This window comes from Podarcis tiliguerta (assembly GCF_965153285.1).
Source record: "Podarcis tiliguerta genome assembly, chromosome: 10".
Lineage (NCBI taxonomy): Eukaryota > Metazoa > Chordata > Lepidosauria > Squamata > Lacertidae > Podarcis > Podarcis tiliguerta.
The window spans coordinates 40,011,845-41,009,301 of NC_139543.1; the positions used below are offsets into that span (position 1 = coordinate 40,011,845).

General features: G+C 40.6%; 12 protein-coding genes and 7 long non-coding RNA genes across 75 annotated transcripts; 12 read left to right on the forward strand and 7 right to left on the reverse strand.

The window, feature by feature from the left end:
* The first annotated feature begins 990 nt into the window (after window positions 1–990).
* LOC310658535 (uncharacterized protein) lies at window positions 991–109,125 on the forward strand. Of its 2 annotated transcripts, XM_083400612.1 has the most exons (12): window positions 991–2,482; window positions 3,281–3,336; window positions 36,944–37,079; window positions 39,423–39,547; window positions 68,337–68,545; window positions 69,753–69,863; window positions 70,539–70,669; window positions 81,940–82,009; window positions 91,704–91,802; window positions 102,256–102,410; window positions 102,501–102,733; window positions 107,865–109,125. In XM_083400612.1, exons 1-3 carry the CDS (start codon window positions 2,261–2,263, stop codon window positions 37,071–37,073), a joined length of 408 nt encoding a protein of 135 aa, XP_083256738.1. In that variant the 5' UTR covers window positions 991–2,260; the 3' UTR covers window positions 37,074–37,079; window positions 39,423–39,547; window positions 68,337–68,545; window positions 69,753–69,863; window positions 70,539–70,669; window positions 81,940–82,009; window positions 91,704–91,802; window positions 102,256–102,410; window positions 102,501–102,733; window positions 107,865–109,125. The 2 variants fall into 2 exon arrangements, with proteins under 2 accessions (XP_083256738.1, XP_083256739.1); XM_083400613.1 differs by lacking the exons at window positions 991–2,482; window positions 3,281–3,336; window positions 69,753–69,863; ... (4 more) ...; window positions 102,501–102,733; window positions 107,865–109,125 and adding an exon at window positions 9,874–10,312.
* On the reverse strand, window positions 106,812–107,866 carry LOC310658541. Its single transcript, XR_014502360.1, has 2 exons — window positions 107,175–107,866; window positions 106,812–107,144 (listed from the first exon to the last, which is right to left on the reverse strand). It is a non-coding gene; the product is annotated as an uncharacterized lncRNA (long non-coding RNA).
* Window positions 109,126–179,085: 69,960 nt separating the features above from the next.
* On the reverse strand, window positions 179,086–181,602 carry LOC310658544. Its single transcript, XR_014502363.1, has 2 exons — window positions 181,503–181,602; window positions 179,086–179,448 (listed from the first exon to the last, which is right to left on the reverse strand). It is a non-coding gene; the product is annotated as an uncharacterized lncRNA (long non-coding RNA).
* Window positions 181,603–371,130: 189,528 nt separating this feature from the next.
* LOC310658542 lies at window positions 371,131–395,677 on the reverse strand. Its single transcript, XR_014502361.1, has 4 exons — window positions 395,542–395,677; window positions 387,181–387,245; window positions 382,876–382,923; window positions 371,131–373,697 (listed from the first exon to the last, which is right to left on the reverse strand). It is a non-coding gene; the product is annotated as an uncharacterized lncRNA (long non-coding RNA).
* A 12,705-nt stretch (window positions 395,678–408,382) lies between these two features.
* Window positions 408,383–409,158, forward strand: LOC310658539. Its single transcript, XR_014502358.1, has 2 exons — window positions 408,383–408,476; window positions 408,958–409,158. It is a non-coding gene; the product is annotated as an uncharacterized lncRNA (long non-coding RNA).
* A 3,663-nt stretch (window positions 409,159–412,821) lies between these two features.
* On the forward strand, window positions 412,822–430,008 carry TMPO (thymopoietin). 16 transcript variants are annotated; one of them, XM_083400568.1, is made up of 9 exons: window positions 412,826–413,505; window positions 419,698–419,824; window positions 421,403–421,561; window positions 423,580–423,680; window positions 425,257–425,376; window positions 425,478–425,597; window positions 426,215–426,328; window positions 427,162–427,256; window positions 428,506–430,008. In XM_083400568.1, exons 1-9 carry the CDS (start codon window positions 413,236–413,238, stop codon window positions 428,801–428,803), a joined length of 1,404 nt encoding a protein of 467 aa, XP_083256694.1. In that variant the 5' UTR covers window positions 412,826–413,235; the 3' UTR covers window positions 428,804–430,008. The 16 variants fall into 16 exon arrangements, with proteins under 16 accessions (XP_083256697.1, XP_083256694.1, XP_083256702.1 ...); XM_083400576.1 differs by having other exon boundaries at window positions 426,218–426,328; XM_083400579.1 differs by having other exon boundaries at window positions 425,478–425,573.
* A 4,884-nt stretch (window positions 430,009–434,892) lies between these two features.
* On the forward strand, window positions 434,893–442,867 carry SLC25A3 (solute carrier family 25 member 3). Of its 3 annotated transcripts, none has more exons than XM_083400590.1 (8): window positions 434,893–435,046; window positions 435,216–435,387; window positions 437,222–437,349; window positions 439,563–439,742; window positions 439,842–440,023; window positions 441,288–441,460; window positions 442,391–442,501; window positions 442,578–442,867. In XM_083400590.1, the coding sequence occupies exons 2-8, from the start codon at window positions 435,231–435,233 to the stop codon at window positions 442,736–442,738; spliced, it is 1,092 nt and encodes a 363-aa protein (XP_083256716.1). In that variant the 5' UTR covers window positions 434,893–435,046; window positions 435,216–435,230; the 3' UTR covers window positions 442,739–442,867. The 3 variants fall into 3 exon arrangements, with proteins under 3 accessions (XP_083256716.1, XP_083256718.1, XP_083256717.1); XM_083400592.1 differs by having other exon boundaries at window positions 437,225–437,349; XM_083400591.1 differs by lacking the exon at window positions 437,222–437,349 and adding an exon at window positions 437,506–437,630.
* Window positions 442,868–444,793: 1,926 nt separating this feature from the next.
* Window positions 444,794–452,061, reverse strand: IKBIP (IKBKB interacting protein). 5 transcript variants are annotated; one of them, XM_083400589.1, is made up of 4 exons: window positions 451,923–452,061; window positions 450,899–451,094; window positions 450,326–450,443; window positions 444,794–446,292 (listed from the first exon to the last, which is right to left on the reverse strand). In XM_083400589.1, the coding sequence occupies exons 2-4, from the start codon at window positions 451,066–451,068 to the stop codon at window positions 445,537–445,539; spliced, it is 1,044 nt and encodes a 347-aa protein (XP_083256715.1). In that variant the 5' UTR covers window positions 451,069–451,094; window positions 451,923–452,061; the 3' UTR covers window positions 444,794–445,536. The 5 variants fall into 5 exon arrangements, with proteins under 5 accessions (XP_083256715.1, XP_083256714.1, XP_083256712.1 ...); XM_083400588.1 differs by having other exon boundaries at window positions 451,849–451,980; XM_083400586.1 differs by lacking the exon at window positions 444,794–446,292 and adding an exon at window positions 446,438–448,675.
* A 12-nt stretch (window positions 452,062–452,073) lies between these two features.
* On the forward strand, window positions 452,074–492,753 carry APAF1 (apoptotic peptidase activating factor 1). 2 transcript variants are annotated; one of them, XM_083400509.1, is made up of 29 exons: window positions 452,212–452,342; window positions 452,940–453,057; window positions 453,615–453,726; window positions 453,946–454,126; window positions 456,352–456,541; window positions 457,069–457,266; window positions 458,112–458,295; window positions 460,004–460,116; window positions 461,277–461,408; window positions 462,212–462,450; window positions 464,546–464,713; window positions 466,301–466,426; window positions 467,344–467,457; window positions 468,176–468,360; window positions 469,028–469,154; window positions 470,259–470,384; window positions 472,666–472,800; window positions 474,054–474,179; window positions 475,119–475,280; window positions 476,797–476,925; window positions 478,858–478,983; window positions 480,312–480,431; window positions 483,120–483,245; window positions 484,749–484,874; window positions 485,547–485,666; window positions 485,943–486,068; window positions 487,932–488,057; window positions 489,778–489,924; window positions 490,267–492,753. In XM_083400509.1, the coding sequence occupies exons 4-29, from the start codon at window positions 453,989–453,991 to the stop codon at window positions 490,411–490,413; spliced, it is 3,756 nt and encodes a 1,251-aa protein (XP_083256635.1). In that variant the 5' UTR covers window positions 452,212–452,342; window positions 452,940–453,057; window positions 453,615–453,726; window positions 453,946–453,988; the 3' UTR covers window positions 490,414–492,753. The 2 variants fall into 2 exon arrangements, with proteins under 2 accessions (XP_083256634.1, XP_083256635.1); XM_083400508.1 differs by lacking the exon at window positions 452,940–453,057 and having other exon boundaries at window positions 452,074–452,342.
* Window positions 492,754–498,372: 5,619 nt separating this feature from the next.
* Window positions 498,373–817,024, reverse strand: ANKS1B (ankyrin repeat and sterile alpha motif domain containing 1B). Of its 23 annotated transcripts, XM_083400504.1 has the most exons (29): window positions 816,164–816,272; window positions 805,043–805,101; window positions 800,561–800,641; window positions 796,357–796,427; window positions 795,806–795,962; window positions 785,401–785,697; window positions 783,683–783,906; window positions 777,714–777,789; window positions 777,061–777,162; window positions 772,841–772,957; window positions 770,605–770,780; window positions 753,116–753,256; window positions 730,623–730,788; window positions 721,826–721,962; window positions 717,988–718,168; window positions 683,607–684,175; window positions 681,737–681,809; window positions 662,665–662,771; window positions 635,424–635,522; window positions 624,742–624,894; window positions 531,292–531,399; window positions 527,494–527,673; window positions 518,989–519,063; window positions 514,149–514,277; window positions 511,427–511,498; window positions 508,139–508,225; window positions 505,604–505,741; window positions 502,599–502,766; window positions 498,373–500,273 (listed from the first exon to the last, which is right to left on the reverse strand). In XM_083400504.1, exons 7-29 carry the CDS (start codon window positions 783,833–783,835, stop codon window positions 500,163–500,165), a joined length of 3,318 nt encoding a protein of 1,105 aa, XP_083256630.1. In that variant the 5' UTR covers window positions 783,836–783,906; window positions 785,401–785,697; window positions 795,806–795,962; window positions 796,357–796,427; window positions 800,561–800,641; window positions 805,043–805,101; window positions 816,164–816,272; the 3' UTR covers window positions 498,373–500,162. The 23 variants fall into 23 exon arrangements, with proteins under 23 accessions (XP_083256630.1, XP_083256623.1, XP_083256631.1 ...); XM_083400497.1 differs by lacking the exons at window positions 783,683–783,906; window positions 796,357–796,427; window positions 805,043–805,101 and having other exon boundaries at window positions 498,373–499,972; window positions 500,185–500,273; window positions 518,989–519,060; window positions 816,164–817,024; XM_083400505.1 differs by lacking the exons at window positions 783,683–783,906; window positions 805,043–805,101 and having other exon boundaries at window positions 816,164–816,938.
* On the forward strand, window positions 620,247–646,094 carry LOC310658540. The gene is made up of 3 exons (XR_014502359.1): window positions 620,247–620,460; window positions 624,513–624,637; window positions 645,683–646,094. It is a non-coding gene; the product is annotated as an uncharacterized lncRNA (long non-coding RNA).
* A 70-nt stretch (window positions 817,025–817,094) lies between the features above and the next one.
* Window positions 817,095–823,435, forward strand: LOC310658536. Its single transcript, XR_014502355.1, has 2 exons — window positions 817,095–817,690; window positions 819,211–823,435. It is a non-coding gene; the product is annotated as an uncharacterized lncRNA (long non-coding RNA).
* Window positions 823,436–823,817: 382 nt separating this feature from the next.
* Window positions 823,818–857,668, reverse strand: BLTP3B (bridge-like lipid transfer protein family member 3B). Of its 2 annotated transcripts, none has more exons than XR_014502353.1 (21): window positions 857,462–857,598; window positions 848,932–849,094; window positions 847,842–847,880; window positions 847,006–847,097; window positions 845,796–845,985; window positions 844,474–844,614; window positions 843,120–843,290; window positions 842,237–842,417; window positions 841,814–841,897; window positions 840,653–840,835; window positions 840,007–840,125; window positions 838,990–839,131; window positions 837,005–837,198; window positions 834,130–835,592; window positions 833,241–833,358; window positions 832,005–832,135; window positions 830,038–830,188; window positions 828,875–829,131; window positions 828,211–828,319; window positions 825,506–825,687; window positions 823,818–824,852 (listed from the first exon to the last, which is right to left on the reverse strand). XR_014502353.1 is itself a non-coding variant. In XM_083400484.1 (21 exons), exons 1-21 carry the CDS (start codon window positions 857,503–857,505, stop codon window positions 824,727–824,729), a joined length of 4,338 nt encoding a protein of 1,445 aa, XP_083256610.1. In that variant the 5' UTR covers window positions 857,506–857,668; the 3' UTR covers window positions 823,818–824,726. The 2 variants fall into 2 exon arrangements, 1 of the variants encoding a protein (XP_083256610.1); XM_083400484.1 differs by having other exon boundaries at window positions 833,241–833,416; window positions 857,462–857,668.
* Window positions 857,669–857,963: 295 nt separating this feature from the next.
* ACTR6 (actin related protein 6) lies at window positions 857,964–868,455 on the forward strand. The gene is made up of 11 exons (XM_083400584.1): window positions 857,964–859,408; window positions 860,073–860,190; window positions 860,707–860,775; window positions 862,005–862,128; window positions 862,499–862,634; window positions 862,725–862,781; window positions 863,902–864,000; window positions 864,973–865,051; window positions 865,751–865,922; window positions 866,954–867,092; window positions 867,274–868,455. Exons 1-11 carry the CDS (start codon window positions 859,341–859,343, stop codon window positions 867,401–867,403), a joined length of 1,191 nt encoding a protein of 396 aa, XP_083256710.1. The 5' UTR covers window positions 857,964–859,340; the 3' UTR covers window positions 867,404–868,455.
* A 1,175-nt stretch (window positions 868,456–869,630) lies between these two features.
* SCYL2 (SCY1 like pseudokinase 2) lies at window positions 869,631–898,546 on the forward strand. Of its 2 annotated transcripts, none has more exons than XM_083400521.1 (18): window positions 869,631–869,882; window positions 874,223–874,427; window positions 877,703–877,860; window positions 878,428–878,572; window positions 879,940–880,089; window positions 880,756–880,977; window positions 881,669–881,785; window positions 882,349–882,474; window positions 882,891–883,067; window positions 883,909–884,031; window positions 884,801–884,914; window positions 886,966–887,098; window positions 887,527–887,645; window positions 888,756–888,856; window positions 890,339–890,405; window positions 890,503–890,592; window positions 892,121–892,240; window positions 893,194–898,546. In XM_083400521.1, exons 2-18 carry the CDS (start codon window positions 874,251–874,253, stop codon window positions 893,815–893,817), a joined length of 2,763 nt encoding a protein of 920 aa, XP_083256647.1. In that variant the 5' UTR covers window positions 869,631–869,882; window positions 874,223–874,250; the 3' UTR covers window positions 893,818–898,546. The 2 variants fall into 2 exon arrangements, with proteins under 2 accessions (XP_083256647.1, XP_083256648.1); XM_083400522.1 differs by having other exon boundaries at window positions 869,686–870,164.
* A 3,837-nt stretch (window positions 898,547–902,383) lies between these two features.
* Window positions 902,384–924,524, forward strand: SLC17A8 (solute carrier family 17 member 8). Its single transcript, XM_083400559.1, has 12 exons — window positions 902,384–903,038; window positions 908,377–908,623; window positions 909,604–909,722; window positions 912,285–912,399; window positions 914,393–914,480; window positions 916,304–916,390; window positions 916,861–916,997; window positions 918,354–918,503; window positions 919,378–919,510; window positions 921,089–921,199; window positions 921,294–921,421; window positions 922,659–924,524. Exons 1-12 carry the CDS (start codon window positions 902,938–902,940, stop codon window positions 922,995–922,997), a joined length of 1,755 nt encoding a protein of 584 aa, XP_083256685.1. The 5' UTR covers window positions 902,384–902,937; the 3' UTR covers window positions 922,998–924,524.
* An 8,926-nt stretch (window positions 924,525–933,450) lies between these two features.
* NR1H4 (nuclear receptor subfamily 1 group H member 4) lies at window positions 933,451–966,285 on the forward strand. Of its 8 annotated transcripts, none has more exons than XM_083400560.1 (11): window positions 933,451–934,007; window positions 934,580–934,974; window positions 937,714–937,851; window positions 943,784–944,146; window positions 945,951–946,091; window positions 952,321–952,454; window positions 953,648–953,746; window positions 954,591–954,690; window positions 956,059–956,205; window positions 964,827–964,940; window positions 965,620–966,285. In XM_083400560.1, exons 3-11 carry the CDS (start codon window positions 937,767–937,769, stop codon window positions 965,856–965,858), a joined length of 1,422 nt encoding a protein of 473 aa, XP_083256686.1. In that variant the 5' UTR covers window positions 933,451–934,007; window positions 934,580–934,974; window positions 937,714–937,766; the 3' UTR covers window positions 965,859–966,285. The 8 variants fall into 8 exon arrangements, with proteins under 8 accessions (XP_083256686.1, XP_083256689.1, XP_083256690.1 ...); XM_083400563.1 differs by lacking the exon at window positions 934,580–934,974 and adding an exon at window positions 937,220–937,362 and having other exon boundaries at window positions 933,452–933,607; XM_083400561.1 differs by lacking the exon at window positions 934,580–934,974 and adding an exon at window positions 937,220–937,362 and having other exon boundaries at window positions 933,616–934,007.
* Window positions 965,150–968,156, reverse strand: LOC310658537. The gene is made up of 2 exons (XR_014502356.1): window positions 968,015–968,156; window positions 965,150–965,378 (listed from the first exon to the last, which is right to left on the reverse strand). It is a non-coding gene; the product is annotated as an uncharacterized lncRNA (long non-coding RNA).
* A 111-nt stretch (window positions 968,157–968,267) lies between these two features.
* Window positions 968,268–991,883, forward strand: GAS2L3 (growth arrest specific 2 like 3). Of its 3 annotated transcripts, none has more exons than XM_083400540.1 (9): window positions 968,268–968,581; window positions 975,486–975,518; window positions 976,059–976,227; window positions 978,158–978,276; window positions 980,432–980,573; window positions 985,189–985,252; window positions 986,183–986,321; window positions 986,918–987,025; window positions 988,092–991,883. In XM_083400540.1, exons 2-9 carry the CDS (start codon window positions 975,501–975,503, stop codon window positions 989,493–989,495), a joined length of 2,163 nt encoding a protein of 720 aa, XP_083256666.1. In that variant the 5' UTR covers window positions 968,268–968,581; window positions 975,486–975,500; the 3' UTR covers window positions 989,496–991,883. The 3 variants fall into 3 exon arrangements, with proteins under 3 accessions (XP_083256666.1, XP_083256664.1, XP_083256665.1); XM_083400538.1 differs by having other exon boundaries at window positions 968,468–968,577; XM_083400539.1 differs by lacking the exon at window positions 968,268–968,581 and adding an exon at window positions 974,105–974,301.
* Window positions 991,884–997,457: the final 5,574 nt, after the last annotated feature.

Genomic DNA, 997,457 nt, shown 5'->3' on the forward strand with positions numbered 1-997,457 from the left:
GTCTTACATATTTCAGGGTCAACCTGAAAATGAAGAGGAGTGGGGCTGAAAGAGTAAGTCAGCTTGTGAATACATGGATAAACTTGCATAGTGTACCCACAGTCCAAAAGTTCACACAACTGATCAGCTGTGCCTGTGTGGGTGTGGGTGTGTGTATATCTAGCTGTCTCTCTGTCTGTCTTATATATATACCTCAAAATGAATTCACCAAGGAATGTTTAGCTTCTGAAGGTAGTGCTTCATCCACCATTTTAAATAAAAGCCTTGGAGCTGATGCTGGTCCTGGCTGATAGTGGGCTTTCTTCTTCCATAGTTTAGTATCCTTTTCTAATTGGATTTGTTTTTATTATGGTTTTAGTAGTTTTTCTAAGGTAAGGGGGAGATAAATAAGTTTCAGATGAGAGGTGTCTACTTGTATCAAAAGTGGATTGGATACAGAGCAGATGAAGGGAGTTCCTCTGGATCCAACTGTCTCTTTTTCAGCAATCTTATCTGACAGAAGCTAGTGGAATACTTTGGCAAGTAGAATAAATATGGGATAGCTTTGAACATAAAGTTCCTGATACAGCAAAAGTTAATTTCACCACTTCAACGAATATAAATGGGCCTTGGTTAGTAACAACTTGTCCCATTGGTTTCAGTTGTATGACTAATTTTTGTGTGGCTGAGGCCTTTATGTCCAAACTGGCATTTAATTTAATTGTCTTGAATTGCCTACCTGTTCATTTCAAATACACATTGCCTTCCTGTCTTTTACTGAAAATTATACAGAATGCAATTGTTTGGAAAACAATTGTAGATCGCCCCCCATAGATTCTGCCCCCCCATAAATTGTCTATGTGCTTTGCAGTCTCACAATAAATTGGGAATTTTATTGTTTTTATAGCATGTCAGTACTAGGAGTATTATCACTTTCTAATAAGCTAACCTAGTCTACAACAGGAAGTCCCCCAGGACAGCTGTAAACTGCTCTTGGAATTCACACTATGGAAGAAAATTTGTGAAGGAAGGTTAAATACATTCCAATACACTGGGTAGAGCCAAATAAGATTACTGTATCTTATTTGGGGATGGAAACTTAGGGGGAATGTGTGTATAATATATGCTACATATTAGGAGTTTTATAATAACTCCTTGTTCAAGGAGTTTTTTTAGAAAGTATTGCATTCCAGGACAAAGCATACAAGTCCCCGAATAATGCCAGAACTCTCTTTTTTAAACAGATTATCATTTTAAAAAAACAAACAGCAAAGAAAATAAATATATGATAATAACCCCAATATAAACATTGTCTGTGGATGAGCTTAAAATAATAAAAGTGACCAATGAATGCAATGTTAAAGCTTTTGGAAAAGAGATGGTTTTATGTATTTTGACCACTTAAATAACTGTATCATAGATAATGTTTGAATGTAACGGTTGTAACTTAACTGTGTACATTTTGACAAAATCACATTCCGCCTTACCATTCTCTGGAGGGGATGCAAATATTATGGAAAGCTTTTTGTGTGTGGCTTAAATAAAGTATTTTGTTCTATGTTTGGAAGTAGCACCAGTCCTATCCCATCGACAGTTGGGAGCACAAGCCTTTTAATGTACAAAGGGTAGCAGTACTTCAGCCAATCTGTGATAAAGGGGGGAAATGAGATCACTATGGAAACGGCAGGGAGAATCTAAAAGGTTTCTTTATAAAGTAAACGTCTGATGTTTGTGACTGCGGGGGCAAAAAAAAAAATCATAAATCTGTATGATGCTATCATTTCTGATTTGTTATCGCAGCAAATGCCAAGTGTAAGCAGTCTGGCCATGGCTTTATTAAGCGCTTTCGTTTGCTAAGATAGCTACTATTCGACAGCAGAGGAGAGAGAGAGAGGGAGAGAGAGAGAGAGAATGAGAGAGAGATGGCAGTGCTGTAGGGGAAATCTCATTTGCTTAAATTTTTCATCATACCTTTTTTTTTTTTGTAATCACAGAGAAAGCTCAGAGCTTATGCAGTGAGCAACACCATGAGGTTTCCAGAAAGGCAGTCACTCGGGGAGCTGAATACAACTGCGAAAGCAATGTTTCACCCCCTTACGTGTCTGCCTTTGATCTCAGATTGAAAATCTGTGACCCTCTCCCTCCAATCCAAAAGCAAATAAATGCAAAAGGAAAGAAACCTTCAGAACACAGGCTGGCAAGGACAAAAAAAAAAAAAAAATAAAGAAGGAAGGAAGGAAGGAAGGAAGGAAGGAGAGAGAGTGTAGTTGTAATAGCTCCCATGGACCTGCTTGGACAACAGGCAACTGCCACTGGATTCACTGGACGAGCTAAACAAGGGTTGCAGGCAGCATCTCTGGTCCTGCAAAGGACAAGGAAAGCTTTTAGGCTTTCTCTGTACTTGCTGCCGAAGCTCTCACAGAGGCAACAAGACAGTCGCAGCCCTCCTGAAGTCCCAGTTCTTCAGAATTCATCTCAAAGCTTGCAGAGAAAGAAAACGATGGTAAGCCAACAATTATGAATACTGTTTACTGCATTTAAACATGATTTTTATTTTGTGTCTTGCATCTAATACGAATTATTGCTTCTCCCTAGATATCCTGGTCTTTTAAAAGACAGGTGTGAATTTTGATTGGTTTTCTGAGTTATAATTTGTTGATTTGGTCCAGTTTATTCATTTGTGGCACGAGACATACAGGGGCCATTCAGAGATTGTTGTGGTGCAACTGTAAATGGGTTGTGTCAACCCCAAGTAAAACTACTTCCATTTTCAAAGCACCATGTTTCTATAGCTTAACTTTTAGCATGTGACTCAGATAAATAAATTTTAATGCTAAGGTTGGATATCTGGAATGATAAGGGTTTTAAATTATAATAGCAGTGACATGCAAGGTTCAGATGGTAGTTTTTCTTGTGAAAGCATTTAGATATTGTAGTAGACTTATGAGTTTTAACTGGAACAAAAACTCCAGCCAAAATCCTGGCAGTGCAAACTTTTGAAAATGCAGAACTAAATATTTCAATGATAAATAAATGAAATGATTTGAAACCAATTTCAGTGTTGCTTTTTAGGCATATCATAAAAATCAATGATCTGTGGATAAATTTGTGGAGTGAAATGAAACTGCTTTCTTAAAATTTTCTGTATAGCACTACCTTGGAAAAACAGTTTGAATTACCTTGCTACATTGACAGATAATGTATTCAGACATTTATCAGATGTTGATGATAAGACTAACTATATAGGGCTGGGTGACACTAAAGGGGCAGTTTTTGAATGTTTGTATTTATTTTCTTCAAGGTATTCTACACATGGCCTTTCCAGACCAGTAACTTCATCAGAACAAAGCTTATAAGGTAGGTCAGAATAAATACTCATACAACTTGATAGCTGGGGGGGGGGGGGAGAGGGAGAATCTAAATTGCATGCTACACAATGTTAATGAATAATCTCTTCTGCCCAACTATATTGTATGCAGTATGAAATGAGAGGTTGATTGATATACGCGAATGCTCATTTGTTGTACTGTTTTTATTCTGAATATTCGGTCCTGGCTAGTGTTGGTAGGATAACAGAACTGAAAACCAGGAAGCTGTTGCACATATCCCATGCCAACACACCCCCTTGGGTCACAATATTCAGTATAGATACCTAACAGCTTCTGAATTGTACATTTGTGTTTAGAACAAAGCGAATACCTGACAAGAGCTGAGAAACAAGTGTAAAATACACCACAACTGAGAATACTGGAAGAAGTTGTGATTTTTAAGAGCAAGGGAAATGTTACCACCAACATAGTGATGATTCCTACTGCAGTGAGACTTTCTGAAGATACTATCTACCAAAAAGATAATGCTCTAGGAGTTTCAATATGACAAGCACTTTTGATAGTGGGTCTCTGAATTAGAATATAGCAGCTGCCTATCATCTTGCTGTTCTATTCTTTCCAACCTTTTTAGTAGTACCTAGGAAATAATGCAGGATCCTAAACCATATTTCTATAGCAATGATATTTAAAAGGCCAGTTGTTGCACTTGTTTGGGGGAACGCATCTATTTTGTTATAGATCATCAGAAGGGAGTTTAGGGGAATTAACTTATGCTGGGTTTGAATCATGGCCATCAATAGACTTCAACAGAGAAAGTGGTTGGGTTTCAACTTTTATTTTATTTTTTTCAGCCCAGTGTTTACATGCTATTGTTGTTATTAAAGTTTAACCCTGATTAATGATTTTTTTTTCTTCAAGTGGAATCTGCCACTAATTTTGCTAATACCTAGACAATAAAGACTGCAATTGAATGTAAAGCCATGCTGTTTGAACCCCGCTGGAGTCAATGGGCAGTATCCAACTAAGTCATACTCAGAGTAGACCTACAGAAATCAATGGACATTGGTTGGTCATGACTAATTAAGGTACATTGATTTTAATGGGTCTACAATCCAATGGGATTAAAGTTGCATTAAATGTTTTCAGGATTGCAATCAAAGACTAAAATATTTATTTTAACCTTTAAAAGTTTTAATCTTTAAGAGTTTATGCCTATCCAAACACCATACATTTGTTCTCTCCTTGCACTTTTAATTTTGTTATTAATCTTATTATTTTGTTAATAGATACCATTCATTTTGTAAGTTATATGCACTAGGAGATGCCACATTAGTGATCTTAAACCTATAGAGGGGAGTTCACCATTTTAAATAATACAGATTTACACAGTTAGATAAAAGGTTAATTAAGGTTAATATTGGAAAACATGTTCTGAGACTTCCTTTAGCAAAAACTTGAATGAATCTGATGTAATTCTATGCATTTTCTCTCTGTGTTTGATATGTAATATTTTTCTAGATCTAGGCTGCTGCTAATTCATTAAAACTTTCCTTGAGGGCAAATGGACCCTAGATATAAGTAAGCGCCTTTGTAGCAAAGCACATAGCATTATGAGTTAGCTAAGGGAATACTGTAACTGTATCCTCAGGTAACATTTTTCTGTACGAGTATATTATGCAATAAAAGTAGGTATTTTTTCCCTATTTTTATATTTCTTCTGGGAAATATCCAAACCTTTTCAAGCAGGTTATGCTCCTGGCTGAAATTTGCAGAAAACAATCAAAATAAACCCTGAAGAATATCTAAGAGAAATACCACTTGTGCTTGTTCCTTGGTTCACGAGTAGCATGGGACCTCTATTTTGGTTGAGTTGTCATCATATCGTGTGAACTTCATTGCTAATTATGATACGTATTTGTTGGAATGAAGATCCATGCAGCTGGTCGTTGTTGAATTTAATAGGGCAAACTCTTTGATAACTGTATAAGACTGCAGCCTTACTCTGCAACATATCATTCCAAATTCACAATGAAAGTTCAGCAATTCAGCAGGTTGGATCCAGAATTCACTCTCATCTGCAGCAGAATCCCCTAAGCAGAGTTCTACTCAGGGGATTTACTTGCTGGTGTAGGGAAGGTGACGTCTGCTCATTCCCGCTTTAGTTCCCAGTACCACCTCCCGCTGGATTTTGGGGGGACACTTTGGAATACTGTGGGAGATGGCACTGCAGTGTGCAGGTGAAAGGAGAATGCCAAAAGGCACCTCTCTCCTCCTACCAATGGGATCTGCCTTCTGGATCAAAAGTCTTCCACTGACAGAAGAGGTCTTTCTGTCTGTGGAAAGTGAAGTCTGGATCAGACTCAATTTCTCTTACCTGCCCCGCACCACCACTTTTAAAACGTGTAACTTAAAATAATGGCTTTTTTCCAGCCAGAACTCACTAGAACTCAGTTCTGGCACCTTTACCGCACTGGACAAATGTCCCTGCTGTTCCTGAGTAATGTTGTGTGATGTGGTAATGGTGCAGTGGTGCGCATATATCAGCATACACACATATTTGTCTAGTGTACCATCTCTTAAGACTGGGCTGCCACCAGGTGCCAGAAGGAGCAGCAGATTCATTTTTATTGAAAGATAAGAAAACCTGGACCATCTTTGTAACGCGGTATTCTGACTTGCACATGGAGTTGCACTAAATTCCCTATTGACCCTTTTTAAGCTTTTGATTTTGTTGTGCTGTTTTTATTTGATTATTTAAAAGATTTCTAGGCTACCTTTTAGCGTTGTTTTCCTACAAGGTGGTTTTTAATAAATAAAACACGACATGCCATAAATATAACAAAAGACCATAAAACGGTGAAATTATCAATAACAACCAACATAGCAACCTCTAAAATAGTTAAAACTATTTCTTGCCAAACTTTAATGCAAAAATGTATTTTGCGTTTTTCTTTTGTAAACCACCCTGTGGCCTTTGGATGAGGGCTGATATATAAATTTAATATATAATAATAATATTTCCTGAATATACTAATAATACACTAAGCACTGTTGTCAACCTTCCTACTCTACTTTTCCTGGAGAAAGGATATTGGTTATAAGTGTTCATTGGGGACTTGCATTGTGGGAAAGTGACTAGATTGTTTGGAAAGCAAATCGAGTTTGTTTGCATGCCATGTTAGGGCCACCACAATGCATTTTGCTGCCTGAGGCGGACAAGATACCCTGCTCTAGAAGTTGACTGGAGTGGCAGCTGAATCAGACTTCAAGACTGGTGATAGGATAATATCTTATTGAGGCACTAGGACAGCACAGGTCTGTTCTCCAACAGAAGGGAATAGCCAGGCTGCTTAAGAAGGGCACTCAGGGTGCTGTTGCCTATGCATCTACGTAACTGCCATCTAAGGCAGCTGCCTTATTTTGCCAAATGGTAGGGGTGGCCCTGTGCTACACTTTACACCCTGTCACCTGCAAAGACCTCAAAGTACAGTGGTACCTTGGGTTGCATATGCTTCAAGTTACATACACTTCAGGTTACATACTCCGCTAACCCAGAAATAGTGCTTCAGGTTAAGAACTTTGCCGGCGCAGCGGCAGCAGGAGGCCCCATTAGCTTCAGGTGCTTCAGGTTAAGAACAGTTTCGGGTTAAGTACGGACCTCCAGAACAAATTAAGTACTTAAGCCGAGGTACCACTGTAGTACAGTTCCTAGGTAGTCTTCAATAGTATCATGGTATTATGTGCCTTCAGGCCATTCTCTTTGCAGATCTGTTAAAAACGAAGGTAATCTTCACATACACACTTCCCTGGGGTCTTTTTCTGTTTTGTTCAGAACAAGCCTGCTGATTAGTCGAGGAAGACGCACGCAATTAGCCCTGTCCATGTGTTTCTAAGCGAACATACTCTAGAATAGCTTGGGAACGAAAATTCCTCTGTCTGTGTGCATGCACAAATAATGTTAGGATATGCATAGTCTGATCTATTCATAGGAAATATAAATCATTCTGGTAGAATATCTGTAGAAATCTCATGTTAAGGGGATATTTGGGGCATGATGGTTTCATAGCATAAATATTAGTAGAGCCTTGTCTAGATAGGTACAGGATGATTGATAACAGGGTTAGCAGACTTGTCTGATGTTAGCATTTGCTTTTCTTGTGAATCTCCTGTTCTTTTGATAGAATATATATAGAATATATATGGTCACATAGATACAGCACAGAATGTGTTTTGAATGTGCTCCTTAGGTATTTACTTTTAGATGTAAAGAACTACTGGACATTAAACAGTAGAAGATTAATGGGTTCTAGCTTTCTAGCTATGGAACATGAAGTGTCTGGATAGCAAGTAAAAGTCAAAGCCCATCTAGCCAAGAAAGCTGAGAATTATCATTCTCTGCATATTATAATAGTAGCTGGGATGGGCAACTCTCAGGGCGCCCTAAGAAATTTTGTCATTGCATAGTGGTTGGACTAGATAAAACTTGAGCCATCAGGCAGCTCTAAAGTTGTGTTTCCATTTGAGATTCTATCTCAGTGCTACTTGTCCTTGATAATTGTTTAATTGAACAGTGCCACCTCTACATAAGGAGATAGTCTGAAGCTCCTAGAAATTATTTTCAAAGCAGACATCACTACTGAAAGGTTAGAGCTGATGTTAGAGCTCGGCTTGGATCTGAGAAATCATTGTCTCAGCCCCACAAGCTTGTTGAGATGCCAAAGCTTGCTGCTCACATCTCCTTGGAGGAAGAGCAGGACACAAATGTAATTAACATTTGCCACTATATATGGTTTTGAATGTTTACAGCACATCAATCATTCCACCATAAATGGTTTAGCCTTTACTACATTGAAAAGTGAGACGGTAGAATCGCATCATGTTTATGAGAAAGTTATAATCTGGGGTGGTTTTCAACTACTTTTTACTCAGAGTAGACCTACTCTAGCATGGCAAAGTTTGGCTCTAATTTCAATGGGTCTACTCTGAGTAAAATTTAGTAGTATTTCCCTTACAAATTTAATTTGGCTCATTTTCTTTATTAGGTCTCTATAATAAAGGTAGTTATTTAAAATGCCATACTTCCTAAGAGGACAAATCCTTTTTCAAAAGTATTCTTGTGTCATCATATTATATTACAGAATAAAATCACACTTTTGCTGAAACATTTTGTCTGAAATTTTAACTGTGAAGACATTTCACAGCATATCTCAATGCATAAGGTCGCTGACCCAGGAAACAATTATATTTACTCACCACTCTCTTTTGTATAATGAAAAATATTTCCACTGTGATACATTTCATCTAATAAAAAACTATTTTCTTTTTACCGTTGTTTCAGTGAAAAAAATAAATAATCGGAACTCTGGTTTCTCCTGTCAAGCACAGAGAATGTAGATTTCAGTATGTTCACATGTATGCACATTTACAGAGACACACACACACACACACACACACAGAGAGAGAGAGAGAGAGAGGTGTCAAGAATTCACATAGTATCCAAAGTTGCTTTTTTTGGTATACTTCTGAAAACCAATTCATGATCCAAAGGAAAGTAATCCTCCAGGAAAAAGAAAAACCCTTGCATCATTCTGGGTTAGGCCAAGATAAATACAAAATCTGAAGATGGCCTCATTCATTAGAATATGTTTTCAAATAGCATTCTAACTTGCTTTAAAAGGAAACTCATCAGATCTGACCTGAAATTATCTCTGTAGAATAAAAATGTGCTATCTTGACTCTTTGGGTGGTTTTAAATCCAATGCTTAATTTTGAGCTTTTCTTATTTTGTCCATGTAAATGAATTCTTAAAATTTATTTGGAGGGAGGCTTATTTTGGAAGGGAACTTGCAAGGGCACATATCTGCCTTTGGAATCAGGTACAGAAAAAAACTCCACTGTCCAGATCTCACAAAATATAAATATTAGCAAAGATGTAAATTTATTGTGCAGACAGATACAGATCACTGAAAGTGGAAATCTAGGTATTTGTTACTGTTTCACGTATCCCATTCAATGATAATATCATTTGGGATAGAACCAGGTAGTAAATTGGAATTAGAAAATATTTTGTATGCTAAGATATGTATCAGGCCATATATAGAACAAATAATTTAGTTTTTTTCTAAACGAACAGTATATGTGTTAAACTCTTGTAACAACAAAAAGATTATTCTTGGAAGAGTAAAGCAGATCTAGTTCATGTTGAATTCTAAATATGCCCAAAGAGTAATATGAGTTATTCATTTTGCCTACATTCAATCTCTCTCTCCCCCCCCCCCTATTTTTTTGAATGTGTGTGTTTTATAAATCAAGTAGATGTGTTTTTCATTCTCTGGTTTTGTCACGGAAGCCTAGCAATTGACCATTGATTTTATTCCCCCTACTCTTCTGTGGGTTATAAAGAGAGCTGTGGGTGGTTAATTTATGAAAGGGATGCGTGAGTAAATAAAGAGTTAAAATAAAGGCAGGCTCACTGGTTTGTTTAGATCTGTCAGAGTCTGAGTGGCTGGCTGCATATCTGTCTCAGGAACAATAGGTACCTGTATTCTGCTGGGCAGTCAGCAGCAATATGGAAAAGGTCTGCTTTGGTTAAGAGGTTTCTTCATGAGAAGCCCTAAAGACAGTCCCACTTTTTTTGGCGGGGAAGCAGAGGGATGCAATCTCAACTGCCTTGAGATGAGGGGCAGAGCTTTGATCATTTCTATTCAGCACTGACTTGGCCTGAGATTGAGGTTCCCAGTCTAGAAGTCAGCGGGCTGTCTTTTCACTTTCTTCACAGAGGCACACACACACGCACGCAAACATATGCTCTCTCTCGCTCTCTCGCTCCCTTACGCACATACACACACACACACCCTCCTTTGCTGGTCTAAGCAGGCAGCTTAGTGTCACAGCTATAACCAAGGCACAGTGCACTGAACACAGCAGCACCAGTCTCCTTGGTGGGAAGAGGGGGCACGGAAGGTGACAACAATGGAGAAGCCTCAGTCCACTTGCAAGTTTAGGTAAGAAAGAATGATTTGTTTTCTCAAGGTTTCAGACACATTAGAATCCGTTAGCTTGAAATGAAACTGCTTAAATGAAACTGTTTAAGGATAAGGATGCCAGACTATAGGTTTCCCCCCATTCAGTTTCTGCATTGCTAGTATAAAAACACAACTCCATCCCACCCCCACTCTCGAGATGGTGACTAATCTAATTAGAAATGTTTCTAGCACTCACTTTTTAAAAATGCATTGTGATGCTTTCTTTTACAGGGGGATTGTGTCACGTATAGCAGTATTTATTCATTACGGTTCAATGGGGTAAAATGCCACTTTGCACCTGCCATACATATACAATATTAAAACTGTGTTCCATCAAACCCAATTTTTAATTATTTTCACACTCTTAACTGTACCGAGTTCAGAGAGTTTTAAAAATTAACGAGCTTCCCTGCGGAGTTCAAATAGTATAATCTACATGAACCACTGCAGCAGGAGGAAGACATTATTCTGGGAATATATTTTTAATGCAGGTGTAACCTTTAAACTTTAATGCATTGCTTTCTCAACAATTTCAAGGAAAACAGAGGCATGTGCAGTCTGTACTTTAAAAGAGTCAGTGGCTTAAAGAAAATAATAATCAAGTTGATCATTAACAAAATGAAGCAAAGCTTATGTATATATATCTGTGTAAATAAATGCATTTATGGTATTTTCTCTTGATGCGCTGTGGGAATGCTACAAACAACTTACTGAATGTGTATGCCCGGATAACCCATAATTGTTACAGGGAAAGTATAGTAAACAGAGTTTCTTTTTGGGAATGCTAGAGTGAAAATGCTGGAGAAACAATTTGAGGCATAAAGTTACATTGCTAAAAGAACACGAGGGGAGGTGAATCTGCATTGGTGCTTTTTTTTTTTAATTGACTGTAAACCAGATGCCATCATTTCCTTATCTCAAAAACCTAGGATTTGCTACAACATGCCATCCTTTATAAATATAAATTTACCGTGTGACTCCCATACAGGAACAAAGACTAACTTTGACACTGTGAGCTTTATAGTACTTTCTATTTATTGTAAACTACTGGAGATTTTTAATGAAAGAAAAAGGAAGGCAATTTGAAGCTTGAGTGTACAGTAATCAATGTGAGGGATGCATTTTCTTCAGTTGCCCATTTGCAAGATTCATTCTGAGCTTCCTGTGATATATTGTTATGTAAATATGGTTCAGCAGGGGAAAGCGGTGCTAAGGAGATTCAATTTACTTTGAAAGTTGTTCATTTTAGCTTGGGATGAATGTTATTTGTTTGATGTGACTCAAAGGAAAGAAGTGACTTTTTCATTGTGAAACCTATTGTGATGCGAACAGGGTGATATAATCTTTTTAATTTTGGCTTTCACACCACAGAAGATAAAGAGAGATCTCAGCTCATTTAGTGATTGCTAAGTCTTCATGGGTGCCCAAGGACTGATCTTGGTTGCTATGGCTAATCTGACCTCAATCTATGCCGCTTTAAGAACCAAGGCACTTTCTTTCTTTTTTACATTTAAGAGCATGTACCTTGATTTATGTCCAAAATTGTGACTAAATGTCTTTGTATCCATATGATAAATGGTGGCATGCAATTAATCATTTTGTAGAAGTAAACACTGCTGTCCCACTCGAAATATGTTTTGTTCTGAGTTAATGGTATGGAACAAGCCAGTCTCGGCAAACAGCTATCTATTATTTTAGAGAACCATTGAAACTTGGATCAAAAAGAAGGAAATTGGCATTCACTTTGCCTTGCATTAGTATTTCATTTCTGCTATCTGGTGATGAGACGGCATGTAGATTGACAATGAATGACTACCATTCCATCTCTCTACCTGAATATATAATAGATTAGTTCTGAGTGTATTTGTTCCACGAGGCCAAAAAAAGGGTCCCTGCTGCTTTATCTGATACTGTTTGTGTGCTACTCCATTATCAGTGGCTGTACAAAGATTTGCAGTTAGAAGTACTTTTGCTCTTCTGAAAGAAGCTCACTGTTTTAGTCTTATGCAAGTTCCCTGAACTCAAATACTATCAGATTTTGTTACTATTAGAAATGTTCTGCCTGTATGATACTTAATGGCCCTTGCATTTTCATGTATTAGAGAATCTCTTTCACAAGGAACTACTGTGATTAAAAGGATTTTTTTTTTGTACAAAGTGTTGGTTTTTTTTAGGGAAAGGAACAGTAATATTTCTTTTCTGCTGGATGGAAATTACTGGTTTGACTTCTTGTTTGGGTTCTGTATGCCAGGATAATGTAACAGTGATCTCAAGCTAAGAGAGAAAATGATCTGGTGTTTTTAGCATAGCTAAAAAGCACAGCAATACTTCACAGTCTTTTGCTTAATAATGAGTTGGCTAGTTAAGATTGCCACTACTGTAAGGACAGCCAGTTGCTGTGTTGTGCCTGATGGGATGGTTGGCATTATAAACAAAGAAAAGCTTGAATTTGTTGGTAATTGTACAAAAGCAGCCCTTTAGAGGAAATCTTTTATTCTCTTTAAAAGAACCCATAACACATAAAGGCGGCAGAAGTGAAAGTTAACAGCTACCGGTAATTGGCTGCTGTTAGAATTGATCACTGGTTCATACCTAGGCACTACTTTGGAGACCAAAATAAGTTCAGCTATGGATGTCATAATTACGGGTATAGTAGGTCTAATGTTATATAAGGGTTTATTTAAAGCACTTGCTAACCTTGATATGCCACTTAAATCTGTTCCACATTTTTATCATTTAAGAAGGTTAGTGGTTCGAGCCCACCCAGGGATGGCTGTGAGCTGGATCCCTGCATTGCAGAGGGTTGGACTAGATTACTCGGGGTACCTTCCAACTGTACAATTCTACGATTCTATAAATTTGAAGTATTTTCATGTGGACATATTGAGATACTGTTTAATTTTCAAGAAGTTCAGTGAAAGTTGCTGGTGTAGAGAAGGTGGGAAATTTAATTAGCTGGTTTGTTAAATGAACTTTAGAAGTTAAATGAACTTTTGAGAACTTTTTTTTTTTTTGGCGCTGGATCGATAGCAGTATTTGACAGGATAGTACCAATGGCTTCTCTACTGGATTTTAATAATGGTCAAAATGATAATAAGTACAGCATAACTTCTTGAAAATCAGGAAAAGTTTTGCTACTGACTTTAATGGGATCTGAATTACAATACCTTTCAATATTTACTATGTAAACATATTTACCTTAAAATAATGACAGCTTAGGAATGTACAGTGGTACGGAAGGGTCCTTCAGTACCTCGGCTTACAAACACTTTGGGTTACAGACTCCACTAACCCAGAAGTAGTACCTCAGGTTAAGAACATTACCTCAGGATGAGAACAGAAATCGTGCAGCGGTGGCAGCGGGAGGCCCCATTAGCTAAAGTGGTACCTCAGGTTAAGAACGGTTTCAGGCTAAGAATAGACCTCCGGAACGAATTAAGTTCGCAACCAGAGGTACCACTGTATTGGCACTTTGATCACATACAGTGTAATTCTATACATGTCTACTCTGAAGTGAGTCCCATTGAGTTCAGTGGGGATTACACCTATAAATGAATAATAGGATTGCACTCTTAGTTTCTGGTTTAATAACAGTCAACATGTGGAGATCCAGATTACTGGAGTGCACTCTCTCTCACTCTCTCTCTCACACACACAGTTGTGTCTGCGTGTGTAACAGCAACCCACTAAAATTTATTTATCACAAATGTACAATGTACCAGTTAATGTCTAGAAGTGAGAGTACCCAAATGGGAATCCTCCATAATTATATGGGATGAGCGATGACAAAATTCAAACCAACAGTGCCTTCATGTTTTCATTGTCACTTCTCTTTATGGTGTATGCAAATTTCAGTGACTTGAGCATAATGGCCAATGTTCCATGTGTCTACTTAAAAAGATAAAGTGATAGAATTACATTGTCTTAGTTAACTGCTGCCAAATACAGAGGTATTGATTAACCAGCAGGAGATGCTGTTTAAGTGTTTCAGCTGTCACCCTTCTATTGGAGACTGAGTGCATCATTTTCACCACTGACTCATTCTCCACTAATCTATGACAAAAGGGAAATACTTTATTCCTACACTTTGGCTTCCTTATGTTGCCTTATGCTTATGAACCAAGTCTTATTTGCTTGTTGTTTGCTTTTAAAATCTGTGGTGCCATACTGTTTTCTGCTTCTGAAATATAATCTTGTTGTGGCATGTGTTTATAAAACATACAGAGAGCCAAAGGGACAGAAATGTGTTGTTCACATAGAAGTAATGCTATGTTAATCATTGTTTCTTATTTTTCTTAGCTTGCTTAATGCAACATTGCTTGAACCTACATTTTTTAGAAATGTTTTTTTTTAAATACATACATCTAATACCGCCATTCAGATTTATATGAAAACATTTTTGTGGCTGAATGATGTTCAAAATTATACATGCACACAAATATTCACATGTGAGATATCATAGAATCAAGAACTGTAGAGTTGGAAGGGACCTGAGGGTCATCAAGTCCAGCCCCCTGCCACACAGGAATCTCAAGTAAGGCACACCCAACCTCTGCTTAAAAACCTCCAATGAAGGAGAGTCCGTAACCTCCCAAGGCAGTCCATTCCACTGTCAAACAGCTGTTACCACCCAAAAGTTCTTCCTGATGTGTAGTCATAATCTCATTTCTTGTAACTTGAATCCATTGGTTTGGATCCTCCCCTCCGGAGCAGGAGAAAACAAGCTTGTTCCATCTTCCATGTGGCAGCCCTTTAGATATTTGAAGATGGCTATCATTTCTCCTCTCAGTCTCCTCTTTTCCAGTCTAAACATACCCAGCTCCTTCCACTGTTCCTCATAAGGCTTGGTTTCCACACCCTTGATCATCTTGGTCACCCTTCTCTGTACACGTTCTAGCTTGTCAATATCCTTCTTACATTGTGGTTCCCAGAACTGAGCACAGTAATCCTGGTGTGGTGTGATCAAGGCAGAAGAAAGTGATACTTGAAACCTACAGAAGAGATGCAATAATATGTTTCATTGTAATCTCCACCCTTATAAGAGTGTTTCTGTTCAGAATTCCAGCCATTCACTTCAAGTAGGGCATTTGAGTCCCCCAACCCCGCCCCCTCACCACACTTATTGTATGCCTCTGAATACCACTTGTTAAGGACCACAAGCAGGAGAGTGCTATTGCACTTATGTGCTTTTGGACTTCCCCAGGGGAATGTGGTTGACCCCTGTGAGAATGGAATGCTGAACTGATTCAAGCAGCCTTCTTGTGATCTGCTTTTCTGTTCCAAGTACCACGGCATTCTGGAGCCACTGAGCATGCTCACTGGTCTTTTTGAGGGGAAGGTAGTGATTGCCCCCATTAGATTTGCTTTCATTTCCTATATCTCCATTTGCCATGCTAAGAAAAGAGATACTCTCTATGAGAGATACCCAACATGTTTCATTAAGAGAGGATCTGGAAGGGATAGCCTTGGGAAAATCGCCACCAAACTACTAGAAGCTACTAGAAGGATGAAAGTGCTAAAGATTTGCACAAAGCCTTTGAAACACATTAGGCTGGAACACAGAATATTATTGTAGGGCTTTAGATGGTGCTTCCTGCCTTATAGGAGTGAATTGAACCTAAGTCTGTAGATAGCTTTAGTCCTTGTGAATTTGTATTTTCCTTGCATTCTAGGTAGATAAGCATTTATCTTCCAGTATCATAACTTACAGGGGTAGTGGAAATTTTTGGTTCAGTTAACATTTAAAGGTGACCTACCCAATTTGCAGTTTTGCAAACAATATGTTAACTGAAAAAGAGCCATCCCTTGAAATATGCATTTCTCCGAATTTTGCAATGCAGTTCTCCCGGCAAGTAAAGTGTACAAAAATACATATATTTGGGTAAAGTGTGCACAGAAATGCATATATTAGTGAAAATACAACTACAGATGCATTATACTAGTGGCAATTGCTTTGCAAAAATGTGTTATATTTGGGAAAATTGTATACAAACGTGTACATTCTGGATTTAGTCTGTAGTCCTGTGTACCCACTTCCTTGGGAATAAGCCCCATTGAACTTAGTGGGATTTCCCCTTTTGAGTAGACACTTATAGGCTTGTGCTGTTTAAGAGTCATTTGTGATTATTAAATTATGCAATTTTTTTCTAGACATGGGGAGGCACCAATTCACCTCCTTGCCAAGGGCACAAGGCATGGAAGGGAGAGCCAGATACAGGATGCGAGGGAGCCTAGGCACACCTCTGCCCCTCTTTGAAACCATTGGCAAGCCATGTTGACAACACTGAACGAGATGGTCTGACTTAGCATAAGGCAGCTTCCTATGATTTTTTAAAATATGAGGTGTGAATGTCACAGACAGGTATTTCAAAACACTTAAATGACATAGAAGAGAGCCACAGCTGGGAGCAGCACCATTGTAGCTGTGTGATGTGTGAAACAGCCCTGCACTTTGAAAATCTCTCCTCATTTTAACGTATGGCTAGTTCAGTCTTGCCCCCTTTCCTTTCACTATCTGTGGGCTCTGTTGCAGTGGGAGAAGCCTAGCAGCACAACTTCCAATACAGTGCAAAATAAAATAAAAATGTTAAGTTAACAAGAGACCTTGGCAGAGAGACTAAAGTACGGGAAGGAATATTTGCTGCAATTATTTCTTGCCTCTCATCTTAGTCAGAAACATGAAGGGCTTTTACATCTACACAGCTTGGCAAGAGCATCATTTTGTTGTGACTGGGCTTCTGTTGAGCTTTGCCAATGTTCATTTATTTTAGAACATGAAGAATGCTATCTTATCTCCAGTCACCTGGGAGGAAGCCCAGAATTGTGCTGAAAATGGATCAAATTCCAGTCCGTTTCTGATTTCTGTAGGGTAGGTCCATTTAACTCCACTTCTTACTGGGATACTCCCCCCTTCCCTCCCACCACCAATGGGATTCCCATATATTGGCACCTTGAATTTGTGTGTTATGTGTCACTCTGTCTTGCTCATGTCTAGGGCATAAGTGTGTAGAGTATGGGGTAAAGCTGCAATCCAACATCACGTTTCCCCCCTTTAGTGACCATATATTGTGTACAGTTGTGCAAGCAAAAACCCCAACACCCAAACGCCTGTGCAGTTAATACATCTGATTATTTGGGAGCCTTAATCATGTAGAGCTCCTCCTCAGGCCTTGCTCCTTAATCTATACACATATGCCATACAGGTGAGTAATGTGTGATAGGGCTGAAGTGAACTATTATTGAGCTATAAAAATATCCATTATTTGGGGCTATGGATGTTACAATCTACTCAATAATATCACCATGGCAGTTGTTTATTTCCTTGACATCTGACAGGAGGGCATTCCACAGGGCAGGCGTGACTTCTGAGGGCCTTCTTGGTAGTTGTGGCTGCCCTGTGGAATGTGCTCCTGTCAGATGTCAAGGAAATAAACAACTATCCGACTTTCAGAAGACATCTGAAGGGATGTATAGAGAAGTTTTTAATGTCTGGTGTTTTATTGTTGTTTTATAATCTGTTGGAAGTTGGGCAACCCAGTCAAATGGGTGGAATATACACAAATTAATATTACTACTACTGGGAGTAAGCGATAGCATGGTAAATTCCGCTGCCTCTTCTATTTTCTCAGTCCCATTCAGTACATGTCTGTAGAAAAACCACCTGGTGATTGGAAACTACTCTATATTATTCATCCACTGCCTTCTCAATTATTCAGTTCAATATGTCTATGCAGTTTCACTTGTGCTTACTCTGGGCCATATATTTTCTAGTTTTGAAGTTGATCATGTGTTTATTAATCCTTGAGGTTATTTTTTTACAGCAGAATACTCTTGGTTATGGAGAGACCCTGTGTCTGTTCCTTTGGTAAATTATTCTTGACAGGATGGCCACAGGAAGGGCTGAGATACTTCTGTGAAACTGGCCCAGGACCCCCTTCCCCCTTAGTCACTTCTCTTCATGGATCAAATTTGGGGGTAGAGAGAGTGAGCGCTCACCACCCTGCTTGCTAGCCCTGCCACGGCTGTTGTATCCCCTTCCTGCTACCCACACTTTGGGGTTAAGATCTATAGCAGGAAGTCTTCACACATGTAGGCTCTTCTAGCGATTTAGAACAATTATAACCATGGGGTGGGGAAGAAACACTGAAGAAGGCTTAGAACTCACTCCTCCTTCAGAGCATATGGTCATACAAATAATTTCTTAGACAGCTATGCCAACAACATTTCTTAAGTTATACCCCCTCTCAGTCATCTCCTTATCCAAAAATCTTACGGGCAAGAGACAGCTAATTATTTCTGGTTTACTTTTGCTTACTAATGAGATATTGCCTGTACTACAAAATGTATCACCCAATGGCATGGAGAAGGGAAACATTTACCTCAGTTCATATAGATCTTACTCTTCTGCCATAGCCACCAGCTTCTGCTATTATAGATACCTTTCCTACCTGGCTGCGTCTGCAGTTATGTGGAGGCCACACATGAGGGCTTTTTGTGAACCCTCCATTACTTCCTGGCACATTTACTGATGGAGCGATAGTGTCTGAGGCAGAAGGAGCCCCAGGGTATAATTTTTTGGGATATCTGAATTCCATACTAAGTACTCTGATGGCCCATGTGGAAAAAACCATGAATCCCCAGGGCCTGATTCTCATTTGGGAAGTAGTCCTGAGTTTGGGCTGTACCTTCAGATTCTGTGTGTGGGCTCTCGTAAGGCAAGAAAGCTAGTAACCTGGAGCCCTTCTCCCCCAATGTGCTAGCTTTCTATGATCAGTTCAGTGATCTAGATGGCAGGATGTAATTGACACTGGTCACTGACATCAAGAGGTGAGTGTTAGAGGAGAAGAGAAGGGCAGTGGGGCAAGGTTAGGAAGTACAGGGCAGTTAGGGTGGTGGTTGAGTCCTGCTTCATTCCCTTTGATGTCATTTGGACATGGGAGCTGAACATTGGAATGGGCTCAGAAACAGCAGCAGCCTTCTATTTCACCCCCCCCCCAAAAAAACTCCTTACAAATCAAGATGGTGGTGGTTCATCCATCACTCAAAATGATACAGATCTGTTTTCATTCGTGTCATCTTATGTGGAAAAATGAGGTTTAGTACAGAGATTCCGAAACCTCAACTCTCCATCCCCTTCAGACGTCTAGGCTCCCCCATCCAATAGAAATATGGAAACCCAGACTACTGGGGTGAAAAGCATTCTGCTTTGAATTAACCATTGTTTTGCTGCCCAAAGAAAGTGATAATATCTGACATTGCATTCAAGTCACCAGAATAACTTTAGTTGAGAATAACAGCTGTAAATATCAGTTTTGTATTGCCAAGGCTTGCAGTTGGCTTCAGTGGTTGTTATTTAGCTTGTCACTTTGTAGAACAGATCATGACATCATTGACCACAACTGAGCTCCCTTCCTGGTCGCATTAGGATAACAGTGGCTAGCCATTTCTATTCTATTTCTGACGGTCATTCTAATCAGTCTGTGTATGCAAGCTATGGAGGGCTAACTGAGAGGGGGCAGCTGCTGCACTCAGACTAGAAATAACACCACAATCAAAGGGTGAAAGCTTAATAAAAGAAGCAATAAATTGCTACCTCTCTACAGTTTTACCTTTGGAAAGCCTGCTGTAGAGATCCTGATCATCCTAGCCAGCATAATTTTCCCAGAGTACCTGGTTGGAGCAGACTTGGGAATGGGAATGAATTTACAAGGCTTGAGTACTGTCCTGAATACTAGATGCTGTGGTTTCTATGGCAACAGAAACCAAGGATGACAGTCAGGAGGAGTAGCTAACAAAAGCTCCTACTCAACTGCTGGATACTAATTTGAAAATATTGCCTTTTTAAAAAACAAAAACAAAACAAAAAAAGTCTTGCTTTATTTATCCCCATTCAATCCCCTTTCCATGGAAAGGAATAATAATAAAAAGCATTGGGTTGTGCTTCTCAGCAGCAATATGTGAAAACAATCGCTCGACACTTTGATAATCTAGCTATCAGGCAAAGGCCCATAAGTGTTTCAGTTTTCAAAACTTGGAACAGGTTTATAAGGTGTGTGGCTTTTAAGAGTAAGAGGAACAACACTAGAGGACCTGTCTCACCTTCAAGTGCACCTAAGCACCTGTAATACAAATTCTACGTGCTAAAGAGGTTTCATGAGATCAGAATCAGGCTGACCAGTTCATACGTTGAATTGTGTGTATTTAAGTCCTGGTGCAACTTTGATGTGCAGAACTGAGCTTGCCGCCGCATTTCATTTACTTTACTTTATAACCTCAAGATAATTTAACAACAGTTTGAAATAATTAAACCTGCAAATATGTCAAATCCCCTGAAAACAAAAGCATAATAACTAAGCATTCCAATGAAGTTTTATATGTATCTGTCAAGGATGAGTCCTACTGGTTCTAGAAAATGTTTCTGCTTTAGCAAACCCTCATTAGATAAGATTTCCTCGGCTGTAAAGGAGAATTATTTTCTCCATGCTTTTGCTTTAAATGCCTGAATGGGTGGAAACAAAAATAGGTGCTCTGTAAATTTTATGACATATTATAGGAAGTCTCTTGGGTATGAATTGCCTGAGGACATTTGGGATATACAGATCAATACTTTCTAAGTATCCCTATTTTTCCAGGCACCGTCCTAGATTTACAGAACTCGTCTTGGCTTTGATTTGATCCCAGAATGTTTCACTTTTCCTTAGGACATCCCTGTTTTCATGGGAGAAATTGTGGAGAGTATGGAGTTATGTGATCCCCTCCCCCAAGCCAAGGAGATTAGTAACTATACAACCTTTAGAAGACATCTGAAGGCAACCCTATATAAGGAAGTTTTAAAATGTTTAATGTTTTATTGTGTTTTTGTACATGCTGGAAGCTGCCCAGGTTGGCTGGGGCAACCCAGTCAGATGGCCAGAGTAGTAGTAGTGATGATAGTAGTAGTAATAAAAATAGCTGCTATTATTGAATAGGACGTCCCAATTTTCATCGAAGAAATGTTGGAGAGTATGTAGTAACATTCTAAATTATGACCATAAGGCTACAGAAAACTGGTGCACACTAACATGAAGCCAGGTCTTGAAGCCTCGCAAAGACTATAAATCTGAATAGATGTGAGACGTCATGTACCTTCAGGGCTAAAGTGTCCTCCAGTGACCAGTAAATCAGTCATTCTCATGATATAAGAGTTGTGTTGCCTGTTCCAAGCAACATTCATGATGATCCTATGCTTCTCATGCTTATGAGTCTTGTTTGAAAGGGGACAATGTTTTTTAAGTTAATAAAAAAAGTCTGTGGGGCAGATTTCCATCCCCTTCTGCCCCTGATAAGATCAGAGCTGTAAGAAGAGGAAGTCAAAATGATCCATATTTCCGTTTCACCACTTCCTTGGAATGTCCAAAGTGTCTGCTACTCTTATATGAACTTGGGTTCAATGGACTGACCCTTACTCTGACTTCATCTATAGGTAGTTTCATGGCATGTGAAGCTGAAACAAATGTACTCCCAAATCCTTGTTACTCTGGAGTAAACTGCATGGGTGAGTGGAAACAGTATCAAAAAGTCCCATGGAACCGTAGAATACTAATATACTGCAGTCCTACATAGGTTTACTGAGAAATAAATCTCACTGTATTCGTGTGTCTTACCACCAAGCAAGTGTGCATAAGATTGCATTTATACAGTGTCAATCATTTTTAGGGTATTGGATGCCTGGATTGCAGAAACTGATCCTTCTGGCTTTGTGATTCTAGGGTGAGTGTTACATCTTGAGGTAATGAAGTGGGGACAAGAGGTGAGACATCTGTCACTTTTCTTCTCCGGCTGTCAGCACTTCAAATGCCTATTCCCCCACTCCCATCTTTGTCCTCTTCTCTCCAATCACATCTATTCCCATGTGGCCAATTGGCACGCTTGAGTCTCCACTATCTTTCAGGATCACCCTCAACCTTCCTTTTTCATCAAGAAATTTACTTTATTTCTCCATCCATCCAATTCACAGCTAAATGAACTAAATTAATATCTAAATTAACTGTGGATGAAAAATTGTACTGGAGAATTACAGTCTCAAAATATTGTTCATTTACTTTCACGTCATTAAATCCTCTCCACACTGCCCTCTAGCTACCAGTTTAGCGCTTTGGCACTTTTAAGTTTTCTTTTGCAAATGAATCCTTAATTCCACCTTGCATGAGCATTTCTGCTTCTTAGGAGGGACAAGCATGTGCTTATTAGAAGATGATAAGGAACATAACCTCAGGACTGAAGTACACGTTCCAAATAAGTGACAACAGAAGATGCACACCTTACTCATGAGCTCTGCCACATTCATATGCTCCTGATACATTTCAAAAGAAAAGGAGTTAAACATGCCTGTAAGCAACAGGTATACCTTATCCCTGAAAATAATATACAATATCCTCTCCCTAAACGTTGTAAGGAGCCCCTCTTATAAAACAAAGGGTTTGGATCTGTATTTAATTTCTCAGTCACAAGTACTGATGCTCAAGGGTGCCTAGAAATATATTTCCTCTAATCCTGAACAGAGTCTAACAATCATGCTTGCCATCTGATTTACCATCTCAATATGGTGAAAGGTCAGCCAGGCTGTGGTGAGCAGGACTTCTTCCCAATGCTGGAGCTGCAGATTGGGAGATGGTGGTCCATGCTCCCTCCTCAAAGAGGGGAGGAAACTTGCTATTTGGTTTACTTCTGTGCTTGATGGGTACAAGCAAAGAGGTAAAGCCAACTAACCAGCTTCTGGCTCCCCTCTCTGGCTCCAAGCTGGCGGGGATGGTGGAGGTGTGTTGGATTTTAGAGGCCTGTCAGCCTGGCACCAATGGAGAAGGCCATACAATTTTGGTTCCGAGCTGTGAAGGTTCATGTCTGTGCTTGTCAGGGTGGGTGGGTGGAGGTTGGAGCTCCAACAATCCCATACATTTGTAGGCCTAATGTGGACTGTGGCATCTTCATGCCTTCCACACCTCTGATGCAGCAGAGGCCTTTGAACGTATGGGGCTTATAATGGCCTATAGACACCCTTGGTTCTTGAGATATAGTGTAGCCTGCACAAGGCAGGCTCGATCTGCCCAAGAAATTCTAACACCTCTTAAAAACTTGCTTTCTTTCCCTCTGCAGCTTACTAGCATTTGTTTTGGATGAACTTCGTCTTGTTTATGCTTTCACTGGTGACCTCCAGACTGGGTTGCCGTATTGTACTCTTTGTGGGGATGCCTTTGAAGGTGGTTTGGAAACCTTAACTGATACAAAGTGAAGTTGCCCAGATGTTGATTTGGAACAGGAAGTCAGTCGATATGATCTCAATATTCCACCTGTTGTCACTGGTTTGTTTCCTGGCCCAATTCAAACTGCTATTTGGGACCACCTTGACCCATATAACCCTGCCCACGATTTAAGGTCATCACCAGAAGTCCTACTTCTTTGCCTGTCCGGTGGCCCCTTGTTTAGTGGATCTCCCTTGCAACAGATTTGCATTTGGTCCCTACAGAGCTGGCCTGCTAACGAGCTTACAAATGTGGTTTTTTGTTTTGTTCTTCATAATATTTTTTGGCACCTGTTTAAAAAATGATTGTGATGGATTAAGTTGTGTACTGGTCTTATGGAGTGATTGTGGCTTATGTACCTATTTTAAGTACCAGTGGTTTTGGAATTGTTTTCAAAACTGTTTTGTCTTCCAGTGCATTGTTCTTCACATGAAGGACAGTCTACAAAATAAAATAAAATAAAATATTCCTCCTGTATAATCTACCCTGAAGAGTGGCCTAAGAAAAAGTTTGTGGGTGAGATCCAGCATTGTGTGAGTGGACTCCATCTTCCTCTCCTCCTCTCCACAGCCCTGGCAACCCTCCGCCAATATGCTCAAGACCCCGCTCCCCAACCGTCTTGAGCAGATTTTTGGGTCTGGTGGAGACTTCTGGTTGGGAGAAGAGGAAGTGAAGTTGTGCAAGCAGAAGTTCATTTTACTGATGGCTAGACACAATTGAATTTCACTCTAAATAACTAATAACTGCAGAAAACAGTAATTATAATTGTTTGCTTTGAAGCGGTGAGATTGTTGTTATAAACAAATTAACAATAAGCAGTGCTCAGTCAATCATTGTTTAAAAATGTATTTCATTACTATATGAAAATGGGACTTTAATGACAATTTCAAATGATTTAGAATGTGGTACAATTATTTGATTTTAATCTGCAGTACAGGTTTGTTTCTTCATCAAAGAAGAGGCCTCGTTCAGTGTTTTCACAGGTGAACAGCTCTTTCAAAAGTTTTGTCCTTGGAAATTAAGGTGGTACACAAATAGCCAAACATCACAGAAAATTAGGTTGGGTTTTGTGATTTTCGGGTAATGTGTCCACATTTTCATTAACCAGTGGAGATTAATAGTGGCATATACATTCTTTAATTTTCTTTATTCTATGAATGCATTTTATTCAATCAGGATATCAATACTTTTGAATAAACCCATAAGATTTATAATTTCACTAGAACAATAAACTGAGGCGGTTTCTCAGGAAGTTTTATAGTTAGTCTCCATTATTTTTCAAGCGAAGGAACAAACCGGGCTTTTATATTTCAAAATGTGGGCTGCACCTTCAGGCCTCTTAACTTCAGTTACCTGGGAGCAAGCTTATTAACTCAAAGGATTAACTTCAGAGTAGACATAGTTAGGGTCACATTTTTTAAAATTTTATACTGTATAATATAAACCCCAACTCTGCACGTTTACTCAAAAGTAAGTCAGACTGTATTCAGTGAGACTTATTCCAAAATAAGAGTTCATATGAGTTTATCTTCTGGCTGTTGTTTTTTAATTTGGTACATTAGACCAACAAAAATGATTTACTTGCATTGTTATGAAAGCCACCGACTTCTCATTTTAAATCGCCATCATGCAATTTCCCTCTGACAGATTAAGTGAAAGGTTCGGGAAAGGGTGGCATCCTGAAAAATATTGTTCACGGGACATGAAAGTTAAATTGGTATTAATTACATAACATTTAATTGTGAACAACTAGTTGATGAAGCTATTGATTGCTGAGTTCTCCCTCTTCCCCTCTCCCCTTTTCTCCTCACTTGACACCTGCTGATTCTCTCCCACTGGTCTTCATTTGTTGCACACCATAGTTTGCCATTTCATCTAAATGAGCAAACAATGGTGTAATGCAAAAACAAACAAACAACCCCCCCACCCCCACCACAAAACCTATGTGTGTGCTTCTGCCTTGCAACTTCCTCACCATATACTGAAACAGTATTTCTTTTCCTATGGGATCTTCATATAAAGCACACATCTAATGTGCTCAAGTGATCATCAGTTGGGCACTTCCCTTCTCCTATTTTAAATTTTAAATTTATGGGGGGCTCACCTGCCTTTCACCTATTGTGCCCCTTACCTATATCAGTTCATTAATATCCCACCTTTCTCCCAGAGCAGGACCAAGGTGGCTCATGAATTAAAAAGATACAACTAAAAAAACACCAGTTATAAATATTTAAACAGTTACCATATTAAAAGCATCACTGAATCAAAACAACTTAAAACCATTTAAGCGGAGAAGAAAATATACAAAATCTACCATTAAAAGTCCTAACTGCTACAGCTAGTTAGTGGCCAAATGCCTATCTAAAGAAAAGAATCTTTGCCTGCTGCTGGGGGGGAAACAGAGAGGGGACCAGTCTAGCCTCCCATGGAAGCATGTTCCAGAATCTGGGCACATCTTCCAAGAAGTCCCTCTACTGTGGCCCAATGCACATGGCAGGACCAAGAGAAAAGCCTGCTTGAAATATAACAAAAAGTGGCTCATATCATAAAATACAACCCCTCAGATAGCCTGGACCCAAGCTGTATATGGCTTTAGAGGTCATAACCATCACTTTGAATTCTGCCCAGAAATGGACGTATGGCCTGTGGAGCTGTTGCAACAAGGAGTTTCTGTTATCTCTGTAGCTGGCTCCAGTCTAGTTACTAAAGGTTAATTAATTAAAGGACACATATAACCATTGCACTTGTTATTGTAACAGAACTCATTACCACTGAACCTTATTCATGGAGGATAAAGCTACTAACTATGATGGCTTTTCTCTCATTCACAGTTGGAGGCAGTAACATTTCTGAGGACCAGTTGTTGGAAACAGCAAGAGGGCAGAGTGGACTTGTGCTCAAGCTTTTTTTATTTTATTTAAGCTCATTATGTTTGGGACTTAAGTTTCAATTTGGTCTGGGACATTTTCAGTTGCTTTGATAGGTTGCATCTACACACATCATATGAGCAGCGCATTGAGTAGAGATAGATGAGGAATTTGATACAATCTGCATTTAAAGGCAAACCTACCTAATTTGCTCTTCCTGAAATAATACGCACATCAAAATGCAGTCGTCCTTCAGAAGTCTCCCTTCTCTTAATTTTTCAGTGCATTTCTTCAGATAAGTAATATGTACAAAATTTTCGCATAGCATTTGTACAAAATAATAAAATACACAGTAGATCTAAAATCTAGTGGATTAAAAGTGTGTGGATCTAAAAAGCAGGGGAAATGAAAAGGTGCCAAAGAAGGTACCTCTCCAGGGAGGCTGTTATATAATTGTGATTAATAATTATGATTAACTTAATTTATTACTTGCCTTTCACTCTAAGGTCCCAGAGCAAGGTACAACAATGTAAATTACATTAAAAACAGTTTTAAATAACTTAAAATCAGAAAAATAAGGTGAGTCCTAAAAAATACAGAGCTCGCCACAATCCAAAACTTAGACCAAGATTTCTTTTTCTTTTTTTAAATAGAATGCAGTTTTGCCCAGGGTTATCGTTTATTCCCCTCCCCTCTACAATTTTGGTGTCTCAGCAGATGCAGGGAAATTCAATGTTTTGAATTTACATGTGGAAATCTCAGAACCTGTATTTTGCATTTAAAAAATGTACAGAGTAATAAATTTATGTGAAATTTTCAGTTAAGTGCTATGCAAGTAATCCCCCCCCCCCCAGATAATACCAAGTAGGCATGCAAGTTGGAAACAGCATGCCTTGATTTTTGTATTATTGAGTATTATTGGCTAGTAAAAATGTTTCTGTTGCACAACTAATATTGTGAACAGCTTTAGTCAGTTTAAGATGACTGCTTGGGCTCCATGACCTTAAAATGTTTAGCATGGCTGCTGGTAAGCCAAAACTGTATTCTGTCACACTATCTACACTGTGTATATTTGGTTGATATGATTTTAATATATATGAGTCCAGAAGCACATATAGGACATAAGCTTGTCAAGATATATTATCTGTCTGTGGAAGAAATGAATGCATGCTCAAAATGGGTAAAATTACTCAAACACAGAAGGACTTTTTATTCTACAGTTTTCCCAGGAGGATTTGAAACCAATTTTGGGTGTCTGTTACAGCTGACCTTTGAAAGAATAAATTAGGTTTTCAAGATTTCTCAGATGTGTAGCCAAAAGGGAGCTGTCTAGTTACATGCATTTTTAAACATCTGCTAGCAGAATCTAAGATCAAAATGCAAAATCTTTGGCTCTGTGATAGTCCCTTGAGGACCTGGGGAATCTCTGAACTTATAAACCAGAAGCACTTTTAGACATGCAGTGTTTTCTGCACAGAAAACTGTTCTTTTAAAAAAAAAAGTGCGATTGAACAAATAGCATTGTGGTAAAATCAAGAAGCAAATATGTGGAAACTCATCTGTGTGTTTTGTTTTCTCAGAAACACTATTGGAATTTGAACCATGCATGACAAAGTAATTCATTCAGTTTCCATTTTCCACCCTTCCTCCAATAATGAACCAGAGGAGATGAAGGTTTCCTAATTTTATCTTAGCACCAACATCACAAGTAGGTGAGGCTGAAAAACTGAGACTAGCTCAAAGCAAGCCAATGAACTTAATGGTCGAGCAAGGATTTGAACTTGAGTCACTTTGGTGTAAGTTCATCTCTTATACACTGCATTGCATATGATGAATATATAGTATCACAATTATATCAAAAATGTTGAGGGAATTATGATGTATTTGCCATATACTTTGGGATCCATTCAATGTCTAACATTTGCTTGTCACAGGACTTAATAGAGGCTTCTCAAATCTATTTGTCACTCAGCCAAACACACCTAGTGTACACATTTCCATTAATTTACAATGTGCCACCAAAAATCATCCAGAAAATTTGGATATGACAGTACACAACTGAAACCACCACAATAGGAAAATTCTATTCATATGATTTCTGTTTGGCAAGATAGTACCATGCCACATGCTGCCTCTTATTACGTTCAAACAACACAATCACTGTGGCTGGCGCATGCACACACACACACACACACACACACACACAGACGATACAGTCAGCACAACTATTTTAGGGCCAATAAACACAAAACTAACAGCACACAGAAGCTGCTTTAAATATCTCTGTGTGGCTGATTCCTCCAATTAGTAGAGTTATTGTGTCCCACACCTAGAACGAAGAGTCAAGATAGAAAAATGGTTAAAAAGTAATGATAGATTGCTTTCGTATTTGCACGTTGAGGTCCCCAAGCCACCCCAAATAAAAACACGATTCACACTTAGTTTTTGTTTAAGGTTTTTGGCATAATTTTGGCCACAACTTTATTAAAATACAAAAAATGTGAGTGGTTGCTGAGGCATTGGTTGCAACTATCTGACCCCGCTGGGGACAGGCTGACATTTGCACGACTGCGAAGGTCAGGAAGGGAAAACATTTTGGGGAGAGCAATGGAGAAGGAGACCTTCCTTCACCTCTCCCCAAATGCTTGCAAGGGCTCTTGTGTGGCCCTAGCCCCTTGTCAGGGGTTCGTACAAAAGCATGGTGAGCCCCTGTATTCCTTTAACGGAATACCCTGAGAGCCAGTGTGGTATAGTGGTTAAGAGCGGTAGTCTCGTAATCTGGGGAACCGGGTTCGCGTCTCCGCTCCTCCACATGCAGCTGCTGGGTGACCTTGGGCCAGTCACACTTCTTTGAAGTCTCTCAGCCCCACTCACCTCACATAGTGTTTGTTGTGGGGGAGGAAGAGAAAGGAGATTGTTAGCCGCTTTGAGACTCCTGAAGGGGAGTGAAAGGCGGGCTATCAAATCCAAACTCTTCTTCTTCTTCTTCTTCTTCTTCTTCTTCTTCTTCTTCTTCTTCTTCTTCTTCTTCCCTTGCAGCAGCAGCATTAGAGGGGCAGGCACAGCCAATCCATGCCGCTCCACCAACCAATTCATAAAACCAATGCCTAACTGCAACCTTACAAGTTGTGACAATTGCTACGTGGTAGGCAAAAACCAAATGGCACCAGCCAATCAGCCAAATGGACAAAATTCCTACCGGGCCCCTGCCCCAAAAGCAGATGACCCCATGACAGGCACAGCAAGGTCAACACGAACAACCCTAAATGAAGGGAGGGTGGGCGGGCAACCCAATGAGTGCAGCGAAAAGAGGAAGCTCAATGCTGTGCGCAGGGGTTTTAACATTTCAAAGCTGTCAATCACAAAATGGCAACATCAAAATCTCCCCCATGACAAGGAGAGCCCAATCACAGCAGTGGCCAACTCAATTTTACCCGCCCAGCAACAGTGGGGTGTCCCGCAACATGTGCTCCCCATGAAGGAGAACACGTTTTGTCTAAATGCTTTCTTTTTCCCGGATTAAGTCCTTTCTCAAGAGTTGCTTGTTTTGAAATTCCCAAATCACTTTTGCCCTGCCTAGTCAGTCATCTGATCCTTCCCTAGCCAATCCCCCCATCTGATATGACTCCCTAACCTCTTCCCAGTCTTCTCTCCTGTGTCTGATAGTCCTCTGAGTAAGTAACAATGCCACTTAGCATTTGAAGCATACTGCTCGTGCGGTAAGAGTAAGAGCCTGCCAGTATAAATCCCAGTATAAAGGCTTTATGACCTTGAGAAACATGTAAGCTCTTTCTAAAATGCAGTGAATAATATAACATTACCTTATTATAACAACCTTTGGAGGATTAATTATCTGTAAAAATGTAACACTGTATATTGTATATTCATTTTAAGTGAATCTAATATTCTACCCATCTGCTCTGTTTAAAGTATATTGTCCAAGGTATTCTGTGAATTAATTTGTGTTGAAAATGGGGTTTTGATTTCTACATTATTGTTTACTTCTCAGTAGCTGGTTGAATGAAATAGCTTTGTCATATAAATTCTATAGTACCTTGGGTTACAGACGCTTCAGGTTACAGACGCTTCAGGTTACAGACTCCGCTAATCCAGAAATAGTACCTCAGGTTAAGAACTTTGCTTCAGGATGAGAACAGAAATCGCACAGCAGTGGCGCGGCGGCAGCGGGAGGCCCTATTAGCTAAAGTGGTACCTCAGGTTAAGAACAGTGTCAGGTTAAGAACGGACCTCCAGAACGAATTAAGTTTTTAACCCGAGCTACCACTATATTTCTTATTAATTAACCCAACAATTTATATGCCGCTTATATTTAAGAGAAAAAATATCTTAAAATGTACACAAAAAGAAAGAGACATTGCACATTCTTTGGTATTTCATGAAAATCTTTAATAAAAAATATTATTCAAATTTACAACTTACCTTAAAACATTACAAATAAAAATCAAATAGAGAAAAACTAGAAAAAACATCACAACTAACAACTAAATAGTGAATCCCAACAGTAACAACTAGAAGAGAATGAAAATTCCATGTTTTAGAACATATAGAACTAAATAAAATCTTCCATAAAAATCAGATTAAGTATTACAAATGAAAATTAACTACAAAATATAAATTCCACATGTTAAAAATAAAATAATTGACAACTAAACAAAATGAAATAGTAATAGCCGCCCAGAGTGGTTGGGGAAACCCAGCCAGATGGGCAGGGTACAAATAATAATAATAATAATAATAATAATAATAATACATTCATTTTGAAAACAGTCCAAAAAGGAACATCCTATCCCTATATGCTTCCAAGATTTATAAAATGATCCCCAAATAAATTTCATTGTATGGAAAGCATACAAAATGGTTGGAAGATTTTCATTACCATCACATTTTACTGGCATATTCTTCCCACAACTTCCCACCTCTTGGGTAAAACTTTTAAAAACTCAACATTATGGGAAACTTTCATAAAGTAAAACAACTCAAAAAATTCTTACAAGGTTACCCCCTCTTCATATCTCCCTGTTCCACAGTAACCTGTAGCTTCATTTATCCACAGAAGCGAAGCCTAGAATAATCAGCTTCCCACTAAACAGATGATCCTCAATCAGTGTCAATAGGATGCTGGGAGTGATCACATCCTTTTGCCATGATTAAAATAGGCTTTGGCCAAACAATTGATAGAACACCTGTCTGGCTGCAGACAGGATCAGGAGGCTCTCCTGTCATTAGACCCTCCAAGCTTGCTAACCAATGGGAGGTATCTTAGCTACTCATTGAAGCTAGGTGGCCTATGCCTCTTCTTGGAATCGAAGAGTGTCAAGTGCATAATAGTTGCAAGAGTGGCTGCAGGTGGCATTGTGCTCATCTCCCAGCCAAACACAGTAAGCTAGAGTTTGCCTTCCCCATCTGCAGCCATGCATTTCATTAAACGCTGTATGTGCCTAATGATTGTCTTTGTATGCTGTTTTGGACTTTTGAAATTGAGTTCTCAATCAAAAGCAACATTGCCAAAGCCTGGCCATGAAAGATGCTTTTGCACCTTTTATAGCTGCTGGGAGACGGGGAATATGAACATGCAAATTTGTTTGGCATTTTCAAGACTGTTTTTAATGCTGGATTACCAAATAGGCAGAGTAGGCACCGGCCTATGGGCCCCATGCTTTTTAGGGACCCCGCAAAAACAGATCAAAATAATATTGACTCGATCTTTGTTAAGTTGTGGGTGAACATATCAGAGAACACAGCGATTCTTCAAACAGCTCTTGTTTATTCACAGGCCAGCACAGAACTGAACTGAAGGGTTCAGCCAGCCTGCTTATATAGAGCTCCACTACAACGCAACAGTAGCAACTTTCTGTAACTATCCAATCACTGAACGTCACTTTCAATTCCTTATTTGCATATGTGGACCTGAGTGAAAACTATCTACAATATCCCCCTGCTGACCCAGGGTGAGAACCTCAGTACATAACAATCTTGAAAGAAAATTACAATCAAGCTTTCTTAGTTCAATGTTATCCCACTCAAGCGTGCAGACGAGCCTCAGTATTTCAACTGCCTCGGGGCTTCCACAGGGTTTAATCCAGCACTGACTGTTGTGATAGGAGCTAGGTAAATCCTCCTTCTGCATGGCATACAGCTAGTCAAGACAAAGGGGGATTTCTTTGGCTTGGGGGATTGTAACTGTAGTGGAAAGTTGAAGTGCATAACGGTAGCTTTAATATGTCTGTTTCCTCCCCATCTTTGCAGCTCTTAAAGAGATGGGGATTTGCAAGTTTTTGAGATCCTTCAGGATAACAACTTATCACTTATTTATCCAAATTATTTGTATATCACTTTTAAAGCAGAAGTCACCAAGGTGGTGAACATCACAATAACTTAAAAGACACACCTGGAAACACCAGTACAGTATAACAAATAACATCTGTCACATTGAATGTAAGCCTGACTAAAAGATGAGCTTAGTCTAAGATGACTAATATTGGAAGAACCATAATGCTTACTGGCTTTTAAAATCAGCTGTTATTATAAAATAAAGCCACATCTCTATTGTGCATATAAGCCTGTTTTCAGGCTTATAAATGTAGTCCTCCAGGTTATTAAAGAAAAGTGTAGGAACTAATATTGTGTGAAGGTGCTGGGAATGTTCTACAGATCATTCTCCTTGCTCTTGAAGCTCCACTGTGTTCAGTGGGCCTTACTCCTATATATGCCTCTTAGTGTCCTTAAAGAGCTAAGCATTTTAGATTCCAACTGGGAAACGCTATGATTTATACCACTTCTGAGTTTGCAGTGTAGAGAATCCAACAAATTACTGCTCAACCTACGCTAGTTTATTTGGTAATTTGTGTACTGTAATGTTTTCAAAAATCACATAAATGCTCCTGATTCAACAAGCAAATGTCCACCCACCTAGCACCTAATCATTGTCTAGTTCTTTCTGTCTGGTCAGTATGTTTGCTAAGAAGATTGGCTCCACATCGAGGTGTTTATAAAGCACTTATGTGATATCTAAAAATATTGCTGTGATTTCTCAGCTCTGCTTACAGAACCATTTATGCTTCCCTTGTGGTATAGTTAACAAACAACAGCTTCAGATAGGCCCTGTTTATACATTTCAGAAGGAGTCCTATGCAGAATTCAGATCCTGAATGCTTTGTTACTTTTCTATACCACCCATCCTCTGGGTGGTTTATATATTTGCTAATACAAAATACAAATTAAAAACTTTCAATGAAGGAGAGTCCACAACCACCCGAAGGAGACCGTTCCAAATCATTGAGTTGGAAGGAATCCTGTGGGTTATCTAGACCAACCTCCTGCAATTCAGGAATCTCAACTATCAATCTCAACTAATGATGGAATGCTCTGTCACATACCCCTCAAGTGTCCCAGGAAAACTGGGACATCCCATTTTTTTCATATAAGAGTATGGTGGCCATTTTCGGTGCTGTGATCTTGTGCCATCACATGATCTCCTATGGGTCACATGACATGCCCTGGAGCGAGGCCCGGAAGATGCAAGGAAATTCTCTTTTGTGTCCAGTCTTGCCCTCATGCTATATTGGATACAGTCTTTCATGTTCTGTCCTTGAGCCCAACAGGAGAGCTTCATGGGTGCCCTCCCCAACCCCCATTATGTTTTGCACTATTCAGGTTCTACTTTGCCTCTATGAACTGCATGATTGTGCCGTCCCTTTCTCACACTATGTTGACAAGTAGGACCAGATTGGGGACAAGCTCTAGATGGATGTGTCAGTGAGTGCAAGGGACGGATGAGATACATCTAATGGCTCCTTAAAATAATCATTTGGATGTACTGTTAAAACCAGTGTCATCACTGAAGCTCATAATCGGATGCTGTAGAAATCAGATGTGTTATTTCCCTCAAAAGTTCTTCTACAGCTCAGAATGAAAGTCTCACTTTTGTATGCGTCCAAAGGGTACTTTTAAAAACTTTAAATATACTCTTAGCCCAAGTCCTGGATCCCAGTTAGGGCTTGCACAAACCCAAGGAAATCCCCACCACCACCATCTTAGAGGTTTATTAAAAGGCTTTATGGGCTGGTTGACAAGCCTAGTGATGCTCCAAAGCATTGTGTGGTGTTGGGGGAGGGAAATGTGCAAGCCCTGAACTTGACTGGGAAGCTTTCAGACCCAGATAGCGGGTAACAAAAGCAAAGGTTTTCATTACAGGCAGTTCTCGCTGTCCTTGCCACCCATGTTTTTGTGACCTGTGTAGCATGGCAAAAAGAGTCAAAACTTCCTCCCAGGTGCCTACTTCTTCAGGGCAAATTACAGCAGTAATAACCCATTTCCGAATCACAATGAGTGGAATTAAATCCTCTTGAAGACCATTCCACAAAATTTAGTAATCCACCTTATGTTAGTGATTGGTAGCCATTTACAAGGTGGTCACTTGACCCTTTGTGTGTCCACTCAACTGCTTCGATTTGTGGAACTGATGCTGTTGCAGTTGCTTTGTAGTATTTATTCAACAGCTGTAAGAAATTAAACCTACATGTTGGAATTCCCTGCCTATTGTCATCAGTCAGACACCTTCACTGTACTCTTTTTGGCACCTACTGAAAATATTTTTGTTTAGGCATTCAAGACATGTTGGTTTTAATTATGGTTAAATGTTTTCACTGTTTTTATTGACAATTTTAATGTTTATTGTAAACTGCTTACAGTTTTTACTATAATCAAGTAGTATGTCAATTTTGTTAAATACATATGTACCCAAGTCCTACCCAACACCCTGGTTGACTGGGGATAATTCTTACTTTGCTGCAGTGGCCTAGTTTATAAATCAATTATACTTACATTGATTAGAAAGTCAGTTTAAAAAGGCTTTCTACCACTTTCTGTAGTGTGTCTATGACATTTAATTGTGATATATTGGCAACTAAAACTCCAATCCTAAAAGCAAATACTTGGTAGCAAGCACTATTGAATAAAATGAGAGTTCCATCTGGGTAACTGTGTACAGGGTCATATTGTTAGCCACAGATACAGATGCAAATTCTTCTCTATCATTCTATAATGTGACATGTTTGATTAAGTCAAAAGGCTTTTTGCAGCTTTTATTAGCAGAAGCATTCAAGACCTGAACTGACAATGACATGGAGAATGGCTTAATTTAGAATAAGCTTGAAAGAAAACAAATACACAGTGTGATGAAAATTAATCAAGGGAATATCAAGTCAACACTTTAATGTGAACATAATTATGTTTGGCAGAATGGGTGTTCTTCTGGATTTAGCTTTCATACCTTAACTCATGCTTTGCCACAGATTAACTGTTCTGTTCAAACAAAGTGCATTTCATGTGTTCTCTGTCAAATGAGTAGTACACCTGCTCAGACAGTCTGGCCTTATTTTGAATTGGGTCCTGCTTTCATTGAGCTGGGCCTGACATGACATGGGGTTCACACTCTGCTCCCACTACTATCCAGGATCTTTATCAGCCCTCTAGACTTCCTCATGCAAAAGAAGAAGGAAACTATAGCCTGAGGAGGAGGTAACGTGGTGGCAGGGGAGACCTCTCATACACATCAGCGAGGACTTGCAAGTAGGGATGGGGAAATCTGTTCATTTTAGTTTCTCTTGGGCTCTCATTTTTCCAATCTTAAATTTACTTATACACTTTGCAATTTTTATTTTTATTTTGCAATTTTTATTTTTTCTATGCAGTACAATTTTGAATGCATTTTCCCCCAATATACACATTTTTTTGCAAAGCAGTTTCCTGTAATATAATACATTTTTATGCACACTTTACCCAATTATGTGTGTTTTTGTTGCTTGACTGGAGAATGCATTGCAAAATCTATAGAAGGGCAATTTCCAAATGTATGGGTTGTGTGTCAGCTGATGTATTGTTTCAGAAAGTGTGAATTTTGTTTGCCTTAAAATGTGAACAGAATTTCTCTCTCATCTCTACTTGTAAAGCTTAGTTGAAAATGATGTGACTCATTTCTTGCCAGGGATCTTGGGACTCATAGTTTTTTTCCAGCTAATGAGAAGCTGTGTTGAGCCCCTTCTCTATAGTAGTGAGTCCTGTCTGCCACCTGTTGCCTTCTTCTGTTTTTTTTTTCTCCTGAAAAGAGGTTCTGTTTTGTTGTTGGCTTAGGAAAGGTTCATGGCTGGGGGACTTGCAGGGAACTGCACTTCCTCCATTTGAGCTTTCCAAACATTCCTACTGACTACTCAGAAAGCCCCCCTTCCTCCCAAGTATTCAACAGGAATGTTGAAAAATCAAAATGGTTTCTGGAGTAAGTTGTGGCAGGGGTGGCCTCACATGTCACCAGTTCCTTTTCAAACTACAATGTCATATTTGTAGTGGAAAATAACCTTTGTACTTTGATTCCCCCCCCAACATTTGCAAAGAAAGAAAGTTATCCAAAATAATCTCTCTCACACACACCTTGTCTTTTCGCTCTGCAGAAACTACAGGTTTATTGAACGGCTCATTGATCCTTCTGAGTTGAATCCACTTAGAGCAAAATGGCTGCAGGAAATCTGCTCGTATATTCCAGTCAGCCCCACAGAACGGAGCTGCTTTCTTCAGGATTGAACACAGGTGTGTCAGAAAACATTGGGAACATAACTCATTATTGATTTTTCATTAATGTTTGACAAGTGAAGTTGGAGGCAGAAATACAATGACTGTTACCCTTGATACAAAAGATTATATGAAATAAATGTCACTGTGAAAATCTCTTTAGTATACCAACCCACAAGCCCAGCTCTTCACATGTTTACTAAGGTGTAAGTCCCATTGAATAGGGATGCGGGTGGAGCTGTGGGTTAAACCACAGAGCCTAGGACTTGCCGATTAGAAGGTTGGCGGTTCGAACCCCCGTGATGGGGTGAGCTCCCGTTGCTCAGTCCCTGCTCCTGCCAACCTAGCAGTTCGAAAGCACGCCAAAGTGCAAGTAGATAAATAGGTACTGCTCTGGCGGGAACGCCGTTTCCGTGCGCTGCTCTGGTTCGCCAGAGGCAGCTTAGTCATGCTGGCCACATGACCCGGAAGCTGTATGCTAGCTCCCTCAGCCAATAAAGCGAGATGAGCGCCGCAACGCCAGAGTCGGTCACGACTGGACCTAATGCTCCCTTTACCTTTAAGTCCCATTGAAGAGAACATGTGTAAGACTTCTGCCAGCAATCTGTGGCCCTCCAGTTTATTGTTTTCTAAACATTTCTTTAATAACTGGGTGGTTGTTCCAATTCTCCAGCTGTAATTAGTTGGATAGATTCTATACCCTTTTTTGTTTAGAAGCAACAGGGCTTGGTATTTTGCATCTTCACCTAAAAGATCTCAGGTCACAGAGCAGGGAAACGTTTCTGCATGGAAAAAATGTGTGAAAAAATGTGTGAAATTGGCATTTAAGGTGGTTGGCAGTGGTGAGTTGGGTTTCCTCAGCTTGCTGGACTAGGTTCTATAAAGTCTTCTAGTATTCACTGAGTTTCCATGTTTAGATTTCCAAAACCTTTTAGTGAAATGTGCCATACACATAGACCCACATAGAAATGGACTTATTAACACTTAGTCTCTGTCTCCTCTACTGCATTATGAGATATAAAATACCTATACCTAATTTAAGGAATGTTGGAATTTGTAACATTTTGAAGAGATGTTTGATAAACACTGATCATCATAAGCCTTGTTTCAGCTGTTTTTCGTTTGTTTTTTATTTGCCAAATAGCTGCCTCTCCCATTTGGTTTTATTAGCGTTATTTGATTCTGACCCAGTCATTCTGATGCTTTTACTGGAAAATTTACTCTTTGTCAGTGATGTGAAAGATGAAAACCATTAGTACATATAAGCACTGAAACCCAAACCAGTACTTGGTATTTTGCAGGACCAGGAATGAAATTCCATTAACTTTGCACTGAACTATCAATTATCTAAAATGTTTAATTTGTGCAGCATGTCTAGCAGACTGCAACCATTATTATATGTGTAGCTTGTATTGTGTGTTTGCAACTGCATTTTTGAAAGACGATCAGAGCTCCTCCAACTGACCTATTTATACAGCTTTCACCCTGATTTGCTTGCACAAAGTCTGTGTGATGTTCAGACTATGCCCAGTCTTTATTGAGCATTTCGTCTGATTTGTTATATGACAATGAGCTTTCATCCTGATTTGCTTGTGAGGAATATATACACATTCCCCTTAACCATTCATTCTTCCCACACTTTTTAGTGTATTTGCCCCAAAACGTCTCTAATACAAAGATCTGTTTGTTTGTTTTAAAAGTGCAGCTCTTGCACTAGGCCGACAAAGCACTTTAATCTACTTTTATTGTGCAAACCTAACGTTCTGGTGTGCACTTGAATCTCTCCTGCAAAATAGTGATGGCCTGGAGTATTGTTGAGATTGGCCAGAATAGTTGCATTAGAATTTTGAGGAAATAAATTTTCCTTCAATAAATAATCCCATATAGTCGCACCTCTACGTACTTATCCCTCCAGTTACGTAAACTTTGGGATACGTAAGTGGCAAACCTGGAAGTATATTTCCGGGTTTTTGCCCCGCGCATGCGGTCTTTCCGGTTGCAGAAACATTGGGATCCTTCCAGACCTCCAGAATGTATCCTGTCCACAACTGGAGGTACCACTGTATTTTAAAAAATTCCCACAGTGAGAAACTTATACTTTCTGGCCCTACGCATCTCCAAGAACACATCTATCTGATCAAGTTCCCAACCAGATCAGCTGGGAACTGGAGCACCTTTCATATCTCTCTCTCTCTCTCTCTCTCTCTCTCTCACACACACACACACACACACAACACACACAGTCCTATTGATAACAAAATGCCCTCTAATTTGCAAGGGAAAATATATTTTCTGGCTAGGCTGTCCTGTATTCTATATTTTCCTCCCTAGTAATTTTCCTTGTTTTGTTATTTTCTTTAGCTTTCCAGCAATGTTGTGAATGGAAGAATATCCGTCATGCATGTGTAAATTGTAGGAGACGTCTTAAAGAATTTTATAGATCTCCTATCATGTGTGCGCACAATGTCACTCAACTTTACTGCCAGGTAAGGAATTTGTTTTGATTAAGTTACAAAAAGCTGAAAAGATATAATGTTCTTTTTAAAGCTATAATTTAGAAGTATAAGTGGGTGCATCCCTGTTTCCCCCTGAAAAAATTATGAAGAATTGGAAAGGCGTGCACTCTTAAGGATAAATTGCTCTCAAGAGATGAACATGCTGGTTTTTTAAATGCAAATATGTCAGTAAAAGGTTTATTCAGCAGCATTTTCTAAGTTTTTTTGTAGTGATTTAGGGAGTGCCATTTGAGCTGCACTTACTAATAATTCAGCTGATTTTAATGATCACTCTACATAAGGTATCATGGGAGGGGGGGCTACATGAGACCAATTCTCTGCAAAAATAAATAGTAGTGCAGGTCATGTGCTGGGTGTTTATGCAGATCAGATTCAGAATTATGCACATAGGTCTCTATGGAAATGGGATTTTGAAGGTATGGAAGTCCAGGGTTGGTTCATGGTATGACCTTGAACATCTTACCATGTGCTCATTTAATCTGAACAAGGTTAATTACAAGGACATACAAGTGGTACTGAGTGTTTTTAGTAGCAAAAAGAAGAAGAAAGCAGTGCCAGAACTCATGTCTTGATAAAATTGCTGTGAGTGTCATCACAAAATGGCTGCCAGAGGCAGCAAAGAAAGAGGGGATGGTACTCTGTACAGGTAAGTATTACCACAGAAAAAGCACTGGTGGTACTCAGTACTAGGACCCCTAAGCTGAGGTATACACTTGGGATGTTAGCTATGGGATGATAGCTATCTATGATGAGTGATTTGACAGTATTTGACATTAAAATTGCTAAATGTAATTTCAGTTACTGACCTGGTTCACACTTAGACCTGGAAGGTTTGTTTGTGGTGGGTAAGGAGAAAGCTTAATCATGAGTCTAGGTTGGGACAACACACCAAACCAAACTTTGCAGTAGCTCAGTGTGGCATGGGAGTAACAAAGACCAGGAGGAGGAGCAAATTGACTGCAAGTTCATCTCTGGAAACCAAACATTCATGTTGTCTCAGTAAGCTATAATGTATATTTCAGTGCTGAGATTCCAATTTTACAAACCTACACCTTGCTTTGTGCCACTATTACCGGAAAATGCCATTTTAAAGATGTGTTAGTATTTTTTACTGCTACCGTTCAACAGCTCTGAGTTGGCCATGACATGTCTCCCTTTTTTCTTTTCTTTTTTGACACAATTGCAATCTGAATTAGTGGAGGATTGTACAAGTTTGCGTATCGAGGTCCCCAGGTCCACCCCAAATAACTCACATATCACACAGAAATTTTTGTTTAAGATTTTTGGCATAATTTTGGCCACAACTTTATTAAAATACAAATTTGTGAGTGGTTGCGTAGGCACTGGTTGCGACTATCTGCACCCACCATGGGGGACAGACTGACCTTCCGCACGATGCGAAAGTCAGAATGGGGGAATACACTTAGGGGTTACACGGAGCAGGGAACCTGTCCTCACCCCAAATGCAACCAGGAGCTCATTGCTATGGCCCGAGCCCCCTTGACAGAGTGGACAAGCAATAGTTAGCTCCCAATTCCTTTAACGGAATCCCTTGCAGCAGCAGCATTAGAGGGGCAGGCACAGCCAATACATGCCCGTCAACTAACCAAACCATAAACCAATGCCTAACCACGAACCTTACAAGTTGTGACAATTTGCTACGCAGTAGGCAAAAACCAAATGGCCCCAGCCAATCAGCCAGATGCACAAAATTCCTACCAGGCCCCCGCTCCAAAGCAGACGACCCCATGACAGGCATAGCAAGGTCAAAGCGAACAACCCTATTCTAGGGAGGGAGGGACGGGCAATCCGATGCACGGGCGAAAAGAGGAAGCCCTAGCCTTGTGCAAGGAGTTTTAGTATTTCTGGCTGTCAATCAATAAATGGCAACATTAACTTCTTCCCAACAACAAGGGAAGCCCCAATCGCATCAGTGGCCAACGATCAATTAGCCCGCCCTCCAGCTTTGGAGTGTCCTGGAGGCCCCCACCGCAACACGTGCTCTCCATGAAGGAGAACACGCTTTCCCGTCCTTTCCCAGATTTGTCATTCCCATGGTTCCTGATAACCTGCTAAAATTCAGCTTGCTGTCAGAAGGCACCTGAAGCTTCTGTCATATGTTGAGTCAGTGAAAATACTAAAAATAATGAAAGATATTGAAACAATTTCTTGTTTGACATGTGTTTTGGCACGTGGATGAAAATCAACTTGTAATGTTCACGAGAGTCTCAACACAGTACTGTTTTATGATTGGGCAGACTTTTGTGTAAAAAGATCTTCTATAAATGTATTCCACTCAGTCTGGAATGAAGGAAGAAGAATGAGCATTGGCCGAAGGATCAGCCCCAGTACCTGTCCCTGGCCACACCCCTGCCCACAGCCCATTGGCCTTCCAGGCAGGGGCGGGCCAATTACACCCTGTTACTAGGTGGGTGACACCCGGCCAGGTAAGTCCTGCACGGGGTCGCAAACTCCACCCACCCGTTGGGAGGAGGTGAGCGGGAATTATAAATGTATTCCACTCAGTCTGGATCCCAGTGAGTTTCCAGGCTTTCATGATTATTCCAGGGAGAGTATTCTAGAATGTAACATTTTTAACATCTCCTCAAACAAACCTTTTGAAACCCTTACAAATTTTCTCTTGGAGTTATCCCAATTGTCACCAGACAGAAGATTAACAGGCTGCTTCCCCCCTAATTTTCACTTTTTGAAAAGAACGTGAATATATATATAAATGATTATTTGTTTACTTTTGTTTTCCTTATCTCTGCATTTAAACACAGAAAAGGTATGTGTGCAGAAAGGATGTCTTGCTGCGTCCTGCAGCTGTGTAAAATCCAGTAGCAAAATCATCATCAAACCTTTTATTGGCATCACATACAAACATCCATAGCACATCATGGAATGGAAACAAGATGGCGACTGAGACAGCAGCCTAGTCAGATCTCCCGCCTTCCATTAAGCTTTCAAGTAGTTTTTAGCCACTTCCTAATTCTAATTTTATATTTTTAACGTTTTACTGGCTGCCTCATCACCTCTCCTTGTTTTTAGTTTATTGTTTTACTGCTCAACCTGACGTAACATAACAACAGTAGCAAAATTCAACTCCTCAACTCTTTTGGTTTTTTAAAAAAAGAATTCTCTAGGTCCACCCCTACTCTTTCTGTATGCTTGGGGGCAGAATTGTGTTTAATCACTTGGATCTGCTGCCATCACTTTGACCCTAATTTCAATTAGACTCCAGTTCTATTTTCCGTATTGCGGACTTTGCAAGCTTAGCTGATGGGTTGGCTTCTGCCATGATATAACCACTTTGCTACACTGATTGGAATATTGATTGCACTGTAGCTGTCAATATTTCTGCAGAGAGAGCAAAGCCGTAGCACCTTTATTGAGACCAACCTCCCAGCCCTACAAACAAGATCTTTCTATGCTGATGTGCATTTAATGCAAAGCGCAGTACAGCCCCCCCCCAGCTTTCTTGAGATAGTCTGTTCCTCTTGAGATCCTGTCTTTTTATTCAAGAGAAGCACAGCAGGCACACAGGACAATTTATATTCTGACTGCTTGTCTCTGTGTCTTCCCTCTAGCCGAGCAGAGTAATAATGGCAGTAAAGTTGCTACTGTTTACTGACAGAAGCCCTTCAAAATGTTGCAGGGTAGCCTTTTCAGTGGTGGTGTTCTGGTTGTAGAATTCCTTCCAGAGGCAAATTTGCACCATTGCGAACAGTTTCTTCTTCCTGTACTTGGCCTCTTCCCCACCCTTTTCATCCAAGACAAACAATGGACCGTACACAAATAAAATTCGGCTCTGCACCTATGTCCATTGAGCTAGGAGTAAGCGTTATCAAATGAAGTGAGACTTCCATCTGACTAAACATGCACTGAATTGTCACACAAACTGAAGTCCCATTGAAACCAATGAGACATCCATTAGCTGCAACTAACAACTTTCCAATTTGGGTGTGACTTAAGCACAACCTTCCCTGGATTTGGGCCTTTGATTTTAATCTCTCAAAAGCTGTGCAATTATGGGAAAGGACCTTTATTATATTTTATTTGTTTAAATATATCGCACACCACTTGATTACAATAGTCTCTAAGCAGTGAACAAAAGATACAATACAGGAAAGGTAGAAACTGGTTGAAACTATAAAATCATACTTCGATTAAAATGCCTGCTGAGATTTTAAAAAGTATTCAGTAGGCTGATTATAACATCAGCATATATTCTATAGCAGCATTCATCAGATGGAGCTGTAGTCTAAAATATCTGAAGGCATCAGGACAGTGATGTTTTCTTTAAACGCTAGCATAAGCAACACATTTTGATATTCCAAAGCTGCAAAAGATAGACATGAACATATGCAGCTATAGGCTTATTTGCATCTGGGGCTGATGGCTAGGAATTGGGGAGAAATTTAATTCAGTTTGCATTTAAAAGTGAACCTAACCTACTTCTTACTTTGCAAAATAATATGTGAAAATAAATCACAGCCTTTCTTTGAAATTTGCACTTCTCTGAATTTTGTGGCATAGTTCTCCAGCCATGTATGAGAATAATTTACCAAAACGCATTACATTGGCAACATTGCTTTAAAAATGTGTGTACTGGGCAAAATTGCATGCAAAAATTTGTATTTTAGGAGACATGCACTAAAATGCTCATGCATTTTCAGGAGAACTTTAAAATAAATAAAAATCACAAGCTGTTATGAAAATCTTAAGGGTGGGAAAATGAGGAAGTGAGAGAAACCAAAACCTACACATTCACCCATCCCCAACGATGGCTAAGGAGTTAAGCCAAAGCCTTCACAGGAAAGGTGGGTTTTAAGAAAAGATTTCAAGTCAAAGTCAAAATGAAGTATTCTGGGAGGATATTCCAGGGCCTAGAGGACAGCAAAGGAGAAGGGATTAAGTAGATCAAGAGAGCAGAAAACATTGAGATTATATAGAAGGGTAGATTTAGGAGAATGAGGGCTGGCAGCATGTTTGCAATGACCAGGAAAAGGTAAACGAGATTCTGAATAAGCAACAAACATTTGTTTGATATATTTATTTTGTAGGCTTCCTGCTATGTTTGTTCCTTATTATATTTCACACCTTTAAAAATATTTGACTGTTCCGCTCTCCATAATGTACCATCTCCTGTACAATTCTTTATATTCAGTCATTAAGATTCCATTTTTCATCCAGATAAGCACGGGATATGTGAAATAATAGATTTATGTGGCAATCCCTATTCTTTCCAAAATCATTCTGACTGGCATTGATAGGATATCCTAATTTTCGCATCTGTTTTGATTTAGAACTATGCTGGCACTTCTGTTATTTTTCACTGAGAGTTCTGTCAAGGTAGCCAGTCTACTAGTACTATCCTGCTTCTCTTAATTAGCATCTCGGTTGTAACGCCTGAAAGAAGATGGAACATTGTATTATTATTTTTGACCACATCACAAGTTGAAGCTATGTTAGGTTTGCAAGTAGCAACACAGACAAGTGGAACTACCGAGCCAAAGGCTTGCAGCCCCATTCAGTTCAGTCAGACTCACACACATGCTTAACTCTCATCCATTAAAATCTCTGTGTTGCCACATGAAGACTTGAATATGGACCATGTGTTACTGAAGTTCTGACATACATCAGTTATGTGTATCTTCATGATGCAAAGCTATCTTCAAAGAGCACTTGGGTATTTATTCAGGGCATTATAGGGAAAGTGGCAAATGGTGCCAAAGAAATTGGCTATAATTCAACAGTTAAGCATTTCTCTTGCAAGATAATAGTGATGGTACCCAATCTCAGAATAGGAGAGCGTTGTGTGTCAAAAACCTAGAAACTGCCTAGAAACCTTTAAGATTAAGTCTCGGCTTCTCAAAAGCTTGGGTCTAGTTCCAAAATGGCCCAGGAAAGGTGACAGGCCCAGTTTGGGTAGAGTCCACATTTAAATTTATTTATTTATTTAGGCTTCATTTGAATCAGGCCCAGATTTATTTATGCACTCATTTCAGTCCCACGGGTGCAGTACTTGGGGCAGCTTGCAACAATTTAAAATCACGCTGTCATATAAAATCAGTTAAAATACAGTAAGCTGCAACAAAGGCAAAGATCACCAGATAAAAACACAACTGTTATATAAAACAATAGGATACTTACCATGTGGATTAAAAATGTATTTACCAGCTGGCAAAAGACAGCCAGAGAGAGGGCCACAACCTATGCTTCAAGTGGCAATGCATTTCTCAGCATCGCTGCAGCCACTGACAAAGCTTTATCTCATGCGGCCACAAGCTATAAATGGCATCCAACTAAGCCATGCTCACCCGTTGCAATCCGTGGGCTTAACTTAAGTCTGTTGGTTTCATTGGGTCCACTCCAACTTAGTTGGATCCATCCATTCTCCAAAGTTAGATCCATTCTGAAGCAGGCTGTGAGCAGCTCAAACATGTTTGCAAGATAAGTTTTGTAATGAACTGATTTACAATTTCTACCAGTATGGAGAAACTTTGACAGGAAATTTGTTTCCAGTGTTCATTTTATTTTTTTAAGTGAAAATACTATTTTCAGTGGTCACTTTTTTTATTTCTGCTTGCTAAGCTTTTGTCTGTGTATGGACAGCGGAATATTTCACCAATTATAAAACGAAGCAGGAACTTCATGGCCCAAGGAATGCTATAGGGATTGGAGTGTTTCATTAATTTATAGGCTATGTTTAAAGCCAAGCCCTTTGCTGGCAATCAAAACTTGCTATCGCCAATGGGCAGGCTCTGTTAATCTCACTGGGGATTAAATGAAGATCCTTCTTGTGTTCCCAGGAAATAATTAGAGCTGATTTATATAAGCACTGGAATCTGTCGCCTATTGATACTTTTTCTTATTTTAAAAAGTTATTGAAAATCAAAGACAACCCTTTCACACAAAAATCCACTCTTTATTTCATTCGCTCCTCCCAGCTTTGTTAATTTCAGGAGTTGAATTTGGAAAAGAAAAAGGCTTTTAAGAAGTGGTTATTACTAGACAGCTAAGAGTCAAAAATGCTGGCTGATCCACTGCAATTCAACCACGGATGTATCAATAGAGCATGACCTACCTTCTCTTTATTCTTGGTATACAGCACTGTTAGCATAGTCTGGTCAGCTTCAGGTTGGAGGGTGCCCTTCCTGAAGTCTCCTCTGGGGGCCCCTCTCCTATTCCATTGGCTAGACTGGTGATAGTGGGGTAGGGTTGGGGGTACTGAATGACCACAGGGGCAGCAGTGCTTCTGTGAGCTCCCCCAGCAGTAGGGTTGGGCACCATTGCTAATAAATTTCCCATCATGCCACTAACATCCACTGAAGCCCGCCATTTTTATTTTTCACAGTGGCCTAGAGGGAAAAGTAAAATGGCGGTGGCTCCAAGACTGGGCCTCTTATGGTAGTGCTGGGCCTGAGGGTGCATTTAAAACCTTCTAAGCAGTGTGCGAAAATACAACATAGAAACAAGAAAACAGTATCATAAAAACAGAGACACAACATAACAAACCAGTAAAACAATGTTTGAAACACATATGCAAAGAGGAACTCAGTAATAACAGGGTCTGACCTGATGAATCAAGGAAAACCTAGGCAAATATATATTTCTTTCTGAGAGAACTGAAGCAACCGAGGGTTGATGTTTCATGTATGGCAGAGGGTAGGGCAATTCAGAATGCAGGGGCAATGGTTGAAAGAGCCTGATTTTGTGTCACTGCCCTGTGATATTCTGTAGGGTGTGGTGTCGCAAGTAACATTTCCCCAGATGATCTAAGTAAACCTACATGTTTATACAGGGGCAAGTAGCCTTTTGCATAACCTGCTCCTGAGCTTGTTCAAGGCTTTATATATTAAGGAACAGATGTGTGCAAATGAAGTTTAAATGTCCTTGACTTTGAGTTGGAGAAGTGAAGGTTGCAAGCCCAGGCTATCTTTCTGGGCATATGAAGACAGAGAACGAGAAGTCTGTGCCATCTACAACCTGTGATGCAAATGGCTGAGATTACTGAAGGAGCAAGTTACCGTAGGCAGGAGCTGATGCCATATCAGCAAGTTGACTGGCAAATGGAAAGAGTAGACTTTTAGTTCACATTCTCCAACAAGTCTTGAAATGGCAGCCGTGACTTGATTTCACATTGCAGTATTCCAATTAACAGTCCAATATTTATTTCAACTTTAAGAAGTGATAGGGAAGCTAACCTCACTGCATTAAAAACAATAAAGAAGCAGATATTTGAAGTGTGCATATGAGAGAGGTGACATCTTCGAAAGGATAGGACGGCCAACTAAACCATATCTTGTTTTCATCTTCATGGAATCATCACATTTATATCAAATTTATGTCAGTAGACTCTTGTGTGGTAGTTCCGTCTACCTCTTCTCCTTCCCTCTGTTGAATTTGTGCTTTAAAACAGGTAAAATGTGCTTATGGGGAAGTTTGCAAATTATCACATGAAAGCTAAAGAAAAATCGATGGGAATATTTCCCTTAGGACTGAGCATACTGATTATAAAAATATTAATACTTAATGCCTCTATTACATCTCTTATGTACACAACTGAATAGGGTGGCGGGAGTGGGAGAATGGCTTATGGTTTAAAATAGAAGCAGTGATATATGCAAATCTTCCAAATGTCAATTTTGTGGGCAGGATTTCTGTTTAGGGTAAAAAAAAAAAAAAATGAAGAAAAAAGATGATAAGTGAACACAACTGTTTCAATCTCATGAAGTTTATCACAGATGTGCCCTTTTCCAAATCAGATACCTGCACATAACATATGACAACATTGATGAGAAAACTGATATTTCCAGCTACCTCCAGTAACACTTTATCTGTAATAATACTTTGGCTGTTCTTGTTTGAATTACAAATGTTTCCTCTCATGCAGAGAATAGCAATGAATGTTGACAATGTAATGCATTGCTAAATTCTGTAATTCTTGCAAACAGCCCAGGCCGTGGTAGAATAAAATGCGAAACACTCATTTGCACACCAGAACTATGCATTTTGCATTGGAGAGGGAAGAGAATATGCTACTGTTGCAAGATTTCTGTTTAGTTTGACTTTTTAATTTTTAAAATGTAAAAATATCAGAGTCTGAAGAGGCACAATGTACCAGGAATATTTTCCTTTGCTATACTTCTGGAAACGAATGGAAACCATAGTCTTCCACATCTCTTTGATTCAATTTCATAGCTTTTGTTCAAGCAACTTCCTAGAGAATAATGCCATTGCCTATAGTTCTGAATCCCACACTGTATTTTAAAAGGAACATTTACAAGTGTGGCTGGAAACTGGGAGAGCTCTTCAAGCTTACATCTCTTCTTGGAAGCTATTGAGCTTTAAAAGAACCTAAAGAGCAAAATCTATTTAAACGATGTAAGGAGAAGGGAGGAAGGTGCAGTTGTAGTGTACAGTGGAGCCTCGGTGGACGAATATCTCCATTAACGCACATTTTGGCTTTTCAACTCCAAAAACCCGGAAGTAACTGCTTCGGTTTTTGAATGATTTGCGGAAGCCAAACGTGCAATGTGGCTTCCGCTTTGAGTTTCCCTATTGTATTGAGGTTTCCGCTTTCAGTTTTGAAACGTTTCAGAAGTCGGATGGTCTTCTGGAATAGATTACATTCGAAAACCGAGGTTCCACTGTAGTGATAAGTTTTGAAGTGCAGGAGCAAATCATGAGTTTTTGGAGAATCCACAAACGTGGAGAGCATATGAAGGAGGAATGACTAGTCTTTCAAGAAGACTTTTAGCAGCATAAATGCACAATCCTAACCAGTCCTGTTAAATTATTACTTCTTGGCAAATGAGGTTAGCATTGCCACCTAAACTTTTCTGTAGCATGACTACAGCCCTACGTATCATTGCCTAGTGGTAAGCTTCATTGAACTCAGTGGTGCTTACTTCTAACTGCACGGGCTAAACTCGAAAAGCAAATGAAGCCTTTAAAAAGGGTATTCAGTCAGCTGAAATATTACCTCTAGCTTTTAATTAGACATGCCAACAACATTGCAAAGAAGAGGTCCCGTTTGAACTGCTAGCATGACGTCGAAAACCCGTGAAATAAAAGGACCTCAAAGCGTTGTCATCGCCTGCTGGAACAAGGACTGGCTGTAAGTTACCCTGGTAGTCCAGCAGATGATGTTGCTGCTCCTGCTCTGAAAAAGGTCCCAGAAATGAGCTTCCAGGAGTGGCTTGCTCAGTGGGGCAGAGGCACAGCAACATCTTCCCAGCAGCAGCAGCAGCAGCAGCAGCTCTGTGGTTTATGAGGAAAGGGCAAGCTGGGACTACACAGATATGCAGGTGAGGGCACCACATCAGTTTCAGTAGTAGATCTGCACAGATGTGATTTCCCTGCCATCTCTTACCTCCGTCTTCCTGGTAAGCAGAAATGACACTGTTGCTTTGAGGCTATTGTTGCCTTTCTGTTCTTCTAGGCAAGCTGTGCCTGTGTGTTCCTTCACATTCCCCTTCCATTACACCACCAACCGCAGTTCTGAAGTAATGTAAGTGCTATTGTGGATCCAGAATTGGATATTATCCACAGCTTCCAGTGGCACCATCACCATGAGCTTCTACACAATGGTTTCCACTTACTTTCCAGCGCAGAGTTGGAACACCTCAAAAGGCTACCCAGGCCCCCACCAAATATATTTTCTCTGTGTTTAATAACTCTTACACATGAAAGCAGAATAGGATTCTGAAGTGCACCTCCAGTCCTCATTGCTCAAAGGCATTGCCTGCCCACATGTACTTAACAAATGAAGCTTTGATATGCCCCCCCCCACACACTTGAAACTTGATTATGGAATGAAGGATGACTTTCAGTATAGAACACAATAGAAATAATTGCTGTTATCTGACAGAGAGAAGAAATGTGTCAGATTAATATTCAGCCAGAACAAAACATTAGTTCACATAAACCCGCCATCCTCGGGGAACCCAAAATAGCATTAAACCTTTGGTAAATGAAGTAATATTTTACATTTTGCCATCATATGGGTGATTTTTTTTAAAAGAACTTTTACAGCAGACTTAACAATACCAGAGATACAGGACAAAGCATTAGAATAGATATAGAGAAGAATCTTTCATTTTATAAAACACGGACCATCCTAAAAGGATGATATGAGCACGTATGCCTTTTTGTGTGTAGCCTTTTTCTGGATTTATCTTTTTAAAAGGAAAGGATTTCCATTGGGATTTGCTCGTCTAAATCCATTTTCTCTTCAGCATATGAAATGACAGTCCATTCTCAATGCCCCAATATTAATTTTTCAAGCATGTCTGTATATTCATCTGCCAACCATCAACAAATTTCTTGGGTTTCTATTAGCTTGTCTCAAGCTGCTGGCAAGCTAAATTTCTCTAACAGGCATCAATTCGACGTATTAAATGCCTGTTCTGCCCTAGAAGACATATTGATTATTTTTTTCTCAGCAAAGTGACAAATACCATTTTCATGACTATAATAGAGATTGATTACAATTTTATGGAACACAGAGGGAGTTGATCTTAGTGAGACAGCCTCAGGGCGTATAAAAATTGAAGAAAATCATTTGGATTAATAAAGAAATTAATGAATTCACGGGCTGATGATAAAGTTGAAGCATTCTAGAGATAATGAAAGCTACAGTAGATGCATGGTTGTTACTGAATTGTGAAGTAAATTTAAATGTGCTTAAAATTACTAGTGATTAAAAACTTGTGGAAAATAACTGGGTTTTTTTGTTCAAATTTAAATGTAGTGTGGCTTAAGCTTGAGTTTTGAACAATTTGATGTTTTAAAAGTGCTGGGTGTACTTTTTGCACAATGGACTTTTCAAGGTAACGGTGTATTTAGATGTATAAAGTGAAATTATGTATCTCTCTGCATATCCCATATTCATGTGTGCATGCATACTTACACACGGACCGTATGAATTGCACTTAGAGAATCCTATCCTCCAGTTCTGTGTATGGCTAGCTGTTCCCCTGGAATTCCTCTGCTACTCTCAAGGAAAGACAGATTTACTTTTTCTTTGCTGGAGAGTAGCAGATGGACTTCTGTACATATAATATTTATGCACTAGGCAAGATGTGCAAGAACCAGACTGCAGGTTGCTGGATGTTAACCAGTCAATTTGGCTTAACGGGGCACAACATTATTATAAAAAATATTTATTTACCATTATGTCGTGTGTGTGCGCACGTGCAATAAAACATAAATCTGAACAATAAAACACATCAAAAACATTTAAAAATGTTACCTTTCCAGAATCCAAAACAAGTCTTAAAATCAGCACGGAGGGTTGCAACCCAAAGGTGCTCATCTGAAGTTTTGTGCACAGCTCCAAAGAACATGGAATCATAGACTCATGGGATTAGGGACCCCAATGTTCATCTAGTCCAACCCCCTACAATGCAGGAATCTCAACTAAAGCACCCATGACAGATGGCCACCCAACCTTGGCTTAAAAAACCTCCAAGGAAAGAGGCCACAACTTCCTGAGGGAGACTGATCCACTGTGGAACAGCTCTTACTGTCAGAAAGTTCTCCCGGATGTTTAGACAGAATCTCCTTTCTTGTAACTTGAAGCATGAACATGACTCTTTGTCCTACTCAAGACAGGTGTGAAGGCGCATATTGTCTAATCACTTGACTTACACTAGGACTATCATTTAGAAATTCTAGGTCGCACCCAAAGTGAGGTTGGCCTGTGGGCTGCTTCACATATGGTATTTTAAAGGTATATATATCTGTAAAGTTTACAAGTTGATACATCTAAGAACAAATGCACTTATTGTATAGGTGCTCACACCAGGAAGTCAGAATTGGCTGTGGTTCTGTGTTGTGTGTATATGTGGTCGTATATATAGGTTTGTCACTATTTGCCCAGGCAGGTGCATTATGTGACCCATGAGAACAGCAAAATAACCAGACTGCACAGCGGTGATGGGATAAAATTAGGCCAAATCTTTTTTGACAGCAGCAGGCAGTGGAAGGGTTGGCATGGCATTGGGTCCAGGACCAGTTCATCATTCCATAAGCCCCATGTTAATGGAATGGATCCACTGGGTTTGGATTGCTCCAAACCTGTACGACAGGAGTTGGCCTGTGTTGAACCTTGCCATGGTACAAGCCAAGCAAGCAAGATCTCACTGAGGGACCAGGGTGCAGATTCCAACCAGGCAGATACCAAACCCACGCTTGGGGTTGCCATGGTCAATCCCCCCCACAGGCCCCTTATGCCCCCCCCATACTAAGTTTATCCTGCCCAATGCCATTTCTGCCCCCATACAATGTTCTTCTGCCTAACAAAGGAAAGCCTTGATTTCACTGAGGCAGAAAAAACCCAACCAAGTGCCAATCAGGTTGAGAGAGAAAAAAATCCTGTCAACATGCGACTCAAAATTGCTCAGTGATGGCTCTAACCTGAGGGTTGGTGGGCAGGAAGCTCTCAAAGCAAAATGGCTGTGAGCTCCAGAGGAACCAGCCTTATATAAGCTTTCCCCTCCCCTCTTCAGCAAGGGCTCATGGGACAGCTTTTTCCTATTAGCCCATCACACAGAGTTTTTGCTGCAGTCTATGGACTACAGTGCCACTGGACAAAGGCGTACCACACTTACTGGGCACGGAACAGGGCATAATGTGTACTGCAACTCTTTCAAGTTTTTAAGTCCTGGAGAAATCAGTCAGACTAGTGTACCCTATGGTTTATTGTTATTATTTACCAAAAGCCAGTTGACATGCTTTATTATCTTTCTTTTGAAAAGTACAGTAAAATGATGCATTTCCTGGCTCAGTTTCCATGGGTAGCTTTGTAGAGGCCTTCTTTAATCAACACAACAAACTCTCTGCACAAAACTTGTGTGCGAATCTATTTATCAATGACATGTGGACACCAAGAATAGAACCCTTTCTCTCCCAGGTAATATGACCTCATGCGTTTGATAATAAATTATATGTTGGGTAGGTTGATGCAAAAGTAACATTTAATGTTAAAGGGATCTTTTTATCATGATTTGTTGTTGAAAGCAGCTGCGAGTTTTCGGTGTGCTATAGCTAGAACATCTCTTTTCCCATCTTTTTTTTTTTTTAATTTAACAACTGCCCAACCACTATTGTAAGAAAAGAAAAGAAATTTTTCATACTAAAAGAGATTGTGAGCTTTGCAGTTGCTAACTTTTAATTCCAAATACCAGGGTAGTACAGTGGTACCTCGGGTTACATACACTTCAGGTTACATACGCTTGTGGTTACAGACTCCGCTAACCCAGAAATAGTGCTTCAGGTTAAGAACTTTGCTTCAGGATGAGAACAGAAATCGTGCTCCGGCGGCGCAGTGGGAGGCCCCATTAGCTAAAGTGGTGCTTCAGGTTAAGAACAGTTTCAGGTTGAGTACGGACCTCCGGAACGAATTAAGTACATAACCCATGGTACTACTGTAGCCTGCAGCATATTATACTAACAGAGATCTTTCATTAGAATCTCCTTTTTTACACTACTGTGAAAAAATGATCATGCAATGCATCCTTGGTAACCACACCTTGTCTGTAGGCAGGTGGTTTGTTTTTTTGTTTTGCTATAGTTAAGCTTAGATGAAGAGCTTGTTGCAGTGCACAGGGAGTGGTATATTTGGTTGACTAGCCCCTTACTTAACCCATAGTGCAGTTGCCAACTACAATGAAAAGTGCTCTGTGTCATGGATTGTTTCAAGGCAAATGGGCTAAGAATAAAAAGTTGGACCTACCAGTTGGTGCAAGTGCTTTGGATAAGATCTCAAGAGGCCTGTTCTGAGCCAGTTTGGAACTAGGACTCAATCCTCTGACTTGCAAGATATTCAATAGCATGTCGAACCTGATAGAGGTTGACGGTAGTTGTAGCCCAGTGACAGCTGGAGGGCCACACACTCCTGATCCCTGAAGTAATCTCTAAATGAATAACTGAATGTTACTCTTTGACAGTTGCGTGTGAAGACCCCCCAAACCACCCCCAAAATAAAGACACAATAGACACAGCATTTAGTGTAAGGTTTTTGGCATTAATTTTGGCCACAACTTTATTGATTACAGCATGTGAATGGTTGCTTAGGCATTGGTTCCAGACTACCCAAACCTGCACGGTGGCAGGAACAGGACTGACACTGGCCACCACCATATGTCAGTAAGGGAAAGCATCCTGGGGGAGCGAGAAGCTGGCTTCGATCTCACAGCTCATCCCAGATGCTCCCAGGGGCTCTGGCATGGCCCTAGCCCCTTGAGAGGGTTTGGACAAAAGCAAGGCGAACCCATGGATTCCATTAACGGAATTCCCTAGCAGCAGCGATGGAGGGGCAGGCACAGCCAACCACTTCCCTTCCACAAAATATTGAACCAATGCCTAACCGCCAACCTTACAAAGTTGTGATGATTTGCTACACGGTCGGCAAAAACCAAGTGGCACCAGCCAACTGGCCAAATGGCAAAATTCCTACCAGGCCCCTGCTCCAAAACAGATGACCTCTAAACAGGCATAGCAAGGCCAAAGAACAGCCCAAGGGTGGGAGGGCGGGTAATCTGATGCATGTCGCAGGAAAGAGAAAGCTCCCAGCAATGTGCAGCAGCTTAAATAGCCCCTTGGTAGCTAATAGACGACCCAACAGGCCAAATTTCTGCCCCAGCAACTGAAGGGCAACCAATGGGATGTTGTAACTATCCAAATATTCCCGCCCCACAACGGGGAGGCAGTTTAGGTGATCTCACTAACACGTGCCCCCCATGATGGAGGACAGGATTTATGGAAAAGTAGAAAAGTAGAGATAGTAGGGTTGACACTTTAGGTATGGTGAACCAGTTCATCTCTGAGTTCTAAAACATTGGGATAAATTATGATTTGTTTTAACAACAGGATAACTATCCAGCAATTTTATAACCATAGGAACAAAACTCAATGGAAACAAAATTTAAATAGGAGCCTTTAGGCTTAAGCTGAACTTATTCTGTGGTAGTTCCATTGAAAGTAAGTTAAAACTAGTGCCCTTTGCAGGAACCAAAATGTGAAAATTCTGGAAGGAAATAACTTAAATATATAAGTACATTCTCTTTAAAGAGCCTTGTGCAACATAATTTATAGTCCAACTATGCTTGGTACAATTTGTTGTAACAGCAACGTTTGCTTGGAAGAGAGAGAAAAGCAAATGCTTTATTAGTTTGTGTTTAGAATATTTTTATTTTAAAAATTCAGAACAGAAACCTTGAGAGCTCATATATACAGTCTGGAAAAATATTCAAGAGGAGACAAAGAGCAACTGCTAATGTAATAAGTAGCAGAGAAAGGTGTCTTTTCTTAGAGATGCTGGAACCCCAAATATATAACAATTTACTAATAGCAGCAATAATAATCAATTCAGTTTGAAGCCCATTCCTGGGCATGTTTACTCAGGACCAACTAGATATGTTGGTGGCCCATCCATGTAGGGATGGGTAGGAATTCAGAAAATGTGACTTCCAAAGCAGACTCACCTGATCTGCAGCTTTCAGGCTAATGTGTGGGTTGGTCCACTTCCGAATCTAGATGGCTACCTGATTTTGTGACGAGTTGGCCCAGGGCTGCTAACTCTCTCTCTTTTTCTTTTATTACAGATAGCAGCCATCTGGAGTGGGTAGTGTGCACTGCTCTTTTTGCATGTGTTAAAATAGGCTGCTGTGCCCCCTGGGAGTTCCAGAACCCAATACACATCATCGTCATCATCAAAGAATCATAGAGTTGGAAGGGACCCTGGGGGTTTCTAGTACAACCCTCTGCAATGTAGGAATATCAGCTAAAGCATCCATGACAGATGGCCATCCACACTCTGCTAAAAAACCTCAAAGAAGGAGTCCACCACCTCTTGTGAGAGTCTGTTCCACTGTTGAACAGCTCTTCCTGTCAGAAAGTGCTTCCTGATGTTTAGTCGGAATCTCCCTTCTTGTAATTTGAATCCTTTGTTTTGGGTCCTGCCTTCCAGAGCAGGCGAAAACACACTTGCTCCATCTTCCACGTGACAGCCCTTGAGATAATTAAAGATGGCTGTTGTATCTCCTGTCAGTCTCCTCTTTTTCAGACTAAACATACCCAGCTCCTTCAACCATTACTTAGAAGGTTTGGTTTCCAGACCTTTGGTCATCTTGGTCATCCTCTGCACGTATTCCAGCTTGTCAACATCTTCTTTAAATTGTGGTGTCCAGAACCCAGGTGTGGTCTGACCAAGGCAGAATAGAACAGGACTATTGCTTCTCTTAATCAGGGCACTTTATCAATGCAGCCTAGAATAGCATTAGCTTTTTTGCTGATGCATCACACTGTTGACTCATGTTAAGCTTATGGTCTACCAAGGCCCCTAGGTCCTTTTCACATCTACTAATGGCAATCCAGGTGTTTCCCCATCTTATATTTGTGCATCTGGTTCTTCCTACCTAAGTGTAGAAATTTACATTTGTCCCCATTGAAATTAATTTTGTTACTTATGGCCCAGCTCTCCATTTATTAGATTTCTTACCCAGCCTTCATTGTAAAGTCCCAGTGTGGATTGAGGCAATTTGAAAATGCATATTTAAATTAGTACAGTGGTATCTCTGGTTGTGGACGGGATCTGTTTCGGTGCTCTGGTAAGATCCCGAGGTTTTCGCAGCTGGAGGGACCACTTCTGCGCATGTGTGCGGTGCGGTAGAGCACTTCTGCACATGTGCACATGGCGAAACACTTCCGGGTTTGCCGCTTTCACAGCCCAAAGTTTACGTTACCCAAGGGTAATGTAAGCTGAGGTGCTGCTGGATTTTAAAACAGCTAAAACAGATATTCCACCCATATGTGGGGAAACATGACTTCCCCATGGACCAATTGAGGGTAGTCATTCTTTTTCTCTGAACAGTGACCCTAGCAGAGCTCCATGGGCCCTGACAACAGAAAAATGAGATATGGGGCAGGGCTAGGGGTGGGATTGTGGGCTGGAGAGGAATTCCTCCTTCACCTGTTCATCTACACAGTTCTTTAAATGTTAAGCTACTTCACACACACACACCCATTTGCGGAAAGATGCATGTCAGCCTTGGAAGTGGCCTTAGAGGTCTATGGAAATGGTTGAAATTTATTCCTTTGTTGTCATTGTTTTAAAAAAGCTGAGGGAAATAGTGAGGGTTTAAATGATTTCTGAGACACATGCTGTCAAATTTTCACATCTCTCACCAACCCTAAGATCCATTTTCTTGCATTTTATGTGAAATTTGGTGTGTGTGTTGTTTTTTAAAATAACTTTTTACTGAACCTATTCATGCCACATTTTCCACATGAAACTGCTTAATACGTTTGGTGTCAGCATTTGGAAGCTACATTTGAAAAAGCTTCCTCATTCTGCAAATTGCCGAGTATTTAGTTTAATTTTTGTTTTGTAAATATAAATCAAGTTTCTGTGAATATAATTACAGCTAATTAATGTTTGTGATTGCATGTTAAAATGTTGTTGTAGTCATTCGCTCCTTCATTTATTTATGTTTTGTTTGATGCATTGGAATTTTGGCTGCGTAGTGACTGAATGATCAAGTACCTGATTCCTGTAATAGGTGGAGGGCTCTCAAATCAGTCTCTCTGGAGTTATTTAGCTGGTACCAATTACTCCCTCATGGTAAACAATCAAAGTGCTTGTATCTGCAAGCAGTAGATAACCTGGAAATCAAATATATCTGCTGTATACAGATCCATAAAGAGATTGTCTTGACAGCTAAAAGATGTGATTGCACATAACACCCGCTCTATCTCTCACACAGCCTAACAGAGGCAGTTGTGGCTATCTTGGTGTGAAAGAAAATGTAAGAGAGGTACTTACCACTGGGAATGCAGGGTTAATCTTGCCTCTGTTTACATATCTGTTGGTCAGTCCTTGCAAAAGGAACAGTCACTTAAGAAATAAGTGGTGTGCATGTAACAATATAAAGGAATTAGCAATAATGCGCAAATGTAATCAGCAAAATTTCAAAGCAAATACATACTGTGATATTGGCTAATGTCATTCTCAGGGTGGGCTCTAGGCTTGGGTCTGGGTCTTAAGTATATATAGACTGGGGGAGAGATTCAATTCGGTTTGCATTTAAGGGCAAACTTACAAAAACCACACTTTTGAAATATGTGATTCAAAATTCACACTTTGAATTTTGCCATGCAGTTCTTCAGCTAAGTAATGTCTACAAAAACACGTAGGCTAGGGTAAAGTGTGCCTAAAAATGCATGTGTTAGTGAAAGTAGCAAACAAAAATGTATTATATGAGAGAATGTTGCTTTGAAAAAAATGTTTGCATTAGGCAAAACTGCTTACAACATGTGCATTAGGAAACATTCACACAAAAACACATGAATTTTCATGAAGACTTAAAGAAAAATCACATATTGACATGGAAACGTGGGGAAATGAACTTAAGCTTGGAAAAATGAGAAAGTGGGACTGACTGGAAAATTTACCAGAAGCGGCTTAGTCATGCTGGCCACATGACCCGGAAGCTGTGTGCGGACAAACGCCGGCTCCCTTGGCTGATAGAGCGAGATGAGCGCGCAAATCCAGGCTCGTCTGCGACTGGACCTAACGGTCAGGAGTAACTTTACTTTACATGAAGGCCCAGCATCACTTATGAGTAGAGAATTTGTGCACAATTCAGCACATGTGCAGGATACTTCCACTCCTTTTGGGAGGGGAAGGATCAAACTGGGTGAAAACATGTTTGCCAGTTGCCCAGTTCACAGATGATGCCAGAGGTGGATTTAGGGCAACACAAGTCTAGGAGGGCAGCTTCTCAAAGCCCAGTAAGCCCTTGCCCAGCTTCAGGAAGGAGGTGTGAGGGCTCTGACAGGATACCAGTCTTCCTTCCTCCTCCCCAAAGCCATGGGCCATGCCAGAGCCTTGCGCCTCTTTCCCAAAGACTGACTTAAGCCAGTGCCGTGAGGGTTGGGGGAAGGGCATCAAATGTTGGCCTCACACAGGACGGCATATTACCAAGGTCTGGACCTATTTATATAATGTTGGGCACATCTGAGATCCCACCCCAGTTTTCATCTCCTGAAGGATGTCACTGGGAGCCCAATGTTTGCACAAGGCTGGTACATGCTATGCGACAGACCTGCTACATTGCTTCAATAAGTCATAACTTGTTGCCTTTGTTTCATTTTCTGTTAAATTTCATTTCCTTTTCCCTTTTCTGCTTCTCTTAATAACCTAATGAATATAACAGGGTTGCCTGTCTTTTTTTCCTCCCTGATACAATGCTCATTTAAAAACTGCTTGCTTATAAACTGCCATACTTTAGAATCCTGCTAATGAAAACTGGAGCAGTGTTTTGATTATGCTACCAGCTGGAATAACTATGGTCTCTGTTGCAACTACAGAAATAATAGTTTCTGCTGAATTATTTATTTGCAAGGATTAAGTTTGAATGGATACCATAGGAGGTAGCTTTGAATGAGTTTAAGCAATAGAACAACAATGTCATTTACATCCCGGCTTTCTGAAAAAGTGTAGTTTTGATGGCCTTTTACCAACCTTCTGCTAGTGTAATGTATATGTAGCTATTTTTAATTGAATGCCTTATTGCGGATGCCAAAAATCTGCAAGTAAAACATCCACAGTAATGTGTAAGGATTTTAATTAGTTTAAAGACAGTGGCCTGTCTCCAAAGATCCTCATATTCAGCCACTGAACAGTTGGTCAGTGTGGTCAGATTTGACAGCACAAATTATCTAATTGGACTGCAGAACAGAAGGGAGACCTGGATGCAAACAGGTGATCCATCTACACCTTAAGCCTCTATTGAGTAAGAGGGGGGCTATGAAGCAGACCTGAGCACAGAACTTTAGCACACAAACACATAATACAATCTAAAAGGTGATTCATACACCAGTCCTTGCTGGACTGGAGTGCAAGCATTTAAACCTGTTGATAAAAGCTATTGAGAAATAGCTTTTATTGCCAATTTGGCCTCAGATGAAACCATGTTTCAGAATGCACCAGTAAAACAAATAATTCAAATCAAATCCACACTAGATGATTATAATAACCAGTCCACAAATATTAAAGGTAAAGGTAAAGGTACCCCTGCCTGTAAGGGCCAGTCTTGACAGACTCTAGGGTTGTGCGCCCATCTCACTCAAAGAGGCCAAGGGCCAGCGCTGTCCGAAGACACTTCCGGGTCATGTGGCCAGCGTGACATCGCTGCTCTGGCGAGCCAGAGCCGCACACGGAAACGCCGTTTACCTTCCCGCTAGTAAGCGGTCCCTATTTATCTACTTGCACCCAGGGGTGCTTTCGAACTGCTAGGTTGGCAGGCGCTGGGACCGAACAGCGGGAGCGCACCCCGCCGCGGGGATTCAAACCGCCGACCTTTCGATCGGCAAGCCCTAGGCGCTGAGGCTTTTACCCACAGCGCCACCCGCATCCGCAAATATTAGATACAAATAAATGACACAATGGATGTCTCATTGGCATGAATGTAGTGTCAATATCATAATGCCATTACAGTGGATGCTCGGGTTGCAAACGTGATCCATGTGGGAGGCACGTTCGCAACCCACAGCATTCACAACCCGCAGCAGGTTGCGCACGTGCAGGTTGCGATTCAGCGCTTCTGTACATGCGCAAAGTGCAGTTTAGCATGCACCGAAACCTGGAAGTAACCCGTTCCGGTACTTCCGGGTTTGGCGTGGTGTGCAACTCAAAAAAGCACAACCTGAAGCGTCTGTAACCCAAGGTATGACTGTATACAAATCTGATGTGATCAAGGTGATGGAGTAAAGGGGCTTTTTAGTTTAAAGAAAAGGCAAGTAAGAGGGAACACGATAGAGGTGTGTGATGTACGTGGTGTGGAAAAAGTGGGTGGAAGGGAAAATGTTTTCTCTCATAATATTAGACCTTGGAGTTATCCAATGAAGCTGATTTTGCAAGATTCAGGACTGAGAAAATAAAATACTTCACACAGTGCATGGTTAAAACTGGAATTTGCTCTCAAAAGATACAGTGATGCTCACCAACCTGAACGACTTTAAAAGAGGATTAGACAAATCCATGGGAGGTAAGACTATCAATGGCTTTAAGCCACAGTGGCTATATTCTACTTCCACTGTCAGATGTAGTATACCTGTGAATGCTAGCTGCTAGGAATCATGGGTGATGAAAGTGATGTGCTCAGGTTCTGCTCATGGGCTCCCCAGGGACATCTTGTTGGTCACAGAGGGAACGGTGCTGAACTTGATGGGCTTTTGGACTAATTCATCAGGCTTTTCACATGTTGCTTCAAACAAAATGTAGCTTATATATATGAGATCTCTGAGTCAAATGTAGTCCTCCTGAACCTGGGTTCCCAAGTCCCTGGTGCTGAGGACACATCAATGGTCCTATACTGAAGGAAACGGGCAATTTTGCTTGTGTGAGAGATCCAATTGCAATGTGCATTTCCCAAATGTTTTTTTTTTTTTTTAAAGTGGGAGGACACATTGGAAAAGACGAATATATGATGTATATGAACAATCTGAAAGTAAGCGATGCAACCATTTTACTAGAGCTAAGCATGCCATGGGTTGGTCAGTATCTGGATTAGGGACTGCTTGGCACTCTGTGTAAGATCCATTACGGAAGAAGGAGAAGAAGACTGCAGGTTGTACAGAAGTGTGTTTACTGAGCCAGATTCTCTTCCACAACAGAGTTGGAGACCACTGAAAGCCAAGTTGGTTGTGCCTAAGAGTGTCCCCGAAGACGCCTCTGCATTTGGTAGAGCATGTGGGTCTCAGTCAACACACATCTGTGTACCTGGAGACTTTCATCTGTGCCTCCTGCCTTTGGTACCTTCCTGCATTTCTTTTCTATTTGCCAACCTACAGGCAAGAGGGATTTAGGGAGGCACTGGCAGGTGAAGCAGTTATCATGCTAGCTGTCCCTATGTGTGCATGTAGGAATATGTATACTGACTGTTAATGCCCTCTTCAAAAGCTAGTTGCTGTGTTGAGGACTAGATTATTATTATTTTTAATCATTGTTTGAAAAGCTCTGTCGATTGGACATGCCTTGAATGCTTGATGAGGCACTACTGCATAGCTGGATTGTATCAGATCATCATTTGCCTAGAAAATATCATGTGTGGTATATTTTGTAATAATGAACAAATGAGATGAATGCCAAGTGCATTTGAATACGATCAATTTGGTTGGGGGTTTTTCTTTTTGTTTTTTTGCTATTTCCTTTCTTTGCTGAACAGTTTCTTATACCAGATCAGGGGTGGGGGGGGGATCACATCATTAAACAATAATTTTCTGAATTTTACCATTTCATTTAAAAAGAACGTACTTATTCAGGACACTAACGCTTTCCATGAAAATGGCTCTTTAGTACATAAGTGGCTATTTTCCCTTGCAGCCTGACTTCCTGTGGGTTTGACTGCGGAATAGCAGGTGTACTATTCCAAAGTGTCTTTACAAGTGGCTCAGCAGGGTCTCTGTGCTGTACATCCACGGGAGACAGCTCATCTGTTTAATCCTTATGTTTTAGTCAACCTTCCTTATTATGTGTGCAGGGCTCCAATGCTCAGCTGGATTTTGACTTTCAGAATGAATTGATGGAGCTCTTTGATCTTTGCTGTGTGTTGCATCTGTTTCATCTTTCATCCTAATGCACGATCTTCCCAACTCCAGCTTTATTTTTTCCACATGAATTCATCATGTATATATTTTTTTTACTTTGCTCTCCTATTTCTTTGCGTTCCCTTCTTACGTGCATTGAACTTGATGTGGCATCATTTGAATATGACAGCTGTTTTGTATATGTAATTTAAGGATGCACAAGATGGCCGAAGAAATGTATGCTTAATTGGGAGGAACATTTAACACAAGTCAAATCTTTAAATGAGATGAGGAGAAATTCTTGTAGACATTTCATGTGGTCATTATCAAGATAATGACTATATCATTATATAGTCTCCCATAAACATGGGATAACTTCTGCCTATTGAGAGGGAGGGAGGAATATAATAGAATTAAATAGACATTTAGCAGTGCCATCCTATACCTGCCTGTTCAGAAGTAAACCCCATTGAGTTCAACAGGGATTACACTCAGGCAAGTGGACACAGGATTGCAGTTTATGTTACTTTATTTGCTATTATGCATTATTGTGATACTTATTAAATATCCTAGGAAATTGCCCTCTTATTTAGGAACTGAAATGCAGTACAATTGTATTTTTCTGGCACAGTAGTATGTTGACGGAGGTAGCAATCTGCCTCCAAGAAGATGGAGATTGGATCGGCTTCAAAAGTACTTTAATTTCATTGATTGGCCAATATTGGTCTTTACATTTGGCGCAATATTAGGATTCAGTGTATTTTAGAAGAGTAGGTCTACAATGATCCAATAAATTTCAGGAAGACTTTTACAAACCCTCTAGCAAATTTTCCAGACTTGTTTTTCGAGCTTGCCTTAGAGCTTCAGTTCTAGGAAAGATATTTCTACCTTCCTTCATGTACTTTCCAGATAGGACTAGGGAAGACCCCTGCCTGAAACCCTGAAGGATTGCTGCATATTAGCTTAGACAATACTGAAACAGATGAGCCAATAACTGTGCATGTGACTATATGCAAATGTCTCCTACGCCCATATAGATAGTTGTCTAGGACTTAGATTCTAAATTCTAAAATACTTGAATTTGTTTGCTTCAGGTACAATATTCCTGATAGCTTACTTACTGTTTAAAAATGAATGTGTATTGAGAGTGCATTAGTGGCAGATTTGGTGGGACGCGGGTGGCGCTGTGGGTTAAACCACAGAGCCTAGGATTTGCCGATCCGAAGGTTGGCGGTTCGAATCCCCATGACGGGGTGAGCTCCCGTTGCTCGGTCCCTGCTCCTGCCAACCTAGCAGTTCGAAAGCACGTCAAAGTGCAAGTAGATAAATAGGTACTGCTCCGGCGGGAAGGTAAACAGTGTTTCCGTGCCCTGCTCTGGTTCGCCAGAAGCGGCTCAGTCATGCTGGCCACATGAGCTGTATACCGGCTCCCTCGGCCAGTAAAGCAAGATGAATGCTGCAACCCCAGAGTTGGCCATGACTGGACCTAATGGTCAGGGGTCCCTTTACCTTTACCAAGGTGGGGTGGGGTGGCAGGTTGGGATTGTGTAGGTGCACCAGTGGAGCCAATCTGATGCTTCTGCTGGTGCAACTGCACAACCTTGACATCGCAACCATCCTGTTTCGCCCCCATTCAGATACTTTGCATTGATACTGGTGTCGGAAGGGTAGGTCCACCTTCCCTTCCCCAGATGCTGCTGGTAAAGCATATGAAAAATCCAGAGGCCAGATGTAATGTGCTAAATTTAACCCATATACAATAGACTATTGCAGTTCCTTTCTGTTTTTGGGTAATAAATGAGATCATCCATAACACACTTAACTGCAAAACTTAGACTGCTGTGCCAGCCTTTCATCTCTATGTCATAGAGGAAGATATGGAGCAAGAGGGTTCTTGAAACATACATATACAAAGGTCTGGAGAGATAATGCCATACATATAACTATATAGCTTATTTCTTACTCAAGGACTTCTTCCCTGCCACGAGCATATCATTTATTTTCATAAGACGGCTGGTTGAGGCAGGTAGGAATTAATAGGAATTTCAGCTGTTTTTGAAAGGATCACACTATTTCAACAAAGATGATTCCTAGTGAGTTCTTCTTAATCCTGAAGACTTCACAGGCTTCGCTGGTTCCTTGGCTGTTACTATCTTTACGAGCCAGGGTGGATGTTGGCGCTGAACTGTAGCAATAAATGACAAATAGCAGAGCAAATTAATACCTATCTGTCTCCATCAATCAGAAACATGTGAGAACTTCTCTCCTGAAATGCAGTGGGAAAGGGGACAGAACCTTAAAAAGGAACCATCCTGCTTTTTATGTACAAAGAAATGACTATGGAGATCCTAACCCACACACTGCTGGCAGGTGTTAGGAAGTTGTGGTGTTCCTCTTCTGGGCTCCATGGAGAGGGGGACTCCAGTGTTGTGGAGAACCCCAGTGCAGCCACTGAAAGCCAGTGCACACTCCCCTCAGTGGTGGTCCCACCAGCAATAGCTCTTGTAAGGTTGAAAAAAAGGGTCATTACAGAGGTTGGGTAGAGCACAGCAGGACTGGCAATGGATCTGCTGGATTTAAAGCCAACCCAAGGGAGCTGATTTGATTGCCTGTGCTGCATGACACCCCATCCCAGACCCCGTTAGGATTGCTCTCTTACCCTAGGTACACACACAATAAGAGGTTGCAGTCCTAAACATTTGTACTAGGAAGTAAGTCCCACTTACTCCTGTGTAGCTAACATTGTTAGCTATCCTAATATAACTCCACTGTTGAATCTGTGTGAGTAGCACTTTTATTTATCTGGCCTGTAGTCACTTTGGTGCCGCTAATGCAGCGGTTTGACTTCACCCTCCGAGGGGCACTCCATTGTCTCTCGAGACAGACAGATGCCAACAATAGATTGTCTGGATCTATTGGATGTTCCCCAAGCCATTCAGATATCTGAGAATTTACTCGGTTTGAGTTACATATTTGTTTCCATAAATATGACACTCGCTCTATGCAGTGATTTCATAATGAGCCCTGGAAAAATACACTATGCTTTCATGTGCAATGCCTTGCTAATGGGGAAAAATAGGCATCTGGTATCTGTAGATTCTTTCCCTCCATCATTGCTACATTTCTTTGGACAGCTCTCTCTCTCTCTCTCTCTCTCTCTCTCTCTCTCTCTCTCTCGCTCCCATTCTCTTTGGCAATCTAGGGGTGAAACTTTTCATTCCAGGAAAACTGCTTGTATAGTTCTACAGCAGCGTGATTGGTCTCCTGCGTAATTTTGGAGCTTCCGTCTTTAAAGACTTCCTTTCTCCCTCTCTCTGTACTTGTTCCATTCCCTTTATTGTCTTTCTCCATCTCCTACGTAATAGTTTTGAATTTCAACTTTTTAAAGGTTTTGGAAGCATTTCCTTAAATTTTCATTCATTTTGAGGGTTTTCTAGGTCCGTTTCGGCCCCTTAACCACTTTAATTCTGAAACAGTCACCAAACATATTAGTTCATGTTGCATTGTATGTACACATATTGTTTATATTGCAAATTGTAAGACAGAACCGGGGGGGGGGGGTAATTTTGCACAACAGCTGTTTCAAAACTTTTGCAGCTGGGTCAGTATTACTTTAGTTTGGAAAATGAAGGGTCAACTTGGGATTGTGTGTGTGTTTATATCTAAATGCTCCAGATGTAAGCTTCCTTGGATTTTTAGAAAAATAAGTCTAGAAACATTTTAAATAAATAAAAAGGATGTTCTAAAAATAGTAGAATTTTATACTTGCATGGCTGAACTAGTTTTCTCCTGGCATTTTAAATGCAAGGCAAAATGCAGGTCATAACCAATTTCCACAAGTGTTTTGACTTTTGCCTCAAGAATAGAGATGGGTTGCATACTTTTTATGACAACTTTAGAAAGAACCAAGTAAATTGCTTGCCTCATAATCCTTAAAGTGCAGCAACATAGCTAGCAGGACCAGGCATGAAAGGCTTACAGAAAGAATATTTTGATTCCGAGATATGAATGATCGCTGCTAGCAATGACTAGTCAGAGTGGAGTTTCACAGTGTGTGTTTACTGTAACTCCTCTACAAGTGCTAATAGTACTTGAAAAAGTGAGATAAATTTTGCATTGCTCTGTAAAATCATCCTAGTCAGGGAAAGCACTTATATCCAATTTTTGAAATGTAACTCTCAGCATGCTGTTTTCTATCAAACTGTGATATTGGGTGATAACAAAAGTTTCTTTACGTTGCGCATGCTTATTTTTTTGTTTGTTCTTGAATTTAAATGACCCAGAATCTGCTGAATAGTTAGTTTATTTTCATGACACGTCTTGCAGTAAGGATTCAACCATTTCCAATAGTTATCCAATTTTTTTGGTCCGCTGTTTTAAATTGATGTATTTAGTATTTTTCAAGAGTGACTGTGAAATGTTAACTATCACTTAACTTACATTTATTTAGAAGGGAGCCTTCCTGTAACAAGATTACGGTAGAATTTAGGTGCCTGTTCCACTTGTTGGAGTTCCTAGGCTGTCAGACTAGTTAAGATGGAAGGTGCCTACAGAGAAGACTTTAATGAAAGCCAACTGCTTCTGTGGGCCCAATTAAGACTACCCAACTGTAAAACACAGCCCTCTGGGTAGAGTTGGATTGCCCATTTTGGGAGCGGGGGGGGGGGGGAGCAAAGGGAATACCTAGTGTCATGGTTAAAAGGGAATTGTCTTAATGTTCAAGGGTTCTACCTAATCCCCTAAATTTTAAGTATGTATTATTAATAAGGTTAGCATTGATGTCCCTCAGTGCAGGTTTACATATGCACCAATGCCTGAACTCGAAGCCCCGGTAACAGTTCTTGAGATATGGATGTGCTCTTGGTCCCAAATCAATCTTGTCATTCCTCAGAAAGCAATGAAAGATAATAAGTACTATTCACCTGATTGCCTTCCTGCTCTGAGACAGCTGGTGACGCTTGTCTTCCTGATAACCAGGACTTTCAGATCTAAGGCAGGGATAAAGAAAAGCCGGGAGCTTGCTGAATCTAAATTTGACAGTCGATGGCAGTGTAGAGGGGTCAGGAGGGATAGAATCTCTGACACGTATAAGAAAGGAACAAAATTTATCTGCTCTGGTTGCAATGATTAGATGTCTCGTTGTCTGGCTTTCTTATAGTGGATGATTGATCGTGCCCGCCAGCTGCCTAATATCATAATTAACAAAGTTGCTACCGTGTCTGAGAAGTTTAATCGAAAAAAATTGCCAGCAGTATGATGCCATTGTCGCCCACAAAGATCACAAGCGTGGCAGAGTCGACTTTTGGACTAATGGAGCTGCAGAACTATGTGGCTGGAATGAGAAGCACTGCACCTGAATGGCTAATGGTATGTCTGTTTTTTCACAATTGCATTTCCGCTCTTCATTTTCCTTTTGTGCAGTCTAAGAAAGCATGGATTTTCATTTCAGGATGTCATGGGGTACCTACATTAATATTTGATGTTTCTTTATCTTTGTTTATTATCTGCATAACAAGTTTTAAATATCTTGCCTTTGTTAATTATTGTGCCAAACATTACTTAAATCAGCTGTGAATGTGGTAATTGCTGCTATGGTTTAGTGTCCCCCCCCCCTTTTTCTAGCTGCTAATAGGTTCTCTAAGGTTTTTCCTCTTTTTCCCTGCATATATCTTTAAATGTATGATGCATAGCCTAGACCTCCTGGTATTAGGAATGTTGTTAAAATATACACGTTTATGTATCTCCTTATGCATATAGAGGTAACAATACATGGTTAACAATCTTGACTCCAAATACCTCAAACCGTTTAAGAAATAATCACATATCACAGTTCTTTATTTGAAATATTTATGTGTTTTATGGGTAAAAAATTGCTTTGCAGATCTCTTTCTTCTTTGCAGTTGTATTTTCTTCCCTCTTTGTGAGCGGTATTTGCTCACATAGTTGTCCCCAGAGTACACGTTGCTATTGCCAAGCTAACATATGACTCTGAATATTGACATTGATGGTTCTGTGTATGCGCCCTGCAAAACAAAACAAAACAACAACAAAAAAACAAAACAAAGAAAGAAAGAGAAATAATGGGAAATTATAGAAAAATAAAGACAAAGGGAACACTACTGGATTTATGAAACAGGACATGAAAACTTGAAATAAGAAAGCATCGTATATAAAGCCTGCATACTTTACCACTATTTTCATTTAATAAAGCCCATGGCATAAAAGGGGATATTTTCTTGGCTTGTTGAGAATTATAGAAGAAATTGTACATTTTAACAAAATTTGAAAATAGTTTCTACTGCAGCTTAAGTGAATATGCAGTAGCTATTGTGGTGGGTTGTCATTCTGATCACAGAAATATCTCTGAAAATATTCTTTTTCACACTGGGCTCCCCCCCCACCCCCACCCCCGTTACAGTATGTCTGTCATTTGCAGATTGTAAACTATATTAAAACATTATTGATCCCATTGTATATTCACTAAGACTTTTAAGGATGATTCAGTAAGTATTTCATATTGGTAATTTATACTGTCTGGTCAGATTTAGTGATGATTTATTTTTTTAATTCCTAGAAGAAGAAAAACAGCAGTGGCGGCAGATATTCTTCCTTTACTCAGGATATTGTTCTGAACTGAAATACTATTTCTTGATCTGAAATGTGCTTTCCACATCATCAGTTATAGGTAAAAATGTTAACCTTGCCAGGCATTTTTATTGTTCACCATTGGTTTTTAAAAACTCGATAGTTTTCTTGGAAACAAAGACTGGTGTAAATATAGAAGTAAAAAAACCAGATTAGTGATGCAAATTTCATACAGAAGGAAAGATTATGCTACTAGAACAAGTATATTGTTGTTTTAATCAGCACTCCCATAATAATTCATGTAATTGAGACTTAGGGCATTGTTAGAACTCAGCTGGAGAACCAAATGTCTATATGGATTACAGGAGGAAATGCTAAAGCAATGTCACAGCAGATGTGTCTGGCTTTTAACAGGATTAATTCCTGGGATATGTAGCAATGAACTGCTTGTAATAGTTTCAGAGGAACTAATAATTTTGAGAAATATGTTAATAGCAAATGTGCTAATATAAAGGGCTAGAAGATTAGCGATGCATTCTTTTGCACTGAAATAAGAATATAATAAATGTCTCCCAGGTGACTCAGGCTACAGCAATTTTTATTGGAGATTAAAGCTTGATGGACCTTTGCTCGGGTGATTAACCCTTCAGAAATTAAAACCATGTGCTAAAGTATTCAGTCCAATTTAAATGCAGAGAGAAAAAAAAGGTTATCATTCAAGTTTTTAAAAACCTTTTAATTTTCTTTTTTCCTCCTCCCCTATGTCATTGAGAAGATAGGCTAGTAAAAAGGAACATGATTTAGTTTGGACAAAGCTGTTCAAATGGCAAAATCACTTTCCAGAATCCAGAGAAGAATATTCTTCAAAGGAATTTCAGAAGTAAGCGTGAGCCTGAGATAAGACAGGTAGGACAGTAAACATTATCTGTTTAATATCTCTTAATATCAAGTTTAATTAGACTGTGTTCTTGCAAGTTGATTAACACTGGTAATTAATTTGTTAATGTTGCAGCCTAGCATAGAAAATGTTTCAAGAGTTTAACTTGTATGAAGTATGAAAGTCTGCTTTTAAAGCTGACAAATGTTGAGTCCATTAATTCACAGAGGCCTAAAAATAACATCTACACACTTTTCCAGGTTAAGGAAAAGGATTTTAGGATAGTTTTATAATAAACTTTTGGAATAGTCCTCACTAGCAGTCATATACTACTGGTGATATTCAGCTGGATTAAACAGAATAGATCCATTGGTTTCAATAGGTTTACGCTTCTTTGAATTAATGTTTGTAATCACTTGTGTTATCTTTCTGTGATTCTGCATAGGTTATACAATGGCATTGACAATATTGCATTACTGCATTCTAATTGAACTGGCGCAATATTTTGGAATTCCTAGCTTCATTCCATATGAAATTGAAGTTTCTTTGCAATATTTATGTTCAATGTATCTATTTATTTGTTAGCTTGTGTATTATATTTGCAGGCATCAGCTTTCGTTTCCTCTCATAAACTTTCATGAGTCATTTTGGGATTTTGATTTAGCACTTCCCACAGATTAAAGAAAAAATCATAAAATGACCTGGAAAGGAAATATGGAATATTCACTTTACTAATGTCCAAAATGTTGATGAAATGCCATAATTTCAAATTCATTATAAAATCTTTATATATTTTTTGAAAAATTAAACTAAAAGTAGAGTGGAAAATAGGCTCATTATGTAATAGAAATCAGTGGTTTAGGAGTATGGAAATAAAACACAGATTTGGGGTACATATGTTTTAAGCATTATAATGCAGAATTTGACTGCTGAATCCCTTCTGGTATTATTATTATTATTATTATTATTATTATTATTATTATTATTATTATTCTCAGTTTACCTGCTATTACATAGGAAAAAACAAGATGAATTGAGGCTGCTATCCTATATTTACTTACCACACAGCTGCTCTAGACATGCATACAATTGTGCTCTATGCTAGTAATTCTCAAACTGGTTTTTGTGTGTGCTTCCTTGAAGCATGTTTCTCCACATCCTCCTATATTCCATACTGACACCTCAAGAATCTTGCTAGCATCATTTTACATATGGATCTGCCACATTGCACCTGACCAGCAGGATAGTATAGAGGAAGCACCTTTTTATGGTTCTCCTTGGGACTTGGCTATACAGCTGCAAATAAAACGTTTTAAGTGTGCTTTAAGTGCAATATACAATATGATACTAGATGGCGATGGTCAGTCTTATGGAAAATTCGCTGTATTTTTTTAAAAAAACTTTTCCAAAAAAAAAGCATTTTCAGAATGGTTTTTATATGTGTGTAGATTCCTCCCAAATTAACTCTTTTTGCATCCTGCAGCTAGTGTGGTGAATCTAGTCTGCAGGTGTTAAGTGTGTATACATAAGACAGGATGCAAAGCTCCCCAAGTAATTCACATGCAAAACAAGCAGACAAAAACCCACTGCCAGTCTCTCCAGTGTGGACTAGCAAAAATTTTCTTGAGGCTTTTCAGAGTAACTACTGCGCCTTTAACTAGAAACTTCCTCATTGGAGTGTCTGACATAAACTGCTTCCTGTTCATTGTGGCATAGCATAGCTGGTTAATTAGTTCTTCTTCACCAACAATGGGAGTTTTAAATTGCAGGTTTCTTTTAATTTCTTTAATTTTCTTTCATTTCTTCTTGACTGTGGATAGTGTCATTTTACTTTTTTTAAAAAAAGTGGAAGCTTGGGGAATTGTACAATTATGGGGAAATTAAGAGGCAATTCATCACTAAAGTCACAAAAGGCAGCTTCTAATTAAAATGCCAGGTGAAGTTTGTTGAGTGGAGCTTACTCTAATAATAATAATAATAATAATAATAATACTCCACCCGTCTGGCTGGGTTTCCCCAGCCACTCTGGGTGGCTTACAGCAGATATAAAACATAGTAAAATAGTAAACATTAAATGGATACAGACCATTAAAAGGATACATGCCCATTTCCAGAAACTATAACACAAATGTAGGAATTAGTTAAGGGACGCGGGTGGCACTGTGGGTTAAACCACAGAGCCTAGGACTTGCCGATCAGAAGGTTGGCGGTTCGAATCCCCGTCACGGGGTGAGCTCCCGTTGCTCGGTCCCTACTCCTGCCAACCTAGCAGTTCAAAAGCACGTCAAAGTGCAAGTAGATAAATAGGTACCGCTCTGGCGGGAAGGTAAACTGTGTTTCCGTGCGCTGCTTTGGTTTGCCAGAAGCGGCTTCAGTCATGCTGGCCACATGACCCAGAAGCTGTACGCCGGCTCCCTCAGCCAATAAAGTGAGATGAGCGCCGCAACCCCAGAGTCGGCCACGACTGGACCTAACGGTCAGGTGTACCTTTACCTTTAGGAGTTAGGTGGAGCCACAATTTTAGTTCTACTTCTACAAATGATTGCAGAAAAGCAAAGTGTCAGCAGTGTTAAGGGCTCCAGTATGGAATAGGTCTTGGTGAGAAACCTACTACAGTACCTGAAATCTAATTTTCTCTATTTACAGATTATTATTTTTAACAGGAGAAAACGTGTAACAGTGCTAGCGCACGAGTTTGTGAGAGGCTTCCACAACTTTTAATTTGTAAGGGGCCTTCTCACACCCTTGGGTTAGGTCAGAGTGGATTTGTAGCTATGGCCAGGGTGTGTGGGTGGAATTTGGGGAGGATACAGTTGGGACTGGTGGAATGCAATCTCCTATATGAGACGGGGGCCTCAGCCAGTGTTGAGAAACACTGGCCTACATCCTCCAGTATACCTGTACAATTAATATCCCTTTTGTTGAATAGCAAATGGAAAGAAGCTTATGTCCTTTATATATGAGAGTGCAAAGTTAAGAATCTGCTTCCTTTTCTATCCTGCTGGCTCACAAAGGTTAGAAACAGCACTGGTGAGCCAAGTTAAATTCTGGTGTTACATTCACTGCATAGTTAAGAGTTCCTATCTTTTAAAATTTTTATGTATGTTATTAAAATTGTAATAAATATGCAATCTCCTGTCCTCTTCAATTTATTTCTCTCTTTCATCAAAGATGAGTTCCCACTGACTCTGTGAAGATAGTGAAGTCCTAGGCATTGTAGTGGAGAAATTAAGGAGCCTGAGGCAGCAGCAAGATCCTACCTAGCCCTTTCATTTACACTTAAAACACCCTCCAGGGAGGGGGGGAAACCTTTTTATGGGACCCCATGAAAAAAAGTGAAAATGATGAAAACTAAACTTGGTGTGGAGTTCGTTCAGTTGGATGACCTTGAAAAGAAAAAAAAGGAAAGGAAAAGTAAATCCTTTCAGGACACAAAACATACACACTTTGAGACCTAGATTAACCCCAGTGTTTGAACCAAGCAATCCACATGCTTAAGAGACCTTTAATGGTCTCTTAACTATATTCTCCTCAACATTTATAACCATTCTATTTTCCTTTTGGATTTTTATATAAATTACTAATTGCTGCCTGCCAGCTTTGCCTCTCTGCTTTTCAATTTACCATGTAAACTCCCTTAATATATGTTGAAATGTTTGCACAAACTAAAATAATACACCTGTTCTGTCAAATGCCTCAGACAATCACATTTAGATTAGAGGCTTGCAAAAACATGCATTTAAAACTTGACAATGCATGTACAGAATTTAACCACGTATAACATAGCATTCCAAGCTGTTTATTCAACTATAATTTATTTTACTATGAAGGAGCCATTTGGCTTTGCTAATGGTGTATATATCTAGTATTAATGCATCTTCTCTTGAACGTTGCCATTATTTCCACATTTTAAACTGAAGAAAGAGATGAAACAGTAAATACTGAATAGATATATAGATATAGATATATCTCATGCTTTCTACATGTGTATGAAATTTTCTGCCTAGCTGCCAGTTTATCACCTCATTTAAAAACCATACTGAAGTTCTTAAATAATTATAAATTATTGCTAATTAGGACATATACATATTCATGACTTACAACAGGGGCATAAAACCCCCCAAATCAAATGACTTGGAGGGTCAAAGTGTGCCCCTGTAAAGGCCCAAGGGCTGCATCCATAAGATTTCACACACAATCAAGTCTATTTCCCTTCAGTTTGATGGGTACAATTTGGCAATTGTGAGGTTCACAAGCTGCTACAAGTGTTTCACTTCTAGAGTTCCAGGCAAGGAAATACTGGAAGGGCATGGCAATAAAAAGGCTTTGCAAGATCGTTACCTGTCAAAGTCCACCTCCTGATAGCTGGCTTCTTTCCTCATCAATATGGAGAACATTGGCTTGCTTTGGAACCTCAGGCCCATGAACTGATTTAAAGGGCAAGCTGGGTCTATTTCAGTACTTCTGAACAAAAAATATAAAAAGAGCCTTGCTGGGTCAGTCCCAAAGCTTAGCGAATCCAATCTCCTGTTTCTCACAGTGGCCAGCCAGGTTTTTTGTGGGACGTCCACAAGGATGATAGGTTGACAACAGCCTTCTCTTGCTCCTGTAATTGGCCCCTATTCATAGACACACCATCGCTGATCATAGATGTAGCAGGTAGCTATCATGACTGGTAACCATTGATATCTTCCATGAATGTACTTGCCTACACTCCCTTTAAAAACTACCTAAGATAGTGGCCTGAAAGTGGCCTAAGGTAGACCAAACCTGGAAAAGACATAGGAAAAATAAAGTTTTGGAAGAGGATCAATTGCCCAAGTCCATATCCTGAAGTCTGCCTTTTTTCTTCTTCAGTGTGAGGAATACTGGTTTGCTGTGCAATTGCCTCAAGTCCTGATTTAAGGGACAAGTATAAAGCAACAGAAAAGATATCAGAGCAATTTACAACAATTATATAGGCAATATAAAGAACATCAGAACTAAAAACACAGTTCACTAACTATTTCAGCAAGACTGTGGAAGAATTCAGTAGCCTATCTGCTTGTACGCAAACCTTGTATGGCTTCTTAGCCCTAAAAAACGCTGGATCCTTAGGGATCCTTACGGCACATCATGGGGTGCAAAATGTATTGACAGAGACCCCAGAGTACAAAATAAATTAGCAGAGTCTTTTGCTTGAAGCCCCTTGCTTATGGAAATATACCAGCAAACTACCAGCAAAGATTGTGCACGTGCATATTAAGGAGTTCTGACTGGCATTCTAGGGTGACCAGGCCCCTGTGCCTTAAATAGTTATGCAGCAGAAGACATGTAAGCAGGATAATCATCTGAGTTGGTATGCAACTAAGTTTTACTCAGATAGACCCATCAAAATTAAACTACCTACCCTTACCTTTATTTGTTTACAATAGTTTCCAAGCAATATCTAAACAGCATTCTGTTCATTAATTTCAATGGGTCTCCTCTGAGTAAAACTTTGTTGAATACCATGCATTGTCTGGTGGTGCTGCAGGACTGAACATGAGGAAACCTCTCAATTTTCAGAGATGAATTCTCTAGTTATAATCTGTCAGCCAACTGATTATGAATTAAACTACTTGGCTAGAAACGATTTTGATTGCAAGTGCTGTAACTTTATAATTTATAGGTTTCATATGGCAAATGCTAGTAATATGGCAAATGCTAATAAACGCTCATATGTAGGATTTGATTTTATAAGGGTAATACATGTTCCACAGCACTGCTACTTCTAGATAAGAAATTGTGTGTACCTCACATGTACATTGTCACATAATGTTCATGTGGAGGAGCCCAGCAGGTGGCAGGCTTCCCATCACAGTTATGCACAAAAAACCAGACACATCTGAGTTCAACACATAAGACTTTGAACATGCAGATAGAGGTTTCTCTTTCTTTCTCTCCCCTCATAAAATAAACTTTCAGATATGATTGTGGCTGGAATATTTAAGCATCTCAGTCAGAAGACCTTTTTTTAAACCCAACTAGCTTTAATTTGATTTCTTTAGATACAGTACTTAGCTTTCCTTAAAACATGGTATAGTAGTAAATTAATGGTTTGCTGACCATTTTATACAGTGCGGTGATGTGAATGATCTTTGGTCTACTCAGTAGACAGGGCAGCAGTTATCCTGTTGTTTTTTTTGTTGCTGCAGTTAAACAGCTATTCTGACATTTAAATGGTTTATTAACTCAAGTGAGTTCAAAGTGAATTCTGGCAATTTAAGAACTTTTTCCTCATCTCTTTTTGTGCAAGAGATGAGGCCCCTTCACAAGTATGCATGCTGTGCCACTAGGAACAAAGGTTTCAAAATTCTTGCTGCATCACTTGGATGCCAATTTCTGCTTTCGGCTGTCACTCCCTGCCTATTAATGGTGCAGCCTGAAGCATCTCACTTCACCCTTCTACATCAATGGGCTAGCTATATACACATGTGTAGTAGCTGCTTTCCCTATTGTGCAGTACTGAAGCCTCCTGATTGGATTGGAAAGACCCATGTGATTATTCACGGCCACAACTTCCTCTATCCACAAGTGTATTCACATTCACCCTAAGGAAGTACCTGTCTCCATGGCTGAGGTGTCTTCATTTGCATGGATATATGTAGGTAAAAGAAGTTCAAAATTCAACGCAGACACAAGAAAATAGCAGAAAGGACCTGAGACAGTGGAGGAGGCTGCAATACCTTGTAATTCTTTGGTGTGTAGAGAAACGTTGTCTGTTCAGATAACAACCCTGAATCAACCATCTGTCAAACCTTTTAGAAACACACAATAACACAAATGTGTAAAGGAGGATACTGTATTCCATAAATATTCTGTTTCACTGGTTTCAATTAGTTTCACACTGACTGTTCCAGAAAATGAATAATAGTAGCATGCATGCATATATATATATATATATATATATATATATATGAATGATTTGTTGTTTGCTTGTGAAAAGATAACACATTATTTTAGAAAAAAATCAATGTTGGGTTATATTGGTTTGTTTTGAGTGAATGAATTTGCCATGGGTAGGTAGACTGATAGATTTATTTTAGACATCTGTAAAAAACACATCAATAATACCCTTTGTAAAGTTTTCCCATGGAATTCCTGCTGCAACATGACAAAGGCATTTGTTAACGAGAATTGCGTGGCTTTTTTCATTCCACCCCCACCCACTGTGGCCCTTTTTTGGGAAAGGAGGACACAAATTTAGTCACGGTGCAATTTGTTTAAAAACCTACATTTAATGATAAAAACGTCATTGCTAGACGTTCAGTGAATGGTTAAAGGCCACAATCCAGAGCGTGCGTTTTGCATCTGCCAAGCTCTTGTTTGCTTCCCTCCTTTCTCCTTCCCACACCCCACCATGCTGCAGCTTTGTCTCTGGATAAGCATCTATGGTTTAATGGAAAATTATATTTGGCATCATGTGGTTGCCTATGTACTTTCATTAGCAAATAAAACAGGAGAATTTTAATGAGATGCACTGATATCAAAGTGTTTGCTGCTTAGCCACATTAGATATATGATTTGCTGTCATGATAATGAGTTGCATATTAACTTTGTTTTATTGACTTTATAATGATGTATGACTGTGGCGAGGATGACAGATAGCGCACAGGATTGTTGTGGAGGTAAACAAAATCGATTTGTAAAGCACTTTGTAATGTAAAATATGCTATAGAAATATAGAATTGGATCCAGACTGAAATCAGTGGAATTTAAGATAGTCATGACTAACTTAAGTCCCATCTATTTCAGTGGGTCTACTCTGCCTAAGTCCTCAAACCAGAGTGGTTAATTTGTGACCATCAGAATGCCATTGGACTTGAATTCCCATCATCCATGACCATGGAGCATGTAGGCTAGGACTAATGGGAGTTGGAATCTGACACCTGGTGGTCACAAGTTACGTAGCTGCCCCTGCCTGTTTTCAACACATTACAGTGGTACCTCGGGTTACATACGCTTCAGGTTACAGACTCCTCTAAACCAGAAATAGTGCTTCAGGTTAAGAACTTTGCTTCAGGATGAGAACAGAAATCGTGCTCCGGCGGCACAGCAGCAGCAGGAGGCCCCATTAGCTAAAGTGGTGTTTCAAGTTAAGAACAGTTTCAGGTTAAGAATGGACCTCCAGAACGAATTAAGTACTTAACCCAAGATACCACTGTACTTTTGAAGTTGCTCTACTGTAAAAAGGGAAAGGGAAAGGGAACCCTGAGCATTAGGTCCAGTCATGGCCGACTCTGGGGTTGCGGCGCTCATCTCGCTTTATTGGCCAAGGGAGCCGGCATACAGCTTCCGGGTCATGTGGCCAGCATGACTAAGCCGCTTCTGGCAAACCAGAGCAGCACACAGAAACGCCGTTTACCTTCCCGCCAGAGCGGTACCTATTTATCTACTTGCACTTTGACGTGCTTTCGAACTGCAATGGGAGCTCACCCCATCGCGGGGATTCGAACCTCCAACCTTCTGATCGGCATGTCCTAGGCTCTGTGGTTTAACCCACAGTGCCACCCGCATCCGTTGCTCTACTGTACTACCCTATTAATAAAAAGTGGCTCTTTAATAGATCTTGCTTTACTGTTTTCTTCTTCAAAAATAAAATAGGTCTATAGTCTCCCTGGCTGAAATGGAATAGGGCAGATTGCAGCAATAATAAATTTCTTCGATGGGCTTACAAATGAATGACCTGATCTTGTCGCCTCTTAATCAACCATGCGATGCACTCATAAGATAAAGGTGCTGCTTTTATCTCTGACAGAAACTGCAGAGTGTAGTATAGTGTAGGAATGTCAAATTAGGACTGCAGAAAGCCAGGTTCAAATCTCCGCTCCAACATGAAGCTTCCTGAGTGACCTTGTGTCAGTTTTCATACCTAACTTATTGCATAGAGTTGTCTGAGAAGTGGGTAGCCACGTATACCACACTGAGCTCTCTGGACGAAGGGGGTGGGGAAAAACGGAAAAAATAATGTAGCACTGATGGCTGGACAGTGGCATAATGATACAGCATGCACGGCTATTGCATATTGTTTGTGGGGATGGGTAAGAGATTCAGGAGAGGCAGGGTCGCAGGCAGCTCTGCTATTTGTATAGTGAAATAGGGATAGATGAATCTATTTCAGTTTCATGTCAGATTTCCGTGAGGTTAAGCATTATTCCATTCTCTCCTGTTTTATGCAGATTAAAAGAAAGAATTCATGAAAAATAGCATTTAAAGTGTATGCAGTTCTCTCCCTGATATACCAGTTTAGTAGGCTCTTTCTCCTAAAATACACATTTTCTGCTTTTCTATGCATTATTCCCTAAAATATGTATGTTGTGTGCGTTTCCCCCACAAAATGAGTATTTTTCTATTTGTTTTTGAACCAATACTACATCAAAACATTGGGAGATGTTCTGTCCTGATCCACGTATAAATTTAGGAGCTGTGAATTGTGTTTTAAAATGTATTCCTACATCATAGTGGCTGCCTCCAGTCTACCTCTCCTAAACACTGTCACCTTTTGGATAACTATAGTCTAGTAAAGGACCAAGACAGGAGGCATTTCTCCTGTGTTACATTGCTCCCTTCCTGTTCTGCTCCTTGTGAGTTTGGACTGGGGAAAGAGTGGGGAGAGGGGGACTTGGTTTCTCACCACGAAGTCCTGTCCCCAATCTACATGCCCTTGTGCTATGGCATCAGATTCAGTGGGCTCTTGCAAGCCACACAATGGTTCCTTGATCACTGATGGAAAACCCATCTGGCTCCTTAGCAATCCAAATAAATGTTGTGGCCACTGTTGGATTCCATGGTCATGACAACTCCAACTCTAAGACATGCCCCTTTTTTCTTCAATAGTCTTTAATCCTTAATGATATGAATTGTTCTTTGTTCTTATTTTGGAGCCACAGCTGTTCCCTGGACTGCAGAGTTACACTCAATATAAATCTCAGTGTTCTTCTTTACGTTTCCCCAAACGGTTTCCTTCATTTCGTCCCATGTACTTTTAAGTGGACTAAGGATGGAAAACTTAAGCAGAAACTTTTAAAATAATATATTCATGCAAATAATCAGTGCTTGGTGAATAGTATTTTTATTTTATTTTTGCAAAATTGCCATAGTAAATTTTACCAGCAAAGTCCAAGTTGATATCTGTTTGTAGATACATTAACCTTGAATGTTCTTTAGTGGGAATCCATCAAAAAATATTGAGGGGGTCTAATTATATTTATATGCATACAGTTTCTGAAAATACAGGTCAATTAATTGCTGAGATTTAATTTAGATATTTTTCACTGAGTCTGCAATTCATGTTCATTTTGGCTAAATTACCCTTGTTTCTTCATCGTATTTGCAAAAAAAGGAAAGAAAAGACTTCTGCTTATTGAACTATTACTACAGGATCCAGCTTCCCCCCTAAATTACACACTTTTTGCATAAATGTGCCTAATTACCTGAATTCAGTTTTGATTAGCAGTGTTAATTGATGCAGCTGTGGATGGGATCTGTTTACCTAAATTACCATGTGCAAACAGCAATACGTCTGAAAGTGAATATGCTGAACTGAAAATACTAATTAGCTGAGACAGATTGTTATTCAAGTCACATCTCAGGGCCTTTTTAATGAAAGCCTGGATATGTCAGGGCTTTATGATATGCAGACAGAAATCTCTATATTACATACGATTTCCTAAAGTTAATTCATGAGAGCAGATGGGAAGTCGTTTGGGTTTCTTGTGATTTACTTCTAGTGTTAAATATGAATATTGTGCTTTATTGACAACATAGACATTGTTTTGGAACCCCCTGCTTAAAAAATCATAGTGAATACTATGACAACAAAACCAGAATTTATATTTTGAAGCTAGCATGGCAGTGCTCAGATCTTCCAAGAGTTCTGATTACTAGGAGTACTTTGCACTAAGTACATTAGTGTGTCACCTGGAGGATGTTCATGGGACCCAGAAAAGTGCTCCTATATCTTTCAGGGGCATGAAGATCTGATGAAGGAATAGCATAAGAAAGGGATGGACAAAACTGTTAATTCCAGTTTCTCTCTCTTTCTCCCAGTCTTAAGTTTACTTTGCCACATTTCTGAATCAGTTTGTGATTTCTTTCTTCTTAAAAGGCTATCCTTTTAGGGCACATTTCTACTATTATACAGACTTTTATGCAGTTTCCAGTATCCACATGTTTGCAAGCAATTTTTCCTAATATAATCATTTTTGTATGTTTGAATCCAAAAATATATGCATTTTATACACTCATTCTGTACACACTTTTTTCTTTTCTTTTTTAGAAGATCACAAAATTCACGATGTGAATTTTACAGGATCACTCATTTCATGTACTGTTTGGGGAAACGCAAGGTAGGTAGGTTCAAATTAAAATGTGACCAAACAGAATTTCTTCCCCATCCTTGAGTCTGAAAAACAGAGACTGACTAGTAATCTCATTGCCCTCTGGTTACACATCTTCCTGGCCTTAGACACAATAGTGTAAGTGCTGTCTTGAATTCATTCTGAGCTCATTTTATTTAGGTTTCCCAGCCATGACCAGAGATTGCTGACGGACAGAAGGTTGACTCCAGGAATAAAGTGGCTTTGGGCAAAGTGTCCTCTGTTGGTTAGTCCTTGTGGACTTAGCTGGCTAAATTGTCATCATTCCAAGCACCTGTCCTTTACTCATAGTGCACTAGGAAGGTCCAGGACAGGTAGCAGTGGGCCTTACTAGGCTTCTGAGACCTTGGCAGTTCCCCAAGGATAAAAGACCTACTGGTGTGGTTGTAATATTAAACCATAGTCTAGTGTAAAGTAAAGGTAAAGGGACCCCTGACCATTAGGTCCAGTTGTGGCCGTCTCTGGGGTGGCGGCACTCATCTCGCTTTATTGGCCGAGGGAGCCGGTGTACAGCTTCCAGGTCATGTGGCCAGCATGACTAAGCCGCTTCTGGTGAACCAGAGCAGAGCACGGAAACGCTGTTTACCTTCCCGCCGGAGCGGTACCTATTTATCTACTTGCACTTTGACATGCTTTTGAACTGCTGGGTTGGCAGAAGCAGGGACCGAGCAATGGGAGCTCACCCTGTCATGGGGATTCAAACCGCCAACCTTCTGATTGGCAAGTCCTAGGGTCTGTGGTTTACCCCACAGTGCCACCCGCGTCCCATAGTCTTGTGTAGCATTGTGTAAATGAACGTCACTCTCATACTTTCCCTGTTCTCTCTCCTCTCTGCTGTGACTACAAGAAGCAGATTGGAAGCATTTTCTTCCTTTTAAAACAAACCTCAGTTTATCATCAGGGCTTGACACCTGTGGAAGAAAATGCTTTGCCTCTTTCATAAAAAAATATATGAAATTGCTGCTCTTCCTGCAAAATCAACTGTGTAGGACAACTGCCCCGACCTTTTATATGAAAAGCTTATATCTTTGAATGACTGTGTTGCATATATATTTTTAACATCTGAGTTGGCTGTAAGGGTGTGAAGAGTAATGTGTTCTGTTGCTGAGAAAGTGGCTAGAGAGATGTCCCCCCCCCCTTCATAATATTGGAATTTGAGGTTCTCCAATGAAGCTGAGTAGTAGAAGATTCAGGATGAAAAAGGAGGAAGTGCTTCTGCACATTGTTAAATTATGGAATTTGCTCCCATAAGATATGGTGATAGCCCACAACTCAGAATGCTTTAAATGGGGTTAAACAAATTCATGGAAGCTGCTATGATGGGCTGTAGACTATCTCCAGGATGACCTGCCATGTGCCTCTGACTATGACTGGAGAGCATCAGTGGGAGAAGGCATTTGTGGTCATTTTTGCTTGTGAGCTTCCTTTAGGCGCCTGGCTAGCCACTGCAGGACACAGGATGCTTAACTAAAAAGGCCTTTCGTCCAGCAGGACTGTTCTTCTGTTCCTTAACAGTGAGTTTCAGCGGCAAGAACAGATTTAACCAGACGGATTCAGGCTGAAATTCTTGCTCTGCCACAACCTTCTCTCAGTCCAACCTACAGGGTCATTGTAAGGCCATAATGGGAGAACTCTGTACATTGCTCTGAGCTCTTTGGACTAAGGACCAGTGTCAGATAACCAAATAGGCAGAGTAGGCACTGGCCTATGGGCCCCACACCTTTTAGGGGTCCTGCGACAACAGATCAAAATAATATTGATTTGATCTCGAAATAAAATTATAATCAAGCTTTCTTAGTTCAATGTTATCCCACCACAGTGGTACCTCGGGTTACATACGCTTCAGGTTACATACGCTTCAGGTTACAGACTCCTCTAACCCAGAAATAGTGCTTCAGGTTAATACTTTGCTTCAGGATGAGAACAGAAATCGTGCTCCGGCAGCACGGCAGCAGCAGGAGGCCCCATTAGCTAAAGTGGTGCTTCAGGTTAAGAACAGTTTCAGGTTAAGTATGGACCTCCGGAACAAATTAAGTACTTAACCCGAGGTACCACTGTAGAGGACACACATGAGAGGGGCCCAAGATTTCGACTACCTAGGGGTCTCCACAGGGTTTAATCCAGCACTGGGAAGGACAAGTTAAAATTGTAATCTATAATAACCCACTGCATTGTGGTGACAGAGATATTATGTCATTTTTTTGTTTGCTGACCTGCTTTGTCTGTCAGACTTAAGCTACACAAACCACTTTATTATGTGGTGAAATCATTCGTGGGCTGCACCATTTTAGACTGTTGGTGAGATATTGTGCTTTTGAATGCTCACCCTCCTCGAAGAAAGCCCTCTCATACGTAGAAAACTTGTATGTCAGAGATAAGTCTAGCCATAACTCTTAATGGTTTTCTTTGTGCAGAGAATTTTTCTTTTAAAAAATACAGTTCTGTAATTCCCTCACCTGTACAGCCTAAAGTGTAACTACTAGGAACGTTTGTACATGATAAGGTGTTTGTACAGATTGGGAATTATACAAACATTACCAGGAATTGCCTATTTGTGCAATACATGGTTTCAGCACTCTTAAGACACTTGAAGAAAGAGTTGAATCCTAATCACGTTTACTCAGAAGGAAATCCCATGCAGTTTAATAGGATTACTTGGTAAGTGTTGTTAAGATTTGAGCCTAAGGAATATATATCAGTTTAACAACAAAATGCAGCATCAATGTCTTATAGGTGAGAAAATGATGGGATAACATGAAAATATCAAGGTCAAATAGTAACAATCTTACAGCATTTTTTAAAACTTGCTTATAAGACCTTTAGGGCAAGAATGATGCCTGCCTTTGTGCAATGCAAAGCACAACAGCTCCAGTGAGCCCCCTCACAGTCTCTTGGTGCTACTGAAATATAAGTATTAAATAATTCAAGACTAATAAAGATAGGAAACTGCAGAGCTAGAGGGAAGCAACTCTGCAGCTAAAGCTGAACAGAGGTTGATAAAATATTGGACCTTGTTTTAGTGGTATCAGCAGAAGAAGCCGTAATGCTGTGTGTTTCTGTGAAAACCATGCAGCAAAAGTATTGTCAGCAAACTTTCCAATGCATAAGGGATTTTAGAGGTCTGATCCTCAAGATATCTCTTATGTCAGTTCTAGATCCTACATGGGTTGTAGTGTCATAGCAAGATCAACAGCAATTCTTATTTCTCCTCTGCAGACACAAGGCTGATTTCCTCAATATGTCTCGATCAGTTAAACTCACTAGAAAATTATGTTAATATATCAGTTTTGTATCATATACCTGTCATTTGTGATGAAAGAAGCTGGTAATCATCACATTTGGAGGAGGTCCAGATTGTAATATTTCCTTCTTCACAGAACCTCAAGCAGAAGTATATTGTTGCATGACACCCAATCTCTGGATGGTGCAGGATTCCAGCGGTTCCAGGGCTCTTTTGAAGGCTTTGGTTTCCTTGGAATGAGGGACAGTTGAGATTGTGGTATCTTTATGATACATGGTTTGTTTACACAAAATACAACCTAAGCCTACAATAGAGGGGCTTGCAACATTGACACCCCAATAAGTTGTTGCTTTTCCCACAGCCTCAGGATCGATTCAAACAGGAATTGGGCACGGCTCTGTCTCTCCCAGCTGCCCATCCTGCAACTTGCTGCTTCTCGCTTCTAGCTCTCACACACAACTCCCAACTCTGTCTTTTGTCTTTTTAACTACCAGTGAGTTCAGGGCAGGGGGCCCATCCATTTTCTCTTTGGCACAGAGCCACTTCCTTTCTTTCCTCAGTAGCCCATCCTTAGAAAGCCATTACCCCACCAGGAAGCTAGCTTGGCTCTTCCAGGAATTGAATCTGTACTGTATCCAGGAATTAGAAGGGGCCTCAAGCATACAGCCTACCCTTGTCCCCAAACTCATAACAATATTTAATAGTATTTAAACTAATTATGCCTAAGGACATTTGTTGAAAGCTTCTTCTTAAATGAATTTAGACTTAAGCCCATAATTAAAAGAAAAACTAAGTAATAGAATCATAGAATTGTGGAGCTGGAAGAGACCCCAAGGATTGTAGCCTCTGGACCAGGAGGAAACAAGCTTACTCTATCTTCCCTTTAAATATTTGAAGATGGCTATCATAGCTCCTCTTAGTCTCCTCTTTACCAAGCTAAATATACCCAACTCCCTTAACCATTCCTAATAAGGCTTGGTTTTCATATCCTTGATCATCTTAGTCACCCTCCTCTGTACACATTCTAACTTGTTAATATCCTTCTTAACTGGACACAATATTCCAGAATAAAGTGGGACTGTTCCTTCTGTTGACGCAGCCTAGAATAGCATTAGCTTCTTTTCTTTTCTTTTCTTTTCTTTTCTTTTCTTTTCTTTTCTTTTCTTTTCTTTTTTGCTGCTGCATCACATTGTTGACTCACGTTAAGCTTGTGGTCTGCTAAGACTCTGAGATTCTTTTCATATGTACTACTAACAAGCCAGGTGCCCCCATCTTATATTTGTGCAGCTGGTTTTTCCTGCCTAAATGTAGAACTTTACATTTGTCTCTATTGAAATTCCTTTATGTAGTGTGCAAGGTAGATGCTATAAACACCTGAGATTCATCAAAAGATGGGAAATGGTATGTGTCTATCCGTCTCCAGTAAATTATTAAACAATTACTGCCAACCATTATTAAACCTTTTCTACCAACCATTGTTATCATAGTCGCCTGTTGTGATATTTTCATGTTGTATAGATACACAATTTGGTTTTGCATTACTAAATTGTGTAAACAGCCATCCAGTCTCCCAGATGTTGAGAGTCCTTAAGAACAATTGCTCCCCCTTGGGTATTTGTAATGGGTGTTAAAGAAATAGATAAGGGAAGGTGTAGCATGAGCATGAGAGCTCTGCCTGCTCAACATTTTTATCAGCTATGAGTTAAAGAGTAACCTTCTAAAGCCAGGAACCTCTGCAGTCATGGAGGCCACCCAAAAAATCAGGGTTCTAAAACACTTGAGTAGAGCAGAGTTGATAAATGACAGAGCAGCAGAGCCAGTGCATTCATCTGCATTGTGTGCTATCCTAGTAGGTTAAATTAACACACATTAGAAATGCCTGTAGAAGTGTAGTAGCTACTGTCAATCTGGAAAAGCAATAAGAAAAAAGAGGTCCATATTGTCATAGGGATTAGGATTTACTGGCGCTTGTTTCGCATGACAGTTGATCTTGCAAGCAGATTTAGATCACAAGTGATATTCTTGGGAATTGACAAAGTGGCATGTTGAGCACACTGATTTGGCATGTATCTATGTGCGATAGGAGCCCTGGGGAAATGAGCACCTGCATTTTGTCATTTTCAAAATGAAATATTGATGTGGGGCACATAAATTCAAAGATTGTATCCTCAGAGCTGAAATGCCTTTGATAATCTGGTACCTTCTGACTAGGTAGAGGTTGACTCATATTGGAATGCTAGAATCCCCCTCCCCCACTATTGTTATTTATTTTTGACATTTATACCCTGCCTTTCTATAAAATACTCAGTATGGTGTAGGTTGTGTAATTTTGCTGATCTTTCTTGCATTTCCTTTTTACTGGCAAATGTAGGCTTCATGCCTATGCTCCTGTGCTAGAAGTATGTTTCATTGAAGCCAATGGGACTTCTGAGTAGACATGCATAAGATTGTGCTGTAAGTCTTCTAGTACTGTATTTGCTCTTTTGGTTGTATTCTTGAAATTTGTCTACCGGGATTGTGGAGGTGCTTAGAAGCCTAATCTTGAAAAGTATTTGATGGGATAAAATATTAGCACCCCCCTTTAAAACAACGTTGATTGTTTTATCTAAGGTTTATATTCTGGTTCAGATTTTCAAGCACTAATCACTCAAACGAAATGCTAAAATAAGCTACTATGATTTGTGAAGGACAAAGAATTCTTTACACCTTTTTTTCTCTTTTAAAGGTGATGAAATATTAATCAGATTCGGCTGCAGCACATACAAAATTTAATCGCATTGTTGCCAAACCTCATTTTTGAAAGCTTATTCTCATGATATTATTGCCTGGAGCTAAATCAATGTTCACATGAGAGATTTGGTAAAATGAAACTTGTATATACAATAGAGTCACAAGGCTTTTCTATTTTTATTATCTGCCTCCAAATATCTCTCATTTTTTTCTTAGTGGGTAAGCTGGCTCTAATGCATAAACATTGCAGTTTGCAAGTGAACCATACATTTTCCAGAGCCCCCTTAACTGTCTAGTTTCTTTTTAAAGGGTTGAAATAAAAAAGCTATGCTTCTAAGCAGTTTTGTGAATATTTTAATGAGCACTTTTAGAGATGATCAAGCCTGGATATATTCTCAGTAATATAATGCATGTCAGCTCTTCACAAATAATGTCTGGTTGTAATTTTAATGAAAGTTCCAGCTATTTATTATCCTATCTATAGGCTATTAACAACCCAATACATAAGTCACAGAACCAAATGAGATATCCAGCGTTAGGCCTGTAAATCAGGAGGAGTCACTCAAAACTGAGCTTCGTTCTTAAAATATCTTTATCTGTACTATAAAGAGCTGTATTTATCTGGGTGGCGGGGAGCTGGCGGCAGTAATTGGCTGAGCTGCTGTGATGTCATGGGAAATTCCAGTTGCTGAAGGAATAAAGATATGAGTTTTGCCATAGTTATTCACATTTGGGGAAACTCTTCTTAGACCATTGTACATGAGGTCACCATGCACAGAACCACAGAACCACAAGCTTATTAAATGGGACTGGATATTTTGATTGTATTATGCCAGTGACTTAACAACTGCACTAGTTCCATATCCATTTACAAACCCAGACCTGGTCTAAATCAATGTAGCTTTGAATGGCTTACGGCCACTTTACCTGAAAGATTGCCTCCTCTTGCAGATGCCTTCCTGAACCTTAATAGTCCCTTTGGAGATCCTGCTTCCAGCATATAATGTGAAGTGACTATTAAGCAAAGGGCCTTTTCCATATGGCACTCTGTCTTTGGAATCACCTCACCAAGAAGAAGTTCATCTGTTGGCTTCTTTTTGATGCCAGGAGAAGACTTTTTATTCACCAAGGCTTTTGTGTTAAATCCAGAAGATTGTTTTGTGCTGTCTCTGTTGTGAGAGAGCTGTCTTTTATAATTTATTGTTCTAATAGTGATAATTATAGTTATTTGACAGAACACATGTGTTAAAAACCTCTTTAAATGTGACATTTTGTGTAGATTTGTTTTATTAAATAGCACATTTATGTGGGAATGGGATAGAGCAGACTTATAGGTGAACACTTGACCGTGACATGGAGTGGAAATAAGAGTCATTTGTCAGTCCTCAAAAGCAGGAAATAAAAGCCTACATCTGTTTCCTGCTTAAGATGTTTCTAGCTGGCACCTAAGAGACAATCACCTCGGTTGCAAATGAGGATTTCTAAAGAATTCCAGAACTGGGTTACTGCAGCTGGAAAAGTTCCCTACTTAGTTGACATCTGTCTCACCCTCTGAAGGAGGGCTCACTCAGAGAAGGGCATCAGCAAATGAAGTTAAAGTGAAGGCAGGTTGCCATAGTAGTAGATACCTTCTCAGGCATCTTATCAAAGTGTCTGCTGTTTGACTAAGCTCCAGGCTTTACTTGCTACTTCCAGAGTATTCAGGCATGGCTTTATTTTCTCTTTATGCTCCATGACAGCAACAGTGGGGGACAACTTTAAACACTGACTAATTTCAGTTTCAAAGCATTGCAGTTCAACTGTTTAAATGCATGTTTAATTTTCCCTGGTTAACATATGCAAATAGTTTTCTTGTTTCAACCCTTTAAATAATTGAAGGAAGTGTTGTTGTTGTTGTTTTAAAAAATTCTACACACACACATATCTATACACACACGCAGCACCAGGCAGTCCCAGTTTATTTGAAAGCATCAACTTCAGTTACTGAAACAATGCTCAGTCTTCACATTCCTTTTAATAAGTGTGATCTGTTAACCCTTTCTGCCTTCTAAAATGGCATCATGCTGGAGGGTTGAAAAAGTACAGTTTGGTTGTCTGTTGCTCTGAATGTATTGGTGTTAGGCGGAGGAAATGTGGAAAAATATGGAAATCTCTTTCCTATTCAAGTGGAAACTATTTAGTGAGATTTGAGGCAGGTTCCATAAACATAATGTGTCAGATGAAGTCACAGAACCATACTTTGAAAAGTCCATTACAAATGTCTTGCAGCAATTGCACAGTGAATACTGATTTTGCATGGTGCGGCTGCAAGACAAATGACTCTGTAGTGAAAGAAAATCTCATGTTAATTAATCTTCATCAAGGTTTAGTGGATGATAGAATTTATGTGTTGTACATCTTACTGGATTGAAACTGCATGAGGAGGAGAAAGCCTGGCTATAATTCTGATGCTGCCATGTTGATTGCAAGTCATTTGGATAGGTTAACATTAAACAAATTTAATAGATTTTTTAAAAATTAAAAAATCCAGCCATGCTAACAGCAAAGAGTACATTAAATCAGGGGGCATAGTTTTAAGAACTATGACTTTAAATAACTACCACTTTCAGATCCAAATTGTTGAACCCCTTCCTGTATGGTAAATTCCAATTCCTTCCAAAACAAGTTTAATACTATTAAACATTCATTACTACATTGGGGCTTATTCCCAAGTAAAGTGTGCACAGGATTTCAGTCAGAACCTAACCCTGCCCAGGGGACAATTGGAAAAGCAGAGCAACCACCACATCCAAAGCCCTGGAGACTCCAGACAGTAATGGCAGTAGGTGGGAAGGCTCTGTCCTTCCAGGCTGGTGCAATAGAGCAGCTTGAAACAGGCCCCTCACCTGAAAATGGAATGGCATAAGATACAGAAGATCCTTGTCTTACTTAGCTCTGGCCCACCTGTGAAACCCTCTGTAGCCTCCTGTTTGCTTGGGTAGAGATCAGGCCATGGCGGCAGAGAAGCTCCTCCCCTCAGTGATTCTTATCTCTGTTGATGAAAGTCAACAGAGAGGTTTCTGTGCTTCAATCTAACCTCCCCCAGCCATCCACATCAGGGGTGTTTTAGGGTTGCTCCCGTAATCTATGTAAATGGTCTGGAGTTTAGATAAATACAATTTACTTGCTAAATTTAATCTGATTTTTAAATTCTTAGGAGCACTGAATTTATTCTCACCTCATATGCCAAATGAACATGAGACGTGCAAATCGGATTTATCTGTGATCTGTTCTATCATAAAGCAGACTTTTAAGATTCAGAAAATTCTCAGATTTTTTCTTGAGAAGACAGGATATATGGTATGTTGACTGTCTGCCGTGCCTCTCCTTTGTCTGTCTTTCGATAGCAAGTCAATAAAAATGATTAGAGCTGTCACCTCACAAAATGTACGCCCTTAAACCATGAAGCTATAATACTGTGAAGGATTTTCTCCCCTGACCTTTTCAAATTACGTCCAACCATCTGGGGAATTTCTCAGTGACTAGAGGTAATAAGGTCCAATCCTTTTTGCTAGTTGGCTTCAAATTCAGCACCTCACAAGCCTTAATTTATCTGTTCTTTTTATCTCGACCTTGGCATCTTTTCAATACTGTAATCCATGCATCTAATCTTGGTTGTGTTTCTCTTCCCACACCCCCTTCTTCCCCACTCAGGTTTTGCTGTACAATCAAACTGTGAAAACTACAGCCATGAAAGGCCCTCCATTTATTGCATTCTCCAAAAATGTGATACTAGCATGGGAGGCTAAGCTGGTATGTTGCCTTTTGAGAGGCGCTTGTTGAATTTAATTAGTTTTTAGATTTCATCTCCAACCTGCATCTCAGTTCTTTGCCATCCTGGGTGATTTATGCTTCAGTTGCTTTCATTCTATAAAACTTTCTAAACTTAGCTGTGCTGTTTCACTCTGCGGATTATTAAGAAGTTGGGGCGAGGTGCTGGTGGGGTGAATGAGTTTAAAAGTTATTTGTGTTAAATTGATTTCCCTTTAGTTATCAAACGTGATAGACACAATGGCCCGGTAAATAAGTGAGTCACCCAAGTGAAACACACAAACAGACAGCTGCTCTAGCCTTTTCTTTTTTTTTTAAGCTTCAATGAATAGAATAGAATAGAATAGTATAGAATAGAATAGAATAGAAACTGGAAGTTAAGAACACATTTACCAAAAAAGGTACAGAAGTCCCTGGAAGTTCTTAAGATAATAAAAGCTTACTTTGTGTTTTATCTAGCAAATATTCTTGCACTTCAGTTCAGAGATCTGTGCATGTAATCATCTATCTACAGTATGTATATTGCTGATGCTAAATTAGACACCCATTCCCACTTTGAGGCTCACTGGCCATGATGGCGGTGTTCTCCATCCAGTGCAGCATCCTATTCGCACAGCAGGAAACCTGCAAGTAAGTTATGAGCTCAATGGGACTCTTCCCACTTGTGTTCCCCAGCAACTGGTATTCAGATACACACCACCTCTGATGCTAGAGAATAAAAGTAAAATAGGTAAAGGACCCCTGGACAGTTAAGTCCAGTCAAAGGCAACTATGGGGTGTGGCGCTCATCTCGCTTCAGGCCAAGGGAGCTGGCGTTTGTCCACAGACAGCTTTCCGGGTCACGTGGCCAGCATGACTAAAATGCTTCTGGCATGATGGGACACTGTGACAAGTGCCAAAGTGCACAGAAATGCCATTTACCTTCCCACCGCAGTGGTACCTATTTACCTACTTGCACTCACGTGCTTTCAACCTGCTAGGTTGGCAGAAGCTGGGACAGAGCAACAGGAGCTCACCCCGTTGCATGGTTTCGAACCATTGATCTTCCAATCAGCAAGCCCAAGAGGCTCAGTGGTTTAGGCCCCAGCACCCTTTTACCTTACTAGAGTACATTGCATCATGCAGCCACTGATAACCTTATCGTCTATGAACTTGTCCAATCTGCTTTTAAAGTCATCCAAGATGGTGACCATTACTACATGTTGTAGCAACTAGTTCTGAGTTCTGCCTAAACGTACTTCATCTCTTGTCACCAGCATTTCCCTTAAACTTGTTTGGGCAAAACTTCAATTTTCTGAAGTAGTTCTGCGTGCCTCATATTATTTCCTTGGCTCTCCTTGCTGACCATGCTGGCATCCTCTTGGCCTTAGTTGTAACTTTGCCCATCTGTGATATACATTGTAGCTTAGCTTCTATTTATTGTGGTTTGAATAATCCTCAACCTTTTTTTTTTTTTTTGAGGGGGAGATTTTACTTTCTTGCTTTTCCCTTTCAGCTTCCTTTTTATTAATCCCCTCAGTTTTGAATCTTTTGAAATCAAATGTGACAGGATTGGACACTCACATCCCACAAATATTGAATTCGACAGTTCTGTGGTCACTGTTTCTAATAGGTTCAACAGCACTTGCATTTAATACCAGGCAAACTGCTAACACCATATTGGACCCAAATATGGATACAATCCAGCCAAACATAAGCCTTTTAAAATCTGATTGATCTCAGTCAGTGAAACTGAAATCAATAGGCTTAGAAGTGTTCCGTTTGTTCTGTTTGTTTCTATTAGCACAGCCAGACATCCCTTTCATTCATCACAGCAGCATCTGCATGACAAAGTTTCCATGGATTAGGCCATTGCACAGTTAGTCCTTGCTATCCGCTTGTGGTTCTTGACAGGAAATGATACACATGTGTATGTTATGTTTCCTTCACATCCTCCGTTCTGAATGTGGAGAAATGATGTTGATTCAGAAAATATCTAGAAGCCCCATAATACATTCCTGTCACTGAAAATGTGAACAACCTGACTTGTTGAGCACTTGTTGAACCAGATATGTGACTCCTACTGCTTTGTCACTTATTAATGGCTTAAGAAAAAAGGGCTGTTTATTAGATCTGGATTGTGTTGAGCTCGGGTTATGGCTGACTGAGGCAGGTCAAAGCACGGCAAAAGTGGAGAGGGAACAAGGTAAAATCAGTCCATGGCCAGCAAGAGCAGGATTTCCTAGCTCTGATCAAAAAGGAAGCCTGGCCCAGTGGCTTTTGTAGTACTTGGAGAATGCTATGTGACTAGCTATAGCTTATTGTAATAAAGAGACTTCCGTGCTTGTGAGACATTGCCTTTCCTACGTGTAACAATTACAGTGCAAATGATGACGGTGATGATGACAGGCAAAATCTAGTTGGTACAACTCTACATTGCCTTCAGCCAATGTGATATTATACAAGAGTTGTTGTGCTCAGGACCTGCTTTTAGGATTCCCATAGGCATCTGGTTAGCCGCTGTGAGAGTAGGAAGTTGGAATCGATGGGCAATTGGCCTGATCTAGAAGGCTCTTCTGTTCTTGTGTTCTTAATTAATTGCAGCAAAATCGTGATTTCTGGAAGATGTATTCTATTCCACAGGGGTGGCGCATCCTGTTTTACTGCTTGAGGTGAAAAAGGAAGTGCCGCCCCTCCCTGCCACCACTACCACCTCACCCGCTGCGCTGCCTCCGCCACCAGTTCTCCGTCGGCTGAAGAGGTGGCAGGGAAGCGGAGATGCTGCTTCGTGGTTGGACTGGGTCTGCTACTCCAGCCCTGCCAGGGATATCGGTGTGTCAAAACAGATTTGTGAGCCAATGAGGCTACCACAGGCAGCCCATTGGTCCTGGTAGCTTAAAAGAAGTGTTGATAGCTTTGGGTCTTTGGTGCCAAGCCCTGGATCTTCTGCCCCTTCCACCCATGCTTTTTTTAAAAAAACATTTTCTTACATTTGCTTACAGAGTAGTTGGGGACTTTGGGGGATTCCAATTCCAGTGAGATTCCATACACCTTGTCTCTTAATTTTCCCAGAAGTATAGTATATATTTATGTAAACGTATGTTATGGGTCTGTGTCTCAAGTGTTTTAAGCACCTACTAACACCCCTGAAACTTGGTATTGTGCACTGTGACAGGCAGCAGCTCTTCAATGTTCTGAAACAGAAAATAACCCTTTATTATCAGAAATCCTAGCTCTCCGATTTTCATCATGCCTACACTGCAATGTGCATGCATACCCTATTAAAGCTTTGATATGCACCCTTATTCAGAAAGAACCACAGTCATTGCACAAAACGGGTGGATGGCACTGTGGGTTAAACCACAGAGCCTAGGACTTGCTGATCAGAAGGTCGGCAGTTCGAATCCCCGCGACGGGGTGAGCTCCCGTTGTTCGGTCCCTGCTCCTGCCAACCTAGCAGTTCGAAAGCATGTCAAAGTGCAAGTAGATAAATAGGTACCGCTCCGGCGGGAAGGTAAACGGCGTTTCCGTGCTCTGGTCTGGTTCGCCAGAAGCGGCTTAGTCATGCTAGCCACATGACCCGGAAGCTGTACGCCGGCTCCCTCGGCCAATAAAGCGAGATGAGCACCGCAACCCCAGAGTCGGCCACGACTGGACCTAAGGGTCAGGGGTCCCTTTACCCCCCCCTTTAGAGTGAAGTCATTTTTTAATTATTTTGTACTATAATTTTTAAAGGTGTCTTCAATGGTTTAATTCATCACCTTTATGTCAATTGGTATTGATTGCCTTGTTCAGTTAGGCATGTCCACAGTGTACATAATAGCGCTTCTTAGCTCGTTTTTAAATTAGACCACCCACATGCTATTACTTATTCCTTTGACCTCTTGCACCAGCACACAGGTGCTGAGACTGGGGGTGTCTATGATGTTTCACTGACACTAAAGACCAGGTACACTGTCAGCATTTCAAAACACAACATTACCTGGCGCAGTTGTTAGCGACCACGCTTTAAGACTTTCATTTCGATGTAAGCTCATTTCCAAAATCATTGTCTTTCTTAATGAGCCTGATCTTTCATAAAACACAAAGAATATCATCAAGTAACCGTGTTCAAAAGGTAAATGGTCCATGTTTGCTCATGCTGTCTTCTTTCATTATAATTTCTTTATAGTCCAAAGTGTGTTACCCTGTTTTAAAAAAATGAGCATTGCCACAGAGGAAATGAAGTGTCCAATTATCTTCCTTAGCGAACCGTGACTGCAGATTTCTGTGTCTTTGTCCCCTTTTGTCTGAAGAATAAGACTTTCCTCCACTGAGATTGCTGTAATCACGTATTTGGGTGGAATGAAATAAGACACCTGGTATCTTAGCAAGGAGGTGTCTTAGCTCAGTGGCAGAGCTTTGCAGACAGAAGGTCCATGGTTCAATTCTTTGTATGTCCAGATTTAGTTGGAAGAGACCTTTGTATGAAATCCTACAGAGCTGATGCCAATCAGCATAGACAGCATTGAGCGTTCCTAGGTTATAATATTCAATATGATCACACATTGTATTTGGACACCTCCAGCTACAGAAACAGGTGTTTCTTCCACTTGCCACGCAGTAACCATTTCCAATGCTAGGTTGAGCCCTAGAAGAAGAAGAGCATTAATAAAATTAATAAAAGAAATGGAAGTGTGGGGAGCAACTTTTCTCACCTCTTAGCAGCCACAACCAGCTCCCTACATAACTTGAGCTTCTAAGGTAGAAGCTGTGACTTCCAGGCAGATTCAGCCCCAGCAACTCTCTGTTTAGAAATAAAGCAGCACTAAGTGAAAGTGGGACACGGGTGACGCTGTGGGTTAAACCACAGAGCCTAGGACTTGCCGATCAGAAGGTCAGCGGTTCAAATCCCCATGATGGGGTGAGCTCCCGTTGCTCGGTCCCTGCTCCTGCCAACCTAGCAGTTCGAAAGCACGTCAAAGTACAAGTAGATAAATAGGTACCGCTCCAGCAGGAAGGTAAACGGCGTTTCCATGCGCTGCTCTGGTTCGCCAGAAGCGGCTTAGTCATGATGGCCACATGACCCGGATGCTGTACGCCGGCTCCCTTGGCCAATAAAGTGAGATGAGCGCCGCAACCCCAGAGTCGGTCATGACTGGACCTAATGGTCAGGGGTCCCTTTACCTTTACCTTTAAGTGAAAGCTAAATGGTATAAGCATGGCACATCCTGCAAGTACAGCAGCTAAAGCAGCCTCCTTCCTTGTTTAATAGCTGTCACTGATCTGCTAAAGTGTGCTGGCTTTAATTCAACACATTTGAAACTTCTTTAGCTATAATGAAATCCCATTTCTAAAATGATCTACACGGGAAGTTCCTTCACTCCTTGCCCAATGCTTTCATGCTACCAGAAATGTGGTGTCCCATAAGTGTAGTGGGATGTAAGGGTCTATATAGGAAGCTGCTTATATTGAGTCAGGCTACTGGTCAGTCCAGCTCAGAGTTATGTAAATGAAATGGAAGCAAGTTTCCAGGATTTCAGACAGGCATCTCTCTCAGCCCTACCTGGAGATGCTGGGATTTGGGGATTGAAAACTGTTATGTACTAACCTTGGATCCTAGAACAATAGGCAAGTAGGATCCTACAATGCAACAACTGATTGGCTTGCAGGAGAAGACCAATCAGGTTCCAGGAAGAAATTAATCAGCCTATTGGGCTGGTAGGATCATAGAATGCAGCAACTGATTGGCCTGCAGGAAAAGACCAATCAGGCTCCAGGAGGGAAGCAGAATCAGCCAATCACAATGGGACTCATTGTGTAAATAATGTATATAAAAGCCTGAGGCTTGGGGGGCAATTGAATCACTGTTTTACAAGCTGCAATAAAGAGCATGAAATCACTACAGGGCTCTGAGTATATTTCAAAAACCCAGGCCCTTCTGCATGCAAAGCAGATGCTCTCCCACTCAGCTATAGCCCTTCCCCAGAGGTGCATGGCTTGCATTCAAGTGGCCGCAAGTTCAGTTCCCATCACCTCCATTTAAAATGATTATAGGAAGCAATACTGGGACAACTGGCCCAGGACCCAGCACCAATGGTTGGGCTTAGTATAGGGTAGCTTTGTGTGATTGTATCAGGGGAGTGGACCACTGCTCAGTGGTACATACTTTGCATGTATATGCTCCCAGATTCAGAGCGCCGTTAAAGAATCTCAGGGCCAGGAAAGACATCTACATGATTTCTGCTGAGTTTATTTATAGTAAGCCTGCAACTTGCATGGGGTTATGTTCCAGGAATCACACCTAAAGCCAAAATCATGTATAGTCAGAACCCATTGGGTTCATTGACAGCCAGGATTGCCAAAGTCATTTACCCCAGAACTCCACCCACTTTCTGTCACCTTTTAATTTTTCTTAATATTTATTTACACACGTGTAAAGCTGAATGGGAACAAGTTAAATGTGAGTACGTTGCCGGCTTACTGTATAATAGTTTTATACAACCCTTCATTAAATTTGATTCTAAGGTGGTGTACAACATTTTAATTGCTAAAAGTGCGGTATAATCCACAGTGAAATCAAAAAGAGATTTTAAAACTACTTCAGATGCTGTGGTGAATAAAGAGCAGGTGCCATAATAAGGCAGATATGGAGAACTGCCTTCAGCCCAAAGATTGCATTTTCCTATGGTCCATCTTTGGCGTGGGGCACATGTCACTGGTGGGTGGGGCTAGAGGCAAATGTGGGAGGCTGTATTTGACCCTGGGTCTTAGGTTCCCCACTCCTGTGTTAAGGAGCCTTTTTGGGAGGTTTGAGAACCCTTGAAACAATGGTCTTACTTAGCCTTAGGTAGCCTTACATGTTCAGGAAATCAGTGCTTGCCTTGTTGCATGAACAGTTTTCAACCAAGTGAAATCCACCACCTTTGCTGATCCCTCCCACCAACTGCCTTGTGAACTATTGGGGAGATTGCTGCAAGGGCATCATCTTTCTGCGTCAAATACGTAACAACAACAACAACAACAACAACAATATTTATACCCTACCCATCTGGCTGGGTTTCCCCAGCCGCAGCCCCTGTCTGCTATAGTCTTCCTGCACCAGTAGATAATGACTTGGAATTTCCAAAAACTACTATTACACCTACAAACCTCACAACAGCACCCTTGTGGTGCCAGCAAATACACATTGTGCAGATATTTGGGCTGCCAGATATACATCTTCTACTGCTCTTTATGTGGAACAATTTAGTCATCTTAGGACTCTGCCCCATGAGATTGGCTTGCCCATTTAAAAAAAACTTAGACACCCACTGTTTTCTATCCATAACCTAAGAATAAAAAGGCCCCTTTGCAGCAGCACGTTTGAATGTCATTGTAATGTCACCACTGTTAGCTGCATTTATGTATCTTTTTACAAGGATGTGCTTTGGGAGAAAATGCAGACAGCATCACTTATAATAGATGGCTCATTTGTAATTCTGCAAGCAATAAATCCAAAGTAATGTTATAATTTTGAATTCAGACAAGATTTCTGGACTATGCCACACTACTAGAGCTGTGTGTTTTTTTAACTACACATTTTTAATATTCAGAATTACAGTTAAATAATAATGCTTCAGTTAAGAGCTGCCTTAATAATTTGAACTCTCCCTCCAATCTTACTTTTTTTAAAGCACCGAAGGCATTGAAACTGAACTTGAAATTATAGAAGGGATTGCACCTTCATTCATTCCTGCAATTTCTGACATCTCAGTTTGAACATTGCCTTTCATACTACAATGCATGTGGGGAAGTCTAAATATATGATCCATTGATACTAATATTTTGCATTAACGTCTTAGTATTTTATAACAAAATGTATAATTCCACTGTTGTTACAGTGATATCCTTTGTGAAGTAAAGTGAAGTATCCAAAACCACTTTTGGATTACTAGAATTTAGTTTTGCAGTCAGTTATATGTGTCATTCAGTAGGATTGCCATATGTCTGGGAAAACGTGGACATGTCCTCTTTTGGGGGGCCAATGTGCCCCCCTGGCAGATTTTTACATTTTAAAATGTATTTACGGGACCGCTTCTCCTGGTATGCCCCGCCGAGGACCTTACAGTCCGCAAATAATAATATTGCGCAGGTCCCAGGCCTCAAGGACGTTAAACTGGCCTCAACTAGGGCGGGACTTGAAATCCTTCCCGAGGGCCTGCAAGATGGAACTGTTCTGCCTGGCCTTCGGTCCGGACCCAGTTTGACCCCCCTCTATGGGACTCTGTATGTTACCTCTTTGGGCCTTTTATCGGCTCATGTGGGTCCAACATGGATAGCTGGCCCTGATATATACTTGAGGTTCCCGACCCCCATGGTTGTAATTTCATGGGCAGTCATTTTATCCTGATTCTAATTTTTAAGCTGTATTTTAATCAATTGTTTGCTTGTGTTTTAATGTATTTGACATTTGATGTTAGCCGCCCTGAGCCTGGTCTTGGCTGGGGAGGGCGGGGTATAAATACAAAAATTACTTATTTACTAAAGGAAATGTCAGTGGGGTTTTTTGGGGGAATGGAGGGGTGGCTCAGGCTGCTCTGCATGTCATAGATGCTGCCACCCTAATAAAATACTTGAGGGGGCTGCCCCCCCAAAGTTGATGTGCATTACCATTCAAATGGTGTGTGAGAGCTGCATTTTGTTATCAATTATGTGGAGCAGGGCTTACCTTCCATATTTTATTCAAGTTGGCACTTCTGTAACACAGCATCTCAATCCTCAGAGTTTTGGAGACCCTTAATGGAAGAGCTGTTTTGACTAAATGATGCAAGTTGGCTTTGTCTGAAAATTCTGCGCAGCAGAATCATTAAATGAACATGAGCATAGAAAGTTTACATTCATGAAATGGTTTTAACATCCTTTCGTGAAGGCATCCTGGAGTAAAACTACATTGAAGTGCTCAGCAGTTTAAGGAATTAGTACTTTAATTGCATTGTTTAACCAATTACCGTATTTTTTGCCCTATAGGACGCACTTTTCCCCCTCCAAAAATGAAGGGGAAATGTGGGTGCGTCCTATGGGGCGAATACAGGCTTTCGCTGAAGCTTGGAGAGCGAGAGGATCTCGCTCTCCAGGCTTCAGGAAGCTCTGCGCAACCCTACGGAGCCCGGTGCGAAGCCGTGCCGGCCTCTGGAGGGTCGCACAGAGCTGCCTGCATTAGGAAGTCTCAGCGCACCCGGGCTTTGCACAGCTGTCCACAAGCCTGGGGAGACTGGCGCGGCTCCCTAGGCTTGCGGAAAGCAGGCTGTTCTGGGGGCTGGGGTCGGGGGAAGCTCGGGCTTCCCCCGCGCCAGCCCCGTGCCTGGGTGGGGAATTTTTTTTCCTTTATTCCCCCCCCCCAAAAAAACCTAGGTGCGTCCTATAGGGCGCTGCGTCCTATGGGGCGAAAAATATGGTAACTCAGCCTCAGTGTTTAATAATGTATTATAGGAAATAGTAAGTGAGACCTGTGGGCATAGGGCGGTATATAAATTAAATAAATAATTATGATAATAAGTCCAATAACTGGTATTTTTTGCTCCTTCTTTGCTGTATTATAGTATTCCATTTGTTCTAAGAAAATATTTACTTGCATACATTGATCTAGAGAGAAATCAGAGGCAATTATTACCAACAGATAATGCTAAAAAACTTACCGCTAAGAAATTCTAGAGGAATATATATATATATATATATATATATATATATATATATGTATGTGTGTGTGTGTGTGTGTATATATATATATATATTATACTAGAAAATTAATAATAACAATAGAGCTATATTTTCGGATGAAAAGGTCATGATGACATCATAACCAACTACTCATGATAGTCTGAGCTGTTAATGAAAATCCAAACCTAGCCATCCATACACCTATTCAGGATATTTATTTGTTTTTATAGCTGCATCTCTATTGTCTGGTGCTATTTCCGAAGATTAGTCCACCCAATCATCATAATCAGTCATCTATTTTCCTACAGCAAAAAGAAAATATTTCTTTATTTTTTTATTGAAAATACTGTTTTATCGAACAAAAAGAAAATTATGTTTGCATTTGCAAACAACAAAACCTTAGGAGATTTGCTAGGCATTGCAAATTAATAGTGGAAAAACAGAAGAATTATAATTAGAAAGGAAAATAACTTTCCTTTTTCATATACTTTGTGTGTTTGGGCGGGGGAGTGTGTGTGTGTGTGTCCCTCACCAGCTTCTTAGAAAATAATGCAATTCAGGCTGAGGAGAATTACCGCCGAGCAGATTCTATTTATCTGTAGCTTAAAAAGCAGCTGCGTTTTTGTAAAAACCAATGAATGTGGCAGTCCTACTTAAAGGTAGAAGAAAAAGAACACCCCTTGTTTTGTAATAAGGGGATTTTCAATTTAAAAGCGAGAGAGGGCCTGTTGTGTGAAGTATGGTTATTACATTCATTGTATTCTATCTCACCCACCAGGAGGCTAATAATGAAGGAGTCAGTAAAGGAGGCCAGTGCCATGGGGGTTATCTCACAGTCCCAGATGATGGCTAAGTTGAAGAAGGCAGAATCGCTTTTGGATGACATTCAGGTCTGAATGATGATTTAGAGAAGAAAAGGCTATTCTTCCCAAGGTAAACAGTCCATTTCATCTGTCGGCTGTATATATTGGTCTAAAATATGTTTATATAGATATCTGTAAAATTTACTTTTATCGCTTTCAGGTTTTTTTCTTTCCGTGTGACAGTGAGCTTTCCGCAATGTATTTCTGAGACAAAAGATGCACTACGGACTCAGCCACACCTAAAGGGAAGCTTTGAAAGAATTGCCAGGTTCACTTTTAATAATGAGATAAAAAATTGCCCACATGGAGTCAGCAGAAAATGAAACAGTGGCAGGCCTGCTGCAAATAATTCCAGCAAGGGCCAAGAGACTAGTTGAAAAATGACTTCATGAGGTGAATATCCTTAGTTCTTACTTACGGTTTTGTAACCATGCAATCATTTTCTCTTTTAGGAGCCATGAATGAAAGCGTATTTCAGCACAAGCGCATCTCCACGCTAAATGGCCCTCTGAACATTTGTCATTTGTGTTGAGTCCGCTGACAGACCAGCTATCCTTATTGCTGTTATTTATGACAACTAGTTTAATATATGTAAATAGGCACAAATAGCCGTCAAAAGGCTCCCAGAGTGGGAGACGTAATAAATGTGTGTGTCTGAAGCATCTATGTGAATGTGTGTCCGTGTCTTTGTTTGTCTCCTTGCTTCCTTGTGGCAATTTTGTCATCCTTCGTAGCTTACATTTTTCAAAGGGAGATGCTTAGAGATGCACATTGTGGTTTAAATTCTTCCCAAAACAAGTTAAATATATGAACATATTTAACTTGGGTTCTGTAACTAAACTTTAATTTCCAATACATGTATGCTTAAGACGACACAACTGGCATACATGGTGATATGTTAAGCATTACTCTCTGGGCCCCTCCAATGAATGAATAATCAGTTTTCAGTGCAAACTAAGCTTGAGAAATCAATCTATCATTGGGTCGTAGCCACTTTTGCTTTATTTTGCCCCATAAACAAACACATAATCAAAACAAGTTTTCTGAAATATCTAACCCCAAACCTTTTTGTCAGTGCTATTCATTTTTTTCTTTTATCAGACATGCAGCCTTCCCTTTTAAAAAATGGAAAAATTGGAGTCTGGGCTTCCTCCCTGCTGAACGTCCTGTAGCTCTTTGCTTCCTCCTTTTCATTTCAGGCTGTCAGCCAACAAGGGAGTGCAGCTGAGACAAACAATTTCCTTCTTCCACAAATAAAGGCTGCCATGCAATGCAAAAAGCACTGAAAGAAAACTTTCAACCCAAGGCTGTGTTTCTTAAGAAGACTCCCAAGAATGAAAGGATTGATCTGGCCCCAAGCCAATTTTGTTACGTGAATTTTGTTTGGCTAAGCAACAGCACAATAGTGGGGGGAGGAAAAAACCCGCTCTACTCCTCTCCTTCCTACCTTGCCAAAAAAAAAAGTTTCATGACTCTGTTTCCCACATATCGGAGCCATGTGATATCACCATGCCAACCTAGCATTAATCTTCCCCAAAATGACTGTTTCAAAAGAAACAAGGCCGCAGCTTAACTTGCAATGCCCTGAAATTCAAAGCTGAATTAGGAACAGTGGGCATAATTAGGCCAAACTTTAACCATGTCCTGCTGAGTTCGATGAAAAAGTTAATTATGAGCTTCTGTTTCTCCTGTTTATATCAAAGGGTTTAGAAGTACTTAACTTGGACTGGATTTGGCCCATTTTTCCTCTTATTTTCAAAAGAATGGTTGTCAAAAGAAGATAGGCAAGAAATTTTTTTAAAGCACAGGGACTCCTATCATCTGTAGTCTCATAGAACTAGCCATGTGCAACAACCACTGGGCATAAGGCAGTTGCATATCATAAAAAAAGACACATCCATCCAATTGACTGGGTTACAGATGAACATCACAATAAAGGTGCAGATGTATAGGCAGATGGGCATTGCAATCCTCATAGAGTGAGCACAATGAGGGTTATTTCCTGTTGGATTGAGTCAGCTATGAAAGGGAGAGATGATTAAGGCTGCTTGAGTTGTGTATGTCAACATACATGAAGCGGCATATAACATAATTGAACATGCTTGTTTTGTATTGATATTAGTATTATAGTATATTTTTATCCCAATATGATATTGTATTTGTTGCCATTGCCCCCACAACCTGAGAGATAAAAAGGGAAACGAGTAGCTATTTACATTTTAATATATGTCATTTAAAACTCACCTAAAACACACTGGAAGGTTTGGGAGTGCATTAATCTGGACCCAATTAGCGCCTTTTTGTCCCTCAAAAGTGCAACCTGAGATTAATGAATATAAACAAGAGTTTCATATACAGTTTTTAAATCATTTGCATGTTTTATGCATGATAATTTAATTTATTTATGCACCTCCTTTCATTTATGGGTTTCACTTATGCTAAGCATAGGGTGTTAGACAAGAATAGGTTTGATAGGCAGCCAGAGAATAGTAATAGGTAAATAAAATAGAGGAGGCTTTCAGTGGTAATCATTAGCTGCAAATTAAAATTAATCCTAATATCAGGTGGGTTTTTTTTGTTAAGGTTCACGTAAGCTATTTTCTTTTATCATATTGATTTTAGCCTTGTGTGGCGTATCAGATATTCTTTAGTTTATGAACAAATGTGGAAGCAAATTTATTTTCAAAAGGCTTTGAATTTGTGATAGGTTCTCTTATTGACAATTCAATGACCCTAGAGACTTGTGTTTCAATTTGGCCAATTAGTGGGAATATGAAGACTAGTAATTTCATCTATGTAATACTGTACTGCATTAGTCCCAGGTCCTATGGATTCCTAGCTTGATTTGGAAATAACAGTACACGATCATTTCTTCACTGGCTGATAGAAATGTGACTGTGGGTAGGTGGTAGATTAAGTCTGGTTTGGGATATATTTAGATCCAGAGAAAGGTTTGCCTTTCAGTTTGTGGCCTTGAGTTTTGCAGCACTGGTACTGACATCACCATATTACCAGCTCCCTGTTAATCTGAGATGCTTTACTGTGCCTTTAGTGATGTTGTCTGTTCTCACCCCAACCCTGAAAGCAAATGGCAACACCAGGGAAATACATTGGGGAAGGCTGAAAGGATTCTTAAAAGTTTCCAAGGCAATGTTCATAGTTCCCTTGTCTTTTGTACGTGTTCAAAGATGTCTGTTCCAGTGCTCTTTTCTGTGGTGTCCTGTCTATTCAGTGGATTCAATGGCTGTGTGTTGTGACTGTCCCCCCAATCTGTTTAGCTAGCAACCTCTCCGAAGTCTAAATTGCTGTTAATTTGTGATGTAACCATTGTGGAGTGTGTGTTTTTTAATCATTGAAATGCAGTTTTAAAATGTTGAGCAATGTAGCATGAAATTCTCAGTTAGTTTGGAAATGGTTGTGAAATCATGTGAAGAAAATCAGTATTGCTTCTGATCAAGATAAATTCACTTTAGTGTTTTATGGCTTTTTATTCCTATGTGATAGTAATAAAGTCTCATGTAGGGATGGAAGCCATGAAATACATTGTGAAAAATCATCAACTAAGATGAGCCATCAGAATAGAATTGTAGTAGCAGAGCTGCTAACGATTATTGGAAAATGATGGAGTATGTTGTGTTGTTGACTTCCACGCTTGCACTGTTTCTTCATTGCCTCACCCTTAGAGTTTGAAGGATAAGGGAGCTAGTTTCGCACAAGATAATTCATCTTTTGAGCCAGCATCCAAGTCTTATCTTTTAATACATTTTTTAATTTTTTGGTTATTAAATACAACACTGTGCATGAAACACTGAATTATGTGAGCTATAAAATAAGCAAAACAAATTAAATTCTATTGCTTTATGAGGAGGTCCAGGTTTCTTTGCTCCCATACTCAGGAAATGATCCTCTAAACCAGAAGACAAGCTTTAGTCTTAATATTGTGCGCTGGAATGTTTTTTTTCTCAAAGCGTGTGCTGTTCCTTTTCCTTTCCTGACATGAATTCTGGGAAACTTGCAGGCTGATCCATTAGGGCAGATGGGGAACTGTCCAACCAACCTCAGTCTGCCCATAACCATCCCTCACCTGCCACTGGCTGTCAGCTTCCTCCCCTTTAATCTCAGCGTTCCTCTTGTAGAACTCTGTCCATAATAGGCTCTGATTCCACCTACTGTTGACCTCCCTGCCTTCTGCTCTGTTAGACCCAGTGTGCATGAGTCACCACTGTGGACTAGTATAGTTGTGGGACAGGGGAGCAGTGCCATGGGAAGCAGATGACAACCACATTCCTGTGCTGGTATTGCTGGTATATATGGTGCTCCTTTACAAACATGATTGCAGTGATATGGTACCTCAGCCATGCCACCGGGGCTTCTACACTCCCAAGAGTCTGCCTGGATACACTCTATTTACTCAGCATCATCAGCCTTGTGTATATCATTTTCTTTTTTTGTTGGTTATTCTGATCATGATGTATTTGGGGGACTATTAAGCAACGGTGTTACAGTGCTATCATTTATTTTATTTTATTTTTGCATCTATTATTTCTCTGTCTTTCCTCCCCCAAAGTTAAATTTAATAAAACTCACTTTTATCGTTTTCTGTTCCTCTTAAAAACAACAAATCTGACTTTCTCTTTTATCTCCACATCTCTTTCCCTAGTTGACTGTTCTGATGATGCAGCCCCAACAAGAGAAATAAGGGTTTTCCACTGCATGGCACACACAATTTAGGATGAAGTTAAATGACATGCTGAATGTATGATTACGATGGCATGTCATGGAGAGGTCCTAATCTGCATCAGAACTGGGGCATGGGAGAGAAACTGCCAAGGACATAAATAATAGCTCCCTTCTTTTTTGGGGGGGGGGGGGAAGCTAAGAATCAGGACAATGACATGGGAGGAAATAACACCACAGTCTCAACTCAGATAAGGGCTTCCTATAACTTCAGTCACATGTGTTGCCTAAGGTTTGTCCCTTAGATTAATTTTAAAGTATCACTTGTTTGAATAAAACAATTCACAAGATTAAAAGTAAACTGAACCACAGTTTGAGGTTGATCACTGTATGAATGACACCTTGTTTTACACATTTATTGGGTGACATTTGATGATAGCAAAGTACTCTGGGGGGATCATGATTGCAATGGCCATAAAAATGTCTTAGGAGTATGATCATGAGTCCTTTAGAGTTGCAGGGTTGATTTGAGTCCTATGAAATGCAATGGCATGGTTGAGATTCTTCATATGTAAGATTCCCCATGCCTGAGGAGGCACTGGCTGTTTCTACTTAGAGACAGAAGCTCCTTCTGCAATCAGTTTTTCCACTCCCATCCCACAGTGGTGAATGTTAAACAATGACTATCTTTTCCATGTCTGCAACTGCAGAGGGGCCCAGAGCTGTGGAAAGTTTTGGAGGAATGAAGATACTTCCATAAGAGTGGATTAGAAGATTTCATCCCTTTCTACTTACCTTTGTGAAAGTCGAATGTGGAGATTCTCAAGCTGTTTCTTTCTTAATTTAGGGCTACTGGGTCTCAATCAAAAGCTGAGAAGAATTGTTCCTGTTCAGTGGATTGGGTTTTATTTGCAGATGAATGGATGATCTACCACAAACTCAGTACCCAAGATGCAGTCAAGAGTCTCATCTACTCAAACATTTTGCTGCTCATCTGTGAAGTAGCCTATGTCCATAACAACTAAAACATAATGTTCCTTTGCAACTAGTACACCAACTAATTTGCACTTGGACTTTGTGGCAGAAAATCTACATGTAACAACACCTGTCCCTTAACTAGTACATGGCATTTTTGTGTGTGTTAAATAATGGGCATTAATACACTAGGTGGACTGACCAGTGTGCAGGTGGGGAAGGGCAGGTAAGGATGGGGAAATGTGAGAAATCACATACACTAATGTATTATTCTGATTATTATTATTATTATTATTATTATTATTAAAATTTTCTATGCCACCTTTCATCCAAAGCTCACAGCATGGTTTACAACATAAAACCACAAAAAAACATACCATAACAACACAATACGCCACACACCTCCTCACATCCCATCGGTCACTAAAAGGGATCTATCAAGTTGGTGAGGTTGAATTCTGACTGTAATAGCTGTGCAACAGTGTTTTCTGCTTTGATACTTTATTGGGGAGATTAAGCTGAATGGTGGGAGATGCAGTGCACAACTTCACAGTAGTACAACGTTACAGTGGAATTCATTTCCACATCATGGGAGTGATGGGCACAAACTTAAAGGGGGTTAATTCATGGACAATAAGCTTATCTATCTATGGCTAGTAGTCATGATGGCTATAGACTATGTCCTGTATATGGCAGTATGCTGCTGAATACCAGTTTCTGGGGAGCACAAATGCTACTGTATTCATGTCTTTCTTGTGGGTCTCCCATAATCTAGTTCACTGTGGGAAAGTAGATGCTGGACTAGATAGGTCTTTGGTCTGATATTATGTTCTTAGGACTCAGCACATATTTGGATGAAATATTATTGAAAGAGGTTCAACTTTCAACACTCTACTACAAGCGCAACCTAAAAGGTCCTGCAGATGTATAAAAACACCAAAACCAGAAATAGCATGGCAATGCATACTAGTTGAATCAGTAGCACTGCTCCCCATATCATGACGTTAAAAATGTTTGTTTCACATAATATCAACTTGGCATCGTGGAGAATGAAAAACATTTATGCCACTGAACTTGGTCCCACTCATACCTGAAAGTAACTTTTTTTGCAAATGTTATGGAGTACCTGCATTTTTTAAAAAAAAGTTTTGGAAAATGAATCCTGTATAATAATAAATCACTGGGTTTTTATTGACAAGCAGGATGATGTAACAAAACTTTGTGAAGTGCTGTAAATTTCTAGAAAAGCAATTTTACATATACCCCCAAAGCACAAAAAAATTCTCAGTATGACAGAAGCTGCTGAAAATTACCTTGCTTATCTCGTCTAATAAATTCTGCCTGTTCACTACATAATAGAGTTGTGTGTTTTTGTTTTTGTTGTTTAAACTGGTCACATCCATAAAACATCTGCTCATCACCAGTCAGAAAGTGAAGTTCAGGAATCCTAGCAAAGTCAGATTCTATTTTAAATATGATTGCTTAATTTTCTAGCAAAACATTTCTTACCCTTCTAAAAACCGGATGGTTCTTAATTATTTAAATGAATGAGTAAATATACAGAAATCCACTGTTGACCTTTTGTATCTTAAATAGGTCTACCTATTAATTAGTAAAAATGTCCTCAAAATGAATCTATTCTTCGTATGTTGAAACCAGGTAATAGATTTTGAAAAACATCCGGCACGAACCCTTAAACAAAACTTTATCTGTGGTGGTGGTGGTTGAGGTTGAGGGGAGTCACAGGACTATAAAGTCATATCCTCAGATTTATGACTTTTGCACCAGGTACACTGAAATACTTAGCTGTTAACTTGACTCAAAGGGCCTTCTGCAAGGCTTTTGTGCTTGAACACTAAGTATGGATGGTCTTAGCCTAATTACATGCATTTCAGCTTCAATACTGTTCAATCATAGCTTCATTCCATCCTGTTTTAGTGGATGCTTTTTTTAGTGTGCACAAAAGTCCACATTTAATTGTATTTTGTGCACCATTGTTATATAAAATACGCACTTTTTAAAAACAAACAAACCACAAGGTACGCTTTTTGTTTAAAAATGACTCTTTAATCATTCTAGTATGAGACAGGGACAGAACTTGTGATTTCAGATGGTCAAAGCATAAACTTGGCAAATAACAGATCTATTCCATTGTAATTTTACTATCAAGTTCTATAAGGTTGCATCTAGAGCACAGCTTCTTCCATGCCTGTTTAACAGTGGTAGTACTATAACAAATAGAAGAGCAATAGCCTAGGATTTTGCTAGAAAGATCACTCTTTTGAACTGTGCTCATTACACTGATCATTCTCTAGCCGAGACTGCTACATGAACGAGTGCTCTTGACACTTGGAAAACCCTTGGTCTGGGAACACCTTAAGAAGTGATGCTGCACACTACAATTACATTAGGAGCAGGCTACAGGTGGTGTGAGGAATACCACATGCTTCTCTACAGGTAGTCCAATTTCACTAGCATGTACAGCTATGCTTTTTTAACAGCACATATAAATGGTGACTGATGCTACAGGATCTTGAATCTTTTGTTCAGTGACTATGGTCCACATTTGCCATGCCTTTCCTGTTTTTCCCCTGTTGCATGGCTATTTGCTGAAAATTAGAGCAATAAATTCATGCAAATGAAATGCATAACTTAGAACAAAACACTTGCAAGTCTCATCAAGTTCAGTGTTGGAGGGTATGGATACTACCTAAACAGTGTCATTTGAGGGATAACACATTCCTCCGCCTGGTCTGAATTCCTGGTGTAACATTATAGCAGCATGCACTTTTCTACTCTATCCTATGCTCTGTCTGAAGTGAGGGCAACTCATTTCCCCTGCAGGGAAGTACAGAAGTTTCAAATGAAAGAGGAGCTTGCATCATTCTCCGTTCAAATATTTCGCAGGAAGCACAAACAGAAACACTTCCCTTGCCCTTTCAACACACTGGCCTTAATCTGGAGAAAATTAATTGCCCTTAAATCTCACGGAAATCATTCAGACTGAAGTTAATGATGATTAACTATATCCCACTGATTTAAAATGAGCTTCGGCGTGCCCATTCCCCCCCCCCCCCGATGGAGATCTGTATGCAATATTCAAATGCACTAAATGCCCATCTAGTCCAGCATCCTGTGGCCAAGGAGGTGCTTATGGGAGGCTTTCAAGCAGGACCTGAGTGCTGTGCAACATCACTCTCCCCACTTAAGATTCCCAGTAAAAAGGTAAAGGGACCCCTGACCATTAGGTCCAGTCATGACTGACTCTGGGGTTGCGGCGCTCATCTTGCTTTATTGGCCAAGGCAGCTGGCATACAGCTTCCGGGTCATGTGGCCAGCATGACTAAGCCGCTTCTGGAGAACCAGAGCAGCGCACAGAAACACCATTTACCTTCCCGCCAGAATGGTACCTATTTATCTACTTGCACTTTGACATGCTTTTGAACTGCTAGGTTGGCAGGAGCTGGGACCGAGCAACAGGAGCTCACCCTGTCGCGGGGATTCGAACTGCCAACCTTCTGATCGGCAAGTCCTAGGCTTTGTGGTTTAACCCACAGCGCTACCCGCATCCCTTGAAAGATTCCCAGTAATTCCCAGCAATTAGTGGAGGTAGAACACCGTCATCATGGCTAGGATTCAGTCATAACCTTCTCCTCTTTCCATTTGTCTTACCTTCTTTGGAAGCCATCCAAGCTGATGGCCACCACAACTTTATTCTCTGTAGTGTTCTTTGCTCAGACTTCCCTTAAATTGTAGGTCTTGTTCCACTTTTTTCTTTCTGCAGCAACACAATTATAATAACCAAGTGACAGAAGTAGAGCGGAAGGGGGCTTGCATGCCATCAAGTCCACAGCATCCCCACAATCCACTAAAACAGTTAATCCAGTGACAGAGAGAGAGAGAGAGAGAGAGAGAGAGATACAATTTCTCTGGGAGCATTTATCCCTGACAAATCCACACCGGCTTCTACTCATCAATATGTTGCTAATGAATACTTTTAAAAGCCCACCAGGATGGGAGGCAGTGGTTTCAGTGGAGATCTTGGGGTCTTTACAAGGCCCCGGTGGTAAAGGTGGTTCTGTTAAATTGCGAACCACCTGAAAGAGTCTCCTGCTACTATTTTCTGCAGATGCAATAGAGGCGAAGTCTTCTTCGCCGTCGCTATCGCCACTTGGTAGGCTCGACGTTGAGCTCTAACCTGTGTCCGGTCAGATTCGGAGTGAGTTTTCTGCCACCGACGCTCTAACCGTCTCAACGATTGTTTCATCGCCCTCAGCTCCGAAGAAAACCACGGGGCTGTTCGGGCTCCATGCAATCGGAGAGGGCGCTTCAGAGCCAGACAGTCGATAGCCCTGGTTAACTCCGCATTCCAGCGGGCCACCAGGGAATCAGCTGAAAGGCCATCAACATGGGCTAAAGCATCCCCTACCACTCTCTGGAAACCATTTGGATCCATTAAGTGCCGGGGGCGGACCATCCGAATTGGTCCCACCTCCCTGCAGAGGGGAAGGGTCGCGGAGAAGTCCAGTTGCACCAGGAAGTGATCTGACCATGGCACTTCTTTTGTTTCACTTTTACTTAGTGTCAGATCACCCACGTCACTAGAGGTGAACACCAGGTCTAAGGCATGTCCATGACTATGAGTTGGGCCAAACTTATTCAGGGACAGCCCCATGGAGGCCATGCTTTCCACGAAGTCCCGAGCAGCCCCTTGTAAGGTCGTGTCGGCATGGATGTTAAAATCCCCTAGGACAACCAAACTAGGTGTCTCCAGGAGAAAATCCGCCACGACCTGAAGCAGCTCGGACAGGGAATCCTTGGTGCAGCGGGGAGGTCGGTACACCAAAAGGAATCCTGTACTGCCCCTATTGCCCAACTTCCAGAACATGCACTCAGAGAGCTGGATCTTCCCAGTAGGACGCCTGGTGCAAGCTAGTGACTTCCTAAAAATCACTGCAACCCCCCCTCCCCGCCCACATGACCTGGGTTGCTGTGCGTAAGAGAAACCTGGTGGGCAAGCAGCGGCAAGGACAGGCCCATCTGCTTCCTCCAGCCAGGTCTCCGTCACACATGCCAGGTCAAATCCTCCATCCACAATCAAGTCGTGGATGGCAGTGGTTTTATTCATCATTGACCTGGCATTGCACAGCAACACTTTCAGGTCATGTGGGTTTCCCCTGTTGATTCCAGTATCCATCCGGTCAAGGCCAGACCCGGAGGCAGGGATAGTCCTCAGACAACGACTAAACCTGCCTCCTCGGTAATGACATGGTCTGGTCTTAGCGTAACTCCGCCTCCTGCCCATGATCACCGAGATCGGATGTCCCAGTGCTTTCCCCCCTGTGAAACTTGTCCCAGCCATTATGTTGGCTGGGGAGCCACTCCCAGGCAGCCCTGATCCCACCCCTTAAAAACAAAACACAAACTATACAGAACCAATAAAACAACAACAAAAGGAATAGAACAATTGTACTAAAATTAATCCCCAACCAACTATCCATCCCACCCACCCACCCCCAACAAAGGAAAAAAGAAAAAAAGGAATAAAAACCTAAATTGCCACCGACTGCTTGAGGACATTTTAAAGCACAATGACCACCTGGAACAGGGAAGCAATGGCAGAACACTTCCCACACTTCCCCAAAAGTTTGTTCCAGATAAGGGCCTGGGCCACGCCCCCTGGGCCAGTTGGAAAAGGCCCTGGAAGGGAGCAGGCCCTGCAGTCCTCACCCAGCCGATGGTCCGAGGCCTCACTGCAGCAGGAGTCCCTTTATAGCCGGGAGAGAGGGCCTGGGCCACGCCCCCTGGGCCAGTTGGAGAAGGCCCTGGAAGGGAGCAGGCCCTGCAGTCCTCACCCAGCCGATGGTCCGAGGCTTTCCTGCAGCAGGAGTCCCTTTATAGCCGGGAGAGAGGGCCTGGGCCACGCCCCCTGGGCCAGTTGGAGAAGGCCCTGGAAGGGAGCAGGCCCTGCAGTCCTCACCCAGCCGATGGTCCGAGCCCTAAACGGCCTCGGCCCAGTATACCTGAAGGAGCGTCTCCACCCCCATCGTTCTGCCCGGACACTGAGGTCCAGCTCCGAGGGCCTCCTGGCGGTTCCCTCATTGCGAGAAGTAAAGCTACAGGGAACCAGGCAGAGGGCCTTCTCGGTAGTGGCGCCCGCCCTGTGGAACGCCCTCCCAGCAGATGTCAAAGCGATAAATAACTACCTGACATTCAGAAGACATCTTAAGGCAGTCCTGTTCAGGGAAGTTTTTAATCTGTGATATTTTATTGTATTTTTTGTTTCTATGGAAGCCGCCCAGAGTGGCTGGGGAAACCCAGCCAGATGGGCGGGGTACAAATAATAAATTATTATTATTATTATTATAAATTGAGGTCTGCAAATGGTACCCGGTCCTTAGTCTATGGGATCAAGGGCTCTATTCATCTTGATCCTGCTTGCGAGCATTCTAACAGGTGTTCTCACTTTTGTAAGCGCCCCTGTCAGAATAGCTTACAATGTCCCTTCTAGAGGCTTGCTTTTCAAAATGAAAGCTGAGCATTCAGGGACATGGGGCTGAAATATCCCTGAGAGGGTAATTCTCATCAAAATTTCATCTAGTTTGTGTGCCAAAAAAATAAACAAATCTGCGTGTGAAAGATCCAGAAAAGGGAAGGTATTTTTTAAGACACTGCTGAAAGTGTGTGAAAACCTGTGAGTAATTTCATCTCAGCGTTACTACTGAGGGAAAGGGAAATATGTCTGAGCTGCTCACAGCCCCAGGAGGAAAAGGAATGTGCTGAGAAATTACACTATGCCCACAGTTTATGTTTGGATTTAAGAACTTTTCTCTGGCACCCAATAAAGCATTGACATAACCACAGCGCCTATAATCAAAAGCCGCTTTGGAGATCTTTTGATTGAAAGGTAGTGGACATAAACCTTTCCAATGTATAAATAAATCACACCCATTCGGTTTGAGAAGTGACCTGGATGGATGTTTATAACCTCACGCTTTGCTTCCTCTATTCCACCATGAATACTTCAGTTTCAGGGTTGCTTCTGTAACTGTAGGAAGGCTTGAAGGAGTGGTGTAAAGGGATCAGAGCTCAGCAGATGGTAAAGAGATAAAGTCAGTAGAAACTACACAGAGATTGTCTCCACAGGTAACATATTGCCTCTCATTACTGCTACTCCTTTTCCTGGAGATTCTGGAGAAGAAAATTGGTTGAGGAAATGGGCTACATCCAACTGCTATCAAAGCCAGGAAGTGGCCTAATTATGTAAATTCTGAGTATGTGCAACTGCATCCTTTTTCCAGTTCCCGGGAAAGGTTCGGATATTAAGACAAGTTCTCGTAATGAATACTCAGCTTGAACAATAAACAATTACTGTTGTTTTATTAATCACTTTCTAAACAATAATCTCAAGGCAATTTACATATGAGGTAGTTAAAAACACAAAAACAACAAGTATATTTAAAACAAGGCTAAAACCTCAACAAATAGACCCATTTATTCAGCTGGGAAAGCCTGTCAGAACAAAGATCTTTTCAATTGTTTCCAGAAAGTGCAGTTTAGTGGGCACCTGTCATACCGTGACTGGGATGATGTTCCACAAAACAAGAGCAGGCACCCTGAAGCCCTGCTCTGAGATTCTGCAGAGCAGATCTTAGGCTTCTGAGATATTTGGAACTTGCAGGAGACACACCTCCATACCCCCCACACACAGACCAAAGCAATCTACTGGCTGTATACAGGATAGGGTGGTCTCTCAAATAACCTGCTCCTGAGCTGTGTAGGGCCTTATATGCTAGTACCAACACTTTGAACTTGACCTGGTAGCAGATTCACAGTCAGTGCACATCCTGCAAGCAGGGCGGTTATGTGCTGGTGGTAGTTTGCCCTGGCAAGGAATCTTCTGCATTCTACACTAGCTTCAACCTCCAAACAAACCCACAAATGGCAGCCCCACAAATAGTGTGCATTGCAGTAATCCAGCTGTCAGGTCATGAATACCCGGACATGAGTGGTCAAGCTATTTCACATCAAGATATTTCACCTGGATAGCAGACTGGACAGGCACACAGTAACCTAGTCTAAGTCTTTTCCACCATGGTGAGATGCAATGGGTTTAGGGTCTTAATTATTACTAAGTTTGCACCCAGAGGTGTCAGGTTGTCCCCAAGATTGAGGACACATGCGTTGCATGTGTGTGACATCACACAGATGTCAAGTGTGTGATGTTGTGTTGTCTGAAGGAGGCCATGCACCCTGGAGGAGCTAGGTGCTGGAGCTGTGACATGCCATGCATGTCACATGCACCATGTGCCAGGCCCCCTCAATATTAAGGGGCCCAGACCCCCTTTCCACAAATATCAAAGGTGCTGAAGACACCTCAGCTCCCTAAAATTAGCACACCTGATGATGCCTAGGTGGCCACCCTTGGAAGCTAATAGAAGGATGGTTTGTCTAACAAGTTCATGGCAGAGGCTTCCTGGTTCATAGATCAGATATCTTGGCCACTATGCTACACCTGCATATGTAAGTACATGTTGAATGTATACATAATAAATAACATGTATGAAGCATCTTATATTTTTGGTCTGCCTTTGGCATTCTGAGTTGTGTGAGAATCCAGGTCCCTTACCTCCTGTCACATTCCTTCAACAAGCCTAGCCAGTTGAAGTACATGGGCCCCGGTTTTGTCTGCTACGGTTGTGGAATGAATAAGCATTTGAGCCCTAGTGTGGGGAGAGACAGAGAGTAATGGAATGGGTCAGCACCACCTCCTGCCTGACAAATGTGCCTCTGAAGCCTAATTATGGCTCTCTGATCAGCCCCACCACAGTGACAGCCGACTCTGCTCTGAGGCAAAGCGTCTCCGCAGATGAAACTCGTGTGATGCACAGCATATGCCTTCTACCTCTAGTCTTTTTCAGTTTAGCTAATGGATGGTGCCTACAGCTCCGAACAGCACGAAAGCAGGATGGCAACCTGGGTAACAGAGCAAAACTAAGACAAGGAGAAAACAAATTAATTTAAAAGCAACAGAAACAAAGAGCAAGAAGAACACAGGGGAGAGAGGATGAAATGGTTGTGAAAGTGCTTAGGTACTGCTGGAGAGAAGGAGGCAGTCAGTGGAGAAGTTAGACAATAAAGTAAAAGGAAGGCATTATTCTGCAGTTACTGTGTACTTTCATGGCAAGGAGCCCAAGAACAGAGCATCATTTCTGCTCAGGTCTACTTAAGAGCCCTTTCTAAAGTATGGAGAGGTCGGCAACTGCCCATATCACATCAAACATGTGCATAACAAGTGTTGTGTCCATGTTTGTCTTTATCCGTATTGACTTGATCTCATTTTTCACAGAATACACTCTGATTTTATTTGTTCAGGGAAATCATTCCTGCTGCTGAAAGCAAGTTGCTGAATGATATGCCCTCTGGAGATGAGGTAGGAAACAGCCATACACAAAATGCTATGAAACACTAGTTCTCAACAATAAAGTCTGGATAGACAACTTGCACTACCCTTCCTGTGGTTTGGAAGACAACTTCATACATACCTATGGGTTACTCTAAAATCAACAGTTCATACAGCCATACACATATACAGTGGATGTGAATTTGCCACCCTAGCACAGGTTCACACTAGCGCATATGGGCACATGCACATTATGTACACCTGGAATAAATGTGTATACATCTGTAGTAGTGACTGCTACCTTTGTCAGATGCTCTCTGAAAAACAGTTCTATAGTTAACTACAAAAGACTAAATTAGTCAAATGCTGCATGTTGTAAGGGCATCAGCTGAGGAGATCTTTTGCCCTGTGAACATTATGTATCATTAATTCTGTCTCATTGCATTCTTACCTCACCTTTCCTTCATGATGAAACTCAAGGTGATATACATGATGCCAAGTTTCCTGCAGTGTAGCCCATCAAGGAGGCATAAGTCTGAAGTCTTTTGTTCTACACAGAATTGGTGCTGTTCCATTCCAACCAAAGTCAAGGACTATTGAAGTCTCACTAAGGTCATTGAGACAGACATGCGTTTTTTAAATTTGCATACCCTACTGAAATCAATGTGACTTCAAATTCTCAAAGTGATAGCCAGATGCTATAAACTCTTTCACAGAATTGTGTCTTGGTATATTTGTTTTCAGTCTTCAGTTTCAATAAGCAAGTAAACGTACTGAGAAACCAGCTTTTCCTGCAAAGGGCTGCTGCCTCTATCATATGTTGTGATATATTTGGGTTCATTCTCTTGCATTTTTGGCTTCTTTACCGGAAATCTCCACAGATCTCCCTCTGCAAAAATGGATGCAAAATAAGATTGCCATATGGAATGAAAACTTTGCAGTTGCTGAGGTGTTAGGTCAATACTGCATAGTAGTACTGAATACTATGAATACTGAAATAACTTTGACAGAGGAACCATTTGATATCTTAAGAGTTACTTTCTGTTTCTGGAAGTTGTGTATTTGGGTCTGCAGTTTGGCTGTTAATTTTTTGTGTGCAACTTTGAGGGTCATAGGAGGCGGAGATGTAATATATATTCAGGGACTTGGAGAGGGAAGAATGCACTTTTCTTTGTATTCTCTCCCCCCCCCCCCCCCAGTTCTTTGCCACAGTGGTGGCTGTAGTTTTTCCACAATGTCTTCTTGAATGGCACAGCATGCAATGACATAACACAATGGTGCAGTGCAGTTTCAGGTGCAATGTTGGGGGTGGGGGGTGGGAATGATGGGCAAGAGAGGCTTCTATGTTTCCCTACAACATTTCACCTTGAATGATGATACATTGAAAGGCATTGTAGAGAAGTCATGGCCACGGGGCTCTTTGCAAGAGCTCTACTGCTGCCACAGTGGCAAAAAATAAGAGAAGAAAACTACAGGTGAAGCTCTCCACCTTTCCAAAACTGGCAGAAAAAATACCCCCCCCCCCTTTTGTGACCTGTGAGTGGGCCCATGGAAGTAGAAGAGGATTTTGTTTTTGTTTCTGCACTGCACTAGTATGGGTTCATATAAAGAATATATTTCGGAACAATGGTTGAAGCAACTGTGCAAAAGTTTCCATAGTTTGTTTCTAGATGAAATCACAGCTGCAAATAATTTGAAAACTAAATTGCATTTTTACATCAACACTTAGACAGAAAATGAATCATTAAGTAATTGCTATTGTGACACAAGCTTCCTGCTTTAGTTGAATTTTTTGGCAATGTTTTAACCTCTTGCTACTCTGAGATCTACCGCATTCTTTAATTTTCTGATTGATTAAATGGATGATTTGACAGTTTGGCAGATCTTTGAAATCAATTTGAAAGGCTTCCCCCTCCCCATTTTTTTGCTATATCCAGGTTTGGTTGAGCTGCTTCTACAAGCAGAGCTTTCGGATTCCATGAGCAAATGTGGGATTTGCTTCACACACTTATTTGCAATGTTACATTGTCTGCAAATGCTGCCCCACCCCCATTTACTGTCACATTGGCTAAAATGCAATTTCCTGTTGTTACAGCAAGAGGTACGGAGGAGATTACCTTCAAAAGGCAAGCCTTTCATATTTGCATCACTTAGTGCTGGTGGAAGAATTGAGCTGTATGAAAACTTGTCACTAGGAATGTTCTTAACACTTGACTGCTGGCATTTTCTAAGCAAATGAATGCCTGAGTGGATGTCCGTGTGTGTGCCTGCAATATCCAGGGGGCTAATGACAATCTTTAGCTTCAATTTTATGTTGTCCACTGTTGTCAGTGAGAGAAGCGGATGACTTAATGCTAAGTATTTATGTAGACAACTTAATGGGCACAGCCGAGATGCTGCCAGCTGGGTTTGGAGGTCATTGGTTTTCACCATCTTGACAACGATGCGTCACCAGAATATATACAACATCAGGTAACGAGAAGCAGCTGCGGCAGAGAGTGCGGGCTCGAAATATGACTGCAGAGGCCTGGCCTATTAAAAACTTGCAAGCAGTGGATGAGACCTCAATGTGCAACCTGTTCCACGGTGTGGTCCTTATGAGAGACACAAACAGACTGCAGCTGTGTAGTGCAGGAACAGATCGTCTCAGAAGCATTAAGGAAAGGAAATGGTGTTAGGGCAAGCAGCCATCTCCTCTTGCTGTTTACGGCTCTGCTGAACCTTTTTGTGTGTAGGTGTGTGGTACCAATAAAGCAGAAGGATGTAATCAAAGCAGTAAGTTCAGAGCAGGCAAGTTCCTGACAGTTTCCAAGCCATGTTCCCCATTTTCCCTCTCCATTTGCCACAGACGTTTCAGAGATGGACAACACAGAGAAAGAAAAGGGTTGGCAGATATAATGGGGCTTACCTAATTCTCCCTGTCTGCATTCTTTGTCTCTGTTTCCCTTACTTCATCTCCTAAATAGATGCAAACATACTTCTCCTCCCCCCCTTTTCCTGCGGGCTGAAGCAAATATTTCTGGCAAGTGAAGGAGTGGAGTGAAGAGCTATGGGAAAATCAGAGCATTTGCTAGGCATTTACCTCATACAATTTCCCACCTTGTCATAAGAAATGGAAGGAGGCAGAAGTCTCCTTGGAATATCTTAAAGATTGATTCGCTCTGTTTGTACCAGGGAATGAAGTTTACTATGTATCCTGGATTCAAGGTGTTTAGGAATTGAAACGTCAACAACAAAACCGCGAATTTGACACAGTAGCTAATAGGCTTCCAGTGATAATACTTCAATACCAACGTAACGTCTGTAATGCTGGTCAACCCATAAGGCATTCCAGAGGCTACATTTTGCACTTAGCTGCATCTTCTGAACCAGGTGCAGTACGTAAATATTTAAAATTCACACAGGTGCAGTAAATCTGGGTGGCAGTGCCCAGCCATGGGAGTAACCTGGAGAGGTGGCGGAGTGTTCCAAGGTAGCATGAAAGGAGAATGAAGTTAGACTGCTCAAGGTAGAAAGAAAGGGATACTGAATGATCACAGAATTGGGTCAAGTGGTGGTAGGGCGCGAGATGCTAAAATGTAGAGAGGGGGAAGCAGACTATAGTGAGTTATTAAAACACTCATCTGGGACCAATGCACAAGCAGCTGGCCTTCAATGTTCACACTTACCCTATTTTTGTGATAGGAGCACCACAGCGACAATGAATGTTGTCAGAGAAAAGTGCACTCAAGAATACTTATAGCAGTGAAAAACATGTACAAAAGTGTGTTATATTAGGGGAAATGCCTTGCCATTAAAAACTGTTAGGTGCACATAGGTGAAATACACATGGAAATATGTATGGATTTCATGCAGACCTACCCCCCTTATCTTTTAAATGCAATCTGATGTGGAACTGGGAAGTACTGATTTTAGGATTAGGAAAATGGAAAATGAAGAAAACCCAAAATTCATCTGGCCTGGTGGTGAGTAAACCAGTGCATAGAGAAGGATTAGCTAGTGGAGCTAGATGAGAGCTGAAATCTAAAAGAAACCAAATAATGCTCAGAGAATAAAAATTCAAAGTCAAAGCAGACATAAAACAATTCTGCATCAGTGTGGTGTTCTTCTTTTTGGAGCTGTAAGTTCATCTGTGTTTCTGTGGATAATGTAAAGACTGGTGTCAGAGCTGCTAGATCTCAGCTGAAGTACAGGAATTTCCAGTATACATATTGGGGGACAATGGATGGAGAAGAGGGGAGAAGGAGCACATAATTGGAGGCATCTTAAACAAGGCTTGCAAATATGTGGTAACCTTGAAGCAAGCTGATATGCATGGTAGGGATGCTAGTCCAATATTGCATGTAAGTTCTGTTTTTAAAGGTAATAGCATTAGCATTGCAAATTTGAGTTTGTAGCGCAGGACTCTTAAGACACCAAAGCCCCTGAGGTTAGGCATCTCCAGTATAAAGAGTAGTACATGAAATCTGTTATTAACAAAGCTGAGGAAATTACCTGAGCAATTTTAGTAACAAATAATCCAGCAATTCTCAATGATTTATCATGCATATAATGATGCTTTATATCATTTGAAGTACAGCCTAACTTGTTAATTATAGGCACTCAAGAGATTTGAAAAGAAGTTGTTATAATGATGATGTGTCATTAATTCTACAGAAATACTGCTTTTCCAGCAGAGCACCTGCAGAGAGAAATTTAAAAGTCAAGTCAATAAACAATATCTATATTTAAATGTTGTTCACTTTCAAATTAAACAGTTATGACCTTGAAGCCCTTGCCAGTGTATTATTTCTCAAATTCTGATATCCATTGGTTGCCCATGGCGATAAACAGTTGCTAGATCAATCATGGCATTGGGTAATGCTGTAAGAGGTGTCATACAGCTCATTCAGAGCAGAGCAATTCTGTCATTAAAAGGATAATGGCATTTCAGGAGAGGACCAAAAGTCACCTTGTCCAATTCCACACCTACTAGAAGCCCACCAAATGCTAAACCCAGGCCACAGTTTATTACCAAAAATGACATGCACTGAAAGGAAAGATAAAAGTAGAGATGGGGAATAATTCAATTCATTATTTAAAGGCTAACATACCAAATGTGCACTTCATCAAACAAATACATGAACCAAAACACAACCATCCTTCAAAATTCTCCAAATTTTGCAATGTGGTTCTCCAACCAAGCAATATGTACAAAAACATATAAACGAGGGAAAATTCCAAACTTTCCCCCCTTCCCTAGTTTCATTTGACAAACTACTACTGAAACGGAGAGAGGCCCATGCCAACCCCTTATGTGAGTCTAAACAGGACTGGATCCACCTCTAGCCTTCCATAGTTCATACAACATTAACCATTCTCCATGTTCCTCCTTCTCCCTGATTTGACTTTAGACTTTTCTTCCCAGGCTGAAATGGCAAAAGTGGGAAGTGGTTGGAAGTTGATCAAAGCATTTCAATATCACCACTTGATCTGTAGTCCGAGCGCTGTTCCAGCTATCAAATCTATTAAGTTCAGTTCCATATGTTTCAGAAATTAGAAGTCAGTCATGTATCTCCTCAGAGGCTCTAATTTTCTTCTTCATTCCTCTCCAGCATCACTGTCTGAGATCAATTTGGCCATTTCACAAAGTTATTAATGTACAAACTTTTTCTGCTTAATTAGAAAGCATCTCCTGATTTACTGGCCCACCTCATTTATGAGCGTTTGTCTTAACTTAATCAGTTACACCCTCTCTGCAGGATTTTTCAGAATGACTATGATAAATGAACTTACTCCAGGAATAGCCTCATATGAGGCTGCAAGGTTTGCCCCACCCTGAAATGGAGGGATTCGGCATTAAATATCTTATTCAGTAGCATTTGATTACTGTGCCGAATCAATAATTCATGTTAAGGATTATTTATTTGTATGTTCTGCTAAAACTGTAGGGTTGAATCCAATAGTGTCTCTCAGCTGATGGCAAGGCTTCTGTCAGCAGGATGGAGGAGGAAACCATTTCCAGCAGTTTCCTTCCTTTCTGAAGCTCCTGCTAAATATGCTCTGGAGGGCCACACAACCCTCTAGAGCAGATTTTGGAGGGTGTAGGGAGCTGCAGAGGGAGGGGAATCACCAACAAAATGGTTTTTCTTTCCTATTCCTTTGCTTGTAGCTTTGCCATCTGCTGAGCCACACTGTTAAGATACAACCTATTGCACTCAGGACAGCTGGCAACACTTTCTTAAAAACATAATAGAAAAAGGAATTTCCATGTGTGAAAGCTGAATAGAAATTGCAAGTATTCAGTTCTGTGGTAAAATAATATGCACTGAAGCGTTGTTGTTTTTTTATAACGAGGAGAAAGACAGTATGTGATGATAAATGGTGCTGCTTCTTTATTTATTTTGCCAGTGACAAAATATTGCAGTTTAATTGGAAGGCCAGCCAACTTATTTTGGCACTTGAGGCAGAAAATCCCCACAAGAGCTTCCTCCCACCTCCCTGTTGGTAAGAATACAACAAGAATTTTATATATATATATATATATATATATATATATATATATATATATAAAAACATGTTTTCTACCCTTTCATGACACACAAAATAATTCGCCTGAGGTGGCTGCCTCGGTATGCCTTACAGGAGGGCTTGAACAAGATTTTGTGAGGTGGAATTAACCTCAAACCCTAAGAAGCAAATGAGAACTCTGTTTCAACTTTCAGTGGGGAGGAGGATCCAAAGTTTAAAATCACTGGTTACTAACAGTAATATATGTGTATATAACATTTGCTGCAAGTATGGAGAACCACACTTTCATCTTTAGAAACTTCAGCAGGAAAAACTAGATTTGCTTAGCCTTTGCACACAGTTTTTCCAATGCGATTTGGGGTCTCTCATCCCACAACAATCTGGACCTTTCTTCTCATGAGTTGAGTAATGTCATTTTTTATTTTTTATTTTGGTAACTGTTGCAAAACTTTGCCTGTTTCCTCTCTGGGCCACCCTTCAGGCCTGATTCCCTGTATGTAGCGGTATAACAGCTGAACAATTCACACCAGGTAACCCAATTTCCTGCTGCTTTTAGGATTTTCCATATAACTCAGAGGATACTGCTTAGCTAGAGAGAGTTCCTCCTTTAAGGAGACTTTCTGAGGGTTCTTTGCTCCACTGGGAAAGGAAGTCAGAGGCACACCAGATGAAGGAAACCAGCATTTGCCTATGAAAAGGTAGTTTAGGATTTTGAACATGGGTTGTGGCATCAAAAAAGAGAGGCTGACACCAGAATTTAGATGAAATAGAACACAACTATGTTTACGTCTCTCAAAGAGATAATTTTTGACAATCCACAGAGCTGACGTGTAACCAATGTGGTGTCCACTGAATGTTGTTGCACTCCAACTGCCATCAGCCTCAGTCAGAAAAGCCAATGGTCATGGATGGTGAGAGCTAAAGTCCATTTGAAAGGCTTCATGTTGGAAGCATCTGGCATAGAATAGTCCCTGCCCAGCAGCCATGTGGTACTGGTGCAAGGAGAAGGTCCAGAGCTTCTCCAACTAAGCAGCTCCTCTTCCACACACTGGCCTTTCCACCACAAGCAGAGGCTAGCTCTCCTTTGCTCCCTCCACTCTCCCACTGACCATGGGACAAAAACTCAACACTCAAAGAGCACTCTATACTACGTATTCAAAGCATTGCATTTTTATTTTTCTTCAGCTGTTAAGCAGGCTATTATTATCCCCATATAACAAATTAGTAGTGGGGGGTGGGAGGCCTAGAGATGATATCTTGCCTAAGGCCAGTCAGTAAATTCATGGCTCAGTTGAGATTGTTGACTCCAAAGGGTTTTGGGTTGGTTGGTTGGTTTTGGAAGGGTGGTTGGCTATGGCACCCTCAGTGGGTGCCTCTAAACAGAAAGAGGCAGAACATACAAAACTGAGAATTCTCTTTGGATTCTTCTGCTCTTCTGGATTCTCTGTGATCAGTGAAACTGGTAACCTGGCTAGGTTTGTGGCCTCCCTGCTGGTTTGGAGCCATCTTCACCTTGCTATCCCATGGAGCTGCTCCTGCTTGAATCAGGGACTTATCGTTTATGTTTTGGAAATGCTATTCCAGATCACTTTAAACACGTATTTCCCTATTTCTTCTGAGAGCACATAAAATGTATGCTGGATTAAATAATTTAAAAATGTCTGGAAAAAACCAGCTATGCTCATAAAAATACTATAAGTGCTGCTGTTACTGTGATTGCAAAGTTGTCCATCATAAAATTAGATTGCTTAATATTCAATAAATATATGGAATGAACATGTTTTTTCTCTTACGCTGCATTTTCATGAAAGTTCATATTTAAGGTCCCATTGTGGTAAATGTAACTGACATAAGTACATTTGAAATGTTGTTTGAGATGGTTTCAATAATTTTAAATTAAACCAGACTCTGGAGAATCTTAAATTAAATTGAATTGAATTAAATGAGCTGAAACAGAAGATTCAGATCTAAGAAAGTCATATGGAGAATCCAAATAAATGCACACTTCCTAAACTAGAGAAAATAACTAAACATTGAAAGTTGCTTGCAAACTTGGAAACCCATGGAAAATACTATCCAAAAAGTAATCCAATATCGGGGGAGTTCCACTTGTGCAAAGTTATTTTCATTTCCTCTCCGCTCATCCAAAATCTGCTGCAGAGATCTTCCCAGCCCTCTGGACATGAAAAAGCAAAGCTAGGGGAGACAAGAGAGGAGGAGAAAGCTCCCGTTCTCCACATATAAATTTGTTTTGCAAATGGAATCGCAGCCCTGGATGCAGGCCATTGTCCATTTATGTATGTTTTGCCTTAGCAGCCAATAGTATGTTTTAAGCTCTATTAAACAGTATTCCTCCTCATAGTTTCAATGAATTATGAAACTCAAAGTTTTGGATGCTTGGTCAGTCTTTTATATTTTGACTACAGGCTCTAGGGTTTGAAAACAAACCCCAAGGCATCATGTAGTGCGTAATTTGTAGTTTCACACATCGTAGCTGCTAAGGTATATTTAGAACTGTTGGTGACATATTGTAGGAGAAATCTGTTTTTCTAGTATTTTCTAGTTGTTGTTTTTTACTCAAATGTTGTCTTGGCTTTTAAACCAGTGTTTGACTGTATCTCTAAGTAAATAACAAGGGAAGCACCCATGCAACAGAATACGGGGAGATTCAGGGCTGACAAAAGGAGCTGCTTCACATGGCATGCCGTTAAGATAAGGAATTCATACCTGCAAGCTGCAGTGATGGCCACCAATATCAATGGCTTTAAGTCAAATTCATGAGGATAAAGCTATCAGTGACTCCTAGGATGATGCTCTGTCTCCACGGCTGGAAGCTCTGAAGCCTCTGGAGTTTGGAATCACAAGTGGGGAAAGGGATGTCACAGTCGGGTGCTGCCTCTGGGCTTCCCATAGCATCTGCAGTTGGCCACTAACTTGGATGGCTTTGAAAGAGAATTAGTGCCCTGGCTCCCACCCAAACACAGAGACTTGTAAGTGAGGATGAGGTCTTTATTATGGCAAGTAACAGTGCAGGTTGGGCAGCAGATTAGTGCTTAGGAGCCACGATTCAGGAGTTCTAGAGTGTGGCAAGAAGTTCAGAACCCAGATGGAAGCAACAAAGATGTCCCAACAAGGTTACCCACCCTTTCTGCCAGCTTTTGAAAATGAGACAGGGTGGGACAATTTCTCACCTTGTGGGAATGCCAGGGTTGCAAGTGCACTCTCATCTGGGATGTTTTCTTTATCTACTCTCAACGTCAGTGGTGAATAACACATGGAAACCATTCAGACATTCCTTTAGTCATGGGAACTATGCTCCCTTAGGTTGCTGTGTGTGAACACAGTGAAAAGTTGGTTATAGGAATAGCTGTTAGACTTTTTAACCAACTGGCAACAGATAGTCCAAGAGACAATAGAAATGGCGAGACTTATTGTGCTCCAGTACCTCTTAACATACATATAATTTTGAACCACTTTGAAAGTCTCATGAGGCTGTTATCGACAGCTGTAGTATGCAATACACCTATTGAATTTTGAAGGCTACTGAAGTATTGCCTGAAGAAAGACTTCAGCTTAAGATGCTGCATTGGTTTTTCATTTGCTGTAGAAATATGGATGTTTAATAAGCCGTAATAACTTCAGGAGCTATACTTAGAACTTATAAAGATATGGCTTGGCTTCAAAAATCACATGTAGATATGATAATAATTTCATTACTGGAGTGATTTAGAAGATTAAAATATCATTCTTTGGCAAAGATTTATGAGCATGGATCCCATAATTAATCTTTTTTTTTTTTTTAACTCCATTACTAAGAGCTGTTTGGAAGATAAGGATGAGTGTGTGTTTCAGCATAATGTAAAATGAACTAGATTGTTTCAATCCAAATGAACTTTTTTCTAATCAGATGCTTAATTGTTTTTCATTAAGGATAATTTGCTGTAATCCACAATGCTATATACAGACTAGAAAACACTATCACCACAATTCAACACATACATGAATTTGAGTCTACTGAAATCAACGGCTTCAGCACACTGAAACCTGTGGCCAAGAGATGCAGAGGAATGGTGGGAGGCACCAGCTGGGGAACCCCCAAGGGAAGAAGGATCAGAGCCAGGTGATTGGTGATGGAACCATGATGAGTGGTCAGAGGGAGAAGAGGGAACCGATTGGGAGGAGGTGTTGGAAGCTGAAGAAGAAGCAGGATTTAGTGAGCAGGAAGAATCTGTGTCAGAGAGCAGTCCAGAATCAGAGCTAGAAGAGGAGGCAGAAGAGGAGGCAGTGGCGTAGCGTGGGTTGTCAGCACCCGGGACAAGGCAAGTAATTTGCGCCCCCTAACCCGTGGATTTGTGCCCCCTAACCCGTGGATTTGCACCCCCTAACCCTAACCCCCAGATGTTGCGCCCGGTGCAGCCGGCACCCCCTGCACCCCCCACGCTACGCCACTGAGAGGAGGTGGCAAGATGCAGTGCTGAGTCAGGCTGGTGAGGAAGCCAGTCTGTCTTCCACTCCTGATGCAGCCAGCTCCCCAACCCCCTGGTCTCCCAGAAACTGAAGAGGTATGAAGAAGGTGGAGCAAAGACAGACAAGATGATGGAAACTCAGATTGCTTGGAAAGGAACTTGTGGTAGAGGCGACTTAGGGAGTTGTGAGAAGGTGGGGACCTTCAGTCCCCACAACTGCCTCTTAGGGACAAGTTCTACTGGGAAGAGGAGCTGTGCTGTCTAGGCCTGGCCTCCTGAGCTGTCCTTTGAATAAAGCCATGCCTGCATTCATATTTACTTCAGATATTGCCTTCCAAGTTTTGAGTTAGTCTGCCCCCCCGCCACCTTATCATGCAGTCAATTTTCTATGTGCAAAAGCATACTAGATATCTGATCAGCTGGAAAGCTGGATTAATGAGCTGTGTTAGGCATAGTAGTACAGTGTCCACCATAGTCTGTTCACATTAGAAATGGCATCAATAGATTATAAACCAATAGATTTGATATTGCAGTGGCAGTATGAGGAACCACGAATGAAACAGTATGGAATTAGTTTGTTTCTCTACAGATGTCTTTAAGATTAAACAGAAAATACATTTTTTTTATTTACCTCCCTCAACTTACAAATGGATTTCTGAATGAACATATGCAAAACTAATGGGAACAAGAAAGAGATAGTTTTGTCCAACCCTGCTTCAAAGATCATCCCATACTTAGGGTCTGAGAACCCATGTGCTCAATTCACGGCAAGATGAACATCAGGAGAACACTTGGGTCATCAAGAGTTTGGATTTGGATTTGATATCCCACTTTATCACTACCCTTGGGAGTCTCAAAGCGGCTAACATTCTCCTTTCCCTTCCTCCCCCACAACAAACACTATGTGAGGTGAGTGGGGCTGAGAGACTTCAGAGAAGTGTGACTGACCCAAGTTCACCCAGCAGCTGCAAGTGGAGGAGCGGGGAATCGACCCCTGTTCATCAGATTACGAGTCCACCGTTCTTAACCACTATACCACACTGGCTCTCAACAGCAAGGAGTGTCTGGAAACACATCAGTGGGCTATAATGAACATTGTACTGTATATCATTTCACGCACTTGTTGAGAACAGTCACCTTTTCCCTTCTCTTTCTCCACAAAATGTTCTGAAAGTAGGCTAGACACTTCTGCCAAGTGTACAAAGCTTTAATCAGAGCAACAGACTTTTATGGAAAGGCTTGAAGGCACTCATTCAAATGTCATGGAATTATTGTTAGAACAAAGTGACGCTCCTTTCCCCCCATTAAGCATAACTACAAGGGGAGGTGACCGGTTCTATCTCTTTCTTTTTGACTTGGAAATCTTGAATAGCACTCAAGCACACAGTCACTTTTTAAATAGCGCACTAAAAAACCATATTCTTTTGCACCATGCTCTTCAAAAATCAGTTGCATTTCCCACTTAGCATCATGTCTTTGTGCACAGTGCTTGAAGAAAATTGGATTATTAACTATGGTAATCCAAAAGATTTTATTATTCCATTTTCCTCTGAAGAGCTCTTCTTTAAGGGACTCTAATTCCATCCTCCCACTAATTTCCTATTGTAATCAGTGATTTGTTGTGTCTCTACCACAACAGAAACAGACTGTGGGGATGTTTTTGACAGCCTCCCTCCTCCCCTTTTTCACAGTTACATTCTTTACACAGTTTTTATTTAAGGGTGATTAATGGTGCAACCTACAAAAGTAAGCCCTACTAACCTCAAGGGGGTTTCCCTCCTGGAAAGTGAGAGTAAGCAGGAACACGGTAGAGATGTATAGGACTATATTTAGTGTGCAGAAAGTGGACAGAGAGGTGTTTTTCTTCTCTGATACTAGAACTTGTGGCCGTCCAATGAAGCTGAATGTTGGAAGATTCCAGATGGACAAACGAAACATAACATTGCATTGTTAAATTATGGGATTTGTTCCCACAAGGGAGCCTGTGGCACAAGGGGTCAGTGTGTCTGGCTCGAAACCAGAAGGTTGGTGATTCGAGCCCACACAGGGATGGCTGTGGGTAGGATTTCTACAATATGGGGGTAGGGCTAGATGATCATCGGGGTCCCTTCCAACTCTACAATTTTATGATACAGTTATTCTATGATTCTATGAGCAATGACAAACCTAGACAGCATCTTAAAAAGCAGAGACATCACCTTGCCAACATAGGTAGTTAAAACTATGGTTTTCCCAGTAGTGATGTATGGAAGTGAGAGCTGGACCATAAAGAAGTCTGATCATTGAGGAATTGATGCTTTTGAATTATGGCGCTGGAGGAGACTCTTGAGAGTCCCCCGCAAGAGAAGGGAGCTGGTCCCTCATCCCCATGCCATCCCGACCCAGCCATAGGACCTCTTTCTTCGAAGGATTTAGTTTCAATCGGCTCCCACGAAACCATCCAGCCACAGCTTCCAAGCATCTGGTCAGTGTGTTTGGGGCTGAGTCTTAAGAGTCTCCTCCAGCACCATAATCCAAAAGCATCAGTCCTTCGGCGATCAGCCTTCTTTATGGTCCAGCTCTCACTTCCATATATCATTACTGGGAAAATCATAGCTTTAACTATACAGACCTTTGTTGGCAAGGAAATGTCTCTGCTTTTTAAGATGCTGTCTAGGTTTGTCATTGCTTTTCTCCCAAGAAGCAGGCGTCTTTTAATTTCATGGCTGCTGTCACCATCTGCAGTGATCATGGAGCCCAAGAAAGTAAAATCTCTCACTGCCTCGATTTCTTCCCCTTCTATTTGCCAGGAGGTGATTGGACCAGTGGCCATCATCTTTGTTTTTTTGTTGCTGAGCTTCAAACCATATTTTGCGCTCTCCTCTTTCACCCTCATTAAAAGGTTCTTTAATTCCTCCTCACTTTCTGCCATCAAGGTTGTGTCATCTGCATAACTGAGGTTGTTGATATTTCTTCCAGCAATCTTAATTCTGGCTAGGGATTCATCCAGTGCAGCCTTTCGCATGATGAATTTTGCATATAAGTTAAATAAGCAGGGAGACAATATACAGCCTTGCCGTACTCCTTTCCCAATTTTGAACCAGTCAGTTGTTCCATATCCAGTTCTAACTGTAGCTTCTTGTCCCACATAGAGATTTCTCAGGAGACAGATGAGGTGATCAGGCACTCCCATTTCTTTAAGAACTTGCCATAGTTTGCTGTGGTCGACATAGTCAAAGGCTTTTGCATAGTCAATGAAGCAGAAGTAGATGTCTTTCTGGAACTCTCTAGCTTTCTCCATAGGTGCAAAGATAAGACAGTGAAGTCATGGACATGCACAGTGTGTTATGTGTGTGTGACTAAGAGAAAGTTTTGGTTTTGATCTGCTGAGAGGATGCAAGCAGATCTGCTGCTGTGGGGATCCACAGCAGTCTGTAAATAGCAACCGTTAAGCTTAATGACAGGCAATAAAGTAATCTGCCTAGAACAATCGTGTGTTGCTCATCAATCAAGACTCAGGGCTGATTTTCTTACGCTTCGCTGCGGACTGTATTTCAACTCTGCTAAAAGCCTGGTCGGAAGTGTGCCGGGCGAATCTATTTATAGCAGCTTTCACGCCATAAAAAGCAACGCATATACCATGCCCACTGAGATACCCAGTCTTCACTCGTCTCTTTTTGTGGTTTCCTGTGCACAGCGTTTTCCTTTAAAGATTCCTTTTATATTTCTGGAAAAGTTGTGGGTTCCCCAAGCCAGCTGATTTTCTCACTCTTGCCAGTGTGGTCCCATTTTGGCTAACACTGAGGATCCATACTTGGAGAATGTGTTTAGTATAAACGTAAGGGACCCCTGACCGTTAAGTCCAATCGTGGATGATTCTGGGGTTGCGGCACTCATCTCGCTTTACTGGCCGAGGGAGCCAGCATACAGCTTCCGGGTCATGTGGCCAGCATGACTAAGCCGCTTCTGGTGAACCAGAGCAGTGCACAGAAATGCCATTTACCTTCCCGTTGGAGTGGTACCTATTTATCTACTTGCACTTTGACGTGCTTTCGAACTGCTAGGTTGGCAGGAGCAGGGGCCGACCTTCTGATCGGCAAGCCCTAGGCTCTGTGGTTTAGACCACAGCGTCACCCGTGTCCGTGTTAAGTATAAAGGATGATAAATGTGGTATTTCCATCTCACTCACATCACAGCAGTCATGTTAAAGAAGTACCACTCAGCATTCAGTGCAATCCCCCCCCCCCCCCCGGAACACCTCACAGATGGTATTCAGCCCACCTGGGCTTTGGCATGATCGCTGCTGAAGTGACCATTTAGAGCTGGATTATAGTTTTACATTTTCAGCTTTCCATTTTAAAGGCTATTTAGAGTGTTACATGTTAGGCTATAAAAACCTAACCTGAAAGGCAATGTTGCCTGCAATCATCTAACCTGGCAAAATAACAGGTTTTTCCTGTTCCCTAATAGGTAAAGCTACTTCTCCTGAATGATGAAAATGGTGATTGAAGACTTCTTGGTGCTCTTAGAACTCTGAGCTTTTGCTACCAGCTGGAGATTTGACGTTGGCTTCCATCATTTTCTCCTGATAACATTACAGTAGTAGCCTAGTGGGGGCTGTGTGAATATCAGAACACTCATCTTTTAAAACTTCTGTATAATGCAAGATATTGAAATTAAGCCTGATGTTTACTGTTCAGTTCTTATACACATATTCACACTCTCACCCACAGCTAGATATTATTTCCCTTGGAAATGCTGGCTGTCTATCGCTAGTTACCAAATGCAATCAGATAGCTCTGCGTGGGCTGGCATACCAATTAAGGGCTATGTCTGGGTTCTCTGCTATTTCTTCCCTCAGAAACTCAATAGTTTATCTTCAGATAAACAGAATCTAATGATAAGAAGAAGAAAACCCTTCTCACACAGTAGAAGAAGAATATCTTTCTTTCTTTAAAAATGTTTTTTATGGGATGTGCTGAAGGAGCAAAGAGTGAAATGGTCAAAAGAGCTAGGCAGAATGAAAAGAAGATTAATGGCAAGAAGGATCAAGGGGGGGAGATATTCAATTAGGATTTTGCTGCTGTGCTGTAGATTACTCAGTATTACTGTGTCTCTTACCATTCCCTAAATCTGTTAAGACTGTTGGCGTTTGTCTTTGTTATACATTAAAAGAGAATAATCAAGAGGTAACTCAAATAATGGTATAAATGTCCTGACGCTATCAGTATGAAGGAGAGTTGGCGGAGGAGAGAAAAACACCTTAATTTAAATGACTGGTCTGTGGAATCTGTTACAAGCATTAGTTTCCCAATAGAAGACCTTGCTTCATTTTTCCAAGTTTGTGCTTTCCTTTCAAAAAGACTACTTTGCAGAAATGTGCACATTAGCCAAACTTGCACACAAAACACTTGTATGTATTAGAAGAAAGTCACACTAAAATACTGATGAGACCTTTTCTATATAAAAAAATCACAAACTGATGTGATAATCTGAAAACCAAACATAAGTTTGGAAAAATGAGAATCCAGAACTGACAGATTCATCCATGGGTCAAGGAGGGCGTGTTGGTAATCTCTGAAGCTGACTGTCTTCTGTTACCCTCATAGGCCCAAACTGAAAGGTGAAAATGATGGTGAGTGAATCTTGATAAAAGACAATGTTTAAAACTTTCACACTGTGAGGAGAATGCTACTCTGAGACCAACCTTTGCAACCTGGGGTCCTCTAGATGTTTTGGTCAACAACTCCCATCAGGAGGAAGGCACCAGGCTGGCAAAGGCTGTCTTAAACACACCACAAAAAAGATCTCAGTCTTGAATCAAAGCTGGTACATCAAAGCACCTGTACAATGATAAACCAAATCGTCTTTAGAAATTGACATCTAGTGGTTTACCTGTCTTTTCAGTCACACCAGAGACCCCTGCTCCCCAGCTTACACTTATAGATATTTTAATTAAAATATTATTTGAGACATAGTGCTGTTCAAGAAGCCTATTAACAGTAATCTATGTTAGCCACTTCTCAGTGAGCCTGGTTAACAGCTTGATATTGAACAGCTATGTGGACTTTCAGATTTCTTTGATTAGAGGTTGGAGACTTGGTCTGAATGCTCCAGGATGCTGTCTTCATCTTTCTTACTCATAGTACCTTTGGGTCTCTTCAAAGTGTAATCAGTGTTCATTCACTGAATTAAAAAAAAAGGCTCTCTTAGCAGAATAAACTTAAGCACTTGTCCTTTTTGTGTCTTCCATTGTCGGTGCTTTTAATGAAAATTGTGTTGAAAAAAGCATTCCCCCCCATGTATACTTAGTCTTTTCTTACACAAACTTGTTTCCTATAAATTCTACCTAGCATGCGTTTGTTCCTCTGAAAACTAACATAATGCAAAATGTACTGTGACCTTTTCATTTATATAATAGGTATTCAAAAACTAAAAATATAATGGCATTGAATGCAGAGAGGTGACCACTATCATAATCCCACTCCCACACTGAGCAGCTGTGGAGGAAGAAGAAACCTGAGGTAATTCCTCCAAGAGTCTTACATTTTGCAGAGCCTTGGAAAATTCAGCAAAATTACAGCTCTGATTTCAAAACATTTCTCATGATACCAATATTCTATAGCTCTGTCCACATACACTGGTTAGTAAGACTGGAAATGAGGAAGAAATTGGACAGAACTGGAATATAAAGCAGGAATTTGTGGGTGTGAGTGACTTTAAGAACAGTTCCTCCTATGTAGCTACATTTTCTTCAAATTTGGACACTCATTTCAGAAAGGAAGTTATCTGTCTGGTAAATATGGAGGCTTTGCACTGTTTTTCCATCATCTACTGCAGTGTTGCCCCAGCCAAAAGCATGAAGTAAGATAATGCTGTGCAACAGAATGGAGTTGGTTCACACATTTGGTGACCTCTTGTTAAGCATGCAATAATCAAGAATGAAGAAATCAAGTGATTAAAATGTAGCTGAGAATTAGACATGTATTAATTGCGCACATCTAGGGTGGCGCTGTGGGTTAAACCACAGAGCCTAGGACCTGCTGATCAGAAGGTTGGTGGTTCGAATCCCCATGACGGGATGAGCTCCCGTTGCTCGGTCCCTGCTTCTGCCAACCTAGCAGTTCGAAAACACGTCAAAGTGCAAGTAGATAAATAGGTACTGCTCCAGCGGGAAGGTAAACGGCATTTCTGTGTGCTGCTCTGATTCGCCAGAAGCAGCTTAGTCATGCTGGCCATGTGACCTGGAAGCTGTACGCCGGCTCCCTCGGCCAATAAAGCGAGATGAGCACCGCAACCCCAGAGTCGATCACGACTGGACCTAATGGTCAGGGGTCCCTTTACCTTTACCTAGGGAAGAATACCTTTTATATAGGTATGTAAATAAAAGCTACAAACATGAATCTGACCAAACTGCGGGTGGCAGAAATAAAAGCTACAGACATGAATCTGACCAAACTGCGGGTGGCAGTGGAAGACAGAAGTGCCTGGCGTGCTCTGGTCCATGGGGTCACGAAGAGTCGGACACGACTGAACGACTAAACAACATTAGAAATAAAGTTATGTTCCTTTCCTATTTCATGGTTTCAGTTGTCTCTATACTAATGCCCATAGCATGCAAAACAAGCAAGAGAAGTTTAAGCTCTTAATACAGGATGACAAATATTACCCAGCGGCTATTACTGAAACCTGGGCACTCATGGCTGGAATGTAGAAATTGGGGGGTATAACACATTAAAAAGGAATAGACAAAACAGGAAAAGAGGAGGAGTAGCATTATATGAAAAGGATGTGTACTGTCAGGCATCAGGGAATCTGACCCCCCCCCCCCACGGTAGGCTGCCAGTGTCTCTTACCAATGTCTTTTACCATTGTCTTTTATTCAGTATTCACAGAGAGAGGCTTAGAAATGAAGCCTCTTAGAGTAATGGTGTTGCTCCAAGTAATCTCCACCCCCTTTCTCTCCTCAATTGCCAACCGCACCACCCACCTTATGGTGGCGCTTAGGGCCATTTGTCTCTGAGCCCTTTGCTCGCCTACTTTCAATGCTTGGGAGAAGGGGGCCCTGGAATGCTTTCTAGTGGTAACATGTCAGCCAGCTGCTCCGGTTCTGCCTCCCACCCCTCCTCTCCGATAATTTCCCAACTTTGCCCCTCATCTACCTCTGAGCTGTGACTTCCCACAAACCACTGTTGAACATCTATACTGTCTTCCTCTTCTCCGGAAGGTTCAGGCTGGGGAGGCGGCCTCCATCATTCCTCCTCTGTCCAGTGCCTGACATGTACGCTTGTGAACCCTGATCTGGAGCATGGAAGGAAGACTGAGAGCACATGGGTGAAAAATGTAGGAGAGGGAACATTTGAGTACCATGAAATTATAAGGTTTGATTGAACCTCAAACTTTTTGAACTTTTGGAATGTCCTTAGTTTTGAGAGAATGGCCATTTTGTGAGAATTCTAGCAGCCTGCTTAGATACAAAGAGGGCTCATATGCTCAAAGAAAAAAGGACTTAAGTAAAATGTTACGGATTGAAACTTCTATAGCCACCCACTCACTTACAGGGCCACAATCAGTTTCAGTCAAAAGATATCCCATTCCAAAAGCATGTACTGCAAAAGGTTATAATGATGAATAATACACAAAAGATAAAACCCAAAAGATCAAGGAAGAGTTGAGTGTAAGAAAACTGTGGGTCAAAGAAAGTTTAATATAGATTTCTCAGTAGAAGGAGTTGGGTGACTCACCAGAATGGCAAAGTCTGGCTTTCTTACATTCATGTTTCGTGCTAACTTACGAAAGATGACTTTTACAAATTGGATATAAACCATTTATTCTACTTCTATATATCTCCATTTCTAACATACATTTTCCAACGTGAAGCTGTGAAGCATGTTTGCATAAGTCTGCAAAATGAATCAAGTATGAAAAGAAATGTTTTGCTTTAAATGAATTACTTTGTGCTTCACCAAACCTCTGTCCTGGCCCATTTGTTACCCTATTTTTATTGAGATTTACCTTTAAGCGTTTTTAGCTGTACATTCTGCATATGAACTGTGTGAACCTGGTATATCACTAGAACTAAAATCAGGCAAAAGTTGTTTATGTTTCCAGAATGCTGACAACAGTATGGAACTGACATGATTGCCTGTGGTGTTAACTCTCTGGTTAGCAGGATTTGTAGTCTTTCAAACAACAGGGATTGTATGGTTCAAAAGAAATGTATGTACAGCATGGAAACCAAGTCTTTGTTATACCACCGCTGAGATTCCTGTAACCACTTTTTCATCTAGACATGTCATTGACTACCCTACTTTATGCATTTTGCACATAACTTGACTGGAGAACTGCATTGCAGAATTCAGAGAATTGAGAATTTAAAATAATGGCTGGGTTTTGGGTTGCATATTGTTTTGAAAGGTATGTCTTTTGTGAGATTATCTTTAAATGTGAACTGAAATAATTCCCCCCCTAATCCCTGGCCACTGGTGCCAATATCTCTCACATGGCCCACCTCTGCCCCTATATGTCATGTCTATAATTCATTCTAAAAGTATATTTTAGTTCCTGATGTCACTCATTGCTTGTGTGTATGTTTCAAGCCATGAGTTTATGTTTGGCGTGATCAAGAAGGACAATTTACACATAAACAACTGTTCTGCAGCTTCTACTAACCCTCCAACATAGTTACTTTTACACTTTACTGAGTTTGTCCTTTTCCCACTGATCCAAAAAGGAACTGGCAGAGAAAAGTTGGGATATAAATTTGAGGTTTAGTGAAAATCGTAGTAAAAGCTAAGTATCCATTCAATCTCTCTAGGGTCAGAAGAGACAAATCAATGGGAAAATATGACACTAAACCCTCATAGAAATGAGGTGAAGAGGGCAACAGTGAAACCAATTTCAAAATCGAATTGCTGCGGCACCAAGACACACAGATAACCTGTTAATATTTCAGTAAGAGAAAAGCAGGCAGGCAGGGCCACCTTTAGTCCATGGATTTATTTATGTCACCTTGTAAACAAAGAAATGTATATCAGTAGCTGGGCAATATTTCTTTATTTGACTGAACATATTAAATACTAAAAAGACACTCAGTCGAGAGGCAATGACAAAAAGGGGGTTGCAAATGCGGCAATGATAAAGGACCAGGAAAGATGAGATATTAGCCGGGCGGTGGTGGTTGTGCAAATGGTGGTTTTAAAAGTCCTCCCAGCTGGTATTTCTAAGTTTAGAAATTCCATTGATCAGTCAGTGTTAATATCAGTCAGTGTTATTGTATAATGACACCCTGTGAGTGTGAGATCTATTTAGAAAGCATGCGTTTCTGACAACAGATCTAAAAAGCGTACTGGATGTTGTTCTTTTAAATACTGCAGCCCATTATTGCTTCCAGCTTCCATGTAAAAGGCAAGGATGCACGGGGACTTACCTGCATGTGTACCTCAGCCACAGTTCTTAATTTTTTATGAGACTGCCGTCCATCCTCATAGTGCTCAGACCCACTTAAACATTATGTTTCCTGCCTTTCATTTCCCCCAAACAATGGCCAATTTGTTTTATGGTCTTGGCTTCTTTCTGGAGAGAGAGAAAGAAAGAAAGAAAAAGAAAGAGGGAGAGAGAGAGAGAGAGAGAGAGAGAGAGAGAGAGAGAAGTACTAGAGACTTTGAATGCCTTTCTGTAATAATTCCTAATCTGAACAGGAAATCACATAGAGGGAATGTACGAGCTCAGGGTTGTTCAAATAGTTTGAATTCTGTGTTGATACATTTCTCTTTTGGGAGATTCTGGTGAAAATGTGGGAAAGGGATTGTCCAGACTCTCTACTTGTGAGAGCAACTTCTCCTGTATGGTTCGATGCTGCTCTCTGCATACTGTTGCTAATGAAGAACTCAACCCTTCTGGTTGCTAATTTGTAAACCCTTGTTCCTTTCTCTTGCCTCTCTGAGAATCACATGGGCAGCTGTCTGAATGTTTCCCCAAGATTCCCAAAGGTGGGGTTTGAAAGGTGCAACCTGGAGCAGATGTTCTGCTGGGGAAGAGAGCAAGGAAGAGGGAGTGGGGAACTTAACTCTTCCCTTGTATGACATATTTTGTTACTGAAATCCTTTACCCAATCCTCACTGCTTTTTTGGCCCTGGGTCAAAATACAAAAGTCTTTATTGTACTCTGGTGTAGTAAACACATTAACACATTGTGGAGTTTCGAGGGAATATTTAAGACCTTTTGCAGAGGCCACAGGAGGCACCAGAGGGCACTATGTGGGCAACCCCCGTCTTACTGGCATTGTCAGCCATGGAAAGGACCATTTCCTCAATTCCCTCATTTCCTCACATTGTCCCTGCATGCAGGTCAAATTGTATCTCTTCCCTTCTATTGTGTAGCGCAAAGAAGCATTTTCTTCATCAACTGGTTTCATTCTCTTTTCTCATCTGTTACTTAGCTTCTGTTTCTTTGCACCTCATCACCTGAAACACTGTTGCTCACAAAGAACAGCTCATCCATTTTTCATGGCTTCCAACGCTAATATAATTTTATTGAACAAAAATGCACAGTTGTCTGTCTTACCTCACAACCTCACTGTTCCTTTCAAGTTTTCATTTCTGGCCTATGAAGGCTGCCTTATCTTAAAGTGGCAGGCACACTTCATATAGTACACTAAACCCTGTCTGACTTGTAGCGCGCACACACACACGGTTCTGGGGTTTTTTGTGCTAATATGTTATGCGAAATGCAATCTTAGTTGTAGGAAACAAAAAGATGTTCCACATCCTTTTCTCTCATCTTTCCAGGAACATTTTAAGTGTGTAGTACATCCGCTACAGACCCTGGTCAGTCTATGAACTATTTTTAACAAATATGCAGCAATAACTTCCTTACACCAAGTCAGAACATTGGTCCATTGTCTTCACTGTCTGCCACTGGCTCTCCAGGGTTCCAGACAGAAGGCTCTCCCATTCCTACCTAGAGATGTAGGAACGGAACCTGGAACCTTTTGCATGCAGTGCAAGTGTTCAACCACTTTGCTATGGCCCTTCCAGCCTTCACATTCACCAGGTCCTTAGCCTTGTGAAAACCCATACGGCTGGCATACACTTTAACAAGTGCATGAACAAAATGGCTGGGTGGTGGGTTCATGTTTCTCATTCCTTATGAGTCTCCATGCCTGGAAATGTTACAGTTGTTGGGCTTCTGTTTATTATGTTTCTATTAAACACGCAGAGTATCCATCAGCAAACAGGGTGGCAATTATAACAAGGGAGTGATGGATAATGCATCTAGAAGAGAAAGTGTTGAGTGAATTCCTTTTTCTCCTTGAAATGCTAACAAAGAAACATCACATGGAAGCCAAATTACTGGAGGTTGAGTGCCTAGTTTTAGTCAGACTTCCAGGGTTTAAATTCTAGTTTTCCATTTCAAGGAAATGTAGAGTGGGGTTTAAGTCACTCTTGACAATGTTACTCTGAGGCCCTTGAAAGTAGTATGTTAACCGAATAGGTTATATTCAACAATGTGAAATGCTTATTCTGAAATAGGCATGTCACCATCATAACACGGGAAGAAATAATTATGAAGAGAAACCATTAAAAACCTACTCCCCCTATTCACTTATAATTACCTAGCCTTGCAATTCGAAAATCTTTCCCTCTGACTTTCTCCTTTTCTTCTGTTTTTGAATATTTATTTTCAGCTTTTGGCGCCTTGATTTGGTTTTCACAGAAAAGCTTGCTGGTATCTGTCTACCAGGCCTTTCTTTAGGTTATAGAATACTGTTAAAAATCCTTTCTTCTTGCTTCCTTTCTCTCTTGCCTGACACCTCTTCCCTCTGCTCTTTCTATTCCTTCCTTTCCTTCTGTTCATTAGCACACATTAATAAGGTTCTCTGAAATGAATAAAAGCAGGAGGAGGGAGCAGAACTTTGGAGAAGAAGCAATTAAACATTGCTGTAGGTTTCCAGTGCATTTCACAGCCAGTAGTTGCTTATTGACCCAGATTTCCTTGGCATGTTATGTTCAGGAAAATTAATTTTTTTTATCTTGGAAGCATGGGCCAGTTCATTTATTTTGTTAGGTATTTTTTTAAAAAACATACACTCTCTCACACACCATGTTAATTTTCTAGTGACTCCCTCAGACCTAATTTGCACCTTCATGGATTGTGTATAGGTTATGGCTACTCCAAGCATGGTTTGTGGAATAATCTTCAGGTGTCTGACTAGGGCTGCCATATTTTGAAGAGCAAAAAAGAGGACACATTTGCCAGCTTCTACTTTTAACTATGGATCTCTATGACGACTCTCATTTTACATACTCATGAAAAAGAGGACATGTCCTGGAAATAGAGGGCAACTGCAGAAACAATCCCACACCAGCTGTGCCTGAAGCAGCAGTGGCAGTGAGTGGCTTTTGTAGCCACTCTAAGGATGGAGTGGCCCTGGCAAGTGGCTTCAATATGCAGATGCACCATGTGCTGACACTGGAGAGGGAGTGGGGCTGGTGTGTGGGCTATTTATGCTTGCCCCTCCTCTCTGCTGGACTCTTCATTCACTGGGCTACCCACCCTGCTGGCAGTTCAGGAAGTGGCTGGTTGCCTTTATTGTAGATATTAATATTGTGCAGCTTGAAGCAACCGGATGCGTAAAAACTGTCTCCTTTTGGCTTCAAACATTGTCCAGACCCATTAGATAGTTCAAAACTTCACTTGCAGAAATAAATGATACATCCAAACAGTTGTTCGATATCTTGTGCAAGTCCAGCACAGGCTCAACATCTTAAAAATGACTTTAAACAGGATTGGGATCAAAACTCCATATCTCCCCCATTCCAGCCTCCATTACAATCCTTACACCCACAGAGTCTGGGAACAAAGACATAGCCCCCACCCTTCAAAAATAGCTGATTCTGGTCTTATTCACAGATAATTGGGGATATCCAAACTATTCCAGAGTTCAGAGTTCTCATCCGAACCCCACAAAAGCTCATTGAGGCGCCTGTGCCATAAGACCTCTTACTGATAACAACCACACCACAATTTGTTAGAGTGCAGCATATTACAAATCTAAAAGATTACACGTAAATGCTTTTCTGCCTCTGCTTTGTGCGCTCATAGTCATTAAGGAGATTAGCAGCTTGTTTACATACTGTTGGGTATGTTGCTCCTTTTTCTTTGGATTCCCACTTTGTAGGACAATCTTTGATTATAATGATCTGACATGCTTTTTTATTTTTAAACAAACCGTTTATGGACGATGCCAAATGTGTGAGGCTATAATTTTAGCAGATTTACAGGTTGCCATGTTTGTGATACAGGCCAAGTGAGAAGCATTCAGCTCAGCAGAGCTTTCAGTCTACATGACACAACCTATAATTCAGCCCAAGTACTGCCAGGAACCTTTTATTATACATGTTATAACAAAATTCTCTGATTTGTGCTGGCAGGAAGTCTCTATAAACTGTAATGAAACTTCCACTAAGCTTCCATTTGATAGAGAAGACCAAAATAACTTTTGTAGTCCTGTTATGTGTGTGGATAAGCTCAGTGGAACCATATCCTAGTCCTCAAAGTGAAGTCAAATAAATACCATAAATAAACATCTGGTTATATATCAACCTTCCCCAGCCTGGTGCCCCCCAAATGTTTTGGAACTCAGGAGCGTCAGTGAGCACCATGCTGGCCAGGCTGATGGGATTTGTAGTTTGTTTGTGTATTTGCTTGTTGTTGTTTTGTTAAAAAGGAAGGTATCAGGATGATCTATAGACACTATTTCCCCCACTCCTACCTATACAATTCAAATGTTTAATCTTCTCTTTTTTGCATAATAGTGGAATAATGGAGGGTTACCAGACGTCCCCAGTTCCCGGGGACAGTCCCTGGATTTGCAAATCTGTCCCCGGACAAATATTTCTCATATGGGAGTATAACTATTTTTTTTTTAAGAACTTACATTTGTGTCACACATCCTCTTAGCAGACAGTAATTACCAGATCAACATGCATCTGAATTTTATTTAAAATATTTGGTCACCCTATCCCACTTAAATAACCACTTACCAGGTGCTCTTGTACAGAAAGTTGGATCCACCCAGAGTATTCTGCATCTCACTGGGCCTAAGTCTCCTTTATTTGAATAGCCACCCAAGGAAGAAATGGTGTTTCTCATTTTCTAGCTTCTGATAGAGCATACACCTGAAATGGTATGGAATGGTAAAAATGTTCAAGAGCCTCTAAATTGTTCAATTAATGAGTACACAAATCACAATACGTAGATGATTCCACAAATGCCACAAGATGCTTAGCCATGAGGCCGACATGACGTCTGAAAGATGTGACCAGATGTGCATTAGAATATTTATAAGCCCCTAGTTCACCATGCAATTTCCACCAATAGATTTGAAACCGCTGCAAAGGTTAGCTAATTTGAATATTAATTCCTTTTTTATTTTAAAATCCATTGTTTCCCAACATGTCACATGCCCTTGTCTTCATCCAGGATTAACTGCATGACAAGTTTGAACTTTTAAGAGCAAGCCACTTTTGGAATTATGAAAGAGCACAAAAAGGTCACCCTGCTTATTACAAAACAGATACAAGAGATGTGTGCGATGTCTCTAGCTCTGTAACATAAAAATGGCCCACGCCGCCACTTTCAACTTTCCAAAAAATAACGAAGTTAAATGGGAGATCCTAGATTGGAAGGGAGAAATTAATTTATGTTCTGAGACAGTCTTAATGGCATGGAACCGAGGCAGGTTTAGGTTAGCGTGACTGGTGTGGCCACACTGGGCCCCGCAATTCAGGGGGCACTACCACAGTGCTGTAGAATGGAGTGCAAGAGGCAGAGGTGCCAAATTTTAGTGCCGCACAGGGAGCTGCTGAAATTTGAGAGCCCAAACTCCACCACTGCATGGAAATTAAACTAGGGATGCTCACTTCCCTGGGAGAAAGCTGCACTGAACCTAGTAGGTCTTGCTTCCAAGAATGGATGTACAAGGTTGTACTTCTATGCATCTCCTTCAACCAAACCTGGGCAAAGTTACAAAATAAGGTCTTTAGCACCTTTTCCCATTTCTTTTTCTTTTTTTTTTTCATTATAAGAATTCCAAGGCTTCTACACTACTTCTCAGTTTGCTTGAGGCTTGGAGATTTTTTTTTGTCCAGAACTGCAAGGCATACTGCTAGCTGGTGCTGTGGCTGAAAGTGAAGGATATTCCAGGAAGTCTTCCCTGTCTCATGTTATGTAAATCCCACTCCTGATGTGGGCAATGTATTATTTTGCTTAGATGTCAAAAATGGAAGAATTCTAGCTCAAAGCCATATTGACTACTGAGAATTTGATCAGTTTAGGGGGGGGGGGGACTGTTCCTTTGGTAGCCCTGCAGACATAGCAAATTGCCTCTTCCTGAGGACTCAGGTAGATTGGTAAAGAAAAAGTGTTTTATATGCTTTGTATGTGTGATATAACCCTGTGACAACAGATAGTGCTGTGCAGTCTGTCTTTCCTTACTGGATTCCCCTGTATGAGTTAGCAATGTGTTTAACTGAATTGCTTCTTTGACGTGTCTAGATGCAGCCTGAGTCAGATCGCTGTTCCATCTAGCACAGAATTGTCTACACCAGGCATGTCCAAAGTCCGGCCCAGAGTTCAGAGTACAGACTCAAGAACTTGTTATGGAAATAAAGGGGGGCACTTATTGGAAGTCAGTTTTGTCACCTCTTCCCCCCCCCCCCAAACTCAGAGACAATGACCCAGCCACCTTTTATTCACAGTCGCATAAGCACTACCCTACATCATGGCCATAAACCTGTATGTTCAACCGCTGAAACATACACCCAATATGTAGCAGTGGAGATTTATATTACTGCTTTGTGAACACTGCTTTAGCTTTATGAACACTGTGTTTTATGAATAGACTCTGTGTTTTGTGAATTACCTAAGAGCCACCAATAGGGAGCTCTAGAATCTGACAGCTAACCAATTGAGTACTACCAAACAGTGATCCCTATTGCTGAAAGCAGGTAACCAGCAGGGAACACTTCAGCTCAGCCTTTGCACTGTTGACTGAACAGCCCCTGCTGTGCAGATAATAAAGAAAGCTCATAAATTGTATCCCTTCTGGCATCCTGGCCAACTCTATTATGCTGGTGTAAACCCTTGTGACCAGAAGCCCAGAATAGCAGCAAATAAAATCCGCTCATACGTCAGTGACTGATAAGACTTGTCAACCAGTTCTTCCAAAGTCTTCCTAAATTATAAAGCTCCAAAATACAGGCCAAAAGAGAGCAGGTGTGGGAAGAGCAAGGCATACAATGGGTACCACCTGTGAAAAGGCCCTGCTCTGTGCAGCTCCTGCCCTGTCATTTGATAGGGTGCCCACTTGCCCTCCTTCTTAACATGGAATGCCCTCTATTGGAGTCTCCAAGTCCAGTACAAAGACCATAAGAAGGCAAAGCAGGGACCTTGAAGTTCTCAACTGCTGTTAATCAAGCAAGCAAGCACACACACAGGTCACATTTGTCATAGTCAGGGCACCTATGTCCTGGCCAGGCCTGTACCCAATCTTGTTTTTGTACAATCTTGTTTGTCCTCAGTAACCAAAATTATATTATCAACATATACAAGAAGAAAAGTTGTTTTCCTTCATTTGCAAGAAATCATGCAAAACAAAGTGGCACTAATAAAGTAAAGTTCCAGGGTGGCAACAGAAAGAAAACTAAAAATGCTTTTGCATTTTTATCCAGCAATATCAAGTTATAAGAAAACTGGTGCTATTAACAGTAATCTTTCTAGTTGGTTAATTGGTTTGGCAACTTCCATGCACATGACATGTGATGCTAATTATTTCCCCCAAGAGTTAAATGATAACTAATTAGAGGCAGCTACAGTTGCAAATGGCAACAAAATATCTGTGAAAGGAAAAGGAGCAGGTTTGCTTAAGTGTGTTGCAGGTAGAAATACTGTTTGTAATGAAGAGAGAGCAGTAGTTTACTTGCTTGAATTAACAAATAAGAAAGTTTTGAGAATTTAAATTCTAGATTAAAATTGATTACTTAATTAAGAAGGGGATTGTAACAAAAACACTGGGGCCTAATTTGAATAGTAGAGCGCCTGGTATCTGGTGGGCAGACCAAAGCACTCATCAGGAGAGCTATGAGATTCAGGTGAGGGTCAGATGCCTTGTCAATCTCACCAGGTATATAAGAGGAAGACCTGGCCTGCCCAGGCCTCTCCTTACTTGCATGCAAGCAAGAGGGGTTGGGATCCCTCAGCTGTAGGTCAGAAGATCTCAATTTCATCCTTCACATTAGTGCAGGCATGTTCACTTCATCAAATCATGCCACAGCTCTTATGCTGTCTGTTGCTGTCACTGCTGCTGCATGTTGTAGTCTCCATCATCTGGGGCAACTGGTTGACAAAGGCTGCTGTAGAGTCTCAGGAGTTGAAGCAGCCCAGGAAAGGAGATGCCAGTAATAACGGAGAGCTTGTTTCTTTGAGTTTGACCACAGTCACTGCTCTCTTTTGTCTCCTCAAAACCTAAGTGTAAATGTAAGTTAAACCCAACAAACAACTTCAATCCTAAAAAAAGCTCACACATGTTTACTCCATCAAATCTGGCCCTCTTTGAAAAAAACTTTGGACACCACTGGTCTACACTGAGTGGAACCTGCTCTCCGGGATTTTAGGCTTACCTGGAGATGTCAGGCATTGAACTTCGGACCTTATGCATGCAAAGCAGATGCCCTAGTACTATAGCACAGGCTAAGAGGAAGTACAAATATTTATACATTTTACCACAATGTAAGTTTTGATGCCATGAAACACTCTCCAAAAACATATTTCCCTAAAATGCTTTCTTATTTAGGTTTGTGTCCTTCTCTAATTCCCTGTCACTTCCTTTCTCCGTACTTTCTGGTTTTAGGCACCAAGCAAGACATTTTTATTCACTTAGGCTCTTGGACCTTAATGTTCTGTTTAATTTTTTTCAGAGGGACAAGTTGAATTGTGTCTGCTCTTTTATACATTTTGTCCATGAACATTTTAGGTTATTTTTACTCTTGGTTTTTATTCTTGCTTTTAATGTTTGCTTCTGTAAATTGTTTGGAATTCCCCTTTATGATAAAAATGGCTAAATAACAATAATAATCTTTTATAAAAAAAAAAATTGTTTATGGAACAAGGTAAGTTGTTGACAGTCCATTTTGGAAAGACAGGTTTATTTTGCCATTTTTTGTAATCTCATAGTATTTCTCATTAAAGTTGTTTGCTTTGAGAGCAGCCAAGAGTTATAGTATTGAAGGATACTCTGCACCATTATTTCCTGCTCTCTTTAACATTTTCCATTGAAAATAAGCAGTTTTATCCATTGCAGTGCACTTAGTCTCTATCTGTTATCCGTTTTGTCGAATTCTTCAGTAAAATTGTGCATTCTTTGTTGAGAATAGCACAGTAATACTAAAAGAGACAGCAAGATTGCAAATGTTTTGTTTGCTAAGCAAAGCAGACAGTGGTGTTTTGCACTGAGATTCCCCCTGAACAATGTCTGGGTTTTGTTTTACCCTTATGAATGCATTCCTGTGTATGGGACGTTTTGTGTATAGCACCCCCTGCTTGTTGGCACACATCACAGTCTGGTGCTGTTGGGAGGCTTCTTAAAGGAGAGGCAGCGATGTCCATCCAAGTTGCCTTAGATGATATCTTGCAGTCCCCAGACACTGCCTGCAAAGTTGTTTCTGCTGAGTCAAGAGACTTCTTCTCGGAAAAAAATCCAGTGTTGTCATTGTGATTAAGTTCACTTGGTAATAATTTGGGTAACATTTCAGCTATTCTTCTTTAAACAAAGGTTGTTTGAGAAATGTAAGGAATGCTAACACTGATCAGAAATGCAAATGTGGCATTTGTTCAGCTTCACCGGAAGGCTGCTCCCCCCCCCCCACTAGGCAACACCAACAGAACTGCCAATTACAATGCAACCTGGGTTCCAAAAAAACCCATCCTTTGTTTCAGTTCATGTGGCATTTACTCTCTTTTTCAAGTGGCTTTGCTTTGGCAACCGGCACTGAAATGCCAACACTGGGCAGACTTTGTTTTAGGTAGAATTTACTATTTCTTCCCCCTCTATTTGACTCTTAAGGAATGCTGTGCTCCTTTTCTCCATTGTGACTAGATTTGAAAATAAATAAATAAAATCCCCATGTAGGTTTATCAGCACAAGAGTTATCACTCACTAGATATTATTCTGTAGAGGGTTGAGCTAAGCAATAATGTTTAGACATCATATTTTGGGTTTTTTATACTATCATTTAGCAGATGAATGAAATGACTCTCTTAATAAATGGCACATTTAGAAGCAGAAAGTGATTATCATAGGTTTTTAGAGTGCACAAAATGTTTGCAGTCACGGAATGATATGAGAGATTCCATTATATAAGTTTCATGTCCATAAATATCTTGGGTTGAGAATGGAATCAGATTGTTTGGGTGGCATGAAATAATGCGCCAAACCACACTTCTCAAATAATTCTTTAATGATATTCCTTTTCTTTTCATTATAATGCATGAAGTAGGAAAATAATGAATAAAAGAAAAGCCTGTAATATGTATATTATTAATATATCACTGCAGAGGCATCCTAGACATGTCTATTCAGAAGCAATGAAACTTAATCCAAGTAAGAGAGTATAGGATTGTAGCCTTAATATGCATGCATATAAAAAAAATGAAATGAGATTGAGAATGGGTTAGTTAATAGCAGCTATAGTATATTCATGGGACACGGGTGGCGCTGTGGTCTAAACCACTGAGGCCTGGGCAGGCGGGGTCGTCCTCTTATATACCTGCTGGGATTGGCAAGGCATCTGACCCTCAGCTGAATCTCATAGCTCTCCTGACGAGTGCTTTGGTCTGCCCACCAGATACCAGGCACTTTACTATTCAAATTAGGCCCCAGTGTTTTTGTTACAATCCCCTTCTTAATTAAGTAAGGCCCTAACCCCTTGACAGGGTTTGGACAAAAGCAAGAAGAGCCCCTGGATTCCTTTAACGGAATTCCCAAGCAGCAGTGATGGAGGGGCAGGCACAGCCAACCACTTCCCCTCCACAAAACATTGAACCAATGCCTAACCACCAACCTCACGAAGCTGTGACGATGTGCTACACGGTAGGCAAAAACCAAGTGGCACCAGCCAAATAGCCAAATGGCAAAATTCCTACCAGGCCCCTGCTCCAAAACAGACCACCCCTAGACAGGCATAGCAAGGCCAAAGAACAGCCCTAAATATAGGGTGGGAGGGCGGTTGATCCGATGCACGTCGCGATAAAGAGAAAGCTCCACAAGACATGCAACTGCTTAAATAGCCCCTCGGTTGCCAATCACAATCCCCAAACAGCCAAATTCTACCCCAGCAACCAAGGGGCCACCAATGGGGTGTTGTGGCTATCCAAACGGTCCCGCCCTAACAACAAGGAGGCAGTTTTAGGTGATCTCACCGCAACACGTGCCCTCCATGGTGGAGGACACGATTAAGAAAACATGTCGGCCTCTCAGGACACTCTGTAACTGACCTTAAGGTGGACATCCTTGAACAAAGGAGCTTGAAAGGGGCACTTCAGGGTGAAACCTCTAAATTACAATTCTATCATCTGTGTCTTGAATTGAGATGAAGCGTGTGTGTTTTTTAAATCTCAGCTCATGTGTTAATTAGTTTACCAATGCCAAGTTGCTTGTGTTATCACCAACACTGCCTTAATTAGATTGTTTGACCTCTCTCCCCTCCATATATACAGTATGTATGCTTGCCAGTTTAGAATGAATTCATTTGATGAAGAGGCCTGTGGTCCATGAAAGCTTACACCCAAATAAACACATTGGTCTTTAAAGTGCTACAGGGCTCTGTTGCTTTCCTTTTATGCAGGATTCTTCATCCTTATATGCTGTTCTTACGGAAGTGTGTGTAATCACTGAGTCACTGTTTGTATGCAATGGGCAAATATTAATTGAGTTGATGTGAATCGTTAAGGCACACACTAAATATGTAAATCTAGGCAGGCATTTACAACATCATTAAGTGGGTGGGAGAGGAAAACACTAGGATTCATGCAGCACCTGCTATATGCAGGGCTGCATTTTCAGGTGTGAAGAGTTTTGCATGCCTATTCACTAAAAATGTCAGCACTTAGTTAATTATGACTTTGGCACCTGCTTTTTTCTTATTACAAACAAAACTGTTTTCTTTTTTAAGAATTTCATTTCATTTCTAGCTATAATAGTGAATCTTCCTCTCCACCGCCCCCCCCCCAACATAGTTTTATCCTGGAAAGTAAATAGGAAGTGTAAGAAAATATATAGAAGAGTAATTGTATATTGTGGCCTAAATTTGGAAGCCCTACAGGAGTGCCTGTCCTCCAAGTTAGGATGGAAACAATATTTCCAACAGTCGAAGGAGAAAAATGAGCTTCTGTCCTTGAGTTTATTTATTCAATTTCCTGGACTGTAATTGATGTGGCCTCTCAGTCTTTTTTTGTTCTTCATACTTGACCAGTTCTTCTTTACTCTGCATCTCTTATTGTTTTTAATCTTTTTCTCTGTTTACCTCCACTCTGTGGACCTATTTTATAATCCTCCTTGACTACCAGTTCTTGAAAACTGTTGTCAGGTAAGTCTGCACTGCAGTCAATGCCAGAAATTAGGATCAGAAATTTCCATGGTTAAGTTTCCTCTTGAAACTAAAACGCTCTATGGAGTGCAGTTCCTCTGGGTTTCGCAATATCACCCATGTCAGTAACAGAAGTTCCTGACCTCACAGCATGTCAATCTGATGGGGGCTGCTTATAATAACAATGATAGCCATGATAATCATATGATGTCAAGAGGAGAATGAGAAATGCTCTTTTAGAATGAGTGTGTGTAACTTTCCTATCAAGTGGGCTTCAAGATTGTAATCTTGCCTAAGAGAGATGCATGGTGCAAATCCCTGCATTTGGAGTACACAAGCTTTGTCTTACTAATTCTAATGTGCCATACATTATATCTGGGCTGGCAGCAAGTATCTGTTTGGAGGAGACATGTTCCCTGAGACGACTTATTGGTTAGTGAGTCTTTCCTGATCATGTTCCTGGTTTATAAATGATGGTCAATACTTGCCTCTTATTAATTTCTGCCACTCGAAAGTCTGATCTTTCATTCTGTTCACAAGCAGGAATAAATGTCATGGAAAGGCTGTTCCCACAATGCAGTGGTTGACTGATAAGAACTAGGTCAAGCATTTTCCAGTTACAGTGCTGCCATCACATATCTGAGCACCTCTCTAATATGGGGTGAAATTCATAGGGGCTGTGGGTTCTCTCATACATGCAAACACACAAACCACACAATAGTGTGAGCCACCACACACACACACACACACACACACACACCTATTGTTATATAGTGTTGTGAATTTGGCCATCTGGGTCCCAAGAGGATCCAAATTCTCCTTTAGTGACTTGGGGATGTTGTATGTGGTAGCCAAATCCATCCCCCAGGGAGTTACAATTCTCATAGCCAGAGGTTTGGGATCAGGGCCCTCCATTCTGCAGTGGAGAAATCAGATTTTGCAGATTGAATTTGTAAGAGAGATACTAGAGAGTTTATTGGGAGCTAGCATTTTAAAAATCTCAAATAACTGAGAAGCATAATATTTTTTTCTTGTAACATTCAAAAATGTTCCATGCATTGCTAGAATGATATCTTGCTTAACCCAGGAGATTAAATAAACTAATTTGTAAACTGTAAGTATCTCACACAATTAAACAGTTGGATTATTCACCCATCAGTCATTGTCAAAATATATTGAATCAAAATGATAAACTTATCTCTCTCTCCCCTTACTTCAATGCACTTTTTTCTGAACTGATAACAAATGTTCTGAAAACTTAAGAACTGACTTAACTTTGTGCATTCATGTGTTTTTTCTTTCATTAACAAAGTGGAATTGTGCTGAGTTAGTACTTGAAATTGTGAGACAGAAGTGTTGTTGCTGAAAGCAGCAAGGTTATTCACCTTGGCATAAAATTAGTGGTACTAGAATACAATAGATTAAATAAACTAGCCATATTTGAGTGAGGGCCAGAGCCAAGTCACATAACTACTTACTTGTGCTGCACTGCAGTCCAGGTGAAGTGCTTGTATAACAGAAATCTATCCCAGCCAGCTCACAGCACATCACACACTCTTAAGAAACCCACAATACCCCCTCTTTAGAAGTTTTATGGTGGGACCTTGAGGATAAGTTAAGTGCATGTACACTGCAAAGCAAGTCCCACTAATTTCAATGGGTTATATTTTCTTGCAAGTGGATGTAGAAAGTATCTTTGGTGTCAGGTGAGCCGCAGTCTGACTACTCTTCATCCTCAGCAGGAGGTTCTTGAGGAAATAGCAGCACTATTAAAATATTCAATTTTGCCTACTAAAACTCAATAAATACCATCTATGACAGTATAGCGTGTTTATTAAGGCTAGGGTTTTGCAAATCTTGAAATACCTATCTTCATATTCCCAATTGTGTGATATTCATACGGTGCCCCACAAATGGAACGATGGGTATATTCATGAAAATATAGCAAGGAAGATTTGTGGTAACTGAAGCAGGAGTGTGGGAAGGCATAACCTGTGCTAGCAGGCAGAAAATCTACCTCCTGCTACTAAGGGCTAACCCCCTCACTCTCAAGTAACTCTCCTACCCAAACTGCCATGGAGGGGATGTAAAACCATCTTCCTATCAAGGGATGCCTGATAGGTGCCAACCTGTTGCTCAGAGTTCAGCAGGTTTGTGTGTTCACACATACAGAATAAACCATTTGGTGTCTTGTGCATAAACTGGGAATTTTGCCATTTGTCAGGCCTGGGGGATTCTCTCCTCCCCCGGAAGCATCAAGGAACAAGGAAGAAGCAAGAAAGTTCGTATTTATGGTTTTATTCCATTATATTGGTGCTAGAAAAAGAACCCAGTCCTTAACTCCATAGTGACATTGCTCACTCTGAGCTCCTCCCCTTCTTTCCCCAGTAACAGCCTTGTGGCCCTACAGGTAGCCTCAGGAGTCAAACGTCTTTGAGCTCTTTGCTCTTGAATTCTCAGTGAGCAGCGCACTCGTGGGGATGGTGGCTTTCCTATGCTTTCCAAGGACGTCTCTGCTGGCAATTCTCCCCCTCCCCCTCCTTCTCCTAACATCTCATAACTTGGGAGCTCTGAGTTCTGCTGCAATTCAATCCTGTCTCCTTCTTGTCTTGAAACTACTGGGGAAGGACGGGGCAACCCCCCCCCCCACTCCCTCTCCTCCTCTGAGGGAAGCAAAGGAGACGGAAAGTGCACTTCCCAGCCTCCCCCCCCTTCAGTCCAGTCCCTGACACCAGTGTCATGATAAATGCTGCACTTAAGTCAATGTAGGGCTGCCCCAATTCAGCGGTACCTCTGGTTGCGAAAAGGATCCGTTCCGGAGTCCCATTCGCAACATGAGCAGAACGCAACCCGCGTCTGCGGGTCATGATTCGCCGCTTCTACTCATGCGCGTGACGTCGTTTTGTGCGTCTGCACATGTGTGAGTGGTGAAACCCGGAAGTAACCCTTTCTGGTACTTCCACGTCGCCGTAGGACGCAACCTGAAATGCTCAACCTGAAGCAAACGTAACATGAGGCATGACTGTATCTTTTTCTTCATGAGGCAAAGAACATAACGGCTCCCCTTCCACATAACAGAAGCTGGTTGCACTAGAATCTGACTTCAGCACTGGCCATAGATAGAGCAGTGTCCCTCAGCACACATGAAGATAGCACACTCTGGACAGGCTGCTTGGTACACACAGCTCGGCCTTCTAACAGACAGGAATAAGTAACTCGGTAGAATCAGCCTGGAAGGGCTGCTTCAGCTGTCCTCCAGCCACACCCTGGCATCTGTTGCCTGAGGAAGCTGCCTCACTCGGCTAAATAGCAAGGCTGGCCCTGGGAACACTTGATGTCTAATGCAACGGTTTGCTCATTTTATGGCAACAATATGCTCAGTTTCACCATGCCACATCGAAAATTTAATTTGGAGCATGCCTTACAGCTCAATCTTGAATATGTCCACTCAGAAGCAAGTTCTGTTGAGTTAAAGTGTGTCTAGAATTGCAGCCTTAGTGCAATGCAATAAAACTCAATGGAAATGTGAATTTCAGAACTCAAAACAAAGAGATGGGCTAGCAGTAGCACTGACTGCCAGGACAATGGACCTGATAGAGACAGGTGGATCCATCAGCAACCACACTGGATTGATTTCTGAGTCCAGTGGATAAGAGGAAAAACAACAATGGGAACAAATATTACAGACAAAAGCTACAAACTCCAGTGTAGTGTGACAGCTTAAGAGAATGTGCCTTGTGATAAAAAGGATGTCTCTTTATCAGAGTTCCGTGGAAAGTCACTAAAACATAATCCCAATTCTTTTTGGACACATCCAAAGAATAGCAAACATATCAGTTACTTGCAACTCGTAGACTGCAGAAGATGTTTCACAATCTCTGGTTGTTGTTAGCCATCAGAAATGGCAGCCAATTTCCCAACACAATTAACATGCAAATCAGAAATTATGCAAAAAAAGTGGGAAACAGCTTGAGAGCTTTATTCTGTTTCTTACTATGCTGTTAAAACTCAACTGCCTCAACCTCTCCCACTCAGCAAACACTTTTATCTCCAGCACTCCATGGCAGCAGAGCCAGATGTGCGCTGAGCTGACGGCACAGACAATGGAGAACGTGCAGCAGCAATTTCCAGGCAGATAATGGCAGCGACGGTATTGCCATCCCATACTGCCACAAAGGTTGGATACCTTTAATTGTTGCATGCAGTCAAAAGAATAATTCAACAGGTGCAGCTTTCCACGCCGTGACACTTTCCTGCTGAAAATACTTCGCATGTTGTATTGCTGCCTGGCAGACAGCTAGTAAACGTACAGAGCCACCATCGTGATAACAAGCCATGCCCCAATGAACAAATCCTGGCCTCTGCCATCAAGAGGAAATGAATTAATGCTGGCTTAAAACAGGGATGGCAAACCTTTCAACCTGTCTTATGCACCATTATGTTAACAGTTGTTGTTGTTGTGTGTGTGTGTGTGTGTGTATACGTACCCTTTATTAATGCAAATAGAAGGATGGGACACAGAACATAAAACAAAAACAAACTACCGAATCATAAACAAAAACACATGCTCAAAGCTGTGTAAAAGATGCCAAAATTCCCTCAGCCACACAATTATTAAAAGGAAGCACAGAAAGAATAGAATAGAATAGAATAGAATAGAATAGGAATAGCCAATGTCGTCCCTCCAAATGTTGTTGGATCACACATGCCTTTTTTAGAGAAGTTTGCCTGGCTCAGAAGCTTTCATTTGCCTTTCATTTGCCCAGGCTTTCAAGCACATCATCCAGCTGGTCTTAACTGCTGATTTTTCTTAATTTATTCTGTTTTTTACTGTTTTTATTGCCATCATCTGGCCAGGTACTGGGCTGCAGAGAGCAAAACCCGCCAAGAACTGATCCCAGACACTCTGTAATTTTCCTCTTCACAGTTTGTGAAAGGATTACATCTTTGAAGTTGTTGATGTCCGTTTCATTTTACTCTGTGCTTTAAAAATATATATCTACCTTATTCTATATTATTTTATACTTTTGTATAATGTGTTTTATATGCTTCCTGTTTTGTTTTCTTGGTGCTGGTTATTAACCGCAGCAATAAATATTTGCTTTGACTGTCATCATCAGTTTGTTGCTGTTTTGCTGTTTGAAATAGGTGGCCTTATTCTGTGAATTGTATTTTTTGTTTCCAAGCCACCCAATGAAGTCTGCAAATTAATAGATGGTATTTTGTGTTTGTTTTTAAATAATCAATCAATCAATCAAATCGGTCTTCTCCTATCTGACCCATTAGAAATGTGGTGGGCTCCTATCTTGTGTACAAATTGCACACCATGGGGAAAAGGTGATGGAAGGGAAGAAGGAAGAAGAAGACCCCAAGTAAGTAAATGAAAGGGAGCGAAACTTTTCCTCTGTGCCAGATAAATTATCTTCTAACCAAGCTTTAATTCAGATTTTCACAATTAATTAACCATCAACCTAATCATTATACACATAAGGCATTTAAATTGATCTATGGAGAATGATGGGGGAAGAATAATGCTTTGAAGATCCATTTCAAATTAGTTATTAGATTAATGAATATTCCACAAGGGCATTTGTGTGATGACCTCTGCTGATGACTTAAGGAAAGGCATGTCTGTTTAGATAATGAGGAGACAAAGGGAGGGTGACTTATCACAGGGAAAATGCTGTAGAGAATTACAAGGATTAATCCACACACAATGTATTCCTTTTCTTCAAGCCTGTTTAAGATAGCATAGACTTGTAAGATCGATAAATAAAGACTGGCATTTTAAATGATTCTGCTAATGATAAAACGTTGCCATTGGTTGGGCATGCCAGTTAGCTCTCTGTGAGTAGGCAAGCCACGTAGGCAGTTGGTAAAATCTTTTCAGAATAAAGTTGATTGTGGTGCTTGTTTGTTTATTCCCCAGTCCTTAAACCTTCACCGCCATCTGGCATTTGGACTTCTGAAGCATGAAAACAAAAACATTTAATTCTGTGCAATCAATATTTAGATTACTCATATCACAGTGATTCCCCCCCTCTTTGGATTCCATTTCCCCTTTATGTTAACGCTGTAGAAAACCATGTTTCAACGCTAAGCTACTTTTTAATTTTAGTCACTCTAGGTACTTCATTTATCTCCTGCTCTTCTGTTAATATCAAATAGCAACAACCAACACAGCCACAACCTGGCATCTAAAAAGCCACCTGCTCCCATATAAAATGGTTTGATTGGTATGATCATCTTTAATTATCCAGGTCTTTGTAGGACTGGAAGACCTAATGTATTCTTATAGTGCTTCTGTTCCCACTGGAACTGTAGCAGATTGCCCAAGAGATGGCAAATATCTTCCTCATATGAGCCATTCATTCACTTGGTGATAACCTTCCTCCAGATCAATCTTGGTTCTTGTGATAGTTACTGTCTGCAAGGTATGACCTTATGTCACAATGCGCATAAGGAAAGCTTTAAATAGTTTGTGGCCGTTGTCACCATTATCCATGCTCATTTGATCTTCTGACTTCATTGGTTTTATAAATATTCATTTCAATGCTTTTCATGCAGTATTCCAAGGACCCTGCTAGCTCATCCCTGCTAATGCATCCCAATCTCTTTATGCTCATGACAACACTGTTAGGTAAGTCAGCCAGACAGAGCAAAAACCATGTGCTGTACCCAACAAAGTCATATCATTCCTGTAAGGACTTCTTGCTGCATAATGGGATTTCCTCTCCCTGCTCTAGGGCTTTCCACAACCCTCTGGAGCAGACTGGGGAGGCACATGAGGTAAGGAGAGGGAAAGGAGTGTGTAGGCTGAAGTTCTTGTGCTAACTGGATGACTTTACTGAAGACAGCCCAATGTTGATTGATTGATTGATTGATTGATTGATTGCATTTATATCCAAGGAGCTCAAGATGGCAAACATGGTTCTCCTCCCTCCTCATTTAATCCTCACAACTATCCTGTGAGATATGTTAGGCTGAAAGCAGTGACTGGCCCAAGGTCGCTCAGTGAGTGGGGATTTGAACCCTGATCTGCCAGGTCCTAGTCTGACACTCTAACCCTTATACAACACTGCCTCAATTGGTTTGAGTGTGTATAGTCTAGTGTTTCTTTAAAAGTGAATGACATTCTGTTCCATTTGATTTATTTTTAGATGTTTAATTCAGAATGTCTAGCTTGGTTTTCTACCAAAAAAACAAACACACTTTACTAAAGGTGGTAATTGTAGGCATGCTGCTTTGAAGATTTGACGCCCAGGATGGGGAATCTATGGTCCTCTGACATTGTTGGAGTCCAAGTCCCACAATCCCTGACCTGAAACTGATGGAAACTCAGAGCCCAACATCTGGAGGGCCAAAGGTCACCCTTCCCTGGTATAAATGTTTTAAGGACTTCCAGTGAACTCCTTGGTTGAACTGGAAGTAAGGTGTAGTGCCCACCTTCAAAGCCAACACTCTGTGCATTGTACCATACCATGACAACCTTTTAAGGCATCACCTTGGCATGACATCTACTGATCCATGGAATGTTAACACAATATCAAAGAAGGAAGGAGCCAAAGAATGAATGAAGACTTTTCTCCCCAACTGTTTGCCAGGCTTGTATATTTAACATTAGCAGTATTGCCATTCCCATGCTTTCACAGTTCATTGATCTAGGTTTCAAAGACAGATTTTAAAAGACTGTATTATGCATTATGTATTATCTGGCTCTGGGTTATACCTGTATCATGTTGAGTGGTATATTTAGAATAGCAACATATTGCATACTGATAAAATCTCAACATCCCACCAGGTTGTATTACTGAGCAGCAGCCCTAATAAAACAGGCTAGTTACTCAGTATTTCTTATCAGGAAGCTGTATATTCTGCATTTTGACTGAAGCAAATTTAATAAATAATACTTTTTATTATTTGCCTTGTTTGAGACCAGTATCTTAATTTGTATCACTACAAGGTCTCAAGCAGGGCAAATCCATCAGAATTTCCTAAGGTTTTGTAGCAGTATAGACCCATTGTTTGAGAATGGAATCAGGCCAATGCGTTTGAAGATTTTCCTTGCAGTAGTGATACGTTTGTTCCAACTGACAGAACATTGAAATAAAATAACAATTTTCTCTAAGGTATTTTATACCTTTACAGTTACTGATTGTCTTTGTACTTACTGCTGAATGATGAGCCCGCACATACTAAGAGTGATAGCCAATCTTAGTCAAACTAAGGCTGATTGAAATCAGTGGCTAACATTGTATGGCTAACCCTGCTGATCATTCAAACTATATATTTATGTGTCATTGACTGAGGCAGCAATCTTGTTCACTTTTTCAGAGTAAGCAAGAACAAAGACAATGGGATTTACTTATGAGGAACCATATCTATATATTTTATTGCACCCTTCCACTACCAATGTACCACCCAGAGCAGCTTACAAATATACTGAAAACACAAAATATATTTATTTTTAAAAGAAGTGTCAGAAAAATACATACTGTACACATTTTAGAAGCAGCTATAGGAAACATCACAGTTAAAAATTACCTTTACAAAGGCCCTGCCACTTGTCCCTACTCTACATGGGGCACAGATAAGGGTTTCGCCTTCTGATCTGCAGGAACAGGCAGGATGATATGTGACTAAACATTCCCTTAGGTATCCTGGATCCAAGACATTTAGGACCTTAAAGGTAAACACCAACTTTTTTGGTGCTCAGAAGCAAATTGGCAGCTGGTGCAGAACAGGTATAACGTGATCCTATGACCCATTAATATGTTAGTTCCTGTGTTGGACCAACTGCATATTCTTTAAAGGCAGCCCCATGTCAAATGAAGTACAGTAATCCAATCTTGATATAACCAAGGCATTGTTGCCATAGTCAGGTATGACTTCCTCAGGAATGGGCACAACTAGCATGCCATCCTAAGCTGAGCAGAGGCACTGCTGCCACCTGGCCATCTAGATGTAAAGCTGTATCTAGGAGGACACCTGAATTGTGAGCCAGATTTTGCAACGGGAATACAATCTCCCCCAAAACAGGCTGAGTCCCTGTTCCAGAGTTTGACCCTCTCCTAATCAGGAACACATCTCTCTTGACTGGATTGAGCTTCAGTTTGTTAGTCTACATTACCACTTCTGTGTTCAGAATCCCCAATGGCATATGATTGCACTGTTAAGTATTTTGGTTGATACAGGTGACAAAGTGGGATTCTCAAAATTAGAACACCATTGTTAGCAGTTTGCACAATTCACACACTGAATAATGTGGTCGATCCATGGGCGCAAATGACAATACATTGACATGCTGCAGTCAGCTGTGCCCAGATGTTTGTTTAAAAAGCTGACGGCAGAAAAATAGAAAAGTTTCAGTAATTGTACTATAATAAATTATTCCATCCTAATTCTCATTTTGTAATCATTAAAGTCTAATGAGAACCTATCAAGAGAATCAAAAAGGACAGTATATCACGGATGCTAGAAAATGTGATTTCAATAACACCCTTGAGTATGTAAGTGTTAGGCAAGAAAAATGCCACTTTTTGATTTATTGGAAAGCTTTGCTTTGCTAAGTGCCTAATATTGCATTTATTATAACGTATGTCCTGTCACGCATTATTGATTAAATTAAAAGTTCATCATAAATTAAATATAATATTTTAAGAAACAAATTGAACAATTAGTTTGTTTCTATTTATTGTCAATAGCAGCTGGTGCAAAATGGCATGGATCTCAAGCGCACAAACAAAAACATCAGGCCAGTTCTATCTTTTTATTCATTACTCACATCATGCCACACATAAGAAGAGGCGACCAAGGGGGAATTTCATCATGCAAACAACATCATTGCATTTGGGAACGGAGCAGAAGATTTCTAAACCCACCGACATTATTTTATTGTAGAAGGTAGTAGATTGTCAATGAAATGTATAAAAGCAAGTCCCAGTCTGTATTAATGAATGGCTCCTTAGAAAATTGCCAAATGGGAGCCAAAAGAAGGTAAAGTAAGCATGTTAACTCTAAGGCTGCAGTCCTATAATCTCCCAGGGGGCACAGGGTTGCATCCAATCCTATTCCTACTCGGAGTAGACCCAATGAAATGAAGTCTAACATCAATCCATTAATTTCAACAGGTCTGCTCTGCCTATAACTTAGTTGGATACAACCAATAGAATACTTTGGACCTCCTTCTCCAAGGATGTCCTGACTTCTTATGCCTCCTCCATGAAGCTGTGGCAAGGTCTGCAGATGGTGCCTCTCCAGTACTGGAATAGCAGTGTTGGTGAGAACGTGGGGAAGAGCTGTCCTGCAATCATGTTGGAAGAGATTGTGGATCCGCATGGGCCAAAGCCCTTTGATTTCCCCAAAACACACACAGAGAGAATTAAGCTAGCCCTAGAGCTGGTGTATTTATTTCCCTCCCGTTGGATTTATTGGGAAAGGCTCATACTTCAGTGGCACAGCACCACCTTTGTGTGCAGAAGGTGCCAGGTTCATGTGCAGGTAGGGCTGGGAGAAGCCCTTTCCTGAAAACCTGGACAGCCACTGCCAGTCAGTGAAGGCAATACTGAACACAATGAACCAATGGACTGACTTGGTATAAGGCAGATTCCCTATGTTCCTCATTGAAGGGAACTTGTTTGTTTGTTCGTTTTCCTTTTATGAATGAAACAGTGGGGAAAACAAATGGCAAACTTAGCCACAACTACCCCAAAAGTGTTCTGCCCAGCAGGACATCAAAAAAGACATTTCATGTACCTTCAGCATTCCTTCTTCCCCCACAAAGGCCGATCTCAATATAAATTGTATCATACTTCTCTGAAGAAAAATCCTGAGGGTTGAATTTTGGATGATTGGGCATTCCTGAGCTAGCAACATGTTTCACATTGAAGCTTCAGCTCCCAAAAAACTTAACTGTGCATCTTTCGGCTGTGGGTACACAGCATTAGCACAGTGGATGGAATGAGACCTTCCCTTTGCCAGATGTGGAGACCATACAAATGATGTTGATAGAAGGAGGAAGACAGATAGAGGGGCTGAATGAGAGAATCTGAGACTGGAGTGGCCCAGAGATACAGAAATATTGTGAAAGGCAGAAAACAGACAGGAGATTACTGAGGAAAAGAGCAATGAAGAAAGGGAATTTAGGGTGTTGATTTAAGATGTTTCATTCATTCATCCTTTCCATCACATTTCCACATTTATCTATGAGAGTTCTAAAAAAAAAAACCATCACAAATTGCTATTTAAATACATATCTACACAGTTGTAAATAATTTTAATCTAAAATATGCATGTTAACACATTCTGATACATTCTTGAGCCTTTTATTGCAAATGCAGACATGTGTGAAATCCAAAGAATAATGGTGTTCTGATCCACACATGAACTGAGGTGGTGTGGATCAAGTAAGTTTGCCTCTGAAGTCCCAGAAATCAATCTTCTCCTGCATCCCTAGCCTGGTGAGAAGCACTGGTCCAAGCCATGAGAAAGGCTGGGTGTTGGTGGCATGAATATGAAGAGATAAAGACGAAGTGCTGTGCAGTCAAGGAGAATGAGAGCTAGAAAATTAAGTGGAAAAAGAATGGAGAGGCCAATTGGCTAAATGGAGCAGGGCAGTATTCTGAAAAGCAGGGACCTGGGGAAATGAGAGGTGGAGGCAGAAGAATGAGAAAAAGTTGAATTGAAGTAGTAGGGAAATAAAAATCTGGAGAGCCGCTGGGACAGAAGGGGCCATGTTTTATTATTGCTGAAGTGAGCATGCATAATAAATAGCACATTACTAGAGGACTAGTTCATATTAGTTCCTACAATTTAACTCTCCTGATCAGCAAATACATTCATTCCTCAATTTGCACAACTTTTGCACAGGATCCGCAAGATACCATCCTTTCTTCTTTGGCGATCACTCGTAGCTGAGTAAGATTGTCTTCCATAAACATGGTTTTAACAATGAGTCCGTAAGTGACTATGGAGGCCAATTCTGGACCTACGCATTTATCGACCTGTCTAAGGCTTTCGACACTGTAAATCATAATGCCCTGTGTACTGTCCTTCTGAAAATTGTAAATCTGTAAACTACCCTTATCAAAATGTTGTTTCATATTATTGCCCCATTAAACCTGGCTTTACTGCTCCCATAGAAAATCTGATAAGTTTAAAATGTGGACGCAACACATCTGGATTAAATTGATGTGGGGTGCAGGACTTGGGATGGCATTTTGATCAGAGTTATGCCATGTATACGTGAGCCCAGAATAAACCGCCATGTGGAAGTGCCCTGTTTTGTTCATTGCTAAATGAACTGAACGACTTCAGTACACTCAATGAAGATATTTAATGAATTTCGAGATAAATAGTTACACAGCTTGGTTGTCATAGTTTTGTGTGATACCTAGTTTATTCTGTGACCCAGAATAATAATTGTTTTTCTCTTCAAGTAAAGGTATTATTCTCAAATAGGAAATGCCTGATTTAGGTCAACAGATGAGTTTTACATTGGCCTGGCCAAGTGGTTTTGACAAGCTGCTTTTGTGTGTTATGGCGAGGAATAAACAAGTTAATGAAGCTTTAAAGCAAAAGCAAAACTATCATTTTATGATTAAGAAAAGAAGCAAAGCCTCAGTTGAAGGGATCAATGATAATCAAATAGACTGCTGACACTCATGATAATAAATACAGCTCGTAAAGTTTCCAAAAGGCACCTTATCTCTTTAAGTGCATTAGTCAAATGTGAATGTATATAAGCAATCATGATGCGTCAAAGCACTTGCGGCGTAACTCGCAAAACTACCTGGCATCCCACAGCTTAAATATGGCTGAAAGTAGCACTTGGTCACTGCCAAGTGGACTCATCACCACTGTGCTCCTGCAGAAGCCTGCCCACCTGGTGTAAGAAGAATGCCCTGCTGTCACCATCAAGCTAGTCTCAGCTTTGCAAAATAGCAGTGAGCTGATCATTCCAGCGATGGAGCCAACATACAGTCATACCTCTGGTTACAGAAGCTTCAGGTTGCACATTTTCAGGTTACGGATGCGCCGATACCCAGAAGTACCAGAACGGGTTACTTCCGGGTTTCGGTGCGCGAGCATGCGCAGAAGCGCTAAATCATGCTTTGCGCATGCGCAGAAGCACTGAATCACATGTGTAGACACGGCGTTGTGGGTTGCGGACCCTGCAGGTTGCAAACATGCCTCCCATGCGAATCACGTTCACAACCCGAGCGTCCACTGTAATGGCTGAACAAGGCTAGGCTGAACGAGAAGCTACATTTGTGTAACGTTGGAGGTGCTGCTTTCCACAGATAGGAATGGATGCGTATGTCAATTTCAATTTCTTGTTTGTCGTAGGTTTAGTTAGTTCCATTTTCGCATCAAATTGTGATTTGTCTTTTTAAAAAGTCCACACAAAAGTTCAAACACATGTTCATGCACACTTCTCCTTGCTTGCTTAGCTGCAACTTGTGACTGTGGGAAGCCAGGTCAGGATTGCAACACCATACCCTCCAACATTCTGCTGAAGAAAATCTGAACATGCATCTCTTGGTGCCATGCTATCATAGGAGCCAGCTGGAAGTCCCAGTGCCAGCTGCAAGCTCATCCTTCTCCCCAAGCTTGGCAGCAGCAGTGCTGGAGGGAGCAAACAGGACGTTCTGGAATTCAATCAGAAGCCAGGATGGCTTTTGTAATTCCAGGATGTCCCAGGAAAATCGGGATGGTTGAAGAGTATGCAACCCTGATCACACCACGCCACAGGCTCCTATTGGCTGAACGCTTCTTGTCTACATATGGAGCCTGAAGGTGAGAGAAAGAGGCAGCTACACCCCACACTTTTACTCTTAATATCTAAAAGGAAATGACACAGGAATCTAACAGCCATCAAAATATTATATCAAGGGCCTTTATCAATTCCACCTCCCAGCAGAGCAACACCACAAAAGAAGGTTGGTGCAGCATCGGTGCTCTGCCAGCACTAAGCTCAAGATTAAATCCTAGCAGTGACTGGCACACAGATGCTAGATGTGTCCTTGCACAAGCTCAAGAAATCAGTATGGGGCATTTTCCTGTGCCCCTATGTTGCCCCCTAACTTCAGGGCCACCTTCCTGTCACTTGCAGCATGTTTTGGACGGAACTCTGGATTCCAGTCACAGACCACCTGATGTCAAAACAACATGTGGAGATAAAGATTGGGACTGCAGTGAGAGGGCTGGGGGCCCCCAGCCCCCATGCTGTAGCCCCAACAAAAATCTCCTCCCCATGACGCTGCTTTCAGGATCATCGGAGCCTGTCCTGGTGTGTCCTGTCCTGTTGTAACTATTCCTATTTCTTGAAACCCAGGCATATGGATTGCTTTCACACAGTTAATGTCACATCTGAGTTGGCCCTGAGGCAGATTTCTTAAAAATATCAGAATGTGAGGCAAAAAAGTAACAATTTGCCAAAGAACAGGATTCTATATCTTTGTACGGAAAACATTGCATAAACACCTTGAATTCTTGTGTGGGATTCCGTTGACACGAGCAATGGATTTAGGCACCAGAGTTTTATTTTCAATGGCTTATCAAATGTGTTTCACATTGGACATGCAACCTTTCCCGTGGCTGCATTTCCTCAGCCCTTTGAATGATTTAGTAATAGCAGTTAATGATGCAAAATGGGTTTCAATAGTGATTTTACTAGCCAAATGAATCACAGGCTGATAAGGGAAATCAGCAGCCTTCTGACGCACACTAAATTGCTAAATGGCCAATTCAACATATCTCAAAGGAGAAGTTAACAGTAGGAGGCAGTCAGAGTAGAAAAATAGAGCAACATGTCTCCTTTACAGTCGAAAAGGTTTTTAAATGCATTAAAATATGACCTCTGCTTTTCTTTAGAGTTTCCCCTCCACTGAATCAATTGCAGCTTTCTTTAAAACAAGTTGACCTTTTTTTTATTCTATGCCAATATTCAGTTTTGACATTGCTTATTTTTGCCCTTTTGTGTAAGATAACTTACCTTTCCTACAATTGGGGGGGAATTATTTGAGAGTAGGACCCCTGACTGAGCTGGTGCTCTATAATTAGCAAGATGGTTAATCTGGCCCAGTTTTTGACCACTGTCTGAAAGAGTTATTTGTAAAAAAAAACAGATCTTAAACTAAACTGAACTCAATATCTTGTCATAGTCTGAGAGACAGTGAAGCTGACACAAATGGAATGCATTACTCTTGGGGCACTCATCATGTCACAGCTTTGGTATTTGATTTTAATTCATTTATAAAGAGTAAGTAGATTGTGTTTCTCAACATGGTTCTCACAAAGTACTTTATTAGGCTAGTATGTACTATTTACTGCTGCACTGGGTAGCATTTTATGGAGCAAAACATGTTTTAAGTTTTGAATAAATTCTACCCCCGGTGACAAGTTAATAGATATCTCACTAGGATATTTGCTATGAATTTATTTGTGCTAGTAGTGGACAAAAAATGATAGCTTACATATTTTGAGGCAGAAGTGGAATTGAGAGTTTGGAGAAAGGAAGGGAAGAAGAGATATATTCTTTAGCCAGTCCTAATTTCCTGAAAAATCCCAGAATAAAGGACAGAAGCAGTGGTATTACTACAAGGCAGGGCCTGTGTCATGTGACTGGTGAGCAAGTAAGAACCAAGAGTACCATAATATAACACTAAGGTGAACTGGACCATAGTTTGGCCCTGTAGTGGCTGCAATATGTACTCTTTGCACAAAGGATGGTGATTAAAATGTTTTATTTAGAACCCATTCAAATACACGTTAGGCCACCAGAAATCTATATCATCTGATGCCTCAGGACCCTGGCCTCTAGAGTGCATGACCTTTGAATAAACCCTGGACTGGAACTTCTCTAGACTGAAGAACCAGAACGCAAAGAACATAAACTGGATTTCCTAACATTACAGTGGCTACAATTAATCCAGAGACAAGACTATCAAGTCCTGAAACACATCATTGTGGGACCTGAGTTAGGTCCTGGGGATCAAGTCTGGTAGTCTGGTGGGTCCAGAGAATCTGTACACTTTGAAAGCGGAACAGGAAAAACCCAGTTATAAAGAAATTAGTTCCATCAATATTACTGCGTACACCCACACACCCACACACCCACACACCCACACCCACACACCCTGTACACCATTTAAATATATTTTCAAATATATTAAGCAGTAATATTACTGCTTAATATATTTAAAAATGTCTTTAAGTGGTGTACAGTAAACATGCAACAGATAAGATGAACAAAATATTTCAAAAATGCAGTTACATATGTTACATTTATACAAAGTTACAAATATATATCAATCAATATCAATTCATTTTCCTTCTGGCACATCCTCCCTCTCAGCCTCCAGGTTCTCACTCAGGGTCCAAGCAGACTCTCAGCTCACCCGCAAAAGTTTCACAATGAAAAGAGTTCGTTCCAGGAACTGAAGAGTTTCTGGAAACAGTGGACATCACTCCAGTCTCTCACTCTAGACTTGTCCAAGGTGGATGGTGCTTCCTTAGGCTGCCCACAGCTGTGTCCCATTCTCCACTCTCCACACCCAGTTCCAGGTGCAGCAGGTTTGTTGAGTATCCCAGGGGGTCCACAGGATAGGAAAAGGACCCCCTTCCATTCACAGCTCTTTTGTCACCCTCTATGCTCTCCTCCTCATCCAGCCACCACTGATTGTGGAAATCTTGACTCAGATCTTTTACCAATCTAATTTATATCCCATCCTTTGTTAATGTAATGGGCTGTCACCTAAAACAAATATATATATATAGAGAGAGAGAGAACAAAACATTTGTTAAATAAAGCAACGAAATTACTCGCATGTCAATACTATTCCATTCTATTTCCCCCTTTCATTTCTATTGCCATATTTGTGCCTCAGTAACATTATGATTTTGTCACTTCAGGTTTATTCTTCTTTCCTAGAAAGTATGTAATTATTCATAACGAGGATTTCAGGACCTTGAAATCTTGCAGACTGTGTAAGAAAGATAAAACAGACTTTAATTCCCCCCTCCCATTATAACTATATAAATGAAAGACATCATTAATCAGTCAGATTCCATTAGCTATCAGTATTTGAAGCCTTATAATCACTGTATGCTTTAAACTTTTAATGTGTTGCCTTTTTAGATGTATCTTTTTATGATGGTTAACACCCTATACACAAAGGGCATGATATGGCAGCAAGTATGTTTGTGGCCATGCTCCATTTGGGGCCGAACCCAATACCTAGGTCTACATATGAGCGTCATAATCAAGTAGCAGAACACATACTAAGTGTGCTGAAGACTTGAAAGGGAGATGCCTCTGCCTAATACTTGGACTGCCACCGATGGTTGGAGACGATTATATTGGACTAACTGGACCAGTGACATGAGTCAGCATTAGGTAGCTTCATATCTTATTAGTTTCAGATAGGCCCTAGTGGAAGAATAATGCCCTGGCATGCAGTAATATAAAGAGTGTTGTTATTGTGTACATAAATATCCTCTTTTAAAATCAAAGCCTTTGGGAGCAGTCTTATGCTCCCTGTGAGAGTTGCCATGGGGCTGTAGGGTGTGTGGCTCTTCCTCTTCACAGGCACATGGAGAGCATCATAAGGTCAGACCTTCCTAGTGCTGTGGTAGAAAGGTCCACCACCATCCCTCTACCACTGGCAGTGTGCCGGAGGATGGTAGTGTCAGAAAGAGGACAGGAGCACATCAGGGACAGGTTGGGAGCAGTCTTAGATCTACCAGTTACAAAGCATCCTCATTCTCCTGACATGGAAAAATGGGGCAAAAATGAAGTACCTGCTAGGCTTACTTTCCATTCCATTGGTATCAATGGGGGAGGTGGGGCTTAAAAATTCACTTCCACATCTTCTGCCCTGACCACCTTGAGCTGGCAGGGCATAGGAAGTGGAGGTTTATCTGCAATGGGATGCTGTCCACGCACATTAGGATAACTGCACTAATTGGATCTTCTAGGCAACTTTCCATTCACATACATCTTGAATGTGCTAACACTCCACTCACTATATGCACTATATCGTGGGTACTCCTATATGTAGCTCTGTCCTCAGCTGATAGCAAATATCACTGAATTGGCTCTGCAGAACTTCTCCCTCCTGCACTTGATTGTAAGAAATATTTTAAAGTGTGTCTTTAAAAGCTCCAGAGTTGAGTTTCACATACATAGCAAGAATTCAAAGTCTCTGTTGTGTTTGAAAAATGCAGAGATTGTTCCTTAAAACGCCAGCACTTTGTGTGCAGAAATAATTGCCTGAGCATTTCTAAATGAATATGAATTTTTATGCAGGAGTTAAACTTAATTATTTAACAGATCCTTTGAAGAACATTATCAGCCTGTGTCATGCCCTTTCTTTATTTCAGATTATCTTCATAAAGGAATAGTGATACAGACTGTTCAGACTTCCAGTTGCTTTTAATTAAGTAAACATTTTTTTTCTTCATTAATGGCTGAAGAAATATACTGAATTCCGATCATTATTGCAGTTTTCATAATTTCCCATTGCACCAAGAGTCACAAGAGTAGCTTAAATGAAACTAATATTTTGCTGTTTGACAATAATGATGATGATAATAATAATTTATTATTTATACCCCGCCCATTTGGCTGGGTTTCCCCAGCCACTCTGAGCAGCTCCCAGCAGAATATTAAAAACACGAAAAAACATCAAACACTAAAAACTTCCCTAAACAGGGCTGCCTTCAGATGTCTTCTAAAAGTTAGATAGTTGTTTATTTCCTTGACATCTGGTGGGAGGGCGTTCCACAGGGTGGGCACCACTACTGAGAAGGCCCTCTGTAACCACTTCTTGCAGTAAAGGATCTGCCAGAAGGCCCTCAGAGCTGGACCTCAATGTTTGGGCTGAAAAATAGGGGTGGAGACACTCCTTCAGGTATACTGGGCATGACAAAGATCATTCTTCAGGCCCTGAATACATAAAGATGAGTAAAGAGTAGCTCCACCTGCAAGTCCACCCTGTGGCCCTGACCTGTGGCTGATCTGTCCCCTGTGACCATCTGCTCCAGATGCATCCTGAAAGGAATCTAGGGGAAGGACCAAAGGTTTTTAAAGCCCTATATTAATACAGGGGCAGTAGGGCTGGGAGGGTATGCTTCTCCTTCTCCCACCTCCCAACCTAGAGCAGGCAGGTTTGACCCTGTGGGGTGCTGTTCCTTCATGAGTAGTTTCCCTGCACTGCTCACAAAGCAGCACTGACTGCACTGCACAGGGTTGCATGCCCCCAAAGAGCTTTTTTTGAAGAAAAACTATGCTGCAAAATCACGTGAGATCACAACAACCCAAACGGCCATTGTGCTCCCATGATTAAAAATGGAATGTGCCAGTTTTTCCAGGATACTTGCGGGTACAAAATCACTGGCAGGTTGAAAAGCTGTTCAATAGAAAGCCTTTGGTCCAAACAGAGGGTCAACGCTTGCTGCTTTTATATAATTACAAAACTTAGGAGCCTAAAACATTTTTACAAAAGGGCTATGAAGCAAGCCAGTCGGAGCAAAATGAAGGCACAAGAAGACCTATTCTGATTTGGTTTCCTCTGCAATGCTTCCCCAGGGCTACCACGTTATTGCTGTTAGGAATGGCTATAGCACATTCAAAGCAGGACAAAAATAAACCAGAACAATTTTGGACTGAAATGTTATGGAATTCAGCAGGAAGTGATGGGATATACACTGACTGGAAATGAATCTGTGTGATGACCCAAAGCATTTGCAGGGACAAACGGTATTGAAAGCAGGATCACCTGTGACTGCCCTGATAGCATCATGAGCACAAATCATCGTGAATCATCGTGAATGCACAATAAAAGGATGTGTGGAGGGACCCTTTAACTTAACTGCAAGCCATGAAAGAAGTTTATCAGTACTAATGTATCTGCTGTTTTATTATTTATTGATTACCAAAAGGCTTTTGCCAGTGCCGCTCTTTAAAAAAACTACAAAAAAATCATCTGTTGTACTTCAATAGAGATAAACTTTCTACATCATCTCATTGATTTTTCCAGAATTAAATAAATCTGTAAGAACATGATGGAATGGTCATGGAAGTAACCCATATCCTTTAAGAAAGTGCATTAAAACAGGGTTGAATTTTATATTGTTATAGCTTTAACCTTTACAAGGGGACAGCTTGCTTACTCTGCCTAGCAAAAGTTGGTCAAATAAAATTTATTGCTTTCCTTTGCACTTTACCTTACAGAGATGGCAAATACCTCCTAGGTCTGCTTTTTTTAAAATGCAAGGATATTATCCTGACCCCTTTCGATTTATCAGTAGATGTGGTCACACTGTCCCCGAAGGGCCAAAAGTATAGTTTGGGAGTACTCCTGGATGCCAGTCTGTCACTGGAGGCCCAGGGGGTCTTTGGTGGCTAGGAGTGCCATTTACTAACTTTAATTAGTAAGACAGTTATGGCTATTCCAGGAATGAGATAGCTTGGCCACAGTTGTTCCCACACTGGTAATCTCACGGTTAGGTTACTGCAATCCACTTTATGTGGGACTACCTTTGTGGCGCTGTGGGTAAAACCTCAGCACCTAGGACTTGCCGATCGCATGGTCGGTGGTTCGAATCCCCGCGGCAGGGTGTGCTCCCGTCATTCAGTCCCAGCGCCTGCCAACCTAGCAGTTCGAAAGCACCCCCGGGTGCAAGTAGATAAATAGGGACCGCTTACCAGCGGGAAGGTAAACAGTGTTCCGTGTGCTGCGCTGGCTCGCCAGATGCAGCTTGTCACGCTGGGCACGTGACCCGGAAGTGTCTGCGGACAGCGCTGGCTCCCGGCCTATAGAGTGAGATGAGCGCACAACCCTAGAGTCTGGCAAGACTGGCCCATACGGGCAGGGGTACCTTTACCTTTACCTTACCTTTGATTTTGGTCTGGAGCCTGTAACTCGGAGCAGGGCTTTCACAGTGACTGCCCCTGTTCTGTGGCATAGCATTCCTTTCAAGATACAACAGCTGCCCACTTTCTAGAAACAACTGGTGGCATTTTTCTTCTGTTGGGCTTTCCCAGCTGGATGAATGGGTCTTGCCATGAGTGTCTATTTTAGTATAGGTCTCTGCTGGGGTTTTTCTGTACTTAACTGCTGCTGGTGTTTTAACTGTGTATTGCTTTGAGATGTCTGTGTAGAAGGCAATTAATAAATTAATGAAAATGATTGTATTATTTTTATTACCATTAACCACCCCATTCCTGATTTTTATTTTTATTTTGATATTTATGGGGAAATCAGTACCAATCTATATATAAAGAAAAAGTAAGAGACAACTTGAGGAGGCTTATGAGGGCAGGTCTGTATTTTTTATTGCTTTTAAGATTGCTTGGAGCAGCTTAAAGGTGCACTTCAACCATGCTGGGTTAAAAAAAAGAAAGCTTTTGGAAATGGCGCAGGAAGTGACTGCATATTGCAGAAAGCACCACTGTGCATAAAATAAAATGGCTGTCCGTTGTTGGACCCCTGGAAGCAGCTATTTGTTGTACATGCGATGGCAGACATTGCCTGCATTTTCTTTTAAAGCTTTTCTACCCTGTGTGTGAATATGATGGATGTGCTCCAGGTGGCTTTACAGTGTTAAAGCCAGTGGGGAAATATATACTAGCTCTTGGTACACTTCATAAATATGGTGGTTTAACCAGCCCTCAGAAAGGTTCATAGATCTGTTGGTTTAACACTCAGATCTATGTTCTGTCCTGAAGAATGATTCAGTAGGATGAATTGGGAGGGACAGGGGAGAGGTCATTGTAAATTTCAGGCTAGATTGAAATTCTCTGCCATCTCTGGCAATGACTAATTTAATTCCCATAGGTTTTAATAGAACTAAATCATAACTAACTTAATCTGAATCTAACCCACAAGTTCCATGAGCTCCAGAACCTCTCCTTTTAGAAATTAAGTAGCGGTCATTGGTAGGAGTCTCAACTGAGTACCTTTGGTTTCATAGTAGTTTCTTTTCTCAAATTTATTCTCTCCACCTGCTAAACAAGAATATCTATTTGAACAAGCAATGTGTGATTGATTTGTTGTTGCTGACACAATGAATAAATTTGAAGTAGGATGAAAATTGCCTGGTAAGAATGACTCAAATATCACCTGTCTTCCTGGGTGAACGAGCATTTATTTACTTCTTTCTCTTTTCCACAATGTACTCAGTGACCTTTAAGGGAATAGTAGGGATCGCACACATGCCAACATTTAAGAAATTAAGTTCAAGATTTCTGAAAACAAAATGAAGTATATACAACACTGGAGGGGAAATTATCATATTCTGTAGACTGTAAACACATACATTTCATAACCGCTCTGGGATTTTTCTCAATTAAGAGCAGCATATAAATGAACATAATAAATAAGTAAAATTAAAAATGAGTGCAGGTATATAAGGTAAAGATCCACATTTTCCCAATAGCTGAAAAATCTGTTGTACAGGAAACATGTAGCCTGTCTCTTTTACCTGTGAGTAAGCCCCATTGAACTCAGTGGGATTTACTTGTTAGTAAACAAGTAAACATGTATAGTAAACATGTATAGTAAACATGTATAGACTGCACTGATAATCAGCTTGAAATCTGACTGCAGATTTGTCGAGACAAATCAGTGTGTCATTTTATGAACCTATAGTAAAGGTACGTGTGTTCGTATTTTCAGAAGTGAAATGCTTCTGGAGGCTTAAAACAGCCATCTTGTGGGCAGTAATTCACATCATACCTAACTGAACACAGTGCATAGCAACAGACTTCCCACTTGTGTGCATACCCTCAGGGCCTCTTATACAAACATTAAACAAAGTCCATTGTAATGTGGTTATTCTCTCATTGAAACAAGGTATATACATCAAACTGGCATCTGGAGCTACTGACTCCAGAGTTCCTAACTCCCCACTTGTCTAGCAATTAAAAAATAAAAATAAAACATAATTTTATGTCTTGCTATTTGAGGCAGCATACATCACCAATAATAATAAAAAAGCATTTAAAATAAAATTAAAAGCCAGTCCTTCAAAATGGGTGCCACAAATACATACCCATCACCTGCCCTGGAAAAAAATGGGACATCTCATTTTTTCTCACAAGAGGACAGTGCCCCCAAATGGTCACTGCAATCTCACATGATGTCAGGCTTCACTTTTTTCAGGCATGCACTCCAAAATGCATGTTTTGGGGCGCTGTGCCTCAAAAAGCACTTTTTGCTGGACTGTGATCTCACACAAGTCATGTGATGTGTGCAGGAGTGTGGACCCGGAAGATGGCATCCCATATTCGGAATGTGTCATGTTGGAAGGTGTGCAAGCAGCGGGCAGGTGTGGAGGACTCCCTGGTCCTTAATGGGGTAACTGTGCCCCTGAAGGACCAGGTGCACAGCCTGGGAGTCATTCTGGACTCACAGCTGTCCATGGAGGCGCAGTTCAATTCTGTGTGCAGGGAAGCTGTCTACCAGCTCCATGTGGTACGCAGGCTGAGACCATATATGCCTGAGGACTGTCTTGCCAGAGTGGTGCATGCGCTGGTTATCTCCTGCTTGGACTACTGCAATGCGCTCTGTGTGGGGCTACCTTTGAAGGTGACCCAGAAACTACAACTAATCCAGAAAGCGGCAGCTAGACTGGTGACTGGGGCGGCCGCCAAGACCACATAACACTGGTCTTGAAAGACCTACATTGGCTTCCATTATGTTTCCGAGCACAATTCAAAGTGTTGGTGCTGGCCTTTAAAGCCCTAAACGGCCTCGGCCCAGTATACCTGAAGGAGAGTCTCTACCCACATCGTTCTGCCTGGACACTGAGGTCCAGCGCCGAGGGCCTTCTGGCAGTGCCCTCACTGCGAGAAGCCAAGTTACAGCGAACCAGGCAGAGGGCCTTCTCGGTAGTGGCACCCGCCCTGTGGAACGCCCTCCCATCAGATGTCAAAAAGAAAAACAACTACCAGACTTTTAGAAGACATCTGAAGGCAGCCCTGTCTAGGGAAGCTTTTAATGTTTAACAGACCACTGTATTTTAATATTTTGTTGGAAGCCTCCCAGAGTGGCTGGGGAAACCCAGCCAGATGGGTGGGGTATAAAATTATTATTATTATTATTATTATTATTATTATTATTATTATTATTATTAGGTAACAACATACCATTACAACACAGCCTGCCAAAGACACATCTGAAAAAGGTAGATATTGGCCACATGCTGAAAGTTGATCTAGGACTGGGGCCAGGTGGGCTTTTTGGAGCGATGGAACTGCTGCTCTCTTCCATGGCTTCTACAGCTTCCTATCACCCAGTTTTAGTACTTACACTCCCAAAGAACACTGGAACAACCTAACCATGGGAACCCCTGGCCTTAGATCTATCTCAGGTATAGGCAACCACGGCCCTCCAGGTGTTTTGGGACTACAGTTCCCATCATCCCTAACCTCTGGTCCTGCTAGCTAGGGATCATGGGAATTGTAGGCCAAAAACATCTGGAGGGCCGAGTTTGCCTATGCCTGATCTATCTACAAACAGCAGTGGGGAACCTCCAAATAGCATGTCTAATTAGGCCATAATTAGGCTAGTGAGGCCATTTTCCCCAAACCACACCCATCTACTCCACCCCTGACATCAGCTGTGACATCAGGTTTGGGGAAGGTAAGCTGAAGCTGCAAAAGAATAACTGGAATCCTTATAGTGCACTCCTGGTTGTTTCTTGAGAAGACAGCCTTCTAAATCTGGTACCAAATTCAAACCTCACTAGGATTCTGAATGGAGATGATCCCAACTTAAAGTAGGGTCTGCAGGCACTGCTAATCAGCTGATTGGTAAAGGACCCCTGGATGGTTAAGTCCATCAAAAGCGACTATGGGGTGTGGTGCTCATCTTGCTTTTTAGGCCAAGGGAGCCGGCATTTGTCCACAGACAGCTTTCTGGGTCATGTGGCCAGCATGACTAAACCGCTTCTGGAGCAGGGAGGATCACGATGAGTGCCAGAGTGCACGGAAATGCCATTTACCTTTCCACTGCAGCAGTACCTATTTATCTACTTGCACTGGTGTGCTTTCAGACTGGCAAAAAAACCCAGTAAAACCCTCTGGGTGTGGCTGACCTCAGGAGTTCCTAAAGTGAAACCAGTTCCTGCCAAAGTGGGATTTGCAGCTGGAGTTTGGTTTGGACCAGAGAGTCATAGGCTCAGATCTCTGCTTGGATATGTTGCATACTGGGTTATTCTCAGTGGTCACTGAGTTATGGGAGGCAGCCATAGTTCAGTGGAATAGCAGATATTTTGCATGCTTCACATCCCTGACATCTCCAGCTCGATGGAAGGTTCGGATAGGTGTTAAGACAACTTCCTGGAACCCTGGAGAGCTGTTGCCAGCCAAAGTAGTCAACAGTGGGCCACGAAGACAATTAGTCTGATCTAGCATATGAAATGTAAAGAAACAAGCGAGGGAGATTTCAGGCTGAAACCACTGCAAACCACCACCAATGCTGATACTTGTTTTGCCAAAATAAGTTTGGATTCACAGAGGAGAGAGGAAGGAAAACTTGGTTAATAGAAAATGCATGTGAATGCTTAAGCCTTTGCTTCAATTAAAGTTCCCTCTCCCCGCTATGTGAAATAATCCAGATCTATTTTCCAGACTGCTTTCAGTTAAAGTGTGAAAAATATACTTGACTTAATATGCTTGATTGAATACAAGCTGACTTTGGGTCTTGATCTATTGGTTGTGTGACTGATTTACCATCTGCTAAGATCCTGGTTTCACATGTTTTGACCAGCAACAGAGATATGGAATGCTGTTCAATGATAGACAACTGGGTCTAGGATTAAAAATCTGCATCTTGCCCTACGATCTGCTGCACAGTTACTGCTTAATTTGTCCTCCCTGGTAAGTGTTAGCTTGCAGCAGGTAATTTTGAATCAGTTGCCAAACACCATGCTTGCATATTTCTCGGTGTGTTTTGCACAGGTTCGCCACAGGTCATAACCTAAGGGTTTCTAGACACAGCATAATTTTATCTCTGGGCTGGAAAGAGAGAGATTTTTCTGAATGCAGGTAATGGATAGAAATGCTTTTTTACCACAATGAAACATTCTTTTTCATCAGACCTATACAAAGTTTCCATTTGCTCTAATTTTTCCAATGAACCTAATAGAAATGGATTAAACTGCAGGGGAGATGAGAACATAAATTTGATTCCTTTCATTCCATGTAATATTAAGGTTTGTATTCTTTCTAGCTGTAATAACCTCTAGACTTCAGCAAAATTGAAAACCTTTAAATAGCCTTTCACAACCTTTTGCTGTAGTAATGAAGTTTTAAGTGCTCGCTGGGGATTTTTTTCCCAGTTCAGAAATATCTAAGCTGGAGTAGGTATTAAAATCTAATGTTTACTTCAACTCTTTTACAGCCTAATGGGTTTTTCTGACAGTTTAATTTTTAAAAAGGTTGGGTTTCATTTATTAATATACTATCTTCACCCTAGAAATCTTTCTTCTTTAAGGGGTCTAATGGGAACCTTTCAGCAAAACCTTAGCATAGGATCTGAAGGACCACAAGAAACGGAGAAAAGGGAGGGGGGGATTTGCAAAAAAGCTACCTCAAGCTGCAGCAGAGGAGGATGGCAGGAAAATCGTGATTTACACTCCACGGGAGGCAAAAAACAAATTAAGGATGTGGGTTCCCTGTGTGCACATAATTACAAGTATGAGAGTCACTGGACTTAGCACTGTTTTCATCAGTTCAAAGGGCCATGTAGGGGATCCGGCTGCACTCAAAAGTGGGAATAGCGGGGATTCCCCCTCCCTTCCCCCTGCTCCAACAGCTGATGCTAAAGGGAGTGACAGTCAGGAGAAAATTGCAGGGTGCCTTTACACTTACTGCACAAATACAGTCTACTCAGACAAGCACACACATTGCTGGAATGCCTTGGGGCATAGAGAAAGTTATATATCATGGACTATGTAGAATAAGCTGCATGCACTTTACACTTCCCAGGGCACTTTTAAATTGGGTTCATTTATTTTTCTGTTGCCAGTCAGCTCCTGATAATGAAACCATAAGACTAGATCTAATACACAACCACCCCTATTAATTCCTCATGGTTCAAGACTGCTGGAAGTTACATTGGCTGCCTTAAATTCAACAGTTTGCTTCTGAGTCAACATGCATCAAAATACATTGCCAGGAACAGAAAAAATATACTTTATGCAGAGTCCATTCATTGGCCTTTCCTACTCTGTGCCAACTGAGAGCACCTCTCTCTAGAGCAGGCATCCCCAAGCTTCAGCCCTCCGGATGTTTTGGACTACAATTCCCATCATCCCTGACCACTGGTCCTGTTAGCTAGGGATCATGGGAGTTGCAGGCCAATACATCTGGAGGGCCGCAGATTGGGGAGGCCTGCTCTAGAGTTTCAGACAGAAGCTTACAGTGGTGCAACTTAGTGATGGTATCTTAAGCACTCACAGCAGGATCAATAGCACAATAGCAGCATTAGAAAAGGGCGCTTACTGTAGTGGTGGTCTCATAATATCTCATGCCAGAGTGTCTTGACAGTTATTTATCAGATGCCTCCTTAGCACACCTTTAAGTTCAGCAGATAATGACAAGTCTGCCCTGGTGCTCAGAGCTAGGTTGGAATTGTTCGCCTGAAGGGTTATTAGCCTGCTAATGTGTTTGTGTTGGTTTCAGATCTTGAAAGTTAGCAAAGCTGCCGCCCTTTTATCCCATATAGCATCTTGCATCTTCATTCTTGGTGGTGGAGGGCCATAGTGATTGTAGGCAAAAGCAGTTTTATTAAGTGTTGCTAGAGATCCCTGCTTCCAAATAGCTGAGCTGCAGTAGTCAACGTATCCAATCTCTGTTCATTTTTCATGCTAAAACAATATCTCAAAGCTTGTTTTCTTTCCTCCCCACCCCAAACCATTGTTTAACCATTCTGAGTGGCAAGGACTACAAAGCCACAGGGATATTCTTCAAAGGTCTGGCACAATCTGGAGCCTTGGTGTGCTTTGATGAATTTAATCATATAGAGCTGGAGGTAATTGTAGTACCAGCTTCTTGGCAAAGCTGGCATTCAATGAAAATTACAAGCTTGACAACTTTATTAACGGTGCTGACATTAAACAAGACTGACTAAAGCTCATCGTTAAATGGGGAGAAAAATTAAAACGTTGCATATTTTAATCAAACTCAACTGGTAGCGCCTGTGAAATCTGTCCTTCTGAGGGTGTGCATTATTTTTCAAGTGTCGCCATCTTCTCTACTGTACATCCGGTGGGAGATATATTGCTGTCGCAGCCCTCTGAACACACTGACAGCAGGAGGATTGTGAAGAGACATAGCATTTTGTTCGTGATAGATGAGCTGCAAGATCTCTCGTTTTCTGGAATACAACTTGCCACTCACAGTCTTTAAAAGACAGGAGTTCGCTTTAATCTAGAAGGGGCCTGCAGACAGGGAGAGAGAGAGGCTGCTTTAATACTGCAGTTGCGTCTAGCAAAAAGAAAAAAGAAAAACGGAGATTGATGCTCCAATAAATGAGAATTCTCCCCACTATTCAGAAATGGGAACTAAGAAGGTAATTTACTGCATTTCCAAATTGCACAAGCATAATTAAATGTCCATACAAGACAACTGCAGCCTAGTCTGTCTTGCTATATGACCTGAGGTGACCTGGTTGATCTTTGCAATCTGTCTCCATTTTCTGTTGTTTATCTGTTTATTGTCTTCACAAAACATAGGCAACCTTGGGAGAAAGTCCTGACACTAAATTAGATTTCCTTGCTGAAACCTGCGTTCCTGAAGCAGCTGAAAAAGAAGCTTTAAAAATAGACGCCTGTATTATTTGTTGTTACCTTGCTTGTGTTTGATAGATGGCCATTTCCCAAGATAAATTTCTTTGCATCAATTAGATTGCCATTTTATGCATTTTCCCGGTGATTAATTGCAAAACACCTTTGTGCTGTTATTGCACTAGTCCCAGTCTAAATCCCACTGCCCTGCCCCAGCTGCTTTTAAATATAGGAAATGTTGTTAATATGAATCTTCTATGTCCCATCTAGTCTTGAGAAGTGCTGAGCATAGCTCTGGCAAACCTGCTGATGCTAAAGTTCCCAAGTACCCACAACCAGCTGGATGGTTGGTGCTTCAGAAGCACCGCACAAGGGACTTTGATAGGTGGGTGGGGAAACTCATATGACATCATAATTTTATCATGTGCTTGATTGGCACAGGTGGAGACCAATAGGGAGTCTGGCTCACCAGGCCAAAAAGATGTCCCGCCCTGCTCTACACCAAAAGGCCGCAGACCTCCAGGAGTTCAGATGTGACATTTCTAACACTACCTGGCAATGCCAGAAATTTAACCAGGGATCTTCTTAAAGCAGAGCAGGTGCTCTTCTGTTGAACTATGGCCCTTCCCTAGAATCTGAGACACACGGAGAAGCACTGGTTATGTGGCTCCACACTGAGGTTAAATATACCACCCTCACTCTTTCCAGAGGCCTACACAAGAAACCTTACCATTTATTTCCTGTAACTGAAAAATGAAGTCTCTTTTACCAATGTGCATTTTCCATCCAGCGTCTTTGAGGTTGCTCCCAGAAGAACAACACTAAGCTTCTCTTCATTAAAACCCAGTTTTCGATTTAAATTTTAATTAGCATAGATGACTAGAATGCCATTCACCATAGCTTGGAAACACAGCCCCCCCCCCCAAATGCTTATGATCCTTTGAAGTCACATTTACAGCTTACGGTTCAAATTATTCTAGATCAACTTGTACCGCTTTACTTGGGAAAGACTCGATTTGTTTGTTCTTTAAAGGTACAGATCTTTAGAAAGACAAAAAAAACCCCACACCCATCTTATTAGTGATGTACAGTTTAGTAAAGGCTGTTGCTAATACTTCATAATCTCCCTGTACTTTACAGTGCACAAGGGGACTCTACAGAATATGGTGCCCATGCCTGGGCCATAACACTAACCATTCCCTCTATTTCCAATGTTGAGACTGCGAGTGCTGATGGCTCATGTAGCTGTTGACTCAGAAACCATGTGGGTTTGCTGGGCTTGCAAAAGCACAGAAAGATATTGAGGGGGAAATCCCTTAAAAGGGTATGGCGTGGGGACAAGCCCCATGAGGACTGCAGAACAAGGGGGTGGGAATTGTGCAAGAGCTCCAGCCCTACCACTATGGGTCTCAAGTGCCGCAGGGGTTCTTGTTCCTTCAGAAAACACGCTGCTCATCCCCAGAGCCCTTCTGAGATCTGTTCATTTAAGCAGTCTTGCTTCCTCATGAATAAGTAGCCTCCCCGTTCCCTCCTTGATTCACCACTGGGGTGACTAGCCCCAGACTTGCTGCATTTTCCTTCCTCCCAGGCTGCAGTCCTAAGTCGCTGTGGCAAGGCTTGCCCTTAGCCTAGCTCTTTTTCTGCTGCTCCTTCCTTCTTTGTCTTTTCTACCTCCCCTGCTTGGACCTGCCCCCCTCTAAATGTGTTACCTTCCATGCCTTTATTCTCTGGCAGGTCTAGTCTCTCCTCTTCCTCCTCCAGTATGGAGACCATGCACAGCCTCTTCCAGCCTGATCAGGCCCACCCTTCTGCTGCTCTTCCAATCTTTTTGGCTTATTGGATTTGTTGCATTTCTACCTCACCTTTTCCTCTGAGGAGCTCAAGCTGCCATTCCTGCTTCTCCCCTTCCTCATTTAATCCCCACAATAAAAAAAAACAAAGATGATGGCCACTGGTTCCATCACCTCCTGGCAAATAGAAGGGGAAGAAATGGAGGCAGTGAGAGATTTTACTTTCTTGGGCTCCATGATCACTGCAGATGGTGACAGCAGCCACGAAACTAAAAGACGCCTGCTTCTTGGGAGAAAAGCAATGACAAACCTAGACAGCATCTTAAAAAGCAGAGACATCACCTTGCCAACAAAGGGCCATATAGTTAAAGCTATGGTTTTCCCAGTAGTGATGTATGGAAGTGAGAGCTGGACCATAAAGAAGGCTGGTCACAGAAGAATTGATGCTTTTGAATTATGGTGCTTGAGGAGACTCTTGAGAGTCCCATGGACTGCAAGAAGACCAAACCTATCCATTCTTAAGGAAATCAGCCCTGAGTGCTCACTGGAAGGACAGATCCTGAAGCTGAGACTCCAATACTTTGGCCACCTCATGAGAAGAGAAGACTCCCTGGAAAAGACCCTGATGCTGGGAAAGATGGAGGGCACAAGGAGAAGGGGACGACAGAGGACGAGATGGCTGGACAGTGTTCTTGCAGCTGCCAGCATGGGTTTGACCAAACTGCAGGAGGCAGTGGAAGACAGGAGTGCCTGGCATGCTCTGGTCCATGGGGTCACGAAGAGTCGGAGACAACTAAACGACTAAACAACAATCCTGTGGGGTATGTGAGGCTGAGGCAGTGACTTGCCCGAGGTCACCCATTCATGTTCATGGCCAAGTGAGGATTTGAACCCTGGTGCCCTAGGTCTCAGTCAGACACTCTAACCACTGCACCACACTGTCTGTCCGTCCACATCTCATACTGGCTTACTTCTACACTTTACTGTGCCAACCATTCCTACATCTGGAAAACTGGATGGGAGGGGGAAGAAAGGAACGGAGTATCCTGAACAGGAGCACTGTACATTTTGTGGCAGGTGTCACTACAGTTTTTAACTCACCAACCCCTCCAGATTGAGCGCCTGCCAAACATTTAGGAAATCTGGCTGCTGGCTATGCAATAACCCAATCTAGGTTGCTTTCAACTGAATCCCTACTCCTGCTATACAAAGGAATCTTTGTGCAATTCAGCCTTTCCCACTAAAAATAGAGAAACTATTCAGCAATATGTCAGAGTACCCATTCCTGGAGCAGGTCATTGTATCACAGTAAAGCTTTACATTTTTCAGACTTCCAGTAATACTATTACAGCACAGCACAACCCTATGCATGTTAGCTCAGAACTGAGTCCCATGAAGTTTTTGAGTTGCCATTTACTCCCAGATAGGTGCGCAGATGATGTGACATTAATATTATATAAATTTTTCACAAAAACTTGGCCTCTTCTGCCCACAGCCTTCTCCAAAATTCTCATTTTAGTGTTAAAAAGAGAGCTGCAACATTGACGCCAGGAACTAGTTGGACTAAGAAGATGGGAGAGATTTGGTCTGGTGTGCATTTTAATGTGAAACTACTTAATTTGCAGCCTACCTTCGAAATCCTCTCTTCTCCGAAATTTGCAGTGCAGTTATCCAACCAATTAATGTGTTCAAAAATGTGTGTCTTGGGGGGAAGCGCACATGTGTGTGTGTGTATGTGTGTGTGTGCGCGCGCGCTTTGAGACTCCTTCAGGTAGTGATAAAGCAGGATATCAAACCCAAACTCTTCTTCTCCTTCTTCCCAGACAAGAGGTGATAAGAGTTCTCAGCAACCTTGATGTTTCAGATTCTGACAGAAGAGACCTGCCCCATTTCCAGGAGCCTGGGAAGGAAAAATTTACTCCGCACATGCGTGCAGTCATTCCTTGGCAGGTTTCATGTCTGAGTAGAACATTTCAATACCTGATGGGTCCAACTTTATGTGATTCCACACATAGGCTTTTGGCATGCCACAGCAGTGGTTCCATTGGTGTGACAAAAACCTTTCAACACATGACAGCTGCTTCATGCCCCAGCACAAGCCACAGTCTTTTCCTAGAGTCAATGGCCACTATAACTTTGAGAAGTCCTAGTTCCAGTCCTAGAGCCTGCAACTGAGAACAGATTTCAAGAACAAGCCCCTTCTTTCATCCAGCTATGACAAAGCATTGAACAAAACAAAGCACTGAGATTCCTGCATTGCAGGGGACTACATTACCTTTGGGATTCCTTCCATCTCTATAATTCTGTGAAACCCTTTTTTATTATTCTTAACACTTGTGCCTAGAGGACAGCACATATACACCTCCATTTTTTAAAATGTCTGGCTGGCCCTGCAAAATGCAGTATTTCCCTTTGCATACCTTTGTCACCCATTAGAATGCAGAGAGCCATCTTATTTTTTTTTTAAAGAAGTATTTTAATGATTGGGTATAGGAATAGCGACTAGAAGATAAATCCACATGAAAGAGAATTTTTTGAGAGCCACCATGAATGGCAGGGGGGAACCACTTTGGAATTGTAGCTGCTCTTTGATCTGTATAAATCAATTTATTTGATTTAAAATTTACACATTTGATTTATGCAAAAATCAAAGCAAGTGTCTGGAACACTTTGAGTCCTGAGGAGTATGTTGGCGTGGCATCAGAGAATGAAACTCTTCTAACAATTCCCCCTAGCCCAGTGTCATCATCTGGTCTTCCCTGGCATGGTGGAGCTCTCATTACAGCCCACTCCCCAAAAGGGCTGCTGGAGAACCGCAATGAGACCCTGATCTTAACATTTTCCCTCAAAATCTATTGTGCTCTATTATTCCAAAGTAGATTTTTGACTAGAGATTTTCTCTCAGTGCTAACGATTAATCAACACATTTAGAAGTGCCAAGAAAACCCAATATGCTGAAGGGTGCTCTAATAACAAACATGTTTGTTAATTTACATGTCTCCTTCAGACCTCCTTATATAGAAAGTGTACCAGACCAAATCACAGCTTCCTGAATTACTTTTAGATTTCATAATTGGGAAGGAATCTCTCTCCCTGCTGATAAGTCCTCACTTTTTAGTGAGTGCTGCAAGAAAACTCGCTTCACAATTGCTGCCAAATAATAAGATGACTCTGTGCTCTTTCCCTTTCTTCAAAGAAAGAAAAGGGCATTCTTTGATAGAGCTGTGATTATAGGAAGGAAAGTGACCCTCCAAACAAGAAAATGATACAGGTTATCATTCTGCCGGGTAACAAAAGAACTAAACTTGTCTTCTCCACAGGTGCATGATGAATCTAATAATACAAACTCTGGTTTTCACAATAAACTGTAATCAGAAATTCTGCCTTTCTCCTCTATTGCCTTTGGACGTCACCAAGTTATCTTTGCTCATGTTCTTGGGTGAGTAATTTGCTAAACGAGTTCCCTACTTTTGAGGCACTGACAAGTGGCGGCCAATTAGACACTGCTCCCCTCCATAATGGCTGGTTTTTCTTTTCTTTTTTATTTAAAAAAGTCCCTTCTACTGGAGCACTGAAAACAAATTGAGGTATTAGCTTGGTTTAATTGGAGCTAGAGCTCATCCCTGAGTTTGTTATCTCAATGCTAGCTATTAATCTACAGTTCTTACAAAACACAAATGTCACTGCATTTGTTTAACCCAGGGATAGTCAACTCTCTATAAGTTGGTCTTTGGACCACAGTTCCCATCGGCCCTCACCACTGGCCATAGTGGGTGGACCCCTGTTGACCACCCCTGGGCTAACCTATCAGATTTGTATTTCTCTTATTTACTGTTGAATTTGTTTATGTACAGTAGGGACTATGGTTTACATGAAACTTCTGAGACAGGCTGCCTGGAGTTTTGGGGTTCAGTATCACAAACCTTTTTTCTAGACAAAGAGTTGCCATAACTCACCATGAATACCTCCCTCGTTCTCTTAGAATGGTAATGGCACCCACCTGAGAGGTGCCAGAACTGACTTCTGTGAGCCTCCCCTGAAGAAGAAAAAAGCCCTGGTATTCCCAGCATGTTGGTGACACCCAGGTCTATTTCTCCTTTCCACCTAAATCCAATGAAGCTGTATCAGTTCTAAACCAGTGTCAGTCATCAATAATGGACTGGATAAGGATGAAAAAAAATTGAAACCTAATTCAGTCAAGACAGAAGTGCTCAGAAGGCAGAACATGGAGTAAGGATTCAGCCTTTGCTGGATCCCCCTGAAAACTCACTCTGAAGATGCAGCCTCACAGTTTGGGTGTGCTCCTGGACTCAGCCTTGATATCATGGATGCCTGGTTTCTGCAGTGGCAAGGAGAGTATTCAGTTAAAACAAGTGTGCCCATTGCGCCCATTCTTGGAGATTCTGATCTGACCACAGTGATGCATACCTTAGTTGCATCCCATTTGGATTATTGTAACATGATCTATGTGGGGCTGTCACTGAAAACTGCTCAGAAATTTCAGCTGACCCAAAGAACTGCAGCTAGACTGTTGACTGGGAGCAAACGACTCCCTTGTTACAACAGCTCCACTGGCTACCAGTCTTTTCCTGGGCACAATTCAAAGTGCTGGTTATGACTGATAAAGCCCTACGCAGCTTAGGTCCAAGCTGTCTGAAAGACTATTAACTCATACGAACCTGCCTGGGTTTTGAGATCTTTGTGGGAGGCCCATCTCTCAGTTCTGCCACCTTCCTAGGCACACTTCGTAGAGATGCAGGAGAGGGTCTTCTCAGTGGCTGCTCCCAGACTTTGAAACTCTTTCCCTAGAAAAGTGAGACTGGCTCTTTCCTTGTTGTCCTTCTGCTGGCAGGTAAAGACTTTCTTGTTTCAACATTTTTGGGGGAACTGACTGTTTTTAAGGAAAGGGCTAGTGCTGTGATGTTTTTAGTGTAACAATCTGTATGTGATCATATGTGTGTGCGTATTCCACAAATGTTTATGTTTATTGTGGAGGTGCATGGGTCTTAGGGGAGGACGAGTACCTCAGGTGGGGGACATGTCATACTCCTTCTGGGGTAGTTTGTTCACCTTTGACCCTCCTCCTGCAGTCAACTCTCACCTAAGGCTCCTAGAAGCTGCCAGCATACAACAGCAACCACACTACTTTTCGAATCAACTTTGTTTCAGCTCTACTCCTAAAAGACTGCAGGCATGTCATTAGGGGAAATCAAACATGATGGCCGACAACCCTGCTCATCTATAGCCTCAGGATTAGTAACAGTGTTTATGCTTGGAGGGGAAAATATCAGAAGCCTCTGCAGTGATAAGCATTTGATATTCAAACAAGGGTGGAAACCATGCACCAGGGCATACAGAGTGCTACAAAGTAGTATTCATGTACAACTAATTTTTTCAGTTCAGCTTGTTTTAGCATTGTACAGAAGAGAAGAAATTAATGAGTCACATTTTTACCAATTAGAATTTCCACCCTCACTAAAAATGTGAGTCACATTTTTTATCAATTAGGTACCAGAACATTTTCTATGAGGTTCATTTCCTATATTTTCAAAATATGGCTCAAGGCTCACTCATGTTCTTGTTTTCCTCCTAAACAGGTTCCCACTGACAAATAACATGAAAGCTTCCTTTCTGTCAGACATATTATTTTTCTTTAAATATTTTACATTCTTCTACCGACAAACACAATGATTAGAACAAGAAGGTTCTTTCCATGTGAAACATTATACACTTGAAAACAGTGACACAGACTTTCTTTAAATGGCTATAGTGGTTTGCATACAAAAATGTAGAATGTAGGCCAGTCTTAAAGGTAAAGGTAAAGGGACCCCTGACCATTAGGTCCAGTCGTGACCAACTCTGGGGTTGCGGCACTCAACTTACTGTATTTTTCGCCCAATAGGACGCACCGTCCCATAAGGCGCACCTAGTTTTTTGGGGGGGAAATAAAGGAAAAAAATTATTTCCCCCCCAGGCGCGGGGTTGGGGAAGCCCGAGCTTCCCCCGACCCCAGCCCCCAAACAGGCAGCTCTCTGCAAGCCCTGGGAGCCCAGTGCTGGCTCCCGCTGCTTGCTGAGAGGTCCACGAAGCCTGGACGCGCTGAGCTCAGCGCGCGCAGGCTTCAGCATGCAGGCAACTCTCCGCCAGCAGCGGGAGCGCTCCCGCTGCTTGCGGAGAGGTCCGCGAAGCCTGCATTCGCCCCATAGGACGCACACACATTTCCCCTTCATTTTTGGAGGGGAAAAAGTGCGTCCTATAGGGCGAAAAATACGGTACTTTATTGGCCGAGGGAGCCGGAGTACAGCTTCCGGGTCATGTGGCCAGCATGACTAAGCCGCTTCTGGCAAACCAGGGCAGCGCACGGAAACACCGTTTACCTTCCTGCTGGAGCGGTACGTATTTATCTACTTGCACTTTGATGTGCTTTTGAACTGTTAGGTTGGCAGGAGCAGGGACCGAGCAATGGAAGCTCACCACATCGCGGGGATTCGAACCGCCGACCTTCTGATCAGCAAGTCCTAGGCTCTGTGATTTAACCCACAGTGCCACAAAAGTCTTACGTTCCCTCAATTACAGATGGAAATCCTGAAAATGAAAAAAAAATTAAAATGCAGCAACAGTAATCTGAGATTCCTATGAGCAAATAAAGAGATACATAAATGCACACATTTTAAGATACCTCTTCTGTGGTCATTTCCCATCCAGACTCACCTTTCACACTACACACACACACACACACACACACGTACATCACATTGCCCTCTCATACATCTACAGCTTTCATACACTCTGCTGACCAAAAGTAGTGTTGCCTATTCCCTTCTCTGCATGTGTTGAAATCTCTGCTAGGGATGATGTATGAAATGCAAACACTTCCTCATCTCTTTGGCCATTTTTCATCAAGGAAAAAAAGCAGTAGGCTGGTGGATATATGAAACGAGGCAAGTATCTTCATTGCATATCCTTATGTTAATCAAGTTTCAAGCAGAACAGGGTTCTTTGCATAACCGAGCAGTTTTGAAAAGCCTATTTATTATAGCACAGATCTTTTGAAGACCTCATTTGGGGAGCTGTGTGGGCGGACATAATTAAGTCTCAGTAACACGAGGTGTTTGTTAGTTATCCCCTTTTTTTTATTTTTGGTCTCTCTCTGTTTTGTAGGTGTAAAATATTTTATATTAATTAACTAAAATGATGTCTTGTTCCCACCCAAACACAGATGTCTGGTTGTTTTCAGGTTAACTGTGTTTAGGTTTCCCAAGAAAGAAGAGCTTCCCTCTTAATTTCCCCATATTGTTGTGTGTGGTTTTTTTAAGTTAGTTTAAAACCTTATTTGTGGGAGGAAATTATCCTGATCCTTATTTAAAAAAATAAAAATAAATCCTAGCACTTTCAAATCTGTTGCTTTTGGCCTTTGCAGATCATGTTGCCATTGTTTCATAGATTTTATTGTTATTGATTTCAAATTCAAGCTGCTTTGAGCAGATTCCGGTTCGAAAAGCAGACCAGCAAATTGCATATAGAAACATATGCATACACAGCTAGCAAACCCTATCAAAAACTGGCTGCCTTCCCATCTCTCAGGATTCAGACACATTTATGGCCCTCATCCAGCACATCACTTCCTCTGTCCAGTTAGAATATTGCAACTTGACCAGCACATGCTCTACTTACAAGTTTGCTTTGGGTTTTTTGGGTTAACATTAGAGCTGTTGCTAGTGTAAAGGGCAAGGGAAGAAGAGTTGTTAACCCACATGGAGGCAGTTCCTGCTGCCAGAATGATTAAGCCCATTTATTTTTAAAAAGTTTATAAAGGCACCATCTTTATAGTGGAACTAGTAAAACTGCCAGAAATCTCTCCTGACTAAGGATGTCTGTGGCATTCTTGGTACAGTTTCTTCAAAGCCTGGGACAAATACGAAGCTCTATGGTTCTAACAGCCTTTTCATTGGCTGTCTTCCCTCAGCAACGGCAATTAACCAATCATATTAGAAAGAATGGAACATCACCTTTTTCGTTAAGTGTGCCTATAGAAAGCTCTTGGAAGTTGCCAGAGGTATCTAGAACTGGTATCTAGAACTATCTGTTATTATAAAGACTCTCCTCCTGCAAGAGAGGGGAGTGATGAGATTGCTGCCTTGTGTCCCGGAACAATGGTGTTCTGGTCCTCCTTCCTGAGGAGAATTGTTTGGCGCGGTGCGCAGAACTGTATGGCCATTGAAAAATCCAGGAAACTCTTAAATGCAATAGCCCGCTGGGTGCGCTTCATGAATGGCCAAGTCATTTCTCACGACCATATCCGGATTGGTGAGCAGGCCTTGTACCGGAATGATGGGGTTCATCTTTCAGACCAAGGGAATGACGTTTGGTTAAATAGCAGCAGCAGCAGCATCAGGGATTGGTTACAGCTGTGAGGGTATTGGCGGCGAGCCTTTTGGGCTCGGGTGGTGGTTAGGCATTGGAATAATGTGTTGTGGTGTGTCGAAGGGCTAGGTGTGGCCATCGCCTGCACCTTCAATTTTGGGTATTCCATTAAAGGAATCTGGTGGTCGTGTATTCTGTCCGATGCCTGCTTGGCGGGAGGCCATGGCACGACCCTCGGTGACATCAGGGGAGAGCCTATAGTTGGATTAGCATCAACAGGCTCCACCTACTGGTGAATAAACCCCCTTTGTTTTGGACATCCAATGCCTAAGCCAATACCTTTTCACTGCTGTAATCAATAAAGTTGTGGCCTTTTCTTGCCCATTAACCTTATATCACGTGTCCTTGTGTTTTCATTCCACTACGCGGGGATCGGGTCCTCGAACCACAACAATGGTGTTTTTTTCAGTTACTTGGCAACTTCCTAGCATAGCTTACTCTTCCTAGAAAGCATCTCATTATTTTTGGCAATTAGTTGCAATCTCTCAAAAGCAACCCCACCTTTGTGAGAAAATGATTTCTTTCATTAGATGGCTTTCTTCAGAAGACTGCTGAATTTTGTTCGGCTCTGAGGAGGGATATTTTAAATTCAGATGATGTTCAGCCTTGGGCTCAGATTGAGTTTAGAGACTCTCTTACAACATCCCTTTGCTGTCGAAACACACCATACCCCAGGGATCTCTGAGGGGGAGTGCCATGGGATTCAGTGGAACAACGTGGAAGGTAGGGTAGTTGTGGGGAGGAGGGGAGATGAAGTTTTCCACAAACTTCCTTAAATTAACGTATGTTAGGATCCAATCCAGATTCCTCCTTTCCCCAGTAACACCCCAAACCCTAGCCAATATTGTTCAGGAGGACCCCCTGATCCTTTAGAGAGGTTTTCAAGAGGCACAAGAGATTGCAAGGGGGAAAACAGGCAACTTTCCTTCTGTGAACTTCCTTTAAGCTATTTTAGGATCTAAACCATTGTAGCACTTTTTCTCTTAGTAAACTGCTAGGCACAACTTAGGGCAACATTTGGAATAAAGAGACAAATGTGTTATGTTGCTGAATGTGAAACAGTAGAGCTAAGCAAATGATTCACTACCTTACCTGGGGTTTCTCACCAGCTCTCTAAAAGAAAAGCCCTGATAAAAAGAATAATAAATACTTTAAGCTGAATTTTCTGAGGTGAAAAAAAATTGTATGTGTATGTTTCTTTAAGTGGAGCTTACGACTCAAGATTCACTATTAGGTTTTCCAGAGGCTATCAGACCTGGAGTTGATAAGAAATCCAAGCCTCCGAGTTCTAAGTGAAGCTTTCTCTCCACAGCCAAGAAAGAATGCCCTCCAGGCATAGAGCTCCATGCCAGAGCAGTTTAGAGGGCCTATAAATGTTCATAGCTTCAGCTAACTAGTTTCTGGGCAGTTAAACACACAGTAAGAAATGAGGAGATAGAGACCTTGATTTTTAAAATGTCAACCTACTTAACATCATTTCTGAAAGAAAAAAAAAACAATTTCCACTTCATATTGCTAATGAGAAAGTCAATGCCATACTGTACATAATTGTATCTTTTACACATTATTGCAGGTGCTTAAGCTCTTTGATGTTAATCAGGAGGCAGAGTTTGGTCTACTTTAAAGTGAATCGTGAGCTTTCTGATCTTATCATTGTAAATGGGAGATATATATATATTTATATAGTCTCTATACCTGATATGATTTAAAATGAGCTCTGAATTTGCCACATTTCCTTTCTCAGACCGCAGTCAGAGCATCATTGTCAGCCCTCGCGGGAAGTAGAAAATGGAAGGCTACATCTAGATGTGACTGGTTTTAAGTGGCGAAGCAGCACCAACAGTTCGAAATGTGCTCAGAAAAGTACTGGGAGCCAATGCAGATCCTTTGGGATTGGTGTTACACGGTTCTGGCAGCCACTCCCTGTCACCAGTCTAGCTGCCGCATTCTGGATTAGTTGTAGTTTCCAAGTCACCTTCAAAGGTAGCCCCACATAAAGCGCATGCTAATGCAGGTGGGAACATGCTTTGTTTGATCGAAGTGAAAATCAGGGACTTTATGTTCCTTTGATGTTCTACCTTTACCTGCTCCAAACCTAATATCATGTGTGTGATGTGTGGGGTGTGTGTGTTCCTGAAAAAGTCCTCCTGGGCCAAATGGAGAGGGGTCTGGAAAGCTAGAGGTTCCCCACCCCTTTTCCTACAATAATAAAGTAAACAATCAACGACTTGCCGCTCTTTCATTAAGAAAGGTTGTAGCATTGGGGACATCAGTTTAGAGAAAAGCTAAGTAAGAGGTGACATGATAGAAGTTTATAAAATTACACATGACATGGACAAAGTGGATAGAGAAAAGTTTTTCTCCCTCTCTCATGACACTAGAATTTGCAGACATCCTAGGAAACTTAATTTTGGAAGATTCAGGACAGGGAAAAGAAAGTATTTAACAAAGAGCATAGTTCAACTATGAAACTTGAACCCAGAGGAGTGATGGCCACCAACTTAGAGGGCTTTAGTAGAAGATTGGACACATTCCTGGATGAGAAGGCCATTGTTGGCTACTAGCCATGATGGCTATGTACTGCCTCCATATCTAGAAACAGTGATCTTTCTGAATACTATTCTTTCTGAATGCTAGAGGTGAAAGGGGAGAGGGCTTGTGCATGTGAATCCTGCTTGAGGTTTTCCCACAGGAATCTGGCTGGATCTGAGCTGGATAGGATGGAACATGGGCCAGATCTAGCAAGCTCTTCTTACGTTCTGATGACTACCTAAATCATCGGTCAGAGGAAACTGCCTCACTTTGTCTGATGGAAGGACCGGCCCTGTTTCTGGGATATTTTCTCCTCTAAACTCTATCTTGACCGGAGTATCCATGGCTTCAGTCTTTCTCCACCCAATGAAAGGAGGCGCTGTTGCCCTGAAACATCACTGGAAATACTGCAGCTTCCCAATATATTTAACTGTTTGATGTCTGAATGCACAGAACTGACTGGAAACAAAGTGATTGGGTCACATAAGTGCAGTGTAAAGTCTTGGCACAAGCCTTACCATAAATCAATTTCTCTTCAGAGTTGTCCAGGTATTAAATTTGCCCCATTGTGTCTAATTTTTTAAGCTTGGGATTGAAGCAAGGTCTGTAGAAAGCATTAATTTTGCCCTATGCACATTTCCTTCAATGTGAAATAGCATGCCTGGAAAGTCACAAAAACCATAAAAAGAAGGATTGTCAGTAAAAAATGTTTTTGGGGAGTCTTTTTTTAAAGAGGACGTTGTACTCCAGGAGTCAATTTTCAACTTCAATTGGTGCATAAAAATTGCATAAAATATCCAAGATGCTATTTTCAAATCATTCAGCCATCTTTCCCACTTGAAAGACATGAGTTTAGATCCACTTTGTGTTATGAATGGTGACCCAGGAGCAATTTCACTTTCCTGTTAAAGGTTTTTTTTTCTGTTCAGTTCAGTTTGCAGCTATTTCAAGACATATTTCTAGAAGTGAAAGGATTTGGTTTAACTTAAAAATTTCTATCATAATGGTTACTTTTTATGTGTGCTGTAAATTCAGAGTGAAAATTGAAGAGTTCTAAAAAGCCACGGGCTGAGTTTCCTTTCTATCATTCTTGTTGTGTGTGTGGTCCCCCTCTCTCTCTCGTGTGTGTGTGTGTACACAGAAGAACATCAGTAAGAAGTTTAGTCCCCAAGTGAACAGAATGCCAGTGGGATTGATAAAAATATCAGGAGCCTTTTACCTCCAGAACATCAGAGAACAGAGAGCTTCAGCACAACCATTAGATGACCAGAATGCCAATGGGAATGATAAAAATAACAGAAGCCTTTTGCCTCCAGGTCAACAGGGACCATCAGTTATTACCACTTGATGGCTTTGCAGTGCACCATATGGGAAATAAGCTTGTGCTTTCGATCAAGTTCCTAGCTGATAGATATCCACTTTAGAAATACACACATGGCATGCAATCCAGATAGGATCCTCATTGACTGATGGCCAATTGTTTTTAAGCACAAAGTAATGGGTGACATCCAACTAACTGCAAGTACAAGGATTTTGTCACGGTCCAGGACATAGGTAGCAGCAGTCCAGACCTCACATGCTGGGACCAGGGTATGAATGGTAACAATGGTAGCTGTTTAATGGAGAACGGAAACTTGAGGAGGCTGGAATGCAGGATCAGAAATGACTAGTAGGAGGAGGAACTGGAGTAAGGACATGAGCGCTGAAGCAGGATCAAGAACTGAAGCAGGATAAGGAGTGAAATAAGAAATAAGGAGTGAAAGGATAAGGGGACGCTGGTGGTGCTGTGGGTGAAACCACACAGCCTAGGACTTGCTGATCAGAAGGTCTGTGGTTCGAATCCCCGCGACGGGGTGAGCTCCCATTGCTCGGTCCCTGCCCCTGCCAACCTAGCAGTTCAAAAGCACATCAAAGTGCAAGTAGATAAATAGGTACCGCTCCGGCGGGGAGGTAAACGGCGTTTCGGTGCACTGCTCTGGTTCGCCAGAAGCGGCTTAGTCATGCTGGCCACATGACCCGGAAGCTGTACTCCAGCTCCCTCGGCCAGTAAAGCGAGATGAGCGCTGCAATCCCAGAGTTGGTCACGACTGGACCTAATGGTCAGGGGTCCCTTTACCTTTAAGGAGTGAAAACAGGAACTGGAAATGTGGTATAAACCACGTTGTTGTGGCAAAGAACCCGGGCAAAATGCTAGCCTTATATGCTTCTCTTCGGCTTCCTTCCAGGTGCTGCATGTCTCCTGATCTGGCCACACCCGACTCCCCCAAGATGCAGTAAGGGCCTGGTTCTGCAACTCCTCACTGCACTCAGGGCCTTGCCCCTGCAAATACTCATGGTACTCCTTGCAGATTTAAGTTTGCACAACAGAACTTCCTCCTCCCTGTCCTCTCCTGCATGCCACAGTGACCTTCCCAGATCTGACATGGAAAATCAGGGGAACACCCAGAATGGATTTGGTGGGACGCAGGGATGCATGCGGAGGAGGAGGAAGGGTTTCCTTGCACAGCCAAATATCCCTGTATTAGCAGATATATTAATACCACGCAGCAGTTCTAATGACTGAACTTGGAACTTCTAAATTTCTGAATTTTGTGCAGTGTAGACTAGTATCAGGAGTACTCACAACAAAAACCCCAAATGAGTTTTGATTAGCTAGTCTACAGCATTAGCATGGTACTTCTGTGAACAAAACCATCTTGGGAATCTTTGTGTATGGTTCATTTATAACCTGGAGGTAGGCTGCATGAATTGTGAATTATGTGTTGCTTTGTAATGATTTGTTGGGTCTCTGGACCGTTATAAAAATTGATGATGATAATGATGATGATATAAAAAAGAGTGGGTTCTGACAATCACTTCTAATTGTTCCAATGAAGCAAACTGGTTTTTTGAAAGGCCCCAACAGGCAACTAAAATACACAAAGCAGCCCCCACTAATAGCAATAAAGAGTTTTGAGATTTTGCACTCTGATCCTGCACAAGACCAATTCACATAAATGAACACCGCTAAGGAGCAGAGTAAGGTGGATGTTGAACTCAGATGAAACTCATCCTAGGACAGCCAGAATATTAGTTGAGGTATAAAGCCTTCCTTGAATCCTCCATCAGTAATACTACATTCCTCCAATAAATTGTAAACGATGATTAAATAATAATACTCAAAATCCCTTTTTGCTAACTTAAACAAACCTGGAGCTTTCTTAAATCACAATTTCCCATGCCTTTTTATACGGGTTCCTTTTCTACTTAGCTGGTGGCAGCAGTGACATTTCCCTAAAGATTTTTCCATCTGGATGGAAGACAGAAGCACTGCAGGTTTCTTTGGCTGCTTACATGTTCAGAGATATAAGCTAGGTTTTAATTGAGTGGGAACTAGGGAGAACACAGGTTTCTTTGTTAAAACTCAGTAATTAATGTTCCTTTAATGAGTGGTAATTTAAGTAATTAATGTTGCCTTAATGTTAAGTAACAGGAAATAAATTTAGCAGTTGAGCCTTGCTTAGAAACAAATAGTGTCTAGATGCTTTCAGCACCGGAGAATGACATCCGGGCAGAGCAGGCTGGGCCACTAAATAAAACTTTCAAGCTAGTAAGAATATAGTAACACTACAATACAGGACGCGGGTGGCACTGTGGGTTAAACCACAGAGCCTAGGGCTTGCCGATCAGAAGGTCGGCGGTTCGAATCCCCGCGACGGGGTGAGCTCCCGTTGTTCGGTCCCAGCTCCTGCCCACCTAGCAGTTCAAAAGCACGTCAAAGTGCAAGTAGATAAATAGGTACCACTCCGGTGGGAAGGTAAACGGCGTTTCTGTGCGCTGCTCTGGTTTCACCAGAAGCAGCTTAGTCATGCTGGCCACATGACCCGGAAGCTGTCTGTGGACAAACACCGGCTCCCTCAGCCTATAGAGCGAGATGAGCACTGCAACCCCAGAGTCGTCCACGACTGGACCTAACGGTCAGGGGTACCTTTACCTTTAACACGACAAAATGTTGATTATGTCGGCTGTGAAGGGAAAAGCTAAATACCAAATGGTACAGAGGGGAATAACCCTTTGGCAGCTTGTGGGGCAATGTGGTGGCAATTTGCAAGCCATTTTCTCTAACATAATACATTTGATACTTTGATACATTTGATACATTTCTCTAACATAATACATCGTACCTGCGGGACCGCCTCTCCTGGTATGCCCCACAGAGAAACCTATGGTCTGCAAATAAAAACATCCTGAAGGTCCCAGGCCTCAGAGAGGTTAGGCTGGCCTCAACTAGAGCCAGAGCTTTCTCGGCTGTGGCACCAATCTGGTGGAACGCTCTGTCACAAGAGACTAGGGCCCTGCGGGACTTGACATCTTTCCGCAGGGCCTGTAAGACAGAGCTGTTCCACCAGGCCTTTGGTCAGGGCGCAGCCTGACCCCCTCCTCTGGCAATCTGCACAGGGTCCTGCTTGCTGGTTGCCATCAATTTGTTTCTGATTGATTTTATGGTGGAAAGTTTTTAGAATGTCGGATTGTTTTTATTGTTGTTAGCCGCCCTGAGCCCGGCTTTGGCTGGGGAGGGCGGGGTATAAATAAAATTTATTATTATTATTATTATTATTATTGAATATGTCATTTTTACTAATATATGCAATCTAATGCACACTTTCCCCTAACATATACATTTTTGTACACATTGCTCAGTAAGTGAACCGCATTTCAAAATTCTGAGAAGTGCAAATACTGAAGGAGCCTTGCATTTTGGTTGTTGTATTGGTTTGAGAATATTCAAATTAGGTGGCTTCTCATTAAAATGCAAACAAAATCAAATTTCTCCTCATCCCTAATCAAGACTTTCTTATCACTTTTAACTTAATTTGATATTTCCATTAGAACACCAACAGGGATGTTTCTGAGAGGAAAACCCAATTAAGTTCACAAGGAAGGCCAAAAGAAAGAAAGCAAATACTCATCTTGGAACAAACCATAGCCTATTCTGGAAAGCACAACCTCTTTCAGCTGAGATGGTGAGAAAAATACACTCTAGTTCTGCCCTTGCTAAAGGTTTTCTTTTAACTTTCACAATATCAGTTGCTGAACTCCAGAGGCCCCCTGCTGTTAAATGCCAGCTCCTTTATTAACCTTACTTGGGAGAGTTCCAGACCTCCCTGGATCTAGACTAACATCTATTATAATATGTTTTGCTATTATAAATGGCAAATGCTCCCTGACACCACCAACCCCTCCCTATTCCTGCATAAAACTTCTTCCTATATATAAAAAGGTTATTTAAAAACAAGAAGATAAATTATTTCTGTCTAAAGAAAAATGTATTATAAAGAGGAGATTTGCTGTAGCTTTAAGTTGATAATCTTAACCCCTCTCCAAGTGGAGTAGGAAGACAAAGACAGCTTTCTTATCTGAGGGATCTGGCACAATCCTGCAATTTATTAAAGAAATCAGGTCAACTGAACTCTGCTTGCTGGTTATTCTGCTTCCTTCCTCATTTGCAAGCCCAGGCACAGTGAGTCCAGGTTCACTGGGGGAAGGTAGTGCGAGAGTACTAATATTGACAGGACAACTGCTTGGGATCAAAATGGCCACACCTTTATTGATGTAAGTAGGCTTTGGCTTGGAAGTTGTCCTGAATCAGCCTAGCCCAACTGCTGACTGACTGCTCTTTTAGGTTTGATTCTAATGGGACCCCTCCCCCATTATGCCAATCAAATGGGGCAGAACTTTGGCCACGACGGCAGGAAGGCTTTGAAGTCTGTGCAAGGCAATTAAGGCCGAGAGAAGCAGGCACTCCTGATTTACGAACTGCCTGATAAGAGACTGTAATTGACTGTTTTCCTGGGCCCATAACCTTGTTGTCGGCATTCTTGGGTCGAAAGGTCAGCTGGCTAGCCCCCAGCTAGATTGTCTCCTTCTCAGCTGTGCCGCTGTGAAGATCCATTGACCTCTGGCTCCGACGTAAATCAGTGACTCAAGCCTCCCAGACTTGAGCGCACTATACGTGGCAGTGTAAACTGCACAACCGAAGAGGCTGAGGCTGTGGATACATACTAAAACTATGGATTTATTTTACATAAATCAGAACAAAGAAACATGTCGTCTCTCCTTGCCGTCTTCTTGGAGAGAGAATCAAAACAAAAGCAATACAGCGGAAGTTCCACTTACGCCAGCGAACTGTGCTGGAATGTAAACAGACATGTGACATTTAACAATCCCATGTCTGCAACTAAAGGTGGAATGGAAACTTCCAACAGTTTTATGGCCCATTAGACACTGGGCAAAGCTGTTCCCATGGACTCCTTTACCATGGTACCCTAAACTAAGGGTCCAACCCAATGCCTTTTTTTGCCACCCAAGATGGCCCCCTCCTTGTTGCCATGTTGCCAAACCACTCACATCTGAAACCAAACCAAGCAGCCCCCAATAACCAGGTTTCATTACTGTGTGGTGACAGGTGCATGCCATCAGGCCTGTAGTGTTCTGCATTGTTGAATATCTTATTTTTGTGGTTTTAAATTAATAATTCCACCATTATTTTCCCCCAGAAGTGAGAAGAAAGTGTGGCAGGTTTCCGGACTGTGGAATTTGCCCAGACCTGTTGTGGTCTGGACTTTATGGCTCAGGACATATTTAACTACCATAACTGGCATTGTTAATCTGTCCTGCAGCTGCCAAAGGCCTGTTCTCAAACTAGACCACTTAGTGGGGTGCTAGTTTTAGATGCGACAAAAGTTTATACATAATTTTTCTGAATCTTCAGCCTGCAGACTATTGACTACATTCCTGCTTTGATGCAAGGCTGCTGGTGGTTAATACCAGTTTTGTAGTTGTTAGATAATGGTGATATGTGATTTATGAGAGAAGATTGTTGTTCTATTTAAGGTACTGCTTGAATGTGATTAATTTGATTAATTAAACGGGACCACTGAAGCCTGTTAGAAGTGTTTAGTTTCATAACAGCTGATTTAAGTGCAATTAACTAAAGGTGTTTGGATTTATTTTATCGATTATTCAAGTATTTTGTTTGTTTACTGAACCGATGTTAATGTATTGGCTTCATATTATTATATGTTTAATTGTGATTCATTTAAGTGCAACAGGCTGTGGATATTAGGTGAAGATATTATTTTCAGTAATTTACTTATAGAAAAGATAAAATTCTTTCTTTCCCCCCACCACATGGCTACTGACTCTCTCAGTAGCACTACATTCCTGGATTTATGGGCCAATTGGATTATGAGGAATGCATACTACTACATTGAGTCTAATGTAGTATAATGGTATAATACTGAAATTAAAATTCTTCCAAAGCATATTGATGACAACAATGAAGCTATTGCTGAACATAGGATTTCTGGGTAGAAGGGAGATCAGATGTTTTAAATTAGACATTCATCAACTGGAAAAAATACTTACAGGACAAGCAAGCTGGACTTGAAAAAACAACTTGTTGTTTAAAGATTATAATATCATTCATACAGACATGCTGAATGATAATAATAGGAAAAATAACTTCAGGGTGTCCCAAACATTTGAGCAGACAGTTTTGCATATAGTTTTGGAAGGGGCAAGTTAGGAAAGTTGACCTTTCAATGTGAACCAAATAAAATCTCTCCCCTATCCTGAAATGACTGCTTGACCCGTATAGCCATCACTCTTTTGACCTTGCTACTGGTGAAGTTCCAGAGCCAGAGCGAAAGTAGGCAGTTGGCCCAAATGCAAAGGTAGTACGTGAGAGGCATCAGGAAAAATACATATATGCAAGGAAAAAGCAACAGCATCCAGGATTGTTGGACCAGCAAATGACTGCCCTCTGACCTGCAAGTAAATGCAGCTGCCATTGAAGGTTTAGGCACCGTTAACCAATCAAGAGCCAGCAGGTCAAAACCACTAATGAGCTCAGAGGAGAGAAGCCTAGCTGTTGGGTAAGTCTCTCAAGTGACAGCAACTGCCCTCAGGGCAAGTTGGGTAGCGTTCAGTTTGCACTGCTCAGCCGGAGAGTATTTAAAAAACTGGAAAGTTGTGCTTTCAGGCATGTGAAGGATTTTTCAACTTTTCTTAAAGGGGGGGGGGGCAGCCCTTCTTTTCATTTTGCTCATTCTAATGGAGCACTCACAAACTGGCAGCACTGAACAGCTCGTCTTGTCTTAACAGTGCTGGATGTCAGCATTTTTACAACAGGCTGATAGCCGTAGCTGGGATTTTTCAAAGTTGTCTCCTCTGAGATGTTTGAAAAGAGACTTTGATTCCCAAAGTTTTATATACAAGTTTTAGATGATGAAAGACAAGAAGCTTTCTTTTATGTTTCAGAAACAACTGAGGATTCTTGTGAATTTTTAAAAATTATTAATTGTAGATGAAGGATTAAAGGAGGCTCTAAATAAGGAAAGCTAAAATGATTTTTCACTGTCAGCTATGAGCACAGCCTGTTTGGGAAATTCTCCTGAGCAAGCCCCATTGAAATTAATGGGAAGAGCGGTCTGTGCATGAGACAAGTCCCCCATAGATTTGTCTCCTATCAATGTGTATTCCTTATCTATATTTTCTGATTTCAGTTCTTTCCCCCCTGACACTTCTCCATTTTATAGCATCATTTCTGACCTTATCCCAAGGGCTGACTTGCTTACTTCTGACCGTGGCATTGCAGAGGTACGCTTTAGAGAAAACAAATAGAAAATGAATTTGCAGCAACATCTCCAGCCCACCAAAAATATAATAAATCAGAGCATATCACCCCACCTCATGATTCTCTCAGACCAGGCTTTTTAATATTGCATTCTTTGATTTGGAAATATGGAGCTAGCCTATATTATTTGCTTTTAAAAGATTAGGTAGATGTTTTGATGAACTGGCCCCATTTGATTAGGTCTCCAGTACAAATAGGTACTGTTTGGCAGAATACCCACATCTAGCACCCAGGGTTTTGTGCACAGTGCCTCTTACTAGATCAGAGCTTTGCATACACAAAAAGGCAAAATACATTAAGCTCTGATAGTACAATCACCTCTCCGGGGAAACACATGCAAGCAGTCACTCTCTTTGCCCAACAGGCAATCAGCACTTTCAAAGTAAACAGTACCACTGCAGAGGAACAACAATCACATGCAGTGCCTATACATATACATATACATATACATATACACATACCACATACACAATTGGTATACAACCAACATTTGGATAAGATTTGAACTGAGCATCATAACAAGAAGTAACAGAACATGAGCAAAGGTAAGAGGAGAAAAACAGCAGCAACAGCAGCTCAACACAAAGATGTAATAACTGTAAAAAACAACAACTTGCCAATAAATGAATTGGAACGTTTCTCATATATGCAAAGAATGTTTCATTTCGAAATGATTTTTTGTTTTGAAAAGCAAGGATAAATTACACACATTACCCTACTGGAAATTATTTCCAGAAACTTGATAGAAAATGATATCACACTTCAATGTTATTCTTGAAATGTTAACTCTGTACAAAATGTTTGCCACCACCCACAATTTGGTGTCATGGTGAGGAATGTGCTGGGTTGTCATGTGGGAAGGTAAAAGTAAAGGGACCCCTGACCATTAGGTCCAGTCGTGACCAACTCTGGGGTTGCAGTGCTCATCTCACATTATTGGCCGAAGAAGCCGGCGTACAGCTTATGGGTCATGTGGCCAGCATGACTAAGCCACTTCTGGGGAACCAAACGGCAGAGCATGGAAATGCCATTTACCTTCCTGCCGGATTGGTACCTATTTATCTACTTGCACTTTGACGTGCTTTCGAACTGCTAGGTTGGCAGGAGCTGGGACCGAGCAACAGGAGCTCACCCCGTCGCAGGGATTCGAACCACCCCTCCCCCCAGTGATTTTTACCACTTAATTTGTTATTAGTTCATTTGCTATGTATTTGGATACCTCTTAAGATATCATAACCATTTTTAAATGATGATTTCTAAGATGAAAGAGCGCGCAAAGCAGATACTTTACTAATGAACTAGAGTCCTTGTGTATTTGCTGGCACAACATCTCTTTGAAGGTATTTTTTTTTTTATTTCTTGGGCAACTCTACTTCCAGCCCCTGTTTCGCTCCTGTTTCTGCACTCACCTCAGCGTCAGACTTTCTGGATCTAGCTACAAGAAGCCAGCTTTGGAAGTGGGGTCAAATGGATACAACAGATACAGCGATCCAGGGTATGAGAAGCCTTGATGTCCAGTCAGGGGTGCTAACTTGAATAAAATAGGGGGGTAGGTAAGCCCTGTCCTGAATAATAGATCATATGATGCAGTGCCACACACCATTTGAATGGCCATGCCCATCAACTTGGGCAAGGAGCCCCCTCAAATATTTTATTGGGGGAACCGAAGATGCATCTGCCGCTAGGAGTTGGCTCCTATGTCTCCAGTAGGAGGCTCATCTTCTGCAAATTATGTGAAATACTTATAGGCACCACATTCTTCAAGCGTTCCCTGTTCTAGCATTTTTGTTTGGGTTGAGGTGTTAAAGACAGGTGCAGCTCAGTGAAAAGAGGTTTGCTGCGATTTAGTTCTTTTCAAGAAGGAGGATCTCTGGCAGGACAGATGATACTTTCAAAGTTGGCTTAATGCCATGTGAAATCTTCATGGCTTGGCATGAATCTCAGCTGGTAAAGTTCTGGGCTCTTTCTGAAGAGGCTTGATGCCTTCCAAACAGATGGGCATAAATGTGGGCAGGCAAGAGACCATTTGTTTATTTCTGGTTTGTTTGTGGAGAAAATGATTCCCAAATGGAGGCTGGAAAACAGCTTCTAGTCCAATTCTTCTGCAGCTGAGATGATGATTGAGGAGTTGTATCATTGCTAATTCAGCTAGATTAATTTTGAAAAACAAGAATATATTTCTACCCACATAGGGACATATTTTTGTACCCTGACATAATTACTTGGAATATTGCATAGGTATAGTGAGAGTTGATGAGCTGCCATCTCCCCTTTCCTTTTTTCTCCCTTTTTTTGGGGGGGGGGGGGTTGGTTGGTTTGGTTCTTCATGGGATTCAGCCAATATTGGCTTTCAAAAGCAATCTAAATGTTAGCAGAAATTAGCCAGTCAGGTGTGGAGAGCCACCGTTTGATCTTTTGCATGCAAAGGACTCCTTTTGAACAAAAAAGCAGCAGCAAATTATGAAGGAAAGATGGAAAGAAGCAAAGAAGAAGAAAAGGAAAGAAAACAGGCAAATGAGTTCTTGGGAAAGCTTCTTTGGTAGTACTCAATACTTTAACTGACCTAAACATGTTAGGTTGCAGGATGCTACCTATGGACAACCCCTGGTTTGGACAATCTCTCAGGGCATGTCCCGCTTGCTTCTGATTTAGGTGATCAGGTGCTCCATTTTCTGCTTTCAATCATGTGCTTGACAGATGCAGAAAGATTGCATGCCTTTGACTTGCTGATAAGACTAACATTGGATTGGAATATGTTTTGAAGTCTGTGTGTGTGTTTGTTTGCTTGCTTGCTTGCTGTTATATCCAGCACTTCCTCCTGCAGGAGACCAGGACAGCCAACAACAAATCTTAAAACATAATCCAAATATTATAAAAATAACAATTAAAAGTACTCCAGATTAATGTTTTGGTTTTTTTTAAAAAAGTAAAATCTTAAAAACACAGCAGCAGAACAGTAGACCGTCTGTTAAAATGTACAGCTAGCAAGCAAAACTCTAGTGAAATAAAGACATTTGAACAATGACAATGTGGAAAGTGGGGGCCAACACTGAGAAGGCCCTGCCCCATGTCACTGTGCCTTGGAATTCAACAACTGATGACACAATGATCGGGGCCTCCCCTACAGGCAGGCAAGCAAGTAAGCAGGTATTAAGTGAGGAGCTCCTTTAAACATGTGTGTCCCCAGTATTATAGGACTTTGTACATGAGTTCCAACACCTTGAATTGTGCCCTGGGACTAAAAAGCAGCCAGCGCAGAGAATTGCAAATTAGCATAATATGATCCAGGAGCAGTCAGCTTGGTGGGTTGGAACTGTGGAGAAATGATGCTTCAGTCAAAATATAAAAAATCCATGTTGGTTAGGTGAGCAAAGGGCTAAGACACGTGGAGTTCCCTGTAAATCCCTATAAGGCACTCAGTCAGGTCACATCCTCTGCTTGCCCAGGTGAGAAGGATAACAATAGGAAGAAAATCCTTACCACTTCCTCCCACCTGCAGAACAGTATCTTTCTCACCATGCAGCCAAAAGGATAGGATGCAGGGTCTGTGCTATCCGGAGCACAGGCATGGTCTTTGATCTGAACCACATACTCTTGCAATCTAGAAAGATATTTTGCCCGATTTATTTCACTGCTATTGTGTGCTTGAATCGAGTCTGAAAATCTATGTAAGTAAACAATATTTTTATATTCTTACATTACAAACATTATTAAACACACAGCAGCCCTAATAGAAATAAATGCAGGAAACTCTCACATGCAGAAAAGAGTGTGAATGACCAAAAAAGTTTTGGGGAAAGTGTTGATCTATTTCAATGGAAGTATTTGTTGGTAAAAGTGTTCTTAGAGAATAGGAGCATTTGCTTTTCAGTGCAACCCGCAGTAATGTATTATTAATGTAAAGATGATCAGATAAAGACTAGAACTTGGTAAGCTGTCAAATAAAAGAAGCAGAGTGAATCAAAAATTTATAAAACAGTATTGAGTTATTACAATCCTATTATGGACACCACTGATCATTTCTGCTCCTGTACTTTTCTTCGATAATTTTACTGCTGAGACATTGGACTAGAAGGATTTAAATCTGAAGTGAGTGGGGAGGAAAACTTCATACAATTGTATGCCCATTTGGGGAGCAACTTAAATATAAAACTGAATTATGTATTATAGGTAGTTTCACTGCAGTTCAGCAGAATGTTATAAATACCATGGAAAGAAAAACTATAAAGGTGTTATTCTTCTTTTATGGGCAGCACTGCTGATCTGCATGATAAATTACTGCTATTTCTTCCAGCCAGAATAAATAACTCCACTGAATGTATAAAATTAATCTGCACCGTAAGAAAAGATGTGCTACTGTTGGGGGGCAGGATGTAACCCTTTTCCTTCTCTGAATTAGTTTCTCAATGCATTGTTATGGTCAAATATCATGCTTTATGGCCTTTTTCATGAGATTCACTTTCTTGAAAGAAATATCTCATAGTTCTCCATCCCATATGCCAAAGAAATCTCAAGGGTTACGATGCTGTAATATATAATGCACAAAAACGGTATCCTTTATTCTACTTTCTGATTCAGTGACTAATGACACAACATTGAGCAAAGGATTGAAATGTCAAATAACTATGGGTAGGAGTAAGAACAGAAGGTTGTAGTAAAATCTTTTCAGGTGCTCTGAGAGGTGAGCATCTGGAGAAATGGGGCAAACAATATTTCATATTTAGCGTCATATATATTGAATCGGGGAGCTTAAATCTGACCACAGCAGCTGCATCATTCAGGCGTGCATAAGCGTAAAGAAATGCAATGAATCCACATTTCAGAATCATGATCTAGAAATTGATATTTTTAACTTGACATTTATTTCATGTCACTGTAGATGTTTTCAGGAGTGTAATAGAAATGAAATTACTAGGTTTCTTTGATCTAACAGCCCATTGTCAAGCGTGTAATGTTACAATTGCCTGGAGTGACTTTTAAGAGTTACCAGGATACATCAGGCAGTGATCTTGTCAGATCTCCAAGCTGAACAGAGTCTAGTTGAGCTAAGGCTTGGCGAGAAAACAGCTGACAAGAGATGTGGACATTGAGAGAACAGTTATTTTCAATTGAGAGACACTCAGAGTGGTACTACATGGTAGATTAATATCATCAACAGTGCAAGCCTACACATGTCTACTCCAAAGGACATCCAATAGAGTTCAGTGAGTCTTACTCCCATGTAAGTAGGCATAGGATTGCAGCCTAGGGTAGCCACATTTCAAATTCTGTGCTATTATTCTCATAAGGTCTGAGAAATTTATTTCTTCCAATAACTATGGTCAAAAGATTGATGACCAGCCCCAAGTCAACAGCCCCAACTATGACCTTCAAATATCCTAACGGAGCACGTAAGGGATCTGCAGGAATTCTCATGCTTGTCATTTTGTCTGTTTTCTTTAACACTAATCTCCAAAACAATTTGACCTTTTCGCAGTTCCAGAAAGTACGTAGAAAAAAAGCCACGGGAGCTCCGCATCTCTAACACAAATTATAAATATGTTTTAACCTACAGGGGATTAAATACCAGTGCCGTTGATGTTTTAAAACAAAACAAAACCATTTAACCTTGCAGACAATAAAGTTTGCAAATAGTTATATGAGATCCACTGCCATTTTTCATTTGATATATAAATAGCGCAGCCATTTCCATGTTTTTAGAAGGCACTTACAGCATTATAATACAAGTGAATTACTTTACAGCAAGGATGGGGGAATGTGTGGCTTTCTGGATGTTGGACACCATGCTTGGACCACAACTCCCATCATCATGGCCAGCGGTCAGAATGATGAGTGTTTTAGTGCAACATCTGGAGGGCAGGAGAATAATACCCCAATAGTGAACTCCTGTACACACACTCCAGAGAGTTGGGAGAACCCACAGAGCTTTGGAAATGGAGAAGAGGGGAGACATTTCATTGCTGTTCAGGCTGCTTCTAGTAGGGAAAACAGCTTTGAAGGAACATGTAAGAAATGGAAATGTTGAGACTAATGAAGATATATATTATTGTTTGCTGTGTGCCCTCACTAATTCATTTCAGGCTACTTAGGGACAGGGCTGGCTTACCCATGAGGCAAAGAGAACCAACCACCTCTAGTTCATAGAATCATAGAGTTGGAAGAGACCACAAGGGCCATCGAGTCCAACCCCCTGCAGGATCCACAGCGGCAGCATATCCAGCCTCCAATACATCACCCATTATTGAGTGGCAGCAACTGCTGCAGTGCGCACCTTGGTGGCCAGATCTGATGCTTCCTGGCCAGCCGCCTCTCAATGCCACCTGCACAGCAATCTCTTGATGAATAGGAGGCACTGTTGGTTTCCTCCCACCCCTAGGGACAAAATGTTGGGAGCCGCCCCCTCAGGTCTCCTGAACTCTGCAGATGCCTGGTGTGATTCAGAGCAGGCCAATCCCCCCCATGACAGCCTTTGATTCCCACTTCAGCTACAGTTGGTTTGATTCCCCCCCTTGTCCCCAATATAGACTTTCAGTCCCCCCCCCTTCCCATTCCTGATGTAGATCTTCACTCACCCTTCTTCCCTAATGCGGGCGCCATTTTGTGGTTCAGCTCAGGTGCCAAAATGTCTTGGGCAGGTTCTGCTTAGAGAACAAATAAGAGTATTTTGTCATGTAAAAGGCTATGACATTTATAGTCATGGCTATTGAATCTCTTTTGATGCAATATGCTTTGCTTTGCTTTAGTAAGTCAGATATATATATATATATATATATATATATATATATATATCCCTGCTCACAGAGTTTCACTTTCAAGTTTTAGTGCAACTGGGTCTGACTGGTGAATGGTTTACTATTTAAAGGGTACAAGTCTGATCCCTTCAAATCAATGGGCATTTTGCCACTTCCTTCAACAAAATGTGGACTGCGCCTGGAATGGGAGGGGGAACTATCAGAACTGAGCTCTCTATTAAAAGATGCAGCTATGAAATGTCAAAGATGAAGACTGTGCAATAAAATCCAGGCACCTTTTTGTCTGATATGCGCTCTGAAGGTGATAATCCAGTTAAATTGAAAATGAATGAATTGTAGAGATTATTACTGTACCAAATACTACATAATGCTTGGAGATTGGTGTTATATTGGGAACAGATGTTGCTTGCATATATGTTTTTCTTGCTTTTTAATGTTGGTGCTTTTGAGAGAAAATACATTTTAGTGGGTTTTCACTTTTTGTCAGGGAAGCTTTGTGTGAGGGCCATGATTTGATTGCAATTGACCTTACTCCTTAAATCTCGCCATCTCTTTTACTCTGAATTATCATTATGGTATTGCTGAACAGCCTTTTCTAATCCTGGTAACATAGAAGTTGGATATATTTCTGTGGAAACTGTATATCAGGGGATCTGATGCATGAAGCAGTGTGAACGAAGTGGAATCTCATGATTCAAAGCCAGAGCTAGGTTGATAAGATTCCTAGGACGAGGAATGCTTCTGAAATTCTCCTCATCTGGATTTCTCTTTCAGATTTTGGAGTTATGAATTGCCGGGTCTTATCTGACAGCACTGATGTGCAAAAGCTCTTGAGGCTTTAATAAACCTCAAACCAAACATGAATCGGCAGTGCTATGTGACATCACCAGCCCTCGGTGAACCCTGGACCCACAAGCACCAGCTGCATATCTTTCTAAGGCCACTGGTAGACTTGGGAATCCTAGTTTCCCTTTCTGCAGGTAGACCTCTTTCTTCACCATAGGCGAGGTGAAGACCCCCAGCATACCTTACCAAGTCCCACAGAATTGTGTCCTAAGTCAACCGGTCTGCTTTTATTTACCTCCGTTACAATATTTGAAACTTTGTATTCATATCAGCTCTTGATAATGTAACAAATAAATGAGTATTTAATTCATCCATTAATTTGATGTATCAGATTTTATTATTTGACCTTGTCGCTCCATTATGTGGCAGAGAAGACTTCTTATTAAACTGACACTTATCATTAAAAGAATTCTTTGCTGAAAGCTTTCTTAACCACTTTTGATTCTCAAGAGAGCCTAATCAATTTTCCTTTATGATAATGATATTGTTTACTGCAAAGCCAACTAGTTATTTCTCCCTGTCTGCAGCATATTAAGCACTAGCTCAGATTTATGGGATATTTTGTTTGGCAGAATTACAGTAAAGAAAGAAAGAGAGAAAGAGAGAGAGAGAGAAATCCTTCAATTTCCTCTTAATTCATATTTGTACATTCTATGTTCCTTCATTTCTCTCATTTCAACTATTCAAACATAGTTAATTGTGAAAAGAACCCCACTATAAAGCAGAGGTGGGGAGCCTCTCTCAGTGCACAGCCCTTGTGAACAATCTTCTAGAGACCACAGCCAAGCGACTCTTTTACTTTTTGCAGCAGGCCACAGTCCAACAAAAATCAGTTATTTCTACACACACTTGCATGCAACTGAGCACTGGATTTGGCCTGTAAGGATGTCTGAAGGAGCCACTTAAGTTTATCGTTACTACACTATGAGAGCAGTTTTACATGGGAGATTTTACATGGGAGGAGGGGGGAAATAAAATAAAAGGGAAAGATGGAGGGCTAAAGAGAGAACTTCTGATTTTATGCCATGTTTTATGCTTTTACATTTTGAAAGTCACTTGGGAGCAACTAATAAACAAAAATAATAAGAATTATTTTAAAAATGTAACAGCTAGCTGTACCTGAGCCTGGTTATAAAAATGATATTTGCAAACTACAGCTGCCAAAGTTAGCAATAAATAAATCCCTATGCACTTGTATAATAATAATAATAATAATAATAATAATAATAATAATAATAATAATTTTATTATTTATACCCCGCCCATCTGGCTAGGTTTCCCCAGCCACTCTGGGTGGCTTGTAGGTGTTCCAGTCTCTTGTAGTGCCTGCATACATATTAGGCTGTTACTTTTTATTCTCATTAAAATGCTACAAATGTGAAGCTGAAGTAAACATACAATCAAATACTTGTCTTTTCAACAGCATCTGGAAGTCCCTATACAGACACAACTTTGCCTACCATAACTAGGACGATAGCACTTGGATCAGTGAAAGGATCACAGGAGCATATCCTATCACCCTAATAACAGCTACAAGTCAGGTTAACGGAGCATAGGAGATCATAATGTGATAAAGGCCTTTCATCAGATTTCATAATTCGTGACTGGCATTGTGGAAGTTTAATCTCAATTTTTTCCTTTCGTGATGCCTTGATTAAAATTATATCAAGGAACAGTCAGGAAATGGTTCTGATTCAAAATAATAGACCTGAGGTGGTTTGTTTTCCATCCCTCTAGAACATTATTAATCAAAGGCACTAGGAACTATTTGGCCAGACATTTCTCAAACATTTCCCCCCATGAAACTCAAAACAGTATGCATGGTTCTCAGTCAATCCCTCTTCACAGGGAACTCTGAGAATTGTTAGTCTGCAAGAAGACTAGGGGTCTCCTAACAACTCTCTGTACCCTTAACAAACTTCAGTTCCCAGAGTTCTTTGATGGAAGGAATGACTGTTTAAAATAGTATCATGGTGCTTTGCATGTACAGTGTGAATATAGTTCTAGTGCATACACAGAGAGGTGGATTTGGTCAGCAATCTAACAGCAGTTTCCAAAAGAGACAATAGGAACAACTCACCTTCCCTCCTAAAACCAGCCAGGAATGAAGGAAAATGGAGAAGGAGCTGTTGTGGCCAAACTCCTAATATGACCCATGCTTTTCTAAAGCTTCAGTGGTTTGGAAAATTTATATCTCTTTTCTGTGCCACATTGGGATCCTCCTTGGTGAGTAATAGTTTCAAAGTGTAACAATTAATTGCATCAAATGAAGGGAAAAAGAAGGGAGGGGAGATCACCAGCAGATGCAGAACAAATCAGAAAACAAATGGAACAGATTAAATGGTACTCAGTCCCCAAACTATGCTTGAACATCATATAAAAAGTCTTCCTCAAATGGCAGTAGGAAGTGTGATAGGAATTTTATGCTCTTAGACATATGGTAATGTTCATAACTGCACATACATAGATCAACACAGGAAGACCAACCTGGAACCATTTTGATTCCTAAACTGACCACATCTTTTCTTTGCAAGGTTAAACTGGAAAAGCCTCCCCATTGTCTTTTTCCTCACAAATCCTGTCTCAAGGATATGTCTGTTTGAATAAGGTGTGAGCCTGTGACCTGGCCCAGGAAATAAGTATTTTACCACTACAAAAGAATGGCCAGGCTCCCCAGGCAATCCAATCAAGTAACTTGCCAGACAGGAGATAAACTGTGACAGGAGAAAAACAACATTTAAATTTCTGTGATGTAGGTGGGATGTATCTGAGGGGTGGTCTTAGGTTACACCCCTTCTGTGATGTATGCATAATGTTTCTGGGGGTGTTCTTGATCTACAGGATGGGAATTTCAAGTCTTTATAAGCCCTTGCACAGCAATTTTGGGGGTGCTCTTCCTCTCCTGCGTGTGAGGGGAGTACCCTGTTGCAACAGATCAATAAAGATCAAGCTTACTAGCTGCTTTGCTTCTCAATATTCTCTGGTTGGCCTCTGTTATTTTCTCCTACCAATAGGTAACCTATGTAAGGACTCTATATGGGCTCTTGGATACTCCATAAGGGAAAAGGGCATATTTTTCTTTACAACAGAAGGAGCCCAAGTAAACCTACCTCTGCAGCCTGTCCCCACTTACTTGCAAACCACAGACTAAACCAGGAGTACTGGGTCATATAGGAGCAGGCAGTCCTTAAGAAACCTTAATCCCAGTTCCCAAACCATTTACCGTATTTTTCGCTCTATAAGACGCACCAGACCACAAGACGCACCTAGTTTTTGGAGGAGGAAAACAAGAAAAAAAATATTCTGAATCTCAGAAGCCAGAACAGCAAGAGGGATCACTGCGCAGTGAAAGCAGCAATCCCTCTTGCTGTTCTGGCTTCTGGGATAGCTGCGCAGCCTGCATTTGCTCCATAAGATGCACACACATTTCCCCTTACTTTTTAGGAGGGAAAAAGTGAGTCTTATAGAGCAAAAAATACGGTAGGTCTTTTCAGGTTTCCCTAGCACACTTTTGAATTGGGCTTAGAAACTGATAATAAGCCAGTGCAAGTTTTGCAAGTCCCCGGGGGCCTTCAGCCAGTGCCCAACTTGGCTGACCGCTGGTGCCAGGCCTGACCTAAAGCTTTGAAATACTTTTCAAAGGTAGCCCCAATCAACTTCCAATGATCTTACTACAATGTGTCCAAGGTCTGGCACGAATTACTTTCTCCAGGAAAAGTGTAGCTCGTTTGGCACAGAAGTTTTGATGGCTGCAAGCTAAACCTCAGTTGTTGGGAAGGAGCAGTCCTTTCCCTCCCTGGAGCTTCACAGCTTTCCAGCTGCTGCCAAATGTGGTTTGCCTTACCCTGAGAACAATTGATTTTACCTTTCTCCGATTACCACAATTAACACCTTTAGAGCCCGAGGCTCCTATGGGAGGAAAGGCGAGAAACAAACTTAATGAGAGAAAGAGTTGAATGAATAAAAGAGAGTCACTTGTTCCTATTGTGTATATTGTCAACTTTAGTGTGCCCAATAATACTCTTCTTCCAGCAACATGAAATAAATGTGCACTGGCAATAGATATCTCTAAATGGTAGAAGCACATCAGATCCTCTGAGGATCCAATGCTATTTATAGCTGCAAATGGTTAAACACAAATGCACTTCTGGGCCTCCTCCTTGGTACTTTCTTTTCTTTTCTCCTGTAGATAAAGTAAAGAAGAGATGGGGGCAGCAGGGCGGGGGTGGGGAGGGATGTTTATATTTGACTCCAAATCTCCTAACCTGGCATTTGAGCTGACTAGATACACCAGGACTGCCAAGCCTTGGGGTTTTTCTGACTGCTCTAATAGATCATTACTCTACCAAGGCAACATTCTTGCTTTCTATTTGCAGCCGCATTAAATATAAATAGGTGAACTAAATACAAAATGCTGAAAAATGGCCCAATTATATTCTGCAGTAAGAGCGTGTCATGGCTTTCAGTGATTTTAATGCCCTGTGAAATAAAACATGTTCCCTTTTTCTTATACCTAGCATCCAGAGAGTTGCCTGTTATTTAAAACATGGTGTACTTTGGTCAGAAAGCAGATTGGGATCTACCTGTAGATCTCTGGGTAAATTGCAGTGTGGCAATTTTCTGACTCCCAGTTTTTTAAACAACAAGAACAGCTAAATGACCTTTTCATCTAATATTAGGATGCTGAAATGAAGGAAGCTAGCCCGGAAGTGGACTTTTATGTGAAATGACTATGAGTTAAGGTCTGGAACTGAAAACAAATACCTAGACTTAAAATGTGCTCAGATACACCTGATGTTTATTTCTAGTTCTATTTCATCCAGCTGTGAATGGCGAATCTTGGAGTTTCAGTAAGAAACAAAGCCTGAAGCCTTCCCACCTCTAAATCAAAGCTGTGCTGAACTTCAAATGCAAAACTCTTTGAATCAAATTTTGTCATGTACATGAACATTTTCAAAATCTGCTCCCAAAACCAGCAACAATATAATCCAGGATATAGTTGCAAATTTTAAATTTCTTAGGATTTCAATATCATCTAGAACCAATTCACACAACCTTTTCTAGTATTAATGTTTGAATGTCAGCTTATGAAACATAACTCATGTCTCTATTCCTGCTTACTTAGGGCTGCCATATGTCTGGGGGGGAGGGTTTCCAAAAGGTGGCCCTTTGTCCTGGATCTTTGACATTTTTTGTTTAAAAAAAGCTCAACAACTTTCAGGATGTCCTGGTATTATCACGTGCTCCCAGACACCAGCAAATGTGGAGAAAAATCCAACACCTCATAAAGCACCATACCAGACCTAGACAAGCACAAGTGTGCATGTGTTCTGGAACCTGATGCTCCATTAGCATATGCATATGCAGCTAGACTGGTGACTGGGGGAGGCCACTGAGACCACATAACACCGGTCTTGAAACACCTACATTGGCTCCCAGTATGTTTCTGAGCACAATTCAAAGTGTTGGTGCTGACCTTTAAAGCCCTAAACGGCCTCGGCCCAGTATACCTGAAAGAGCGTCTCCACCGCCATCGTCCAGCACTGAGGGCTTTCTGGCAGCTCCCTCACTGTGAGAAGCAAAGCTACAGGGAACCAGGCAGAGGGCCTTCTCGGTAGTGGCGCCCGCCCTTTGGAACGCCCTCCCATCAGATTTTCAAAGAGATAAACAACTACCTGACATTCGGAAGACATCTTGAGGGAAGTTTTTAATGTGTGACATCTTAGTGTATTTTTGGTCTTTGTGGAAGCCGCCCAGAGTGGCTGGGGAAACCCAGCCAGATGGGCGGGGTACAAATAATAAATTATGATGATGATGATGATGATGATGATGCACAGGGCTGGTTGTTGCACATCGAGAATATGATTGTAGCCAATTTCATTTAAGATCTAAGAATAATCAAGCAGGCAGAATGCACTTCCAAACTTGTAAGTGTAACCCTCATATCCCCCCCCCCCCCCAGTGCCCCAACATAGGACTGTTCCAGGGTATATTTTGATGAAAAAATGTGCTGGCTGTTTTTGTAGCAGCTGCTGTTCTCTACCCCTTCTTCCACAATACTCTGGAACAATGCTGCTTGGGGGTCTACTTGGGGGAAATGGTAACCATCCCTAGTAGTGGGCACTGGTTGATCTCTCCAATCAGACATTGGAAACAGGTAAGCTCCCCACACCAATGTAATGAATGACCATGCAAACATCCTTACTAGGACACACATTTATTACTATTCATTTATCTGAAGGCTTGTTTTTGGTGAAATGCAAAATGGAGCAAAGGTGCCCTTTCAGTGGCGTAGCATGCGTTGGCAGTGCCTCCTAACCTCCTTGTGGTAGGCAACAAGCAGATTTTGCTGTGCCCCTGCAGCGGCCTCTTCTCTCAGAGGTCGTCTGTCTGAAGCCATGGTCGCCCTCTCAGCTCAGCAAGCTCCCGATGGGAGTGCCAGCTGGCTCTCCTTGGTGGCTCAGCGACATCCCAGCAGTGCCAGAGCCACAGCTGCAGCAGGACTAGGAGGAGGGCAGCAGGGAGCAGTCCAAGGCACCAAGAGCAGTGGTTCCCTGGCTGCCTCTTCTTAGCCACACAGTTCAGTTTTTCCATGTTCACTCTGAGGAAACTTTACAAGCTACAAGGGTCTGTTTGTATATAGCATCTATGTAACATTCAGTTTTGCCAAGAAAACTCCATGGACATAAAAAAGAGAAGCTTTGAGAAAAAAGCGACAGTTTCCAAGGCATGCTCTGGTTCATGGGGTCACAGAGAGTCAAACACGACTAAACAACAACAACATTCAGTTTGCCGTTTAATCTCCAGTGCAGAGAAAGCTGTGTAAAATAAGAGTCGTCCTAGTAACTACTGTTTCCTGCTTCCTCCTTACCTGGCTTTTCCACTAACGTGTACCATGAAATGTGATCATAGAAGTGAAATGTGAAGTGCCCTTTGGAACTTTGGGGTCACCTTGAAACACCAGCTGGTTTGATCTGCATTGCTGCTAAACCTTTTTAAGTACAAACCTTTGGTCCTGTACCATCAGGCTATTCAGCAGGAGTCTGAATTGACACCTACTGTAATACACTTATTGAAGTTAGCCTAAGTTTAACTTCTTTCTTGCAGCCATGACTAATCAGATTTATGTTCACCATTTTGGACCCCGCTGCCATCAGGAAAAGATGCGAATAGTTTCCTGAGGCTATCCATTGGTTTCTCTTACATTGGTGCCATAAGTGAGAAACAACCCATATTTTAGTAGTTCTTAGCTGCATTTTTGACAGCAGTTTCTATAGCCTATTTTATATGCTTGGGAGAAGCGCTGTGCAGAAACCAAAACATGCATTTCAGTTTCCAATCACTGTGATGTATATATGACAAATTTCTCCTTCCCCCAAGTGTCTCCCAATCTCTTTCTAGACCCACGTGACGAAAAACATGAAAAACAAACTTAAATCTCGACTTGTTCTTGAAGCCACCTGTCCTTTGAGTGAGGGAGAAATGTACATTGTAGAGATTGAAAGATTGTGTGTTTCCCTGCGGATGCAAGCTGATAAATATTAAAGAATGAAAACATTCTTGATTTGTAGAGAGGAGAAGGCAACATTCCAATCTCCAGAGCCCTGTTGGGTAGTTTATTTTATTTAGCAAAGAGAGTGATGAAAATTGCACTAAAGATGTCAACACTTTGGTAACCCTGAAGCATTTTGGCATTCTCAAACTGTACAAATTGAATTGAAAGCAACAAATCCATTCCTGTGCTAGCTGCTTGCTGCAGCAAGCATATTAGCAGATGGGTTTTCTGAGCATGTCACCTGTTTGACAAAAGGTGCATTTTTAATGGGCAAACGATTGTCATTTGGATGGAGAATACAAATGTGCCTCTTAATTAGAATTTAACAGGAAGAATCAGGCAAAGGCTAGGCTCATTTGCATATCTGAATGTTACATTTTCATGCCATTTATTGCCCCCAGAATAGCACAAGTATTAATGTTTGATTTTTAAGAGGAATGGGTAAATGGTTTGTTAAGCTAAAGGCACTGTCTGGAGTTTGCAGTTCAGCAATAACAAAAATTTCATGTTGAATGACACCCGGTGGATACAAGAGCTGTACTGTGTACATATTATCAGAAATTCTAAATGTGGATTCGTTTCCTCTCAGCCAGACCAAAATATTCATGTAGCAACACTTCTAATGTTTGCAAGTGACAAAGTTGTTGTTATAACTAATGGTGCTATGTATTTGCAGGGGAGAGGGGAGATGCCCGAAGGCAGTGGGATAATTTTATTTCTAATATATTCCCCTGGTTTGCTTTTTGAACTCTGCCATTCCTTGCCTTGCAGCTGTAGCTAATGAATGGTGAGATTATTCAAATGAGCCCCAAGCAAAATATTATTCTTGAATTTTTCAGGAAGCAGTCAGTAGGTAGGACCTAAATGGCATCAGGTTCATTGGTTATGCTTAAGGGTTCGTAAGTACCTTTGTTGCCCTAGAAATGTAATTGTATTCAGCCCTGCCAAGCTGATCTCCACTCAGAGCAGCTGCCAATGAGCCAACGATAAAACAAAGGAGCGCGGGTGGAGGAAAGAAAAGAGATCAGGCCTGTCACTGGTGGGTGGGAAGCCAAGCATTGGTGAGGTTAGGGAACGGCCTTTCATATGCAGATAGCAGCATGGCTTATAGAATATCCAAATGCAAGCATGTTGATATATGCAAGTTTGATGCCATATGCTCTTTTACCTGGGACCTTGTTTGCAGAAAATGAAAGGGGAGAAAAATAGAAATGGAATTAGGTTTTGTCAGACAAAAGCCTGTCCCACGAGATTCATTTTCGGGCAAGAAAAGTATGAATCGGATCTAATTTAAGACTGATAAATAGTCAATCCAATATGGCGGGATTAAGAATTAAGGATTTCCCCCTCCCCTAAGGAATTTGCAAAGAGATACACATCTCATGAATAAATATAGGAGTCTGAGGTGTTTATTGATTCACATGCCATTTGTTTGAGCGTTTGCCCCGAGGGGGCAAAAATAGAGAAAAGAACCCTATTCTTATTGACAATATAAGAGCTATAGTTATATTCTCAGACAAAAAGTACATTTAAATTGTGCCTCACAGTGAGAACATGAGCCAACCAAAGCCAGTAATTCAAAGTTAAAGTTGACACTATGTCAGACTGCATAGTGTCAGCAAAAGTGACAGCTGCGCCTTTGCATTTCCAGGCATCTGGTCGTTTATATCTCAATTTTTAATGAAATATATTGCTGCATTTCCTCCCCATTCTGAATCCACTTTTTTTTTTTTACTTTCTCAATTAAAATATTTAAATTGCGGACTGAGTAACAATGGTTATGTGGAAATATTACAACATTTGGGGCTTTTTAGTGTAGAGGAAATGTGAATAACAGAATATATAATAGAGGAGGATAAAATTATGCGCTGTGTGGAGAATGCGGACAGAGAAAAGTTACCCCCCCCCCCTCATAACACTAGAACTCATGGACATTTGACGAAATTGAATGTCGGAAGATTCAGGTCAGACAAAAGAAAGTACTTCTTCACACAGTGCAAAGTCAAAGTATGGAATTTTCTACCCCAAGTAGTGATGGCTGACTTTAAAAGATAAATAGACGAGTTCATGAAAATCAGGCTATCAATGGCTACTAGCCACCATGGCTATGTTCTGCCTCAGTTTGCCCTTGAATACCAGTTGCTGTGAATCACATGTACGTAGTGTGACCTGCTGTGACCAGGTCCTTCTTCTGGGCTTCCCACAGGCATCTGCTTGTCCCCTTTGAGAACAGGGTGCTGTACTAGATGAGTCATTGGCCGGACCCAGTGGGTTCTTCTTATGTTCGTATGTTCCTTCATGATTGTTGACACTTCTGTGTCCTCTCCTCATGTGCTTTCATGTATATTGTTGGCATGCATTGCTGATGGTTAGATAACCAGCTGGAAACTACAGAAGGTGCCTCGCATCACATTCCACAAGTTGGAAGGTGACAGAAACAATGACAGGAGAGGTTCAGAGGTGCCATGCTTGTCCTCACTATCCCCACCCCTTCCTATTTATTTTGCCCTCTTTGGGGTGTGAAAACAAATGAAATTTTGCCATACCCAAATACATTTTGGAGTTGCTCCATAAACAAACAATAGAAATAAGACATCAAAAGCAATTTCACATCAATTCACATGCAAAGACAGAAGGGGGTTTATATTTAAATGTTTAATTATCTGGTAGTTAAACACGTCCTTTCTGTTCAATGGCACTCAAACAGACAGAAGCACAAAGCCATCCCTTCTTTGTAAGGTCGGAAGACAGCTTGTGTTTCAACCAGTGGTTCGCCAACTTTTCCACCAATGACCACATGGAAATTGCTGGTGCTTTTGGTGGGCCACTTCATGATTTTTCTTCCTGTTGTTTTCAATTGTAATGTGCTGTGCTAGATGATATAGTATTTTTAATTGCATTTTTATTTCTTCTTTTATTCCTTATTGGTTGTATTTTATTGTATGACAATTTTAATGCCATAGCATTCAAGTTGTGATGCGATAAGATATAATAAAATAAGCAATAAAATAAGCAATAAATCAATATGAATATTTAATATGCTGTATGTGCCATCTCCTGTCTTCCACCACATGTCCACACACATGCTGTGGGCCACCTGAAGGAAGCTCAGAGAATGAAGCTCTCTGGTGCTTTGAGAACCCTTGGCTTAAACCAGGCATATCCAAAGTCGGTTTAATCCTGCCCCTGTGGCAGTTTATTCCCTCGGGTAAAATCCTTAAAAAGGGTCAACAACAACAAAAGAGTTGGCCCTTTGGCCAGCCCTCATGGCCCTTCATCAAATCTGGCCCTCTTTGAAAAAGGTTTGGACACCACTGAACCATTTTCACTATGCGGTGGTACCTCGGGTTACATACACTTCAGGTTACATACTCCGCTAACCCAGAAATAGTGCTTTAGGTTAAGAACTTTGCTTCAGGATGAGAACAGAAATCGTGCTCCGGCGGCACGGTGGCAGCAGGAGGGCCCATTAGCTAAAGTGGTGCTTCAGGTTAAGAACAGTTTCAGGCTAAGTACAGACCTCCGGAACGAATTAAGTTCTTAACCCGAGGTACCACTGTACTTTATTCCTTGTCTGAATCCTAAATTTACCTAACAGTTTGTATAAGTAGCCATATCTACTAATGAGGCGATTTGGCTAGTGGATTTGCACCCTCCCCTACCTTATGCATTTCCTTTTTCAATTTTCTTCCTGAAGGGCGTCTTCCACTGAAAATCTGTCCCTCTGGTGATCTTGCTTCACCCTGGAGCTTGTGCCTTCTATGCTCAGCGAGCACCATTATGCATGACCGCTTGGTTCCAACAGCTGCAACGCTTGTTCTCTGTTGTACATTCTGTTCTTTGTCAACATTGGCACCAGTTCTGTGTTGTTAGCATAGACTTCATCTCTTAAAGGGCATTACAAAGCAATTAGCACACTTAACCCTTTGGCACAGCAGTAAGCAAAAAGTCTTCCCGCTAAGACTTTGTTTTAAGTGTCTGATGTTGGAAAACTTGACATCCAGCAGGGAGGTGTTAACACCGTGGCAATCTCTTCCTTTCAGGAGTACCCCCCACACACAAATGAATAGGCTCCAGGTGGTAAGGTCTATTTATATTCCATATGTTGGCAGTGGTATCCTGGGCTGCAAATTCCTTGAATAAGTATTTTCAGCAGACGATCGATCGTGACAACTGTAGTTCTGATAACACGATGAAGCATATTAAAAAATAGTGTTAAACACAATTATAGACTCTGTGCAGTTTCATATCCAATCCATATGGCAGTTTATTTTAACAATTAACATCAGTTCCATCTGCTGCTTTGGGGGTGAAAGATCGTGCTAAAAATTAAAGTTTATGTTCACTTGTAGAGATTAACCTCTTTATTTAAGGCATTCAGTTGGTGGCACAGAGATGTGTTTACAATCACATTCTCCCTACAAACCACTGGTATTACTGTCAGGCCTTTACAAGCCAAAAATGTTCTCCACCATTATAGAATGACCATATAATATATTAGTTCAGCAGACCCTCCAAATGTCCCTATTTTTCAGGGACATCCGTGATTTAGAGAAGCCAATTTGATCCCAGAATGTCCCACATTTCCTTAGGATGTCCCTATTTTCATTGGAGAAATGTTGGAGGATATGGAGTTATCCAATCCCCAAGCGGTCTGAAGGCAATCCAGTACAGTGGTGCCCCGCAAGACGAATGCCTCGCAAGACGGAAAACCCGCTAGACGAAAGGGTTTTCTGTTTTGGAGGTGCTTCGCAAAACGAATTTGCTATGGGCTTGCTTCGCAAGACGAAAATGTATTGCGATTCCTGGGGGGGTTTTCCCCTCCCAGCCTTTTTCCCAAGCCCCTAAGCCGCTTAACAGCTGTTCGCTAAGCCGCTGAACAGCTGATCTAAGCCGCTGAACAGCTGATCTAAGCCGCTTATCAGCTGATCTAAGCCGCTAATAGCCTTTTAGCAGCTAATCCGCTAATCCCTTAAGGCTTTAATAGCCGCTAATAGCCTTTTAGCAGCTAATCCGCTAATCCCTTTAGCCGCTAATAGCCACTAAACCGCTAATAGCGCTAATAGCGCTAATCCGCTAATGGGCTTGCTTCGCAAGACGAAAAAAACCGCAAGACGAAGAGACTCGCGGAATGGATTCTTTTCGTCTTGCGAGGCACCACTGTATAGGGAAGGTTTTTTCTTAATGTTTAATGTTTTAGTATGCTTTCATATATGTTGCGAGCTGCCCAGAGTGCTGGGGCAACCCATAAGATGTGTGGTGTATTATAAATAGTAAAATTATAATTATGGAATAAGATGTCCCTATTTTCATCAGAGAAATGTTAGAGGGCATGGTTCAGTATTCTCTCTCTCTCTCTCTCTCTTTTCTTGCATATATAGATCACTTTGAAGAGCTCATCCTCGGAGCAGCAATTTATCACCTTGTAGAGCAGGGTAGATTTGGTGGTGGTTACTTGCATAAAGTCATTCAATGAGGGCTAGTCACACTTTAATTTTTGAACAGAAAAAGCATCCAGCTGTAAAAGGCAAAATAACATACATGGATTGTGAATAGGTTTGCTGAAATGGCTGTTTCTCAGTGCAATAATGGAATTGGGTGATCAGGAAAGAAGGTTTAGGTTATTTGTAGGCAACATTCCTCCACATACCTAGTTCTAATTTGGGTGTAGCTCTCAGGCAACTACTTTCTGGAAAAGAAGAATTCATTTATCACAGGAAAGTACTATCTTCTAGAAGTTTGTTTGGGTTTTTTTAAAAAATATATATATAATATAATTTTCATTTATATGCATTACAACAATAATTCAACAATAATTTAAACATTTTGAACCTTGACTTCCTTCTCCCTCTTTCTGTGGTTCCTTATATTTATTTTCACATTCTCTGCATACTCCAAATTGCCTTCTAGACGTTTGGAGCTCCTTCAGGAAATCCAGGGAAAGGCTAGAGAGAACAGGTTAAGAATGGACCATCCCCTTGTTGTCCTGTTGTGCTTGAGAGCTGAAGAGTAATTTTTAAGTTCCTTAACTGTCTCTGGTCCCGGCGAGAGCGGGGGGGGGGGGGGGGAGCAGGCAGGGGCATTCCATCCCCAATACCTGTCTAAGCAATGTATGTTTTTCAAGAAATCATGTATTGAGGAGACCATGCCACCTTGATGTTTTAAGGCTGACCACAGTGGGTAGGCACAGAAAGATCCCTCTTTACAGTTGCAAAACTCTGATCTTCATTTTGTGACTATGAAAAGCCGCGGGTAGACAAGGGTACTATACCAAATCAGCAGAGCTACATATCTGATTTTGCCTGCCCTAAAGTCCTTGTCTAAAAAAGATGTGCCTTGTTCTCTAGCGATGACAAGACAAATAGTATATTCTCTCCTCCTAACAGGTGAGCTGTTCTTTGGTTTATGTCGAAATGCATCGACAGTATAGCAATGGAGAGCATTTGTCTTTATCTTTGCAGTACCTGACAAGAAGCATGATTACAGCTGTAAGGGTGCCCAGATAACAAAAAATAATAATAATAAAAATCCTGTCCAAGAGCCTTGTTATTTATCACTTTCTGAAATGGTGACTAGCTCCTACCAGGAAAGATATTATTTGTCAAATTGCCAGCAAAAATAATTATTTTTCCTCCCCAGACAATAAGTGTATCTCACAGCCTTTCTGTGCTGGTCTGTGAGTTAGTTTGCTAGTTAGTTCACAAACATGAATAACTCACAGTGTCTGTCTAAAAGATATGTTTGGTCCACAGGGATCATTGCATGAGAAAGAAGAACTGTATGTGATCAGAGCTCATAGGTGTTATAATCTACCAAAGAAACCTTGTATGTGTGTGTAACTTTATAAATTGGAGTCACATTAAAGAAGCGAGCCTAAGGCTGCAGTCACAGGAGCAAAGCTTCTTCAACTTACTTCCAAGAAAACATGTGTAGAATTGGACTGCCATTCTTCAAAAGAATAGGAGTGGGTGGCACTGTTGTCTAAACCACTGAGCCTCTTGGGCTTGCTGATCAGAAGGTCAATGGTTCAAATCCCCGCAACAGAGTAAGCTCCCATTACTCTGGTCCCAGCTTCTGCCAACCTAGCAGTTCGAAAGCACACCAGTGCAGGTAGATAAATAGGTACCAATGTGGTGGGAAGGTAAACGGCATTTCCGTGTGCTCTGGCACTCGTCACGGTGTTCCATTGCTCCAGAAGCGGTTTAGTCATGCTGGCCATATAACCTAGAAAGCTGTCTGTGGACAAACACTGGCTCCCTCGACCTGAAGCAAGATGAGCGCCCCAACCCCATAGTCGCCTTTGACTGGACTTAACTGTCCAGGGGTCCTTTACCTTTACCTTATTTAGAAGAATGCTAGCCATATATTCTATACTAAGAAACAGAAGACATTTTTACAAGGAAAATATAAACTTGTAGTCCCAAATATGAACTGTACTCTTAAGGCACTTGCTAAAGCGAAGCAAATCTGGATCTGGGCTGGGAACCAGATATACATGCTATACATGCTAAACACATTTGCTAAGGGGTAAGATAAGCAGGAAGGGACATGGGTGGCACTGTGGTCTAAACCACAGAGCCTAGGCTTGCTGATCAGAAGGTCGGCAGTTTGAATCCCTGCGACGGGGGTGAGCTCCCGTTGTTCGGTCCCAGCTCCTGCCCACCTAGAAGTTCAAAAGCACGCCAAACAGTGGAAGTAGATAAATAGGGAAGGTAAATGGTGTTTCTGTGCACTGCTCTGGTTCGCCAGAAGCAGCTTAGTCATGCTGGCCACATGACCTGGAAGCTGTCTGAGGACAAACGCTGGCTCCTTCGGCCTACAGAGCGAGATGAACGCGCAACCCCAGAGTCGTTCGCGACTGGACCTAACGGTCAGGGGTACCTTTACCTTTAAGATAAGCAGGATTTAAGGAGAAGGTAGTAAAAAAGGATGGGAAAGTCTGGTTTATGGGATTCTTAATTAGGGAACTGCATCAAATCATTTAGTGGAAAGTATACACAAAACCTTAGGTACCTATAGGTTTATTTTAATAATTATTGGGACCCTTTTTTGCTTTAAGACATATTACAATTGAGCCAGAGTCAGGCCAGGCTCAGCTGTCTAGATGTTGTTTTCCTCTATTCTGGCTTTAGACCCAAACTAGAAATACCTGCTGGATGCCTATTGGATACCCATGTAACATGCAAAACACCTGTAATGTGGCCAAACAACTGTATTACTTCAATTTAACGAACAGAAATAGCAGCATAAACAAACACACGAAGTTATTACCAATGTCTGAGGGGTTTTCAAATACTTTGAGATTACAAAACACTAGTTTCTCTAGTGTGAAAACACAAACGATTCGCTCCTTAAATGAAACCACAGTAAATTTCAGGAAAGCACAGTAGATTTCAGTATTGCTGCTAGAACGTTCAAAGTAATTTTGTAGAGTTGACAGAACCTTAGTATTCAGCTTGAATTCTGTTATTGTCAAATTTGGCAGCAACACTAGGAATAATAATTTGGATGCAATGTTATTATTGCATTTAACTTTATTGTTATCTTTAAATGGTTGTTAATCACATCATGTCTGATCATTACTAAATTCCATTAAGGATATGAAGGGCAATTCATTAGGCATTCCCCAAAGTCTTTCTTAAACTTTGCAGTCTGTGTTTTGTTAAAAATGGTGCATAAAATTATCGTAAAACTATATCATAAATATTTAAGTACTTCAGTGCTACTGCGATATGCGACCCTGTCTTTTGCTATAAACAGTTTGGCAAATGTACTTGGTGGAGATGATATAATTCAGATCTCAATGGAGGAAAAGCCCAGCAAATTGGTCCCTAAATAACCAACTTCAGCAAGACATTTATGTAATAATGTATGGCCTCATTTGGAAGTCTATTAAAGGAATAGCATCAAAACCATGATGATTAGTATGCTATTATTTCAGAAAATATTTGAGAAATTAAGGTCCTGCCACTATGCAAATTCCATCGTTATTGGTTAAGCTAATATATTTAATCAAATCAGGTATTTATCTTATTTGTCCAGAATGAACTTGGAAACTTAACATACTCATCTTACAAGCTTATTCCTCTGGACATTTACCAAACTTCTTTTTATTTTGTTTTCCAATCTGGCAATGTGAAGAGTCTGAGGCAGAGCAAGCTTAAATAGCCTGTCACCACCTCTCCCCATTGGGCGAAATCACCCATCAGGCCATAGCATTCTCTAGGGAGATAAAGCCTCTCGTCTTCTTCGGGGGGGGGAGGGTGTGGCAAATTAACCCCCCCCCCAAATGGTGGGAACGGCATTACCAAAATCATGTAAACATTACCAGTTTTATTAAGCCAAACACCTACCATACATCAACTTGTGCAGAACACTAGAAGAATAGAGTCTGGGATTGTTCAGCTGTTTCACTATCAAAGTACATTACACGCTTCTCAGTCTACAAAGAACTGGTTTGCTGGGTATTTTCCTAGGTTTAAACTATGGCCAGCGCAGTGACTCACTTAAGTGTAATGACATGTTAACCCAGCAGTCTTCCATTTCCCGACCCAGTCTTCTGGTTAAAGCAAATGTAGGAGCAGGGCAAGTGAATTCAAAAGGGGGTCTTAATCATCCCCTTTCTCCTGCCTGCCAATTCTCCCTCACCTTGTGTTAGTATTACAAGGGAAACATGGGCTTAGGACACCCATGTTTTTCTTGTAACACGTAGTTCTGGCCTTAGGCTAGCTGACAAAGACGCATTAAGGCTGCTGCAAACTGTCTCTCGAGAGAGGTTAAATATATGGAGCAGAAAGCAATAGAGAAAACCAAATGCTCTTACCAGTAAGTTTCTTGATACCATGTGTTCCATCCAAAGAACAGTGAGGCTAGTTAATGCTAGAGTCAATTTTATTCAATTTCCTAATAGGCTTCCAGTTTTATATGTTTTCCTCTATAAATTACCAGCTCAGCCAGAAACTCTTGAACGTTAGGCACTTGTGGGCTTGCAGAAGTTTCTGCTCATTTTTCACAAATGCAATCCACCAAAAGTGCTGGGAGGAGGGATTGCAAAGAAGTTTGATTCAGCTCTTGTTTAAAAAGCTTCCCTGATTTGAACTTTCCTAAACAATATGTGAACTGAAAGCACAGCCACCCTTCAAAGTTCACACTTCCCCAGCCAAGTAATATGTACAAAATTGTATTTGTTGATGTAAAGTGGTGTGTGTGTGTGAATAAGATACAAAAATGCATTTTATTAGGCAAAATTGTTTCGCAAAAAATCTGCATATTAAGTCAGATTGCATACAAACATTTGTATTTGAGGAGAAAGTTGCATTAAAATGCTGGTGAATTTTCATGAGGACTTTAAAATCACCATCACCAGTGGAGATGTTGAAATGTGGAAAACTGAACTTAAGATTGGAAAAACGACAAACAAAGAGTAGCCCAAACTGACATATTCATGCCCCTCTAACTGAAAGATGCTCAAAAGAATTGTTCCAAGTGGCCTCTTTAATATACAGTCATACCTCGGGTTATGAATGCGCGGGTTGCGCGTTTTTGGATTGCGGACTGCGCCAAACCCGGAAGTACTGGAACGAGTTATTTCCAGGTTTTGGTGCTCGTGCATGCGCAGAAGCACAAAATGACATCACGCACATGCACAGAAGCGTCAAATTGCATCATGCGTGTGCGCAGACGCGGCACTACGGGTTGCAAATGCTGCAGGTTGTGAACGTGCCTCCCGCACGTTCGCAACCCAAGGTATGACTGTACTCTAGACGGCAGATTTTCAGCTATAGCCAATAGCAAGCATAACCCGTGCTAAACAATTGCAGCTTGATAACCAATTGTTAGCTGTTGTGCTTCTTCTGTTATAGTGGCTTTATCTAGAAAACAGCTCCTAGGTTTACTTCAAACAGCTGCCCTTGGCTGATAAAGGGAGTTGTCAACCAGGAATGGCCCCACATTATTGCTCCAGGTTTATCAGCCATTGTAGCTGAAAGCAAGTTGAATTCACATATGCCAGAACTTGTAAGGGAGAGAACCTGCTGTGATAAAGCTTTACCTGATCAATAAAAAATAAATAACTCTGATAAAGATTGTAACTGTTACCATCTCAATGCACTAAAGCCAGAGACACTATTGTACAGTACGTAAGAAGTGCAATAAAGTACAGCAAACACTGTAATTTCATATCAAAGTGAAAGCTGGAGAGACGGAGAGAGAAGGAGGCTGAAGGGCTACTAAAATGAAATGACAAGCAGAGAGAAAGAATCCATCAAACTAGATTCAGTGGAACAAAACAAAGAGTGAGTGCTGATGTCAGGAAACAGGGCTATAACTTGGGAGGCAGAAAAGTTATAGCTCCTTGTACATTATTTGATTTGTCTCAATCTACATGTTAAAACACTTCCTCAAGGGGCACCAGAAGTCACACTACTTCCTGACATTATCTGGCAATATTGTTCATTGGGAAAACACCAGGGCTAATATTATGTACAATTTATGTGCTTATAATTATGTTCTAGAACTTCTCCTCTCTTGCGCTCAGCCTCCTTCCGCAGCAGAAGGAAGAGGAGCTGGCCATTGAAACAGTGCTGTGCTCGGCTTTACACTCGGCTACCTCTGCCCCCTCAATATTGGGGGCAGCCCCATCCCAAAATATATCAGAGGGACCATAATAGCTCTGTCCCCATGAGCTGGCGCCCCTGGTTGCACTCATATCCTGTTGTGGACTCTCCATTGGCATCCATTTTACCACTTTACCACTAGATGACCCTTTAGTCTACTTCAGAAGGGTCCTTCTTATGTTGCCATGTACTCAGCTGGAATTATAGAAAGAATGGTTGCTTGACAGAAGATACAATTCCCAGTCAGGATTGTGCTTCAGACCTCTCATTTTGGAGATTCATCTGCAAGATTAGGTAAATTTTCATGCTTCTTTTTGACACACTGAACTCATGAGATCATTTTCAAAGCAACACATTTATGAGGTGAAGTCAACTTTTGCTATTATCAAAGCATAACAGAAATATTGAGTGAGGATAGTCCCATTGGAGCATATTTAAATAAACTATAATACAATTAAGCCATTATTTTACACTTGGTGAAACTGTGTTTATATCTTTGTTCATGTTCTTTATTTGGGAATTTACCAGTCTTTCCTGAAAAAACTTATACACCTATTCAAGTGTGCTTATGTACCTATACCTGCCTGTTAATATCATTCATCCAGAAAATATTTTTCTTCAAGCTCTCATGGTAATTCAGCTGCTGGTGAATCAAATGTTTGTTCTGCTTACTGAACTTAAGCAATGGATTAGTCATGGCTGGTATTAAAAGTTGCTTTTGTTTACAGCTTGGCTGTATTGTGGATAACTAAAGAAAGTTCCCAAATGTCACATTTGTACCGTGAGCAAATAGTTCATATTCCAAGCTGGAAAATAAATATTCATATTTCCCCCCTTGCTTTGATAAGCAGTATCAAAAACATCATACTGAAGAACAGATTTGCATTTAACAGGCATAGATAAGGGAGGAGGAGAGAAGAGTCCAAAATCTGGTTCTTTTAAAATATGTGTTGGCTTTCATCTTATTATGTAGGTCTCTGTTTTAAATATAAAGTATGTGTTGAGAAAGATACTTTAAAAGGGTAAACAGAGAGCAGCTGCGGACATTAATAATATGTACAAAAGCACCACTGAGTCACACTTCCGATGTTTGAACATAGTTGTCTGAAGCTATTCTAAAGCCTGCTTATGCTTAACTCATTAAATTTGCATCCTGGCTGAAACCCTCTATGCTCAGAGTAGCTAAAGTTAAAAACCTCAGATTCAGGCACACCAGCACCTCTTCAAAAGCGAATCCATCTTCAGCTGTTGAAGCACTGAATTGTTAAAGATTGGTGTCTCCCTCCTTATATTGTTTTATTGAAATTATTGGTTGGCCCTCTTTATGTTGTGAGCCATCCTGAATGCTTTTGCTGACACGGGGTAACATGGCTGTGATAATCAATATAATGGTAACCTCAAGATTGGATTACGATAATGCTCTTTATGTGGGGCTGTCTTTGAAGTCTGTTTGGGAACTGCAGGATACAACTTCCCAACTGCTGACAGGCTTGAGGCAAGCTGATCATAGAACCATAAATTCAGGCACATCTCTGAGCCCAATTAAAATGCTGGTTTTGACCTATAAAGCAGTGTACTGCTCAGGACCCCAAAATCTTTCAGGTGCATTTCCAAATATGAACCTACCCTTCAGTTTTCATCTAGGTACCCTCTTTGAGGAAGGAAGGAAGAAAGGAAGGAAGGAAGGAAGGAAGGAGAGAGAGGTTCTGTTCACTTGTGCCACCCCAATTGTGAAATGTTCTCCCCACCTGGTGTCATCATTCACATCATTTTGGTGCCAGGTAAAAACATCTCCCAGGGATTAGTTAAAGGTAAAGGGACCCCTGACCATTAGGTCCAGTCGTGACCGACTCTGGGGTTGCGGCGCTCATCTCGCTTTATTGGCCGAGGGAGCCAGCGTACAGCTTCCAGGTTATGTGGCCAGCATGACTAAGCCACTTCTGGCGAACCAGAGAAGCGCACGGAAATGCCGTTTACCTTCCTGCTGGAGCGGTACCTATTTATCTACTTGCACTTTGACGTGCTTTCGAACTGCTAGGTTGGCAGGAGCAGGGACCGAGCAACGGGAGCTCACCCTGTCGTGGGGATTCGAACCACCGACCTTCTGATCGGCAAGTCCTAGGCTCTGTGGTTTAACCCACAGCCCACCCGCGTCCCTAGGGATTACTGTTTATTAATTATATGCTTTTGCAATGGATATCTTTGATGCTGTTTTCTTGGGTCTTTTCTGTCGGTTATGGTTTTCTGGTAATGTAGTCTTTTTAAAAAATATATATGGTATGCTTTCCTTTGAACCCTGTTGTTAATATACTAAAATAATAATAACACTAAAGATAGTGATCGTAACAATGATAACTTTCTCAAGGAATTCAAACCATGAGATGTAAGCCCTAAACTTGCAGACTTAAAGTGAATAGCATGTGTGTGCATTCACAAACCCCACAAGCCCCATATCCCAGAGTGTATGGTCCACTGCCGACATTTTCACATTCAGTGCAAATATCTGAAAGGGATTTCTAAATGCAGTTTAATTCATATACGGTACGTAGAAGCTGCCTCCCTACAATTGGGAACTCTATAATGGTTACAGAAATGTTCATAACCTCTCTTGCCTTGGCAATCTGAAATGACAACTTTTTCCAGGTCAGGCCACTTTGGAATGAGATCCTTATTTAAAATTGGAATGGATATTCTGATTTGTTGTCCTATTAGCAATTATGCTGAACTATATCCAGGAGCTACCAGTGGTGCTGACCTGTAGCTTAAAAAAGTAACATGTAGGTCATTCTGTCTCAAGATTTTCTGTTCATTTCATGCTGCTCTCTCTGTCTCAGTGTTTGCTTAAGGATAGTGGTAATATGTCCAGAATAATTAGAATTCTAATGCTGGAAATTAGTTTGCATTCTCTATCAAGGGTTTATCAGGAATGGCCAACTGAACAAAATATTATATCTAACCTAAGTAGTTCACCATTTCTAAAAGCATTGTGGTGACATGCCCCTCCTTTGACCCATGTTGTGTGATTACTCGCCCCAAGAATTCTATTTAACTTTGATGAAAAATACACTTTTATTTAGAATCATAAAGCCATAATTATGTAGACTTGGAATGGACCACGAAGGTCATCTCGTACAAACCCCTGCAATGAAAGAATCTTTTTCCCAAAGTGGGGCGTGAACTCACAACTTTATTAGTTTGACTCTAGATTCATGGATTCAATTCAAAAGCAAGCAAGCAAGCAAGTAAGTAAATGTGTTCCATTCTTGTGTCATGTATTGCGTGTGTAGGTCCCCAGGCCACCCCTCAAATAACCTCACACATAACACGTAATTTTAGTTTTGGTTTTTTGGGCACTATTTTGGCCACAACTTTATTAAAATACAAAATCAGTGAGTAGTTGTTTAGACATTATTATGACTATCTGTCCCCCCGCCTGGGACAGAACTGACATCCCGAGGTCCGATCGGTAGCCAGTAGAAGGGAAAGTCAAACTTGGGGGTCATTTGAGCTAAGCGTCAGACCCATGCCACTCACCCCAGCAGCTGCCCAAAAGCTTGCCGGCCCTAGTCCCATGACAGGGATTCCCATGACAGGGATTGGGCGGCCCTGGTCCCATGACAGGGATTGGACGAAATCGTGGCAAGCCCCAGGATTCCTTTTAACGGAATTCCCTTCAGCGCAATAGGAGGGGCAGGCACAGCCTATCCTGACCCCTCCACCACCAGCATATTATAACCAATGCCTAACCACAACCTTACAAGTTGTGACAAATTGCTGAGTAGTAGGCAAAAACCAAATGGCACAGCCAATCACCAAATGGCAAAATTCCTGCTAGGCCCCTGCGCCAAGGCAGACGACCCCATGACAGGCAAAGCAAGGTCAAGCAGAAAAGAGGGCGGGCGGGCGGGTGATCCGCTGCACTCTGCAAAGAGAAAGAGAAACCAGAGTGCACCAATATTTAAAGACTATGGTCCCACCCACCCAATTTGCAACATAAAATTTGCCCCAGCAACCTGGTTATCCAACCACAATGCCAGGCAACAACTATTAACCTGCCTGGCAACAAGAGGCCTGGCCCGGTGGCCCACACCGCAACACGTGCTCTCATTTATTGGAGAACACGCTTAAGGAAAACAATGGTCATGTCCACACCATACATGGAAAGCACTCTTGTATTATTTTAATAGTCATGGCTTTTCTCAAAGAACTGTGGGAACTTTAGTTTTTCAGAGCAGTATTTTTGCCTCCTCCTATTCAAAGCACGTATAAGATCTGGCAGCCAAGGCACTGGTGTAGCATATTTCTCATCCTGGGAAAACTGATGTATGAAGTTGCTTGGTCAATCGATTTCCTCCATTTGATTCTAGAATTCTTATATTATTGTGAATTCCCAGCTCCCAAGGTTCAGTCTACTCAAAACTTTATCCTATGCTGGTTCCTTGCTCATCTATTTTGGTTGCAGGCTCAAGAGTATTCATGGCAGATGTCATGCTATGGCTATGGGATAAAATAGTGTATCGGCCAAAAGTATGACTTTTTCCACCAAAGTAAAAGACTTGTGTCTAAACTAAACTAATACATAGTAGCAAGCTGTGCACAATGGACAGCAACACGAATAGGAATTTTCTGAAATTCTTCCCTGTTGCTTGGGAGAGAGGAAATCCAATTTCTTAATGGCACACGTGGATCTTATCAAGCTGCAGTTAATGATAAAAGTAAATCTTGGGAACAGGCTTGACTTTGAATACTGCACCAGGCTTATCACTGATGATATCTTTAATTACACTAAAGCAAAATATAAGACAGTCTAATGGGAAATACAAATTGCTTGTTAAAATTATTAACCGGGTTAATGTGCTTACATTTGTTTATGTGTACAGGAATCATCTCAAATATTTGACTGCAATGACAATATGTGTAAAGATCAATTAAAAGTCATAGAGATGAGATATTGGATTTTCAGACCTTAATAGGATTTCATGTGCACTTGTTATATTATGTTATCCGTTTATAATTGAGCTTCCATCAAATCATAGAATCTGTCACCTTACCAATTTATTTTTCCATCCTCTAATGAAACTTTTATTTGCTTTCAAAAATATTTTCAAAAGCATGGTTCTAGAAGAGCTGTGTATTGTGGGGATTAGAGTACACCAAATATTTACTTCTAAAACCCCAGGCTCAATCTGATGGCAATCTAATTGAGTTTGTGCATAGCTTCTAGTCACAATTTGCCTAAAACCGACAAATACACGAGCCAGCTGACTCTACCAGCTAAAGACAAGCATTGTTTGCAAGTTTCATTTCTGTCCTACCCTTCATCAAACCACAGAAACCCAGGGTAACCAGGGTAACCAAACCCAGTAACCAAAAAAAGCAAATAACAAAATATTAATTAAAGCAACATACAATTTATAAATATTAATAGTTCTCTTCTTTCCAAGTACCAGTGGCCTAACACATCATGAGCCCTGCATCATTAAGAAAACTGGATAAAGAGGTAAGTTTTTAGTTGGTTCAAAAATTCAGCATGGTGTCGTGGCTAGAGTGTTGGACTAGGACCTGTGAGACCAAGGTTCAAATCCCCACTAAGCCACAAAGCTCACTGGGTGGCCTTGGGCCAGTCACTGACCCTCTGACTAACAAGAACTGACAAGAACTGCACACACACGGACTTGTCATTATTTTCATGCCTCCCATTGCAAGAATCACCTGATCCTATTGTTTGCTTTCATATTGTGAGAAAGGAAGGGGCGGAAGCCACTCTTCGAGTCTTCTGTCATTGGTACTGTTGTACTTTTTCTTTGATCTGTCTTGCCAAGAGACAGGATGTCTGTATGAGAGCTGCTCCTCTCGTACATGTTTGTTATGTTCTTTTATCTGACTAATTGGTAGAAATAAATTAGGAATGCTGCAAAACCTCCGCAGCTTTGCTTCTGTTTACTCTGCTGAGTTTGGGTGCTCATATGAGCAGATGTGAGTCCACAGCACCAGGACCTTCTCCTCAGGAATACTGCGTTGGTGTTCCTGTGATTGGAGGGTCAGAGAAGGTGCTCCTGTCACCCAGCCCATGCAGGCGCTGAAGAGGCGGGCTAACAGGCGTCCTGAAAGGACTTAGTTGCTCTCATGCTTTTTTAAAAGCCAGTTATATTCACTCTACCACTCTCTATAACAAGCTGAACATTTCAAGGGCATTAACAGGAGGCATTCACATGACAGCTCTGCACTGGGGGTGCCATCTCGCCCTCAGGATTGTGGGTGCCCACTGCCACGCTGCAGATGTGTGACACCACAGGCGTGTCTTTTCTAGGTTAAACATACCCAACTCCCTCACAGAGACTGAATGCTGAAGGCACACTTATTTGACACCTGAAATACATATTTTTAGGACTCACCCTACTTTTGTGGCTGCCAGTTGTTTTACACTGCTTTAATGTTGTATTGTAACATTGAAATTAAATTGCTGAAAATTTTTAATTAAAATGCTCGTGATGATAAAACATATGTGAAACCACAATTTCCCATTATGTTTGAATTGAGCCAGTAACTGTAGCTACATCATTAACACACTTTTCTTTTCTTTTTTAGAAATTCAATCACTTCGGAAAATGAAGTTTTGTGCTGGCCTGAAATTTTGCAGGCCTTGAAAATCATAGCACATCTATTAGATTGTTTGGGCAGGGATGTAGGAAAAGTAAATAAGTAAAATATTTTTAAAACGACATTTATAGAAACAAAACTTCTGGTAATTAATTGCCATTAATAAAATACCCAATGGACTTAAAAAAAAAAAGATGAATAATTCAGCTCTGTGTATGTATGAATACTCTATCTGCATACAAATAAATTATGCAAAAAATATTCTGTTCTCCAGAATGCCTGTGAATGGCAAATAATAAAAAGGGTATGAACCTGGCCAAAATAAACAGCCAATTAAAAATCTGAAGCAATGCGTGCAAGTGTTCTTTCTAAAATATTCCGCCAGCTATTTTCTTTCCCTATGGGATTTTTAAATGCCACAGTGAATACATAGAAAATGTAAACACAGTTTTCCCTGCCTTATATGTGCAAAGAATACTTTTAAATGCACATAGGGTAGTATGAACTGGAACCCAGAAAAGTTTCATTTTTAGGCTCTGAGTTTGAGCAAAAACTGAACTGTCCCTAATTAAGTCCCAACCCCAGTCACAGCCTATTTCTACATGGCAAAGAAAGTTGATCTGGTGGAAACTGATTTGAATCTCCAAGCAGAAGTTCTTAGCTTGTCTGCAGCAACCAGTGCTAGTTAGGTCAACTTAGGCACTTTCTTCTCTTTCCATTGAAATCAAGGGCCCAAAGCATATCTCATGTGATTGTCTCTCTTTTGACTACAGTTCTGTTGGAGGCAAAAGGGATATAGAATTCCACTTGGTTGTCCTTTTGGCATAGATATGTCACAAAGTAATTTGTTTTCCAACAGTAAACTTAGGGTTGTATCTAGTGAAGTCATACTCAGAGTGAACCCACTGAAATTTATGGTTTTTAAATTAATTACTTCATTTATACTGTCAGGCTTTGGATGATCAGATCCCTCCCACAATTGCAGCCAAGAAACAGAGAAACGATAAAAGTTCTTACCAAGCAATTTATTCAATCATTCACAGAGAGCGACGAAGGAATGCAGTCTTCCCTAAATAACAGTGTTGCTCCAAGTAAAGTCCCACCCCCGTACATCTCCCCTATTCTACAGCACCACTGCATCAGCTAATCTGAGCTTTCCGCATCTGAGCTCTCTGTTCTACTACCCTCAATGCACACCTGGTTCTTGGGGGGGGGGTCAGGAATACTTTCCAAGGACACTGAGTCTGTCAGCTGTCTCTCTCCTGGTGCTTCTTCTTCCTGCTGTTCCTCTTCCAATATTTCTCAGCTTCTGCCCTCTGCAGCCTCTGAACTATGCCCTTCTGCAAACCATTGTTCTAAATCTATACTGTCCTCCTGTTTAGGAAGGTTTAGGAAAAGTGGGGGCAGTCCCCACCGCTCCTCCTCAGTCCAACCCCTGATATATACACCGTCTTTCCTCCAAGGATCTCAAGGTTGTGTAAACAGTTCTCCCACAGCTCATTCTATTTTCACAACAACTCCGTGAGGTAGGTTAAACATAGAGATAGTGACTAGCCAAAGGACACCCATTGAGCTTCATGTAGGAGTGGGGATTTGAACCCTGATCTCCCAAGTCTTAGTCCAAAATCAGCCTTTCTCAACCTTTTGTCCCCAGATGTTCTTGAATAACAACTCTCATCATCCCTGGCCATGGGTCATGCTGGTTAGGAGTGATGGGAGTTGTAGCCCAACAATTGCAGTTGAGAAATGCTGCCCTGACAGGATGACTAACTTATGTCCACAGAATTAAATAGGCCTACTCCGTGACAGGGTGAGCCCCCGTTGCTTGGTCCCTGCTCCTGCCAACCTAGCAGTTTGAAAGCACGTCAAAGCGCAAGTAGTTCAATAGGTACCGCTCCGGCGGGAAGGTAAACAGCTTTTCCGTGCGCTGCTCTGGTTTGCCAGAAGCGGCTTAGTCATGCTGGCCACATGACCCGGAAGCTGTACGCCGGCTCCCTCAGCCAATAAAGTGAGATGAGCACCGCAACCCCAGAGTTGGCCACAACTGGACCTAATGGTCAGGGGTCCCTTTACCTTTTTAAGAATGACTTAGTTGGATAAGGACTGCAATACCTCAAGGACTGCCTCTTTCCATATGAACCTACCCAGACTCTGAGATCATCTTATGAGGCCTTTCTTCGTGTACCTCCTCCTCAAGAGGTCTGGAAGGTGGCAACATGAGAATGGGCCTTCACTGCAGTAGCTCCCCATCTGTGGAATGCTCTCTCCAGGGAAGTTCGCCTAGTGCCTTCATTATATATCTTTAGGCACCAGGCAAAGACATTCCTCTTTAACGAGGCCTCTGGTTGATTTTAAAAGGGCTTAGGATGCCAATCAGCCCAGAAATCTCCTCTCATTTTCTCAGAGTCTTCCCATTAATGCCCACAGTTCTTTACAAGGACTGTTTTACATGTACATGCTCATTAATTGACGGCTGCAAAGTGAACTGATGACTTACATGTATGACTTACATGGAGGGCGATTCCACTAATAAAATTTTCCTATCATCTCAGATGCAATGCTTTTCCAAGGAACCAGTGTGGTAGTGATTAAGTGTTGGCCTTTGAGACCAGGGTTCAAAACCAGACTCAGTCATGAAGCTCACTGGTTGACCTTCGGACAGTCAAGGTCTCTTAGCCTAATTTACCTCACAGAGTAAGGTGAAGATGAAATGGGGAGATGGAAAGCCATGTATGCCACATTGAGCTCCTTGGAGGGATGGTGGGATATAACTAAATCAAATAAATAAATTTATTCAGCTGTCAACAATGCAGTGTACAGGAATAATCAAGTAGTTTATGTACATGTTGCACCTAAAATGCAATATGGTGGTATTTTTTTGTTTTTGCAAGTGTGCATTGAATTGAAAACTTTTTAAACCACCCATGTCATTAATGGAAAAGAAACTTTTTAACCACCCAAGTCATTGCCAACCTTATTTCCTAAATCACAGTGGTTATGCTGATGTTGCCACTTATTCTCTGTACTATCATAAACCAGTTAAAATATATTAGTATAAGTTATTACAAGAGGTTGACATAGCTGACAGCATCTCTGAGAAATGGGTTATACCACACTGATCTCCCAAGAGGCCTTAAATATCAGACTAAAATGTATGGAACACCGATCACTGGGTCTATTACTTCAGTTGCAGCCTGGTAGTTTGCAATTTATAGTTTCCGGATAAATTGGAGTCTGTTCAGCATATTATGCGAGACTCTGAGATGGCTTGTGCTACCTTGCAACATTAAGGCAGTGGCAGCCAAGGCTTGGAGCTGTCTATGAACTTAGCTTAACAAATGATTGTACAACAGAGGATCATCTGCATATTGCCATTTGCAAGTGTACCATTACAACGAATAAAGCAGACAGACAAAACCTGCAATCTATTCCAAATTCTTTATATAATGAAATGTTGTTAGGATCAAACTTTATTTGCAGTGCAAGAGCTTCAGCTTTGCAACTCAGTATTTTTACATTTAATGGGGAAGGGCATCAGCCTGCTTCTAAGAATTGTGGAGATTTGTTTAGTTTTAAACTTTATTTTTATCCTCCTGATTTACTCATTTACATTGGAAGCATACTTCTCATACACACATTCTATTACCAGCATCATATATAATAAATAATGCTGAGAGGGTTTGAAGAGCTTTGCTAAAAATAATATCCACAATAAAATAAAAATGAACCAGGGCTTACAACTATAATTATAATTAAATTATAATTTCAATCATTTTAATTGAAAAGGATGTCTTGTTTAGAATAGCAGTTTGTTGCAAATAATCATTTTTAAAATAAGGCTTATAAGCATCCAAGTAGTATTCCTCAAAAACAAAGCAGGCAAATGAGCAAAATTCCTTCAACTGATAGTTGTAACTAGATGTCCCAGAACTGGAAATTTGATTGCTTTTCCTAGGTTTTGAGTTTCTTTTTTATATAGAGTATGTTTATGTTTGATAGTCCAACAAATGTTTTTGTTGTGTATTGAATTCAAGTTTAGGAATTCCCAGCTCATTATCCTGGTTTGGTCTTCATCAGTTACAGATACTGTATTCTCTGAGCTAACCTACATGTTCTATGCAGAATGAGGTAATAGAATTCTGGAAAATACCACTTTAGAAGGCAAGTAGAGTGCCTTTAAAAAAGCTATCCAGTATGAAAAGATGCATGCAGTAAATTTAGGACATCTGGGAGCAGGCAATTGTAAACTTTCTCTTTCTCTCATAAGCTAGCATACATTTAGGGAGGAATAAGGCCTAGCCATAGCTCACTTGGGCAAAAAGAACAATTGAAGGCAACTGCTGACAATAATGCATTGACGTGATGGGGTTTCATGAATGCTATCACAGCTGTGTTATAGGTATTGCTATATTTCTTAGAAAAACTGAAAAGGGGTTTTATGTCATCACTTTTGCAGTAATCAGTGAATTACCTTAGTATCAATCAGGGTTAGGGTATAAATGCAATAGCAGGTGTGATGTTCAGATTTATAACATCTCCCATTCCCATCCTTATCATTCGTTTGTTTCTGAAAGCACTCATTTATTCAGTTCCAATAATAGTGTTGTGTTATCAGATGATGACTGGACTATCACATTGACTGAAGCCCAATGTGATAGTAGTACTCCCCCCCAAAAAAACACACACACCCCTCTAAGATCCACACATAACTGTGTGGACACTTCTAGGTCCACGTATGTAAGCAATTTCCTTGACAGCAAGTTTTAGAAACAGATTGACCCCAAAATATGGGTATTCACTGTCTTTTTAAAACAAGCAAAAAAAAACCAATAGAATGAGTGGGGCAACACATTTCTCATAGTGCGACTTCTTCATTTTATAATGTATAAACCAATTTTCCAGGGCTGAAAGCAGCTCTGCAACAGGGGACGTAAGTGCAGTACCCTCCAGATGTTGTTGGCCTGCAACTCCAACCAGCCCCTGCCAGCATGGGCAGTGAGAAGAAGAAGAAGAGTCCTGTTATGGATAAATCCGAAGGTCCACTAGTCCAGTACTTTGTTATCACAGTGCCCAATCAGATTCCTGTGTGAAACAGGACTTGAAGCCAAGAGCACTCTCCCCTCCCCTCTTATGGTTTCCAGCAACTGGTATTCAGAAGCACAGTACCACTGACTATGGAGGCAGAGAACAGTCATAATGTCACGAAACTGTTAGATCTTGCATTAGCAGAAAATGTAAAGGTAAAGGAACCCCTGACCGTTAGGTCCAGTCGTGGCGGACTCTGGGGTTGCGGCACTCATCTCGCTGTATTGGCTGAGGGAGCCGGTGTGCAGCTTCCAGGTCATGTGGCCAGCATGACTAAGCCGCTTCTGGCGAACCAGAGCAGCGCACGGAAATGCCGTTTACCTTCCTGCCGGAGCGGTACCTATTTATCTACTTGCACTTTGACGTGCTTTCGAACTGCTAGGTGGGCAGGAGCTGGGACCGAGCAACGCGAGCTCACCCCGTCGCAGGGATTCAAACCGCCAACCTTCTGATCGGCAAGCCCTAGGCTCTGTGGTTTAACCCACAGCGCCACCCGCGTCCCTAGCAGAGAATGCAAATGAATTCAAATAAGGAGAAATACTGGGAACCAGGTACACTTTCTCTTATGTATTCAGTGAGTTGGATCCAGAGTTCCTCTGGGTGAAACTTTGACCACCAGAAAGTATGGAGGAGGCAGTTTTCACATTCCTCCTTGTCCCTGCAGTTCCCTATATGCTCCCCAAAAGGTATTCTGGAGGCTTGGGAGCTCCCTGGAGCGGTGTGGGAAGTGGCGTTTGGGGATGCTTCACTGGATCTTTTCTTGTTCTGTTGCAAGCAATGGTTACAACAGTATGACGGTTCTAGCCCAAGGGGATAGGTTCCTAGCCCAAGCTTAGGGACCAGAAAAGCAGAGGCAGGTTCATGGCCCAGATTTGGACTGCAAGCTGGAGGTACTCCAACCCTGTGGAAAAGCAAAGAAAGCCAATGTAAAATATATTGAAGCAATGCAAGGAAGGAGTTTAAACTGCAGATAGCACCCTGGACAGCTCCACTGAGAGTTCAGAGGCACGAGGCTTGAATGTCATTTCAGCAATAGACCATCTCAGCCTGCAGCTTCATCAGAGTGAGCAACTTCATCAGAAGTAAATTAAAACATTTTTAAAAATGTCCAGTAGCACCTTAGAGACCAACTAAGTTCATCCTGGGTATAAGCTTTCATGTGCATCTGAAGAAGTGTGCATGCACACGAAAGCTTATACCCAGAACAAACTTAGTTGGTCTCTAAGGTGCTACTGGACTATTTTTAATTTTTTTAATTTATTTTGACTTAGTCAGACCAACACGGCTACCTACCTGAATCCAACTTCATCAGAGTGAACAGAAGTTAAATGGGCATGGCCTGCTTCCGCAGCCATTTACTCAGATGGAGCAAAGGAGATGGCGGTTTTGTTGGTTTTCTATGCTGGCGTCCTCAGAGTCAGAATCAGAGTAGCTCAGCCAGAGAGCTGCTGGTAGAATGGGTTCCTCTTGTGCTGTAGCTTCTGGAGCACTGTGGATATTGGAGGTCAGCTCTGAGGGCAATTTCGTTTCCTGGTTTGACAACTCCTCTGAAGATGGGGAGTCAAATCCTTGGGGTGATAACACCTTAGTGAATGGGAGAGTAAGTCTGGCTCTAACCCGTTATATTCATGCTTCACCTCTCCATATATTCAAGACAATTTGCAACAAAGCCAGAAAACTAATATTGTAAAACAAAGCATGTAAAACCTAAATCAAAGACTCCTTAAAACTAATGGTTTGACTATATTAACAACAAGGCCCATTATAAATCTTATTAAAGACAATTCCAGCATCTATCCTGATCACCAAGGCTTGATTAAACAGGTAGACTATGATAGATAGATGATGGTAGATAGATAGATGATAGATAGATAGATAGTAATGTCCCTATAAGCTAAGATTTGCTTTTTGAAACTCATGTCTCCATATCCTTCTCAGTTCTTATTTATTCTCCTGTCACTACTATACAGTTGCATATCCACTCTCAAAACATTTTGTGACTCTGTTCCAAATAAATGTAGACATGCTTAAGTCCTATTGAAATGGGACAAATTAGCCACAACTGATTTCAAACAGGACAAGTGTGACTTTGACAGGAGTTGTCTCTTGTTTTTAGAATGTATATGTTCCTGTGAATATCACTACTGGAGATTGTCAGCTTTCACTGGTGATTAACTGCATACACCAGTTATGTATGCACACGAAAGCTCATACCAATAACAAACTTAGTTGGTCTCTAAGGTGCTACTGGAAGGATTTTTTTTATTTGTTTCGACTACGGCAGACCAACACGGCTTCCTTCCTACCTGCATACACCAGCCATTGTCAACATTCACTTGAAAACAATATATTAAAAAATGTCAATATTCCCCATTTCTGACAATCACATTAGCATAAATAAACAGAAAAACTTACCGCCTACACATAATTGTCTCATTTTTGACAATTGGGAGAAAGTGTTCTATAAATGCTCTAAAGCATTTCTACACCCTCATCTTATGTTGATTGAATTAATGCAGTAGCTTAAGCTAGAAGCAGTTTCCATGGTTACACGGAGACCTTCTAAATATAGTCCATGATGTAACCAGCTAAAGTGACTGTGTACAAAATTGATGTGCACTTTTGCATGAAGGCCTCTTGTAGCCAAATCATTTGAAAAGTGTCCACATCACTTCAAAATACTATTTTAAAAAATATTCCCATTGTGCCAAGATTTCCTGCTTCTCCAGGCTCCACCATTTAGCAGTTTAAGGCTGAAAGTTCTTTGTAATTGTTATAGATAAGATACATCAGAATAGTGTGCTGCCTTTATATTACCCTTAACGTTAAGTGTAAAATTACACATTGTGACTTATTCCCCAGTTGTCTAGAAGAAAGAGTATAGGGTATTGTAAACTCATACTACCAGCTACTTGAAATCCTGTTATCAACTGTGATCAGTGGTGTCAGTTATGCTTCCATCCACCCATTCAGGATGGTTTCATCACAATCTCCATTTCAGGGTTGCCTGTCAAGATAGGAAAAACAAGAAAACACAGAGTGGCCTCCCCACCCCAGGCCACTTGTTGGAAAAGCAAGGTAGGATGTCTTCATCACCACCACCTTCTGTAGACTTTAGATGGTCAGTCAGTCTCACATTATTGCCTACAGTAGACCACTCAAGTTCTCTGCTTCCATAAACTCCTTGATTAAATAAAGATTATACTTAGCTCTTGTATGAGGGTTAATTAAATGGCTATATATCCTTTCAGTTTGGCCAATAATAACAATTGGAATCTACATACAGATAGCAGGTAGTTTGATTTAATCTTTTTAAAGTGTTCTCAAACACAGGGGACTAAATTTCCAAAAGATTTTCTAGTCATTATATTATGTTGATTTATAATTAGTGATCTTTTTTTCCTTTTCCTTCTATTTTAAAATTTTAAAATGTTATTTTGACACAATAGTTCTCAGAAACAGCCTTGCAGTTCAACCAAAATCTTTCTGCTCCAAGAACGGTTTATAATATTGTTTAGGATTTATTTTCTCTCTTGCTTGTTTATATGTGGTTGTCCACAGACAACAAATGGTAAATGCTCTTTTCTTTTCCCCCTATTAAATAGCTTATCCCATATATATGTAGGAAACTTTCCATTTATGTAGGAATCTCTTGAGAAATAACTATTCTGGTTTGCTGTTTTAGAGTACTGCACCACACTTATTTAGACTAAAGGCAATGTCTAACAGTGCTTTTACAATAGTGAATTTAAATTATTGCAACGTATATAGCAGTAAAGTGTCCCTAACAATCTATATGTAACATTTTCCTCATTTTCTGCAGAAATTTAATAGCATATCAAAAACAAATGTAGCTGTCCATTATCAGCTCAAGGCTCTTTACTGGGTAGTGGTGGGGCGGAAATCTGCAAACTTTTTGACTTGCTTACACAGACACACATGCACAGACACAGAGAGGGAGAGGGAGAGAAAGAGAGAGAGAGAGAGAGAGAGAGAGAGAGAGAGGGAGAGGGTGTTATTAAACTCCCTATAAAAGCAAATATTTTTGGTACGAATAGCCTGAAGACTATGAAGTGACAGTGACTAAAGACTTCAATATAAGGCAGCTTAAACTTTCTTCTAAATATCTGCTGAATTTTCCACTTTTGTAAGTCTATTGGAAATGCCAGCACTGAATGATCAGAAATGAATTGTATTTTCCAAGTCCTTTAAAGAGGGGTGGGGTGGGGTGGGGGTTTAGTCCATAGAGTTATAGCTATTGGAAATGGAAAGATAGCCTAGCTAGACTTTTTCACTATAGGAATCATATAAGTAGTTGTGCCTGAACTTCTACCTTTAACAATGTGCATTCTGATAGTGTTTCACAATCTGATTCAGAAAATGGCAACAGATCCGTAGGTGTGTGTGTGTTTAAAATTAGTGGTAATTACATCTTTTCCCTTGCAATTTCTAAATCTGCATAAACTCTAGTGTCAGTCCACCCAGGTGTTTGGATTATTCATTTTAGTCTTTGTCTCTTAATACATGGCAAGAAGGGCAAGGTCACAGCTTCATCTCCGCTGCCTGGGAACAGGCTATTACTGGGCTACCATGGCACAACTCAGGGTTTCCACTGCAACTGATATGCTCTAAATTATAGGACATTTCCTGAAGAAGTTCCCACCCGCATTTGAAATGAAGGTTAAGAAGAGCCTGCTGGATCAGGCCAATCTCACATCTAGTCCAGCATCCTGTTCTCATAGTGGCCAATCAGATGCCTGCTCTGAGTGCCCCAGGTCATGTGGTATGCTGAGTTTTATGCAGAGAAACTAACATTTTTATAGCATTCCCTGACATTCTTTGGCTTTCTGAGAACAGTTTATGTGGGTTTTTTTTAAAGATGATCTTTATTGGTTTTTTATAATTAAATACTAGACATACATACTATACATACACATATTATATTGCATTTTACATAGTTTATGTGCTTTTCAATCAAATGTAAATTTACCAAGCCAAATGTTGTCCCATCACAAAAATGATCCCTCACACCCAAAAACATATTTTTTAAGATACCTCACTGAAGAAATTTGCAAAAATTACAGTCCACTTCCTAAAATGTCACACCCTATAGAGGGATGGTCAATTTAAGCTCTGTTTCCTTTAAATTCATCAGAAATATCAAACCACCATAACCCAAAATGAACTATTTCACTCCCTGGTACAACAAGAGAGTTCTTATCTTAAATTCACTATAATTTCTTTCCACTATGGAGCTGTAAGGAGAGGCATCCCATGCATTGCAATTAATCATATTATCATCATTCATTCACCTAAATACTTTAATCACACTCATAATTCATGCTGAAAGAAAGCATATTAAAGCACAGCAATCCAGGAAAAACAGATTTGTGGTCCCAGCAAAGTCATTTAGAAGCTGGTTTCTTCACATGCTGTAGAGGGACATGAGGGGCAGATGGGGCTCATCAACCTGGGAAGGTAGCCCATCTAGGAGAAGGAAAACTCTGATCCTAAACCTCTGTTGCCTCACAGCTATACTCATTTCTGATAAAGGTTTTGGAATGAGTGCAGGATATCTTTGGGAGAATAAATGGCTAAGGAGTAAACCCTACACAAATCCAGAGTAGAGTCTCTAGGGTGGCCTCTGATACAGAAGACCTCTTTCTGACAACTCCTGCAGCCAAGCTGGTGCAAAATGTATTGGTTTCCTTCCCTTTGGACCATATCAGCAAGGCCAGGGATGGGTGGGTCATGTCATCCAGGCAGCCCAGGACCAACATACACACTGCCCAGGTTTGCAGACACCAGCACTTTGATGCTGCTAAAGCATCAAAAACAATGTGGGAGGCAGCAGTTACGAGTTACAAGCCTCTGCAGCCACAGCAGGTGCTGTGATTCTGCAGCGGTTTTTTATCAGTTATCTCTCAGCCCTATAAGATCCTCTGCCTGTGTTATTCCTATTTATGATATTCCTAAATCAGTAATATACATTCAACAGGAGTAGCCTTTATATTATGCTTTGGAAATATAAGACATAAAAAAAGCATGCACAGTGCCTGGATTCTTCAGACTTTTCAGATGCTTTACTTAGTAACAAAAGTCAAGGCTTAGTTTATTTCTGAAGATTAGATACATATATTGCATGTGTGTATTTATGGAACATGTAAAAGAGGTGCAATTTGTTTGTTTTTGAACCTCTGCATACCCTTCATTTTACTTGACCTCACATTGTATTAGCTGTGTTAATTATGAACAAAACAACCCAGTGATGAATTAGTAATGAGGATGTTCATCTTAAGATCTTTTAAAGGCATAGGTTCATTGCAATTAGAGGGGAGGCTAACCGCTATGGGATGAAAAAAGTTTCTTGGGAATGCATTTCATTTCAAGTGACAAAACACAATTAAAACCTCAACAGTCAAATGAGCTGTCATGGCCACAGTTAGAAATTGTTTCCCTTTTAAAACCTGCTACTCCTACAGTCACATAGTTTTGTTTATGCTTCTTTATTCAAAGCATATGAGGCTAAATAAAATCTTATGCGTGTTTTGCGTTTTTGCTCAGCAGCCATTGCATCTGAAAAGCTCCATCCAGCAGATCTATTCCAGGTAGTGAAGGAGAGCGGATAAATCTGTCCTGTTTCCATTGAGCCTTTGCATCACTGTCAGCTCACTGTGATGAGTTTGCAGACAAATTTCAGCAACAATTTTAATTTGTAGGTTTACCCCAGAAGCAAAACACTTGAAGATATAATGACATAATGACCTACTGACCTGTTTCTGCTTATTGGAAAGAAAAGCAGGAGGTGTGATGCTGCCAGGAGCATAGCTGTCAACGTTTCCCTTTTTTTAAGGGAAATTCCCTTATTCCGAATAGAATCCCTCACAAGAAAAGGGAAACATTGACAGCTATGGCCAGGAGGCTGACATGGTGCAAACGCACCAGTAGAACCAATCCAGCATTCCTGCCCATGCATTTGGACCATGCTGAACTCCCCTTTCCTTCCTGGTAAGTAACTCAGCTGTAGGAAGGTCAGGTGAGTGCCACTGGGATGCTACCCCATCTGCTACTGCTTAAGACTTGTCAAATTTTTGATACTGGTTTTATATTGCCATGCATTGTTGGATTGGTTTCTCTAGGCTTCTCATTCCATAGTAGCAAACAGTGGGGCTTGTTTTTATCTGACCCTGAGCCTTTACCTTGGGGCTATTAAAGGAATTCCCTGTGAACTGGGTCTCTCCCAGGCTGGCTACTGAACACATGGGACAGGCTAGATCTTTTGTTTGCTGACATTAAGGTTTTTCTTGGAAAGGCAAAGGGACCCGATAGCGTCAAATCAATGGCAATTCAAATTCTGATCGGAAAACTGCCCATCCAAAATTTGCATTCATGACACTTATACCCCACTTATCCTCAAAGGGCCTCAAGGTGGCATGAAAGGTTCTCCTCCCTCCCATTTTATCCTCACAACAATCTGTCAGTAAGTAGATGTGGTAGAGAAGTTAACTTTACATTGAAAGGTAAATCTATCAAATTCACAGTTTCTGAAACAAACAGAAAGCCAAAACACAGTCATCCTAACGCAAATTTTGCAATGCAGTTCCCCAAATGATGTTTACAAAAATGCATATATTGGACGAAAGTGAACATATTAGTGAACCAAAAGGCATTATATTAGGGGAAACTGCTTGCAAGAAAGTGTGCATTAGTCAAAGCAGCACACAAAAGTGTATTTATTGGGATAATTTTGCACTAATATGCTGAAGAATTTTCAGAAATTAAAAATTCAGAAATTGCTGCAGAAATGTGGAGGGCTGAACTTGATACTGGGGGGGGGGAGGGGAACAAGAAACTGAAATTGACAGATCTTCCATCCCTACGTGTAAGGTTAAGTTAGGTTGAGAGACAGTCAGCCTGTGAAGTTCATATTGAGTAGGAACCTGTGTCTCTCAGGTCCTAGTTTGAGATTCTAACCACTATAGGTAAAGGTAAAGGTACCCCTGCCCGTACGGGCCAGTCTTGACAGACTCTAGGGTTGTGCGCCCATCTCACTCAAAGAGGCCAAGGGCCAGCGCTGTCCGAAGACACTTCTGGGTCACGTGGCCAGCGTGACATTGCTGCTCTGGCGAGCCAGAGCCGCACACGGAAATGCCGTTTACCTTCCCGCTAGTAAGCGGTCCCTATTTATCTACTTGCACCCGAGAGTGCTTTCGAACTGCTAGGTTGGCAGGCGCTGGGACCGAACAGCGGGAGCGCAGCCCGCCGCGGGGATTCGAACCGCCAACCTTTCGATCAGCAAGCCCTAGGCACTGAGGCTTTAACCCACAGCGCCACCCGCGTCTAACCACTATGCCGCACTGTAAAATGTTCTAGAATGAACAGTTGCTACACACACACACACCCTCTGTCTACAGCCCCACCTAGATCCTGATAGCTGGCCATAAACCCCTAGTAGTATGGTGCTTGTCCTAAGAAACAGGGGCATAGTGAATGCATTTCTGACCTTCTTTGTAGAAGGTATGGATGCAAAATGTATAAAAATAATTTGTAGTAAATTTTTGGACAGCCTGAAAAACATTTAGCAATATTGTTCTCCACATTCTGGAGGTTTTCACAGGCGGATGTTTATGTGTGTCAGATCTTTGTAGAAGTTATTCAGTTGATTGACACGGAAACCCATTTATGTCTCTTGGCATCTAATATTTGTCTCACTGTCAAAGCCATCATCATAGTTCACGTTTGAGTCTACACCATTACAATTATCTTGAAATGTCAGAGTCTACCCTTTACACACTAGTATTGCACTTGAACCTGCACATTTTCTTTCAAGATGGATGATTTCCTGGCATATGTCAGGAACCTGGCATTGGGATACTCTTAATATACAGCAGAGTCAGGAAAAGATAGATGGTCAAGAAAAGGCCAAATAACATATGACATGTAACAGATATTATGTATAATCATACAGCAATGGGTGTGCTGTATAGGAAAGATGCAAGTTAAGGTGTGACCATTTTATATTGTTCTGCTATTGTTTCTACTCCTCGTAAAACTGTTTTGTTGATATGAAATTTGATAACTCCATAATGCTGATATGAAATTTGGCATGGAGAATCATGTGTGTAAAATTTACAGCTTGTCCAGAAGAACCAATGTTGTTGTTGTTGTTTAGTCACTTAGTCGTGTCCAACTCTTCGTGACCCCATGGACCAGAGCATGCCAGGCACTCCATTGCCTCCCGCAGTTTGGTCAGACTCATGTTGGTGGCTTCGAGAACACTGTCCAACCATCTCTGTCGTCCCCTTCTCCTTGTGCCCTCAATCTTTCCAACATCAGGGTCTTTTCCAGGGAGTCTTCTCTTCTCATGAGGTGGCCAAAGTATTGGAGCCTCAGCTTCATGATCTGTCCTTCCAGTGAGCACTCAGGGCTGATTTCCTCAAGAATGGATAGGTAAATCAGTCCTATAACACAGTAAAATGGCTAAGTTGAACATTTAAAAAGTCTAGAAAAGGAAGGATTGTTTCCACTTTTTGCGTTATATGTGCATTAAATGGTTGCATTGCATTAAAGAATGTACCAACTCCCTTTCTGGAGACTGAAATGGTGTAGTTCTAATACTATACCCATTTGCCTGGAAGTGTCATGGAAGTCAATGGGACTTCTGAATAGATGTTTAGGATTACATTGTAAGAATTCTACTGGGATATATATATATATACTGTATATGGATATATATATATATATATATATATATATATATATATATGAAATACCTTTTGAGGTTTTTCAAGTTAAGGGGTGAAAAAAGTCCATTTTAGTTAATGGAAAGAAAAGGGTAAGTTATGCTGCCATATCATTTGTAGATAGTGAAGGCAGGATGAGAAAGAGCTGGCAGCTCTATGAGGGATTGTATGATAAAACCATGAAAATCCAGCTCATAAAATGATTTTTCCTATTACTATGAAATTTGGTATGGAGGATCTCATGGTATGGTTATCTGAGCAGCAATTAAACTCAGCAAAAAAGTATGGCAAGCATTCAACAAAGCGTGTCCTCCCTAAAAGAGGGCACGTGTTGAGGTGAGACCTGGAGACTGACCTCTTGGTTGTGGGTGGGTATATTGGACAGCCACAACACCTGATTGGTAGATCCCTCGTTGCTGGGTTTAATCTGGCCAATGGGGAGCTATCTAAACGGGCCGAGGGACCTATATATACATATATATTGCAAGCATACCCAACAAGTATTAATTAAAATTTTAACACTGCACTACATTATAAAATAACATAATATATAAATAATATAAAATCATCATCATCATACTGAGATGTATATTTTAGGCCCCATCAATTTTCATAGAATCATAGAGTTGGAAGAGACCACAAGGGTCATCGAGTCCAACCCCCTGCCAAGCAGGAAACACCATCAGAGCACTCCTGACATATGGTTGTCAAGCCTCTGCTTAAAGACCTCCAAAGAAGGAGACTCCACCACACTCCTTGGCAGCAAATTCCACTGTCGAACAGCTCTTACTGTCAGGAAGTTCTTCCTAATGTTTAGGTGGAAATTATTTTTTTTGCTTGTAAGTTGTTTTAAACTGTTTTTAATGTCGTATTTAGAAACCACTGCTTTATTTTTGGTTGGCTGTGTTTTACTTCCAAACCTACAGGCGTTCAACCACAGGTTAGCTATTAGAAGGAATGATAAGGTTCAATATGTTTAACTCTTCTTTATTCCCTTTATATAAGCTGACTCTGGCTATATGAAATCGTTTTCTGTGAACTTCAACCGCATAAGAAATGGGAGAATTGCAGACAATGTGCACTGCAGCCCTGAAATCTCTAAGATAATTTCACTCACAATAACTTGTGGTAAACTGTCAAATCCTTTGGAAAGTGAAGTGGGGCAGGCAGCTGAATAAGGTTCAATGGCCTCATGACTGGCCAAACCTATACTTATGATCATCTGAAACAACAGCCTTAAAAAATAATCAACTCTGAAATAAGCACAAGGTAGATGTAGCACTTTATATCAGGCCTATCTTTTGAGATGTGAGGTAAAGAGTGCTGGTTTTCTGTCTAAAGAATGAAAGGCAAGAAGAGGTAATGCAGATCAGCAAACAAGTCTTGTTTGCTATGTCTATGGGGTTTTTTTATTATTCATTAAATTCATATACAGTGGAACCTCTGGTTAAGCACTGTCCTCCTTATGAACACTTTGGGTAACGAGCTCCGCTAACCCAGAAGTAGAAGCTCTTGGTTGCGAACTTTGCCCCAGGAGGCGAGCGGAAGTCGCGTGGCGTGGTGGCAGCAGAAGGCCCGTTAGCGAAAGCGCGCCTCATGTTAAGAATGGTTTCGGATTAAGAATGGACCTCCGGAATGAATTAAGTTCATAACCGGAGGTACCACTGTATCACCCTTCATCCAAGGATCACAGAGTGGTTTACAATATAAAACTACAAAAATACTTACCATCGTATTGCATGGGGTGGTTGCCTAATGACAGCATCATTTAACCTTGTGTCATGTGTTGTAAATGAAAGCAGTTAATAAACACTACACACTATCATTAAAAGCTATGTTTCAATATCCTGTCCTCAAATACACATTGATTCTTAGCTTTTTTTCCATTACATCAAATCTTCCAAACCAGCATTACCACTGCTCATTATCTGTAACTTTCCCTCTACCTTCCTCATGCCTTTTCTCTAGGTCTTGTTTTTTAATGTGCTTTGAAACTATTTTATGATTGAATTCTATTGTTGCTTTGTGTACAGTTGGGCAATGAAACATTTTTATCTACATCTTCTGGATCCCCTCTTTTATTCACACAGCTTAATGACATTATTGTGAGCTGTTCAGACCATTATGCAGATGCACTTCCTGGAAAAGATGCTGCTTCAGAATAAGCCGTTACTTTTTGTAGGCCCCACAGGCCCTGGAAAGAATGCTTTTACAAACAACTTCCTATGACAGTTACCTCATGAAAAATATGTTAGATGTCAAATTAACTTCTCAGTGCAGGCCTCAGCTAATCAGACCCAGGACACTTCCCAAACAAAACCTGAAAGACACCCAGTGTTTTAATTAAAAACAAGTGCACAATTGTACTTAGTTTACCCAAGAGGGTTTGTTCATAAAATAATACAAAGTTATCTCTTTTAGTTTCTGACAACATAAATAAAATTTGATTTGTTTCCCTATATACTGTTCATTTGTGAGGAAACTGCATTCTAATTGATGTTGACAAATCTGCTGATTGATGTGATGTGCAAGATATAGAAGACAAGTCTAAAGGAATGTGTTGACTTAACTTTTTCTTCACATGTTTCTTTCGGGTGAAGGGGAATGAATTAACTGTCCGTCCAGGGTATTCATCAGTCTAAAACATATTAAAGGGAATTGCCAGATTGGGTTCTGAGTATTAAAGAGAACCATCTGTTAGAGAAAGATCTGAGTGATAGCCTATAGGTAGTCCTTGCCAACACAGGGAGGGCAAAAAGATCAATGGGAAGAACTGCAGAGTCTAAGGGGGATTGTCTTTGGCTTTTTCAGCATCCAGCTCATACATTTTTTAACTCATCACATGGCAGAAAAGCAAGTACAACATTAATTGGCACCATAAGAAAAGTTCAGTGTATTATTCGCACTCCCTACATAGGTAGGATTTTGCCAGCCATCTAGTGGAAACCCTTGAGCTTTTCAGTGGCATAACTTCAGTTAATCTTTTTTCTTTAAGATGAAAGTGAACTGAATGTATTTTTAAAAAATTGTTAGCATTTGTCTCAGGAGGCAGTGGAAGAGTGTGCCTTCAGGGGCAAAGTCAAATCATTGGAGAGTTACAGCACCTGCTGTGGCTGTAGAGACCAGCACGGGAGAGACATGTTTTATTGCTGTTGGGGCAGATGAAGAAATCTGGTTTTGTTGCCACAGGTGCACCATGGTGTTCCTTCTCTCTGCACTCTTCCCAGCGGGCATTCCTCCTCTTTGTTAAGTTTAATTGTACATTGAAATGGAAAATAACTCTGTGTGTGTACTGCTAAATGCATAACATGGAAACTTCCACTGTAGCTAAACAAAGGAGTTGCAGAGAGCCAGCAGGTTGATAATTAACTTAGAATGTATCTCTGCTACTCTGCCATGAGGTGTTTAATTTTACATCACATAAGAAGTATTCAGTTGCAAATCTCCATTTTGGGTGTGTGAGTTAGTCTTTGTTCTCAAGCATCCCAAGACGAAGGTGTGCTGATGATTCTGCTCAAGGAGAACACAGCCGCACGCTGTAATGGAGGCTGTGGGAGAGAAAGAGCTATTGTTTTTAGCTCTGTTTGAAGTAATTTTATATTTTAAGATGCTGTACCTGTGCTTGGACAATCACATGATATTATGCGATAGACTGCTCTGCCTCCTTTCTTTTAGTAAATGTTTTGTGCCACTGGGGAAGTGGTAATTCTGTATTGATTTGTTTTTGATGTTTGTATGTGATGCCAATAAAAGGTTTGATGATGATGATGATATTATGCAACCATTTGGATGTAACATTAGTGTTTTGAGTGTCTGTTTTGGAATAAGTTCTGTTAGTAAAGCTTTGGAATCATATTTTTGGACTGGACAATTTTCAATTCAAGTGTTAGTTTTTATTCATCCTGTTGCTTCCATATGCACAATATTAATAACCACATTACTCTGGTGATTGTTGTGGATACACGACAAGTCTGTCCTCAGGCACTGCAATGAAAGAATGCAGCACTCAAAGTCAAGGCTTGAGAACATGATAGGCTCTTACGGTTCTCAGTTTTTTCTACTGCAAAGTCTTAGGGAGGCAAAATTTGCAGAAAGTGAAGCTATACAGGGAGATGTAGAAGTTTAAGAAGTGGGCCACATCATTCAAAATCCAATGCAGGCAAAGCTCAGACGAGTCAGCTCTACCAAATTTCATGCATAAATCTATTTAAAACATATTCTTTGTCCATCCCTAATGAGGAATGAGAGAGTAGTTTAGTCAGTATCACCCAGCAGCAGAGAGGCTTGCTTTGAAGTCACTGGCCTGTTCCCCACTATTTGCCATAGACAAAGGTATACCCTCTCATTTTTAGTAAGCCTCAGTGCAATCCTATGAATGCTAACTCAAAGGCTGAATGGTGCTTACTCTCTAAATGTACATAGGATTGCAGCCTCCATCTGTAAATTGTAGGAAACAGGGAGAAACTTGAACTGTGTTATTGTTTTATTCATTTATATATTTTATTAGTCACTTCTCTCTTAAGTGACATACTGTTAAAACTGACATAAAAACTCATTATAAAATAATATGGGTAACATATAAAAGCCAGAAAAAGAAATACATTTAAAAGTATTCAACACTAGCAGCAGAAGAGACATTCTTTCCTGCTAGATGTAACATAATTGAGGTGTACTTCAGTTAGCATATTCATCATCTGCCTAATGTCCATAGTTAGAGAGAAGGAAATGGCACCTGTCACCCGTGAAACTTATATATGTACTTATATTAAAGTACTTGCATTTAAAATTATTAACAAGATTTTTTGTGGAGGGGAAATACACTGCTTGATTAAATGAGGGTGATTTTCTAATCCATCAAAACGCTTTTAATTGATTAATCTAACACATTAATTGATGAGCCATTGTAGCCCTCTTTTTTTACTGGACAGGGGGAAAGTACAGTGAGGAAGCACAGTTGTGGATAGGGAAAACAAAAGAAAAGGGCCTTTCTGTGACCTTCTCTGCAGTATTTCTTAGCTCATGAAGAGTAAGATCTCTTTGACCTCAGTGGAATTATAAAGAGAGAAGCAGTGGAACTATAAAAAGAGATGTCCCTAAAGCAGGAGTGGCTAACCTTCAGATGTTGTTGGACTCCAGCTCCCATCACATATATAGTAATAATAATAATAATAATAGTATGTATGTATGTATGTATGTATGTATGTATTTATTTATTTATTTATTTATTTATTTATACCCCCACCCATCTGGCTGGGTTTCCCCAGCTGCTCTGGGCGGCTCCCAACAAAATATTAAAAATACAATAAAGCATCAGATATTAAAAACATCCCTAAACAGGGCTGCCTTCAGATGTCTTCTAAAAGTCAGCTAGTTGTTTATTTCCTTGACATCTGATGGAAGGGCGTTCCTCAAGGTGGGCACTACTACCGAGACAGCCCTCTGCCTGGTTTCCTGTAACTTTGCTTCTCACAGTGACATCAGGTGTGTGGCAGGTGGATATCTTTTACAGAAAAAGGCCTGTGGACTGGAGGTTTCCCACAACTACCCTAGGGCTTTAATGGCAGTCATCTACACTTTGAACAGGCGCATCAACTAATATATAACAAGTATAGCATAAAACAGATGCTATTGGTTCTCTGGAGTCATTCTGCCCCAACTTCATAATAATATTTTCTTACTATTTATAGCTATTCAAATAAGAGGTTGGCCTTTCTGCTCTGTTTTTTCATGTACCAAGAGCAAGCTCAGACATCTTGTGGATACTTCTTTTACATCACACAAATGTTCAAACATTTTGTGCATATTCTCTCATAGAAGTTAATCATTGCACACAGTATAAAACATAATACAAGAGCAAGTAAAATCCAGGCAATTCTTTTTAATAGATTCAGTGTCAGTTTCCTTGCTTGAATACCACGTTGAACACACATGTTCAATGAGCTTTTATGCTCTCTGGCCATGCTAGCAAGATACAGCATATAAAACAATGGGAATGACAGAAGTTCATAGTCACTGTGTCTAAATCACAGGGATGGATTCCTCCTGTGTCTGGATGGCTGGCATAATGGGAGAATGAACTGGCTTTTGAGTGCTGCCAGTTTTTGTTAAAACAAATCAAGAACCAACCACCTGTGTGTCGCACAAACTGAATTTGGATCTCCTTGTGATATATGTACCATCTGCTCTTTATTTCTGAACAGGTGAGAGACTGAACCAATTTTCTGCCGCCAGCTTTCAACTACTGATTATGTCTAATGTGTATTTTTGCAATTCTCAAGTGAATAATATTTTTGAAAGACAATTCTAGGTTATGCTTTGAATACATGGGCATATATTTACGGGGAAAGTGTCTTTATATTTTGGTTGTTCAGTTATTTAATCACCTTTCCCACGTGCACTGGGACAAAGTGATAGGTTCATGATGTCTATTGGTGCCCTATTTGGTGGGAAAACTTTAACAACTGAAGAAAATCCAGCCTATTTGTTAAGGCTGTGATCACCCCTGAGACCTATTCACAATTATGAAGGCTGCAAACTAATATCAATAAGAACTCACAAAAAGAAAAAAGTGTACTCCTGAACTTCCTCTGAAGAATCGGGTTTGTTGTGACTTGCTTGTGTCTATTTCAATTGCCAGAGCTAAGCCCTAGAACGGGAGCCAAGGTTGCCCAGGCAGGCGCATTATGTGACCCATGAGAGCAGCAAAATAACCACCCTGTAGAATGGTGGTAGGATAAAATCAGGCCAAATCTTTATTGACAACAGCAGGCAGGGGAAGGCTTGGCATGGCACTGGGTCCAAGATCAGTTCATCATTCCACAAACCCTGTGTTGATCGAAAGGATCTGTCCGGTTTAGACCACCCCTAACCTGTTCCATGGGAATCACCTAATGTTGAACCTTCCATGGTGCAAGCCAACCAAGCAAGGTCTCACTGGGGGACCAGGGTACAGATTCCAACCAGGCAGATACCCCTATCTGAGCAGGGGGGTGTTGGCTATTTGAAGATTAGTTGCGCTGCAGAAGGCGTGCTGGGGAGACCACACATTTCAAGAAATGCAAAAGTAACTTTTGCTAGGTTTTAATAACAAAAACAAACACTCCTTTTACACTAAATTACAATATATCAATAAGCATGACCCATCCACCAGGGTACTGAGAGAGCTACATGCTGCTCTTTATATACCATACCCAACAGCTTAATTACCACAACTTAACAGCACCTGCCATACTCCTTCACAGCTGTAAAACTAGGTCACGTTATTTGCTCTGGCCTTTAAAGAAATACACATCTTGTGGAACAAGAATGAACCTTCAAATTTAAAGAGACTATTCAACAGGGGGTGCCATGGTCAATCCTTCCATCAGGCCCCTTATACTATGTTGATCCTGCCCAATGCCATTTCTGCCTTCAGCAAACATTGTTTTTTCACCTAACAAAGGCAAGCCATAATATCACTAAGGGAAAGGCCAGGGCGGGGGACACACCAACCAAGTGCCAATCAGATTGAGAGAGAAAAGAAACCTTTCCGGCCCTGTTAACCAGTGACCCAAAATTGCTAAGCGAAGGCTCTAGCCCCAAGGTGGATGGGTGGGAAGCTTTCAAGGCAAAATGGCCCTGCGTTCCAGGGGAAGCAGCCTTATATAGGTTCTCCTTTCCTCCCCGTGCAAAGGCTTATGGGACAGCTTTTTCCCATGAGCCCATGCAGACAGGATACTGGGCAAATTGCCCACTATTTTGCTGCAATCTATGGGTCACAACACCACCAGGCAAAGGCATCCCACACTTCTTGAGCATGCAATGAGGCATATGGAAAAGTGACTGACGAACAGAGTGCTTGTAAGCATATGCAGAGAGAAACGTTTACAGGCAAAGCCATGGCTCCTCTCACTTAGCAGTGAAGCGCTGCAATTTGGGGAGCGGCGCTGCATTTTAAAGGCTCTGTGCAAAGCTCTTCTTGTGTTTAATCACTGTGCTTTGTCCTTCATTGATTAATTTGTTCCTTTTCTTCGTAGGGCTGACAAACAACTATAATTATGTTAAACAATTTGCTTGCAAAGGAAGGTTTTATTTAGGTCTGTGAATTTAGTTGAAAGTCTTAAAACATGAAATTTATATCAAGTTCAAAATAGGTGAATTACTCTCCAAATAAGTGTTGGCAGCTCTTTATCTTTTCCTTGTTTTTCGTGTTTAATTCCACTACTGAAGGCTGGAATATGCATCGTTTCCCCCTCCCCCTCCCCAGCTCACGCCGCGTGAAGTGTTTTGAATTAATTATGCTAAATTATTAATAGCCCATGATGTGAAACATTACAGGATTTGAGTAATGCTTTTTACAGCAGCATATGATAATTTTGTAGTTTACATCCTCTGGAATACTCATCCACTTGAAAGAAAAGACTTATGGCTACACTATACAAGCATTAAATTGAGTTTCTTCTGAGAATTAAATTGTGTGTGTTAAAATATTTGACTGTATATCATTTTAAGGGTGATTTCATAAAAGTAATAATTTAGCCGGCAATATACGGTCTCAGGTTATATTCTGCTGTCGATGACCATGACCACCCATGCACGGCGCCCATCTATGATTTGACAGATGAATAAACTCATTGTCAAATGCTGCTGGTTCCTTGATTGTAATAAGATGCTGCAAACACATATTCTGTTTATTGTACAAATTAGGTATAAACAACGGTGAGGGAGAAAATAACACTTCAACACACTATTAGGACTCTGTGCATCTTGTTCTCCAGGCCTAGCGGCCAAATTGTCTGTGAAGCGTTTGTCTCAAGCAAAAATAAACATGGTAATATTTAAAAAGCATGACTTCCCACCAGAGGTGGGAGGTACCTGGTGCAACCTGGAGGGTTTATGAGGGCAATGAGCAAAGAATTGGCCACCTTTTCCAAGTAGGGGCCCCTGTGCTTAGAATAGTTGTGCAGACAAGGGACTATTCAATCTCTTAAATCCTTGCAAAACTGTGATATGACAAATCAGATGTGCTAAGAACCACTCTTCTAGGCAAGTATTAAAGGCACAGGAGCCTTATTGCTGACCTCTCCTTTTAAGCAGATACTGCTAATATCATACTCTCCAACATTTATTCAATGAAAAGAGGGGCATCCCAACAATTCCCTGGTGAAAATAGAGATGTCCTATTCCATAATCTCTGACACTTTGCTGATGAAAATAAGGGTATCCTATAGTATCCTCCAACATTTCTCTGATGAAATTAGGGGCATCCTAAGGAAAAGCGGGACATTCCAGGATCAAATCTGAAACCGGGATGGCTTATGTAAATCTGAGACTGTCCCTGGAAAATAGGGACACTTTAACATTCTTTCCCTCAAAGAATTCTGGGCACTGTAGTTTGCTCAGGGTTTCTGAGAATTGTAAGGTGGGGGGTTAAACTACAGTGTCCTACATTAACGCTGCAGCCTGACAGATCTCTAGTGCCACACCTCTCTCCTTGCAGTGCAACATTATTATTCCTCACCTCTGTACATTTCTATCAAAGGGGGGGGGGGTAAGGAAAAAAAGCATAAGCTGTTAGTTTAGTCAGATTTGTAGAGCCTGCGTTTTGGCGATTCCAGCTACACAACCATTTTGGCCTTGAATCCAATTTTGGTGCTTATAACAAATTTATTTTGGAAATTGGGATTTAGCGATTTTTGCTAATTTCCTAAAATCTCAAAATATCATTCCTCTGTAGTAATGTGTTAGGCAGTGCTTTTTTTCTGGGGGGACGCAGGGGTACACATACCCCTAAATATTTTATGAATCTAAGTTTGGCCTCATTGAGGGGCAGTATTTCAATATGAGGAGGAAAATGAGAGTACCCCTAAACATTTTTTTTAGGGGGGGAAGCACTGGTGTTAGGTATGAAGTGTGTAATGAGGGACATGAGTAGGCTTGGCAGGTTCACCCCTCCTCCCCCCGCCTTCCATTTATACTATATTTTCAGGGGAACTGCATCTGTACTTAGGGCTGGTTGCACAGAAGGAGCATGCAGCTTTCACATTCATGGGTTTTATGTACACATAGCCAAGCCTGGGAGCAGGAACAAGGGCAGGATTCTGTTTCTTCCTCTATGCAGGGAATACACAGATTCTAAACATCAGGGGCAGAGAATCTTATCTGCTTTCAAGCATCTGTATTTTTGAAGGCCTCAGTCCCTCATAACTGGAATCATTGGTTACAACTTTCTAATACTACTTGGTGTCATTTTGTTGATACCAATTAGTTTACATGACTAGTTTACCCTTTGTTTTTGGGAATGTTTATACTTCCAAATTTAGCTAAGATGAAAGAAACAGCAGAAAGAGCATGCCCAGAGACTATGTTCTCAGAAAGGGCCTAACTCAGGAAACCAAAGTACTTTCAGGAGGCAAGTCAACCCAAGTTTGTTTATTTTTACCCTCCATGTTTAATTAATTCAGTTGCTAGTCACTTAATGACAGCAGGGTTTTGTTGACACTCTGTTAACAAAGGTTTTTAACTAGAATGGTTTTATTAGCTTGTTTACTTCAGAAGGGCTTGCCATCTTTGATTAAACACCATGTGGATTTATTACTATGTTCTCCCCATGCTTCCCTGACCTTTAAGGCACAGCTGATAAAAATCAAAGGTCACAGATTCCAAAAGTACTGATTCTAACAATAATGTCAGGCAGTTTCCTGGTAAAGAGAGGCTGCCTTTCCTTTTTTATATATCTCTTCCCCTCCCTTCTGCCTCTTCTTCCTGCTGTTTCAGGCAAGGATGAAAATTAACATGAATAAAATTAATGGTTTAATTTTGCAGGAGAAAGAAGAGGGCTTGCAGTGCTCCGCTAGGGAAAAGGGCTTTTGTCTTTGTTGATGACCAAAACATGCCTGCCAAGGAGAAAGATGGTGCCCAGCCTCCCACTGAACTGCTGCGGCAATGGATTGACCATGGCTACAGGTTTGACAGGTGCAATAAATATTAATTAGTGTGCTTGTCTACAGAGAAGGAATGGTATACACTGTTTCTGTGAAGCGTTAAATTGTAGTGTTAGTCTTTATAATTCTTCATCTTCTCCGTCACAACAGGAAAACATTTTGAGTTACACGATTCCCTCTATAGGAAAAGGAATAAAGGTTTATACAGTGCAGTGAATTACAGCAATATAAAGGCAAGCCTGAAGCGGCAAGTGGTAACAACATACAGTTGTATATTTACTAAGAAAACAGTGATATTTAAACTGGGGGTGAAGGGAGGGGGAGTCCAGCTCTCAGTTGTTAAGAACTGAAATGAACACCTTTGTGCTTATAAAAACGAGTTTTTTAAAATGAAAATCCATCTGAAAATGCTTTTCTTAACAAATAACTAGTGTTTAGAATGATAGAAGTTACTGTGAACATGCATTTTCACTGTAAAATTTGGCCTAAGTTTATATGACAACCTAGAGTTTTCGACCCTAAGAGCAGACCTAGTGATACTACTTAGTGTTGTAAAATCTAATTTAAATCAGTGAACATACCTCTCACCCAGAATGAAGACATGAGACAATTAAATGGGGTTAAAGAGGCATGGCTTTTAATAATAGCAGATCTACAAAGGGCTGTTAACATTCTACCTAGAAGTGTGGGCTGGAGTGAGTTGCTGTTAAAACTCACCTTCAGCCATATCAAGGGCAAAACCACCCGATTCCAATATGTCTTTCAGCAGCTGCTTACAAGTGGTGAGCTGAGGGCGCACCATGGACAACCAATCCTTTGTTGGCCAGCATTCAGCAGTTTAAGTCTGACTCTTGGCCCTCGCTGGTGGATGCAGTGCTTGGACTCCCAACTCGTTTTTTGCCATCAATCCCTAGAAAAAATCATTGAGAATTGGAAGGGTATTCTAAGCCTGATGATTAGCGAATGGTCTCTTGTGCATGTGGAAGCAACAGGCTAGTAGTTTCAGCATTTCCCAGTTATACTCATACCTGACAACATTTCTGCATCAAGATGCTGTGTGGAATTTTGTATGAGGTAGTACACTTAACGTTGATATTTTGTGAAGACGAAATCTCGAACTTTAAAATTAGCATATGCACAACTGAGTGGGTGTATCAATGGCTTCGGAAATACTCTGCTGATTGAAATGTTCTTACACAACTGAATGATGAAGTTTGACATTAGCGGGGGAAAGCACACACCTTCTATCTGTTATATAAATCAAGGGGGGGAAATCGGAAGAAGCACTTAAAAGAACAGGACTGAAATTTTCAAGTTGCCTAGAGTTCATTAAATAGGAAGCTGCCTTGTACCAAGATCGGAACATTTGTGCATTTACCTCAGTATCGTCTACTCTGACAGCAGCTGTCAGAGACAAAAGCCCCTCTCATCAACTACAACCTGATCCTTTAAGTACAGAAGCATACCCTCCAACATTCCTTAGATGAAAATAGGAACACTTCTCACTCCCCACTGACCCTCCTCAATCCACCATCCCCCCCCCCTTGCAGAGCATTTACTATCAGAGGAAGGGTGAGGGCCGCCACCACACCAATGGAACACAGCACTCACACCCTACATCGTCCTGAGAAAACCCTTTAATCCTGATTTTATTTTATTCTTTGGAAGATTTACACACCAATAAATAAATTTTAGAATGTGGCAAGATTAGATGTGGACACACAATGTATTATTATTATTATTATTATTATTATTATTATTATTATTTAATTCAAGACTCCTAGTGCTCTGCTCTGCTCCTCCTTACTTCCCACCCAGGACAGCCCTGCCCTCTTCCTGCCCCTCAGGGCCAGTGCATTACACAGGGCTGGGCCTCAGCGACTGCAGCCTCTCCTCCTCCTCACCTGCTCTCCCACAACTGCTACAAGCTGCCCAAGGGAGGAGGTCGACAGCAGCGGCCATGGAGAGGCCAAGGAGAGTTAACAGAAAGCTTCCCTTGCCACCGCGCAGGACAAGCACCATCTCACTCGCCTCCCTGAGCTCAGTGACAGCAGCACTGGCAGGGGAAATGGGGACATTCTGGGATCAAATCAGAAACTGGGATGGGCTATGTACTTCTGGGGCTGTCCCTGGAAAATTGGGACACTTGGAGCGTATGTAGAAGCGGAGAACCATTTTCAGCCCCAGGGCTACATTTCTGCTTGGTCAGAGTTAAGCAGGTCAAAGGATGCATGCAATTCTTCTCTTTCTAAGGCAGGCTGCACTCCAGCTACGCAAAAGCCAAGGATTTCTACACCACCATCTACACCTCCCAAATAAGCAAGAGGCATTTATCACCATACACATCCCCACCATGCAAGCATTTGACAAGGGCACAAAACAGGGCCATGGAGAAGCATGGTCTGGGGAGAGCCCCAAGGAGATGCTTTCAATCCATGGGCCAGAGATTTCCAATCCCTGTTTCAATATAGCTGGATATGTCAAAAGCTGGAGTTGGGACATTCTAGAAGAAGAGGAGGAAGAAGAGTTTGGATTTGATATCCTGCTTTATCACTACCCGAAGGAGTCTCAAAGCAGCTAACATTCTCCTTTCCCTTCCTCCCCCACAACAAACACTCTGTGAGGTGTGTGAGGCTGAGAGACTTCAGAGAAGTGTGACTAGCCCAAGGTCACCCAGCAGCTGCATGTGGAGGAGCCGGGAAGCGAACCCGGTTCACCAGATTACGAGTCTACTGCTCTTAACCACTACACCACACTGGCTCTACATGCAAGGCATGGCCCCACTCCCCCCTTGCTACAGAAGCTTGATTGGAGAATGAACCCAGAACTTCTTGCCCTCAAATTGAGAGTCATGCACCTAGGGCCAGGGTTTCCCAAACATGGGTTGCCAGCTATTTTTGGACTACAAGTTCCATCATCCCTAGCTAGCAGGAGCAGTGGTCAGGAGACCAGCTGGAGACCCAAGTTTGGCAGCTTATTTGAATAAAGAGTAGGCACTGTGGAGACACTAAGAGAAGTATAATATCTACAGTTTAAACAAACCACGTATTAGAAACCTAAAAGGCCATGGAGCTATTATTTTCTCATAAGGATCCATAACAAATATTCATGCACTAATAAAGTCTGACAATATATCTACAGGTAAATGCAGCAGAGTTAATGCAGGTCTGCTACTGCCTAAGAGCCTCTAGCTTTCAAGGGCCATTGAACTTAGTGGCAAAGACAAGGAACACAACTGAGAGTTCTGCTGGCACAAGACTTATTATATCAGAAAAATGTCCCTGCCTACAAAATGACTTCTGAACAAGGGCCATTGCAACTGCAGAATCATTGCGATCAGCAGCCACTTTCTTGATAAGCAGCATTACGGAGAAAACTATTCAGCTAAATGGCTTTTCAGACAGTCAACATGGTTCTTTTGGAATTTTTATTGGTCACTCAAAGCTCTAATGTTATATTTTCTCCATGATAACCAGTTTCAGTCACTGTAATTTTCATGATTGCCAGAACCTCAGAGCGAAGCATATGCATGTTAGGAACTAGATGAACAGAAATAGAAATTCAGATGACAGAATTCCATAAATGGTTATATCTTAGTTTTGCTCATCTGGAAAACAGCTTTTTATACCACAAGGGCTGGACATTATGATCAGGGCACCCATTTTGTTCAGGCTATACACAATAACAGCCTACGCTCTTAAGATTTAAAATCTTAAATTTAAATCACTGTATGACTATGCTTCAACTGCTGTGGGTCCAGATTGCCATTTAATCCCTTCTTACTTCTGAAAGGTTATTCATTGCTAATAATAATAATATCACTTCCACATATATGTATCAAGGTGATGTACACAGTTCATTAAGAACAGCTAAACTTTCCTTTGTGGTTCCAAGTGTGTGGTAGTTCTATAAATATTATCTCTGCCTCTGTGCTACCTACATCCAGATCCTAAGAAACATTCCCTTGGAAACCAGTCCTATTTATTTCAACTGTATTTACATCCAAGAGTGTTTACTTATAACTTACAAAAAAGTTGTGAACCTAGCAGGCTAGGTTCACAATCCAACCAAGACTGAATTCTTTCCCCCCCCCCCCAAATAATTTTTATTAACAGGCCAATCAAATCACATTAAATCCAAATCACATTAATTCCAAATTACACAGCCAAATTTTTAAAATTTTGTTGGGGGTACCCATACTTCGAGCTCAGAAAGGGATCCAAACATCTCTCTTGCTGCTGCTTTTATGTACACAGTTCTGTCAAAATAGTATTCACAGTTCCTTTCAATCTTCTCTTTTGTTATTTTCATTATCTTCTTGTTGTTATCATATATTTCTTTCTTTGTGATCTCTGGTAGTCTCCACAAGCGGGTTGAAAACAAACGTTGTTATATCATGTGTGGATTTTACACTCCTCCAAGAGCCATATCAAAATAGACAGACGCCATTTCTGTACCTCTGTACAAAACATTCCCAAAGTCTGTCCGTTAATTTCCACAGGCCTCCAACCAAGACTGAATTCAGGTGAAGCCTTGCTACTCACCAGCAACCATGAGACTTAAATGAGAGCCAAGGGCATATCTATCAGTGTGAACCCAAAAGCCAGAATCTTGCAATGGGTTGTTCCTGACTGCATATGTCCATTTACATTACAAATGGGAACTCTATATAATGAGAACTGACAGCAGACTTTATGTGGGAAAATTTAAGAGCACCAATTTCCACATGGGCTTACAAACAAGCCAGCTATTACTTTTGCTCATTTTGTGTGCATTCTGTTTAAACACTGGATGAACGAGATAAACCTCTGCTTGCATAGTTTAGTTGTACATAGCAAACTAAGTGTAAAAGGTGGGCAAGTCACATAAAGCGCTTCCCTCAGGTAAAAAAAAAAGATAAAAGTTAGTTTTGAAGAGAATTGTGCATACAGTAAGCAAACAGGCTGCCAGTATAACACAGGTGAGCACCACATGAGCAAATGAAGAAATGAGTTTGCTACGAGCCTCATCATACCTCTGTGTCCACAGTGCATTCATTGTAAAGACCATTAGCACATCTGTTCGATATTTGGGTGGTTGTAAGGGAGCAAATCTAAAAATACTTGAGCAGTTGTGCATGTACGCCATATGCTACGGAAGGGCTGTTAAAGGGAAAGACAAAGATGTCAAGGTGTGCTCAACAGGGCAGAAAGTGCTAAACATTCTGTGAAGTACAGAAATAAACCAGGATGGTGGTAGTGTCAAAAAGGAACAAACCCTTCTTTTTTAAAGGGAAATCTGGCATTTTGATTTGGACTGAGGCATAAGAGTAATTCCCTCTGATAATGTCAAATCCAGCCAAAGACATTTTACATCCCAAGAGGCTGCACACACAATCTGACAAGTGCACCCCTCTACTCCTTGTAGTACTTTTTGGGGTGCTCTAAAAATATTGACAGGTAATAATGGGCTTTTATGGGCCCAGCTCAGTTCAAAGTCTTTATTGGATCTTCCACATAATGTTTTCTTTGTTGATTCTGTCTGATAAAGCTCAATGATAAAAGCTCATCTGGAGCGATGTTGCTTTGTGATGGGTACCAAAAGCTAAAAGGTGGACTGTAAAACAAGTGACTATCTCCTGTCATTAGCTTCCATTATTGAATCATCAAACAATCATCCAGGGGTATTAGCAAACAACCAACTTTTTTTAAAAAGAAAGAAATCAAATAACAGTTTTATATCCTGTTCTGGAAGATATGGAAAAATGTGGTTCCCTATGAATGCATCTTAAAGCTTAAAATCTCCTCCTCTCATGCACAAAGGAGGAAGAAGGAAAGGGAAGCAAACAAGCATGAGGTGTGCGATGGTCCATCTCATTACAGCACACCCTGGTTTGCTGTAATACCCGAATGCAATTTATTTATCCAGTCACACAATTCTGAAATTATTTCACAGTGGGTTGCATGACATTGTTGCCCTTCCCAGGTTTCAGCTACAAGCCAAGTTTCCAAAGCTTGGTTTGTCTTCCAGCTGCTCTTGCTTTATCCCATTGCAGGTTTGAAGCATCTTGGCTGAGGGTGGTGAAACAAACTATGGTTAAGGAAAAGTCCACACACTCTACCAAATCAAAATGAACCAAGGTTCATAAGCCAACAAGCCATTACTTCAGATGTGGTTTGCTAGCAGTAAACAAACCATAGTTATGCAACTGGGAAGGGTTCAGTTTATCAAGAAGCCATGGTTTGATAAACTGCAGTTCATCATACTATGGTTTAACCCTACATACAAACAAGGCTTTTCGACCATTTATATTGGAAGTTGATGTCTGATAACTTCATTGATTATAAAGGATTCAGACTAGGCAGTTTTTGACAGCATAATCCTATGTGCAATTGTACATTGGAATTTGAACGGCTTAGTTTCCGAACGTTTTGTCTCCTGAATGATCAAAAACCGGAAGTGATTGCTCTGGTTTTCAAATGCTCTTTTGGAAGCCGAACCGGTGGGGCTTCTGCGGCTTCCGATTGGCTGCAGGAGCTTCCTGCAGCCAATCAGAAGCCACGCCTTGGAAGTCAAACATTTTGGAAGTTGAACAGACTTACAGAATGGATTCCATTTGACTTCCAAGGTACACCTGTATGTTTATTCAGAGGCAAGTACCTCTGAGTTCAATGAAGCCTTCTCCAAATACAGGTATCCATAATATTGCAGCCTAAGGTTTTTTTTCCTCCTCAGCTAACACAGTTTGCTGCTTCATGACATTAAGATGGAACCAAGTGGTTTGCACTATGCTTAGGTCCCACAGATACTATAACCAATAAAATAAGCTGGGGCATAATTGAGAAACACACTGGAGCATGGTGAGAGTTTCGTGTCTGCCTTGCAGGCTTGCAAAGCCAAAAATGGCACTTGATAAGCCCCATCCATGTCTCCCTGTCCATGCATGACAAATCAATCAAATATCTGCACAGCAGTTATGCATTCTGGCAGCATATAAAACAGCACAATAGAGCTTGATTTATTATTTTTCCCCACAGTGGCACTGATCACAAGATTATAAAGTTAAATTTATGTATATCATATTTTGAAAATTACTAGAGCCAACTGTGTGGGCTGTTTATGGTTGATTTGTTAAAGAGAGAATCCATAACTCAGGCACAGAATCAGAAGTGTTGCTGGGTTACACTGTGCTTATTTTGATGTCAGAAAAGTGTTTAACAGTTTCCTTTGACTTTCAGGGCTTTCATTTTTCTTCTTAGTCTCCCTCATCTAACATACTCACCAAAAGCTAGCAGGGGGTGAATGTCAGGATGATGTGATTTCTCCACTAATGTGGAACCTTTCTTCACCAAAGACAAATTGTGACAAAGACACATTGTGATGGCTTACATTGGACAACAGCTTGATGCTGGAGGGAATGTGAAAGAAAGAAAGAAAGAAAGAAAGAAAGAAAGAAAGAAAGAAAGAAAGAGAATGCAGCAGTTAGGGAAGAGAGGGGAGGCGAAATCATCACTCACTCAGGATTAAGAAGTTTGGCTAGCAAAAACAAGGGGAAAGTTTTTTCTGCAGGTATGGCAAATAAGGCACTGTAACATTTGAGTAAATTAAAAATAGTGGGAATCATAGAATTGTAGGGTTGTTGAATATGTGGTTGTTTCCTTTAAAAAACAAACCATATATGCTTGTATGTCTTGGTTCTCTGTCACAGCCAACCAGTGTTGCATATTCCTTTCATGGCCCTGGGTTTTGACTCCCTAATTTTGATTGAGAAGGGCAGAGATTCAAAGGAAGATCTAGTCCAAGTCCATGTTGCAAACACCTGTACAGCCTGAGGAAGCTGCATTGATGTCCTTGGATTTCAGCCCAGAAGCCCCCGTGGAACTACAATCTCCCTGCCCCAATATAATCAATGGCTGATAAATCAGGTAGGCCCCTTTAACTGAAGAGTCTTCAGTGACCTGAGGCAGAGCCAGTCACCCAGGTCGAGCTTCTTCTCTGTTTAAGGCTCAGTGTTGGATGGTTAGTCTTTGAGTCCTTCCAGACGGGTGTTTTACAGTGGGTGTATTCTGCAACACATTCTCGGCACAATCAAAGTGATGGCTTTGTTCTGTTTTACTGAGGTCCGTGATGCTCCTCCAATGCTACCACATTAGTGCTGTCTAAAGGGGCTGCAGCACAACAAAAGCATGTCAAAAAAAAACCCATTCCCACCATATGATTTGTGCTATGTTATAGGATTTCAAGCAGGAAGTCACGGGATATGCACTGATCAGAAATGATGATGTATGGCCATTCCAAAACTTTTGCAGGCTCAAACAGTATTGAAAAGGAGATTGTACATGACTGTGTCATGAATACAAATAATCAGCAATGTGCAATAAAAAGGACATCTAAATGAAGCCGTTATTGGGCCTCTTTGTATGACTCTTCAGTTGGAATGGCACACAGAATTCTTCAATTTGCTTGGACTTTGCCTAGTTGGAACTTAACTTCAACTTCGCTCGACTTTACCTTATTGAAACCTGACCTCTCATTTGCTTGAACAATATTTTACTGGAACCTGAACTGTAACTTGCATGACTTGGCTTTATCAAAACCTGAACCATTGCCTTGCATGATGCTGCCTTTACTGGAATTCAGATTTGGACTTGCTTGACTTTGCATTGCTTCCCTTGCTGGAAACCAAAGTCATGCACAGTGGCGTAGCGTGGGGGGTGCAGGGGGGCCCGGCCGCACCGGGTGCAACATCTGGGGGTTAGGGTTAGGGGGCGCAAATCCACGGGTTAGGGGGCGCAAATCCACGGGTTAGGGGGTGCAAATTACTTGCCTTGCCCCGGGTGCTGACAACCCACGCTACGCCACTGGTCATGCATAACACATTCAGAATAGAATCCAATCTGGCTGAGACTACACCAGTGGAACAGAACAGCAGCTTTTGCCACATACAGGCTTCAGCTTGGGGCAGGTCACTGTGACATCTTTTGTAGTGCAATTGCTAGGAGAACTCTGTGTGACGCGGCGGGTCAATGCATCTGGCTGCTAACCAGAAAGTTGGTGGTTCAAGCCCACCCAGGAATGGCTGTGGACGGAATTCTTGCATTTGAGAGGGTTGGACTAGATGACCCTCAGAGTCACTTCCAATTCCATAGACTTCAATTATTCTATTATTATAATGAATATTGAACATGGAACCCTTGAAAGTGACAGCAGGTGCACCCTGAACGTCACAAGCCTAGATGGTCAAGAAAAGTATTTTTGAAGGCCAGGTTATGCATTTTATAATAGATAAATAAGTCAGGTAACAGCATCTTTTTGGCATCTCAGGTAGAGATCTTGGTTTGTTCAGAGTTCCTGGCTACTTGAACTACAGATTAAACTTGCAATTGTTAATATACAAAGGACTGCCTCCTCTAGTTCAGAAACATTTTCCATGACCCCTCTCCAACTACTCACCTTTTTATTTTATTTTTTAAAGTATCTTTCTTTTTGCTAACTTGTGCATATTTAACTTGAATTTCAAATCCCATGATCCAAATAACTTTTTCATTTTCACTTTTTAATAGTCAAGCGTTCACTAAGCTCTCATGGACTATTGCTTAGCTAAAGAGAATTTGCTAGATTAATTTGCCGATAGGTGGTTTGGTGGTCACTGCCTTATGAGCCCCGCCCCCATCCAGAACCCACCTCTGTTGCAGTGCTCACATGGGATTACTTCACAGGCATCTTTCCTCATGCACTTCAATGAAAATGCATTCTGCTGAAGTATCACTTTATTTAACTAATGCATGCAATCAGTAGGTATCTCGGGTATCCTTTTCACAGCAATATGTGAAAACTTCTCTCCCTTTCATTTGCAAAAGAAACCAAATAGCTTGCCCTTATTTTAAGAGAAGGGTCTATCCTGCTTCCTGAAGTGCATTTAACGTAACGAGGTTAGCAAATTTTATAGTACCTCTGAAAGAGGGCAGATATGGCTTTTGTTGTTGTGATGTTAGTGGTGTTTCTGGTTTAATATGTAAACTCCTTTTGAAATCATTTTTTTTCCTATGCAAGAAGCAAACCTATTTGACACTAGTCAAGGACACAGCCATGGTTGTAACTATGGTCCCCCCTGGTGGTGGAAGACAGGAAATGGTTCCTTTGCTATTTGAATAAAATCGTAATGAGATTCTGATATTCATGTAGGCACAGAAAGCGGATTCTAGTCAGTCACAGCCTTGCTATGGCAGCATTCGTGCTTTTGACATTCCCTTTGCGCAACACTCAGTCATGAAAGGATGGCAGTAACAGAAGAACAAGCCGTGAATCAAAATGCTATAGGGATAGAGCCAAAATTCGGAAAAAGCAGAGTAGTGAGGCAATTCAGGGGGGTAGTAGGATAGGAACTGAGCGTGGTGCAAAAGATAAAGCTAAGGAGAGCTCAGGGTGGCAGGTTTTATAGAACTGTGCCTGGTTACAAGTCTCCAATCAATAGTCTAGTCAATGTTACATTTTCTTTCATATATTTTCTTTCTCTGTGTTGCAAAAATTGCAGTTTTTGCAGAGATACCATTTTGTGTTATAGAACATAAGCAAAGCCCTGCTGAGTTAGGCCAAAGGCAAATCTAGTCCAGTGTGGTGTAGTGGTTAAGAGCGATAGACTCGTAATCTGGGGAACTGGGTTCGCGTCTCCGCTCCTCCACATGCAGCTGCTGGGTGACCTTGGGCTAGTCACACTTCTCTGCAGTCTCTCAGCCCCACTCACCTCACAGAGTGTTTGTTGTGGGGGAGGAAGGGAAAGGAGAATGTTAGCCGCTTTGAGACTCCCTAGGGTTGTGATAAAGCAGGATATCAAATCCAAACTTTTCTTCTTCTCATCTCACAGTGGCCAAGCAGATACCCATAGGAAGCCTGAAAGCTGAACCTGACCACAACAGCCCTCTCCTCACTTGCAGTTCCCAGCAACTGGTATTCAAAGGCATAGTGCATCCCGCCATGGAGGAAGAACAGTACCATTGTGGCTAGTATATATAGGCTTATCCTTCATGAATTTGTCTAATCTTCCTTTAAAGTCATCCAAGTTGGTAGTCATCACTACTTCTCATGGAAACAAATTCCATAATTTAACTATGCACTGTGTGAAGTACTTTCTGGAATTTTTCAACATTCAGCTTCACCAGATGTTCACAAATTCTAGTATTATGAGAGAGGGAGAATAACTTTTATCTATCCACTTTCTCTATCTTGTTGCCTCTTACTTGGCCTTTTATTTAACCCAAAAAACCCCAATGTAGAAACTTTTCCTCACAGGAGAGCTGTTCAATGCCCTTTATCATTTTGGTTGCCATTTTCTGAACCTTCTCTGGCAATACAATGTCCCTTGGGAGGTGAGATGACCAGAATCGTACATTGTATTAGCTTTATATAACCGCATTATGATATTGGCAGTTTTCAGTTCCTTTGCTAGTGATTCTGTGGAATCTTCCTTCTTCCACAGCTGCCACACTCTAGGTCGACATCTTTGTTGAGCTATCAGCTATGACTCCAAGGTCTGGTACCTGGTCAGTTGCTGACAGTTCAGACCCCAGAATATCTGTATATCTTCATTGTTAATTATCTAGTACAATTTTTGTTAAAGAACAGATTGATAACGAGGTGGTATATCACCATGCCATAGCATAACGAAAAGGACAAACCAATGGTATGCGTATTTGGCCTACGTTCTGTCAATTTGAATAAAAGGGATAAGATGATCCAACTATTTAATCAATTTCAGCAAGTCTTAGCTGAGTTGCTCCATGACTTAATGTTGTTCTTTTAGGCATTAATACATATTAAAAGCCATCACAAATAAGGCTTGCATGGAGAAAAGCAAACATGAATAAATGGCTGTTGTTCATTTATGCATTATGAATATCAGATTTCACAAGAATCAGAAACAGTTGAATATTTCACATATTTTAAAGTTACATTTGTCTTTCAACATTTCTCAGCTGCGTTAAAGCTCCTAATGCAGCTTGGACTAGAACTGTGGCCTTTAGCATTTTATTTCTACCCACATTATATGCATATCTGAAGCAATACATTGATGACATGAAGCTCTGTTTATTCGTCTACATCCTCTGCAGGTGAGGTGGCAGATGTGCTGAACTAGTGGCCAGTAAAGTGATATTGGCCCACCACTGTAGCGTCAAAAGGAAAAACACACCACATGAAGTAAACAGAGTCAAAGAAACACAATTCCCAATACAAAAGCCATTCCCAACTTTTCAAAAAAATAATGAATGTCACTGTGCCCCCCCCCAAAAAAACCTAGCTAAAAAAGAAATCCAGCAAGCAGAACAACATTCAACAACAGGAGGCTCCCAGGGTAAAATTTACTCTTAGGGTTCAGCTGCTGTTCGTAAACAAGTCGGGCCCCTGGAGTATTTTACAACCATGTATTTAATCTGGACCCATCTGCTATCCTATTTATCAGAGCTAGTCCTCCCTCTCCCCCAAAAGTGTTTGCAAATGATATCACTTTTGATTACTGGCACTTTTTCATACAATAATTATTTGCAAATATTAATTTTCCCATATTATTTGACCAGGCATACTATTTGTCTAAACAACAATATGATAATGCATACGCATATACAAATCCTTTGAATCTTTGGGATTTTCTTCCAAAATTGGCATCTGCTGTTGCTGAGAGAAAGCATGTTGGCAAGGATCTTGGTCCCACGATGATTTTGTTTATCATTTTTTTGTACAAGCTTTACTTCACAGGGTGTTTATGAAACTCTCATTTCTTCTCCTGTTTGTGAGAAGGAGATTAAAATTATATCAAACCGTGTGTGTGTGTGTGTGTGTGTGTGTGCCTGTTGTCTTTGTCCATGGAGTTTTCTTAGCAGGGATACTGGAGTGGCTTGCCGGTTCCTGCTCCAGGTGGATCACGTTTGGTCAAAACTCTCCACCATGACCTGTCCATCTTGGGGGGCCCTGCACGACAGAGCTCATAGCTTCTCTGAGTTATTCAAGCCCCTTCTCCACGACAAGGCAGTGGACCATAAAGAAGGCTGATCGCCGAAGAATGGATGCTTTTGTATTATGGTGTTGGAGGAGACTCTTGAGAGTTCCATGGACTGCAAGAAGATCAAACGTATCCATTCTGAAGGAAATCAGCCCTGAGTGCTCACTGGAAGGACAGATCGTGAAGCTGAGGCTCCAATACTTTGGCCACCTCATGAGAAGAGAAGACTCCCTGGAAAAGACCCTGATGTTGGGAAAGATTGAGGGCACAAGGAGAAGGGGACGACAGAGGACAAGATGGTTGGACAGTGTTCTCGAAGCTACAAACATGAGTCTGACCAAACTGCGGGAGGCAGTGGAAGACAGGAGTGCCTGGCGTGCTCTGGTCCATGGGGTCACGAAGAGTTGGACACGACTAAGTGACTAAACAACAACATATATATATATTCCCCAAACACCTGCACTGTAGCTTGCAGTAGGAAGTGAGATGCTCTAGACTACCTGTTTTCCAGTTTCTGACTCTATATCAGCTTATGCCTTGCACTGACATCTAAACACCTTCCAGATAAAGGCAATTCTTGAGATTACATCTGAGTTCCGCAGTCTTCAAGGTGAGCTATGCTGGTTCAGGAGTGATCCTGCCATTAGAATCCTAAGAATTAAAGAATTAAGAACCTAAGAGTCTAAGAAGAGCCTGCTGGATCAGACCAGGGCCCACCTAGTACAGCATCCTGTTCTCACAGTGGCCAACCAGATAACTATAGAAAGTCCGCAAGCAGGATCTGAGCGCAAGAGCACTTTCCCCACTTGTGATCAGATATCAGATGGATAATGATAATTTTTTAATTTATATCCCACCCAACTGGCTGGGTTTCCCCAACTGCTCTGGGCAGCGTACAACATATATAAAAACACAAAAAACGTCAAACTTTAAAAAACAAAATATCCTGTACAAGCAACAAACAAATCAATAAATCAACAGAAACCAACAACAATAGCAACAACAACAATACTGTAGTAACAATAACAACAACAACAACAACAATAATAAACAGTTTACAGTCATACCCAAATTAAAATAACCACCAACCCCAACTAACCATTTAACCAACACCAACCCGACAACAGAGGAACCAAAATTAGAATTGTTTAAAATGTTTTGAAACATTTTAGCCAGTTGCCCCAACCCAAGAGTAGTTCCAGCAATGTCCCAGTGGCCTCCCAGGAGCCTTTTAGCTGTTCAGGGTGTGAGTCTGGGCCTCGCCCCCCAGGCCAGGTAGAAATGGGCCTTGCAGCAGGGACCAGGTCTTTCTTCCAGCACTCATGACAGCCACAATGATTGAGAGTACCATTGAAGGACACCAAATTATCAGAATTTATCAGAATTATTTTACCACCATGAGAGGTACAAGATTTAAAGGGTCTTTAATACCTCATCAGCTTTAGCCAACATGGCAAACAGTCAGAGATACTGGGAGATGTGATTTAGCAGCATCTGGCAGGCCACAGGTCCCCCCACCCCTGTTTTATAAAAATACCCCTTTCCTTTAGTTTATGCGCATCTTGGAAGTCCTGATCCATGAAAGTTTTCCAGACATGCTAACCCAGCTTGTCTCCATCTCAAAAGATCACACCACATTTATCTGCCTCCATTAAACTCCCCTTCATCTGTCTTGCAGAAGCCCTATTCATTTTCTAGGGGATTCAAGAAGATTCAGTTACAGGAAGTTTGTGGATCTTTGTTCCATATATCATCTGTATATGACTTAATACCAAACGGCCACTGCATTACAAGAGGAGAATCTGCATATCAACAGATATATGTCCTAGCAAACTAATTTCACACCCACTGCGAGAGGTTGTTTTAGGGCAAACAAAACACAAATTATGAATCTCTTGGTACAACTAATAAATATACAAAGATTACCTGTAGAGTGAAAAGTCCTTTCCCCACAGCTTGACAATGAATGGAAATTTCAAATAGTGGAGCATTTGTAAAATGACAGAAAATTGGGAAGTGGGTGAATTAAATTGAAGTTTATACAGTTTGTTTGCAGAAAAATGGCGAGCGTTAAAACTTTGACTATTTGCAACTCAGTGGAATGGGTTGGATCTCATGGTGGGAGAGGGAGCAAGTAATGTAATAGCTACATATGCTATGAAATGTAAAAATAAAATAAAATCTTATTACTTCGTATAGGAATAATAGCTGGTCTTTCCAATCTAGCTAGCAGCTTTACACACATGAAAGCAGACTTCCATATGCATATGTCTCATAAGATGCAGAACCTCAACAAAGAGATCCTACACACACCTCTCCTCTAAGCCAAGTGTGATATGACTAAGGCTGAATAGAGTGGACTATTACTTCCCTTGATCTGGACACTATACTCCTGTTGATACAGCCTAGAATAGTCATAGCTGCTTCTTTTTTCGGCTGCATCACCCTATTGGCTCATGTGAAGCTCTGCTAAGACCCGTAGATCCTTTTCACATGCACTACTGGCAAGCTGGGTGCCCCTAATCTTATACTGGTGCAGCTGGTTATTCCTACCAAAGTGTAGAACCATAGATTTGTCCCTATTGAAATTATTTTTTTAAGTTTGGGCCCAGTTATGGAATCTGTTAAGGTCATCTTGAATCCTGGTTCTGTCTTCTGCGGCATTAGCTACCCCTAACGGTGTCATCTGCTAATTGATGAGCAACCCCTCAAGCATCCCTTTCTTGTTTAAATCAGGTACCACTCATGGAGTCTTTAGGGCAGTCTTCACCAAACTGGTACTCTCCAGATACTTTGGACTACAACTTTCATCAGCTTTGCTGGCCAGAGCTGTTCTAGTCCAAAGCACCTGGAGGGTACCACTTTGGTGATGCCTGCTACAGGGACCCTAGTGATATTTTTCATGAGTATAACAAAGAAGCAGACATTTATGATTGCTATAAATTTCCTTTTAAGCAGTTGTATCATTCTCCTTGGCAGCTCAAGGACACAAAAATGAAGGCATGTTCAAGTTCACTTTATTTGATTTTTTTTTTTAAAGAGTCACCCATCTCTGTGAACAAGGTACTGTCAAACTCTTGAATAGGTGATTTTCTTCAGTGTTTGAAATTTAAGCATGTAGACTCCTGCTGGTAAAGTTGAGTTTCAATGTGACACTTCGAAACTTTAATATTAAAATGGAAATCCTTTATAATGCATATCGTTTCTTATTTTCCTAATTTGAATTTTGTTTATATCCTTCTAACTGCCTTTGAAGTTCGCCACACCAACATTTGTAGCCAGGCTAGACTGACAATTTCTTCCTACACTTTCTGCATCTCATTAACCTCTAACCCTGATGGATTATTCAAAGGTCATCCAGGAAACATTAACGCTGTGAAAAATCTGCAAGAAATATAGATCTCTATTTTTGTGTGGAAGAGGCATAGATCTAAGGAAACGCAGACAGAGAGGGCTGTGCCAGTAGTGTAGGAAGACAGCTAAAATTCTACTGTCTTTCAAACCAAAGGTTCTTCTTTAGGCATAATTGCTCAATAGCTGGACAACCTCAAATGGCACGTTCTGTCAATGTAGATCCAATTAGTATATCTTTACTGCAGTTCAGACATTTGGTTGCCCGATGCAGTTCAGACACAGGGTGGCGCCCACACGACTGCTATGGTTTTTGTCTGATGTATGAAGTACCTAAGCTCTCTCTTTTACCAGACATAGAAGCAAATATGCCAGCATATGTCTAGGTCAGCTTTCCCCAATGGGTGTCCTCCTGATGTTTTGAACTCCCACCATCCTTGACCATTGGCCATGCTGGCTGGTGCTGAAGACAGAGTGCCCCCTTGGTGGGCATCTGGAAGGCACCATGTTGGAGAAAGATGTTCTATGGCTTTTCCATGTGGTCAGCGAAACATTCATTTGTGATGTCGGCACCTGCTGTTTGTTTGGTATTATCTTAGCAGAATCCCAGACTGCTTTTCAGACTATTAATGAATTTTCACAACTGAAATGACATGCATATATATATAGAGAGAGAGAGAGAGAGAAAGAGAGATGGTTGAGTGAATCTGCACTGCAGCCTCTTGGGTTTTGAAATGATGTATCAGTTGGGTCAGCAAGCACCTAACAGGTGGTGATATCAAGGCAAAAAACAGGTGGCTTCAGACATTGCAAGAAGCACCAACAAGTAAGTGTGCAGTGCTTTACATGTACAATTTTCACTGAGGTGCCGAAACATTAACTTGCGTGGTAGAATGTACAGCTTGTGAGTTCCTAGTCAGCCATTATAATAGAAGGGCAGACAAAATACAAGGAACCCTCGGATCCACTTATTGGCACTTCCTGAAACATCTAAAGCTGCTTGTTTATGAACAAATATAATATTGCACTGAACTGTCTCCTTAATAAAGGATTTGAGAAAGACCGAAGACTGCAATTATGCCAAATTCATAGTTTCCAAACCAAGTCACTTTTGAGCTATGACACTTGCTACAAATATATTTTAAAGTCTGGTTCTTGAAACCCCTTCGAAATAAAATGCAACCAGTTGATTTCAGGACTTCAAATATACCGGTTTTGTACCAAATTAATACTTTTGCCCATTACAAATACAGTACGTCTGAGCTCTTGCGAAAGGTATTTTCTTGAGAAAATGGAGATTTGCCTTGATATTTCCTCATAAAAGAAAGGAGTAGCTGAGGCTGCAGTGATATATGGGAATAACTGACATCAATCTTAATGGGACTTCTGAGTAGACATGTATAGGATTGTACCCTGAATGCTTTTCTCCTAGTTTGTTAAGGTTTTTTGAAATCAAGCTTTTTGTTTTGACAGACTAAGCTTCCCAACCATCACTCATGTAATTATTATATGCACCATTGATTCTGAAAGATTCATATCCTCTGCTTATATTTTTATTGATTGGATGGGGGCAATTTTCTTGAAAATAGAACAAGTACCTCAAGGTATTAAAAGAGCAGAAAGAAATTAATGTGACTTATGGATGCACCAAATCCATTGAGTATTTTGAGGAAAACTTTTTTAGACAGCCAAGAAATAAAACTTTTATTTCATACTGTGAATGAAAAGATAAATTCAAGCTATTGATTTGGCCAGTTTTAGAGAATTTTCTGTACTTTTTAAATAATAGGGTTTGGGAATAATTATTTCTCGGATTAACTATTCTGTTTTCTTCTGACCAGTCCAAAATATAATCAAGTTAATGAAATTATGCCTTCTAAAGGTACAGTTTACAGTGCTGAGATAAAATTGTTAGTCTTAAATTAGAAATGAGGATTCCAGAACTGATGTCTGGAAACATAATTACACTTTGTGGGCCCATAAGTGATTATCATGTAACCTGTTCTGAGGCTGAAATTATCATCCTTTCATTAACTCTGTGATGATATAGTATTGTATAAATGGGACAGTATATTGAACTTGCCACAGTGTGCATTAATTTAATTGGCAAGATGTTGGCCCATACATAAGCAAAAAATGCTCCTCTGCAGTTCTTGCTTGAAGGATGAAGCAGATCTGCTCACAGGAACTCAGTGCTCCATATAATAAGGCAGAGTGCCTTGAACGCAGTGACAGAGCCATGACAAAATTTCCTTTCGGCTTCTTTTAAAAGATTAACATTACTGAATCATGGGCACACCAGAAAGAGGTTGCAATTTTTTAAGTCTATCATAATGGGGATATAAAATAAATTGATTTGGCCATTATCACTCAGAGAATTCATAGTTTAGAGCTTTGGTAGTCTCTGCAGATCTCACAGATCTCGTAACCTCTGAAACCTGATTCACTCGCACCTGGTTGCAATATATCAGACCAGCTCAGCAAGGAAACGTCAGCTCAGGGGGGGAAATACAGTTGATCAAAATTAAGCAGAGATGTTGTAAGCAAGCAGACTCACACTGATGTTTGAAACTCAACACTGAAAAACGCTGCTGGCAAGACTTCTCCAAGGTAAAACTTGCATTATGAAATTGACTGTTTTCCTTGTAACTGCAGGCAGAACTACAGCCATGAAGACTACAGGCTGTAGGCAGAGACTGGGCTACTGACACATGCTGAGATGGGCAGAGCAGCAGGCAGTGACTGACTGGGCAAATGATCCCCGAGACTCCATTTTGTCAATGAAGTAGGATCGAACCTGAGCAAGGCCCTGAAGCACAGAGGTGCTCTCAGTGTCTTGTTCCCAAGATGTGTGCCAGAGCCTGTTGGAAGCCTGCTAGACTGAGCACAAGTCCTGCCCTTGGAAACATATACATCCAAAACCTGTGCCCAATCATGTATATGGGTTCCCTTGACACAACCCTGCACCTCTGTGATTGAACCTGGAATGCCTACACTGCAGATGGAATTGCCAAGGAGCGACCTGGGAACTTCTGCTTGCAAAGTGTGGGGTGCCCTAATATGTCTAAGGCTTTTCAGTAACGCAGGCTTATTGTATGTGACGGAACCTGGGACCTACTGGACTGACTGTGCTCTGCAGCAGGGCAATTGCCACCTGCATAGGTCTCTGCAGCTTACCAGCCCACAAAACTGTCCTTCTCTAAACACGTTTTTTAATGGTTGTGCCAGGGAAGAACTCCACTCTGAGATAATGCCCAATTTATAAGGTTGTGTTTGTATGTGCTCATGAATAACATGAAGGCCCAAAGACAAATTATGAAAATGAAGAGAGGAGAGGAAGGGAATAGAAACTGGGAAAGGCAATATGAATTATAATTGCAAGCGTCCCACTGTGCTTTTGTATTCAATGCTGCAGAATCAATATAAATTCTTTTCATATCTGAACATCCAAAATAGCAGCCATTGTGAGTGCAGTGGAGAGAGAGGTCCCTGGGCAAAGAACCCTCCCCCATCTGCTGGGTGAGGATTATCAACAGGGACCTCACATTCCTAAAATTCTTTTTCATCCTGGTGGCTACCTATTAAGGGGCATGCATCAGTTTTTTGTGCACCCCAGACTGTGAGACAAATGGGTGATTTGGGGAAAATTCTAATGTTTTTCAGTTGCATCTCGAGTCAGATCAGGGACTCACTAATGATGTCCATTGTATTTTTTTTAAAAAAATCCATGGGTGACGGTGGAAGCCCATTCACTCACCAGTGACCCTTAAGGTAACTGTGTGCTTGCTGAAGGGTGACAATTCCCCTGCCCCAATCTCTCCTGGGGAGACTCTTAGTCTCAGGGTTGTGGGTTTGAACCCCACATCGGACAAAATATTCCTGCATTGTAGGGGGTTGGAGTATGTGACTCTCGTAGTCCCTTCCAACTCTATAATTCTATGATTTGGTTGATATTTGAGTCCCACACATTACTAGAGGCTGACCTTAAAGATCATCCCCGACTTTACAGGTTATTGCTATATAGCTGGGAGCTATGACTGGTCTTGTGAGTCAAGAATAGTTTCATGCATGTCCCTTTTCACTCTACTTCACAGATTTTCTTCCACTTAGAAAAGTCACAGCTTCCATTTGAGGAGCTGCACCGAAGTATCCTTCTTTTAAAACAGCATGACACAGTTTAATGCCTAGAATGTACTGCAGAGCTGGAACTGCCAGAAAACTTGTTTTTAATTTTCTCCACAGGATGGAACAATGTGTAACTTCTCTGCAGAGTAACTGTCTCAGGGGGTGGGGGAGAAAGAATTGAATAAAAGGCATATTTTGGCTAAAACTGAACAAAAGATAAAACTGAACAAAAAAAAATCTTCCCGGCTGTTCAGCCTTTATTCTTGGGCTTTATATCAATTTATATTCCCAATTTATATCAAGAGAGTTCTAGTTAGGATAAAGAACAAGGCTCAGATATCAGAACTGAGTTGTACTAACATTTGGAGCCACTGCATGTAGTGAATTTGGTTTTTTCCCTAATGAGAGACATTACAGCAAAATAATGAAGTGTCAGTTTGATATGGTAAGAGGAAACCATGCTAAGGCAAACACTTCATTCTACCATTATTTGCATTAATAAAAGAAGTAAACATTCATAAACATCCTGTATGATTAATTCCTATTAACAGAAATCCTACGCAATTACCTACAGGGAAATCCTATTGATGAGAGTTGGACTTGTTCCCCAAGAAGAAAATGCATAGGATTGCATAGCTTGCCTCTCCAAATGTACACCCATAGTAAAAGTAGCTTACATATTCGTGCATCTAACTGTTGAAGAGTTGGTTAGGTAGTGGCAACAGACTATTCCATGCTTGTTGCGTCACTACCCATCCAGCTGTCAAACCTGAGTGATGCACAGGTACTTCAGTTCCCAGTGTAAACCCTCACCCCCACTGGTGTTTGAAGAAGAGTACATATGACATGAGCCACAATCCATATGTATCTTACAATGTTTTGAGAAACACAGCTGTTTGATGTGTTTCCCCTCAAGCCAGCTTCCATCCAATGTAAAGACATAAACTGCAGTTAAGCTGAGGTATGGTATGTATATTTGAGACAGCTGTTGCACATGTGCAGATGATAACATGGAACTGCAGTTCTGAGAGTTTGCAAATGCAGGCAAATCAGGTAATGTGCATTGGGTGAAAACATCCCCACTCTCTCTCTCTAGTAACATGAAATGTTACTCCCTCAGTGTCAGGGACTGGGCATCCTGACCCTCCCAGGGAGGAGGAAGAGGAAGACAGTATAGATCAGGAGTCAGGAACTTTTTTCAGCCATGGGCTGGTTCACCGTCCCTCAGACCATGTGGTGGGCCAGACTATATTGGGGGGGGTTGAACAAATTCCTATGCCCTACAAATAACCCAGAGATGCATTTTAAATAAAAGCACACATTCTACTCATGTAAAAACACCAGGCAGGCCCCACAAATAAGCCAGAGGTGCATTTTAAATAAAAGCACACATTCTACTCATGTAAAAAATACAATGATTCCCAGACCATCCATGGGCTGGACTGAGAAGGCGATTGGGCTGCATCCGGCCCCCGGGCCTTAGGTTGCCTACCCCTGGTATAGATTTACCACAGGGGTTTTAGGGAGGTCAGAGCTCAAAGACAGAGGGCACGTAGCAGCACCCGTAGCAGTGACAAATGAGGAAGTGGGAGAGATGGGGTGGAGATTCACTCAGAACAGCACCATTATCCAAGAGGCTGGGTTCTATAGCCTCTCTCTCTAAATATTGAATAAAAAAGATTGTAAGAAACCTTCCCTTGTGTTTATACTTTCCTGGGCGACCAGCCAGGAGCTGCTGACAGCATCCTGACACTTAGTAACATGAAAATGCAACTTGAAAGGCAGTTGGGTTGCATTTTAAGCTACTGGTGTGTCAATGGCCTTGGTTACCCCTCCCTGCCCTTTAGGGTAGGGTTCTGGCACATCAGTCTTTCTTCAAGCCACAGCATTTTGTCACTAAAGGTAGTTTCCAGACAGGGAATAGACTGAAATGTGTTCTCCATGAAATGTGCCATAAGGAAGTTAACAAGCCCTCCGTATAAGTAGTAACCTGCCATTCAAAGATGTAGAATTGTCAGGTGAGAGTAGTTGATGAGTCTCAAACCCCCAGTGAGTTAGGAATTCTCCTGCATGTGAAGACAGGCTCCGGAGGATTGAGTGGACAAGGCTAAGAGTCCATCCAATGGTCAAGATAGCAGTTTCTGCACATGTTGTAGAGAGAAGTGAGGGGCAAGGTGGGGCTTGTCAACCTGAAATGGTACCCCATCTAGGAGAAGGAAAACTCTACTCCTAAACCCCTGCTGCCTTGTGGGATATCTTCAGGAGAAGAAAAGACTAAGGAGTAAACCCTACACAAATCCAGAGTGGAGTTTCTTGGACGGATGGATGGCGCCTTGCACACCTCCTTCCAGCAACTCCTGCAGCCCAGCCTAAGGCATTGCTCTGATTTCGTTTGGACCACATCAGTGAGGCTTGTTGTCTGGGCAGCCCAGGACTTCCATACACTCTGCCCAGGCTTGCGCCCTGGGGAGGCCACCTAGGTGCTGCTAGCACAGCGGTTTGGTTTCACCCTGGGAGGCGCATTCCATTCCAGATGGAAGCTAACAACACAGGCCAGGATAAAATGGTGCATCTTCAGCAAATGGCAGAAACTATATAATGAGGGTGCTTCATGCATGTCTATGGGGAGGGAGTTCCACATTTCTGAACACTCTCTCCTAGGCCACTCTCTCCCAAGAGGGGACTGTCTTAACAACCGGGACAGTCTGTAGGGAAGGAGGCACTGGGAAAGGCATAGAATCCCAGCAACCACACATTTTTGGATGACCAGCAGGGATGGCTATAAAAGGAATGCACTTGCTGTTTTGTGTACATTACTGTTATGAAACATAAATAAAAAGCAAATTTTTATCTAAAAAACCCCTGTATCGGCCGAAAAAACAGTTCAAAAATGGCCTCTAGGAAAAGAAATTGGCAAATTAATTTAGTGCACAAGGGTCAATTTAAAAATTCTGCTGCCGACTAATTGAATGCTGGGTGCTGACATTTTTGGCTAAAAATTGAAGCTGAACTCATTAGCATTGCAGAAAATTTCCATATGCTATTGTGCCAAGTGGGTATGAAGTTCTCATAATTGTTCCTGTAGGATTTGTTGTAGGTTGTTGGAAAGAATATGATTCCATTGTAGAATATCTGCAGAGGCATCCTAAAGCCATTTCTTCAGTTGATTGCAATGGCTCGTCTTATTAGGTATGTATGAAAAAAAGAAGAGCTGGCAAATTATCAGGGCACTACATCCAACAGTAACATCAGTTTGAAAACTTTCTGGTATTGTCATTTTCAAGAGTTTCTACTAACGCATTCTCCCTAGATTAATATAAATATCTCATAAATAAATAAATATTTTTAAAGAAGCAGTAAGTAATAGATTCAGCCTGAATAATACAGTTCATTTTTACATGGCAAAAATAAGATTTGACTGCTCTTAAGGTATATAGCGAAAATTAAAGATGAAGTATATTAAAGCCGCTATCTGAGAAATCTATATGTCTTGCCCACAAGTGGGTTTGGGGCTGCCACCTTCGTGAGCTTCTATTTCAATCATGACATTGTGCAATATCACTAAGGATTTGCTAAATGTCAGGCAATGAAATTAAAATGTCAATGTAAAGTACAGAGGCCAGAATAGACAGGATATCACTCATCTACATTATCTTTGATTATTCCTAGGTTTTCTTTACTCAGTGGAAAATTAAGCAGAAATGAGGATTAATTTGTGGAGCCAATGCCCTTGGTATGTAACATTCAGATTGCTCCTAAAGGGCCCTTTGGTGGAATAGGCCAATTGAGCTCATTAAAAAGTACTTTGATGCAGTGGAATGGACTGGCTGGAATTTATTTGCAGTAGTCATATAGGCAGACCTAGCCCTATCATTAGGCAGAGTGGGACAGCTGCCTCAGGCACCTCAAATTGGGTGCCACAAAAGGGCAGGAAAATGCAAGTTATTTACCCTTCTATAATTGCATTTTAACTATGTAACTCTGGATCTCCGCTATGATCTCCTAAGGGAAAAGGGTAAACTTCATGAAACTATTCTTCTCCAAACCAAGTGAATCAACAATACATACTTACACCTCTATGCCATAAATTTCAAGCACTTCATTCTCAAATGCCCAAGGATAGCTGATAGACAGATAGATAGATAGACCAATTGAAATCCAAGTGAAGTTCTGCAAGGTTTATAAAAAGGCCACAATGTAATTCAGTGACCATGGGCTACCACGGTTTTGACTGTGATCCTCCATTCTGAATGGGTAGCCTTCCATAATTGCAATCACTTTACACTGTGGCTACAACACGGCAGTGCAGTGGAAGAGAGATGCACCTCTCCAAACTTGAAACGGACACATATTGCAGAGCTGTGCCCTGTTTTTGCTCATACGACATTTCAGATGCTCATGGAACGGGTATGAGTGCCGTAATTCACATTTCTACGAATGTCCAGGTCAGAATCTTACAATCTCACATTCCATTTGTGTGGCCCAGATCTACTCAGATCCTTTGCTCTTTCCATTGCTTGTTAGCCCATTTACACTAACCTCCCCCAACTGAAATGTTTGAGATTAGATTCCTGGTGTTGTAGGAAAACCAGGTACTGTACACTTCTTTCTGTCTTCCAGGGTGGTAGTGATAGTCAAGCAATCCAGTTTAGAAACTCCCAGTCTCTCATTTTCAGCTGTGAAACTATTTTTAAAAAAATAAGTCATCCTTTAAAATTCAATTAATTCAACGTAAAAAACACCCCCATCCTTTGGGTACTCCTTCCTTCCTTCCTTCCTTCCTTCCTTCCTTCCCTTCCTTCCTGACTTATTTCCATTTTTCTATTGGAACGTTACAAACCAATGTGATATATTGCCATAATAGTCTGGTCTATTTTGTGCTAATCCCTAGTCTAGTCCAGGGGCATATTATGTACAAATATAATATGAGTGTGATGTTGTCTCCTTTGGATCTTGTATGCCTGTTTAAAATGCTTTTTAGATATCTTCAAATAACAATTGGTGGGCAGAAAATGTACATTCCCCCCTCCCCCACCACTGAAATTCCTGCATTATCCCATAGCCTGTAGCAGTGTGTACACAACACATCACATGCTGCAAATTTGTCCGCACTCTGGTGTGTAAGAAGAGAAGGGATTGATACAGTTAGTTGGGACATATTTTTATACAGAAAATAATCTCTTTTGTTTGGAAGGTTTGGAAGATGTGAGGCTGAGGTAATCAACAAGCTCCCTAATTCCCATCATTGCCTGCATTTCATCTTCGCAATTCTGACTGTTTCCCCCTTCTTGTTGTCAGGTAGAGAAGGGAGTTGTCTGCAGGCTGTGAGATGGATGTCTTGGTAACATAATATCAGCCTATATGCATCTTCCAAGTTGGTATTCAGGGAACATATGCAGTCCACTGCTGGAGAGCTGATTCTCAGCACCTGCTGAAAGACAATAAAATAAAATGAAAGACCATTTCCCTTGCCAAGCATCAAATAAAGGTAAGAGCAGTTGTGGGTTCAGGTGCAGGAAGACTGCAGCTGGTGGGGTCCACCAAAAGTAAGGTAAATAAAGAGACCAGACTGGATCTTGTGTTCAAATGGCCCAGAACTTTATTGACTGCAGATGTAAGCAGGCATTAGGTATGTATCCTGAATCAACCAACTTGACTGCTGGTTGAGTAATTCGGCTAAGTTGACCCTAGGTTAACAGTCACCCTATGATCTGCATCAATTCCAGGCGATCCCTCCAAGGCCGCCATTTGGGAGGGTTCCTATGGCCCATTGGCTCCCAACTGGGCAGGTGTGGGGGTTATTGGTTGGTTTGTTTGTTTGTTTGTTTGTTTTCTTGTTTTTATTATGTATTTTTATCTTTTATTTTTATGCTGTGAACCAGCCTGAGATCTACAGATGAATGGCGATATACAAATTTAATAAATTCGTTGCAACAGAGGAGCTCCAAACCCCCAACCCCACCAAGACTAAGGATCCAACTTAACGCCTAACACACACACACCAAGAAAAAAGTTGTGACAATTGCATTGAGGTAGGCAAAAACCTCTAGATAGGCCCAGTTTGTTTGCAGGAAAATTCCTCCTTGGCCCCAAATACAACAACCAAGTATCTCCATAGCAAGGTCTCTTGCGTAGCCTGCCTGCTCACCTTTGGGCAGGACCATAAACTGATGCATGGAGTGGGAGGGAGAGAATTCCAACAATGACTAAGCTACTGAGCATGGCTGGAGCCAGCTTAAATAGCCAGCACGTGGACTGGGGAATGGACTTTTTTCAAAGGTCAAACCATGGACCTCCAACTTTTGTAAAATTTTGATATATCTGTGGTAATTTTTGTTATGTGAAGGGTGCTATGGACCCCGTGGGTGGGTTACTTGGACCCCCTAAGGTCTGTGGACCATCAACTGGAAACCACTGTTCTATACCCTTATAGAGTCTAAAGGCAGAGATGCAGCACTCATGGCACAGGAAGGCCAAATCCAGATATTCTTTGTTCCAGCACCCAGGAACATCACCACATAAGGGGAAACTGTTCCACTGGTGCCATTAACAGGCACCCTGCCCTTGCCAACGTCGCTAATAAATAGAGGAAGGGAAATTGCAAAGCTGTACCACCATCAGGAAATGTCTGGGTAGCTCCACCCATATCATTAGTACACTATTTCTTCCTACCAGGTGGTGTAACTGCACTTTTTTCTCTGTCATCAACAGCTGTTGAAATTGTCTTACTATTATAATTGTATCTTACACTGATTTTCTGTGGAAGAACAACACTTTTATCAGGATATTGTGTAGCTATCCCACAAAAAGTGTTAGCTGAGAAATATTAATGTTTTATTGATCTGTTACACATGGTATCTTGCTGACCGGAGAGGTTTCTACACTGATGTTTACCTCTGTTTTGTTGCAGCTACTTTCCTCTATCCTGATCAATTGTTTCTCCTTCATGGTAGCTTTCATTCTTGACATGTATATTTACTAAAACTCACTTAACATAATGATATTCTAAAAGCTGTGTCTTCACAGCATATTTAAAGGCAGTAGGTGAAGGAACCTCTCAGATTTCCACAGGGAAGGAGTTTATCAACTGTGGAGCCACCACTAAAAAGATTCCGTTTCTGGGGTTGCTAAATTTAATTAATGACAGGCCAGAGAGCAAGCCTCTGAAGTTGATTTGAAGGCTCAGTTAGGTAAGCTCTTGGAAAATGCATAAAAATGAGCACCAGGACACTGAGGGACAAAAGTGAAATAAAATGAAATAAGTGTGCTGGTTTTGGTATATCCCTTAGAGCATTTTCACAAATGAGGCTGAAATAACTACTTACCATTTCTCACACTGTTTATTGCAATGTTCATACAAAGAGAATGTAGAGAACAGCCATTTTCAGTACAAATGAGCACTGTAGCCAATCGTGGTTCAGATTCACATTTTACCCTGACTAAAGCAAGAACTGCTTTAAGTTTCAGGTGTGAAAGCATCCCACATTTTAGTATCCATTAGATTAGGAAGGTTTGTGTGTGAATTGCCTATTCATGACACTTCAAGTACACATTAGGAAAATGATGCTTGTTTTATAGTTTCCTGTTATCGGGTAAAATAAATAAATAATATGGGTTTTATAACGTAAGCCTCTTTCATAACTGACAACCAATATAATAATATGAGAATCAACTGTTAACAAAACAGTTAAGTTTTCTTCTAAAGCTTATCTAACCTTGAACATAAATAACCGATTGCCATATATGCTCTAGGATGAGTCACTTTCAGAAAAATCTAAACGTGAATTTTAATGTCAGCAATAGTCATACTTTATATGATAATGAAGAAAAATTGGAAATAAACTCTATTCCCTTTTCAAATGAGAGCCCATTGCAATTTTTCAGTCTACGAATGAGACACAATTTCTGCTTACCCATATTATGCTCAATAAATTAAAGTACCCTAAATTGCACAGTGCTTTGGCATGGAGTCCTATTAGTGTTTGCAATGACAGCAGGAACCAGTGTTCCTTAAGTGTACAAGGCAAAGCAGTTCTGGGAAGCACCAGTAGAGAACTGAAATCTAGAGGAGCAGCCATTTTGAGTTCAGTTGTAAAAAGAGTTGGACAATGTAAAGCTGTTGGTTCAACACTTAAATTTTCCTGTGGCATCGTTTTATCGAGTTGGCCAAAGCAAATATTACTTATTTGTCCATTTCTAGCTCCTGCTAACTATTGTACAATGGAATGGTCCAGGTTTCTATTCAATTTACATATCATTGGCATTTCTTAAATCTTTATTTAGTTTTAAAAGAAAGGGGTTTAAATATACACCTCATCAGCTGTATTTCAATATTTGAGAATTAGTCAAAAATGCAAATACAGCAATAAGCCTTTAATGAGATGTATCTAGCTCATTTTCTTCACATTAACTCTGGTTCAGGGATTCCTCTAGCATCAACAATACGTAGAAAATCCTTCCGAAACACTATTTCAATATCTTATGATCAGCTACCATGTAGACTTTGTTAGTTATAGGACTTTCTCATGCAAGCCAAGACATTAGCAAAAGCTAAGTGCGTTGGTTACATAGTCTCCAACACCATCAGTACCTTGTGTTAAGAATCTGAAAGGAACTTAGCACAATGATCGCATTGCAAATGGGCAATCTAATCATCCAGTTCGTACAGAACTAGATGGCACAAGCCTAGTATATTCCACTTAGCCAAATCAAAACCTGCTTCTCCTGCAGTCCTTCTGACAGCTCACAACAGGCATCAGTAGTGTCTATCCTTTCCACATCACCACATGAAGTGTGCCATCAAATTTTGGAAAACACAAAATTCAGCTATGAATTTTGTACTCTGCAAAGAAGGAAAACTCTATAATTTGGAATGAAGTAACATAGAATTCTGTGGTGGGTTTGTTTTAGATTTGCTTTTATCTCTCACAGCCCAAAACTACATGTCACCGCTGTGCACAGGAATATCCCCCACCATGTTCGGATGTCACAACAACACTACATGCAGTCCCCCAAATTCTCACAAAACTTTCCTACTTTTCATGAGACTTCACCAAAATCTCATGAGATTTTAGTGACATCTTGTGACATGTCTATCTAACAACTCTGCCCAGCTGTGAGTGGTTGTCTTGTGATTTGATACTCTACATCAGATGACAGACAAGGACTGCCTGGCCGGGCGGCTGCTGGTGGTAGGGTCTAGGGTTGCAATGTTGGTGGTGTCTCAGGTGCAGAGACAGAGAGGGTTCCATGAGAGGATGTGAAGTGCTTCTCAATGGGCAGTAAAGTGAGTGCTTACAACAACACAGAGTCTGTTTATTCTGATGGTTCCTAATGGTGGAGACTAAAGCAGTGGGGCAGGACTCAAGTAGGCAGCAAGAGAGGACACTGATTCTGTGTCCCTTTCAAATCCACCACCCGAGAAAAGTGGCTCAGCCAAGCTAATGATAGGGCCAGCCCTGAGTTTAACAGGCATCACTGTTAAATTCAAATAACACAAGAGAAAGTGGGTCAATTTAAAGAAAGGCCCCAGTAAATACAGCAGTCTTAATCACAGATGGGTTTTCTAGTATATGCATTTAAAACTTGAACATTAAGATCAAATTCTTTGATTACCATTGATTTTTGAAATAAATGTATTTTACAGCCCATATGGTTCTGCAATCCTCGGGCCCTAGTGCTTCCTATTAACACATAACGTGTGGAAATGCAATTGTGAAGACTTTAAACTTGGGATAAAATGTTTTATCTATTTCAAATTTATGGAACAGATGTTGAAATCTTTGTAGGAGGCACTTGAGATTAGGTCTATTTTTCATTGTAAGATGTAAAGCTTAGAAATGGTTATCAAGCTTCTCATATCTTAACCTATAAATTTGATGCAACATCATTTTTAGTCTGCTCTAGAAGTTTTATGAAGACCTGGTGCTGTTTCGTATCAGGTGATTGGCTTTAATGAATTAGCAGCTTCACAACTTCTTTGTGCCTCCCTGTGGAATTGGAGCAATTAAAAAGTTGTGCTAATTTGGCTTCTTAGTATAAGGCGTTTATTGGAAGGAAACAAGTCTCTGCATTAGGTTCCATCAGCAACAAACAAATCACCTTAATTGGCTGCATAATGAAAGGATGCTTTTATAGACCTTGTACTTGGGGAGTCTGTGGTTCAACTGCATCTAAGTTTTTGCAAAATAACTTTCATTTCAGCATAAGTGGATAAATGAGCTTCTCTAGACATATTTGCTTAGCCTTCGATGACATAATATTTAGATTGATAATATTCAAGACGGAATATATTTTATGTTGTGATTTCTGTCAGATGTTTTTCATGTGTTGCGGCATAAAACTTGTTCTGTGTTCTTCAAGAAATAGATGTTTCAAAAATACTGTGTTTGGTGCTGGAAGAAGGACACTTAAAACATGAGCTACCCAATCTAGGAAAGACAATTTGAAGCAAGGTTTTATGTGTAGATCATGGTGTTTGTTTTTAGTGCAGTCCACATGCACAACAGGGTTTGCTAGGGTTTGAAGATGGGCATCTGAGTCCATTGTGCCTGTAGTCAGGAATGGAAGCAGATAAGGAAATCCAGAAGATGAATCTAAAAAGAGGACAGGACGTTATTGGATACAACTCCACAGTGGCAAGGCAAGGCATACAAGTAAGGATCCTGTTTCTGGCAGCCAACATGCTGCCAGAAATGCTCAATCAACAGCTCAATCAGACATGGATCAATAGCTTCATGCGTCCTGACCATCTGAGTGTATGCTTGTGATGAAGGATTCTGCCTGATGCCCCAGTGTCAAAAATAGTAATTAGCAAGAGTTGTGAAGGAGAACTTAAAATTCCTTCCCAGCCTCATCAGCCAGCAGCTAACTCTGGGTCCATAGAAACAGGAGGATGTCTTAATGAAACTATGATAAGACAACAAAAAGAGGGAGAGAGGATAAGTAGGCCAGAAATCAGCTGGCTGGGCCCATGGAGGTGCCACTGCTATATCCCCACTGAGTAGACCAGTGGGGAGAAGTTCCTACTTTGTCCACTCAAGCCAGGTACTACCCTTGCATCATCTAACTAGCTTTGAGTTGGAGGCAAGCAGTCCCTTAGCAGGGCAGGGCAGTCAATATTGGCTGGCCAGCCCAGCATCAAGCTTGTAGGGTGGACACAAAGAAGTCCCCCCCCCAAAAAAAGTGGGAACCTAGCTTAAAGCTTCCAGTCATCATAGTTATGTACTGTAAGACAGATAGATGGTTTTCCTTATTTATTTACTTATTTCATTTATGTCCTATCCTTCTTTCAAGGAGTTCAGGGCAGCATCTATGATTTTTTCTCCACACCACACCTTTTTATCTTTATACCAATCATGTGAGGTAGGTTGGACTGAGAGCTAGTAACTGAATTGAAATCGCTTCATGGCTGAGGTGGATGTGAAGCTTTCCCCCTTGTTTCCATCCCATAGTAGGAGAGCCTTCACACTAAATTCTGTCTGCCATGCTTCTGTCAAAAGACCTGCCAGGAGCAGTTCTGAATTTTTAACAGAGAATAGGTGTGGGCAACCTGTAGTCCTCCGGGTGTTCTTGTACTCTCACCAACTCCAGGCTGCATGGCCAGTGGACAGGGACGATGGGAGTTGTAGTCCAGCAACATCTAAAGGGGTCATATCTGGTGTGGGAGAAGAAGAAATTTCAGCAGGTCCAGCGTATTATGTCACTATGCTAGAAAACAGAACTTGCCCAAATGTCCTCTTATATACAACCATTAAAGCTGCAGAAGCCGAATACTGAAATATTGACCATCCCTTTTATAAGATATTCAGGACATGCCACAGACCAGTGGTTGTGAAAACTGCACCAGGAAGAAATTAATATGAAATAAGTAAGAGAGGTTTTCTAAATGCCCCACGGGGGGAGGGGGGAGTCGTATAATAGTTTGTATTCAAAAAAAGTTCAAAATCCATTACTTTCTGAAGACAGCTCTGAAGTCATGGTAAAATGAACTTGCTTATGTCTAAAGATATAACCAGAAAGCACTGCCACAGGCAATGGAAATATATTTAATTTCTTCCCTTTCCACCCTAAAGTGGGGGGGGGGGGGACTTTTTAAAACCCTATTCTGGTCAGGTTTTCTGAGCCATGTTACTGGAGTGAAAAGCCTGACCTGCTACATAAGCAGCACTTGTTTAAACAAAAAAAAACTTCAGTTTCTGGAGCAATCAATACAGCACCTTTCAACGCCGCCATTTTAAATTGATTTTCTTAATCTATATTATTCGTAACCTATCACTGCAGTATCTAAAATCTAAATGCTACTCTCATTTGTTCAGCTGCTTTCATTTGACCTTGACACTCGGGTGTTCAGGATTTTCTCACCCTTTTTTAAAAAAAGAAGCCCTTTCTTAAAGCCTCCACAAAGCTTCGGCTTGTTTACCAGAACATGTCTCTCAGAACAAACATGCCACATTTCCCATCCCTTTCCACACACACACACACACACACACACACACCCTTCTCCTCACAGCGTGATACAACGTACAGTCTGTAGAGAAAGGATAGGGGTTTGTTGTTTGTCTTGGTTCTTTACACGAACACTTGCTTTAATCTGAGGATATGCTCAAGACTAGGGAATGGGCAAGAGGCCATTGCGCTAGGAATTTGCTATCATTGTATTTTGAAAGGCAGCTTCACAAGGAATAGAAATGCATTACATTATGGGGAATGGCTGCCATTCAGTGGTGGAAACATGGTACAATGTTTTGAATCTTCAGCGCTGTCCTAGCACCTGACTAGGTCCAGCATGCCTGTACACAAAACTCTCCACAGTGGCCAATTCCTATGCCATGTGAGTGACAGAGTGGCAGCTTCACTTCAGCACATGAAGAGAAAATGTGGAGTATTGGCAGGCCTTTTTTTTTCAGCCAGCACCTCTTAGATGGGCGCCATTACCATTAGAAGAGAACAAGGGAGGCGTTCACGATGAGTTCAGGTACCTGTTTTCCTAGAAAAATAGCACTGCGTAGTCATTAGAGTGTTGGACTAGGATCTGCAAGACAAGGGTTCAAATCCCCACTGAGCCATGAAGCTCACTGGGTCTCCTTAGTCCAGCCACTTTCTCTTAGCCTTACCTATCTCACAGGGTGGTTGCAAGGATAAAATGAGGCTGGGGCAGGGGAACCAATGTACAATAGCTTGAGGTCTTTGGAGGTAAGGTGGGATATGATGTAATAAATAGCTGAGATAAGGTAAATACATTTCCAAAACCGTCTTTCCCATAGGGCTTAGTGGTGTGTTGCGCTACAGCGCCTGCCTCTTAAGGGTGACCCAGCGAGTGGGGGAGCTGCATGGCTTTGCCGGCAGCTTCCGGTTTTCCTAGAATCCACTCGCCCCGTGCACGCACAGCGCTCCTGCGTACTGGGTGACTAATGAGCTCCTGCATCCTGGGTGACGCAATAGTTGCTCGCTGGCTGTGTTGTGAGGTTGGGGTGTGTATGTGCGCTTGCTTCTCTAAACTGGATGGCTGAGTGAGCGCAGCGCATGGCAACCCTCCCCACGTGCGCCCTCTTTGGGAGCCGAGGCCTTCTTGGGGATGGGAAACAAAAGGAGGCACAGGTGAGGTGAGGCTCCTCCTCCTCCTTTCCTCTGTGGTGCGCTTGTTGTCTCAGTCACACAGCCGGCTTGCTTTTGCCCTCCTGCTCCTCCCTCTCCTAGCTGTGCTCTCCTTTGCTCAGTGGGCCGCACACGCACACCCCATGTGCTGCGTGTGCATGGTTGTGGGCGAGGACAATCTGCTGCTTTCCCATCGCACACACCCACTCACTTCAAGGGAATCAGGGAGCAACTGGGTTGGAGTGTGTATTTGTGTTAAAAAGAAATCCCCTCCTGCTATCCTTCCTTCTTGGCTTGCGTGGGCGGGAGGAGTGACACTGTTTCTACCCCGGCTCAGCTTCCTGACCACCACCCTCCTCTTCTATCTGTCGGTGCGTTAAATGCCCTCTCCTTTCTGCTTTCCTCTGTCCCACTTTCTCTCTCCTTTTCATCCAGTAAAGGAAGGGGTAGGTTCCCCCCACCCCCAGCTCTTGCCTTTCCTTCCCTGTAGTGAAATCTGTGGAATTCCCAAGTTCAGGTCAACAACTCTGGGGAACCTTTCCTTTAAAAAGATCAGCAACTTTGGGGTCCCCCCCCCTTTAAAAAGGTCAAAAACTCTGGGAAATCTGGAGGGATCTTTGCACCACAGCACCAGATATGCTTAAGACGGCCCTGTACATTTCTGTCCATTTGCCAGCCACAGAGAACATAAGAACTGGTGACTTTCAAAATAAATACACAGTTGCTGCATATTTGCATGGCCTCTGGCACCACCTCCTACTGGTTACTGATATGGATGTGACTTCACCTCTCCACCTGATCACGCCAGAGAGGAGGAGACAATTTTCCTGCCACCAAAGCACCTCACTGACTGCTGCAGTTTGATTAGACCAAAAGGTCAATCTACCGCAGCAATCTGTTTCCATTGGTGACCAGGCTGGTGCCAGATGCCCCTGGAAAAGCCATGATCAGGAGATGATGGAAAGAGTTGCGCTTCAGCTGAACAAAGCACCAAATCTCACATGACAGAAAATCAAGACTGACGCTCCCTTCAAGTCAATGTCAGTCAGAAACAGAATGAATGAGGGTGGACTGAAAGAATGCTCTGATATAAAGTATAGATTTTGAGGGACAAGAGATGCCAAGAAGCTAAATTCGGTTTCTTGAAATGTATTGCAAGAGGCTGGACTAGATTACTCTTTGGGTCCTTCCAACTCTACAATTCTATGATCCTATGATAAATGAAAGCACAGAGGAAGCTGTAATCATAAAAAGGGGTTTCACTAGCAATCCTGTTTCCTCCCAGCTCCTTCCAGTGCAGGAGCTGCTATACAGCATCAAATTCAGTCTCTCAGTCTACAGCTGTATACTTACTGCATCTGAATTCTAATAAATTATCACCAGAAAGTGCCCTTTTAAAGCGGCTCCACAAGTTCCATGTTTATTCCTATAACCACCAGGAAATTCTCTTGATAGTATTTTGAGACAAGTTTAGAATATAGTTTTGTCAGTGTGTAGCTATGCTGTGTCTGCTCTTGACAGGAAGAAAAATGTTTACCTTGGTAAATTCAACAGGCATCACTCAAAAACAACCCAGGGGAACAAATATGTACAGTATCTACATGCCTTTTAAAAGAAAATCACTGTTCAGCCTATGGCAAAAATAATGAGATTTGCAATGTTTGTTTGTGGAATTGCTGGATACCTAAGGGAAGTCCTTTAATAAATTTATTTGGCACTGGAAGCCAGATCCTATGGGCTCCAAACCAGTAAACATATTGTTCTTTTTATCTCTCTTTGATCTTTAAGCATATCCTATTATTATTGTGGTGGATGGTATGCTCTGCTCTGCTTTCTTTCTTGGGAAAGCATGACCAGTGTGGGGGTTATTATTTTATATCTAATAGAGTTTATAAATTGTATTAGGATTAGAAACTGAGTCTCACAAAGAGAATATTTCCATTTTCTCTTAGGGCAAGCATGATTCTCCAGCTGTTAGCTATGAGTGTTTTCAGTCACACAGAGCAACCATTTTGTGTGCATACCAATTAAAATCAAAGCACCTGATGGATGTCACAGATACCAGTTTCTGAAGTGTAGAATAGCATCACCTTATTTAATCTTTCTTTTAAGAACAGAAAAACCACATGGTGGTAAAGGGATTTTGTTTTTCCAATTACCAGGTTCTTTTTAAGAAAAGATAAGAACTCTTTGAACCTTTTCTATTTCTGACAATGAAGAGTTGTCTATAAATAGGAAAGAAAACAGCTTTTTTGATTAAGGGTTAGATCTCCATATCCCCAACTCAATGCTGAATAAAAAAAATGTACAAAGCAAATGTAGATCTGTATGTATCAATCAAATCTACATTGTATTGCACTGGTGTTTGCAAAGTCTCTGATATTGGTTGGCTGACCTGGTTCATGAACATTCTGTGATACTATGGGAAAAAAGCTTTCAGAAAGTTCGTAGTATGTGCAGCTTCAGTGAGAGAAGGGAAATTTGATTTAGCTGGAAGTAAAACCTCAACAGACTTCAAGGACAGAAGTAATTTCATGGGGAAAGCTGAAGAATGGGAAGATGCCCCATAATGTAGAAAGCTCCTTCAAGTGGCTGAAGAAAGAGTGAAAAGTAGGTAATGGAGAAACGGGAACCTGAAGGTTGAGGAAGATGAAGAGAAAAGCTGAAAAAAAGGACACAGGTAACAAAGAGGTAAAATCAGAGATGCCGACTGAGGGGACTCTGAAGAAACCTCACAATGCTTCTGGTCAGGAGGGAAGGACTCTATGCAAGGTACAAGAGAAGACAGGAGTACTAAAGAGGTTTGGCAACAAAGGTCAAAATAATTTTTGTCAACTACAGTGATTTCAGTGGGCCTGAGCGCACTTAGCTCTGTGATGGGCTGTGATAATAACTAGTGTAGCTGAAGGAACATCTACTGTTGAGATCATTGTCAGAGGCTTGACTCTGTGGAGCAAACTAGATATCATGTGGTTATTCCCAGTGTGCAATACATTTTACAAATAAAAAGTCTACCCACAGGTTCTTCAGCCTGATCAGAAGAACATGAGAAGAGCCCTGCTCAGTCAGGCCAGCGGCCATTCTAGTTCAGGCCACTAGCAGGACCTTAGTGCAACAGTGCTCTCACCACTTGTGATTCCCAGAAACTGATATCCAGAAGGATACTGCCTCTGACAGTGGAGGAAGAACATAGCCATTGGTAGCCTTATCCTATAAGGCCAGGATGTGAGTGAACAAGGGAGTCTGCCCCTGCTGCAGTCTCAACTGGAGTCAGCCCGCACCCACCAAGAACCACACACCTATTATTTATTTACTTAGGCAGGCATTTGGTTGCAACCTTTCAAGGCCATCCAGCCCTCTCAAGGTGCTAATGGCACCCCTATTCTAAATTCTGATTGGGAACTACAGCAAAGGGAAAAGGTTAAAGCTCCCTTCCCTCAGCCCCCCCCCCCCTCACCCCAGTTACAAACACAGCTTTCCATCCCTAGACTGGTTATCTATTTTTTATTTTTAAAATGTCCACCAAGGCTAACTACGCAACAAATACTATGTCTAGTTTGACTCTAGGTGCACCAATTTTTGAAGGTGAAGTGGTCATGACCAAATATAACACTGATTATTATTATTATTATTATTATTATTATTATTATTATTATTATTATTATTATTATTATCACTATTAAAATTTATATACTGCCCTATACCCGCAGGTCTCAGGGCAGTTCACAAGATAAAATTACAATCTAAAAGCACAAAATACACAATCAAAATATAAACAGAAACAGCCAATCAACACATAAAAACAGTCAAAAACAATTTTTAAAAAAATATATAAGCACAAATAAAAAGCAGTTTAAAAGAATGCTTAGATGATGACAGCTCAGTTATAAATTTTTATCCCCTTTCAGTTCACCTGGCACCAAATTTGATGATCTTGAGGCACCAGGTGAAAACTGCTTTTGCTTTTCTGAGTTTCTAGATGGTTTTTTATTTAATTTTTAGATGTATCCTGAGCAGTTTATGACTGCTGAAAGAAAACAGGCTGAAGTCTTTATTTGTTTTAACTATGCTTATAATTGGCCTTTTTAATTTTTTTTAAAAAGTGTTGTAAGTCATCATGAAAAAAATATTCTGTTTTATTTTAAGGTGGGGTAAAATGAGAGGAAGAGAAGGAGAGGGAAATAATTATTGTGTGTAATTGTGAATTTGAAGTTTCTATCATGTTCATTTATCCATCATATAGTAAAAGATGTCAACATCCATCCCCTTCATACATTCATTGCAGAAGGAGGTTCATGAGGAGCTGCAAGACGTGGGCATGGACATCAGCAGGGGAAAGTCTAGACATGTATATCTCTATTTATTTAGGCTTCTCGTGTGAACTGGATCCCTGTACGATCAGGGTTCCTATTTCCATGGAGGTCTATGTACATAGGCTTGCAGACACCCACACCTAATCTGTGGATGCTGCAGGTGGGGCAGGGGAAGCCATATAGCCTTGGGATGTGGCCAGAGGAGCAGACCCACAGTCCCTTTCTATGACTGATGTGCCTTCACACAATTCATATGTGTGAATAGGCTATAATCTGCACTAGAAATATGCAGAAGTTGATAAAGCCATGGTATAACAGAGTTGTTGTTGTTGTTTAGTTAATTACTCATGTCCGAGTCTTCGTGACCCCATGGACCAGAGCACTCCAGGCACTCCCGTCTTCCACTGCCTCCTGGAGTTTCGTCAAACTCATGTTGGTGGCTTCTATAACACTGTCCAACCATCTTGTCCTCTGTCGTCCCCTTCTTGTGCCCTCCATCTTTCCCAGCATCAGGGTCTTTTCCAGGGAGTCTTCTCTTCTCATGAGGTGGCCAAAGTATTGGAGCCTCAGCTTCACGATCTGTCCTTCCAGTGAGCACTCAGGGTTGATTTCCTTCAGAATGGAGAGGTTTGATCTTCTTGCAGTCCACGGGACTCTCAAGAGTTTCCTCTAGCACCACAATTCAAAAGCATCAATTCTCTGGCGATCGGCCTTCTTTGTGGTCCAGCTCTCACTTCCATACATCACTACTGGGAACACCATAGCTTTAACTCTATGGATCTTTGTCAACAATGTAATCTCTCTGCCTTGTGTAAACTGCACCACAGAGCCCTCTGTGTCTGCAAAAACCTATAAAAACGTATGCTACTGAATTAAAGTAGAGGTTACATGCAGCAAAAATTGGAACTGTGTTAGTACTCTGCATACCTTTCATAGGTTGCCATGTTGTGATGCCTGTACAAGTCTTTCCACGTGCTATTGTATGGTTGTGCATCTTTAGGAGGGGGAGCCAGTTACATCTCTCTCTCTCTCTCTCTTTCTCTCTCTTTAACAAGCTTGTCCAAGCATTTAAGCTAAACAATTAGGTAGTAGGACATTTTCCTGACCATCATTTTTATTATTCAGTTTTCACTTACATGTGCCAGATCATAAAATATTCAAAGACAAAAGCCATTTCATTTTTCTAATCCTGATCTACCCATCCATCTGCTCAAGTGGAAATTAGATAATTTTTCCCTCCTGTTAACTTGATGAAACTCAATACACTTGCTGGATTTTTGGAGAGGTAGAAAAGTAATTCTGTGGGATTAATCATAGCAACACACATTCTTACTTGAAATGGAATGGAGGCAGTGAGTGACAGCAAGAAACAGAGTACCCTCTTGTGGATAACTGCCATTCCACTGCAAAGTTTTGACTGATCTTGTATAAAGAATTGATAGGCAGGTGCCCTGAAACTCTGCTGAGATGAGTTTGTCCTTCCTACATCTTATCTTGAATGAAAACTGTTCACTAGAAAGAGCAGAGACATGACTAGACTGGTAAACCCGAAGGCTTGCAAGAAAAAGAGATTACTTCTAAAACTGGAACATGTAAATTTGCCACCCTTCTCATAAGGAAAAAAAGCCATTGTTCATTTGCATTATGTCTGTGTATTTACGTACACAGAGATTTTTCCATTGTCTTTTCCATAGCTTTTATAAACAGAGTATTATAAATAGAGTATCAGGTGGCAAACTATAAATACATTATTTTCAAAAAAGAAGAAGAAGAGGAGGAGGAGGAGGAGGAGGAAGGAAGGAAGCCAGGAAGCCAGGAAATCAGACTTAACACTCTTTTCTTGCAGCTCACCATCACAGACAACTCCATTTGTTTTGGTATATGGAGATTAGGAAACTGGCATATGTAGATAGCTAGTGCAACATTAGAAGAAACTTGCAGATAAAAATGAAGTAGTTTGCAGATGAAAATGAAGTAGTTAAAATATTGCAGCAAACTACTAAAAACCAAGCAATGAGCAAACTGGAGATCCACAATTGTGCTAATCCACAATTGAAGAAGACTACTAGCCAAGATGGGTATGTTCTACTTCCACTTTCAGAGGAAGTTTGCCTTTGAACGCCAGTTGCTTAGAATCACAGCGGGGTAGAGGGCTGCTGTCTTCAAGTCCTCTTTTGGGACTTCTTGCAAGTGTCTGTCTGGCCACCCTGAAAACTGGATGCTGGACTAGATGGGCCATTAACCTGATCCAGCAGACTCTTCTCACATTCTTATGTTCACAGTTACTTTAAAATTAACAAGTGCTTACTGCACAGTGCTTTCAAAGGGGGCCTTGACCTTTTTCTGGTGGTTGGGAAGAGAGGTAAGTTGATTGCCAGCTCTCTTCAGGCAGGCTCAATACATTTTGCTGCCTGGTGTGAAGGACAATGTGGTACCACCACCTCCATTCCACATACAGACTAAACTGGCAGCTAAATCTTATTTCAGCACTAGTGGTGGGACCATATTCACTACTGTACCTGAAGACATGAGGCAACCTTGGGAAGCTCAAGACAGGCACACAACTGTCCTCTACCACCTCACTATCACCCCCTGTCCTCAGGATATGGCATCTGAGGTGTATATCTTATTCTATCTAATGGCAGGTCTAGCTCTGATCTTCTTTTCTTTAGGGAAGTCTTTCTGCAATCTTAGGGCTACATATATCAAGGACCTTCTCTTTGCTCCAGAATTCCTAGCTTCATGACACTTAGTTTCCCTCCATGTAAAACTTTTATAACCTACAAAGTGCTCCTGAGGATACTTGTAAAAGGCAAAACAACTTGTTTGGTTTGTCTGGGATATTCAGTCTAAACACTGCAGAACTTCATTCAAGTGTTTGCAAGCGATGTATTCAGATTTGCCCTGCAGACAGTTAAATTCATGTACAAATTAAATTGTATGCTAATAATGTAACATTATGGAAGAATGCAAGTTATTTGGACCCCCTGCAGTGAAGTAATCTGTGCATTCCTTTCTGGAGAATATTTATGGAAATGTCTATTATACTTTCCATTATTAAAAGAGACTAACAATTATTGTTTTCTTTGGTCCATCAGTTGAGAAAACAAAAATGCTTTTTCTAATTTTGTTTGTTTGCATTTTCAGATACTATTTTCCTACCTTTGGCAGGGCAGAAATGAAGCATTTGCTAGCTGAATACAGTTGTAGAACATTGTTTTATCTGTGCATATATCTACCTATTCCTACATCCCTTTGGCCAAAATGGAGAAAGCACGTAAAAGATTCTTAGCACACTGATGCTCTCAACAATCATGTCACGTAGCTCAACCTTGTTTTTATTTTCCATTTCGGGAAGTGCAGCTTGGAAATAATGTCTTGCTCAAGGCCAACCACAATATCCATGGCTAATGGGCTACTCAGAAAATCTTAGATTCATATTGCCTTACTCTAACTACACAGACTCATCCTAATAGATGAAACGCTAAAGGTACAAGCAGGTGAGGGAGAAGTGGATGCCCTAATCAGACTGATCAAGAAAGCAGAGATAAGGGATGTTACTACACCATTATCTTGCAAGCGATTTTGGGGATGCAATTGTAAATTGGATTTAATATTGATCAGATAGTTCACAATTAGAAATAAAAGGAAATTGGATGCCATAAATGTGTCACTTGGGGATTTTGCTTCCTAATTAATACAGAAAATCTGAAGTTAGCTATCTTAAGAATCAGGACTGTTTCTTTCCTGGAATTTAGTAAGTGCAGTCATTTCTATTCATTTATAAACAAGTTAAAAAGCACAGGTTCCAATGGGAGTCTGTATTTCTATATCTTTCCATAGGGAGAACTATCTATTTAATCCTGCTCTGTGAGCCAGTTCTTGATCCACAAGTGGATCTCTCCTCTTACTCCATGACTGATAAATTTACTCAGAAGTCTTTGGAGTAATTTTTGAAAGTACAAAGAAAAATACCGATATCCCACAACTTTCTATCATTTTCTTTCCTTTTCGATTATTAAGAATAAATAAACTCCATCATTGATATAAAAATACAAAAGGGAATACATTGATATAAAAATACAATTATGACATTACAAACATCAAGAATCACCTGTTGTAAAAGAATTGCTCCCACCTTCCCTATCCCTTGTCTCTTCCCTCCATCAAATCTCTTCCACACTTTGTCTCACATAATAAACTTTACATTGCTTATATTCTAATTCAAATCTATGCTTTTATATTCTATTCTTTATTTCTCATCTAATATTGATTGTCCTGTACAAGCTTAATCAAAGCATATCAGCATGTTATTGATCGATCAACTTTTTATCATTTTGAGAATGCTACTGCAGCTATGACAGCTTCTTTGAGATTCATACCTGGTCAATTCCATTCTGGCCTGGAATTTCTCATAAGGTCATCATTCAGAAACTGTAGCTGGTCTAGAAAACACCATTCCATTTTGTCTGCAGGGAACCACTGCTGATAGTTTGACCACTGAGTGAATTCCAAGGGTCTGTGACCCATCACAGGGCCTTTTTTTAAAAAATCTTTTTTAATTTTATTAAGGATTTTCTTGTTTTACAGAAGTAAGTGTAAAGCCTCGTTGTTGTTTTTCCATGTAACATTTCTACAAATCCATTTCATTTGTTGAGGCATTAGGGGGAGAAGAAAGGAAAAAAGAAAAAGGTGGGGGTGGAGAGAGGGAAAATGGACGGGGTCGGGTGGCGGTGTTTCTATTATGTTTAATGTATGTAGAGTTTGGGGTCAGCCTTGTTTGCCATAATACCCCAGTCATGCAATGTACTTCTTTCTCATAGAAGTTTGGCTGGTGTCCAGTGCTGTTTAGCTTTAGGCACCAGCTGAAGACCTTTTAATGATGAGGACCATCCTAGCAGATGTATTAGGAAACTGACAGGGTGCTGATACTTTATTGTTGTTGTTGTTGTTGTTGTTGTTGTTGTTGTTGTTGTTTTTTGTCTATTGCTTTATGTATTACCCTCCCTGCTTGTTACCCACCCTAGTGTATTAGGACAGATGGCAAGATATACATTTTTAAGGGCAAACAAATAAATAATAAATTTTGTTGTAAGAATTTATCCCCCCCCCCCAACCTCCCAGTTACAATTCAATTGACAGGTTTCTACTGACAAACTCCTAAATAGCTTAAACAAGGGATGGCCAACAGGCAGATCTGATCTCCAAAACCTATTTCATCAGGTACCTACCAGTCTTACCAAATTTTTATCCAGTTTTGGCAAAATGTTTGCCCACACATTCACAAGTGAAGAAAAGACATTTTTGAGTTTTTGAGAGGTAGACCTTGTTTTAACATTACAATTTCTTTGATCCTGTATGCAATGCCATAGCTACCAGTATGCCTGAGTGCATGCACTATACCTACGATACCCTTACTGTTAGGTGGCCTAAACTTCATCAGAGAATCTGGCCATCTGTGAAGAAGCTAGTTTTTGTGATGAAATACATTTTTATTCCCCTCCCCAAGCCAATGATTGAAAAATAAAGTAATACCTATGAACTTACAAATTGACCTCCTTTGCTTTAGGCTTTACATACCAAAGAAACCACTTCCTTCAGGATATTGCCACATGATTTCCACATCAACTGGAATGCCTTCCTGACTAGACCATTTGTTCACCAAGTTTAAAACATTAAAGCCTACAATAATGCGATTTCTCTGTCAACACTTTGCTCCCACAATGGAACACACTCCAGCAAGAGCCTACAACAAAATACTTCTGGACTTTGGGGGAGGTGGAGAGGGGAGAGAACTACTGGCCCCCAAGCATACATGTCACCTTGGGCACTGCAGCCCAACATCACATATTACCAGTGCTTTTTTCTTTTCTTCAGGGGATATTCAAGGGTACGTAGTACCGACACCTCTTTTAGTTGTTTGTTAAAAAGTGTGCTACTTACTGTAACAACTTCATGGTGAGTACCGGCACCTATTTTTCTAGGGGGGAAAGCACTGCATATTACAATAGAAAAGAGTAAGGATAGGTAAAGAGGTTTTTTAAAAACGTAATAGAAGATGACGTTTTGAAGAAGCAATTGACCTTGTGTCAAAAAAACTTGGGGCAACTGGGGGTGAAGAACGAAAGTCTCATGCAGCTAGATAGCAGTGATGAGACAAAAGGTAAGACAGGAACAAGTCAGAAGATGAAGAGAGTTCCAAGTAGGAAAGTTTATTTTGGATTTGTAGGGGAAAGAGTCTATTGTCACCAATGACAGTAGGGTGGCAATTTAAAGTGGTTGAAGGGACTGCAGTGGCGAAGAAAGAGATTTGGGCTGCCGTGATCTCTGGCAATCAAGGAAATTGTACAATTTTTCCCAAAGGGGCAAGATTACAAGATTCTACACCTAAGAGCCACAGAGATTAATTATTGTTAAACTGAGCATTGAATCAGCAGGCCAGTCAGCGGACAAAGGCTACTCTCGGAAGTAGCTACGACAGGGGTTCTTCGGGAAGCAGCAAGATATAATTGTTCCACTGTGGAAACTTACAGTGAAATGACAGCATTTTAGGAAGAATGTGAAGAAATAAGCTCTTTAAGAGAGATTGTTCGTGAACTTAATGTCTCTTTCTTTTATCTATAACGTCTTAGATAGGAACTGAACTGGCCTATAAATGGGTTTTAAATCTGCAATACTTCACATTAAACACATTGCCAAGTACTTCTAGATGGAATAAATATAAAACTATGAAAACTTCAAAAGACTTTTTTATTGCTTTTAAAGGTCTTTTTCGCAGCATGCATGACTGGTAGTTCACATACAAATCCAGCGCTGTGAGCTGATGAAAATGGGTAGGAAGGATGTAACAAAATAAATCAGCACAAACAAAGCTTTAATTGCCATGGTTATTTACCAAGTAATGTCTTTCACATTTTGCTTAACAGGTGTCTTGTTCAAAATTTCCTTCGTAATTATCTACTTACTGGAAGACTGCGCTAAATGTCAAAATATCTCTCCAGACTCATAAAATGTAGCCGATGTGAGCAACATATTTCTCTCTCTCTCTCTCTCTCTCTATATATATATATATATACATACAGACTAAAACCTGAACGGCACCCTCACAGCAATTTGTTGTGCAGCAAATATATTAAAGAATGTTCAAAACATTTTAACTGGTCATCAAGCACACCAGCTCCTGTGAGTTTCACTGGGAAAGTCTACAGTCAGAAAAAGGTTCTCATTGATGGGTGAGGAGCTGTAGTTGCAACACTGAGTGGGGGAGAGTTTACTTCACCTCCCAAATGACTGCTTCCCCTTCTTATCTCATCACAATAATTGTCTTCACACTACCTCTGCAGTGCATGGAGGCTATCCCAAGAAGATTAGTCCTCTTATGTCAAATTCTTCTCCAGCCCTGTATATGTGTCAGGCCTGCCATGCCATACTAGCAGTTATTGCCCTCAGCAGATACACAGAATGCGTGATGCCCCACAGAGCATCGAGATACCTGGTCAAATAAGCATGTTGGTCCCACACTTTTGCAGAGGAACATTTATGTAGGTCCCAAGCACCAATTCCCAAACTTCCTATTTACTGCATTCAAAAGTTATAATGACCAGCCCAGTTGTCTACAGACAATACTTGAAATAAAGGTTGTGCGGTTTCCTTAAACTAGTGGTTTTTAAACTTTAAAAAAACCATTTTCCACATCAGCTTCTCAGCTGAGGAACTCTATTATTATTATGTGATTAAGAACATTCTGGAATATGGAATATTTTCACCGAAAACTGCCCTGCCCTTTTGTTGTTGTTTAGGCGTTTAGGCGTGTCCGACTCTTCATGACCCCATGGACCAGAGCACGCCAGGCATTCCTGTCTTCCACTGCCTCCCGCAGTTTGGTCAGACTCATGCCCTGCCCTTTTAGGCCTTCTCATTTCACCAGGTGACCTGAAGGGGTACCCAAAACAAGCCAAATAAGCCCCTTGTCCGGTACATTCCAGGGAAAGATGTGTGCTACAAGGCAAGCTGACTTTCCAGAAAGTTTGTGTACCATTACTGGGTTTTTTTTTTTCTCCCATTGAGAAATATTTACAAGCAGGCTTTCAAGGAATCCAGGATTCCCTGGAACACAGTTTGAAAAACAGTGCCTTAAGCAAGGGACAGCTGTCATTAATGATTTTGGTGCTTTCCACATTTTCCCCCCAAAGTGAAAAAACATCCTTAAAAGTACATTGCATACTTTAAAGATTATCTTTAAGGGAAAGAAGGTATATTAACTAAGAATTTTCAGCTTCATTAAACCTGGCCATGACACATTAGCTAGAGAGATAATAGATTCACTCTCATCTTCCTTATGCTGCCCATTAGTAGTAGATACCCAGGAATATCAAGGGACATATAAGGTCTTAATTCAAACACACCAAAATTAATATGACTGTCAGTTAAGGAGGGTAACAGTTCAGGGGAGGGGAAGAAAAAGCAATGAAGCTATTAAAAAGAGCAAATTTAGCAAAACAATCAACATTGGAGGACCACTGAGGAATATTTATGGACTATTTAAGCACATGAGAAGACTGCAGTGTGAAAAGTTAAAATTTATTTCTTCTCAGATACATGCTGGATGGGTTGAAGAACTCAAGAACAAAGAAACTACTTCACAGTAAAAGCAAAGGATGCTTTATTTATTTATTTAGAAGACTTTTCTTAACAGCTGCTGCTCTCTATCAATCAACCTCACTAAAAGCCTCTATCTAATGACTATCTCTGGATACATCTTGCACCAAAACTGAGCATTCAAACCAGCTAATCAATTTTGGGCATTTAGAAAGTCCTACTCACCACCACTAATTCTATAATAGCCTAGGATGTCATTGTGTAGGCCTCAAGAACCAAAGCCTTGAAATTATTAGCCCGATTCTGCCTTATGCTTCCCCAAAGACCTTTTAAAAAAATCAACCCAGTTCCTGACATGCGGTTTTCAGTTGAACCCCAACAGCATATAGATCACTTCTATCTATATACTTGTTGACATGGTCCAAGTAATGTAAAATGTTGGAGAGACAGGACTTCCCTTTGGTAATCATATTGATTCTTCTTCAGCAATGCTTGTTGCTCTGTATATTTCAAAATTCAAGGTTTAATATGTGTGTTTTTACAAATTTATGGGGAACAGACTTAAAGCAGATCTGTAATTTACCAGATTGAAACTAGATCCCTTTATATGCATTGGTATTATGTTACCTTTCCTTCAATCCTCTCAACCAGAGGCTGATTTTAATTATGCTGCATGGTTTTTTAATTTCACATCTGATTCAATAACTTCCTGAGTGCCATCTTGCCCAAGCGACTGATCCCTTAGAATCTTTAGGGGTGAAGTATACAATGCTTCATAGTGTATATGCTACATAGTGTATATATGTGCATAACTAACAGTAGTTTAGATCCTTAAAAACCATTAGAAAAGTTTTCTTCTGGACCAGGTGCTTCCTGCCTCTGCACTGAGATCAGATTTTTTTTTAAATGGAGAGTTGTATTTTGATTAAGTTGAGCCCATATATTTCAGTGGGTCTACTCTGCAACCCATAATCTCCAATGTTTGCCCCACTCCTGAAGTCAACAAAGAGAAAAAGAGGAACAGTGTTTTACCAGATACAGGTGCCAAAAAATCCAGATTGCCCCTGGTAAATAGGAACAGCTGAGAGTATGTGTGTTTCTGTACCTTTTTTTTCTAGCCCTTTTATGACACTTTACAGCAATGTACAGCAATGCAGAATCAACAGGATTTTCCCTTTCTTTCCTTATTTCATATTGACAATTTTTTTTAACTTTGCAATTTCCTCTGTCAAGCCAACATGAAAAATAGTTCTAAGATTTAATAATGTCAGATAATGGGTTAGCTGTCATTGTCATCCCTTCCTCACATGTGCGGTGAAATTCACTCTTTGTTGTTATGAAAAAACTGCTCTTCTCAAAAGTTCTGGCCAGGTAATTCTGGTGGAAGCTGCAGGCTTTCTCCATTGAATTTATGTTTTCCTATTTCTCTGATGAAGTTAGAGGTCAATTTGCCTGTTGTTTCTGTGCTTCATTAAAATTCTACTTCTGTCCTGGATAATGGGGGTGATGTTAATTCTCTAAACATTGATGTAGAGCAGCTGCTAACTTATTTCCATAATGCCGCTTCTAGTGCAAGACCATTAAATCAGGAAAAGGTGGCTCTAAATGGAGAAAATATAGACAACTAATAGCCTGGGCAGGGGTGGAAGGATGTTTATGGACACAACATTCCTTGAATCACAAAAAAGTGTTGTTGTTTTATTAAATAATACTTATTCTGAGCAATAAACTGAAATTTATTTATTTATTTGTAAAGAAAGGTTGTACTTGAGAATACCATTATAGTCCATGCTTAAGTCCCATTGAAATCAATGCTAGTGTCAGGACTATCTCTGGTGTTAGCCAGGGTTTTTCACAAAGTTCTGTCACTAAAAATGATGAGAGAGGTCCACCTTGATCCATGGCAAAGGGCCTTTCAAGAGTTTGATGGGTTTTTGGAAAATGTGTTCCTACTGGACATGGCACTATGCTATCACAAAGAATAGAAAATGCTGTTATATATTGCCTCCCTTGATGCTGCAAAAGCATTCAACTTGGTAGCACATCGTGCAGTAAAAGAAACCCTATGAATGATGGGTGTGCCGGATTCTATGGTTGATTATATCGGGGATATATACAATGGAAGCACTACTGTAATCATGCCTGGAAGTGAGATCTTCAATGAAGTCAGGCCACACTGTGGAGTGAAACAGGATGACCTAATGTCACCCTCTATATTCAACATGGTTATCGACCATGTTGATTAGGGGTGGTGGGCAACCTTCATAACAGTATGTTAGAGATCTGCTTAATTGTAAATTAAGTCGAAACATTTTTTAAGTTATGAAAAGGTCCTTTTCCTAAGAACCATAATGAACATCTGAAAGATGAAATTTCCTTTTTTCTATTTTCCAAAGCAAACTACATCCAGAATAGAATAAAGCACAATTCATATCAATGGTCCAAAAGATGCTGTTTTAGCAATGTTAAATGCTACTGTGAACAGCTTGAACAAAAATATCTACTCAGCTGTAAACAGAAAATTGCAACTGGAATGCTATATTCAGCCCTGGGGAAAGTAACTTGATCTGATTTAGCATGAGACTTCTTAAATTCTTGGATTACTGTGACTAGCCATTTAAATCTGATGAAGCTTATTTTCAGGTGCTGGTAGAGACACATGCACAGCTTCAATGTACCTCCTATACTTGCATTGTGGGTCTTCTTGGCATGGTGTCTGTTATGACCAGATTTTTTCCTGGAACATACTTTGCTACTGGGTTAAATCTCATCATTCTTTTTAGAAGATGGTAGCACCATACTTGGTCCATATTATTTTTCTTAGGCAGGCTTCCTCAAACTCAGCCCTCCAGATGTTTTGAGACTACAATTCCCATCATCCCTGACCACTGGTCCTGCCAGCTAGGGATCATGGGAGTTGTAGGCCAAAAGCATCTAGAGGGCCAAGTTTGAAAAAGCCTGTTCTTAGGTCACCAGTGGCTTATGATCTTTGAGGAGTCTAAAAGAAGGTAGACCACATTCACAACTGTAAAAAGTTTTTCATGCATGCATTAACTAGCTAGGCACTCCTTTTTTTATTTAAGCATAGCATTTTTCTGCTTCAGTAACAGTTAGGGGATCCATTCTAAACCATGCAATTGTAATAGTACTCCATTTGCTCCGCAGGTGCCTTGTGGGTTTGTTGGCATCATAAAACATAAAAGGCCAGAGTACTGGAGACTACGTCCTTTACCTTTGTGAAGACAACCTCCTGATCTGACCCCCTTTTCAGACCTGTAATGTTAGTCAGTGTTTGAATTATGGTGGCTGGAGGAGACTCTTGAGAGTCCCATGGACTGCAAGAAAATCAAACGTATCCATTCTGAAGGAAATCAACCCTGAGTGCTCACTGGAAGGACAGATCCTGAAGCTGAGCCTCCAATACTTTGGCCACCTCATGAGAAGAGAAGACTCCCTGGAAAAGACCCTGATGTGGGGAAAGATTGAGGGCACAAGAAGAAGGGGACGACAGAGAACGAGATGGTTGGACAGTGTTCTCGAAGCTACAAACATGAGTCTGACCAAACTGCAGGAGGCAGTGGAAGACAGGAGTGCCTGGTGTGCTCTGGTCCATGGGGTCACGAAGAGTCGGACACGACTAAACGACTAAACAACAACAACAAAATGGCATTTACTGTCTATATGCCATGTTGCAAGGCCTTGCCACTGTTGTGTGATTAGTTGTCCGAAAAATTCTTGTTTCACAATAGTGGATTTCATCTTGTTTATCTTGAGTCAAAGGTCCTAGAACCAATTCAAGATGATGACCAGCACTTTCACATAGGTTTTATACACACTTATCCTGTTACCCATTTGTAGCATAAAGAAGTAGTTTTACTCAATATGGAATCATGCATGCTCATCATCAACATGTTGCTTTCCATCTAGTTTGATTCTAGATTCTGCTATCCACAAGGGTGAGTATAGCTATTTGATATGTGTTTGAAAACCATCCCCTTAATTGTGTATCCATGATATTTTCCTCCCCACATAAGCTCCAGGTGAATGAAGAAGGAAGTGGTAATTAAGATTTTGGTACATGCCCACCCACAACAGGTGTGGATACACTGGAGCATAATGCAGAATAAATTTGCATTGAGCTTTTTTGTGAAAATGACCTTTCTGGGGCAAGAAATATGCAATAGGTTCAGATTTTGTGTGAACTAGGTAGAAAAAAATAAGATCTCAGTGGTCATTGAATGTAGAATATACTGTTGCATGTACACAGCCATGATCTTGTATTAGGATGCCGTCCATGAAGATAATAATTTATTTTATGTCTCTAAGGCATTATGTTATCTTCTATTGGAAGCATTTGTGGGTGCAAATGGCAAGCAGCATTGAACAAGGCAAGGGTGTGATAAATGTAGTCAGTTTAGCTGTTTACCAGAAACTGCTCGAAACATCAAACTGGGAAAGCAATTAGGTTCCTGTCACTTTTGGAAGAAAGCCCTATAGCATTGGAAGTGCATGTTTTCCTCCAGCTATACCATCATTAACAATTGTAAGGTCTATGCAGATAGAGATGTTCTCCATTTCCTTGATGACTGATACCACTGGTGCATACCACATATAGGCTTGGTGATTTCCTTAATGATGCCATATGTCTTCATCCTATCCAGCTTCATTTCTTCCTTGTTAAATGAAGATTCTGCAGGGTGTCTGAACCAGAGCCCAAATGATATGGCACCAATCCACTCCCACTAGGGCCAACATTTAAAAAAAAAAACGTTTCTGAAACATTCAGACACCTTCATGTGTCCATCCTTCATGGTGCTGCCTGAAGCAGGTAATTTCATTCAGCTGCACAACAGGACAGATGCTCAGCGTGACAATCTGGACTCGGATCATCATCGCAGGAGGAATTGCTAATTAAGGCTGCAATCCTATACCTGCTTACCTGGGAGTAAACCTCATTGAAGTCAAATAAAAATCTATATGATTGCACTGGAAGACACATAGACCCCAACCTAACCAAACAACTGATGTAGTTACAGGTAGGTAGCCTTGTTGATCTGCCGTAGTCGAAACAAAATTTAAAAATCCCTTCCAGTAGCACCTTAGAGACCAACTAAGTTTGTTATTGGTATGAGCTTTCATGTGATGGCACATATAATCTCCTGAGTTGCAGTGGTCAGAAGGAGGTCATTAGGAGCTCGTATATATTTTGAATGGGTCTTCTGATAATTGGCTGTGCCCTCATAAGAAGGCACACTTTGAGAAGGAATACAAACGACAATCTACATTACAAAACCTAAACAGGCATCTTTGTTTCCTGGCTACAAAAACTGGAGGCAGTGGAAGAGGACTGTGATTCTGAGTGGAAAAATGAATGGGGGAATGGTGCCTTTCCTACTCAAAAAAAGGACCCACCCCAGTTTTCTTAGGAAACAAGGGAGCCAGTTCAGGTTTTGCTATATGAGTTTAACATAGCTAGTCAGTGGTTCTCAAAGTGTGAGGCGGAGCTTCTTACAAAGGCACGACATACATTCCCTTCCCCTATGTGTGTCTTATCTGAGTTGGCAAGTATCCTTCCAATTCCTCATATGGTTCATATGGTTTACAAGGTGTTAGTGCGTGCTTGGAGCAGAAAATCCTCTGCAACGTTTCCTCTTCCCTCCCACCTCAGCTTGCCCTCTTAAAACCATAGCCACCCAAAGCCTGCTTTTCTTAAAAACAACAAATCTCTCAGGGCTTCATTATGCACAGTTTTGTGTAATGTGCTGTCAAATTCCAGCTAAGGCGTAATGAACTGGACTTGTCCTCATACCCATTTTCAGAAGGTTCTCTCATGATGTGTTAAAAATGAAGAATTGGAAATGGGAGTATGATGTGCTAAACACCGTGTTGTTATGGCACTGTGTGTGCTGCTACACATTTTATTACAATCGTAATTTCAGTAAACTACATCTGGCTTCATCAAAGGCTGTCCCCTCAGGTTAAGCTGCCTGCATAAAAATATCTCCTAGAATTTTTTTTTAATGTTCCTTCATTTTATCTTTTGTTTGAAGGGGGTTGAGTTGAATCATTTCTCCTTTTTTTAAAGATTACACGAACACATTTTTTCCCCTTAATTCTATCATCTTTTTAAATATGGCCTTTGTATGGGGTCCTTTTGTACCCTCTTCTTTCAAGTCCTTTTCATGTTTCCTCTCCTTTGTTTTTTTCCTCCTTCCTGAGAGCCTTTATTGTTATGTTATCCTTTATCTGTAGGCTTTTGCCATGCAGTAGGAATTAACATTAAGGAAATAATAATAAAAAATTAACTATATGAAGAGCTACATCAGCTGTAGCAGTGAAAATCTGTATTTTTTTTCTAAACAGAAAAGGTGCCGTGTTGAGGCCTATTTCTTGTCTCTGTGGTGTTATGAGCTCAAAAAAGAAACACTGACATTTTGTGGGTTTTTTGTTTTTATTCTAAAGCTACGTACAAATGCATTTTCAGAATAGAACAAATACTCTGAAAATGGTCTGTTTCTTACAGTGAGGCAGTGTGCTAAAATCCCTTATGTACTATGTGGGATTTTATTTTTAAGATACGGAGGGGGAGGGCAGACCCACCTGCCTCAAGCCTCCATGAAAATATACAGAACCTCGGTGACTAATTCAATTTGTTTTCCTGGAGCTGACTCACTGTTATATAACATGAAGTATTATTGTCTAAATTTGTTAATGCTGATTTATAGACAGATTGACTCTTTTGTATAAAGATGCCTAAAAGCTGCTATCTCCTTTATAAATCAGCATTACCTGAGAGAGTCTGCTTTCCAACTGAGAAGACAGATGTAGCCAATCAATATGAGGAATTTGATTGATGGTTGTTCCTGTCACCATTAACCAAGCGTATCTATAGACATGCCTTTTCACTCTCTCCCTCTTACTTTCCTTTTCCCTTTTGCAGCTAAGGATTCGAATTAGAGCCTCTAAACTATGAAATTGATCTTTCCCAGGTGTGAGCAATTTATTTTCCTAAGGATCAATCCTGCAAAGTGTTCTATGACCTCATTGTTAACAGACACTGAGTACCAGGAGACAAGCTAAGAGAGCAAGGCCCCCTAAAAAAAATAGTTGTCCAACACAGGCTTTGCAAATGCTCCTTTATTTCTGTTTACTTTACATTACGAATTGGGTGATGGTGGACCATTGACCAGTCTAGACCTTGTTTTCTGTGTGGGTATTCAAGTAGGAAACAAAAGATCAGGAAAATAGCCTTGGCTATATAGATTGTGGTAAGGAGAGAAGGTGTGGTAATTGGCCCTTAACACTCCTGTGCTGTTTCTTCATATGGCTTCTCAGTCAATTTTATTGTTAACCAGGGGGTTAAATGCATATTTGAGGCTATTCTTGAATCTTCATTATTGAAGCAGACTATCGATACTGTTAATAGCTATTTAGAAAAAGTCTCCAGGATACCTTTTTCAAGTTTCGGTGTGCTGATTTATCACACAAAGCCCAGAGTAAACGTAATCATTCTCATATTCTTCAGTTTATCTACACAGAAGGCCAGAGACAGGGTTACCACCAGTTATGGTGCATTTAGTAGCTATGTCAAGAGTGTGGACGCTTTGGCCCTCCAGATGTTGTTGAACAACAACTCTCTCATCAGCCCAGCAAGCACAGCCAAGGGCCAGAGAACTCAGCAACAGCTGGTGGACCAAAGTAACTATCAACGGGTAGAGTTGACCTACTGATTTAAGTTTGCCATGCACCTCTTAAAGTCACAGACCCTTTGTCCATTAGGCCATTAAGAAGTAATTCACTGGGTGATCCCATGTGCCACAGTTCACAGAGTCTACTCTGTTTCCGATTGATACAGGCTTCTTGCCAATTCTGATCAGGGGATGGCTATGGAGCAAGATATTCCTTTCACACACGTGCTGAAAGCTCCACCATGATTGAAGTTCTCAACTGCACAAAACCTACTGTCTTCTGCTCTTTTTTCACTATTTTATCAGGAAAAAGAGCCTGAACGAGCGAAAGAATCCCTCTTCTTGTCTCATTGCTGCCAGAGTACCAAACTATTTTCAGTTTTTAAGTCAATTGCCTCAGCTGCTTCAATCCCCAATAACCATTCTGGAATTTCTGTTATATCTGTGCTGCATGCGTTATCATTTCTGATTCATCTAAGAAGCCATTTATACCTATTATTATTCTCTTTGTAACCAGCCCTCTCTCCCAGCTGTTCTTTTCTCCTTTCTGCTCAGCTCTTTTCCTTTGAAGCTTTCATACTGAAGGGGGTTATTTTTTTATTTTTTTTAAAGTGCTTGAAAGGAGTTGGTATGCTGTTGAAACCTTTAAGAGAATCTTGATATCTTCCCATGTAGGGGCCTGTGAAGCTGTTTACTCAATAAAAGGAAATCTTTGGACAGTGTTATTGGAAACAAGCTTCGCGTCTTTGTTCAATGTCATTTACTCCATGAGGCCTTTGAAATCTGGAGCCATGTGCTGCACCTGGAATTAAAATAATCTGTGTTTAGTCTTAAATTATTTTTGTTGTTCCCTTTTACCATTCTGCAAGCACATAAGGGGGATCATTGAGGACCAATACCCTAGATTTGCTCCCCCTCATCAGAGTTTCCATTGCCCTCCAACTCCTGAAAGGTGACTGCATGAAGCAGGGAGTCTCCTGTATTCATGGAGAATTCTCAGACATTCTAGAAGCCTGGAAAACACAGGTTCTAAAATGCATGAGGGGGGCTTTCCACTTGACAAGGTTGCCTGCCACTGTTTTGAAGGAAACAACACAAAGGGGGGCAGAGTTAGTGCACTGATCACTGCCCCTGTCATGTGTTTGCTGAAAATGAAAAGGCAAAGCCTGAACTGTTATCTCCTTTCCTCTTATCCTATCTCTTTCTAAGATTTAAGAATGCAGAAGGAAGACCTAGGGTTGGTCTAACTGGTTAAAACAGAGGTTTTCAACCTTTTTGAGTCCACGGCTCCCTTGACCAACTACATTGTTTCTGCAGCACCTCCGTGGGGTTCAGGAGCCCAGCTATATCACCCTTTGCCTATAGAGCTGGCAGCTTTTCATCTCATTTCAAACACCCTCTCTTGTGAAGTGTTCCCTCAGCCTCCTCTCCCCTCCCCTCTTCTTGGGAGCCCTCTGGGCAGCCACTGCTGCCACCCCTGGACTCTGAGCTCCCCCCCTCCCACCCCAAAGAGAGGTCCCTCCTCACACTGCCCAACGGGGTCCTAGGACTTGTCTGTCCATTCCCAACTGCAAGGGCTGGTGGACTGGTTGGCTGGGCTCCCCTCACCTGCTTGCTTGCTTGCTTACTACAAGCCTGCTTCAGCTCCTGGCAGCTAGCACCCCCTGACCAGCCCCAGAGGCGGCATTTGCCTAAGGAGCTTGTAGCCAGGTCTGCTGCAACCAACAGCTGTACAAGCCTTTGGGAGGCAGAGGCGCAAGAAGGCATCAGAGGAGGGAGGAAAGGAAAGAGGGAGGCCATTGTTGCCCACAGCACGCCTGACCATCATTCAAGGCACCCCAAGGTGCCAGGGCACACTGGTTGAAAACCACTGGGTTAACAGATTTTAAAGAAACACTTATTTATTAAGGGATGTTTTTACTGCACCTGGGAACAGGGTGGTTTTGTTGTTTGGAAACAGAAGAGCCTCTTAAGAGTTTCTGTTTAGAGGTTGTGGGAAGCACTGCTTAATGACTTTGTAATTATTCTAATCTGCATTAAATATCTACTGTTCAAGTGCAAAGTGGCTTCCACTCCTGTCTCATTTAGCCTCCCAGCAACTCTATGAGGGTGAATGCCCAAGAACAGTAGCTACCTTCATGACTGAGCAGGGATTGCCTCCCCAGCATACCAAACTGTCTATGTGTGTTGTGTAGTGAGATACTCTGAGTAGCTCCAATCATCTGTTTCACAGTGCAGTAAAAGTAAGGGCACTAAATCTGCGCAGACACACACATCCCAATTATCATTCCAAACAGCTGATTAGTGCACACCCCCAGGCTGGGGATCTATGCATACAGCAACTAGTTGAATCCCATCCAACTAAGGATATGCATTCAGAAAGATCTGCTTCTATACAAGTAAGGTCCTTTACTGGATAGGAACAATCACTTGTGTGCCAAGGCCTCATGACCCACTGTTCCCTAGTGGATAAATAAACACACAGAAAAGTGGATTTTGGTTTATGGTTTTGAATAGGCCACAAGCTTATTGGTTGCAGATGTGAGCAGTTTGGCTTAGGCATTGGGTGAAGCCAGACTATATCTTGACTCCCGCCCATCTGCAAGGAGTCCAACTAAGGATAAACCACCAATAGGGGGAGCTTTATGGCTTACATCAAATAGGGGCATCCCAAGGCATCCCCATAGGGGTTGTGGCATAGCCCTAGCCCACGTCCAGGCATCCGACAGAATACAGACAACCCAGATCCCTTTAACAGATCCCTTTAATGAGGAGGGGCAGACAGAGGCTACAACTTCCCCTCTATCCAAACAAAGGCTTACCCAATGCCTAACCTTACAAAGTTGTGATGATTGCTACAAAGTAGGCAAAAACCACATGGCAGGAGCCAATTTGCCAAGCAGAAAAAAATCCTGCCCGGTCCCCAAAATATGGTGGCCAACATTTGTCCATAGCAAGGTTGTGTCAGAGCAAAGCATAAAAAGAGGGCAGGTGTGTAGGAAATCCGGCAAAGGATGGTCCCCAGCTGTACCGCAGTTTAAATTTCCCACAGCCACACCTCCTGCCAGTGCTGATTAGACAGCAGAGCCGCTCCCCACAACGCAGCCAGGCGAAAATGATGAGGGAGCCACCCACCAGAAAAGATAACTGAATATTTCACATGCCGTAACATAAGGAACCATAGCTGTTTGGTCTAACGCTAAGACATTAATGTTAAAGCAGTGGGGAGGAACCAGGGCCGTCTTAAGCATATCCGGCACCATGGTGCAAAGCTCTCTCCAGTGCGTGCCCCCCTTTTCCCAGAGTTTTTTTTAGGGTGGGAGGCGCTGCCGGCAGGGCTGGAGGTGGTAGGCAGTGGCTGGAGGGCAGCTCCTCCGGCGGGGAAGAGGCACAGGCTGGCCGCTTCATGCCATGGTGGCCATGGCAGACGGAGGCTCTGGGCACAGCACTGCTTCGGCGCAGCATGGCGGAGGCGGGCGAGGGTGGTGAGCTGATGCTGGGAGGCCCCGCGTCCAGCCTCCGCCTCTTCCTTGGCGCCCTCCAGAACTTGGCGCCCTGGCGCCCTGCACCACTAGCCTCTATGGGAAAGATGCCCCTGGGAGGAACACCACAAAAAAGTCTGAAACAAATAGCAGCGGAAAGGAGAAGAGAGGAGAAGAAGCAGGATTGAAATGGCCCTCATTTCATCTGTTGGTAACACAGGCTGGGCCCTGTCATTTTGCAAACAGCTTAAATTATGTAGAAAGAAATCCCATGGATAATACAATGAAATTGCCTGTTTTGTGAGTCTTCCGCTGAACCTTTTGCTCCACACGGAGCTAACCTTGTAACCGGGAATGAAAGAAATGTCAGAAGAACGAATATCTGTAGCACTTTGAGTGCCACGTTTATTGGATTAAACCAGCGCCATACTGCTATGCCTGTGCTTTCACAAGAAATGTGTCCCTCCCACAAGATATGGGAAAATTATAATTTCCTGGTATATAATTTTTAGTCAGGATACAGGGGTGAATAACACTAACACACATTTTTGTAAAGACATAACCAGAGATTATGAGTTCCCAAGATCTGATGTTTATTAAAGTGTTTATTGGAGCCCAGTGTCCAGTAACAAATGATACAATAAAACAAACTGAGTTATTTCCAATAAACAAAACTGCACACAACTAGAATATTTGATCTATTTTTTAAACTCTTTCTAGTTTTGTAACCTTCTGAAACCTTTCTTCACATTTGAATTAGTGTTGTATTACAGAGCGATACTGAGCAATTCAATTTGGGAATAAGTGGGTGGGTGTCTGTCTACTTTATAGCAATAATTAAATTGCCACTGTACATGGTAGCAAGTGGCATTGGGAAGGATTTGTAAATTCAATTAACAATTTATTTTAAAAAGAAATGAATACATAAAACAGAGCACCCAGATAGTGGATGAGATCCAGTACAGGGCAAGTCTGCTCACATAGTGAAGTTTCTTCTTTCTCTCACTTGTGCCTTCATACATTCATGAGAAAAGCCAATGGCCCATCTAGTCCATGTTCTCACAGTGGCCAACCCGAAGCCTGTGGGAATTCCTCAGGCAGGACCCAAGAACACTCTCCTCTCCTGCAGCTGCTGCTCAGAAGCACTGCTGCCTCTGACTATGGTGGCAGAGCAAAGCTATAATGTCTAGTCCTTCCTCTATTTTCCTTCCCCTTGAAGTTCCCACCACAATGGAAGAACTGGTGTTGTGAATTATTAACAAGTTTTTCCCCCCTACTGCCTCTTGTTAGAGTAACTGCAATAAAAAAACAAATAGTAGAGAGTGGTGAAGCATGTCCAGCAACAAAATGAGTAAACTCGCTGTGTCAATACACAGTGTGAATATTTGAAAGAGGGCAAAGATCCAGGCAATATTCCAGGACAGCATCTCTGCAAATATCTATGTCATGTCCGCAGAAGCTACTATTTCTGGCCTAGCTAAATAGTTTGTTTGTTTTGTAAAGTTGCTGTGGAGGGTCCTTCCTGCTACTATCATCATATATCAAATCCAATAGATGGGAATGAAGTTGCGGACTGGTCAACATGTAGAACCCAAGCTCTGGAAGAGGGAACTGGCAAGAGATATAAGCTCACTTGTAGAAGTTGTTGTAAGGGACAGGGGCAGAGCACCAACATTTATCTCAAGGGGCCTAACTTGCAAAGAGCCAACAAAGTCATAAGGTCGCTGGTGGTCATGGGGAGAAGGCAGCCTCTTTAGCGTATTAGGCTGAAGCCATTCAGGGCTTAATTAATCAAACACACATACAGTGTGTTGCTATAGTAAGCAAGCACAGAACCTAGAGTACCGGTGGGATATACATCTTCATGACCCATCACTCTCAAGAGTTTCTTGCAACGGTGTCTAGTCTTGAAGGGCAGGCTTATACACAAGCATTACACAGATGCTACTGTAGAAATGATCCAAGAATAATGTCTGGGCAGATAGGTAATTGCTGTTGAAGTTATAATGTGCTCCATTAAATACTGTCCCACTAGATGCCATTTTTGAGTCATTGTCCCAAAGGACCTGACACAGAAGGTTCGGGCGCCATCATGAAAACACAAATGATGTGGATGTAGAAGTAAATTAGCTCTTCAGCCGGCTAATGCCATCATTACAGCTGTTTTCATTTCAGCACTACAGGCTTTTTTCCTTTTCCAATCCCTCCCCTTCCAAGTAGTTCCTGTCTTAATAAAATTTAGTTACTGTATTTCCAAGATTGTATGACCATTCTTTTTTTTTTATGGCAGGGAGAGTGTGGGATGGACATCATATTTGGTTGGGATGCTATAGAGAGTAAGTGGCCTGGGTGACTAGACACATGTCAAAAAGAAAAATCAAGTCAAGCAAAGAGTGGGAAAATTATGACAGGAATTGAAGGTGAGCTTATACTGAAAGCAATGAGGCTGTTAGAACCAGTGGAGAGATTCAAAACAGGAGATGTTTCATCCATAGAGACAGCTTATTCCAACACCTGCATTTTTATAAGGTTCACAAGAAAGAGGCAACGAATGGAGTTTGTTGTCATTATGTTGTGGTCACTTTTATTTGGTTGTTTGGTGCAGAAGATAGTATCAAAATAAAGACTTTGTGGCATTAATTCTATGACCAATTTTCTCATTTTCAGGGGCAGAGGAAGATGAAGACAATATTCTTCCTATGATTTTGATCAAATAAATTGGCAGTTCATTAGCAACTTCCAAATTTCAGGCAGCTGTCATTATGAATGTCTCCTTAGTGTGTGAAGGGCTTTGAAGCTGACCCTGGGCCATTAAAGACTACGACAAGGTTGCTAAGGTAACAGCTATGTCCTAAGATTCTTTTTTATGCATCCAACTTTCATCTTTCTAAATTTTTATAGGCAAGGAAGGCATAGTGAGATGAATGTTAAAATGCAGAAGGAAAAAAAGAAGACAGAAATTTTCGAATGGCAGAAATGCATTCAAAGTGGAAAATTTAAAGTCAAACCACTTACTCATGAGCAAGTGTTCTGGAGCCTTGGAAAACCCCACAATATTTTTTAAAACTAGGGTGCATCTTTTTATTTTCTTTTATTTATCTTTCCTGTTTTTATAACATTGGGTTATTCATGAAATAGTCAGTGAAGTTTTTGCCCAGCTAGCCTGGTCCCTACCTACGTTCCTTTTATTATTCACATTACTGAGGGTTCATCCAAACTTCTGTTTGTCCCTTGACTTGTAGTCATAGGTCCGATAAGTTCTTCTTTTGCCCCTCTGCTTTCTCCAGGAAAACATGCTGTTTACTGCTGAATCAGAACAAACATTAATCAGGCTTTCTGCGGATTTACTTTTGTTCCAATTTAGCAATTAATAGTGGGTTTTCCCAAGGGTTTAGGTAAAGGTAAGGTAAAGGTGGGACGTGGGTGGCACTGTGGGTTAAACCACAGAGTCTAGGACTTGCCGATCAGAAGGTCGGCGGTTCGAATCCCCGTGACGGGGTGAGCTCCTGTTGCTCAGTCCCAGTTCCTGCCAACCTAGCAGTTTGAAAGCATATCAAAGTGCAAGTAGATAAATAGGTACCGCTCCAGCAGGAAGGTAAACGGCGTTTCCGTGCGCTGCTCTGGTTTGCCAGAAGCGGCTTAGTCATGCTGGCCACATGACCCGGAAGCTGTATACCGGCTCCCTCGGCCAATAAAGCAAGATAAGCTCTACAACCCTAGAGTCGGTCACGACTGGACCTAATGGTCAGGGGTCCCTTTACCCTTTACCTTTAAGGTAAAAGTAAAGGACCCCTGGACAGTTAAGTACAGTCAAAGGCGACTATGGGGTTGCAGTGCTCATCTCGCTTTTTAGGCCAAGGAAGTCAGCGATTGTCCACAGACAGCTTTCGGGGTTACTTGGCCAGCATGACTAAACCTCTTCTGGCACAACAGGACACTGTGACAGAAACCAGAGCGCACACGGAAATGCCGTTTATCTTCCCACCACAGGGGTACCTATTTATCTACTTGCACTAGCATGTTTTCAAACTGCTAGGTTGGCAGGAGCTGGGACACAGCAATGGGAGCTCACCCCGTTGCACAAATTCGAACCACCAACCTTCTGATCAGCAAGCCCAAGAGGCTCAGTGGTTTAGACCACTGCGCCACCCATTTCCTAGCGCCACCCATTTCCTAGCATCACCCACTAGCTGGGTTTGCTAGGCATGGCAACCCAGGCAAGGAAGCTAGGAGGGGCCTGAAGTGTTGTAGTAGAACAAATAGCCATTCTAGGAGAAATCATTCAATCAGAAGCAAGTTTAAAGTGAAAGCTTAAGTAAAGGTCTTAATTATTTCTGTAGAATTTTTGACTGAAACATTATCAGAGTAACCATTAAGCTTTAACCGTCATTGACTGTATTTTACAAAAATTCCAGTTTCATTTACAATGTGTCTCATTCTTGTCTTCCTGCTCCAATTGAGGGGAAAGTTTTCACAGGTTTCCCCCCGGATGGCCTCTTAGGTGTTACTGATAGGAAGTGTCTACAATGTAAAACACCCCCCAACCCAGCTCTCATCTTTATTGAGAGAGGTTGCCTCAGTAAGGAATTTCTGTGGTCAGTCTAGCAACATCAGGAGGACTCCAGGTTCCCTCATTCCTGAGATCCAGGCCAGCCCACCCATGAGACAGGGTGAAGCAGTCCCTGAGGTGGTACCCCCATGGGCACCCTGCCCCACCTCCTCTACCACTGATATCAATTTCCAGTGAGATCTCACAAGATGTCGCCACCACTTCACACCACCCCAACCACACAACCTAGGTAAGGGATGCCTGGGCAGGAGTGACAGGATGGGGCAGCTCTTCCCTATTATTATTATTATTATTATTATTATTATTATTATTATTATGCCTCTAGCGGTAAAACAGGATGCACCACCCCTGCCTGAAATTAAGTGGCGGCTTGTCCTCCCCACCACATGTTAACATTCCAAACTGAACCTATCTGCCCAGCTCAGATGCTGCAGATGTTTGGTTGTGAAAATGCCCAAGTGTTCAAAGGGCGTAACTTAAGGAAATTCATATTCATCTAAGGAAGCTATTCATTATAAGTAGATAAAAGCATTTTCGCTTATAATGATTGTTCTTCAGGACTATTGATTCTGATGCTAACAATTCATAGAAATCATTATGTACATAGACACTTAGACTTTGTGGCATGGTGGATGCCTCTATTATTTATGAGGATATTCCTGATTTTCTGCTCATTTCTTTGAAGTGCCACCTGGAAATGTTGCAACTTCCCACCTTGGCTGGCAACAGATCCTGTCTCTAAGGCCTCTGGAGAGAGATTTCTACCTGCTGAAATGTGTCCTCCAATTTCTCTAAAGCTTTATTATCCTGTAAATGAGATGTCCAATTTTTTTATTTAAAAAAATGCCTCGTCGTTAGGGGTACTTCAGAATTTATTTAGCATTTCAGTGTGTTTCAGGGTTTTAAGCTTACCATTGTATTGCAAGGTTGCTGTGAGTTTTCCTTCCAGTAAACATTTATCTAGAACTCTATAGCCTTCCCAGCCATAGCTGTCAAGTGTCCCTTATTTGAAGGGACAGTCCCTTATTCTAGCGCCATGTCCCACTGCTGTCCCTTATTGATGGATGTTCCTTAAATGTCCCTTAAATGATGTCCCTTAAATTTCAAAGGAAGCAGCTCCTCTCCCTCCCTCCCTGCCGGCCAGGGAGGAGGGCAGCTCCAACTGTGTTGCTTGACTGTGTTGCTCACCCAATAAGAAGTCTAAGAACGACTGGGAGGTGGAGCTTGCATGCCTTGTGTGTGGCTAGTTAATGCAAGCTGAGGGGTTTTTTGAATGCTGGATGCCATTTTGTTACACATGCTGCTGCAAACTTTGCAGTGCAAAGCCAGGCCAGGGAGCCATCTTAAGTTGATTCAGATTCTGTTCAGTTGAACCTCTGGTTACAAAGTTGGTTGGACAGTGTTCTCGAAGCTACCAGCATGAGTTTAACCAGACTGCAGGAGGGCAGGAAGACTGGAGTGCCTGGAACAGGTGAGGCTGCAGGTCCCTTATTTTCAAGGCTGCTGGTCCCTTATTTTCAAATCTGTAAGTTGACACTATGTTCCCAGGTGTCTGTGCCCCATGGATGGAGTTGCATGATGACTTCTGGGCTTTGACAGAAATACAGAAACCAAGGAAGGCTGCAAAGTGCAGACCACTGGTGAGATTATTTTGTAGAATGAAAGGTGTTCAAGAACACCATCAGCCATCGAAAAGTGCAACAAAAACCCTGCTCACACACCCAAGAGAATTTCCCCAAAATATTTGACCCCTTTGATAATTTTCAGATATAATTTATTTTCTCATTAACTAATGAAGGATGGTCAAAGAAAATGCAGAATAAATTTCTAGCCTAGCTCTAATAAAAAGTTTCACTGAGCTAATAGACTTTCATAAGGTCTCTTATTTGCTTTCTGCTCTGGACAAACATGTAACCTATATGATAGCTGGAGGTGCTGAATAAAACCCCAAGGTAAGTCTGTGGGGATCGTCTGATTAATCCAATATCGCAAAATGCCATTTTTGTTCCTGCTTTGTTATTATTATGGAGTTTGCTTGTTTGTTTTAGTTATTTGAGAACAGTGACAGAAATTAAATCATTTCAGCTAGAGTACATAATGCCATTCCCTGAGCTTTGTTTGATATGAGCATTGTCTTGCAATGTGCTTGTAAGCAAAGAAATAGAATTGAACTGGACTAATGCACCGAGAGAAGTATAGATGTACTAGATTAGGCATCCCCAAACTCGGCCCTCCAGATGTTTTGGGACTACAATTCCCATGATCCCTCACCACTGGTCCTGTTTGGGGGTGCCTGTACAGTAGTACCTCAGGTTAAGAACTTAATTCATTCTGGAGGTCTATTCTTAACCTGAAACTGTTCTTAACCTGAGGTACCACTTTAGCTAATGGGGCATCCCACTGCTGCCGCCGTGCCGCCGCCAGACAATTTCTGTTCTCATGCTGAAGCAAAGTTCTTAACCCAAGGTACTATTTCTAGTTTAGTGGAGTCTGTAACCTGAAGCGTCTGTAACCTGAAGCGCCTGTAACCCGAGATACCACTGTACTAGATAGATGAAGGTAATTGAAATCTGTATGAATTATAACTTTGGAAAAAATTTAAATTAAAAATTAAAAAAGAAGTAAACTAATGCACCATTGTCAGAAGTAGCACATATAAAGCCTGTTTCTGATCAATGGAATCTCTGTCCACCCAGAGCTACATAAAATGTCTCAAAATGGCTTACAATTGTAAAAACCTATGAAATAAAAAAAACTGAAAACAATATAGATAAAGATAAAGCATCATTGACTATTGGTGACAAATCCTGCCCCACCCCACTGAAAGATGAACACCAAATGTAAGTCATACCAACACTGAATTTGAAAACATTTCTCTGAAATTTTGAATATATATTTTCTTTAACTCTTCAAACTTTTCTAAAGTGTTGGTGAAACACAGCATGGTGGTAGCGGTTTTGCAGCAATCCATCCTAAGTCAGGTTGTGTGTCCAGACAACCATCTGAAGACTAGTGGAAGCCAACAGAAAACCATGATCCCATTTCATGGGCTTCCAAGTATAAATACTACCTGAAGTATTCTCCTATAGTGAATGCTGTCATGGAAAATGGAAAATGTTATGTAGAATGTGACTGTTAATAACCCTTTAAAGTGACCACATGTTAAACCTCAAGGGTTTAAGGGTAATTTAACAGTTATTCCTGTTACATCATCTTTTGTAAAAGGTTACAGCAGTCCTGCCACAGCTGGGAAATTAGACACCTCATAGTGATTATGGTTAAAATAAACCATTTGAAATTGGCGCCAGGATACAATGTTGAGATATAACCTGGACATTTGTGATTCTGGTGTTTCTAACATGCTTACTTGGAGAGCATATTAACCCCAATACATTAGTGGCCAAACTTGTGAAAACCTTTTGGAAAAAGTGTATTTCAGAGGTTTGATAGCTCATAACACCTGATTGGCTCTCTAAACACTCATGCTCATTGGCTACATTCAAATGAAGGAAAGCTACTGGATATCAACCTACGCAATTTGTGCTTCATTTTTCTGGTTATTTGGCTATAACTTTTTATAGAATACAGATAATTGAACAAACTTTGTTGCATTACATTCTTCATTGAATTATCTTTCAATTGATATATAATTTTATGGTATTACTCCAAAAATAAGTGGTGTTATGAGCCATCAAACCTCAGAAATACACTTTTCCCAAAAGGTTTCCCCAGTTTCGGCCACTAGTGTATAGTATATGTGTGTAATTTAGCAATGAAACAACTTGCGTATGCTTTCAAAATTGTTGTCTTGTGTACTACTTTGCATTCACGTGCATAAATAATGTATAAGGACATCTTTATTGGGCAACATAGTACTAGGTTTTGTATTTTTGTAAAAAGTTCCGATGCAGTCTAGTGAAATCCAGCATTAAGTATGTGCAGACCTGCTGAAGTGCATCCCACCTTTAAGTTGAAGAGTTAGAACTCTTCATGGTGAGCCTCACAACATCAGGTCAAGCTTTCAAAGGCAAACCCCTACTCTTCAGAAAGTTTCTCTGGTGTCTTCTAATGTTCAGAGTCAAACACACCACTCTTTTTAAGGTCTCATGCTATCAAAATGGGCTGCACGCAGTAATGCACACTAGAAATCCGTTTATCTACCTCAAAACATTGAGCTATACCTGCTGGGATTTCAACCTTTGTTTCCAGGGAGCCAAGCTTTTTCAAAGCTGATACTTGGCTCACTAAACTTACCCCTCTGGCTTAGTTCATTATACAGTGGAACCAGTTGTACTGAACTCTGACCTCTGCTGACCCTTGTCTAGTGATGAAGTACAGTAAAGAATTCCTTCAATACATGTGCAATTCATATAATAACTGGTTTTTTCATTTTTTTTAAAAAAATCATATATTTTAACTATAATGGCATGTACAAGTAGCCCTTTTTTCTTTCAGTTTATTTTCTGTTTTAATGACCATTTAGTACTTATGGAGATGCAGTGCTTTACACACTTTTGATTCTATGGGTCTGCTAAAAGCTCTCATGCTTGATAGAGATACATTGAAATCAACGGACTTGTTAGTCATCATGACTGACTTCAGTATATAGGATCAGAATATGTCTTAGTTGAATGCAACTGATGCTCTTTTAGCTCTGCAAACATGCCCCAAATCCAAATTATATTCTGGAATAAAACTTCTTTAGCAACCAGGGCCTGTGCCCAAACACCTTACCCACAGACTGTTAACAATTGCTCCATTCTCCCATTTCTGAGAGAGCAGGGTATGCAGGCAAGTTTGCGTTTTCGGAGATGGGGTAATGGATGTTGTTTCTAAAGCCATTAATCATTACATACAAAGGCTGAGTGATTCATTAAAGGCTTGGATACCCAGGAGGCTGCATAGAAAATAGAGTTTCAAGCAAGTAAACATTTATATTTCAAGTGTCAGACCTGAAGTACAACCCACCACTTTGCCTCAAGTTAATTAAAGGAAATAACACCTTGCTCCATCATTAAAAAAAGGAAAGGATGGAAAAGGAAAGACAAATTGCGTGATTTGAGACTCCACATATTCGTCCTGTATGAGGAACAGGTTGGTTTACCTTTTTAAAAATATGGATCCTTAGAAAATTGAACTTCACAGTATATGATGCCAACATTTAAAAGAGGCAATACCTCTGCATTTGTACTGCTAACCATTACTGGCTCAACTGATATGGTCAGATACATTATAGTTTACCCCTTTGTCTCCTCCTGCCTCCATGCCAGCCCAAATGATACTGTATTGTTATAAACTGGGGGGGGAGGATCCCCTAAACTCCTGGGGGCCAAATCCTCCTCATAATTCCTAGATTTAGTAAATGGTAGAATTTAACCAATACTTGGAGTGTTAAGAGAAGGTACCAGACATTGTATTTAGCAGTGATAAAATACAGGCTAAACTAGTTTTTTTTCCTGATCAGGAGAATGCCTGGCAAAAGAGCCATCATGTAGAACAAAAGAAAGATAATGGGTGATTAACAGGGCAGTTACCCTCTGCTGGATGAAGAGGGATGAGGCCCCCTCCTCCAGCTGTGTTGGTGGGCAGAGACCAAAAGGGTTTAGGATTTCAGTTTGCCTGACGTGGGTGGGAAAGAAAAATCCTGTTCAATCTGTTAGTGGTGAAGAGGAAGAAGTGGGTTGAAGAGTACCAGGTGGGTTGACAAGGACAGGCTGTAACAAGAGAGCATGACTCATTTCTGTGTTTGGGGTCCAAATACTGCTATGTCTATGGGAGAAGCAAGAGACCCTCTTGAAGTGTAATGCTTGGAACACAATCTAGGCTCAGGTTGTATATATGCGTAAATAAACCATATATCATAAAGACACCACAGTCTCCACTGTGCCTCATTTCCGTAAGTAAGTAAGTTAGTAAGTAGGTAAGTAAATTTTTATTTATACCCCACCCTCCCCAGCCAAGACCAGGCTCAGAGCAGCTAACATCAAATATAAAATACATATCAAATATCAAAAGGAAGCATGAATCCTGGGTAAGCACCTGGGACCCCTAGAATCTTGTGCACTGCTCAGCAGAGATTGGGTGGCATGTAACAGTATTATGCCACGGACTGTTTTGTATCACAGGTGGGCAGTCTGTGGCCCATGAACTCATTTCATGTAGTGCCTGATGCCCCCTTAAGCTGTCCCAATACATCAGAGTTCCTTCCTTCCTGCTTGTTTTCTCACTTATTTTCCCTGGCTTTTTAAAGTGTTTTTACCTTCTTTCTATTTAGTTTCGGAGACTAGGAAAGGAGCAAAGTGGTCATGATTTTCTCTCCAGGAGCACACAAAATTGTTGGTTTGCACCAAGCCATGGTTGGGCTTAGTCATTCATTCATTTAGCCTTTATTGGTATAGTATGGTTGGACTTAGCCGTGTGTGCAAATGAGATCAGGGTGAACTGTGACATGGCTGTAGCCGTGAAGCAGATCGGGGGAAAGATAACCTTGAGGTTATCATGAGGTACCCCATTATATCAGAAGGTGCTGGTCTTTGCAAAGGTGGGTGTGAGGGAACTCTTGCAATAGTGGTTTTGACATCTTGTATTCTGGTGTGTTTTTCAGTCTGGTTTGAATATCTTTTCACTTGAATTAAGGCAAATTGAACTAAGCTTGATTTTAAATTAAGATAAAAATAGCTCTTGATTAACAATGATCAAACTCAGTGGGAGTAAGATCAGGTCTTCAGATAAATTGACACAAGACTGCAAAGAGAGAAGTCTCGGTGTGTTATAAATAACCACTTCGAATGGCAGTCTAGATCTGACATGTGAGTTTTGTTCAACATTGCAGACTACCACAGAAGCATCACATAAAGTGCATAAAAGGCATACAACGAAGGAAAAGTAAACAGGCAAAAAAACAAAAACAAAAAAAGTCGTAGCAAGTGGATTTTTATTTCCAGATTATGGAGAGGATACAGAGGAATGGTAGGCTTAAACACATAGCCAAAGGCTTTCAATGAGTGCCCCGTCCTTAGAGTTAAATACAAGCTTTTAGGCAATCAGCCTACAGCTTCCATTTCAGGCATTTGGACACATTAAATAAAACCACCCTGTATGATGTGAAGCCAGTTGGCCCAGACTACTGTATGCAGTATTTGAAGCCTGGTCTACACATTCTGTATAATGGGGTGAACCAGAGACCAAAAGCAGCAAAAAGCATTGTCACCTTTGCAAACTGAAAGGTATGGATCACTTGCAAGTATTTAATAGCTGGTATAGCAGTAATAAACCTGGCGTGGAACGTTTTCCCTAATATGCTAAATTTGTATGGCTGGGTTTAGACCAAACCTGAACCATCTTGTATCAAAGGAAATGCAGCTCACTCAGATTATTTCCATAATAACCAGAGACAACCAGACCAAGCCAGTGTGTCCTGCAGATAACCGGGACATAATCCCAGTTCAGTCGAAGTCCCACTCTCAACATTTTAGTGGGGTGACCCATGGGAAGATGGCTGTGTTTGTATGCTTCTCCCTGACTTAGGTTATTAGGGCATGGATTATGCAGGGTACATTGCTGGTCTACTTATCAGATGTTAGTTCTATGCACAAAACAACCACCATATATACATATACATATATACACCGTGTGTGTGTGTGTGTGTGTGTGTGTGTGTGTACACACAGTGTGTATATACACGACAGTGTTCTCGAAGCTACAAACATGAGTTTGACCAAACTGCGGGAGGCAGTGGAAGACAGGAGTGCCTGGCGTGCTCTGGTCCATGGGGTCACGAAGAGTCGGACACATCTAAACGACTAAACAACAACATACACACACAAACACACACACCTCTCAAACCAGAGCTTTCCAGACTTTTTATGTTGGTGATAAGCTTTTTTAGACATGCATCATTTCACAACACAGTAATTCAGTTTTACTAGCAAACTGGACGTTAAACTAACCCCTTTCCAGCCCCGGAGGAGTGCAGGCAGCATTTGCACGACATACCTACACACCGCAGCTGACAAACTAACGTGTCGCGACTGCCCTCAAACTTCTACCTTCCTTTTAATTCATTATTTTTAAAATCAATAAACCAAGGTTTATGTTGGTCCTAAATAATTTGTATTACATATCATTTGAGATTGATGCATCAGCATGTCAGACTGGTGGAGGCAGTTGATGAAACTTAAGGAATCTGGTGGGATCACCAAAGGGGGTGGGGGCGGAAGCTTTCAGAGTAGTTGCCACAAATGAGTGGGTCCTACTGGGCCAGCTGTCTTGGAAACTGAGAGAAGAATGCTGTCGGAAAACATTGAACTGACAAAGCAAATGATTTATAATCTCTCAGTCCCATAAAATGACTGTCGTTATTCTTCAGAGCTAAGAACCTGGAGCTGGCTGCAATGGGCCACTGGGCTAAAATGTACTACAGATTTATTTCCATAATCACAGGCAGCAAAGCCCTTCAACAGAGAACAACAATTTGGCTCTGAAAGGTAGGAGGACACCTTTAAAATAGGTAGGATTTAACACTTGGTTGCTTTTCCTTTTGCTTTGGAAATTGCTTTGGAAAATAAATGGTGGGATCTGTACACTGAGAAAAACACTGGCCATGATCACTCAGTATCATTTATATAATGTTGCATCTGACTTGCATTAACTAAAAAGCCCTTTACTTTTATGCAAATACACACACCAATGGACATGTATGAATGGCTAACATTCGTCATAACTCATGTTAATTATATAGTAAGTTTTGGGTTTTAAAGCACAGCGCCTATATTACAAGTCAGAGGAGTTGCTTTCCCTGTACATCACTTCTGATCTGCAAGTGCCTCTCCAAGACATTTTTTTGTTTAAAAAAATAGTCCATACTGTGCTCTAAAACAAGATGTTCAAGACTGGGTAGGTATGAGCATCCAGGGGGAGGGGGCATTTTCATGGGAGAATCCTAGTGATGATTGATCCCTGTGACTTCATTTCAGCAAGCTCCGAGTTTGGGGACATATATTTGCCAACATACAGTCCAGCTTGGAACCACTTCCAAGCACATGAGCATAGGAGATGTTCTTAGCATGCCACCCAGTTGCAGCAATGCTATCCACTGTATGGGCAGCTGCCTGCACTTTTTGAAATGAGCTCGTGTTCACAGAACATTCAAAGGATAATAGACGTGATTATGACAGAAATTCAGATAAAGTAGATATATGAAAAGTAATACCTTACCTTTTCCTGTCGTCGTAATGCACACTTTGAAAGTTCATTTTTATTATCTATTATTAAACAGCTCGGCTTACAGTGTGCCAGCTTCAGAACAAACACAAAGGAAGACATGACCTCTGCTTCAACATAGTTGCAAGCTCTGGAAAGAAAGAATTGGCAGAGAGAGAGAGAGAGAGAGAGACTGGTGCCATGTATATCAATAAAATTCAGAAGAACCAGAAGTTTCTTTCCCCGTGATACAACTTTTCATAGATTGTGTAAACTTTTTCTTTCTTAAACAAAAGCATTAAAAGACACTATTTCATATTGTCAGTGGACGCCAGCAATAATAACCGACTCTGTTCTTTTTGTGCTGAAACCTCAAACAAAACAGCTGACAGATTTCAGTTGACTTTCAGGAGTAAGCTGCCTCCAAATAAACATTGCTTTCTTGACTACAAATTAGGTTCCCGTAGATGCGCACACAGGCCAGCTTTCAGCATTAAAAAACAAGATGAAAAAAGAAGCTCCTATAAGCAGTTTTTCAGGGCATAGCGCTTAGTTCCTCCTCAACCCATCCCCTCATTTAATTCTTTAGCTTCCCATATTCTGAGAGTGTTCTGAGGTGAGATTGAAAAGATGTATTACTAAATAACATTGGTTGGGGTTTAAGAAAGAATGGGGAGGCCATTTAGACTAATAACTCTGAACAATATACCATGGGTGGGGAACCTTTTCGGCTCCAGATAAAGATCTGGCCTCACCCTGCAAGCCAGCTTTGATGGGCAGGTCATTAGGTCATCATTGTGACACCACAGGATTGACAGGCAGGTTGTCCCACCCCCTTTCCGATTTTTTTGTTTGTTTTACCTTTCTGTTTGTCTGCTGGTACCATGTAATATTTGCAACTGCCAAATGACGCCACAGGAGACTGACAAATGGAACAACCAAACATTGTGCAAACGCTTACTACAACAAGTGATCTCAACATGGCGGCTGCCCTGGTTTTCCATTCTCATCTGGTTTTACCAGAACTGCTTCTATCAAGGCAATCTCTCACCTGGCAATCCTTAAGAATAGTTCAAGGAGGTGTATCCTGCTGGCTTTTCCTAATCATGTAGCTTGGTTTTAAATCAAGTAGTTTATCCTGATGGGAATACATGGGCAAAAGACCTTGCCTCAGGGCAGTAGGGTGGAAGAACGTCAGGCTCAGCCTTTCAGCCCTATTGATTGGTCCCTTGGAACTCTTCCCAGGCAATACCTCTTATTGGCCCTGCTTTGCACCCTTTGTCCATATGAATAACATATAGAGGTGTGTGTGAGTGTGAGTGTGTGCAGAAACCAGCCTACAGTGCAAAAGTAAAATTTGCATTTGTAGTCCCACCTGCTTTTGCTTCTGGCCCCACCCACCTCTGGCATGTGGCCATGGGAAGATTATTCTGAGGTAATGGGGCTTTTCAACTGGAAAGGGTTTCCTACCCTTGTCTTTTTGGCAAAGGTTTAGATTCCCTCCAGTCTATATGATTAAGTCACACAGTTGTCATTCTAGATGACTGATTCACTAGCCCCGTGATTAATCTGAATATTTGTTTTCAACAAAAGAATCACATCTCTACCTCAGATTTCAAAAAAATTAAAAAAGCTGCTTCTTCTTTTACTCACAAATTCCTTTCTCTCAAGGCTCAGTCACAGGACATTTGACAACAGCAAATTCTCATAAACAAATTGGCCTGGACATGCTATCAGCTATCCAATGCCATAAAACAAAATCATGCTAAATTGATCCCACAAGGATACAAGGGCAGTATCACAAAAGATACACAGGGGAAGAAAAATGGGAAGATGGGAAGATGCAAAAAAAGCCGTACATCATCACAACCTCAGCTGAAATCCAGAGGTTGCAATGGAGGCCAATCTTTTGGCAGCTACTTTATACCATCCATATAATCAGGCCATTCTACAGCCACTTTGCGAGAAGCAAAACATCTATTACAGACAAATAATGCTTTTGGTTCTATTAGCAGATATAACAGTACAAATAAAAGCAAGTCGCATCCTATTAGGGAGTGGAAGCTTTTTTTAATCATTTCCTCATGAACTGAAAGGTTGTTTATTGCTTTCTTGCAAGTGCACATCTAAACACATCAGCTGAGGTTTCAGTCAAAGCATTTTATTTAGTTTATTTTGGGGGTTGGGGTAACAAAGGGCTGGATCAGATCCTACTTCTCCCTTCACTGGATCTAACTCATGGATGGGAGCAAGTGTGTACAAGAGCACACCATCATACATTTCTCTGATGAAAATAGGGACATCCAATTCCATAATTATAATTTTACTATTTATACCCCACAAATCTTACTGGGTTGATCCAGCCACTCTGGGCAGCTTTCAACATACAGTGGTGCCTCGCAAGACGAAAAGAATCCGTTCCGCGAGTCTCTTCGTCTTGCAGTTTTTTTCGTCTTGCGAAGCAAGCCCATTAGCAGTTTAGCGGCTATTAGCGGCTATTAAAGGCTTAAGGGATTAGCTGATTAGCTGCTAAAAGGCTATTAGCGGCTTAGATCAGCTGATAAGCGGCTTAGATCAGCTGTTAAGCGGCTTAGCGAACAGCTGTTAAGCGGCTTAGGGGCTTGGGAAAAAGGGGGGGAGGGGAAAAAAACCCCAGGAATCGCAAGACATTTTCGTCTTGCGAAGCAAGCCGATAGCAAATTCGTTTTGCGAAGCACCTCCAAAACGGAAAACCCTTTCGTCTAGCGGGTTTTCCGTCTTGTGAGGCATTCGTCTTGCGGGGCACCACTGTATATAAAAACATAATTAAACATGAAACATTAAAAAAAATCTTCCCGATACAGGATTGCCTTCAGATGGCTCGGGGTTTGGATAACTCCATACCCTCCAATATTTCTCCAATGAAAATAGGGCCATACTAAGGAAAAGTGGGATATTCTGGGATCAAATCAGAAACCAGGACGGCTTCTCTAAATCAGGGACGTCCCTGCAAAATAGGGACACTTGGAAGGTCTGCAGGAGCAGCAGTTAGCTCAGTTGGTTAGAACGTGGTGCTGATTACACCAAGGTCGTGGGTTTGATCTCCATATGAGTCATATGCTGTCTGTGGACAAACGTCTGCTCCCTCAGCCTGAAAGCAAGATGAGCACTGCAACCCCATAGTCGCCTTTGACTGAACTTAACCATCCAGAGATCCGTTACATTTACCTTTGCATATTGGACAAGATGACCCTCAGGACCCCTTCCAACTCTGCAGTTGGAAGATCCTCAACTATGCAGATCCTCAAACTATGGTCCATGGGCCATATCCGGCCCGCCAGGGTCCTGAACCCAGCCCGCCTGGCCCGCTGCCCCATAAGATGTCGGAGGGTGGGATGGCAGCGAAGGAACCCCTTCCACGCCAGCCCTTACCCTCCTCCCTTCTCCTCAGGCCGTCTCAGTTGCTTTACTATTTCAATTAGGCAACTAACCACACCATTTTTACCTATGTCTATTCCATTGTACAGGTGTAGGTGGTGTTCCTGAATGTACATTGGTGGTACCCAATTCCCTGCTCCTACCCACCTGATGGGTCCAGAGCCACAAAGCTAAATCAAGATGCCTACAGAGATGGCATGCCTGCCTTTGAACTCCAAAGTAATATATATAATAGCAATGCATATAAGTATGATATTGGTTGAATGCCGTAATTTGTAACATCATACACACAGTTAAGTTAGCATATTCCAAAATACAGCTGACCATCTGATATTATTTTAGGGCCCTATCTAGAATTAACATTAGTTTATATACGGTACCTTTTATTCTGGTACCTTGCAGGAAATCAGGAAATATTAGCAATTCACAACATGCCTTTATACACAAAGAAACCCAAAAAAACCAGCAACCCAAAAGCTATATAAAACACAAGCTCCTTCCTAAAATGGAAACCCATTTAGACACTGATATAATAAATACAGTTTTAGATGGACATCTCAAAATTATTCATTGAATAAGCTTGCTCTCCATCTCAGGGCTGGTATCTAGAAATTGTTCAGCATCTAAAACATTTCTGCATAGTAATGACAGGTTCTTGAATTCCAAGAGAAAGGCTAATGAATTTATTTTTTCAATCATATCAAATACAGCCTCACTAGTCCGTTGTTACATTTCAGCTTGCTTTAGATGCTTTTCATACTTTTGCTTTTTTAAAAAAAATATTAAAGTGTTTGTTATTGTACACAAGGCAGATAAAGTAAACAGAGGATGATCAGAATGTGGAAGCGTTGCTGTTGTCACCAGGAAACATCCTGGAGGAGAAACAGGCTATTGACATTCTCTCTCCTAAAGGAAGGAACAGTCCCAGGAGAGACATGAGAAGCGAGCAATGACAACAGAGAGTGGGGAACAAATTGATGGAATCAGAGATGGCTACAGACCTGTAAATAACTTTTCACACTTTTGCAGTTAGATTTAGAATTGAATGGCTTGGTTTTGCAAATTGATAGAGAAATCCAAGTTTATTTAATATATGTTTTTCTACTGGAAGGGGACAACTCGAATCTTGGATTTGTTATCCCTTTCCCGCTGCCAATCCTAACCTCATTTCTCTCTTTTCTCCACAATTTGTCCTACCAAGGATTGATGCCTGTCAACTCTCAGCAAAGCTGCATACCCTTCCCTATCTACACACAGACACACACACATTGTGCAATGGCTTTTGTGGAAGGAGCGAGGGAGAACTGGCATCAAACATAAAAGGAAAAATAGGTCGGAAGTTGGCTAAGGAAGTTATCATCTCTATTCCACGCACTTCACAGCCTAGATATATGTCATAATTTCTCACTGCCATTCACACTTTTTAAATACATTTATTTTTAACAAATACAGTTCAAACAAACCAACAATAATAATTGATAGGGTACATCAGCTTTATCAACGGTCATGTTCTTAGAGCATTAATGACTAGTTTCCTTTGTGGTTTCTATGTGACAGAAGGTGGAGAGTTCAAAGTAGATATTCCAATTCTTCCACAAGCACTTCCTTTTAACAGGTGGGGTAGTGCACTTTTTTGTTTTTATCCAGGTAGCTTTTGTTCCATGCTTTTAAAGCCATTGCTTTTTAACTGGGAGAAGGGATATATGTGGAAGTAAACAAAAACAAAAACCACCTGAAATCTTTCCACATGGAAAGTCCATCCAAGTATTTCACCTGTTTTCTTATTATAGTGGTACCTCTGGCTACGAACTTAATTCGTTACGGAGGTCCGTTCTTAAGCTGAAACCGTTCTTATCCTGAGATGCGCTTTCGCTAATGGGGCCTCCCACTGTGCGCGTGCCTCTGGCGCACAATTTCCATTCGCATCCTGGGGCAAATTTCGCAACCAGGAGCAGCTACTTCCGTGTTAGCAGAGCTCATAACCTGAAGCATTCATAACCAGAAGCGTTCGTAACCAGAGGTACCACTGTATTTACCTTTAATGGGGGGGGTTCCTGATAGGGCTATCTGATTTTTCATACCTCCATTTAATCTGTTTACTATCTCAACAATTTATGTTCTGTTGGCCAAGATGCTCCTTCAGTCTTTAATCATGCCCAACCACAGGGCTGGCCCACCCATGAGGCTGAGTCAGGCAAATGCCTTAGGTGGCATAATCCACAGGGGCAACAGATTCAGCCTCCAATAAATGCCTTGCCTGCTGCTGCTGCTGCTGCTGCTGCGGTTGCTGCAACAGCTGCAGTACACACCTGCAGTACACAGCTGCAGTACACAGTACAAATGTGACTGTGGAATACAGACCCTCCAAGGGTCCCTATTTTCCAGGGACGTCTCTGATTTAGAGAAACCATCCTGGTTTCTGATTTGATCCCGGAATGTCCCACTTTTCCTTAGGGTGTCCCTATTTTCACTGGAGAAATGTTGGAGGGTTCAGAATTATTATGTTTAATGTTTTATTATGTATTTATATATGTTGGAAGCTGTCCAGAGTGGCTTGGACAACCCAGTAGGACGTGTAGGGTCTAAACAGTAAAATTATCATTATGGAATGTGACGCCTCTATTTTAACTGGAGAAATGTTGGAGGGTATGGGAACAGATGCAGATTCTTCAGTTGTCCTGCAACACTGCACTCACCACATCATCCCACCTCAAGAGACTTATGAGTGCAGAGTTTATGTATTGTTACAGGCTACCCCAATCTCCTCCCCTTCCGCTTCCAGCATCCCCCCTGTCACCTGGCAACCTCTGTTTCCAAAATTACTTGCAAAAGGCTCTTTTTTCCTGTGGTGATATCACGTCCCCTGTTACCCTGGCAGCCTTCCCCTCTCATTTCTTCTATTGTCTTTTGCTAACTAACACACAGCTGGGAGAGGAACTCCAACGCCTACTTCTTGCCTGATGCTGAATGTCTCACCTTTTGCCAGGGTAATGTCTCTGCTATCACTTGGCTTTGTTCTTGGGTGGCACCTCTCTAAGCCAAGCTCCTAGGAGCCAGTGTGGTGTAGTGGTTAAGAGTGGTAGACTTGTAATCTGGGGAACCGGGTTCGTGTCTCCGCTCCTCCACATGCAGCTGCTGGGTGACCTTGGGCTGGTCATACTTCTTTGAAGTCTCTCAGCCCCACTCACCTCACAGAGTGTTTGTCGTGGGGGAGGAAGGGAAAGGAGAATGTTAGTCGCTTTGAGACTCCTTCGGGTAGTGATAAAGCGGGATATCAAATCCAAACTCTTCTTCTTCTTCTTCTTCCTAAGGAAGCTAGCTTGCCTTCAAACCCCACATTTACTAATTTGAGAAATTAGGGGGAGAACCTGCCACCCTGGAATTTTAGGGGATCTTTGCCCACAGCAAACCCATAACAGTGCATTTGAACATGCTAAGCATGACTATGTTATCCTTAATGTGAATGGGTTAGGATGAAGTGTAGGACAGGATTTTGAACTAGTCCCATTCATATGAATAATTCAGCTTGCTATGGTAATCATAAACAAACAATAGAAGCAAATATTTAGGAGGATATAAGGTAATTCTTCTATTTGGTCATTTACTACTGAGGCCCTATTTCACACAGAGTTTGGTTTATCACTCATATTTCAAAGTTAACCTTTGCTCTTACTGATGACTATAAATGCAAAACCCTTCCAACCATTACATTATCACAGTAATCCCAGAAACAAAAGATGTATATTTAAAAATACCCTCTGAATGGAGAATCTGATGAGGCATTAAATTGAACGCATTAACATTCACCTCTGTGCTTTTTTCAGTTATTCAATACTAAAAAGTGGGTAGTTTTGTTTTTTTTACAGAAATGTTTCCATGCATTATCTTTGAGACCATGTGTCTGTCTCATTTTCAAAAGTAGGAATTGCTCTTTTCATTTCAGTTCTGTGTGGGTTTTCAGAAGGACAAAGGCCTGGTAAACAATGACAAATGATACATCCAGCTCACCGTGAGATGGGGCAAGGGGGAGGGAAGGCTATTTTGGAGATTCTTCATGCTAATCCTGCCCTTACCTGCAGGAAAGATAGATATGAAGGCAAAAATTTGTGACTTTTATTCACTGTGACTCTCTCTAACACTTTCCTGCAACCTCAGCCGTTGCTTTTCTTCTTGTGTGTGGTTAATGCATAATTGTGCTTTTCAATTTCCCCCTTCCATTTTTCTACCTTGCAATGGAGGAGTAAATTTCAAGTACCGGGGCTTGTTATTAAGACATGAAGAGAAAATGTCTTAGATTAAAGATCGTGCAAACATTGAAGTATCATTATACTAAGCTCCATTTAGGGGGCAATGTAGCACATTCTATATTTCCGACTTGCTTCATTACTTAAAACTAAATAGCAATTATTAGTTATAATACTGCCATTTCGAGACCTGAGATTTCACAGCTAGCACTGGAATTTAGTATCATTTCAGTTAATTTTCTCCTTGACATTTTGCTCTATGCGTTTAATATTGATCAACAGAGACATATTGCAGTCCCTGCTTTCTACAGGCTATAACAAAGGAAGAAAGCAGGGAAATAGCACAGTGTGCCTAGCCCAACTGTGCTGTCCTTTATTGTCAAATGAGACCTACCTTAGAGAGCACGGTTTCCCTGAAGGTTTATTTCAGTCAGTTTGCTTAAATCTCCACTAAAAGATACAATAGCGATTAAACTGTTTGGCCAAAAGTGTAGCCTCGATTCCAAACACACTTATCTCTCAAAAGAGACGTAAAGTAAAATGTCATTATCTTCAATAGCTGCAATTTTAACATATGTTAGCGCAGCTGTGAATGAAAAGGCTAGTTTTCTCATCTGTCTGTGAGTTTCCCTATCTCTGTGCTGGAAGCTAGATAAAAACTAATGCTATTTTTCATGTTGGGACTATCTGTCCATTCTGTGCTTGCAATATATTTATTTCTTTGCATTGCGTTGCATTTGCTTACTATGTAACAAAGCCATAAATCCGGCACCAAATTCACACTGGAATGTACTGCAGGGTTCCCAAGATTCTTTTCTTTCCTCACCCAGAAAAATGAGGAGAAGGGAATCCAGTCCCACTGCGGTCCAGCACTTATAGTGCTAGTCTGAACATCAGAGTGCTGGTGAATTCATCTCATCACAAGTCCTTTAAAATCCCACTGTGCAAAAGAATGGTCATCTCTGATAACCCTCCGTTACACGCTGGTTTAGCCCTCACTATCACTGAGATGCTAAACCTGTGTCTGGGTGGACTTATCCGACTGTAGGTGACTGATGATGAAATGCTCTTGTGCACAAAATGACCAAGTACCTGCACATGGAAAACTAGATGGCAAGGTTAATGGTTCTCCCCAACATTTCTGTTTGCAGAAAACTAGGTTCAGGATATTAGAACATGGTCAAGTAATTGGCAGAGCAAAGTACAAATAAACACCTGCATGTTGTTGGCATTTATTAACAACTAACCTATTCTCAGTATAATAGGCAGCATTTACTTTGCACTGGCAATCAAATTCCATATGCTGCCACCACTGCTATTCTCCATTAGCTACATTAGAATATAGACTGGATGTTTCATCTAGAACAGGAATGGGGAACCTTAGTCCTCCAGCTCTTGCTGGACTTCAGCACCTCATCTTCCCTGACCAAGTTAGCGTGATTGCAAACAGAGGATTTCCTAGAAGCGAATAACACGGATATGAGTGCTAAACTTCTACTAGACTCCACTAGTTTTCCAGAAGCAGCTTTTTTACATAGTGCAAACAACATGGCAATTATCTGTATTGCTAGAAGGACCACAGAAGTAAAGAGAAACCTCACAGCTTTTATAGTAGTGATGCTAAGGGTTGATTCTAGGTGGTATACTAGGCTAGAAAGTAAATAGAAACCAAGTTGGGTAGTATTACATTCTTGCTGGAGAGAACATAACCCTCAAAAAGTTAAGTCCTGTATTCAGGTGGTAGAAAATCATCACATGAAAATGTGGAGGGTTTATTTTGTCATTTTTACACACGTCAAGAAGCCAATGCATAACATACCCTTAGACAAGAAAGGTATCTTACACCAGGACAGCCCAGTGCCAAAAAATGGAAGATGCCTTTACAAAATATGCATCACACACTGGTCCCATAGTCATATGGAGAGTTGAGAGATTAGCTTGTGCTGGATCACCCAGTTTGGAGGGACTGAACAGATCAGAAACACACTATAAAAGCTTATCCAGCCTGCCAACCCATCCAACTATATGATGTGTCTTTGTCATTCGTAATTTATTTGTGGACCAGGACATTTTACAACATGCTAAAGGATCTAGGAATGATAAGTTTCTAAAAATCTGCAAGGCAGCAAATCATTGCTGATAATTTCTAATCTACTCTTTTCTTTTGGTCTATTTGCATAGCAAGACTCTCATTTCACAGAACCCCAGAAACCCTTCTGGGGGAGTGGAAAAACATATAGGAATGTCTGAATCATCCTCCTCATTTATCATTATTGTTTTGGCACACCATTTCCCCTCCCTCCCTCTATCTTCCCTACCACGTACATCAATTTTTCTTAACATTTGAAAAAAGAAATAAATCCATTATGCACTAAAGGTGGTTATATTTGTGCTGTTCTACTTGGTAAACAGTGCTTGAATATCACCTGCTGGGCTCCATCCCAAGCCTCTTGCTTTTTATCTCTCTCCTTTTCCACTGCTATGTGCCCCTTAGTCATTTTGTGGAGTTTGAATTTCCAGGCATTGAAATCCATTTCTCTTCTTCACCCTGCAAAGAACCCCTGTTGCCATTTTCCTCCAAGAATGCATTGTTTTGCTGTTTAAAGGTTTCCCTTGCAGTGACTGCCTCTGCCTGGGAGTTTTGTTTGAAACTGACCCTGATCTTCAGTCACAACAACAGAACAACAGCGAGTGTTTTAAGGTCTGGAAACTGGGGAATACGAAAGATAACAACTTGAAACTTAAAAAGAATCATGAGGAAAATGCACATTTCAAGTCACATCTCCCTGCCAATGTGTCCCAGACTGGTGATTTGCTTCTTCTTGTTTGGTCACAATGACCTTTTCCTTCTGTGACCTGCATGAGAGTTGTGCCCATCATTGTGTCAGTTGCAATGTGTGCATCTGCCCACTGGAAAAGGAAGATAAGTCAGGGAAATATGCATTGTACCAAATGGATGACAATGACAAAGGTACACAGCGGACTTTCTTCCTGCCCAAGGCAGTAATCCTGGCTGAAAAGGTTGCCATTACTCTTGCTAATGCAATATCCCATCAAAGCCTATAATGCATCGGAGAAGCTATCCTAGCACCCCTGCTTCCCTTTACCCTAATCAGTCTCTCCTACCCACCCCGATAAAATTGCTGGCACTTCTGGAGCTAAAATACAGCAGTCTAATGAATAATCAATCTTTAGCTAAACTCTGCAGATCTGCAGTCTGGTCCTAAACAGAACCCAAGAGGACTCTGGGTACATCTGGTTAGGATTGGAGCTCTAATTTTAACATTTATCCGTTTGCCACCAAGTCAGCCATGGGACTATAGCATTGTATTTCATAATCTCATATATAAACGAAACAATATTAATTACATTTCACTGATAAGCTAGGAAGTCATGCACAGGGCACTTAGCAAACCAGTATCCATAGAAAGATAGCCTAGGGTCTGCATCCTCTTGGTCTATGACAAGTCATGGACAATTATAATATTTAGTGGAGGTCTGGATTTGAGCTCTTTCCTTATACCTTTCTTGCACCATGTACAAAAGATAACATGAGTTGTGGACACTCCATAGGACTGCACAGATGTTCATCCGTGCACACTGGGCAAGCTGATGCTTCAGTTGCTCTTTCAGAGGAAAAAAATCACTCCAGGGACTCAGCTATACAGCTGCAAATATAACATTTTAAGTGTGTTTTAAGTGCATTATACAAATGTGACACTAGATGGCGATGGTGAGCATAATGGCAAATTCAATATATATATTTTAAAAACTTTTTTAAAAACCATTTTTGCAGCGTTTTTTATATGTGTCTAGATTCCACCCAGGTCTGAAAAGGGAACTGAAGAAAGCATTTTCCATTAGAAACAAAGACAAACGAAGGATGGCAATTCCAGACTAAGCAGCTAGTGTGGAAACTACCAAAAGGATTAACTGATATATTTCAATTAATGAAATAAGCAGCTTTCCTCCTGTGCAAACCCCAAGGGAGAAGAGAGTCTGACTTGTACATCTGCAGGGAATGCAGCACAGACATGGAAAGAATTTCAAGAGTGATTCATTAGATGGTTCGATTCCAAGAAACAGAAGTTTCTTCAGGACTTGTTCATTTGGTTGTTTGTTTCAGATAACATAATTACTAATAATAGATCTGCATTGAGGAATAGAAGCCATATTTCAGCACAGAAAGATCCATTCAGCATAAGAAATCTCCATGTTCCTAATGTGTGACGATTTAAAGCCCCAAGATCAAGAGTGTGACAGTTTGAGTTGTTGTGTGCAGGCCAGTGGTAACTCCTGTGATGGGGCTGACATTAAATAAGCAGCAGCTCCTGTTGAGCTGTAATCAAGGGAGAGGGGCTCTCGTGCCCTTTTTGCCAGGCCTCACTTGGGAGCAGAGAGTAACTCAGCACCATGCATATGCTCAACTATGAACAACGGGGTTCAGTGCAGCCCAGCCTATGTACCTGCATGGTGCCAGCGCCTGCCTCTGCTGATGTAAAATGAAACTCATTGGTTAAGACCACCCAATGGTGGCTCAGGATATGCAAACCCTTTTGTATTAACAGAGTTTGAGGTTTAGCTGTCAGTCACATTGAATCCTGGAATTGTAGAGCTGGAAGATACCACCAGGGTCATCCTGCCCAGCCTCCTGCAATGCAGGTTTCTTTCGTCCAACGTGGGGCTCAAACCTTTGACCAGCACCACTGGTCTCCAGACAGCAGTACCATGTACCGAGATGTTGCCAGAGTAGTCTTCTTCTTCTTTGGGAATCACTCATAACTGAGTAAGATTGTGTTCCGTAAACACGGCTTTAACAGTGAGTCTGTAAGTGACTTTGGGAGCCAATTCTGGATCCACACATCTGTCCACAGTGGGGACATAGGTTTCCAGGTGGGAGTTGATCACGGTGAGGGTTTGCCAAGCATGCCTTCCTCTTAGCATGTTTCTCCCTTTCATCCTGAGTTTGAGCGTCTTCAAAGCCCATGACACCTTTGGTAAAGGCTGTTCTCCAACTTGAGTTCTCACAGGCCAGTGTTTCCCAGTTGTTGGTGTTTATACTACTTTTTTTTTTTATTTGCCTTAAGAGAGTCTCTAAACCTCTTTTGTTGACCACCAGCATTACGCTTTCCATTTTTAAGATCAGAATAGAGTAGTTGCTTTGGAAGACAAACAGGTATCCACACAACATGACCATTCCAACAAAGTTGATGTTGAAGAATCATTGCTTCAACACTGGTGATCTTTGCTTCTTCCAGTACACTGGCATTAGTTCGCCTGTCTTCCCAGGTGATGTGTAATATTTTTCAGAGACAACATTGATGGAATCTTTCAAGGAGTTGGAGATGGCATTTATAAGTGGTCCACATTTCACAAGCATACAGTAAGATTGGTAGTACAATAGCTTTGTAAGCAAGCATATTGGTAGCGATATGGTCAAGGCAGCACAGGTACAACAGTAGGAACACTAGATCAGCTCAACTGGTGGACCCACACTTTCCCAACTTTGCTGCAGCTTCACTTCCATACCTGCTCTGCAGCAGTGTCTTGCTAGTTGCTCCTGTAATATATAGCTTTCATTTAAAATAGCTAATTATATATACAGTATTTTAAAAACACTCAACATGCTGTATTTCTCTTGAAGCATAGCTCCCAGGGTATAATGGAAGGGATGTCAGTTATGCATAAGGGGGGCAGGGGGAAGAGGCATATGACCACAACATTGCGACAGATACTACTTGTATAGTTCTTATTAAAAGGGGGGGGGGGAGTGGCTACAATCCAAGCTAGTATTTTAAGCTGGTAGGTGACTTCATTATCCTATGGCATGTTCCATTAGCAGACAAATCAAATGTCTTTCATGTAGAGTTACAGATAACAAAAGCTAGCAAGTGCAAGAATGCCCTGCTGAATTCTCAGTATGGCTTGTGGAATGGAATTGTTTAGAAATAAATGCCAAGTACTTAATGTCTTACAGAATTATAGATTTTAGAAGACTGCTAAATAAGGAAGAAAATACTTAAGGCAGTTGCTACTGGATTTTCTACCCATACCCCAAAAAACAAAACAAAAAAACAGGAGGGGGATAACATTTTCCAAGAGAAGGAGATTAACAATTTTACAGTCTCCGCAAACAGATTTTATATGCCTTACCGGTGACACGTGCATTACATTAATTTAAAGTGAAAGGGCATCAATACACAGATCAGCTATCAGGCCATTTTTATCTGCATAACACTATATCTATATTTAAAAATGGCACTGTAAAGCAGACTTAAGCAAGATGGGAGGAATGGAAAGGTTGTGGGGAGGGGGTGTCCCCTTATACTCTGAAGCAGCTTCCAGCTAAATTAATTTCCCCATCCATCTCCATGGCATGAAAAGAAGAGTTACTACCTAGGCTAGCCTTGCCAGTGAAACAAAGTGAACAAATAGCTTCAGATGCCAGATTACAGGAGCAGTCGCGGCTGTTGTGGTCTGAGTGTGATGACAGGCTGTTCTTAGATTGCACTCCAGGAACCACCAGCGGTCACTGACATGCTTTCGGATGGTCTGGCTCTGAGACCATGATGAAAATAATAGAGAAGATGCTGCCAAGATGATGGCTGAAATATCCCATTACATGTTGAAGTGGCAGGATGCTTTTCAGTGTTGCACCTGGAAACTATAAAGCTACTTGCAGTCTTCAGAAATGCCTGTAGATCCAATGAAACCTTCAAAAGATGGGGAGAGTTATAAATCTAAGTACAGAGATGCCTTTCAGACTAGATGAGACCTGGGCAATGGAACAGGCAGCATCTCACAGAATGTTTGCAGGAAACCCTTTCCCTTCTTTCTCCATAGCACCTAGTATTGAGTATGGATTGTATGGGAATTCCCTTCCTGTCATATGATAAAGAGGGTGAAAGATGCATCATGCTGAGTGGAACAAACTGGAGCCAATTTTCAGGGGTTGGGAACCTCTGGGTCTCATTAGGCCCATCACAGGTTCCAGTTGGGACTGCAAGGTCATTCACAAAAAAAATTGTGGGTGCTTGGGCAACCAGAGACCCTATAGTTGGTGCCCCTGTTAGGTTGAATGTGTAGAGCTCAAGAGCCAGGAGGACAAAATGCATGACCCTGCTCTCTTCACTCTGGATATTCATTCTAACATGTGAAAATGGTCTTTGTGAAGGTGTAACAATGTTTTATGATCACAGTTTGCCCTGTCCTTGAAATGGTAACCTGTGGATCTCACCATGCTAGGCAGCATTTCGTCCTTTAACCCTTAATCATGTCAAACTTGAAAAGATGCAGATAAGCTCCCCACTTTTCCATATCTGTAGTGATGTGTGACTTGCACCTCATTCAAGTTAACCAGAGCGAAGCTTCCATGCTTTAACTGGAGCTCCAAAATATCAGATTGGCTTCTTGGATCAGAAGCTCACTAAAATAGGAATATTCCATTACGATCAAATTAAGATCTACTTCTATTTGGAGCAAAGGACATTTGGAGCAAAAATACCAATGAGTCCTTCTCTTAATTACAGATGGAACTGAATCTTCCCAAAGACCTGTAATAAACACAAACCAGTCCAATGGGCTGAATTACATAAGGATCACGGATGAAATTGTTAGCTGTTTGCTTTGAGAGCTATTGATTGGAGCTGGAACAGCTGGACTACTTTGCCCTGAAACAATCAATAATATTGACCATTGTGTAATCAAAGTAAATCTACTACATGTCGCACTTAGTTCTAAAATTGCCACAATTATCTGAAGAACAAATCCTTCAGCAAAATTTTAGGTAAGAAATTAAAGCCCTGTTTGGCAAACATCATTCAGTATTTACTGTCCACATCAGTTTCTCTTTAGCTGGCCTACTAATTGACTTATCTGTCACAATTAATAAGATTACTGGTCACCTTTCTAGTTTAAATACTTACACTTAATACCTAGTTGAGTCCATCCAAACAAACACTGACAGTTATCCCAACCTTTCAGATTATTGCAGCCTCTTCACTGCATAGTGCATCTAATGGTTTTGTTCCTCATCATTATGTGGAGCAGCTAGAACATAACACTTTACAAAGGTTTATATTACACTTCAGTATATACGCTTTTCACAAAGAATTGGAACTAACAATGCAAGGGCCCAGTGATGGGGAACCTCTGGTCTTCTAGATGTGGTTGAATTCCAGCTCACATCAGCCCCAGCCAGCATGGCCAATTGTCAAGGATGATGGGAGTTATAATCTAACAACATCTGGAAGGCTACAGGTTCCTCACCCATAATCTACACCTACATTTCAGAATCAGGAAAGTTTGTGCGTGCATGTATTATGCGTTCCGTCAAAGGGCTGGAAATGGCCAAAGAGGCATCATGAAAGGATTCTGTGATGGAATTATCCAACCAGCAAGCAACCTTTCACATCCTTGGTGCTCTACTGAAAGGTTAACTGAAAATGTTAACATAGAAAATCACTCTGGATAACTCACATGAACATGTCTGAAAACATCGTTGACAGAAAAGATAATATGATCAGGATAAATTGGATCCTAGCTTATTTGCCAACACCATATGGGAATCGGGGCAGATCTTGATCATTTAAAAAAGTCTTTGTTAGCTGCATTTTCAAGCTGCTTAACGTCTATGGTCATGGCAGCTGAAGTAGTGGGAGCAGGACAAAGATCAGAGGAAATAACTATGTACAGTATTGTTCACTTATCCATACCTATCTAGAACACAAAGAGATATTTGTTCAGAGAACAGAATTATATATCATTAATAGTTAAAACTACACTTATCTTTAATCAGAAGTTAACACCCAATTTGACATCATTGGTTCTTAAGCCCACAACATTCTTTAAATAAAATAGTTTACTTTTGTGTGTGTAATTTCCCATACCAAATAATAATCTTATGCATTGGTGCTCAGGAGTAGGTCTCATTGTTTTTTCCTAGAAAGTGTGTTTAGGATTACAGCATTAGCCTATTCATTCCACAGCTAAACAGTCAAAACTCCATTAAACTTTCTATTCCTATGATCATTTTAGAGTGACCCGAATTAGACAAAGTATTCCAGATAGTGGCCTTACTACTGCCTTTTACAGGATACCACAGTTCATGGTTTTGTAACTAATGCATATTTATAGGATTGAACAGTCAGAAACTCAGAAAACACCATCATTTTTAAAATGCTGATTTCCCTTGAGAGCTGTCTTGTATAGAAAGAGCATATACAATTTTTTTTTACTTAGTGTCTGTTCAAAAATTGCTTCTTCAAATTATTTGACAGAAAGATTCCACTTGTCAATGCCTTCTTCATGTGTGCCCATCTTGACATAAGCTGTGTCCATATTTGATGAGGTTACAGATACACACAAATCCCACCGTTTTTCATCAAATGTTCAGTAACACTGCCAAAACTTTCTCTTTGATATTCCTCACTTGGTTGTCATATTCCTAACAATTTCATTGCTTGGAAGAAGTGCCAATCGGAGGGACGGGGGACTGAAGAGAAGTGTAGGGAAAAGAAAAAGGTAGAGGGCCTTTAAAGAGAATCAGGAATATAGCTTCAAAGCTTAATTGATTAATTAGATTAATTGATTAACCATCCTTTGATCAATTAAACAGATATCCCAGATAACAAGGCAGCAAATTTTTAACATATAAACATACTGCGGGTGGGGGGGTCTAGACTTAAGCCATACTTAGAGCAGATCCACTAGATGATTTGCAGCACAATTCTAACCATGCCTACTCTCTTGCACTCAGTGGGGCTTATTGCCAGGTAAGTGGGGTTAGGACTCTAGTGTAAGTCTAGAGTCAATCCAGTATTTATAAAGACTGGTCATTTTTCTCACAAAGGATAGAATGCTTCTTCTAAGATGATGCTTGCTGCAACACATGGATGCATAATCTAAAAACAAATGCTTTCTTTACTTCAGTACTCATATAAAAATTGTGGAAATTAAATAAATTACTTGATTTATTGAATCAACCATGAGTTCTTTAATCAGGTGACTGCCCAGTTAGAGTCCAGATATAAATGTGGATCTTCAGATGCTATATAAAGATGCTTTAACGTATAGGTTGTAAGAATATACAAATGCTATCGTGATGCAATAAAACCATGAGCAAGCTTCAATAATGTAGCAGTCTAGCATCAGGAAGATACATAACCATCAAATGAAGGTGGTTATGGCCCTTATAGACTTGTGGGATGGTTGAAATATCCAAGTCCAAATCATAGTTTCTTTCCCTGTGTTATGATGCCCTGCCTAATGACAGATAAACCTGGTGCCCTCCAGATGTTGACTACAGTTCCCATCATGGTCAATGGTCAACTGATGGAAACTGTAGTCCAAAACAGCTGGAGTGCACCAGCTTGGGAAAGGCAAGTCAAAGTCTCAATTCTTTGGCACAAAACTGGATTTCTAGGTGAGGAGTCTGCAAAAAATTAGAGAGAAAGATTGTGTGAGTGCAGCGAACTATGGAGATTGCAGAAGAATGTGATGTTACCAACATCCCTTTCTGTTGCTGTCACAGAAAACACTACTGCATAGCTAATATACCATAGGAAAAGGCCTTAGAGAGAAAACTACACATTAAACATTGCAACATGTACTTGCTTTTTGATGTTAATGAATAAATGTATACAAGCAGTTGTCTAGTTGTTTTTCCAGCAGAATCGTTCTTTGACTTTCATACTATTCGGACTCACTTTAGGATCTGAATGTTATTTTTCCTATGAGTGCATATAGTTATTTATGCATCATCTTCCAAGTCAGTCATTTCTATATTTGCAGTGGCAAATGGCAGAAATTTTAAAGGTTGCTGGCTGGCTGGAGTTCTAGGACACAATCCAAATAACTAGCACTGCATGCCCTGTGAGGCTTTGCATTTGTGCTTCTCAAACAGCTACTCGCCGCACCACTTGGGAAATTTCTTTGCCAACTCAGTAGAGTTTCAGCAGCAGTTTATGATCTGGCATGAGGATTGGCTGTTCAAAGAAAAAGCCCATATGGGTGCATGATGAAAGTAGGTCTCTGGATTGTGGCCCTTCTCTCCTACTAACTCTCTATTTCCACCCACTGTGGTGGCTTTTCTTCACAGCCCCCTGCTATTCCTGAGCATCGTATGTGCTATTTTAGTTTTGCAATTATTCTTGCCAGAGTCTTGTTTTACAGGATTGAACATCTGTGATCTTCCCATTTGGTGCCATTCCCCCTCCCACCCCCCTCTCCTTTTGAAGAAAGAGTCCAGAGCTAATCACCTTGCTGTGGTCATTTGCTGCTTCCATCCCAAATGTACTTCATTTGTCTCACATGGCTCCTTGAACGTCTCTTCTGATTTGTAAAATGTCAGGATGTGCGATAGGTTGCAAGCATGAATGTTTGCCTTTCCTTTTTAAATGACATTTTGTTTTAGTGTTCCTGGCAAATGTGATTGCTATCGCACAGAGCATCGACAATAAAGAAAACTAAGTAGCAATCAGAACTCCTCTGAAATAAGAAAAGGAACACAGTTAAGCACCGCAAATAGGAAGGGGGAAGAAAGACCAGCAAATTTTCAATTCTGGTCCTTTATTAATCAAAATGCTGGTGTGTGAGAGAGAGGGAGAGGGAGAGAGAGAAAGAAAGCAGCAGTGGGCAGTGAGTGAGGTGGTGGTACTCATCTGACCTCCTGACGGCTGAGTCGCTGCTGCTTACAGGGAAAGAGAGGGAGAGAGGAGAGGTTGGTGCAGTGCAAACACACTGGCAGCATTACTGGATTGGATCTGCTAGTACATTTGCACTATGCCCATTTCCCCGCTGCCTCACTCTTAACTCAGGCCTGTGCTTTCTCCCCTTCAGCCACATCCCATTCCCATGGCCACCTTAGCAGTAGATGTAGAGATCCTACCTGCCTAGCTCTGCCATGAGTTGTGTTTTTGGAAATGGACTCTGCTTCTTTGATGTTGGAAAGTAGAGTTGAAGGATGGGTGTACTCGGTGCTTTTTTCTAAAAACATGTATGTTTAGGGATACTCTCATTTTGACTCAAGAACATCACCGTTTTATAGTTCAAATCGGGGGAAAGAAATACAGTAAATGGACAAAAGTACAAAGATTCACAAAATGTTTAGGGGTGTGTATACTCCTGTGTCCCCCCAGAAAAAGGCACTGGGTGTACTAGCTGCTAATGTGGCAGCTGTTCTGAAAACAGGGATTATCACTTATAATAGCTGCCATTCACTCTGCACTGGATATTAATTTTGTACCGGATTCGTCACTTGGGGGGATATCTCTCCTCAAATTCAGTAGATTGCATCTCATCTCCCTCAGCTTTCTTATGGTGTTGCTCCCCTTGTACTGGTAAAGCCATTCAGGAGCAGTAAAATGGAGAATACATATTAGATATTCCTATAATAAAGAGATAGAGTCTCATTACCTGACATTTCATTGCAATGGCTCTTCACCTGAGTGGTGTAGCTCACCACATGGGGGTAATATAGAGCAGGTGTGGGGATGTTGGGCAAAACAGCTTTTTAGGAGCACCCTCTACCTATTGGTCAGAAAGAGTAACACCTTGGGATATTTCAACCTGGCTCCACCTCAACAGTTCAGCAGTTGAAATCCTAGCTAGGATGAGCCAAATACACTTCATCACTGTAGCTTCTCAGTCATTGCTGGGGTTGGGAAGGAATATTTGCATTTCTCATTGAATGGCCTGAGTGTGGGATGTTTTTCCCCAGGGCATGGGGCTAGGGAGGGGCACCTTTCAGTTGACTGAATTCAGCTAATTTCCTTTGTCTCAAGTTGACCGGTGGGTCAGTGATGGAAGAGGAGCCAATTAAGTGATAAGAGAAGGGTTACACCATTATGAGAGACATAGGTGTTTAAGGACAGCTGGCTCTTTGGTGTTTCAGACTGGAGCCTGCCCCGCTCCACCAGAAGATGCCATTGATTGAACCCGGGACTGCCTGCATACAAAGCAGTTGCTCTGTCACTGAGCTACAACTCTTTCCCTACCACATTCCAATTTTTTGCACTCTACATTCAAAAAATCAGGCATCTGGGAGCGGTAGTAAGACAAATGTGAAGGAAATCTATCTCTTCCTGTGAACTTAACTAGACAAATATTTGAACAGTAGCAAACATAAGGTGGTTCAACATATTGCCGACTTCTTGAGAGAGTGCTCACATTGTAAAAAACTATTTTAATTATGGGTCTTTATATTTTAGCAGCATTGTTTTATTGTATGTTTTAATTATGACGGTTTATATTTTAAAGTTTTCTACACTTTGCAAACTGCTTAGAAGCCGAATTTGGCATTAAGCAGTATGTGAATGATAAGGTGTTGAGGATGATTATGATGATGATAGAGTGTGGTGAATCAGGCAAGACAGTTTCTAAGGGACCAGGCTGTATTAACAAACAAAATCTGAAAGAAGAGTTTCAGTCTTAATTTTAACCCATTCCTCTCCACTGGGAATCTACAAGCCAACCGCACATATCTTGGGTGAGGAGGAATTGTGTTTCAAGAAAAAGAAGTATCTCTGTGCTTGCTGTAAGCCCTGGCATCTTTCATTTTACAAATCATATTGTATATGAGGGAAGATAGAGAACTCGCAGTCCTTTATGAGGCTATTGCCTTTCTGTGGAAGAAGATAAAGAACTCATAGTGTGATAAAAGAAGACAGATGACCAGCAAAAAGCAGATTCCTAGACCACATGAAGAGATGGAAGAACAATTTACTACACAATTAAACCTGAAGAAGGGAAGTCCAAAGTCTTGTCACATGCTTCATGTCAGAGCTAAAGACCATGTCTCTCGATCAAAAGTGAGATCAGTTATTGGTAAGACTAAGATATAGCTGAGGTGTTTTTTTTTTTTAAAAAAAGTAGATATGTTATCGGGTTCAGCTAAAAAAAGCGCAAGATCAACCTACTCTTCTTTTCTGCCAGGTCCCTGATTTTGCACTGAAATATTTTCATGTTCTTTCTCAAACAGTTACATCCTGTCAGAGAACTTGGTAATTGAAAGGGTCACAAAGGTTTCATTTTGTTCAAATACTGAAAGGATTTGGGCCTAGAAGTCGCCAAGGCCTTTTTGAAAGCTAATGGAACTCGTGGGTGTTCGCTGTCTTTCAGATTGGGACTACAATTTTTTAGTTCCTGGAGCTTTCAGTGCAGCTGAAATGAGAATTCAAAATAAATAATTTCAGATATAAAGTTAATAAGATAAAGTTAATCCATTCTCATCACAATTTGCTATTGCTGTTTTGCTGTGTGTGATCAGGATGACTGAATATGTTAAAAAGTAAAGTATAAATCCCTTAAAATCAATCAGTAACTGGAGCTTTAGGCTGTAATCTTATACAAATTTACCAGATGTAAACCCATGGAATTGAATGGGAATAGGTATGCACTGTTACTAATTTAGCATTTGATATTTTGCTATACAATGCCTCCATGTTTGCAAATGGCTATCTTATCAGTGATTTGTTAGTTTGTGTACCATGATATAAGTAATTAAGTGCCAAAATACTTAAAAACAATAAGCATAAATGGTAATCCTAAAGACTAGAACTAGGGGGTAAATTCTATTGAACTCAATGGATCCACTTCTAAGTAAACATGATTGGGATTGCACTGTGTTGGTTATCAATTAGTGAAGAGACCCCATTATAATGATATGAAGAAATCAAATAAATTGAATATTAAATCAAAGTGTTTAGTTATTTATAAACAAATATCCAAATACCAGTAATAAAGTTTCAGCTCATATTACCAATTAAGTGGTCTTTAATCAAAATGCAGGATAGGGTTTAATTCTTAATCTGATTTCTTTAAACCAAACCATCTTCCCTTTGCTGAAAAAAATGCCCCACCAAATTCTTACTTTCTTCCTGAGCCTTAGTAATTCACCCTAGAATCTTGTCTTTGCATTTTGAAACATGGAAGACAGAAAACAACTTAGAAAGAGACCGCTCTCTAATGTCAATTCAATTTTTTATTTAATGTTCAGAAAACCACTGATCCATTTGTTGGATGCATAAATTCTCTAAGGCTGCCTGCCTGGTGAAAAACATACTGGGAGCCTGGAGCAAGGATACCCATAATTACACCGTCAAAAAAGATTGCAGTAAGTGGCAGAATATTTTATTTGCCGTCAGTCCTATGAAAGTATATTGCGACATCAGCTTCAAGAGATTCAAAATCGCAAGAGGGGCCCTTATTTGAAATCAGCAGAAACCATTTTGCAGCAGGCTTGCGTGAATGGGTCATAGGTTAGCAGTAAATTCCATTCCTATTTTTAATGAAGTGGCAGAAGGAGCTGGGTTTCTGTGGTTTGGTAGAACATTTAGGCTCTCCCTGAAGCAATGTGCATTGACTGAAATGCACTGTCATCCTCATAAATTAATTTCACCAGGGGTTGAAAGTGTGTGTGTGTGTGTGTGTGTGTGTGTGTATACGCACACACAGTGTCAAAGGCCAGCATAAACAGGTGTGACTTCTGCACTTCAGGTTTCCCTGAACCGGTATCCCTCACTGGCTCACATGCTACTATCCAGAAAATAAAGGTAAAGGTACCCCTGCCCGTACGGGCCAGTCTTGACAGACTCTAGGGTTGTGCGCCCATCTCACTCAAAGAGGCCAAGGGCCAGTGCTGTCCGAAGACACTTCCGGGTCACGTGGCCAGCGTGACATCGCTGCTCTGGCGAGCCAGAGCCACACACGGAAACACCGTTTACCTTCCCGCTAGTAAGCGGTCCCTATTTATCTACTTGCACCCAGGGGTGCTTTCGAACTGCTAGGTTGGCAGGCGCTGGGACCGAACAGCGGGAGCGCACCCCGCCGCGGGGATTCGAACCGCCGACCTTTCGATCAGCAAGCCCTAGGCACTGAGGCTTTAACCCACAGCGCCACCCGCGTCCCCCAGAAAATAATGGAAGCTAAATCGTGTCCTCCCTAAAAGAGGGCACGTTTTGCGGTGAGACTTGGAGACTGACCTCCTGGTTGTGGGTGGGTCTATTGGATAGACACAACACCCGATTGGTAGGTCCCTCGTTGCTGGGTGTAATCTGGCCAATGGGGTGCAGTCTAAATGGTTTGAGGGACCTATTTAATCCCTTGCACGTGACCCAGAGATTCTCTTTCGGCTCATGTCCACATTGACCTTGCTATGCCATTGTGTGTCATCTGTCATCAGGACAGGGGCACAGCAGGAATTTTCCCCACTTGGCCGATAGGCTGTTGCCATTTGGGGTTTGCCTGCCGCATAGCAAATCGTCACAACTTGTAAGGTTGCGGATAGGCACTGGTTCAGGTGATAGGAATGGGAAAACGGTCTCACCATCCCTATGTGAAGAGTATTCCGTTAAAGGAATCCAGGGACTCAACTTGGTTTGGTCAACCCCCAAGAGGGGGTTGTGCCCATGCCATGGACTGTAACATGCTGTGTTAGATGCTGTATTATTTTTAATTGCCTGTTTATTGCTTATTTTACTTCTCACATTCCATCTCATTACATTACAATTTGAATTCCATAAAATACAATATAAAATACAATAATAAATCATATTAAGAACCTAAGAAGCAAAAGAAGCAATAAAGAGAGAACTAAAGATCAGAATGAATGTGCTTGCCACCTGCAGTTGCTGCTCCTGCTGTTCTTCACAGACCACCCAAATGAAGCTTGCAGGCTGCTAGTGACCTTAGTTTAGGTTAAGGATACAGAGTTCTGATGTGCACACAGTGTTTTGCACTGGGTTCTGCACGTCTTTTGGAACAGACCCTTACAATGAAGTGAATTGTGCAGTCAATACTTGCATGGAAGTCTGTAAGGAGCCCATAAATAATCACATATAAAAAAAAAATCTTGAGCATTTCAGATGGCCTTCTTCAGATTCTAGTCAGTTGCATTGGTTGTTCCTTTGTCTCAAAGGAAGAGGTGAGGTCAACATTCTTGGTCCACTTCTTCACACAACATCTGCTCATTCATGTTCCGAAAGTGATCTGTGAAACAAGAAAGTCTGCTTGTCAGCCTCCTTTCAAGATTTGATGAAAATAGGCACATCACAGGCTGGGTTAGTACAACAGTCACTTCTGATTTGTTTCTGTGTGTGTCAGGTTAGCATCATACCCCCTTCATGCACCTTTTTTATAGCTTTAATCAAAATGGGAAATTCTGCCATTTTTACTGGCTGAAGAGCGTTGTTTTTGCAGTGTAAGGCAGGAAATTTAAAAAAATGAAAAGCATTACTTGTGCTCATTGATTGTGATGACTAAGAGGGGACCATCAGTACTTGTGGCTTTTGCCAATGAGATCAGAGTTAATTTGTTTGAGGAAGGTGCCTTGTGTGAACTTCAGTGGTGTGCACTGGCACAAGCAAGGGCAGATTTTGCCGAAGAGGATCTTGCTTATTAGGAAAGCTGTGTAAGTGGCAATAGCAATTTTTCAATAGGCTTGCTGAAGTGTCTGCAGCATTGTAATGGCTGGATTAGATGAGAGTTGAACAGAGCACTCCACCTGTAGTAACGCCAGCACTGCAGGTGCTATATCACCCCTCTGCTGGGGGGGAAAATGGCTCATGTGTCAACAATTCACCTTGACAAGTTCAGGTAATTAAGAAGAGCATGTGATGCCTTTGCAGAAGCTCTCAGCTCATGGGTGTGCCTGAGGATTGGGGCGGCAGGGGCACTTGTCTTCCAGAAACCCCAGATGTGTTTATTTTTATGTACACAGACACACACACATCCAGCTAGTCAACAAGAGGTTTAAAGTGATCTCTGAAGCACTTCTGTTGAGAGCGGATGTCAGGCTCACCTTCTGTACTTTTCTAGAGGAATGCCTTCTTGGACCAGCAGGCAGTTCAGATGCATACTCCTAGCTCAGACCTAATGATGCTGCTTCTGCAAATGTTACAAGATTTGGAAACCCTAGACATGCAAAAAAAATAAAAAAAAATGACATTAAAAATGAGTTGTGGTGCCTTTGGGTGATCTGGTGAGCATACTGCTTTTTTGAGTGGCAGATGGGGCGGTGGCCAAGAATAGAGACCAAAAGTGCTGACAAGGTCCTCAAGAAAACATTAGCAAAATTCCTTTCTTTGGTAAACAAAAACTTAGTGCTACTGTTTTGATGGGTTGAAGGCTGAAAAGAAGGCACATGTTTTCTATATAAGGTTACTAGAGGGGGAAAGCAAAAACGCAGAGCTGTTCCTATTTGTTTAGCTATGGAAATCTGCAACTACTTTGAAAGCAGAAGACTAGTGAGCCCTAGAGACATATTGAAAACACTTGCACAATGTCTGATGAAGTACTGTAGTATTACCCAATGTGCCTGCCTCAGAGACAGGAAATAATCCACATCCAGGCAGGGGCAGGGGCATGAGAACATCCCAGTTGAAAATACTCAAGTGCTATACAATGAATGACATGAAAAGTGAAATACAGGGAACTACCGGTATCAAAAGCAAACTACCGGTATCAAAAGCAAACCCTCCACCAGATGTGTTAAAATCTGCACTGCTTACACACTGCTAGAACCCTGCAGAAAGTTAGGACTTTGGGCAGTTTAGTATGGCTCCAAAAGCATTTTGCCAAGCATGGCTTTCTATATATTCTCTTTGGCTAGCATTCTCTGCTGTTTTGAAAGCAGCTGTATGTCATTATTGCATTTCATTTCCCCAGCCACTAGTACAGGGTACATACATTACGAAACTGTACCAATATGCCCAGACAACCTTTGTCCACTTCTCATCCCATAGACCTAATGATCTGAACTCTTTGTTCTACGGCAAGTACCGGTAAATCATAAGACTGCCGTGGTTGGGTATTCCAAATTTTAGGGCAGTGGTCAGCAAACTTTTTCAGCAGGGGGCCGGTCCACTGTCCCTCAGACCTTGTGGGGGGCCGAACCATATTTTGAAAAAAATAATAATGAATGAATTCCTATGCCCCACAAATAACCCAGAGATGCATTTTAAATAAAAGCACACATTCTACTCATGTAAAAACACGCTGATCCCTGGACCGTCCATGGTCTGGATTTAGAAGGTGGTTGGGCCGGATCCGGTCGCCGGGCCTTAGCTTGCCTACCCATGTTTTAGGGTGTGAGTGAGGCCCCCCTCCTTTCTCCACACTTGAGCTTGTCAGCCTGAAATGTAGACTCCATCAGACTCAAAATGCAAGTATATTTGACATGAAAATACAGTAACTCTAAGCATGCTAGTGTGCTCTATTTGGTAATTACCTAACGTGGCAAGGTCTGCCATAATTCAGTTCAATAAATAATAATATCTGGCTCGTACATTCTAAGGTCACTCTTGAAAATCAATTCCCCCTAATTAATCACCATCCATACTGTCAGGGGACTGCAGTCAGCAATGGAGGAAAGAATGGGAGGATACAAAGAACGGTCTCCACTGATCAGTACTGAGTCCTCCTCAGAAGATCGAGAAGAGGATAGTGAGTCTGGGGAGGAAGGGGTGCTTCCGAGAGAGGGGGATCCACGTCACAGGGAGAAACGGAAGGGGCTGAGCCGTTGGCTGTGCTGGTCAACGCGTCATGAGAGACGGATCACTTTGTTTATTCTGCATGTAATCTTGTCAGAAGGAAATAAAGAAAGGAATTTATGGCTGGCTGCCGGGAGTGTTTTCTCTGCTGAGTGCAGCAACGCATGCAGCTGGCTAGCTGGCACATACATTTCACCTGGACTGTATCTTGCATTCTGATTTGGTTGTTCCACACATATACGAACACCCTTTGCATGTAGTGTGCATTGGGAAAATAGGTAATAAACTGGTGAATTGTGTAGGTTTGCTCTGTAAAGATCATATTTTCTGTTCTGTGATGAACGCTTGGAAAACATTTTCAGCTTGTGGTTCTTGAATCATGAAGATCTGCCAGTGGGTGGTACATACTGTCCAGGAGGCTACAATGATCGGTTTGGATGGGCACAGCCAGTCCAGGACCTGAGGTTATTGAGCTATTTAGGTAAATGCTGCATTGTGCAATATAACCATTCATCACAAGGGGTGATGTCACAGCGCTTCCGACTTTCCTGCAATACCTAGTTTTTCTATCTTAATCTTATTTTAGAAGTTTGTGATCTAGGCCTATCTTTTTTAAAAGCTGGACACACCCATCTGAGTCATGAGAGGAGAGGCCCGACTGGTGACTGATCCAGCACTCAGCTTCACACTACGTATGTTTGTTGTTCATACGGTGATATACTGACTGTCATGTTGATCTAAGCGTGAGCTGTAATCATGTCGTATTGCTGTGATGGTTTTCTAAATGGCTTCTTCGGCTTTGTTTTTGGAAAAGAGTGGAAACAGTAAGGGCATAATATTTTCTCATGCAAAGAGAGTGTCTGAATGAAGAGGTGTCTCCATGGGGTTCACGAGGGCTCTACTTTTGCCCTCCCCCTCTCACTCGGGAACTTAGGAAACTTCCTTATACTCTTTCAGAATCTTGGTCCATCTAGCATAGTGTTGTCTATACTGACTAGCAATTGCTCTCCATCATTTCAGACAATGGCCTTTCCAAGCCCTAACTGGAGAATGAACCTGGGAGCTTCTACATGCAAAGCAGATAGTCTACTACTGAGTTGAGGCCCTGGCTGAAACTCAGCTTAGGTCTCCCAAGCTTCATTCCCTTGATGTTGACACTTTTACGATGGTTCCACCACAGCGGAGCTATGATAATTCACCCACTAGATACGTCAAAATCATACCACCTTGTGTCTTGCCAAATGCAAGGTGGTTCTTTTAAAATGAGATTCAGAAGTAATACAAAACACGAGTGAGAAGATTAAATATTTTATTCTAAACAGCAAGCCATATATACATACCAAGCAAGCAAGCACCCCAGTCTGCCACTTGGAAGCCCTCAAGAAGTGGAAAATTGACTCCCCCAGGTAGCCTTAGTTTGCACAGCCCCGCAGGCGTCAGTCTGTGCACAAGCTTCTTTCTAACACTCTGCCTCAACTATCCGATTTATAGATAGGAAACCTGTGTGGCTTGCAGATTGCTAGCTATGTGGAGATTATTCATTAGCCACCCTCTCCCAATGCCTCACTTTCTTGAAACAATGTTGAACATCAAAGACGGTACCTAGTCCTATCATTTCCTTCCAACAGATTAAAACATTAAAGGCTGTTCTCATGCCATCAAAGAGCTTAACAAAAGACAGGGAAAAGGAAGGAACAGGGAGCAGGAAGGATAACCATGTTAGATCACTAACTCCTCAAAATACAAATATCTTCCGGATAGATGGCTCATATACCTTTAAAAAAAAAACCCAGACACTATTGGAGTAGGAAACTACCAGTACTTTTTCGTTTCCAGGAGGGGCACTCATGTTAGCAAGCTGTAGCAAAAAAAAATTGTAGAGATGAACAACTTTTTATTATGGCATAGCCATTTGTGGGATAGAATATGTCTCTACTTTTGTGGAGGGTCCTTTTGCAAACATTCCAGTTCAAATGGAAGTGTCACACTTTTTACATTCCATTCTTATTTAACTCTGGCCATTTCATTCCCCGTTTTGCATGCATGTGTATTCATGTACATGACAACCAAAGTGCATATTCCATGCATCTGATAATACTACTGTTAATCCATGAAAGCTAAAGCCACAATAAAAATTTGCTAGGCTTTAAGGTGCCACAATACTCTCTGTTGCACTTTCTTCTTTTGTTAGTGAAGCTAAGTGGGAAAGGGTCTTGAAAAGATGTGGCTACAAGACCACACCCACAGAACAAGGGATATTTTTTCTACTGATGCTATTGCTCCAATACAGTATAGGATTTGGGATCATGCTGACACCCCTTTTCTGTTCTGGGTGCAAAAATTCTTAGACCATTTTTAGCTGTAATTTATAATAGGATTTCTCCCTTAGTAGGTAGGAAATTGGAAGTGGAGATGGCATATTAATCAGTTAAGATAGTTTTAGGTGAGTGTGTGCTTTTTAAAAACAGTTTTTAACAGCTCTGGAGTTGGGGGGAGGAATCCCCAGTTCCTTACAGAAGTGCTGAGATCTTAGACTAAGTATGCAGTGCCCCCAAGTGGACAGAAGTCTTCCTGCTTGCCTGAGAGTCCAAGGACTAAGAACCACAAATTCTTGTAGTTCGGTTCATTTTTCACTAGCAGGTTTACACATCTGTCCCTAAATCAGCACATTTACGAAGCAAATCCGATTTTTAAATTTGAATAACTCTAATACAACTTCAGGATTTAAGATGTCATAGACAAGTTCTTCTAATGATCTGCTTACAAACTTACAGGCACCTTTTTCCTAATTATGATTCTATAGATTTATCCTTGGTTATTACCCTAATAGTAATAATAAAATGTAACAGGGATAAAGTATTAAAATGAAATACAAGAAGCTTTTGAAAGCCGGGGAAAATATCTTTTAAAAAAAGTAAAATGCAATTATACTAGCCATCTGGATTCAAATTAGTTTTGCCCTGTTTAAGACATGGACACTGTAAGCAGCAGACTTGGGGCTGGTTCACACACATCCTTGGATACTTTACCAGTAAAGTCTTTATTGCACATGTATATCATATTCCACCCACATCTCCACCCCATCTCCAGCCCCTTCATTCAGCCTGGACACTGAGATCCAGTGCTGAGAGCCTTCTGGCAGTTCCCTCCCTGTGAGGTGACAGGGAACCAGGCAGAGGGCCTTCTTAGTGGTGGCACCCTCCCTGTGGAATGCCCTCCCATCAGATGTCAAGGAAATAAACAACTATGTGACTTTTAGAAGACATCTGAAGGCAGTCCTGTAAAGGGAAGTTTATTTGAAGCCACCCAACAAAGAGTGGCTGGTGCAACCCAGTCAGATGGGCAGTCCCAAATAGTCTGTGACATGTTATCCTTTCTCCACACTCATCTGTCTCCTGCTAAAGACCCTCTCATGTAGAGGTTGAGCCGTGGTCCCAGTCGTTGGGAAATACAATGCATCACCAGATTGTTTTCATTCTTTGGGGGCTCCACAGCCTGAAAAGCAGGCTATTCTTTTCATGTTTGCATGTGGGTTTAGTGAGGATACATAGCCATACAGTTCCGTTTCCAGAAAGTTTGTTCTCAGGGGAATAAGGAATCAGGCACAGGCACCAAAGTGCATGATCTTTATCCCAACAACAATGACAGCATAGAACATGACTAAGGGCCAAACAAGATGTTTGCTAAATAAGTGAACTAAATGTTTTGTTTTCCCTACAACAATTGCAGGCATGGGAGAGCCTGATTCTTACTAGGAAGACAGTGCCTAAAGAGAGGAGACTATCTCTTGGCTCCCCGCAAACCCCTGCACAGCTACGAATCTTAGAAACAACTTATAAGTGGAGAGCAGGGCTGGGGAGGGGTTGTCCTGAGGAGACTTCCAAGGGCCAGACAGAGAAGAGGCCAGGAGTGCTACATTTGGCCTCCACCCCATTCAGATCATAAAGCAGCTGAATCTCAGCCATGACACGATGAAAATAGATAATAAAGAGATATTTGTGCCTGGTTGGCCATTAAAGTGCATCATTTTCATCTTCCATAAAACACACTGGGCAAATTTGTGGGGCACAAACCAGTTGCTGTTTTGGCCCTGCCTAGATCAGTAATATATCCTCTTCACAGTCTTTCCAACTAACTACGGGATGGCAGTACTGAAATTCTTATCCCTATGACTTCTGTTTCCCGCATCTTATGAAGATGGGGCTGCACAGAGCGTAAATGCAAACCCCCGCCAATTACTGGAAACTGTCAGTATTCAGCAACAGATAAAATTAATTCCAAATTTTAAACAATCTGCAGAAAACTGAACACAATTATGTGAGAAATTAAGTCATACAGTTGCCATGACCTTTAATCCATCATCCAACTGTTAATGTTAATTTTGTGATCTAAAAATCATAGTTCTATTTGCATTTTAATGGCTCTTAAATGAGTGTCATCAAGAAGAAATAAAGGCAGCATGGCCTTTGGATGCCAAATTCTTTTGCTTTAATGTGATGCAGGAGATTAGGAAACTCAGCGCCGAAAGTGTTTTTTGTTCCGACCTGCAGCAGCCATATGGAGCCATCCTCACAAAGGGAAAAATAAAACTACGCTATGCAAAATATCATGGCTGTGCTGTTATTATAAATAAAGCAGAATTGCGAAAAGAGAGGAAGCTATAATGGCATCATCATTACCCACATGCTAACATACTGTGGAAAAAACCACTGCAGCTTGGCTTTTTAATGACTTCTTCACATGAATATACCTTTTGAAGTATATAAGCCAGAGAAAGTTAGATGCAGTCAAGTTTCATAGATCTCAGTGGGTGTGTCTAACTTTCTCCAGATTGCACTCAAGTGTTTTGTTTGCTTTTCCAACCTTCAAGTCTCCTACTAGGCCCAAAGCCTCCATCCACTGGTTATCATTCCCACAAAATGACTCCTCCAGTGAGGATCAAATACAGATCCGTACTACACATTTAAAGTACAGTACATCCAATTCACAGTGAAAGTACGTGACTTCTTCCAAAGTATCCTGGGAACTATAGCTTTCATCTCAAAAAGAATTTGCAGCACCCTTAACAAACTAAAGTTCACATGATTCTTTGGGAGAAGCAATGTGCCTTAAATTTGTGTTGAATATGCTTCATATTAATTAACCTACCCTTTTCACCCCCCCCAAAGGCACACTCCATCATCTCTTGAGACAGACGGATGTCTTAATTGGAAAGATCGACTTATCATACTTCAGTCTGCAGGTTAGTCTGTAGCAAATTTCTGCTGTTCTGTGGTCAGTGGAGGGTTTGCCTTCCTGTTAGAGGTATAAAAACACATCACTGACTCCCATAGTCAACCAATTTTAGAGAAAGGGAGAATGAAAACAGAATGGTATGAAAGCACTGAGATACACACACATGCATTAGACTGCTCCAATAGTAAAGATAATAAGCTCTATTGTACTATCATTATATAAGCATTAACGGTGGCATATTTTAGAGGCAGAGACCCTTAATATTGTAACACTAATTCAAGCTCTGATTAAATTGGATCCTCATTACCATGTTATTGAGAACTGGATGATTACTTCGTTACTATTTAATAAGGTGAAAATGCTTATTGTAAGCCTCTTGATGGTATTACTTTCAATTATAATTATTTTGCTTTATTAACATACATACCTAGGTCTCTTTCACATTGATTTATTTGCATGCAAAGTGCATAAGTCTGATTAAAATGTTACATTCTTACTGAAACTTCTTTAAACCCCCTTGGAGAGATAGCTTCTATGCATTCTCTTCGGATTGCGCAGAAGGTCTTGGAGTACATGCTCAGAAAGCAAAGTGGTAAAAGCATTTCACTAAATGAAAGTTAGCGGTGGCAGCCGAGTGAAGGAAGCCCCTGTAATGGCAGAGAGGGAAAATGCGAAGAAAAGCTTCAGCAGGTATTATGAAGTTCCATTTCATAGAAGCTTTAATAATCCTGCCCAATGGGAATTTCGAAATGTGTTTGATAAATGACCTGTGTTTTACAGAAAACAATGATGGGTTCATTGTGTATCTAATGGACTTAATTTGAATTCACTTGGCAACAGTTCCTTTTTCTCTCCAAGCTGAGAACCTCTGCATCTTAATTCAACAAAAACAGCATCCAGCTGAAATACATGTTAAAGGGGCTAGCTGACTGAAATTAATACTCTACAGTGCAGTGGGGGAGTATAGCAAATCATCAATTTACTATGACAATAAGTGAACTGACTTTTTTTATTTAAAAAAAATAGCTTCTTGTAGTGAGTAAACTTTTGGCTTTGGTAAACCATCCTTTAAAAGGCAGTCCTCGCTCTTCTAAATTTACATAATTTGACACAATTCAGCGATTTGCTGAAGCCACAGGAGCTGCAAACACAATGGGTGACCCAATTTTCCTTTCCCCACCCGCTCTGAGTGGGGTCAGGAGACACCCCAAAACAGTGTGCAGAGAGGGGGGATATCATTCCATCTGCCGATCTGGAATGTTTGCGCAGACCAGACAACTTGAAAAGCTCAGCACTGAATTCCACCCTAAGATTCCCCATGCCCATTGTGTCTTTTTGGGAAGTGACAGAGCCCAACTGGCTAATCAAAGAGCTGAGCTGCTGCCAGATTTGAGAAGCATGAACAGGAAGCACTCTGTCAAGGGAAAATGCTTCTCGTGTAGGAGACATGGAATGACCATTGCCTCTGACAAATAGTTGCATTATGCTTGAAATTCTCCAGCTCTTAAGAACTCCTGGTATGCTTCAATTAGCAGGTCTTCACTTCAGTGCCAAGTTCACCTCTGTTTGTTGGGTGGTTTTTTAAACTGGTGCTTCACTCCTTTTTCAAGAAACTACTGCTAAGTTCATTCTGCAATCTCCAGGAAGCAGAAAAGCTAGGGCGTAGGTACTGGATACACACATGGTGGCAATGAGCACGGACTTTGCATCCCACACTTAATCCCTGGCATCTCCAGGTAGGGCAGTGAAGGATTCCCTGAAAAGCTACTGTTAGTCAGTGTCAAAAGCACTGAATCTGACAGACTGATGGTCTGACTTGGTATAAGGCAGCATACCATACATCACTACTGGGAAAACCATAGCTTTAAGGTCCGTATAGTTAAAGCTATGGTTTTCCCAGTAGTGATGTATGGAAGTGAGAGCTGGACCATAAAGATGGCTGATCGCCGAAAAATTGATGCTTTTGAATTATGGTGTTGGAGGAGACTCTTGAGAGTCCCATGGACTGCAAGATCAAACCTCTCCATTCTGAAGGAAACCAGCCCTGAGTGCTCACTGGAAGGACAGATCGTGAAGCTGAGGCTCCAATACTTTGGCCACCTCATGAGAAGAGAAGACTCCCTGGAAAAGACCCTGATGTGGGGAAAGATGGAGGGCACAAGGAGAAGGGGCGACAGAGGACGAGATGCTTGGACAGTGTTCTCGAGGCTACCAGCATGAGTTTGACCAAACTGCGGGAGGCAGTGGAAGACAGGAGTGCCTGGCGTGCTCTGGTCCATGGGGTCACGAAGAGTCGGATATGACTAAACAACTAAACAACAACTATCTTCCTATGGGCACAAGTCTGTAGGATGTGTATTGTGACAGGATGCGTATTTTGGCTACCTGCAGTGAATGCCTTCAGGGACCAAAGGAGACAGAACTAGCAACCAACTCATTTAGATTGGATATTTTCTGAGACCATCCTCTGTCCTAAACAAGCTAGTAGAAATAGAGCCTGGTGAACAGAACATGACAATGATTTTACTTCAAACAATGCAATCTGGATTTTAAAGCATTTTTAATGTCACCTCTAAAATCTCATTAGTGTAGAAGGTTCTGTTTAGCAGGATTTAAAGAGCAGTTTGGTGTCCTCCCCACATATGCATGCGCACAAACACTTGCTGATTCATAATCAGGAAGCTTATAAAACAGAACATGAGTCACTTAGGAGATCTCCAAAGTTCTGGCTGTTTATCTCCTGGCTTCCGCTCAGGAGATAAACAGAGGTTGAAAACGGCCCAATTCAAGCACAGCAGTATAAATATGAACAGAATGGCTATTTTCCTGAAGGACAACAAAAGGATGCTGCTTGCATGATTCCACTTACAGAAATGGAATTGGCCTTTTAAAGTCTGGTCATAGGCAGAAGCATAATAATGGCATTTCTTGAAATGAATTCAGTGCCCTCACAGAACAGCTTTCCTCTCAGATCCTCCCAGCATTTCTCATCTTTAGTATTCTGCCTTTCTGTTAAGTGGAGTTCTCTAGAGTTCTATGCATGTAGAAAGGTGAGATGAGTCTGGGTAATCTAACAAAGGAGCTTTTCTCTTGGGGTTATGCATTGATTGCTTATGGAAAGGGGGTGGGAGTAGGTGAGGTTGCAACCATGGAGAGAAATTGGCTTCTTTAGCCACAGATCATTTGCAATATGCGTATGTCCCTTTACTGCGCTATGTAACATGTAGCAACAGTATGCCAGTTTCAAGAATTTGTGGTGTCCTACTTTTTGTAACTTTATAAAAAATAATTATAAAACACACCACACAGAAAAAGGGCTTATTTGGGACATGTATCTTTATACATGTCCAAAACCTACCCTGCTGAGTTTTAAATCTTTTATTTAGTATTATGTATTGCATTTGTACACACACACACAGAAAGTCTCAAAATGATTTTACAAGCTAAAATTCAAGCATGTAAAAACCCAATAAAAAAGAAAACAATGTATAATACAAAATTCCTAAAATGCTCATCCAACAAGACAAGGAGGACAAGTCTTACCATTTCCCATTAAAACATGAGTGCCACAGTAGAGGCTACCTTAAGGATGGATAAATAAAAATGTTTTTGTCTGGTGCCTAAAAACTGACAGTGATGGTGCCAGATGTATTTCCCTGGGGAGAGCATTCTACAAGGGGGGGGTGCACAACTGGAAAAGTCTATTCCCATGTTGCTTCCCTCCAGACATCTTCTAATGAAGACTACAGGGTTTGGGCGGGTCCATGGGAGGGGGAGAGGTGATATTTCAGTTACTGAATCACATAAGGCTTTATTCAGGCATCCTGAATTGAGCCTGGAAGTGAACTGTTGATGGGATGAGTCCTTCTGGAACACAAATCATATGGGAAGAGGGAGAAGAAATTTAACACAGAGGCTTCTCCTGCCTAGACTTTCTCCCTTACTTTGGCGTAATTTGAGGTGGGCCTCAGCTCCCCCAGTGGATGTGGGGCAAATAGAAAGTGTGCTTCCTCTGAGAATGTGCAGAATGTTGTGAGTGAAGGTGGGTGGCTCAGAGGTGCAAAATGCACTTGCAACAGATACCACAAAGCCAAATCTGAATGACAGCAATGCTCTCTATCTTCTGAATAAGACATTTTCTCCCCATTTCACCACCCACCAAACTGAAGCTGGGTGGAGTGGGTTTTGCAGGGTGAATTGTCTTGTATGAAAAGCCAGCTCCCTTATCTTGGTTTGGCTCAGTCCTCATTTTTTCATGCAGTACATTATTCTTTGTATCGAAGAAAAGGTTGCTATAAAGCTGAAGAGCTACCGGTAGTTCACATGTTCTGCTATTTTGAGAACACAGCGTCTCCAACCGGATAGAATTTTCTCTGTGATTTTGGTCCAAAATCTCCCATCTGTCATATCTTTCCCATTAGCAGGGAGTGCTTCACCTCTGTTTTGTTAGGCCAATCAGTATGCAAGTGAAACACAATATTAAGAATAGACCTGTCCCAATGGAAAATGCCATCCTATTTAATGAATACAAGTGGATTTTATTTCAGCAGCAAGGAACAGGAATTATTTTTAAAGGGTGCCGCAATCTGCAGTAATTTGGAAGATCCAGCATTTTTATTAGCAACTGGAAGAATGATTTACCATAGCCAGGCAAACTGTGATCCTCACCCAGTGAAAACTTGTGGTAGCTGAGCCAATACAAAACTAACCTTTATTGTGTTTTCTCGCAACACTTTGTTTCTGTCTAACAGTTCAGTGGAACTGTACTTGTAATGCAATCTTGGCAAATATATTCTTTTCACAATGGAAGTGTTAAATCATGTTTTTCTTATTCATTGAGGTTTCTCCTAATAGCTTAATTTTCACTTGCGTTAAAATATGGCTCTCTTTATGTTTTGCCAATATAGTCAACATCTGCGGGCTTCTGTGTACTTGGGGAAGGGCTTACATATGGCATTTATTTATACTTTGCCGTCAAGAGTCTGAAATGCTTCCCTTTAGTATTCTTTGCACATTTTGTATGGATTCCAGTAAATGATTTTTCTGTATCTATATATAGATAGAGCTGAAATTCTTCTAGCCCACATAAGCTAGCGACTTACAGGGGCTCTTATCAATAGCCCTTTTACAAAGTCTGCAATTTCCTTGGTCAGCAATCCAGGGCTCATATATACAGCCTGAGATCAGGAAACCCAAATTCTGCAGCTTGCAGAAATGGTACCAACTGGGTCAGTTGATAATGTGTGCATTTGATTAATGCCTACATTTATTCTGGTTGGAAAATTTGGTGTATATATATAGAGAGAGAGAGACAGAGAGATAGAGAGAGAGAGAGAGAGAAGTTTATATTCAGGAGTTGGGAACTGTAATTTGTTAATGTGTGTATTGTCAGAGACACGGAAACCCAGCAGTTAGCTTGAAAATGTCTTGGCCCTTTTGCTGTTCAGCACAATTAGAGAAGCAAAGAACTTGAGGTATAATCCACTCCATCTCTCCTGTGCAGTTTCTTGTCACAGACTGACAGGTGTGGTCTGTCCTCTTCCATCTCCTCTGCAGTCACATAAATGGATACAGCAGCCTGCTGCCATCCAGCATTCCAGCACAGAGACTACTATTACAAAGAGCATAAGTTGCCTCAGACCGGCCCTACTACTAGGCAGACTGCAGCAGCCACCTCTGGCAGCAGATACTAGGGGGTGGAAAGTGGGCAGAGCTTTATTCATCTGTTCTGTGCTCTCTAAGCTAGCCTTAGAGAGGCTACGCCGTCCTGTTGCCAATGTTCAAGTAAATCTGGCAGTCTGGTTGAGTTTTGTACATAGGAGAGCTCCATCTTGTCTTTTTGCCTCAGGCAGCAAAAAACCTTTGGCCACCCTGAGGGCATCTGGAAAAGAATGTTCCACATGATTCATAGTAGGTCCTCCAGTTGGAGGTGATGGTCATCATGAGCAGAGCAACATGTCAGGTATAAGGCCAGGGTTGAGACGAACACAAAGCCAGAGGGAAATACACTTTATGATTTCCCACAATGCTCCCTTCACCGCCACTGCTGCCAAGCTTGGTCCCTTCTTTTAGCTCTTGCTCTCATTCCTCTGTCTTGCATGGTGCAGCCATGAAACTAGCCCTACCCTGTAGACTTAGAATTCAAAGCCATCCTTGTAAATTTGAAGAAACAGTGAGTAAAGCAGTTTCCTTTTTTCCCAGAGAACCTTGTTTACTCTTTTTAAGCAATCCTAGTGATGGGAAAATGAGACAGAATGGGAGGTAGATCCAGCTTCCATGCTAGTAACTCTGCTATCTAAATTATAAATTGTTTTATTTTTTAAAAAAACCCAATACAACATTCCCCTAAGAGAGGAAAGAGGAGGCAGAGGAGAGGATAGACAACTTTATGGGGTTTCCTTTCCATTTGCACAACTGTGAATGTGGGAGAAGATGGATTGTGTCACCACCTTCTTTCCTTAAAAAGAAATGAACAATGAGGTTCGTATAATCTGAAAAGAGTCACTAGATTCCAGGTTACAAACCCATTGTTTTATTTCTTCTGTGACTGCAGCTGTGCAGATTGTTAGCGTCCTATGAAAATTACACTAGGCTGTTCATTTGAATGGCAGGAGGACATGCCAAAATGGTGAATGTGTATCAGAATTTTAAACTGGTGAACGGATATTAGAATTCAGTGTTGCCCTGTTAGTGTGACCTGTAGGGAATGTACATCCCTCGTGTTAAGAACAGTTGAATTGCAACTTACATCCTATGAACCCAGGACTGATGTGGTCCAGACAAATGAGCTCTGTTCCATGACTGTCAATGCAGGAGAGCAACTTCACTACATGTCTGCACATCGTCTGCCCATGTACAACCAACCTGCAGGTTTCTACCCACAGATATAACAAGTGCATGAAGTCTATGCCACCTTGATGCTGGACACAGATATTCTGCTGGTTTTCATATTTCTAAATTTTGTTAAATAGTGTTTACATTAATACAGCAGCCCAACGATACTGAAGTTAAACACATTCATCATCTCAGTTTCGTCTCCTTCATACTGTCATGGCACTAATCATTGCATGTGCCCACTTCACTGAAAATGAGGCTGCCACTGCCTTTTCACTGTGAGCTCTAGAAAGAACACGATCTCACTTTTTAGCAGGGATTAAAGATCAGCATTACTGGCAGCCTTAACAAAACCTGCTGCGATCAACTAGGCCAATTTATGCCAGCAAGAGTGTCATCCTGTCCTCATTAGCAAAGTGCTTCTTCCCTCTGCAGGACTCTTCCTCTATTTCTTCTGGTACCTTTGGAGAAAAGAGCACTGCTTACCATATCTATTTATCCCTTCGGTGCTTACAAGCACTTCATCAAAGCATGGAAGACATATTGTTCCTTTTTCACAAAGAGAACACTGGCAAGGCAGAAGAACCAATGAAGGAAGATGATTTGGGTCAGCATAACTATTAGGTTCAGATTTTGAGGCGGCTAACCATAAGCCACTTGCCTGCTGGACATGCCCACTGTTGTACCTCCAAGTTACCTGTTTATATAATAATACCTCCAAGTTACCTGTTTATATAATAATGCATGAGCATGCCTCCTGATTTGCTTGCACCAAACTTACATGGAGTCCAGTCTTCATGGAGCATTCATTCTGATTTGCTTGCAGGACAGTTATACTACAAGGAGAATTTATTCTCTGGGCATCCCAGTTTGCTTGCAGGGTTTCCCATTAGTCATCCATTTACCCAATGCTTTTCAAAACATTTCCCCATGTCCAAGCTACAAAAAGTTCATTTCTTCTTTAAAGCGGATTCATTGAGCACGGTCCACAGAGCTTTTTAATCCATGCTAACTGCACAAGTTTTGGTGTGCACATGAGGCATCCTTATTGACCAGAATAAAAAAAGCACGAGCAAATGTGGAAAGCCCAGGAAGTAAAAGAGCCAAGTCTGGGTTTTCCTAGTGCAGTGTTACTAATATAGCCATACAATGCCCTTTAAGCCAAATATAAATAGTGTGGCTAAATCCCCCCTATCCCAGGACTGGGCAACCTGTGACTGTATGCAGCTCATGACTTAATTTCATTTGGCTTTCAGCCTACCTTCAAGCTGTCAGTAAAGATCAGCATCTCGGGAAAATGCAAAGTATGATGGCTTCAAATAGGAAACTACATATGAAGCTAGAATAAGTGGATAATAACCATTGTCACATGTCCATAAGGTTCTAAATTCATCAGATGGGAAGGTGAATGGTGAAAAGACCAATTCCCAAATTTAGAGCTTGAACACACTGATAAAGAGTGAGGACACTGACTATGGGCTCCTGATCATTGAATCATAGTTGGAAGAGACCATGAGGGTCATCTAGTTCAACACCCTGCAGCTCAGGAATCTTTTGCCCAACTTGGGGCTTGAACCCATGACCCTGAAATTGAGAATTTCGTGCTTTACTGACTGAGATAAGGGGCACCTACGCCCCTTTCTAATGCAAAGCCTTGAGTAGGGATAACTATGTCCTCCAGAAGTTGTCAGGCTTGCAACTCTCATCAGCTCCTGCCATTATGGCCAATAGTCAAGGATGATGGGAGATGTAGTCCAGCAACATCTGGGCAGCCACAGGCTAGCCACCCCTATCTTAGAGACATAGCAATCTGCTTTGAACACTACAATATTAAGGGAAGTCTGCTGAAAAGGAAAAAGGCAGAGAACACCAGAATCTTTCCAATAGCAGGACCCCCAATAATGTTGTTGCAGTGACTTTGCATGGAGAAAGATTACAGGGCCCTGCTCAAATCCACTCCCGATGGGTGTTCTCATTTCATCTGTTTCAGCAGATGAGAGTCATGCAGATTGGAACAAATCATAAAGAAGCTGCACCCATTCAGTCACATTTAGAACAGCCCTGCAAAGAAGATGAGCTAGATGAAGATACAGATGATTTGCCTTGGCGTTGCATAGAATGATGGAGACATCAAGACCAGGAGGTGTGTCCACAAAGAAATGACTGTGTCTTGCCAAAGCTGGCTCAGCTCTGAGCTCTTCCAGATGCCTTTGGTCTCCGTTGAAGCAAGGAGCATCAAAAGTTTAAATCTATAATTTGAGCGGACAATAGAACCGTCAGGTGTCAGACAATTAAATATACTCATTCAATTGGATACTTTTGAAGCATTTCAGAATATATTCCTAGCGGAGGAACTTTGCTATCACTCCCCCACATATGAGCTGCCAAATGCCTGTAGGCGGATCACGAGATCCAAATGCAAATTCACATACTTCTCAGCTTCCTGGCATAATGGGACAGAATGGTCACCTTAGGGTCTTTCCACATTTACCATTTCTACTGAAATAGTTGCTGGGGGATTTCAGACTTTGGGGGAATGCTGCAACACAATGTCATCATTATTCAGCTAGTATTCCAGAATAATGTACCCATTAAAATGCTTTTTCTTTTACAGCAAAAAATAAATAAATCCAACTTTTGTGAAGGATCTGAAATGATTCCTCAGTATTTTCATTTGTGTGGCATGTGTTCAAGCATAGTCCTGGTTTCTGAGTGGGGTGGGTGAGGGATGGTGGGCATGGTGTGAGCTGTCAGTTTGTGAACTCAGTTTACAGGGGAGATATTGCAGGTAGAGACAATGGTACTGAGTCATAGTACAACAATCATTAGATGCAGACAAAACTACATCACAATAACCAGGCTTTACCATAGCTCGGACAGACATATAGTTCCTTCTAATCTCCTGTATTTCCACAGGATTAGAATTCTGGATTATTGGGCATTAAATAAAAAAAATTTAAGCCGCAATAGGGTTTTCCCTGTGCACATGCTCATAATGCTGAAATTTACTGACTAGAGGAAGACAGTGGTGCATAAGGGGTGTAGCTATAGCCACAGAACAGTTCTCAATTTGGTCACAATCCACCATGTTGGGTTTACTCTCCCAATAGCAGGAACATGCAACCAAAGGTGAAGACAATCAGCTTTGAATTCACTCTTAAACATTGGATCAAACAGCAACTATACCACTCTAAACAGTAAGAGCAGAAAGGCCCATAGCTGTATTAATGTTAAAGTCGATGGCTACAGTTTACAGAGTGGTAGAACAATATTGGTGTGCAACTGATGGCAGTGGAGACTACAGGCTCAAATTGCTTCTTGTCCCAATTCAGCTTTAAAGAGCGGGTTTTTGTGGGGAAAATGCTGGGGCAGAAAAAGTACTCGGACATGGCAAAAGGAAAGTGCGAATGAGCCCTACATAGAGTGCCAGACAAGGGCACTTTACACAAAGGGACTCAAGCAAGATAAAGCAGGGGATCTGATCAGTAACATCCCAAGACATGAAGGGCTTGTATGACCACGTAAAATGTAGAAAGATGGCAGGCAACGTCCTAACACATGCTTGCAAGGAACACACCGCACCAAATGAGATGGCAGGCTTTGGAAAGAAAAGGGCTTTGCTGGTCCCCGCTTGGCCCTGATTTTAACTTTATGAGATGCAGTGTAAGCCAACCCCCAAAATAGGCTTTTCAGCAACTTTGCAAGGCTTCCTCAGAACTACTCCTCGAACAGCATGCCTTACCTACAGTATGAGTTAGCACTGGAAGGACAAAGGGAACTCTGGCAAGTTGCCATGAAAAGCAGAGAGGGTAGGGGGCGAGCAACTAGATCTACAGAAGAACAGCTGCTTTCCAGCTTGAGTGGCTTTTAGAGATCAAAGGGCTGTAGCATTGCTAAGGACCTTGGTCCTTTTGTTCATCTCGGCACCAGGGGAGGCTGGCTGGCTTTTGACGGCAGCGTTGCACTTTAAACCTCTGCTTCTGCACATAAGAGGTTTAGAAGAAGATATTACTGCCAATGATGATGGCATTCTGCTGCTAAGGAAACAGCTAATCTTTATTACACAGAAAGAAAGAGAGATTAAATAGCATTTTTTCAAAAGTTATAAATCTCTGCACTTTATTTGAAGCAGAGCTGATGGCCATAAAGGAGAAGCTTCTTCCTGCATAATTATATCCTGCCAAGATCATTGTCCAGTAATGTCTCTTGAACTTTCCTTTGATGTATTGAGAAATGGGGATCTTAGAAGCAGTTTGGCAGGTGTTCCTTTTACTGTAGCACTCAGGGCAAAGTTTAAGATATTACGCAGTATTGTGAACATTTATATTCCGCTTTTCCTCCCTAAGGAGATCAGAGCAGTGCACACTGAAAGGAGTAAAACAATAACAACAAGCAACAGAGACAATGGAGCTTATGGCAGTCCAAAAAACTAGGGAGGTTCAAAAGAAAAGCTTTAACTACCATCCTAAATGCAAGCAGGGGAGAAGCCACACAGATCCCCAGATGCTGGGAATCACAAGTGAGGAAAGTGCTAAGGCGCTTGTGTCCTGCTTGCAGCTTTCCCACGGGAACACTGTGAGAATAGGATGCTAGACAAGATAGGCTGTTGGCCTGATCTAGCAGGGCTCTTATTACATTCTTGCGCTCTTTCATCCCATGGGGGGGAATCTTCAGAGTTAAGGGGACCACAGAAAAGGACCTCCTCTGCATTGTTGCCTAATGGGTACCTGATGGGACAGTTAGAAGCAGGGCTTTTTTTCAGCTAGAACTCGCAGGAACTCAGGTCCAGTACCTCTCAGTTTGGGCGCCATTGCCATTATTAGAGAAAAATGGAGGCATTCATTGTGAGCTCCGGCACCTCTTTTTCTAGAAAAATAGCACTGGTTAGAAGGACCCTTGTGGAAGATCTCAATTCTCAAGTAGGGTTATATGGAGGAAGGTAGGTCTTTGGGTAACTTAGTCCTAAGCCATTTAGGGCTTCATGGGGCAAGATCTGGTGGTAACCCATAAGGACATAAGAAGAGCCTGTAGAATCAGGCCAGCAGTCGAACATACTGTTCATAGCATCATAGAATTGTAGAGTTGGAAGGTACCCTGAGGGTCACCTAGTCCAACCCCCTGCAATGCAGGAATCTCAACTAGATCATATGTGACAGGTGACCATTCAGCCCCTCCTTTAAATCCTCCAAAGAAGGAGAGTCCACCACCTTCCAAGGGAGTCCATTCCACCATCAAACAGCTCTTATCATCAGCAAGTTCTTCCTGAAGTTTAGTCAGAATTTCTTTGCTTGTAACTTGAATTCATCAGCTCAGGTCTTAGCCTCTAGAGCAGGAAAAACCAAGCTTACTCTGTCCTCCATGTGACAGCCCTTTAGATATTTGAAGATGGCTATCATATCTCCTCTCAATCTCCTCTTTTACAGGCTAAACATACCCATCTCCCTCAACTGTTTCTCATGGGGCTTGGTTTCCAGACCCTTGATCATATTGGTCGCCCTCCTCTGCACACGTTCTAGCTTGTCAATATCCTTCTTAAACTATCATGCCCAGAAGTGGACACATTCCAGATGTGGTTGGACCGAGAGAGAATATGACTTACCTTGATTGGGACACTATAATTCTGTTGATGCAGCCTAAAATAACATTAGCTATTTTTGCTGCTGTATCACGTTATGGAAAAGGTATTGCCATTGTACATTTAAGGCTGCATTTTTGAAGCATCCTTAACATAATATGTGACCTAGTGAGACATCATCTTCCAATCACTTGCCATGTTTAATTTAATAAATAAGCCCTTTTCTCTCTTTTTTCCAGACATGAGGTTATAATGGAATGCAATCTGCAGCCTTAAATGTGCAGTGGCAATACCTCCTCCATAATATGGGTGTCAATTCTACATCTGGGAGCAAAGTAAAGCTGGGGTCCATAATGAAAAGAACAGCTTTAGTCAAGTGAGCCCTCCTGCAGTCTTATGCTTACCAAATTACTGGAAATTCTGTGTGAAATTCTGCCACCTTGTGGAATCTCTTTTCACAGCCGTAAACACTGAAACAGGTCCTGGATCCTTTCCTAATCATTGTTTCAGTGTTGATCAAATAGGAAGGTGCTGTTTTAAACACATGTGCATAACTCCAAGCATATATGAGGCTCACCTGTAGATTTTAGAAGAATTCTAAACTCTGAAATCCATCTGTGAAATGATACAGCATGGATTTGTTACAGTTGCTTTTGTTTCATTTTAAACCACACAAGTCTATAGAGAGAGGATATAAAACATTCCCAGCTACAGTGGTACCTCTGGTTACAGATGCTTCAGGTTACAGATACTTCAGGTTACAGACGCTTCAGGTTACAGACTCCGCTAACCCAGAAATAGTACCTCGGGTTAAGAACTTTGCTTCAGGATGAGAACAGAAATCGCATGGCGGTGGCCGGTGGCAGTGGGAGGCCCCATTAGCTAAAGTGGTACCTCAGGTTAAGAAGTTTCAGGTTAAGAATGGACCTCCAGAACGAATTAAGTTCTTAACCCAAGGTACCACTGTACCAGGTACCTAAACACATATTCGCTCTGTTCATGTATTGGTACCTAAGTAGAGAATGTCAACTGAGTAGCAGTTCTGAGACCAGTCCCTTCCTCCAGGGTTTCAGCACTGTTACATGTCCATGAAATACAACAGGATTTGATCACCAAATACTCTCAAATCCCTAAAGCAAATTGAGAGGACTAATGGTAGTCCCAGGCCAAATCACAACTGAACATTTTATGCTTCTTGTAAAAGCATAAGTACTAAAGTCCACACATTTCTTTCCAGCAAGATTTATGTTCCCGAAGTGCCTTAGAAAGCAGCTTTTCATATATCAAAAGTTTGCCGGTGTCTGAATACACCAGTTCAGAGAACCAATAACACTGCAGTTGCTTTAAAATAATAAAAAGTAAAAAAATTGGACAAGAGTTGAAAAATTTAAACTTCTGTGAAGTTTGAAGTCACTTCTGGGGGAAAACCAATTTCTGCATCGTTATCAAAGGCTACCTTAAAGCAGAGTTGGAGATTGGGAACTTGCTAAAATCCAAACTGTAGGACCCACTCTTGCGTGGAATGGTTTTAAGAACTGGAGTGGAGGGGAGTTGAGTTGAGAGAAAAACACTGGAGTGTGAATATAAAGCCCTTCCCAAGTGAAAGATGCCTAGTCACAAGAGGAAGCAAAATGATGTGGAATATGCCACAAACCATGGTATGTTTGATATTTCATATATATGTCTGCAGCATGTCTCATGCATTGATTGCTGATAGATCACTGGGTGATTTACAGTTGACGGGCAAGCAGGAGCAGCTAGCAGGGCAGGCCAGCCAGGCATTGCAGGTTTCTCAACACTCACCTGGTTTCTCAACACTGTGTGGTACTGCCACTGATTGAGAGGGAGGGGGAGGCAACGCATTGAGGAGCTCAGTGCATTGCAGGCAGCAGTGGAGCGTATGCCTACGCTACCCGGGATGGGCATGCAGAGCACGCCCCCAAGGGGGCGGTGTGCATAGGACGCCCTCCGCGGGTTGGAGAGCTGCTGCAGCCAGGCAAGAGGTGCCTCGCAGCCAAGGAGGGCGGGCAGCTGTATTGCCACTGACTCTCCTGCTCTCCGCTGCCAGGTCAGAAGCGACTTGGTGGTAGAGCTGCTGCAGTGGCCGAGGAAGGCGGGCAGCAGCGCTGCCACCCACTCACCTGCTCTCCTTCCCTGGGCCAGGCCTGACCCAGCCCCTGCAGAGCTGTGCCAGGCACAAGCGCCGCTGCCAAAGCACAGCTCCTTCTGGCACAGAGTCAGGCTCCAGTGAAGGACCCAAAATTGGGCCCAGGACCACAGCACCCGCAGCACCCCCCTGCTTGCTGCCCATTCCAAATTGCCCAGCTGAAGCCTTCTTAGAGGGGTAGTTGGTTGCAGACCTGTTTGCTATGCTTTGCTCCTGTCGTTTGCAATCTGCAGCTGGTCCCCCCCCGCCACACACACACTGTGATGGCCTAGGATTCGGACTCGGATGCTGAACCTGAGGGATCCCAGCCTGCACAGGATTCCCTGCCTCTGGAACCAGCTGAGGCATGAGCTTGAAGGGTCCTCACCTGTACTGGATCCACAGGTGCAGGCATCAGCTGAGTCTGCTCTGGCTCCTGAGGTGATGGAGGACCCATTGCCTGCAGGTGCTCCACTCTCAGGCCCGTCCGAGGAAGCTGAGGTTGCCTCTGGGTCCAGTAACCCTCCAGCCTCTCCTGAGCTGCAGAGGCTCAGGGCAGAGAGGCGGAGGGAACTAAGTTCCCCCGGAGGAGTGCTCCCTCCAGGCCAGGAGAGGCGAGGCGAGTCACCAGAGGATCGAGGCCACCCTATGCCTCGGGGCAGATAAAAGCCGGCCAGCCCCAGTCCCAAGTTGCGGGAGCAAAATTGTTGGTTACTAGTTCCTGCCTGAACCCTGTCCTGCTTTCCTGCCTGAGCTCCTGACCCGCCCTGGCTCCCTGCTTTCAAGCCTGTTTCTGACTTCACCCGACTCCCTGCCCTGCACCCAGCTTCAGCTACTACAGACTGCCTCCTCGTTGCACCTTTGACCATGGACCGGACTTGGACCTTGCCTCTCGGGTAACCCACAGGACCAGCACACACACACACACACACACACACACACATGCAGCAGTGTAGCTCAGGTGCCTGGAGCATCACATGTGCCCTCTGCCCAGGGGCAGGGCAAGTTTGGGCAGGGCACGCTGCATTGAGCCTCGCCACTGCCCCCCCCCCAGCTGTAGGGTGGCTGAGGGAGAGGCAGTGGGCGAATGCAAGCCCCACGCTGCCATTTTGGGCAGTGTGGAGCCTGCAGGTGCCCAAGCCACCGCATCACATAGCTCATAGCCATTTTGTCACCCCCTTCAGGGATGACACCCGGGGCACACCGCACCCACCGCACCCCCCTTCCTATGCCACTGAATGCAGTTACAGCAGTGGGAGCATCCGATTGCCTCCACCTCTGTGCCTGCCCTACACCAAGCCAATGCTACTGCCTTGCCCCTAGTCCCCTCAGTAACTGATTGCAATGCACAGCATTACGAAGCCAGATGAGCAATGGCCCCCTGATTGTGCCACCCCACCAACTGCTACTGCTGGCAAGGGCTTCTGTCTCCCACATTGCTTAATAATAGCAACAAGCAATAATGTCCCCCACACACTTCAAAAAGTTTATAATTCTAATCTGTAGTAACTGGTGTAAATTTTTGCTTGCGCTTGTGGGACATCCCAGTGTATGGCTCATAGACTGGAATAGATAACTAGGTCTTACCACCATTTTTCATGTAGCTTCCATTTTGTTCTTGACTCTGGTTTGTGGACTAAGATAACTAAAAACAGATAACTAAGACTAGGGGCCAACTACAAGTTGCATTAAATGTGAGGTCTCATTTTACATATCTGAGGGGTTTTGAGACACAGCAGTACAAACAGTATTGAGGCCTTGGCATGGGAAAGAGGGGGGGGGATAGCCCATTTGCCCGATCCCCATGAAAGCCCCTGCTCCATATTAGCCTGGGTTGGAAGCTGTTATTGACCATGATCTTGAACCTATCTTTCATTTTAAGTTATTGTCTCTTTTGTCATTGATGTCCTTTGCAGGTGCAGAGGAAGACAAATGAAAGCAGAAGTTAGTGGTAATTGTACTGTATGCTTGAGAACAGTAAAGGAAAGCTGTAACAAGATGGATTTTTAAAATGTGGCCGCTAGAGACGGCAAGATGGTGGAATGGAAGCATGAGTTATCAGACTAATTATCCTGTATTTTCTGTGAGGATTGGATCCAGTCACGGTGTTGAGTAAATTGTTAAAGTTAATAACTTTAAAATAGTGTTCAGATGGGAGCAATAAATAAGAGTTTTGCCTGTGATAGGAATAGCTGAAGAAACTGGGCATATATTAAACTGCTTAAAGAAGACAAAGTCATGACATGATAGGAACTTTCAGGTTCCTTGAAGACTGCCATGGGACGTGCAAGAAACACCAGTTGTAGTTGCAAGCAGCAGGGAACCCCCTCCCCATGCACTCGGGGCTTGTGGAATGGCTTAGGGCGGGGGTGTTCTTGGACTCCAATTCCCATCATCCCTGACTATTACCTAGCTGGGGCTGATGGGAGCTGGAGTCCAAGAACATCAGGAACCCACTGGTTCTCCATCTCTGGCATGTGGGAAGCAATATGGAGTACACCTCTTGGCATCCTTCCTAGTAGACAACACAAGCCAAAAGACTATCACAGGTATTCCCCTTCTGATAAAGTATTGGAATGTGGGAACCACTAACATCTCAGTCTCCCGAGGGACAACAAGGGTTGAAAATATGGAACTGTAATAATCATCCGCACAACTTCTCTGGAGCTGCATCCATGAACAGGTCCCAACAGGAATCTAGCAGGAAGTTCACAGATATGTCCAGGTTTAAAACTGTTACAAGCAGCAGTTTGTGGTTTCCTTCTCTGAGTGGTGCTCACTACAGTTTTACTTTGCATATCAGGGGAAAGTAACACTGAGTAGAACATCTGGGCAATGGAAGAAGATGCCCAGGGGCATTGATTAGTTCCTTTCCTTGGTGGTTTCCAAAACTAAATAAGCATCCTTCTGCAAAGGTTTACATCTAGGAAATCCTGCAATTACATCCTCAGTTATTTTGCAAATTCCCCTGTGAGGGCTATGTAGCAAGTTTAGAATTCCCAGAACCCCAAAGGTAGACAGAAGTTGGTAAGGCAAAATTTAGGCTCAAAAGCAATGGGGGGAAGCAGAACATGATGGTGGAGCAGTGTATTGGAAATTTTGACTCAGAGGAATGATGTTCCAAAGTAGGAGTTCACTGAATTTAGAAATGAAAATTCAACTTGGTTGCTAAAAATAATGAATGTTTAAGTTTGAGGTTTGGAAAGGGGAGGGTTAATGCGCCCAGAAGGGCTGCTTAAATCAGCTTAATAGTCAGTGACTAAGTATGCCAGCCACATCTATTCTTAAGGAAATTACAGGTAAATGGCCCAGAAAGCTGCCCAGACAAAAGAAGGGAGAGTTAGCAATGAACCTAGAAGGATTTGCAGGTGTGGGAACTGCTCTCTGAGAATCTGACCTAGGGAGGTAGATGTGGCTGATTTGTTGAGGTGCTAAGCTGTGCCACCAACCTATGCTCAACTTGCATCTTTGTAAAGAAACTCAAATATTACAGATACACCTTAAGACTCCAGTCATCTCTCTTTCCAGAGCGAACCAAAGCCAGGTAAGCGCTGCACCTGGACTTGCACATCCTTCAGAAAATTGGGGCACACGTCACAATGACGATGAGAGCAGCACATCGTGGAAGGAGAGGTATTGCAACAAGTGGATCACTGTTCATCAAATGATTTTAAAGTTCTGCTAGACTTGACAAACGCCACCTTACCTTTCTAACGTCCAGAATGTTCTTCATTTCAGTGATCTGTTACTATCTCTGCAATAAAAAAAGAGTATACTTGGACAAAACCAGTTGCTGGTGTGGTTGAGCCTTTCAGTGGTGGGGCCAGGTAATCTTAGAGCCTGGACTTAATGGCCTTTAGGGACTGCTCCTTTAGACAGATATGTCCATTGCTTGAGTTGTGAAGAACACAATTAACATGACTTTGCCCACTTCCTTGTTTGCAAATGCTTATAAATTCCTAATACATTACAGCAACAAATATCACACCCACACCATAAGCTTAAAGCACATTTATACCACTTTTAAACAATCATGGCTTCCCTCAAAGCATCCTGGGGACCACCAGCAGCATGGTGTAAGAGGCTTGGTGCAATGTGGCATGTGGAAGTGGAGCCAGTCTGTCATTCCCACTGCCAAGCTCCCCACTTCGCACCCCCTTCCTGCTGCCTCTCAGTAAGAAACAGCAGCTTGCTATGTTGGGAAGCCAGGACGGCAATACTTTCCCAGCTGCACAGCCTCTAGATCAGCCTTTCTCAACCTGTGGGTCCCCAGATGTTGTTGAACTACAACTCCCATCACCCCTAGCTAGCAAGGCCAGAGCTCAGGGATGATGGGAGTTGTAGTCCAACAACATCTGGGGACCCACAGGTTGAGAACCGCTGCTCTAGATGCTACTGCTGAAAACTAGTTAATACCCACAGAGCTACTTTCCCAGCACCCTTAACAAACTACAGTTCCCAGGATTCTTAAGGGGAAGCCATGTGCTGTAAGTGCATGGTGTAGATGGGACCACACCTCATACAGGTAGACCACAACTCACAGCATGGGGTGCATCACTTAAGAGCTCACAAGAAGGATCAAAACTCTGATAATGGGGAAGCATCACTCTGCTTGGAAATGCAGGATAACAATGGTATGAATTTTGCATTATGTGTCAGTCATTGTTAATAATAATAATAATAATTAGTTATACATTAGCCCATGGCTACTTTCAAATATGTCATTAGCACAAATGAATTCATCAATGTAAATGTGCATATTCAAAGACAAGCCTGGAAGCTCAAGAATTAAAATTCTTATTTTTCAGATTTGAGTAAAGAGAAAAATAGGAGAATTGCTCTGAGTTTTTTATGCAAAAGAAAAGATAAAATACTTTTAAAACGCAGTAGGATTTTATGCCTATGGGTGTTTGTAATAATTGTTTACTCTGAACTAATGCTGGATTGAGGAATCCAAATTGCATATCTAACTTTCTGAATTGTACCATATCTCCAGCCTGCACTGTCAAACTGGATGGATTTCTCTCTTTCAAACAAAATAATGTTTGGAGACAGAGATCCAACAAAATGGGTATTTCAGTGACCACCTTTGTCCACATTTAAAATGTGAGGCTTGTTATCTTCTTTCTTTCTTTCTTTCTTGATTACATTTGTACAGTCATACCTCGGGTTGAATACGCTTCGAGTTGAGCGCGTTTGGGTTGCGCTCTGCGGCAACCCGGAAGTAACGGAGCGCATTACTTCCGGGTTTCGCTGCTTGCGCATGCTCAGACGCTCAAAATGACGTCACGCGCATGCACAGAAGCGCCAAAAAGCGACGTGCGCGTTTGCAGACGTGCCATCGCTAGTTACATTTACCTCTAGATGCGAACGGGGCTCCGGAACAGATCCCGTTCGTATCTAGAGGTACCACTGTACATTTGTACAGCTTTAGCTCAAACATTAGGCATAGAGAAAAATAAAGCAGGCTGGGCAGAAAGTATTCATAATTCTCATTAGAAGTAAATGGATACAGGCATTTATTTATTTATTTACTCTCTTATTTATTTATTCCCTCATTTTATTTATTTAGAAGATTGATAAATCACCTACCGAAAGGTGTTTAGTTACAATTGTGACTAAAACACAGCTGAAATACACAACACAATTAAAAAACAAACTATACATAAAATCATCATTAAAACACAAAACCAGTAAATGTTTAAAGCAAATATAGGTAACTAAATTATATGTCGGGGGTAGGGGGGCTTGCTAGTTCATAAGCAGAGTTCTCTGGGCGACTTACAACAAAAATATCAAAATAACATTCATTTTCTTTCTGATGAGAAGATCCCGACGCCTTTCAGTCTAGAGCTCTTTGTTACAGCTGACATAAGGCCTATTTGGCAGTGTGTGCAAGCACTTTGCACGTGTTCAGAGGCATTCCATTTGCTCATATTTCACAGATTCTCAGCATGGGCTGTGGTGATGAGGCAGATTTGGGGCCAAATCCCAGCGAGCAGAGGCTCAAATTAAACCCACCAGTTCTCTGGCAAAAGCAAAATGGATGTGAATATGGGGGGGTCTGCCCATGATCCTTGGGCAGCTGTGGGGCTTCAGCATGAAATGCAGCTCAGCACTAATGCCAGTCCTGGACTCCCATTTCTTGTTTTTTAAATCTCACCCATCAGTTCAAGCAGCACCAGGTGGCTGTATCCAACCACCATTTTAATTACCCATGATGCCCCATTGAAATGATGCTAGCCTCATCTGCCCAGTCCTGTCCTGAGGCCTGCCTGTGCCACCACCAGGTACACCTGGCACCAGGTACACCAGTAGCATTCCAAGGGGCACTTTCTGCAGGGCCCATTCAAACCTGGTGCTAGCCTGGATGCCTGTAATACTGGAGCACTGAAAGGAGCATAGAATGGATACAAATGCATTGTCAGCTGAACTGTGACAGTTCTGCTGTGCTTTGCCAATTTATCTTTGTAACAAGATTTCTGAAAATTCTCACACAGTCATCTCCTCACTAACTTTTACTTCTCACAATGAAAGTTCCCCATGATATTCTTGTGGAGAAGCTGGTAAAATGTGGACTGGATAAGATAACTGTGGATTCGTAGCTGGTTGACTGACCAAACAAACCCCCAAAATGCTCACTAACAGTTCCTATTCATCCTGTGAAAAAGTGACAAGTGGAGCGCCATCTTTATTGAGGGGGCGCTCATCCAGTTTGAAGATGGCACCAAACTAGGAGGACTTTAACAGATTGGAGAACCGAGCCAAAGCTCACAAAATGAATTTCAATAGGGACAAATGTAAAGTTCTGCACTTGTGCAGTGCATTTTATTAAATAGTCATGGCTTCCCCCAGAGAATCCTGGGAACTGTGGTTTGTGAAGGATGCTGAGAGTTGTTAGGAGACCCCATATTTCCCTCACAGAGCTACAGTTTTCAAAGTTGTTTCCCTCTTCCCAGGGAACTCTGGGAATCATAGCTCTGTGAAGAGAACAGGGGTCTCCTTACAACTGTATAGTGAAGATGGCTACCTTGAGGGAAGAACTGACTACATGGCAGCAAAATGGCTAATATAATGAGCAGAGAGAGAGAGGCTTTTTGGAATCTGGTTTCTCCAGACCACCGCAGTTGTGAGAATAGATTTTTATGATCTGGCTGAGTTGATTATGTCCCTGTATTATGTCATTGCACCAGCTTCTCTGCCAAGAAAGCTCCTGCAGCTGGAGAGATAGGGGCAAGATTTGCCGTTGGCACATCCATTATTTATCTCGTTCCACAGGAGCTTTGTTCTCAAGTTCTCTGAAATGTCATTGGGACACTTTGTCATGGCTCTCTTCTCTGGTGTGTTTGCAAATCCCTCCTAGCTTGGTGCTGTCTGCAACTTCAAGTGATGTACAATTTAATTATTCCCTTGCAACATTTATGAAGCTATTAAAGCAGGCAGGAGCCAATTAAGGAAGGGAAATACGGTTTAGGAGAATATAGACTGATGCTGTTTCAATGTCATGCTTTGATATTCTCCCTTGGAGGACTGCTGGGAAAATGTGCTATTTGAAAATAACTACAAAAAGACTAGTCGTTTTCACTGCTTCCTGTGGTAATTCTCCAAGAAGGCCTGATTTATGCGGTCCCTGCCCCTAACAGTTAATGTATGTTTATGCTTAATTAGCCCCTGATCAAACTTTTCGACTTTCTTTTCCAAATCACATTAAAAGGTAATTGAAAATACTCCTCAGGTTTCACCTTCCTGCTGGTTCCCTCTCCATCTTCCAATATGGCTATTTGGAGGGGTATTTTTTGTTGATGTTGTTTTAAACATCTCTTTCCTCCTCAAAACTTTTGTTGCTGCTAATTAGGGCCACCTCCACATGGGGAGGTTTTTCAGTTGCTTCAGGCACATGGCATTAGTATTGCCAACATGAGCTTTGCTCCTGTGCCTTTAACATTTCATTGCCGTTTGGCTTTAATTTCCCCCCTCTTCTCTGTACCATTGCATTCATGTATAAATATACCTGCTGCCAGCTGAGAATAACTCCATGTCCTCTGTGCTCTCCTAAGTTTCTGTCCTGTCATGGTGCTGTTAAAGGCATAGACGCAGGATAGTATATATATATATATATATATATATGGAGTTAAGGGGTATCACAAGTGGGAAGATCTGTTGAACTTAGGCCCTGCTTGTGGGCTTCCAATAGGCATCTGGATTAAACCACAGAGGCTAGGACTTACCAATCAGAAGGTCGGTGGTTCGAATCCCCATGACAGGGTGAGCTTCCGTTGCTCGGTCCCTGCTCCTGCCAACCTAGCAGTTCGAAAGCACGTCAAAGTGCAAGTAGATAAATAGGTACCGCTCCGGTGGGAAGGTAAACAGCTTTTCCGTGCGCTGCTCCGGTTTGCCAGAAGCGGCTTAGTCATGCTGGCCACATGACCCGGAAGCTGTACGCCGACTCCCTCGGCCAGTAAAGCAAGATGAGCGCTGCAACCCCAGAGTGGGTCACGACTGGACCTAATGGTCACGGGTCCCTTTACCTTTACCTTAGACACTGGGTTGATTTGATGAGCCTTTGACCTGACCCAACAGGCCTCTTCTTATGCGTTTATGTGAGCAGCCCTTGCAAAGGGCCTTTTCTGCAATGGTTCCACACTAGTGGGATGCTCTCCCCAGGGAGGCTTGCCATCATGATATATTTTTAGGTACAGTAGTACCTCAGGTTACATATGCTTCAGGTTACAGATGCTTCAGGTTACAGACTCCGCTAACCCAGAAATAGTACCTCGGGTTAAGAACTTTGCTTTAGGATGAGAACAGAAATCGTGCTCCGGCGGCACGGCAGCAGCAGGAGGCCCCATTAGCTAAAGTGGTGCTTCAGGTTAAGAACAGTTTCAGGTTAAGAACGGACCTCTGGAACAAATTAAGTACTTAACCCGAGGTACCACTGTACTAGGCAAAGACTTTCCTCTATAACCAGGCTTTTGGCCTTTAACTACCTGTGGCCTTTTAGAAGTGGGTGGGGTGTTTTTTAAATGCATTCCCCTACCTGGTTTTAATTTATCTATGTGGGCACAGGGGGTTGTTTGGTTGGTTGTAAGTTGCTTTGGGTTGCCTTGGGCAAGATAAAGCAACTAGCCAATTTAATAAAAATAAAATACAGACCATTCCACACAGAAAACACATATGTCCATGGCTTGTGCTAGGAATTGTAAGTAATGCATAACCAGCTAGCTACTCCATTGCTGTTATCTGGCCCTGGCTCATACAGAAAATTCAGAGCACAGCTTTTTGTTAGGAACCCTCCTTAAAAACACAGCAAAACTCTACACCCAGATACAAACAGCAACAAATGAATCAACCTGACAACTAGCAGGAAAGCTGCGCATACTGTATTCTCTTTGTCAGGTGCAATTCCCCTTCTTGCTCTGTAGATGGAGCACCTCCGTCTCTCGCTGGTTGCTAGGCAGATTTCTGAGCAGAAGCATTGTGCTGGATAGCTGTTGCCGGGGTACAATGCAAAGCTTGGCACCCTTTTTTGCTGTTGAAGCTGGCATCAGTTCTTTCAAAAGCTTTGGGAAATATTACAGCTTGGAGGGAATTCTGCTGGCTTCCTATAAAGCTCCTTGAAGCCTTCAGCGTAACGAAAGTGTACTAGCGCAATAATCCTAAAACAGGGGAAAGACTTTTGTGCAAGACCGCCAAATCGAGTCTAATTGTGCATCCTGAATTTGTCACTCGGAAATAGTGAACGTTTAGAAGCACTGTTTCTGCTTTAGTATTGGGTATACAAGCACTCTTACTCAACAGACTAAATCAAAATCAGCATGAAAAGTTGAGTGTCAAAGGCCCCCTCCACTCTGCTGCTTTGTGTCAGGTGTATTCTGCAATGTGCTCTTGACACAATAATAGTGGATTAGGGGTTTTTTGATTCTGCTTTAGTTTGTGCTTTGATGCTTCCCCAATGTTACCACATTATTGCTGAATTGGTGATACAATTGGTGATACAACGGAAGCAAGAAAAAATAAACCAGAACATCTGTAGTATAAAAAGTTATGGGGTTTCAGCAGAATATGCACTGAATGAAAAAGCAGCAGCGTGACCGCCTTAAAACTTTTGCAGGTACAGTACAAGCAATATTGAAAGGGGAGGTGCCATATGACTGACCCAACAGCATCTTGTGCTCAAACCATCATGAATCTGCCATAAAAAGGACACCATAAAGTGTCCAAGATCTTTGGAACCTGACATATAATTCAGAAAAACTTGCTATTGATAAAACCAGGCTATGTCATTTGATTATTACTCCCCCCCCCCCCCCAGACATGTCCCAGACTTTATTTACTTCCATTTAGCACTACTTTTCTTCTTGTTGACATCTTCAGTTGAATCATGTTGATTGACGGAGAACGACGTATAGAAAGGCAAAGAGGACCAAAACATACTGGAACAGAATATATTTATTCTATTAAAAAGTGAAAGCAGCCAGAACAGCTTCCTGAGCTGCACTAAGTGTTTCTCTGAATAGGACAGACTATAAAGCAAGCAATGCAGGTAATTAATTTGCATAGGTTTTTGTATTATTATTATCAAAGAGTTAGAACTAAGAATACAATTAAAACATCAAAAACTTCAGGGATTTGATTGCTTATCAGTCCCTTTGCCATTCTTCCCTCAAAAGAGCTTTAGAGGTAAAGTGCATCTCCAGCCCAATCTTTTTGGCTTCTTCCTCATGCATTAATTCCCCAAATAATATTAGAAGCACAGCTGCTTCCTTTGCTCCCAAGAAAAGCTGCCAGGTGTTGAAAAGAGAGTTGGCAAGCAGGCAATGGTGTGACAATGCCAATTCCTAAAGAGGTTCCCTTATGGAAGGAAGAATGTGATGCTATTCACTTCATCTTGCTGAAAATACACTCTCTCTGGAAGAGAAAGAGAGATGCAGAACTGGGGGCTGGCCTTATAGCTTTGTTCTCACTTTGGATGTTGCGCAAACCTGTTGTTCCCATTTAAAAACAGGTCATCTGGACCATCAACCACAGTGTCTATTTCAAGAGATAATGACACAGCCAGCAAGCAGCAATCCCAGATATAGTATGAGCCCAGCAATTGTGATGATGTTTACTTCACCTAACCTTTTTGAAGAACAGCAGGTAGACATTTTGTCTGGAAGAGAAGGCATAGCTGTGGTGCTGGCTCCCCCTTCTGGAGTTAAATATATTAGCACCTTTATTCGATCAGGTTGATTGGGGAAAGAGTGGGAGAGACTGTTTAGTTCAGCCATTTTCAAAGTTGGCTAAGAAAGAAAGATTCATTAAAATGTATTTCTATCTCAGAATCCCCCAGCAGTGCACTTGAGCATTTGGAACACTTTCCTCCCCTGTCACGTCTGTCAGAGAAACCTGCTGGAGGCAGAACAAAAACTTGCCGGGCTGAGAGCCAAGTCCCTTCTCTGTGACTGACATGCTTAGGACTCCTTCAAGGTGCCGAGGGAAAAGGCAATAGGAGTTTGATGAACCTGTAAAATTCCTATTGTGTGTGGCATTTCTTCTTTTCAAACACACACGTCTTAGATATTGTGAAAAGCGCTTTAATTAATCCATACAAACACGAATTTAATAATAGCTAATTCTCAAATAATATTTATTTTCACGCAGAATTTAATCTTTCAACCTGTGTATGAAAGCGTTTTCCATTTCTGTTTGCATTTGCCAAGTAATGAAGGAAATCTTATTAAATGTAAGTACTATCAGAGGCAACATAAGAGCTATTTCACACATTATGCAGAGGAACATTTGGGTTTGCTTTCAACGGTCTACTGAACAATACAGCTTATCAGCCATCCCTGTTCACAGAATCATAGAACTGCAGAATTGGAAGGGACCACAAGGCCCAACCCACAACAATGCAGAAATATTAGCCATCCAACCTCTGCTTAAAGGCCTCCAATGAAGGAGAGTCCACCTTCAGTACTTCTCCATAAAATGCATGCCTTTATATGACACGTCAGCCTGGTTTGGGTGTAAAACCTACATATGAACAGGGAGAGCAGGGATAAGCATGCTAAGCTCTTTCTCCCACCCCCCTCCATCTCATGGAAAGTGAAGGTCTGAAGTGGAGAGTCTCTTCTAACTGTGGAAGTTCCCATGAAATTTAGACTCTGCTTAATCCTTGAGTAGTGCTCAGCTCAGGTCTTCACACTCCACAAGCAGGCGTGTGTGTGGAATTTAACAAGCTCACCCCCACTTTGCCTGCTCCCACATAGGTCTAACATGTTAGTGGAACACCCCAAACGGGCTTTACTCTACAACCATAGGGGGAGTCATGCTGTTGCTGAAAAATTAAGAAAGGGTGTTGTGGCACAACAAAATAAAGAATGCATCCACACCATACATTTAAATAACATGCCTTCCCCCATAGAATCCTAGGAGCTGTAATTTACCTCTCACAGAGCTACAGTTCCCAGCACCCTTAATGAGCCATGGTTCCCAGGATGCTTGGGGGGGGGGAGCTAGGTGTGTTTTAAATGTGCTTTAAAAGCGCAGTGTGGCTATGTTATGGCATAAGCTTTTGTGAATAGTCTTCTTCCCCTGGTGAAAGAAGCTTGCATCTGATGAAACAGACTCTAGCCCACAAAAGCTTATGCCATAATAGTTTTTAACATGCCACAAGAATCTTCATGGTTCTTGCTTATTTGACTAGCATAACTTTGAAGAATCCTGAGAGCTTTCCCCTGGGCTCACCACAAGCCATGAGATACCTCCTCCCCAAAAAATCCCCTCAGACGTCAGATGTTTTAAAACTACCCCTACACTATGGGGGGGGATAGCTTTGCCAACCACAATTTATTACACAGTTAGATGTTTGGAAATTTCTAAAGCCATCACAAGATTCAGTTTTATTTTCTTCAGACAGTGTTTTATTATAGTGAATCTCTAAATCCTCTTTCTAGGCACCTATTGTGTTGTAAAAATACTACTGATGCTTTAAAGCAACAACAAAACAATGAATGTGACAAGCTAGAGCTCCATGTCCTTTTGAAACACCGCTTGAAAAATAGAGATTACCCTGCATTGTTTTGCCTAAGGCCAGTCTGTTATTAATAAGTTTTCTCATAACCACAAGAAGTTAATATGGTAGCTTAGTTACAGACTTCAAAGCATAAAATAATAGCAAAGTTTCTTGGAGCTAGCAAATATTTTTATATTTCAAGTTGGGCTACTATATGTCCTAGGGGCTGTGGGAGTTTCGGCCCCCACAGTAAAATATTTGAGGGGCCAGCCCCCCCCCCCAAGTTGATGGGCGTTCCCATTCAAATGTTGTGTGTGCACTGTGTCATGTGATAGATTATGTGGAGTGGGGTTTAGCTAGGTCCCCACAATATTTTATTCAGGTTGCCACCCCGGCTTGCTGTCAATGCTAATAGGAGGGGCTTTAACGAGCAAATAACAGACCCTGCAAGTGTCCCTATTTTCCAGGGACAGTCCCAGATTTGCAGAAGCCATTTTGGTTTCTGATTTGATCCCAGAATGTCCCACTCTTCCTTAGGATGTCCCTATTTCCATCAAAGAAATGTTGGAGGGTATGGAGATATGCAACCCCTGAAGCAAGGAAATCAGTAACTATACAACCTTTAGAAGACATCTGCAGGCAGCCTTGTATAGGGATTTTTAAAAATGTTTAATGGGTGGCATATGAATAATAACATTATTATTATAATTATTATAGAATAGGATGTCCCTATTTTCATTGGATATGTCAGTGCACCTGGCAGTTAATCACAAAGTTGGTGGCTCAAGCCCACCCAGGGATGGCTGTGGGCAAGATTCCTGCATTGCAAGGGGGTTGGACTAGATGACCCTTGGGATCCCATCCAACTCTACAAGTCTACACAACAGAAACCAGTTCCAGTTACACATGGGCTGCGTTGCTTTAAGGTTTATTGTGGTGGCACCAGCCGTGCCAAAAATGTCCCTTTAGAATGGTCCATTTTCACTGCTGTTGTTTAGCTCTGAAGGAATCTCCGAGTACCACTAGAGGGAGCGAAGACTGCTGCAAATGCACAGTTACTTGCTGGTTTTCCAATAAAAACATACACTGCAAGAATGACTGAGCCTCTTCATGCCTGCCCAGAACCCCTATCTGATGACTGTGCAGCCCTACCGTGGCCTATTGTGCAGGGCACAAACATAAGAAGCAGACGCACCACTCAGTCACCAGATAGCTGCTTTTCTGCGGGAGTGGGCCTCCACTCTCCTTTTCTACTCTCCTTTTTCGGCAGGCCAGCAGCAGGTGTTTGACCGATGCTGACTCGGCTTGCTTCTCTAATTTCCACGATGGAAAATAATCTGAGCGGAGACGTGCCTAGCAGTTCTGTACCATCTCAGTCCTTTGCACTCCACATGACGTGTCTATCTTTCTTGCCTCAACAGTCTGTGCTAGTTTGGCGTGTTATTTTGAAATTTCCAGATATATGAGGTCTTGATTGGTTGTTTAAATAATAATAATTGGTGCCGTGTTTACGTATAAGCTAAACAAGCTATTGCTTAGGGCCCCACTCTCTTGGGGGCCCAAAAAACATTTAAAGGGAAAAAAACCTAGTTGTACATTTCCAAAATATAAGATAAAAAACAAATAAAATAAAACCTACGTACAGCAACAATGGCAAATGGCTTTAGATACCTATTAGGTCCAATAAATTACCATATAGCATATATTCAACACAAAAAACTGTGACAATTTGTTGTTGACAAAGGACAGCTGGACATATAAAGAGCCTCATCAAATGTAAATCCGGCCCTGATAATAATAAAATATTTAGGTCTCAAGCCCTTTTGACTGCAACAACAATGTTGAAACTCAAACTGTTCTCTCCCTGGAGCAGGTACTATTACTGCAGTGTTAGCATTGGATCATTCTTTGCAATGTGTCATCACAATTATATATGTTTAAGTTGCCTTTGAGTGGCTTAAACTGATTGTGCACAGAGCAGTGAGGTTAAAAAGCACAGACATGTGGACAGAAATGTTACATTTAGGGTTTCTGTACAACAGCTTGGGATAGGTTCAAGCAGACACAGTGAATCCTATTCATGTTGACTCAGAAATAAGCACTACTGAACTAAAAAAGGTAAAGGGACCCCTGACCATTAGGTCCAGTCATGACCGACTCTGGGGTTGCAGCGCTCATCTCGCTTTATTGACCGAGGGAGCTGGTGTACAGCTTCCACGTCATGTGGCCAGCCTGACTAAGCCACTTCTGGCGAACCAGAGCAGCACACGGAAACGCCGTTTACCTTCCCGCTGGAGCGGTACCTATTTATCTACTTGCACTTTGACGTGCTTTTGAACTGCTAGGTTGGCAGGAGCAGGGACTGAGCAACGGGAGCTCACCCTGCCGCAGGGATTTGAACCGCTGATCTTCTGATCGGCAAGTCCTAGGCTCTGTGGTTTAACCCACAGCGCCCCCCGCTCCCCATCTCGCTTTACTCACTGGTAAATGGGATTAGGGTTGAAGTTTTGCTTTCTTACCCCATGCCAGCTTCTATAAATAATATAAGCACTTTTTTTGGTCAATGTTACTTTTAAATAGAAATAGCAAAACAGACCTGTTGATTGATGTACTGTAGTGCTAGCAGATAGAATGAATAGAAATTGGCGAGAAGCGGGGAAAATTTTAAGAGCGTTTGCTGCAATTGCTGGTTTGTCTCTCACAATAACCAGGGATGTAGATGTTGTTCCTGAGGAATAAATAGTTGCTTTTTTGTTATGAAACATTATGAAGGCAGACTCCACCCGGCAATCCAGGTCTTGTGTTACAGCCTCCAGTTATTTAGGGTTTCTAGGAAGTAAATCTTCAAAAGAGTCTTGGAAACTTATTCCTGGTAGGGAAGGAGAAGAAGTAATGAGGGAGCATTTAACTTTGATGCTTCGCATTGTTATTCTTTCTTACTAAGAAGCATCAATGCCAGGACACCCGACCCTTGAGTCATAAAACACCCTTGATTGTGGGGTTTTCTCATAAACGTTCATTAGAATCAATTCTATGCCACTTCCCCACAAAATTTACACCAAGTGGCTCAAAATATTAAGAAAATGAACAGTAAAACAGTATAATAGCGGTTTCTATCTCTGCCTGTCAAGTCAGAGACCACAATTCAGTTTCCTCTTTGGGATATAGCATAGACCTCTCCCGCCTTTTTAACTGGATTCTTCTTTTATTTTATTTTTTAAAGACATCTAGTCCAGCTCTTTGGCATTTATATTATTTGTTAAATTGTGTGAAAGCGAACTAACATCAAGGGGTAAAAAAAAAATAAAACATCAGTGCCTCTCCCCGTCGGGGAATCGAACCCCGGTCTCCCGCGTGACAGGCGGGGATACTTACCACTATACTAACGAGGAGCTGCTTGGAAAAGTGACTTCTTTAGACCTCATGTAGCTGGCGCTCTATTGTGACGTCCACTGTATCGCCGCCGTGAGATAAGAGATCCGGGCAAGAAAGGGAGCCGCGTCCTCGGCCCGTAAGAGCCAAGTTAGAAAAAACTCGAAAGCTTTCTTCTATACGTGATTTGTGACATTTTAGTTGGCCTTGATAAACGTGGCTATTGGAGGGGAGAAAGGCTTCGCTATGAGGGAGTATCGGGGTGGGAGATGACGGCGGAGGGGAGGAAGGAGGCAAAAGAACAAGGCGGGAAAGTAAGTTGCAGTGATGGGCTATTGGAATGGACTCCTGTCAGGGGCAGCCCCGCAACCGGGATTTATTTCGGGGGGGGGCAGGCATTCTGTGGGGAGGAGTTATTTATTTACTTGATGCGGAACAGTGGCCCCATGGACGTAGGCAAGGGGGGCCAGGGAGGGGCAGCTGCCCCCCCAATAATGAAATTCAATACATAACAAACTGAGGTTCTCCCCCCACACAGACACAAAAGGCCTGCCCCCCCTCCACAAAAATGCTGGCTTCGTCCCTGCCCTCTAACTCTCACGCTCCCTCACACCCTCAGCAGACCGGAGCTTTTCCCGCCTGGGGAACCCGCAGTCGCTTAGCAGAGACTCAAGTGCAATTATTAGCTTTAGATCGAAATATCTCTTTTTCATCCGCCACACTCTTATGTTTCCCGCGCTCCCCACCCCCGCTTAACTTTCCCAACCGCCGTATATTTTTGAATCGGGTATCTTTCAGCTGTCGTGCTCAGCGAGTTCTGCAGCCCTGCCTGCCACAAACCACCAGGACCTCGTGGCGCAACGGTAGCGCGTCTGACTCCAGATCAGAAGGCTGCGTGTTCGAATCACGTCGGGGTCAAAGGTTTTTTTATTTTTAAGTATTTCCTCGTAACTGCCAAACACCCGTAATACAGAAAGTGCTTCTTGTGCTAGATGCTGCTATTATTTAAGTGGTGATTGTACCCATGTGCCTGTATGAACATTCATGCATACACCCCCACTGACATGTAAATTCATTCGTAAAGTGTGCTGGCCCAGCAGTGAACTTGCCCTGGCTCTTGTAGCTGCTGCTCTTTGTGCATATGTGAATAGACAACAAGTGACACTTGCATTTATTTGTGCAGACTTCATCCTGCCTCATGGGTGGGCCAGCCCTGTAACTAACCCTATAAGGAACTGCGCTTGTTAATGGTCTACTTTCACAAGCAGTTTAACTTCAGAAGTAAAGGTGCATGCAGCATCTCCTTCTGTAACTAGAAAAATCACACCGTGCATTTTTTGGCTAACTATCGAAGTAACTTCTGCAATCCTTTATGTATGTGACTACTTCAGATATTAATTTATGCACAGGAAAACAAACAAAGTGTTATGAGTTGGGGGCAAGAGTAGGGCTGTATGCCTCAGTCCCTTCTAATTCCTGGTGAGGTAATGTCCCCCTAAGTGTGGGCCATTAAGATAACAAAGGAAGTGGCAGAAAACAAATGGGTGGGCTGCCCTCCCTAAACTTGCTGATTGTTCAAAGACAAAGGCCAGAGTTTAGTTGTGTATGTGATGTAGAAGCTGGACACAAGTGGCAGGCTGAAGCCTGTGAAGGTAAGACATCTTTGATTTCTGCTTGAATCCAAGACTGCAGCTATGCGAGAAGCAAGACCCTCTTGGGCTGTTGATGCTGTGAGCTGTCCATCATAGGCTCAAGTTGTATATACGTGTAAACAAACCATATATCATAAAGACACCACAGTCTCCACTGTGCTGTCCCTCATTCCAAGGAAACCAAACCCTGAGTACATGCCTGGAACTTCTGCAATCTCGTACCACTCAGAGACTGGGGTGGCATGCAACACTGGTGTAAGAAGTGGGATTTGTGTTTCCTGGAGGAGGATCTGTGAGTGATGTGTGCCTGGGTCAAGATGGAGGATGATCAGCAACACTCCTTCAGGTTGATGCTCCAGCAGAAACTCCAGCAACAGACTGAGCGGTGTGGGCAAATGATCCAGCAGCAGAGCCAGTGGTTTGACAAAATTTAGCAGCTGCAAGAAGAGTGTGAGAACCCTCCTAGGGGAGAAAAGTGTGACTCCATGCAAGGTGAGGGCCTTGCCTGACCATATGCTACAGGGGGTTGAAAATGACCCAGAAGCCTGGCTGCAAGGCACCCAGATGAAAGGGGTGGCTGAAGAGAGCCAGAGTGTGGATGGGCAGATGATGGGCTGGGACTGTGAAGAGATTCAGTCAGTAGCTGAAGGCAAGGGGGAAGACAGCACTTCTGAGAAAGATGAGCTGGCTGGAGCTGAGGGGCTGCTTCTGGTTTATTTCTCCACTCCCGGGATAGGCACCTGGAACCTCTGGAATCTGACACCACTCAGAGATTGGAACGGTATGCAGCAATAATATTTCAAAATATAACATCAACAGGAACTTGAATGCTTTATCAGAAAGTGCTGAAATGTGTATGCAATTGAGAACAGAAAAATGATGGGCAAAGGAAAGGTTGAGTAGCCCCATCGCTTCCTGTCATATTCCCTCTATCCAAAGCTGTCCTTTAAATTGACTGCCTTCTATGGCAAATCCGTTACACACATTTGCATGTAAAGGCAGTTAGGCCTAAGAAGACTGATGAGGTGTTATTTTTAACATCTACTGTTATCCATTAGGCAAAAGATGCTTCATAGGCTCTTGAGTTTGATGGAATCTTTATGAGGCAAAATGACTATTTGCACAAAAACATTTTTTGTACACTTTCCACCAATTTATCTGATCCCTCCTTCTGTGCCTGGTAGATCAATCCATCAACCTCTGATGGATGATTTAGAAAGGATTGGGTCCAGCATCACATTTGCTGCACATGTGTTCTAGTATCCATACTCAGCAGAGTTCCATCTCAACGCAGCTCCTTCCTTGGAAGCGTCTTCGGGATTGAAGGTACACACAGTAGGCAATAAGCACTCATAGACATCATAAAGATTCAGTCAAGTGTAGAGGTTTACTTGACAGACATAAAAATATATTGGTAGCAAATATATACAGACATTCACCACTGCCATGGTCAAGGCATGCTTAGAGTCCAACAAAAGTGCAAGACTCTCTCTCTACTTTTCTCACTGCAATACACAAGCAAGAGACTCACAACAAGTTACAACAAGTTACACAGAATCATTGCTATCCGTACTTGCTGTCATACTGACGGTGCCGGATTTACATATAAGCCAAACAAGCTATAGCTTAGGGCCCCACTCTCTTGCCCCCTCCCAAAAAATTACACTATTAATATACTACTTCTTAATTGTATTTCAGTTCAACAATTACTTTGATAAAATACATACTTTGTTATGTGCGAATGGCTTTCGATACCTATTAGGTCCGTAAATTACCATATAGCATATATTCAACACAAAAAAACAGCGACAATTTGTTGTTGACAAAGGACAGCTGGACATATAAAGGGTCCATTACCTTCAGTAGCTTAGGGCCTCATCAAACCTAAATCCAGCCCTGCATAGTGCTCATGCTCATAGTTACAGTTCCCACAGAAAATGTCCTTGCATAGACAAAACAGTCTCAGCCTTCTGCTGCTGCTTCTCTGTTCTCTGTTTCTGGAACAAATGATTCTCACACACTGAGAGAGAATATCCAACAGTGCCTATGAAATTGAAGGGTGTAAGTTATCCAATCACTGCATTGTCATGCTGGGGGGAAAACTCCACCTGCTGGGTTTTTCCTAACAATCATTTTATAAAATACCAAGAACTTCTATCAAGAAAAAGGTGTAGATGATGTATAATCCATGCTTTCACAACATATCCGTATAGAGGTAGAATCCACGTACTCTATGCTCAGTGCAATGTCTGCATAGAACCTAAACATATACAAATTGCTTGCTTTGAAAATGGTCATACTCCTCTTGAAGGAGCAGGTTCATAGTTTGACTGTGCTCCTGGATCTACCACTGTCACTACAGGCCCAGGCAACCTTATTGGCTAGGAGTGCCTTTTAACAGCTTTGTCTGAAAGAAGCTACAGCCATTTCTGGGGTGGAATAGCCTGACAACAGTTGTCCATGCACTGGTAACCTCTAGACTGGATACTCCAACACAATCAAAGTGGGGCTGCCTGTCAGAGCTGGCTCCTGGTCCCAGCTCACCAAGGACCAACGCTAGCCGGTAGTACAGTATCAAAGTCTTTATTGAAGAATAGTCTCCATTTCCAAGCCTCAGCGTCCCAGCTCTACGTCTGGACTCTAGACCGGCGAAGCTCTGTCTGAGTCTCCGCCCCCTGTGCACCAGTTTAAGACTCTAATCTTACTCCACCTCTTCCTTCTCTCTCTCTTCCTCTGGGTCTTACTACCCCCCGGGGTCTCTTCCCTCCTGGACTCTTCTGACGCAGACGTTGACCCCTCTGACTCCTCCCCCTCTCTTCGGCGGGCTTTAGGACCTGGCTCCTTACCCGGGCTGCCCACCTTGCCGCCCTCCTGTACATTTGAACTTGGCGCGCGCGCGCGTTTAACTTTCCTGATGACCGTTTCCTCGCTCCCTGACGAGGGTGTGGTCACTCCTGCCTCACGTTCTTCCTCTGCCCGCGCGCCCCCTGATCCCGATGCCTTGGACTCCTCCCCCCTACTGCACTCTGGGGGGGACGCTGGTCCAGATTTCCAGCTGCTACTCTCTGAGTCCCCTCTGGCCCCTTCTTCCCGAGGTGTCCCCCTGGGCACTCCCCTTGCCCTGACTATGGGGGCCCCTTTCTGTGAATCCTCCGAGTCACTGGAGAGACTCAGAGACCTCGGACTGCTGTCATAGCTGACATTTCCTTCGGACTCCTCCCCCTCGCTCTCCGTTTCCTCCCTCTCCTGTGACTCTGCTCCTGAACCCCTGACACTGCCCTTGAGGTTGACCCAGAAACTGCAGCTAGTGCCAAATGTGTCAGCTCGGCAGCTCAAAATATTGCCATCACGTTACTCTGCTGTTGAAAAAATCGCCCTGGCTGCCAATTAGCTACCGGGCTAAGTTCAAGGTGCTGGTACTGGTTTACAAAGGCTTATACAACTTCAAACCAGGATACCTAAGAGATCATCTTATTCCTTATATTCTCAGCCAATCACTACACTCCTGCATATACTATCTTATAAAGACATCTGTTTCACACAATATTGGAATAGGGTCATAGGGAGCGCCTATTTGTAACTCCCTCCCATTACATATCAGACTGGTGCCATCTCTATTGTCTTTCTGTTTTAAGACTTTCCTCCTTCAACAAGCCATCTAAGTGGAGATCCTAGTTGGTATCTATTGCATTTGACATTGTTTTACATGTTTTCTTGTTTTATATATAGGCAATTGTTCTCTATATAGTATATTCTTATTCTGCAGTGAATTGCTTTGAGATGCTTAATAGAAAGTGATTAATAATGTATGTATGTAGGCCTCTGTCTCCAGGATTTGAAAGTTATCCTCACTCCATAGGGTTTCTGCTCATGCACAGAATGATTCCAGGTTTTAGGAGGCTCCTTCAACAGGAGCTGCAGCGGTGGTTGCTGCTGCCACCCAGCAACAATAATGATGGCAGTGGGCTCTGATGGGGCCATTAGGCTTTGGCACATGCCCAAGTGTGCTGCATGCCAAGCCTGGTGTCAGCCTTAGAAAGCCCCATTACGTTTTTTTATCTGAACCGAAAATGAACCTAATCTAACGTTAATAAACATTTGGAAAGCTGAAGCGAAACACTAAGATCTGTTAAGGAAATTGAAATTACTCTTCTTTTTTAAAATGTATTTTTTATTAAAGATTTCTTGGTTTACAAAAGTATGTGCAATGTCTCTTTTTTCAAGTTACATTTTCTGCAGATCAGACCCCATCCCCACCACCATGGCCCCCTCCACCTCTTGAAATAACTCTTATCTGGTTCATGATCTGTATTCTCTTTAAGTAGAATACTGTACTGACAATCCATTTCAAAGCAGGAACATACAAGGCAGTATTTTATAAAAACAGCCATGCATTTGTGTTCCTTTTGCAAAGCTGGACTAGACCCATAACAAAAAATCAAGGAGTGTTTATGGGAGGTTATTTGGACTTGTATAAGTTCCACTTATATGCTATAAAAATGTAATAAAAGTCCTGTTAAATCAGACTAAATGCCTCCCTAGTCCAGCATTCTGTTCTCAAAATGGCTAACCAGATGCCCATGGGAAGCTTACAAGTAGGACATGAGCTCGACAGCACTCTAATATGACATTTTTGTGGGGGACTCTCTTCTGAAATAAAGCTGCTATAACTGTGTCCCTTGTTTAACACTGAATACATTTTTAAACAGAATTTGTTTGAAGGCTCACTAATAAAGTGATTGTGCCTTTTCTTTTTTGTACACAGACACAAGCTTTTATGCACCAAACTTGGGTAAGTACCAGATGATTTTTCACTGGCAGCAAAGACCCTAATTATCCTTTTCTAATTAAAAGGTTTGTGGGAGCATGAGCAAAGAAGAGAGATGACTAGCAATTAATGAATGGCTGACACAGCACATGCAAGCACTCTGAAAAAGACACTGAACCCACCATGGAAGTTTCTCTACCACATTGTGCATTTTGCTAGTGAACAGGAGTGAGGGATGTACAGTACTTCACTTATAACCAACATCAACATTTTAAAGAGAATACTTAGCAAATTGCCAGCATAGCAAGCTTTTTACATTTTTAATTTTCTAAAATATGTCATGATTTCAGGTAAATTGGCAAAATGCATTAACATTTCTCTCTCTCTTTTCGTCTGATGAAAAAAATAAAACATGGGAAATCTCTTCAGGGCCAGGACTAATCTTCCCCCTCAGCTGACTCCCACATTTTCAGGTGGTGCTTCAAAGGAATGTGACATGAAAATCAACTATGTCTTCACAACCAACACAGACATCTATCAGCCCATTGTTAAGTTCAAGTCATGGGTGTCTGCAGGCAGGGTAAGGAGGAGCACTTCCCATCACCCAGGTGGAAATCTCCAGATTCCGAGTGTTACCATTTGAAGATTAAGTTCCTAGGACCTGAGATACATATGAGGCAGAAAGTGCAGACTTCACTTGTTTTCTGAGAAACTAGCCTGATGATGCCTTTCAGTGCTTTTAGCTAATGAATGAAATCATAGCAATGATTTGATACAATGAAAAACAAACATGGGCAATTAAACAAAGAGAAGGCTAGAATGAAACACCTGCTGTTTATAGACTCAAAAGAGACGGAAGCTTTTGGCTTGTTTTCAAGGCTTTTCTGCTAGTCTTTCCTGGTGGACTGCTGTCCCACAGAAAACAATTCAGATAGCTCAGATATTAGTGTACCTGCGATTTGAGAGAAGCATGTCAACCCAAAAATAAATGGTAACAGCAAAGACAGGAGTTTATGATCTTTCTGAGATATTATTTTATAGGTGGAAATGTGATTTCCTCCCTCCCTGATGTTTGTAAACATTTTCTTCTGCCATTGGCAATGCGTGTTAAATCCATACATTATGCCCATCCTGCAAGGGATTGGGCTGTAGCTGAGACCATGGATTATGCTCCTTCAAAGTAAACCAGCATTGTTAAACCCATTTCGCTGGGGAGAGAGGATTAGAGTAGTGTATGTAGTCCAGTGTTATTATCCTTGCACATTGATGGTTTTTGTTTTTTAGGGAAATGCAGTGTTTGGCAGGGTTGTAAAGTTGATTACGGTATATAGCAGTAGTGCAATTAAGGGCTGGAGGAGGATGAAGACTTCATCAGTGAGTAAAAGGGTATTTGTTTGCTTATTTTATTAGATTTCTTACCCAATCCCTGGGTGAGTTACAATAATAAAATACACAATTATAAAACAAATAAAACAGTTACGACCATAAAACAAAGAAAAAAAGTGCCAAACAGTTCCATGTATAAAAACATGTTATCTGGACCAGTCTACTTGTACAGACAGCAAATCTACTCATTGAGAACCAATGAAGGGGTAGACCGAAAATAAGTTTCTCAGAAACTAGGTCTACCCAGACCTCACCACCGTTCAGTCATCATATGCACCAGAAATGGTAACCTGTCCTATGATCCTTGTCCTATGCACCTATGCATGCATGCATGTTTGAATGTATACATATGAGAAGTGGTACTCAGTCTCAGAAGTCAGAGTAATGTAACTCTTCTTAGTCTTTCTCCACAGTAGCAGTGTTAGGTTTTATGATGCTGAAAGGCAGGGTATCTCCTACTCTCCCATGTAAGATTGTTTTCCATTGCATATCACAGTATAGTTTGCAGTTGATACCTTATTCACTTTTGTGTGAGAAAGTGTATGTGAAACGACAGCCTGGTGTTTACACCCATCACCTTTGTCTACCATGAAGATAATATTCTGCAATTACAGTGGTAGCTCAGGTTAAGTACTTAATTCATTCCGGAGGTCCGTACTTAACCTGAAACTGTTCTTAACCTGAAGCACCACTTTAGCTAATGGGGCCTCCTGCTGCCGCCGCGCCGTCGGAGCACGATTTCTGTTCTCATCCTGAAGCAAAGTTCTTAACCTGAAGCACTATTTCTGGGTTAGCGGAGTCTGTAACCTGAAGTGTATGTAACCTGAAGCATATGTAACCCAAGGTACTACTGTACTGTATTGTGGTTTGTGATGTTCTACATAGCAATTAGTGTACTCCATGTTGCACAATGGTCTGCTTGTGCAAGATGTCCCATAACTAAGCTTTGTTTGTCTACTACGTCAATCATAAATGTACAAACCATGTTTATTCTTTTCTAAAATATTTAAAACAGGAAGTCTTCTAGTTACAGGAGTTGCACAGGAACTAGTAACACAGGATGTCTTGCAGAAGGCCCTGTAACACAGGAAGTCCTAGTGTAATACAAGAAATATTACAAGAGGCCTTGTCTCACCTCCAAAAGAGATCTGGTTGTTGGAAATGTGAAATGGGGTCTTTTCTGGGCAGTACCTGGTTGTGGAATTTCTTCCCAAAGGAGGTGAAAGTATCAGGGATGCAGGTGGTGCTGTGGTCTAAACCACTGAGCCTCCTGGGCTTGCTGATCTGAAGGTTGGCGGTTTGAATTCCCCACATCTGGGTGAGCTCAGGGTCCCAGCTCCTGCCAACCTAGCAGTTCGAAAGCACACCAGTGCAAGTAGATAAATAGGTACCACTGTGGCAGGAAGGTAAACTGTGTTTCATGCTGGCCACATGACCTGGAAAGTTGTCTTGTTTGTGGACAAACGCTGGCTCCCTCGGCCTGAAAGCAAGATGAGCGTTGCAATTCCATAGTCGCCTTTGACTGCACTTAACCTTTCAGGGGTCCTTTACCTTTACCTTTTTACCTGGTTGTGGAATTTCTTCCCAAAGGAGGTGAAAGTATCAGCGGGCAATGAAAACATTCTTATTTCACAAGACTTTTAGTGGTTTTTAATACAGTATTCAACTGAACGTTTTATTACTGTTGCTTTTGAGGCTTTTTTTTTTTTTGTTACATTGTGATTTTTGCTATTTTATGTGAATGGCTTTGTGGGTCCTTATTATAGATTAAATAATTTACAGTATACTCCTATGCGTTTTTGTCAAAAGTACATCTCACTATGTTCAGTGGGGCTTCTGCTCAGGAAAGTGGGCACTTCATTTTTTTTTTTTTATAATATATTTATTGAAGTTTTCAAATAACGCATATGTTAGATAAGCACAACTTGTCATTGTCCATTTAACATCTCTCAATTGTTACATGGGACTCCCCCACACCTCCCGCATACACTTACATCATTATTAAATTAATTTCAAACAAATTATCATTTAACTCATCTTAATTAATAATCTTAATTTGGTTTGACATATAATTCAACCTTAAATCTAATTTAATGGTAGACAATTATCTGCACTGGCATCCAATTCAACACTCAGCCAAATTACAATATTTTTGTAAATAAATCTTAAATTCCCTCCAATCTTCTTCCATCCTTTCTTCTCCCTGGTCTCGAATTCTGCCGGTCATCTCGGCTAATTGCATATAGTCCATCAGTTGCATCTGCCATTCTTCCACAGTGGGTAGCTCCTGAGTTTTCCAATTCTTGGCAATTAATATTCTTGCTGCTGTTGTTGCGTACATAAAGAATGTTCTGTCCTTTTTTAACACACTCTGGCCGACAATACCCAGGAGAAAGGCCTCTGGTTTCTTAGTAAAGGTGTATTTAAACACCTTTTTTAATTCATTATATATCTTCTCCCAAAAGGCCTTCACTCTAGGGCAGGTCCACCAGAGGTGAAAAAATGTTCCTTCATTTTCCTTACATTTCCAACATTTGCTATCAGACGAATGGTATATTTTAGCCAGTTTAACAGGGGTCATGTACCATCTATACATCATTTTCATCACATTTTCCTTCAACGCATTACATGCAGTGAAGTTCAGCCCAGAGGTCCACAACCTTTCCCAATCTTCAAACATAATATTATACCCAATATCCTGCGCCCATTTTATCATTGTTGATTTTACCATTTCGTCATGTGTGTTCCATTTCAGCAGCAAGTTATACATTCTTGAAAGTACCTTAGTCTTAGGTTCTAACAGTTCAGTTTCTAACTTTGACTTTTCCACTTGGAATCCTAGCTTTTTGTCATTTTTAAACACTTCTTTAATCTGAGCATATTGTAACCAGTCTCGCACTTTGTCTCTCATCTTTTCTAAACTCTGCAATTTCCAGTTGTCACCATCCTTTTCTATTATCTCCCAATATTTTGGCCAGTTGGCCTCCATATTGGTTCTTTTCCAAGCCTTAGCCTCCAGGGGTGACAGCCACCTCGGAGTTTTATTCTCCAGTAAGTCTTTATATTTTGTCCAGACATTAAAAACTGATTTTCTGACAATATGGTTCTTGAAGGCCTTATTTATCTTAGCTTTATCATACCATAGATATGCATGCCATCCAAACGCATTATTAAAACCTTCCAAATCCAAGACATCCGTATCTTCAAGAAGTAACCAATCTTTTAACCAGCAGAAAGCTGCAGCTTCATAATACAACCTTAAATCTGGCAGGGCAAAGCCCCCTCTTTCTTTCGCATCTGTTAATATTTTAAATTTGATTCTGGGCTTTTTGCCCTGCCAGACAAATTTAGAAATATCTTTCTGCCACTTCCGAAAGCACTCTGTCTTGTCTACAATCTGCAGTGTCTGAAACAAAAATAACATTTTTGGCAATACATTCATCTTGATGGCAGCTATTCGGCCTAACAAAGAAAGATTTAGTCTTGACCAACTATCCAAGTCTCTCTTAATCTCTGACCAGCATTTTTCATAATTATCTTTAAATAAACTCAGGTTTTTTGCTGTTATGTTTACCCCTAGGTATTTAACTTTTTTAACCACATTTAGTTCTGTCTCTTTCTGAAGCTGTTCCAACTCAGTATCTGTCAAGTTTTTCCCCAAAACTTTAGTTTTTTGCTTGTTTAACTTAAATCCTGCCACTCGACCAAAGTTTTGAATCAGTTGTAGTACTCTTTTCAAACTAGACTCCGGCTCCTGTAATGTCAGAACTAGGTCATCTGCAAAAGCTTTAAGTTTATATTGTTTCGCTCCGACCTGAATCCCTTCCACCAACCGGTCCCCCCTAATCATATTCAGGAGCACTTCCAGAACCGAAATAAACAGTAATGGGGAAATCGGGCAGCCTTGTCGTGTACCTTTTTCAATTTTAAACTCTTCTGTAACCACATTGTTAACTATCAGTTTAGCCTTTTGTTCTGAATATATTGCCTCAATCCCGTTCTCAAACCCCCGTCCCACTCCCATTTCTTTTAAATTCCCCTTCATAAATTTCCAAGATATGTTGTCGAAGGCTTTCTCCGCGTCTATAAAAATTAAAACTGCTTTAGTGTTTATGTTTGTTTGTAAAAGTTCCAATATGTCTATAATGTTCCTCGTGTTAGTAAACATATGTCTGCCCGGGAGAAAGCCTGCCTGGTCTTTATGGATTATCTCACTTAAAACTTTCTTAAATCTTCGTGCCAAAACATCTGCAAATATTTTGTAATCCACATTTAAAAGGGAGATGGGACGGTAGTTCTTGAGTTGTGTCTTTTCAGTTTCTGACTTTGGAATCAATGTGATAAATGCTTCTTTCCACGATTCAGGCGCCTTCTTCCCCTCCATTATTTCATTACTGACCTCCAACAAAGGTTGTATCAAATAATCCTTCAATGTCTTATAGTAGTTAGAGGTCAGTCCATCTGGCCCTGGTGATTTGCCCTGTTTCAGACTCTGGATGGCCTGTTCAATCTCTTGTCGTGTTATTTTGCCATTCAAAATTATTCTATTTTCTTCTGACAGCTTTGCTAATCCATTTCTCTCCAAAAATTGTGTAATCTCTATTTCCTCTTGTGGCCCTTGAGTGTATAACTTTTTAAAATACCTCTGGAAGCACTTTCTAATCTCTCCCGGGTTCTGAATGTTCCTTCCTTCAACCTCTAAGTTTGTTACTGTATTTAATCTTTGTCTCCTTTTCAACTGCCAGGCTAGCAGTTTCCCACATTTATTTGCCGATTCAAAAGTTTTTTGTTTCATTATTTTAATCTTCCATTCTATTTCCTGATTTATCAGTTTGGAATATTGTGCCTGATAAAGTTTAATTTCTCTCAGAATCGGTTGGGACTTCGGGTTAGATCTTAACTTCTTCTCCAACTCTTTGATACTTTCCAGAATTTTATCTTTCTTTTCATTTTGCAGTCTTTTCTTTAAAGAATTCTGTTGAATCAAGAACCCTCTCATCACAGCTTTACTTGCATCCCAGATAGTTCTTTTTTCCACGGAAAGTGGGCACTTCAAACCCCATCATCTCTGACCATTGGCCATGCTGACTGAGGCTATTGGGAGTTCTAGTTCAATATCTGGAGGGACACAGGTTAGTGACTCCTGGTGTATAATATTGCATTTATATCAAATTATATTGAAGTCGCACCAAGTAAATAGAAGAGGGTATAGAAAAAAAAGATTAATAGTGTTATTTGAATGTTTTATTGAATAGTTATTACTTAAATGTTTAAAATTGTTGTTTTTGACTCTTTTTACTGATAATTTTCTTATTTTACTCTTTGTAAACTGCTTTGTGGTTGTTGGGTTTTTTTCTTTTCTCTTTTTACAATCAAGTAGTATATAATAATGGAAAAAAAATGTTTTGAGCTAATCCTGAAAATACTTATTGGTGAATGATCTAGATCAAAACACTTTCCTTAATGTGAAGGTGCAATGGACTTTTTGGTAAGCTGAGATTCAGAAGTTATCAAAATTTATTTTAATGAAATTGTAAACAAAATATTAATTTCATATCGCCTAAGTTTTATGATTAGAAATGATAATTTGTATCTTGTTTAATGTTTATGTAGGTCAACCTCTCCCAGCTTAATGCCCTCCAGATGTTTTGGACTACAATTCTCACATCATCCTTGACCATTGGCCATGGCTGCCTGAAGGGAGTTACAACATAAGAATTGATTGAAATTTCCATTCTTAAACATAAAACTTAGGGAATAAGAAATTAAAAATCTGTTTAGATTGCAATAAAAGAAACATTGATAACTTCCAAACCTCAGATTACCAAAAAGTCAATTGTGCCTTCATATTAAGGAACTGTTTTGATCTCCCCTTCTCACATTCCTACAAGTTTAGAAATTCTGGCACAGTATTGCACAAATACTTTTGGCTTCTTCTTACAACATACTTCGCATTTTTAGGCACACATTCAGCAGTTCCTCCCCCCCCCCAACAGTTGAAATACTTAATACACAGTTCTATAAACCCTGTTTTAGGAATGTTTGCTCAGATGTTAGTCTCAATTTTAGTGTGGCTTACTCCCATATGTGTGCATAGAATTGTACGCTTAATGTAACCATTTGTTTGATATTCTTGGAATCAAGCTAGATTTTAGCTTGGTGTTTCTGGCATCTTCTCTCTCATACATCCTGGATATTGGTTTACATTATGGATGTATGCTCGGTATTATTTTATTAATACTATTGCTACAAGTTTGTCATGGCCTTTGGTTAGAACATGGGTCGGCAAACTAAGGTCCATGGGCCGGATGAGGCCCAATTGCCTTCTGGATCCGGCCCGCGGATGGTCCGGAAATCACCGCGTGGCTCACCAGTGTGTGTGTTCTTTCCCTCTTCCTCCCTCTCCTTCACACGACGGTGCCTCCTCCCTCCCAGCTTCTCCCTGCCCTGCCTAAAGGAGGAAGGGGGCTGGGCTTTGTTGGTGCCAGCAGCAGCAGCAGCGCTCGAGCGGTCGCCATTTTAAGCAGCCCCTCTCTGGAGCCCTTTCACGTGCCACTCACAAGACACAGGTAAACAGCCACCGGGGCTTGTGGTTCTCTTGCATCATTTCCCCCCGCAAAATATAGTACGGCCCCCCCCACAAGGTCTGAGGGACAGTGGACCAGCCCTCTGCTGAAAAAGTTTGCTGGCCCCTGGACTAGAACAATAAATTTATGAACAGAAGATAGTATGAAGAAACTGAAGATATTCTTGGAAAGAATGTGAATGTGCTGACACTGTAGCTTTCCTCATGCTGGTATTATTTTAAAATGTGGTGCAACTGGGGATTTTGCAATATCACCTTATAAAACACACACCAACAGAAAATATACACCCAGTGGTATCCATACCACTTCAGCTATCACAGCAGATTGTTTGGTGAGGAACTGATCTAAGTTAAAGAAAAAGGATGTAGTGGACCTTTCCAAGATTAAAACATTTAAGACTGCAGTTGCTTGTTTGAATGCTTTCCCATATCTAAAATTCCCCACCTAGCACGTGTTCTACTCTACCTTCTCTATGTGATTGTTTCTGAAGTGCAGTGAAAGTGCAAATATTGGAATGGCATCCAGAATTTTGAAGCAATAGTCCCAGGAACCTGGAACTACTTGCTCTGCTCACTTCCCTGCTTCTACAGTGTTTTGTTTTAAGCATCTCCTTACTGCAGCTACTCTTCAGTGACAATTGATGTGCAACTGTTTTCCTAAAAATTACACAGGAGACCCTGAAACTGTTTTTTTCCCTTTGCTGAAATACCAGCCCAGGAAACTTTTAAACATGTTTTCAACACCTCTGCTCCGCTTCCTTTCTCCCGTTTGCCTGTAGTCACAGCGATTGCAAAAAAACCACCAGCTTTTACTTACTACAGACTAGAAATCAGCAGCTCGAAGCCCCATCCATATCTGACCTACATTGATTGCATTGATTTGCACATTGTGGAGTGGCTTATGCAGCAACCACAGAGCTTGCCAGAAGGTCATTGTAGTTTGTGAACTCTGGGCCTTCATGAATTGAGTCAGGAATGGAGGGAAACTAGCCCTTCAGTGTCTACACAGCATTACAGAATCTGTTATCAATAGTTGGGGAAGTTCACATATTTCTTCTTAAACTGAAGTGGGGACATACACAGGATGAAGAGGGCTATTGACATACTTGCCTAATTTTAATAAATTAATGGACTACAGTGGTACCTTGGTTTAAGAACAGCTTAGTTTATGAACAACTTGGATTAAGAATGCTGCAAACCCGGAAGTAGGTGTTTTGATTTGTGAACTTTGCCTTGGAATAAGAACATGTTTCGCTTCCTGTTGAGTGTGTTCCATTTGTAAACTGAGTCCCCCGCTGCTATGGGAAAGCATGCCTTGGTTTAAGAACGGACTTCTGGAACTGATTAAGTTCGTAAACCAAGGTACCACTGTATACTGAAATGGCAAAACTAACTGCCAGGCTAAGACTCTAATGATAAGGTGTTTGTAGAAAAGTGGAAACCCTTTTTGGATTCCTAAGTAAATATTTTAATTCTTTTGTAATACAAGATGGATTTATATCCCTAGCAACAGAAAAACATGAATTTGATATTCGTAGGTTTAATTTTATGCATTGTTAAAAACGAACGGGCAGTAACGAGATCTGAGCTACATCTTATCAAGTGATATGGGAAGTTAAAAACAAAACAAAAATATTGTGTAATGTACAGTGGTACCTCGCAAGACGAATGCCTCGGAAGACGAAAAACTCGCAAGACGAAAGAGTTTTTCGTTTTCTGAATTGCTTCGCAAGACGGGTTTCCCTATGGGCTTGCTTCGCAAGACGAAACATCTTGCGCCTTTTTTTTAAAACCGCCAATGCATTCCTCTGGGAAACCGTCAATACACATTGGTGCTTCGCAAGACGAAAAAACTCGTAGAACGAAAAAACTCGCAGAACGAATTAATTTCGTCTTGCGAGGCACCACTCTACTTAAGATGGATTACATGAAAAAGTAATAAGAATAAAAATATAAAAAGACATACTGGCCTAAGAAACTAGGTAGACGAAAATATGACTCATAATTACAGCCATGGATGGCCATGGGTGTAGCGTAGAGGGGACAGCTGCCCCCCAAATCAATAGAAATCAATACAAATCTGAAGTTCTGCCCCCCCTTAATAAAAGCCTGTCTCCCTTTAACAAAAATCCTGGCTACACCAATGTGGATGGTTAAAGAAAAACTTCACTGCAAGAAAATCTTACAAGTTCTACTACAACAGAGCAGTAACTCCTTGCAGTTTTCTACACTGGTCAGACTGATTTTTAACACTTATTTAATTAGTGTTAAAACATGGTACATATGCAGGTGATTTCAAAACCAAGTTTTTAATATTGTTGGCTGTTCAGTTTTTACAGGAATTATCTGTAAAATTACTAGCAATTATCACAACCTACGTTTTTTTAAGTAAACCTTTGATCATGCAACCAGTGCCAAACCCAATTGTTCCTTTTACGTAATAAAACAACTTGTCACCCAGCGAGTACTTTTAAAATCTGCCTTGCGCAAGTGGAATTAACAAACTGGGCGAGTTGCGAGAAGGTGGCTTCGTGCGTTGCGCAACAAATCCGGCCGAAAGCTTGTCCGCGTGACACCCGGGCCGCTCCTCCGGGGCAAGACGATCAAAGGGGAACACAGCAGCGCACGGGAGAATAATACTTCATGTTTAAATGGTTTTTATTATTATTATTAACAGAATCACAAGGCCCTCGAGGAGCTGATGCAGTAAACAAAGGCTCTTTCGCTCCTCACAATGGGCGCCTCACCATTCTCCGCCTACAGACCCCGCTTCCCCAATCCCGGTCCCGTCCAGGGTCGACCCCGGTAGAAACAACTTATCGGGAAAGTAACGAAATATCTCTGCCCGCGTCTGCCTCCGTTACTGAACAAGCCCCGCCCCTCGACAATCGAAGCTCCCCGTCGCGGGAGAAGCGTTCGGGCCGCGCTCTCCGCCGCTCCCGCCTGACTCGAATTTAAACTGCGCGACAGGGAGCTCGCGCAAAGTACCGACTCTGAGGGGAACCCGCGCGCAGCTCCTCTCCGCCGCGCAGCCAATCACAGCGCAGCTCTGCGATTGCGCCGACCAATGCCGGCGCGCTTTATTGGCGGGCGGGCGAAGGAGGGGGGCCGTTCGCGCTGTGCGGGAGTTGGGTGCGTTAAGCAAGGCTGTTCGTCCCTCTCTCTCCATCCCGCCCCTCCTCTTCCTCCTCTCCTTCCTCCCTCCCGCCACCCTCCTCCTCCTCCTCCTCCTTCCCCTCTTTGTTGGCGGTTCCTTCTCTCTCGCTGTCTCCTGGGAGGGCGGCGACAAGAGCCCGAGCCTGGCGATGCCCGAGTTCCTGGCGGACCCGTCGGTGCTCACCAAGGAGAAGCTGAAGAGCGAGCTGATCGCCAACAATGTGAGCCTGCCGGGCGGCGAGCAGCGCAAGGACGTGTATGTGCAGCTCTACCTCCAGCACCTCACCTCGAGGAACGCGCCGGGAGCCCAGGCGCAGCCCGACTTCTCCAGCGAAGAGGAGCAGGAGCCCAGCCCGGTCGTCGCCAGGAACAGAATCGGCGGAGATGGCGCCGCCGCCGCGACCGTCGCCGTGGGCCGGGTAAGCCGCGCCGCCCTCCTCCTCCTCCTCCTCCCCGTGGCCGTTATCTGGCGCCAGAGCAGATTACGAGCCTGGAAAGCGGCCTTCGAGCGCTGAGGGGGCGGCGGAGTTTTCCCGCTTTCTCTCGCAGGGGGCGGCGCCATGTTTCCTCACGGGCGGGCGGGGCGCGCGAGAGAGAGATGATGGCTGCGCGTGGATAGAAACTGCTTTGGCGCAAGCAGGCTGGCAGGCAGGAAGTCTGCGGGGGGAAGGGGGCGCTTGGTAAGCTGAAAGGTGCTGCTCCATGCTCTCGTGGCAAAACGCGACCGGAATGGCCAAAGATGGGCCCTCTGACCTGGGCCGCCCTCTGATTCCCCCCGCCCAAAAAGCTGTCACCTGTCGCCCTCCTCTGGCGCTGCAGACCGCTCTTTCTATAAGGAGGGTTGCGAAGAGCTCTCCTAAAAGGAGTTTGAACTTAGCGGGCGCCCTGCCAGGCGCAAGAAGGGTTTCACTTCTGCATAACTTGTCGCTGGCAAGGCACGTGGTGGGCCTTGGCTCCGCGCCCTGTACTACACCAGGCCCCTTCTTCTCCACGTGAAAAATCCGAGCTAGGCCCCTGGCGACCCACGTTGTCACCCTTAGCAGCACTTTCGCGACAAGAGTATGTTTCCTTGAGCGCGCGAACCTACTTCCATGTTGCACTGGGCATGAATATGAGGTTCGGGACAGTAAAAGTGGTTGCCTTTGTAAAACCCCTTTTAAGCTTGTTTATTTAAAGCTGTTCTGCACTTTTATGGCTGAACTTCTTTTGACTATTTTTTGCTCCTTCTGCCTAACCGATCAGAGGCATTCTTGCTTCCAAGTATTCTTCCCCTGCCTCTTTAAAAACAGTCTTCTGAAAGGCAGTTTAATGAACGTAGCCATAAAATAACGTGTTGCAAGATTCTGCATCTTGTCATGACTTGAAAGTTTTCAAGCAGGGATTCAGTTTCAAATAACAGGTGTTCGGTGTCAAAGAGTAGTGACTTTTGGAGTACTGAACAGCTAAGTTGAAGGAGCTGTGCAGATATGGAAATATTAGGTGACCAAACTTTTGTTGAAGCGCCTCAGAGAGTTGACCTGATATTTAAAGGGCACATAAATGTTGACCCTGCTCCCTTTATGTAGTGAAGGTTGAGCTCTCCTCTGAAACCTACAAGAAAGAGCAGAGGAAAGTGTAGCTAGAAATTTCTGCCTAATGTAGAAAATGAAATTATGGATTTTAGCAACTTCCATCTGTGTTTTTTGTTTAAAATCCCCCAGTCTTAATTATCCTTTGGAACAATGTCTCATGGATTTTGCTTTTAGGGCAATCCTGTGTAGCAATTTCAGCAATGAAAATATTGGTAAACTCAATTTAAAGTTGCAAGTGCACCTCCAGAAAAGGAATACTAACCAGAAAGTTTGGGACAACCACTCCAAAATGCTTGATGTGGTGTTTGTGTCTGCGGATCATTTGTTTCTGAGACACTGAACCATTTATCTGTAAGTGTCCTTTGTTTCTGTGGATGGCTACAGTATATAACACACATTCATATATATTTTTTGCAATACTAGAAACAAAGTTACTCTTGTATCTTCAGAGGAAAAAGTTCCAAATCTAAATATATTTTATTTACTTAGGTAACCTGCTTTTCATTCAAATCAATCCAAGAGCAGGCACATAGAAATATGTGCTTAATAATAAAACAATCTGAAAAATCAAATCACAATGACAATAAATCATATTTACATACTCACCTGGGTTTATTAATATACAGCCATATCTCAGAAGGTAAATGCCTTGTGATTTGAACGTTTTGGCTCCTGAACACTGCAAACCCAGAAGTGGTGGTTTGCAAACGTTTTTGGAACGCGAACGTCTGACGTTGGAAGCCATGCCTTGGTTTCTGAATGCTTTGGAAGTCGAACGGACTTTCGGAACAGATTCCGTTCGACTTCCAAGGTAAGACTATATAAATGTATAGGATTACACTACACAGAAATTTGCTTTACACTTGCTAATCTGATGGAGTGACTTTCACAATAGGCCTATTGGCGACTTATTTAAAATCATGAATAATCTATCCAGCTAATGCTTAGAGAAAATATGCAGTTCATTTCTTTTAAAGGCATCTGGGTTCTCCACAGTATAAAATAAGCAACAAATAATACTTTTTATTTGAAAGTCTGCTTTGCATGAGACCTTAGGTCAGTCAGGTAATTAAGAAGAAAGTATTAAATGTGAATCAGCAAGACCTTGTATTTAAAAGGGTAACTGACTTTGCCTTGGCTGGCTAAGTTTCCATGGTAAACCAGTTGGATTTTTCCACCATTCACTTATCCAAGGCTGTTAAATGTACAATTCATTAAATAGATTTTTAAAAGAGTAATGAGGGCTTTCTCAAAATTTTAATTGGAAAAAATGTAAATCAAAATGTGTTTGAATATTGGATAAATTTTCCAATAGCCCAAAGTAATGAAACTCAGTAATTGATTGAAGGTGGGGAAGGGAATTAATAAAATTTACTTAGTAAAAAGTGTTACTTTGACATTGTGTTACTGGAATATTTTATTTGGAATATTTCAAAACATCACAACTTGGTAGCATATATTTCCCTCATATTATTTGGATTTTAAGAAAAATGTAGATGTACAGTACTCAAAATTAATGTATAATTATGAAAGTTTAGTTAATAAAATAAGTTAGTCTTCAATGTGCCATGAGACTTGTTTTGTTACAATGTGATGCACCTTCCTTGGGTTAATAAATGCTAAATTGATTTGAGTTGAGGTATAGAAGGTAGGTGCAATTAACTATGTGCACCATGAAATGTGAACAGTACAAAATCAATATTAAACTAGGGTTTTGTTTTTCCAGTCATGGGGGGAAATTTGTGATGCAGTGATGAATTGAGGAGCATTAACAATTGAGAACTCTGCTTCCCATTCCACCAGCACAACGGAGACTTGTTCATGGAACTAGGTGCATAGATTCCTTATCCTCTGCAGACTAACCCAATAGTGCAATTGCCCTGTTGTAGGAGTTGCCAGTGTGGTGCCCTTCAGGTGCTGTTGGATTACAATTTTCTTTATCGCTGATCATTTACCAGTGCTGGCTAGGGCTGATGGGAAGTGTAGACCAGTAACACCCAGAGAATACTATTTTGACAACCCTTTCCCTGTTAGTGAGCTTCAGCACTAGCTGAGGAGGAAAGCTTCTAATCTTGAGTGGCACTGTGTGAGAAGCAGCTATTATCTGTTCTCTGTGCTGTATGGGAGAGTTAAAGGAGGGTTGGAGTGAAAGAATACACATGTTTACACTTCTCTAGGATGACATAAGTTGTTGAAGCCTGTGTCATTCATGGTTGATAGAGGTCTGGAGAGTGAGTTAATTAGGATAAGTGAACACTTTTCCTCCATGCCACCCTTGTTAAATAGTCTGTAGCAGTTCATATCATTCTAGACTATGCGGAAGGAATTAGGGGATGCATACCCCTTAATGTAGTCATTCTCCGACTCTTAATTCTAACTCCTCCAGGATATGAAATAGTGTTCTGGAAGAGAACTTAGGGTATAAGCTATTTTGGGGTTGATCTTGTTCACTTCACTCCTTTTTCCTGACTCAACTGCCTTCAACAGTGGACAGAAGTGACTACACTCAGTCCTCTTAGGGCTTTTAAAGATGACTTTAAAAAATATATTTAACAATTTTTTTGTCTGCGTACTTGAAGTTTCTCTTGAATACAGTATATAGAATATATACTTTGCCTAAAGCAATTTTGATGTTAATATGTTATAGCTAACATATAGCTATCATTACTATACTATATGTAATAGAGCTGAGGAGAAATAATGTGCAAATGGAGTATATCTGTAACAGTATTCTACTTAATTTCAACTCCTTTAGCAGGATAGTGAAACAAAAATGACTGATTGATGAGAACCTTTGCTGGCATTTGTGGGTAGCCAACCTGGCTGCAAGTACATTTTTATGTTAGCCAGTTGGTTGTTGACTTGAAGTCATGCTGAAGCAACTTAAAGGCCAACCTACCTTTCAAATAGATATTTATGTACTCCACATGCATATTGGTTTCCAGTTTGTTTTCAGACACAATCTCAATTTTGCATGATAAATTGTCATCTTGCTGGCAACTCATCTTCTGTTATTTCTCTGGAGGTCTTGTAATCACCCGCCTTTAAACTGTTTTGTGTTTTTCTCCACTGGGTTATCTGTTCAGTGCTTCTCTATATGCAGCTTTTCCCATTTGGTACTGCAAGAGATGTTCTACTGAGGAAAGTTAAAGTATGTTCTGCTGACTTTGATGCCTCCTACTGGCTATGTATACAACTGCTAGAAATTCTATCCTCTGCTTGAAATTATTTCAAAGAATCGTGGAATTGTAAAGTTGCAAGGGATGATGAAGGTCATCTAGTCCAGGCTCCTGCAATACAGCTAAATATTTAGTTGTGGCTCCAGATATTGTTTGACTCTGAATTCCCTCCCTAGCCAGATAAGCAGTGATCAGGGCGGGTAGGCGTTGTAGTTGAACAACATCTGGAGGATCACTGGTTCCCCATCCCTGTGATAAAGCAATGATTATTTTCTTTTCAGAAATTGTCATAAAAAGCAGAAGGGTCTTGTATCCCAAATACTGAGTTAGGAGTTTAAAGTACTTCAGTACCATCTTATCTTGATTGGTTCTTATGCTTTTTGCTTAACTTAATGTGTGCCAAGGCTGTAGCTTAATTTCATTTTACAAAAGAGGCCCAATTTTGTCCTCCTGTCCTTCAGGTCTGCTAAATCTCTAGCACAAATTTGTTTGAGATGCAATCATAGATTACAGGGATAAATGTTAAAGTTTAAATGGTTGAACAATTTTGTGTGTATAAAATGCTTGTGCCAAAATGTGTGCCATCAGAGTAGCACTTGGGACATAGCTGATTCTATTTCAGTAGAAAGACTTGACTTTTGGCTGGCCTTTCTGGCTGTGATTTTTATTATTGGAGAACACTTCTGTTTCTAAATTCTTACACATAGTGTGTAAAGTCTGTTATAGGAATGATTGGAAGAATTTCCTGGAAAGCAAAGTTTTATACTTGTCCATGTTGCTACTTTATTTTCCCTGTTATAAGATTGTGAAATGTGTTCATCTCAATGGGCCAAATATATTATCAGATTTCTGTAATATTTACTAACAATACTTGTTCTCTGTTTGTGGGTTGCCATTGATCCACAAGGAGGCTATGCTAATTACTTGAGGCTGTTCCAGAACATAGGAATGCATTTGCAGAAATGTGCTTCAATTTTCTTCCCTTGGCTATTTTGTAATGAAGATTTTATGGCATTCCATATGCGAATCGTTAAATAGACTGTGATAGTGAAAAGTTAGAAACTGGGGTTTTTATCCAATACTGTGCAACAGGACTTCTGTTTTTTCTCCTGCTCTGCATACTCTAAAAATCTGCTGTAGAGCTAGCCAGCCTTCCAGAGCTATGTACTGGTATTGTGTTGTTTTTATAGAGACAAAAGAACCAAACATATCCAAAGTTATGTTGTTCCCTGGAAGGTCTTTAGGGTAGCATGATTGGGAAAGACAATACAGTGGTACCTCAGGTTACATACGCTTCAGGTTACAGACTCTGCTAACCCAGAAATAGTACCTTGGGTTAAGAATTTTGCTTCAGGATGAGAACAGAAATCGTGCTCCGGCAGCAGCAGGAGGCCCCATTAGCTAAAGTGGTGCTTCAGGTTAAGAACAGTTTCAGATTAAGAACGGACCTCCAGAATGAATTAAGTACTTAACCCGAGGAACCACTGTAAATAGGGTTTTGATTTGTTGCACACAGTTCATGCTTTAGTGACAGTGCAGAAATGTTGAAGTAACATAGGCCAAAAGGAAGTGATTTTAAAAAAGCAAAACTCCATCATGGCCTGGGAATTGTTAGCTGGTGGTGCAAACTGTTCTTAGTAATGGAAAGGGCATGAAGAAGGTGGTAGCATTAAGAGGATTAACTATATAGGGAAGTTGCTTTATTTTCCATTCAACTCCAAAATATCAGTACGCAGGAACACTTAAGATGGAATCTGGATTGCTCTGGTGGTATTGCTCCTCATGCTTATATTATTGTGTATTTACACACTTAATAACCTAGTTCTTCAATGCAGTTAACACTTTGGCTATCTCTTCCCAGAAGGCAACAAAGAAGACTGACAAACCGAGGCCAGAAGAGCAGGATGATATAGATGTAACAGATCTCAGTAATGAAGAACTCAAAGATCAGCTTCTGAGATATGGTGTGAATCCAGGTCCTATTGTGGGTAAGCTAATACTCCGTAGTATCTCATTAATAGTGTTTTTTAAATCAAAATAATAATCACGTGCTTGGTGGTGTTCACTTCATCAACATTAGTAATTGCCCAGCCCCTCCAGGCTGGCAGAAATAGCATTTCCTTTGGTCAGTGCTACAATGTCTGCCATTAACTTGGATGCTTGCAAGGTGCACAAGTCCATAATAATTGTCCATACACTCAGTAAACAAGAATTTAGCACCTCAAATCATTTTGCGTAATGCTGATTAGCAGGATACAAGCAGAAGCTGTTCTTGAGTCATATAAACCTGTGGCCCTTCAAACATTGATCGTTTCCAACTCCCATCAGCCTCAGCCAATATTGCAAGTGATCATGGGTGATGGGAATTCTGGTTCAGCAATATCTAGGCCACCCATCCCTGGTATAAATAAAGACTCTCCACATGGGAAATGAGAAGGTTTGCATAAAGGTGGTGCAACCATGAAATTACGGTTGCAGATAGCCATTTAGAATTTGAAAAACTACTACTAGTACTTCGTTGGATGTACCTAAGCTGTTATCTCATTGACTGTTTGGAAACATGACAGATTTAAGATGTGTTTATGGGCTTTGTTTTGTAAGATGTGCTTATGGGCCTTGCCCCTCTTCCAGATTTGAACCTTTGTTGATGTTACACTTTGTATATATGAACAAATAATACTTCTATAATCTGGCTTAATTTTGTGCCAAGGCCACAGTTTTCTGCTGAACTTGCCCCTGCCCAAGAAAAAACCCTCTGCTGCTATTTACCTCAATGTGTTGCTTGCAGAAAAGAACATATTCAGGGGCAAATAGCACTGTAGGTAGGGGTGGGGATTGCTGATGGGAAATAGGCACAGGACTTTAATGCAGGGTGATTTGGGGCCCTGGATCGCCGCTTTTCTGTCACAATAAAAGTGGCCAGCTTCAGCACACTTCAGTAAGTGTATTTGTTGTAATGCATTGTTTGCCCCTGAGAGGCCCACCAACGTGTTTGCATGCCCCTTGTTCCCTCACCCCTTCCTGGATCTTGCATTCTTAACTCCATAAAAGTGTTTCTTTCACATCCTCAAACGAATCCATCAAGCTTCCTCATCTGTCATTTCATAATCACATAATTCAAGAAACAGTCTCGAACCTAAAAACGTTCAGCCATAAAATGTGGCCTTGTTTACTTGTTTACTTTATGTTAACTGAGGGTTTTCCATTTTGTTTTGTGATTGTTTTGGCTATCCTCAAAGGTTCCTACATTTTGCTACCTTGATTCATATAAAGGTTCCCCAGGTTTATTAGTTCATTTTACGTTGGCACCCTTTAAAAAAAAAAAAAGAAGCTCTTACTTGACAGATACTAGCCTGATCTTTCCTTTACTGCTGTGGGATTTCTTAACTGAAAACTGTTGAAATACATAAGCTTCAAAATGCTGCCTAAAAGCTTGCAGTGCACTGTCTGTTAATCTTGGTGATTCACTGAACACAGTAGGGAAAATGGAGTTTCTTATCAACTCACATATAGGAACTAGAACTTTTTGTCTATTCTGAGATATCTAATTTCCTGTTCTTCTCTAGCTACTACAAGGAAGCTGTATGAGAAGAAATTACTGAAGCTGAAAGAGCAGGGCCAAGAGCCAAGTTCTTTCATACCTGCACCAATTGTTTCTTCATCTGCAGAGAACAACAAACAAAATGGAAATAATGACTCGGATCAATACAGTGACAACGAAGAAGGTAGAAATAAATCCAAAGAAATATGAATAGCTGACAAGGAAGATGTTAAAATAATAGTTTATGGTAGATTAGAAGTAGTTCCTGGGTTTGATTGCTTTCTATTGGTCACCATTTTCCTTACCACATGTAGAAGGTAATGCCCCATTTGAGACCTCATACTCAATTTAATACAGGAACTCTCAAGTTGGATAGTGCATTCTATAAGTAGACTTGAATAAGGGAGTGGAAGAAACTATGCCTGTGACTCAACCCTGGTCATGTAAGGTTGGGAGCAGGAAGAAGAATGATGTGAGAATATCACCTATTCAGAATACTTTGTATGAGAAATTGGGCACAGCGCTTTTATCTATGTGATAATGATATATGTGCACTAGTTCTAGGTAACTTCAGGCTCTCCTTCTGTAGTCTCACTATTTAAATGATGCCCATGTTCTTAATAACCCTATTTACCCATATTTACTGAGAAGTATGTCTCACTGTGTTGACTGAGGCTTACTCCGTAGAAATGTATTTAGGGATTCTATCCAATAATAAACTAAATCTTTAAATGTGTTAACAATTCTTTTTACAGAAAATATTAATTTCAGTTTTTTTAAATGAGACAAATAGTTAAGACTAAGTTCATATGAAGACTTTTTCCCGGTTAGGTCCTTAATTTAGCATATGAGAAAATTTAGACTGAATAACCCTAACTTTTAAATTTTAGGGCCAAGCCCATTTCAGCATTAAGCATCATTTGTTGCCATAGGGGCAATATCTATAGTCAGTGTGTGCTTTGAATAAACATATATACCAGGGGTCAGCAAACTTTTTCAGCAGGGGGCCGGTCCCCTGTCCCTCAGACCTTGTGGGGGGCCAGACTATATTTTGAAAAAATAATGAATGAATTTCTATGCCCCACAAATATTCCAGAGATACATTTTAAATAAAAGGACACATTCTACTCATGTAAAAACATGTTAATTCCCGGACTGTCCGTGAGCCCGATTTAGAAGGTGATTGGGCCGGATCCGGCCCCCAGGCCTTATTTTGCCTACCCATGATATAAACTGAAGATGTAGTTGCAATATTTCTTAAATTATAATAGTCTTAATAGTCTCACATTGTCAACTACTGAAACAGTAATATTATGGAGGACTCTGCCAATCACTGAATGGGTTGTTTCTATGAATTTGTATCTGTACCATCAGTCTTCTCAAAATCAACTTTAGCTCCTCCATTAAAACTGTCACCAACTGCCAGAGAGATAGTACTAGGTTTCAGATGAAGAAAAGACATAAATTGCTTTACTGTGATCACATACTTGTTGATTGATGTCCTTTCTAACTTGTGTTCACATCGGATTAAATAAAATTTATACTTTATTTGAACTAATAACTCATCAGTTAGTGTCAGGTCTTACCCATTCAGAAGAAATCAGAGCATGCTGTTTGGAGAAGTCTTATTTCCAGCAGCTGCATTGGCGTCGATATTTCTGTTTTACTTTTATTTCAATACCGCTTCCTGCACAACTTCTTTACACCGTGTTTGAAGCATACTATAAAAACCATAACAATATTAAGCAAATAGTGTAACATATTAGATAACAGAAGATAAAACTATAGAAGCTGTACTGGTCCCTAAAACCAGTTTTAAAATGTAAAATATTATATCTTAGTACAGTAGTGGTTTTTTTCTTTTCTTTTTTTAAAGAAGTTAAATTTATTGCTTGGAATTTCAAGTCTTGCTTGAAATACTTTTGAGAATGTTTGCAAATATTTCAAATTCCAAGGAGGAAGCCCTTGGAATGGGGAACAAGGGGGCTGTGTTAGAGGAGCTCAGATTGCTGGTATTGGCCCTTCTGGATATTCTTAAGTTCAGGGGGTTGTTGTTTGAAAAATATAAAGTGAAACAGCTGGTGAAATTGTCACAAGCTGTGATCACATGTTAACCTTTAGCATAATTTGTAGTGTTTGGAAATTTTTTCTGTAAATTGCCATTTTTACCTGCAAAAAATAATAGATAGCATTTATTCACAGATCCGAAAACAGAATTCAGACTTGAGAAGCGAGAACCACTGAAGGGCAAGACAAAGACTTCAGTTACAGTTAGACAAAGAAAAATTGCTGAACATAATCAGGTACCATTATAGCAGTTTTTTACCAGTTTTATACCATTCTCATATAAAAATGAGGGTGTCCTTAGAAATTTGACTTACATCTTGTATACACTGATTAACAGTTGCTTATTTTTAAGGGGCTATAGGCAATTCAGTACTGTATAGCAGTGGAAACTGTCATTTTTCCTGACTGCAGCAAAATGATAAAGCCTTATATTATGCTAAATAGAATTAAGTTTCTTGTCTATTTCCTTAATACATTAAAAATGGCACATTTTTGAAAGATGGGAATTGGAAAATAATTGGAAGTGTGGCGGTCTATAATCTTTAAGGAAAACATTTTGTTGGGAAGAGGGGGTGTTTGGGAGCTCCCAAAATATTATCTAAATTTGCTCTCCCAGCCTTTTCTTTTCATCCTGAATTGCTGTTTTTGGCAACAAGCTTCATGACTATTTTTGTTTTGAAAATTGTTCTTTTTCCTAATAGTAACATCATACAGCCATAGAGGGTAAACAAAGCATCTTCAGAAGAGGGGCAAATTAGCTTCATTTGCCCTAAGTGCTATTGCTGTGGAGCAAGAAATGATTGCATGACAGCATCACTGTTACTAGTAAGAGGGGCTGTTTTATATGAAAAAGGGGTGCTAAAGGAGCAGCCAACCAGGCCACAAATCAGCCCCTAAAGGATAATAGGTGATGAGATGGATCAGAGCTTTCTGAACATAATGGAATGGTTACACATTCTGTCAGTCCTGGCAGTGGGGAGGGATCGCTGAAACAGCTTATCCCTCACCATCAAAAAGGAGTGGTGGTTCAGCATTGGTTCAGCATTGCCAATTTGTATTGAGTGTCTTGTGAGACGCATATATAGTCAGCTAACTAGCTAACATTGGTCAGTGATGCTTCTTTCATAAGTTGGCAATGTATATTCCTAGCAGGAGCCAGTTCTTTCACCAGATTTCTTAAGAGAAAGACCTGCAGATGACTGGATTTGAATGTTTCTGATCTAGCATGTAGGAATACTTTTGGGCAAGTTCCCAGGATTCTATGGTGTGTGGCATAGAAAGCGGTGCTGAAGGCGCATAATTGCTACTTTTTGGATTTTGACAAATCCTTTCAGAAACTGTTTTTATTACGGGTCATCTAGGTATTTGAAAAAATGTGGCAAGCTTATCTGAGTAAGCCCCATTAAACTTGATGGGGACTTATTTCTGAGCTGATACTTACCTAGAGTTGTACTGTCTATTGTGAATTGTATGTCTCCATCATTGGTTGTGAGCTTTATTTCCAGGTAGGTGTGGATAGGTAGGCAGCCTTAATCAAAAGATACTATGGCCATATGATCACACACTGAACCTGCGGTCACAGATGACAGGAGCTGGAGTTTCATGACACATAGAGTTCACCCCATGTTGGCTATCTCTAATAATTATTTCTGTTTTCTGTGATATTTTAAAGAGTAACGTAGGATAGAACCCATGTGTGGCACCTAAATGTTTCTCTATAACTTGATGCAAATACTAGGGCACTTGGTAGTGGTCATCTGGTGAAAATATTAAGCACCCATATGCTTGCTAACATGTCTGATGCTTAAATAGAACTATTCTCAGGATGGAGTTACTGAGACATTCTGGAGAAGTGGATCTTCAAAAAGTGGACTTCTGCAGGCAGTTTCTAGGGAGTCTGCAAGAGTATCAAGAAGAACACCAAGAAAAAGGGTGATGCAAGGCTAATTTGAAATCTAGACTTTTATTTTCCTCCCCAGGGCCCTAGTGACAATTGTACACTTATTTTATGTTTTTGTTTTTTAAACAAACAGGTTGAAACTACAGTACCGCTACCTGTACATGATGCAGTAATATCAAAGAGTACTCCTATAGCTGATACTGTAGTGGCTTCAAGCAACGAGACCCTAGTAAATATATTGAATTTGCAAGAGGTGGTATTCTATAATTTTCCTCCTCCTGGAAAAACCCTTTCTGCTTGGAAAAAGGGGGAATGGGGGCTCCTTTAAAAAAGACATTCTTTAAAAAAGAAATGTGCTGTTGCGCTTAAGTCTGATGCAAAGTAAAGAGTAAAATCAGAAGGAGCAATATTGAACTACATTTTTCTGGCTGGTATCCAACTACATCTGTCTTTCAGCAGAATGAACACTGTTTATGGAATGGATTCCCTCTCCCCTGCATGTCTTCATGTGGCCCCAGATCTGCTCCAGAGGGTTGGGGAACCCTCCAGAGCAGATTTGGAGAGGCACAAGGGGCAGAAGGGTGGAGTGCAGGAAAGGGGTACCCATTGTGCAAATCTGTTCACATGCTGTTGGATATAATCCTCTGAAAGCTGCTCTTCCTTTTGCTTAAGTACATGGGGGTGATGCCTGTAGATAATAGATTAGCTGTTTTTCTTACAATTTATCTATCTGGAATGCACTAATTTTCTTTTTAAACACTGCAATCAATTTCTGAGGGCTGGCTTCTCATATGTAAGGCTACCTGGTTGGTTAAGTTTTTTATTGCTGTTTCTTTTGTTAATTCTGAGTCTGAACAATTTGAATTTCAGCAGGTTGTCAATAGGGTGCCTGGAAATTTCAAGCATGCAGATCCTATACTGTCAATCAGTGACTTCTCAGAGTTGCCCAGAAGAACACCAAAGAAACCATTGATGTCAGCTGAAGTAAATGAATTAAACATAGATTGTTGAATAAAAAGGGGCGAAGGGTGCACTTACATATATGCATTTGGCTTTTAACTTGGAAATGTCATGCTAACTTAATTCTGAACTATTTTCTCACTTCAGCTTACAGTGTATTCCTGAGTGATGTTTTGTATATTTGGAGCAAACAGGAATTGAGGGATACCTAAGAACTTAAGATTTCATCACATAACTCTTACTGACTACATCAAACGTGAAATTTTAAACAAAATTCATATAACCAAGTCAGCAGAATAGATACAAAATAATTATTTTTCTACTCATCTCTGTTGTGTAGCTTTTTATTTCTTTTAAAAGCTTCTTATGTGCCAATTATTACCTTACTAACAAATAGGAGAATTTGAAATCTCACTACAAATATGGGCTCACTGTTTTTAAAATAGTAGTATTCTGTACTGACAACGTTTTTCACTTTCCACCAAGCGGAAATGGGAAATAAACATAAAATTACTTCTATTCAATAGCCATACAATTCAGGTAGGACAGAAGTGCTGACAGTGCCTTTTAAGTCTTCCTTTATCAAGGTAGCCTTTATTACATAACACTATACTTCATGTTGAAAGAACAAAAGGATGGTACTGAAGATCCCTGGATACAAAAATGGCCAAACAGACCAAAATAACCAAACTTTAATCAACAGCTAAACTCCATGCAAGAATCTTCTTAAAGCTTACTCTGCTTATCAAATTCTTTTACAAATCACACAGTGATGCACACTTTCTTGTTCTTTCTCTAGTACAGCTTTCTTGTGCTTTTTTTTAAAAAAAATTCTCCCTTTGTCTAACTTTTTACAGGTCATGGAGAAAACATCTACAGAGGAAAGAAGAGCAGACAGGGATATTCTTAAAGAAATGTTCCATTATGAGGCATCAACACCTACAGGAATTAGGTATTTATAGGTGTAATTATTGTTTCAAGCATGCAGTGACTGCCTTTTTAGGCTTTGTTAGCACAACTCAGTGCATTTGACTCTGTTATAATAACATTTCTAAGAATCCAGTCTTAAAAGGAGTGTTATTTTTTATAATATTAAAAATATGTTATCCAGTTCTTTCATGCTTATCAGTAGCAACTAGAAAACCCCAGATCTTTCAAAGCTGTATATCATTTAAATTGGTGTTTTTAGAAGCAAATCATGTGTTAAGGTACTTGTCACTTCCAGAACCACAGACTATTTGTTCTAGGATTTGGCTCATTGTTTGAGATATCCAGATCAAAAGCCATCATAGGAATAGTCTTTAATTAGCAGGTAGTATAATCTGCTAAAGTAAATATACTGAACTTACTGCTTCTAAAGCAACATATGATTTGCGCCATACTGCTAAATCACAGAAAATATTTGCAACAGGACTAGGAGGAAATCTTTAGTAATAGGGTGCACAGTACAGTTAGTTGTCTTTCACAGTGCTTTGCACCTTGTCTCTCAAGCAGCTATTATACCCTTAACTTTGTGGAAGATTAAGATCCTCCATCTCATTATATTCCTTAGGTATAAAAATGGTAGAACTCCATGTCATAGATTGTAATTCCCAAGGATGGAACTATCTGATTTACACAGCCAAGTTGGGGACAACACATTGCTCAGGTTTACCCAGCTTCCCTTGGTCTTCTGCTTAGTGTTATAGTCCTGGGTCTGGGCAGGTTGCGCAGGTTTTCTTGCAGTGTAACTTGACCTAAAGTTGTCTGCTTTAGAAGTTGCAGGCTTATAAAAATCCTATACAGCACTAGTACTTGAAACGAGGAATATTGAATGCTGAGAACACTTCTTGTCTGTCTCAAAAGAATGCCTTTTTATTGGGTGGCATGCATGCTCTGAAGATGGACGGGGGGTGAAAGGGGACAGATCTTCTACCCCCCTCCCCCATGCTAGCTTGTCAAAAGTCTGGTATTCAAAGAACAGGTATCTTAACAAACAATATAAATTTGATGGATATAACATTTAGTATCCATGATGAAGCTCATGAAGCCCTTATCATAATCCATAGTTTCGGTGAGGCAAAACACTTGCCTGTCTTCCCTAGAGAGTTGTAAAACTTCAGAGCATTAAATGCCTACCTCATCCCCTCCCAAATGCCTTTTAAAAATGAGGTCTATTTTAGCCTTAAATAAACATATAATTACTTCTCATTAATTAACAGTGCTACCTGCCGCAGACCAATCAAGGGAGCTGCTGGTCGACCTATAGAGCACAGTGACTTCCGGCTGGAGGAGACCTATTCATCAAAATATATCCCCAAATATGTTGCCACAGCAGATCTCAACCCAGAGAAACCAACAATTAAAAAACGTTCCATTCCTATGTGGATAAAAATCCTGCTCTTTGTTCTTATTTCAGTCTTCTTACTTTTGGTCTATCAGTCTATGGAAACCAACCAAGGAAATCCATTCTCCAAATTTCTTAGTAGTAATAGTAACCTGGAGGAAAAGACAGATTGAGTGTTTGTATGGCACGCACAACTTGGTCTCCTATTTAACTGTAGAGATGTCTTCATCCTTCATCTATTTCAGCGACTGCATACAAATAATAGCGGCATCAGAAAAGTGAAATAAACAAGACAGTATAAGTGGACATCACTAACTTTTTTCAGTATTAGGAGATCACTTTGTGCCATAATTAATATTTTTAGATCTCTCTGGAATTTATTGTAGGATTTATTTTTTTAACGTGGATATCATTACATTCATTTGAGATTGTATATTTGTTTTTGCAAGCTCAAGGGCAAAAGTGATAGTAAAATGTGAAGATGTGTTTTAATGTTTTTATTTCATATTAAAAAGATAATGTACTGAAAATTTCTCTACATTGCCTATTGTTTTTAGGGGTGGGAAGTGCTAAGATAATAAAGGGAAATGCATTTTTCGATGCATTTTGTTGAAACTGTGCAGCTAAGTTTAGTGTATTGTAGTTTAATGGAAAATCCAGCATTTTTTCTGTAGAATACTGTAACATTTTAATAAATAAATGTAAACCTATTGTATACATTTCTGTATCTGTCCTAGTTTTAATTGTAGTAACTCCAATTAACCCTATTCTCTATTTTTAATAATAGTTCTCTACTTTAGTGCTTAATGTCATATCACTGATCAAATTGGCAATAGGTGTCCTTAGAGCAAAACATATTTATTAGTAAAATCGTGTGAAAGAAAATTTACATTAAATAAACTGAACTACTTTTTTACTGAATAATTACAATCTTAAATCATTAACTGCAGATTTAAAATTCCTGTCTTATTACAAAATGGTTATGCTCTCAAGCAAAAACCTCTATTTTTATGTAGGTAAATTGACTTCTATGTGTAGATTTCTTTTTTTTCTTTTCCAACTTAGAATTTTGTTTGAACCATCATGGATGTTCATATTCCAAAACATTTCATACTTTCATTAAAAAGATATTGTTATGTTACCTATTATGTATCAGCCAAGGTTAAAAGTTCTGCTGATGGATGCAACAAATTTAGTCTGCCATAATTTGTTATCAGTTGCATTTACCAATCAAGTAACTTCAATTAATTTCAAGTGTGGGTTATTACAAATATAATGTGAATGTATCAATTTGCAGCACATATGGGATCTTGATATTACTGCATATTCTATACAAAATGCAATAAACTTATTTTTAACGTTCTAGTCTCATCAAAAATTGCTATTAATACAATCAAACTAACCTTAACTTTTGTTGTAAAATTATCTTACTACCTCACCTTACTTGATGCTATAGAGAGGCACATTTATGGAGCAATCCATTGAATCCAATAGAAGGGGAAATTAGTATAGAAGGGGAAATTAGTATACCAACTCTAGGGTTGTATTCCCTCCTTCCTCCTTTCCAGGGGCATGCCCATTAGACCAAATGCAGCTCATTTTTGCTCTCTTCACCTTTTCTCTGACATCTCTGGAGAGTCATCCGAGGGCTGACTGACTATGGAAAGGTAGCTCTAGTATCCCCTTGCTTCTGGAGTGCACTATTAGGCATACTTATTAGTTCTAATGTTTTGAAGGGCTTTAGCGTACCTAACTGATTAGGCTGTAAGGCTACAGTTCCGAGCACTGGTAGGCTGCTTACATCTCAGTAACCAGTGAGTTAGGATACTTGTAAGTCACAATCACTGAGATGTAGGCAGCCTACCTGTGCTCTGAACCGTAGCCTTACAACCTGATCAGAGTTAACTGCACAATACTGTATTCTAAATGGGTTATGAACTAGTGTGCCTATTACTGACATTTTTTCCTTAATTAGATTGTAATGGTTCATAGGGATATGTTGAATGTGTCAATGACAAGTGTTATTTCTATATTTTACATGAAAAAGGTTCCAGATACTTGGCATTTACACTTAAAGAAAGAAGAGATTGAGCCTCATGTGACAGTGATGGATCCAGTAGTGTCCCTAATTTACAAACTCCTTCAGAGGTAGTATAGCCCCGTCAAAAACGGAACATTTCCAGGCCTAAACCTCAATTGAAATGGGTCTAGAAAATTGGTTTCATCCAAGAAAACCTGGATCTAGCCCTTAACCATGTCTTGCCTTCCTATGTCCTATGCCCAACACATGAGCCATTACCTCTGTTGAGGTGGTCCATGTAACTATTTTGGCATCTTTCTCATGATGCTGTTAGTCTCCCTTCTTTGCAAAGGAAACCACATTAAAGTCATTTTTAAAAACCATCGGTTATACTGGAATAGAATCTATTCCAGGCAGGCTCTTGGAGATAGCAACTTGCCAACAGATCTGGGTAGATCATATCCAGTTATATTCTCAATTTCTCTTATTTCAGTTGACCAAAATATATTTGGGCATATCACCATTCATTGTTTTGCATCTTCAACATAGATTATCTCCTATATATGTGGTTTAATACATACCAGTGAAAAATGAATTCATAACAAGCTTTATTTCAAGGCAATGCTTTTGGTTTGATGCAGAACATATTGCCCAAGATCCTTTATTTGAAATGATGTGCTAATTGTTATGTCAATATTAATGATAATATAATTTTGTTTATTTAATAATCTGTGTTGGGTCTTTAAATGTTAAAAGATTCAGATTCTACAAGTTCTGAAATGTTTACCAACTAAATTGTTGGCAGTCTTTTGTAATTGCAAGTACTGAAAAGTGTTGGCTGGATCTGGAGCATTTTTTAAGATGTAAAAGAACGTAATATACGGTATGTGGCAATAATTTAATCTCTGTGCTGTGACACAATAGTGGCACTAGATGGCACTTTAAAGTGCTTTTTGCATGCCAGCTCCTAAGGCAACCTTATGTTTGCCAGTGCTTTTTTTCTAAAAAAAATGTTTAGGGGTACTTTCATTTTCCTACTCTATTGAAAGACTGTCCCTCAATAAGGCCAAACTTAGATTCTCAAAATGTTTAAGTGTATGCGTACCCCCAGAAAAAAGCATTATAACAAAGGTAGTTCTGACATGACATTCTGTCTGACAGCTTCAGAATATTTTAGTAACTTTTCTTCATATGGTCTTCAACATTAAAATAAAAGACAGTCAGGTACAAAGCCTGAACTAGCTGCAAAATGGCCACATTTGCCATATGAGCTGAACATTTATACAGTGGTACCTCGGGTTACAGACGCTTCAGGTTACAGACTCTGCTAACCCAGAAATAGTACCTTGGATTAAGTACTTTACCTCAGGATGAGAACAGAAATCGTGGCGCAGCGGCAGGCCCCATTAGCTAAAGTGGTACCTCAGGTTAAGAACAGTTTCAGGTTAAGAACGGACCTCCGGAACGAATTAAGTTCTTAACCTGAGGTACCACTGTAATACCCTATTATAGCATTCTTTTAGATAGCAACAGTTTTATAATGGTAGCAATATTACTTGTCACACAACAATCCTATGTAATTGTGGGGCAAAGTGTTAAAAGACAAGTATTAATATTGATAAGTATATATGTTTGTCAACGCGTCTTCTTAGGGGCCTTTACATGAAATATGCACTGGGCTTGCTATTTGATATTTCCAAGCATGGAACTGCAATTGACATGTCAGGATAGACTATTTTAAACCTAAAGATAAGAATTACATGCTGGCCTATCAGTTCTTCACAGTGCACAATAAATGTTACAGCATTCCAGCATGTTGGGAAGATGCCAGTATGATCTCTTGAAGAGAGGTATGATGCTACTTTCTGAACTACAGGATGTAACACTGGAAGTAAGTTGCTGAGAAGAAAGGGTTTTACATGACATTTGAAGGAAAATTCAGGTATTTGGACGGGGCATACTGTCCTAAACCCTCAGTTGGTACTGTGGACATTACAATATTGTAAGCTGATTTGAGTAAAAGGAAATAAGGGGATTTCTGTAGCATTTTGAGTATTCAAAGCAATTTATATACATGACTTCAGTAATCTTATGCCAACTCTGTACAGTGGTACCTCGGGTTACATACACTTCAGGTTACACACTCCACTAAGCCAGAAATAGTGCTTCAGGTTAAGAACTTCGCTTCAGGATAAGAACAGAAATCTGGCTCCGGCAGCGTGGTGGCAGCAGGAGGCCCCATTAGCTAAAGTGGTGCTTCAGGTTAAGAACAGTTTCAGGTTAAGTACGGACCTCCAAAATGAATTAAGTACTTAACCTGAGGTACCACTGTAATCGGTCAGAGAAAGTCTGGCCCAGTGCATAGACTGAAGAGCCTCAAATTCCAAACTTTAGACAGTTAGTGATCTCGGACCAGTTACTACTTTTCAGACTACTATGAAGAGAAAAGGACCAAAGACTGGTATATTGAGATAATATACTGTAATACATTGTTACTGACACCAGTGTTACAAAGGTTGCATATCACTCGCAATCTCTGCTAAGCAGTAGCAAGCTTCCAGGTGCTCAGGATTATGTTTCCTTTAGGAAATCAAAGCACATCAGAGACTAACCTTTAAGAAATATGGCTTATTGTACACATATTTACACCTAGGTCTACTTTGAAGAGAGTTTAGAGCATTACTTCTCAAGAGGGGCTTGTTATTCACAGCAGTGCAGCATTGGAGTCCAAGGCATCCTGCAAGCCATCTCCGTGCCACTGTGCCATCCTGCCAAGATGGTTGCGGACTTCACAGCCGCTCTTGGAGTTCTTCTCTTGCAACCTCTAGATTTCAAAAGGACACATTTTTCTTGTGTGACATCACACCTCCTTTAACCTTCCCCTCCACACCATTTACCCAGAGGGCAGGCAGAGGGTCAATGACTGGACACTGTTTGGCATTTACACCATTATGGTATTTCTCCCCAGGTCATTTCCTAACATCTGACATCTTTTCTTCATTATATCAAATATTATCTAAATTCTACCATTTATTAATTTCTAACATTCCCTAACTAGCAGTTATGGGTTCCCTCGCCTCCCCACAACTGTCACCCCAGATTTGCAACAATATATCTATGCTGTAGGTGAAGGGTTGTAGTTGACAGATGGTAGATGAGTTCCAAGTACAGTGGTGCCCCGCAAGACGAATGCCTCGGAAGACGAAAAACTCGCAAGACGAAAGAGTTTTCCGTTTTCTGAGGTGCTTCGCAAGACGGATTTCCCTATGGGCTTGCTTCGCAAGACGAAACGTCTTGCGCCTTTTTTTTTTTAACTGCCAATGCATTCCTATGGGAAACCGTCAATACGCATTGGTGCTTCGCAAGATGAAAAAACTCGCAGAACGAATTAATTTCGTCTTGCGGGGCACCACTGTACTCATCTCTGAATACTACACTGCTATAAGGATTTTTGATCCCTCAAATACTCTTCCCCCTGGAATGGCCTTTTATAGTCCATTGGTTTCCAAAGCTTTTGGCAGAAACACACTTGCCCGTTAAGCACAACTTGAAGATTTCCTTTTTCTAAATCAGGTTACCATTTAAACCACCCAATTCATAGCCACAATCTGGTTGCATAGTACTGCACTCTTGTGGATAAAGCTCTGGTCCACCTTATACTAAGATATTTATTGTTGTGCCTGAGAACATAAATTACTGCAAAACGTCTTGTTTTTTTGTAAGTCGACTGACCAACGCGCCTTCGTCTTTTCGAGCAACAGGAGTATTATTTATTATTTATTTATTATTTTAAAAAAATAATATTGGTGGTATTAAAATTCAAACGATATCAGTCGGAAATGCACTGAAACACTCTAGGAACAAGCAATGTAAACTCCAATGAGCAGATCTCAGTACGTGGAAATTTTCACAAAATTTCCACCACGCACGAACTGGGCGCTGCCAACTAGGTAACCTTGTTCTTTCTCCTTCACCCAACTACTTAAGTTCACGGTCGCCTCTAGGGTTTAAACCAGACGGTGCCAGTCATAGGAAGGTCCAGCCAGCAGGCTCCCTCCAAGGTCTAGTGCTTGTTGCGCATTCGCTTTCCCTCCACCCGCTTCCCGGTATTTCACGGCCGCTCCAAGGCAAGGCGCGGCAAGGCAATGGAGGGGTGCGGAGCAGTGAGCGGCAAAGCTAGGCGAGATGACAAGATTGGCTCTTGAGAGCGTCGGCGGAGTGACGCAAGCTCGCGGGGCCGCGGCGCCCAATCGCAGCGCACCTTTTTGGACCGCCGCTCCGCCCTTTTGCGTCAGAGAAGGACAAAGTCATTGAGGAAGGGTGATATTCGGCCTTTGAGTGCAGTCGCCGGCCGAGTAGCGGAGCGGAGGGGAAGCGGTTTCCGCCATCTTAGAAGGTGAGTCCCTGAGGGGAATGGGGTGCAGGGCCGGCTTTTCCGTTCTCGCACCTTCGCCGCATGTTCAGTCCCGGCTGCTGACGGGGGCAGTTTTGTTTTCCCCCGCCTCACAAGCACGGCGAGGCGGGGGCCTCCTGCTTAACCACATCCCTCGTTCTCCCTCCCGCAGCTTCCTGCCGCCGCCATGTTCTCGTCCATAGTGCCGCTTGTGCGGCTCAACCCATTCCACGCCCCGCAGCTGCAGCTGCAGCAGGACGGACTCAGTCTAAGGAAACTCCCGGCCGAACCCGCGGAGCCTTCGTGCACCCGGCGGAGCACCCTGGCAGCCGCTTCCGCAGAGGGTAAGTGGGCGGATTGGGGGGTCGGGGCGCACGACCTTTGCCTCGGTTCCTTCTCTGGAAGGGCCTCCCGGTTTTTTAATTCTCTCTCTTGTGGGGCTTTAGCTACCGGGCCCCCTGGGTTCCTCTTGGAGGACATGGAAGGTCAATGCAGGCCGGGCTTGTGCTTGGCTCACGGTGCCTCCTTGGCTGAGCCCCTTCCGTTTCCTCCCACTGGAAAAGGCCAGGATGAGTTCCCGTCTGTGCCTTGAGCCCCGCCTGTGTAGGCCTCGGAGGAGGCTTGCTCCGCGGCGACCTTGGGGCTGGAAGGCGTCGGGCCTAGCCATGCCTTGCATGTGGTTGGGGACATCTTGTCTTCTAGTGCGTGGTCGCCCTCAGCGGCTTAAGGATGCTGCCTGCGCAGAAGCCCAAGGCTAGTAGAAGACGGCATGTCTCCATGGCAACTAGTCAGCGGCCTGGTCCTTCCCCGGGTGGGTAACACTTTTAAAGGAGGGTGGTATGGTGGGGACAAGGTCACAGGCTTAGAATGACACTGGGAGGAGCAGGTGAGGCTAAGTAGTTTTCCACACTCTCGTTTACCTTGAAGGGTTTATTAGGTCGATACAATGTTGCACCTATGTAAGCAACCAATATTTTAAAGTCTCATAATGAAAATAAGCAAACTTCCATACAAATGTTCTCCATCAACTTCGTCCCGTTGGTGCCATATCTGTTTTCTTACAGTGACACAATATCTACTACTAAACCTGTCCTTTATTTAATTGCATAGGGCAGCCGTATATTAGGAAAAAAGAGTGAATAGGGTTTTGTAGCACATTTAAAAGATGAACATAGCTGTAGTGGCCTGCGAAAAGAATAGACACTGCTTTGTCAGATGCATGAAGCATCATCCTCCGTTGGCACATACCAACATATCATTCATGATATATAACTCAATTAAGCTTTGTTTTTTGTATTTAAAAAAAGAGACCCTTATAGCGGTTTCTTTTTATGTTACAAGAACCCTGGAATGATAAGAGGTTGGTGCATGTAGCTTTGAGGCAATAGTTTTGAATCTAAGATGTATCTTATACGTACGTACTTGCCTTAATTTTTTTATAATGAATAAATCCTCACAATATATTCTTACAAAGATACTGGATTAATCATGTGAAGGTCTATTGACCAGCGAGTGTTTATATGCCCATGTAAAGAATTGCACAGCAGTAACTTGTGAAATTACTTACTTGTTTGTTTAGCCCTTACAAGGCAATCTGAAATCAGGGCCTGGTAAGTTACCTAAAACAATGAGCAAATACAATCAAGCTCTGTTGAATTTAATTGAAATAGTTTTTTGTTTTATATCCTGTATATATGTTATTTTGGCATAACTGGACATTTACCCTTATCTAATATTTATGTGGCTTTTAATACGTGCACAGCACATCTCTTGGAAGAAAGTGTTGCCTTAAGCAGAATGCACCTTGTAAATACTTATATTTTGGTCATTCCTATGACACGTGAAGTAACTATGATATTATTTTGAATCCCATTCATGTTGGCATAGACATCTTTGTCAAGTAGTATACCAACCTACGTGTTGATATTGATACTGGTCCTTGAACATGGTTATTTGAAAGTGAATTAAGATCCATTTTAATTACTTTGAGAATGTTTTCAGGCAGTCTTGGTAAAAAGAATAAATGCTTTTAGTTGACCTACTACCACTTCATAAATTTTGGAAGACAAACTTGTTTTAGGAGAAAAGTGAAATTTCTTGATTGAGCTTACATAATTTAATGCTAACTTCAAATGCCAAACTCTGTAGTTTGTCAACTTGTACTTATCTCTTTTTAAGCAGAAGACTATAGCTGTGCATATGGCTCTGGCAGATTCTTCATCCTTTGTGGCTTTGGTGGGATTATTAGCTGTGGTACCACGCACACAGCATTGGTTCCTTTAGATCTCGTTAAATGCCGAATTCAGGTTTGATTGCATGTCAAGTTGGTTATCATAGCATGATAAAAGTGTGAAATCTTACTAATCAAAAGGAAACAAGGCTTGGATTTCACCCAAATAAAGTTTTTTATATCGTTGCATGTAGTTTATTTAACAGCATGGTGTGTCTTTTCTTTGCTGCAGAAGAATACAGTTGTGAATATGGCTCTCTCAAGTTTTACGCTCTCTGTGGCTTTGGTGGGGTCCTAAGTTGTGGTCTGACACATACAGCAGTGGTACCTTTGGATTTAGTGAAGTGTCGCATCCAGGTTTGTATGCTGCCAAATATGGATTTCCCCCCCTATCATTTGGGATAAAATAATTGGACAAATTTTAAATTGAGCCAGATTTAGTTAGGAACCATGTAACTGGCATTTGACAAATAAACAGTAATGGCAGATACTTGTGTTTGAAAGCTTCATGACTAATCAGAAACCATGATTTATCAAATGTATACCTCCAGTACAAATACGTCTAAAATATTTGAGCCTAATATATTTAAATACTAAACATTCAGAATCTTTATAATGCATGTAGCATAAAGGCTGAATGACTTCATGCATGTGTCATTTCTTTGTTGTGGAGTTATAATTTGAAGAAAAGATAATAATGATCCATGCATTTGACAACGGAAGCTTAAATATGTGAGGATATAGTCAATGAGAAACAGTATGATCCTTTGCAAATTAGCTTAGAAGTTGCACTGAGTTCAGTGGGAATCACTCCCAAGGAAGGGTGCATAGGATTTTAGCCATATAATGAACCAACCTCTAGCTTTATGGCAGAAGGAAGTTGGTTAGGTGGAATGAAGATTCTGAAGTTAACCCTTTGCTTATATTTGTAATATATTAAAAAGAGTGCTTTGATTTTAGATATTTATTTCACAAAGTTGATTCCTCTAAAGCAGCTAAAAGTATTGAGGAAATATGCTTGAGCTGTGTATGATCCAAGTATACATTACAGAAAATGTAATCCTGTTCATGCAGAAGTCAGAAAGAGGCCAGGAAGTAAGATGAAAGGTGAAATGGAACAAGTCAGTAGAGGGCGACATGAGGTAGGAAGGTAGGACCAGAGAGTATTAACATCTTATAAAGTCAATTTTTTTTTTATTTTTTTACAAAATAGCATATTGCCAATTTCTGCATAAAATATTTTTGTAATACTGAACAGTTTTTACTGAGATTGCACATATCTAGACAAATCTTAAATAGCTGTAACAAATTGCAGCCTTTTTCAGAACATTTATTCACAACTTTTCTGAGTACTTCTTTTTACAATTGATTTATTAATTGCTTCCTAAACCATCGTTTCAGATGCATTTACACATAAGATAATGAAACAGTTGAACACAAAAGCTAATACATGTAAAACAATACAAAAACCCTAATATGTGGACACTTGTTAATTACCCATTTATTCAGTTGAGACAGTACTGGTGTTCTTACAATGAAGAGTAACAATTCATCCCACCCCAATGCGCTGTTAGTTTTGGTGATATTAAAGTTTGAATATCTGCACACTCATACTGTCCCTTTTTGCTTTCACATATTCTTGCAGTTCAACCCAAATTCCGTCTTCTTTCACTTAATGCAAGTCGTATTTGCTACTGCCTTAATCCTTCAAAATCCTTCTCCCAACTGAAGCACATTTATAATATGTTGCTTAATTGAACATTTCAATATTGGATGATTACAATTCTTCTGTTGTAGAATTAACTTAGTTATATGGTGCATCACAGCTTCCAGTGTACCACGTAGAATGATACACAGTTAGAACTGGATGTGTCTTTGATTAAATTTCCAAATTGATGAGTAGAGCTGGTTTGGCCAGTTGCGTATAGCTTATATATGCATATATATTTAAGTTGCTTCAAAACCCAGGAATCTTATACTTGCAGCCTATATTTGTTCTTTATCTTACTACTTGTCACAGAACTTTCTCTTTTTCCCCCCTTCAAAAATTACTTCCACAAAACCTTTCATGAAGTTCTGCAATCATCTTGCCACTGTCAGTTGACTTGTCATTTTTAACATTTTTAATCTTTCTCTTCACTGCATTCTTCTTCACTTGGTAAAAATCCTAAACTCTTTAAAACAATCATTAAGTACGATGTCTATATGTTTGGAGTATATTGGTTGTTGCTGTGAATGTGAGAAAGGTTAAAAAAATTATTAACTGCTGACTTCTCAAAACTTGTTTAGGTGGATCCACAAAAATATAAGAGCATCTTCAACGGCTTTTCAGTTACTGTCAAAGAGGATGGTGTTCGTGGTTTGGCAAAAGGATGGGCTCCAACATTTATTGGATATTCCATGCAAGGGCTCTGCAAATTTGGTTTCTATGAAGTCTTCAAAATCATGTATAGCAACATGTTGGGAGAGGTAAGTTTATTTATCCTGCAGTTCAACACCCCTTTATTGTGAATTTGTCCAAGGAATGTCATATGAACATATTTTCTGGTCTGTTAAATTTTATTTCAGGAAAATACATATCTGTGGCGTACATCACTATATTTGGCTGCATCTGCCAGTGCAGAGTTCTTTGCTGATATTGCTCTGGCTCCAATGGAAGCTGCTAAGGTGCGCATTCAGACACAGCCTGGGTATGCAAATACACTGAGGCAAGCTGCTCCAAAAATGTTTGCAGAAGAAGGTGTTTGGGCGTAAGTATTACAGCAGTTAAACCAGGGTCCTAAAGTGGCTCTTGATGATCCTGCACAGGTCCTTGTTTATGAACTGTTTAGCTTTGATCATGGGTATTATTGCTTTAGACATGGAGCAGAGTTCTGAGTCCTTAAGCAATATGAGCCAACATGCTCCCTTAGATCCATCTTTGTTAGATGTCTCTTGTGCTGAGTTCTGCTTACAGCTTTGGTTTTGAGTAGTTCCAGCCAAGAGGGATCAACAACTTTATGGTTGTACAGTCAAAGATGCTTGAGTCATTGGCATGTGAGAATAATATACCTTCACTCTGGTCTTTTATGTTCTGATAGCAATGGCTGTAATACAATACATGTCATTTTCCACTATCAGGATTTGGCTGGATTGTGGACATTTATCAATCAATTCCAAGATTAAAGACAAAAGGGACTATATACCCATTGTTCTTTTAAGAGCGAGGCTAGAGGTTTAGGTTGTTTCTGATCTGACTAATTTGAAAGAAACACTGCAATGCAACTGTGTTTTCACAATCACTAAACCTAATTCAGTCTTTGCTAATATTGGTATTTCTTGTGTGTGCATAAATCAGGGGTCAGCAAACCTTTTCAGCAGGAGGTCGGTCCACTGTCCCTCAGACCTTGGGGGACGACGACTATTTTTTTCGGGGGGGGGGGATTGCGCAAGAGCATCACGAGTCCCAGTGGCTGCTTACCAGTGTCTTACGAGCAGCAGGACAATGAGCGGCATGCGAAAGAGCTCTGGAGAGGGGCGGCTTAAAATGGTGACCATTCAAGTGCTGCTGCTGGCACCAACAAAGCCCAGCCCCCTTCCTCCACTAGGCAGGGCGGGGAGAAACCATGAGGAGGGAGGGAGGAGGTGCTGCTGCCGTGTGAGGGAGAGGGAAAGAAAGTGCGCTGGTGATCCACGTGGTGATTCCCAGAGCATCCGTGGGCCGGATCCAGAAGGCAGTTGGGCCTGATCCAGCCGCGGGCCTTAGTTTGCCAACCCATGGCATAAATGACATGGTTGTTTAGGGCACAACACCTGGTCCATACACCTCTTTCCTGGGGTATCACACAGGTGTCTGCCTAATAGTGCCAGGTTTTGAGCCTGGGACCTAGTGTATTAAAACTATGTGCTCTGCCATTGAGATTCATTTGTTACACTTAGGTAGCGTAACTGATTTGAATTCCTGTGTCTTCCAGAATTAATTCCAAATCAGAAGCACTTAAATATAGGCTTTCTAATTTTTTGTCTACTTTGAAGTTTCTACAAAGGTGTTGTTCCATTATGGATGAGGCAGATTCCATACACCATGATGAAATTTGCCTGCTTTGAAAGAACTGTGGAAGCGCTTTACAAGTACGTTGTCCCGAAACCAAGGAGCGAATGTTCAAAAGGAGAACAGCTGGTTGTTACATTTGTAGCAGGTTATATAGGTAAGGAAATACTTTTTGGAATATAGTAACAGTTTAGTATTCATGAGCAAGTCCCAAGAACAGTGTGGCTTGCATGCTTCCCTGTATTCTCCCACGTAGGCAGATGAAAATGCCTTCAGCAGCATTTTATTTCACTTTCATAGGATCTTGGTCTGCCCTTGCATACAGATGATAAATAATAGTATAATAAACTCCAGCTTTATGGAACGCGGGTGGTGCTGTGGTCTAAACCACTGAGCCTAGGTCTTGTCAATCAGAAGGTTGGCAGTTCGAATCCCCATGGCAGGGTGAGCTCCTTTTGTTGAGTCTCAGCTCCTGCCAACCTAGCAGTTCGAAAGCACGCCAAAGTGCAAGTAGATAAATAGGTACCGCTCTGGCGGGAAGGTAAACGGTGTTTCCGTTCGCTGCTCTGGTTTCACCAGAAGCGGCTTAGTCATTCTGGCCACATGATCTGGAAAAACTGTCTGTGGACAAACGTCGGCTCCCTTGGCCAGTAAAGTGAGATGAGCGCCGCAACCCCAGAGTCGTTCGCGACTGGACTTAATTGCCAGGGGTCCTTTACCTTTAAACTCCAGCTTTAAAAGCCAGCTTTATAAACTATGGTTTAGTGGGCTTGTTTTGAAACTGACCTGTTTGACAAGCACCAGGAAGCCACTGCCCTGAATCACACAAGTCGCATTCAGATTTGTGGATGTTGCACACAAAATTGGCCAATGTCTTTAGTAGGTTCTGCAGGATTATTGAATTATCTAACTGCTTTTAAAGTGACAGGGGCATGTAATGATACAAGTATGTTATGTAATGAGTTGTGGAGATCTCATCTCCCTATAGCAGTTGTGAGTCAGTCTCCTGTTGACATAGGATCTTTCTGGAATATGTATAAACATATTAATGAATATTTTAAATTAATGGTGACTACTTGCTTTTCAGCTGGGGTCTTCTGTGCCATCGTTTCACATCCTGCTGATTCTGTGGTATCCGTGTTGAACAAAGAAAAAGGCAGTTCAGCTGTTCAAGTACTGAAGAGGCTGGGATTTAAAGGTGAGGATTTAAACTGATACTGAACTGTGAAAGTGCATGAATAATTCCAGATACTAATAATGTTTTGTTCCAACAGGTGTATGGAAGGGTCTGTTCGCCCGTATTATTATGATTGGTACTCTGACAGCACTACAGTGGTTCATCTATGACTCCGTGAAAGTTTATTTCAGACTTCCCCGCCCACCTCCACCAGAGATGCCAGAATCTCTGAAGAAAAAGCTTGGTCTTTCTGAGTAGATGGATCATGGACTGAATGGCTAAATAACATCATGAAACTTTATACACATGGCAATGTAGGAGAATAAAGTATTTGTTTGCTCAGGCCTCACGGTTGCTGTTGGTCAAAATAAAGTACTAGATTGACAAGTGTTTGCCTTAGTTTTCAACCTGTTGGGGAAAAATGGTTTCATGGTGGCTAAGGGAACTGGTCTACTCCTGAAAAAGGACCCCTCATGTGTTGCTACTGACAGTCGGTTAAAGCAGAGAAGAAAATAATGAATTTCTAGGATTTTACAAGTATGATCTACCAAACTGCTTTGCCTTAACGTGGGTTCACTTGACTGTCTGTGAAGGCAATCAGGTTCTTGCTTTTCACTTTAGTGGTAGGTTAGGTAATTACCGTATTTTTTGCACCATAACACTCACTTTTTTCCTCCTAGAAAGTAAGGGGAAATGTCTGTGCATGTTATGGAGGGAATGCCTACGGGTGGCGGGGGATCTGCTGCAGTCGTGAGCAGAGGATCCATGGTTCCCCTTCTTTCCCTCTTCTGCATTAGCAGCATCCTTCTCCACCCACCCCACGCATGCTCCTTGTCCCTTGAGTGCTTTTCCTTCCCTCCCCACTTAAAACGTGGTTACAAAGCATGGATCCTCAGGATTTTTGCACTGGGTCACCCCAAATTCACCATCAGATCACATAGCATGTCCATGGCTACATCTTGCACCAAAAAAATCACGCACCCACTGTTGCCTGGGGCCGCAGTGGTGCAAAAACGTGGTTACAAAGCATGGATCCACATGGATCCTCAGGATTTTTGCATTGGGCTACTCCAAACTCACTGTCAGATCCCATGTCTGTGGCCACAGCATGAACCACAAAAATCATACATCCACTGTTTCATTTAGAATATTTTTTTCTTGTTTTCCTCCTCTTAAAAACTACGTGCGTGTTATGGTCAGGTGCGTGTTATAGAGCGAAAAATACGGTATGTTTACAAATGTTTATCACTAACCCAGTGAGAGACATATGTATTCAAAGTATATGTATGGCCAGTTAATACTGCTGCAGCCATTATTATTGAAAGGTCTTGACAATATCTATCAGCAAGGATATGTTATTGTTTGTTGCTTTTTTTGCCATGGCAAATAAGAACAAGTTACACTATTTTAAAGCCAAAAGAAACACTATTAAAACATCCTACCCATGCAAAATGGCAGTAGTTAAAAGCTGGAGGTCTGGTCTGGTTAAAAAGGAATGTGCCTGAAGATATGTAATGATGGTGTCAGGCAAGCCTTTCCTGGGAGAGCATTCCACAAGTGGGGAGCCACCATTGACAAGGCTTGTTCTTGTGTTGCCACCCTCCAGATCAGTAGTCATAAATCCATTGCTAAATATGGCCGGCAGTACCCTGATGCTGTTATGGAGTGTCCATTGGCATGTGAAACAGATATGGGGGTATATGCTGGTTTAGAGCCCTTTTGCAAACGGGATGCATAGCCATAGCTATGGATGCCCAGCCTGAAGGAGTTCCGAGTGGTCAGAGGCCGAAATAAAAAGCTGTGGGCAGTAATCAAGGTGAGTCATACTCTCACGTAGATGCACTAAAATCAATAGTTATATATGCATTTGTATGTTATCAGCCATCTACAAAGAACACTATTACCTCAAAAGATCCACCTAGTTTACAGCAGCACCAGGCATATTTCTAGAAAGCCCACAAGCAAGATGTAACAGCTGTCCTTTAATAACTGCCAACTGGTATTTAGTAATGTAATTTATTTGAAAAGTTCAATTTTATTAGTGTCTAATAATTGCATGGCTTCCTAAATCAAACCATTGGGTCATCTACCTTGGCAGTGGCTGTTCAGGATTTTGGAAATGATACCCTCCCATTTAAAATCTGTTTGCCACCATTTATACTGCATGCAACTGAACTCCATCAATATGTATTTGTAAAGTCATTTTTCTGCCAATGAATTGTTAGGGGACCCAGAATTCTATTTCAAGAAAGAAGAAAAATCATTTCCCACAGGTATACAAATGTCCCTAGTAATTTTTCTTCTACGCACTCATTTAGTTGTGTTTTTATATAACTTTATTAGCTCTCATTTGAGATGGAGTGACTGAAACTGTATATAGTACTATAAACATGGCTCTACAATCCACCTATAAAAGGTATTAGACAACTTTTTAAATACCTTATAAGTGTGTGCATGTATTACCCAGTTGATGTCAGTTCTCAACTCTAAATATGGATAATTTATTTTTATTTTTTTACAATCTATAGATTCAGACAAATCTTCTAACTTGCCTCCAGAATAGCTTTCCTGAAAAATGGGAGGGCTGCTGATCCAGCAGAGCCTGCCCCTAATGTGGAAGGGAAGATTTCCTTACTGTACTTCAATGTGTTGAGACATTGAGCAGAATTCTGCTTGCAGTATTCTTTTGGTTTCATCTATTTTTGGTCTTCTACAATCATCTTTTTAACATCCAACACCATTCAAGACTTACTGAAACACGTTTTACAAATACAACTTTGTGGTTTATAGAATAATTTTTGATCTAGTTATCATTGATTGAATGTAACTCAATTATATGTGACACTCCTACTTGTAAGACTGCAGTCCTCAATAGTTCCTTGGGTGTAAGTTGTAGTGAACATGACAGCACCATCTTATGCACGTTTTACTCTGAATTCAATTAGCTGTAAGCAGGTAATCTTAAATTCACTATTGCTTCAACCCCAAAACTTAAATCTTGAAGAGTAACCTAGCAACCTCAAGCAGTGCTGGAACTGAGGCTTGATGTGATAGGACTATTTCAAATCTGAAACTTCACTTAGCTCATCACTCATAGTCTTAACATCACTCTGAGCAGAAGTCAAATTGAAGAGTTTCTTATTCAGGAAAGAAATTTCTTTCTGTCTTTCCATTAGATCCCCAAGCAGTCTTCCTATTCTTAATGTTAGTTCATCTAGCATTGGTTCCAAGTGTGCCAAATCCATCTTTAAGTTGTGTACTTTTGGTTTTAAGTCATTTGCAAAGGCTACTGTTGTAAGAACTTTGGCTCTATCACTTTCCAAATCTAAAAGCTTATTTAATTGCTTGTTAAGTTCAGCATTCAGTTCAGATGATTTTGTCTTAATGTGTTCTATTTGTCTGGCATTTTCAGATGCAGAACTCCGTAGTATTGTAGTCCTGTCAATGCTGTTTGTAAGGAGAGTCCCTATACTTTTTATTGTAGTCTTTTCAGCTTTATCAACTTTGTCTTCTAGAGTATGTAGATTCTCTACCAGTGAGGTTACATCTGCTTCAAGACCTGAAATGCGTCTAATATCAGTCTTCACAGCGGCAATCTTTACAGAGAAGTTATTAGTTACTGAAGTTATAATCTCCTCATACTTAGTAACTGCACGAAAGAGAGATGTTAAGTTCTGCTGACGCTCCTCTTCTTCTTGACTTAACTTACTAGACCAGATCTGCATGGTGCTCACTTCCTCCTGCAGGTGCTTCATCTGAGCAATTATATGAAGATCTTCCAGTTGCTCCATTAAGCTTAATGTCTTCTCACACTAAGAATTAAAAAAAAAATCATAAGAAAATTGCAATTTAATTTTATACCAGCTGTCTTGAAATTTATTTAAAAGATTAGTGTACAATATGTTCTTTAGTGTTTCCCTCAAACTTTAAAGGGAGAAAGGATGTGCAACTCATACATATGTTTCTGATTAATTTATTAAACAATGGTGTTAGGTCCCAAAAACAGGCATAATGGAGTGCAGGGGCGTATTTAGTTTTCTAGCAATGGGGAAAATTGTAAATCTTGATTCTCATCAACAAGCAGTGTATGGAAACAAAGAGAAAAACATGTGAAAACTGAGGAGGAGCAATCAGACATTGTCTTCATCCTCACTTTACAAGTTAGCTCCTTAACAGTTGTGTATTCCAACAAAGCAAAACAAGATAATATAATAGCTTGTTATAATTACAACTGATGTTCTTTCTAATAAAATACACTTTGGGTGGCAATATTCCAGAAAAATGGCACACAGGCAAGTGCATACAAAACTAGCATATAGTACTTTAATAGGTTCTACTATCCAGAAAAAATGGTGTTGCTGCATTTTAGTTACTGTTAAAGCAAAACAAATGTGTTTGTGAGAAGAATGGTTGGTTTTTCAAAGTCATGTTCAAAGGAAAATTGTTTCCTTCCTGCCAATCACACCCAATTGTACCATCTCATTCTAAATAACTATTATTTTTCTGACTTGCCTGATTCTGTGCAGCATATGCAAGTGGTGAAGTGGGAATACCTTTCATATGACAATTAATATGCCTGTGGCTTTATTACATTTCTTTCCATATCAATTAAATATCTATAGTTTCCCCTGCTTTTACTTCATAAAGCCCTTATTTACATAGCTGTCAACTTTTCCCTTTTCTTGCAAGGAATCCTAGTCGGAATAAGGAAATTTCCCTTAAAAAAAGGGAAATGTTGACAGCTATGCTTATTTATCATTATACCTATTAGCTTTGTGATCTTATATCTGTCCATACCTGCTTTCTCTGAAAGCATGGTGTTCAAACTTTGTAACAGTTAATCCTGCAAAGGCATTTAAAACAACCTTTTAAGCTGAAATTAGTCTAAGTACATTAACTTGAATAATACATCTTAACACATTAACAGATATTATATGTCTTCCTAATACAATGCAGTATTTGAGGGGTAAAGTACAACAAACATGCAAATACATATTCCAATAAAAAACCCCACACAGAAATGCAAATGTATTTTCACCTTTTCAAAGTCTTCCCATGTAAAGGGGAAATTTTGCTTATTTCAGTGAATAAGGTAAAGGGACCCCTGACCATTAGGTCCAGTCGTGGCCGACTCTGGGGTTGCGGCGCTCATCTCGCTTTATTGGCCGAGTGAGCCGGCGTACAGCTTCCGGGTCATGTGGCCAGCATGACTAAGCCGCTTCTGGCGAACCAGAGCAGAGCACAGAAACGCCGTTTACCTTCCCGCCGGAGCGGTACTTATTTATCTTCTTGAACTTTGATGTGCTTTCGAACTGCCAGTCAGCTAAATGAAGTTGCAGTTGCTTCAGCAATACTGTACTGTTCATTATGACTAGTTCACTCATCATTCACACTCTGGTAGTTTTCTGTATTTTTTCCGGTTTCTGTTGTAGATTCTGCAAAGTCATGGACTTTCTCCTTTAACACAAGCACTTCATTCTGCAGTCTTAGTAGGCTGTTATCATACTGCATGCCTTCAAGAGTTTTTTGTATGTCCATTATATCAGATACGGCTTTCATCATTTCATCTTCCACGCTGAACACTTTTGTAGTCATGTCTTCCATTTTCTTCTCTACAGCCATCAGATCCCTTGATATTCTAAGAACAGAGTGAATGGCATTCTCTATTGCTGGTAAATGAGTTTTGCACTCTTCCAGTTTGGGTTCATAGCCTGCAAGCTTTTGTCTCAGATCATTATTTCTGGCTAATATACTGTTCTGCTGTTCTTCTAATTTTCCAACTGCCTTGGTATCAGACTGCAGCTGCTGCTCAACTTTAGCCAGTTCATCTTCCTCTTGCCTACTTAACGTTTTGAGGTTTCTTACAGTACTGTCTTCAAGATCTTTCAGTCTTTCAGAAAGGGATTTTAGTTTTTGATCTGCTGCATTGATTTGAGAAGTCACTTCGATATGTAAAAGCCTGGCTTCCGATTTTAAACTGCTAGTATTTGTATCCAGTTCAGTCTGGCTCTTTTCCCAGGACTTGATTATATTTTGAAATTTTGCATCAGTGGTCTGCATCCTTTTAGAGAGTGCCTGCTCACTGTTCTGAATGTCATTTATTATGTTACGGAGGTTAAATACTTCTTGTTCAAACTTGGTCATCATGGAGAGAAAGAAAGAGGCTTCCTGCAGGATACCCGAAGATGATTCAAACTGCATTTGTAACACAAAACAATGTCCATCTACACTTAATACAGATTTTGCACTTTTTTAAAAATATAAAACAAAGGTTTTGATAAACATAAGTTTTAAGATACATATTCCAAATAAGTCGTTCATGTGTGCGTGGGTGTGTCTGTATATATGAGAGAGACTGAGTCCACATGCGTTTGGCAACTAACTGTTGATTCATATTAATTTGTTCTATGCATACTTTCAAAACTCTGCATAGCTTTATTTAGAAAAAAACTAAACAAATTTCACTTTAGAATTAAAATTCCAGAAACGTGTTTTGAGTTGGCCAAATGTACTTCAATATGTTGCCATAGGGAGGAATGAATTGCATTACAAGGTAGCCTGGAGGCAGTAATTTCCTACAAAACAATATGCTCAGCTCAGATATTGACTGTTCTGAAGTATTTCAAAATTATTTTGCAGTTTTAAAACAAACTTTGTTCTGGCACATGACATAATTCTTATTTGGCACTGGATAGCAAGACTTTTAGTTGCTTTTGTAAATCCACATGCATACATAGCCTCAAGTCTATGGCTGACATCCAACCCATAGCCCACTTGTGCAAATGGGTCTCCCCTCTGCAGACCCCCTCCCCCCGATTTGCTCTGGGAAGTTGGAGGACCCTTCAGAACAGATTGGAGGGTACAGGGAGGGGGGGGGGAGAGTAAAGGACATTCCTGTTGTATCTTCTAGTGTGACACTGGTCACTCAGTTTCCAACCTTTTGGCTGTCTTTGTGCAGCCTGATCCTCTGCTTGGTAGAAAAATCCAATGTTGAAAAGGACATACTTCCATTTATGGCGTGATTAGAATTGCAACATTAGTATGAAATATACAAGAAATGAAATGTCATCCTAGATCAATGACATTTTTCTAAAGCTGAAGCCAAGGCGGCAATCCTATAAGCACTTATGTGTGTAAGTGTCATGAGCAGACACTAAGGAAGCAGGGCTGTGCAAAAAAAAGACTTTAATCCTGACACTTCTATAGCTGTGTCATTCAGAAGAGCAATCTGCAGCAAAATGAATGGTTTTTTTTTAAAGTAACATCAGAAAGTAAAACATGAAAAGAAAAAAGACCATCCATTTAAGCTACAGTCTCATGATCACAAGACTTACACAATAAATATTAGAATATTTTTCATAAGTAATTGCACTATACAAAGTAAAACTTAAAAGCCATCTAAATGAATACAATTTCAGACAGCATAAATGCTTCTGGTAGGGTTACTGATAATAATTTCTGAATACATTCTTAATTAGTATTTACTGTATTCAGTATTATGCTCTATAACTGTTTCAAAAGGTAAAATAGTGGCTGCAATATGACAGACTTATTTCTCAGCAAGTATGTTTAGCAGCTCAAATCAATTTAAAGTGTAATCTACTCAGAAAAAAGTTCAGTGTTACTTCCAGGAAGTTTGTATAAGATTGCAACTTTAAGCATCTGGTTTTGAGAAAAGAAACTGACTTAATATATGGATGGCAAATGTAATTACTAAACTTGATTTTGCACCTGAGTGTAGTTTATCTAGCAAGGTACAGTTAATACCAGTTAATGAAAAATATCTCAGACTTTAGAGAAGTTGAGAAACACCCACACCATTAAAATGACACCCTTTTGAATTACCTTTTCAGATATTAAGTTAATCTTATTTTCTGTATCTTGAAACTTGGCAGCTTCTTGCTTTAATAAATAGTATTTCTCTTCCACTTCAGCCAGCTGAGCTGACTGCTGAAAAAGAAACCTGGGAAATGTAGAAAAACAGAATCAGCAAACAACTTACAAAAGCAATAGACTTTTTCCACGTTACTGAATCACCTACTTCAGCACAACTTGCAATCCAAAAATATGGATGCATAAATATTGGAATGAACTGACTCTCAGCAATTTCTTGGGTAGCCCAATCCTATATGTTTAGTTAGCAGTAAATTGAGTTGAATGGGATTTATTCTCAAATAATTGCATGTATGATTTCAGCTTAGCCTTGATTTTATAATTCAGATAAAAATATATGCCATAATTAAAGAGCAAATGTGAAGGACTCCGTTAAGGTATGATGTTTATACTTAACAGTATAGACAGATGACTTGAGCCCCAAAGCTGAACCTGCCAAGCAGCTGAAGATGAAGAAACGGGTTTGGGCTTATCACTTGCAGAAGACATCAGTGTAAAGACAAACTTCCCAGTCATTTTGCTTACCATGTCAGCCCTAGGCAAGCTATAAGGGACAGTAAACTCGAGGCCGTTCGTGGGTCCCGCCAGCCGGACTTTTCATCACCAGTAGTCCTCAATATCGGTGCTGTCTTCCCTTGATCTTCAGTTGATTTGCCTGAAAGGTTAGCTTTCCTTCTTTGCTTAACTTCAGCCATATTTCCAACGTCTTATACGGGAATGCCTGCATAGATCAAGCGGGGGTAGGTTGGGGGACGACAACTCGCTACTTACAAATCTTTTCAAAAATGGACTGAGCATCGTCTCTCCCCCCCCATCCTATGCATGTTTCATTAGGAAGCAAGTCAGTGGAGTGTTAGCCTTGCAGAGGCATCTTAAGCCTGCCTGCTAAGGAACGCAAGTGCAGGATAATAATAATAATAATAATAATAATAATAATAATAATAATAATAATAATAATAATTTATTTATACCCTGCCCATCTAGCTGGGTTTCCCCAGCCACTCTGGGCGGCTTCCAACAGAACACTAAAATACAGTAACCTATTAAACATTAAAAGCTTCCCTAAACAGGGCTGCCTTCAGATGTCTTCTAAAAGTTTGGTAGTTATTTTTCCTCTTTGACATCTGGTGGGGGGGGTGTTCCATAGGGCGGGCGCCACTACCGAGAAGTCCCTCTGCCTGGTTCCCTGTAACTTGGCTTCTCGCTGTGAGGGAACCGCCAGAAAGGCCCTCGGCGCGGGACCTCAGTGTCCGGCCAGAACGATGGAGGTGGAGACGCTCCTTCAAGTATACTAGACCGTGGTCGTTTGGGTTGCAACCCCAAACAGCCTTGCTCCCTAGTAAGGCTGTTTGGGGTTGCACCCTTCAAGCTTACAACCCCTCATTCCACCCGTTCCCTCTTCTCCTTGCTCCCTAGTTTAGCACCCCACCCACCCCCGTTACCAAGGAGGGAGCGGAAGTTCTCCCAACATTTACCTCAGCCCCGGGTCTTCACGCGCAGACATCCACTTCTCGGCGCCACGTCAAAGCGCATGCTCGCCAATACTTACCCCACCCGCCTAACTTCGCGGGCGCGAGAGAGGGGCGGTCGAACGAAATTCACGAGCGAGGATGGCGAAAGGCGCGCGCGCTTCCTTTCTTCCTTTCTGGTTGGCTGGCGGGTGCCGAGCACTCGGCAGCGCGCGCACCCGACTTGGGTACACGAGCCTCCGCGGCTTTGTTTCGCCCAGCGCCTCTTGGGGGGGCTTCTTGAGAGGCGGGGGCTCAGTCGAACTAGGCGCCTCCCCTCGGAAGGTGCGGTGCGGACTCGCCCCGCCTCCGCTCGCCATTCGCCTTGCCCCGGGGAGGAGGAAGTGGCCGCTATTTCCTGGGTGCCCCACCCGGGGTGAGAAGAAGCAGACCCTGTCAGGGAAGCTGCGCCCCTGCCCCGCTCCCCACAAAACGCGCACGGTGCTGCCTGTGTTCCTCAGGTAACCCTTCCGGCAGCCGTGAGGTGGAGGGGGGCAGAGGGGGCGTAGCCTTGTGAGGAGAAAATAAGAAAGACACGAACAGGCGCGAGAGAGGGGGGTGGGGAAGAAGGAGGTGAGAGACGGTTTGGGTGGGGGGGTCATTGCTAAATTATCCGGGGCGGGGGAGTGGGCCGCCTGCCCATTGACTTCTCAAAAGTCCGCCCCTGTACTGTGTTTCTTGATTAAGGCAAATGAGGGGCTGGGCTTGGGTATTATCACACAGGTGATAGATTTATATGCGCATATATCTCCGGGGCAGTCACTAAATTCTGATGGTAATCTGCTGCCTGAAGACGCAACTTGATGCACCTGACAGCGCAAATCCCAGTAACAATAGATTATTCCGTTTTTCGGATGCACTTCCTTAAGTCTTTTGTTCCGCATAATTCTGATGGCTTATGTGGGCAAATATCCAAGCTCGTATGTCATCCCTCTATTTGCCTTTTGTTTAGGCGGTGGTTTGTCCTTGCATATCTGGAGCAGAATGGCTTCAGTTGGTGAAGTCTGGAGACTTAACATTATTTTGCAAGTTTGTTTTTTGCTTGTGTGTATATTCAGATGGGTAGACAAGATAACTGGCAGGGTGTGCTTTAAATAACTTCTTCTATACTTGGAAGCTACGTTGCTGTTGCCAGCAGCTTCTTACTAATTGTATGGACCAATAAAGTATAAAGAGGTAAACAATAGTCTCCTAGTGTGTGTTGCACTGTACTACAGAAGTTTGTAATGGATGTTCTACGTTAGTCTAGCAGCGACGTCTACTGGAAAGTCTTCTGTTAACTTTATCTGTGTTCTAATGATGTGTGTGTTTTTTAATTGTCATGTGGATTTAGCTGTGTTTTATGTACAATTTCATTTGTCCATTGCTTGGAGAGCACTTTGATCAAGTCGTTTTTAAACCTGTAGAGTGTTTCGTCAACATTAATTTTATAATCTCAAGCTTCCAGTGGCTTTAATAGTTTTTTTAGACTCTATATAGGTCATGTACAGTTTTTTTTCAAGTGTATAAAAACTTTTAATATCTGCATATTTAACTGCACTTCTTTTCTGTGAATTACTGTAGATTCAATTAATATTGTGCTTCTTTAGTATTGCTATCTATATTTCCCAAGATCATTAAATAACATTTTTATTCACATATCTGCTTGCCTACCTCAGATCATCATTCCTTTGCATTATTGAATTATCTTCTGATAAAGTTTTCTAAGGATTTTTTTATTTTGTTACATTCAGAATACTGTTTGGAATGGTGTATTATAAACTTCAGTGAACCCCTGGTTCATGAATAATTAAAAAACTACCTACATACTGATGCCTCCAGAATCAGTTGCAGATTGAAATACTGGTAAGTGTTGTATGTCTAATAAGAATCCATAGAATCCATAGCAGTCTTTACTTGATTAACAGTCCATGAATACAATGCACTTTTCATGCCAATACTGTAAAGGAGATTGATTGATACTTGATTGGCAATTTTAGTTTTTCTTGAAATAATGTAATGGTGATTTTTACACACTTTAAGGGTATTTTTTAAAATTTACTAAGTTTATATTGTCTTGGCTAGCTCATGTTACCATTCAGCAAGGAAGAAACAAGTTGGAATAAAAATGGATATGATGGCTCGAAGTTATTTGCTTCAGAATTGCGAGGCATTGGAAAGAGATATCAAAACTTCTTACATAATGGATCATATGATTGCGGATGAAGCATTAACATTGCTGGAAGAGGAGAAAGTAAAAGCCCAGGTAAACTATTTGCAGTTTTTGTATTTTATGCTGCTGTAATATTTAAGCACCTACAGACTCTCTTATAAATGCAGTGCTCTTCTGGTTCTCATGGACATTAGTGCAATACAAAGTTGAACACTGAAGTTGTAAAGTTGATACCTTTAACATAAAAAGTAGAAATATTTTTAGCTAAATGAAAACCTGGATTGGCTCCAGATGAAGCTAGTTGCAATTAGATCCCATGGATAGTTAGTCATTAAATTAACATGTGACTACCTATCCATGGGAACTAATTGCAACTAGCTTCATCTGGAGACAGATGGCTTTGAAATCAGTGGGACTCTCCCCTTTATTTCAGTGGCCACTAAGTGAAAATAACTTACTCTGTGACTAAAAACAGTAATTTAATAATGTTAATAGGAAACATAGCAAAATAGACATGCTCAATTTACGTTAAATAAAATGTTACCGTCTTCACCTTCTAGAAGATCTGGTTGCACTCAGACTGTGTCCTAAAAAAAATTGAGGAGAGGGGTGTCATTCTTTCATAGGTTTGAGCAATTGTCTCCCTGAGTATCTTAGACATGGTTTTTCATATGAATGTATGTTTTGTTGAATTAATACTTTATAGATGTGTGCCTGTGGTATGTACATGGTATTAAGGCTGCAAATGTACACATGCGTAAAGGTAAAGGGACCCCTGACCATTAGGTCCAGTCGTGACCGACTCTGGGGTTGCGGCGCTCATCTCGCTTTATTGGGAGGGAGCGGGTGTCCAGCTTCCGGGTCATGTGGCCAGCATGACTAAGCCGCTTCTGGCGAACCAGAGCAGCACACAGAAACGCCATTTACCTTGCCGCTGGAGCAGTACCTATTTATCTACTTGCATTTTGACGTGCTTTCGAACTGCTAGGTTGGCAGGAGCAGGGACTGAGCAACGGGAGCTCACCCCGTCGCTGGGATTTGAACGACCGACCTTCTGATAGGCAAGCCCTAGGCTCTGTGGTTTAACCCACAAGGCCACCCGCCACATGCTTACCTGGAAGTAAGTCATAGTGCTCGCATTTGGACGTCATCCTAAATCATTGTTTAGCACAATGTGAATAAACCTATTCTTCTAGCTGCTTGTGCTCTGCTACCAGGTGGCCAAAAGAAGCTTTCACTTCTGTTTTTAGTTAACTACAGCTTTCTGTGTACAGTTAATTTAAATCTGGGTGGGCAATCTGAGAACTCCAGATGTTGTTGAACTCAAATTCCCATCTTCCCTGACCATAGTGGTTGGGACTGATAGAATACAACAACATCTGGAGGGCCACAGGTAGTTTAAAACAAGCAAATTTTATAAACCATGACTTGAAATTGACTTGTTTTAAGCTAAACTGTTTTAATCTTAACTACTGTGTTGTTATCACATAACATGACAAATCCTGCTTAACTAAAAGCAACAGTTGCTAAACAACTCTTGGCCATCTGGGAGGAAGCTCAGAAAGTGCAAAAGGAAACCAGGGTTATTCATTTCCTGCAGCTAAACTATGGCTTAGGATGACATTCAAAAACTGCCATTGAGACTTATTTTGGAATAGACATGCATCATAAAAAGGTAAAGGTAAAGGTACCCCTGCCCGTACAGGCCAGTCGTGTCCGACTCTAGGGTTGTGCACCCATCTCACTTAAGAGGCTGGGGGCCAGCGCTGTCTGGAGACACTTCCGGGTCACGTGTCCAGCGTGACGAAGCTGCTCTGGTGAGCCAGCACCAGCGCAGCACACGGAAATGCTGTTTACCTTCCCGCTATAAAGCGGTACCTATTTATCTACTGGCACTTAGGGGTGCTTTCGAACTGCTAGGTGGGCAGGAGCTGGGACCGAACGACGGGAGCTCACCCCGCCGCGGGGATTTGAACCGCCGACCATGCGATCGGCAAGCCCTAGGTGCTGAGGTTTTACCCACAGCGCCACCCGCGTCCCACGCCACCCACGTCCCACAATCTGACATGCATCATATTGGCCTGCAGAAGTGCACAACTGCCTGGATTGCTCGCTAAGTAACCTAGCAATTGTTGTATGGGACATAATCCACCTAAATCCAAACTTAATTGATTTCAGTGGAAAAGATTTAAACGCAAGGTCCCACTATCACAGCGGAACCTCTGTATACTTGTCCTTGCGCCTGAAATGGGGCTTAAAAGTGCTGAAGGTTGAATAGATTGTATCAAATATGTATTGTCTTTTTGTTCCCTTATTAGACTACACAGAGAGAACGAGCAGCTATGTTAGTAAAAATAATTCTTGCCAAAGATAATTATGCTTACGTATCCTTCTATAATGCACTGCTTCATGAGGGATACAAAGATCTTGCTGCCCTTCTCCAGGATGGCATCCCTATTCTTTCCCCTTATAATGGAAAGAATTCTATGGATGGAGTAACTTCATATGGTCAGTATGACAAACTATTCTTCATTGCATGACAATATTCTGTACTCTGCTTTTTATTGAAAAAAGTATTTCAGGACATATTTAATTTCTATGGTCCCTTCACTTCCAAGTGATTTAATCTACAATATACAAATCCACTAAAGTAAGTCAACAATAGGGTTGCATTAGTTTTTGTGGCTTGTGTGTAGGAGTTTAATTTTCATACTATTACTATTGGGGACTAAGGTTAAACTGATTGGGACTAAGGTTAAACTGATTTTCCCTTCCAGGATTGTCTCCATACCAAACAGCTGAGGAATGCAATTTGTGCTTCTTTTAAAGGGCTGGCTGCTACACCTACAACCTAGGTGATTTGAAGCCAAAAATATTTTAGTTGGCGTCTAAATGGAATAATTATCATGAGTGATGATGCTATTCTGTGTATTAGGAGTGGTGATATAGTATTTCTATTTAATACTTTAAAACTCTGCAAGTTATATTGTCTACATTCTTTCTAATTTTTTGTATCTTCTGTTTTTGAATTTAAGTTAAGACAATTCTCTGTGAAGGTGGTGTTCCACAGCGACCAGTCGTGTTCGTCACTCGTCCAGAACTAGCAAATAGAGTTCAACAGAAATTGTATAAATTAAAAAACGATCCAGGATGGGTTATTGTTTATGGCATGGCAGGCTGTGGAAAGACTGTTTTGGCGGCAGAAGCATTACGTGACCACAGTCTTTTGAAAGGTATTTCTAGCTGTTTTGTATCAATAAGATATGTTCTGCTTCTTAGAGGTTATTGCAAAGGATAGTTTACCTCCAGACAAGAGGTGATATGTGGTGAAAATAGCTTGCCTGAACCATGTATTTTTTAATTTTTTATTTGTGAATACTAGAAAATCACATGAGGAGTAGTGCGGTTTGACTCACAGAAGCAAATACTGTAGTTATGAAATAAGCTATGACTTGCCCTAAACTGAAAATGTATTTTGGATCTCGTGTAGATGGCTATGTTGCTGCAACCATATTAACTAATTACATTATTTTTGTAACACAATTGGTACACTAACCTTTCATGTAATACTGCTATCACTGTAAAAGTGAAGGGTATTACATTCAACAGCTATAGCAGCAAAAGAGCATATCTGGTGTGAGTAACAGTATTTTGAGCTTTGAGAACTGAGCCCTATATGCCCTCTTTGAATGATGCAATATATGTGTCCTATACCTATTTGTGCTGAATGTAAACATCCTGTTCTCATTTGTTTCTCTTAAAACAGCTTGATTTTATTTATTATTTTAGGCATTTTACACTGTTTGGCAGCCAAAAGATTCCCAGAGCAGTTTACATAATATCAACAGCAAACAAGACAGTCTTTGACCTCAGGCTTACAATCTAGAAAATATGTCACAAAAGTAAATTGCATGGCAGGGGAGAGGAAAACAAGCCAATTTAGGCACAAATATAAACATTTATAATTTTTTTCAGTTAGCTTTGTTGCTTTTTAAAATAAATAGATTTGTTTATGTTTAGACATACATGTAACTATATCTATATATATTATAATTTCAACTTTGCATCTTTTTGCTAGATTGTTTCCCAGGAGGAGTACATTGGGTTTCTGTTGGGAAACAAGACAAAGCAGGTCTGTTAATGAAACTCCAGAATCTCTGTCTAAGATTAGACCAGGACTTCACTTATTCTCAGAGGCCACCACTTAATATAGAGGAAGCTAAAGATCGCCTTCGTTTGCTATTTTTGCGCAAATACCCAAGGTACTGTCAATAGTGTAAAGAAATATCTGAATATTTCAAGTCAGCTACTAGAATTGTGTTGTCTTTGTTTCATGTATGTACTCATTGGCTTAATCAAGACTTTTCCAAGGACTTGGCTAGACTGGTAAAGAAAAGGAGATTTTTATGCGTTGTATGTACGATATAACATTGTTCTTTTCTACGTGTTTTCCCTGTTTAAATTTACAATGCTTTAAATTGAACCGCTTCTTCGATGTATCTAGATCCAGCCCAAGTCACAATTAGCAATGCTCTGTCTTCTAGCATGTGAATTTAAAGTTCCTTACCATTGGTGAATTTTTTGCACGTTTACTTGCTTGAAAAGAATTCTAGATTGCATGCTTGGTTCATCTAGAGCGGGACGATCCAGCCTTTCAGACCAAGTGGGCTGCAAGAGTACTTCTATACAGAACCTGCAGGACACACACTGAATTCAATTTCCAGGTCATAAATTGAAGTGTTCACAATATAGTTAATATTATTTAGTATACACAATTAACATGTTTAATTGAAAATAGAAGAGAATGGTCGTTAGCGCTAGCAACGCTCCTTTAGTACTTAGCAAGGGCTGCCAAAAAAAGGCTGCCCTGCAGGCTTCATGTTAAACCACTCTGACCTAAAGCATGAGCCAGATTTGTTAGTTGTCGTTAACAGAACTCCTTACTCCCATTTGATTCTAGTTGTAATGAGCAATATGTTGAACGTATGTCCAAAAGACTTACTGAATTGATTCAGTATAACTACAGTGGTGCCCCGCAAGACGAATGCCTCGCAAGACGGAAAACCCGCTAGACGAAAGGGTTTTCCGTTTTGGAGGTGCTTCGCAAAACGAATTTGCTATGGGCTTGCTTTGCAAGACGAAAATGTCTTGTGAGTTCCTGCGGGTTTTCCCCCCCTCTCCCCCCTTTTTCCCAAGCCCCTAAGCCGCTTAACAGCTGATCTAAGCCGCTTATCAACTGATCTAAGCCGCTAATAGCCTTTTAGCAGCTAATCCGCTAATCCCTCAAGCCTTTAATAGCCGCTAATAGCCTTTTAGCAGCTAATCCGCTAATCCCTTAAGCCTTTAATAGCAGCTAAACCGCTAATAGCGCAATCCGCTAATGGGCTTGCTTCGCAGGACGAAAAAAACCGCAAGACGAAGAGACTCACGGAACGGATTCTTTTCGTCTTGCGAGGCACCACTGTAGTTCCAGACCATGGCTTCTCCACAGTCACCAGCTATCTCTGGCTGATCTCAACTCATCCAGATTCAGAATTTAGCAGTATTTAGCTTTTTCTATTGTGCTTCTTGTAACATACCTAGCTGTTTTTGGAAAACAACTATCTTTTAACAAATACGTTCAAATGAGGGTAACACTGAATACAATATTAGCATGTCCTTTAGCTCTGCAAATGTTTAATAAATGTAAAATACATAGAAAATGCTGTTCATTAAGTATAGAACTGCTATGGTTTGGTCCAGTCAAGCTCTTGAGAGTTGTCCCGGACAATAATTCTTTCTTCTGGGCAATTTTAGTTGTCGTGGATATAAAGCACATGAGACTCAATTTTTTGTTTAGAATAAATATTTAAAAGGGAGCACTTTTGAAAAATGAAGTGAAATGAAAAGTCTATTGGTTCTTAACATATTGAGGAATCTTCAAAGCAGGTGTACAGTGCCTCCAAGCTTGACGTGTGTTTTTTCTAATAGGTCTCTCTTGGTGCTTGATGACATTTGGGATTCCTGGGTATTAAAGTCCTTTGACAGTCATTGCCAGGTTCTTATCACCAGTAGAGATAGGAGTGTAACAGATTCTGTAGCTGGTAAGGATTGCGTCTTCTTCCTTTTAAGTATTTAAGGTTACTCATGTACAGTGTGGTTTTTTTAATTGTGTTGCCATGACTACCATTAACACTTACCTAGGACCCTCGTACCTACGGGACCGCCTCTCCTGGTATGCCCCACGGAGAGCCTCAAGGTCCATAAATAACAACACCCTAGTGGTCCCAGGCCCTAAGGAAGTTAGATTGGCTTCAACCAGAGCCAGGGCCTTTTCAATTCTGGCTCCGGCCTGGTGGAACGCTCTGCCTCATGAGACCAGGGCCCTGCAGGATCTGATTTCTTTCCGCAGGGCCTGTAAGACAGAGTTGTTCCGCCTGGCCTTTGGCTTGGAGCCAATTTGATTCCCTCCCTCCCTCTCTTTCTTTTTTCCTTTCCTTCACCTCCTGCGATAAGGCTACTTTTTAATATTTTAATGTTCCATTATTTTAATGTTGTATTTTATTTTTGTTTTAAGTTGTAATCATTCATCTTGTTTTTATTATTGCTTGTAAGCCGCTCTGAGCCCGGCCTTGGCTGGGGAGGGCGGGGTATAAATAAAAAATTATTATTATTATTACTAAGTGGAACAATAATGTAAGCATTGTTCAGAGGAGAAAAACTGCACTGTCCTTGAAAAATAGCTCATAATCTCTGTTATGTAGCCAGGAAGACAGAGATGTAGAAAGACAGGATTTGAGCTTTTATTAATTTAGCTTCTTAGTGAATTTCACAGAATGACCCAGTATCAGTGAGAAACACTGAAGAGCATACAAAATTTGAGAAAACTGTAAATAGTTGATTCAGACAACTGTATTAGGGAAGAGATAGACAACAATAGAGGAAATTAAATAATAATACCTTAGATGGTACAGCATGTGACTCTTAATCTCACATTGGGCAAAAGATTCTTGCATTGCACAGGGTTGGACTAGATGATCCTTGTGGTCCCTTGCAACCACATATATTCTATGGAATATACCATGCATATATACCATGAACAACAATAATTAAATAATTAAAATAAATAAATACAGCACATTTAAGCAAGCCCCGTTAAAATTCCCATGTTGTAACTTAAATCCTAATTACAGTGTAAATTCATATGTAGCATGTATTAAATTAAATATTTCCTTTTTTATTTGAATCTTAACTCTAAACACAGGCAAGAAATATGAAGTTCCTGTGGAAAGTGGACTAACACATGAAAAATCACTTGAAATATTATCCCGGTTTGTTAATATAGAAATAACAGAACTACCAGAAAAAGCTGATTGTATTGTAAAAGAATGCAAAGGTAAGAATGCTCCTTTTCTCTGCATTTTGAAACAAACCATTTTTAACTTTCATCTTATATCTGCTGTTTACTAGACTGTGACCTCATTCACATGTCATGATAAACCATATTTAATGATTTACTGTAAATGCAGCATTTGTACCTCCTTTGCAAAAATGTAGGAGAAAGAAACCACAATCCCTTGCTGTTTTCAAACTGAGCATTGTGGGGGTTTTTTCACTTGGAATAATCTACAAACTGTATCTAAGGTTTGCTCTTGACTGACAGATCATGCATTGCTTCAGAGAAAACAAAGCAAAACCCACAGTTTGAACATAATGCTAAGCCGAGGTATCATGGTTTCTTCTCCCATGTGCTAGTGCAGAGAAGCAAAGTGGGTGAGATCAGTACAGTCATACCTCTTGTTACGTTTGCTTCAGGTTAAATCTTTTCAGGCTGCATCCTGCCGTGACCCGGAAGTAACAGAACGGGTTACTTCCGGGTTTTGCCGCTTGTGCATGCACAGGTGCTCAAAATGATGTCACGTGCATGCGCAGAAGCGGCAAATTGTGACCCGCAAACGCAAGTTGCGTTCTGTTCAGGTTGCAAACAAGGCTCTGGAATGGATCCCGTTCGCAACCAGAGGTACCACTGTATGTGCATAGTAAACAATTAGCTACGGTTAACTTTGATGTCTAAGCTAGACCAGTGAGCAACTCAATGTAAAAATTACATTTCCTTCACAGCATTCTCTTTATAATTGGCTATTCTTTTATCAAAAGTTTAATTTTCATTTAGTAATTTCACCCATTCCTGTTTTTCAGGTTCTCCTCTTGTGGTATCTTTGATAGGAGCATTATTAAGAGATTTCCCCAATCGCTGGGAATACTACCTTAAACAACTTCAAAATAAGCAATTTAAAAGAATAAGGAAATCATCATCTTATGATTATGAAGCACTTGATGAAGCCATGTCCATAAGTGTTGAAATGTTGCCAAAAGATTTCAAAGACTATTACAGAGATCTTTCTGTCCTTCAAAAGGATGTTAAAGTGCCTTCAAAGGTAAAACCCGTTTTAAAGAAACACTGGTGGTGGTTATGGAGATTGTGACTTTTAAATCATAAAAACAAATTGTGACCATGACATCTTGCAGAAAACTGATGTTGTAATGAGTGTGACATTAGAACTGACCCATCCTTGAGCATAATTTCTCTCCTTTTCTCTCAATGCCATGGTAAAGGTAAAGGTAAAAGGACCCCTGACCATTAGGTCCAGTGGTGGCCGACTCTGGAGTTGCGGTGCTCATCTCGCTTTATTGGCCGAGGGAGCCGGCGTACAGCTTCCGGGTCATGTGGCCAGCATGACTAAGCTGCTTCTTGCGAACCAGAGCAATATATAATGTTTGGTCTTGTTCCCTTCCTCACTAGCCAAAGAAGACTCAGAGGTCAGATTGTTTCTGAAGTGCTTGCCTGTTTGCTCACAGGGTGGTGGGCATTATGCAGCTGCTAGGGGTATCAACTGCTGGAACAGTTCTTAAAATTGCTTCTGCATTGATATAGAGTGGAGCACTAGTTAAACATTAGGATAAAGATGTCAAAAGTAGTACATATATTTTCTTAATAATACCAAATATTATAATTAAATATTAGTACTTAGTAGCTGAAAAACATGGAAAAAGCAGTTGGAAAAATAGTTCACAGATTCTCATAAAAATTATATCTATATTTGTACAATTTTGTTTCTATGTAGTGGGAACAGTTCATACTAATTTTAAATCTAATTGAGAGAGTTAAGGCAGAGGGCCTTCTTGGTAGTGGCGCCCACCCTGTGGAACACCCTTCCATCAGATTTAAGGAGATGAGTAATTATATAACATTTAGGAAACATCTGAAGGCAGGCCTGTATAGGGAAGCTTTTTAAGGTTTAATGTTCTACTATGTTTTTATATATGCTGGGACCCAGGCATCCCAGTCAGATGGGCAGGGTATAAATAATAAAATTAGTACAGTGGTACCTCAGGTTACAGATGCTTCAGGTTACAGACTCCGCTACCTCATAAATAGTACCTCGGGTTAAGAACTTTGCTTCAGGATGAGAACAGAAATCATGCGGGAGGCCCCATTAGCTTAAGTGGTACCTCAGGTTAAGAACAGTTTCAGGTTAAGAACGGACCTCCGGAACAAATTAAGTTCTTAACCCAAGGTACCACTGTAGTAGAAGTACGTGCTTAAGGCTTCTGCTGATATTAGCAAGATCCATGACCCTCAGAAGAAACTTAATTAGGGGCCTTCACTAATAATAATAATAATAATAATAATAGTAATAATAATAATAATAAATTTTATTGATATCCCGCCCTCCCCAGCCGGGCTCAGGGCGGCTAACAACAATCAAATAATGCAACATTCTAAAAACATTTCATTATAAAAATTAATTAAAATCAAATTGATGGAAACCGTTAAGCAAAATTCTGTGCAGATTGCCAGAGGAGGGAGTCGGGCTGCGCCCTGACCAAAGGCCTGGTGGAGCAGCTCTGTCTTGCAGGCCCTGCGGAAAGATGTCAGGTCTCGCAGGGCCCTAGTCTCTTGTGACAGAGTGTTCCACCAGATTGGAGCCGCTGCCGAGAAAGCTCTGGCTCTAGTTGAGGCCAGGCTAGGGAGGAGGCATGGGGAATTATCCTTTACGAAAACATTTCTGTCTGAGTGCTGCATTGAATGCCATCTGAAGGATGCTTTCTGAGCCTCGCACTGGTGTTTCTACCTGACTTGGAATTTACCTTAGAACTGTGATGATGCCTTTTGTTTGCCTGATGGAGGATTGGGGCAGGGCGGGGGGAGAGAGAAAGAAACCTTATTTTTCATGCTTGGAATGCAGTCTAGTGTACAAAGGTAAGACTCTTACCAGTTGCTCTACCAATTTCTGCCTCTGGTCCCATCTACCACTGACATACAGCCTCCAGAGGTTTGCTTATGATGGAATGTGCTCCCCTTGCTAAAAATGGCTCTTCCTACTGATACATAGGAAAACTTTATGGATTTCATTGGTTTTCTTTGGTTGCATAGAAATTTGATTCATTTGCATATTTTAAATTCTGAATTTGATTATCATCAAAAGTATTTGCTACTTGACCAATTATTTGTTTCAAAATGCACTTCAGGTATTCTGTATTCTTTGGGATATGGAGACAGAGGAAGCTGAAGACATACTGCAAGAATTTGTTAACAAATCTCTCCTGTTCTGTGATCGGAATGGAAAATCATTCAAGTATTACTTGCATGATCTCCAGCTTGACTTTCTGACAGAGAAGAATCGCTCTCAGCTTCAAGTATGCTTCTGAATTTCTAATGGTGACTTATATAAGAATTAGACATAGCTTTAAAATGTACTTAGACAGTGTTCAAAATCTTCTTATTTAAATTGCTAGTTGTACAGTTAGATATCCTTCAGTACTAATTTCTTAATTGAATACTAATTCAACTTTTAAAGCTATTTTGATACAGCACAACGTAAAATGCTTAGTTAGATTAATAGTGGCACTATATGACATTGGCAGGTTTATTGTATGACACAATAATTTGCATGCTTCCTATTCCTTAGCAGAGCAAAGTCCAAGAGGAGGGAGTATCTTGAGGAATCTATTTATATTTGATAATAATCAAACAGAAGTATCTAAAAATTAAATTCTTCTGAATTTCCTCAAGTGTTTGAAATGAAAAAAGTGTTTTATTTGCTTTTTATGGTTATTAAAATGGGCTTCCTTATGGGGAAAGTACTGCGTCATCTTTGGAGCATAATTTTAGCTTGTTTTGTGAAAGCACTTAATATTTCAGAAATATTGGGAAATGATACTAAAATGGGTGGGAGAAGATGGATTTTAAAAGCTCAGTTTAGTGGCTTTATATGCTTGGGGAAAAACTTTGTGGATCCTTTGTTGATTTTAATGTTGGGACAGGTCTGCTTATTCATCCCTCACTACACAAGCTGCTTCTCACATTGTAGTCATTTGAGAAACTAGGTTACCTAGAAGCTTGGAGTATGCTATCGTATTGGATTGAAGCCTTTGGCTGCAATTCAGCAGCAGGGTGGGTATGCTTTGTTGTGCCATCATGGTGTATCAACCCCCTGTCTGGCAGCTGCCATTGAAATAACAAAAACCACATATGTCCAGTGCATTCATTTAACGTATCAACTAGGTTGGCCCTTTGACAGCCATGTGCAGGAAGGATGGGTGAGTGGCTTGTCAGTTCTGCTGAGTAATCAACTGTAGTAAAAATAAAAAATAAAACCTTCTAAAATGTGGTTGGCTGTTTGCCCTCTTGCCCTCTGTCCAATTCTGAGGCTGTCTAGGATTGCGGTTTTTCTGCATTGCAGTGGGTTGGACTAGATGACCAGCAGAGTCCCTTCCAACTCTACAATTCTAATTCTTTAATTTGATTTTGACATTGGATATATTGCTACAAAACTGAAGGGGGAGATGGAAGTGTATCAGCTTGCTCTACCTACGCAGCTAATGGACATACTGAGCCCAGAGCACCCTTCAGGTTCAGATCCTCCTGTCTCCAATTATTCGCTGTAGGAAGGTTGGAGCTGCAGTGGTTTGCTCTTCCTCTGTCCAGTGCACGCTTGGAGTACCATTTGGGCAAGGAGGGAAACCCAAACATTTTCCTTCTCAGATCTGAGCTTAAGGTGGAAAGAGGCAGCATATCAGCATGCTTATAGCTCCAACTTCAGTGTCTTCTTGTACATTGACCAGATCCTGGCTCCCCTCTCATCATGGTGAGCGGGGCAAGTGAAATTATCAACCCTGTGTATACTTGTAGCAGTAGGACAGCTTCAGTTATTTTAATTCAATAAAATGACTACATAAAGGATAAGTTCAGTCCAACATTAACAACTGCATTGTGTTTTTTAGGCACTACATAAAAAAGTAGTTGATCAATACAAGAAATGTTATAAACAGTATATACCATCACAAGAAGACTGCATGTACTGGTATAATTTTCTGGCTTACCATATGGCAAGTGCCAATATGCACAATGTAAGTATGCACTTATATCAATCTTCTGCATATAAGGGAAGTGTGGTTGTTCATTATTATTTAGTTGCTTCTTTCAAAAACTGAATTCAAAGCAACTCCCAAAACAAAGGTTAAAATAGATATAAAACAATGATAAAAATTACCTAAAATACAATAATATACATAAAACAGCATAAGATATTTTTAAATTCTATTTTTTCTCTTTGAACACTGAAAAAGCTTAATTTAATGAAAAAGGATATATAACTGCAAATTGTTTCAGTAACAGTAAGTCAAACTATTGCTATGCATGAATAAGCAAGTTTGCAGGTGCTCAGAGGAAAACTGTATTTGCTTTGCTCCTCCTTGCAATGTTTTTGGCTTTGTGTTATGTCTCCACTAGACAAACCGTGGCTTAGTCTGGGTTACACAGCAGCAGTAGGACTGGGAGACGAGCAAAGCAGTCACATTACTCCTCTTCAGTACCCTCACCACTGCTTGTTTACACTTAGACATGGTTTTGCTTAGTGGTCTGGTTTGCATTCCTTAAAGAATGCACTCCTTAAAGAAAATGCCAGCAGAAACACAACACAGGTGTTGGAAGATCTTACCATAATTACATGGTAAATTGAATGGTAACAATTCATCTAGTTTTGTGAAAATTGGAAAAAGCATGCCAAGGAAAATATTCATTTTAAGATGCATAAGAGATTGATTTGAAAAAGCATGAGCTAATCTGTTAAATAATGAAAGAATGTGCAACAGTGTATGGTTGTTAATGTTTCCAAAGTGTTATCACTTTATAAATGAATTTTGGAACATTATAATAGAAATGAAGTTTATTCTTCTGAAAATGCAAAGCTAAGTAACAGTTTGAAATAGCACTAAGTGTAGCTTACAAATAGGACTATTTACTTACAAAATTTTTCTTATTCTAGGAACTCTGTGCTCTCATGTTTTCACTAGACTGGATTAAAACCAAAACAGAATTGGTAGGACCTGCTCATTTAATTCATGAATATGCTGAATACAGTCAAATATTGGATGAAAAGGTATACTGTGAGAAATTAGCAACTATACTTTGCATGACTTGCATTTCTTATTTCACTTAAAGATAAGTTTGTTGTGATAATTCATCCAAGTTTTGGCATAGTTGATAATTCTGCCTTGTGTGGAACAGGTGACGTAGTATATCTGCATTTCTGAAAAGAAACAGATTCTGATTATATTAATAAGTGAGGTAACAGAAAGAGTTTGGAGGATCTGAGGCGTACCATTTATATTGTCAAGTGTCTAACATCCCAGTTTAAACTTTTGTCCCGTTTACCCTTCTGATCAGTTAGCTCCACTAGACTCCCACTAATCTAGTTTTGTTTAACAGAATTTGTGTGATTTGCTTCATTCCTGAACATAAGGTATTTAAATGCTTCAAGGCATCTCGCTAGAAGCTGATCACAATTTAGATTATTGTTTTATGCAGTTGACATGGTGCTTTGCAAATTTTTACGAACTATACATATATATATATATATATATATATATATATATATATATATGAGAGAAGCTTGCAGTCAGAATTTCAGCAATGTTGGAAAACAGAACTAGGAGTGAGGAAAGAGGCAAAGGTAAGAGTCAGAAAATGTTTGAGGGGCCTCATCTAGTCTAGCTTCCTCCTTATTACAGGATGATGCTTGCTACTTCCAGCAGCCTCTCTCTTTATATACTGTCCAGGTTCACTTTTCTTTATGTTAAGATATATATTGTTCACAGGATGCCATTGCACGTGAAAACTTCCAGGAATTTCTATCCTTAAATGGGCACCTCCTTGGGCGGCAACCATTTCCAGACATTGTACAGCTGGGTCTATGTCAACCAGAAAGTTCAGAAGTCTATCGGCAAGCAAAGCTAAAAGCTCAGCAAGAAGTTGAGAAAGGATCGTTTTATGTGGAATGGATGTAAGCAGATGCATTTTTACCTATGAATAATATTCTGTCCAAATCAACCCCCCAAAATATAAATGTCTATACAATTTTTACCCCAGTGCTGTACAGAAGTTTTTGTGCATGCATGATTTATAAAAGTTGAGCAGAAACCAGCAGTGTTTGCCTTTTGATGCGCAAAAGGTCTCAGTTCAATCCCTGTTATCTCCAGGTAGGGCTGGGAAAGACCTCTGTTTGAAACTCCTAGGGAACCACTGCCTGTTAATGTATACTTAGCTAGATGCACCAAGGATTTAACTGAGTACAAGGCAGCTTACAATACTCTTGTGTGTGGCGATTTAACATGCATCTTTTTGTACTGCTTCAGCTGGGCTCTTAGTTAAAATGCAAACAAATATAATTCAAATACAGTGTCCTGTTGTGAACTTGAAGAGCAGCTAGATGATGATGATGTGGAAGGAAATTAAAGTTATGTTGGAAATTGATGAAATTTGCAAGGCAGTTTTGAAATAATAACCTGTTGATGAAGAAACAATATGTGTTAAAAGAACAATAAATATTTCAATGAGTGACTGTTCTTCCAAAAACAAAATTTGGTAATATATATTGTTTCCTGAAATATGTTTTAAATTTGTCCCCGGAAATATACAAACTAAAATATTGTGTGTTTTTTATAATATAGAAATAAAAAATCCATGAAGAACATGTACCGTTTGGTTGTGCGTCCACATACAGATGCTGTTTACCATGCTTGCTTTTCCCAGGATAGACAAAGAATAGCTTCATGTGGAGCTGATAAAATGCTGCAGGTAAGATATATACAGGTATATTTTTAGCTGGTTTGCTTAAAATGAACCACAATTAACATTAGCCATGATTTTTTGCTTTGGATGACACAGCAAGCTATTGTTAAGCTAAAACAGAAGTGAAAGCTTCTGAACTCTATCCTGAGCATGTAAGCTCTAGTTTAATTGCTGCTATTTTGTGCCATGCTAAATTAGCAGTAGCTAACCTGTGGCCTTCCAGAAGCTGCTGGACTACAACTCCTATAATTCTTGGCCATTGACAATACTGGCAAAGCCTGATAGGAATTGTAACTCAACGGCATCTGGAGAGCTGCAGGTTAGCCTCCCCTAACCTGAACTAAACTATGGTTCAGCGTGACATGCAAACACAGCCAGGGTATACTACACACAGGCTTTGCTGGGAATCATATGTTCTCCCCTCTCCTTCCACCTAGCTGGGAGAAGGACGTAGCCTGCTTCACTTTTTAAGCTTTAGCTGTTTGCTTCCTCCAGTAGCCACATATTCCACCCTAGTTTGAGGAGCTTTCATACACTCCATGTTGATGAAGTCCTCCAGCAATATGAAAAAGAACTATTGGTTCCTATCTGAATGGTAGTTCTGTATTGATTGACAAAGCTCCTCAGGCCCTCACCTCTAGCTTCTTGGCTGCTTTCCAATTACTTAAATTTACTCTAGGATGTATATAATTGTTTCTTGTTAGGGAAATAGATATATTTTTCTCTTCTTTGTCTCTCTGGGTCTTGTTGAAACAACCAGTTCGAGCCTGGCAAGGATGCAAACTGGATTCAGGGAGCTGCCTGCTTCCCTCTAGTTTTCTTTCCTGCCTCTGACCACAGGGTGGCACTGTTACCCATGCCAATGAGTTTTTCCAGCCACACAATACAACCATTTTTGAAAAAAGGAGAAATTTCTATGGCATATATTGTTGTACATTAATATTGCTGGTCATCTTTCCTCTTCCTTCCACCCTTTTCCTTTTAAACTAATAAAAGTTCAGTTATGCGGACAGCGCAGCTGGTAAAAGAATAACACAACAGTCTTAATATCTATGTTTAAAATAAACTTAATGCATGATTTCATAAGTATCTGTGATATTGCATTTGTAGGTGTTTAAAGCTGGAAGTGGAGAAAAACTTTTGGAAGTGAAAGCTCATGACGATGAAGTGCTGTGTTGCACTTTTTCAGCAGATGACAGATTTGTTGCCACTTGTTCAGCAGATAGAAAAGTAAAAGTAAGCAAATGATGACATATCAGTTATCCTCCTTTGAACCTATACAGCTATTTACATTTCTGGCTGTAGGTAACTGAGAAATTCATACATTTTAAATAACTTAGATAGGTTAGATCAAACTTCTTTTACAAAGATTTCTTCCATGAATGAAATGCTAAGTTTGAAATTAGCCCAGTATTTTTATTGTATCTTCTATATATATATATATATATATATATATATATATATATATATAAACTTCTATATTATTAGCATTTATTATATTTATCTATTGCCCTTCATCTGAAGATCTTATGGTGGTTCACAAAATAAAAATACAGAATAAAAGCACAAAATAGTTAAAACAAAAACAAAACAATAACCCCACTCCCACAAACACATTTAAAAGGGCACAGAATATTAATCAGCCAAAGGCTTGGTTGAAGAAGAACTTTTTCAGCTGGAGCCTGGGGACAGCATTCCACAAACAGGGAGACACTGCAGAAAACAGAACTATAGGTCCTTCTGGTCTTTCCAAAAGGGAAGCATTAGATGAGGCAGGAGGAACCTGTGGCCCGCCCAATGCTTTTGGACTCCCAACTTTCATGAGCTACAGACAGCATGACTAATAGTAAGAGATAATGGAAGATCACAAGTGAGACTGGCTTCCAAGTAAGTGTTCTTAGGATTAGAACTTTAGTTGCTGCTCTTTGAATCTGTTCTAGCGTGAATGGATCCTTTTGAAAGATGGATAAGTAAAGCCATGTCTAGCATTTTAGAAGAGACCTCATCAGGAACTTATGGAAAGATATCCATGCTTAAAGTATTTATATTTATTTTAACTTTTCCTTCAGGCATATTTACAAGACAAATCTTTAAACAAATAGTATAACTAGTGCTCCAAATTTTTAAAATCGCATTGACACTTCCCTGTCTCTACTAGACATGTTTTGCTTGAGCGTCAGCTTAGACATGATGGCGACAGATGTATACTTTTAGAGTACAGGTTGGCATTTTCATGTCGAAAGATAGCATACAATATGGCTTTTCTCCCCAAACTCTCTATTGCTTTGTTCTGGTGATTTCTCAGACTAGAAGTCCTTCCTTCTCTGAGAGAAAAGAAAGTATGAGGAGGTGATGGGGTGTGAGGGTGTTCTATTCCCAGCCATCACATTTCTCTGTGTTAAATCAGCATGATGTGTTCCAACAAGTCATGCTGCTGTCACATCTAGTTACACTAATATATGTAGGAACTTAATTTGCCCTGTTTGTGGCTGCATTTTCCCCGCAGTCAGTTTGTGATCAACAAATATAATAAGATATTGCTCCCCCTTTGTAGTTTATTTTATGCTGGCATTTACTACATTTTTATACTCCTTTTTCCCCCTCTAAGAAAGTTTAGTTGGGCTACATGGTCCTTCTTCCACCCATTCCCATCTTATTCTTACCACAGTCCCATGAGGATAGCTTAGGTGGTGAGATATGACTGGATCAAGGGTAACCCATTGAGCTTCATGACTGATTGAAGCCAGGATTTGAATCAAGATCTCCCCTGTCTAAATCCATCGCTGTTATTTCTAGAAAATAACAAAATTGCTTTGTTTTTACACTTAGTGATTTGGATTTTCATTCCATAAAGTATTTCAGTGTATTATTTATATTTATAATGCCTTCTAGGTTCTCTGCAAATTCCATCTGTACAATTCCTGTACATCTCCTTCAGGAAGGGGCAGACTTTAGGGTGGGAGGGAGAGACATTCATTGCAGACTGTGCTGTTGAATAGAAAGGAAATGAGCCTGTTTGAAAGCTAGGCAGGAAAAGGCTTCACTCAGGTCTACCTTGAATGACCCACCCCCAAGCCATCCCATGATTGGGCCATTTAAATTAAAACGTGGTCTGTGATTGGCCAAGCCAATTTGAATTTCATGAACTTTCCCTGCATCCCACAAAGCCAATGAGGGAGATATTTTAGTTGTGCAAGAGCAAAAGGATCCCACCCCCCACCCCCCGCCTTTGCCCACGGCCACAAGCTCTGCTGCCTGTCAAACCAGTAAGCAGGTTCTGCAACTCATTGTGATTACTCTCTGGTAACTCTCGGTTATCCAAATCACAGTAGCATGCTGAAAACTGTTTTTTCAACTATTCTCCACTATCACTGAAATGTGGAGATCTCAGGAAATGTACTGCATGCAGAAAAAAGTTTTAGAAAGCTTTGCCAAGTGTCCAGATGAGTGTATCTATTTGAAAAATATTTCAAAACACTTATTTAATTTTTTTATTATTATTTAAAATTACTTGTAGGTCTGGAATTCAAGAACAGGCCAGCTTGTGTGTGTGTTTGAAGAACATGCAGAGCAGGTCAACTGCTGCCAGTTTAACAATACAAATCACCGCCCATTTCTGTTGGCTACATGTTCAAATGACACTTTTGTCAAAGTAAGTAAGTAAAAAATACGGAATTCATATTGATAGTTACACTTACTTTACAGTTGTAATTTCTACACTTTCATACTCTGTGGTGGTGAGAGTATCCATGGAAATTTACCTCAGATCTGCAGACTTGGTATCCCTTACCTTAGCCACTGGAGGCCACTTGGATTCTGCATGATTACTGGCTTTGTTAGAGTAGGAGAAGGAATTACAGACTTGCTTCCTTATGTCCATTACTCTCCGGTTCCAAGTTTTCTGCAGAAGTCACTCATATGCTTTCATTCTTGGACTGCACATTAATTACATATCCAGTTGCTTCCTGCTTGCCATGTATACTTTTGTAATAAATTGTTTTCAACCAGGATATCTGAAGGATCTCTTGTATATGAGCCTACCTGTTCTCATTGGTTGTCAGGGGAAGCTACTCCAGGCTGCGCTCCCATTTGCAGTGGTAAAACACCTGGGAAGAGAACTTATTATCAGTGGCACCCAGGCTATAGAACTCTGCCTGAGGACACTCAAATACTTCCTGACTTCAGATACCAGGTTAAAAACAGTATTGGTCAGATAATGTGTTTGTTCAAGGCATTCTCTAAAACAATGAAGGTAATGAAATGAAGTAGTTCGGCTTCTGTGTTTGATTTGTATATACTTTCATTGATTTAATAGTGTCTGTCCTATATTACCATTTGTAAAATGTTTCACATATATACTTTGCTGCTGGCCTTTAGGGTTCAATTAGGGAGATAAGGTTACTTTATTAAATACGTGCATGCATGCATATGCATATTGCTGCTTCTGAACATCTTACTTTCTTGCTGCTTGCTCCAGCAATCCTTAATTCATGTTGGATGGGCTTTAAGAAACTCCCACACTGCTTCCTATCTTATCTGCAAATCTGTCTCATATTTTGAGACTTTATATAACTGTCATTGTTTTTTATGTACTTAGGGGTTGAGGTGCTGTATATAAGGGTAGGCAGACAGATTTAAGGGAATGAAATGCACTAACAGAATAGGGTCTATAACTTTACTCTCTGAAACAAAATACTGTACTCTAAAACGGCAGAACAGTTTGTGGTAAGGAAATTCGGAAAGTTCATACTGAAAATTGCAAGCAGCATTCCCCCACCCCCCCCAAAAAAGAAATTTGTACTGGTGGCTATTTTGAGGATAGAAACTGAATCAACCACTTTTTTTATGCAGAAACTCAAATGTTTTTTACTCTATCCCCCCCACAACCCCAATTCTTATATGCAGCTCTGGGATTTGAACAAGAAACAGTGTCGTAATACACTGTTTGGTCACAGTAGTTCTGTTACTCACTGCAGATTTTCACCGGATGATAAGTATGTGGCTAGTTGCTCAGCAGATGGAACTTTAAAGGTATGCTTTGGAAACTTTGACTTCTAGTACTTAAAGCCAGATTCAATAACCTTTTGATTTTGTAGTCCAGGAATTAAATGCTTTTCAAAAGCAGAGATTGCAATCCTGCACTGTGCCCATAAATTCTTAGCCATAGTTTCACTCTCTGTTGCACACTTATAAGAAAACCCAGCTGGAGAGAAACTAAGACAGTTAAGTGCTAAAGCAGGTACTACTGGTTGAGATAAACAAGATTTGTTATTGATTTGCAGCTAGATAAGTTCTACTTGGAGTAGACCCATTGAAATTAATGAGCCTAAGTTAGTCATGTCCATTAATTTATTGAAGTCTACTCTGAATATCTCTTGTAGTATTCCTGTGGGGGAGAGACTTTGTTATGGTAGGAGCTCTGCATTACTCTCATATGGTCTCATACACATGTGTCACTATAGCATTCTTCATTTTTCATTCTTGCCTCGTTTATGTTTCTGAAGCAGATTACGTTGAAAGATAATGATGGCATTTTATAACTAAAAGACATTTGAAATTTACATTGAAAAGGTTATAAATATAGATGTCCCTGTTATTCACAAATACCTTGCACTTGAAAAAAAATAGTATTGGGTATTCTCAAACAAAAAGCATTTATGAGCTCTGTTCATTATTTGGCAATATTTCAGATATAAATCAGCCCAAATATAAAATGTCTGACATTAATTTAGTTGCTTGATTTTAATATGCTGCAATTTTTAAAAATTTACTTCTAATTCCACAAGCAGACAGTTGACTTTAATGTCTATAGATCACTGGAGAGAGTAAATTGTTTTGTTAGCAGCTATAATTGGATATGAATAAATACCTTTGCAAAATTAAATTTTACAAATCACTAGGTAGCATTAATGTTGTCTTCTACTCAGATTCATTTTTTAAATGCTTAATACAGTGTGTTTATTTTTAAAGCTTTGGTATGCACATTCGGCAAATGAACTGAAAACTATTGACATAGGAGACTGCTTTAGAAATGTAGATGAGTACCAGGATGATGTGGAAGTCTTAGTGAAGTGTTGCTCCTGGTCATCTAATGGAACTACAGTGTTGGTGGCAGCGAAAAACAGGCTTTTTGTAAGTACTTAAGTATGTCAGTAATGACTTCTTTCCTCTGAGTCACCATCTGGTTTTCCATTTGTGTTTATTTTTAAAATTGAGCAGGAGAGCAAGAGAAGAGAACAACAGAAACATAGGGAACACATCACTTGTGCTTAGACTTCATGCTGCAGAGCCTTCAACCAAGTGCTGGTCTCCAACCAGAAGTTATTTCAGTGCAGTGCAGCATCCTATGTTCTGTGTCCACACTTTCTCACACATGCACACACTTACTTTTCAAAGAGACTTATCAAAGGACTTTTCCAAGTTGCCTCTGCTGAGCTGCAGTTTTGTCCCACAAGGAATGGCTCTTTTGCACCGGTCCTCTTCCCTACTGTAGTTTTGATGTCCACAAGCGAGTGTAAGTCCTGCCGTCTCACAGGCTCTGAACTGCAGTTAAGAGATGTTTTTTGTTATGTTGGAAATGGTCAAATGCAGTTTTTGCCGTACTTCTACTAAATTGCTCAGAGAACATATATCATATAGTAGTAGCGCACTCATAGACTTCGAAAGGATCATTTTATTTTTGTTAAGTTATCAGTAAGAAGGCATGAATAAATTGTATTGATTTATAGAATGTTAAACTCTCTTTGAGTAGAGTATAAGTTGGAGTTAGGAAAATAACTCCAAAAGATTTTGGTAGTGTTCCACCAAGTTCCATGAACACTGGGAGTGGAATTGTTGTAGGTTAGAGGATAGGATTTTAATGATTTTTAAATATAACACACATAAAATTAAAATTGTAAGCAGTGTTTTGAAGAACATACACTCAAATTCCTAAACTGGTTTGGAGATAATATTGATGTAGTAATACTTTTTATTCAAGTTTTCATCATTCAGCCTTTTCATTATAGTTTACAGAAATAGTGTTATTTTTGAGGATAGTTATAAAACACTGAATCTGTTAAACATTCTATTGTATAATTGGCTATCAATTTCCCAATAATAATAATAATAATAATAATAATAATAATAAATTATTTATACCCCGCCCATCTGGCTGGGTTTCCCCAGCCACTCTGGAGAATGCTAAGATGTCAGTCTGTATCTGTATTGGAAGTACATTTTTAATTTTTATATATGGAGGTTTGTTTGTTTTTAACTTTCTTTTTTAATTGTATATTTTATTGCTGCAACACACCCTGGCACCTTATGGGGAAGGGCAGATAAAAAAATTAATAAAATAAAATTGGTCCTCTGGCAGTCAATATACTGTTGAAAGAAATAAGGTAAAGGGACCCCTGACCATTAGGTCCAGTCGTGACCGACTCTGGGGTCCTGGACATCACAGGGATTCGAACCGCCGACCTTCTGATCGGCAAGTCCTAGGCTCTGTGGTTTTAACCCACAGCGCCACCCGCATCCCATTGAAAGAATTAAGTAATATGTTTTTGGTGTTTAAACTCTTGTCAGTGATGTTGTTGTATCAAGACATATTTATGTAAAATCATGTGACATTTAAGATTGCTGTTTAATATGGCTATTATGTTTACAGCTTTTTGACGTTAAGACCAGTGATTTGTTGACAGAGGTTCTTATAAGCCACCACAGCACTATTCAGTACTGTGACTTTTGTCCCAACAGCCAGATGGTTGCAGTTGCTTTATCACATTATTCTGTTGAGGTAAGTCACTATATTTAAGAAAATGTAAGAAAATCCTTTCCATTCTTCATATTTCCTCTTGCTCTGGTGGTTAGCTTCAGAATGGGAAGAGGACATCGCTTAGTGGTAGATTACAGGTTTTGCATGCAGAAGATCCCAGGTTTAATCCCTGGCACCTCTAGAAAGGGGATGCAGGTGGCACTGTGGGTTAAACCACAGAGCCTAGGACTTGCCGATCAGAAGGTCGGTGGTTCGAATCCCCGTGACGGGGTGAGCTGCTGTTGCTCGGTCCCTGCTCCTGAGAACCTAGCATTTCGAAAGCACGTCAAAGTGCAAGTAGATAAATAGGTACCGCTCCAGAAGGAAGGTAAACGGCGTTTCCGTGTGCTGCTGTGGTTCGCCAGAAGCGGCTTAGTCATGCTGGCCACATGACCTGGAAGCTGTACGCCGGCTCCCTCGGCCTATAAAGCGAGATGAGCGCCGCAACCCCAGAGTCGGCCACGACTGGACCTAATGGTCAGGGGTCTCTTTACCTTTACTTGCCTCTAGAAAGACCTGGGAAAAACAGAGCAGCTGCCCATCAGAATAAATGGAATTGAGTTAGGTGACCCAAGGCAATATTAGGAAGCTATAATGTTAACCTTTGTGTGGAATTGGGCTCATCTGGCCAATTTGAGCTAATTCAAATTGATCATCTTTTTGCCAAAAGCTACTGCTGTTCTGCTGTTAAGAATATCACTTAAGCACTACCTTCCATCAAAGAGTTACTTTCATCAAAACCAAGACACACATGACTGCTGTTAAATTTTGATCAAAGATCTGTAATATGCCTCAGTGTCGCCTTCCTAATCCATTTCCAGTAGAGCCCTGGGAGTTATGGTAGTACTCACAGGAAAAACCATATGTATTCTCCGTGTTCTAAAGTCTCACTGTTCAGCAAGTGAGTTTGACCTTTCTGAATCACCCCCTTAGCATAGAATGATGAAAGAATCCCTCTGTCGCTGCTTAATGGAATCTTTTTGAGTATGGATTTTTCTAGTATAGTCTGCATTTTTCAAAGGTTCATCTGGTCGGTGAGCTCAGTCCCGTTTTAAAGTTCGGCAATCATCCTTGAATTGAACATTTTTAAGAGCAGGAAATTCCTGTTGCCTCTATATAGCTGTGAATGCATAAAAATACCATGCAGTCCTAGAAGTAAAGTACATTGAACACAGTGGGGTTGACTTCTGAGCAATCATGCATAGGATTCCACTGATTTACTTTGTGGGATACTCGGGTAACACAAGAATTTCACTTAATTCAGCTATTTGTCCATCTAGTTGAGGCTAATCAATAGTTATCTGGGTTTTACTGGTCACATCATTCTCTCATGTATCTCAGTGATCTTTTATCAATGTTCTGAATCCTTTACCAATTTCAGCAAAAGAAAAATAAACTTTTATATAATATCATGTAAGAGTGCCAGTTTAAACCAGTAATCTGGATATTTTAACAATCAAATGAATTAGTCTGTGATATCTTAAATCAAAACAGTGACATTTCATAGAATCTTCTACTAGAAAAATGGTCAGAGTCATTCATAAAAAATGGTCAACCACTGCACTCTTCATTCACTATGTTTCTGCAAACAAATACCAAAACAATTCAGAGCTAATTTGCTTCTGTCCACTTGGTCATGTTATATGGGGTATTCAATAGTGGCCATGAGATGCAGCTTGTAAGCATGTCTTAATATAGCAACTTTGAAATAGCGAGGCAGATAGGAGGAATATTTTGTTTCTCTTTTGAAAATCTCATATATGTATGTTAATGCGGATTTTCCCAAATGAAGTTTCATTCACAGATGGATAAAGACACTAACTCTAAACTAAGCACACTTTGATTAAAAGTGAATAGATGTCCCAAACTGCTACCAAAACTGCAAATAATTAGTTTGTTCTGAATTTGCTTTAGATATGGAATATTGAATCCTCTTCCAAAATTGCTGACTGCCGAGGACATATGAGTTGGGTCCATTCTGTGACATTTTCACTCGATGGGTCATTATTTCTCACTTCTTCTGATGACCAGACAATAAGGGTGAGCTTATTCTTTTTCAAATATTTGCTGGGAATTGTGTTTCTTTAATAAAGCAAGATTTAGCTTTCCCATCCAGTTATAGACTCCCAAGATCTGGGTATTTATTTATTATGAGTTGAGTCAAAGGAGGAATTGTAACAATCAAAGCATTCATGAAACTTTGGCATATTTGGGGAAATGTCACCCGCACCATTTCTTAAATTCCTTATTACTGAAAAATATTTTGAAAATAAAATACTGTATATACATTTATTATATTTATCATTCCTCCTGAACAAAGGCATCTGCTTTAAAATGCAATATTAATAATTAATATAATAGAAACACTAAAATTAAAAACCTTATTAGCACAATTCAGATTGACAGGATGAGTTTGGTTTTGGTAGACCTTATACTTTTCTGGCTGAGTCTTGGCTAAGCAGGAGTTATGCTGGCATACCTCCTTCACCCTGGTTTAGCTGGCAGAACTTAAGCTGAGGCAAGTCCCCCCCAAAGCGGTTTTCCTGGGGTGTGGTGGGGGGCAGTAGACAGCAAGGAGAGACACTCCAAACCCACTTTACCTTGGTCATGTGATCTAGCAACCTGGCAGAACCTAGCTGGCAAAAAAAGGGTGGCGTTTGGAACAGGTAAAACTTAAGCTGGCTTTTTATAGTTAGGATTTTTCTGTGAATCAGAAGGTACTAGTCCATAATTGCGAATCACTACACATGGGCAATAAAAACACTAAACCGTGGTATCAGAAATATCTCCCCTTTCCCCCCAAAAGTAGAAAAAAGCAACACCACAGGTTGGAAATGGACTCAGCAAATAGAAACATGCATTGTTAACTGCTGGTAAAGACCTTTTAAAACAGGAGGGTCTGCATCATGGGTAGCTAGTAAGGTGCCCTCCAGATACTAGAGTTGGACTCCCATCATCCCTGCCCATTGAGTGCATTCCAGCAATATCTACACTGGCTACTTGTGGTGTACACTTGTCAGTGGAACGTGGCTAGTGATGGGGGCTAGTAAGTTGTCTTTGGAAGGAAATTGGAATAGTCTGACTGCTACAGTGGAGAATACCCTGGTCCTAACTCTACAAATGATGGAACCTCTTTTTAAAAAATCTATTAGACTGAGGACCATATGAGAAAATTGTAGTTTGATTAAGTGACTGAAAACTAAAATGCCTGCCTGCATTAAGTAACTTCATACATGAAAGCAATATTTTTTAAAGTATAGTTTTAAAAGAGTAAATACAGTTCTAAATTCAGACTTCCAATTTGTGCCCTAAAGTCTTAAATTTTTGACATTGCAGAACTTCTGCTATATCCTTCTTCTCTTCAACAGATATGGGAGACAAAGAAGGTGTGCGAGTCCTCTGCTGTTGTGTTGAAACGTGAAATAGATGTTTTGTTTCCTGTTAATGAAGTTTTCATCTTGGCTATTGACAACATGAAGCATCTGCAAGTAAGTATGTTTTGTATGTTGCATATGGAACGTTTAGAAAGCTTTGGCTTGTATGACTTGAATGTAGCCTACAGTCCCTAGATAACAGATGCCTCTCTTACTCCTCCTGCCTTTTCCTCTGGCCAACATTGGCATGTGCCATCCCCACCCCTGAAAGTTGTCCATAAGGGAAAGCAGCCCTCAGACAAAAAACGTTAAGTGAGAAGAGTAGGTTCCCAGATTGAAGAGGGAAAAAACCTGCATCTAATGTCGCTAGCTGGATCTGAGTTTTCCAACCATGTTTGCTGAGTACAAAATGTGTGGCACATAAATCAAGTTGTGTTGATTGAATCCTTCATCTTGATGAATGCCAATAGGTGCTGATGTCTGGCTACATACCAGTATTGATTGTACCATTAGGCTTCACAGTGCCTCAGGGTGTGGAGTTGCTCTTCCTCAGGGTTCTCAGACAGCCAGTTAGCAGACACTCCTGAATAGCTTGATCCTGTAAGGGGCCAGGCAGGTAGGAAGACATTTGCATTTTATGCAAGAGTCACTGGAACTGAAGTAGCTAACCGATGCGCTTGCCGTGGTTTCCCAAGCCTCTGCCTAGTTCACCATCCAAGGCAAAAGGAAGATTTGAAAAGTATGAATTTGGGGGAATACTCAAACTGGCAGAAAGGCTGAGCTCTTCAGTAACAGTGCATGAAAGAACTGGAACTATTAATAGAAAAAGAACGTCAGAAGAAGAGATGTTCTCAATTCAATAGGTGTTAAGAAATTGTATCTACCGTATTTTTCGCTCCATAGGATGCACTTTTCCCCCTCCAAAAATGAAGGGGAAATGTGTGTGCGTCCTATGGAGCGAATGCAGGCTTTCGCTGAAGCCTGGAGAGTGAGAGGGGTTGGTGCGCACCGACCCCTCTTGCTCTCCAGACTTCAGGAGAACCCCAGCGCCAGCCCCACAAGGTCGGGAGACAGCGGGGAGGCGGAACGCCGCCACCCCGCTGTCCCCAGACCTGGTCTGAAGGCAGGCGGTGGGGAGAAGCGTGCTTCTCCCCGCTGCCTGCCCCGCAAGCTCCGGGGACAGCGGGGAGGCGCAGCGCGTCTTCCCGCTGTCCCCGGACCTGATCTGCATGCGGGCGGGGGCAGCTGGGACGCGCAGCACGTCTTCCCGCTGTCCCCAGACCTGGTCTGAAGGCGGGCGGCAGGGAGAAGCGCGCTTCTCCCCGCCGCCTGCCCCACAAGCGCCTGGGGGGGGAAATAAAATTTTTTTTCTTTATTTCCCCCCCAAAAAACTTGGTGCATCCTATGGGCCGGTGCGCCCTATGGAGCGAAAAATACGGTACATTTATAATTTCTCATTGAAACTTCCTTGGAAATGTTTGTGGAAATGTGTGTACTAGAACAATACAGATGCCTCTGTTTTACACATTTCTATTCCACTTATTCTCCCATGGAACTTTGAGAGCTCCTGTGGACCACCCTATCACTAGCGTGTCTCCTGTGATGTTCAGAATATATGGGCTATACTCCCACCTCAGCATAGGAAGCAGGCTCGGAGAAAAGAAGAAAGGGCACATTCATAAGTTCTCATGAGAGCCAGTGTGGTGTAGTGGTTAAGAGCGGTAGTCTCGTAATCTGGGAAACCGGGTTCGAGTCTCCGCTCCTCCACATGCAGCTGCTGGGTGACCTTGGGCTAGTCACACTTCTCTGAAGTCTCTCAGCCCCACTCACCTCACAGAGTGTTTGTTGTGGGGGAGGAAGGGAAAGGAGAATGTTAGCCGCTTTGAGACTCCTTAAAGGGAGTGAAAGGCGGGATATCAAATCCAAACTCTTCTTCTCTTCTTCTTCTTCTGTCCCTTGCAATCTCCCAGTAGAAAATGGTAAAGAAAAACTGTTTTTGCATGCGGTTCCCCCTTTTTTTGTTTTCTTCCGTCTTCCATGTGGAGACTTCTATAAACCCTTCTCTAACCTATCAAAGGGCTATGAGACTGAAATGTCATAAACTTTTTTTTTTTTTTTTTTGCCTGTTTGAATAAAAGAAATACCATTAGGCAACTGTTTTGAAGAGCAAAATTATCCAATATGGCCACCCTTTTTGTAACAGACTTATAAATAAGGATCAAAGTGGTGATGTTCTTTTTTGTTCTTCAGTTAGTGTTTGCTGTTAGCGTTGCTATGGGTATTTGTGAAGCAGGGGAAAAAAGGTTGCAGCTGTGCAATGGCGGTGTTCATGTCTGCCTACCGCTGAATAGTTAAAGCATTTGTGAAAAATAATTGCAAGGTTTTTTTAGATACGGAAGAACTCCTTCTAAAGTGAAATTGTGGGTGGTTTGCCCTTAATACAAAGCTCTTACTGTTTCTATGTATTCGTCAGAAGACTCAGACCTACAAGATTATGATAAGCAGGCACACTCTTAACAAAGCAACAACAAAGAGCAGTTGTGCCAGTCATACACATTTACTACCTATCTTTCTTATTTAGTGTAAATTCTTCTGCTACTTCTAATCATAGAACCATGTATTTTGGAGTTTATTGGTTTGGAGGGCAGATAAAACTTATAAATATGCCAGTAATCCTAAAAATCACTACTGAAGTAGAGGAGAGGGTCAGATGCTTTTTTTATGTTAAAGCTGTGTGTGTGTGTGTGTGTGTGTGTGTGTGTGTGTTGTACAATAATTTCCCATTATGCCATTGCATTGCAGCTAATTAATGGCTTCACAGGCCATACTGTTTATCAGACTGAAGAACAGGAGCCTTTCATTAGCTGCTGTTGCCTATATGAAGACCTTCAGACTGCAGCATTTGGGGAGAAGAATGGAACAGTAAAGGTAAAGTAGTTGAGATTAGTTAGGCATTGGCTTCTCTGATAGTGATCATTTCAGCTGTTATACAAAAAATGATAAACTGTCACTCAGAATCTCACAAGCAAAAACACTAGCAGGCAATCAGTTGGAAAATACTCTATTCTGGGATAATTTAGGTCCATCAAGCACCTAATATTCAGTTCTCCTCAAATTGCCTGCCACTTTAGATTATGACATTGGGATTGGACGAGAGATTTATTCACCAAGTCAAGGTGATGATCATCTCCTTAGAATCATAGAATTGTAGAGTAGGAAGGGACCGCGAGGATCATCTAGTCCAACCCCCTGCAGTGCAGGAATCTTTTGCCCATTGTGGAACTCAAATCAATGCCCTGAGATTGAGTTTCATGCTGTACCAGCTGAGCTATCCTTCCTCGTGTTCAGTTCATGCTTTACTATATTGTTGCAGAAAAATATATTAGTTTTGCAATATAATAAATATAAAAGCAAAATAATTTTCTGTTTCATTATAATTAAACAGGTCCTCTTCCTGAAAATTTACCCAAGGAAAAGGACGGAATTCCCTAATTGAATTTCTCCGTCCCAAGACCTAATGGTTTGCAATACCTGTACTTATAAAAGGCTACATTGGATCATTGAGGTCCCCTAATAGACTTCCCACTTCCTTGAAACTAGTTTTCCCAGATTCCTTTACATGTTGTGAGTCAAATATACAAAGAATATTGTACTTAGAACTGAATTGTACTTTGTTTTTAAGGTTCTCTCGGTATGTTTTCTGGTATTCTCAAATCCAGTTATGAAGCATCACGCTTTGATAATGAATGCATTAATTTCCTTTTTGCATCATGTATTTTTTATGTATACCTACCTATTATAAAGTGCCTGTTAGTTGCGCTCTCTAGTAAATAATCAAGCACTTTATAAATACAATACTTGCTATAAATGTGTAATTTTTTCCAGTAAGAATGCATTTTTTAAAAGATACCTTTTAATAGCCATGCAGATAAATAGGGACCGTTTACCAGCGGGAAGGTAAACGGCATTTCCGTGTACTGCGCTGGTGCTGGCTCGCCAGATGCAGCTTGTCACGCTGGCCACGTGACCCGGAAGTGTCTGCGGACAGCGCTGGCTCCCGGCCTCTAGAGTGAGATGAGCGCACAACCCTAGAGTCTGTCAAGACTGGCCCGTACGGGCAGGGGTACCTTTACTTTAATGAAAGAAGGTATATCTGCTGCCCATATGGATTGCTATGCATATGTCTGGCCATAGATCATGCAGGAAGTTTTTGTTGCATGTTTCATTTATAATTTCTCCTTTTAGTTGTTTTAGGTTAAAATAATGAAGGAGGAAACGTTGCTTTAAAGAAGTAGCTTTTTTATAACACAATCTCATTCATTATACTACTGCTTTTAAAAAAGATACTTGTGGATTAGCATCTCTATTTCCTTTCAATCTGTAAGTGATGTGAACTCACAACAGTCTGTTGTCTGATCCCATTTTTAAAAGGTATTAAATCTATCAAGTGGGAATATTTTAAAATCCAGAACTGGACACAAGGAAGCTGTACAACACTGCCAGTTTACTTCTGATGGGAAAACACTCATTTCTAGCTCTGATGACTCAACTATACAGGTGTGGAACATTTTAAACTATTGCTTGAGAATATATATTTCTGAAGAAGCTAAGTGCAGTCCAACAAAGTTTATGTTTTCTTTAAAGCTTGATATTTATTTATTTTGGGGGTACAGTGGTGCCCTGCAAGACGAATGCATCGCAAGACGGAAAACCCGCTAGACGAAAGAGTTTTCCGTTTTGGAGGTGCTTCGCAGGACGAATTTCTCTATGGGCTTGCTTCGCAAGACGAAAATGTCTTGCGATTCCTGGGGGGTTTTTTTCCGCTCCCCACCCCCTTTTTCTAAGGCACTAAGCTGCTAATAGCCTTTTAGCAGCTAATCCACTAATCCCTTAAGCCTTTAATAGCCGCTAATAGCCGCTAAACCACTAATAGCGCTAATCCGCTAATGGGCTTGCTTCGCAAGACGAAAAAACCGCTAGACGAAGAGACTCACGGAACGGATTCTTTTCGTCTTGCGAGGCACCACTGTACTTTGTGAGGGTAAGATGAAAATGCTTCTTAGATATCAAAGAATTCTTTTGGAAGGGGGTTTAAAGACCTTGTGGGAGTAGTATTATTGTCTTGTAAAGAAAAGTTGAAGGTTTTTTGTTTTACTATGTTTTCACCATAAAAGCAAGCCAGAGTTGAACCCAAATTCCCATACTCTATTCTAATTTCTGTTTTATTAGGTGTGGAATTGGCAAACAGAGGAATTTATTCTCCTGAAAGGCCACAAGGAACCTGTCAAGAATTTTCACCTTCTAAAACACTCAGGGCTTCTTTCATGGTCATTTGATGGGACAGTTAAGGTAAATAAAAAACCTAAGCATTGACAACTTAGATTTGTGCCTGTAGCTAAAGAAATGCACATCGTGTGAACATCATATTTGTTGTGTTTTCAAAGTTAGATAACACTATTTACGAGTCTTGTTTTGACTGCAAAATACTCAGTGGTTAAAGTACGTACTTTTTTTTAAAGCATCTGCTGCTAAGTATTTTGAAAGACAAAAACACCAAACACCTGTGTACTGTTTATAAGCCCTTCTACCTGCACTATTGTTTACTGGCACATTTTAATATTACAGCTCTGGAACACAGTTACAGGAGAACTTGAGAGAGATATCATTTGCCATGGAGACACTATTCTTTCTTGTGTAATTTCACCCAATACCACTATGTTTTCAACTACCTCTGCTGACAAGACTGCCAAGGTCAGTACAGGTTTATAAATGAATGCTAAAACAAAGCACCATCTACTCTGAGTTTAGCACATTTTTATCCTAATTCAGTAGAGGAGTTACATAAATGCTTGATAGTATTTTGCTGATAATCAGAAAGATCTTAAAAGTTACCAACTCTTAACTTAATCATGACCTATGAGCTTAGTCCTGGCCCCTCTTCTGAATACAATGAGATCCAATGGACATAATCCTATCCACTCCAGATGCAGCACCTAAGGGCATGACAGAACTCTTTCCCCCCTCTTCTTTCCCCCTGTGAAATGACATATTGTTGAACACTGTGCCAGGTTGTTACAAGGAATTTGAGACCTGCATACACACCTTGCATCCTCATCCAGCTTCTTTGGAAATGGATTTGACGGAATGCACACGTTCACGGGGGTAGGGATGACATGCACGCAAATGCCTTTAGAGGGAATGAGCCCCTGTATCCTGTGTGCACTGTCAAACATGTATTTGGTGAAGTCAGATCTGGGGGAACTGATTCAAATCACTTCCTATCACTGATCATATGACTCCATAGTTATTTATACTCTAGCCCTTTCCATTCTATTTTAAGTGGCTCGGAGAAGATTTTCCACTTTCAGTCTTGCTACTGCTCTCTTTTTTTGTTACCTTTACCACGTAAATTATTCACGTGTTCCAGATTACCAGGTAAATGGGAGAAACATCAAGTAGGAGTAAATCTTGGACTGATAAAACCTGTCCTCTAAGCGTAAGGCCAAAATGTCTCCTTCAACTGTCTTTTTAGGAGTCTGGCCAAAGCAGCATTGGGCTTTTGTAATTTAAATTGTCATCATTATTCTGAAACAAGTAATTTCTAACAATGGCAAGGGAAATATGAAGTACAAACAATTGCAAATACCCATCAGCTTTCTCTTCTTTTAACTTCAGTTGAATACAGTTAGCCAGGTATGGTATATTATAGGGGCTTGCTACAATTCTATTTCTCCCATTTCAGAAATAAAACATCTAAATTAAGGATTTAGATGCAGCTCCCTGGACAGTTCTCTTGTGCAAGGCAGTATAGGAAAGCTGCTTTCGAAGAAATATTTACAGGTTTACCTAGGAGATCTTCAGTCAAAAGATCAGTAATATGGAGAGCCTCACTGGAGCAGCGAAAAGGTCCTTCTAGTCTTGTAACCTGCTTCACACAGTGGCAAACCATAGGCCTCATAGCCCAGAGGCAGGGCTGAAGGCAATAGTCCTCTCCTGCTGTTGCTCCCCAGTAGTTGAGATTCAGTAGCATACTGCCTCGGAATTTCTGCGTAGCCTCCATGGCAATCATAGCCTTTGTAGATCTGACTTCTATGCGTTCGTCTTCTTTTAAAACCATCTCATGTTTTTAAACAAGCTCATGGCCATCTCTACATCTTCTTGCATTGAGTTCCATTAATTATGTGATGCATGAAGAAGTACTTTCCTTTGTCTGTCCTGAATCTGCTTCCAATAATTTTACTGGTTAATGAGGTGGAGAAAAGGTTTTGTCCACTTTCTCAGCACCAGGCATACTTAGAAACCCCTGTGTTCTCCCTTAGCTGTCTTGTTTAATTTAAAACGAAACAAAAACCTAAAACAAGTCAGCTTCCATTTGCAGGGTGCACCACCTAACTTCTCATTTTGGTTGTCCCTTTATATACCTTCTGCACTTTGCTCTGTCCTAAACCATCTGTGTAGAAAAGTTTAGCTTGCTTTCTATTGTGGGAGTACCTTAACCAATTTTCATATCTGAGTCATCAAAGTCCAAATATCTTTTACAGGTAGGAAGCTCAAAATGAACCTAAAAATACTGGAATATAATTTAACAACGTGTTTCATGTTTTAAATCTTTAGGTATGGAGTTTTGAAAGTTCATCGGTTCTTCATAAGCTGAATGGCCACGACGGCTGTGTGAGGTGCTGTGCCTTCTCCCTTGACAATGAATTGTTAGCTACAGGAGATGACAATGGGGAAATACGGGTACTCCATTTTGTTTTTAAATGATTTATTTAAAAATTTAGCATAAGAAGTTATTGCAGCAGGTATTGGCTAGTTAAGTGGACACATGAGTTTCTCACAAATTAGGTGGTGGCTCTTTGGTACTGTAAGACCTGGTTTGGATGACGGCATACAGGTTTTAGAATTCCAGTGCAACAAGAATATTAACAGAGTTGGAGAAGGATGTCAGGTGCAGTTCTGATAACAAAAAGATGATTAGAAATAGAAAGGCTGCATTAAATCCAAAGGAAAGTAGGATTAATGATTAAAGGGTATTGGGGAAAGGAAGGCAATTCTTCATTATAGATCATAAACATATTTACATATAAATGTGGGACTTACTTGTCTCCACTGTTTTGTTGTTAATATGTGTTGCATCTTGATAAATGCATACATTTTTATGTCATTCTGCATTGATTAATCTTTCCCTTCTGTCCTATGCAGCTATTCATTTTTAACATGTGATTTGTCTCTCCAAACCTAATGAGAGCACATAGAGAATGCGGTATAGAGTGGTCCCTTTGAATGCTCATTTTGCCGCTGGTGGCTTCAGTGTTGCCCCAAACTTGTAGAGGATTAGGGCTGACAGTGCAAAGAAATGTATGCATCGAGCCTTGGTTGTAAGCACAATATGTGACACTCTAAAATTAGTCATTACTGCTTAGATGGTGTGGAAGAAAAGGTGGTAGCCTTTATTTACAATTTTCATACTTTTCATGCACAAGTGAATTGTGAGAGACTTCTTAAACAGTTCTTTAAATCTATAATTTTATGAAGGCTAGCACATGAGGTAATGAGTTTAAATGGCAAAAAAGTACATATAGCATGGCTCAGAAATGTTTGTTGAGTTGAGGATGTTTCAGAGAACAGGGTTGACAGATATGTCAGAAACACCTGTGGCAGGGGTGGGGAATCTCTGGCCTGTGGCCAGTCTTGGCCTGCCATGGGAGCCCGTTTGACCCTAGAGGCCATTTCCCTCAAACTGTGCTCATAAGCAGATACGGTTTAATCCTGCATTAGCTATGCAATTCTTTTCCCAGCCAAAAACAAGATTGCACAGCAAAGGCAGCAGGATTTTTTAATTATTAGTTTTCATATTATAAAACCATCAGCTAAATTGGGATGAAAGCTCTGTGCCAAAGCACCCTTTGAAGCAGCTCATGGAGACAGCACCTGAGGATCAAACAGGAGCATGGGGGCTTCCTTAAAGCCATTTGTAAGCCTCTCGCCGCCTCCTCCAATTTCAGAGGCTTAAAAGGGGAGCACTGGGAGACTTGCAAAAGATTTTGTGAGTTCCATCTCCCCCTTTTAAGGCTCCAAGATTAGGGACTTTAAGGGCTTTTTATGGGTTTCCCCACACTCCCCTTTTAAGCTTCTGAGACTGGCGGATTTAAAAAGGGGGCACAAGTGATTTTGACATGTGATGTTATATGATTGACAGGTGGGTAAAGTCATCCACCTGTCAAAGTTGAGCCCATGGAGTTAAAAATCCTGTCTTGACCTCTGGTGTGAGATAGGTTTCCTTGTGGTTTGTAGAAATTTTCTGTGCCAAGGTCATTTTATCTAGTTGAGATTCCTGCATTGCAGGGGACTGGACTAGATAATTATACTATTTTTTGAATTTAAGGGACTATGAACATAACTACAGTTACACTGCAACCTTATCCTGTTTTTGTCTGTTTTTGTACTGCTTGTGTCTCAGGTTTGGAATGTATTGAGAGGAGAACTGCTTCACCTCTATTCCCATGCTTCAAAGAGTGAGGGAGAATCAGCCTACGGAGGCTGGGTAACAGACCTTCGCTTTTCCCCTGATAGTCAGATACTTGTTTCTTCTGGGGGATGCATTCAGGTAAGTTCAACAAGAATGGTTACCAAAGGAGAATTATTTTGCAATTTATTAACAAATGTGAAAATGTGAAATAACTCTAAATACATAGTAAATTGTCAGGATTTCATTACTGTTTTGTTGCAAATAGAAAATATATCCAAAAGGTTTAAAGATGTTAAAATGTTGTATCAGTCAGTTGTCCTCAACCATTGTTTTCTGAAACTGATATCTGAGAAATTAATAGTGTGCACTTAATGTGTAGATCTAGAGTGGGACTCCCAAGTTATTGGTATCATATCTGTAACATGCCACATTCAGATTTATTGCTTCCTAAATTGAAAACTTGTTTTCTCTTCCTCCTAGTGGTGGAATGTAGCTACTGGGCAACTCCTACAAACATTCTATACAAATGGAACAAACCTTAAATCATTACACGTTTCTCCAGATTTCAAAGTATGTGTGACTGTTGATAATCTTGGCATTCTTTACGTGCTACAGATTATGAAATAAATCTGTTTAAAACTGATTGTAACTGCAGTGTTTTGAGCCGGAAGCATATTCCCAAAAAACTTTCTTCAAACTGTGAAGTCATTTTGACTCTGGCATAAATTACCTGTATGGTAAATTTGTAAACGTTCCTAAATCAGCATACATTTTATATGTTGTGTTTTGATCAGCAGTTTGATATGCATTTTATATGTGGCTTTTCCCATGGTTAGTTACATTCAGATTAAACTTTAGCCAAACTTAAGTCCCCCTGAAATCAATGGGACTAATTATTGAGGACTAAAGTTGCCCTGATCCAATATGTATGCTAAGTAGTATACTAATGATAATTGGTAGGTGAATTACCAGCCCTATGATAACTGAAATATTTTCACTGATCTAGTGGCAAATGTTTCTAAGCCATAAGTACATTTACATAAAATACCATAAACCTCTGTTTTACTAATGCAATTTTGTCTTGAGACAAAAGTAGGGGTTTGGATGTTCTAAAAACACCAAACACTTTAATATTTAAAAAGAATTTTAAGAGCCATGATACACAATGTGACTAAAAACTCCAGTAGGAGGAAATTATACTCCAAACGGTACTATTATGTTTTTAGGAGTAGCAGATTCATGCTTCTCACACATAGCCTTGGTTTGCACGTAAATCTAGGCCAAACCATGGCCAATTGAATTTACAAGTGTTTGAGTATTCGCAGGAAAAATTGTGACCCTGCTGCTGCCATGGTCCACACAGGTAAGCCAAACTATGGTTTGACTTGGCATTACATCAAAACCTGAGTATAGTTGTCTGAATGAGATAACCCATGAACACTGGCTCAGACATAACACGAAGTCAAACAGTGGCTTAGTTCTGCGTAGTGCTGCAACAAAGCAGCTGTAATTTGCTCTGTGAGTATCACATACTTTCACATTTGAGCTATTGTTTGTGCAAACTGGGCCAGTGTGGTAAAGGCGCAGAACTCTGCACCTGCTTTATTCTTAGGGCATATGGAGACAATTTTCTGAAGGTAAATTTCCCCTGAAGTTATTGGAAGCTGGCTTATCTGTTTGTTTTTGCATAAAACCAAAATATGTGTCAGATCTACTAAAGTAGATGGTATTATTTCAAATGAAGTTTTCTGATTGCAAAATCATAATGTAGCTTTATTTTTTATTTTAAGATAGCATATCTCAGATTTTTCTCAACTGCATTTCTTCACTCTTGTGTCAACAGATATTTAATTGAAAAGGACAACATAAAATAATTCATGTTGCATATAATCTTTAACTGAAATGTATTGTCCCCCTTCGGGTAAATTCTAGTCATACTTGGGACTCCTCCCGTCATCTTAATGGAATGGGAGCCAGTCCAGTGATGTCAGGACTCTAGACCAAAAGAAAGGTGTCCGCAATGTGGCTCTTTCCCATGTTGGTGTCACCAACTGTGAGTACACACCACAAATCTAGGATTTTCACCATTAACGTCTAAGGAGTTTATGAGCAGGTTAGGAATAGAAATTATTTCCAATGCATAAGCAATCTCTAATAATTATAGCAACCAATTAGTTACACTTGTTTCAAAGTTTTTGTCATCTCCATTTCAGTACTTCTTGTGTTTGTGTTTCATGTTAAATTTAATCATTGCCTTTCTGCAGTTGCCAAACTATTTATTTTTTTTAATTAGCAGTACCCTCATGCTGTACCTGGAAATGTGATCCTTTGGGCTAGCTTCAGTGAATTGTGACCCTATTCTCACCTGTGCATCCCTTGCTAGGAAGCCTTCCCATTAAGAAAAGAACACAATTCAAAGGGATGTAAAGGAAACCCTTACTCTTTGACACAGTGTTCCACTGAATGGCTGTGCAGGAGCTGGAGTGGAGAATTATTTGTGTTATGGGGGCTCATTAAGATTCAATGAAGGATGTTGAAGAAACAAGGATTTAGTTGGGTTTGTTAAAAGGTTTAATTTAGATTTTAGTAGCTTGTGGACAATATTTTAAGGTAACATTCATCAAATGAGATTGTCTAAATTTTCTGCGGGCGTTATCTATTGGAACTTAAGATAAAGCTAGATAATTAAAATGAGGCTCATTGGTCTATTACATTAGGAGAAAGGAATTGTTTCCGGTTTATCTGGCATTACAAGAGATAATCGGAGTACTAAGAGCAGCTCAACTTTTGCTTTTAGCTATACTGTACTGTGTTGGTGTTAATTGGAATATATCTGTGCATCAAAGGAAATTGCTGAATTTGCTGACTGCTGATTTTTTAAATGTTTCTAAAACTTTGCATTAGCAAAGTTGCCGGGTTTTAATTAAACAAGTTTGTGCATTTGAAAGCAATAAATATTTTAATATATTGCAGGATGTGGTGTATTTTTTCTATCTTACTCCATACATTTTCTTCCTTTTCAAAGTCTTCTCCATATGAGAATTTTCTTTTCTCATATAGAATACAAGGGTGCATAGAAGTAAGCCCCATTAGAACTTAGCAAGACTTACTTCCAAGTAAAGAGTCATAGATTGTGTTGGAAGACTAATACAAGCATCTAGATTTTGTCTTTTGTGGAAAGATGTTTTCTCTGTGCCAAAGCTCAGTACCTTTGCAAGTGGAGTCAGCTGTAGGAAGATTATTTGTGAAACTCTGTAAATCAGTATAAAATGGTCACTTCATTTGTATGTTGTAATCCCCTCTATCCATCCCTGGTTTCTGTATTCCTAGCGTGCCCTTACATACAAACTGGTAAACTTTTACTTGTGCTTGCAATTCAAACCAGTATCCAATCTGGTTTGCAGTCCTGGTCTGCTGTGCAAGTTCAAACCAGAGTTTGCCAGTTTGGATGCAAAGGTGATCTGGGATAATACAAACCAAAGAAAGGCAGAATTGCAGGTGAAGGAGTGTTTTTCATGATTCATCTGTAGAGGACAAAACCATGACTCACAGTTGGCTCAGTTCAAAGTGTCATTGTGTCTCACTGTATTAAAAATGGTAAGTTATGTCCTTGTGAGCATAAGGGAAGTTGTCTGGTGGAGAAATTTGTTGCTTTGAAAGCTTGATCTTCTAATTATATCTGAATTCCCTTTCTCCGTTGCTTAGTGACAAGCTCAGCCTCCAGTGTGGGCAAAGTAGTGAAACAGTGTTATGGCATCTAGTGGCTGCTTTCTGATACTATCATGGGACATCAAACCCCTCTGCTGTGCTACTGTGAATGGCTTGCTTGGGCTGGGCATAGGCATTGTTTAACAGTTTCTTTCTCACAGCCTCTTTGGTATTTGTGTCTCCTTAATTAAAAGGCCACCATGGCAAGGCAGTCCTGGTAAGTAACTATAGTTTCATCTCTTTTCTCATAAAATCAGGTATTGCAGATAAATGAAGTACACATAGTTAAACTATGGAACTCACGTCCACAGGAAGCAGTGATGGCCACCAGCTGAGATGACTTTGAAGGAGGATTTGACAAATCTATGGAGGAGAAGGCTTTCAGTGGCTTTTTTCCCCCCAAATGGCCTATCCAACTCTAGTAAACCGTATTTTTCGCCCTATAGGACACACTTTTTCCCCTCCAAAAACGAAGGGGGAATGTTTGTGTGTCCTATGGAGCGAATGCAGGGGGGAGGCAGGCAGGAAAAGCCCCCAAGAGCCGCACACAAGCTCCATGCGGCTCTTGCGGGCTTTTCCCCAGGAGGGAGAAGGGACTGACTGGCTGCATCAGTCCCTTCTCCCACCTCGTAGAAAAGCCAGTAGAAGCCGCACAGCCCCTTTAAAGAGCGCATGGCTTCTGCGGGAGGTGGGAGAACTGCGCCCGCCTGTCCTCCTTCAGCCACGCGCCTGTCCTGCGAAGCTGGAGGAGGAACAGAAGGAATACAATACTCTACAGTCTCCTCCTGTTCCTCCTCCAGCTTCGCTTGAAGGGAGCTGCGCAGTTCTCCCTCTCTGCGCAGCGCCTCTCCTTCACAGCGCCCCTTCAGCCACACGCCTGCCTGGAACCTGGAACAGGGTCTCCTTCTGTTCCTCCTCCAGCTTCGCAGTGAGGTGCCTGTCCTGCAAAGCCTGTCCTTCTCCAGCTTCGCTTGAAGGGTGCTGCGCAGTTCTCCCTCTCTGCGCAGCACCTCTCCTGCGAAGGAAAGGCGCTGTGCAGAGGGGGAGAACTGTGCAGCGACCCTTCAGCCGTGTGCTTGTCCGGCAAAGCTGGAGGAGGAACAGAAGGGTCTTCCTCTGCATCCCACTTCGCGCTGGGCTCCCACGGCTTGTGGAGAGCTGCTTGTTCTGGGGGCTCGGGCTTTCCCCGCCCCAGCCCCGCGACTGGGGGGGGATCATTTTTTTTCTTTATTTCCCCCCCAAAAAACTAGGTCGTTCGGTCCCAGCACCTGCCAACCTAGCAGTTCGAAAGCACCCCCGGGTGCAAGTAGATAAATAGGGACCGCTTACTACCGGGAAGGTAAACAGCGTTTCCGAGTGCGGCTCTGGCTCGCCAGAGCAGCGATGTCACGCTGGCCACGTGACCTGGAAGTGTCTGCGGACAGCGCTGGCTCCCGGCGTATAGAGTGAGATGAGCGCACAGCCCTAGAGTCTGGCAAGACTGGCTCGTACGGGCAGGGGTACCTTTACCTTTACCTATGGGCCGGTGCGCCCTATGGGGCAAAAAATACGGTACTTAATCTGAGGTACCACTGTAATAGCTACAATTATCAGATGACACACCTAGGATTTCAGGATTAAAAAACAATGACTGTTCTTCATTCTGAGTTTAGCTTGTAACACAGAATTGTACCCAACCTTAAATGAAAAACACAGTTCCCAGGTAGGCTGCGAGCAGAAGTAAAGAGAAATACAGAAGTTCTTAATTTAGAAAACTCAGATTATTTTTAGATGGTGTTCCCAGCTTTGCTAAATGAAAAACTACCATGCGTGTTCAGGTAAGTCTCAATTATTTTTAATTTCCATTATAGTAGAGCCCTTGAGATTTTGAAAAGCATTGTGATTTGGATGTGCTATACACAGACATAACACTTCTTTGGGTTTTCTGTTCGTTAGGATATCAAATATCTTAAATTTAAAACTCTTCAATATGAGCTGGAGTGTTTTCTCTTTCATTTCAGAAGCTAAGCAAAACTGTTTCTGTAGCATTGCACATTTTAGGCATGTCATGCTTGCAAACTGGCCACTAGAAGCAATGCTGTTTTCAAACCTTAGACATAACAATGTAAATATTACTGAGTATTGCAGTACCTTAAATTGCTGTTGGGAAGTGGCTGCTGTCAAATTGATTGGATTGTGGAAATCAAAAAGAATGTGATTGTTGATGGGGGAATTAACTTCTTCACAACCTGATGTGGAGACTGTCATTTGTCTTGGGAATTTATTGATTGGCAAGTAATGATATACAATAGCTATGCCTTCCATGAGCTTAACTGGCTTTTTGTGTGCTTTTCTTTTTCTATGAGAACTGCCTCAAAGAGGTTTTCTCAAACTGTGGGCCAGGGATAGCCAACAGGCCTCAGAAATGCAGCCACCCCAGTGCCTCCTTCCTTGCTTACCATGCTCCCAACTGCCCTAGCATCAGCTCCCTGCAAGCTCAGTGCATAGGCGTGTGTGAGAATGTGAGTTAAGAAAATCAAGCTATAGCATGCAAGGCTGGAGGAGAGAAAACTGACGACAGGTAGATGGGCAAACCAACTGGGGGAGGGAGAGGGGCAAAAGGGGGGTGGGAAGCAGAGGGAAGAGAAAAAGAAGCAGCAGCCAGAGTTGCTGTGGTGCCTCCGCATCTCCCCAGCACCACACACGCTCAAACTCTTACCCCTTACTTCAGTCCTCCTTCCAAGTCAGGTAGTCTCTCCTGCCCAAAATCCAAGATGGTAGCTGGTGTCTCCACCTCAGAACTATCTGAGGTGTGTGCTTCTGCCCATGCAGGGCTAAAGAAACAAAGGTGGAAGTATGTGAATGTGACTGAGAATTGGAGACTTTGGGGCTAGGGGAAGGAAATAAATTCTCTCTTCTCTGAAGGGAAAGCACCAAAGGGTGCACTGAAGGAATATAAAAAGAGATAATCGGTTGTTGCTTTTTGGCCGAAATTTGTTTTAATCGAGGAAAGGAAGCCATTATAAGAGGAAGAAGTGAATGTAACAGCAGCCCGGGGAATGGATGAGAGAATTTATGATATGCTTTTCAGTTTATTTTAGAAATGAAAGGAAATGAGTAAAAAGTACTCCGAGATGTATGTGGCACTGTAGCTGGGAGAGGAATATAAAAGGGATTTTGTTTGTAGAAAGTATCAGTAACTGCCAACTGATTATGTTCACTTGGCCTTCATCTGCTATCACTTTGTGACAGATACTAAGCTCTGCACTGCCATTTTGTATTTGGTGGATTGCCAATATTTTTTAGCCCTTTCAAGTGAATACTTGTTGTAGGGTTTGAAGCCCCCAGATCTAACTAAAACAGGCTTCCTCAAACTCGGCCCTTCAGATGTTTATTAAGACTACAATTCCCATCATCCCTTACCACTGGTCCTGCTACCTAGGGATCATGGGAGTTGTATGCCAAAAACATCTGGAAGGCCGAGTTTGAGGAAGCCTGAACTAAAATCTCAATATATAATGCCTTTCCTCTGCCAGAATGTGGGGTAAGTTCATTGCAAACTTTCTAAATTGAAATTAATTTTTTGAAGAAAAAATAAACCATTGACTGGTACTCTTGAGAACAAAAGCACTTTTGGGGGCATAAGCCGTATTATGGGTGAATTAGATGCATCTGTTCCAGGTCCTCTTGTGCCAGCTTCACCAATTATTCCTCTTTTTAAAAAGCATTTATTTTATTTGTTCCCAAAAGATACCTGAATGAAGAAATGAACAAATCCAAATTTCAAATTTGCACCCATTTCTTGTACGATTTCTTGTGTGTAAATATGTGCGAATAAGCTTTATGGTTTCAAGGAAGGAGGAGCTAAGTATTATATTTTGTGATGTTTTCAGCTTTGGTGCCTCATTTGTGTCACTGGACTCAGAAAATGCTTTTTGCCTTCCTTCATGACTTTTGCTTTTGTTTACCACGTCAACTATAGCAGCAAAGGCAGAGAGAGAGAGAGAGAGAAAGTTTTGGCAGCTACCATTTGGATCACAAGCTTGTTCTCTTGGCAACTTGGTTCTCGTCCCCCCACCATTGCTACCATTTCTTTTAGAAGACTCTGCTGCCACATACCTGAAGACGATGTTGAGGTAGTGTTTGGTTTTCTTGCTTTCAATATTTTCAGAGTAAACTTTGAAGGTGGGGTTTGAAGGGGCTGTTTGAAGAATGAGACCCAAGTATCTTACAGGTGGCATGAGAGGTACTCCCAGGCATAGCAAAGGAGATATGGCAGAGTATTAGATATTCTTTAGATAGCTTAGAGTGGATGAACTGAAGGAAGTGTCACGGGTGGAGCTATATTAGGAGGTGAGGGAAGAGAAAGAACTTCAAAGGCAAGAACAATAAATTTGTTCTGCAGCCAGTGTAGGGACTGAAGGTACTCCATATTCTGAGTGACATGAGAGCAAATTATTTTGGTGGCTGAGTTCTATATAGAAGTATTAGCTAAGAGATAACAAAAAGGTCAGAAAGGAAAAACTAGTGTGAGAGCTAAACATACTCCATAAGAAGAGTAATAGTTTCATAACATATCGAGGATGTCAGGAATACTGACGTGAGGCAAGGTCAAGATCTTGCTGGGGAGGCTGAAGGTGCTATTAGAGATAAGTTGACAATTAGGTTAGATTTGAAGTCTGTGTTCTATAGCACAGAGACACTACACATCCACCAAGTTCTAGCATTGGCCTGAAGCATGGAGGAGTTCCCTTTTTGCTGCACTAGTGTCTTGTGAGATATTGAAAGCTGTTGAGTAAGTGAAGTGGTTCATAGGATCATACACTTAAGACTGATCCATCACTTAACAACAGCTTAATGTTCAATATTATCCATACTAAATTTTCCAGAAACTAATGCTGACTGTACAACTTCAATTTATTTTGTGTGCTTTTATAGGATATAAATAATGACAAAAATTACAAAATTTATAACTGGAAGCCCAAGCATATTTACATAGTAGTATTTGTTGCAGTGAGGCTACTATTTACTTTTCTCCTATACAATATTCCTTTTGGTACTATATTTTTCAGTGTTTACTGTCAGCCTACTACATACATATCAACAATGAATAGGCATAATATGTACAAGGAGCTGATTGGTTCAAGTAAATTGAATACTGTATTAAAAGGTTTTTTGTCATTCAGCGCTATGATTAGGTTCAACTAAACCATATACAATTTTGAATTTTAAAGCAAGTTCAATTATCAATTTTGTTAAAAATTCAGTTGTTGAATGTAACTGAAACCTTTCAGTTAAATATGAAAGAATAATAAAAAACATTTAAGTCAACCACACTATTCATCAATATCTCTATAATGAAGTTCAAAATGATTCACAATTTGACTGGATAGAACATACATTAAAATGTCATTTTTTGCCTATGATTGATATTTTTACTGTTATAATTCATTCAGTTTCACTGAAATACATAATGTTATTATACAAATACTCCACAAAGACATTAAAAAATTAAAATACTTCAAAGAAAATGGTAAGCAAATTTCATTAAGTCAACTGTCAAGCCAATGCTCAACTGATTTGTGGAAAGAATTATTACTTTGGAATGGTTTGCTTCATTTAGGAAAAAACCTTTTGAGTTGAACTTTTTCATTACAACCAGCTTTCTGAGACAGAAAATTTGATAAAATTCCTAGTTTTGTTTAAAACCATCTTTCAGATTTTTAAAAACCGAAACTCATGGCTATAATAACTTGAAAAACTGTGTATAGTTGCGTGTGCCTGTAGTGCAATTGCTGGGCAGCTTCCGTTTTACCCCATGAAGTGAAGCATCCAGCATACTGATGGCCCCACTGTTACTACTGTTAGATAGTACAGTAGCAGTTTCTTTAACTTTAAAATAAAGCCAGACTCTCTTCATAATTAATGACCTCCTTTAACATAAATATCATACTTGCTCTTATAGTTTTCTTCTCTCCCACAAAAATATTTAATACAAGGTGCATTTTCATGCATTATTAATTCCTCTTTTTTTTTAAGCCATTAATAAAACTCTGATTCTGTTTCACACTGACATATATAACCTCATTTCTCTAGAGGATTAAATGGCATGAAGAATACAGAGACCAGCAAATACAGAAGTCAAGGAAGCTAATGTCTTGCCATTACTAATTTTGAAAAACATATTAAACAGTAGAATTAACTTATATAGATCCCCATGGTTTCACAAACATATCTCAAATATTTTATTAACTAATCTGGGTTTGTTTCAATTTAAAAACTGCCATGTGTGAAAATAAAAACCCAACCACAACTGAACGTTGTATTACTAAGCAGCATTACCGTTAGAGACCTTTGTAAAAGTAGAACGTTAAAATACGAAATCAAAAGAAAGCACTGTGGCAAAGTCCTAAGAGAAGAGCGTGCGTGAAACAATCTCCCACTCCTCTTGTGGGCTGTAATTGAAAAGTCTTCATCCCATGTCATTCTTCTATCAGTGCTGCAGGAAGAACAATCACCAGAAATGACCAGCAGCCTTTTGTTTTTGTTTGTATGTTTTTGCTAGTTTCAAGGCCACTCATATAGTGCAGTCTTCCCCTCTACTAGACTGAAGAGTTGCCGTCAAGGAAAGGCTGTGCTATGACTGCTTTGAGTGCAAGGCACAACAAGAAACAGAGGACAGTTCACTATCAGAAAATTGTGGTTTCATACTTGGTATTAATTCCTCTTTTAGCTTCTTGTCCTGGTTCTACAATCCATGGTAGGTTGGCAAGAGTCTTTTGTTCAGTGGGATCTATCTGCTTTGAAACAAATACAAAAGAAACACAATGATGCTTTATCTACTCTAATTGCTGAGCATTAAAACAGTGCTCAAACTGGGTCACACAGTAGCACATCATTATCCACACGGCATGCACCATAGATTGCTTTCCTGAGGCTACAGTCTATATTCTATTTTATCAGGATAATCCAAGAGGATATTGATTCATTAGTTTCACTGCCCTCACAGAACGAGTCCAGTGCAGCAAGAGATGTATCTACATAAAATCTGAAGTTACAGGTATATAACTATAACTTTATCAACTATATGTATGCTGTTTTGTTCTCAGTAACACAAGGAACTCATGCTCAACAACTTGCCTTGAAGATCAGGTTGCCAAAATTGCTTTTCTCTCTCTCTCTCTTGCTAATAACGCTGCTCCAAGTATGTGTGTGTGCAGCTTGCAAAACAATCAGCAAACACACCAATTGGCTGTTTAGCTGGGTAGGACTAAACCCAGCCAATCTACATTGTCACTGATTTTCCTAACCGCTAACCATGCACATCCTGGACAACTTGGAGGAGCAACTGAGTACACAGCACTCATTTGTTTATGTAATTCTTCATTTGGCTAGAGGTGCACATAGAAATTGTATACCCTACCTAAGTTGTTTAACGGTGTTAAGAATCGATGGATTTATTAGCATATGATAATGCCAATTAGCTTCTGCCTTTTCTGTCCAATACATATTTACATTTTCTTTTAAAAGCTGTCTGTCTCTGGACAACTACCTGACCATGTTCTGGTCTGGTAGTTGAAGGTGAGAACTGCTGGTAAGAGCTTCTAGAAAAGTATTGCCTTTATAATGTACCGTATTTTTCACCCTATAGGACACACTTTTCCCCCTCCAAAAATGAAGGGGAAATCTGTGTGCGTCCTATAGGGCGAATACAGGCTTTCGCTGAAGCTTGGAGAGCGAGAGGGGTCGGTGCGCACCGACCCCTCTCACTCTCCAGGCTTCAGGAAGCTATCAGCAAGCCTGGGGAGCCCGCGGGAGTTCCCAGAGGGCTCCCCACGCTGCGGATAGCAGCCTGCCGCCTGGCGTGCGAGATGCCCTGAAGCAGAGCGCCCCGCGTGCCAGGCAGACATCCGCAACCTGAGGAGCCCTGCGGGAGTTCCCGCAGGGCTCCCTAGGTTACGGATAGCAGCCTGCTGCACGGAGCGCGGGCACGCTGAAGCAGAGCGCCCCGCACTTCTGGCAGATATCGGCCAGCCCCACAAGCTCGGGGGACAGCGTGGAGGTGCAGCGCCACCATCCCGCTGTTCCCTGACCTGGTTTTGGGGGGGAAATAAAGGAAAAATTTTTTTCCTTTATTTCCCCCCCAAAAAATTAGGTGTGTCCTATGGGACGGAGCATCCTATGGGATGAAAAATACGGTAAATATATACTAAAGAAGATCACAAGAAGCTATGTTTGATCTACAGTATTAGTGTTGCTATTAAGCAGAGAATGGGCCACAGAGGAAAAACTGAACCACAGATACATAAGGTGAAATTGATGTTTAATTACAGGTGGCTTCCTTAGCATGCCTAGGAATCCCTCCAGTACTGTTTTACATAATGAATTTTGTGTGCCCAAGAGCTAGTAACTATACTGAATTTCTACAGCTGCTTTTAGAAAGATGAGCGAATGGAATACTTGCTCATGCCACTAGCATGCTGATTATAAAGAGAAAGTATGATTGTACCTACCTGAATTGTAGTTTTCCATTCCCAATGAAAGGTCAGCAGATTGGGTCTTGGCTCTCTGCCCACAGGTCGGAGGCAGGCAGCAACATTTGGGGCATGGGGCTCCCAGGATTCAGTTTGTGAACTCACCAAGCTCAAGAAAGATCAGGACTTATAGAAAGAAAAACCCAATCCTACACCCCAGATATATATATAGAATAAGGAAAAAGTGAAGTGAAGAGCAGATGTACTGCAGCCGGTCTTAAGGGTGGGCCCAGCTGCCCTTTCATTGGCAATGGAAAAGTATGATTCAAGTACTTTTTCCAATTTCTGCAATGAAAGGTCAGTAGTTTGGGACCTTCCAACTGAGGGTGGCTTCCATTGAAGTGAAGGCATCTATGCAATAGTGTCCTGTAAAGGTGCTGGGGGAGGCCCCGGCAGCAGCCCTGCATATTTCTAGTAAAGGAGTGTTAGTGGAGAATCCTGGGAGCCCAACATTGCTGCCTGCCTTTCCCCTGTGGGCAGAGAGCCAAGACCCAATCTGCTGAACCTTTCATTGCAGAAATGGGGAAATGAGTTCAGCCTAAGCACCAGCACCAGCAGGCTTCTTTCATGGGTTGTACATATTTTACTCACCACAGATTTTCGAATGCTAACACGAGGTTTTGGAATTGGTTTTGTAGGTTTATTATCGAAGCTTTCAGGAAGGGTTGAAGAATGACCTCCTTTTCGAGCCTGAAGTGCTAGTTGGTAGGCTACTTCAAATGCCTGTCCCAATGTGAGAATTATTTCATAGGCTAAATTCTGGAACAGCAACAAACAGCATCATGAAAACAAGTTAGTTTAAACACATTGTCACGTATCAGACAGAGCTTAATTTTCACACACTGTGGAATACTGCAGAACTGTGATTCCCAAACTTTTTCTCCTGGACCACTTGAAAAATAGCCAAGGGTCTTGGTAGACCACTTAATGGATTTTTCTGCTTGCTTAGCAATTGTAATTTGGTGTACTAGATCCTGAAGTATTTTTATTATTATTATATAGAATTCAAATTTTACTACAATAAGAAATAAGAGAATCAATAAACATAGAATTAAAAATCATATGTTAATGTAATGGATGTGGTTATGGTGTTACACCAAATATTGTTCTGAGTGCCTTCCCCTCTTTATTGCTGCTTTCTTCATATCCATTGATTCTCCACTCCTGTCATGCCCTTTCCTGCCTCTTTACCCCATTTTTGAAGAATACCTCGCTCTTAAGGGGAAGAAAATTGTGGAACTGTGACCAAGACTATAGGCTTGAGGCATTAAAGCAAGCATTCTCAGCACATCTGTAAAAAGACCATAGCAAGGAGCTGTTCTGCTATATAGATGCTTCTTTAGTTAATTTTCTGTACCTTTTGTATCCTCAGAACACAGACAAAACATTCATTAATTTTCAGTTCAGATGACCGTTAATAACAGAAGCCCTATGAAATTTTTTCTCTTCTACTCAATTTGTATTAGAAAATGTATTTTGGAGGGTGGGGGAACCAATTCACAGCCACTCTCCATGCAATTTAACTATCTGCATACATTCATTCATTCTTACTTACCAGCCATAACTCAACAACAGAACTCTAATGCAGTATTTTATAATGCACACATTATTATTTTTCTAAGTATGAAAGCTAAAAGCACTACAGTTATGTGAAGATTTAATATTTTAAAGTTTCATGGCACAAATTTAAATTAATAAAACAGACGCTTCCAGCATACCTATCTATTACTATTTTGTTAAAATTAAAAATAGACAAGAGGTTACCTTGAACACTTATCTTCCAGATGTTGTTGGATTCCGACTCCATCATCCCTAACAATTGGCAGAGCTATCTGAAGCTGATGGCAGTTGGCACCCCACAACATCTGCTGGGCCAAAGATTCCCCACCCCTGCTTTATCATTTACCAGCTGTACATAAATTTATTTTTCAAAAGTCAAATTTTCATTCCTTATAAAGAGTTTCTGTCATTGTTTTCAGAGCCTATTAGAGCATTGAAATGTATAAGAGTATTACTATAAAATCATATTGCCTTATTTAAATCCAGGCATCTTTTCCTAGCCAAAAAACAAAATTGTGCTATCACTTAACATAGATTCCTGAAAGTACAACAAACTATTCAAGGTTGCTTTAACTTGGGGGTTCTCAACCTTTCTGTCTACTTAAGAGAGCTGAAAAACACCAAGACCAACAAGTGGTACAAGGGAACAGCCAGTTCCAAAATAGTGTGAGATGAAAGCAGCTTGGCATAATCAGCGGATATCTAATCCATCTTTCCAAATTGCTAAATTCTTTCCCACAGTGTTCTCCTGATGACAAGGTGTTTCAAAGCTAAGCTTTCCTCAGGTCTGCTCTGGAGTTATTGTTACTCATCTTTGTAAAGAGGAGTTTTACTTGTATATCTATCCTATCCCATCATTACGTGCCTCTCAAAGCCTTTATAGCCATCTCCTGTAATTTCTTCTGCCATTCCCCTTTTGCCCTCAACTTGTACCTTATTTCCACCCAACCAAAAAAGCCTGCCAGTTTCTTTCATCCCTCTTTCCTGGTCCTTGCACATTCATTTTTCCTCATATAATACTTGTATTTGCTTACCCCTTCCTATTACCATCTGATTAATGATCATAAATGTTAACCTGTTACCTGTCTCTAATTTTCTTCAACACCTTCACTGGCCCTTTTACATCAGAAGAGGAAGACTGACCTTTCTCCCCACCCTCATTTTTCTGGCTCCTGCCCATGTATTCAAGCAGTATTCAAGGAGTGGCTGATGCTGCATTGGTCTAATGAAGAGGGCATGGCCAGCAAGCAAGTTTGCACTGGGCAGGCTGTGCTAGTGATGCCCACCTGAAAGTGGCCCCAAACTTACTTGTGGGCCCTAGTCTGATGTCTAAGAAGCACTGCTTTATGAGTAGGAAAAGGTGTGACACGTTTATGTGTGCAAAGCAGTAATCATAGGCAATAATCATTCAACCTGCCTATGTCCCCTGGGAAGCTACTGCGAATCATGGCTTTCTATTACTGAATTAGAAATAAGCTACAACACGATAATGATATGAAGCAGTATACTAAATTTGTAAATAGAAGTATTGCCACACTTTTAAAAAGTGAATATTTTTTAAAATGTCCCACCTAGTTCAGAAGAGCTGAGCAAAAAAATTATATTGTACCCGGGTTTGTCCTGAACAATCCATTATAGATAAACCGCAACCGAGAACTTGATGATCTGGCTAGTTATACTTCTATTTCTGTGATCCTCTGCATCCCTACTTAGAGGCAAGTTTTTTAAATTCAATGGAACTTATCAATTCACAGAATTGTGGATTTGGAAGAGTCCCAGAGGGTCATCTAGTCCACCCCCACCCCCCGTAATGCTACAAGAATCCTCTTTTCTAGGCTAAACATACCCAACTGCCTCAATTGCTCCTCATAAGGCTTGGTTAACCCCCCCCCTCTGCTTACTCCCAGCAATGTGGGGCTAGGATTGCAGCCTAAAGTATTTGCATCTGTCTCAGCAAAATTGCATTCTATGGCACCCATTTATAAATATTTTTGATTTTAAAATGGGACCAAGTAGAAATATATTTATAGACCAACCACATCAAAGGCTGTGAACACATGGCAGTAATGGTGATTTGTCTTCAAGTCTTTTGTGATATAAGCAAATGTAGAGAGGTCTTCAGGGTCTTGTGCAGCACAAGAAATGTTACGAATCTCGTGTTCAGCAATAATATTCTAAATGAAAGAAAAAGAAATGGCAACTCAGTGGATTTAATTAACATCATACAGCCCTTCAATCATTCAGCTGCAAAGTGAGAGTATGAACATCTGGGGCAGAGGGAGATGGGGGCAACGTTCCATAGCAACCATGGCAGCCTGGTTTCCCCAAGTAAGCCTCATTAATAACAGCTCAATAAATAATACACTTGGGCAGCCTTTCCTTTGTCAGCAGAGGTAAAAAAAAGGTGTGTATCTGGCAGATAGGAAGACGACATAGATCTGAAGACTACATAACCTTCCCATTCTCCCAACACCCCTCCCTCCCCAAAACAGAATTGGCATAAATATATTTCCTCCCAATTGTTTCTAGTGGGAGGAAAAATACATATGCCAATCTTCAAAAAGAGAGGGAGAGTAAAAACATGCCCACCACTGTGTCCTCCTGTCACTTGGCCAGTAGGGCTTTGGCTATACCTGTACTAGTGATTCTGACAATAGATCGTGGTCGTTATTCTACCGCTAGCCACACAGAGAACAAGAACATTATAATGGTTTGGATCCAGACTTGTTCCTCTGCAATCAGAAGGGCAACCAGAACCCAGCAAAGGCTCATTGCTCAGTGAAACAGGGATGTGAAATAGTTAAATGAGCCAAGCAAAATGAAGGGTACTGTCCAGATACATTAACACTTGGTATAGCAAAATGATATTTATACCTTCATTGCATTCAATTTTTCCAAATGTTATTTCACATAAAAACCACCAGGATGAGTTTGTTTAGTTTAAGCTAAGAACTTCAGATGCAATACTGTCACCACAATCCAAACCCCTGTTTGTGAACTGGTGCTGTGGGATTTGGTCATATATGTTTCATCTTTAATCACATACTTAAGAATTAGAATAAATTATCTTCTGAATTTGGATGATGGTTAATCTGCCATGCTCATGTGCCATCCTTAATCTGTTTTTCCCTGTGACAAATTTACTCTGAAAAAGTGTATTTTCAGGCAACTATGAATGCTCAAGAGAGCTCACTGAAATATTAATTTAGCAATCTATTTTAATAATGTATACTGAAAACTGGTTATTTGAATCTATGAGCTTGTGTTTTAGAAGAGAATCAAAACTATTAAATCCTCTTATCTCAAATTGTTGGAGCATTTTTAAAACTGTTATTTCTACATAAAGGACCACAATCAAATTAATGATTATGCCTTAATGAGCAATAATTATGTAAAGATCTTTAGACTCAGTGAGGTTTAATACTCATTTAATTTTACACTACTTTGGGTAAAACCAATAATACATCTTAATTTTACTTCCTTGTTCTTAGTTTCAGAATAGATTGCAGTGATACTAAAAAGCAGGGGTTTGGTTTCCTATGAATGAGAATTTAAAAAAGATTGCCATAGGCTGTTGATGGTTGATAGCACAAGATTAGTTTTCAGAACGAATTAGAACTGGAAAGAATGCTTATGTTAAAAGAAGAAGCTCTATAAAGTTCTGTGGACTTCATAGTTTTTAATGTTCATTTCAAACTCCGCTCTGGTCCACTGAAAGTTGTGCTGGAATTTGAACTCTCTTAAGTGAATATGGCATGTATTTACAGCAGAGGTGGGGAATTTCCAGCCTGCAAGGCAATCTGGGCTCTCCAGGCCATTTCCTCCAAGCCACAACCACTTACCCATCAGCCGATGTCACTGGTGACTTTGGCTGATGGGTGAGAGAATAGGGTTTAATCCCATGCTGGCTGTGCCACCCTGTTTCCAGCAGGGAACAAGATCATGCTGCATAGGCAGCAGAATTTAAACTCTACTCATCAGACATTAAAGCCCTTTCCTTTTCCCTTAATCAGCCAGGGGGTGGCATGCAGATGGGAAACGCTGCCACCCACCTGCTTACAGCAGAAGTAGAGCAGCTTCCCCACATTTGCAGGAGAGGGAAGGGTGCTTTGCCACTTTAAGGAAGTCCCTGTGCTCCTGATAGAAATGTAGTGACTGCCCAAGACCTACTGTGTAAACTACTCAATGGGTACAAACAACCTAGTGGGAAACAATATTACATTTTACTACAATTAGTGGATCAAGTGCTAACTTTGTACTTTTAGGCCGCAAGCTTATACACACAACAATGGAAAACAATGGGACTTACTTTTGCATAAACGTGCAGTATTTTACTGCTAAGGGATCTCAGCTGTGCCTATATTTTCTTGACTTATTGAATATGTTTTAAAAATAACAAGGGAATAGCCTGTGTGTTTTGTTTGCCTGAGTTTAAATGCCCTGTTGCTTCCAGATGGGGACGGAGAAAACAATGCTGGGAAAGGACAGGAACTTACACTTTGAAAACAGGTGGCCATACATGTGGAAGAACATTTTATTATAAAATGTATGAGTAACCAAATGATGCCTACCTTATTTGTTGCATCAATAAATTTTACCCCTTTATAAGAGACTGATAAAACAATAGTAGGAACTTTCTTCATTTGTTCTGTAGACTTCTGAAATTAAAAACAAACATGAAAGAATGTGGTGTATTGAATAATGTACATCTGATTTTCTTTCCCAAGACAACAATATACTACACTCAACAGTATGCAATGGGATATAGAGGATATATCTCATTATGTATTTTAATAGCCCATCTCTGAAAATGAGTGGAATAAGCCACCACATGCACATACATAGTACAAGAGACATGAATACTGGTTTGATTGCATTGCTTCCAAGCGATGGGAGGATTTAATGGAGGATAAGGCATTCAGGTGCTACTAGCCATGATAGCTATGATCTACCTCCACTGTCCAGTCTGGGGACTCACAAGCGGGAAGAGTGTTGTTGCCCTCAAGTCCTGCTTTTGGGCTTCCCATAGGTATCTGGTTGGCCACTGTGAGAACAGCATGATGGACGAGTTGGGCCAGCAGGGCTCTTGTTACATTCTTAAGAAGTAATACAAAAGTGGCTGGCTTTGCTTTGCCTCTGACAAAGCAGCAGCAAAGTTTCTTGGATAGTATTGTAGCAGATTTTCATCTGGACAATTGAAGCTACTTCATCTACTCTGGTGCTTATTACGAGATGTTTTGCTTTAACAGACCTGCACTTCTATTTCTTTGTAATAACTTGTCTGATTTGTAGTTTGTTGTGGCCCGTGGTCAAACAAACAAAATTATTCCCTACCCAACAATATAAACTATTTATTTCTTAAATTTACAACCCACCCTGCCTCTCAAAGGAGCCCAGGGCAGCAAACAACTAGTGGTAATAGTGCCATATTGCAAACAAGTGCAAAATAAAGTACTTTAAGTAAGTTTATTCTAGCTGAAAGATACACTGAAAGCTAAACAGTATACTGAAAAAACTTGTCAAAGGAAAACAATGAGCTTGATGGTAGAAAAGCAAAAGCTTGATGAAAAAAGATGAGGATTAAAATGTTTCCTAACTGTAATAAAATAAATCCATGGCCATACCTACATGACCTCAGTAAACCCAACTTTAGCTATATATGAGATTTTGGGGGGCCATTTGAGGCATTTTGACCTCCCTCCCCACCAGTGGGACAGCACTTACATTGCTTTCTAATGCCCCTCAGGATCACATCCTTATTCTTTGATACACTACAATATTTAATGCTAAAGTAGCCTGACTGATTATCCCACCTGTATGCACTTGTGTAGAAGTACTGCAGTTTCCTTTGATATTTTAAGGGTTTTAGAGATTTTGTCACTTCCTAAAAAACTCAAAAATTTCTGTAGAAGGGCCATATTTATTTTATCTATGTTTAATATAATCTGTGTCTCTTTTTAGCAAAGATAACACAAAGCAGTTACCAACTGAAACACTGAACAAGAAAACATCCAACAGACAATAAATAACAGGAGAAGGAAAACATATTAAAATGATTAGTTAGCTCCCAATTATAAAGATTTTTGAATTATAAAAAAATAAAACTTTTTATTTGTATAGTTCTACATTTAGATGGGATAAATATAGATATTAATTATGCTTAATAAGTGTTGAGTTAAGATGCCAACAGTTTTCCTCTTCTTCATACAAATAATGTATTTGAGCACTAAAGAAAGAACATACAGAATGTATAATGAGAAAGATTGAGGTTATGGTTTATACGTATTTAATTGACATCCTTGGAACACCTTTCAAAAGCATCAGCCTTTATCTCCCCAAAACTAAATACCAGTCCCTTATTTACACTTTGCTGCAGATAGAAACAAATAAACAAAATGAAATCATTTGTATTTTCAATGGTATATATTCTTAATCATTTCATAAATTTGCAATTACACATGAAAACAATGATGCCAATGAGCTGTTAAGACTTTATTCTTATCTAAATAGATTTTGTTGGACAACTGCCAGTGACACAATTGTAGGATATTCTTATAATGTCTTAAGTGAAAAATATGTTGTGATTGGGCATTATCACTCCTGAAATGTGACTCCACACTGATCTCTCCTGTCCCTGCTCTCAGCAGTTGTTTTTAATACTATACTATTATGGGTTTTCTGTCTTGATTAGCATGAACAGGCTTATTGCTGTTTTGTCTGAAATACTTGAAGGATTATCAGAGAATTAACCAAAGGAATTAGCCAATATTCCCTGATGGTACTAGCTTTTGGAACGTAGCATCCATCAATGTCTGGGGGAAGGAGAAGGAGACTACTAGAAGGATCCCTCCCCCCCCGCCCCCTTTTAATTTGAGCAGAGAAGGGAGTCTGAGTTTGTTAAAGGAAAAGTACTTTGGTGGTTTCGGTTGTTCTCCTTGGGAAACTGAAACAGGACTAGTGGTTTTGCTCTCTGCTTTAAATGTTCTGCTTGAATTTTTGTAAATGGGCAGGCATTACAAAAAGACATCATTTTCCTCCAGTACTCCCTTGGCCAATGGTGGCCAGCGATGTAAAGGTAAAGGGACCCCTGACCATTGGGTCCAGTCGTGGCCGACTGTGGGGTTGCGACACTCATCTCGTTTTATTGGCCGAGAGAGCTGGCATACAGCTTCCTGCGATGTAATTTGCTACAAATAGCTGCCAGTGGCCCATGCATAGCAATTGACAGCAGGATTGGAATTTCCATATTTACCCTTTAGGTGCCAGGAGGAAGCAGCGGAGGTGGGAATGACACTGCCAGCCCCATGCACAGGCATGGTTATTGAGTCCCTGCAAATGTTAGCAGCCTGTGTCTGTGCTGGAAAAATCATCCACCCAGTAAACACCACTCAGCAACTTCCATCTGAATCACTGCCTGCCAGCAGTAAAGGTGGAAATTCTCTCTCCGCGCCCCCTCATCATATTCCAAGGGATTTAAAATGGCTTACTCTTTCCCCAAGGGAGTTCCCAAGTTCCACCAAAAAGGGGCTTGAGTATCCAGTCCTATGGGAATTTACTAGTCAAGTTCTCCGTTAAGGAAATGCTTGGCCTGCTAAATCTTATTATATTCTCTACAGAAATAAAAAGGTGCAGGGGGGGGGGATTACTTATCAAGAGGTAGGAAACGTACAACGTGCATGCAGATGGAGGTTTTAGTGGTAACATGAAAAACTATGTAACATATGTATAACTAAAGTATAAAGAATATTGCAAAAAAATCCAGAGTTATTTCATTTAATGTACAACATAGATGAAGTGAGGCAGTTACAAGTAAAAGTCCGGCCTATTACAGCCGTTTTGAAAAAGTAAGGTTTACTCACCCTCATTTTTGCACAGGCATCCTGCGTTGATTCTGTGCCTCTTAGTTCTTTTACCAGCATAGAACCTAAATACTTATGAAAGAAACAAGGCACTGTTTTCTGAAGTTATGAAACAAAGTAAGCAAAATTTCAAAGAAAGCTTATTTGCTGACCTAAAACATTCTAGGGAAAGTAAATAATGTAAGATACAGCCCTGCTTCTTGAATTCCCTCTTCTCAGAAATACACTTGGTGCTGACACTTTGGCACCAAGTAAAGCCCTATCTGTTTGTGCCAGGCATTTTCAGTGTTTGAATGTATTGATTGGTGGTTTTAGCTGCTCTTGTTGTTTAAAAGGGTTTTAAGATTTATGATTGTGTTTTATGTGCTTTTAAGAATTTTGCTGTCCAGCCTGGAATCTATTGAGCTAAATCTTCTTCATTAAATCAAATCTATAATTTTCCCTTTCATAATGTTAGATTTTACAAAGTGTTATTTCATGCTCTTTGTCTAAGTTAATTTATTAGCAGTACTAGCAGGTATTGTTGTTGTTGCTGATGTTATTATTAATTACCCACCCTTCACCCTAAGATCCCAAGTTGAGTTACAACAATTTTAAATTCATTAAAAACAGTTTAAAACAACTTAGTTGTCAAAGGCCAGGATAAAGAAGTGCGCGTTCATTATTCAACTGTATAGTGAACTTGCCAGACACACATCTGTGGGGAGGAACCTCCACAACCTAGGGGCTGCTACAGGGAATGCCCTGTCTGGCAACATGAACCCCTGAGCCAGGAGTAGAGGAAGGGAGGTGCGGGTTGCCCTGGGTGTCACCACCAATGGGGGTGACAAAATGGGGCGGCACTCACTGCGGGAGCCTGCAGCGCACCTGAGCCACATGTCTCTCCTGGGAGAGACGTGGTGGCTTGGGTGTACGCAGGCTCTGCACTGCTCAAACTGTCTGCCCACTGCCTCCTCCCCACCCCCCCAGCTGTAGGGCGTCTGAGAGGGAGGAGGCAGGCAGACTCCAGAGGCCCCACAGTGCACCCTGCCCTATGGGCAGCTCGCCCCGCCCCTATGGACGGATCACCCCGCCCCTGGGCACGCCGCCCCAGGGGCCCAAGTGGCTTCCTCCGCTGCTGCCCTGAGCTTCTGCATTTTTCACCTTTAAAACAGATGTCATATTCATAGGGAGAAGTCATCAAAAACAAAACCAAGGATTTACTCTTAAAACCTATGTATATACCAGCTGTCCATATACAAAAAGAAAATAAAAAGTCACACTACTGTGCAGTTACAGGACCATGCAGGGTACACACGTGATGTAAAGTTACTTAGGTTGTAATTCTAATGTTGGCCAAAGGGCAGCTGAGGGGCACATGTGCCAATCCACCAGTGGAGGAGTTCTGCCTCTGGGGCACTTTTATGACCCTGAAGGAGCCCCTGGCATGTTCAGTGGGTGTAGATGCAGTGCCAGTGGCAGGGCATGAAGGGGGCATATTGGATGTAGACTGCAGGAAGCCTTGTATTCCCCCATTCCCCTGAAAAGCACAAAAACTCTATACTAGTCCTAGAGCAGGTGTAGTTATTCTTCCTTCACTGATGTCAATGGGATAAAATGGAGATGGACACATACAGAAAAATGAGAAAGATGCCGCTACTGCTACCTTCTACCGTGGTTGGAGCAGGCTAGTGGTGCCAAAGAAACAGTGGATCCTTTCATGAAATTTCCACCACCACATTGTTGCTCAGTGGTATACATTCATCTTGGTATATAACATTTGATTTAGTTCACTATTGTGTGTTACCAGAATATTCTGTCCAGGATCATAAAGTCCAGTATTATAATTCGGCAAAAAAAAAAGCCTAAATCATCTCAGTACAGTTGAATTAAAGCTGTGAAGCTTTTTTCCTTTTAAAAAAATAACGTGTGTAGCACACTGCTGCTCAAGATGTAAAAGGGTGGTTTTTTGGTGTGTTTTTTAAAAAAAGATTAAGTCTTATTAGAGCCTAATTTCTTTCTATTAAGTGAGTAGTAGATTTGACAGATTCTTCAAGGCTTTTGATAAAACCAAGGACTGGTAATTTTTAATAGCACCACTTTTAAAACAGCGATTGAAGTGTTTGCTTCCAATGTGCTGGAATCAGCATGTGATCAAATGAAGTACTTCACACAGCAAGAATTTTATAGAAGGCAGTAGTACCACAAGACGTGGTAATGGTCACTAGCTTAGAGAGATTTTAAAAGGAATTTGGGCAAATTAATGGAGGATTAGTCTATCAATATGGGAGCTAAATTCAATATCCATGTACACAGGCTGTGGTGTAGTTCTGAGTACCTGATTCTGGGGACAGCTACGGTTGTCTTCATGGTCATACTCAAAAACCTTGAAAACAATGCATCTGGGTTCCCCTTAGGTTCTCTCTCTACCACCACCTTTTTATATATTCATGAGACTTTGGAGGTCAATGGCATAAAAATCTTGATGTTTCTTTAATAAAGAGCAGGGACCAAAACACAGATTTAAAGATAAAGCTACAATTTCCATCTGTATTCTGTTCACAAGAATGTGAAAAATTTTTATTTGTATCATTTTTGTTTCTGTAAGAAAATTTATTGAAGTAAGAAAGACGTTATAGTTGTGCTAGGTAGAGAAAAAGACTACTAAAATGTTAATGGTCACTCCTTAAACTGGACAATTTCCAACTATTCTCAAAGAAAACATTGAGTCTGGCAAACTTACAAATGCTTTGTAATCGCATGACTGGAAGATTAGTTTCTCTGGATGATGCTGCCAGTATTGTACCGGTGTTGATGCTGTTGCCTCATTAGGAGGTCGTAAGGTAATTGATGGTTCACCCCAGTCTCCAGTCTGAAAATCAGATGTATTCAAAAAGCAACGTAAACTGAAGGCAATTAGCATATTTCACTGTGGTTGCAACCATGGCATTTTGGCTACATATTATTATTTACAGTATGCACCATTCTGAAGAATAAAAATAACTTATGAATGCCCATATAGTCAGCATTTATTACTTCACTACAGCCTCCAATCTGAGTTTTCTAGCAAGGAGCAATGTCAAAAATAGGAAGACATTATTTAAATGCCGCTGCTACTTATACACCATTGTTATCCTTGTGCATAAGAAACTAACAGCTTGCCTATATAGATGAGTGTTTGGAAGTAAGCCTCGTGATTTCAAGCACCTATAGGATTGTAATGCAACAAGACCCATACTCAAATCCACTTTGTCCAGTTTTGCACAGTTTGCACAGGATTGCAACCTGTGCCTGTGCCCATTTGCTTATGAGAAAGCCCAACTGTAATCATTGGGACTTGTTCTGTAATCCTAGGAAAGCCTCCTTAGAAGCAAGCCCCACTGAATTCAATGAGGCTTCCTCCCATTTAAGTGTATATAGGACTGCAGTCTTATTTTGAGGAAACTTTGATGAGGATCTGAATATGTCTCTTAACTCAACTACCACCAAGGATGCTTGAATTTAATTAATTTTCATACAGATAAAAAAGCAAATATTTAAACTGATTTAACAAAATGGTTGCATTTGGAAAGTACTTTCTAAATCTATATGTATTACAACAAATCTTACAATTTGCTTATCTTTGACTTCTGAGGCTTTTTGTCCCAGTTTAATATACTCTTTCTACTCACTGTTTTTCAACTCCGTTGAGATCAAATCGGCAACTGTTTGTTAAAAGCTTACTAACAATTTTAAACAAACTTTAGAAATAAGAGGTTGGATCCAGGAAAAGGCCTGCAGAAGGAAGGAAGCAGAATCTGGTTTTCTGCTCCTCCTCCTCCCCCTGCAGCCCCACCCAGCTTCTCATGAGGATCAGGGGAGTGAATGCGGTCGATCTGTAAAAAGTAGGCTAGTTGCCTTTTGTGAGTGGGAGCTCTGGTCGCAGAATATGCTCTGACAACTCATGGGGGATTCCTCCTTAGTTCTCTGTGCCACAATTCATCCCATTTGGCAGGATCACTGTTACTCAGGAGACTGCTTGGGCAGGGTAGAGGGCAGAAAAAAACAGCTTCTGCCAGCTCCCTTCTGTAGCTTTTTCTCTGGCTCCATCCCAAGATTAAATCAAAGCAACTGAAACACGTAATTGCTGTTGAAAGCAAATGAGAAAATTCCAATGAAAGAAAATGTCGTTTCATTTCGTAAACCAGGACAGAGCAAACAAAACAAGCATTATACATCCATTTTCATGGGCCACACAATCATGACAAGACAGAGGTTGGTTTGTACAGATCTACGAGGACAAGCACAAGGTAAACTGGAAGACATCAAAATTAATAGTAACCTTCCAACGTGAAAACTGAAGCAGGAGAGCAGAAGACAAAACAAGCAGAAACAACTTTGTGCCAACATTACTGCCTCATTGAAAACTAACAGTAATGCAATTGCAGATGTGGTATTTTCCTTTAAAAGTGCTTCAGAGATATATAAATTGGCATCTTGCAATTAACTATTAACTCCTGTGCTTTTCTGGATATATATATTTTTGGTGGGAGGGAGGAGGTGTTTGGGTAGACTTGGTAGATACACTACATTTTCAGCAAGTAGCGCTTTATCTAATCACTATTTCTTGATGCTGGAAAATGCTGAAACTGTGAAATGTCTGTTATGTAGACAATAATAAAATAATAGTTAATACTTAGCTTTATATAGCACTTTAGAATGTTTAAACCGTGTCACATGGATTAACATTTTTGCAGTTGCCAATATCAACATTAGGCATTCATAGTTTTTAAACATGGAGACTCTATAAGGATAAATTATCTGTCTTTGAGCCCATTCAAAATTTATGCAGTGCCTCTTTGCCACATGTATAATGGTATTCCGTTGGTGAAATATGGAAGGGCTTTTCAAACACCCAAGGGCATACAGTGGATATGTATTCAGGCACTGACATTGGCCACAATTTTCTTGCCTATGCTCACTGCATTTTTACTGCAATTTTCTTCTTCACACTTTACAGTATTCAATATCACAAATATCAGTTATATATAGCAAACATGTGCTGCAAAAATAAGAGTCAGCCTTTGATTTTACCATCCTCAAATGCTGGGCATAATCCTGCGAAACATCTTTTAGGAATATATTTAGCTCTATCACTTAATCTGTTGCACTAACAAGTATTTCACTTTGACTACATTGTGACCTTGTGGTATTATCACTGGATATGGCAATTCAGTGTAGTGGACAAAAAAATGTTAAAGGCTTGCAGTTTTATTTTCCATTTATTTAAGTAATCTTATTAATATCACTCAAAGAAATGTGATTACACTCTGAGATTACACTTTATTCCATCTGAAGGCTCAACTTGTCAAGACTATTGTTAAGATGACAGAATGCTTGGTATCTGCTTGTTTTAAAGCTCTGGACAGTACGTTTTAGCAAAATAAGTATTTGCTTTTGTATGAAGATTTATTCTGAGTATAAAAACTTTAGGATGTAGAACAGTAACAAATGCCCAAAACAGAGCTGGCATAGAATCTTCCTATATATATCCCACTGTCAAACAATGTCCATGATCCAGAGCCCTTTGTGTTCTTGTTCCCAATGTAAATTCATACTTCTCCACTCTAGGATACATTGTTACAAATGAACATGGAACCCTTTAATTTCGCAGTTTTACAGATTTTATACTTTTCAGAATTTACAAAAAATGTCCAGACTAGCTGTTCTCAGTCCAATAGCTAAAAAGTGGAACCTACAGCTGAAATGAGAAAATGTTCAGCAATCTGGATCAAGGTCTTACAAAAACCATAGTGACTTTAAACAGGTAAAATTATGATTTTGGTGGCAGAGGCTGCAAGTATGGAATCTAAACAAAATAAAACTGAGACGTAAGTATAAGTAAGTACAGAAAGCTAATTGCAGTCAAATATATGTCTACCACATAAGTATTGTTTTCCAAATCTATGTTATGATCCAGCTAAATGGGAGAACTCTTATGTCCCAGTTATTTAATTGGGGGTATTTAAGTACCTTGGAAGCCGAATTCCTTGGCTCCCGAACAATTGAAACCTGGAAGTGAGTGTTGGGAAAAGGTGAGTTTTGGAACAATTTTCAGAAGCTGAACGTTCGGCGCAACATCTGCGGCTTCTCATTGGCTGCAGGATGCTCCTGCAGCCAGTCAGTAAGCCACACTTTGGTTTTTGAATGGTTCTGGGAGTCGAATGGACTCCCGAAATGCATTCTGTTCGAAAACCAAGGTACGACTGTACAAACTTTAACTATAATTAAAATTAGTGAGCTGCAGAAGTGCTTACGTTTGGTGGATCATTCTCACTGTAAATATTAATAGTGGCACATAGAAATTAAATAGGTGAAGCTCCTGTTATTGCAGCATTCTGCCATTGTTGAAAATGCATTTTAATGTATCATTAATTTTAAAAAGAACCACTGATTGCACACATGCTCTTACATGTATGTATATGTGCAGCTGTCATTTGTTTCACAATGGGTCATTTAAGCTTCAAGTTGTTCCTTTATTTGTTTTATTGGTTTGTGAAAAAACTCATAATTCAAATTAATCTGTTGTTATCAACATATTTAAGTATTTCTGCTGGGTTCCTTAAAGGACCTGTGACCTTCTTCTGCCTCCCTCTAATAGCTGGGAAGATGCAGGCATAGGAATCAGTTCAGATGGCATTCCTCATGCCTCACAGCTAAGTAACAAAATACCAAAATGCTCTTAGTTGTACATACTATTAAATATTATATAACAAGTATTATACTATTAGTAATAATAGAACTGTCAGAACTGACAGCACATAGGTGGGTGGAAGGTGCAGATACTGCTGCAGTTCTTACAGCATTTCTGGTCCCCTGCTTCTAGGCATTTTTCTCCCTTTTGCAGCAAAGGTGAACTCTGACTATAGTTTTTTTAATTGTGACACAATATAAATGATGGAGAAATTGTCTGCTCTGCACATGCGCTAGGAAGGAATAGCATGTATAACATGCACTGAAGTAGCACATTAAGACAGTCATAAGGCTGATATTCAAGATACAGTTTATGATATGAGCGCATTGCTTCAAGGGACTTCCTGTATCTAAAAGAAGTGCAGATTGTTTAGACATGCTACAAGATACCATTCATGAAGAACACATTGAAATGATGAGCTAGTACATCTTTAAAAAAGGGAGAAGCAGCCCCAAGAAACTAGAAGGATCCTTCCTGGTCACTGAAAACAGAAGGCACAAAACCGAGTAAAATTGCAGAATGTATGCAATTTACTCCCATCCTTGTCTTTGAAGGCTAACAAAGACAAAGCACCCAGAGCAGAAGTTAAACTATAGATGAGGTCACTTCTTTTTTTTAAAAAACTGACCTTTGGCGCTGAAAAAATTGTATCCTGCTACACAAAAGCCAACAAGTTTATTGCACACTATGAAAACAAAATGTAAAAACACATACGTACAATCCTGGAAATAACTGGATGCTACACATTGCTTTTTGAAGTCTGAAAAGCATGGCACCTGTATAAAGTATTAACAACACCAAGGCAACACAATGAACATCAATACAGTGACAATTTATTGAAGTATCTTACATTATGAACCTGATGGACTGCTGTGTAAGGATATCCTGCATTCTGGCTGGTCCAAATTTCACAGACAGAAGACTGCTAATATAAACAGAAAACTACATCTCATCTTGTAAATAGTAAAGCACCACCAACACCCCCAAGCCCAGGAAGAAAAAGTATTGCAGGTGGGGGCATGAACACAATTGCAAGATTTTGTTTAAAAGAAGAGAGCGTTTCAAATTGACAGCAGCTGTTAAAGCCCTCTAACATATTTGCTGACAAAACATATTTTGGGCTTATAGAAAGAAAACACAGCTCAAGGATTTCAGATTGAATTTTGGACCTATTCAGGATAATAAAACAATTATATGATTATGAAATAGAACTTAATAGCAGAAAGGGGGAAAGTGTTCAATCATATCTTAGCCTTTGATTTGCATTCTACAGCTGAAAAGGGTTTTTCAATGGAGATTTACTTTGGGGAGAAAAGGCTAAAACAAACAAATACTGAGCATAATCAAATGTGCTGCTGCAGAGCAATAACAACTAACGTCAGTGGTATTTGTGGGTAACATTGTAAAGGTATTTGAAAGGCCTTAATTATTTGAAAGATACTAGCTACAGTCAACCAAGGCTGCATGATGCACAGTCTCCAAACATGTCCATGCGGTAAGCCAGAAAGAGAGATAGCAGAGCTCAGTAGATTGGACCAATATCTTTAAAATGCAATTAGAAAAGAACAAATTCATAGCTGTAAAATGGAGTAACAACGCACTATCTCATTCCAACCGTCATATGGAATGCAGGATGCTAAATACATGTTGTGTTTGGAGAGAAAGCAAGATGCACATTACAACAATACAGAAAAAGGAAAAGAAAATCAGATTCATATCATCTGACAGCAGAACATCGTATACATTTCCTTATTTGGACACCACAAGCAAATCCAATATAATAGCTCATAGTAGCCAAGCAACTAAAATAAGCACCAAATAGAGTAGCTACCCGGAGTCTCCTGAGAATGCAACAATGAAAGGCTTTAAACAGCTGAGAAATGCAACTACAATCTCTGGAGTAGCTAGCAATTAATACATCAATAGCTTAACCACAGTATGCAGAGCATAGCCAGCAGTTAAGACAAGCAGCAGGAATTTAATATCAGTGTCTAAATAAAGCCTGCATTCAAACAGAAACAGCTTCCTGCAAGAAAATCACGATTGTGCTCATGTTTCCCTTAGTGAAATATGGATGCCTCACACTGACTGACAAGCTGTGTCACTGCTGAAATTCAAAGGACTGGTAGTAGAGGCTGCCTCTCTCTAAACTGACCAGAAAGTGTTCCTACAATTCAATCCTAGAAACCCACACTATAGCAAATAAGTGATTATGAGGGGGTATGGTATCCACTGTGGCAGCACACTGTCACAACCAGTTGCATTGCGCTTCCTGTCTAAATCAGATCAATAGTAATTGAATATAGTACTTTGGCTACTGAAACTGAAATCATGTATGTGTTAACCCATTTGAAGGATGTCAGACCATGTGGTGGTTGCTTCCTCAGTAGGTTTTGCACAAAGTATTAGCAAAAATGTCAAGAATTACCTGAGCTGCAAATTGGACAAAGGTTAAAAATAGACTACTGCAGACATACTTTGGAGTATGTACATACTTTGGAGAATTAGATGGTGTGCTAGAGGCAAACTGTTACCAATGCAATCTGACCCCATTCCACTGGAGGACAGTCTACTGATATCAGTCTACTGGAGGGTGGTCCTGCTAGCACACTGGCCAGAATGTAAAGAAGTCCAGCATAGCTAATGTTGAGTTCCTTTGGTCTGGGTAGAGGAACACTCTTGTGAGGTACTAAAGCTGATTAACTAGATAGCTATGAGACTTTGTGAAGGGAGAAAGGAATGGTTGTGGGATGAGTTGGGTGTCAAAGCTGTGCAGTATAGCTTCAGCCTTGACCAGAAGGAGTGCTGAAGAACTAAGCAAAAGTGCTTGTAAATTGTAGATTGGAATTGGGTGAAGGTAGCATGTTAGCACATTCCAGAGGTCCCATGCTTACTGAATACAGGATGGGAATCATTGTCTTGTTCATCCATGGTAATGGAGAACAGCCCTTATACACAGCAGCTTACTTTGCCTACTATGCCTAGGCCTCTGCTTAGCTGTCATTTATGGGCAAAACAAAATGGAAATCATTTGAGCCAAGGTACTAAGGAACACACATAAAGGAACAGAACTGTGCTTTCTTGCCACTACTATTTTCTACCTAAAAGGCCATGCTCTCTTCTTCTATCAGTCCAGATGTGCTTATGCAACATTTGCACAGAGAGGAGCCCAGGCAGCTGTGTTGGCACAAAGAAAATGGACTTTGCATGCCTCAGAGTATCCTCCTGCCAAAAGGTTGCCTTTCAAAAGGTTACCTACAGAAGTCAGTAGTTATCTCTTTTAAAAAACAAATGAATATATTTGAAGCATTCCTAAAGACCTAGCAGAGTTATGAAGATAATTTATTCTGACTACATTAATGCCTAAGGCTTATTTTACTCATTAACTAGCTCCATGTCTGTTAATGTTTCAATGGACAGGAAACAGAGAAATGGCATGGCAGAAAATCCAAACTGTATGAATGAAAATGGTTTTAATATAAAGGTCGCTTGTCCTTTCTGCAACCTGGGGCAGTTTAAATGAACATGTGTTGAGGTGGCCTTGCATAGCAGTTCCATGAATACATTTGTATTTGGCTTGTTTTTCCTGTCAAAATATGGCAGGAAAGCAGGATTGGAGCTGTGACAGGCAGGGAGTACTGTTTAGCCCTTTTGCTGTTATCCCAGTGAAAATGTGCCTGCTCCCCTGCAGCAATTTGCCTGGGAGGAAAACTTTGGAGCCAATGGAGCTTTTGCCTCCCAGACAAATAGCTGTATGTGCTATTTTCATTGAGGCTGTGGTGTGGGAGAGTTAACTTCCGCCCCATGTTCCCAGGTCCTGATCCAGGTTAGGCACTCTACAACTGTTACTTTGATACTAAAGGAAAAATTGGTATGTTTAATATATTGACAAATTCATCACCATTCTGTTATGGCCCTCACAACTCCTCTGCAGCGTGAGGCACAAACTTTATATATAGTGACAACTCCTGCATTTCCCCACAGGGGAGATGGCCAGTTTCTCTTTGCAAGCTCCCATGAAGGCATAATAGAAGTAGCACTTCTTCATCTGGGAAGCAGCAGACACCTACAGTTAACCTGCTGCAGTTCTTAAAAGATGAAGTGATAATTGGGTGTAATTCATCCTGAAAACACATATAAAGAATTGAAGTAAATGGTTTATTATGCTGAAGAGCTATCACAGAGAAGAGTAGACCAAATATCACTAATACAGTGGTACCTCATGTTACGTACCGTCTCCCTTACAAATGTTGCGGGTTACACGTTCCGCTAACCTGGAAGTAGATGCCCCTTGTTGAGACTTTTGCCCAGGGATGTGAGCGGAAGTCGCGCTCCAGTGGCGCAGCAGCAGCGGAGGCGCCATTAACGAAAGCACGCCTCATGTTACGAGCAGTTTCCTGATACAAATGGACCTCCAGAATGGATTAAGTACGTAACAACAGGTACCACTGTAATACTAATACTAACTCTTGCCATCTGGGAATCTGTTTTGCTTTCCAGCTCCTTTTCACTTGCAACCTGAGTGTAACAGTTCTGTGAGAATCTGATGAACTGGAGCTGGGTGCTGAGGCTTCTAGAGGTCTTTGAACACTATAGTATGACGGATCATTAAACCTATCCTGGTGAATCTCAATGTTTTACAGGAGTCTGAAGAATCCATTTATGTGAGGAAATGGTAAATAGATGCTATGGAACTATCCCAGCAAGTATCAGCAAGTATTTAAAAAGAGTAGCATTCCATGCCAAACAATAATGAGGTTATTGTCAGATTGTGTCAGTTGTGTTCCATCCCCATGAGATAGAGAGGAAAGCCCAAACAAATAAACTTTAAGGAAATTTTCTCCACTATCAGCTGCTGCTTCAGTTTGGTGTTTTTGGAAGGATGTGATCTTCTGCGGTTCAAACTGACAACTAAGATAGCCATTAAAATAAAAGATCCTGTAAATTATAAAGAAGCCTTCCTTTCTAGACTGCTAAAGCAATGGGGGGGGGGACCACATCATTATTCTTGTGCATTTTAGTATAGTGAATAACACCCATGCCTACACCCTGACACCTTCAAGAGGCAAAGACATAGTGTAGTATTCAACCAAATTTAGACCCAATGAAATTAATGAACATAACCATGTTAGGCCCATTCATTTCAGTGGGTCCACTCTGAGTAAAACTCACTCCTGTAAGATGCACTTTGGTTATAAAAAGTGCCTTTTAAGGATACTAGACTACATCTTTCTTGGGCCCAAATGTTCACATCCATGATATGAAAGGCCTGTGGCTGCTCCAGTCATTTCAAGACTCACAACACATCATTGTATGTGATGAAAAAAGAACAGAAAGATGGCTACATTTGCCTGAATCTAGTTTCTTCCTCACACTTCATTCACCAAGATGGAATTCTCTATTTGAACAAGTTTGCCCTAAGGTTGAGATGAGCTGGTACATGCAGACAGCCCTAAAACTATTGCAAACTGCTTTCAAATTAATTTCCATCTAGCTGAACAAAAGTTGTGCTTTTTTCAGGGGCAATTGCTTCAGGTTCCTGCTGTCAGTTACTGTGGGGGTTTTTCAGCCCTGTCTAATCTTTTAAAAAAGTCAGTCTTGGTGCTCATCTCTCAAAGCAGGATTTATCCTAGCGATTTCAGTTCTAATGTGCCAAACATGCACAGTGAAATGAAAACTTCTGCTGACTAACCACTTCCTTTTTTGCTAATAATGTCACTTTAACCTTCTCAACCTTAACAGCCTTTCATCTTCGGAATGAATCTAGAACAGGTGGCTGATATGTCAAACGTCTATGGTCAAGTACCCTCCCTTGGAAAAGAGTATAAACAATTTCAACAATCAGAGGTTGAAAATAAGTGTCCAAATTGTATAGAGTAGGAAATCAGTTCAAAAAATACTCCAAGCAGAGTTAGACACATCAAATTTGTCCAGATCTTCTGAAAATGTTACCAGAATTTGGGGCTGTGTACACGTTACTGACTTATATCACAGCTAGGTCATTCTTTTTCTCAAGAGGGATCAAAGCTACTTTTTTGGGGGCAGGGGGGACATATCAAAATACACTATTTCCTAAGAAACGTCAGGATAGATATGGATTGTGGCTCAGATGTGTACACTACTTCCCAAGCCAGCAATGGGAATACACTGGATGCAGATTAAACAGGAGTGTGCACACAGCCTGGGTCAATAGGCATGCCTACAGGAAGGGTCAGGACAGAGTGAATTTGCATAATTATAAAGAGATCACATATTAAATACAAATGTAAATGGAAGCCCACCAGACTTCTAAAGAAATGTTAATGGGCTGTGACATGCATTTTATGGACAAAATCAGTGGAACTGCTTTGAAGGAAGTAGGCTGAGTATATTATGGAATTATAACCTCAGTTTCATCCTTGCATGTTTATCATATCATGTATGAGAGAGATAATTCAAGAATGAAATTGAGACAACTTCTAGAAAGGAAATTTATATATCTTTGGGGAGTTTTATATTTTCAAATATGCAGAAATGAGAGAAAGACTTGAAGAGGGTATAAGGGACTAGAAGCGGCAACAGAGAAGGATGAGATACTCAGTGACACGATGTGCATATATCAAGCTACTCAGTGACAATAAATCTGGCATTGCCTATTGCGACATTCAATCTTTGCGACCTGCAGAAATGTTCTTTTATACTAAGTGGTGTTTTGTTACTCTGCTTTTCTTTATCAAAGCTATCTTGCATACCAAGGAGGACTCCCAAATTCCTTCCAATAATAGGTTAGCAGAAAACCTAATTCAGCTGTTTAAAACCACATATTAACATTTGTATTTAAATGTTCAACTGAGCAAATAGAACTTATCAGCTGCCCTTGGATTTTTCAAGAGGGAACCACACTTTTCCTTTTTATGTTGCTGTTAGATTTTTAAAAGATTGCAATATGGGCATTAAACATCCCCCCTTGTCCAGGTTGAACTGCTGATATAATCAATCTGTACTTATGGCTATGCCAGGCACTTGGATGCCTCTATCAGGGCAGAATGCCTGCTCAGTGGAGTGAAACTTTCATGTCACTAACATGCTTTGTGAACTCAACTGGCCTTCCATCTGTTTTGGGTGCAGTTCAGAGTTTGGTCTCTGATGCGTACAGTGAAGCATTACAACATGGTTTATGATCTGGCCTTAAGTCCTGTGCACCATCAAAGAACAGCACATATCACCCACAGCACTTTCACTGATTGAAGTTCAACGATGCTGACTTTTAGAATGAAATATGGCATATCTTTTTGGTCAAGCATATGCTATATTTAAGGTAGACAGTGGATTATTCATTTGTGGTAGAATGTATTGAGGGTAAGTGGCATTCCATTTTTAAAGGGTGCTGAATGTGGTTGTGGTGGTGGGACTTAATTGTGGCCTTCAGATTCTATTGGACTCCAGTTTCCATCAGCCCCAACCAGCATGCTCCATGGTCACGGTGATGGGAGATATACACCAAAGGCCATAGGTTAGTCACTTCTGGTTTAGTGTAATGTCCGCAGCATTATTATGGTGTTCATTAAGTAAAGACAGGAAATATTTCAATAGCCCCAACATAAAATATCTAAATATACAATACAGTGGTACCTTGGGTTACAAACTCAATTTGTTCCAGGGGTCCGTTCTTAACCTGAAACTGTTCTTAATCTAAGGTACTACTTTAGCTAATGGGGCCTCCTGCTGCCGCCATGCCGTCACCGTGCGATTTCCTTTCTCAACCTGGTGCAAAGTTCTTAACCCAAGGTACTACTTCCAGGTTAGTGGAGTTTGTAACTTGAAGTGTTTGTAACCCAAGGTGTTTGTAACCCGAGGTAGCACTGTACTCAAAAGCCGTTTTAAGAATGATTGAAATCTAATTGTAAAAATAACAGTTTCAGCAAATCCCTTGAATTGCTATAATGTCAGCAAAAATCAAAACCAAATGTGAGCACACAGCATCCAATTTCTGTCAAAAAGCTATGAAATGTATTTCTGTCAAAATCTGAATAAGAAAAAATATCCATAATTAGATGGGGAGACAAAGTGGCTTCATTTGCAGCTTACATAGAATTATCCCTTGTGGGGCCAAAAATAAGAAATGGGCCATTATTGATGAGAGTGATTTTCAGAGATAATAAACAAGCAACTTTCAGAAATTCCTTAATAAGCATGGAATAAAATTACTGAAGGGCAATACTAACTACTAAAACTAGGTATCATAAGTACATTAGCAGCCACTCAACTACAAGGTGGCTTTTGCCCTTGGTTTATGATGGATGCTAAGGCATCAGTTACATAGGCCTGACTTTGAAGCTTGCTAAATTTGTGTTGAACTATTAAATTCTTAATGCCTTACTTAAACCATTTGCTGAACAAGATTCCCAGTCAGGTTTCCATCAAGACACCTTAATTTAAAAAATCCTAAGGATAGGTTAGATTCTGCAATAAATGAATGCACCCAATAGCTTTCAGTTGCAGGGAAATATTTCCAGACTGGATCTGCTGCTTTTTGGTAAGTTCCAGATTTTTTCAAAAAAAACGTAAGAAGAAGAAGAAGAAGAAGAGTTTGGATTTGATATCCCGCCTTTCACTCCCTTTAAGGAGTCTCAAAGCGGCTAACATTCTCCTTTCCCTTCCTCCCCCACAACAAACACTCTGTGAGGTGAGTGGGGCTGAGAGACTTCAGAGAAGTGTGACTGGCCCAAGGTCACCCAGCAGCTGCATGTGGAGGAGTGGAGACGGGAACCCGGTTACCCAGATTACGAGACTACCGCTCTTAACCACTACACCACACTGGCAATATGATTCCACTTAACACTAAATGCAGGGAAATAATTGTGAGAATACACCCTGGAAGATCTATAAGAATTGTTGCTGCTAAGGAATTTGACTTTAGCTGCCTTTCATTTAAAAAAGCAATGTGTTCAACATTGTTTCTACAACCAAATCCTAGCAATAAGGCATCTTGCTGGTATCATTCACTCTTAGGAGACAAAAAAATACCAGTCATTAAAACCTTAGCTTCTTCAAACACAAACATAATATTTTGATTTCACATCTCAATGCTATTCATATCTCCCAGGCCTGTTAGCATACAAATAAACTAGTTTACAGAATATAAAGTCTCTCTAGAGCATAGATTTTAAAATGTATGTTTATAGAGCCAGATAAAAGAGTTAGAAAATAAATGCAAACCAATTTAGTTGAGGAATAGCATACGGTTCCAAAACATACTAACATTCACAAAAAGATATACTCTTATTCTTAAAGGTACACCTTCTCAAATTTTAAAGAAGTGAACATACAACCCTAATTATATTAAATTTTAACAGGAAAGGTTTTCCAACATTACCTGTGCCATCTGTCTCTCCAGTTTTGACCGAGGAATATCATCAAAATAGCTGTCATTTCTTCTCCTCCTTGCATCCCCCTGCATGATAATGTGTGGAACGTCCAGGGAGCCACCAGTAGTGTAAGTGCTTTGGCTGAGTGAGGGAGACAACTGAGGAGGAGTGTGGTTACCGCTGGGTTCCTGCACATAATTAGAGAAAATAACAGCATGAAATAAACAGACTTTCCTGCACTGAAGCTAAAAGTGTATGAACTGCAGCTACAAGAGCTAGTAACACAGTGTCTCAAGTGTGGGACATATATATAATGTATATACCATTTATGTATATGGTGCTTTACAGGTATAAGGTATGACAGGTTCCTACATCAATAGATCACACTCTAAAATAGAGAAAAAGAACAAAGTTGGGGCAATGGAAGAATATAAATATTTGGTTTCGTTACATTAAGGCATAGTATATAGGGATATGATCCTGGAAATGCTGAATTTTGAGGAGGGACTTACGGGCTTTAAGGAAGGTAGTCACACAGAACCATTTGGGGAGGCAGTTCTAGGCATGAGGGGCAGGAAGGGAAAATGGCTGGAATTATTTCAGATGGCAGGAGACCTTTGGACAACTGAGGGTAGAAGAGCTGGACAAGTGACAGGAAAGAGTGTGGCAGGACATAAGCATGGAGAGATAAGGAGGGGCAAGAAAACTCTTGTTCATCCCCATATCTTGCCTTGATTATGGCAGTCTTATTCTCTCTGGCCTGTTGTCTCATCTTAGTTGACTCTCATCCATTCTGCACTCTGCCGACAGAATTATATTTTATTGTTTTAAATGTGCCTGCTGTTTTTGTGTTTTTAACTGATTATTTTTAAGTGTGTGTGTGTGTGTGCGCGTGCGTGCGTGTAAGGTAAAGGACCCCTGGATGTACACACACACACACACAACAGACTGTTGTGTAAAGGGTGATTAATAAATTATTATTAATAATTTGTGATGTCAGGTGTGAGGCAGGTAAAGGTGTGCCTGCCTTTAATTTGAAGTCCCTTTGAAGCGATATCAATACAAAATGCTTGTACATGGACTTCAAAGGCAAGCCCCTTTCAAGTTGTCACCTGACATAATAATGACAACAGGCAATTGATAGGTGGGCAGCCTCACCCAACTGTTAAAAAGTTAGCCCATGGAACTGGGGGTGGAGGAATGAAAGATACAACCCATCAGCCAGGTCCAGTCTCCCACCCCTGATTGACACACAAGAGAATAGTATCAGCAGGCTTAGAGGGAGGAAAATGCTTGCTGAAGTACAACCCCCCCCACAACCCCCCCACAACCCTTTAGGAAAAATAATTTCCCTAAAATAGCCCAATGAGTTGGGCTGTTCAGTGGGTACAGAATGCTGACCTACTATTGAGAAGGGGAGAAAACATGGAAAGCTGGAAAACATGGAGTCTCTTGAAAAAGAACATGGCTGGCTTGAACCCTAGAGCACTCCACATTGCCACATTTTACTGAACAGCTCACTTGTTTTTACCCATTTCCCTTTTCTGTTCTCAAGTTTCTGTTCTCTTCTGATGTTCACTTAAATAACAGCTATATGCTTCATTCCTAAAAACTGAAAGATGACACCTCTGTAAAAATATCTAGTCCTTTGCTTGGATCATAGCCTACAACCACTTCATGCTCCCTATTTATATTTTAGCATTCTTGAAGTACACTGTGCCAGGAAGCAGCAGCTAAAAATGCCCTGTATTTGAGCAATTCTCCAAAGGGAAAATACCATGAGCTCAGTGACACTTTCAGTAACACAGTCCTTCAAGCAGCTATAGTTTCTCTCCCAGAAGCCAGGTGTGATATGCCAGCAATGAGAGTGAGAGTGAGAGTGTCCATATGAATGTTTTCATAAGTGGAATTGAGTAAGGTGTCTGTGTGAGAGAAAAAGATAATTGCTTACAATTTACAATGCACTCCTCCCTTTCTCTATCTCAAAAGGGACAGTAATGAAAATTACATATGCATTCCTCCAAATTTCCATTAAAATATAGACAGTTCCTAGCAATATAGTAAGCAATTACAGTGCAAGAGGGGCGGGGAGCTGGGGGCACTGTTATACAGTGGTTCCTCTCCTTCCTCCTGGGCTGTGTTCAGAAAGTGGTGATGGGGGATGAGTGTTGAGACCCCTGGGCTCTCACTTGTGGGGTGCCTCAGGGTTCTGTCCTCTCCCCCATGCTTTTCAACATCTATATGCAGATGCTGGGAGAGATCATCAGGGGGTTTGGGCTGGGTGTTCATCAATATGCGGATAATACCCAGCTCTACCTCTCTTTCAAATCAGAACCAGTGACGGCGGTGAAGGTCCTGTGTGAGTGTCTGGAGGCGGTTGGAGGATGGATGGCAGCTAACAGATTGAGGCTGAATCCTGACAAGACCGAAGTACTGTTTTTGGGGAACAGGAGGTGGGCAGATGTTCTCTGGTCCTGAATGGGGTAACTGTGCCTCTGAAGGACCATGTGCGCAACCTGGGAGCCATTTTGGACTCGCAGCTGTCCATGGAGGCGCAGGTCAATTCTGTGTCCAGGGCAACTGCTTACCAGCTCCATCTGGTATGCAGGCTGAGACCCTATCTGCCCGCAGGCTGTCTCACCAGAGTGGTGCATGCTGTGGTTATCTCTTGCTTGGAATACTGCAATGCACTCTATGTAGGGCTACCTTTGAAGGTGACTTGGAAACTACAACTAATCCAGAATGCGGCAGCTAGACTGGTGACTGGGAGCGGCTGCCGAGACCACATAACACCAGTCTTGAAAGACCTACATTGGCTCCCAGTATATTTCCGAGCACAATCTAAAGTGTTTGTGCTGACCTTTAAAGCCCTAAATGGCCTTGGTCCAGTATACCTGAAGGAGCTTTTCCACCCCCATCGTTCTACTTGGACACTGAGGTCCAGCGCCGAGGGCCTTCTGGCGGTTCCCTCACTGACAGAAGCCAAGTTACAGGGAACCAGGCAGAGGGCCTTCTCAGTAGTGGTGCCCGCCCTGTGGAACGCCTTCCCATCAGATGTCCAAGAGAACAACTACCAGACTTTTAGAAGACATCTGAAGGCAGCCCTGTTTAGGGAAGCCTTTAATGTTTGATGGATTAGTGTATTTTAGTATTTTGTTGGAGGCCACCCAGAGTGGCTGGGGGGACCCGGTCAGATGGGCATGGTATAAATAATAAATTAGTAGTAGTAGTAGTAGTAGTAGTAGTAGTAGTAGTAGGATGCCTCCTTGATGTAGTTTCACCTTGCTTCAATGCTGTCTCTGGGGCAATTCAGTAGAGTTTGTTCAGTGAGTATGGATTATTCCTCAGGGTTTACTTCCAAAACCTTTCTCAGGAATGTGTATAGTCCCAAGGCAACAGAAGTTTAGGATCAGTTTTCCTTCTCCTAGATGGGCTACCTTCCCAGGTTGATGAGTTCCATCTGCCCCTCATTTCCCTCAACAGCACATGCTGAAACTGCCTTCTTGAGCATTGGACCTGCTATTGGTCTTGTCCACTCAAACTGCAGGAGTCTGTTTTTACATGCAGTGGATAGACGTGCCTAACTCACCTGACTCACTGAGGGTTTAAGACCCATAGACTACTCTCACCTAGTTTAGCCAGTCAAAGTTTCCTGGGGTGTGGCCACTGTCAGCTTCTAGGAGCCACAGGTGAGAGCTGAGTGCAGGGTGGGGAGCAAAGGTGGACAAACTACTCAAGAAGGAGCACGATGTGTCTCCCACCAAAGATACTGCCCCATGCCTAATATCATATTTTCTGGAACTTACCCTGAGCGTTATAGATCTTGGTGGTTTCTGAGGTGGATCTTCGTGAAGCCTGTCTCCCAGTGAGGCCAAAATGCGTTTTCGATGTCCAAGCAAACTGATTTTTAAAACCTGAAAAGTAAAAGGAACCTGATAAACAAACAATTTTTTAAAATAATGAATGACTGAAGAACCTGCCAAGAAAATGCAGCTATGTAACTATTCATCAGAATATTGTGCATGATGCTGAGGTGCAGAAAAGTAATGTGTGGAGAGGCATACAATGATACTATTAATAATAGAGAGTTTGGTTGGAAAGTAGGCTGGAAGGAATGCCAGAAAGAATCCAAAGTAGTGAGAGGTAATGCTACAGAACAAGCCAAAAGACCAGCAGTAGAGAGACATGCCATGTCAGAAGGGCAGAGGAGCAGGGAGGAGAGAGCAATAAACAGGGAAGATAGAGAATCACAAAAAGAACTCAAACGGAATGTAATAAAATACATAGAAAACTCCTGGTTTGTCTTGTTAGGGTTGAAGCAGGAAGGCAAGAAATGTTCCTTGCAAAGTACACTCCTTTTGACATACACACTATTTGCTGCTGTGGCCCTCTAGTCATAGCATCATTTGAGAACTTCAGGCTAGAGGAAAGAGACACTGGCCCCTACTTTCCACGGCAAGTCCATGTTTAGTCTCTTTCATCTAGCCAAGAGATGCAAAATTATTTGTGCAGATACATGCTCTTGCAGTGTTGTTTCTGCACCAACAAATCTCATCTAGTTCTAGAAGGAATAGTGGTGGTGGGGGGGGGGACCAGTTATCCAGGCCCCTTTCTTCAATAGGAACAATTTGGATGGGCTAAATATATATTGCCACTACTCTAAACTGTGAAACAGAGCTGACACAGTGCAAGTCACTGCTGGAAGTGTATTGTAGAAGAGTCTGGTGGTGGCATATGGTATCTAAATATCAGGCGGAATTTTAATCGACATCATTTGTTGCGTATTTGGTATGTTTTTATTGCCAATGCTCATCTGATATACATATTATTATCCAGAACACCAAACCACTTTAATTATGAAGGCAGATCATTCTATAGAGAAAATATCTGACACATTCACACCCGCCCCAGCAAGACAACTATGAATTACACTGTGCTGTCAATTTTTGGTGCTTATTCCTAAAACAATTTTTTTGCAGCTGTGCTGTGATAAATGATCTGCATTACACCACTTCTTTGTTACTAAAGAAAAACCCATTGTACAGGTTAAAGTTTAGTATAGTGCATCAATAAATTGTGTCCAATTTCACTAGTGAATGTGACATGCACTACTAAATACTACAACTCTATCTCTGCTTTTCAATTACAACTTGGTATACAATATTTTTAAAAATGGCATGTGTGCAAAAATTCTATCTGTAAATATATGTGTAGGCTAATATGCATTAGACTAAGTAATTGAATTACAGTGTTTAACTTCAGTAGATAGTGTTATAAATTGATACAATGCAATAATGATACTCTGTTGAAAGTTTCTTAAAGTTGACAGATGTGTGTATGGTGGGGAATGGAGCACACATAGTCTGACAAGTCTGTTAATTATTGCTGATACTGAAAAGCACACATTGTTCTAGTTAGGCTGGCATTAAGTTAGACTATTTTTCTGTCTGAAATTTCCCCCCTAAATTATATAGAAAACAAAAATACACTTTAAAAGAGACTGTCCTTTCATCATAATCCTGGCTCCACTACTTTGTGCATTCCCTGGATAACAAGAGCCACACATTAAAAATAAATAAAACAAACATCCACCAATACATGCGCATAGTACAACCTGACAAGTTAGACAAGGTGTGACCAATGTGGTGTTGGACTATAACTCCCATCATTCCTGATGATTGCCCATGCTGACTGCAGCTGATCTGGAGGGCACCCCATTGGCTTTCTAAGGAAATTATGGCAGTTGTTCTTTCTACAGCGAAAAGAGCTAGAGCTAATTCTGGAAGGCTGAATCACAGTCCAGTCTAAGAGCTGTTGTGCAACGGTTCCTTTCTGTGTCATTTGAGTCATGCCAAAAGTCCTGGATCACATGGGAGAACTGATGTGGTTCCTTCTTTCACCAGTCTGTTGCCCTCCTCAGAAACAGCTGCAATGCTGATATGGGAAGCTACATAGTGAACTCATCCCATGCGGTCCAAAGATTATGATAGTAAAGAAATAGCATGCATAAGAGCCATGTGCAGTAGCCCATAGTCAGTGCACTGACACCTTCTTGTTGCTGCTCTTGTTGCCTATAGCAGCCATTTCGTGCTGGCACCCATGACACTTTTACACACACACACAGCAAGCAATGTGTGCAGAGGGAGTTCCACAATTTAGGGGCCACCACAGAAAATTCGTAAAGCAATCATACAACTGGTTCAATGTATCTTTAAAACCTAAATTGGCATGTTCCAGTTCTACCACTTTAAGGATTTCAACAACACAGCATTTACTGGGGGGGAAAGCAAACATGCAACCACTGCAAAAGTTTAGAACTAAATACCAACATTAATTGTCCCAGTGGCATGAAATAGTTCTCTTGTATGTATATTACAAGGGGCTCGTATTTTAATAACTGACTCGGGGTGCTTCCACAGTAGCTGCAAATTTTTCTGGAATGAACTCAGTTTAATCCATTTACTCAGTTTTTATGAAAACAACAATTTGCATAACTGTTTGCATAATCAGTGCCACTTTGTTTAATCTTTGTAGTCAGCACAATTCCTCATTCATTTATTTTGTTTTCTTTATCACTGCAATTATACAACAGACATTGAAACGTGAGTTCAATAGTTAATCCTAATCACTCAGATTTTTCTTTGTTTAATGTGTAGTCTGACAAAGATCTACACTTTTAAAAAAAACAACTTGCAGGAATTTATTTAGGTAATTAATTGGCTTAATAACCATTAGGACAATGTCATCTGCATAAATAGCTGATTTGTTCTGCTTAAGATTTGTAGACATGCCTTTCATCTGGTTGTCCTTTGTAAGTATAATTCCTAATAATTCTATAGCTAAAATAAACACTACTGGTAATAAGGGGCATCCGTACTTATTCCCTCTTTTAAAAGGTATTTTGTTGGATAATCTTTTTTGGGAAAATCTAGTTTCAAAGTGAATGATGAGGATGAGGATTAATTGACCCACCCTTCACCCTAAGGTCTCAGTGTGGGTTACAACATTAGAACACAGTACTAAAAACAGTTTAAAACAACTTCCAATCATAAAAATAAAAATAAGGTGGCTCAGAAAAAAATAAGCACATCATGTGTCAAAAGTCAGGGTAATGAGGTACACCTTCAGCATTCTCTGGAAGCTGTATAATGAAGGCGCCAGACACACCTCTGTGCAGAGGGAGTTCCACAACTTAGGGGACACCACAGAAAATTCCTTCTCCCAGGCCACCCCCCACCACCCGAGCAAGTGTCTGAAGCCGAAGGAACTACCAAGAGGGTCTCCCATGCCAATCTCAGCACTGAAGAGAGCCTGTAGGGAAGGAGGTGGTCTTTCAGATATTTGGGGTCTGAGTCATTTAAGGCTTTAAACACTAATGTGAGCACCTTCAGCTGGGCTCAGGATTGAACTGGCAACCAGAGCAACTGTTTTAAAATGGGCTGTATGAGATTTAAATAAACCTTAGTCAATTGGCCACTGAAATTTGGACCAACTGCGTTTTCCAAGTTGTCTTCAAAGGTAGTCCCACATACAAGTGCATTGTAATAATTCAGTCTGGAAGTTACCAGAGCATGGAGTACAATGGTAATCTTGGTCCAAAAGGGGTTGTAGCTGGTGAACCAGCTGGAGCTGAAAAAAGGCCCTCCAAACCACAGAGACCACTTGAGCCTCCAGTGACAGTGTCAAATCCAGGAGCAAATCTGCTCCTTCCAGGGGAGTGCAACTCCATCCAGGATTGGTCACCTCCCCGCTTCCTGGATGCAAGAACCTGGGACACATAACAATTCTTTTTCAGGATTCAGCTTCAGTTTATTGGCCCACATACAACCCATCACTGCCTCCATGCACTGGCCTAACACCTCAGCTGCCTCTCTTGATTCAGATGGAACAGAGAGATCGAGATCGAGACAGAGACAGAGACAGAGACAGAGAGCCAGGTGCCATCTAACAGACAAGAGACACCAAGTCTGAAATAATTACTTAACTCAAACATCTGAATACTCTTAATTCAAAGAAAACGTTATGATTTATTAAAGGCTTTCTATGCATCTAAAACATTAATATACCCACTACTCTGTGATTCCTAGTTCTTACAAACATGTTGGGTAGCTTTCTCACATGGACAGCCTTCTGTGCTCTGCAGAAGATTCTCAGCTATGAATCTAGGGAGACTTTCATTCATGGTAAGACTTAGGCTAATCTTATTCATGCTAATCTTATTCATGGTAAGACTTAGGCTAAGATTGGTCTAAAAACGTTTTAGATAGAGACCACAGTGGCATTCAGTTAAGGAAGGCCACAACCCTCAGAAATGACTAAGTAAGCCAATTAATTCCAATGGGTCTACTCCAAGTATGACTTGGATACTTTATTCCTTCATTTAGCCAAAAGGAAGTTACGTTCAGAACCTAAATAATAAATTATAATCTCAGTTTTGCTATAATTTTGCATGAATGTATGTTCACATGGATGGGTAATCTTGTTAACCTTTGCAACAATCTTATTGGGTTAGCCGAGTTGTGCCCAATGTCATCTGCAAAAAGGATAATTTTGACCTCCAGTTGTCCTATCACGAATCCCTTAATCTCTTTACCTAAATAGCATTTGCTAGTTTCTATGAATATCACACAAAAGGGCCAATCATAAGGGGATATCATATCCCTTTCTAGTTTAATAGTTGGATACAAAATTCCTTTAATAAATACATTTCGCTTGATGTGTTTAGATATAACATTTAAATATGGATTTTAGTATATTATAATCAGCTTGTGTGACACAACCCTGACCTGCCAGGATATATCCCTCGTCTGGTTTCCCATCCCTTCTAAGGAACAAAGTCAGATACATCTTGCCACCATTACACAATCTTCACAACCCTTTGGTATCTCTTATCTGGCAAGATAACACATTAACACATTGATCGGCTCAAGAGGTATTTCATGACTTCCAGGCTATGTGCAAATCAGCCCATTGGTTGTACCAGGCAACCTGTCAGACAATATTTCAGGCTTTAGAAGATACAATGCTATAGTATTCATCGGTCTTCAAATTGTAAGTTGGGAGCCACACTTTTGGGTCATGGCCTGATCCATGGTGGGTCACAACAGCAGCACTACCACCCTACAAATATATGGTACAAAATTAAGAAGTGGGCCCCCAAATGCATGTTGGGGTTGAATGTGTGCCCTGGATCTGAAAAGGTTGAAGACCATCTTTCCATTTGACTCTAGTAGACTAGAATCACCTCCTTCAAGATTCATCAACAAATGAAAATATAGCTACTTATTGCTATCGCCTCCTGATGTTATAGTATTGAGAACATAAAATTCATCTTTACTACCTTAACATAAAAATTATTTACAGTCATATAGGCAGAACAATATAAAACACTGGGAATTCAAGTCACAGCAAGGTCTGACAGAATGGAAGCCTGCAGCAATACCATAGTCCAACCCTTGCTAAAGAGAGAGATGTAAAAAACAAAATTACACCTGTACTTTGTGTATATACATTTATTTTCCTAAACCTATATTTCATGCATAAACATTTGCCCTAGGCTGAAACCTGGCATCTATTACGCAGTGTAATTGCTGTCATTATTTTGAAAAATAAATGTGGCTGAGCCGTTAAGCAAAAGTAAATGCATGCAGCATGCACACTGCAGAGAAGATGAAGGAACACTGAAGCTATACTCCCATGTCCATTCACCTGGGAATTAGTTAGACTTGCTGCTGAATAGAAATCTAAGGCACTGCAGTACAAGTTTCACTGCTGGGAAAACAGCTAGAATGTGTTAGAAACAAATCTAAAACCTTCCTCTCAACACCACCATCACATCCAAGCTCTGAGACTACACAACCCTGCCTGTCTTGCTGGCCCTGCTCATGGAACTAGTAGCATTTCAAAGAAAGCTACCTTGAAAGTCTTGGCTTACAGGACCTGCACTTCCTACCTAGCAACCTAAATTTCAGTTCCTGGATTGCACAACTACATTTCGCTATACCACTGGTGCCATCGGGCACTACCTCCAGACTCCTCCCCAGCATCTAGATGATGTGCAATATCCACAGTCTGTGCACCAGGCAAACAAGCCGCATGTCCACCACATACCCAATCATCAATGTCCCTAATTATCAAATTACCCTCTACCACAATCCTGCTCTCCAAGGAGTATCCTCAGCAGAAGAGGATGAACTGCTCATACCCCAAGGAATGGGTTCCTTCTAAAGGGTCACTTCCTCAGTTTGACTATCTCCTTCCCCAAGGCCTTCATTCTCCATGCCAGCAGGGGAGCTGCCACCCTGGAAGTGGGATGCAGCTATCACATCTCCAAAGGCCTCACTGCCAAGGCTACTGTCCCAAATGCCAATACGGACTGTCATGGACTGGCTGGATGCAGAGTAGTGGTAGAGGCACCAGCTGGGAAACCCCCAAGGGAAGAAGGCTCAGCGCCAGGGGATTAGTGGTGGGACAACAATGAATGGTCAGAGGGAGAAGAGGTAGCAGACTGGGAGGAGAAGGTGTTGGAAGCTGAAAAGGTAACAGGTTTTAGTGTGTGGGAAGAGTCTGTAGCAGACAGTAGTCCAGAATCGGAGGCAGAAGTGGAGCCTGGAGAGCAGTGGGGGCATATTTGCCCATTATTGTAGGCTTGAGCTCTACAATAATTGAGAGAAATAGCATACTTTTTCAGTGTATCAGTTATCAACTGATCATCCCCTCCTCTTTAGTTGCTACAATCTGCAAACTTGAGAAATATTTCTTGAATCTCATACTGCATTTCTTTCCAAAGTGCGTATCTCAAAAGAAATGTGTGTTCAGTGTGGGAAGAATCTGGTATTGAATCTACTATTACTACACAGTACTTTGCAGATTGCCTCTCAAGCAAAATGTGTTGTTTCACAAGATTTGAGCATTCTGCAATAAATTCATTTTGTGAGTCGGGGGACATAATGCACTTGAAGCCACTCACTCCTTTTCTGTGACTCCTCTACACTTAGCACACATTCCTGAAGTCCCACCTGGAGAGAGGTTCAATGAGTCCTTAAACGTTTCCATTGTTTGAATCACCAATTCAGAGGGATAAACCATTAAATGCTAGACCATGCTCTCCCAAGAAAAGTACATCAGTGATGCACTTTAAAAGGTAGTACCATTTCACAGCTTCATGTTTTGATTGATGCTTCTGAGATGATGTCAACTCCTGTCCCAGGCAGCAGGTGCCTTTCAAGTTCTCGCCAAGCTAGGTAACATTCTCTATGACTATTGCCTTTTTCATGTTTTGGAATCCTGTAGAAAAGTTTCCATCAATTCCCATTATCATCTCAGCCTTCAGCAGATACCAGGGCAGACTTAGATGCAGAAGTGCTAGTCTTGAGCCAAAATAATTGCCACGGATAGCAATATAAAGCTTATTTCTGTTGATTCCAGACAAGCCTTTCTCTTACATGTAGTTCTCCATTAAAGGTAAAGGTACCCCTGCCCGTATGGGCCAGTCTTGACAGACTCTAGGGTTGTGCACCCATCTCACTCAAAGAGGCCTAGGGCCAGCGCTGTCTGAAGACACTTCCGGGTCACGTGGCCAGCGTGACATCACTGCTCTGGCGAGCCAGAGCCGCACACGGAAACGCCGTTTACCTTCCCGCTAGTAAGCGGTCCCTATTTATCTACTTGCACCCAGGGGTGCTTTCGAACTGCTAGGTTGGCAGGCGCTGGGACCGAACAGCGGGAGCGCACCCTGCCGTGGGGATTCGAACCGCCGACCTTTCGATCGGCAAGCCCTAGGCACTGAGGCTTTAACCCACAGCGCCACCCGCGTCCCTAGTTCTCCATTAGTGCTTTGAAATTTCAGTATACTTTCTGGGAAAATTTGATTGCAGCTGCCTCTTTCCTCTGTAGTAAAATACTGCATGCTATAACTGATATCCCTCTGTTCAACTTTAAAAATGTATTCCACCGTTCTTTGTCAGTTTCAACTTTATTTGTAAGTGATATAGGCTGCAACCATTTTGTGTGCGTCAAAATAACATGTGACCACCAATGCATGGGTCCTTTTGTACCTAGAAGAGTGCAGAACGGAGGCAGAATGGGCTTATGCACAGTCCACCAATGTGCACAGGAGCCAGGAAAGGAACCGCCATGCAAAATAGTTGCTGCCTGTATTATAAATATAAGTAAAAATTGCAGCACCTAGCTGTGCTTGCTTGATCAAAGCAACAACAATGCAGCAAGAGCTCCCCTGCAAACTTTACAGCTTGTTGCAAGTTGGCCAAAATAACCTGAGATGTGCTCAGTTGTAAAATGACTTTACAATTGCATGTTCACTATATCTGAGCAACGCTATTTCTCAGGTTAATCAATAATTCAAAATTAGCAACATCTTTAATCAGAAAAAGCCCAAATTAAAATACACAGAGATGAATTAATATCCAGTCTTCTAGTCATAGTATTAATAAAGCAGAGCACTATGAAATATCTCAGGTGGGGTTTTGGGGGGGGGGGTTGAATGGGTTTTGGGTTTTTTGCTTTTATTATAACTTTACAAATATAATTTGAATCAATGCAAATATTAACTATCTCTTGATTCTTAGGAGATTTGTTTGGAAAAGGTAATTTCCCCAAATGTAGTTAGTTCTTCACCTGTTTGTGATGATAATGGTGGCAATGAGTGGCTTTGAATTCCTCTGCTTCAAGGCGGACCACTGTCAGCACTGACACCCGCCGTAAGTCTATGATTCTTCCTCTACCAAAACTGACTCCTTGTTAATTGTCTGCTGCTTCTGTTTCTGACTGGACATCCATTCTAAGACACAATTTTTCTATCTACATTATCAGAAGTAGCAGATATAGGGAGGAACAGCTAACAATCTCTAAGGAAGTAGGTTCAAGGGTTGGTTGGTCCTCCCCATGGATCCTGTAATATATGTGAATGTATATTTAGGAAACCCACTAGCTCCTCAATTCTCCTGACTCTCTTTGGGGGTGCTGCTCTCAAATAACTTCTAGGCTGTTTTGTAGTTGGAGGCAAGGCATACTGTATCTGCCTGATTTCTGATGAAGAGGACAGACTTTCTGGGAGCTGAACTATGACTCCCAAACAACATAGAAATGAGAATAGTTTAGTTGCAGTGCAATTGTAATATAAAGAAAAAATACTCAAAATTAAAATATTAATATGTCTTTGTGAAGCTGGAAATGAAGGATATCATCAACAGTTATGCATACTGCAGGAATTGTGTGGGCAAGCTTCCTCAAACATAGCCTGAAGAATCACAAAACGCATTCCCAGGAATCCCATCTAAACTGGATACAGTTCTTATCTTGAAAGACAATGATAGTCAATGCCAGTTAGCACAGCACACCATAGCCTGGCATCCTGCTGCTCTCTGGCTCTTAATCTGTGAAGAAAAAACACTGTGGGTGGGAGAGAACAGGCTCTCTGAGCACAGCAGGACAGTTGGATTAACTCTGCCAGGGGCAAGGAGGGGACATCAACAGCATTTCTCAAAATATCTTTTCCCTTAATGCCTTAAGGTGAGAAAGGAAAGACTATTATCAAAGAAGAAGGGTGACAAAAGCCTGCAAATCAAACAGCATTTAAAAAAAGTCGTAGTCATCCATACCAAGCTAAGTAAATTCTCCTCACTAACTCAAAGTATCATGAAAAATTCCAGTCAGACAGCTTATAGCCTGCACTATTTGCGATAAATTCAAATAATCACTCCTGTTAGAGCATGCATATCTTCTCATGCAGATCCCTTTATCAAATGTTCAGTGCCAGCATGCTTGGACCAAGTTTTTGTGTAGATGAAAACCAAGAAGAAAGAGCTACACAAACCACCATGAGTAGATGCCCAATGTTATAGTATTTTCTTGAATTGTCAAATCTTTGCAGAGTTTTTAAAATCTTGTCTAGCTAACCCCAAATTAAGAAGGCTGGTTTGGCCTCCAAGCAAATTTCCTCTCCCTGTCCTGAAAGATCCAACTGATTTTAGCAAGAGTTGGGGCTTAAGAAAAGCACCAAAATAGACACAGTCCTGGGCTAGGCAGAGTCCAGTATCCTGGTAGAGATGCAAATTGTCTCTCCCTGTTAATCATTGTGATCTTTTGATGAGCAGAGAGGGGACAATAATGCCCCTCCTCAGCTGATCTGCATGGGTGACAGCTCCACTGTATTCATGACAAAGTTAGGATATAAATTCAATAAATAAAAAATAGTATTTCTCAATTTTCCTTTTAAATATTTTGTTATGTCTTATAAAAGCAGTAAATATATATACAAGGGAAAATATATGGATATCCCAATTTAAACTGGAAGCACAACTGACAGGGGAGCAGACCGTAGTGGATAACATGCTTACATTAATTTGTATTTCCACTTCTCTCTCATAAGGAAATCAGGGTGGCAAATTCACCAAGGTACTGAAAGTGGTAAGCAGATTTAGCAGACGATATTTGCTGGGTTGCGAACTGACACCAATCATCTAGATCATATTTTACCCATATTGAAACAGCTTTGTTGGTCCATGGTGCTCTCTCAAGCTCAGTTCAAAGTGATGATGCTTAGCTGATGCCTACCCTTTAAAGCTACATTTCTTAGGACTCTCTGGACTGTCTTAACCCTTAGGACTAGTCCACCCAAACACTGAAACCTTCACCTGAGGTTCTCCAGCAAGACAAGACGAGTGAGGACGGGAGAGATAATATTTTCAGTTGTGACAACCTGCATCTGGCACACAGGTTGCCACAACTGAAAACTTACTGAGACATTCATCTGTTCTCATTTTAGCACCAGGGAAACACTGTTGCATATGGTCTTCCCCTTTATTATAATTTATATGCTGGTTACTGTAGTTTTAGTGTTCTGATTATAGTTTTTTATCATCTATATTTAGCCTCTGTAAGAGCACTGTGTGTTGAAGCTTACAGAATATAAATTAAACAGTAAATAAGAGGTTGTCTGACATACATGTGATGGGAAAACACTGAGAACCTTTTAAGCCATATACCCACATTGTCTTGTGATTGTCACATATATTTCATTATATGATTATTTCAGTGAAGAAATTTGGCCTTTGCTATCACATTTTCCTCTCCTTTGTCATTCACAACTCTCTCACAATTATTTTCAAGTTTTTTTTTTCATCTTCCACTTAAAATCTGTTTTAACAGTATTATTCTTAACTTGGTTTTTTGGTTTAATACTTCTTTGCTGGCTCCATTTTAACTTATAATTGGCATTACTGCAGGTGCCACAAAATACATTTTCCACACCTATAATAACTCAATAGATTAGTATGGCAACACCAGCACTTTGAAACTCACTGTTCTCTTTTTGGTGCCTGCTAAAAACAGTCCTGTTTAGACAAGCCCACCCAGTTGCTTAGAAAGCTGAAACAATTTTAATCTGTTTTAATATTTTAACTTTTGTATGTTTTAATGTATGGTTGTGGATAACGCTCAATTTTTTTGCTTTATCTTTTTGTAAACCACTTTGAGGTTTTTACAATCGAGTGGCGTATAAATTCTATAAAATAAATAAATATCTATATTTTTGGGGTAGTATCTGGGTAAGTCATAGAGAAGACCCATTCAAATCAATGGACTTAAATTAGCCATCACTAAGCGGGGTCCATTGATTTAAATGAGTCTTCTGCTAGCATGAGTTCATCAGATACCACCACCCTTTATATAAATGCAAACCTGTCAGACAGCTATTCAGGATTTAAGGATTTACAACAGACATTTCTCAGATTATTCCTTTCATTGGGTGGATATTGTAAACAGATCAACAAGGCCAGACTTACCCTGGGGTAGACTATTACAGGGTAGACCCAGAAGAGAAAGTGACAGAAGGCAACTTGTTGCCATCCACAGCTTCCAGTAACAACCAATGCAACTTATTATCAAGAATCTGCAACCCATCCTGAAAATTATGGCTTTGGGAGATAGGCCTGATCTTGCTTACCAACAGCCTACCGTATTTTTCGCCCTATAGGACGCACTTTTCCCCCTCCAAAAACGAAGGTGTGTGTCCTATGGGGCGAATGCAGGCTTTTGCTGAAGCTTGGAGAGCGAGAGGGGTCGGTGCGCACCGACCCCTCTTGCTCTCCAGGCTTCAGGAAGCTATCAGCAAGCCTGGGGAGCCCGCGGGAGTTCCCGCAGGGCTCCCTTGGCTACGGATAGCAGCCTGCTGCCTGGAGCACGAGGTGCACCTCAGTAGAGCGCCCCTCGCTTCGGGCAGATATCCGCAGCCTAGGGAGCCCTGCGGGAGTTTCCGCAGGACTCCCTAGGTTGCAGATAGCAGCCTCCTGCCTGGAGCGCGGGGCGCGCTGCAGCAGAGCGCCCTGCACTTCATGCAGACATCAGGCAGCCCCACAAGCTCGGGGGACAGCGGGGAGGCACAGTGCCGCCATCCTGCTGTTCCTCGACCTGTTTTGGATTCCCCGACCTGGTTTTGGGGGGGAAATAAAGGGAAAAAAATTTCCTTTATTTCCCCCCCAAAAAACTAGGTGCATCCTATGGGCCGGTGCACCCTATGGGATGAAAAATACGGTAATCTATTCACCAGTGATAATAGGCCACATAACAGAGATACATAACCGAGGAACCAGAACTTGCAACAAACTAGTCATCAGTTCTTTCGCAACATAAGTAAAGAACCTTATAAATATTAGCACACAACATAAATGGTTCAATCACCTGCTCATCTTCCAATGTCACATATCCGGCTTTTTGCCAATGGACACTAATCTGACATAAGAAATGGCAATATTGATAAAGCAGAAGGAAAACATTTCGATCTAATGGGACACTAAACCACTAAACTTAAGGCAGCTGTACTTTAACAAAGGAATTTCAGTTGCAGTTCATCAAGTTGTTCCAACTCTATTCATTTTGGTTTTAAATACCAACTGTAGCCAAGTACACAAACATTACTGTAACAGTTGTATTCATCAGGGAACTATAGGTCAGGGTACTAAACAGCTGTGGTTTAGGACACTAATCCAATATTGACATTAGAAGATGAATAGAACATGACATGCTTCCACCAAAGAGAAAAATAATTAAAGCTCATTCCCAGTCAGGTTGGGATGGTGAACCAAGAGAAGGAGAAACCTCTCACAAATACCGTGTGTTTCAACAAGGATCCAGTGCTAGATTTAACCCATCTGTATGTTGACTGGTCATAAGAGGGAGGCTCTATATGCCTCAGAATCATGTCCTCCTTTCAAATTCTACACTTTACACCAGCAGTACCTCTGTGCCAAGGGAGGGTAAACTCACACCATTGATAATATAAGACATAAGATAACGCCCTCCATGCCCCACTCACAGCATATTACCAATATTCCCACCCCTAAATATTATTCTTGTTAAGTATTTTTATTTTGTATTTCTATTCAGGCTCATTTGTGTTCTGTACTATATTGTTTTTGGAAACCCCTCCCGCACTTGGAATAACACACAGAGTCTGGGTGTGGCTTAAAAATGCCACAACTTCATTGGAAACAACAATCCCAAAGTCTGGCATGGCACAGGAGAGACTCCCATTACTGGTCACAGTGGCCTGCAGGCCCAGTGTCCACACCCAGCCCACCTGCTAGGTGCCAACCATCAGGGAGATGACCAGCAATTCAGGGACACATCAGGGTTGGCCATTCCAGCGGTCACTACTGTCAACTTGGGTGTGTAATGGCAGCAGTGCCCAGAGATGAGGCTGGTGCCATAGTGCAACACCTCACAAGACCTTTAGGGATGTTCCCCATTTCCTTCTTGGAGATCCTGTTCAATGCCTACCTACCATCATTGTTGTAACAAGAGAAGATTGGGAACTGTAAATGACACAATATGAAGACAAGGTCCTTGCTCCGGGGAAGGTGAAAGCCCCATATTCCTAAGGCTAGTAATGGATATGGGGAAAATTCCTTCCCAGCCCCCTTCAACTGGTGGCTAATGAACATCCAAAGCAAGGGATGAGAATTGAAGGAGGGTGGAAATGTCCAGACGTAGTGAAACAAACAATCTGCCTTTAAAAGCTAGGCACGGACCAGACTGTAAGTTTCCTGTTTGGTCTGCTCTGTCTGCCTGTTCCCACACCCCAGGATCCAGCATAGCCCACTGAACCCCATGTCAAGCTATAATGAAGTCAGAAGCTGGGGAGAGGAAGTGATGGGGGCTCTCCCCTTTGTGTGCACAGTGACACACAAAGTGGTCCCATCTTTCAAGGTGGAAAACTGGAACTTTATTTGTTTTAGCCCATTCTGCCATTCTATTGGATTAGTGTGAACTTGAAGTAACTTTTGGTATATTTGCCTCAGCAGTTTGGTTGTGATTTGCCTTCCCCCATGAACCTGCCCCTTTTTGAACCGTTCCAAACCCTTCATATATGAGTGCAAAAGACAAAATCAATAGGAGACACATACTTTAACAGGGAGCAAAAGTGTTTTGAAAAGACACACACACACACATACACAGCTTTGCCAAAGCAGTAGTTTGTAGAACATGCAAATTTTAAAAAAGGGTTCTAATTAGAAATAATGCCTGTAACAATGTATTTTGAAAGAAGGCAACAACTCTTGAATCACTGCTGGATATGGACAGTTTTTATCTGGAAGAAATAAAAGACTAATAATTTATATGATAAAAAGCAAGAGGTGGGTATATTAATCTACAATATCTAAACAACTTTCCACACTATATTTTCCTGTGCATAAAACAGGATACTGACAACATTAATTTGCCACAACATGGAAATAATTGGAATTATTTTTAATAATGAATCAGAAGAGTAGATGTGGAGTAAACTACCAGAAAACTATTATTTAAATTGTAATGCAGTATTTTTACATAGCCTCTTGGGATTCTTTTTATGTATCCATATTTCTTGCATGAACTGCAACATTAAACTAACTGACTGCTTTGCTTTAAAAGTAAATTAATTCTGAGTACTGTGAATTATGGGACAATTATTCAACTACACAGTACACATCCAATTTATAGAATTTTAGTGCAGTGTCTCATATATGTTTTTGGCCAAGATGCACTTACAGAGCAATCCTATGGCAACAGGGTGTGCATGAGGAAAATCCATTACACAACTACTGCAACTTTCTATGCCCAACCAGCTCAATGTAGCCAAAACAGGAAATGGGGGCAACTTTTCCTCCCCTAAGGATGCCCCTCCCCAGTTTCTCTCCCAATGACTTGGGTCTGCACTAAGAGACAGCCAAGGTGGTCTCTGGGCCTCTTCAGTAGCCTCAGCTTTTGTAGCTGCAATCAGGGCTTTGCCTTCCCAAGACAAGGTGGGAAAAGGCCTGCAAGGAAGGGAGTGGGCCTTCCAGGTCTCACAGCAAAATTTGAGGCTTATCCTCCAGGGTTTGGAGTTCAAGGTGGAGGTTGTCCGGCATAAATGCACCTCCCAGGTGGGGCTTGCCGGGGAGGTCTAGAGGTGCTGGGTAAGGAGAGGAATGCAGCACGTTAGGGGTCACGTTTTGGGTGAAAGCCATTTTGCTGCGATGGGAGATGGGGATGTTCTGCAACTTGAGGGCATTGGAGGGGTGTGGGCCATGTCCACCATCCAATAGTTCCAGTTGCTGTTAGGTTTCAATGGGTCCTTGAGCTTCAAACTGAAGCGGCGGTTTTGGCAAATTGAATCCTTCCAGCTCTGGCAGCTGTTGCTGGAAATGTGGAAGAGGGCCTAGATATCCGCAATGATCTGCTGCAAAGGCAGCCTCTTCTCTGGGGTGTGCTGGATGACCAGGGTGATCACAGCCAAGAGTAGGGCAGCATCAAGTGCCAGCTGTACATTTTCTTCTTCTGCATCCTCAACAGGTTGGCCAGGAGGCCTTTAGGAGGCTGCTGGAGGGAGTGCCTGAGGCAGGCAACTCAGGCCCTCCAGAAAGCCCATTGCCAACGTAGGCAGTGAGGAGCGGGGCTTGGTGAGAGTGGTGACACATCTATCCCCACAGAGCTTTCCACAGGGATACCAAAGGAAAGACTCAGCTCATGTGTAAATTACAAAGAGAATCACAGAAATCCACAAAGGTAAGGCAAACCTTCAAAAACGCTAAGAAACGGATTTATTGAATCAATCTGGAACATTTTGTTATGTCTGACAAATTTCATATATGGTGCAACTGTTTACCACAAGCAATTGTTGGTCATTTTATGTCTCCTGCATGAGATAATTTCTCATGGTGAGAGTTTTGGCTCATGCTTGAAATGAATCAGGAGTATTCTGGAGTACTTCAATATAGGTTTCTCTGCACCTTTTGAGATTTGCTGCACTTTCTTAGATTGCTGGTGCTGTTGTTCTCCCCGCCCCCCCAACATGAATATAGCACTATTTAACTGAAATCCTATAACTGCTCGCATGAGAGTATCCCTACTGAACTCAATGGGATTTACTTCTGAGGATACAAGTATAGAATTGTGTGGTTAGGCAGCCAACTTTTTTTTACTACTTTATGTTAAGAGGGATGCTCCCCAGCTTCAGAAGAGACTGAAAATGTTTAAAGATGATAAATGGTATGGAGGGCAAGTTCTCTAAGAACAAGAGATAAGAAAATGGGTTAAGAAATAGGGCAAGTGGTTTTTGTTGATGTCTGGAGATAATGTCTATCCATCACAAGAACCATGAAAGAAATTGCCCAAAGATGGGGCTGCATTCTAGGACAGAAAACAAAAACAGATTGGATAAACACCTGTCATGGATACCTTGGGTGTAGTTAATCCTGCCACAGGAAAAAAGGATGAATTAGGTAGCTTCCTAATATCTCAACTCTACAAGACAGTGATTGATCAAGATGTTTATGTGTGAATTGCTAGAAAAGCAAAATACGCATTACATGTATTATAGGCCAGGGAAAGTAATGATTTGTGTTTGCTTATTGTCAGTATTCAGAATACTGCCACTTTGGGTTACATACGCTTCAGGTTACATACACTTCAGGTTACAGACTCTGCTAACCCAGAAATATTACCTCGGGATAAGAACTTTGCTTCAGGATGAGAACAGAAATCGTGCAGCAGCGGCGCAGCGGTAGCGGGAGGCCCCCATTAGCTAAAGCGGGGCTTCAGGTTAAGAACAGTTTCAGGTTAAGAATGGACCTCCGCAATGAATTAAGTACTTAACCCGAGGCACCATTGTATATGCATTTTAAAATTCTTTCCTACTCGATTCCACCCCCCACCATCCTTCACTTTCTCTCACTTAAATTCTGAATTCCTATTTCAAGTTTGATAACCTTTTCTCCATAATTTCCTCTCTCCTACTCCGTTTAACAACCCACCCAAATTCCTTTTCACATAACTGCTTTGTTCAGTCCATTTTCTGCTTTGCTCCCTCCCACCTGGCTCAGCAATTTAATCTGAATTTGCAGCTCATTCTGCTCTGTACCCAGCTTACGGGTGGGAAGAAAATGAGAAGAGAGGAAAGAATGAAACTGAAATGCTTCAAGGGATAGAAAAGACAGTAGAAATTGTGAGAGGATCCACAGTGAAACATTATCAAATGGAGCTAGTGCTCTTTTTTTACTGCAGATTAACATATGAATGTGTCACTTTACTGTATAGATTATAATGTACAGTGGTTAGGCTCAGTTAGTTCAGCTTGCAAATAACCAGGAATTTTCATGAACTTTTCACCGATACTACTCCAAAAGGTGTAGTGAAAAAGTAGAAGGAAATGGTAAAAATTCCCATATTTCTCTCTAAAGAAGTTTCCTAGATTTCTCACAATATGAAGTTTCTAATGCACTTAAATACAAATATCATATTGGCCTGAATATAAGCCTTACCTTTTTTTTCCAAATTCTGACCATGAAAAGTTAAAGTGTGGCTTAAATTTGCAACCTTACAAAAACTGGTTTTTATGATATCGCTGCTGAAACAGACATACGGTAAAATGGAACGGGTGTGCGTGCCTGCAGAATTTTAAGGGAGTGGCTTATATTCGGGTATTGTTTTTTTTTCTTTTCTCCCCTTGAATTTTAAAGGTGTGGCTTATATTCAGATGCAGCCTATATTTGGGCCAATACGGTATATTAAATATAAAGTAGTCAAATATATTTTGCTATATCTCTTGAGTATACAGTAATAATGACGGTATTTTGCTGGATAGAAAGTCAAAAGGTATATACAGTAAGGAATAAATAAGGAATTAACACCTTTAGAATGTGGTAATTTCTAAAGGTTGAATGTGTCAATTTCTTGCGGTTATGAATGCCATCCAAATCTCTTCATGTAAATTATGTGCACCCTGTAAAAATTAAATTTAAAAAGATAACTCTGCAGCTGTCATAATTATTAATAAAATTCTAACATTAAAAAATATGCATTAACAGCATTCCATATTACTGCCAACTCAGGGCTGGCCTGCCCATGAGGCATAGTGAGGCGATTGTCCCAAGAGGCAGGCTGAAGACAACTGAGAAGGGTGGCAGATCCGGGCCCTGGGGAACACACCACTCACCATCATCTGCAGCTGTTGCCTGCCACTTCCTCCGTCTCCTCCACTTCTCCAGCTGAGACCACCTCCATAAGGAATTCCTCACTATCCCATCCCAAGAGCTACGGCCTTGATGTTGCTCAAGCTGAAGAAGATAATTCAGTTCCCTGAATAGGTGACATACCTAAGATACTTTTGCCTACTATATTATTATGATCTGGAGTGGAATAGATTACTATCTGAGTACTATGACACTAAATACTGGGAAGGGAGGGCACTGTGTGGATGTCCCTTCATTAATGGGGAGACAGGTTGGTGTGAGTTTACATTTTGCTCTGGTGTAGACAAATATCTCTTCTATTAATAGGGACCAGTTCAAAAAGCACATAGTGTGCTTCACTGACAAGAACAAAGGATTTATATATTTTAAAGATTTCCTTTCAAACACAGAATGTTCTCGGTGCCAACATATGCTTAGATTTTGTGGCTCCTATAGTGGCAATTCATTATTAATTTTATAGGAAACGGTTCAGGTTTACTTTACTGAGAATTAGGATAGACCTATTTTTAAAAGCTTCACTGGCAATAAATAAACTAACTTCCAAGTTTCTATAGCAACCATCAAATCATATGTACAGTACATAGCATTACATTTTTAAAAACCCTCAGGTTGCACGTATAGAAATAAGTTAAATACAAAGTTGTCATATGAAATTATTGTTTTTCTTACAACACTGAAGTGAAAATTCACATTTCAGATAATGTCTTAAACTTACAAGATATGTAATTGTTCTACATGCTTTGTCAGAACACAAACAGATGTGCCGAGTACAAGATCAAGATTTTTTTTAAAGGTGGTTCTGTATCTTTGCCAACTGGAAGCCCCAGAGCAAATGACAGCAGCTGTAGTGCTCTTCTCTGGCAGCTGTTTCAATGACTTAGAATCACTGGAGCATAAGGACACCAGTTCATCCGCCAGCCCTACAGCAAGGTGGTGCGAGGCAAAACACAGCTGACCAGCTACATCCATGGTGCTCTGCTCCACAAATAATTTTGCCATTTCTGTGGTATTATGTTTCTCATGCATTAGTGGGGCTAATGACTAGAAAAAGTAATTCAGTAGTTTAGATATTTGAATAACTTAGATATTAAGGTTGAAATCCTGCTGGCTATAGAACATACTTATTTTTTTCTCTCCATTGCCTATTGATCTCAGGGTAGTAGACACTAAGGTACCTTTTCTGTTTAGTTCTTGGCACTGCATGCTGCTGATCCAGCAGAGGGAGAATGAAGGGAATTTACATACTCTATTTACACGGCATAAAATCCTACCTTCGGGCAGGTAATACTTTTAAACTTTCCTCTTCCTTACATAGCAAATTAGAAGTAATGTTTGAACTAAACCCAATGAAAAGTCCTTCTCTCTCGAGTGCAAAATAGTGCTATATTTCCCCCCGCTCTGAACAAGTGCATCTCATTCACTGAAACTGGTTGCTATGGGTTGAATCATCATGAATACTAAAAGGTAACACACCACAGGAAGAAACAGACATGGACCTAATTAATCCCCTGTGCTAAACAAATCATCTTGGTAAACTGACCCAGAGATTAAGTGGGGAAGGGCTCAGTGGAAAAGTTTACAATAAAGGGGAAGAATCATGCATGCACTATTGCTGCTGGATGGAACTGCTATTTTACTGATTTACCGGTTGTGACACAAAGCTTTCAGTTCAGCAGCCATTCAAGAGGCCTTCACCTGCCCCAGCTGCAACAAAACATGTCTCTCCCACATTGGTCTCTACAGTTACAGCAAGCACTGCAACCTTCCAACAGTTTGACTTCACCCCAAAGGCACATTCCCTCATTGTCTTCTGCCACAAGCAGATACCAACAAGGTCAAAGCTCAAGTGCTTTAACCAAATTAGTATCACTCTGGATTGTCCAAAAAAGCTCAGGAAATGTAGGTGATTGTGTGCAACAGGAGAAGGCTGAACTTCTTATTCTTTCCAAAGAACACACTAGCTTTTTCCTTCTCCCTGAAAGATTTGTTCTTCCATGCTGGATAAAACTACATACTGGTTCTGGAATACTGTTCCCATTTTCCATAAAATGGATTGTTACACAACACAACTGCCCATTTCATTTTGCATCTCAAATCTATTTTTTCAAGACATAGTATACTTCCTCTAGTCATGTCTGATATTGCTCCCCAGTTTGATTGCTTGACTTGAAAGCATTTGCACAACAATATGGTTTCAGGCACATTACCTCCATGGTCTCCCAAGTCAGACCAGATTGAAGTCTTAGATAGCCACAGTCTAATGGGCTGGTGGAACATGGTGTCAAGGTCTTCAAAATAATGCTCAAGAAAGCAGAAGTGGGGACAAAAGGCTGCAGTCTCTTGAGAAATAACTCCTCAGTCTTATAAGGTGATGACAGAAGGAGAAACATACGAGAAACAGAAGAGATCTTCAATTGATTCTTAATCAGGGGGTGAGAAATAGAGTTGGCTGCAGACTCAGCAATATCAGAAGAGCTTGATGGTGATCAAAGTTATCAGGCAGCAGATGGGGACAGAAGTGACCAAAGGAAAGCAGAAGCTGAAATAGCAGAAGCTAACTATTTTGATTTGATTTCATAGAATTGTGGAGTTGGAAGGGACCACGAGGGTCACCTAGTCCAACCCCCTTCTTTTGCTCTTCATGGGGCTAGAACTCATGACCCTGAGATTAAGAGTCCCACACTCTATGAATGGAGCTATAAATAAAGTTTATCTTATGTTTATGAACATCCTGAAATACACAAGTTATTAATGTAAGAATAACACAATTGTATCCATCAGCTTGGCAAGCAATGGTTCGACATGCCATAGAAAATAATTACATTTTATTGCAGAAACTGGGGGGTGGGTGGAATTAACTGCCCCAGTAATAACTTATACATTTTATATGTGACTGCTGCTAACAGCAACCCATCTCTTCTTCCTGCAAATAAAGCAATACAGCTCTGCCTTGTTACCTAGCAACATAACATGTCACTGCTACTCTGGAAAAAAAACAAAACTTGGTTTTGTGTCAAGAGAGCATTCATAAAGAACACTCCATTCAAATGTTCAGAAATTTATTTTAAAAATGAAAATAGTTTTGATAATTTGCATTTTTGAAACATCTTAAAAGATGCGATTCATAAAAGACACTAAGCAACAAGGTCCAAATCTGAACCTCATTTTAACATATATGCTTCTTGGAACCATTTTAGGAAAATGTGTATTTTAAAGGAGTCAATACAAGAGTCAGCACAAACATTATTCATATTATCAACTCTAAACAAAATGTGTGCCGTTGATTGCATATTTTAAATAGCTGCTTTACAGTATGCTAGCCCAGAGGAAGAAAGCTTGGGCACTTTAGATGTTGCTGGATTCCAGCCCTAGTCAGTATGCCCAATAGCCAGGGATGATGGGACTTTTAGTTCAGCAAAATCTGGAGGTCTACAGTTCTCTCAGCCCTGTGCTTAATTAAAATTCTCTGTGACAACTTTCAGAAGCCCATCAGATGTGGAAAATGAAATTGTGCTTAAATGTTTCCTGCACTGTGCTTCATCCCCATTTTTAATATTGCATTAGTGTTATGACTACACACTTTGGGGACCTCCACAACTTAGTCAAGCAAGCCAGCCAACAAGCCTGTGGATAAACATATTATGCACCCCCTCCCAAGAAAAGGGATTATAAAATGCTTTGTGATCTCTAGAGATACTTAATTCCTAAAAACTAAATCCTATCACAAATATCCAGAGCAGCTACAAGAGCTCATTCAGGCAGTTAATCATCTTTAAGGAGTGGGGATGACCTTTTTGTTCTTCCTGCACAATGAATTAATAAGCAGTTCTTAACCAAAGAGAGACATGGTGTAAGTGACTCTAGAACTGTTCTGTCAAGCAGATCTGCAATCATGTACAATAAAGTCAAAGAATAAAGTCAACTTTCTGGCAGAATTTCATTAGCAGCCATTAGGGTGGGAACACGTCAGAGACATATAGCAAAGATATTCTGGAACTTGTGATAATGAACAACCCAAGCCAGCTCACAAGAGAGTTATTTAAATGAGTGGAAGGGAGCTTTAAAATGGCTGCCCATGCCCCAGACTCTAAACCAAAAGTTGCCATTACTTTCCCAAACCAACTTTGTGTTTAATTCACTTTACCAACCGCCTGCCTTTAAGATCTGTTACTACTGGAAAAGCTATTATTTAATAGCAATAGTATGAAGATTAACCATTTCTGAATGCACATATGACCCCTTTATTGTTACCATGTGTCATAAATAACACTGGGCAACAATTTTTTACTTTTTGAATGTTGTCACATTTGAGCTATGGCCACATGTCATTTTTTTACAAGCGTACATGTGAACAAAAATGTAAAAAAAATGACATGTGGCCATAGCTCAAAAACTTGACCTGATTGAGCAAAACCAATGTGATTTTAGGATTCAGTGCATCAGATTTGTCCTAAATCAACTGAAAAAATGCAGACAACAAATTTGTTGTTGACCAGTGTAATATAAGGATTTTATAGGTTTATTTAATACCTTTGAGACTATCTGCACAACGTACGGTATCCTGACCTCCTGCTATACTGATCCCAGGGAAATAAAAATAGCCTTGCAGACTGGCTAAAGGGGAAACGAGACATTACTTTGAGCATCAATTGAAATATAGATCTTAGGTCCAGTTCATCTGTATGGAACAACATAAAATATGTATCAGGCATCACAAAGTTTCACATGCTCTCTAAGGCTTTCTTTCTTTAACTAAAGTTTTAAGTAGAAGCAATACAAAGAACTGTGAAGGTCAGAACTGGAATATATTAATTTGGATGGCAGGCATAGCATACATAGAGGTACATCTACATTTCCTTCCCTGCAAGTAAACTAGGGAGAAACTAGGCTTTATTTCACCTTGGCCAAAGACTCAGTCTGGCACACACCCATACCCCAAGCATTTGTGTACACACATGCAGGCTGGGAGCTTCAATGGCACCCCTCTGGAGGCTTCACCTGGAAAAAAAAGTCTAGCCCCCCTGTAGCTATGACACTGCTTCAGATGAGAGACAAAACTCAAAATCATCTTTAAAAAGTACTAGTAGAATGCCCTCATTCTATCTACTATGCTGAGTCCATAATGATTCTTGAAACCAGGTAAATGGTACACTCTTGGGAGCTTATGTAAATAACCCCAAATAACTGTACACTTTAGGAATCTAATGCCTGTGAAAGCATTCTAGATATGCCTCTGTTTTCTGAGCCCTGAAAACAAAGTTGACCATGCCTGCCAAATAAGAAGCACAGTGTTTATGATATAGGCTTGATTCACATGCCCACATGGAGACGAGATGTGGACTGAATAGATCTAGGCTGAGGCTTAATCATTTGTTATATTTACAATTATGTTTTCAGCCCACTGAGGCCCTCAAGGTGATTCATGTAAGAATCTTCAGCAGTTCAATAACTACAATATACACAGAAGTCCTCAGAAATACAACACTGAAAGTTTAGAGGGCACACTGATCCAGAAGCTAAACAAGAACTTTATTGTCTCTCTCCATCAAGAACAGGTAGTAGATGGTAACTCCTGATGCCACCCACATACGACTTAAGTCCAATGTCACCTAGTCACTATACTATATAATGACACTATCCACACAACTACAGTCACGAGCAATTGTACAGCCCACACCGGGGGTCCAAAATGAAACTCAGCGTAACAATCCTGCTGGAATAAGATTTTACAAGGACCATTCTAAAGGACCCGACAGAACAAGAACAGCCTGAGTCGAGCACCAAGTCATGCAGTCATGTTACTAGATCACCATTACCCACTGCCTTGCAGGACATCTTCAGAAGAGAAAAAAGCTAAGGAGTAAACCCTACACAAATCCAGAGTTGAGTCCCTAAGATGGTTGGATGATGTCTTGTAAACCTCCTTCCAGCAACTACTGCAGCCAAGTTGGTGCCAAATGCATTGCTCTGCTTTCCTTTGGACCATATTAGCAAGGCCAAGAGGGAAGTCTTGTCATCTGGGAAGCCCAGAACCTCCATACACACTAGAAGCCTGTGCCCCAGAGATGTCACTTTGGTGCTATTAACGCAGCAAAACATTCCAGCTGAACTATTTAAAATTTTAAAAGATGATGCTGTTAAGGTGCTACACTCAATATGCCATCAAGTCTGGAAAACTCAACAGTGGCCAGAGGACTGGAGAAGATCAGTGTACATCCCAATCCCAAAGAAGGGCAGTGCCAAAGAATGTTTCAACTACCGCACAATTGCACTCATTTCACACGCTAGCAAAGTTATGCTTAAAATTCCACAAAGAAGGCTTAAGCAATATGTGGACTGAGAACTCCCAGAAGTGCAAGCTGGATTTCAAATGGGCAGAGGAACCAGAGACCAAATTGCAAACATGCGCTGGATTATGGAGAAAGCTAGAGAGTTCCAGAAAAACATCTACTTCTGCTTCATTGACTACGCAAAAGCATTTGACTGTGTTGACCACAACACACTATGGCAAGTTCTTAAAGAAATGGGAGTGCCTGATCACCTCATCTGTCGCCTAAGAAATCTCTATGTGGGACAAGAAGCTACAGTTAGAACTGGATATGGAACAACTGATTGGTTCAAAATTGGGAAAGGAGAAAGCCTGGACAGGATGAATCCCAAGCCAGAATTAAGATTGCCGGAAGAAATATCAACAACCTCAGATATGCAGATGACACAACTTTGATGGCAGAAAGTGAGCAGGAATTAAAGAACCTCTTAATGCGGGTGAAAGAGGAGAGCGCAAAATATGGTTTGAAGCTCAACATCAAAAAAACTAAGATCATGACCACTGGGCCCATCACCTCCTGGCAAATAGAAGGGGAAGAGACGGAAGCAGTGAGAGATTTTACTTTCTTGGGCTCCATGATCACTGCAAATGGTGACAGCGGTCACGAAATTAAAAGACGCCTGCTTCTTGGGAGAAAAGCAATAACAAACCTAGACAGCATTTTTTTAAAAAGAGACATTACCTGCTGACCAAGGTACGTATAGTTAAAGCTATGGTTTTCCCAGTAGTGATGAATGGAAGTGAGAGCTGGACCATAAAGAAGGCTGATCGCTGAAGAATTGATGCTTTTGAATTATGGTGCTGGAGGAGACTCTTGAGAGTCCCGTGGACTGCAAAAAGATCAAATCTATCCATTCTGAAGGAAACCAGCCCTGAGTGCTCACTGGAAGGACAGATCCTGAAACTGAGGCTCTAATACTTTGGCCACCTCATGAGAAGAGAAGACTCCCTGGAAAAGACCCTGATGCTGGGAAAGATGGAGGGCACAAGAAGAAGGGGACGACAGAGGACGAGATGGTTGGACAGTGTTCTCGAAGCTACCAACATGAGTTTGACCAAACTGCAGGAGGCAGTGGAAGACAGGAGTGCCTGGCGTGCTCTGGTCCATGGGGTCATAAAGAGTCAGACACGACTAAACGACTAAACAACAACAACAATGCAGCAAAAACAAAATGGGAGGCAGCAGTTACAAGTTACCTGTCTCTGCAGCCACAGCAGGCGCTGTGATTCTCCAGCGGGTTGACTTCACCCCCAGAGGTGCGAACAACAACTAGATCACCAGAAAATGCCAGTATGATTCCCCCAGTCATTATCACCAAGACTTCCAAGAACTAAGAGCTGTTGACCCTATCTGCCTAAGAAAGTTTGAGACTTAACTTGCTGCCCAATTTTATTATGTAAAATACTTTGAGAAGTCTTTGCTAAAAAGTGGTACATATTCCAAATAAATAAAAATTCAGCTCACCCAATGTACATTTAATATTCTCCCACAAAGCTCTCCAAGGGGGTAGGCAACTGGTATAGTAAATAGCAGCCAATTTGGGACTATTTAGTTTAGAGAAAAGGCGAGTAAGTGGTGGCATGACAAACGTTTATAAAATTATGCATGGCATGGAGAAAATGGATTTAAAAAAAGGTTTTCTCCCTCTCTCATGATGCTAGAACTCATGGGCACTCAATGATGCCGTCCAAAGTGGCTGGGGCAACCCAGTCAGATGGGTGGGGTTCAAGTTATTATCATTATTAGCTGAATGTTGGAAGACTCAAGACAGATAAAAGAAGCTACTTTGTCATGCAGCACCTAGTTAAACTATGGAACTTGCTCTCACAGGAGGCAGTGATGGGCACCAATTTGGATGGCTTTAAAAGAGGATGGGGCAACATGGAGGATAAGGCTATCAATGGCTACTAGCCATGGCTCCACAGTTGGAAGCAACAATGCTTCTTAATACAATTACTGGCAACCACAGGAGTAGGGAGTGCTCTTGTGCTCGAGCCCTGCTTACAGGTTTCCCACAGGAATCTGGTCGAGCATTTTGGAAACAGGATGCTGGACTAGATGGGCCATTGCCCTGATTCAGCCGGCTATTCTTATGTTCTTATTGTAGATAATTAGTAAGCATCCATTGCCTAGGCAGTAAATAGGGAAATCATACAGAAATACCCAAGCAGCCTTTTTAGTTTCCTATAGCAATATTTGAGAAAGCAGAAGCAGTTAGTTAAATGTACATACAGACCCTGCAGGCGTTTTCTAAAGGGCTAATAGCTCACAGTCCAAGGGCATACACTTCTCAAATGGGAACATGAATATGATGAATGCTCAAGGACCAATCTTGATTAATTCTGTTCATATTTCCAGAAACCAAACTAACAAAATACCAAATCAAATATAACTGAAATAAAATTTCATACGAAATAGCTAATCAAAGGACCAAAGAGTTCAGTTTATATCAGATAAACAATATGTCTGTTATAACTGTTTTATCATTAATTATTAATGTCACTGATTTTTAAAACGAATTAGAACTCAAAACTGTCCTATCATTTTACAGAGTAATCCTAATTGTGTTTTCTTATAAGATTATTTGAGCTCAATGGGGCTTATTCCCTAGTAAGTGTCTTCAGCTTTGCAGCCTTAATGGTCTTAATTCATTAACAGTAACTGCAATCCTAAGCCCTCATGTTGATGAAATGGTACAGTGGGCAGGAGAGTTTACAGTTCTCCTACCCACAGTAACAGGTAGAAAGTCCCACAACAGGGAGTTTTGAGAGCAGAACACCAGCTGTTTTGGATCGACTAGATCCAAAACCTTAAATATTACACAAAGGACCTGATTCTCAGGTCCCTTAACCATTGCCAGCCTGAAGCTGACATAGTGAAAAAGGAAGAGGAAGAAAACGCCAACTACCACTAGCAGGGCATGCCTAGGTGGCAATGGACCTGCTGCCCCCTTCCTGCCCAAGCCCAGTAGATGGCTCTGTCACAGTGCTTTCTGTCTTCATTACTGCAATACAGAATCCATATAACTAAACATACATGGTAGGAGAATGGGCCAAGTATACCTATGCTATGAGCTGTGGTAAAGGACGTTCATATGGCATTATTATATAGAATTCCCCAAAATTCATATTATTATTTCACTTTTACTTTCTGAGCCGAATATGTTAACACAGTGGAGAAATCAGATGCCAACAAGTTCCCGAGTGCATTTGCAGCCTGAATTACAGCAACAAGGAAGTGCAAAATCACTTGTAACCATTTCACTAAGATTGACCTAGTTCTTCTCTCCCTTTCCAAAAATACAAAGACAAGTTTTCCCCAAGGCATTTTGGGGCCTGAGGTGCAAAATCTAATAGTACTAAGGCTTATCTAGGGGAAAATATAATAATACCTTAAGTAGCCAAAGATGCCTTGCACTTCCTTATGACAGGGATGGCCCTAATTGCTGTTATTTAATATGTAGCTAATAATGTTATTTAATATGTAGCTATGTAATAAGCTACTTTGGGGTTGATTATACATTGTTGTTGTTGTTACCTAGCTCTGTACATTAAGTAAGCAAACAGGAGCTGTTGTTAAACTGATTCAATGTCTGGATGGTGGATATGGGTTTACAAACTAAAACTGAATCAAGATGACATGAAATTATGCTTGGTGAAGGGCCAAGTGCTTCAGGACTATGCAATCTGCTATCGGTGGTATATTTGTTGCTCTACTGGAGCAGCTCAACCATTTACATTTCCTTCGAAACCCACCGCTGCTGTTGAATAAGCAGCAGTATGGAGTGTTGTTTAAATACATTTATCTGATTCTTCAGCTGTGTCTCTTTGCTAAAAGCCAGGCCTTATAAAAGTTATCCATGCCAGTTACCCATGTCTTTGAAATTTCAAGGAGTGACTACTGTAGTATTCTGTGTGAAGAGCTGCCCTTGAAAATAGAATCTACAGCTAGTGCAGAATCCCAAAGGCTGCCTACTGGTGGGAACTGGCAAATGAAGTACATTGTGTCAACTGCACTTGCTGCCAATGAGCTTCCAGATCCTATTTAAGGTGTATGTTCTTACCTGTAAACCCTTCATGGCCCCAGACTGAAATATTTTAGAAAACTTCTGTCTCTGTATGAACTGTTTCACCTTTCAGGATATTTGTGGAGCATAGAGGGCAAGCCTAGTTTTGTGTAATGACTTCCCCTCAGTGTTCAGCCTGCTTGGTTGCAAGTTCCAACAGTTCAAGAAAACCTTTGGTTAGAAGTTGTAGGTTTTACTGTTTAGAATTTAAGTGTTAATTTTGTTATATTATTTTAAATTACTTTGAAGAGATGTTCTGACTGAGCTGCCACAAGCAGTTGTGAAAGATGGAATAGAAATATTTTAAGTAAGGGATCTGCCTGAAATTTAAGATATGCATTGGGGGTCCTTTTCCAGGTGCCTCACCATTAGGGCCTGATATTCAGAGACTTTGGAGACTGGAGATACAGCCATTATGACCAGTGGTTTTGATAGCCTTATCTTCCATGAATTTTTCTAATCCATGAATTTGTCTAATCATTTGGAAATGACCTGATCCATCCAGATTGGTGGTGACCTCTTCATCTTCTGGGAGTGAATTCCATGAATTCCATAATTTAACTATATGCTATGTGAAGAAGTTCCTCCTTTTGTCCTTCCGGAATCTTCCAATATTCAGCATCACTATTATGAGAAAGGGAGAAAAACTCCCTTCCATCCACTTCCTCACACCACTTATACACCTCTAACATGTCCTCTCTTACTAAACATTTTTTTCTGAACTAAAAGGCCACAAATGTTTGAATCCTTTCCTCATAGGGGAATTACTCCAATGCCTTGATCATTTTCTTTCCAGTTCTCTGAACTTTCCAGCTCCACAATACACTTTTTTAGGTGAGATGACCACAAATATACACAATACGATGACTATTCCAAATATGGTTCCACCATAGGTTTGTATACTGGCATTATGATATTGGCAGTTTAATTTTCAGACGCGCTCTTGATTCATTCCTAGGATGCGACATCATTGCTGCTGCACATTGAGTCAACATCTTCATTAAGCTATCCACTATGGCCCCAAGGTCTCACCCCTGGCCAGTCATCACCAGTTCAGATCTCATTACTGCACATGTGAAATAATGATTCTCCCTATGCATTATATTATGTTTGCTTTATTGTATCACAAGTGCATTGAACTGTAATTTTACTGCCCATTCACCTGGTTTGGAGAGATCCTTTTGAAACTACTCACAACCCTTTGGGTTGGTTGGTTGGTTGGTTGGTTTTAACCTCCTGAATGAATTTAGTCAGCTTGCTGATCATCCCTAACTCTAGGTCATTTAAGAACAAGCTAAAAAGCATAGGTCCTAATACTAATATTCAGGGGACTCACTTTTCACATTCCTCCATTGCAGAACTGTTCCTATTCTCTGATGACTATTCTTTAACTATTTACTGTTCCATAAAATGACCTGCCCCACTTATCCCATAACTGATACTCAGGAGTCTTCAGTGAGGAACTTTGTCAAAAAAAAAATATGAAAAGCCAAGTGGACAGTGTTTACTGGGAAGAAGCAGAAGGTGGTTGGTGTCTTCAGGCTGATTTAAATTACAGTTAGCTATAAACAAACTCAGAGTCAGCACTAACCATGAAATGCTGAAAATTCCTATAGCTTCAGCTCTGAGATTGGTATTACCACCTTTCCATTCTGCGCCACTTGTAATTTTTATTCTACCTCTCCCAATACATCCTACTGGCTATTTATTTATTGAAGAAATTTATTAGGCACCATACAATGTACAGTATCTATCCATGGTGACTTACAACCTCAGATATAGCACTATATAATCGTAATAGCAACAACAAAAACATTGCAAAACATTAATTGATACATTTCAATATATCATGCCAGTGTCTGTAACTCCCAAGATTGGTCTAAACTGGACTGCCACTGAAGATGACTTGGAAGCTTTAGTGATTCACAAGGCAGCTGTCCATTCCTTTCTTTGTTTCTGGAATATGGACATATATTGCACCCATGAGATTCTGGGCATAATTCAAGGTGCTGACTTTAACCTTTCAACCCATGTGCAGTCTGGGACACTCATATCTTAAGGACCATCTCAAAAAGTATCTGCTGTTCCTATGAGACATGTCCAGACAATGGTTTTTTAGGGGACTGAGATTTTTAAATAATAACCCCAAAGCTTTGGATAACTGTGATTAAGAATTACTTTAAACTTGCTGAATCAGGCCAATGGCCCATTTAGTCCAGAATCCAGTTCTCACAGCAGCCAAGATGCCCATGGGAAGCCCAAATGCAGGACCAGAGTGCAATAAATAGCACTCTACTTGCTTGTGATTTCTAGCAACTGGCATTCCGAAGCATACTGCCTCTGAGAGTAGCTTTAATAGGATAAACAATGGGTAACCTGGTAAGTCATAACCTAAAATTTCATTTATGATACTTCTTGATCTAGAGGTAGGTCCAAAAGATACAAAACCTATGAGATCTGCTAAAATCGCATCACCAGCATTTGTCTTTCACTTGCATACGCATTAGACTCCTTTTTGGTTTTAACAATTTGTACAAAATATCTTCAAAGTTCATACGCAGGGTGGACTTTTTCCATTTCCATGTTGCCTGTACGATACTTTTCATAAAATCGGTTTCTCATTTAGTCTGCCAGAAATGTCTTATGGTGTTTAAATCTGCTAACATCTTGTTTTATTTTCTGAGAGTCCTCAGTTTCAAGGTTTAAAGCTTTACTGTTAATAGTTGTGATGTTACTGCTTAAAAAAAAATCTCACTGACTCAATGATTCTACGTATTCCAGAGCCTAGTTTTATGCCAATATAAGCACAGCGAATGGGCTTGTTGAAGGTGCAATTTGTGAGCTGCAACTTTACAAAGTTCAGCAATCTCTACTAGTGAAAATCACATCCATTTCTGAGGATATTATGCTGATAAAGTATTCTAGATATTAGACTTCCTCTCTTGCCCTGGTTGTTTTAATAGTCAGACTGCAACCACTACCACTTCATTTTATCTTGGTGTTTTTTTAAAAAAAAAGTTGGGGAGATGAAATTATAACTGATTTTTTAAAGTGTTTCTCTTATATACCTTCTGAACCCTAATGAATATATAATGCATGAACTAATATAACAGTTCATTTAAAAACTCCTCTTGTGACTAAACTGGCCTATTTAAATAGCAAAAGTACATGCCCTTCCTTTTTACCAATCAAAATGAGTCAGACATGTCATTTGCATTAATTACTTCAGGGCTCTCATTCAGCAGCAACTTAGCAAAGCTTATCTTTATTCACGCAACAGGTGTGAATAATGAGCTTAATAAAAAAGACTCACATGTGAACAGTTAAAACACTGGTCTGCAAGATCACAGCCTGTGTGTATTTACATGTATCAAAGGGGAGAGAGAGCTAAACTTCTCCCTGACAAGCTGCACCAAATAGCATTCACTAAAATAACTAAGTCTCCATTTTATAGCTTCATTAAAATCTTTATGTTGCCATTAGAATGGAGTTTTACTACATGGAGATAATTAAACATTGCAGGATCAAGATCTCCTGCTCTGAAAAGAAAAGCCTTTTTGCTCTTTAAAAACCCTTGGACTTATATAGAAATCAACAGAAAAACCAAAGAACTACTCTTGTGACAAAGTCTCGTTCCCTCAGCACACCTGATAATGCAGATTAGGCCAATAAGGATTATAATCATAGATCCAAAATAGGTGTTGCCCACTGTGTCCAAGGGATAACTTCAAGGTTGATCAATGGCTTCTTGGCGAATAATAGTAGAAAATCTTTCCAAGGAACAATGGCATCAATTTAGTATTATGTTGCCAAAGCTAAATATTAAGGTATAAAAGGTTTAGATACTGTCCACATTGCTACTAGATATATCATGACTTCATGCACACTGAAACACATTATCACCAGCTTTTTAAAATCACCCACTTCCCCAGACATGGGCAAAGGTGGCAATTTGTTTCAGCATTCAGGTGTAAATACACATAAACCTAAATGCTAAAGCTCTCAGAGTTATGTGGTCTACAGTTAGGTTTGTATAAAACATCTAAGACTGTTTTGTTCATTGTATTACTCCCACTATGTTACAGACTTTTGTGTGAGAAAAGCATGTCTGAAGCGCAGCATGAGTATTTGTTGAGAGTACAGCTTGCAATAAAATAACAACTGCTGCACACTTCACAGACGATGATGTACATTTTCCCCTAGGAAATATATATGTACGCATACACCTACAGTCATGCAGTTGTAAGATACTGAGTAGCCAACCAGCTCAATAACTACTTAACCTAACAGAATCTCATTGAAATAAATGAAACTGCACCACTGTCAAGCAATTGTTTTTAAGGCCTAAGAGAATGCTACCTGTATAAGTATGTTGTCACATGGTAGCATTCCAGTCAGATATGGCTGGAATAAAGGTTTGCACGTTGTTTCCATCTCCCCTGTGTCCAGTTCAATCAAAAGGCGGGCCAAAATACAAGATATTTAATGGATGGCATTTAAAATGTCATTTTTTTATGTTATGGATGAAAGAATGCTTTCAATCAGCAGGTGTGCCAAACCTGAGAAGAGGCATCAAGCCCCTTTCTTTGAGAATATCTGAACAGAGAGGACGAAAAGAGCCTCTCTGCAAACCCGAGACCCCATCGCCCTCCACTCCTTGACAAGTTTTGAGATCACAGCGAATGTTATCAATCCCCCCCTGTGCAATGTAAACGCTGACACAACCTCCAAACAAAACCCAAAAAAAGCAGTTGCAGGCTTCGCACGCTGCGTTATTGCTCTCCAGGGTGTATCGCTGGAAAGTACATGCCCACTTTTAATCACTGCTTAAAAATACATGGAGTGAGCGCACTGGAGATGAAGCGTTCCCGGTCCCCCTCCCCCAGCAGCACTCAGAGGCGAGGAAAAACTCGCCGCCCGCCACACGACAGGACCACTTCCATCAGGCGCTCCTTACATGGCAGGCGAGGCACATCTCTCTCCTGCTCCCTCTTTGTCTCTCTGCAATTTTTTTCCTTTCCGTTTAAAAAGGCTATTTTTAGGCACCGGCAACATTCCTAAAGACTGCTTGTTTTTTGGAGGGGGGGAATGAGGGACGGAGGAAAGCTGCCCTTCTGAGGTGATGTCCACTCCACTGTGGCACAGCGCAGAGCCTGAAGAGCGAAGCGAGGCAGGGGCGGCCAGACGGACCCGAGCGACGAAGGCTCCTTCTCGCTCGGCACCTCCTCACCCTTTCGTCCAACCTGCAGCCTAAGAGCGGGAGCCCCCCTCGGCTGCCCGAGGCAGGGACCGTCCTTGGCTGAGCCCGGACCCTCCTCCTCCCGAGCCATCCCCTCACACAGCGACTCGCTTACTCATCAGTTCCCCGGCCGGGCGGTCGGTCTCACCTAGGCGCAGCGAAGCGGCGGCCGCGACGGTGGCGAGGCGAAGCGAACGCGGCGGCGTCGGCGGCGGGCAGGCGGGGGCTGCGAGCCAAGCCGGGGATATTTATATTCTGCAGCGTTTATCCCTCTCCTTTGTGCATCTTCCTTCCCCGCCGTGTGGCGAACGAGGCAGGGACGCCGCAGCGGAACCGAGCCGAGCGCAGCTGAGCGCTTCCCTCCCTTGCCTGCCTGCCTCCCCCCCCCCCCAATCCATCCAGCCGCCGGCACCGCCGAGCGAGGGAGGGACAGAGGGCGAGAGGGAGCGAGGGAGGGGAGCGCGCGCCCCCCGCCTCCCATCCCCCGTCGGTGCCGCCGCCGCCGCCGCCTCTCCCCCTTTTCCCGCGCTCCCGGCCGCGTGCTCGTGCCGGGGTGGAAAAGCGGCGGCCGCCGCCGCAGCTCGGCTCCCCGCGCACCCCACCTCATTATTTCGTCCCGCCAAAGGAGGGCCGCGGCCGCTCGTCGTCACTCACCGGGCTCTCCCGTGCGCAGCGGAGAGGTCCGGGCCGTACGCCGCGCTGGTTCCGGCCGGGCAGATTGCCGATCTACCGCTGCGCCTCCCCGCCCCCCCCCCCCCGCATCCCCTGTTACTATGGATATTCACCGTGTGTCTCCTCCGCTCCCGCCTGCACACGGAGAGGGAAGTGGCTGCCGGGCTGCTCGACGGGCGCCCACATACCGCCACCCAAAGCGACCCTCCCCGCTGCAGCGACTGTCGCTTCGCCGCCCTCGCCTCAGCCGCCAGAGGTCTACCTGTCACTATCCCGCCAGGGCCGGACTCTCCCCGCTCCTTCGGCTTGAGGAGCTAAGGGAGGTTCATGAAAATGCTGATTACACCCAGCTGAGGCAGGGAGACGCAGAGGGAGGGAGGGAGGGAGGCCCTCACGCGCCTCCGCGCTGCAGCCTTGGGGAGAGAGGATCACCCTCAGGGCACCTACACAGCTGAGGCAAATGCCACCACTCCGGCGCGGAGCGTGACGCGCAGAGCATCCACCGCCACACAGGCTCGCGGAAGAAGCCAGACACAATTCAGTAGTAGAGTGGATTCAAAGGGCCGGGAGTAACGCAGTAGCCATTTAAAAGCGAAATGCGCCGCACCTGTAACCAGGCGGGGAGACTGACGCGCGTAGCTGCTGGCTACACGAATCAAGGAGCAATTCTGATGTTGTGTTGCCAAAGTGAGGCAGTCTCTGCTTCTGTGTGTCCCATCCCACCACCACGGTTTCCTCCAGTAACATTTAAGCACTCCTACACACACACACAACACACACACACACACACCTGCACGGAGGAGGTGCATTTCTACTGTGGTAGCTCACACGTTGTTAAAACAAAACACCTGGGGAAAACACCTTGTGATTGGTGCTTCTTGCTCTTCCTATTCTTTTCATATATATATATATATATATATATATATATATATATATTAAAGCTTTTTATGATACAGCAAGATTTAAAAAAACACCAAGTCTATAGAAAAGTAAAAGCAGAAAAAGTAAAGATGTGATGAGCATGTATAGAACAAAAAAAGGGAGGAAAAAAGGAGAAAAAGAAAAGAAATGAAAAGAGACAAAGAAAGAAAAAGGGGGTGAAATAAAAAGAGAAAGGGATCCCGATTCTCTGGCTGTCAGTTACCGGTATATACAAAGAATTATTCCAAACATTTGCTCTATGATAACATTCAACTATTCTACTTTCTACAAACCAGCATTTCCCCTATTTTTCCCACTCAAATATTTTCACTTTCCATTTCACACAATAAGTCCAAAAAGGGATCCCAATTAATGATATTGATAAATGTCAGCAATAGTTTCAGCTTTATCTGCAACAATTTCAGCCAGCAACCCTGCCATCATACTAAATAATGGTAAACATTTCCCTCTTTGAGCATATAAGAGTCGCTCTGCTGTGATCATATCTTAAGATCATACTCCACAATCCCTTTCTTATTATTGGTCCACACCCAGCTCTGTATATTCCAGTTTCTACTTCCTGTTGCATTTGCCATGTTTTTCCAGCCTTAACTAATATTGACATTTTCATTGGTGTTTCTTCCAGTCTTTTTCCAAAAAGAATGACAGAGATTTAATAGCTTTATAGCCTGGGATCTTGTCATGCCATAGGTAGAACTCTTCCTCTCTCAATTCCATCTATGTCAGATTATCCTGATCTCTCTCAATCTCTGCATTTATAACTTCATTTTTGTTTTCCAAAATCTCAGCTTTATCATTTAGTTGCTTCATTTCTCCATTCACTTTTATAACAGGTTCTTTCATTTCACCAGTTGTTCAAGTTTTGCCATAGTTTCATCTCTCAGTCCTGTCAGTACTTAGTCATCTACACCTCTATGTTATTTCTGATCCCTTTTTGCATTTCATTCATCTCTGCTTTAATTTCAATCCTTGTTTAATTCATCTTTCATCTGAAGTATTCTATTTGTTCAGCAAATATCTGCTGAAGAATACCAACAGTAAGTGGTGTGTCCAAAGTTGCATTTTCCCTTGTACTTGCCATACTGAATATCAAGACTACTTAAAACATAAAGAACAGGTCTTCTCCCTTTTTTCATCCCTGTTTTCCTGTTCTGTTTTTTGATATTGCTAAAAGTTATGGAATGCCAAGTTGTGTGTCGCTAGGAAGAGTGTAATAGCCATTAAGCATTAGAGCATGCTCCTCCAATACTGAACTTCTTGGTTTATGTTTTGCATTGCTTCTTTAATCTAAGCCTAGATTCTCTTTCAGCCCACTTACAGTATGCAGTGAAATCACTGGGGGATTTTTCTTCCTGTTTCAGAATGTCCCTCAAGTGTTTTTAGTTATTGGTCCTGGTACTCCCTAGTGAAGAACTGGGACTGTGAAAGCCACCACCTGAAAATGTTTTGAACCAACAGTAAAAAGAAGCCTTGTTGGTACTCTCAGAAAAGGCAAGCCTGGATTGTGCTGAATGCCAGGGCAACTGCAAGAGAGAGGAGTCTGTACACGCAATAATTCCACCAGCTTTGAATACACATGGATGGGCCCTTTTGGAGGGCAGCAGCAGGGCCCCCAACATCACACCTGCACCAGGCACCATAAAAAGGTAGCCCTGGAAAGCTGACCATGGGGGAGGGGAGTGTCAAAGGCACTTCTCCCCCAGGGCAATATTTATCCCTTATTAAAGCATTTGCAGAAAGTAGCTTCCTACCTCATCAACACTGATAATGCCAAGGTTGCAGGTTTGGGGAGATGTATATTTCTGCATTGCAGGGGGTTGGACTAGATGGTCCTTAGGGTCCCTTCCAACTCTACAATTCTATGATCTCAAATGAACCCACAAGAGGAAAGATGCATCTGTTTAGGGAAGTTTTTAATGTTTTTTTAGCCCTCTGTTGGGAGCCACCCAGAGTGGCTGGGGAAATCCAGCCAGGTGGGTGGGGTATCATCATCATCAAGAACAACATCATACTTGCTAGGGAAAAAGGAAGGGCAAAGTACAGAGATTCGGAAGACCAGAATATAAGACAAGCAGGACAAGTACACTAAAGGAGAGGGGACGCCTACTGCCTAGTGTCTAAACTTACCAACCCCACATCTCTGACTTCATACAAATAAGATCCTTTACTTCCTTCAGTCCCTACAGCAAACAACATATAGTGTAGAAGCTGCATTACAGAGGTTGTAACATGCGGGGGAAATGGTGGTGCAGGATCCTAAATTAGCAAATTTCTATGAATGCAGAGCAATCGAGGGGTAGCAGTACCCAGGTTCTTCAACCAAGGCTTTCACTTTTGCAAGTGCACAAAATTGCAAGTAAAAAAGGTAAAGGTATCCCTGCCCGTACGGGCCAGTCTTGCCAGACTCTAGGGTTGTGCGCGCATCTCACTCTATAGGCCGGGAGCCAGCGCTGTCCGCAGACACTTCCGGGTCACGTGGCCAGCATGACAAGCTGAATCTGGCAAGCCAGCGCAGCACACGGAATGCCGTTTACCTTCCCACTGGTAAGCGGTCCCTATTTATCTACTTGCACCCGAAGGTGCTTTCAAACTGCTAGGTTGGCAGGCGCTGGGACCGAACGACGGGAGCACACCCCGCCACGGGGATTCGAACCGCCAACCTTTCGATCGGGAAGTCCTAGGCGCTGAGGCTTTAACCCACAGCACCACCCGCGTCCCTAAAATTGCAAGTAGCCATGGTTATTAAGCACTTGCTTAACTCCTTATGAAACCACAGGAACTCAAATATGTTTGGCTGGACTATGTGCAATGTGATTGCTGCAAAAATGCAACCCTTTCAGACTCTTGCTTGCCATGAAAAAAGGATAAATAGTGAACAAAATGGGAGAGGAATAATGGTCACTCACAGTAACAGGCACCCAAAGATGCAGAGGGGCAAATAAAACCTATATACTCTCTTCAACAGCTTCAGCTTCATTTCCTTCAGTCAACCAACTTTTTCCTACATTGATGTTTAAATAAATCTAAAATGCAAGAATTAAACAAAACAGCTACAAGTAAGATTCCCAAAGGATTATTTACTTTAGTAAATGTATTCCATTTAGCAATAAAAACATCTCTAATAAGGAAAAATGTAGCAAGGGAGTTAATTGCCTGGTAATTTGGCTTGTATGGAAATGAGTGCAAGGGCCGGCACTGGTCTCTTCCAGTTTAATATTTCCTCTTAACGAGTACTTTGGGTATTAAAGGTAAGCAGATTACTGGTGGAAATGAAATGAAATGTTGCTACATTTTGATAAAAGTACACAATTTCTCAGTTCCATGATCTTCTCTACTTCTCCACTTGCGCTAACCCCTGTGGGTCTGATATTTTTTCTTTCCTGTACTTGTTCTTCTCAAAGGCTCAGATATAATTTGTTTTCCTCATGTTATGCTCACTTCAGCTTTATGTGTTGCTTTTTCAAGACAGAACCTTAGTCATCCTGGTGGATGACTAATGCCAAGGAATTTGGGGAGTGCAACTGGATTGGTTACACTGGACCTCTCTGTGGCTTTGAGTATAATGAACTATAGGTCCCTTCTAGAGCAGGTGTCTGGGTTGGGTTCAGGAGGCAATTTCTGCAGAATTCCTGTTCTCAGAGGTAGCACTGTTTCCTTGGGACTAGCTAGGGCTGATGGGAATTGTAATGCATGACATCTGGGCACCAGACTGGCATATGGTACTGTCTTGTCTCATGCTTTTCAACATCCAGATGAAACTGCTGGGTAGGTGGGGAGTCATCTGGAGATTAGGACTGAAGTGTTATCAGTATGTAGATCACACTCAGCTCTACCTTTCTTTTCCAGCTCTTTATTACCAGGGACGTTGTGAAATCGCTGAACCAGTGTTCGAAGCAGTTTTTGGATGGATGAGAGTGTGTAAGCAATCATGATTCCCAGGGGCATTCCAGGGTGGGAGAGTGGGGGGATGGCAGTAGATCATGATGCCACACCATTCATTAGGTCAGTCTGTCCCAAAGGAGACCATGCTGCTGTGGTTTTGTTTTGTTTTTGAACTATGACTTAGCCCTTCACTCAGTCTCTAAGGAAACATTTGCCCATCTGCTGCTTTCCAGATGTTTTGGGCTACAACTCCCATCTGTCCAAAACATCTGGAGGGAATCAGGATGGCAAAGGAGATAAAGAGATAACAGATTTCTCAATTAATGTCCAATTCATTTTTTAAAACAATAATTTTAAACAAGAAACTTGTTCCCACTCACTGCCTGGAGACCCTTGGAGTTCTTTTCAGAACCAGTATCGGTACAAATGGAAGTAAAAGCATGTCTGGCAGTAATGGTGGACCAAATAAAATGGCTCAGGTGCGAACAAAGTGAGAGCAACTGGAAGGCAGGAAGTACAGTTAGTGGATAGCACAAGAACATCACTGTCCATGTTAAAACCAAACCCACCTAAACCTGAAGGGTAGAAGCACAAAGAAGTGCTAAAAACATTCACACCAAAAAGTTTTTTTGCACTGCTGTTCTGAATCTTTTTTTTTTTTTTAAGTAAGATTTTTCTTACTTGAATGGAAAAATAGATTAAGGGGAAAAAGCATGTGGTTATTGCAAAAAAAGAAGGATGTCATGCATATACCCCATTTAAAACGATGATGATACTAATGTATGGATAAACCATAGAGAAAACAGTATAAAAGGTTTGTCTGGACACACCTGATATGGCAGAGTAGAGCAGTCTTCCCCATGGAATGAAACAATTACAGAATAGACAGCACACAGGTTTCAATGACAGAACAAACTTCTTCATAAAGTCACACAACCATTGAGCTGTACCCAAGAGAAATTAAAATGTAAGTACCAAAGGCTAACTAGAAAAGCTAGGACAGATGATGATTCAGTCCAGAATATCATCCTGGAAAAAACATGATACAATACTACAGAGAAATGTAAATATCCCAGTGTTACAGCAGCAACATAAGTGCCAAGGACTAGAAAGTTCACAGATCCTTTTCTGGTTGTGATCTGTGTCTGTTCCCCTAGTCCTTGAAAAAATGTGGAAGTTATTTCTAGAGAGGTCATCTAGTAATTGGGTAAGACAGCACTAGCTTGACTAATAAAAATAAGTTTGACCTAGAGCGCTTTATATGCTGAGAAGAAAAATGAGGGCCAACTAGCCGTGAAGTTAAATGCAACTTTGCATTTAATGTGCAAGCTTTTTTTAAAAAATGCATTATTAGATGCTTCCCTGACAGTTATCAGGGTCTCAGCAGATATGGATGGGGATTTAACCCTCTCTGACCCTGCTATGGTTCTGAGGAAAAATCTTCCTCTGAAAGCACCTCTGAACAAATGCTTGGTAACAGGCTCAAAGCTAACATAGCCCTGGTTGCATCTTCTTCTCTCTCCAACCCAATAAACCACTGGCCTCTGCCCAAATTGCTCCCCAGAAACATCCTTTATGGGAGGCAGGAAGGCAGAGAGCATCTTTGCTCAGTGGGAAAATGATGCCCTGCAAACGATTCCTCCCATCAACAAGTCTCTTATCCTTAGCAGGCCTCATGTGCAAAGTGGTGTTTTCAGACTAGGGATGTTAGGTCCTGTAGTCCTAGTCCTGTGGGAAAATGACTCCATGTGCACAGTTCCCAGTGAAGAGGGCTTAGAGCCCAGTAATCCAATCTCATCTTCCACCAGCAATCACAAAGCAACACTATCACCACCACCCTATTCACTTTAGAAAGAGAAAAAGCACTGGACCTCTGAAAACCAGATGTTCCAACAGCTGTGCAGGGCTGTTTAAAGTTCTTTCATAAACAATCCCACCCTTCTATTTGAACCTCTGATTTGAACCCCCCTCCCCAATCTACTAGCCTTATATTACATCCTTCAAGGATTTTGACTATGCCTGTTTTTTAGTCCACTGCAAATAGAAAAAATGACCCTCCATTCATGACTGGTGGACTGTATTTGGCTTGTGACCAGCAAAATAGCGAACTCAAAGGAATACAAGTCTATGCCAGATTTATGTTAAACTAGATTGCATTATCTGCTCCCTTGAGTATTGTCTTTCTGTCTTATAATGGTCTCTCACACTGCACAAAATATAGCCCATAACATTCAGTAACCTTGTTCTATTATAGTTTGGAAGTTGGAGATAAATATTTTCTTTGTTAAAGCACAGAGATTCAGAATTTGCATAATTCAGTGAAAATGTGTCTCAGCATTGACAGAAAATGAAAATTTAACAACTGCATTTAAAGTATAAAAAAGAGAGGAGCTTCAGAATAATCAGCAGTTTGAAGTTGTTTTTGCTGACTAGAATATGAAATTGGCCTGATTCTGCCTATCATTGATATTGATAGCTTTGCTCCAGATGTGTCCAGCATAATCTACATAATCTCTTCATTACATTATATTGCCCTGTTTATTTGCCAATTTAAAAAGTGTATGGAATTACTCAATGCACATGTGGCAGCTGTATAAGAATTTCTTGTCAGTACAGCAGTTTCTATATCTAAACTGGGGTACTATGGTAGGAAAGTATAGGTGTTGTGCTAGGGGAACCTGCACAAATCTGGGAGGGCTTTCAATGTGGATTTTCCTGAAGTGCATAACTTGCTGCTCTTATAGGTATGAAGTACTTCACTGTATCTCTTCCTTTATCCTGCTGTATGTGTATACACATAGCCTAGGGGGTGCAATCCACATGCCTTTAAAGGCAATGTCAAATCTCTCGTTAATTTTCATGGATAAAGGCTGTACCACAAATCCTTATCTTATTACTATTGGGAGGAGCACAGACAGAAGAAACACCATGGTGCACCTGTAGCAGCAAAACCAAATGCCTTTTATGCCCTATCTGCAATGAAACCTGTCTGTCCTGTATCAGTCTCTACAGCCACAGCAGGGACTGTAACTCTCCAAGGGTTTTACTTCACCCCTGAAGGTACACTCCTCCATTGTCTCCTGAGACAGGTAAATGCAACACACTTCAAATAGGACAGTGTAAGAGAATCAGATCCAGGGGTCAGCAAACGTTTTCAGCAGGGGGCTGGTCCACTGTCCCTCAGACCTTGTGGGGGGGGGGACTATATTTTGGAAGGGAAAAAAAAGAACGAATTCCTACCCCCCACAAATAACCCAGAGATGCATTTTAAATAAAAGCATGAATTCTACTCATGTAAAAACACCAGGAAGGCCCCACAAATAACCCAGAGATGCATTTTAAATAAAAGGACATATTCTCCTCATGTAAAAACACGCTGATTCCCGGACCATCCGTGGGCTGGATTTAGAAGGCGATTGGGCCAGATCCAGCCCCTGGGCCTTAACTAACCTGTTAAATGCTCTAGGAGCAAAAAAAATTAAATTATTTAAAAATAACTTTAAATATTTTTCATTTTATTCTTTTACCTACTTTACCACTGCCTTTTACATTCAGTATGTACTGTATTGCAAATCAGTGCAGTGTAACCAGGTGTCATAATATATAGCATAAAGAGTTTCTTTAAAGCTATTGAAGTCTATGTTGGAAGTTCTACTCATTGTACTTGGACATAATTTCTCATCTGCCTATTATGCAATTAAAGCAAATGGCAGGACACCAAGTGATCTTGGTTCCCATTCAGGGCTGAAATAACAATACTGTTTTTCATATTGTGCACATCATATGAGCTCCTTCTACTTCAGTAAAATGGGATTAAACCAAATAACATGATTGCAATTGGGTGGTATACAGCGCATCCCTGGATAAATTAAACAAAATGCTTTCTGCTAACATTTTGTTACTCCTATGCTATTTTTGGCACATAATTATCAAGAAGAAAAAATGTAATCTGTACTTGCAAGCAAAACAGGTAAATTTTGGCGGTGTTGTGTTCTTAAGCTGCTGTCAGGTTGAGAATTAGTTTAGACTTCTTTATATAAAAGGTTTGGAAATCACTAAATTATTTTGATGCTTATATTTCTCTTGGCATTTTGTACAGGAAGAGACCCAGAAGTTTATTATTATATTGTTGTAGATTTGAGGAAGGGACCCTCAAAATCCTAGAAATGAATAAATGGTAATATTTTGATTATTTGGGATATGAAGGGGAAATACCAGCTGCAGAGGAATTTCTGGGCTAGCCTATGCAAAGAAAATGACCTGGCCCAGCTAGGGCCATTAAGAAGCAACACTGGGCCATTGAGGGCCACTGACAATGCAAGAGAACTGTCCTTCCCCCCTGCCCTGAGGAGTGAAGAGAGACAGGGGATTTGGAAGGCTGTCGGGGTAACTGTGCAAGCTATCATAGGAAGGGTTTGGGGCGTTTAGCAAGAGGCTTGGAATAGCTGAGAAAAGGGGCAGAACAATCTGGGCTGGCTTGCTGAAGGCAGGCTGGGAGAGATGCCTCCAGTGCTGCGGGGAACAAACCCCTATTGAGATGACCATGATAGAAGATCTGGAATCCCTCCATCTAAATTTAGCTGTATGTAGATAGATCATAGTTCTTAAAGCTACAACAGATGACCCCCTCCTCCAGTGCTTAGATGGTTATAAGGATTAAGCCTGGGTTGAAGAGCAGAGTTGGCTGCTATGTAACCTAGGAAGGGGAGAAAATGTTTGATTTCTGCTGGAATTCAAGGCTGTGGTTATGAGAGAAGCAAGGCCCTTTTGAGGTACTGATGCTGTGAACCCCTCCAACATAGGATCTGGTTGTATATATGTGTAAATAAACCCTATATCTAAAAGACACAACAGTCTCCACTGTGCTTCATTTCCAAAAGGAAACATGAGTCCTGGGTAAACAGGTGGAACCCCTGGAATCTCACACTGCCACACTGCTCAGAGATTGAGGTGGTGTGCAACATTATCCCCATTTTAAAACACTCTCAAATGCTATTGTAAAACCACACTATTTGTATAATCCAGCTGTTTGTTTTATATGCACAGAATTTCAACAATCAAATCTCCTCACCCTGCTTATGTTATCTTTCTTCTAACTTGGGAAGCATTTCTGCACTATAAGTCATAGCTGTCAACTTTTCCCTTTTCTTGCGAGGAATCCTATTCGGAATAAGGGAATTTCCCTTAAAAAAGGGAAAACGTTGACAGCACCGCTATAAGTTGAATCCAAAGTTCTGGTGGACAGAATTTCCCATGTGGGAGGCTCTCATCTGAAAAGTGGGGAAGTAGGGAGCTATTTCTGCTGATCCCTCCTTCCCTTTACTGCCACCTGGAAAGCTGGTATGGAGAGTTGGAGAAACCACTGGAATAGGGTGGGATGTGGCAGAAGGAATGGTGGAAGAAATAAGCAAAAAGTGCACCCCCCCTCCCCTTGCTGCAGTGTGCGCCTCTCCTACACCTTGGGCTCATTCCAACAAACATTGACATATAAGCTCAAATTTCATTCTGCAAATAAAGAATAATAATAGCACATACTTTTACCTAATTACCTACAGGTCGAATGTTTGAAACAAGTCAAAGATTCAATCTAAAAACATCAAACCAAACTGCTAAAATTCTGAAAAAATAAGCTACAATATATTTTTGTAAGGAAAATGAATGGCAGTAGCATATATTACTATTCCCCCTTTTCCTTCTTGAAGAAAGTGACACTGACTGACAGGGTAAAACATTAGTTCTTAAAATTTGCAAAATAAAGCCAACAGAGGTCAGGTCCTGATATGACCCTGGATATCTCATGTGACTAGCCATTGCTGTTGGGCTTTGAATATGAACCACTTACTACATTGAATATTATATTTTTTAAAATGGCATCCTCCCAAACTGTCCCCAAACTGTCAGCATTCTGACATAATTACTAGTAGAAGATGGACTTTCGGAATAGGAAATATTAAACATTTCTCCCATACTTTTAAAAGGACTTTGGAATTTTCATGGTAGTACGACTTCTACAGACGCCTGTTCTTTTCTTTCAATTGTGAAAACCCACCATCTGCTGAAAATGAATCCAACAACTAAGCTTTTCTAGTGCTAGAAATATTTTATGTAAAAATGCTTATCTATTGTCACCTCTCATGTCTCAACAACAACGTGCAAAATTTTCACATTGTGTGGGTTGGCTCTATCATATTTGCCATAGTTTGCCACAACAGAGTCAGTGGACCTAATGGACGTAGAAAGCTAACTTGGAGAACTATCCATATAACTTAGACAAAATATTTACAAGTTCCCAATACACAGGAAGCTACCATAATACCAAGTTAGACCACTAGTTCATCAAATTCAGCATTGTCTACACTGACTGGCAGTGAATGGCCAGGATTTCAGGCAGGATTCTTCCCCAATGCTACCTGGAGGCGCCAGAGATTGAATCTGGGACCATTTGCATTCAAAGCATGTGCTCTACCACTGAGTTTTGCTAAAGTTGCCATACTATAAAAATAATCAGTTAAATGAGTCTTTGCATTCAAAGTAATTCAGTCAGAATTCAAGGAAGGTGGGGCTGTGGAAAGTGTCACTACAGTCTTTACACAGTCGTTTACGCAATAGCAGTAAATGAGTCCAACCCTTCCTAGGATGATGCCTTTTGACACAGCAGTCCTGTCTCCTGTACTTGGAGTCAATCTATATTCAAAAATGCTATCCTTTCCAGACAACCCATATGGAGGAGTGGGGGACCTTGGCCAATGAACAGTATGAGTCAGATTCTGGGGTGGAGACCTAATTACACTGGAATCAGATGTAGCTCTGCCTTTATAGTGCACAAATGGGCTATGTTCCTCATATTATGGGATTTTTAAAATTCTATCCCTTCCCCATCTGACAATACCATGATTATTTAATGACTACTGCTCTTTAGCCTGAGAGGAGAAGGCTATGGAAGGATGTTATTAACTTCAGCAAAAGCTTGTTGATAGCTATTTTATTGAATTCAGCTAATTAGATTTGGACTATTTAAAAATATCTACCTGATAACAGTTTTGCACCTACATTTTTGCCCTTTTTTTGTCCCTTAACACTCACTTAATGAGCCTTTCACACAGTTCTTGCGCACTAGGCTACCTCTTTGCAATTTCTGGACGGGTTTTAACATTTTTTGTTAGATCCGCACACCAGATCCTACTTAAGATCAATGTTATGAGAACAAACGTATACCCCCATTAGGTGACCTAGTTACAGTTTATTAAGTTTCAATACCAGTGAAGCGACAGTAGGAATGTAATTAAAATGCTTTACTAACATAAACCTCGCCAATACAAATTCACAGAAGGGGGTCAAATGCAGAACATGATGCCAAACCCAAGGGACTACAAGGAACTCGGTTCAGGTACAGCAAAGAAATGTAATAATTGAAATGCAATGCAAGAAGGAGTAAACCATTAACTAAGGTAGAAGATCTGCAAAATATTTGCCACCCTGAGCTCCTCTGGGAGGAAGGGTGGGATATAAATTGAAATAATAATAATAATAATAATAATAATAATAATAGCTATTTTGTTCAAACTGTTGCAAGACTCTACTGAACCTCAACTTTTCACGTTTTTCCTTACCCATGAGTAACATGTACATGTTAGTTACTGTTTTACAGCGAGGACTGGTATAGATAGGCTATTTAACATCTGAGCAGTGCAACTAATAGATGAGCAACATAGACATCCTCCCTCTTGACATTTGTAACTACAGTGCTTTCTTCTCACTGATGCTGGTTGTACATATTCAGAATTGTTTCATTTCCCACTTCAGTATCAAAATATTTAATTATGCTATTTAAATTCAAATGCTTTGTGCTTAACTCTAACAATTTTAATTCTTTGAGTATTAATCTGGAAAATCAATTAGTCCATTAACTAAATAAAGTGGATTTTAATCCTATTTTAATTGGAAATACCCCTACTAAATGGTTTGAGGCAGATGGCTTTATGGTAAATTCTGTACTCTTCTCTCTCACCTATTGGTTTATTTCTCTAATGCTTGGCTTGGTTTGGTTTTTTTCCAGTCACCTGATGCTATTTGCTCTGTTACCTGTTGTGAACTTTTAAACACCTGTTTTTACAATAACAAAAGAGGTGTGCATGCCCCCCCCATCTGATATTAATGCTTTTTCTATCAAGGACACAGAAGTATACAGGATTCAGAAAAACACATTTTCTATCTTTTCTGATTCATATTATATAGAATTAACCAGAAACTTAGGCAATATTTCAACAGGCTAAAACTGTTTGGGATATAAGGCACCCATTATAGAGAACATCTGCAGAGAATCTGTAAAGTAATAATGTCAGATCTGTTTAAGAACCATATCTATCTAACAGCAGTTAAGAAGCGGGTACCAGATGCTGTAGAAGTCTGTCTTTTTCTCTCTTAACTACACTTTCCACTTCCATAACCCAGAACATTTGTCTCAACCATTCAGCCTGGCGGGGTGGTAGCTGAGTGTTTTCTAGTTATTTACACCAGCCTTCTAGGTTTGCAGCAACATCAAATTTACCAGTTTTTGCCAGCCTTGTGGGATGACTGCTTATTAGATAACCTCAGAATGGTATGTGCAGAGGAGACTTGAAGATTTTAATCATGGTTCATGTTCCCCAAAGTATCAAAAGCCTGCTCACAGTTTTGAACTGTAGAGAAGAATGTATTCAGCTTCATTTTTCCTGGTGCCTCCAAACTAAAGATTACCAGCATTTCCCTCTGTGACTAAAGGCTGGGGAAAGGAAGATTTGCCTACCAACTGTTTGGAAAACCTTGCCAAACACACAACTAGTCAGAAGAGACTGTTGCCCTGTGTTGTCTGCAGATTCAAGGCACAGGTTTGGGTAATATGTGTTTTCTAAACCACTTGCTGTGTTTGGTGTACATATATGTGTGCATGTTATGTCTGGGGCCCTTTAAAATGTGCTGTGGAAGTGGGTATTATTGGTTTGTTTCTGTTCTTATTTTTATTATGTATTATTATGTATTTTTTTATATTGTAATTTTGTATTGTGAACCGCCCTGAGATCTTGAAATAGGTTCCAAAATTAGAAATGTGAAAGATCTAGAACACCAAGATTGGCACTAAACTGTACATGTTACTATTCCAATTGCATTTGTCTTCACCTGTCACCTCTCTTTTCCTTCCAGTCTGTCAGTGTATTTCAAAAACAGGTCTCAATATTACATTGAACTTGACTACACATGAATGTGGTCTGTGAGAATAACCTCTTTTTCCAGTCCTCATGCTAATCCAGAAAAAATGATATCCAGTTCACAAGAAATCCACACAAAAAACTCTATCAACATAAGTAGGATAAATGTTTAGTCTCAGAATCTTAACACAATTTTGAACTGTGAATTTTGGCTTATTCTGAATGTGGTAACTATAGTTTCCTGGTTCAGAGGAAACTGGAGACTTCCTGTTTTGATTGTTGTTTGGTGTGAAAAGAGGAAGAAAGATGGCAGGCGCAGGTAAAGGGTTTGCAAATATCTCATCTGATTAAGTTTTGATCATCCCAATTTGACCTTTATCTTTTGTTTATTCTTAATCTGTTTTATTCACCGCTGACTTTTCTTTTAGAAAAGAACACACACACACAAATATACAACTATTTCTAAAATTACTAGTCTGAAACCAGGAAGTTTAAGCTGCTTTGTATGATATGCTTCTGCTTGTTTTTGTTGTTCTGATTCATTTTTGCTTCCACTCTTGTTTGTATAGCATGAGCATAACTCCTCACATATGTAGGATTTTTAAAATGTGCATCTTCAGAGAGCACTTGAAAAACAGATTGCAAGCACAGTAGAAATTATTCTAAATATAATGTAAATATTGCTTCCAAGCCCATTGGATGTTTGGATTCAACCTTAACTAATTCTATAGATTCCTGTTGCACATCTGGAAGGCATACCTTACATCAAGTAAACATAGAAGAATATCATCATGTTGCAGTTTGCTTGGTGCTACAAATGCAGCGTAACAAGTAGGAGTAGATAACATACCCTCCAATATTTCTTCGACAAAAATAGGACATCCTATTCCATACCCTCCAACATTTCTTTGATGAAAATAGAGATGATCCCTCCAACATTTCTCCAATGGAAATGGGGATGTCCTAGGGAAAAACGGGACATTCTGGGATCAAATCAGAAACCAGGATGGTTTCTGTAAATCTGGGACTGTCCCTGGAAAATAGGGACACTTGGGAGGGTCTGAGGTGAGCCACTGAGCAACAGCCAGAATAGGCTGCAGTAGTCCTGCAGGAGCTGCCCTGCTCTGCTGGCTCCTCCACCTGCCAGCCCCTGGAGCATTGCCCCCAGGATCTAGAGTGCCAGGCCAGCCAGCACTCCTACTAGCCAACTTCCTCCTCACTGACCAGCTTGAGGATCTGCTGCTTCTAATCCACAGCCAACTAGGAGCACAGGAAGGCAACCAAAGGTGGCCAACTGGCTTGGTAATCCATTGCTACAGCAGAAGATATCCAGGGTGGCTTGCTAGTGCTTCTAGTCTCCTTCTCATGCGCATAATCCTGCTGGGATGACTTTTCATCCCATTTGACTGTGGTAGAAAGGGGGAAATCTTAGGACCATGCCTTGCTTAAGGAGGTAGGTGCAGTTCTGTTGAATGGAAGCCACTTATCCCTAGCTTTCTACTCCTGCCATAGAAGCCACACAGGGAGGTTTTGACAGCCCTTTGCGGTCCTCCTCTCTTTTCCTTTCAGGGTTTTGTGGGGTTGGCGAGCAATGTGAGCACAGCTTCAGTCTGGATTCAGTTTAAAAGATTTTGGCACAGGCACTAAGAACAAAGGCTGCAATCCTATGAACTCTTAGGATTCAGGTATACAGCTGCAAATAAAACATTTTAAGTGTGTTTTAAGTGCAATATACAATGTGACACTAGATGGCTATGGTGAGACTTATGGAAAATTCAATGTATTTTTTAAAAACGCTTTTTAAAAAAGCATTTTCAGAACGGTTTTTATATGTGTGTAGATTCCACCTTAGTTGGGAGCAAGCCCACTGAACCCATTTACAATCATTTACAATTGTAAATACACAAGGCTGTGTTACCTTGGATTCATTGACATAGTAACAAAAATAATTACACAAGAAGGCCAGAAATCTATCAACACTCTATTGCAAGAGCAACAGCCCCCTTTATGTTTTGAAAAATAATTGAATCATTGTTATTTTCATCAACTAGGCCTTATTCTAGGCCATTAAAGGAGCTGAAAGAAGGTGAACAACTAACAAGCTGAAAGAGACACTATCAATATTTTTTTAGATCATTAACAATTCAAGAGCTGTTGAGGGGAGAACAGTCTTTAGAAACTGAAATGGCTATCAGAAATGTTAATAGAAAAAAGTTACTAAACATCTAAAGTCTACAACCTGGGTTTATATAATGGGGGGGGGGAACCCTTAACTTCATCATGCCAACCTATTCACACTGGATATCCTACTTCTTTTGTAAAATTGAATTAGGACCTGATTCATGTCAAGCAAAAGATTAATATATGAACAAGCCAATCAATTTCAATTATATCGTTTCTGATTAATAATAGTACTTGGTATGAACAAGAAAAGCAGTATCTTAGTCCAAGCCATTTTCCAAACTGCACTTGAGTATAAATTCATTATCTTGGCATTTATGTGATAAAACTAAACTGCGTGAGTAAAAGGTTATTCAGCATCAACCATTAATTATGCCGCTTTCAAAATGTTGTTTGATACATTTGAAAATTACACACTACTACGGTGAAGCAGTTTTATATTTATTCTAGTCCTAGAATTTCTATATGTAAGTAAGCTGCACATGAAGTAATATACAAATATCTGAGATAAACTTTAAATTATTTGCAACAATGAGGATAAGATAAACACAACAACCAGTACAGTGATATGGAGCTGGAAAAAAATACCTTGTTACAGCACTGTGCTTTTACAATTCTCTGCTACATATTTGTTTGCTATGTTTTATAGCCTATCTATATAAAATATACAATAAAATTTGGATAAAATATACAATAAATTTGTGTGATTGCATCTTTCATAAACTGCTTTGGGAGTTATGCTTGGAAGCAAAGGAAAAATATCAAAGATAAATGATTACTGCTTAAAGGTCACAAATTTCTGCCTCAGAAGCTTCTGAAATTCAAAAGCAGAGACATCACCTTGCTGACAAAGGTCCGTATAGTCAAAGCTATGGTTTCCCAGTAGTGATGTATGGAAGTGAGAGCTGGACCATGAAGAAGGCTGATCGCCGAAGAATTGATGCTTTTGAATTATGGTGCTGAAGGAGACTCTTGAGAGTCCAATGGACTGCAAGAATATCAAACCTATCCATTCTGAGGGAAATCAGCCCTGAGTGCTCACTGGAAGGGCAGATCCTGAAGCTGAGGCTCCAATACTTTGGCCACCTCATGAGAAGAGAAGACTCTCTGGAAAAGACCCTGATGTTAGGAAAGATTGAGGGCACAAGGAGAAGGGGACGACAGAGGACGAGATGGTTGGTCAGTGTTCTCGAAGCTACCAGCATGAGTTTGACCAAACTGCGGGAGGCAGTGGAAGACAGGAGTGCCTGGCGTGCCCTGGTCCATGGGGTCACAAAGAGTCAGACTCGACTAAACGACTAAACAACAACAACAACTTTCATCTATTCAGTGCTATGTCCAGTGTCCACCCTACTAAATGATTACTTTTAGGTAACGGCATATTACTATATTTGCAAACAAACACAAAAACCCAGCTGAGGTACTATAGGAAAAGCTGCCATATTTTTTCAAGTGCCTTGCCACTTCTCAGTGTTCAGCCTAGGGGATAAAGCTTTCCTCACTCTGATCTAGCCTGAATTCAGAAGCGTTGGTTCCTTCCTCTTCCATGTCTCTACAAAGCAGGACTGAATTGCTTCTTCCAATTCACAACCAACATGCTTCCAGTATATATTGTGGGCTGCTCTATGTTGCTAATATTTGGTTGTGTGCAAGTATGAGGTTGAAACTGCTATCCCCTGGTAAGCTTGACTCAAGGTACAAAATTATCACTTAAGGGACTCAAGGCATATCCCTCCAGGATTTCCCTCGGTTCCTGAAGAGAAAAAGAAAACATAGAAGCAGACCCTTCTTCAGTTTATCTCTGGCTCTCTAGTAGTTTAGAAAGGCAAAGGGAAACAGTTATTCCAATCCTGGACATGGAAACAGCTAGTACTCTCCCACTTTGGTTATGGACTGGAAAGAGGTAGGGTGCTTACATGACTCCATTACTGCTGTAGCCCAGACCCAATTCAAACATGGCAGCAGCTGGGAATTTGGAAAGTGTTCCACATGGCCAACCACTTATGTGCAGCAGACTGCCATGTGAAAGAAAGTATTTTTAGTATGCATTGATGTAGGTTTTTTTTTGGGGGGGGATAGAGTAAAACTTGCTGGATTTTCTTGGTAAGCAGCTTCACATAAAGAGGTGAGCTAGTTTCCACACCATTGTATTTCAAATGGCAGGCATGCAACTATTTCTTTGGAGGAATTGGGGCTAAGTAACCAGCAGAGAGAGTAGAGTCACAGAATTGTTTCACAAGGAACTCTTATTAAGATTCAATGCCACAATACATTTCAGAGGTGCCCTAGCTAAGAACCTATTAAATTTCACAGTTTAATGACTAATTATGCATATCCCTTAATCCAGGACCATTTTTTTCCATTTAGTTCTTTATTTTACAGTGAGCATAGCCAGTGTTCTGAGTGAAATGCTATGGAGAGAATTATACAAGAAACAGTATCTTCACTGATTTCTACAGGCATCATTTTAAAAAAGGTAGTAATGGTATTCTCCCAGATAATGTCTACACAGCATAAATTATGCATAGCCACACATAACCATGCAACAGTTTCTATAACGCTTTCAGTATTCAAAACAGTTTATCACATGAACTCCATTTTTCTTCCCTTCCTTGGGGAAAAAATAATGGTCCAAAAGTGAGGCTGCTGTATCTTAAAATAGGGACACATTTGAAGTAGTTAGGATTTTGTTTGGAGATCCCTATAGAAGCGGGGCAACTGATATATTACAAAGACCAGTGGAATTTGTGACCACCATACATTCTCATTGTCTAATTATTTTCGCTGCCCTAACTGCAGTGGTGGGATGCAGGTGACGCTGTGGGTAAAACCTCAGTGCCTAGGACTTGCCGATCGTATGGTCGGCGGTTCGAATCCCCGCGGCAGGGTGAGCTCCCGTCGTTCGGTCCCAGCTCCTGCCCACCTAGCAGTTCGAAAGCACCCTTAAGTGCAAGTAGATAAATAGGTACCGCTTTCTAGCGGGAAGGTAAACGGCGTTTCCATGTGCTGCGCTGGTGCTGGCTCGCCAGAGCAGCTTCGTCATGCTGGCCACGTGACCCGGAAGTGTCTCCAGACAGCGCTGGCCCCCAGCCTCTTAAGTGAGATGGGCGCACAACCCTAGAGTCAGACAACTGGCCCATACGGGAAGGGGTACCTTTACCTTTACCTTTAACTGCAGTGGTAGTTGTGCATTGGGCACAACTGCAATTGTGTATTGGACCCCTCTAGATGAACTAGCTTAATATGGATTTCCCAGTAGATCCAAGGCATTATCAATTGAAAAATCTGGCATTAATAGGATAAAACTGTGTAGGTTTTCATAAGAGAGTTCCCCTTCTTACCGTCTCCTATGAGAAACAATACATATTTTAATATTGGGCTTGGGTTTTGAAAGTTGCTACTTAGTCATGATCAATCTAAATTGTGCCATTCCTATGTTTCAAAATGAAATTAAAAATAAGTTCAGATTCCCGTCTCTGGTATTTTAGATATGTAGGGATTTGAACTCAGATTAGTACAGCAATTCTCAACTCCCTAAGCTATTTAGTGTATATGACATTGCAGTATCAGCTCACAGTCAATTCACATTTTAAAGAGTTACTTAACAGCCATAAAGGAGGCAATGAAATTTAATAATATCCCACTTTACCAATGGGAATTATTTCAAGATTAGAGACGAATTAATATTCCTAAAAAGGAAAATTAAATGTTGGTGAACAAAATTATTATTATTAACTGTTAGTCACATTCTTCACAAAAGTGACCAAAAATGTCTTTCATTAAAACCAATTAAAATAAACACAGATTCTACCCCCCTAAAAGAGGCCACAAGTGCATGACCCCCTTCAAACAAAGGACCAAGAGCCTGGGTAAAGAGAAAAGTATTTTCCTGGTGCCTAAAAATAAAGATGGTGTCAGGCATGCTTCCTTGGGAAAGCATTCCTGGGGGCCACCAATGAAAAGGCCTGTTCTCATTTACCACCCTCCAGACCTCCTGTGAAGGGTGCACTTTGAGAAGAACCTCAGATGATGATTGCAGGATCCAACTTGGTTCATGTGGGGAGAGACCATCCTTGGGAGTCTTGGGGTCCTGAGCCATATAAGACTTTATAGCTCAAACTAGGGATGGCACTTCCTGTTTCACTGCCTGAGGTGAAACACGAAGGTACCACCCTGCAATCGCGGCCCCACTGCCACCCCTAGCCTCCTTTACCTGGGTTGTGCAGCAGCAACAATGGTGGGTTCTGGCAAGATCTCACTGGAAGCCGCCACTGCCACTTGTTTTCCACCTCTATTGGAGATAGTAGGGTAGGCACAGTGCCCCTACCAAGGTCACCTCTTGAGTTTTCACCACCTGAGGCAGCTGCCCCAACCCTGCCTCATAGATGGGCTGGCCCTGGGTCAAACCCTGCACTTTGAAATGAGCCTGGATACTAATTTGTAGTCAATGTAGTCATGCCAGAATTGGTGTTATATGTTCAGACCATTCTGCCCTATTCAGCTATTTGGCTGTCAAATTCTGCACCAGCTGCAGTTTCTGAATCACCTTTGAACACAGTCCTATACATAATACATTCAACCTAGAGCTTTCTAAACCATAGACAGCAGAAGTTAAGTCATTCTTGTCCAGATAGGAGTGTAGCTGGGACGCTAGGTATTCCATGCCATGCCACTGAGGTCACTTGAGTCTATCACTACAGCAATGGATCAAGATGTGCCCCAAAGCTAAGTACATGTTATTTCAGAGTTAGTATAGATCAGGCCACAATTAATACATCTGGTTCAGGGAACCACCCACTAATAAAGCCTCAGTTTTGTCTGGATTAAGCTTCATTTTATTGGCTCTCATCCAGTCCATTACAGAGGAAAGACTTTGATATAGTACATCCACTGCCTCGTTTGCAGATGTAAATGATAGGCAGAGCTGTGTGTCACCAGCATATTGCTGACAAAGTCCTCCAAACTCCAGATGACCCCACTCAGCAGTTTCATGTAGATGTAAAACAGCATGGGGGGAGGGGATAAAACTGAACCCTGCGGAACCCCAAACTCGAGGCTCTATGGGGCTGAACAATATTCCCTAAGTACCATGTTTTGAAAATCAAAATCAAAGTAGAGCTGGAACCATTGTAGAAGGTGCCGCTCAGTCCCAGCTCAGCTGCTCCAAAGAATCCCATGGCCAGTGGTACTGAAAACCTCTGAGAGATCAAGAAGGAATAACAGGAAAACCTATTTCTTTCCTGACATAGAACATCATACAAGGCAACCAAGGCAGTTTCTGTGCAAGAACCAGGCCTAAACCCCAACGGAAGTGGATCTAGAAAATCAGTTTCATCTAAGAGAGCCTGGATCTGGCCTGTGATTAACTACTCAATGATCTTGCCCAAGAAGGGGAGCTGAGCAACAGGTCAATAATTAATTAGGTTTTCTTATTCCAAGGAGAGTTTCTTAAGGAGTAGTTTTACTTCCTGTCCTGTAAGAAGGCACTGGTCACCACCCTGGCCCAGCAGGATGGCCCCTTCTTGCATGTTTTTATTAGCCATGAGGGTCAAGAGCACAAGTGGTCATCTGGATCAAGCCAAACACATTGTTCATATCTCTGAGCCTTACTAACTGAAACTCATCCAATACAACAGGACTAATCAGGGTTCTGGACACTTCTTGAGACTCATGTCGTTTAACAGTAGTGCCAACAGTGAATGACTTGGTTCTACCATCTCCTTTGGGCCAGACCGCAATGGGCCCCACACTATGTGGAAAAGCTCTGCTGGCCAGCATACCATGGATACAATGGATGTGACAAAGTACTACTTCTTTGCAACCTTCACTGTCACTGGATAGGCTCAATAATTATGAGTGTTTAACTGCATTCATCTGGAGTTTTCCTCCACTTATGTTCAAGCCATACCCCAGCTTGTTTCATTGCCCTAAGCTCTGGTGTATACCAAGCTTGGAGGATGTTCTCACGCATCAATAAGAGCTGTGTACCAGAGAAAACAATTTGGACACATTATAGTGAAACAAAAATGCTTCAAATAAATGTGCTTAACTAGTTGCTGATTAATGAGAACCAGTGGACTGTAACAGCATGAATTTGTCAACTATGGCCCACATTAATCATCTGACTAGCTTAGCATATAGAATGATTTATAACACCATATACATGAATGAAAAAAATAAACCTTGTTTTAAAAGACCAAGGGAAACAATATTTTATCCCTTTCTATACTAGGTACATACACAACATGAAAACAATGCAAATACGTATACATCATAAAAATTATAATTCTAGAAAATTAGGTAGACCACAGAATTTAATGCAGCCGACCCTGGCTTTTGTTGTTTTTTACCTACTACAATCACAATGAAATCCCTTGCCTCTTGGCAGTTAGGTTTAGGAAAAATGTCCCAATGGGATACACACTCACCTCATGGCTAACTCTAGCATGAGTGTGGGTGTGATTTTTGTTGTTGTAAGGTGGAAAGTGTTAAACTTCCACTCCCCATGTACTCTGTTCCCAATAAGCATTGCCCCCCTATGGTGTTTTTTTTAAAAAAAAACAAAAAACAATGGCATAATTGCAATTAATGCAATTAGCATTGTATGTAGTTAGGAATTCCTGTGTGAACTGAAGGCCAATGCAGACTTGATGTAGAAGATCTGTGACTAGGACCGTCTGTGTATTAAATGTGGTTTTTAAAGAGTTACCTGCATCACATGGCTGCTTTTGTAAATTAGAAGTGGCACTCTGGGAGAGAGCATTTAATACTATCTTACCTTGCTCTTTCCCCAGTGATGTGAGGGGAGGCCTCCATGATTCAAAGCAGGGATTTCAAACATCCTCTCTCAAAGTGTCACTTCTCTGAGCTTCAAATCAGCTACATAGAGCCTCTAGGTAGCAATAAAATAAAATAAAAATAAAGCAATAACAAAATTCCTAGATCTCCCACATCCAGTCTGGCCTACAAATTTCACTTCAACCCCAATTCCCCTGTATGAAAAGTGTATTTGCATAAGCAATACAGGATCATCTGAAGTGCAGAGTTAGGGGAGAGCTCTGTCAAAAGCTTCTTTTGCTATTGACACTTTAGAAGAGGGAGGTGAAAAGCTTTTTTTTTTTTTTAATTAAACTTTTATTTTGCTTTAAACAAAATAATCCGCACTCCTACAGTTCTACCTTCTTCATCCACAAAGCTATTCTAAGGTGTGTTGGATAGGAGAAAGCGGCTGATTTGGATAGGGGTGTGTGTGTGTAAATCAAAGAACATTCCTGTTGAAAATGTTCTGGGATATTTGGAAGTCATTCTATTAATAAACCTTGACTTGGCTCGACCGACCTTTTCAGTTCCATGTGTGATGCAGCCTCTGTACTGCTGCTTGCTAAACTTGCATGTATGGCCTTTTTAAGAAATCTGCTACAGTACTGGCCTTTGTTAATTTTCTAATGCCAACATTAGAATCTATTCTTAAGTGCCATGTCTCTAACTCACACAGCTTTCTTCAGGTTTCTTATTCGATTCACACCCTGCTACCACATGAAGAAACAGGGCATGTTTAACCTTACAGAAAATTAAGCTGGGACATGTTAATAGTTTTTGAATATATAAATGATGCTCATTAAAAAGAGTGATATTAAAAAAACCTCTCAAATATGGATTATGCACTTATTTTACTATTTCTCTAGTGGGTCAAATCCCCTTTCCATTGTCTTAAATATCCTACCTTTTGTTTACAATGCTGGATTCCTTCCTTCATGCCTATAACTAGCAGGGTTAAATAAGTTCATTACTGGAAGAACTTAATAAAAGCAATGTTCAGCAAGCGATAATCTCTTTAGATGCAAAATTTAATTAACAGCTGAGCTCTTTTTTAATGATCCTGAATAATAATTGGCTGGATGTATGGCGAACGATGCAGTTGCAATAAGGGTTGAAATTGAGGGAAAGGCCTCTGGAAAAAAGAGAGATAATCCAAGACTGATAACACTTCGGAATGAAAACAATGTTTAAATCTATTAGTTATCTAAGCTAATTCCAATTGCATTTATTATGAGACACTAAGGGCCAATCGATATGTTATGCAGAAAATTTGTGGTCTGATTTCCTAACTTATAAAAGACAACAACTTAAAAGTAGCTTTAGATAGAAGTTTGGTGGGAATAGTGGCCCTGGGGAGATGGTGTTTAATCCCTTCCCCTCATGCCACCAACTACCCCTCCAAACCTGCTATTAGCATCATTGGGCAGAAAGCACCCCCCCCCCAGCAGGACTAATAGCAGTATGGAGCTTGTGACTGATCTGTCCTGATCTTGTGACTAAGATCAGGAAGAGGGCAAGGGGGCAGAATCAAACACCCCTTCCTCTGCAGCTGCTTTTAAGTAAAAACTGAAATGTTGGTATTTGTTATTATTTCCTGCATAATTTCTTGTCGATCAAACTGAAATACTGGGGCCACTTCCAGGCTGTTGGTATTTTTGACTGGTATTCAATCACATGCTGGCAAATTCAGATTGCAGAATTAATAGTTGATTAGGAGGGCTGTGAAACAAGCCCATTTCCTCAAAAGATTGAACTTTTTTTGTGATAGGTGACAGGAAAATGCACTGGAAAGTGTGAAATAACACCCTCAGTCTGCTTTACGATAGAAGAGCTGCATGCACAGCATGCCCAGTCCTTTAGGTAGTATTGTACATTACGTAATGTGTTGTACATGTGTTGTACCCTTGCAGGGAGTCTGGAGCTTGCAACTAGCGCAGAATGCAGCTTGCTAGGCTGTTAACAGCCATATGGGACCAGGTATCAAGATCACTGGTCTTGAAAGCACTACACTGGTTGCCCATAACATATCGTGCTAAATTCAATGTGTTAGTACTAGATATAAAGCCCTAAAAGGCTTGGAACCCAGGCACCTAAAACAGACCTTCCAAGTGTCCCTATTTTCCAGGAACAATCCTGAATTTACGGAAGCCATCCCCATTTCTGATTTGATCCTGGAATGTCCCACTTTTCCTTAGGACACCCCTATTTTCATCAGAGAAATGTTGGAGGATATGGTATGTGACCCCCCCAAGCCAAGGAGATAAGTAACTATATAACCTTTAGAAGACATCTGAAGGCAGCCCTTTATAGGGAAGCTTTTTGATGTTTAATGCTTTATTATGTTTTTATATATGTTAGAAGCTGATGGGACAACCCAATCAGATGGGCGGGATATAAATATTATTGTTGTTGAATAGGACATCACTATTTTCACTGGAGAAATGTTGGAGGGTATACTAAAAGCTTTCCCTGCTATCAGCTATCTTGGAGCCTATGACAGGCAGGTGAATCCCTTCTGTTGGTGCTGCCACTGGCTCTGGTTGGTTGACACTGACCTGTAATCTGCTTTTATGGTGCTTTTAATCTGTTCTTAGAATGATTTATTATTATTATTATTATTATTATTGGTATGTTTGCTGCCCTGGGCTCCATAGGGAGAAAGGGTGGGATATAAATTGAATAATTTTTTTTAAAAAAAGTTGGACACCTCACATTTCTTTTCCTTTTGAAGGACAGTTTACACGGTGTCAACCACAAGTTACAGAAATAAAAAATGGGGATTTCAGGGGCGGGGGAAGGGATTGGTCAACTATTTTAGTAATTAGAGGAGAAACTTCTGAACAACTTTCTTTTGGGTAGCTTCAGATCAGTGTTTTTTGTGTGATAGTAAACAGAGGTATGAAGTACTGTCACCTCTATTTTTTGCTGCCCATGTCAACCATATCATGCAAGCATCCAAAGCACTTTTATCAAGCTATGAGTACCAACACCTCATTTTTTTAACCAAAGAAAAGCACTGCTTCAGACATGATCCAAATCAGCACACTGTGTATTTTGAAGCTGTTAAATAGTGGATGAATCATGTTCAGGACCTCACATGTGTGATGGTTAGGGTTCTCAAGTGCCCTTGATTTGAGCCTCTTTTAAAAATTTGGCCCTCTCTCCCTGATTAATTTGGAGAGCGTTTGATTCTCATAAAGTGTCCCTGAAATTACCACATTTCTTCTGAATTAGTAGATGTTTTGTGTATACTGGATAACAATGTAGTGAAAACAAAAATAGCAATGAATAGGTCTTTCATCAGCTGCATTCCATATGCAGATCCAATAAGTAGAAGCAGAATGGTGGTGGGCTGGGGAGGAAAGTAAAGCTAAAAATAAATATGCCTATTGCTGACAGTAGGAAAGACCTTATATTTTTACCTTGCTTCAACTGACCGAACCCAAAGAGTGCTCACTAATGGTTTCTCATCATCCTGGGAAAAAGTAAAAAGTAGGCAGGAAGACCAGCTGCACAAATAAGATTCTTGGTAGACCAAAAACTTCATATGAGTCAACAGTGAGATGGAGCAGCAAAAAAAACCCCTAATGCTATTCTAGGCTGCCTCAACAGAAGTATAGTGTCCTGATCAAGGGAAGTAATAGTCCTGCTCTATTCTGCCTTCATCAGACCACATCTGGAGCACTGTGTCCAGTTCTGAGCACCACAATTTAGGAAGAATATTGACAAGCTGGAACGTGTGCAGAGGAGAGTGACCAAGATAGTAAGGAGTCTGGAAACCAAGCCTGATGAGGAACAGTTGAGGGAGTTGGGTATATTTAGGCTGGATAAGAGGAGGCTGAGAGGAGACATGATAGCCATCTATAAATATCTAAATGTCTGTCGCATGGAAGATGGAGCAAGCTTGTTTTCTCCTGCTCCAGAAGGTAGGACTCAAACTAATGGCTTCAAGTTACAAGAAAGAAGATCCTGACTAAACATCAGGAAGAACTTTCTAACAGAAGGTAGTGGACTCACTTTCATTAGAGGTTTTTAAGCAGAGGTTGGTTGTCCATCTGTCATGGGTGCTTTAGTTGAGATTCCTGAATTGCAGGGGGTTGGACTACATGATAGGGTCCCTTCCAACTCTACAATTCTATGATTCTAACTCTCCCAAATAGTACCTTTGTCCCCAATTATTCCTGATTTTGTCAGACATTTTAAAGTCATGCAGTTTAGGAATAAAGCCCATTAAGTTCAATGAGGATTCCTCCAAATTACGGTGGTGCTGTGGGTTAAACCACTGAGCCTAGGACTTGCTGATCAGAAGGTTGGTGGTTTGAATCCCCGTAATGGGGTGAGCTCCCGTTGCTTGGTCCCTGCTCCTGCCAACCTAGCAGTTCGAAAGCACGTCAAAGTGCAAGTACATAAATAGATACCACTCTGGCGGGAAGGTAAGTGGTGTTTCTGTGCGCTGCTCTGGTTCGCCAGAAGCGGCTTGGTCATGACGGCCACATGACCTGGAAGCTGTACGCTGGCTCTCTCGGCCAATAAAGTGAGATGAGCGCCGCAACCCCAGAGTCGGTCACGACTGGACCTAATAGTCAGGGGCCCCTTTACCTTGAGCATGGGAGTGCAGCCTAAGGGTAGCACTTTACGTTTTGCAGACTTGCCCCAAAACAATTTCCCAAAGTTGCTAACCCGCAAAAGTCAAGAAGAAAGAGGGGAAATTCTCATATCTCAACTGAAGTCTTGAGCAACACAGCACTCCTGGGAACAGACAAAATAATGTCTGAAAATGTGAATCTTAAAATGCATCTCCTAGCCACTCAGTAATCCTGGGCTGAACCAAAGTGATTCTCAGTGATCCAGGAAAGCAGTTCTGAGGCCCTGGATCTTAATGTTAACAAACGTTAAATCAAAACATAGTATGCTTAGTTAGCCTTGGACTGGCAAATAAGTTAAGTGTTCAGGACAGGGGAGGTTTGGGAGAGGAAGGTGAGGGAATAGCTGTCCAGAGCAGGAAAACAAAAACCTAAAAAATGAAAAGAAAAAAATTATTAAAACAAAATTATTTAACTTCATCCGAATTGTTTAATTTGTTTGGTGTGGCTGTTCTGATATCCTTAATAGTTACTATTTTGGAATTAATAGTTGTTATTTTGGAATTAATAATGTATCAGTAATGTTTATATGTGGGTTGTCTAAGGGCTCATCCCACATGTATGCAACTTATTTTAAAACATGACTTGATGGTTGATAGAGAAGCATTGTGGACTGAAAATATTGTGTTTTGAGGTGATAAAAATGAAAACACTTGACTGTGTTATGTTTGGTCTATGGTGGTTCTTTCACACAACAAGTTATCAGTTGATTCAGTCCTCAAACTATAAGACATTTAAATGTGAGTTTACCCGAGGCCGTGGTGAGCGGTGCATCTTTTCTGACTAATCAATAGCAATACACTAACTGCACATTGAGCATCATGCTGAACTTGCTCAGATTTATTGTAAAGAGTGAGTAATATGAAGAAAAATATTTACAGACTTATTCAGCTAACCGAACAAGTAGAAAACAAAGGCATGTAGAGTGGATCATCTATGACAGTTACTTCCCTGATAGTATTAAGATAACAATCTTAAATCAACTCAAAGAGACACATTCATAGAGCTAAAACAGATTGGCTGTTGCTAGGCTGTACTACCTCATACTGTTGGCTGAGTGGGGTATAGCGTTTGACTGTTCTCCCACATAAAGAGCCTCTGTACATTCAGAACGTGCCTGCCAGTGAAAATACTAGCCTAGAATCTTCTCTCTGACACAAACGTTTTGAATGTGCAGGAAGTATTTTATGTGGGGGAGAATGTTAACATCATTAATGCATGATGTAGGGTTTCTACTTGTTTACAAATTGACTAAGAAGGTTTTCTCCACCCAATGTATGAAGCAGGGGCATAGCTAGGTGTTCTGGCACCCAGAGGGGCGGGGGCAGGGTGAGCTGCCCACGAGGGCAGAGCGATCCGTTCATGGGGGCGCCACATGGGGTGCTGCAGCAATCCGCACACGGGGTGCTGCGGTGATCTGCGCACAGGGGCGATTTGGCGATCCATCTAGGGGGCGGCGAGCTGCCCGTGGAGTCTGTTTCGGGTAGTGCGGGGCCGCGGGCCACCGCATCACTCCCAGGAGACACACGTGGCTTGGGCGCACTGCAGGCCAGGTGCCGCGGTAAGTGCTGCCCCACCCGCTGTGTGCCATTTTGAAACCCCCCTCAAGGATGACACCCGGGGCGGACTGCACACCCCTTCCTACGTCCCTGGTATGAAGTAAGTGGCCTGCATGTGACACAGATGCAGACAGAGTCCCTTCTGTCTGTACTGTGGGCCTTTGTTAATCAGTCTGAGAACACAGAATCATAGAGCTGGAAGGGACCCCAAGGATCATCTAGTCCAACCCCCCGCAATCCAGGAATCTCAACTAAAGCATCTATGACACATACCCTTGACATGATAGCAATATGTGCTAAAATATGAGAAACAAATATAATGAACAATACTACTTATCCAATCAGACCTCACAGTTTCTAAGATTCTAAAGGTGGAAAGAAAGATTTAAAATGAGTATCAAGTTATTCTGGATAATTTCAAAGCTGTACTTCAGGGAAGGGATTTGTCATATTTCCCCAAATAAATTTGAATTGTTGAAACTGACATTCCTTTGTTAGTATGTGTTGTTTTTTGAGGAGTAGTTCTTTAGAGTGTAAACAGAAACGTCCACTTATTGCTGGTAATTTTCTTACAATTTCTTACAATTTCTTACAATTTTCCCTGCTAGTCTAGCAGGGTGTTGGGCATTGTAGTCTAAAGGTATTTATCTATCATATGTGACTTGTATTACTATGTAATAGAATATGCTTGTGAATTCTGCTGATTTTATATACACAAATTTTTAAAAATGAAAATTATTTATAGAAAGCCAACTAATAATCTATTTATAACACACATATTGAAGGGTTGGTCAACCCCTGTTCTAGAGAGACTCTTGTAGATTATTATTAAATAAACAAAATAGAATTAGCAGCACTTATAATTTATTTGTTTCTAGACTTTGGGTCAGGTTCAGACTAAATAGTATTCAATTTTTCACACTACGTGATGATTTTACATACCCTCTTGATTAAATGCTAATGTAGAAAACTATACCATTTCCTTTTGGGCAATGGTGTAGCATAGCCAATGTAAGAAAGAGATAATTATTTATTACGGAACATGATGGTCCCCTGTGTACCAGCTATACGTTAACTTCTTGTTTCATTCTAGTACCAATTCAGTTCAGATTTTGAAGCTTTTTTTAAAGCTATTATGATGGATATATATATATAATTAGTTTGTAAATAAAAATGGGGTATACATTTTTAAATAATTTAAAATAATTGGAGAAATTCCTAATGATTCTCAATTGAAAACTGCGGTTTATAGTCACCTATTGCTGGAATTTAAACAGTTCAACTCCAGAGGAGCTGGATGGTTTCTAAACTGCCAAAGGTTTTTTTAAGCAGAAGCCTGTAGTCAGAAGGTTTTGCTGACTACAATGACATTATTACAAGATGGCAGTAGTGTGTTTTCCCAACTGCACAATGTCACTTTTATTTCCCTTAAATGGTGCAGTTTGGGGAGAAATCACAAAGGAACTCTAATGCCTACTATAGCTGCACTTTCAGAGAACCTTCCAAAATGTTTAGAAATTTCTGACAGAGCCTAAAACTGGTAGGGTATCAAATGTAGCAGAATCAAATAAGAGTTTTTATGGCCGGAACTATCCCCCAAAGTGATTTGTTTGATTGATTCTTAATGCTGTAGTTTATAGCTCTATAGGCAATGATGCCACCATTCACTAGTTTTCTTTGATAGCTCCTGCAAACTGAAAGGTCTCACCTCTTTGGTTCTCTTGCTAAATAACAAACTCTTACAAGCTTTTCCTAATGAGCCGTTAGTAAACGACACCATGTCTGGTCATCCTTATTACTGGATGAGGTGCTTGCTTCTGCAACAAATCATACAAGCAGCACTTGCTGCTGGACTGCCTTCCTTGCTACTACTTTTTCTTCTCCTAATCCTATATATAATGCTGCTCTGATTTTGTTTCTCTGGCAATCCTGCCCAGGGATCAGCTGTTGAGTAGGCTGGTGAGAGAATGAGCCAGAGCTAATGCCAAGGCTGCATGCAGGGCTGCTAGGTTTGCAACAAGAACAGTTGTCACTCTGCCATAAGATTGTTGAATGATTCCTAATGCATCTAGGGACATTTTCACAATGTACAATTTCTGCTAAAACAAACAAAAGCAATTTCCTGAAAAATAACAAAGGAAAAGCAAAGATAAAGGTGGAATTATTTTATTGTAAGTAGTGTAAGTTTTGTGTGCTTTCCAATTGCCCCCAAAGCATGCATTTCTGACCAAACAATTCAAGCCCTACGCCTCCATTTTTATTTGTGTGTGTTTTTAATATGTGGAAGAGTGTCCAGTATTCATAGTAGGGGTATTCATGCTGTAAGCCCCTAGAGTACATCCTAGGCTCAGGGTGTGTGTGTGTGTGTGTGTGTGTGTGTGTTTATGTGTGTTACTAAACATGACAGTCTCCACTGTCCCACACTCCAAGGAAACTGCCCCCTGGGTAAGCGCATAGAAATCCTGGAACCTCTCACTGCTTGGGGATTGGAGTGATATCCAACTATATGTTGGCATTGTGTCAGAATGGTTACTAAATATTTGATTATACAGTGGTACCTCAGGTTACATACACTTCAGGTTACATATGGTTCAGGTTACAGACTCCGCTAACCCAGAAATAGTGCTTCAGGTTAAGAACTTTGCTTCAGGATGAGAACAGAAATCGGGCTCCAGTGGTGCAGCAGCAGCAGGAGGCCGCATTAGCTAAAGTGGACCTTCAGGTTAAGAACAGTTTCAGGTTAAGTACAGACCTCCGGAGCGAATTAAGTACTTAACCAGAGGTACCGCTGTATATTTTCATACTGTGCTTTATTTCCACCCACAAATAAGAGGATGGGATGCCCTCAGTTATAGTACAGTCACATTAGGGATATATCAAAAAGTGTAAAAATCTTTATCATAAAACACAGATCAAATATGCACACATTTTGAGAAGGGGGGAAAAAAGGTAACTGGAGGTAAAAAGCCATATACCAGTAAGCTATTTACACTTTGTTTGCTTTCGTTATTTTCTGTTTTTTTCCAACAACAACATCTACATGTTTCAGTGAAAAAACAGAAATAACTAGCCATTTGCTGTAAGAATCATGTTCCCTTCAATTAAAACCTGTTAAAATTCATTAGTTTACGCCTCTGTTTGTCTCCCTCCCCATCTCTCTTCATAGTTCTCACATTTTCTTATATTTCTCAGATGACCCTTTCCCAGACCTTACTCTCAGGTGCATCAAAAAACTGTTCTTTTTTAACAGAGCTATCCAAGCTCTGCTCCTTTTAAGGATGTACTTCTCCACACCTCAGCAAACAGGCAATCAAGCAAAAGGACTTGTGTTAGTTGTAATGATAATGTGCTATTTCTCAAACTGTAGATCCGCATGATATTCTGTTCTCCCCTCCTCAAGGGGTATTATTCTGTCACTTTTTCTATGGTCTCCCCCTTCCTTTTAACATGACTTTAATCAAGAGCCCTTCATATACTAGAGCAAGACTTACAACTCTGATGGGATTCTTCTATCTGGAGTAGCCCCACTCCAAATAAAAGAACTTCATCAGCGTCCTAGCTCTTATTCAAACATATATGAAGGGCTCTTGTTTAAAGAAATGTTAAAAAGCAAGAAAAATATATAGCATAGATAAAGGATGGCAGAAGATAATTTGAAGAGCCAAACAGATGTTCAGAACATGCACTCCTGGTTTTTAGCCCTGTACTGGACACATTAAGAGAATAGCACAGAGGAATCAATTGCCGATTTCCCCCCCTTCTCTAACTTTCAGCATGGAATAGTATGTGCTAAGATGTACTTCTTATTATAAGATACCGGCTAGATCTACTCAGTTACTATCTATTATCTACCATTGGTAAGACATCTGAGGAGATGTGCAGGGAAGGAATCTCTATATTCAAAGGGGATAGCTTCTCCAAATGATTGAGAGGGCCCAATTGTTGCAAGGAGCCAGCGGGTGGAGCTGAACACCCTCTGAACATTGAGGGGGGTCCTAAAGACACATTGGGGGAGGCCGAAACTGCCTCGGCCCCTAGGAGTTGGCGCCTATGTCTATATTCTACATCTCTTTTCTAAACTCTAGTAAGCAAAGAGAGGAATGGCCTGATCAAAGGGAAATTCCATTTTACCAATGGCTGTAAGTAACAGGGTGTGTGAATGCTAACTTACCTCCCCCTCTTTGAAACTGTTATTTGTATATCAATAGCACTGGCTTCAGAAAGGTTATTCTTTGTTGGGACCATGGCAGGGAGAAAAAGAGTTGAAGTCCATCTTCCCTCATGGTCCCAAGGCTTCTCAGGCTTCCCTGCAGCTGTTGTTTATAAAACAGGAAATGTGCACCTTAATTAGAGTCACACAATTAACTTCATCTCTAATTTGGTCCTGTAAGGTACAATAGTTGTTAGAATACACTTAGATAAACATGGTTGAAGTGTGGAACTGGTGCAATTGTGGTTAACATTACCAAGACACCAACGAAGCAGAGGAAAGTATTGTGATTTCCTTGTGCAGCTCATAAAACAAAGGGTTATTGTTTCTTTCCCAAGAGGAAGATCACTGGTTCTTCAGACAAAACATATTATCTTCTTCCTTTTTTCAACTTTTACACATTGGCCATATTTGCACATCATATTCAGCTGAAACATGACTTTGGGTGAACATACAGTACTGGCTCCTGAGGAGATAGCAACCACTTCACTCCTCCCTGGCCTTAAGCTGCCATCTCATACTGACCTAAAGTCCAGGGAGAAACAAAGCGGCTGTGAGTGCCTTTCTAGGAGGCAGCATATGCAAGCAGTCATGGTAAGCCATATTCTATCTTACCATGACATATCGGTCAGGCCAATATTTTCTCACTTCAATGGTCACATAGACAGACAACAAACTTGCAAAAATGTAGGACATTATCACACAAGATTTTGCAAACCGGTGACAAAGGTAAAGTGTTCTAAAGATATATAGAGACCAAATACAAAGAAACCAAGTATTCTTCTTTAAAAACATACAAAACAACCTAAGACCCAATAATCTCAAGACATCCCATTTTCTTTCTGGAACCATTCTAGATTAGCTCAGTTATTTTTAAAGCCTTATTCAGCCTATTAAGTTTAAGGACTAAAAGATTGTCTATGATCCTCTATGATCAAATGTGAAAATTTGATCACAATAGTGGGAGGAAAATAATAGGGAATGATTTTCAACTATTTAAAAAAAATAATGGTAGGCACAACCAAATGGTTACCACCACCTTTTTTATTAGCTGAGAAGGCATAACTATTGCTCATTCAAGAACAGGTATAGCTACGTGGCCTTGAACATGAAAGTTCATTGCCTCACATATAGATGTCAATGGATTATCTGAAAGCAATTTTCTAGAAGTTATAAAAAAATGATTTAACTTTTCATTTTCATCATTTTATTCAGGAAATGTGCCATTCCAATCTTCTTAATGATACTACCAGAATTACCCATAGAAACGCTGAACTATCACAAAGAGCCCAAAGAAAATTATTTTTGAAGAATGAGTCATTTCTCCAAGCCCTAATGCAGATTTCCCCCTTTACAAGCATGGAGCAAATAAAACAATAAAGCAAGTAATATTACTTGCACCATATGTGGAAAGGACTGGTGTCCTGGATGAATCAAAACTAATTTGCACTTTTTTATTCTGACATTATAGGATGTTTTGTTTTTCATCTTTTAATTTTCACCTGTTGTTATAGTTGTTCTCTCTGTTTTATATACATTATAGAATGAAATAATAAAAACAACTTTACACAAAATAGTTCCTCCTGTCCTTAGAAATAAGGAAGTGCTTGCAAATGGATGTGAAATATGAAGAGCTTTGTACAGTGCAATTCTACACGTCTATGCAGAAGTATGCCCCACTGAGTTTAATGCGATTTAGTCTCAGATAAATATGTGCAGTATTCTTCTCTCTAGGTCCCATCCCAACCATCAGCAGTTCAGTGAAAAGCAGATGACAGCTTGTTATTTTCCCAGATCAGAAAAGGTGAAATTTTGGATTTGAGTTACTGCTTTAGCAGTGAAACAACTCAAGACTTTGAACAGGCATAGGCAAACTCGGCTCTCCAAATGTTTTGGGACCAGAATTCCCATCATCCCTGACCATTGGTCCTGTTAGTTAGGGATCATGGGAGTTGTAGTCCCAAAACATCTGGAGGGCTGAGTTTGCCTATACCTGACTTAGAAGTTGGAGCTTCACCCTTTCCTGGATCTCAATGGCACCCTGATCCAATCAGATGTTTCCATAAGTTTCTTACATTGTGCAGAAAGGACCTCCTGATAAGATAGATAGAGGCCCTCACCTGCAGAGAGCAGTGATCAACTGGGTATATAAGGCGATGTTTCAGATATCCTAATCCCAAGCTTTATATACCAAAATGACTCCCTTTAACTTAGTCCAGTAGCTAGCTGGCAGCCATCCTTAGTGAAGGTTTTTGTGAATACATAACACAGCAGTGAATGAGAACCATACTGCATGTTACATCAGTTGCATTTAAAAGAGTGTGCTGACTATTGACCATGCCTCTTTCTTAACAAAAGACAGCTGTGGGGGCCCATGGCCTTCACAAGGACTGCAGTATGGCAGGAGTGGTTAACCCTCCCACCACAACATCATTTTCCTGCTGAAAATTGCCCACCAAGCTGTCATTTGCAATTTGTAGTGATTCTCCAATGAAGGGTGCATTGATAGATACTGCTGGCATTTAAGTGGCTTGGTCTCAGAGAAGCTGAGTGAAACAGTGAGAAGAGGGAGCAATCTAGACTGAGCCAACAGCATAAGGTGAGGGGCATTAATCCTTTCACCCTTGTGTGTTTGCCCCTGAGACTGTTACTTGAAACAAATAGCACCTGAAGAAGCAAGTATAGTAGGAGTTTCACAGGAGGGTAAGTTTTCAGCAGGAAAATGGTTGACACCGCTTTCCCCCAATTAGAATAGTAATCTCCACTACCGCTGCTTGTTACAAAAGAGATATGACCAGTCCGAAGTATGCAACTTGAAAATGCAATTCATGCAACTTTGGGGATGTTGCTCACAACCTACTGCCCTTTCTTTGACTTATGACTTCACAGCATTATCTTATCTGTTTGTTACATTAGTAAAAAAGCAAGCTACTTTCTTTCTTTTTTGTATATGTTTCAGTTCCATGACATTTAAGTAGGTTTGATAGGCAGCCAATTTCCACAAGAAGAGATATGACTTTTTAACACATTACAAGGATTTTAAAGGTGATTTCCTAAATTTTCTTATCCAAATGCAAAATAAAGTTGTTAGTCTCTAAGTTGCTACAAAACTCTCTTCTGTTTGCTGCAAGATAATAACACAGTTACCCCCTGGAAAGTCTTAATCAATATGGACTGGAACCAAGCTCTACCCTAGACATGCTCAGAACAGACATACTGAAATCAATGGGGCTTAGTTCTTAAGTCCAATTGATTTTAGTGAGTCTCTTCTAAGGATGACTAAGTCTTGATCCAATGTGTGTAATCAATCACTATGGAACTAATAAAAGGATGAATTATTTTTTAAAAAGGTACTACTTTTCTAGTACCTGCAAAAATCTGTTGGAGAATGAATGTATTCAGGTAATTTAATTTTCCCTACGTTGACTCAGTCACTTCTTTATGACTAATTTTATAATATTTTATTGAAATGAAATCATTAAAACACCCTTAGCTAACCTTTCGCCAGTCCTCCAGAAAATCATTTAGGTGGAAAGCAGTTTAAAAATGAAAATATAGGTTAAGTATATCCTGAGGTCTGTCAATTTAGACTTTCTTGTCAGCATGTGGCTGTTTTTTAAGGGATAAAATGTTGTGTAAAAATGTATATCTAAAAGAGAGCTGATTTCCATTGCCTTTTAAATAATTGTTGTACAATGGGGTTTGTTTATTTGTAGCATATTATATATACTGCTTTTGTAACAAAGCAGAACCCATGGTGGCATGGAGTTTCAAAAGGCATCAGGTAAGCCAAAATTATGCTTGAATAAATCTGTGATAAAGCAGCTTACCCAAAATGCAAATGGAGGACTCTATGTATCTTCTATTCTTTAGAGAAAGTGCTGGAGAAGTGATGGTTCATTAAGTCCTTGGATGGCACTGCTTCCAGGGATTTTTAGAGCATTTCCTGCTGGGGCGCTATGTTAGATATGGTTGTCCAGCTGCCTGAAAAAAAGGCAGAAGAACAAGCCTTCATAAAACATAAGGGGTGGGGTGTAGAGTGTTATTGCTTTGCTTTATTTTTCATAACATACAATTGTAGGGGAAACTAGCAACTTCTTTCTGAACTTGATCCCCAAGACACATGATAAGGCACAACATAGAACAGGGGCAGGTGTGCTTAATCTCTCATTTAGTGGAAGAGCTTAGTGCCAAGTAGAGTCTAAATATATGCATAGAAGTTTTCAAAATCCACGAAGAGACACTCTCACATAGACACAGTGAGATGAAACTCAAACTTGTGATATTCTTTAAACATTTCTTCCCTAATGCTCCTCGTGGCATATACACAGATCTCATCACTAATAGTGTTATTTTCACAGGCACCATACATTGCAGGGCTTTGTGGATATCTCCTTCGATAAGCATAACCTCTCAGTCAATTATTTTAAAACTTTGTAACCTGCCTTGGGACTTCATGGTGAAGGGTGGGTAAGAACTCTAAATAACAACTACTTAATCTCCATGAAGGCTTATAATGAATGCAATGAGTTGTCTTTTCTAATCATTTAGATGATGTTCATGTTCATGTCTCCAAATCCAAGCTTGTGGAGATGATCATATACAGCTGAGAACTTTTGAAGTGGAATGTTTAACAATAGTAAATGAACACCTCCTGCCTTCAGACCACCAAACATACTCAAACGATAGTCTCCAAGAGATCTTTCACTATCAAGATACAATGTTATGTACACGAGTAGATCCCACTCATGTGCTTTATCTGGTTGTGTCTCTGGAAGTGTATCCTTGAGGATTTGCAAACTCTTGTATGTAAACAGCTTCTACCTGGAGTGTGTCATTGGTAGTTTGCAAATTAAATATATTTGCACTAAAGTTACAGAACTAATTGAAATTAATTGCTTAATCACATCTAAGGCTTTTGCCAACAGAGTTCAGCTCAAAGTTTCACAAGTGCGTTGTGTGCTCTGTTTATTAGGGCAAAAGCACAGTTTTCTAAAAGAGCTAGATATGTTTGTATACAGTTTCAAGTTGGGTAAGCTAATTATGACATACCAATATTGCACAGAAGTCCATGTTGCAAAGTCTGATTACGCTGAGTTGATTTTAGATCCTTGGCTGTAACCAAGCCACCTTGTATTTTGTAAAGCAGTAATAGCTTAATGCCAACACACTGCAAGTAAGCAGGAATTAGGAGCACATTTGCACAAGTAATCACACCTTTCTCCTGTATAGATACACTAACTCAGAGATGCTGCATGGGGCAGATTCACAACTAAGCCAGGCAGAAAGTATCTGTACAAATAGAAAGTGCTTGATATAGAAGATGTTCCTATATAGAAAGAGCATTTACATATTAAGCAAATGGTCTAGAGCAGGGGTAGGCAACCTAAGGCCTGTGGACCGGATGCGGCCCAATTGCTTTCTCAATCCAGCGCACGGATGGTCCAGGAATCAGCGTGTTTTTACATGAGTGGAATGTGTGCTTTTATTTAAAATGCATCTCTGGGTTATTTGTGGGGCATAGGAATTTGTTTATTCCTTCCCCCCCCTCAATATAGTCCAGCCCACCACATGGTCTGAGGGACAGTGGACTGGCCACGGCTGAAAAAGGTTGCTGACCCCTGGTCTAGAGTGCTAATGAGAATAGAATGTAGATAGCAGCAGACCTACAGGACATGATATGCCTCAAACATTTCTGAGATTAGGCCCTTTAATCCAAATCAAACTGTATTCATTGAAAGAATTTATTAGCTGCCTTTACAGCACTCAAGGCAGTGTCCAAAGAGAAATAAATAAAAAATAACACAAACTTAGCAGTCAATCGAAACAGAAAAACAACACTATAAAAACAAAGAAAAAACTACTCAGAGGAGCCAAGGGTCAATTGCAAGAGATACATTTGGCACCTTCTCTGGAAAGCCAATAAAGAAGAGGAATCATTTATAGGGCCAAGGAATGTAAATATTTATCAAGACCAGTCCAATTTCAGATTCATTTTATGGAGAGACACCAAGAGTTTCTTTTTTACAGTAGTCAGAAAATCTGCTCTGATTTCCAGTGCAACCACTTAAATTGATTTTAGGTTACTTCCATGGTAACTTTTTGCAGACTAGACCAGTATTTCTCAATTTTGGGGGGGACTGGTGAGACCCACTGGATATATATATATATATATATATCCACCCTACCCCAATACTTTCAAATGCAGACATTTATTCACCTTAAAAAACCAATAAGCAACCTATCTACGATCTAATATAGTAATATATTATTTATCTACAGCCTAATATCATAAACCTTAAACAAAATTGCTGGAAAATTTTTCTTTTTAAAAACCTCTGCTTTTTAAAGATAGCAGTACAATTTTATCTACAACATTTTCTGTGATATTAACTGTGAACTTTTTAACCGTGACATTAACTGTTAGGCTCATTATTAATCAAATTGCTGCAATGATTGCAATAGAAGTAAGTAAAGCCTTAACAACCATTCACCAAGCGTGAAGTCTTCCAGCCAACCCTTTCTGTTCATTTTACTTATTATTATTAGGAAGTCTGAAAAGGAAGATCAGTTTTCACAGATGGAACCCTCAAAATTTACCTGGTGGCTTACAAAAAATAATTGGGGGAAAGGTGAAACATTGAGGATTAAGAAATATACCTAAATCCAAACTTGTTTCATTGAGATTGGGAAGATTAAGACTAAGCAGTGGTTCGATGGCCATCTGTCATGGGATGCTTTAGTTGAGATTCTTGCATAGCAGAGGGTTGGACTAGATGACCCTCAAGATCCCTTCCAACTCTACAATTTTATGATTCTATGATTCCTTGAGTATCCCCAGCACATCTCTCTCTCTCAGGCATTCATCAGCAGGGTGTTCACAGTCTGCCTGCTCTCAGCAGCTAAAGGCAGAGAAACCACCACCACCTGCCAAACTGAAATCGAAAGAGAACACTGAGTGAATTATTCTCAGGGATATGGTGCCCCTTTCTGGAAATCTGGGGTATTCTTCTGAGTAAGAAGTGATGCTTTTGCACAAGTGCTGGCAGAACTCCACAGTAGAAAGGAAGTTATTTGGAGTTCATTTCTGTCACAAGGCATGAAGAATTCTGACCTTGAAATTGAAGAACTGAATGTTTTAATCCTATTTGCAATCATGGCACACTTGAGCAAATAGGCAAGATATAAATAATTGTAAATAAATAAAATAATTTTAACAGGCTTACCTTGTCAACCACCCTCCCCTCCACATCGATACCCTTCTGGAGGTCTGGCTAGATCAGACAGAACAGATCCCCAATGCAGCAGAAAGATTCCAGTTTACAAAGTTTTTAAAAAGAAAAGATGTGCCTTTTAAAAATTTAATACACAGAAAAACAACATCAAATTGGTGCCTCTTCATTTTGGGAAGAAAACTTTAATTCATAACCTAAGAGGCTGAAGAGATGCTCAGCCAGCTAAGTACAGTTCTCTAAAGTTGAAGTGTTCAAAGGACAGATTACTTAACCTTTTGTAGAGCTGACAAGCTTCTACAGTATTGGGTAGTCACCAGAGAAATCAACTGCTTTCACGTGTCACAATTTTATTTTGGAAAAGCAGGAGGTTCCCTCCATCTGCAGGATGTACTATACAGTTTATACCTTCTTCTCACCTGTCTCTGATGAAGGCTCTAAGAGCTGCAAATAGGTGACATACAAAAGTTCTGTGATTAGGATGCCCTGCAAACTGATTTAACTGGTTTAAATAACTCCCATCTGAAGCAGCTATTTGATATAGATAAAACAGATATCTGTAAGGATGCACATGGTTTTTTCCGCTCCCAGGGGAAATAGTAGCTCAGTGATGCAATATAGATCAGAAAAATGGCACATGAGGAAATAGGCTAACCACAGCACTGTGGTCTTGATTTCTCCCTCATTCCAAGGGCTACTTTGATTCCCCCACCCCAGTGTTTCACAAAAATGCTGGAGGTCCTGATCATGAATGTCCTACATCAGATCTAGTTTTGTCCCAAGTGACAAATATTTAAGGGAGTTGGAGTTTCCTTAGGCAGAATTCAGCTGCAGATCTAAGCTGCATTAGCTGTCCTTTGTGCATGTCTAGTTACTTCTAGGATGGTGGTTGCCATGTGTCTTCTGCTACTCAGCAATCAAAATGGTGACATGTGTGTGGTCTGAGCATACCTTTCTCACTGGACCTCTAGTCAAAAATAAGCACAGACTGGAGATACTTTGGAAGCAAAATGTATGTATTCAAATCCATATTCTATAAAAACCCAACGTTTCCCCATTTTAATTAATACTATCATTTTAATTAATATTATCATTTCTATCCATTCCATTTGCCAGCTGACCCATATAAATGACATCATTGCCATGGGGGTTCAGTATTTTGGAGAAAAAAAATATTCTACTTGCAATTAAAATTAATCCACAGAGGTTTTACCCCAAGGTCTGAAAGGCTAGACTGTTCCTTTCTGATTCATACAGATAATGATGAGCTAGCTAAGTCTAGGAATAAAGAATCTCTATTTTTCTTTCACTTGCTATGACATCTTTAAAAACATAATTTCTGAAAAAAGGATTTTCCACTTGTTCTTCCAATGCTAATCCAAAACTCTCATCTATGGTGTTATATAATGTATTGCTTTCAGGATCTAAACACTGTTTTCAACATTTAACATAATTCAGTTTCCAAAAAGATGTTTGCACATCTTCCCTGCTATTCCACCCAAAGCTTTCACAAATGCAAAAACATTCAATTTTTTTGTTATTGTGATAATTACACCTCACAAAAACAGGTTATTGGAAAACAAATATTTCTGCATATGTCATTTATATTATATTCCCAGTATTCTAAATGATACTATTAATTCCAAAGCTGCATAAGCCATAATGTTATTTTAAAGCATATGCTACAAAATGTAGTTTTTTTGATCCTCTATTAATGTAGAATGGATCCCTGCAGGATATCCTCTATTTTCACACTGTAGTAACACATTTGATATGGATTTCTTAAAAAAAAGGTAAAGGAGGGAGTGTTTTTAAAATAAGGGCCCACGTACATATGTCACTATTAGTAAGACAATTATTCTCACAGTGTAATCTTTTATTTCTTCCCCTAATAATAATAATACTGAATTGGGGATTATATGAGTTAATTCCATTGGATGAAAAGTCTGTGGCACTTTGTGATGGCAACAGAGGAGAAAATTTGTGTCTGTAAATCATGTGTATTCTAAACAATGGATATTTTTCAGGTTGAATGAACAATCCAGAGATTTTCCAGAGATTTGAATGGTATTTCCTCATCCTCCTCAAGTCATTCTGATCAGAGGCATGTGGTCAAATTTTTTGTAGGGGAACAGTTAGGGCCAGAGGCGCCAGCTTGGAAGGCCAATGGGGGGGACGTTGTGTGGGTAAGCCTCGTGCCTCCCTCCCTAAGGTGGGCAGAAGCTTCCTGGGCTTTGAGAAGGAAGCACCAGGGCTCTGAAAGCATGCTGGAGTCCTCCTTCCTCCTTCCTAAAGCCAGGTGGGCTTTGGGAAGGTAGTAGGGCTCTTGGACCCTTTGGATTATTGCACCTCACTCCCTAAACCAGGCACAAGCTTCCCAGGCTTTGGGAAGACCAGCCTGGTCCCCCTGGTCCACTGACCACATGCCAATGATTCTGATCAAAATCTTATGATCTTGAGGCCAAACTAGAAATGATCAGAACTTCTGAGATGCTGTTTTTAAAAAGTAAAAGCAACTCCATACCCTGAATTATGGTCGTGGTATTGGGGAAGGAAATTCCCTCACTGTGCTCTTTTCTAGATGTAAGATGTCCTCCAGAGTTGCATATAGCAGTATGGAGAAAAAATTAATCAGAAAATCAAAACTGGGAAAGCAGGAAGTAGGGTTAGCCCCCAATTGTCTAGTGCTGGTGCCTTAACTTAACCCCTTTCCCAGAAGTTGATCTATTTCATTTAACCAGATTACAGACCTCCCAAAGTCATGTGTCCCTATTTTCCAAGGATGTCCCTGATTTACAGAAGCTGTCCTGGTTTCTGATTTGATCCCAGAATGTCCCACTTTTGCTTAGGATGTCCCTATTTTCATTGGAGAAATGTTGGAGGATATGAAGTTATCTGACCCCAGAGCCGTCTGAAGGCAATCCTGTATAGGGAAGTTTTGCTTAATGTTTAATGTTTTATTATGTTTTTATATATGCTGGAAGCTGCCCAGAGTGAGTTGGGCAACCCAGTAAGATGTGTGGAGTATAAATAGTAAAATTATCATTATGGAATGGGACGTCCCTATTTTCATTGGAGAAATGCTGGAGAGTATGTTAGAGTCAGGAGCTCTGTTTTGGGCAGGGATCAGATATACTCAGAAGTTCCTAGCTGCTTCTGAGTGTTTCTATTTCCTGCTGAAAGTAGAACAGGGAAAAGTGCCAAAGTGAAGCCATGGCTGCAAAAACAGTAACATCCACTGATGCAATTTCTACATGCAGCTCCTTCAAGAAACACTCAAGATTTCGGGCGAAGGTTAAAGAAATAAAGTTATTAGTCAGTGAATTAAATATCCACTTTAACTTGTCAATAACATCTTACGAGTTAAGCAATTTAGCAAATAGTCAGATTGAGTTTATGATATGTACCCTGTTTATACATATAAGCACAATGGTAAAATAAAATGCCAGTTACATGATGCTAGAATGTTTGATACTTTGTTAGAAGAACACCAGATCCACCTAGTGGAATGTTCCTTTACTGCACTGATTTTATGCCAATTTGTAAACACTGATTACAAAATAAAGTTGGTTTTAGATAGTAATACTTATCGCTGTGCTCTACTGTACCTGGGTGAAGCCTGAAGAATTAGTAATCTGTTCTACACAATTACACTAAGGCATTCTTAACAGATTAGATAATATAATATAATCCAGATTATATTATGCCTCAATCATAGAAAAAGAGAAAGCAAGGAGAAAAGCAGAAAAGCAGTTACATTTAGGAAGATAAACATACATGGTTTAGATAAATGGGTTTAGCTATAAATGAAAAGGCAAGTTCTTGCCTTCCCCCCAAAGAGACACTGGCTGTTCAAATCATTTCCCCATACAATCTAATGGAAACTCATTTCAGAACCAAACGTAACAATGGGTTAATTTAGCTAAGAAAAGAAATCCTTTGTCAAGATTTGTCTTCTAAGATAAAGATTTCAACACCAGTCCACCTCAAGCTGATATCACAGCTCTAATTACCTCAGGGACAATGCTTACGGTTTAATGCCGAATAGATTCTAGTAAGCTTGACTCCCAAGCTTTTCTCCATTTCAACAGCATGGGGAGCCATTTTTTGTGGCTGTTATAAAACAACTGAGAGTCAGAAACTTTTGCAGACATACTGCAAATTGCTCAGAGATCTACCAGGAAATCTAAATCTACATACCTTCTGCCTAGCACAGGAACAGGAGCTCAGCTGAGGTGACTGGTTGGCAACTCCATACACCTGTCTTTTCCTTTCAATATCTTTTTCATCTGGGATGCTGATCAGTAAAGGCTCTGACATGGCCATTTTGTTGTTGTTGTTTAATACAAGGGAATGGTAGATGGGGGCTGTCTGCCTTTACCTGACTCAGTAGTGGGGAAGGGACTTTGATGTTGCTGGGGCACTGGCTCTGCCACTTCCTAATCACTCAGGTTCCCTGGACTTTTGAGGGGGCCTTTTACTAGGACCCACAGGTACTCTATAGAACAAGTCACTGGAGGCTGCTGCACTCAGTGTATTCCTGTGGCTGCCCTCCTTGTGTGTCCTTCCACCCCCCTTGGCAACAACATATTCCCCTTCCTTGCCTCAAGGAGGACTCTGTGCGCTCTGTTCAGGCCCCCTGCTATGAGCTATGCAGTTCATGCCTGGAAGACCAGAGGACTTTCTGGAATAGTACGGAAGATGGTGCAAAGGGCTGCAGTAGTATGGGGGGGATCAGAAAACACTGTGTGCCTCACTTTGCCAGAGTATAAGTGCTTTCCATTAGTGTACTGCAATGCCAGTACTGGAAACAACCCACCACCTATAGGTAGAAGGTAACTTATTTTATTTTTGAAAGGGTTGAGGATAAAATTTACTTCAAAACAACAGCTATCATAATGAAAAAGAAAGTTGTCTTCCAAACTTAACATTACTTTAATATTGTTGAATCAGCTGGAAGCTGTCATCTATTCTCTTTTATATGCTTGAGTGCGAATATCTGTGTTGGGAGTTGTACATTAACAGTTGTATATGCACAGAACACATACCCTCCATCTGTTTAGCTGCTCTGTGTCATTTCTTTCAACCCATAACTGTTTCCAATGCATTTTATTAAACCGAATTCAAACATTTAGCACAGACAGGCCATGCTTTGGACATAATGGATTTATATAGGAGTTTGGACTGTAGCCTGGTGCTCTGTTTTGGACTACAACTTCCATTGGCCTTAGCCAACGGGCCAATGGCCATGGATGATGGGAGATGCAGTTTAACAACATCTGGAAAGCACAAGGTTGGTGAAAGTGACCATACTAGATTCCCAAGCAATAGTTTCCCTTCTAATTCAGTGTTTTGGAATGATGTCTGGGGCACTTCTGAGGGTTGTTATTTGCTCTTTTAACAGCACTCCAGCTGGTAGAGAAGGTTAAGCTAACTGCATAGAGTGGTGTCAAATAATGCCTACTAGAGCAGTGAGCTAACACACTGGAACACTGACAAGACTATAGTTGGTTTCTAGAGTGATCTAGCTACTAAAATTATTTCTGATGATTGCTCAGTGTCCCAGTGCTTAGCCAGTCGCTGGCACAAATGACACTGTGGACTACTGTCTTTCAGTTATTATTGTGAGCAAGCCGTTGGTTCCAGACTTCCATAGTGAGCATTTAATATTCAGTGGGGAAGAGGTTGCTAATTCAGTATATTTGCTGTGCCTAACCTTCTGAACATAATGCAGATATGGCTAAGCCTTTTTTGGGGCCTGAGGGCCATGTTCACCCTTGGCCAACCCTCCAGGGGCCACATGAAAGTATTAGGTGAGGCAAAAGTGGGTGTGGCTACTACACTCTCAAACAAAGGTCGATACTTGCCTCATCTTCAGTATATATTTAAAGAACAATGATAACCACTTTAAACAACCATGGCCTTCCCCCAAAGAATTTTGGAAACCGGAGTTCATGAAGGATTCGGAGACTCCTATTCCTCTCAGAGTCACATTTCTCAAAGTGGTTTAACAATCAATCCCTCTTCAAAGGGAACTCTGGGAATTGTAGCTCTGTAAGGGAATAGGAGTCTCCTAACAACTCTCATCACCCTGAACAAACCACAGTTCCCAGGATTCTTAGGGGAAGGCTATTATTTTTTAATGTGGTATCATACCTCTTTAAATGTATGGTACAGATAGGGCCATGCACACACCTCTCCCCTTAGCTGATCTGTACTGATTAGCTGAGGAGGGAGGGTTATTTGTCACTTTCCACCCATCAAATGATCAACCTGATATCCAGAGAAACAGCAATTTGCACCCCCATTAGGTCACTGGGCCCTGTCTACCCCAGCCCTGTGTTAAATGAGGCTTACTCCCAGGTAGAGTGCAAAGTCGTGAAGCCATAACTTAACATGTTTTTATTTCAGTAATGTGGATTTGTGTTGGTGTGGTTTTGCAAATAAGACACCAATGACAGTTTCTGAGATCTTTCAGGCAACACAGATTTCTTACTCTGTCATTTTTGTTGCAAGGCACAATTCCTCCCTTGTGAAACTTTTAGGAATATTTTAATTCATATCTTGCTTCAGAAAAATGCTGTATTTTATGTAATTTATATAAAGCTTAATACATGAAAAACCTAGGGGCTAAAGGGAGTGGGGGAGATCAAAGAACTGAATAAAGGCATAGCTTATCTATCTTATTGCCAAGGGGGGGAGACCTCCTCAACTCTGCAAAAACTGAAGGGAATAAACATACATTATTTAAGACTACTGGAGAATGAGATATATTAAGTAGAATTAATGAGAATAAATTACAGCAACTGGCTGTAAATAATAATGAAAACTTCCTCCACCAAAGCAGGAGCTTTTCAAACTGAGGAACCGTCATGGACGGTTGGCTGAAGTTGCCAAGCTTACCTAGAAAAAATGGGAATACATAGAAGCAGAGGTGTAACTTTTTCCACTTACTGGGGCTCTTAAGTCTGATTCTGCATTTCTGACAACTCAAAGAGAGAAGAGAAATGTGACTCATCTCTCATCCACCAGTCTGACTCCAATTAGGTTGACAAAAATGATTCTGATGAAAGGGGGAGGGGATCAACTCTTCAGACCCGTTTAGATACTCTTGCACTGTAGCCCAAATCAGCTAGAAATATTTCAGTGTTATATAAATCTTAATACATACACAGAGGTGGGTGTACATGCAATGGCTCCAACTAGAACAAATAGAGTACATAAACCAACTTCTAAGAGGATTTCAACACAGGTTTGTCAAAGCGTCAGTACTCCACTACCCTCAGCAATGTGGTGAATGGCAGCCCAGGACAGGGTTTTTTCTGAGGCTTCTCCTGAATTGTGCCACTCCCTCCCCACAGATGAGCATCTAGAAGCTTTGTTGTACAGTTTTGGGAGGATGCTTAAGAAGCATCTCTTTACCAAGGCCTTTGACTGTATTTTGTTTTGTGGAATCCACCTCTTTTGCTGAAATTATACTGCTCTGTTGGGGCTGGAACAGTTTTATTTCTTTTAATCCTTATAACTTTTCTATCCATTTGTATAATTCTGTATCATATTGCTGTGACCCTGGGACTTATGGTGAATGGTGGGTATGAAATCTTATAAATAAAGTAATAAAATAGAGAATCAGGCTCTGACAGTATGGAGGTCAAGGAGAATGGCATAATAGGTCAGTGAGTTATTGATGGCATGTCCACTGAGGGATTGTTCAGAAATTATTGGATACCTTTTATGTCTTATTCAACTCAGCCCTAATAGTACTGCTTCCTATATCAGTGTAATAAAAAGGGGTGAGTCTACCTCCCCTTTCCTTCACTCTGCGCTGCCAACAGAAGGAAGTGGCCATAGTGCAGGGTGATGAGAAGAACCTATTCATCCTGCTTTCCTCTAGAAATGGCAGCAGGATCTTGAGACCGGGGTGAATTTTTTTTTGGGGGGGGGGATGAAGATGGGGAAATTTGGGAGAATGTGTGGGTGGCAGCAGCAAAGGGAAGCACTGAAGGCTTGCTGGCTGGCCTGGATCATTCACCTGACTTCCTGCCCACACATCTGGGCCGCCCACTCATTCAGACCCCAGCTTTCCCTTGGCCTGTTGTGTATGTGTGCAAGCAGGCAGGCAAGTGGCAGTGGCAACATGAGGAGCATGGGAAAGCCTGCCTGGGCCAGCTGCTTTCCCACTTGTGCCACCGCCTGCCTGCTTTCATTGCTTGAGTAATAAAAAGAAATTGTTATTTAGGGGAATTGAATTTAATTCTAAATTATATTCTGGAAACGTGGGAGATTTCAAGGGGTCAAAAAACAAAGGATATACCGTGCTATATTAGAAGCAAAAAAACTTGTTTTGATGAACTGGAAGAGCCGCAAAAAGATTCCATTGAGCACATGGATTGATAATATGGACAGATTAGCTACATATGAACGAACTGCATGTCGACGGAAAATATGAATGGATAAATATGAAGAAATCTGGAACGAATATTTAAGTGATAAGGCAGATAGTGGTGGGAAGTAGGGGGAGGAGAGAGAGGTGGGAAAACATTGTTTAAAAAGGTATAGTCATAGGTATATCAGTGTATTCAAATCTGAATTGTCAAATTGTGTTATTATTCTTATTATGGTTTTCGTTGTATATGTATTTGCAGTTGTTGTTTGTATCGGAAAAATGATTAAATAATTTTTTTTTTTTTTAAATCACTCACTCTGCCTCCTGTTGTCATGCTGTTATTTGGAATGTTCACTTTATCTTTTACCCCCTCTTTACTCTTCCATAAACCTGGGCCCTTGTTCTAGGCTGTCTGGAGCTGCAAAAAGGAGGACCTCCTCTTGCAGTATAGGGCTGGGCTGCAACATTGCAACTGCAGGCTTTTAGTGTCTGCCAATTTAGTTTTTTTTTTCTTAACTAAACACTCTGACCCTGCTTATTCTGCTTGACTTCCTTGCTAACCCCCTGTCCCCTTTGCGAGTTCTCTACCTCACCCACCTACTGTGGCTTTTCCCACCCCCTTACTATCTCCCCACAGTTCCTTCCACCTCCATGCTACTGTGCACCTCCCCACACTCTTTAAGCAGCTTGCTTGGGCTGGGCTGGCAATCCTCACACTATAATTGGCAAGGCCACCTATTGGTGGTCATGCAAACTTAGAGCATTGTGACATTTTGCATTCTTATGTATATAGGAAGAAAGTCAGAGTCTAAATGTATGAAATATATCTCATTTCAGGTTATGTCAATTAACAAGAACATGAAAGGTGAACTAAAATTATGCGAAAATGTTTGTTATTTAGGTCTGGAAGAAAATCTTCACATTATATCCCCCCATTGTTCTTTAACGGTAAAGGGTTAAAAAGATAAAGCGCAGATACTTTATTCAGAGCTGCTCAAATATACTGCAGGCAGTGGTTGCCTAGGGCAACAAACCATTTAGAGACTATTTATTTTATCAGTTTATTGTATGATGGATTGTAGGCTGTAAAGGGAGGCTTTTTTTTAGCTTATGTAGAGGCAGTAGAAACTCTACATTCGCCCTGAGTCTGATTCTGTATTTTCCCCATAGGAACACCCCATGCTGAACCCTTGAAGGGAGCCTGCTCTCTAAATAGCAAGATTTATGATAATGCATTAGGCAGTATGTCAGGTCAATTTGTCGTCAAACAATGGAACATTCCATCAGGACATTTCCAGGAAAGTATTATCTGTTTGGGATAATTGGGACAGTTTGTGTAACAAGATACATACCTCACTTAATAGGTGCATAATTTCTATTGCCATAGCCACAGCATGATAGAATAAGGGCAGCATTCTTCAAGTGGAACACAATAGGCACCCAAAATACTCAACTTTGATTGTCACAGCTTACAATTGCTGCCAATCAGCAGGTTCAGCAACCAAGTGCAATTTTTCAGAATGTAATGGTGTTCAGGAAGGAGAGGGGGAAATTACTTGCTTAAAAAAACAGAGGGGGTGGAATATCCACAAGAAAGTAGGCTGCACAGTTATAAAAAAAATACCTGCATCTTCTTCAAGAAAAAAGAATAGGAAGATTTAGCACACACACGTCAAGCAGAAAAAGGAGCCATGCCAAATGTTTGCATGGTCCATCTGTTCAAGTAGTCAGATGCTTCAGAGGAAGTGTGAGACCAAAGGACAATTTCTGGATAAAGAGATTAATAGAGATTCATTTCCTCTGGTACAAGAGCTTTAGATACATTGAGGACGGCTTGCATGTCCATGGCTACGAGTTTATGCTGGATTTTCATGACTTTAACTCTTCATCTTAAACCACTCCTTGCTTTTTAACATCATCCCATGGTAATGTATTTCACAGGTAGTACAGAACTGCAAATTACAATTTGCCTGATTACATGGGTCCCTATGATCTATTGTCTCCTGTTTCCAGCTTGATTTTTTAAAAAAAGGTGCATTCAGCACCGAGTAAACCTAAAAGATCCATGCTTGAATGACTGAGCCAGTTCTTTCAGTTGCTTGAAGGATCCTGCTTTACAAATCACTGATTATATATTGTTTTTACACCTGATACCTCATAATTGTCTGAGTCACTGCAATTATCTGTGCTAATTTAGTTCTGTATAATTTCATTCTCTTCCATTTGCCTTCTTCTCCATGCCCTGAGACTGGGTCACTTGAAATACGCATATTTCACTGTTGATTATTTCCTTATACAGGGTGAGTCTTTTAAAAGAGGCCCCATGGAACATGTGTACTCCGTATCCACGGGGCCTCTTTTAAAAGACTCACCCTGTATTTGCAGCTTAGGAGGAACCAGCTAAGGGCCAGGGGTGCCAACTTGAATGAAATATTGTGGGGGCCCAGGTAAGCCCTTCCCTGCATAATTGATCACAGGAGACGGTGCATGCACACTATTTGAATGGTAATGCCCATCAACTTTGCAGGCGCCTGGCCCATCAAATATTTGATTGTGAGGCCAAAGCCCGCATGGCCCCTAGGAGTTGGCTCCTATGCTAAGGGCTCACCCACACTTGTATTTGGTCTGTGACTTCTAGGCACGGGCCCGAGAGGTTTTCCTTTTCTCCTGCTACTTTCCCTGGGAAAACCTGCTGTTTAGTGCTGAATTGGAACAAATGTCAACTGGGCTTTCTGCAAATTGACGTTTGTTCTCATTCAGTGGTAAACGAATAAAATAGAAACCAAAAAAGTCACGGAACAAATGGAACAAATTTATGCGACAAAGCAAAGTGTGGATGAGCTCCCACAAGAGTGCTTTTAATGCAGTTTGTCCCAAAGTTCCTTGTTCTTATGAAGGTTAACTTGGAAGGAAGTCTCCAGACAAGCTTATTTCCAAATCAGGGTGCACAAGATTGCAGCTTGGCAGAAATATTGGCATCCATCAGAATCTTTCACAGATCATCATGTCTCAGCAGCTTAGCTGCTGAAGCAAGGCTCAAAAAAATAAATGACTGATTTTTATTTTTGAGTGTGAACCAGCAAAGCTTTTCTGCAAGGTACACGCTTTGCTTCCCTTCAACTTTTCTCTAGCCTTATGGTATAGTGAACAGCATTCATTTTTTACTGAAGAAACTTTCCCCACCCACTTGACTCTGAGTCCCGCTGAAACCTAAGATGAAGTGGGAGGAAATGACAGTGCAGAAGATTAGAAAAAAGTACCACAGCTTACCCTGAATTCCTGTCTTCAGTTAGAAACAGTGCAGTCTGTTTTAGAAAGAACTAGAAATAAAGGAAAATGTAACAAATGGACTACCACAAACCACAAGATAATAATGTGTATTGAAAGCTCAAGAGCTAAGCATGGTCTAAGATGCCAGTCCAAAAATGTACTAAATTTCCACATTTCATTAATTTGACACATTCTTGCAAAAGCAAACATGATTAGTTTTACACAGTACATCTGGGAGGCAACAGCAATAATAACCCAAAATAATACCTACACATCAACTAAGAATATGCAAGGATTGATGATTGGAAAGTTCCATGCTGCAAATGTGGGCAGGAAACAATAGCAGAAGAAACAAATGGCAACTGCAAAAATATAAAAAATATTGCAGTGTGGAGCTGCTCCTGTTCACTGTTCCAGTTAAGTCAGCCATGCCTTCCTCCACAACACACCATTCAATACCCCTGCCCACCTGATTTTCCATTTCCCAAAATGGCTAGTCAGCATCCCATGGCTACAGAGCATGCTCAGTCCTCACTGGGCTGTTTAGGGTTGTTGTTGATGTTTTTATCAATTTCAGGTTTTCCTAAGTCTACTGGTGCCTATCTCTTGAATGTCTATGGTGCCACTTAGGATAAAAAGATACAAGTGAGACACTAAAAAAAGGAAAACTAGGGTACTGGTGGAATGGAATGTAGTGTCTGGAATCCCGAAAAGAAGCACTGTACACTGCAACATTTAAGGATTCTGGACTCTCCATTCCATTCTACTACCTCTGTTTTCCTTTTTTAACCTCCAATTGTCAGAATGCTGTGTCCACATGGGGATATGTTAAATTAGCTTGTCGTTGTTTGAAATACCTATTCAGTCAATGATATTGTTCATTCTACCCCTTTTATAGGGTTTCTTCTCTCTGCAGTGGTCTTTGAAAATATGCCTCACTCCATATACTGAATGGCACACGCTAAAGCGTGTTATACTCATGGTATACTCACTGCAGATGGGGTTCATCAACCTGGGAAGGTAGCCCATCTAGAAGGAAAACTGATCCTAAACCTTTGTGCTTTTCCACCCAGTATAAAAAGACACAGAACAAGGACAAATGTGATCTTTGTGAAATTCTTTAGATTACTGCAGATTAATACGAACACACAGGCACTGACAAAGCATTATGGAGATGAGGGGAAAGATAGGGGAAATTACTATATGTCATTCAGTTTGTATCAGCTGGTGAGGGAAAGCAAAACTAGACATTTAGGATTTGTCTTTTCAAATATGTCTATAACAGCTTTATCAAAATGAATTTCATATAATGCACCATTTATCTATTCTAGAAACTATAAAGAAAATCCATATAATTGAAGCTCAGCTTCTTCAAGAAAATAGAGATAGCACACTTAGTTCCTTAGCAACATAATGAAATGTAATTTCAAGCACTCTGCATATGTGTTTGAACAATCAACTTGCCCTCTATCATCCGCAACAGTCAGTTGCATTGCAGCATTTTGATTCTGCTTATTATATGCATGATAATGGAAATAATATAATTAAAGCTCTAAAGCCCATTATAGAATGTTGCAAATGATCCCTATATAAGTGTGTGTGCCCACAGCCACAGCCACACAGTTGAATACTCTCTACTACAACCAAGGACTGCTCATTGGTGGTTCTCACTTCTCCAGCAACTACCAATAACAATTTTTCTTGCAAAAAATACAGTTGAAGGGGACAGCAGAAGGGAGATTAACTGAGAATGAAAGGGAATAAAAAAGAAGGCATATAAATCCGTGGATGGCAGACAGATAGAAAATATCACCCTCCTGCTGACAAGTGTTCATCACTCTCTGGCTGCAATGTAAGCAATTCAATGGCTCTTCCTTTAAGTTATGATACTGTTGTTTCAAAAGGCTCTAAAGCACCAAAATAGAATAGCTGAATGAAAGAAATTAAACTTTTAAATCAAAAGAGCAACAAAAGTTCAGGGCTTGGAAGAGTCTTTAGTGTTTTTAAAAGGGATTAATGGGCAAGGGGGAAGAAAATATATAGCCTGTTTGACACCATGCTGCTGTGACTTTGGCTTAATTATTACTTTGGTGTATGAAGGAATAGCTGTTGAAAGTTTTTAACAAATTTCACATGGTGAAAGTAAAAGTCTGTTCCTACCCTAAGCACAGCTTCCGTTGTGCTCCAAAATCTAAGTCAAGGATCCAGTGCACAAGCATAATTCCTCTAGGTATGAACAGGTAACACGCCCCTTCTCCTTTGTCTGTTTTGAAGCATTGGAGGGCTGATATGTATTTAGCTTCATTTGGCACTTGAGCCACAGAAAGCATCCATTTCTCATCCAGCCATCTAGTAATTTCCTTCCCCCTCTCCTCTGCTCTAGCACTCTTTCCCCTCTTCTGCTCTAGGCAAAAATGGAGAAGGAAACTTGCTCTCCTCCAGCTGCCAGTCAAGTTGCTCATGGAGACTGAAAGCAGGGTAATGGACAGAGCAAATGGGTCCTCAGAATCTCTTTTGCTTGCTCACCGGCTGATACTGAAGGGCGACGGGTGGGGGGGAGTAATAATAATTATTGCTGTTATTCATCAATAGAAAAACTGAGAGTTCAGGCCTCTCCCTATCCTCATTTCTCAAATGGATGAGCAAGGAAAAATTATACCTTCTGTGGAGGTATAAACATTTCCTTCAAATGCAGAATGGCTATTATGTCACACCTGTAACACTGCTGCTTCCATAGATCAAAGTAGTTGAATGGACATATGGGGGAAGGTGATCTCACAGGTAACTCATCCCAAGTTGTGAAGAGCTTTATATACTAATATTGATACCCTGAACTTAGCCCAGTAGCAATCAGCAACTGAGTGCAGTCGTTATATGTTGGCAGGGCCTCAATCCTGTCAGTAATTGTGCTGTAGCATTCTGCACTAATTGTACCTTTTGAATGAAGGGCAAGGGAAGCCCCACATAGAATATGCTGCAGTAATCTAGACTTGAAGTAAATAAAATATACTGTACAGTATGATGCTGACTGGAATATATGATAAGCCAAGTAATATTAAGAAGGTGCTTCTTTGCCCAGAACATATGCCAGTGATGACCACCAAACTGGATGGCTTAAAAAGAGGATTAGACAAATTCATGGAGGACAAGGCTATCAATGGCTAGTAGCCCCAATGACTATGTTCCACCTCCACTGCCATAGGTATTATGCCTCTGATTACCATTTGCTGGGAATCACAGGTGGGCAGATTACTGCTGTGCTCATGTCCTGCACGTGGGTTTCCCACAGGTATCTGGTTGGCCACTGTGAGAACAGGATGCTGGACTGAATGCAGCTGGTCTGATGCAGCCAGCCCTTCTCATGTTCTGAGTATCAGATGATTAAACATACAAGATTCAAAGGCCTAAAATGATTAGAGGAAGAGGAAGTGGTGAAAAGGTACACAGGGATAGTTCTAGATTGTAACATAATACTGAAATATGTAATTAAAAAAGAAGAAGAAAAAGAAATATGTAATATTAGGGAAAAACTAAATTTTCAAATAAAGGGGGGGAAACCTTACATTGCTCACCCACTTACACCAGCTAGTCCCATTGTTTTCCATTCTATTTATTAAATTTACCATGGCATTCATTCATTCTTCATTTCCCACCCTTCACCCTAAGGTCCCAGAGTGGGTTAAAGGATTATAAACAATTAAAAACAACTTACAACCGTAAAAATATATCCACCCCAGAGCTTTGACACTGGGAGAATTTTGAACTGACTGCCAACCGCAGGCCAAACTTCCACAGATACATGTTTTGATAAAATACAACAAAAGTCAGAAAGCAATGGTTTCAAAAATGCGAGGGTGCTACAGTATGGTAAAAGCACCCTGCAATGCGCACAAACACGGCTTTTGCTAATCAGTGCCTTAAAGCACTTAGCATGATTCTCACACAACTCTCTTCAAGAACATCCCATGAATTGGATCAACCCCAGGTTCTTGCACAATAATTATATGGACAACTACATTGGATTAAATGTGAACGGCTGATTTTGAATCAATGTTTTAGATGTATTAATCTAAAAATAACTCTCAATGCTACCCTGCATAAATTTACACAGGAAGCAATCGAAAAGGGACTGCAAAACAATACATTAATGCATAATTGAGCAATAGCAGCTGAAGCTTTTGTTTTTCTCTCAGGCTTCTTTCTTTTACTCATAGTGTTGGAGAAACCATGTTGTTAGGAGCAGTTTGGGGGGTGGGATAACAAAAACAGATCTGTAACAGCTTTTTCCTAGTCCTCTGATTTGAAAAGGTGTCATCGCTCTCAGGACCTTGTGACACAAAATGCAACAGTCAGCACTTCAGTAATGGGAGAGGAATCAAGTGAACATAAACTTAGCAGACGGAAGCTATACACCGGCTCCCTCGGCCAATAAAACAAGATGAGCGCCGCAACCCCAGAGTCATCCGCGACTGGACCAAGCGGTTAGGGGTCCCTTTACCTTACCACTAACAAGACAAAATGCATGTCAGCCTGTGAAGATGTTCAAATAAACATTTTCTCACTATGAATTTTTTCTGCTGGCCTTGTGGGAAGGCATTTGTTATGATAGCACATTTCTGCTTCAGTCTCACTGATACTACTTTCCAAACTCCCTTTCAAACACCAGGCTGACATTTGACCCTACAGTTACTGACCAACAGAAAAGGAAAAATTTTGGATACAGAAATGAATGTTATAGACAAAATATTTTCACAAACAAAACTTTGTACAGATTTTATATGAACCACAAAGCAAAGTATGACCTTTATTAAAGAACCCAGAGAGTAGGAACAGTTATTTTTACACAAGATGAATACTGAGATTTGTGAACTTAAATGGTGTCTGTGTCGTTGTGAAATTAGTGATTTTATAATTTTAAAAAACTATAAAGGGAAAGATAGGATCACATGTTAAGAACAATACTTTATGAACATTCTGAAATTTATGAGGCATGAAGGGGGGAGGGGAATAAGTAGACACACTGTTCAAGACAGCACAGTCAACTATTCAGACTAGTGGAAGATCTGGTTTATGATTAAGATTACGCAATAACTTTGCCCCTGAAGGACCAGGTGCACAGCCTGGGAGTCATTTTGGACTCACAGCTGTCCATAGAATCACAGGTTAATTCTGTGTCCAGGGTGGCTGTCTACCAGCTCCATTTGGCATGCCAGCTGAGACCCTACCTACCTGCGCACTGTTTTACCAGAGTGGTACATGTGCTGGTTATCTCCCACTTGGACTACTGCAATGCGCTCTATGTGGGGCTACCTTTGAAGGTGACCCGGAAAATACAACTAATCCAGACTGCGGCAGCTGGACTGGTGACTGGGAGCAGCTGCTGAGACCATAACACCGGTCCTGAAAGACCTACATTGGCTCCCAGTAAGTTTCCAAGCACAATTCAAGGTGTTGGTGCTGACCTTTAAAGCTCTAAACAGCCTCGGCCCAGTATCCCTTTAGAAGTGTCTCCACCCCCATTGTTCAGCCTGGACCCTGAGATCCAGCACTGAGGGCCTTCTGGCGGTTCCCACACTGCGAGAAGCGAAGCTACAGGGACCTAGGCAGAGGTCCTACTTGGTAGTGGTGCCCACACTATGGAATGCCCTCCCATCAGATGTTAAGAAGATGAGAAATTATATAACATTTGGGAAACATCTGAAGGCAGACCTGTATAGTGAAGCTTTTTAAGGTTTAATGTTTTACTATGTTTTTAAATATGCTGGAAGCCCCCCAGAGAGGGTGGGGCAACCCAGTCAGATGGGCAGGGTACAAATAAACAAAATATTATTATAGATTTCTCTTTCTTTTTTAAATTGGCAGCAAGAAACTCTTAGATAAATAGGCTCCAAAATTTCTCTACAGTAATGTGCTTGCCGGAGGCCAACAATATGCTGCATACAAGAACTACACCACAGAAGAATCTTGAGCATGTCAGAAGAAGCAGGTCTAAACATCAGATATCAATACTGATCACCCCAAACAAACACGTTAGTAGGTGCTTTACGCTTTTTTTACAACAATTTTCATTTGACCATTTTTTAAGGATTAAAACTGGTGGGTTTTTTTAAAGGTAAAAAAAATATTGACTTACATTAATTAATTCAATATCCCAGATTTTTTTCACAAGGTCCATCGACGTATAGCCATTTATCAGAAAGGGTTTGATGTAATCACCCAGTTCCAGGGAATCTAGCCACTCTGCTACAGAGGTGGGGCTGTAGCCATCGTTGCCTATTTGTTTCATCTGAAACATAAAAACGTCCCAAAAAAACGTTCAGTTTTTGTTATTATGGATGTGTGTGAGTAGGAGAAGAAATAAGGGATACCAAAGGACCTTTCCACAGACTAATTTCTGCATAATGAAAACACCATAGTTCTCTGGATGAAATTCTTAGGTCAGACCATTTGAGCTTTTAAACTTCTTTATTGACATCTGGCAGTGCAGAGTGTAGATTCACAGTACTGTACTTTTATGAATGGTTTCTTGTTTTAACGATTTCCACAGAATTGGAGAACGTCTGTGGTAAAACAGTGCAATAAAAAAGTGGATGACCAATGTAGCCTTGAGCTGTCTGCCAATTTCTCTCTCACACACAACCAAAGGGGATAGCCTAGAACAGGATATCCCCCCTTTTATGAGTTCTGTGAGAAGAAATGACACATTCTCAGAGTCAAGAGGACTTAAGCTGCCAGTTTTAGTCTCCAGGGCCCTTATTTATAAAGAGAAACACATGCAGAAAACCATAAAGACAAGGATTCTAGCCGTTCAGATTAATCGTAATCATCTTTAAGAAAAGCAATTAATTGAGGAAAACTTATTTTAAGTTGGAAATAAATTTTTAAAAGAGAAATTATCTTATGGCTTCCATAAACTATTCTCCTGGGCTGTTGGTATAAATCAACTGGTTGAGAAAACTGGGGTATTTTCTAGAAACTCACTGAAATTGCCCTATTGATAAGCTTCAGATTGTTGGAAAATATGCTTCTCAGAGTCTGAACTGTGTTTTAATATAAATATGATAAGAGAGCCTGTTCAGGCCCTCCCCACAGCTGCCATCTGCATCACTTCAAATACAGGTAGAAAGGGTACACAGTGAAATAGATGGAAACAGGGAAACAACTTTTTTTTTAGTCAGGACTCAGAAATTTTCTGAAGTAAGTATCAGGAATAATGGGGCTGGGCAAGTGGAATACACAAAAAGATTAGGATCAGGAACAGTATTTAAACTGGCATAATTCAATGATTTTCAATGATGTAACAGGGAGAAAAGAGGAAAGTGTATTATAGAAAATGTGTGATGTTATTTTTTGAAGATGAAGATTCAGAGAACTACAAGAGTTACACTTTGATGCATGCCATGAATAAATATTTTGCAGAGATATATTTTTGCAGAAGGAATCAATACTGCTTTTAAAAGAAGGTGGTTTCTTCCTTCCTCTTTGAAAATGGTTTTAATAATTTCCTTAGCTTAGTCAGTCATAATGTTACAGGAAAAAGGTAAAACTGTAAATTGTATGAAAATGGTATAAACAAACGAGTACATGTGGATTGAACATGAGAAGATAGATAAATACATTATTTTTTAAAAGAACAAGACAAATAACTGAGTTAATTTATTTCATTCCAAAAATGAACATATAATGTCCCGTCAGATACACTTATTAATGTACTTAGCTCGTATGGTTTGTCAACACACAGGATCACAGTAATCAATTCTATATCACATATTTTGACTTTCCTTTTCAGATCACAGAAAAGAATTTTTAAATGTCTAAGGGTAAATGATAATCCATAATGTCTGTAATGAGGTGAATTATTGTTTCAAATATATATAAGCATATTGTTGTAGGGGTGGGGGAGGGCATAGCTCAGTAGTAGCTCATGTGTTTCTCATGTGTACGGTCAGTTTCAATCCCTTGCATCTCCAGATAGGCTTCCCTCTCCTTTGAGATAAAGCAGCTTCCTATGATGATGTTGTCACCAAACAGGGACAAAATAAGCTGTCTAGTATTGGACTCCCTCCCCGCTTGGACTGACGTTTTCTCCCCAGCTACCCACCCACTAAAAAGGAAGAACTCAGATAATTTCAGAGTTAATTAAATGCAGCTATGGAAAGCTCACCTATATAACAAGAATATATTAGAAGCTCTTTATTAAAATCTGTTTCAATATTATATATATAGCAGCTGTTGTTTTTTCATGTATGAAAAACCTGTCAGTGTATATAAAAACAGAACTCTTGTTACTTGAAAAGGATGCAGAAGCTATTAGATGGGAAAGGTTTTTTATTTCCATCACAGCATTTTCACTGCTTTTGGATGTTACAGGAAAAAAAAGTGCTGAAAGGAAAGCATTCTGAAACGTTTTCTCAGTGTCTAAAAACTGTATAAAAGGTTTGCAAATTTCTCTCAACGGTAGTCTTTAAAACCCTAACAGATGACATTGATACTTTTGAGAGTGGACACTAGGGCTAACCCAAGATTCCACAATTTTGTGCTCCAATTCACAGCTGCAAAGTTGGATGGATGTCTGGAAGGTTTGGGGGAATGGAAGTCCTGTAAGAGCAAGGTCATTATGTGACCTTTTCCTGGCAGCTTTGTGGGTGGGGGAGAAGGCAATGGTGGTTGCCAGTTGTTGGCCAAAATTCTGGCAGTGATGGTACACCCCCCCACTCACTATGTCCACAAAACTGATGGAAGTAGGTGACCTTTTCATTCCCTATGTCCTCCAAATTTGAGCTGAAAGTCCTCTTTTGAGGATTTCCTCTTATGAAAGTTTTTTTATGAAGTTTATTCTTAGTCAAAGCGTGAGCTTCTTTGAATCTAGCTTTACAATGTTTAACAACATTTCAGTAACACTTATTAACCAAAAAGGAATACCTAAACCAGAGGCGCCAGCTTTTAAAGGTGATTGGGGAGGACACTGTTGCACACATGACATCCCGACATCCCAACTCCGTGCGTGTGACATCAGGGCATTAGGAGGATGTTAGGATATTTCTGTTCCTCCTTAAAAGGGAACAGGCTGTTGTGTGTCACATGCCTGTGTACTTCCTGCTCACTGGGAGTTTCCGTTTTGTATACAGCTTTTGTTCTGCTTGCAAGCAGTCTGGATGCAAGCAGTCATGTTTTTCTTTTGTTCTGACCCATGTTGAATAAAGCTGTAAATATGCTCTCCTGGGTGAATATTCCGTTGTGGAAACTCTGCGAAAAGGGCGTGCATGAGTCTTGAAATGCATCTGAGGCTCGTGTCGCTAATTGACTGATGCTGTTCCAACGGGAGACTGGAGATCGTCCAGAGACAACAAGGCAGGCCTGATGCCTCTGTCTCCCTGGCAGTATCCCATCAATTAGGAGGAGCCAGGGGAGGAGCCAATGTGGTGGCCACACAGCTCAATGACCAGCAGCTCATTCTCCGCCTCCTCTTGGCAGCGCCACTTGCAGGAGGCTGCTTTGACCCTCCTTCCCTTCCATGGCAGGAGGAGCAGGAGGAGCAGCTGATCACTGGAGGCACGGCACACTCAGCTCTGCTCTTCTGTTCTGTGGTTTTGAGGCATAGGGGGGCCCCCAGTCCCTACCACAAAAATATAGAGGGGGGCCAAAAGGGTTCAGCCCCTAGGAGCTGGCACCCGTGGCCTAAACCCAACCAAACATTTTTTTAAAATGTACAAAGAAAGTCATAAATTTTTAAAGGCAAATTGAACAAACCTTTTGGGGGGGGACCTGTAGTAATTAATGTCAAATACACTAAAATATAAGCATAAAATCACTTTTGCATACATACATTTATTTCTCGTTATAGTATGATTAATAAATAATTCAAAAATAGTTGTTGTGTGCCTTTGTGCCTTTGTAATCTGCATGACAGTGAGCAACAGATGCAGTTTTCCCCATTTCCAGCTGCATACAACTGCATCTGTTAAACTGCAGTCTGTCATGTACTCTTTTAACATCTCCAGACACAAGAGAAAACAAAGGAGGAAGGCAATCCCACAGAGGCACAATTGGCTTCCCATTTTCTACTGCTGTAGGTCTTGCTTGAGGTCTGCATGGCACTGGAGATGCATTCTGAATGGTTGCCTGGTTGCCTGTGGAGACACAAGAGAAACATGAGGATGGTAATGAAGAATGAGTAACATAGCGTACTCAACAGAGTAGGTGCTCATTAGATTATCTTTAGTTTTATTTCTGTACTATGGACACATAAAGTAGCTGGATTTTAAAAGTTCAATAAATTAATATAAACAATCTGAAGTGCAAGAAATAAACTTTAAAGTTCCCCAACCCAAAAGTATATCTATAAAAGCATAGGAGGTAAGTCTGGACAATTTGGGACCAGGTTATTGGAAGTAATGCCTACACCAATATGAACCTGTCTAGACCCTAAGTCTAGGACTAGCTCCACACTAAGACCAACAGGGATCATGCACAGGGCATTCTCAATGGTAGCCCCACACTTGTGGACTTCCTCTTCCAACAGCTCTTCTTGCCCCTCCCCCTTGTAGCTTTAATGCAGACCTTAAAGACTTTTTTAAAAACTCCTCATCTATGCCTTTGATATTACTGGCTCCATATATATAATTTTATATGATGCTGGTTTTGTTACAATTTTTCTTCTCCATGCTATACTGCTTCAGACTTTTAAAAAATGTAAGTCTCCTTGTGAGGGCTTGCCCTAAAAGAAAAGAATTGAAAACAAAGCAACTGGAAACATCAGCAGAGAAAACCAAATCCAAAACAACATAATAAAAGCCAAGCACAGCATGATAACAGAAACTGACAAACCAAAAGCTTGAGTTTGTTTTGTTTTTTGAACGAGGGGAGAGATCTTCAAAATGTTTCTGAATGCTAAAGGAGAAAAGTACAAATGGGACTTCACAATGATGGTATTCCACAATTTTGGTGCCACCACAAAAAGGCTCTGTCCATCTGATCTCGTATAAGGGTGGGGTCATGAACAGAACTCAGATGCCAATCTGATCTAATTTATGGGAGAAGATAGGCACTGAGGTGACTGGGCCACAAACCATTTAGGGCTTTAAAGGCTGAAATCAACAATATAAACTGAGCCTGGAAACATTCCCTGTTATGAAAGACCAGAGAAATATGTTCAGATGTTTGAGTAATTGGCAGGCCACTGCATCTTGAACCAGCTGAAATTTACACATTATCTTTAAGAGGCAGACTCACATAGAGAGCATTGCTGTAGTCCATTCTGACAGCAACTCAGCATTTGTTTGCCTTGGGAGACAATGGAGGAGTGTGCCTACTGTTGGAAGGGGTAACTAATGCTTTGAAAACAGGCCACACAAGGAAAAATGACTAATGGGCATTTGCCAGTAATTGCAATTAAGGTACTGGGGTACCTAAAGTTCACCCTCGTAGGTATCTCTGCTCTTTATTGCATTCATCAGTCTGCCTGTGGTAGATATTTGCCTACATTTGGGGGTTTATAGCCATCAAAACTCTCCTTTCTGTACAGAGCATCTCTACTCTGTGTTCCATGGTTAGGGAAAGAAAAACTTGTAGACCCTGCTAAGTAGGGGAGAATTGTTAAGCCAGTGCAGTGTCCACAAATTACAGTGGAGGAATGGGAAACATTCTGTGGCCATTGACATTTCTTGGGTGGCTTAGAAGTGAAGGATAGAGTAATTTCAGATGCCATACTGGAAAGCATGGTTCCCTGGTGTCTTTGCTTACCTAGGTGGGGCATCTTGTTCTTCCAGCAGTGGGATTGAGGTTCATGGTGGCTGTTTGTGGCTGGAATCTGAGGCAGGGTACCTGTAAGATTTCTGAGAAGACAAGTGTTAGGCATCTACCCTTTATTTCTTTTTGGTTTACTCAGCTTTTAAGTTATTTGGCAATGTGCTTTCAGAGGATGCCAAAAAGCCAGAAACAAAACAAAACAAAACAAAAGTGCAGAATGACTAAAGATTCCAACATTAGTTGGAAAAATATTCTGGTAATTCAGAACCTGAAAAACCAAGGAGAAATTCAGCAGGCAATGATTTCAGAAGCATCCTTCATACATGCATACACCTGCCGCTGCCGCTGCCACACGCATTGTGAATGGATCAAGGCAATGGTTCCACAGTATCAATGGATATCCTCTGGAAGGGTACTTCTACCATGCATAGACCTCCTTGCTTTCTGACAGGTATAAAAGATTTGACGTAGTGCTTTAATATTTTTCCCTAACAGCAGCTAGTGGAAGTTCAGTGGAAGTTTCTCTTTTATTATTTGCAAAACTTCTTGATGTCAGGAGGTTTAGCAGTTAGGTTGAGAAGTGCAAGTCAGTACTTTTCCGATAACCACTAACTGGCATTGCAATTCCCAGTTGGCCCCATACCCCCTTGGAAAGGAGCTCTTATTACACGGTTCCCTTTTGCATACAAATCTGGACCTGCATTTATATAACAAGGCAAAGGCTTCCTCCTAAAACAGATTTCTGAGTCTCTTTCACACATCCTTCAGTATGTTGCTCCTGCTGGAACTCAGGAAGATGCTTTGAAGGTTTACAGCTCTGAGGTTACTGATATCCCTGCCCTCCTGTTCCTCGGGACTCTACTGGAGCACTAATTTTCAAGCTTGAGATGCCTACAGGGATTTCTTTGGTGCTGAATGTACTTTTCCTTATATTGTATCATCCTCTTGCAACACTCTGGCAAATAATTACATTTTATCGGTTCAATAGTGAAAGGATTGCTTCTTGAATTCTAGCTTTTGATTCATCCAGTTTAAAATATGGTCCAAATAGCAAAAGCCACGTCATACTTTTTTGATAACATTAAAAAAAAAAAAACAGTTGTGCTAATGGTTAAACTAATCATCTTCCTCATCTAAGTGTTGTTCTTTTCATAGTTTCTGATTTTGTCAAAACCATCAGCATTCTATGCAGTTCAGTTATACACTCACAAATCTGAGATCAGAAATCAACTGAATGCTCATAAAAGATCCAGAAATCACAGCACGATCCTTTTAAAAGTTAGGACATAGTTGCTTTTCTGGTGTGCCAGGAGTTTTATGATGTCTGTGTGGGGTGAAGAAGGCTTGGGGTCGTGATTCACTGACACTTTCGCTTGGTGCCTTTTCACAATGTGTCTCTGCACCTTGCCCCCCAAAATTATCAGCTTCCTCACAATTCTTAGCCTCCTTCCTTGCCTTTCCAGTTGTCATCCTCCCCACTCTTTAGCTCATGACTTTATATTCAGCACTTCTTTTTCATGAGCACATCTTAGCTTCATAACCTGCATTGCTGTCACTTGATTCCCAGGCTGCTGGCTTCTTCCTTTAGGCCTTTTGGTGACTCCATGGCTGCTTGTTTCTTAAGCAGAATTCTCTTACCTGCTACCTCTATAGAAAAGAAAGGATTCTTGACACCAAAACCAAATATTTTTCAACTGCATTGATGGCCTCGCTACTTCATTATATAATATTATAACTTTTAAATGTCAAATTCTGTTCAAACCAACTGGGTTTTGCACAACTGTGTTTCAGATTTCCTATGCAGTTCAATATGTCTTGGAACTAACAATGGGTGATAATTCAAAAATCATACTTAGCTCGCCTAGTTATGAATTCAGTATTCAGTGCTTGGTGGAAATGTTCTCCATTATTTCAAGATTTTGAAGTATCTAAGGATTTTGTGCATGTGCATCTCAAATGTGCATCATGTGAAAATGATATGCATAATATATCATGTGTTACAACAATACCACCATTTTCTCATTGGCAGTTTTTGCATTTCTTTTTATTCTTATTTTTAACATTGTGTGGTGCAGCAGCGCAATTAGGTAACTGTACGCGTAGTAAGGCGACCCCTCTTTAGATGGTGACATGTCCCAACTTCAGCCCAATGATTCACACATGGAAATTCCTGAAGGTGAGGACTGACGTAGGCATCCCACTGCTATTGCACACAGATAGTGTTCACTTATCCAGATGCCAGTTCACAGCACTCCTTAGAAAAGCCATCCTTGAGTGTGGGTTGGACTCCAGAGTATTTTCTGCACATTCCTTTTGTATAGGCCATGGCTTTCTGCTGGGGCCATTCCCTGGCTCGCATTAAAGCTCTGGGCCATTGCCAATCATTTGCTTATAGGCACTATGTGTGCATTGGGATCCATGGCCTCACTGCCTCTTGTTGACGATTTCTTGCAGGTACAAGCCACAAACAGGCATAGATCTGTAGTCTATGTATAGTGCACTGAGCTCAGGCACATGCTTTATCAACTTAATGGGGCCAGCACTTTGGTTTAGAAGACAGAGCACATAACACCTGGATGAGCCAAACGGGCATGCACTGGGATGATCTAATGCCATGGTTCACAGCATGGGTGACAGCACTGGAGCTGCCTGATGCCCTCATTATTCAGCTTATTGAAAATGATCTGGTCAAGAAGAAATACATAGACCTCATCTGGGCAACAGCTGCAGATCTCAAGGCCTTCATATGGCACACCCAAGCTTGTCTATTTTGGGGTCCAGGTACTTGGAGTGGTGGCAGTGGCACGGAGCATCAGAACTGTTGCTATCAATCTTGCCTGGAAGAAGGTGAACATCGCAATGTCCTGCTTGGTATCCTGGTTAGATGAGTGCATTGTTTGGCATCCTGCTATCACTTATGACAAAATGGACTTGTATTGATGAAATGGCTTGTACCTATCATCAACAGGCAATGAGGCGCCAGGCTGATGAACATCTACTGGAGCCTCTGGGACTGGTTGCAGATGTGAGCGGTTGGGCAACAAGCTGGCATGGAGGGGTCAACTCATGTGGCAGAAAAAGGCACTTGGTTGGATCCTTAGTCTAAAGCTATGGGGTAGGTAGGTGCCCAACCCACAGATCCAGGATCAAAATTCAGGGAACCTCAGTTACGGGGTCCAGTGGTTGGGTTCAGACTGAAAGCCCAGACATGGGCCAACAGGCCATAGAACACCCCAGATGTCATATTGGCAGGATCATCCTACAGATTTACATCATAGAGAATCCTTAACCACAGGATCGACCCTGATTGAGTTATCAGCCAGCAGTTGGGTTGGCTGATTCAGGATACATACCCAACGCCTATGCCGAAACCGACCTACATCTGTAATCAATAAAGTTGTGGCCATTTTGATCCCAAGCTGGTGTCACACCATTTTTTGCTGCTTCTACACTTCAAAACCCATCCACACAGTAGCCTCTGGCCTGCTGGGCTTGGGTCTGCAATGTGTCATAACTCCACATTGAGAGATTATAATTAATTTTTTCTCATATTTGGGGAAATTATAAACAGAATGGATTCCATATTTGCATCCAGCATCCAGAGCAACTTTAACCAACATGATGTGTATGTAGTTTTATTAGAAGTATATATGCCCCTTCTAGTATGTTTGCATTTTTCAGAGCATCTTACAAACTTTTAAAACAAATAAACATAGATAGAGTGAAAGTTTCTTGAAAGAATTGCAGGTCTCCTTGGAAAGGATCTCAAAAATCATTAATGTATTAGAGCACTGCCTGGCTGCTTTGAGCTGCCTAAGTGTCAGGGACTAGACTGAAGGGGAAGGCTGGGAACTACCCCCTCCTCCTCCTTTGCTTCCCTCGGAGGAGGAGGGGGGAGTGGGTTGATCCCCCCCCCCTTCTCCAGTAGTTTCAAGAGAAGAGGGGGACAAGGTTGAATTGCAGCAGAACTCAGAGCTGCCAAGTTATGAGGTGTTGGGAGAAGGAGGAAGAGTGGGAGAATTGCCAGCAGAGATGTCCTTGGAGAGCATAGAAGAGCCACCATACCTGCGTACGCATTGCTCACTTAGAATTCAAGAGCAAAGGGCTCAAAGACATTTGACTCCTGAGGCCACCCTTAGGGCCACAGGCTGTTGCTGGGGAAGGAAGGGAAGGGGCTTAGAGTGAGCAACATCACTATGGAGTTAAGGACTGGATTCTTTGCCTTACACCACAAGAACCATAAATACAAACTTTCTTGTTTCTGCCTTGATCTTTGATGCTGCCAGGGGAGGATAGAATCACCCACACCTGAAACTATGGGAAGTTATTCTAACTTTTGCTGGGCACTGCAGGTTGGGTGGAGATGGTGGCGATTTCTGAGCCCCAGAGGTACTGAGCACACATATGCACAGACAGTGAGGTGGGGGAGTTCTAGGCAAAAGTGGAAGCTACTGTGAAAGATGACTTAAAGGCTGCCTCTCTGCTGGATCTCTCTCTCTCTTCCCCACCTCCAGCCACTATATAGTCAATGAGAAGCAACAAGACCCAGCACTTTTGTGGATAAACTGGTTGTTGTCACTCATCCCCAGTGCCAGAACGCAGACTCTGTTGTCTAAAAACAGTCATCTTTCTGTTTTAATATCCTGATGTGCATGTGGATTGGTTTCCTCCCTTCTCAAGGAGGGAAAACCATGGAATTTACAAGAAGCCCACCAACTTGGATGACTTTAAAAGAGGATTAGAATAACTCATGGATCATAAGGCTATCAATGAACCTACTTGAATATGTTACTGCTGTTTCTCCAGTTATATAGAATGTTATTTTAAAAAGGGCACCGATATGAATCAGACATAGCACAGGTGACAAGGACTAAAAATTATGTTGGCAGATAGCGAGGCCTGGAAGGACAACATTTTTTACTTTAGAATGATGCTATAATAATAATAGTAATAATAGTAATATTAGTAATAGTAATAATAATAATAATAATAATAATAATAATAATAATAATAATATTAGCCTCTTGGTTATGACATTGGAATGTGGACAGGAAAACAAAAGGGTACCTTTGGAAGGAGCTGAATTGCCTGCAAAATTCTTTGTCTGTGTCCAGAATTAAGTATTCCAATTTCTAAAAGGTCCTGATCCTCCATCACGTTGCTTCCCTAAAACAAACAAGAAAATATAGTGACAGGTATATATTGGCAAATATTTTGGATAGTTTAAAACTGGATTTTAACAAGTACATTGTTAACAACAAATCATGAATCATGATCATACTTCTTTTCAGGTTCAGAAAATGTAAAAGTTACAGTATCACTACAGGTACTCCATCTGTAGTACTAGCAATTAGTTAAATATATTGTTCCATGCCACCCCAATCTCCAAGAGGTGCGAGATTCCAGGGGGACCATGTGCTTTCATGTTTCCTTTTTGAATGAAATTGAAATTGTGGTGTTTTTATTATATATGTTTCATTTACACACTAATACAACCTGAGCCTACTACAGAGGGGTACACAGCATTAATACCCCAAAAGGGTCTTGTGTCTAGTATAACTGCAGCCTTGTATTCAAACAGAAATCAAACATTGCTTTGATTCTCTCTCCAGCTTGCTGCGTTTTCCTGTGGCCCATATTATTGCAACGTTCAACTCTAAACTCTGGCTATATCCTTCTAACTAACTGTCTCACACAGAGCCCCTTTCCTTTGCTCCCCTTAATGACCCATCACCCAGGCAATCACGTCATCAGGAAGCTAGCCTGGTTCATATTTTAAGTTACAGGATCAGGCAGTTAGAGGTGACAGTACTCTGCACCAGTGAGTACCAATCAACACCCAAAAGCACTGCATGGGCATGTTCCCATCACTATCACTGTATGAAGATGACATTGTGTGGCTGTTGCACAAAGAGCTGCATACATGAGCAGCACGAAGTCCACACTAAACTGCTGTTTAGAAGTGCTCCTTTAAAAACAACACATCTGTGAACTCTTCAAGGAATCCAGTGTTAGTTCTCCTTTGTGTTGATTTCCCCCTTCCTCTTTCTTTTCCTGCTTTCAAAAATGTTATTTGCTGGATTTTATTGCATGATTTTGGGAAAGGGTCTAAGTGACAACTGGGAGGAACCATATAGATGGGTTGTAGGCAAAGCTAGTCCTACTCAGAGTAGACCCACTGAAATTGATAGACATGACTAACTTAGAGCAGTGCCATTAAAATTAATGTATCTAAGTTAGTCATGTCTATCACTTTCAATTGGAAAAACTAAGTTGGATGCAACCCATGTGATTTAATTGTTAATACTTTGTAACAATAAACATAACTTACAGCACACTCCACTACTGCCACAGTAGCTAAAACAACTCTATTTCAGAAGCAGATAGAAACAAAGTCACACAGAATGGCAAGCAGGTGAATCTGGAGTAAGGTGAATATCGGCTTGTTCATCATTCAACTGGCAATATCAAGTGATGACTCATGGGTGCCAAACACTCAAATAATGTACCCCAGGCAGAGCTTTTCTCTCACCTCAAATGCAGCTCTTTTTCAAAGGGCAGTTCATGCATTCTACTATGAGTGAGACACTGATGAAACTAAGACTGATCCAAATGTTCCAACCCACCAAATTTCTCAGCATTTAAGAGTTCAGAGGGAAAGCTCTCACAAAGATCAGGAAGGGAGAACACATATTTGGCTGGGTGAGGTGACAGCAGTACTATTACTCCCCCCATATAATGTCCTGGGAATGACACCCAATCTCCAAAGTGTGCGAGAACAGTGGTGCTGGCAGGGGCTGAGCTGAGCCACTGCAGTGCTTGTCAGGAACCAGGGTTAGGAGTATCTCAGCAATAAATAAATAAATAAAAACCAGGGTCAGTAAAGTTGACACCAAAACAGCGCATGTCTAGTGATCATGTAGTAGGTCTTGCCCCAATGAGGCACTGAAGGTCGCACCTCCCTCTAAGGCTCCTCCTCTCCAGGGTTTTTCCCAAGCAGTCACAAACTGTTTTTGCATACAACCAATCTCTGCTCAGTTCTTTTCATTTATCTGCATGTTATGGGATACTGGGCTTGCGGAGGAGCTGGATGCAGCAGGAGTGGGAGACTCCCTGGATTCTTCAACAGCCTGTCTCATCTCTGTATCCTGCCCCACCCCCACCTCTGAGTCTGGACAACTCTCTGCCACAACCTCTTCCTGCTCACTAAACCCTGTTCCCTCTTCAGCTTCTGACACCTCCTTTCCAGCAGTGGAGGAAGGGTCTCGAGCATGTGGGGTGGCATGCCCAGGGGCGGGGCCAACTGCCCACAGGAGTGGGGCACAGTGCCCATAGGGGCACAGGGCCCATAGGGACAGCACAGGGCGCGCAGCATCCCATGCCAACCCTATGGGCGCCACGCCCCGTGCCGTCCCTATGGGCGCTGCGGCGCACCCTGTCCCTATGGATGTTCCACGACCCATGCCGTACCATCCCTATGGGCGCTGCAGTGCATGCCGTCCTTATGGACACTGCATGCCCCGCCCCATGCTGTCCTGTCCCTATGGGCGCCACGCACCACAGGGTGCCCGGCACCCATAGGGACGGCACAGGGCGCCCATACGGGACAAGGCAAGGCACATGGCACCCATAGGGATGGGTGCTCAGCGGGGCCTCAGCCGCCTTACAGCTGGGGGGGGGAGAGGCAGCAGGCAGACAGTGTAGAGCCTGCAGACGGTGAGAAGCATGGCTCATTCACACTGCAGGCCCCGCAGTGACGAGTGCCTCCCGCCATTTTGTTACCCCCAATCAGGGTGACACCCGGGGTGGGTTGCACGCCCTGCACACCCCTTCATACTCCCTTGCTCCTCTCCCTAGTCCTCTCCCTCTGCCCACTCTTCATCTCCCCCTCCCTTGGGGGTTCTTCAGTTGGCGCCTCCCACCACTCTGCATCCAGCCAGTCCATGGCATTGCTTTAAAGAGGCAGAAAAAAGTGTTAATGGAAGAAGCCACCTTGTAATTTAAACTTGGCACTTTAAAGTAGTACTGCCACCATTGACCCAAATGTCATCTGATCTTTTCTCCACTCTCTGAATTTCCCACCCACACCTTTGCTGGGAAGAAAGGTCCGATGGAGAAGTGGGAGGCAACCTTTGTGCAGCTCTAGATGAAACACCAAGAGATTTACATACGTACATGTGTGAATCATTCACCAGTTACCTGAATTGTAGCACAGTACCACCATTCACTAAATGAAGAGCCCTGCTATTATTAGCTTATGTATGGGTGATACATACATGTATCACCCGTATTATGGCTGCAAGCTTATAGACATAGATGAAAACATACTAAAGAAAAAACATATCCCATTTTACATTTGGGGCTCTTACAGCAACTTTCCATGCTTTATGTAAAGCAATTTTTTATTATTTTCTATCTATTCTTTGTGTAACCTTCAATATGCAGGAAAGTGGGCTGAAAATTGAGCAAGCAAACAAATGTGTGAGGAGGTGGAGAGAAAGTTAAAGCTATTCCATTAACCTACTGGGACAATCTGTCATTTAGTCCTTGCCCTCCCAGAACACTGCTCATCAGCAACTACCCATTATGTGGTCTTGTGAATATCTGCATATTTCCCCACAAAGCAGATTGTTTGGTGGGGGGGAAGCAGAGTAACTCCAAAGGCTGAAGACAGAAATGAGACATCTGAATTGCTTATGAAACTGAAGGCCCATAAGAAGTAGACTACTTTTGATATTTGGCATAATCATTGCTCCTTAATTTTGCCAACAACATTACTCCCAGAAAAGATACCCATTGTAATTAAGGATCTAGAACAGGAAGCCTGAAGCAATTAAATAGTGCATAGGCATCACTTTCTGAAAATGAGCAAAGATTTGATGAGCAATAAGTGAGAGTGCAAATGCAAGTTAAAGCCTGATCTCTCTGTGTGAAATCTGCAGCATCTCATGGGCCTCAGAGAAAGACAACAGTCTCCCCACCCCACCACAAAAGGACATTAGAGAATAATGTGCACTGCTCAGCAGAAAACTCCAAATACCGTTATGCATTTAAAAAAGAGCATGACTTCGATTATAGCTGTATTAAAACCCTTGGAGCTGCATTGTCAGCACAGAGCTAGGGTGGGATGGGAAACAGGAAGAAATGAAGGTACTTTCTATTGATTTGGAAATTCTGGTTTTGTTGATCTCATAGAAATGCAGAGTTTGAAAGGTACCACAAGGGTCATCTAGTGCAACCTCCTGCAATGCAGGAATCTTTCTGCCCATTGTGGGGCTCGAACCCATGATCCTGAAATTAAGAGTCTCATGCTGAGCTATCCCAGGGAGTCCCCACTTTCTCATTTGAACCAGAAGTAGCAGTAAGGCTACAGGGCTACAATGTCTGCAAAAACAGAAATGGCTGCACATCAGAGCCAACTCAGAACCACACTTTTCATTCATGTCCTTGCAAAGGAAGCACAAGAATATAATGTAAATTTATTTTGGTTTTCCAAAATATTTCATTTAAAGAAATATTTAATTCATATTTTTGTAAATATAGTTTTAAAAAGGCAAAAAGTATGGGTGGGGGAAAGGAACTAAAGGTAGAAATCTAAAGCTAAAGAAAAGGGAGGAATAACAAAAGGAACGTAGGGCTAGGGGAAAGCCCTTCAGATATTTGAAGATGGGTATCATATGTCCTCACAGCCTCATCTTATCCAGGCTAAACTCAACTCCTTCAACCATTCCTCATAAGGCATGGTTTCCAGACCCTTGATCATTGTGGCCACCCAGACCCTTGATCACTGTGGCCACCTTCCTCTGCACATGTTCCAGCTTATCAATATCCTTCTTAGAGAGTGGTGCCCAGAACTAGATACAGTACTCCAGGTGGGGTATGACCAAGGCAGAATAGATTGGTACTATCAATTCTCTTGATCAGGATACTATACTTCTGTTGATGCAGCCTTGAATAGCATTACCCCCCTTTTTTTTGCTAATGTATTACACGGTTGATTCATGTTAAGCTTGTGGTTTACTAAGACCCCCAGTTCCTTTTCACATGTACTACTCGCAATCCAGGCGTCTCTCACCTTATATTTGCACAGCTTGTTATTCATGCCTAAGTATAGAACCTTACATTTGTTCCCATTTTGTTTGTTCTCAAATCTGGCAAGGTCATCTTGATTCCTGATTCTGTCTTCTGCAGCATTAGCTATCCCTCACAGTTTGGTGTCATCTGCAAATTTGATGAGCTCCCCCTCAATTCCTTTATTCAAGTTGTTTATAAAGACATTTAATAACAATGGGCCTGGGACAGAACCCTGTGACACTCCACTTGTCCCTTTTTTCTAGGGTAATGAGTAGCCATTAGTGAGCACTCTTTGGGTTCAGTCAGTCAACCAGCTACGAATCCACACAACAGTTATCTCATCCAGCCCACATTCTACCAGCTTCTCCACAAGAAGATCATGGAGAAATTTGTCAAAAGCCTTACTGATAACAAGAAACCCTATGTCTACAGCATTCCCCTGATCCCCCAAGCTTGAAACAGTATATATAAAGAAAGAAATGAAATTTGTCTGGCATCACTTGTTTTTGAGAAACCCATGCTGGGTCTTAGTAATCACAACATCGTTTTCTAAGTGCTCACAGCAGCAGCAGAGCAAGCCAAATGGGCGCCTGGGGTGGCACGTGTGCCCTGCGCCCAGGGGCGGGGCCAGCTGCCCGCGGGCCAGGGTGAGCCAGGGCAGGATGCTCCACGGGGCCTCCAAGGAGTCTGCCTGCCTCTTCTCATTCAACCACCCTACAGCTGAGGGCGAGGTGGCGGGCAGACCGTTTGGGGCAGGCCCCACAATGAGTTCTGACTGGCATTTTGTCACCCCCTCAGTGGTGACACCCGGGGTGACCTGCCCCCCTGCCCCCCTTCCTCCATCTCTGGCTCACAGACTGACCATTTGCTGGTCTTTAAACAGTACAGCAGCACTGTAGGACAAAACCAGGAAAAAGCAGCTCTCATGTACTAGTAAAATGTTTAAAAGCCAACTCACCCTGCTTGACATATTAAGTCATGAAATAGCGCAATATATTTAATGGTTGGAAAACTGTGTATTATTTATGATCACACTGTAAAGTAAATTAGCAACATATCTTATTCAGTAATAGAAACTATATTTCTTTATCAGTGTGTTAAGCCATGTAGGGCTGTTCCAGCCCTGAATCTTGATAGTTTCTGTTTTTCACAATGAAAGATGCTGTTTGCTGGCTGTTTCTCTGAAAAGTAGCACTTCACTAGGGAGAGAAAAAAACCATTTTACTGCAATATTGTGACCTTTGTCTCACCTCTCTTTCACCCCAAGTGAAGAGGGAGGTACTGCACTGCACATCATCTCCTTTAAAGTGGCCATTATCACTTTGAAAGAAGCAATTTGCAGTGTGAACAACTTTTGGCAAATATTTTACTGAGGTTGAGGTACCATGCTATGTATCACACCACTATGGCCCACCTTCTTTAAAGGAGGCAATCCAGAGCAATTCAATCCTTGGAGGTGATCTGCATGCAACACACAACATAATCCTTCCCCTCTTTTGGAAAGCACTGCAGATTGTCACCATTCATACAGCCATTCCAGTTTCTGATTTGATCCCAAAACGTCCCGCTTTTCCTTAGGATGTCCCTATTTTCAATGGATAAATGTTCAAGGGTATGGAGTTGTCTAACACCTGAGCCATCTGAAGGCAATCCTGTACAGTGGTACCGCGGGTTAAGTACTTAATTTGTTCCGGAGGTCTGTTCTTAACCTGAAACTGTGCTTAACCTGAAGCACCACTTTAGCTAATGGGGCCTCCTGCTGCTGCTGCACCGCTGGAGCATGATTTCTGTTCTCATCCTGAAGCAAAGTTCTTAATCCGAGGTACTATTTCTGGGTTAGCAGAATCTGTAACCTGAAGCGTATGTAACCTGAAGCGTATGTAACCTGAGGTACCACTGTATGGGGAAGTTTTTTAAATGTTTAATGTTTGGTTGTGTTTTTATATATGTTGGAAGCTGCCCAGGGTGGCTGGGGCAACCCAATAAAATGTGTGGGGTATAAATAGTAAAATTATCATTATGGAATGGGATGTCCCTATTTTCATCAGAGAAATGTTGGAAGGTATGTTCACATGCCTGCTGAAAGATCTCCAAAATGGAGGCCTTCTTTTCAAATGGTGTTCCACCCCACCCCAAAAAAAGGGTGGGGAAGGAGATCCTACACTATGCAGAGTAAAACATCCAAACATAGTTACTATATTATTAAGAAAAGGAAGGAAAATGTGTTTTTCAGCTCTTCTTTCAATTGACTCTTTTTAATGTAGATTAGTCAGGCAATATATCAAATACATCCATTGTACATTAAAATTAGCAAATGGCCAGAAATGTTCATGTTTCACTGTGATTGCAAGAGCACTGCTCTAATGCTGTTCTATTAATGTTATTATTGAATGAAAACCTTGTGCTTTGCTTTAACATTTGGATGATTTTTCTCTAAACCAGGCATAGGCAAACTCGGCCCTCCAGATGTTTTGGGACTACAATTCCCATCATCCCTGACCATTGGTCCTCTTAGCTAGGGATCATGGGGGTTGTAGTCCCAAAACATCTGGAGGGCCGAGTTTGCCTATGCCTGATCTAATGTTAGTGTAGAAGAAATTATTTGACCAGACACATGGATGTACTAGGCACCCTTCTCAGCTGTGTGCCCAGTGTGATGGCACCACTCACGCTGCCCTAAATCTGCCTCTGCTGGCATTCCTGCCAGTATGCCCATGCAGTGCCAACATCCCTGTTTCCTCACCCCTCCCAGTAAATGTAGTGATTCCATTGTCAATAAGTCAGTCACCAACCATGACCGATATAAAATGTTTCTATCACAGCTAGCTATGATAAAAAAGTAACTTTAATAACTAGCACCTGAGGGTTCCCCACCCTCCAGCTCACCAGCTATTCTTTTGCATCGTATCTTTTAGACTGAAAGCAGAGGTTGTCTTTGTTTCTGTCTGTCTTGAGAGACAATAGAGTGTGCCTCCAGGGATGGAGAATCACAGCATCTGCTGAGCCTGCAAAGACCAGTGACTTGTCACTGCTGCCTCCCACATTGTTTTTGCTGTGTTAACAGCACCAAAATGACCTCTATGGGGTGCCAGCCTGGGCAGTGTGTATAGAGGTCCTGGCCTGCCCAGACAATGAGTCTCTCCTCTCAGCGTTGCTGGTGTGGTCCAAAGGAAAGCAGAGCAATATAGTTTTGGCACCAGTTTGACTGCAGGAGTTAGTGGAAGGAGGCGGACAAAAATACATGGGGTAAAATGCTTTAAATAAACAAATAAGCTGATTTATTAAAACCATTTTCTATATGGCATGTCGTACCCTCATTGTAGTATTTGGGATGTGCTATCCAGGAACAACAGCTCATTAATCCAGGGTATATAATTCAGTAAAATATTAAAAACTGGTTTCTTGCTTGCCATTTTTCTTACTTTGAAAATGACTTCATTTATCTACTTCCTCCCATTTGGCTCAATCTAGTGTTATAACCCATTGGACCAAACTGTTCTATGTCACTTTGTCCTTCAAGCCCTTCAAACCCAACAAGACACCTTCGTCCAAAGGTGCAAAACCTTGAATTAATTATGAAATTTTGTTACACTAACAAGGTGATGCAATCTGTGCCACTACACTGGTGCCTGAACCCAGCACGATTATGGATAAATTCACATTGAAATGCTGGGAATTTTTCATGAGGATTTTTTTAAATACAAAATTTGCAAATTGCTGCAGAAATGGGAACTGAATTGAAGACTGGAAAAAAGAGAAACCAAGATACCGTATTGAAATTGAAATATATTTCCATCCCTAGTAACAGTATTAAAAAGATTAGAGATATTAAAATGCCAAGCATTATAGAACTGCATGGAAGACATCACATTTTCTTATCAGAACGTAACAGCACAAATTACGCTAAAGAAGGTGACTACAGAATGGAAGTCTTGTGTGCTCTGAGAAATATCCCACTATTTGTCTATAGGCAGTTGGTTTATTCCATTCATTCTTTACTTATACCAGGAGACCAGCCAGATACTTGAATCTTAAAAAACAGACTGCAGAAAATGTCAATTAAAGTGTTCCCTAATACTTATTTTAATAATATATGTATAAATGTTACATTCCTGGGATCCCCAATGCTTACTGGAAACAATTTCAACTGCCTGATTCTTCTCCCACCCTTAAAAAAATATAAGAGCAATTGATTAAAGGTTGCCATTTTTCTTTTCTTTTAAAAAAAATATTACAGCAATTTATTTCACACAGGAAGAGGGCTGTGTTTTGTTTCTCCTTTCCTATTCAGCAGCTGGGGGGCTCACTTAGCTGGCTCACTCCTGTTACTGTGGTAACAAGACGACTGCTGTGATGTGATCTCATGTGCTTCATGCGTAAGAGGTTCTCAACCTTTGTCACAGCAAGGATCCCTGAAGCAATAGGGCTTTTTGTTTTTTAAAAAATAATTGATTAAAAATATTAAAATACAGTATTTTATCTTACAGTACTAAGAAATGTATTAGTACAGAATATATAAAGTAGCCACTACGCAAACTCATTCACATATGTTCCAAGTTCATTTAAAACACACACCCAGTTTCTAAAATAGGTCAACATATGAATTTGTTTCCGATTTCTTTAGGGCTAAACTGCATGCTATATACTGGGAGCATCATCACTGATTTCCTGACTATTTTCCTTTTTACTAAACACAGCCACTGGGTGGGGACAGCTAATTTGACTAGGAATATGATGCAGAGATGTTGTTGTTTACCCTTTCCTCTGCACTATTTTGTTAAGCTTAATCATGTAAACACACACATTTACTCCATGGATTAAGGAAATGCAGGTATGATACATGTGGAATAACGATTTAGAGCAAGAAGATGGTGTGCCTAGAAAGAGCTAAGCTTCCCCATTCCCTTCCTTCCCCCACCACTTTTTAATCAGATTAGCACACACATTCCACCAGTAGCACTTAGTTTTTAAAAAGGTAAGATCATTCACAGATCTCCCGGCATGATGTGTGGTTTAATGCTTTGGGACTCATTGTAGGCGGCGTACTCATCACAGCAGGTTCAAGATTATTCGCCTCCAACAATAAGCAAGCAAAGTGCACCAGGCCATTTATCATCTGGAACAGCTCCACTGGGTGGGAAATTTACAGTAGTAGAAATTAAAGATTTCTCCCATGGCTTTGTATGACATAAGTCTTTAAAAATAAATCAAACCTGTTCTTTCTAATTATGTACCATCCTAATTTAATCCAGGACCTGAACTGTTGAGAAAATGGAAGAATACACTTGTGCTGCTAGACATCTTGACCTGCTATTCTACAATTCAACTAAATTATCAATGAAACAAGCTGCCATCAAGGTCAATGATTTTATTTGTTTAGATAGCATGACTCATGCTGAGGACTCAGGGCAACTAGTAAATTAGACTGTTCAGAAACTGGGGGATATATAGCAGCAAAGCTGTGAGAGAGGATGCCTGGAATCATGTTCCACAAGTCAACAAGACTAACATCAGAACAGCAACCAGAAAAAGGGAGATGCACCAAAAAACCAAGCTGAATGTTGCCGGCAAAAATAATAAAATGCTATGCTTATAATCCCCTCCCCCAGATGCATTTCACTGATTCAGGGGAATCTATAAAACTCTTGACAAATACATGAAATAATCGCATAAGATAAAAATAACACAGTATGAAACTGCCAAAAAAAAAAAATGTTACTCCACATAATAACCCTAAAAAGAATTTTGAAGGGCAAGAAAGACAAACAGCTACACAATAATACTAACACAGAGACTGCATTTAATAAGCCAGGTTGAAACATACCACCATTGGTAACAAACTTATCAGTATTAAGGGTCATGCTTTTAAAATCAGAACTGTACAGCACAGGCAGAGTAAAACAAGGTCATCATCATAGCAACTATCAGAACTGGCAGAAAAATCCCCCAGTATAAAAGAATTCTGCAAAGAATTTTGAAATTCAGTGGATTCCATTAATCTTGGTTGGCAAACTATTTTAACTGATTAACTTCCATCTCACAAGAATCAGAGGAAGGAATTCCTACAGAAGGTAATGATATAATAATGACAAAGATACCATACTGAAATCCTGAACAAGGAAATGCTTGCCTCTCTAGGGGAACACATTTTCTACCACATATTACATTTTCTGCCAGCAATTATCTGGGTTACAGTCAACAGTGCTTGGAACAGTCAGCCTTGGCATTAATGCTGAAATCCCTGAGAGCATTGTACCACAGCACCAACTTCAAAATCAGCATGAAAAGCCTAGCTAGAGACACAGCAGGCCTCCCCAGGTCTTACATCTACGAGGAATTTGTATTCTGAGCCAGATGAAGAGTTGCCAACTGACAAGAAAATATGGCTTGGCGTTCTTTTGTTCCTCTAACAGCAGCTTTATCTGCAGAAATTGTCAGGAGAAACTTAGCATAGAGAAAAGCATTATCACTAGTCAATGACTTTAGATCAAGTTCTTGTTCCAAGCAAAAAATGAAAGGATGCTTAAAATGTTAGGAAACTTGGACTTAGCAACTAGCCATCCTTGCCCAATGTTTCCATGCCAGTGTTCCCACGAATATCACAATCCTCATTTGACAGTGCCCTTGAACCATCTGTGCAACCACAGCAAGATTTCAGTGTGATATGCCTAGGACTGGCATGAAAATCTCATTAAGAAATAAATGCGAATAACTGATGTTTTATTTACTGCTGACCTCACAATAAATAACACAAAATATTATGGGAGGAAGAAAGTAAATTTAACCACCACTATATCTCTAAGTAGCTACTGGACACATCTTCATTGGTGAAGTAAAATTACAAACTAGTAAAACCCTAAAGAAAGGCTCCCTCAAAATGTGATATATAAGGAATCAAAGTTCTCACAAGAGACAATGTATTACTAAAAATTAAAACATTTACTAGTTCCGAGACTGCCATTTATTATCAGAATGATTCATTTGAGGTTTGTCCTGATGAAGCCCAATGCAAGGTAAAGTGTTGGTTAAGAGCATCACATGGTTCATTTTTTCCACACTACCATGAGGCTGAGGCTGTCCACATACTCTACATTTAAGGTCTTGAGATCAGGGATGAATATATAACTTCCACATATTTGTGATGGTTAAGGAGGAGACATAACTCACTAGCGATCTTAAGATTGGTCTTTTTGGTACAGAGGTCTATCTGGTAGGCAGGAGATGTGGCAATCCAGTTTTATAGCCTAGCTATTTAATTATAAGAGATCACTTGAATTATTTTGATCTCTGCTAGCTTATCACAAAATAAGCTGAATAATACATGCTGAAAATATTTCCTGCTTCATTTGCTATTTAAAAAATTGTAATATCACATGTGGGACGCGGGTGGCGCTGTGGGTTAAACCACAGAGCCTAGGACTTGCCGATCAGAAGGTGGGCGGTTCGAATCCCCGTGACGGGGTGAGCCTCGTTGCTCGGTCCCTGCTCTTGCCAACCTAGCAGTTCGAAAGCACATCAAAGTGCAAGTAGATAAATAGGTACCACTCCAGCTGGAAGGTAAACGGCGTTTCCGTGAGCTGCTCTGGTTCACCAGAAGTGGCTTAGTCATGCTGGCCACATGACCCGGAAGCTGTACGCGGCTCCCTCGGCCTGCAACCCCAGAGTCGGTCACAACTGGACCCTTTACCTTTAATATCACATGCGCACCCGCAGCAGGGGCTGTTGCCCCCACCCCAGTTGAACCATAAATTCCTGATTTATATATTTCATTTTCAAAATTAGCAAATTTCTAGCATTTATCGAATCTGAGATATGAGGCAAAATGTACAAGCAGTATTTTTCTCATTTGTTCTGTGAAAAACTAGCCTGCTCTCACCTTTCAGTGTTTCAGCCAAGGAATGAAGTCATCGCAATGACTGACATTTAGGAAATCCAATGTAGTCAGTTAGACAAAGAGAAGGTTAGAGTAAAGCACCTATTATCTAGATTCTTGGGTTGCTGAGAGCCAGTGTGGTGTAGTGGTTAAGAGCGGTAGACTCCTAATCTGGGGAACCGCGTTCGCGTCTCCGCTCCTCCACATGCAGTTGCTGGGTGACCTTGGGCCAGTCACACTTCTCTGAAGTCTCTCAGCCCCACTCACCTCACAGAGTGTTTGTTGTGGGGGAGGAAGGGAAAGGAGAATGTTAGCCGCTTTGAGACTCCTTAAAGGGAGTGAAAGGCGGGATATCAAATCCAAACTCTTCTTCTTCTTCTTCTTGCTTTTAAGTCCTTTCCTGCTGTCTCCCTGGGTGAAGAAATTGCTGCCCCATAGCAAAACAGCAACAACTAGGCACCCATAATTTGAGTGTGCCTGTGATTAGGGAGTAGTGTATCAACTCAAAAACAAAAAATGGAAGCAAAGACAAGAACTCATTATATCTCATACAAAAAAATGTTATTTCCTTCCGAATTTGTAAATATTTTTCTTAAAAAACACTGTAAACGACAATACAAATAAAGTCAATCATTATTTTAAGTATATTGCAGAGGGCAGGACTGTGGCTGCGAGTGTGTGGGTTACACCAGCCCTGTAAAATCACCCAGTGTTGCTAGTTATGCATATTTATGCATTTGCCATTCTCTGGGAAATATTTCTGTGGAATATCTATCTAACCTGCCTCGCAGGCTTGCTGTATGGATTCGAGGAGGAGGAGGAGGAGAGCCATGTATGTCACCTTGAACTCCTTGGATAAAAGGTCGATAGAAATTAACTAATTAATTAATTATAACATATTTATTTAATTATAATATATTTATTGCCCTTATTCTCTGCTTATAGTTTTCCTGTTTGGCTTCTGTGGGACTTGTGAGACCCTAATTTCTTCTTATGTTCTTATGCTCTTAAGGATCTCACATGTCAAAGGAAGAATCTATTCCTTAACACGTCCGTCCAAAGCAGATGATTAATCTGTGTCCCACATGTTATTAATCTCTGTCCCTCATGTTATTACAGACTAATTAAGTTTGTTCATACTTGTTAATTATTCTGGAAAATGTATTAGGGGCTTTCAAAAGTGATTTAATTAAGTCTAATACTCAAAAAAAGGCAGAAACCGAAAACGTTATTAGTTGGTGGAGTCATGTCACTTTGTTAATTTCCCTCCCTGCCCTTTAGTCTCTCTTTGGTGAAAGAGCCCCAGCAGAGATTTAAAATCACAAAATATGCAGCAATGCAAAGCATGGAAATATAGGCTGTTAAAACTTTAAAATACCCCCTTCTAAGCTGCTTCCGTAGCTCCCCTCGTTCCTTAGCACAGAAAGAGACTAGTAGGTTAAAATGGTTTACTTATAAACTCTTCAAAGGTCAGATTTATGTGCTTTTCCATAAAACAGCAAAAAAAAAGACAGGCAGCAAAACCTAGATTCATTTCAAAGTGGTAAATACTTCTATATTATATGTATAGAAACACAAAGATGGCTTGCTAAAGCAATGTGGTCCAATCTTGGAGCATCTGGCTTAGATAGACTTACTGTTTGGGTCCACATGGTAGAAGGAGAATGAGAAAACAAAGAGTTTGGTAGCCCTTCCTCTCAAGGTGAGGGTGTGTGACCTAGCTAAGCCTGGCAGGACAGCTTACTCTATGGTCTTAACCCCTTCATGCATTAATTAGAGTTAAACATGTTGGTTTTTAAGAGGCTGGATATGTTGCCTCCTCACACAAACACCTTATTCTACATTGTCACTCATTGAGAAGCACCTTTGTACCACACACACAAACCCTTGAGGCTTTGAAGGATGGAGTGGTATGGGATGGGTGTGATCCTCTGACAGCAAAGTATATGCAGGGGAGGGGGCAAATAGGGATTGCTTCAGTTCAGGGCTACAAGGAACCCATGTGGTCCTCTGCTCCTTCTCTTTCTCACCAGCACCATGCAGGTCAGCCTTCTGCTGCCCTCCTTCTGCAGCTGCCATTGCTGCTGAGCAGAGCACTGGTTTGTTCAAACAGCCATCCCAGTATTGTGTGGTGTGCAACGGAAAGCCAGCTAGCTGGGTTGTATGTCAAGCAGATACACTGCCATGTCTCCCTTTCCCACTCTGGCAAATATGCACATGCAACAATACTTTTTCATGGGAGGATTTCCAGTTCCTGACAACTAGACATCTTTTCCTGCTTTTGCTCCTTTCTTAATTCATTCTTGCTACTACAGCAAGTGGCATTCCTATGCCCCCACAACGGCTCTTTATTTGGTTGATATATAGCATCCTCCCAGCGGCACTTTTTAGGAGAAAAATGGTTGCCCCTCTGCAGCAATGCAGCTTCATATGGCCACCTGAAGAAAATACAGTGAAAGCGAGCACCGTATTTTTCTGTGTATAACACGCCCCTGTGTATTTTGGGGGACTCCTAATTAAGTAAATGGGGGGAGATTGCCCAGAGTTATTGAGCTTGTTTTGAGGGGGAATGGCTGATAAACATCCACCCACCTGGCCTACGCTGCTCCTAGCACACGGCGCCAAAGCCACCTATTGTCTGTCCCGACCCTGCAGAAACTGCCAATCGCCCCCCCAATTGCCGCAGCGACAGCAAATCAACACCAGCTCTTGCCGCAGCAACCAATAACACACCCAATCACCGCTGACAATCTCTGGTTCGTGGCAGCAACCAATCCCAAGCCCCCCTATACACTATCAGTATATAAGATGACCCCCAATTTTAAACATAATTTTAAAATAAAAAAACCTTGTTTTATATAAGGAAAAGTATGGTAAATGGTAAGGCTTACATTAATACCGCTCTTTTTCTCATGCAGTGATTTACAGTAGATATGTGTGCAAACAGTCCTAAATTTATCCATGTATCCTTTCCTTAAAACACCTTTGACAAATCTGACCCTGAAGATTCACTTTGTAATTATCAAAATACATTTTTATCTGCCTCATATAAATTCTTTGTCCCTGAGATCCCAATAGTCTTCATTAACATTTACGGCATTTTTTTATCTTCCTACTTCATTCTTTGTGATGAAAACTCAAAATAGAACCCATAGATCCACTGAAGAGAACATGGAGAAAGTTCTATGTACAGGCACTGCCACTGGTAGTTGAAAGGATCCTATGGCAATTCAGAACAACCCCCTTGTCCATTTTTTTTTGTTTGAACTCTGCCAGATGACATACTTCTCTTTCTATTCCTTTTAACCTTGAAATACATTTAAGAACTTTTCCCATTTCCTTTTATATCAACACATTTTATTATACTTTTTGCATTTTTATTCTCTCATGCTTCTTGATGTTCTTACACTATTTTTTGTTCCCTTTCATGCTGTACAGTCAGTCCTCCTCCCCAATTTAATTTATTTTTCACTTCCACCTCTTCAAATAATTCTCAGCTAGGCCTGAAATGAACTGCCTTCTCCCCTTCAAAATTCACAGGTGGTGAAATTGAGGGACATTTGGTCACTAGTGGGGGACCATTTTGAAAGCTTTCAGGGGTAAAAGGTAAAGGACCCCTGGACGGTTAAGTCCAGTCAAAGGCAATTATGGGGTTGCAGCACTCATCTCACTTTCAGGCCAAGGGAGCCTCCGTTTGTCTACAGACAGTCATGTGGCCAGCATGACTAAACAGTTTCTGGTGCAACAGAACACCATGACAGAAACCAGAGCACACAGAAACGCTGTTTACCTTTCCGCCGCAGCAGTATTTATTTATCTACTTGCACTGGCGTGCTTTTGAACTGCTAGGCTGGCAGGCACTGGGACAGAACAACAGGAGCTCAGCCCATTGTGGGGATTCAAACCACCAACCTTCTGATCGGCAAGCCCAAGAGGCTCTGTGGTTTAGACCACTGCACCACCTGCTGTGTAATGTACTTGCAATGGGTGGGGCAAGCAGCAGCAGTTTCTCCTTTATGTTTCACCATGACGTTTACTTTTTGCCACCACATGAGTCAGCAGTGGTATAATTCCTCTCAGCGGTCAGCAAACACGCTGGACGCGGGTGGCGCTGTGGGTTAAAGCCTCAGCACCTAGGACTTGCCGATCGAAAGGTCGGCGGTTCGAATCCCTGCGGCGGGGTGCGCTCCCGTCATTCGGTCCCAGCGCCTGCCAACCTAGCAGTTCGAAAGCACCCCCGGGTGCAAGTAGATAAATAGGGACCGCTTACCAGCGGGAAGGTAAATGGGGTTCCGTGTGCTGCGCTGGCTCGCCAGATGCAGCTTGTCACGCTGGCCACGTGACCCGGAAGTGTCTCCGGACAGCGCTGGCTCCCAGCCTTTAGAGTGAGATGAGCGCACAACCCTAGAGTCTGGCAAGACTGGCCCGTATGGGCAGGGGTACCTTTACCTTTTTATGACGTTTACTTTTTGCCACCACATGAGTCAGCAGTGGTATAATTCCTCTCAGCGGTCAGCAAACACCATCCCCAAATGTCCCTGGAATGATATTGTGTCATGAGTCGTGATGTAGTATTATTTTAGGGGCATTTGGGGAGGAGGGGAGGGTGAATTCCTGCCACTGAGGGGAACTCCATAACCACAACTACAAGGCAGCAGCAAAAATAAATGATGGCATGGAAGAGCAAGCAGAAAGAAACTCCTTGCTTTCTACCAGTGGCAAGTGCCGCTCCCAACACTTTTTGAACATTATTGCTGTCCCCAAAGTCTCCTGTCCCAGTTACAACAAGTCATAAAACTTTCAGTTCAGCTTTAATTCCCATTATAATCATCTAGGTTATCGCATATGTACCATAACCACTCAGTTCTGCATTCTCAAAGAGCTTCTTCAACACCAACAACCACCACTCACCACCATAGCATATAGCAAATCATTTTGAAACTGAAGTAAGATAACTTTCAAAAGCAGATCTATTGGTAGAATGTTTTCTGTTCAAATAAACGACAAGTAAAAAATCCCTCTAGGCTGTCCAAGTCCATGGATGTTGCTAAATAAACAATTTGAATCAAAGCACTTGCACTTTTATCAAGATATAGCCCAGTGCTATAACTTTGCCTTAGTTTCATAAACTTATTTTTACATGCTTGTTATTAATCTGTACACATTAGTATATTATGTACAACATATAATTACCCATAATCAGGTCCCCCTGATAGTTTCAGCCTAATTGTACTCAGATAATCAATTTTCCATTATTTGACCTGAGGTTGTCTTAAGTTGCAAGAATTCTTCATCACCTCCTCTTATTATTGTAAGAAAAGTCTTTCAATAGCACAGGCACTGTCAAACATCACTGAGAGCTGGTTCATGGACAGCCTTCACTGTGTCTGTGCCCCTAGTCTATTGAAACTCCAAATGTTGCAATTCATTTGGCTCTCTCTTTTCACCACACAGCTAACATTTTTTTTTATTCTGATAAGCACTTCACTTTTGGAATGTGCTTTTTGTACTGCAGCAAACACTTATTTCATTTAGTTTTCCTGCTCTTGTCTTCATTTTGCCTGCTACATTTTTTTCAATATGCTGATTTTATTGGTTCATATGTTCTTAATCATCCTGGAAGATGCAAATGCACTGAAAGGACAGGATATAATTTCCAAATAAATAAAAAAATAAAATAAATAAAATAAAATGATCTTACCTAGCCACTCAGTATGCGGGGGAAAAATCCAACACTCTTCAACATCTGCAAGAACTGTACATTGTTAATCTATTGGTTCAGAAGACTTGTGGGGCCACTGTTTACCTCTCCTTTGTGAAAATTTTCCATTTATACTGATCATTTGTTTTCTGTTTCCAGTTTTCCAACTCTGTCCACTTGTGCCAAGATTGCTAGGCTTGTTTAGTGACAAATGCCAGTTGTCATACATTTGATGAAGTAAGTTGTAGAACATGAAAGCTTATATTACAATACATTGGTGAGTATTGAGGGTGCCATGGGGCTCTCTGTTGCTTGACTTTACTTTTCTCTATTGTAAAAAGAGTTTGAAAATGCAAGACCATACTCTCACTCCATCTGCATGCTTCTTGGTGGTGTTAAATATTTAAAATTGCTTAGGCCTGATTTCCCTTCGGGAAAGCCAGTCTAACTTTTCCTACGTGCATTGGTTAAATATGAATAATATTTTGCCCATCTTAGAATAGAAATTAAGATCACATCATCTAACATTCTGGGGAACTGGGGCTTATAATAGGGCCTTCTCAGTGGTGACACCTCAGCTGTGGAATACCCTCCTCCCCAGTATCAGGCTACTACCAACGCTAGCCGGTTTTCAGCACTAGCTGAAAATATTCCTCTTCTGCCTCTTTCTGAACATCCATGGGAATGTTTACTGAATTGGAACAGTTTTGGGACCGGTTTTGTTGAACTGTACAGTGTGTGTGTGTGTGTGTAATTGTTTCTGTGATTTCATGTATTTGTATGATATGGTGTGAGACACACACCACAGATAATTCTACAATGATGGAGAGAGCGGTACATTTGATAAGTAAATAGAAAAATAAATAAATAAGATAAAAGGGCAGTGCTGGTAGTTTCCTGGTTTGCTGGTAACAGTTTTTAAAAACACTGATCTTACAGTTACATTGACCAGTCATATGGTATGAGGTTCATTTCAATGACAAGTTATATATATTTATCGGCAGGTCTGTAGTTCATAGTCTAGTTTCTTAAGAATGTTTGGATAAATCTAATCTAGTTCTGATGAACCCTCAGCATATGAATGGTAAATTAATACAATATACTAATATACCTCTTGGTTTAAGAAATGGAATTTTTGGAAATACAATTTTAGATAAATTAGTACTACTTGATTATCTCCTCATCTATGATAAATGAGTGATTAATGAATGAAAGAAAAATTAAGAACAATGACTGAAGCTATATAGATACCAAGGAAAAGGAAGCATCAGAATGCCACATCACAAGCAGAAGAAGATGTTGGCCCTACCACTGTTTTGTCTTTCAGAACACCAGTTAACATTTTCAGGATCTGTGTCATAAGGGAAAAGCAAGCAGAGTGTGAGATAAACTCCTACATAAATGTCACTCCAGATATTTATTTTATCCCTCCCTTTGGAGGAATGGTTTAGCACATGTCATGTTTTCCCTAGACATTTCAGACATTATTTTACAATGATCCAATTCGAATACATGGCCATGTGCTTATTTCATCTAAACCAAACTGTGATTTGGCTTACTGTGATATGGCCAATACTTTACAACAGAGCCCTAGCTTTCTGTGAATGCCCAGTGCATGGCAGCACTCTCAGCACAGCAGTGCTATACCCAGAAGCAGCAGTACAAGAAGGGACAGGAACAGGAATGTTACGGCCTTGGTCCAGTATACCTGAAGGAGCGTCTCTACCCCCATCGTTCTGCCCGGATGCTGAGGTCCAGCGCCGAGGGCTTTCTGGCGGTTCCCTCATTGCGAGAAGCAAAGCTACAGGGAACCAGGCAGAGGGCCTTCTCAGTAGTGGCGCCCGCCCTGTGGAACGCCCTCCCATTAGATGTCAAAGCGATAAATAACTACCGGACATTCAGAAGACATCTTAAGGCAGCCCTGTTCAGGAAGTTTTTAATCTGTGATATTTTAGTGTATTTTTGGTTTCTATGGAAGCCGCCCAGAGTGGCTGGGGAAACCCAGCCAGATGGGTGGGGTACAAATAATAAATTATTATTATTATTATTATTATTATTATTATTATTATTACACAGCAGACCTATGTGGTGGGCAATATTATCCTAGCACATGACATAGGGGGATATATACCTATTTGGACCAAAACAAAAATGTTCCTTATTCACCTTCAAGACTGATCTTGAACTATCAACCATATAACTTTGACACATGCTTTTTATTCTTTAAACAAAGGGTTCGGGAATCTCAGGATCAGGTGATGAATAAAGACCCACAGGATACTCTCCAGACCAAATGGCCATGCCTCCCTGCACCATAGCATATTTGATTATTCTGGCTGGCTGAAATGCATCCTTGAACAGTGATAGTGCCTCTTTCTTGCTAGAAAGAGGTTGAAAGTGTGTGTGTGTACACCTGTGACATTTGTGTGATGTGTTGCTTTGTTGCTTTGCCCATCTGTTGCTCTGCCCACTCTTGTCTCTGGTCCCACCCACCATTGGCATGCCACCCTCTAGGTTGAAAAATATTCCCGCCACTACCATAAACAAACTGACCCACATCAGACCAGGCATACTGATGAATATTTGCCAATTAGACAACCATTAGCCAGCAACTGACAAATTGTATTAGTCTTCCTGACAAATTGCATTAGACATCCTGTTTCAAATTCTCTTGCTGTCTTGAGAAATATGATATCTTAGACTGAGCTTTCCTGTGCAACTTCTTCATTAGCCAAAAAAGATGCCCTGGCTTGATTTATTTTTGACACAATAATTCCACAAGCCCCAACTCAGCACCAGCAATGTGATAACAGCCCTCATCTATAGGCACAAATAACCAGACTGCATTTTGCAACTCATGTTTATAAAATGAGGCTCGATGAGTGCCCTGGGGCTAGTTTAATACGGTGCAGGAAAATGTGTGGCCAGCAAGCAAAACAACAACAACAACAACAACCGAAAACATAAACAACAAATTTTAAAATGAAACATTTTTATATAAATGTGTTTGTGTGCATTCAGTCATGAGAGCTTTCTGCTCTTCAGTTTAGTGTTGGACAAATACTGACAAAGTGTAGAAAAAGCACAGGTCTCAAGGTTTTAATCTGTATACATAAATAAACTCAAAGTTCCACAAACAGTAATGGAATGCATGAAATGGTACATCCTCATTTTTCATACCACAGGAAACTATTTGGGCATTCATAGTTCACATAACAATCAATGTGCTGAAGGAGAAATGGAATTTTTTCAGATACAAATTCAGCATACTGCTAGAAAATAAATATATACTCACAACATAACTTCACTTTTGAAGAACAGTATCTGAACAATATTCAAAAAAATATTTTGAAGAATAATAACCAACACCTGTGCATTTATTGCATTGGCTATGCTGAAAGACCCTTGTAATACTACTGATTTTCAGAAAATTCCAGTGATAGTTATATCTGGGCATTATTTTAATAATAAGCTATTTTGCATGAGAAACTGTAGTCTACATGAATATGTTGGCTATTAATATTATGATTTCGTCTGTTAGTCACTTGTTACCCAAATGGCTTACAATATTATTAAAAACACAAATAGGTTAGACCATAAAACAAAACAAAGAAGAAGAAACAACTCCAGCTGCACAGTAATAACAATCTATGTCCTCTTAGTCTATCAAAAGCACGGGGCGGGGGGGGGGGGGTCAATAATTACCTAGCACTGAAAAAACGCCAACGGCGGCACTAGGCAAACCTTGCTGGGGAGTACATTCCACAGATGGGGAGCCACAAATATAAATGCCCTCTTCCCTTGTCTCCATCCTCCAAGCCTCCTTTAAAAGGGGAGCTGGAAAAGGGCCTCAGACAAAGATCTAAGGGTCTGGGCAGATTTATATTGGGAAAGGCACTCAAGAAGATATTGGGATTCTGAATGTTAGCAGAAAACAAAGATGGGACTGGTTAGTCTGATCAAATTAATAAAACTAGACTTAACGGGAAGGGGAGATTTCAATCAGAGAGCATTTCAACGTGCAGATAATTAACAGAGTATCCTGTTCTATGAGCTCCAGACTCACAGAGGAAGCCCAGTAGTGCCCCCTAAAGAGTTCAAGGTAGTAATTCAAGCCCCCCAAATCATCTGCAGGACTTTAGAGAGCTCCCAGGTTACTACTATGGTAGCTCTGTGAGCTCTTGTCTTGGCAAGTGTCTAGCAGTAAGACCTGGATGGCTGTTAAGGGGCCCTCACCTTATTTTGCAGCTGAGAGCCCAATTCTCCTTCCATGTTCTGTTCATTAGCAAAGCAAGCACATAGCTTTCCAATGCTGTAGTAGTGACTATCTAAATTGGGGGTAAGAATTGACCCCATTGGACTCATTCCTTACATCTAGTTCTCTTCTGCAACAAAACAACATATGATGTCTAACTTCTTAAAGTCTATATATTATTACAGTGGTACCTCTGGTTACGAGCTTAATTCATTCTGGAGGTCCATTCTTAACCTGAAACGGTTCTTAACCTGAGGTACCACTTTAGCTAATGGGGCCTCCTGCTGCCCCACAATTTCTTTTCTCATCCTGAGGTAAAGTTCTTAACCCGAGATACTACTTCCGGGTTAGCGGAGTCTGTAACCCGAAGCGTTTGTAACCTGAAGTGTTTGTAACCCAAGGTACAACTGTATAACATAAGCAGGTCTTTTTTCAGCTGGAGCTCACAGGAACTCAGTTCTGGCACCTCTCAGCTGGGCACCATTGCCATTATAAGAGCAAGGGAGGTTTTCGTGGTCAGTTCCAGCACCTCTTTTCCTAGAAAAACAGCACTGAACATAAACATTTGTGGACTAGAACCTATTCCATCAGATACCTGAAGGGTTTTTATTCTAGTTTTTATTCTAGTTTTTATTCTATAGGGGCAGGTGTGGATTGCCAACCTGGCAAGATAGCCCATCTAGGAAAAGGAATCAAACTCTGATCCTAAACCTCCATTGCCTTGTGGTTATACTCATTCATGAGAAAGGCTTTGAGAACAAACCCTGAAGAATAATCCATTCCTGCTGCCTTGTGGGACATCTTTGAGAGAAGAAAAGGCTAAGGAGTAAACCCTACACAAATCTGGAGAGGAGTCCCTAAGACAGTTGTATGGCACTTTACACGCCTCCAAATGTATTTCTCTGCTTTCCTTTGGACCACATCAGTGAGGCCAAGAGGGGGGTCATGTTGTCTGGGCAGCTGAGGACCTCCATATGCACTGCCCAGGTTTGCACCCCAGAGAGATCACTTCGGTGCTGCTAATGCTGCAAAAACAATGCGGGAGGCAGCAGTTATGAGTTACCAGTCACTGCAGCCACAGCAGGCACTGTGTTTGTCCAGCAATTTGACTTCATCTCCAGAGGTGAACTCAATTGTCTCTCAAGACAGATGGATGCCAACAAAACATTTTATTCTATACATGGGCATACAGCCTTCCCTTAATACCCCAAATAACCACTGTAGGGAGAGATTGGGCTTCTTTTAAGACACTCCACAAATATTGACTAAAGGGGCAAAGAAACAGACCTTTATAAGTTTCAGTCTGCCTTTTCTAAGCTTATTTCGGAATTCTGTTTTCTTTTTATTTAAGTCTGATATCCTGACTATGACTGTTGGTTCTTGACACCTCCCTAAAAAGACATCAAGTCTGTTAATGTGGTTTTCCAAATCCATCATGTGTTGGCTCATTCTAAATTTTTGCTTAGCTGTTTTTCTACTGAAACCAAATGTTATCCCAATTCCAGTGCAAAGCTGTAATCAAATATATTTAAATATCAATCACCCAGTTTTTTAATTCTAGTTTGCTCTGATCAGATCTCTTACAGTACTTTCCTGAGTGTGCATAAAGGTTATACAGTACTGGGAATAGAAGAGTTAAAAATCTTTGAAAAAGAATTATGCCCATTAGTTCATTAGGTTTCCTAAGTGCTTAGGCCAGACGGGATGCTATAATTTGCAATTAGCTGAAGTACCCTAATTGCAAGGATATAACTCTTCCACTGTCTTAGCAGTCAGTTAAATAGCACACTAATCATTGCTTTGCATTGTCTTTGATGTCATCATTGTCCTTTCAGCAAGTGCACACTATTCCATTATCCAACTTTTACTTTCAAAGGATACAACTCACTCTGTGACAGATTACTGGTGGTACTATAAATGGATCTACTGAAGCATAGCCATCTCATCTAGTGACTTGTTTTCTACATTCTGAAATTCAACTTAGGTAGAGCCATCAACAGGTTGCCTATGATGCTTTGTGCATCAACATTTTAGGATTACAGAATTTCATTCACTATAGGCAAAAATATTCTAAAAATATAACATGTTTAGAAGCAAGACATAGCTTGCATACTGCATGTGTAAACAATGATAGAAAAATAATGAAAATAAATTGAAAAATGTAGGTAAAACAAATAGAGGTTGTTTTTCTTCATTCTATGTACATAAGCTGCTAACAATATCTCTAATGAATTTATATGGTATTTAAATGTTTACTTTTCTTGCCAAAGGAGTATAAACCCAAGGACTATTCTACTATTCTAATGAACGCTTTATCAAGTTTGCTTTTTATTTGAGAAAAAAAACCATTAGATTTTATGTGATTTTAATGATTATAGCACTGTTGTTGAGAGCTGCCTTAACATATTTCCTCATACACTGAAAATTCTATCACCATTAACTATACCTATTCCTCCATGAAATATCTAGTAAGACATACATTACTACTTAATTCTAAAAAGGTGTGTGATGGTGTTGCTTAGGCAACAGGAAAACAAATAAGCATCAAAGTGTATTTCTAGAAAAACAAAATGGGAAGTATGATAAAGGAGGAACAAAAATGTCAAATTAATAGTGCCTGTCCTGATATAACAATTCAAAACTGGGAATTAAAATTGATAATGGAGTTAAATATTCCATTGATGAAATAAGCATTCATAAAACAGAATTAGGCAGCAGTCCTATAACCCACTTCCTTTCTAATATGTCCCACTGAACTAAATGGAGCCTTCTTCTTGGTAGACATGTACAGGTCTGAACTATACAAAATGTTCAGTGGATAAGCAATTATTTAATGCCAGAAAATAACAAAATATATATGTTTTACCTTAACCAAGTTTATTTCTTAGCAGACTAGCACCTTTTCAGTATTTTGAATGTAAACGCTATTTGGTCTCTAATCATTGGTTACACTGTGCATTTTTTAGTATGCTAGGAACTTACGATATGCAACTGCAGTGTATATACGTCACTTAAAATTGTTAGATTTGAAGATGGGATATTGGTTAATCTTTTCAAAGTATCCAAGATAATAATGTAACAGCAGTATAACATGGCTATGAATAACATGGCATATTTTATCACTTATGATTACTTTTACTTTCTTCCTTACTGGTTGTATAATAATTTAACTGATTATAAGAACCTAACATTTCATCCAAATTTGTGCTAATTTAATCCCTTGTTGTACAAGCAGCTATACACTACTGAAACAATTGTATATTGATCTTACAATACAAAGGTGGGGAAAGAACCCATGTAATCCTTGAATTACCTTGGACATTTAATGCTTAAATCATAAATGGGAATATCTGCATAGGTATATCACAGGGCCTGATCTAGAGCCATTGATGGTTGATCTGCTTAAAATTAGATTCTTATACTCAATCCAGTGTGCAAAATCTTATTGTATGAAGAAATTGGATTAATATAGCCTATAAGTTAGGAGTTGGTAATATTTCACATAGATATATTTTTCAAATGCTTTAGAGCCACCTTGTAATCTAATTTAAATATTTTCTAACATAACATAAAGGTTTTTCACATGTTTAAGAAAATCACCATTGTGCATTGACACAAAACTATGCATTTCATATAGTGTATGCAAGTTTTCAATTATGGAAATAACACTGCAGCACATAAAAATCTGACTTCACAGAAAATATAGTGAAATGTGCTATAAGAACAGCTTGTGAACAACAGGTGTGGTGAGTGTTACTACATCTAGGAACTGGAAGGGGTATACAAAAGGGTAGGCTATTGCCTTATCAACTAAGTTACCTTTCTTCCTGTCCATGGTCATATTTGTTTCATAGCTTAAAGCACTACACAAAATAGGGACACTGTATACCAAAGAAATCTGTCTTATCCATCTCTGTTAACTCTTTAATAGTTAAATGTAGGTGGGTTTTAGGTTTACATTTAAAGGAACAGCCATTCATTTCTATGCACTGGGGATATAGTTATTTTTTTAAGCTCAACATACAGTAGTCCTTTTGAACATTTAGAATTGAATATGGAGATATCTTTTTTACATAATTTCAATATTAACTAGGGTAATCTGTTCCCTACCGATACACTTGTCCTCATAGAAAGAAAAACTGATTCCACACCCCCTCAGGGGAAGTCCAGATGTATCACGCTTTTACTTTCTTTAAAAATGCTTTGGAATGAAATATGAACCAAGCAGAACTGTGGCTCCCAAATCCGTTGCTCGTACTGGTAGGCAGATAGGATTATGCAAATGCATTTTTATCCTAAAGCACACTGCAAAACACAAAACAGATTCCCTTCTATGCTGTATAAGATTTCATGAGGCAAAGAACCAGACATCAGCACACAATATTACACAGAGAAAATCACTTACCATAAACTGTACATTGTCAAATCCATTAGCCAGCAAGTGGTTCTCATACTGAGGTAGCCCAATATTTTCCAACCATTGTCCCACAGTCTGGACAGGGCATCTGGGTGCTGAAAGAGTTTGAGAAGGGAGGCGTTTAAGCAGGGAATATCCATCCACAGGATAATAACGATGGTCCTGGGCTGAGAGGTGGCATTGCCACATTGTGTTCCGAGAGAAATTGGTATCAAAGGAGCCCGCCAGCTTGTCAAATGAATGCTTCCAGCAAGCAAGAAAGTCAGAAGTAGCACATAGTTTCCAGGGCAAGCTATAGAGTAAGATCTGCTCCTACCTCAACATTTCGTAGGTATTAATCTCTACTACAGACCAGTACGTCATGCAGTGGAGGGGAAAAGGCATATCAAGCTGTCAGCTGAGCTGTTTTCTGTTATATGTGATTGTCGGAATACTCCACCATGAGCAATGCACTGCTAGCAGCAAGAAATCTTTTATCAAATACTCCTACATTCATCAGTATGCAGCTCCATGCTCCTTGCTCCCCCTCGCTCGCTCCCCTTCATTACACAGCCTAGGCTACACCTCGCATTTTCAATAATAGCCATCAGATAAGGCAGATTTTTTGTCTGTAAGCTGTAAGCTTGCTACTGCTGCTTCCACCTACACACCCATCCAAGCATCAATCTTGAATGATGAGAGCAGTCAAAACAAATGCAGAAAATAGCAGGTCATCAGAGGCAAGCTAAAACGCTAAAATCTGAATAGAACCTTTCTACCAGTGATGCGTTACAGAGATCTGCCTGTTGTAGATTTTTTACGTTTCAGAAGACATCAGGAGACGCAAAGCATTAGCTGTAGCCTATTGCATGCTTTACTACTTGCTTCCTTTTTTTTTAGACTGCACTGAGCTTTGCTCTGCTCACACAGTGTGCTCTAAACCACTGCTCCTATTAATTCTTTTCAATCAGCTCATAATGAATGAAGTGTTGCATGTTTTCTTGTTAAAACCAAGTAACATAAATTGAACACCACCATTTCAGTCAAAATAATTATTTCTTCATCTTCTAATTTTTTCAAGCATAAAATACTACCAGACTTGTCAGCAAAGCTTCATTATAATCTGTTTAAAATTCAGTCTGAAAAAGGTAATCAATTCATGTTAACACTTAAATGATTTTTTTTACTATGTAAAATATCATATTCCTTTTCAAAAGAGGAACTGTCTGAATGAGAAAAGAATATATAAACATGATAAATTTTAAGAAGACTGAATGTTCAATATTTCTAAATTTACCAATATAGCTGATACTCTGGGAACTATAACAATAATTCATTCATAAACTTTGTTTTTCCACCTTAAATGCAGTGTTTAACCACAGGGATAACAGTTTATTTATAGGAACTTTCTAAATATACATGAAATATGGTGGGTAAGGAATTCACATCTAGTCAAAAATATATTTGTTAGAAGCTTTTACAAATACATTATTTCCAGGTGTGTACTGCTGCAAATTAGTGCCTACATAAACAATCCCTTTATTGTTCATAACCAAAACATTACACACCCAGCACATGAGTGAATCAGAAAGCACAACACATTATGACTCATTTCTAGTGCAACTGAAGTCAGAGGGAAGTATCTAGGTGACTTCAAAATATCTTATTCAGCTCTTATAACCTATGTACTACTGAATGGGCAATGAAGCATTACTGAACTGGAAAATATTTATTGGAGACTTCAAACAAATAGTACTCTGTTTTGTTGCTGATATTTATTAAGGTAAATTCATCCATTCAGAGCCACCAGGAATCTAAGAAACAGTTTCACAGTATTTTGAGAACTGAGGAAGCAGATTAAAGATTTTCAGCCAATCTTATGCACACTTATTCAAAGGTAGGTCTAGCAATGAGCTCTGCAAAGGATTGTGGGCCTCATCATTAGAAATAAATGTTTAATGCAATATTTAATGTAAACTGCAACAAACGTTAAAGAAAAAGCTCTTGGGTATGATTTCCCTTCCAGTTTTAATTATCTGCTACAATATCTTTAAAAAAGGGAATTAGCATTTCATTGACTTACAGATTTTGATTATTTTTAATTATTATTTTATGTTTTGGTACCATGCCCTCCTGCGACTAGAAATAGAGGATAAAATTCAGTTTGTTCAATGACACAGATATAGAAACATGGAATTATAAGACCATACACAATTCTGAAATGCATCCAGCTTAAACACGAACATGCACACTTTATCAAAATGGCAGGCAGAGTTCCCCTACATTCATAAGATGGGCAATATACCGTATATGTGTCTATGCTCTGAATAAACAAACAGTGCAACTAAATGAGGCTGTAGAGTGTCACATGCAGAAAAAAGAATTCAATGAACTTGTAGGGAAGCAATTAACACAAAGGTGTGCGATTTGTAAGACATCAAGCCATATGCAGTCCATTAAGTTAAGTATAGTGGCCAGAAGTGCTCAACATGACCTTTGTTTGCAGACCCAAGGAGAAAGCAAAACCTGGAGATTTACCAAGTGCCTAGGGCTGCCATGCATGGCAGGTGTGCTTTGTTTGGCTTGGTAGATTTGGCATTCAACACCAATAGCGTCAAGAGCACAGAAGGAGACTAACCAGGGACACTGAGATTAAAGGAATAGTACCATGACTGATTGGTAATTAAATAAACAAATAGATTCTTCAAGCTGCACCTTCAATTGAGCTTAGAAATGAACCAGAACCTCATATAGGTGTACAGTGGTACCTTGGGTTAAGAACTTAATTCATTCTGGAGGTCTGTTCTTAACCTGAAACTGTTCTTAACCTGAGGTACCACTTTAGCTAATGGGGCCTCCTGCTGCCGCCGCGCTGCCAAAGGACAATTTCTGTTCTCATCCTGAAGCAAAGTTCTTAACCCGAGGTACTATTTCTGGGTTAGCAGAGTCTGTAACCTGAAGCATCTGTAACCTGAAGCGTCTGTAACCCGAGGTACCACTGTAATAGCAACAGAGGCATATTTCCATCAAGCTGGTTCATGCTAAAATTCTAAGTGCTACATTATGGGCTACATGAAATACTTTGCAAAGGCAGTTCCATGTAAAGTCTTTGCTTTGATGTAACTTTGAAACTCCCAGCCATTTAAGACAACTAACTGCATGAGTTATCATGGCAAGTTCTCTCTTTACTAAGAATAGGGTTGCCAAATTTTATGGAAATTCGCCAAAATCTGGACTTCCGACATGAGTTGCCATGCATCCAAATTTCAGGAATTTTTCGCCCAGACACTGTTTCCAACTGCTATATTCCGGCTATGTCCAGGAAATTCCAGACATGTGGCAGCCCTAACTAAGACATGCATAGTTGGCAATTAACCTAAGCTTGGCAAATGCACTCCTTTCATTTTACTACACAGAAACACCCCCAAGTTGCAAAAAAATTTTATCAGGGCAAATGCAGCCCATTCTAAAGCAAACTGTGTTGTTAACCCATAATAGGTAGTCCTACTGACTAAAATCAGCTCTATCTTGTTTGGATTACACCTCCATTTAGTAACCCACACCCCGTTGTTTTTCTCACCTCTCCCTGCACTGAGGAGAGTAGGGGGTGGAAGCAAATCAACTGGTATGATCTGAAGTTTGCTTCCCAGTATTCGTACAAGAAGAAATGGAGAGAGCAACATTCATTTCTAAGAAAGGAAAACAACAGGAACTGATGTGGGTGTGTTGAAAAACTTTTTGAATTTCAACATTCCTTCTCCATAACAGCATTTAATAGTAATTTTGATAAAGAACTTTCAAACATGTTTTGTATAGCAATAATAGAATAATTTTTTTGACAAATTCTGCATGTGGCATGGAAGAAGTCAAAAGAACTCTAGGAATAAAGGAAGCTGCCTTATAGTGAGAATCATAAGTTTGATCATCCTAGTTCTGTATTGCATACACCAGCTTTACCTCAACCTAGTGCCCTCCAGATATTTTGAACTACAGCTCCTATCAGCCCCAGTCAGCACAGCTGGGATTTGTAGTCAAAACACTAGGATAGCATCTGATTGAGGAAGGCAAGTCTACTACGACTAGTAGTTTCCAGGGTTTCATATAGGATTCACCTCCAGTCCTACCTAGAGATGCGGGAGAGCGAACCTATGACCTTTATCATTCAAAGTATGTGCTCTACCACTAAGTTATGCAGTCCATCCAATAATACTCATGGCTTTGCACCATCAAATGTAAAGTTTGTAATGTTCAGTCGTGTTGAAACTTGACTTTTTAGTTGTTCAAATTTAGTTTTCAACTTTGAAAGGCTGATGTCATTCCCTTTGTGTTCCCGTCTAACACAATAGTTGTTCTACATTGCTTCAAAACTATTCTTTCCAAACATTTGTATTGGCCCAGATTTGTCATCTTATATACAGCATGATGCAATTTTCACAGCTTTGTGTTTCATGTCAAATATATCAACACTTTTTTTAAGAAGTCAAAAACAATAGCGCAACCTGCCAATTGTTTCTAAAACAACATATTTAATATAGGAAAAAATCTTCTACATAAAAATATTAGATGGCCATTGATCCTGGAGATAGGATTCCCTTTTACACTGATTATCTTTTTGAAATGTGATACAGTATATATTTCAACTCAGAAGAAAGGGTGTTATCTTTTGGAGATAATTGTTGCAGCAGATGTTGCAGTAGATCTTACTTAAATAGGCAAGTAGTATGCTGTGGCCTTGCTGACTGACCATCTATGAGGTTGATGTTTTGTGATATGCCCCTACATTTACATTACATTTTTTTCTTTTATTAAAAAAAACCAAAAGTAAAATACAAGGAAGAAGATATAGATGTAGTAGAACCTGAGAAGAAGAGTCTGGAGAATGTATTCTGCTACATGTTTCTTGTCTGTAACCAGAAATGAGGGGAGAGAATCAGAGCCCGGTACAGTATAGCTTCTAACATATGGTACCAACAGCTACATCTTAAATGGTAAAAGATATGTCATCTATGGGGCAATGCTGCATGTGGCATAAAGGGGAGACCAAACGTGATCAATATGATAAGTGATTTAGTGACCCTTCACATCTATATGGTCCCTCAAACATCAATGAGGTTTTGTTTGTGTAAGCTGCCTGGCACTGATTTCTCCCCTATAACTGCTGTGAAACATACGGAAACACACTGAATCAGAACAGGAGGAGGTATAGCAGATAAAGAGAAAAGCTGTAATAAGGGCACGTCTTAGTCAGGCTTATTTAACACACACAAGGCTTTCCATATGGTGCTCTCCATGCCCCAATTCTCTGCATGCCCCAATTCTCCGCATGCTTGCAGGGCAGAATGGAGGAAATCCTGTTCTGTGCACTGCAGCTGCAATCCATGTATAAGAAAATTAGGCATTTGTCTCTCTCCCCTCCTCCAGAAATGTTTTTGATACCTTCAAACCAGGGAGGTTTGAACTTGCAGCAACAATTTTCCCCTGCAAAGGGGGGGATGGACCGGTTAGGACGGAATGTGATAGATTCATGAAGACTTATGGGGGGGGTTTTCTGAGTGGATTGAGCAGGTGATCCTGTTGAAGTCCTAGTTTCATTATGGAATGTTGAGACTCATGGGTCATTGATATGATTGCTCCTGAGGTCCCCCTGATGCTTCATTTGGTATTATGGGGAGCAGTGATTGATGAAATGGACTGGGTGGGGGTTCCAGCATAAGTGGTGTAGTTCTTGCAGCCAGCTGAGCATGTGTTCAAGCTCATAATCAAGCCTACTACATGGCAGCGGGAGCAGCAAAGAGCTCCTACCTTGCTGCCTCCATTGCATCCCCAAGAACCCATCCTGAAGAGTTGCTCCATGTGGTCCAGAGGTTGGTTACCCCTAACCAGGAGGGCAGACCTAGGGTAGTTTTTAATGTCTGATGCTGTATTGTTTTTAATATTCAGTTGGAAGCCACCCAGATGGGCAGGGTATAAATAATAAATTTTATTATTATTATTATTATTATTATTATTATTATTATTATTATTTGTGCTCCTTGGCCCTCTAGCATCTGTGTGATGGAGCTCTGCAGGATTTATCCCCTCCCCAGTGCTAGTTAACATTTATGTGAAGCCATTGGGAGCAGTCATTGGGAGTTTTAAAGCAAGGTGCCACTAGTATGCTGTTTACACATAGCTCTACTCCTCTATACACTGGGAATCAGGAAAGGCTGTGAAAGCGCTGGGTAGCTGTCTCAATGCAGTGGTTGACTGGATAAGGGTCTATGTGTTGCTCATCTACTACCAAGCCAGGTTTAAGTTAGAAAGCCCTGAACAACTTCAGTCCAGGGTAATTTAGGGACCGCTTGAACTTTTATCCCAGTTTGATTTCAAGATCATCTGCAGAAATAACATTGAGACTTGTTTGACAGCAACAAGAAACCAATCCTTTAGTGCCATTGGCCCAGTCTTGTGGAAGTCTCTTTTGTTTCTACTGCTTTTTATGAATGATAGTGCGTGTGTGTGTAAAAAACTGGGAATAGGCTTAATCAAGATCCGATAAGAGATATGCACCTGAGAAACAAAGATCAATACTAATTATGTACACTGAAGCTACTTTTAAATCTGAGAATTTTAACTTCAGCCTTTAGGCAAGAGGCTGATTCAGGACACACACCCACACCCAATGCCTATGCCAAAGCCTACCTACATCTGTAATCAATAAAGTTGTGGCAATTTTCAATTCCAGAATGTTGTTGTGGCAATTCTTTACCTGTTGCCATGTCAGCCCTTCCCGTCCCCCAGGTTCACAAATGGATACTTCAGAACTTTTGTTTTGCAAGCAAATGCTGTGGTAATAATAAACCATGCAGCTAAACTTATGGAAAACCTAAAACCTCCCACTTTGAAGCTGCATGGAAAGAGCAGAGAAATAGCCTAAAGGTATGTTGTTCAAGCCAAATCAATGAATTGTGAGAAACAGCGTGAACCTTTTAGACAAGCCTATAAAGCTAAAAATAATTTGGTTGCTTGCTTAGACATTGGCTGAACTAGCGGCAAAAAAGTGTGGCAAAATATCAAATTTTATGTGGTCTCTAGCAGAAGATTAAAACTTTTCTATTACACATGAAACACTTTTTTAAACAAAAGGATAGAAGATTTTTAGATTGGGTCTAAATGCTGACTACAAGGTTTTAAGATCCATCCTCATTCCACCTGCAACTCCTGCTTTGTATAAGACATCTTGCCCGATTAATTATTCTAAAGAACTTGAAAGCCTGCACACTATTTTGTGATATTTTACTTGATATAAGTATTGTCCAGCTATGGACTTCTAGGATTTTTCCCTACAGACCAACATAGCTGCCTTTTTATGTACCTTGGAGAATACTGTATCTAGCCATTCAGGGTGGTATCTGCAACACAAGGATTATTATTTTTTTACAAACTGGAAAGGGATTTTGCATATTGAGAATCACATTTCCTCCTATCACTAGGCAATACTCCACAAGTTGGCTTGAATCAACTCTTTTACTTATTATACCACACAAGATTTTTCTCGGGCTTTGATGATATAAAGACTGCCATGTTTTGCTGTGCATCTGCTTTCTGCTTAACCAGGAAGCTGGGTGTTTTGCTTAAGACCTGAAAAAGAGCTGAATAATAGAAAGATGTGATGTTTTCAAAAACCAGGCCATTGATTCTTCATCCCAGAATTCTACACGTAATCTGATACCTGCAAATACAAGAGATTACTTGAGTTTGCAATCTCCTTCTTCAGACGGAATGTAAATACGGTATTTACTTGAATCTAATGCTCATCTTTTTTGGCCAAATTACATTACAAAAATTAAGGTGTGCATTGGATTCAATTGCGCATTAGACTCAAGTATATACAGTACAAATGCAGTCTTCCTCTCCCCCCTTTATGCAAACTCCCCCGTCCCCAATCTCCTGCTTTGCGCAACTTGTTGCCTGATTTAGAATTCTGTAGAATTATTTAGGTATTCTTTTGTGACATTTTGGTTGGTCCTAATAAAGATATCCCCCAACTGTGAATTAATGGTGATGAAGTAGTCCATAGGACCGTGTTTGCCCACTTGCTGGCAGGCCAGACTGACAACTATTTGAAGTCATGTTGGAGTAGGGGACTGCATGTAGACACAATCTGTGTGGTCAGTCCCCCCTCCCCCATATTTGAAAAGGATTACATAGACATCAGGTTTATATCAGTTAGACTCTTGTACACAAACTTCTAATCAAATGTGACAGCCAATTCACGTACATTTGGCAAGATTAGGAAAACATGCCAGGGAGGAGAGTGTGAGCAATCCTGAACCCCCACTACATATAAAAATAAAATGGTGCTTCTGTTCAGGATTCCAACCATCAACACTCTTTCTCTCCCTCTTGTGCATGGATGGGACCTTTTTTTAAAAAAAAAAAAATTATATACTGCTTAACCATAAAAAAACCAAAGCCATTTACAGCAGAAAAAACCCTAAAACCATACAATAAAAACTATATTTAAAAAGTTAAAAACAATTAACCATAGTGGAAAGATGCTTTATCAATTGCCTGCATAGACCTGGTGAAATAAAAAAGTTTTCAGCAGGCATTTAAAAGTTGGCACAGAAGATGCCTGCTAAATCTCCATTGGCAGTAAGGAGATACAGAGTTGCCCTGTGTGTCCTGAAAATTTGTGTATTATTGGCAGGTTAAACCTAGCACATATGTTTGTGTAATACTGGCAGTGGAAAAAAACATGTTCAATTGTTTCTATGTGCTCAGTTTCTTTTTGTTGTGAGTCGAGGACCCGCCACCCACTTAGATATAAATAAGACACAAGGACACAAGTATTTTAGGTTAATGGGCTAAAGAAGGCCACAACTTTATTGGTTACAGCATGTGAGTGGTATTGGCTTAGGCACTGGATCAAACAATCTATACATGACTCCACCCTGCACAGCGGGGAGTCATTTGAGGCTTAACAACCAGTGGGAGGAGCTTGTTGATGCAAATACAACTGGAAGCTTCCTCTGATGTCACCGGGGGTCATGCCATGGCCCTAGCCATCAGCAGGGCATTGGACAGGATCCACGACCACCGGATTCCTTTAATGGAATACCCAACAAGGGGAGGGGTAGGTGATGGCCACAACCTGCCCTCCAACACACCACACATATTTCAATGAATTCTGACAAATTCAGGAAGCAGAATGAGGGCACGGCACTGCCGCGGCAATTCAAATGTGACTAAACCCTGCCCCCAAGCCAGCCGGAATAACTGACGCAGGGGGCCGAATACGCCCCCCTGCCAATATCACAACTGCTCCCCTCTGGTAGAAGGAGAGGCTTTGTCAAAAGAGCCTCACCAACTGGAAGAATGACCAATAACACTCCTGCAGATGATCTCAGTGATCAAGCTAGGATATAAGGGTTCAGATGATCCCTGAGGGACCCTGGACCTTAGTTGTTCAGGGCTTTGTAAAGTAAAACAAGAAACTTGAACCTGGCTCAGTAGTAGAAGGGCAGCTATGTAAGGATCCACACTTGGACAATAACCTCACCATTAGGATACCATGAAATAATAATCAAGTAATCTTACAACCAAAATAAATTTAGTCAGTGTATAAAGCATCATAAATTAGTCCTAACTCTCTTTGTGCTTGTATCCTCTCACCTGCCTCTCCTCCTCCAAATACAGTGTTTCTTTCAGCTACAAGAAGACTCTTCCAGTCTACAGACTCCCAGCAACTTGTCAGAGTCCCTGAGCTTAAGGCCCCCGTCATCAGTCTACTTCACACAATCAACTTACTAGATTTGGTTCTTTTCCAAGTCAGCCCCCAAGGAATGTTGGAAATCTAATTCAATTGTAGTTTCTCTTCAGCATTTCTTGCAGTAGTCTGGCATTCTTTTCTCTCTAATGTCATCACTAAACGTTCAGTCAGAATCTAGTACTAATAGAAAGTCTGCCCTAAATCCTCTGCAGTTCACTAGGCTATAGTACTGAGAGGACAATCAGAAAAGAGATGTATTACTACTTTTTTGTTTTCTTGCTGGGACCTTGCTGACTTATTAGATGCTAATGCTTTTCTGGTCTGAACAAGGACAGTGTTGTGAGTTTGTGAGTAGGGGGAATAGGGTGTATGCCAAGACCCTTCTAATGCCTAGGCCCCCTTCTAATTCTTAGAACAGCCAGGCTAGTTTCCTGCTAAAGTGATAGCCTAGGTGATGAACAAAGAGAAGGGGCTTTGTGTGAAATGACAAATGGGTGGGGCCTCTTCTCCAACTCACAGATAGAAGGACAAATCCAAAGCTGAGAGTAGAGTGTGGAGTGATGTAAGCTAGAAGAAAAACAGCAAACTGGCAACTGAGAGAGACAGAGTGGTGATTGATTTCTGTTTGAATCCAAGGCTGCGGCTATGGGGGAAGCAAGACCCTCTTGGGTTGTTAATGCTGTGAACCACTGCACTGTAGGCTCAGGATGTAAGTACCTGGAAATAATCATTATGTCATGAAGACACTGCAGTCTCCACTGTTCCTCACTCCAAAGGAAACATGAACCCCTGGGATCTCACATGGCTCAGAGACTGGGGTGGTGTGCAACAAGGCCAACAGTTCCAAACTTATCTGTGCACATTTACATTATTGCTTAGATACAGCCTCTAGGAAATAATCTCACTTCAGATTTTCTGTGCTTCAAAAGATTTCTATTTAAGGCCTAAGGATGAGAAATCTGCAATGATATTTTTGAGAAGCAGATGAACAATTAATTTCCCCTTCTCAATGTGTAACACAGCACACAGACTCCCAGTATTGCAAAGAGGATTCAGAATCATCACTTTAGAGTAGAGCTTTCCAAACTTTTCATGTTGGTGACACACTTTTTAGACATGCATCATTTTGCGACACAGTACAATACTCCCTGGAAGGAGTGCAGCCAACACACTAGCATGTCGCAGCACACAGTTTGGAAAGCTCTGCATTAGAGTCTAGACCAACAACCTCCATGAGTGCTAATACAGTGGTACCTCGGGATGCGAACGGGATCCGTTCCGCTTGCACGATCGGCGAAACCCGTAAGTAATGCGCTCCGTTACTTCCAGGTTGCCGCGGAGCGCAACTCGAACACGCTCAACCCGAAGCACATTCAACTCGAGGTATGACTGTATAGCAAGTTCACCACTAAAACACATTTATCCATCAACCTTTGAAAATCCTGAAAGGAGGATAGGAGTTCCCAGGCAACACTCCCTTTCCTGGCCAAACCCCTCAACTGCCCTGCTTCACACCCTCCCTGAGTGTTTGCCTGACTGGAATGTGTAGTTGAACTCTGATAATGCCTCTTGCCTGCTTATCTGGCACACACAGTGGGCGTGTAGAAACTCGCCTACAGTGCAAAGGTAAAAATGTGCTTATTACTCTGCCCACTTTTACATCTAGCCCCACCCACCACTGGCATGTGGGCCCCCAAAAGTTGCCCAGAATAGAATGCAGTCCTTGGATTACCACCTGTATCATATTTGAGTGTGGTTTTATTTTGAGAATAAAGCTATAAAGCTATTTTAATTATTCTAAATAAATAATTGCATAATGCCATCAGACCAAGATGTTAAGATTTGCTTTCTTAAACAAAATCGCAAAGGTTTCCTGGTCCTAAATATTTTGAATAGCTTATATACCTGAAAAAACAGTTTAAAAGAGCTGAATACTTGCAATATTTTTGTCTTTACTTTCTAATATCTCCCTGCTGCTTTCTCTAGCATTCCTTGGCACAAAACACACATTGCTCCTATTCTTTGTTTACAGTTCAGATTATAATAAGAGATGAATAGGTTTATGCCTGAGCAATTTATTAAGCATAGAAAATCTTGTTACAATGCAGAAAAAGGATTATGTGGCGAAGGCTATGATACTATTTATGCACAGTTGCCTGACAGCAAACTCCACTGAACAAAACTGGACTCACTTTCAGGTAAACATACACAGAATCAGGCTGTAGGTGTCCTCAATAACTACTGACTGAGTGGTCATTTATTCTCAAGCTCAGCCCACACAATTTTAATAACCGCATTTGTTAATGGCTGTCATTAAGAAAGACAATGTTTAATGGTGATATAAATAAAGTATCTGCAACTCTCAGAGTCTTGAATCACTCTGGCAGAAATCTGGAGATTGTATTCTTTACCACCCACAGCCACTAGTAACATGCATTACATGCATCCCTATTAAAATACAGTCAATATCAAAGCCAGTGTCACGTATTAGACTAATAAAGATAACTTCTCATTGAAGAGTACATGTATGAGACTACTGTAGCTAGTGAAGATCAGCAGACAGCAGTTAGGTTGGCTGAAATCCACTGATTTTAATGGTTCTGTGTATGACTAACCCTGTACATCAACCTATATTCTCCTAAATATATAAGAAAAAATTGTGGGGAAATGGTTTATATCAAAATGCCTACACATTTCCAATTAAAATTCTGTTCTAATTAAATACTTATATTTTATCTCATTGCTGCCCTTATAGAGGGAGGATATTAACAGCTTTGAAGGAAAATAAGCTTGCCAAAGTTACAACCATATGGTAACAAATACAGAGAATGGCCAATATAGCAGTGCTTCTTCCTTTAAAAACATTAAGGGTTTTTTGGACTCTATTCTATTCTTTTCTCTCTTATTTTCATCCAGGAGGAGATGAAACTTTGACTGTTACAGGTAGTAACTACACTCTCAACTATACTGAGGAGCTACTAGCATATACCTCTTGAAACCAATATCACAGAATGTAGGAAAAGGGGAGTTTAAACAACTCGCAGTAAAGGCTAAATACATACTTACACTAGTTTCTTCTTTCTCAATCATCACTTTATGAGTGCTCTATTACTGATCATACAAAAGACAATTGGTACAGTTTGACAGAGTTAGTGTTCAGAAAAATACATTTCCTGTTTCCTGTTCTAAAATGTGTATTCTGATTTCAAGAGATATCAGTTTGAGTGGGAAAACATGGCTGTGCCATATACCTTTACAGTAAAAAATCGAGCAATTTGCTACTGAGCAATCTACTGTTGCTCAAACAATATTGCAACTAACTACTTTCTTTCCAAGAACATTCAAGAATATCATAGCAGCCTAGAGACTACTCATGTGATATAAGCTTTCATGGACTAGAACTCACTTGCAGATATACAAAAAGTTATCTTTGATTAGTGTGTTTGGAGACAGAAAAAATGTAAGCAGTGTGACCAAAAAGCTATGAAATATAAAGGATGACACTAGGTCCATGAGATTTCTATGGAGAACCTGAACATATCTGAGGCAAGGATAGCCCATCTCCATATGTGCCAGTGGCGTAGGAAGGGGGTGCGGGCGGGGGGTGCGGTCCGACCCGGGTGTCACCACTGGGGGGGGGGGTGACAAAATGGCTATGGGCTATATAAGTCTGTGGCATTTTTAACTGTCAGGTTAATTCAGAGAAGCAATTAACCCAACATGAATGCCTAACAGAACAACAAACTATATTGCTGGAATCAATCAAGAACAAAGGCATAGCTAGGGGGCAGGGGCGGGACACTGGGTGCCACACCACGGGGGCCAGCACTTACTGCAGGGCCTGCAGCATGCCCGAGCCATACATCTCTCTTGGGAGTGGCATGGTAGCTCGGGCACCTGCAGGCTCCACGCTGCCCAAAACGGCAGCATGTGGCTTGCATTCACCTGCCACCTCTCCCTCAGCCACCCTACAGCTGGGGGGGGGGGTGTGATGAGGCTCAGCGCACCCTGCCCCAACTTGCCTCGCCTCCGGGCCAAGGGTGCATGCGACGCTCCAGGCACCTGAGCAGCTAGCTACGCAGCTGATATGTGCCTGTCCATAATTTTAGATCCTCAGCAGAGAAGTATAGTAAGTGATTACAGGGAGATACCCTTTTCAGTGGTAGAGTCCCTGCTTTGGACTGCCACCCCCAAAGGAGGTTGCATGGCAGCCATTCTAATATTCTAATACATTTTTTAAAAGTTCTAAGGTATGCAGCTCCTTGGCCCTGCAAATTGAGCATGGACGTCTGCATAGGGGAATTCTAAACAGACAGGCCTGGAATCCATGTGTGTAGGCTTTACATCTGCAGAGGTATACACTTATCACATGGAAAGCAGAGCAATACCGGCATGTAATGATGAGGGCCGGGTAGCAACCTGGCCCCAGGGTCCCTTTGTAACCAGAGCACCTAATGCTAATGCTGGTGGTTAAAAATAAGCAACTGGATTTCAATTTTTTTTAACATAAATTCCCAAGAAATATTATCCTTCTCCGCATCCACAAATATTAACATCGCTTGTTTGTCATTCTTAGCATTCAGGTATTCCAAAATATTAATCATGTTTCTAATATTATCTTTCATTTGTCTACCTGGCAGAAAACCCGCCTGATCTTTATGTATTAGCTCCTTCAATACTTTTTTCAACCTGTTTGCTTATATGTTTGCAAATAATTTATAGTCATTGTTCAGAAGCGAGATCGGCCTAAAATTTTTAACCTGGTTTAAATCAGAATCTTGCTTGGGTATCAAAGTGATGTATGCTTCTTTCCAAGTTTCTGGTATTTCTCTGTTTGATAAAATATTGTTCACAACTTTTTTTAATGGAACAAGTAGAATGTCCTTCAATTCTTTGTAATATCTTGCACTTAGTCCGTCAGGTCCCGGTGTCTCATAATCTGGGGAACCGGGTTCGCGTCTCCGCTCCTCCGCATGCAGCTGCTGGGTGACCTTGGGCCAGTCACACTTCTTGAAGTCTCTCAGCCCCACTCACCTCACAGAGTGTTTGTTGTGGGGGAGGAAGGGAAAGGAGAATGTTAGCCGCTTTGAGACTCCTTAAAGGGAGTGAAAGGCGGGATATCAAATCCAAACTCTTCTCTAATTCTATCTTCTCATTTAATTTTCCTCTTTCTTTTGTCGGACTTTTCTGCACCCCTTTTTCTATTAAATATTCCTCTATTTTTTTTATATTGACTTTTTCTTTTCTCTTATATAATTGTCTGTAAAAGTCCACAAATCCTTTTCTTATCCCTTTCGGATCTTCAATCTCTTTATCTTCCACAATTATTCTGTGAATAGTATTTTGCTCTTTCCTTTTTTTTATCTGCCAAGCAAGCAGTTTTCCTGACTTGTTTGCAAATTCAAAGTTCCTTTGTCTCATTCTTTTAATATTCCATTCTACTTCTCTGTTTATTATCATTGCAAATTGTGCTTGTAACGCTTTAATATTCATTTTCGTTTTTTTATCTTCGGGACTGGTAACCAATCTCTTCTCATTCTCCATTATTTGTTGTAAAATTTCTTTTTTCCCTTTTTCTCTTAATTTATTCTTAATTGAATTCTGTTGAATAAAAAATCCTCTCATTACAGCTTTACTAGTGTCCCAAACTGAAGTTATTTTTGTTCCTTGATTCATATTATTTAAAAAATAGTCCTTCAAGCACTTTTGTGCCTCCTCTAAGACTTTTTGATCATCAAAGAGAGTCTCATTTAATCTCCATCGGAAAGATTTTTCTTCATATCCTTTCAAGATGCACTTTATTGGATTATGATCCGATAGTACCTTAGGTTGAATTTTGATCTTTAAAATTCTTGTTGTAAGCTCATTAGTTATCCACATCTGATCGATTCTTGACATTGATTGATTTGCTTCTGACTGATACGTGAATTGTTTTTCTAATGGGTGTTTCAGTCTCCAAATATCTATTAAATTGCAGTTCTCTACCACTGAAAAAAATGTCTTTGGTAATTTCCCTTCTTTGGATTTACCTGTAGCTCTTAGTCTATCCATGTCCAATGACACAACTGCATTCATGTCATCCATTATTATGATCTTTTGGTCCATATATTCAAATAATTTTTCCTCTAAATCTTTGAAAAAGTCCATTCTATTTTCATTTGGTGCATATACTCTGACAATTATTAATTTTTCACCTTGCCACTTAACTTGTGCTGCCACAATTCTACCCTCATCATCTTAAAAAATTTGTTGAGCTTCTAATTTATTTTTAATATATAGTACCACTCCTCTCTTTTCAGTTTTGTCTGATGAGATAAATTCATTTCCTAATTTTTTATTTATTAAAATTTTCCTGTGTTTTCTCATCACATGTGTTTCTTGTAGGCAAATAATATCCAAATTTTGTTTTTTCAAATATTGATGAATTTTATTTCTCTTCTTTTTCTCATTCATTCCATTAACATTCCAGGTCCATAATTTCAACACCAATCGTTGGGTCAATCGTTTTTAAATGGTATTAAGGCTATATATATGGATCAAATAGCTAAATTAATAGTTAATAATGTGGCGACGGAAAATATAAAGATAACTAAGGGAACAAGACAAGGATGTCCTCTATCACTTTTGTTATTTATCGCGGTCCTGGAAGTGTTCTTAAGGGCAATTAGAAATAATAATCAGATAAAAGGGGTAACGGTGGGTAGAAAAGAATTTAAGGTTAAAGCTTTTGTGGATGACCTAGTATTAACTTTTGAAGACCCCATGAATACGGTAACAGAAGTGTTGAAAGAAATGGACCAGTTTGTTCAGTTGGCAGGATTCATTTTGAATAAGAAAAAAACTAAAGCAATTACTAAAAATATAGATTTGGAGACTGCAAATAGATTACAGCAGCAAACTGAAATAGAAGTGGTAAAGAAAGTTAAATATTTAGGAGTTTGGTTAACCCCCAGGAGTATTGACTTGTTTCAGAATAATTATATTCCAACATGGAATAAGATCAAAAGGGACTTAGAGGTGTGGGGAAGAATGAAATTGTCATTTTGGGGAAGAATTGCAACGATAAAAATGAATGTGCTACCGAAGATGTTATTCTTATTTCAAACAGTTCCAGTAATCAAAGGGGCCATGATTTTTAAAAATTGGCAAAGAGAAATTTCAAGGTATATCTGGCAGTGTAAGAAGCCGAGGATTAAATTTAAGACAGACGCAAAAGAAAGAGGAGGCTTCGCCCTGCCAGACTTAAAATTGTATTACGAAGCATCCTGCCTCTGTTGGTTGAAGGAATGGATGAAATTAGAAGACACGGATGTGTTAGATCTTGAAGGTTTTGATAATAGATTTGGGTGGCACGCGTACTTGTGGTATGACAAGAAACGGGTACATAAAGGTTTTGAAAATCACATTATAAGAAGATCTTTGATTGAAGTGTGGGAAAGATATAAAAACTTGTTGGAACAAAAAACTCCATATTGGTTGTCGCCGTTGGAGGCGATAAGTGTGAAGAAAGTCAATATGACAGGGGGTTGGGTGACATATGAGAAGTTAATGTGTAAAAGTGAAGGAAAATGGAAAATGAGACCATTTGAAGAAGTTAAGGATTATATGAATGACTGGCTGCATTTTTTTCAAATTAATGAGATGTTTAGAAAAGATTTAAATCAGAGGGGTTTTGCTGATAAAGAATCAAAATTTCAGACAGAAATATTGAATAATGACTATAAGATTTTAGCAAAAATGTATAAGATATTATTGGAATGGGGTACAAAGGATGAGGATGTAAAATCAGTTATGATTGACTGGGCCAAAGATATAGGGCATAATATACAAATGGAGTATTGGGAAAGACTCTGGAAAGAAGGTTTAAGATTCACTGCATGTACAGTTATAAAAGAAAATGTTATGAAAATGATGTATTGATGGTATGTAACACTGGTGAAGTTAGCAAAAATGTATAAGACAAGTAACAAATGTTGGAAATGTAAAGAAAAAGAAGGTACTTTTTTCATATGTGGTGGGAATGTAAGAAGGTAAAATGCTTTTGGGAAATGATTTATAATGAATTGAAGAAAATGTTGAAATATACTTTTGTTAAGAAATCAGAAGCATTTTGGTTACAGGTAATGAGATAAATAAGAAAGAAAAGAACTTATTTTTATATGCAGTGACAGCAGCAAGAATATTGATGGCCCAGAAATGGAAACAGGAGGAATTACCTACAATAGAAGAATGGAGAACTAAAATGATGGACTATGCAGAACTGGATAGAATGACAGGAAGGATCCGGAATTGTCAAGATCAAAGATTTACAGAAGATTAGGAAAAGTTTATCCAATATATGCAAAAACTGAGTGATAATCAAATTACGTTTGTAAGTTTTAAGGAAGCTCTGTGAGGGGAAATGGTTAAAAGGGCAGAAATGTGTAAAAGGTAATAAAGGGAAGGAATGGCAGACAAATTGAGGGAAGTCAAAAGAGAAGTAAGATGTAACTAAGATGTATGGAATGTATAAATTTGTTTTTGTATTTGAAAACCAATTAAAATATAATAAAAAATAAATAAATAAGCAACTGGAAACACATGACAGTCATATGTGGAAAATAACAAGCATTTAAGTCATGTCTGCACCACTGCTTTAGTTTGCCACACTGGCAGATATGACCACTAGCATGGTCAGTACTTTTTTTCTTTAGAAAAGTTAAAAAAGAAAAAGAAAATAAATACCAGTTATATTACCCATCCATATCTCATCAGCAAATTCAATCCATACTCAAATCAGTTAATTCTCTACCAACATTTCCTGCCACAATTTCTCCTGTTCATCTCCTCTGTGTTTCACTTACTCAAACCATTCTAGTCAATCATAGTTTATATCAATCACACTGATCTTTTTCAGTAGTCAATAGGAAAACATTTCTGGCTTAGATATAGCTCACTTTAGTTACAATTTTTGACAACGACACTTGCTTTTCCTAGCACAGAAATAGATGAGCAATGCGACATTGCTAATAGTATCCTATTGACATATCTGTCCACAAATGAATTAAAAATGATAAAGAGAGGCACTGAATTTAAGCATATGCTTTGAACATCATGGTTATTCAAAGTCAAATAGCAGGATGGGTTTTTTATTTTTAGTACTGATTATAGGGTGAAAAGTGCCCCCAAACTGCTGTACTGATCAAAAATGCTGAATGCAATTTAACCCTGGCTAGTGCTACTAAAATATGATACAATCACAACACATGGCTATATTTTACCATTTCCCTAGCTATCACAGTAGTGATTAAGGTAATCATATTAAAAGAAAAAGTATTTATTTCTTACTTGCAATACCATCATTAATCACTTCTAGTCCAGTTGTAATACCAGCATCTATGGAACTCATTATTTTATCAATCTGAAAGAAAAAAGGGGGGAGTATTAAATGCTATGATAATGCATTATGATACATTTACAAGTATAGAAACAAAAATTGCTTGTATTATTTAAGGGGCAATAATAGACTTGAGAACAGTACACAAAAACATGTGACTGGCCCCTCTCCAATCTCAGTAGCTTCAAAAATTATCAAAGAAACTAGGTCTATGCAGTTCCAACAGAATGGGGGCTACCCTATTATATGTCGGGTGAAGGTCACCTAACTCAGTATCTTAAAATGTTTGGTATCATAGCACACAGCAAAAAAGAGAAATGGAGCTACGATTTTTAAAAAAATTGAAAACCTAAGGTTTGGTGAGGGACTCTAGTCAAAGACTGTCCATAAAAAATAGATGCAGACATGTCCATATTTCAACAGGACCCATCCCTTTTCATTCAATTACCAAGCATAAGGTATATGTGCTTTTACACTAAAGGGCTGGTGGTAATTTCTTCAATTAGCTTTGTTCCACATACCCATAGTGCTTGTCAATTTTTCATTATACACTTCTTCTATTGTCCCTTGTTATAGGGAGACTGGTTGAATTAACAAGAGATTCCCTTGGGTTTGGAAACTGCAGTTTGCAGAACCATTAATTGGTTTGCAACCAAAGGCCACAGATTACATCTAGGTGACTGAATTCTCTGTGGAGATAATAACCTCCATTAAGCTTATGGCACTGCAACAAAAACCTCTGAAATTTGTGCCAGATATCTAACTGCTCTGGGGCTATCACAATATATATTCCCTGAGAATTTTTTCATTCGCTATAGTACATTTTTTTTTGTTTTCATCAAAAAACCAAGCACACTTTTGATCATGTGCAAAGGATTGTATATATGCAGCATAGCTAGCAATTTTTCTACCATTTTTTTAAAAAAAACCCACTTACAACTCGAGGTTCACCAACTGATTTAGAATGTGTGTGTTTTTTTAATCTCCAAATGTTCAACAGGTCTTCTCAAGTGACCTGGAGGCTACAAATTGGAAAAAAGAAAAGAAACACACATACAAATGCAAAAAGTTCCACTGTGCTCAGAGATCTTACAGTGCACAGGAACATGTCTGCCTTATAATAGGGCAGATTATTTGTCCAACTCAATGAGTATCATCTAATCCAGCCTTCACCAGCCTCATGCCTTCCAGGTGTTTTGGACTAAAACTCCCTTCAGCCCCAACCATCACAGCTTTGGGAGTTATATTATTTATTTATCCTACATTTTAGACATACTTTTTGCACCCAAGGGCCTCAATGCTATTTGCACAGTAAAAATTAAACAACAAGAACATTAAAATCAGAAAATAAACAAAAACTAAAATACTCATCCAACAATGTATTTAAAAAGGAACAAGTCCAATCCACATAACTTCAAGGAAGAGCACAACAAAGCTCACTAAGCTTTCTAACCACTCTCCAAACAAAAACCATAAGCCTGGGTAAATAAGAATGTTTTTGCCTGGCAAAACTGAAAGCAATGGTGCCAGGTATGCTTGCTATTCCACAAATGGGGAGCCACCTCTTAAAAGGCCACTGTCCATACCTGCCTTCCACAGTCCAAAGAACCCAGAGGACAGTTGGCTGACAAAAGTTGGTCTGCTCTAACTAGTAGTGACTTCCAAGTGTGTCAGGATGAGGTCCTTCCTATCAATCTGCTTCCCAACCCCTTTAAAACTGGAGATGACATTCAACTCTCTGAATTTTGATTCAGGGCTCTCCATCACATTCTCCTTATCTTTCATGTATGTACGTATGGTATAAAAAAATCAGAGGCTTACTTCTTCCCATTCTGAAGTAAAGGATGGTGTTCTTTCAGAATTTCTTCTAGAGCTTTCCGGATCTACTGTAGATTCATTCCAATTTCTTCTTGCTTTTTGCTCATTAGATGGGTAGGAAATCAGATTAGAGTCTGATTTTGAAACATATTTGGATAAATGCATGTCAAGGAGAGTCTTTGGCAAAGATCGTATCCTCCCAAGTGTGCAAGCACGTTCCACAAACCCTGCAGCATTAACAACCCACTGATCCCCAGTTCTTGTGATGCCAGCAAGTGTGTTAGTTTCTCCTAGATTACTTTTAGAAGGAAATATAGTTCTGCTTAAAATGGGTGGTTTTTTCTTTTTAACTGAAATATCAGTGCTGTTTTCTTGTTGCAGCTGTGCCGAATTCAAAATACTTTGGATTGAATTTTTGTGGTAGAATTCATCAGCTGGGCTCCCTGTTCTATATAGCTGAAGTGGGTTTTCAGGTGGGTCACAAGCAGGTGATGATCCATGAAGTAGGCCAGCAAACTGTTCAGCAGAGTTTGCTTCAAGTTGCTCACTTTCAATGGAGGTTTGTTGAGTTCCTGTAATATAAAATGTTTATTTCGATTATTATTTTTATCAAATATTCTTCAAAATGAAAACAAACCTCTCCTTCAACAAAATAGTAATTTTAGCATGATGCTTATTGTGTACATTTAAAAATACCTGACGCCACTTGCCAAAGAAAAATGTATTTGCATATTGTTTCCTTGACTATACTGACTAGGACTAATTGTAAATAAACCTTGGCACAATAGAAGAGAAGGGGAAGGGGAAATATTTATTTATTTATTTACTTGCTTTGCTACATTTCTATAGGCACTGACTTAGTTACCTTTTTTAGAAGCTCATGATGTGTTTTTAGCTTTATTTTTAAAAAACCTAAGGAAGAGGACACAAAACAAAGTCTTATAACACTTTGAATACTTTGAACAATTTTATTGTTGCATAATTTTGGGAACTAGAACCCACTTCATCATATGAAGAATTATCAGCCTCATTGGAAGATCTTTAACTATACACATTGGTACAGAGAAAACAAATAGTCAGCAGCTGGGCAAACAGGTGGAATCCACACACATATAAAAACCATTCTGAAAATGTTTTTTTTTAAGTGTTTTTGAAAATACATTGAATTCTCCATCAGGCTCACCATCGCCATCTCGTGTCACACTGCACTTAAAACACACTTAAAACGTTTTATTTGCAGCTGTATAGCTGAGTCCTGTGGAAATACCATGAAATATAGTTCATGAAATACAAGGGGTGAAGTCAATGACTTTATTTACAATGTCCTCCCTCACTCCACACCAATATATTTTAGTGGATCCTGGTGTACAAATGCTTGTGCCGCAATACATGTGCAATACATGGTGCTACAAAAATCTAACAGATTAACACAGACATCCCTCTGAAATTGGTCCCTGTAGCGGACTTACCCTGCTAACTGCCCCCAATTAAATATAGTGGACCTACCTCACGTTACCAATTTAATGAATGTCTACAATTTACCACAGGCTACCTGGGTGAGGGCCTTGTGTAAGGGAAACTGTGGTTCAGGGAGTCTCAGGCAGCAGTTAATCAAACAAGGAAAGCTTTATTTACCAAAAAAAAAAAAAGGAAGTTGGTGAAACAAAGTTGGGTCAGGAGATGTGTTTTTTCAGGTAGAAGTTACTACTAAAACTAAACATAAGGGTGTCACAGGCTTAAACACAGTAGTCCAGGCATAGCTTCTCATAAATTCCCTTTGCTCAAAATCAGTTACACTTCAGTTTCTGTTACTGTTTCCTAGATCCTTACACTTAGGTCGGGCAGGTGCTTCAGGTCAATGCTTTTAACACAGTTTATTACAGTGGTGCTTCGGGTTACAGACACTTCAGGTTACAGACGCTGCTAACCCAGAAATAGTACCTCGGGTTAAGAACTTTGCTTCAGTATGAGAACAGAAATTGCACGGCGGCAGCAGGAGGCCCCATTAGCTAAAGTGGTACCTCAGGATAAGAACAGTTTCAGGTTAAGAACAGACCTCCAGAACAAATTAAGTTCTTAACCCGAGGTACCATTGTAGTTTGGTTCACAGGCAAAGGGGCACTTTTCCTCAGTTACCCATTTTTTTAAAGCAATTCCACTCCTGAGGTATTCTAATCAGTTTAACAGACCCAGGGGATCACCTCACCCCTTGGTACTGGTTTGGGAGACTTCTTTACCTAGAAGTACTCTCCTCTCCTGGCTAGAATGAGACCCAGGTTCTACCTCTCCTGGCTCTACTTAGACTTCTAGTTAACTCCTGTCTGTATACCTTCCTCAGACACTCAACCTGGTTTTCCTAACTCAAATCAGAACCAGTTCTCCCTCAGACAAACCCTATCCAAATGCCTATCTCCCATCTCAAATCAAGCCTTCTCTCTGTCTCCAGTGCTTTTTTTCTAGAAAAATAGGTGTCTGTACTCATCATGAAGTAAATGCCACACTTTTTAACAACAACAAAAGAGGTGCGGGTCTGCGTACCCTTGAGTACCCCCTGAGAGTACACACTGTCTGTCCCTATCTAACTCTTTCCCTCAGAAACTGCTTCTTTTATTCTCTCTGCCAGAGTGCTGCTCCACCCACTTCTGGCTCCTATCTTGGTAGCCAATCAGACAGAGGCTCCAGCACTTTGGTGGAGTTTCTGAGGGACTGCGTCCCCAGACTCTGGTCTGGCTCTGCTGCCCGTCACAGTCCCCATAAGGAAAGGTGACCTAAGAGAAAGAGGATTGCCCAATGTAATTCAAAATGCTTCTTATACTAGCTTCTTGGCTGGATAGGATTTCAATCTTGCTTCCCACATCCCAAAACTTTAGGCAAGAGGTGGGAAACCTTCCCTTCCAGGCAACCTCTGGGGGAGTCACATGCCAGTGGAGGCAAAACTGGGCAATCAGAATTCAAGAGCACATTCCAGCCAGACAAAAAACTCAAGGAGGGTGAGAGGCATGGCCAGTAAAGGACCATGGCACAGGGTGTGTGGTGTGGGCAAGTCCCAAGCAGCAGGTAGAGCAGCTAGGAGGGCTGTATCTGGCCCTCAAGTCTGAAGTGCCCCACTCCTGCTTTGGCAGCACACCTTACTGGTTTGCCAAACATTTTCTCTGCCTATGGTCTACCAATCTGCTTTCACCCCAAGTATAGACATGTCAAAGAAATGGACACACAACCTCTCAGACATACAGCACTGAATCAGAAGAAGGGCCAGCAGGCAAAAGAATAGTTGCCATGGGATTAGTTGCTGTTATTCTATTGATTTGATATTTATTCTAAATGCATTTCCTAGAATAAGGATGTGCAATTTGTATTTATGTAGAAAATTTGAAACCATCTAGGCATACTGGAACTTTGTTATTTGTAAGGATCTAAAAATACAAAGCTGTTTTAGCTTAAGGGTTTTGGTTTTTTAAATTAGACGATAAGAGTTAAAGAACTCTTATTTTAAATATTCCGTTTTAGTACATCTGATGGCATTTTGAATCAGCTTCACCTTGGTTCTGATTCAGGGTAAACTGTTAATATATTTAAGCACTGAATTTGAATAAACCCCTTAGGGAAGACATGTTTTTCAACAGGGTAGAGGGAGGGGGGTAAGGCCAAGATAATATGTTTGAGCTCCTGCCCAATTTCATTTCTTTATATAATTCTGTAATGAAAACCCATACACATCATTTCACTTCTAAAGCACTTCTAATATTATTGATGTTTACTAACTGACTCTCTTCCTCTTTGGAGTTATAGCAGTGAAGAAGTTTCTGATTGTGAATACATATTCCACATTCATTCTCTCTCTCTCTCTCTCTCTCTCTCTGTGTGTGTGTGTGTGTATTCAATGATACATTCTAACAGTCAAAAAGCAACCACTTTGGATTTGCTTTTTCCTCACATCCCTGAATTACTCTTTTGCAAATATCACATATGAAAACAAAATGGTTTACAACACAGTAAATTGCAAATCAAGGCTAATTTATATGCTGAAACAGTCCTACCCTTCCCATGCATGTGCCCACATTTCCCCCTCAAGCATATGTTTCTTTTGCATTCAGTTTTTCCACAGTGTACACGCTGCATCAGGCTAAAACCCCTACTTCCAGTTATGATCCATACATGGCAGAATTGAACAATATACTAAAAATAATAAAATTGCAATTTTTGTAATTGTCAATGTGATGTTAACTGAATTATTCACACCTATAGAATAAAGATGTGTATTTCAAAACATGAATAAATTCATTAGATGAGTAAATGTTTGTAGAAAAATGCCTTAACATGCAGTGAATCAATTATATCTACCACATTATATCAATAAGCAGCACTGCAGTTGCCATAGCAAGAGATTCTAGTGTGGAATAAAATCTCCTGCTTGAAATGTGTGCCATAGCTATGGTAACAAGCACATTATGACACCTGTGCTACTAATCTATTTAAATTCTTTCTATGCTTGATCCAGAAAGAAATTTTGGTGATACAAATCTGGATCACCTATCTATAAATGTAACACCAGCAATGATTGCTGCATAATCACTGGAATGATTGGCAGCCAATGATGGCAAGAACTGCAGAACATTTTTGCAAACCACCCCCCTTATGCTTTCTCTGTATATGTTTGCAGAAAATGGAGATGCTTGTTTAAGAATACTGCAAGGCAAATGACAGCTAGTTACTTTGTGTTTTTAAAGCACTGCTATATTAAAATGCTATGAATGAAATCATGCTTTTAAATAATTTTTTTTATTATATTTATATCCCACCTTTCCTCGAAGGAGCTGAAGGTAGCACAGGTAGTTCTCCCCTTCCTCATTTTATCCTCACAACTGTGGTGTAACTAGCCTCATATAACCACTCTTGAGTTCCTATATCAATAATTTAGGAACTTGCAACACTTTGTAACTAAGCCAAGTTTTACTGCCTGTGCAGCCTTTTCTGATGCACATGAACCTAACCTTTAAAGAGTTTGTAAGTAAACCATTTTTAACTTCCCAACCATGTGGTCTTTTTAGTATACTAAGGGAAGAGGAAAACTTTGGAATTCACTTCAAAGGGCACATTTTAAGATTTTACAGCCTATATTTCCATGCTTTGCTTTGCTGCAGAAAAACATGCCTTATTCCTTCTATCGGCGAACTTGGATAGTAGAATGCTTGTGAAGCAAAAGAAGACCCAAGACTACTAAAAATAAGGTAGTTATTTCTACCTGAAAGAGGGGCAGGGAATAAACAAACAACCCTCACCCCCCTAGCAGACTAATATGGAACTGTGAGCATTGACAGTAGTGAGACAAGATTTCTAGACAGTTAAGATACAAAATATTAGGATGAACTGAGACAAGTGAACCAGAAGAACAAGAAAGGAACATAATGGGTGAAATTCTTTCATCCCTGCCAAATGCCCTTCAGATTTTGCCAGTGGACTTTGCCTAGTTAAAGTAGGGATATGCAGGCTTCCACTTCCCAAGTTATATCAAAACTAGTTTTGGGTTTCCTCAATATTTCTCAGATGTTTTGATGGCAGAATGCTCAAATGTGCTTCAATTTTTGATTTAGGCAATTTCAATATGTATTATTATCTGTTTGCTGTGTCCAATGGTCTTATTCCATGGATTGGCTTTTGCTGAAGTGGCGCAGCCTATTAAAAAGTATGATCCTATTTCTAGTAGGAACAAGAAAGGCAAAACCACTTTTACCGGTATTTGGTTTCGTACTGCTTACTTTAGTACTGAACTACTTTGTGTAAACCAACAAACAACTATCCATTTTTGTTCAAAAAGAACTACATTAAGCAATGCTTTGTTGTAGCTCTTAAAATGTATTAGCCTCTTCAGTTATCTTTGTATTGTTTCAGAGTTTCCAACTTTGAAAGAACCCTGAATACTCCATTTATTTCCTGTGTGAAGCAAATATGATTTGCCAGCAAAAGTGAATGGAGTGAATAGAGTAAAATTTGACTGAATTAATTATGATGAATAAATGTTTCAAAAACAATATTGTTAATACTTCAAAAAGCAAATGCTTTGCTTGAAACAAATTGGTAAGCAATTTATCTCTGGCACATAAATACCTGCTTAAACTCCCAGGCTTCTGGCTTTGCCTATTCTGCTACTTATTCACTCTCCCTATTTCCAGCTGCTGCTAAATTAGGAGCTAACAACACAAGCTTAACCATGTCTATGCAGAAGTAAGTCTTATTGAATTCAGTGGTGCTTACTCCCATGTAAGAGGGCTTATGATTGCAGCCTGTGTGTATTCATACTTTTCAGGGCCCCAAACTCTACAGTCATCCCTACCCCACTACTAGTCCATGGGATATTTAACTGTGGCGCAGCTGGGGCCCTCCCTCTCTCGTCAACTTTTGCCGGGTGTGGATTCTGTCCAATGCCCAGACGTGAACTAGGGCCCAGTGGCGTCGCAATGGGCGTCGTGGGGCGGTGCGCCCTGGGTGCCATGTCTGGGGTGGTGACAAGAAGGCACCCCGTGGGGGCTTGCCCTGCTGTGCCAGCACGAGCAGCCATCGTGCCACTGCAGCTGCATGTGGAGGATCCTCTGTTCATGGCTGCAGCCATGAGCAGAGGATCCTGGTGCCGGCAGCAAACCGCTATGTACAGCGCATGTGCAACATCGCACACATGCGCTGTACGTAATGCCGCAGCACATGCGCTGTACATAGCGGTTTGCCGCTGGCACCACTCGAACGCTGTACGGATGGCGGTGGGATCCCTCCATCACCGCTACAGCCGCATGTAGAGGATCCTCCGTACGCAGCTACAACCGCAAGCAGAGGATCCCAGCACCGTCTGTACAGCACTGGAGCGCCAGTGTATATGTATAACACATGTGCAGCATCACTACGTACAGTGCATGCGTCATATGTAGCAACGCCCCACCCCGGGTGTCACGACGCCTTCGTTCACCCCTGCTAGGGCCATGCCAGAAACCTAGCAGGGACCCCTCGGGGTGCCCCTATTTGATGTAAGTCATAGGGTTCCCCCTATTGGTGGTTTACCCTTAGTTGGACTTCCTGCTTCACCCAATGCCTAAGCCAAACTGCTCACATCTGTAACCAATACAGTTGTGGCCAATTTGAACCCATAAACCAAAATATTTGTGTACATGTGTTTATTACCTACTAGGGAATTGAGGGTCACAGGACTTTGGCACGCAATTCAGTTTTAACCTCCAGTCTCTTGAAATATTTGAAATAGAAAACCTTTTCCCTCCCTCAAGAATATGGCAAACTACTCCAGTGTAGCAACAATAGGACTCAGAAGGAAATTACACCTGCTTAAAATTTCTCAAATGCTACTTGCCTCGAAAAAATCTAATCTGATTTTCTGTATATGTGATGAAAATGCATTTTGTCTAATAAAAGAGATAAAAAATTCTTTTCCCTTGATTCCTGATCTCCCCACTGCACTTTTTTTGACATTACGAAAAAGGAAAGCAAGAAATAAGAGCATATTAAGACAAATAGAGAGCAGATCTTTCAAAAATGGAAATTAATATTTGTCAAATGCCATGTTTTATTTTACTGAGATTTTTTGGTGCACATTTCTGAATAATCAGAAATAAATCCATTTCATAACTAACACAACTGACTTTTTTCTATCATCTTTAATAGCTCTATAAATTCACTGTTCAAAGGTTTAGAAAGCTTCTTTCATGTTCATACTAAGATGACAGACCGTTGACTGTTTCTTTGTCAGTGGGTACAATACACTAGGTCATTCGTTTCATTGTACAGTCTATCTGCATTTAATTATGGCTGTATTCAACCTACTCGTCAACAATAGTGACCTTAGTTTCAGCAGTTCATTTAATTTCACCTGCCATAAATACAGTTCCAAATTTCACAGGGATAATTTTGAAAATGAATCATGATAAAATTAAGTGTCAGTACAATAGGTCACAGGAAGCATGCTGATACTTTTTAAAACTTATGGAAAGGGTTCTTGCTTACCTTTTTTTTGCAACAGCAGAAGATATTAAAAAGCTACTGAGAGTTTGCTCTTTTTAATGCAAATTTTGAATCTAGCACATTGCATTATATACATCTTACACATATTTTAATATCATATGCCAAATGTATGAGGCTGTCTAAAAAAAATGCCCAGCAGCCTAAGACTTTCATGACTAGGTCTGCATATGCAACCTAGGCTTGGACTTCTGTTTCTAGATTAGCAGCTTCCTATGTAGGGTGGCTATTTACACATCACCATAGGAGGATAAAAGATAATTTGCATATACTAACATATATCCATAAGTGCAAATTTAGAAAGACTATAAATAGAAAAATAAATCTCAGCATAATGGGGAAACCTGTGACCAGATGACCTCCAGTCTTGCCCAGTCCACTGCTAATAGGCAACTTCAAGGCTCTTCCTTCTTAGAGTTTGTTATCTTTAAAACTGAACTTGGGTGTGATATAGCCCTTGAAATAGAACAGGAATGAGGAGCCTGTGGCTACTACAGATGCTGCTGGCAGGGACGATGGGAGCTGGAGTTGTATGGCATCCAGAAGGATGTTTTCAAATAGGGGATAGTATTCTTAAAGTAGGGCACCCTACTCTCATGTTCCATGACAAGCTAGATTGTAAATGGAAGATGACTTTAAAAGGATGTAGCATGGAATTACTGTTTGAAGAAAACAGCTAAAAGTCTCACTGGATGTGCATAAGCCATTTGTATCTCAGTGAGTTTGCTAATTAGTGTAATGAGATAGGAGCCCAACTGCTACCACACTGTTCCACATCCTAATGCTTTTTCCTGAGATAATTTATCTAAAAACAATTTTTCTAAATGTGAACATTCAAGAGAGAGAGAAAGAGAGAGAGAGAAAATGAAGGAGCCCCAAGAATAATATGGAATTAAATTTATTTGAAAATTAGTGAATTGGTTCCATTAACATACTTTTAAGTATCTTTTTTTTTTTTTTTTTAAGAACTCGCAATCAGGATTATAACAGAGTGCTTATATGGCACAAGCTACCAAAGCTTGCCTAACCAAACTCCCCACTTTCTTAGCTGCATCACTAGAAAAACTGGGTAAGGAGAGAGTGGAGGATTCTGTGCTATTCCCAGAAACTAGTAACTTGAACAATATGCAATTAGTTCCTTTTAATTGACAAGAATGAAAATGATGTTCAAATACCAAGGAAAACATGGAGAACAAATCATTTCATCATTATTACATAATTAAGGTTTTTTCTTTCTTTCCTTCAAACAACTTAAGTCTTCAGAACTTATGTTATTTTACTAAAAGATTTTGCATTGAACATGTATGTAACTACTTGGCAGACAATACCTACCCATGAGATTTTGAGACTATATTAAAGCAATGAATAAACTTTAATATTAAGGGCAAAGTGATGCAGTAATTAGGGAAAGAGTGGTACCTCAGGTTAAGTACTTAATTCATTCCAGAGGTCCGTTCTTAACCTGAAACTGTTCTTAACCTGAAGCACCACTTTAGCTAATGGGGCCTCCCGCTGCCGCCTCACCGCCGGAGTATGATTTCTGTTCTCATCCTGAAGTGAAGTTATTAACCCAAGGTACTATTTCTGGGTTAGCGGAGTCTGTAACCTGAAGTGTATGTAACCTGAAGCGTATGTAACCCGAGGTACCACTGCACTCAGTGGCAAGGTACACGTTTACAAACAGAAGGTTCCAGATTCAGTATTCACTATCTCAAGTTAAAAGGATCTGGGGCAGGGCATTTTTCAGCCGGAACTCGCCGGAACTCAGTTCCAGCATCAATTAGGTGGGTGCCATTGCCATTATAAGAGGAAAAGGGGGGCATTCATGGTGAGTTCTGGCACCTCTTTTTCTAGAAAAATAGCACTGACCTGGGGTATTAGAATGGAGAAAGAACTCTACCTGGGACCTTGTGATCAGCTGCCAGGCAGAATAGACAGTATTGGGCTGGATGGACCAATGGGATAAGGGGCAACTTCATACCACCAAAAAAACATTGTTCTTCTCTGTTTTCTCTTAGGAATTTAAGTTTGCCCATTTACAAATGGGCACTTCTGTATATTGGCCTGCATCAATACCTTACAACTTGACTGTCTATGCTGAACTTGGTACTGGACACTGAATACAAAATTCAGAAAAGCTTAGGTTGTAATCCTCTGCACTCTTACCTGGGAACAGATTTCATTGTACACGGTGCAACTTAAGGCCTCTTCCAACTGGCCCAGGCCCTCTCTCCCAGCTATAAAGGGACTCCTGCTGCGGTGAGGCCTCGGACCATAGGCTGTGGGGAGGACTGCAGGGCCTGCTCCCTTCCAGGGCCTTTTCCAACTGGCCCAGGGGGTGTGGCCAAGGCCCTCTCTCCTGGCTATAAAGGGACTCCTGCTGCAGGAAAGCCTCGGACCATCGGCTGGGTGAGGACTGCAGGGCCTGCTCCCTTCAAGGTCCTTCTCCAACTGGTCCAAGGGGCGTGGCCCAGGCCCTCTTTCCCAGCTATAAAGGGACTCCTGCTGCGGGGAAGCCTCGGACCATCGGCTGGGTGAGGACTGCAGGGCCTGCTCCCTTCCAGGGCCTTTTCCAACTGGCCCAGGGGGCGTGGCCAAGGCCCTTATTTGGAACAAACTTTTGGGGAAGTGTGGGAAGTGTTCTGCCATTGCTTCCCTGTTCCAGGTGGTTGATGTGCTTTAAAATGTCCTCAAGCAGTTGGTGGCAATTTAAATTTTTATTTCTTTTTTCCCTTTTTTCCTTTGTTGGGGGTGGGTGGGATGGATATTGGGTTGGGGATTAATTTTAGTATAATTCTTCTGTTCCTTTTGTTGTTGTTGTTGTTTTATTGGTTCTGTATAGTTTGCATTTTGTTTTCAAGGGGTGGGATCAGGGCTGCCTGGGAGTGGGGCCCCAGCCAAAGACGATGGCTGGGACAAGTTCCACAGTGGGGGAAGCAATGGGACATTCAATCTCGGTGATCATGGGCAGGAGGCGGAGTTACACTAAGACCAGACCATGTCATTACCAAGGAGGCAAGTTTAGTCATTGTTTGAAGACTATCCCTGCCTCCGGGTCTGGCCTTGACCGGATGGAGACTGGAATCAACAGGGGAAACCCACATGACCTGAAGGTGTTGCTGTGTAATGCCAAGTCAATGATGAATAAAACCACTGCCATCCACGACCTGATTGTGGATGGGGGATTTGACCTGGCATGTGTGACAGAGACCTGGTTGGAGGAAGCAGATGGGCCTGTCCTTGCCGCTGCTTGCCCACCAGGTTTCTCTTACGCACAGCAACCCAGGTCATGTGGGCGGGGAGGGGGGGTTGCAGTGATTTTTAGGAAGTCACTAGCTTGCACCAGGCGTCCTACTGGGAAGATCCAGTTTTCTGAGTGCATGTTCTGGAAGTTGGGCAATAGGGGCAAGTACAGGATTCCTTTTGGTGTACCGACCTCCCCACTGCACCAAGGATTCCCTGTCCGAGCTGCTTCAGGTTGTGGCGTATTTTCTCCTGGAGACACCTAGTTTGGTTATCCTAGGGGATTTTAACATCCATGCTGACACGACCTTACAAGGGGCTGCTCAGGACTTCGTGGAAAGCATGGCCTCCATGGGGCTGTCCCTGAATAAGTTTGGCCCAACTCATAGTCATGGACATGCCTTAGACCTGGTGTTCACCTCTAGTGACGTGGGTGATCTGACACTAAGTAAAAGTGAAACAAAAGAAGTGCCATGGTCAGATCACTTCCTGGTGCAACTGGACTTCTCCACGACCCTTCCCCTCTGCAGGGAGGTGGGACCAATTCGGATGGTCCGCCCCGCCACTTAATGGATCCAAATGGTTTCCAGAGAGTGGTAGGGGATGCTTTATCCCATATTGATGGCCTTTCAGCTGATTCCCTGGTGGCCCGCTGGAATGCGGAGTTAACCAGGGCTATCAACTGTCTGGCTCCGAAGCGCCCTCTCCGATTGCATGGAGCCCGGACAGCCCCGTGGTTTTCTTCGGAGCTGAGGGCGATGAAACAATCGCTGAGACGGCTAGAGCGTCGGTGGCAGAAAACTCACTCCGAATCTGACCGGACACAGGTTAGAGCTCAACGTCGAGCCTACCAAGTGGCGATAGCGATGGCGAAGAAGACTTTCTTCACCGCCTCTACTGCATCTGCAGAAAATAGTAGCAGGAGACTCTTTCAGGTGGTTCACAATTTAACAGAACCACCTTTACCACCGGGGCCTTGTAAAGACCCCAAGATTTCCTGCAATGATTTTGCAAAGTTTTTTGCAGATAAAATCACTCATATTCGGAAGGAGCTAGACACCACCGTGGGAGCAGGGCTGGGGCGGGAGAGAGCTAGAGCCCTGTCTGGTCAAGTTGCATGGAATCACTTTCAATCCGTTATCCCCGAGGATGTGGACAGGCTGCTTGGATGCGTGAAACCAACAACCTGTCTCCTTGATCCTTGCCCATCCTGGCTAATAAAAGCAAGCTGGGAAGGGCTGGGCGATGGGCTCTGCGGGGTGGTGAATGTTTCCCTCTGTGAGGGAACATTCCCAGATCCGCTGAAAGAGGCGGTCATTAAACCGCTTCTTAAAAAACCATCTTTAGACCCGGCCAGTATGGCCAACTATCGCCCAGTCTCAAATCTTCCATTCTTGGGCAAGGTGATTGAGCGCGTGGTTGCTGAACAATTCCAGGCACGCCTGGAGGATGCGGACCATTTGGATCCCTTCCAATCGGGATTCAGGCCTCATCATGGGACTGAAACTGCCTTGGTCACGCTGGTTGATGATCTCCGGCGAGCTAGGGACAAAGGTGAGAATTGTTTCCTAGTTCTGCTGGATCTCTCAGCGGCCTTTGATACAATCGACCATAACATCCTTCTGGAGGGGCTGGGAGCTGGGGACACTGTTATACAGTGGTTTCGCTCCTTCCTCCTGGGCTGTGTTCAGAAAGTGGGGGGGGGGTGAGTGTTCAGACCCCTGGGCCCTCACTTGTGGGATGCCTCAGGGTTCCGTCCTCTCCCCCATGCTTTTTAACCTCTATATGAAGCCGCTGGGAGAGATCATCAGGGGGTTTGGACTGGGTGTCCATCAATATGCAGATGATACCCAACTCTACCTCTCTTTCAAATCAGAACCAGTGAAGGCGGTGAAGGTCCTGTGTGAGTACCTGGAGGCGGTTGGAGGATGGATGGCGGCTAATGGATTGAAGTTGAATCCTGACAAGACAGAAGTACTGTTTTTGGGGGACAGGGGGCGGGCTGGTGTGGAGGACTCCCTGGTCCTGAATAGGGTAACTGTGCCCCTGAAGGACCAGGGGCGCAGCCTGGGAGTCATTTTGGACTCACAGCTGTCCATGGAGGCGCAGGTCAATTCTGTATCCAGGGCAGCTGTCTACCAACTCCACCTGGTACGCAGGCTGAGACCCTACCTGCCCGCGGACTGTCTCGCCAGAGTGGTGCATGCTCTAGTTATCTCCCGCTTGGACTACTACAATGCGCTCTACGTGGGGCTACCTTTGAAAGTGACTCGGAAACTACAACTAATCCAGAATGCGGCAGCTAGACTGGTGACTGGGGGCGGCCGCCGAGACCACATAACACCGGTCTTGAAAGACCTACATTGGCTGACAGGACATTTCCGAGCACAATTCAAAGTGTTGGTGCTGACCTTTAAAGCCCTAAACGGCCTCGGCCCAGTATACCTGAAGGAGCGACTCCATCCCCATCGTTCTGCCCGGACGCTGAGGTCCAGCGCCGAGGGCCTTCTGGCGGTTCCCTCATTGCGAGAAGCAAAGCTACAGGGAACCAGGTAGAGGGCCTTCTCGGTAGTGGTGCCCGCCCTGTGGAACGCCCTCCCATCAGATGTCAAAATGATAAATAACTACCTGACATTCAGAAGACATCTTAAGGCAGCCCTGTTCAGGGAAGTTTTTAATGTATGATATTTTAGTGTATTTTTGATTTCTATGGAAGCCGCCCAGAGTGGCTGGGGAAACCCAGCCAGATGGGCGGGGTACAAATAAATTATTATTATTATTATTATTATTATTATTATTATTATTATTGGAACAATAAACACCCACCATCTGCTACTCAGTGATCTGAAAATCTTTCTACCCTTTCTATATAGCTTATGTTCATCAATCTTGTCGGGATAACTATTTGGACATATGGACTGCCGATATTAATTTATATGTTTAAAGTCAGGATTCATGGAATACTTTTATTAATGACAGCTGACAATGTTTTTTTACATCCCCCTGCTATATTTGCAATAGGTAAAGTTAAAATAAGCAAACAAAATCTAATGAGTAATCATTACACTGCATTTTACAAAGAATTCCAGATGGAATTCATGCCAATCTGAAAACAATGGGGCTTAAATGATTCAAAACTAATTTGTCATAAACATTTCAGTGGTTCTATTCAAAGCATAGGTAGGTCTTATCCAACCCCACATTTCTGGTCTAGAATTGAATTCTTTACAGCAGCCTACATGATGCTAACCTAGCAAAGTAAGCAAGACAGCATGTGTGACAGTAGCAATCTGTTAAAGCTAGAAATGGTACTACTGCATTTGAGAAGTTGTGAATACATATTTCTGGCTTCTTGAGTGAGCAAGTGCTCTACAGAGCTTATTTCTCAAGGGAAAACAAGTGTCCGCCTCACCAAACAAGCTATAAAGGCATATTGTTTGTAACTACATGCCGGCATCAACACCGACACACCAGGGAAGCTTCTTATGGCCTGGAACTTGATTCTTCTCATGGAAAAGAATAATCCTACTGTTCATATATAAACCAGCAGCACTAAGGTTGTAAACAAATATTAGAACAAAAAAGAACTGGAGGACATGAAAATCCTGTACTATAAACCAGATTAACTGCAATTCTCTGATTTAATACAATTGAATACAATACATGTCTTTCGACTCAAATTAAAGAGGTATAAAGCTGACAGAGATGGAGGATGAGTGGACAATAAAAGTAAACCTATCCTGATGCCCTCAACAGCAAAGAGAAAATGGGAGGAACGGTACTTGCAATGCAACCATATGTACATCTACTCAGAAGTAAGTCATGATGAATTCAGCGGGGATGAATTCAGTGGGGATTACTTTGGAGTAAGTGGTTGAAGAACTGAAATCTTCAGCCTTAGGAGGCTGAACTCAGTGGGACTTACTACTGAGTAGGCATGAATGTGCTATTTGTTTTCTTACTTATGTGTTAAAAAATATCTGTGGATATTCTCCAAAGGGACATCACAGCATCATGTGAAAAGGGTAACACTGCCGCAAATACACTTTCATGAAGTTCTTTTGAGGTACACCTCCTTTTGGTTTTACTTAGTCCATGATGCACAGCTATGGCTGGTTTGCCATTCCTGAATCAAGATATCCTGGCTGCAGATGCACTAATTACCTTCCATATATATTGTGGTCCAGAAGCAGCTCTGGCAGGCTTTTAAGGATATTGTAAAAAAAATCAGAAGATATCAGAGGATATTGTAAAAAAATCAGAAGATTTAGACACTAAAGTTTCAGAAAATGCTGCAGTGTATGATACCTAATAATCATACTAATACTGCAAGAGGTATCCCTAGGAAGAGCATTCCACCAGTGAATCCAGCCATCGTGCAAACAGAAACAGACCACCAACCAGTGCCCCTGGTGCTCCTGGAAACTAAATACTACCCTCAGAGGCGGAGCTAGCTGCTCTGGCACCCAGAGTGACATACATGCTGTGCACCCAGGGGCAGGGCGAGCCACCTGTAGGACCGGGGCGAGCATCCCAGCGGGGTGGAGTGGTGATGTCACCCCCCAGGGATGACACCTGGGGTGTACCGCACCCACTTTCCCCCGCCAGTGACTACCCTGCTCTTCCACTGATGTACTCAGCAACTAGTTGCATAGGTTAAATAAATAAAACAGAGACCATAAAATATAATGGACTAGATCCAAATATATGTTGCTGCGGTGGTGCTGTTCTGCAAACTGTATCATTTTGAATTCAAAGCAAATAGGTAGACAATGGAGCTGACAAAGGATTGGATTATATGTTTCTGCTTGCAGACACCAGACTAATTTCCGGCAGCTACATTTTGAACCTACGGAAGTGTCTAGACCATTTTCGCAAATTAGTCTCAGGTAGAGTGCATTGAAACAGTCTAGCCAGAAAGTAGCCAAAGTTTGGGTAACTGAGGCCAGTTCTGTCTTCTACAGGAGAGCCTGCAGCTGGTAAACAATATCAAGCTGATGAAAGGTGCTCATAGTCATCCCACCTGGGCAGCAGGGGAAAGTGATGGACCCAGGAGCATCCCCAGTGCTGTTTCAAAAGGAAGGCAACCCAATCAAGAGCAGACTGAACTACCTCACCTACATCTGCAGTACTTTTCATCAACAGCACATCAATCTGAGGTCTGGATTAAGTTTAAGCATGTTAGCCCCCCATCCATTCCTTTGATGGCATCAGACACCAGTTTATCATTCCTTCTGATTTGCATGCAGAACCATTTCCCTTTAGAGAACTTTCTCTCTCTAATTTTCTATACAATCAATGGACTCCTATTTAATAGCCAGCTGTACAAAACTGATTTATTCAATGTGTATGTAAAAAGTGCTAATAGTATGATAAACACCAAGAGCATTAATTTCATTGTCAATTCCATAGCCTTGTAATTACCTCTTACACAGGCAGCGCTTTTTCTTATGGTAATATCAGCTACATCCAAATGATTTTTTAAAATAAGTTTCCAGAATTAACTAAAATTTGTATATGTTGAGACATATTTCTTAAATAGGAGCTGAATCCACATACACAAAATAATTCATGACAAGAGATGAAGGACTGTGTAGCCCTTCAGATGTTGCTGGACTAAAACTCCCATATTCTCTGACTACTGGTCCTGCTAGCAGGGGCTGATGGAGGTTGGTGTCCAATAACATCTGGAGGACCACATGTTCCTTACCTCTACTATATATGCTGCTGTCTCCTGTGCAGCTATAGGACCCTGTCATGGGAATGTGGTTACAATAACATAATGGAAGTGAGGCAGGGGAGAAGGGAAACCAGTGAAGCTTTCCATGACATGTGAGGACAGGGGGAAAGGTTTTCTAAAATATGAGTGGTCAGAAATCATGAAATGAAAGATAAGTGGTATCTCTCAAGAGTGAAAGCCATTAACAGCTGCCCTCACTGCATTAGAGTCAAAGAGGGCACAAAAGGGTCAGATACTGTAAAAGAACTGACAATAAAGGTAAAGGTAAAGGGACCCCTGACCTTTAGGTACAGTTGTGGATGACTCTGGAGTTGTGGTGCTCATCCTTGTTTTACTGGCCGAGGGAGCCGGCGTATAGCTTCCGGGTCATGTGGCCAGCACGACTAAGCCACTTCTGGCGAGCCAGAGCAATGCACAGAAATGCCGTTTACCTTCCCGCTGGAGCGGTACCTATTTATCTACTTGCACTTTGACGTGCTTTCGAACTGCTAGGTTGGCAGGAGCCGGGACTGAGCAACGGGAGCTCACCCCGTCGCGGGGATTCAAACCGCCAACCTTCTGATCAGCAAGCACTAGGCTCTATGGTCAGACCACAGCGCCACCCACGTCCCTTAACAGAACTGACAATACCAGCTCCTAAATAATATAATCACTGGGGTCATAGCATTGCCCCCCCTGGCCAAAATGTTTCAGGTGATCTTGAGATAGAGAATGAAATCAGGAAGGCATCCAATGAAGGACATGTTGCATAGGTAGCCAACATAGTGTCATCCCATCAATTGTGACTACTGGCCATTCCAGTGGCCAATGGGAGTTAAGAGTTCAATAACTTCGGGAGGGACCACATAGGCTACCCATGCATTATAGTAATGGGTGCCTTCAATTATCCTCACATAAACTGGATAAATGATAAAGGCATATCCTGGAACTGAGAAAGTGATAAAATAGTCAGATATCCTGAAAAACTGTACCCCAAAAACATTTGGTTATGGAACCAACAAGAGGACATGTGATCCTGTCCTTATTCCTATGTGGTACCAAGAACTTGGTGTGAGATGTTATGTGCTGTTGAACATATAGGAAACAATGACCACATACTGTAAAAAAGATCCATTCAAACAGAATGAGGAAAAGAAAAATGAAAGGAAAGTATAGAAAATACGTAGCAAAATGGTTGTGAGATGAAATGCGTTTCAAGCTATAGGTTGAAAACTCGCAAGTTGTAAGGAAAGACATGCAGTGCAATCCTTTGTGTGTTTATTCAGATGTAAGTCCTAGTATAGAAGATGCCAAAGTGAACCAACTGCCAATCAGTGTTAATGAGTTCTCCTGAGATATTGTTTATTAATTATTATCCATGATCAATGCAGAACGGTGTGGGGGTTTTTTATGGCTCCAGTTGACTAAGCCGCTGTTCATAGGGGAAATTCACCACCATCAGTACTCCAATTATTTTAGCTACTCTTTTCAGTACTTTCATGGAATCATATCTTCCATGAAAGAGGAAGTGGGGTATTCATAGCAGGCGCGGGAAACTGCTTTTCAAGTGTCACAGACTGCAGAGTGATAGAGAAGTATAAGAACCAGCGTTTCCCCCATGTAAAAGTCAAACATATATAAACTACACATGCATAAAATGTCCTTTTCTTCCTCAGGCTTATCAGCTATATAAATAACTTTAAAAGGATAGTTGTCCTAATAGACAAATTAGTATCATGAACTGGAAATTCTGATCTGCAGTTTGACCTTCAGCAAATCACTTCACTACTCACTCACTGTTTCAGTTGTTAACTGGCTATGGATAGCAAGAAGCAGAAGACTTGGAAATTGGCAATTATTTTTCCTGCTGGAAAGGATAAAGTGTAAGATTTGCATTTCTAGACATTTTTGAACACTAGCATTAGACAGTATTGTTGTTTCAGGGATAAAAACATGAAAGACAAATTATTATCATATTGTAAAACGTTTATGTGCCCAATTCAGGTTTAATACATGCCAGCTTAAATCAAGTTGTGTCATCTGCAGGAAAAATTCGAAAATGCTCTTTCACTTGTGCATCCTGCAAAGTCATCATCATAATTAAGGCGCAATACCAATACATTCTTTCTCATGGCAAAATCTATCAGCAAATGTTTTTTCTCTTTCTCTTTTATCACAGTTAGGGATCTGCACGGTACTATGCCTGGCGTCACTACAGAATGCTTTAAGTATACTTAGGAATATATAAGCCATCAGACATCCAGTATCTTGGTGTTTTTTCTGGTTGCTTAGGGCTTAGGCAACCCAGTACCACTGTTATGAAACTGAGAATAAAAAACTCAAAAAGGTAATCTTCTTGAATGGAAAGTCATTCAGGTTTAAAAGGGTCCAGTTTGTGGGTAGTTTCATTTGCCAAAGAAGTCAGTAGAACTGCTCATTCATCTCACATGAGGTATAGTCTACGTCACTTGTACTAAATAGAAGAAATATTAGCTGGTGTTAATCTTTAGATTACATTAAATTGTTGAGGAGAAATAATGGATCAATTTAGTTTTAATCAGCACTCAGAACGATTCTAAAAATATACTATTATATTGAAAATGGCCTCAGTTAGATCCTGAAGCTCATATTCAAAGCGTGGGAATTCAAATTCTCAGGTAAATTATTTCCCCAAATGAAATAAGTTTATTAATTTAAGCAATACAATAAAGCAACTATGCTAGCTTTCGGAATGTATATACCAGGGAGATAATTTGAATCACAGGAAGACAGGCAACTGCACAGAACTGCTCTGCCTATGCATGGCACAAACCACATAAGCAGAGTCCAGGCAGCTTGCTTTATGTAGCACTGTGATAGTTTGTAGGTATAGGGACTTACTGGCCTGAGTATTGCTGCTCTATGTTGTTACCATGGGCAGAAGAGAGACTGGTAAGCCAAAGTTATCAGGCAACCTGGGAATCTGCTGGCCTTATATAAGAAGTGTCCTTGGCTTATTTCCAGCAACTCAGTTCATACCATTTCTGTCCTGAACAACATTAACTGCCTCTAGACTCCTTTGCCTGCCTGCCCATTGGCCTGTCTTGGACCACATTGCCAGACTTAGCCTAGGGGAGTCATATAAATTAATAAATTTGAGTGCCAAGGGAATCATAGAATTGTATAGTTGGAAGGTACCCCAAGGTCCCTTGCAATGCAGGAACAACATAAGACAGTGGAAACCAAAAGTAAACATATTGGAAAGCAGTCATTAGAGTAAATGAATTTGTTTTACTTACAAAAATAAAGAGCCCTACTGGATCACACCAAAGGCCCATCTAGTTCAGTATTCTGTCCTTATAGTACAAAGTGACAACTGTTGATTAATTGGCATTTGCAAATTCTGTGTTTATTTTCTCAAGCAACTCTGCATCAGAACAGAGTAACTGCTTTGCTATGCTGCATTTTCTATCTAAAACAATTCCTGAATAATGAATATTTATGTATTTATTTACTTACTACATTTATATGTTCCCTATCCACCAAGGAGCTCTAGGCAATGTGCATGGTTTCCCGCCCATTTTATGCTTACAACAACCATGTGAGGTAGGTTAAGCTGACAGTCACACTGGCCCTAGGCCACCAAGTGCATTTCAGGACCTAACAGAATTTGATCCCAGAACTCTCCAGTCCTAGTCCAGTACTTTAGCCATGACATCACACAATCAAAATCAAATAATCAGCAGGCCTATAATTAGGAATATTTAAAATTTATGTATACCATTTGCAACTTCCATAGTAAAAACAATACATATCTGTTTTAGTGCACTTCTACCCATACAAAATATGCAACGTTCACATCTGCATGAAAAACAGCTATCTTCACAGGCTGTATAGAAGATAACACCTTTCTGGGCCAATAGACAGTATATGAAGATGCAGTATATGCATGTACTGTATGCCTCTTTGATATCAATATATTTCATTTTATTGGTGTGTATTCTAGCCCTTTAATACACCAACAGGACTTAAAAGTCCATTCCCTCTTTATTCTTTTTCCCATTTTCTTCAGAGAATAACACCGACACCACTCACCTTCTTTTATTTCAGGAAGAAGTTAATATGCCACATCTATCTAGAACCTAAGCTATTTGCATACAAAGCATCACTGCTACCAAGAAACAATGGGTAATATAATAAGAAAATTAATCATAGCCACTGCCCTTCATGCACGCTTTTAATTTAAACAGCAAGATGCTTATAGGACATATTCAAAAATAATTTTGTCTATCATCGCAATTCAACTCTCACTAGAAATAGACATCAGCATTAAAGGCTTAATAGCAAATCTGAGAGAGAGAGAGAGAGAGAGAGAGAGAGAGAGAGAGAGAGAGAGATCATCCTAAGGTAGTAGACAAAAACAGCTAAAAAGTCCTAAAATGTGCACGTTTTATTGTGTGTTTTGTGGATTGGATCAATAAACAGAGTTTATCAGAAGCCCAATGCATATTGGGTAAAATCCTTTCTTCAAGGGACCACACCAATTACTAAATTGTGTTAAGTGCTCAAGTAACTGAATAAGCTGGGTTAAAGGATTTCACTATTTCTTAGCATCTCTTTGGCTAACATGGCATAGACAAACTATAATCACACCATTATGTCTATATTATAAGCATATTTTTAAAGTCAGCATGAGAGGGGCTTAGAAGTTTCTGTTTTTCTGACACTTCAGTTACTGCTTGAAAAGATGGCCTAACAAAAGAGGAAAACTGAAAATTGCCATACACTGGTTTTTCTTTTGTCCTAGTAGGCAAGCAATGAGTCAGCCATTATTTCCCTCCCAAATGTGAAGTTGTTATTCTGTACTTTCAGATAAAGCACACCACAAACACTTTTTAAGAACAGAACACCGCCAGTGTTCTGGTGCATTTGGCTTTAATTTTCAAAGCTTAGCTTTTGAGATGGAAATGTATTTTTCATGGCTATGCAAACATTAATAGAAGTCAGCTAGGTTATTTGAACTATTAACTTTGCTTGAAGACCGTATACTCCTCCTGGTGCATCAAATGCTTTGGGTTGTAGTATCCAGTTGAGTTACTCTGCTGGCATAAAGCTCTTTGATCCAATGGAGGCTTCCATCAGCAGAATTAAGGCAGAGACTATTTTTGGAAATTCCTCATTCCCCAAAGCTCCCCCCCCCCCACTGTGCCAATGGTCCACACTGTTCTGAAGGGTCCCCCAATCCTCAGGAGCAGATTTTGAGGTGTGTGGAAGGGAGAAGATAAGATTATGTCTGTCTCCATTCTGCTGACAGGCGCCTGCTAGATCAATGAGACTTCCATTAGTAGAGTAAAACCAACAAGATACAACCATGTCTTTCCCCAACCATGTACTTGTAAGTCTTTTGTTGCTAGTGAACAGCATATAAATAACAAAAAGATACTGCTACCTATTCTCAGTACAGATCAAATGCTGAACTAGATTATTTATCACTATCTGCATGAACCCAAGCACTTTTTACGTTCCACAGGTGACCTGTGGTCTGTGTGCACACACTGCATAAATCAAGGGTGAGGAATATTTGGCCCTCAAATGTTTCCCAACAATTTAGGTGCTATTTCTGAGAAGATCCTGACCTTCGTTGCCACTCACCATTGGTCTGAGGCAGTAGAATTACTGTTCTCGCCTCCTCCACCCCTCACAACTGTAGTATAAAGCTGTTCTGTTTTTTGCAGCTTTTGAGAGAGGATACGAAACCTATCTCTTCAAAAAAGATTATATGGCTACTGAATGGACATTATGGCCTTGAGTTGCTAATGCTGGTGATTCTGTTGTGTTGGTTTATTATTGTATTAAATTTGTCTTTATCGTTATTTCTATGAAGCTCTGTTTGAATCTACCTCAAGTCTTGCAGATGTAGGGCAGACATGCTTTTTGAAAAATGAACACATTTCTATTATACAGGTGCTGTAGAATTTTCAAGAGTACTATAACGTTTTGAGAGCCAATTTAAAATCCTTAAAATGAAAACTTATACATGTTAATTAAAAGCAAGTCCTACTTTTGTTGTGGGACTTACTCCCAAGAGCATGACCATGGTATTGCACTTAAGAGTTCAATTTAATCCTCTTGGAAAGCCTTAAGATTTAAGAACCATTTTCCTTGACTCTATGTATATGATAAGGATAGCAAAGGTTTTCCAACACATTTTCCCCTTTCACAAATGTGTAGTCCCAGCATGCTTATCTAATTATGGTTCTGTTTGCAGAGCCATACTTGCCTTGAACTACACCTGGGACTAAATTAAACAGGTTTTGTTTATTCAAGGTTGTAGCTCCCAAACACAGCTCTTGTAATTACCTTTCCTGAAAGGAAACTGTTTTTGCCATTCTCCCTAGTTAAAAAGAAAACCTGAAACAGATGTTTGGTGCACACTGTTTATGCCAAAGCAAAGTACGCAGAAATAAATTCACAGTGTGTTACTCTGGACAATCCCATTACAAATGAAAAGTGAGGTAATATATTTTTATTTAGAATACAGATGGCAAACATGTGGCCCTCCAGTTGTTGTTGGAGTCCAACTCCCAACTGTCCTAGCCAGCATGTTCAATGCTGAAAGGTGATGAGAGTTGAAGTTCAATAACATCTGAAGGTCTAAGTTTCCCTATCCATGATTTAGACCAACTAATGTTCCATATGCAGCATATAAGCCTGAGAGATACCTAGAACTTTTCTTTACGTTGAGTGTTTCACACAAGGGCCAGGTTCAAGGTGTTACTATTAGCGTATAAAGCCCTTAATAACCTGGGACCAATTTACCTACGAGATTGCTTTACCCACATGCGCCCACTCGACTGCTTTGATCGGTGGAATTGGCACTACTTCAGGTACCACATAATGCCTGTCTTGCATTTCTAAGAACTCAATCGTTTATAGTGTAACAGCACCTGCACTTTGGAACTCCTTGCCTATTGAAAGCAAGCAGGCACCTTCCCGGTACTCTTTTTAGTATCTGCTAAAAACATTCGTGTTTAGACAAGCCTACCAAGATGCTACCCAGAAGCTGAGGTAATTTTAATTTGTTTTAGTATTTTAACTTCTGTATGTTTTAAAGTGAGGTTGTAAATTTTTCTTCATTTTACTGTTTTATCTTCTGTAAACTGCTTTGAGGTTTACCACAATCAAGCGGTGTATGTATTTAAATAAATAAATAAATAAATAAATAAATAAATAGCTAGCTAGCTGAAGGAACAGGATCAAGTTAGCCATGAGGAGAGACTGAAATATATATAGTAGTGTTCTATTTTAAACTTTTTAAATTTTCAAAATGAACAGAAAAAAATTATTGGAGCAAGCTGGTAACTGATGAATCTGACAAAGACAGTATTAAAAAAAAGAAGGGGGAAAAACCACGAAAAATTGTCACAGCTGCTTTAGATACAAGCCACACATTATCCTTCGGGGCAAGTAGTTGGATTAGATAACCTGCAAAACCCTTCCAATTCTGATTCTGCACCACCAAGAAATTTCAAAAAGCCTATTCATTTCATTACAATAGCAAGAATGATGATTAGCTCTGAAAAACACCCATGGGCTAAATTAATTCCATTGTCAAAAGCATGCACATCACATACATATAATTCAGGTCTGGTTGTTTTAGTACTGTAAAAAGAAGCTGTACAGAGCAGTATCTCACCGAATAATTATAGGGAAAATCTTTTTTAAAAAACGTTCCAATATTTTTCTCTCCCTCTATCTCTCTGGATTAGAAAAATCCTATATGCCAAGGAAAATACTTTTATGTGTAATCATATTCATGATGTATTTTTAAAAAACAAATCTGGAATAGTTTCTAAGAAAATTAAAGTTGATTCCCTAACTCCCCAAATACAGGTAGTAAGTATCTCTTTACTGGCTCCTACCTGTAGTGTTGCATTAAAAGCATTCAGAGAACAATAGCATTTCTTCGCTGGCCAGCAGCCACCATTGCAGTTTGCTAAAGGTTAGTTAACTTGTTTTAAGTGCCAGTTGACCTTCCTGTAGATATACATATATTAATCTTATACATAATTTTTATTTCCCCTCCCCCATTGTACATGTTAAGAATATCTAAAGGAAAATGCAGCACCTGCTATTTATTTCATTTTTATTTTATTTATTTATTAAATTTCTCTACCAGCCTTCATTCAAGGATCACAGGGCAGTTTACAATATAAAAACACAAAATACATAGTAGCAAACAAAAATATTAACACCCCCCCCCCCAATAAAAGGCCATAGTTTTTTTATTAGCCAAAGGCCTGGGGAAAGAGAATGATTTTGCCTGGCACCTTCTATTGCTGCCAAAGAGACTTCAGCTGCGTAGGCTGATTTTCTCCTTCATGGAAACTTGAAAAGGCCTTCTGTTCCTCAAGGGAAAGAAAAACAGCATCTATCACTGCCGCTAGAGAAGCTGCAGCTGCATACTCCTGATTGTCTCCTCTTTGGGTTTTTGAAAAACTGCTGTCCCTACTTGTACACAATGGAATGGGACGCAATAGAGATCTTTGTTTGCGTGCAGCTCTTTAAGACAGCGTGACTTAAAGACAGTGGGAGAATAAGGTGATTAATAGTATAAATCTTGCTGAAAAAGGTGGGTGCCACAGCCCCAGGCTCTTCACTGCTTAAGCAACTGCTTTCTTCAAGAGCAGATTGTACTCACTCCCTTCTCTGTCTTTCTGTCAGAACAGAGAAGTTCTGCTCATGGGGATGCAGGGAGAGGTAGGTAACCCCGCCTATCAATCTCAACCTCTTACGCTAAAGTCTACTTTCAATGTTCTCAAAGTTCTCTGCATTCTTGCCTCTTTCCCTGACTTCTTCTGGGTTTATAAACGTCAGCAGAATGGAAACTTGCAGTCTCTTATTAAATGCTCTGCCTACAACTCATTCTGAGTTGTGGAATGAGTGCTTTGCCTGGCATCCATGGGGTCATGAAAAATCGGACACGACTAAACAGCAACAACAACAACTCATTCTGGCTGATTATTCTTGGGCTGGGGTATTGTTTGGGAGGGGCTGTTGGGGGTGTTGTTGCTGGGGTTTTTGTATTTTTATTTTAGATCTTTTTGTGACTTATGCGGAAATTGTTCAGTTTGGTTGTGTGTTTTCTAATGTTTTATTTATTGATTATGACTACTTTTGTTAGGCTGTAGCTATATTTTTTCATGTTGTAAGTTGCCTTGACCATGGTTTGGACTGTGGAAAGGTGGCATACAAATAAAATTATGTATGTATGGTTGGGCTACTCAGGAGCAAGCAATCAGTGTAGCGGCAGCTTCTCCTCAGGGAGAAAACACAGTTTTGAGTTAAAGGGAGATTTCTGTTCATTTTAGTTGCCTTAATAATTCCCTTTAATTGTATTCTCAATGAGCTTTATAAGAAGAATAAGAATGAAAGAAGACAGCATAAAATAAAGGACTAAAAAATTATAAAACCAATATACAGCAATCAGAAAGATTAAAAAAAAAGTGTGTGTATCCAGTTCTGGGCACCACAATTTAAGGAAGTTGGAATGTGTGCAAAGGAGGGCAATCAATATGATAAAAGGTCTGGAAACTAAGCATTATGAGGAATGGTTGAAGGAGCGAAGTATGTTTAGCCTGAAGAAGAGAAGATTGAAGAGCTGCCAGAAGGATGATGGAGGAAGCTTGTTTTCTTCTGCTCCAGAGAACAGGGCCCGAGCCAATGGTTTCATATTACAAGAAAGGATATTCTGATGAAACACTATGAAGAACTTTCTGACTCTAAGAGCTGCTCAGCAGTAGAACAGACTATCTCAAGAAGGCAATGGACTCTCTCTCTCAAAAAAGAGAAAGCAATGGACTCTCTATCATTGCAGGTTTTTTAATAGAGGTTGGATGGCCATCTGTCAATAATTCCTGCACTGCAGGGGGTTATACTAGATGACCCTTGGGTACTTCTCCCCACCCATGATTCTATGGTAAAGGTAAAGGTAAAGGTACCCCTGCCCGTACGGGCCAGTCTTGACAGACTCTAGGGTTGTGCGCCCATCTCACTCAAAGAGGCCAAGGGCCAGCGCTGTCCGAAGACACTTCCGGGTCACGTGGCCAGCGTGACATCGCTGCTCTGGCGAGCCAGAGCCGCACACGGAAACGCCGTTTACCTTCCCGCTAGTAAGCGGTCCCTATTTATCTACTTGCACCCGGGAGTGCTTTCGAACTGCTAGGTTGGCAGGCGCTGGGACCGAACAACAGGAGCGCACCCCGCCACGGGGATTCGAACCGCCGACCTTTCGATCGGCAAGCCCTAGGCGCTGAGGCTTTTACCCACAGCACCACCCGCGTCCCCCGATTCTATGATAAGATCCATTAAAAAACACAGAACCATAAAAACAAAACATAGAGGCCATTAAAACAGAGCCATTAAAATCCACTACGTTTGGAGGAATTTATGACAATTTGAATGCATAGCAAAACAAGAAAGTATTTACCATCCACCTAGATATTATCACAAGAAACCTAACCAAACTTCTCCCAGGAAAGAGTTTCACAACCTGAGTACCTCAACCAAAAATGCTGTACCCTAGTCAACTATATATCTGCTGGCAGTGGCACATAGGGCAACCCCTTGATAAAAAATGTAGTGGCCAAGCAAATTTTATAGGTGTTAACCAGAACCTTGAAATGAGTTCAGGAACAAACTAGAAGCCAGTGCCAATTGAACAGAACCAGAGTAATATGTCCTGTAACGTAAGGCTCAGTTTCAATTTCAGCCACTACATTTTGCATCAGCTGCAGTTCATCTCACATCCTCTTTTGCTTGCCTTTGTTTTGACAAACAGCAACTGCACAGGCACTCATCTAACAGGAGTATTTATGAGGTAGAAATGGACTGAACACCCCACTGAGAACCCAAGCTGCACCCCTAAAATATTTGTCAAAATATTCCATTTCAGAGGACCAGGGACTCATTTTAAATCCCTTGCTCATCAAGGCACTGTGCATGTGCAAACACGCACAGCTGCTGAAGACTAATACCTAAAAGAAATATAGAAAATTATTCCCTTTGTTCAGCTATGGGAAAAGAACCTCCATGATAGCTGAGAAAGCCTAGTGCTGTTTTCCCCTTGATAGCACATACAATGCATTTCCTATAATGATAGTGCAAAATGCTTCACCGCAAGATAATCAGATTTCCTATCAAATTTCCTCCTGCCTTTCAAGTAACCACTTTTATTATAATAAGATGTGCAATTTGATCATTTAGTTAATTTTGCCCAAGAAGAAGGGGGATCTCAGCTGTATTTCCTCTGGGAATGACTATTCAAAGACACTGTATGAGAAGGTCACCCTCCCTCTTCGTCCTCTGCTATCTACTTGGATTTCTGAAGGACAAGGTGTACTAATAGTAATTATCCACTCCATACTTAGCTCATGTTATTAAGTCTTGGAACCTTCCCCAGGTTACAGGGTTTTGTTTTAACTGACTGTATGTTTCCTACCAACCCTGATTTTATTGGTAGGTGAAGGCAGCTGATTAGGATTGGATTGGGTTGTTTAATTGTTATTTAAGTAAGTGGCTCTGTATGCTGGTTTTCAGCTGAAACCTTCAAAGTGTCCCCACATTATGAAGTATAATACAAGTGATACATTAAAAGTCATATGCTTGAAATAAAACTAAACAAAAGCCCAAAAAAGAGCAGTGCCTTATTTGCCTCCCTCCTTCTCTAACCTGGAATCCTTCTCAAAGGGCAAGTGATAAATGGTGAAGAAGAAATAGTCCTGCCGTACTAGGAGTAGTAGTTTTCTTTGCCTGCCTCCCCTCCATCCCGAGTGGAATAATGACTCAAGACAACGTGCTATAGGATGAAAATTGGCCACAACTTTATTAAGTTTCAGATGTAGGGAGACCTTGGCTCAGGCATTGGGCGTTTATCCTTCCCAGTCCCCAGCCGGGGATCTGGGAGACATCAGGGTTATCCAGAATGTGTGGGCTGTCTCTGGAGAACATATGTTCAAGCAGAGAGCCTGCCCCCCATTTCGCCACCATTGGAGGGGAGAGCAATGACAACCTCTCAGCATATGGCCAATGCCTCCCCTCAAGACCCCTTTAATGGGGAACCCTGGGATCACCGCCGCAAGGGGGCGTGGGCTTCACACACCCCTTTAGGAAGATAGACTAAAGGATTCCGCCCAAGGCCTGAAACTGCCAAAGTTGTGACGTTTTGCTACGGGAAAGCCAAAACCTGCCAATGCAGGAAAATTCCTTTCCAGCCCTTCAACAGTGACTCTGACGTAGCAGCGCCTACGTACCTGTGGAGAAGAGGTTAACCTACATAAGAAGACTTAACTGAGGGAGGGCAGGGTGGGAGAAGCTCTGGAGCCAACTGACGCTTCGCAGTAAGATTCACCTTCTGTTGTGTGGGCAGGGCAGTCCCTCCCCATACCTGGCTGATCCCCTGGCAACGCCTCCCCAGACGGGATTGGGCAATTGGCTGAGGTAGGCAGAGACCTCCAGCCCGAACTACCTTGAGCCACACTGGGATCCGGGGGGCTGCGCACGACCACACAAAAGGCACCCCTCATTTGATGTGGGCAGCGGTCATTGTCAGCTACACTGAACAAATGGGAAAATAAAAGTATACTTTACATAACTCTGATTATGGCAGAGTGGGGAAATAAATACAGAAAATTGTGTAATTGTCCAAAAGGGATAAAAAAATTTTTTACAAAAAAGTAAAAAAATTAAATGTGCATTCCAGTTTTTTTACCAAATTATTTCCTAACAAAACTGAAAGCATGGAAAAATTTCTGTTCCAATTTTCAGTTACTTAAAAAAAAAAAAGCAAACAGCTTTCCCTTTTTCAGCTTGTTGAAACAAATGCTTTATGTTCTGTTTGTACGTCAATGAGAGCACAGGATGAGATTTGAAGGCTTATAATTCCATACTAAATTTAGCTAGTAGAGATAGATAATTGCCATATAGAAACGTGTGGAGTTTAGACAGAGCATTTTAAGTGCCTATATCTGAAAACATATAACACTTTTGCTACAGGTAAGATTTCTTTCGGACATAAAAATTAGTGGAGGGAGTAAATGCTTGCTTGACGTCAGTCCAGAGCTATTAACTTGGAGGAAGATCTGAGTATACTTTCTTCCTGGGTGCTGCTGACAAATATAATATGTTTGGCTATAACCTGGGAGATCTGGTTTGAACAACCCATGCCCTAGATTGTCTTTTAAGCTACAAAACAGTCCAATTGGAGAATTTTACCTATTCTCCACAAAGCAGAGCTGAATGCAAAGACTTCTTGTCACACAAACTGCTGAAAGAAAAGGCTTCAAATTAGGCTCAGACTACTTCAACGTCCTTTAAAAACATGATGTTCCATTTCTCATATATTCATATTGTCACTTTCCCTATGGCTGGAAGTAGCCTGCCAAGAACAGCCTCTTAATGTGTGTCAGATATAACCAGCAAAAGGAACATTGAGGCACTAGCAGGTTATGCCCCGTAGCTAGAATTTTTTTTCTCCTGCCAGGATTCTTGCAAAGCCCAAGCCTCATTATCATTTGCAAGTAAGGGATTATCTTTTTTATTTAGGCAAATGTTTAGTATTCTGAGTTTGTTTATTTAAGCAGGTATGAAAAGCCAGTGGCTGTCCCCCCCCCAAAAAAAAATTGTATAAGAAATGTCTTCTCTCTTGTCAACAATTTCAATAAATGACTCAAAGGATGAGTAAATTATTTGAGAACCACCAAGGCCAATGAGCACACAAATCATAATACAGTGGCTGGGCACAGGCCCAGGCACAGCCTTCCATGAGGTGAAAAGAGGCACTCGCCTCAGGCGGTGAATTATCACCATTCATGCCCCACAAGCTAGCCTAACACCTGCCACAACAAGCTGACCGGCCAACATTGCTGCCTTCCCTCTTGCCCACCTGCTTCCCTCTTGCCCACCTGCTGCTTCTGGCCTTCTTTTCTACCTGCCCACCTCCCTGCTCACACTGAGAGCGAGGCACTGTGGGCAAGGTTGCCCAGAAAGCACCTGTACCAGCACTAATATGTGACACTTTAAAATACTGGTTAAAAACACAGTTTAAAAATCCCTAAAGTTTAAATAAAATTTAACGTCAAATTTTTAACTTTTTTAATTTCAAAGAGCCACGAAGTGCTGGTTTGGTTGCTCTCTGGGTGACCTCATCCACAATGCCTCACTCTGAGTAGGAACCCTTTCCTCAGAGCAAAGCTGGGAGCACCCACAGCTGACTGGCTGAGGAGAGGACTGTGAGGATATGGTGGCGGCGGAGAGTGGAGTGTGGGGTCAGGAGGGCGGGAGAAGGAGAAGACTGCAGGAATGGTGGGAGAGATGCTGCTAGGACGGTCCTAGGCACCACAATGTCTTGTGCCAGCTCGAGCTAAGGAAGTAAGATTCTATTTTTAAGTAGTACCAGAAATCCAGTCTAGAAACCCAGAATTTGGGAATGTAGACTGGAAAATTAAACAAGCATGCTCTTGCTTCTTCAAAAGCTAAAAAGAGGAAAATAAACAAAGGCTGCAATCCCTATCTGGGAGAATGTCCAGCTGAACTCAATAGGACTTGCTTCTGAGTAGATATATGAGATTGTACCTACATGATAAAATGAAGTGCACTTTATAGTCTACAGTGTGAAGCAGTTTAAGAGGTCAATAGTTAGAATTCTCATTTTTACAGGCTCTGCAGCAGGTTTTTAACCAGTTTCTTCAGCTCCAATTACTGCCCATATGTCATATAAATATATCTGATAACCAGCAAGCATTTTCAAAGTTATAAACAATCTGTTGGGAGGAAAAAACGAAAAGGAAATCTATCTGATCCAAAGATGAAACAGGCAAAATAAAAAGCATAAACTGAATGTAAATTGCATAGCTATTTCAAGCAACAGTAAGGTTTTTTATTTATTAAAAAAATCCATTAGAAAGAAGAAGAAGAAATATCTTGGTCACTAATTCTGATGGGACAATCCACATCCATTAAAATTAATTGGAATTATGCCACTGGCTTTAATAGTATGTGCATTGTAATTACAGTGAGCAATTGGGAATTATGTTTTGTTAATGGTTAAAAAACTTCTACTGTGAAATTTTGTTTTTTGTTTTCACTCTCAAAATCATCAGTTTATAGTAACCGATGGGGCATAGAATTGCCCGGGGAGGAAAGAATCACCCCAGACTGGGTGGGCCGCAACTTGATTTTGGGCAATTCTCTTATGAGACCTCCCTCTGTCAAAGGCGAACCTTGGTGTCTCAAATATCAGTGGCATCCCGCGTGACACCAAAAGCTCGAGTAGCCCCCCAGCCTCTTGCCTTCTGTTAGATGTCACTGCTGCGGCACCTGCTGCGGTACCCTAGAAGCTCTGCACTTAGTGCAACCAAACCAGTCATGTTCTTCTAGATCTGCCTTTGCCTCTTTAGCATAGGTGGGCAACCGACAGTCCTTTTCATGTGACTCTTGACCTAATTCCAAAGCCCTGTGCAGCTGATCAGTTCAAACCTGAGTAAGTAAGAACAAGTAAAAACAATCTTGCTTCCCTGTGGATCCTGCGCTTTAGTATGAGAGAGCACAATTGCCCGATTTTCATCACCACTTGCAGGATACTAAAGGTAGTTTGAGGTTCAAGCCGGCCAGTTTCTTCCTCTGACTCCTCCATTTTCCGCCCCTCTCTCAATACCTCAACATTCCATAGCTCAACTCGCTGCAGCATTTTGTAGGCCCCTCAGTGTAAGTCCTGGCAGTCAGTAAGTATTTTCTGGATTTGTTTACATTTATGAACAAATATACATCTGCACACCTAGGAAGTCTCTTGAGAATTCAGCAACTACCACCTTATTTTGGGTTGGCCACATCTCATATCCAGACTGATAGAATGGGAACCTTTCAAGTTCAATATTAGAGGAAATAATAAACAACAACCAGCTGACTAACATAGTTTTGCTGGAGATTATTATGGCTATTTATTGGAAAGATTATTTCTAGCCAAATCTCTTGGTTTCTCTGTAGAAATTAAATGGCTCATGATTCAATTTCTTCAAATCTTAAGGAACTATTATGGCTGCAAACATTCTGTAGATACAACTCTGATGTTAGTATGAGCAACAAGAACAAGTATAAATAGAAGAATTAGCAGCTGTGAACAGGAAATAAAGCAATTTATAATGAAGGTGACCTAAAGTTAAAATAAACGCATTCAGTTAGCTGTCATGCAACGCAAGCCAGTCTAGGAAACTGGAAGAAGAAATCTGGAGTAGTAGCTATGCAATATTATATATGCAAAAGTAGCAAAGTAAATTATCTTGTTTAAAAATAAATGAAACTGTTTTTTTACTGAGTCACCTTGTATAAGACTTTCAGCTGTGACAGGCAGCAGCTCCTCAGGATTTGGGGCCCATCAAAAATGGGTTTATGTGATGTATAATGGTGTTAGCATTGTTTTTGCTAACATTTTATTTATTATTGTACTTTAAGTGGGTTTGTCCATTAAGAGAACTATGCTGTACAGGCAGCATGTAAATTTAATAAATAAATACATTGTACCAGCTCTGATACAAGGAATCCTTTAACTGGAGATTGCAAATACTGAACCTGAGACTTATACAAGTAGAGTATGAGTTCAAGCACTGATTTCCTACTTTCATACTTTCCACAGAACACAACAAGCAATGCTGCATTATCATAAGCATATGATAAATTGGTATTTAGCAATATATGACTTTTTTTGCAAACTATATACGCAATTGAAAATGTTGTTTGGATTAGATGGGCCAATATGTATTACACTGTTTTTCACAGACTCGTTTTTGTAGCATGATGAATTTCTCACCTTCTACTTTTTTCTTCATATTTTTTATTATTTCTTTCGAGGGCAAGAACAGCTATCAGAGCACTCTGTTTCAAAGCACGGAAAACTCTTCTATTCATTTCATTAAGCTAGATTTCCTGGGTAGCCAATTCTAAAGTGGTTTGATTCATGAGTTGGAGAAACACTTTACAGAGTGTGCGATACTGAATAAATATAAACATCATACAATTTATTCAGAGCAAGGATGTGACCTGACATGATAAAAATACCAGGTTTGCTCTGAGCAAAAGATAAATATTAATCCCACACCTTAGCTTCTACCGCACATTTATGCATGGGTGTAAGTAAGCCTAAATGCAAGCACCCCATGACTGTATTTCACTTTAGGGTATTCTTCAAACAATCTTTTAGAAAAACTGAAGGGAATGGAATGTAAATGAATAAAAAGTATTATGGAATTCAGAAAGAAAGCCACCGAGAAAGCAGCCATGTCCCCCTGAGGGAGCAGAGGTGGCCTAGGATACAATGCCAGTTGCTTATTGCAACATCAAAATGTATAGATAATATGCAACTTATTTTTATTTTACCTGGAATGTCATTATCTTCAATGCTTCCTTCAACGGATCCAGTGGAATAATTAGCTGGACTGATTGGAGGACTGGAAGTAAAGCTTGCATATCCAAGGGAGGAGTTGATTTCAAAATAATCATGGCTGTGATTTAATCGGTGAAATTCAAAAGCTGATACTATTGATGTACGTTGCTTCGGCTGGAAAAAAATTGAATCGAAATGTAAATATTTTAATTTATTTTCTGCCTCTAAGGTTCATCACCTTTTTAAAAAAATGGTTTGTTAAAACAGATGCTCAAAATTTCCATTGCATTTTCCACCTGTAAATTGATCTTCCATACATAATTCCTACAATTATTGCATTCTCGTTTGTCACTTGGCAGGGCCACAGCCCGATCCAGGAGGCCATCTTATTCCCATGTGGCCATTGAGGGGGGAGACACCTGGCGCCTCCCCTGCCAGCTGTGCCAGCCCAACAGGGAAGGCCTGATTGATCAGGAAAGTCAGATTGCAGGGGAAGGGGCTGAGCCCAGTCTGTGCCCACTGTACTTAAGAGGGCGGTATTGTGTAGTTCACCCTCTTGAGAGATCATCATGGGATTCACCACCTGCCCATCCAGGCTGTAAGTGACCTGCCAAAAGTTGAATAGGTGGGCCAGCGTGAAGACCTATTTGATCACTATTTGGGGACAGGGAGGATTCCTCCCCCTGCAGATGAATTGGCTGGTCTGCAGGTTTTTGCCTACCTCATAGCAACAGTCACAACTTGGGTGGATAAGGCATTGGGATGGATCCTTAGCTGGTTAAAGGGCTCAAGGAAAGGTGTCTCTGTCCACGAACCCACACGGGCTGGTCAATAGGCCATGACACCTCTCCCAATGGCGGCCCAAGCAGGATCGTAGCACCTGGTACATGTCAAAGGCAACTACCCAGCTCCGGGTTGACCCCATCTCATTTTGCAACCATCAAGTGGGTTGATTGCCGTAGCCAAAACCTACTTACATCTGTAATCAATAATAAATTCTGACCTATTTCAACCCAATACAAATATCCTGTGTTTATTTCTATGGTTCACTCCACACAATGCTGCGGGTACCATTGTGCATGTGACAGCAATCATCTACTGCCGCTCCACCCCAGCTGCTATAATACAGTACCAAAAACATATCAGTATGAGGTAACATATTGTATGGTCAATAGAAAACCTTATATGCCAATAAAATATTGACATTTCAGTAGGTTTCAAAGAGGGTTTGGAGAGACAGCATTTCAATGTTGATTCAATGGCAAAATTAAATTAATATCTAGATAGATGAGGCATAGAACAGAAATTAAAATAAACATTGTGAGTATATTCTGTGATACAATCTTGATAATATGCTTCAGACCAAAATTAAATTTTGTCTTAAATCCACTGTAATTTGATCCAAAGCTTTTGACGCATTCGAAATCCAAAATGAGTTAGTTCGGTTTGAAGTGCCTTAGGTTCACATCACTTGGCCTTTCCTGATATAGTCTGTGCTTTAGAGTACCTCTGCAGACCTTTTGCCTAAGGCTTGCAGATCATGGGTTGCTTTTTATTACTGAGCAAAAAGTGTGTGGATGGCAATTACAGAATATATAAAAAGAGTTCTACTTTTGCCTGAATGTACACTACAGGCATGATAGTAATGAAGGGAGATAACAGGGACAGACAAAAAAATGCCCCTATTTTTAATCAGAGGGTTCATTGTTGTGTTATATTCTCTTCTGTACCACTGAGATGGTCAGTTAAATACATTTATGTCCACACCTTGAAAGAAAATAAGAACATAAGAGCCCTACTGGATCAGATCAAAGGCCCATCTGATTCAGTAGGCTCTTCCCACAATGACTACCCATATGCCAATTGGTACCCTTAAGTAAGACTCAGACTCATTCCCCAGACTCATTCACAGCACTCAAACAGGAGACTCACAACAATTTTCAGTTTTTAAAATCCTCAATCATTTCTAGCTCTTTCTAGCAGTGCCACTGTCTAGCAACAAATCTTCCCGTTTCTGGCACAAGGCTATAATTTCATCCCTTTTTGCAACACTCTTTCATGCTCCACAATATCAGTATCTAAGCCATTTTGAATACGAATAGTACCAACAATATGTATGTTTATTTAAAATGCAGGTGCTGCATTTTAAATGTATATACAGCCATAATTTTAACTGTACTTCTAAAATCATAATAAAATTAATATATGACACCATCAGTCAACATCACACACAACTGCACTAACAACTGCGGAAAACCCAAGCAGCAGCAACCAACTCCCAGGACACTAACCAGTGTCAAAATATTCCAGATGTCAGAATGACAACTGTAAATAGGATGCAAGAGGGATGTTACCAGCAGAGCATTCCACAGAGTGGATGCCATCGTGGAGAAGTCAGGCTCCTGGATACCATTACTTTTCCTCTGTGTATGGGACATGGAGGAATGCACTCCTGATAGTCTGAGAATATGGGAGGATACCTATGGAGGATACAGTCTCCGAGGTACTTAATTCAACACATCACCAGTATGGAAGCTTTGAAAGGCACGAAATGTTTTACCACTCTAAATCCTACCTGATCTACAAAGTTGATAAGCATGGCCTCCACTTCATTCATTCATTCACTCACTCACTCATTCAAAAATATTGAATAGAGTGTTCTGCACTCAAAGAATGCAATGCTACTGCATTCAGTGGGAACCAAGTCACTGACTTTAATTAAGTCCCGACATTGAATTAGTAATGAACTAATCCAAGAGCACAGCTATTCAATGTTCTGAGTCCATCTGTTGACAATTTCATGATGAAAATAGCATTTAAAGGCTGTTTCCAATTAACTATCACATAACAGCTTGTTCTAACAATAATTCCAATTTCTCTCTGCTTTCTTGTGTGCAAGCCATCAAACAGAAAAAAATAGCTTTGACAGAAAGTGATAAATGGCTAATACAGCGGTGTCTGGAGAAAGAGGAAATGAAGAACCCTGTGCTAGCCAAAAGGAGTTATAGAGTTGAAAAGAGGCATGTGTGGACAGCATGAAGTAAAAACAGCTCTGACGCTTGGAAAGTCTTTTAGATGAAAATAAATTTCATGAAGCACATTAAATTTTAAAAAGAGGTAAATAGAAACTGAGAGTCAATCAAAATTATGTTTATACCACATAGTCTCCAATTTTATATTTACATCAAAATTGGCATGTTTAAATGAGCTGAACTAATTACACGCAAGAAAAGTCACCTCACCAAAACTTGGACATTTCAATACTATTTGGTGTCTTTTTGTTTTGCTAGCTGCTCATTCATCTTAACATCATTTTCCTTTTTCTTCTTTACCCTCAGTGCCCCCACTGCTTTTAATCTGTTTGGCTGTGACTGGCATTCCCAATATCCTCATTCATGCATCATTGTGACCTCTTCAACAAAAAATTGCATGGGCTGCCACACTGAATCAGAATGAACATCAGTGAAGGCATATGTGGCTGAGGTCAGTGAAGTCCAAAAGGAAGAAAACTAGCCTAGAGGGAAAAACAGGTGCTGAGAAGCAAGAGGTGGTGTAGTACAGTAGTGTAACAATGCAATACAAGATTTCAATAAAATGTCATAAATCAAGCATCATAGCTGAAAAAGAACACAAATAGAAATCTGGGTATGCTCTTTCTGGTCAGGTCTAATTAAAACCAAGCTTATAAAGATATTTTAGCATTATCAGTGGAGGGATTTCATTTCAACATTTTTAAATAGTTCATATCACTGCAGATTATTAGAGGAATGTAAGATAAAATGTTGAAATCTTTAACAAAATCAAAGAACATTTTTATTTCCGACCACCCACCTGAGGTCGTATAACTTTCACTATATTTTTCAGTGCAGTATCTGGCGATGGAGGAGAGCAGTCAGGTGTTGGGCCTGTTGAACTGTTTCTATGGTTACTGGTACCTGGTGCAATAATTGCTACTTGAGGTGCATTCTCTGTGAATAAAAATAGCATTACAGTGAATACAATGTTCTATGGAAAATACATTTAGAAACAGGAAATTGCATTTGAAGGGGGGGATGTGAATATGTTACAGTTCTTGTCATCTAAACTATTATTGTTTGTTTTCACTAGAATATGCTCACTTCTGGTTTTGAAGAGCAGTATGGAACTGATCAAAGGTGTTGCCAAGTATTCAAATCTAACTCTTGCAGAAACAAGCTTATGTGTGAAGATTATCCCTCAAGGCATTATTCAAGCATACAAAAGAATGCTGTGAAATAGTGACTAGGGATATATTCATTTATATTCGATATATTTCGGCACTAGGGATATATTCATGACGCCCCAATTGGCTTGGAAAGGCTGATTTGAAACACAGCTTTTGAGTTCCAGTAGGTGGTCTGTACTATCATCACTGACAGCATTATTAGGTGGGAGCAGAATTTGTGGCTATGCAAACCAATCTCCAGATCACAGTCAAAAGTCAGTTACTTTGGTTCCTATACTTAATTCAGCAAGTGTGCAATTTACAATACCGATTCTAGAAATATGCATTCCACAAACAAAAAAAATGTATTCAGTTTGTTCCTATTGTGTGCAATGATAATTTTACTTACAAAATATTCAAAATATACTGCACATTAAACATTTGTGCAGGAAGAGCTCTAGCTAAACACAGATGGCATGGACTAGAGATACTCAGTAACTATATAAGATAGCTAGCACATTTCTTATTTATTTCATCCAAATTGCTCTATTTACATCCAGAAAGTCAATGTTAAGCTCAAAAGGAATACTTATTCAGTGGTCAGACCTAAAAAATTTGAGTGGCACTAAAAGTTTAAATCAATACAATAGGAAATACATTGGCGAACACCTGTTTCTTCTGATAAATGCAACTATAAAAAACGCTTCCTCATTTATATTTTATTGCATATCCAGGCACATTGTGTCCATGGCCCAGTGAGGGGCCAACCATAAATAACTTTTATTTATTACAGATTTAGGTAGGTTTGGGCCAAGTCATTGGGTATGTATCCAGAATCAAACAGCCCAACTGCTGGTGGATAAGTAGGGTGGGGGTTGACCCTGACTGGTGATATAACCGCAGCAGGGCCACCACTGGGAAGGATGCTGTGGCCCATCGGTCCCCGCTTGGATTCCTGGATAAAGACACCCATTCCTGGAGTCCCTAAGACTGTTGGATGGCATCTTGTATTCCTCCTTCTGGCAATGCCTGTAGTAAAGCTGCAGCCAAATGAGGTCAAAAGACTGGGGGGTTCTAGGCAACCCAGAACTTCCATGCACACTGCCCAGGCATGTACCCTGGAGAGGTCACTTCGCTGCTGCTAATGCAACAAAAACAATGTGGAAGGCAGCAGTTATGAGTTACCCGTCTCTGCAGCCACAGCAGGTGATGTGATTCTCCAGTGGTTTGACTTCACCCCCGGAGGCACACTCCATTGTCTCTCAAAACAGACAGATGCCAACAAAATCATTCATATCTGTTTTTAACTGAAGGGGAAAGTGCATGAGTAAGGTATGGGTGGGCTATGAGACTTCATATAAATTAGTTTCAAGGTTCATTAAAGGTCTCAGATAAGCTTCTTGTATAGTTGTACTTCTGCAGAATACACATTCATCCTCAATACAATTCCATATTTTATATCAAATTGGAGTAATTTTCATATACACCTCACTTGGTTAGGGTTTTTTTTATCACAAATGATATGACTAGGTTGACCCCAATATTAAATTAGTAAAATATGTTTTGCAAGCATGATATGGTTTCATTTCTTGACATGTTCTATAATTTTGTAAGCAATTCAAAAGAATAAAAAACATTTCAACCAAAGAGCAGAACATAGGTTTGAAGAAATCAAAGGGGAAAATGCTGCATAATTATAGGTGTTTAAATTTGATCAAAGGCATGCACTAAAAAAAAAATGACTGCCAATGCAATTAGGGATATGCAAACAGCTTTCTAAGTGAAAGCGTTGTGCCAAAAGTAAACCACACATTAAGCTGATTCACACACATGCTAAGCCAAACTTGGGCTTATTGAAACTGCGTAAACATATAGACTCCCAGAATTATTATTAGTGTTGCCAGAAAACTGACTTGGTTTCTACAACATGCTAAGCCAAACTCTGGCTTAGCAAAACCACAGGAGCATGGAAGATCCTAAAGAGGAGCACAAATCTACTTTTCCTCCCTGGTACTTTTTACTGCTTGAGCTCAGGCGGTGTTGGGACTGTATCTTTAGTTTAGATATTTTATGTTTTATTTATTGTTTATGACTACTTTTGTTATGTTGCAGTTATGTATTTTTCACATTGTAAGCTGGCTTGAGCATGGTTCGAACTCTGGAAAGGTTGCCTGCAAATAAAATTATGTATGTATGTCTGAGTGTACTGCTGCACTGTGCTAAGCCAAGCCAATGCTTGGCTTAGCATGCCATCTGAATGGGGACTTGTGATGAAGTAGTCCCACACTGGCTACAGCTTGTGGTTAGTGAGCAGACAACTTTACCATGAATATTGGTTTGGATGATATGCAGCATGGTAGGGAAAAGGGGTGAGGAGGAGTAAGGCAGATGCAAGCTTCTTTGTTAACACTTTTCCTTTGTGGCATCAATCAAAGAATCAAAAGTGTTGGTAGAAGGTTGCCATCTTTTCAATATAGCAGGTTACAGTCACAGAAACCAGGCATTGTGAAAACTGAGGATTAAGAAAACCCACTAAACACCACACTGTCTAAAAACGGTAGTTGACAGTACCTGATGATTTGGGATTGATAGAACTATCAGAAATTACACCACATAACCTGTGACTCCACAAGTCAAACAGCCCACCAGCCTTATATAATGGCATACCAGGAGCTCAATAAAGCTTCTGTTTTCGTGGAACTGCAAAATCTAGAGGTGGGAGGGTTTTCAATAACCTGGCAAGAAACAATAGAGAAGGAGAACGTATTTCAAAAGTGCCTGATTACCTCAAGCAGTTCCCTTGAAAAAACAATTTCAGGTGCTCATGAGGAAGAGTTGTTGGACTCAAAATATATTAAGCTTTCATAAACTGAATTCTCTTTATGGTGCCATTTTCTTCTATTTCCTTCTCTCTATCTTCCTTGTCAGACAAAACAGTACACTGCTGATGAGCTGTCTTCAAATTGTTGAACCATTTGTGTGGGTATTTCCGAAACTAATATTGAACCAAACCACAGTCAATCTGGGAGCAATGTCAACTGACCAATTCCAATGTGAAACTTGAGAGAGTCCAACCCCAATGTGAAAATGGTCCTCCACCATCCATTTCACAGAAGTGGCTAGTGAACCAACCACATCTCTCGCTCCCCTCTCCCAAAGAAAAACAGAGACAGAGAGTTTATCTTCCTGTTATTGAAGAGCAGATCCATTTCTCTCCCGATCAACCTGTCCCTATGAAATAATTTATGTTCATTTTGTAAACATGTTTGATTCCCTTCACATGCTGCTTATATACTAGAGAGAGGATGAGTTGGTGGAAGGTGTTTTGCACATAGACTGTGCATTTTAAAATTGCACACTGCAGACTGTTGCCAAGGACTAGAAGTGCTGGGGGCAGGTTGCAGCAAGGAGCTGCCTTCCTACTACGGTGCTGCTTTAGTCTGTAAGTAAAAAAATAAAATAAGTAGGGGGGAGGAAGGGAAATAAGCTGGCAGCTTTAATGTAAAGCAGAATTTTGCATAGTTCATATGCTGAAGGGGAGAAAATTACAATGGCCACAATTCAGAGTAGCAAACATGGATATTTCTGGATCTGACAGACAGCAAAAATATTACTAGAAAGAACTGAAAGAGCAGATGGAAGATCCAAAGATGGAACCAAAGGGTAACAGAAAATAGAAAACAGATTGCATTTATTGTTTTGAATTATTTGTTGTGCTGTACAAAATGGAATCCCTACTGTTGTTCTGAACAGGAATGTAAATACATAACTGAATAGCTATAACAAGCCTGATATTGTCTCTGCAAATTATTTGGGGGTGGTGCTTAGAATTAATTACAAGTGAAATGCATTCTAGTGGCAGGAGGGAGTCTGCTTAGTTTGTTTTTCTTTTCATATAAAAAAGTATAAGCATGAGGATTACCAACCTCATCTTTCCCCTCATCTTTCACCTGCAGAAACAGATCCTGGAATTGCTTAGTAATGTCAGCCAACTGTCTGGAATAACAATTCTCATTATGTACTAATGAGGGGGAATAATTCATTTCCTGAGTAATTTGTAAATACCCAGTGGAGCATTCCAAACAATGCTACACTATATTCATTTCAAATTCTAGACAGTCTTTGGAACACAAAGTAGAATACATTTAGAAACTATGGGTGATGTTGTTAATCATACTCAGAATAGAGACCAACTGAAACCAATGGACCATTGTTTTCAATAGGTATACTCCAAGAATGGTTGATGTTAAACACCACCCAACAATGATTAAAATACAATTAATAATAGGGCTACAATATATGTAGCATTCAATGGGTTTGGGAAGGTGCAGATGCACTTCTGACACAACGAAGTATTCTGTGAGTTTGGGAAGGGCACTCACTGTGTAAGGAAACCTTGCAACAGGTCTGTCCTAATACCAGGGAGCAGGAGGAGTCAGGAAAACATCAACACATATATGGGGGGGGGGCAGATCGCCCTGAGTTTTAGAAGCTTTTGGGGAGGTCGCTGCCACCAATCGCTCAAACACCTGCCCACCCACTGCAACCACCAATCACCTGCCCACTGCTGATCACCCGCAAACCTCACTCCAACCTCAAATCACACACCTGCTTGCTGTAGCCAACCCCACCCCCCTGCATTCACTATCCATGTATAAGAAAACCCCCAACTTTTGCCTTTTTATTTTTATCAAAAAACTTTGTCTTGGGAAAATACAGTAGTAGTGGTTGTGTGGGTCTCGGTGGGTGTATGATCAACAACTCTGCATAGCAGATGGGACTTGCCTTGCAGAAAAGAGTAAGGTTCTCACTTTCCTACTTAAATAAGGAGAGGGCCATACTCAGAGAAGCAAGGGGAGACATGTCTGTTTAACAGACACTACAACGTCAATGGTTAAAGAACAACAGCAGAGAACATATACAAACATTTAATAAAGCACCCAAGGAATAAAATGCCTGAAGAAAGAACTTCCCTGATGGCTTCTAAAATATACAAGAAGGCAATCTGGTAGGCCCCATTACAGAGTGTGTTCAATTATTGCAGCCATAAAACAAGACCTACTTTGCGCATTAGAGGAGAGATCACACATAAGACCCGAGTGAGTTTTTCCTTCCTGGAGCATTGGTACAATTACTTGTACTCATGAGCTCCTTCTGCTCTTCCTTCATTCTTTCAGTCTGATTCAATTAATTCTTTCTCTTTGACTCAAAGCTCAGCTTGCAAATTCAGCAGTAACAACAAGCTAACAAGATTGCAAACCATGGTTTGAAGCTGGTTTGCAATTCAGTTTGTGTGTTTGTGCCAAAGCGAAAGCAACTCATCGAATCATAATGTGTTAAGGAAGCACATGAGCACATGGCTCATCTGTTGGCATCTGTCTGTCTTGAGAGACAATGAGTATGCCTCTGGGGGTGAAATCTAACTGCTGCATTAGCAGCACTGAAGTGACCTCCCCAGGGCGCAAGCTGCATTGAGGTCGCAAGCTGCCCAGACAACAATACCCCTCTCTTGGCCTCATTGACATGGTCCAAAGAAAAGTAGAGCAATACATTTGGCACCATCTTGGCTGCAGAAGCTGCTGGAAGGAGGCGTCCAAGGTGCCACCCTACTGTCTTAGGGACTCCACTCTGGATTGGTGCAGGGTTTACTGCTTAGCGCACCAGACCATGGTATAGTTTGCTGCTGTGTCTGCTGCATGTCTTGGTGAACCTCTATGGAAGGCCATCCAGTTTCTCTGCAGTGGTCACTGCCAAATTCTTTGGTCCTTTCCCACAGCAAGGATTTATAAAATCCAGAAATGCATGGCAAGTGAAGAATGTCAATGCAGAGGAGGTCATTTCTTTACAAACTTTTGTTCTGTGTAATATAAAGAATAAAGGTATGTGCTTTTGGTGGGCAGGAATAAAGACTGAAGTGTGAACAAATTGAAAATAGCTTTTCTTAGACGAGGAGTGTGTGTGTGTGTGTGTGTGTGTGTGCGCACTAATGCACAAGCTAAATTTTCTGCAAATCAAGCAACATTTTATGGCTTGTATTTTGTTTATAAAAACAAACACACACATATCTGAATAACACAAGTATGTTTTCAAAATATTTGGTTGCTTTTCAGTCACTAAATCCACCAGCTAATTATTCCCTATCATCACCCAAAATGATTAAGCTTTACTTCTTTACAGCTGCCAGATAGTTATCACTTTAGTGATACAATTACTTTGCGTCTAAGGTACCTCAGATTTATTAAATCCTGTTACTTTTCAAAGGATGATTGATTTCTCAACCTCACAAAGCAAGAATACATATATATGTATATATATTTACCAGAATTAATTTCTCACAAAGTGAAAACATGCAAATTAATAGGCCTAATAGAAGTGTCTAGAAGAGGTTATTCAGGTGCTGCTGTGGAACTGGAAAATAATGTAAGTAGGGCAACATCTGTCATGAAGGAAAGGCAACTGAATTATTAACTTAAGGATCGGATAGAAGACAAATTGCTGAAAAATAGTTGTTTGTTTTTTTAAAAAGCAAGGCTTACTTTAAGCCTCCTCAATACACAGTAAAAAAGTGAAAATAAAAATTCAGTTTCTAAGTAACTGCTCTATGCAACCACCTTCTACCTAAATTGTGACCAAAACACACGCGCGCATGCAAGGGAAGTCAAGCACCCCAACCCCCACGACACTAATCTCTGTGAAATAAGAGGAATTTGTGTTTAGACCTCCAGTAACAGAAGCACAGGTAAATAAAGCCTGCATCCAGTGATAAGGTAATACATATCTAAATCCATTAAAAGGCTTATGAAGCAGAGGACAGTCACTCCATCTATTTGTGGCTAGATTACATTTTGCAATTCCAGTAATATAACGGGCATGGTAACTTGGAAAGAAACTCAGTAAATGCAATGATAGCCACCATTTTGAAATATAGTACCACATTAAATACCAATACAGTGGTACCTCGGGTTAAGAACTTAATTTGTTCTGGAGGTCCGTTCTTAACCTGAAACTGTTCTTAACCTGAAGCACCACGTTAGCTAATGGGGCCTCCCGCTGCTGCTGCCGCCACACAATTTCTGTTCTCATCCTGAAGCAAAGTTCTTAACCTGAGGTACTATTTCTGGGTTAGCAGAGTCTGTAACCTGAAGCGTCTGTAACCTGAAGCGTCTGTAACCTGAAATGTCTGTAACTCGAGGTACCACTGTATGTCAAGTTCAGTAACAAAAAAGGCAGTACTCAAACTGATCCTATGAGACAGGATTGCCCCAGAGCAGTCCCAGACTTGCTGCTGCTGCCTCATTCCATCCTCATCCCACAAACACAGCACCACCACCAGGAGAATACCACTGCCTCCACCCACCCCGGCCAAGACACCGTGGCATCTTTGGTTATTTACTCTTGGGTAGTGCCACCATCACTTCCCCCTTTAGCCTACCTACGTCCAGGTGAGAAAGAGAGCCAGGCTTGCAGTATTTATAGTGGTCTGAAGGGGGCTGGTGCTTTGCTTGCAGGAAGCTAGAGTTCAATCTGTCATTACCCCAACACTCCTAGAGCAGGGACAAACTGGCAAGGCAAGCAAGGAAGACCATGGCCTGGGGCTAGGAAACTACTTAACCAACTACTGAATTTCAATCAACGGAAGGGATTGCTTTAAGTAAGTATAATTAGTATGTATGATCTGACATAAACTAGCAGCGGAATGAAAGGGAAGTGCTGCCGCGGCCGCATTTGAGCGGCCCCCACCCCCAAGCCTCCATCTGATTGGTTGGCTACTTGGGGGCGTGGCACGACAGCCAAGCCAGCTGGGCAGGGGCTGGAACGCCCCCTGCCAATGCGGGAAACAGCTCCTGCTCACAATTCCTCCCTCTGTGGGGAGGAGAGGCTTAATTAGGATAAGAGAGGGGGAAATACAGGAAGCTATCTCATACCGAGTCAGATCAATTGCCCATCTAGTTTCTACACTGAGTAGCAGCAGTTCTCACAGGAAGTCAGTCTTTTCCAGCCTGCCTGGGGATTGGAACAGGGGCATTCTGCATGCCAAGCAGATGCTCTAAGATTAAGCTATTGCTGGTGGGGGGAAGAGCATATATTCACACAGGTAGTCTTAGCAAATTACAGATTATTTCCAGCTGACATGCAAATAATGTGGGCCATCCCAGGTGAATCACAGAATCAAGAAACAAGAACAGTGGAAAACTTACTCCATTAACTCTGGGCATTCAATAGGGAATGCTGGCCTGGGAGGAAAGGGAACCGCCAATCAGGTGAAGCCAGCATCCCCTGAGATTCCTCATGCGCAGAGAAGGGAATTTGTATTTGCTTCCCACTGCGAGCACATAGTATCTATCCATCCGTCAAAGAAGTACATAGCACATTATTAATCAAAATGTGTGCACCACATAATGGTAGAATGCACTGATTATAAGAGAAAATACTAGCTGCATTTACCTGTCTTTGAGGAATGTCCTCTTGCTATTTCTAAAGAACAGGGTTTCTTTGTAACTGTCGTATCCAGAAAATCACAGAGATCATTCTCATTTTCTACAGGAAATGCCTCAGAAGCAGCAGATGGCACTGCTTCTAGTGTATAACTCCTCTTCTTTGGAAAGGACTCCTGAAATAAAGAAATATAGCTTTTTAATTTAAAAAAATTGCCCTTCTGAAGAAAAGTGTGTGAATGAGTGATGGTAATAATTGGAAGTTCTAAAAGTACCAGATAAGGAAGCAATTATATACATGCCCATTCAAAGTCAGAAGTAAATCCCATTGAGTTCAATATGGCTTAATCTCATATAATCCTATGCATATCTAACCAGACGTATGTCTCATTGAGATAATTCTGACTCTCAGATAAGTGTGCATAGGTTTGACACTTAAATACTGCATATTATTTTCCTTTTGGAAATAATTTCTAGCAATTGTTAAAATAATATTTTCCCTCAAAAAGGAATTCATGATTAATTTTTATAACAAGGATAGAAAAACCAGCTAGCTGTCCAAACATCATCATGAACATTATTATTGTTATACTACATTACATTAAAGATCATACTATATTATTTTTACAGTAGTGTGCACAATGCTTTATGTAGTTCCTTATGCAAAAAGTTCCTACCCCCAAGAAGCTAAATTTGCAGTGTAGATTTTGACCATATGGAAGACAACAGAGGGAGAGGAGGGGAAAAAAACTATGTTAAAATCTTTTAGCATGTTTCGTTATTCCTACATCCAAGTAGAAAGTGATATTTTTCCAATATTATTGACAGTTTGTAAAGGTTATTTCCTCAGCTGATATAAACAGGACTTCTGGGCAACAATGATAGAACAGGGTGGATACAGCACATTTTTAAGCTGTTAGCTGTTGTCTTATGATTGAGTAATATACCTAAAATCAAATCCTAACTTTCATTAGAGTCTAATTTTAGTCAATTAGAGATGATTCAGCCTTCAATCTCTACAAACTAATCTGAAATGTCAGAGCTGTCCAAGTTTACATGCAGAATAAAGCTGTGCATATGACTGTATCAGTTACTTAGCACTGAACAGTTGAAACAATAGCAAAAAGCTGTATAGTGTGTCCTGAATATTGAAAGTGTTACCATTAATAGTGCTCTAGGGCAGTGGGTAAGAATCTGGGTCCCCCACTAGGATGGACCTAGTATAATCTGGTCACTAGATGTTTAAATCACTAGATGGCCTTAACCAAACAACATCCTCTGAGTCCCCATCTGCAATATGAGCACAGTGATACTGGCTTGCCTTACAGAAGTGTTGCAAAGATTATGTATGGGAAATGATCTCAACAATCATAAAAATGCTAAGTATTAAAATAACTATGAATTGTATGAAAAATGTGTCCCTTTTTCTGTTCTGAACCTACTGATGATCAGTTTTATTGGGTTCTAGTACTGTGGTATGCACATTCTAGTTGGAGGGAGGGAGGGAAAGTCTCTCTCCACACCATTCATAAGTGTCAATCATTACCATACAGTATTAATAATCATTTTTTAAAATAGCCTATCCCAAAAAAACCTTTAGACTTTCTTCATAGGGAGTGTGCTCCACACCCCAATAATTGTGGTTGTTCTTTTCATAGCTTTTCTAATTCTATTTTCATTTTGAGATGCCTGGGACTGTACATTGTATTCCAAGATTATGGATTTATATAAGTGTTTTACAATACAAACATCATCCCCACCAAAAAAAAAACAAATCTCTAGCATGGACTTTGCATTTTTCACAGCTGCCACATATTGGGTTGACATTTTCATTGAGCTACTTTGGGTAGCTGTCATAAGTTCAGATCCAGTGTATATGTTAGGGATGCAATTGAGCAACTAATGTGTTTTTAAAAAACTACCACTCTGTACATTCATCATACTTCATGGAGACTGTGCATAGGGTCCGTCCATGAACAAGAAATTGTGTACATTTCTTAGTCAATATACATATGTTCCAACATGCCTTAAAGAATATGCAAATCTCAACAGGATTGTGTACATTTCCCAGTAAACATGTTGCAGACTCCTTTGTGCAGTACATGGCTGCTGTTATGCACTTTAGACACTCAACACACATTACCCCAACATATATACAAAGCAGAATTTTTAAAATAAATATGCATCACTTCACTTTACACTCATTTGCCATTTTGTTGCCCATTCACTTGTTCTGACAGATCCTTTTGGAGCTCTTTACAGTGTGCTTCAGTTTTCCCTTTTCTGAATAATTTGCTCTAATTTGCAAGCCCAACCACTTCACTGCTCGGCCGTCCACTCCAGATAAATAGCAATCGTCCTACTACAGAAATCAGTGGGTGAAGCTTTTCAAGGCAGAGGCAAGATCACATGCTAATTGCTGCTGATCAAGCCCACTATTCGAGGCACAGTAGGAAGAACTCCTTCAAAACTGGGAGGGAACTCTAAGTTTAGAAGTAACTTATTTAAAAACAATACACCTCAAAGCTCTGGGAAAGCAATAATACTTTAAACAAATTTGCCCAGAGTCAGAGCACGCTATGGATAAGAGGCACTACATTTCAGTTACTAAGGGAAATTAGCAAAAACAACTAGTCCTATTCTGGGTTCAGAATAAAGTTGTCTAATGCTACCAAAATGGCACTGTGAAGTAAAATGGTATTACAGCTTGAATGGTCAAATGCAAACAAACAAACAAACAGAAACAATATGCAAATTGAAACATTGCCATCCTTCAAAATACAAACCATTCTGAATTTTGCAATGCGGTTCTCCAGTGAACAAAAATACTTACACTCAGGTGAAGTGTGCATAAAAATGCATATATTGGTGAAAATAACATACAAATATGCATTATATTAGGGGGAAATTGTGTTGCAAACATGTATATAAGGCAAAATTGTACACAAATGTGTATATTAGGAGAGATGGTTTTTTAAAAAATTCACAAACTGATGAGAAAATGTGGAGAACTGAAAGACTGGAAAAATAAGAAACGGAAAGAGATTTGCCAATTACTAATCACAAAACTGCACATGGGGGGCTCATATGGTTGCTGACATATAGCAACCTCTCAAACAGGATGAGTTCCTGCTTCTACTCAAGAATCTTCCCATCTTTTCAGTTCTTATGAGAAACATCACCAGAACGTGTATGCTGACACCTAATATATTCAAGTGTGCAAGGGATCCTTTGTCTCTGTCTGCCCTCTGCCCGAATTAGTCATACTCTTTGGCTAGCCATCCCCCAGATTTCATTTTACAGAGGATCACTGAACCATGCCTGAAAAGAATTCCTGTTGGACTGTTGATATAAGCAAGCATATTACTAAGGCTACACCAAGGCCTGGGGCACTCAGTCTATATGGTTCCTGAAAGCACTCACCCGGAAGCAGAGATGAGCCAATGTGAAGGAATGTAACTTAATAGCTAAATTTGGAGGTGCAATGTGGCAATCTCAGAGAATAAAGCTTGCTTTATATATATACATTTTCTAAATTGACAAAAGTATTTTCACTGCTCGTTAACATAGGCTGCAGTCCTAAACACACTAGCTTGTAAGGCCCACTAAACATAATGTGTCTTTTATTTTATTTTTTAAAATAAACATGCTATAATGAGAATTCCAGCTTTAAGACAACATAAATCATTCTTTTCCCCAAAGGAAGTATTTTCTGCAGCTTAAAGATTTGCATACTCTTTTTTCCATCAGAACTGGACAAGATGAGCTCTCTTATCTATTTTGTAGTGTCTCATAATCTCTAGAACAAAATACAGGAAAAACTCTGCATACCAGCACCTATGCAACACCAAGTGACCATGACACTCTCCTTCGACTCTGAGATAATGGAATAGAAATTCAAGCCCACGACCATCAAATACACATATAGGAAAGGGAGAGTGAAAAGTTAACTTGTCTGCACAATACCCCTGTGAAGGCTCTTATGATAAATACATTTTGCAGTTTAAGATTGCATGATAACAGACAGGTTGACAGTGCTATCTATAGCTAGGTATTAAAATTGGGAGTAAGTAAAGTCATGTGCATAAATCTGATTATGATACCAAGGCAATTTTCCAAAAGCAGGTTCAGGGAAGATATGTTTTTTGGGAGTGACAATAATAGCTTTGTAACACAGAGAGCAGCCCTCTATGCACTGACTGCAACAAAATATTTCAGGAAAAAGGAATTAAAGTGCTATAAATTGTTGTGGTAATTCAGAGGTTTAATTTGAAATCAAGCTGGATTTAAGTTTGTTGGTATCTCCTGAAACCTCTCACATTGTGGATGTTGGTTCATATTATGGATTTGTGATCTTTATTATTCTATTGGTACTGTTGCTGTAGGTTTGTCTAGAACAATAAACTTATATTGCTTTGTAATAATAAAAGGGTTGTGTGAAAAATTACCTGAAGGAGCATCTCCACCCCCATCATTCAGCCCAGACACTGAGATCCAGCTCCGAGGGCCTTCTGACAGTTCCCTCACTGCAAGAAGTGAGGTTACAAGGAACTAGGCAGAGGGCCTACTTGGTGGTGGCATCCACCCTGTGGAACACCCTCCCACCAGATGTCAAGGAAATAAACAACTACCTGACTTATAGAAGACATCTGAAGGCAGCCCTGTTTAGGGAAGTTTTTTATGTTTGGTGTCTTACTGTGTGTTTTCATTTTTTGTTGGAAGCCACCAGAGTGGTTGGGGAAGCCCAGTCAGATGGACAGGGTAAAAATAAAACAACAACAACATTATAAGTCATATAATTTCTAAACTTCTTCATAATTGTTACCTCATTTTGTTCACATAAGCAAGTAAACCGCCAATACAGCAAAATGTTCCTTGAGCCTGCAATTCTACAAGCCCCAGGACATCAAAGAACAAGGCAGAAGAGACTTCCCTGGAATAAGTTTAATTGAACAAACATCCACAGGATTGCTACGTATGCCACAGAAGAGGAGCTGCTGGGCTATAATCTGTACAAGGTTTCTATCATTTGACAATTGTTCTTTTAAATCCTCTGGAAACATATTTTTAAAGTTGCTGAAACAACCAGATATATACTAAATGAAACTTAGTTTAAAAAGAGCACATTTCAAGATACATGTGCAAGTTCAGACAACCAGATTTTCAAAAGAAGAAGATGAAGGCCTGGAAGGAATCATTTGTACATTTTCTCACCACCATTTTAGGGTTACCAAGGGCATAAAGGATGACTTCAAGGTCTGGCTTGCCTTCTTGCCAAATTTTGGAGCAGTGTTCTTCTGATAAGATTGACTCAATGTGGAAACAGATCTACAGGCCCAGTACAATGTGTCTGGAAGTCTAGCCTTCAAAATCTTTTTATGTGGCTGCTGGTCTTCTGGCAGGTGGCCTAGAAATCACTAGGGATCTTATATTCATTTATTTGTTTCCCATTCAGTTCTAGCAGCTATCTGTATCTGGCAGGGAAGTGGGGAATTTAGGAACAAAAATATACAATTCTAGTGTGACAACCAGGCAATATTGTAGGTTATAAACAGTTGGTCTTCCCAGTCTGAGAGGGTCATGCAGCTTGTAAAGTAATATGTGCTGATATGCTTGTCGTTTCAAATCTCTTTTTCAGTTTGTCACATTTTGGGGAGGACAATGACATAGCACATGCCTTTTATTGCTTTCAGAATAAAGAGGTACATAATTTTGTACCTCTCAGCTGTACCTCTCGACGTTTTGAACAAACCTCATTGCAGAGAGTGTTACATTTGGTATCTGACTGTCAATGGCATCCAAGTCACTGCAGAGGCAAGCAATTTTATTATCAAAATGCCTAGCAAACCTGTCACAGCAGGCTTCTGATAGCTGCTGCAACTTCATTCACTGAGGAGATTAAACCCTCCAAATAATGCTAGTGGACAACTATTTGAGGACACACTGAGGCAGCAAATTAAACCGAACCATCTAGTCTGGTTTTGCGGGATCGGTTCCAGCTTTTGAGACCTGAGAATGTGGATAAGGTACTTGAATGAATAAAATGAATGAATTTGAGGAGCCAAGATGGCAATGGAGACAGCAGCCTAGTCAGACTCTCCTGCTTTCAGTTAAGCTTTTAAGTAGTTTTTAGCCACTTCTTGGTTTTAAACTCACAGTTCTAATGTCTTACCAGCTGCTTTATCACCTCATCGCTTCTCTTTGCTTTTAGTTTATTGTTTTATTGTTTTACTGCTCAATCTGTCCTATTGCAACAACGGATGTCTGATGAAGCCTGTTGATGTGAATGACTTGCTGTTTTCTCTACTGGCTAAAAACTTGGATTAATACATTGCTGCGGAGACTTGGTTCTGGCTTGGATAAGGTACTTCCAGAAGTCCTGCTGACCTTGTGCCATTGCTACCCTTACCGGTTTTGACATTCTCTGCTCTTCCTAGAAATTAAACACCACTCCCAGCTCCTTTGCAAGTATACTATATGCAATAAAGAATGTAGAATCACGCATAAGCAAGGGGAAGGAGGAGGAGGAGGAGGAGGAGGGAGAAGGGAGAAGGGAGAAGGGAGAAGGGAGAAGGGAGAAGCCTTGTCCAGAAATGGTCATAGTTGACATATCAGCAGAAGATGGTAAAAGACACTCTTGCCTACTGTAGCCTCCAGGATCAAATGAGAACAAAAAAGCATCACAGATATGTATCTGCTCCATTGGGGGACTGTAATCCCATCTAGAACAACCAAATTACCCAGTTCTTGAACCACCTTCCCACATAACCTTCACCCACAACACTCAGATGTAACAGAGAAATATAACTGGGTATCAATAGTATACTTGTAGCACCATGTTCCAAATCTCCTAATTACCACTCCCAATGGCTTAATATAGATACCAAACAGCACTGGGGGCATGATTGCACCCTGCTCTCTTGCTCTTATCGGTTTTCTGCTAAGCAAAGTGAATATTGACATTGCCAAGTTTAAATGGGTGGCTGAAAAGGAAAACAAAACTACAAGGGGAACACTTTCACTATTTTGTTATTATTAAAATTAAGAAGAGGCACATTTGCTTAAACTCTTACATATAGTTATGAGCAGCATGTTACAGCTCAGTTTGTTATCCTATCATTTCTATGTGCATATTTAGGGAATACATTCCACATCTGCTTTTTTATTTTAAAAATATGTGTGAGAAACATAATGCAGTTTTCAGTCAAGTCATCTGAATATTTTGATCAGTCTTTTATGCTTCTCAACAAACACAAACAACTATTATTAAATGGCTAGAAGTAAAATAAGAATAAGCAGCATAAGCATTTCTTCTACTGCAAAGAACCTGTGCATGTAATAGGGGGGGCAGCAGAGCTGGAGAAGAATGGGATGCTGAATTATCGAGCCATAAGAAGAAGAAGAGGAGGGGGGAAGGGAGGAGGGGGAGGAGGAAGAATTTGGATTTGATATCCCGCTTTATCACTACCCGAAGGAGTCTCAAAGCGGCTAACATTCTCCTTTCCCTTCCTCCCCCACAACAAACACTCTGTGAGGTGAGTGGGGCTGAGAGACTTCAGAGAAGTGTGACTGGCCCAAGGTCACCCAGCAGCTGCATGTGGAGGAGAGGAGACGCGAACCCGGTTCCCCAGATTATGTATCTACCGCTCTTAACCACTACACCACACTGGCTCTAAGAGCTTTAAAGTTAGGGAGGGTGGCCTTTCCAGCATTTTATCTTCCTAATGCATGAGAATTCTGTTCTTCATAAAATCAAGACAATTTGTCATATCAATATGATATTTGAAACAAGGAATCTATCTAGTAAGGGGTATATTTGGACCTAGTTCCAAAAAAAACCTAATGAATGCTGGCATATTCTGACTTCATTCCAAAAAAGTCTAATAAAGACTGGCAAAGTCATAGCAGTTTAAATTTTTGGTGGTGAAGAGCAGTCATTCCACATCTGCAATCCCCCCTCTATCTCCACAGCACCAAATCATATCTACACCTTTTCATTTGGGCAATTTAAATTATGGCAGAAATTCAAGGGTATTGCCAGGGCATGCTTTCTGCTGACGTAGTGGAAATTAATTGTTATAAGGTTCCTATTTGAATCTGTCATTTACCGTAACTAAGGGCAAGTATTGTCACCCATGTCTGTTTGGCAGATGGAAGCCTCTCTGGTGGAACCCGCTCCCCAAAATAAAAATAGCAATTTCATCACCAGGCTCTAACAGTGGAAGACAGTAGATGGGGGGAGGGAGCTGCTACATCTGTGCATGTGTGTGTGTAAAAGAGAGAGGGAGATGCAATATAAGAGTGTATTTTGCATATGCTGGTGCAAGTGTGTGATCTGCTCTTGCATCTGTTTGTACATAACTGCATCTGATAGGCTGCTCAGTTCCCCTCTGCCCAATTATTATATGCAATAGGCTATTATGCATCTTTTCACAGAAGTATGTGTGATGTATGGCTACATAAAGTCAAAGGCCACCTAACTCTACTCTGACCCTCTGTTTTTCTTTGAGTTATATAGTATAGACACATTAGTAGTCAAATGCTATACAGGTGGTGACCATTTTGAGGGCATCCAATTGAGGCACTGTTCATGCACATAGAATCGTAGAATTGTAGAGTTGGAAAGGACTCCAAGGGTCATCTAGTCCAACCCCCTGCAATGCAGGAATATGCAGCAGGCTCATACGGGGATCGAACCCACGACCTTTGCAATATCAGCAGCCACCTGGACCAACTTTCCAATCTGGAAGGAAAGGATTTGTGCCTTAATTTGTTTTAGGGAAAAACAATTTCCCTATTATTGGATTTTCAGTTTAGGGGTAATAATATGATTTAATCTTTATTTAAATTGTGAGTGAATAATAGATATCAGGGCTATGCAAGTCATGCACAGCACCTTCCTGCCAATCTTCTGCAGTCTCAGGAAAGCAACAAGCACAGGAAGTTTATCAAGTTGCTGGGAAACATCCAGATATGCCTCGTGAGATACATTCCTCATCACGGGTCAAAATCCATGTAAACTTGCATTAGATGATAGCAACTTGGGCAAAACTATCCCTATTCATAACTACAAAGTAAAGCAAATGAAATACTAAACTGATAACAGCATTAACGTGTAATGTCAGAATAGTGTAGGTGGGTTGTTGTTTTTTAAGCCAAGATACTGCCCACTCACATGGATAGCAGGAAGCAGAGATGTGGAGCCATTGCATGAGCCCTGTGATGCTCACAACCTATACGGTATGGAAACGTTGCCAACAAACATTGCCTTGTGTTGACTAAGGAGGGGTGACGGTTGATCATGCAGAACCTTTCAGTTCAGTTTCCAGCTCTGAGTAGAATGTATGTGAAGGCTTGATAGGCATATCTAGGCAGCTTGATGCGTGACTGTAAAACATGAGGGGATTGTGGTGTCATAGACTGCTAGGCAGGGATTTACTTTGCTTAGCCATTGCAAGGAAGAAGTTCCAAATATCTGCTGTGGTGCCTTCCTACCAGATTTGTGGTTGCCCTTTGCCTGAGAATCTCCCTTCTGTGCTTTTCACAACAGTGTTCTCATGATCGCAAGGAATGCATCATTTTTTCTTCTAAGAAAATGACATAATTAAAAAAACTAAAATGAAATTCATTATAAAGTCTGCATGTTTTTAGAAAAAGAAATGTGTCTCCTTCCATTAAAATGTAATTAAAATATTTCTATTACTATGGCAACATAAATAATAAATAGCTCTGTACATAGTTTAGCAAATAATTAAAGAGTAATATTCAGTTAAAGTATTAGCATATTAACGGTTTAAAAAAAGAAAAAAGAAATAATCACGTTAGGGCATCATAAACCTTGAGTCGATAATAAGATTATACTTCATGATACTTTTTTTGAAGCTTATTATCTGCTATTATTAGACACAGAGATAAAGCAAAAGGCAAAAGCTTCATTTTTGGTATTTTAGAAATATGATACCATAATATGGTTTACCATATTGATCAGCTGCCACCACTGTTTTCTCAAAATTTTAAAAATGTTTTGTGATCCTATGGAAACAATCTGTAGGGCTGTACTGCAGAAAACAAGTTTGCCATATAGAGCAGTCTCCATGCAGATACAGTTCTAAATGGCTTCCACACAGCAGCCTTTCTGTGCAAAATGGGTTTCAACCATGGGTGAATCATATTAATGATGCTCGGAAGCAGAGCAATCCAAACCAAGGCCAGGAATATGTGGAGTGGTGGATTCACTGCTACACTTGAAGCCTTGCCAGCTCCTGCCAGTCAGGATAGGGAGATTTTTTCTCCCTTATTTTTTGCTACATCAGTTCCAGTCTGGTGCTGCTGCCCTAGTGGATTTAATGTGGCTATGGCAGTACACACCTACCACCAAACACCCAATTTCAGTGCTGACTGTTGGCCACCATTTGGGGAAGAATGTGATACTTGAGATTTCTACCACAGCGGAGCCTGCCCCCTCACCCAGAGGCACACCTCTCCACCAGTGCCAACATTCACCACCCTAACACACAGCCCTACCATCAGTATTGGGAGATTAAGACTGCATTCTAAGTAACCAAAGGGGCACACCTCATTTCCTATGAAAGTACTGACAACTGAGTGCTTTTACATACTCCCTTGAAAAGAAGAGGTGTGATTTGAGTGTATTTCCAAACAGTCAAGCTACTTTCACAGCGCCAACAGTTGGAATTTGATGGGACCTTTGACACACCTTATCAGCATGGCTCGTATGTGCTTAAACAAGGCTCTCAGGAGAAGATGATGTAGTGGAAAAACAATGCTGAACTCCCTAGTGCTGTAGCATATTTTTTCTATTTAGTAGGAAACTAGTTTCACTATTTACTTAAACCTTTAATAGCCATTTTTCTAAATAATTCATTGACTCTGGTGGCACACAATAAACCTTTTTATAACCATCAATATAAATAAAAGCCAAGTAATAAAGTGACATAATAACCAAGCAGAACAACAAAAGCAGGTATATAGCAAAGCACAGCCAGTAGCCTGAAGAACAGCAAAGAGCTATGTGTGCTAAGTGGATTCCTGCCCCCCCCCCCCCCCCCGTGCAACTAAAAGTATTACTGGACAGCATTTTGAAGGTATTTAAGAAATCATAGCACAAGATGAATTAGCAAGCAAAATTTTATCTCTGATCAACCATAGTAACCCAATATTACTTCTGCATCAATTATATATATATATATATATATATATATACATATATATGTGTGTGTGTGTGTGTGTGTGTGTGTGTAAAGGTACCCCTGCCCATACGGGCCAGTCTTGACAGACTCTAGGGTTGTGCGCCCATCTCACTCAAAGAGGCCGAGGGCCAGCGCTGTCCGGAGACACTTCCGGGTCACGTGGCCAGCGTGACATCGCTGCTCTGGCGAGCCAGAGCCGCACACGGAAACGCCGTTTACCTTCCCGCTAGTAAGCGGTCCCTATTTATCTACTTGCACCCGAGAGTGCTTTCGAACTGCTAGGTTGGCAGGCGCTGGGACCGAACAACGGGAGCGCACCCCGCTGCGGGGATTCGAACCGCCGACCTCTTGATCGGCAAGCCCTAGGCGCTGAGGCTTTAACCCACAGTGCCACCTGCGTCCATATATATATATATATATATGTATATATATTTCTTTTCATCTCTGATTAGAACTCACCTAGAATACACAGACCACTTTACTGGTCCAACAATATCCTACAGTGGAGATGGAATGCTAGCGGTAGCGGGGGTTTAGGGGGGTGGGATTCTAAAATGAATATCATATTGCATGACTTAAATAATTTACTGTGTGAACCATCCTGAAAAACAGTCACAAGACATCACTGATTGGAGTATCTTTTTTGTTGGTATAAGTGAGAAAACTGGTTGTCATTTATGTTGCTCAATGATAAAAGTTTTAAAGCATTTTGAAGGAAATTTTCTCTGTGTGGTACGTGATCTAATTTATGTACTTTACAAGGGAAAGAACGTGGGCTACCTGTTTCATAGAGAAATACGAGACAAAATTACATTTATTTTAGGATAACCCTTACTAGCTTATTTCCCTGTTAAATTGCTAGCTACTGCATTTATTATGATAATTACATTTGTTGAATTACTTGCTCATCTGCTGTTTCTGCCAACAGCAGCATCTCCTCATACAGAAGCCAATCAGCAGGAGAGCTAAGTACAAAAGTAACCTCTGTTTTCAGATTCCATTATTTCCAGCATATCCTTTGTCTGAAATCTGGCAAACATGCTGAAGTAGAATGAAAGCCATGGTACTCTCCCTTAAATTGATTAAAATGGACTACTATATTGGCAAGCCATAATATCCATATAAACTTCAAAGTGTACACTGTGAATTCTTGACTTTACAGTAGAATTTCTAACTGCTAGGTAAACTGAAAGTTTGGGAGTCTTTAAGAGTATACCACCCACACATTCAAGCAGCTACCGAGCAACTGAAAAGGGTACTATGTATTCTACCCTGAAGGAATCAGCAGGCAATGATTATACCCTGCTGAAGATTGAGGGAAAATCAGCATAGTGAAAGAGAGCTGAAATTTATTTTAGTGCTTCCTTATATTGATTGTTACTTTCCAAAGAAATTAAGCCAACCATTTTCTTTCATTTGGTACAGTCTGTGATTTATTTAACAGTTGGACATTCCTGATGTAAAGCACATATTCCTTCACCCCAATTCCCCAGCCAGTTCCATTGAAATACTGCTTCCACTCATTGCCAGAGCTAGCTGAGCAGCTTCCTGCTAACTAGTTCCTAGTTCGGATGTACCAAGTGCTCTGCAGTGCCAGACAGCTAAGGTGTGGAGCCAGGTAAGCAGGAATCTGCTCATCTGAGTTCCACAGCTCAGAACTCTTGTACAACTGTAAGTTCCCAAAGCAAACCACATATAAAGTTGCATTTTCTACATGTTCTATAGAATTCTAAATTTAAAAGACACCCCCCCCAAAAAAAAGAGAAGAAAGCTTGGTAGGAATTGAATATGATCCTTACTCTCCAGGAATCATGGAATGTTGAGGACAATTGCAAATAAGTAAATAACAGTAGACATGGTGGTGGCAGAAAAAATAATCTAACTGAGCCCCTGACAGCTTATGGAATCCTGAAGATGCATATCTTCAGTGGAAAAATCCACTTCTTAGTGAGTCTAAATTTGGTGTAGGCTTTTTTGTAATATAGTGTGTGGGGGGGGGGGGCTTTCTATTAAACCTTGGCGAGAATCTCATTCTTGGAATAGCTGGCCAGTTTATTGCTAATGCCCTAAGGTAAGGTAACAAATGAAGTGGCTCTGCACCAGAGGGCAAATGGGTGTGGCCCCCTCTATCAACTAGCTGGTAATTAGAAGAACAGAATCCAGAGCTGAGGTTGTGAGAGCTAGAAGCTAGAAGTGGGCTGCAGGGTAGACATGCTTGATTTCTGCAGGAATCCATTGCTGTGGCTACAGGAGAAGCAAGATCTTCTTGGGGGTGTTAATACTGTCAGTTGCTCCACCATAGGCTGAGGTGGATTTATGGTAAATAAACCCTATGTCATAAAGACATCATAGCCTCTGCTGTCCCTTGTTTCAAGGAAACCAATCCCTGGGTAAGTGCCTAGAACCTCTAGAAGCTCACACCGCTGAGATTTGGGCTACGTGTAACACTATTTTCTGCAGTCAGGCACAGCTCCACATTCCTGTTTGTTGCCAGCAATCCCACAACCCAACATTTTGTCTCATGTGTGTTTTTTTGTTCTGTGCTGGAGCATTACTTTCTATGTTAAGTTACATGCTGGGCTTTGAGTTGGATGGGGGGGCTCCTTTTCAGACTTTTCAAGTAATCAAGTTGTTTTGTTTCGTTTTGTGTGTGCATGTACCAAATTTCCATTTCCTAGCTAGCATTAGGTATCTGTGTAAGGACATATGCAAATGCATTCTTTCAGAAACGTCTAATAATCAGGCTCTCTTGGTTACAAGTGCAATTTCAGCTTTCTGAATCATATGGAAATCCATTTGGGGATATTCACATCTTCCATTTCAATGGGTTTATAAATATGCTATTTTCAGATTTCTGTTGGAATCGCTGTGTTTTGTACTATATATGCAAGCAAAACAACACCTTTCCAAGTTATGTGGGAAGTACTGTGACAATTTGGTACCACAGCGAGCAAGTTAGTGAGACCCAACTCTTTAATACTAAGCAATTGAGGTTTCATTCAGCAAGCATAAGAATATGTATCTGGCAGATACTGGCAATGTCCCTAAGGATTGCTAGGGATATACACCATACATTTAAAGCCCACTCTCACCCACCCCCAAATAATCCTGGGAACTCTAATTTGTAAACAGTTCTGGGAACTGTAGCTCTGTGTGGAGTAAATGACAATTCCCAGGATTCTTTGGTGGAAGCAATGTGCTTTAAATGTACATTGTATATGCAACCATTTTTCTCTGGTACGAATCTGCCCTCCATTCCATCCTGGTTGTCTTCTAGTTTAACTTGGATTTTTTTTAAAATTAATTGCACAACTGCGGTTGGGTGTAGTTTTCAGTTCATGTGTATGTGCCCTTCGCCATACTGATGTGCAGGAGCCCATAGATGCATTGATTAAACGACAAAGCAAAAAGAAATCATGATGCAACTACACAATCCCATTACGATTCCTTTTTATGCTGTAATTTATCAATGCACATCAGTAAGTGGTGAGGCAAACTATGCCAATCAATGCATACTCAACTGTCTGAAAAAAGTCCAGAAAAAAAGAAACAGACTAATGGATGATATTTCACTTATCATTGCTGTTCTAACAAGATCAGGTAATGCTGAAACCCCAAATCCAGGAACAAAATTGAATTGGTACAATATTGTAAGCATTCCTAATTATAGTATGTGAAAAAGCAACAGAACTCCCAGAGCCCAACATTCTATTTCCTTAGTTAAAAAAAAATTCCCAGTTAACAAGTGTTTCAAATAACTGTTCATTCACTGGAAGATATAAGATATAAAGCAGGGTTGTTTCAATTTCAAAGATTTTGTTTAAAGATTCTATTAAAATGAATGTGTAATCATTAGGTGAAAGACAGTTTCTGAGGCAATAAGATACCTTATAAAGTAAATAATTAAATTCACTATTTTGTATTTGTTAACATCCAGGAATCCCCGATCTAGTTCTCATTAGAGTTCTCTTGATTCCCACAAACCTGGCCCTTTTGGCAGTTGTTAGAACTCAATTGAAAATGTGTGCTGCTGTTAAATCAAATCAATGACCAACAAATTTATCTTTGGCTGTATTCCCCATGAGTAAAAAAATAATCTGCACCTGCCAGTTTGACAGACATATGGCAGACGTATCAGTCAATGACCTAGTTTCCTTATATTCCATGTAAATGGAACTGTCATCATAATGGACAATTTGCAACATATACAATGCTATAATTTTCAAATACGTATGCTAATCCAAATATATTCTGGAGGTGCAGAAGATTTGCTTCTTTTGAAAACAGGCATTTTGTTCAGTTAACAAAAAATGTATCTTAAAGAGGTATGGTGCTGCTGTTCCAGTAGCTTAAGACAATTAGAATGAATGCAGCTTCACTTGTTCCAATCCTGCAACCCAAATATTTTGCTGTCCTCTTCAGTTGTTAGATCAGGACTGTTCCTACAACTCTAAGTGCTTAACATTAGGAAATGAACTGAATGCTGTAGTCTGATGTAGGATAAACCCAGCATTTAATTTTACTTGATTTTAGCATTCATTTAAGCATGAAATATCTGTGAGGAACTGTTGTAGCTAGAACTGAGAATCTATCGTTCTATGCACTAAGCTATTTTCCTATTCAATAAAATATTCCTGAATACTGAATTGGCTCCACACATCCAAGCTGGTCATTGGCTTTACTCACCAGGAAGGATTATAAAATCTTCCTGTGCTGGCTTGGATTTTGCCAGGGCAATTGTTGCTAGTGTTCTTTTCATTGCCTCCAGTTCTTGGTTTGTTTAGTGGTTCTGGCATGCTCTTTGGCAACTGCCCATGGCTCAACTGTGACAACTGCCTATGGCTTTACTTTTCAGAAATCAAAAAGTTATTGCATAATAATTTTAATAATAACTGTGCTGTTTTGTATAGAAGATATAAAGCTATGACATTTACGCATGATGTGGTCATTAACTTAATCACTAGGTACATTTTTGTAATTGTCTTTGTTACAAATTATAAGAGGAAGATTTACAGTGAACTGAGATGTTGAACAAAACTAGAACAAAACTCTAGAATAAAAAATCAACATAAAATGGTGTCTTTTCACTAGTAGATTCATTCTTTAAAGTCATGAAACAAAAATCACAAGCATTTAGAAACATAGGAAGCTGCCTGTGAAAACTGGCTGGCAATGGGTCTCCCGGATTTCAGACAGGAGTCTCTCCAGTCATACCTGGAGAGGATGGTGATTGAACCTGGAATCTTCTGCATGCAAAGCAAGTGCTCTGCCACTGAGCTACAGCTCTTCCTCCTATGTTTTTGTCTAATATAGCTGCTCCACCACAAGCATCACCAAAGCAAGTCCACACAAGTGTGGCAGAATTATCTAGCTCTAATGCAAGCAGCTCTCTTGCACTAGGCTACTAGACAAACAGATACTCTTGCCATTCTCTCTAGGAAATTGCCTAGGGTCAGGAAGTGAAGGCTTGGCTTCAGTATAGGCTGAGTGAATTCCACCCTCTTGCTTTGGAAGATCTGCTGTCTGGAAACTTCTCAGTGCAGCACAACTTAAGTTTAATTCAAATCTTCTTTCAATCCATAGGGGGGGAAAATACCTTTTACCATCTCCATCACCTAGGCATCCAACCAAGGAATAATTTTGATTCCCCCATCCTCTTTCTCATTGTTGCATAGCCTTTTATTTTAGCATTTCACAGTCCAGCCAAAATCTCTCCCTTACTGTAGGCTAAGGTGTCACTAGAGAGACTGTATACTTCGCTTGTTTTATTTATTATTTCTCCACCAATCAACAACAAATCCACTAAGGCGATGAACCAAAAGTGCCTTTTTAATTAATATTGATTGGGGGAAGGATTGTCAAGTGCTCCTTAAGAAGGTTTTTAGTCATCTGCTAAAAGCTCCTGTTGATTGGTCCCAGCTCCTGCCAGCCTAGCAGTTCAAAAGCACATCAAAGTGCAGGTAGATAAATAGGTACCGCTCCAGCGGGAAGGTAAACGGCATTTCCATGCACCGCTCTGGTTTCACCAGAAGTGGCTTAGTCATGCTGGCCACATGACCCAGAAAAACTGTCTGCAGACAAACGTCGGCTCCCTCGGCCAGTAAAGCAAGATGATCACCGCAACCCCAGAGTTGTTCGTTCCTGGACTTAATTGTCAGGGGTCCCTTTACCTTTACCACTGTATTATTATTATTATTAACTGAATTTGTATACTGCCCTTCATCTGAAGATCACAGAGCAGTTCACAACATAAAAATACAAAATACAAAATGAAAAGACAAAATATATAATAAAAGAAAAAGAAATCATTAACACACAACCTCCCACAAGCACATTTAAAAAGCCATAGAATGTTAATCAGCCAAAGGCCTGGTTACAGAGAAACATTTTTGCCTGGTGCCTAAATATATGTAATAAAGGTGCCCAGTGAGCCTCCCTGGGGAGAGCATTCCACAAATGGGGATACACCACAGAAAATGCCCATTCTAATAGACCCGCACTCTGGGCTTCTCATGGAGGAAGCACTCAGATGATGGTTGCAGGGTCTGGGTTGGTTCGTTTGAGGAGAGGTGGTCCTTGTACAACATAATATAGCATGAAGGCAAGATGCTTAAGAGAGCAGTGCAATACTTACCTTGCTCCTAGACCAGGGATACAATGCCACCAGACTGGTAGACCAGCCACTCTATCCTAGGTGTTCTCAGCCCAGGAGAGAAGGTAAAAACATATTGTTGCCTGGCACCCCAATCTCCGAGCATTGCAGGATTCCAGGGGCTCCAGGTGCTTACCTGTCATGACCTGGCAGAACAATGGGGATGAGGATGTAGCCACAACTAGTACACAGCGGGGCAAGGTGGGGATGGAGAAAGAAAGGATGGGGGCATATAAAGTACTCACAGGGCGACAGAGGACAGCGAAGGGATGGGGGTGAGTGCAGAGGAACCAAAAGAGCAGGACCCATCACCAGAGGGCCCCCTATCTCCACAAACACGGTGGGCTCTGAGGTGTAGGGAGCTGTGGGAGGTATGCTCTAGGAGGCTAAAGCAAGCAAAGGCCCACAGCCCAGCACTCTGGCTGGCCAAGTGGGGTTTGTTAGCTCTGGGAGGAGGTGTGTGATTCCTCTGCTGGAGTAGGCTCAGGACAAATGAGGATCACATGCCTCATTAAGCACAGATGCTGCAATCAAGATTCAGGTGATAAAAGGGAAGAAGAGCTGAGGTGCTCCAAGTCACAGTTCTGCAGCTTACCCAGTCCCGCACCCTTGGCATGCTAAAAGATGATGAACTTCTAGCATGTTTAAGCTAGGATGCAAGCCTCAGTACCACAGCTACATTACCCAAAGGCCTTGCTCATGCTTTCCCTTGTCCCACTGCAGCACAAAGCAGCTTTCACAAAGTTATCAGAATGATTCCTAAAATGATATAAAAGTTCCTATCAAACACAAGCATGTAAAAAGCACAAATCAACAGCATTTCAAATCACACACACAGACAAACCCTGCAGCCAAACCCTGCAGGAAGGATCCCTGCAGCAAATAAGCAAACAGTCCCAAAAAGCACAAGCCCCCACCCCTTGCAGTTGCTTGCATGGTCCTTTGCCTTGGAGTTTCAGAAAGTTCTCATTTCAAGTAGATTGACAGCTGCTTTGGGGCTCAAATCACAGGTGGAACTCTTCAATTTGTCTTTGGTCTTCCCTTTGGTTGTAGATCAGAGGCTCCAAACTCAAACTCCAGTCCCAAAACAGTCTCTGTGGTTGCATACTGGGCCTCAAGACACAAATGCATGATCAGATTTCCCACTGACGCACTGGGGGTCCCCTCCATCTATTTTTGTCTTGCTGCCTCTGGGTAAGTCCACTTCATCCTCTGTCCCAAACTGCAAATCAAAGTTCTGCCACAAGTCCTTATCTGGAAGCACCACCTTCAGGATCAGCTGGCTCAGTTCAGTCAAGTTGGCGGTCAGGAATTCCCCTCACTGCTTACTCCCAACATCTCTCAAACACTTCATGGGCCCAAAGGCAGGCAACCCTTCAAGTGGCTCTTGCCCCCAAAACTTATTGGAACCTGGGTGACCCTCACTGCTGGGGCCTATGTAAGGGCTGCACCCATTATAAGGATTGGTTCCTTACCCTGCAAGGCTATCTTGGGGCACCCAAGGGACAATGTCATTGGACGGTTTTATCTCGTCCAATTCAGTAGGCACCAGCTGCTACTCTGGTGCATGCACACGCGTCTCCAACTTTCCCACACATTTTTCTCTACTGCCATCCCTCAGGCGCTTTCTGATCCTTCTGCATTGTTCACACACACCTCCCAATTCCTCCTGTTGCACTTCTTCTGGCATCTCTTCAGGCACTGTTTCTTCTTGCTCATGCATGCACACCTCTTGCATCACTGCTGGCACACATGGAATGAAGAGATCCATAAGCAGCATCTCTTCACCTCCATCTTGCAGTTCATTCTCCTCTGGAGCACTTTCCTCCTTCACTGGCCTTTCCTCCTGCACCCATTCTTCTACAGCAGGCTCCCAGGGAGTGGAGAACTCATCAGCCAGGGCTCTCACCTCCAAGGAGGCGTCTCACCCACTCTGCTTGCAGCTGGTCTATTTTATCAAACCACTGGCTCTGCTGCTGACTTTGTCACTTCTTCATTTGGTCAAGCTGCTTGCTCCACTGTTGCTCCATTCTCTCAGGCTGTTCAAGAAGTGTTGCTATTCCTCCCTCCGTCATGACTTGGGCACACCTTGCTCACAGGTCTTCCCTGAGGAAACATGAATCCTACTACTGACACCAGTGTCACACACCACCCCAATCTCTGAGCGGTGTGAGATTCCAGGGGTTCCAGGCGCTTACCCAGCATTCAGTTTCCTTCATGATGTGGGACAAGAGACAGTGGTATCTTTACGATAGATGGTTTATTTACACATATACGCAACCTGAGGGTTATGATGGAGGGGTTCACAGCATTAATACCCCAAGAGGGTCTTGCTTCTTCCATGGCCACAGCTTTCAATTCCTGCAGAAATCAGGCATGGGTCTGACTGCCTTCCGAACCTGCTGCCTTGCTTCCAGCTTCTTGCTTACACACACACAGAACTCTCAACTTTGTCTGTGTAACTATCAGGGAGTTGAGGGAAGAAGGCCCCCTCATTTGTCTTTTGGCACAGAGCCACTTCCTTTGTTACTTTAATGTCCCATATTCAGAGGGCCATTACCTCACCAGGAAGGTAGCCTGGCTATTCCAGGAATTGAATCTGTGCTGGATCCAGGAATTAGATTTGACCATCTCTAGTTGCGAAGCAGGAGATGGGAGTTCAGATCCCTCCAGGAAGAATATGGCTCCATTTACCTTTGGAATGCCTGGCAATAAAATAAAAACAAATATATGTCACACACCCCACACAGTCTCATTCTGAGGCCAGATCCTAGTTGTGTGTGTGCATTGAATCCTTACCTACTGCTCCCTAACAGCACAGAAACTACACACGTGTCCTTTATAGCCACATAGCATTTACTGAACAGCATCTGGGATGGTGACCTAGAAAGGGAAAAGTACATGGGTGGGGTTGCCAACCGGTTACTGCAGCAAGACTCCTTCTCTTTGGAAAGTAGCTCAAAATACATCAAAGTAGTGTGTACAGAGTCCTTTTTGGCACCAGCACCATGGTGCACCTCCTGTGATGGTACAGGAGCCTAGCATGTTAACAATCCCACAGGTGAATAGCCATAAACATCCTTGTCACAGCTGCTGGTCACGGGGTGCACTTCCCTCCTGGCCAGAATGAAGAGGGGTATGGGATGGATTCTGTACCGGTAAGTGACCTGTAGAGAGCAAGGGAAGACACAAAAAGAAAGCAACAAGCAAAAGTCAGTGGTTATAGCACAAAGTCCCTGAAACTGAATATACCGTAGGTGTTTGTGAGGCAGTGAGAGAAGCAAGGAAGTGGCAATAACAGTGCATGTGGTGGGGCTTCAGAAGAGCCATCTTACTGACACTGGCATCACTGATGCTTACCTGGACAAGGCTGGGATGGTGCAGTGGTTCTGCTGGTGCAACCACACAGCCCCAACCTTGCTGTGACCCTGGCCAGGTAGCAATGCCAGTGTTTCGACATGGTGCTACCTCAGTACTCTGACAGTGCTAATTTCTCAGCCTCTCACCCACTGACGGAGACTGCTGTGACTGTGTGCATACATCTCCCTTTGAGGTTACAGGGAAACACCAGGGCTGTTTCAACTGGAACTCACAGGAACTCAGTTCTGGCACCTCTTAGGTGGGTGCCATTGCCATAGCACTGGGAAACACTAGTGGCTGTTTGTTTCTCTCCACGCCTTTGGGATGTGACTCTGCAAAGTAAAAGTGCTTGTGTTTGGCCAACAATTGCAATGATTTGAGTGCCAGATCACTGCCAAAGCAGAACTTAACTGAGTGTTTCCCTGTATGTGGGAAACACCGTTCGCTGCTGTTGTGGGGGGAGAAGCAGAGAGAGAATGGCAGTTCAGACAAGATCCCATATTCACGTGAAACAAAAGTGGTGGGTGGGAGAAAGAAGACAGTTGAAGCAGATATACATTACAGCATGTTTCCGCTTCTGTTACTTACCTGTGTGGAGTGCTTTCTCCATGCATCTCTAGTGGTTGGGGTGCAGTTTGGCATTCAGTGTCTGGAGTCCTGAGATGAGGAACCTGTAAGGTTCTAGGCAGAAGAGTGTTATCAACGGGCTCACATTCCTATAACTGTTCTGGAGATGGGTTGTTTTGTGCCCCCTTTGTGTGCAAAGTACATATCCTCCATAGTTTCCTACTTCCAGAGTTTGCCCCCCGCCCAGCTTGTGAGTCCTAAGGTGCACAGTATGAGGTCAGAGATATATAACCATTTGCCACTTGCTCAGTCATCTGATGAACAAAGAGGCCTTGCATCTGTAGATCCAAGGCTGCCTCTGCAGATTAGGATTAGGATTAGTATCATTCTGTAAACCAATAAACAGTTGGCAAGGATGAGAAGACGCTGATTCCACTGACTGGATTTCCTTTTGCCTTTAAAGTATTGTTTCAGGAACAAAGAAGGTATTTAAGTATTTTTAAAAGCTGTAATTTGTTAACTTTCAGAATCAATTTGTTCTGAATGTTTTTCCCCCTGAACGTTCAAGTCTTCTGATGTTTAAGACATAATGTACTTTAATGTGCTCCTTTGTTTTTTCTTAATTCAGGTATAAAAATAAACACTAAAAAGTACAATAGAAAAAATATTACTCAACCAATATTTTATTGTGAAGTAAAGAATTGAATAAAATACCTGAGTAAGACTAGGAAAGCCAAGATTCCTGCATCCATTACAAGGTGTCAGTGCTTCCCACAAACCTGTGGGCCCACAACTGTTTTCACCTCCATCTTCTTCATCCTCTTCAGTTGGTAACAGGTTTGTTGAGGATGATTTCTGAAGATGAAAGAGTAGCATTTCAAAAATTAAGTGTATTGTATATTTTATGAAATAAATAAATAAGTCTACTGAAATAGACCACAGCTGAATTTGTATATACTGTGCCAGCATGAATGAATCTTCAAATGGAACTACAGGAAGTTATACTTTAAATGACTGTGACATAAACATTGTTTGGAATTCATTCTGATGATTCAGATTTTAAAATATTGTAACCTGTTCCACAGAGTGAAATATGGAATTGTTTTCACTTTCAGTCTACTTAAATTTCAAATGGCATGTTGAAAAGTGCATTCAGTAGTTCTTACTCAGTCTTCAAATGTGACTAACATAGAATTGATCAACAATTGTAATCGACTTAAAGCCAATTAGTTCTGTGCTTGTTGGTTAGCAAAGTGTTTGTTAATAATCAGTAGATTATTGTTACTTTTATTAGTAAACTATGCAACAGTGTCCTTCCTTATCTTTAGAAAGCTTGAAACAATGCCTGAGATGAAACTATATTTTTTTTACTTTGCGTCTACATTTTGATGCCACTTGTGTGACATAACTTCATAACTAAATTAGCATTGTATAAATTGAGCAAAAATGTCTACAGGCACCCAATTTGCCACCCATTCTGGAATTTATAAATATTCTCCAACACTTTTCAAGGAGCTCAACATTAGTAGCAAGGTTACCATTTTCTAGCTTGCAGGGGTAATAAAAAATAACTCAGAAAAAGAAGTCAAGTTATTGCTAACGATAAATCCTCTCAGCACATTCCTAAGGAAAAAAACAGTGTTAAGTTGTCCTCCCTTCCCGCATTCTTAGATGCTCCCCATAAAGGTTTGCTGGTCCTCTTTCTTCCAAACCATTCCAAACGGAAGTAATTCCTGCTGTGGCCGCAAGAAGGATACTAGAACTTTTCAGCTTTATTGATAAGCAGAGAGAGATGTAATAGCAGTAACTTGGGGTTTTAAGGATATAAAAGGAGTTGGGTGGGTTGCCATAGAAAGGGCTTAGCAGGAAGTGAGAAGGTGGCAGTTGGGGAAGCTTTGAGGTCAAATGTGTAATTCAATCAGTTGATATAGTATGTCCTTCTTAGATATAGCCAGCAGTCTCACGGTCCCTATAATTCCCTGCTCCCCCTGCAAGGCTGCTGTGGATCTAGGCAACCAGGGTGGAGCGTGAGAGTTTGTCAGCAATAAGGTAAGTGGGGAAAAGGAGGCTCTTGCAAGCAGAGGAAGAAGGAAAAGACATTTGAGAGCTTCACCTCTCCTTTTTCCTTTTTTTCTTTAGTTTTCTTTCACCAAAAGGCAGATAAAAGAAAAGGAAGTCATGTGTATAATTTCCAAACCATTCAAATTGCTTACAGCAAAATTTCCAGATGCAGCAAGCATATTCTACTTCCTATGAAGGGCTGCCCTGGGATAAATGTGGAAAAGGATTTTTCCAAAAAGCTCTGATACTCAGGTGGTCTCCCACCATCTTTACCTTCATCTACACATATTGCAAAACCAGATGTCAACAAAATTGTCAGTCTGCACCCCCCCCCCCAGAACTCAATGTTGTTGCATCAACTTTTCTGATACTTTAACTAATGAGTCCCTCTTGGTAAACAAGAACTGAGACTCCCATTGATGTGTAATTTCCAAATCCTAGTGAAATGCTACTAGATTACCATGCATATCTGGGAAAACAGTCAAAAAAATGGCAAGAGCAAGCACAGGCACCATTGGTTGTTGTATAATTCCAGGTATTTCAACAAAGATCTCTGACCAGAATATGCTAAGCCAGGGACAGCTCAACCACTACTATGGAGAGTTTTTTGTTTGTTTGTTTATGTGTGCTTATGTTTAATTTAGTTAGAGTTCAATACTGTTCCAATGACATTTTGAGTTTTTGAGTTTCACAAAGTCTAGCCAACATGATTCTGATGGGTTGCCTGAACCACATCACCTCCCATTATGTTTCTTGTACTCATCTGCCCAGATCTGCTAGGCTGCCCTCTGAGCACTCATCTCCCTGCAATTCCTAATTAATAATTATTTATGGAAGACTGTGACACTATCTCCTTCATGGTGATATCGAGATGTACAAATGCCTAAGACAATTTCATGTTTAGGGCAATCATTCTTATGAGAGTCAGAACTTGTTTCAGCTGACTCTCTGTAACCAGGAAAGTGGCAAGAATGGAATGACACAACAAACTAGGATAAATCAGGATACAGAGCTCAAATATAACAACAAAGTTAACAGAAATTGAGAGTCACAACCAACTTTGGTTTTGTTGTCCCCAAACAAGTTAAGCTAAACAAACCAAGGTATAACATTACTTTTGAACCAGGCCAATGAGTTTCACGCTCTCAGTTTGGCTGTGATCAACTGCCATTTTGGGTCCTGTTTTCCAAAATGGTCTCTTCATTAGGTAACAGTTTGAATCTGAATTTGCTATACACAATTATTTTAAACTGTTAAGCCCTCTTTAGTGTTTTGGCAGAAATAGAAATGGATAATGAATGAATAAATGAATGAATGAAAAGATTACTATCCTACCTTTCCTCCTAGGAACTTGAGGTGACTGAATAAATACGATACCATATGACTGACCAAGATTAAATGTACAATTTATCTTTCTCATTTAAATACACTGGGTATATTTTACTGTATTTTTGCATTTTAAAAATACTTGCTTATCTGCTATGTATTTGTAAATTAAATTTCAATGCATTTCTTAATGTGCTACTTGATCAAATTATTTTGACAGTGAAATGGTACTACATTATGTGTTGCCATAGAAACAAGCACTCTTGCACAAATGATTAGAATGGCAGGGTGAACTTTGCCGGATCTGGAGTTTGAAGGATTTAGTACATTGTTCATACAAACAAGCACATTAAGATTATATGTCCCTGATAGTCAGAGATGTGTGTCAGATTCACCATCTATCTACACTTTTATAATTAGATTCAATCTTTCTTCTTTTAAAAAAGTTAATCTTAGAGGATATTTTAAAGACTATGCCAAAGGAATGCAAAACACTCATTTAATAAAAGCAGTGGAATTATTATTGAGGGAATTATGTATGAAATTGGTAACAAAAAAGTGGCCATTTGATATTTTTAAAAAATCCCACTTCTATCCAACTATTTTGCGAATTTCCTCTCTCTGAAAGTTGGTGTGGCTGGGGGTGGAGAATTTCTAGCTTGACATGATTTAAAATAGCAGTTTGATGCACACTTACCTGGAAATAAGTTTTTTAAATCTTACTTTTAAATATACATGTATAAAATTACACTGTAAAGCAGTTAGGGTTGTTCTGATCTTTAATGCATTGTTCACAATTTAAAAAATAATAATAATCATGGGAGGCATGGCTAGCTACAAAGCTAAATGGCAACATAACACAGCATAATCACAGCAGGGCTAAAATCATACTGAGGGACAACCCTAGGTTTTGAAATAGCAAAAACCTTACTGGCAATGATTTGATGATTTCATGGCTTCTAAAAGCAAGTCCGCACATCTTGACATACAAGAGCAAATTGAAGACTCATTATCTGGGGACTCAGGTGAGGCCTCATAAACTAATATGTCTAAAAGCAACACTCATCCTCCAAAAGGTGCAAAAGCAGCAGCAGTCATGGAGGCTGATAGAGACTAGGGTCCCTATATTGATAGACTTTGCCAGGCCCTCATGGGTGATGGTACCATCTTCTTGGCACCATTTGAAAACCTTTCTAATCAACTAAAATACATATCTCAAACTGCAAACAGAGCACTAAGTCTTGCCACTACTACCACAGAGGATCTTGCCCTGAAGCTTGAGGAACAATTGGACAGAAATGGACACACAAAAAATTCAATCAGAGGCCCAAAAGAATCAGGAAGCTGGGAACATGACCTAAATTTTGGTGGATTACCTTGAACATAAATACTTCATACCACTTAGGCCACCTGGGCCTCAAGTGACAGCAAAGGATCCAAAAGTACCCCCAATATGTGTATCCAGTCCTTAGTACAACCCCATCAAGAGCAGGCAACTTCCTAGCTAACTGGTCCACTCAGCGGTTTCATGTAGATATTAAACAATATAGGGGATAAAATCAGACCCTGAGGAACCCCCACACAGAAGCCTCCGGGGGGCTGAATAACACTCCCCAAGCAACCCCCTCTGGAAATGTCCATCAAAGTAGGACTAGAACCACCACAAATCGGTGTCACCCACCCCTATCTCCGACAGCCGCTCCAGAAGTAAACCATGGTCGATGGTACTGAAAGTCGCTGAGAGGTCGAGGAGAATTAACAGAGACACTTTTCCCATCTGTCTCCTGACAGGTCATCACACAGGGCAACCAAAGTGGTTTCTGTGCCCAAACCGGGCCTAAATCCTGATTAAAATGGAGCTAGAAAATCAGTTTCCTGGAGGAGCACCTGGAGCTGCCTAGTCCATAGCCCAACCCAGTATCACATCCTCTGGCTAAGCAAGGACAAGATGTCCATTCACCATCCTGCCCAAGTGCCACTGCACTGTTTCTCCTGGTTATTTCATCACACCTGTGGCTGAGAGGAGGGCTACGTGAAAAGTGAGCCCCTCCTTTATTAATCTGTATGGTGGGGCAGGCTTTCCTCAACTGTAAGCAGCAAAGGCATCTTTATTTCTCTTTGCTGTTGTAACCGTACTTCAATGGAAAAAGAACTTATTCACAGCTTCCTCATCTGAGTAAAGATCAGAATGAGTAATAATGTTTATCAAACAGAGTGAGGGATACATTCTTTGCACTCATTCCCACACTTCAGGTACCCATTTGGGGGATCTTTGCTCATATTGGGAAGAACTTTTTAATTGTTACCAACTTCTGCAAAATTCAGGATTCCCTTTAATCTACTCATATATGCTTCTTCTACATAGGTGCTGTCTTCTTGTGAAGCTGGGAAACAGAGGAAGACAACAACAACATCAACAACAGCCCTATATTATTGTACACGTAAAGGCCTTTTTGGCTTTCAGAGATTTTAAAAGGCATAAATTCAAAGCAAACAAAAATATTCCTATAGTAGAACTTCAGAACTCTTCTTTTTGAATTATTTGTAAGTATGTAGTTGTTGTCTCATTTTATCAGCCAGACCCCCTGGGAATTCTATTCATATAAACAATAGTAGATCTGAAATACAACCTAGATGAAAGCAAATTGGCTCAAAAACAGTTTCCCTTCTTTGCTTTCCACTGTGGAAGTGAGGGTGGATAAGTGGGTGGTAGAGTATAGAAAATGCATTATTCTTCATGCTGCAACAGGAAACATAAATTAAACAAGTGAGAGAAATAATATGGCAAGTGAGTAGGCAATGGTCACAATTTTATTATCTTCTTGCCAGCTTTTTTCTTCTAATTTGCATTGGGGGGGTACAGTCAGTTCCTTCCTGAAGATGTCCTTGCCCTACAAAATGGCTCAGAAAAATAAAAAAAATCTGATTTTTTTGAAAATATGCTCTACATGTCCATCATTTAACTATCTGGAGTTAAAGGCTAAAGATGTTATCACAAATAAAGAACATTTATTTGCACTGTATCATTTCCCCCCAAGAAACATTACATTCTCTGCAAGACTACTTTATAGCAGTGTCACTATTCTTTCTCTACATTGATAATTGCAAATGGAGTAGATATCCAGCTGTTCAAGAGTGTTTGATTCAACGCCATTTAAATTGTGAATAAAAGAGATACGGGATCATATATTTATCACTACTTTATTATCTACTTACTAACTAACTAACTAACTAACTAACTAACTAAAGAAACAAATAAAAAGTTCTAAATCAATATCTTGGCATGCTGAAAGGGCTACATGAGTGGGAAGTTAGTCTACTGAAATAGAGAAAATGATGAAGAGTTTTGAAGAGAACAACAACCAGCTGTTTTTCATTATTTCCTCTGATCGTCCCTTGACAACAGGTTGAACTTTGCAACAGACAACATATGGCAGTTGGCAGGATGGAAACTGACAGGGAGGAAGAGATTTTAAGACAACAGATAATGAGCTATTTTGTCAAAGTATCATATTTTAAATCAGTTTTAAAATATGATAAATATGCTACTGATGAATTATTGTCTCAATATGTGCCTTTAAGGTGATTAAGAGGTATATTAAATTATTCATGGTATGAAAAAAGTGGATAGAGAGAAGTTTTTTCCCATCTCTCATAATACATGAATCAGGACAGACAAAATAAAATACTTCTTTTGCACAATGCACAGTTAAACTGTGGAATTTGCTTTCACGAGATGTTGTGATAGCCACCAACCTAGATGGCTTTAAAAGGGAACTATTAATAAATAGTAGGGATGTGGGTGGCGCTGTGGTCTACACCACTGAGCCTAGGGCTTGCCAATCGAAAGGTTGGCGGTTCGTATCCCCACAATGGGGTGAGCTCCCGTTGCTCAGTCCAAGCTCCAGCCAACCTAACAGCTCGAAAGCACGTCAAAGTGCAAGTAGATAAATAGGTACCGCTCCGGCGAGAAGGTAAACGGCGTTTCCGTGCACCACTCTGGTTTCACCAGAAGAGGCTTAGTCATGCTGGCCACATGACCCAGAAAAACTGTCTGCAGACAAACGTCGGCTCCCTTGGCCAGTAAAGCGAGATGAGAGCCGCAACCCCAGAGTCATTCACAACTGGACTTAACTGTCAGGGGTCCTTTACCTTTAATAATAACAATAACAATAACAATAACAATAATAACAATAACAATAATAATTCAACTTATACACCGCCCTATACCTGGAAGTCACAGGGCGGTTTACAACAGGATAACTACATAAATTCACAGGGGATAATCAATGTCTACTAGTCATGATAGCTGTATACTTTATCCAGAATCAGCAGAAACATGCCTCTGAATATCAGTTGCTGGTACTCAGTGGAATACCAGCAGATGGGATTCTGTGGGAAAACAGTGAAGACAGACATTTCCCCCCATCATGTCTGCTTATGAGCTCCCACAAATTTTGGGTTGGTCACTGTGGAAGATATGATGCTGTGCTAGTAGACAGGCCTTTGGTCTGGTCTAGCAAGGCACTTATGTAGCTACTTAAAAGCTGATATGATAGACTACCAATTTGCCCCCAAACACAGATACTGAAAACACTATAAAATTACTGATATCTCACACTAGTCCTAGAGATTATCAGGCAATCTACCAATTTTGCCTCTTTAATTGGAAGCTGGTTCTTCAGGAAGCAGATCAAAAAACAGGTCCCTGCAAAGGCATATGTGCCTTCAGAAGGTTTACTGGTGTTGGAGCAGGCCTGGTTTGCTACTCTTAGCCTTGCCTCCAGCTCCTGACCCAACGTGTCAGCTATCTGAGCCTCCTCACTAGCATTGCTGCCTGCCAGCTGATCCCTTGGCCCACCATGACCAATATCCCAACTTAATTTCTACAGCCCTAACCCTGACAACTCAATTCTGGTCCCATGAACCATTTTTCCAACATAGAATTCAAGTTGCTCACTCTTCTTAGGAAACTGACACGAACAAAAACCTTATAACACTGGAGCCAATACACATCTCACCATCTAGTATATTTTGACATAGGAGGAGAAGGCTCTAAATATTTCAGCTGCATACATGGGCACAGCTGTTGCCTCCAGGTTGTCAGTGACAGCTTGAATGTACAATCAAAACATGGCAGATGAGCCTTTGGCTCCACTCACAATAGAAGGGGCAGAGAAGAGAAGGAAACCCCTAGCCTACTCTAAAAAAATTCTTGAGGTAAAACAGCTACCTTCAGCCATCAGCTTTAATAATGTAATCATTATTAATAAAATAATTTAATACATTTCTGCATTATTTACAGGACTCTATACCCTCCTTTGTGTTAAATATACATATTTGTTGGTATGCTGATAAACAAAGAGTATACTTACACTCCTGCTTGCTCTCTGAAAATAACTGGAACAAATACTAAAAACTAAGTGCTCATCCAGACTTCCTTTTATGCTGTGTTTCTAGGCACAGGTCTGTGCTTTAAAGGTCCTTGTCGGAGTGCCCCCCCCCCAGTGTTTTCCTGTGAAAACACTCTATTTACTGCTGAATTGGAGCAATGCACAGAAAAACAGTAAAGATCAAGTTTTTCCTGTTGATTCAATGACATTAAACTGAAGGAAATTTTCTGCTTGATGAATAACATGAATGAAAGAATTGCTTTCCTTTTGTGCACTTTACATCTGTAGCCATATAAATTCATTCAGCACCCCTGGTATTACACAACAGAAGGAACAGAAGTGACCAATTTGTTTTGGCAGCAATGTTAGATTCATTACATTATCCACCTCTATCCTATCTCTTCTTAATCTTTCCCTTTCAAAAGTGAATAATCTTTGGCTTTTAAAATCTCTTTTGTCATTTATAAGCTCTACGTGGGCTATAATCATTTTCATTGCCCTCAACTGGTCCTTTTCTAATCCACTTGTTTCTTTTACTGGAATAAAGGATATTAATAGTACAATAATACTCATACAGTACAACAGCTACTTTAAAATATTTGCAAGGGCACCTTAAGGTATTGTATTTATGTATAATAACTGTTTGTATATGACTTTTCCTGGATTCAGAAAACCTAACTAACTACCAGCGAGTTGCTAATTTCCCTTTCCTGAGCAAGGTTCTGGAGCGAGTGGTCGCAGACCAGATCCAGCGCTTTCGGAAGAAACTGATTTTCTGGATCCATTTCAATTCGGGTTTAGGCCCGGTTCTGGCACAGAAACTGCTCTGGTCGCCCTGTATGATGACCTCTATGGAGAGAGAGACAAGTGAAACATGTCCCTGTTAATTCTTCGTAACCTCTCAATGGCTTTCAATACCATTGACCATAGTGTCCTTCTGGAGCGACTGTTCGAGCTAGGGGTAGGTGGCACCGCTTTATGTTGGTTCCAGTCCTACTTGGATGGTCGTTCCCTGAGGGTGTTGCTTGGGGAATGCTTTTCAGCCCTGTGGAACCTTCAATGTGGGGTTCTGCAGGGCTCAATCTTATCCCCTACATTGTTTAACATCTACCTGAAACTGCTGGGTGGTATTTTTTTGAGGTTTGGAGTATGTTGTCAGCAGCAAGCTGATTACACCCAGCTCTATTTCTCCTGTCTCTGTCTCTGTCCACTCTCAGAACCGAGGGGCAGGGATAGTTCTTTTACATTCACAATGGCCTTAATGGAACTCCATTGTTTCTTAATGTCTCTGCACTTTGCTAGACAGCTGGTTTGCCTAGGCCAGGGTTTCCCAAACTTGGGTCTCCAGCTGTTGTTGAACTGCAATTCCCATCATCTCTAGCTAGCAGGACCAGTGGTCAGGAATGATGGGGACTGTAGTCCAAAAAGCAGCTGGAGACCCAAGTTTGGGAAACCTTGGCATAGGCTAACCCAGGTATTCCTCTGCAGCTTGTATTTTCCCTTCATTATTCAATATTCTCTCTGCCAAGCTGTGGCAAGAGTGTATGGGATCTCAGGTGCCCACACAGGGTGTGTGTCCCTTTTGAGAATAGAAGGCACATTAGAGGCTGTCATGCTTTAAGAAATAGGGTTTATTCGCCTATTTACACCTTCCATCTGCATGGAGGGGGCCCAGATCTTACAGTATAGTCCACAGCAGTGCAAGCAGTCCTTTCTTCACCCTCACCAAGATGGATCTCTGCCTTTCTTCCTCTTTCTTCTTCCCAGAGGCCCTTGCCCTCCCCCAGAGCAGTTACCCTGGCAACCTTCCAACTCTCCAGTCTCTTGTCACACCTGGGACAAGGAGTTGTTGACCCTCAACTGCTCTCTATTGTAATGCTAACAGCTCTGCTCTGCCCTCAGTCAGCCAGACTGGTTTGCATAAGGCAGCCCAGGAATCCCCTCATAGCTTATATTCCCCCTTCATATCACAAATAACCCAATATCCTAGCTTTTAAGCGCTGTGAGACTTGGTGAAGGCTGGGCAGCCTTCCCCAGGCCGCTTGGCTCTGCACTGCACTGGGGCAGCCTTCTGGCAGGCCTTGCCAGTCCATGCTGCTTCTCCTGATGTTCCCCAGAGGCTGCAGAGGAGGAGGAGGACTGGACAAAGGTAAGAGGGAGTGGGCGTGCGAGTGCAAGGAAGGGCAGCAGCAGGGAGTTGGGGGACATGCATGTGGGCAACAATATGCTGGACTAGATGGACCTTTGGCCTGATCCAGTAGGGCTTGTGCTCTTATCTCCACAGAGGAAATTGGGATATAAATGTGACAAATTAAAAAAGGTTTGTAGAAAACTCACTCTACTTCTAAACTATTGAGACATGCAAATACATATACCCACTTTGCTATTAAAGGGAAGAAAAGGGACCTACAACAGAGTCCCATCTGTTTTTTTAGGGCTTGAGAGAGACTGCAACAGAAGCCATGTAATCTCTTTCCCTGTAAAATTCTTCCTGTGGCATACTAGTTGTGCTGGTTTGTATCTTTTTAGCTTTCGTTAAACTCATTTGCTTCATCTTAAAACTTGACATGTAATTTTCTTTCCAACATTTTAGTCTATATTTTGTTTAGTATTATCAGAATAGCTGCTTCTTTAAAAAATCAAATATTTATTTTAAAAATATTTTGCTGTTAATTCTATAACAATCTAACCAAAAAACACATAATGTTTAAAGGCTTTTATAAAATGGCTGATGCTGTTCTTTATATTATTGAACCAGACTGCCACCTATTGGAAAATACATTTAAAATAATCTGACTAGCTAAGCATTCTATTGATGCTATATTATTATTTTTGTACATGTTTATTACTTCCAGGTGTTATCAGTCCTTATTGATTTTAGGAATCTGCTTCAGTAAAATTTAACTATCCTGGACCAGAAAGAGGTCAAAGATTGCAGCAACCCCCTTGGGAAAATATTATGAGAAGTTTGAACTGAAAGTACCCAGGTTGATGACATATTATTTATCCCATGCGTTTCAAAATGGTGGCACTTTAGGGGTTACAGGTATTAGCTAATTACAATCCATAATTACAATTCCACCATGTGAGTTTGGGGCAATTTTAAGAATGTTTTTCTCTCTCTAAACATCCTTCTTTTATTGTTTCTTAACAACATTTTTGCATTAGTTGGTGAGATCTCAAACTGGATCACATTTAATGTCTACAGGTTCAACCAGTAAATGAGGTTTGTATGATAAGTTAGAACTGGCTCCACTTTGGTTGCAAGAAAACCAATTAAGCTCTTTCATAAATATTAAATTTTACAATATTGCTTTGAATTTAGCTCTAACTACTTTGGAGAGAATGATTTATGAGCAAAAAGACAGAACAGGTTTACTAGATTTGTGTGTTAGACAGATGAAAATAAAATTTATAGTTTCAAAATTCGATGTTAAGAGAGCGACTGATTATCCACAGACATAGAAAAAAATATTCTCACAAAGGATCAGTATTTTTACCCTGCATTAACCTGAAGAACAACTATAAAATACTACAGCAATACTACATAATATATCAATAGTATATTAATTGAACTTGGAAGAACTGTAAAGGTAGGCATGGGCTTTATTCTGTCCACATCACTAGTTTTATGCACATTTAGTAGGACTGTCCCCTAATTAAATATTTCTGAATAAAGGTTATAGCTACAAGTATTTCAGTATCATGTGACCTTCTGACAGTGTTCCTTGATTATGAACAGAAAAGTTCCATACACAAAGCAACAGGTTAGAATCTATTGATTCCTGCTAGGATTTTGGTTGCTGGAGGATCAAGTGACCTCAGTGGCACGGAGTGCCTTTCATCAGCTTTGCCTGGTGGCCCAGCTGCACCCATACCTGGAAGGGATAGCCTAACATCTGTGTGTGCTCTTGTATGTAGGTTACAATATTGCAACACATTATATACATAGGGCTACCTCTGAAGACACTTCAGAAACTCTAGCTGGTGCGGAATTCATTGACCAGGTTGCTCACTGGGACAAAATGATTTGATTTGGCCTGACTGCACTGACTGCCAATTATGGTAGTTCCTAGGCCCGATTCAAAGTGCTGGTTTTGACCTATAAACAGCCCACAATATCTCAAGGACCATCTATTACCATATGAACCAACCCAAACTATGTGCTTGCTCTGCAATAGGTCCAGAGGATGGCAACATAAGAATGGCCTTCATTACAGATCTTTAGATGGCAGGTGAAAATGTTTCTCTATAACCAGACCATTGGTTGATGAACATTCTATGGCCTTTTAAATGTATTTGTGGGAAGGGGGGAGGTTTATTGGTTTGTTTTTGTTTTATTATGCACTTTGTTCTCATTTTGTATTTTTATGTTGCAAACCACCCTGTGATCTTTGGATGAAGAGTGGTATACAAATTTTAATAGTAGTAGTAGTAGTAGTAGTAGTAATATAGCATTTATTAGATCTTCTATGTTGCAAGAAAAACAGAAAAAGAAATAACCACATTGGGCCAATTCTCTAATTAAGATACATTATATGCAAACACAGAGAGGTTTAGTTATGAGATAGCTCTATTGAGTTTGATCCAAATTTTCAAACACTGAATACATAGTGTTTTACCAAGGCCACAGTACAATAAGCATGTGGCAAATGTCTGCTGCATTTTCTCTTTGTTCGTGGAGATCGGGTCACTGATGCTCACGCCCTGGTCACACTTAGATTTTATAACTACCTTTTAATAACATTGGGAAACTTCAGCTGGTGCAAAACACAACAGCCAGAGTTGTCTATACTTCCTGGAAGATCTGTGCTTTATAACATGCATTGTTTATCATCTGTGCTGGCTTCCAGTTTATTTTTACATGAAATTCAAAATGCTGGCGAGTACCTAATCAACTTGGGACCAAGTTGCCTAAAGGACTGTTTCCAAATACAAAGCTCCAGCTTGCATGGAACACTAAGTCAAACCATGACTTTGCACGAATGCTCAGGCTCAGAGAGGAGATTGCAGCCACTTAGCTCCTCCTCTAGTCCTGTGATTTGTCTCACTCCAGACAAACCATGAGGTGTAACCAACATTTGTTCCTGATTTGCAGCAGACAACCCATGAGCCCATGGCTCAGCTCACATCAGCATGAAGAGAAGCAAAGTGACCACAATATCCTCTCCAGAAGCCTACATGCTTGCATGTTCTTCCTAAAGCATAGTGTGGCTTAGTGATATGTTCAAACTAAACCATAAATTTCCCCCTCTGCCTCCCCTTTGAGGCCTTCCTCTGCATCACTTTCTGTTGTGGTTCTAGGGGTTGCTCGTGCGTAAGCCGGTGCAAACACCTGGCTGGGTTGCCTGAGTGAACCTTTTCTGTCCGGACAGCCACTCACCCGTGGCTGTCTCAATCGCTGGCAGAATCCGTCAGTGGGGGTTTCTTAAACTTCTTCCAGCAAAGAAGCTCTTTGACGCCTAGTCTTCTCCTACTCTCTCTGCACGAAAGCCTTCTGCGCAAGGAGGGCGTAGGCAGCGGAGGACCTCTCCCCGCTGGTCCCCGGCAAGGAGTCATGGGACCGCCTCGCCGCTTCCCCCATCTGCCCCCCTTCTCCACTGGTGCTACGCTGATTCTCTTCCCCAGAAGATGGGCTGCCTCTCCCAATCCCGGGACGCTCTCCGGAATCCCTCTGGATTTTGCTCTCTCCCTCCGGCACTGATGGCAGTTCCCTGATACTTTCTAAGGCAGAGCTTTCTAAACTCCTGGGGTTTAACCTCTGGCTTGCTTGTAAAACTGAATTACTGTGTCGCAAAATGATGTTTATCTAAAAAGTGTGTCACCGACATGAAAAATTTGGAAAGCTCTGTTCTAAGGTATGGCTGGCTGGGGCATAAGAGAGTGCCCTTTTCAATTACAAGGCACTAATTATGTAACTACCTCATAATAATAATAATGATAATGATAATAACAATAATAACAATTATTACATTGGTCAACAACAGATTTGTTGTCTGTGTTTTTTCAGTTGATTTAGGATGAATCTGATGTGCTGAATCCAAAAATCACATTGGTTTTGCTCAATCAGGTCAGGTTTTTGAGCTATGGCCACATGTCGTTTTGTTTTTTTCGTTTTTGTTCACATGTACGCTTATGTGGAGCATTTTAGAAGAAGTTGGTGGGGGTAAAATGCCATGTCAAATAATTGTTTTGATTGGAAATGATTATTTTAATGACAAGAAGTATTCAGGTCCAATAGTTCTGGGTGATTATGTTGAAAAGGGATCAGTTTGAAGTCATAAAACCTTGAAATCTTCCATAAATTGGTGTGGCAAAGCATAACGTTGGGGGATCAAAACTAAGTTAATGGGGCAGCCGCCCCACGAAGAATTGTCAAAGGACTCTGCCGAACTGTTGGCATCCAGATTTAAGGAAAAAAACCTCCTCTCTGACAGTGCTCGCATCAGCTTCTTCCGCAACAGGCATCAAGAATACCTCCGTTTTTTCTCGGAAGAGAAGGACTTGGTGTACTGTGCAGATATTGTGCAGCTTCTGCTCAAGCTTGGAGTGCCACAGTATGAACCCAAAGATTGGAGACTGTTCATTGACAGCAGCAAGCAATCACTGAAATATGTTCTGCTACACAACGGCAACCAGTTTGCCTCTATACCCCTGGCTCACTTGAGTACACTGAAGGAGAACTATGAAGCACTGAAGTATGCGCTGGAGAAAATTGGTTATGATCAGCATAAGTGGTTTATTTGTGTTGACCTGAAGATGGTGAACTTTTTGTTGGGACAACAGTCTGGCTTCACCAAGTACCCATGTTTTCTGTGCATGTGGGATAGTAGGGACCGTGCTCAGCACTACACGAAGAAGGACTGGCCTGTGCGGGAGGAATTGGTGCCTTGCAGAGAAAGGAACATCATCAACGACCCTCTAGTGGACAGAGACAGAATACTCTTCCCACTGCTGCACATCAAGCTCGGCTTAATCAAGCAGTTCACCAAGGCTCTGGACAAGGATGGTGACTGCTTCACTTACTTGTGCCAGGCTTTTCCAGGATTGACCATGGAGAAGTTGAAAGCTGGCATCTTTGATGGTCCTCAGATCAGTCAGCTCATCAGAGATCCAGAGTTCGGAAACTCAATGAACGAAGTGGAACTGGAAGCGTGGAAGGCATTTGTTCTGGTAGTGAAGAACTTTCTGGGCAATAATAAGGCCAGAAACTACGCAGAACTTGTCAACAACATGCTGACTGCTTTCAGAAACCTGGGCTGCAACATGAATGTCAAGATGCACTACCTATTTTCACATATGGACCGGTTTCCTGAGAACCTGGGTTCAATGAGTGACAAGCAGGGGGAGAGATTCCATCAGGACATGAAAGAGATGGAGACCAGGTATCAGGGTCGCTGGGACGCAGTCATGATGGCTGACTACTGCTGGACTCTGAAGAGAGACCTCCCTGCCGCTGAGCATTCCAGGAGTTCCAAGAAACGGAAGTTCAAGCCCTGAAGTTTGAAAAATGGTGAAGCAACATGCAATTTACGTGTGCTTACCTTTATCAATGCCCACCATTCAGTTTACAGTAATCGATGTTTCTATCAGGTAATCAATATATGTTGTTGGAAAAACATTTTTTTCTCTTAAAAACATATTTAGGATGATATGTGTTGACAAAAATCAGCTGATAATGCCACAAAAATGTAATCGATTTTGTCACAAGATCTGATTTTTTTCAAATCAACATAGCACAAAAACCTGACCTGATGGAGAGAAACGGATGCCATTTCCTGATTCAGCAGTGCAAAAATACCCTAAATCAGTTGTAGAAAGCTAGACAACATTCAAAAAGTAAAAAATTGTTGCCCAGTGTTATTATTATTATTTATAATATTTTATTTATTTATACCTCACCCATCCAGCTGGGTTCCGTTGTTTCCTTTGTTTTGTGTTTTAAGAGAGTAACAAATAATTTCTTATTTTGTCAAGCTTTTAATATGCCTTGCATTTTTAACCTCCTATTGTGTTTTTGTCTCATTTGAAATGGACCTGTTTTATGTTCTCACATTGCTGTCTTCAGAAGTGATTGTATGCTTTTTAGTCTTGTTTTTGTTGCATTGCTTGCATTGTTGTTATATTTATTGTATTTCCATGTTTTAATTTAGATGTTCCCTTGTGGGCTGAAAGGTGGGGTAAAGATCTAAAAAAATAATAATTAAAAATTGTAAAATGTTGTAGGATGTGCCAGGAGAAATTAAAATAAATGTGTTTGTCATAGTGGACAATACAGGACATACTGCACTGCAGGTTCCTTGGGGAGCAAAGAACACTACAGTAATGGAAAAGAGATGTCATGCAGCAAAAATCTTTGCATTCTTGACTCTTACAATGATGCCAGTACCAGAGCCACCCTGCTAGATTTTAGCAGAAGGGAAGAAGAAAGCATAGAATCTGGCATCTGGCATCCTTTTTCAACAGGCATTGGACAATAAGCAGAATTTAAAATGACTTGCTACTTTTTCAGACAATTTTCTATGCTGTTGCTATGTTACCTGCTGCTGTTTTAGATTTACTAGTGTAATTTTATTAATTCATAGTTCATATGTTTTATTGTGGTTTTAATTGGTGTAATTGTTATTTAGGTAATGTTTATAGGTTTTATTGTAAGTTGTCCCAAGTCTTTAAGGAGCCATGCACTAGGACACAATTTTTAAAATGAAGTATAAAATATTACCTATTAGCTAACCTTAACTCTACCTGCCTTCACCCACATCCACACCCACACACCCCTTTAATATATATTAGCTCCAATCCAGAAAACTGTACAAAGCAGTGAGCAAGCCCCTGTTTCCACAGATGTGTTCACCACTGCTAAAGCTCTTTTCTTCTCCTGAAATGGAAAAGGGCAGGATCATCTCTGAAGCTCAGAGGCTTGGAAAGCACTGAGGAATCTCAAGAAAGGCAATAGGCACTTGGCACCTAACAGATTGGCTAGCCCAGGCATAGGTCAGGGATGATGGGAATTGTAGTCTCAAAGCATCTGTAGGGCCGAGTTTCCCTATGCCTGGGCTGGCCCAAATATGCAGATCCATTCATTCCCCAACAGAGGCTTAGCGCTGTGGGAGAAGGAGGCAGAGGAATCTGGGAAGTTCTAGGATAATCTACGCTATCTAGTAGTGCAACCTCTTGCCTCTCACCCCATAATCAAGACAATTTCCTTCAACTACGATAAGTCCTGCATTACCTTCTGAGGAACATATATGCAGAATTTATTGTCAGTCATTCCTATTAAAATGTTACCATTGATAGTTTTATTCAGTATACAATTTTTGATTATGCCAAGTGTGGTGGGATTTGAAGTGTGTGCATATATGTGTGTATAAACTAAACAATTTATTGATAGCCAGATACTAAGCCATATTCTGTCTTACTTACTATATTGGATTTGGATTGGCTTTCATTCATCACTGGTTCTTCTTCTGAGACTTTGCTACCATTGTCCAGATAGTGGTCAGATACAGTATGACAAAGCTCTTCCAAAGAATAATCCTTTTCTTGGCACAGTTTGATTTCATCCAGTAGTTTTGACAACTCCCCAGTCACAGCTTCACCTTTACAGAAAGCAAAACAACCTGTCAGTGTAGTAAGCCAAGCAAAACAAGTCTAAATATAATTTAAAATATGTTGTGTTAAGCATGGTCTAACCTTAGAAATAGATTAAGAGTTGGCAAGTTGATGGCCTCTCTCTGTAAACATGTAAACTGCTCAGAAGTTAATTCTTATTTAAATACTCTCCTTGGGCATTCTTCTAGAAGTCAAGACTTTAGCAAAACACCATGAAGAGTTGTTCTCTGTCCTGATTTAAGCATAGGACTCGCTTTCCCTCATTCAGACAGGATTGGCTGTGTTATTTTCACTTTTGGAAAACTTCACATGTTCAGAAGCACCATACTTTTTATTGATTTTCACTGGGTTTCAGAAATGGGTTTTTGAGCTGTGGATGAGCTCTGCTTCCCTCACTTTCACTCCATAGCCAGCACAAGTATAACCTCCAGATCAAAAGTACATTCCCATCACTCAGGTGAACTCAGTTTTGCTTTTTTCAAAGTGCTCCACATGTTTGGTGCTTCCTTTAAAACTTTTTAAATAGTTTACTGAAAACTTTGAAATTAGCACCACATGAAAACTCTTCTGAGTAAGGAAGGCATAAAACAAGAGAGGCGTGTTAGAAAGTTTAGATCTGGAAATTGCTAGGTGCATGCTGGATGAGTCTGAATGGGTCATTGCACGTGTGGAGATGCAGCAGCCACTGCAATATATCTCCAAAACCAACGGCCAACCAAGGAAACAACACATACACCTTTTGAACTTTTGCACTGAAGAGTACCTAACCTGTCACACACACACACATGTGTTTGGCAGTACTGTCTCTGTACCACAAATTAGATTCCAGAGCAGAAGAGACTATCCAGATTGGCTATGCTCCAGGAAGCAAAGGATACAAAGTAATAGAATTGAGTACTGGGAAAGTCAGCACAAGACATGTGGTTCATTTTGATGAACACAGGAAAGCTGACAAGAAAGCAATGGTGGCAGACTTTTCAGATGAGTCAGAGGAAGAAAAACAAGCCATGAATTGATGTATAAATACCTTTGTATGGTATGGTACCTCTAGTTACGGACTCGATCCGTTCCGGGGTGCCATTCGCACCCCAAAAGGTCCGCAACTGCGCACACATGCAGCACAATAGAGTGCTTCTGCGCTCACACGAGGTGCACAGAGCGCTTCTGTGCATGTGCATGCGGCGAAACCCGGAAGTATACACTTCCGGGTTTGCTGTGTTCATATCCTGAAAAAACGCAACCAGAGACTGGCATAACAAGAGTTACGGCTGTAGTCCACATCTGCAGATTCCAATAAGCAGTGCAACCAGAGGGGAGGAGACTGATGACAAGATCCCTGCGTTAAAGAATGATGAGGAGATGGATGAGGTTTCACAGCCAGATTGTCAGGTGCTCAATGAGACCCAACAAAGTTATTCCAGCTCCACGACTGTCCTACCTCACAAGATACAACCCCTAGAACCTTCCACCTGGGAAGAGACTGAGCAGATACCAGCCACTGGTGCTCATCTGTGGAAGGATGCTGCACAGGAAGAGATTGATGCACTACACCAAAACCAAACCTGGATCCTCACCAAGCTGCCCTCCCCCCGCCAATAAGGCAATTGGCAGCAAGAGGTGTTTAAGGTAAAGCAGGGTGTGGAAAGGGAAATTGAGTACTACAAATTATAACTTGTAGCAAAAGGTTATTGGATTGTTTGGCGGTAAAGGGCTGCAAGAAGCCAAGGAAATAACCACACTAATGGTGACTGACTTTCTAAAGAGTAAAGATGGGTCTGAATTCTTGCCACACAACAACAACTACAGCTCAGCTATTTGAATAACCTCCAACATCTGGAGTGTTCCTGGTAGGACATAAAGAAATATTGATTATCACATCTCCATGCTTTAACACATTCAAAGTAAGCGAGTTAGTTAGAATATATTTGACTTTCATTGATACTACAGAACTGTTCATCTAAATGAGAAGTAAAATTTCACAATGACTGTGCTTCTCAATAGTTCTGTAACATACTTTATTATGGAATAATTCTTAGAGAGTATTTACTTTTATTTGTTTGCGTAGGAGAAATCTCTGGAGACAAAACACAGGATTGATGATTTGTCACTGGGCATTCCTCTGTTGGTTCCTCTGCAACTGTGGCATTTCCTGTTTCTATGTATTCTGTAGTAAAAAATAAACAGGTAAGTAAATATACCATACTTAAATTCATCTAATTTACTTATTTTTGAATTTCACTCATTTATCCTAATGCAACATGTGTGTGTATGTTTTGAAGTATTATAGGATATTAAAATGGGATGTCTTAAGACATGCAACCTAATCCTATGCATGTTTAAAGGTAAAGGTACCCCTGCCCATACGGGCCAGTCTTGACAGACTCTAGGGTTGTGCGCCCATCTCACTCAAAGAGGCCAAGGGCCAGCGCTGTCCGAAGACACTTCCGGGTCACGTGGCCAGCGTGACATCGCTGCTCTGGCGAGCCAGAGCCGCACACGGAAACGCCGTTTACCTTCCCGCTGGTAAGCGGTCCCTATTTATCTACTTGCCCCTGGGGGTGCTTTAGAACTGCTAGGTTGGCAGGCGCTGGGACCGAACAGCGGGAGCGCACCCCGCCGCGGGGATTCGAACCGCCGACCTTTCGATCGGCAAGCCCTAGGCACTGAGGCTTTAACCCACAGCGCCACCCGCGTCCCTTTTGCATGTTTACTCAGGTATAAATTCCACAGAGATCAGTGAAACATACGCCCAATGAAGTATGATGCGGTTACTAGAAAATCTTAAGAGAGACACAAGGAACAAAAAAGCATTCCTTCTGTCTCCTGTTTTCTGTCTCAGTCCTTCTAATAATGGTGGCACACCAAAGAGAAAAAGGGCCTTTCCCAAAAGGTAATAAGAGGCTTTGTTTTCCTATGGGGAAGTTATGGGCAGCAATGCCCTAAGCAGCAAAAACACAGCTGTGGTGTGAGTGGGTGTATCTGTTCCAGTTTGCCCCATTTTTGTCACATTGCATAAATTTTTTCATGTTTATCCTTAGGCAAAGGCCTAACAATTGTATCACACAAGACACAGAAAAAGCTAAGTGACTATCTGTGCTACATACATGACTTTGTTATAGCATTTAAGCACAAGCAGTGTGCAGCAAGGTACATAGAGTAGGATAGAGCTTCCATTAAAACTATCTAGGATCATTTAATCACATCTTTCTTCACAAATTAATAAGTTTCTCTTCATTTAAAAGATTAGGCTCTGGAAGGAGTGATATATCTGCCAGATTACATGTTCATTGAAATGGTTAGAAACTCAGCTGTAAAACAAGGCAATAAGAGAATATGCAAGAAATGAAGAGCAGACTTAACACAGGCATTGCAATTAGAGAAACACGGCTGCCTTCTTTCAAGACAGGAAATGCGAGGGAATGCAGCCATGGATGGCATACAAGCAGGCTCAGCTGGAATGAGCTACTGAATTTCAAGGGACTAATGAGACAGCTTTAGAAAATCTCTCACATATTAACTTAGCTGTTCTTCAAATCTAATTTGGCATTGGGTGGATGCTTTGTATATGTGGCAGCTCTATGTAAATAAAAAGATAGAAAATGAGCCCAATGTTATGTGGCCCATGCAAGTTTTAGCATCTATAAAAATACCAGTTAAAAATCTAGTAAAAAAAGGAAACTTTTATAATGCATTTTCTGAAAATTAAGTGTTGTCAATAATTTAGCAGCATAATACATCCCTGCCCCCCATCCAGCTAAGCATTTTGGTGGATGGATTTATATAATTTATTCTGAGTTAAAACACATCACTGATCATTAACAGTAAAGCTTCTAAGAATTTTCAACTTAGTAGAGGGACAAGACATGGGAGTCCTCTGCCAGCCTATTTGTAATATCACTCAAACCCTTCTAACAATTTGACAGCCAAATGGAATTAAAGGAATAGTAATTCAGAAGAAGGAACTTATACGGATAGTTGCAGATGATATAATCATTTATACAACATATGTAAATACATCAGCCTTTAGGAGTTCTATAAATATTGCAAGAATATGACAGTGGCAGGCTTTAAAATAAATGATGGTAAGAATGAGTTGCTATCATGACATACAAAGGAGAAAGAAGAAAGGCAAATTAATTGGAGCATAACAGTGGAGCAAAACAGCTCAATATTTGAAAGTCTAAATCAAAAGTTGTATAAATAATTATTTCTCCCTTTCAAAGCAAATTCAAAAGCATCAATTTTCTGTTCTGATTACAGCAGCATAGTCCAGAGACTTAGAATATATTGTGCCTCATTCTTAGTCTGAACAGAAATGTCAGTGTAATCTTACTCATCCAAGTCCTTCCATATTTTGAAAGTTCCATGCTCAACTGCATTTGGGTTCACTTTGTTAAAACTGCAGATTAAGTGGTTACGTTATTTCATCCAATATTATATCAGCAAGATACTTCATTGGAGGGACGCGGGTGGCGCTGTGGGTTAAAGCCTCAGTGCCTAGGGCTTGCCGATCGAAAGGTCGGCGGTTCGAATCCCCGCAGCGGGGTGCGCTCCCGCTGTTCGGTCCCAGCGCCTGCCAACCTAGCAGTTCGAAAGCACCCCTGGGTGCAATTAGATAAATAGGGACCGCTTATTAGCGGGAAGGTAAACGGCATTTCCGTGTGCGGCTCTGGCTCGCCAGAGCAGCGATGTCACGCTGGCCACGTGACCCAGAAGTGTCTTCGGACAGCGCTGGCCCTTGGCCTCTTTGAGTGAGATGGGCGCACAACCCTAGAGTCTGTCAAGACTGGCCCGTAAGGGCAGGGGTACCTTTACCTTTACCTTTTTAAGATACTTCATTATATCTATATCTATATTCATTAATTTTCAATAACAATTTTTTCAATAACATTTTTTTAAAAGAAAAAGATACAAAACAAAATCCCAACTTACCCCCTCCCTCCTCCAGGACAGCTCAGTCTATTTAAGTTTGCCAAAGTCCAATAAGTTATTTCTGTGGTGGCTATTCTTCAGGGTTACCAGCAAAGTATTTTATAAAAGGCTGCCACATTTCAACAAAATCATCTACATCACTTATTTTATATATATATATATATATATATATAGCTTTTTAAGAGCATGGTCACACAGAAACATTTCATCATACCCAGTAACACATATATCCAGTTACCGGTAAATTATCTCTTAAAAGTAAAGTTGATTATACGGTGCAACTCCAGCTTATCAACTGGTATCATCTACAGGCAATCAGCACTCCCACAAATAATCTGCTGGCTGGGGAGGCATGGCTGGGCCCCATTTAAACAGATGCACAAGCCGGAGAGCTTCCTCAATCTCCCGCCCTCCCTAATTTGCAGGTTTCTACTTTGGCCTTGCTATGGACCGCAGTTGGTTGCCGCTGAGGAGCCTGGTAGGAATTTTTCCACTTGGCAGATTGGCATGGGCCATTTGGTTTTCGCCTACCTCGTAGCAATCGTCACAACTTTGTAAGGTTTGGCAGTTAAGCATTGGTTGATCTTAAGATGGGGGTGGAGGTGTGGAGGTGTGATGGAGGTGTGGCCATCACTGCCCCTCCAAGCTTAAGCGTATTCCGTTAAAGGAATCCGGGGGTGTGGATCTTGTCCAAAGTCCAGGGCTGGGCTAGGGGCATGCCACAACCCCGTCGGGAACCCTGGGGGAGCTTGAGCTGGTTTGCATCAACAGGGCTCCTCCTATCAGTGGTTGACCGTTACCGGACTATCTGTGTGACAGGCAGGAGTCAGATATAGCCAGGTCAATTCCAATGCCTTAGCCAATACCGCTCACATTCTGTAACCAATAAAGTTGTGGCCAAAATTTGCCCAATAACATTAACCTAATATCTGTGTCCTTGTGTCTCCTTCATCAACGAGGGGGTGGTTTTGAGATCTCAACACGCAACTGGTATCATCTATGAGCAATCAGCACTCCCACAGATAAACAAGAGTGCAAAGAGTGCTGCATTGCATCTGAAAATGATAAAAATTGAGTGCCTTTGAATTGCCTCTTAAAATAGGAAGTACAAATTTTGGAATCCAAGCCTATAAAGATATCCCATTTTTATATTACAGTAAATGAACATTTTGGTAAAGGCATGATTAGACATGCAATATTAGAATATACTATAATACCAATGGGACTTTGCTAAAATTCTCATAAATTTTGTACACACAAATTTTATATTTATACATTCCTATATAGTGCATATATTTAATCATATCTTATACACCTTATATATACAGAACTTACCTTGAAGTAATGCAGCAATTTGGAGTGATTGTTGTGATGGATGTTCTTTGAGAATATCTAAAACAGTTCTACCTAAACTGTCTTTTATGTTGGCATCAATTCCTAAAATAGAGATTGTGTTTTTACAATTAAAGATTAAACTTATTAGATAAAATATTTTTCAGTATAAATGCAAAACATCCAGACCAGTAATTTAATGCGAGGCTAAATGATGGCATGTTGGATATCAATACAAGCTGTTAAAAATGTACTAATTAGTATCCTAAATCTCATATATACGTTTATGGACTACATAAAAGTCAAATGGCTACAGAAATTTGAAAACTGCTCTTTTTTCATTTTTTCACTACAAAACAAAATAGCCTTTGCTCTAGAATGCCTGGCAGTACAGCTTCAATTATGGGTTACTCTGAGAGGAGAGGGAGCTACTCATTTGCCCTAACATCAGTAGACATACTCCAAGGACACTGAACATTCTTAGTTCAACTACATTGTCTATCTGGACACATGGCAATTGGAAACACAGTTTGTTCCACAAGAACACTACTGGTATTCAACAAGAAATAGCAACCAGATAAGACTAAATAACATGGTTTGAAATTAGGAAAGTGTGAGATTATTTACAACTCATTTGGAGAATAATTATGATTTACCTGTTTCTAGCAGAATGCGTACCACATCCACTTTTCCAAACAAAGCTGCTTCATGCAGTGCACTCCCTTTTTCTGTCTGGAAAGAAATTAAATACAATAATTAAATAGTTTAACTTCCTAGAAATTATCTCATAACTTGTTAACTTATTATCACTATAAACTACAGTGGGACACTGGTTGTGTTTGAATATAACAAAATCATATGCATTTTTCTTAACCAAAGAGTAGATTCCAATAAATTCAGTGAGACTCAGTCCTCAGAACACAAACATGATGCTAACATTCATAATTACATGGTTCAAAATACCAATTGGGCCAGCTGGTAATGATAACTGATATCTGAATTTGATCACCATTTCTCCATAAAGGTCCTCTGGCTTAGTATAGTAAACAAGGTTCTGCATTGTCATGTTAGTAGTTTAAGCATCCAAAGGAGATGCTTTTTAGGCACATGCAAGAAGCTGTTTATTGTTAACCCCCCCCCCCATGAAACTCTTAATTATTGCTGTGAAACTCATGATTTATAAAACAAGACTGTTTTTCATGGCCACACATTTGTACACCATTCCCTGTTGAAAATCCTAAATAGAAAAAGTATACATGATTTTTTTAAAAAACATGCCAAGCGGTTCAAGGACAAGGTCAATCTTGGCAGGTTAAAATAAATTAATCACTTTTTGCATGCTTATATTTTTAAAAACCTGTAACTTAAAGACTGTTTCACTTCAAGTTAATTGTTCTGCATTTGGAGTCAGTCAAATTCAAAATGAAGATTAGCATGCATGCAAGCACCTCATTAACTAGTAGATGGACCACCTAGCCAAGCAACTATTTTTGGTACTTTCTTTATTAGGATATTTGTGTATTTGTGGCTTCTTTGATTTCCTTCCACAAACCAGATGCAAATAGTGCTGTTATGCCCACTTATGTGCTAGTAGCTCCCACCAAGGAACATGCTGTTGTACTAGTGGAATGAATTCTCATGTTTTTAACTGTTCTGCAAATGTGTTAAGTAGTAACCCTTATCCCAATATATATTGCTAGGTCTCCTCCAGTGTCCACTGGTGAAAGCAATTCTGAAAAATTTAGGATTTTGCTGATACCTTCCTCGTTTGTGGGTTGCTTGACAAAATAGCTATTTACAGAATTAGCTTGCTATTACCACGTACGATAAATGTTTGGTAGTAAATGCTTGTTGGCATTATTTGAAGGGGGGAAGTCGGTAACTAGGGGAGGAGAGATTTAAAAAGGGAAGTAGTGTGAATTAAAAAAACAACAACCCATGATGTCGATGGTAACTTGTGATTTTAAGATGCACATTTTGTGAAAGCATTCCACAAAGAGAAACCGAAACAGAACGTTATTGTTGCTTTTAATTTACTTGATAGAAAAATGCACCTTTTATTAATGCTTTCTAAAATATGAATAGTGTAACAGAAAACATTGTAATATTTCCATATAATAAATAATATAGAATAATGTAGCAAAATGTAATTATATACATTTAATTAAATAAATATTAATACAAACACACTTAGCTATAATTTAAACAATAACAATACTTTTACCAAAAAAAATGAAATAAAAAGTGAGAAGAATGGGGTAATAGGCAATTAAGTCATACTTAGAGTAGACATTAAATAATGGACTTAGGTCCTTTGCTTTCCGTGGGTTGACTTTCAGTATGATTAACATTGGATAATACCTATGCTTTTTAACATCAGAAATGTTAGCTAAGGGAAGCGAAATGATAACAAATACAACTGCAAACAAAACCATGTCTCCTGTCAGGAATGCTTCTCTGGTACTGTAGTACCATGGTTTCCATGGCTGAAGTAATTCCATTTAGGAATTAGAAATTAAATCCAGGCAGTTGTTTAGTTCATGAACTAAAGCTAATGCAGAACCAAGCTAATACAGAGCTTGGTAGTAGACATCTTCTCATTGTCAATGCTCTCCCAAGTATCATAGTTGTGCATTGTGGGGGGAAAGTCCATTTCAATCTGTCACTTGATGACTTCTGTCACTTCTTTCATATGTTCTGCAATTCACCAAAACAAAGAAAACAACATTATTTCACTGTTTTCCCCAAATCAATGGTGACATATGAACAGACTTAAAAGAAATCTTCATATGTGTCCCCCTTAGTTCCATATGAATCTGACACTGTCCACTTACAATCTTGAAAAGTACAGCATTTAGAACACAATAAATGGGAAGTGTGGAAATCATACACCCATTTAAGAGTCAGTGACCACAAAATACATTCAACACATGTATGTGGATGTATTATTCCTTCCAGAAATGGTGTCTGTAATATCTTCTTATTAGGGTTGGGATACTCCTGTGCTGTTAGGGTTGGGACATGCCTGGGTTGCTTGTTCCATTCCATTCACAGGTCATGTTCTGCGTAAAAAATTTAAAACCCCAACACATCTGATCATGAGTCTGGTGCAAAGCTCTTAATGTAGCTCTATAATTGTATATACAGGGAAGGGGGGAGGTCCCCATATTGCCCATTTTAAACATAGAATGCCTGAACTGTATGTGGTACAGAGCCAATCACCTATAAATTCTTCATGCTTTTGGGTTTCTGATCCAGCACACTTCATGACTCTGACGGCTTTGTTCTGTCAAACAAACACACACACAACTTTAGAAAAACAGCAGCAAACAAAACATATCAGAGCAGCTTTCAAATGCTCTGCCAAGCTATATATCCCCCAAACCATCACCCCAGCCATAACCCATGGAGCCATCCCACAGGGAATCATGGTCATATATCCCATTTTAAATCTATTTGTTGTGTGATAAGAGACTCACCTTCTGCTCCATTCCATGTATCTCCTTGTTCTGCAGCGGAGGACTTTGGGCTTTAAAATTTCAGTGGCACCCTGTGCAACACCAAAATTTGGTGCACCCCTGCTTCTCACCTTCCATTGTTGGTCATTGTTGCAGCACCCCCTGTGGCACCCTCTTGGCTTGGTGCCCAGTGCGAGTAAACCAGGGGCACTCCCCTAAATCTGCCTCTGTCATTCTGTTCCACTCCTCCAGGCTTGTGTTAACCAGAAAATGGTGTCTTCCATTTCCCCCCATTCTTTTGCTAGACAGGCAGCAATCTGTCACAAAATAGCAGTATCCACATTTGCTACAAATTCAGTCATGTACTACAGCAACTTGGACTACAGTTCTCAGAGGCCTCTTGTTCCATGTGTCCATACTCTGACTGGGACATAGAGCAAGAGCTTTTTAGTGGCGGAGTGGTGGCACTTCAGTAACAGAAATTTCTTCTCAGAAAATTCATTAGACGAGTTTGATTTACTTCAGCAGGCATTTGGGAGTCTGGCCTGAATAAAATATTTTTTATCAGCTGCTAAAACGTGGTTTCTGGTTATTATTATTTTTAGGCTATTTCATGTTGGTCATGATCCTGTATATTTAATTGTATACATAAAGTGAATTCTGTGGTTTATTATTAGATTTATTGTTAGCTTCTGGACATATGTTGATCAGATAGACAGACAGATAAGATTGTAATTCAAACATCTAGTGTCTTTGCTAAGGCTATGGTCTTACCTCAGTAATGGACTGGATGAGAACCATTAAACTGAAGCTCAATCCACATAAGACTGAGGCACTGTTAGTGAGTGGTTCCCTAGGCCAGATGGATGGGAGGTTGGCTGTTCTTCAGGGGGTTACACTCCCTCTGAAGGTGTAGATACGCAGTTGGGGGGTACTATTAGGTCCACTGTTGTTTCTTGAGGCTCAGGTGGACTTAGTAGCATGGAGCTTCAGCTGGTGGTTCAACTGCACCCTTAACCGGACATCTGTGCTCTGGTGACGTCTGGATTAGATTACTGATATGTGTTATATGAGGGGATGCCTCTGGAAACAGTTTGGAAACTTCAGCTGGTGCAGAATTAAGCAGCCAGGTTGCTCACTGGGGCAAGATGGTTTGAGCATATGATGTCCATCCTAGCTTGACTGCACTGGTTGCCGATTAGTTTTGGGCCCAATTCAAAGTGCTGGTTTTGATCTATAAAGCCTTAAACAGCTCCAAACTGCAATACCTCGAGGACCACATCTCCCCATATGAACTGACCCAGATACTGCAATCATCATCTGAGGCCCTTATTCACGTGCCTCCTCCATGAGAGGTCCAGAGGGTAGCAACATGAGAACAGACCTTTTCTGTGGTGGCTCCCCACTTGTGGAATGCTCTTCCCAGGTTGCCTCACCTGGTGTCTTCATTACATATCTCTAGATGCCAGGTAGAAACATTCCTCTTGTCCCAGTTTGGCTAATTAAATAATCTATGGTTTTTTAAACTCTGTGTGTGTGTGTGTGTGTGTGTGTGTGTGTGTGTTATAACTTACTATGTTAAGTATTTTTGAGTTTTTATATTGTTAACTGCCCTGTTATCCTCGGATGAAAGGCGGTATGGAAAATTAATAATAAATACATACTACATACATAAGCCTGTTTCCATTATGGTATTTCCTTTACGATTGACAGAATTGCTTCATTCTATGCAAATAAAAATACAGTGCATCCTGGACATCAAGCAAATTCAGGACTTACTTCTATTTATGACCAAGGGAAATGAGTAAGTAGAAACATGTCATTTTTTGTGAAAGGAAAAGAGTTTCTTACAGCAAAACTTCAGATTTGGATGAAATTATACCTACTTTCTGTGTAAGCTAAAAAATGCTAATCAAATGCATCTTAAATAAAAGGTGACCATGGGCTCAAACACTTTGAGCTTTGATTTCAAAAATATTAGGGAGGGATTCAGGTGTAGAATGAAGTTTTGGATTATAAAATAAACATTATCAATCCACGCCATGCATTGGTCAGATGAGAGCAAACAGGCCCACCCTTGGGTGAAATGCAGTATGTATAAATGGAACTTAGTGTACTCTTAGGGAAGTTCAGAATTGCCCCAGTCTGTGCAGCTCAATCAGGTAATAAATGAATTTTTGAGGTCACAATTCTTGGAATTATTAGGATGGCCATGTCACTAAAAGTAGATTCATTTGGACTTTCAATCTATCAATCAATCATTTTATTTGTATGCTGCCTTCCCAAAGTTAAAACCACACGAAAGGTGGCTTACAACATATAAAAATACATAACTACCAACATAACAAAAGTAGTCATAAACAATAAACAAAATAGCAAAAAGCACACAACCAAATTTAACAATTTCCACATAAATCATAAGATTCAAAATAAAGATATTAAAAATTAACATCAACAACTGTATGCTGAACAATATCCTATGATCATTTGTGAACAGGGGATGTATTTCATGATGCTTATTCTGCAACAAGGAAAACATTTTCTATTGAATAATGAAGGTATGCCATATTCTGGTAGAATGACTGAGCAGTAGCTTAGATGGAATAAATTACCGTATTTTTCGCTTTATAAGATGCAGCAGACAACAAGACACACCTAGTTTTTGGAGGAGGAAAACAAGAAAAAAAATATTCTGAATCTCAGAAGCCAGAACAGCAAGAGGGATCGCTGCGCAGTGAAAGCAACAATCCCTCTTGCTGTTCTGGCTTCTGTGATAGCTGCGCAGCCTGCATTTGCTCCATAAGACGCACACACATTTCCCCTTACTTTTTAGGAGGGAAAAGGTGAGTCTTATAGAGCAAAAAATACGGTACCACTCTGGTAATGTACAGAGCCTGAGAGAAAATACTAGAAACCATAGTGTAGACTTGGGCTACTTGACAACTTCAGCTATTTTGGTAACTGAAAATGTTATTACTATCAAGGGTGAGGTTTTCAATCCTGGCTTTGTTTGGGGGGTATGCAGCAGTACAACTCATTCAGAGCGAGTTCTCACCTGGAAACTCAAGTTGGGTTCAATTTTTCGTCGGCTGGCTCTTCTATGAAAGAAATAACCCTGCACAAATTACTAACTACTGCCCACAATGAAGGTTTGATATTTGACCTACCAGAGAGGAAGGGCCACAAATAGAGCTCAGCCTGGGTTGTGAGAGCTTCAAAAATGAAGCGGCAAATGACCTTGAAGCCAAGTGACTGGGTTCTCTATATATGGTGGTTCTGGCTGAAATGCCTAGGTGATGAAGTAAATAGAAGAACAGCATATTGCTTGGAAAATAAAGTTAAATGTTTCACCATAAAGTGTTGTGGGAACATGGTAGAAATAAAACTTGTCCTGAAACAGAAAATAAAAGAAAAGCATAAAACTGGGAAAACAAAACTGGGAAAACTGATGGCTAAAGCAATACTAATAATCAAGAGTAACTGACAAATAAAGCATTATAAAAAGAGTGATTATTGTAACTTGGCTTAAAAAATTAACATCTGTGCAATAACTATTAGTAGATACATGATTACCGTATATTACTTTTTACTTCTATGTCTTTAATAAAAAATGCTTTTATTCTTTATGTCAACATGTTTATAGAAAACCAATTCATCAACAGCAGTAAATGTCATATTAAGGCTATTGCTTCACTCATCCACTTTCAGAGTTATATTAAAAAAAAAATCTCCTACAAATTTGTCAAATGTGACCTTTTCCTTTCACACTTGATGTGTTTTGTCTGTCTGGAACACTGTAGCTTCTAAATAAATGTTAGTACCACACTATTAATATTGCTGCTTGAGACACTCAAGCACGCCCAATAAGGTAAGGCATGCCCAATATGCTCTACAGGCAGAGTAGAAATATGGAATTCATTCCTAGTTGTAGTTCTTGTACTTTATAGAGAGAGATATGGTTCTTTCTATGAACAAACCATAGCTCGTAGGGAGAAATAGTAGATAATTTGTAGAGCATTTGCCTTGCATGCAAGATGTTGCAGGTTCAGTCCCTGGTCTCCAGGTGAGTTGGGGGGGAATCTTAAACCCTGGAGTGCCACTGCCAGTCAGAACGGACAATACTGAGCTAGATGAACCAATGTCCTGACTCAGTATAAGGCAGCACTCTATGTACCTATTATTCAGATAATTTTCAATATTCCGCTTCTTTTGCAAAGCAACATCACTGAAGCATTTTCCCTATTTTAATTTGCCAGAAAAGTAAACAAAATTCCACAATGAAACACTTTAGAAGTATACTTGTCGTTTATTACTTGTCATCAAATAATTTTACACAGATATTAGAAGATGTGGTATTGAACATGATCAACTGAAGCAAAAAAATTCCCCTGTTTGGAATCCATAAATGAAAACAACTCAATTTATTCATGGCCACTATATAAATCCCCCCCTCCCCCCAAATTAACTTCATGTTGCCTCCAAAAGTTATTGAGGATCAGTAACTGAGCAAAACTTTGAAGGAAGTCATAAAGCTCGGAAATACCCCCTCAGAACACATTTATTTGCTCTTACCTATTGCTGGATGCACAGAAACAGCTGTTTTCAAATGAGCTTTGAAACCATAGAAAATATGGAAGAGAAGGAGAAAACATCTGATATATATATGTCAGGAACACCTATTTGAAATATGCCAAGGGTCTCAGACACTGAACACTGGTATAATATGTTCCTGGCAGTCAAGTATAGAGCCACTCCAGTTGCAAAGTGTAGGTTGTATTTTGTATTTGTAACAATGAAACATAATGAAAAACAATGTCATCTCTTTATCTAAATGGAACAAAGGAAAACTTTGTTTAAATAATAATTTTAGAAACTGTATACTAACGTGGCAGCTGACATCCATTCCAGCTTCTAGCAGCACCTGTACAACCGCTTTGTGACCATTACGTGCAGCAAGGTGCAACGGAGTGTGTTTTCTTGTGTTACAGCTCATCAAGTTTGGATATGCATTGATGATCATCTTCACTACTCGCAGACGGCCATATAAGGCTGCCAAATCCAATGGAGTCTCTAACTTGCTGTTTCTTATTGTAGGATCTGTAAGTTCTTCAAGCAAAACTGCTACCACTTCTGAGTGTCCATATTGGGCTGCACAGTGTAAAGCTGTTTCGTTTTCATTGTTCTGTTACAAGAGGAAAGGGAAAGTCTTGTCAACAACTGTATGATGCTTGGCACAGTCTTTCTAAGTATCTGATTTGAGCTCACTGAAATAGATCAAGATACTATTTCCATAATCAATTTTGCCAATAGTCTGAGTCAGAAAGTTCTGGTGGCTTGGTTTCCCCCCTCTACTACAGTTCAGGAGGCCTGCCTCATTCCTACAGGAGGAACATAAACCTCGGCAAATATGTGGTCTCATCTGAGTGCAGCTCTGCAGATTATGTTAATTGCTTACTGAAGCTAATTCAGACACAAACATTTTCTTGCCCAACTCATTTTCTTTAAATAGTTCCCAAAGCTGCCAACAAATGAAAATGTACAGAAACACAGCCAAATAACACAGTTTCAATGCTAAAATGAGGATAGGATTTTGCACATATTTGAACAAGCAAAATACTTTTAGTCTTAACTATAGGAACTAATAGTCTACTCAGTTTTATACACAGAGTTTATTATTTGTATATATGACTTAAGGACCTACTAATTGATGGAAACCTGGGTTACACTGTTTTTGATGGCATTTACCTAAAACTACAAAAGCTTTAGCTGAGATCCTAGGATTTCAGTGTATGAGCAAAAGGCAATAATTTCTATATATTCCCCAAAAGACATTATGGTGGGTCACCGAGCCCCTTGACACCAGTCTTTGACAGGTAGATGAAGAGGAAACTGATCACACTCCTTCTCTTACATAAAAACAAATTTAGATCCTTTGGCCATGGACAACCAATTTGTCCTTTTGAGCAATGTGATAGGCTGACACCTGCTCTATCAACTCCAGGTGGTTTTAGATAACGGTAAATTTAGAAAAAAAATTAAAAAAATTGTCCAATAGCACGATAGAGACCAAATAAGTTTGTTATTGGTATTAGCTTTCGTGTGCATGCACACTTCTTCAGATACCTGAAGAAGAAGATAAGGTGCTACTGGACAATTTTTTATTTTTTTTATATATTTCGACTGCATCAGACCAACACGGCTACCTACCTGAATCCAGTAAATACTTAGGTCCATTCTAGTCTGGGGTCAGGCTGCTTAAGGGTCAGAAACATGACTCTAGTTCTTCTTGGATGGTCCCACTCAGAAGGTAGTGCTGAAGGATTTTTGCTCTGCCCCATGGCCAATGGCTAGTGGGGTTCCACAGGGGTCTAATATGCCCCCCTCCCCATTTTTTAACATTTTAACATTACATGAAACTGCTGGGAGAAGTCAAGTGAAAATTTGGGCTGCATATCATCAGGATGCTTAGGATACACAACTCTACTTTTTCTTTCCATCCTCAGAACTCAGGGAGACTGTGGAAATCTGAAGTGCTGACTGGAGGCAGCACTGACATGGATGCAATAAAATAAACTGAGGTTGAATCAAGTAATATGGTGCTGTGGATGGGGAGATCCCCAGCTCTGGAAGGTGGTTTGCAGCTGGTGTTGGTTTTGGGTAGCCCTTCCCAAGTACACAGGCTGGGAATGCTCCTGGATTCAGCACTGCCTGGGGAAGCCCAGGTGGCACTGGAGACAAGGAGTGGCTTTTACCAGTTTCAGCTAGTATGCCAACTGTGCCACTATCTAGAAAGGATTAACCTTGCCATAGTGATCAATGCTTGAGTCACATTTGTATTGGACTACTATAATGCACTCTATAGGGGGCTGCCTTTAAAGACAAGGAGGTGCCTTTAAAAACTCTTTAAGAACTTCAAATGGTCTAGAAACCTATTGCCTGGATCGGTAAGATAGGTGGTCATGATGGAGAGGTCCTTCTATATAGTGGATCCACTGCTATGGAATTCCCTTCTATTGCATAAAATTTCTTAATTGGAGGCTTTTCCAACAGCTCCGAAGATCTCTCCCCCCATTTCCTGCCAGATTCAACGTTCTGGCTGAATTAGTTTATTTCTGGCTCCATTTTAAAAAAAGTGGAGCATTGCTGAGTGATAGATTTAAGTTTTTGAAAATTGTATTATTATTATTTTTCAAATGGTAGGCTACTTTGGATAGGCTGTGCCCAAAAGAGTAGCTCGAAATACTTTTAAATATACAAGTTCCATCTCTTGCACAGTGGAATTTTGGCTTTGTATATTTAAACATTCTCTATGGAATAAGAACTATTTTGTACTGTACCATCCCATAATTCATATACATAATTACCCTAATAGAATGTAGAAATAAGAATAGAACTTCAATTTATTTGCATACAGAAGTGCAAAAAAAATCACTACACAAATATTTCACAATTAGATAAGGAAATTTTATCATTTTAAAAATATGTTTAAAAATTAGGCACAGTGGCTTATATAAAGGTTTGAAAGACTTGTAATCACACATTTATTACAATTCAGAGTTATATTTTAAGTATATCATATGGCGATAAAATACTCATTTGACAACACAAGCTTATTCATGTCTAGGTAAAGGTAAAGGGACCCCTGACCATTAGGTCCAGTCGTGAACGACTCTGGGGTTGAGGCACTCATCTCGCTTTACTGGCAAAGGGAGCCAATGTTTGTCCGCAGACAGTTTTTCCGGGTCATGTGGCCAGCATGACTAAGCCGCTTCTGGCGAACCAGAGCAGTGCATGGAAACGCTGTTTACCTTCCCGCCGGAGCGGTACCTATTTATCTACTTGCACTTTGACGTGCTTTCGAACTACTAGGTTGGCAGGAGCTGTGACTGAACAACGGGAGTTCACCCCATCACGGGGATTCGAACCACCAACCTTCTGAACGGCAAGCCCTAGGCTCTGTGGTTTAGACCACAGCGCCACCTGCATCCCTTTATTCATGTCTACTTAGAAGTAAACCTCATTGGGTATCTGGGGCAGTTCAAAGCCCTGGACAGCAAGGTAGAACAGTGTGGCAGATCCACCACTGCATCTGAAGCCTTGATGGCCAAAGCAGAAGGTGGTTGATTAGGGCATGTTGAATTTTCAACTTTCAAATTCCAAAAATAAGGGGACTTAATAAGTTGAGACATAACTTGGGGATATTTTGGATAATTTAACATAATTTAGTTTATCTTGGTAAATAAGTTTATTGATAAGCCCGTGCAAGTTCCACAGTGGCCCTGCTATGGTCAGTCTATAGAGAGGTGTTTGAAACAAGTCACAGAGACAGCAGGCAGGGTGTATACAGAGAAGAAGAACGAGGGCTACATCAGAGGCCAAGAAGCAAGATGGCAGCTGACGTCCAAGAACGAATCAATGCAAGACTTGAAGAAACTTGTTGCTTAAATTTCTTATTAACATTACTTTCTAATGTTCTTTTTTGATTACAAGGTAATGCTGTATGTTAAGTAGGATATGTTTTATGCCAAAATTCTATTTTTATAGCATTACCTGACATTTCAGATGGTAAAATTAAAATTCTTTAATTTTTCAAGAGCAGTTTATGTGCTTTTTAATCAAACATAGATTTACCAAGCTAAATGTCACAAAAGTCACAAAAATAATAACAGATTTGAATTCCTTACACCCAAAATCATATTTTTAGGTCATCTCACTGAGGAATTTTGCAAAATTTTTCACCCCCTAAAATGACATCCCTAGTGGATGGCTATTTTTCACTTTTTGCTCCATCTTTGGATTTATGCAACCCACCAGTGACCCTACCTAGCATCCCCTAGAATCTCATTTTTGTGTCTTCCAAAGGCTAGTGCCAGAGGAATTACCACCCATATGCATCCCACTGTGCTTTTGGTGGTTGCAGCAAGGGCCTGTGCAGCAGTATAGCACCCCTGCTGGGAGGGTCTGATAAAGAGACACCTCTGCCTCATCCTAACTTATTCCAGAACTGTGGATTTGGGGGAGGGGGGAGCAGTATTACCCTGCAAGTATGTCTTTCTAAATAAAGAACACTAGATATTTATTTGAGGTTGATAGTAAAATATCATATATTGCAACAGAAATTGGAACTCTACTGTAGACATAATACATACCTGTATAGAACAGGTATGTTCTATACAGTGCTATTGTAGTTTGAATTACCAAGTTAAACTACAAACAACCCCTTCCAGAAGTTGAAAAAGAAAGTTCCAAACACTTGTTTTATTCAAAATAGTACCAACATACATGTGCACATTTAACCTACAGGTAACTTTTATTTAAGACAAAGCTGCTATAAGAACTAGCCATGCATGATAAAGTTTGGCAGCTGCATGTTTTTTCTCCAAGTGCTGTGTTACTGTTCACAGTATTTATTTAAAATTGTTGTTTATTTTTTGATAAAATAATATTTGCTTCAAACAAAATATTGTAAGTGCTGATCTTATCAAGTACATATTGTGAATTTGGCTAAAATTTCAAAAGAAGAGGAATCAGAAGCACCTTTCCTTTTAGTACACAATAGGAGGAAATTATCAGATTTTTAAAACAGATTTGGATGAATGAACTGACAAAGTACAATAAAATGTTTTGTTGTTTGCTGATCAGTTTTGTTGAGAAAAGAACATGGGCATGAATTGGCAGAGGCAAGTACGGTATGTGGGATTGAAAATTCAATGCCCTTTATATGTTGAATTAATTTTCCCTGCTATAAAGTCTGTCACTAAGACAATACTGCCAGTGGCCTAGGAAGAGTATAGTGAAACTGAACAGGGGGAGAAATAATGAACATAGAGTTATAGACAGCCAAAGCAATCAGTCACTACTTCCTAGGAACAGAATAGCTTAATGGCTGCAGAGAATGGCTGAATCCTGTGCCATGTTCTATATTTGGGGCATTTTTTTAGTTCTTTGGAGCAGCTCTATGAAGAAAAATTTCAACCTACCTTGCTCTCCTTTGTCAATGGAAATTTATGGCAAATAGCATGTCAGTAAACTGTATGCTAGCAAATCTTATTTTTCAGTTTTGCCATTTCAACCTGGTTATAACTTACTTACTTACTTACTTACTTACTTACTTACTTACCAGTACCTAAACAGGCATTACCACTAACAGAATTACCAGGAATTTACTTGGTCCCACATTTCTCAAGTTATTTGAATTTTAAATGAATATATTTTTAACATAGAGGTCTTTACCAAACAAACACGTAATCTACCTAACCAGAACATAGTTTCAGCCACAAGCATAATGAGTATACCATAAGCCATGCATGCATAACCATATGCTTCAAATAGGCAGTGAGGTATACCACGGCCTTGTGTAGATACAGGGAGTTCTAAGATGTGTGTAATTTAGAGGGACAAAAGATGTACTTGAAAAAGCACACATTGAGATTAGGTAATATATTCTACCCAATTCAATGTACATGAAAAAACTAGTGCAGAAGAAATGGAATAGCATGTTGCAAGAAAATTGTGAAGGACATTACCTGGGACTCAAGATGCAGATTGAAACTGACTAAAACTGTGAATGTCTAGTCAATTTCAATCTAGTGTCAGTGTCATTGGTAAAACACCTCTGGTTGCAGTTCTACTGCAACTGCTGAGTTGACCCTAAGAAACAGAAAAAGAAAAAAAAAGAGGAAGGGAAAGTAGAGAGCAAGGAAGGGGGAGAGAGAGAGAGAAATAAGGAAGGTAGGAAATAACTGATGCACAGAGTAAGACACACAAGGGATAAGAAAAGATGGAGAACAGGGAAATTGTTGAAACCTCCTCTACATTTTCTTATCAGCTAGTTTAAAATGATACCTTCTAGACATATGTTATTATTTCAGAAAGGTTTGCTGTGGTGTGCATTCAGTTCACTTTCATCTTTGCATACTATAGGGACTGCATACACCTTCATGTTAGCACCTAAACTCGTATAAAGATTTTTTAACTAAAGTTCTGAGTTATGTCCACAAAAACTAACTCTGTAATATATTAAATACAGTGCTTTTTTCAAGAAAAACAGGTGATGGAGTTGAAGTTGTTCCAGTAAGTCGCCAGGCAACTCAGGGCAGCCCTGAATGGATGCCAATTTAACAACAGCAGTGTTCGCTGCCCACAGAGGTGCTAAGAACTACAGCAACCTTTCTCCCTAGCTGGTTTGGGGTCGCCTCTGGTTCTGGTGAAGGCCAAATAAATGCACCCCGACTCCTTTGTTCTCTTAGATTCAAGTGGATGGCTAGGGCAGCTCAGAAATACCCTCGGGTGCACGTGCAATGGTTGAGGACCGGCTGGAAAGCTTAAATCCTGCCACAGCTAGATGGGAAATGGATTGAATAAAAGGTTGTATGAATTGGTCCAGCCCCATAGCTTGACAAATCACATCTAGGAGTGGCTAGGAGCTAGGTGAAGTCATAGATCTAAAAAAAAGTGTAGACTTGGACACACTGGCCAGCATCTGTTTTGACTTGAAATGTTCATTTTGGGCTTCTCAGAAGTATGTAAAGGCAAGAAGCAGGCGGGGGGGGGGGTGCCAGCCAACAATGGGGCCCACCTGAGAGGTGCCAGAACTATGCCCTGGTGCGCTCCAGCTGAAAAAAAGCACTGATTAAATATAATGACCAAAGGTGAACCATAGAAACCCCAATGGAAGAATTAATTCCTTTAAGGAAAACATGAATGAGTTTTATATTGTTTGTTAAATATGATGTACCAAAATGAACAATAAATATACATGTTCTGACTTTTTTAAATCTTACTATCTCTAATAAAAAAGAGCCTAAATAAATTATAAAGTGTGACACTGCTTTTAATGTAATATTGGATAGTTTTTCAAAGCAAAATGTCTTCTGCTTAAGATTAATGATCACTTGATCAATATATAGACTAAGAGAACAGACAGGTGATTTTAATGAAACATATTTTAGCTACATTAATTCTGATGTCACATAACTTCAAGATTTTAAAAAATAAAACCCCTGATTTTATTATTTACTCATAATATTAGTTTCCAGCCTTTCTGCCTGATGGCAGGCCTCCAAGGCAACTCACAATAAATTAAAACTATTGACACCTCTGTCACTGAATAGACATATTTAAGATGTCATCGCATAAGGAAGAGAATTACTCAACTTCTTAAATTAAATGAAAGAAATAAAAGATGAAACAAAATACACTGTAATGACACACATAATGATTACACATGCTAGACAGAAGGTTCATCCCACATGGTTTATACATATATGATTAAGGCATTTCCTTCCTATTAAAAGTAGATGAAGGTAGTACCAATACAATTAGCTATTAGGTTTCTGTTTCTTTTACAATCTTCCTAATACCTGCCATCTCTGTATTTCAGCTCTGTATTTTCTCTATTTCTTCCCTTAACTATTTTTATCATAACTCCGACAGCGTGCCTAAGGTTCCCCCTCCCCAGTTAGTGCCCTGATTGTTCCTCCTCAACATATTTCTATATTTATTTCCTAGTTTCACACTCCTAGCCATCATTAAACACCATTCCCTCTACACAGTTTATCCTCTGCTCTCTCTCCTAGTTTATGTATTGTAGCACCTTAGCACCTGCAATCCAGCAATCTCAGATAAAAGCTCAACAGCAAGGGAAGAAGCCTCCATTGTCATTTACATAAAATCAAAGATAGCAGATTTATCGTTCTCATGCCATTGTTGTGAATAGGAGCTGCTTTGATTTAAGAATCAAACGCCTCCAAAATCTTGTAGCTTTCTCATTAGGATCTCTATGAAGGAGACTAATAAGGACCACTAGAGGGTGCAACAAGAATGAGAAGACAAAAATAATCTACTGTTAAGAGATGAGCAGTTACAGGAGCCATTCACACAAAATTTCTCCTTATTTTTAATCCAAGGAAAGGAAATTATTGCCTATGTTTTCCTAGCTCAGAAAATCATGATCTTATTACTGCACTTTTATTTATTTTTTAATATGTAGCAATAGGAGAAAGCATCTAAAGGAAGCATTGAAAACAAATTATCTGCTAATGTAACTAATTTACTGTGATTTTTATGTTATTAAAATCTAAGTTCCATACAACTGATTTCAAAAGACATGAACAAATCCCAGTTTTGCTTGTCTAAAATCATCAGTTTGTTCTTATGTTCTGAAAATGCTTCTAAATCAAGAAAAGTAAGAGAGAACCATGTGTGATTTCTAAGCATTTAATTAAAGAGGGAACTCAATTAAAAATACTGTCTGTCAATATTTTTCAGTCTGTTTCTTAGTCATGTTCACCAAGATAATAAATAGCCAATATAAATATTTCAGGAAATATATGGTAAAACTAGATTTTTTAAAAATATTAATTCCCATATCAACTATTTTTTCATTTAAAATAACACATTTCATTGTTTTAAAACAATGTCATTCCACACTTTTTTATTTGTAAAGTTCTTTTCATCAACTACAAACCTGGACAAGCCATAACCATATGCAAAATCCTTTTTTAAAAGAGTATTCATTTCACCATATTGGGATGTAGTCAGTGGTGCCCTTCACTGATGAACAACTCTTTGATTCAGTTAAGGACAGAATAGGGAGGCAATTTTTACCAGTTCTGCCTGCTTCTTTGAAACCATTTGTGGTACCTCTCAGCCAAAGGGACAAGAGAACCTGAAAAAGATACCTCCCTCCCTGTGGATACCTTCGCTGGATTAAGGTGCCTTCCATCATTGAAGAAACCTCTGGATACAGCCCATTTTTATTTCTCTCTGCACTCAGCACATTTTCATCTATTTTACATCTTGACCAGTTTTTACTGAATAGATCCTGATGTGAGAGGGAAGTTAAGTCTCCTTCCTTACTTTAATGTATATCCCTCCTGAGCAAAACTGAAAACATTTCCATATTTGTTGATTTAACAAAACACTTACTGTCTGTAACAGTATGCAAATGTAAAAGAAAAAACTCTCATAGTTATAAATCAGTATGTTAAAATAATTAAAATAATACCTTACATCAGACACTTTCTGTTTTCTGTGTAATACACTACCCTCTTCTTTATGGGGGGGGGGGTGTGGGAGAGAGAGAGAGAGGGAGGGAGAGAGAGAGAAAACCCTAATTTCTCCTATCCTATCATGTCTGGCAACTTTTTCCTAAAAGCACAACTCCTGCTGTTCTGGGAAAACCTGAAAATAGTATGGCTGATGTTGTGCATTCCTCTTTAAGGAGGAAGTAATGGAACAATAAGAGGCTAATAAGAATTCCTGGTGTACGAATTTTGTTTTCAGATATTATGGGATTTCATTGGATACAATATACAGTACATGTTTCCATTAGATTCATGTAGATTCATTATAGTGATCAGGAATCCATGTACATACAGTATAGACAATGGCAATAGTTTTGAGTATCACGTGCTATGGTAAGAAATATCTTCTAAAAATATACAATATTATAAAGATTTGGGGGGGCATCTTATCTCATTTTAAGAAAGGCAGCCTTGATAGTCAGTATAGTGTTGTGTAGTGCTAGGCTGTGAAGAGGTCTGCAATATACAACAGAGCTCAGAGGCCTTTAAAAATGGTATGAAATCACTGATGTATTATTTATTTTTAATTTCTTGGTTTAAAAAGATTATGGGCATACAACATCACATCACCTAGGTTGAAAACCTACAACACACAGTGATTCTGAAAAACAAAATTCTTTTTAAAAAACCATGGGACTACACTGCTTGTCTGTAAAGAATTCAATAGTAGCAGACCCTACTACTGCTTAGTAGTACAGTAATAGTACCAGTAGTAAATGACATGGTAGGGCAGCAGTGTTCACCTGTCCTTCCAACAGTTGAGTTGCTGCTGCTTATTGGGATGGAGAGAGGAAGGGTAAGGTGATGAGAAGGTTGATGTTGTGCGAACACACTGGCAGGAGTGCCAGATTGGCTCTGCTAGTGCATATACACCATGCTGAACTCCCAGGAACTACCCCTCTGCACCATCCACTACTGAACAGTATCAATGCCTCAATAGTCATGAGAGCTGTCAAATAAGACTATGCTGAATACAATTCAATAGTAATAATAATGATAAGAACTGTTTAAATGCTAATGTCTGCTATTTTAAAATTAACTGGCCTATCCATATAGCTCTACAAACACAATGATCCTTATTCGCAACCATAGAATTTTTTAAGCATGAAGAAGCTTCATGAATCCGTCCATATAGCTGTAAGAATAAAATTATACTTACTTGTGTTTTCTGAAGACATAAACAAAGATATTTAATAACGTCACCTGTTCATTCACTCTGGAATGTGATGGCCCATGATGGATAAGAATCTTCACAATCTCTACATCTCCTTTCCAAGCAGCCAAGTGTATAGGAAAATACCCTTTATTATCTGCCACATTAGTTGATGCTTCAAACTGAAGTAATTTGATAACTACATCCCTGAAAAACATAAAATATGACCTAAGGATTGACAACAAGGTTTCTTTGTAAAGCTGGTTTACCAGAGCACATATTGTCATATATTGTAACCAAACAAGCACAGCATTCAGTCTTTACTCAAATGACAGCAACACAAGAGCAAATTATCGCTAAGACATTTGCAAATGGTTGTAAGAATTATATCTCACAGGATAAGAGAGTAGATATTTCATAATCACAGAAGATTTGTTCTCCTTGGGTATTCCACAGATATTCATAATGACATCAAAAGAGCAAAGATAATATCCATATTTTAAGAGACAGATTACAGGGAGTATAAACATTTGATATACCCGAGGCTTGCAGCTAAAGTTCTGGATGGTTAACAATTTAATATCAGCAGTCCCTTACTTGCCTTGACTCTGCTCAGCAATCCACTAGCTGCAAAGTTTCCTTGAATGACATCAGAAAGACCACTGCATCTTCCTGGACAGGAAGGAATATGAAGGTTTCTAGTTACAGTTGAGCCTTGTCTGAGAAACATAGCCTTTCTGAGCTTTATCCTTTAGTTGGTTCTGTATCCTTTGGCTGGTTTTGACTTCTGGCTTGCTCTTTGTTCTTGTCTCCTATTTTGTCCTTCAGTTCTTGCTTACTCTTCAGTCATGCCTCCACATTTGTCCATTAGTCCTGACTGACTTTGTCCCATCACTCTGATATTCTAATGCAATTTCTACCCCCTGACTCTCAGACCATTGCCTATGGATTAGCACTGATACCAGCTTTACTACCTCTTCGGCTATCCTTTCTCTTTTCCTCCACAATACTAAATATCAGCCCTCGTAACTCTTCTTTCTCCCTTTATTCTGTATCCCACTCTTACATTTCAATTCCTCTTCAATCAGTGGTGCAGGTAGGTAATTTAGGTGCTGGACTTAACGGTCTTATTATTATTATCATTTATCTTATCTTATCCACCCCCTCCATCCCCTATTTCACCATTCTGTGCTTTACAAGTACCTACATTCCTGGTACAGTACAGAGACAACCAAAAACCAGTTTACCAACCCAGATTAAGAAAGAATAATACTTTGAGCATGTGCAGTTTTAGGTCAACTGAACAATGGGGAGATATTCTAGCTGGATGGTCATGGATACTGGGGCAGTAGGGTAAAAATCATGGCTTTGTTCCATCTTTTGTGGATACTTCCTCTTTCACCCAAACACTTACAAAGACATGTTATAATAGTATTGTACCACACAGGTAGCTGCTGAAGAAATAATGCAAGAGTACCATGAGATCATTAGCCAATTTTTGCAAGTGCAGGGAATGGAATATTCTAGCATAAGGAGAGAAAAGAGGGTTGTAAAAGGGGGAAAGAAAAATGGAAGGTGAGTGAAAATATTTGACACAATTTTAGCTTCAGTTGTGTCAACTAATATAAGAGACTTTAAATAAGAACTCTCTTCACAACAGACTGCCAGATGATCTAACTGTTCCATTGAGAAAGTCTTGCCCAGGGTTTTTAGAGCCTTCACACGGCAAGCGCCTTGCTTCCTAAGTAAGGCAGAGAGCTTAAAAGCATGTTTCATGTTGCATTTTCCTGGTGTCCTTCAATTACATATAGTTGAAATTGTACAAGTTAAAGGCATGTAAGATGTGATCAATTTTATAATTGCCAGAACTTCATACTTCCAGACATTAACTGTTTACAAATGTAGGTCAGAATTTATGCACCCTCACTTTAATGTTCTGCCCTCTACTCTGTTAACTGACCAATTTAAGACGATTCCATTTAATGAACATCTTTGGGTCACGTTCTTTTATTCTACCATTGTATAGAAAGCCCAGAGGGAGGCTGACTCTTCCTTTATTATGAACTCTACCAGGAAGACTCACTGAAATTCTTGTTATATTACTGTTTAAACAGGTGGTTAAATTTTTCTATCATCAAGAAACAGATCGTGAAGAAAGAACTTTCTTTTTGCTCTTCCATAAATATTATCTATTTCTTAATTATGTAAACTAATTATTCTCTGTTTATCAGCTTATATTGGTTGGTGGTCATAATAAAATATATCACCCAAAACCATGTTATAATCATAACTGAATTATTCTTCTATATAATAATAATGTGTTCAAATTTTAAGGTTCTTAGTTATGTTTCTGATCAGATCCCAGCCTTGCAAAGTGGCTCGGGGAAGGCGTCATAAGAAGGACACCATGTGCCCTTTGATCCCAGCCCCTCAAGGGCAAAGCTGGCTGTTCCCGAGCCAACCACACTTTGCAAGGTTGGGATCTAATCAGATCCTAGCCTCGCAGAGCACCACAAGGCTGGCTCAGGGAAGATGGTGTGAGGAGCCCCCCCCCCCCCAAGATGCCTGGAGCAATCACCCCACAGTGCCCCCATACACACTACACCCTACTGGCACTGGGTATTTCAGCTAGAGCTACAATAAGTGCAGAGTCAAGATCACTCTGAAGTCAAGTTACTTTATACTCTGTGTATACACAGAGGTCCCTCACATACAGTGTGAGTCAGTGACCTCTGGACCATTCAAAATAATTGAACCGGCTAGCTACCAAAGGATGCAATGCAAGCTGCAAAATGAGCCTTCTTCACAGCCACAGAGACTGATGATTACATGATTACATGCTTTAACCAGTGTTTGGGCAGCTTCAGAGTGAGACTTGGGTGACTTGCACTGAAATCTTTGTCCAGCTTGCTTCCTAGCCCCAAGTTCCTCAGAATATCAAGGGGACACTTGAGCTCCACAATGCCAGACAGGACACAGGAGCATTCATGTCAACCACCTGTTTCATCTTTCTGTTCTATAGTGAGACCAGGGCTTCAATTGCACTGACAGCTTTCTCCACTTAAAAATACCCCAGAGCATTCAGGAACACACCAGTTCCATCAGTCTCTGGGGCAAAAGGGCCCATCACTCTACATAACAGGTAACGGTCCAACCGTGACAACTGAGTGCATTTCACTACCCCTATTGTTAACCTATCCCTCATATCACTTGGGGCAAAGACTACATCATGCCCTGTCTGATGTGTGGGACAGATGATCATTTGAGACAGACCAATGGTTGTCATGGAGGCTATCAAGCCCCAAGCCCAGTAACAATCTCCACATGACTATTGAAGTCACCCAGGACTATCACCCTGGGTCCTTCAACAATACCCCAGAGACTACCAAAGCTAGCTCCATCAGGGGTGCTGATGGGGAACAGGCCCAACACCAGGTGCAGACCCTCTAAATCTATATTAGGGTCAAGAGGTTTTAAGTTCAAGGATATTGTAATGAAGTATATTTATTGTGGACAACAGCAAACCCTCCTTCTCAATGCACTAGTATAGGCTGGTGTTGACCCGAGTACCCAGATGGGCACAGCTGGATAAGGTCAAGCCCACCTAGCTCACTCACCCAAATTTCACAAGTCTAGGATGACCTTGGTCTTATAAAGGACTGATTTGGTATTCACTAACAGCACCAGCAGACTGGAGGGCTCAGTGGAAATGCTACCAGTACCTTCCAGAGATGTCAGATGGCTGGAACAAGGAACCGAAACCAAACATATAGGCCTCCACTGCAGATGGTAGTCCCTTCATTCCAACTTTACCTTCCCCTGCACTGGAATTGGAGCAGCATCTTTGCCACTTTCTGCTAGCTGCCCACCCAGACACATTTCATCACAATTTTCTTCCATCCCTATAAACATCTGGGAGATTAGCCCTACAGATAGTAAACTAAGACATCCTACAATGTCAGATGGAAGATGGTACATCCACTACAACTCTCCCCTCTGCCTCTCACTCAGGGGGAACCCCACCAAATAAAACTTCCCCTCAACCAGGCTGTCACCGTGGGTGAAGGTCATGGGCCTGTCCCCTCCACTGTCTGGCCTACAATTCTATATCCCAGCCGACACTGTGGGACACCCCTGTCCCTGCGTCTCCCTGAAGTGGTAACCCAAAGCAGTGAACTCCTCTAGTGTGGCATACGACTCCACACTGACACCCCAGCTGTATCCACTCAGCCAGCAACCAAATAATACCAGGCACTGCAATCAACCAGAAAATCTGCTTACATGCTGACAGGCAGCTCCAAGAAAGACAACTCTAAGACTGATACAGACAACCTGAAACACAGCAACAAAATAACCTTGCTGCATTTTATTATGTACATAGTCATGGTCTGAGCAGGAAGATTCCAATCCATCTTCACCCTAGTCACATTGCAAAAGGCCTTTACCTATGTAGAAAAGTTCCATGGTTGAAACTGAGAGGATGCAATGATGGTGGTGATTTCTTTGCCACTATCATTGCCCAGATTAGAACCCAAAATGGGCTCTAAGCTGTGTTTTAAATATGCTTGCTGTTAACCAAATTGAATTTTCTCGCCAAAGAAAGAGAGAACAAAATTATTTTGTACACATGAAAATGGAGGTGGCTGCTAAAACAGCAGAAGTGGGGTAGGTGTTTTAAGTGGGACAGTTTACTAAAGCTTGGTGCACACAAAGATATGACTATGTCTAAGCTTAATGCAGGTTAATACCAGCATTTTTAACACAAAGTAATACCAGCATAATATTGATAGCCATTTGACACTTACTTGTGACCATTTAAAGCTGCATGGTGCAAAGCAGTGTAACCCGAACTATCTGTGCAGTTTATATTTGGTCCTCGCCAGATGCTGAAAATAAAGCACAAACTCTATTATAATAAATACATAGTTTTGTGGGTTTATTTATTTCAAAGACATTAGCCATAATCATTATATACAGACAGAGGCTCACTGAAATGTAAACACTGGCCAACAAATAAAGGTAAATTTAAGCAAGAAAATCAGAAGCAGAATATTCTTGTGGTGGGGAGTATACCACTTTGGTCAGCTTTTAAAGCAATTGAATGTGAAAAGTTTATTACCTCAGAAAGATGACCAATATCCAAAAGCTTTATCTCTAAAATATAATTTTCTTTCACATTCTTAATCAATCTTAAATATCACAGCAGAACATACAAGTGGGGCTGTTATTTCAAGCACAGATGCTCAAACACTGATTCTGCCTGTGATGCATCCCACCTCTTATGACTAGGGCCAATGTGGGAAACCTTAGGTCTAGGGCTGGATGCAACCCTCTGGGTCTCTTCATCTGGCCCTTGGGACTCTCCTGTAAACCAGCTTCCAACATCTCAGTGTTTGACCTGCATTAAAATTTTTGGTTCAAGTTTAACAAAATATAAGTGATTATTTTAAATAAAAATGTTTTTATTAAAAGATGTTCATGGATAACAAAGTTACATATAATGTTACATTTTTCAATTCACAGAGTCCTTGTTTGAAAAGTATGGTAGAAACAATCTGAGTTTACTAGGTGGAAGAGCTCAACAAATGAGACTTTTCAGGCAAAATTGCAACTGATAAAAATATTTCTTTACAACTGCCCATTCTACTGAGAAATTTATAAAAATGATCTATGCTGCAACCTGTTGTGCTTGGTATAAATTGAACACCACCTGCTCTCTCAATAATCCCTCTTTCAATTTTATAAGTTTCAGGTTGTTCATAAACTAGGGAAACTTATGCCAACAAAACTGTGAGAAAACATGTCTGGAACCAACCATCAAAAGTGGCCAAAATCAACCTTATGTGCCATAGACTTACCAGGCCATCAACAGAACAGTACTCAAGCTACAAGGTATAGCCCTCCAAAATTCTAGGATCCAGCAAGCTTCACAAGTCTCTAAGAGCAGAAATTCTAACTGCATTCCCTCCAAAATCCTGGGAGGGGGGGAGGCTAATTGGGACACAACCTCCCCCACGCACCTCAACATCACCTTGCCGCCCTTATGCACCATTGCTGCAGCCTCCCCCTGCATCATCCCACTACCGGCCACCCTTATACACTACCACAACTGCCTCCCCACAATTCACACCATCTCGCCACCAGCCAGCCTTACCCCCCACTGCCAGCACTCACACACATGCCACACATGCAAGTACTTCCAGAAGTGGCACTGGAGAAATAGGGGAGCACAGCACCAAAAAAGGTGTGTCAACAGCTGCGGTAGAGGTGGTGGCAGAGGGAGCCAAAACAGGACATCCAAGATTGGCATCAGAAGCTGGGGTGGCTTCTGTCAATCTAGGATATCCTGCTCAAAATGAGATGGTTGCACCGCATGGCTTCACTGGTCCAAAACTTCACAGGAGCACAGAAAGGCTGAACTAAGGGCTACCTCACAGTTGCTAGCAACCTCCATATCAGCAACTTGGAAGAATGAGGGAGAAGCTTGTGGTCAGTGATATGTACAATTGCAGCAGCTGGAAAAAATGAGCACATCTTACAAACAATATATGAAGGTGAGTGCAGACTGATCACAGGCCTGCCTGCACCCTACACATTTGTGAGACACTTGTGTGGGAACTGCTGGCAAATACAGACATGCTATGTACCTCGGGTTACATATGCTTCAGGTTACATACGCTTCAGGTTACAACTCTGCTAACCCAGAAATATTACCTCGGGTTAAGAACTTTGCTTCAGGATGAGAACAGAAATCGTGCTCCGGCAGCATGGCAGCAGCAGGAGGCCCCATTAGCTAAAGTGGTGCTTCAGGTTAAGAACAGTTTCAGGTTAAGAACACACCTCCAGAACAAATTAAGTTCTTAACCCGAGGTACCACTGTATTTCAATAAGGCAATCATCAGATGGTTTCCAGACTAGTCTAATCTAATTCAGACTGTGTCCTGCCACAAGTGTGGGGCCACAAAAGTACCCCCCCACACACACACACACCAGAGCAATGTAATTTTCGAGACTGGTTCAACAAGCAGATTATTAGTTCTCAAAGTTGTAAACCAACGTTTTTTAATGCAATTCCTAGACTGAGAGAATAGAATGTTCAGCTTGATGGGTTTTTATTTCTATAGATCTGTCTGTCAAGCCACACTACTGCCACCCATAAGCTGTACATATGTGACCTTTCTGAGGATAAAAGCTTCCAGACACAGGCCTTAGCCTCTGCACAAGTCCACCTGACTTTGTGTTCAATTTTTGCTTGGAACTTTCCAGCATGTACTCCCAATCTTGTTCTTTTACACACCCTTTGCTTCATGTTTCCACGCACAACCTTGCTGTCCAAGACTTCATGCTGGCTTTAGTTCCCTCTTGCCTCAGCTGTTGTTTTCTTGCCCTTAACCTCCTTTCTCACTTTCCCCTCTCCTGCTGGTTCTCTATGAGGCTCTTGTGAACCATTTAGCTTATGGACCTTCTGATTTTGTAAGGATTTACCCCGTCAGGAAATTTAATGTGACCAACACACCAACATAATCAAAAGTTAATCTTGGCTTCCCTGCATTAGATACATTTGAGGTAAGGTGGAGTTGGACAATAGTAACAAATTTTCTGTGCAAGGAAAACACATCTGATTTAATGTATTTGGCTTTCATTAAAGGACACAGCTTCACACAATAAATTATTAAGTAAGGTGACTAATATCACAGGAACTGTAAAACAGGTTCAATCAATATTGTTAACCAAGGAACAAATTACTAGAAATAATCTCTAAGGATCAGTATTGCAACTTTTCTCAAATGACCCTGGCAAATGAAATACAAGGATGTTGCTGAAATTCAAAGAATATGCTGAGGAGACAAAGCAGAAACCATTTTCTGCTACTTTTCTGTGTGCAATTTCAAAATATGCCTAGGGAAATTTAACACTTTGAGTGGCTTTTAATTTTATTTTCCTGTGCATCCAATGCCTCCCTAAAGATTTGGATTTTGCATTGTCAGGATAGGGTACTGAAGTGAATTAATTTTCCTGGATAACTCAGTTGGTTACAGCATGGTGCTGATAACACCAAAGTTGCAGGGTTTAGACTAGATGATCCTCAGAGTCCCTTCCAACGCTACAGTTCTATGATTCTATGAACAAATAGACTGCTTTTATATTCTTAGGCAGTAGCAAGGATATGGATAGAAATGAGCAAAACGAATAACAAAAGGTGTTTACTTTTTAGCACCACTCATAGTCTTCTTTCTCCTGTTGTTGTTGTTATATTCCTTGCAGCTATACTCATTTATGAGAAAGGCTCTGGAAGTAAATCCCAAGGAAAAATCTAGACCCACTCTCCTGCGGTATCTTCAGAAGAAAATGCTTAGAAGTAAACCCTACACAAATCCAGAGTGGAGTCCCTAAGATGGTTGGACAGCGTCTTGTACGCCCCCTTCTGACAACGCCTGCAGCCAAGTTGGCACCAAATGTATTGCTGTTATTTCCTTTGGACCACATCAGAGAGGCTGAGAGAGGAGTGGGTCTTGAACCCTGGATAGATAATTTGGTGCTGCTAACACAACAAAAACAGCACAGTGGAAGGCATCAGTTATGAGTTACTGGTCTCTGTAGCCACACCACGCACTGTGATTCTCTGGCCGTTTAACTTCACCCCTGGAGGTACATTCCATTGTCTCTTGAGACAGATGGATGCCCACAATATTTATATCCCAGCTTTTTCCCTGATGGGGATTCAAAACAACTTCTATTACTGCTACATTCTGAAAAAGATAGTTGTGTTGTGAAGGGATTTCTTGCTTTAAAACAGCATTTTATAATGAGAATGTGTAAGTTACTTTTTTTTTTTCAGGAATAAGAGAGTTGTCTAAACATGCTGAAAAAAATGCCACAGAACTCCAAAAAATTAATCTCTAAGGAAGAAACAATACATTAATTAATTTGCCAGTGCTGAAGGAACATATTTGGCCTAAGTGTAAAAGCCACAAATACCTCTGTAGGATAATAATGTAATAGCTGTCCTGCATACTAATGTGAATGAAATGTGTCCCATATTAAAACAGAAATCCAGTTCTAGAAAAGAATATTTAGATATAAGTAGAATAGAATGATTTGGATTAATGTTTGTGTATCTGCCGCCAAATTTGCTTAAGTTTACTATTGTTTGCATTTACATGATTCCACATTTACAATAAAATATGGGAAATCTTTTGTGACATTTACAGGCCTTACTACTACTTTATAGGTTGTTAGTTTAAAAACTCTGCCGTTCGTCAAAAAAATAAAGCTTTTTAACTTACACTGAATAAAAACTTTGTTAACTGTTGTCCAACAATGGATCTCTCTCATTAGCCTCCTTCTGAAAGGAAGCACAAGGCAGCTTATTGAGCTTTGTGTATAGTTACATCATCCAAAGAGACTTTTGAAGGAATACTACTTTCATTGTAGTCAGAACACTTCAGGTTCAAAACAAGCAAATTGTGAAATAACTGCTCAGCCAGGCTGTAACTGTTAGTACCTGAAGTCTCATCCACAAGTGGCCTTGTTTACATTAGTTAGACAAAGCTCTAATGCATTACTAATACATTACTGAGAAACACATCAATTGCCTTAAATGGAGCAACAATTTTAGAATTATCAAACTGAGTCCAATCATCATGCTATTCCCAAAAATCAAAGTATCAACCAGATACAAACTAAGCCAAAATTAGGGTTAAGTAATATGGGTGGAAACCAACATATCACTAAGTGAATGTTCAGTCATTGCAAGGATTTCTGCTTGCACGATGGTACTTTCCACCTCTCTCCTCCCCCATGTGCACACAATCCTGTTCTAGAAACAGATTTGGTGAGGGAATGGGGTACATGGTAAGGACAGAGGGATGATTCCTTCTGCATAATTGCACTGATGGGTGGGTTAGTTGAACACTGCTGTAAATCTATAACAGAATAAAATCTGTTTGTCAGGATTAATATGCAGTATACTCGAAAGTATGGAAAATATACCAGTGCGGGAAGCTAATTTGGGGAAATATTCCACAATATATATGAGTTTAAGTGAAAGTGGACAAGAATAAAATTCCTCTCTAATCATGAGCGAATAATAATGTGCTTACGCAATAATCTATTATACCGTCAAGAAATAACCAAAATTTCATTTAAAAAACTAAGCAACAGTCAAAAATAAGTGCTTTAAATCATATCCCACTTAGGTTATAACATAAATCAACACACATATGTAGTTCCATTCACTTTCATAATATTTCAGTCTTTGATTTTGCTGCAATAGTAATGGAGTCAGGTACCAATGAGCAAAGTTCAGTAGCCAAACATCTTGGCTAAAAATATCTCTACTATGCCTTAATATTAGACCATTACCACTCTGTTTTGTTTCCCATCTTCAGCTGATGCTGAGTTTGGAGAAGCAACTAATGTCCACCAGCTTTTTCATAAGTACATCCTTTTTAAATTTCCCCGCCCAATCTAAGGGAGCAATTTAGTTCTATTAGATTGAATGAAGATATTAAAACAGGGTTTCCCACAGGCATCTGGTAGGCCAATGTTAGAACGTGATGGTGGACTAGATGGACCATTGGCCTGATCCAGCAGGCTCTTCTTAAATTCTTATGCTGAACCTGTATAAACACCTCGCAGAGGTAGTCCGTTCTGCTCAGAGGACCCTCTCTCCATCTGTGAGAGTTGGGCTTCTCCTTCCCAGGTATTTTTCCAGGTGAAGCTGCCATAGTCAATCAGAATCATGGGTGATTTGCAAGCCACTCCAAGCCCTGATTACCTTTCATGACTTCCACCGTCAGATGTTCTGAAAGGTTTTTTTCCAGCTATGCAAAGCTGCCATTTTGGAAATTTAGGATACGAAGGAGAGGATCTTAATCCAACCCAGAATTTAAGGGTTGTAATGCTTGCATATTCTTTGTTCTATAGTGAAACCTGTACAGCAATCAGTATGTCCCAATAAAAATACCAGCTAGTTGCTATAGCAACTTTTAAACTGAATCTGTATATTTGTGTGTATATTTTTAAAGGATTGGATTATTTATATTCTAAAGAAATCAACCTGCCACATTTAGTCATCTTATATAGCCTTATAAGAATGCAAATAAAATGAAATAATTAATGTATTGAAGACCACACACTCAGAAAACTAAAAAAGCAAATGTGAGTAGTTCATACAATCAATTCATCCAACTACAAACATGTGTGGACCCCTACAGTTCTCCAAATAACTTCCAATCTAGTTTAAACTCACAGATCCAAACTCCTAGCTCTCCAACTTTCTCTGCCTCAAAATTACTCTTCCCATTAATGAAAGGCATCGTTTGCAAGGGGACCAAGATTCTCAGTTGGCAAGGAATATTAATATTTTTTGCTTGGATCCCAAATACCCATTAGTTGCCCGATAGGCCCATTTGCAGGCCAAGGGGCTGTGCTCCCCAACCCCCAACCCAGATAAATAAGAGATCAGTAAGACTTGTTTGGATGAAAACAGGCCACAACTTTATTGAATACAGATGAAAGAGGTTTGTCTTGGGCATGGGACAATCAAAATCCAGCCTGCCCACCGGAGGTCAATCCAGGCAGGGGTTCCTAAGACTTACATTAAATAGGATGACCCCCACAGGGACTGCCATCTGGAGGAGTGCCTTCGGTCCTGGCCCTGCCTGGGCATGTGGACATGACCACTCCCCCCAGATCCCTTTAACAGGATACCTGAGTGTCTGGAAGGGCAGGCGGATACTACAACCTCCCCTCCATCCAAAACAATGGATTGTGCCAATGCCCCACCTAAGTTGTGATGAATGCTATGAGATAAGCAAAACCACCAAGTCAGAGCCAATATGCCCAGTGGACAAATTCCTACCCTGCCCGGTAAAGAACAGCAACCACCATAGCCACAGCAAGGTCCTTGACTGTCAGCCTAAACCAAGGGTGGGTGGGCAAGGAAACCAGACGAAAGAACAAACAGGTAGTGCCCCAGGTGCAGGCTGCTTAAATGGCCAGGAGGTGGACCTGAGAGAAGCCTACCTGCTCCATCAGCTCCACCCCCTGACACAGTCCAGATCCCAGCCTGCATCCCCATTCTCCAAAGCAGGGTGCAGGCTAGGATCTGGCTCCTGATAGGTGATAGGGGTTTGTGCCTCTGCTGCCTACCAGGAAATACACTGAAGCCATGGCTCCATCGTTGGGGCTCCTGTGGAACCTCGGCCGTCCTGCAACGCTACCGCACCAAAAGGGGTGAGCGGACTTGCAGTAATCAAGAGAGATTCTATTCCGCCAAGCAGTCTCAGCAGCAGTCTACCTGCTGCATGTGACACAGCCAACTCCTTATTTAACGGCAGGAAGGCTGCTCTCACTCTCTGTTCCTTTCTCTGTGGCCATTACATGAGTTGGATCTTAGTACACTGCAAGTGGTTAATAATTTAAAAATCCAGTTATGTAATTTCCAGATTTTGTGTAGGAATTTGTGCAAATTTGATAGGACCATGGCCCTTAGCATCAACTAATTTTATTTACTTACGATATTTATATGTTGCCACAAAACATAAAGTTATCTGAGGGCGTACAATAAATGAATATAAAGACAACAGAAAATAGAAAATAAAATGTAACACCATTAAAGCAAGACAAACATAAATAGAATAAGAAAACATTCTTGCCTTAACCCCAAAGTTAAAAGAGATTTTTAAACCAAGGGATTTTTATTTCATTTTTTAAAAAAATTAAATTTGTATATCACCCTTCACCCAAAGATCACAGGGTGATTCACAACATAAAAATACAAAATGAGAACACAAAAACTAAACAATAACTCCCCTCACACAAACACATTTTAAAGGCCTTAGAAAGTTAATCAACCTAAGGCCTTGTTATAGAGAAAAGTTTTCACCTGTCACCTAAATATATGTAATGAAGGCACCAGGTGAGCCACCATGGGGTGAGCATTCTACAAACAGGGAGCTACCACAGAAAAGGACCATTCTTGTGTTGCCACCCTCTGAGGACCTCTCATAGAGGAGGCACATGAAGAACAGCCACAGATTATGATTGCAGGGTCTGGGTCAATTCGTATGAGGAAAGACAGTCCCAAGGAGCTATCACATCTGTGCTGACACTGACAACACATTAATGTAGATTTTGGAGAAGTGTGTAGAGCAGGCATAGGCAAACTCGGCCCTCCAGATGTTTTGGGACTACAATTCCCATCATCCCTGACCACTGGTCCTGTTAGCTAGGGATGATGGGAGTTGTAGTCCCAAAAAGTCTAGCGGGCCGAGTTTGCCTATGCCTGGTGTAGAGCACTGTCAGGTTGGTTTTTCTGAGATCCAGTTATTGCAGCTTGAGGACATATAAGGACAGAGGTCTGTCCAACTACTTAGGCTCTCTTGACCCTTAAAGAGTAGGCCAAAAAGAGCCTTCTTATTAAGAGACCTGGACCCAGAGGTTATAGATAACCACCAACTAGATGCTAATACCCTTCCTGTGTATGTAGACCCATGAATCTGGCAGTTCCAAGGGGCTGATTCAAGTATATGTGTTTTTGCATAACCTTCGAATAAAACACTACTGTAATCACCACATGGAAACAATCAGAATCTGTTTTACCATGAGCTTATGTTCAAAATTTTATTCAAATTCACTTTGGCCTAAAGTTAAGCTGCTCTTAAAACAACATATATAGGCATAACAGCCAAGAATTGTTTGCTACCAGTGTATATCTGATGTTAAGTTCATATTTCATATTAAAACAAACTACTAGTATCTTCAGAAAAACTCATTGTTAAATTATCTTATTTACACAGCAATAATCAGCATCCATCTGAATAAACAGCACTACAAACTGCTTATAATTACTGCATACATCGCTCCAAGGTGTAATGCAAAGACATGCCTATTAAAAAGTCTAATTGCTATTATGCCTTTAATTACTACATGTAAGTGTCTTCATAGATCTTGGCTGCAATGACCATGACTGTAATAGCAACCTGTCTGAGGGCAGCTTTCACAGCTTATAATACAAATGTTGAAATTATGTGCAATTTATTAATCAAACTTTTTATATTGCTGTCTGGGCCAGATATCTGGGCCAGATATCCTTTAATCAAATATATAAGATATCCAAGAGACAGTGTGCTAGTCTGTACAATACACACACACACACAGTTGCACATGGGAGAGGAGAGAGCTTCCTCCACTTTGCCTACTATAGAAATTCATCTATCTCATTCAGCCTTTATGGGCTTATGTAACTTATGGGGACTTGTAGGCTAGTATCTAATCAGGTGTATGTACAAGGCTGGTCTCTGTCGTGGCCAACTCTGGGGTTGCGGTGCTCATCTCGCTTTATTGGCCGAAGGAGCTGGCATACAGCTTCCGGGTCATGTGGCCAGCATGACTAAGCCGCTTCTGGCGAACCAGAGCAGCGCATGGAAACGCTGTTTACCTTCCCACCGGAGCGGTACCTATTTATCTATTTGCACTTTGACGTGCTTTTGAACTGCTAGGTTGGCAGGAGCAGGGACCGAGCAACGGGAGCTCACCCTGTCGTGGGGATTCGAACAGCCAACCTTCTGATCGGCAAGCCCTAGGCTCTGTGGTTTAACCCACAGCGCCACCTGCGTCCCATTCATCACTTAGTTTACACTTTTTACAGTGAATTACATTTGCCATTTTACAACCCATTCACTCAGATTGAAGAGGTCCTTTTGGAGCTCTTCACAATCTCTCCCCTGCCCACACACACATTAAACAATTTAGTATCATCATCAAGTTACTCCTAATTCAAGATTGTTTATGAACAAATTAAAAAGTACAAGTTCCAATACCTGTCTTTGGGGGAAACTTCCAGGACCTCGTGACTGCATTTCCTGATGATGTTGGTGCCCACAAGCACCACAACCACTGTCTCCTCCTCATCTACCAGGCTATCTAGGTGGCAGGTAAAATCCTCAACCTTCGCACCAGGCAGTCAATTCACCCTGCGGTCTGTATGTCCATTGAACACCCAACTATATATCTAAGGATCAAATCGCCTACTACCACAATCCTTCCACCCACTGGAGAAGTATTCTCAGCAGAAGAGGATAGATGTCCCCCTCATTTCCCTTCTAAGGAAATGTTTCCCTCTTCCTCACTTTCCTTATTTGAGACCCTCATTTTCCCTGACAGCATATCAGCTGTCATTGTGGCAGTAGGAAACAGCTACAACGCCCCTGAAAGCTGCATCTACCACTATTTCTCTCTCTTCCCTTTTCCAGGACTACCACCTTTTCCCCAAGGGAACAAGCTTGTTCCCAGAGAGCCAGGAGCTCATTGCACTTTAGACATACCCACAACCTCTGCCCAATGGGTGGCGAATATATGGATGGTTTGATCTTTGCCCCTTCAGTAGCAAATGAATGGATGAATCAAGCAAACAATTCAGTAAGAAGGAAGCATGTCTCTTGATTCAAGAGGACTTCAGTGGAGAGCAATGGTATCTCATTTGCAGATGAAAGATAATAATTTCTCTTCTGTCCTTTCCTATTGATTAGCTTCCTTCTGCAAATGGGATACCACTGCTCTCCCCTGAAGTCTTCTTGAATCAGAAACATGCTTCCTTCTTACTGAATTAGCTAGATTCTTGCTAGCTTCAAAATTCCTCATCAGCACAGGTCATTTCCTCACATGAAGAATCAGAGTCAGTCCTAGCTATCCCCAGGGCATTGGGTTGCTCATAAATGACATGAATCTTGAGCTCATTCTTCCCAGGAAAGGAATGGACTTCATAATTCAGCAGCGATACAAGAAATTGATTTTCTTCTCCTCCATCTCTGCAGAGCTCTTTTTAAAAAAGAAAAGAAAAAGAAACAAACTCTCCATGGTTTGAAAGACATTGGCAAGCCTCTCTGTTAAGCTTGTGTAGCTTTTACAACCTAGCACAGAATGAGGAGAAGGTGAGAAACTGGAGTTGTAGCATCTTCACAATGTATATTACTGCAGTCAATCTGAGGCACCTGGCACCTCCACGCTGGACACAAATTTGCTGCCATGAGCAAATTGTGGGGAGTTCAGCAAGCAATTGGACCCAGTGAGAATATGTTGTCAAAAAACCCTCCAAAACCTGGAGATGGCCTTGTTCCAAATATGTCCACAAAAGAAAAGGAAGGCCATTTCGCTGGAAGTATTTAAACTGATCCCAAGCATGATGTTTTGAAAACAATCTAGTAAGGACTGAGGAGGAATAGTCCCCTATGATTCTGAATCATCACTGATAGTGGTAGAACCAGAATACAGAAACCACTAAGAAATCCCACTTACATTTAAAAAGATGTAATGATTTTATGTATCACTTCCATCCCTAACACCACACTTCCCTAGCTAATAAAACGACTTTCTAACTAATGCTATAATTGCAACCTGATGACCAAATAGAGAGTCAGATACACAGGCTTGGCTGGTGTCTGAATTGACAGTTCATTGCTCCACTTCCACAGTCTGCTTTAAAACATCAGTGGTTTGCTGTATTCTTGAACTCTCAAAGCAATGTAGAGCAAACATCAAGATTTCTCCAACTGGGAGGTGTGGGCAACAACAACAACACAGATTTCCCATTAATCCAGACTTGTAGAGTTTAAAGGTGTACAGCTAACCTAGCTATAGCTATATCCCTTTTTCATATTTGAAAATTCAGTACTGCAATGATAGGGATTAAAAGTATCACAAGGTGAGACCTCCTCTTCCTGCCACTCTCTCTCTCCCTCTCTTATTTTTATATACCTTTCTCTTCCCAGAGCCACTGAAAGCAGGTTCGAGCCCCACTGGGGGGAAAAATTGTGCCCTCCAGCAAGGGCAAGCCAACTAAAAATATTTACATGGGATTTAAAATAAATGTGTGGTCTCATTTTTAGTTTAATAATAAATATAATATTTGTACCTATTGAGAATGTTAAGATCCTAATGACTAATATCAATAAGCACTCATATAATAATTGCTCAACTAACTATACATGTTTTAAATGTTACACTTGTATGTGTAACACAACACAATGTGTATAACACAACAACTTTGTTGTATTTGCAGTATTCACTTAAAAAAACATACAAATGTGACTCTGTAATAAGATGAGACTGCACTGTCATACTGTCAAACCACAGAAGCAAATGTTCATATAGAGTCGCAAATGTTTACAGCACAAGTTTGTAAGCTAGTTATTTAGAATTATGTGTGCACTATAAATATATGAAATATATATTTTATTAGAAATTACATAAAACAAATGCAAGATAGTCAGGCCCTGGGACCCCTTCTAGATTGCTAGGCCCTGGTAATTTCAACCTGGACTCTTGCCTTCTATTCCATACCCTCCAACATTTCTCCAATGAAATAGGGACATCTCATTCCATAATGATAATGTTACTATTTGAACCCCACACATCTTACTGGGTTGACTCAGCCACTGCTGGGCAGCTTCCAATAGATATAAAAACATAATACAGTGGTGCCTCGGGTCCCGTACTTATTTCGTTCCGGAGGTCCGTTCTTAACCTGAAACTGTTCTTAACCTGAAGCACCACTTTAGCTAATGGGGCCTCCTGCTGCCGCTGCACCGCTGGAGCACGATTTCTGTTCTCATCCTGAAGCAAAGTTCTTAACCTGAAGCACTATTTCTGGGTTAGCGGAGTCTGTAACCTGAAGCGTATGTAACCCGAGGTACCACTGTAAAACATTAAACATTAAATAAAACTTCCCTATACAGGATTGTTTTCAGACAGCTTACAAGTTGAATAACTCCATACCCTCTAACATTTAACCAATGAAAATAGGGACATCCTAAGGAAAAGCAGCTGGGATGGCTTCTCTAAATCAGGGACATCCCTGGAAAATAGAGATCAAGTATCTCTATTTAGAGGGTCTAAGTTATTGCTGCAGTGCCTTCTCAGCTCAAGGCTCAGTGCAGGCGAACCAATCACTCTCCCTTAAATCCACCTCTGCCCCAACAAGCTTGTAGGTATTTTTGACAATTATTAAGATACAAACTAAACTAATTTTGTATACCTGTTTCACTTCCAAACTTTATATGTACAGGACCATACAAGTTCAGGGTTCCTGTGAATGATCTTCTCCTAATGGGTCATAATACCACAATATTCCCACTTGCATATGCCAATATCCAAATAGACAGCTGCAAACTTTGTTCATCTCACTGTAGTAAGCATTCCAGTTTGAGAGTTCATCAGTTTTCACAAGTGAAGTTTTAATTAATACTGGAACTGTACAGAGAAAACTACATCTGTGAGTGGATTCACAATTGTCACCAGCATTTGATCTTGAAAAACAGACAAGATAAGTAACTATGATGTCAGTGATACCATTAAGTCTAGGAACATAAGAAACCATTAAATCCAACAGCAATTTAATGCAGTATCAGAGCAATATGATGTATCTGATCATTTATTATGTTATCAACAAAGTTATCAAAAGAAGCTCAAGAGGTACTTGATGTGATGGTGGTGCCTTTATTTATCTGCTTTCTACACTGCCATGCAAATGTTTAGTGCTGCATCAAATTATGTCAGGGTAGACCTAATGAAATCAATGGAAAAATTGATTTCAGTGAGCCTGCTCTATAACTTAGTAGAATACAACCCTGGATGTTAACTGACTTTTAAAAATAAGGAATGTTTTTCCAGCCTTACTGATAAATATGTACATTTTGTACTTGTTGAAGATAGGGCCTTAATTTTGGCTTTCTTGAGTAACCTGAATGACACTTGTCATATATGTATTGTCTTGTTTTAAATAGGTTCCAAAAGCAGGGCTAAGTGAGTGGGAAAGTGCAGCAATATGCAACTGTAATGCGTTACAAAACTAATATGCTTTCTATTAAACATAGTGCCAGATAGCACTTAATGTAACTTTCTACTTTTAGTAATCAACAGTTTTCTATAGTACCCACCATTGTAGTCTTCAAGCCACATTACAAATGCATCTCTTCAAAATATTCCCTATTTTTAAAAATGAGCCATCAAATTCTCTCAAAGAGATGTGTATAGGAATACACTGCTCTATTAAAAGGAATCCAAAGAAAGTAAACATTTAAGAACTGTACAGACTGATTACAGAAGAGATGGATGTTAATTGCATCAAAGTGAATTTCTGGTATGTGTGGGGTTGTTTTTTAAATCATGTTTAATTAACGATGCTTACATTAAAATTCATCAAATTAACTGACATTTCCTTTTTGACCCAAGTTATATAATTATACTACTAAAAACAATCCTATATATTCACTATGCCAACCAATACACTAACAAAAATGTTGTTCTTGTTGCACCATTGCAAAATATAAAAATAAGAAATAAGTGGGTGAAAATTAATAACCTTTAAAACAACTACATTTGCAAAAAGATAATGTGGCAGCCTGACAAAATATTAAACCTGTTACTATGGAGAATCCTGGAAACTACATGACCTTTTTTTGCTTGTCACTGAAACAATTTTCATTACTTCAGGCCTGCTTCTGTTCTTGCAGTGGAACACATTTAATGATTAGTTCAAGTTTTAGGTCAATAGCATGCCAATTCATTTTCCCTTGCTGCACTTGTGTCTGCCGTAACAGAGAACTGTGTGCTGCAGACCTTCTTTTATTTGACTAAAGTCAAATACCTGTAAAAAAAATATGTTCTTCTCACCTGCAGATACTGTACTGATACTGTACCATTCATGCTTTACATTAAATGTTATCCCACACATTGTATAAGCTCTTTCAGGATTAGAAATTGGCCCCTTCCACCTGGAAATGCCTAATAACCTAGTCTCATATAGTTCTGAAAATGTTAATCACTGACTGCATACATTTTGCACCTATTGCTTGTAGCTGACCTCTCACCAGGAAGTTCAAATTTCTTAACAGTATAGTCCTATTAATGAGACACATGACTAATTTCTGTTGCAAATGACGGCAGTAAGCATAAGGCAATGGAGGAAGGCTATTTGCTATATAGTTACAAATATGCAAGTATGCCTTTAATTACCAAATGAACTAATTTTTTATTATCCAGATGAAAAAAGAAAACCTGAGAGAAATAATGTGCATGTACACATCAAGTTGTCCAATATATTCCAAAGTTCTGCCCCAGTACAAGTAATGAAGCCAATGCAAGTTCCTACCTATTCACTGAAGGAGATAAATGCAAATGTTACTACTGTATGTCAATAACATCATGGCCAGTTGCTTTTAAACTCATATAGGACACACACCTCTCCCTCAGCTGTTCATACTCAGAAGAAAGACATATTTTATAGTTACTATAATACAGCAAGAATGAGGGTGGCGGTGGTTGTGGTGATGATGATGATGATGAAGGGGAGGAGGAGGAGGAGGTTACTATCCCCAGTACCTGCTGGGAAACCATATCCCTACCTCAGCAAGTTGGATAAAGGAATAGGTCCAGATCCACTGCCCAGGAGCCCTCCTTTCCTGCCAGCCAAGAGTTTTTCCACCAAAGCCACATTCCCAGTGCGAGCAGCTTCCAGCAGTTCCTGGTCCTTCCCCATGGTCGGGAATCATCAGAGAACCTTCACACAAGACCACCCCCAAAACGCCGTGTAAGTTATTCCCCCCTCCCCACCCAAAAATGGACCCTTCTCCACAAAAAATAATTTCCCTGCTCGCCTGTCAGACTGAGCGATTTAGGGATGTTCCTGAAGCCTTCACAAGAACACAGCAGAAAAAGGAGCAGCAGGAGCAGTGGTTGGGAGGGGGAAAATCACCTCCTCCTATTTTCAGCAGATCATTTCTGGGTGGAGTGTGGAAGAAAAATAGAGGGAGGGGGGGCGCAGAGGAAGAAAGACTCTTCCCCCCACCCTCTGCCCAAATTCTAGTTTGGTGAAGCGGGGAGAGAGAGAGAGAGAGAGTGCTCAGAGCTCTCGTGCCAGGCTGAAGCGGGTGAAGAGTGAGGGAGATCTTAACGACCAGCAGGGCGCGAAATAAGGGGAGACGCAGTCTTGGCCACCCAGGCCCGTTGCTGAGGAGACAAGAGTTCTCCGCTTCTGAATGGCTGGCAGACTATGTGGGTCTCCCCCCTCCCTCCCCTATCTGGCTCCCGGTCGCGTGCCCTTGCTCCGGTTCCCGCTGCGTTGAGGGATTCTGCTGCCCTCCCTTAGCTGTCCAGCCCGCCCAAATAGCGGCAGCAACTGTAACAGGAGCTCGTCTCGCGCTCCACTGCGGTGTCGCGCGCGCACACATATACATACGCGCGCGCGACTCGATCGATAACGGCTGCCCGAAAAGGGGGGGGGGACGAGGAGCTGCGCGCGCGCGCCGTGGCTGTGGCGCGCGCTCACCCACCCTCACGCAGGAATAGCGTTAGGGACGGAGGGAGGGAGGGAGTGGAAAAGGGAGGAGCTGGGAGGGTGAGGTGGTGGGGTGAGGCCGCGGTGTAGTCCCGTCAGGGTGGGGAAATAGAAGTAGGAAAACAACATTTCGAAGGAGGAAGCTGGGCCGCCCGCTTCCTCCCCCCCCCCACCCCACATTGCGACGGGAGTGACGAGGCAGGCCAGGATTGCCCATTGGGAGAAGGGGAGCTGGGAAAGGGAGGGGAGATATATATGGGGGAACTTGGGGTTCTCCAGAGCGGAGGCGACCCATAGAGAGCATTCCAGCAGCAGCAATCACGGTATTCCCGTTTGCTGTCGGTGCGCCCACACTTTTTAAAAGGGTGTCCTCACACCGCACACCTCACCCGCTAATCAAAGCAGATTTGCCTCTCTAAACCCACTGGGTAGGGCTGTTACGAAAATGGCACCTTTGAATCCACGGTGGGAATATTATGGAATCCAGAGATTCCCAGTCTTAAAATACGGGTTGCCTGGTTCCCCTCCCCAGTCTCTTTTAAGAGGTGCAAGTTCGCAGGGCACTTCCACTACTACAGCCAAGTCCACTAACCTGGTGAGTATTAGAGGAGGAGTTATTTTAATAAAAAAAATTAGCTATCCTGCTGCAGGTGGTTTCTTCTCAGCCAGTAATAATATACATAATTATCTACATCTGTGTAGTATGGTAGCTTATGTACTTCCGTTTCATTTTTATTGGCTCCTCAAAGGGAAGAAACTTAATATTTTTAATTAATTGTCTGAATTGAATTATATCTCTTGCTTCACTCTGTAGAGTCATTATGCTGGAGAGTGGAACTTGCATTATGTATATCAGGCTATTGCAATGGGGTCAGATTTTAGTACATCTTTAAATATTTAACACAACTTTTAAAATCAAATTTATTATAAATTCTTCTTAATTTCCCCTAATCTTTCTTTTGTTTTAATCTGTAAAGGTTTAGCCTTCCTAGTTAATAACGTCTAAAACATTCCTAGATTTTTAAAGTTGCCTACGTATCACTACCTTAAAGCAGCGTGCCCATCATGCAAGCCTGGTAGGTAGACCATCATCTTGGTATTGGTTATTAGCATCATATTCTTCCATACCCTTTTGGAGAGGCGAGCCTTTACCTTACCAGTACGCTATATCCATTCCCTCCAAGCACTGTGATTGGAGTGTGTTGGGTGAGATTCTCCCAATGATCAAGATCCAGTTCCTTTCCTTCCTTCCTCTCCCCCATCCTGGCACTTACATTATGTTGTTCATATTTTTTTCTATCGTTTTATAGATGGGCTGACTTTAAAAAAACAAAAAACAATCTCCAAAGAGCTTTGGTGGGGGGGTATTTATTTTGGATGACTTTAAGCATGCCCCACTTGGGTCTGTACACAGTCACCTCAGGATTCTGATGAAGCAGTTGCACAGCCCTAGTAGACAATACTGAGTAAGGGAGATTTTGGAGCACTTCATGCTTCCTTCCACAGACGAGCTTTATGGGGATGCTGATTTCATTTTCCAGTAGGACTTTGGCACCTGCCCACACTGCCAAAAGTACCAAAACCTGGTTCAAGTGCTCCAAAATCTCCTGGTAGACAGCTACGTCTACATCTCATTTGGAAACCAAGAGAATCTATGGGGCATTGCCAAGAGAAAGATGAGAGACATGAGACCAAGCAATGCAGAAGAGCTGAAGGCTGCTATTGAAGCTTCATGGTCTTCCATAACACCTCAGCAGTGCCACAGGCTGATAGCATCCATGCCACGCCGCATTGAGGCAGTAATTGATGCAAAAGGGGCCCAAACCAACTACTGAGTACATGTGCATGCTTCTACTTCTCAGAGGTCCAATATTGCTCTATTTGCAGTCCTCGTTTTGCTGATTTCATTTAATATTCTAATTTTCTGAGATTGTTAATTAGAGGTTTTCATCAGCTGTACGCCATAAACATCACAATTATAACAAATAAAGGCTTGACATATCTCGCTTTGCAAGTCATGAGTCTATCTCATATATTAGTTTTACCTTTTAAGTTGAATTACTGAAATAAATGAACTTTTCCACAATATTCTAATTTTTTGAGTTTCACCTGTAGGCTAGCAGCAGCTCCTTTTCTTTCTGAGAGCGCATATGATGGTTATCTAGTATTTGAAGTCTCTTCTGCTATGCCTGATGTGCAGAAAGCAGGTGAATGGTAATGTACCCCCATTCTACAGAAGTAGATGACATACTGGACAGGATATAAACTGAGCTGAGGGTGAATAGACTTCCAACGTTCTACTATATGTTGTTTTTGCAGCTAGATGTTTCCAATGCTCAACCTAAGTGGATGGCTGAGAAGGATGCATTGTACCAGGACCCAGAGATAGATGGGCAGATACCATGCTTGAGCTCTGATGATAGAAAAGTCCTGTGTAATTTTAAAAATGTAGAAAAAGTAAATTTAGAATGAAATTAGAACATTTTCTTTCATGACTCATGCATTGCATGTATGAGATGGGATAGTACTATGTGTGGGGAATGGGGACTGTGCTTCAAGCTTGTACTGAGACTAAAAAAATGCTTAGGACGTGGATGTATGAGTGGTCTCTTCTATTTTGATCTATTTTGCTCAGAAATGGCACATCATGTTTTTATTAGAATCTGCTCAGATTATAGACACACACACACACCACAATGCCAGTATTAGTATGTGCCTCCTCAAATCTGGGTTTTCAGGAGCTGCCATTCTCATGTCAAAACCTTGAAATTATCCTTGCACAGCAAGGCTGTCTTGGAAATACGGTCTACATAATATGCTGGATCAGCTCCAATTAAATTACATGTTTACCAAACAGTATTGCAGAATGAGCATATTAAGGTTTCAGAGGGCAATTCATAAAAGATGTAACATGTTCTGAGATTATTTTCAAGTTCTATTCACTTGCTTTTTGTAAAATGAAAGATACACGTAGAACAAAATCTATACCCCCATGACTTCCCTAACGTACCTATTCCAGAAAAAGATTAATAAGTTTAAAATATGAAAGCTCTTTTTCTGTTTCTCAGCAGAATGACATATTAGAAGTCCCACAAGTCAAGGCAACTCTTGCCTATGACCCTTTTAAACTCTTCCACTGTAAACAACATGGTTCATTGCACCTCCTCCTTCCCTCTCAGAACAGCTGAACATGCAGCAGCTGGCAGTTCCTGGCATAGAAAATCATGAGAGTTATATAAGTACCTTAATCCTTCCATGTTGCTTCCTGATTGGCACTTAAAATGTAGTGACTCAGCCACTGATGTATGATCCCACAACAGTAATATGCAATTTATGAAGAGCCCCTTTAAGTTCCTCCCTTTTCATCAGCAAAAAGCTTTTCTCATGCTTCATCTCAAGAAATCTCAACACTGTAATGACTGGCAAAACCTCTGATGTCAAATAGGCTTAAATGTATTTGAAAACTAGAAGAAGAATTGAAGCAGCTCTCTTCATTCTATAGGTTACCGCTACTTTTAGAGTTTTCAGTGAAAAGTATTTGGAAACATTCAACTTGGTTCTCTATATTTGTGGTGATAAACTTATCAGACATTACTGATAAGGGTTCAACAGAATTTTGATCTAACTTTAGATTGAATAGAAAACTATCAGTCTTAATATAGTGCCTTGAACGATTTCTGTACAGTTGGGTATAAACCAGTAGATTTTTCTGTAAAGATTTTGTGTAAAAGCTTTACAACTCACTGGGAAACTTTGAATGACTTCTGTGTATTCTACCATTAGACCTCTAACTTTAAATCCCTGACCCCCAGTGAGGGTATGCTAAAAATGGGTTACATGCAGATTCTGACCAAGAAAGTTTTTTCAAATAGCAAGTTTTCAGAACCTGCTTGAGGATGTGTATTTTCCTCTGTCCATAGCCCCTCTTAGGTAGAATCTCGATACATATAAAAAACACTGTGAAAATGCTTTTTAAACAAACATTTTGAAAAATACATTGAATTTGACATAAGTGTACTATTGACATCCAGTCTAGTGTCTATAATGCGCTTAAAACACGCTTAAAACCTTATATTTGCAGCTGTATAGCTGAGTCTTTAGGTTCATTATACCAGTTCCTTTTCCCCACCTCAGAGACTATTAGGGAACAGTTTCCTAGATGACTATATGATTGATCTCCTTCAACCAAAGGTTAACCAGAATACAACTTGTATATAATTTGGGCAACAGGTTTACAATTTCTGTCAATCAGTTGGAATCAGGAATTCCTTAGGGTCATTCCAAATACACTCTTTGGTTTCCAAGTTCACAGAACAACAGCAGTGGCACCTTGTATTAAATCTGTCCCTGACTTTGCTATTAACTCTTCTTAGGTAAGGTTTTGTTTCTATTTTAGCTCCAAGGTTTTTTTATCTAGAAGTAGTGAGTGAACAAGCTGAAAAGACAAGTGTGACTTAAGTGCTTAAGTGACATTATGAACACTACTTCATGTATCATGTTTGTTTCTTTAAAATGCAAAGTGTGTCATCTGCTATCCTGGAGCTGTCCATGGTCTAGCAGAGCATTCGTTGGACCTTGCTATCTATTATTCCCTTGCAGCCTGCTTTCTGCCTATTACCGTACTCTTGATGCTGAATCTGTTATTAGTACCTACCAATGCTCTGACTCTTCCTCTACTTTTAGCTTCTTGTTGTACACCTGTAGGGCTTGTCTGTCCACAAAGATAGCAACATTTTTCTGTTTGTTTGTTTTGTGTTTCCAACGAGGTGGCTCAGATAAAATCAGTTGGGTTTTTTTGCAGGTACTATAATGGGTACTTTATATGACCGTAACCTTTCCAACATTCTACGAGAGATTAAGACTATTGTAAAATACTAGGCACAAAGGTTAAGCTGCCAGTGAACCATGCTGGGCTGTGATATGACCTTTGGGGAACTAGTAAAGCTCACCTCTAATAAACCATATGCTACACAAGACCCACAATTCTTACCTTACCTTCTTGCCCCCTCCATTTCCCTTGATCTCCCTTTCCTTCCTCTCGGGCACATTGCAAGCATGATCAAGATGACCTTTGGGAGTTCTGTTTTCATGGGTTACTGCTATTGCTGAAACGAGGGGGCAGGGCTGAAATCTGATTTTTGTCCTTCCCTCTGTAATCCTGGCTGCAATGCTGCTGTTCCTTCTGTCATGCCTGGTAAGTTGATTTAGAAGGAAGGGGGAAGGTGTTTTGAGGATTGGGTTGGCTAAATAGGAAGAGCTGGTTTTCAAAAAGTGTTACTATGTTTAGGTTTGGAGTTTTCGCCAAAGATGCCTCTCTTCCCATCTTTGACATGTGTACTTAACAAAGACAATACATGCATGCCATTTTCCAAATGATATTGAAATCAGTTTTTACATTTCAAAATAAACTGAACGACTAGTGGCTGTATTCTATATTCTGGAATAAAAGCATTAACAGTTGCTTGCGAAAATGGCTCTGCTGATCTCACATTTCATTTGGGGTGAGGGGAGAAGCAGAATGGTTTTTGTATAGGTCAAAAGCCAAGGACTGTTTTTATATGTGAGATTTAAATTGTATTTGAGCCTCCTGTGCTATTTATGTTAATATCAGATCACTTACTCACATAAAAAAGAATTTGTAATAAGGCTGAAATTCTGGTCGATGTAGGTTTTACATTCGTAAAACCCTCATAAAGACTAACTATAACAGTTTACCCTTCAAACTAAACTAAAAATGCATTTCCAATTTCCAAACCCAAGAGGAAGGTTCACAGAGTTCTCACTAGATGGAGCTGGTGCTCCCTCGAAGTCTTTCAGCTTGCTGTAATTGAAGCAACAATGAATGTTCCTTGGGAATCTTTTTTATAAAAAAATGTTTAGTAAAGCATATGGCTAAAGCCTAATTCGAAGGGCATCAAAGTATTTCCAGAAAGCAAGGCTTCATATTTAGGAGGCAGTGAAACTCCTCAACTAAATCAATTTGTTTAACTGGAACTTAGATAATGCACTGATGATGTCAATATAAAAATATTTTTTGTACAAATTAAATACTGAAAGATAACATGGATGGACCAAATGATCTCACTGTCTGGAGTTACAGGAACTGGATGAAATGTAATAATACAAACTGTAAGATCATCTGTTTAAAGACTTTTGCTACTTAATGCAGAATCATCTACTGGGAATGACACAAGAAGAGAGCTGGGGTTCTTCAGAATTGACCAGATGACTGAGATGATGTGGTGTACTGAGTACAAATGCAATCCCAGAGTGTACTACATATGACACTTCAAGTTAGAGATAAGAAATTATTAAAAATGACAAGATCTTTTTTGGAAAAGTGTTATCTCATTTCAACCACAATATCATCACTGCAGCTGACCTTATGAGAGGAAGCTGGAAGCTGAACCAGCAAAATGGAAAGTATATATACACGCTCCCATTTTTGCTGTCAGGAGAAACAATTAATTAAAGACACTTCCACTCAAGCCAGTTCTTCACTTTCCCACACACATAAAACTCCAACCACAGAACTGTAGATATTAGGAATCTGGTTTGCACTTTTAAAAACAAGGTATTTCCCAATTCCGTAAAACATTGTATAATTCAGATGAAACAAATACCAGACAATGTTTTCAACAAAATGATTCAGAAAGGTCTATCCAAAGTGAATTGTCCTATTGGGTGTAGTCTTCATTATTTTAAAAACTTAGAACCTCCTGCACAAGTCTGTGCTTTTTATTTATATATTTGCAGCAGTTTTCAGCTGAAAACTAGAATTTAAATTTTTACAAGTAGCCCATAGTTTATAATGCATTTTACATTTTTAATGGAATTTCACAAGTCCAAGAGGGCAGTTATTCAATTTTCCCCCTCCCAAGTGCATTAATATACAGTTAGATTACATTTTTACAAAAAAAAAAACCAATCTGTTAAAAGGTTTAAGTAAGGAATGTTCCTACAAATGACCAGTGATCATCTCTGAAGAGCCCTGGTCTAATCATTAATTAGTGACAGATCAGCTGACCAAGCACCACTCCAATATTCTTCACTGTACAATGGTCACAAATACTGGATAAAAAGAAACCAAACATTAGCATGGTTCCAGCACAGTTGGAGTGTTTCCTCATTTTCTTGGGTCACACCTTTCCAAGAGTGGTTTCAACACATTAACACAGCTGATAATGTAGGCATAAAGGGGGTGCGCAGTCCCAGGCAAGTTCTGTTGGTATTGGGCCCAGTCTCTGGATGATTACTTCAGTATTAGTTAGCTACGATGGACCATGTTGTGCCCACCTACAGTTAATAGTGCAAATTTAATCTCCCTTGAATAGTACTTTTCTTCTACCAATAACAGAACTTTATCTTCACAAATGAAGATAGCCTAACAATGACACATGGTACATTTTATTCATGCCACCACCTATTAAACAAATTAGTAACATATAATAGAAATTGATTTTCCCTGCATCACTGCATCTTAAATTCAGGCTAAAGAGAAGCACATCCTAATTCTTTGAAGATGTTGACAGAACTGATTATTCTGCAGAAATTTTGTTCAGAGCTCAGGTTCCAAAAACAGTCTAAAATGTATCCCTTTTTGTTCCAGTGCAACATTATAGAGTCTTCTGTCATTTATTTTCAGTATTCATCATTTTCATTTGATGAAGCAGGGTGTCTTTTTCCAAGTGAGCTTCAGCAAGAGCTGTCTTAGCTTTGGCTAGTTCTTGTTTAAGACATTCATTTTCTTCAATCAGCTGGAATAATAAAGTAGAAATTAAGAATTTAATAGTGTTATATACTATACGATACGATACGATATCTTTATTGTCATTGTCCCATGCAGAACAACGAAATTGAAAAACTACATAAAACATTCAAAAACCCCTAAAAACTCTGAAACCCCATTTTAAAATACACTATACTATAGAGACCCCTTATGCTGCGTTTAGAACCAGAATTGCATTTGCGTAGAAACTTTCTCAGGCGGCTAGTCCTGGCCTTTATAACACTATACCTTCTTCCAGAAGGGAGAAGCTGAAAGAGATCATTTCCGGGGTGCGTACTATCCTGCGCTATCTCTGCCGCTTTCTTATGGCACCTTGCAGCATAGATTTGATCTAAGGTGGGACTCCTCCTCTTAACAATTTTAGACTCCTCTTAACAATTTCCCCCCCAAATAATGCGTTCTTAACAAAAAACAAGAACAAATTTTCATGAGTTTGAACCAAAGGTATTAGTTATCTAGAATTACTTCATGTCCCTCTTTCAAAATGCTTTGTAAAGTTCATTTTGATGGGGGAATAGTTTGAAAAGGTATGGCCTTGAGCAGAAGGAAAAAATCATGCTAAAACATACAATTTTTGTCAAGAGACCTGCACAATGAAATGTTCTGTAGTTTTATGGTTACCTGCTCCTTGATCGAATCAGATAAATTCCTAAAAGGTTTAAGAGACCTGCTAATTTCTGGAGATGTTTGTGTAGCTTGAGACAGACAATTCTGTTTTTTGTGCGCATCAACTTCAGCAGTTTGTTCTCTTGTATCATTACTTGTCTTAGTCTTTGGAACATCACTGCTAGGTGTTCGGTTATCTGTTAAAAATAAATAATAATTAAAATGGGTGATACCCAACAGTAACAGCTCCACTACTACCAGTCTATTTCTGGGCACAAATCAAAGCGCTGGTTATGACCTATAAAGTCCTACACAGTTTAAGTCCAAGCTATCTGAAAGACTTGCATTCCAGCCCAGGTTTTGACGTCCTTCCCCTGCTGAGGGACACTTGGTAGGAACACAGGAGGGAGCCTTCTCCGTGGCTGCTCTCAGAATTTGAAACTCCCTCCCTGGAAAAGTTAGACTGGCTCCCTCGTTCTTCCGCTGGCTAGTGAAGAGGTTTTTTTTTCCCCAACAGGCATTTGGGAACTGGCTGCTCTTAATTAAAAGGATGGCGCCATGCTGGTTTTTATTGTAATTATTGGTATGGTTTCAATAGATTTTATATATGTATATAATTTTAAGTTGATCAGTGTTTAATTGTTATTTAATCATTGTTTTCTCTGTGTTTTAGCAGTTCTCATTCTTATCTGTAAGCTGCCTTGAATCAGGAAAAAGGCAGAATATATATATATATATATAGCAATATCAGTCATACTGAGTAGAAACATTGAAATCACTTGATAGTATCCAATGATTGTACCTCAACAGCAATTTATCTCAGTAACTTAAATTGTACAGTGTCAATATAAAAAAATATTAAATAGTTAATGATCTACAGCTAAAAAGCATCAAGTACCATGAAACAAAGCTGTATAGCATGAGCTTTCGTAAATAACTAATCCTTCAAAAAGTGCATACCTGTACAATCACACCTTCACATAACTATATCTCAGCAAACATCTTAAACTGAGATGCCATTATAAGAATAGACTTTATGGTTCTAATGGCAGGTGTGTAGCCACAAGATACCCTTAAAAGGATAAGCTAGACTGGTCTAGTGGTTGTTATGATATTACAGTAGTGTTAATAGATGTAGCTAACTACTTTACCCCATCAGTCTTTTGGGGCATTCATTTTTTACTTTCCAAAATATCTGGATTGGAGGGAGTTCTATTGTTTATGAAGTAAATTATAACTCTTACTACTCAATACAACCTTTGCCTTAGTATTTCACTGCATCCAACACATAATATTATTGATAGTGAAATGAGTCAGTGTTCACATCTTTGATTTACCATTTACTTCTTCCTGTTAGTTTGCTAAATACAGATTTATGCCTTCACATGTCATACTCCCAAATCAAATATCAGAATTTAAATTAATCCTTTGACACTTAAGTATCAGCAACTTCTTACGAGTTCTGAGCCAGATAGGGGCTAGGAATAAGTTTCCAAATTATCTGTGGCCCTCATTACAAACAGACATTGGAGATATATTTGGAAGCGTAACTAATTATCCTTTCATATGTTAGTTTCAAGCTCGTTTTTTGCATCTTCATCTTAAATCCTTTATAAATTTAAATGAGGCTGCTAATATCACCTATAGTGAAAACTACACCTATGTTGCATTTTCAAAAATCTTTATTTAAAAGTTTCTTTCTGTTTGATTTAATGCTATTTCAGTGTCCAAAATTACAAAAGCTGGTAAATTCTGCACTTGATATTTATGGTGATCAGGGAAGCAGCAACAACAGGATAATAATTTTTAAAAATTCAGTACCCTCCTTGTACTGTTGAAGATTGTTCACCCACTAATAAAGCTTGACTGATTTTGACCTATATGGTTCAATCTATTAGTGTAAAAACTTAGTCATGATTCATCAATGATATCAATCTATATGATAAAAAATGATGTTTATTTTTGTTATGAATAAATATCATCCTTGCCTCATTCCATGAATTGGAAAAATCAGATGTTCTTCAACATTAAACAGTTGAACTTACAGTTTAGTATTTTAGCATTCTCCATAGTTTAAATGTTTTATTGAACTACCTGCATTCCCGCCCCCCTTATATAGCCCAAATGGGAGGGGCAGATGGGCCTTGTCAACCTGGGAAGGTGGCACATCCAGCAGAAAGAAAACTCTGATCTAAACCTTCGCTGCCTTACGGGATACCTTCAGGAGAATAAAGGGCTAAGGAGTAAACCCTACACAAATCCAGAGTGGAGTCCCCAAGTTGATTGGATGGCACCTTTTACGCCTCCTTCCAGCAACTCCAGCAACCAAGCTGGTGCCAACATATTGCTCTGCTTTCCTTTGGACCACCATCAGCGAAGCTGTGATGGGGGTCTTCTTGTCTGGGCAGCCCAGGACCTCCAAACACACTGCCGAGGCTTGTGCCCCAGGGAGGTCACTTCAGTGTTGCTAACGCAACGGTTTGACTTCACCCCTGGAGGTGCGCTCCATTGTCTCTCAAGACAGACAGATGCCAACATCAAAAATGGTAGAGGCTTGGACTAGATTGTGCAACACATGATTTTTTCCCATGACGATATTAGACTATAGTATTTATTTCTATTTTCTTATGAGTTTTATCCCACTTTCAATACAAATATTTCCAAGGTGGGTAAAAACACTAAGAATAATAATTTGGTAAAATAAAGGCAGGCAGGCAGACCTCTGATGCAAAATGAACCATCATCTTTCCTCTCCACCATAAGGAGGTCAATATTCAGCGTTACGGGGGCTGGTTCAGGAGCAGTTAGACTGTCACGTGGGCTGTCATCCTAGAAAATATAAGTGAAATGAGCATATTTTAAAAAATATATCACATTAAATTCAAGCAGACTGTAAAGTTCTCTGTGATATTTGAGTCAATGGCGGAACTCCCAAAAGCATCAAACAGAGACAGACAGAGAGACTTTGCTTGCCACTGAGGAATGGCTGCTTCTGCATGCCCTACTATCCTCTTTCACAAGGAAGTTTCTGACAGATGAACTCTGAGACTCTTTATACTGCAAAGAGTTCATGAGAATATGCTTCGAAACATCCAACTAAATATCTCTAAAACAAGGCAGAACATTGAATTTTACGTCATCTAATCTGGCAGTATAGCTGAAGGCAATATAGAGCACTAATGTTAGAATAGCTTTCTATGAAGCCAAATTTTACTCAATAGTGCTTGTTTGAAAACATCACATCATTTAATAACTTTAAAGCTATTGACTAGTACCTAACAGGAGCTGTTAATTTAAGCTTTATTTATTTTAAGCAATGCTTTCCCTCAATCCCGAATTATCAATATTTACTCTGACATCAATCTGACTCCAAAATTTACATACTTTTAAGTTGATCCTTGTATTAGAAATTTTTATATTCATAGGCATCACTTCTGCAACCATTTCATCTTCCAAAAAACGTTGAATGTTCATAAGTGAAGACATTAGGAAATCAGCACTCAAGCCTTCCACGTGACATTGTAGAAACCCATTTTTTTCTGATAGCAATGAATGTATTATAGCACTGGGTCCACTTTCCCATCTCAGTCTGATTTCAGGAGTTGATTTAACTGGCCCAGTCACAGTCTTAGGATCTGAACCTGTTATAAAACCAGTACAGAATCAGGTAATCCAGTTTTACATGACATTAAATGTCTCTTTTTTATAGTCCATCCTCCAACATGATGTAAACACTGACTACTTTGAAACAACACAAAATATAATGGGGCTATGTCATCTACTAGACAGCTAACTTGTATTAGGTATTTTGATTTAAAAATCTATAAAAGGATGGAAACTGCTTCCATAATCTTTACAGTCAAAGGGAGTGTAATCAGATAAAGGAAGTATTCATAATTTCCTCTCAAATGCCTATTTTACAAATTAATTTCACAAACTTCATAGCATGTCTTCCTTTTAATGATATTTCAGATGTACTGAATAAGCAACAAAGTATAAAATAAATCCTGCAGTATAATCTATGGGCTGTATCCAATGTTGTCCACGAATGAATGGAATAGACTTATTCTTGCTGATCGAGACTTTTTCTATCCCCTGCAGCCCCACTGCATGCCTTCAAAATCTGCTCTGCAGAGGTACAGAACACTTCAAAGCAGATTTAGGGGTCATGTGAAAGACGGGAAGGTACAGGAAGCTGAAGTGCCATTGCATGGGTGATAGTCCCACCTGCGCCACATGGGATTCCACTGTATGCTAGTACCTAACTGAATACAGATAACCATTTATTGCGGTTAGAGAAGTCTGAGTGGGGGTGGGGTGGGGGGGATCTAGGTTCTGGCCTTTCTTCAGATAATTCCAGAAGAGTACACAGACACACCTACAAATCCACTAAAGGTAAACAATTTTCAAGTCCCTTTAAAGTCTTTAGTTGTCCAAATCTGTAGGCTATTTCATAACATACTAAAACCAACAAAACAGAATCCTTAAGACATTTTCACTAGTGTGAAAGCACCAAAAATGCCTTTTTATATTAAATTAGTTCTTACCTGCTGTTCGGTTGCAAAGGTAATGTCGAACACTGATATTGCCCAACTGATTTGGTACAACCTGGTTTACCTGAAGGCATACATCTGTGTCATTACCTCTGATGTCAATTTCACCATTAACACCAAATATTTTAAAAACCACAACAGACATCTGTCAACAAAATGAAAATACAATTAGTAACTCATCTGGGAAAGCTCATATTATGTTGACCTCCCCACCCCACCCCAACAAATGTCCAGACTCAAAGAATCACATAGTCGAAGTAACAGAAGGGAAATAAAAACCAATTTCAGTTAGAGTAGGTTCTGTAACCCATTGGGAACTTTTGACTCATAGCACTGAGTATAAAACTACTTACATCTGCTCCAAGTTGAACATAGCTATTGTGTGTTAGTGATATCTGATACATCTGTTAGTCATAGTTGCTTGGATGAATTTCAGTTGTTTTATTTCAGGAATGCTGATTGAATATTTGGGCTGATAGATTATTTTTAGTTAATTTGGGAAGTTTATATCCTCCCTTTCCATACGATATACTCAAGGTAGCTCACAACATTACAGATAAAACAATGAACTAGCACACATGTCAAAATACAGAAGAGAACTAAAGAACCACGAGCTAATAAAACATGTATTTTGCAGGACAAATAACATAATCAACTCAGTAGGCCTCTGAAACAAAAAGGTCTTTGCATGGCAATGGAAGGCCCAAGAAGGGAACAGACAGCTTTCTTTAGGAAGAATGCTTTGGAGCATGGGCACAGTACTAAGAAGGCTCTCTCTCAGATGGTGGATCACTGAAAGGGTCTCACGCAGATCTTAATGTACAGGTTGGTTTATACTGGAATAAGACAATCTTTCAAATAAATTGATCCTTTTAGGATTTTAGGTCATAACCAGCACTTTGAACTGGCATGAACTCTAATGGGATGTCAGTGTAATTGTAATAAGGGCACCACCTGCTCTACTATCTGGCTCCAGTTAGATACCTGTATTCTCAACCAGAATGAGTTTCTAAACACTTTTCAAAGGAAATACCATTGCCATTTTATTGTGGGCGGCTCTGAGCATTTTGCAGTGGAACGAGTTTTAAAATAAATAATTAGAACAGAATAATTGTGAACGTAACCCACAAAAGCTCTATTTTGGCAGCAGCTCATCAAAAAGCCCATTCACATTCATGAGATCCATGCAGAAGAAGGACTTCATATATTTATTTGCTTTCAAACATATGGAGCAATTTGTTCACCTTATGCTAGTTCATAAGCTTATGATTTATGCATAATGAGAAATAAATATATCAATTGAATTTTCCTACTCTAAGCACTGTTCTGGGAGTGTGTGTAGATAATTAAATCCACAAGCCCCATTCCCACTTTTTAAGGAAATACTGGCCCCTCTATAGAGTAGTTAAACTAAAGAGGCTGCCACAAAAGGTTAAAGTTACATAACCTTTTGTATGATTCCATGGCTGTCTGCTAATTTCAAAATTGCTAGGGGAAACATTATTCAACATATACAGTTGTACCTTGGTTTTCAAGCAGCTTCATTGTCGAACGTTTTGGCTCCTGAACGCCGCAAACACGGAAGTGACTGTTCCAGTTTGTGAACTATTTTTGGAAGCCAAATGTCCAACAGGGCTTCTGGAGCCTCTGATTGGCTGCAGGAGCTTCTGTTTTGGAAGTCAAACAGACTTCCAGAACGGATTCTTTTCGACTACCAAGGTATGACTGTAACTTTCTTTTTATGTAGTTGCTAAAGCAGAGTGAACTCTGTAGCCTTCTCCCCTATTTCACCGAGGACCATTTTTTTGTCCAGGCTGTGCCACCCTCATTTGCATACTTTCCCCACCATCCCACTATTTTCAAAACAGCAACGCTTCAGTTCTCATGACCAAAGATCTGCTCAAACAACCCCATCCAGTAGAAATGTTATGAAAACATCCTCCTTATTGGGAGACCATTACCATTTCTTCTTCGCTAGCATCTTGAGCACTCTCTGAAGCTGCGCTGAGGACATCCGGAGATGATCCGCCATAGTTTTCCATCACTGTGTTTTCATCAGGAGTGTTTTCCAATGGTTTATTTGACAAGATAGCTTATATATTCATAAAAAGACAGATGTGTTTACATTTACTGTACATTTTTATAAAGATACTTCATGCAGTTGTCACTAGGTTTCTAAATTTTAAAAGGGGATTTACAGATACACACATACTGCTGTGTACGTTATCTAGCTTTTATGGATGTGGCATACTGACCAGCTCAAATTCAGTTCATCTAACCATTATCTACCTACAGCCTCTTCCAAAAATACCGCACAAGCAATTCACCCAGTGTTTGAATGGTCTTTTATTTTAGACTGCAGGAAGCAGCTCTCATCCACCTAATTTTACTCCACCTAAATTTTATATTTAGTAGAACTAAAATTAATGAACCCAACTTAGTTATGCAATGAGATAACACACAAAGTGCATCACTAAGGAACACCCAGGAATTTTTTTATCCAACAGGCTTTTTAACTAAATTCTGATTTTATAGTTTTAATTCATTTTTAATCTTATTGTATTGAGTTTCTTGTATACGATTTAGAAATGTCAAATTAAGCAGTATACAAATTGCTGAAATCAGTAAAACTGAAATAAGGTACTGTCTCCAGCAGAAAAATTCTCAGAAAGCTAATTTTTGAAATCTTGCTCTCAAATGACTTTTTCATAATAATTAAACATATACATGGCAAAGTAAATTCAATAAAACTAATATATACTGAATATCGAGTCAAACTCTATCTTTCATAATAAAACACCTCATTTATATAAGGAAAAATTAGTCATGCAATCACCAACAGCATTTAGTCATAATTAACAATTATCTATGAGGAATACTCTAAGGATCCAGTCTGCTTGGCTGGAATTAGATATGCTGGCACTAATGTCAAGTGGAATCTCATTAGCCATATGGTAAACCAACCCTACAAATCAATGGGCTCAGCCTGTAATGTACAGTATTTTCACAACAATGGCAGTTTCCCAAGACGTTGAAAACGATACCTCTGAGATATACAAATGTAAATAAGATCTTTCTCTCTTTTTCTGCATACAGTCTAAAACTAGTACTAAGAACTAGTGGAATCAAGGAGAAAAACTCAGAAGATTATTTGATTCACTATCACTTTAAACTCCAAAAACTGGACATTTACTTACCTTTCTCCAAAAAGCTGTGGCTATCACTTCCATCACTCTCTAAATACTGTTCCTCCAACAACATGCTATCAATAGACATGGTATCCAAAGAGGCTTGTGATGGACTTTTCTTCATGTTCTTATAAGAAACAGAGAATGCAGGGAGATTGGACTGGCAGCGTTCCTTAGGCTTTCCACTTTTTAATATAAAGATATTAGGAAATTATTAAGGTAAAAAACTAAAAAACAAAGAAAATAAAAATGTTCCAAACCATTAAATTAAGGCAAATGTTGGTGAGAATTTTGTATTTCTACAAGTCAATAATTAAATCCAGTACAAAAATTTATCCTGCTCTGACTTCTTTCAAAAGCAGATTTGTTTAATTAAAAACAAACAAACAAACAAACAAACCTGGCAATTGAGCAGCAAGAAAGGAAAAGTGTTCGAAGATGGCACAGGGCTATGGCAATGGCACAACACCTACTTTGCAGGTTGGTGGGGGGGGGGCAACAACTCCTGCCTGAACCTCTGGAGAACCACTGCTAGCCAGTGAAGCCTTCTAAGCCTTTTCTAAATATGCTTAAGTCTAACCCTTTCTCAAATACCAGGAACCCCTTTCAGATTCCATCCTGCCTTTCCACCTCCCTCATGGTTTGTGTTTTCTCTCCTCCCATACTATGCATTACTTGGTTCTCTATCTTATTCATTGAAGCCCTGCCTCCCATTTATTTCTCCTGGCAGCAGCTGGCACTTGCACAGTATAGCTATCACAGAAGAAGTTACCATAGAAATCCCATTGCCAACTTCCTAATGATGGTAACATGTTACAGTAGCCTTAAGTCTCAATATATGGTTATCCGTATGTTTACTGAATCTAAACAAAGTTAGTTTTCTAGAAATTTTCTATACCTTAATGAAGACTGAAATGCAAGCGTTTTGGTTGTAGCCAACTTTTCTTTGTCACTTTCAAGCTCTTCAGACTGCCAAGCAGCATCAGATTCGAAGTCTCTGACTTTAAGAGGTGAACCTCCTGCTCCACTTTCCTTATTTGAAAACACACTTTTGTCATCCTCCTTCTCCATCAACGTCTCAAGAGAATCTTCTCTGCAATTCAAAACATTAACCAAATCCCTGGGATATGTATTACTCTTGTCACTGAGTGACTCACAAATCTCTTCTGAATCACTTCGACTGAAAAGCCCACTATTTTCTTCATTTATTTTCCCCCAGAGTTTTTCTGAGGCATCATCAGAGAACGTACTTCCCCTTCGCGAATCACTATCTGATTTGAAAAGAGGGTCTGTCAGAATGGCTTTGCTAAAATCAGCATTCACAGATCTACTGTCAGTTACAGCATTCATATCTGAACTGCTTATCTGTGGAGTATTAGTAGGAACTAGCTTGCTCTCCGATGCATAAGCTTCTCCATTCTCCAGGGGTGAAAGGTCTGATGCCACTGGACTTTCTCCTTTTAAAACAGGAGACTTGCAGGTGCTTCCTTGCATCAGTGGATGAAGCAACAGAGCTATGTCTGCACTTTTCAGTAAGATCCCAATGCAGACATCTGCCTGTTTTGCAGGTTTGCCCGTCACAGTCTCTACATCTTTTCTTAAGTTATCCAGGAGCAACACAAGAGATTCTTGGAGGTAGAGTAAGAAAAGATACTGGTAATGATTGATTTGCATGCTCACATGTTTTTGGACGTGAACAAGAACATGAATATCAGCGTCAGATATAAAATGTGTAGATTGGGATCTCATAGTGCACAGGTTCTCAATACCGTTGGCCAAGGCTGCAGTCTCAGTGCTGTAATACTCTTTCAGAAGCTTTTTGCGCTGCAGTCGGTTTGCAAGGTCACTAGAGTCAGGTTTTGAGGTGTGGGGCTTCTGATAAGAGGGCTCTTTATGCAATTGCTCAAATCTTGTGGGCTGACAAACCCAGAGTGTAAGTGGAAATGACTCCACAAAGCTCACTGGCCGTCCTTTTCCACTCTTCATTCCTTCAAAGTCCATCCAAAATTGGGAAAAATGAATTGCCCAGACATCAGAAGCAGCAGATGTTTTAAGTGCAGATTTATTCAGCTGGGGCGTGATAAAACCTTTATAGATATCATGCATCTTAGTATCTTGTTCATGGGCATGTCGCTGGAAAATTGGATGCAGAAGATTAAAACAGTCAGGGGATTTTGGAAAGCCTGTGAATTTTCTACTGAAAAATTCACAGTCTTTGAAGTTTTGGAAAACTGCTTCCAAATCGGAGTGCCTACAGTTTGGTGAGTGCCTAGTGTTTGTACAAATCATTTCAGAACTCTGAATAGAAATTGCATGTGGGTCATCCTTATGGTTTCGTTTCCTTTCAGAAGGTATGATGAACTGCAACAAAAAGCATAAATATTAATTTTAAAATCAGAAGCGATTCAAGTGCAGATTTTTTTGAAAAAGTGTTTCTCAAACTACAGGAATATATGCCAGAAAGAAACGTGATCTACTGCAGGGAGTGCCTACATTACTAATCAAAGTACATGGAAATTCTGAGCAATCATAGCTTCCCAAAGTTCAGGTTGCAATTCCACTGGAACTGCTGCGAAATTGGAGTGAGGTTGAGTGTCTGACTGCTACATTCTTGGCTACTTCACACTGGAGCTGAAGTGACACTGGAGTGACTACATAAGCTAAAAGTAGGGTGAAGGAATACAGTAAGCCCACAACTTAAGTGCATTTAACTTGTGCTTTATGCATGTGGCAAAAAATTAAAAATAATTAAAAAAAGGCAGAAAGGGGCAGGATTCCATCAAAAATGACATGGGGAATCCCACCCACCACAGAACCCATGGGGTTTTGACCAAACACAATTTTGGCTTTACGCACAATCCCTGAAACATAACCCCCACATAAATTGTGGGATTGCTGTATGTGGGTAGCACAAAGGCAAGCTATCTTAATAAAAACTAAATAAGAGAATAAATATGCATAGCAAATAAAAATACAAAAGGGTGTTTTCTGACACCTTAAAAATGAACAGATTTATTGTGGTTAAGGCTTTTGTGGACTAGAATCTTCTTTATCAGATGCCAAGTGGTTTTGCTTATAGTTGGCAGGTTATATATTCCGTTCTTTAAATGGATTATATATTCCATTCTGGGCTGTTTTCCACCTGCGTATGCGCTAAATTAGTACACTGTAAGTTACTAAAATACTTTTCAGATCTAAATTGTCTACTCCACAGAGTTTATTCCTCTTTAACTTTGTTTACTAGACTATTACTCAGAAGGGTAATACCCCTCCCCACCCTCTCATTATATATAAGGGTCTGGTGACTTCTGTTTCAGTGCATCTGAAGAAGTGTGCATGCACACGAAAGCTCATACCAATAACCAACTTAGTTGGTCTCTAAGGTGCTACTGGAAGGATTTTTTTTATTTTGTTTTGACTACATCAGACCAACACGGCTACCTACCTGTATTACCCCATACTCCCTTTCCCTTATACGATTACAGAGTTAGGAAAGTTGTGTGGTATCTAATGTTACACTGGGAAGTGCTTCTGAAAACCTGCTCCAATTAATTTTTTTTCAGCCAAATGAGCTAGAAATTAACTTTTAAAGTAAGTGAAGCCTCAATCTCCAACAACAACTTACCCCTTTTATATCATGTGTGGTTTGCATTTCACAAGTTGCCCTTTATTGGACAATACATATTTTCTCTCTAAAGTGGCCGCTCCCATGCATCATTCATGGCAGGAATTCAACACTGAGCAATGTTGTGCTGTATCTTTGACAACATTACCTTTATCATTAACCCATCAACTCGAACGTCAACATGTTCTTCCGGCTTTGAATTGTCATTTAACTTGTATATGGCCATGAATTGGCTGAGACTTTGTTTCAAGTCCAACACAAACTGGTTAAGCCAAAGAACACTCCTCTCATCCAGTGTGAATTGCAGAGCATTTAGCTGAATGTAAAGGTTTGGACTTGGAACTAAAGGAATAAAAACAAAATTATCTTAAAAACGTTTTTAGAAGTAGCATCATTCTCTCTAACAACTGGCTGAGAGCATTAACAAAATCTAAATCCATTATTATGGGCATAGGAAAAGCCAATCTTGAAAGCCAATGTTCTGGCTGTATACAGAGTACTATTTCTGAACAACTGCATTCTGAACTCTGCATTCTGTGGCTACTGAGTATGCCAAGATCTTAATGGGTTATTTTGAGATTTTTTTTGTCCACGTATTTTTTTTCTACTTCCACAACTGGGGCTCTCCTGAACATGCTTTCTCCCTCTTGTCCCCAGTTGCCTCATTTGGCCACATAGTGGTGATATCTTAGTCCCCGAGTTCATTCTAAGTGTATAGTCAATGTGGGTAGCCAATGTAGTGCCCTCCAGATGTTTGAACTCCAACTCCTATCAGCCCCAGCCATCATGGCCAATGGTCAGGGATGATGGGAACTGTACTCTAAAAAATTTGGATAGCACCATGTTGGCAATCCCATATATGGGGGGGGGCAGGAGAGAATGATGGAGGGACACAGCCTTTTCACAGGAAAAGTAAGGTAATTCTAAGTTACAGCACTTCTCCTAGTCCCGTCTAAGTCCCATGAAAAAGTAAGACTGAATAAAATCAATCACACACCAATATAATGTTCTCTAATTGAGCTATCAAAATCTTGACCTTTTTTGTTCTCCTGTTCAGTATATAAACTGACAGAACTGTGAATCACTAGGCTTGCAACAGCTTCCTTTGTAACTATACCAACTTTACTGAAAGTTATCAGGCTATCATCAGTAACCTGATAACCCTTGCATATAAGGGAACCAGGCAGAGGGCCTTCTCGGTAGTGGCGCCCTCCCTGTGGAATGCCCTCCCACCAGATGTCAAAGAGAACAACAACTACCAGACTTTTAGAAGACACCTGAAGGCAGCCCTGTTTAGGGAAGCTTTTAATGTTTGATGTATCACAGTATTTTAATATTCTTTGGAAGCCGCCCAGAGTGGCTGGGGAAACCCAGCCAGATGGGCAGGGTATAAATAATAAATTATTATTATTATTATTATTATTATTATTATTATATAAAGTAACAGGCTTCACATCTCACTTGTTAACCTATAATCACAACTGTAGCCTCTTCAGGTCTTAAAGTAAATACGTGAAGAGAGGCAATAAAGATGAAAGCATCAGCCTTACCCCTGTTGCCATTGTTGTCACCTGAATGCCTGAAGAAAACCTATGCTGAATTCAGCAACACATTCTTGTTCTATTTACATACAACTTTTAAATAACATTTTACTCACAGACTGATTCTACACAATGCAAAGCTCGTTTTGGATACAGAACATGTTGGAAATAATATGCATGGGTAGTAATCCCTGTGCAGTATCATCTCTAATTGTCATAATTTGAACACAGCACACTTCTGTATATGAGGGATGGCTCTCCAGATGTTGGTCTACAACTCTCTCTTCATTCCTGACCACTCTAGGGCTGATAGGATTTGAGAGTCCAATATCTGGAGGGCCACACATTTCCCATCCTTAAACATAGCTTTGACTGGTATGGAAAAACAGGGGGCTTTAAGGACCACACCAAGTTAAGAGCACTCTGAGCACTGGACTATTTCCCCCCACATTTTTCACAATAAAGCCCATTTGGATGTAAAGGAGAGTAACAGTTTGCAAAATGGTCTAACTGCCCTTGGCCAATGCTCCACGGTATTTTTAAAAAATTGCAACACTTTACAAGAAGGAAAAAGAAATTAAAAACATCTTACTAGGAAAATCTTTTCCATCCGGATAGTAGTACTCAGTGAATTCAATATGAATGGCTGGCATTTCTGATGGAAGGTACAAAGACTTTTTATTGCATGAAATAAGCGTTTTAGGAGAACTACGACACTGGTCAGCTGTAGAAACCTGAAATTAGGAAGTTCAGCATTTAGCAATAGAATATTTTAGATTTTGTGAAGTACCAAACGTGAACAATTACTCCTCTATTTATCATAGTGCTGGTATTCGAACATTTGAAAGTATTTTCACTGCTTTGGGAGCAGAGTTGTAAATTGTTTTGTTACCTATCCTACTTTCCCACCTATCTGGATTTATACCAAGAACAGTTCAGACGTTATCAGCCTTAAAATGCTCAAAATTCTGAGTGCTAATTTCTTACAGCTGCGCTACTATAGCCTGTTTTGTCCCAATTTTGCCAATAGGCTGGGGGGGGGGGGAGATCAGTGATAGTTTTGATAATTCAGTGATGTACTGTAGTGATCAAACAAATGCCTAAATTACCCAGTGTTATAATGCTGGACTAGGGCCTGGAAGACCTGGGTTCAGATTCCCATTCATCAATATATGTACATTTTTAAAAAGGGTATTTATGTCACATAAGGGAGAATAAACTTAGAAAAGAACTGACATTTTCTATATAAATATTTTCTAAAATAGAAGAGGAACAACTTAACACCTAGGAGAAAGGGTTCCTTTAACAAACTTGTACCATACCCAGCCAATTTCACAAACAAAATTCAGTGTGAAATCCAGCTATGTTTCCCAGCTACATTTCTACAGGACCCAAATAATTTACAAGACCCTGTGATTGTGAGGATGAACCAGAGTTAGGAGAAACATGTAAATTAACACAACTGGAAGCCCATATTTGCAAGAGATAAACATTTTAATGCCTGTGTCAGCTTTCATTAAAGTCAGCTTCTGTATCAAGAAAACTTCAACATAGTTGCAGATATCAACAAACAAAAGAACTGATATCAGCAATTAGTACTGAAATATACCTGATAAATATTAATATCTGCAAGTCTAACTACCACAGGGCTGGACATCAGTTTATCCTTTGGTTGCTGTGATGACACAGGGGAAGGCTTAGAGATTCCTCTAGGTATCTGTTCCTTGCCTGTAGGAAACAGAAGGCATAAAACCAAATTTAGCATTAACTCTCTCTCTGTCTTTGTACTAAAACACTATTTATAAAATCTCACTGCTGCATTATTTGTTACCTTTGGTTGTAATTTTTGCTTTCTAAACTACCTAGAAAACCTTTATTGGGTAGTCAAAATATAACCTAATAGTGGAAGATAAATGAAATAGAAGCATGTTAAGTAAAAATCAACAGTATCAAAATTAAAACCCATTCATTTGCTAAATATAAATGATTGTTCTTGTAATTTGGGGGTTGCACACTTGCCATATCTGTGCAGGCTTTGGAATCTAATCAGCTATTTTCCTCAAATGAGTCTAAGCATCACTTTCTAAAAATTATTTTACAGTCCCAAAGGAATTAATCACAATGCAAGTGCACTATTCCTTCTGATGTACTGAAACTACTGGGGCCTATACCCATGAAATCAATTGTAAAGATTTCAGTAAAATATCTTTATATAAACCATCTCATATAAGTTAACAATGTATGCCATAATGTACCTGTTTGTATGAGCTGTGGAGACCCCTGGGGTGGAGATTTACTGGGAGAATCTATATTATGATCCTTCATAACCTGCTTAAGCAATTCAACATTGCCTTTGAAATCGTGTAATAATTCTTCTGCCCATCCACTTCTGGCTTTGGTAGCATCGCTAAAATGCATCCAATGGCTGCAGCTCTCATCTGTAAGTATGACATATTTGGACAAAAATTAAAAATAATTTTAGAAACATGCCATTAAGTATATTTTTAAAAACTCCTTTAACTCTTTTATTTAAAGCATGTGCTTTTCCCCCAGGTGGTACTCAGGGGTATGCAGTACTGGCACTTCTTTTTTGTTGTTAAAAAGTGTGGCACCTACTGTAGCAACTTCACGGTGAGTACCGGCACCTATTTTTCTAGAGAAGAAGCACTGTTTAAAGCCATTTAAAAATATTCACAGTCTGTAAATGTGTTCTCCATTCATTTGTCTAGCTCTCTTTTTCAAAGCCACATAAGCTACCACCTCCTTCCCCCAGATGCTCCTCCCTGTGGAAATGGAAGATCACTCCCAGAGGCTTCCGCATCACTAACACAGGTGGTTCTGGGGTGATCTTCCATTTTCTGGTAGAAGCAGCACACAACCAAGAAGAGAGCTGAAAGGGCTTAAAATGACATAGGAGCAATGCTTCATTAATCATGCTATAATTTTAATCAAGGCCTGCCACTTTGATCAGTTCAATTAACTGATTAATGCTGCAGCCCAAATTTTAACATATGCTTTGAGAGGTAAGAATTTGAGCTGTGACTCAAAGACCCCGATGGTGTTGCTTGGCAATCCTACAGGGCTAAGACTACACACACACACACAAAATTTCAGTCAATAACCAGTAGATAATATATCTTACAGACTACTGAGAATGTAAGTGAAGTGCACAGAACACTAATTTTAAAACATATCTAAGCATATTTTCAACAGGCAGAAAGCAAGGTGCAATACACCTTTTTGCACAAGATACTGAATCTGCAGCGTCCTCATTCCATTTCCTATTATATTAAACTACATGCAAGTAGCTTAATAAGTTGTATACAGTACAAAAAACATTTATTTCAGGATCATACTGCGAACTAATTTTGATCAAATATGACTGATAAAAACAACCACTCAGCATATACTCTTACCTGCTTTGTGAAAAGGGTAGTAGTCTACAGTTAGTTGACTAAAGGAAAGCTGCATAGCACCTCCTGAAACATGCCTGTTTGCATCTGCAAAATAATACAATGCTTAAAAATACTGCATATGTAGTGTTTCTTATTTGTTCTGTGAGGAAGTGCCTTTTGATGGCAACTTTTAAGACAACATGCTTCCCTTCTTGGGAAGTCTCAAACTGCTTCACTATGAATACCTATAGGGAAACGTGACTATATCAACGCACATTTCATGCTCTGTGCTATTGAGGACCAATTAGCATTCAACAAATATTGCGTAAACCTGAAAGTGTATGAACACAATTGACTAGTAATATACTGCAATCTATCTTCTGACAGCCATAACAAAAGACTAGCAATGTTAAACAGGGTAAAGGAATCACACAAAACACTTACCCTTTTCCTTAGCGTGAATATCATCACATATATGCAGGTCCAAGTGGGAAATTGCTAGATGATAAGACGTTTCCTTAACATCAAAATCATTGAATAATTTCACAATTGCATCATTTTGATCACTAGTGGCTGAGGACTGCTGTGTTTTCACCTGCTGAGAACTGGATGCAGGAGCAGAACTCTGGAAACATTCAAATATATAACTTTAGCAAGAGCCTCACCACAAAGCACTGGGGAAAAAATCTCAGAGTTAAAAGAATTCCCATAAATGCTTAATGTTTTCATGTTAAGGCAAGCTTTCAAATGTAGCATCTGAAACACACCTTTAATCATCCAGGGTGTATGACATTTCACTGCTATCCAAACTAAAAAGTTAGGTGCTTTCAAGAAATCTAAAAGCATTTCTTTTCATACTTGTTTCTTAGTCATATACTGGTAAACATGTGGGACAGATACCAAACTTCTCCCACACAATCACCCTGTTCTTTGGAAGCTCCTTCCTCTCTTGCCTGGCCAATAATTTGTAATTACTGTATTACTTCATGGGAGTAATTTGTAAGTGCAAAATTTCATTAAAGGGAATATCATTTTTTAAAGCAGCATTTGATCCCCCCCCCCCCCCAGGATAAAAGCTTTACTATGCATAATATAATTTAGAGGCAGAGAGAATACTACAAATACATACAAGACTGTTACTCCTAGGGCTACCAATAGATCCTAACACAATCTTAACTGTGCAGTACTGTACATATTCACTCAGAAGTCCCATGCAGGCAAAATTTCTGAGGCTAAAATTATGTGTTTGAGTCCCATTAGATAAGACAAACATTACCTGAAAATATACCTAGTAATATTAAGCCACAATAATGATTGCTTTCCTTACCTGTGTGGGTTCAGAAGCTAGACTTTGTCGCTGCTCAGCTGATTTTTCAATAGCTTCACTAAGAGACTTAGCGTATTGGACCATAGCCTTCAACTGAGAATCAGTTAGAACCCACAGCAAGTCATCTAGTATTAGAATCAGTTTAGATGACACCACATTGCAATCCTTTAACTGTTGTGAAGAGAAAAAGTAAAATTGGAATATTGGTAACACTGATTTTGATAGAATATATTTTATATCAAGATTTGGGACTACAGTCAATGATTTTTAAGCAGAACACAAAGCAAGACTTAACAGTAGTCATAGCATAAAGCAGGAATCTTTGTTCAATTATTTTTGTTCTTTTGTACTCCTGCTGAGAGTGACCTTTTATTAGCAGTGCAGTAAAAGAAGAGGCAAGCTGGAATTTGCATCATTAATTTACACAAGTATTTTTCAGGAGCTTAATTTAACAAATATATACCTAATCAATTTGTACCCCACCTTTCCATTAGCTAGGATTGTCATATCATATTTAAAAAGTAAAACAAACCATTTTAAAGCTTTTAGAGCTGTTTCCGGCAAAATTCCCCAGGACATGTCAGGGAATTTACATATGACAAGCCTACCTTTATCATGCTCAAGGCAATTAACAAAATGAACCATACAATACAATACAAAATAAATATATATAATAAACCTTGTGATACATTATAATCTGAAAACTGAAAGCTAGCCTCCTCATTCTGATGACATCCAATGTTGGCAGCAAAGATGCCAAACTGACTCCCACCTGTTGCAAGACTTTGTTTCTCATGATAGTAGAAAAGTATTGCGAGTATGGAAGATTACTATCCTCCGTTATCTATGACTTAACAAGCACAAATGAGTATACCTGTGAATAAAGGACTACAAGCTTTAGGAAGCCTTGGACCACTAGCTAATCAAACCTTGTGCTCATCAGTAATCCCGCCCCTCATTCCTGTAATCATGTTGGGTATGAGAGGTACTACAAACAAGGTGCTTAGGGGAAAACCTCCAGGGCCCAACATAAGCCTTGGAAATCCATAAAGCAGCAAGCTCTCTCTCTCTCTCTCTTTCTCTCTCTCGGTGGTTCTTTTCCTCTCCAAGCTCCGAGGAAGGCAGGATATCTCACCAGAAGAAAATGGTGCTAGCTCAAACATGTCAGTATAATTGTGGATCCTGCTTGTACAATAATCTTCTATGTTTTAACTAAAATTTCTACCCATTTCATGTCAAATAGAATGTTAAACAAATCTAATGCTGAACATAAATATACATATTTTTTGCAGAATCTCTCCATCACCTTTGCCATCATTAATGAATATACAAAATCATCACAAAGCAATATTACCCTTCTTTTAAGTGTGACCCGGATTTTGGACTGGTTAGTAATGAGGCGAACTGGAGCACTCATGATTTCATGCTGAGAGCTTTGGATAGCATCTGCTTCTATTCTGATCATCTGCCAGTTGATTTCTTTAAATGTCAGTACCTAAAATAAAACACACGTACCCTGATTTAAAATATCTATTTGAGAACTGTAAAAAGGCAGACTTACTTCCCTAGATCCCACAGGCCTGTTGACTTGTCACATCTGAACTTGGGTTCAATTTTCTACCCTTCATACTTTAATTGTTGAACAAAAAAAGGTTTCTATTTAAATTTGCAACTTACCTGGAAGAATAATCTCATAAATCAAAGAAAAAGAAATTGACATCAAGGATCCAAAACTTCTTCCATTATTTTATTTGAACATGTTTGTATCAACTTTAAATGGGTCAGATATATAATAGTCAAACCTATATTTTGCAGGTTGGGCCAAGTTAATCATGTCTAAGGCCTGTTGAAGTCAATGGAGCTGGGGCAGGCAGAACCAGCTTTCTTTGGTTCTAAAAAGTCCCTTTTTACCATTATAGTTATGCTTGGTGAAACACAGTATATTTCTGAATGTTTATACTAAACACATATTATGCATTTCAAAATATACATTTAATTCAAAGGCATGGTTTCACTTTCAGACACAAAGCAAGGGACATGCCTATTTTAAAAAGGCAATGTCAATTACTATTCTTTAGTTTCTATAGATAAATCCTCGCCTGAGCACATTTTTTCACTGTATAAGCATGTTGCCCTTGTTAAACATAAAGGAAGATATTATGGTATCTATGTTCATCCGTAGCAAATAACTAATAGCTGAAGGACTGTCATTCATACTTGGCTGTATCCTGCTCCATGATCCCTGCAACTGTACGTATATGAACTTTTAAAACCATGCCTAGGAATTGTTATTTAGACATGATATGGTTTCCAGTAGACTGGCTAGGGTCCACAAAAGCCTTCTACCCCACTTACACTTATCATGTTTAGCAAGGGCCAGAAATAATGAGTCATATGCCAAGTATGCAAACAAAGTCAGCAGCAACTATGCCAACTAAAGGCCATGCCATAATGGTGACAGGGGTCTCAATATGGCAAGTTGCTATTAAAATAATGTAGGTTTAATGGTAAAATTTAAAGCAAAACAGCCAGGTTAATATTATTGATTAGACAATGCTACAATAGGAATGTGGATTCTGTAATGTGGTTTTTTTCTTTGTATAAAAGAAAATAAACTAGTTACAGAAAGAGAAAAGAGAATAAAATAGCTTGTTCTAAATTTAAAGTCAGCCTTACCTCTCCACGCTGAGATTCTTGTAATCGAGTAAACCTTAGATCACCATGTTCCCAGTTTGCATTTACACTATATATTCTCAACTGGGAGAGTTCAAATGAAGCATTGAATGCTTTTGCTCCAATTCGGATTATAATGGAGTTTACAGAAACAGATATTCCTTCTACAACTTTTTCAGCAAAACCATATCCGCTGGTGAAATAAAATGCAAGCATTTAAAACAGAATTTCAGCATAGATTTAACAGCTACTTCAAATGAAGATAAAACTAGCACTGAAATCGCTCAGAGACCAATAAAAGAAAAACTTAGAACAGATCATAATCTGGGACTATGTAGACCAAGAGTCAACACCCCTGTTTTAGCTTCTGCAATTGAGTGCCAAACTAGAACTACAGGAAGATCACCTTGAAAAAGTAGGTGAGATAATAGATATGATGTTCTTTGCCACACTGCAATGCATCCTAAGCATTTGGGGCAGAACACCACGAACTACATTCCTTCACACTGAGCCATTTGCAGGGGTGGGTGGAGAGATATGAAAGAGCCATATACCGGTTTGCCTTTTATTGTTCACCACCACAATCCCCAAACACTATTATGATCCAATAAGGCCCCTTTGTGTATGTAGCGTCATAGCAAGGCTGTTTCCCCCTCCTACAGACGACGTTACAAGCTATATTTAATTCTCTCCAAAGCTTTGTAAGTGCAATGTGGAGCTGATAAAGGAAGAGGCGGGGTCTTTTTATCACTTACAGAGAAGACACACATGAGAAATAGGTACCTATTTCTACATATAATCTTTGGGTCGCTTCAAGAAATGTGAGCATGAAACAGATAACATGTGGACTACTGACTAGCAGCCATTTTCCAGTAATCACAGTAAAACTGCAAACACAGTTATGGAAATCACTACTGGCCTCTGTGGGCTATACTTGCATGCAGCCCACTTCACACCATGGTCTCTCCATGTGATCCTTTACACAGTGGGGACCACATGGAAAAGACAAGCACTAGGATCACATGCATAAACTGGGCTTTGATTACCTTTATTCTACAAATCTAGCTAACCTAACCCAGCCCTTCTCAAGCAGATCTGCCATTTAGCCCACCTTTAATTAACAACTATATATAAGCCTATTCAGCTTGTTTTCCTCAGCACTGCCTGCATTACATATGCTTGATTCTATTGCAGCATTCAAATTATGACTGACCTTTGCCCTGATGCAGTTGCTATAGGCGATGGTCCATTAGGAGGGCGTGGTTCTTCACATGTACTCATTTCCATTATTACTTTATCCAGTGACTTTAGATATGCAAGAGAAATTTAGAACAATTGAAATGTTTTACATTCAGTGACTAATTAATTTAAAGCCATCTCACAGAATTAAAACTTAGAATGAGAGCGCATGAAAATACATGACAAAACATTTCAGAAACAATTTGGCTAGTTACTTTATAACACTTTAGAATCATGTAAAATGCAATGGGTTGTATCCAATCACATTGTCCTCTTTGTACAAGGCCTTTGGTGTGCACAATGGGATTTCTTCACCTTCTGCAAGCTCCCCATATCTGTTCTGGGTTTTTTCCCAACCCTCTGGGGAAGATTTGGGGGGCCTGGCACAAAAGACAAGGAGGTAAGTCCTCAGCTGAACAGAACAACTTCATTGGATACAACCCTGTACAGTGGTACCTTGGGTTAAGTACTTAATTCGTTCCGGAGGTCCGTTCTTAACCTGAAGCACCACTTTAGCTAATGGAGCCTCCTGCTGCTGTCGTGCCACCGGAGCACGATTTCTGTTCTCATCCTGAAGCAAAGTTCTTAACCCGAGGTACTATTTCTGGGTTAGCAGAGTCTGTAACCTGAAGCGTATGTAACCTGAAGCGTATGTAACCCGAGGTACCACTGTATTTGTATTGCCAGTAATGGCAAAACGTTCTTCTCTCCACTAGCTATTACTTAATGCTTTCAGTATGATTTCAAGGAAATTACAAATGCATCACCATTCTAACAAAGTTAATTTGGGAAGCTGAATTCCATACTCACCAAACAGATTGGATGTGTTTTCAATTTTGTCCATGGTATCTGCAAGATAAAATAAAAACAAAATCATTAAAGAAAATATGGCATCATCACCAATCTGTTTTGAAAATGCTCAAAGCAAATGTGAAATCTCATGTTGCATATAACAATACACATACAAATTAAATGTCTCATTTATACCTTTCTGCAAGCCTAAAACCAGACTTGCCTCTTCTTGTTCATAAGGACTGAAGTGTTTGCAAACTTACCAAATGAAGTCAAAACAAAATGAATTACACTACAATATAAAAAACCTATAATCTGTGACACTTAAATTAAGAAAACCAAAAAGGACACACAAATCTGATTCAGTAGGGATCAGTTCCATACACTTTACTACATATGTCAAGAGACTGTGTGTCCATGTAAGTGTACATACATGTATGCAACATGTATGCAATTCCCTTCACCTAGCTTCTGAAGCTAACATGGTGTAAATCTTATCCAGAAATATGCAAACTAAACAAAAAACTGCTGTATGCCTATAACTCAATTCACAGTCAGAGTAATCACCACTGTTAGAAGCAAGGGTGCTGATAATCTCACGTATATTTGATAGTGAATGCACAGACATTTTCCTAATCCACAAATTACTACAGATTATAGTATATCTTAGTTTTCACATCCCCACATTCACCCTCCATCCTCTAATGGATGGTGACCATGTTACGTACTAGTCTGTCCATTGCCAGCACAATAGCTCTAGAAAAAGGACACAGCAAATAAAAAAGCAACAAGGGAGGGGAAAATAAACACCTGCAAAAGAGAAGGGGGGAAACAGACACCATACAGCTATATGGGTAGAAGAAGCTACTGGGGCTGTTAATCGATTCCCTCCGCCCCAATTTTTATTTGTACAAAACAATTTGTAAATCCTGATCTGATCTGATTCAGTCTGGACTAATCCGGCTCCTCCCCCTGGAAGAGGAAGCAAAAGACTTCTGATGACCCTGCCTATCCCATCCAGAGGGAGAAGTCATCCTATTAACCAAATGTCCTGGCAAACTGTGGCAAACCGGTCTTTATCCCTGTGCCTGGAAAATCACTTACTCACCCTAATAGATGCTTTATTGCAAAAGACTTTGTTGATGGCAAGCCAAGTGGGAAGATCCAGCATATTCTGAAGCACTTCTTCATCAAGCTCTAAATTGGTTAGCTGACCTTCACCTTTTAGTGTGCTCAAGTTGATTTTGTCAGGTGACAGGTTTTTGGTGAACCTAAAACAGAATATCAACACTGCAGTTATTTCACATCAAAGCAATTACTCAGCTTACAATTGATGAACACCTAAAACATCTAAACATATACAAAATTAAAAAATATTTTAAAATATATCTAACGGGATTTTATTTGTGCAAAGCAGCTTTGGGCACAGTCAAGTAACTATCAAAACATCAGAAGACACCAACGTGGTTTGTCTCTTGACTACAACAAGAAGTCTGAAGTTCATATTTGACTCTACTCTTCCCTTTTAGTTTAAAATGGTTCATTGACCTAGGCTAAGTGACTATTAACAGACTTTGCCTGACGAAGACTTTGCCACTAATAATGGCTTGTGCTCCTTTTGGAGATGTCTGCTGTAATAGCAAGTAGCCTATATCTGAGTGTCCCCTAGGCAGTGAGGTTTACCCCCAACTGCTGCAAAAATGGGAGTTATGTCTGCTCTTGACAAAAAATGAAACTTTGATGAATTAAAAGAGAAAAACTACCTAATGATTTTTTTTTTACTATTTGGTCACTGTCAAATATTCAATAGCTTATTGACAGTATTTGATTACTATGCCACCCCTAAAGCAAAATCTAAATTCTGTTATTGAAACCTAATTTTAGTCAGATTCTGATCTCTGGGTGTATTACTTTTAGTTACAACATTTTACACTTTCACATAAATTTTCCATCCTGTCTTCTCAAAACTCTTAATTTCTCTTCCTCGCCAACCTCTCCAAAAATCATTCATCTTCCTCTCAGACTTTTCCTCCTTTCTGAAAAAGCTTTTCCCAGCAATCTCCAATTACTGTAGTAGGTATATAGCAATTCATTTAAAGCCTGGCTGCTTTGTCATCCTCAGGTGCTGCCAAACACTGAGATGTTTTCTTTGGAAGGAAAAAAGAGATTACAGGAATAGTTACCCTAATTGAAAAGAGAGAAGGAATAGATTTTAACAGAGGATATCAAGGATGCTATTTATGGAAGGATAATCTGTTAGCAGAAAGTGCCAGTGAACCTATAGGGGTCCAGGAGATTTTACCCTCCCAAGTGACTGCTGATGCCAACACAAGTGAGAAAAGAGCTATAGCCCAAAATAAATCAGAGCAGTAATGAAAGGGGGGGGGGGAGGAAAAATATTAATGTTTGCCTCACAGAGGAAGCTCAAAAGCAGAAATAGGAAATGATCTGAAACAGAAAAAATGGGAAAGTAGATTAAATAAAGTTCCAACAATGCGCGCCTGATTAACGAAGAAACAGTGAACAAGCAGAGAGACAGGGGGCTGACAGAATTCTAGTGATGGAATATGAAGCACTGAGAATCGAAAACAGATTCATTGACTGAAAAGGATCCTGTGCCAATTATCAGTAATACAATATCCTTTTGAATGCTACATAGCTTCAAAAATCAGTAGTTCAAATGCATACCTACAACATCTCTATTCTATGTTTGGGTAAAGATATGGCTCTGAAACTAGAATGAGGGAAAGCCAAAAAAGCAACACAGCCCTGAACTCTTAAGTCTTATAAGAGGCAAACAAGGAGAACACATAAATAGAAATTGAAGGAATGCAAAGAACCAAATGGAGATGGGAGAAAAGCTGATTAGCCTGCCGGAAGTACAGATATGCAGTAATCCTGTCAACTTGGAATGTAAGTCTCATCACATGGCCAACATCTTATGGTGGTAGCACATTTATTTATCTAAACATGGTCCATGAAAAAGTGACTTTTGCATCATCAGGTACTCATGCCCAAGCCTGGATCTTTGTACTAAGTCCTTTTAGATTCACAGCCAGTTCACCAGTAAGTTTATCCTATAAACACATTGCACCCCCAATTTATTCAGGCCTTGGGAGCTACATTAGAAAGCTGCCCCATGCTGCGCTTTTTCAGACACTCTACCACCCCCACATGTAGATGGCCACAGCATCTGTCTTCCTTCTCTCTTTTCCTAGAAAAAAAATTAGTTCAGTTCTTTCCTTGCCTCTAAATTCTTCAATGGAAAGGCATCCACCAGTATCTTCCTAGAAGAGGATTTCTACATTTTAACTGGAATCAAAATTAAAATTAAACAGAGGAAAGCTTAACTAACATGCTGAGAACTGTGGTGGATTAGGGGATCCTATAATTCTACAAGACTTGCTGATTAAAATTCTTTATGTAAAGAGAGCCACATACTGATCTCTCCCAATAGCCCCAAAATAAACCATGTCTGATATCAAACATGGATTCCTAGCCTATATTTGACAGTACTCCCCTTAAGTTATAGTGAAGTTCAAGTTTTTCATCTCTCCAGTTTTCTGTAAGCACGGGACAGATAAATATTAATGTCTTGATTCTTTTGCTTCTTCCTATTTTCTTTATTTTCCAATTTGCTACTCTTTGGGAAAGTTGCAACCTTACTGTCCCTCCCAGTTCCATTTGCAGCCAAGTCTGAAAGGCTCAGCCTCCTACTTACGTTTATGGCAAGTTTCCACCTGTAGGCCTCTGCCCTGCCCCATGTGCAACAGTAATTAAACAAGAAGGTGGGGTTAGCTAGCCTGTATAATGCATTATTTGTTGGGAAATAAATAACTGGTGAATACCAATTAATTCTGAAGTCCCACATGAGGGGAACTACAAAGAAAAAGTGACTGTCTGAATTTTAAAAGCATGTGAGGATTGGCTTACTCTTAGCCCCCAGCAGAATTTAAAGCACAGATCTATGCAACATTTGCAAAGCACAGGAAATATAAGTTGTTAGACCTTTAAATGTCCCAGCATTAAGTGCTTAAAATTGGGAGGGGCTGCCTCTACCACTCTCAGAGTGGTATACCACCTTAAGTACGTTTCAGTGCTTTACTTACAGTAATCACAGGACTCACTCATGCAACCTTCAATGCTACAGCAGAAACAACACAGGCAAGGTATTCTTGGTTTCAAAATACATAAATTAGTCTCAAACATGTGGTCTGAATCTGAAATCCCAGTCTCAGATGTCTGCTGGGTTTACATGGTTCAAAAGGAAGAGGAGAGAGAGAAAAAGGAACAGAAACAAACAACACAACCTCCCACCAGCAAGGTGAGGGAGCATTAACTGTGCCTTCTCTAAACATTTACAGCTCTGTGATCATTTACTAACCAGCATACATATGCATTAATAGGTTTAACTGCAAAACTCCCACATTATTAACCCCTTCTACTCTAAGTCTCTGTATGAGTGTTTCAAGCTGCAAAGCCATTAACCTCTAGTAAAACTCAATGTGCTTTCATGGATTATCATAATTGTTTTACAACTGCAACTTCACTTTGTTTATTGCTCACTCTCTGGAGCAGTGACACTAATATTGGTCAATGCTAGACTTCCCAAGCTAAGCAAAGTAATCACAGCCAATGCAATCCAGTCTGTAGAGTACAATCTGCAGCAAAGATCCAAAGACTAGTACAGTGGTACCTCAGTTTAAGTACTTAATTCGTTCCGGAGGTCCGTTCTTAACCTGAAACTGTTCTTAACCTGAAGCACCACTTTAGCTAATGGGGCCTCCTGCTGCCGCCGTGCCGCTGGAGCACGATTTCTGTTCTCATCCTGAAGCAAAGTTCTTAACCTGAGGTACTTTTTCTGGGTTAGCGAAGTCTGTAACCTGAAGCGTATGTAAGCTGAAGCATATGTAACCCGAGGTACCACTGTACTGCTAATTCCCTTATGGTTTCTTGTACATGAGTGCGCTGGCACACTAGCAAATCTGATAACAACACTCTGTTCTACTGAGAACTCATTTAAATCCTCAAAACACGCCACTGTCAAGTTTCCCAAGCTACAATCCCCAATTACCACAATCATAAGGCAGAGATCATGGTTTGTTGCTCCTGCTCTCCCTAATGGAGGGACGAATCAGAAGCCATCTGCACATTCATGGCAAACTTTTAGTAATGGATTACAATGACAAGCATATTGGCAAGGCACCTACGGCAATGGCTCATCTCTCCAAAAGAGTATGGGAGAATATGATGCTAATGTTCAATACCAAGATGAAGGTCTACCAGGCTTGTGTGTTGAGCACACTGCTTTATGGAAGTGAGTTGTGGGCAACTTACAACCAGCAGCAGCAACACCACAATGCCTTTCACATGCGCTGCATCAGGAAGATTTAGGGCATCACAGGGCAAGTCAGAGTCTCAAACAAAGATGTGTTCTCCCAAGCCCACATTCCCAACATGTTCACACTCCTGTCTCAGCAACGTCTATGCTAGCTTGGTCATGTCCACAGAATGGAAGATGTGAGAATCCCCAAGGGCATGCTCTATGGGTAGTTGGCTTCAGGCACGTGGCACATTGGCAGACCAACTCTGCATTACAAAGATTTCTGCAGAAGTGGCATGAAGGCTGGCAACATCAACCCTGCTATGTGGGAATCCCTTGCAGACAACTGCAGTGCCTGGAAACAGACAGTAAACTCATACATCCATAGCAGTGACCAGAGAAGGGTTGACCACTGGGAGGAGCACAGAGAGAAGAAACGCCATGGTGCATCTGCAGCAGCGCAACTGGACACCTCCAGCTGCAACAAAACATGTCTCTCCCATATCAATCTCTACAGCCACATCAGGTACTGTAACCTTCCAACAGTTTGACTTGACCCCCAAAGGTGCACTTTTCCATTAACTACCAAGATGGATGGATTCCAACAGAGACATGTAAACACAGTCAAAATGCCCTTTCCGTTCATCATATGCAGGTCTTCAGATGAAGGGCGATATACAAATTTAATAACTAACAATATTATTAATAAGCAACACTGGGTAATAATTTACAATGAAGTTTCTATTTCATCTCTATGGCTTAAAATGAAGCCTTCAAATTGTGGGTGGGGAGAAGATAAAGCCAAGTCCTGATTTTAGATTCCATAAAGCTTAAATAAATAGTACAGCACCAACAAACAGCTATGCTGTTACCATGTAGTTCAGGAGTTACAAGGGAAAATAAGACTGAGCGTGTTTTTTACCTCATATGCTATAAAATATATATGAATTAGTACATTCTAAAGGAAGGAATAAACATGAATTATTTGGTCTTGCTTCCTTTATGCTGACCAAAAGGAAATAAATTAATTCTGGCAGGTACTTTGTCAAAGTACTTCCTGCCTCAGATATGATCATAATATCTAATGAAAGTAAAAACCAAAAAGAATAATTCTAGTCAATTTTGTCTTGGCTTTTTATTGATCTGTAAGCTGATCTGAGAGCTGAAGATTGGGCCAAAATGCTTTAAATAAATGAATGAACACCAAATTCCATTGAAAAGAATTAAAAAGAAAGTAATTGTGTATTCTCAGCCACAGAGTAGATCTATCCTTAACTGCAGTTTTTCAATCCAGAGCAATTAGAACTTCTTTCTACACCAGTATCCTTCACTTCCTCATTTATTTCCTTGTTGCATCTCTCCATTTATAAGAGTTCAACAAAAATAGAAAGCCTTGCATTTGCAGTTGGTCAGGAATTCTACAACAGGTAGGATATAGCCAACCAGTTGTTAGCATACTTGTTCCCACCTTGAACTAGGACTAACATTCACATCACTGTACAGTGGTACCTCGGGTTAAGAACTTAATTCGTTCTGGAGGTTCGTTCTTAACCTGAAACTGTTCTTAACCTGAAGCACCACTTTAGCTAATGGGGCCTCCTGCTGCCGCCGCACCACTGCTGCGCGATTTCTGTTCTCATCCTGAAGCAAAGTTCTTAACCCGAGGTACTATTTCTGGGTTAGCGGAGTCTGTAACCTGAAGCGTCTGTAACCCGAGGTACCACTGTATACATTTTCACACAGAATCTGAAAAACATTTCTCACTATATCTGAGTATGCACCTATTCGTGACAGTCCAATGTCCATAGAACATCCAGATAGAAAAGGTACAGACTGTGTCATGCTGACAGGTTGGGGAAGGAAACAAAGTAGGTTGTGAAAATGGCGAATGCACTGAGAGAAGTCAATGTAAAAACTGCTGGGACTGCAACACACTGTTATCTCAAAGGACATTCGCATATACTAATAACGAATATTATACTACTTCATCCCCAAGTAAAAATGAAAAACAAAAGCACACTAATCCCAGCTAAAAATAGGGCACATGGTATTGTGTAAACAGTCCAAGCAAACACCTGTTTAGGCAGATCAAATGAAATCAGGGCAAAAATGCTCTAGCGCACTGTTCACTTGATTACTTAAGAATCTTAGACCATGGTTCACAGAAGGAGAGGTGAAAGCTGCCTGGGGCAATCAATTGCAATCCCTTGTCAACATGCAGAACTCTCCAGATCATACAGACACATGCCTATAATCTAGACTAGGGAATGCAGAGAAGAGATGAAAGTAGGACAATTGATGCACTACAGAACAGAGTCTGCAGAAGCTCCAAAAAGCAAGGGAACCAAGCTACACATTACAAGGATGATACTTGTCTACCTATTACTTACAACAGGAATAAACAGTGGTTTATATTCTTACCCCTAATACTCTCGCACAAAAGCAAAAAAGGTTACTGCACACAGGAGGAAGAGGTTGAACTATCATCTTATGTTCTATGAGGGAGAAGAAAGATAGCTATATTTCACCTTGTTTTCATCGTAGAATTCAAAACAGCATACACTGTGCTCACTGGCAGTCTCTCCTCTAAGTACACCTCCTTAGCGTCCAACAGCATTGCTGTATCATGTGCCCTCGGACAATGCCCAAGGTTAAAAAAACTCACTCAAAACTTGCTTGAATATGTGACACATTTTAAAAACAATACCTCATTCCCACCCCCATCCCAGTTGATCAAATTTTGGCCTCTTTAGGTTGCAATCGTTTAATTATTTACCTGGTTCAGTCTGACTTATTTCTGAGTAGACATGTGCAGGATTGCACTTCCAAATATCTCAGCTTGGTTTTGTTTTGTTTTAAAGTAATTATATGTTTAATTAGTTTGACAACTTCATAGTTTTTTTAATAAGCTGACATCCCTTGTTAGTACACAGCAGGTTGCATTATATCAGACTAGTTCTACATTTAGCCTAGTACTGTTTGCTCTGATTGGCAGCAGCCTCCCAAGTCTCTTTCCCATCACTTACCAAGTGAGTCCTTTTTAAACTAGAGATACTAGGGACTGAAACTGGAGTTTTCTGAATGCAGCAAACACTCTGGGAAACCAAAGCTCAGTAATACTCTTCCAGAAAATCAGGGCATCCTTCAAGATGATGGCAGAAAATAAGAACACCAAATGATACCACACAGATCTGTTGCCTTTAATATGCAATATTTAGATTCCATAAGATGCTCTTGAATGTGATAAGGAAGGGCTTTTGATTTTACATTCTGTTCTGATTGTTCCCCAGTTCTTTATTTCTTGGCAGCCAAATAGCCTCATTTGTGTGTGTTCCTCAATGCCTCATTTGTGTGTGATCCTATCGTGCCAACCTTTGACTGCAAGAGCGAATACAAATCACTCAATCAAATCATCATGGATTATAAATGCATAGCAAATATCAGAGATCTTTGAAAAGGTTTGCTTAAACGGCCAGCAAAAACAGCATAACCCAGTTCCAATCACCATTTTTCTTCTTATTGTTTTTGTGCGCCTTGCCGAATCAAAACCCCGGACAGACATCTCCTTTGCCCCGCCGTGATGCACAACTTGCCAAGCTTCCCCCAACCCCAATTTGTCATTCATTCCCACACAAATCTGGCGTCTCCAGACCCGTCTGCAACAGACAATGTGCAGGGTGACATCAGCCAAGCTGCCGCTCGCCCCTCCCACAGGCAACGTGTCAAACACAATTTACAATCCACCCACTTCTGCCTCGGGCTCCTGCCTGCGCGGCTCCCTTCTCGAGACACCTACGGCTCGGTTGCCTTGTCGCCGCCGCGCGCTTAGCACCGGCGGGGACGGGCGAAGGGGCTCAGGCGCCGCCACGCTTTGCCCGGCTTTCCTCTAACGCCGCGAGGGGAAGGGATTCCTGTGCGGGCTTCCCCGACTGCGGCAAGAAGCAGGATGGGGCGAGAGTGAGATGGGGCGGCCAACCCGCTCCTTTCCCCCAAGGAAGACTCTCCCCCTCCTCAGTTTTCCTGCTGCTGCAGGGCGAGTGTTTCCACCCCCCCCACACACACACCTGCCCAGTTTCAGGTGCAGACACGCAGTGACCCTCCGCGTCAGGGATACGTTTTTTCTGGTAGCCCAACGCCTCCAAAACATACAAGGGGGACGAACAGGTCCCAACCTCGGGGACTTTCCCACCCCTCGCCCACGGCGAAAGGGAAACGGGGCACTATTACGAGGCGGTTCAGTTTCGCCCCCTTCCCTCAGAGAAGCCTGTTGAGAGCGGCCCCGGCAAGGGCGCCTCCGACGCCCCACTTCACTGACCTGGAGAGGTGCTTCAGGATCTGCTTCTTGATGATGCCCGCCATGGCCAGCGCGCCTCACCCCCCGCCCGCTTCAGGGAAACCGAAAGAAACCCGGCGCTCCTCGACCCATCCCGGCGCTTCCTGCCGTCCTGTGCCGGGGAGCGGAGGCGCTCCCGCTCACCCGCTCTCCGGCCCCGCCGCCATCTTGATTGCAGTATCGCCAGCTGACAGGCTTTCGCTGAGCAGAGCCGGGCGGGGAAAGGGCGGCACCAGCGCCAGGAGCGCCGCCCGCCTGGAACCCGGACGGGGGAAGCGGGCGGCTCTCGGCCGGGATTCGGCGGGCAAGGGCGGCGAGGATCCAGCCACAAGGGCTCCCCGGGAGCTGCTGCCTGACGCCGATGTCACCTTTTGCCTCCGGTGAATGACGCCCCTGAATCCAAGCTTTAGTGGAATAATTTCACGGCAGCGGGGCACGCCGGCCTGGAAGCTTCACCGCCCCACTCACAAAAGTCCGTTTTCCATGCTGGGAAAGAAATATCTTGAGGAATTGTTTTTTTGTGGTTGTTGGATTTTTTTGCCACGAAGAGGGGCAGCTTTTATACAATAGCACTTAACTACCTGTTTTCCAGGTCCATTTGCAACGTTTATCAGGAGCGTAATACAAAAACACGATTTGTTTTCCTGAGTTCTCTCTTCGCGATAAACCCTGTCACCCAAATTCGCTATGAGAGGGGAATGATGATGTGCATAGAAGATCTGACTCCTTAAAGCAATTTAGAACTCCTTCCCTATTGCCCCTCCCCACATTATACTGTTTTTCTCCTCACCAATTTTAGCATCTAATTACCATCAAAATCCAAGAGCACATCCTGTTTACAATTACTCGGGAATAATAAGTACTACTGAAATAATTGCAAAGTGTCAAGCTGAATAAAATCACCTTAAGCCCGCAAACTATCCAAAAGCCTGAAGGGGAAAAGTCATAGTAGAATTTTTAAAAGTGTGAAGACAATACCTCCCCTCAACTAAAAGATTGGATTTTGTTTGTGTAGTGTGGGATAACTAGTGTAAGTGATATACTACGTTTTGGCTATCCAATTTCTGACCTTCCACTTTAATAAATGTTTAAACGTGTTTAAAGGACCCAGCATTTGGCAACAGAGTAATCTTTCCAGATTGCCTTGTATGGGTGAAAAATGAGACACATTCCTTTAAGCTTTTTTTTTTAATGTCTTGGGAGAAGCCTGTGCATCAGCAGCCAATAAATAAAACGTCCATATGTTGGACTATATTGCAGATGACGAGAGCTGGCTCTGAGCGACATAATTTTCCCTACATTGCAGAAGTGCTGGAGGCTGAAGTTTTCCCTTACAGAGGTTTCCACGATAATTATACACAGTACTCGCATATTATATAGATGCGGAAATATAAGGCTATACAGATATTGTAAGTGAACGCTGATGCTATCCGAGCATCTCACCCGATACATGCCTAAAAGGTCCCCAAAACAGAATGTTCCCTTCACACCACGTAAGTGCCGAGTTTCAAAGAACAGACATCCCCCTTTCTTGTCTGAATGGACTTAATTGAAACTGGAAACTGGAATGAAGCAGTCTGAGTTTATATTAAAACTGACTCTATTAGTCTAAGATTACAAGTCTACACCTAACACTCCAACATAGGAATCTAGAGCTCTTCTATTATTTCCTATCTCTATGACTTTCCCCCTACAGTATTTTCTCTTAGTCGGGAAAGTCCTCCACTATCCCATCATTCAACGGGGCTAAGTTCCTTTTACCAATGAGAAGGCGAGAAAGAGAGGATCCGCCCGGTTCAGCCGCATGGTTATTTAGCGCTGGCTTGCCGATGGGGCGGAGCTGAGGGACCAAAGGAGAAAAATGGCGACTCTCGTGTTAGATAACGGCGCTTACAATGCCAAGATCGGGTACAGTCACGCTCATGTCAGGTGAGAAGCCTCATTCGCTTGAGGTCTGGATGGAGTTAAATTCTTTTGGAACAGGCAGTCGGTTCTTCTATGGGTTTTCTCGCATTTTTTGATATGGGCATCTGTGAGAATGTAATCAATTCACTGGCAGTTATGAATGAATTAAGGAATTATTCCAAATGTGCAGGAATTGTCCAAACAAGCGTCCAGTGAAAAAGTGGCTGATACAGAAAACATAATCCAGGTACTAAATCCAACGAAAGAATGAAATCAGTATGGTTTGTTTGGAAACAGCTAGTGTAGGAGTGTGCAAACTTCTGAGAGATCTGGGTTACAAAAGGTGTTTCCAGCTAATTGACATGTTAAAGTAGTTTAACTGTGGAACCCACTCTCCCAGGAGGATGGCCACCAATCTAGATGGTGGGAGGAAATCTAACCTAAAGGAGGATTTGAAAAATTCATGGAGAGGGTTTTCAAAGGCTTCTAGCTGTGATGGCTATGCTCTGCCTCTGAAGTGAGAGGAGGTAAGGTTTCTGAATATTAGTTTCTGGAAACCACAGGAGGAGAGAGAGCTCTTGTGCTTGGGTCACACTTGTGGGTTTTCCACAGGCATTAGTTGGTCACTTACATTATTGACTTTTTAAAATGTATATAAAGCTGCTGGGTTTCTTTCCCCTCCCCACAGTGTTATTCCAAACTGTCAGTTCAGATCAAAGACTGCTCGTCTGAAAACATTTACAGCTAACCAACTGGATGAAATTAAAGATCCATCTGGACTTTTTTATATACTCCCGTTCCAGAAGGTAATTTAATAGCATGGAAATCTTTTTACACAAGAATCAGTTAAGGTTCAGTAAGAGAGGTAAAGGTTTAGTCAGATTTATGCATGAGTAGATGTAGTTTTTGAACAATAGTCATGAAGAATATTAATGTAACTAAAATCAGAGAGGAGGGAAACATTTCTTTCTATATAACGAAGCCTTAGATGCAAATTATTGTTTGTATTTAGCTGTGCATCTTAATAATAATAAATTAAACTTGCAAATCTGTTAACACTTATTTGGGTGTAAGTCCCACTGCCTTCAGAGGAATATACTTATATATAGAAATGGTCAGGATAAAGTCTTAATATTTATTATACCTGATCATAAACAAATAACATGGAGTAAAATACTACTCTAGGACTGGAGTCAAATCATCCAAACACCTTCAAGAGATCAGGTTTCTTCCAGTAGGGTGCTAAAGAAAGTTTGAAGGACAGTATAAAATTATGCAGATATCAAATGGTTACAGCAGTAACTTTACTTTTTAAATAACAGGGCTACTTGGTAAACTGGGATGTTCAAAGACAAGTGTGGGACTATCTTTATGGAAAAGAAATGTATCAGGTAATTAAACACTTTCCTATATCTTGAAGGTAGCACCAGAAGAATATAAGAATGCAGGCTGCTTATAGGAAGTCAGCATAACCTAATAGTTGAAGCTTGTGCATCAGCTTTAATTTAAACTGTGAGTGTTTTGATTTCTACAAATGAGGGCATTTACTGTTTCATTTAAAGCATGGGTTTTTATTTTTACAAAAATGTGCTTGTTCAGTGTAGGTGTTCTAAAGAATGATGTATCAGCAGATAAAATAATCCATATCTGCTTGTGGGATCTGTCAAACCTTCATAAGAGTATTTTATCTCAGTGTTGCATATTTTTCTGAATTGGAGTTTGATCTACCCCTATGCACCTGCTGATTTTACATCCCAAGCTGCATCATGGCAAATCCATCTCAGCCAGTGTTTACTCAAGACTTTTATTGGTTACTGTCTTTAGCATACAGGATGATACATTTTAGCAAGTACATTTATAGAGTTCAGGATATAGTTTAGGATGGGGTTTTTTTTATTGCAAGTTACCACTCAGTTTTCTAAAGAATTCCATAGAACACAAGGGAAAAAACATTGCTGAACCAGAATTCAAGCTCACACTAAGGTCTTACATTATGCACATCCTGCAACAATGGAGGGCTGTGAGAGGGGGCTGGAAAGGGACCCAGCAATCGACCATGAGCTACCAAAAGCTCCCGGGGATCAACCTGTTGGACATCCCTCCTGTACATGTATACACAAAAGTAAGTCCCTCTGAGTTCAGTGAAGCCTACTTGCAGGTGTATGGGTAGCTTGAATTACTTCATCCAGTGGTCACTTGCCTACTCACTAGAGTTACCTCTGTAAGAATATGTAGGGTTTATTAAATTTTGTATAACCTACAATTTTTTTTCAAGTAGGCATTCCTGCTGTCACAACAGAAAGCTACTATACTACAGTGGCAAGAAGTGTGAGCTGTGAGTTAGGAGAAAATCCCTAGTTCAAATTTCACCTTAGCCATTGTTGACCCTTCATCAAGCCACTTTTACCCAGTCTCTCATCTGCAGCAAAGGAGCATTACTGGCCTGTCTTTCTAAGACTGTCCCAAATACTATTAAGATAATTTATGTGAAGTGTTTTGAAATATTCTCTGTACATATTATTAAGAACATATTTATTAATAGTCAGATCCTAATTTTAGATACACTCGTTTTTTTAAGAAAAAAGATTGCTTCTGAATCTTGAAATATTTTCCTACATAGGTAGATTTTGTAGATACCAATATCATCATCACAGAACCTTATTTCAACTTCAGCTCAATACAAGAGTCCATGAACGAAATATTGTTTGAAGAATACCAATTCCAAGCAGTTCTCAGAGTAAATGGTGAATGGCAAGTCCTCTTACTGTTTATTTTTGGGGGAGAAAACGTTTTCGTTTGGCATTGCTACAACACTTTTTTTTTTTGCTTAAAATAATAATAATAATAATAATAATAATTATACACCTCCCATCTGGCTGGGTTTCCCAGCCACTCTGGGTGGCTTCCAAGACATGTAAAAACATAATGTCAAACATTTAAAACTTCCCAATACAGGATTACCTTCAGATGTCTTCTAAAGGTTGTGTAGTTCTTTATCTCTTTAACATCTGATGGGAGGGTGTTCTACAAGGACGGCCACTGCTGAGAAGGCCCTCTGCCTGAAGCACGTGTTAATAAATGTATCTGACACTATGATATGGCTCTGTTTTTCAGCTGGGGCTCTCAGTGCCCATAGATACTTCCGGGATAACCCATCAGAACTGTGTTGCATCATTGTAGACAGTGGATATTCTTTTACACACATTGTACCTTACTGCAGGAGTAAAAAGAAGAAGGAGGCCATTATAAGGTTAAAAAACCAATATTTTTAAATATATTTAAAAAGATGTATTTGTGTTTTTAAAATATAAATATTAAAGAACATCTTTCTTGTTCTTAGGATTAACGTGGGAGGAAAGCTCTTAACCAATCATCTAAAGGAGATAATCTCTTACAGGTAAAGCACTAACTAGAAGTTATTACAATCTTATCTGGTTCACAGTAATAAAAATATAGTTTTATAGGGCAAAAGGAGAAACCAAATTTTGATATCATGGTTTGCTGAAGGACTGTGAAGGCTTACTTTGCCTAGATTATGGTGCAAGGTATGCAATGATACTTAAAATTAGTTTTTTTGCAGCAATAAATTAATTGCAGCAGAAGTTAAATCGGAAAAATAGATGGAACACTCCAGAAAATGAGCAGTAAAATTATTCTGTGAATTGTTTTAGGTATGGTAATGAAATGCACCATAATTTACTGGCATATCTTGTTGGTTGTTTCCAAATGCCACTGGTTCCATGGAGAATCTGAGTGAATCTGTTGGTATGCTAGGCCACATGAGTAGACTATAATGGGGCGAGGTTCATGAACTTGAGGGCTACCTCTTTTTGTATACACAAACTTTCATAAGCTACACCCTAGAAAGTTCATTGAGAATATACAGATGGCCAAAACCAGCTGGGTTCCTCACAGTGAGTTAAGCTGCTCAACCTAGATTTCACAGCCACTTGTTTCCCATCCCCTATCCCCCATCTCAACAGTAGTGAGAACTTTTCTATTCTGAAGATCCCCCTGCATCCTTAGGTTTTGCTGGTTCTATTTAGAGGGCTGTTTAGTGTTAGATACTACTCGTGTGAATGTGTTCTGTAAAGGTGGGATTCCTGAACAATTACAATATGTATAATCTCCTTTTTTTAAAAAGCCCCATCAAACAGTACCTTTCCTATATATGTAATTTTGTTCCTCTTGTATAGAAAGGGTGGTATGAGAATATTATTAACTTTTTCTACTAAAAACCATGAACTTCATCTGGTTTAACAGATTAGTTCCTAATCACAACTTAATGAGAACTCAAAGAAGTGCAGTGTTAAGAACGTTCATCCTCCTCTTACTGTTCTTTGGTTTAATAGCATGCCCTACTCCACAGAGGATTAAAGGCTTAAGTGAGTTTTCCACAATTAATCTAACAGCTTTACTATAACATTTAAGCTTCAATAAATACTCATATTGAATACTCATAACAGACCAGCAATGAAAACAAGATAAAGTAGCATTATTTTCTTTTAAAATTATAGGCAACTCCATGTTATGGATGAAACCCATGTGATTAACCAAGTGAAAGAAGATGTATGTTATGTTTCCCAAGACTTTTTCAAGGATATGGAGACTGCCAAGTATGGGTTTTTTATACTGCTAAATATAGTTAATGGTAATTTTGTCTATGGCCTGAAGAATTTATTATGTATTGCCTTGTGGTGAAAAAAACCACCATTCTGTTGACAGTGGTCTATGAATACATTAAATATCAAATTCCTTTACTGAAAGCGTCTTGTGTCTGGGGTTTAAATTTAAGCTTGGGTTCATTAAGGGTTAGCTCTGAAACATGTTGTTATGAAGACTGCCTTTGAGCATGTAGGGAGTGCTGTTCTGACCCATGTCCCCATATCTGGAAACCGGTATAATGATCTTTGAGGTCCCATTTCAGCCAGACTTGGGTTTATAGTCTTGATTCCGTTACTGAAGCATCTGCAGTGTTCCAAATCATTTTCAAGCTCTACATATGCAATTAACTTATTTGGTTGAAATTGCATGCAACGCAGAGCGCACACAAGTTCTGGCATATTGTTGCAAGATCTCACAGGAACTCAGACAGTCCCACAGGAACTTGCAAGAGCATCCCAAAGCCTATGCAGTGTGCGGGACTTGCCCGATAGGCATGGCAGAGCTTAACACCTGTCTTCCCGGGGTGTGGTAAGGCTCGCTTGGCAAGGATAGTTATGCGGGGGTAGTTTGAATTTACACAGTTTTGCATATTCCTGCCATCCCCAGAACATAAACCCCATGCAAGGTGTGATTGTCCCACTATTAAGTTCAACATCTATATGCACTGAATACCCCAAATAGCTTTACATGGTGGTGAGCTGTCTTACTGATTAAAAGTCAAAAGGAGGTTATCCTATGCAGCTTTCTTATTTCGTTATCATCAAAGCCGCCTCTTGAGAGGTCTCCACATTTGAGAAAGTTGGACTTAGACCCATATTAGGGTAAATTGTTAATTATTTATTTACAATGAAATACTTTTTTTGTGTGTGTGGCTCTGAAGAATCATTAACTTAGGATGTATTCTGAATTCCAACCTGTTTCAGATTGAAGGGGGAAGAAAATACAGTAATGTTGGACTATGTCTTACCAGACTTCAGCACAATAAAAAAAGGGTTTTGTAAGGTAATTGCATAAAATCAGTCTTCTTCTTCATTTCATTTCATTTCTATACTTACATATATTTTTAAGAAAAAGATCTCAAAGCATTTACAACCTACATCAAATAAAACAATCCAGAAGAAGACATTACAGAAGAAAGTCCAATATAAAGTATATATTCAAAGCAGCATAATTAACAGGAAATTAAAATATTGCCTTTAAGATTTTGAAACTAAAACATTACAAAGGAGGTCAACTACAGAATGCACATTTAATGCAGAAAAGATAATAAAAAATTATATTAACTGTTTCAAAAGGAAACATTATTAGAGGAAGTCAGATGTAAAATGCAAATTTAAAACAAGGTAATTAACACATCTGGAGGATAAAAGGTTCTCCAACATTTAAGCAACCTAGTTAGAAAAAAAATAAAGTCTCTATTGAGAGAGGGGGGGATGTGAAATGAATTGCCATTTTTCGTTTGTTGATTCATCCTCTTACTGTTCAGTCATAGCATGTTGGCTGCAATTTCTATGTTATTATGTGCTGATATAGCTAGGTATAATTGTATGGAAGAAATATACAAGTTTCAGATTCCCATACAGGTTTTGGATCCCAGCTACTACATGGGAAAAATCATGCAAATAAGGTGACTGATTAATGTTGATATTAAAAGCTGGTTTCATTATTACATGTGTGTTAATTCACATCTGTTTGATTTAGCCAAGGGAAGAAATGGTGTTAAGTGGAAAATACAAAACTGGTGAACAAATACTTCGTCTTACAAATGAGCGATTTGCTGTTCCAGAGATACTCTTCCATCCTTCAGATATTGGTATTCAAGAAATGGGAATTCCTGAAGCCATTGTTTATTCAATTCAGAACTTGCCGGAAGGTATTCTTATTTAAACAATGTAGCTACCAAAATTAACTGTAGAACATGTTGCATAGTTAGACTTTTTGTTTTGCTTCTAAAGTTCCCATATCAAGGACAAAAACTCAGTTGTCTAGAACAGTGGTTTTCAACCAGTGTACCATGGCACCCTTGAAGGATGGTCAGGGGTATTATGGGCAACACGGACTTCTGTCCCTTTTTCCTTCCCTCCTTCCTCTGATGCCCTCTTGCATCTCTGCCTCCCAAAGGCTTGTACAGCTGTTTGTTGCAGCAGTCATGGCTACAAGCTCTGCAGGCGAATGGTGCCTCTGGGGCTGGTAAAGGGGTGCTGGTTGCCAAGAACTGAGACACCCTTGGAGTAAGCAAGCAAACGGGTGAGGGAGCCCAGCCCGCCAGTCCACCAGCCGTTGCTGTTGGGAATGGACAGGCAAGTTCCAGGCCCTGTGGGGCAGTGTGAGGAGGCACATCTTTTGAGGTGGGCGGGGGGGGGGGGACAGCTCAGAGACCAGGGATGGCAGCAGTGGCTGCCCTGAGGAGAGGAGAGAAGGCTGAGGAAACACTTAAGGGAGTGTTTGAAAAAGGGTGAGATGCTGGGCTCTTAAGCCCCACAAGGGTGCTGCAGAAAGAATGTAGTTAGTCAAGGGAGCCACGGACTCAAAAAGGCTGAAAGCCTGTTTTAGAAATTCTCCAGTATCAAATTGTAATAAACACCATTTCTTGACATGTTACTGTTGTAAAATTGCTAAAGTTACCTATGCAATATCCAGACTTCTGAATTAAGTAGTTTAATGCATCCAAAGTTGATTGGGAGCCAGAACACTTAGCACTCTCTTCATAAACTTGGAAGTAAGCAATTTGCACTAGAAGAATATTTAAATATGTGACTGAGGTACTGCCTCCAATGCAAGTGCTTTTCATTACAGACTCCGATGCAAGTGCCTCCAATGCTTTTCATTACAGACTTAATATAACTATATAAAATCAAGCAAGTTATTGTAGAATTATAACTTATTTCTTTCTGGTCTTCATAGAAATGCAACCACATTTCTTTAAGAATATTGTTTTAACTGGTGGAAACACACATCTCCCCGGCTTCAGGGATCGTGTTTACTCTGAGGTCCGATGCCTCACTCCCACTGACTACGATGTTTCTGTTGTTCTGCCAGAGAAGTAAGTAACCTTTCAGTTACAAATGTGGATTCTCAACTGACAGTTACCCACTCTTATTTTTATATTCTATATTCTAATGTCATATAATGTAGTACTAGCTGATACTGAAAATCAATATTAAACTAACTTTGTAAACTAACTGTATTTTACAGTTTACACAATTATTTTATTTACTTTCCAGCCCTATTACTTATTCCTGGGAAGGTGGAAAGCTGATTTCTGAAAATGACGATTTTGAAGATATGGTGGTAACCAGAGAAGACTATGAAGAAAATGGACATAGTATATGTGAAGAGAAATTTGATATTTAAATGGTTCACAAGATATGGACATTATATTGTATATGTTAAAGACCTGGGAAGTTTTCTTAGATTGGAACCCTGATGTAGTGTTTTGTTTTTTTAAGAATGAAACTGTACTGTCAATTAATATATATGTAAGGTTTTAGTCATTTTTATATACATGTAGCTTACTGGGTTTTTTTCTTTGCCACTCAAATGCTGGTAGAAACTGAAATCTATCCATAAAAGTACATTTCTTCAATTAACAATATGCTAGAATATTTAGTAGGAAAATGAAATAAAACATTTGAATCCAAACTTCATTTGGAAAATAGTGGTTGTATTGTAACTGAACACAAGAACACTAGATCATAAATCTAGAAGGCTAGTTCCAGATTTCTTCAAACAATCTGCTTAACCAATTCCTATCTACTATTACACTAAAGAGGGATTTAAGCAGGAATGCTTTTATTTTCTGTGAAAGGGAATAAAAAGAGGACAACAATAGATGGTCAAGTCAAACAAAAAGAGTCACCAATTTAAAACATTTTTATAATAAAAAGTATTATGAAGTATTTTATTAGAGAAACAGCTCAAATCAGCTACAGGCCATGTGTTGCTTTTTTAAATAAAAAACTGCAACTGTTCAACCCACCTTGGATTTTGTTCAAGGATTAATTTGTTTTCCCCATTGCAGAATGACAACCCATTGCTCATAGGTGTGGTGTAATCTGGACAGAGAAGAGCATCCAGACACCATTGCCATGTTTACTTGAGCTGTTCTACACTTACGAAGAGGCATCCAATTTGTGCGTATGTACATAAACAGTTATACCTCACAAAACAGTAGTTTGGAAGTAACACCTGTCCACAACCCCAACTTGTTCAAGACATATGCTAGTGGATTAGAAGATGTGGGAAAGGTTACTAATCGTGAAATATACCCTATGATATTGCTTTCTATGGAAGACCTTTATTTGGAACATCAGCTCGTTGGAAGACTTGAAAGACTTTAAATCTTAAAGCTGGAAGAGAGCCCAGAGCCCTTGAAGATATATGACTATTGATTCAAAACCCTAAAATGTATTTTATATAATTGACTTATTTCTATTCTTTGTATATCATATTGTTGTTTTATTGCTATGGCCGATGGCTGGCGCAAATAAAGATTAATTCAAGCTATAGCTGCAGCATAAAAGAATGACAGGGAAAATTGGAAGAATCCCACCCCATTGGATGAATCCTGCCTATTCATCTTCCTAAAAAGCTACACCTTGACAAATAAAGGCAATGAAACAACCCTAAGGTGTCTCTGGGGTAGTCCTTACTCCTTATGGTCGCCTACAACAGAACTTTCATGTTTGTAGGCGGATAGCTCAGTTGGTTAGAGCATGGTGCTAACAATGCCAAGGTTGCAGGTTTAATCCCTGCAAGGGACAGCTGCCTATTCCTGTATTGCAGGGGGTTGGACTAGATGATCCTCAGGGTCCCTTCCAACTCTATGATTCTACGAGACATAAAATTCTACGAAACATTTCCATAGGAAACCATACACTGCCTGAGGGCCAACATTATGCCTTAGAGCTCCTTGGGAGAATGTTTGCCTTAGAAGTAAAATATATCTCAACATACTTAGTATTCTCATACAAAAAGCAAACAAACTACTATGTGGAAGTTTGACCACTGTCCACATACATACACACAGTTTTTGTGGTACATTCACTCAGTATGTATTTTAATAATAATGGGTCTGCTATCCTGCCCCACTTGCATGGACCACTCCGCTGAGAGAACCAAGTCCGTATACCCCGGGTTAAGTACTTAATTCGTTCTGGAGGTCCGTTCTTAACCTGAAACTGTTCTTAACCTGAAGCACCACTTTAGCTAATGGGGCCTCCTGCTGCCGCTGCGCCGCCGGAGCACGATTTCTGTTCTCATCCTGAAGCAAAGTTCTTAACCTGAAGCACTATTTCTGGGTTAGCGGAGTCTGTAACCTGAAGCGTATGTAACCCGAGGTACCACTGTATATTCCTCCTCCGCCTCGGCCTTAAACCTGTTACGCCTTTTCCTCTTCTTCCACAACTTCACCGCTTTATTTCGCTCTGAGAGAACGGAAAGGCAACCGCGGAGGCTCGAAAGTATCCCGGTGAGGGGGGCAAAACAAACACACCCGCTTCTTCAACGGAGGGTCAGGCCGGCGCTTCGTCGCCCTGACAATCAAACTTGCCGCCCTCGCGGAAACCACCGTTGGCGGCGCGAGGCGGAGGGGGCGGGGCTTCCTAGGGCTCGACTTCCGGCCCCAGCTCCGGTGCCCTGTTTTCTCTCCCAGTGACAGCAGCGGAGGCGGAAGCGAGAGAGAGAAATAAATAAATAAATAAATATATACTGTGTTCCAACCGGTCAGGTTAGGTTGTGCTGAGGTGGCCGTCATGGCGTAGCAGAGCCGGGGGTCGCGGCACGGTCAACCACGCCCCGCGGTGGGGCAGCGCTTTCCTCCCTTCAGGTTGAGGTGAGAAGCCCGAGGGGCTGTTGCTGCGGCGGGGGGCCGAGCGTGGCCTTGAGACCGCGGAGAAGGGAAGGGCTCGCTCGCTTCCTTCCTCAGAACCGTAGGGTTGGGCCTGGGCTGCCCACAAAGTGGGGCAAGAGGGCTTGGCGGGTGGGGGGAGCTTCCCTTTTGTGCCGCCGCCCACGAACAGGCAGTTGCCGAGTGGCTGTCAGCCGACTTGGGGAGAGGGAAGGCAAGGGGCCTATCTGCCTGCGGTGTGGCAGGAGCTCTCAAACCCTTTCTCAGGTAAGAGAGAGGGCTGCTCTGCCGTGCTGAGGGGTGGCTGGTCGAGGGATTGAAATTCCCTAATTGCTCTTTAAGGTTTCTGTTCTTATTCCACTGCCGCGCTGATTTCAGCAGCAAAGGTTCTTCCTTAAAAGATGAAACCAGTCTTGCTGTGATAAATGCAAAGTATCCCGCACAAATATTGCTGAAGTGTCCAGTAAGGGTAGATTTTACCGTGAAAATATATTTGAAGGCTTGTATTGACAGAAGCACACAGGAGTGACTTGTGTAGAACATTAATTGGAGCTTTTGTGATTCCAAATGGGGCGTGAGAGCATCTGTGCGCATATTATGTGTACTTCCCTTGCTTATTACAGGACTGTATGTGACAAAGCCCTTGTGAGGATTGTCAGGTGTCTCTTCTAAGCCACACCTCTTCTTTTAAGGGAACAGCCTTCATTAGGCTACTGCTGTATAGGAAATAATTGCTTTCCGGTGCCTCCTACACTGAGTGTTCAATGTCCATTCTCAAACTTTCTTCTGACAATTCAGTTTAAATATAGTCAGCAAGCCTCGGAGGCATGTTGGCAGCAGTAAGCAGTTAAATGGAAATCTTACCCTTTGAAAACACCACCTGGGGAAAGTTGCTAGTGGCAGTAGTCTGAATTCTTTACTAAGAATTCCCATAGGAACCACTAAATTCAGTGCTGTAATGCTTATAATAATGCCACAATATCATCAGAGTATGTTTTCTTGAATGGCTTACTAGTTTAAAATGTAGATCCCGTACTGTGACAAAATCATAAGTAACTTTGAAAACTAAAAATTATCCTTCTGCTAAAAGTAGGATGGCATTACAGTCTTATGGGTGATACTATATATTAATAGATAAGTAGCATTCATTAACCTTTTGTAAAGTATAACATTGTGTGTGAGGGAGAAAGACAAAGTGTGCACATGTATACTGGGATATTTCACCATGAATCCTCAACATTTTAAGAAGAAATAAGAAAACAAAAAATGCAGTAAATGATCCATTATAAGTATAAATTTACAGTTTAAATGATATATTGGTACTATTTTATCTGCTGCTTATTGCAAAGCTGACATCCAACAGTTTTATGTGAGTAAGATTCAATTGTGAGGTCAGCCTGCTAAGTGTGACAGAAATTCGCTTGTGTAGTGGGGCTTTGCAATTCTCACCTACCCCCTGCCGCTCTCCTGTTCACCCCCAGAAGCTGTACAAGTATACTCTGCTACACAGGTACAGTAGGTGATAAGATCATAGAATCATAGAGTTGGAAGAGACCACAAGGGTCATCGAGTCCAACCCCCTGCCAAGCAGGAAACACCATCAGAGCACTCCTGACATATGGTTGTCAAGCCTCTGCTTAAAGACCTCCAAAGAAGGAGACTCCACCACACTCCTTGGCAGCAAATTCCACTGTCGAACAGCTCTTACTGTCAGGAAGTTCTTCCTAATGTTTAGGTGGAATCTTCTTTCTTGTAGTTTGGATCCATTGCTCCGTGTCCGCTTCTCTGGAGCAGCAGAAAACAACCTTTCTCCCTCCTCTATGTGACATCCTTTTATATATTTGAACATGGCTATCATATCACCCCTTAACCTCCTCTTCTCCAGGCTAAACATGCCCAGCTGCCTTAGCCGTTCCTCATAAGGCATCGTTTCCAGACCTTTGACCATTTTGGTTGCCCTCCTCTGGACACGTTCCAGTTTGTCAATGTCCTTCTTGAACTGTGGTGCCCAGAACTGGACACAGTACTCCAGGTGAGGTCTGACCAGAGCAGAATACAGTGGCACTATAACTTCCCTTGATCTAGACACTATACTCCTATTGATGCAGCCCAGAATTGCATTGGCTTTTTTAGCTGCCGCGTCACACTGTTGGCTCATGTCAAGTTTGTGGTCAACCAAGACTCCTAGATCCTTTTCACATGTACTGCTCTCAAGCCAGCTGTCACCCATCTTGTAGTTGTGCCTCTCATTTTTTTTGCCCAAGTGCAATACTTTACATTTCTCCCTGTTAAAATTCATCTTGTTTGTTTTGGCCCAGTTCTCTAATCTGTCAAGGTCATTTTGAAGTGTGATCCTGTCCTCTGGGGTGTTAGCCACCCCTCCCAGTTTGGTGTCATCTGCAAATTTGATCAGGATGCCCTTGAGTCCATCATCCAAGTCGTTGATAAAGATGTTGAATAAGACCGGGCCCAAGACAGAACCCTGTGGCACCCCACTAGTCACTCTTCTCCAGGATGAAGAGGAACCATTGATGAGCACCCTTTGGGTCCGGTCAGTCAGCCAGTTACAAATCCACTGAGTGGTAGCATGGTCAAGACCGCATTTTACCAGCTTCTTTACAAGAATATCATGGGGCACCTTGTCAAATGCCTTGCTGAAATCAAGGTAGACTACATCCACTGCGTTCCCTTCATCTACCAGGCTTGTAATTCTGTCAAAAAATGAGATCAGGTTAGTCTGACATGACTTATTTTTCAGAAATCCATGCTGACTATTGGTGATCACAGCATTCCTTTCTAGGTGCTCACAGATTGTTTGCTTAATAATCTGCTCCAGAATCTTCCCTGGTATTGATGTCAGACTGACTGGGCGGTAATTATTTGGGTCCTCTCTTTTCCCCTTTTTGAAAATAGGGACAACATTTGCCCTCCTCCAGTCTGCCGGGACTTCGCCTGTTCTCCAGGAATTCTCAAAGATGATTGCCAGTGGTTCTGAGATCACATCTGCCAGTTCTTTTAATACTCTTGGATGCAGTTCATCTGGCCCTGGAGACTTGAATACATCTAAACTAGCCAAGTATTCTTGTACTATCTCCTTAGTTATTCTGGGCTGTGTTTTCTCTGCTGAATCATTTGCTCCAAATTCTTCAGGTCGGGCATTGTTTTCTTTATCGGAGAAGACTGAGGCAAAGAAGGCATTGAGGAGTTCAGCCCTTTCTGTGTCCCCTGTTTGCATTTCACCATCTTCTCCTCTGAGTGACCCCACTGTTTCTTTGTTCTTCCTTTTGCTACGAACATACCCATAAAAGCCTTTTTTGTTGTTTTTAACCTCTCTAGCAAGCCTGAGTTCATTCTGTGCTTTAGCTTTTCTGACTTTGTGTCTACACGTGCTGGCTATTTGTTTGAATTCCTCTTTGGTGGTTTCCCCCCTTTTCCATTTTTTGTACACATCCTTTTTTAATCTTAACTCAGTTAAAAGTTCTTTAGATAGCCACCCTGGCTTCTTTAGGCACCTTCCATGTTTCCGTCTCATTGGTATTGCCTGAAGTTGTGCCTTTACTATCTCCCTCTTAACAAACTCCCAGCCATCATGAACTCCATTTCCTTTTAGTATTACTGTCCATGGGATCTCACCCAGCACTTCCCTAATAATAGTATTGGATAATAGATAATAGTATTGGATCCAGTGATTTGTTTGTGTTAGGTATTGGATAGAAACTATTCAAGTAGTCTCAGGACACTTGGGCATACTTCTAAATTTGTTAAGCAGACATTTAATGCTCAGCTTAAAAAGTTATATTTGCTGGCCTATCCAACTGCAGCAATTAATCTTTTAAATGAACTCATTCTAAACATCCAGGTATTTGTCAAATATGATAACTAATTCACACTCTGAACTCTCTTCACTTGTTAATTCTAGTGGTTAATTTTTTCCCCCATAAATTCTGTGGTGGACCTAACTGGCATATTAACTTTGTCTGCCTATTCCTGTGCATGATCTGTTGATTCATCCTTTTTTGGATACAGTTTTTCTTTCACTTGCCAAAACAGCTGATATCTTTAACACCTAAATTATAACAGAAAGTGCTAACTGTGTTAAAATTTGTTAAATGTAGCAACTTAGTTTTCATCTCTCATACTGACAGCTTCAAACAGGAATAGAAACTGATTTTCAACTGCTGCTTTTTGCTCTTATTTGAGACAGCATATTTCAGTTGATATAAGTACTGAGATTTAATGCCAGCTAGAAAAACATAGACTTAAATATTTATATCATTTACTTAATAACATGGATTCTGTTATTTATTTATTTATTTATTTTGTAGGTAAATGTACTAGCACACATTCATAACAATGGAGTCCATGCTAAACAAATTGAAGAGCACGGTTACGAAAGTGACTGCAGATGTCACTAGTGCAGTCATGGGAAATCCAGTTACCAGGGAATTTGATGTTGGACGACATATTGCTAGTGGTGGCAATGGGCTTGCTTGGAAGATTTTTAATGGCACTAAAAAATCAACAAAACAGGTGAGGTTTTGGGAGGGAAATACATATTGCTTCTAATGTCATTACAATGATGTTTTAAGGAACAATTGCCTAAGAATACATGGTTTAATAGCTGTAGAAAAAGAAATCACAGTATGTGTAACTTATCATTTTTATGTATCTACTGTATAAGTTGTATGGGGTGTTAAAGCAGGAGGAGTACCTCTGCTGGTGATGTATTATGCTCCTTCTGAGGTAGTTTGTCCACCTTTGCTTGCCACTCAGCACTCATCTCTCACCCATAACTCCTAGAAGCTGTCAGCATGCCAGAAATGGCTTTGACTGGCCAGTTAAACCAAGTGAGGGTAGCCGCTGGGTTTCAATCCCTCGGTGAGTTAGGGACTTCCCCTGCATGCAAAGACAGACTTCATCTGACTTATAGAACATTCTTGGGAGAAGAAAGTGCTAAAGAGTAAACCCTGCACAAATCTGGAGTGGAGTCCCAGTTGGATGTCGCCTTCTCTGCCTCTTCCAGCAACTCTTGCAGCCAAGCTGTTGCCAAACATATTGCTCTGCTTTCCTTTGGACCACATCAGTGAGGCCAAGAGGGGGGTTCTGTCGCCTAGGCAACCCAGGACCTCCAGACACACTGCCCAGGCTTGCACCCTGGGGAGGTCACTTCAGTACTGCTAACACAGTGGCTTCTTGAATTCACTCCAGAGGCACACTACATTGTCTCTCAAGACAGACAGGTGCCAACAGTGCACCGTATGCACTCATATGGTTTGCACAATGTCCTTGAGGTTAAACAGATCTTGAAAGAATAGCAAAGAATTAAATGTTCTAGTCATAGTTTCTCAGGTTGGTCACCTCCAAGTAGCTCTGGCTGTTTGCAAATAGATACATCAAATCCTTTTTAATTTATATTGGGTTTTGTGTGTACCTTTGATTTGTTTCAAACAAAGTGCTCCGCTTGATTTAGCAGTTATATATTTAACTTCAGAACAAAGTACCTCAATTGTTTTAAGGGACTGAAAGTTCTAGATTTATTCAAATGTCTTTCAGCAACATACCTTTGAAACTTCGTTTCCAGTTCTAGGAACTTATACCGATATATGTAGCTGTACTCTGGTATAACAAGTGTTAAAGTAGATAAATAACTAATATTCTGCACCTTTTCAACAAAGAGCAAAAAATTATTAATATAATGCCAATTGTAGTGGTAAAATGTCAATAGGAAACTTACTAAGGTGAAACACTATTGGAATAAAAACATAGCAGCTTGGTAAAAGAGTTACAGTATGCTGAATACACTTGTTTGGTAAATGAGCCGTGCTATAAATGTGGAGTGCAAAGGAAAAAATAGTATAAAAAACATTAGCAATCTGTGTTTATTTAGCAGTGCAGTTCAATGTGCAGTTCAAAGTCGCATTATGTTCAATAGGACTTATTCCCAAGGAAGTGTGTTTTAGAATTGCAACATTTCATTTTCGTTATTACAACTCTTCTTGAGTAACTGCTGGTTGAACAGAGGATAAATGTGCACATTAAACTGCCAGTAGCAAATTGCCCTGCCTACCACTGATGATGAGAAGCAAACCTTAAAGTTATTTAAAACAACAACAACAACAACACTGGTAGCTATGCAATTCTGGTCTGAAGAAAAATATTTTAGAGTATTTTGAAATCTTGTAACAGAGTTGGCTCTGACATGTTTCTTCCATGAGAAATGCTCAATGTGAATAAGTCCCTTCTATCTGCTGTAGTTTTACTAATGTGTAACATCCTGATGACACTTTGAGCAAGACCTCCTGGATAATTTTAGAAGTCTTGTGGTGTTCTAATATAGGGTTGCCATTTTTTTTTAGGAAAACGTTAAAGTTGTTGAGTTTTTGTTTTGTTTTTTTGAGATGTGACCCAAGTTGTTGAGCTGTTGGTAAAAAAATACATATTCAGTTGTGTTGCTGAAGATCCAGGGCGAACCACTGCTTTGCAGCAGAAATTCCCCCTGGAGGTACCGTATTTTTCACCCTATAGGACGTACTTTTTCCCCTCCAAAAATGAAGGGGAAATGTGGGTGCGTCCTATGGGACGAATACAGGCTTTCGCTGAAGCCTGGAGAGCGAGAGGCTCTCGCTCTCCAGGTTTCAGGAAGCTCTGCGCAACCCTCCGGAGCCCAGCGCGAAGCCGCGCCGGCCTCCGGAGGGTCACACAGAGCTGCCTGCCCTCCCGGGGTCCGCGCAGCTCTGCGCGACCCTCCGGAGTCCAGCGCCAAGCCGCGCCGGCCTCCGGAGGGTTGCGCAGAGCTGCCTGCCCTCCCAGGGTCCACGCAGCTCTGCATTCCGAAGCCTCGGGCGCGCTGAAGAGCACGCCCGGGCTTCGCACAGCTGTCCGCAAGCCTGGGGAGACCGGTGAGGCTCCCTAGGCTTGCGGATAGCAGGCTGTTCTGGGGGCTAGGGTCGGGGGAAGCTCGGGCTTCCCCCACACCAGCCCCGTGCCTGGGTGGGGAATTTTTTTTTTCTTTATCCCCCCCCCAAAAAAAAAACACTAGGTGCGTCCTATAGGGCGGTGTGTCCGTCAGACATATCCAAATACGGTATACGTCAGACATATCCAACGTATGCCAAGCCTATTTAATAGAGATGCAGTCTGACATTTATCTGTTTGGACATTATTGGTAATTAATATGTAGACATTGTGGGAATCTAACACAACACCTTCCGTTTTGCTTAATTGTTACTGGAAGAGAATATAATATGCAGTTTGGACAAACTATTTCTCAATAGAATATTGAATTTGTTAGTACAACTTAACATTAAGGAGCAAACTTTCCATGTTAATATGGTTGCTATGTGGGGTAGGGCAGAATTTGGCATTGATGGGCTGCAATGGAAGGGTGCTTTTTCCTGCCATTTTCCCTCTGCCAAATCTCCAACGCTTCAAAATTTCCTTGGGTGTACACACACACACACACACACAAAATACAGTGCTATTTTTCTAGAAAAAGAAGTGCTGGAACTCACCACTAACACTTCCTTAGTTCTTAGAATGGCAATAGCACCCACCTGAGAGGTGCCAGAATTGAGTTCCTGTGAGTTCCCCCTGTACTTACACACACACAAACACACCTAACTTCTGACGTGGCCCACTGTAATAATGTAAAGACAGGATGGAAACACTATTATAGCAGTGGCCAATTTATTTTAAAATTGAAAGACAACAAAAGCTATTTATTATTATTGAAAAGTATGTTATTATTTTGTAGCATTTTAGTTTCTCATATAGTTCACTAATAATATTTTTTGATTAATTTTTAGGAAGTGGCGGTTTTTGTTTTTGATAAAAAACTGATAGACAAATATCAGAAATTTGAGAAGGATCAAATCATTGATTCCTTAAAACGAGGAGTTCAGCAGCTAACACGGCTGCGACATCCTCGGCTGCTGACTGTGCAACATCCATTGGAAGAATCCAGGTAAGTTTATTACTAAAACAATTACAGGGTTGAGTTTTCATACATGCTCAAAAGTTTCCAAAAATTAAATAATCTACACAATTTAATTTCTGGAAACTGTATCCACTTCTCCCAAAAGAAATTGTGTAATTGTCCAATGTGTATCCGTAGCCAAGTATTCACATCCTCGTTATTATTTTAGTGATTAAGAGATACAGCTGATGTGGTTTATTCTGCTTTCCTTTCTGCTGTTTGGCAGAGCAAAACTCACCAAGTTCATGTAGTCCTTATTTGAATGAAGACCTGTTCTTCGCTCTCTCATCGTGATTCCCTGAAGGCCTTGTGAATCTTCCACTGCTCTGGTGCAGTAGAAATTTATATTATGTTGAATGCTGATTTCACTGTCATTGGGTTTCATTTTTCAGGCTGTTAAGAAGCCCAACACCTGGTGCTTTTTCTTGAACATCCTGCACCATCATAATGTCTATTTCCTAACTGTTGCTGTGTCACAAAGTCAAAGTCTACCTACTTATCTCTTATTCTGAAGTATATTTGGGGTGTTTACTAAGGATATTTGTTTCCTTCTAGGGACTGTTTGGCATTTTGTACAGAACCAGTTTGCGCAAGTTTGGCTAACATACTTGGCAGCTGGGACAATCTTCCCTCACCTTTACCACCTGACATCAAAGAATACAAACTTTTTGATGTAGAAATGAAATATGGCTTGCTTCAGGTATGCACATTGGTGACTGGACTGTAGTGCTGGTAGTCTTACACATGGGTGGGTATAATGCACTCAATATCTAGCCATCAACCTATATAAACCAGGCAATAAATTTATACTATAGCCACCTGCCTTTTCTCACAAAACACAGAAACATTTTTTCTTCCCTTGTCTGTTTAGAAGGCAGTGTTAAAAAGTCACAGCAACTAATTAGCTGTAGCAGAAAACCTTTATATTTTATTCCTCACACTTTATATGCTCTAGGATAGGAATAGGGAACCTCTAGGCTGCTGGATTCACCTCTCCTACACTCCCCATATCATGCCCACTTTCCCACATTCCCATCCTATTTCAGTTATTTATTTAGATATGACTGAGCAGCACCTTTCTACCAGTGGTTTTAGCCTTTTTCTAGTGGTCACTGTCTGTTGCATAATTTTTGGATCCTCTGCAGTGCTTGAATCTGTGCACATAGTTATGGAAACATTCAAAAGTCCTCAACAGCTCTCAGCAGCTTCCCCAAGAAATTCAGAGATCCCAGAAATGTGGTTTCCAGTAAATCACTGAAAACATTGTTGACACTGATAGGAATGTCCTCTGTCTAAAGTAAGAGATCAAGTGTGTAGGATGGGAAGATTAGGAAGAAGGTATGTACAGGGAGAATGTGATTTTCATCCCCATCCCAGCATTGCAATGAAGATTCAAATAACCCTCCAAGTGACCCTAATCTAAGCTGATCTGCCAAGATTAGCTGGCGAGAGGGGTTGAGCAGAAGGTAAAGGGTGTGTGTATTCTGTAGGGGGCAGTGATTTTTGTATGGGTAAGCTGGATATGGGACGGGGGGAGGGGGCTGGTTAAAAAGACCTGTATGTTCCCCCGACCAAACACTGACATGCAGTCCTCAACAGTGTTCCACTGATGCCCTCTGACACTTAGGATGCAAAAAGGTTCTCCACCCCATTCTATAAAAACACATGGCTGATCCCTTTCTTAACCAGAAGTGAGGAAAATTAAAATGCCAAATGACGATCTGCCAAATCCTGGTGTACGCTGTGATGTTATCAAGACAAAGGTGGGAATATTTAGATAGCAGCTATGCAAGTTATCCGGGTCTGCTGCAAAACCACTGCTGTGCCTAATGGCTGCTGCTGTGGCAAAGGATTGAAGGTAAAAGTGTGTTGGTCATTGATCTGGACTTGAATCTCCCTACTTTGTTACCCCTTTCTTTTTTACCCCAGCCGCAGCACTTCTAGGACCAGTTCACTTCTGTGGATTATTTGTTTCTCAAAGAGGAAAACAACATATACCATCATATCTAAGCTTATTCCAAATGCTCTAAAACAAACACCCTGACAAGAGTATCTTCCTCCTAACAGGTTTCTGAAGGCTTGTCATTTCTACATAGCAGTGTGAAAATGGTCCATGGCAACCTTACTCCTGAAAATATAATTTTGAATAAAAGTGGAGCATGGAAAATTACTGGATTTGACTTCAGCATCTCATCTATAAATCCATCTGAGCAAGAGGTAACAAGGTTTCAATTTGTTTTTCATTGTCAGTAAAGGATAACCTGGAAACATTGGGACTCTTAATTAAGCTCTTAATGTTTAGCTACATAACAATACACAAATTTCATAATGTAACCCATTTGCCTGCTGAGTTCAGGATCAAACTTTAGGGATACGACCACAGTCAAGAATTAAGCGGCTTACTCTTCCTAAATTATACAGTCTTTCTTGGAGTAGCATATTGCCCATTAATATATGTGAAGTCATGAGTTGTTATAGTAGAATAATTCCCTCACGCAAAAAACCCCAACACCATTGAGTGTTTCAATACCAGTTAAGTGCTTTTAATTTATGTTGAAGGTAGGCTACCTAGCTGCTAATGGAGATAATTTTGCTACCTAGCCAAGAGCTAATGTGAAACAGACAAGTATGTTCTGTTTATATTTTCTTAATGTGATATGGTAAAGACCTCATATACTCTACTTAACTTTAAAAATGGATGCACTCAGAGTAAACACAGGATTTACTTACCTTATATAATGGATAACGTCTCTCAGGTATCATGAGTGATTTAGATCTCTTTAGGTCATTATTAATGTAAAAGAAAATCACTCCAGCTACGTTTCTTTAAACTTACACTTTAAATTATGTTTCTGTAACCTTTTTGCTGTCTTTTTCCCCCAGCCAAAGTATTCTTGTAAAGAATGGGACCCAAACTTACCATCTTTGTGTCTTCCAAATCCTGAGTATTTGGCCCCTGAATACATCCTCTCAGTGAGCTGTGAGACAGCCAGTGACATGTACTCTCTAGGAGCAATTATGTATGCTGTGTTTAATAATGGAAAACCTATTTTTGAGGTCAACAAACAGGATATTTATAAAAGTTTCAGCAGACAGCTGGATCAGGTATTTTATGGGTCTGTTTGTTAAATTCACATTTGAATACATAAGTATTATGAAGAAAAAGTATTAAAATGTCTACAAGTATTTTGATTCTATGTTAATGAAAAGAACATCTAACTTGTACGGAAGGAGGTGGCTTGTCTGTCATCATGGAAAGCAATAATGTGGGGTAAATAAAACTCTTGCCTCATGCTTTAGAGCCTGTTATCACCAAGTTTCAGGGTACTGGGTTCACCTATGTGTGAGAAGACCCCATTAAAGTTTCTTTCATCCTTGCTGATAAGGAACATCACCAAAGTAGAAATACGTGTTTTACTCCCGTTTTCACAAGTTTGATTGTGTTGCATTGAGATAAGGAAAATCTGCTACAGGACCTGTTCTAGCTACATCCAAGCTAAATTGGATGTAGAATGAGTGCAGAAGTGGGAATATTTGCCACACTGGGGAAGCTCTTGGTTTGTCTTTCATGAATTGAGCAGGGGTATATTACCCCAAAAATGAACTTTACACATATTTCGTTTATCTGGCAATTAAGTGAACTACCGTCCGTGTAGTTCAGGGATTTTATTATTATTATTATTTTAAGTAGATCATTGAATTCATTTAACTGAACTAGATCATTCCAAGCGCTGTTCCAGTCATACTGTATGCAGGGTTTTGTTTTAATGGTAATGCATATGCTTTATTTATGCAGCTTAGTCGTTTGGGCGCCAATAACCTTCAAGACATTCCAGAAGAAGTTCGTGAGCATGTAAAACTACTGTTAAACGTAGCTCCTGCAGTCAGACCAGATGCTGACCAAATGACTAAGGTAAAAAGAGTACTTAAAATAGCTGTAGAATATAAGAAAAACCTTTTTTAAAGTGCTTTAATAAGCAGTATTTAACTGCTAAATTTTGAAGGGTTTTTAAAAACAACATTCTGGTTCAAAATTTTCAATTCAGGAGATTAAACCTTCTACTTTATTGCCCGATAACAAGCACTCAGTGAATAACTGGAACTGTTATTTTGCAAAATGTTATCTTCTTTTAGAGGAGGATGTTTTGCCGAATCTAGAAAATATATATTTTCTCTATATATGAAAAAGAGAAAAATTTCCATTTAGTGTTATTCCCATCTTTGTTATTTAGTTAGATTTTATATTTGTTCTCTTTCATATATGCTTTTTCAGGTTTAACTTAATTGTATTAAGTCTGCAATTGTATACCTACTTACTGGGGAGTAAACCCCAGTGAATTCAATGGGGATTTTTTCCAAGTAGACATATAAAAGATTGTGCTGCAAATGTTATGGTGCTTTTGAAAAAGTTTAATATATACCATGCTTATGACCTCAAATATCACTTTCTTTAAAAAAAATAATCTGTATTTTTAGATACCATTCTTTGATGATGTTGGGGCGATGACACTACAGTACTTCGATTCGTTATTCCAAAGGGATAATCTTCAAAAGTCACAGTTTTTTAAAGGGCTGCCAAAAGTTCTACCAAAATTGCCTAAGGTCAGCAATCTCAGATTATTTTACTAGACGGGTGTACTGACACAGAACTCTGTGTCTTTTGTAACTGAAGCATGCATTGCTGCTCTATTATAGTGTTCTTGGAGTAAGATATAGTAATAATAATAATAATAATAATAATAATAATAATATAATATAATATAATATTATTTATACCCCGCCCATCTGGGCGGCTCCCAATCAAGTGTTAAGGCCTTTGCTTTGCTGTATTGTTTTTAACAGTTCCTCATTTAAATTGGCATTTTATAAAGTGTGCTATAAGGCAAACTGAGATATACCAGTATTGTTAATATTTTGCAATACTTCTGTTTTACTTGCAATACATAGGAATAGCATGCTTTTTGCAGGTTTCTGAAGAAATTTCATTTCCTTACAAAATAATGTCTGTTTTCTTTCAGCGTGTTATAGTGCAGAGGATTTTGCCTGCCTTGACATCCGAATTTGTGAACCCAGACATGGTACCTTTTGTTCTGCCTAATGTTCTGCTCATTGCAGAGGAATGTTCCAAAGAAGAGTATATAAAGTTAATTCTACCTGATCTCAGCCCTGTCTTTAAACAGCAGGAACCAATTCAGGTACATTTCTGTCTTAAAACATAATTCTGGTCCCATATGAACCATCTACCCAGTTGTTTAGGGCTATGTTTTGAACACCAGTTTATTAAATCTTAGGGGGAGGCCCTTTTCTTGGTCCCACCACCCTCGCAGACACACTTGGTAGGGATGTGGGAGAGGGCCTTCTCAGTGGCTGCTCCCAGACTAACTCCCTCCCTAGAGAAGTTAGACTGGCTCCCTCCTTGTTCTTCTACTGGCAAGTGAAGAACTTCTTTTTCCAACAGGCTTTTGGGAACTGGCTGTTTCAAGGGAAGAGCTTGAGTCATACTGTTTTTGTTGTAATTATTTGTATGTTTTTAATATTAATTCTTTTTATGTTCAATTGATTTATAATCATTATTATTTCCATGTTTTTAGTTGTTCTTATTTTATCTGTAAGTCACCTTGAATTCCTGTCAGGGGAAAAGGCAGGGAATGATGATGATGTTAACAGCCAGTAATATTTCAAAGCAGCCACATATTTCAGTATGTGTATTGGTTAGTTGTATGGTTAGGTACTTAGTTGGGCTTTTAGTGAACGGGTATATATTGTCTGTCAATCTAGAACATTGCACTTTGTATATGTACTTCATTCTCTTGGAAAGTTCAAATGTATGCTATTGGATTACTATCTTTAAAATAGAGAATAATGTCAGAATGTTCTTATTTTCCATGCTTCCAGGCTAGCAACATGGTGAGTGTGTGCATTTGCTATGTTTACATGAATATTTGATTATATAAGGTAATAGCAAATGTTACCCTGGAAGTGATTAACAAAAATTAAAGCTTTGACACATGTCAATACTGCATTTCTTAAAAACAGATTCTGTTGATATTTCTTCAAAAAATGGACTTGCTGCTAACCAAAACACCTCCCGAAGAAATAAAGAACAGTGTTCTTCCAATGGTTTATCGAGCATTAGAAGCACCTTCGATTCAGATTCAGGTCTGGTAATTTCAGTTTTTGTTCAGCTTCATTCTAGCTGGAAAATCTAGCTGGAGATTTGCTTACTGAAAGGAACTCCCTCTTCTCACATTTTTATTTGTTTTTCTATTTGTGCTTACTCCACTTGCAGTAACCCCTGAAAATGGTTCCAGGGAGTTGAGAGAAGCTCTAGGAGATAGATGCGGGGGAACAGCAGGGGGAAGGGAGTATAGGCAAAAAATCACTTCTCTTTCATCAGTGGTACCAACACTAAATCAGAAGCCCTTTCTGAGAGAATAGTTAGGAAAGTTAGAAATGATAAAAGGATTTTCTCTAGTATGCATTCTGGTCATGATTCATGGAACACGTGGAAGTTTACACTCTCTCTGTGATTGTATAAAGTTCCTAAAACATTTGCAGGCAGCATTCAAGCTTAATCATCTTATTTTGGACATTTTGTTACTAGAGGAATATTTTAATAACATTGATAAAGGAGGCTTTCCTACACCAGTAACGGGGAAGTTGTGGCCCTCCAGATGTTGTAGGACTACAACTCCCTTTATCCCCAACTATTGGCTGTGCTTGCTGTGGCAAGAGGGCCAAACATTGTTGTTCGTTATTATTATTGGCTCTGAACTCTTAAGGAAATGGAATTCTAAATTTTGTTTCAAATAAATAAATGTTATGGTTTATTTAGTTTTAGAGACAGAAAGAAAGACAGAACTGTGGACTTTATTTTTAAAAACTGCATATTGTTCATATGTACTAATTGTGATACTTTTATTTTCAGGAACTCTGCTTAAACATAATTCCTACGTTTGCGAACCTTATAGACTATCCATCAATGAAAAATTCACTGATACCAAGAATTAAAAATGCCTGTTTACAAACATCATCTCTTGCTGTAAGTTGAAAATCCAGAAGTCTTTAAAACCATATTGAAATTTTTTTGCTGTTAATTTTCTTTTTTTAAAAAAATAATATCCTGATCAATTGCAAGTTATGCATCATTATAAAGGGATTCAAATGAATCCTCCATCCCACATGAACAAATGGAGAGGGAAGTTCCCAACATCTCTGCATTCAACTTCAGGTGTGGGGGCCTATTTACACACAGCTCTATGCACATAGGCTGTCTATTCCATTGAGAACTCCAGTTTTGAAGGATTTATACATATAGTGAAAAACTGGACTTATACTATTGTGTGACCATAGACCTACCTTTCCTAAGTGGTACTGAATATGGTGAATTCATCAAATCAAGAATTATATAATAGAGTATTTTCATTCTTCAGATTAAGGTAGGGGAGACTAACCTGTAGGCCACAGATTGTGCCCAGAAGTGTTTTAGGGGGTCTGTCAGAGCCCTCCTAATTTGTCATTAAACAAAAGATTTCTCCTGGGAGGGTCCCTGCTATGATACTATGAATGCCCAGACTTTTTGTAACTCCCCCAAGCCCTTGAAAACATGTTTATTTTAAAAAGAACTTTTTTAAAAAACCTGGTTACTCCTGCAGGTTCCCTACTCTGATGCCAAAATATGTTTTGGTACCCTCAAGACCCTCAAAATGTGTGGTTTTTTTTTAAAAAGCTGCTCGCAATTTTTACATTTCAGCTTCTAAGAGCTAGATTTACAGCAATTATTAACAGCACCATTCCAGTGATTAAAAGAGTTCTTACTTTACCCAAAGACTTTTCTGTGCTGAAATCACTGGTTACTAGAATGTATCTGGTTTTCCCTGGTTGTGCAGAATGAGAACTATACAGGCCAGTGCCAAAGTAAAATAATGTAGCAGAGAATTTAATAGGGTGTGGAATGCAGAGTTACCTTTAGATCTACTTGGAGTCTGGGAGCCTTCCATGAAGAGATTTTTTTATCAAACACCACTACTATGATGATAGTAATGATCTATTAACATGTTTAGGTTTTATTAGTTGGATAATATTATTGAATTTTGTGTGAAAACAAACAAACAAATAATTGAAACAGATATCTAGTGAGATACAGTTCCATATGACTACGTAGTACTTTACATGATGTAATAATCAATTGAAGCCTTATTCCAGATGCCCCATCTTCAGAACTGAGGTGGGGTAGATACTGGAGAGGTTTTAGTTCCTAGAGGCATCCAGCATTCCATTCCATCCCATCCTCATTCATACACCAGCCTTCGCCCAACTTTGTGCCCTTCAGATGTTCTTGAATTCCAACTTCCATCACTCCTGGGCAGCATTGCCCAATGGTCAAGGATTGTACTTACCAGATTTATATATGTTCTCTGTTTTTGTTGCTCATGGTCATAGTTAAGATTTTATTAATTTCCAGTGTTAGTCTTACTTGGAGTGGTCCCAGTGAAATCATTACGTTTATGTGGTCTTCTCTGTGTATGACTACTGTTGGATGTCACCCATAGTTTGGTTGTTTTAGAATAGTCAGACAAGTAAGACCATTGGGTTGTGCTTTTTCTCTTATATATTGTATGTTGGATAGTGTTTTATCTGTTGGCAACCAAAATTGGGTTGAAAGGTGGGATATATTAAATAAAATGTGTTGTGACTTATACCACTGGTTAAGTAACAGTACACAATTGAGTGGGAGAGCTTGGCCCATGGATACTGTTACTGGCAGCAGTGTATGTTTACTGTAACATGTAGTTCCCAACCAGCATGCTCCTGTGTGTGTAAAAATAGATAAATCACATTGCTTCCTAAATCCTTTACTTTGGGAAATTAGGTCTATTCAGAAGTCAGTCACACTGAGTACAATGGGGCTTACCCTCAGGCAAGTAAGTTTAGGATTGAAGCATTAATTGTTTATATGAAATTAACTCAAAATTCAAATCCTGTGAACATATGGCTATTGAAAAATCTTAAAACTCCTGTATTGATATTTTCAAGCATTTTCTCTATTTTTATAAAAGTTTAGTTTAGAGGGTTTGTTTTTATATTCATTAGGTACGTGTAAATTCCTTAGTCTGTTTGGGAAAGATTTTGGAATACTTGGATAAGTGGTTCGTTCTTGATGATATTCTGCCTTTTTTGCAACAAATTCCTTCCAAGGAACCCGCAGTCCTTATGGGAATTCTAGGTAACATGATATTTTGTTTCTTGTGCTGTCTGTAGTAGTCTCTCTGTGGTATTAATCTTTGTGGTACTGTTAAATGTACAATACCACAAGGCATTACAAGTTTATAACTTTTAAAAATAATATCCCATATTTTTTGTTTTCTTTTAGTTTGGTCAAACGCTGTAAAGACTTGGCTTAACTTCTAAAGTTTACACTAATGCCCACAGTTATAGAAATAATTAATATAGCATCTTTTCGTTTCTCCATTCCCTTGCCCTCGGAAAAATGCAAACCGCCTTTTAAGAAAGGTGTAAATTGTAGTTTGTGTGTGATAATTTTTTTAAAAAACGACATTTAACCTAGCCTTTGGTTCAAAGGAATATATAATGATGTTACTTTGTGAAGGCACGATTATTAGATAAATCATTGTGTTTAATGTTCCATAAAAGGTATCTACAAATGTACGTTTAGTCATAAGAAACTGGGAATTACAAAAGAGCAACTTGCAGGAAAGGTTCTGCCCCACCTGATTCCTCTCAGCATTGAGAACAATCTTAATCTAAATCAGGTAGGATAATGTTTCTCCTGTGTTTATTTGTAAGTATCCTTGATTTCATTGGGACTTAGAATCATAGAACTGAAGAGTTGGAAGGGACCGCGTGGGTCATTTAGTCCAACCTCCTGCAATGCAGGAAACTTTTGCCCAACATGGGGCTTGAACCCACCACCCTGAGAGTCTCATGTTTTACCAAAAACTGCAGCTGTAGATAAGATTGCAACACTTTTGTAAAATGCTATTCATTTTGTACGCCACTATAAAGCAGAAAACATCCTACTGCTATCCATTGCAGTTCTACATAAATATGGTGAACCGTTTCTTCTCACATGTACTTGGATGCTAATTCTACTGCCCAGTTTCTTCCTTCTCTTTCAACAACTCTTATCTTTATTTGCTAATAGAAATGTATTTCCCTCTCTGATCCCAGTACTCAGAACTTCTCCCCTCTCTAGGCTAGTGGGTGTTCTAATGTTCAAGGGATCCATATTTAGTTTCCTGTCTCATATTCTGTCTTAAAGGCAGCTATTAAGATATATGGATCAAAAGCATGGACGACGACAAATATAACTGCTCATTTTATAGGCTGCTTTTTATATCATCTTTGGCTTCCCTGCCTTGTTTGTTTCATGTTTTTTACTGTGTTTGTATTCCATTGTTAGCTACTTTGATCTATTTTCTTAGAAAAAGAAAAGCATATGCCTTTTAAAATATTTAAAAAATTCTGTCTTTTTACCTCAACTTAAATCTGAGGGACACAATAGTTGCTGTGCAACATTTAGCTTTTAAGAATTTAATAAATAAAAACAGATCTAGGGACTAGTTTGAATATTTCTTGTTTGCATACAGTGGTACCTCTGGATGTGAACGCTACCTGCGTCTGCGCATGCACGGGTCGCGATTTGCCGCTTCTGCTCATGCGTGTGATGTCATTTTGAGCGTCTGCACATGCGCGAGCGACGAAACCCAGAAGTAACGCGTTCCGTTACTTCCGGGTCGCCGCAGAGCGTAACCTGAAAACGCTCAACCTGAAGCGACTTCAACCCGAGGTATGACTGTATTCTGCTCATGGTGGCACAGCCTTTAAAATAATAATTAAAAATACATGTATTTCTTTTCTAGTTTAATTCCTTCATTTCAGTCATAAAAGAGATGTTATGTAAATTGGAAGCTGAGCATAAAACCAAACTTGAACAGATCCATGTTATGCAAGAACAACAAAAGTAAGTGTGCATATTGTTTGTATGTACAGTGAATTAGAGGATAGTTTACAGTCTTCTTTTATAGTTTCCAAACTAATTGGAAAATTTTCATTGTTCATTCAAGATTCAAGTGTCTTTGTTATACCACTCAAGCTTCCTTTTTATATTTTTAGTTCAAATCTGTATTATAATAAATGGGTTTTTAACTTGGTATCTGCATTTCTTGCATATCCATTCAGTTCCCAGTATTGGCAAAGACTGGGAATTAACAAATTGGACCAACCTTTCCTTAAATGCCGTATTTGAAGAACCCTTCTTTGGTTGGTTGGTTATTTGTATTCATCTTTCTTCTAGAAGTTCAGAGCACGTTTTTAGCTTCACAACAACTCTGTCAGGTAGGTTAGTCCCCAATGATTTTCAACAGCAGAACTTGGAACACCAGTTTTCCATGTTCAAGGAATCAATCCACTATGTCTCCCACTAATTTAAATATTAATTTTATGTTGCAGATCAACCATGCTAACCAAATGACCCGTCTATGTTGTTTAGAAATGAAATTGCAGTATCTAAGACCAGATAGCAATCCCTTCCTTAGCACAATTGTTTCAGTCCTAGCTCTGCCGATACTATATATATATATATTGCGTATACTTTTTATTGGTTTTGCTATTTTGTCACACGAATAAACTATTATTAAAGGGAAACAAAACTGGGAGACAAGTTATTGCTCTTCAGCAAGGGTGGAAACCCTCCAGCTAAATGCAGCTCCCAGGCCACTCCACATTGGAACATAGTCAAAAAGGGAATGCGGCTTTCAGGCTGAAAAACACTCCCCACCTACAACACAGATTTTCTTACTAAGGATGACATGAAACCGTAAGACTTCCATGAGTGAAACGGGGAAGGCAGCAATTTTCAGCTCTCATCCTGCCCCTGCAACTCCCCAAGTCTGTTCCAGAGGAATGGGAAACACTCTGCAGCAGATTTAGGAGAAGCATGGGAAGCTGTAATGAGAATTGCTATCTGTCCCATTCATGGAATAAATGACGTTTGGATACAACTAAATATATTTTTCAGAAGTATGCAATGACATTTTTGGTATTATCAAGTAAAATAGATACTCTTGGGCAAGGTGCTGTCTATTTAACAGGCGAAGCCTAAGAGGTAAAGATTTTTTTTTAAGGAGATTTTTTAAACAATCAAATAGTAGCTAATGTTGCTTATATTTTAATTATCTGATATGCTTTACTTCATGAAGTACATATACAAATTAATATAGAAAATCATTTTGGATTTATGCAAAGTAAAGTAGTTTGCAAATTCTTCACCCATAGGTGAATCAAAGCACATATTCTCTTACACTGAATTAGAAGTTCATTACAGCAAATAGTCTACCATTTGTCTTGTTAAAGATGGAACATATAATTTGCATTTTTTTTGGAGTTGGTTTTATGCTGAAACTATTTGCTAGCACCTTGTTACAGTTGTACTTTTGCATTGTAGATCTTTCGATATAACTAATCCAATGAGCCCACCTGAAGAAACAAAAGCCAATAATACAGGCAATCAGGCAAGAAGCTGTCTTTATTGGATCATTCCAGTATTTGCTTAATCAAATTCTTTTTAAAGATAAATGCATCTTCATCCATCTTTTTTAATTTGAACAGATTGACAAGGTGTTTAGCAGCCTAGGAACAGATATCTTAACTAGTGGACCTGATTGTAAAGAGAATGGAATGTTGACAAATAAGAGAAAGGTAAGCTTTTATAAATTATTGTGCAAGGTATAAATAAGAAGGAATTTTTCATCAGTATGCTTATCAGGAGTTCTATGTCCTGAGCTATGTATCTTGGTCTACCAAGGCTCCCGAATAAACCCAGTTTAAATGGATCCCGGTTGACCCATGTGCACTCCTTCCTTCATGGTGTTGCTAGTTCAGGGTTTCATGAGTTCAGAATCTAGATTTGTGAGGTCAGGAATAGGAAGTACTCAATTGTTCACCTTTATGTAGAGGGGGTGCTGGAGAGAGATGGTGTCCCCTGTGTTTTTCTGATAGAAATAATCAGCATTTCTTCATGAGATGATGCTGAGCCTTGTATGAAATAGTGGTCCTGATTGTTGCCAAACTGGTTTTTTTACAGCAAAAGAGTGGAAGCACTTATCAGAATGACCAATCAAATTATTTGTAGAATTTCTAGATAGGCCATTGGCCTGATTGAGCAGATTCTTATGTTCTTAAAATGGAAGCTTGGATGGGGGAAGCAGTGGGGAGAAGAGAAACCAGAAGACCCATTGTACAAACAGATTTTCGTTGTGCCTGTGGGTGGGTGTTATTGGAACCAAAAGAGAACTTTGTAGAAAAGGGTTAAGAAAATATTGGCCAAGCAAGTTACCAGAAGGTTTCGTTTTCATTCTTTATATATTTATGACACTCAGCCATCAGCCAGTTTCTCAGCCACCTCAGAGCTTGCACCTTAGGAAGATGACCATAACCCAGTGAGTAGTGAACATGCTTTTCACGTCTCAGATTCGATCCCTGATACGTTCAGCTAAAAGTATCAGGTGCAAGGTGATGGAAAGAACCTCAGCATGAGACCCAGGAGAGCTGCCGTTAGTCAGTGTGTAGACAGTAATGGGCTAAAATGGACAGTTTCCTTGTTCATCTTGATCAAGCACCATCCTCAGTTGCAGGCTGAATGAAACAGTACTTTAATCGCTCTGTAAATCTGCAGTGGGAAAATGAAAAGGCCTGGACTGAGGCATTGGGAAGGGAGAAGCCAGATATATGTTTTTCTCTAGGACAAGCCAGAATAGAGGAAGGTTTGAGGAAAAAGAAAGTAAAAACAGTGCAGGTGGAGGGGACTATATCTGGATGCAACCAAGGACTCTGCTATACAGCTGCAAATAAAACGTTTTAAGTGTGTTTTAAGTGCAATATACAATGTGACACTAGATGATGATGGTGAGCCTTATGGAAAAATCAGAATTTAAAAAAAAACGCTTTAAATAAGCATTTTAAGTTTGGTTTTTATATGTGTGTAGATTCTACCTAAGTCAGTTTATTATTACTATTATTATTAAAACTGATACTAAACTCACTGTTAGGAGGAAATATAATGTGTGTCTACTGAGGAATTTATTTTCTTGTTCTTGAGAAATGCTTTTGCAAACATAAATAAGCAAGGCTCTTTTCTTTTTGAATAATTTTTAATACTGAATAGATTTTAGGCCTATTCCAAGTCTCTGAAGTTGATGCCACTCACTAACAATGTATTCTTTTGAAGGGATCACTTACACTTGAAGAGAAGCAAAAGTTAGCAAAAGAGCAAGAACAAGTACAAAAAATGAAAAACCAACAGCCACTTAAACCTCAGCCTCACACAGTTACTGCCCCAGTCAAACAGGTATGGATTCAGTCTTCATTGTAATCTTTGGTCCTATTGCAGCTAACTAATAAAAATAAGTTTTATCCTGTAAAATTTGCAGTTGTTGCAAATCTCAATTTGCAATTGCATATAAGCATCCAAAGTCGTTGTTTTAATAAAGTGATTAGGTTGCAAATGTGTAAATGCAAAAACGTAACCACATACATTTACTTGTAAACCAGGAGTTGTTAATCTTTTCCAACTTAAGGGCTACACTGGCACCTTCCAACCTGTTGTATGGGTGTACATGCCAATGGTGGGCATGGCAAAAAAAGGGACTTGTCCACCCCACAATAAACATGCACATGTACACACATCCCATACACAACAGAGTGTGCACGTATGTCTCACAAACATGCCAGGGGACATACACATGGATTGCAGCTTACTCTCTCCAAATGAATAATCTGGTAAGTGGAAGGAGGGAGCAGTATGTACTCAGTCTCCCTTTTGCTGAGTGGTGTCACTCACTCTCTGTCAGCTGGCACTACCCACACTGGCCGCAATGATGCTGAGCAAAGAGATACAATCTCTAGGAAATTATGTAAAGCAGAAGGACCCGTGAATTAAGGAAGCATGAGACAACTTACTGGATACAGTGCTGCTATCACCTGTACTGATTGAGGGTGGGTGTTAGGACATTTTGGAATCCTCCCCAAGCCCACGGAAGTACTAAGCATCACAGCAGCAAACCGAATGGTTAATTTAAAAAAGAAAGATATATTTTGGAAAGCTGTGAAAAGGTTCTTGGTGGGTCATAGGTTAGCATCCCCTGTTGTAAACTCATCTTTGAGTTGCTCGTACAATATGGCATTCCAGCCTCCTAAAATGATCTTACTGCGCTGCCATCTATTTTTCATCCTTAGAGCTGCTGCTTATGTTGAGTGCTATTGCAAAGTATTTTAACCATAGGTGTTTGTTTGTTTTTTCAGACCAAGGACTTGACTGACACTTTGAGAGAAAGCATGGCATCATTGACCAGCCAGTCCATCAACAAACCTAAAGTTCCCTCTTCAAATAGCTTTTCTTCAGTGGGTATTGGAATGGGGTTTTCATCCCCAGTTGAGAGCGCTAAGAGAAATGGACTAAATGCTAATATGGGATTTCAGCCGTCTGGATTTGGGATGGGAATTGGTACTACAAGCCAGAATTACTTCAGTACTGCTGGTGTCACAGGAATGGCCAACATGAATATGATGCCAGCAGCAAACATGGCACCTTATAGTCCTATGAACACTACAGCTGCAATTTCACAACCAGCACAACAAAGCAGACCACCAGATATGTCAGCTTTAGATAGCCTATTTAGGGCTCAAAAACCTAAAGTTAGTATGAACCAGTTGTCGCAACAAAAAACAAACCCATGGCTTAATCAGTTTGCACCTCCTCAGGGTTCCAACAGTACTGCCTTAGGAACGCAGATGAATGCAATGGGACAATCTGGCTTTGGCTTGCAGGGAAATCCTTTCTTTAGTCCTCAAAACTTCACACAACCAACAAACAGCATGACAAGCAGCAGCTCAGCTAGTAATGACTTAAAAGACCTCTTTGGGTAATAGCTCTGATTGTGAACGAGTTAATGTATGGTAAAAACCTGATTTGAAGAAACATCATTTAGCAAAATGGACAAGAGAAAAGCTATTTCCAGGATGCGACTTAGTAATACACTTTCATTTGCCTATGCATTTAATTTTCTTAGGCACAAAGTGATCTCTCTTGCCCCTAATTTCAAAGGTTTGAGGTCAGGTTGTGTCAATCCAGGCGCCCAGAGTTAGAAAAAAATTTAAACCGCATACCTCACAACTTCAGAAATGTGTCTTCTGACCACCATGTTATTTTACAAATAAACATCTTAATCAATAAAAATTAGCAGTAGGTTGTAATTGCTGATAAGCTGTTGGAAGACTTCAAACCCTGGGCTCTTGTTGATCTTGTATTGTCTGAATTTGATATGATACTGAGTTCTAAATACATCTTGGTATAATATAATACCTTATAGTAGGGTGCATACATTAGTCTGGAACTTGCTATAAACATACAGGATTGAACATGAAGACACTAGATTGCTACTTACAATCTTCCCAACAGAAAATAAGGTATGTAGGAGTGATATTTTCCCAGTTGAGATGTGTTCCTTATCACTGAAAAATGCTGTTTAGGTAACCATGCTACATAACCTGCCTCTAGTTGATTATGCCAAAATTTCAGTCCCTACCATAGAAGCCGCTATGCTGGCATGGTGAGATTAAAGTCAGGTCTTTAAAAAAGTAAGTACATAATCATGCTTATGTCTACACCGAAAATCTAGGCACTAAAGGAATACATGTGCAAATTAATCTGTTTTGGATCATCCTAGAAGCAAAGGTAGATGACCTCAGAATTTAGAAGTCACTTTGATCACATTGAAATTTGGCTTGCTAGTAGGAAAAGAGTTTCAATTCGTACTCCAAGTTTCTGGCTACTTCTAAAACAAAAGTAAGAGGTTGCCATCCCTCCGATACATACTTCTTTTGAATTTAAATTTGATCACATTCAAGAGACCTCAGTGAATTGTTTTAGTTCAGTTGAATAAATTACGAAGTTGGATGATGCAGCAGTTGACCTAGGCAGGTTGTTTAATGTATGCCAAATCATTGTATACATAATGTTCAGTCTCACTTGAAAGGCTAATATAAAATTTTCTGCAGTCAGATTTGGAGTGAACAACCAGTTTGCATCTCCCTTAAAGGATTCTTTCAAATATAAGTTTTCCCCAAAATGGAAGCAACAGTTTATGTGGTTAATTAACAGTTTATGTGGTTAATTAGTTGGGGGATGAACCAGTCTCTACCCTGTCTGCTATTTCTACAGTGTACATTTAACTCTTTCTTTCCTGGGAATTTTGAGATCTTTCTTACATAATACTTTGGACTATAGCTGGCTATTTTGAGAAGGAAAGAATTAGTTACCGTTTTTATAGAAAGCCTGCATACTTTATTTTTCAAAGCCTTTCACTGATTGAATCATTTTCATTTGCTGCTTAAGAAACCAAAGGGCCTTATGCTGTAAATGTGAGCTGTATTTTGTTAAATTATATTTCCAATTTTAAGCTGTAATACTGTTAAATGTATCTTAAGAACTTTGTATTATAGCTGCTGCCTTAGTACTTTTGTTTTGTATCTCTGGGACCAGTGATAAAATTGTGTTGTTGTTTTTAAAAAAGAAAAACACACACAACACTTGTGTTATTTATGTTATATTAATACTCTCACTGAATATGCTCAATTAGCTACATAACTCTGTGTGTAAATTTATGAATATTAAATGTGTTAGGTTCCTTGTATGGTCTCCAGGTTTCTTAAGACTCAAACTTTACATTTTTGTGTAAAGCTTTTCTTTAAAAAAGCAGAACAGTACAGAATATGAAGCTTCCCTATAATATGTGGAAAACAAGTTTCTTTAACAACACAAGGCTGGGGGATGGTTTCTTTCAGGGGTGGCTAAATTTGGCCTCTCTTGATGTTGCTGGACTCCAACTCCCCATCATGACCCATGATGAAACATTATAAGTTTTGTATTCCAGCCACAGCTCCCTGCCCCAGTTTGTAGTAAAAAAATAATAATGTATACCCACATTTGGGATTGGCCTTGCTTGTTAACCTTTTTATTTTTCAGCCTTTCAGATTTCATTATTCCATTGAGACTGCTTGAGAGAGAGCAGGGGGAGGGAAATCATTTTGTACTAATACTGTGGAGACTTTACCTTACAAACCTTTGAGCCTAAGGATCAAGGGCAATTTTGTTGGCCACTTTTTTTTTTTAATAGTGGCAATTATATTTGAGCTAAGGCTGCAAGCAGAAAAAAACATGTAATGAGGAAACACCTTGATACATGACTAAAGTCTCTTACAAAATCAACATGTTACGTTTTTGCTTATAGAAGCATAGTGATTACCTTTCATAAGACAACAGAGGAGAAAGACACTTGTTAAATATAACATGTGAATAGTTCTTTCTGTGATTATCAAAAAAATCTCTAGTAAAGTTCTTTTTCAAGATAATTTATGTATTCTTGGAGTCAGGAAGGGATTTTTTTCACTGATTTGCTAGCAGAGATGTTTGTTCAACTTCTCCAAATTCCACGAAGTTGCCATTTCCGCAAGAAGGTGTTGTGAATTTGGAGATAGACTATTCCTTGTAGAGTTCATTTATGAAAATCTCCCTGACCTGTTTTTATGCTTTTATAGCTGGTGACTTTTCCCTTTACCGTGAGCTAAACAAAGGAGCTGCTATGTGCTCAATAGGATGTTTGGATAATGCTAGTGACACCAGCACTCTCACCTTTTCATAATGACGGGAAATCTACACATGATATGTCAACATCTTTAGATCACTTGACAGGTGTCACTAGCAAGAGTGTGATGGTTGAAAAAACATATAGGGTGAAGGAGTATGAAAGACACAATGATTGTAAATGCTTGATGACAAATGCTATTCTTATTTATTGTACTCTTATGAATTGTAATACCTTGAAGTATGATCTTAATTAGTAAAGCAAGCTGTAAATCCTAGTTTCAGCTTCTCAGATTCCTTGAAATACAAAAATTATTATGTAATTTGGAAAGCAGATGCTTTCTGCTTATTTATGCCCCGTTTGTATTTAATAGGGATCAAGCTCATGTTTACTCAACATGAGCTGAAATGTAATTTGTTTGAATGGGCCATCAAGTTGGGCAGTTAAGAGGGACGCCTTTGCTATAGTGTTATTTATACAAATAGAAAGGAAGGGATGTAACTAGAAGTAACCTCCCTCTTTCAAATGGGAGTAGTTCCTAACAAAAGGAAGTTAGGAGTTCATTTAATGAAAAAACACTTATTATATTCAGTTACTTTCAGGATACTCCCTTATTAAAATTACTAACACTGGGGTTTCATTTGCACAAGAGACTTCCATGTGCACAATGGAACTTCCTCTCCTGTCCCCTCCAGCTTCCTGCACAGTCTCAAAATTGGCTGCAGAGAGTTGGGGACACTCCAGATCAGATGGTGTGTGTGTGTCATTGTGTCAGCAGATCCCCAATTAGATATAACCCAATATACACCCATATATACAGAAAGAATGAAAGTTATAGCTTGACATCAGTTTAGCTGGGTCTGAAAAGCAATATTATGGTAGAAGTCTTAATTCTTGGAAAACATGAATCACTGAAATTCACAGGCAGGCTAATATTTCAGTAGCCTTGCTTTCCCCTCAACTATATCAAGGCTTTTGGCTCTCATAACAGTAAAACAAAACAAGTAAGCAATATTGTCGTTTGTACATTAGAAAATGTTGAGGATTATTTCAGTGTAAACTTGTGACAATTGATTTGCAGTTTTCCACATGTATGTTTCACATACAAATAATACTTTTCTATCTTTGTATGCTATAGTTTCATCGATCTAGCCTAATTGGTATGAGATGGATATTTCACTCTAAATAAACAACTGCTCTCTCGCTCCTGGTTATGTGATGTTTCAAAATTGACTTGTGGATATCTTCTGAAATTTGCCGGGTTTGTCCAGTTCCAGATATATTTTTTAAAAGAACAATTTACCTGGGTCTGCCTTTTTGGCATTGTAATATATACTGACTGTTACAAGATATGATTGCAATTTTAATTAACCTGAACTTGGATGCACCAGATTTGTTGTGACAATCTGCATTCAAATAGAAATTGATGGGAAAGCTAGGATTACTCCAAGCAGGTTCTGATTTTGAACTTTGGCTTCCAGTCTAAATCTTCAATGGCTCCCTTTGTACAGAAATTTGTAAAAAGAGGTTCTCTTTGAAATACTAAAATTTCAGGCAATTTTAAGTGTTGTATATATCTCTCAAGTTGGAAGTTGTATATTCAAATGGCTTTATATGTATTGAACTCAGGCCTGATTCAAAATATTTAATGTCTGTCTAATTGTACAGTCCTTCCTTAGTTGTGGCAAATTTTATGTTTAGACTGTAAGGCATTCAATTTTGTGTGTGTAAAGTAATGATATTACTCTAGTGTTGCTGTGGTTTGTGATCAGCAGAATGGTTGGAGCATGATACTCTATTTTGGTTTTATTGGACTTTGCTGCTTTTCAAAATAAATCTATTCTTTATATCAACTTTTAAAACTGGTAATACTTAAAATATGTAAAATGTACAGTGATGGTTACAATAAATTCCTACAACTTTGTACTGTGAATGAATAACTGTGTAGTTTTCAAATCTTGAATGATGTTGCTTTATTGAAATAATAAACTTTTCATATTTTCACCTTTTAAGGTGAGAGTGTAATGCCTTCCAAATGGTTAAAATTCAATGTTTCCCACAGCAATCTAAAGGACTAAACAATGTACCTAATATTTCATCCTTGTGGTGGTGTTTTCGCTGCATATACTTTGTTACTGCAGCATTTCTGAGTACCATAAATTTCAGCACTCTTGAAATGATACAGTAATATTTGTATTAAGCTCAAACTACAGCAAAGAATAAGGTACATCATAGGTCCAATGAATTTAGAAAACAAATGAACCAAAAAACAAACATCCAATATACATGGAAAGTAAATGGAATAAAATGACCATAAGATGTCACTATAGCATAACAAGTGTGAGGTTCTAAAATGGAACATAATAATACCAAAAGTTCTTAAGTCAAATGTAGTTTCATGTCACATTAACAGCCAAACTTCATTTATGTGTAGCATAGGTCACTGAAGAACTTTTGCCCCGCCCCCCCCATTAAAAATGAATCTCAAGTTAAATGAATGAGTAAGCATACTTGGGGTCACAACATAATATTCACTTTCATAGGGGCTTGGTATATATGTTCCGTTTCGTATTATTTAAGCTTGCTTCTAACTAAATATATGTGAGCTGGACAAAAGCAACTTGCAGGAAAGTTTTCAGTGACTTGTGATCCTCATAGACCTATGTATTCATGTGTCTTTTTTATTTTATTAAGGATTTTTGCAAGTGATAACTATAAAACCTTCAAATGTTTAGTCCTGTGAGCCTAATTTTTTTCAGCAGCAAGCAAGTTTCCCTAATTGCTCACCTTATGAAATGATACAGAATTGGATTTTCAAAAAGTATGGAAGTAGGCAAATTGAGAGCAATGTGGCTTGGTGCGGGTGTGTTCTGTTTTGTTTTTAATTCCATATAGGAGTTTGATGTGCTTAACAGACTGCATAGTTTTCAATCTCCAGGATAACTTACAGTATTTCTGAAACTAATATCAGTCTTTGTCATAGAATTGTAGAATTGAGAATGACCATGAAGGGCATCTAGTCCAACCCCCTACAATGGAGGAATCTTTTGCCTGACAAGGGACTTGAGCCCATGACCCTCAGATTAAGTCTCATGCTCATGAGCTCTGAAGATGGAGCTTTTTATACTCTGGTAGCCGAGCAAAAGTGCTGAGCGATAGCAAAAGCATTGCATTATACAAAATATAGTTTCATGTACCTCATACATCTAAAAGAACAATTATTGGTGCAGTATTTGGTATAACAGAGCCGAATGGTTTCACATTAAAGTCCAGAAGATTGTATTATTGATCTATCGTGCCTATAATGAGAAGTGAAGCAGGCTGTAAAGACTTAATGAGTTCCAACAGTGTGCTAGTGGATGTGACAAGGCTAAGGAGTAAACCCTACACAAATCCAGAGATGGATGGGGCCTGTACGCTTCCTTCCGGCTGCTCCTGAATCCAAGCTAGTACAAAACGTATTGCTCTGCTTTCCTTTGGAATACATCAGTGATGCCGAGAGGGGGGTCTTGTGGTCTGGCCAGCCCTCCATACACACTGCTGAGGCTTGTGGACCATGAAAGGTCACTTCAGTGCTGCTAATGCAGTGTTTGACATCACCCCTGGAGGCGCATGCCATTATCTCTCGAGACAGACAGATGCTAACAATATAGACACCATAAATGTTGTTAATGAACCTGTCCTATCTTAAAGGCTGTGGTAGATAATCCTGCCTATCTCTTGATGTCATGGTGAATGAGGCCAACAACTAGGAATGGCTATGTAATGTCTTTCCAAGCTGAAAAACCATACATCACTGAAGTTGGGAAGGAGCAAAAGTCAACATCAGGATGCTACACTCCCTATTCATTCAATATATACTGTATCCCAGCCCACATTGACTCTCCAGCAAGAAAATTAAATTACCACATCTGTCTGTCACTCCCGCTCTTCTTCTTTAAAGTCAACCTTCATAAAGATGGCTTAGATAGGTTTTAAGAGGATACCCAGAATGTACAGCAGATCAGAAGAAGCCACCTATAAGGCCTCTCTGTGAACACCTGGCGCCCTGTCAGCACATTGTCAGTAAGGATAAGAGCCAAACTGGCCATACTGAAGCCCACAACTAGGAAGTGAGGACAGTAGCCCTCTTCTGCCACTGTTTCCCAGAAACCAGTATTCAGTGGCTTGCTACTTCTGATCCTGGTGACAGTATGGCCAGCATATCATGGATGCTTGAGCTGAGATTCATGCATTGGACTAGATGAGCCTTTGTGTACCTTCCAACTGTACAGTTCTTTGATTCTATGTCTTATCCCCCTCATGAATTTGTCAAATTCCCTTTTAAATCACTCTCAATTTATGCCCATCACCGTTTCTTGTGGAAGCAAATCCCAAATTAATTTTAGAGATTGTAATGCAATATTACCAATACTACAACTCCCTTAACATTTCTTTTTCTTGGTTAAGAAAATTGCTTAGCCCTAGTGAATATAAGTAGGCCTGAAGTGCTTTGAAGGGGCCGTGACTCACCATGATAATGATAAGGTAAGAGTGCAAGAACCTCTTCAATCCTCCTTGCCCTCAGCCAGTAATGTAGCAGCAGCAGCTGTTCTTAACCGCAGCTTGTCAGTCAGTTTGTTTATTCTGCTTATGACCCCATTTCTTGATTCCTACCCCCAATTACTTGTACAGTGGTACCTCGGGTTAAGAACTTTATTCGTTCCAGAGGTCCGTTCTTAACCTGAGGTACTATTTTAGCTAATGGGGCCTCCTGCTGCCACCGCGCTGCCACCACACGATTTCTGTTCTCACCCTGAAGCAAAGTTCTTAACCTGAGGTATTATTTCTGGTTTAGAGGAGTCTGTAACCTGAAGCGTCTGTAACCCGAGGTACCACTGTATATGCTTTATAATACAGTATATGCTGTGCGCTGTATAAATAACATGATGTAGAAAATGCAATAGTTTGGCCTAGGGGTGGACTTTAGTAATACAGTGGTACCTCGGGTTACAAACACTTTGGGTTACAGACTCCGCTAACCCAGAAGTAGTACCTCAGGTTAAGAACTTTACCTCGGGATGAGAACAGAAATCGCTCGTTGGTGGCGCAGCGGCAGCAGGAGGCCCCATTAGCTAAAGTGGTACCTCAGGTTAAGAACAGTTTAAAGGTTAAGAACGGACCTCCAGAATGAATTAAGTTTGTAACCAGAGGTACCACTGTATGGCACCATGAGTAAAGACAAAATTTGGTGCCCTTCCAGACCTCCATATAAATATAGGCTTGTTGTTCTTGTTGTTGCTGCTGCTGCTGCTGTTGCTGTTATTGTTGTTGTTGTTTTGTGCCCCGTTGGGTCAGCGCTCTGTGCAGTGGAGCACTGCCCTAAATCCAGTGTTGAGTTTGGCATATTAAGAACTTGAATTAATTGAACCTAGAGCTATGGGTCCTTCTCTGACCTTAAGAGAGCACAGTTGGTTGAGCTAGTGCTTCAACTTTTGACCCACCCCTGTATTTTCTACAGAAGGTGCACTTTTGTTAAGAGTAGTAACTCCAATAATAAGTATAATAAGATTAGAGGTAAACACACAATGTGGCCAGTTCAGAAAAAGAAGCAGATCTCTGTTTTTATAACTCGCTTTCTGACCCATTTTTTATGATTACAATAAACAGATAAATAAGTAAATAAATGACCCATGTGTTCTTGTTTGGATTAATGCAAATGACTCCTCACGCAGCGTTTTAAAGCAATTCTGTTTCTGTGGGTTTTTTAAAGATAGAGCTACTAATGATGTCAATCATAAATGACATGCCTAGGGTGACTACGTTTCCAAGAGACCAACAAAAGCTGGGGTGCAGAGAAAGTTTGAGAGTAAAATGGAACTACAAGTCCATGTCCTGTGACAGGGAGAATGTATAAATGTTTAATAAAGTTTGCTGTGGACGAGATCTATTAATAAGCTTGAGTGGCCAGAGGGACAGGTATTGTGTTCGTTACTATAGCATCACCTCGCACAGGATCTGTGTGAGAGAGACGGCGGAAGAAAGCTGGGAGAGAGGATGAGCAAGTTATAGTGTGTTTCAGTCGGGTGCACCAGCTTGAAGCACCAGGTCCAGCGTTTTTAACCTCCAGGTGTAGCCCTTTGTTCTTTAATGATGATCAGCCACGGAGCAACAATAGATGAAAAACAGAGCCACTACAATTCTGCTTGAGCTATTGGCAGTTCTGAGGAGACTCTGCTGAAATTTTCACTCTGACGGATATTTTGGAGTATTAACATTGTGTGGATCATCCGGTCGTCGTACCAGGGATAACAGGAGAAAAAAAATAGAGAAAAGCACTGAGGCAGGCTACTAAAGTCTGGGGGAAACTGGCGATGACAGCAAACAAAATGTTCCATTAAAGGATTTATTTAAGGAAGACAAGATGCCTTTTGAAGTGTTTAACTCATTAAGGGAGAGGTTTTTAAAGCCTGGGAAGGAAGAGGTGAAGAATACTGTGAGTGATTCACTGGGACACTTCCAAAGGTAAAAACTTAATGTAAACTTCAAAAATGTAAGCAAATAAAGTTTAGGTTTAAATTTGGAAAGGAAATTTGTAAGGATAATTGAATAAGCAGCATATGCAAGGAACTGTACCTTAGTAACAAAGTAATGGGATAAAACACACACACACACATAACCCCACTATAAAATATGAGCTGCTAAAATATGAAATAAGTGCAAAATAGGCCTAGTGTTAAGCATTTTAAATATTGTTGATAAAATTTAGACAAAGCTAATTTAATGCTAAATAATATCCAGAAAGAGAACCAAAGGAAAATAAAATATCAATAAAAAGAACTGAAAGAAAAGAAACATATACTGAAAATAAATGTGAAAATTTCATGTGATTTTATATCTATACCATGTATCTAAATTTATATCCATGTCATGTTTTAGAAACATAGAGGTGAAACATAGAGCACAATTCAAAAATTGTAGCTTGTGTAAAACTGAAATTGCAAAAGTGACCATGAATCTGATTAAACTCTTTGATCTTCTGATGCATGTAGCTAGATAGTCCAACTTTACTTGATTTTGTCAGTACAGGTGTACTTAGGATCGTAATCAGCATCAATTTAAATGCAAGTTTTTTAGCTTAACTGGATTATGTCTGTTTGTCTATAATATGCTTGGATATGTTAAAAATTGGCAGCCATTTAAAAGTTTATAAGAGAAAAACCATAGGGGTGAAAGTGCAGAAATTCACCATATTCACATTGTTTCAAATACACAAATTTCCTGAGGGACAGCTGTTTCAGTTTGTCGCAGTAAAAACAACAGAATGTTGTGCCACTTTAAAGACTAACAAGTTTATCATTAATCTTCCAAAAAATTGAAAGATTCAGACAGTTAGACTTTTCTTTTACCAGCCAAATAATCAATTGATGTATTGTCATGGGGAGCATATCATTTTTGCAAAACAGCACAATTATTTGTTAATAATAAATATTTTCTTTATGTATTTATTTATGTCATTTCTATGCTATCCCCAAAGATTTCTATGCTATCCCCAAAAGCCTATGGGCAGCTTCCAGTATTTTACAAAACCACTAACAGGACTCACACACACATTATAATATACTATTATATTATCATTTATGTAGCTATCTAGGTTGCAAACCTGAGATGAAGCATCACTAAAGACAAGATTTAATTCTGAGGAAACATGCATTGGTTCATGCTGCTCATATATAATGACTTATTCATACTTTCTGAATGTACAGATATAGGACTTGTAGTTTTCTGTTTCGTCCTTGGTAGCCAACTTGTCGCATATCTTACTTTCTTGTAAACTATTTTAACAGACCCAAACAACCCACTATCTGTAGATATATAATAAACTGCAATATCATTTTTGAATTTTATTACATGTAAAGCTTTAAACAAATAAACCTTTAAGAGATGCCTCTTCTCAGATAATATATTTCTGTGACATGTTAGGACAGGTAGATGAAAATTTCAGAAATAAAATGAAAGATGAAATAAGGAGCATTTATCACTCAAAATCATGCTTTGATCTGGTTAAGGTGTTTGTCTTTTAAAATAAGACCTGTTAAACTATAAAGACATCATAAGCAATTAAAGATATTAATACAGTATATGCTATTAAATGTAAAAACTGCTAGAGTTCCTAGGATTATTTTGAAGCTTTCCCAGTTTTTCTTCATAAATATTGTTAGGAAGATATGTTATGAGGAAGATATTTTTTTCATTGGCCAAGGACATTTGGTCAATATACCTTCATACACCTACAGATTTCCTGCTTTATCATATTACATGTTGATGTCAAAAGTGAGCTGACGTCAAAAGTGAGCTGACAGTAAATTAACATATATCTATGAATTATTGACAAAGGTATCTCCAGTAGATAGAATGAGTAGGTCATACTTTGGCTATTTTGATACCCTTGCAAAATATTTAAATGGTACTCAGCTCTGCATTGGTTCATTCATTGCTTTGAAGGTATAAAGTAACTCATTGTATGGTTTTCAAACTTCTGCTCCATTTCCAATCAGCCAGAAAACCTGTTGTTGGGTCTCTCTTCTATAACCCTTGCACCAATAAACCCATCTATTCTGTGTACTTTTAAGTCCCAGTAGATTTCTGCTGCTTAGGCCCTCTCATTGTCTCTGCCTCAAGCACTGCTCCCTACATTGCATCAAACCCATATATTTTCCTTAATGCTCTAATTTCTGCATAGCAAACAAGAAGCATCAAAGCAACCTAGAAAGGAAAAGTCACTCCCGTATGCTGCAACAAAACTGGTCCCATAAAGTGCTGCTCTAGATAGTCACCTAGGATCAACAGGGAGCAAGACTGGCCCTGCAGAAAATGTTTAATTTAAATTCCATAATAATGAGGCAGATTGTTTTGGTTGACAATTGTGCATTTAATAGTTTAAAATTATTTAAAGAAGTATTGTATTTTATGACTGCATTAAAATCCTTATAGCTCTAATCAGAATTAGCCAACATGGTGCCCTCCAGATGTTTTTGACTGCACTTTCCATTATATCTGATCATTAGCAATGCTAGTTAGTACTGATGAGCATCCAGCAACATCTGGAAGGCAGCATGGTGGCTACCCCAGGAGGGACCAAACAGAGTCTCCACAGGCAACCAAAAGGGAAGGCAAAGTATACTCAAACCCATCCATGGTGGAGAAAACCGATCACAAGACAGTAAAAAAGTGTGAGAGAAGTGCATCTTTGGAGAAGATAGGTGCTTAGCGCTTGCCATTTGAGTATCATGCATGGGGGGAGGCATAAATTAAAAAGGACCCTCCTCATGAGCCCCTGGTAGACAAGAGAGAAGCATCATGTTGTGTATTGGAAGGTGATTAAGATGTCTTGTCCCTTTCCTAGAGCAAGACAACTTTAGCACTATAATTTGGTTTTGTGAGTTAACTCAGATGGGCACATGTTTTACACATTTCTAATTGATGGACAAGAAATCACCATGTTTTCAGCTAGATTGAGTGCTGGTCCCTGAATTTGAAAATCACATTCAGGTTACCTCCTGAAAAGTCTCATTTAATGGCATTAGAAAACATGGGTTATGTTCTGTATAGAGCTTCCCAAACTGCTATGCCTAGAAACAATGCAATGTTGGTATTTTACATGGATTAGATACCATCTTGTCCTTTGCCTCAGGAACAAAATATCTTGAGCCAACCCTGAGAAGGTATGTATACACATGGTCGTGGTGGGTGGTTTGTATACAGTGTGATAAGAGGGAAATATAACACAGAAAGTATGCACAAGTACAATTATGATATTTACAGTGGCCATTCAAAAAGTTGTTGATAAGAACACAACTTGCTGCTCTGGAAATTGTAGGTGGGTGGCTCTTTTGATCTGGGAGGGGGTTTCAACCCCCTCAGAAGCCATTAGGGCCTCCAAAGTCAATGAAGCCATCTTCAGTCCCTTCTGGACTACACTCCTTCTAAATGTTCAGGTTTGCCATCTAGGGGTGTTATTAGATCTGGCCTTGTCTTTGGAGGTTATGTTGCTTCTCTTCACATCCTTTTTACCTTTTGCATTGTGTCATATTTATATTATGTCATATTATAAGACTGAAAGCATGTGAGCAAAGTATTATCTACTGGCGACCTTGTTCCTGGAAGAGGTCATGGAAAGGAGTAAGTGGTTATTTGAAGAAGGGCTTCATGAATTGTTAAACCACTTTGGCAACAAGGTATTGCCCCTGCAAGTCCACAGTTCTTTTTCCCAGAGACATCTCACACCAAACATGCCTCCCAGTTGCAGCTGTGGTGGCAAAGGCATGTCTAGCTCAATAAATGCAAGACCAGTGTAGCAAGATAAGAAAAGTTCTGAATTACTGCAGGAAAGGAGCAAACAGGAGGTGGTAAACATCACTTGAGAGTTCCAGAAAGCTCAAGGGTAGCCCAGATGGCAATCTAAATATCCCTGTCAGTTCTTCTCCTCACTTGACCTAACTGCTATTGCTTACAGAATTAATTATGAGAAGGCAATTACTCCAGTCAAGATGAAGAAGAATGTATCTGAACAGATAAACTGATTTGAACCTAATTAGGAGAAACCCTCTATGGCCAAGAGCACTGTGGTTTGTGACAGATGTTCAGCTGTTTGCCATGCCAGGCAAACTTTTTCATCTGATTTCTGATGCCAGGTGCATTTGCAATAGAAGTCTATGAACCTGCATAATGCTGTCAGAATGGTGGCCCCAACATTCTCTTGAAACCATGGGTAATATTCAGTTGGGTTGGTGCACAAACAAAATGGACTTCTGCTCATGCAACTGGGCTTCTGGTGCAACTTGCAAGCTGCTTTGGAGGGTTGGAGGACACCTCTGGAGCAGGTTTGTCAGTGGGACAGGGAAAGGAGGAACTGCAAGGGAAAGAAGAGAAAGAGGAACTACTGCACAAATTGAAGTCTATCTGTTTATGCACCAACACAATGGATTTCATCAAATCCCTTTGGAAATAAAGCAGGCCAAAAGGTAGTGGCTGTAGTGAGAACCAAAACTAGCATATTTGAAGGTTAGATTGCAGGTCCTTATAACAGAAACAACTAAACGCACAGAACTTGCTGGATTGTGTCTCATTGTTTTAATAGCTGCCTATGCACACACACACACACACACACACACACACATACACATTGCTGTTAGCCGTCATGAATTTATTAAATGAAATGCAGGAAAGAATGCATGTTTCTTTATTTGAAATAAATGTTTCAAATAAATTAATACAGACTTAGCTTTTTCTGAGGCATAAAATCTCCTTTGGGAGCGGGGGGTGGGGGTGGACGGACCCATTCTTTTTAAAAGCAGACCATTTTTTATTTCCAAAGTAGGTTTGCAAAGTCTCTTACACACACTTCCCAAGTTCCCAACCATCAGCTGATTGCCATCCACTTGGGAAATGCTGGGAATCAGCACAGCCTTTGGTCCAAGCCCTGCCTTTACCTGTCTCTCATGTGATGTCACAAATGATATCAGGTGTAGAGAAAGCGGCAATGGCTTGGCCAAAACAGCTGCACAGGCAAAATGGGGAAGTCTAATTAGGCCTATGGGCTGGATGTTTTCCACCCATAGTTACCATGATGTGTGAATGGGCCTGAGACGAACCTGACAGCTGCCCCAGTATTTCTCTGAAATCTTCGAGGCCTTATGCAAAAACCCCAGCTGCTTTCTTTCACATGCTCCGGTTACAATTAATTGGGAACAGCTAACATGGGAATGTAATTGTAGCAGCTAATCAGCGTATTACTTCAACTACACATCAACAGCTTATCCTAAGAACATCTTTTTACTTTTACTTTTGTTAACACCTTAAGAAAAATTGATGGAACCAACCAAGAAGAAGATAACATTGAACTGAATGAAGAAGGAAGGCCTGTGCAGGCCGTGAGGAAACCTTTATTTGACTGCTATTGCTGTGGACTTCCCAAACGTTACATCATTGCCATCATGAGTGGCTTGGGGTTTTGCATTTCTTTTGGAATTCGATGCAATCTTGGTGTTGCCATAGTGGAAATGGTTAACAACAGCACAATCTATGTCAATGGAAAGCCAGAGATTGAGGTGAGTAGGGACATATGTTATTTGATACAGAGAAATGACATCCCCATTTAGCTGGGAAGACTATGTAAGAAGTCCGTATGCCAGATCAGATGTTTGAAAGATGATAGCTAAGTGCTTTCATTTTTGTATGGGTATTCAGATAGTATAAGGGCTCGTCCACGCTTCTGCTTGTCTTCTAACTAAAAAACATGGGTTGAAGAGGTTTTGCCTTTGCCTCATGGCTTTCCCCTGGAAAACCCACACTTTAGTCCTAAATAGGAACAAACATGCGATATGTGGAAATACCCGATTACCAATTGTTCTAATTCAGCACCAAAGAGCTGAATAATAGGTGAGACTGCTATCCTTGGCACACTTACCTAGAAGTAAGTACCACTGAACACAGTGGTACCTACTTCCAAGTAAAGAAGTATATGATTGAAATGTCAATATGATAATTATAGGGCCCACAATTCTAGGTGGCAGAGATGTGTGTGCTTTGCCAGAGTTGTGGAACAAGCAACCCATTTTAAACCAGCTTGCCTATTCAGATAGATGATCCACCCTTGTTAAAACTTTTAAAATAGCTAAGATTTTGCTTTTCTCTTCTGTCTCCAATCTATGGTTGTGGTCAGTAAAATATTTTGCATGGTATGCCTCAAATAAACAAAAGCAAATCTTGTTAAATGGGACTTGTATTGTGCATTTAATGATATCTTTCTAAATGAAAAAAACTTTAGAAGGGAAATTATATAGTGGCCCTTATAATATTTGATAATTTAACTGCACCTCAACTAACTGATGAAAAGGCACTCGCAAAGTGTCACAGTCTCACCAGACAAGGTAATTTTCATAGCTTTTGGCAAGACAAAATTCCACAAATTTTGGTTCAGCGCTCTGCATGATATTGCAACTCCAAAGTGAGTGCAGGCAACCATGTGACAAAATGTATCTTCTAAACACTGGTGTGAAAATTTCATATGTATATGTCTTATTTGTAGAAAGCACAATTCAACTGGGATCCAGAAACAGTAGGACTTATTCATGGCTCATTTTTCTGGGGTTACATTGTAACACAAATTCCAGGAGGCTTCATTGCAAATAAACTAGCAGCTAACAGGTATGATAAGATAATATGATGTAATAAAGTAATTACTACAATTTTATATGTTATCTAATGCTGTATTTTTAAAAACCAAGTTATATTTCATGAACTCCACAGTAGTTTTAGCAACTGGGAACTGCTTTGTGAACTTACACAATGAATGTGATGATGATACTGTGACATTAAAAGGCAGAAGTAAACTAGTTACTATTTAATTTTAATGATTGTGTCTAAGATGAAGGTATTCTGCTCCTTGTGTAATAAGCCCTGGATGTCAACTTAATAAAGGGAAAGCCATTTCAATTGCTCATCTCACTAGAGAACATAATTCTAGATACCCAGTAATCTGTACAAATAAAACGGTCTACATTTTCCTACTGTTAATTTTATCAAAATAAAAAGATACAAACTCATCCACAGAGGGGTAGAATGACTTGGGGGCTGTATTTATGTATGGCCATTTGTGGAGCAGAGTTGTACTGTATATATCTAATCAGATTCCCACTGTCCAGCACTCAATTTTGGCCATTGCTCAGGATGAATCCTGAACCCAGTAAGGCTAGATATTGGCTGTTGGAATATCTTGTGACCTAGATATCTAGCTGGCACTGAATCACCTATGCCACTTTGCCAACCTGCTGTCTTCCAGATGTTTTAGACTACAATCACCATCCACCTGCACTGGCTGGTGATAATGGGAGTTGTAGTCCTAAACACTAGGAAGGTAGTTGGTTGGCAAAAGCTAATCTATCCTATGTACTCATTGAACAAAGCACAACTTAACAGTAGCAGTTGGCAAGGGTGTCAGTGCCTGTCATAGGCAGCGTCTTTGCAGCTTATTGGGAGGGTGAGGTGGCAGTGAGGTTGTCATGGTTCAAACACACCAGCAGAGCCAATCCAGCCACTGCCTATGCACTGTGCTGACCTTATCCTCCAGCCGTACCCCTGGTAAGCCTCAGCAACAGGAGATCAGGCAAGCACTTCTGGCTCAAAAATAACATTCTGAGAACAACTTGGCTTCAGGTTAAAAACCTTATTTTGTTTTATGGCAATCTATTTCAAATCATAGTTTAGTATACATTCTACAAGGCATTTAATTGTCTGGTATTTGGTAATAAAAGGACAAGGAATGTGACACACATGAATATTGTCTTTCAAGAACAGAGTCTTGTTGATCAACATCATACATAATTTAAGAACAGATTTCAGGCTGGCAACTTCTCATCATTTCTGGATTGTCGAAAGCCACCTCGTGAACAAATTAAAAGCTGCTTTTTGGGTGATTCCCCACACTATTTGATTCCTACATGGAAGGCATTTTGATGTAGGAATTAATATGTAAACTGTGTGAAGATGGTTAACTGCAATTTCAGTGGGTCTACTCTGAATAAAACTTGAATGTCACTCATTGTGTTTTCTTCTGCATGTACAAGGAAGCTATGGCCAAATAAAATCCAATCCAAAATAATTGCAATAATAGCCTTTCTTGTATTTAATATTCCAAAACTTAACAGTAATAATTTTGTACAGAAAATAACTTGCCTTCTACACCCTTTCACAAGCCATAACTAAATAAATTAATTTAATCCTGCTGAAAACTCCGTATTCATTGAGTAATAGTTTAAAAGATCATAGATGTTGAAACATCTTTTGTCGATGAGTTGTTGTAATCTTATACCTTAAGAATTCTAACTGCATTTTATGCAATATTGCTTTTGAAAAGGACATCAGTGTGGCTTGCTGACACCTCACATCACTAAAGCACATGCCCAGTTTCCTGTGGATTTGCAGATAGTTCGTTTTTTTTTTTTTGTGAGATTATGGTTTTTGCACTCATTTTAAGAAAACAGGAAGCTGCCATCTTAGGTCAGACTCTTTGTCCATTTATCCCAGCATTTTCTACTGACTGGCTGACAGTGGGGTCTCTGGTACTTTAGACATAGGCCTTTCCTGTCACCTGCTAACCCACCCTTGAGATTTCCTGGGATTTAAACTTGAATATTCAGCATGCAAACCAGCCCCCATGTACTTTATTGCTGAGACACAGTGAAGAGCCATCTACAAAGTCGTCTGAAGAGCTTGACATGTTCAGGTTTTAGAACAATATTACTTAATTCTGAAGTTTGCCAGATTAATATGTTGAACTAATCACAAAATTTTACCCACCATAAGAATGTGGATCAATGCAAGACGAGTCTTATTCAAATGCAAGTCAAGTAATTCAGATGTGTCCATGTAAAAAATTGGCAAAGTCATCCAGGGTCACTGTTTCTGAACATCAGGTCTAAAAGAGGAGAATTTTCCCAGAAAGCTTATGAACATAATTCACATATTATATAATTGTGTTGATATAAATCAAATGATAATTTATGGGCAGGGTCTTCACCCAGACACAGAAAAATCACAAAAGCTGACAGTAATCCCCCTTCTTTTAGTTTCTGATGGATGACATGGGCTAGCTATGCACCTCTTAAGACTTTATAGCATTAACAGGTGTTTAGATTGTTATATATGTACAATATGAAGTATTATCTCTCTATAAGATAATAGGGGGGAAATATTGTTCTTTCTTTACAGGGTATTTGGAGCAGCTATTTTCCTAACTTCCATGCTAAATATGTTCATTCCTGCAGCTGCCAGAGTGCATTATGGTTGTGTTATGTTTGTAAGAATTTTGCAAGGTCTTGTGGAGGTAGGTATCCAATATATTTGCCTAAGATATTTCTTAAGAACATATGAAGAGCCAAGATAGATCAGACCAAAGGCCCATCTTGTTCAGTTCTTAAACTCACAGTGGCCAACCAAATGCCTAGGAGAAGCCTACAACCAGGGTGTGCGGGCAACAACCCTTGCCACACATATTTCCCAGCAACTGGTACTCAGAGGCATAGTGTCTGCAATACTGAAGATGGCACACAGCCGTAATGACTAGTAGCCATTGATAGGCTTATCAGTGAATTTATCCAGCCCTCCCTTGGAAGCCCTTTTAAGATCGGTGGCCATCGCTATCCTATGGCAACAAATTTAATAGTGTAACCATGCTCTGTGTGAAGCGTATGACAAAAGTACTTTCTTTTCTCTTTGCTGAATCTTCCAATACTCAACTTCATTAGATGTCCCAACTTCTAGTATAGGAGAGGCAGAAAAACCTTTCTCTAAACACGCTTACATGTCATGCACCATTTTGTACACCTTTATCGTTCCCCGCTCACTTCCCCCAATTCAGAAGCCCCCAATCTTGTGACCTTTTCTCACAGGCAAGTTGCCCCAGCCCCTGCATCATTTTGGTTACCCTTTTCAGGTATAGCAAACAGAACTGCATGCAGCGTTCCAAATACAGTCACATCAGAGATTTGTATGAGGTCACACTGAACGTTGACTAATTTAGAATGGTTCACAATAGTTTTTAAAGTTTCTGTATGGTAGGTTGTACTGTGCAATCCTCTACACGTTTACTTATAAGTAAGTCCCAGTTGAGCACAGTGCAGCTTGTTCCTTACAAAGGGTGTTTTGGGTTGAATTAGTACTTGACACCAATGTGGTGTAATCATTATATAGCAGACGTTCAACATTACCACAAGTGGGCACTATTTCAAAGTCCTGTTAGCTGCTGGAATAGTGAGGGAACCGAAGCATATGAGAACCAAACTATATTTGATGTTCAGTGCCACACTATGCACAAAACTTTAACAGTACTCAAACATAGCTATCCAGTGAAACCTGCATTTCTTCAAATTTTAGGTGGTTAACTGAGAATGTTCCCCACTCCACCAAACCCAGGGCTGGAGGTTCTAAACACTTAAAAGATTCTGGTGCCCCACATATATATCTAATTCAAAATAGGAACAACAATAAACCATAAAATAACATTTTGTTTTTCAAAATGAAACAAAACCTACAGTAAAATGGAAAATGTTTATTTTTGTATACTTCCATTTTATACCTGAAAAAATTATCCTACTTTTCTAACGGCAAATCAGATTCTCAAAACTAACGTTATGTAACACACCTGCTTCTATACTTAGTTGAGATAAGGCATCCAGCCTGCCTTGTGGCATAGTTGTCCTGTTGGGATTATTAATATACTTCAAATGAGAAAATGAACACTCAGCTGAGCAATTTGTGATAGTTAATGTTAAAAATCTGGCAATGGAAAATTTATGTGGTGCCCCCTTTCCCTTGATGCCCTAAGCATGTGCTTATTTTGCTTAATGGTAATCCAGCCCTGGCCAAACCTCTTAATTCTGCTTCATTGTAGTGTGGAGTCCCCTGCTTACTAAGATGCAAGTCCTTTTGTGTGAAGTCAGGCTTATTTTCTTGTGTATACATAGAATTACAGTCGTACCTTGGATCCCAAACACCCTGGAACTTGGACGTTTTGGCTCCTGAACGCCGCAAACCAGGAAGTGATTGTTCCAGTTTGCAAATGTTCTTTTGGAAGCCGAACGTCCTCAGCGTCCGATTGGCTGCAGGAGCTTCTTGAAGCCAATCAGAAGCCGCAATTTGGTTTTCGAACATTTTGGAAGTCAAACAGACTTCCAAAATGGATTCCAGTCGACTTCCAAAGTACAACTGTACAGCCATAAAAGAAAAAATAAATGAATAGTTGAAGAGAATAAATACTGTGTATACAAGTGATGGAATTAAATAGAAATTGAATGCTTTTTATCTGATACGTTTGCCAGGGGGTGACCTACCCAGCGTGTCATGGAATGTGGAGTAAATGGGCACCTCCACTTGAAAGAAGTAGACTAGCAACCACATCTTTCTGTGGTAAGTTTTCATATATATTTTTGAGAACTTTAAAGAAAACATAACAATAATTATAAATAATAGGGTCTCAGGTCACTCCTCATTTGAGGGCTTCTGACTATTTCCATTCCAGGGGTTGAAAGGCATAATCTAGTTCCCTGGAGGAGATCTCTTAATATCCCAAGAATGCATAACCTGTCATCAGTTTCTTTCAAAATGGAGTCAAGGGTAAAAGTCTTATCTGCCATATCTCATTCAAGGGGAATTGTTCCCATTCCCCCTTTCAATTGTGAAAAAAATTAGAAGTGTATCTTAGTTCTTCTCTCTCCATTTAAATTCTTCTAATTTTTTACCTTTCCACATTTCTTTGCGAATTCAGATTTTTGCTGGCCTGTTTACCACTCACCCACATACTTAATTTTCAGACATTATTTTTCTGCTCTGTCTTTTTCTAGTGGCTCCCCATTTGTGGAATGCTCTCCCCAGCGAGGGTCACCTGGCAACTTCGTTACGTAGCTTTAACTGCTAGACAAAATAAATAAATAAATCCTCTTCTTCCAGACCTCAGGCTAATTAAACAATCTATGGCCTTTTAAACAGTATTATTATTACTTTGTTTGTTGCTGTGTATTTATGTTGTTATGTATTTTTGTGCTCTCACATTGTAAACCACCCTGTGAGCCTCAGATGAAGGAGGGTATAGAAATTTAATAGATAATAATCTGTCTCTCAGCTCTGGTCTTCTCACTTATACCTCTCTCTGTCTCTTTTGGCATTATCCTGCTAGAATAATTTATTCTCCCTCAGTGTCTGAACTGCTTCCCTCTTTTAAGTTCCAGTTTGTTTGCATACAATGTGAATATTTGACTGAGTGTGCAGATATAGTAAGCTAAAATCTATTTCTTTCATTAGGCAACTTGCTGTGTTTGATTTAGTTAATGCTTGAAAAGAAGTGGTTGGAAAATACCTTTTAGGTTATACTACACACATCAAGCATGAATAATCACAAGTTAAACGAGTTCGGTAATGAATTATTCCAAGGGCAGCTCCTAGTGAGGTGTTCTCAACATGCCCAACAGTGGTTCATATGTAGGCTAACTCTTCATTAACAAAGTATGAAGCAATGTCAATTGAGGAAAAGAAGAACACCTGAGTCTGTTCGTCCCTTGGAATAATTCATTAGCAACACTAGTAAAGGCCAAACTAGAATTTCATGGCTTGTCTATATGAGTTCTCAATATGATCTAAATAACATGCATTTTTTTAACCATTCATCACTGGCATCTTATAATCACAAAGCCTATTAAATCATACTCCTTAGAATTGTTTTTCCCCCTGACTTCTTATATTTTACAGTACATTTAGAAACATCTCCCCCAAAGGGCTTCTGTCCCTTTAAGACCTCTCAGGATGACATTCCACAAGTGTAAGTTCTCTTCCCATAGTGCTACAGCAATGAGCTGTACCTGCTGAATGCTGCTAACCTTCTTAAAGGGACAGAATCTTTTGTTCCTGTTATGTCAGTCATGGCCAAACTTGGCCCTCCAGCTGTTTTGGGACTACAATTCCCATCACCCCTGACCACTGGTCCTGTTAGCTAGGCATGATGGGAGTTGTAGTCCCAAAACAGCTGGAGGTCCGCATGTTTGGCCATCACTGTGATTACATGCACTGGCATGCACTGTTTAGGACGATTGTAAGTCTCTCCTTTTGTCAACTGGCTATGGTACAGTTTTTCAGCAGAAGACCCTGCTGCTGTGAGCTACCTGAATTAATAAATGATAATGAGTTGGAGGTGTTGGAACACAATTATTGACCTATATACACATGCCTTTTATCTGCAGGCTCCTATGCGGGGGCTGTGGTTGCTATGCCACTAGCTGGCGTATTGGTGCAGTACATAGGATGGTCATCTGTCTTTTATATATATGGTAAGTTGTCTAGTGGCAAAAATGAATGCAATTACAACTGTACAATAAAGTTCTAGACTATTTTAATTATAGCAGTGCTACAGACTTTTTGGGCTCCTTTTTCTTTTTTTAAAGGGGTGGGGTTATTAGTTTAGCTTTATGCTGCTTTGAAGACACTTGAACTCAGGATGCAAGGGAGAAACGAGCTAAGAGGAAGGAATGCTTAGCAAATCCACACCGTGATCAATTCCTGCCTGGAAACCAATGTCCCCACTGTGGAAGGACATGTGGATCCAGAATTGGCCTCCACAGTCACTTACGGACTCATTGTTAAAACTGTGTTTATGAAAGACAATCTTACTCAGCTACGAGTGATCGCCAATGAAGAAGATGATTATTGAAATAATATTGCTAGATGCCTTGACTCTTACATATTGTGCTGAACATGAAGTAGTGTTGACCATTTCATCTTTCCTTGAATTCCTCTGCAGGAATGTTTGGGATTTTCTGGTACATGTTCTGGCTGTTGCACGCCTATGAGAGTCCAGCTGTTCACCCAACAATAACCACCGAGGAAAGAACTTACATAGAAACAAGTATAGGAGGAGCCAATCTTGTCAGTGCCAGTGTAAGTTAAAATAATGTAGTATTCATTTTATTTTTTTGTTACATTTTCATCCCACCTTTCCTCCACAAGGAGCTCAAGGTTGTGTACCTGGTTCTCCTCCCCCCCATTTTTATCCTCTCAACAATCCTGTAAAGTAGATTAGGTTGAGAGACTGTGATTGGCCTAAAGTCACTCTGTGAGTTTTATGGCTGAGTTGGGGATCTGAACCCGTATCCTAGTCCAACATTCTAACCACTATGCCATGCTGGCTGTAGTGCACCTTGTCATTTCTTAGCTGCTTAGTCTTGGCAGATGGTTCGTTCTTCAAAACTACTGTACATTTTACAACCCTACCTCATAATTTTGTATACAATTTCCCTGGTCATTGTCTCTCAATGTTCTAATGTCAGATTAACACCCCGCTCCTAAACTTGTTGTGTCATATTTTATGCTGATATAGCTGATAATATACCCAGTTTGAAGCTCTTAGTGGTTCCCCCACCCCAAAACGGGTAATTCAAATTTTTAAAGCTGTTTTCTTATAGAACCATAGTGCTACAAATGAAAAAAACTTTACAATAATGTATGATGTTGCTGTTTTCTGGTGTATGTACAAAGGGACTCTGAGAATGCTTAGAAGTGTGGCATCACTTATTGTCAGCCTTCCAGTTTCTGGGCTCCAGCAATGCAAACACTTCAGAAGCGGGTTTGGATAACACAAGTTCTGTAAATGTAATAGACCAGAGTACTTTCCCCCTATTTTAGTTTCAAAGCTTTTAGCATACAGTGGCTGGCTATTCCTCACTTTTCTCAGAACATGGTCTGAAAACTTTTTTTTTTAATTGAATATCTTGGTATTAAGTATTACGTGAGTATGTAAGTCTTACATTACTTATGAAAACCACTGCATAATGTTTGCATTCTATCGCTGAATTCAGATGTTTTTCAATAAGGTTAAAGATGTAGTCCTAAATACACATACTAGTAAATGAGCCCCACCAGAATTGGCTCACCCAGTAGGGCAGAACCACAGCAGTCATCTCCCCATAGTGGCAGCAAGGTTGTGTTGCCTGGATGCACCAGTGGAACCAATACTGCATTCCTGCCAGTTCATTGGTGTAGCTCCCAGGTTGCCCATCCCTCCAGTAAGTGGCATTGATGCCGCTACTGGGAGACTTTTGTTGTGGCTGTGCTCCACAAGGTGAACTACTACTGAGCCACAATGCACAGTGGAACTTTATTACTGAGTAAACACACATTAGGATTGTGTGGTACAATTGATATTAGAGGGGACATTCTTATCAATATAGTTATATAACAGGTGTAACTGCTGCCACACTGCAGATGATTCTTCAAATTGGACATTCTCTCTTCTAGAGATTTAGTACGCCATGGAAACAGTTTTTCACTTCAATGCCGGTTTATGCAATCATTGTGGCAAACTTTTGCAGAAGCTGGACTTTCTACTTACTGCTGATAAGTCAGCCTGCTTACTTTGAAGAGGTCTTTGGATTTGCAATAAGTAAGGTATGTGAATGAATCCAAGGTCTGGTGTGTTTTTTTAGGACTCTGATGATAAAAATGTGAGAGAGGAAAATATGAATCCCTGTGACCCACATGTGTGGGGTAAATAACAAAAGAATACGCTGGGTGCCTGGATTCAAAACACGGGGCATAACACACTCTCCAACAGTAGTGGGCCCCCAGTAGCAGAGTTTAAACACACGAAAGTCAAGCAGCAGTGTAGTGTTAGGAATATAGGTAGTTAGACCCTTTTATCCCATTTAGTTGCATACAGTGGTTGCCCCTTTCTACCCTTCTTGCAACGAACTGCTAAGGCCACACACTGCTGAGTAAGCTAAAAATGCTTTACTTACAGATTCAAAGGTCAGATTTATGGATTTATCCAAGCAGCAGCAAGAAGAACACAGGCAGAATACTCTTGAGTAGAATAAACAGAAAGATAGGTTCAAGCATGTGCTTTAAGTGCCTAGGCACATCTTTCTTGCTCAGTTACATGGTGTAGAGAAAGAAAGATCAGGAAGAGAAAGCTTCACTTCATCCCTCATCAGAGAAGATGGAGCTAGGTTGACCGCTTCATGCATGCTAGTTTGGCTAGTTTGAAAAATCAGTAAGGTTGAGGATCCTCAGAAGTAGCCATGTTGGATTTCTCCATTTGTATCATTGTTTCATAATCTGGTAACTTATATCTCAGTAGAGACTCAGTAGAGTCCCAGCCAGGTACTGATTATATCCATCCATTCAAACTCAGCTTTAGCATGAAGTGCTCCCAGATCATTCACTGCACTGGTTTGATTGGATAAAGCAGACAAAACATGGGCACCATTGCATTCATATACATACAGTACACTTCCACAGAATTGTGTGTATTTACTTTCAGGTTGGCCTTTTGTCTGCTGTTCCACATATGGTCATGACCATTATTGTGCCCATTGGAGGGCAGCTGGCTGACCTTTTACGCAGCAGAAGAATTTTAAGCACAACTGCAGTAAGAAAAATAATGAACTGTGGAGGTATGGTTACATTTTATAGATAAAATGCTTGAATTATATCTTACTACCTAATGTAGAAATGTATGGTGTGCAGCTTATTGTGTGTAATTGTAGATCAGCTTTGGCCCTTGCTAGTGCCAGTGTCTTGGAACAGATGAATTGGGTATACTACATGTGCTACATGGATGGGTATTTCCTGTTAAAGAACACTAGCCTTTCAGCGCCTTTCTTGGTTACTGATAGTGGATTGGAGAATGGGACTCATTTGCCCAACAAATTTAGCACTATGAACTTTCCTTCTGCATAACTGGGTTGCATAAAGCAACACCATTACTGTCTTTGATTTATATAGCTGGATCTGGTTGATGCAGAGCCCCAGAATATGTGAGATGTCAGTCTTGCTACCTACACCTTTTAGTAATTGATTGGACTGTTGCAATAGTGAAACAGGATCACATCACTCTTCCAGAGGCTTGATTCATACATCACAATAAGTAAAAGTTTAAAATGCATTGTCGTTTAACATGACCAAGCAGGGTGTTGATGCACACTGCGCAAAAGTGTACCTCGTTCATCCCTGCCATGCCACAGATGCAACAAGTCAGAGTCATCTGAGCCCAGGCTTGGCTACTGGAAATGGTTTGAACAATCTTCAATTACCTTTGATTGTTTATTATGAGGAAAGAAACTACAAGCCCTTGTTAAGATGACACAGCAAATCAGACTCTCCAATGCAGTGGCAGCAGGAGCAGTGGAGGAGCATCTGAGCTGCATGCAAACTGGCCAGTGTCAATCAAAATATGTTATTGGGATGAAATACAAAATCATTACCTATACTTGCCCAGCATATTACTCTCTTTCAGGACCATCTTTGCAAAGACATATGGGGCATTTCTATGGAAAACATCAATGAGAAGACTCAGATAAAAGCTTTCTTAAGATGCTCTTTTAAAGAGTATGGAATGTTGTGGTGGGGGGAGAGGCTTGGCTGAAGGATATATTGCATCAAAACTAAACCAAAATGGGAGAAAAGAATAGGAAAGGGGAGTTGTGTGAAGAGGGGGAAAGAGCTGACAAATACATAGATAAGTGCTAACAGTACGAATAAAAGGTGTGATTTTTAATAGAGTTACATAGTATACTGGGATGTGGGTGGCGCTGTGGCTTAAACCACAGAGCCTAGGACTTGCCGATCAGAAGGTCGGCGGTTCGAATCCCCGCGACGGGCTGAGCTCCCGTTGCTCTAGCAGTTCAAAAGCAAGTAGATAAATAGGTACCGCTCTGGCGGGAAGGTAAACGGTGTTTCCGTGTGCTGCTTTGGTTCGCCAGGCTTAGTCATGCTGGCCACATGACCCGGAAGCTGTACACCGGCTCCCTTGGCCAATAAAGTGAGATGAGCACCACAACCCCAGAGTCAGTCACGACTGGACCTAATGGTCAGGGGTCCCTCTACCTTTTTTCATAGTATACTGTGAGTTTAGCAACAGAGAAGAAGGATCAGTGAACAAATAACTCTTCTTCAGTAGGAGTATGGGAACAGAATGTAATATACTGCATTTATCAGTGAATTGTTTTCTCCCTCTGTGTTATTTTCTGCAGGTTTTGGAATGGAAGCTACTTTACTTTTGGTAGTTGGCTTCTCTCACACAAGAGGTGTTGCAATCTCTTTCTTGGTTTTAGCAGTAGGCTTCAGTGGATTTGCTATTTCAGGTAAAATGAAAAAATATTTTTGGTCTGCTCAAGGCATTTTATCTGTGACTGAAGAGAGTAGCCCTGCATTGTTGACTAATTTTCTATGTTACAGGATTTAATGTCAACCATTTAGATATTGCGCCCCGGTATGCCAGCATCCTCATGGGCATCTCTAATGGAGTGGGGACACTGTCAGGAATGGTGTGCCCCCTCATCGTTGGTGCAATGACTAAACACAAGGTAAGATGTTTAGATTGTTTTCCCTGGAAATATGTTCAAATGCATTGCAGTCAATTATCACTATAAAGGATTGATACCTTTGCCTACTCCAAACCATCCCCAGTCATTTTGAAAAATGTTATTGGCATGTTTAAGGGCTGAGGTGTAATTTAGCATTAGTGAATACTTGACGTGCTGGTTGTTGAAAAAGGCTGAATAAAGGAAATATGCTTTTCTCTGATTTTTACTCATGTGTTCTGTTAAAATAGCCCAAGAGTAATATGGAAAATTCTATGAACTTTTCTGTGTTAAGCCTCTGTGATAAAAGGTTACAACAGGACATGTCAAAAAAGACTTGACTTCCATGGGATCAGGCCCAGCTACTAAGGTCCACACACCCCAGCAAAGGACTGACATCTATGCTCTGGGAGCCTGTGCCAGCATTGCTGCTGCCCCTTGCCCCAACACAAACCCTGTCCCAGGTCATGCCACAGCCTCCCATTTCTCACCCTGCATGGGCCTGGTATCGCTAGGAGCAGGGCCAGGTGGTTGCCATGTTATATAGTGGTACCTCGGGTTACAAACACCTCGGGTTACAAACACTTCAGGTTACAGACTTTGCTAACGCAGAAGTAGTACCTCGGATTAATAACTTTACCTCAGGATGAGAAGTGAAATCGCACGGAGGTGGCACGGCAGCAGCGGGAGGCCCCATTAGCTAAAGTACCTCAGGTTAAGAATGGTTTCAGGTTAAGAACAGATCTCTGGAATGAATTAAGTTCGTAACCAGAGGTACCACTGTATTTCCCAATAAGGACATCGGGGGTTGAATTTTGGAGCATATCACATGATAACTGCCCAAGCAACGACCCAGCTCACATTCCAACAGTCCCAGGGACACCAGGAATTCTGGTCCAGGGAAGGAGTGAGTCACTCATGGCCACAGAACTGCCACAATGCTAAGAAGGCCTATACCAGCACTCTGGGGACTTCTCACGAGTCTTGTGCTGAAAGCCCCACTCTAATGCTGGACCTGCACCAAATGCTTCTCTGCCATTATAGCAATTCATATTTCTGTGAAATAAAGCAAGTTCTGCTGTGTATTTTGGTAATCCATAGTATCAGAGAAAAATAAATTCTTTCAAAATTCAGGTTAGAAAATAGAATGGATAACAGTCACTTCATTTCTCTAACTTCTGGTTTTATTTTGGATTCTTACTACCTGTTGCGAGTAACTTGTCCTATATCATTCCTTCAGACCCGCGAAGAATGGCAAAATGTCTTCCTAATAGCTGCCCTAGTTCACTATAGTGGAGTGATATTTTATGCCATCTTTGCTTCTGGTGAGAAGCAGGAATGGGCTGACCCAGAAAGCTTGAATGAAGAGAAATGTGGAATAATTGACCAAGATGAACTGGCTGAAGAGACTGATTTGAGCAATGAAACCTTCGTTAGCCCGAAGAAAACATATGGTGCTACTGTTCAAGATGACGAATGGCGAAGGAAAGCATTGCAAAAGCAAAAGGGCGTGGTGCAGGATGCAGAAGAAGAGACTTCGTGTCAGTATGAAAATGGGACTTATCAAGATTCATCATAAATCTAACTGTGTATGATTTGTGTGATCGTTACAATCGCTGTACGAAACAAAGCAGTATCTATATTTATTTGGTTGGGTTTTTTTTGTAGATAATCATGCCAAATGGCTAGCTGTAAGATATTGTCATTTTCAACTTGTAGTACAGCAAAACTGGGTTCCCAGGAGTTCCTGTGGCAAACTCATGGATTCAGATCTCTGTGTAAAGGTCACAGTCCTTTACATCACACGAATTTCCACTAAAGGCAACAAAGTACTGGATGTACCATGTCACCCTTTAGTAATATAATTATGTTATTGGCTCTTAACACCATGACTACCCAGTCCTTTAGCAGACCCCCCCCCCCCCGTTCATCCCTTTCTGTATGCAACAGAGAATGTATTATGGCAGAGGAGAAAATGAAATGTTTAACCAAAGACTAAATCATTGACAACGAAGGCAATTTGTTAGAGACTGTTTTGGGAAACCCATTGGAGAGCTTATTTTACTTCTCAGTTTTTAATTGGTGGCAGAGATAACATATGGATCCCCAAGACTGGGATTTATTTATTTTTTAGCCTCTCCAAAATGTATATGTGTGTTATAAATGTTAATGTGTATTATGTCATTGATCCTCAGCAAAGGATGTACAGGTTTGCTTGTTTATTAAAACGGTCATACCCCATTTTTCTATTAAAAAATGTCTCCAAGAGAGCTGGAAATATGAAATCAGATAAAACAATGTTTAAAACACAACTAAAATATAAACCGGAAACATTATACAACAGCAAGAACAATCTTTTCAATAACAGTCATTCCAAGCAATACTAAAACCCTGTTCAATTCAAAAGCCCTCTGGAATAAGTCAGGGTTTTACTACATAGTGTAATTCAGAGGAGAGCAATGATGAGCCAGGCAGGTGCCATGACTGAAAAGGTCCTGCTGTGTACCCCCCCCCCACTTCAGATGGTGAATGAATATATATCAATTCTTCATATCGGCAGAGGTGGTCTTTAACAGTTTGGGACCAGCTTATCTTTAGGTTCAGAAGGGCCAGCAATTGGCTCTACAAGGTGGAAGGGAAATAGGCAATTTGGGAGGCGAATGCTGTTCTTTGCTTCTGCTGTTATATCCTTGCTTGTAAACTAAAGGCCCAGGCTAATGGAAACTTGAAGTGGGGGCAGGGAACCCACTGAAATCCTTTTGTGCAATTCTTTTGTGCAAGAGAACAGTTGTCCTCTTTAACTCTTATTTATTTCAGTGTAGTTTGCATAGATGATGTTCGCTTTAGGCTGGGTCCTATGTATGTTATGCAATGTATTTTGAGGAAGCAAACATGTATTATTTAAAAGGGGATCTGCTGGTTATTAAAGGTCTTACAATAATATTTTTACACCAAGTAGTATGTTTGATATTACTGAAAGGCCTAAATCTTTTCCCACTAATTCTGACAACCATATGGCAAGCATGCTGTATCACTTTCAAATCGCTACTGGCTTTTCCAAGGCTCGCAGTGTTTTCTGATTGAAGAATTTCAGTAAATGATTGATTCATTTGTTTTCATGTTATCACTCTCTCAGTAAAATTCAAGTGAAACCATTTTGTCACATTGTGATTCTTATTGACTCTGTCACGTTGTGCAACTGTGACATTGTAACAGAAATAGTAATCTGCAAGAAACTTGTAACAGCAGGAAGCAAGAGTAATCTTTCCATCCCATCGAAATGCTGCTACAATTCCTTCAAGGTTCTTAGTGGGAGGCACAAAATGGTCAAATTAAAGGTGATTAAATCGGCCTATAACTTTAAATGTTGTTACATATATAGAGTTATCAATTAATAAAAATGGTAGAATTTAGATAACATTTGGAGTATTGAAGGGAAGATTCCAAGACAATGTAAAAATGCAGGCTAAGCTTCCTTTCCGGGTCAGGGCCTCACCTGGAATAGAGGTTGACAACATGACAAAAGGCGTTGATGGCCCATCAGAGAAAAATCCTTGGGTCTGTGCAAACAGAAATCATGTGCCAAGGTTAGGGGAGGGCATGATGCCACACAGAAAAGATTCTTGGGGAGAAAGGAGGTGCCAGAACTCTGGGCAGAGGCCATGCAGGGCAGAAACATCTCAACTGGCTGGCTGAAGGCAGGGAGAGAAGCACTGGGATGTCTGGGAACGCAATGCTGGGCTGCTGTGAAAGAAGGGCTTCTCCTGAGATGTGAACGCTGTGAAATCTCTCTCCATTGAAAGCTTCTGGTGTAAATATATGTAGAATACTGAAGCAGCAGCAATAGAGATGTTTGGATCCCTTTCTGAGCTCGAAGCATGGGTACCCCCAACAAAAAATTAAAAATTTGGCTCTGCAATTTGGAATTAATGTGATTTGATTAATAAAAATTATATTTTGTTAATAAAAAATATATTTTTTAAAAAAGTAAATATATGTAGAATAAACCATATTTATTAAAGACACGGGAGTCTCTGCCATGTCTTGACTCCCACCTGGAACACTCTGGAATCTTTACTACCTGCTTGGCAGAGATTGGGGTGGCACACAACCTTTGTAACAGTATATATGTCTGATATTACAGTTGCCATTATTGAACGGGATTTTCCACCCACGATTAAGATACTAGCGGATATCAGATAGATTTAGGGCCAGTCCAGAAGCATTCTTTTGCCTGAGGCAAAAAATGAAACAAGATGGAGCTTCCTATCCCATGTACAGAAGCTGAATGGACCGATCGTTGAGTCTTAACTTCAACACTGGTATGGCACAACACACCTGAGGTGAGCAGGCTCTTGGCTTTTGAGCTTAGGTTATCTATCCCAGGGATGTCCAACAGGTTGATTGGGATCTACTGGTCGATCCCTGGGGGGTTTTGGTAGATCATGGTCGATCGCTGCCTCCTCCATCCGCCCCCCCCCCCATCCTCTAGATCGCTATAACAGAAGATGCGAGTTTTCTCAGTGAGGCTGAGTGTCTCCTTAGCGATCTATTGTTGAGCACCTTTTTTTCATTTATTAGACCTGACCCCCCCCCCCCAAAATGGGACATTACTCCCTAAGAAAAGCTCAACAACTTGGACCAGAACCCCCCCCCCAAGGGATGTTCCTCACTAAAAAAAAGCTCAGTAACTTTGACCTGAACCCCAGGTAGATCACTGCCATATTTTAATCATGTGAGTAGATTGCAGTCTCTTGGAAGTTGGACGTCCCTGATCTATCCTTTTAGCCTTGATCTTGAGTGGTCTTTGGCAAGTATCTATTGCTCACCCTCAATTTGTCTTCTGTAAAATAAGAATTGGAGTAAGCTCCGCCCAGTTTTGCAAAACTAAACAAGACAAAGATGGCATAGCAGTTAGCCCACTACAGAATAGATCAGAGTGCACCTCAGATATTTAAAATGACTGTGCAGCGAGTCTTATAAATACTTGTTTCAAATGATGTTTCTCTTTTCTTTCAAAGACTAGAATAATATAATAAAACTAAATATTTTCCATGTTTTAGATTATGATAAGACTTAATCCTGGCAAGGAAATATGCTCTGGTCTTCATTACTTATAACATTTTTGCATCCTCTTCCTTGAAGTGTTTATATTATTCAGCATATGGTGTTCTGAAATTTCCCTTATCTTCCCGATAACACAAAAAAATATTGGAACAGCATAATTAGAAACATAAATATAACTTTTTGTCTAGTTTTTGAATTCATGCATGCTTTTGAAACGACATACTTTGTTTTCACCAATGATAATGTAATACAGATTTATTAATCCTTTTTAATATGAAAATACTGCCATACCACCCATTTTCCTATTGGACTGGGATTGGCTGCTCCAAGAACCATACTAACCAGGATGTTGGAAATTTCTAGCTTTCTATTATAATTTATTTTAAAAGCAGCAGTGTGTGTGTGCACACATGTGCAGTGGGGCTGGGTGGGTAATTATATCAAGACTGGAGGAGGAATTAACCTTTTCATTCTCCACAGATTCCCCATTGTAAATTCCAGTTATTAACTACAAACCCCAAAACTGGGATCCCCTCCAAACCTGTGCCAAAGTTTTGTAGTTGTTTTGCAGTGATTTTCAGCATTAACCCCTGCGTTTTGCAGCACCGCCCCCAACTGAATAATTGATACATCAAACTGTGGTTCGTGGTACCTCGAGTTACAGATGCTTCAGGTTACAGACGCTTTAGGTTACAGACTCTGCTAACCAGGAAATAGTACCTCGGGTTAAGAACTTTACCTCAAGATGAGAACAGAAATCGCACGGCAGCTGCACAGCAGCAGTGGGAGGCCCCATTAGCTAAAGTGGTACCTCAGGTTAAGAACAGTTTCAGGTTAAGAATGGACCTCCAGAACGAATTAGGTTCTTAACCCGAGGTACCAGTGTACCCAGAAACCCATGGGGCATGGGATCAATTGCAGAATTTGGAAAAGAGAAGGTCAACAACACCTGCAGGAGAAGGTGTGTAGAAGAAGGTAAGACTTCCAGAAGAAATAACACCAATGTTGGAAGTGTTGGTGAAGGGAAAAGGTAAATGGCCAATTCAGTGGGGGCCAGTAGCTGATTGGGTTGAGAGAGGAAAAGATCATGGGGCATGGCTGATTTTTCTAGGTTCTAGAGGAAACAGAAACGGCAGTCTTGGAAGGGGAGAAACAGCAAAAGGGAATGAGGTTGAGAGAGAGAGGGCAGGTAGTTGCAACAATGGTAGAAGCATCCAGCATCAGGCATACTCTTCCTGTTATTTTATGAGTAGTGGACTCTGAAACTTGCTTTGTCTTTCATTTATGGATCACATAGGAGTTTGTTTCTTTACTGGGGAAAAGTCAAGGTCACATGGATTGTTAGCTTCAGATGCTGAAAGTAGATTTATGACCCAACCCTATGAGCCACTTCGCTAGGCTGCCGCCATTGTTCTGGTAGTGCAGTGCCAAGAACTGGGCTGATGATGTACACCAATCCAAAAGTAGCTCGGTTATCTATTTCTATCCAAGTCTCCATGCAGATGTTCTAAGAACCAAAAACAGGGACATGGAAGCATAGGAGGTAAATAGCAGGTGAAATATTTGGGAGTCAAAATGACCCCCTAACCTCCTTCTCAAACTAGCTCTGGCCATGAATAACTTCCCCTTCCCCTCAAACTGGCTATGAAACATCACTGGGGGCGAAGGGCAGCACAAAGGAGGAGGGATGAGGAGTTGTGTTGGCTGAGAAAAGCAGGTGCCACCAACACAAGGAACTGCAATCTTTCTACCCAACAGGTGTTTCTGGGGGAAGGGAAGCTGGACTGTCCTATCCCCTCTGAATTCACCCCCACTATGATTTTTGTGGGGTCCCTATTACTTTTATTTTGTAATTATATTACACCTTCCCTCAAATGAGCCCAAAGGGGCATACCTCGGTTAATCTAAATTCCCTGTCACAACAGCTCTGTTAGGTAGGCTAGGATGTTATTGCCCCTCAGATCTCCTTAAATGTGAGCAATAAATTTGATCATCCCACTAAAATGTCCAGAGTGAGTGAGGAGTGCAAAATGTATTTGATCTCAAAAGGTCAATTGCTTAATGACAAGTCTCATAGTAAATGCTAATAGGAATGCTTTTTATCAGTTGGGCAATCTAAAGTACTGACACTTATCACCCACAATGACTGATAGCAATCTTGGCTTTATTGTTATATGGGCCTTAATAAAGCTGCACTGTGAATGTGAGACATGCTTTGATTAGGAAATTTTATCAGGGTTTATCAACAGGCTTGGCCCAAGATTTTTTGCTTCCTGAATCACAACAGTAAGTGGCAACCCTCTTCTCCAAGTTAAATTATGTAGTATGCAAGGCCAGCCAAGTTATTTTGGTATTTGAGGTAGTAAATCCCACAAGCACTTCTCTTCCTCTCTGTTCGTTAAAAAAATACAGCAATGATGAATTGAGTAGCTAACACTTTGCTGCCATTTTATGACACATAGAATCTGCTGCCTGAAGTGTCTGCCTCACTATGACAAAAGACAGGACTGGCCCTGGTGAGCAGTCAGTAAGTCAAAAGTCAGAATATTATTAAAGGCACCTGAACCACCATTGCTGATGATCTCTAACTTCCTTCTGAACGTGTTCTACCTCATGACTTGTGGTAAGGCAGAAAACAGAGCAGCAAGTGGGAAACAGAGCAGCCAAGGAGCAAGAAGTGAGAAGCTTTTCACCTGAAAAGGCTCCCAGAGCAGTTTACATATAAATAAAAATGACACAATCCCAGTGGCGTAGCGTGGGTTGTCAGCACCCGGGGCAAGGAAAGTAATTTGCGCCCCCTAACTCGTGGATTTGCGCCCCCTAACCCTAACCCCCAGATGTTGCGCCCGATGCGGCCGGCACCCCCTGCACCCCCCACGCTACGCCACTGACTGCTGCCCAGATGACAGCCCCCCTCTCGGCCTCACTGATGAAGGTGTTCCAGGTGCCATCCAACCATGTTGGGGACTCCACTCGGTATTTGTGTAGTGTTTACTCCTGAGCCTTTTCTTCTCTCATAGAATCACAGAGCTGGAAGGGACCCAAGGGTCATCTAGCCCAACCCCCTCAATGCAGGAATCTCAGCTAAAGCATTCATGACAGGTGGCCAACCGACCTGTTTAAAAACCTCCAAGGAAGGAAACTCCACCACTGGGAGATCTCTCCCAAGGCAGCAGATGTTTAGGATAAGAGCTTTCTTTCTCCTAGGTGGGCTGCCTTTCCAGGTGGACAAGCTCTTCTGCCCAACCAGAGGCTACTCAGGAGCAAACCACATGGAAGTTAGGGTCAATGTGGGGGGTCGGTGCCCCCTGGGACTGGTATGGCAGGAGGGAGACAAGCGGTAGGGGGGCGCCAGAGCCAAAGAGACTCCGCAGAACCAACTCAAACTAGTTTTGCCCTTCTCCGCTGAGTTCTCCGAGGGGGAAGGAAGACGCGGGCCGGCAGGCTGTAGCCGGCCGCCGGCGCCTGTCGAACCGGAGCCCCGATCGGTCCCGAGCATCGCGCCTCCTCCTGGACGGGCCCGCTCTCCTCCCGGCTTTGCTGCTCCACCTCCTCCTCCTCCACCTCCTCCTCCCTGCTGCTGCTGCGCGGCTCTTTTCCCTCCTGCTTCCTCGAGGGGGGCCGGCCAAACGGAGACGACGATCCCTCACCCCAACCAAGCCTCCCTCACCCCAACCAAGCCTCGATTGCTTGTCCCTTCCCTCTGGACTTGCGCCCCCCCCAAATGTTGCGCCCGGTGCGGCTCGCACCCCTGGCACCCCCCACGCTACGCCACTGCACAATCCCTGCCCTCAGACTTACAGAAACCAAAGAAAAGGAAAAAGGGAAAGGAGGGAAAAGGGAAACAATCAAACTCAGTAAGCAAATCCCTAACATTGCAAAATTCCTATAATAATCAGCTGGGATAGAAATATATACAGTATTTGCATAATCTAAAGATGAAAGAAAGGTGGCCTTTTTCTGCAATGCTATCATTTTAAATCAAATGAAAATTTGCACAGCTTGGATCAATGAAATCAACATATCTGGAAGAAAGATGGAAATGAATGACTGAATGAATGTAACCCACCCACCTGATTAGGTTGCCCCAGCCTCTCTGGGTGGCAATAAAAATTATAAATGAAACAATGCAAAAATGACCCAGCAGGATCAAAGCAATGCCCATCTAGTTAGTTAGTTAGTCATTCCATTTATTTCATAAAATTTATATACAGCTTAACTGTAAAATATAAATTATATAAATATAAATTTATTTCATAAAATTTATATACAGCTTAACTGTAAAAAGGAAAAAAGGAAAAAGAAAACTCAGAACAGTTAGGCATCGTACTTAGGCATACAGTTTCCAGTTATTGCCACCCAGAAGCCTTTGGGAGTTGACACACTAGTTGGGAAGTGAGCATTCTGTCCTGTTCTTTGCACCTAAGTAACAGGGATACTGCCCTAACAACAACCCTGTGAGGCAGGGTAGAAGGAGAGATATGTAGTACCTGGCTCAAGGTGACCCTAGTGAGCTTCATGACTGAGTGGGGATTTGAACCTGGGTCTGACCTTCTAACCACTACACCTGCAATCCTCAGCTGACGCCCTGCTTCGTGAGCCCCTTCCACGAGAAGTCTGGAGGGTGGCAACATGACAACGGGCCATTTCTGTGGTGGCTCCACATTTGTGCAACAACCTCCTCAGGAGCCTTTAGGTTCCAGGCAAAAACATTTCTCTTCTCCTAGGCTGTTGGCTAATTAAACAATCTAGGTCCTTTTAATCGGGGGAGGGGGTATTTGTCTGTTATTATAGTGTGTATTTTTGTGTTTTTGTATTGTAAACCACCCTGTGATCTATGGATTATTCTAATAAACAATAATAATACACCATACATCAAAGCTTTCCAAACTTTTCATGCTGGTGACACACTTTTTAGACATGCATCATTTCACGCAACACAGTATTTCTGTTTTACTAGCAAACCAGAGGTTAAACGAACCCCTTTCCAGCTCTGGGAGGAGCGCTGGGAGCAGTTGCACCACACACCTACATACTGCAGCCGACACACTAATGTGTCATGCATGGCACACAGTTTGGAAAGCTCTGCAATACTGGCTACACCACACTGAAATGCAGCCATTTTGAAAAGCTATCCAACCTAGTCGTCATCACTACATCTTCCAGCAGGGCATTAGTTAATTAGCAGTTGTGTGGAGAAGGGCATTGTGAAGCAACACATGAAGAAAAGGATTACATACAACCAAGGCAGTGGTCTGGAGTACTCCAAGTAAAATGCAAGCAGAGATAGCAAGGCAATATACAACAGGTGTAAAACTGAAATTAATTAGAACAACACAGGAAGAAACAAAGACAGCAGCATTAGCCTTCAAAATTGAAAGAAGTCATGGAAGGTCCAGGGTAGAACAGAGAAGAATAACATGACATGACATGAAACATGTCCTTTGTAGAAAAGGTTTAAATATGTGATTAATTCCTGGAATTAGCAATACCTTTCCAGATCAGAGTTGACTCAATTCTTTCTAATACAGTGTGCATTACTGGCAGTCTGTTCAAAGGTTTCTCATTTTTAGGATAGTTACGTAACATCTTATGCAGCAGTGGGTGACAAAGGTTTTATTTATTTCACATTATTATCTGTTGACTTTAAAAGCCTAAGTACCAGAGAGATGAAGCAACATGTAGTCAATGATTAAACTGATAAAATAAGCATGTATACAGTAAAGACGTTAAGAGATTTTTTGTTGCATCTCTTTTTAAAAAACACATAAATGTTCTGCTCCACAATAGCCTAGTCACTAATTACTACTTAACATAATTATCCCTGCACACACATTTCAGTGCATATTTCCAGGCTACCACTGTCATATTTAATTAACTCTAACAATTCTTTGTATAAATTTTTGGTTCCAATTTGGTCATGTTTATAGCATTGGGAAGTTCAGAGAGCTGTATTCAACTAAGTCCTACTCTGACCAGACTCACTGAAATTAATGAACCTAAGTTAGTCACACTTATTAATTTCAATGGATCTATCCTTAGTAGGACTAGCATTGAATACTATCTAGAGACCTTGAACAGTTGCAGATATAACAGGCAAAGTAAAAATATGAATAAAGGAAAAGTATAATGGGATCCATAGCAATGAAGAAACTAACTATAGAGCCCCAAACAATATTATGAGAAAGGGAAGGACAGAGCATAATATAAACTGTTATGTGCAGTGTTAAAAGACCCACAGGGTGTCTTAGAAATGAGAAGCAGCAGGGCCAAGGAAAAAATTGTATTGCACATTTGTGTGCATATTTGTTTCGGCTTTTGATCCAATGGATGCTTCCTTCTCAATACAATTATCGAATTTGGAAAAGGGGATTTATCTTGCAGCCACAGCAGGATGGAAGGGTTAAACTACCTGTGATCTCACCCCCATCCAGCCCACCACTCCCATATTGATTTTTTTACCCATGCCTAGTATGACCTCCTTCATTTCACTGGACTTTGACTATACATTTAATGTGCTGGACAGCTCAGTTGGTTAGAGCATGGTGCTGATAATGCAAAGGTTGCAGGTTCAATCCCCTAGCTGCATATTCCTGCATTGTAGGTGGTTGAACTAGATTATCCTCAGGGTACCCTCTATAAGCATTGCTATCTTGGCATTACGCTAGTATGCGCACAGGCAGTATACACAAAGTCTCTAGGCTCAGCACAGCGCTTCACGATGAATGTCCGAAAGGTCCTTTTAAAAGAAATTTTAACTGCATGGCCACCATGTAATGTGATCGTAGGTAAACAGCAAAGTATCCCCTTTATCAGAATTACTTATTTACACTGGGGCTATTGTGAGGGGAAAGGGTTAAATAGTCCCTCCCTGCTCCCTTTTAGGGAGAGAAGAGCAAAAGAGATATAAAGGCAGAGCCTTTGGGCAAAAGAAGGGTTAAAGTTATGCAATTAGTTCCTAGAAAGGACAGACAAACCATAGAGAAGGAAATGTTTCGACACAGTCTGGAAAAATGGCCCTAGACAGGCTATAATCTGACCAGATTAGCCAGGAAATGGATTGCTTTACACCTGGAGAAAGTGCACACTTGTTCCCTTAAATGGAAAAGTTCAGTTTCTGAGGTATGAACAAAACAAGACAGCAGAAGCTGAACAGGAGAAGAATATTTTGTGTACTGTATTAGATTGTGCAGCTGCCTGTAAACAAGTGAATAAGCAAAGCCAAGCTCCTCAGTAAATGCCCCATGTGTAAATAGGCTTGAACTGGAGAAATTCTCATTTCCTATTGGCATTTTAAGACATTTTGTCTGTCATTCGGAGAGCGGTTTCTACAGGACTGTCGTGCGACTCAAAAAGTGACCCATGGAAGTCTCACGCGACGCAGTCCGCTGACCCGCTGAAGAATCAAGATGGTACACAACGTGGATTGAGTAGGACATGACAAAGAAGTGGTAATTCCCACCTACAAAACACTTGGGCGGAGGAAGAGGCCCAAGCCTCGCTGCTAGGCTTAAGCATTCAGGTAGGCCAGGAGGCCTCAGGCCTACAGGGTGGTTACAAAGCTGCACACCCCTAGGCAAGTTTACTCAGAAGAAATTCCCACTGAATTCCGTGGTTATTACTCCCAAGGAAGTGGGGTTAGAATTGCAACCTAATTCTGTAGTCTTTGACTGCCTATCTCTCAGATGTGAGACTTGAAAGCGAGATTTCCAAGACAAGAGTCACAATTTGTCACTTTGGGGGTGGGGGATATTGGTTAGACAAATATAAATATAAGTGACAATTATCATCTTCAGTTGTAATTTGACCTCTGTTCAGTCTCTGTTTTCAGCAATATTGTGATGATTTTATTTACGTTTTCAGAAGGTTAAGACTATAGTGTTAAAAATGCATCACTGAAGTCATAGGTGCCAGTTCCCTGGGGTCCTGGGTGCCTAGGTGCCTGAGCACCCACAAAATTCCTCTGAAGGGGCTGGGCACCCACAAATTTCATTGCCAGTGCCATGCATGCTGCCCAGGCACCCACGGTCGTAGGGCCAAGCTGGTACTCCTGACTGCAGCTGTGAAATCTGAAAGGTCTCTGCTTTCTTTCAGCATCTGCAACTCCACTTTGTAATGGATCCATACAATAATTGTCTCATGCAAGTTGAAACGTAGCAATATGGTTTTTAATTGCTATCCCAGAAGACGTATATCCTACACAGGATTTGCTCCCTCTAGTTTTTATAAAGTTCCAGTACTTCAAGTCTGTTTAGATAGTTCAGCAAAGAAAGAACTGTTAATGAGTAATCGTTGTCCAAGACAGCGCTGAGCCAATGAAAAGAGGACTAAACCTAAAGTCAGCCTGTTATCGTTGAAGCCTTCTGCAAAAGTGAGAAAAGCAACACAAAAATGTTCTTGCTTTGAAAATCATTAGGATTCTGAGCTGAATGCAGAACTACTGAGTGCACTGTGTCTCTTTACTGCTAGAGTTCAGGAAGACACCAAGTGTAAGCTACTACTTTTAGTTGTTAATTTTAGTGGATAATGTTTTGGGGATAATACTGTGATAAGTGCATCATTTCTTTGATATGTTACATACAACTGTTTGTCACTCTTCTCTGTTTTTATTGCTTTATTGATTTTCATCGATAGTTTGTTTTTGTTACTATTATTTATTATTTTATTTATATCTTGCCTTTCTCCCAAGTTGGATTCAAGTTGGCTTGGAACATTTGAAAACACTGTTATAAAAGTGTGTAAATTTTGTTGTGTTTTATTGGTACTGAACACAGTTTGGGGATTATTTTCTATTTAAAACTGAGCATGAAATTTTATAATTAAATAAATAAATTTAATAATCATATCATATTTTTTTTAACAAGTGCGGGAATTTGTGTGCTTCATAAAGAGCTCAAAAAACAAATAATCAAGAAGCTTAGGCTGCAGTCCTAAGCCCACCTACCAGGGAGTAGGCGCCATTGAATTTAATAGCGCTTCTGACTAAACATTTTTAGGATTGTGCTGTTAATTTCTATAATTTCTATAGTTTCTCATAATAAGCAGTCTCTTCAGAAGTTAGTACTTTGGTGGGATTGAATGTAGCAAGGTGAGGAAAAAGAAATCACTGGTGAGTGAGCATAGCATTTCCTGGAACCTCACTTTTATCATTTCAGCCCATGTCAGTTGTAGCGATCAACTGTTATTTTCCCATTGTCAGAATAAAGCATGTAGAAATGTTGATTAAATAAGTATTACAATGGAAATTAAAAGTTTACAAATACCAAACTTTCTGACTGGCTTATCATAATTACTTTTTCAATTACAGTTAAAGATAACAAGCATGTAGGTGCATGCTTCCTATCTCTTTTATAACAGTCAGTAAAATGTACTGATTTACCAAAGTACCATTTTTTCCTAAAAACTATGGTGGAATAATGTATTATTAATATTACTGTGGAATCTAAATTTCCCAGCCAAGAATCTGATGTTACTGACATGTACTATACGCTATGCACACCCGATTAAATTCTGTTTCTATTTATTTATTTATTTATAAAAGCATTTATATACTGTTGTATCATAAAACATCAGGGAAGTATACAATGATAAAACATAAAACACCTTTAAAACAATACAAAATAAGCATTAAGGTGACTGGCTAATTAAGAATTTCAGCAAGCATTACAGTTACCGGCAAAGCTGGATTGAGTTCTCATTGCTATAATCCTTCAATAAAATATAAATTACTAAACATCAGTGACTCCAATGAAAATTATACTTTTAATAGAATTGGGGACTGAATGACTTAATTGAATTCTAATTATTTTGTCTTTTGTTTTTTCTTTAATAAGAAGCTTTAAGTTTATGTTTAAATTAATTCCACCCTTTTACTTCCTCTGAATATTCATAATATTTCAGACACAGAAATCTCTAGGCCATCACTGATCCCAGCAGCAATCACCCTGGTCTGCTAGCTGGATAGCTCCAGTCCACTTGCACCTTGACATATACAGTAGTTGACATTCAGCAAAAGGACAGGTGTAATTGTGCGTAGAAATAGTCTGAGAGACCCAATCTCTTCTTTACAGCTTTATCCTCTGGTTAACATTATTGATACATACAGAGAACTTATCCTCTCTTCAGGGTTTGGGCCAATATATTTTGTTGCCTCAGGTGGAGCAGGTAATGGTGCCCCAAATTGTAGTACATAGTACCCAAGGCCTGGCAAACATCTCAAAAGCCCCCCCCCCCCCCGTGCCAGACAGTAACAATATAATAATATATTAAATAACAATTTGCAGCCCTTTAACGATGCCCAAAATCAGCTGCTCATCATAAAATGGTTGTTCCTGTTCTCTTCTGTGAGAACATGCCATGACCTACTCCTTCTGTAGGAAAATAGAATATTTCTCTCATATTCCAGTACATAACTCCACAGGGTAGAATCCTAGCGTATTTTCATAGGTGTTGGACAGGAAGCTAGTTTGTTGTGCTGGGACATCTAAGGCAATTGTATGATGGTGCTTCTCATAAATTTAATCTGACAGTTTGTTTTCCAGCCATAAGAGGTCCCATTGGTATGTAGTACATGTGACATTCAACAAACACATTTGATGTTTTAAAATAAATTGTTTATTTTATCCATGCATGGATAACCTCAACTGTATTTTAATTAGGGAGCCTGATGTTTCATTAAGAGCACCTCCCCTCCAATCCTAGCGAGTGACTCATTCTACTTTTTCTCCTATCTAGCATAAACAACTCACTGATTACGATTAACAGCTGGAATTCCCAACATGTTGACAATTATCACGATAATTATATTGTGAAACATACAACAGAGCAAGGGAAAATATACAATCCAGATCTGGTTCATGTACTACAGCAACTATTAGGTTAGAATACTGCCCCATAGTATGCTTTCTCTCTCTCTCTCTCTCTCTCTCTCTTGTCCATGGATTTACATATGTAAAAATAGTTCAGATGCATCATGGGAATGTGTGACCATTTCAAGTTGATAGTGGCCTTTCTTGGTGTGCCAGCTCAAAAAAAAGGCTGCTCCGCTCACATGAATAACAATTGCGAAACAGGCCTCTCCACATGGAAATAATCACACATTACTCCCTCCATACAATGCATCTGTGGAGATGCTCCACATGGAATGTTTCCGAAAATTTGGACAGGCCCTTTAGAATGACCGATGTTGCAAGCAGATGTAGCATTTTGTTTTTCTTTATGTTTTTAAGGTTTCCTTCAACACTCAGCTTAATTTGCTGCAACTCAGCCTATTAAAGCGTCTATGGCATCAGAGATGAACCTAATTGGGCATCCTCACCTACCTTCAGCAGATGGATTTTCTCTTTCCGAAGCTCCTCATTTATTTGGTAAATAAAAAAATATATTACAAGCAATATGCTAATTCAGTCCATAGAATGGAGTAATGCTGACATTTTCTGATAAACTCCTATGAGCTACATGTAATTTATTTGTTCTAAGTACTCAGTTTTGCTAATCTTTTACAATACATTTTTGTGTTATGATTTGTAACACAACTGTGAAAAAATTATAAATGGCATAATGAAATCAGAATATAATGGCAAATCACCCACAGAGTGCATAATCTCCATGCAAAAGCTCCTAGGTTCATTCCCCAGCATCTCAAGGTAGGGCTAGGGAACACTCCTGTCAAACACCGAAGAGGCTCAGTATGCACAGTTCTGAACTGGATGGTCAGCTATGATATATCTGTTGCTGTTGTTGCCAATAAAGCAAATCTAACAATTGAAAGCAAAAGAGAAAGTCCTATACTCATAAGTACTGTATAAGACTTCCAGAGGGGCAACTGTTTAATTTGTTGCAGCAACAATGATTACTGTATGTCTTATAGCAGGATGCATTTGACAAGTGGACTGTAGGTGACAAACACTTGTGCCACACTAAATGTGTTAGTCATTAAGGTGCTACAAGATTTCCATTGCATCACTACAGGAGAAAGACAATGATCAAATATGTTTTCATTAAATGCTTTGGATTTTTTCCACCACCTTGATCATAACTTGTGTGTGTTGTTATATTTTTGTGTTCATGTGAAGGTCTTGCAATGCCTCCCTCCCCATCATTATATTTAAGAGCCATATGCAATTTGAGTGTGTTCCGCTACAAACCCTGTGGCAAACCTGGGATTTTAATGAGCAGCTGCTGGATTTTATCAGAATACATATTGCTAAATTTGTGCATTCTTTTGCTGTTTTGTTTTTACTTTCAGAAGCTTTGTTGCTCCCTGGCACAAATATTACAGAAGGCTTTTTAATTTTTAAAGGAGCAACAAAATGTAACAGTACTACTAACTTTATAATGTAAAATTATTTTAGGCTCTTCTCCCACTGCCTCCTAAGACACTTAATGTTTCCTTCACCATCACCACTTCCTGCAGATCCTTTGTACTTCTATTGTGTGTGAAAGTGGCTTTGAAACATTTCTATGAGTAAAGCGCTTTAATGATGATGGTGATGATGATGATAATGATGATAGTGTAAGACAGCTGCCTCAGATAGAGTACAGTAATCCACCTGCTTCAAGTAACAAAGCTTGGGTGCCATTAAAAGGCAGGAAACTGAAAGCTCTGTAATTTTATTACTATATTTGTAATGGGGGGTGTGTGCCAAGTAGAATTTTATACTCCATACATCAGGCTTCCCCAAATTTGGCCCACCACCTGCTTTGGGACTACAATCCCCATAATCCCTGACCACTGGTCCTGTTAGCTAGGGATAATGGGAGTTGTAGTCCCAAAACAGCTGGAGAGCCGAGTTTGGGGAAGCCTGCCATACATATTGGGCTGGCCTGAGCAAGGACATGATAAGCATTGCCTCTCCATGGTCACATTCTACGAATGACTGGCTTTACATGCGATACAAACTGAGACCAATGCTTGTCTGTCTTCTCTGAAATGAAGCAGAACTGTAGGTTTAGCAAGTTTTCTATTTAGCAAGTAATATTGCTTCCCACCAGTGTGAACAGTGTGCTGACACTTGGAGAGCCCCTGAAAATCTACAATATTCTTGGCTCTACAGAGAGGGGTGAGAAAGATTGAGTCCTTTTGTTCGTTGTGTTGAGAGAGAAAGAAATGCAATTTCTCAAAGGTCAAAAATGATTAAACAAGAAGAAGATCATAAGGCGGGTTAGCTAACTGCTTGTTATCAAGCTGCTTCTGGCAGAAAATTCAACATCTGGCTTTTGCTTTTTTATATAGCAGAGATAATAAACAGGCTCAAAAGTGACAGCAAGATCAAAGGCATAAAAAACCAACAATTAAATTTCAGTTAAATGTTGAAAATTAAATGACTTGTTAGAAAAGGGGTGAATTTCCACCAGTTCCAAAGTAGCCAGGACCAGCAGGTTACCTAGACATGATCTCCTAACATGCCAGTGCTCATACTCTGGCTCAACAATCTTTCTGCAGGGGAGAAAAGTACCATTCCATATTATTTGACCTGCAATTTGAAATGTGCTTAAAACATTATCTGTCTGAGATACGTATTTCCTTCCTTTCCCCCCATTTTTAGGTCTTTAACATGGCTTACAAACATGTTTGAATGAAACATTATTTCCAGTCTCCACAGGGATGTGCTGTCAGCTGTAGATCTTCCACCCTAGAAAAAAGGGGCAAATTCCTCACCCTATACCTGATTTCTTCTTTGATTCTGGGTGTTTTGGAACTGACGATGAGATAAACAGCAATCCCTATCTGGAAGCAATCCCCCAACATTCCCTCTACACTAAATAAAGGACTAGAACATTAGTTATATGTCCGTTAGTTATTTTTGGCAGAATCCTTACAGGCATGCAGTGTGTGTGTGTGTGTGTGTGTGTGTGTGTGTGTGTAGGGGAGGGGAGCTGATGGCATTGCCCTCCTCCCCCCGTGCTGTCAGTGGCAGTTTCAGCTGCCCTGGCCTCAGTAATAGGGATAAAGAGCTGACAAAGGCTTGCCATTGTGAATTATACAATACCTGACTGCTGTTCCAGTAAAGTAATGCAACATATCATAATTTTTTTAAAAATCCAATAAGTGAATCTGAATGGTTGTACAAGTTAATGGGATTATCCACACTCTTTTTGATGTTCTGAGATCAACTTTTCCAGATACTAACAAATTATGCTGGAAATGTTATATAGCAATTTTCTCAGACTTTTTCAAGCTGGCTCCTCATAATAAAGTTAATCAGTAAACTGTATAACCTCTGGCCTAGTGTTTCCTTGGCTGGTCTTAAAGGAAGTTTTTATTTTCACTTGTGAGTAAAGTATTGGGAAGTTAAGGAAGCGGGAGAGAGCCATACTGGATGAAGGAACTAGATTTGTCTTTTAAATGGTCATATTAACAGCCCCTCAAGGTAGGATACTTTTCCAGCTGACTTGTAGTTTGTGGTTCTAAATACTGTACTAGATAACATCGTTTTCCTATACATAAATCAGTATCTAGAAACTGACCTTTGTTACCTGAAGCACCCAACATTTTAGAAATTCTACAGCATCTGCTTTGCTTAGAAATATATCAGGTTCAATCACTGGCATCTCCAGGTAGGAATGGGGGGCGGGCACTTGTTAGATTTCCTAGAGAGCAGCTGTCAGTCATTGTAGATAAGACTGAGGTGGATAGACCAAGAGTCTTGACTCCATATAACTAAGTTTCCCTACACTGTTGCTTTCAGGAAGCTGATATCTTTATGTCATGTAACGAAACTAACTCACTTGCACAGCCCATTTTGCTTTAGTTTGTTACGTACTTTCCTCGCCCTGCATTTTATTTCCTCATATGGGTTATTTTGGTTTCTTTTGCTCTGTTCTTTTGATAGACTGCCATGAATGATTTTATATATGCTAGCAGTTCTCTGTGTGGTACACTTATAAAGCAAAAGTACAACTAGGTGAAACTAATCTGTGTTAAATTATTATGAATATGCATCCTTGCTTAAGAATGCAAGAAGTCTGTTGTAGGATGAGTTCAGCATTCCTTTAATTAATACCAGGAACTAGCAGCATTTGCTAGCTAGATTTTGGCCTGTGGATCATTTGTAAACCATGCTCTGCCTTTGCCTGCCCCTAGCATAGAACCTTTTTTTTTTTTTTTTTTGCTTGTGTGTACAGAGGATGTGTAAGTGGAATGTATTTATTTCCTGACAATTTTCCGCTCCGTAATTTGTATTTATTTTAAAATATTTATATCCCACTTAGTTATTCTAGAAGGACCCCAAGGTGGCTTTCAGAGCAATAAAATTAAAGATTAAACTGTATGCATTTTTACTTTGTTTTTACTCTTTTTGTAAGTTGCGCTGAGGATACTGTTACTGGGTGTTTTATAAAGAATTGTATCTTTGTGTGTCTATGCACTTCTGTAAGCATGGGTTGGTCTAAGTGATCTGAGGTACCTTCCAGTTCTGGCTGCATTCACATTGCATTTTATTCTGTTGATTTCTGCACTATATTTGAACAAGCCACTATGTACTGGAAATCTAGTGGAAGTGTTCGTTTCCTTGTCAGTTGCTTGCAGAAAAAATCTGTTTACAGCCCCATTAACCCAGAAAATCATGAGAATAAAATGACAAAATTTGTAATGGTATATAGTGGCCTACATATCTTTCCTGCCATTTTCATGGGGGAATCATGGAGGAACAGAAGCATGCATGAGCGGAAAGGGTGGGGAAGATACAACATTGCCCAGTGAACTTAGTTGTTGTATCACAGCATGCCTGCTGTTGTGAATGAAATTTAATGCAACATGCCAGTATATCAGTCAGAAAGCCACAGTTCCATAACACAACCAGTACTGCAGTGTGAAAGGAATATCATAAAACAAGGAAACACTTGCATTATAATAAAGAAAGCTGATGCAATATAATCCACATTCTGGTTATTGGGTATGAAACAGAAGAAAAACCTAACAGAATTGCTTAGAAGAATAAAGTGATGATTAAACCAAAAGGGTTGCCTGAATACCAATAGTGATATTCGATATGCATGGGTGCTAAAATATCTATTAACAGAACAGATTAAAATGCCCAATGTCATTCCAGAATTTCAGACGAATAGAGTGTCACAAATGTTTAGGACTGAAATGTAACATTACACTTCTAAAGGTAATTAACTATAATCTTCTGATCTCCTATTTCTTGGGTGATTCCATCTCTGCTCATGTATTACCTTCAGACTAAGCAACCATAGAATTTTATTTTAATTGCCTCTTAGGTTTTGAGTCTTAGGACCAAGACACATGATAATCCTTCTGAAAAATGTATATTGATTTTGAACTGCTTGTGAATAAGTGGTTCAAAAAATTATTTGCATGCCAACCCACATTTGATCAACTCAGATCAGCAGATTTCATAAACGTTAGTTTATGTGAAAGTACTGAAAGTATAATATTTTTGTTTATATGTCAGAATGGTGTAGCTTTAGCTCCTAGTGAGTCTACACTGGTCGGTTATAACGTTAAAAATTCATTATAAAAATGTGACACCAGAGAGCGCTGCAGAGCAGCAATCTGTTGACAATAGGAAATTGTACTGAGAACTATCTAATGTCTTTAATAGGCTTTAGTAATGTTTTTACAGATCAGTGTAGATCCAGCCTATCTTAAGAATCAGGTGGATAAGTCAAAGTCTTAACAGAACAGAAACCTTTATTATAGCTTACAACTTGGCTAATTGAGAGACATCCAGGAAGTACAGGAAATGGATTGCTTAAAGATACACTGAGACACCATACGTTTAAAGCACATTCCTCTGCAAAGAATAATGGGAATTGTAGTTTCCTCCTACATAACTACACCCTTAACAGGCTACAGTTCCCAGGATTCCTTTGGGGGAGGGATGTGCTTTAAATGTGTGGTGTGTACACAGCCATTGACCCATTCATGGAAGCTGTTTATCTCATTCACATTGACTGAAATTAAATACAGTGGTACCTCAGGTTAAGTACTTAATTCGTTCCAGAGGTCCGTACTTAACCTGAAACTGTTCTTAACCTGAAGCACCACTTTAGCTAATGGGGCCTCCCGCTGCCACCGCGCCGCCAGAGCACGATTTCTGTTCTCATCCTGAAGCAAAGTTCTTAACCTGAAGCACTATTTCTGGGTTAGCGGGGTCTGTAACCTGAAGCATCTGTAACCCAAGGTACCACTGTACAGGTTGAGGAGGAAGCAGCAAAAGAATAAAAATAAATTATAATGAGCATAATGAAATTTATGGGTTTCTTTTAGGGAATAGAGCTTTTGAAGTAAGTTCCTTATAAAAGAAAATGTTCTTTTGTGTTGTTTTCTAGGTTTACTTCCCGAGGCAATGACTTCCCCAGTGCAAGATTCTGATGTGTCACCCTATTCACAGTACAGCGCTGTTCACTTTTCTCCAGTGCAGCCTCCCGTTTCTTCGCCACCTTATTACTCCAGCTTTGGCTTCTATCCCCAACAGCCTGAAGAATGGTATTCACCTGTAATGTATGAGTTCAGAAAACTACCCTCTGATAACTTTCCCCTAAAGGAGCCAGACCTCGAGGGAATGCCTGTAGCCAAGAAGACTCGAATGGGTCCTTCAGGGGGGAGAACGAAAGGAGAGGAGTTGTGCGTGGTCTGTGGTGACAAGGCCTCTGGTTACCATTATAATGCCCTGACTTGTGAAGGATGCAAAGGTGGGATGAACAAAATTATTGCAAGTAGAACAATATAGGTTATTTTTGTGTGACCATGTAATTGGCCAGAAGTAGTTTAATTAAACAGGAAGCTCTGTTTGTTTTTATTGATCAGAAGAAGAGTTTGTGAATGAAAGCAGGGACTATGTGGTGGAGCTGTTTGTTATTTAGCAAAGGATTAGCAAGTGAGGCAAGGACTGACTGCACATTGAAGTGAATGCACCCCATGGCAAGTTAGGCTGGCTGAAAGCTTCCCTTTCCTCAGTGCAGACATTTTGATCTTGTAATCACTTGGTTTTCTAATGCATTCCCTTGCCAATGTTGGTGGAGTTGCTTCCCTGGAATGGCCGCCCCAATAATGTCAGTGAAGTGAGTGGACTGGCCTGCCCATTCCTTTGTTCACAGAGATCTATGTGTGCGCAGAGCATCACTGCTTGAGGTAGCTCTTAGTAATCTATTACAAATGGAATTGCATGTGACACAGTATTCCTAACTGAGAGACAAATATGCCCGTGGTTCCTAGGAGATTTAGGGGAGCCTTGCTTAATAAATCAGATGATAAAGTATAGTGGTTAGCAGGACTTTTTTCAGTGGGATACCTTATAAACTTCTAGTGGGATACCATTACATATCTGAAATAAATTGGTGTATAAATGCTAATTGCACCTGCACCACCAAATGTTTTCAGTAAGACAGATATTCTATGGGCTTTGTATTTTATTTCTCACCTCAATAGAATGTAAGATACCTCTTTATCCAATCAACTCTTAATAAAATCAACCTGTTTGCTGCTAATAATAATGTCTGCAGGTACCATTTTTGCATTGATGATGAATTTTTGATAAAATATGGATTTTAAAAATCTGTTTAAGATAAAAAAGCAGATTATGATTTATTTTAAAAGTAGTAAAATGTTTTCAACAGGCACTGAAGAACTCAGCTTTAAATCTAACCTTTCCCTTCCTTAATCTCCGTATGGAAATGTACTAAACTCTAGGGAATTATGAAACAGCAACTATGTGGCTCTGAGTGAAAGCACCACATAATTTGCATTTCAAAAGTGGTCAGTGTCAGTCAAATATATTTCAATGGAGACTGTACACAAGACATTTTAGATGCAACGTCAAATGGACAGTGAAGTGCAAGGCTTTTGTTTTGTTTCTTTTTAAATAAAAGAAGCAGTTTTATTATTCTGCAATAAAAATAGTGGCTGGTTACTGAGAGGCATGTCTAAGCTGGGAATTATAAACTAGATATACTTTAGAGGTGGTATATTTCTGTTTTACAAAGGAGTGATATCCAGTGTTGTGTGAGTTGACTTCTTATGCAACAGGACTTCCCCTTGTCCCCCCACCCAACTGCTCTGGAAAGTCCCCCAACCATTGGGACACATGGTGTGTGTGTGTGAAAAGGATGGAGAGGAAACTGAAATCCTTTTGTGCACACAGAAGACAATGCACTTCCAATAATAGTAGGCACCAAATTGCCTACTTGGGAGAAAGAGCACTGAACTTACTGATCCCTTTTATAAACACATTCCAGATTTCTAGGCTTTTACATATATTTCTGTTGCACACACATCATGATCCAGGCCTCCAGGTACTTGGATAATGGGAATATAAGATCAGCTACGTCTCTTTATCATAAGGGACAGAAATAAATATCCATGAAAGCAGAACATATGTTCTACTGGGTTAAAAGGTATTTGCGTTACTGAAGAATTGATCCTAATAAATTCATTCTTTTAAAACAGAAACTAGTTTCATATTGAGATCTTATTTTGCATGTATCGTTCTTTCCCTAGGCTTCTTCAGAAGAAGTATCACCAAAAATGCTATATACAAGTGCAAAAATGGAGGGAACTGTGAGATGGACATGTATATGAGGAGAAAGTGTCAGAAGTGCCGTCTTCAGAAGTGCAAGGAAGTAGGAATGCTGGCGGAGTGTATGTATAAATATATTTGCATTGCATAATCAATGTCCATTGATTCAATTGTGTCTCCTCTGAGTGTGAGTAAGCTTGGGCCTCGCCCTGTGTAGTTTGCATTCCCATTTTGTAGGAGCTGCAGAAAGGGTAGTAAAACCCAAGATAGTCTTCAGGTTATGGTTGCATAGAGTTGAAGGTGCTCTCTCAGGGACCTCAAAGAGTGCAATAAAAACAATTAGGCAAACTAGGAAAGCCAAATCTATGTGATTTATTTAGTGAAGTGAACAATTCCAGTCAGTCTTTTCTAAAAATGGGACAGTTGAACATAAGCCCAAGTCAGATCATTGGCCCATTTAACTCAGCACTGCTGACCCTGGATGACAGCAGTTCTCCAGGATTTCAGACTTCCCTATCTGCAGACGCCAGGTACTCTACTGGTGAGCTACAGTCTCTCTTCAAAGGGGACTGCATATATGAGAAGTAAAACTGAGTAATATGGTAGCAATATCTAAATAATATAGAAAACAGTGACAGAAGCCAGCATTTATTGAGGAGCATATCACAGAAGCTTCCTTAAGTGAGCATAGCACATCATGAGGCCTGAAAAGGGACATAGGTACTGACAGCTGCATGTAAGGAAAATGGATAGTATAATAGGAAATAGCAGGATTGGCTGAAATACTTTGAACTGTAGTCAACTTCTTGGCATCTGTCTGTCTCAGAGGACAATGGAGGAGTGTGCCTTCAGCGGTAAACTCTGTTGGAAGGTTGCAGCACCTGCTGTGGCTGTAGAGACTGATACGAGAGAGACATGTTTTGTTGCAGTCAACTGCTTTTGGAGCAAAAGGGGCACCCTGGTCTTTATTTTCCTAAGGACTGTTTTTGGGACTTACATCTACACCACCACTACCACCATCATATATTACTTATACCCAGCCCATCTGGCTGGGTTTCCCCAGCCACTCTGGGCGTCTTCCAACAGGAGATTAAAAATACATTAAAACATCAGCCATTAAAAAACTTCCCTAAACAGGGCTGCCTTCAGATGTCTTCTAAACGTCAGATAGTTGTTTATTCCTTTGACATCTGATGAGAGGGCATTCCACAGGGTGGGAGCCACTACCGAGAAGGCCGTCTGCTTAGTTCCCTGTAACTTTGCTTCTTGAAGTGAGGGAACCGCCAGAAGGCTCTCGATGCTGGACCTCAGTGTTGGTTAAGGACTGGCTAATTTGATAATCTCGCTGGAAGCCTCTAGTAAAGGGATCCTCAGGTCTCAATAAATATCTCTTCAAAACTCAACAATGCACAAGAGACTGTTTTCCTGATCAGTTCCTATTTGCACTCCCTGAGCCTTTCCTTTCGTGCCCAGTTCAACATGCTAACATTTTATTGAATGCCAAGATTGGACACCTAGCCTCCCATCTGTTCTCAACAGAAGTGGTGTTCAAAGAGTTTCTTTGTGAGTGAGCATGGTGGTGGCTGATGTAGGTGGGTTTTTTTCTGATTGGGTGGGGCATGGCTGCACCATCTTGCGCTCCTGGCTTTTCTTTTCTTCTAGATGCGGCAGTCATTTTGTATTCTGCCACATTCCTAGAGCAGCCATTCTGTGATGGCTGCCCATTGCACTTTCTGAAAATTGTGATTGTGCCAGTTGGTCCAAAAATGTTGGCAGCCCCTGCTCTAATAAATGCTTTGGCCTTTGTTAAGTTTCTGCAATATAGAAATGCTGACATTTAAGCATTTTCATGATCTAAATAGGTGCTACCCCCCAAGTGCTGTTTGCTCCTTGGTGGAGTAGATGGGAGGAGGAGGAGGAGTATGGAGATAAGTTGTCCTCTAACTGTAACTCAGCAAAGGAGAAAGAAGTTGGATGTGCAGTTGCAGATCTCCCACATTATATGTAGTTTGGTCCTTTAGACCCTCCATACAGTGGTATCTTGGTTTAAGTACTTAATTCGTTCCGGAGGTCCGTACTTAACCTGAAACTGTTCTTAACCTGTTCTCATCCTGAAGCAAAGTTCTTAACCTGAAGCACTATTCCTGGGTTAGGGGAGTCTGTAACCTGAAGCGTATGTAACCTGAAGCGTATGTAACCCGAGGTACCACTGTATTAGTTTAACTGTGGCATGAGAGCTATAGCTATACTTCACTTAAAACTTCTCAATGTTGCCTTTTGTAAAAATCCAAGGATGGGATTAAGGCTGCATTTTGTGTTCTCTATTGATAGCTCCAATCATCTTGGCACAACTGTAGTGCCAAACCAATTTAGGTTCCTACAGGAAATTAATCTACTCTGAGTTTTTAATATACTTCTATCCTCCAATCTGATCATGAGATGCTATATTAACTGTTAGGCTTTGTGGAAAACAACAGCCTCTGTCAGCGTTTGGAATTCATGCAAGAATTATAATATAATTAATCTTCCATTCTGCAAATTTAACAAACCACATAGATCTTGAGAGATGCCCTATTTCCACCCAATGCATAAAACACACAAACAAAAGTGCTGCCAATGTGATAGGAACACTTAGTGAATTTGTAGGTGCTGCATAAAAATAAAACCCCACAGTGCTGAATCCAGAACCAGCTTTATCTGTTTTAGAGAGATGGAGCTGGGAGGGAGGACTACCATATTGTCCTGATGACTAATAATAGAATAAACTGGGAAAAATGGGCCATTGTAAACAATACGGACCAAGGATACTGGAAATGGAAACTTTTAAAGCAGCTGATCGTTTTCTCAGATTGTCTTGTGTGAAACAAAGACCAACAATAGGTGCTGCCACCTGAATCATCCTCTGCAATGGAAACCTGTACCTCGTTACGACGAGGCTCATATAACTCATAACTTAAACATAAGCATCTTCTTGTGAAGTACAGCAATGAGGACATTTTGCAAACTGCTTGCCTAACAACCCTGAAATAAGGAGTGGTAGTAGATATATATTTAATTCAAGGTCTGCCAGAGTGTTTAATCTTTAAATTCCTATTTGTCAATTGACTTCAAGTGAAATGTTTTATTTGAAATTAACATCACCTTGGACTTTGCTTCATTGACTCAGACTACAGTGCTGCAGTTATCCCTGTGCAGTTTTGCTATATTGCAAAAAGTGAGAGAGATGAAGTACGGTAATCTTAGCAATGTTTATGGTTTTACTTGTGTGCTCCTGATTAGTCATGGATCACAAACAACTCAATGTATAATAATGTCATTCTATGTGTGTAAAATACAGTTTTTCATCCAAAGCTGTATACTTATTTCAAAGAAGCAGAATTTGAAAACGATCTCTCAAATCCACTTTTTACACTACAGAATGAATGGGGAACCTGCATCTCTCCATATATTGTTGGACTCCAACTCCCATCTGGAGGGCTGCAGTTTCTCCAGAAAATACAAGATTGTCTTAGAAGGCCTTCTCTTAGTAACCTCACCTATGGAGGCTAGGAAGGTGGCTCTGGGGGAGACTCCCCTTGCTCCTGTAGCCCAATTATGGCTCTGGTTTTTATGAGATCCTCTTGACAACTTTATTGCTATCCTTTAGGCACTACACAAAATCTGTTGGGCTTTTGGTGGGTAAAATGGGTTTGCTTCTGTCTTAGGTGTTTTCTTAACTGCTATTATTGTTGTTATTTACATATGATTTTTGTCCACTGTTTTGCATATTTTATTAAACAGCCATAAATGGCACCTATATGGTAGCATACACATTTTAATATAACAAATAAGAGTTTGTTCACCATGCGTTACTATGTGTCACTATAGTATATGGAAGGAGAAAGATGCACATCAAACAAACAAAGCCGCATAAACACAATGTGCTGAGGTTCCAGTGTTTGCGTTTGGCATGTGTTTTGAGATAGAACTTGCTTCTAAAACATTCCAGTGTTTTATCTAAACCATTCCAGAGGCATGTGATAGACATACAGGAACAGCTTGGACCGGTTAAAGATGGTGAAAAACTCCACACATCATACAGCCAGTAGTGAAACGATGAAACTCAATGTCAAATCTAGTGCTTGCGTCATTATCATAAATACTATTTTGCTCCTTCAAGATATTTTAATCCTTTAAATTTCCTCTTCTTTCAGTGATAGAGGAAGCTTGCTTTCTATGGTGCATAACTTTATAATATACAGGATATTAAAAGCATTCACCGCTGAATTAGGTATTTTCATTGATATCTTCCTTAACAATATCTAGTCACTGAAAGAGGCTATTTTCCTGTTCTCTAGCCTCAAAAGTAGGGAACTAAGGTGACCCTGTTTTTAAAAAAACTACTTTAATTTAAATTGTTATGATGATTCTGCCTTTGGATTAATATTTGCCTGCTTCTGTGTAGTGGTAGGATGTCATCTGAAGTTAAGGTAGATCTTATTAACACAATGTAGCAAAGATGCAATATTCCATATTAGGGAAATCATAGCCTTTCATACCATTTATTATTTCTGAACAGTAAAAAACATATTGCCATATATTAACTGTGTCTATGGATGTTCCCTTGTCCATTCTGTGGGGAGAGCCAACCTTGACTCACATGATCATCTGGGTATATAATGCATGGATGACTTACTGTTGTGCTAGTAAAAATATACTTTTCATGCAGCTTCACTACAGTAGTGAGTTGTGTCCAATGTTATTTTTATGGAAGGCTCTTTCATCCAGCAGAATCTTCCATGAATGGGAAGGGGGGGGGGAGTTTCTGGGCATCATCACTTGATCTGCAACCTCCTTAGCCGATCAAAACACTGTGGAGATCTTCTGTGGCAATTTGAGAGGCTGTGTGTTTTATTCTTTGAATCTGAATGCCAATATTTTTAAGTAAGTAGAGCAGATACGGAGTGATTATTTCAGCTGAAACAATGACCAACCAGAAGAAAGGTTGGTAAACAGTGTTAGTTCCATACGTGAAATACAGACTATCTCCTTCTACGCCTACAACATTTTTGTGTTCTATTAATACGAAAGAGAGAGAGAGAATTAAACACCACATACACACACATATACCGCTATTCATAAACTATCAGAGTAGTTTACCACAATTGTACATAAAAACAATACAATAAAAACCGTATTAAAAAGTTAAAATTAGAAATCAGCTAACTATTATGAAAATATGTATTCTTAATTTCCTGCAAAGCCAGATGGAATGGGAAAGTTTTCAGAAGGCTTTTAAAAGTTGAAGCAGAAGACGCCTGCTAATTTGTAGAGTATGAACATGGGCCAATTACACTAAAGGCTTGATTTCATGTTGTTTTCAAATGAGCCTCGCCAACTTGGGGAACAACTAAGAACACTTCTGCAAATGATCTCAGCGCTTGAGCTGGAATCTTAGAGTTCAGGCAGTCTCTGAGGTACCTTCGCAAATGTAGAACTTAAACCATAGTCCCCTTTTTTAATCCAGTCAAAAATGGTCCCCTACAGATATTGCTCCTCATCCTCATATTTAATCTGTACCTAGGAGTGTTGAAAGACAGTTCACTATACATACACAGTTTAATGCTTTAATTTATTTAGGCAATTTTAAATATTACCCTTTTAAAAAATCTCATAAAATAAAAAACTAAAATACAATCAACGTAAGAACAAAAGAACAAAACACTGATTGAAACAGTAGACTGAGATACAAAGGGCAGGGAGAATAAAAATGGGTTTGCATGTCATCAAAAGGCTAGTTACAGGTGTCACCAGATAGGCCTCTCTGGAAAGGCATCCCACAAGCTAGAACAATCAAAAGTACCATTTGCCTGATCATCTCCTGCCTCACTGCTAATAGCAGGGAAGAAATGCATGTAGCTTCCAGGCAGATTGATAGGCATTCCTTTCAGTACTTGGAATCTAAGCTGTTTAGGGCTTTAAAAGGTCAGCATTTGCAGCTTGAATTGGTCTCAGAATTAAACTGACAGCAAATGAAGTTATATTAATACCACTGAGGTATGTTCCCAGCAAGTTGTTTCATTTAAAAGCCTTGCATATGTCTTTTGTACTAGCTGCGATGTCTTAACTGTCTTGAAGGGCAGTCCCGTGAACAACACATCTCAGTAGTCTAAGAGGTGACCAGAGCATGGATAGCTAGACTATCACTATCAAGGAGAGGTTGTATGTAGTTGTAATGCAAGCCTGAGCTAGTAAAATGAATGAATGCTCAAAGAATATATTAAACACATGTGGACCGATGTTTATGTGTAATGTGGCTCATACACATTCTGAAATGTCTGATGTATATATTCTTTATGCACAACGTTTCAGGTTTGTTAACAGAAATACAGTGCAAGTCGAAACGGCTTAGGAAGAATATATCACAGCCTGTAGATCAGACAACTGGTGAAGATACTGAGGGAGCTGACCTGAAGCAAATGCCATCTACAACCAAACTCTACAAGGTAATAAAATTATTGTAACACATTGTTGTGTAGTTGGCTACAACTAATAAGCATAGAAGATCGCATGAGAATAATTACATATTAGTAACTTCCTGATTTTTTTTATAGATCAGTCACTGAGTTTGTTAATTATTCATGCAGATAGTTAAATATGCTATTTGACATTAAAGGTGTTTGGTCTCTGTGTTCAGCCATAAAGATCACACTGGAGAAGCATTGCAAGAAGTACTGCTGTGGCTTATTTTCATACTTTGTAAAGTGCATTACTTGCATTTAATTTGCGCAGTTGTGCCCCAAAAGCCTTCTTAATGATCAGGTGTTCTTTAAGTATATTCCATCAGTTTCATGTTGTGGTTTGTGATTGTCCTAAACGACTGCCATCCCAGAGAGGTGACAGCTCAGGCAAGAGGACAGTGAGTCAGCTGGTTAGCTGGATCAGGGAAGTTTCAGTCTACAGTTCTACAGTTCTCATAAATTTTTTGGTCAGAGGTTGGCTACCTCAGCAACTACCAGGGTTTTATAGCCTGGCCAAGAGAATATTTCTGCAAGCTCTAGTGCTGTATCTTTAGGGAACATATATAGTTTTTCAGTTGCTGGCTTCTTCTCAGGAGTATAATTCAGTGACCTACCTGATTGGGGAACATTTTCCAGGGCCTTCCTGCTTAACCTCTCAGAGTTTGTGGGCAGTGGTACTTCTCGAAGTTTTAGTGCAAGGGATTCAGGGTCCAAGGTAGAGGGGTCTTGCTTTAGAAGGATGGGAAGTGGGTCTGACTCCTTCTCTGAACTTCTGCTGCTGGAGACACTGGTCTCTAATACTTCTCAGTCGAGGGCCATGACAGTGATGTAGCAGTAGGTGCGGTCCATCTGAAGTATTCATTTATTGGTGGAAGGTGTCTTACTATGGCTATAATGGGATCCCCGCCCCCTATATCATTGAATAGAATATCTAGTGCTGGCTTTGGAAAGACAATTGTCGTCTCAAGTGTATGAATCCCCTGAAAAATGCATCTGTATCATTATTCAGGTTTACATGCGTATATAATTTAAGAATGCAATTACATGCATATATAATTTAGGAATAGCTGCTTCTGTTCTTGGCACCAAACGGCTCAAATCTGTACAGTACAGTTAAAATATGAGGCAAGGAATCTTATCCAGCTACTGATGCTTATGGTTTCTTATTGCCAGTATAGGAGAAAGTAGAACTAACCCCAGAACAGCAGAATCTTCTTCACTATATCATGGATTCATATAATAAACAGCGAATCCCTCCCGAAGTGTCTAAAAAGCTTGTAAGTATCCCATTTAATACAATAGATACGTAAGGATTTCAGAATCCAATAATTGCTTGAAGCATTTCCAGTTTAAATTCTAGCAATTCTAGAAATCGTCTCCCCTTGTAAAATAGTAAGGATTAATAGATATTGGGCACAAACCTGCTTTCCAAATACAGAGCGCCGAGTGTGGAAGTTCTGTATGCAGGTAAAAAAATGCATGCAGGTAGGAGAAGAAAAGAAGGGCCACTTCATCTCTCACTTCCCCGCTTCCTTTCACCTGCCATTCAGCAAATGCAGCCTAATGGTGACGACAGCATACAGAGGCCGCTGCCATTGAACAGCAAATACAGGACAAGTAGGGAGGAGAAAGGAATAGGTCAACCTAATCTGCTCTTTTCCCTAGCTCCCCCTTCATGGTTTTCACTTCTCCTCTGGATTCAAGGGTGTTTCGGGCTCCACCACGTTCAGCCTCTTTTGCTTCTTTCTCTACGTGGCCCTGAGTTGGTACATGAGTTTACAGGAGCTGCATTTGCTCTACGTAGTATGGTGTGGAAAGAGCCACCACACTCCACCCACAGAAAGAAAGACTGCTATTCTTCTTCACCTTGCGCAGCAATACTTGACCTCCAGCTCCTTTAAAAAGAACTTTAAAAAAACCACTTGTTAAATGCTGTCAGTCCAGCATAATCGGTTTTCTCAAACTTTCATAACCCATATTATCTTGAGTCATTCAGTTGAAAGGAGCCACCCAATTCTAAAGTCTTTTTACGCACCATATCACAAATAAAGTTGACTATTACTATTGATATGATTACTAGTATTATTATTAATAACAACACAATTCCATTTTAATGCTCAGTTGCAAGAGGAATTCAGCGCTGAAGAAAATTTCCTTATCTTAACGGAAATGGCCACCAGTCACGTACAGGTCCTTGTGGAATTCACCAAAAGATTGCCAGGTATAATATGTTAAATACATTTGGCCTAACACTTCCTCTCTGTGTTTTGGTTAGACAGCTTCACTGCTGTATGTCTGTGTTGGTGTACTTGCTTTATTCACACCGAAAAAGGGGGGAGGGAACTACCTCCAAACTTAATCAAAAACTGGAAACTATCCTCAAAATTTAGAAACTTGAGCAGTTTAAGATCAAATGCCCTATCAACATTAATTCCATTTTACCATAAATTCACCATCAACATTCATTGCACTACTCCTTTGCAATGTACATGAACACAGGTATTTGCCCCAGCAATGGACAGTCTATTTTTTGTTTCTCCCTTGTTGACAAATAGTTTTGTGATATCCTTCAACTTGTTTGTGCCCATAAACCTCAAAAGCCAGCTTTGCTAGATTCCTATTGTTAAGCCACCATTTCCCACAACTTGGTTCCATATCGATCTCTCAGTACAAGTGGACAGGATAGGTATTGGTACTCTTTCATCTGCCACGGTGTTCTTCAGCCTTGAGTCCCCAGATGTTGTTGGACTACAACTTCCATCATCACTGACCTTTGGATACGTTGACTGGGAATGATAGGAGTGGTAGTCCAACAACATCTGTATACCTAAGACCATGGTTGAAGAACACTGATTATCACCCATGTTTACATGAGTTGGCTTTAGGTAGCCCAGCTCAATGTCTGCTGCTGACATGCTTCTGTTTTATTTTGATACCTCTGCCTGGCTTGGAAAAAATATAAAGATAAGCTAGGACACATTCACAGACCTCTGTATCTTTTGGGGATCCATGTCAGCTGGCTGAAGGCAATCATGCTTCCTTTCAAAATAATTAGTAAAGAAATATACTGATCGTAATGTGCACGTTTGTTCTCATCTACATGCTGCTTTATATTTTCATTGTTATATTAAAATCCCTTTTTGTAGCCCCAGTTCCTTTTTGTAATATAAACAAAACCGAGGGTGAGGGTGGTAGTGAGGGAAAGGAAGCCAGTGGCCAAATGAAAGCGCTCAGAACTACTCAGTTGAGTCCTGAATGAGGATAATGCAACCTGCTCTCCTTTAGCTGAAGCAAGAATTTAATTTATAATATGCTAATCAAGTTGAAAGTAATCATCCTTGCAATCTTAAATAAGATTACATGCATGTGCACGTGTGAGAAACTTGGATGGATTCTTGCCTGGTGGCTTGAGAAATAAAACAGAATACACTCTTCAAACACAACTGCCTGTAATTAGATAGTCAGCTGGTCTTGTGCCAAATCTGCAGACGTGCCAACCATCTTTAGGTGCCACCACTCTGCACAATATTCTTTGCTGGCAGAAAGATGCTGGCTACTGGCTTGATGTTGTCACACACTTTAATTCCAGGTTTTCAGACCCTGGACCACGAGGATCAGATTGCTTTGCTGAAGGGTTCAGCTGTAGAAGCCATGTTCCTTCGGTCAGCTGAGATCTTCAACAGGAAACTTCCTGTAGGACATGCTGACCTCCTGGAAGAAAGAATTCGTAACAGTGGTAGGTGCTTCTGATGGATAGCAAAAGGACTACACCAGTCCTTGAAATGCCAGGCCAAAAAAAAAAAAAAAGCACCCATTTTGCAAATGTTACACACCTCAGTGTTGAGTAGCAAGCTTACTTAGTCAGCTTTGAGTCCAAAGGTTATCAAGTAAATGTTTAATCCTAAAAATATAAGCCCCAAGAATAAAACCGTTTCTTTGTAACCAACTATATTTGTTCAAGGATATGCATAAACAAATTAGGGCAATGAAATGTACTTCTTGCACATTCATTCCAATAAAACCATCTCACCCATTTCAGTTATTACTATGTAAAAAGATAGTACAAGGTCTACCATTGCTAATGTGTACCTTTGGGAGGGGAAGCCTAGATTAGTAAGGTAAAAGGGTTCATTGGGAATAAATTGCACTGAGTTACAGTGGATGTGTAAATACATTCATTATATATTTGGCTCTAAAAGAATGGTTAGATTTTGAGTTTAATGCTATGTGCGGATTATTATTATTTTACAGTGTGCTTCTGTACCCAGAATACATTTTAATTCTAACAATTCTGCAGCAACTCAACTCACAGAGTTACTGACTTTCTCAATGCCACCCAGTAAACGTCACGGCAGGGTTGGGATTTGAACTCATGCCCAACCTCAACACACCAACCCTTGCACTGTAATGGCATCATTACTAGGTACACACATGCAAAAGACGGGTAATGAGGTGTCAAGGTGTGTCGGTCAGATAGTCACACTGCCATATATGCTGCCTGTTTTGCTGCCATGATTTCAAGGATAAAACTGCTCTTCCTTGGCTGCTGTCTCCCATCCCACCAAACCCCACTAGGACCAGGCATAACTATGTCTTCTAATGCTGCAATCCTATGCACACCCACCTAGAAGTCAGTCCCCTTGGACACAGTGAGGTCTACTTTTGAGTAAATATGCAGAGAATTGCACTGTATATTTTGTTATAGCTCTAGAGGGTTTTTCAGCTGCTGCCCTTTCTAACATGTTACAGTCAATACACTGAAAAAGAATTATTTTGATGTATTTTGACTGCTGTATTTTCTCAGCCTGAATTGACATGCTGCCTGTCATTGGGCTGACCTATATAGCTTATCTGTAGAAATAGAGATATTTCTCTCCAAAATGTTTCTAAGCACAGCTTTTAGGACATCTGATAACCTCTTCTTTGTGGTCTATCTCTTGCTTCTGGAGATGTCTCCTAAATCCTCTAACTGGTTCAGGGGTATAACTGATTGGATCATGCTTCTTGAGGAGTAGGAGATGCTTGCAGGTAAAAAGTAACAGTGTACAAGCTACATACAATGAGTTCAATCTGTATGCAGTAGCTTACATTTCCAAATTGTTTGCTTTTTCATGTTCTTCAGAATATAATGAGTGACAGCTGTTTTCTGCCTAAATGGCTCTGGTCCTTTCTGGTCCTTATCAGGCCATCTTTGAACAAGAGGAAGCATGCAGACTCTGCAGGGCAACTGTGATTATGTAGGCATCTTATGTTTGAACCAGCTCTCATTTGGTGGCCTGTTTTTAAACAGTGAGCAACCTGTTCTACCCCCACCCCAAGCTGGTTTTTATATTTTAAAAAATAAGCAATTGGGGCCTAATTTTGCCTGTTTTCCTCTTCCCTCCCCCTCCCTATTCCTTTTGTGATGTGTCTTTTTGTGATAATAGATGTTCAACAGGTGGCAGGCACTGTCTACCTGGGAAACCTGGTCTCTAGGATTAAAAATACCCAAACAAAACAAAACAGTTGCAATTCATGACAGATATATATCCAAGAATGACTAGAGGTTCAATATGCCTTACCTTTAACAGACTGTTCCCCATCTATTAGCAAGAACTCATGCTAATCATAAATACTATAACTGTAGAATTTACTTTCAATTTAAAATGAATCGTTTCCAAACTTTGAAGGAAAAATGTACAGGGATACTTCACTGGTTTGTGTTAAGATGGTTTTTATGTGAATATGAGTGTCAAGCTGTCGGCTCGGTCTTATTGTCAGGCTTTGAGAAATGCAGCTACAAAAGCTGAAAATATGAAAATGCTTCAGAACCACAGAGCTGTTTGCTGTTTTGTCACCTGCCACAACGCTGACTCTGAAGCTTCTGCCATTTCTCAACATTTGCACTCTTCTCCCTCCCGTCGCAACTGTTTTGCATGACAATTTTGTGTGTGATAGATAAACTGGAATGGTTGCAGAGTAATGATAACCTTTCTGCACATTTATGCCTACGCTGCTTCTGTTTTTGTTGTTATTAAAGCAAGGCTACTGGCTTAATAGCTTGTGAGATATAATGCTATCTTGTCTACAGCCCTGAGTTCCTTTGCATAAACTGTTAGGAAAATATATTTCTATCTAATATAAAGACTCTCACCTACGCTAGCAACTCTCGTTACCTAATTATAGCTTATGTTTATTTTCACCAATAAAATCTTGTATCTATTTTCACTAGAATTAGAAAAACAGACTAGATCATCTCTTTGTGTATGAGAGAGGGAGATATTTAATATATCAGTGGTTTAATTCCAGTTTTATTTTTTTAATAACTCTATGTTATCACTTTGCATATATTCTAGAGGCAAAAAAAAAAAAGCAAAAAAAATTTAAAAATCAAAGCTTTTTCAAAGCAAATATTCTGGAAACAATCTAACACACATGCAGGAGATTGCATTTTTTATATATATGACATATTTCATTGTGCCTTACCACTACAAATTACAAGAGTTCAGTAAAGAAAAACAATAGTAAAATACATATCAAAATAGCAGCAAATCATAAAAACACAGAAATTTAAAAACCCATTCCAGACAAGGCAGTATGTAGGATTGGATCCAGACTGGGAAATACTTAAAAGTAAACCCGTGGATCTGAGTGGGTCCACTAAGGATGACTAGGTCTGGATCAAACCCAGAATGTTTTATTGCAAAAACCCTGGGTAAATATGAAAATCTTAGTTTGGCACCTAAAACTAATCAAACGGGGCACCTGTGTAGAGAGCCCTGATGGAGGTTTTTTTTGGGGGGGGGGCATGGTTCTCTTACACAAAAGACTTCTCTCTTATCACCACCTACTGAAACTCTGGTGCGGGGGGAGGGGGGCGTACTCAGAGAGACTGAGTAAATAGATGATGCTGACAAACCAGCAACAGTTTCATATGGGAGCAAACAGCCAGTTAAATACCCGTGTCCCAAGTAGTGTAGGCTTTAACATTCAAAACCTAGTGCCAAAAATATTATGATGTCAGCCCTAGTTGAGCCGCTCATGATAGGCTCTGCCGAAGCTGAGACGCTGCCACACAAAAAGGCCTTCCTTTTTGTACAAACAGAACCCATGTCATCAAGCGTCTTAGATGGAGAAGCTTTTCATGCATTGGCAGGATAATATGGGAGGGGGCACCTGCCTTCAGTAGTTTGGAACCCAAGTCACATAGGTCTTCAAAGCAGGCACTGGCATCTTGAATTGGCCTGGAAGCAGATACAGTGGAACCTCGGTCGTCAAACACCTCCATTGTCGTATATTTCAGCTCCTGAAAACCTTGAAGCAACTGCTCCGGTTTTTAAACGCAGCTTCCGTTTTGAGTTTCCCTATTGTATTGAGGTTTAAGCTTTCAGTTTTCAGTTTTCGAACATTTCGGAAGTCGAACGGTCTTCCAGAACAGATTACGTTTGAAAACCAAGGTTCCACTGTATGAGGCTACTCTTTGTAGATTGTAAAGAAATTTCAAAACAAATGTTCCCTGATGAAGAGCTGTCACCTTGAGAAGTGTTGGAACCAGTCGCTTAGGAATCATTTTGTTTTATGCTGAATGTGACTCTGGGTCAAACGTGCTGCTGGGCCGATCAGGACCAAGGGGAAAGTTTGGCTCATTGCCTGAGCAGTCAGTGAAAGCTTGGCAGAGCTTTGTGCAAGATTTATAAGGATTTTTAAAAACATATTTCTCATGATAACATTTAAATAAAACTGAAGTAAATTTTCTAATGAAGGGCTTTGAATTGGGAAACGACTTTGGTTAGATGAATACTGTGAAATAAACTATAATATAATGAGTAATTAACATGTTTATTTCCCAGTAAAACAAGAGCTCATTTATTCCTTGATTTAATATCCACCGGCAGCTTCAAACCTATCCAGATGAAAGATCTCTTCATCCATATTAACAATAGTCTTAGTCATAATTAATTAGCACGAAACATTCTTCCTCACAGCTGTTTTTCTTCTTTTCTTTTAATTTAAACATCCAGCTGTAATAAGCACCCCGTCTTCAAGTACATAAATCTAAAACTTATTACTCCAAGAAGGGAAATTAAAATAGCATGTATAATAAAGAGCATAAGCCTGAAAGCGGAGATAAAATTTGACTTGTATCATAGAAGAAATAAAAATTTAATCTACCATTCATTTAAGACCTGACGCTACGGTAACACTGAGACAGTATTTTCATTGGGCATAATCATGGAAATCATATATATTACTTGGAGTAGTACAGATTTCCCTGACTACGTTGCATGCACTATTTTACGCATTGGGGAGAACCTTTTTTTGTTTTCTTTTGAGGGCTGCGGAGTGAAATGGGCAGGTCCAGAGCTGGCAATGGGCTTGCAGTGGCCAAAGCAAAGTGTGTAGAGATACACCCTCTCTCTGCTACCCTTTTCTTTCCCTCCCTGCCACCTCATTCTCTCTGTCCCTCCCTGCCTGCCCAGTGAGTCACCAGGGGAACAACAGATTGCTCTTGCCAGAGACCTGAACTAGCCCATTGCAGAGGGCTTTTCCCTGCTTCTCCTTCCATCTGGCTTCTGCCCCGTTTTCTCTTTCCCTTCCAGGTTTCCCCATCAAAGGGAAAGCAGGCTGAGGGTTGTAGGTGGCCCTAGGGCACAGACTGTCTACTACCCCTGCTGTATAGGAAGGCAACAGATCCTACAGGACGAGGGCTTGTTTGGCTAAGGAGCATAAGACCAAGTCCATTCAAAATATAGCAAGAGATACAAAATGAGTAGCAAGAGCCTACCGCTGATAGGCTCTTCACAATGTCTGGGAGAGGAAATAAAATTATATACATTTAGCGATACATTTATTTATCTGATTATTGAATGGATCTGTGAGATCCATGTTGTCTCTTTAGATAATCTGCATATAAAGGCAGCCAGACGAAATAATGAGCAGAGAACAGGACATGGTCCTTCATAATCAGAAAGATATGAGGAGTTGTGAAACAGAACAAGCAGGCACTGATTTTACAGTGGCAGCATATAGTGAATTAAGGCAAGAGTATTCAGATTTAAGTCAGCTGCCAGCCCAGATTAAAAATATTTCTGCCAGTGCTTACAATAGCACAATAACATACCGGGTGGCTGTTTTTTAAGCTGCTGTAGCACAACAGGCAGTACACCCCACTCCAGCCACTTGTTTCTGTTGAAGCAAATTTTTTAGAGGGTGTACACCACCTGCAACAGCCTCGGTATAGTGTTTCACCTTCCCACCTCATAGCACCACAAGAGTCCTGACATGGGGAGATACAGTTTCCTCACCAGCTCCAGCTCTGGCGCAGGAATTTTCCAAGTAATGTATCAAAGCCGTGTGGACAGTGGTGCTGCATGTTGGCGAGGCATAGAAGAGACAGGTATCGAGAGGCAGGTGCCATGTGGACTAGTACTCAGACTCAGCTTATAGTCCCACCTTGGTCAAGGTTTTCAACCCTTCCACTCTTCTCTTTCCCCCTTCATGGACAGAAGGGGTGCACATAACACAACCATCATGTGAATTGGCTACCAGGAGGACAAACTGCCATCTTGTGCATGCTGCATGGGCTAAGCGAGAAAATTCACAGAGCTTATGGTGCAGACTAGTGATTTGAACAGATCCATATGCCTAATTAACCTCAGGGGTGTGGGTTTGAGCCCCACATTGGGCAAAAGATTCCCGCCTTGCATTAGAAGACCCTTATGGTCCCTTCCAACTCTACCATTTGGATTCTATCTAATTCATTCACAAAGTGGGAGAAAGTCCCAACGGGTCTTAAATGCTAGTATATTGTTTTAAGTGGTTTGTGTGCGATGCTTTTGGAAACAAACTGAAGCAGAAAAAATTGTGTTTACGTGGTATATTTCTCTGCTACAATAAAGAAGAAAAGCCATCCTTTTTTTTAAAAAAAATAGCTGTTTTCTATACAGTAGACCCACAGCTTCCCTCTGATTTACTTACGCAATGGCAGCTTTGTACGGGTGGCAGGGAAATAAAAAAATTTAAAAATGGAGAGCCGACAGGGTATAAGTCAGAAAGTGTTATCCAAGATCTCCTGAAGGCCCCACGAGATCTCAGATGACCTTCCCAGAGGCCAATAAGCAAGGTGGAAGGCTTAAAAAGTTCTTTCTGTGCTGGGTTTTCCTGCTGTGAATGGGAGTTTTTAAGCCCTCCACCACACTTACCAGGCTCTGCAAATGTAGGAGCTGGTGTGCAAAGGCAAAATCATCACACGGGATGGTTCCATGTGTGTGTGTGTCTTCCTGACTTTGTGTGATTGTGCCCTTGCACACCAACCCCTGCATTAAGTTGTGGGCCTACTGTACTTAGACTCTGCTTGTACATGAGGCCTCCCTTGTTCTCTCAGACAGGGAAGTGATCCACACTCACTTATCTTTAAAACTGCTGTGCCATCAGGTGTTCCCAGACCTTTTACGAGGCCCTAATAAAGTCCCTCTTTCAGTAAGAGTACAGCTCTCAATCATCAGACACTCAAATAAACTTGTTACAAGAATAAACTGATGTTTTCTGGGCATGATATTATGATGACAGGAACAGGAGAAACATATTAACAGACAGTGGCTTGAGCTTTCAATTTTGCAACCTGAGTCCACTGAGATGAGGAAAATGAACTCTCAAACAAACAAATTATCAGAACGTATTTCCCCTCTATTTATGAGACTCACAGAACAGGCAGTGGAGTAGCTGGTTACAAAGGATAATAGCCCCCTCTCGTGGCTTAAAAAGGCTATGCAGACGAGTACTGTACAATGAAAGCAGAACAGGTCTGTTAATAAGGATGAATAGAACTCTCTCTCTCTCTGTATGTGTGTGTGTGTGTGTTTGTGTGTGTACACCTGATACATATGAATTTTCCCACTGCCTGTTCTTCTTAAGGTTTCAGGCTGTTGCTCAATTTGGGTGTTGAATCATGCTGAGTTTCTATTACATACGTTGGATTGCAACATAATTCTAATGTTGTTTGTGCTTTACTCTGTTTCTCTCTTTATTCTCTTTTCCACTTGATAAGGATAATGATTAATAGTTACTGCCAAGGCGTACACAGGCCCTATGAGGCCCCTTATTGTCATGGGCCTCATTGACGCTTAAAATGAAATATGATCTCTTCCTTTATAAGCCTTTCAGTTTTAGGACTATATCTGCACATTACTCATGATTAGAAAATGCATCTATTTTGGACTTGAAATGAATTGGAAAATCACCACATACTTGAAACTTGATGTGCTTCGGAAACAAAATTCCCCCCATCTTGGCCCCAATACAGATAAAGTCAGTTTCAGTCACATTGAAATCCGTAGCAGCTACCATGAACCTAAGTCAGTTGATTTTGATGCAAGGTGGAGCACAGCTGCAAAAACTGAAGAAGTGTGAACTTCAAAATAATGCTGCATTTTGCAAACCAAACCAAATTTCTTCCTACTTTAAAGTATTCCTTTCCCAAGCTCTTAAATAGATGCTCATTGCATTTGTATGTTCCTGCCTGATTCTTTCCATTCTTAAAATTTACCAAAATTTACTGGGGAGCTGCATGTAAGTGTTGGAACCTGAACTCATGATATGATGTTTTGCAGCCAGAGGCCCTAAGATGCTTAACTCTGCAGGCGAAAGAATCAGCTCACAACTGATACCCTTGCCAGAAGGTCTAACTCCAGCACCAGTAAATCAGAACAGAGTGAGGGACTTATGGCTCTCCAGGTGTTGTTGGGATACAGTTTACATTGTCTCTGACCATTGTGAATGCAAATTTCTCTCAGCTAAGGAATCAAAGATAGCTTTGGGAGACTTCTCTGCAATGGCAAATTTCTAGCCCATGGGCCTAATTAGGCTTCCCAGGGCTATCTTGGCCCACAGGGCTACTTTGGCAAAGCCACACCCCTACTGCCTTACACCTGATATAATATACATGTGGACAGATGTCGAAAGCAGGTTTGCCTGTACAGTTTCAAGCATTCACTGATCAGAAGATCATTGACACATTTGCCATTGTAGGCAAATGAAAATGGATTGCTTGACATCATTGTGATAGGTGACCGACAGGTTGGCAACCCTGCCCATCTATCACACCAGACCTTTGAGGGCCAGGGAGATAATGATGTGCCCCCACTGGTGAGATTTAGGTGCTCATCCCTGCTTCAATGTGCCTTAGCTGCATTTCTTGATTAGCCAGATGTGAATAACTGTGTGAAAGATGAAATGAAGTACCTCAAATACCAAAAGGGATAAATATATCATAATAAATGATACATGATGCTCTGTCTAGTTTCATGCTACTCAACTACATAGTGGTAGAACTATATATTTTATTGATGTTTAAGTACTTCTCAATATTTTGTTTTATAGGCATCTCAGATGAATATATAATACCCATGTTCAATTTCTATAAAAGTGTTGGGGAACTGAAGATGAGACAAGAAGAATATGCTCTACTCACAGCAATAGTTATCTTATCTCCAGGTAATTTCAGTTTCTCTGTTATTAGATCAACGTGAGAAGAATAAAAAGTCAGGTGAATGACAGAAGGATGTGATTTTGATGTCTCATATTAAAAAGTAATTGAAAAACCATTTTGCTAATGCAGTTTAATAATAAAAAGGTATAATTACAATGAACAGGAACTTCATTTGCTACTCATGAGCAGGAGTAAGAATATTGAGCTACAAGGATTTCACTTTAGTTTTTATTTTTATAACTTACAATTTTAGATGGGTTCATAATGCCAGGTCTAGAATTATACAAAGGTCAAAGGGCTGCCTGAGCCCTTTTAGTCCAGCTTGATCACTGAGTTCATCCGGAGAAGCAACGTACGTTGTCCCTCATGTTTCAGAAGCTTAACTGACTACAACAGTTGTTTGATTTTAAACAGCAGTCACTGGGGGCTGTTGATCAGTAGTCCTGTAAATACATAATCAGAATTAATGCCAATGAAACTTGTGACAAGTTTTTACTGGTGTACAACCTGGTACCACAATTGTGTATATGTGAACAACGCAGCCTGTAAAGAGAAAACCCATGGATTTCACTTGCAGTTATGAACACTGTAATCTTATGAACTGACAAATGTGAACTAACCCTCATAATTGTTTTTCCCCTCCTTTCCCACGTATCCCCCCCCCCCCCGTAAATTTCAAACCAGACCGGCAATACATACAGGACAGAGAGTCTGTGGAAAAACTTCAAGAGCCACTGCTAGAAGTTCTGCAAAAATTCTGCAAGCTTTATCACACAGATAGTCCTCAGCACTTTGCATGTCTCCTGGGTCGTCTTACAGAACTGCGGACTTTTAATCACCACCATGCAGATATGCTGATGTCTTGGCGAGTGAATGATCACAAGTTTACACCTCTTCTTTGTGAAATATGGGATGTACAGTGATAAAGAAAAATGGGTTTGAATGTAATCCTAAACACATTTACTTGGCACCAATGGAACTTCATAAACATGTGTTCAGGACCGGGTTCCTTGTTTTGCATTTTTTAAAGCACCAAAAAAGCACATGTAATAAGTGTTTCTTATGGGAGTTAGAGGTTATTTTCCAAGCATTATGTAAAAGACTTTCACATGGGAAGATGGACTAAGTGCCCTGGCCTCTAAGCATCTTGGAACAAAGCTGAACTCCTTCCTGCCCGAAGCAGGCATCCTGTTATACCTTTCGAAATTAAACTGATTGTATCTCACTTTCTTCATTTCAAATGCCTGAGAAGATTATCAAGCTTTTTCATCACATTATACTTATTCTAAATGTTTCATTAATATACAATGTTGTAGCTGTTGTAAGAATTCAGTAAAAATGACTCTGCCCAAACATGTCTTGGTTTAAACGTCAAAATACTAAGTTACGGTTTTAAGTACTATTTTTTTCTCCTTTCCAGAGGATGACTCTAACAAAAGTGGTGATCTGTTATATATTTTGGAAAGTGGTTTGTCTGTCTGTCAGTCCATTCTCTAGCCATTTGGACCCCTCTTTGTCACTCAATTTGGTATGACATATCCTGAGATAGAGGATTTTGAGAGTGCGTTTTGCTCTACATTTGGAAACTGTCAGGGGCCATGTTGAATCAAGATAGCTGACCAAACCATTCCAAATGTTGCTGATTTGGACATGTATGAAGGTAGCACTGCACAATTTGGTGTGTTGGTTGCTAAGATGTAGGGAGAGGTTTTGATCTATATTTGGATAACTTTGGATGCGGTTTTTGAATCAAGAAGGTAGACTGAATCATTCAAAACTGCACTGATGATATTAACCAAATTTGACAGGAAACTAATAGGACTTTGCACCCAATATCTGAGTTGGGCCAATTCAAGCAGATCTGGGCTTTGATGTGGAGTCAGCCCTGGGTCAGCCTGGTTTGGGCTGCCTGCAGCAGTCTGGAGTTGTTAGGGGTCAGGGCAGTAGGTGGGAAGAGAGGCATGGCACCTCTGCAAAGAGCAGTGAGGGGCTATTTCCAGCCGGTGACTGGATGGTGCAATCTGGCTGGGTGCAGGGCTCTGCTTTGCCAGCATGTTACCCACAGGGAACACACTGGGGAGGCAGATCTTCGCAAGACTGAAAAACGGGTGGCCAAGACTGCTGTTGATGTTTGTGCAACATCATGGACTTGAAAGATGGAGTCCTAATCCAGCTGCCCATCACAAAAAGTCTACCCTAGCACAATGGCCAGCCAGGACATCTGTGACATTGGCTCAGGGTGCAATACACCCTACAAAGCAGATGAGGAATCATTTGGCTGGGCTAGATCTTAGCCCTAACACTAGACATAACCAGCTTGAAGTTTGGGACATATCCCAAACACCCATGTTGTCTGAGCAGAAAGCAAGCGTTGCATTCCCAAAACGCCATAGAGTGTCAATAGCCAATTCCCATAATTGTCAACTTAAGTCCCGATCCTGAGCAGGGCTGGAAAGTGTTGCAGACACTATCTTTAACAAGTCCTTACCACAAAGTATGGTTAATGTGGCACAGCTACCAGGTAAATCTCCTGTTGCCTGGATGATACACATGAAGGCAGATCACATCTTCCTAGATCAGGGATCGGGAAGCTGTGGCACATAGCTATGTACATTTATCACATGACATGTAACAAGTTGCATAGGTGTTAACAGCCTACAAACATCCTAACCATGTGTACTCAGAAGTAACTTCTATTAAATTCAGTGGCGTTTACTTGTAGGTAAACGGGGTGAAGAGGGCAACATATTTCCTTGCATGACACGTTTATTTTGGCCCATACAGGTCATCTATGTTGTTATTATCTGTATTTTTATAGATTTTTGATATCTACTGTTTTAATTCTTGTTATGTTCAATTCTATTAGTGTTTCCTTTCTATTGATATCTTTTCTATGTTTTTAGCATTTTCTATTCTGACATTCTATTCTAGAGCTCCAGCCTGGGGAAAAGGTGGCATATAAATTAATATCATCATCATCATCATTTAGCCTTCTTGCCACCCCAGTGGTTGGTATGGCCCTGAATGGTATGCAGCTGGCATTCTAAAGCATCCAATGGACCATGTGGAGAACGCTTACACGTGTAGGCAGTCTGGGTGCACGTTTCCTATCAGGGTAGCGAGTTCCAGCGCAAAAGCCCGCGCACACGCTTCCTTGCAATGTGCTTCGCCTGCCTGGTTCCGCCTGGAGCCCAGGAGAGACGGCATCACCAGGCAGCTCCTCTCTGGCTCCGGAGTCCAGAGCGGCCTGTCCCCGCAGGCGAAAAGCTTCGCGATGAAGCATCTTTCCTCGCCCCCCTCTCCTCTCCCAGCTGGGCCCCGCGGAAGCTTCACAGCGGCTGCGGAAGCAGCGACCACCGCCCGAGGAGGAGCAGGGGGCGGCTGCGGGGCCGGGCTGGAGAGCGCGCAGCGGCGCCCCCGGGAGGCCGCAGACTGGAGCTGCCCGGCTCGCGTCGGCGCTTCCTCCTCGCGGCCCTCGGCTCCTCCTCGCGCCGCCTGATTGGGCCTTTCGAACTGTGCGGGCGGACGGAGGCGAGTGAATCAGCGCGCGCCGCAGCTGCGAAGGGGTCGCCGCCGCCGCCGCAATCACAGCGTGCCCGGCAGACGATGTAGGGGGAGCGCGACGCGCGGGGCTGTTGCCGTGTGAGTGAGTAACCTTCCCCGTGTCCTGTCCTTCGAGGGGATTCGTGCTTTCCTTCTGGCTGCAAGCTCAGCCTTTGCCCGGGGAGTGCGCAAGCAGCCGGTGGACAGTTGCAATGGTCACATGCTGCGGGCAAGGCTGTGTGACTAGGTTGCTCTGCCTCACGCAGGCATTGAGCTTGAGGAGAACGGCTTTCCCTTTCCCTTTTCCACCTCAGACAGCGAGGGTTTAAAAAAGATTGCTTTCTCTGGCTACCTAAGGCTGCTGGGTTGTTTACATTGTATTAGGGAAACAAAACACCAGCGCTTTGGATGGGCGTTACAGTGCTACAGATGCAGCTTGTCTTCAAAAATGTAGAACGGAGAAGGTGAAATATAGTTATTATGAGAGAGGAGGGAAAGTAATGCAGAGCAGTCCAAAGGTTTTAGGGCCAACTCTGAGCTGGAAGACAATACTGGCATGCATAAGTGTGGGACAGGCCCTCTTAATTCAGTAATGTTTGTGGCAGTCTGTCCTTTGTCCTGCCTCCTGTCCTAACGGGCCTGGGAGTATGCAGGTTTTTAAGTGGAGAATGCCAGGCCTTGTGGCAGGTTAGTTTACTAAAGATTTTTGACCAAGTGTAATTTTTTTCTTCAAGTAGCAGTAAGTTCATACAGTTGCAAGGTATGTAGCTGATGTGTAGCTTTGTATGTGTGATTGTATGCAGCGCATGCAATTCCCAAAATATGAATCTGATTTTTAGGATCACAAAACCCGATGGTGTCTTTCAAATCAAGGCTATATCTTTGGGAGTCTTAAAGCAAACTATCTGCACAACATGGAACAGTTCCTAAGCATACTAATACAGTGGTGCCCTGCAAGACGAATGCCTCGCAAGACGGAAAACCCGCAAGACGAAAGGGTTTTCCGTTTTCAGAGGTGCTTCGCAGGACGAATTTCTCTATGGGCTTGCTTCGCAAGACGAAAATGTCTTGCGATTTTTGAGTTTTTTCCCCGCTCCCCAACCCCTTTTTCTAAAGTGCTAAGCTGCTAATAGCCTTTTAGCAGCTAATCCGCTAATCCCTTAAGCCTTTAATAGCCGTTAATAGCCCTTAAACTGCTAATAGCGCTAATCCGCTAATGGTCTTGCTTCGCAAGACAAAAAAACCGCAAGACGAAAAGACTCGCAGAACGGATTCTTTTCGTCTTGCGAGGCACCACTGTACTTGAATGATGAGCCTTCCAGTAAAGCTTTAGGGATCTTTGAAAGTAGGCTCTTCAGCTGTATGGCTGCAAACATTTGTCTTCCAGCGTGAAAAACAGACCTTAATAGTCTCAATTAGCAGTTTTGAGTTCAGTAGAGTTAGGTTTGATTTCCAGAGTATTACCTTCCAAACAGCATGTTATTCTGTGTAGGTTTGATTTGATTAATTTCTATACCGCTTAATATATTAAAAATATCTCTAAGCAGTGTACAGAAAATGGAATCAATAATACACAATTTGAACAAAATATTTCAAAAATGCACAGTTATATATGTTACTAATATATTGATTGATATCTACATCCATTCATTTTTCTTCTGACGCACACTCCCTCTCAGTCTCTGGGTTCTCACCCAGAATCAGGTCAAAACAAACTCTTAGCTCACCCACAAAAGTCTCACATTGAGAAGGGTTCCTGGAAATAGCAGACATCACCCTAGTCTCTTACTCTAGACTTGCTTTTCATGGACAGACCCAAGGTGGATGGTACTTTCTCAGGCTGCCCATAACTGTGTCCCATTCAGCTGCATTCTCTACATCCATTTGTGGGCAGCCCAAGGAAGTACCATTCCTATCCTCAAACAGCTGGTTTGTTGAGTTTCCCAGGGGGTCCAGAGGATAGGAAAAGGACCCCCTTCAGCTCACAGCTCTATCTACCCATGTCCTCTCCTCTTCCTCCAGCTTACCTCCTTCTTGCAACTATGTATAAGCATGCCTACTTCTAAGTAAGATTCCAGTGGAACCAATGGAAACACATTTCACATCCTTATCTGGGTTCCGGAAACATTCCATAAAAGCTGTGGAAAGTTAATATTCCATGGTTTGTCCATGGGCAATCTGATGTTGCAGTTAAGATATCTGATGCGGTCTGGGGTTTACTACAGCATATCTTGGTATGTGTTTTAAGTGTGGTTTGCACTTCTGAAAACCTTCACACCAGCAAATGATAAGGAGGATCAAGAGCAGCACTGGGGAATTGATTGGGGTAAATGTATAGGATTTGGACTGAGTTATGCTGGTGGTTAGGTGTATACGAGAAGGGAAAAACACTTTGCTAGCTTTGTCTGTGATGAAATACCCTAAATATCTCTCTAACCTTTAGGCATGGGAGGCTTCCACATTTGAATCCGAAGTATTGTGTAAAACTGTACAAGATAAATCATTGCAACATAATAAGCTGCTACTGCAGATTTGTCCAAAGCATTGTTTACTTACATGGGTTGTAACACAAGACTCTCAAGTTGTACTCAGTAACAGAAGTGGTTTGGGCTCTAAGTATCTAAGGCTGCAATCCTTCCTTACAGTGGAATTTACTTCTGAGTAAACATGCATAGGATTGCACTGTTCGAGACAAGCTTTTGTACCATCTCCTATTGTGGTCTTTGCAGTTATTTGAGAACAGAGGGCTTTGTGTTATATTTCATCTATGTGCTAAGTAGAACTGAGCATGTCTTTCCAGAAGTTTATCAAAGCTCAGCATTTATTAGCATCAGGAAACTAGTGAGTATCTGGATTCAGACCATCTGCTCTTGAACTGTGTTGTCTGTGGGGCTGCCTTTGGAAACTGTAGTTAATACAGAAAATGGCAGCTGAATTGCTAACTGGGAATAGATGTTAAGCTCATAGTACACCTGTATGATGCCAGCTGCACTGGCCCTAGTCCATTTCTGGGCACATTAAGAAGTGCTGGTGTTGACCTTTAAAGCCCCCTGGTGGGTATTTGAAGCCCCTGTGCATGCCCTTGCCAGCAGAAGCAAGATAGGTGCCTACCACTGAAGAGACTCTTTCAGTGATGGCGCTCCAGTTGGGGTATCTTCCAAAGAGGTTTGCCCGGTGCTTACCTTCCTGTCCTCTCCTGAGTCTTTTGGATGCAGTTTCAGCCCTACTAACAGCTTCATGCTTTTGATTTTTGTGGTGTGTGTGTGTGTTTAATTGTTTTATTCATTTGGTAAACTGCCCTGCTTCCTGCCAACTTAACAGTTTGAAAGCACGCCAGTGCAAGTAGATAAATAGGTACTGCTCCAGCAGGAAGGTAAACGGCATTTCTGTGCGCTGCTTTGGTTTTGGTGTTCTGTTGTGCCAGAAGTGGCTTAGTCATGCTGGCCACATGACCCGGAAAAACTGTCTGCAGAAGCGGACAAACGCCGGCTCCCTCGGCCTGTAAAGCGAGATGAGCACCGCAACCCCAGAGTTGTTCACGACTGGACTTAACTGTCAGGGGTCCTTAACCTTTACCTTTTTAAACTTCCCTGCTATATAATTTTAGGCTGGTATTAAAATGCTTACAATATTTTATTTGTTTGATTATGTATTCTCTGGAAAATTTCATAATACTCTTAAGAACAGAGGTAAAATGCCCAACTAATAGCCACTGAATTAACGCCCAGTGCCTAAACTACTTGCTAATTCAGAAGTGGTGTTGGAATGATAAGCTGCAGTGAATGGTGGCTTTAACTGCTAATAACTTATGGTGCTAGTGGATGAGGGACATGGGTACTGAATGCTTTTGGTGAGTCAGCATTTGAAAGACATACATAATCCAAAGTGGGTCAGCTGATACCTGTCATCGGGCCAGATGTGTGGGTGAGAAGCAAGCTTCTGAGTTGCACATATCACTTCTTCAGGCAGGAATTTGAAGTAGTAGTGGCAGTATGTATGTGAGTCAGATGGGCCTGTGTGAGTGACTCAGGCCACATACTTCCTTCCCTCAGGCCTAAATCAGTTTAATCTCCAGTTTCTTGAATTGTGGTCACTTTTGAGGAAGAGTATGACTGTTTGAATTTTTTCTTCTTTTACACAGGAAGGAGGAGATGTCTGGCCTCAGCATAGCCTGCCCACTTTCCTTAAAGAATTCCAATAGGCTTGATGCAATTGCATCATGGTTCATGCTAGGATTCTGCAGTTGTGGCTGGCGTACTGCACTTAGCTGGCCTCTGAGTGACCACTACTTTAGTTAGTTAATTTTGTTTTCTTTTTGTTTACCTCCTTATTCCACTTTTCAAGATTTTCTTCCAAATGGGTTCACATTAATTTTAAACAAAAATGGGAGGCCAAGCTTGTCCTTAAGTTTACACGCTTAAAATAATAATAATAGTTGAGTATAAAGATACTCAACAAAGGTAGAGAAGTAATATCAGCTTCACAATGCCAGAAGAAAGGCATGAATTACAAACAGGCATTAGCAGTGTGGAGCAGGGCAGTGTGCAATTTTCTTCCTTTCTTTGGTCCTAGGACAAGCTGCAGTTTGAGCTGAGTGTGTTCTTTCTAATAAAAAGGGGAGAGCAAATGCCTTTCTTTGGCCAATGGACTTGACCAAGCTGCACTTCCCTTTGCCATGATGTTCTTCCTGGATGGAAGGTAGTCCGACCTCCCAATGGTTCTTGGTCCCCTTGCTGGTGGGAGATGCCAGAATATGCTTCCTTTCAGATCTGCAGTCGCATTTATGATGTGAAGATCCCTGTTCATGGGTGGTGCGTGGGTGTCAAGAGAAAACCCACAACAGCACGCATGGAATGGAGAAGGATGATGGTTCCGTCTGGCAGTGTTTTCTTTCTTGTTCCTTATTAGAATGTTTCCTCATTTCCTTAAGCCACAATTCGTATTCAAACTGTGATTTGAGGCAACAAGGATATATATATGAAGAAGGGAGGAGGACAGAAGGGCAGAAGGTAGCCTGCAAGCTCATTGCTCCCAATCCCCTAAACCATGGTTTGGAGGATCAGGAATATGATGTCTGAATAGGAGCTCTGATTTTATCTCCAGAGTGCCTGAGCAGCAGGAATCCTGCTTCTAGTTGACAACATATGGCCAATTCAGTGATGACATTTTAATAGACTTCTATGACAGACGTGGTGTTACCCAGTGAACTGTTGTGAAACAACTTGACATTTTCTTTGAAATGCCCATGCCCCCCCCTCCAAAGATTACTTTTGTGAGGCATTCCTGAAAAATGAAGATTCTGGACATTTTTCCAATGTTCATTTGTGAATATTTCATTTTATTCAGGCGCTGAGCGTGCCCTCCACATTAGGCTGTCTTTTGTTCTTACTCTGGCGATTGGCATGTTAAGGCCCTTGTCTGATTGTATGGGGCTCCTTATTTTAATGAGGGCAAGCCTCTTTGCTTGCTGCTCCTGCCATATTTTCCCCTTTCTAAAAAGTCAATGAACTCTCTCAGGCTTGTAGTTAGGACAAAGGGCTTTTTATGCTGAATGAAATTTATTCCCTGTGACCAGCTTGTGGGAAGCATAATACATTCATTAGTAATGTTCTGCTTTTTATATTCTGCCCTCTTTCGTATGGTGCAGAGAAGAGAAATATCAACAGGAAAGGGGCATGTGCTATTAACATCCAAGAGAGAAGTAGTGGAACTTCTGCACTGACAGATATGATTAGTTCAGGATATAGCTGTGCTCTCAAACTGACTATGGCTCGAAACCCAAATCAACCTCTGACCTAGTCCTAAATCTGGAGTATAAGCAAGGTTGGTATTGCAAAGAATTAAATTAAGAGGTGATACTCCTCATCAATAGTATATGGGCTTTTGTTTTAATTAATTTGCTAGCAAGGGTTTTTAGTGTATATGTGTTTTTAGCACTATTTTATCTTTTTCTTTTCTTATTCTTAATGTACATCCCCCTGGGCTCTTCTGAGGAAGGAGAAATAAATAAAATGACATGATGATTCTGCAGCTTGAGGTGAAGGAAAATTTAGAATAGAAACATGTTTGTGTTCTAAACATTATAATCCAATTGGCAATCCTAAGAACTATGGTTTGCCCCCCCCCAGTGCAAGAGTTTTATGCAAGCTGAATAATGATGTTATTTCAATCGTGTTGCCTTAAACTCTGTTTCAAGATCAAAGTTCTGTCAACTTCCTGCAAGAGACTTACTGGCCTGGTTTGGACAACCTTTCCTGGGTTCCTGAGCCATGATTTAGAAAGATCATCCAAACCGGGCCATTTAAAACACAACCCCAATCTGGTAGCCTTCAGATGTTCTTGGGTTATAATTCCCCTCATCTCTGACCATTAGCAATGCTTGCTGGGGCTGATGGGAGTTTGAATCCAAAATACCTGGAGAGTGTCAGGTTCAGCAAAGCTGATGTGCACTCTTGCTGCTAAACTGATTTTATTTTTTCCTCTGTTGCAATTTTCTGTTACTGTAATTTGTTTTTTATGACTGTGTACTTTAATATCATTTCTTATTCATTTATTTCTGCCCAGCGATTGCATGTAATTGGATGGCTTATATAAATATAATTAATGTTTCTGAGTCTTTTTATTAGTTTTCCTTGTTTGTAGCTATTGCCATTTTTGCAATCGGCTTTTGAAACTTTTGCAGTCATGTAGGAGGAGAGAATTGCTCCAAACCTGTTGCCTATCACCTCTTTTGCACTCTGTCTGACGATGTCTTGGAGGATCCCTGACCTCCCAGAGAGGCTGTGAGGGATTGCAATTGGCTGCAGGGAGAGAATGGATGATAAACTTTCTGTCCATGAAGGATTTTCAGGTTAACTTATCTTAGGATCTATTTATGTATCATTTGAGACTCATAATATCTTTGCTCGTAGCAGTTCATAACACTACATTTGTAGGTGCTAGGTGTGACTCCAATATAAAATAGCCCCTGAGTTTGAATTTAATGTGTCTCCTTTTTCCATTCCTAGGAAAGTACAATCGTCATGCAGCATGCAGTTCAGGTAGGCACAGTGAATTACTGACGTCTTTATTATCATTTTCCTACCTTAACCAAGTAAAAAAATATGCTTCTGAAGAAAGACCTGTGACGATTTACAGCAGAATCCTGTGCATGCCTACTCAGGAGTAGGTCCTCTTGAGCTCAGTGCTCCTGGAAACTGGGACTAGAATTGCCACACAAATGTGCCAAATGTATGTGTTGTAATAACTCGCTGTTTATTTTACTCGCTGTTCTTTTAAAATGAAAATTCAAAGTTTGGAATCCAGGCTGCATGCCTGTCGTGGACCATACATAAAACCAGCACCTCTGATGTTCAGCAAGGCTGTTCTAAAACAAACGTGAAGCGTTTGGGTGATAGATTAGATAATGCCATTACTGACTTAATATTACTTTTGTACCTTTTTTTTTGGAAAGGGCTTCATAATGTTTAGCAATAATGTTCAACTGTTACAACTCACAACCTGTATTGCAGGTTGCAGCCTGCCGTATATTTCAAAGTGTAAACAAGTTGTCTTGTTTAGCTGTTGATGTCTCCCCTTAGGTGTGGTTTGGAGAGGACCCCCCTCTAAGTCCACGAAGTCCGCTAACTCCAAGGCATGGCCCAGGCTTGGCAGATGTTTTGCTCTACGACCAGTGGATATCTGTCCGACATGAGGCAACTCTGGTTCCTATGCAGGAGGACCTCTCCATCTGGCTCTCTGGCTTGTTGGGTACAGTACTAGGAATATTTGTCTGTTTGGAAGAGCATTGCCCTAATTATTGTTGTTCTTGAGCCCCATTCAGGGATCTGTCTCCTACATTTGTTTATTTATTCATTCAGGAATATGTATACAGTGGACACTTGGGTTGTGAATGTGATCCATGAGGCACGTTTGCAACCTGCGGCGTTTGCAACCCACAGCACCACGTCTGCGCATGCACGGTTACGAGTCAGTGCACATGCGCAAAGCGCAATTTAACGCTTATGCACATGCGTGACTGCTGAAACCTGGAAGTAACCCGTTCTGGTACTTCCAGGTTTTGGTGCGTCCGTAACCTGAAAAAATGCAACCTGAAGCGTCTGTAACCCGAGGTATGACTGTAAACTGCTTAATCAAAGTGCTCCCTATTCTGCCTAAGAACTATACGAGCTGTATGTAATAAAATTGCAAATAAAAACGCAGCTAAAATGCTCAAACTCTCTCCATGTATAAAGATATGTAAAATAATCAGCATTAAAACACAGTTAAAATAAAACTAATAAAGGTAACTAAATTTTAAAACTAATAGAGGTAATGAAATGCCTGGGTTGGCTTGCTGAAATAAAATGTTTTTAACAAAAGTCTAAAACTAAATACAGTCGTACCTTGGATCCCGAACGCCTTGCAAGTCAAACGTTTTGGCTCCTGAATGCCAAAGGGAGTGTTCCGGTTTGCGAACGTTCTTCGGGACCCGAACGTCTGATGCGGCTTCCAATCGGCTGCAGGAGCTTCCTCCAGCCAATTGGAAGCCACGCCTTGGTTTATGAACGTTTTGGAAGTCGAACGGACTTCCAGAATGGATTCCATTTGACTTCTGAGGTACCACTGTATATTGAGGGTGCCTACCTAATGTAAATAGGCAGGAGTTTCAGAGCACAGTCGCCGCCACAGTGAAAGATGGACTCTGAGTAAATGAGGGTTGAAGAAGAGAGTGCGGGTGTTCTAGTCCCCTCTCCTGAGTCCCACCCCACTTTCCACATGCTGGAAGGCAAGCATGTGAAGTACAGATCCTGCTGCATGCTTGGAGCCTCTCTGCAAAACGCCTGCTGCACATGATTGCCTTCCAGTGCCTGGCAGGCAGTGGGGACGCAATGAAGGCAGCAATCTTAGTAAGCACATTCCTGTTCTCTTCTCATGTGATTTGAATTGTGTGAGGAGAAGAAGAATGTCTGCTTTGGGCTGAAGTTTAGCACAAAAAAAGTCAGAACCATTACCAAGGAATTGCAGGGACCTCTTCCTGTTCAAGGTACTCCCCCCCCCCCCCGGGTCTCTTTTTCTCTTTCATTTGCTAAGAGCATATAATAATGCCTCGCCACAATCTTTTTAAATGTTCGCATGTTTCAAAAAGCACGGACTAGTTGAACAAGTCGGTGAATTACCATTTTGCAACCTGTAGCCCATAATATAGGCTGCAATTCAAATGATTGCTTTAAAATGCAGGAACACAACCATATGCAATAAAATGAAGAATATGAATGAAGTCTACGATGCTGTGATTTCTAATGTGTCGAGTATGAGGTAATTTATCGTTCGGTTTAGGATGCCACATGGTTCTTCTACAATCTTCCACAGCTCCTTCTGTTGTTGTGCTGGCTCTGCCACATATAACATCTTCCTGGCTAGCTGTGTGCATTCGACCTCCTCAACTTGCCGTCTTCCATATGTTTTGGACTACAACTCCCATCATCCCCAGCTGCTGGGCAAGGCTGGCATGAAATGTTTGAAGTGGGTTTGAAAGTTCAGCTGGAATTGGTCAAAAGCTGATGAAATACACACACAAAAAGGAGCATTTGGAGGTTATTCTCCTGTGAAAATGGGCTGCATTTATGTCTATGCATGTCTGAGTTGTCCGTTCAAGTTTATTATTCACTACTCTGATGAAAAAGTGGCTCTTTTACAGGGGTAGAACTTACAGCCGACCAATTGTTGGAAGATCTTGATAACGGTGTGTTGCTGTGCTTGTTGGTTGGAGTCATTCAAAGCACAGTAAAAGAAATTTGTGACCCAAATAGTTTAAGGGTAAGTACAGCATTCATCGCACCTTATAAAAACATGGAAGTGAGATTTTCTACAAATGAATTTCACTGGGATTATGTCTGCTCAGGTTCACATGAAGGATGTAGCATGCAAATTGAAAGTATGCATTTACCTTGTTAAGATGCAGCTGTGGTAGCACCAGGTTCTTTTGCATCAGCAATGATAGCATGTAGCCAGATGTGCTTGTGCTCCTGGTTCAGATGTTGCTTTTCCCACATGAATGCGGGCAAGTGCAAGCCCAAGAGTGTTCTCATGTATGGAACTTTGGTAACATGGTTGCACCTTCGAATCCAAAGCTTAAGGCTATTATACTTCTGATGAGATCTCATTTTCAGGTAATGCATTCGGGACATCGGCCCCTGGAGTCCATCTTTTATGCTCCGCCCAGGAGAATCAGCATCATGTTGTTGCCTTGGCAACATGTCATGGCAAGCATGTATGTCATAGCTCCTTACAGAAAATGACACTGGAGACAAGACAAGGGTATTGCAGGAACCCTTGTCCACTGAGGAGTGGGGGGAAGGGAAGGGTTGTTTATGAAGCACAGGATACACAGGGACAGTTTGAATCACTTCCCACCTTGGGGTCCTTTCAGGGGGAAGGGTGGTATATAAATCTAACAAATAAGTAAACAAATATTGACACATTTCAGGTGCACCTCCTTTCCTCTTGAGCAGTACAGGTGCAATGGGCTGTTGAAAGGTGCAGATGCAGGAGCGTAGGAAGACAGGTGGTGGTTTAGTTATGGGATGTGTGGCATAAAAGCTGTAGGGTGAAGCATAGTGGCAAGAAGCTCTGGAAACAAAAGTGCTACAGGTGATACATGCCAAAATGCATGTAAGCCGCCTGTAACTGGAGAGGCAGGCGATTCCTCATAAGTATGTGGGAGGAGAAGGGATGGGTGTGAGATGAGGGCAGTACTGAGCAGACCAGGACAGTGCTGGAAGGTAGCCACACCAGTGGGGCACCAGATTATAAGGGGGTGGAAATGATCAGCCCCCGATTTGGTTATCGGTCTGATTATTTATGATGCTTCGGAACAGATAAAGGGTGAGACTTTGTTCAATTTTTATGCTGCTATGAAAGGGAAAAGATAATTTGGAATATTAAAAAACAACAACAACCTTGCTGATCATAGGGCTCTGAAATAGTTTATGCATTGGAATTCATTAGAAATATTAGTGAATCATATGTTAAGTCGTCTGACAACCTTCTTCTACATTTAGATTACTGGAGCATTATTTTGTATACCCTTAGGGCTTTGTCCTGATTTCTTTTCATGTGATATTCCATTCTTCTGCATTTTGCTGATAAGATATTTTTAAACCATCTTTCAAATCCTATTTTCAGCAGAGCAAGTAGCAAGTCAGTTAGGTAAGGGTGGGCTCCCCTTTTTTGAGGAAAGTGTTTCTGACAACTAAAGGCTAACCTCCACAAACCTTGATACAAGGTCTATTTAATCCTGTTTCAGCCAAGTCCTCAACAGTGCCAGTCAAAACCATTTCCATCACTGGTAATACATACCCAACAAGATTCGTTTCCATTGCAGTTCTCTTCCTTGGAAAGCAATCTAAAAGTACTTTCCATGTGCTCACAAAACCTCTCTTCCTGTGACCACCACCCAGATGTGATACATTGTGTTGGATCCAGGTTACTTTAGTTGTGCTTTCATTTCACTGAAATCAACAGGGCTTCTATCTAGTAGCACTGATTTCAGTTAGACTAAAAGAGTGACTAAGAGAGCAATCCTATACACCAGAAGCTTGTGTAGTGCAAGATTTTGTTGTTACCCCAGAATATTCCCTTTTTGGGGGTTTACAGCAGCTTAAGAACCACCAGACTTGGTTCAGCCAGCTGAGGGATAAGATGGTGTATCTGCAGCTGAGCTGGGAATGAGGGGGTTAAGCTGGTTTAGCTGGCTGTGTCAGGAACCTCTCAGCAAAGCCAGAGATCTGCTGGATCCTAACCCTGCTCATCTCTGTGAATCTTCCTGTAGCCTTGCTGCCAGAATTAATCTGGATCTAACCTGCTGTGTATGTAGATGTAAGGACTTTGCGATGGTATTAAAATGAATTTTCCCCAAGCCTTCTGATGGTTATAGATAAACCGTTTTACACAACCATTTTCCTCTTTCCAGGATTTCCCTTTAAGAAAAGTCCCCTGTAAGAAAGATGCGCCTTCGGGATCCTTTTTTGCTAGAGATAACACTGCCAACTTTCTCAAATGGTGTCGCTGCATTGGCGTGGATGAGACTTACCTCTTCGAATCTGAAGGCTTAGGTAAATATCGCCTAATGAGGTCAGCCCCATGAAATGACATGACCATTCATTTCTCCGGCAGGTTGTTGCTGTGGCTTCTAGTTAAAAGGGGTAGAACTGTTCATAAGAACTGGTTTCTATGAGTGTGTTCCAGAGTTCCTTGATTATGAAACAGGTGGTGCACATGCCTCTGTAAAAGACAGAGTTAAGGTATACAGTCATACCTCATGTTACGTTTGCTTCAGGTTGAGCGTTTTCAGGTTGCGTCCCGCGGCGACCTGGAAGTACCAGATGCACAAAATAACATTATGCGCATATGCAGAAGCGGCGAATCGTGAGATGCGCAGACCCAGGTTGCGTTCTTTCAGGTTGTGAACTGGCCTCCGGAACGGATCTCGTTCGCAACCAGAGGTACTACTGTAATCAATGCATGCTTCAATACAGAGCAAAATAACCTGATGGAAAGAGAGCCAGGGTACCAAATATATCAGGGAGAGAAAGAGGAGGACTTTCTTGCTTGTTTCTTTTGGGGATAACAGAGGGGATCCTAGAATAGCTTTCAAGCCAGCTGCAGAACAAAAATCTATTAAAAAATCTATTAAAAATCTATTAAAACTAAGCTGTACAGATTTACTGAGGGTGTTGTATCATGCTCCTCAATGGAACCAAGACTCATTTGCCAAGATGTTGGGATTTCCTTCCCCCTCTGCTCCATATGCTGACTTATTTGGGGGACTTCAATATGGTTCTTTGCCTTATTAATGCTCTGATATGCATTGATTGTGGTTCAACATATCCTGGGACACTTTCAGATTCTGGGTGGAGTCAGCAAGCAGTGAGTTGCAATGTTGAGGTCTTTTGCCACATTCACCATGACAGCAACTGTGGCAGCTCTTCTTATGAACTACTACATGTGACTCTGCTATCACTGGTGACATTGGATGGTGCTAAGAAACATTTTTTGGGTGTGTGTGGAAATTTGGGTGTGCTTTGTTTGCATTTTTGGGTGTTTTTAAAGATAACTATACTTGGAAATGGGAAGTAAGCTTTTTCTAAGTCAATAAATCTCAATGGTTGGTTGGTTGGTTTTCTCTTTCAGCTTGCTCTTTTTTTTTTTACCTTGGAATCCTGCACTGGGGCTTGACCACTCAAACATACCCACCCCACATCAACATCAACATGCAAAGTACCAGCAGAGCATGCGTGCGATTTGGGGGCTCTGTTGGACTCCAATCCCATCTAGAAAGAGAAAAGGTGATATAGAAGGCTGATGTTCTAACAACAGTGGTAGGAGAGGTCCCCAGAGGGGCTGGCATTGCCCTATAAAAACTCCACAGAATGGCTATAGAAGCTTCAGGTGTTACAAAGTGACAGGGACATGAGGCAGTAAGAATGGACACAACTGGTCAGGATGTCCAAGGCTTGCATAACCCGCCCCCGGCTATTAGTGGTGAGCAAAGACCTCTGAAAAGACAGGGATTCCTGCTGTCAAACTCCAGCATTTCTTACTGTCTTGGGAAATGTTGCGGAATGCAGACCCAGGCTTTTGATGCGAAGAGAAGGGACTTGCAGAGAAAGGGGCAGCTGTAACAGGGGTTAATAGTACCTGTTTGTCCAAGGAAAATCTTCCTCTTTCCCAAAGCTTCCCATAGCCACTCTGGCCCCTGGGTCACATGCATCAGCTCTCTGGGTGTGCATAAGTAAGTATGATCATAAATATGAGTGATCTTCACCCAGGATTTAGGAACCTGTGGTCATACTGCTGTTGTTGGACTTCAGCGCCCATTAGCCCAAGCTAGCATGGCCAGTGAGTTGTAGTTCAAGAACAGATGGAGAGCCACAGGTTCCCCATCCCTACTCTATGCTTTCCCTCCTGGTAACAAATTTTATTCTTGGTAATGGAGATTGGTAGTTAAGGGGGATGCTGCAGGTAGTACAGGGTGATATAATTTCATGTTTAGGAGCTTTATATGTCCCTGATTCTAACATCTGGGGAAAAAAGAAGGTAGCATGTTGCCATGCCAGGATTTTTTACTTGTTTTCTTTCCATGCATACTGTACCTATTTTACTGATGGATCTGTGATTAGTGCAGATGTGATTTTTCAGGAATTGGATGCAAATAACTGGATGCAGTTAAGTTCCTCTTTAGGCAGATATGCCCTAAATGCCTGCTAGGAGCCTGTCTCTGTTTCAGTTTTCTTTATAAAGTGCTTCAAGTACATGACTGCTAAAATTAGTCAGCCAGTTTAAGGACTCTGCAGCGTCAACAATTTGTGAGTAATTGACATTTTGCATCAGAAGCAAGAGCTTTGGATTTTACCGCCCTACACTCCTCATTCTAACTAGATGGATAAGAAAATGTAAACTTTCAGGCAAGTTCAGGATTGCCACCTTCAAACACTTCCAACTTAAAATCAGATCTTGCGCTGGTTTTGTACCTGGAGGATGACACTATCTGCCTCTAGTTTCAGACTGGACTTTGTAACCAGCAGCTGCCAGACCAGGTTTAACCTGATGGAGCAAAATCTCTGACTGCTCATAAAGAGGAGTAGCTCAAAACAGAATTGGTTAATTAAGGTTTTGGTATTGTTCTTTTAAAATAGATGCACACCCACCTAAGTCCCAGCCCTGCAGAAGAAGTGCTACTTAAGTTGTTGTGAAATTGCTTGTGCTTGTTGAAACACAACCTTTAAATATGTTTGCTGCATACATTTAGAACCCAAACATCACCACCACCTAGGACCGACTGGTTGCGATATGCTTAGTAATTTTAGTTTATAAATGCTGATTTTGCATTTCAGGCAACTTAATTGACAATGGCAAGTGTTCTGTTTTTTTGAATCCCACCAACTTTAGGTGAAACATACTTCTAGGAAACTGTATATCTTTGTTCCAGGTGTGGCCAAAGTGGAGCCCTCCAGATACTATTAGACTAAGTGCTCATCACCCCTGACCATTGGTCTGGGCCTGATAGAAGTTTGGGGGCACCACAGTGGTTAACCATACTTTCAGAGTCACCATTTAATTCCCCCCTTCTTCCGTCAAGCATCTCTCAGTAACAAAATCAGAGATCATATTGGGTAAGATGACTTCATAAATAATGAAAAAAATATGTCTAATAAAGAATAATTTCATTTTCATCTAGGTATAATGGAGTTGGCAACATTTATAATTGGAATCAGTCACACCATATTGCATCGTGTATGTAGCTCAGAGTATTTGGGGAAGCTGCTGACTAGTTAACACAGTAGCTGGCTTCGCAGCATAAATGCATGCTTTGTATGCTCTTGGCAAAGAGCCTCCTTGGAGGGGCGAAATTCCTCTTAGCCTGCTGTGCCCTTTTACATTCAAGCATATTTGGAAATAAGGAGTGGCTGTTTTGTTTGGACACTGGATTCCCTTGCGCAAGCATACAGCTCTGGCTTGCCACCCAATTTCTTTTGCATTTGAACAATGCAGGAACCTTAATAATTTTTATACTGCCACTCCATCCAAGGATCACAACATGATGATAATGATATTAAATTTGTATACTGCCCTTCATCTGAAGATCCCAGGACGGTTCACAACAGGAAAATACAAAATGAGAAGAGTGTCTGTATCTGATATAGAACCCTAGGAAACTTGAATTGTGGTGTGTGTGTTTTGTTGATGTCTGTTTTTTTCTTCACATATCTGTATCTGGCATCTTTCCAAATCTCTTGACAAGTTCCTACAGTTTGAATTTCTTTTGGGGGGGCAGGGGGGGAGGATTTTCATTGAAAAGTAAGTCCAGAAATGTGATTGCTAGCAAAGTGTTATATTGGCACAGCTGTTGTTAATGCCCTGGAGAACAAAGCTTATAGGAGTAATAATTCAGAATTTGGATATTAGATTAATCATCAGCATCATCTCCTTCCACATCCATGTCTCAAGGTGATGTACAAAATACAATAAAGGTAAAGGTAAAGGGACCCCTGACCATTCGGTCCAGTCGTGGACGACTCTGGGGTTGTGGCGCTCATTTTGCTTTATTGGCCGAGGGAGCTGGCGTACAGCTTCCGGGTCATGTGGCCAGCATGACTAAGCCGCTTCTGGTGAACCAGAGCAGCGCATGGAAACGCCGTTTACCTTCCCGCTGGAGCAGTACCTATTTATCTACTTGCACTTTGATGTGCTTTCGAACTGCTAGGTTGGCAGGAGCAGCGACTGAGCAACGGGGGCTCACCCCATCGCGGTGATTCGAACTGCCGACCTTCTGATCGGCAAGTCCTAGGCTCTGTGGTTTAGACTACAGCGCCACCCGCGTCCTACAAAATGCAATAGAAACAGCTAAAAACACAGAAGATAACAGCAAGTTAGTTTTAAAACAATACCAAATAGATGCCCACGGCAGAGACCTATTCATCTAGCTGAGAAAGCCTATTGAAACAAAAATATGTTCAATTGTTTCTGGAAAGTGCAAATGGTGGGTGCCTTTCATTTTATAACTTGTCTTCTGTTGCACGAAACAGAAGTCGTGCTCTGAGTTACTTATTCTTCTTTTGTCTTGCATGCAAGTTATTTCTAGTCTGCAGTTGATTTTTTACCCTTAAATAAAAATTAACTTACCATGAAATAAGGCAAAACATTAATTTTTCAAAATTCTCTTCACAGTTCTTCATAAGGATCCCAGACAAGTGTACCTTTGTCTACTGGAAATCGGACGCATCGTATCAAGGTGTGTATTCATTGGAGTTTTCTAGAACGTAGAGCAAACCTTGAGAAACCTTAAGGGTAGCCAATGTGGTGCTTTCCAGATGTTGTTGAACTACAACTCCCATAAGCCCCAGCCAGAGTGGCCAATTGTTATGGATGATAGGAATTGTAGGCCAGCTACAACTATGTTGGTTACCCTTCATTTAAATGGTTTCTCAAGGTTTTCTTCAGAGATCCAGCCTCTTTATGCCTCCTTGACACTCAGGGAAAGAAAGCCTACCAAATTTTAATTCAGTATGATTAGTTCAGCAAGTCATGGCTGGAAGGGGCAGTGTTCTCTCATTGGATTGGGCAGCATAAATCAAAATGGCAGAATTAGATTCTGTAGGCAGTGGAAGGTTTTTTGGTTTGGAAATCAAAGATGGCATTGTTGTCCAGTCCCAGCAAGGGGGGCACACCATCAGGGATAACACTGACATCCCTGTTTGATTCTTCAGTCCCACTCTCCCAGCTTCCAGTTCTCCTGCTTTCAAGCTCTGATGTGTTCATGTGGAACAGGCATAGGCAAACTCGGCCTTCCAGATGTTTTGAGACTACAATTCTCATCATCCCTGACCACTGGTCCGGTTAGCTAGGGATGATGGGAGCTGTAGTCCCAAAATATCTGGAGGCCCAAGTTTGCCTATGCCTGATGTAGAAAATTGTTTCCAGGCAAATACATGTTCTGAGAGTCTGGCTCTGCAGCTTATATGATTGAAGCTTTGGAGAGCACTTCCTACATTTCTCAGGAAGTCACACCTATGTTTTAGATACTTCACAGCCTGCTGTATATGCACTTAGACATGCTAGAGACATGTAATAGCTATACGCTATTTTTCATTTCCTTGTTTCAGAATTTTATTTAACCTAAATGCAGTACCTTTTCCTCCCACCTCTCCTTTCCTTTTTCTAGATATGGAGTTGAACCGCCTGTATTAGTAAAACTGGAGAAGGAAATTGAATTGGAAGAGACCTTATTAATGTCCTCTGATCCTGTTGCTCCTGCTGTCACTCCCAAGTCGTGTTGTCAACATGGAGAACTACACGAAGCAGTAAGCATTGCTTGCATTTTGTCTAATGAAGTTTTAGCTTGCTTGGGTGAATTACCTTGTATTGTGTGCTCCTCTGAATGTGCATTTAAAAGGAGCTCCATTTGAAAATGAGCTTCATCTGTGTAATCTCATCGAGTTGTATCCAATTTAAGTCGTACTCAGTAGAGTCGTAAAAATTTACTTGATGTCCCCCACCTAGTAGGATTTAAGCAGCCTAACTGCACAGGATTGCCATCTGATAAGTGCATTCCTGCGATTCTTTACTGAGAAATAAGTCCCACATAGCTTCAGTGGACCTCTTTTCCAGGTAAGACTGGCTGCAATCTTCGTAATAAACATCCAACTAAGTAGGAAAGGAAATTTGATCACAATGCAGGAAGAAGAAAATGCATCTGTTGCAACAACTAAAAGCGCTCTTTATTTCCTCTGAAATTGTGTGAGCTTATTATCAGCTTGGCAGTTTTGAGGAAGAAGGGTGAGATCTTCACATTGGCTTTCAGTGATGTCATTCTTGTAGCAAAACAGGAAGTTCACATTCATTATTATTTTTTAAGGATAACAGGGAGAAATTAACAAGAAATATTTGTACAAAATAGGTTAAGCACATTGCTGAAGATCCTCCTTGCAGCTGCTCCCACAGGTTTTCAATTGAGTACCTGTCTGAAGGACGCTACAGGTTGGGAGACAAAATACTCTTCATACGTGTAAGTTCAATTTCTCAAAATGGTTTACTTGCTTTCGATTAGGCTGTCTCATCTGGGCCGGGCATAGCCCACATCCCCACAGATAGTAATTCAATCTCATGAATGGAGACATCATCCTGGTGAAGTTACTTTCGCAATTTCCTTGCCTGTTTGGAAGATTGTCCCTAGCACTCTGCAAGCATTCAGCCTCAGCACATAAGAGCAGAATTTTTTTGTAGGACCCAGAGACTCATGCATCAGCCCTCCCCCAGTGCCCAGTGAGGAAGGTCTAAGTGTATTGACTGGTAATGCAGGGCTCCTGATCGTGAGGAATCTTCAGTGCCCTTCAGACATTCACACCAAGCATATGAAGGTTGGTAGCAGAGGGGAAAGGTCTAGCATGCTCAAGGATCATGGGGGCAGAGGCTGGTGCATGCACTTCTGGCCCCCTTAGCACCTTTCCTAGAATCATAGACTTGGCACTCCAAGAGTCATCTAGCCTAACCCCCTGCAATGCAGGAACCATAGCTAAATAATCTCTGGGAGATGGCTGTTCAATCTCAGTTTAAAAACTTCTAATGAAGCAGAGCCTACCACCTTCCACGGTGTAGTCCATTTCACCGCCAAGCATCTTTTGCCATCAAAAAGTTATTCCACAGAATTTGTTGGAATCTCTTTTCTAGTAAATTGAATCCATTGGTTTGGGTTCTACACTCTGGAGCAGCAGAAAACAATCTTGCTCCATCTTCCATGCAGTATTTTTCATATTCAGCCTGAATGCCTGGCTGAGTGATGCTAGGGAATGCTTGATCAATAAGTCCCTCTGCTCTCTGCTGTGGTTGTTGGCAGCCTGCATTCCTCTGTCCTCTTGGTCTGCACTTGTTTAATGTTTTCAGGATTTGTGGAGTGGTCTTCAGGGACAACTGGAGATCATTCTGTAATATATGAGGAAAGCTGGTAAATGGGAAACTATGATAGAGTCCCAGAGGGTGGATTAAGGCCCCTCAGAGATCCTTCTAAGCCTAATATACTGCAGTACTAAAGGGCAGATATCCTATTCTCTACTCTTTCTCCCTTCTTCTGCTAGATGTTACACGGCAAGCATGTGATGGTACGTGTTGGTGGAGGTTGGGATACCCTTCAAGGTTTTCTACTCAAGTACGACCCTTGCCGGGTGCTGCAGTTTGCTACGTTGGAACAGAAAATCTTGGCGTTTCAAAAAGGTGCTTCCAGTGAGACTGTTCCCGATTCATCTGCTAGAGCGCCACAGCCGCCACTCATGAATCCCATATCTGCAGTGGATACGTATCAGAAACAGAATTCAAAGCCCTGTACTCCTGTTTCAGATCCAAAAACTCCACATGTAACTAGCAGAAAACAGGCAGTAGCCAAGTTTCCACAATCAGGTGGTCTTTCTTCCCCCAAAGTAACAACTTGTACGTCTCCTACAAGCCAGCTTGGACCAGGGCACACCAAGTCAAAAGGCTTAGTAGTGAATAACAATATGCCATCTTCCAAACCTTCAGCAGCTGCATCAAAAAAATCAGCACCTCCTCCTCATAAATCAACTTTGGTTTCAAAAGTTCGGCAACCTGTAAATAAAGGTACCTCCTCCTCTTCCTTGTTGAGAACTGCTGTAACGTCAAATTCGCTTCAGAAGCGTGTCTTGTCGCCAGCCAAACTCGCACATTCCCAGAATTCTCCAGCTGTTTCAGATCCTGCCCTTTTTTGTTCAGCGAGTAAGCTTTCTGAGCTACCTGGAACAAAAGCTAAAAGAGTGGCTGTAGAACAAGATTTCGATTCTCCTACTAGCAGAGCTCGACTTGATGCTGCAGCCAAAGCTAAGCCTCTTTCAAAAACCTTAGCAAGACCTACAAGGCCAGCTGACAGAAATTTGCACGTCCCAAAGCCAACTTTGTCTCAACAGCCTTCTGCAAAACCAGTTCCCAAAATCACCACCCAAACGTTACCTGCACAATCCCAGTCACCCAGAGGCATGCCAGAAATTAGACAGGCCAAAAACATCAAACCTGCTGTTAGCCCTGCTTTGGTTACAGATGGTAAATCAACACAGCTGATGTCTTCATTGGGACCGAGGGGTAAAAATGCAGCCTTATCTGTTAACAACCAGACATCTGTCAAAAATGTTCAGGTCCAAAATAGCACGGCGAGAACTCCGGTAGGATCCAGTGTGTCAAAACATCCCGAGCGTACCCCACTGTCCGTGGTGCGCCTTCCCCAAAAATCAACCAAAGTCGAAACCAGGAAAAAGGCTATGCAAAGTGCTAACAGAGGTCAATCAGCAGTTAAATCTTCTCAGAATGAGAAAAACCTTCATCCATCCACTAAGAATCCTGTTTCAAAAGTTAAGACTACCGCTGTAACTACTAAGGGGACACTTGGAAGCTTAAAGGACCCAACGCTGAAGACTAAGCAAGATGATAATTATTTTGTTATGAGTGGAAATAAGAAACTCAAAAAGTTAAAATAACTAAGGATATTAACTATTGATGTTGCCTGCTCTTCCGGTAGCTACTTCATTCAAGTGTAAAATGTTTAAATAACAATATGGTAATCAAGATATTAACTCCCTTGTCTATAAATGATGATGTTTGATAAGCTCTGCTAATCAGCTAAGAGTGTTCACCAGAACTTATTCTAGTCTTCTATAATACAGTAGTACATTGATCTCTACAGGGCATCTTACTTTAATCTGTATTCTGCGCATCTTTAGTACAATTCTGGCATTCATGTTTGATGTGACAAAGTGTTCGTTTCTCATGACAGATATTTCTGAATGGATCCCATGTGCCACCTAGTATTTTTCTTACCAGGGAAAAACAATAAGGAGCAGGATCCTTTATAGGAGCCTGTATTAGTGGGCACCGGAAGGTACGTTTATCAGGAATGTGTACGATCTCCTAATGACATCCCTTTTAGGAGATGCTCTTGTGCATTGATTCAGAACTTTGTCTGAAGATGCTATTTGTCAAAAATGGAATTGAGAAATTGAGCCTTGTATCTAAACACTAATTTCAGTAAGAATAAGACGTGAGTAAGTTTTTTTAAAAAATAAACAAACAAGGAAGAAGTAGCCAACATGTGAGTAGCTTTATATTGGGGAGAGATCAGAGTTATTATTATTAGTAGTTTGGCTGATCTTGAATGCTGAACAGAAATAGTTAGCTTTAGGGCATATCCCATGCTGTAGCTCTGTTCTGCGATGGACTTCCATACGCACAACAGACCTGTCTCTTTCTCTCCTGTCCCCTCCAGCTCCCCTCTCAAAATCTACTCTGGCGAGTTGGGAGAGTGTCCAGAGGTGAGGGGTTTTTGAGGGGCGGGGATGGCAGGAACAGAAGAAACAGAAGTTCTGCTGGGGCACTGGAACTACACATGTGAAGCACTGGATACAACCCTTCATTTTTAAGGGGTATTTATTCTAATTTAAAAGCTCTTATGTAAGTCCCATTTAAACGTTCAATACAGATCCCTAAGAACACTAAAAATTTCTGCCTTAAAACATAACTTCAGTGCCTTAGCACATGATGTGCTCTGTTGTATCACAAGATATTTTAATTATCTGGGTTCAGACGTGTGCCCTAGTTTATTCATGTGGGCTGAGTTCAAGCCTGTGCTGATCTCAGCAGGGCTTAAGCAAATGAAACTCTGGGTCTGATTGCACAGGAACAATTTAATGAACGCTGGTGCTTTGTAACTCTTCTGCGTGTCAGTCTTTCTGAGGCGAGTGGAGCTTGTGCAGCCACAGTGCTTAATGGATTGCATGCTTAAAATGCATTAGCCAAACCTCCCTATGGGAGGGAGAACACCCCGTAGAATTCTAGAAAATATGCTTGTGTCTGCAGAAGTGGGCGAGCAACCTTCAGATAATATGATTTACATCTGTAAGCACAATTCAAATGCCTTTCAAATAAGCTGCCTACGTCGTTTTTTAATATTTATATTGCACTTCATGCTAGCTGCATAATTCATTCCTTGTTGCATTTAATACAGCATAACCTGCCATATGCAGCAAACCTTGGAGCGGAAGTAGCTCGATCTAAGTGTCTTCAGTACAAAGCTGTACATTCTCAAGCAAGATAGTATTAACTGCTTGTGTATACCAGCTTGTATACACCTGTACTTCCTAAAGCAGTATTTTTTAGACATTTACCTTTTTTCAAAAAACCCCCAACAACTTCGCAGTCCCTTCTCCGTAGACTTCCCCCCCCTCAAATATAGGCATCAGGAAAAGCACTTTCTCACAAAACTGTCTGCATGTTGCACTACTGAACATCAAATCATGTCTTTAATTGCAACATACATTGCGAACCCAGGTGAAATTGATCTTGAGATAATGGATTCTGCCCAGAATCACAAATTAGTAAACCATTATTGACTGAAGTGGAAATAAGGAGCCACCCCACCCCACTCTTCACATCTGCTCCAGCTGCACTTAAAAAAGAAGCGCCTGACTAGATGAGGCAGAATGCATGTCCCATTGGAAACAATGCTGTGTAGACAAAATATATCCACAGTTAGCTTTACATTCTAACAGTTTACACACCTCCTTGATTCTGTACATGATAATTCCACAGGAACGTGTCTATACACACCCTTCCCCTTAGCTGCTTTGGAGTGACTAGTTATATATGTGGCACCTATATAGCTCTTACATATACGGCAGTGGTTGGGAGACAAAGTAACTGTTGTGCCTGAAAACTACTTTTTATTTATTGGAAAACAGCAGTACAGAGGTATTCACACAAGTCAGCGTCCGATCTTTACTGGCCATAACATGAATATTCATTTCTGCACTACCAGTTTCTATTATTTATGGATTTTTGTAAGTCAATAAACTGCTGCAATCTATGAGAAATGTGGCAATGTTGTCAAGTTTTTGTTTTTGTTTTTGGGTGCTTAATTAAGGCTCAAGCATGGAAGTCTTTACAGCTATTTAGTCACCAAAAAAAGAGAAAAAAGTCTCTGTTACTGAATAGTATGCACATCAGCCTGATAGCCTGATTTTAAAAAATAATAAAGTGAACCCTCCCCTGTGCATTGCTGTAATGATGCGTATGTGCCAAATAGCATGGAATCGGATTATAGGTAATTTGAAGAGTGTTGTAGTTACCCAAATAGTATTTAAATGGTATGCCCATGAAACATCTCTCTGTAGGCAACTGGGGGCTACTAAGTCTGAGCTACGGTGTTTGAGGCTTTGTGTATGCTCTATGGAGCTGTCTCTGAAAATCTGGGAAAGAGGGAAAGCTCATGTGACAGCTCAGCTGGCAGAACATGAGACTCTTAATCTCAGTCAAGGGTTCGAGCCCCACATTGGGCAAAAAGATTCCTGCATTTCGGGGGGGGGGGGTTTGACCTAGATGAGCCCCGTGGTCCCTTCCAACTCTACAATTTCACGACCCATGCGAGTTCGAATGTGTGTGTGGGACCTTGTCCAGAAATGGCCTTTAACAAATGTCTTTCTACATTTTTATTTTTCCCTTCTCCTGAGGAATTCGCATTGGCTACAAAGTCCACCCCATTTTATCTTCACCGCAGCCCTGTAAGATAGATAAAGCTGAAAGGAGGTGATTGTTCCATCATCATGTGGTGACTGTCATGGCTGAGTGCGGATTCGAACCTGGATCTCCCTGTTTAACACTTCCCACTATGTCATACTGGCTGCCTCGTACAGTTTGGTTGGGTCACCTCCATCCCTTTGTGTATGTAGATATATTTGCCACTACCAAAGACAATGGGGACATCCCCTTGTATAGCTAAGGGGAAGGGCTTTAGCTCAGACCATCTGTTTTCTTTGAAGAAGGTCCCGGATTCAAATCCTGACATCTCCAGGTAAGGCTGGGAGAGAGCACTGTTCAAAATCCTGATGAGTCTCTGCCATTCAGTCACCAAACTGATGGTCTGACTACATATAAGGCAGCTTCCAATCAAATAATTCATTATATGGTCATGGACACACTAAAAAGCTTCCTGTGTTCTTGCTGTACTCACCCACCCTCAAGGAACTGCTGAATTTTACAGTATACTTGTATAATATGACTGAAGTATGCAAGAAACAATCCAAGAAATCATGTTTTTCATGGTGGAAAAAAAAAGGCCGGTGGGGGGCAGGGCGAGAATGGATGCCAATAACCCCAGTACTTTAGGATGGAATATTTAGCCATGCCAGCCACTGAAATGGTCTAAACATGTATATCATGTTACCTGACCCCCCCCCCCAAAAACAGGAGTTTTTCTCCTGATTTCCACCCACCCAAACCCTTCAGAATTAGATCACATGTCAAGAGATTCTGAAATACAGTATACAAGACAGTTGATCTGGAAGTAGCCTTGCATTCCCACCTTAAATACCCTGATGTACATGGAAACCAGCTGTTTCATGTATTGTGTTTAGTGATGGGCATTTAGTCTGTGACCTTAGCCTAATTTGGATTATTATTAATTTCCATTTAAGTACAGTGGTACCTTGGTTCTCAAACGGCTTAGTTTGTAGCCTTATGAGGCTTTGCCCTCGGGTGGGAAAAATATTGCGCCTGGGAAAGGGAAGTGGGAGTCAACAGACACTCAAGGAATAGTTTCGGAGAAAAGGCTTTTATTTCTACCATCCATGAACTGGTAGAAGGAGCAAGTGTGATAAGTCACAAAAAGCATGCACGAGTTCACAATCATGTGCACAAACATATATACCCCTTTCCTGTTCCCTCCTCCTTTCTCCTCCCTCAGGAGTCCTGCCCCATGATGTGTTCCCCTGAGCATGTACAGAAAGCTGTCTTGGAACTATTGTGGACTCTTGGCAGGAAAGGGGGTGAGGGGGTTTCAGTGTGTTCCAGTTGTTTCATTCTTGTGCTTTGGCATGGTTCCCGGACAGAAAGCAAGTTGCAATGTGGTTCTTTAGCAAGGCCAGAAGGCATGAGAAAGGCCTGAGAAACAATGGACTGTTCTCTACCTTTGTTACAGCAGAGCGGAATGTTTTTGATGCTTAGCTGCTGAGAAAATGATTTTGAGAAGCTTTGAGAAGCTTTGAGCCTGCTTTGGTGGGGGGTGACTTTGGGCCTAGGTGAGGTCACCTGTCCTCACCTTCCTTCAAGTTGCCGAAAGAATCGGCTCCCAAATGCCGCAAACCCGGAAGTAAGTGTTCTGGTCTGCGAACGTTTTTCGGAAGCCAAACATCTGATGCGGCTTCCGATTGAGTGCAGGAAGCTCCTGCAGCCAATTTGAAGCCGCATCTTGGTTTTCGAACGGTTTCGGGAGTCGAACGGACTCCTGGAATGGATTAAATTCAAGACCAAAGTACCACTGTATCTGAGAAGAGGCGGAATGCTAAGCCCAGGAAAAACTACTGCCACTTTAAGGTCTTCCATTCCTTAAGGAAGGGGCGGAGTCTGGGAGAAGTAATCAGGACCTTTTATGTGTAGGGAGCATTAGGGCTAAATGTGGCCACCTGGGCCTCTATCTGGTCCCCTTATTTCCCTGTCATGCTCCCCTCTTCCCAGCCCTGCTTTGCACCATAAGCTTTTTGGCACTTAGGCCTCCCTGCCTGTGGATTTTTGCATGAGGAACTGGTATGTGCAATGAGCTTAAGCTTTTACTTCTCCCTTGTGAAAGTTGATCAGTACTTTGGGGACCTCTAGTGGTGAACGTAGAAATATGTCACTGAAGTAATACAATTTTCCTACATCTTTATTGTCTTCAGAAATCAGTGTGTGGACACTGCAATCCTATACATGTCTACTTGGCAGGAAATCCTTTGGATTTCAATGGTACTTATGCCCAAGTGGCTGGATTGCAGGTTAAATATATCCTTTATGCTAAACTATTACAGTGGTTCCGTGGGTTACATACGCTTCAGGTTACATACGCTTCAGGTTATGGACTCCGCTAACCCAGAAATATCACCTCAGGTTAAGAACTTTGCTTCAGGATGAGAACAGAAATTGTGCAGTGGCAGTAGGAGGCCCCATTAGCTAAAGTGGTGCTTCAGGTTAAGAACAGTTTCAGATTAAGAACAGACCTCCTGAACGAATTAAGTTCTTAACCCGAGGTACCACTGTATTGTCATATTCCTATTTTAGGAAATTTGTTTGGTAGAGAAAATAAATAAATAACTGGCTTCAATGTTAAGTCCTTTGCAACATGAAAGCGCGCATCCTTCTTTCCTATGTGCTTTATATCCTTTTATTCATCCGAAGTATAGACCACAAAGTATGGAGATGGAGAAATAGAGATTTGTGATTGTGAGATTGATTGCCTTTCACAATACAATATTGGAAGTTAAAATTCATCCTGGCTTAGTAATTAAACACTTCCTATTTAACTTGACTATTATAAATACAAATAGCTGTTTTGCTAGTAGGAGGAGTAATAGTTGGTAGTTAAAGCCCCCCCCCCCCCATTTGCTCAGAAACTAATTTTGGGGCAATTCGGAGAGGCCAGTCAAAAGGGCAAATAGCAGAGCAACTGGAAACAATAAAATGAATTTAATCTGCAGTCAGGAAGTGCTTTAGTTAAAGTAACAGGGTCCCTGCAAGCTGATGCTGCAATACTGGTATTTTGCAAAACTAATCCCTAGTCCGCCTGCCCTGCCATGCAAAGCCTGAGAAAAACAAGGGACAGCTAAACAGTTCAATTGCTGCAGATTAGTCTGCAACAACTTGACAATGGCATCATCTGGATGTACTTCATATATGAACAAAGGATGGCAATTCGAGAGAAAAGGGCTAGCAATCTTAGCATATCAGTTCATACCTTAATTACATCCACTCTTGACAACCACAATGTGTATTTTTAACATCCTCTTTGAAATCCTAGTTTTGTTTGTCACCCACTTCATGAAGTACGGGAGTCAGTCCAGAACCTGAAGGTTTTTCCACAGCGAAGGCCACCATCTGTAGCTCAGTATGTCAAATGAGAGAGAAGCTCCATGCAGATCATTAGTTCCTGACCCCAGTTGAAGGTGCTGCGTTTTTGGAGCTACTCCAATAATACAAATCATTGATGTTGTTTAGGCTGTGATCCTTTTATTGATTTGGCTTTTTTGTACAGTACAAGGCATTCATTTTGTGTTATTTGCAACAAAATGGAAATACACATTTATAAAGCCAAGCAGGGTCCAGTATTGTTTCAAATTGGATGGGTGACTGTGTGCCGAGATTCCTGCATTGCAGGGGGTTGGACTAGATGACCTATGATTTCATAGTTTTAAAAGTGGTTGTTTAATAATAATAATAATAATAATAATAAATTATTTATACCCTGCCCATCTGGCTGGGCTTCCCCAGCCACTTTGGGCAGCTTCCAACAAAACATTAAAATACAGTAATGCATCAAACATTAAAAGCTTCCCTAAACAGGGCTGCCTTCAGATGTCTTCTAAAAGTCTGGTAGTTGTAGTTCTCTTTGACATCTGGTGGGAGGGCGTTCCACAGGGCGGGTGCCACTAGCTGCTTTAGAAATGCCAATAAAAGTATTGATTCAATATTACATTGTGCATAAAGTGTTTGGTTTTAAATAACTATTTATGGTTGCAAGAACTGTGGTTGTTGTTGTTTACCCTTCAAAAATACAGATGCTGTGAAGTCCATTGTATGGGCCAACGTGATTGCAGCTGGAAAAACCTAATTACTGTGAAGTGTCATTCTGATGAATAGTATGTCTAATAGCAGCTCAGTTCTGCTGAGTCCAGCATTCTACAAGAACCCGTGAAACAGGACCATAATAAATTATGTGTATTTGTGTACGCGCTATGAAATTGAGCCTTTGAAGTACCTTGAAAGTATTTATTGCTGCTGTCAAAACTGAGCAACGAGCGCAGCAAGTTTTTAGAAAGCATGCTAAGCAGTTTTGGCTTCTTCATTGTCTCCTGATATTAGACCTGGGTGCAATCTTAAAGAAAGTGGGGATTTTGCATTGAATTGGGTAGGATGTAGACCTTTGTGCTTTAAGTGCACCTGATATCAGGCATGTGGGGCCAGTCTTTTGATTCTTCTCGAATTGGCCACTGCTAGCAATAGAGCCACTGCTTTTAAAATGTGCAAGAGCATTATGTGAGTTTGGCAGAGACTGGTGTGTTCATACTGCCAGGAATTATGATCGGGAGAAAAACAAGTGGTCAAGCTGGGGAGATTGCAGCCCCACTTCTGCCTGAGCAACAAGAGGTGAAGAGGGGACAAGAAAGAGGTTCTTTATTTATTATTTATATTTATTCATTAAAAAATATCAGAGCAATTTACAACCATCCAATAAAATCCATATTTAAAGGTTAAACTCTGAATTCGGTTAAAAATTAAGGAAAGGCGTCTTTTTATTTGCCTTCATAAGCCTGAGGGAATAGAATAGTTTTCAGCAGGCATTTAAAAGTTGAAACAGAAGGCACCTGTTGAATCTGTATTGGCAGAGGATTCTACATGAGTGGCCAATGATACTAAGGGGT

What these genes read in the sequence shown, in the direction of transcription:
- LOC310658535 (XM_083400612.1), top strand. Translation starts at nt 2,261, where the DNA reads ATGGACCTGCTTGGACAACAGGCAACTGCCACTGGATTCACTGGACGA. An exon ending in TGCAGAGAAAGAAAACGATG is followed by an intron (nt 2,483 to 3,280) that starts GTAAGCCAACAA and finishes ATTTTCTTCAAG; the next exon opens with GTATTCTACACATGGCCTTT. An exon ending in ATCAGAACAAAGCTTATAAG is followed by an intron (nt 3,337 to 36,943) that starts GTAGGTCAGAAT and finishes TTCGCTCTGCAG; the next exon opens with AAACTACAGGTTTATTGAAC.
- TMPO (XM_083400568.1), top strand. Translation starts at nt 413,236, where the DNA reads ATGCCCGAGTTCCTGGCGGACCCGTCGGTGCTCACCAAGGAGAAGCTG. An exon ending in CGACCGTCGCCGTGGGCCGG is followed by an intron (nt 413,506 to 419,697) that starts GTAAGCCGCGCC and finishes ATCTCTTCCCAG; the next exon opens with AAGGCAACAAAGAAGACTGA. An exon ending in ATATATTGAATTTGCAAGAG is followed by an intron (nt 425,598 to 426,214) that starts GTGGTATTCTAT and finishes TTTGAATTTCAG; the next exon opens with CAGGTTGTCAATAGGGTGCC.
- SLC25A3 (XM_083400590.1), top strand. Translation starts at nt 435,231, where the DNA reads ATGTTCTCGTCCATAGTGCCGCTTGTGCGGCTCAACCCATTCCACGCC. An exon ending in TCGTTAAATGCCGAATTCAG is followed by an intron (nt 437,350 to 439,562) that starts GTTTGATTGCAT and finishes AAACTTGTTTAG; the next exon opens with GTGGATCCACAAAAATATAA. An exon ending in ATTTGTAGCAGGTTATATAG is followed by an intron (nt 441,461 to 442,390) that starts GTAAGGAAATAC and finishes CTTGCTTTTCAG; the next exon opens with CTGGGGTCTTCTGTGCCATC.
- IKBIP (XM_083400586.1), bottom strand. Translation starts at nt 451,068, where the DNA reads ATGGCTGAAGTTAAGCAAAGAAGGAAAGCTAACCTTTCAGGCAAATCA. An exon ending in GCTTGCCTAGGGCTGACATG is followed by an intron (nt 450,444 to 450,898) that starts GTAAGCAAAATG and finishes TACATTTCCCAG; the next exon opens with GTTTCTTTTTCAGCAGTCAG. An exon ending in TTAACTTAATATCTGAAAAG is followed by an intron (nt 448,676 to 450,325) that starts GTAATTCAAAAG and finishes TTACAAATGCAG; the next exon opens with TTTGAATCATCTTCGGGTAT.
- APAF1 (XM_083400508.1), top strand. Translation starts at nt 453,989, where the DNA reads ATGGATATGATGGCTCGAAGTTATTTGCTTCAGAATTGCGAGGCATTG. An exon ending in GAGCTGATAAAATGCTGCAG is followed by an intron (nt 469,155 to 470,258) that starts GTAAGATATATA and finishes TTGCATTTGTAG; the next exon opens with GTGTTTAAAGCTGGAAGTGG. An exon ending in AGAAGAATGGAACAGTAAAG is followed by an intron (nt 483,246 to 484,748) that starts GTAAAGTAGTTG and finishes CATTTTTAAAAG; the next exon opens with GTATTAAATCTATCAAGTGG.
- ANKS1B (XM_083400497.1), bottom strand. Translation starts at nt 816,297, where the DNA reads ATGGGGAAGGACCAGGAACTGCTGGAAGCTGCTCGCACTGGGAATGTG. An exon ending in ACGCATTCTGCTAGAAACAG is followed by an intron (nt 777,163 to 777,713) that starts GTAAATCATAAT and finishes TCTCTATTTTAG; the next exon opens with GAATTGATGCCAACATAAAA. An exon ending in TGAAAGTTATACGACCTCAG is followed by an intron (nt 718,169 to 721,825) that starts GTGGGTGGTCGG and finishes ATTTTTTTCCAG; the next exon opens with CCGAAGCAACGTACATCAAT.
- BLTP3B (XM_083400484.1), bottom strand. Translation starts at nt 857,505, where the DNA reads ATGGCGGGCATCATCAAGAAGCAGATCCTGAAGCACCTCTCCAG. An exon ending in GGGTCACACTTAAAAGAAGG is followed by an intron (nt 843,291 to 844,473) that starts GTAATATTGCTT and finishes TCTTCACAACAG; the next exon opens with TTAAAGGATTGCAATGTGGT. An exon ending in TTGATGGGTTAATGATAAAG is followed by an intron (nt 835,593 to 837,004) that starts GTAATGTTGTCA and finishes TTTTTGTTGCAG; the next exon opens with TTCATCATACCTTCTGAAAG.
- ACTR6 (XM_083400584.1), top strand. Translation starts at nt 859,341, where the DNA reads ATGGCGACTCTCGTGTTAGATAACGGCGCTTACAATGCCAAGATCGGG. An exon ending in TAAAAAAAGGGTTTTGTAAG is followed by an intron (nt 865,052 to 865,750) that starts GTAATTGCATAA and finishes TGTTTGATTTAG; the next exon opens with CCAAGGGAAGAAATGGTGTT. An exon ending in AATTCAGAACTTGCCGGAAG is followed by an intron (nt 865,923 to 866,953) that starts GTATTCTTATTT and finishes TGGTCTTCATAG; the next exon opens with AAATGCAACCACATTTCTTT.
- SCYL2 (XM_083400521.1), top strand. Translation starts at nt 874,251, where the DNA reads ATGGAGTCCATGCTAAACAAATTGAAGAGCACGGTTACGAAAGTGACT. An exon ending in ATGCTGACCAAATGACTAAG is followed by an intron (nt 881,786 to 882,348) that starts GTAAAAAGAGTA and finishes CTGTATTTTTAG; the next exon opens with ATACCATTCTTTGATGATGT. An exon ending in TTCTACCAAAATTGCCTAAG is followed by an intron (nt 882,475 to 882,890) that starts GTCAGCAATCTC and finishes GTTTTCTTTCAG; the next exon opens with CGTGTTATAGTGCAGAGGAT.
- SLC17A8 (XM_083400559.1), top strand. Translation starts at nt 902,938, where the DNA reads ATGCCTTTTGAAGTGTTTAACTCATTAAGGGAGAGGTTTTTAAAGCCT. An exon ending in TCACTGGGACACTTCCAAAG is followed by an intron (nt 903,039 to 908,376) that starts GTAAAAACTTAA and finishes TAACACCTTAAG; the next exon opens with AAAAATTGATGGAACCAACC. An exon ending in AGCAACCACATCTTTCTGTG is followed by an intron (nt 914,481 to 916,303) that starts GTAAGTTTTCAT and finishes TTTTATCTGCAG; the next exon opens with GCTCCTATGCGGGGGCTGTG.
- NR1H4 (XM_083400560.1), top strand. Translation starts at nt 937,767, where the DNA reads ATGGCATCAGAGATGAACCTAATTGGGCATCCTCACCTACCTTCAGCA. An exon ending in GACTTGTGAAGGATGCAAAG is followed by an intron (nt 944,147 to 945,950) that starts GTGGGATGAACA and finishes TTCTTTCCCTAG; the next exon opens with GCTTCTTCAGAAGAAGTATC. An exon ending in ATTCACCAAAAGATTGCCAG is followed by an intron (nt 954,691 to 956,058) that starts GTATAATATGTT and finishes CTTTAATTCCAG; the next exon opens with GTTTTCAGACCCTGGACCAC.
- GAS2L3 (XM_083400540.1), top strand. An exon ending in GTGACCCAAATAGTTTAAGG is followed by an intron (nt 978,277 to 980,431) that starts GTAAGTACAGCA and finishes TCCTCTTTCCAG; the next exon opens with GATTTCCCTTTAAGAAAAGT. An exon ending in ATGGAGAACTACACGAAGCA is followed by an intron (nt 986,322 to 986,917) that starts GTAAGCATTGCT and finishes TGTACAAAATAG; the next exon opens with GTTAAGCACATTGCTGAAGA.